The following is a 1,093,486-nucleotide window of genomic DNA, read 5'->3' as shown; positions in this document are numbered from 1 at the left end:
CGCACTCCAGCCAAGGCATGAATCTCATCACCCAGTGCTGATGATGCTCACCTGAGGGGTGAACCGGCGATGTATTGACCTCCTCTGCCGATCTGTGATGTATTTCGTACTTGTTTTGTGAATCTCATGTTATTGTTGATTTTATGCTGTTCGTCGCCATGATATTTTCCCATAATGTCAACTGTACACACCATATTGCAAATAAAATAAATAGAATCGCATATATTAAACGTTGTGGGCTCAGCTCCATGGGACACACACGTTTTCAGTCGTGGGCTCTGGAGCATGTGAAGATGCAACAAGGGAACGGGTTTGACTGCATACAGAATGCATCTCCCTCCCTTCTAAATAGCCCACTCCTTTTTCTCACTTTTGAACTTAGCAGCAGGGCTCCCAGGTACGCAAGGTCCAGGCACGCAGAAATCTAGGCCCCACTCTTACAAAGGTACACCAAACAGGAGGAGTTGGGTTGCCACATCAAAAAAAGAAGGAGCATTTAGTTGGTATTCCAAAATTAATGTTTTCTGTGGTTGTGAGTTTTTGACATGCAAGATAGGGTGGTGGCCCATCTGTCCCTTCCACAGAGCTCGCCACCCTGACCCATTTTCTGTGGCACTGTGGTTCATCATAGGCCACTTACTAGTCCTGCCCGCCATGTTTTAAGCTAGAATATGGTGTTACTTAGGGTAACCAAAACCATCAGGGAGCCTGAGCCCAACTGGTGAAATGCAACAAACAAGGAAGTTTGGGCCTCCTTCCAATCTGCAGCTCTCTAGAATTAAAAAAAAAACCCTCGCTTTTAAGATTCCTTTCAAGTCTAGGGTACTGCAAAAGCAAAGGGGAAGGTCCTTCCATTTCCTGATGCCTCTCCACTCTTCTCTGAATTTGGCATATAAATGGTCAGGTGGCAAGTTTATAAGCACATCTGCTGAGGCCCCAGGACAGTGTTAACTGAATGTTTCCACTAAATGTGGCTTCACAGGACCCGCCTCTCAGCAGGGTTATATAGCCAGAAATGTAAAATGTGGCTGTCACCATGTTGGTGCTTGGTTAGGCAACTTGGAAATGAAGTGGAGATGCAAGGGAAATTCATGCTGCCGAAGGTATGATAGGGTGATGCCAATGCTGCCCACAGAAGCGGCACACAGAAATCACACTTCTAGGCATGCTGGAGTAGAACAGAACCCAGCAAGTGGCAGTTGCCTTTTCCTGAAGCAAGCTCTGTATTAATAAGAACTTGGGGCTATCACTTGGATAAGGGGGTGCATAATCAGACCCATGGAATTTGGTAGGGTATAGATGTGCCTAACACCAGAGATTTGGGCTCTTCATTTCCAGCACTACATCAGTAATCAAAATATGCAAAATAAATAAAAATAAAGCATACATAAAATGTAACTCATCGGCTATAGCAAGGTATTAACTTGCTTAGGGTTTCCCAAAATGTCCATATGTTTAGGAGACTGTTATCCAAGCTGTGTCTGCTAGTGCACTGTCACCTTCCTACCTGGAATGGACCATTCAAATGTTCTCTGTCTTGGTCTGTCTGTCTGCCGCCGCCCCCCACCCCACCAGTTCAGTTCAATTTGTGACTCCTTCCTCCCAAAGTTTCTCTTTCCAGCTGTACTATAGAATGCTTTTGGGATACATTTCCAGGTAACTGTGAAATGAACCGAGCCTTCTTCATAAAGGACATTCTAGGAGAGAAGGAGCTCATTAAATGAGAATATGGTTTGGCAGACATGCTACATGTTAACAGTGGTGAGAGGCCCAGGAAATTTGAATGATTAACTTGTCATAGTTACTTATATTTAATACAAATGCATCTTTCTTTTTATTTCATCTCTGTATCCTTTTCTTTAATAAATAGGATTGAACTTTAACTTGGGTAAACTATGGCAGGGCTGATGGAACATCCCCCTCTCTGAACATTTTTGAGCTGAGACAAGCAAATAAATGCCACTTGTTTGTATGTTACACTTCAGAATGGCTGTTCTTGCAACTATACAGGTAGGCCTTGGGAAGAACTCACAATAGACAGCACTGTCTATCTTAGCAGTGGCAGTCCAAGGTTCTTCTTTTTCTCCACTTGGTATCTTTTCAGTTGGAAATGCTAATTATTGAACCTGGGGGCATGCAAAACACGTTTTCCTCCAGGGAACTATAACCTCTGCCAATAGGACTATGCTGCTGTTGCCAAGACAGTGCCATTAACACTAGCCTCCAAAATCTCCACACCCTAATACCCTCAAGAATCTTCAGGAAGTATTGTCTAGAATTTGGAGAACCCTGTAAGTTCTGAACAAAGAGCTTCTTTTGTTTTTCTTCCCTCTCAGCCACCCAGCCCCACCCAGCCTTCCCCTCCAACTATCATGTAACGTAACCTAATGAGTTCAGTGCTTCCAGGCACTCTGCAAGCCATGCCAACATTCTTGCCCAAGCACATCTGAGCTCCTTCAGTCCCAGTGCAATATTGCGGGGCTCATGTGTTTATTATTCTCTGTGTGAGAGCTGTCAAGCTCCCCAGCTCTTCTTTACAGCTTTGCATGCCAGCCTAGTGCCTCGATCTGGTAATCTTTACCTTCCTACCACACCCAGCAAGTTGCATGCTCATTAAGTGGGAGGCAGGATACAAATATCCTGGAAGACTCTCCCCACAACACCCACCCACGATGCTACAAGGATCCCTGCCAGCTCATTAGTCTGATGAGCCAGCTTGGCTCCTTATGCCGGGCACTCTACAAACATCCAAAGTGAGTGGATTTTCTGCATCTTACAGCAGATTTGCAGGGATGTGGCAGAATCACCCAGGGAGCCAACACTAAGCCAGCAAAAGCACTGTGATTGTACTTAAGCCTCCTAGAGAGGAAAAATGGAGGACTTCACTTTCACTCCTTGTGTAGGCTCAGGCCCAGTCTGCACCGCCTCAGAGGTCATCCACATGAGACACAGGACCTCATGGCACTAAGGAAAGAAACACCCTCAGAAAAATGGTGTGGCAAGATTCCTGAGGACAACAGCTCATAACATAGTGCTAGGAGGCAACACCATTTCAGTGTAGGAAAAAACACAGCAGGTGGCAGGTGGGGACTACAGAAAGGGCCTTCACCATTTTAGCACATCACTGGAATGCTTTCCCAAGAAAGCACACCTAGTGCCAACTACAATGCCTTTTTGATGTGACGCACATAGCCTTTTAATTTCCTAGACTTTTATTTTCCTAGCCTTTTAAATACCAGTTGAAGTGTTTTGTAGTTTGCTGCTGTTTTTATTTTCAAGCATTTGATTGTGCTGCCACTTCCATTGCTCACTAGTCGGAATCTGTTCTTTTTTTAAGCTGCTTTTATTACCATAAAAAAGCTGTTGCCTGGCACACAGCAGACAGGGCAGGACACACATTTGTTAAATAGAGAGAATTATCTGCAGCACAGAAACACGCAAGGCCAGTGTAAGGTTCCTAAAAAGCAATGGGCTTGCCAGGGTTATGCCTCTGCAAGATAAGCCACCTCTAGGCAGTAACCACAACATGTTTTGAGGGGGAAAATGTGGAGCTACAGTGTAGCAGGCCCTACTCATGCCACAGAACAGCAACCTGTCCTGATCTGAAGGAACCCTCACAACTTCTCCAGCATATTTCCAATGAGAATAAAGCCAAACTAGCCCATTTCTTGGAACAGTGACAGTTACTATGATTTCACATATGACAATCAGAATGTAGGTGTTTTGTTTGGATCAAGATTCATCTTGTGATACTGACTGCTCACCCAATGACTGTATTTAAATACACAGAAGTGGGGTATGCAAAATCAAGGACCTGAGGTTACGTGTACAGGTCAAATTTTGAGTTATTATCTATGTAAAGAAAAGCCCCCCCCTGAGCTGCAATCACAATGAGAAGAACATTAAGAGTATGAACTGCAGGCAAACGAAGCCATCACAAGTAACTGAGATGCAGACCTTGAAGAGACTTGTTATACATATCTCAGTGCTTAAGAAATGTTGTGTAGGGACCACCGGGCTGCATTCAAAAGCAGGTAAGTCTTGTAGCGCAGCTTAAAGGTTAGGAAAATAAATCCCTCATCCCCACCTATAGCAACTCCAGTTTGTGTTAAGGCTATTCTGGACATATTGTTATAGTCCTATATGTTTTAAATAGGAAAGATTTTGTAAATACATCACCAGGAAAGAATGTAGGTGGCACTAGACAAAACAATGTTTGTCTTTTGAAATCCGTTTTGCCCCACAGCAAGATGTTAGGCTTGTCAGTTATGAAGCTGAACTGAAATTTGAGGCTCTATGTCCTCTAAATTTACACAAGCCATCACATCTAGCTATCAAAACATGTACAGATCTGAACTGAAGGAAACGTCCTTGACAGAGCCATTTACTGGAGGGCTTCTTCCACCACCTGACCTACATCATTTTTTAAACACTAAATGAATCCATTTCAGTCAGCCTATGAGAGAGCATCGGGGTATCATCAACATAAAGATGATGTTCTCTATCCTTTGATGACTTTTATAACCACATGCTGATAAAGCTACAGTTTGACAATCAAATTATGGAGAGCAAGGGAACATGCAACCCCATCTGGTAGCCCTGCTCTAGCTTATATGGGTCAGATCTTGCCCCACTAGCAATGTTATTAAAAGCTTTATTTAGATGAACACCAGTTATGTCACTGAGTGTCCCAAAGGAACATCTTTGCCTTCAGAACAAACAGCAGAATGGCTCACACATGTAAATTCAAGTGTTTTTACTCAGAGTAGTGGGAAACGTGGAAAAGAGGCTAAATATACAGTTGTCAAAAGTGTTTCAGGAAATCTCCCGGGGTGGGGCTCTGTCCCAGCAAGGAACCCAAAAGGTGACACTAAACACCCTGCCACATAATTTTTTAAGTTCCTGTAGAAAAATAAGCACAGCTCTGTTGCTCTCCAAAAGCACTGAGCCAATCAGAACAGTGAAGACTTGCTGTAAATAATGAAATAACAAACAAACAGAATCAGTTTTCTTTTTTTATATATTCCTTAAAATAAGAATATATCACAATACCCCCCCCCCCCATTTGACTATCTAAACTTTGCAGGGAAAATAACAAATTTTGCTGCCTGGAATCCAGCTCTTTCCTCCCACCCTTACAGTTACCAGGTAAGGCTGGCATGGGATTGGATTACAGATGGCAAATCCTGCTCAGGGCTTAAGCTATAAGATCCTTAGATTCATCCTACCATAAGAAGTGTTTCCCCTTCTGCAATGTGACTCTCTGGCTTCTAATTTTCAGCTAAGTTTTGCTTTAACTGAAAGCTGCCTTTGGCAACTCCCAAGATAGGATACAAATACAGTTTTGTAAATTAATACGCTTCATGGTCCTAGGACTGCAAAACTACCCACCCCTGGGAAGAGGTAGCAGGAATACTCTTTACCCTGGGAGAGGGAACCTCCAATCCATGGGGGTCCAGTGTAGAAACTCAGATATATAAGCTAATCACTAAATGGTAATTTAAACCTAGGTTGTGGCTGCCACAATGGAATGTCCAGGTCTCATTTTCTTTCTCAGGGATGATGATGTTGATGATGATTAATTTCATTTCTATACCACATTATAAAGGAAAAAAACCCTTAAAGTTTACAACACTTTAAAACTTCAGGGTTCAAATCCCCACTCAAGTCATGAAGCTCACTGGGTGACCTTGGGCCAGTTACAGCCTTTGCACCTACCTCACAGGCTCTATCAAACCTCTGAGTGATTTGCAATCAATCAGCAGGGCTTTTCAACTATCAGTTGTCTAAAGGAAATAACAAAATGACCTTTCCCATCTAAATTTGGCTGCTGAAATGATGAAAGTTACGCAGGAGAAGACTTGGGCTCAGAAGAACCCCTTCTAAAAAAAAAAAATCTATATTTTGCCCCTGGTTAGTAGATTTTGGATTCCAGTTAAAGAAACAAAGACAATCAGATAAGCCTGAAGTTTGCCCACCCCTGCATTGAGCAGTTTGATGAACAGCAGGCAAACCACAGAGAAACAGCAGCTATTAATCACAGTACAAGACATTTCCCATAATTAATTTTAATTAACCAATCATTTGTGAAGTTTCAGGGAACTCAAAAAATCACAACTTTTAGCTCCTATGCACCCCTTCAGTATGGAACAGATGTGCCTAGGAGGGCACCTCCCATAGCCTGCAGAGCCAAATCTTCAGCCAGTACCACTGGCTGTTCCAGAAAATGTGGACTGTGAGAGGCAGCAGGAGCCGGGGTAGCAGGAGGGGCACAGCAGCACGGGGCGCACAAGGAAGGGAAACTACTTGGGACACGGATGAGTTTATTTCACAGAACATGGCATTGCTGTTGGCAGTGGTTGCCACAAAGAGTGCAAGGGCTGGAAGACTCTAGGCTCCTTCTCCTAGGTCCATCCAGCCCCTTCTTTCAGGGGAAGTGGAGCAGGAAAGGATGGAAGGAAAGGAGGACAGATTCTTTCTCACACACACATCAATTGGTCAGGTTCTTCCACGGCCTCGCAGGGAAAGATCACGGGAATAAATTTATACACCAAGCTCCATCCCAAGCCAACAGAAGACATTAAATAAATATGTACAGAGTCTGCAGCTGGCAGACAGGCTGGTGGCAAAGGGCTTAGTCGCCCATTTTCACTTTAGACACCTGCAAAAGACAAAAAGGAGAGAAGGTAAGAAAACACAGGCGCCATGAATTAAGCTCCCCTACGTACCCCCACTATTGCCAAGAATAATGCCAGGGTTTGTTTTTGGCTTAAGAGTGTTTGGAGTGAAACAAACAGCAACCCCCAGGCCAGGAATGGTGATTTGTTGCTCCTGCTGACTAGAAGGGAGGAGCAAATTGGGAGCCTTCTGTGCCTTCACAGTAAACCATTAACTACCGATTACAGACTGTGAAATGCAAACTGGGCATGAAATCATATTTGTCTCATGTAGCAGCTTTTTAACACTGCAAATGCATCCACCTGTACATGATCATGAGGAAATATGGCTGTTCAGGACAGGTGCACAGAGCAGCAGCCAAAAGTGAGGGGCAATAGTTGTGGAGAGGGAGGCTGAAGAGACAGAGCCATAGTAGATCTTATGGACAGGGAAGCTTCTTGTCATTGAAGAAGGCTGAAGGTTGAGCCACACACACCCATTAAAGGCCTAGCCTCTTCCTTGCCCTGAAGCAGGGATGGCTTGGGGATTCCTTAAAGCAACACCAGCACCGCGAGATAACTACCTAACCTACCGAACCAGTAAATATTGGGCGCAACTTAAGAGTAGATGAGAGCCCCTTTGAAGGAACAAATTAGTTTTTGAAATTCTTTTTTGTTTCGCTAATCTGCAAAGAGCAGTCTAGGCATGACTACTGGCATTTCCAAAGCTTCATCCTCTCTAAATTCTTCCTTCTACCTCTGCTTAGGAGGTGGGAATGGGCAAGACTGTCTGGGGATAGCAAGGCCAGAGAGACTCACCTGCAGGATAGCCACGATGACTCCAAAGAGTCCGATGGCACTGCCAAAGATTTCCACGATGAGGATCTTGACAAAGAGGCTGGCATTCTGGGCATCTGCCAATGCTGCACCACTGCCCACAATGCCCACACATATACCACAGAAGAGATTGGACAGGCCCACAGTCAAGCCTGCCCCAAACATGGAGAAACCTATGGGAGGAAAGAGTATTAGGAATGGGCGGCACCCAGTTATATTTTCAGTTGATGATCATTGCAGGCCTGACAAGACTGGCCTCAGAGACCGTTAGGATGAAGGCCCTTATGTTTTCTTCTAAGCCTGTCCTTGTTATGCATTATCTGCAGATGGAAATAAGGTAACAAGAAATTGTAACAATTTCCCTCCCAAACTCGCACACAAACCGATTTTTCCTTAGGAAGAAAAGGTGCATGTTATGTATATTAACCCTTGCTTTCTATATGCAAACCTTTTAATCCACAAATAAAATAAACCAGTTCTTAGGAATTTAGTGCAACTGGTGCAAGGGCTCCTTATTTATTGGAGAAAGCTCTCCCTGTCACCCTCCCTCGCCACACCTTAATCATGAACCAGACTACTGGGTTCAGATTTACAAAGTTTAAAGGTGTTCCTGACTCACTCAGGGGAAATGCAGCAAAGCAAAGAGTGGTGACAGTAACACTATCTAAGCAGAACAATGGCTATATACTATTTATTTAGTTATTTCTGGAGCACTAGAAAACATCCCAGGCCACAGGGTGGTATTAGATGTCACAATTCTAAAGACTTTGGGACAGGATACAGCCAAAGACAGCATCTTGGCCCAGCTCACACCTCGCTCAGGCTTGCATCTGTGGCATGCCACAAGAATAGCATTGCCACTATAGCCATCCAAGAGGACAGCTGCTGCCAGCAAACATGTCAAGATGTGTCGGTCTCTTCTGTGATGACAAAAGATGATATACCCACCACCCCAGGGTGACAGCACAGATATAGTTGGCACATCAGATACTGCAACATGGCGGTAGGGAGCTTTGCAAAGCCAGAAAATCAACTGGAGATAATACATATACCCCCTGCTTGTCAGACAATGTTCGGTGGCCTATTGGAAAAAAACTGTCCTACTGCTGGTGAACTTGTGCCAAGACACAATTCAACTAGGGAAGGGCTGCAGCTCAGAGATGGAGCAGGTTCCAGGTTCAGTCTTTGGTGCATCTAAGTAGGGCTGGCAGCCCCTGAGAAACTGCTGCCAGTCAATGTCGAGAACACTGGCCTTGATGGACCAATGGGCTGACTTGCTATAAGACAGCCTCCTAGGTTTCCTACGTAACAAGGGGCGCCTGATGATATCGCAAGGGCAAGAACCATTATGCCTGCCTATCCCCAGTCCCCACAAACCCAGCCTACCTGCATGGTAGTTCTGGGCTCCAATCGCCTTAGGGGTTCTGCCCGAAAATTGCTGCAAGGAAAGGAAGGATTTTAATAAGCAAGTCTCTGACAAAGACATTAGATGTGGCATTAAGGCACGTCACTGTAGATAGGAACTATCCAGACTTGAGTTGAAATAAACTGGTACCCTTTTCAGAATTACAGCAGGGGGAAAGGGAGCTGAGAGGACTGCGGCCCACCAAGGTGCCTCATTCCTCATAAGCTCATAACTCTAAACATCTGCCAGATGCAGGTTAACCTTGCTCCAAGGTCTTGGGCAATCTATGGCTCAGTAGTGGGATTTATCCCAGGTGAAAATAATTCCTATTTCTCTCTATGTCAATACTATGTCCCTGTGTCGATACCAGCCCCTGCTTCAAGAGCAATTAGTCAGGGCTTGTTCTCCCCTACAAGGATAGAAAACTTTTGCTCAGAGGCACGAGCCAGGATTGCCTCCTGCAACTGGGCTTCTACCCAGCATAGCACTTGGCTCCACAGTTGCCTGGACTCCATCAATACCTCTCTGATTACCTTCTTTGCCCTCCTCCGTTTGGCAACAGCTCAGCTCCCTTCAAATCAGACACCGTGGAGCATGGCCAAGAGCGAGACTTGGCACACAACCGTGTCCCTCCCATACAAGCCAGCCCCTGCCCCCCCCCATTACCTCAGCCATGTTGGTGATGACGATGGCCATGATGATTCCATAGATGGCCACAGCTTCACAAAAGATGATGCTGCCAGGAGAAAACACAGATTAGCAGCTGCAACATCTCAAGGGTGACAATGTGGGCATGGGACCAGGGAACGAGAGAGGGAGGAATGGGCTGGCCTCCAATGGCACATCTACCACTGGGACCCTCCTTGGCTTCCCAACCACCTCCTTCCTTCCCCTGGCTAGCTAGGAATGAGGTGGTAACCTTGCAGATGAGGCAGCAGCCTGAGAAGGACCAGGCAACCAAGGAAGCAGCAAGTTTCAGAGCACACCTTGTTCCCCCAAAAGTAAAGCTGATTCATTTGTTTAAAGTCTTTGCTTGACACTTAAGGCAGAGTGTTTCTGAGCATAGGCAAAGCCGGCCCAAAGCAGATTCTTCCACAAGGTGCTCACACCCCTATTCTCACACCCCACCCATTAAGCCAGGGGTGAGGAACAGGTAATGTACTGAACTAGAGGGGATTTTACTTATTTGCTTTTTCTTTGTATTTTGCTGTGCCCAGTTCCATCTTTTGCCCTGCAAGCATTGAGGGTCCCCACACCTGTGCTGGATCAAACTCAATGCCTAGCTCTCACAAGGATTTTACGGTACACAGAAGCCAATTCAGGAATGTACAATTTTTTTAAATCTGTGCAGCAGGAAACAAGGCATATCAAGGATGGGCAAGTGAGCTTTTGGACTTTGCAGTACCTATACCTGTGGAATATATGCTGAACAAGGGGGTCCTCTCACCTGACCAGATTTTTGGTTTTGATCCTAGGTGCTTTGACACCACCGCCAAGGATGCTGGATCCAGTAATGTAAATGCCCCTGAAAAAATAGTTACAGAAGCGGTTAGAGGAGTGGTACTTGATAGGCAGCAAAGGGGAGGGGGGGACGGCTTGCTTAGATTGCACCCTGCCAAAATCATTTTATTATTCATTAATGCCCAGCACTACACTTATTTAAGTACACTTATATCTTGACTTTCTTCCACCATAGAAGTCAAGATGGTGTACATGAAGTTAGGTTAGGTTTATTGAATCCCAAAATTCCCAGGGTGATTTACAACAACAATAATAGAATACAGTAATGAAAACACATAAGCATATTAAAAATATAGGCAGAGTAAGGGGAATATCCAATCATTGGTGCTTCCCAAATGCCCAGGGGGGAAAAACTGTATCTGTCTGGTACTTGAACTATGACAGAATTGCTGCCACACTCCATAGTTGGGGAGCTGCAGAAAAGGCCTGTTCTCTCATCACCACTCTTTGAGTCTGCCTTTGATGCATCAGGCAGAAAAGGGTCTCAGATGACAATCCCAGGGTCCAGACAGAGTTTGGGGATCTCCCTCCAGGTATTAACCAGACACAGACCTTTGGTGAAGTGGCTGCATCATGTGCCCTCAGACTGCGCCTTGGGGCTAACCCCCCAAAATGGAAGCCCAAAGTAGGGCTCAGCAGTATTGGTTGAGGAATGATGCCCATTAATAGATCGCTAGGGGCTGGGAGAGATGAAGTACTCACCAGGCAGCACCCACCACTGATAATGAGATGGCCAGCCCAATGCCCAGGTTGGACCACAAGTATGGCGAGGTCTCTGTCAGGAACCTGTACATAGGAGGAATTACCTTATGAATACTCTATTCCTTTCTCCATCATAGCATCAAGTCATAGCACCCGCAGGGGAGAAGCAGCCCTAGTCAAACCAATCCATCCCATTTCTGGACAGAACTTGGTCAGGTCAGTCTACCCATCCTGCACAACTGGTGAGTGGTAAAAGAGAACTAACACCTGCCGCCCAGGGTGGCAGCCAGAAGGCCTTGCCTCTTTAGCAGTAACTAGGAGACTTCATAACCCATTAGGAAAGGTGTTATTTGTTATAGTTTGGGCTACAAAACAACACTGTAGAAAAGCTGTGCTGAGCCCAAGCACCCCTAGGCTAGTTTAGCCAACAGGAAAGGAGGTCCATGAAAGCAGGGTGAGCTAGAGACTTGCTTAAGATGCTGTTCAATACAGCACTCTTTGGTTAGGTCTTGAACTAGCAGAAGCAGGATATGGGTCACGGCAACTCCTCAAGACCACTAATCCTATACCATTAAGACTAGTGGGTGCATGGAGAAGCATCTGTTTTCAGGCCCAAGCAATAGTCCAGAAGCACAGAAAAAAGTGCCCCAAAAATGTTCAAGATGTGTGTGCGGATGTGCCAACAGAATCTGAGCAGCACAGGGCCTATAACCTAGCTAAGCACAGGGACAAGTGGCTTGCAACAGCAGGCGAAGAGGAGAGGCAGCCAGCTGACCTGCAGGCAAAATGAGGCAATTAGCAGCATCGACTAGTGAAATGGGACACTGCCATCAATACTGTTGTCAACCAACGGGGGAAGGGGGGGGGGAGAGACACGACCTGCCTGTGGAAGCAACCATGCAAACATCTGCCTGCCTACCACTCCTCAGAGCAGAGCACTGTTGGGCTTTCTGTAATTCACGCGCATGGAAAAGAAAACACGAAGGCAAATTACTGCTTTTCCTCATGCTCTCTTCCCCAATATATTGCTGAAAACACCAATAAGCCACTGTTCCCCATGCTACTCCAACCCCAGCCTCTAGGAAAAAGTGCCATCTTACCATGCTATATCGAAACGGAAACCAAGGTCAAATATTGTGTAGCAGATTCCTGAAAAACAAGAGAAACACAGAATGATTCCACTTTTTGGCTTGGTCTCCTCAAAGCCCAATCTGTGATGCTCACACCTTGCCACTGGTGTTGAACCCCCCCACAGGGAGAGCAGAAAGGGTTTATATAGTCTTCATACAGCTTACACCACAAATTGCCCCTTTCCAAATCATCTCTTTCATGGGGAAATTATCACTTATTCCTTTCTGTTGTGCTCTGTTTAACAAGACCCAAAAGGTCACTACATACTAGAAATAAGAGACAGAAAAGGACTCTTATCCTACAGGCTTCCTACCAGCACACTTTTTAAAATCCTTTCAGCACTAACAGGAAGTCTTGCCCCTCTCTGTTCCAGGGTAGCCAATGTGAGCATCCTCTAGATGCTGTGCAACTCCAGTTCTCATCATCTCCAGTCAGTAGTGCAAAAATAGCATTTGGGGTACCATACTGGCTACCTCACTCTTTATCTTCTGAGTGCTGCAGCACTGACCCACATAGGAATACAACACCTTGGACCTCAAACAATCACTTTCGACTTCTGCCAGGCCCGTGCAGAAGCCAGGCTCAGCCAAAGGCAAGATAACAGCCACCAATGTATGGGCAGGATGTTCTGTGTAGCTATGATGGAAGCTTCCTAATGGCACAATTGGCAGTTATAGAAAAACTCAAGAGATGTAACCATTCCACCTATCATTAATGTATCTTTGTCTATGTCTATCCTCAAAATCTAAACAACAGCTCCTGATACAACACATTGGCTTGGGTAACAAGTGATTTAGATCTTTATCAATATTTAGAAAGTTTCAGTTTACTGGAAAAATGTAACAAAGATCTCCTATGATTGCCTATAAAGAAGTCACAGGTATCTTGGAGGCAGAGAATATGGCCTTTTATCCCTATATTCATAATTTGACTCTACAAAAAGAAAATGCCATGTTCAGAGAGATAATGGCTATGTACTCCGGTTAAAAAAAAACCCAACCACCCTTGTTTCATCTTCCATTAGTGCATATGGCCAAATTCTTTTATGACAAACTGAAAAAGAAACTTACAAAAATTCTGTGGAAGTGCAGACATTTTTATTTACAGAAAGGTCAATGTTTTCGTTGTGCTTGAATTTAAGGGGAAACTGCTATAACATGGCAATTCAGTGGCATCTTATGCCACAGAAATGTGTAAACCAGATACTGGGTACCTTTTTAGCATCAGGGGAAAAAACATTTTCTCTGCAGGTAGTGGAACTGTATAAGAACTAGAGAATTTGGGAAATGCTAGTGGGACTGATAAAATGAAATGTAGCTGCCATTTGATCCTCCCTCTTTTGAATTATGTAACAGAAGAATATGCGAAAGATTGCATGAGCTGATTTCAAATTTATTGGTTGCTGCAAAGTTGATTTATGCCAAACAATGGGAAGGACAATCTATATCATCAGGGAAGGATCACTGACAGTCTGGCAATCATCTTATCTAGCCAAAATGTCGGCTTTCAGGAGAAATGATGTACTGCAATTCCTAAAATAAATATGGAGCAGGGTGATTTAATATAATGCTTAATGAATCTATGTCTATAGATTTGCTGATTTTACTGTGTGCAGTAATGGAAACGCTTTTCTGCCCCCGCCCCATTTTTTCTGTACGTATAAATGAAAATCTTTCTTAGTTTAATATTCATTGAAATATTATGTTTATGTATAAAAAATAAAATCCCCATGTTCACACAGCTAACTGGAAGGGCACGACCCCTTTGTGGTAGCCCTAATGGGCATTGCTATGAAAAATGTTATATAACAGCTGCAGTCTGAAGCACATCCATCTGTGACACTACTTGTGACCAACCCAAATAAGCAAAGTTATTCATGAAGTCTTTTTATAATCAGTCATTCTTTTCTGTGATGTTCCCAACCGCCTCACCTGTGGAATGCTCTTTTCAGGGAGATGCGCCTGTCACCATCTTTCTCAATTTTTAGGTGCAGCAAGCCAAGACCTTTGGTTAATTAATGTTGCCTCCTACGGTGGTGCCCATCTTTTAGTGGGGTGGGTAGGACTTGGTCCTTTTTAATTTGTTGATGAATGTGCCTTTTATGTACTATATATTCTCGGTGTTTTAAACTTTTCTGGCTTTAAATGGTGTTGTAATTTAATTTGTCAAGTTGCTTTGAGACTTTTTATTGCATAAAGTGACTGATAAATGTTATTATTATTATTAACAATACCAAAAGGATCCCCAGCAGCTTTCATTCTTAGATAAGCAAGAATGCTGTACCTTCACATCCACAGCAATCTTGGCTCTAGGGGCCTTTTTTCATCCAAAAACCATTTTCTCCTTTTAAAGGGCTGGATGAAGAACATGCATGGGGAAGAAAACCAGCTGTGAAAAAGTTAGCAGTATCACATACTGCAGACAGGAAGGGAAAATCACCCCACAACCTCAGACTGGGAAGCAGAGTGGAAGAAGATGAGTCAATGACATGATGATGGGAACTGTATTTCGGGATATATGAATAGAATATGATGGGACAGTCACAGGATGCAAATGTTCCACTTGCAAGGTCCAGGCAGAACTATCCTCCTGTGAGCCTGACAATGTGAAAAAAGACACAGACAGACACAGAGGTGGGAAGGAGGTGAGAAAGAAAGAGCAAGGCTGCAGAAACAGAGCATCATGGGGCAGGATAGAGAACAAATGAGCCACAGAACTGGGGAAGAAAGGATAGATTGGCTCCCATGGAGAATAACTTAAGAGAGAATGCAAGTAGGGTGACCCTTTGATCTATTTTTAAAAAATAGCGTTGACATTAGAAAGTGTTAGACAACAAGGCAGTTCAACAGAGGGTGTGAAGTCCCTATCAGTAGACATTGTAGATATAATACACCACACCAAAAACAAGTCTGGTAGAATTAACCATGTATGGGGAAGCAGAAGAAAGTGGGTCAGGAAACTGAAGACTATTCAATGGCTCAGAGCTCATCAGGGTCATATTCACATCCCAGTGAGCAGAAGCCTATCTGCTCATAGGTGTGCAGCCTGCTCCAAGCGACAGCTTTAAGCCCCAGGTACTGCCAATTCCGGACCCTTCACTCAGCAGCAGCAGACTCTGATCTCAGAAAAAATTGGCACCAGGAGCCAACAGCCTGCTGCCTTTCCCTGCACACGCAGGCTTTGAAAGCAACACTGGAGAGAGAGAGATAATGAGCATATACACCCAGGGAGAGCTACACTCTTCCTGACATTTAGGTAAGAACTAGGAGCAGAATCTATTCAGATTTGTATGCTGTGCAGGTTAATAGTCTATGCACAAGGGGGGAAGGGGGCCCCATGAAGGCAAAGTGTTCTTTTGGAGCAACCCAGGTGAAGGTTGGAGAAGAGGGGAGTGTGGCATAGCATCCTTCCTTGCCAAGCCATGCCACCAACACTGAGAGAGTTAGCATAAGATATAATCTGATGCCATTTTGTATTAACTGCACTTTGCAGTCTTCCTTACAAAAAGTAGTCAAACCCGGCAGTTACAAACCAAGATGTGGAATGGAAAATTTACCAGTGATTTATTTTGCTGTGGAATTCCCCCCCCCCCCCCCATTTTGTGAGTTGGATGCCAACTGCAAACACAGGCAAGCTTGCCAATGCCCAAGTTTTTTTGCTTTGTTTACAAAATATTAGAAAAATGAACATGCTAAATTGGGAGTGTAATAAAAGTTTCCAACACAAACTGAATTATCTACAGTGTAAATTAGCCTAATAGCATAAGAAAGTTTCCCAGAAAGGTATCTAATTCAAAAATTTCTGGAAGATCCATACTACAGTACTGGTTACAAAATATCAAAAAGCATAGCTAGAGTCTTCCTCTCCAGAAAGCTACACAGCTACACAATAGATGTAGTTGATTAAAGGTGCTCCTGGAAACCCCCAAACCTGCCTGTCAAAAAATAAGACAGGGTTTAAGGGTACGGTACTTCTAGACACCTAACTAGTTTGATGCGGTGACTGTCACTTCTGTCTAATAGAGGCAGGGCTGCTACCAGTCCAGAACTATCTACCAGAACTATCTTCAACTTGCCTAAATTCAAATCTAGTTTGTTTAACCATCCACTCCACCAAAATGTGTCAATGTTAACTAAAACCAAAATAGTAGTACCCGTTCATTTAGTTAACAACATATACAGCTTGGTGTTATGTTAATAACATCACTGCCCAAAGCTCCAGATTATATTCAATTTAATATATTTTTTTTTATAAAAGATACCACATCAAATTATATTCAAATATTCACCAAACATATAACCAAAGACATTAGTGGAATATATTGGAAATGTGGGGAAACAGTTGAGGGTTATATTAATGTCTGATGGACATGAGACAAAATTAGGAATTTGGTAGGAAAGACCACTAGATGCATTTATATAATTATAATTGCATATCACATACTTATAAATCTGCTAATAATTTTTCTGGAATATCCTAATGAAGATGTGAGATCAGAACATGGAAATTTATTTGGGTTTTATTAGCTGCTGCCAAAATATATATTTTGGAAGTGATATGGTATTTTCCAATCATTTCAACAGAATGAGAATGGTTTGATAGGGTTTGGTATCTTGCTACAGTAACGAAATTAAAGAGAAATAGTACAATTAAGCAAAAGTAGACAAATAAATGGGACAATTTGAGAACTTATGGTCCCCCTTTCTAATGTAGAAAATTAGATCAACGAGCATAAATTAAAGCTTTTTCTCTGGTTATAATAATTTATTGCATAAAATATAGTTATATTTTTATTATATTATACCAAAGCTATATTTTAATGCATACCGATTTACAAGTAAATTTTAAATCTGGCAAATATTAGCTCAAAATTCTCCTTACCAATGGCTTCATGCTAAGCAGCATGAAGAAGAAGAAGAAGAAGAAGAAGAAGAGTTTGGATTTGATATCCCGCCTTTCACTCCCTTTAAGGAGTCTCAAAGCGGCTAACATTCTCCTTTCCCTTCCTCTCCCACAACAAACACTCTGTGAGGTGAGTGGGGCTAAGAGACTTCAAAGAAGTGTGACTGGCCCAAGGTCACCCAGCAGCTGCATGTGGAGGAGCGGAGACGCGAACCCAGTTCCCCAGATTACGAGACTACCGTTCTTAACCACTACACCATCCTGGGGTGGTGGGCAACCTTGGCATATCCCACTGAGTGCAAGAACCCTACTAAAAAAGAGGGGTTCTTGCAATCCATCCCAAGTCTTTACAACATGGTAGGAAAACATATCAGTAATTCTAGCTACCCTCACATACTACAACAGCATCATTCAGAAACAGTACACAATGTGAACTTTGAAGTCAGCAATCAGGTATCTGAAGGCATCCCAACAATGGAGGAATACAGGAATGGAAAGGCATAATAAGACAAAGCACAGCTGAACGGTAGTTTACTCACACTGCTTGAAGGATCTTCTTTACATATTGCAGGAGAACCCAAGGGCCAAAAATGAACCCTAAGGACACCTCTACTTTTCTTCACAAGAAAAGTGTGAAGCGAGCTGGCAAAAGAAGCTTCCTGTCCTTATGTGGATTTGTTCACTGCTTTCTCAGTGGATACTGGCTAGGACAATCCCTCTCTATATTCCAAATCAACTTGTACTATAAGCAGTAGAGAATACACTCAGTAGACTGGAGAGTCTCTTTCTATACTTTCAGAAGGGGAGAAAATTCCATGGCACCCTGTGAGGCCTAACAGGAAGTGGGCTAAAGATTCCCACCCAGAATTCTGGTCTTTACTTTTCAGATCCACAATGCTGATCTTGATATGTTACTTCCAATAGGACCAGCTCCAGATTTTTGTCTCTTGCTTGAAGTGTCACAATTAATGTTTTCTACCCTTGCGGTAGTAGTCATTCACTTTTCTCCTCCTTGATTTATATTACAAGTATATAACACATAGCAAGGATGGAATATGCAAATGCAAAGAAAGGAAGCAAACTACCACTTTCAGGCCCAATACTATTTTGGAATGCATTATTTCAGAATACAGGTAGCATTTTTTCAGAGTTGTTTTACCCAACGCAGTGCTGCAGCAATTGATGAAAATACACTACTTTCTGTAAAACTCCTAGAGGTACAGGAGCCCTCTTAAAATTTGGGCCAGATAGTATAAAAAGCAACACAAACCTATCCTACCTCTAAGTCCAAGACCAAATGGTTCATCATCCTGCCAAAAGACATGAGTGACACCCTTGTATGCAGTGAATGTAAAAAGTTTTAAAGCTACAAGAATTCTTGGGGGAAATTAACTCCCCGCCCCCCAAGCAACCCATACAAAGTCCCAAAATTGTTAGCAGACACTATGGAAAACCAAGTTAAGTGTAGTTTATTACACAAAGTAGAGTTGGCACAACAGCAAACTGACCACTGAAGCCATGATTCTGCTGATGCTTTGAGAATTGGCCAGTACAACTGATCTTATTAATCGTTAAACAATGATGAAAAAATAAAAATGTAACAGTGTTTCGAGCATAAAACCTGGAGAGAATAATATTTCAGTAAATCCTTCACATTAAAGATTGTGATCCTAAAGGTTAAGATCCAAAACCTTTAAGACTCTTCAAAGTTATTAATCATTCAATCACATCTGAGAAGTTAAGTCACTGTTTTGCAACAACAGTTACCCAAAGCTACCATAAAAAAGAAGAGACAGCACAGTGAATAAACCTCCATTCATCACACTGCTTCTTCCCTATAGTAGCAAGGTCAAATGACAGGCTACCCCCCCCCCGAGTACGGTTACATACATCATTTATTCATTCAAGTGGTGCTCCGCTCTGCTTCCTCTCCAATAAGTTTAGTCATGAGGCAGAACACTGAAGTACTGTTATAGGAAAGAGTTCTTCATTGTCCCTTCCAGATATATATTGGGATGGGGTAAGGTATTTCTACCTATGTAGCCCATCTATAGGTCAAATAGCTTCTCACATTTTGGGACAGATGTCTCATGACTTGGAGCACATTCCTTCCTGGCCACAGTCCCCAGCCACCAGTCTGACAAACCCTAGCTCAGGTGCATGAATGTCCCAGAGTAATAACAGAATCATGCTTGGTTCAGGGTCCACAGAAGCCAAGACAGGGCGATACTCAGAGACCCACCATGAGGCATCTATGCTCACATCCTACTGAAAAGAAAGGAAAATGTTAACGTCCTCCCTGGTACAGCTGTAGTAATCATGGCTAGAAAAGGAGAAGTTCTGTTCTTCCCATCCATGCTGATCTGAAAGGGGAACTAAGAGTCACACTTACCACAGGAAAAGTAGCAAAAAGAGGAGGGGAGGGGCAGAAGAACCCTAGCTGCAAATAAGATATAATGAAGGAGAAAAGGAAATGGAGTACTGTTTGAGTAGAGTGGTATACGTGAGCAGACTTAGTCCCAACAGGAACCAGTAAGAAACTCTCTGCTTCTAAGCAAGGTCTGTGTCCAATTGGTAAAATGACCTTAAAGAAACTGAGTTTGAATCAGAAGGTCAGAGCTTAGTTTGCTGTTTGTCATTCCTCAACCCTGACTGGTGAAGTCTTAACCAAATCAGCTGGGCTAATCCAGTTGAAGCCACCAACAGCTCCCAGAGAGCTGGGACAGGACTGTTGTAGGACAACTGCTCCAAAGCTTGTTGACAAAACAAACTGAAGGGGGGGGGGGAGAGTCCACTGTGCACCTTTTGCATGGTTCATCACATTTCCCCCAACAGTGTTAACGCTTTTTTGGTTCCCAATAAATTGCAACCACACAATACAAGAACAAATATGTCATTCAACTCATGATGAAGGACTTTCTGAATTGTTCCTTGTTTAGAATAAGGACACAGCATACCTGCATGGGCTCACCAAGAACAAATTATCATCTGAACAAATGTAGAGACTACCAGAAAATGCAAATATCTCACCAGCAAGAATGAATCCAGGCTATTGGTGAGCCAAGTCTCCTTCACCCAAAAACATGCAGAACTTCTTACCAATGCTAGGATGGTTAACATCGAAACCATGATGAACAATGAAATCAATGTTTGGTAGTGAAGGAAAAGATATATATCAACATTAAGACCCAGTAATCCTGTCAATGTATAAACATTTATGTAGCTAGTCAGGAGTTCATTAAAGTGCAATTGCTTTGATACTAAAGATAACCAAGGGACAGCAGCTCCAGACTCTGACACAGGTCCCCTGGTTCCAAGGCTACACCCTCTAGGCCTTGCTCAAATTTCACCACATAAAAAAAGGAAACAACACTGCACTTTTAGAAAGTTCCTCCAAATGCACTTCTTTTGATCTACTTTCAGACATCAAAATGCCATTGGTGTGCACAGCATCAAAATTCACAACTAGCACTGAACAGCCATTAAGAAAGCCTTTCCCCACCCCTCGCCTTTCCGCTGCTTTCACAGATGAGGAAGCAAACTGAGCACCACAGAGCCCAATATGGTGGAAGTCTGGAGTCGTCTCTTAAACTATTTTTATTTTTGAGACCAAGGATGTGGAGAACGACAAGAGGTGGGCCTGCCGTGGGAAACCCACATGCGAGGGCCCCTCCGGAAACCTTCCCTATGAGAAGGTCATGGACAAGGAGAACCGAGTACAGTATCTTCCAGACCACCCCCTGAAGACAAAACGGCTCTCCCCGCGCAAGCAGGAGGATGCGAGTCTCCCCTCAGCAGGGATGTCGCCTCGCCCCCCAACCCCGAGAACAGCCTGACGGGCAAACTAGGGTAGGGCAAGGCAGCACCGCGGATCAAGAAGCACCCAAAAACATTCGCTGAGCCTGGAGGGCGGCATCCCATCCCCAGCGCCCCAAGTGTGCTCCCTCGCGCCCTGCGCCCCCCGCCCGCCCACGACAAGCCATTTCCCACAGCCATTTCCTTTGCAGATAACCGCACACAGCCCCGGCGAAGGGAGGGGAGAGGGGGACTTCGGCAAAGCGGCGTTGGCCCTCGCAGCGGCGCTCCCAGCTCCCCGTTCAAAGCACTAACCGATGCCGGTGATGGTGGCGGCCGCGGTCAGCCCCAGTCCCGAATACAGCAGCGCGAGCCCGGACATGGCGGCGGCGAGTCCTCAGCACGGACTGAACGCGACCGGGAATCACCTGACCCACAGAATGACGGGAACCACGCTCCACGTGACCAGACGAAGTTTATCTGACGCCTCTCGCCGGCTGGGATGATTGGTCGGATGGGAGGAAGGCGAAACTCCAACCCCCACAATGCACCGCGCTGATAGGCTTCCCGTTTATTCTACTTTCCGAGGGCCTTGCTGTGTCGGGATCTTTTATTGGCTGCAAAGCTTCCCGCTAATGACGTAGGAGAGAGAAAGAGAAGCCAAGCGATAGAAAAAAGACGCGTTCCGATAGGGAAAGGAGCGTGGCGTTCTCATTGGGTGCCTTTAACCCAACCCAGGAAGTGTATTGGTGGCCATGTGGTGGATGTTGGGGGGTCTTCTAGGTGAGTAGAGTGACAGTAATGGGGCACAGTAGTTAATGTTTCTTATGGCGGGCGGGCAGGCGGGCGGGCGGGGGGATACAATTGTTTTGTGTGCAAAGGGGTTCCAGATTCAATTCCTGGCAGTTCCAGGTAAGGTTGAGAAATGCTTCTGCCCGAAATGCCAGTCAGTCCTCTTGACAACATGGAACTAGAGCAGCCATAGGCAAACTCGGCCCTCCAAATGTTTTGGGACTACAACTACTATCATCCCTAGCTAACAAGACCAGTGGTCAGGGATGATGGGAATTGTAGTCTCAAAACTTCTGGAGGGCCGAGTTTGCCTATCCCTGAACTAGAGAGACCGGTGGTCTGTCTTTGTGTAAGGAGCCTTCCTGAGTTCTTCTGTTTCCCAAGCCGCTTCAGTGCCATTTTCTTGTCTCTCTCCAAACCCATTTCAGTGCATGTTTCTGAATGAAGGAGGCATTCTAATCAGTGTTAGTGATTAGAAGCATGGATACAAAGGGTTTTAGCTATGTCGGTTCCCTACTGATTAATATAGAATATGATCCTGTAAATGTGACCTTGGAGAACTGACGCTCAGGACCATTCTCATCCAGCATCTTGCTAGTAGTGGGATATTGCTATGCGGACAAGCATCACCTTGTATTTTTGTAGTTTGGATATAGGCCACCATGGCAACAGCATTCAGCAGTGATGGTGCTGAGGTTATGCAGCGGGCCGTGATTCCTGCAGAAGCAAGTGGACGTCCCCCAACCACCAGGCTGGAAGAGTTCTATGAACTGGAGAGAGCAGCTGCATTTGTATCTGATAATGGCTTCACTAAGGTGAGACAGTAGTTTGCCCTTTTGCCAGAAAGCTACAGGCATGAATGTCAGTTCTTCCCCTAGAGTTAGTGGACATCCCCGCCCCAAATAATCAAGTATTGGGGCACTAAATATGGGGGACTTTTAAAAGTATGTCAAACAAATAAATATGTAGAAGCAGCTCACACACTACAGTATTTAAGGCAGAGATGTGGAATCCTCCCCCAAGGGCCATATCTCCCAGGGGGAACATGCCAGCGATGGGAGAGCTGAGGCTGCCCAAGGCACATCTCTTCTCCCCCCACCTTTTCCTTTTCACCAGTGATGTGAGGTGGACTTTCTGGTGCTTTATTTTGGACTTTCTGGTGCTTTATTTTTCCACAAGGAAAAAATATGTTTCATAAGGTCACGATCAACAATGAATGGATGCCAGTTGCAAATACAGCATTAGGCAAACTTGGCAGTTTCAAGTTTTTAGCTCTTGTTTGCTAAATACAAGTAAAATAAAAATACCAAATTAGACCCTTCTCTAAGGCAGGTATTCTTCAACCTTTTCAGACCCAGGACCCACTTTTAACCCCAACATACATATGGAAAACTATTTCTTAATCTTTTATCATATATTTGCATGGTGGTTATGCTCCTGTTGTGACCCATCTTGGATCAGGCCGTGACCCACCAGTGGGTCCAAGTCCACCTGTTGAAGGCCAGTGTTCTAGGGCATCACATATTGCCCTGTTCACACTATCCTAATTTTCGAAGGATTTTGTTCCAGTTCAGAATTGACTGGCAAGCCCACATCACTGCTTACACATGTATGTCCATCCATTCTATTCTCTCTCCCCACCCATTCTTCCTCCTTTTTTTGCTTTTGCTCTTTGCCCTTCCCTGTTGCAATTAAGCTTAGAGGAAATTCATTTCACTCAGTATGCAGGTTTTTGAGGGAGTCACAATGCAGATTGGGGGGGGGGTAAATTAACCCTCTCCCCAGTGCTGCCACCCTCACCCTTCAAACCCCTCCCCCCATGGCAATTAGACTTACAAGAAAAAATCCTGTCCATGTGGATGGGACCTTTTTCTTCAAAGCCTAATTCCCCAGGAAACCCACAGTACTGCTAGCTGTGTACAGTGGACATGTCCTGAATAATTATCTTGGGTTTGTTTTGTAGGTTGCTCTTCAGTTTCCCGATGAACTCTTGCCAGATTCAGCAAGCCTTGCTAGCAAGATGGAAGCAGCAACTGGTGCCAAAATGTACATTCTGGGGGACACATCATACGGCAGGTGAGGTCACAGCAGGAACCTCCTTCCACATAAACACATGATAGAAGCTCAGGCCGTAGTCCTATAGACACTTGGGAGTAAGCCTCATTGAAAACATGGAACTTAGTGCTGAGAACATGCATAGGACTATACTGCAGGCTTGCATTTTCAAGGGGTTCTGTAGTAATATGTCAGCCTCTGGATGTTCAGCAGTCTCTTGACTGCCTCTGCTGGGGTGGGGGTACTAATGACAAGAGAGTAGGACTTTGGGATCATTAGTTGCTCCCCAGTTCCTGCATCTTGGGTGTTGGTAACAGAGTATTTTTCCCATCTGCTGTCAGGCCTGGGGCTCCTTGCATGCTGAGCTGGTGACAGGGGAAATCCAGTCTCTACAATGGTAACCCATTTACTACAAAGGAAGCATTTTTCTGTGTGATAGAGGTGGTAGGTGTTTTGAGGAAAGCTGCCCTCCATAGCTAATGCTGTTGCTTTTCTTTAGCTGTTGCGTGGATGAAGTGGCAGCAGAGCATGTGGGTGCTGAGGCTGTGGTGCACTACGGCCCTGCCTGCTTGAGTCCCTGCCGCAAGCTGCCCGTGCTCCATGTGTTTGGCCGCAAACAACTAGACGTGGCGCGCTGCACAGAAGTCTTCCGGGAGTTGCATCCAGACCCTCTAGCTCATGTGGTTGTGCTGAGTGAAGTGGCCTATTTTCATTCTCTTGGTGAGACCATGGGGATCACAATGTGGGTGGTGGGTGGTATTCAAGAGATACATCAGGCCAGGATGGGAAAAAGCTACAGTGGGCATCCTCTAACCTCAAACAGTGCCCTCCTTGCCAGTCCTGCCCTTTATGTCTTATCTGCCTTCCAATGTTACTCAGTCCCAGCTTTTAACCCTCTCTACTATCCTCAGGGCTGGATTAACCAGGAAATGCCTATTTCTCTCCGTGCTCCCCACTTCATTTGCCACTAGGATACTAGTTTGCAGTTTCCTCAACAATAACATTCTTCAGAGCAAAGCTAATAGACCTGCATGCTAATGTTCAAAGGCAAAACCACATAAATTAATCAGTGTTTACTCCTTTGTAGTTTGAATGAACTAGGAATGTGGTCAGTTAATGCACAGATACCTGCCAAAGAGGCTTTTATAAGTTCTGAGATTCTATGAAAGTGAGAAAATTCAAAACAATACTCCTGTAAATGTTCCAATTTATATTTCTGATTTGGCGGCTGGAGGGGTTGTTCTCTTTTAAAGGACCACAGAAGTAATCTTTCCTTGTAATATTCGCTTTCAGTTAACTCCCCTCTGTTTACATTCTTTAAATCAGGGATGGGGAACCTATTGCTCTCCAGATGTTGTTGGACTAGAACTCTCATCATCCCTGACCACTGGCTATGCTGCATGAGGCTGATAGGAGTTCCCCATCACAGCTTTAAACCTAGTGTCTAGCACAAGGGCCCTTCCCTGTCCATGGAAGAGGCCTGCTGAGTATTTGGAACAGTGAGGCGTATGTGACAGTTATTGTCTCTAAACTGAATGACTTTTCATTTCTCTTCCCCTCAGATAACCTGGCCGCTCTGCTGCACCCCATTTATCCTAATGTAGTTTTCTCTCAACTGGATAACAAGGAACTTCAGCCAGTTCCCGGGCTGGTGAAGAAATTTGGGCGGCACTTTGTAGTGGACAGTCAGCATGGTCTTGACAACTACGCCATGTTCTACGTGGGTTGTGAAGGCCCAGAACTCACAAACTTCATGCTGAGCTGGAACCGGTGTCCCTTCAGCTCCTTTAATCCTCAGACAGGACAAGGCCGACGGGAAACATTGGATGTGAACCGGGCCCTGAGGCGACGCCTCTATCTAGTGGAGCGGGCACGGGATGCCCAAGTAGTGGGCATTGTGGTGGGCACTCTTGGTGTGGCAGACTACTTGTCTGTTCTGGAGCATCTGCGTGGCATCATTCAGCGGGCAGGCAAACGGGCCTATACCTTGGCTGTGGGTAAACCCAACCCTGCAAAGCTGGCAAACTTTCTAGAGGTGGACATTTTTGTGTTGGTAGCCTGCCCACAGAACTCTTTGCTTGATTCAGCTGACTTCTACCGGCCTGTGGTCACACCCTACGAGCTGGAGATGGCATGCAATCCAGCACGGACCTGGACAGGCAGCTATGTCACAGATTTCCGTCACCTCCTACCAGGTAATACTAGGCTTCGTAACTGGAGAAATGAGTAGAGGCAACAACCAGTGAGCTCCTTTCACACCAGACTCTGGAAATTATGTTTGGTCACACACTTCCAAAATTCTCTCTGCAGGCATAAGGGTTTGAAAGTTGCTTTATTATAATGATAACTTGAGTCTCACGATGAATTGCAATTTCAGACTCATAAAAGCTGCACAGCTCTACCAATGCTCTTGGGCCTGCCCTGAAGGCATAGTCTGCTGCAGCAATGACCATAAAGTTCCCTACACCCACACAAAGACAGACCAGCGGCAGGGAACAATTTCTACATTGGGGATAATTCAAATACATAGGGTTGTATCCAAAATAGTAACATGTCCTGTCAGTGCAAAGACTTTCACTTGCGCATTGAAACTCCCCCCTCCTCTTGCCCTGAATCTATTCTAGGGGTTCCCCTAACCCTTCAGAGCTGATTTGGGAAAGGAGGAAGTGGGGGAAGTTCCATTGTGCAAGCAGATATAATTGGGCTATGCTTACCTCCCATAGTCCTCTCCACATTTGCCATATGAAATGGTGGTCAATGAAGGGCAAGGCAGTGGGGAGCTCAGTGTGGTGTAGGTGCAGGAAAGGAAGCATCAGAGAAGCTATGCTCTTATCTAGTTGGGAATGTTGGGAAGCCAGGCAAGCAATGCCAACCCCACCCACTGCTGTTTTTCCATGTGCTAATTCTGCACATCTTGATCATCCTTAGGTGGGTAAAAGCAGGGCATGATTCTGGATGGGCCAAGCTTAGCTGTTACTCTTTCCCTTGCTGTTGCCTGCAGGAGCATGTGCGCACACCCCTTTCCCAGACAAGGTTTCAGAGGCTGACAGTGAACCCAGCATTTCACTCATCACCGGCGAGCTACGCTCAACCTGTCTTTATACAGCACCAGACCCAGAGCCAAGCTCTGGCACTTCTGTGACCTGCCGCAGCCATATGCATATGGCTGAGAGTAGCCCAGCAGGTATGTGTCCGAGGGGTCGGGAACGGATTATGTTAACGGTCCACACAAATGGTGGCAAATCTCATCTGTTAGGACCTTTCTTGTGACTAATGGTTGTTCTTGGGAGATGAAAATGGCTGTTTTGAAGTCTGTTATGTGGTGAATGTTTCAAAGATTTATGCTAGTGTCAGAATAGCAATTAGCAGCCTAGTCACCTTCCTCCATTTACAGTTACAGTAATGAGTGGGGCAGTGGGCCCCATGGGCTCTTTCATCCATAATCTTGAATATACTGTAAGCTCTGCTCTCTTCCAGAGTGGTGTCTGGAATTCAGCTTGGGGAAATCATTTATGCCATGATCATTGCTCTTCTGTTTTGTTTGCTTTTTTGTCTTAGCCTCATTTTTGGAGTCACGAAGCTGGCGGGGTCTGGAGCAGCAGCTGGGGCAGTCAGCAGTCACAAAAGCCGTGGCTGGACGACGGGGGATTGCCATTGCATATGAAGATGAGCCTTCTGGATGACAGTTCCAGCCGGGCCATGCTGAGAAAAAGTTGCCTTCCCTTTCTGCATCTAGATGAGATAACCAAACATGGTTTTTATCACAACCTTCTCCCTCCTACCCACAACTAGACACATGTGTAAGGCAAGGAATATCACTTTCCCTGGCCTGGACATTCCTCTTGGTGGATGGACAGATCAACATTTTAACTGGCTGACATCTACAATACAGTAGTTCTGCCAAATGGTGTTTTTTATGTTAAGAAGCTAAGTAAACGTATTCTTCTCACTGTGCTCTCAATTGTGCTGGTGTTTATCTGTGCACATAAAGCAGCCCTGGGCTAAGAGTGGCAGCACAGTAGATTTGGGGTTCTGTTGGGGGAACAGGGGTGTGTAGCATTGCAGCTTAATTCACATGTGGAATTATACCACAGATCCCCATTTATCCAGCTTCCACTGGGAAGTTGAAGTTATAGTTAGCTATAACTTAGGGCACTCTTGGAAGCCAATCGTGCCCCTACATGCCCAGGCTCAACCTCTGCCGTATTCTCATACATGGGAAAAGCAGATAAGAGTGTGATTGAGGAAGGAGGGCAGGTTTTTATACTCTGGTTGAACCTTGATCTAATCCACACCGTCCAGTGTTAAAGGTATAACTAGAAGTTAGGAAAAGTTTTCCTATTGAAGCTAGGATTTTGTATCCTTGAAGAGTTAGATTTGCTGATAGCATGAGGAATTGAATTTTAGGACTCAGAAGCAAGAACCAGGCTTTGAATAGCTGGGGTATAAGAATCCTATGATAAAGAGCCAGTATAGTGGGTAGAGTGTTGAACAGGACTTTGGAGACCAGGGTTCATATGCCCACTCAGCCATGAAGCTCACTGGGTGATCTTGGACCACTCAACTCACTACAACCCTGTAAGGTGGGTTGAAGGTAAAATGGGGAGAAGTATATATATCTCCTTGATATCTCTTTGGAGGAAAGGCAGGATACAAATGTAGTAAATAAATAAGAACAGCCTTGCTGCATTAAACCAAAGGCCCATCTTGCCTAGGATCCTGTTTCCCACAGTGGGCAACCACGTACCTACACCTATGGGAAGCACACAAGAACATGAGAGGCAATGGCATCCTATAGAAACAAGTAGAAATGGAGCCCAATAGTTCTCCATACAGTTATAGTCCTACAAAATATGCATTGTCTGCTCAGCTGGAGGTTACATATTTTGCAGCTCTTTGGAGTTTAAAAGCACAAAATGAAGAAAGGGGTGGCTGTTGATCTGTGTTGGAGAAAGAGTTTTGTACTAGCATCTTTCCTCCCAGTAGCAGGATAGCATATGTTTATCCACTTGTCATTTCCGACCCACAAGCATAAGTCACTGACATCCTTAGATGTGTACCATCCAATATAACGCTCAAAGTTATTTCTGTTGAACATGACTATATGACACTGCCTATCAAACAGAAAGGAGAAACATCATTCCATATCCTAATAGAGAAGAAAAATATAACACAGCTGGCACTGTGTTGTGTAAACATCTGCCATCCAATCAGGAATCAAAACAGCATTGAGCACAAGGTACAAGATGTACCAAGTAAGGGATATATACATCCCTTAAGTCAAGAACCTACTTCAGTTAAAGCTAGTAACATTTTTAAGACTTAGAATAATTTGCCAATAAAAAAACAATTTTTAAACTCTACTTGTAGACCTTGCTATGCCAAATAAAGTTCTATTTTAAATCCATTAGCATCCTTCCTTTCTCCTTATTTGGGCAACTTTTCTGAAGCATTAATACACCCAAATCAATGTCATAATTGTTTATCAGATAATAGGAGGGCCACCGTATGCTATGCACATTACAGCCCATCTGGCCAATGCTCTTAGTATATGGCTGCGTATGTATGATCCCTGGGGTGGGGGCTTGTGATACATACCAGCAAAAAAGAAAAGTCATGGGAGTGGGAGAAGGAGAGATAGTAACTGGTAGAATGGGAACCTCCAGAAATGAGCACAGCATAAAATAGCACAGGGTAGTACAGAGAAGTAAGACTAGCTTATACCCAGTGTTCAAAATTCCCATTGTTCTAGGCACATTTTGCGACAGGGAATTCCATTAGCGAAAGTAGCTTCTGAGCTCTGGGTGCAGTACTGTGCCTAAGATTTCAGATTAAAACTGCAGAGTGGAAGGAAAGGACCTTTTTCTACCTTTCCACTTCCAGCTACTCTGAAGACTGGAGAAGAGACCCTCAAGAATATTAGTGGGGTGAGCAGTAGAAGGATAGACCATGTGAAAAATGAACATAATATTTTAGCTGCAGTTCATTCATTTTCAGCTTTGCAATCTTGTTACAAAAAAGTGTGCCTAGACATTCCGTTGTTGCGCCCATTCTGTTTATAACACTGCTTATACCATGTCATAGCTGCTTTCCTGGTGCTCCTGCTCACCTTCTGCTGCTGTTATAATAGTTTGCTGAAATGAGAGGGGCATCCTGTAGCAGGCCAAGGCCCTAGAAGCAGCCAGGTGAGTTATTTTACACCAGGGTGGCTAACCATTGGCCCTTCAGATGTTGTTGAAGTACAATTCCCACAAGCCCCAGCCAGCATGGCCATTAGTTAGATGTAATGGTAGCCCATCATAATTAGGAGGGCACCACATTGGCTATCCCTGTTTTACACGGCCACCCGCAATGTAGAGAAGTCACACACCTCTACCCTTCACACATGGTCCAAAAAGTGAAGAAAGAGACCACCGCATAGCAATAGCTTAAGAGTTATAGACAGAAAGGCTAAGATAGACAGGAGTGGGGCAAACAAGAATACTGAATAACCAAGGAAGTATGCAACTCCATAAGCCATACTACAAAATGCAGCATTACTGTGGAGAAGCCATGTTTAGACATGAGCACTGTTCCTAATCTCCGTAAGTTTGTTTCCTCTGAACACTATTTTCAGAACATCACCTCCACATTCCATTCTCCAACTGCCATGCCATACCAGACCAAAAAAAAACCAAAACAACACACACCACAAGAAAGGTATAACAGGCAGTCTTTTGCACAAGCTAGTAATGATTATGTTGCTTTTTGCTCCATGCTGCAAAGTAAGATTCAGTTCCATGGCCTCTTACAGTCTCTTGCTTGTACCTTCTATTCTACTTATACCACCTATGAAGACATGTGCAATGCAAGCTCATCAGTCAAGGTCCTGGACAGCAGTTGCATAGGTATCAGGTTCCGGAAAGCAGCAACATCATATGCTAAGCCCTGTAGCAGCCCATGACCACACCAGTGATCAATACCTTTCCTAATAAGGCAAAGTGTGGAGTGCTTAGATAAGCAGCATGGAAGTAAGAGCTTCAAATAAATAACTGAAAGGTATAGCACACAGCCTCAAAATGCTACTTTTTAAAGGAATGTTTCAGTGCAAAGAACACCAGACAGAAACACTGAAATCAGTGGAAAGAGAGAAGGTGCAGCAATGTACCACATGCCCAAACCTAGAAGGCACATTCTCTGCCAAGTACTGCTTATTTTGTGCATTAATGTAGATACTTCTCTTTACCAGGGTGTAATCATGGCCACTGCTATAGAAATACTGGAGTACTGCTTTTTCCCTAATATAGCCAACTGTACTTTGTTCTTTCCATGTGCAATGTGAAGGTTTCACAGCTATTCAAGATAAGCCACCAAGCCATCTTATAGATTACTTAATTACAGATCACTACTCCAATTTCTGATCAAAACACATAAACTACTTGGTTGCACTGATTAGTTAAACATTAAGTCCACATTTGATGTGAAGGTTTCTGATGTAATTTGACTTTTTTAACCAGTGAAAGCAGTTACTTAACAAGCCAGGATTACACAAAATGCTTATCTTGTTTCCAGATTCAGAGTACTTCATCTGCCTGAACTGGAACAACCCTTACTTGGAAAAAAATACGGTATACCCTATTCACTTTTCAAGACTTGACCTAGAACAGTGCATTGTCAGTATGCTACTTTTTGCATTTACTTAAGATGCCTGATTTTGTTTCAGTTTCTGTTGTCCCATAAGCATATTCTTCCCCAAGAACATGTTTTGCCTTGGAAATGCAGAAGCTCCAGCTAATGTCTACATAAACCTCTAGTACAGCAGTTCTCAAACCATTTTTTCATGGACCACTTGGAAAATGCTGTGGATGGTGCAGGGCTCAGCCAGCTACTTTTTTGTTTTATAACTCATACTCTAAATAACTGCAGTCTTTTATTTCTAATGCGATGGATATGCCTGTTTTTTTGTGAGCAACGTTCTGTGAAGTCCATCTCCATCATCAGAAAATATAAAGTGCAGGGCCAAGTACAGATACTTTTGACCACCCCACAAACCACCTCAATGGAGCCTGCAAATGTGTTTGAGAACTTCTGCTCCAGTACTTACCACACCGGTATCTGCTATTGTTATTTAGATGGTTCAACGGTTACTTTGGTAAGCTCTTGTTAAATAGAAAGGATTGACTAAGGTTCAAGCCATCCCAACCTGCTCTTATGTAAACTGAGTTTCACTACCAAGGGTTAGGAAACATTACAGCAAGTCCCAAGTTAGGAACCTACTCATGTTGTATGGGGAGGTAAGACTGAAACTGGCCCTGGAGTCATTCTGAATTGCACATTTGCTCAACCTGGTTAGTCTCCAAACCTGCAATACCAACAGTCCCCCATATGAAAATTATTTGCTCCTCTTCCATCCTTCCACCATAAACAGTAGCACACCCTCAGATCCATTGTCACATCTTGATCTTCAGCTGTAGAAGCAACCAGGGATATTTTTCATCAGAGCGTGTAAAGGTGGCTGCAACCCTTTTAAATGAACCTAGAAACTATCATTCATATTACAGGCTAGTATGATAATATGCCTTCCACGGGATGCTCCTATAGATTGTTGACTGCAAAAAGAAAATTTGAACTGGTTACGCAACTTTGCCAGCACACCAAGAAATGCAAAGGCTGGCAGGTATGCTTCCTTCTGAGAAGCTAACTTTGATTCTTTCCAATACTTTGTTGCAGAATTTGGATTTCTTCTTTGTCCAAAACGACATCATACTCTTCTTTATTACCCGTTAGGCTAGGGCAGCTATAAGTGCAACTGCAGCTGCTACAGCTTTTTACCCTCCCCTGCCCAATATTGTCCAGAAGTTACATCTCTTCCCCCAATTCATCAAACACCACAGCTTAGAAAAGCCTTAATATAATTCAAGGCTGCAGGGCCTTCCACTTCAGTCAGACACAAGCTGCCTCATGCAGGGCAAAGGCAGACTCTTTAGGAACAGACAATACCACAGATATGTCTACAGGAGTGTGCTGGGAAAACAAGGGGCAATCATTGCACCAGTCTAGCAGGGGGAGGAAATCTCCTCAGCTCCAGCCTGTGCTCCAAGTCCTTGTAGCCTGCTGCCTCTGAACATGCAGGAGGGATGGACAAACAGCTCATTCTTGAGAGGAGCAGCCTCAGCAGGTTAGTTGCAGTTATCGTCCTATGAGCTGGTTCAATAGCAGCATTAGGCAGTGGCAGGTAGCCAGCAGATCTGTTCATGCTCCTGTTTTGCTACATGGCCCCCTCAGTAGTCTGCTGTGTATTCGGTACCATGCAGTCCTCGGCACAGCAGTGTGAACTCCTTTACCATCTCCTTCACACGCCGTTTGTTCACACGCTCTCTGCTAACACAGAAAAAGAATGATAAAAGGCTGATATAGAATAATGGTGAATGAGTCACTTAAAAAAAACCAGCTAGAGCTGAGTCGGATGTTCCCATACACAAGGGCACCACCCAGTGCCAAACCCATGGAATCCCCAGCACCGAGAGCTGGGTACTGCAGACGTGCTCCGCACAGCTACTATAATCATTGCTGCCCTCCATTAAGACATCCTCTTTCAAATAACTCATGTTCCTGTTCTGCAAATTATCGTTCACCAGTGCATCTCAGTTCATCGGTGGCTGGATTAATCTAGTGAATCCTGCTCTTCCAGCCATAACAATACAAGAAGAACCTGCCAGAACAGGCCAATGGCCCGATACAGCAGGCTCTGCTTATGTTCCTGTTATAATAATTATTAAATGCTGGTGAATTCATGGGTGTTTACATGGAGTAGCAGGGGCTTAAAGGAGAAACCAAAGCAACACCAAGATAGGTACCATGTCTCTACAAGGATAAAAACTCAAGTTCATGTTTAGTTTCTGTGCTGCCCTTTTCTATTTACCTCTACTTTATATAAATACCTTGAACCTTTCTGAACATCTTAATTAATTTACTAAAAAATAAAAAAATAAGCAAGCTCTTTATTGTAGAAGATTCTGGGGAGGACTATTGAACCTGGAGAAATGCTCAGTATCTATCATGATCACTCATGACAATTTGGGGGCACAGATAGAAAGCTGAAGAGCCAAGAAACCCGCTCACACATCTTCCACAACTCAGTCTTCCAGAAAAGTCTTCAAGAGAAAGTTCACCTGAGAATTTGCTGGCTGAAGATTTCCTTTTGTTCAGGGCTGACACGGGCTGATGGAAAACCATCCTGCTGCATCACTTCCTTGATCCAGACACTCAAGTAACTGAAGCAGTGCTTGTTGAGAGCAAAGAGGATCTCAGCAAAGTGATCCATCAAGTTGCGTGCGGCTTGGCCACCTACACCCTGCAGATGGAGCAAATCCAGTTAACACCAGACAATAATCCTCCCAGGAGACTGCACTGCAGGAGGGAACATTACATTACAAACCTAAGAAGGCTCCAGCAGATTGCATCAAGGAAGTGTTTTTAAAAAGGAAGTGGCCAAGGTGGCACACTTGCTTGGGAGTAAGCACCACTGAACCTAGTGGAACACGCTTCCAAGTAAGACACGAAATACTAGATCAGGCTGCAAATCATTCAGGGATATTCTGGTTAGAAGGGAGCTGAATTAATAAAACATACTGGAATAAGTGCAGCTTATCTGTGAGCATGGCTCCTTCCAGTTATTCCTTCTAATTGTCCCTGACTTAGCTTGAAAAGCCCCACTCCTTACCTCAAGCACAGCCTGCAGCAGCATTTTGCCATTCTCATGTACCACTTGTCCCACCGGTGGAATCTCCCCACAACGTGGCAATAACTCAGTCTGTAAGAAACAGTGAGAAGGAGTTGATGCAAACTGTATTGCTAGAACTCAGATATATAGCCATCTGTCTCCAGTTCCATGTAGGAGACAAGCACATTCCTGAATACATGTCCAAACAGAGTGGAGGCATATACAGTTAGGAGAAAATGTCTCCATACAAAAAATCCCAACTGCAAAAGAAAATAAAAAGGCCCAAATGGCAACTTATGAAAGGAGAAGCTCCTTTCTGGAATTTGGAGGAGGCTCCCTCTCACCAGTTCTGGGTGCTTCTCCATCCTGTCCCAGCACAAGTGCTTCCAAGCCACTTGGCCCAAACGCAACTCTGCCTGTACCATTGGCCAATGGCAGATCTAGCAAAAGCAAAACACTCACAAAAAAGCCACAGGCAGCTTTGACAGTTGGTGCTTCAGGGAACTTCAAGGAGATCACACCTAGAGGGAAAGCAACACTTCAGGACTCAGCTAACACAATTCAAAGCTTTCCACAGGAGCGGGAAGGAAAGGAGCCTTCCCTTCTCCAAGCATAAGGACTTTACATGGAGCTTCAGCTGGTCTGATTGGAGGGGTGTTTCTACATCAAACATGCAGGCTGTTGTCATATATCTGAACCTTTAAGAAACACTGCCTCATTTGGCTAAATCAGCTTTCCCAACTGCATCAAGGGAGCTCAATTTTTTGATAGCTTAGTCTTACGGGGCCTGCCTACTCACCACAATGGAATACTGCTTTGACATCCAGGCTGCTACACAGGAACAGGTCAGGTTTCCGTTTGAGTGCCTGCAAGGTACACACACATACACAGACAATAAACACAGCTCTGGCAAGCCGGGGCAAAAAAGTGCCACAGAATAGCTCCCTGGCCAAGACCCCCATGTGCACTTACCTGGCCATCAGCCATGGTGCACAGTAAGTCAGATATGGCAGGAAGGGAAAGAACATAAGTAGGACACTTCTGAAGTCAAGGGCATCAAGGACTCCAGGTAATTAAGAGCCTCTGAAGACACATGTAATTGAAACATTACCTAGAAACAACCTACTAGGATTCCGACTTTGCTACAAATGAAGAAATCCAGATATGTGGGAATTCCTTTCTTACACCGTCAGGAAAGGGGGCTCATCTAGTTTCAATATTCCTGTTAAACTACAAAAAGGCTGATTTTACTTGTGACTTAATATAAATATTGCTGCCTGGCAGCTTATTTCAGCACCACAGACAGCAAGCACAGGCAAGAATTTTGTGAGCCTATCCATTTCAGCACCTTGGACAGCAGTTCCCACTGTTACTTCCATTCCTGAATGACCTAAACATCTGCTCCACCATGGCATTCGCAAAACAAGGTGAGACCTATTAACAAACAGGGCCCTAAACAACTTATACTCCCATATAGCTATGTGAAGTATGTGCTTTGTCAATGAAGCACGATCTTCCGGGGCTGCAGAAGTATTGCTTGTTGTACCTGCAACTGGATACCAATCGCTGCAATGACTAGCTTCCAAAGCTTTGCATTCTCAGTTTCCACTCTACACACCTTGATTGTCCACTTGTTCATCACCCAGGCGGAAGGAGCAAAGAGAGTTAAGGGAAGGGCTGTAATTCAGTGGCAGAGCATCTGCCTTGCACACTGAAGCTCTCAGGTACAATTTCCGACATCTGCAGGCAGGGCTAGGGATGTCCCCTGCCTGAAACCTGGCAGAGCCACTACCAGTCAGTGTAGACAATACTGAGCTAGATGGACCAATGGTTTGACCTGGTGTAAGGCATCTTCCTATGATCCAACGTTATGTCCCTTTCTGTCATGCAATGGTAAATATCTGCCTGGTGCTAATCTGCAGAGTTTTCAATGGCTCTTGTATTGCAAATGCTACTGTTAAAACTGCTACGGAATGTTGCTAATACTCTAAAGTTTTAAAAATGATTTTTATTCCATCACCCTAGTAAAGAATGTTTCGTTTGTTTGCATCCCTCCAAGTACATTTTTACATATTGACGGCCAGTTTCAACTAATGAGCCCCACTAGCAGAACTAGCGCAATGGGGCTTCCCCTCTTCCCTCTCCCTGCACCCAAATTGGCTGGAGAAGGGCCAGGAGGCCCCCCAAAACAGCCTGCAGGAGGAAGAGAGGGGCATCATTCCATATGGCAAGATGAAGCGCTTGCTTTGACAGAATGATTGCCATAGTGCTATGTTGAATTCCTCCCACAATGTGTTACAGCCAACTAAGTGGAAACAGATTTGCTTAGTACACAGTGCATTGTGAGCCATCAGTATAGAAACAGATAAAAAGGCCAATTAAATCAAATGTCTGAGCCCACACATCTTTGTATTCCATTACTGAAATATTTGCTCATATCCAAAGTGAAGCAAATTAAACCATGCAGAATAAATTATATTAATACCTATACAGGTCTCCATAAACAATTTAGCCAATATACCACATAATGACAGCCAGTTAAAGGAAACTCAGTGCTAGCTCACAATATGCTCATGACTTGACACTAACCCTTTCTCTCTCAACAACTACCTTTGTATCAAAGCAACCTTATGGGGGTGCGCTAAAACTAGGACCTCTAAGAACATATTTAAAATTTTCATGTAAACACCTATGCTAGAGGAATGACTCTAGTGTTTTGACATTCTAAGCAATTAAAATTGTTCCAACAAAAGATCATTCTTTTGCATCTCCCTTTCCTCTTCACTTCTTTTTTTCTTCTACATGGCAGTACACACACACAATTTCAGGAAAGCTCAAATGTATATTTAAGCCTAGGCTGCTGGTCTTTTGATTTAGGGATAATATAGGCATTAGTGGGGCAATACTTGCAAATCAAGATGATTTGATTTTTGAACAAAGAAAGGAAAATGGTATATATTCTTGCATAATTCTGCCCACAGACACAACATTTATGTTTCACAATGTACCAGTCCACTTGAATGGACAAGCAGTGTTGTGACATACTCAATGGTCTTCTCATTTTAGCAAACTGACCCTTCTGCTAGGCCTGTATTCTAGTCTCACTAGATGGCTTCAAAGAAAGTGCATGCTTGATGCTGATGCTGTGAAGAATTTTCCTACTGATTTGTCTCCACACTAAGCGTGAGGGGAGAACATTCCCCTAGGATTTCAGACTTCTCAAATATTCCTATATCCAGTGTCTTTTAACTTGGTTGTTGGGACAGAACGAGCCTGGACATGGGCCACCAGTTGGGCAAGTTAAACACAGCAAATGTTAACATAAGTCTTCTAGGGCATTGCCAATTTAGGCTTACTCCAAGAGAGAAGGGTATAGGTGACATTCTGCCAACGGGACACCGTCAGCAAATTATAGGAAAATGGCAGACTGCAGAAGTTGCACTTTCAAATGCAACCCAGTCCTCTTTGCCTCATACAGAATCCAGAACCATGCATAGTTTGGAACCATGTTACCTCAAGGGTCATATTCTCCCATATAAATCCACTCTGCCTCTTTTGTTTTAGTTGAGTTCTTGCTCCAAGTACTACAGGTGTATGTAGGCTGGTAGCCACAAAGAGCATGACTTTTTGGGTGATGGCAGCCTGCCCTTGGAAGTGTCTCTCTAGAGAGTCTGCTAAGATGCATTTTGGTGCATGGCCCAAACATATTTTTAGCAAGGCAGTTGGAAGATGAAGAGTTTCAAATGCTGGACTACTGTAATTAATCTTTTAGTTACAAGTGTTTCGAATATTGCTTCAGAATTTTATTGTATCTTATTGTAAGCTGTTTTGTGGGACTGGCGGACCAGGAGGTAGTATTTTATTTTTTTACTCAAAGAAAGAATGAAAGTGCTAATGACAATATGGGGAATAACCAGTATATCAGCTGCCTCTCTCTCCTCTTTTGGGGTGTGTGTTAAGTTTTAATGTGAATGCTGAGAGATAGCAAAAGTGCAATGGGACTTAGGCTCACAGATGAAGTAGAATAAGAGACAATAAGAATGCCAGTGACCCCAAGATGTAGGGTGCAGTGTCTCCAGACCACCAGCTTTCACATCTCCAAAAGAAGTGGTGAACAAAACATACTGGGCACTAGTAGCTAAATCAGCCCAAACCCAGGCAACTTCTAATTTGAGCTTCTCTCAAATTTTATGGAGGCAAACAAACAATATTTATTCAACCAAGGGATGAAAGTGTGTGTGTATGTGTGTATGTGTGTGTATATATATGTGTGTATATATGCAAGAGAGCAAGACATACAATATAAAAAAGTATTAATAGTGTTGTTTTGAGTCCACTGAAACACTACTGCTTTAATTTCCAGCATGGGCCGAACTATGACACCCACTGTCCCAGACACAGTGCTGCATTTTTTAATTCTTCAGGATGAATATTGGCTGGTGATTAGGTCTCATCTGGATGCAGTCAGTCAGAAGATCTGGGGTCCCAAGTTGTTCCATGTCGAACTGCATGAGCTACTGTGGGGCTTTCAACTGTGTCTGGATGCCCCAGGGGCTTCTCCTAGTCCCTCTCTTCACATCTACCATTCCAACTCCTTTTCCTTCATCTGGCTAAAGCTACTCCCTAACCCCCTCCTAGGATGAGATTGTTCCAACCCTTTCCTGAGAACATGGATCCACCATAGGGCTCCACCTATATAATTATAACCGATTTCAGTATTTGATATTTAACTGTACATTGATAGCTGACATCCCCTTAACATGATGACAAAACAAGAATAATAACTCTAAAGGGTGGCATTTTAATTTTGTGATTTGCTGTTGTCAAATTTCAGAATTTTCTGGAAGTTTGTTACTGTGTTACTGAAGAGAAGTGTGAGTATTAGCTGATGGTCAGGGGTCCCTTTACCTTTACCTAATAGCAACATTGCCTCCCATATTTGCATCTGTATTAACTGCCACAAGGGGGAGCTAAGCACTCAGATACTTCCCCCATCACAGTATACAGAAACCCCATTAGGCAACAATAAACCAGAGCCAACGAGAGAGAATCTTATTACAGTCAGGAGATCAATATATAAGATCCCACCCCATTCTGCTCCATCAGTTCTTAGTGCTGCAGCTTATTTTCAGTCTAGGGATTGCTCATTCTAATCCACTTGCTGGGGGTGCTTCATCCTTCACTTACTCCAGGGAATGATACCCACCAGCCTCTGTTTGTATTCCACCACCACTGCTTTGCCCTGCCCTGTGCATGATGTCATTACAGCATTAGAGACAGAGCTCTATGGAAGATGTACAATCTGGGGGGGGGAAACAAAACACCAGACACAGGAAGCCTTGGCAGAAATGCTGGAGTGCAGAAGGGTTTTGGGGTCAAACACAGGAGACAAGGCTCATCTGCTATCCTTGCCCATTAGATCAGCTGCCCCTCCCAGATCCACCAAGTTACTGAATACATCACTCCTACCTAATAAACAGAAACTATGGACTTGCCAGCATTTGTAAAGAAGTCAGAGTCACTTCAGAAAAGCACACAGATCTATACCAGGACTGGAATGCTGCTGCCAGAACTCTTGAACTACATTTACCAATTTTTCAGCAGCCCCCTCCTGGGCAAGGCCACACCACATGACCTGAAAACAAACCCAACCTACAAGCCTTGTTGCATCACTAGGTATTGCCCCTTGGGGAATGGAAAGGGCAAACTCACACCTATGAAAAAGGAGAATGTTTTGTTTTCAACTTCCACGGAAACAGATGGAGAAACTCGATATTCAACTAAAAGGAAAAAACGTTGTCAACAGAAAGCTAAAAATAGGTTTAAATTGAATTAAAAAAGAGAAAGAGAGAGAACAGAAAGTGAATGAATAAGAAACTAAAACACACCTGTGCCAGGAGTTGCATAAATGAATCAACAATATCAGGATGATCCCTGGGCCCTAAAAATATAATAAAGATGTAACTGAAGAGAAAAATCATACAAACAGCAACTCAACATCATATAGTTATGTGATACAGAAAGAATTTACAAGTGAAAACAGGAGTAAGGGAAGGAAGGGGAGGGTGCAAGGGGGTGGGTTGAGGAGGGCAGGCACATGAGCAGCTTGAAGCAAGTTAAAGAAACAAAACATACAAAAATCATGGAGCTTGGAAACCCAAGAACAGAAAGAAAGTGCAAAGGAATAGGCCTGTGCCCAGAGTCCCCTGCCAAGCACCAAGGATAGGAAGGGGAGAGCTCATTGCACCCTAGCAAGGGAAGAGAGAAGCAGGAGCTAACTGGACACCAGCTTCATGTGGAGAACGAGCACATTTGAACTGGATACATGTTATCATGATTTACTTGGTCCTGAGAGACAACTCCAGAGTCAAACAACAAATCCAGTATTGACATGGAGTAGGCACAAAGTATTGGAAATCCACTAGAGTGCCGGATGGACAGTCCCAACACAGTATTTTCCTAACACCCATGTCCACATGCCTGCCTAGTTGGGAAGAACCCAACTTTCTGGCATTTTCTGCAGGGAAAGGCCAGTGTGGTTGCTGGTAAGCATACTTCCATTCCACAAAACAGAAAGCCTTGTGGCATTAGAAATTTAGCAAATTTATTATCACATAAGCTTTCCTGGATCTGAAAATTCTCTTCCTCCATGTTGGCTATGCCTGACCCAGTCAGGCAGTAACAGGGCATCACTCCAAGTACTAGTTGCTCCCCATCAATTCTGAGTTCAAACAAGAACCTGGAGAAGGAAGCAGATACCCCACCAACCATGCTGACTGGATCTGTACATGTATTCCAAGCTTTTCACCTCAGCTGGGGTCAACATGGAGTCAATATGGCAGTTCCATGCAAAGGCAAGTCCAAACACTTGCTGGGAATTTCACAAAGCTGTAAAAGGAATCCTTTGAGCTGGAGAACCAGGGAGATAGGATACAGAGTCCACATGACAAATGTTTTATTTAGGCCACAGGAAAAAAACAACCCTGATGAATATGGTCGACTCCATAAAGAGCCATGATGGGGTTAACTGAAAGACATTACAACACACTCCCGAGTGATTCTTGCTTTCTACTCAGAGCCGATTGCTCGCTTCATCTTCCTCTTGGGGCCCTAACCCAGGAATCTGACACGGGGAGGGCACATTTCCAGTCATGAAGGACAGGAGAAGAGGGGGAAATGGCAGCACTACTGTCCACTCAGGCACTGATACCTGAGGAGAAGCATGCCAGAGAGTCCACCTCAGCAAGAGCTTTTCATCTTCATCTGTACCAGCTAAAAGCTTTTGGAACTGAACGAGCACAGCCATGACCTGAGGAAGGTGTTCCCTCCCCCCCCCCCACCTGCACACACCTTATAGTCGAGTCTGAACAGCTGAAACCAGGAACAGCAGTTTTCAACGTGGCAGCCTCACAAGACTGAAGGTGCCCAAGCACACGTACCTTGCTGAAACAGTGTTAGCGTAACTGATGTGACGAGCAGAAAGAGCGCCTTGATAGGTGGGAAATGGGCAGGCTCATGGGCAAAGATGTGAACCAGCTGGGGATATAAAATACAAAGGAGACTGAAGCCAGAGCAGTCTGGTTTGACCCATTCCATTCCATATTTGTAGCCCCTAGCTATCCCCCGTGTAAGTCTAGCTGCCTGTTCTTTGCCTAAAAACATCAACAAGACCCTTGCTGCTAACACAGCAAAGGAGACAGAGACCAGCTGGCATAGGAACACTACAGTAGCTTCTCAGATATGTGCATACACAATTCGTGTGTATGGGGGAAAACACATTTTGAGCAATATCTGTGCTTGAACAAAACAAAGGAGACAAGCTAAAGATACTAAGTGGGTAGGAATTAATCTGTTGAGTAATCAGCCTCCATTGTAAACTTAGTAGCTTCCAGGAATTCTAGTACTTAGACTTACCTGTCGAGTGAGATCAATGGCAGATGCCTGAGGAATGGTGCTATACATCTGGCCCAGCATCTCACACAGTTGAGGCACCATGGGTGCAAAGTCATCCAGGAGGGTCTTCACAGACTTTTCAAAAATGGAGCACACAGACTGTGGGAAGAGGAAGGGCTGCGTCAAGGGAGGACTGGTTAAATAACTTGTTCCTTAGCTAAATATCTATTGATTCTGTACTTCACCTTTCCTCAAAGAAGCCTGAGGTGCCATATATAGTTTCCTCCACCCACCTCCAATTCAGTTCTGTGAGGTAAGTTTGGCGTGGTCGGCCAAACTCCTAAGCCTAAAAGTAGAATACCAAATTGAACAGAATGTGGGAATCAACTGAAAAGAGAGACTTATCCAACATCACAAACATACATTCTTCAAGTTCTGCCAACAACCACCAGTGCCAACCTGGGAATCTCCTATCTAACTATAGCTATGTGGGCAAAGTGTTGCTTGTTTTTTAACCTAGAAGATGCATTACCTCCACAACCTGGGCATCATTCAGCCACTTGCTGAGCACTTTCTGGATAAGCTGGAAGACTTGCTGCAGCACCATCACTACCTAGAGGAAGAAGATAGAAGATAATTATGAAACTGGCTTGGTCTACTACAGTTTGAGGAGGAGGAGACAGCTCACAACCATTCAGATCCAGGGATGAAAAGATGGTATTAGAGGCCTCTCTAGAGATTGCTCCACAACTCATATTATGCCAGAGTAGTTTTCAAAAGTCTCACAATACCAGATGTGCAGCTGCCCTCACTTCTTTTTAAAAGCGAACACAAAGAAAATATACACAATTGAAGGGACATTCTGAGCTCTCTTCTGATCACTCAGTAGTCACGTCAAAAAGCTCACAATCTGCGGTGATGAAGTGGCTAATCTACACGGGCTCATTCCAATAGTTAAAGTAACACACACACAGTGCTATGTTGTACACCACCTATTTTCACAACCCTTCAACCATTCTATGCTACTGCCCTTCAAAAGTTAGAAGAAGCTGCCTACAGTTACATGGCAGGGAAGAGGCACAGCCAAATAAACATGGAGTTGTATGCCCTAATGTATAAAAAGAACTACTCAGACACATGTAACACCCACCGGATTGGGGCCCTGAGGCACCGGCAGCTTCTTGACCTCTGAGCTCTCATGATCATCATCATGATGACTGATGTCCAATGTGGTGAAGAGGTTGGAGAGCAAGCCCAGGATGTGGATGATGGCCAGCTTGTTGGAGGGGTTTGGCTGCAAGGCAAGGCATCACTATAGCAGTTACAGTAGACCCAGGATATGGACCACTCACATCAGATGTCCCAGATTGGCAGCAAGAATGGACAGCACAACTGTGAAGCATAGTCTAGTGATTGATTCCCACCCACCCCAGCCAATTCTCACCCACTCCGTTCTTGACTCCAGAAGCATAATGGAAAACAGGGCAGGGGGAAGGAATTTAAAAACCAGAGGACAGAGATAAGAAATGAGAGGCTTGCAAGACCAGGGAGGTATGGTTAAAACAAGGCACAACTTGCAAGAAGAAGAGTAGAGTTTTACACACAACAGGCTCTATTCTTTCTTAAAAGAAGGTTGGCAAACAGCCACCACCAAGCAAGTGAAGTAGCTCACCGTTTCATCAGCCAGCTTCTCCAGCTGCTGGATGTAAGGAGTAATCAGTGAGTGCAGGTTCTTCAAAATCTCCTCCACTTGGAGGGCAGAGAGCAAGAAGCCCAGAGCTTGCATCAGCCACATGCACTGACTTGTCTGGGGGCAGAACAAGATGGACAACATTCTTAGTTTCTCCTATTATCCTCAGAAAGTCATGCTACACTACATCTCAGTTGGAGTTTATTCTCCCTCTATTCTTCGTCAACTCTAATGCTTAAGTCTTAGCTATGCTTTCTGGAAGTCTCAACACAGAAACCTGTGTTTAGTGCCAGAACTTAGCACCAAAATAGCCATTGTCAGAGCCCTGAGTCACAGATAAACACAAATAAGACTCTTTCATGCAGCTTTGGAATGCCTGGAAACATAATGGATGTCTATCTAAACTAGGAAAGAAAAATGTGTGACTCTACAGATGCTTTTGGATTCCAGCTCCCAACAGTTCTTGCCTGCAAAGCCAATGGCCAGCAACTTCTGGAGGGTCACAGATTCCCCACTCCTGATCAAAACTCTGTTTGGGAGACATGCACCCAATTTCACCAATTCCTCTAATCCTCCTCTCATTGACTGGAATGCTCAATACTTCGGAAATAATAACTTGATAGGTAATCATATATTCCGTACACTCTTTGACCCTCTGCACCAGGGAGGAGTATAAGTATCTTACCTTGTGAATCTGCTTCATTAGCACATCCTATAGAAGGAAAGATGTGAGAAAGTGAGTACTCGCCCCACAGCAGAAACATTTAACAATGCTCCAACCACAATATCAACTGACAACTCTGGGAGACAAACACTGATCTGGAGCATGGGCGCTATGAAATTTCAAGGAAAAGTGGATAAGCAAGAGAAGGCTAACTCCCTTCTGATTAACTTAAGCTTGGCCCCTTCCATACATGCTTTTAAGAGGGCCTTGAAAAGCTCTCTACTGCTTTTCCTGAAGAGTGTTAAAGACTTGTATGATTCAGAGCAGCTTTCTCATAGTAGTTGTACACCTGTCTGATGTACCTATTGTTATCTTGCATCAATCTTTTTACATACCGGTGAGGGCTTGATCTTAAAATGCAGCTTATAAATATCTGAATAAATAATCAATAAGCACCCTCTCCCTCCTACAGTGAAAGCCAACCCTTCTCAAGGATGCTTCATAATGGATAAGTAGTCATCAGTGATTCATTATAGGCAGCGGTTTCATGTAGCTTGTCTCCCAAGCTCCATAATGTCAGCAACAAGGGTCAACAGTTCTGTTTCCTCCACACACCCTGCAAGCATAATTTTTCCTCTTCTAGCAGGAAATGTGAAGGGGAAACCAAAGACAGCATTTAGTTAAGCAGAAGGCTGAGCTGAATCTTGACAAAATTTCCACTGCAGAAGTAGCTCAAAGTCAACCCACCCTGCCAGCTGCCAAAACAGATGCACACATACCTTCAAACTGATAAGATTCAAGTTATTTTAACTGATACATGCAGTCAGAATTCCCATTCTGACAATGTGCAATAAATATTTACCCCACTAAATCTCACATACACACGCAGATATCCTCCTCAGAATGTTCCTACTGCTTTAAGCCCTGTTGAATGATCTCTCCTTTACATACAGCTCAAAACTAGTCAGTCACTTAAACTTCCATTGTCTCATAAAACCATGTATCCTTAGACCATTATTTCAGTTACCTGAGAGACAGCAACTATGTTGGCAGCATAGGGAGGCAAGTCATACTTGCATTCACGGCAGATTTTCTTAAGGGTTGAGACACTAGAGATGGACAACTCAGGATTGCCCAGAGCCTGTAGCACCAGGGGTAAGACATTGTTGATCATGACAGGGTGGTCAGCCAGCCACTCTGAAAGTGCTCCTAGAAAGATAGAAAATGCAGAGTCAGGAGCTGCTCTGTTTAATGTGCCAAATGCTATCAGTACAGCCCACAAAAAGCAAAGAAGCACCCATCAGTATTTAGTTATTTAAAAGCATTACTAAACCACTTTAGTAAAGGTCTAAGCAACGTACAAAAATACAGCAATAAACAGGATCATAAAAACAGCTAGTGCAGTTCCCTCAGCACAGGTGCACTATGTGCACGTCAAGGTGCTCCATTCAAAAAACTGGCTGTAACATTCTCCACCAGATACAGCTTCCAAACCATCTCAAAGAAGCCCCACATGGACTACTGTAATGCACACCAATTTCAGGCATTAGGAATCTTTTCATTCCAAGGGCCACATTTCCTCACTGCCAACCTTCAGGGAGCTACATGCTGGGGAGGGGGAGTAAAAAAATAAATTGCCCCATTCTGTTTTGGCCACACTCAAAGCTGGCACACATATACACATAGCAGAGACAATACAAGGCTTTTTGCAGCCGAATTGTAGCACAGGCTTGGGCAAGGAGAGGGTACTGTGGACTGGATGAAGAGGCCCTACAGGCCACATCCAGCCTATGGACTGCTGGTTCCATAGTGTTGTAAGACCTCAACAGCCTGAGGTTCTTTGGGTTAAACTTCCCTTTTAGCACCCATTCCCTCCCCATACCCAGTCTTCTTACCAATAGTGAACATAACCGTATCTGCAAGTTGCACATTGCTGATGCTGATGTGAGGGATGAGCCCAATGAGGCCAGGCACTACATCTGAGTAGTTTACATCTATTGTTTCTGCGATGGACTGGAACCCATAAAGCAAAGCTTCTGTGTGCTGCCAGAGAAAAAAGATTTCATTCTTGAGCCCAGGCCGAACTCTAATGCCCCACATAGATATTTTAATTTTTTTTATTTATTAAATGTATATACCTCCCTTCATCCGATTTGCAACATGGACTGCATGTTGGTGCTGAATTTTACAAAGGGTGGTTCAAACACCACTACCCAAATGAACAGTGATATATAAACATTTTAAATTTATTTAATCAAACTTGAAGGCAATGAAGGCAGAGACACAGTATGTTGAAAAAGTCCCCAACCTAGATTTCATTTTTACAAAAAATATGCAGGGCTAACTTCCATAAAAAATTATGATGAGTTGTTGATCCTTTACACTTAGTAGCACAATAATAATTCTTTCACCAGTAAGCTTTTTGCAGGGGCATCGTATCTAGTGAGTCAAATTCTTCAGGTTAAGGAACCCCTTTCCCCAGCAACATAAAGCACCTGCTATCCTTCAGTGCAACCCCAACTAGACATCCTGAAACCACTGGACTATATAACACACAGGGCTCACCCACACTTCCACTTGTCCCATACCTTGAAAGCATGGGTCCAAAAGGTTTTCCACTTGTCCTATTTGTCTCACCACTTTCCATGAGAACAAACACCAGTCTGCAGAAAAATTGATTGGCGTTTGCTCTGATTCAGCAGTAAAAAGTGGGTTTCCTGGGGAGAAAGTGGCGGGGCAAGTGCAAGTGTGGATGAGCTCATTGTGTAGTCTCTCCCCTTCCTGCACCCGCAAGAGGAGGCAGGATACACCTGCATCCATGCTCCCTATCACCAAGGGCTATTCTAGCAAGATATGGACTGCTGAGGCTGCATACTTAGTATGCTGGAGTGCTGGTATGTTTGCTACTGTCTTAAGTCTTCCAGGTGCGTGGACTGTAAATCATGGCTAGGCTGGGTTTTTGCTTGGCTGTCACATTGATGAACGAGGAGCCCCTGCGGTCAATGGTCCTTGACGCCCATCACTGTTTGCTGTGCCAGTAACACACTGTCAACATGCCAAGGTGAACAGATACATTCTGATTAGCTGCCACACAGAGACCTCTAGCCTGGCATCACCACCCATCATGGCACAGGAGACATATCAAAGAATCTTTCAGCATCTTTCAGCAAACTGTAAAGGCATATTTTCTTTGTAACACTGGAGGTAGTGGGACAACTACACTCCTCAGTTTTCCCAGTACAGAAACCTAACTTGTAGACTAGTGATAAAAACATGTGGTAACACAAACCCTATGATAAGGAAAAATAGATGTAATTGAGCATGCATTTGTTGAGTCCGCAATCCTGCTGTCAGGTATCTTGCATAATTTGGTTGCTGCCACACAGTGATGGGAGGTGTGCCAGAATGATTGCAAAAACCACCAGCATTGTCTTACACTAGGAGAGAAATCAGCAAGCTGGAAGTTGGGACATCGAAGCAATCCTTCAGTCCCAATTTTATAAACCACCAACTCAGCCGTACACTACAAGGAAGAGGTTTACACATTTCAGACCCATTCAACACTTCTAACAACTTTTTGGAGCTTTGTGACTGGATTGCCCTTCCACACATGCTGCTCTGAGATTTAACAGATGGTTCTTCTAACCAAGACACTCTGCACCTTCACTTTACCTTAGCACCTCTCTTCCACAATGCTCTCTCCCCAGGTCTAACCAGGACTAGTACCATCCTTTCTTAAAAATCTGCAACATATTCAGCCTCTGTGCTTGCTGCATTCCTCTAGCTTGGTGTTCCATTTGAGGGTGGAGCTCTCCACTCACCTGCCATGAGGATGGCTGCTCTGTGTTGGTCAAGAGGCGACCTAGTTTGTCATATAAGCTGCTCAGCAGCTCTGCTCCAAGCATTTCATACACATACATCAAGGTGTCAGAGATGTCCACTCTGAGGAAATGAGCAAATGAGCAATAGGAAAAAAAGAGTTACAAAACACTCCCACATTACCAAATAGCAGCTAGATAGAAATTGCTGAAACAGTTATAGCCCATAGCCAAATCAGGGCAAGTTCAATGTTTACTCCCATTAATGAAGCATGATCAACTTCCTCTTCTGCAGATTATAAGCACTGCACACCAACTGAATGCTAAGGGATATGATTAGGCAAAAGGTCATACCGGTATATCCGAAATTGCTCCTTTTCATCAGAGGACCAGCAGCTGTACTCTTCATCAGAGGGAAACTGTGCCTTGTGCAGGAGCACATCCACCAGCTGGAAATAGACAGGCCGATACACTTGCTGATACATGGCCTGCTTTTCTGGATCAAAAGAGAGGATGTCATCCTGCAAAGAAAAAGATCATTCATCAAGTGGAGATTGGAAAAATCAGCCCTGAACTCCAGCAATCATGTTGATGTTAACACAATCAGTCCCCCAAGCATTTTGATGTGATGGTGGGGGGGGGGGGAATCACCTCTCATTGCTGTTGAATCTCTATATGGGAAACCCAGAAATGACATTTTAGAGTCAAGTTACTCCACTCAAATATTCTCCTTAATGCATCTAAGATCCTTCCTAGCTTCTAGGAGCAGTTCTACATAATACTTTGTCAGGTCACTCTCTCTGTAGTATCATTCCTTCTCAACACATTGACACCAACTAGACAAGCACAGAAGCCATCACAGGCTGGTAAAGCAGCTGGCCACGTCTGCTTTCTTCTACTTTTAGTGACCAACACCTTGTTCTTTCCTTTAGAGACAGTTTTAGCCAGTTAAGGAATAAATCCACCCCCTACAGTATAGCAATGTCTGCTCCAAGAAGAAAGCTGGGTATTCCTATGCTGCTCAAGGCTGGCATGGACAAGGTTACCTTATAAAGTAGGTTGATGCAAAAACAGATGTATAGAAAAGAAAAGTAAGAAGGGATTCTGGGTCACTGAATACAATCCTGGAGCTTCACTAAACCTCTGATTCAAGATTCTCACACTAGGCAGAGCTTATGAAGGAAATAGAAAAGGATGATCCTAGGTTGCCTGGCACAAAATTACCAAAGGTTTTGGGAACCCACTGGAAACTGCAAAGGTGTGTACTGGTGTGGGTTAGACCATGCAGAAAAAGTCTTCTGCTGTCTCTCTGTTCTTGAGCAGCCTATAAAAGATGCTGCTTCAGTTTTGTTCCCTTCATTAGGAACGATGTGCCTGTGGACTCAAGTACTGCGCCAGTCACACACTGAGACAATGCATGACCTCAACTCATTTCAAGCTGGCACCCAGAGAAGCAGCAGCTCAACAGCTAGCCTTGCTCTTGGGCAGGCTAATTTGCCATGCTAATGAAGCTTCTGGGCTCCAAGGAAGTGTGGGGGTGGGGAGTGCAAGTCAGACCAGGCTGCACTGCTTCAAGGACTGTGTCTCAGCATAGCAGCAAGCATACACCACAACAGACAAATCTGCATCTGCATTAATTGTGCTTGCAACTGGGAATAGCAGCACTTTGCCTGTCAAGACAGAGAACAAACTTGGTCTTCTTCCATAGCTGAAAAGAGCTATTATCTGTAAGGCTCTTCCAATAAGGCCACTGATGCACTATGGGTTACTCTAGTAAAGAAACACCTTGCCACCACTAGACAGCAAACTAAATGGAGCTCTCTTCCTGTCAAAACAGGGTACTCACAGTCAAGTTGTTCTCTAGCAGAAAGAGAGGAAGATGATAAATCTACCTCATAGCGAATAATTTGATTCATGTAATGAGGTGTTTAGTTTACACACTTCTCGAAGATGGTGGAGTCTGAGCTGCAAATAAATACCTGCAGCACCTAAAGGGAATTTAAGGCTCACGGGTATATCTGAGCATCTTCTCTGTTGCCACAGAACATATTACTGGAACACAACCATGTTTATACACCATGTTTATGCAGTAAGCAGAATTACTATACATCCTTGTCACTCACTCTGGCCTTCAATATATGTATGCAAAAATGCAAGAATTTCCACTCTATTAAGCACAGAGTATACATCAAGTTGGGCCTCAGAGCTTCTAGTGGACAATTCCAGAACATTCCATTATACTCAATCCAGAGCCAATATCTATACAATCTACATGACAAGTGCTTGCATATGCAGAACAATTAGTGTAATCGTCATAAACAACTTTAATGTGCTAGCTATTAGCCTTGCCAACTTTTTCATGTAGAGGCATGCAGAACCACTAGTACAAGAACATGCCTGACACCAACCAAAGTACAAGCCAGAGAACAAACCTATAAAGATGGCACTGAAGAAGTCCACTTCATGAAGGTGGCTAACACTTACCTGAAGTGTATACCAGAAAGTGAGTGTAAGTGAACTCGTGGTCTCATTGACAGGATAGTGTCCTGGGATCCCAGTGCAGAACATGATCATGTTAACCAGTGCTAGGAAGCTCTGCCAGTGGTCCACTTGGTCCAAGAGAGCTCTGTGGGAGATAGTAGGCACACTGCATCAGGAATTGGCTCTGCCATTGCAGGTGCATAGAAATAGCAGTCACCCCACATTTGGGATAATACAATACAGTATATCAGTGCGCTATACCCTCTACAGCAGGCATCCCCAAACTCAGCCTTCCAGCTGTTTTAGGACTACAACTCCCATTATTCCTAGCTAACAGGACCAGTGGTCAGGGATGATGGGAATTGTAGTCCCAAAGCAGCTGGAGGACAGAGTTTGGGGATGCGTGCTCTACAGGAAAAGAGCTAGGAAGCAAACTGAAAGGGATTCGGCCAACTCATGGAACAAATACCCCAGCAAGTGGACTAGACACAGTAGGTTTAGGATCTTCAATGGCTTTCAGATGGAAAAGGGTTCTGTATAGTCCAGGCAAGGCCAAACTTGGCCCTCCAGCTGTTTTGGGACTACAACTCCCACCATCCCTAGCTAACAGGACCAGTGGTCAGGGATGATGGGAACTGTAGTCCCAAAACAGCTAGAGGGCCAAGTTTGGCCACACTTGGTATAGTATCTCTGCTATCATGCACAGATACATTAGCGTCCATATGACCCTTTGGATCTTTGAGCTGCTTTAGAATGAGGTTTGGGAGACTTATAGGCTGCTTAGCTACAAAGAAAGCTAGTAGGGCAGAGGGAACACTCCCCAAAATAGCTCCATTTTCTACTGATCATTGCTACCAGATTCCATCACCATTCTCCTCACCGGGAATGATTCTCCCCCAGGGCAACAGCAATGCGGCAGATCCCATGAGATGTCTCCATATCCCTGCTCTGAACTGCTTGACGTAGTTGTTCCTGGAGTCCCAGAACAGGTGGGATGAGCTTCAGAAGAGTATTCACATACCTGCCAAGGGAGAGGAGAGATGGGAGGCTTTATGCCTATATAGCCTCCTAAAATAATGAACCATCAATCACAAATGTAAGCTGACTCCTGCTGAATCAAGCCAGATATCAGTTTTGTCCAGCCTTCCATTCTGTCCTGCAATTTGCTCTGCAGCAACTGTACTCAGAGTTCTATAATCTGTGAACCTGGAGTTTCTGTAAATACTATTGCTACTGACCTTTCATAAAGTGGCTTATCTCTTGCACCAGTTAGTTAGTGCACTGTGTGAAGAACTATTTTCTTTTTGTCTATCCTCAATTTGCCAATCAATAGTGAGTGACCCTGAGTGTTGGGAGGAAGAAAAGAATTCTCCACCACATAACTCATGATTTTTTTGAAGCTCTATCATCCTCTTCTTGTCTTTTATCTAAATATAAAAGCCCCAAACACCAAGGGCATCTTACACAGACCCCTCCTCCACAACTCTGAAAGTGCCAACATCAGTCAGGAAACCCAAGCCAACTGTAAAGAGTGTATTTTGTTATCTCTAGGCTTGTCGCATGTAAACTACTGTCACATTAACCAACACATCAATCCCCATTTTGCCTCCTGGAAGTGAAATTTTTCAGATATGAGATTTGCTATACCTCTTAAATGATTCTTCCTGGCACAGAATATTGATAACTTACATTAAATGGCCTTCTCTTCCACAACAAACCTTTCAAAATTCCTGATCTACAGGTCTTGTAAGCTAACAAACACTGCTAAGAGAACATACCTAGAACTTTCATGATGAAGAGTCCTGTAGCACTTTAAAGACTAATACAGTGGTACCTTGGATTACAGATGCTTCAGGTTACAGACGCTTCAGGTTACAGACTCCGCTAACCCAGAAATAGTACCTCGGGTTAAGAACTTTGCTTCAGGATAAGAACAGAAATTGTGTGGCGGCAGCGCAGCAGCAGCAGGAGGCCCCATTAGCTAAAGTGGTACCTCAGGTTAAGAACAGTTTCAGGTTAAGAATGGACCTCCAGAACGAATTAAGTTCTTAACCTAAGGTACCACTGTAACTCATGACATGAGCCTACATGAAATACCTGAAATAGGAAGCAGGTTTGTATACACCATGGAAGAGAAAGTATTTTACAGTAAGGCCAAGACAACAAAATATAACATATCCTGGTCCCAATAAAGCCTAAGTGTAGTAATATCTGCTGAGTGCAGATGAACACATAACCCAGTTAGATGCATTCTTTTCCCCAGATGAATGCCAAAGGAACCAGCTCACACTAAGTTGTGAGTGTGTCCTGTCTGTGCAAGATGAAACCATGATTGTAACACTTCATGGGATGCAGTGAGGTAGCCATCAACAATCCCTTTTTATACCAAAAGATAATGCAAAGTGTAAAATTCGCTAACAAACATCATGTCCTAGCCATCTTAAGAATCCTCTGTTATTTTCTACATAGGATAACAGATACAGATTTGTAGGCAGATGACAGAACATATCTCATGAAGGTTGAACAAGTGAAAGAGGCCTTGATAACAATGTTGTGAGAGGTAGGCTTCACAACTCAGTCTACTTTGTTACGTTCTAGAATGATTCTGGTGATGATGATTATATTATTACTATTATTATTATTATTATTATTATTATTATTACTATACTGCATGCTAGAAGAGTAACTGTTTAGGGCACATGCTATAACCTAGAAAATAGGGTGCTGAAAAGGGCTGGAGCTCCCCAGAGCAACATTAATTTTCTGAGGCCATTTCAAATTAGTTTCCAGCTTGGTTTTGGAACTGAAACTGTCTTAGTCTCCCTCATGGGTGACCTATGCCAAGGGAATGAGACCCTGCTAATTCAACTATACACCTCATGACTTTCAATACTATTGACATTGCTATCCTTCTAGATTGGCTGCACTGGGGGAGAACAGGGGAACCACACTTGGGCGATCCCATACCAACCTGAATCATCAGTTCTAGAAGGTCATGGTGCTGGACTGTTGCTGTGACCCATGACAGTCATGCCATGTTGTTCCACACAACCCTAGTCTGCCCTTCCCATGTTATACCAACATCTATTTGGGAATGGGGAACCAGTGGTTCTCCAGATGTTGAAGTACAGCTCCCATCATCCCTGGCTATTACACACACTGGCTGGGACTGATGGGAGTTGTGAGTCCACCAACATCAGGAAGGTCATGTGTTCTCTATCTCTGATCTACATGAAACTACTGAGTGAGATTTGAGAACTTAGGGCGCACTTGACACCCACCTCTATCATTTTTCCTTCTAATTCAGCTGGTGCTGTGGCCTTTAAAAGTGCTGAATTTGTGCCTGGAACCAGTAATTGGCTGCATGAGGACCAATGTCCTGAAGCTCAATCATGACAAGTTCTGTTGGTAGGTGGTTTGCCTGCCTTAGTAGATTGGATACACAGTCTGGAGGTGCTATGAGATCTAGCCTTACTTCTGGATGCCCAAGTATCCTCAGCAGTATGAAATGCCTTTTACTACTCTAGGCTGGTACAATCAAGCTAACCACATTATTCATGCTCCAGGAAAATCCCATTCAGATTATTGCAATGTATTGTATATAGGGCTGACCTTGAAGAGTTTGGAAGTCAGTTAGTAACCTAGTTGCCATATTTTGCACTACTTGGGATGAGATATATGGAACACATCTTGCCAGTCTTAAAACAACTGCACTGGCTCCTGCATTGATTTCCAGAGCAAATTCACTGTGCTATTTAAAGATCTGAACAGCTTGGGATGAAGATACCTCAGTAACTACTTCCTCCCACATGAACCAGCCAGGGTTTTAAGATCCTCTGAGGCTTTTTGTGCCCTCCCCCATCTGAAGCAAGATGGATAGAATCATAGAATCATAGAGTTGGAAGAGACCACAAGGGCCATCGAGTCCAACCCCCTGCCAAGCAGGAAACACCATCAGAGCACTCCTGACATATGGTTGTCAAGCCTCTGCTTAAAGACCTCCAAAGAAGGAGACTCCACCACACTCCTTGGCAGCAAATTCCACTGACGAACAGCTCTTACTGTCAGGAAGTTCTTCCTAATGTTTAGGTGGAATCTTCTTTCTTGTAGTTTGGATCCATTGCTCCGTGTCCGCTTCTCTGGAGCAGCAGAAAACAACCTTTCTCCCTCCTCTATGTGACATCCTTTTATATATTTGAACATGGCTATCATATCACCCCTTAACCTCCTCTTCTCCAGGCTAAACATGCCCAGCTCCCTTAGCCGTTCCTCATAAGGCATCGTTTCCAGGCCTTTGACCATTTTGGTTGCCCTCCTCTGGACACGTTCCAGTTTGTCAGTGTCCTTCTTGAACTGTGGTGCCCAGAACTGGACACAGTACTCCAGGTGAGGTCTGACCAGAGCAGAATACAGTGGCACTATTACTTCCCTTGATCTAGATGCTATACTCCTATTGATGCAGCCCAGAATTGCATTGGCTTTTTTAGCTGCCGCGTCACACTGTTGGCTCATGTCAAGTTTGTGGTCAACCAAGACTCCTAGATCCTTTTCACATGTACTGCTCTCAAGCCAGGTGTCACCCATCTTGTATTTGTGCCTCTCATTTTTTTGCCCAAGTGCAATACTTTACATTTCTCCCTGTTAAAATTCATCTTGTTTGTTTTGGCCCAGTTCTCTAATCTGTCAAGGTCGTTTTGAAGTGTGATCCTGTCCTCTGGGGTGTTAGCCACCCCTCCCAGTTTGGTGTCATCTGCAAATTTGATCAGGATGCCCTTGAGTCCATCATCCAAGTCGTTGATAAAGATGTTGAATAAGACCGGGCCCAAGACAGAACCCTGTGGCACCCCACTAGTCACTCTTCTCCAGGATGAAGAGGAACCATTGATGAGCACCCTTTGGGTTCGGTCAGTCAGCCAGTTACAAATCCACTGAGTGGTAGCATAGTCAAGACCGCATTTTACCAGCTTCTTTACAAGAATATCATGGGGCACCTTGTCAAATGCCTTGCTGAAATCAAGGTAGGCTACATCCACTGCGTTCCCTTCATCTACCAGGCTTGTAATTCTGTCAAAAAACGAGATCAGGTTAGTCTGACATGACTTATTTTTCAGAAATCCATGCTGACTATTGGTGATCACAGCATTCCTTTCTAGGTGCTCACAGACTGTTTGCTTAATGATCTGCTCCAGAATCTTCCCTGGTATTGATGTCAGATTGACTGGGCAGTAATTATTTGGGTCCTCTCTTTTCCCCTTTTTGAAAACAGGAACAACATTTGCCCTCCTCCAGTCTGCCGGGACTTCGCCTGTTCTCCAGGAATTCTCAAAGATGACTGCCAGTGATTCTGAGATCACATCTGCCAGTTCTTTTAATACTCTTGGGTGCAGTTCATCTGGCCCTGGAGACTTGAATACATCTAAACTAGCCAAGTATTCTTGTACTATCTCCTTAGTTATTCTGGGCTGTGTTTCCTCTGCTGAATCATTTGCTCCAAATTCTTCAGGTCGGGCATTGTTTTCTTTATCGGAGAAGACTGAGGCAAAGAAGGCATTGAGGAGTTCAGCCCTTTCTGTGTCCCCTGTTTGCATTTCACCATCTTCTCCTCTGAGTGACCCCACTGTTTCTTTGTTCTTCCTTTTGCTACAAACATACCCATAAAAGCCTTTTTTGTTGCTTTTAACCTCTCTAGCAAGCCTGAGTTCATTCTGTGCTTTAGCTTTTCTGACTTTGTGTCTACACGTGCTGGCTATTTGTTTGAATTCCTCTTTGGTGGTTTCCCCCCTTTTCCATTTTTTTGTACACATCCTTTTTTAATCTTAACTCAATTAAAAGTTCTTTAGATAGCCACCCTGGCTTATTTAGGCACCTTCCATGTTTCCGTCTCATTGGTATTGCCTGAAGTTGTGCTTTTACTATCTCCCTCTTAACAAATTCCCAGCCATCACGAACTCCCTTTCCTTTTAGTATTACTGTCCATGTGATCTCACCCAGCACTTCCCTAAGTTTTATGAAGTCGGCTTTCTTAAAGTCAAGAAATTGAGTCCGAGTATGCTTGGCTGCTCCTTTCTGCTGTATAGTAAACTTCAGAAGAGCATGATCACTCGCGCCTAATGACCCTTCCACTTCTACCCCACTAACCAGGTCATCAACATTGGTTAGGACCAGATCTAAAATAGCTGTTCCTCTTGTTGCTTCTCCCACTTTCTGGACAATGAAGTTGTCTGCAAGGCCAGTGAGGAATCTGTTTGACCTTATGCTCTTGGCTGAGTTTGACATCCAACAAATATCTGGGTAATTGAAGTCCCCCATTACTACTATCTCCCTTCCTTTTGCATGCTTGGCCATCTGTTCCAGGAAGGCATCATCTATGTCCTCCGTTTGGCTTGGGGATCTATAGTAAACTCCCACAATGAGGTCACTGTTATTCTTCTCTCCCTTAATTTTGACCCAAATGCTCTCACTTTGGCTTTGAGGTTCTAAATCTTGGATCTCTTCACAGGTATACACATCCCTGACATATAACGCCACTCCTCCTCCTTTCTTGTCTGGTCTGTTTCTCGGAAATAGATTGTATCCCTCCATTATTACATTCCAATCGTGGGCCTTATCCCACCAGGTTTCAGTGATGCCTATTATTTCATATTTAGTTTGCTGTACCAAGAGCTCAAGCTCATCTTGTTTATTTCCCATGCTTTGCGCATTAGTGTACAGACATTGAAGTCCATTAATCATTCCCCCGTGTCTCTTATTTAAGGATTTTTTCCTCCCACCACTAGGTCTGCGTGCTGTTTGCTCCATTTGGTCTATGACATTTGGATGATCATCTTCATCAATTGATAGACTCCTACCTTCAGGAGCACTGTCTCCCTCCCCCACATTAGTCAGTTTAAAGCCCTCCTGATGAGGTTTCTGAGATTTTTGGCAAAAACATTCCTCCCAACTGTTGTGAGGTGTAGCCCATCGCTTGCCAGAAGTCCATCTTCAAGAAACTGCAGTCCGTGATCTAAGAATCCAAACCGTTCCTGTTTACACCATTTGCGAAGCCAGCTGTTCACTTCCACTATTTTCCCCTCTCTCCCTGGGCCACGTCGTTCAACTGGGAGGACAGATGAGATCACAATTTGTGCATTTAATTGCTTCAATTTCCTGTCCAGAGCCTCGTAGTCTCTTTTGATCTTCTGGAGGCTATTGCTTGCAGTGCCATTGGTTCCCACATGAACCAAGAGGAAGGGGTATTTGTCAGTGGGTTTTATGATTCCTTGCAGTCGTTCAGTTACATCTTGGATCTTAGCCCCGGGGAGACAGCACACTTCCCGAGACATCTTGTCAGGCCCACAGATCACTGCTTCTGTTCCCCTCAGTAGGGAATCCCCTATCATCACTACACGCCTCCTCTTAGGTTTGGTCGGGGTTCTTCCGTGAGCTGTCCGTTCCAAGGTCGCCTGCACATTCCCTGAGGACTGACTTTGCTGCTCGTCTTCATATACCTGATTGACTGTAATGAGGGAGAGATCCTCAAATGGAGTCTGCTCTTCGTCTTCCATGCTAGGGGAGAGGAACTCAAAGCGATTGTGTATTTCTAAACAATCAGAGCGAACCCTGGGCCTCCTACTTCTTTGAGTCACGTTTCTCCATATATCTGGCTCCTGTGTTGGTGAACTAGCCTCCTTCTCAGGGGAGTCCCCTGTCTCCTCCTTGGTGGAGACGGTGTGCTCTGTTGCTTCCAAGAAGAGCTCCAGCTCTCTAATTCTTTGGAGCGTAGCTACACGTTCCTCCAGTTGCTGGACTTTGTCTTCTAAGAGGGCAATCAACATGGTGATGCACAATGGGGCTTTTTCTACTGTGATGCCCCGTCTCTGCAATGCTCTCCCCAGGAGGTCCGCCTGGTGCTAATTCTACTTACTTTCCATACCAAATGAGGGTCTTTTCATTCAGCCATACACTTTAGTGTCTTTTAGTCTCAAATGATGGTTTTATCTGGCTTTTGTTTTTCCCCTGCTGTTTATGTTCATTGTCATTGTACTTTAATTGAAGCATGTTATTTTAAATGATTTATACAAACTGCTTTGTGAGGGTTATCCAAACACTTAAAATAATGAGCACACACTAGATACCAGGATCAAAAAATATAACTCTGGTGGAGATGCAGCTGTTCATTTCCCTCTCACCACACACACCACTTAATATATGAGGTGGGTGGCCATACATGCACAGGCACAATTGCACACGCAGGAACACAGGAAACTGCCTCATACCGAGTCAGACCACTGGCCCATCTAGCTCAGTACTGTCTACACTGACTGGCAGCAGCTCTCGAAGGTTTGAGCAAGGGGACATTTCTGGCTCTAGCTGGAAATGTCAGGGATTGAACCTGGGACCCTCTTGATAACAACAATAATTTTATTATTTATACCCCAGCCACTGGGCGGCTTCCAGCACATATAAAATATTGTAAAACATTAAACATTAAAAACTTCCCAATACAGGGCTGCCTTCAGATGTCTTTTAAAAGTTCTGTAGTTCTTTATCTCCCTCTTATGCAAGGCAGATGCTCTGCCACTGAGATATGGCCCTGAAACCTCAACCAATACATAAATGTAAAGGACTTTGGTTTTTGGTGCAAAAACTCAACATCACTACTCTTCTGGAATTTACCAGCTACAGGTGAATTTAAAATCTGAACTCAGATTTTAAGGATGAGTGTGTTCTGCTCAAACTTCAGGGAAAAATAATCTGCATATGGTTTTCCTGTTCTGGCTTCCCTGGTCTACTCACAGTGCTCAGTGCTTGTCCTTCCTTCTGTATAGTTCCATTACCCCACAACATTTCACAAAGTCAACATTTTCATGCATTCAGGATGAAACATATTCTGAAATGGAATACAAATCTAAAGCTGTATGCCATTCACAGAATTTATTCCATCTGAAGAATCTGTTGGTAAAGGGGAGGGGGGAGGCTGAAAGAGTCAAGACCCTTGAATATCCATTTCCTAAAATCAAAAGTACAATGCTCATACAGTGGTCTCCTGGGGGCATCCAGGCAGCTACTGCCTCCCTGTGCACAGCAGTATTCCAGCACCATATAAGCAATTTCATGCCTGTCAATCTTCCTGCTGCTGCCAATAAGTGATTGTAACCATGACAACAAGCACAGAGGAAATGGAGGGGAAGAGCAAAGGATGGCCCCCAGAGAGAGGCTGTGCTGGCGGCTAATCGGCCAGCTGTCAGTTACCTGGCTACTGAGGCATATTATCTGGAGACACAGTTATTCTGCACTCGCATGCCTGCCCCCACCGCACATGCAGCCCACAGATACAGGTGGAAGAACACACCAATGTGCATGCATGCAGCACTAAACAGTTCAAAGGCCATCCATATGCTAGCATCACTTTCAAGGCTGAGTTCTGCACTGGAGACCCAATTCCTCTATCATTTTTTTAAGCTCTCAGGACAATTAGGACCACCCTCATATCAATTTACTTGGGACATATCACGGAATGCCAGGTTTTGGTTTGAAAGCAGCCTAAGCGAGTAGACAGATGCCCATCTCCCCACAGTCACTAGGCATATAATATCCTGCAAAGGGAAAAGTATGTGGTCATGTCACTGGTGTTTAGAAGCCTGGGGTAGAGAGATCAGGCTGCTCAATAAGCTGCAAACGTAGGAAGGAGGTGAGGAAGAAGGCAGCATTTATGCCCCGAGGGGCAACTCAAATGAATCCAGTTCTGCATTGCTGTGTGCAAAAACTGAAGTGGGTGGAGGAGGGGAAGTGCGCCAGCTCCAGTGGTCGCCGACAACAGAAAAGCATGTGCATCAAGGCTGCCAGCAAGCATCCACAGACAATGCAATGGGGGGAGGGGGCAGCAGCACACTCAGAGAGGTCAAGGAAGATTCTTAAGAGCAACAGAGACTGAAAGGAGAAACAGAGCTTAATCCTGTTGATCCAGCCAGAATCATATTGCTATTCAACTTCCTCTCATTCCTCACTGATCTCTAGTGAAAACAATGGCACTGCATGCACACACACAACCCTTGTTGCTCCCTCCCTACAAAGCTTATGCAACCACTATCTTGCCCTGCTGCCACCCATTTTCAAACTAGTCTCTATGTCACATTTTTCCTTGTGGCCACCTAATGGCACCCAGTGTCTATCATTTTGGGCTTCTACACACAAGTTTACTTATTCCCTAAGGTAGCGAGTGCTTCTGTTGTAACCTATGGTTAAAACATTAAAGACTGACCGACTGAAAGTGAGTGCCAGTGCTATTCCGTGGCCTGTATTCTGATCCCTGAAACGCACAGTTATTGTATATTTACTAGTGATGTGTTTTAAGTTTCTTTAGACCTTGCTTAAGCTCTTATTTTTTTGGGGGGGACAGGGAGAATTATAATATTTTTAGACCACCTTTAAGGACAAAAACCCTCTCAAGGCACAATGCAACCATGATAAGAATGCTTCAGAAAAGCCAGTCTAGTTAAAAAATAATGAACATTCAGGCAACCCAAAGCTAAACTGACTCCCTTGGAAGGTGGTAGACTTTCCTTCACTGAAGGTTTTTAAGCAGAAACTGGATGGTCATATGTCATGGATGCTTCAGTTGAGATTCCTGGATTGCAGGGGGTTGAACTAGATGATCTTCAGGGTGCCTTCTAACTCTACACTTGTATGATTCTATGAAATCATAAAATACAGTCTAAAATCACCAGCTATAGCATGAAGCAAAACACAGTCTTAAGCAAAGGCCAGTGAGAACAGATTGCCTTTTAGTGCTCTCGTAATTGCTTATAGGGTTGATGATTTATGAACCATGACAAGGAAATATTCCAGAAGTGCAGAGCCACCACAAAAAGATCCTCTCTCATGTAGTGGTTGCTACAGGCAACATGGCACCTATGAAGGCTTCCAGTGGTGCCACTGGGCAGGTGCCCTAGACTCAGCTTTCATTAAAAAAAAGTCTCTATGAGCAAAATGTGTAGATACCTCCTAAGTGATTTCAATGAAATGTGAGTGATATGACTACCTTGTATATTTTTCCTGGTACTAAAGCATGCTCCCTGTTGTCATTACACAGCAACTACATCTGTGTATGTGTGATCTCCATAATCAGGACCAGCAAGACATTGCTGGTTCCTCATGGTAAGCATAAGGTTGTTGGGGGTATTTGTCTTTCTGTATGTACCACTTTGGTGTAGCTAGTAGTGGCTGAACCACCTCAAATCATGTAACTAGGACACATCTAAATTAGTCCTTGCTAGTGGTTTTTAAGTCATTCAGCAGATTGAGTTTAAATAAATGGTGGGTTGTAGCAGTAAGCATAATTCAGAATTTAATATTACTGCTAAAGAAGATTAACAAATTCCCTTTATGGTCCATTTTGAATAGGCTGCAATCAACTTAGTGCTAAGGGAATTGTTCCATCAGAACAAAAATTTATGCTTGTCCGACAAACCATCTCCCGCCCCGCCCCCGCCCCATTGTGGGGGTTCTTCTAACCCTTTGGAGTAGATCTGGGGATGGCACAGGGGTATGTGATGGGGGGGGGGGAGAAGGGAGAAGTCCCATTGTGGTCATTGCACTGGCTCCTGCTGGAGCAACAGTTTAGTTGAATATGGCCCAGTGTCACAACACACTTGAATACAAGTGAAATAATTACTTTACTATACACCTGACCTTATAATTCTAATTTGGCAACCACTAAGAAAATGCAAGAGACTATAAAGGTGATTATCCAATGTTAGCCATACTCATTCGAGTAAACCCACTGATATCAATGGGCTTGTCCACTGATTTCAATGGGTCTATTAAGAGTATGGCTAAATTGGATCACCACTCTCTAAGATCTAAACTCATGCACACACAGCCAATGCTCATCCAGCTCTCTCATAGGAACTGCATAGAATGAGACATTACAGCAGGGATGGAAAAACCTCTTCAGCCCAAAGGCCATATCTCTCATAGGCAACCTTCCAGAGGTTGCATGCCAGTAGTAAATAGGGTCAGAGGCAAAAGAGAACAAAGCAACAGCTGTGACTTGGTACAATAGACCACATTCCAGCTAAGCAAAAGTCAGGTTTTTACACATCCACACCTATTTCTCCATTCCCCATCCAGGCAAGAGACATTATCAATCACAGTTCAAGGACACATTTCAGCCCCAAAAAAGCACTTGAGGAAGGAGTGAAGTACAGCTGATGAGAAGTGTGGCCTGGGGAAGGGGCCTGGCCTGGGCAGCATCTTGAGGGCCAGAAAGAGACCTGGAGGGTCTCATTTGGCCTCCAGGTTTAAAGTCCCGACTCCTGCTCTACTTCAACCCTGAGGAGTTTGTTCTATTGCACCTTTATCCTTATGAAAAATGTATTTTTGAAATCTAACCCGTCTATTCTATTACCACTAAAGGCCAATGTTTCTCTTTTTTCCAGCAGCACTGGTAAATAGTGGTTTACTCTGCCATCCTTTTAGATATTTGAACACTGGTATCATGTTCCCTATAATTTTCTTTTATCTAAATTGAGCATGTTATACATTTCCAAGCCTATAATATCTGTTGTCATGAATAGTTCTGCCACCTGAAGAACCACAGCACTCATTTCCTTAAAAAAAAACAAAACCAGCTTTGTTGATGAGCCTGTGGGCAAGGTCTCTCACTCCCAGACATCAAGGATGTAATCTGTACTATGAACAAATACAGTCAGGGAAGGAGGGGTGTTGGGAGTAGAGAAGGAAAGAGAGATGAAAGGAGATAGGAAGCAAACTATATCACAGGCCCTGTCTGCTGACAGAAACTTCCCAATTATGTTTGCACCCAGAACCACACCAATGTAGTCACAACAGATTCTAGCTCTGCTAGTCATTAACAGATTTTGAAACAGACCAATAGTCCTGGACAACTCCCCTACTCACTTAGATTCCATACTGTGCCCAGAGGGGTTACTGAATTAATGCACACCAGTGAACCTCTACAGAAAAAAGGTGAATTCCTCCATTCATGACTACCTTTCATATCACACAAGACAAAGAACTACAACCAACAGCCACAGCAAATGAATTAACAGAGAGGTGATTTAAGACCTGGATGAAGACACAATGCAAGACTCTAATGGGTAGGGGCCCAAAGCTGAGCTGTCTGGCCACTCCATGAATTCTCTTGAAGCTTACGAGAGGATGCATGACATCCTTCCCTAGTTGAAATTAGAACAGAACCAACAGATGCTCTTGTAGATTGGCTGTGGCTACAGAATGTCTGTTTTGAAGCTTGGTAGAATTCTGTCTCACAAGAATCAACCGCATGATTATTTAAAAGTTAATAATACTAGTTTTAGCTTAATTTCAGTTCTCGTAATTCTGTTCTTATTGGTTGGTTTTAGCTTAATTTCAGCACTAGGTAATTCTGTTTTTATTGGCTGATACGTAGTAACTAAAAAAGTCCACAAAAGGTTGATGCTTGCTTGCCAATGGTTGCGCCAATTCAAGAGTTCCTCAATCTCCTCCCTTGCCCCCCATCTTCAAGAAGACCTGCGGAATTTATGTACTGTCCATGGATATGAAACTCTACACAAGCACACTCTATAACCTCTTTGTTGGAATCAGAGTGTGGTTCAGAAAGCTGATTGAAAGTTCTGTCAATACAGGTTCTCCCCTTGATTGCTGCATGTGGAAACAGTCAGCTTACAGGGGAGGCTGCACAACTGTAACCACAACTGACCCACAATTTGGAACCAACACTTACCTCTGAGCATCAGGCTGGGAAATGGCATTGACAATGGCCTCCACAGCTGTATCAAAGAGTTCTGGATCGCGCAAAGAGGTGAAGGCTGCCTGGATCAAGTTCTCACACTCCATCAGGGGAATCTCTAACTGCACCCAGCTCGAGAAGCACTTCAACACCTTCTGTTTAATGAAGCTGGGAGAGTCTTGTTGCTGTAGTAATTGCTCTAGCAGGGGGAAGACAGAACTGCACTCCTGTGCCAAGACGCTACGCACCTGCCCCTTACGGTACTGAGGCAGGCGGCTGGTTTGGAACTCCTCAGGCAGAACAGTCAACAGCTCTAAGAGTGCCAGGCAGCGTGCTCGCCCATCGACATTAGAGTCCTCTGCCTGAAACATGCGCACCATGTCAGCAACAGCACATGGCCAGGCCTCTGGCATCATGTTTAGTGCTAACGAAGCCAGTGCCACACAAAGCCGGGTCAGCACAATCTTGGAACCACTAGCAAAACGGGTTATTTGGCTGAAGAGCTGTGATTTGAGGCTTTCATACTGGTCAGCTGGGATGTCATTCCAGTAGCGTGAAATCTTGATGTGGAGGGCGCTGGCCCCAAAGTACTGGATCTCAGGCACCTTGTCCATATCGAGAAGTAGCCAACTGAAGTGCCAGGCTTGTGGTGAGACTTGAGCTTGCATCAACCATTTCTGAGCCAGATTCTTGTTTTCAATGTTGGGGTCATAATACAACTGGTGGAGTGCCTAGGTAGAAGGTAGAAAATAGCAACTTAGCCACTATTTTATATATGCTTGTAAGACAGTAAAAAGCCAAATCCAGATCCCTTACTGTTAGGTACCTGGTTCATGAAACGTTAACTCTCTCCATACTACAAAAAAGAGTAACACCCTTGCTCTCCCGTACTTTAGATCAGAAGAGGGCAGATATGGTTGAGTGGAGACGATACTACAGATAACCATGCAATCAAGTACAACACAGCAGTTGGGGACTGGTAAAAGTCTCAACTGCCCTCAACAGAAGAAATTCAGGATAAGAGTATTCTAAGTCAGTGAACAGAAAGTGTTAATTACTACAGTGGTACCTCTGGATGTGAACGGGATCCATTCCAGAGCCCTGTTCGCATCCAGAAGCGAATGCAATCTGCATCTGCGTGTGTGGCGATTCGCCACTTCTGCGCATGATGTCATTTTGACCGTCTGCGCATGCACAAGCAGTGAAACCTGGAAGTAACGCGCTCCGTTACTTCCGGGTCGTCACAGCGCGCAACCCGAAAATACTTATCCCGAAGCTACTTCAACCCGAGGTATGACTGTATTTCAAACCTTTAGTGCTGTAATAATATCCTTCCACAATGAAGAGCTAACTAGATGTGAAAGCAGCAGCCTCATGTTTTAGAACTAGGAATGGTAGAGAACAAATATAAGGGAGCAGCAATTTAATGAGGAAAGCGGGGAAATGGAAGAAGTTGCTGAACACTTCCTCTGCCCTAGCTGCTTATTTTTAAGTTGGGTTCCAAAACATGACGAGAGAAAAGTATTTGGGTGGCAATTCTGAAACAGAAGATTCAGAATCCCCTTTATATTACCTGTTTCTATAATACATTACAATCACCTCCATCCCACACTTAATACCTGTTCATCATGGTGCTGTCACATCTAGGTGAACCCAGTTTTCAGTGCCACTTTGCTGAACACACAATGCAATATTCCCCACCAACCAAAACCTTTTATTTCTGTATTTTACATATGGGAATTACAGTCTGGTCCATCTTGGTAGTGGCTGTTTCCTGGATATATTGAGTTATAGCTAAGGGCTACTCCACACGTCCAATGCCTAGAAAGCACAGGTCTGAAAGGTTTTCACCTTGCCCCATGCTTTCTAAGCATGCGTCCAGGCGGTTTTGCATTTGCCCTACCACTTTCTCTGGGAAAACCCACTCTTCACTGCTGAGTCAGAGCAAACGTCAATCTGCTGAAAATTTGACTGACATCTGCTAAGATGTAGTGGCAACGAGAGGGTTTCCCCAGAGGAAGCAGAGGGGCAATGGAAGTGTGAACGAGCCCTGAAGTTCACTTTCTTTACATAGACAGTAAATTCTTCCCTACATAGCTAGTAAATTCTTTTCTGTCTCTCACTCAGAAAAGCTGTGCACCTGCCCATCAGAGGTGAGCTATAGCAGTCACTCAAAACAACTCCCTGTACCTTGTGGCAGACTGCCAGTAAGTTAAAAGTGAAGCCAAGGGTGGTTTGATTTCTCCACTACCTTTCTGCTGAAGAAACAGAGAAGTTTGAATGGGTGCAAAACCTATTTGCAACTCATGTCACAAACCTGTCTTTGTGCAAAAGGAACAACTCATTGGGCCCTCAAAGATACATTTTTGGAAGTGAGGCTCTCTGAATTTTGGGTTCAGGTTACCAAAATTACTCAGCTACTATTGAGTATCCTGAGCTTGCCAATGAAGCAAAATCTGTGCTGCTGCCATTTGATAGTGCATATATTTGCGAGACAGGTATTTCAGCAATAACTACTATGAAGACAGTATAAATACTATAAATACAGTAGCCGGCTATGTATCAATAACGATATGAGACTATGCTTGACAACCATCAATCCCCACATTGATCTACTCATTAGCGAAGTGCAAGCTCAGCCATCCCACTTATACTTGCCAAAATGGACTTTATTGTGAATAAAGCTATTTAAAATATTCATAGTTCAAAATATCTAACACTGCTTGTGTAATAGCATGTTTTTAAAATATTTTTAATAGCTCATGAAGCAATATTCTGTAACCAGGTGATTGGTGGTTACATTCCCATAAAAAACTGAGTATCTCTGTAAGTATTATAAATATTTCAACAAGTTCCATATTAATAGGGGCATTAAATAAATTTTTGCTTGGATGCCTCAAATAATGGTTATAAAATAGGCAAACGTGCAGTTAAAATGCATGAAATCAACAGCTGTTGAAGACCTAAAGTACAAAACTCATGTGACTTTAATAGTGGATCATCATAATAAAAAGGTTGGGAACCATTGCTTTTAACAATGCAAAATGTTGAAAAACAGAGACCACAAAACTGATTAGTTTTATCAAATGTAAAAACAAGAAGTCTCTAAACATAAATGCAAATATTTTAATGGGTAGGTGTAGCAAAGGGGAAAAATACAATATGAAGTCATATAGCTCCAGATGTTTTAAGCAGTGCCTACAAAGAAAAGCATCAGGCTGCTGATCAACGAGTGCATTGTGCAGCCATGGCCTGACTTTGTGTCAGGTTCTCCACAAATTGTAGAGTAATCAATGATATTTCTCAAGATGTGGCACAGACTGCACTCGGTCCTTGTACAAATCTGAAGCAGACTACAAACACACATAAAATTCCTATTAACTACTGAACTTTATAGTAGGTTCCCATGCAGCCAAAATCTATTGAAATAGAAGGGTTAAAATTATTTATATTTTTGAGCAAGGATTGTCATTAGGTAACCAAGTTTCTTAAGAGCCTCCAACACCAAAACAGAAAGCAGAGTTTGACAGCTTTCATGAAGGAGGACAGTAAACCATGCCCATTTGTATTTGGATTGGTACGATATAATTTGTCCATTGTGGTCTGGAGTAAGATGCAAACTGACAGACAACCAAATTTGCAGATGATGCCAAATTATTCAGGATGGTGAAATCTCAGCAAGACTGAAGAGCTCCAGGATGCTGTCCCTAGCTGGATGAATTGGCAACAAAATGGCAGCTGAAATCCAACATTAATAAGTACATGAATAAACATTACACCACTCGGGCTTTAAGTTTGCTCACACACTTACTGTATGTAGTCAGCACATAACTAACACAGTCACAGAAACACACAGGAGCTCAACTGCTGCATAAACTAAACCCTCCCTACACAAGTGTCTCATGACTTGACCTGCTGAGACTTCAAAACCTCCAGATCAGGGGTAGGCAAACTAAGGCCCGGGGGCCGGATGCGACCCAATCGCCTTCTCAAGCCAGCCCACAGACAGTCCAGGAATCAATGTGTTTTTACATGAGTAGAATGTGTCCTTTTATTTAAAATGCATCTCTGGGTTATTTGTGGGGCATAGGAATTCCTTCATTTCCCCCCAAAAAAATTTAGTCCGGCACACCACATGGTCTGAGGGATAGTGGACTGGCCCATGGCTGAAAAAGGTTGCTGACCCCTGCTCCGGATAATGCATCTTAAAGTAACAGCATACATATGCCCCTTCCTCTAGACAAGGGAGGCAAGGGCATTGTAGGGATCTTTCAAACGAGCACTTTAAAAGTGGCAATAATGGTTTCTCAAGCCTCAGACCAGCTTTATGGGTTCAACACCATAAGGAGTTGGCATACAGCGTCCAATCCGGTGACTAAAGAAATGGATGCAGAATGGAGTGTCGTAAGAAAGCCTGAAATACTGTGCTATTCTTGGGCCAATAGAAATGGCAAAGTTTGTAACGTTATATCTTGTAAGCAGCCCAGCATGCACGGCACTTTCAGTGCAACAGAGTGAGGTCTCGCCAGCAAAGGATCACTGCTGGGAAAGAACTCACCTAATGAACACCACAGCACATGGTATACTAATGTAGTTCAACTGATGAGACAACACTATTGACACCCTGAGCCTTAACCAGAGACCCAAAACAGGATTCATTTCTTTTCTCTGACCTCTCAAGCAGATTGGCACTGGGTTTGCTTTATTAAAGGAGCATGAATGAAAATGTGACATATCAGGTTTTGATGCTTAAGTAGTAGCAGCAACTGCCACAAGCTCAGTGTCCCTGGTGCAGTGCTTCCTCCTTCCAGGCCTCCTCTGAGCTTTTGAAGAGTAAGAAAATAGCAGTTTGTCTCCTTGACAGCACTATGTAAATAACAGCAAGCTGAATTCTCAAAGTCCCAGAGACTAAGTGAGAAGAGGAGTTCCAGCAGATATCAACAATTAAAGATAGCATGAGTACATGAGGCCACTCCAGGTTAGTGAACACACAAAACCCATCCCGTGTTCCTATACAATCTCTCTCCCTGGAATTGCAGGAGATGCAGTTGTTTGAGACATACTTCTTGCTCCATCAAACTGAAGTGAATGGAGACCAACATGATGACACTGTGCACACTCAGGATATGGCCTCATAATCCAATGACCCCAATGGGCCAAAGAGGGACTGTATGGCTGCTGACTCTGCAGCGACTACCACTCCTCACCTCCTGGAAGGCATTCTGGGTTGCTTTCCTTTCAGTCCTGTCCAAAGCACCCAATATCTTGATCTCCTGAACAGCACAGCCAATTGCCACCAAGCAACAGGAACCATAGCAACCAGAGCATCATCTGTTCATTCAAGCAAAGACCTAGCCCTCTCCACTATGGCGTAGAGGGCACAGGCAATCTACATAGAAGGCGGAAAGGTTGCTGAGCATTGCCCTGGTTCTGCAGTACTGAGCGCAGTCAGCTGCAACCACAGTCTCAGTTCTGCCACAATACAGGCGTGAACATAACAAGCATTTTCCTCCCACCCACTTGAGCCAAATATTGATGGGCCCATATTATAGAGTTCTGTGCCAACCAAGCCGCCAGACATGTTTGCCAGCAGCCAATGACATCCTTCAACACATCGAAAACATTGCTGGCATTACCCACTGCCTTCAACCCCCACAGTACGCAACATACTGTCACCCCAAAGACAGTAAAGTACATAACAGAGGAAGATGGGCCAGCCTTCAGCACCAACAGACCAACAGCTTAAGAAGACTAGATGGTAGTGATGGTGTTATTTAGAATGTTTGTACCCAGTCTTCACAGAAAAGGCTTGCAGAACAGCTTACATACAGTACAATCAACTAAAACAAGTTTATTTAAAAAAGCTAATTCAGTAACAAAAGAGCAGCTTCTAGCAATAGCTCTTGCTACAGTGAGTATGCCACTACTACTGACTAGAACTAGGGAAGGGGCATGAGTTCTAGGGCTCAAGCTGCAATGTGGTTGAAGCTTGACATTTAGGAGTGACAGAAGAAGAGTGATGACCCAGGGCTGATCTTCGGAACAGAAGAGTGTTCAAAGAATGCAGATTCTGGGAGAAAGAAAGCCTACAGTTAGAGCAGCAGCTGAAGTTCCAGACAAAGGAACACATAAGGATTCACATTCTTCACCTCTAGTACACTAGAGTCAGCTTCTTTACAAGAGGAAAGTACTGCAGACACTTGGTGTGGGTGTACACACACACACAAAATTTACAAGAAGGGGATCATATGCCCAGTTAATGTTAACCCTACAAAAGAATCAAGACTACAAAAGTCACAGAAATATGCAGTCCATGTCAGAGATTGCTTCTTGCTAGCAAATTGCTTTAAAAAATAAACTCTCAAACTGAAACATCACAAACTGCCTCTTTCACTTACTTTCTAAAATGGGCTATAGACAAGGGCTAGCATGATTGGCCATCTGTCGTCATGAAGGAAACACCTATTACTTGCTGTTAACTAGGAGGTATACAAGAACAACAGAATATATGGCTGACTCTTTGCTTGGCACAAGAGACCAGCATTGATCACAGTTGCAACCATGAAACCAGGCGACACAATACCGCAGGCTACACAATATCCTTTGTAAGCAAATTCAAACATACCCTGTAAAAAACAGAAGCCCCATTGTCTATGAGTAATGACATCTTGTACCGCAGGAACAAAAAACTTCTTTCTAACATGCACAGCACCAATACCTTCTGCAACACAATTCATAATGAACAGTGTAAAGCAAACCTAAGAAGCCACAATATGCACAGGTAGTGGTTTGCTCTGTTCCAAATACTCCAGCATCCTATCCCTGGAAATCAAGCAGAGGCATGTCCTTGGGGAAGTCACTTTTAGCTGATGCCAGCACAGGGTTGTGCCAGGCAACCCAAAACTGTTAGAGCTAAAGATGGTGTGTTCTTGGACCTGTTGCTTTGCTGCTCTCAACAGCAGCACTTCCAGGGCTAGCTCTGTGCAAGTGGAGAGGCCATGTGCTGGTACTATGATTCATAAGACCAGGCATAAGACAAAATAACCCAGTTATCAGCAGAAGTATAGTGTCCAGATCAAGGGAAGCAATATTACCACTCTATTCTGCCTTGGTAAGACCACATCTAAAGTACTGTGTCCAGTTCTGGGTTGAAGGAGTTGGGTATGTAAAGATGAGAAAGACAACCATCTTTAAATATCTAAAGGGCTGTCACATGGAAGATGCAGCAAGCTTGTTTTCTCCTGCTTTGGAGGCTAGGACCCAAACCAATGGATTCAATTCACAAGAAATGAGATTCCAATTAAACATTAGGAAGAACTTTTTGACGGTAAGAGCTGCTTGACAATTGGAACAGACTCCATCGGAAGGTGGTGGATTCTCCTCCACTGGAAGTTTTCATGCAGAAGTTGGATAGCCATCTGTCATTAATGCTTTAGTTGAGATATCTGCATTACAGGGTGTTAGAGTAGCGATGACTCTAAGGGTCCCATCCAACTCTACAATTCTATGATTCTAAGTAAACAAGGCCAGCCGGTGAAACTTGAGCTAAGGCTTGCACTCGTGACCACTATCATTCTGCAGACTTCCATTTGAAATGAAATGCTACTATACCCTGAAAGTCCAATGAAATCCTCAACAGTACTATGGAAATTTACTGGAAAAGGAGCAGGTCAGGAAAGCTACTCCCAGTTGCATACAAGGAAGGGGATCTTCAGACTACTTTGACAACAGTAAATCAGCAATAGCATTTTTAAAGAGTCAAAGAGGCAGATTCACTTGTATTTCTATTCCCCAATATCTTGGTCTGAAGGCAGCTGTCTCAGCTGTCACATCACACAGGCCTGCGGCTCACCACCTCAAATTAGAAGTGATGGAAACCAAAACCTTTTTATCCAGGGAGAGAGCCTAGATGATACAGCCCTCACCTCAAATACACACACATGCCCACAAGAAAAGGGGAATAGCAGGGGACGTGGGAGGATTTGATTTATTAATTTCATTTATATATCACCTTTTCCTTCGAGGAGCTCAGTGTGGTCTACATGGCTCTCCCCTCCCCAGTTTATCCCCACATCAACCCTGTGAGGTAGTTTGGCTGAGAAATCCAAGGTCACCCAGTGAGCTTCATGGCTGACTAGAGATTCAAATTCTGGTCTCCCAAGTAATAGCCCAACACTTTAACCATTAAAACACACTGGATTGAGAACAAACACAATCACACAAATGCAGAAAGGTTATGTCTGATGTTGAAGCCATAAAGTTAACAGGAACTGCTGCCTAAGTACCATCAAGATGGCTATAGGAAGAGTGGAGTGCATGTGTGTACAGATTCAACCCAATGTCTTCCAGTGGTGGAAATGTGGTGTTTCCAAGGTGTTCCCATCTTCAGATTCATTTTTTCTATTTTTTACCAACTTATTGAAGCCAGAGAAATATGAATTTTTTACACATCTCTTATTGAAAGTGCAACCATTTTTTCCTGTACCCCAAACAATTGTTGTATTACACACAGCATAAGATAATTCCTCTATACATTTTCACATCCCTTGGCTTCTGCTGGGAGATAAGTCACCTCCTTAGGGTCACCCTATAAAAAGCGCAAAATGGCAATTTACACCCTTGCCTCTGACCTGAAGCCTTTATCCAATGTGAAATGCCACCAGAATACTTCACTCTAAGCCAAATGGGCCTGTGTTATCACAAGACCAAAAAGGCTTTAGATGTAAGGGCATGTCTCTGGTTTCATTGGAGTTTCTTGCATCCTGTCTGTACTCCTGTGTGAAAAGCTAGCTTGTCTAGGCTAAGAAACAGAAAAGCTACCTGGTTTGCTCTCTGGCTAAGAGTAAGAAAGACCTTTCCCAAAAAACCCCACAAAAAACCCCAATGTTTTGAACACTGTACCATAAATATTCCTTAGGGTTAAAATCTAAGCTGCACTTTAATTGGTATAACTGTTTTAACTTCCTTGTCCTTTGTGTTGCTTTTCCCAAGCTTCCCCTGCTCACTGAAGTTTTGAACTGGATAATTCAAACATTCAGAACCAATTAAGCGTCTTCATTCATATACTAATGTGTGAGGTTGGGTAGCTCTGCACTGAATACGAAAGAAGTGCCTAGTATTAGTTCAACCCCTGCCTGTGACAGCAAGATGTCATTAACTACTTTAGTCTAAATGTCTGGTACAGTGATAACTACAAATCAAATCTATGAGCTCCTGCAAAAGCTGGTTAGCCTACTCAGTCACCTCAGGGCTGAACTGGAGCATGAGCATATTGGTTTGGCTAGATGCTGACTCCCTGGATCTGTGGCACCTGCCATGAAGAGGCAGCCTCAAGACCAGAGAGGATTGTTATTACAAAAATACACCACGTGTGTAAGAAAGCAGTCTGAATCTACCCTGGCAGAGTACCCCTTTCTGTCACTTGCAGCAAAAAAAAGCCTTGGGCTGATGAGTCAAATGCATGGCAGATTTGACCCTACTCAAAAACCTGTATCTTGACCCCAATAGTCAATGCTTCCTGCAGCATAAACTGGCACTAAATACAGACTATTATGGCACAATCGCCTGCTTACACCCTTCCTCCTCAGTCAGCCAACCAATCTCCACTATTATAGCATAACAGTTGTATCTTACGGGAAAGCTTGATGCAAGCAGTGCTAGGCAGCGAAGCAAAGAAGGTTTGAGACAGACGGGGGGGTGGGGAGCCAAAGCATCCTTGAGAGCCTGCTACAGCCCTTCCCAGCCAGTGTGGAAGCCATTCTGGCACACCCCTGATGGCTCCAACTTCTACCCCAGCACTTGCTGAGCTAATCACCACCTGGGGTGTACTGACCTTTCTTGATGTCAACATTTGCTCTATTGTCAGCTCGCACAAAGAAGCTGCCTGTGCGTTCCTTCCAGAGGGAATTATAAAGCAGCATTACCCAGTAACAGATTAGGCCACAAAAGCTAGTGCTGCTACATAACTTTGCAGAAAGGCACAAACCCTTATTCCATATGCACTATGATAGTGGGAGGTTTTTAACATCATGGCCTAAAATCTTGGACTAGGAGTCTGCCATTCCTGGCTATGGATCTAATAAACAAAGAAAGGGAAGCAAGTCAGGTTCCATATCCAGCTAAAGATGTACCTTGGTGAGTTGTCACTATCTGGGCTTTGCTAGGAAGAGGGCTAAATGTCATAATCCCTACTAGTGAGCTGCCTGGAACCTGTGTGACAATTTAACACGAGCAGAATGACAGAATTCAGGGTGCAATAGGGAGTGGCTGCTCCAGTGCTTCTGAAAATACAATGGGCAGCAAAGGCAGGTTAAAGCTGCCTGAATAGTGACAGGTCCACAACAGAGCACTCTACAAAGCCACAATGGAAGATGTGTGTTGTTTAACAGAAATAACAATTTCCATCCTGCAGAACTTTACTCAACAGAAGGGGAGAAAAATAAACTGTTCAGGACTAACCCTAAACTGCTTTTTAATTTCTTTCAGGCCAAAGTATACCAGTTTCAACCAGGAAAATAAAATTTCTGTAGTATGTATAACTTATTCAAAGTGAGTGCACTTATTCTGCTTTTCCTAGACATGGAGCTATGCAGGCCACAGAGCTCCAGTTCCATGGCCCCTAGGAAACTTACAAGGTTAGAAACTTACAAGGCTAGAAATGTTCCTTTTCATTTAAAGATAAATTATATTCATCATAATCAATTATAATGAATTATACATATGCCCAATGTGGGAAACGGGAGCAGATTGGAGTTCTACTTACACTTGAGTGAAATCTCCAAAAACACATAGTTATAGATATTTCTAAGTATCATTCCTTAACAACCTCTCAAAAACAGCTCCAAGCTCATGCTTTTCTATCTTGTAAGTGTAGAATTTTATTCTTACAAACAGGCAGCAACAGTTAAGACACCAATCACTTGGCAAAGTGAAATCTTCACTATTATCATAACACAGACTGCCCCACAACTTAAGATGGAGCCTCAAGAAATATGGTGCCCTTTCAGTAACTAGTACCACAGCATCCATTCTTCTTGCTTCTCCTTGTTAATGTCCATTATACAGCACATCACAGTCCAGAGATAAGGATAGTTTACCTGGATACAGATAAAGAGCTGTTTTACTGCAATATACTGTAGTGACTATGAGTGTGAGCTTTGATTGGGAAGTCCATCTTCAATCCACACATAAACTCACTAGATAGTCTTGAATAAGCTACTATTCATCAGCTTCAACATTCAATCTGCAACATGGGAACAAAAATACTTGTCTACAGTATATGGTTGTTTCTGATCTTTCAAAAATGCATTGTATAAATCTGAAGCACAATTGTATTTTAATTAGCAGCCTGCCTTCCACAAGGCCACCACAGAGAATTTTGAGAAATAGCTGCAAAAGCATTACAGTGAAGGAATGTGGAACAATTACATAGGTAAGATCCTCTTTAGCCTTGAACCAAGTGGTGGCACTCACTCTAGTCTAGCATATTTGCCAGTGAAGTTGTGGTATGCCTATAGCAGAGGTGGGCTACCTGCTAACCAATTTTTAAAAACCCTCAGCAAGCCATCTCTGGCAAGAGTGATCTCCCCCTGCCCCCAGCCTGCTGGCCAGCGAGGAGGAGGAGAAGGAGGAGAGAGGGAGAGAAAGAGAGAGAGAGAGAGAGAGAGAGAGAGAGAGAGAAAGAAGTAAGGAGTGGCAGAAAAGAGAAAGGAAAGCTGGTGGCAGCCCCACCCATGATCAGCATGCAGTCCCCGACAGACAACTGCTAAGGGAATGAGGCCCTCAAAAATAAAAGGTTACTCTCATTACAAAATTCATGTAAATATAGGAAGCTGCCTTATAATATGACAGACTATTCTAAGTGGAAGGAGCTCTCCAGGGTCTGAGACAGAGGTCTTTCCCATCACCTGCCATCAGAACCTTTTACATGGAGATGCCAGGAGTCATAGCCAGTATTACAATACCATTTAAATAACTCCTATGAATTAGGGAACATTTATACCTACATCTAAAAGAGAACAGAGGCAGGTGATTACACAACTGCCAAAAGAATAAAGCAGTCACCAGACAACAGTTCATCTTCCAGGTGCGTTTCTAAAGGCCACTTTGCTTTCTACAACTAGAGGGTATCTCCTGAGGAGTGAAGCTAAAGGAGAAAGCCCAAAGTGCCATGAGTTCTGACTATGACATGCTAAGGATTCAATGAGTAACAGGATGCCTTTGGGTATGCTGTCAGGGCAGATCATCACTTCTGCAAATGCCCCCTCAAGCCAGCAGCAGTAGTGTCAGCCCCCCCGCCAGGCTCATCATGATACGCTCTCAGAAGGAGGTAAGCGGAGGAAAGGTTCCCAGATTATAACGTAAGGACCAATATTACTGCCACTCCAAAGAGAGAGAGTGTGTGTGCGATTCAATGGGATTCAGAGGCTACAGTAGTGCAAATTAAACCGTGAAGCCAATGTCAGAGACCAATAACATGCCAAGGGCACTCTCAATCCCCTGAAAAAGATCAAGATGGGAGCAGCTATGCCCACCGAATAGGTGAAGTACAAAACTACTGGAACTCAAGACAGGATTGCCTGAGACAAATGTACACTAAAAGCCTGAGCACATTGAAAGCTCCTAATCCCGTGTGCGGAAATTAACTGGGGTGCAGGATAAGGCACTTCCACCCAAGCCACCCCGCAACCCCAACACAGGTACCCTAAAGCGGCCCCTCCTCCCCACCTCTCACCTTCTCCACGTTCTCCACGGTGAAGTCCAGGGTCTGCGGGAGGGCAGCGGCGGCAGCCTCCCCTCGGCGCTCCATGGCGCCGGCACGCCGACGGTCTGAGCCTCGCCCTGCACTGGGGCTCAGCTACAGGGGGGTAGGCGGCGGCGGCGACAGCATCTTGGGGTGGAAGGACGGGCGAAAGAAGAGAAGAGCAGCCCCCCAAACGACCGAGAAAGGGCAATTCTCTCTGCCTGTGTCTCGCCCGAAGGAAAGGGGAGTGCTACGTGTGCTCAGCCTGTCAATGGGAGGGGTTTTTCTTTTTTAAAAAAGGGGTGGGGGCTGCCGGATTCTTTCCCAATATTCTTCTTTTTTAAAGGCGCGATGTCTTATCAGCTTCTCTGCAAGAGGGATACATGCCTAGCTGCCCCCCACAGGGTGATGTGGGGGAGACGGGACTCTCAGCAGGGAAATAAGGGGCGAATATCCCGCCTGTTCCCAACAAGATTCAGAGTGAATGGAAGCTACCTGCCTCCGCCCCGGTAAAGCGCACGGACTATCTGCGCCCCGCCTTGAGCGGGATTATTGGGAGGGAGGGAGCACAGAAAAGGCTTGATAAACTGACGCAAATTTCCTGGGGAAGCGGGGAATCTGTCCTTCTGCCCTTAATGGCGGAGGAGGTACCTGCCTATCACCCGCCACAGACACAGACAGACAGAAGGGCGTCTGCCGGTCTCGTACTCGCCCGGCCCCTCCCGCTCAACGCCCTCCGAGGAGGGTCGCTCTATCTGCCTGAGGCGGCAACCGCTGCCGCCGCCACCGCCGCCGAGACGCCTCCCTGGCCGCTCAGTCGGACTAATTGACTGGCAGTTGGTCCGGGCACCCAGTGGGGCACCCAGTGAGAGCGGAGGGAGGGAGGGCCTCACGCGCTGCCGGGTTGTCTTCGCCAAAAGCCCTCTTGCCAGCTCGCTCGCTCGCTTCCAGTCAGGCGCCAAGAACAGCCGCTTCCCGCTGAGGACCAAGCTTGTGGCGGAAGGATCATGGGAGTTGTAGTTCCCAGCTCCGGAAGCGAGAGAGACATTGGCCGAGGGGTGCTCATGGGAGTTGTAGTTCTTGCAGTGTGGCGAGTCTCTGCCTACTGCACCCCCTGGTGGCGGGGGAAAAATAGTGAATCTCAGCTAAGCAGTGGGATTCTGCGAGACTGGGGCGGACGAAGTTGGAAGTGGCACCCCGGTAAGGGAGTCTGGTCCAGGTACCTCGTAGCAGCAGCAAATTTGCAGCTGGTATAAAATAGAATGTTATGGAAACGCTTAGGTAACCCATAAATCACTCAAAGCAACTTAAACAAGCATTCCCAATCCCGGTAGACAACCTTTCAAGTGGCATTGGTGGGTGGGGTCAGGTGTAAAAGAAGGCAGAGCATCGGATGTGACTCACCTTTGCGTAGTGGGCTACTTTTTACAGTTCAATGACATGTTCTGGTCAGATAAAAAAGCTGAGGGGGGCACAGAGCACGGTCAGTGACAATGCTGGATTAAACCCTGTGGAGGCCCCATGGCAGTTGAAATATTGGGGGAGGGCTCACAAATTATCTCCTAATACATTTTTTGTAATTTCTTAAAAGACCAAGTCAATATTATTTTGATCCATTGTCGAGGGGCCCCTAAAAGGCATAGGCCCATAGGCCAGTCAGTGAAGGATGTGGCCTGGGAGGTCTCAGGGCGGGAAAGAGAATTTGGAGAGCTACAATCAGCCCCCATCCCTGAGGTTCCTCAGCCCTGCTTAAATATTTAAACAACAAACAACGAAACCCTAAGACCACACCAGTCCCAGCAACATAAAAAACAAAACTAGGTGTCTTTATGAACCTGGGCAGAAAGGGGGGGGGGGCAGCTACTTTACAGATGCACTCCTACACTCTTTGACAGAGTAAGTCACCAGGACTAACTTCTAAGTAAACACTGCACAACAGGCGCCAGTATAAACACTGCTTAAGCTACTTGTGTGGTAGGCACTAGTCCAGGATTTAGTAATGTGTGAAACGTGTTTGCATAACTAACTGCTGGAGTACATGCAGTTATGCGTGCCTAATTTGTTATTACCATCACTTGTGTTTAAAGATTCTTTATTATTTGTTTATCCAATCCTGATCGGTAGTTGGATTTGTTCTTTTTAATGATTGGTGTAGATGGCAGGTTGTAAATATTTTAATTAATAAATAAAATAGCTTACCACTGATATTTACTACCTGCTAAATTTGAAAACATCTCAGATTATTCTGACCAGTGTGGGAGATGTGATTTGTACAATGTTGTCTCTAGTTTTAATGGGGTCTTACTTTTCATAATTTTTGTTTTCAGTGTGGAAAAGTCACTCCAACAGAACTCCCTTTTTCCTTTCAGGAATGTGTTGATAGATGCCAGCTTAACCTTGGCTCAAATTGGAGAAGCTCAGCAGCACAATCTATTCTTTACTACCTGTGCTGTTGTTAGAAATGAATAAAATAACATATTCTAAGCATTTCAGAGGTTTCTAGAACTTATTTTTATAATATCTGGCAACCATTTACCAACACTGGATGTCAGCGGATTCAGTTTTGAATAAAGGAACGTCAACTGCCATGTTAAGATGGACTAGTCTGTAATACTTTTCACAAAGTTACTTAACGTTTGTTGCACAAAACCCTCTTTTTACCCTGAAACTGAGGTGCGAGGACTCCCAGGATTTGCAGGTTTTTACCTAGAAAGGAAGCAGCTCTTAGTAAATTCTCCTAGGCACTGCTGGCCAGAGTTCAATCTGCTGGCCTTTTAACTCACTTTCAACCAAGCACGTATAAATAAACAAGAGGTTTGGCACATGGGTGATAAACTTTGAGATGACAAGGCACATAGTCAAATGCTTGTCTGCGCCCACACTTGCTTCAGAAACTATATTTATGAATTAAGCTGGTTTGCATATTTGTTGTTTCCCTCCCTCCTACACAGATACACATGAAGCCAATTTCTCACTGCCTTAACAGGCTTTATTGCTACAGGAAGTTGCTGCTGTACAAAAATAGAGTTTATTCAAATGCAAATAAAGGGTAGAGAATATAAAAATCAGGAAAGGAAAAAGAGGAAATGCCTTTGATCAGGCCAAGAAGGGAAAAGGGAGTAGGAACTGCTGGTCACAGGCCGGGACATAACATCAGCACCCGTTTTCAATGGTACACCAGGCCCGACTCTCAGCATCATAAATAGGTGCCACTGGGTGGGTAGGGTGGGGAGTGGGGTTCAAACAAATAAATAAATAAGTTAGAGAATAAATAACTTTGTTCAGAAAGTGTCACTTCTAGGACAGAGAGTTCCCCACCCTGCTGGCACCAAGTGATGGCTGACTCAGGGATTGGCAGGGGCTATTGCTGCTTCCAGTGTTGGCCTGGCAACTGTAGTGGCCAAACTCCAAGCTGCTGCTGGTGTGTTAGGGAATGTTGCAAACCAGGATGTTAACACCATCATTGGTTTTATAGGATAAGACCATTTTCTATAGCAATAGATGCCTTAATTACGCTGTGGAAACATAAGACTTCCATCAGCTGTGCTTCTCGATCTCCACAAGGTCCAGCCACCAGCCTCCCATCTGCCAAGGGCTTGTTCTCACCAGGAGAAGCTCCCCAAACCAGGTCAAAGATTCTAAGAATTACCACCATCTTAGTACAAAACCAGGAAGGTGCTCCATTCAGTCCTCAACAACTGTGCCGAACATCCCAGCACAAGACTGACAGCAGTAGTAATTGCTGGACTGTCAGAGCACAAGCTCACCAGTTGTAGGTTGACCCTGATGCTGCTGCTAAGCATTGTGACTCTGTCCTTCGTGTTCAACTACATCTGCTCTCTGATGGAGCAAACCAATTTGCTCAGGGAAAGGTTTGGGGGCTTAAAGTGGGAGAGAACATCAGCCTTGCAATTGACAGGGCCAGGTGACCTGAGCGAGCAGCCAATTCTTTCCACTGCCTGACAAAGTGGCAAGGAGTGATGCTCAAGAACCTACCCATTTGCACCACAGGTCTTTCAGGCTACATCCCTATCCTTCATCCCTTGAGTAAAGGTATGGGAAATCCCAGTGCTGCTTCTCCACTGGAGGGTGCAACTTGATGGGTGAGCAAATGCACGACACAGTTGACGGACCAAACCCTAAAGGGGAGAATTCCTCCCAGTGTGGGTTTGCAGTCCTCAAAGGCTTGGCTGGCCTCCATCTCACCATCTTGCTGCTATGAGGAAAGTACCCTATGAAAATGTTCCACAGATGTGGAGATGAAGGCCCAGGCACCTTCGAGCTGTGGCCATCATGCTCTCCTCCTGCTTATTGTCCATGTGCTGCTTCTGCCTGACCTGGAAAGCCCCACCACAGACCGTGTCTCTCCGTGTCTCATGCCCCACCAATGGAGCAAGGCCCTAGGCATGGCTGCAGCCTCAGTGACAAACTGCGAGCTCAGAGTAGGCAGCCCCCTCAGCCCACACAGCCACACTCTGCTGCTGAGACATGGTCCACAGTCTGCCAGGCATTGCGCACATTCATAAAGGAGAAGTCCTCATACCGGGTGGGGCGGCAGCAGGGGTGGGAGGAAGGGTGGTCATGAGGCCCAGGCACGATGGTGCGTTGCTGTAGCAGGCTACTCAAGGCCAAGTCATAGTTGGTGCGGGCTCGCTGGCACGACCCACTGCAGTACTTGAACCGCACAATCTCCTCCGACTCAAAGCCCAGCCCAAGGTCCCGCACCTTCACCAGGCGGCTGTGCAGGCGGCAGAAGCGGCTGTTTTTGCTGCGACCAGCTTTCTTGGATCCTTTCTTGGCCTTGCTGGAGCTGGCTGGGGAGCGCTCAGCCCTGAGCAGTTCCGAAGAGCTCAGCCTGTCTATGGTCACGTTTCCCCCTGAAGGAAAAAAAGAAGAGTGGCGAGCAGAAAGGAGGACATGGGGAGAATGTTAGGCACCGGGAATCAAGGAAAAGGGCATGGGGCTCAATCTGCCCAAAAGATAACAGGCAGAAATATACCTATTTCCATTTGCTCTGCAAATGGACTGCCTGTTTCAAAGGACATGGGGGTGGGTAAATGATTTAAAGAGAGGCAAAGCATCACAGCAGTGCCTGAGACAAAGGAAGCTGGGGACCACTGTGTGGGTGAGGATCCAACTGGGAAAAGTTCAGATCCTCACTACCCCAGACTCTCACCCACTTCCCCATGAGACATGCCAGGTTCCTACCGTGCCAGTGGCTCCATGTGCCCAGTGATGATGCTTCCCTGCTGTTTTCCTCCAGAGAGGCAGGGCTGGCAGTGCCCATGCTTCCATCAGAGGCAGCTCCCAATGTCTGGTTGTTGTGCCAGGTCTGCGGGGTTGCCATGACTGCACCAGCAAACAATGATAGCAGGGTGATTGTACCCCACAAACCCCGCTCCTACGAAAGAGATAATGGCACACCTCAGTAAGCACACCTCATGGAAACAAGGGCACAGAGAATGCAGCCGGGCTGTCCTACAAAGGAAGGTGCGATGAGGAGGCAATGTGTTGTGCTGGAGTCTCGAGGCTACTTCACCTTCTAACGTGGGTGTCACTTCTGTGCTGGAAAACACATGCTGGCCATGTATATGTGCCATAATTGCACCATTATGTGAAAAGATAAAGGTGCCCAGGAATCCATTTCATCACATGCATGCCAAGTGAGAAGCTACAGTTATAGATGCATGCAGCAAAGAAGACATATGCAAGTTCACATGAGCAATGGACAAGCTTTGGCCTACATAAAAATGAAACCTATGTAAGAAAACTGCTATGTACAATGCGGCCCTCCAAGACAAGGTTCCCACAAGGGGAGAGGCCAGTGTTTCTCAAACTTGGATCTCTAGCTGTTGTTGGACTACAACTCCCATCATCCCTGACCACTGGTTCTGCTAACTTGGGGTGATGGGAGTTGTAGTCCAACCACAACTAGAGACCCAAGTTTGAGAAACACTGGGCTAGGCTAACAGAGAGCAGCAAAGAACCAGATTCATGCATTGGAAACCCAAGGCAAGTGATGTACCAAGAAGCCATTCCATCTCTCATACATTGGGAGAGCTGGGATCCTCCTGCAGACAAGGGCCTTTCTACCTACCCGTTGCTTCTGAGGCTCCTGCTCCTGTGTTGAAAACACCCTCTGGCGAGGCTAACTCACCCTGTATCGCTCTTGTTGGACAGGCAAACTCCTGTAGGCAGAGGGAGATCTGTCCGATCTGTGCCTTGGCCCCTCCACTCTCCACTCCATCCTACCTGCAACACAAAGACACAGTTCAGGAACTGGACCTTTCTTTCCTAATTGGATAGCCTAATTTCTACACCTTCAGCCTTACTGTGGCCCATACATCACCCTTGTCTAGATCTACACTTCTCCTTCCTGCACTGCAAGCCTCTCTGGATAAGTGAGTCAGTTGAGCTAAATAAAAGCAGTTCAGATGACCCTTGCAAGAGATAGTTGACCTGAAAGTTTGCAGTTTAGGATCTGGTATGAGTCTGTAACAGGAACAGGGTTGGGCTATGAGACATTCCCATGGCTCTGTCCCAATAATGTATCTTGGCCAATGAAAAATTAAAACAAGCCATTTCCTTAGCATCAGCTAAGACCACCAATATCCACAGCAAGCAACTATCTTGTGGATGCTGGTGCTGAAATAAATAAAACAGGCATGAGTGTTGCAGCTCCTTGTATTTCATCGTCGTCTCTAGAGGGGTACCATGGAAAGATCAGGCACCTACCCAGGACTGGGACAAAAGAGGTTCCTGGCCAGTTCCAACTCTGATGAGACCTAGCTTGATAATTTCTGAAGGTTTTGTGCTAGTTCATGTTTACGGTGACATGCACACAAATGGCTTGGGGTTTGTAAGGGCTGCCACCAGGCATGCAACCAGGAAAAGCTCACATGGAAGAGTCTATTATGACAGTAAGTGCTTCCAACATGGGTACTTTATTATGCCACTGCTATGATTTGTGAGATATGAGCACACCTGTCCCACAACTGCAGACAGTTTTACCCCAGTGTGAAATTTTAGATTGTAAGCTCATTGTTAGAGCTAACCCACTGAGTGAAGCACCAGATTTTATCAGAGGCACAGTCTGCCCTCACACTACTTTCTGCCCTGCAACTACAGAGAGCGGTTCCCCAGAGTATTAAACAGTTGAGCCCTTTTAAAAGAGCTTGTGTAGAGGCTGGATGCAAAGGTAAACCCTTTTGGTTCTTGATTATCCTTCCATCTGAAGTTGCCACCACCTTAATTAGCTAGCTTTCATATTAGACTACCTTCAACTGGCATTGATCTGACCTGACCAGACAGGATTCATCTCCTGCATGAGGGAACATCTGGGAAATCTGGTCGTTTGCAGAGATGTGCACTTTATCAGATTCCCACAAGGTGGCAACAGAGAACCAGAGTTTTGTTGCGTTTTTTACACTGCCCATACCACACACACAGAGGGGAACCTTTTATCTCATCTCAGTGGCTAAGAGGTAGAACCTAGCCCTGATTCCGCAGACTGGGAAACAGAGAGTTCCAAAATGATTTGAAGACGCAGCAGTGCGGGTAGCTGTGAGAAAGACAGGCTTCCTGGGATAGTTCAGTCAGTAGAGCAGGAGACTCTTAACCTCAGGGCCATGGGTTCAAACCTCACATTGGGGAAAGAATTCCTGCATCACAGGGGGCTGGACTAGAGCAGGGGTCGGCAAGGTTTACCTCGCCTGGGCCGGTTCACTCCAGCAGAGATCCCTCCGTGGGCCAGATTGCGCATGCACGGCCGCAATTTCCGGCGCCTGAGCATGCGCAGACGTGATTTCCGGCACTGTGAAAGCAAGTCCCTGTGCCGTGCTGTGCTGGTTTAGCACAGCGCATGGGGACTCGCCAAGTGGGCTGCTCAGTTAGGGGACGGCTCGTGGGCTGGTTAAATGACCCCCGTGGGCTGCTTGCGGCCCATGGGCCTTAGATTGCCTACCCCTGGACTAGAGGACCCTTTTGGCCCCTCCCAACACTACAATTCTATAGTCTATGAGCCTTCCACTGAAACAGATACATCTATATCTTTAAGCCCTGCACAGAATATCCATGTCTGTCCTGAAAGGTGGGGAGGTCCTACCAGTGATTTTGTAGAGAAAAGAATAGCTTCTGAAGATCAACCTGTGAAATGTGGAAATTATATCCTCTGGGTCCAATGTCCAAGCACATCCTAATAGATACTACTGATCTTCAGAATTCAGACTTCTGTTTATTTTCTGCCATCCAGGCAACCATACCTAGTATGCAGAGTCCCCAGCCATGCAGACATTGAGGCCCAGTGGAAATCTGCCTCCATATCTTGCCAGACCCAGCACAGAGTAATAACCACACTGATTGCAGAGCTTCTAGGAGTCATCAGCTTCCAGCAACAACTCTGGAAGCTTCAAAGACATCTTTCCGCTTTCCCAAGACCTTTGGGTGGAAAAGCCATGCCTCCTCTGATGCAGAGGCCTGAATTTGACTCATGTTCATTAATGCAAGTCTTCCACAGACCTGGATCAGAATTATGGGGGTGGGGAATCAAGTTCAATTCCCAGGGAAACCCAAGAGGACTGAGAAGAATGGAAGGGAGGGGAGGCTTATCCATTGACTGCTGGCTGCAAAATGAATTCAGAAGCTGCGTCAGAAGGATGACACAAATCTTTGAAATGTATTCCTGAAGACTCCTGCCTGGTATGTGCCACCTACTAGCACACAGGGGCAAGGGCATTATCAAAACAGCATCTTCCCCTGTCATGCAGCTGTTTCGATTAAGAAATGAAGGGCTGCTTGTGCTGCATTTCGCAAATCAGGGAGGAGTGTTTGGAACAGGTTCTGGGAGAGCCAAATAGGCAGTCAGAGCACATAGGACCACATAGTCTATTTGTGGGTAATTAGGGAAATATACAAAACAATGGCTAGTAAGAAAGGAATGGGTTAGTACGGGCGGGGAGAACAGAATATTATCTTTCTGGTGCCTCGAACTGTCATAACAATCTGAAGTGGTGACTCTAAGGCATTCCATTGCAGAGCTGCAGGAGTTTTTGAAGGAAGCTGGTTTGAAGATTTATGTTTACTTTCCAAAACAAAGACATGTTGGCAGCAAAGTCTTCCTTGAAGCTGATGAGCAGCCAATATACACCCTTCTCCTGCTCCTCCACCCCCACCCCCACAACTCTGAACATCCTGCTCACTTTGTAAAGCATCCATGCATATGCTATCCTGGACCCCTTGTGGCTGGAACAGCATGCCAAAGTGTCAGTTCTGGAGCCTCATCTCTGGACACTCAGCCACCGGAGCAGCCCAACATGTCCCTGGTGTCTACAACGAACACAGTCAAAAGACTAAGTGAGCAAGCAAGCTAATGCAGGACTCGCAACCTGACGCCACATTATTTTGAACAGTAACCAAAAACAGCAGGAATTATATCTGCTAGGAAGCAACAGAGAAGTCACGCCAGGATCGGAACCACAGCAGAAAAGAGGAGTGGGCTGCCGGACACCGGTGGTGATGGGGAGTGGAAAACAGACCTGCTGTGCAATCCTCGGCACTTTTACTCAGACGTAAGTCCCGCTGCTCTCAGGTAAGTTTGCATAGCATTGTAGGCTCAGTGACTGAGGTGGAAGCGCTGAGTTTCTCAAGTTTTGATGATGTAGAAATTGTGTCGAATTCTTCTCTCTCTCTCTCTCCTTTGAATGCTGCTGGAAATATGTTCTGGAAGTGCCTGAGGAAGCCAGAGAGGTCCTTCCTGATAGGCCTGGTCTAACAGCCCCAGAGAGCTCGCTAGAAGTTGTTAGGCTCTGTAGGGTCAGTGCATCTGGCTGTTTTGGTGAGTCAAGTCCACCCAGGTACCATGAGCAGGATTCCTGCATTGCAGGGGGTTGGACTAGATTACCCTGGTGGTCCCTTGCAACCCTACAATTCTGTGATTCTATGACTCCTCAGTCCCATCCAACATTACCAATGGTCAGGAATGATGTTAGTTGTAGTCCAGCAATATCTGGAGGGCCAAAGGTTAGCCACTCTTGGACTGGAGGAAACGCAGAGAAATGCCAGAGAAATTCTAGAAGAGAAGAGGACCGTGGACCGCCTGGGAAAAGGCAAAGAGACACCCTGCATCCGGCTCTCATGTCTTTCTCTGCCTCTCTCACACACACATACAACACACTCAACCATCGATTCTCTCCAGAGGAGCTGCCTGGAAAACTTAAGACTGGAGCCACGAGGCAGACCTGAGCTGTGGGCTGCGGGGAACCGAGAGAGCGAGCGAGCGTGCGGTTCGACTCCGAGCAAGCGGTCCTCTGGAGAACGAAGGCGCTCGAAGTCCGCCAAGAGTTACCCGGGTCGGCGGCGGAGAAGCAGCCCTGCCGCGACAAGCGCCCGCTCCCCTTCCGTACAGGCTGCCTACTTGCTCCGCTCCCGAGTCTTGCTTCTCCGCCCCCCCCCCCCAGCCGCGCATTTGCCCCGCTCTCTCCTCCCCGCCCCAGTCTAGGGGGCGCTGCGCTCGCGCTTTCCCGCCCGCCGCACTCACCGCGCGCTCCGTCTCGGCAGATCGGGCGCCTCCTGCTGCGCGCGGCTCTCCGGGGACCATGCTCCGAGGATCCGGGCCGGGAAGCGCCTCCCTCTGCCCTCGGGTACCGGCCCTTCCAGGGCATCGAATCCGCTCCCTGCACGGGAGACACACGGTCACCGGCGGCCTGGTCAGAGCCACGGGGAATACCTACACCGGGATCGGCCGGGGAGGGAGCAAAGAGGAGGGCCCCCGCGCCCCTTCCCGACGACCACGCTCTGGGACAGAACTGCGCACACCCACAGCCCTTTCCCCGCGGGGACCACGAGCTCGCCAGCCCCCCTCCTTACCTCCCGGCGGCGGCGGCGGCGGCGGCAGCGGCTCCTCGGCGGCTCCTGCGCTCACCCGGCCCCGGGGGCCATAGCCCGGCCCCGCCGGGATCGCTCCCTCGGGCGCCCGACGTTCACGTCGCCTGCATGGCCGGCAGGTGCCCGGTGGGCTCAGCGCCCCCCTGCGGGGAAAGATCGGGTTAGAGCGGCTGGCGTCCGGGCCGGAGTCGGCAGGGCAGCCCCGATCCCGGGACCCCCCTCCACGCCGGGCCGGACTCACCGCACACGGCGAGGCAGGGAGCCGGCGGGGCGCTCGGCCCTCGGGAAGCGGACCTACGGCCGGCCGGGCTCCGGGACAGGCGGCCTCTGGCAGGAAGAAAAGCACCGGCTCCATCTCCGCGGCTGGCAGAGTCTGGTGTCAAATTCCAGCCTCCGCTGTCACCTGATCCCCAGGGCGGGGCTCGCCCGAGAGACGAGAGAAAGAGCCACGGGTGGGACCTCGCCGCACCCCACCCCGGCCGCCAAGCCGAGCAGCCGGCGCAGGCGCCGCCCCTGGGACCGGCGCGGAGGCCCCTGGGGCCCTCGGGCGGCTGGCGCCCTGGCGACGGTCATGAGGCACTTCTCTGCCTCCTAGTCCTCGCTGCCACCAGAGAGTGGGGGGATTGGAGGCTGCGGGCACTTTCGCTCTCTGGACAACATGGTGGAGAGGATTGGGCCCAAGGAGAGTAAGGTGCTGCTTCTGCCGGCTTGCGCTCTCTCTCTCAGGGAGGGACAGCAGGGAGGGTGCAGGTGAGCAGAGGCAGCTGCTCATGCAAAACGTGGGCCACCCACATACTCACTCTCACCTGCATCCTCCCTCGTGGTGGCACAGTATTGGGCATGACGTTTGCTTGCACTCTCAAGCTGGGCAGTCCTTACTGCTGCATCACCCGCAGGCAGAGCTGCCCAGGGCAGGAGAGAGCAGATGAGTGGCTGGAAGCCGTGGCAGTTGCTCCTTACATCCATTGCCAGGGGAGGTACAGAGCAGTCCTTGCCCACCCAAACTTCTCAAGGATGTTGTGCCACAGCAGGAACTGGTCTGTAGTCCATGCCAGTGCGGTGCTGGTGATCAGCGGCTTGGCAGTGCTGATCCCCGACCCCAGTAGCTGAATCGCGGCTGCCTTTCTCTGGACAGAACGGCAGACGCACAGTGCTGTTCTGCCAAGTTCTGCTCTTGTCTCATCAAGCTCCCCCAGTCCCTACTTCCAGGTGCTCAGTAGCAGTTAACTGTCTTCTATCCCCCGCCCCATCATCCTTAGATAGTAATAATTTGTATGACTTTGCTCACTTATAAAGTCATGCATTGGGGGTCCTTCATCATTTTGCTGCATGGGACCCCCGTCTTCTGCCCCCGGATCCTGGCCTGAGGGCCCAGGAGCATGTGCTAGGGGCCTGGGAGATTCTGGGTTATGGGGTACAGTGGTCTTGTTGGAGAGCAGCTAAGCCACACTGGAAAGTCTTCCCATTTCTGATTCCATGGAATAGAGGCAAGGCACCACCCAGTGTAACAATTACGCCCCCTTTCCCCAGCTATTCAAGCACACATGCAACTCCCCTCTCTCCTTAAGCTAGGCTGGTGCCTGTGGCCACTCTGCTTTTGCTGGGGACCAGGGGCATCTTACCCATAGAGGCTAAGGGCGCCGGGCGCCAGGGCGCCAAGTTCTGGAGGGCGCCAGGGAAGAGGCAGAGGCTGGACGCGGCACCTGCCAGCATCAGCTCACCGCCCTTGCCCACCACGGCATGCAGCGGCCAGCTGAGCCGGGAGGCACCGCGGCCAGCCTCCACCTCTTCCCTGCCAGAGGAGCCACCCTCCAGCCGCTGCCCGCCTCCTCCAGCCCTGCCGGCAGCGCCGTCCTCCCTAAAAAACTCTGGGAAATGGGGGCGGGGGGCGCCAGAGGGAGCTTTACACCACGGCGCCAGATATGCTTAAGATGGCCCTGCTGGGGACTCAACACAAATGTAAGCAGATATGGCACACTGGTTTTCATATGCACCTTCGGAAGACTCAGTTACTCTGATTAACGCTTCCTCATTCAAAATATAAAAGGCTGCTTTAGTCCAAGAAGAGATCATTGGTCCATCTAGCTTGCTATTATCTAGAGCAGAATTCCACCACCATCCCACGAGTCCTGCCCAGCTTGGGCTGATGGTTTGGAAAGGCTGGTCTACGCATAGATTGGCAGCAGTTCTCCAGTATTGACCTTCCTCAGCAATATCTGGAGATGCTGGGGCTAGATGAGGGACCTTCGGCTCTGCCGCTGAACCACAGTCCTTCCTTGCCGGCTGGAGGAGAAGCCTGGATCTTTTCTGGAAATCACCACTGGCGTTGCTCACATGTCCCACGAACCCCCTCCCCACGCCAAGTGGATCATGGATTAACTCCCACATAGCTGCCGAGGGTATACCTTGCTAATCTGTTTGTGGGCAGACAGCCCAGTTCTTACCTCCAACTCTTATGTTCTTCTCCGGACCTCAGCGGAGGGACTGAGATGGCTCAGCAGAACCACCACCCCAGGTCCCCAAGCACCCTACCCCTTGGAGGCCTGGGAAGGGAATGTATTCCCTGCGCCTTCCCGGCTCCCCTGGCACCAGGCAGCTCTCAAGGGCACTAGCTTGCATCCAGTTCTCACATCCCGTCCCCTTCCCTGCCTGCTGCCGCTGCTGTACATCGTAAGCCCCTTTGCACCGTTTCTCTGCTGGCTGCACTTGCCCTCAGCTGCTCTCTCTTGCCTCTAATTAGCTATTCCAATGGAGTGAGCCAAATGGGGCGCTTGCTGTTGGCACAGGATCTAAACTGGGATCGCTTGATAAATTGCCAACCCAATCTCTCTGGGCTTATATAATAATTCTTTGCTCCAGAGAGGAACTGCACGCTCATTAGTGGTTTCCACTGCTGGCCAGAGAATGGGCCTGGGGGATGCCTCTGCACCTGGCCCTTCCCCCACCTCCTGCCCTGGGCCAGCTATATATAGGCCAAGCATTATTTACTCTTAGCTACATAGGGTCTTACCCCTGAGCACATTTGCTTAAATCCGTTAGGATTATCCTGTATGACAGCTCCGTTTCGTTAAAGTGTAGCCACTCCTCCCTTACTTACACTTGCTGTGCAGTGATCTTAATAAGCATTATAGTGTCAAGTAAACCTATTGCTAAAACTGCCCTGCTCAAGGCAGTCTCAGCGGGATAACGCTTTAGAGAACCAGCACCAGCTTTAGACCCAACCAGTCGTGCTAAATCTACTAGCGTGGACCCAAGATCCTTGACAAACTGGGTTTTTAGGGAGGAGGAGATTTGAATCCTGGCCCCACAAGGAGCAGTGCCAACCCCACCCCCTCACTTGATGTGTGGCAACTGGGAAATAAAAGAACAATAACTGGTGCCAGAGATGTTTGTTTGGCTCTTTCTACCCCACCCCTCCCCCCCCACCCCTTTTTGGGTCCTGCCTTTTAGGTTGTAAGCCTGCGAGCGGGGACTGTCATGTTTTTAATCTGTGCAGTTTATTAAAAATGTAGGTACTTTGTAAATGAGAAAGCATAACAATTGAAATCAAAAGGGAAGGGGGCATCCAGTGAATGTGGAGAAATTCAGGACAGATGAAAGGAAGTACCTCTTCCCACACTGTCTAGTGAAACTATGGCATTTGCTCCCACAAGGTGTTGGGGTGGTCACCAACTTAGATGGCTTTAAAAGAGGATTAGACAAATGCACAGGGGATAAGGCTGTCAATGGATACTAACCATCCTATGTTCTACCTTCACTGTCGGAGGCAGTATGCAACTGAATACCAGTTGCTGAGGAAAGGTGTTTTTGGCATTCAAGTCCTACTTGCAGGCTTTACACATCTGGCTGGCCACTTTGAGAACTCAGTGTTGGACAAAATGGGCCTTTTGTCTGATCCAACAGTTCTCTTCATATAAGCTTTCCATGGAAATACCTGGGGACCCTTGGTGGCATGAATACTGCCTCACAAGTACTTCTCTGGGAGCAGAGCAGCACTTATACCATACCTCAGATGACCTTTGTCTGGATTTAGGAATGTAGTGTAACAAAGTCTTTTATGTTCGCTTTTATCAGCACCGCACTTTTAGGTTCTTTTTGAACTACTGTATATGCTTTTTGTGGGGCTCTGCTGCCATTTTTGCTCCATTTTAATATCAGCGTTGGTTTGTTGTTGCTATGTATTTTTAAATCAGTTTGCCATAAGCTGCCTTGTGGGGTCTGGAAATGGAGAGGCTGGGAAGAAACCCTCTTGATAAATAACACATATACAGATGGTAAAGACTGCCTGAGTCTGATTACAGTGAAACCCAAAAGTGGATGCAAGAGCTATTTAAAGAAGAAGGTATATTTCTCCCTGTTTTTGGAACAGAAAGCTGGTTGCCTGCAGAATTTATGGTCTGTGCTAAATCTTAGATGATTTTCTCTGTTGCAGGCTGTCAGGGAAATGTCAGGGACCAAGGCAACAGCAGTGCATGTAGTTATAGTTATAGATATAGATATAGATATAAGATATAGATGATATAGATATAAGATATAGATGATATAGATGATATAGATGATATAGATGATATAGATATAGATATTAGATATACCTTAAGCCTCTATCTCTATCTCTATCTCTGTCTCTATCTCTCTATCTATAAACTGCTGCTGACACCCTGCTATGGGTGGGTGTGAGCGGGTGAGATGGGTATTAGCTTTTATTGACACCTTGAAGCATACTAGTGTTCAAATTATTAGTAGTAGTATTATTCTCCGCCCCCGCCCCCCAACAGCCCTTAGCCATTTGTATCAATTTCCTATGCTTTCAAGGATGGGGATATGCCTGTCATTTTTTGATAAAATGATTGTTTCCTGCCCTGACCCCATGAGATAAGATGGACTATAAATAAAATGAAGCAAATTGCTTGCAATCAGCTAGCTTGACCTTCTGAAGAAATAAAAGTCACATCTCAAAAAAGCCTCAAGTGTAGCTGTGTTAACCATTTAAATCTATTTTAGCAATTGGAGCAGACACATTTAAAATCACCCACTGCCTTCCACTGACAAAACTAAGCAGTACAACCAGTCCACAATGCTGGCGACAAAGGCCCTAATTGGGATAATTTTTCCACGTGTGGACCTGTGGAACGGTTAATAGTTTTTGGTTAAAAGTTTTACTATAAAAGGTCAACAGATATATTGTACACTAAAGCTGGAGCTGATCTCATTATTGGGTGGACAAAACAAAAACTTGCTATACAAACAAGTCTGTTATTTGTGATAGGGGCAGCCATGCAAGTATAACCTAAGAATTAACACAGAGAAGTAACATGATTGGACCATGGGTAGAGCAAAGTGTGCAACCTTCCCTTGGCCAAAAAAACCCCTAACCAACCAAGTAAAAGTTGCTAAAGGGGAAACACATGGGTCAAATTATGTACTTTATCGTTTTCTTACTTCTGGAAATGAAATAGTTGGACATCGGCTTCAGATACTGGACAGATGTTCTAAGTTAATATAAAGAAAATGTTCTTGCACAATTTTTCATTCTCTGTACTTACATTGTATAGCTGAGTAAACTGTATAGAATGGTGGGGGGGCAGTCTGGATTATATCCATGGGTCCCTTCCAGGCCTGAGATATTGTATCTGTAGGGTTAGAACAGGGGTCAGCAACCTTTTTCAGCTGTGGGCCAGTCCACCGTCCCTCAGACCATGTGGTGGGCCGGACTATATTGGGGGGGGGGAGGAATGAACGAATTCCTATGCCCCACAAATAATCCAGAGATGCATTTTATATAAAAGGGCACATTCTTCTCATGTAAAAACACGCTGATTCCTGGACTGTCCACGGGCTGGATTGAGAATGCGATTGGGCCGCATCCGGCCCCCGGGCCTTAGATTGCCTACCCCTGGGTTAGAATATGTAAGATGAAACCTGTTGAACCAGTTAAACCAGTTCCTTTGTTAGCTCAGCTAAATGTTCATCACCAGCATCTTAAAGAGTGAGTCCTGTTGTCATAGAGACAAATGAGTAGGTCTTTTCCCACCTCACCTGACTGGATCCCACATCATCCTAGGATTGAAAACAATAGGTAAAGAGGGGCTGTGAGAGACAGAGTTTTGGCTATCATTTGGCTGGAGACACAGAGGCTTGGTCTGTGCTGGACTCAAAAGCTGTGGCTTGGGGATCCCCCTGGGAACCTAATGAGGCGGCAAGATCTGTTGGTGTGTTTATGCTGTGAGCCCTTCTATGCCAGTCCTATGTTCAGGTTGTATATATGTGTGTAAATAAAGACATAACTGTCTCCTTTGAGCTTCTTTCCTGAAACCGGAAACCTGGGTAAGCATTGGGTAAGTCTCTTGCCGTTTAGAGATTGGGGTGAACAATACCAATTGCAAATGCAACACCTCCTCCTACTTAGTTTTTGAATACAGTAAGCATATTTTATTTTAAAAAGCGGGGTAGGAGAATGGAATCTACTTAAGGTACAGGGAAAGAGTAAAGAGTTAAACCATGACAGGTGCCACTTGGCCTACACAGCATCAAAAGCATATTTGTGCCTTAAAATACTGTAGAAGAGGAAAAATGTTGTTTGTGGGGATCAATTGTCCTCCTTGCCAGAATAGAAATTCTAATGTTTTTCTAGAATAGTTTAAGAGGAGATTGGTTGAGGTACAACTATAGCAGCCTTTGCCAACTTGGTGGCTTCCAGAGGTGTTAGATGAAAACTTCCACCCGATTTGATGGAAGTTATTATTATTATTATTATACTTTTTCTTTTGCAGGTAACAACAAAGAGCAACTGACTTCAGCCTGGAAATCTGGAAAGTCACAGGAGAGATGCATACATATGTAAGATGGGTAAGTATAATCCGATACATTCATTTTACAATATATTCTAATCATGAAGTCCAGATTTCTTTTTATGTGCAGGTAAAGAATCTTGTAGATTATTGGTAAAGTCCCAGTATATTGCATAGAAGTGCTCTGCAGAATCTTTGCCTTTAATTACACAAAGTTTGTGGGTTATTTTTTCAGCGATCACCAGTCTGCAAATCTTTGTACCATAATGCAAGAGTCAACTTTAATGTCTTCCATTTTTGTGCTGCAGAAATTCCGACAGCTGCCAGCATCCAAGTAATAGCTCTTCTGAAGGACACTGCTTCATATTATTATCCCACATATTTAATAAATAAATAAATGTGTGGGGTTGCTTGAATCTGAAACTTAAATATGTCTGACATTTCTGCAAATATCTCTTTCATGGACATTCTCACCATAAAGGGGAAAAAGTTCCCTTTTGAGCACACCCTCCTCCAACAGACCTGGGAAGGTTGAGAGTTTATGTGTGAGATCTGAACAGGAGTTTGGTGCCATTTATGTAATATTGTACTTTCAAAGAGTATTCTTGGATATAAGCAGATATTGACTCGAAGGGTTTACTTGAGCAAATACCATTCCACATAGTCTTCAATGTTGAAATTAAGGTCTCTTTCCTATGCAGTTTTCAGGCCAACTAATTGGCCTGTAGTTGTGTAATAATTCATTATACTATACATGGTAGAGATCAAGCCTCTTCCTACATGCCCTTGGTTTAAGAGTATAAATTCAAATTTAGTTAACGGTCTGGTGGCTTGTGCAATTAAAGCATTATATGCTAAATAAGTGGGAGAACTGTATTTATTGTAAGCAGTAGAGTCTCAAGTCACCTGTATTTATTGTTAGTTGTTCTTTGGATATTGGTTTATCATTAGCATAAAAACTACAAAGTCTAAATAAATGTTTTTTCTTCCATAATAGGATGAGATTTCATAGAGCTGGATCTTGGACTTGGGTGTGAAAGCCAAGTGATGTTAAAAGTGAACACAAAGGAGATAGACATCGCTGCAACCTTTTCCATATTGTGTTATTTGTATATGGGTTGCGGTATTTTATCTAAAATTGTTTTGGAAATTCAGGAGTACCCATATTTTATTTTATATCATTTAGTCTTTGAGGTCAATCCATTTCTTATTTGTTTTAGTGATGATAAAATTACATTGACATCGTTGGAATGCATCGTGAGATAAGGCTAGGTGTGGTAGCCCCTATCCACTCCCTTGATTTCCTGTAAAAAATAATAATAATAGCCAGGCTGGACCATTTTTTTTAACACAAACACAAACTTTTAAAGTATCATTTACCATTTCTTGAGTCAGTTGGGTGGAAGTCAAATTAGAAGCAATTGGGAAGGATATAAAATTTTAGGTATTATCATCATTTGAATAAACACAGTTATGAAGTTGAAAGATGTAGTTTATCCCATCAACCCAAGGCTCCTAACTTTTTATAAGAGTATAATTTAAAATGTATAATTTATTCAATTTATATGGGATTTTTACCCCTAAAAATTAGTCCTACAATGTGGAATAGGTGTTTGCTGAAGCTTAATTTGCTCCATTGGGCCTATATTGTGGTACATGATCCATGATTTATTGAGATTGGTTTTAAGGCCTGCCATTTTTTCATACTGACCTAATTCTGATTTTAGCATTGGTGAGGTGTCCAGTGGATTAGTTAACATGCAAATCATGTCATCAGCATAAATGCTCTTCATCCTTTCCTCAGTCACCGCTAATATGAGGGTTGAATTGCAGTGAAATTGCTAAAGGTTCTAGAGAAAAGGGAAAGAACAGTGAGGACAGAATATACTGTATCATTTATCTTGCATCTGATGGACAACATGGTTCAAAGCATCTGGAGGGCACTAGGATGGTAAAGGCTGGGCTATATTATCAATTTTGAAACCATCTTCTGCCCCTCGCCTGGTCATAGAATGTTCTAGGGCCTTTTTAACATTCTGGTAGGTTTTATTACATTCTATGCTAGGAATGTGCTGCTCTTTTTCAGTTAGTGTGCCTAGGATTTGGGAATCATTCTGAAATGTCGGCCAAATTATCACTTGTTTTGCAGGGAAATAACATTTTCCCAGCAATAAATAGCTTTTCTTGTTGTTGCTGGTAAAGAAAAAAAGAAACGAAAGTGTTTCTTCTTCCAGACAGCATGTCAACTGCAGCAGCGTGCTTGGTGTGGAATGTGGTTCTGGCATGTCAGAAGCACTTTTTGGTTAATGTCAGTGATGTCACTGGTGACAAGCACCACTCTTCCCCACCCCCTGGTGTTACTTTTAAAGTTGTTGTTGTTGAAGTTGTTTTAAAAAACATGTTTCTTAAAAAAAAAATCTTTTCAGGAGTTAAAGGTCTTTAATGAGCTTTCCTTCTGTAGCATAACAGCAGGAGTGCCAACTGCAGCCTTGTTAAATGTGTAACGAGCTGGGTAAACCCCATCAAGACGATTTCCTCCCTTGCAATATTGTCCTGACATTTCCTAATAAATTATAATCATAATAATATTCCCTCTAGACTGTGTGTTCCTCACCAATTCTGGAGTGCACAAACTTTGTTAAGTCAGTCAAAGAAATACTCAAAATACAATACTCTAAAGTTGCAATCCAAAACACACTACAGAGTAAACATAATTGAACATAATTATTTATATTTATATCCCACATTTTCTCCAAGGAGCTCAAGGTGGTACACACTCCAGTTTATCTTCACAGCAATCCTGTTAAGTAGGTTAGGCTGAAAGACTGTGACTGGCCCAAGCTCAGCCAGTAAGCTTCATGACTGAGTGAGAATTCAAACACTGCTCTCCCATGTCCTACCTAGTCCAACACTTGAGGTGCCACACCACATTATTAGGACATTCTTTTGAGTCAATATATAACAATGGTCAACAACAAATTTGTTGTCTGCGTTTTTTCAGCTGATTTAGGACAAATCTGATGCGCTGAATCCAAAAATCACATTGGTTTTGCTCAATCAGGTCAAGTTTTTGAGTTATAGCCACATGTCGCTTTTTTACATTTTTGTTCACAACTACACTTGTGTGGAGCATTTTAGAAGAAGTTGGTGGGGGTAAAATGCCATGTTGAATAATTGTTTTGATTGGAAATTATTATTTTAATGACAAGAAGTATTCAGGTTTGATAGTTCTGGGTGATTATGTCGAAAAGAGGTCAGTTTGAAGTCATAAAACCTCGAAATCTTCCATAAATTGGTGCGGCAAAGCATAAAGTTGGGGGATCAAAACCCCTTGCTCACTTGAGTACACTGAAGGAGAACTATGAAGGGGTGAAGTATGTGCTGGAGAAAATTGGTTATGATCAGCATAAGTGGTTTATTTGTGTTGACCTGAAGATGGTGAACTTTTTGTTGGGACAACAGTCTGGCTTCACCAAGTACCTATGTTTTCTGTGCATGTGGGATAGTAGGGACCGTGCTCAGCATTACACGAAGAAGGACTGGCCTGTGCGGGAGGAATTGGTGCCTTGCAGAAAAAGGAACGTCATCAACGACCCTCTGGTGGACAGAGACAGAATACTCTTCCCACCGCTGCACATCAAGCTCGGCTTAATCAAGCAGTTCACCAAGGCTCTGGACAAAGATGGTGACTGCTTCACTTACTTGTGCCAGGCTTTTCCAGGATTGACCATGGAGAAGTTGAAAGCTGGCATCTTTGACGGTCCTCAGATCCGTCAGCTCATCAGAGATCCAGAGTTCGGAAACTCAATGAACAAAGTGGAACTGGAAGCGTGGAAGGCATTTGTTCTGGTAGTGAAGAACTTTCTTGGCAACAATAAGGCCAGAAACTACGCAGAACTTGTCAACAACATGCTGACTGCTTTCAGAAACCTGGGCTGCAACATGAACATCAAGATGCACTACCTATTTTCACATATGGACCGGTTTCCTGAGAACCTGGGTTCAATGAGTGATGAGCAGGGGGAGAGATTCTATCAGGACATGAAAGAGATGGAGACCAGGTATCAGGGTCGCTGGGATGCAGTCATGGTGGCTGACTACTGTTGGACTCTGAAGAGAGACCTCCCTGCCACTGAGCATTCCAGGAGTTCCAAGAAACGGAAGTTCAAGCCCTGAAGTTTGAAAAATGGTGAAGCAACATGCAATTTACGTGTACTTACCTTTATCAATGCCCACCATTCAGTTTTCAGCAATCAATGTTTCTATCAGGTAATCAATATATGTTGTTGGAAAAACATTTTTTTCTCTTAAAATCATATTTAGGATGATATGTGTTGACAAAAATCAGCTGATAATGCCACAAACATGTAATCGATTTTGTCACAAGATCTGATTTTTTCAAATCAACATAGCACAAAAACCTGACCTGATGGAGCGAAACGGATGCCATTTCCTGATTCAGCAGTGCAAAAATACCCTAAATCAGTTGTAGAAATCTAGACAACATTCAAAAAGAAAAAAATTGTTGCCCAGTGTAATATATAGGGTTGTACCTAGGGACCTAAATGAAGAAAGGCATTAAGAACATAAATTCCTGACAGTACGTGATATGCAATTTGCATTAAAAGGTCCTCTCTACATTCTTATGAAAAAAACAACAACCAACCTCAACAACTTACTTTGGCCCAAAACAATTAAGAGCAAATTCTGAAAATGCTTGCAACCTAGTTTATTTTCCCCCACACGTGCTTAGTTTGTTCAGATATTGAGTTCTTCTGTGGCTTATTTTATAGATCTTGTATTAAAGCCTATCTTATAACTCTGTTAATGTCACTGGAGTGGGTTTGTTTGTTTTGATGAGTCATTCTGACAGGAGCATCAGGAGCCATTGAAGTAATGGCTTGAATCTAATCTTCCCTCATTAAAGCAGGTCGTTTAATAGACAGTCAGATTTAAAATATACAGTTATAGGGGAAAACGGGTAATTCCAAAATAACATTCAGGCAGTTCACAATTTCAAATCGTTTAAAAGTTGTATTTTCTTAGGCGATTTGCTGGAGGAAAAGGTGTCTAAACTTCAGCAGAGTTAATTTCTAATAACCAGAACCCACTCCTTGTCCCTTTCAGGGACTTTCAGTGCAATATCAGCAGTAGCTGGCATTTTTCTTCGAAGCAAAAATAGTGGGGGGTTTTCCTTTAAGTTCCCAGGCCCAGCTAAGGTGCTATGCTCCTTTCATTACCACTGACATCACAAAGGAGACCACTCAGGCAACACTGGTAGACAGGTAGCCCTTAACATAGAAAGATATTCTGTGCCTCTCAAGACTGGAAAAGGACTTTCTCCAAGACTTTAGCTGTCTATTTATTTATTAACAGCATTCATGTCCTGCCTTTCTGTCTCAATAGGAGGGTCTCTAGGTAGTTGTTAGTTCAAAATGCTACAAGGCTCTTTGTTGTTTAGGCCTCAGTATGTTGGTTCCTCCCACAGATATCATTGCTGTTGGCACGGACCTTTAGAAGGTGGCTGCAGAAATGTCAAATCACCTATTTTATAATGTCTGTAATGTTAAAAGTGATTTGCCATCAACACTGTGTTTTGTGTTGTTCCTTCTATCCCCCCCCACCTCATCCTTTCTTCAGTTTTTTTTTAGAATACGTAGACGCAGAATTTAACATACTAGTAAGCTGAAGGAGGAGCAGGGTTGTGAGAGAGGAAGCCACGGGAAATGGAGGCTGATTAACATATGTCACACATCACCAGCTTGTATAATTGGGAAGGGGTGAAGGGAATTCTTTTAAACAAACAGTAAAGGGTGGATACAGGGACGCAGGTGGCACTGTGGTCTAAACCACAGAGCCTAGCGCTTGCCGATCGGAAGGTCGACAGTTCAAATCCCTGCGACGGGGTGAGCTCCCGTTGCTCAGTCCCAGCTCCTGCCAATCTAGCAGTTCAAAAGCACATCAAAGTGCAAGTAGATAAATAGGTACCGCTCCAGCGGGAAGGTAAATGGTGTTTCTGTGCGTTGCTCTTGTTTTGCCAGAAGCGGCTTAGTCATGCTGGCCACATGACCCAGAAAAAATTGTCTGCAGACAAAGGTCAGCTCCCTCAGCCAGTAAAGCGAGATGAGCGCCACAACCTCAGAGTCATTAGTGACTGGATTAACTGCCAGGGGTCCTTTACCTTTTTAAAGGGTGGATGAGACAGAAGTATTTTGTGATTTTCGTTTTTATAAATCTCATCCGTGTCTGAGCTCTGGCGTCTTTCTTGACAGCTCAGTGGTTTCTGTACTTTTCTTCAGTGCTTAAATGCAGAACTCACCCAAGGCAAAATAGAGATGGTGTCCCTCCCTCCCCTAGCACCCAAGGCTGGCTGAGTTATTTTGACACCTGAGGCAGAAAATCTCACAAAACACTTCTCCTCAGGAATAATATAAAATAACAATACATTATTTATTGTCCTTTCTTGACTCTCACAATCGACTGCCTAAGGTGGCTCCCTCACTCTGGCCTGCTGGAATGCAGAAACACATATTGATGAGCTAGTTTCACCTTCCCCATAGCAGGTTTACGGCTTTTTCTATAACATGTATATTGCATAAAGGAGATTTGCATGGATGACACACAGTTAGAAGCTATAGGATTACATTATAGAAAATGCCTTAAAAGCATTTGAAGACCTTGATGTTCCGGACATCCCCCCCCTTCCTTCCTTAGGGACAATCAGGTTTGACTTTTATGACCATTGTCTCAGTCCTGTCAACATCCTGATTCGCTTAAGGCCACAGGGCCAATTTCACAGGCAAGTCTCTGTAAATACTTAGCCAAGCCCTGGCAATTCTTTTTAAGAATCATGATGTTTTTATGTTTATATCACCCCAGTAAATCTCTTAATAAAGTATTGTGTGAATTGGGTACTGAAGTTCTATTTGGTTCTTGTAACACGGGTGGGGCATGCCTTGCATTGACTGATCAACTGGATAAACTTGTAGTGCTTGATAAGAATCCAAAATTATTATTCAAGAACAACCTTCTTATGCAATATTTATCTCAGGTTTATTCTCTTCTCTTACTAACTGACACAATGGATGTTTTCCCTAACATTTTAAGGCTGTCCTAAAATTTACATTATGTGGCCTATCCCAATGCAAATGGTATGTCAGGAAGCATTCTGCTTAGACAAAGCCTCAGTGTCCCATTTATCTTATGTAAAAACAACAAAAAATGACTAAAAATAAAATAAAATAAATAGTGAAAACTCTGTTTGGGCTAATCAAGAACAGCAAGTAGCTTCTTCTTTCTTAGTGTAGCTTCTGATCCAGACCCATGTGCATATAAACCTGGCAGAAAACACCAAATGCTTCACATGTAGGACTGAAAGTTCCATGATGTTTTCCTTTTAAGCATGCTGGCAACATAGGAAGTAGCTTTTTGTCATGTCAGACAATTTGTCCATCTAGCCTAGCATTGCCTACTCTGGCAGTGGCTCTGCAAGGCAGATTCTTCCACATCACTTCCTATCTGACCTTTTCAGTGCAAGACACCAGGAATTGAACCAAGGACTTTCCCCACACAAAACTTGTGTTCTGCCACTGAGCTATGGTCCCTTCTTCTCCCCAGTATGTACGTCAGCTGGAAGTGTGGAAGCTGGCCTCAACAGACATCTCAAAGGTACTTGTTTCCACTAGGGATTTCTCAGTACTGAAAAGGAGGACTGCTGTGTGTTGCTTTAAGCTATGTTTAAATCCCTTTTTCTGTTGACGACGGCATGGGCATAGCATTCTCTGTTCCACCTCTTTCTTGTTTTCTCTGTGCATCTCCTGCTCCATCTCTCAATCCACTTGCAGCTTTCTCCTCTCCTCTCATGAACCCTTTCAGGTTTCTCTTTATTTCATATCCATATCAATTTTTTATCCTCTCTCTGGGCTGCCTCAATCCCAGGCTCAGTGAAATAGCTGTCCACTTTCCATCCAAATACACAGGGAGAACACTATTTTCTTACCTTTATATGTTGCTTTTCTTCCATCATGGAACGCATCATGTAATTCCTAGGTGGCTACCCATCCAAGCCCTGACCAGACCCAGACATGCTTAGCTTCAGCCAAGTGGTTGCCCAATGTGCTTTCAGAACATACCTTGGTTCCATGACCACATTCTCCTCCCCCTCCTGCATAACCCTGTTTGTCTCCAAAATTCATCAACTAGTTGAGTAAATTGGGCATTTGGATGGAGAAAAGGATATAGATAGATGGGAAACATTTAAACTAGTTAATGTCTGCAAGGCAAGCTTCTGTTATAGAGGAGCAGACTTATAGCAAGGTGGCAATCCTATACCAAAACTGTCCTGTGGCTGCACATTGTAAAGGGAGGTTGCAGAAACTTGTCCATCACTATGGATATTTGCATCAAGGCACTGTCAATAAGCTTTCAAGAAACCAGACTTTTCCAGAACACAGTTCTGCTTTTCAAAAATATATTTACATCTCATCTTTTCAGGATGTTCCATGCAGCTAAGCATTATAATAAATAAATATCTCTTCAGTTGAGAGGAACTAAAGTATCATGCCCCTAGCCTTACCCATCCCTGGCTTTCAGGGGAGCCTCCCTGGAGTGGTCTAATTATTAAGAGTCAGTCTCAGAACTGTTGAGGAAATGAGTGTGTGCCTCCATTCTAAACAGCAAAACTTTCCCCTATCTTACAGGGAAAGAGACCATTTTACCTGCTTTGTAGCCCAACATGTTCTGCTCCACTTTACTCCGCACCCTTCAAAGATGCAAGAAACAGCTGGATAGCTCAGTCGGCTAGAGTGTGGTGCTGATAATGCCAATGTTGCGGGTTTGATCCCTGTAAGGGACAGCTGCATATTCCTGCATTCCAGGGGGCTGGACTAGATGATCCCCAGCGTCACTTCCAACTCAATGATTCTAAGAAAGCAGAATGAAAGCAGATTTCATGGAAGGCTACCAAGTTTCCACTCTGTGGGCACATCATTACAGTACCTGTTCATGTTCTTGGATCAATATGACTTTATGCAACTCAAAGTGTAGCTGGTGTGACCTGAGCAATGGTAGCAGTCTTTTCCCACATGGCATTCCTACAGCACTAAAACGAACTCTGCACAACTCATCCAGGCTCACTCACACCCCCATCAATTGCAGTTAAGTGATGTGTTTGTATCAGATGAAGCCTCATGAGCTTGTTGTTTGCAGGGATTGAGTACACTGCACAATAAAATATGATATTCTCCAAATAATCCCAGGATGGATATTATGTAAGGTATCTGTCTGCACATAGATACCAGATAGTAGCGACAACAAAAACACACCCAGCTGTGGCATGGCACCATTGGGATCTGTATAGATAAGCTGCAACTTCCTCAGATGACAACAGGTGGCCTCTTATGAGTTTTTGTGAAAGAGTGGTACCTAAAGCCCAGAATACAGATATGTCTGCACATTAAACTATGAAAGCACACCATGTGCTGAGGTCCATAGGTCCATAGTCCATAGCTGCCCAATGTGGTTGAAAATAAGGTTATATACACAAGGCCTAGAGTATCTATTTTCACCCATTTGACTTTTTATGTGGAAATACAGTATAAAGGTGCTCCAGTTTCCTTTTCTCACAGGAACTGCTCCTTATAAATCTAGGAGCTGATTTTTTCTGTGTGATTTCACCAGTAGCTGTTTGCTAACTATGGGAGCGACTCCAGGAACAAGTTGCACCAATCTGTAAGCATCCCTCTGCCTTTTCACTTGAGGGGAGGGGAGGGAGGGAAACACAGACACAGAAATCCAGACAACGTCTTTTATAGTTTTATTGCTTCCATGATATGAATAAGTCACAAGTGACTTGGAGGCTCATATATCACACCACCTCTTTCTTAGCTAAAAAGAAAGTTCAAACAATAGAAACTGCACAATTTAATAAAACTATGCATGTTTCAAGCACATTAACAGGGTGGGCTCCTTCACCATCCACCGCAATGTGGTTCAGTCCCTCTGTAGGATGGGCCAGCAAAGACCCAGAGCTCACTCTAGTACTTTGTACTCCTTGAATGATATAGAAAGACTGTGTTTCTAAACTGTTGATGCCAGGGCAGGTGACTGATAGTGAATGGCATGAACAAGGGTCTCTCTGTGAGATCTGTAAAGCATGTCACCAGCCTCTGTCCATAACAGCTGCAGGCTCACTAGGCTAGCAAAGTTACCTAGGAAGGATTTGCTGTATTCCCACTGAAGCCTACGAAACAACTTGTAAAGTGAAGTTTCTGACATTGAAGAAACAGTCACAAAAATGGAACAGGCATTTAGTAATTATCACAAACAATTAAGTTTTCGCATTATTTCTGTAGGAAATGCCTGAAGGCAACTGTAAAGCTCCCAGCTATGATGATCAGACAAATGGTATACATCAGTGGGTAATTCCAGTGTAAACCACATTCCTTCAGAGTCCAAGGCTAAGGGAAATCAGGGAGCAGCAGAAGATCCTGCTATCTATCTCCTGTGCAACATCTTCCCCATCCCAAGGTATGCTATTGCTGGGTTACCTTGGGTAAAGTACTCTCTCCCTGTTTCAGTTCAGCTATCTGCAAATTATAGAACTGCAACATTTAATCTATTAACTGGTTTGATTACTCAGTTAAAACACTGAAGAAGTGTCCAGATTAATTTGGCAGATTTTTTTAAAAAAAGTATTACATTTAATACAAATACTTGTAAGAAATAGTGATGCCAAGCATAATCTTAACAGAGGCATCATCCTTTCCCATCAAACAAGAGGGAATGCCTCTTCTAAGATGATTTTAGCAATGACATACATGTGCACTGAGCAACGGAAGCATGATTTTATTTTATTTTTTGCTTCTGAACTATATACAAATCTGATTAATTGACTGAAACTCATATAATAAGCTTTCTTCTTAACTGGGTGACAGCCCTACTAAAATTGGAATAATTGCAAATTTTACATTATTATTATGAAGTTGAGAGAAATAAGATTTGTAAAATATTAGGAATACTCAGTTTTACCCTTTTGCACGTGCAGGTGAGTTAACATTTGCCAATGAGCAATGTCTGTTTTTCTCCTCTGGGTAGCAACCTTAGCTCAGAATGGAGGTGGACTGAGGGCATAGCCTCTGTGTATCAGTGATCCTTTCCTGACAAATGTTCCTCTTTTGCACATGTCGTAGGAACGGTACATGACTAATGGGATAGAAAGTGCATGCACTTAGGGGCAGCAAATGCACTAAAATAGCATAGATTGGCAGGAAAGAGAGTTCAACCCACTTCTTATCACTCTACCATTACATCCAGAAAAGTGGCAGTGGCTCCATTTCCACTCTAAGAATCCACAAGTGTAGCTCTCTGGCCAGGACCCTGAGGTAACTGATCCAGGGCAGGATAATAAAATGGACTCAACACAGAGCACAGGAACTAACAACATTATCATCTTAATACTTTTTCAGCACATCACTCTTGATGGACTAATGCCATAGCCTTGCTTTCTGTGTGGCTTGATTGCCAATAGGAGGCTTAGCACTGGTCAATATGGTGGAGGCCTGCTCCCCAATTCTACAACTCGTTCACACTCTTTGGGCCTATCAGAACACACACATACCTCCCATCCAGGCTATGTACAGTGATGAATGAATGACATATTTTTCAGAAACTTTTATAATCTTGGAAATTTCTCATTGATTCATGGAGCTGAAATAGCTCTCCCAGGAACGCTGCAAACCCAGCTTTAGAAACTACGGAAGTGGAAGTTAACATGATTTGAGTACCAGTTCAAAATGAACCAGTGTGACTTGGGGAAAACAGAGCATCTGAGGGCAATTATGCTCCACTCTTCTGGCCTGGGCAGCAATTCCAATTCAGTTTTGAATCTCACAAGAAAGCATTCAAGTAGGCAAAATTTGGATGGATATATATTTTTGCCCAGCTGTGTTGCTGGATGCTTAGCAAACCAGGTCTGACATTTCTGAAAACTATCAGGAGGTTAGTGGAGCAGATAAACAAATAATAGAGATGTATTCAAATGCGCTAATTCCAATACAAGAAGGGCTGGCTACAAATTCAATACTTCACACTCCAGCTCATTACTCTCAGCCAACAAGGGCCAACAAACAAAGCAGCCATCCTCTCCTATGAGGAGCTGCCATTCAAGCCTGACACACTTTGATGCACATGCAAGGAAAACTGCACACTTGGGAAGCTCTGCCAGGCTCAACTCAACTCCTGCCCAGAGTATGTCAGCTTGTGCGTTTTGGGTCAGTAAAAGTTAAAAATGCCAACATTCAGGAAATGCTTTTACCTTAAGTAGTCCTACAGAGGTACAGGGTCAGTGGAGGCAGAGGTTAACTAGCCTGGGGACTTAAGTTAGCTCTTGTATCATTAACTAATTCCGTAACTATGCTCTTACCTTTCCAAATGACCCTGAAAAACAATTATGGAAATGCACACTCACATTGCAGAATACAGGGTAACACCACTGGCATACACAGAATAAACATTCTTCATGTCTATCTGCATAACAAGAGTTGTTCAGATTCTCATATCCTCTCTGTGCAAGGAAAGGCAAGCCAATGATTTTAATGCACTGTTGAACCTCACGTCAATGCAAAATATATTCGTATTTTAGAAGAGGAGGCGTAAGAGCCCCCGAGAAAGCTTCTTGGGTGCACAGATCCCCAGACAAATTATGCCATTTGACCCTTCCCACTGTTTGGTCACTTTGCACAATATATTTCTAACCTTTCCAAAACAAATGGAACACACTTGTGCAAATAGTGCATCTGACACTTAGGGCACAGGAATACAAATACACCTCTCTGTCCCCTTTAAAAGGATGCAGAAGGATTTGGTAACAGACTGAGTTAAACACCTGACACATGGAAGCTAAAAATGGGGTAATTGCAGGCCAGGCAATTTCTATCAGTATCTCCAGAGGAGCTTAAACACTATCAAGGTAGTAACCACTTAAAATAGAATACAACCGAATGAGTGTAAAATTTCTGGCACCATTAGTTGCTGAACACTGGTGAAACTTCATATTTTAGGACAATTTCTGACCTGATCCAAAAATAAATTATTCCCTCCCCAAGCAAAAAAACAAAAACAAAAAAGTACAGAACACTTCAGAACCATGATGCAGTTGCCACAGAAAACAAATATTTTGGGGTTTCTTCCAGCAGGGCCTGTGGCTAACCTACCAAACAGGTAGAAATCCCCCAGCACATTGAAGTGAGTTCTGTGAACAATGGCTAAAAATGCAGCCTGGTGAATGTTGGCAGCAGTGGCTGCTGCATGAGAAGCAGGGAGTCTGAAGATCCAATAGACCTCTAATTGCTCCATCTAGGGCAAAGTGAGGCCACAATACTTTTAAATTATAGCAGCACCAACAACAGACAATTCTTGGACGGATTCAAGCCCTGCAAAGGGGCTGTGGCTGGCACAGAGGCAGGCTAAGTGCAACACCAGGTCAGGTGTCCCATGGGGCTGGTGCACAGGCCAGGCTCCACTTGATATATTTAGTGTGATTCTCAAGAGTTTCTTTATATATATATATGCATGTATATATATAAAATAATGCATTGGACATTCAAACACTGCTGCCTCCGGCCTGGCTCCTGTTCCCATTTGGCACAATTTTGTTTTGTTTTTCCACTCTGTTCTCTCCAGTGATATTCCATCTCAAGAACAAGATCCTCTTGCAGTTCCGTGTGTGCGACCTGCCCCCTCAGGCCAGTAGCCGCTGCTCCCCTGTGAGCCCTGGTGCAGGCAGGCAGAGCAGGCCAGGGAGACTTTTCAAGGGCACCGTGTGTCTCTAAAAAGCCGGGATTCTTGCCAAGGACCTCTTGCTGCCCTTGTCCTCAGCTGTATGCATGTAGCTGTGCAATTCCGCACACTGGCTGCGCCTCCTCATATTCCACTGGTGAGGTCTGTGATTACTCGAGCTTTCACCAGCTTTCGTAGAAACTCCTTCTCCCGCTGTATATTGTGCGTCCAGGACTGCAGGGAGTGGGGAGTGGAAAAGGAAAGAGAAAAAGTGAAGAAAAAGTAAATCACTGCCCCGTTTCAGGTTTGTAAAGCTCTACTGTTAGTCTGAGAGCTCCGATCACAGAGGCCAGACCAAGACTTTGCCCTATACAGGTGCATTCAAAGGCTTTTTGCTCTTGAGGCATCATTGTGACACTTAAAAAAAAAAAAATGGAATAGCTGCTCAGCAGCCACATGTCATGGTGTAGCATGCTTTCTCTTAAATTAATCCAAAATTCTTTGCCATATTATTATTGCTATTATTTATTACCCCTGAAGGACCAGGTGTGCAGCCTGGGAGTCATTTTGGACTCACAGCTGTCCATGGAGGCGCATTCATGGAGGTCAATTCTGTGTCCTGGGCAGCTGTTTATCAGCTCCATCTGGTACGCAGGTTGAGACCCTACCTGCCCGCAGACTGTCTTGCCAGAGTGGTGCATGCTCTGGTTATCTCTCGCTTGGACTACTGCAATGCGCTTTACGTGGGGCTACCTTTGAAGGTGACCTGGAAACTACAACTAATCCAGAATGTGGCAGCTAGACTGCTAACTGGGAGTGGCTGCCAAGACCACATAACATCGGTCTTGAAAGACCTACATTGGCTCCCAGTACTGGGAGTATGTTTCTGAGCACAATTCAAAGTGTTGGTGCTGACCTTTAGAGCCCTAAATGGCTTCAGTCAAGTATACCTGAAGGAGTGTTTCCATCCCCATCGTTCTACCCGGACCCTGAGGTCCAGCTCCGAGGGCCTTCTGGCGGTTCGCTCACTGTGAGAAGCCAAGTTACAGGGAACCAGGCAGAGGGCCTTCTCGGTAGTGGCACCTGCCCTGTGGAACGCCCTCCCACCAGATGTCAAAGAGAAAAACAACTAATGTTTGATGGATTACTGTATTTTAATATTTTGTTGGAAGCCGCCCAGAGTGGCTGGGGAAGCCCAGCCAGATGGGCGTGGTATAAATTATTATTATTATTATTATTATTATTATTATTATTATTCCCAAAAACATAACATGTTTTGCAATAAATGATTGGAAAATGTGCTGGCAAAATGTGGGATAACACTTGCTTTAATGCAACATCATCTAACCTCCTCACAGACAAGCCAGAACGAGTGGTTATTAAGTAGACAGCATTGTCTAATCACCCTGCAAACAAATCAGGATGAATGTTTCATAAACAAGTCATCTGGAAGCACAGGAGGAAGCAAATGTGACAACAGAGCCCTCTCAATCAAAGCAATGATCTAAAGGCACTGGACTATCTATCTATCTATCTATCTATCTATCTATCTATCATCTATCCATTTATATACCACCCTTAAACCTTTGGTTTACTTTTAAACCAATTTATTCTATTTATATTCCGCCTTTAAATCAGATGGTGTACAATGTAATATCTTTAAAAATCCACTAAAATACACATAGAAATATAAAAATGACATCTATAGTATCTAAGAAGGCCTAGGAAGGCTTGGGTAAACAGATACGTATGTACCAGCTGATGAAAAGGTGGGTTCCAAAGGATGGGTGTTATAACAGAGAAAACTAGCCTCCATGTAGTCACAAGATGAATCCATAGGGCTTCTTCAGATTACCACAGTCTGAGCAAGGTCTTATTGCCAGCCAGTTTGGTGTTAATTAACAGCACCACTAGACTGGAGGGTACAGTAGCTAATACCAGGCACCTGGAAGATAAATGAAGGACCAAAAGTGGAAATAGTAACCCTATGTATTCTTCCCCTAATATGGATTATGAATCTTCTGTATAACATAGATAGCCCTCTTAACACCACTTTTTTGTTATTGCTATAAGCTGTAGGTCCCTTCCTTCAATATGCAATTAGGGATGGAGAGGCAATCTTAGCTGCACTTAGAATCGTAGAATTGGAAGGGACCCTGGGGGTTATGCAGTCCAAAGCCCTGAAATGCAGGCATCTCAACAATATCATACACGACCAATGGCCATCTAAATTCTGCTTAAAAACCTCAAAGGAAGTCAAGTCCACTAAATCTGATAGGTGAAAGGTCTACTTAGACATGGAAGGCAGAGCTATTGCCCACTGTATACCTAAAAGGGCATAGCCCTCATGGGCAGGCAAGTAAAGAGGGAGGAGTTAGAGTGTGCATGTCTCAGGGATGACTGACTGGAAGGAGGACGATAACTTATAAGAGAATAAGAAACAGGTGAGAGAGGGAGAAGGACAAGAGCAAGAAAGATTGTGTGCTGGGCACACACAGAAAAGGAAGGGACTAAAGAGGATATATCAGAGAAAAGATGAGAGAAAGATATTCTGATTGGTTAGTGAAGTGTAGGTGTGCTGGATGAAGAAGTGTTGGAATTTACAAGCCTAATTGTTGTCAAAAAGTATCTGGTTAATTGTACTGTGGTAAAGTTTCTTATAATGTTTGTTAAAACATTTTCTTGGTGTTTCTATTCTTTGAACACCACATTTAAATCTAAAGGTGAAAATATATAAAAGCCAGAATTACAAATTTGGGATTCAATTGCATTGCATTCCAACAGTTTCTGGAGGCACCTGCTGAAAGCAGCATAATGTCCTTTTCTATGGAAGTAATGTGATGATACAGAGCAATGCAGTGGTTTGTAGTTCTCCAGGAGCTGTTATTTTCTGGATCAGCCCCTATGATGAACGCAGCTGAATAAATAAAATAAACAGAGAGCTTCATGCAGCGCACAAAACGGCAGCCAGACTATATTCTTACAGCCTCTCACTTCCAGCTCTTCTTGATTATGCCCTAACCAATCATTCAGATGCATCTTCAACTACACCTTCACCTGCAGAAACAATTGACATATATTCTATTAACATAGCCTGAAAACAATGGATGCAAATGCCTTTCCCTCAACCAAGAAAAGACATTCCTCTCTTGTTCTAGCACCCCCAAATAGTGAATTACCAATACTTCTTTCCTTTCATCTACTTCTTTATGGATGCTAGAAAGCAAACAGAAGCTGAGCTTGAGAATACTGGGAGCTGTACTGTATCTAATAGGTTAATCATGCAGAACATTTCAGAGATGGTTATTACTGGGCCATGAAGACAGCTAATCACTATCTCGTGCCGTGGCTGGCAGAGAGTGAGCAACAGAGGCAGAGCTGAGGTCATTGGTATGTAGCCTCTGTTCTCCACAAGGCTAAGGAGAATCTGCCTAAAATCTCAGTCTTCTCTGAATCAGAGTTACACTTGCCAAGCAGGCATGCACTAACTACAGCTTGTTGCAAAGTGGTAAAGTTTGAGTAACAAATCCCAGAAGCTGCTTGTCTGAGTTAGTCAGTATCTTCATCCAATACCACAGTGACAAATTCTTTGCCTCAGAGAGATACAAGCTTCTCTCTCTATATATGAGATGTGGTTTAGTCATGCTGGCCACATGACCCGGAAAGCTGTCTGTGGACAAACACCGGCTCCCTCGACCTGAAGTGAGATGAGCACCGCACCCCATAGTCAAATTTGACTGGACTTAACCATCCAGGGGTTCTTTCCTTTACTTATGCTCCCCAGGATAAACTGAGTCATATACAGAGGTACCTCAGGTTACATACGCTTCAGGTTACAGACTCTGCTAACCCAGGAATAGTGCTTCAGGTTAAGAACTTTGCTTCAGGATGAGAGCAGAAATTGTGCTCCGGCGGCGCGGCGGCAGCAGGAGGCCCCATTAGCTAAAGTGGTGCTTCAGGTTAAGAACAGTTTCAGGTTAAGTACAGACCTCTGGAACGAATTCAGTACTTAACCTGAGGTACCACTGTATACAGGAATGCACTGTCACTATTCAAACATTAGTCTTCTAACAAATAGGCAAAATAAGCACATCATCAACTAGGATAATTGCAGTGAAACCTCTGATGTTAATACCCAATGCCCCCTTGTTTTACAAAGGAAATTAGGATGCACTGTTGGAAGGAGTGCAGAAATTCCCAAAGAGGGACTTGGGCAGATAGGCATCTTGCCCAGCTGACAGAAACAGACAGCTGGAAAGTGAATGTCAAACAGTCTCAAACAGACATAGGGACCAAGTTTAGAAAAGATGCATATTACAGAAATCTTTATCCATGGGTCTCTGATCTTTCTCATCATATCCACAGCCCCAATGTCATTCATTGACAGCTGCCTCTAATTATGAAACTTCTCTTTATTGTAATGGCAGAACACAAAGTAGCCTTCTCATCTCTGCATCATGTGTCATGGCCTCACACTGCCTGACCCAGCCTTTTGGCACATGATGAAGACTGATAAGTCACACCCAACCTGCCTTAGCGGTAGTGCTGGATATTTGCATTTAACATGTGGGATTCTGGGATATCATATGCAAATAAAATACAAATCCCCAGGATCTATTTCACCCTGGTGAACATTCCACCATGCCAAGAGAGCTATGTACACTGATACCTGGACTGAATATTACTGATACTGCATATCATTGCAACAAGCATCTGTTGTTTTAATATTAAGGCTGGCATGTTGAGCATCTACTTGTGGTACCACTGAAAAGGCTGCATTAGCTATGTCTGTCATTTGCCATAACAGTTGGTTCCCTAGCTAAAAGCTTTTCCAGGGATCTGGGAACAAAGTTGCAGTTGTTGATCTTGGTGAGACTATTTGCCACAAGTGAGCCCCTCACCTGCATCAAGAAACACAGCAAGGTGCCATGGTCCACATAAATAATTTTAGCTAAGTGTTGGGACATACCAATCTGAGGGGAAAAGAAGAGGCTCATCCCCGCTCCATCTATGGTTACCAATTATAGAAGAAAATCTTCTTACTGCAAATGGCTAATCAGGCAAATAAAACTGCATTCCTGCATTTAGCTAAGATTAGAAGAGTGAGGGTAAGGTGGGAGTGATGAACTGAAACCCATGCTGTCCTTTCTGAGAAAGAAAGATGACCAAGTAGGCAGAGGCATTTGAAACACATTGGCTATTGATGTCACTGGTGGAACTGAGCCTCCCATGAGAACATATATACTACAGAGGGAACTCCATCACAGGGATGTTCATTACTTGGAGCATGTAATGAATGGGAAGCCATTCCAAAAAAGTAATTAACCCTACTTGGGATGCCTCAGACAACATGGTAGTATGAACCATTTCCCTCTTACTGCTAGTTATGACTTGGGATGAGTTACACTGGTCACAAATTCTGTTCAGGTGGCTTAGAAAGAGTGCATTGTCTACTTCAGCTTTCCCATCTGTCCTACTACCACAGGTGGGTCATTTCCAGCCTGATTTCCTGCTAATGGTGGGGTTTCCTGTTACTCTTTGCAGTGAGGCAGAGCTATCTGCAATCAAATGCATGTGCCAACAACAGCAGGGGTGTCAGGAGAATGTGTGGTTCAGTGGAACACAAAATTGATTTAGCTCCCTGGTTTCATGTTCTGTACCTCATTGGTCCTGTTCGCTAGGCTCTTGCTGCAGTGAACTGACTCCAGTTATGGCAGATGACTTGAACTGATTAGAAGGATTTAGCCACGTGATGGTAACATACCCCAAACTCTCTTTTGTCAGTATAAGGAGCATAAACCCAGGGCTTCTACAGAAGAGCCATGCTGTCAGAACAATATTAGCCTCAGGCAACCCATGATTATTATTATTGGAACTGAGCCCTGGAGAAACATGCTTGTAGCCTGCTAGACAAACTTCTCAGCCCACTCCTTTCATGCTCCCCCTTTCCCAGTCTCCCATTTCCAATGAGGACTCTGAACTGTTCTCAGTTGTGCAAACAAACCTGCTGAAGGTCTGAGGGGATGGCAGAAATTACAGATTTCTGTGTTTTCCAGCCAGAATGCTCCATGTGGTGTAAAAAATCTCTTCCTGCTCTCTGGGGATCAAGATAGGATTTCCTCTGTTTACAGTCTTGATTGGACTGTCTGATATTGTGCTCTGTCAGTGGTAACAGGAGCAATGGGAGATGATAGAAATCTGCTCTGCAAAACAAAAGGTGAAATGCATTTCTTGGAATTCTGGGTGCATTCACTGTAAGCAAGCGTGAAAGAGTGTGGGCTGGGGCAAGGGGAACAATAGGAGGGGCCAACATAACATGAACTCAGTAACTGTCCCTTCATTTGCATTTTTATTTAATTATCTATGTAGCCTTTAGAATGTCTTAAATACGTGCAAATGAATAATATCCACTTCCTCTTTTATATAAGGTACTGCCTCCATGTACAAATAGCAAATGGAGAACTGTGCCAGGTTTGATAATGATGCGTGATAAACCAACTCAACAGGAGGAAAAGCTGCCCAGCTACAGCCAATTAGCCTCACTGCAGTTGCTGGACCCCTGTTATCAGACATACTTATCTTGATGACCAGCACACCAAAATCCCATAAAGATTAAATCGCAGGAGGAAAACCTATAAGAAGACAGCCCCTGTTGCTTAAGAATGGCAGGCTGGGAGGGTCGTTTCCTGAAATGCCCTGATACTAATGCATTTGCCACCTGACAGAAAGCCAGCCATATGTCCAGGAAACTGTGCTGCTGCCTTGCAGCGGTAAAAGCTCCCTATTGACCATCTGTGGACACCCAACTTTACCGTCCCCTCCCCTGAGGTTAAGTAGCTCTTTTCTGGCTAATGAGCCACACGCAGGATCATACCTGCCAAGTTATTTTGTGCTGAACTTAGTATTTAATCTCCACTTTCTTTTCCTGCATGCCTCTTGTATAGAAGTCTCAAACAGGGACATTTTTCTAGTACACATAGGGAAGCATAATCTGCAGCTATGGGAGGGAGGGGGGTGGAGAGTGGCCAAAGACAAGGGATCTTAGGGTCTCTGGACATCTAATACTGAGGAAAGAGTGAATTTTGGCAGAGGTGTGAAATGCTGAATCTGCTGAAATGCCTTCTTCCACACAAACATTTACAAGTTCTGTATGTGTTTACCCTCAGCTCTACAGCTGAGGAAGGGAAATAGAAATGACACTCTTAATCAAGTCATATTCTTGAATTAAAAACCTGGGGGTTCACTTGGATAATTTATTTGAAGACATTGATGGGCATTACTCAGCATACCTACTCTTTGGTTCTTCTTGTCTTTTATAGCTCAATATTTAGAGCATTTACTAAAAAGTAAACGCAAATGAGCAAAATGGGACTTACGTCTTGTCAAAATGGCTGTAGGGTTAAACTAGGGCACTCTAGGCCTCTCTATATCGCCCTTGGGCCTCTCCCCATGCCCTGTCCTTCATTGGCCCTGCTCCACCCCTCCTTTTGCCTGGCTGGAATGTGCCCTTGAAGAGTGATAATGCCTCTAACTTGCCTGGATGGAAAAATGCACGTGCAGAAATGCCTAGGGAATGGCCTCAGTCTAGCCCAGAGGTTTTCAACCTTTTTGAGTCCACGGCTCCCTTGACCAGCTACATTCTTTCTGTGGCTCCCCTATGGGGAAACACACTTCACACCTCAGAAATCCAGTTATTTCAACCCTTGCCTGCAGATCCAGCAGCCCATCGCCCCTTTTTGAACACCCTCTGTTGTGGAGTGTTCCCTCAGCATCCTCTCCTCTCCTCTCCCCTCTCCTTGGGAGTCCTGCGGGCAGCCACCATGGCCGCTCTGGCCTCTGAGCTACCCCACACACACCCCAAAGAGAGGTGACTCCTCACATCACCCCATAGGAGCCTGAGAAGAGGATGCCTCCAGCCTTAGCAGCCCGATGGAGACTGGCAGAAGGTGAATGTGAGGCCACCAATTTACTCACCTTGGGAGGTAGCAGTGGCAGCAGCAGGAGCTGCTGGGCATGCATGGCGGAAAAGCAGAATGTGCCCCTTCAGCACCGGGCATTAAGCTCCCAGGCACACAGCAAGCACAAGAAAGGCCAACATGGCACCTGCCTGCCTGCCTGCCTGCCTGGCCTCTCACTTGTCTGTCCATTCCCAACAGCAAGGGCTGACAGACTGGCTGGCTGGGCTCCCTCATCCACCTGCTTGCTTATCTGAGGCTGCCTCTGCTCCTGGCAACCAGCACCCCTCACCAGCATTCGCCTGTGGAGCTTGGAGCCAGGGCTGCTACAACGAACAGCCGCACAAGCCTTTGGGAGGCAGAGACGTAAGAAGGCATCAGAGGAGGGAGGGAAGGAAAGAGGGACAGAGGCCAGTATTGTCTGCGGTACCCCGACCATCATTCAAGGCACACTGGTTGAAAACCCCTGGTCTACTGTACAAGGGCAAGAGTCACAACTGTTGCTACACCCATTTTTTGCCTCTAGCAATGCTCACCACTGACATGCACACTCTGGAAGGTTGTCCATGAGGTAATGTGGCCTTTGGGTTGAAAAAACATTTCCCACCCTTTGGAGTACAGTTTTAATGCAGTGAGGAGCTGACACTTGACTGCTCAAATGATGTTAGTTAGATGTGAGCAAGTAACTTTACACCAAGATTAAACTAGATCTGGGTAGGAGGAACCAATTCTCCTATTGAGAGCTCTTGAGATTCAGCTTGATTCTGCCCCCATGTGGCTGGCAAAGGATGTGCCTTAGGAACAAGAAATACTACTATTGATTGGGAACCATGGTACTGTACTGCTTTTTAAAAACCACTTTCTATAGTGGGGAATGCATTCAAAAGGACACTTTTAGCTATATAAATTACAAGTGCAAGACTGTTTAAAAATGCAAATTCTACATTCAAGTTATGCCAAAAGTCTGCAATCCCCCAAAATTGCAATTGCATTAGGAAAATGTGGCATAGTTCTATATTTTTCTAATTTGACTGCTCTATTATTGTGGTAGAAGTATTTAAAATTCTGAATTACTCATTTCCACCCAGAGAATTCCCCAGGGAATTATCAAAATCAGAGAAGCAACAGATTATGTACGCAGAAGGACAAACTGGGGAGAAGATGAGGGATGATGACACTACTAGAATCTGTAGGGAAGCTATTGCTTCACCCTGATTATTAGAAACACTACTCAGGCCCTTTCTGGCTTTCAAGAATGTTATCAACAAGCATGGCTAATGGCCAGTGATGATGAGAGTTGAAGTTCAGCAACATTTGGAGGGTCAGAGTTTCCCCACACCTGCTATAGAGGATCATTTATGCTAGTCTGTTTTTTTACTAAGGAGCAGAAAAAAGCCAAAAAGCAGAAAGTGTGTGTGTGTGTTTGTAGCTGAAGAGACAGATAGATAAAAAGTGTGGTGAGTGGGTGGGTTGGGGGGAAGAGAATGAACCACATCAGTCATCACTGCAGCCACCTAAAAATGTACCTGCACCTTTTGCAGATCACGATGCCTCAACCCTTTGCCTCCCAAAAGTGACCCTTCTTTCAGCCAGTGCTGTTTCTTGCATTCCCAGAGCTATTCACCAGGAAGGCTTGAAGAGCAGCCATGCTGCCAGACCATAAGTCACTAGGCAGGTTTATATAATGTTTTGAAAGGAGTTTCGCTCTTCATACTTACCAGCAATTACTGGGATTCACTGTGGATAACAATGTGGCACATATTCTCTCATACTTCTTTAACTTTAACTAATAGTGACACAAGAAAAAACACCAACCCCAGTATTGTTGGTCTGTTTCTCATCACACTAACATTTGAACATTATGGCATAGACTCAACACTAGTTTAGTTCCGTCCCTCCCAGTTCTTCCAGTAAATGTATTTGCATGCCTTTGTATGTTTCCTGTGATTTGCCTCCCTTTCAGAAACTAAGAGTTATATGTTTAGTTTTGATGATGTGTAGGCAAACTAAGGCCCGGGGGCCAGATCCAGCCCAATCGCCTTCTAAATCCAGCCCACGGACGGTCCAGGAATCAGCGTGTTTTTCCATGAATAGAATGTGTCCTTTTATTTAAAATGTATCTCTGGGTTATTTGTGGGGCCTGCCTGGTGTTTTCACATGAGTGGATTGTGTGCTTTTATTTAAAATGCATCTCTGGGTTATTTGTGGGGCATAGGAATTCATTCATTCCCCCCCCCCATAAAGTCTGGTCCCCCACAAGGGCTGAGGACAGTGGACCGGCCCCCTGCTGAAAAAGTTTGCTGACCCCTGATCTAAAGCTAAAATGTAAGGGTCAACCTAAATGTAATGACAGCAATTCCCAACGGTTAAGCACGGAACTATCCCAGTAATGAAAACGAGATCATATTTTTAAAACAAACAGAATGAGAGAATCTGCTTTTGTTGATAGTTGGATACTAAGTCACAGAGCGCAACCACTGAAATCAAGCAACAAATTAGTCAACCCTGTATTTTTTATTACCGATTTGGAAACTATTTTGAGCAATGGAAGAGTTGCATATTCGTTTTTTAAATAAAATTAATATAATACTTAAAAAAAAAACTTCCCCCATGGTTTACCTCCTTTCAGCCCCCTTCCCTAGGAACATTTTCTCGTATCTACTGTCACATCTGGTGTTAGAGCTCAGGCTGGGAGAAATGTGTTTGCAGAGAGCAGCTGATCAGGAGGCAAGTTCTGTACTCCTGAGCTACACCCTGCCCTTTTCTTTGGAAATCAGATATCAACATCTATCTTTCTACATTACTAGAGTTGGCAAGTAAACACCCCCTGGGATAGGTGGGGTGCATGGGTGTGTGATTAAAGCCCCACTATCGAAATTACAGGTGACAACCTGCGGCATAGAGGCCAACCTAATTTTACAAAGCTCCCGACACCTCTCCAAGTTGCCCTGTTTTTCCATCCTATCAGAATTCCTTCCTTCCTGTTCTTTCTCCCTATCTTTTCCTGGGTTCTTAAGAGTGTCTAACTCCTTACTTTTAACAAATGGAAGAAGCAGTAACGTATTTTACTTGATAAAAAACAACAACAGATTTTAAAAGATCCTTTTCCTGTCTGGATAGCTTGGGAAAAAGACTTTCTTTTTCAGCTGTCTGGGAACAAACTGGCAGGTTTCTGCCATATGTATATGTCAGTCACACTAAAGTCAGAGGGTGGTATTCAACTAGGCTTTATCTGGAGTAGACCCATTGAAATTAATGAATATACCTAAATTAGGTCTATGGATTTCATTATGTCTACTCTGAGTAAAATGGTAGTCGAATGCCATCCAACTAAAACAAATCCTTTGAATATTTATTTGAAAATAACCCCGTTATATTATAATTTTATGATGTTTAAATGCGTTTTTCTATACCACCATGGTATTTTTTAAGAGCTGGCAGTTCGGAAATATTCTTATAAATAAAAATCAAGCCTAGTGAGGTTCACTGCATAGGACTGGGAATTCTATGCATGGCGAAAACTGAAGCAAGGTCACCTTTATTTTGGATAAATTAATCCAGGACACTTTTGTTTCTGGTTCTGCCCATTATAGTTTCTGGATTCACCCACTGCCCGAATGTGACTATAGAAGAAAAAAGGTTGCCCATCCCTGATCTAGACTATAGAAACTAGGGAAAAAATCACTGCAGAGGAGTGTTCTGGGACAAAGAAAAAATGGCAAACTTGTTTCCAGGTTGTTCTTTGTAAATTATGTGGACATTTGTTGTAAAACAGGACTGAGTAACCTAGCTCATGGGCCTGATCCAGTACCACAAGCAAATGTTCCTGCCACACCTAGTCCCCACTGATCTTGGCAGTGGAAGAAAAAATATAAATGTAGACAAAGCGCTGGAGTGGGTGGAGCTTAGCACCCTGATTGAATTGCAAATCAGACTGATCATCTGATGAGCAGAAATCGGGAAATAACCCCCCCCCCTCAGCCAATCAACAGGGTTCAGCAGACGAACTGCCTCACCTTCATAAAGAGAACAGCTTTACAAGTAAAATAACAAACAATTCTCATAATGAAGTATTTCTCTCTTTTTCAGTTAAATAGATTGTGTATGGAATATGTTTGGGACCAGTGTTGTACATTCAGCCTATACAACTGTGGATCAAACAGACTTCTACAGTATGTTCTATATAGTGGCCATACTGATAAGACAACATACTTCCAATGTCACTCTGATTTTCTCCTTTTTTTCAAGAAGCAAGATGTTTCTCTATTTCCTCCAGCAGCATTGTAAACAATGCCAGCTTTGCCACTCTGCAGCAACTGGTATATGCATTCACATTAGCAATGTAATCTTTTAGTGTTATTTTTTTCTATTCAGAAAAAATAACCCTAAAGTCCTGTCTGTGTAGTGTTTGCTTTTGGGTGGAGATGCTGTTGCCTAGTCATAGCTATACTAAAATTATGGATTCCTCAAGTATGTTATCTTGACAAATATCATTTCTAGAGGAAGGAGGACTCAAAATGAACTCAGGAGTGCTTTCCTTCTTGTTTGAATCTAGAGGAAAATTAAGAGTCATACATGGAAGACTCTAAACAGTTTCAAAATTAACAAGGAAGACCCTTCTACACTGTTGGTGAAGGTCATTTTGATTTTGATTTTGAGCCTTACAAGGTGCTTGTTTAACAAAATTTTGCTATAGCTCTCATCAATCAGTTATGACTTTACTTATTGACTAAAAGCACTGAAAGGTGGGAGCAGGCTCATATCTCAGAAAACAATTGTGTCAAATGGCTCCTGAAATTTTGTTTCATAAGATTTGGTATACAAACGTTAAGGATTTTTATTTTATTTTATGAAAGTTCAGAGTTTGGGCTCCCTGCCCAACAGAGCAGTACCCCCTGTACTCCCTCTCAGTGACCCTGAATATTAGATAAACACCTGTTTGAAAAACCCACACACACCTCAACCCTTTGGCTAAACAAAGTAGACAGAGTCTTTCACCAACAGCTTTATTTGCATAGGCATTGTGCACATCACCTTCAGTGTAAGCACAATCTCTCAGCCAACTTTATGCTCATGAGGACCTAAGATGAAAGCTTGAGTGTTCATATTTTTGGACCAAAACCAAGCACTTGCTCACATTTTAGATTTTCCAGTATTAGGAGTTGTATATGAATTAGCTGTGGGAAAGGTAAAGACACAGCTGAGCTGATCACTGAGTCTTGGAAAGCCCCATGCATAGTGTTCCGCAAGCACCAATCAGCTAATTGTTGTGTTCTGCAAAGCCCTGTACACAGCATTTTTCAAGCGCCAGCAATTACCTTAAAGTCAGGGCTTGTGCAGCACTGTGCACCTAGCATCATACCATGGGGGTGTGGTAGATAACGATATGGCCTTCTGCAAAGGTGGTTCCTGGTGTGAAACTCCAACAGGGAGCCACTTGAAAATGCATCTGGAGCAGGATAGGAGAGGCTTCATTGCTCTCAGATATCCTTTGTCCACTGAGATCCACTAGTCTGCCAGGTCCGTATTTAGGGATAAGGTTTTGCAGCTGCCATTCACTCTGCTGGACTCTTTCTCTGAATCTACAGAGAAGAGGTGTTCTTATCTTGCATTAACAGTGCTCAGTGTTTATTAGTTTTGCTTCCTGTCTGCACTCCTCCCAACCACCTCCCAGTGTTTCTGGCAGTAGGCTGGATTGGCTACCTTTAAAGATCAGGGTCACCCTCATATTAGGCAGGGGACCAGGACTGTTACATTTGAAGTGGGTGTCCAATAATGCCTGTTGACTATAAGGCTATTGATGAGCGATAGCTGTCCAGATTTTTGGGCAAATGTTCGATAACTATTACCATAAGGATGCAACTATACAAATTTACTCATGAGTTGTCCCACTGAGTTCAGTGAGTCCTACCAGCTCCATCTAGGCTGGATGCTTCCTGGATGATCTGCATACCTTCATATGCATATAATTTACACCACAGATATGTAGCTGGTAGCCAGAAACGCATGATTTCACAGTAAGGTAATGTGCTTTCAGCATTTTTGCCCTTAAAAATCTGACAAAACCTTCAGCCTTACATAGTGCAGCAGGTAATAGAAAAAGGCCATTTGTTTCTATCCTGAGGTTTTATCGCTCATGTCTTTGCACAGGAGGGGCCATCTCCACCCAGCTGCAAACAAATGCAGTTCATTGGCTTTGTGTGTATTGAGAAGAAATTCCCTAGAGATGAGTCACTGGGTTTTTAAATGGTGTCCAGGGAGATGTCAAGCAGACATTGCGTGTAAATCAATGACACACCTTGCGTTAGGGAACACACACCGTAGCCTGCAGGTCTGTTCCCTCTAAGACACAGCACAATAGAATTGCTGGTTGATGGACATTCCCAGAGAGGCTCCTATTAATGACTGTGCACATGCGCGTGCATGCAAATATATACTTTTGGGACTAGAATTTTCTATTTATTCCTATTATGTAAAAACAATGGAGATTTGGGCTGGGGTTCTTTTACCTTCCTGAACTGAGATTAGCAGAGAGGTATATATATTATTTTTAGGGACACGGGTGGCGCTGTGGGTTAAACCACAGAGCCTAGGACTTGCCGATCAGAAGGTCAGCGGTTCGAATCCCCGTGACAGGGTGAGCTCCCGCTGCTCTGTCCCTGCTCCTGTCAACCTAGCAGTTCGAAAGCACATCAAAGTGCAAGTAGATAAATAGGTACCGCTCTGGCGGGAAGGTAAACAGCGTTTCCGTGCGCTGCTCTGGTTCGCCAGAAGCGGCTTAGTCATGCTGGCCACATGACCTGGAAGCTGTACACCGGCTCCCTCGGCCAATAAAGTGAGATGAGCACTCCAACCCCAGAGTTGGTCACGACTGGACCCAATGGTCAGGGGGCCCTTTACCTTTACCTATATATATTGTTTAGAGTACACAGACCTCTTTTATCAGACTATTCCATCCTTCTCTTTTGTATCAGAACAGAAGTTCTAACAGGGCAGTACACAGGGCAGTACCAAGTGAAACGAAACAAGCAATTTCTTCTCATTTCCTAAAATATCATGGTGGGGAACCTCTGGTCTGTGGGATGAATTGAGCCACTAGCTCTCCCTGTTTGGCATGCAAGGCAATTTCCCCCACGCCACACCCAGCTGCCCTGGGGCAGGTGGAGATGTGGCTGCTGATCCATGAAGAAAACACAACTGAACTCCCTGTGCATAAACAGATGGGGAGTGGAGGCATGCCTTTTTCCTGGAGTGGGAAGTGGTTTCAATGAAACTAATGTCAATGGAAACCCTCCTGGAGCAAGTTGAGCCCTCACCACACCAGAATGCAGGTTTTGGCTCTTACGTCATTGTGATGTCAAGTGATTGACAGGTGGGCAACCTCACCCACCTGTCAAATTTGGCCTGCAAAGCCAATCCTAAAAAAATGTCTGTATTGCAGAGCCAGAAAGGTTCTCCATTCCTGCTATACATGATGCCACACTGGAAGCAAAACACACTTTGTGCTTAGTCACACAGGCCATCATTTTCAAGGTTCTCTCAGTCTTCTGTAGATTGATTTGTCTGAAAATTTACAGAAAATGCATTTTTGCTTGTTGTACACTGGACTTTACTCCCCTGTCCTATGACAAAACAGTTTAGACTCAGGTCATTCATTCATCCAATAGTTGTTTTAGGCCTCAAAAATGTTACGCCTACCTTCCTGGATGAATCCCAAAGACTCATTTTAAAAGGCATAGGTTTTAAGTTCAAATGAAACTGTTCAAGGCTTTACTGTACATGTAAATATTACTACAGAATAGAAGAAAGAAAATTATATTCAACACACCCTCATTACCCTTCCCTCCCATTGTTATGGATAATTGTGTCCCAAGAGCTATGATGATTAATTTCCTCCTCTCTTTCACAACACGTATAAACCTTGTACCTATTTGGCACTAACACTGATGTTCAAAAAGCTTCAAAGTTTCATAGACAGAACTGGCTCTTTATGGCATACGGTGGGATATCCTGCCAACACGCACCTGTAAAGTAAAAGGAGCATATAGAACCTTGCATAAAGGTAAGTAAGGATACAACCTCAGCTGACCCAGTATCAAAAGGACAAAACTGCTCTTTCCAGAGCACTGGTTATGAGAGACAATACATGTACTTTTACCATGGATCACTAATAGCACAACGTTCTTCTCACCTCTTGGCATTTGCATAGTCTACTGATCATGGAACACCAGTCTTGCAGCACTACAAACTCTCACTTGTTACACTCCTGGGAAAAGCAGAAGATGAGAAACCAAGCCACTGCCCCTTTTACCTTTCATCTTAATTCCCAAGTGGCTAACAATTACTAGCTGTCATTAATATTAAAAAGGCGAGGCGAGGCAGAAATGCAATCCCCTCTCATGTAGTTAGATTCCATAATATTATAAACAATTAGTCCAGAGGGGAGAAGAGAAGGCTAGAGAAGAATTAAATATTGATACTTGGGAGCAGATGGCTCTGCTTGTATTAGGGGAAGTGAAACCTAAGAGAACTTGGGTTTGAGAGGTGAGGATTAGCCTGGTACCTACAGACCAGATAATGAGAAAAGGCAATCTACGTGGGAGATGACGTGAAAGCAATTCATTCTTCATACCTCTTTCTAATGGTTCTGCATGTAACCTGGAATCCTTATGGGAAGGCAGAGATACTTCATAAAGGCTGGTCATCCTCCTGCACCTTTGTCTACAGAGCTCCTCATATATCAGTGAGCAGCTCCTCCATTAATATAGTTTGCAGGTCGAGGATGCTTTAATGTTGGACTCTATTGAAGACTGGTCTGTCCATAACAGCTGCATTTGCCTGTAATTTTTACTGACAATCAGGTGCGTCTCACAGATTACTTTACTCCCATTGCTTGGCCCCAGCTCCTACCAACATAGCAGTTAGAAAGCACGTCAAAGTGCAAGTAGATAAATAAGTACCACTCCGGCGGGAAGGTAAACAGCGTTTCCGTGCGCTGCTCTGGTTTCGCCAGAAGCGGCTTAGTCATGCTGGCCACATGACCCAGAAAAAACTGTCTGCAGACGAACACCAGCTCCCTCAGCCAGTAAAGCGACATGAGCGCCGCAACCCCAGAGTCGTTCGCAACTGGACTTAACTGTCAGGGTTCCTTTACCTTTACCTTTATTGAAGACTGGTCTGTCCATAACAGCTGCATTTGCCTGTCATTTTTACTGACAATCAGATGTGTCTCACAGATTACTTCAGTCTGTAGCAGCCATAAGGCAAATATTCATCTCCATAAAACTTTTTGCTGCAAAAATAGTTCAGCTATGGGACAAATTGTTTCACTGCTGAATGGGAGTAAGGAAGGGTAAGTTAATCTGTCCTGTCTTCTGCACCAGAGGTGGGGAACCTTTTTCAACCTGAGGGACACATACCCTCATGGACAACCTTCCACGGGCTCCATGCCACTGGTGAGCAGGGTCAGAGGCAAAAGTGAGTGGAGCAGCAAGTATGATTTCCAAAAGCACCTGAGAAAGTGAAGAGTGGGTCCATTGAAGGGTACAATCTGGGAAGAGTCCTGAGAGCCAGACAGAATAGCTTGAATGGCTGCATCTGGCCCTTGGTCCTGTGGTTCCCCACCCCTGGTCCACATATTTAATGCACAGGGGAGTATAGTCTGGTTTCCAAAGAGGTGACTATCTAATTATTCCAAAATGGTAAAAACAACAACAACCAAACAAGTTCTACAATAACATAAAGACTACTAAATTAATTATGGATTGAGTACTCATAGCAAGAATATATTTGGTTAAAATATTGCCTGATTATAGATCTTAATTGTTTCGGCTTTGAAAATTCCCACCACTTGAGTTCAAACCCTGCCATTTTCTCCCTTGGACAGTCAAAACCAACTCCCAGAGCTTTGTATGTGTACATCAAATAAATACATATTGTGTGATTCAAACTGTCACAAAACTGTCACAATCCCCCACCCTCAGAACTCACGGAAATGTAGTTCCATTTAGGGATCTCCAATTAAAAAAACTTATTCATAGCCTCACACTATATGGTTTTTCAGCATTGTTCTGGGAAAACCATGATGGTTACAAACTATTTAAAACCAGTTTGAGTCTGTAGCTTGGATGTCGCTTAAGTAGCAATTGTAAGTTACATAAATGGAAAATGGCCAACAACGCCTTGCTAAGGTGATGTTTTTTCCCCACCTCCCTGGTCGGGAAGTGGGGGGAAAAAAGGATTTTGCTGTAAATGAATCCTTTGAGCGGTACCATGAAATATGAGCTTCCACTATTTGTATGAGTTCCTAGCAGCACAATATCCAGGTGATATTGGATTTGCTTTGTTGTCTTTCCTAGCTTCCTCCATGGAGGGAAAACCACTAGTTAACTATTTTGCTTCATAAATAGCTGGCTCAGTTCAAGGGTCCACAAAGTCTCCCATCTTGTTTCTAAAAGTGGCCAATACATGCCTTCAGGAAACCAATGAGAAGTGTAGGAAGAGAGCAGCCCTCCCCCATTGTTTGTTTCCTGCACCTGGTATTCAGAGATATTCTGCTTCTGAACATGGATTTAGCTATCAAGGCTACTGCCTACTGAACAAAGAGTACCTTACCTCTTTGATGGCAGACATCTTGATGTTTTCATAGTAATGTAGTGGTGCATTTGGAGAGCTCATGTCATAACCAAATCCAGCCACTGCTACCTCATCACAATTGTGGAGCACCATGGTTATTGCTACACTTCCCAGAGTAGGGATGTTCTGTGGAGGAAAGGGGAAGGAAGCACAATGCAAGCTATTAAATTAAGTTTTCATTTTCTTAAGCAATAGCATTTTAATGGCACCCAAGTGTGTGTGTGTGTGTGTGTAACTAGTGCAAATCCCTATTGGAGCAGAATGTGGGAGCAAGTTGCACATGGGAAATGGGAAGGAAGGATCCATGGCAATTGACAAGAAGAGGAAGGGAGTTAATTGAGAAGAGAAAAATAGCTTTGCAGAACACAGACGGCGAGGAGGGAAGGAGAGAAGAAAGGATTTCAACTGGAACGGCTATGGAAAAACAAAGAGGTATCAAATACTTTCACAATAATCCCCGAGAGAAGAGCCACAGATCATAACTTTGGCATTGAGTGTTGATGGCACACAGCAGCTTCAAAGCAACTGAGGGGAGTCTGACAAAAGAGCAGTGGGCAGGATTCAACTAAGTAGGTGTGCTAGCAGGAATCAGTGCAATGAGTTCTGCTAGTGCAAGGCACTTTCCTCCCTCTCCTCCTCTCCCCTCCCCCCACATTGGCTCAGGGGTGGGTGGGATGGGGTCTGAAGAACCCCCAGAACAGCATGCAGGAGGAGGAGACATTTGATTATTCCACTGGGAAAGCTGAAATGTTTGTACTGACAAAAAAAATGGAAGAGCACAATGTTGAATCCTTCCCAGGATCTTTAAACGAGGCCATTCAGTATTAATGGATCATTTTATTGTTGGTTCACTTCCTGCTGCTAACAATATGAGGTGGGAGCTGTTTAATAAGTTGGGTTCTGTTGTTAATTAATTATTTAATAAGTGAATGTGTATACATTCAAGAGCTAGAACAATAAGCCATTCGAACTAATATGATAATAGCAATGTGTGTGTCTTCCCTCTGTAGAAAGTTTCCAGTTACTCAGACTTCTTTCAGAAGCAAAAATCAGGAGTACCTTAATCTTTAGAGGACAGTACAAACTTCCGCCTTACTATAGTTCTGCCACTTGTCTCATTCCTCTCTCACTGCCTAGCTGCTCAAGGAAGAATCTGTACCAAGGTGATCCTTAATGCAGAATATCTTGCTCCAGATTATGTCTGCCTTAGAGAAGGGGCATATAATTCAAAGCATTCTGAGGGTGACTTTTACACTTTTATTAATGTAAGATGGTGACATCAGTAGTTTGGCTAGCATTTTGTAACACAGTTTTGTCTGTATATATTAACTTTAAATGATTCATTATATACAGTCCTAAACATTCCTTTGCCATCTTAAAAGTTTTGATTTGCCCCGTAAGGATAAATAAGCAGGCCACTGACCCTTATAAATCCAAACACCTGAATTTCTACAGACAAAATCCAACACCTACTCTTATTTTTGTTTCCCATCTCACAAGTCTTTTTGCATCATCACCTCCCTGCTGCCTCTCTTCTTCTCTTTATCTCACAGATCTATGTGCACCACCATTTTTTCCTTCACTCTTCCTTTTTACCATGTTTTCTTCTCTATCATTTGGTTCCTTATGTTTGTTCTTTCATAAAATTTTCACTCTCCCAACAATTCATATGCAGAGGGAATACAAACATACAAACATCATTTGATCTGTAGGCTGCCTTTCTATAGTTAAAACCATGCTCAAGGTGGCTTACGACATGGAATCTTTTACATAATTACAAATATAACACAAGTAGGCATAAACAATAAAAAGCACAACCAAAAGTATGCAACTAAATTGAACAATTTCCATATAAATCATGGTAAGATCTAAAAACAAAGATACAAAAACTAATATTAATAACAGTAACAACCCCGCCAACAAACCTCATCCCTGCCCCACAAACAGTACTCCAACCTAGTAATCTGTTCAGCAACCTCAGCTTTTGTAGCTGGAGTCAGTCAGGGTCCTGTCCTCCCAGGCCAGGTGCAAGGCAGGAGCAGCTCTTCTAGAACTCGCAGCCAAGATCTCAGACACAAAAGAAGCCATGCAGTGGGGGTGGCTTGTGGTTGAAGCAAGCATGCAGATTCTGGCAGCAGCACCTCACACCTCTAGATCCAAGAAGGAGCAATGCAGATTATACAATTCTTCTATCTCCACTATAATTGCTTGACTTGATCAGGGTGAGAAAGATCCACAAGGAATGGGTATTCAAATTATTCAAGGGAGCTGCAAATAATCGGGGGGGGGGGCGGGGCGGGGGGGGGCGGGTGGAACCGGCCTGTGAGGTTTTTGTTATGTCAACCTGCGCTAGTGAAAGCTTTATCACAGAGTTTATACACAGCCCTGATTTTAAATCTTGGACCTCATGTTAGCAACCAAGTGTTCTGAGCAACATGACTGCATGTCTTACACACCAGGGTGTCCCAAACTGTGATCCACGAACCGCCAGTGTTGCAAGCTTCATTCAAATGGTCCACGGTGTGTCTTTGGATTTGTGTTTGAAAGTGGGAGATGGGACATCCATTGCATTAAATATTCACATTTCTTTTTATTGCTCCTTTTATTTCTTATATTGTTCTTTAATGTGTTACAAATTTCTATGGAATTAAAATTGCTAGAACAAGCAAAAAATCATTAAGTGGTCCACCAATACCTTCAGCAACTTTCAAATGATTCATGGGATGCGGGGGGAGTTTGAAAATTGCTGACATACACGTATACCAGTCGCAATGGAGAGAAGCAGAAGCAGTTTGAAGCAGGGCATAGCAGTTACAGGATCAGAAGTTTCAGAACAGTGTATAGTGGTACCTCCGGTTAAGAACTTAATTCATTCTGGGGGTCCGTTCTTAACCTGAAACTGTTCTTAACCTGAAGTACCACTTTAGCTAATGGGGCCTCCCACTGCCACCGCGCCGCCGGAGCATGATTTCTGTTCTCATCCTGAAGCAAAGTTCTTAACCCGAGGTACTATTTCTGAGTTAGCGGAGTCTGTAACCTGAAGTGTCTGTAACCTGAAGCATCTGTAACCCGAGATACCACTGTAAATCCTATGCATGGTGACACTATGACACCCGCTAACTCACACTGTATTTCTGTAAAGCAAGGAGAGCAACATTTTCTGCAGCAGTGGGCTTGATGTATGAGAAAATTCCTGTTGCTTCAGTGCCTTGCCAGCTTTATGGGGTGTGGGGGTCATTTCTATGTCACTGCTTTTTGGACTGGGAGGAAATGGTTGCAGTAAATCTCTTTGGAGAAATACCTGACACCTACATTGTGTATAGAAGTTTTAGTTGTTATTTGATCCAATGGTGGGGGACAGGCCACCTATAATGCTGATTCCTCAAAAGAATAATGAGCAAAATGTGATTCTTTCGGTCTAACAGTTGTCACAAGTCTTCAAGACAGCTCTCTGCAATTTGTCTTGTTAAAACCAGCCAACTTTACATGGTTAACAACAGAGGGTTATAATCAACTTCCTTGCCAGAAAACCAGTTCCAGTCCCTAAAACACAGCATCTAACACCCTTGCAGTCACTATAAACACAATCAACGAGACCGACTATAAATCCAAGTAAACATACATACAAACATACAAAACAACAAGACACAATTCTAGTCAAACTTCTGAGGCTGGATGAAAAATGAACCCTAATGGGCTTTGACATCCCTAAGGAATGGCTGTTGGAGTTTCAAACCACAGTCCATTCTTGTCCCTGAAGCCCAGACTCTCAGCCCCCTTTGAGGTTCACATTTGCATCTGTCTGAGATCACTTGCAAGAATTAGTATTTTAAACTCTTTTGTTACTTCCAGAAGCCCTGTATATTGAGCATCCATCCAGATTTGTTTGCATAAAGTTTGTGGGGAGGTTGTATGACATCGGTTATTTATTGAGCATGCATTCTGATTTGTTTGTGGCAATGTTGTAAGATGGTGTGGCAAGCGTTATTCCACGTTTTCCAGTGCATGTACCTGCTACTTTCTTTATCATTAAAAATCTGATTCTTTAGGGAAGTGAGTTTGTTGTGAAAGAGTACCAAATCAAACCTGAATTTGCTGGTATGTGATTGAATCCTACCCAAAAACAGCAAGACTCTGGAAGGTCCCTTTGTTCAGGGAACACGTCTTGGCTGTGATCCACTTAAAAATAAGTATAATATTATACTTATAAATTTATAAGTATACATTCTGTATAACATAATGGATAACAATTAGCTTTACAGTATTTTTATTCGAATTGTCTTGCAGGTATTAACTTAGGTTTTCTAGCTTGCAAGTAGTCATTAAAATATTTATTGACAATACAGCAATTATTCACAAATGTTTTTAAAGAGCAGCTTTCAATTGGTGAAATTTGAAACCAACACTAAGTTAATATGCCAGTAAAGTCAGCCAAGATATCATAATACATCTATATTGTTTTTTTGAGAACATTCGGATTTTCGCAACATTTATTCTTCCGCAAGTAATACCCACACGCAGTCTCACAAATGGAGCGGCAAGTGCTTGTTGGGTAGATCTTTTTAGCAAAAGCAATTGTATTAAAGCCTGTCTCAGACCACAAACATGCCTATAGGACCATACATGCCAAGGCCATGATGAAAGGCACCATAGGTATTCCTACCTCTTCTTTAGATATATCCAACATCCAGTAATTCTAGCCAGGTGGTTGAGCTTTCCTTCTATCACTTTTGGGTGGAGATAAAGTTACTTAAGTTTTGTGTATGAAAGCATTTTCACTATTAAATAGATATGCTAAGTGTGTGAAACTCCGTATGACATCAGAGAAAGAAAAATGAGAATCCATAAAATAAAAATGGCTTCTTTATGATTTTTAAAAAGCACAGAAAACCTCTGACAAGGTTTCAGAAGCTTCCACCGTGCTGTGCAAGAACTATGCATTTTTTCAAGACATCATAAGGGATGAAGGCATGGACACTACCGTGCATATGTGAAGTAAAGCAGCATTTCCCAACCTTGGGCCTCCAGCTGTTTTTGGACTACAACTCCCATAATCCTCAGCTAGCAAGACCAGTGGTCAGGGATGATGGGAATTGTAGTTCGAAAACAGCTGGAGGCCCAAGGTTGGGAAACACTGAAGTAAAGGATCTAACAAAAGCAAGGAATAAGAGGGCTAATTGATGGAAAACTTAGCGTGTATGATGAGCAGTCTGAAGGTGACCCAGAAGGACTACTTCTCATGAGGTGGAAGGCCGTCAGACCAGAGCTGCTCTCAGCACAGCTGAATGATAGGTAAATAAGCTGTGCTGATAACAGAACGGAGTGTTCCTCATTATACAGACACTATTTTAATTGAGAACATGAGTGACTGCAGTGCCTGTGGGGGAAATCCTCCTGTTCAACAAAGCATCACAAAGGCTGACCAATTGGCACATGGTCCAGTCATGAAGTATAATGCAGAAAAGGCAAAAATCAATGCTGGTTTGGAGAACCAGAGAACTAAACAGCACATTTGTGACTAGTGTAAAAATATCTGCAATTTTGATATCTTAACCCCTAATCATGTTGGGGTTGTACCCCACAGATGAAACTGGAGTAGAAATAATATTAAATCTATTGGCATGGGTATCAAGCAACATTTTATAAATTCTCTGGCAAGTAGAGAACTGCTCATATGCTGTAACCATACGTCTGGATTTTTACCAGTCATTCTGAAGCTACTAAATACAATTAAAATAACTTTGTAAGAGATGCACCTATATTTGAAATTGTACATCCTTTAATGCAGGAGTGTGGAACCTCTGACCACCAGGCTTAATTAGGCCCACCAGGCCTTCCTCTATTTCACCTGCTTGGACATTTTGGTCAAGTCACACTCATCTGTCCCACACCTGATATCATATATCACATAAAGTGCCAATCAGCTGCTTGGTGGCACATGCAAGGCCCTTTGGCAAAGGGCTTCAAAAAACCTGACTATCAGCAAGGCCCCTTGTAAAGTGTTCCACAAGATCGGACTGGTGAAGACTTTGCCATAGGCTTCACAAGGCAACAGCTGGTTGTCAGGTCTTCCAGAGTCCTTTGAAAGGTGTTTTATGGGTTGTGCATTTCAAACTGCTTTTAAATGCTTCATTTGACATCCTCCTTCAAATGAAAGGACATATATTTTAAATTATTGTATATTTTATTTTAGAAAATTTATGCCCTGACTTTCAGCCCTCGAATGGACCTCAAGGTGGTTTTCTTATTAAAATAATAAATTACATTAAAATAATATAGATGTGTGAGGATATTAGGCAGAGTGTGACATGATGATGCCTCAAATTTCACTAGCAGAATATTACATTAAAAACTGTTTGTGCAGCCTGGATAGTTGTTTAATTGTCAATAACAATTTAATGACTAACCACAATTCATTAATCTAGCATCCTCAATGAACTGTTCTGTTCATAAATAGTACATACTGTGTTGTCCAAAATTCACAAAGTTGAAATTATTTGTAAACAAAGCAAGTGCAAGTGTGTTTGCTTGACTGCCTTGCTTCCTAACTGAAGCAGAGTGGAATTGTATAAACTCAACAGTTTATTACTACAAATGTGCTCTACCATGTTCAGTAGATCACAGTTAAAACATAGGCATGTAAAAGTTGTTTAAAATAATATGGATACCTTTTTAAAATAATATGCATGAAGTGACCTCACACAAATAGTAGTCCAGGACATCTGTTCTCTTTCTGCATATGAGTTTCTACTAAATATGTTTGTAATGAGAGACAACCCTTTTCCTAAGAACGGAAAGATCCCACAAAGTTAATTTGTGATCCAAGCTCAATACGTCCGCCAAATTTTCGCTTACATTTGAAGTGATGCTAGACCGTGGAGTGTCACTAGAGGAATATGTGGGGTGGAGTTGGGGTTCAGTCTGAGTTGATAACTATATATAGTTGATAGATTTAATGGCTCAGTACAAGTTAAAACAAGACTTTCAAGAAGAATGGTTGAAATTCACCCTTACTCCATAAATGTATGGAGCCATATAGAGAAGATCTGAAGAAAACAGGATTTCCATACATTGGAGCATACGCAAAATATCTATACAAACACTTTGGCAGAATACTACAATCCTCACCCCCATGCTGCTGCAGTCTTTCAATCATGTCGCCTCTCTGTTAAGTGCAGCAGAATTGAAACCCTAGAGGAGGGAACTGGAAGGTGAATGGAAGAGAATAGTACAGTTCTGTTCTGAGAAAGAGTCTGGTAACCACATGAACGAAGTAGACTGCACGGGATAGCAGTTCTACCGATTTAAAGCAGAAGCACTTCTTTACTCAAAGCCTGTTGGCTTATACTGGCAGCAGCAGGCCTAAAACCAGCAGGAATTACTGGTGCAACTTCCACCACTGCTGGCCAATATGGATCCTGCTAGACTGCCTCCCAACGCCAAAGGGCCCATCATGGGCTATATACCATTATGCCTAAACTACAAAACAGCTGAGAAGTGATGATTCTGTGAATCTCACAGTCTCCCTGACCTCAGAGGTTAATCCCCAAGGGTGTGAGGGATGTCAGAACATGACAGAGATATAAATCCATGACTTGAAACATAACACTAAATCTGTAGTATGCAGTTTCTCTAGGCAAGGTTGAGGTGCCTTGAGGGAGAAAAATTCAGAGGCCCAAAATACAACTCCCAGCCATTGCCATGACAATAGAATGAAACAAACAATCACAGAATATGTTTCCAAAGAGGGTGGAGATCAATCATGCATTATCTTCAGGTCTTAATGAAATGGTGAATAGTATCAATTTCTATTTTAAGATTTCTCAAACAAAAATGAAAAGTCAAGAAACTGTGAATGCTCTATACACAAATGATTTAAAAATGATAATGCAAATGAAGAACTTGATGCAATTAGGCTTCATGATTTCTAAATAGTCTGATGATTTTGATGTCCACCTTACAAGGAGCTTCCTCATATAACTCATAAAGTCTACTGGCATCCAAGTGAGAATAAAGTTTTATTGGCTTCTGTGCATGGTGGGGGAGTCACCAATGCTACCCTGCAAATTGAAACAAGAGGAAGAGGCCAGGCATAAATAACTGATACTCATCAGACAGTACAAAAAACTTTAGACAATGGGGTAAATCTATCCTAGGTCATAAAATGACCCCATGAAGCTCCTGTAACTCACATTAATTGGTTTTGGCCAAATAAAAAAATTGTTGTTAGCACTTGAATTCTGATCAGCTCCTCAGTGAGGATATTGACAACCGTGTTTCTTAATTGTGTTGCCACTGCCAATGGGGAGGAAAATTGTGCCTTCTTGGCTGTAATGACAGAGCATTAGAGCAGACAGGTTTCTCTGACCCACTCTTCAGCAATGTGGGAAAATTACATCCTTCCACTAGAATGAAGAGAGTGTGATTTTCCTCCCAATCAATGGTGGTAAAAAACATTAAGAAACACACACACTGATGGCCATGGGAAGCTCTGAATGATGCCCCCTATCACCCTGCTATCATTCCACATTGCAATCTGGATGGCTGGTGAGTGAAGGAAAATAAGGAACAGAGAGAAGAGGGAAAGAAGGAACAAGAATGGGGCGTGGTGACCTGCTTGACTCCCTGTGAAAGGATGGTAAAGAACAGTACATTGACATCAATGGGCCATGCAGAGCAGAGAGCAAGCTGAGCCCTTGTGGCTTGAGTAAAGGGGTAGTGGCAACCAGCCATATCATTTCCAGAGTAGCAAGGAGCTTGGAGACAGCTACTGTCGCCCTCAGGCTGTGTATCAAGATCCCCTCTTTCTGTCTCCCACCTGTAAATAAATTTTACCAATTCTAAATGAATTTTCCAATTTATTGTCACCAATTAATTCATTTCACTTTCGAAAATCAGTCAAGTACTTCATTTTTATTACTGCTGACACTACTATTATCTTAACCCCGGGCTTTTGACACCTGAGGTTTGTATTTTTAGGACCCACCTTATTTTTGTATCTAAGTTCTTCTGTACTGTTTTAAATATTGTGTAATATTATGTTTTAATAAATGTAACTCACTCTGGGGCCTTAGGGTGAAGGGCGAGTACTAAAATGTGACAATTGTAATAGCAGTAAGTAACCAAGAAATACATTAACAGATAAATGTGAATGGTGGGAGTTGTAAGTCAGCAGCATCCAGAGGGCACCATGTTTGCTACCCGTTTTAATGGCTAAGAGCATTAGAAGAGCCCTGCTGGATCAGATCAAAGGCACCCTGTTTGCCTATGGGAAGCCTGCAAGCAGGATCTGAGTGCAACAGCACTCTTTCTATTGATGATTCCCAGAAACTGGTATTCAGAGGCATACTGCCTCAGATGCTAGATGCAAAACCATGATGGTTGTAGTCATTGATAGCCCTATTCTCCATTAATTTGCCTAATTCCCTTTTAAAGCCATCCAAGTTGGTGGCCATCACTAAATCGAGTGGAAATATATTTAATAGATTATGTGCTGTGTGAAGAAGCACTTCCTTTTGTCTGCCCTGGAGTCAGCTCCACTGGACATTAGACAGGTGGGAAAAGCCTCTCTATCCACTTGCTTCTCACAATGGATACTTGCAATGGATACCTTTTTTCATGTTTCTACTTACTTGCTCCCCCCCCCCCCAACTAAAAACCACCAAATGTTGTAACCTTTCTTCATAGGGGAGTTGCTGCAACCAGAAGTACATATAGTATTCCAAGTACAGTCACACTGTATAACTGAAAAAACAGCACTATCCTATTGGCAGTTTTATTTTCAATCCTTTTCCTAATGATCCTCAAGATGGAATTTGCCTTTTACACAGCTGCTGCACACTGGGTCAACACTGTAATCAATATCCATCATAACCCTGAGGTCTCATTCCTTATCACTCACCACCAGTTCACAGCCCATTGGCATGTACATGAAATTAGGATTTCTTGCCCCAATATTCATCACTTCACATTTGCTTACACTGAATCACATATCACTCATTCACTCAATTTGGAAAGATCCTTTTGGAGTTCCTTGCAATTACTTTTTGTTTTTATCAACCTGAACAATTGGTGTCATCATCAAACTTGACCGTATCCATTCTCACCTTGACTACAAGTAATTTATAGTCAAGTTAGAAAGCATCACCAATACAGAACAACAAACCCCTGTGTTGCAAACTTAACACAACAAACAACACAAGCAACACAAGGACTAGAATACTAGATAGCACTGTAGTTCTTATTGCACAATATACATGATTTAGTACAACAAAAACAAAATGTGTACACTTGTAAATTCTCTAATATATTTGAAAACAAATGAACACACATCTGTCAATCTTTGAAAGTCCGTAGAAGTATAATAAGTCTATTTTTCAGGTGGTTCACAATTTAGCGGAACCACCTGCAACTTCGGGGCCCAGTACGGGCCACATGTTCTCCTGCAATGATTTTGCAAAGTTTTTTGCAGATAAAATCGCCCAGATTCGGGAAGAAGTAGACTCCACCGTGGGAGCAGGGCCGGGGCGGGAGAGTGCTAGAGTTTTGTCTAGTCAAGTTGAATGGGATCAATTCCAATCTGTTACCTCCGAGGATGTGGACAGGCTGCTTGGACGAGTGAAACCAACCACCTGTCTCCTGGATCCTTACCCATCCTGGCTTATAAAAGCTAGCCGGGAAGGACTGGGCGATGGGCTTCGTGGGGTGGTGAATACTTCCCTCCGTGAGGGAGCCTTCCCAGACCCGCTGAAAGAGGCAGTTATTAAACCGCTTCTTAAAAAACCATCTTTAGATGTGGCCACGATGGCCAACTATCGCCCAGTCTCAAACCTTCCATTCTTGGGCAAGGTGATTGAGCGAGCAGTTGCTGAACAACTCCAGGCACGCCTGGAAGAAGCGGACCATTTGGATCCCTTCCAGTCAGGATTCAGGCCTCATCATGGGACTGAAACTGCCTTGGTTGCACTGGTTGATGATCTCCGGCGGGCTAGGGACAAAGGTGAGAGCTGTTTCCTAGTTCTGCTGGATCTCTCAGCGGCGTTTGATACCATCGACCATAACATCCTTCTGGACCGTCTTGAGGGGCTGGGAGCTGGGGGGACTGTCATACAGTGGTTCTGCTCCTTCCTCCTGGGCCGTGTTCAGAAAGTGGTGGTGGGGGATGAGTGTTCAGACCCCTGGGCTCTCACTTGTGGGGTGCCTCAGGGTTCTGTCCTCTCCCCCATGCTTTTCAACATTTACATGCAGCCGCTGGGAGAGATCATCAGGAGGTTTGGGCTGGGTGTTCATCAGTATGCGGATGATACCCAGCTCTACCTCTCTTTTAAATCAGAACCAGTGAAGGCGGTGAAGGTCCTGTGTGAGTGTCTGGAGGCGGTTGGAGGATGGATGGCAGCTAACAGTTGAGGTTGAATCCTGACAAGACAGAAGTACTGTTTTGGGGGGACAGGAGGCGGGCAGGTGTGGAGGATTCCCTGGTCCTGAATGGGGTAACTGTGCCCCTGAAGGACCAGGTGCGCAGCCTGGGAGTCATTTTGGACTCACAGCTGTCCATGGAGGCACAGGTCAAATCTGTGTCCAGGGCAACTGTTTACCAGCTCCATCTGGTACGTAGGCTGAGACCCTATCTGCCTGCGGACTGTCTCGCCAGAGTGGTGCATGCTCTGGTTATCTCCCGCTTGGACTACTGCAATGCACTCTACGTGGGGCTACCTTTGAAGGTGACTCGGAAACTACAACTAATCCAGAATGCGGCAGCTAGACTGGTAACTGGGGGCGGCCGCTGAGACCATATAACACCGGTCTTGAAAGACCTACATTGGCTCCCAGTACATTTCCGAGCACAATTCAAAGTGTTGGTGCTGACCTTTAAAGCCCTAAACGGCCTCGGTCCAGTATACCTGAAGGAGCGTCTCCACCCCCATCATTATGCCCGGACGCTGAGGTCCAGCGCCGAGGGCCTTCTGGCGGTTCCCTCATTGCGAGAAGCAAAGCTACAGGGAACCAGGCAGAGGGCCTTCTCGGTAGTGGCGCCCGCCCTGTGGAACGCCCTTCCAGCAGATGTCAAAGCGATAAACAACTACCTGACATTCAGAAGACATCTTAAGGCAGCCCTGTTCAGGGAAGGTTTTAACGTGTGATATTTTACTGTATTTTTAGTTTCTATGGAAGCCACCCAGAGTGGCTGGGGAGGCCCAGCCAGATGGGCGGGGTATAAATAATAAATTATTATTATTATTATTATTATTATGGTTGAAACAAAGTAATAGAAGCTATCCTGTGAGCTAAGCGGTAAACTTTTTAGGCGTTCATGGTGCTGAGGTAGTAAATGAGTAACAACGTAGGACAGTGATCCCGGATAATCTGACTGTTTTGCTGGAATCTTCTTCGGCACAACCAATAGATTAGAAAAATGCACAAGGAGCAGTGGTCATGAGGACATGGAAATGAAACTAACAGAACATAACACAAGGCTTGATTCTAACAAAAACAACTATAGCAACAGAAGAATTAAGCCAAATCCATGACAAACAGATAAAAGAACTGGAAAAAGAAAATATAGATAAAAGCAACAAGCTTGAAGATGCATAAAACTTAAATAGGAGAATTAATTTACACTCCTTTTTTTGATGAGGGAGTGGAAGGAAGGGAATGATCCTGCACACTTCATTGCCTCATAGCTGAAATCACTGCTTCCAGCCCTCATAATCTCCGGATGATTTTGAACAGGCACACAGAGCACTTAGAGCCAAACTAGATGCGCTAATAATCTGTCCTGGTATAAGGCAGCTAGCTACCTTTCATAAGGAGATAGAAAATCCAGTAGAATTTTATGTGGCCCAAAAGCCTATTCTGCAGTTTATATTTATATTATAATAGAATGTCTTTAAGCTACACACATATTTTCAAAATGAAAGGTAGAATTCTAGAGATTTTAAATTACATGCTTTGAGTTTAAAATGTAAAGTAAACTATTTTAAGCTCCATGGCAAACTGGCACCACTGCAAGAAGTGGAGATACCAACCCTTCCCACAGGCCTGTTACTCACTGGCATGAAGGCACAACTGTACCTATTCATTGGTTGAGGGACTGCAGGATTTGAAAGATGCTCCACTATACCAGAAGAACAACAAATATGCCACTGCCATAATTGATATTCTTTCTTTCTTTCTTTATGCGTGTATAAAGCACTTTAATTTTTAAAAACCTCTAAGTGGAGTACAGCCTAAAAACAACAAACAGTGTAATTAAAACAAAAATACATCAGAAAACCAGTAAAACAGCAATACAAGCATATGAACACAAGAATTCAGGAGAGTCAGGCAAACGAAGACAGGGTCTGATCTTATAGGTCAGGGAAAGACTGGACAATAAGTCTGGAGCAATTGATGGTTGCTGCTTCACATAAAACTGAGCCAATAGTGGATAATCTGGTGAAAGTCATCTGATATATCAGTGGTACATACTGCTGGCAGTGCTATTATGGCAGTGAAGACACCCCAGTTGAAACTGGATGGACTCATGGGTGGGTTATGGGCAGTACATGGGACGAGAACGCTATACCTCTTTAAGGGAAAGGAATTGCTGAATTAACTAATTGAACTGGAATACAAAAAAGGGAGGTGTGAGGAGGTCAGGGAAACAAGCAAATGAAAGATAAGATATGGAAAGACTGATTTGTTTTTAACTGTTTTTACTTTGTATTTTCATTTTTGTTTCTTTTTTCCTTTTTCCCCCCTTTTTTCTCTTATTTTTGTAATATCTCAAAACTTTAATAAATATTATATAAAAAAAAGAGAACGCTATACCTCTTTAATCCACAGAAACACACCTCACTAATGGCACACCTTTGCACCAGCCCCAGACCTGGAGCAAAGCTCCCTTCTACTGACTTCAATGGGAGGGAGGAAAATAAAAGAAACAGCCCTGCATTGACAACTGCCTAGCCACAACAAGGAACAGGACATGGTGTAACTTAGAACCGAATCACAGCACACAGTATAAAAACCCCACAGTGAAAGATCACAATTCCAAGGGTATGTGCTATGGGACTACAACTCACAGGGGAACTTTGGTGATGGGAACAGGACTTTGCACAAAATAGCCTGACCTCACAACACACATTACTAATATTTCCCTGATACTACACTTTGAGACTCCAGACACAAATGTTCAACAGCAATTCCCATTCCACTCCAATGGGGGGGGGGCAGGACAGAGTACCCTGTATAGCTAACAAGAAGGATCACATATTATAATAATGTATAACTGCTGCAGCAATTTTATATGTCTCGCACCCCTTTACTGCATTTTTTCTCAACTGTATTGCACTAGCACTGTTCCATCCCAACAGCAGAGAGCAGTGCCTCCCATATCAACTAAACTCTCTGCTGGCAAGGGCGAGGCACTCTGATCTAACCATTGCTGCTACTGGCCAAACACCTGTGAGAACTTATAACTTGCAGTATCACAGCCTGTATGCAAGCTGTGCCTGCAAATGTTAGAGTTCCCCTGCAAACTCCATGGGGAATGTGGAAGTATACTCAGGTGGTGATGGGGAGGCTGATGCATGAGTACTAACTAAGCACCCATGTGACACCTCCATCTCCTCTCTAACCTTAAAAAAATCATACTTGTATCTAGGTCCAGGGACTATGTGCGCCTGCTCCTAATTATTGCTTTTTATTTCTGTTCTGTTACTTCCTTTGCTCTCTGCAGGCTGCTCTCTCCCAGATTTAGAATATATCCCACACTCCATTCCATGCTGATCGTGAGAGAGGCCCACCCCATGATCAGCAGCAATGACCAGGATGTTCCCCGCTGTTCCTCTGTGGGGTTGTTGAACTAACCATTCCAGGCAGGCTTCTGTATCCTTTCAAGTTCCATGACAAACAGTAAGTCTTCCAAACTTGGTTTTGTGCCATAAGAGACATTGCACATGCTACCCTGCTGTCTATTCAACCAGTGTCCAAGGTACAAGATAGTTTCAGACTGCCCCACACATTTGCCTTCCCCTTTTCAGGATCTCCTTCATCCCAGATACTGTTCAGAAAGAGCTCTGGCACTGCTGCATGCATTGTTGCTAGAGTGATTGGTAAGGAATCCTTTCCCCCACCCTAGTAGGATCTGCCTTCAGATCCTACTAGTGCAGTGGTTTTCAACCAGTGTGCCATGGCACTCTGGGGTTCCATGGACAACACTGGCCTCTGTCCCTCTTTCCTTCCCTCCTTCCTCTGATGCCCTCTCATTTCTCTGCCTCCCAAAGGCTTGAACAGCTGTTTGTTGCAGCAGCCCTGGCTACAAGCTCCACAGGCGAATGGTGCCTCTGGGGCTGGTCAGGAGGTGTTGGCTGCCAGGAGCTGAAGCGGCCTGTCGGCAGGCAAGCAAGTGGGCAAGGTACCCCAGCCAACCAGTCTGCCAGCCCTTGCTGTTGGGAATGGCCAGACATGTCCCAGGCCCCTGTGGGGCAGAGTGAGGAGGCATCTCTCTTTGGGGGCAGGGGGGCAGCTCAGAGACGGGGGGGGGGGAGCAGCAGCTGCCTGGAGGACTCCCAAGGAGGGGAGAGAAGAAGCAGCTGAGGGAACACTCCACAAGGTAGGTTGTTCAAGAAAGGGGGACAGCAGGCAAGAGGTGACATAACAGGGCTCCTGAGCTGCACAGGGGTGCCCCAGAAAGATTGTAATTGGTTAAGGGAGCTGTGGACTCAAAAAGGTTGAAAACCTCTGTACTAGTGGAATGGTGGAATGGCAGTAAGTTTGATGGCCTTGGGTACAGTGCTCCTCCACCCACTGCTCATTTAGTAAAGTGTTCCTTGGACTTTAAGGGGACAGGCATTTCAAAGGTGCACAAGAGAAATGAATGCTGCTGCATGGGTGCATCATTATTGAGAAATTCCATTTATCTGGAACACTACATATGACCAGAACTGTGTGCCTAGTTTGGTTTTGCTCTGAGCAACCTGTGTGGTGCTACTACAAACATACCAGAGGAAAACAATCTTACTCCCACAGCAGTAGCCAAGTATGTGAGTGGGTATTTGCATAATCTGCAACAGAAGCGCAAGTCTAATTAATTCCCAGAACCTTTGCCATATCTGACACAAGCATATAGTCCAATACCTATATTCAACTATTAATTAATGAATTAATTTCAAGAAAGGGGAAAAAGGCTTCCTACAGCAAACATCTTCCACCAGTAAGTGGATTAAGTCTAAAAATGCATTCTTCTTTTCCTTATGAGGGACACCTCAATCATCCGGTTGTGAGTTCTGATTAGTCACAGATCCCTTGTGGCCTCTTAACTGTGGTGGACAAACTGTCTTGTGATGCTTACCAACAGTCACTGCCTGTGCCCTTTGCCATTCAAAGCTGGCTTGCCTTTGGCCACCCCATCATCGCAGGAAACTAAACCTGCTTTATGGATGTTTGTAGATAAGAGGCAAGTTATCTGACATCCAGCCAGATTGGCCACCAAAATAAGTAGTACGTAGCTTCTGCCAAAAACCCTGGATTCATCTGCAAACATGCCCCTGGTCAAAGTCAGGAAGCCACTTCTTACAGACTGCTTCTTTGGGACGGGTAACTATTAGAATCTCACTGCTGCTTTGGCCCTTGTCCAAAGATGGCTGTGTGTGCTCTGTACGGGTGTCCTACACAGGAAACTGTTGGAGCTGTAATTTGAGGGCTCCTCGTCTTCCCCTTTTGTGCACTGTGCTACAAATGCTGGGTGTGAGTAGCAGAAGTGGATTAAAACTTCTGCATGTAGGACTGGAAAAAGTGGGATCATTGCAGGCTATGTGATTGGGGCTGATGGAGGGGAGGTGCTATGGAGCTGTGGGGCGTGTGTCCCCATCATCATCAATTAATTGGTTCTCTCCATGTGCGGGTAGCATGTGGGTGGCAGCACCACAGATCCTGATTGATGGGGCACTTGCAGAGTCTACTGAGACTCTATGGTCATGTCTTCTATTTTTATGAGGTTTTTTTATATTTTCTAGTTGTTTATCTCCCCCTCCCGCCCCTTTTCAGGGCCGAGAATATATTGGATATGGTGGCTGTTGCACTGGTATAGTGCCAGAGTAACTCCCACTACAATCCCAATAGAGTGTGAGTATAGATTTCATTTCTCGATTAGATGAAGATAATGTAGCCTGCGTGTGGAGAAGAAAAAGAAGATGGGAGCATATATCAGAAATCTGCGTCTCCTTTGCTGCTGCTGCTATCATCATCATCATCATCATCATTCCCCACCCATCCGATTGGGTTGCCTCAGCCACTCTGGGCAGCTTCCAACAATGTCTTCAGGCATTGTCTCCATTGGGAGGGTATCTTACAACAAATTCGATAAATTAACAGTGAAGAGAATGGAGAAAGTCAAAGATCTAGCATTTCTTCCAGCTTTTGAGGCTCAAATCAATGCTGAACAGTTACAAATGCAACACACATTTACAGCAGGTAAACAAGCCAGGTCATGAGCACAGCATCAATATGTGTCAGCTGAATTCAGTCACTCCTATGGATGTCATTTCTCACTAGAGCAACAAACTGGCTGAAAGGACAACTAAAGCCTAGCTCATGAATTACCCAAGACCACACAGAGAGCTAGATACTATCTCTACTAACATTAGTTTCCATTCTGTATAATTGGAATGATAGTGGCAAGGACAGAAAAGATAAGAGTGTGAATTACTCTGCGTAATCAATCTGCTACAAAAAATGATTTATAAGGATGCACCCTGAATGCTAATTAGAAGTAGTGGTCTTTAGTTATTTACCTGAAAGAATTATAAGCTGGAAGATGCCTGTCCTGGTTTTGTGCTGGGACATGTTGGAGGGTTATGCTGGCACTATGCACATAATAAAAACTACCACATAGATAACATTTTCAAAAGTAGGGGGTTCGTGGCTTGGCTTTTGAAAAGCAGGGGGTCTGCAGTACTTAGCTAACTGGAAACCACTGCTCTAGTGGAAAGCATACAAACAGGGGGCAAAACAAACCTCCCCAGGGCAGGGTGTTCCAGAGTATGGGAGTGAAAGCAGGTAAAGTCTCTTCCTTGTTTCAAAACATGTATTTGAACCGACAAGTGGATCTCTATGGATGACCTTAATGAGCAGGGTGATTCAGACAGTTATCCCTCAGATATTCGGGTCCTAACTGGTATGGGGCTTTAAAGGTCCAAACCAGCACTCTGAACTGGGCCCAAAAGACAATATGGAAGCCAGTGCAGTTTGAGCAGTGGGGTGACATGCTGCCAATACCCTACCTTAAAGTCCTGCACCAAAAGTTTCTTTTATGCCCCCAAATAATGCTGACAGTGTTAAGGGAAGGAGAAAGATTTGATGGTCTTGCCCTGAAAGCTTGGCTCACCCACTTCTCAATCCAGAGGCAGATATCACTAAAAAGCCTACAACACACTGAAGTTTCCCCACTTTCCACACACCCTATCCAATTCTGCCTAGAAAGCAAGTCTCAAACAACTGAATGAATCTTTCAGCCATCTTTGATGTCTATGCACTATTGTACCTCACAGTATTCTCCAGATTCATCTGGCACAAATTATAGTCTCAAAGTGGAGAATGTTCCTGCATTTAACCATTTATTAAATCCTGGAAGAAACACTTTGAGATCAGCCTTGAACCATTTCACTCAGCCTTCTCAACCCTGCTGAAAACCCCCCTAAAATTACGAAGTTAATTGGCAGCACATTGTTACCATATGTGGTGTGCTAGCAGCGCCCTGAAGTTTATTTAAGCTTGGAAAGAGGTATGGAATATTACGGCCCTTTATAAGGATTTCAGATTGGCCCTAGTTATTAAGGAGATGATCTACTTCAAGCCTCTGCCTGACCTTATGCTTTGCTGGTGCCTTTTTGTACAATTCTGGACATGCTCAAGATAGACACTTTGTGAGAGGACTTTCATTACATATTATCTTTCATTAATTCCCCAGTACCTTTTTCAATTAAGTTCTTGACAAAAAGAGGAGGTTTGGTTAACTGACTCTTAAGATACCACAAAGATTAAAGAGCAAGCTGCACATTACATGAAGAGGACTCTGCAGTGTCTTTATGGCAAAGATTTACCCTTGGCATCCATTTGGTAGGATGGTGCTGCAAATCACTCCTATTCCCACTGCCTCTGCTCTAAAGTAATACAGTAACAAGCAGCTCATAGGTGTCACAGTCTATACAAAGGAAGGTACAATGCTTTTGTGAGAAACCCTGTTTCATAGCCAACCTCCTTTTCCCTGGGGTTGCTTCATGCATTCCAGTTGTGCACTAAAGTATAACTCATGAGTACATGGAGGTCCCAAGTGGATGCAAACAAGTTCTCAGATGGGATTGTAATTGTCCCTATGTGTAGCACAAGATCCTAACTTTCTAAGGTCCTACACCTGCATAGCTAATTTTGCTTTTGTTCAAAGCATCTGACCAAATAGTTTACCGTTTACTTCATCTGATAGAGGCCATTGGCAAAAATCTGTTTTCCTTAAAGTCTCATAAACTAGATTTTTTAAAAAAATGCCCAAGCATACTTTCATAAAGTTAAACATCAGGTTCTAATTAAAGCCCTCCTTGGTTGATTTTACCAATTTGATATTGTAACACAACCTATCAAAACCTCAGAAAGCTCAATTCAGAGCATGTTCATTTCTGCAGTCTCTTTTCTACATTCCAAAGAAATTTAATTGTATGTGTATTTAAGATAATGTTTTTCAAAATAAAAATAAACTGAGCAAAAAGAGGCTAGCAAAAAAATGTTTGTCACCCACCATACACATCAAAACCCCTCATCAGAAGCTGTTTTGTTGATAAGAATGAAAGTAGGGGAAAATGGATTCTCAGAATGTATACATGCATAATTTGGATAAGGGAAATCCTTGCTAAAATAGAAAATCTTCTCACAGCAGTGCCTGTCTCAAGAGACAATGGAACTTGCCTCACGGGGGGAAGTCAAACTGCATAGTGACTTCCTGGGAGTGCAAGCCTGGGCAATGTATATGGAGATCCTGGGCTGCCCAGATGACAAGACCCCACTCTTGGCCTTGCTTTTGTGGTCTAAAGGAATTCAGAGCAATGCATTTGGCACCAGCTTGGCTGCAAGAGTTGCCGGAAGGAGGTATACAAGACACCATCCAACCGTCTTAGGGACTCCACTCAGGATTTGTGTCAGGTTTATTCCTTAGCCTTTTCTTCTCCTGAAGATTTTTCCACAGGGATCACTCCCAAAGCCTTTCTGTCATGAATGAAATCACCCTCTTGACCACTTGACCCACTCAATCTGCCAGAGCCTGTCTTCACATGTAGGGAAAGACCCTAACTCACTGAGAGTTTGAGACCTATCAGCTACCTTCACCAGGTTTAGAACTTTGCTTCAGGATGAGAACAGAAATCATGCTCCGGCGGCGCGGTGGCAGCGGGAGGCCCCATTAGCTAAAGTGGTGCTTCAGGTTAAGAACAGTTTCAGGTTAAGAACAGACCTCCGGAACGAATTAAGTACTTAACCCGAGGTACCACTGTACTAGAATTGATAGAATGGGAAACCATGAAGACATTCCTTAAGCCTCTTCAGGTCCTATTTATTTCTGTTACAATATATCCCTGTCATTATATATAGAAAAAGTAAATGATCCTCCCGAGACCCTTCCTCATATGCCTTTTAAATATCTGGGTTTCTTTTGCTGGAAGAGGACAAATTGCCCAGCTAGGTCAGCTCTGTGCTTCAGCATTCTGTCTTCATCATTAGGCTGCATTATCTGATTCAAAGGAATGGGTAAAAGATAAACAATTGTTGCATACAGCCAGGACAAGTTGCCTGTTAAGAAGATTTTAACACCTTCCCCACAGTATGTTTTTTCTTGTTCCCCCAGCAAGGTAGATAATGTCTTTTGAAAAGCTTCTTGATTAATATTTGGAATCATTTTCAGTTAAACTGTTTTTTTTATTGAGTATATACCCAAGTATATTCTCATAGTTGTGTGGTTTTTTTTAATCCTCATAAATTTGTTATCCTACTTTTTTGTACTAGTGACAACCAATCTAAAGGTGACATTGTGCAGAAAAATATTTCCTCATCTCAGTTTTCACTCTTTGCTTCACAGAATGGCCCTTATTCTTTTATCCTATGAGGCAGGCAGGCTAGATATTGCCCCTCTGCATTCCTGTTGGACTTTGTAATTATAGAGATGTTTGTCATCTCCTCTCTAAGGTAAACAATCCCAGCCTTTGCAATTTTCCTGTACAGAAGAATCAGCCCAGACCCGTGAGAGTTCATTCCCCTTCCTTTTCTGGCATACTCCACCCCCACAATACATTTTGAAGGTGTGTTTTTTTCATGAAATGGGAGACTTGGAATGAATACACTTTGCTAGGTGGGATTTCTAAAGGTGTGCCATGGCCTGCTATGAGAGAGCACTAGGCAGTAAGCTTCTTAGAGAGTGAGTGAGTCAGACCACCTAGATGGCGAAGAGTCATGTGATGAAATTCAATCAGTTTATTTATGCAGACAGACATGGAGAAAAAATATCTAGTGATTAGACTCTGAAATCAAGAACATGCAAATTTGGTGTAAGATGCACTTCCAGTCATTAAGAATAATTGCACCCAAAACGACTCAAAGAGAATGATGAGAAAGCCAGGGATACTACTGAGATTGACTATTTTCTTAAACAAATGTAAGTAATCCAGGTGTTTAGTTTCTACATACATAAGAGATAAAATGAGACATTCAAAGCTCTTTCCCCCTAAAAATTAACCTTCAGAAGTGGGAAATTAGTCAGAACTGAACATCAGGAAGACATCTTGCATTATTTCATTTTCATTTTCAATTAGGCTGGATTTTAACACACAGCAAAGCAACTCATTATTTACAGATATGCTGAAATTATGATTGTAGAATGCATAGTAGAATACTTTAATTGTGTATTTTCTGATGGTCATTTTTATATTTGTGTTCTGCGTACTGACTATAAACATATATGAAATCTATTAAAACCAGCCCTTTCATTAAAAGCCCCAAAGCCTGTTGGAACAAGAAAGTCTTCACCAGCCAGCACAAGGACAACAAAGAGGGAGCCAGTCTAGCTTCTCTAGGGAAGGAGTGATTGCAATTTAACTTCTCAAATATGCTCTGCCCCTAGTAGCATGTATATTCTTGTACCAGAACAACCGGCTGATTGTCAGGAAAAGTGGGGCTTCAAAGCATTGCGCAGGTTGAAAATGGGTCTCCTGATGTATTAGTGACATCAGTTGATTGACAGTTGATCTTCTGGTGGGGGATATGTCCTGCTTCTTCTATTTTTTTTTTTTTATAAAATATTTATTCAAATTTTAAGGTTACAGAAAAAGAAAAAAGTAAAAAAAGAAAAACAAATCCCATACATCCTACAAATCACATACATCCTACAAGAAAAACACACAATACAAAGAAAAATACACAAGACAAAAAATCACAATAAAAAAAATAACAAAAGAAAAATTCCACTTAAACCATTAAAACCGTTTTCTCATTTACTTATTTCCGTGACTTCCTCTCACTTCTCTGCTTTGTATTCTAATTCAAATCGTATCTCCAGCAAATCCTTCTAACCTTCTTTTCATTTACTTATTTTGACATTCAAAAATATTTAATTCTCCTCTATCTTTTATTTTACACTTCATATTTACTTATTCCATTATACTCTGTCTGCCAATACGGTCTAATATTCTTCTCCAACCTTTTCTAACATTCTTTTATATTACAGAATTTCTGAAGATATATTTTAAATTTTTTCCAATCTTCTTCCATCGACCCTATGTCCTGCTTCTTCTAGGGTAGTTTGTCCACCTTTGGTCCTCGCCTGCTAGAACTTTTCACCAAAAATGTAAATTTTGCTCCAGTTACTTACACTTGCTTGCAGATAGCAGCAAATTTCACAATATGTATATTAAGGTAACTGGCAGTACCTGTCACTTGACGCTACAAATTTTAAAAGGAAGTGGCTGATATTGTGACAAGCAGTTGGAGTCATTGGCAAATGAACACCTTTGCTTCATTAAGGGCACAGGCTCCATGGCCCTGAAAATCACTGAGTTGCGTGGAGTGTAGTAAGGGTTGGTGGCAAACCGTTTTGGGGACCCAAAAGGTCCCAGTAAGAACTTATCTTGACATCTTCCAGCTGCATTCATTTTGAGAGAATTCCATTTCACATAACAACAACATATTCGATTTATATATCTTGAAGGAGGGAAAACAATGTACTTCCCCCATGTGCCAGGGAAGTACATAAGTACATACTCTCTCAAGCAACATGAAGCAGTATCATGTGTATTGATGCAATTTAAAACATATAGCACATATGACCACGTCTGACCCAGTCATACCTGTTTTCTGTGAAACGCTGCAATTTGCATTCCTCATTTGTGAAATCTATTTTTATCATTTTTTAATCACCTTTCTGATAATTACTATTACAGGTTCTATCTAACATTTAGCACCAGTATGCTAGACACTGCACAAACACAGAAGTTACAGAGTCTCTGACCAGAGGAATTACCTCTATTAGATGAGTGTGGCTTTGGGAAAGGACTACGGATCATGGATTAAATTCACATTTTGCTTTCTATCAGCAGCACAAAATAAAGTGTCATATTGGGGGTAAGCTTCCTGCACACTTACCCCTCTGCCCATCAGACCATTGTTGAAAGGAAGGCCAATAAAGCTGAAAGCTGCCTCTTGGATGAAATATGGATTCAGGATACGGATTTCATGTGGCTCTCTTGGAACATGGGTTGCCACAGACTTCCAGAAGCCATCAGAGGCACTCTGTAGAAAAGCAAAGGCCCATAGCAAATGGTTAGATAACTGACATGCTATAATCTCACAAACCTGTTTTTCATTTGAACCTGCCAGCTCTGTAGAAAGAAATTATATCCTAGGAACATATTCTAGGATCTACCAAGGAATGATGCCAAGGTATGGGCCGGTTACACAAAAAAGCCCTGAATGATGGGTCCATTCCAGCCATTCTTGTCTGGGCTTTTAAGATACATTCCATCCATACTCCAACTTCAGCCATCCTTGTTAGGTCACATCTGATTTACAATCCAAGACAAATAAGTCTTGTCACATACACATACAGGAAAGGGGAAGTAACAACAACAACAAATTGTGAGCATAATAGAAGGGGTTTGGTGTTGGTTGTGGTTTAGTACTATTACAAAGTCTTGGGGGGAACTTACTAAATTGGCCCACACATAGGCCTGAAGGTAAAGGTAAAGGACCCCTGACAGTTAAGTCCAGTTGCAGACGACTCTGTGGTTGCGGCACTCATCTCGCTTTACAGGCCGGGGGAGCTGGTGTTTGTCCACAGACAGTTTTTCCAGGTCATGTGGCCAGCATGACTAAGCTGCTTCTGGCGCAACGGAACACTGAAACCAGAGCGGCGCACAGAAACGCCGTTTACCTTCCCACTGGAGCGGTACCTATTTATCTACTTGCACTTTTTTTGGTGTGCTTTCGAACTGCTAGGTTGGCTAGAGCTGGGACCGAGCAATGGGAGTTCACCCCGCCGCGAGGATTCGAACCACCGACCTTCTGATTGGCAAGCCCAAGAGGTTCAGTGCTTTAGACTACAGCGCCATCAGCGTCCCTTACACATAGGCCTAGCTCCTACTTTTTACATTCCTAACACCCACTCTCCATTGTGTACCTTATAGGGGATTTCTTTGGAAATACTTCATAGTTGGAAAGCTGTGGACATGGCAGGAAAAGAGAAAGAAAACACCTATCAACGTAAAGTGGGAGAACCACCAGTAGCAGTTACATCCACAGCACAGGAGCAGTGTGTCCCATTTCTCCACTTGGGATGAAATGGGAAGTGCCACACTGCCCACTCCGCCAACTCTGTTGCCGAAGTAGAGCTGGTATAGGGAAGTGTTTTTTAATGTTTAATGCTTTATTATGTTTTTTATATATGTTGGAAGCTGCCCACAGTGCTGGGGCAACCCAATGAGATGTGTGGGGTATAAATAGTAAAACTATCTTTATGGAATGGGATGTCCCTATTTTCATTGCAGAAACATTGGAGGGTATGTGCATCCAAGACCAGAGGTTTGCTGCATTCTTCCTACAAATTACAACCGTACTTCAAATATTTTCTGGACAGCAATAATAGGTCATGGCCTGCTTATATCAAGCAGAAACACAATTGCTTAAGTAGATGGGCTGTATAAGTGAGAAGTGCATTTGGGAACTCATAAAAATATGCCCAGAATCACTTAAAATTCCACCACCAGACTTTTGCTTTCTCAAAACTGTGCGTAAGTTCAATCTCAACTCAATTTACAAAATGAAAGTGGCTTCAGTCTGGCTGTTCCCTAGACTGACCATCAACACTGGTAATATATTTCTCTTGTTCTCCCAGCGAACCATATATACTCCCTGCCCTTTGCACCCATGGGCTAAAGGAAAATCTGAATGTCTGCAGAATGAAACACCTCATAAATCGAAGGAAGGGAGAACTCTGACAGATGAGGAAACTAGGCTCTCGGCTCATGTCTAGAATGGATTAGGTATCTTTATTTACTGTAGTTCGGTCTGTACTTCTTATTGTGCCCCTGAGAAAACCAGCTATTTGATGTAAAATCCACAGCTGAGGAAAGATTAGTGGAGACAAATCAAGCAGCTCCAATTACAGAGCGCCTGCAACGGCACTGATTCCCTGCAGGTCCTAATCCAATGCTTTGGGTATTGTTTTCACAAGTGCTCACTTTCTATTATGAACTGCAGAAAATCCTCAGGATATGCAACACAATATTTTTGAAGACGACTACCTTCTGAAGATTAATGTGCAGTATGGAGCATGACAGCACCACTTAGATGGCACTATTGCTCCTTACTCCATAACCACAATCTTCAGTGGAACTAGAAACATGTGTTAAATTTTCAGCATGATAGAGAGATCACACCTTGCTCTTGAGAGTTCCCGGAAGCTCCTGATGTGCTGATATCTAGTCAGCAGTCCGACACACAAAACTATGTTTTTTAATGAATTCCCACAATCCACTCATTGTGAATTATCTGCTGTTAAAATACTGGCAGCTAACCTGTGCTGCTCCAGATGTTATTCGACTGTTAACACTCATCAGCACCAGTAAGCATGCCCAATGGCCAGGGATTAGAGCAACTGTACTCCAATAAATTAAGGAGGGTCACATGTTAGTCACCAGTTGTTTTTTTAAAGCAATTATAAAATCTATTGGTCTTTAATAATTAACTAACAAAATGCCCAAACAGATGAGATGTATATGGAAATGTGGGCATAAAAATGGCCTGCAGCTTAGTGGATGGGCACATTTCAGCCCCAGCTCCAACAGTCCTTCCCTACTGGTTTTCCCATCTCTCTTTCCCTTGGCATTTGCTTCTTCTCTCTCCCTTGAGATTCCCACCTGGTGCCACAGTTCTCAACCCTTAAGAACAGAGAGTTCCTCACCAAAATTTCATATATATTTTTTGCTTTCTCCCAGCCTTGTAGATAGCCTTCTGAATCTTGCACCCTCCATATGTTTTTCACTGCAATTTCCATCACCCCCAGTCAGTGAAGTTATGTTGGCTGCAGCTGAAGGGAGCTGTAGTCCAAAACATCTGGAGGACACCAGCTTCAAGGCAGAGCACAGCCTTTTCCACACATTGCCAGTTTCCACTTTAAACAGTTTGTGCTTTCTCCTATACTAACTAAGCAATTTTCATATAATTTTAAATAGCAGCAATTTCTGCACCCCAGGGTTAAAAAGTCTATACAAAAACAAAAGCTGACAAAACAGTCATCATCAAAATAAGGACTAGAAGAAGTATCACTTCTTTCTTACCAAGTGGGATGCAGATAAGTACAGGAAGTTGCCTAATACTGAACCAGAGCACTGGTCAATCTAGCTTGTGTGGCTCTTGGGGGTTTCAGACTAGAGTTCTTCCCACCCAGGGCTACCAAGAATTGGACCTGGAACCTTCTGCATGCAATGCACAGTCTCTGCCAATGAGCTACAGCCTCTGCCCTGAGTCCTGGAAATACGTGAAATAAAAAGACTTGCCATGAGTTACTACTGATATTACAGCATCAGTTGATAGGCAGTGTTTATAGCGAGAGAGAAAGTGCTAACAGTTTCTGGGAAGTAGTTATGGTAGACACAGAGGTGTCAATTAAAGGAATGTTCAAAGAGAAACAATTAAAAGTTTTAGTATCAAGAAACAGTGCTGTAATTCACATGATGGATTTCAACATCACATCCTGTAAAGCTATTTGGAGTTACCTGGAAGTGGTGATGAGGTAACAAAACATTCAAACCAGTTTTCCTATAATAAAATCACTACTGTGGCACACCACATATAGGCGTGGAGAACAGAAATGTGTGTCCACTGTAGGGGACGAATGCAATTTACTGCATGTTAAGACATCTATGCAGAAAATGCTTCGTGTGTGAACACACTCTGAAGTGGCAGTTTAGAGAAAGAAAGGTGGGAAATGCAGAGGTGTACAGTATTTCCAATAAAACCCCTCTAGTCCTTGCCTCAGTAATGGACTGAATAAGAGCCAATAAACTGATGCTCAATCCAGGTAAAACTGAGGCGTTTTTAGTGGGTGGTTTCATAGAACCGATGGTTGGGAAATTACCTGCTCTTGATGGGATTAGACTCCCTTTGAAGGAGCAGATATGTAGCTTGAGGGTACTCCTGGATCTTTTGCTATCGCTGGAGGCTCAGCTGGCCTTGGGTGTGTGGAGTGCATTCCATCAGCTTTGGCTGATGGCCCAGCTGTGCCCCCATCTGGACAGGGATAGCCCGCCTAACTTCTGTTGTCTATGTTCTGGTAACCTCTAGATTATATTACTGCAACATCTTACACATGGAGCTGCTTCTGAAGATGGTTCAGAAACTTTAACTGGTGCAGAATCCAATGAGAAAGGGTAAGAGGGAAAGTGGGGTATATAAAGACCACTCCTCTTTTGTTATATCCTGCTTTTCCTCTTACCCTTTGGGTCACCTCACTTTCTGACAAGATGTTGGCTGCCAATCTGAGCCTTGAAAAACTCATACAACTGAAAGAGGAAGCTGAAAGGAGCAACACTCTTCCCCCTTCCTCTCCCAACATTATGTGCTTTGTAAAACTCAGATTGACAGCTTGGATGCTGCTCTGAGCTTTGAAGAGTAAATACAGATGCAAGAGGCAGTGCGATAGAATGTAACTCTAAGTTCTTCTTCAGCTCTATATACTTGATACCTCATGATGAAGGGGGGGGGGGTAGTTTAAAAGGTACCAGTGGAAGTAATCAGTCATGAGCACCATGTTTGCAACTCCAGGATAATGAAAGGATCTTGGCCAATTTCACAATGCAATAAGAAGGGGTGGCCCATGACTCAGAAACATGTGGGACAGTGCTTTGAATGCAACTGTGAACTGAAGCAGATGGACTGCTTGTTTAAATAAAGTATTTACAAATTGGATTAAATATATTTCTGTGTTTTATGCAAGCTCTGGGGTTTAAACAATCGTCAACAAAACATTATCAACTAGGAAAGCTTCCTATAGCTTGTCTTTATGCCCAGAAGCCAATGCTGTGATCCTGAAACATCTACAAATGAAAACAAAACCCCAAAGTCAGCAATATTTTCATTTTGCGGATGGCATCAAAGAAAATGTTACAAGGAGTTTTCTAAACATGAAATTTTCTAGGTTTATTTGAACTACCTTGTCTTGTTGCCAGCAACATCTGGGTGTAAACTCCAGGAGCTAGTGATGGGCAGGCAAACTTAATGCATCAAAAATGTGTGTATGTATTTCAATTTTTTTTCTTAATGCTATAATTAATATGACCTATTGCTTCTAGACCATCAAGGACTTGACTTCTAGGGGGAGGGGAAACCAGATAGTTGGATTGGATTGCTTTCCCTTTAAGGGTGGCAGGGCTCACTTGCAGAGGTATTAGCTGTGCAGTCTTTTTACCATGGTACACTTTGCTTCAACCTATTTTGGGCACACTGGAGTTTGAAAATATATTCTACTTGGGGTAACAGGATACGGGTGATATTCTGGTCTATTTCATTTGTATTATTCTAGGATTATCAACATTACTGAAATGTGCTACCATGCTGAATGCATTCAAAATAAAAGCATCCTGTTCCTTGTGTTTGGGTTCCAAAACAGAGGCTTTGTGGTTTTGTTCTACAGCTCCTTGTTTCTCAGCTATAAAGCTCATATCCACCACTATACAAACCACAGGCAGCTGGCTCCATAGCCACTAACCCCTGTAGGCTTTAGCAGCTGGTATTAAGGTATCCTCTCAGCTCCTGTGTTCTACTGGGGCAGCCACTATTATGTCTAATAGTCTGATTAGAGACAGATGCTTGGGGAAATGTCTAAAGCTGTTAATTCCTATTGGGGATACCTGCCCTTCTTTAGACGCAGAGGAGCAGACAGACAGGGCAGTTAACAAATGCCAGGCACTACTAAAAACACACATTTCTTAGAGCTCATTCAGCTCAGTCATGGGAAGAGAGCTAAGGGATATATTCTGAATGTTTGTATAGACCTTATCAAAAAGTATATTCCTCAGATCTGGGATAAGAGCAATCTTTTTAGGATAGGGGCTAGAGATGAGTTGATGGGAGGTGATTCAATACAGTGAGTACCCTGTATCCCAAGAGGCAGAAATTCAATCAGACAAGCAGCTGATTTTACAGTATCTTAGCAGTAGTAACATAGGAATAGCCCTGCTGGATCAGGACAGTGACCCAACTAGCTTCCTGCTTTTACAATGGCCAGCCACATGCCCATGGGAAGCCCACAAGTGAGATCTGAATGCAACAGCCCTCTCCCTTCCCGTGGTTGCCAGAAACTGGTATTGAGAAGCATGACACTGCTTCGGGACCATCAAGGGCTTCACTTCTAGAAGCATCTGGAATAAACTTCTGCCTGTTATTGTAGCTAGTAGCTACAGATAACCTTATCTTCCTTGAAGTTGTCTAATCCTCTGTTCAAGCCACCCAAGTTAGTGGCCATCACTGTCTCTTGTGGAAAAAATTCCATAGTTTAACTATGCACTATGTGAAGAAGTATTTCCTTTCATCTGTCCTGAATCTTCCAACATGCAGCTTCACTGGAGCCCATGAGCTCTATTGTTATGAGAAATGGATAAAAACTTTTTTTATCTCCAATTTCTCCATGCCATGCATAATTTTATACACATATATCATATCACTTCTTACTTGCCTTTACTCCAGTGATCAGTAATTAGGGAGGGCTCCTATTTTGTTCTTCTTGAGCATTGAGTGGAGGGCTAAATTACACCCTCCTTCCAATTTCTTTAACTTTACACTGGAATCAATTGAATCCACATCATGTGGGATGTCACATGAAATGCTCAGTGAACAGGAAGAGCACAGCTAAGGACATTCAATATATGGAATGTGGTTTGTAAGGTAGATTTGGGAGGATATAATTGTTTCATCTATGAGAGCACAGGTGAAAGCAGGGCACATATGAGCTGAGTTTGCCTTTACCTCTTCCAGAATCTATTATTGCCTCCACCTGAATAACAGGGGGAGTGGCAGATTTTCAATTGCATAAGTGAACGCATTGAACTCAATGGGGCTTATTTCTGAGAAGGCATGTAGAGGATTGTGCTGTTACATTACATTCCTTCTTGAGATTTGTGACTAAATTCATTCTTCTTTCTCAGTCAAACGATATCCATCCCCCCTCTTTGCAAGGCACTGAGGTTGTTTCCACCATCAAAGTGGGAGTTTGCATCCTGAAGAGCTGCGAGTTTTCCGGTGCCTGTCATTACTTACATTTGCCAATACTGGTTGAACCGAGGAGAGCAACTTGGGGGATGTCAGGGTATCCTTGGCCTTCTGTTATCTGAATGCTTGAACTGAGTAATGACACCAGAGAGGGTGTTAAAAACACCAAGCTATCTCAAGAATGTGTGGAGGATGGTATCAACACTGCCAATTTCTCCACTCCTTTGCAGTCATGTGTTGGGTAGGCTCAGAAAAAAAGATGCTTATCTATTCTTCATTATGGAACACCAAAGTGGAGGTCTAGTGAAGTACTGCTACTGAGATCTTTTCCAGCACTTTTCTTACAATCATTGCACTGAGTCACTTCCCAGGCAATTGGCCTGTTCTTGTGACTTCATTTTTATATAATTAGTTGCAGGAAGTAATTATTTCCTTCAGCAAGCAATAAAGTCTCACAATGAAGTGCATTTGTCATCAAATAAGGAGTGTTGTATTATGAAAGCAGAAACTGGGCAAAGCAAACCCAATGGAAATTCCCTGGACACCCCTGCTCTCATTGAAGCAACAGCCCTTAAAATACAGAGTTTGCTCTGTAGCTTGGTCACGGCCACCAGGAATCTCTGATTTGTGGGTAGTTGGTGAAGTCTAGTTTGGTTTGTGCCTGCTCTCCCCGACATAATCACCACTCTTCTCACCCAACTACAAACCTCAGATATGTTTTCAAATGGGCTTTATTATATACTATCATTAAAGGGTTATTTGACTTTAAAAAAAAGCATTAAACACACTGGCTCAAAACGCCTGACATCCACAAGCCATGAAGGAACAGCCAACCCCTGATAGGTCCACCTAGAATATAGCTTGTATTCAAGCTCTTTCCTGAAGTATGGCACTTTTCTAGCCATCATATTTTAGTGGAGTGCAAAGACACTAATGAAGAATGCATTCTGAAAAGCTTCCAAGCTGGAGGCATGTAATAAATGTTGCATGTTGTGCAAAGGACTAAAACCAGTTAACGGGCTGTAGTTTTAATGTCCTTAAATGTATCCAAGTGCCAGGATTCAGTCCAGCCCAGACCTTGAACCCAGCATCTCCACAGAGAAAGGAAAGTATGATTCTCCAGCAAATCTCCAAGCCACCAGTGACCCTGAAGACCTAACAGCTCCTCTGTCTCTTTGTTCAGCCACCAACAATTAGACTGGGATAGCTGCAGGATTAGTTCAGCCTGCGGATTTAGCAGAGTGGACTTCACACATCTCCACTGGACATATAGTACCTGCCTTTTCCTAGGGTTGCCATATTTCAAAAAGTGAAAACCCAGACACAAAGGTTGTTGAGCTTTTTATTTTATTTTTTGCAAAATTGCAAAAAAAACCCAAAAATGGTTCTGAGCTATTTTTAAAGGAAAATCGGCAAAAACTACACTGCCAACATGGGTTGCCATACATCCAAATTTTCCTGGACATTTTGCCGATTTCCGCCCAGACCCTGATTCCAACTGCAGTATTCTGTTTATGTCTGGGAAATTCTGGACGTATGGCAACCCTACTTTTCCCAGTTTCTCACACAAAGGGGCAAAGAAAAAGGTCCAAAGAGAGCTCACATAAAGGTAGGGTAGGGGTGGTGGTAGATCTCCTGGATATATTTTGTGTTCATGTTGCTCACAGTGCAACAGTCTGGTGTCATACATTCCTTCTCACACTTTTTATTTGAATTGCATTTATTTTTCCTTGCATCTGCCCAAGGGATAAATGAGCTATCATTTAAGTTGCATGGATACGATTGGGTTATTAACTACCTTCCTAGTAAAGGTTCCCCGTGCCCTGGTTGAATTTTCAGTTGTACTGCTGAAAAATGTGCAAAAATATAATGTAACTGACCAATTAACCAAAAAATGGGTGGGGTGAGGGATCAGAGACAGGCAAAAAATAGAAGAAATAGTGCAAAGATGAGTTATTTGTGCACATTTTGTTCCTCTGTAGTTGAGTCTATAGTCACTATGCTGCCTCAATTTCATATAAAGAACTGAAAGGTGGATGCATTACCCTTCCCCAGGTAATTATTTCTGTGGTCAAAATTACTTCCCATGCATCTCCTAGTCATTGCAGGGACAAACATGAATTTGGAACGCTGCAGGTGGGGGTGATATGCAGCAGAGAAGTGGTAGGTGGGGAAAGTGTTAAGTACTCTTGCTACTTCTCCACTCTAAATTTGTCCCTCCTGAAATGAATGATACCAGGACTCTGTTAGCCTGTTGATGCATGATGCCCCCAGGGCAGCAAAGAAATGAAGTTTCTTCAACCCAGTTTCGTTTAAAGAGCCGTAACTCAGGAGGTGTGTTGATTCATAGCTGTGCATCTCACAGATTCTGCAGGTTACATCACAATATAGTACTCCACGTCCTGCAAACAAAACTTTAGACCTGTAAAACTGCTCATTGATCCCTAATTAGTTGCACATCAGTTGTATGAGAATGGCTGGTAGATCAGCAGGAAAGACAAATCATTTGGAAATAAGGGCTTCTGTAAGGGGATATTTTTGTGCTTTATACTTCAGGAACAAGTTTGTGAAAATTACACAGAACAATGAATGAGAATGGAGGCTTGCCTCAAAGTATCTAGGTGAATGCAGTTGGCCTTTGGTACAATTGGCAACAATTGAGAGAGGAAACGGAAAAGGGCAGATGTAGACCAAACAATGCTCCAATTCACCATGTGCCTCTTTGTGTGCCCCACCCAACCAGGAATGTAGTTATACAATCCCTGACTCCATTGCACAAGTGAAAGGTAGGTTTACCAGACTGACAAATGGGAAGTGTTTCTGCCCACATATAACTTTGGTTAGGCCCCAAAGTAGGCACTCTCAATTAGCAACTCAAGACTCATCTGCTTACATTTGTTCATGAGAAGCACAAACAGAAGAAAAGGAAGAAGAATTCTGATGTGATAAATAATAAAGGCATCTAACTAAACAGGGCGTTTTAGTCAGTAGCTGGTAAGCTTGCATGGTACTTGCAGATGGTTTTGAATATAGTGCTCTAAAATGTTTCTTGTTCCGGGCTGCAAGTTAGATGCTAAATGTTTGCCTTTACCTAAGCAGAAGCCCTCCAAGCAAATCAAAAGACTGAAGTAAGGTCTGAAGACTGTACTGTAGAATGTAGTTCTGAGCACTCAAAAACACACATTTTTAAAGAAACTGAATCACAAATACTCAGATCACCATGCTCATGGTACACAAATATTCTCTTTGAAACCTTCAGTGCATAGATGCTTTTCTCCACAGTGTTTACAAGTGGGTAACTGGCGTAAGTAAATACTTAGATATTTGGCTATCAGAGGAAACGCAAACATTAAGAAGAAAGAGGAAGAAATGTCAAATACCTTTGTGTATAGCACATACTTCAAGTACATGATTTTCATAACCATCCACAATGCCTTCTAACTTCAAGAGCTCTCAATGGGTTTTGTATTTGTAGGCTGCAGAAATGAACTCATGCGTATTCTCAGTTGTAATACTCCATTCAACACTTTCTAAGGATTTGATGGGTCACCTGTTCTCAAAAAGGCACTCATTTTATGTCATTTCTGTGATGCTGACCTTAATATTAAGCACTTTTCCCTTTCACTTATAGCCATCCACCTGATGGAGAGCACCACAGTGAAAAGAACAGTTTCAGCACTGCCAAAGATATCCTGTGCAAACCTGTATAGTCTTGTACACTTATGCTTGTCTACTGTTGTGTGGGCAGGGCAACGCTGCCAGATTTTCTGCTTTTCCCACATATAAACTAAATTATGATTTATATATGGCAAACACTAAGACAAACTGGGAGTTCAGCAGGGAAATGTCTGCCTTATGTTTACATAAATACACTTTGTGAGTGAGTGAGAGTGTGTGTGTGTGTGTGTGTGTGTGTGTGTGTGTGTGTATACCTACACAAGCTCCTACTTTTCAAAATGTGTTTAACCTGCATGGATTTGTATGATCTTTTGCTGTGCTAAACTGAAGAATTTACAGCAACTACCATTCTGCATGAAGCTGTTGGGACAACTTGTGTGTCTCCTTATTACACAGCCATGCACAGACAAGCCAAAAAGGCCATAAACCTAACTGCTAATCTTAGTTGGCATAACAAAACTAAAGCTGATTCCAGCAGCTTCAGCACAGTCTTCTCTATAGGACAGGAAGGGGTATTTTCTTATTTCTCCCCTTTTTACTTCTTGTTTTCCTCCCATTGACTACAATTTTGGTGTCATTGCAATAACACAGCCAGCAGGACATGCACATCTCTGAACTCTTTCTATGGAACTACTGAGAGGCCTCTGACAGTGCTGTGCCATCCCACTGGTAGACTTCCCCCTCCAACTGTAAATTGGTACTTAAGCGTGCCATCCTACAGGAAGTGCTGTTAAGTGTCAACTATTTCCCCATTAGCTCTAATAAAGTCTTCACATGCCTATAAGTCGGGGCACTATTATGGCTTTCCCCAAAGAATCCTGTGAACTGTAGTTTGTTAAGAGTGCTGAGAGTAGTGAAGAAGCCCCTATCCCCCCGCCCCGAACTACAACATAAATAAATTCAAAAACAAACAAATCACTGAACTGAAATGACAGTAAAGCTGGAGAGGCAAAGAAACACAGCATGTTTAGTGATAATTCATCTTGGTGACTGAGAACTCTGAAAATAGGCAACAGCATGAGATAAACTCCTTCCTTGGTAATGAATAAATGCATGGGGAACTAGACATCCTGTGCAAGCTACTGAGCACTGTCACTACCTCACCTCCAGAGCACTAAAAAAATGAATAGAACATTAAAAAATGAGCATATCAATGGAAAGTCATGCTAATAGTATTTGCAAATACCAGCAGATTACAAGTCTGGGAAACAATGCCCAAACAACAACAAGGAGAAGTACCGTACATCTCCCTGAAGCTTGTGGGGAGAGAGGCAAGGTTTCAGATGCAGCATTGTCAAGTGGTCTAAAGCTAAAACTTCAAAGCAGAAAGTACTTCTCCAATTCCTTTCATATTTATAATGTGAGAACTTTTATTCTTATTTAGGCAGGATGAAAGAAGTTCAGGAATACTACAGTTCTGTACATTGTCCCCCAGGAATGCTAACTCCTGTCCCAGCAGCAGTTTGGCAATTGCTTTATAAAAGGATTAAAGGACCTTCCCAAACTCCTATGACACATATTTTAACTCCTCCCTGAACGTGCCTCTCAGTTTGTCCTGGAAAACTGCCTTGCAAGAACAAGGTCGAAGAAGGGGAGTGAAAGAGAATTTCTGCTCCACTCCCTGTGTGTACAACACCTTGTAGAGAGAATCAGTTTAATAGCATTGCCCCTCCCTTTCCCCCCCTTTTGCTTACCTTGTGACTGTGATTCATTTTAAATGTTTAAAGCACCCATTTCCTCTTTGATGCAAGGCAAAGAGGATTAATTTTAACCTATTTGGATCATTCATTGGTTTGGGGGGGGGGGCAAGACTGTATTGTTGTGCTGGCTCTTCCTGGATGGTGGCAGAGAGTTCATGTGTGACTAAATAAATCTGCTAATAAGGTAATACCCACAGTGGTAATGTGTTGCACAAGAAGAATTAGTTGCCACTTGAGCTATCCACTGTTCTCTGCATGCTTACACAATATTCAAAACCAGTAAAGAAAGGGGAAAAGGAAAAAAAGACTTGCTGCCATCAATAAATAGTAGTTTCTGTGGTCCTAAATAGAGCTAAGCTGATAAAACTGCCCTTCTTCTGTAATGGTTCCATAGGCAGGTATAAGCATATGGAGAAAAAATTCCAAATACACTGTAGTAAGACATTTCCCCATTATTTCTAATGAAATAATCATTGAAGTGGGTACTGTACAGGAGATGGTTTCTTTTGTTCCTTCCTCCACTGGTGCCTCTGGAGCCCATATACTAAGATTTGCTAGGAGAGAACTTTTCGCTTCATGGTAAATTTTGTCTTTCCTTCCTAAGATATGTTGATTGAAGATTGTTCAGATCTTATAGAAGACAACTGATGTCACATGGAATAAAAACAGAAGCATTTCCCCTTGCCCAGATTCAGCTGCACCCTATTCGACCTCCAACGTCATCCCTGCACAGTGTGCATCAGACACACCTCTGCAATGAGCAGGCTGTTGAGCGTGGCTGCACTTGCAGGCAGGTGCTCACTCAACACCAGACTTACACTACTAAAGACATCTTCCTGATGCCGCAGGCACTTGCTCCATAAGCTGTTCATTTTGGCAGCCTACTGGTGAAAGTAGGTATAGGGTTATTTTTTAGAGCGGGGAAAACCTAGAGGCTACTTATTTCCAAGGAAACCTTTGCCCTCATTTGGCTCCTTTACCAACATGAACCAGATGTTCAAGGAGAGTTTCCTACAGATGAAATCATTTTATTGAGGTAAGGAAGTATATTTGAATCCAACCCACTAAATAGCATTGCATGTATGAATCAGGGCTGCCCAGTTATTTAAAAAGTGTCTGAGCTAAGTTTGGCAGTCTGCATTTTTAAGTATCTTTCTGCTGCCGCCTTTTCCAATAGAAAAGATGAGACAATGCTGACACTTCCATATTAGAAACATGGTTATCCCTAATGTTTGTTAACTTATTGCATTCATATTCATTTTTTTCTCTAAGTAGCTGTGGATGGTGGACATGGTTCTCCCCCTCAACATTTAAGCCCCACAACAACTCTAAGAGGTAGGTTAGGCTGAGAGGCAGTAACTGTTTCATGATCACCCAGTGAGCATGGCTGAGTGGGGATTTGAACCCTAGACTCCCAGGGTTCCACTACCCCACACTGGATTCTCAACCTATGAAAAAATGTGTTCTATGCTTACAGTACAGCTTATGTCTCAAGCAGCTAAAAAAGGCCAGAATGAAACAGGTATGTGAGACCAAAAATAACCTGAAAAGGAATAGCAGCCTGACTGGAGTGTTCTTACCTCAAACACTCGTTAAAGTCCTCCATTGAATCTGTTTATCAGTGGGCTGAGCAGACTGTATTCTGCTGGGATATGAGGTGCTTCTAGATAGCCTAGCTTATCTCCCAAATCATTTTCCTATTTTGTTTGAATTTATTTGCCTTGAATATTGGATTTATTTATCAGCCTTGTTTTTATCAATAACAAGCAGCCTACAAAGATATGTTGTTCTTACGCTGCCATTTTAAATTATTTATTTATTACATGCCTCAAACCCCACATTTCTGCTTCATTTTGTCGGTGTTCAAACTCAGGGTCATTTGAGATTAGAAAGGCATTCTGAAGCCCATTTTATTACTTTGAAAGGCAAATGGATAGGATGCATTCCACAGAAACAGAGCTGTGCAAGAAATGTAAGCACAGCACTGAGAGCTACAAGCAAAAAGTCAGGAAATACCAGGAGTTCTTCTCCAGAGTAACTCTTACCACTTTTTCCTTGTAAACAATGTACTTCAGCCACTTGAAATCCTGCCACTTGAACCCTGCCAGCACAAAGAGGGAATCCTTTTCATATTGCTCTGGTTTCTGGATGGCCCCTTCTGGGTATGTTATTCGCATTGTTGTCTTGCCACCAACATCCTTTTCAAAGCCTTTCACTGGAGCAGAGTTCAGCCTACAGAGAGTTCAGAGAAGAGCTGCCAGTTGCATTTACACCAGAGTTCAGTTTGAAATGGTAGCAAAAACACAGGATAGAAACTATAAAATTAAACAAAAGTCAGACATGAGCAAATATGCTGAGAGCTCGTAACTGCCAGTGAAACAGTTAAAACTGCTTGCACCCAACTTCTGGAGTTAATGTGTATAAAGAGATGATCAATTAGACCTGACTGAGCAACCAAGAATTTCAGAATTTAGTGTTTCCTGATTCTTCCACAGGCCAAAGTGAGAAGCTAAGCACTCAAATAAAGAGCCAGCCACTATTCTCAATACAAATATAAAGGAAGTTATTAGTGCCCATTCTCATCCATCTGCACTATCTTGATTTTTCCTAGAACATATTGAACTGCTGGTAAGTAGTTATTCTCTACTAGGACTATGGTGTGGGCCGATATTTATCATCAAAGCTTATCACAAAGCATAAGTGCATAGAACTTTTCACCTACAATTTAGTTTGTGGTATAATCATGCTCATGAGGTAGTGCTAGCAAGACTGCCTTATAAACTGAAACTAGTTGTCCACAAACCAGAGCATCCCTAAGCACTTGAAGATGAAAATTTTTGGTATCCAACTCTGGAAAAGGAGCTCCTTGAATGCCCTTGGGTACTCGACATATGAAGCGATGTCACCGTTGCACCACAATTTCCTTCCAACAGGAAACCAAGAAACTGGCAACTGGGTCTCTATCTCTTATAGTTCAGGACTAGACAATATCAGAATGGCTGTTCTGAAAAGCAGTAGTCCCACATCCCCCTATGCCTCCCCGATAAGGAAAAACATTTAACGTCTTGCCAGTGTGCCCCAGGTTTTCCAACTACATTTCATTAGCTGTTTGCAACTCAGAATGAGATGATTTTATGTCACACATTGTATTATTAGTTGCTACTGCGGAAGGGGAAGAGAATGAAACAAGAAGCTGCTGTTTTTAGCAGCAGCCCCACATCTGCCATACTTTCTAATTCCAGCCTTAGTCTTTTATGTGAGGCATATTGTGCCAAGGACACTGGAATCTGACAGGGCCAGAGGTGCTGCAAACCTCTACTGCACATAGTAGGAAAAGAATTATAGAACACCTATTCCTCTCCCCTGTGTGGACAACTCACCTGATAACAATGTCGTAGTCATCGATTTTCAAACCCAGTGACTTGTTTGCTAGAATGCCACCATTTCCCACAATAACACATCTCCGGCAACTGAGACTGGGAAGGAAGCAGAGATAAGGGCAGTTGGGTAAACAGTAAAATCCACAAGCACAGAGCTCTTCCTGGTCAAGATCCAATTCAGGCACTGTAAGTATAATCAGGAGGCTGTACTCTATTAATTTGCAGTAACAAACTCTGTCAATTTATAATACAGGGAGCATAGCAACACAGGTAGCAAAAGGAGGAAATGTTCTCACCATATCTACTTAGGCTTATTGGCTCAAGATGAAATCACTGCATTTAAATAGCTAACAAAATGTTTCTTTTCATAATGAAAAAACTGTAAGGGAAGAGTTAAACAGTGAAACTAAGTGCAGATTTTGTTTGGACAGAAGAATAGTAACTGCTTAATTAAATACCATTTATCTATGCACAGGAAAATATGCAGAGAAAGGTCCCAAATAAACAATCCTTAAGAGGAAAATGACAGTTGTAGATTGTTAGTTAAAATCATGTTAGAATTCCTACTGCAATTCTCTTCCCTTTATTTTACTATTCACTTTGACATTAGACCTGGATCTGTGTTTAATCCAATTTCCTCTTGTCCTCTGCTCAATGGACTGGATGGTACACTTTGCTTCACTCCCTGTTACATACAATGGGCCAGTCAATTTCCCTTCACCTAGCCTGCCTCACTAGGTTGTTGTGAGGATACAGTGGAAGGGGGGTTGTATGCCACTTTGAGATCATTGGAGGAAAAGTGGGACATAAATGAAATAAATAATATAAAAGCATTATTGTCCCATGTTGTCTCCTCCTTTTATACAATATAAAATTCCCAGTCCAGATCCTTCAACATTTCCTCATCAGTGCTTCCTGTAGTTCAGGAGAAGTCAAAGCGACTACATTCAAAGGCTCTTTTTTACATCCTCTTTCAAGGACATAATAAGAGCATTGTAATTTTAAGAATTACCTTATTTTTCCGTGAATAACACGCCCCCATGTATAAGACTATGGGGGGAGAAAATGGGGGGAAATGGCCCAGAGGTGTTGAGCTTTTTTTGGGGGGGGGGAATGCCGAAAATAAATCAAACGACTGAAAAACCCCTGACAATCACAGCAGCAGCCAATCCATGGCAGCCCTTCCCGCAGCCACAACTCACCCACCCAATCGCCGCACACAAGCTCCTGCTTGCAGCTGCGCACATCCCTCCTCTGCACTACTCATGTATAAGACGACCCCTGATTTTTTTACATTACTTTCAAGTAAAAAAACCCTTGTCTTGTACACAGAAAAGTACAGTAATTGCCAACAGGAATTGGAGGCTGAAGGATGAGTAAAAACTGTCTATGTACTACACAAGCCACTTCCTTAATTTCACTCTTTCTCCTTCTTCCTCCCACTTATTGCTCTGTAAAGTCTTATATACATTAAAAATATTGTGTATTGTTGAGTATAACTTTGGAAACTAGGTCCCAAATACCATACGATTTGTGGTTACATTTAGTGGCTCCAACAATGTGAAACAGGAGAGTAGGAATGCTCTGGGATACCATAAATACAAAGATGTGTAGGAAAACACTGAAAACTGCCTCAAAGGAGTACCACAACTGAAGCAGAAAGAACAGCACAATAGTAGGCTGTCTGTAAACCAGACCACATTTCCATAAAGTTGTCACATCAGAAGTAAGACAGACACTTGGAAGTGCTCCTAGACAAGATGAGATGCTGATCGAATTTTTGGTTCAAGAACAAGGGTAACACTTCTTGCTTCAACTGAAAACTGCAATACTATCACCTCACTTCAGTAATATTTCAAGTATATACAGTGATCTGCAATCTTGATTTAACTCATTCTCATATCCAGTCTGTATAAAAATGGACTATTATTCTTCTATTTTACTATTTTAAGGTAACTCAATGGAAAGGAGAATGAAAATGACTTGTCTAAAAGCTTGAAAAAGTATTTATTTAAAATTGTCTGATTTTAGGATGGGTTAACTCTACTCTGTAGAACTCCATATTTAACCTTTAATCTCTGTCTGTGTAGCCTTAATTCCTTGCATACTTCCCTCAAGTCTCTCTTATCTCTTTCCCTTCTATCAGTTTAATCTCTACCAAGGATTGTGGCTTGTTTCTTCCAAACAAATCACAAGCGGTAAGCCAAGAACAAACCTTGCTTACCACTTGTGGTTTTCCTGGGTGTGAGCAACACAACATGCCAGATTCTGGTTTGGTTCATCCATGGAACTGCAGCAGTAAAAATGGGACATGCGGCCTGTTCACACTAAACCACTGTTTGTTTTAAACTATGGGTTATGACAGCTGACCCAGAACAGAGTTATCTCAATTTTTCTTGCCAATTCAGAATGTAAAATATGTTTAGTGAGGTACAAAGCTCAGTAGAAGAAATTGAGGCAAAGGAAAACAGCAAGAATTTGGTGCTAAGCTAGTATTAGACAACAACAATAGGTATGAGGTTCCACCATGTGCCAATAGATTAGTGACGAATGTTCTATATTAAAAGCAAAATATTGGGGGGGGGGGGGGGGAACGACAAATGAACATGTCTGCCACTACATCCAAGTTTGCTGCTCCCATAAATATGTGCATTAACAGCTCACGCCTCCGAAAGCCAGGTAAAAATTTCCATAATCAGTCTTGCTATCAGCTCCACTGCCCCACAGCTATAAACATAGGGTTTAGAAGAGGAGCTATTAGTGAGAACAAGCTGAACCTTATATTTGTCTGAATAAACACTGTGCAATTCTGCTGCCTTACAATGATACCTTGGGGGAGGTTGTGACAAGTTAATGCATTTGTTGAAAGGTTGTCAGTTATTTATTTTGAAATGTAGGGAATCAAGCAGATTGCGGTAACACTAGAGAATAAAATTTGTGAAGCTGTCAAAAAAACTATTTTATAGACCCCATGGATTGGAACAGGAGCATCATTCCCAGCTCCTCATTTTATTCCAAAGCCAAGAGCCCATAGGGAAGCAGTTTATTAATGGCCACCAACTCCCAGGGGCTCCTTCAGGCTCCCAAAAGAATCTACTCACCTGTCAAGGGCTGGAGTAAGACGATAATCTTTGGTTGCTGACAAGATGGCTTTGATCAGATTATCTGTTAAGAAAAAAATACATTGGAAGGGTTAGCTTGCTTCATTTTTCCCCCATAGTATTGATGTACAAAGACTTCAGGGACCAAGATGATTAATGAATGAATTTGCACTGGTATATTTAAGTTACAGCATAACAATTAGAAATTAGACAAAGGCCAACAAACCTTACATAAATACATTCTTTAGGTTGTATGTTATAGCACATTATTTTGATTCAGGAATATCCTAGAGCTAAAAATTCAGATTGACTCTGAAAAATAAAATTCTATTTCCAAAATGACTGAGCTTCAATAAACACAGGGATCTTTGAGAATCTATTTCTCCATTGTTTCTTTGTTACATACAGTGTCTTCCCTCTTTGCTTCTCTTTCTGATGTGTACCAAGTGGATATCCTGAACAATAAACCACATTGCTTTCACTAAAGACCTGCAGCACTTTCTACATGTAAGGAGGGAGCTACTTGCATTACTCATATGTGCAACAGGTCTATTTGGTGCAATCAAGGCTGGGAAACCATTTTGGCAAGTATGCCATAAGTCAACTCCACAACATTAGATGCCACCCTATGTAGTGCAGTTACAGGCAGCCCCTGGTAGATTAATGTGGTTTCTATCTACTGAGCCAGGGAGCAAACAGCAATGTGGCAATCTAGAGACAGGCAGATTTGTGGACACCCACCTCTATGCCATAACCAGAGCATTGGGCTCCAACTCTTGTACAGATGTACTACAAACTCAAGTTTAGATTGGCTATTCAAGATGTACACATGACTTTTCAGCACGGAATCTGTTTGCGTGTCAAGACCCCGAGGTCACCCGCCCCCCCAATGATGAATAAGACACAAGGACACAGATATTAGGTTAATGGTTATTGGGCAAATTTTGGCCACAACTTTATTGGTTACAGAATGTGACTGGTATTGGCTTAGGCACTGGAATTGACCCGACTATATCTGACTCCTGCCTGCCATGCAGGGAGTCTTGTAAGGGTCAACCACCAATAGGGGGAGCCCCATTGATGAAAATCAACTCGAGCTCCCCCTGGGTTCCCGATGGGGTCATGGCATGGCCTTAGCCCCTCCCTGGGCTTCGGACAAGATCCACACCACCGGATTCCTTTAATGGAATACCCTTAATATTGGAGGGGCAGGTGATGGCCACACCTCACCTCCCCCAACACAAGTTCAACCAATGCCTAACTGCCAAACCTTACAAAGTTGTGATGATTGCTACAATGTTTAGTTTAGATTGGCTATTAAAGATGTACACATGACTTTTCAGCACTGAACCTGCTTTTGGAACATGATACTATAGTAAACAACAAAGAGCTCATTTTAACCAAGAACCAGAAGTGATGCATGACATAGCACTAAATCAGGAGTATCGTGTACTGGATCCTGCTCTCACTGGAGGTATTTTTTTTTCTTTTGTGCATTCACAAAATAATGCTACCTCCTTAATTTTAAAAAGTAGGTTTGGACACTATTGTAAAATTTTTATAAATAAAAATAAATTGTTTCAACTCAAAATTGGTGCTTTTCATAACAAGTGAATATATCTGAATGGGTGATTCTCTTCTTAATTTTCTTTCACTTCACATTTAGGTAGCAGGTAGGTCTACAAAGCATTAGTAGTTGTAGTATTTTAGATGTATATTCTACTCTTCCTCCCAAAGGAGTCCAGGGCAGTGATCACATAAGCAATAAAACAATTAAGGCATCTAAAAACAATTCCAATACAGATGCAGTCTGGGAAAGATCTTTACTCAAAAGACATGTTCGGAAAGAAAGGTCTTCAGTATGTGCCAAAAAGACAATGGTGACGGTGCCTGTCTTCAGTATGTGACATATATTTAACAAGAAGGAGTTCCAAAAGGTATGTGCCACAATACTAAAGACAGGATTTCTATATTGTGCCAAAAAGGTGGAATCTGCAAACTGCCTTGGGTGTGTGGGCAGAAAATTGGCATATAAATGTCGTTAAAAAAATACTGTATGTTTTGGTTACTTATAATTCAGAACTGGGACAACTGCAAATAGCTACTGCAAAAATTATGACTATAAGGAGGCAAGACTATCAGGCACTGAGCTTTTCAACAAGTTAAAAGGTGCAGAAGAGTTAGGAGTTTGGCTTTGCAAACCACATTTAAACAAGGGAAAGACTTACACTATGAAAGCAGAATTATGCAAGTTAATGGAAAAGGCAGATAATATATAATATGCAAAGAGTACAAGATCTATCTATCATTAGCCAGTAAAGTAAAGAAGTGTGGCTGCTTGAAGGGCTGTGAAGAGTGTATATCCTGAGTGGAGGCAGCTTTTATCAAGCAGCATGGTAAATGGGAGAGGGGAGGAAGAAGAGAAAAAGTCTGACTTGGCAGAAGGCTATTTCCTCCTAATGTTGCAAACCTTTTACAACTCCCCACCTTAGCTGGAGCTCCCTACTAAAATGGTAGAGGCCAGACCTTTCATTTAAAGATGAATAATGGATGGGAAAGAAGACAATGAGAGTATAATCCTATGCATTTCACTCAGAATAAAGTTCCATTGAGGCGTGCTCTTCCTTAAGTAGGTTTTTTTTTTCTTTTGAAAATGGAGGGGGAGAAGGGAAAGTGTTCTGAGCACTATTTTCAGTTGAACATCCTGTGAAGCAGTAACTTATGTAAACTGTGTATCCCAATGTATGACTCATTGTAGGAGACAGCAGATAATTTCAACTAGCCCTGCTCCACTTTTTATGACTGGTTCAGGCTAGTAAATCTCAAGGCTCTAGTGCAGAAGAAGCCGCCAAAAATTGGTGTACATCTTGTATTAGTGGAATAATATTCAGGGGTGGGGGGGGGGAACTCTCCTAAGGAAATTATAGTGGCTTTCAATAGCTATCTAATGGATTTTTACATTTTTGTTTTATGTTTTCATATATGCCAACTTCTATAATTTAATGTATTGCAATGGAGGATAGCACCATAGCAAAATAAACTGTTATGAAATGCTGGCATGCACATAAGAATACTGATTCCTTAGTGCTCAGGGAGCTGACTGAACAGATAATAACACAGTTAATATTTTTTTACAACCCAGGTTGGCCCCAGCTTATTTAGTATGAGTTATTCCCAAGTAACAAGGTCTTTTTCCAGCTTTCTAACTATGCAGGTTTGTAATAGAGCTAGATCACAAAATGATCCTAGTAAAATTCTTGGGTGCATCCTGTTGCACTCATCTAAAGCCAACCTACCCCAAACAAAGCAGAGATTCTGCCAGAGGTCCAAACCATACAAATTCCCCTCCAGAGAATACTCCGCTTCCTGTCTACAACGTGCTGTTCTCACTCCTCTTCTACATTAAGGCTAAATAAACAGCCACTGGGCTTAATGACTCAGCATCCACTTCAGGGATCAACAAGCACTGATGGGATGCAGTGTTTCAAGCAAGTTTGGTCAGCTTGCCACATGAGTCAGCTCCATCTAAGTTTATATAGTGTCTTTCATTAAAAAATGTTCCAAAACAGTAAGCAATGAGAAAAAGTGAATTTTAGTATTTTAACTCCCATTGGTCTCTATTTGAAAAATTCACCTGAGCAGAACTCACAACGGTTGGGAGGAATGTTTTTGCCAAAAATCTCAGAAACCTCATCAGGAGGGCTTTAAACTGACTAATGTGGGGGAGGGAGACAGTGCTCCTGAAGGTAGGAGTCTATCAATTGATGAAGATGATCATCCAAATGTCATAGACCAAATGGAGCAAACAGCACGCAGACCTAGTGGTGGGAGGAAAAAATCCTTAAATAAGAGACACGGGGGAATGATTAATGGACTTCAATGTCTGTACACTAATGCGCAAAGCATGGGAAATAAACAAGATGAGCTTGAGCTCTTGGTACAGCAAACTAAATATGACATAATAGGCATCACTGAAACCTGGTGGGATAAGTTCCACGATTGGAATGTAATAATGGAGGGATACAATCTATTTCAGAGAAACAGACAAGAAAGGAGGAGGAGTGGCATTATATGTCAGGGATTTGTATACCTGTGAAGAGATCCAAGATTTAGAACCTCAAAGCCAAAGTGAGAGCATTTGGGTCAAAATTAAGGGAGAGAAGAATAACAGTGACCTCATTGTGGGAGTTTACTATAGATCCCCAAGCCAAACGGAGGACATAGATGACGCCTTCCTGGAACAGATGGCCAAGCATGCAAAAGGAAGGGAGATGGTAGTAATGGGGGACTTCAATTACCCGGATATTTGTTGGATGTCAAACTCAGCCAAGAGCATAAGGTCAAACAGATTCCTCAATGGCCTTGCAGACAACTTCATTGTCCAGAAAGTGGGAGAAGCAACAAGAGGAACAGCCATTTTAGATCTGGTCCTAACCAATGTTGATGACCTGGTTAGTGGGGTAGAAGTGGAAGGATCATTAGGCGGAGTGATCATGCTCTTCTGAAGTTTACTATACAGCGGAAAGGAGCAGCCAAGCATACTCGGACTCAATTTCTTGACTTTAAGAAAGCCGACTTCATAAAACTTAGGGAAGTGCTGGGTGAGATCCCATGGACAGTAATACTAAAAGGAAAGGGAGTTCATGATGGCTGGGAGTTTGTTAAGAGGGAGCACAACTTCAGGCAATACCAATGAGACAGAAAAATGGAAGGTGCCTAAAGAAGCCAGGGTGGCTATCTAAAGAACTTTTAACTGAGTTAAGATTAAAAAAGGATGTGTACAAAAAATGGAAAAGGGGGGAAACCACCAAAGAGGAATTCAAACAAATAGCCAGCACGTGTAGACACAAAGGCAGAAAAGCTAAAGCACAGAATGAACTCAGGCTTGCTAGAGAGGTTAAAAGCAACAAAAAAGGCTTTTATGGGTATGTTCGTAGCAAAAGGAAGAACAAAGAAACAGTGGGGTCACTCACAGGAGAAGATGGTGAAATGCAAACAGGGGACACAGAAAGGGCTGAACTCCTCAATGCCTTCTTTGCCTCAGTCTTCTCCGATAAAGAAAACAATGCCCGACCTGAAGAATTTGGAGCAAATGATTCAGCAGAGGAAACACAGCCCAGAATAACTAAGGAGATAGTACAAGAATACTTGGCTAGTTTAGATGTATTCAAGTCTCCAGGGCCAGATGAACTGCATCCAAGAGTATTAAAAGAACTGGCAGATGTGATCTCAGAACCACTGGCAGTCATCTTTGAGAATTCCTGGAGAACAGGCGAAGTCCCGGCAGACTGGAGGAGGGCAAATGTTGTCCCTATTTTCAAAAAGGGGAAAAGAGAGGACCCAAATAATTACCGCCCAGTCAGTCTGACATCAATACCAGGGAAGATTCTGGAGCAGATCATTAAGCAAACAGTCTGTGAGCACCTAGAAAGGAATGCTGTGATCACCAATAGTCAGCATGGATTTCTGAAAAATAAGTCATGTCAGACTAACCTGATCTCGTTTTTTGACAGAATTACAAGCCTGGTAGATGAAGGGAACGCAGTGGATGTAGCCTACCTTGATTTCAGCAAGGCATTTGACAAGGTGCTCCATGATAATTCTTGTAAAGAAGCTGGTAAAATGCGGTCTTGACTATGCTACCACTCAGTGGATTTGTAACTGGCTGACTGACCGAACCCAAAGGGTGCTCATCAATGGTTCCTCTTCATCCTGGAGAAGAGTGACTAGTGGGGTGCCACAGGGTTCTGTCTTGGGCCCGGTCTTATTCAACATCTTTATCAACGACTTGGATGATGGACTCAAGGACAAAACAACTGGGCCAAAACAAACAAGATGAATTTTAACAGGGAGAAATGTAAAGTATTGCACTTGGGCAAAAAAAATGAGAGGCACAAATACAAGATGGGTGACACCTGGCTTGAGAGCAGTACATGTGAAAAGGATCTAGGAGTCTTGGTTGACCACAAACTTGACATGAGCCAACAGTGTGACGCGGCAGCTAAAAAAGCCAATGCAATTCTCGGCTGCATCAATAGGAGTATAGCATCTAGATCAAGGGAAGTAATAGTGCCACTGTATTCTGCTCTGGTCAGACCTCACCTGGAGTACTGTGTCCAGTTCTGGGCACCACAGTTCAAGAAGGACACTAACAAACTGGAACGTGTCCAGAGGAGGGCAACCAAAATGGTCAAAGGCCTGGAAACGATGCCTTATGAGGAACGGCTAAGGGAGCTGGGCATGTTTAGCCTGGAGAAGAGGAGGTTAAGGGGTGATATGATAGCCATGTTCAAATATATAAAAGGATGTCACATAGAGGAGGGAGAAAGGTTGTTTTCTGCTGCTCCAGAGAAGCGGACACGGAGCAATGGATCCAAACTACAAGAAAGATGATTCCACCTAAACATTAGGAAGAACTTCCTGACAGTAAGAGCTGTTTGACAGTGGAATTTGCTGCCAAGGAGTGTGGTGGAGTCTCCTTCTTTGGAGGTCTTTAAGCAGAGGCTTGGCAACCATATGTCAGGAGTGCTCTGATGGTGTTTCCTGCTTGGCAGGGGGTTGGACTCGATGGCCCTTGTGGTCTCTTCCAACTCTATGATTCTATGATTCTAACTCCGGCAATGAGCATCTGGCACCTGCACACATGCCATTAATTTGACTTTACATGGAACAGGTTTGTGAGACACAAGTCAAGGTGTAACAATGCTGTCAGGTGCTAGGAAAGCTGGTAATATTTGTGCTAGAAAAATCTAGACCACAAGGTTAGAATTGCTGCTTTTATATGCTACAAATTTAGCCAAGAGATATTTTGTTGGAATGCTGGAGATGTAAGAAAGCAGCAAGAAATTATGGGATTCTTACAGCCTAAGAAATGCAAGAGTATGTTGCAGCAAGTAAAGAGAGGATGGGTGAAGATACGGAATGCAGACACAGATCTCTCAACCCTGTAACAATTCTTTTTCTGATATGTAACTAAGGCTGCATAACCACCATACATTTCAAGTGCATTTAAAACACACATACCCTTCAAGAATCCTGGGAACTATAGCTTGCTAAGGGTGCTGGGAATTGTAGCTCTGTAAGGGAGAAACTACAGTTCCCAGGATTATTGGGGGTGGGATAAATGCATGGTGTGTATGATATCTAAATCTGCACTACAAATACCAGATCTTTTGGCAGAACAATCTCAACTGTTCCTGGGAATTTGCACTGTGAGCTGTCCCAGGTGCTGACCTACCTGACCCTGCTTGACCCTGCCTTAGCAACTTAAAACCAAGGTACCTGCTGCAGGATTCTGGTATAGATCAGCCTTCTCTAGGTCATGTTCAGCACTTTGTGACTCACAACTCTGCAAAAGGAGCACACAGCTGATGAGTACAACTGAAGTCAGAGTTCATATTGTGAGAAAACAAAGCAGTCATGGCACAAAGATATCCAGTGCCACATAGTTGCTCTTCAAATGAATGCAATCAGATGTAGGATGCTTTGCTCTGGAGTGATATATGTAGTTTTCATAACCAGATACATGATACCAATGCAGGGCACACCCAGTTTATGATGTACCTGCTCTGAGAGTTTTAACTTCTTAAATTCCTAGATTAGCATAATAGCAATAAATCAGGACCACAGAAAACTATGTAGATGAGCTGTAACACATGTGGAAAGACATCAAAATTGGATGTTGAGCAACATCCAGCTGTACATGGAACATACTTTTGCTTTTCTGATTCCTTAGGGGGTATTATTCTTGATCCTCAAGCTTCTAGGATTTTTGCCAGGGGCATGCAAGCTATTTCCAGAGTCTTGGGTATTAGGAAAAACTTCAAAAGGGTTTCAATAGAAGCTTTGGTGGAAAAAAAGGCCAATGAAGATATGTGGGTTCCGGCTAAGGCCTCATCTCATCCGAAATGCATACTTTTAGGTTCATCACAACTAAGAAAAGGCTAACTCTCAGATAAGGGCGCTGCATCTATTTTTCCTCCTATCTTTGAGTAATTTTAGAATGCTCTCTGTTCTCTTGGGAAGTGCCAATCAATATTCATGGGATTCGTATCCCACAGAGTAAAAGGCCAACCAAAGTGGAACAAAACACTTTGGCTACATCATACTATGACATAAAAAACCAGGATCAAATCTTCACTCGGCCATGAAGCTCATTGTGGGTGGCTACATGCAAAGCAAGCCTTCTTAATCAAATCTACTTCACAGGGTTCTTGTGAGGATAAAGTGGGGGACATGAACCACCAGCTTCTTGGATGAAAGGTGTAATATATTATTATTATTATTACTATTATTATTATTTAAACTTATTAGTCACTTGTTACTCAAGAGCCTCCTAGTGACTTATGTCACAGAAAAATATATGCAAGTACATTATACCTTAGAAAAAAGGAGGGGGGAAATCATAGAATATGTTAGTATTCCATAAAACGTATTAGGAAAACAAAATCAACACACCTTAGCAGTAATAAACAACATTAGCAATAAGCAAACAACAAAGCAACACTCACAACCACTAATTAGCAGATAAACAAAAAGAACCTCACCCCTTCCTTAGCCCCCAACCATTCAATATGGTTAAACTGTTTGTTTGTTTGTTTGCCCGCCCCCCACCCACCCACCACAGAGATTTAGGCAAGTGGGAAACAGGTGAAGGGGATTGTCAGTGTTGGTGCTCCAATTGTTATTCTTTAGCTATTTGCCACTTGCCTAAATTTCGGAAGGCGGAAGGCACCTACAGAAGGGTCTCTCATGTAAATCTTATGCATGGGCAGGTCAACTGGAAAGGATGTAGTGTTTTATTTATACTCTTTGACAATTGTTTTCATTATAAGATGGAGGAAGTTGCACCCTAAAACCTCTGTAGATAGCAAGAGATCCATTCATGAAAGAAACAGACTGCTGAACCTCATGGTGTTAATGTAGAATAGTTACCATAACACAGCAGACTGAAAAAAGGTTCTCAATGAACACAGGAGGTTGATGAGGGAGTGAAAATGGGAAAGAACTCCTGCTCTCTGAACTTCAGCTCCTCCAGACACAGATCTGGGCAAGAAGCCAAGAAGGAGGTGTAAAGACAGATAGTTTGGTTCAGTGCAAATTTGAATTTTGATGTCAGCATGCATCTGTATTTTATCAACAGAGATAAAGTATTATTTATATCAGCATGCCAGATGTGAAAAGAGACTGCTATGCAGCTAAAAGAATGTTTAGGGAAGGGAATGGCATAGATTGTGTTTGGTAGTGCTCAGATGTGCTTGTTCCAGTATGCCCTGGAGGTCAATACTTCCAACTGTGCATGCATAGCTTTCTACCCTGCAGAGCTCATAAAAGCAAACACTTTGACGTAACACTTGCCTCCACAGGAATGTAGGCATATATGTGAAAAATTTGAAGTTAAAATTGGTCATCCACACAAGGACAATCCCATAATCAGGAGCCAGCAGGAGCTGTTCCAGAAAATTCACACAGGTGAAGAATTCTGACATGACATTTTCCTAATGTGTGCCTTCTCAGACATTATTCTACATAGTTTTATAGCATAGAAGTTTTTGTTGATTAAGCAGCATATTGACTTTGTTATATAAATAAATGAATAAGTTTTTTTCTATTGCTATTATTTGTTTTTGCATTTGAGTAAATAACTTAAGAAGTTATGGCACGTGTGGCATTTGTAACAAATTGCTATCTTGAAACCAACCGTGCTTATTAATAATTATAAAATATACTGTAGTCTACTGGTATGAAACCTAGTCCAATCTCAACACTAAAGTTTGGGTTAGCTTGCTTCTTGGTGAAGCCAACCCAGAAAAGGCATAGAAGAAGAACTCTCGGAATCAGTTTGACAAACACCTCACAGACTAAAACAGTCTGGTACAACAGCTTGAAACTTTAAAATGTTACTGTGCAGACTATGTACATCACAGCCAGGGTGATCCCAAGTTCACAGAACAAAGCAAGTTAATCCCCCTTGCCATTTCAAATCAAACAGCTGACAAGCAGACTGAAGCTCCTGAACATTTGCACCAAGCACTTCTCATGGTACACTTCCTTGACAAAGGTAGGGTCTTTATGAAGGATTAGCTGCCCTCTGATGCTAAACTGGCACATCCTCTTCTCAAGCATTGCCCAATTTCTCCAGTTGCTGTAGTTTTGGCAAGCACCAGAAACTTCTTCTTGCAGTCTCCTTTCAACTGGCACCAGACTAGCCCTGACTGAAGACCTTAATGAGGTGCTGATCCCATCATCAGGTCACTATTATTCATCCCCAATGCATCCCCTGGGATAAGCAGAAAAAGCTGATGTAAGAATCCCAGTGACGTGTGATGCGAGAAGGTTGCCATTTGCCTCTCTCACGCTCCTAGCCTGTCAGCACAGCCATTAGGCTCACCAGTTTACAGAGAGTAATAATTCTTCCCTCCCACATATACAAACTGCCTTGGACTGAATCCTGGCACAAAGTTCTGTCCCATGAGGGCATTAAACAATCCATTCAGTTGTTTTGCTCCCATTGCTTCAGCTCCCAGCCATTTAAGTAATGGCAGTTTCTGTTTTTAACTGAAGAAAATCCAATATAAAACCCTGGATTTACATAACACTGTAGTGGTGACACAAGCTGGCAGCAACCTGGAAACGCAAAGCAAAGACTGCCAAATATATTCAGTCATCCTGTGCTGAGGTTCTCCATTTTGATTCTACTTGGCAAAAGACTTGATCAGCTGCTTCCGAGACCTAAAACCACCCAGTACAAAGACCTGTATTCCTCTCTGTATCTGCACACCTTGAAAGCCAGCAGATAAAGAATGGTGCAAATCTCTTGCAGTGAATGAAGAGTTTCTATTTCTGGACAATTTGCACAGCTGTATTTAATCATCCGCTTTGCTAAGAGGGAAGCATAAGAGAAGAACAATGTATACAGCTTATTACATCTACACTGACTGGGTCTGGTACAATGATAGGGAAAGGGTGAACAAATTCCTCCTTATACTAGGTACAAGGACTATAAGAATGGCAAGCTCATGCTTCCAAGACCCTCCCCTTATTAGGGAAACTAATGTCATTATATGAATAATAATATATATTGCCTCATATAGAGCAGATTTATTTACACTCAGTCCCACTCCTACTGCAGTGTGAAGACAGATGCTACAGTGAGACTGTTACCAGTTCCCCATGCACAGTGTTAATTAAATCATATCTAACAATACACAAGACCTCATGGAGCCCAATTCTAGGATCACTTTATGTTATACCCAGTATCATGAACTGAAGTCTTACAATATGGGCCAAATAATCCCAATATTCACAAATAATGCAGGCAAGTAATGTAATTTCTGAGGTGCAGAATTAATTTCAAGTTTGCCATGGTCTGCATCCTACTCATTGATCTTTCCAGAGTGGCTACAAAAGGATCAAAGTACAAACTATGCCACTTTAGGTAATTAATTCACAGGGTCAGAGTCAATAGGTGTGGGTAATCACAGAGTCAGGATCAACTTCCTTCAACTGGTAATCAGTTCTATTTTTAAAAGGATAATTAATTTTCCAATTAATTCTTAGGGTAATCAGCTGTACAATTAATTCTTCAAGTATAGCAGCAGAGCTTGTGGAGGGCTGTTAAATGTCTTGATATGCTTGAAGGAGGAAGTAGGAAGGAATTTTTGAGGTGGGAAAGCTCAGTTTGCAAAGAAGCAAGCCAACTGGTAATCAGACAGAACTAAAAATAGTGTTTATAGGAACTCAGAATAACAGTACAACATCCACACGTTCTTCTAATCAGACAGTGAATTTCAAATGAGGCCAGAAATGCACAGTGAAAATAGGTGAACTCGCAAGTGAGGCAGAAAAACGAACTGCTCCTCAGGGAAGGGGAGGATCTGACATCTAGTCAAAACTCTGCCTCTCAATCGAGTAGAGGGTAACAATATCCACCTGGTGGTGTCCTAGTCCCCACTCAAGAATGTAGAATTCAACATCACACAATTACAACTGTTTTGTCTGCACAAGCATTTCAACTTGCCACGTGATATTTCAGAGCCAATTTCAGGGGCCACAGGGTCATGTGGAGGGAAATAATAATAATAATAATTTTTTATTTATACCCCGCCCTCCCCAGCCAAGGCCGGGCTCAGAGCGGCTTACAAGCAATAATAAAAACAAGATGAATGATTACAACTTAAAAACAAAAATAAAATACAACATTAAAATAATGGAACATTATTAAAATGTAGCCTCATCGCAGGAGGAGAAGGAAAAGAAAAAAGAAAGAGAGGGAGGGAGGGAATCAAATTGGCTCCAAGCCAAAGGCCAGGCGGAACAACTCTGTCTTACAGACCCTGCGGAAAGAAATCAGATCCTGCAGGGCCCTGGTCTCATGAGGCAGAGCGTTCCAGCAGGCCGGAGCCAGAGTTGAAAAGGCCCTGGCTCTGGTTGAAGCCAATCTAACTTCCTTAGGGCCTGGGACCACTAGGGTGTTGTTATTTATGGACTTTGAGGCTCTCCGTGGGGCATACCAGGAGAGGCGGTCCCGTAGGTATAAATAGGGGGAGCCCTGTTGCTCAAGTGGAAGTCTTTCCATAGGTTTATTGCTGATGAGGCTCGTTAGCAGTTGAAGTCCACAAGATGCAGATACCATAGACACACAGAGTATGTTTAACTATAAGCACCTTCTATTTTTTTACTTCAGCAGGGCATTTGAGCTATGGTAAATGAACTGTTGCTATCCTACCTTGTCCTTTAATTCCAAAAGGAGGTACAAAGTCCCGGATTCGTGCCCACTTTCTGAAGGAATCATCCAAAAACATTGGTGCTGGCTTTGAGAACCTGAAAAATATAATGAAGAAGAATCTTTTTTTAAAAGTGGGGAGGAACTCAATGAAGAGAAAAGGTTTTATTACCTAAGTGCAAATTGTAAAACTATGTGGCTCAGCAGCCAGCAATGATAGGGGGCAAATCAAACAGAGAAAAGGGAGTCAGGGAACCTGTGGCTCTTTTAATCTTAGGAATGCCCCTGCAAAGGATGCAAAAAAGCTTTCCAGTATAAGCTATTCCAAATATGCAATTCGGAGTTCATGATGATAACATCCACATACCCAACCAGAAGCTACACAAAGAAAACCAATACAGTCGTACCTCGGAAGTCGAACAGAATCCATTCCAGAACGTTTGGAAACCAAGGTGCAGCTTCTGATTGGCTGCAGGAAGCTCCTGGAGCCAACTGGAAGCTGCGGAAGCCACGTTGGACATTCAGGTTCCAAAGAAAGTTTGCAAACCAGAACACTCACTTCTGGGTTTGTGGCATTCGGGAGCCAAAACGCTTGACTCGCAAGGCGTTCGGGATCCAAGATACGACTGTAATCATACAGTTCAGAACATACAGTATTCCTATACACTATACCACCAGTTCTAGCAAAGCACTGCATAACAATCTTTCAAGCCTAATTTGGATACAAAAACTGAATATACAGCATGCCATTCAGTTGACTTGAAAACTAAATCAAAAGAAAATTACTGCTTCTAAATCTAATACTCAGAACTGGTGTGGCGCAGAGGCTAAAACAGTTGAGCCACAAATCCTCCATTCAAATATCACTTCTGTCATGAACTCACTACGTAATCTTCAGCAAGTCACCCTCTCAGCCTCCTAAGTGCATCATGTGGATAATATTAAACTTTACAGAGTTGCTGGATTACAACAAGATAATGCATGAGGAGTAGTATACTAATCTCATTCAAAACAGAAGAGGCTGGTAGGAGACATACTTCACACAGTATGGCTGGAAAATAAAAGGACTGGGGGAATTACCAAGTCCTGAAAACTATTAATAGTAGGCACTTGCCTTATCTCAGTGGAAGCCTTGTCCTATAGACTGGGCACCACAACATCATTTCTCAGGAGATGGACCTCTGCAGGCTGACGAACAACCAGGAGGGCATTGTTGGAATATTTTAGTGATCAGGCAGGATTATATGAGAGAAGGCATTCCCTCAGATAACCCTGCCCCATGTTAGGATATTTCCGTTCCACCTTAAAAGGGAGCAGGCTTTGTGAGTCACAGAGTCTGCGTATTTCCTGTTCACAGGAAGTTTATGTTGTGTCTATGCTTTCGTTTTCTCTCTGTGTCTGAGACACTGAAGCAAGGAGTCACGTTTTTTTCTTTGTTCTGACCAACGCTGAATAAGCTTGTAAATATGCTCTCCTGAGTGTATCTTTCGCTGTGCAAAAGTCTGCTGATAGAGCGTGCACGAGCTCTGGAATGTGGGAAGCTATTTCTGGGGCTCGTGTCGCTAATTGCTGATACTGTATCTATGGGAGATCGATGGATCGTCCTGAGGCGACGTGGAGTCATGATGGGCTTTATCTCCCTGGGTGTCCCAACACCCCATGCTGTTTGGGGCTTTACAGCTAAAACCTTAAACCTGGCCCAGGTGCATACTTTTATAAGCAGTGTTACATGCTCATAGTAAACTGTCTCAATTAACAGTTAGCCACACTGCCAGCCATAAAGGCAACCCCAAATAAAGCACATTAAAGTAGTTCAAGCTTGTGGTTACCAACGCATGGTCATGGGGGCCAAGTCATCTTGCCCCAGAAGTGGCAGCTGCTGTGTGTGTGTGTGTGTGTGTGTGTGTGTGTGTCTGTATGCGTGTGTTTGTCTCAGAGGGAGGAGAATGATGATGGGTTATGCTGCAGCAGTGAATTTTTGAAAAGAAAAAGAAACAATGAACTCAATCCTGACCTTTCCATTCCTCCTGCCATTTTCTCTTTCTTCTCTATGCTCACATTTGTTCTCATTTTCACCAAGCAGCAATACCATATAAGTGTTTAATCTCCCCTCCCCTCAATCTCATAAACATGTCAATTCACAGGATTTAAAATTTCTGTCTCAAAGTGACACTTACTTACATACACAATGTATTTTGGTCTTTCTCTCAATTCTCTTCCCTCTCATGCAATTATAGGCATGGAGAGAACAATCAGACACATAATCTGTCCCCCACCCCCACCCCTAAATGGCTTGGTTTGAGTAATGTATGTGTATAGCAAACAGGAGATAGAAAATATTCTTAGGGACTTTTGGGTGGGTGTGAAATCTATTTACTCTAATTTAGATGGAATAAATACTTGCTTCCTTTCATATTTTGGGGTTCTTTTTATTCAACAAGATACTGTGCGTCCTTCAGGAATCAGTCATCTGTACACAATTAAACTTCTCCTTACACGGTCTCTAATTGTATCAGGCCAATGCTACACTATATATTTAAAGGATATTTAATACACATGGCTTCCCCAGCAAAGCAACGGCAAGAACATGGTAGAGGAAGAGCCAGAAAACACCAGCTTTTAAAATCTTTTCCATCTTTTGTCTGAGCAAATCCCCTGCATAATGTTTGATTTGGGATCCTCAAAATAAGTGCATAGGAGTGCAGTCAGAGGACAAGGAGATGACCATGCTATGATGAAAAGACACGCAGGTTTGAAAATAGTGCAGAAGACAGTATTTCAGAAGTGTTTCCGTTTCTCCATCTTAAGTGCTGCAGCGGTATAAAATATGCACCTGTTTCAATTTTTCCTTATGCACAGTTGTGTTAATACAAGAAGAGCCCTGATGAATCAGATCAAATCTCTATCTCATCTAAGTATACTGAGTTCATAATAGTTTGCTGTCATTATTTATTTTCCTAATTTATGGAGCCTAAAATTGCAACAATTAGTATGTGCAAATCTGCAACATCTTCATGGTTAAAAGGGAGTCCATTTACTTGTAAAGATTGGGAACCACTGGTCTAGAAGGTCATGGAAATACTGAAGGGGAGGGAAATTGCTTCTTGTGCTCTTTCGAAAGTAAACAGCAGCAAATTCAATATCTGTGTACAAGCTAATAAACTATTAGACTCTGGAAAAACCTCCAGAGATGCCACTGACGAGATTTATTTTTCTTCTGAAAATTAATTAGTATATTTAATATAAGTTTTCAAAATCAATATATTGTTTCAGATACACAGTTTAATTCAAATAAAGCAGACACAAAATTCATAATACTGTATAAAAATGTAGCATACCAGACTAATAGAAGCAAAATATGTGCAGACAGGCCTATAAAGCTTACAAACAATGTGTATAATCTCCAAAATCAGTTTTCTAAAACACACAGAGAGACAACTTATTTTCTTTGGCAACACAATGAGCTCCACCTAGTTCAGGCTCAACCACATCTACTAAATCCGGCACAAGAGGACAAGACTTAGAAATAAAATGGGCAGTAAGAATTTGACAAAATATAACAAGAATAATCAAGAGCACACTCACTTTCTCTTAAACAGATGTTACTTATATGAAGTGCTAATCTTAAGAAGAATTGGTATACGGTATAAAAGTGTACATAAATTTTTGTGAAATTTATTTGTTTAATTAATATATCCCTCATCATAAAAAATCCTTTCAGATACACTCTCATGGTTGTTAGTGATGATTTGTTTGTTTGTTTGAGAGCCAGATAGTCACTTTAGCCATCCTTTTCTAGGTTTCATTTGTCATCTTACACTGCCTGTTTCTCCAAGTATATTTTGGTAGCTTGCCCTAATCCTGGAGGATGCCACATCAGACCTTCGCCATTATCACAACTGTAGTCATACCATCAACTGGCTGTTCACACCACCATAAGAACTAGATCTTGTTATCTGCTCACCCTTCATCCTTTTTAGTCTTCTGAATATTAAAGGGAAGAAGAAGCCCATCAAAGCCAGCTGTCACACAGATGCCTGGATTCAAGGGCCAAAAAAACACACTGAAGTTTTAAACTGAAAACAAAACCAGAGCAGCACTTGGTTTTTTTTGCTATGGAAACATGTCTCTATTTACAGAGGTCTTCCTTTATGGATGCTCTAGAAAGCTGTTGGAAGTGACAATTTTAGGATATTTATAAAGAGAAACAACAACTCTGACTGAATTTAAATTTATATTGCTCACATATTTTTAAACCAGTAGTGGAGAAAAATGGGGAACAGGGAATTGGTCTGATCAAGTCCAAGTAATGTATTGTGTATTTTGCCATATGAGGGATAATATGAGCTTTGGATAATATGAGCTGGCTTAGTTCCAAAGCTTGTTTTTTTGGAGATTAATGACTACAAGAGAGAAATGTCTTTCAGAGCCCAGTTTGACCCAAAATATATTTCTATTTTGACTTTCATGTGAGAGTCACTTCTCTCTGCCAAGTACAGCACCCAGGACCAGGGACAAGAACAACTCTTGACCATTCAGAGTATTGGACACAGACACACATTAGCTTGCCATTACAGCCTGGCTAAGTATTGTGAATGTCTTGGTAATAAACAAGAGAGCATGACAAGTTGCTGCGGTGCAATACAAGTATAATATAATGAAATCTTTCTAGGACACAGCTGGCTGCAAAATTAAGTCCTTTTGCCATTTTTCACAATGAATACAGACAAGTAGTCACATTTTAAGACACTTTTTATTCTGTATTTTGGAACTTAATTTAGACAGAAACCGCCTTTCACATGACATTTTCAATGCAATCACATTGTTGTGGTCTGCCTACGAATGAGAAGCAGAATATTAGGAACAGTTTGAAAGAAATTAGTATAAAGTCTAATCATTGCCACTACGTTAGTGTCATTTTTTGTATTTAACATATTACTCTGAAAGCAGCTGGGCTGAATTACTATTTTTGGAGTGCGGTAGAGCTGATCCATAAACCTACTGGAGCACTCAAGGCTTCTAGTATGAGCGAGCCAAGGGGATGCAGTTTCGGGGTATTCTGAAACACAAAGAAGGTAAGCAAAATCTGAGGGAATTTACTGCTTACAATTTGCAAAAAGGAAGCATAAAGTAGTGAGTGAATTCTCAGTCTGCATATCTATGCACATGCTCTTTTGTCACAGGTATGCTGGTATGTCTCCCTTTCTCTCCCACCCCTGTCTCACACATAGTAACAGCAGACAGACAGCCAAAGCTTCATGTTGATCAAATTTCCTTAGTACAAGCAAACATGAAAGGAAGAGGAGGGAGGAAAGTCCATTGCTGGACACTGTTTACAATATTAGCTGGCATCAAACAGGTTCCGCAGGTAGCAGTCTTAACTGCAGTGATTATACTAAGAAAACAGAAGGCTGATGGTTGCATATTGGATGGGGAATTATGTCCGACAGAAAGAAGAATGCAGTTTTCAGCATCACTATCCACAGATACAAGAAATAAACAGCAATCTAATAAGTAAGTGCCAGAGATATAATTCTTAGCAACTTAAACGCTGACAGAGCCTGAATCAGAGCCAATATATTACTAGCTTTATTCAGGGCCAGAGGTAGACATTATCTGAAACACATGGCCATGCTAATCCATGATTCTTTGTCTCTTGTTAACCTCTAGCTGAAGGAGATGCTTGAAGAGGCATCACATTTAGTATTTCACTCACCACTTACATTTAGCAGTCAATGAAGTGGTAAATGAAATGGAACAGGGACTGAGAAATGCTGGTCACGATGGCATTACATCACACATCTGCTTCAGCTAGATGTCACCACGAGACAAGGGAAAGAGACACGGATCGGTGATGGCCATCAAATTTAAATAATTTCCTAGTTTAGCTCTTACTGTGAAAATAAAAATAAAAATAAACCACTGCTTCATGTGGCTGTATCCTTCACTATGCAAACCTTTTCCTGTTCTCTCCCTGCTGCAGTAACCACGTGTGGTTTTTCAAAACTGCTCTAAAAATAAGTTATAATCATTGCCACTAAGGCTAAAATGAATTCTGATTTTTGTAGAAGAGTATTATCAGGTCCACAAAACTCTAAAAATTGCTTAAGGATCTAATAAGGTTGATACCAGGTCTACTTTGCATATTGTAGTTAAACCATAGTGCTATGTGAATAGAAGCAAACCTAGGTTTACATGCTCCCACATCTTTCTATGGAACAACTGCAAGGAGGAGATCAGAAGCATCTGCTTGTTCACAAAAAAGAAGAAGCATCTGCTTGTTAATAAAGTACTAACCAGATTTCATCATTACATCCAAACTGGGTAAGGTACTTTACAGTTTGTAGATTACAATTAATTGATACAAGCCAAACTTAAGTCTCACTAGCAGAGAACTTGAAAGCAGTCAAAGGCCTGGTTTGGATAGACTTGCATAGAATGCATAGAATGCATAGAATGCATAGAATGCATAGAATAGACTTGCATAGATAGACTTGCATAGAATGACATCTGCAAGTCGAGGGGTCTTGTGTTCCCTCCTAGGTAAAGGTACCCCTGCCCGTACGGGCCAGTCGTGTCCAACTCTAGGGTTGCGCGCCCATCTCACTTAAGAGGCCGGGGGCCAGCGCTGTCCGGAGACACTTCCGGGTCACGTGGCCAGCGTGACGAAGCTGCTCTGGCGAGCCGGCACCAGCGCAGCACACGGAAACGCCGTTTACCTTCCCGCTATAAAGCGGTACCTATTTATCTACTTGCACTTAAGGGTGCTTTCGAACTGCTAGGTGGGCAGGAGCTGGGACCGAAAGACGGGAGCTCACCCCGCCGCGGGGATTCGAACCGCCGACCATGCGATCGGCAAGCCCTAGGCACTGAGGTTTTACCCACAGTGCCACCCGCGTCCCACAGTTCCCTCCTACTCTGGTGTTAATAATTAAGTCCAAACACAAAGCTGAAGTTAACCTATGCTCTTGGAGAAGAAATGTCATGGTGTTTTATGTAGGCTTACACAAAATGTAAATGCTAGTCTTCACACAATATATGCAAATGTTTTCTGAGGTCCTAGGCCCCGTTTTGACTCCAGGCAAGGGTACAATATGCCCGCTGCACCCCCATATCTTGAGCCATTCATTGTGCCACTCCAAGACATAGGTACTATTAATCTAACCTTTTAAGTGACAAGCACTTGAAAAACTAGCCCTGCCTCTGTTCAGATGGTGCTGCCATCTTATCACCACCAAGTCCTGTCACAAAGCATACACATCTAAACTGTTTTGGGAATCAAAGCAGAATAATTCATTTGGTTCAAGAGATACAGTTTGTTTCTCTGTAAACTCAATTTCATGTCGCTGGGGAAGGGGAGCATGTGTCTCAGTTCAAGGACTTCAAAGGCAGTCCTGTCACCCGTTTTAAGTGCATTTTGTACACTATGTACTAGAGCCCCTCCCCAAAAAGCCATTACTTGGGAACTGCAAAGCCTATATTAATTACTTCTATGGCAATCTAGGCAGGAAACTATTCCAGATAGCACTCTTCTATTACACTTAACAGGAATTCCACTTGCAATGCATTAAACGAAGTCCAGTGTTGTTTCACAACAGGCGTTTCCATCTTTAAACCTAATGTCAGAATTTCCTAGAAACAACAGTTCCCGACTCTGTCCACAACACAAAGAAAATGCCAAAAATAACTACTCTTTTCTAAACAGTCTTCTCAACCTACGCCACGCACAGGACTTGTCAGACACAGGGCTGTCCATGTATTTTTCTGCCTGTTCCACTGCTTTCTGACTCTGAAATTATCAGCAAACCAACATGTTCTATAATCATACTGATTTACATAAATGCTGTTTAATATAAACACCCTTCCTGAGATCCTGAGGGGACAAATTTTTAAAAGAAAAATTATATAAACAGATATTTTACCAAATCACGAGTAAGCTTGTAAAACCTCTTTATAAGAACAGCTTTTAGAAATAATACATGTGAGATGGATACACGAGAAACTGCCATGTTGGAAGAGAGGCAAAAGGCTCTGAAACAAACCCTTAAGCACAGTTTCGGTTTCCCCTAAATGGATCAGAGATAGGCTGGGGATTTAGAAAGCTTGCTGTGAGGAGTATGCCAAATGCTTTTGCAAATATGCAAAATTAAAAAGAAATAACAGCTTTTAAAAAGTGTAGCTGCACTCTCTGAGCATTAAATACAGGGAAGCATAAATTTAGCCTTCTGCATAGACATTGGTAGGAGAAAGGAGGTTTCTGAATAATGGAGAATCTAGTGCAGGCTTTCACCATGTATTGGTTGTAAGCAAAATACAGTGGTACCTCTGGTTACGTACTGAATTCGTTCCGGAGGTCCGTTCTTAACCTGAAACTGTTCTTAACCCGAAGCACCACTTTAGCTAATGAGGCCTCCCACTGCTGCCGCCGCACGATTTCTGTTCTCATCCTGAAGCAAAGTTCTTAACCCAAGGTACTATTTCTGGGTTAGCGGAGTCTGTAACCTAAAGTGTATGTAACCCGAGGTACCACTGTATGGGCACATCCACAGCCTCCTGCAGGATACCTTCTCCTTCATTAAGCACAGCCTGTGAAAGACAAGGTGGCTAAGGGAAATGGGTTGTTGTACAACGTGGCTGCAATGTGCATACTAAAGCTGCAGTTCAACAACTTTCGCAATGCTGCAGGCAATTCCCAGGATATACCTCTTGGCTCACACACAGCTTCCTGCACTGTCTCCAATTCAAGCCAGCCAAAAGAAGTAGCTGCAGCATGCATCTTGAGAAGAGTGTTCCAGGATTCCATTCAATGTTGCAGAGGCTGGTGAAGGGCAAGTCTTGGCTCATGTAATTCAACCATTTCTCACTGCCACCCTAGTGATTTTCTATTGGTTATCTCATCCAGAGCTTGTGGAAAGGGGATTAAGATCAACCCATTCAGTACATAGCTTTCTCAGCAGATGGTGGAGAAAAGAATCTCAATAGCATGTTGCAGGAAGAAGAAAAGCCCTGTTCTCTTGGCAAGTTTTCCCCAGTATTTGTTCTCAAGAAAGCAAATGTATTGATTCAACATTTTGCAAATGAAACTGTACCTTCTCAGAATGGCTGGAACACAGCTTAATCCTAATCATTCTTATTTGTATAAAGCTCAGCTCTTCTCCTTGAACCTGAACAACTACTTTATAAAGCTTAAGTGTAGAACACACTTAACAGTCAGAAAGAACTGGTCCAATAAAAAATTACAGCTCGCTCCATTATTTTGTGCTTCAGAAGCAAGAGCCAAAAATCTTATGCCCATATTTATTTTGGGGATGCTCACTTGATTAGGTACTAACGTATACTGGTTGGGGGAGAGGGGGAAATGGTTTCAATTAGAAGTGCATACAAATATACACCTTTTTTCTATTACCCTTGCTGGTACCTTTCCTGGGAAAATCAGAGGCTCACTATGTCAGGTTCCTATTGGAAGACCGGACAAACGCTAGAACATTAGCAGTGGCAAAGTTTTTAACGGTGGTTGCACGAACCAATGATCCCTATCTTTTGAACAAAATGCTTCTTTAACCTGGAGGTGGGCTGTATGAATTGTGCATTGCTTTGTAACGATTTGTGGGGTCTCTGGACCGTAATAAAGATTGATTTGATTTGATATTTTTTCTATGAGGCTCTTGCATAAGTGCACTTACTATATCTGTGGCATATATGTACAATCCTCTCTCCCAGAATGAGGTAAGTGAAACTGTTCCCTCCTACCACACTGTAAGGAGCAGAAGCTAGATCTGATTGGTTGGCCCTTGAGTCAATCATGAAACTACCACCCCTCTTTTCAGAATTGCTTTCCAAGAGTTTAAAAATGTTAAGACTTCTTCTTTAAAGAGTGCCACGTACTTGTTCACATGAAGATGCAAAAGTACTTGAGAGTAAGAGAAAAAACAAGCAAGCATTCCACCTGACCTTGAAGCATGGGAGAAAGAGGTAAAAAGAGACAATCTGCATTCAATCTGGAGGCTGTACATGTTTTGCTTAAGGACCGAAGGCAGGGAATTGTGGTAGGCACAGACTCTAGGAAAACCCTCATCACAGCAGGAAGACTCTCTGCTTGCAGGTAAATCTGCATGATGCCTACAGTAAATGAAATGGTTGAAATACATTGCTTAGAAGGATTGATGAAACCAATCTTCCACAACACTAGCATGACTCAAATATGCAGCAGGCACCATCTGATTCTAAACAACCTAAAGCATTGTAGCCAACAAATACCAAATATTCCACATCAGTTTTGTTTCTCAGTTGCTGTTTGCAGTAAAACACATGGCCCTCACTTTGTAAGAAAGCATCATAGTTTTCACTTGTGCTCACCAAGCCAAAAACTTCCACTCTGCTTTGCTGGGTCAGTAATTACTCTCAAGAATCCATCATTTTGTGGTATTTTTACATGGAAATACATGATTTTGCCACCTCTTTGGCTTGTATGGAAAAGCAGAAGGAAAGAGAAGAATGAAAAACCATGTATGGAATCTGTTATCTGTATGAGACCTACAAAGAACTCCTCTCTCTCAGGATTTTCTTGCCTTCTTGGACTTTATTTCTTACTCCCTGAACTGTACTACATCCCAGTTCCTACTAAAAGCTACCACTAGGGCTGTAGTAAAAATTCAGTTGCGCTTGACTTTTAAATTGAATTGAATTAAATTAAAATTTCAATTCTTAACTGAGATTTGACAGAAAATATATTAAAATGCTTAGTCAACTTACTAAAATCCTGGAAGCCACAAAGAAGGCAGTATGGAAATAATACCTTTAAGTGCCAGATTTAAAATGTGGTTCTTGCAAAATTAAAGGCTTTTGCCTCCAGTCAGCTGTAAAGCATTGAGATTATAATACCTTCTGGCAACTTAGAAAGTTGTACACATGCAAGCCTCTTAAGCAGAAGGTATGGTTTTTAGAAATGAATTATAGCCACGGCAACTGGAGCAAAACAATACAGTAATGCTTTTGGTTTCAGATCCACACCCCCCCCCCAAATTTCCCATAGCTCACTATAAAGCACCCCCTTTTAAAAAATATGCAAGCAGCTAGTTTGAAAACTAAATTTGACAATAAATAGATCCCCAGTGAATAGTGACAGTATTTCTGACACATTTTTTAGGTACAGTATCACACTTACATTTCAATATGAGTGTCCCTTATTAATGGTGCTGCAAGCTCCTTATAAAGCACTCAGACTCTAAATGGGTCATTAACAATGTATGCATGTGCAGGAAGGTACTGACAGCTGTAACAACGGTACTTGCAGGCCGACCACTATTTATTTAATAAGTCCAGTGCCGAGGGCCTTCTGGCCGTTCCCTCACTGCGAGAAGCGAAGTTACAGGGAACCAGGCAGAGGGCCTTCTCGGTAGTGGCGCCTGCCCTGTGGAATGCCCTCCCATCAGATGTCAAAGAAATATACAACTACAGTATCAAACTTTTAGAAGACATCTGAAGGCAGCCCTGTTTAGGGAAGCTTTTAATGAATCATTGTATTTTAATATTCTGCTGTAAGCCACTGAGATGGCTTACACCTCAGCCAGATGGGCAGGTATAAATAATAAAATTATCATCATCATCATCATCAACAACAACATTATTATATCCCACTTTTTGCCATCAGTTTTTTGCATTGCCCTCTTCAGCTTATGTTTCTGCTATAGCTCATCCCTCCACAACATATTATCACTATCCCTGCCCCGCCGTTTCCTAATCAGTTAAAGAAAACCTACATCATCATTTTCTCAGTTCTGTTTTTTAGGACCGGAGGTGGTAGGACTGGTTCACCTCCCATCCCATACCTTAAAGTGGTCATCCTATAAACCTAGTTGCTTTAACCAGTCAGCTATTGGCAACCCAAGCTGATTCTCACTATCTCATGCTTTTGTATGGATGTGGATGTGGAAAGTGCATTGACATTACTTTTCTTTGTGAAAAATGTTTCAACTGGCCTCTTCATAATTTAAATCACTCTTCAAGCAAAAACCAGTCTTACAACATTGCAGGCCAAAAGTTGACACTTCCAGAAGCTTTGCTGCAAAAATAAGGAGAGTACAATGGAAATACTTAGGCAACATTGAGCTACTGCTAGCCCCTCGCGGGAAGCTTTAAAAGATTCTTTATTGTGCAGCTGAAATAACCAAAAAGATGTCAGCTGATCTGAACATAAAGCTCATATTAAAAAGAGATGTATCAGAAGTTGTAATGATTCAATTGCAATTGATAGCTTTAAAAGATTCCAAATGCCTTATATAATTAATCCCATGGAACATTTTAAGGGAGTCATTGGAAATCTTTTCCAAAAGTGCCTGTCCAGCAGACATTTTCCATAGTATCAAAGCAAAAGGGGGGGATTAAAAGAGGGGGAAAGAGAGAGAGAGTAATAAAACATCTGATAACACTGGCCATCTTTCTTATTGGAACTGAAAGACATTGTTCCCATGAGGCTTTGAAAGAGAGATTGGTCACTAGCAACGCAAAGTACTTCCAGCAGGTTTTCTTAGTGCTTGTTGGCTAAAAACAAGCATTCACCTAGCACACCAGGAAGCATCTGAGTTTGTTTATGGATCTTTATAACGCCCTACTTCAGCTTAAATTTCCTCTTAAACCATTTTTAAGGAATCCAAGTGGCATTTAGCATCAGCTCACATTAATGATCTAGAACTTCTCAGTAATTTCCAGTGAATATTTAAATTTAAGCAACAATTACTATGAAATTATTCAGTAGCAAGCATCCAGAAAGGTGACATTAACAGTCTTGTAGAAAACTGAGGCAGCATTAGTGTATTTCATATTTCTGGTAATAAATGTCAAAATTACAATAATAAAGCAGAAAACCTCAAATATTTTAGATTCTTAATATGCACACAAGGTCACAAATGAGCTTAAAAATTCAATTAAACGCCATATCTTTATTTATCACCACCACCACCACCATCATTATTTTTTAAATTGATACACTGTTCCTCATCAAGAGACCAAAGGGTGGCTTACAACATCAACACAAAATTCATTTGCAACAAATAAAAAAATGCTTCCAAGATGTCAAGTGCACCTCTCCACTAAAGCATGAGAGCTCATGTTGTAGTTGCAGCAGTCAGAGCATGCCAGACAGACAGTAGTGCACTATGGTTGCTGCTACTGCTTTGTTTGTTGTTCCATTTCTCTCATGAGAAAGAAACAGAGTGAAAGGACAATAAGGATGTAGGGAAACCATAATAATTGTTCTGGTTTCAGTAGAATTCAGTGGTTGCCACTGAGTATTCCTCTTTGGGGTTGGGGGGAACCACATAAGGTAGCAGCTAGCAAAAGGACAAGGCCAGGTAACCACTGCCATAGTGTTTGTTTTAAAGGAACCTCTGTTTGCTAATGCTCTGATGCAGTAGGAAGAGAAGCTGAAAGATGTTTTGAACCTAAAGTCCAAACAGCGTGGAACAGTAGTAGAAACAGCTCTAAACCCCATATAATTGCTGTCACAGGAACTGCATCATTGATGACATTTGCCTCCATATATTAAGGTTTAGACTTGATAACAAATGACATAAAGATCCACACTCATGTGATTTTATCCTGAGAGAGAAGTAACGAAAACCTCTCTGGCCAAATCTGTTATTAGTACTGGGAAGTTTCATCTGCTATGGTTCACTTCACATTACTTCTCAGCAACTGAAAAACTTGTGATCATGTACATAAAAGATTACCTAACCCACAAAGACTTTCTATAAATCCATGCACAGGTACCAGAAAACACAGAAATGGGAGTGGAAATGCAACAATAAAGACCTGGAACCATTCAGGCTTTGTTTGTTAATTTGGAGAATCTATTTCACATTTCTTCTGGGATCCAAGACAGTTTCAATATACGGTTTTTAAGGGCATTATCATGTTTGAGGACACAGCTAAGTTTCATCTTAAAGGCTAGTTAAATTTTCCTTCACACTCTAGAAAGCCTTCAGCTTTCAGATCTAGTCATGAAACACTTAACCAAAACAGTCTTGGACAAATGACCCCTGTAGATCTAAGTTCTCTTTCCCAACTACTATTAAATCAATTAAGTTGTGGTTATTCAGAAGTATGATGCAGTGTGTGTAACTCACACCTCTGGGCTTCATTCTCATCCCTGAAGTTTCAGAAGTCTGCCCAGCAACTTCATCCCATTTCACAGGGACAGCCAATGTGCTGTCCTCCAGATGCTGTTGGACTACAACTCCCATCATCCCTGATCATCAGGCGTGCTTGAAGTGTAGTCTAACATCTGGAGGGTGCCACATGGGCTATCCCTGCTTTAGATATTTCCAAGTGACTTTAAGAACACAACAGAGTTTGCTTCTTATGCTCATTGTGTGTATGTTTGTGTGTGTCATACATATCTGCTCCCCCGAGCAATTCTCCTAGAGTTTCTACTGGAAACACACCTCCCTATTCCAAGACAATTTATTTCAAACTCTTCAGCTTCTAGTCATGTTCCAGACTCCTCTCTCTCTCTCTTAATTCTTCAGTGCCATGAATGCTTTCAGCACCATCATTAACACCAACATTCCAAATAAATGTAACAGACAGGAGTGGTGTGCCAGCAGTTCCATCTCCTGACCTTGTTGCATTCCAGCAGTTTAAAGTAAGCTAAATAGTGGGAATTGCTTAAATCATATTTCCCACTGTGACAGCTTTAAAATTCTATTTCAAGCACCCAGAGTCAGCCTTAGGCAGTTTTGTCACCCAGGAGGAATATTAAAATGCTGGTGCCACCCTTATGGGGTCTTGCCACTCTTCTGCAGACCTTCCCATTGCCTGGCCCCACAGCTTGATGACAGACCGTTAAAGGGCCTCTTAAATCTCTTCTAGAACTAATAAAGCCCTCTCTGTGCTATGGTCCTCTGTTCCACTCAGTGATTCTAAGATGATTCCCCTTCAGAACTAACTTTCCCCAGAAAAGAACATATTCCACAACTACAAGTGAAAGAGACAGCTCTCCATGAACTAACAATGTTTGACCTTACCACCAGGTTCATTGTGAGAAAGGGGAAAGCACATTATCAAGGACACAGCTGAAGGCATGCAACTCCTCTTCCCACTACCCTCCTCTCTTGAGTCTGGATGTTCAGGTCTAACACAGGGACCTCAGTGCTGGATTTACGTATAAGCTAAACAATCTATAGCTTAGGGTCTCACTCTCTTGGGCCCCCCCAAAAAAATTAAAGGAAAAAAACTGGATGTAAATTTCCAAAATATAAGATTAAAAAACAAATAAAATAAAACCTACATACAGCAATAGTGTTTTGTGTTGTGTAGGCTCCTATGATGTAAGTAATGGGTCCCACCTGCTAGCCTGCTCCCTAAAATATCACTGGTTTGCTCATTTCTATATAGGGTGCCTACATTCTGCATGGACTGGTTGCATGGCAACATGTAGCAAAGGACAGCTGGACATATAAAGGGCCCCATTACCTTCAGTAGCTTAGGGCCTCATCAAACCAGAATCCGGCCCTGAACAGGGTGGAGCCCCAATGTGCTGCTGTTCAACAGAAGCATGAGTGGGAGAGGAGCAAAGCACCCGTGATTTCAGTAGTGTGCACCAGCATGCTGTATGATCACCTTTAAACTATGTTTGATCATTTAACTATGGTTTAAAGTAATGTGGACCATAATGAAGAAGCTCAAAGATCTCTCCAAAATGGATGAATGGAAAACACAGTTCAATGTATGTGTAAAGTGATGCAAACTGGGGCAAGAAATCCTAACCACATATAAACTGATGGGGTCTGAGCTGGTGGTGATTGTCTAGGAAAGGATTCCTGGGGTCTTGGTAGATTGCTCAATGAACCACAGACCCCGTGTGCAGCAGCTGCTGAGGACAGGGGGCGGGGGGAATTGCCAAGACTGTAATGCTTTTCTAGATATCTATGGTGGGACACCACTTGGAATACTGTATGCAGTTCCGGTCAGAAGGAAAGGCAACCTAAATGATCAAGGGACTAAGCAACTCCTCTATGAGGAAAGACGAGTGTGGGAGATACAACAGAGGTTTATAATGATGCATGGTGTAGAGAAATGTAGGTTTTTCTACCTCTGTTGTAGTTACTGGAACCTGGGATCATCTATTGAACCTGAATGGTGGGAGATTCAGGGCAGACAAAAATAAGTATTTCTTCATGCAGCACATAGTTAAACTATGGAATTCACCACAAAATGTGATCCTAGCTATGTTTATTCAAAAGCAAGTTCCACTGAATTTAATTTAGATTACAATTGTAGCCTTAAGTGGCTTTAAAGAAGACTCAATAAATTTACAGAAGATGAAGATACTTATCAGTGGCTATTAATCACGATGACTATATGCTACCTACAGAATCAGAATGCCTCTGAATACAAATCGCCGTCTTCAAAGACAGCCTCACATATAACACATTGCAGAAGAATATTGTAGCCTATGGTGCAGAAAGCAGCTGACAGACCACAGAGAATTAAAAAGAACACACTTCCCTTGTCTCTTTGCTGACAGACGTCATCATACAGGGTGACAAAGTTACTAATATTTACTCAGTTTTACTAGGACTAGACTATTTAAAAATAAAGCTAAAGTAATTCAGAACACCACCAACAATAATAAAAACTGGCCAATAAACTTCTTCTAGTTCAGCCACAACCCAAGTATTAGTAATTTTATCTTTCTGAAGGGGCTGGGAAATGACAAGCTGTGTGTTTTGTGTCATCCTAAAGAAGAATTTTACCAAAGTACCCTGGGATGGAAATTCAAGGAAGTGCTTGTTTTCCACAACAGAACTGTCAGTATCCACAATGTTGTACTTGACAAATAGTAGTATCTTCTCTCTCAGTCACTCTGTAAAGACATCTCCCACCACTCTAAACCTGTAAGAACAGGCCAAAGTTTTCCAAATGTAAAATAGATGTACTCTTAATCTGCAGCTTTTAAAAGAGCATACGTTTTACAGAGAAATAAGGAATTCAGGCAATTACAAATGACAGTTGATCACATGGCTGAATCCTCTCCATCTGCAGTCAGCGTGGGAACCAGTGTTGGTAAGGAAACTGCAGCAGATAATGTCCAGCAGCTGTCAACAGGCTGGCACGCAAGCAAGTCCTGAACATAGAAGGGGAGGGGGTTGGCAGCTGTGGAGCCAGTCTAAGGCTCCAGGGTGCCAAAGCAGCATCTGTTAACTGAGCAGTGACTTAGTTCAATGGAGTATGCTGAAGGGCCTTGTTCAGGCACTTCATTTATCCATCTCCTGCTTGTATTTTCTAGTATAAAAATATGATACATAGAAAGTTTGGGAAGTAAGAGAGGCTTAACCTTCATTTCCTAGTAAAACCTGTTATTAATATTATTATTGTGTGCCCAAATTCTCCCTGATTAATTCCAAGTGATAAATTGATACTAGGTGAAAGAGCTTGTGAATGAATGCATTACAGCTGCAGTGGGCAATAAACGATATCTGGTCCACTGAGGCTTTTCTTCTAGAAAAGCTTCCCCCACCTCCTTCTCCCTGAAATGACCTACTCATGGGTGAGTCACGACGCAGCAATGCAGGTCTACACAGGATGGTAGAGAAGCCTTAGCAGAACAGATGTGGCCTCCAGCCCTGAGATTGTTTATCCTTGCACAAGAGATATGTGCATCTGCACACACCTCCATCTGGTATCCGCATAACAGAAACAATATTGGTTTCTTTAATCTGTCCACAAAGGACTTTATTCTGTACAAAAAGTTCTGAACAATTTGGCACAGTTGCTTCACTGACCTCTAATATTGTAGAAAGCTATTGCTGTTTACGTTGAGCCCTTCAGTTCTACTAGAGTTGAGGTGGGAAAAAGAACTAACAGTTTTTTAATCTGTTTACTTTATGAGTCACTTTTCTGCTTCACAACAGCTGCAAAGCACCCGGGATCTACCTTTATATAGCTCAGTATCTTCCAATTCTAACAGAAGCAACTTCGGAGACAGATAAACAAGCTTACACCAGAATTCCATCTCATAAGGAGGAACTGTTTCTTCTAAAGAGGACATCGGTTTAAAATAGCCCAGGGTGCTGCACGCCAAGGCTGAGGTATGTAGCAGAACAGCACTAGGATGGCAGAAGGAATAGAAGACCTTGGGAGTTGGAAGAAGGAGCACTAGAATAGCAAAGGTGGCCATTTGTGATTCAGATGCATTGGCAAACTTATAAGAATGGAGTACAAAGCTAACACATTTGACAGGCAGTAAAGTGCATATTAAAATATTGCCTGAGAACAGAACCCGGGTTTTGATGAGGAACAGGTGAACAATAAAAGCAGCAGTGATGAACCTTTACTGTTACTGCCAGTACTATATCTGGGTATCAGGCTTAGCTCAAGATGCTCTGCAAAGATCCTACTAGGTTTCATTCCAACTCGCCTGAGAATCTTCAGCAGTTCCAAAATCCTCTCTTTGGCCCAGTTCAGACATCAAACTATGATTCAACAAGCAAGTTGCTGGTACACAGGTCCTGCAGGTTTATCTCTCCTGAGCCTGATGCCATATGACATCACGTGATAGTTAGGTGTGGGTGGTTTAAGCCTAGATGCGGCAAGCCTAATTAGGCCCTGCAGCTGAAGTAAAGCTAAGATGCCTAGGGTTGCAACAAATGAAGAAGCTCTTTCAAAAAGGAAATTATCCTCCACAGAAATGACAAGACACATGCAGTAAGCAATTTTCAAGGATATTAAAGAGATGGTGTTCGCTGAAACATAACCAGGTGAGACCCCCCAAACATTCTTCCTACCCCACCAGCCACCAGCACCTTCTAATAGACAACATATATGGGGATTTTATTCTACTGGACATCTAACAGGATACTCATGTAACCATGTAATTATATTATATGCTCCTGACCAAGATTATTATTGTGAATTACTCCAAAATGGAAGTTTCTGTGTTACAATCATACAACCTTTATCTCAACATGGAGGTTTTCTGTGCCGTATTCATTTTTCATCTTGAGAGAAACATGAAAAGGATGTCCTTTCTTTTGATGTGGAACCCAGGAATACTCAGAAGACACAGCTCTGACCTTTACAAAAACAATTATTATTCTCTCTCATTCTTTTTCAGCACACACAAAGATACATACTGTGTTCCTTCAGGGAGAGATAATCTTCTCACTGACACATTGAGATGGCAACCAAGATATGACACTATAACCTTAGAATAACAATAGTTTTAATGTTCCACAAATATTTTTAGTTCCTGCAAATACCCATTAAAATCCTAGCTTAATGGAGTTTCACTTGTAGTTCAGTGCACAAGGCAAATATAAAGAATTAAAATGAGTGATTATGGGGTAAAAGCTCTTTCTCTTCCCCATGACAATATTCCCATTGCCGAATAAAGTGAGTCATGGCAGACTGCTTATGTTCTTGTAAAGAAACAAATACAAGAAAAGTGACACCACAGCATTCCATAATTAATATTGAAAAGAAATTTCTCTTTCAAAAGTTTATCATCATAGGAATATAAAATCAGCCTGCTGAATCAGGCCAATGGCCCATCAAGCCCAAATGCAGCCACACCACTGATCTGCATAACAGCTTAATGTTTTTGGCTAATTGTGTATGATGGTGTCCTGGATGGGGTGGAAGGTAGGGTTGAGTTTGAGGTGAAATGGGACACGCTGCCCCTGTGAAAACATCACTTACCTAGGTTGTGTGGTGGCAGCGCAGACTTCTGGCAAGATCATGAGAGATCTTGGTGGAAGCTGGTGCCAATGCCAGTGTCCTTTCCCCACCAGTGGTGGAGATGGCAAGATGGTTGGGGTGCCCACAGGGATACAGTCTCAGGGGTGTCTGCTGAGTGCCAGCCGTAAATGAGTCTAAGGCTGAGCAGAAGATCTGAAATCCAGGTGTATATGAATCAGGCAAGTCATCTTCACTGGACCCAAACAGCCAATAGTAACAAGTCTCTTACCAGTGTTCTATGTTCCTTGCTACTACCCCTTCTGGTCAATGTTTCCTCAAGGAGCTCTGAGAACCCAGTGTAAGACTAGGGATAGTTCTCACTCCATACTACTCTATGTGAGAGGATTTTACCTTTAACTTTTCTTCAGGAATGGAGCCGGATCCTGCAGGTGCCATCGCACATTACTGGTCTGGAAGCCTTCCTCTATGCTCAGCATGCCAACTGCCACTTCCCTTGCTGCCTGACTTCTCATGCTCTCTCTCTCTCTTTTTAAAAAAAGACACTTTGCATCTATATGAAAAAGTAACCGCCAAGCTAAATAGAATATTTGCAGTATACATAGGTTTACAGAATATTTATATAAACATGTACACAAGCCTCAATTGTGTGTATGGAAAAGTCCTCATCAATAAACAATATTGTGAATTAACACAGGTATAGACGGTTTCAGTTTACTCAGTCCTGTTGCATAATTTACTTTTAATATTTACTTTTTGCATCAGTTACTTCTTGTTTCCAACATTCAGATTTCCTAGGATTGTTCATTTTTCTATGGTTATATCTTTTATTTTAAAACATCAGTTTATTTCCCTCTTGAGGCACATCTTAGGTACATAAGGTGAAACACACAATTTTCTTCCACAGAGGAACACATGTGAAAAATGTTAAATCCGAATGCAAGAAGTATGAGTATTTTGCATTCCAGCATAATACTCTTCACATGTATTTCTCCATGAATGAAAAAAGTTATACAGAATCAGTCCTAAAATACCTGTCCCAAACGAAGACTGTTCCAAAATATCCCCTGCAAAGCAAATCTGACCAATCAGATTTTTTCCTTACTGAATTCTTTTGAAAACTGTACAAGACAGTGCAGAATGCATAAGGGTTAGATTTCCTTGCCAAGTACTTGCTATTTATTGCCTGTTTGATTGCATTATGGAGACTTAGTGAAGCCAAAGCCTATTTCTGGCATTTCCAAGGTACATTCCAGAATTGTTTAAGATGGAAGGACATCAAACTATAGTTCTGAGATAATTATCAAGCTCACTGCTGTATAATGTTTATGCATCCAGAGTAAACAATGCAACATAGCAAAGTTGTAGACACAGCTACATGATCAAGCCACAGAAACATAGGAAGGGTGAGGGAATCCATACTGTACATCTAACAACAAAACTAAAAAAGAGGGTGTGTACATACCATACATCTAAAGCACATGGCTTCCCCCAAAGAATTGTGGGAACTGTAGTGCAATTCCCAGCATTCTTAGCAAACTATTGTTCCTGTGATTGTTTGGGGGAAGGAATATGCTTTTAATATATAGTGTACACACAATATGAAAGATTACAAAATAAAAGTTTATCTTATATTGTGGCAAAGATGCTATGTCCTTCATTTTTGAGATACAGGTTTGTATCTATCTAAGTTCTACTCAACACAGACCCACTAGAATTGATGGGGCTAAGTTAGTCATGTCCATTCATTTTAACAGATCTACATAGAGTACAACTAATAATAATATTGGCTATAGCCCATACCACTTTGATGTGACTACCCAGTAAAACATACAGGAACACAGAAGTTCAAGTTAGCTATCATTACAAATAGCTGTTGATAAGAGTTGACAGCCATTTATTATTCTAATTTCCCCCCCCCCCATTTGATTCTACAAAGAAAGTTGAGGATGGGGTGGTGCAACTTCAGATCATGGCACTGCAGCAAATGTTGAGTTAGGAGTGGTAATTTTTAGAAAAGGACATTATTTTTGAAGTGCTGTCATTTGTCACAGAGACTCTGCCTATGCCTTATGGTCAATCTGTGGTATTATGCAATTTATTTGCTTCTGAGCCTCACTGTTTTGCCTTCTATAAAATGGATGCTGTGTTGTAGCTGCAAAGGAATGTCAAAGGCGTGGCTTGGTGTTGGTCAAGTCACTGTCCCCATCCAGTCCAGTACTGTTTCCAAAAGCTGCCAGCTAAATACTTCTGAAAGCTTAAAAGAAGGAAATGTGAGTAACAGAACCCCTCAGCTTGCCCATCCTCAGAATTTGGCATTCAGATATGAAGTTGTAACAAGTTTACTTTTGGGAGGCACCAACTGGCTCTTGTTTATATGTCTGATCAAGTCCTGTCTATGTAATTTGACTTCATTTGCAGTGCTGCATTTATTATCTGGTCCTGGTGTAACTTGGAAGACTAGTATGTCTAATTGATCAGCATCCCATTAACCCAAGCTCTCTTGCACTCTTGAGGATTGGGAATTACCCCAAGCATCAAAATAGACCTGTCCCTGAAAGATGTGAGTCATCATGGAATGAAACACACAGTACTTACGCAGATTCACGGGAATCTGGACAGTTTGCACTACACCATTTGTAAATACACCAGATTAACCCCACCAACATGTTTTTACTTTGCTTTCCTCCTTCATCTACACTCAGCTGTTATCCTGCCTATGCTCTGAAGCAAGTACCTCGAGGTAGGGGAAGAAAAGCAAGGGGCTCAGAGTTTCATGAGCCTTCCTAATGTGTGCCACATTGTGGTGAGAGAAATGGTGTAGCAGCATGGTAAGATAAGGTCAAGAAATGCAGGAAATGAACTATTATTTTTTAATAAAAAATCAAGCACAGGATTCAACTAAATGGTTGTGTTAGAGGGAGCCAGCACAATGAGTCCCACTAGCACAATGGGGCTTTCCCTCCCCCAAATTGACTCTGGGGAGTCAGGAGAACTCCCTGAACAGTGTGTGGGAAAAGGAGAGAGATCGTTCCATCTGTCAAGCAGAAATTCTTGAGCTAATGATCATGATAGCACAACACTAAATTCCTCCCCACGAGTCCTCCGCTTGTGCTTTTACTCCACAAACTTCTTCCAATTGTTACAATGATTATCCATCTGATCTAGACACTACATCAGAACTAATTGCCTCAGATTATCTATACTTATGAACCAACTACAGTGGTACCTCGGGTTACAGACACTTCAGGTAACAGACTCCGCTAACCCAGAAATAGTACCTCGGGTTAAGAACTTTGCTTCAGGATGAGAACAGAAATCGTGTAACAGTGGCACGGTGGCAGCGGGAGGCCCCATTAGCTAAAGTGGTACCTCAGGTTAAGAACAGTTTCAGGTTAAGAACGGACCTCCAGAACGAATTAAGTTCTTAACCCGAGGTACCACTGCATTTATTTTAGTCAGCAGAGAATACCGATCTGGGCAGTGAGCAAAATTATTATTATTATTTTAATTTCTATACTTCTTTCTAATTTTAAGCAAAAAATTTCAAAGTGGTTTACAGCCTACATTAAAACATAAAATAAAACAATCTGGAATAAAACTTTACTGAAGAAAGTCAAATATAAAGTATACATTCAAAGGAACATTATGAATAGGAAATTAAATATTATCTTAAAGATTTGAAAACAAAACATTACGAAGGATGTCACCTCTTTCTAATGACCAACTCTATAAAATATGCAACAATATTTTTTTTCAGGGGTGCTGGAAAGCTAACAGCACTACTCATGTCATTCATTAAGCTCTATAAAACCACTGAACATGGCAGCATGCATCAGGAAAGCAGCAGAACAAGGGGGGGGGTCGAAAATGCATCTCCTAAGAGACTGGCTGCATCATTTGTCAATTTAAACATATTTTGGCAATGAAATCTGAAGAGAGAGAGGAAAGAATTCTACAGATCAACCACTTTCTGTATCTTATTGAATTTACTTGAGTCTATTTTAGCTGCTACCACTCTAAACTTTTCTGAACCCAAGGTGACCTTCAAAAAAATAAGCTGAAAAAGCTTCCAGCATATACAAACAGATCCTAAAACACACTGTTGGGAACAAACAGTCCTTGGAAGAGGGCAAACAATCTCTATAATAAACCGAGAGCAATTAATTTTGATGGGAAAAACTGGCTAATTCAATTCAGTGGGGCAAGCAGGTTACCAAGACAAGGAATAATTTTGCTTCATGAAGGCAATGGCTTAGCAGAAGTTAATGACTTATTTGGAAAGGAACCATACAGCTGAATTAAGAATACAACATTGATAGCATTTTACTGGTCTTTTCCATACACCTATGAATACACACACAACACACACCAGGGTACAAAGAACACATTACAATTACAGACTGATCTGGACATAAGTAGTCCATACCTTGTATATTCACTAATAAGTCCCGAATCTATCTCATCAAATCAATGTTTTACCAAGGAGGTTATGAAGGATTTCATAGCTGCAAACACACAGATCCATGAGAACAATCAAGAGCAGATCATCGGAAGTGAGTTACAGATTTATTCCAGTGTACACTGAATCCTGTGCTTAAACCTTGTGCTCATATAAACAAGCTTTTCTTTCCTGGAAATGTGTGGAAATCAGACTATTTGATCTGGTATGTGGTAATGTGTAGTTCCAATCACAGTCCAAGCTTCCCTGGGGAGCAAAAATAGCCCAGAGGGAGCAAGAGCCCAATTTTACAAACAGTATTTCATCTCTTGTGAAGATGTAGATTCTTTCTAAACAAAAGCTGGCTGAAAAGTTCTACCACTCTTCTCCAACACCCGTAGATTTTCTAGAAGTTAGACACCTTTTCTGTCAACTAGAACATATTCAGTCCTTGACTGCTTCAGACAATTATAATAAAATAAAATAAAATAAAAACAGAAATAGTCTAGCACTTCACTATAGTAGCCTAATCCACACATAGACTGTTGAACATAAATCAAGAGCAAATAATCTGCCAGCACCTGTTCTGATGTGCCAGATTGCTAGGTCACTTTAAGCATGTAGAAAAGAATCTATCTACCCTCTGTCCAAGAAACAGGAAAAAAATTCTACATAACATTTGAACAGAAACTGAATGCAAGGCCAGGGAGACTAAACTACACTACGTTGCAAGAGAAAACAGCTGCACCAGCTTTCAGTACTCTTCTCAGGGTATTTGTCAGCACTAAACCTAAACCTAAACCCACCTGATATCTAAAGGACAAATTTCACACACACACCCTTCAAACAAAGGTTAAGAGAAACATAAAGGTCGCTGTCCAAAGTACTTGGGCTGCAATGTAAGAACAGGAAAGAATAGGTTGCTTTTGTGCAGCAAGCAGTGGGACAAAGCTCAGAGCACACATGCGCAGAAGGCAGCTCTGAAGTCTCTCATGGCCTTGCATACATATCAGCTCTCTACCACTTCTGGGAAGAGTATGCAATGTATTTATAGGATGTGAAACACTCTCTCCCAAACACAAGGCCTCTTTCATGATTTTAATAGTCATTTAATTAAAACAAATAAATTCAACACTATTAACGGACTACATTTCTGTTGACAGGCAAGACATCCAATTTCAACTGCATCAAGTAGAGGTTTAGAGGAGCGATGTCCCTAATGATTTAGAAGGAAATCAAAATTAGACACATGTAGTCATTTAAGCTGGAATGCAACAGCAGTCGGACCAGTCAGAACTTTTCCCAATTCTCCTAGATTAAAAATCTTCACAGGCAGGGATTTTGGAACAATAAAACTCAATGAACAGGTAAACCAGCTTCTCTAAGCAGGGAGGTGTCCTGCTTCTGTTATTCTTTACTTATAAGCTTTCCCCATACTTTTTATACTGTTGCTGAACCTAGATTAGAAGGAGAAAGCAAATATCAAAGGAAAAAATGTGTTACTTTAAAGCTTAAGCCCATCCTGCAAATACAATTATTTTGAAACGTATATCAGCCTTACATCATATGAAATTACAGGATCAGTAAGCACAATGGAATAAAAGTCTTTGGGTGGAGATTAATGGGTAAACACAAGTCTGCAAGGAGAGCTGAATGCAAGAAAGGAAAAAGAGTGAAATTATGTTTTCCCTCTGCTCAAATCTGCAGTGGTCAGCTCTGCTTTATGGAGTACACATTGAGTACTCACTAACCATAAGAATGCAATAATATAATGAACAGTCTTAATTTAAAAAAATTACATGAACTGCTACCAGGTCACTGAGGTGTTGCTGGGATGATCACCACATGTTTCCTTCATATCTTCTGAAGAAGTTTGGGATCAGAGGCATTAGTGAGATAATGAAGAGCTCCTTTGGTCAGGGAGCTATAAACACATCTGAGGGCTCATCCACACTTCCATTTGCCCCACCACCTTCCCCTAGGAAAACCCAGTTTAGCGCTGTATCAGAACAAATTGGTTTTTCCACGGACTGCTTTCTGTTGGCCAATGGCCAGCAGGTAATGGCTTTTTCCACCTGCCTTGCCCCACCCTACAGCCCTAGGAGCTCTCATAAGGGAGCTGTTTCCAGAGTAAGAACTGTGAGGGAAGAGAGACTGTTTGTCATTAGGGGGTGGCTGGTTTCACCTGTGCTGCCCCACCTCCAGCCTGAAAAACCTTCAGAAGGGAGTTGCTGCCACGGGCATTATGTGGATGTGTATTTTAATGAGCTGAACAGTGAACAATTATGAGTCATGGGGGTGTGGGGAGTGTGCATATGAATTTAACAGTGCTTAGTTTATTTTTTGGCTATTTTGTTAATGTTGTTAATAACGCTGTATTGATTTCACAGATGATTTGTTAATTATTCTATATGATTTATGCTGTATTTGTGATATTCTATTATGTTGTATCATGCTATTCTTATTAATTGTTTGTAAGCTGCTTTAGGATTCATTTGAATGAAAAGCAGCACAGAAGTATAATAAATCAATTCAATCAAATCAATTGTTCTGAAAATATAACATTCAACCAGCTGCTATTCTCCTTAGAACGTCTCTCTTCATCAGAGCATATTAATCTATGTGGCCTTGACCCAGATAAATTCAAAAAAGTTCTTAGGGACAGCAGGGTACAGATCCAACAAAACAAACCATGACTCAAGCCAACTCTTGCCTTATACTAGGTTCTAAGGCATCATCTTACACTTCAGACTAAGGGACAAAACTGTTAGGATATTTCCGTTCCACCTTAAAAGGGAGCAGGCTTTGTGAGTCACAGAGTCTGCACATTTCCTGTTCACAGGGTGTTTATGTTTCCTATTGCTTTCGTTTTCTCTGTGTGTCTGGAGACACTGATGCAGGCAGTCATGTTTTTCTTTGTTCTGACCAACGCTGAATAAACTTGTAAATAATGCTCTCCTGCGTGCAACTTCTGCTGTGAATTATCTGCTGATAGAGTGTGCATGAGCTCTGGAATGTGGCAAGCTATTTCTAGAAACTCGTGTTGCTAATTGCTGATACTGTATCTACGGGAGATCGATGGATCGTCCGGCAGCCGGCTTGGGGGCCATGATGGACTTTGTCTCCCTGGCAGTATCCCAACAACAGGTTATGGGCCCAGATTCACGGCACTTACAGGAGAGTAAGACTGCGACGGACTGCTGAAAGGTATGTGGAGGAAAAGCGAAAGTGAGGCTTTTCGTTGCCGCGGCAAAATCTCTTTGATGTCCAGCTGGCCTGATTGGTCTGGGAGTCGAGCCAAGCAGGCCTCAAGATTTATGGCTGCCGAGATAAGGAGCCCCTGAAGTGAAATAGGGGTCAAGGCTCAAGTGAAAAGCTGGAATGGAGTTTTTCCAAGCTTCTGAGGCTGCTGAGTGCCCAAAGCTAAATCGGCACAATTATAAAACCTGGGCTGTGTGGTGTGAGAGTTTGTTGCGACAGTTTGGAGTGTGGCATACTGTGTGTGAAGCCCCTCCAGTTCCTCTGACAGATAGATGGAAGGCCCAACAGTCGAAGGCCATAGACGTAATAGTCTTATCCGTCTCTCTGGAGGAAATTAAAACGCTGGCTGGCAACACGACTGCACGTCAGATGTGGAATGCTTTGAAGAAAGCCCATCTGCCAGTCATCCCAGCCCAGAGTTTGACTGCATCGGAGGTCCTAGCTGTTTCCCAGAATGCGAGTGAATGCAGGGATGCCGAGGGCACCAGTTGCAAGCTGCAGGGGGAGCTGACTGTGATGTCATCCCAGGCAGCATTCCAGCCTCCAGGGGGAGCCAAGGAGTCGGCAGCTGAGAGCTCTGTTTCTCATGGGAGCCAAGGTCATCCTTACAGATACCGGAAGGCTAGAAGTAAACAGAGACAGATGCCTGCAGATGGCCAGAAGCAGAGGGAGGGTGAAGAGCCCACACCAGTGGAAAACAAGGCTTTGTTTGCTGGCACAGCTTCACCAAAGGCTAAAGGCAAGTCTGATGGCCAGGAGCAGGGGGGCAAGCTGCAAAAGCCCATGCCGGTGGAAAACAAGGTTTTGCTTGCTGCAAAGGCTGCTCCAAAGGCCACGGCCAGATTTATTGTGGACTCTGGTGCCAGCCGCCATCTAACAAAGGATCGCCATCTTTTTATCTCCTTCACACCTCAAGATGGAGAGATCCACCAGGGTGATGGAAAGACGTTGCGAATTGCAGGAGTCGGGACTGTGAAACTGGCAAGTCTGCACACTACCATCAGAAATGTACTTTATGTTCCAGGTGCTGCAGACAACTTGCTCAGTGTCCCACAGCTTACTGGGCGTGGCTTTGAGATTTCCTTCAAGAGGAGCATCTGTGTCATCAGAAAAGGCAAAGAGGACATTTTGCATGCAAAGTTTATAGATGGTTTGTTCTGTATAACTTATGATGACAATGGTGCTGTTGTGTCTAATGTTGATTCTTGTTGTGTTGCACAAACTAACAAAGTTCTTCATGCAGGATGCATTCATGATGCACACAGAAGGTTTTGTCACCTCTCTTGGAAGGCACTGGCCAAGATGCCAGAGATGGTTGAGGGTTTGAACATCAAACCCTGTAAGTTTCACATGAAATGTGTATCTTGTGCAGAGAACAAGGTGAAGGTTGCTCCAAAAGGCAAGGAGTCTAGCAGGCAGGCTTCCAAACCCTACCAGCTAGTGCACGCAGACCTGGTTGGTCCACTTGCGCCCTCTTTGGGTGGAGCAAGGTACTTCATGGTTCTAATTGATTCTTTTTCCAGGTACATTCATGTGTTTATGCTCGAGCAAAAATCACAAGCGTTTCCGAAGTTCAAGGCATTCTGTGCTTGGTTGGAGAATGTTCATGGTAAACATATTGGCTGTCTCTTTACTGATCGGGGCGGGGAGTTCACTTCTCAGCAGTTTGAAGCTTTCCTGACTGAGAAGGGAATCCAGCATGACTTGTCAACGCCTAGATCGCCATGGATGAATGGGCTTGCTGCAAGGACTGAAAACCTTGTTGCATGATGCCAATCTCCCTGATAAGTATTGGGGGGAGGCTCTGTCGAATTTTGTTACACTTATAATCGCAGATTGTCATCACCTATTGGTTGTACCCCCATGAGAAGATGTTTGGAAAGAAACCCAACATCAAGCACATGAGAATCTTTGGTTCTGACATGTGGGTACACACCCCACAGAGCAACAAGCTTGGGAAGCGTGGGGCACATGGTTTGTTCATGGGGTACGAAAAAGGTGCATACAGGGTATGGATGACTGACTCTAAGTGCATTAAGTTCACAAAGAGTGTTGAGTACAATCCTAAGTGGGGGGAAAATGTGGGAATTTTACAGAGTTACCCAGAGGAGGATGAAGGTGATGTGAAAGAAGCAGATAAAGCTGGGGAAGCTAAGGATGATGATGATGATGATCAGAGTTCGGATTCCAGTTCAGTGGGCGGCGCTGCTGCTGGTGTCAGCGACAGTGATGACACAGCAGACTACAAGAGCGCGAAGGCCTCAGTCAGACCATCTGATGCGTCTGACAATGAACTGGAAGAACCACTGTTCACCATTGGTCACTTTTCTCCTAAGAAGGAGGAGATGAGTCCAGAAGACTTGCGTCTAGTACGCAGATCTGAGAGGGCCACGAAGGGCAGACCTCCAAAGAGATTTGCTGATGAGTTTGCTAAGACAGCAACTGCTGTTCTTAGTAGCTCAGAGAAGGTGTGGGAACCTTCAAGCTTCAAAGAGGTTCAGGAGTTAACCTCTAAAGATGCTGAGCCTTGGCTAAATGCCATGAAGGCTGAAGTTGATTCCTTGAACAGGAACCAAACTTGGGAACTGGTACCGGTAGTCCCAGGAATGAGACTGGTTGGCAGCAAATGGGTCTCCAAGGCCAAGACAGACCAGAATGGCAAGGTTGTCAGACACAAAGCCAGATTGGTTGCCAGAGGTTTTTCACAGGTACCAGGACAAGATTACCACGAGACCTACTCTCCCACAGTCAAATATGAGAGCATTCGGCTGATGCTCAAGATAGCTGCAGAGGAGAAACTGCATGTTTCCCATCATGACATTAATACAGCTTTTTTGTACGGGATTTTGGGGGAGGAGCTGTTTATGCTTCCACCTGATGGGATGCAGATACAGAAGGGAATGGTCTCTAAACTGCGGAAATCCTTATATGGTCTCAAGCAGAGTGCCAGGTGTTGGAACACAAAGCTCACTGAGACATTGCTTTCTCTAGGTTTTCACCAGGGCAAAGCTGATCCGTGTGTGTTTGTCAAGGAGGAGGGGCAAAACAAACTGTATTGTTTATGTTTTGTTGATGATCTTCTGATGTTTTGGAAGAATCAGGCTTTTTATCAAAGCACCCTAGCTCAGCTGAAGGAGCACTTTGACATGAAGGATCTTGGTAGGTATCCAACTATCTTTCTCTGCAGGTGGAGAGGGACCAAGAAGGTAATTTTCTGGTACACCAAACAGAAAATTGCTGATATATTAACCAGGTTGAATTTGGTTGATGCAAACCCAGCAGACACACCGATGGTGACAGGTTACCAGGTAGACAGTACTGCTGAAGCGTTTTCTGACACAACGCTGTACAGATGCATTCTAGGCAAGTTGAATTTCATTGCTAGATGTTCAAGACCCGACATAGCTGTAAGCACTAACCTGCTTAGCAGACATGCTAACAATCCTACTGTTCAGGATTGGAAAGCTCTGAAGCGCATAGCCCGCTATTTGAAAGGGACTTTGCACTACAGGCTGAGGTTCACCAGTCAGAAGACTGGAGGTCTTGAAATCTTTGCAGATGCAAGTTTTGGAAGTGACACCACGGATGGTTCAAGCACTTCTGGAGTATGCTACATGTACAACCACTGTCTGTTTGACTGGCTGTGCAAGAAGCAGATGACAGTGAGCCTAAGTTCCTGTGAAGCAGAACTCAATGTTCTGTCATTTTCACTCATGGATTGTGAATGGTTGATGCAACTGTTTAAGGACATCGGAGTTTCTGTGAAATGTCCTATACAAGTGTATCAAGACAATAGATCTTGTTTGGCTTTGCTGAACTCGGAGAGTTGCAAGCAAAGGACCAAGTACTTGCAGATTAAGCTACATCGTGCAAGAGAGTGTATTCAGAAAGGACTCATTCAGGTGTCCTACATGGCAGGAAATGAAATTCCTGCTGATCTGTTGTCTAAGGTTGTTAACAGAGAACAACTTAAGGTTTATGTACAGAGGTTGCAATTGGGTTGAACCACGGGTACTACAGGTTACACGGAAAGGGGGGGGATGTTAGGATATTTCCGTTCCACCTTAAAAGGGAGCAGGCTTTGTGAGTCACAGAGTCTGCGCATTTCCTGTTCACAGGGTGTTTATGTTTCCTATTGCTTTCGTTTTCTCTGTGTGTCTGGAGACACTGATGCAGGCAGTCATGTTTTTCTTTGTTCTGACCAACGCTGAATAAACTTGGAAATAATGCTCTCCTGCGTGCAACTTCTGCTGTGAATTATCTGCTGATAGAGTGTGCATGAGCTCTGGAATGTGGCAAGCTATTTCTAGAAACTCGTGTCGCTAATTGCTGAAACTGTATCTACGGGAGATCGATGGATCGTCCGGCAGCTGGCTTGGGGGCCATGATGGACTTTGTCTCCCTGGCAGTATCCCAACAAAAACAACCCTGTCGGCACTTTATACTGCATACTCTCCAAAGGCATGTATACCACATTGTGAAAACAATATCCCAACATCATTCGCTTTTATTCATTTGTACACTAAGTAGATAATGGGGGAAAAAAATAGTACCAGGTGAATTATCACAAACCCAAAGACGACCCAAACCTCTAGGCTTTGTCTTTGCTATCACCAGCAATTTGTATTATCTGTTTGTGTTACCTGGGATTTCTCCCCTTGTAGTTTTACAACTCATAAAAAACAGGAACTCTTGTATTTCATTTGTCCTCTGGAGATCTCTAGAAGCATTTCTTCTCATTTACCTGATATTCTTCATCCTAGAAAGCTTTCATTACTTAATATTCCATCACTGTGAAATATTCCATCACCTGCGTCACAGGAAAAACCATTATATACAACAAGAAACTGGATTTCAAAATCAAGTCATAATTACTGAAGTAGATATGAAATCATTAGAATCACAACGTTTTGGATAGTTACAGTAGGAAATGAATTCATATTCACTGTAAAAAGGACTAGGTGGAATTCAACATTATGCTCTACTAATGCTTCCATCTGTGCAAGCATTGCCAGATGCAACAATTCCCTCTTGCCTCCCCCAAAACACTCTGTTATGGAGGTTTTCCAGAACCCTCCCAAGTCAATTCTGGGGGCATGGAGTTCAGAGATGGAGGAAGCTCCTTAGTGCAAGCAGAAGTCATTGCAAAGGCTTCCACTGACAGGGCTGGTTAGGTGAATACCACCCTTTGTTCCCATATGAACCTGCCCACTTTTCCAGATGATATTCAGAGGTCCTGAGGATGTGGCTTAAGGCACCAGGGAAATTGGCAGACCAACCTTGCATTACAAAGATGCATGCAAATGTGACACGAAGGCTGACAAACAACCGCAGTGCCTAGAGACAGTCAGGTTGTACATCCATAGCATAGAGGAGGAATGATGCCATGGTGCATCTGCAGCAGCACCAGTACCAGCACCAGACACCTTCATCTGCCCCAGCTGCAACAAAACATGTCGGTCCCGTATCAGTCTCTACAGCCACAGCAGGTGCTGTAACCTTCCAACAGTTTGACTTAACCTCCAAAGGCACACTCTCCCACTGTCTCCCAAGACAAAGAACACCAACTAGGTATTTCAGATACCTTTGCATTCAGAGGTTAAAGGGGGGGGGCGACCAAATAATGGGCCTTTTGTAGTGGTGTAAGGTAAAGGAAAAAGTAAAGGACCCCTGGACGGTTAAGTACAGTCAAAGGTGACTTTGCGGTGCGGTGCTCATCTCACTTCAGGCTGAGGGAGCCAGCGTTTGTTCAGAGACAGCTTTCCGGGTCATGTGGCCAGCATAACTAAATCACTTCTGGCACAACAGAATACTGTGATGGAAACCAGAGCGCATGGAAATGCCATCTACCTTCCCGTCACAGCGGTACCTGTTTATCTACTTGCACTGGTGTGCTTTCAAACCGCTAGATTGGCCGAAATGTAGCGGTGTACTACTTGTGGAATGCTCCCCCCACAGATACATGCTTGGTGCTTGCTTTGTTGATCTTGAGGTGCCATGCTAAGAGAATTTCTCCTAAGATTTGAGTGTTTATTGTGCTGTCTTTACTGGCAACTACTATTTTACAGATAGGTATCTCCTTTTATAATTTAGAATTGTTTATTTGAATTTAGAATTTTAGGTTATTTTAATTTATTTCTATTAACTGATACTTATGTAAAAGTAAAAAGTAACAAGCAAACCTGTTAGCCACAAAAGGCAGGATATAAATATTTTAAATAACTAAATGCAACATTTCAAGTCTCTGCAATGGAAAGTCAAATTACAGGTACAGACTTCCAAGTCTGGGATTCTAAGAACATCTCTTTCTTACAAGATCAGCTAAACATTTCAGCTATATGCAAAGCAACATTTTCTGATATGTGTGTAGATTTTTATACTCTTTTCTTACAGGCAATAGCTATCTTTCCCCTCCATTCTAATTAAAATTGATCAGTGTCAAAATAATCCAAGACCCCTCTGTATTCCACAAAAAGAGTTGAACACTTTGCCTAATTTTCCCTCTCTTTCTCTGGAACTAACACGGAAATGTGCTGAACAAACCTAGCAGTTTTATTGTCTAGATACTCTCACCACTAGGCAAAAGTCCAGGCTCTAGAAATAAACAGGCAGATTCCCCTCTGAGTATATTTTGTGCTATTTTTATCAGTTCTGCTGATCCTGGCCTTGTCTCCAGTTGTGTTCCTCACTCTCACAAACAAAGCATGGTATACCACAAGTGATGTAAACTACAGGGCATGATCACTCTTCAAGTGAGTATAACCATGTCTTTAGATGTTGAATAGAAGTTGCTGTTCAAAATAATGGCTTAATACCCAGGAAATTTAAATCTCACCTGAGTTTTGAATTCACTGAGCCCTTAAGCAAGCCATTACCCTCAGGCTCAGCCCTCTTTCTGTAATATGGGCATGAATGCTATTACTGAGATTATGTGTATGAATCTTACTCCTAACACAAGATTGACAAAACAGATTGTAAAAAAAAATGACCTGGTTTGTGTAACGCGGTGCTATCTGTTCTATTAATCAGTCAATACCTGCTTGCACCATGTGAATATTTACTCGGAAGGAAGTCCCACTGTATTCAATGGGACTAGCTCTCAGGTAAATGTTCATAGAATTGCTGTCTTTTCCTTGTCAAGTTTCCTAGTCTTTTCAGGAACAGTTTGACACAGGCCCAAGCGGGGGGGGGGGGTAGCCCCAGGCCTTAGAGGGCTAAGCTGGCCAGGGTGGGGCGGGGGTACTGCTAGGGGCTTGCTGGTCTTACGCTGTCATGCACAAGACTCCCGCCTCAAGCCTCGGGCAAACTCTTTGCAGGCCTCGTTTCGTTTGAAATCACAAAATAATTATGGAAAACCTAGGAACAAGGAATAAACTGGGTGTGATGAAATGTTGGTAAGCAGTTCACAACACTTTAGAATAGCAGCATGGAATTTTGTGGTGCTCTGAACTTCCATTTACCATAACACAACAGAACATATTTTGAACATGTCCAGCTATAATTGCATCTTTCATCTAGGGATTTAATGTGATTAGTTTGACTGAACACAGAGATTAAGTAGCATTAAGCACAGAAAAAGGAGGAAATGTGCCTGTATTAAACTTCAGTACAAGGAGACAATGGCTCAGGAGCCGAGAAAATTCCATTCCAAGTTATGACTTCAGTCTAAGTTAGCCATCAGCCTTCTGTCACTGTTATTTGCAAATTTCTCAGTTATGACCACAAGTGTCAGTGGAAAGCCCAATAAAACTGGAGACTCCCTTAATGGTTTCTGCTGTGGTATATGCTCTCCAGACTAAACAAAGCCCATAGTAGGCACTTCTGAGAACATCCATATCCAAACGCTGTAACATTTTCAGAGAAAAAGCATTGTTCAATCTCCAGAGAGCTTAGCATAAGAAGCCTCCCAACTGCAACCTGTAAACAACTTTCTCCAGATATTAGATGTCCTGCATCTATTCATAGAGTTTGTAATATTTATACTAAAAAACCCTTCATTTACACCCCAATACTGAACAAAATAATAGATTCCATTATAATTTGCATTATAAGCATTTGCCAGTGTGTATGGCTAGAATCATAGCTTTCCAACTGCTTAATAGGTTCTGAGTGCTGAGTAAAAAGGCAAGTCAAAATGGAAAGTAAGATGCTTGGGAGGAGGTCTAATTGGCTGGAGAGGGGGTGCCATTGTGGCAACCACAGGCACAAGTGTGTCCATAGGCTCCCCTCTGGCACCCATGGAAAGTCCCTTAATTTCAAACAAGAGAGAAGGGACTTCTTTTCTCCCTTCCACTGCAAGCAGTCCCTCATTATTTTATTTGGACTTGCTCACCTCTTTTAATGCAAGCACGCTTGCTTCTGCCATTGACTTCTGATTGGTTATCCTACCTTCTATTTTGGATCTTAATCAGATAAGGGGGGGAGGGTATTCTGTGAGGAAGTGGCAGTGGATGGAAAATGGAAGACATTCTCCATTTGTCTGGGCTTCCTCTTCCTAGCTTGTCCACCCACTTACTTTTGCTTGTAGGCAGCAGCAGAACTGGGCTCACCAGGCCTCTTCGGCACAGAGTGGGGAAGATTGCCCACCCACATTGTTTTGTGGCAACAGCAGCCTCAACACTTCAGCATGATAAAAAGTTATGAGGAGTAAAACGATCTGCCACTCATTAATCTAGGCTGGGCTAATCAACTTGAAAGATGGTTTGTTTTATTTAGGGCCAGATTCAATTCAATAGTTGCACCAGTAGGAGTTAGAGCAATAGAGGCTCCCTCCTCCACACCGGCTCTGGGGGTCAAGAGAACCTCCAGAAGAAAGCACAGGGGGAAGAGAGGGGAGATCATTCCATCAGGCAAGCAGAAATGCATGTACTGATCGAAAAATCACATTAGAGCAATGATTAATTCCAGCCCAACTAATTAACTTATTATTTGGAGAGGGGGAGAGAAAATGATTGAGGAACTATTGCAAGTGTGCAGCAGATAATAACACAGAGCTGCAGGGTGTCTCTCTCAATAGCAAGAGCGATTCATGTCTTTTCAACTGCATCAATATTTAGGACTCATGGTGGTGATGTTCAATAAACCAGAAGCTGAAGACGTGATGATGGTTGCTGATGATTACATGGCTATTAAAGTGTATTAGACAAATTCATGGCTACTAATATGTTAGAGGAAGTGTTAGAGGAAGCATACCTCTGAATAACAATTGCTGGGAATCATAAGTGGGGAGAGCACTTATGCCTCGCAAGACAAAAAACTCGCTAGACGAAAGGGTTTTTTGTTTTTTGAGCTGCTTCGCAAGACGATTTTCCCTATGGGCTTGCTTCGCAAGACGGAAACGTCTTGCAAGTTTGTTTCCTTTTTCTTAACACCGTTAATACAGTTGCGACTTGACTTTGAGGAGCAACTCATAGAACGCGGTGTGGTAGCCTTTTTTGAGGTTTTTAAAGACTTTGGTGATTTTTGAAGCTTTTCCAAAACTTTCCCGACACCGTGCTTCGCAAGACGAAAAAAATCGCAAGACGACAAAACTCGCGGAACGAATTAATTTCGTCTTGCGAGGCACCACTGTACTGTGTCTGTTTTCCCTTTTTTGAGAACCAGGAATTCTCAGCCAGTAAAACTGTAAATCTCCACTAATTCATCAACCTGGAAAAGAGAGTATTTCATATTCCTTGGCTCTCTCACTAGTATAGTCATCAAATAAGGATACCGTGCACTAATTACTAGAGGGGGCATCACTGTTAATTAAATCCTTCTATACTGCAGAAGGTAGAAAAGCAGAAAAAGCAGAAAACGAGTCCTAGTATCACAAGAGGGGGGAGGGAGGGAGGGAGCAAGGGTCATGCAAGGAAGATTACTATGCAACATAATTAGTATAAAACTGTCAAAACAGACTAATTCATGAATGGACACACCCTCTCTCCCTTTTAAAATTACTAAGGCTTTGGTAAAATAGGCGATAGTATTAAGCTGAACATTTTATATTAACTGAAAGAATTAATATCTACAGCAGATACTGCTATCTCAGTGGAGAAGAGTTGAGTTAATTTGCAAGGACAACTGGAGCCTTTGAACTTAACTGGGGCTTTAAAGCAACAAGCCTGTCACCTCACGCTTAAAAAAAAAGAGATACTTGCTGAAACTGAACTGAAGGAAAAGAGATCACATTTTGTGAAGCTGCCATGGGCACATAATGAAAACCAAAGTGTGAAGAAACACAGAAACATTTCATATATATCATTTTGAAATGTTCCAGGTTTTAATTTAAATGTGATACCTAATACATATGGAAGTTTCCAAAATGCAATAATTAAAATAATTGCTCACCATAAATTATCTCCCCCAGAACTAAGGCTCCACCATGACAAATTTCAGCATCATTTGTCTTTTCCAACACATACTGAACTTTCATCAAGAACAAACGTCACAGCCAGATTGTAGCAGCCTTACAGCATCTATAGTTGAGAAACAGGAACTTGGCCATATATGGATGTGAGGCAACGTGCAGACAGAAAAGGCCTTTCTCCATTTTGGTCTTCTGGAAAGATGGGCTCCCTGCAAAGTATGCCTGAACATAGGTACCAACTCCCTGGGGCCCTGGGTGCCTGAGCACCCACAAAATTCCCCATGAAGGGCCCGGACATCCACAAGGTCCATGGCAGGGCCATGCACGCTGCATGGCATCCACAATCCTGGGCACCCACAGTCACGGGGCCAAGCTGGCACACCTGTGCCTGAGCAATGTCAGTCGCCAAGCATCTGTCAACCTAACAGTACCTTAGCAAACCTGAAAACTGAACAGGTAACTAAGAACAGAGGGAGAATAACGAGGGGACATGACAGGGCGACTCCTGGTGTCCCTGCCTACTCTCACTCCTAAGTAAGACAACAGAGAGGCTCCAATGACCATTGTGCCAGACTGTCCCATATCCATCAAGAGGAACAAGCAATATATGGATAAGGCAAAACTACGTCTCTCCTTAGTGTCCATGGAACGTACAAGGTAAGTTTCATCTTGTGTTAAACATGCCCTCAAAAATTCAGTCTCCCAGAATATTCAGCAACATCCACCTTTCAGAAGTGGTACCTGCAATCAAGCAAGTATCTTATAGTGCCTCATGAAAATATGAACTCACCCCTAAGTGGCTACTCTATTGATTTCCTTCCTGAAAGCTCAAACCCAAATGCTAATAGACGCTGCTCATCCTTTAAGGGAAAATATCATAATACCCTGCAGGGACTAGACCATGTGAAAAACGAACAAAATATTTTAGCTGCAGTTCATTCATTTTCACCTTTGTATTCTTGTTATAAAAGAAGTGTGTCTAGACATTCCATTGTTGCGCCCATAACTTGGATTTAGCTCCTAGTTTTCATATCTCAGTTTCTAACACTGCAGCAAAGCAGACACATACTGCCAGCAGGATTTCACTCTGCAATCTCCCATGCACATCAGGCAACTGGACACACATCTTCAAAGTCTGTCTAGTGTACCCTAACAGCAGAATATAACTCCAGAGCCCCTTTTCATAGCAACCAGATTACATTTTACTGAATTATACTCAAAACTGGATATAAAAGTGACCACCATCTTTTGACCCTACACATCTGTACATTATTCACTGCTGATACACAGTGAATATAGTCCTGAAGTCACATTATAAAACCCAACATTACCCATACTTTGTTGAATTCATCTATCAATAAATCCACACGTACACTGAGAAATGCTACCGGAACAACTTCATAATGAGTTATACATGTTTTGTCTCCTTTTAAAACAGCAGACCAGAAGCTCTTTACTTATGATGCGAATGCTCTTTGTTATTTCCACACAACTGTGAACTACAAAATGGCAGGCAGGCAGGCAAGTAGGGCTTGTACACTGGTACATAACTGCAACTTGTTTGTGAGCAGAAAATCCTCAGGGTTAGGAAGGGCTTTGTTGCATTGTGTACTGTATACCACAGGCATATTCCGTAGGACTGGAGGCCCTTGTATTAAATGTGGAAAGCCAGACCCCTCTTCCCAAAGAAAGGTCAAAAGCTATTCAGCAATCCAACTCTCAGATGAGCAAAGGCCTCCAATTTAGAATGATCTTTTCAATGAACAAGGACACAGCAACACGCCATTTAAAGCCAAACAGTGAATACTGGTTTCTGCCTTTCAGCTCCTGAATTCTCTTGTATGCTGTCAGATATACACATATATTTGAGAATCACCAGCGTCATCATACTATAACATGGTTCTATTTTTATCCAAGAAACAACTTTCTTTATAAGCAAGGCAGACACACACACGCATGTACAAACTACTTGATGACTGCAAAATCAAGTGAAGAATCATATATACTTCTAAGAACCTAAATTGGACTGGATGGTGGACAAGGCAGCTCCTCTTCAACTCAAAGTCATTTGGCACCCACAAGACATCTCCTCTTCACTAGCAGTTAGCATACAAAAAAGATTAATTAACCAGCCTTTCATAACACCTACAAATTAGGTACTTGGGGCAGTTCCCTCACTCTGCCTGCTGGGATGGTCAGTCTTATGGGCACAAATCAACCTATCTTTATCAGTGGAATTCTACGCAATCTAAAAAGATGGAATGCATAAAAAAGGGAAATGGGAAAGGAAGAGAAACAATACATGATTACTCAGACACAGTTGCATATTATTAAATGCTGTAAAGCATGGCAAACATGATAAGAAGTTATGCATGTATGAACCAGTGAAATTTATATTTTGGAATTAATCGGTACTGTTTGTCGTCCTGTTTCAAGGTACAGTTTTAGATTATAAAATATGTTGATTTTGTCCATAAATTAGGTAGTAACTTTTAATGACATGGGGATATGATGTTTTAAATCTTTCAAAATGTGTTAAGTGGCTTTGATTATGGCTTCACAAAACTAGCTTATTTTATGTTACTGTAACATACGTCCCTGATAATTTATAAATCACTAAGAATATAGTCCCCCAAATCTCTAAATTACGATGCTACCTTAATCATCATCATCATTGTACCACAAACAGGGGAAAATATTATGGTAGGAGTAAAAGTCTGTAATACACAAACCTGAGGACACAGGTAACTTACTTTGGGAAGATGGCAGTCATGAGTGCAGATGCATATCCAGGCTTGCAAACCCCCTCTGAGATGTTAGCATACTTTGATGCTAGTTCTGGAGGCCTGTGAAGAAAGAAAAAGAATCAAGCTAATCCTGTATAAGAAATGTCAGTTGTGTCACCTTTTATCAATTGCTTTTCCTCAAATAGTTAAGAGCAGCAACAGGGGGGGGAGTAAAACAAATAAGAATGTGATAGCATTGAGCACCTAATATGTTCCCTGCCATTATAGGACTTTAGACACCAAGAAAGGTAAAGAAAGGGATCTCATATGCTATTTTAAACTTGAACTTTCCAAAAAGGATGGAGGTAAGTAGCAACAAAGAATCTCTTGTCAGACTATTTTTCTGTTGCATGACAAATCTACATGCCTTGTGAAGTTACTATTTGCAGAGCAAGTCTAACCAAATTACCACAAATTTCTACCAGCCAGTGTGGGAATGGAGGCAGTTGACATTTCTCTATCACAGGCGCAACATTGTTTCCCAAGTTCATTTTCTAATTGCTCGTCCTCTCTCACAATCAATGGATATGTCTTTACATTCTAAGAAAAAGCATTGTGGTTGAGCAGCTAATGTTTCTGCTAGGCCTGAGGAGAATGAAGTACTTTTAAACAGCCACTTGCTATGTGAGTCAAACAAACTGTATTTTCTGTCTGCCATTTTATCACCAAAAACTCCCAAGTTACCATAGGGGCTACATATCACAACCTTTATAATTGTAGCTATTGGGGGCATTAATTTCTGCCTTAATTCCTCTCCTTTCAAGGTTTTATTGACAAATACAAAAAGAATATTGGCCACATAATAATTGTAACCTGTTACTTATATACCTTTTGTAAAATGGTTGTTCTTTCAGCGAAGCAGTTGGAGCCACTCTATACCTTTAAAGGTTTGGATTTAAACCTGATCCTGAGTTATCAACACCAACACAAATTAACAAATCATAGGTTTCTTTCTTTCTTAAGATTTAAAGTAGTAAGAAAGCAAAGCAATCTCTCAGGATCACAGTTACCACAGCAACTGCACTTCTGATTATATGGGCTCCATCTCAACCTGTATAAATATTTAAACCACCATCTTTAATAAAGCTGAAGGCCAGCTAAGGTATCACAGCATAACTTTTCCCCAAAAGCAGTGAAAAGCCTGACTGCATTTGCAGGAAGTAGCACTATTCAAGAGAGAGGTCATTCTTTGAGGAAGTCTTAGCAGAATCTATACATGACAGACATTTTCATTGTTTGAGACAATACTGAACGGCATATATAGGCAGTGAATAGAACTGAAATTAAATTTTTATTTTAGATTTTGACCTGGATAGTGTCCTATCTATAATACAAATATTCCAGAAATAACAGAGTGGGGAGCATCAGTGTACAATAGAAATTCAGATTTTGGGAGGAAATTGGGTTCTCTGCCTTGTGCGAGTGGGGTACTAGTGAAAAGTCACCACTGGATACAACCATTATGTTATGTGCTTTCATTATTTAAAGCCCATACAGCTGGGAATATCCTTCTATTTGAGGAGCTAAAACCAACAAAGGAAAAAAAAGCCATTAACACCACATCCTATTATCCATTCAAAATGTCTACACTGACACAAAATATCTAGCACAATGCATAAAGATGTATTCCCCTAGCTTGTCCGTAAAGTTTTCTAAAAAATTAAATTCAAAATGCCAAAGTATATTCTCTACGGATCCTAAAAAGTATTAATATCCTTGAGTACATCCTTTCTTGACTAGTGATGACTTGCTGGTGCCATACTAGGAACATATGTGCTCATGTACCATAAAACCCACAATTACTCCCAAAGCCATTGAAGTCAGAGACAAACTTATTAAACTTTTTCAAATGTAGTAAAAGTTTGTGTTCCAAAGTGCCACAAGCAAGGCTAGGCTTGCAACCCAACCACAGCTGCCAGCTCCATTTGCTTAGCACTACTCATACCCCATTCTGTAGATATACTTGGGTCAGTCTTTCATAGTTTTTCAAGCACTGTTCTCTTATCTGGGAGTATTTATTTGTCTAGTCCTATTAACCACTACAGATCTCAATCTTTATTAAACTATCACAAAGACATTCACAGCCAGCTTTGAAAACTTACGTAATACATATAGCTAATAACCTGAACCACATCAGAGAAAACGCCGCAGAGGAAGGAAAAGACTGCTTCCCCACAGCACCTTGAAGGCATTATGCAACCGGTACGGTCATATATCAAGGTGCCAAAGGAAGGATATTTCAGACAGATCCTCACAAAGAGCCAAAACCCAGCCATGGATTCCAAACCATGTACACTAATATTTTACATTAATGTAAAAAAGGAAATAAAAACAAGGTACACTAGCATCTTATGACATTAATTAAAACATTTACAGTACAGTATTACCACTGTCAACTGTAAATGGCACCACAATAGGACAATGCAGATTACAATAACTAAAGATAAGAACAACCTAGTGATTCCTAACACTTTGATTCTTTGCTATACTTACACCCTGATTCTATTTGCCTTGTCAACAGATAAACTTCTCTAAGTGTTCTTCCTTTTTGAATAGGAACCTTTGGTACCTTCTAGCTCCCTAAAGCAGAAGAAACACTAAACACAATACTGAATAGTTTTGAAATCTTATCAGCTATGCAGTCTCATGTGCTAGGACTGGAGACTTTTTCAGTTGTCCTGTTTAAGTGGGACAGTGTTGACAGCCAGGTTGCTCACCGGGGCAAGATGGTTTGTGAACATAATACCAATCCTGGCTGGACTGCAGCCGGACTGTTTCTGGGCCCAATTCAAAGTGCTGGCTTTGATCTATAAAGCTTTAATGGCTCAAGACTGCCTCACCCCATATGAACTGACCCAAACACTGCAATCATCACCAGAGGCCCTTCTTCGTGTTCTGCCTAAATGAGAGGTCCAAAGGGTGGCAACATGAGAATAGGCCTTTTTTGTGGTGGCTCCTCATTTGTATAATGCTCTCCCCAGGGAGACTCACCTGGCGCCTTCATTACATATGTTTAGGAACCTGATGAAAATGTTCCTCTACAACCAGATCTTTGGCTATTTAAACACTCTATGGCCTCTCTCTCTGTCTCTCTCTCTCTCTCTTTGTGTGTGTGTGTGTTATTGGTTTTCTTTGTAACTATATTACATATTTTTGTATTTTTATATTGCAAATCATGCTGTGATCCTCAGATGAAGGGTGGTATCCATACTATATCTAGATAGTATGGATTATACATGTAAATATTTAAATATAAGTAAGTAAATATTTACTGTCACAAGAGAACCCTGTTCTGGGCCTGGGTGGTCATAGTTACTTCCAGCCAAGTTGGGGAATAGCATCATGGACAGCAACTGAAAAGCAGGGGTTATATTTCAAGCTAGGCCCAGCCTATTGATCACTATTCTGGGGCAGGCTAAGGCCTACTGTGATCTAGTTGAGATTCCTGCATTGCTGGGTTGGATTAGATGAACCTCGGGATCCCTTCCAACTTAGCAATTCTATGATTCTATTTTATTGTTAGCAGTATTCCTTCCCACTGGGAAATAACATATATAACTAGTATCAGTATAGGAAACCAACATTTATCTCCCTTTCCTCTCACTGTGCTTTCCATTTTTTCATGTGCTGTTTTCCCTAACAACTTCAGGCAGCTTCATCTCCCTCCACCCCATCATCAGAGGTTAAAGCCTTCTGGAGCCTGCTCTGCAAGAAACAGACTTTGGGCCTCAAGACTGGAGATTTGACACCCACTGCGTTAAACTATTTGTTTGGTTTTTGCAATATTTATTACAGATGGTTTCAAAATTCAAAGACACTTCTTTAAATATATACTTCCTTGGAACCTGTTTACAGTTTTCACCAAACAAAGCTTTTATGTCTATTCAAACTGTTTTATTATATTGCGATTATCACTTTTTATAGAAAAGCCCCCAAGTGGTGGATGATAGGCTGATTATTTGTTAAAGTAAGCATCTGGTAGGTACATCCCTGCCAATACACATTTTTAATCAGATTTTTTTTGAAAAAACAACAACACTTTTTAGTTTCCATTTCCATTTGCAAGCCTGTCACCGTTCCTGTGTTGGGAGCTTCAAAATCAGCTCCAGCTACGCCATGTTTCCTACAACACAAAGAATAGCAGCCCTCCCCCCTCATCCCAGCAAACCTACCACTATCATATACTACACATAGGTCAGGGCCTAACTAAGAAATCAAAGCAAATTTAATCCCCACTGCAATGTCATTTCATAATTCTAGATCTGCCTCTGATTTGCAAGATCCCATACTGGAAAATAGCTGGGATCTTCAAAGCAGTAGTGAGTTACGGGGGAACCTACAAATTGCATAGTAATATAACCAGACTTCATGCAAGAGGCAAGACTCAAAAAGACACAGACGAGATGGAGATTAATGTGAATTCTATTATCTTTGAGAGGGTTGAGAGCTAATCTGCCCCAACAGCAATAGTCATGTTATCATGTTAAAACAGAAGCTACTGCCCTGCCAACACCAAGCATTCTGGAACTTTCCCTCTGGCAAATAAGATGCCTATCATCCACAAACTTCGTATGTGGACCAAGACGGTCTTGGTCCAGCCAGTTTTAATTGAGCTTAGAGTTATATTTCATTTTTATAACAGAATACAATTCTGTTTCACTTTTGTTCATTTTTCTTTCATGCCAGGACTCCAATTTACGATACTGTGCAAAATAATACAGCTGCATTTATACACGCACCAGTAAGCTAGAAAGAAGGCAGACATTATTGATTTAAATTCCTTGCACAATGAGTAAGAAAAGGATGAAAACAATTTATTTTAGTTATTTGTGCATGTGGTGAGCTTACACAAAGCCCAGCTCCACAACGAGACACAGAGGGAAGTGGGGGCCAAAACTGATATTAAAACTTTCTGCATTGATTTTTAAATAAAACATGTTTTAACAGCTTAATAACAAAATATTTTTATTAGTAGAATGAACTCTAAATTTCATAAGATAACACTGAGAACAAATTAAAATGACTTATGAAGAGAACCATGGAGAAAAAAGAACGTAAAACCAAAACAAAGCCACGGAGTATGGCAAAATCGCTCACCAGAGCATGGGTGAACAGTTAAAGCAATTGCTTATTTGCCTGTGGGCGAGAAGAATCCTAGCCATTAAAGAATGAAAAGACATTAGTTCTTCCAGTGCATCTCCATATCTATTTGGGACCGCCCCATAATGTACATTCACTGGGGATTTGTCAGATCTGATTTAAAATACTCTTAGTGATGAGTATCTACAACCTTAACAGTAGTGAAATCCAATGCATGACTACCCATGATTTAAATGGGACTTACTCTCAGGTAACTGTGTGCAGGACTGGAAATTTTTTTCACACAGAGATGCCTCTAATATGTTAACCTAATATTAGTTATGTTTCACCTCAATTTCATTCTTTCATTATTGAATTTCTCCTTGTAAAAGCTTAGGCACTGCATATTCTATATATAATTCTGCCATTCAAAAGGTTGAACAAACTTCTAATCAACCCTTACCCTAGTAGGATCTGTTTCCAGTCAGTTCAATTTTGCAAATACATATCTATATATCCCATCTAGTTTATCTGCATATTATAGTAGAAAAAAACCCACACAACCTGAAAATTAACCAAAATAATAATGGGCCTTTTGGTGGATGAGTTTACGTAATTCCTTTTGCTAAACGTAAACAGTTATCAGCAAGACAAACTTGGAACCATATAGCTCAAAGCCATTTCAAAAGAAACATCTCTTAACGCACACAGTAGTGAAAAGAATAGTGCACTGGGTACAGACCGAAGAGACTTTGGTTTGAATCGCTGCTCAACCATAGAATCAGAGAACTACAGTTGAAAGGGACTCATCTAGGGAGTCATCTAGACCAACCACCTGCAATACAGGAATCTCAACAAAAGTATCCATGGCAAACCTCTGTTTAAAGAGATAATATGCTCTAAGATCACTGCAATAAGATACAGTTAATAACAGAGAGATAAAAGAAAAAGAAGCAACACTACAAACCACATTGTTAGTGGAATTAAAACAAACAAAATGTCTGGTGAAGCAGGAATGTCTTCATTCACTGCTTTCCTGAAGGCCAAAAGAGTGAGCTAACCTGGCTTCCCAATGGAGGGAGTTCCCTCTGCTAACAATAAGTCCCAACCAACCTTCTGAAGTCAAAGGGACATGGAACAAGGCCTCTTTATGTTGAATTTAGTTGGGAGAAGAGGTCCTTCAAATATCTTGGTCCCAAACCATTTTGGCCTTTCTAGGTTATAACTAGAACTTTGAATTGTGCCTGGATACAAACAGGAAGCCATTGCAATTCACATAATACGGAAATAATATATTCCACAAAGCTGAACACAGCACTTTGCACCAGCTGTAATTTCTGAACTTCTTTATGGGCAGCCTCACATCGAGTGCACTGCAGTAACCTAATCTGAATGCAATCACGGTATGTGTAAAAGTAGTCAGATCTGCCAAAGTATTTATTTATGCCCTCCTAAAACTTAAATACTTGTGTCTTCAGCTTCAAGTGGAAAAACACTGTTCGCAAGACCATCCCAGAAATAAGAGGCAAAGGAATCCGCTTAAGCTTTTGTTAATGCTGTGCAGGGAAGACATTTAAATAAACACTAGTAACTCAAGTTCCATGGGTTCCTAAGCTTAGGCTGCCTCCATTTTTATGGTTTTCTCGCAGTCTGGGTTGAGTTTCATTTGGGTTTGAGAGGTTGAAGGTTGTTATTTTTGGCTCTCCTCTTATTTTGGACAAAGACCTCAATTTCTACACATTTTATTTCTTACAAAGAAGTTTGCAATTACAGTGTAATATGTCCTTTCTAGTATAGATATGGGAGATATAACACAAGTATGTAATAAAACAAAGACAAATCCTCAGAGCTTGCAGAATGTCTGGAAAATGGCTGGTGGGGAAGCCCTCCCATGAGTCCTTAGTTTCAATTATGTGATCTCCCTGGAGCCAGCACTACTAAAAGTTTGTGAATGTATGTGCATACAGCACCTGACACCAACATTGCAAGTAACTAATGCAGCCACCAAATAAATACTATAGTTTATTTACTACCACACACACTATTTTAGTTAATCTGTGTGGTTTATTGCAAATCCATGTTTCTGGGCTTCAAAATACATGCTGTAGTAACGCTGCCATCTGCAATTATTTATGGAGTTGATTAAGCACAGACTGTTGATGCAAGGTTACTCTTCTAGCGACAGGCTAGACAATGGAATGACTGCCAAGTACGTTTATATGGGTCAAGAAACAGCCCTACAATCTATAGCTTCGCATAATTTACATATAGTGCCTAAAATGTCTGCCAGAGCCATTCAGCTTACAGTGTGCCTGTCAGTATGTGTAGCAGCTGCCAATTTGATTAAAGCTTTATGTGCAAGTTACCACCCAATTTAAAAAAACCTATGAGGCTGTCCTCTTTTCTGCACCCCAACTTTTCATTTTCAGTGTGAACACAGCTTATTTGGCAGAACTTCAGCCTGACAATATTAGCCCGCATGCAGTTTCACACAGTGCTCACTCTTAATATTCCCCCCTTGATATACTGAAAGCCTCCTTTTCTCATTTCCTTTCAATTCCCATGAATTCTAGAAAATAATACCAGGCAATCATTACCTAGCTGCGAACATAACAAGTGTGACTTACGTCACATTGAACAGTACAGGCTGAACATCAACAATGTAAAAAAAGAGGCAGAGATCACACGAAAGAGAAAGTCATAAGCAGCCCAATGTAAAATACCACATTATATTTACACCAGTTGAATAACATCCCAAATATAGATGCATCTTGGCTATGAGCCAAGGAATATGCATAATTCAAAAGCTAGTTTAACAAAAAAAAATTATTCATTTGTTTTATCTTTGTTGGTAAAATGATAAAGAATTCCCTGTCAGAGCTCAGTAAGCTCTGTTTCACAAAGTCATACAGGCATGGAGACACCATCACCAATTAAGGCACTGTTACAGAGTTACATATCAGCAATAGAATTCCACAGGGGCAATCACATCTACAAAACAGCCATATAATGAAACCATTTCTGTCAACAGGGTCATCAACCAGAACATAATATCCATGCAGCACCTTGCCCAGATGTCTTCCACTCTGAACCTCTCCCTGCCCCAGGATTATCTTCTGCATTGAGCTCTGGAGAGAGAGAGATTAGTTTTTAACCCTTTCCTTTGACTTTCTTGCCAATATGAGAAAATATTGTTTTTCACATGTGGAATCTTCAATTTTTGTAACAAGACACTGCTTTTGCACTGGAAACATCCAGTGATGGCTTATGGATCAAAGGAAAGCATGGTATATACAGTTTTGCTAGAAAATTGTGGGCTTCAATAAAAAAATGTTATACACACACACACACACCTACCTGTTAGTAAAATCAACAATATTTGAATAATACAGCATTTCCTAACCCATTACAACAATATTTAGTTTATTTATGCTTTCTAAATGTCCAGGTAATCTATCCAAATATTTCTTTTTGGTACAACTACCCAATCAGCTATACCTGACCTGTGCAGGTAGTCACCAAATTCAGATTTCTTGCTCGATACTCAAGAATTTGAATAAATTGAAACTCTGTCTGATGCTCACTTATATCAACCATTGCCTTTTGATGGGCTGGAGTATTTAGGAATTTGGATCTAAAAACAAATTAACAAAATTGTACAAAATAACATGGACAGACTGTTGCCCCCAATTAACCTTAAATCTTAATTGTTAGCAGACATTAGATTTCTCTCGCTAGCACATCTAACATAAATGGTTGACCTCAGTTAGCGATTTGGATGAAATTGCCCAAATTATCTATTTTTGTAAATAATGTGGGGGTTTTTTGTTAAAATTGTTGACAACCACCTTCAAAATAGGTAGGGCAATTTTTAAAAAAATAAAAATCAAATGACTATACCTTTAATTATTGACAGGAATTGTGGTCTACAATCAGAACTTATTAGTTCCTGAAGTTTGAAATGAAGCCCAAACTGGCCTCCACAAGTGGCACTAACAAATCCTTGGCATTTCCAGTTAAAAGTAGACTTTTAACAGGTGCAGAAAAACATATGGAGCATATGCTCCATAGAGCCACTGCCAGTCAGAGCAAACAACACTGGGCTAGATTGGAAACTACCTTCTGCTTGGTCAATGTTCATAATTCATACAGGCCATGATCCAGTCCCTCTGCTTAAGAAGGGCAGAGCACTGGAAGTCCTTGAGTGAGAGGTATCTCAAAAATAGAAGAACAGGGAGGAATGGCCTGGCTCGTTCCTACTTCAAACTAGAACACTTAAAGCATGATTCGCTTTTTTTGTGTCTGCTGATGAAGTCTTCCTCATGGAAGCTTGAAGTAGAAGCAAAAAGTTGCTCCATCTGATCTGAGTCAGTGGATGCACACAAAGAAGAGAGGAATAATGCTAGTGGGATAGTCAATTCTATTCCACTAACTCTCTTCTGATGAGACTTGTTTGCTTCCAATCTTTCACATACAGAAAGGCTGAGTCCTGGCTACAATATTTTAATAATATGTGATGAGTTAGGAGTATATTAAGGAGCATGGCATAAGGAAGAACATGAACACATGAAAAACTGAAATACAAGGGTGCTGGTGTTGTCATATTCTTACATACCTTAACTCATATACGCGTGTGTGTGCACGTACAGTGGTGCCTCGCAAGACGAAATTAATCCGTTCCGCGATTCTCTTCGTCTTGCGGTTTTTCCGTCTTGCGAAGCACGGCTACTAGCGGCTTAGCGGCTTTAAGAAAAAGGAAACAAACTCGCAAGAACTTGCAAGACGTTTTGTCTTGCGAAGCAAGCCCATAGGGAAATTCGTCTTGCAGAACGACTCAAAAAACGGAAAACTCTTTCGTCTTGCGCGTTTTTCGTCTTGCGAGGTACCACTGTATATGCATGTGTGTATACACATCTTATCAGAAGGTGGAAAGTGGCATATATGTGAATGAATCTTACGAAACCTTCCCCTGCTTGAGGAAAATTAAGTGTGCCACAAACTAGTCGACATGCCTTATAGCAGTGGTGGGGAACTTATGACCTGTGGGCCTAAGTAGGGATCATTTTGGCCAGACGGCCATTTTCCTGCCTACCTGCCACCTGATCAGCGGCACTTGTTAAGTCCTTTGCCTTTAGCCATATGTTTTGATTTCAAACTGCAAGGGCAAAGGAAAATGTGCCACCTGACAGAATGCCAAAATGGCCCACAGGGGTTAGACAACCTTAGCAGCCATTTTGTCTGCTGGAAACAGTTCCCCACCCATGCCTCATAGTGTCACACTTTGTTATTATATCTTCTTACTGCTACAGATTAACATAGTTCTCTGCACCTTATCACTGGTTATGGCTTACTTCAATCTAGTCTTCATTTCACACCTGTTTTATACTTCTGCACTGGCTATTAAATAGTAACCTGAAATGAAGCAACAGAAAAAGCACAATATTAAACACAATTGCTGGCAATTGTTCAAATTTAAATTTTTTCGAAGTTTACTCTATGTGTAGGACAAGCACTCACAATTGGTTTGAATGAAGTTGCAAGAAAAAAATTAATTCTACCATTTCCTCTGTAACTTGTCACTGCATTATTCAGATAACTGTGTGTGCCCTTACTACAGCCATTCCCACCCTGGTGCCCTTCAGATGTTTTGAATGACAGCTCATTCTACCGTGCAACTGTCACTTGGCAGCAGCCATTAATATCAGGCTACAACAGGGGAAGGAAGAGAAAGGATGCTGGGCCACAACCAATTCTGCTGAGAAGCCAGGCTCTGTCCTCCACTGACAGTCACCTGGCAGCAGCCATTACATCAGGCTGCAGCAAAAGCAAGAGAAGGAATGCAGATCCATTCCTGAGTTATACCTGAGAGCAGCAATTTCTTAACACATCTAGTCATTAGAACAACTTGTAACTAAAAACTTGTAATTTGCTTATTTTCTCCCCACTTCCATTCCATTTTCTTTTTGTGTCATGTATTTCTAGACTGTAAGCCTGACAGCACAGGTTGACTTTTTCAGTCAACTATGGAGTACTCACATCTAAAACAATGTTAAGCTTCTGCCCTTTGAAACCTGTTCAGGGAATGTGATCTGTCATTTTACAAATTTAGTTCTAATTTTAAAGTTTATGACATACACAAGGCAAGGTGATATACCTTACTGAAGAACAGATATGAATATTCATCAGGTCAGATCGATCCAATGAGAAGATAGAGAGGGAGATCACATCCCTATGGTCACACTAGTCTTGGTGAAGAGGTTGAAATACCAGAGCTATGACAGGGCTCAACAGCACCAGTTGCTTCTCAGTACTAATAAAAACAACATTAAAAAAAATACAGTGGCCAAATTGGGGAGGGGGAGTACAGGTTACCACCATTGGTCTTATTCCTGAGAAGATACTGTGCAGTGCAATCAGCTATCAACAACAAAAAGTGCAATTGTGAATCTTATTGACCAAGAGAAAAGTTGTGAGCAAAATAGGAAGAAGCTGCCAACCAGCTCTGTTAATTTTGTGCCATACTACTGAGCACTACCGTACAGAGCTAGGGATCAGAATCTATTTTGTCTCCAGAGGAAACTGATAATGCTAGATCAATAAAAAGCCTTTCCATAGTTCTACTCACAGTCTGGAATCCAGCTGCAGGAGAAATCCCAGTTTGTCATATTCTGAAAGACAAAAGCAGGAGAGTTCAGGTAATTAAGGCAATACAACTTTTCATCATCAGGTGTCCTACAAGAGAGCAGAAACTTTTTAAAAAGATAATCTTTTGTGAAGGGCACAAAAGTTTAGAAACTGGATATGACAGCATGGTTAATAAATCATACCGCCAGATGAATAATTTCTGGTTTCTTAATTTCTAAAGTCAGAACTAAATAGACTATTTTACATAAAGAACCTAGAAAAAAGAATAAAGATGCACTTGCATTTTCTATATACACACATACTTCTTTCAACTTGATCCTGAATGTGAGTTGTCTTGCAAATTTTCTGAAGCATGATCACTCACCTTCTAACAGATTATTTTGTAACTCCTGCCACAATTAAATACAAAGCCTGCATTTATTTGGGGAGGACCTTCAAAATAGGTTTCCCTATAGAAACAGTGCAAGACACCCCAGAATAATTGTTTTTTGATTGGGTATTGATATATTTCCACATGCTGTAGTCTGTATATAGCATAGCCAAGAACTACATTTAACCCTTGCATTTTTACTCAAAAGGGTATAGCAGAAGCGAGTATCAACAACCTCCTATCCTGTTCCATTTGGCAGTCTCAAGTCTTACAGAGGTTTCAATCCAAATTGCATTCCTGCCTAGCAAAGGAGGAACAGTAGCAGCCCTGCTTCCAGCTGCTTCAAGTGCTGATGTGCAAAATTTACAGGCTGCATTTACACCTTCTCATCAAGTCAAATAAACTTTCAAATGAATTCCATCACCTCACCATACCCCAGCAAAAACACAACATTCTTTTAAAAAGACAAGATAATAATGTCACATTTTCAAGCCAACAATACTGCATTTTGAGAAACAGCATTTTAATTACAAGACATACTATATAATTAAACTTTCCTTTAGGAAGGTTATTGAGAAGACAAATCATTAACACTAAGTGAGTGCAAATCTGAAAGCAAGTGTTATATACTTTCCCTGATCCATATTATCTACACATTTGGGCTGCAAGAGGTAAAATCATGCAGGAAACAATTGAATAAATCCCATGATCAACACAAAGTCTGCAACAGGCAAAAAGTAGCCTTGTCTAAGCACAGTTCCAAGGAATATAAATGAAATACAGCTTAAGACTGGAAGCTCTGAACACTCTAAAATTCCAGTGCCTTCAACTAAAGATTAAGCATTGTGGATTTGCTAGGTATCTCCTGAGCAATGATACTCATAACAGGCACCAGTCACTTTGGGTGGGGATCTACATGGGTGGATATCTCAGTCATTTGTTGCAATACCATACAAAATCTTGTGGGCATCAATATAAATTTGATGCAAACAACCAAGTGTCATACATTATGCAAATTGAATTTTAAGCTTCCTTCAGACCTATTAAACCCAACAGACTCCCAGTGATCCTTTACTGTAGCAATACATTCTACCCTTGTTACTTATTGAAGAGCCATACTCTGACCCTTTGAACTGCAGAAAAGGCATGTTCTTGCGTTGCCACCCTCTGGACTTCTCCTGAAGGAAGCACATGAAGAAGGGCCTCAGATGATGATTGAACAGTCCAGGTCAGTTTATATGGGGAGAGGTGGTGCTTGAGGTATTGAAGTTCTGGGCTGTTTAAGGCTTTATAGGTCAAAAGCAGCACTTTGAATCGGACCTGGAAACTAGCTTACAAGCAACAGTCAGGCCAGGATCAGTCTAATATGCTCAAACATATTATTGCCCCGGTGAGCAACCTGGCTGGCGAATTCTGCACCAGCTGAAGTTTCCAAACCATGTTCAGAGGCAGCACCACATATAATGTGTTGCAGTAATCTAAATAGAGGTTACCCGAGTAATTAACAACAGAAGTTAGGCTCTCACTGTGCAGATAGGGGCACAGCTGGGCCATGCCACCAAAGCCAATTTAGCATCAAGCAACAGCAAAGGTTCCAAGAATATCCCCAAGCTACATACCCACTCTTTCAAAGGGAGAGCAACCCCATCAGGAGCAGGCAACCTCCCATCCATCCAGTGTAGAGAACCACCCACTAACAGTGGTTCAGTCTTATCTGCGTTAAGCTTCAATTTGTTGGCTGTCATCCAGTCCATTACCAAGGAAAGACAATGGTAAAGGAGAAGTAGAGCTGTGTGTCATCAGCATATTATTGACAACAGACTCCAAAGCTCCAGATGAACCCACTCAACAGTTTTATGTAGATGTTAAACAGCATGGGATATAAAATGAACCCTGAGGAACCCCACAATGAAGCCTCCATGGGGTCAAAGAGCACTCCTCAAGCATCACCTTCTGGAAAAGACTGTCCAAGTAGGACTGGAACCACTGAAAAGGAATGCCACCCACCGCCTACTCTGATAGCCACTCCAGACGAAGAAGTCAAGAAGAATGACCAAGGACATATTTTTCCTGTCTCTCTCCCAACAAAGGTGACCAAAGGTGACCAAAGCAGTTTCTGTGCCAAAACTGGACCAAAACCCCAAGTGAAATGGATCTAGAAAATCAGTTTCCTCCAAGAGCACTTGGATCTGGTCCATGACCACCCACTCAAGAACCTTGCCCAAGATGGGGAGATTGGCAACTGGCCAGTAATTACTTAGATTTTCCTAATCCAATGAGGTCTTCTTAAGGAGTAGTCTTACCACTTCTCTCTTTAAAAAAGTATATCAAAATGTCTATTACTGATACACATATGTGTGGTGCAATTCTCATAAGAGCGTATAGAGGAAGATGGGAGATCTACATTCACAAGCTGAAATTCTTCAGACTCATAACTGAAAAAGAAACTCATATATATAGAAAATTTGAATCAGTTCTCAGATTGATTTATAAGAAAGGCAATTATATCATACATATTCAACAATAATTAATGTTGTGCTTGCATGATAATATATACTTTGTAGCCTAAAAGGCCATCCAGATTTGCCACTGATAGTCAAGTACAGGCATAGGCAAACTCAGCCCTCCAGATGTTTTGGGAGTACAACTTCCATCACCCCTCGCTAACAAGACCAGTGGTCAGGGATGATGGGAGTTGTAGTTCCAAAACATCTGGAGGGCCAAGTTTGCCTATGCCTGGTCAAGTAGATACTGCAAATATTTCAAATTTCAAGTACAGGGGTATTAAAAAAGAGGTAAAAATGTTTTATTCCATGCATAAAAAACTGAGAAATTTCACACTTTAAAAAAAAATTTATAGGTAAGTATTAAGAAAGAACAATTCAAACAAATATGCTAATGAGTGCATCAATCTTAACAAAGGTTTGGGACCTGTTGCTACTCTGGATATCATAGAGAAAGCTACACCTGAAATAAAGGGCAACAAAAGCATTCACTGCATGAGAATACTGACCAATGAATGATTAGGGAAATTTGACCTTGCTATACTAAGAGATGTGAAGAGGAACTCCTGCCCATCTGAAACGATTCAAGCAGAGCTATCTTACTCAATTAAGGAAAGTAGAAACATTAAGAACATAGGGAACAAAAATATGAAAACATGTGACTAACTTTCTTTGTACCGCATAGTGCAATGTGTTACAGATAACTCTAGCATATCACAAGTACAAGAAAACAATTTCCCCTCATACCACAAAGCACACTAGGCCTTGGGTCAAGAGAGATAAAAACATATTCTTCTAAGCTATAGGGCACCCTAGTTTCAAATGAGAACCTACCACTGCCAATGATTTAATAATAAAAGTGTAGCAGAAATAACACAAACAGACTTACAGCCAAGCACAGCAAGCTCAATAAACTACACACTTTTCATGCCAAGCTAAACACTGGCACAAATATGGAACTTTCCTCTGAACATCTAGGATCAGTTTAACTGCTGGACAGTTAAGTGAGAAATGCTTAGTCTAATTGCCCAGCTCCCAACAGACCACCCAAACAGACAACACAGCAGAAAGAGCAAATGCATGTACAGTCCATCCACCTTCACATTTTCCAGCTGCATCCACATGTTTACACAGAGAGAAGGAAACTAATTTGTCTCTAGTGTGTATTCCTCAGGGGCCAAACCACAAAACGGACTAAATACTCCACAAGCATAATTATGAAAAATTGTATACACAAGTCAAACCAAAGAACACAGATACTACAACTTCAGCTGCTACCTGACAACATTCCTTCTTGTGGAATCTATGTCTGCTCTCATTAAAAGAATAAGAGGTACAGCCCACTTTTATGCTAAGGGGCTACGTGCACATTTGTGGTACAGTTCTAGAAATATGGCTGTACACTGCTGGTTACGGGAACTGACCCATGCTCTATGCCTAAATTCCATCCATTTGCTCTCTCTGTATGTACCACCTTATTTGTCATAGCCTCAGTTTGCAATGGGAATTTTGGTGGCCAATCAGCCTAACCTAACTGATTAGGTTAACTGATTTCAAGTTTCCTAATAAGACAACACAGAAAGAACATGAATGAATCTAGATTCTTTGCACTTTTGGATAATAGTAATACATGGTTAACTCTGGCTCCAAGACAACCTTCTGTTGAGGTTCACTGGTAATAGCTTTTAGCCTCCTGTTTCTGAATCTTGCCTTCTAATGTCTAAGACAAGCAGTTCTACAAAATGTGGTGTGCCCATGCCGATGTTCATTAAAAGTTTCTAGTTTGAGAAACCTGTTTCACAGTTTCAATGTATTTGGAGAGTTAGGGAATTAATTATATTGGTGAGAGTTCAGACTAATCTCTCTGATCATTCTCTTACTGGAAACGGACCTGAACCAATGGATTCAAGTTACAAGAAAGGAGATTTTGACTAAACATCAGGAATAATTTCTGACAGTAAGAGTTGCTCCACAGTGGAACAGACTCCCACAAGTGGTAGTGGCCTCTCCTTCTTTGGAGTTTTTTTAAGCAGAGGTTGGATGGCCATCTGTCATGTATAATCTAGTTGAGATTCCTGCATTGCAGGAGGTGGACTAGACGACCCTCTGGGTCCCTCCCAACTCTACAATTCTATGATTCTAGGACTGTTACATTTCCTTGGGACATACGTGTATACATGTCTGCAGATTACAGATTACCGTATTTTTTCGTGTATAACACGACCCCATGTATAAGACGACCCCTATTTTGGGGAGCCCTCAACAGTTGTGGAGCTTCTTTTGTAAGTTCGCTGAGCTGTTGAGCAGCTTTTTGATGATCCCCCCGCTCTGGCTGACGGAACTGGTGCCATAATACACCACATACTGGCACTCACCAAATACTCTTCCTAAGCCGGGAAGAGCGTGTAAGCTGCCTCCTCTCTGACATTTCCCTGCTACCACCGTAGCACCAGTCCTCGCTTACTTAGCATATTAACCAGTGTATAAGATGACCCTCAATTTATCACAAATAAATCAGAAAAAAATGTCATCATATACATGGAAAAATACGGTAATGTTTAAGGAATAAACCCTTATGGAATTAAAATGACTGTCTGGGCAGGATATAGCTGAAATATGCTAGGGGAACTATTTACCATTGCAACCCTAGTTCTATTCTGCTAGAAGACAGCTCTCTTGCCTCGTAGAGTTGGCCCAGAAACTAACATGTTTTCTGAAATACACAACAGCACAGTGTGACTTTATTTGGGTCACAATATGAATACTGGAGTGCCCTTGTAAGGCCCTTGGGATATGCGTGTGTGTATATATATACAATAGACAACGGATAATAACTTTCCCAGAAAAATATCACAGAGGAACAGGTAAGTGTAGATGAGAAGTGATGCCACAGTTCACCTGTGCAGTGATTATTTTGGTTTCTGGGGAGAAAGGAACCTCCCATCCCAAACTGAGTCTTGATGACAGTTTACCCAGTGGCCTTACCATGGTTTGCACACAACTACTTAATGGGCTGGCTGTTTGTAACAGCCAACCAACATTATTTATTTCTCCTTGCTATTTCTTACAGATAATATCCAACATGAAAGCCTTAACTAGAATAACTTCCATGCATCTATTATATCAATAAAGATACTTTATAGCCAATTGCTTTATATTTTTCTCACGGAGCAAACATTCATATAAACAGTCTTCAATCATGAATGCCATCCTTTGATTTAGAGTGTTTAGCAAGTTATGTAATTCAGGTACTGCATTTTCAGTAAAATTTCCTTTCCCATGAAAATGCCTGACTAGACCCCTCAGAAACTTCTTTTCTGGGCTCACATCCAGAACATTTCTGAGTGGCACTCTGCCAGCTCCATATCACCTTAGCAATGAAAGAGTTAGTAATCCACTGTTTTGCCTGTATGTATCTTCTGAATAAACAAGGACTGAGACAAAAAAAGAGAAAAGAGAACGGGGACCAGTAGTCTCAGAGCTTATTCGCAGACTTATGTCAGAGATAGCAAATTCTAAGCATGTGAATATTTTTCTTCTCCACAGTAAATTCAGGGCAGCCTTCAAAACTACGGAAATCTTCCAGACAGGAGTATAAAGAACTCATAGAAAACTCAAAAAGAAAGGGAATATGCATCATCTTGGTCTTTTCTTCTCTAAAAAGTTATGTACTTGGACACATGCAGGTCTTTGTTATATAAACTGTGATTTCATTCAGTGCCATGAATCCTTGTGTAAATGCAGTTAAACATTCCTAAGTGACTGTTTCACAAAAGAGGTTTTGCTCCACTTCAGAAGCCGTATCATATTTCCTAGTAAAAGTCAAAGATAATATTAACAAAAAAGTAATGTGCAAAGTTCTTGGTGACCTCTGGGGCGAGTCAACTTGATCTGCAAAAGATAACAAATAATAAATAAGAGGACATAGGAATATTTTATTACAAGACTAGATTAAAGGTTATTTCTATGGAGATTCCCACCCACAGACATTCATATCCCATAGCCAATAGAGATGAGAGGTGGAAAGGAGACCAATAGTAGAAAAGAACTGCTGCACTTGACAAACAAGGTACAGCAGGAATTGGCAAACCATCAGCCAACTCCCAATTAAACTGTCATGGGGATATAAAACATGGAGTAAGCACTGTTACCCAAAGATGAACTGGAGGAAACCAAGGAAATGTTCTGCAGAACAAATGAGCTTCTACAATTCATTGAAACTGATGAAACTTTATGGGCAGTCATGGCAATTATTTATCAAGTAGAAAAAGCTCTACTGCCCTAGGCACAGATGTCCTCAAAGTAGCATTGAAGTAGAGCATTCTGGATCACAAAAGACAAACTCAGATTTCACCATTGAACTTAAAATAAAATGTTTTTTCTAATTCATGAGCAGTTTTCTCTAAAAATAAAATAAAATACAGCATTGTTTAAAACTACCATCAGGACATACTGGCTGGGAGCCTAAGTTTCCTCCCACTGGTGGGAGCATCCCTTGAGCAGACTTCTGCTAAAAACATTCCTGGTAGTGTGTGGAGGACAGGGGAATCTCTTGCCAATTCACCTTGGTGTTCCTCCAAATGTATTTGGGAGGGCTGTGGAACTCTTGAAAGCAGCACAAAAAGCAGCATAGCAGACTTATGGGGAAATAGGGAAATGGGTGAAAAATGCTCCCCTCCCATTTTTTAGCTGTTATATTAGCAGCAGTTATAAGGCTAAACACTATTTCTTCATCATTTTCTGGAATGACGTATTTTAGTTAACTAAGCAGAAATATTTTATTTTCCAGGGGCATATGATAGCCTAACGTATCAGAGATATGCTCCTTCTGTTCATAGACAGGATGCAAAGGAGAATCCTGCAGGTAGAAGGGGGAGAAGCCCATTTCCTACTATATCTGAATAGATTGATAAAATTTGGTCCATAGTAACTATGCTTAAGTAACTTAGTACAAAAAAATACATATAAACCAGCACAACAGGTTTTTGGGGGTATTTTTTGTAATGTTTTAGAACAAGATCAATTATAATGTCCAACCTTGTGCTGCTTTCAACCTGTTGAAACTGTATTGCTTTTTGCTCTTTATATTTGCTTTATTTTATTAAACAAAATTAAAATGATAAAAAACACTTTTCTCTTTCTCTAAGCCTTGGGGTCTTGGGGTTGGTGGATGAGATATGGAGCCCCCTGGTTTATTTTTAAAAGGAGCAGATGTAGTGAACTATATTGTTTATTTGGTATGAATGCTGTATTTTGTTTGTGTACTTTTACCATGTGACTCACCCCAGGATCACCTGGCAATGAAGAAAAGGATAGAAAAAATGGAAGGAAGGAAGGAAGGAAGGAAGGAAGGAAGGAAGGAAGGGAGAGGCTGGAAGCAAAGGTTCTGGACTGCCTTCTTTATAGGGAAGCTGAAGTCTCCTTCATTTCCTTGGACCTAGTAAAAAAAAATAATCTTCCAAGCATGAAAGGAATGTCCTTCTGAGCATGCAGTTGTACCCTTTCTAGGGTTGCCATGTGTCCTCTTTTTCCAGAACATGTCCTCTTTTTCATGGGTATGTAAAACGAAAGTCATCATACTGAGCCATAGTTAAAAGTAGAAGTTGGCAAATGTGTCCTCTTTTTTGCTCTTCAAATTATGGCAACCCTACAGGCTTAACCCCAGAGCAAAAAGCTCCAAATGTCACTCTCAGAAACCTTTCACCCAAGTCAAAGAAATATTAGATGAGACTGAGAAATGCCCTCAGAAAAGACATGATGTGGAAGCTAAGCTCTCATGGAGGTTTCCCCCTAGGAGATACTAAATGCTGCTGCCTAGTATCAGCCCTACCCAAGAGCAGGTCCTCCTCCAGAAGTAATACATATGTAAGACAGAAAGATGTCAGAACAGGTTTGAGAAATAGAACTATCTCAAGAATTGTAAGAGTCCTCTAATTGTAGCAATCCATTTCCCCAACCCTACAGGGAGAGATGAGGGCAGATGAAAACATTAGCTCATTTGCTTTATTAACACAAGCTTGTTTCTTGCATCTGGTAACAAAAAATAGACAGATCATTCATGGTCCTCTAATAGTATCCCTCCCGGGCACTGATAGTGGTAAAGACAGTTTTCTGATTCAGGAGTCCAGGCCCTGAAATCCAGAATTATTTATTTTGGTGGCCTTTGCATTATGCAATTCAAGTTTCTAACTGCATAAGACCAAGGGTAGTAAACAGCAGATTAGCCATGACACACTCTGTTTCATTGAATCATGGAATCTTTTACATTGTGGGCAAAGAACACTAAACCAGTCAATTGTCAAATTCTAAATACTGTGGTTGAAAGTATGTAGTATGTCAGTATGTAGATGACAAATGCAATTATACAGCCACACACAATGAAGAGGCATAGCAGAGTGGGACATGATTCTCATTTTAAATAGACACTAAGTGCTCTTTTGTAGTTTTCTTTTACTATCAATTATTGATAATACCAGTTTAGATGCTTAGATCAAATCTACATCCCTATTCCCCCCCCCCCAATAATTATAATCCAAGATAAAGCTCCTTCAAAATTGATTTGCTCTTTGCTGAAGTTTATTCTTTTGTGAAGATTAATCAATTCTTGGAAATCATAACTGGCCTTTCAAAGTTATCCATTTATCAAAACTGAATATAACTCTTCAACTCTTGTTCTTTCGTTGCACATGATCCAGACATCGTTCATCAACAAAGGGTGTCTGTTTCAGGGACACTGAATTTTCTAGAACACAATATAATGTCACATGGAAAAGTTATTGGGTTTAATGCAATTAAGAACAGTACTTCAAACATTCACCAGGGCACATAATGCATAGCAAGTTTGATGTCAACAATGCCAAGACACAAACACACACCCTCAAGTATTTGCTCCATTATGTGGCCTTTTAAAAAGGTTAGCATTATAATAACCCCCTCCCCCAAAACTTCTGAGGCTGCGTCCCCTCGCTGTATAGCTAAGTGGTGCTAAAACAAAAAAGTAAGTCAACATCAAAATTCTAGTCACTTCTGTGGACAGTGTCACAATATAGTTAAATCACCAGGTGGCACTAGTAGCAGGAAGCGTCTGTGCCTGTTCTGCTATTTTGAGAGAGTTAACAAAGTTATTGACTAGTTTCTTGACTGGTGTGTCCTGTGAGTCAGAGATAGGCAGAAGGTAGATCAGGATCCATGGACAAATCTTGAGGTGATTTATCAGGGGTGGAATTAACTGCTAGATATTGAACAACAGAAGCCATTAAAAGTCCACACACACACCCTTTAGAAATTAAAGTTACTGAGAGAAAGACAGCTTGAGGGGTATCCAGGACTGGATTTGCATGTGAAATGACCAAGAGATCAGTTCTAGGCCTGAAACCAAATTGCTCTGCTCAGAGGCCTTAAATGAGAAGTGTGCAGATTGCAGAAGCCTGCTTGTGTCCCCATTTTGCACCTGCATGTGGCTGGTGGTTCTCATGGTTCTACTAAAAAACAAAGATCTATCAAGCCTGTGGTCTGCCAACCCTTGCTTGAAGCTATCCATAAAAACAGCTTCTAACATCAATGTCTGCCATTTTTTAGATTGTTCTGAAAATATAGGCCCTTCTCCGTGGCTGAAATGCACATCTCCAGTGCTCCATTAATTTTTGTCAGGAAAAAAAACAAGACAGCAAACAGGCTATCCCTCTGCAACTAAGCTACCTTACACACTCATCCATTATATTTGGACAGATTACAGCGCGCACCGCACTGGGACTAGGGAAAAGGAAAACACCCAGGACTTCAAATATCTGGATAAGCTCTAAATCTAACTGTCTCCTGCACAGCAGAAATAATGCCACAAGAAAATAGTTCAACACATACAGATGACCATTTAGGGTTTGAAGATAGGCTGGTGCTTTTTCAGAGCAAAAGGCATCCCTCCCTATCCCCAGAGGTTCTAGTCTACAGACTCCTGTGAAAAGGGGCCAGATGTATATTGGAGTAGAAAGGCAGAGGTCAACAGAAGATAAGAAAAGGTAGAGCCGTTGGTCATAAAAACTGGTATGGAAAAGGAAGGAACATGTGTAATGCACAGGTTATGCCATTAAGCAACTTCACATCTTCAGGGACATATGGCACTAGAAAGAAGATTGGGAAAAATTAATAGGGGCATAAAATCAGAACAGTGACTGTTCTGAGGTCCGACCCAAAACTTCAAAGTGAGAAGCCATGTGACTGGAAGGACAAACGTGTTGCAACTTCCTCACCACCTCAATTGCCCTGGGGTGTAAGAGGGCCTGCTTTTTCAGTATGCTACAAACTAGATTCCCTAATAGAGGCTACCTGAGAAGTACTTTAAATAGCCACAAAGTCCTTCCTACACATACTAAATGTCAAGGCAACACATAACACATCCTTCTCCAACCTGGTACTCTCCAGATGTTTTGGATTACACCATGGACCAACAAAGGTTTATGATCCTCATTCGAGTGTTCTGCAGCACATCTATTAATTTGAAGATGGGAGACAGAACATCTATTGCATTAAATATTCATATTACTTGCATTTAATTGTTTATTTCTTATATACTGTATATAATCATATTACAATCTGAAAAGATAGAATTCAGTTGTATTACTGCAAAATACACTATACAAAAAATAAAAGAAGTTATAAATATGCAATTAAAAATCATGTGGCATCTGGCATAGCACATTACAACTGTGACCACAGGCAGAAAAATAATTAAGTGGTCCACTAAGACCCACAGCAAATGTCAAGTGATCTGCAGGGGCATAAAGTTTGGGAACCACTGCACTCAACCTCCCTTCAGTCCCAGTCGGCACAGCCAATGATCAGGGATGATAGGAGTTGTTGTTCAAAACATCTGGAGTGCACCAGGGTGAAAGAAGGCTGATAGATATGGCACCTTGTCAAGGCCCTGGTGCATCACATTTCTTTTTTCAGATTGGGGCAAGCATGCGGTATCCTGCATGTGACTGAACCAAATGCATGCTAATTAATTCAACTTTTTCCGAAGCAGCTTTTAAATCAAAGTTTTCAAAACAGTGTATAAAAATCTACAGAAAAATAGTAAGCCAGTAAAAATTGTCACACAAAACAGAGTAAAACAAAAATTAAAATAAAATAGCTGCTAAAAATGACTTAAATGACTGGGCAAATAAAAAGGACTTGTCTTGGCACTGAAACTTATCACAACAGGTACCAAGTGAGCAGTCACAGCAAGAGATTCCAGAACCAGGACAGCACCACTGAAAATAACAGTTCTGTGGTTGCTACCTGCCTAATCTCTGATTGTACGGCCTGCTAGTAAAGAGCCCCCGATGCATATCATAACACATGGATTGGTTCATGTGGAAACAGGTGTTTTTTCAGATAGCAAGGTCTTTTTCAAAGATGAATATGCACCCTCAGATCCCCTATTTTAAGTTTACTTTTAAGAACACAGAAGACATTATAAGTTGTTTAATGCAATTTTCCATTTAAAACATCTGGTGTCATGAATGTAGTTAGGGATTTCATACAGTCACAGAAATTTCTGGTTTCAGTTGTTTAGAATCTAGGAATCAATCAGAAGGTAAAAACGGAAAATGAGGGTAGGAAAAAATAGATGTAAACATGAAATATGAGCAAATTCAGAGTTACCGTATTTTTCGCTCTATAAAACGCACCAGACCACAAGACGCACCTAGTTTTTGTAGGAGGAAAACAAGAAAAAAAATATTCTGAATCTCAGAAGCCAGAACAGCAAGAGGGATCGCTGCGCAGTGAAAGCAGCAATCCCTCTTGCTGTTCTGGCTTCTGTGATAGCTGCGCAGCCTGCATTCGCTACATAAGACGCACACACATTTCCCCTTACTTTTTAGGAGGGAAAAAGTGAGTCTTATAGAGCAAAAAATACGGTATTATGTATTCATATAATTGGAAAACTACACAGCTGGAATTTAACTTTAAAATCATCCAAATCAAGCCCCAATGAGCAGAGGAAGCACCTACCCACTCCCAAGTCACCTATTGCAAGTTTCCAACCCTTGAAGAATATTTTTTCTTTAGTGTGTGTATCCTTTGATTTCCCCCCTTTTTCTCCCCAACCTGAAGCAGTACCTACTAGGAATGGTTGGGCGTGGAATAGCGACAGGTTCTCTCTTAGCTTTGCCTGTTCCCAGGTTTGCAGCAAGATGTGATGGGAGAGATGACAGAGGCACAAGAGATGTGGATTTTCTCTCTCTCCTTCCTGTTTTAACAAGGAAAGCTATCCCTCAGTCCAGCAACAGACCACACAACTCAAACTTATTACATAGCTTCTTTTTCACTAGTAGGCAGAGCTCGAAGCACAAAAAAGCCAAAGCTCTTAATATTAAGTAACTTTAACATGCAGCTGTTTAACAAACTGTAACCGTTTCCAAGCTTTCTCTCCATGGCTGGCTACTTTAGTATAAAGACTGAATAATGGAATTTTGTTGAGGCAGACAGAGGAACTGTGATCCCCCCCCTTTTTTTATTGTCTTCTAACACCTCATGATGTTTGCCCCACACAGAGATACTAGCGCAACAGTATCTGCAAGTACTAAATTGGATCTCTTTAAAACTTAATGATATTTCCCTTCTTCAAGCAAAGCTGGGCAATCTGTGAGCAAGATCATGCACCCTTGCCCAACCAGCCTTTAGGATCACATTCTCAAGAATGAAGCAAGAAGAGCAGGAAGCAGCCTGTGCTTTTTAAAAGACCCCCATCTGAGGTTAGTAACTCAGCACCCTTTCGACAAGGCTTTGCTATTAGTGTTAGGCAGCAAGCTGTGCTTGATTATTGTGCAGGCAGGAGCCTGGGACCATGTTGGAAGGCAGCAAACATTCTTCCCAGAGTACAATTAGAAATCCTGAAAGCAGCTTTTAATGGGAGAGGATGGGACGAGGCTAGTTTTTAAAGGGGAAGGGAACAAAGCTTCTTTTATTGGGGGCATCACACCTCTTTAAGACTGCAACAAAATCTGGACAATGAGAAATTTCCTACCCTTCCTCTTCCAGAAACGCACATTGCAGAGTACGTGCCCTTAATAGAATATCAGAACTTGTGTTGTGGTAGAAAGCTATGAGCCAGAACACTGATCCATCCTAGTAATAGCACTCCGAAGGTACAATCTATGCAGTGCTGGTTCATAGGTGACCTGAAGTGGCCCAAGGGACAGAATTTGTTTTTAGGCTCCAATTTGTAAGATTATAAAGTTCAGTCACAATCGAGAAGCAAAATGAAGTTTTTCCCTGGCTCATAAACTCCGTATGTCTCAACAAACATTGCTAAAACTCCACATTTAAAACTTTGCATACCTTCATCTTCCCTCCTGAACAGATTCCTCAACAGGATTTCTTCCCAAAAATGGAGAAGTGGTCTATTTAACTGAACTCTCTTTTGGAAGAGTATTTTTCTCCAATTAGTGTACAATGCACTGTATGGTTGGGGTGGTGGTAAGGTGTGCATGTGTATTTATACATTAGATGCAACTAAACCCTCTGCCTAGAAAAAAATATTATCATTATCCTTAGTTAAATTTATATCCAGCCTTTCCACCAAATGGCATGACAAGGCAGGATATCATCTGGGAATGGAGGAATACCATTTGTGCAATGTGGATCCGTTGTGCAATCAACAGGTCAGCTGATTTGAGGAATGTGGAGAGGTGGGCAAGGAACACAATAAAGCAGGAATGGGGAATCTGAGGCACTCTAGATTTTGTTGAACTAAACTTCCATCATCTCTGACCATTGATCATGCTAGATAGGGCTAATGGAAGCTGAAGTCCAGTAATATCCAGAGGCAGCAGGCTCCCTATCGCTGCAATAAAGTCCTATAGTATCACCCTGCATCTAATGTGTCCGCCACTTAGAACAAATGCTTAGTCAAATTCACAACTGAAGCACTAAAAATGCAACACAAGGAAACAAGCAGTTCCACTCTAAGTGGCTTTGAATTGCCATGGCACACAATTTTAAGTAATTCCCTTTTGAAGACAGAGAGTTCATCTGCTAGATTTCTTTCAAGGGCTACTTTGAAGGGTAATCCTGAACTAGGCTTGACAGCCTCTTCTCTGCCTCCCAACATGGCTGTCACATATAAATTAAATGGCAGTCTTTTTATGAGAGGGGGAAGGGAGGGGGAGAGATTGTTGTACCTGAGCCTATTGAACGTCCAACGGAGTCAGAGGAAAGAACCACTGAATCTGTAACACAAGAGTACAAGTTCATTTTTCCCTTGTCATATAAATCCATTACTTGTTTACAAGAGGCTCCTATTTCCTCTTTCCTCAATAAAATCAGTGTACTGGCTACACATTCAGCAAAGAAACTCTAACCACGGCATTTTTTGTGCTACATGTGCAGCTGATCAATCACACTGGAGTGAAACATTAAAAATACTTCTGGCCCAGAATTATATTCCTTCCAGGAAGGGGGTAGGCAGTCCTAAAAGAACCTAATTTTTGTCCCACAGCAGAAATTCAGTAGGGAGCAAGCTTCATGCTGCCTTTGAGGAGCTACGAATGCCTCATAATTATTATTCAAATGTCTTGCAGTTTCTTTTCTGAGTTATTCCTATGCTGTGACAGAGAGAATGAAGTGCACTAGTCAAACAGGTTAGCAAATTACTGTGTCATAGAATACCCATGTGCTACATTCCATCATGTGAGTAGAAGAAGGTATCTAATACATATGAAAGAGAAGCAAGGACTATGTTAGAGATAACATGTGCATTAAGAGCAAATGCCACCACAAGCATAGCTGTTAAAATCACTACTGGAATTATATGGCCTCTTGAGTCTAAGGACATTTTGTTTCAACACTGTCCATGGTTTAACTTCACAATGTAATAGAGAGATCATGGAGAGAAAGATTGTGGAAGCCAGTTGACAGATACAGAATTCAACTGACAAAATTCAAGATCATTCATAATTCCCTATTTCCAAAAAAGGGCAAGCAACATGGTGAAACCTAAAACCAGAAGGAACCCACAACAACAGTGGATGGAAGCCGGGAGGGAAGGGATGGACACTTTTATTATGTGAATTTTCCCAAGTTTGACTTAGATCCCAATATATTCTATGTTTTATAAGACTCATTTCCCACTTTCTTTTTCCTTGCAATATCCCTCAAGCCATTTGGACATATTCTGTGTCCAAAGGAATAATGATTTCAGCAGAATCATGTTTAGCAATAAACCATTTTTATTCCAAAGGTTTAGACTTGTATGTACAGATTGTATGCTGTATTGGAAAGAGTTCTGAGTATCACAAAATAAACCAAAGACCCCACAGAGATACTTGAAGTTTAATAAAAGATTGATGCAGTTTTTGTATTACATACCGCAGGTAATCCCAAGCCAAATATAGTGATGGACCAACACTAATCTGGTGGCTTCTTTAAAGAAGTGTACACACTGGACAACAATGAAGAAATGTATTATCAAAACTGGTACATTCACCTAATGCAGAACCAAATCATGGCTTAGCCCCAGATAGCGTAGCAGCAGGAGGACCAAAGGAGGAGCACAATCTTCAATCTGGGAATCCAAACATTTGCTCATACACACTAAACCAAAATTTATTCAGTGTTGCATGCAAATCAGGTCAGTGTTATGTAAGATGTTCGATATTTTGATTCCATCTCAAAAATAAGATCACAAGATCAAAGAACAAAATTCCAGCTAGTAGCTCCTACTGATCAAGGTAGTTTCTCCAACCTCACGTTGAAATTCACAAACTCAATGAAGTAATACTTTTTGTAGTGTCAACATCTATCATGCATATCTGCTCTAGACGTAAAGCCCACTTGACACAACAACATTAACTAGATTGTGGCTATTCCTAGAACTCCTATACACACACCATTATCTGTGAATAAATTCTTTAAAAAGCATGATTAACACATGATGTGTTGCTTCCTGGAACAGTGCCCTGCTATTTCACGCAGTCAATGCTAAGTCTACTGCCAGATTCCCTTCTCCATTCCAAATTGGATTTAGTTCACAGAAATACTAAGATTGAAGCATATACAGGAAACGCATATGCATACACACAGCTTTTTAACTGTGTTACACCAAACACGGCATTATTAGAAGCACAAAATAAAGCTTTAATTCACAAGTGAGAACATTAGGAAGAATTTTAGCTGTTAACGTTTAGAAGTTACTTATGTATTATTGTGCAAATGTGTTGATCAGAGAAACTCCTCCTTCACACAGAACCAATTCTGCATACATCATTGATTCAGTAACAACCTGAAACAAAGGTCTACTCAAATATGGTCCTTTCCAAATAATCTGCTAGCAGTTGATATGGAAAATAATGAAAAGCAAACATCCAACTAGCAACAGTTAATTCCTGAACGCACTGAGAAAATTGAATATTGAGATTGCTGTTAAAAGTCTTTATTAAGTCTGTTTTTCCAATCTGAAATTTGAGTCCCTCAGAATACATTTGTCAAAATCACATGTAACAATGTTCCATGTATGTTTTGTTTCTTTTGCAGCAATACAACCACAATATTTTATCCATTCACTGACACCCCACTATTGAAAGGATAAACACACACACACACACGTAGTAAGCTAGCTGGTAGTAAATATGGTTATTAGAGCATACTCAAGAAAATGTGTGCAGTAATCTGTCAAGAGGTAGCTTTGTCCACTTCACTGGTCCCTGCAGCCTAATATAACCACTTCCTATTAAAATTGCATGGGGACACCACACCATATATGCATTACCCCTTTTCTTCCCCCAATAGTAGGAGCTATGAGGAACTGCTCTAGCTACTAACAGTTCACAAGGAAGGCTCATTCTTCTTGTTCCCAGGCTTAGAGTCAGTTTGGGGTTGCTCAATACACAGCCACACAAAAGCACCCAGCCAGTCAGTGAACTGCACCCATCAGTTTCAGGACCCTTGTTCAGATTTGTATCTGAAAATAATAATAATAATGTGAAATTCCATCAACTACTGAACATCCTGTCTTGCTTTGGTGCTTCTTATTTGTCTGGACTATGAATGCCCTGCATCAGCCACTCAGGGCTTTTTGGCAGTCACCCACACCTCCTCCAGAGTTATTACCACATTTATGGACCTTTGTTCAAAATGAACTGAACGCTGCCAACTGCACTGAAACACATGCTACAAAATTATTTATTCACATTGTCACCAGGTGGAACTGTTCCTTTATTTATTCTACTGTTCATAGTACTCTGCTTTCAAGAGAAAGAAAAAGGCAACCTGTTAAGAGAGTCTTAACATCTAACAGGGATGTAGATACTTTAATCATTTGCTCAGGTATGGTCCAAAGTTCATTCAATTCCAATTGCTCTATTCCATGTTACATAAAACTTACAAAAGCACAAGCAGCCACACAATGTGCAGATACAAATAAAACCTTTCCAAGTATTCCATCAGCCATACTTTTGCAGCGCTCAGGAATGTGAGATGACTTACAAACTGCAGTGACAACTCTGCAAAGGTGCAGAAACAACAGCCCTTTTGAGGCAACATAATCAGGGAGCAAACCATGCTAGTACAGGTACTGGAGAGCAATCCCTGCCAGATTCTACATACATACAAACTGTACACACACAGGATCTGTTTTGTTTATGAGGATAGGGCCTGCTGACACAATCCAGTGCTCTGTGTTCTCTCTCTCTCTCTCTCTCTCTCTCTCTCTCTCTCACACACACACACACACACACACTCTCACAAACCCACTGAAGTATACCATGTATTATGTTTTTTAAAAGAGGGACATGGCAGAATTGAAACAGGGGACTGGAAGCTACTAGCAAGTTAACATATGGATTGAGCCTCAGTCAGGTTGCCTGTCCAAACTGACAGGAGAAAGGGGCCCATGGTGCATTTTTATTCCCTTTACTGAAGGAAAGCAGCAACAGGATCCAGCAGCCGGAAACATCTGATTGTAAAAAGCATTTCCAATAAATTCTGGATTTTCTACTTTAATAAACTACCTCCTTAAAATGAGATTGCTTTACAAAGTCTTACTCTGTGTGTGTTTCACTAAATTACCCCCATGGACCACAAAAGTTGGAGGTGCGCCTGTGAGGCCCAACTGAGAAGCATATGTACCTAAAGCAATTCTTTTATGTTAAAAATGCATTGGAAGATGGGAGTCATTAAGTTTATAAAGATGCAGAGTTGCTTCAACCTAAATTTACTGTGTACACTCACACACACATAGACACTGTGAGATTGGTGAAAGCTTTTCTAGCATGTTCCTTACTTGGAAACAGAAAGCTTCCTTTGAAGGGTAACCCCTGCAAAAAAAACACAACACCAGGTTTTTGCAAGCTCACAAAACTGCTTCACCAACAAAAGATGGCAGCCATCCAAGTAGACCCTGAAGGCTCTAAAGCAGGGGTCAGCAAACTTTTTCAGCAGAGAGCCAGTCTACTGTCCCTCAGACCTTGGGGGGGGGGCGAACTATATGTGTGTGGGGGGGGGGGATGAATGAATTCCTATGCCTCACAAATAACCTAGAGATGCATTTTAAATAAAAGCAACATTCTACTCATGTAAAAATATGCTGATTCCTGGACCTTCCGCGAGCCGGATTTAGAAGGCGATTGGGCCGGATCCGGCCCCTGGGCCTTAGTTTGCCTACCCATGCTCTAAAGAAAGCATGAAAACTCATATTGTCCCATTTTTTAAAAAAAGTTTTTGATTCCACAGAGTTTTAAAATTCTGAGTTTAAAAACACATTTCTCAAAATCCAAGAGCTGTCATCTAGCAAAATACATCTCTTATAGTTACCACATGATGCTCTTCCCACATAGTGAGATACACGGGTCATGCCTACATCTGCACACACAGAGATACATATGTGAGAACTTATTCTTTTTTTTAAAGTTCCCTGTACAGCCTGGTTCATTCATTCCATCTTTGCCTGAAGTAATATACAGGTAAACAGAGAGGATTCACTGAGGTATTGCATCTCAAACTGGTTGATAAAGAACAATAATTTTAACTGTTTATTGGTGTGTGTTTCAGAACCCAAAAGATGCTCAGCCAATTCAGTTGGTAAGGCCTGGGCTTCCTAGGACCCTTGTGAATGAAGTAAAGAACCATCTTGCAACTGTTTTTATTATTCAATGTAATATTTTTTTAATTTTTTGGATACCCATGGCAATTATTCTAAATCAGGTTTATGCAGAATCACAAATAGTTTGTAACTAGTTTTTGAAATGTAAGCAGTAGTTGCAAGTTATGTAGAAATAAAATATGTGATTCTGTGAACTGTAAAAGGTGAGGAAGGAAAGCACAAGGAGTGAAAGCAAATTAAATAAACATGCAAATGTGCATGTTGCATATGTGTACTACAAATTTCTTATGGATATGCCCAAAGAGGAGATATGAAATCATTAGATCCCTTTGTCAAGTACAAGAGCAGATCAAACATCAACCTCTTAAAATAGTAATGTTTATCCCAAATTTAATAGTCCCCTATGAATCAAGGAAGATTTTCCTTAAACTTTGACAATGCCAGGCATCTCTCAAATGAACATTCTTCCCATAATGGCAACAATGCTTCTCAGTTTCTCAGAAAGGATTTTTGCAGCCAAAATCTCCCAAAACTTAAAATCTTCTGGCTCAGCTGCCTAGAAAATTGTCAGCGATTTCATTCTTGACAGCTTTACACAGATAAAGCTTGCCTGTCTCAATTCCGCTGACAATATGAACAAGCAGCAAGCAAGACTGAAGCACAAGAAAGAAGAGCGAAACAGGGGAGATAAACTAAACTATCTGGTGACTAAGAGCTCTCCCAGACACCCTTTCTGTATGAAGTGGCAGTGCCCCACTTCTCTCTTCATTACAAGGGCTTCAACAAGACATTTATTCAATGAAAGCTGACACTGAACAGATCCAGTCAATGCCTCTGGTTTTCTACTATTGCCCTCATGGATGCAGGCCTTGGCTGGCTGACTCACAACAGCTGTAACTTTGAACTGCAAGTTGTAAGATGTTCCTGGCCCTCCGCTGCCTTACATGATCATTGCCCCAAGCTGGGAGTGAACATACTTTGCAGAGGAAAAAAAGGCATGACATACAGAGACCAAAAGCAGCATGCAATATTTCTAAACTAAAAATTACAAACAGATTAGACTTGTGCTTCCATAAACCCCGTGACCTATAGTGTAATAAATAATAAAGTAAAAACAGATCCACAAATCAAGACACTTGCATTTTAGGAATAAAAAAGCCACAGTTCAGGGCTAAAGTTCAGGGTCAGAGCTGTCCTCCTTGGCTTAAGGGTCGTTTGACAGAGATACTTGGTTTGAAAGCTTCCAAGCTGAAAAACTAAGCAAGCCTACTGCAGCTCTGACAAGAGGCCAAGAAACTCAAATGAAAGAAAATTCCCACAAATGGGAGCATGATCTCAGAGCAGAAAAGGATCTGCTTCATGGGAAAAGTTTGGACATTTTAAAAAAGCCAGAGACCAGGCTCTGCGAGTTACCAGTCAGCTCTGTAAGCAGCATGGCTGTGAGGCTATTAAACAAGAGCAGATGACAAGGAAGCAAACTACTCCAGCCCTAGACAAATAGAGCTGGAACATTTTCAAAAAGAACCACATTCCTTGCACCGTACTGAGTATGAAAACCAAACCACAATGTGGCCTTTCAAATTAGCACTTGGGAAAGACATGATCTAATGAGAAGAATAACATCCTATGTCATCCAGAAGTGTAAATGCAGAGAAATGCTTTATCTGATCAGAGTACCATGAGGATTAGCAACAAATATCTGGAAGCCCTGCGGTAAGTCACCAAGTCTCTTCTACATCAGCTGTTCATGTGGCAGAGTTCCTATATAAGCCCCAATAAGCAGGGGGAAGTGTCAGCTTCACTTGGTAGCAACCACCATCTATCCAATCAACAGTATATTAATAGGGTGTTGTGTTCCAGCAGAGATCTGCAATAGCATGAGGCTTATAGGCAAACTGAGCATGAGATCTTCACAGGAAAGACATTTGACAGGTTTGTTGGTCCCACCCACTTATTGAAAGGTCACACATGTATGTGCATCTAGCGTCTTCAACGCACAGAATGTTGAAAGCTGAAGCTGCATATCATTACTCTTGCATTTGACAGCTAAGTTATTTTGTTTTGTGGTGCCTACCTCTTTTGCAGAATTTATACTCTTCCATTCCATATTTGAATGGTTTTATGTATTTTATAATTGTGGTGGTTTTCTTTGGTTCTATAATTGTATATTTCAGTGCTGTCACCCACCTTAGGTGAAGGGTAGGTAAGAAATCTTATAAATGAATAAGTGCGTGTACAAACACACACACATATTCATCACAAATGAACTAAGAGATGTTTGAAGACAAAGAGGTCACAGAAGAAGCTCAATAAAACCATGAAAGCCCTACAAGAATTGAGAGTTCTGTATTGTTTATTTGACCATACACCTTCACAGAGCATCTCTTGTGATTCAGTATAAATAACACTTCCATTTCTCTAGTCAAACCTGTCACTAAACCTCTCATGAATAACCCTTCAGAAATAGGAGCTGCCCACACAGTTTAGCCATGAATTCTTGCTCAAACCCTGGAAAAAGGCAGACCTGAGAAGGTATCTGTCATTTCCTCCTAACCACTTCTTGGAATATTTCCACCCACCTGTTAATGTCAGGCACAGAGGCAAGGTATCATGCTCTCATGGGATTGGCAAGCTTACAGTTATGTCGGTTTACTGGGCTATTTCCAGTACCAGAGCACCTCATAAATGGCAGCAGTTATTTTATTAATCTTGGTATTATGAGGCAGCTGCCTTCCCTCTTCAATTCAATTTTCATTGAAAAGTTTCTGTAGTTAAAAGATTTCCAAGTCAGCTCAAGGCTGAAAGGGAATCTCTTATGGAAAGCATCCCTTTGGGGTCATGTGTGACAAAGATATACTGCTCTTCACTGACAGTAATGTTGGGCAGAATGTAGTTCTAAATGTATATTTTTATTTTTTTAAAAAAAGTAGAGAAAGGAGGAGAGAAACAACAGATAATTCTGCTAGGTGTGGGAATATAAAAAATGACCATTAAGATCAAATGGAATACTGAATTAACATTTCCAAACGATTCTTTTGAATATGTTGACAATTTGCGGGAATCTAAATCTATAAGCATATTCATTATCCCTTACACTATTTTCAAATTATGAAACAAACATTATTGACTAAGGCTACAATCCTGTACCTGTTTACCTAGAAGTAAGCCCCTTTAAAACCTATGATATTTCTTCTGAATAAACATGTAGAGGATTGTTCATTTCTCAAAACAAAAAGATGCCTGACAATACATGTTAGAGCATCTGGTGATTCAGCCCCAAACACAGAGCCTTGCAACCGGTGGTTTCACTCTTAATTTGAGCATTATTTGAAATTGCACTAATGCATTGGGGTGGGAACTGCACAATTCCACTTGCTTACTATGCCTCCACTGGTGTGCACAGGAGGCATATTAGTGGCACATATAGAGGCAAGAAGAAAGAGAAGTGGGCACAAGCAAGATACAAGTCTAACGAGCAAATGTAGCAAGTACAGAGGCTTGAGGGTTTGGCTTACTCTAGCACATCAAACCCTTACAGCTACCAGAAGTCTACCCATCCTCACAAAAGCTATTTATGTCCCTTCAAAGGGGAGCCTCCCTTAGAAGACTAGAAAGCTTGGTCACACAATGTCCAATACAGTTTTCTAGATCCATATGGGAATCCACTTTCAAGCTAACAGAAGGGAATAGGAAGGCTCCAACAACTTTATAGCAAGGGCCGCAAGCCCACTCCCCAACTGCTCTATGCAATTTTTCACAGGTTTCAACTTGTCATCACGGATTCCAAATGCAATAATATATAGCAGCAGTGCCCTCTACTGGTATAAGGAAAAAATAGCTAAGACTTGCTCTCTTTTTGCCTTCAAAAGCTATAAAACATCAATTTCTCATAGGGCACATTCTCCAACATAAATATCCCGAGGGTAACATTAGTGGGCTTTAATCTCTTGGAATGAAGCGACATCATTACAATGAACATAGACTATAAGATATCTATGTAGAGGCAAACCTAATCTGGAACACATTTATGCAACTGGTACACACAAAGCCAACTAACATCACAGGACTGGATCCTGAGTTGCCTTTCTATGAACAGAAGGGTTCCTTCTGTTCATGGATGGGACTGCAATCCAGCAAAGACTCCCACTGTGGGAATGGGGGCAGGCCATTTTCATAGACAACTTTTCCTTTGCAGCCTCCTCACCATCTCCCACACTGTTCCAGAGTATCCCCACAACTATAGGGGGAAACGATGAAAATAATTTGCCAGCAGAAGCATCCCAGGAGCAGAATTTTGCTTGTGGAAATGCTGGATTCAACCCTTATGTGCAATGTTAGTTCTTGGGTGAGCAAATAATTAACTTCAGAAGCAGGTCTTTTATGTTCAACATTCAGTTCCGAAGTCCTTTCCTCTCAATTTTCACTTAAGTATCTAACCCTGAATATTAGTGTTAAGCAGGCAGAAGTCCTCTTTGACAATACACAAAATATATTGCTGGGAGGAGCATAAAAGTAAATATGAAACTTTAAAGCATGCAACAGCTTCTAAGAGGCACACTGCAGCCTATCAAGTTGGTTTCTCATTTCATTTAGTCCTGCAACTGGGCTATGAAGTTGTTCGCCTTTGCCAGACCTAACCTATGTAAACTTTATGAACAATTATATTTCCCCCCCTTTAACTATAGAGAAGAGAAAAACTAATTGCACAAAGGAACTGCTTTTAAAAGTTCACTGAATATCCAACATTTGCTAATGTCCTTCATTTTTTAAATGTCGCTACTTGGGTTGTGCCCAACTAAATCACTGAGCACAAGTGGAAGGACTTCCACATATAAAATGGAACTTCATCTACCTCTCCCCTCCCCAGGCACCCCCAGATCAGGTCTGAGAGTTCCCCAACTCTTGGGAGTATATGGGGGGAGAGCAGGAAAGTTCCATTGTGCGAGCAGAAGTCATTCCACATGTGTAATTATTTAGTTGGACAAAACTCTTACTTACTTTCCTTTTACACTTAGTTTTAGGGCCACATCATACATTCTTTGCTGTCATGAGCCCTGCAGCACTGTCCGGATCAGGCTTGAGTTGGTAGATTCTGAGAAATAAGGAAGAAATGGGAAGCAGGGGCTGAATTGTAGGAACGTAGGTTGGAGAAGATGGCAAGCTCATCTTTCTACCATCCTTTGGAAAGGGGAGCAGAGATGATGGCTGTCCCCTCTGACATTCCTGTGGAATGCTGAGCCTCAGTGGAGGCTGGAGAGGATTTTGATCAGCTGAGGAGGGAGGCTGAATCGAAGACAGCAACAACTAAAGCAGAACCAGAATAGGAAGGTGCAATCTTGTTGCCTAGAACGAAGCACCCCCTTTGGTGAGATCAGACCCTCTTGCTTTGAGAGAGCACAAGTTTTCAATTTTGGCATTCCCACAAGTGAGAGAATCTCACAAGGGAACATGTCGTGCCTTGTCTTTAAAAGCTTGGCAGGAGGAAAGTGGAACCTTGATGGGACATCTTCATCACCTTCGATCTAGTTCTGAACTTCTTGCCCTGCTCCTGAACTCCTGAATCATGACTACCAAGTCAGTAACATTACTTTGCCAGAATAAATATCTATTTCTTACATGCAAGTAATAACTTCTGTCTGTATGTGTTGGGTGGGAGCCAGGACATTTCCTATCAAATATACATGTGGCAAGGAACAGTGGCTAAATCTCCAACTCCCTGGCACATAATACATGCTATGGTAAACACATATGTGTTCCACCAATGTTACATGTATGTAAATAATTTTCAGTGTACATATGTGCAAAGTGGCTTTGAGGTCATGGAGCAAGAGTCCAGTAACACTGCTTAAGATTAGCGGTTTGGAATTTCTTGAACTTTCAAGAGCAGATTTGCTGAAAATCACTATCTGTTTTGATTAAGCAGAGTATCTTTATTCAGAGCTGAGTGTTCACCTTACTCAGAAATGGGTAAGTCCAAAGAAATCTGGATTTTACATCCATAATCAAGTAGGCAGGTTTTGAAAACAAACTCCTGTACTATTCACACAAAAAGATGAGTGAAAGTGAAGGAACATGGAGTACATATTTCTATTTAAAGGATCCCTATTTCTGAAATGCTTGTTTCTGCCAAGTGTCAATATAAAATATATTCCTTCCCAGTATACATTCATCCATGACAAAAGGTCACGATAACTCTGGGATAGTCCCATGACTTCTCTAAAAATGACCCCATAAAATATGTGAACAATCCAGAAGGCGACACGTCATCCTGAATATCCCCAATAAAAATGTATAATACATTTACACCACAAAGAGCAAAACACAGGCTACATATAGTTGTCCCCCTGCCCCATGTGGCCAGCTGGATGCCTCTCAGTTTTCTACTGCTGTCAAATTTACCTCCGCCTCTGCCACTAAATTTGCCACGGCCACAGCTGAATTTGGTACCGTCCCTGCCACCAAAGCAACTTCACTTTTGCTAACCACCCATTACTTAAAAAAAGCAACCAAAGAAAACACCCCTCCCTTACAGAACTGAGCCAATGTTGCCACCTCTGTCTACCCTACTCTTTGCTTCCTCCAACCATAGATGTGCCAGGTAGAGCATCTATACAACACTTTACCTTGCACACTCGTTGATCAAAAGAGAAGAAAGACAACAGCAAGAGATCAGAATGGAACTCAGCACTGCAGTGGAGAAAGACAATCCAAACGAGGGAAAGCAGAAGGAAGCACTTGCCAGAGATAGGGAGTGGAGTGGGGAGATAAAGGGATACAGTCATACCTTGGATCCCAAACGCCTTGGGAGTCAAACGTTCCAGCTCCCAAACAATCGAAACCCAGAAGCGAGTGTTCCAGTTTTCAAACATTCTTTTGGAAGCCAAAAGACCGATGGGGCTTCTGCGGTTTCCGATTAGCTTAAGGAGCCAATGTTTCCAAATGTTTTGGAAGTTGAATGGACTTCCGGAATGGATTCCGTTCGACTTCCAAGGTACAACTGTATATGGGTTTTTTTAAAAATACCATTGCATGTCTCCTCTCATGCTGAGATAAAAGTGTGTTTGTGTTTGGGGTGTGTGTGTGTGTGTGTGTGTGTGAGAGAGAGAGAGAGAGAGAGAGAGAGAGAGAGAGACAGACATTGGTGGGGAGGGGGAAGGTTATGGGGAATGAGTGTGTCTGTGTGTACGTGTGCAAATGAGTGTGTGGTCCCTGATCTACCACCACTATCTCTGGCCCTCAGGGCCAAAAAAGTTGCCCATCCAACTTTATGTGCATGTGAATTTAGCCTTCAATAAATGTATTTAATAAGCATAAATGATTCTGGCAGAAATACTTTAAGAATAATTCAGAAAAAGAACTCCTAAATGGCAGGAACCACATTTTGATACAGTGCTAAGGCACAAGCTATGGCTTGTTTAACCACGCTGTCCATAAGCTGTGTACTGGCACATGCAGCTCAAGCTCTCCCACTTGACTCCGATTTTAGTCAAACAGGGAAACAAACCCTGGAGCAGATGGCTTAGCAATACATGCAACCCAGCACTTGTGCTTTGTTTCCCTCCAAACAAGACACAATCTGTGCATCCTCCTAAGTATGCACAGAATCACAGGCTACGGGCACTTGAAATCTGTGTTTAGGCTCAAAGAAAAGTTTCCAAGCTTTTGTTGCCAAGGCTTCTCCTCTTACTTTTCATTACCAATCAGGCATTTATGCCTAATGTATAGTAAATAAACTCTCTAAAGGAACTGAAGGTATGCACTTGGGACAGCAGTTGAAAATCATGCCAATAACTGTTTAATACTGAATAAGTCCATATGACAAATATTTATTTGTTTGGTTAAGCCAGTATGAGGCAAAAACCTTAAGTGCATTTGAGGGTGACTCAGGAGGGGAAAACTAGAAACAAATGCTGAATTTGTAAAGTACTTACAACACTGATTGCAAAAAGAGAACAGAGTAAAACAACCCAGATTTCTCTGGGCAGTCAGGGTGGAAAATAAGTGGACATCTTTCCTTTTTATTAAAATCTATTTGCTTCTTGGATAAAAGCTGCCAAGATATATGACTCCAGAATGCAGAGGTTAGAGTCCCGGTATGCACAGTCCAGTATATTAAACAGGGAACTCATTTGCCCTTTTTCAGGCTCCAATTCCTTGTATATTTCAGGAAACATTGTAAGTAGCCACTATATGCACTGAACTCAGAAGAGCCTTTCTTCCATGTGGACAGCGTAATATGGGAACTGGGTATCATACTATCAATAACAGTGACACATGGGTTGATTATCCCCCAAAATATGCAAAGTGTCTAACCAAAAAAGCTTTATACCAAGTGCATCAAATTATCATCAATAAATTAGAACCATATTAAATTTAAAAAGTCATTTATAGTTAAGAGACTTTTGCTTACAGCAATTGCAGAACAAACAGAAAATATGTAACAGAGTCCTTTCTCATGGTATTCCTGTTCATACCATCAATGAATTGCATAACTGTTTAATTCTCAAGACTGAATTGAACATATCCTAAAGTTTCTCCATTCATTCCTTGAAATATATTTCTGAAATTGTCAGGTTGCCCTGTCCCCTTTTCTGCTAATTTTTCAAAAATTATTTAGGACTGCTATTTGCACAATCTTGACTCCCAGTGTTACTGAATACAGATTCAAGATCACTGTACCCAGCGTTACTCACTGTACCCTACATTACTCACTGAGCTTCTGCAGTGCCCATTAAAGACTGATGATCTCGTGGTTATTCAGTATTTTGAAAAATGAAATGGCAATTTTTATTTGTTGCTTTATAAAAAAAAATGTATCAAAGCAAATGAAGCACACAATTTCTGAATTTGCAAAACAGATCACAACTACCAAAGCTAAAGAATCATTGCCTTTAATTTACCAGTTACTAATAATGGAAGTTTTACAAAAACAGAAATCATTTTAATTCCAATTGCAAGAACAGTCAGCATAAGATGTTTGTTTATATTCTAGAACCAACAAAACCTATTTGCACAAATTTGAAAGGGAGGTATTATTTAATGCCACATAATTTGAGTAAGATCTACAAAACCAACACACATACTTTATAATATGTAATTTGTATACCGCTTAATCATAAAAACTTCTAAACGGCTTACTAGGGAGAGAGAGATAAAAACAAGTTAACCTAAAAAAATTATGAAACTTAGATCAAATCAGCAGTTTGAAATATACATTATAAAGTTACACATGAAAATGCATGACAGCTTTACTTTTCTGAGTAGGCTTGACCAAACAAAAAGGTTTTTAGCTGGCACTGAAAATAACATAGTGAAGGTGCCTGCCTAATGTCAGTAAGCAAGGGATTCCAGAGTGTTGGTGCTGCCAAGCAAAAATAGTAAATGTGTATCTATGTTTTTCAGTATTGAGAATCTTCATATATATTCCATTTATTTATTACATAGTCTATCACCTCTTCCTTTTATTTGGGGGTTCATGTATTGATAATAATGTATACAAATTTTAAAGAAACATTAGATATTTCCAACATTCCCCAATAAGGAAAGTATAGAAAGTGTGGATTAAGAGCAACAATAAAACCAGATTAAGCAGAAGCACAGCAATTCTCTAATAGAACTGTGGACATAGCACAATCTTCAAGAAATAGCAAGCAGATCCAGCTGTTGAACTGTCCTGGTTACATACTGGTCTCTGTCCAGCCCTCCCACAGCCACCACACAAGTAAATCAAAACACATCTGTGATCAGCACCAACAGCCCAGGGCTGTAGTGGAACATTTTCAAATGCAGTAAAAGGTTTCCATGCAAAAATTCCTAATAAGGAACATAGCTAGGTTGTCAAATGGAACTAATTACTATTTGCATCTTGCACCTCCTGAGATGGCTCTGGCCTCAGGAAGGCATCAAAATAGAGAGCCAGTGGTCTTTAAACATATCATCCAGTATTCAAAACAGCATTTCAGTGGAAAGATTGGGGGACGTACACCACACACATTCCCTGGTGATGGCAAAAGCTTAGTTTGTAAGTACTTTGATTATTAAGTGTTTAGGTTGAGGCCCTACTGTAATTCAGGAAACTGAAGTTTACCACAAGCAAGGAGTAGCAAAGTAAAGAAAACTTTACTATTTGGGGGAGAAGGGGCACATTTTTTTAATGTGCAGGAGGTGGTCAGAGTTGAAACAAGAGAATATGTTTCTGTTCCATTAAAGGAAAGCAGATTACTTTAAAAAGCAAAGTGCAATGTGTACTATAATAATGTGGAGTCATTCCAACTACTCTGCCTCCAGTTTATCTTTTCAGTTTGGAATACTGAAAAAAATCTTGAAAAGCCCGAGAGACAGGTAGATAGAAGAATAGTGTCATGATGTTTTATTCCAAAGGTAGGAAAGCAAGAACGTTACATTAATAATCAAAGCTGCAGCGCAGAAAAGTAAGCAGAAAGAACATCATTTCATACTGTTTCACACATATTTACAGGTGAAACTCGGAAAATCAGAATATCGTGGAAAACTTCATTTATTTCAGTAATTCAACTTAAAAGGTGAAACTAATATATGAGATAGACTCATGACATGCAAAGCGAGATATGTCAAGCCTTTATTTGTTATTGTGATGATTATGGGGTACAGCTGATGAAAACCCCAAATTAACAATCTCAGAAAATTAGAATATTGTGAAAAGGTGCAGTAGCTATTCAATCCATAACACCTGCAATGGGTTCCTGAGCCTTTAAATGGTCTCTCAGTCTGGTTCAGTAGGAAGCACAATCATGGGGAAAGCTGCTGACCTGACAGTTGTGCAGAAAGTCATCACTGAGACCCTCCATAAGGAGGGAAAGCCTCAAAAGGTAATTGCAGAAGAAGTTGGATGTTCCCAAAGTGCTGTATCGAAGCACATTAATGGAAAGTTATGCAGAAGGTAAAAGTGTGGAAGGAAAAGGTGCACAAGCAGCAGGGATGACCGCAGCCTGGAGAGGATTGTCAGGAAAAGACCGTTCAAAAGTGTTGGGGACTTTCACAAGGAGTGGACTGAGGCTGGAGTTAGTGCATCAAGAGCCACCACAGAGAGACAGATCCTGGAGATGGGCTTCAAATGTCGTATTCCTCTTGTCAAGAAACAACGTCAGAAGTGTCTTACCTGGGCTGAAGAAAAAAAGAACTGGTCTGTTGCTCAGTGGTCCCAAGTCCTCTTTTCTGATGAGAGCAACTTTTGCATCATTTGGAAACCAAGGACCCAGAGTCTGGAGGAAGAATGGGGAGGCACACAATGCCAGATGCTTGAAGTCCAGTGTGAAGTTTCCACAGTCTGTGTTGATTTGGGGAGCCATGTCATCAGCTGGTGTTGTTCCACTGTGCTCCATTAAGTCCAGGATCAACGCAGCCGTCTACCAGGAGATTTTGGAGCACTTCATGCTTCCTTCCACAGACAAGCTTTATGAGGATGCTGACTTCATTTTCCAGCAGGACTTGGCACCTGCCCACACTACCAAAAGTACCAAAACCTGGTTCAATGCCCATGGGATTACTGTGCTTGATTGGCCAGCAAACTTGCCTGACCTGAATCCCATAGAGAATCTATGGGACATTGCCAAGAGAAAGATGAGAGACATGAGACCGAGCAATGCAGAAGAGCTGAAGGCTGCTACTGAAGCATTCTGGTCTTCCATAACACGGCAGCAGTGCCACAGGGTGATAGCATCCATGCCACGCCGCACTGAGGCAGTAATTGATGCAAAACCAAGTACTGAGTACATATGCATGCTTCTACTTCTCAGAGGTCCAATATTGCTCTATTTGCAATCCTTGTTTTGCTGATTTCATTTAATATTCTAATTTTCTGAGATTGTTAATTTGGGGTTTTCATTAGCTGTATGCCATAATATCACAATTATAACAAACAAAAGGCTTGACATATATTGCTTTGCATGTCATGAGTCTATCTCCTATATTAGTTTCACCTTTTAAGTTGAATTACTGAAATAAATGAACTTTTCCACGATATTCTAATATTCCGAGTTTCACCTGTATGTTCCATCTATAGAGGAGGAATCAGGGTTAAACAGAATTTTTAGAGAATGCCAAAAAAGGAAATCTACTGCCCTCAAGTGGTAACAAATAGCTACTTTGAGATACTTAACGTTGAGCTTTTTCCACTATACAAAGGGCTTTAAAAGATTGCTTAATGAGACTGATACTGTGTGTGTGCCATGATTCTGCAACACAGCACAGAAAAAGCAAATGGCAGGCTTTCATATCCAACATGAGCCATACTCAAAGAAGACCCACTGAAATCAATGGTCTAAAGTAACTGAAATCTACTGATTTCAAAAAAACTACTCCAACTATGGCTTACTTGGGTATTACCCACAGAGATCAGCTTTGTAAAAAAATAATTTTAAAAAATCAGCTTTCATTTCAGGTCTTGAAGATAGACCAATTGCTTGTTCTGGACAGGTTGTGTTCCCTCTGAAGGAGCAGGTATGTAGCTTGGGGGCATTCCTCAATACATCTTTCTCATTAGATACCCAAGTGACCTCTGTGGCTAGGAATGCCTTTTACCAGCTTTGTCTTGTACTCCAGGAACAGCTGTGTGTGCATCATCAGGATAGTCTGGCCACTGCAGTCCACGTATTAGCAACCTTGAGACTGCCTTACTGCAATATGCTCTATTAGCAAACTTTTACAGCAGGGGGGCGGTCCACTGTCCCTCAGACCTTGTTGGGGGTCCAGACAATTTGAAGGAGGGACAAAAGGAACAAATTCCTATGCCTCACAAATAACCCAGAGATGCATTTTAAATAAAAGCACACATTCTACTCATGTAAAAACACCAGGCAGGCCCACAAATAACCCAGAGATGCATTTTAAATAAAAGGGCACATTCTACTTATGTAAAAACATGCTGATTCCCGAACTGTCCGCGGGCCGGATTTAGAAGGCAATTGGGCTATATCCGACCCCGGGGCCTTAGTTTGCCTACCCATGCTCTATGTGGACCTGCCCTTTGGCTTGGTCCAAAAGCTTCAGCTAGTGCAGCATGCTAACAGAGGAAGACAGCAGAGGTGTCACATGCTGTTGGCTAAAATATCTGCACTGGATCCCCATAGGCTACCAGTCCAAGCTTAATATTTTTGTATTAATATACAAAGACCTGAACAATCTGGGTCTAGGATATCTCATGGGCAACATGAGCCCTATATTCCATGCTCCTTCACCAAGATAATATGGAGGAGTGCTGTTAGTTGTCCCTAGTTTCAGAAATCTGACTAGCTGCAGCTAGAAGTCAGGCATTTAGGGTTGTTGGTACACAAGTACTCTTTCAGCAGAGATTTGGCAGGCATCCTTGCTGCTAATGTTCAGGCATCGTCTGAAGACCTTTTTATGCCAACAGGACTTTATGGTTGTTTAATTTTTTCTTAAGAAGAGACAGTCATTTTAATGATCATTCTGTATTGCTTTTCTGGCATCTTATGGCTTATTATACTTATATTTTATATGAGTAGGTAGTGTGCCGCAAAACTAGTGAATGACTAAACTTCTGCTTAATTCAATAACGAAATGTAAGCAAATGTTCAAAAAGAAAGAGAGACTAGCTGCCAAAAACTTTCAAAAGTGTAAAGTGAGAGCAATGTAGCTTACAGCAAGGCAATTCTTTCTTAAAAAATAGAGAGCTGCAATTATTTGAAAGAATTAATTGGCTAGTGACAAGAACACTACAATAATTAGTCCAACACCGCTATTTTAGACTTCTTAACCTCCAAGTTATTTAGCAAATAAAGCCTGTTATTAAAGTAATTCAGTTTTGTTATTTGCAGGAGAACAATGTAGCTCCCCTTCCAACAAGGCTGTGTGTAAGTCATGATGCTTCAGCCTGCAAGAACTGAAATACAATTAGAAGAAAACTAGCACAAGCAAAGCTTAGTCAGCCATGTGGGAATACAGTCACTTCTGATAAATAGCACCCTAACAAACCAAGGCTGCCTTTCAAGAAATCAACCACACATCCAAGATAATGGCTATGATCCAAATGATTTCTTTCACAAGCAAAATACAGTTCTGCTGCTGATGGCGGTGGGGTGGCATCCTCAATCTCTATCCTCCAGGATCAGCCCCCGTGTCGCATCTCCCACATCCCCCACCATCCTAGAGGGTCCCTTACATGTAGGGGAGTGGAATTGACTGCAGTGGAACAGATGCAAAGGAAAGCCTTGTTGCATGAAAGAAACTTCACTCATGCTCTCCTTGATCCCATGTGGTTTGGTTAGGATTTACTAGCTGCTCTTGAGCTGTGATCACTCTCCTGATTTTATCAAGGTAATTTGTACTTGATCACATACATGTTGCAAGTGTTGCACATACAGTTCTAGATACAACTTTTTGCTGTAGTGAGGTTGCATGGAAGAGTGAGTCCCAGGCCAGTGAGGACTCCTGGCAGAGATGATGCATTTGTATTTTCTTCAATTAGGAATTCTGGCAGCACCTTGGTCAGCCTCACATTACTGAGTATCTTCCATGAGCATGGGGTGGGGCCAGCAAGCTCAGCCCTGCTCTAACCTCATGCACCAGCACTCATGCAAGGAGAGAATAATTCAACAACCTAATTCGGCTAAAATGCCAGGCAGCCTTTCAAATTAGAGCACCAAAATTATCCACATGCTGCGGAGCAAAGACAGAAGACAACCAACAGCTTGCAATCAGACTACATTTTAATGCAGGCCTTTCCAATTTATAAGCCACCAGTCCAAACCTAAGACTATCTTGTAGTCACAAGAACACCTTGTCATTGCTTTTTGTCTGGACTGCAAAAGCAGGAGGATGAAGGTATCAAATATATAATACGTGGCTAATGCCCTGCATTCAACTTTGTAGTAGTGCAGATTTGTGGCAATGGTTACAGCTCACTACTCCAACACTTATGCCAACAATTCCATGCAGCATAATGGTATATACTTAAAAGAAATTTATACTACGTTTACTAAGTTGCACACTTTTGATAGTTTCAGAGTTATAAATGCATAACTTAAACTTATGCAATGTGTATTTGAGAAACACTTTCTAACTACTTATATAACGAAGATTGTGAATATGGTGTCTCAGAATCCCCTTTCAGGTCCTAGAGATAAGCAACATACCTGCTAGAAGGAAATCAAGGCTCACAAATAACTAAATGGCGGTGGGGAGTAAAAAAGTGTCAAACATATGACCGGCACAAACATTACTTCAAACCTCCAGCATTATCAGCAGGAACCCTGGAAACTTAACAGTCTTAAAACTCTTTTTCCTGGAACTCAGGTTCAGATTATCTTTCAACAGAGCTTGCAACCATAAAAATGGAAACGAACCACAACCTACCAGGAGCAGCTGAGTGAGTCTATTTGCTCATGCACCTAATTTCTGTTCCCATAGAAACAGACAGACGGGAAACAGATAAGAATTGCATCTAGTGCTTTCCTGCTACCAACTATTTTTGCAGTACAACCATTGGAGAAAAGCCAGTGACAACAGCAGCAGGAAGAAATGAGTAAGATTTTATGCTTCAGCAGGAAGCAGGCATGGACTAAAATCTGTCTACTGAATGGCTTCAATAGTCACTTACAGGTTTCTGTGGGTTTAGGGTTGCAGCATTTGTCAGGAAATTTGAGCTAAATCAGTAAGGATATTCCAAGGCTGAGAGAGAGCAGATGTCATGATTTGATATATACTGGTAGGTATCCAGCCAAAGCAGAATCAGCCAAGGTACAGTGTTGCATATGTCTGCCCACCCATGCTATTCAACTTCTCCCTTGAAAAACAAACATCACACAACTTGCCTAATGCCAAGTACTCAGCTACCAAGTACTAAGGGACCAAAGCTCATTGGTAGCCGACATATCTTGCATGTAAGTAGAACCCAAACCCAGTCCTTGGCATTTTGACTTACAAGGATTTCGGATGGCAGGGTTGGGAAGTACCTCTGCCTCAAGTCATGGATAGCTGCTACCAGATGGGATAGAGGGCTGTTGTTGTTGTTGTTGTTTAGTCATTTAGTCGTGTCCGACTCTTCGTGACCCCATGGACCAGAGCACGCCAGGCATAGATAGATAGAGGATAGAGGGCTAGATGAATCAATACTGTGGCATCATATAAGGCAACTTCACAGGTTCAGTGCAATTATTTAAAAACAAGACCTTACCCATTTCTTCGGGGAATATATATATATATATATATATATATATATATATATTGTTAAGGTTTATTTCCTTTATCATACCTGTTATAATATTTAAATGCAATAATTCTTAGGAAACATACTGAAGCTCCAGACACATCAATGCACTCTTGATGCATTTAAGACACCAATTAAATCTCTTCCACTTAAACATTTGGGCTTCTGCTACTATTGCTGTCACTACTACTATTTATATCGCCTTCCATTTACAAAGTGCTTCACAATCTTTACCCTCCCCGTGTTTGATAAAACTATGAACTCAGTGTGTCTTCAACAGGTGGGCAATAGTTTTTATTTGGACCAACCAAAATGTCACAAAAGTGTGGCAAGCTTTAGAGTTCTCCAGAACGCTTCGTGAAGCATGACGTTACACAAAGAAGCAGGGGAGACAAGATAAAAGGGGACAGAAATATAGGCTAATGTGGCAGCTATGAGGTCAACTTGTAGGCTCAGTTTCAAGGTACAGATGATAATTTTTGTGACATTTTGGTTGGTCCAAATAAAAACTATTGCCCAACTATGGTTATTTGGGGGGAGTGTGTCTTGTTTTATAATAGTTCTTTGGGCTCACGTTTTCGAATTCAAGCCTTTGCAATGGGCAGCTTTTCAATGTTAAATGTTTGCCTGTTTGACTAAAGAAATTATTTACATGAGCCTGTTGGCTAAAGATCTGCTGAAAAGTCCTATCTAGAAACTGTGCAGTTCTAGTCCCTAACTTATCTCATTAATTTGCTTGTTTGTTTATGAGATTTCGATACTGCCTTCATCAAAACTGGTAATAGCAATATTGATCAGGCAGTCCAGGAACATGTCATACTGTGTAAGATCAGCCCAGATATTCCACTTGTCTGAAATAAGGGATAAGAGACAGAAAAAGCAGGAAGGAATTTAACACCTATGATTGAACATCAGAAAATGCAAATACAGGAAGAAGGGTTGAGAGGGAGTCTAGGTAAAACAGGTGATATTGGGGTGGGGGGGAAGCTTGAATTGACTACCTGTTTCCCCTGATCAGACACAGAAGTTTCCATCTGCAAGCAAACACTTCATAATTTTGTGTGTGAAGGGTAAACATGCCAAGATCCTGTACTCCAAGTCCATGACAACAGAATACAGCACATAGAATATCTGCTTTTACTCTGTTTATTTTCTGTGCTGAAAAAAAGCGAAAGCCAAGATCTTCCCCACTCTGTATCATCATCTACAGTTACTAGGCAACTGTGCAACTGCAAAAAAGTGCAGTTCAAATGAAAGAGAGTTGGTCAATGGTATCATGCCCTCCAAAAATGACAGCAAAAAACAGATAGTAGAAATGGAATGGATTTATGCTTCTGACATAACAAGACACTAAGTGCAAGTTGTAGGCAATATATATACGTACAGAAGTAACAAGGAGTCTTTTGGCATTTTAAAGATTAACAAGCTTGTGGTATAAGATTTAATAGACTAGAGGAATTAGAAATATGCCTGAAATGTTAACTTAGGTTAGCAGAGGTGTGTGTGTGTGTGTGTGTGTGTGTGTGTGTGTACACACACACACACACACACACACACACATAAAAATTTGTGGTTACACGCAAAGGAGAAAAACATTAGAAACGATCCAGCAAAAGTTAAGCATTGAGGTCCAATTTATTTCACAAGCATGTGCTTTATTATCTCCCACTGAATGAACTAAAATGCTGTGAACTGCCCTGAGATCAATGGATGAAGGGTGGTATACACATTTAATAAATACATTAAATAAATAAATAAATAAAAATTTTCAATATGCTTAAGTTTGGCTAGGTTGTGCTGATTCATGAAATATATGGAAACCCTATATGACCTAGAAATAGGCTATTTTGTTTACAAACAAAGTTATCCCTTCAAAGTTTGAACTACAAACTGAGCACTACTGGAGCCAAATGGTCCAACTATAATTGCACATCCTATGCTTAAAGAGCATTATTAGAGACACTATTTTTAACACTGATCAGGCATCACACCAACTGTACTACTACATTTTACTTCCCAGCTGACCTCATTGTAGTTATGACATTTGTCAGGATACTTTGGCTGCAATCCAAAGCCTTACATGCCTAGAATTAAGTTCCATTGAACTAAGTGGGACTATTTTCCAAGTAAGCATGCATCAGATGTGGGATGTTACTCCACTGTACTTCAAATGCATTTGTTCTCCAGTGTACTTCAACTCCTATGTTTCTATATATGTACTTACCATTTTTTAACTTCCATAAAGCAAATAAGCAGACTGCTGTCTCAAAGACTCATCTCACAATAACCATGGTGGTTTCCAAGAGTCAATGAGGTGTAGTAGATGGTTATATACAGGAAGTTAAATATTTGCAACCATTACAACAATATACTTTACTGTTATCTTAACAAAGAAATAAGTATGCCGCAGTAATAAAGCCAAGTGACAGACAAATATCAAGACACTACCACAACCCTTTCCTAAACACACAGCACATTTTATTGCAAAGATAATAAAAGCTCCTGAACTACATCAGATACAAAGGTCAATTTAGGAGGGTTTGGGAGTGAATAATGTATTCACTTTAGGTACTCTGAAACACCCCAGTAACTGTTTTGGTGCTGCCAGGAAACATGGTAATAGAAAACGACAAAGCAGGCCACAATTAGGTAACTGCCAGGCTATGGGTCAAATACAGCCCATGCTGCCTCCCCATCAGGCCTGCAGCCTCCCCTCAATTCCCAGCATCACAAACCTCCCTTTGAAACCAGCAAATATTTTTCCAAGCCTAAATGCGGTACACAGGGCCATATGGGGGAATCATAAGTGGGAAGTGAAGGGTTAACATTTATAGCTGAAAAAGCCCCCCATGCCACCTTCAGGCTTGGATAAAAATCCCTCCCATTGACTCCAAGCCTGATTCTAGCAAGTAGGTTTGGATGTGTCCATGTGTGCATCTGTTTACCACCATCACCAGAATATATGGTTGTGTCTAACCACCACCACTGTTTGCATGCAGCAGCTGACAGCATTCCACCACAGCCAAAAAAGTTTCTCCACCCCTGCAGCAGGATGTGCAAAGCCCATCACCCCAGATTTATCTAAAGTTGCCTTGGTCTTTCCTGTTACACTGAACACTGCCTTTCACACTGAACACACCATGGTAGCTTGCTCATATAGTAACCAAGCTGCAAAAAACTAAAATGAATATCCAATAACATGCATATAGCAGGAACACATGTGGAAGAGAAGCAGGGAACTTGTAGTTTCACCCTGTCAAAACAAGATGTTTAAAATGTCAGGAAGGAGCCAATAAGAGATAGAAAGGAGAAGTGTGCCCAAACTAAGGAGAACCCCAGATTATCCTTCATAATTTGCACACCATCAATTGCATCATGGATTGAACCAAATAATAATGAAAGCAACAACATTTGGATTGCTTTTTTTGTTTAATAAAGCACTGGAGAAACAAATCATCTTCAGCTATTTAAATAAGGACTAAACTAGAATTGGTTCCACCTGAGTAACCAAAGCCCAAATACACCAGTAAGCAAGGCGTTGAAGTTGCATCTCACTCTGTGCAAATACCAGCACAATGACTGCATTTTGTATATGTGTTGGATTCTTCATTCAGTTGTGTCCTGGTATGTACTGGACACAATAAAAACATACAGATCCGTTGCAGAACCAGCACAAAACCATCCCCCAAAATGAATGCCTTTACCAGTAAGTCATATCTAATGGAGGATAAAGAAAATAAATGGAAACAACATGCTTCTGCTTGTATAAAAGATAAAGAAATAAAGAGCCATCACCACCACCATAATAACAATAGTAATAAATCTTCACACAAGTCTCAGTGGCTCACCCAACAGTAGTAACAGAAATAACTATCACATCTATAGACAAAATACCTATGTAAATGCAACAGGAATCTACAGTTCATTTTATAATTTTCCAATTAATTGATCTAGGGAATAACAACATTAAGAGGAAGATACATTTGATCTCTACAGCACAGGAAAGGATCAAACAATTGTTTGGACATGTTCTAGGCTGTTCCACAGCAGGCAGACCTGAAATCTATGAAAGATGACTTAGCCATACATCTATGGAGGCTCTTAAATGGCCTGAGAAACATACTTACTTGAATCCTCCCATCGGAGAAGATGCAGTTTCCAAGCTGAATAATACAGAAAGCCCAGCACCAGAAAGAGACAGAGGGCTAGTAGCAGGTTACGCATGTACACCAGCAGTCCCATCTTCATATAGGGTTGTCTCTTTTATAATACCTGGGGGAAAGAAACCAGTTTGAGCCTTGCATTTTCTAGTTTGTTTACTGAACCCTCTGCAACCTAATACACACAGACATAAAATATCAAGCAGCACATCTGTTCCCTTCCTAACATGCATATTATGTAGGCACTCTTATCAGCAACAGCAACATCACAATTTTATGTCTCTTGCATGGAATTAAGTTCCATTTAAATGAACATGATACATTTCTGAGTAACAGTCTGTGAAAAAACAGCTAACAACAGGAAAAAATTCTGAGTAACTGTCTGTATGCGAGAAATAAATAAATAAATCAGGGGTTGCTCCTCCAAGCATTGGTCTATAAATGCTATTCTTAGATGCTATCAGAGTCCATAGGAAGCCAACTCATTCCTAGATCACTATGTTTAGAAAATCCACTGCTCTATAACACATGACCTCAATTATAAAAACTCAGAACAAGCTATACTAAATAAATGGCATAAAATAATTAATTTAAATAGAATAAAATTAAAAATATTGAGTATATGAAATTATTTTCCCAAGAACTTGCTGGCTTTAATTCGCACAAATCTTAAAAGTACCATTTACATTCATTTAAACTTTCTAATAGCCATCTACCCTAAGTAATATAGCCCATGACTCTTTCAACACCATAATGCAATGCAATGCAATATAGGGTTATAGCAACATTTCCCCCAAAATAATACTTAATTCTGAGACAAAGCTTCTACACAGCCGAGAACCATTGGTATTTTAAGATTAAATGAGATGTATGTCCTTGGCTACAGCAGTCAATGTAGATGTGGCAGAGTAGATGCTAACAAGACCTGCATTTTCTACAACTGTCTAAAAAACTATGGGCATAATAGCAACTTGGCATATGCCTTAATTAGAATCTATCCCATACTGAAGCCAAAAATTCGGGAAATAATTGCTCATCTCTCAATAGTAATAAGAATGGTGATAATTCTAAATGGAAAAACACTAATCCGCTGTCCATAATCTGTACACATGAATGAGGAAAGCAAGGAATGAGAAGAGAGGACTCAAGGCCTGTGGCTTGTTCCCAGTCTTCCAAACCATGGTTTTGACTAACATTTTAATTCAACCAATATAGCACCATATATTTCTTAAAGCCACTAGGTACTTGGTATGTTCATCATGTCAGATTTAGTTTCCATGTGGAAAAGAGATAAAATTAACCATCTCTCATAGAAGGTTTATTAACTTTGCATGTGCAAAGATTTTCTCAACAAGTGATGGACTCACGTTTAGTATATATTTATCAGATCACTTACAAAGCAAGAATGAGCAAACGATTTGGAAATTAAATGACAGAGCTCCTCTTGACTTTCAGCAACTAAAGAAAATAAGTACTAGCATACCAAGAACTGGCCATATACAGAAACTCTGAAAAAAAGAAACGCAAGCTGGCTTGAAGGCTAGTACAAACTTCAGTATTCTGCCAGCATTTGACGTCTGGCCACTACAGTGGTACCTTGCAAGACGAATGCCTCGCAAGACAAAAAACTCGCTAGACGAAAGGGTTTTTTGTTTTTTGAGCTGCTTCGCAAGACGATTTTCTATGGGCTTGCTTCGCAAGACGGAAACGTCTTGCAAGTTTGTTTCCTTTTTCTTAACACCGTTAATACAGTTGTGACTTGACTTCGAGGAGCAACTCATAGAACGCGGTGTGGTAGCCTTTTTTGAGGTTTTTAAAGACTTTGGTGATTTTTGAAGCTTTTCCAAAACTTTCCCGACACCATGCTTCGCAAGACGAAAAAAATCGCAAGACGACAAAACTCACGGAACGAATTAATTTCGTCTTGCGAGGCACCACTGTATTTCCAATTATCTGATACCCTGTACATTTTCCAAATCCCATTTCAGGACACCTGCTTCAAACAGACTGCAAGAGACAAACACAAAGAACTTCCACCCACATTCCTCACATATAATATTACAAGACATGAATGATGAATGCTGAAGGCCCCCCTCAAGTAGTCCAGAGACCCCTGCCTATTTCAAAGCAGACCCCCTATGCTCCAGTATCCTATATGAATAATTGACCAGGAAAGCTCATGCCTTGAACACCTCTATGTACTGTATGCATCCCGCTGTTGCACTGCTTGTTCACTTCCTTCCCACCAGTTTGTTGTGAAGAGAAAGATATTTCAGAAATCCCATCTGACAGCCAGCTGGAGCTCTAGAATCACATTTAGAAAAGTCAGGAAGAAATCGAACAGCCTCCTCTGTAACTGTAGCATTCAGGAGGAGGGGTGGAGCTTAAACTGCAACAGTGGCATTGCTCAAAGAGAGTCCTGCATCTTCTAATTATAAGGCAAATTCAGCATTTAATAACAAAGGGCAGAGTTGCTTAAGGCAAGAACATGCAATTCTGATTGCTAGAGCTCTTCCAATAAAAATCTCCCCGGAGCAGTAACCAAAGTATTGTATGCTACCAAAACTGGCACAAACAAATGTGTTATTCTTCACATTACTGCACCACAAAATTTACTAGTGGGTTTAAACAAAAATTAGATACATGATTCAAAAATTATTCTCTTTGTTTCCTTGACCATTCAGCTGAAAAAGAAAATGCCACTACATAAAATAAAACACAAAACTGACCCATCTGAAATGGAGTGAAATCCTATATTTGAAATCCTATACTCAGAACTAACCCTCAGTACGTTCAATGAGACTGATTCCAAGATAAATGTGTATAGGACTTCAGCCTAAAGCTGATTGAAACATTACACCAAACCATGGTTTGGCATTACATCCAGACCTGGGCTTTCCATAGGCATCTGGCTGGTCATTATGCAAACAGAATGCAGTAGTGGCCCGTGCAACAGCATAGGTGGGGATCTGCTACTCTCCTAGCTTCTGAACAGAGCACATCACCTGCACTTAATGAAGGGAGGAGGGGCAAAGTGCAGGAAGCTTGGCACTGTGCTATGCAGGAAAGTCAAAGTCTCGGCCTCTTCCAAGATACAGCAGAAAAAGGCCTGCTTCACAGAAACAAGTTCCAGCTGACTAGAGCACATTTCTTGCATAACTATTTCGTCTGGATTAGGAAAAGTTACTCACATCTAGAAGAAGAAGAAGAAGAAAAAGAAGAAGAAGAAGAAGAAGAAGAAGAGTAGTAGTAGTAGTTTGGATTTGATATCCCACTTTTATCACTACCCGAAGGTGTCTCAAAGCGGCTAACATTCTCCTTTCCCTTCCTCCCCCACAACAAACACTCTGTGAGGTGAGTGGGGCTGAGAGACTTCAGAGAAGTGTGACTAGCCCAAGGTCACCCAACAGCTGCATGTGGAGGAGCGGAGACGCGAACCTGGTTCCCCAGATTACGAGTCTACCGCTCTCAACCACTACACCACACCGGCTCTCCATTAATACACCACACTTTGCTCCATTAATACTAAATTTCTAGGCACACTTAGGGAATAATCCACATTATAGGACTTACTTCCAAGTAAAGATACATATGAGTGAGTTGTAAGAGTGACTCATGTTCTCACCATCCTTGTTTTGATATTCCTTAAAGGAATGATGAAAGTATCTTGAGATTTAGACTTACCCTCATCACACAAAAGCACCAAGGAGAACAATAATAAAGTTGGAAGAAATTTATTCAAAACTTTTTTTTTAAATATAGCTGTAAGTCCAGCCCTCTTAAGTTGAACTCAAGGCCATCTCTTTTGTCTGTTCTGACTGGTTTGGGCACTGCTCTTAGCATTAAAGCACAAAGGTCAATATTGGGACTAGTCCAATGTAACTTGTTTTTTTAAAATGGCCTGAAATCACAACAATAAAATAGTCAAATATACAACTGTCACCAAATCTTTAACAAAATCCCACACAAATTGTGAAGAGCTCCATGAAGATCTCTACTAGACTAGATAAAATAATTGTTGAAGAGATTCAACTAAAGATCAGTGTGATGTACAGTGGGACAAACAACAACCCAGCAAATGCACACTGATGGAATCCGACTTCTGACCTCTTGATTACCTCATCTCATTGCCTGGTAAGTTTCCATACTAAATGTATGCATAAGTCAAGCTGCAATCCTACACATACTCTCCTGAGAGAAATTCCAACTGAACTCAATAGAATATGCTTCCGAGTACACATGCAGAGACTTGCCTTTTTCACACTCAGAGAAAGTGCACTAGATTTGCACTGGTACAGAGATGTAAACTTTAACTGTTTTGCACATCCTAAGAACTATTTTCTGTACCATATCTCAACAAGCAAGTTATAATTACATGGAGTACATGTGTGACCATTTTTTGAATAATAACCATAGAATGCATTTCATAAATCTAACAAGTATACATGTGAACATGTAGATAGACAGATTCTTCTCCCCGCCACACATACATATACATTTTTCTGGGTCTTCAGACCTTTACTCTAACAGGATTGCAAAACAGAGAATGCATGGGTTTATTTATAAAATTAAAATATTTATATGTCAAATTTCCATTTGACAACTCCCAAGACACCTTCTAACAATAATAAAACTATAATAATTTAGATGGTGGCAGAAGAGGGACTCTGTATCTGGACAGTCTCAAATACAAGAAAGAATTCCTTCTGGTGCTCAGGTCTCAAGCCATTTGGGATTTTAAAGGTAACCACCAGCACTTTAGTTTCAAGTTATAGAAGGTTGGCTGACCATAGGTTTTTAGATCAAATTCCTTCCTGAAAGGAAAGTTTTTCATTCATCTCCTTCTGTTCTCAGGAATTATTCTTTAGGATAAGTGTTCACATTAAATGTGTCTCCATTTTCTTACAAAAATCCCAAAACCTCCCTGCACATTTAAACTAGTACATTAAGGAAAAAGTTCAAGTACTTCAGAGAACACTAGGCTCCTAATCAGGAATGGAACAGATTTCCTAAATACCTTTGGTCAGTGAGTACTCTGGTCAGGTGTTATTGATTTCTCTTATCAGCAAATTCTCCAGCTACTTTCTACATAAATGTTGCCAATGCAACATATGGCAGGATCCAAAGGGTTCATTTTTTAAAGGAGCTCTGTCGTTAGCCTACAAAGGTTATAAAGGTAGTTTTGGCAAATGGAGATGCATTTCTGAATAGAGCCCTTCAAGGTTTCCTCTGCATTCTAACTAAAAAAGGCTTGTGTTACAGTTACAGTCAGTGTTTTGTTGACCTTTCCCTTTGGGTCACTGAATGAATAATAATGCAGTTGGAGAATTTATTTGGAAATGAACTAGCATGTGAACAGTCACACGGGTGAACAGTTAACCCATAAAGTGCAATCTCGTATGAAATAACCATAAGGCAAAAAAAGAGTCACACCCCAGATTTAATCATCATTCTTGCTTATTTCTTCCTCCCTCATGACCTCTCATCTTCCATTCACTGCTACACAGAAAATGTTGGCACAAAGGAACACATATTAGCTGGCGAGATACAACCGCCTTTCTGGGAAGAGTCCTGAGGTAACACTCAAAGACCGATTGTCTCCCTACCGGCCCAGTCGTGTAATCACCCACCCATACAAGTACTAGATCCCACTCAGGAGCTAAAACCAAGACAGGAAGATTCTGAAATCGCAGTACAGTGCTCGGTGGGTGACCCAAAGGGAGTTGTTTAGATGGCGAGCCTGAGGCTATATGTTTGATGGGAAGGGGAAAGATGGGAGGCGAGGCGCTCCTCTGGTGAAAAAAGGAGGTTCAGGCTACACATGGGGTGTACTTTAATGGGTCTTCTCTTGAGAGTGAGAAAGGAAGCAAGAGAGGAAATCCCTGAAGTCTCATGGGATCCCTCATTTCCTCAATCTCAAGAGAAGATTCCTGGCAAGGCAGGGTCCACGTGAGGTGGTGGAGGAGGAGGAAGAAAAAGAAGAGCAGGACGGGAGGGACGTAAATAAGAAAAAATCACTGCGGGGCGAGAGGTTGACCTGGGCAAAGAAAACACATTGGATGCAGAACTGAAGCCCTCACTCGCTCGCTTCCTCCTCCTCCTCCTGCACCACCACCACTACCCCGGAACGGATACCGCCTCCCTCCGCCTCCCATCTCCTCACCAGAGCATCAGGGGGATCCCGGCCGCCCTTCCTCCGGGTTCGGGTTCTGGCTGCCCCGCCGCCCGCCATGCCGGGCCGGGCAGCGGCGGCAGTACTAGCCGGCCTCAGGGGCAGGAGGGGGGGCGTCGGTCACCAATCGCACAACAAGGCGGGACTTCCGATGGCCAATGGAGAAAGGCGAGGGGCATTCTCCACAAAGCGCTCAGCGACTGCGGGAGCGCGGGGGGCTCCCTGCCGCCCAATCAGAGGCAAGGAGGGTCCTCCACTCAAGCGTACCAAAGACGAAGGCCCTCAGCTGTCCAATCATGTGACGAGAGGAGCGGAGGGGGGCGAGGGCCGTCCAATCAGTGGGGCCGCATCCTTTTATTTTCCCTCTCCGGTTCTCCCCGCTCCCCCCTTTAACTCTAGGCGGGGCGTTAGATATCTTCTGTAGCCAATTGAGGAATAGCGTGGGAGGACCAGCGTCCTCTGCAGAGATTAGGAAGGGTCGGGGGGGCAGAATAATAAAGGTATGGACTGGAATCCCAGACACTGGGAAAGAGGGAAGGGAAGGAAGTCAGGAAGGGAGGAGAAGGGACCAGTCGTAGCACATCCGACCTATTGTAGGCTTTTTGAGACGCTAGCCGCTAGGAGGAAAAATTCTCGTCCGAATGCGGCAATTCGTGTAGGTTTGTGCAAATCGCAAAGTGCCAATGGCATCCGTGGGTGACCGGGGCCAGATGAAGCTTTTGCGAAGAGCACATTGCTGCTTGCAGGTAGCCTCGCTTCCCCACCCAACCCAAAGGTGGGTACCGTGGAAAACTTAACTCGCCTTTGACCGGGGGGGGGGGGGGTGGCGGGCAAAGGGTTGACAATCCCACAGGCACCGAGAGGCTGTCCTGGGAAGTTGAAGCGCAGCATGTTGGGGTCAGGGCACGCTTCCCTTCCCCACCGCTCAATGGAAACTTCCCCTGGGATTCCCCGTAATCCCCACATGACATGCTAAAGAGAGCCGGTTGTTAGTTTTGTTTGTACCTGATCCCGTGCGGAAAAGCAACAGCGGCAGCTCCCCCAGCTAAAGCAAGAGTAGGAGAGGGTTAAGGCGGCGGCAAGGCATGCCAGCGGAACTTCCGTCCTGCAAAATGCTAGTTTGGGTCCTCTCCAGGGGTGGGGTGGGGAGGCTGTGGGGCAGAGCCTAAATATACAAAATGGAGCTGTAGAAGGGTAGGGGGGCTTGGATGTACTGTATTCTCTTCCTAAAACGATAAATAACATTATTCTCTGCTGCCAACTGCAGGTATCAGAAATATCCTGCAAAAAAGGGCTGTTTTGGACGTGGCCTGTAAGTCCCTTAATAAACACAGAGAAGCAGCAGCAGCCTGATTGAAAAAGTAGAATTGCGGTGCAATGAGGAGAACAAAGGTCCCCCCAAAGATAGATAATAAGAGTAAGATTCTCCATAGGGAGGGAGACAAACTACTTACCTGCATATCAGTAAAATGAGATCCCCAAAAAGCTGAGACAAATAAAAATAACAGCTAGAAAGCAAATGTGGAAACAAAGGAATTTCCAAATAGATTAGGGTTTGAGGAGAAATGTAGGCTAGCAGATGTACAGTAAATGTGGGGCAGCAGATTGGAGCCAATGGCTTCCTATAGGATTCAAACATCCTGTTGAATGAGTAGGGCAAAATAACACAGAAGTTAGCAATCCATTAATGGGCCATGGTTTAGTGTAGATCTTATGCTTTGAATGCTGAAGGTTCGATCACTGGTGTCTATTTAAAAACGCAGGTAACAGGACTGAGAAAGGCTACTACAGTGGTGCCTCGCAAGACGAAATTAATTGGTTCCGCAAGTTTTTTCTTCTTGCGAGTTTTTCGTCTTGCGAAGCACGGTTTCCCATAGGAATGCATTGAAAATCAATTAATGCGTTCCTAGGGAAACCGCTTGCCAGGCTGGCTGTGCGGAGAAGGGCTTTTCTCCCCACCGCAAGCCTTCAGGACAGGTATGGGAACAGAGGGGAAGGCGCGCAGCGCTTTCCCTCTGTTCCCGGGGCTTGCGTGGGAGGAGGGTTTTTCCTCCGCACCGCCAACATTCAGAACAGCATTCTGAATGTTGACGGTGGGAAGGAAAACCCTCCTCCCACCCCAAGTCTTCAGGAAAGCCATCCGAAGCTGGGCGGCGGGAGGAGGCGTTCCCCCCCCCCCGCCCGGCATCGGAGCTTCGTTCCGATGCCGGGCGGGGGGAGGAGGCGTTCCTCCCCCCCCCGCCCGGCATCGGAGCTTCGTTCCGATGCCGGGCGGGGGGAGGAGGCGTCTCCCCCCCCCCCCGCCCGGCATCGGAGCTTCGTTCCGATGCCGGGCGGGGGGAGGAGGTCCGAGGACAGTGGGGAAGACGCGCTGCGCTTCCCCGCTGTCCCGGAGATTTCCCTATGGGCTGTCGTCTTGCGAAGCAAGCCCATAGGGAAATTCGTTTTGCGAAGCGCCTCCAAAACGGAAAACCCTTTCGTCTAGCGGGTTTTCCGTCTTGCGAGGTGTTCGTCTTGCGGGGTACCACTGTACTTGAAATCCTGCAAGAGCTCCTGCCTGTCAGATAGACCATATTCTATCTACTCGATGAACTGCCATGGTTACTTATGAAATTCAATAGATAACATTTAAATAGAAAGCAATAAGAAGTCAAGTTTAAATTAAGAATTAAATTATAGCAACAAGTGGAATAGATTAAATGAGATGAATAATTTGAGAATTAAGAAAGGGGTGAGTGAACAGATAGGACTGAGCAACAGAGCATTGCATTAATCAGTTTTTGAAATTTATAAGAGTGAACATGCACTCTATCCTTCTCTGATAAACAACTGGTCTTCAACATAGGTTAGCTTGTACATCAGTTTACATGCTTTGTGGAATCCTGTGGAATCTTTGCGCAACCTGGCAAGGAATGCATAACAGTTGCATATGTTACGCAGTATACAAATTCTGTTTGTTAAATAAATAGATATTATGCTGTCAGGAATTACCCCTTGCTTCCAATTGGAATGAATAGTTTCCTTGGAGTGAAAACATGTTCCCTGGAAATTTGCTAGGACTGAATCACCTAGATATGTTTATTTGCTGAAGTATATAACGTTTAAAAAGAATTTACCCAGCTTTTCAGTAAAACAACCAAATGGCTTATAAAAACACACACACACACATACAATTTGATATAGAAGTCATACAAAAAACAAAACAATAAAATGGAAGTACTTATACGTCAATTATAGTAACAATCTAAAAGCAGCAGACCATAGCAATTTATTAAAATAGCAGACCATGTGTTGAAAGCCAGCTGATTTTTGAAAAAGGCTTTAGTTGGTGTCTAAAAATAGAAAAAGGGAGCATGGCAGATTACCCCCCCCCCCGGGAGTTTATTTCACAAATATGGTGCCTTCACTACAAAGGCCCAGCCCATAAAAATTCATGTGAGAGTAGCCACTTTCTATGATATTCTCATCCTTTATCTTTCAGAGCATTAAAGTTTAATGTTGTCACTTTAAATTTCTCAGCTTTCTTCCTTACACTCTTCCTTCGCTTTTCTTACATATTTGTTTGTGTTACTTAGCATTCACAGAGTTTCCTTCAAAATATTTCTATTACTTAAGCACCACCTCTTTTTCGGCGTAGTTATTAAAGATTGACAACATTGAGTTGAGTCCAACAATTGTTCCTTCACTGTTAAGAGTCTGCTGTGTGTGTTTTTCTGAGCTAGTGCCTTGCATTTGTTTTGGTTTAAATTAGAATTGTTCCAAGTGCTCTTTTTTAGTTTTATACTGTACGGTTGTGCTTTGGACATAATGCAAGACGCAAACATCTCAGTTTTAGATTCAGTGTGACACTGAAACTGTGGAGACTGCCATCTCCTCATTAAACATTGACATGTAAGCAGCTGACCTGAATTTTTTGATGATCTTTATGTAGTCAGTCTGCGCTCTTTGTGTCAGTTGTTGAGTTAACCATGCTTTTGTGATTAAGTAGATTATCCATTACAAGTAGGTCTTTCACAATTTCATTTTAGATTCACAACTCCCTTGAGAGATAAGAGTGTCCCCTTCATTAAATAGTTTCCACCAGCAACTAAAAGCATTTTCATTTGCTAATATTTCTGCTGGGCTCTTTTGAATACGCTAGTATATTTATTATATTTCAACTTTGCTTCTATACTGATTTTTAAAAGATTGTCACTGTTAGCAGCATTCACCACATGTTATTTTCCAAATAAACGAAAGGCCATTCAACATATTAAATAATAATACAAGAACACTCTGAACTAAATCCAATACAGCAAACCACAAGTCAACAAATCCCAACCGTCAATAAATAGACATAACCTAAGCCGTTACAAAAGCTTTTTAATAAGCCAAAATCCCTATAACAAAATCATGACTTCACCAGACACTTGAAATAATACAGTGAAGGAGCTTAACATTTCTCTCGTGGCAGGACATTCCATAGGGTAGGTGCTACATGGGGAAAAACCCTAAGCCTAGCTGACACTACCTTCACCTCATTAGGCTGTAGGACCTGCAGCAGAGTCTCAGATGATGATTGCAACTTGTGGAGCAGAGAAGCCTGCTGAAAAAGCTAGTCCATGAGATACCTACGTCCCAATCCATTGAAAGCTTTGTGACTAATACCAATATCCTGAATTGAACCTGGAAACTAATCAGTGGTCAGTGCAAATCACACATGCTTGACATGATAAAATCAAATTGCTGGGCACCATCAGAATGTGTCTGGAGAAGTGTCTAAGAAATTTAATACATAAATGGAACACAATCCAGCCTAAAAGAAGCATATACAAAGTTTACTTGATATTAGAAAGAGAGAAATATGCTGTTTAAACCAGGCATTAAAGTCCTTAACATAGGCTGGAAAGTGCCCATAGAAATCATGCTTCCTGATTGCTTCCCAAAGGAAGGGGGTCCAGTGAATCATCTGGTCCAACTTTTGCCCTAAACCCGGATATTCTATACCTAATGCATTACCATTAAAGCATTAACTGAAGATTACTTAGCTGATACCTCCAATGTTCCCTCATCAAGTTTCTTACAGTTAGAAAGTTGATCCTAATGCTTCACCTAAATTAACCCTTACATATTGCCCTTTTCTCAGAGTGAACAACTCTGCCTGAAAACTCATACTGTTTCCCTCAGTTTTCTGAACTAAAAAAAAATGCATAATTTCTCCCACATTTCTTAAGATAATTTGCCTTCTGGATTCTTCGTCTCTCTTGTATCTCACTTCTAAATCCTTTCTAATGTCAGTTCAGCAACTTTTGCAGTTGAATCTCCCATGAATGCTATGTGTCATTATTGCTTCTTGAGTCTTGGAAACAGCTGCTCTTTTAATACGTATGAATATAACATCAGCTTTTTATGACGCAACGTTAGGAATAAGGAAAGCTGCCTTATACCAATTCGGATCATTCGTTATCCAGCTCAATGTTGTCCAACATGGCTCTTCAAGGTTTCAGGTAAGAGTCTTTTCCAATCCTAACTGGAGATGCCAGGGAGTGAACCTGGAACTTTCCACATTATTATTGTGTAGCAACGTTGATCCACAAAACTACAGGTCATATTTTTACTACAGCTCAGCCATTATTTTGCACATGACACAAGAAGACCAAGTGGACTTTTCTTATGTTCAGCTTGGACATACTTCAACATGTCCTCCTATCCCTGGCATATGAAGACTACTTCACTAGATGATAAAATGTCAGGTGTTGTGTTTCCCTATCAGAATTTTAAAAATAAGGACACAACAGAGGTGCCATCCCCTCCCCCCAATCATAATCATAAGCAATATGAAGAACTGGTAAAAATGAAGGGATTTGGATTTTCCTCTCAACTGTGTTAGCTCTGCTACCCTGCACTCAAGCAAATAATTCAATCCTCCAAGGATAATATGAACAGCATATAAGGCAGTCCTCAAAGCCGACAGAACTAACCAAGAAACTGGCTCTAGAAATTGCATTAGTTTCTAAAGCTGCCTGAGATAACATATGGAAAGAGACTTAATCCACTAAATTCTGTTAGGATTAAGTGAAACATTTCAACATTTCCTACTACAAAAAATGGAAGAGGACTTTTGCTGCCAGCTTCCCATAGTCATCTGGTTGGCCACTGTGGGAGCAGAATTCTTGACAGTGGTCATCTGACTGAACCATCAGGGCTCTTCTCATGCTATTCACTTTTTTTCCTTTTCAGTATATACCCAAGAGAGAAAGCAACATAATACCATTTCTTTTCACTCACAGCTCCACCTAAAGCATTCCAATGTATCATCAGTGCTCTATAACCCATCCTAGACAATGAGACACCCTTCTCATAGTGCTTGAGTAGGAGGTCTGTCCTTGCTTACAGATGGCTCCGTAATTTAAAATAGCTATTCTCACAAGCAACAATAGTCAATCAGACCCTGCAACAATACTATCCCAGGACCATGATAATATCAGTTACAACATCAAGGTGTCATTTGTTCACTCCTTATCTGATTTGTTATAGGCTGTCACCTACTGGAAATGCCCTGTGGGGGGTGGGGTGGGGGTTAGACCCATTTCATGCTACCAAGTCTAACTAGGCCCAAATTTGTGAGAGGATAGGTGTACTGTCCAACAGAACTAAGTGCAGGACATTGAAATTAATAAAAGTAAACAAGATTTAGTGACAAAAGGTATTGTTGAACCTAATTACTAATGAAATAAGATACTGGCAGCTGCTGGGTTGGCTTAACAGAGCTTAAACGCCTTAACAAAGATACATGGTTCGTAAAGCAATTCTTAAGGAGAGACCTGGTCCCTGTGAAATAATGCGATAAAGTAGCCATGTTGGTCTGACGCAGTCGAAATAAATTTAAAAATTGTCCAGTAGCACCACAAAAAATTGTCAAGTAGTCCAGATCTGAAGAAGTGTGCATGCACTTCTAGCTTATACCTAGAACAAACTTAGTTGGTCTCTAAGGTGCTACTGGACAATTTTTAAAGTTTTTTATTTATTTCAGACCAACACGGCCACCTACCTGAATGTGATAAGGATTAGTATTATTCAGCACCTTCAACTGAAGTCCACTTTAAGCAGTTGGGGCAAGCTATCACTATGTACAAGGTACAGAAACAACAAGAATCCGGTCATGGCTCATCACAACAATCCCTCATCACACCCCACGCTGAGCACAAAAAACTAAAAGGCCTCATCATGGCTGGATGCTGGAGGGTTCGACCACTCACCTCTTCTCCAGCCAACTGTGTTCACTCACAAACCACATGACCTCTGATATAGGCAATGACCTGCTTCTGAGAAAAGGTGAGATTAGCAATTATCTAGGTAGTTAAGACAGACAGCGACAAGGTTCTCATTTGTTATTCAGCCTGTGTTTTGTCTCTCTGGAAACACAACTCCATGCTCTCAGGTGTCTTACCTGCTGGAAAGCCTCCACAACAAAATCAGATTTCCTGCCACAATGAATCTTGAGACAACTGAATCTTGAAACTGTGCACTCAGGATCAGTCTTTGCAGGCAACCATCTAACTGCCACCTAGAAGATTAGGGCCATGATTACTGGGTGGTGTTTAGGGCTTTAATGTGTTGTTTCACATTAAATGGTATTTTCAAACAGATGTCAAGCTGGATGTCGCTAAGAGGACATAAAAACTAGGAAGTAATTAAGTTTGATTAAACAACGTTATAATGTCGTACAGCTTCTCTGGGATTTACTGATGCTTTCAAGAAGAGAACACATAAGAAAAAGTCCGAGGTTTATTTGGCATGTGCAACTCTCCACTTCACCCCTTTCTCAGCAGGAATGTCCAGAACCAAGAAGAAAAAGAATCATCGCCGTATTATTATCCTGCATAAAAGGGGAGAAGGAAATGGCTGCCTAAATAGGGATGGAAAGGAAAATGGGGCAGAAGAGGAGAAGTAGGATAGAATTACAGGGACTTAACTCGGGGGAATCACCATTATCTGATCCCTTCCTTTTGCAAATCTAAAGTTTATAAATTTAATTTCACCTCTTTTATTTATAAAAGATGAGCTTAAGTTGGTCATAATTTGTAACTCTGCTTAATCTTTTGAGTCTATACTCCCTGTTCTAGGAACATATTTTGTTCTTTCAAATTGTGAAGTGTAAAAACTATGGTCTCTTATAAGATCTTGTTCTTTTATTTAGTACTTCTTTCTCTGAAAGGCTGCAATTGCTGTAATTGTGAGGGGGTGACGTGGGGGAGAAGTGGCAGTTGGAAAACAGCTCTGTTGTGTTTGATTGCTTCTGAGTTGTACCCATCCCTGCTATTTCTCCTTGTTGAAACTGGTCAATTTGTGGGTTGCCTCGCCAATAGTCAGACAATAGCTTTGCACATTCAAAGGTTCATGCGCTGCTCACAGGACCAACCCAGAGAGTGAAGTGATTGTGTTAGGTGGCAGAGGTGTGTGTTTGTGTGGCTGCCATTCAGCTTCTTCTTCTTCTTCTTCTTATTATTATTATTATTATTATTATTTATTTCTACCCTGCCCATCTGGCTGGGTTTCCCCAGCCACTCTGGGTGGCTTCTAACAAAAGATTAAAATAAAATACTATTATCTCTGTTGGAAGCAGAGTGCACCATGCATCCTGCCCTGTATCCCCTAACTAGCCTACTGCCCTCAAGCCCAGTGGAGGACAATGTCCTGTTACCAGCACTGAAATAAGAGGGTGGGGAAGGTGCAGACGTGTCCTTTGGGCAGCCAGTTGTCTTAGGTGTGCTGTGTTTGTTATCCTTAGTACTTCACAACACATACAGTGGTGAAAAGGGCACACACTTTCCTGCTATCAGAGAACTTTGCTTCCCTAAGCAGCTCTCTTCTTCTTCCCTCTCCTCTAAATCCATGTCTTATATATATTCTACTAAGCAAATAATTATTTTAAATGAGACAAAATTCCTGTGTTTCTTAAAGCCAGGAAGTTATGATCAACAGAATAGATAAAGGCACGGTGATGAATCAATCAATGTGCAAATAGGTTCCATTAATTTTCTCATCATATCTTGTTGCTAACTTAGTCTATTCCAGGTGTCTCTCAGAAAAGCATCCCAGCAGGAGCCTTTTAACTTAATGGAAGTAAGCAGAGGCTGCTCTGTGGGTGATAAGCCAAGTCCCATAGTTGTAATTGTTAACAAAATGTTAGAGAGCTCAGGTGCAGCCCCAGGGAGTAGCTATCCTTCTTCCTAACTAAGCTCAGCGAACTAAGTGGAAGAGGAAGTTCTGCTGATACTCAACTCTCCGACTCAGACTATGGCCAGATTTACAAAAAGGCCAATAAATTAACAATGCATGCAGGACTCGCACCTCTTTGGGACACTGATCTAGCTCTTGGATTTCAGCAGCAATAATTCATCATTCATCATCCTCAGGAATCTATTGTGCTAAATGAGTGGCTGTAGCCTACCTCTAGTCAGCCTCTCACTAACTCCAGCTTTCATGTGTCTAATTTTTTACTAGTTGATTTTTCCTTGCCCCATCACCCTCTGCTTTGTGTGCTTGATTAAGACTTATAGAAGTTTGCCACACTTCAGTGATATTTGGATGGGTTCCAAGAAAGGTATCGCTCAGCTCTGGAGGTTTTTTCTTTTGGACCAACACAGCTACCTTTGCTTTTTAGAACCCACTGTGACCCTGCAAGGGACCCTGGGACATGCCTCTCAGTTAATATGCAGCCTTAGTAGCCATAAAAATATCAGTATCTTAAATAATTGTCTGGGTTGTTTATGCAGTTGAGCCAGCCATGTATAATGATTCCATGAGAGAGGAGTCTTGCCTGAGTGATTCTGAGGTGAGTCAGTTCTTACGTCACATGGCCAACACTTTGTTGTGTATACATCAGTCTTTGTGGCAATGAGCACTGGAAAGTGTGAAGCAAAAAGCCTGTAGATAATGCATACAGTGCATGGCAGCTGTGGCAGATTAGGGTTCCCTGGCAGAAGTCCACTACTCACCTCTTCCTTCACACGTTTCTCCTTCACACTTTGTGGTGTTTACAATGCAAACATTTGTACACATATAACAAATGCAATTGCCATGCATCATGCATTTACTGTAGGTGAAAGCTAGATTAGAAACATGGAGTTGTTGTTCAAACCATATTTTTGGGGGTGTGGGTGTGTGCAAATTGAATCAGTGAGGAAGTGCTGAGAAAGGGAGCATTTACCTCTTCCCATGCCCAGTCTAAATCTACATACCCTTCCTCCCCCATTTGCCTCATGAGGGAAAGCATGCAGGTACATGTATCATGTTGCCTGTATTCTCCCCTCTCCCAGGACAAATAACAGCATTTTTGGAAATGTATTACTTAGATAAATACAAATGCATGTGTTTTTATATTGTAAACCGCCCTGTGATCTTCAGATGAAGGGCAATATGGAAATTTAAAGAAAGTAATAATAGGCCCTCAGGCAGAAGATATAGAAGCATGATTAGTCGCACCAACAGGGTAAAGAACAGCTTCAATCCGTGGGTTGTTAGGCTGCTGAATGAAAAGATAACAACAGGGCAACTGACTTTCGGGTTTGGTGGGTGTGCATCAGTAAACGAGGGGAATTAAGACTAAGAGAGCTGAGTGGGGGGTGCTCGTGTAATCTCACTGTATACAAGTTGTACAAGTGACAATAAAGTATTTCAATTTCAATCTGCCAGTGCCAAATCTCTGATCTGACTCAGCCCCAACCCCCACAGCTGTTTTGAAGTTAAAATATATTTATACCCCCACACATCTTACTTGGTTTCCCCAGCCACTCTGGGCAGCTTCTAACATACAGTATATATAAACATAAAAAAACTTCCCTATAGAGGATTGCCTTCAGACAGCTTTGGGGGTCAGATCATGTCACACCCTCCAACATTTCTCCAATGAAAATAGGGACATCCTAAGAAAAGTGGGACATTCCGGGATCAAATCAGAAACCAGGATGGCTTCTATAAATCAGGGACATCCCTGGGAAATAGGGACACTTGGAGGGTCTGAAATTATCTAACTTAAATCAGCTGATTAGAGAATAACTGTTAGAGCCTGTTGGAGATCAGAGAGATACCTGAAAAGAATGTATTAGAACTCTCTTGCTTCTATGATTGGCTGTTTGCTTGGAAACTTTCAGGATGCAATTGGCCAGATTTAGGCATGATATTGTCTCTCCTCTGTATGATTGCACGAGTTCTTCCCACCCCACCCACAGCTTCTTCCAAAAGCATTCATGCATTTTAAGAGTGCCAGCGCTTTCTAGGGTGGACTATTTCACACAGTGCTCTTTGTGATAGAACCTGTGACATTTTTAGGAATTTGAAACATGTTCATAGATAAGCCATCTGAATAGTATATCATGTGCTGATCTCTCACAAGCAGCAGCCCTGGCATATTTTCTGCATTCATTCGGATTCATATCTGCAAATCTATTTCTATACACATCTAATCAGTTTGTTTTGCATTTGCTACCAGCTGTACATTACACCCACACCACCACAGCTCTGAATATTATAAAAACACAACCAGATCTTGAACAGTGGCTTTTTGACACTCCCCAAATCCCCTACAGTCAAGAGATATATTAATGGCAATGCTGTTCCTGCAGTGGAATCTCTCTTTTGCGGTCAGGTTGCTTTTCAAATGAGAGTGCTCCCCCATCCCCAAATCCTACCTTGAATTGCTGAGCCCTGGCCTCACCTGGATTCTGAAGCATCTTCCTTAGCGACAGACTGCCAAAACTGCTTTGCCATTCTGAACTGCTGACTCTGAAAGGAGCTGATGGCTCAGGTTCCAAATTCTATGCTTGTTCACTAGCGGACCTAAAAATATCCCCGGGAGCAGGATAATAGCATCTGTTATCCTGGCACCTCTTCAGAGAGTAAAAGCTGAACTGTCAATCTGCAACAGAGTAATCAGCCCCCAAAAGAACCTCCTTTCTCTCCCACCCCTAGGGCAGGCGAATACTCCAGCATAAGGCTGCATGCACCTGCTACAGGAGGGAAGAGTCTATGGAGAGATTTGTCCTTCAGTATTGTTTTATTGTTTTTAATATTCAGTTGGAAGCTGCCCAGAGTGGCTGGGGAAACCCAGCCAGATGAGCGGGGTATAAATAATAGATTATTATTATTATTATTATTATTATTATTATTATTAGTGGAGCAAGTCACTCAGACATGTTGCAAAAGGCAGGTTTTTGCCTAGAGTACACACGTACAAAGGTATAATGCATGTATAAATGTGTGGAGGTCAGCAACAGCAAAACATGTACAAGGCATATGAATTGTTTACATTGGTGTAACGCCTGGTGGTGTTGTGTTACTGCCCTTTGGCAGGAAAGAGTATCTTTGAGGTGGAGGTGTTTGCCTATAGTACTGGATAGACTGTTGGTAGATAGCTGGTGACTCATGCAAAAGAAAGCCTTTGTCTTCACATCCCTTCACTTAGCACCGTGTCTCCTGGGCGCATGCTTCATGTTCCATAATGTTAAAGCACAGGGGGCCAAGCATTACGTCCATGTCTAATTAGCTGGTCCACCACTGCTATTACATTTTAGTCCTGGCTGCATGGATATTTGGGGAGGGAAACAGAGTGAGGAGGGGACAACACTGGGCAGTTGCCTAGCAACAGGAACATCTCATTTTGGGCAGTGCACCTGCTTGGTCAGAAATGGCATGTGATGAAGTGCTTAGCAGCACACAAGACTTCTGACATCTCACACAAAAGACACAGGATGCTGCAGGGATGTCTAATGCAAAGGATTCTGTGACATCCTGCTATTTAGCACTGGAAGGTGCGCTAGTCAACTAGGAATAACACCAGGACAACTTTTGGCCTGGCCAGTACTGTGCCTGTAAGCTCAGACATTCTGCTTTCATCTGGCCACCACCTCTCCCCCGTGTTACATGGACAGGGGTTCAAGGGGCCTCTGCAGTGCTAAGGTCAGTTCATGCTGAGTGCCTGCTAGATTAAAAGTGGCACTATATGGTACCACATCAGACCTACCAAGCACCCTGCAGTGTGACATGATGCCCCACTGATGCAGGCAGCAAATCATGAACATCCCTACCTTGATTTATAAATCCACCCAGCCCATAATTTATCCAGCATTTTAGTTCTTATGGTGCAGAATTTAATGGTATGGAATATTTGCAGCCTACACAATCAAAGTCATTCTTTCAGAATATTGGAGTTGATACAAATTCTGTCCCAGCACAGGAAGGCAAGGTCTGCAAGGTTTCTTCTTCTTCAGCAGTTTCACTATTCCATCCACAACGATCTTGAAAAGTAGTCCTGGCAAAAGGCCTCACAAAAGGGTAGTGGGAGTGAGCATTCAATCTGCCAAGTACTCCTTCCCTAAGAGACATACAAGAAGGCTCACAGCTAATTAAATTGCTTTGTACTCCAATCTGCCTGCCTACGCTCCACCACTCCCCCCTCCCATACAGGCACAAAGCTCTGGCAGAGCAATGTTGCTATGGGACAATGCCCTCCAAGTCTTCAGGGCATTAATTGCTGGCAAGCAGCCTTCCCTGAGGTCTCCTGTGAATCACCACAATTCACAAGGAACAGCTTGCAAGTAAGCCCACTTCTTATTACGTCCCTGAGCTAAGGCCAGACAGGTAACCCAAGAGTGTCTGCAAGCAGCAGAACATTCATGGCATAGATTAGAAAGCAAATGAATGCTAACAGTTCCCCATAAACACTGTTTGCTGCTGAGGGACTCACTGGGCTCTGGGACTCTTTCATCAGCACACATGAAGATACCCAGGGTGACTTCCTTTATTTATATACCACTTGCATGCCAAAATAGCTCCTGAATCCATTACTATCCACACTTTAGGGAAATGCAGTTTCATAAGTCTGCTTAACCCAAGGTAGCTGCCACACCAGCCAGTATTGTGTTGTGGTTAAAGAGTTGGGCTAGGAACTGGGTTCAAATCTCCACTCAACCATGAAACTCACTGTGTGACCTTGGGTCAGTCGCTGCCTTCAGTTTATCCTACCTCACAGAACTGTTGTGAGGATTAAGTGAGGAGAGAGAGAACCATGTACGTCATCTTGAGATCTTTAGAGAAAAAGGTGGGCTACAAATGCAATGACTAATAAATATTGTAAAGAATATATCCAAATAGCATAGCACAAGCTGTACTGAATCTTAGTGGGAGGCCAGAGTTACTAGGGTAGAAGAGAAATCTTAAAATGAAGACATTCAGAGAAGTAAAAAACAAAACAAAACAAAAAACCAGGCATAGTATACAGAGAAAAATTCCCTTCTTCCATGATGGAAATGGTTGTGGGGAGAAGGAAAAATGCTGCTGTGAGCCTGGTCTCCATAAAGCTGCTTTTCCCATTCCCCAATACTCCTGTTATGCTCCAATAAGCCAAAGCAAGAGTCAACAACACAGGGAGACACTGAAACTCTTTACAAGTCCACAGAGCTAGAGCATCTTCCTTGACTCCCTTCTGGGTAATATGAGCACTGCAAAAACTTGCTCAGGCTTGCTTCCCATATGTGTTGCCATTCCTTATCATTCAGTAGCTATTCATGCTACACAGCACCCAACTGGTTTTATCACATCGGCATTTTGGTAAACAGTGGTTACCCTTTCTTCAACCTTGTTCAATGAAAACTTCATGCTTCCCCATCCATATATTATTTTCATTAGAAAGGAGGGGTAATACCTCTGATGAAAGTCACACTGTGCTCCTTCTGGGGCAGTGTGTCTGCCTCTGGTCCTCATCCTGCCCTCAGCCCTCACCTGTGCCTCCTAGAAGCTGACAGCGGCCACACACACCAGGAACAGCTTCGACTGGCTGGCTGAACCAGGCGTGGGTAGCCAATGGGTTTCAAACCCACAGTGTTGGACTTCCCTTGCATGTGAAGACAGGCTGCAACAGATTGAGTGGATGAGACCAATAGTAGGTCCAGCGGTCAAAAAGGTGGTTTCTGCACATGCTGTAGATGGAAATGAGAGGCAGGTGGGGCTTGTCAACCTGGGAAAGTAACCCATCTAGGAGAAGCAAAACTCTGATCCTATTCAGGACTACTTCACACACACACATACACACACACACACACACAGAGAGAGAGAGAGAGAGAGAGAGAGAGAAATTGCATCCCCCACCTCAGCCCCAAGACCCATATGAAACCACAGGGCAGTTGTGTCTAGCTATGCTAGAAGCTATTAACAAATCCTGAGTACAGACTCTTTGCTTTTAAAAAAAAAATTAAACCATTATTGGCTTTTTAAAAATGTTGATTTTTATTACATTGTGTGTTTCAATTTGAACTCAAAAGGTAGGCTAATAAATTTATTAAAGCACCACAGAGCAGTTGCCAAAAATATAGAGAGAGAGCATGCATGACAGGAAGGAGGATTGGGAAAGCAGAATCTGTCTTTGATATTTGTATCTGGCCCCCAAATATTTGCACTTCAGCTCCTCATGCTGCATTGCCTCCAGTTAATTGCTAGCAGCCCAGTGACCCATTTCCCAAACTGTCCACACTCACCAGTTTGAGGAATTTACTATTTATTTGCTTTTGTTGCAAACTGGCAGGTTATTTATTTCTATCCTGGCCTGCTCTGAGAGTATAGAGGACATTTAAAGGAGAGATTTGAGAACAATGGAAGTGAAAGAGCTGGGGCTTCTCCAGACCACTCCCCACATCCTGTTCTATGTCTGAGTGTCTACTAAGAAGAAACACCAAAGAGATGAGTGCAGTTTTAAAAGATCTCACCTCAACTGTAGTGAGCAGAGTTCTCTCCTTCCCAGCCCTGAGCTCCCTTTGCACCTCTTGTTGGCTTTTCCTCATACTTCCGTAGTACAAGCACAGAGAGCTACTGTGCTTGCCTCAATCCAGCCCTGTCTGGGCCTCACACACAAGCTGAGAGGACAAGCCTGACCTTATGTTCATACCCTGGGCAAGTGGCAGGCAGATGCTGTCTTTATGTAGTGACAGCTCCTAGGCCTCCTGCCAGTTCTCGCTGTGTTCTACAAGGAGCAGAAAAGGCAGCCCCAGAGCAGGAATATACCCTGGGCAAGATGATAAAACCTTCCATCCTTGCAGCCCTCCTGTTTCTTTAATAATGTCTAGTAATGTCTGGTCATCGGCCCAGTCCCTGTGGAGATTTGGCATGAATGAGGCCAGAGAGCATAAAAACAAAGTGTAGGAAAGATTTATACATAGAAAGATTTAACACACCATACACCAGTTCTTAATTAGAAGAGGGAAGTCACTGACAGACATCTTCCACATAAGTCATGTGCCAGAAATGAGTTCTCTAGGACATACAGAAGATCTAGACTGCATTAGCAGCAGGTACTGCAACAGGTAAGCTTCGCCCCTAAACCTTTCTGAAAAATGGGTTGAATTTAATGTAGCTAGATCCATGGTATTTCAGCTAAGTGCTTCTGTGACAAACTCATCCCGAAGAGTGGGAGAAGGCTTCAGGTGTAAACAATCCTTGCTCACACCTAAATCACCTAAATCATTTTCTCCCTGTGCTAGTTTTTAGAGGATTTTGGTTTTCTGCAATGACCTTCAATATGTGAAGAACATTTGAGCATCTTCCTCAAAATATGAGCTGGAGTGCTGCAAAACTAGCCAGACAAAGAAAAATTTTGGCTGTTCAACTCTCTCACATATTTCCATAGTAATCTTTTTTCAGAAGATTAGCAAATGGAACAGTAAGACAACTGGTGATGCAAGAGCCGCTCAAAATAAGTGAGAGTTCCTTAAGTTCTATCTCCACATGTGTAACTGAAGCAAAAAAGCCACAACCAGCCCTACAACTAGTGCACAATCCTCCACAACTCAATGAACCTTCCAGCACGTACTTTTCCTTCCCCTTTCACTTACCTTTCTAGTACCCCATTCAAACCATGGTTATAGGCACAGATGCAAAAGTTAGAAAGGTCTGCTGGCTTGCATTTCACTAATAAAAGCAGCCAGCAGCCAGAAAAGTTACCCAGAATCATTTCAAAGGAGAATCATGTGGGTAAACCCTAGAGAACAGCATTGTTAGCAGCTACATCTCCCACACCTTTGAGACATGTCAATTACCGGTACTTGCAGCGAAGGGAGTGAATATGAATTTGGCAGATTTTGAAACAGCTCATCTCACATCTCAGTACATGCCAGCAGGACTGTGCAGAGTGGGGGGTGGGCAGCTCAGTACACTTGCCCTGGGCTTCAGAGGGGTAAGCTGAGTGGCTCTGCCATCTTATGTAACTGGACTGGCTGCTTTTTTTATTATGTAACACGACTTCTGCCCTAGGCCTCAGACAAGCTCTGCACGGGCCTGGAAGCCAAGGACGAGATTTGCCAAATTCAGGTCTGGCTTGAAACTGAATTTGCCTGCCAATTCTCTCCCAAAGAAGCCACAAAAGCACAACCAAGCCATCTTACCTTTGAGAAAGTTAAAGTTGTAACTAGTGGCAAAAAGGGCCAACTGTTTCTGCACTGGAAATGATGCACCAAAGTATGCTCACAAACATAATTTCCTGCTGGGCAACATGTATTCCTAGTTTCCTCTGCTTTTCAAGGCAAATGCTCAATATTGTAATTTCCTGTTAAGGAAACCAACAGGGCCTCTTACATCTTTATCAAGGCCTCCCCAAGGCTTGCTGTCCTTTCCCCTTTTCAGAAAGTATTGTTGCTTTTCTTGGGAAGGGTGTAGTAAAGTTCCTTCCCCTTCCCAATGTGTGTGTATGTTTGAAAGCATTCTGTAGGGCAGAATTCTCCAGAGATTGTTGGACTACAAGTTAGTCACTTCTGCTACTCTATGGAGAATTTTTTTTCAGGAGAGTTCACCTATCACTTTACAGTTGGAAATATTACCATTGGGCAAATCACATTTATCCCATCCCATCCCGCAAGTAAAGGAGGAGGACAGAGAGGAAGAAAGTGTTCCATCCTTTTACCTATATTTTTCATTCTCACTCTTACTGTTCACATTTTATCTGCCTATCATTTTCTGAATTAGGAGCTGTGGGCTTAAAACCGGATGAACTTCCAAAAGTATATTCAAGTGTGCATAAGGCATACCCCTACTGCAGTACATTTATTTTCAGAATATCTGGAATGACCCTTGAAGGTTGGGGGGGGGGGAGGAGAAAAATCAGATGATCCAGGGTTATTAAGAGTAAACAGTGACCAAACTACCATGTAACTAGGAAAGATACAAAAGGAAGAACTTGGGATAAGCAATAGAGGTTCCATGATGTAATTAAATACATGAGGCTTACAATGTTAAAGTGTTTCAGATTTAATCAGTTGAGTCTAGTCCAAAATTATATTACTAGATCAGGTTGAAAACAATACATAAAGCTGCCTATCTTGTCTCCATCTCACATTGCCATTCCAAAGCCAGTAAAACTTCAAACAGGTCAGAAATTATTGGAGTCCAATTTAGAGAAGGGTAATAATGACATCATGTATATAATAATAACACTCTGTTCAGCCTGCTCCTTGCTGTTCATGCATCTTAATCAGTTAATTTGTATTTAAAGTAGGGGAGAAGCAAATAACAAGGAGTTTAACTCCTCAAAAGCCTATTAAAATATCAGTACAAATGAGTTCCCACAGTCATTATATAAAATTAATCAATAATTGGCATTTTGGGGGACAGACACCTGCTTTGCTATTTCACTGATCTCCTATGCTGACTAAGATTCAATGCATTTAATTGATCTAAATGAAGCAAGACACACACCCATAATAGTAGTAGAGCAGAATACTTATAGTAAGTCCCGGATAGAATCCTTAGAATTCTCACAAAGTGTGCTGGTTCAGCCACAATGTACTTTACATATTGTCTCCACACAATATAAATTTGTTTTACTTTAACCTGTTGCAATCTATCTTCAGGTTCACCCACAGTCTAGAATAGGAACAGCCATTTCCAGAGACACACATATTCAACCGCGATATCATTTTAAAAAATATTCAGAAAAGGCCCTGAGCCACAGTATAGCTACAGTTCAGACTATTTTTATCGGGTGAATTTAAATGCCTTCTAGACTAGTTTTTCCCATAGACAATTTAAAACAAAAGCATAAGGAAAAATCCCCCTTGTATGTTGATAATATTTAAGGTAATGATTCAGTTTCAACGCTGATACAGAAAAGCCCATTATTTCAGTTGAAGCATAACAGTAAATAAGCCATATTTTAAAAAATATGCCAACATAAGGATTTCTGTATATAAACACAATCCTTCCTGAATCAAGATGCAGGAAATGCCAGCTGGGACAGGAAGAGGCTCCTGGGAAAAAGAAAGATAGAAGACTCTGCTTTTCAATATCATACCTGGGGAACCAGAAGAATACTGACCAGAGGGAATCTGTTACCCAAAGCACCAAAAAGTATGCCCACCCACCCACCCAGATAGCTGAGGGAGTGAAAAGCATTCAAGAATATTTGAAGTGTTTCTCCAAAGGCAGATTTATACATTTGGGGAGCTGCCACTCTTCAAAGGACAGTCACAGAAATCAATGAGATGCAATGACTTTTCTAATCTTCCAGTCTGCTGTGTGTATGTACATGTGTGTGCGTTCAGGGATCCCACATACACTGCTTCTGAAGTCACCCCACTCCTAGACTCTCTCAAATAACACACAGAGCAAGTTAATACTGGCTATCAAAATTTATATACCCCCCCCCCCCGTTATGGGCTGCCTCAGACCACACCAAAATTACAATTAATAAAGGGAGAGAAGAGTCAGAAAAATGCCTGAAAATTGTGTTTGCAAGCTGAAGGAGAATTTGGTCAAATTACATTATAAGAATTTGCAATATATACTGCAAGGCTGATACAGAAGAAGTGGCCTACCCCACAACATAGTCTGTTGTGTAAGAAGGCACTCCATCCCTAAAATTTCCGATACAGCACATCTTTATACAGCAAGAGAAATAGCTGAACAGAGGGTTGTGGCACCACATCCTTTGCCAGAGCAGCCAAATGAACAAGAGGGTACTTTTATCTTCCAAGGTCAGATAAGGGCATGTTCATGATGATATGGCCCTACATACACTACAATAACATATTTATAAAAGTAGCTTGCACTCTCTCTGGAACGTACGTAAAGTTGTCCCCATTGTTGTAAAGCACCAAAGCAGCCCTTTCTCTCTCCCAAAATCATACCCCTTGAACTTCCACACCTTGGATAGGACCAAATACACGAGTTCTGTTGCTACTTTTACCATCTTAGTTTAGGGCAAAACCAGCATAAAGTTCCTAAACAGAAATACCAATAATGCTGACCTTTGCACTTATTTTATAAATACTCAACTTATACTCAAGACACCCCACAAGCTGGAGCCAATGCCAGTGAGATACGCTTACAATTATTTTCCAAGGCATCCTTGCTACATGCCTGCGCCTGACTTCTCGTCTTCCCAGGAGAACCAGGGCCCTGGAATGCCTCCGGTCCTTATTGCCTTAATGAGGGGTACTTCCTGGGATTCTCTTGCCCAAGGAATGCACGTGCTAAATGGCTCCAAACAGTTTCCTATTACATAGGCACATACTATTACAATTAAACGCATGAGTAAATAAGTCTCTGAATATAAAATAGGACAAAAACTTAAATCAAAGGTTCAAGAAGTAGGGACTAAAAGGAGCTAATCAGTTTCACTCTCCCTTCTTCATCCCACTTGGCTCCGTTTGAGAGAGGTGATGCTGAAAAAACACGTGCTCATGACAAAAACAGGGTTATAAATATAAAAAGGAATTAATTGTCAAGCACCAGTGACATCGCCAGCTTTGTGCAGGCATGGTGAGCTGGGAAACACACCCTGAACCAGACAGTTAATCCAGGAAAAAGCAGGGGGTTCATCCATAGCACTGCAGCTGTCTGTTGCTCCCTGGGGTTGTATTAAGAAGATTTTCCTCTGGTAGAGAATAGTTTGTACTTCAAAAAGAAACTCACTGCCAAAAGTGAAGCCATCAAGCTGGTGTGAGCCAAATGGTTCAGGAAATCAGAGAATTTAGTGCTCCCAAATTCTAGACTTAGAGTCTGCCAGTAAAGTTGAATCCATCCTATTACTTGACAACCACCTTCAAGGTGCTGCAGAATCAGGTAAGTTTGTTTCATTATTATTTTTTTAAAAAACCTGGATGTAAAGACAGTCTGTTTGGCCTCTGCTGTGCTGGAGTGCTAGGATCCACCTGGAGGTGGTCACCGCAATTCTGTTGCCAGCTACTACTCCACTACTACTCCATAATGGCCCGGTACAGTGCAGGCTCAATGTAATCTTCACGGTAGCGTGAATTGATGACCCTCTGTCTTTTTCTTTCTTGTTTGACCTCCTTCTCTGTGAAGATCTCTGTGAAGCGCATGTCAGATGCAACAGACTGTGGGAGAGAAATCAACCAAAATAGTTACTATGAGAATGGCATTCATGTTCTGCATTAGAGGTGGCCCAGCTGATCCCCACAAACAGGTGATCAATTGGGCTTTCAATTTCAGGACTTTTAAATGGCAGCTTTTGAAGCATCAGTTCAGTTTGCCAGTCATTAAAATAAAATTAGGGCTAGTTACAAGGGATTTTACAATGTTTTCAGAAGATCCACGATCACTGTTTAAAATCAAGGATTGCACCTTGCAGGGATATCGTGCCCCCCTCATCATAAATTAATAATTAAAATGCACCTATGCTCATAGCTACATGAAATGAACCATCTCAGGCACATAAAGGTCTGAGTTATAACTTTACTTCTCTGTGAAAAGAACTATATGGATCAGCCTCCCCTGCTCCTTGACTCACCAGCCTTGACTTGACCCTCTTAGGAAGTTCTTCATTAAGAGTGTACACATCATCCCTCTTTGCCATCAGCTGGGAGCCATCCTCAAATTCCACCTACATCCAGAAAAATCAGGCAACTGTCAAGTGAGCACAGTAACCCATGCCTTCCTGAGTTCAGGATAATGTCCATCTTACCATCTGTCCCCTCATGGCTTCTGCATTTGTTGAACTGATGCTGAGAAACAAACACTGAATCTGCATATATGCCCTCAAGAGACATCAGGGTGGGAATGGTGAAAGACAGGCTAACAGCAAGAGAGGGGACTGCGAAGGGACTTGGACAGATATTTAGAATCATAGCACACAACCACAATTAAAGCAAGTCAAATTTCAAATGCTCAGCTCAACCAGTGCTCCTTAACTATGGCCAAGCTACAGCCTAGATGCCATCTGCCACTTGTACAACTGATAAATAAGTTTGTGAATTGAGCAGAAGTAGTAGACCTTCAAGTTAGTAAGCCATCAGGGGGGGAAAAACTCATACAAAAAGACAGGGGAGACAGAAGATAGAGGTATAATCCCTTCTCACTCAGTCCTTACCTGGTACATCTGAATAACATGCGAAGCCACAAATGTAGCTCCATAAACTTGGCCGTCTGTCCATCTCACTTGAACAACTTCACCTCCAGCTGGAGGACCCATTTGGAGACAATCTTGACTCTGTCATGTGGGATAATTTTTTGAAAAAGATAAACATTATCTATTTACAAATGGGAAGAATACATATTGCCGACTATCCAACCCACTCTGGAGAGAGTTACCAGTTGAGTGGATGAATGGGGGTTGAGGAGGCATCAGACCTTTCATTAAGTGGAATTACTGCTCTCTCTTAGTTGCTGTTATGAATGAAACTTGTGTTACACATAGAGCATTGCTGCCTTAAATTGGCAGCTGTTTACACTTCAAATCTGGTGCTACAACTGCACAGCTGTTCTACAGCATGGAACCAGTCGTGGCTAATTCATCTCCGTAGATACCTGTCTATGACCCTATTTTTTCTCAATAATACACGTAAAGGTTTAACAATAAAAAACAAAGAACACTTTATCCTTGGTGTTTCAGATATGTGCTCCTACCACAGCTGGTGTTATCTGGCATCCTTTAAAAAAAATGATGCTAAAGGTACAAAAATGCCAAGGAGGAGGAAATGGAAAATATTTGTAATAAAGCAGTCAGGCATTTTAAGTGCTCCATTCAGAGTCTACATCCTACAGCCCAAAGTGATACGCTGAGCCCTGTTCAGGTGCTTTAGAGATTTGTCCCACTTCAATGAACACTAATACTTCAGCAATGTGAACTGAGATGCAATATGAACATTCAGGAAGGCATTTCCTTAAACTATACACCCTCTAGTGGAATGGCTCTTTCATTACATAGCATACCACAATGTCTTCTGGGTATAAGTTGTCACTGAAGGAGCCATCATCAAAGTTGACCTCATAAAAGGTTTCCTTGGTCAGATTGACCACTTCACATTGGTAGAAACGCCCGTTCTTGTGCTTGCTGATCACTGCTTGCCCCACGGTAAGATCCTGAAGAGCAGCCTTGGCTCGCTGAAGAAAAAAGAAGAGCCATAGTCAAGATAAATAAAACTTCCAAGCTTATGGACCACTGATCAGGGAGCGAAGCACTTCCAATGCATTTTATGTCCAGGAAGGGTAAGATAACTTGCCCAAAGCTGTCAATTAACACAGAGCCCTAAAATGATATGCTCCTCCATTGAACAAAGGAGATCACTGTTTCCCCTCCCAAGAGCTATGTGTTTTGCTGGTGCTGCATGTCTTTAGATTCCTAACTATTTTCATCCCTGTATGGATATGCAAATGACTTTAACAGTTAAACCAAATCTAACAGCCTCCATGACCTTACCTCTGCCTGGGATGGAATCTTGTGCCTGAAACAAGTAATGAAGACCACAAAAGGCCAATCATCCGGTTGCATCACGACTCCAGCTGCCTGAGCACAGCTGACATGGAAGGATGTAGGACAGCGGCCATGAGAGCACTGCACGCAACAGCCAGCAGTTCTCTTCCGTCTCTTCTTGCAAAAAACACATTTCTGTGAACAAACCAGTTTAGGGTCAACAGATTCAAGGAACATGACAACCAGAAAGGACAGTGAGCCATATCAGCTTCAAATCTGGCTTGGATGCTACAGTTTTAAAGTTGAGGTACTGAAAGAAGCACACTTTATATAGGACTGATTTAGAAATATTGAGACAGTTTTTCAAATGTTGTGGATATCTCCAAATTCCAAATAAATGTTAACCATTTGCATCTTATGCTTACCTATGTATGTGAGCTTTGTAATACATCAACTTTTGTTCAAGGGTTTGTCACAAAAATGGATGGACCATTAAACTCCTCATGAATCATTTTTATTGGCTTATCAATTAGTTGTCCCTCCCTGGCAGTCTCCTCACAATTCTTACAGGGCTTTCCCTGTAATAATTTGCTGAGAAATTATCAAGAATGGTGCCTCCAATATCCCTGCTGCTCTCATGTCATATCTGATATGCCCAAAAGTCTAATACCCAAATGAGAAAGAACAAGCATCTCATTTAGAGCACAGGGCTTTGAACTAGTACATAAACAAGAGTGCCAACCTAGCTGTACAACATCAGCTGAAAAACATGAAATACCTGACAACAGAAGCAGGTTATTCACAAAATAAGATAAATGGGCAACTGTTAATGGACTGATAATACCCATTCTAACAGTACAGTAATATGAAAGACTGAGATGAAGGCATGGTGGGAACAAAACACAAAGGCTTTTCCAAAGCATAAATAAAAACAAGTCATGAATTATGTTCATATCACCACACTACCCTGAAAACAGCAGACTAAATTTGAGAGATATTTTGAGTGAGTGAGAGGGAGCTACTGTAATATCAAGAGGGTAGCAGGAAAATCTCTTACGGAGAAGTGTGACTAAGTTATCAATGCTGTCCCCACCTTTGCCTCTGCTTATCCAGTCTCAAAAGCTGTGAAAGTGTAGGAGACCTGAAGCCCTGACAGTATGTCATTTATCTGGCTCAAGTTTCCATGTGTTTTTATCTTGTATTTTATCTTGTGAACTGCCCAAAGATCGTTTGATGAATAGCAATATATATATTTTAATAATGATAATGATGATGACAGACTCTTGAGCTAGGCAGGGACACTTGTATTCCATAAAAAAACTACAGCTGGATTTTACTTGCTGTGTCCTTAGCCAACTGCCAGTGAATAGCTTATTCATTCATCTTTACTACAAAAATGAAAAATGAATGCTTATCCCTGGTCCTCTCCCTAATCAATTACTGGTCTCCTTTCACAGAAAGGAGGTATAACAATTACTATCTCAGTAGAAAAGAACATCTTTTTCCCTTCACAATTTGTTCTCTGAATTTTCCTATGCTCTTAAAAAAAGAAGTCATCTGCATTCTTTCAAGTGAGAAGTAGATGAGAGGGTTTGGGTTCAAATGTAATAAATTCCTATTTTCAATAGGTCTGTCAGTTCTGATTTGTGTTTTATGTTTCATTTTTAAAATGTCAATGCACTTACTGATCTCCATCAAGTAAATAAAGTACTGCACTTTCCACAAATGAACACTGATATTCTAGAACCCTGTGAAGAATAATAATAGAGAACTCATGCTGTTTAGTTAGCTGCAGGTAGTCTATGCCATATTGCTTTGTAAATTTCCCCTGCTATGCTCAAGGTAATTTACAACAAAATGCAATGCAACACTGCTTGCTGATGAAAAGGGCTGTTAACCGCACACCATACATAGGATGCAGGAGAATAATGGCCCATTTCCTTGGGATAATTTACTTTCCCCATCTTTCTCTGCAGCATAAGTAGTCTGCTCTCTCATTATAATGCAACTGGTGTGTTCAACCTGACACTGATATGACCAATGCTGTTGGCATTTCAGTGCCCTCTAATCTCTTGTATCTAGTAGGCTTTTGGGTCTCTCAACCCCTCATAATTACACATCTAGGAAAGATGGGTCCATCTTGCAGGCAGGAGCAAGGTGAATACTTTTGACTAAAAGTTGCTGGGAAGGGCTTTGGAATTAGTAGTTTCATGGGAAAAGAGCAGGATGTAAATGCAGAAAACAAATAGTTATAGCTATTAGGCAAGCTATAATTTCAGCTTTAAGTTGCTATCTGCAACATAATACAACATAATTAACTTATAGGGCTGCTGTACAGATCACTGGAACAACATATACGAAGTGCTTAGAAGGCACAGTATACAGGTTATGTGTTCTACTTTACACCTGTACAATTGCTTCTGCTTCTAATCTCACTCCAGATTCACTTATCTTATTGGTCTGAACAACCTTATTTTACATCCTTTGTAAGAATGTTGATGGAAGAATAATCAAAACGCATATGCTGGGAATATTGATCACTTCAAAGGAACAAAACAATCTGCCTTCTTACCAGCCGGAAGCGCTGCAGTGGTATTTTACTGACATCCACTGGACTGCGTTCTGCGATGTTCACAAACTTAGCCTCCAGAACTGCCACAGCACACATAACATGAACCCACCTGAACAACATCAGAAGATGGAGTGTTAACACATGCTTATAAAAGATGGGCTGCAGGAGATGATGCATCTGAAACCAACAAACCTACACCCACCCCTGCCTTGTACAAAGGTTAGGTAAGCAAATGTCCTTCCTCACAACCCACTTTGCACCAAACAGGAACTCATAATTCCCAGATCTGTTGCTTCAAATTAAGTGAATTATTGACACATTTTAGGAAAAAAGACCTTCCATATTCGGTTACCCAGGTAAAAGGTAAAGATAAAGGAATCCCTGACAGTTAGGTCCAGTTGCGAACAACTCTGGGGTTGCGGTGCTCATCTCACTTTACTGGCCAAGGGAGCCGGCATTGGTCCGCAGACAGTTTTTCTGGGTCATGTGGCCAGCATGACTAAGCCGCTTCTGGCGAAACCAGAGCAGTGCACGGAAACGCTGTTTACCTTCCCGCCACAGTGGTACCTATTTATCTACTTGCACTGGTGTGCTTTCAAACTGCTAGGTTGGCAGGAGCTGGGACCAAGCAACGGGAGCTCATCCTGTCGTGGGGATTCAAACCGCCAACCTTCCCTAGGCTCAGTGGTTTAGACCACAGCGCCACCTGCATCCCTTCCATATTCAGTTACCCAAGTACTCACTTGTTATCATTGGCTTTTTGAAGTGCACCTCCCCGAAGTGAGCACAAACAGCAATCCTGACAGGTAAGGAAAAAAGCCACGTTACCAAAACAGAAGAAATGAAGAAATTCTCACTTTCATCCTTGTGACAGAACCTTCCTATCTCTCTCAAACACACAAAATGCTCAGTCCTGCAGATTGTACAAGCTTATCTCTCTTTTTATTGCATTAACCACTTTTGTCAAGCTAGCATACTAAAGCGGAAGAGAAGTCAAACCAATTCTACTAGAAACCTGCAGAAATGAAGGGCTTAACATATGCCTCATGCTGGGCAGAATGCACTCAATGGGGTTGAGTTCTAGAACAAATGAAGAGGAAGTCCTCCTACACCAATGAAAATTGAAGGTGGAGGTGAAGCAGGAACTCTGCCTTATTCAGCTGGATGCTAAGCCTATATACAGCATCCTAACCAAATTGTTAGGTAGTGGCTCTTACAGACCAGTTCCATTATCAGCTCAAGTACCTATAAGTCACATACTAAACAGGACCCAATTCTCTAAACCAGCAGACCAGATAATGGTTCTCAATGAGCACCATAAATATTAATTTTAACATGGAATCTCAATGTGCAACCTGACCTACTGCTTTAGGGAAATTTCAAAAGAGCTACCTCAAAGAATCTTGCACTTTGTAACAGTTCCAGTATGAGGCATTCAATGGACGGGCTACCATTAAACACAGACACAAATACAAGGACTGACTGCTTTGTGTGGAGGTTACGTTCTTGACCCCCCATGGGCAGCAGCGGAGTGCATGTAAGCACAACCTGCTCCGTTCCACTCCCTTTTCCAGCCACTTTTGGGGACAGCATGATACATGCATGCACAGTCATACATCAATTGCACACGCCTAAAACAGTCATTGCCTATATATTTCAATAAGTCAACCTTCCAATTTCCTTTGAGACAATTCCATGAAGCATTTTCGTAACAAAAACTAGCGCACAATATTATTTACATTTCAATAGAACATTTTCATGTATAGCATTCCAAAAGCTATCCCAGTAGCATTGAGTCAAGGCCCACACGTATACACAAGAGTTTTTTAGCAAAAGGTATGACATTCAAGATTTTCTTACCTCTTCTAAGGCATTAGCTTTGCATCTAGAGCACTTCCAGTCCTCAGTTGCTTTCGCAGGGGCTACTCCATAACAACCTAACACAAATGAACATACAACTTCAACAGAAGTATTTTTTCTCTAATAAGTGTGTGTGTGTGTGTGTGTGTGTATTGTCCATTAATACATAAATATGGAGCAAAATGTAAGTTAAATCTAGATTATTTATTTCTTCAATGTTTTCTGAATTACTGATTTTATCCTATTTGGATTTATTGGTAGGTTTGTAAACTGATTTCTCCCCCTTCCTTTTTTGTATTTTGATAAATTGATTTATGTTGTAAATTGCTTTGGCCACAGCTCACTGTCAAGAAGCAGCATATAACTAAACTGGCAAGCTTTTTCAGACTCTACTCTTCCTGCTTCAGTAACTTTATTTACTGATACAATTAATCACTGCATAGCTGAATACGGCAGTTGCGTCCCCGAACACAACAGTATGGCATTCAGACCAGAGGGAGAAGAAACAGACAACACCAGAACATGAGCAGACTTTAGACTAACCATTCCATCACCCATTCAAATCATAGTAATACATATCTAACAATAGCACTGAGCCTCTTACACTCTTTTCATATTTTATTTCAAAATGGGAATACCCACATTTCTTCACGATTTACTCAACACCTAAAAACAGCTATGGGAGTAGGGGTAGGTGGGGGTTCAGATCCTGACTCTGGTCACTGTTAGGAATGAGGGGCTAAATTATTAAAACTGGGTAACTAACCAGATTTAGTTTTCTCACTATAAATCGCTAGAGACCGGAAGTGTTAAGAATACCCAAAACATTATGTAGACAATTTTTTGTGGCAATCCTAATAGCAGCTGATATTCCTATTGATCATTTGCTGTCTTTTTTTAATGAACTCTTATACAAACTTTCAAGTGGAAGAATTTCACAGTTCCACTATGTGTGGTGTGCAAATGCTTTCTGTATGCTTTTTTAAATCTGCTGCATAATTTCTTTGGCATGCTCTAGTTCTACTATGTGCACAGATTAGATTTCCTGTTCATTTCTTAGCTAATTCACACTAATGCAAGGTATTCCATGCACTTGTTCATTTTATTCTCTGTACAAATCAAGGTAGTTCCCAAAAGGCAGCTCAATAATATTTTTCTGCATCCTTCCCTGCTTTTTTTTAAAAAAAAAGGAGCAGTGAGTTACCACAGGTCCATCTCTCCCTTTTTAAAACAGAGTAAAATGGAGGGACAGCATTTAATATCATAGCACAGGATCACACCCAGGATCTTTAGTACTCACTGGCATGTACTCGAACTTGACACTGTTTGCAAGTGACCAGAAGACTGGTGCCATCTTCCTCCAAGTACGGAGTGGAGAGGCTGACATCTGTGCTGCAGCCAGTGGTAGTAAAGCACATCTCAGGAATCAGGGGCTTAGTTCTCATCTTTCCATCAGCATCTGGAGCTGCCTGCGAGCTCTGGCCTCCACAATCTGCCTGTAAGAGGAGGAAAAAGAGTCATTTAATAGGACACCAGTTTGGCAAGGCAATTAAGAGTGTAGGTAATAACAAAGACCACCTACTCATTCAGTACGCTACCTATCAGGTACAGTCCTGTCCGAACACAAGAACTACAATACTCTAGTCTTAAACAGACAAGTAACACAGCCAATGACAAGGTTAGTGACAAATCAGATGTAGATTTAGTAGAATTCCCTAGTGAGAAAGAAACACTAAACATTACTGTCAAAACCCCCCCACACAACCCAGTAAGCCAACTTGCTGCCAGACCAAGGTACAAATGTGAGGGCATAATTTTAAATAATTTAAACAATTTAAACAAGTAATTTACATTTAAACAAGTAATCATGTGCCAAGATCCAGGACAGGCTAAATTAGACCCCAGTTAAATTTAGACAGGCTAAATTAGACCCCAGTTATCTTGTACTGTAATCCCATTATAGTACCCATTCTGTTTTATCATCTTGCTCCATATTCCATGCTTCCTGGGTCACATCAAACTGCTACAGAGGTTTCTAATAGATTTGGCTCAGAGAAGCTAAATGGAAGGTGTTGATAAGGGTAGGCTCTAGCAGCTGTTGGAAACAATCCAACACGATTTAAAGAGATCCATACCCCACAGTTATTTTCACAAGTAACTCTCTATGGAATCATCTTCAAACCTCTTATTGGCATCACATACAAATATCCATAGCAAATCAGTACAGAATTCCCACCTTTCCAGTGACACAAAACATTTGTCAAATGAAAGAGGCAAAGCAGTCTAACATTAGATCTCTAGGTCTCCAGAGAGATCAGATGTCTGCAATGTGTTTCGACGACAAAAAACCAGATAAAGGTATTTAGCCACTAACTTGGTGAGCTCCTGATTATTCCCCAATAACAGAAAATGTATGACACTCTGGTTCCCATTTGGGGATGCAGTTGATAAATATTAGGAAGAACTTCCTGACAGTAAGAGCTGTTCGACAGTGGAATTTGCTGCCAAGGAGTGTGGTGGAGTCTCCTTCTTTGGAGGTCTTTAAGCAGAGGCTTGACAACCATATGTCAGGAGTGCTCTGATGGTGTTTCCTGCTTGGCAGGGGGTTGGACTCGATGGCCCTTGTGGTCTCTTCCAACTCTATGATTCTATGATCTAGGAACTGCTGGTGGAGATCAACATATAGTTTACATTTAAGAATCATATGTGTAAGAGTTTCCACCTGATGGTCTTCACATGGGCAAATTCTTTCTCCTTCCACCATTCCCGAGAACCTTCCCCATAGGAGGTTTGAAGGATTTGAATTAAACCTGGCCAGCGAAAATGCCCTTCTTTCTTGAGGATTAAGCAAAAATTCAAGATAATTGTGGTTAATTTCATATGCCCAAGAAAGTTGAAAGTTAAGAGGGGAACATGTTTTCTCTGCTGCTGGTGTTAGTTCCTGGTGTTCAATGTCCCACAACCTAGTTTTTATTATATCCTTGGCTATTTTCTCTCAGCGCTGGTGCACTACAAAGACCTCTAAAAGATTTGGTCTGCTTACCTGGTAGGTTTGGAACAGCATGCAGACTGCACAATAGGGGGCTTGCTGAGCCATGGCTGAGTTGTACTCCTTTTCTGCCTCAAAATTTGGAGGGCGATTCTGCCATAGCTGGCTGAGTGGCTTTGCCCATGTTTCTATCTCCTCAGTTTCTTCATCTGGTGCCAGCTGCTCTGACATCTCTGCAATAAGATACACAGGGATCTTTCAAAGCTTACAAACCTGAGCTGCAATGGGAGTCAAGGGACTTATAGATTGTTGGAAAATTCCTTAACGGTTTGAACCATTTCACAAGTACTACCAAACGACACTGTTCTCACTGTCCCCAAAAGTGTACAACTGCCCAGTCCTGCTGAAAGTTTGCTTCACCAGCAGCAATCACAAGCAGGTTTCTCACACATGTGGTGCAATAGTGGAAGCTCTAGCATGATGATCCTCAAGCCTATTTAATTTATGGGATCAATAACTTGGAAGTAACACAGTACGCACTAAATGTTAAATAGATACAAAAAGTGTCTTGAATTTTAGGAACCAAAACAGATCAAAGCCCTGTACCTGCCCATAACCTGCTGGCTGAAAATTCAATGCCAGGGTAATTCTAGTTCAGTTAGCCATGCACTGCATCTTCTCAGGAACTATTAATCAAAATATTCCAGAAATGAGTAAGAGAACATATTTCAAGGAATAACGTGGGGGGCGGATTTCATTTTGAATCCACATTTTCTCCGTTCAAATTTTACCTCATTAGTCTACATATACACACATTTGCAGTTGGAGACCAAATCTGCTTGCTTCCATCCATGCCAGTAGGCATTCCCCTTTGTCTTTGTCCCTGCCTTCCAATTCATTCATTCAAATGTGTTCATTTTGCACAAGTGTGGCATGCATGTAGGAAACAAGTGAGCAATACCCACAGCTTTAAAAAAATCAAAAAATCTGTGTCTGCCCAGGAATTGCACAAGGGCACACATCTGGGAATCTCCAATCCTCACTAGCATCCACAACAGACCTCTATTGCAGGAAGGAAACAACACTGAACTTACCATCATCACTGAGGCCATCTTTAACCAGAAGTGGGTGATGACGTGGTAGTTTGCTCAGGGGCTGGCGACGCCCTTTTGATTTTTTACGGTCTTTTACTGATCTGATGTACTCCTTCGCCATCTGGAAAAGACAGAGGTAGGTCAGTGGGCATCTCTTCACAGACAACAGATGCAGCACAACATAAACAGATTGTGAGGGGGGGGAGAGAATTTTCAGAACTGAAGTCAGGAAGAAGAGACAGAAAAGTTTTGTGGCTTACGTTCCATGACATACAAGACTTTCACTCAGAGAAAGTACTCATGTCTTAAAAACCAGAGGTGCAAATATATAGCTTTTGGACATCTAGAGTTACTTGGTGCCCAAAGCAGAAAACACAGTCCTAGCACAAATGCACACCTATTTAACATCTAGCTTAGGCTTGTATTGGAAAACCCTACAAGGATCAAGCTGACAGCACATTACATAAAAGAAGACCAGTCTTAAGGTCAAGCCTGATCCATTACACAATTCATACAATTTAGATATCACTGATCATTAGTCTGCTTGCAGCATATGCTACAGCAAGACTGCTCTTGTAATGCAATCCCAATACTAATCTTCTAATTACTTTTGCAAGTTCCTGTTCATTCACACGGGTAGTAGCACTGGCTTTTTTTCCAGAGGGCTGCTCACTGTCCATGCCACCAACTTCTTCTTTAGCATAACTGTGTACTGTGAGAACTTCAGCTTGCTCAAGAGCCTGCCTGGGGAAGTCAGGAGATTCAGAATCTGAAGAACTTGAACACATTGAAGAGCCAGACTGAGAGCTGGAGGCTGAACTCTGCTTCATGGCTGACTGGGTCAAGGCTGAAGTCACAGAATGAGAGATGGAAAGATCCAAAACAGCTGCATCTGGCTCTTCCTCTTCTAGTTTGACATTTTTCAGTTCTTCAAATTTTACTTCCGAGGAATCTGCATATTCTGGACCAAAACAATGTTTAAAGCACTCATTAGTAACCGCCAAATGAGACAAATTCCAAGTGAGGCTTCCAGAGGTGATCCATCAGGTAGCTAAGTCTGGCTATGTCAACAGTGCCCCAGCAACCTTTTTATTCCATGACTTCAAACACCAAGAAAACATTCTAGCTCAGTGTCATCACCACCCCACCATTTCTCAGCATGCATGCTTGCACATTTCATAAGCATTTTTTCCCAAAAAAAATTATTGTCCATTTTGAATTCTCTACCTGCATAATGTTAAAACTCAACATTAAGGGAAGAGGGAGGGGACACATATTATCCCTACTTGCATGTCCCAGCGCGCATTCCCAATCTATTTCAAATCTTTTAAAACACTACATATTAGCTACCTTCTAAGGATTTTAACGATAGGCAATTTATTGTTACCACAATGAACCCTTTGGTAATTCTGTATCAGTTCCTTTACAACTTTCAGATGAACACCACTTGATATGGGGGCTAACCGGGGGGCCACTAGGGGGCGCATTGGAAGATGGCCGACAATACCATCTCTCCGACCCACACGGGGTAATTAAGAGGCTGTTATGAGAGTAGGCAGCCTCCCTTGTTGTCCCAAGGAAATGGGGAACACTGCCCTTGCCTGCTATGCCCATAAATCACCCCCTAATTCGAAAGAAGGGGGTGAGGGCCCTAGGCAGAATGCCCCCGTGTGGACCTCGGCTCTCCTGGACGCTGTCTCTGATCGCGCACTAGTTGCAGCAATTTGGAATAATTAATTACAAAAGAAGCAAATGCACATATTTCAAGTGAAGAAGGGGAGTGAAGTCTGCTAATTTAAGTGACCTCTGCGAAAAAAGACGACGGGCTGGAGAAACAGGAATATTTTATGATGAAGATACACCAAAGGCGGGGTATGTTGACAATGGGGCTGAATGGGGGGGGGGGACCTTTTTTACTTTCCTTCTATGTGATTTACAAGAACCCCTCCTCATTAGAACTGACCCAAGCAGGATGATTAAGGTCTGTGTGGAGATAAACTTTAAGCAAAAGTATGCTTTATGGAGACCGAGAAGCAATAAGAGCTTTTGGGAATGGCGCAGCAATTAATTCGGAGTCGCCATCTTGCCAAAGGATTTATAGCTGGGAGGAAGAATGGACTTGTTTTCAGACTGCATTCCTAGTGAATCTCCTCAGAGGTTTTGAGAAAGGAGGCAGATTGGTGAAGATTAATGATGCTAAGACTGTTTTGATGTATGGAAGTGATGTTATATGGAAAACGTCTGGATATGGCTACTGGATTAAAAAAAAAAAAAAAAATCCACGCAGGATTACAAACTGTTCTAACCAGCTTGCGGAGACTATCAGAGGTCACAAAGAGAAAGGAAAAATATATGAAAATAACAACAAGAGATGTGGAAAAATAATAAGAAAGGACTGGATAGTACTATGAACATCATAAGGTTAGATTTGTGGACATTAAAACAGCAGTAAGAAGCAAGAAGTTGATTGGATCCCTTCGGAACTTGAAATATGGGTACCCCCAACAAAAATTTAAAATTCGGCTGTGTAATTTGGAATTTACGTAATTTGGTTTGATTTGATGTGATTGGTCGGTTAATAAAAAATTATTCTTAAAAAAAAAAAGATATGGGGGCTAACCGCTATTCACTTTATTAATTTGTTCTAAAAGCTTTTAATGACACGGTAGTATTGGACTTCTTTTGTCAAATGACTCTGAATAACTTAAGGTGAACATTACTGCAAAGAACCCATCTACTTTCTCTGTGATTGCCCCAGCTTCTTTGAGCATGTATTTTGTAGTTAGATTTAAAGGTCGTGCTAATTTACTGCCTAGATTTCTGCATGTAATGCAGAAACAGTAGCCCTTTTCAATCTAATGTGTGTTGCACCTGGTACATGGCACCAGAGTGACAGTATGAATAAAACCGCAGCAACATGGTACACGCTGATGGAGCAGTGCAATGGAGCAAGACCTTGAAGCAGTTACCTGGGGGTGCAAGCCCTTGGTCCCCTTGTTGCACAGGCTCTCTAACAGGTCCAACAGGTGGTTCTGCCACTTCCATGTCAAACTGCACTGAACCCAGCTCTTCTTTGGGAAAGGCCTCACTTTGGCTCACCTCATGAGGAACCTCTAAGCAGACGCGGTGCCGTTTGGTTCCAATGCGATGCTTGGGCATGCTGCAAAAACAAGTCTTACAAGTTAAGCACAACTGAAGCCATCACAGCAAGTTGCTATCTCTCAGGACTAGTTGACTAATGGACTTCCTGCAAAAATAAATAAATGCATGTATCACGACGGAGACAACAACGGAGAAGGGTGATAAAACCATACCACTCTGCCACAGAGTAAATGGACATTCATTGACATCAATGCTTGGAATAAATTTTACAGCATTTCCTCCTCAGCTTTAAAAAGCTCCCTGTTTTACATAAAGGTCTTGACTATTATTTAGCCATGGAGTAGCCATATTCAATGTAATGTATCCACCATGGATACAGACTTAAGGTGAAAAGGCTGGAAAAGGCAGGGTAATCTAGTCAGATGTTTGCAATATATTAAATCAACTCAGCTTTTTCTGTAAAATGATCCTTCACAAGCCTACAGTGAAAATATATTTAAAGAAAATGCTGATCAAATAGCACTTCTCAGCTATATGCTTTTTATTTCCTGCATTCATCTAAATATTCATCACCCCTCTGTGAGCCAGAAAAACATCAAAACAAGAATTTGCTGATGGCCATGTCCTTAAGTAGGTTGATCATCACTTTTGATCAAATTTGTCCGTAGGAAAGGAAGGTAATATCCAGCTCCTGAATTGGCCACTTCACAATTTCTGTGCACGGTATAAAAAACAAACATACCTCTTCTTCTCCGTATCTTCCTCTGCTTTGCATCCTTCTTCAGGTTCACTTTCCTCAGGACATTGCTTCTCCTTCTTAACTTTCTGGAGGAGCTCTCCTTTAAGGAACTCAGCTGCCTCTGGAGTTGGAAGTGTGTGGTCAATGACAGTTGCATCTTTCCCTGCTTTCCAAAGCTTGTAGCGTTCTGGTTGGTATTTTCTCACGAAGACATCCATGGAGATTTTGACCATGTCCTTTCGACATGAACACTGCATGGAATAACAAACGAAGTGAGGCCACTTCTATTTCTATTTCTGTCCAATGTTACTTTACTCTGCTACCATGTTTTCCCTCCAATGATTTCACATACCATTCCCAGTCAGAACTAATAAGCAGGTACTAGGACTTGAGATTGAAAATAATAATAATGTGCAAAAAGGGAGTAGATAACAGAGGCAGGGGGCTCCACTGACTAATTGGAAATGTATTTGGGGAGTGCTGGGTAATAAGTGTGTACATCCAATTCCTGTCTAATATTCTTAATATCAAAAGTTGTGAGCTGTATTCTGACATCAACACATTTGTTAGTTGGTGTAACAAATGATTAATGATGAAATAAAAAAGCACCCAGTGAATGGCCTAGAACCATTTGTAGCTGCCCCACTGCTCTGATCAGTGTGCAGCTCTGATCAGACCCTTGGATGGGAGAGCACTGGGAGGTTCAATAAAATCTCTCTCTCAAAACATATATAAAGAGTACTGGGAAACTCAACAAGTCTCATTGCCACATTGTTATTTCACAAGTCTTGTGCTTTATACAGTAGATTAAACAAGATTTGCCTCTATTTGGGGAACTACGCAGGAGCAGCCAGAGCAGTGGTGCCATAAAGCTGCCCTGACGCTACTTGTGGCTACTTACTTGGCCATTGTGGGGAAAGATGGAAGCAAGATCAGAGCTCTCCCTATACCAACAATCACCGCTGCTTACCAGAATGGGGTAGAGGTGTAAAGGACTCCAAAGTTCTCTAATCAAGTCCTCCCACTGCACATTTTTAAGCATAATCAATCTTAGAAAGACTAAACTGGCTGATTCGACTTTGCAGCCCAGAATCACCAACAAAAATATTTGTTATAAAAATACAGTAGTTCCAAGATCCCCTTTTCAAAAAATCAAGCTGTTAAGTAGGGATTTTTTTTTTCAAGCAGCAAGCATATTGACACCTACTAGTACAGACTGCTTTCCATACTCAATCCACCGAAGTGTAGCAAAATTAGTAGATTCAGCACAGTTGAAGCCATGATTAAAGCCAGCATGGTATCCATAAGGAAAGGTTATCATGAATTCACCTGCTTCTTGGGTCACCTGTAAGACAGGAAGGCCACTTAAGATTATCTGCATTTCTCATTATCTCTTACTTGTAAGTTCTAATACTATGAATCCAAAATCATAGGGCTCAATTACCCTTTTGCTCAAATAATTAAATTGTCAAAGGCTGATTTACTTGCACTATTCTCAAATGTCTAGGAGACGGAGAGCTTCTGCAAACTGAACTATATATGGCATATTTCAATCTGGACAGAAGAAGAAATGAGGTGCAACATACATTTTAGTTAAAATTTTATTTGGCCACATGTACATTTGTAAACAAATATTTAGACAAATTATGTATCAGCTGAGACTGAGTGACTAAAACTATCTTTCAATGCTATAGTAGTGCCTTTTCCATTTCAATTAGAACTGTGAAACTGTTATTAGAATAGAGATGTGGCCAACCCCTATGTTAAGGCATGTTATGCTAAGTAGGCACAAATTAAACAAACAATAATTTGCTACATCCCTCTGCACAGCATCAAACCCTGCACCTTAGTTTTCTTCTGCAAGTGAATTATATCTTGTCCAGTAAGTTTAAGACCAGACCTTTCTAGAAATAGGAAGGCCAAAGTTTAAGGGATCTCATAAGAGATTTTGTATTTTCTGGTGTTTTCATCAACTCAGAAATCCAATTCCTGTCATCTTACAAGGATCCCTGATGCTTCCTTAGATGTACTCTAAAACTGCAGTAATGCCAATGCTCCTTTCTCACCTTGTCAAATGGAATGCCATATTTCTTCAATATTGATGGAGATATTAGGGTCATCTTGTGACGAAGGAAAGCTTCACAGCTCTGGGCACTTCCAGGAAAGAACCCTGTTTAAGTAAAGATGTTATATGTGTTCCTGGATGAAAAGGGCTGCTCACATAAATACCATTTGGCTACATTATTTAATACTTTATTCTCGACTCTTGCTACTCAAGCAGGAGAGACAAGACTGCAAAAAAATCAGACCATTATCATGCTCTCTCAAAGGTGACTGTACCCACTTGTTTCTAATGGAAAGGTGGACAGTCTTTCCTTATCTCATCTCATAGCACAATACGAATTATGTCACAGACTCAGAATAAGGACCAAAATAATGAAAATGGGGGAGGGGGACACCTCACAATAAAAACCCCAAGAACTAAGGTGGAGATTAATATCCGTTTTTTAGACTCTTAATAGAAGCTGCATCTTGTTTGTAGGTTCCAAAGAAAGTGAAGCTAACTAGTGGATTTCCTTTAATCAAGCTGAGTAAAAAACATTTTGAAAGCCTAAACAGATTACAATTAAGACAATCAGCCTAACTTCAACGCCCCCCCTCCAAGTAGGAGTGCAGGAATAAAAACAAACACTTCATTCCCAGATTTTAAGAATGGTTACCACCACAAAGAAATTTCCCTTCCCACACACTCATTCAGAGACCAAGTCTCTCAGCAGAGATATTCCCCAGCCCTGCTCGGTCTTTAACCGGAGATGCCGAGAACTGAACCTGGAGCTCCATTATGAAGGATATGTGCACTACACACTGGGGTACAGTCCTTCCCTACACCCAAGGTCTCTTCTTGAAATGGTTTTCCAATTTCTCCAATGTCAGGCATTGCCCAAGGAAGCCAAAACTAGCTCCCAGCAGTACAACCATCACTGTTGTATTATATACTGTATATTTATACATTTTGGCACGATTATTACAGTGATCTACTGGATTGTGCTGATGAGTAATGTTTCCTCTTTCAGCTGCAAGGACATAGCAAAAGATACATGAAAAGATGAATGTTTGTCCAGATCTTCACCTATGTAGTCCTTAAAAAAGAAAAGGGAGCTGTGCAAGGGTAATAGTCTTCCAACATTGCTCATTTCAACATTCAGAAACTGACTGTGATTTAATAAATTTCATCACTCCACTAACCTGTCAGTTGAACTGTATGGGAACTAGGGTAAGTTGCTGCACTAGAAAAGGTTTTTCCCTCACGTGCAAAAAGTTCTTCCTCCCTGCTGTTAGGTTTATAATGCTGGATTAGGGTTATTGCCATGGTAGAGTTAAAGCGAAAGTAGATCCTATGGCTCTTCAGAAACAATCAACTGCATACATCCACTGAGACAGAAAGAGATGGTTACCTTTAGCAAGGCGTTCCAGCCGCTTCCCATGCTCTGGAGGAATGGAGTACCTGTAGTCACAAACACGTTAAGTAAACAAAAAGCATAGCGGAGCTTGGGGTTGAAGAGCTTTAGATATCATAATAATAGTAGTAGTAATAATAACAGGAAATAATGGGGAAATAATTTCAATTGCTAAGCTACCAACATTTATAGGCCAATTTTGTTCTTTTCCAAACTAAGGAAGTCAGAAAGTTTGCTTGCCCATGAGACTCTTACTAGAAATACAGAATGGTAAATATAAGTTATATACAAAATGCTTTTCCGTAACAGATTCTCTCACCATGACTTGGGCTCCCCAAAATGCAAGTAGTTGATGCTGTAGAGGTCCATGTCCTCTGTGTGCCAGGCAAATGATGTTTTCCACATTCCAAAGTAGAGATATGGTGTATTCACCCCCTCAATAGTAATGCCACTTTCATTCTCCACTACATCAAGAATTGTATTCAGATGGCCAATATTCCAGTCATCTACATGCTGAAGAAATTAAATGAAGCCAAACAGAAACAAGCAATTAACATCTTATCAGCTGTAATAACTAATATGATTTGTCCTATATTACTGCTAACCTCTACTCCTTGCCCTATTGATAATTTCAGCAACACGGACAGGTAAGTCTGCACTTGCTTCAGTGACACCATACAATGGTTAGAGCTCAGCATCAAGGCTAAGAGTTTGTAATCACTACTGAAAGCAAGGTAAACCATACACAAGTTAGAGACACCTATTCATAAGTTTGCTTCTTACCTTGTCATAGAGTGTGCCATTAACATCTGCACCATATATTGGAGCATTGAATGTGAGGTTCTTCCAGTATTTGCGTTCAAGGTCTTCAAAATCAGTATATCGAGGGGTGCAGTATCTAAAATAGAAGGCAGTTGCTTTTCACTTTCTTTTTCATAGGCATATCTCATAGAAATGTCAGAAAAAGTAGCAGTCATTTAAAAAAAACAAAACAGATTAGTCTTAATAAAAATGTATTATAGAAAACAGATTAGATAAGCACTATGGATAGAGGGAATATGTATAAGTATAAACATGCAGAACTAAGAAGCCAAATGTTCCATTCTTGTTCTTTTCTACTTTTAGTAATAACGTTTATACACTATGCAATCAGGCTCAAGTTCTTTGCCAAAAAACTGATTTGCATAATTTGAGAAGAAAAAGACCATTAAGAAATACAGTACATGACTGAATAATTTTATCTCAATTATTCTGGTGATAATCTTTGACAAAGAACACCAGTGTTCCTGGATGGTCAGCAGCGATAAACACAATTCCTATGAGCCACAGAACAGGAGGAAACAGTTTATTATGGGTGCAAGAACTGCAATGTGCAGCAGGGGCTCCTTGGGGCTGACTCAAGCCTTTGTGTATGAAGATCTGTTCTTTCTGTTAAAACTAAAGGACAGGTCATACATGGGCATTGCTTGGCAGTTATTTAAAAAAAGAAACTAGAGCAGGTAGTTGATGTAGTGCCCTCCATGTGTTTTGGACTACAACTCCCATTAGCCCCACCCAGCATGATTAATGGCCAGGAATTGCAGGTATAATCCAACATCATCTGGAAGGTGCCATGTTGGCTATCACTATTATAAATAAAATTACAGAATAGAAATGTATTTAAACTTTCATACTTATCACTATTTGCTATCCTCCTGAACTCCCGAACTGTCATAGCTTTCTTCTGGATGTTATATTGTGTGAAGAGGCCTGACTGGCCTGTGACCACTTGCTGAATAGGAGCTGGGATGTTCACATCATCAATATCATCATACCATTTGCGTGGTTTCCATTCCTTTGGAGGAACAACCTAGAAAGTTCAAAAGACAAATGATACAATGGTTCAAAATAGCAAGTAAATAAAACCTGTAGAAGTAACCCAGTAAGGCACATGATTTCATAAGATATTATTCCAAGGGTACGAATGTATATTCCTGCATTGCAGTGGGTTGGAGTAGATAATCCTCAGGATCCCTTCCAACTCTACAATTCTATGATTCTATAATATAGTTTTCATTGGCATAATGCTTTGATATAATTAGTTGGGACTAAGCCTCATTGAATTAAATAGCTCACACTTCTGAGTAGATACGGTTAGAATTATACAGTCATTAAAATGTCTCAACTTTTAATATGGGGGGGAATCACCCTTCATCTCAAATATTGTTAAGCAAATAGTATTAGACAACGTGCAAAATTTCTATGTCTGACTATGAAAATCTAAACAACTCAATTTTTATCAGTGAGGAATATTAAGACCTATTTGTAATGAAAATAAGAACTATTTCCTTAGCATCAACGGCATGCAGCTGTGTATCAAAACTTTCCAAAGACACGTCTTCACTGCAAAATACATTTCTCATTAGCACTATGCTGTGGTTCTCAACAAATTACAGTAAGGCAACTTAGGCACATTTGCTCATTCAGCTTTATCTAAAAAAAATAAAACAGGCAGAAAGGGAGTGGCGTTCCAGGAAAATCTGGCAATCCTACCCGTCACTAAACATAATGGGTTTGGACTAAACATGATTTTGGCTTTAGGTGTGATCTCTGGAATGTAACCCCCATGTAAGTAAGTTAACTATACACTATATTTTTCTGAATCATCTAGATAACATTTTGAACACTTTTGTGGTCTGTTTTACCTTTGCCAGTCCAGCTCTATGAGCTCCTTGCGACTCTATATACGCAATGTAACGGCTGAAGTTTTTGAACTCTTCCATAGTTGGGTGGAATGTCATTATTCTCGCACTTGGATTCGGGTTCTCAAATTCAGATGCCATGGTTCTTGTTCACAATTGTCCTTGTCACATGTGAACCAGGAAAAAAGTGCACTAATACAAACAACCATTCAAATAACACAAATAAATAATCAAATCAGGCCTATCTAGGGTAGTTTAAGCATAATATATAAAGAATGCTAAACATAAATGAAGGCATTTCCCCTCCCATTTCCTAAAGATCAATAACCCAACTATCTTGGGAGTGGAATGACAATTTTTTTTTTTTTTAAATCCTCCTAACTTTCACCGTGTTTTACTCAACAGCTTGTGCCTCCTAAACATCCGTCACACTGTAAAAATCCCCTGTCAGAGAACAAGTACCAGGGTGTACTGTACTGCCAACACTGCTGTTTGCGAAAGACCCCACCATTCTCACTCTTGGGATACTGGAAGGTGCTCTGATGGTTGGCTACAGAGGATACGGTATGACGATGCTTTTGCTTTTGTTTTATTGAGGGCATTTCCTGACACGAAGCTTGAGTTACATTTCTCACCAAAGAGTTACTTCCCCCTCCAACAAAGACATTTATCAATCCTGAAAGGCCATGAAGCCTAGGGGAAAGAGGCAGCAGTATGGCTATGAATCTCATCGTTGATGGGGCCCACAAGTAGGAAAGGGTTACTGCGCTCGTGTTCTTCTTCTTCTTGGGGGTACCTGGTTCTTCTCGGTGGGAAATAAGATGCTGGGCTAGACAGGCCTTTGGTCTGACCCAGTGTTACGGCCAGCAAGGCTCTTCTTAGGAGAAGGATGTCTCCTTGACAGGGGCACGTGCGGCACTGTTTAATGGGCCGGGCCTGTTTGGTTTTGTACACACGGGAGGGAGGCCTGCCTCTCCAGGAGAAGAAAGGAAGCTGCGCCCGTCGCTGCGAGACGTGAGGGGCTTAACAGCACTCATCTTTGTAGGGGCGCCCAGGGCTGCCTCGGGCTGCGCCTGCGGTTACAAAACCCGGCCTAGGGGAGGCGAGGAAAATCGGGTCGCTCGCTTGTGCGCGGAGGCGGCGAGACCGGCCGTCCCTCACCCCTTCCACTCATGAAGCCAGGGCCTGGCACCACACGGCGCGGCTCTGAGCCCCGAGAGAGATCAATCCAGCGGAGAGGGGAGCCCACCCTCCATCCACTCCCACCCGAAAGGACGGTCTTCCGCTGCTCTCGACGGTTCCCGTTCCTCAAACGCGACTTCAGGCCAACCGAGAGGGGCCCCACCCGGACCCGCCTCGCTTCCCACTCCCCCGTTCTCGCTACCCTCGCGGCTCAGTCAGTCAGTTAGTCCGCCGCCCGCCCCCGGCACTGCCACGGCTCCCCCAAGAAAGCCCCCTTAATTCGTACTCACCTACGTGCATACAAGCACCACCTCCGTCTTTGCCAAGGCCCAAGGCTCGAGTATTAGCCTGGGGCCGAAACCGTCCTATGCTCCGCCCCCTCCCGGTTGCGTCGGGGAAGCTTCCCAGTCACAGTCCAATCCCCACGACCGCCTGGATCGGCGTTACCGTCTCATAGGCTATCTGCAATGCCAATCACAAAAGTCTCGTCCGCCGTCAGGCCCCCCCTTCGCCGCCGCGACGACTGGTCGGATTAGTGCCCCCTGCCGTGAAAGTAGTTCCGACGCTATTTTACGGCTGCGCGAGGCGATATTGCGACTTTGTTTGTTCGAACGACCATAGGCCGCCCCCTCTGCTCCAGTTAGTAAAGAAACCGCTCCGTCTTTCTCTCGCTCCCTTCTTTTCCGCCCCTTACTCCATATTCCCAAGCGGTCTCCGCCCACAACGAGATTCACGTACTGTAATTATAGTTCCGATCCAGTCAGCAAGGAGAAGTGTGTGAATCGGCTCGACCATAGAATAGCCAATCAGTGAGGAAGGGAGTCTTGTCGTTAAGCAGACTTTGTGTTTGTGGGGAGACGCTGAGGGAGGGAGGGAGTCTCCACCGTTGGTGAGGGGGTTATCTAATAACCGTTTTCATATTGAAAGGAGAAGCGGCATAAGGGTTTGTTGATATAGGGGACAGCAGCGTGTGCGATACCCTGTTATTATTTTGTACGTCTGCTTTTCATTTTACTTAAGCACTGAAAGCGAAAACATGTTGGTTGAATTTCCTCGACGCAAGGAGAAATTACTGTCGTTCCTTTATTTACTTCTCAGCGCTGACGCTGGAGCCCAATTCCAACATGGCTCGGTTTTAAACTGGCGAGGTGGCAAATCTGTATTGTTTATTGTTTTACCAAAGAGATTGTAGAATCGTAAAGCTGGAAGGGACTTCCAAGGGTCATCTAGTCCAACAGCCTGCGACTCAGGAATCACAACTAAGGAATCCCAGAGAGATGGCCACCTCTGTTTAAAAACATCCTATGAAGAAGGGAGAGGCATGTTGTACATACCGGTAATAATTTAGTAACAATTCGGAAGTTAGCCAGGGGTTACTGGAGGGAGAAGGCTTTTTTTCTGCACAGGTGTCCAGACTAAATAAGAGATAGGGAACCTACAGCCCTCCAGATATTGTGGGATTACCGATCCCATCATCCCCAGCCAGAGTGGCCAATGGTTAGGGGTGATGCCAGTTGTGCTCCACCAGCATCAGGAGGACCCTACTTTGGCCGCCTCTAAGAGATGCATGACAGACAGAATCACACCAGGGGCAATAGAGTTACAGAAACCGACAATTGCCCAAATGTTTCTTTCTATATTACTCTTAAAAGTGAACCTAGCAGAGGCTGGGACTGTTAATGTTTAATCATATAATATCTAATCTTTGAATGGTTTCCAGAGAGACAGCGGCGTAGCGTGGGTTGTCAGCACCCGGGGCAAGTCAAGTAATTTGCGCCACCTAACCCCTAACCTGCCGCCGCTGCCAGCTTCTTCTTGCTGCTGCCTGGGCTGGGGTATTTACAGTAAGGTAGCCGCGGCGGCGGGTCCGTGTCAGGTGATCTGAGGCGAGTTGCCGCTGGCGCTGCCGCCCAAACGACGCCGCTTGCCCGGAGGAGGAGGAGGGCAGAGAGGCGAGGAAAATGCAACATGGCCCAGCAGCTGCAGCGGCGGCGGCGGGGCTGTGAGGAGGGGCTGCCTGGCACGCCCTCCGCGGCCAGCGCTGAGAGCCGCTGCCAGCTCATCGGTTCCGCGAGACATGGGGCTCTGCTACAGCCTGCGCCCGAGGCTCTTCGGCGACTCCGGAGGCGGCGAGCGCACCCCCCCAGATGTTGCGCCTGGTGCGGCCGGCCCCCCCTGCATCCCCCACGCTACGCCACTGCAGAGAGAGACTAATATCCGTAGACTGGCCTTACAGACATAAGAAGAGCCTGCTGGATCAGGCCAACGGTCCATCTAGTCTAGCATCCTGTTCTCACAGTGGCCATCCAGATGTCTGTGGGAAGCCAGCAAGCAGGATTTAAGCACAAGAGCACTGTCCTTTCACTGTGTTATCTACCAGGCAGTCTCATCTGTTGGCTATGAGGAACATGAATTTAAGGCATAATGCATTCCAGAATAAATTCTGGTTTGCCAGTAACAAGATATCATTCATTTGGCATAGGGTAAGGCAGCACCAGACCCATGGCGAGAAAGGGGTACTACTAACAGGCAGGGAAATGTGGAGCCCAGTTCTAGCCATATTTACTTATCTCACTGGTTTCATTTGAATTTGCTCCAATGTAAGCATGGACAGTATTGCAGCCATTCATCTTCATGTTTATTATTGGGTTCAATTGTTCTTCAGTTTTCTGCCGCAAACAGCCTAACCCTATTTATCTGGTAATAAGCCCTACGTAATTTAATAGGACTCACTTCTGAGTGGGCAGCTCATAAAATTAATGCAGCATACAATTTTCATATGTTTACTACCTTTAAATCTACATGCAAAATCAAATAGCAGCTGATTTAGGGTTGTGGAAAACTTTCCAGAAATGTTTATAGAAATTTTCACAATTTATTCCCCCCCCCCCCGCCAGTAAGCCCACATCTCTAACTGAACTGATGCCTTTCTTACTGGGCTTATTTTAATATTAATACAGGGCATACATGTTGAAAATGACCCCTTTGTTTGAAACAGTACAGTTGTCTTTTAAAATCTTGCCTAGAACTGAAGATTTATGCTGGGCAGAGATCTGATTCTAGGGTGATACCAAATCACCTTCTGAGGGAAGACCAATACACCCCTCCGGCTACGTTGGGTATCTCTAATCCTGAGGAAAAACCAAGCATGCTTGTCATATTTATAGAGACTCTTTACTCACATTAGCATGCCATGGCTGAAAAAAGCATTAACCACCAGAAACAGCGCTGTCACCAGCAATAGACACTGATGCAAGTCCTAGAAGGACAGGGATCCATGTACTTACTTAAAATTATAATCTATCCTGAGTCACATGGATGGTTTGGGCTATAAAACAAAAATAACTGTATGTCCTAGGGAGCCACTTGTTTGGCAAGGTTGCCCAGGTCAGACCCCAATGACCATGTGAGTCAAATTCTCCTTTCCCAGCATTTAATTAGGATGGTCCTATTGAACCAGTAGAATTGCTGGGAAATTTTCCGGAAAACCTCTCAGCCACTGATGAGAAATGTCAGTTATTCTTGGGAACTCCTAAGGTTTGAGACAGTAGCACCCGCAAATTTTGGATCAGAAGAAATAAAGACAAGTTAATAAAATGTTGCTGGCTGGTCTCCAAAGACTTCCATAGACACGGTCTAAAAACTTTGGTTATCCTGAGAGAGCAAGCAGATGACTGACGACTAGCTGTGAGGGAAACGCTGTGTGTTCTCAGCTTCTCCATAGGTCTGGCAGGCACGTTGTTTCATTACTAAAGTCCTGGAGCAACTTTTAATATCATTCAGGATGACACAAGCCATTTTTTATGATGATAAATGGTCTAGAATCACCACCAAAGGAAGCATGTAAGGCTGGTGACACATTTATTGTTACCATGGCTGCTCCTGGCTGGAGATTACTTATTAAAAACCAGCAAGAGGGCAGCAGTAGACAGCTGTTTGAAGGGACCAGAATTATTCCTGCTCTCAGACACAATCATAGCCAGAATGAGTGAGAGGAACTTTCTGCCTTCGGCGAAACTAATAAATGAAAATATTACTTTAAGTGGCAAGGGGTAGGAGAGTTTTCCCCCACCCCCTAGATTTGGATCATATCTGAACCTTCTATGTGGAACAAATTGAATCGATTGCAATCTGATTTTGCAATAATGTTTTATTGTTTGAAATAATACCTTTATTTGAGCAGATGCATATTTTAAACCAATTAATTCAAAGTGTTCTTTCTTTGGCTATGTTTGTACTTCAGGGCTGAACTACATGACCCATATCTCTTTTTTATTCTGTGGATTTATGCATTTTTATTTTTTGCTAAGCTACATTAGTTTATCAGCCTTCTCTAATCCCAGTTTTCTAATCCCAGGTGCATTTCTAAGAGGTTTTGTGTCAATTTTGAAAGCAGTGGCAATGAAGCCTCTGGTTCCTGAGTTGGCTGAGCTACTGTGAGGTTTAACAGTTTCTGTGAACATTCCATCTGCTGAGGGAGATTATTAGGCTGTGGCTTCATATTGCTCCAACTTTGCCAGATGAAGTAAACAAAACAAAACAAAATCTCTCACATGGAGAATATGGACTGGAAAGCTCAACAGGAAGAGGTCCCAGGAGGAAGCAGCACTCACAGGTAAGCAGCCTGAACACATGGAGGCTAAAGGAAGGTATTCCAGAAATGGAAAGCTGAGGGAAGGTTGGATAAGGCAGAGAGGGGTCTGAGGAAAACAAGAACAGAAAAAGATGGTTTAGAAGAGTGAGATAAAAAATGAGCTAATGAAAGGGGAAAGAGTTTGTGTGTTCTTGGTAGGAGTGCAAAACTGGTCAAGTTGTCTAAAGAAAGTGAGTACACACTTGAGTACACGCAGAAAGAGCGTACACATTCAAAGGAGCTGAGGAAATAGCAGGTGGCAGAAAGTTGAAGAGACTAAGGGCCTAACCAAATGCACACGTGTATTAAATGCTCAGTGATAGTTTGAATATAAAGTAGGGTAGTGGTGGTGAGAAGATTAACCTTTTACTCTAAAATAAGTTTGGGGAGCAAAATCTACTCCCTCCCCTGCCTTAGCTATGTACTTCACTGTTTTATGATGCCCCTCCCCTTCAGCTCAGCTCTGATACCAAAAGTGAGGGGGCACATCTTAAAACATCAGAAAGTAAGGTGAAAACACTAACAGCATGGACTAAAGAGTGAAGACCTTCCTCCCACCACAAAAGAGGAAGAATAAATTTTGAATCTTCAAATTCAAACCAGCAGTCAGGCAGGAGGAAGGGAAGTGTGTACTGGAGGAAGACACTTGATGGTTCCAATTTTCTTTCCCAGCCAGATATCTTCCTGGCACTAGCTGTTTTTTTACCCTAAGCCTTCTACTTAGAATCTACTTAGAATGGTTGGACAGTGTTCTCGAAGCTACCAACTTGAGTTTGACCAAACTGCGGGAGGCAGTGGAAGACAGGAGTGCCTGGCATGCTCTGGTCCATGGAGTCACGAAGAGTGAGACACGACTAAACAACAACAACAAGCCACTTTTTGTTTCTGTCAACCCAAAGGAAAGGATGCAGACTGTCCTTTATGTGTATCTTAATTTTGTTAAGCAGCTCCTTTTCACAGAATTCCTCTTGCACAAAAACATTTAAAAATAAAAATTAGCCTAGCAGTACAAGAGGTGTGGGGTTGCGGGTGGCGCTGTAGGTTAAACCTAGGACTTGCCGATCAGAAGGTCTGCGGTTCGAATCTCCGCAACGCCGTGAGCTCCCGTTGCTCGGTCCCTGCTCCTGCCAACCTAGCAGTTCGAAAGCACGTCAAAGTGCAAGTAGATAAATAGGTTCTGCTCCGGTGGGAAGGTAAACGGTGCTTCCGTGCACTGCTCTGGTTTGCCAGAAGCAGCTTAGTCATGCTGGCCACATGATCTGGAAGCTGTACGCCGGCTCCCTCAGCCAATAAAGCGAGATGAGCGCTGCAACCCCAGAGTAGGTCATGACTGGACCTAATGGTTGGGGGTCCCTTTACCTTTACCTTACAAGAGGTGTGAAAGGTAATGGGGAAGAAACAAATTGGCATGGGAACAACTCCAAATCCTTTCCTGGCTTGAACTGCTCTTGTGCAAACCCAAATTTCTGTTGTTTTTTGTTTTTTTTTAGCTTTACGGGCACAGATAAGCAAATGGACCTCTGGCTTCAAATCACAAATCACATTTGCCTTAATTTACTTAATTGTAAAAATTATATATTCAGTGCTTTTCAGCACTGCCATGGTGCAACAATCTGGATTAAGGTGTGTGTGTGTGTGTGTGTGTGTGTGTGTGAATACACATTTCGTCTTTCGGGGGGGGGGGGAGTTGCAGGAGGGGGAAGACCTATCAGAATGGCTGGTGCCCAGGTCACTCTTGCCAAAATCTCCAATTGTGCTGACAGGTTCTAAAAGGTTGTCAGTCCTAAATGATTGACATTGGAGTGGTTTTAGCTGGAAGCTATAGGCTATAAGTGGTGTTCTTTCACTTTCATGAACATCCCCACGCCCCCACAAAAATGGCCTACACTATACCAAGAATATTTTCTCCCGATGATGCCTAAAGGACATCTAGCTAACAGACTATGCCATTTTGTACCTTTGCACATTTACTTCTGATTTGGGAAGAACAGATCAGTTGTGGATTTGCCTTGGGAAAACACAACTACTCCCACACCAAAGGAGAGTGAGAGAGGCAAATGACAAACCAGACCTCACTTTCAGAGAAATAGCTCATAGGTGAACTGCAATTGTAGCTTCAGGTCACTAACATTTCCAGAATGCAAGAGCCACTATTATACCAGACTACAGTGCTGGAACAGTGGCTTATGTGACAGCTTCAGTGAGGAAATGCTGCAGGATGCCTTCTTTATGTGAATGAGCCTGGTTGTAAAGAATGGCTGTGGTGGTGAAATCCTCTGATCTTAAAAATGGAGGAATTTAAAAATCACTAGAGCATAAGTACAAATGACTTGCAGCCTTTTTGTTTAATGTTTCAGATTCTTTACTTTTTATTAACATCACATGTTCCATCTTTTCTCTTTAACCATGAGGACTAGAATGTGACTTTTAGAAAAATGAAGTTTGGCATTCTTGGGATAATAACAGGAGCTCTGGCTGTTACTTGTGTTGTATGTAAGCCATGGGCTATTTGTTGCCCAGCCTGCCAGACATATAAGTAAGTACAGTGGCGTAGAAAGGGGTGTGTGATGGGTGTGGGCTGTTCCGGGTGTCATCATTGAGGAGGGTGACAAAATGACAAAAATGTGAGGTTTTTTTTTTAAATTGGGCTCACTAAACTTTTTAGTTCAGTCAACAAACGCAACGAAACGCGGCTGGCACTGGGCGCCACACCGCGGGGGCCGGCGCTTACCGCGGGGCCTGCAGCATGCCCGAGCTGTGCGTCTCTCCTGGGAGTGACGTGGTGGCTTGGGTGCCTGCAGGCTCCAGGCGCTGCCTGAAACAGCAGCATGGGGCTTGCATCTGCCCGCCGTCTCAGCCACCCTACAGTTGAGAGGCTCCATGCAGCGCACCCTGCCTTGGCTTGCCCCCCCAATAGGCGACTTGCCCTGCCCCATGGATGGCTCACCCCGCTCCCATGGGCAGCTCGCCCTGCTCCCCGGGCACCCAAGCGGCTAGCTATGCCACTGAGCAGGTACAAAGTACTTTCATAAACAGCCATTGTTGGGGATTTGTGTTATCAGTCTTGTGAGATGATTAGAGCAATGTAAATTTGTGGGTACATCCATTTCTGGTTCCCTCTTTGCCCCACAGCCCCTGAGGTAGAATGCTGAATTATTTGTGAAAGGAAGTGGTCGCTTTTACTTGCTCATGAGTATTTCTATTCAGTCTAATAGAAGAGAAATGGGCTATTAAAGTCTCCAGGGACCTTGCTTTATAGATGTAATTTACCTTCAAAGTGTCTCAGATATGCTGCTAGAGAGAATTTCTAAGAGTGCAATTGCATTAGGTATGAATGCAGAAGGCAAACTACAGATAAAATGCAGAAGACATTAAGAGAATCAAGAGGGAGTGAGAAAAAGCTAAAAAATATGAAAGGAATGAAACATTATAGAAGTGAGGAAAACAAAGACTGAAAGATTGAAAGAAAGATTGAAAAGAGGCTGCACAGATTCAGCTAAAGCATGCTAAAAAGGGTGATCTGGAAGGGAGAGAAGAGGATGTTTCAGTGGTATGTGAATATTGGGAAACATGCAACTAAACTGGGCCTTTTATTCAAGAACATGTTAAAGTAGTGGACTGAATTATTTGATGGTATTTTTCCTTGTACATTAAGTGCAAAATTGTTAAAATGCTTGAATAAGAAGGAGTGTATATGTGACTCAGGCATTTACAGATTTAAAGTTAGAATGAGCTGGATTGTGCCATTATTCTTGGTCTCATGCATCTTTATTATGTGGTATGTCATAGCAAAAGAAACCTGTGATATTGTAACACTCTTTGCTCCTTCTCAGTACAGTGGTACAGTACCTTGGTTTACAAACTTAATCCGTTCCAGAAGTCTGTTCTTAAACCGAACACGTTCTTAAACCGAGGTGCGCTTTCCCTAATGTGGCCTCCCGCCACCAGTGCCCTTCCACCCTTCGGCTTCCATTCTTAGACCGAGGTAAAGTTTGCAAACCGGGACACTACTTCCGGTTTTGTGGAGTTCGTAAACTGAATAGTTTGTAAACAGGGCTGTTCTTAAACTGAGGTCTTGGGTTACAGACGCTTCAGGTTACAGACTCTGCTAACCCAGAAATAGTACCTTGGGTTAAGAACTTTGCTACAGGATGAGAACAGAAATCGCACGGCGGTAGCGGGAGGCCCCATTAACTAAAGTGGTACCTCAGGTTAAGAACTTCCCTATACATGGCTGCCTTCCAATATCTTCTAAAAGCTGTATAGTTACTTATCTTCTTGGCTTGGGGGGTTGCATAACTCCATAGCTGCCAACATTTATCCGATTAAAATAGGGACATCCTAAGGAAAAGTGGAACATTCAGGGATAAAATCAGAAACCAGGATGACTTCTGTAAATGCGGGACTGTCCCTGGAAAATAGGGACACTTGGAGGGTCTAGAATACTCTTCTTTCTCCTTCAATCACAAGGGGAATGCAGATTCACCATCCCATTCTTCCCCTGGCTCTTGCACCCATTCTCCTCTCCTGCCTACTTAAACAAGCAGGATGTTTGTGCTGTTCCATAGGAGATGGAAAGTGTGAGGAAGATAATATTTTGCGAAGAGCAGGGATGTAGAAGCTACATCTGAAAAATTCCTAAGCAGATAGAGAGGTTCTGTGAGTTATTACCTGGTAAGACTCTGGGGCAGAACACCCAAAAGCCAATTTTATGGTATTTGTCACGGTCCGGTTCACGGGCGATCAAAGTCCCGGCTGGGGATGTTGGGACCGGGGGCAAGATAGCGGGGTGGGAGCAGGAACGGGAGTCCAGAAGACAGGAGTCAGAAAGCCTAGATTCCTAGGGTTAGAGATCCGGGAGTCAAGAAGCCAAACGTCCGACGGTCAGGAAGCAAGGAGTCACAAAGTCAAGGGTCCGAGAGTCAAGGAGTCAAACGCAGAAAGGCAGGGAACGTGTTGTTGTGGCAAAGAGCTGAAGGGAAAATGCTGACCTTATATCCCTTCCCTGCTCTTGCCACCAGGTGCTGTGAGTTACCAATTGGCCTCATCTGTGTGGCCGCGCCTTGCCTCTTCAGAACAAACTTAGGAAGGCCCCAGTCCTGCAGAGTCCTATTGTCACAGGGCCTGGCTCTTGCACGCACACCTGACAGTACTCCCCCCCCATAGGAAAATGGGGTTCCATCCCCGGCCATGGCCCAGGCTTGTCTGGGAACCTCCGATGGAAGGCCCGTACTTTGGTGGGCATGTGCACTAAGTCGGCCGGCTCCCACGATTGTTCCTCTGGCCCGTAGCCCACCCAGTCAATTAGACAGTAGAGCTTGCCACGGAGCCATTTCGAGTCCAGAATCTGGGCGACCTGGAACTCATCATGGCCGTCAACCTGGACTGGCGGTGGGGCAATGCTTCAGCTGGGATACGTGAAACACTGGGTGGATCTTCAGGGAGGGGGGAAGTTCCAACTTGTAGGCGACCGGATTGATCTGCTGCAGGGTGGTGAATGGTCCCTGGTCCACCTTAGCCGACGGACGTCCAGTGCGGTGGTGCTCCAACGACAGCCAGACCTTATCCCCAACCTGGAACGTGGGCCCCTGCTGGCGCTGTCAATCCGCTTGCGCCTTATAATCTGCCTTGGCTCTCGCTAGGTGCCGTATCAGGTCAGCTTGTGTTTCCTGGATGTGGGAGACCCGATCATTGGCGGAAGGCACAAGAGACACCGCCGGTAGTTAGCGTAGAAAGGGCTCTGTCCCGTGGAGGCATGGCAGGTGTTGTTATAGGCAAACTCAGCCAGTGGCAGAAGGTCCACCCAATCATCCTGATGATAGCTCAGGAACCAGTGGAGATATTGCTCCAGGACTTGATTAACCCTCTCCGTCTGGCCAGGTGTTTGAGGGTGGTATGCGGAAGAGAGGCGCCTCTCAATACTCAGTCCCTTGAGGAAGGCCGCCCAGAACTGGGACATGAACTGGGGACCCCTGTCGGAGATCACCGCATCTGGGAGCCCATGTAGCCGGAACATGGGTTCAAGAAACAAGTGGGCTGTCTGTTGCGCTGTGGGGAGGCTTAGAGCTGGGATGAAGTGTGCCATCTTGGTGAGTGAATCCACCACCACCAGAATGACCAACTGTCCTTTGGACACAGGGAGGTCCACGATGAAGTCCATAGAAAGTGTTGACCATGGCCTGTGGGGGGGGGGGGTAATGGCTGGAGGAGCCCCAAGGGTCTCTGCCGTGGCACCTTGGTCCGATCAAAAGTCTCACAGGACCGCACGTACTTCTTAATGTCCGCCCGAACCCCTGGCTACCAGAAAGCTCAGGCCAATAGCTGCAGTGTCTTCGCGTATCCCCCATGTCCGGCAGTTCACGCATCATGGCACTGCTCAAGGACCTGGGTCCGGAGCAGCCCCTCTGGAATTTAGAGCCGGCTGCGATGATACACACACCCATCCCGGACATCAGGCAGCGCACCCCCCAGTCCCAAAGGCACCGGGCTAGTATCCAACTTAGGAAGGCTCCAGTCCTGCAGAGTCCTATTGGTCACAGGGCCTGGCTCCTGCATGCACACCTGACAGTATTAGCCTGTTTTAGCATGTCCTGCCTGTGTTAAAGCGGTATGGGAAGCAGCAATGGTGCCACACTCATTATATGAGAATTGACCCTTGGTCAGGTCTCAATTCAGCATGAGAATAATAGAGCATTTGGAAGGGCTGGGAATATATTTTTCCTAGTGCACATGTCTCCATTCACATGTTTCACAAACACATGCTCCCTATTGGCAACTAATGCCTGAGGCCTGGGTCAGTAGCTTACACTTCATTATAGTGGCAGGGCTAGATGGAGGGGGGGGCTACTGTTTCTGCATAAGAGTGTTTTTAGGGATATGGCAGGGTGAAATGGAGGCCCAGATGTATCAGGGAAATGTTTGAATACAAAAGGCTTGGGCAGAGTGATAGCTAGGAGATGGAGAGAAAAGGAAGTAATAAAACACTAATAATTCATACCTTCCAACATCACTCAGATGAAAATCAGGACATTTTCATCTGAGGAATGCAAGGTGTTTCTGACTGGGGGGAAAGGGTGGTGGAGGAAATAGGTGCACACTTACTCAGTACATGCTCAGAGGCACTACTGCCATCTCTTCATTACCTCACACATAACCGGATGAGACCCTAGCACTAGGCATCAGCCCTCGTTCCCTTTCCCTCTGCTCTCTTATCCATCTTGCTAGTTGCTCAGGACTCAACCATTGCCGTTGCCAGCTCCAATCTGCACTGCAGCCCTTTTAATCCCTGCCCCCCCCGTCTCTCTCGAAGGTGCCCTGGTGAATGACATCATCAGGCCGGACCATCAAGCTTGCAGATCACCAAACTGCGAGGGGAAGAGAGGCAAAATCCATGCAGATCTGATCCAAAGAACCAACCTTGGAGAGTCCAATCCACTGCGTGGATGGCAGGTAAGTCTCAGGCCCTGCGTGGCCTCTGCGATCTGCTGTTGCCATTCTCACTCACTGCCAGGGCAGCACTGTGAGAGGGGAACAAAGCCTTGAAATTGGGACACCCAATTTCAAGTCAGAAGATTGAACTCATGGGCGTAGCTAGGATTTTTGTTAGGGGGGACATGCCTTTTGTTGGGGGGCGCAGAACCTCAGTTTGCTATGTATTTTTATTGAGTTATATTGATTTAAGGGGGGCAACTGCCCCTCCCTGCCCCCCGCACCCCCTTGCCTATGCCCATGCTTCATCCATCAAAATTTAGGAAATATTCCCTGAGAAAATTACACATTATTTTAGCACACAGAACAATCACAAAAAGCCATCTCTGGCTCTCCTCATTACTCCAAATATTTCCTCTACAAAAGGAGATATCTTGGAGAACACTTCCCCAATAGTTCTTTCGCTTTCAAATCTTGCCTTAAGGGCATATTTATGTATGAATAGGGTGGGCCAGTGACCTAGATGCAAGAACTAAAGTATTTACCATCTCAAAAGAATGGTCAGACTGCCCAGGTAATGCAATCAGTAAAACATTATCAGCTATTCTGGCAGACATAAGAGAAGCCTCATACTCCTATTTCTGTTGGAGACCACTTTACAGATGCAGAATGGTGGACTTCGGTTCCCAACGCAGTAGAAGATTCAGATGTTTTAAGGACCGCAGGGCCAAATACAAAAATCAGGAGGTTGTGCAACTGAATGCTTTGCCAATTTGTGGTTATCAGTAAGCCACAGTTTTTCCTCAGATCTGAAAAGAGGACAAAATATCAGTTAACTGGTTTAACTTGACCAGCGCTCTACCCCTGCCAAGATAAATGTACAACTTCCCATTTTTAAACAAGGGTTTCCCCAGGGCGTGCATAAAATGTCATTGTTAATCTGTCCCAAGACTTTTCATGCAGCTAAGATGAACAGTAGGGTGCCAGCCCTCCCTGGCTGTGCTTAGATCTGAGGACACCTTAGTAAGAGAGCACATAAAAAGATTAAAAATGGCAAATCCCTGTAGCAATTGAGTCCCACCAACAGGTGTACTCTATGGTGCAGTTCCAGATAAGGAAATGCAACACCAATACCCCCGCTTCATCTGTTGGTAACTGCATTATTTGGAGGGATAGCTGAGGGGAGGAAGCCATTGAGAACCTTACAAAATATTGATTCATTTAGAATATTGTTGTGAAAAGTACTGAGAAATTCCTCTCAAGACATACATAAAATGGGGGAGCACTTTCATTCTGAGCACTTTAATCTTGCCCACTTAAGTGATCCATTACACATACTGATTATTGTGGGATTATTCCCATATACTGTAGTAACTCTGGATACTGGGTGGGAGTACCATAACTTCCCCTGATGGGAGTATATTTAGCTTGATTTGTTTCTGATTACCTGCACTAGTGCTATGCGCTCAGAGTGAAGTTGATATAAGCACATATTTGTGGGGCATGAGCAAAACTCCAGTTGAACTAAACTTCTGATATATAAAAGTTGAACTAAACTTCAAATATATAAAAGGATGTCACATAGAGGAGGGAGAAAGGTTGTTTTCTGCTGCTCCAGAGAAGCGGACACGGAGCAATGGATCCAAACTACAAGAAAGAAGATTCCACCTAAACATTAGGAAGAACTTCCTGACAGTAAGAGCTGTTCGACAGTGGAATTTGCTGCCAAGGAGTGTGGTGGAGTCTCCTTCTTTGGAGGTCTTTAAGCAGAGGCTTGACAACCATATGTCAGGAGTGCTCTGATGGTGTTTCCTGCTTGGCAGGGGGTTGGACTCGATGGCCCTTGTGGTCTCTTCCAACTCTATGATTCTATGATTCTGATAACATCTTTGAACTTGCTTCAATTTGCTGACTTGCTTTTTAGAGACATGAGCCTCCCCTGGCTTAGTAATCCAAGGAGTACTTTACCCTCCCATCTTTCTCTTGAAATGCCACACATTTGTCCTCACTTTTTATATATATATATAAAAGCCTTAACTCATGGAGCCTTTGCTCTAGCCATGACCCCAGTGAATAAAGTGAAGGCAATCTTTGAAGAAAGGATGGGATAGGATAGTGCTTTATTATTTAGTGTTGTGAGGTTCATTTATTGCTGCTGTCAGAGCAGAACTGCAGACCGGTGGCAAGTGAATTCATCACAGAAATGGTATTCAGGGGTGGTAGCTGCTAAATACTTCAGATCAAGTAGAACATCTGTGTTGAATTCAGAAAATGTATTCCTAACACTTTTAGGTCACTGCATCCAAAATGGTGGTAGTGAGCTTGAAATCTGGCATGTTCATTAGACTTTCTTGTGGTTCACACCATTTATTGTTCATTACATTAATGTATGCCCCACTCTTCCTCTCATCAATAGTTTATTTAGACAGGCTGTCACTGTGCACTGAATAAATAGAGGAGAAGGCTTGAAATGGATTCAGCTAGCCAGCAGTGGATCTTCTCATTCTGACCTGATCTCTCCAGGATGGGCTATTCTCTTAATATTTTGCTATCTCGTTTGGAATTGCTATCTGATTGAAGAACAGTCATTTATAGATAAGACTAGTGGTAGATAGAAGAGTTTCAGTTTCATGGCTGGATAGTGGATTTTCACCACCCCCAAGCAATTTTCTACTTGCCAAAAATAATTAGCATGTTAGTACTCTGCTGCTGTACTAAGCCAGTCATTAAAGCAACAGAAGAAGGATGCATGTACAGCTTTTCTGGAAGCATTGATGGCTTGCCCTGCATAAAGAATCCAGAGAACCATAGTACACTTCAGGACTAAAAACAAGCATTTTGAAAATAGGCCCCAAGACTGTGGGTCCATTATTTCCTCTACACATTTCAATTTATTTACTTACTTATTTATCTACATTCCTTTCAGGTGTATGCAAAATATGAAAATGAAAGGAAATTGTTCAGACCTGGGGAGTAATAAGCTTATTCTAATTATTCTCCCTGCATCTGGGCAGAACAAAATCTAGCATCCACTGAGCCCCACTGGGACCAATTTGCAGGTGAGGTAAAATGCCTCCTCTCACAGCTGCTTGCCTTACCTGAGCAGACATAAAGTGGGAATTAGCAAAAAATGGAGAACATCTAAACTCCTGAGAAATAATAAGTGGACATATGGAATATGGAAGCTAAACTTGGTTATCAAGAGCTCAGAGTTACTTATTTTGTCACCAAATCTCATCTTCCTCAGTTTAATTCTACCAGACAGGCAGTCTGGTATCCTAGTATATTCTAATGTCAAACTCAGTGTAGACTCTTATGTAGCCAGAACAGCACCATCCACACACAGGAGGGAAGTATCAGCAGGCTCAGAGAAACCACAAGGTTTTCAGATATATTTTTTTTAAATGAGTAAATCCCCCTGTAAGAAGGGGGGAGAGCTCAGGGGCCACAGAAGGATAATTTCCTGAGATTTTTAATAAATGGAAAACTGGAGAGGGGCTGACTAGAATCCAGACAGATGCACTCCACTTCAGTTTTGTTGCAGGTCCCAACTGTAGATAAACATTATCACATGTCTAGTGTGGCAAATAATTTATAATAGTTATCCCATATATATTCACAGCAGTTCTTTGAAGTAAGTCATGGTTAACTTAGCTTTACAGATGGGTAGAAATGTAGTGTTGGAGGATACCTAGTGTGCATAGTTGATAGGAAAACCTTGTCTGTCCATGCACATTGGACAGCCTGCAGCTAATAAATGGCCAACTCTGTTCAATAGGGTTGCCTGATCTCAATCAGCAGAATACAGTAAAATTGCATCTTAGGCACATTTACTTTGTGCAATTTCAGCTATATGCAGTTGAAGGCAGGCTGTTTGAAATTGCACAAGTTAAATTCAAGCAAGCTAGAGACCTTAAAATCTCTCTTTGCACCAGGTCCACTTAAGGTTACTTGGTGGATAAAGAGTTTTTAAACTCTCTGCCTTGCTTGGGTGGCAAGGCCTTTTCAGTGTGCCTGCTTTGGAATGTGCTTACAAGAGCTCATAGGAATTCAGATGGGCCTGTGAGATCTTGCATGAGTATCCTAGAGCCATCTGAGTTCGCATGCGAACTCACACAAGCATTGCACAGCTGGCCAAGGCAGAGAGCTCAAAAGCTCTTTATGCGCCAGGTAACCCAGGTGGAACCTGTGTATAACGAGCTCTTAAGCTCTCTGACTTGCTTGGGGGGGCAAGGCCTGCTCAGTACACCAGCTCTGGGATGCTTGTATGAGCTCAGAACAAGCTAATGGACAGGCTTGCTCTTAAGATTCTATAAATATTAAAGATAAAGTAACAGATATCATCACTGGGTGTGTGTGCAAGGGGAGCTGTGGAATAGGAGAGAGGAGGATGCGGTGTGAGGTGGTCTGTGTGCAAGGGAGAGTTTGAAAATGACAAAGGAATAGTTAGGTGAAATGGGTGATTAATTAAACAGAATTAAATTAATACACAAACACACATACGTGTAGTTATTGAAAACGGTAGATGGCAAGCATAATCTTAGGGCACATTTTCTGCTTTCAGTCTGACAGGAGAGAATGTCTCTTCTAAAATGATGTCATGCATCTAAAAAAGTAGGTGGGTTTGCTTTAGAACTATTGTTTTTACTCATATACAAATATAATAGATGAGCTGACAAAACATATGATTAATTATTTAACTGAGTGAGCTGTACCAATAAACTCACAATTTTCAGATGCTTGCTCTCTTAACAAAATCATCCAAGCTGCAGTCTTTTGCACATTTACCAAGGAATCAGCTCTATTGAATAAACATATGATTGCACTGTCAGTTATTAGGTTTTGCTTTTGGAACTAATAGTACATCTATGTGTAAATGTAACAGTTGAACAGCTAAACAGAAAGGCACCACATCCAATTTTCCATACCAGGAGGTGACTTTTCAGTGAGGGGGTTTAGAATAGTTTCAGAACAGTGCCACTTTGCATATACAAATCATGCTCACTAATAGCTAATCTCTCAGTGCATGAGCTAAACTGGAAGAGAGAACTGATAATGCTTAGCTAGGGGTTTGAACCTGCTCACACTTCCACTTGCTGGCTTTGCTGCTGCTGCAGCAGCTGCAAACGATAGGTTTTTTTTAAGGCTGCTAATAGGTTTTTCAAAGGCTGCATTTAGCTGTTTTAATTGTTTCACTTTAATCACATTACATATTAATATTGTATTCTTCATTCTGTAAACTGTACAGAGAATGTATGTTGATGGGTGGTCATAAAAATAAGGTTGCTAAATAGAGAGAAACCTCTTGAATATTGGGTGGCGACTTTTGATAACACGAGCAATAGCTAAAGCACTGTCTTCTAGAATCCTGCTGAGACTAAGGCAGCTGCTTTTCCACCTGCAATAACATTGCTTCTTGTTTCACTGCAACCCCAGCAGGTGTATCCAATTGGTATAAATTAGCTAAGGCACAACAGTAGACCTTTGCTTGATACAGCAGGAGTTCTGAAGCTGAAGTTTGCAAGGTAAGTGCTGCTTTTTCCTTGTTCTGCTCCCTGTGGCTTTTGAATTTAGTCACCTATAGGAAACCATCTGAAGCAATGCATACCATGTGGGTTCTCATAATAGTCAGTAGTGAGCAGGCTGCAGAGAGGGATGAGCTAGGGCATACAGCTCAAGTCATGCAAGACTCCTTGTATTTCATGGGCAAATATCATGGGTCAGGCTGTGCAGTCTTAATAGTCAACTTGACTGCAGCATATCTACACCTGAAGGACAATTGACAATGGTCCCCCATCCTGGTCCTGGGTTAGAGAAAGCATAAAAACCCCCTCATACTTAATGAGATGGAGAGTGGGCGGATGCAGACTCTCAGCTTCTGAATTGCCACACAATTATTACTATAACAGATGTACAGCACAAGAGGCATGTTTTTTAAATGCTATACTGAACATTTAAGTTGCACAGAGGGAAGGAAAAAGGTCAGAGGTTAGTGATGGCAGTGGAGGAGGAGATAGCATGAGGCTGTACTGATTCTAATTTAAGAGACTGGTGCTGAGGAGGGAGAAGGAATTGTACTATTGTCACCTGTGATTTATTGAGCCAGGTTTCTGAAATGATAAGTGTGAATGGGGGCTTTATTCCAATACAAATAGTAGATCAAGACCATGATCTGGATTGGAACCGTCCTGGCAGGCGGCCTGTTATTTATTCTTTAAAAATATAAACACATCTGCTAATATTGTAAATGGTACTGCATTTAGTCTGGCCCTTAAGATGATTTTGGATGGATATTAGATAGTCCTAGTTTAATAGCTCTATGAATAGTTAGGACAACAAAATGTTAATCCATGTTTGGAAGCGTGCCAGCTCTTTGTATAAGTTGCTGGAAGCATACAGCAGGTTAAATCTTTGTGCTTTGCTTGTGGGCTTTCTGGAGACTGTTGGCTGGCATCTGTTGGAAGAAACAGGGTGCTGGACTGGATAGACTTTTGGTCTAATCTTGCAGAGATCTTAGGTTCTTATGAAACAGTGAGCAGTGTTCCTCACTACTGTCTCTTTTCCTTCCTACTCTTTCTGCAATGCAAACTAAGGTGACATAAATAACAGCTAAAATGCACAAAATGCAGCTCATTTTTCATTTTTTGCTGGAAATTGGATCCTGACAATCTGAGCCAGATGCTGTTTCTCTCCAGTCTTAGTGGAGCTTTGTCCCTGGCTTGAGTGGATGATGTTGCCCTAAGCAGCTATTTGCTAAGTTTTGTTGATGAGATGCCTTGACTGCACATATTATTACACAATGAGTGTACTGAGTAGGGACATTAAATTGCCTTTAATTGGAGCAGCTTGACTTCTTCTGTTCCTTTTGGTTGCTCTGGCAACTAAAGGCAATTGAGTCCATGCCTGATAGTTAATGAGGGGACACTGCTATTCTCAATTCCTGATGAATCATTATAGCACTTCCGCATGTGCCACAAACTTTGGCGTGTATCATCTAAAAGCCATTCTTGATTATGACCTACAGTATCAGAATGTTCCCACCCTTTCCTCCATATTTTCTTGGGGTTATGGATCTGAATTTCACATAAAGGCCACCTGAGCTTTTATTTAAAACTGTCCCCTTATCACTGATCTTCACTTGCTGGCTCTGTCAAGCCTTTTAAAATTTTGATTTCCTCAAAATGTCCTCCAACATCACTGGTGCATAGGGTGCATAGGTAGAGGTGGGTGAATAGTCCTACAGAGGAAAGGTTGTGTGTTTTCAGTTTGCAAACTGAAAAGCTAACACATGCAGAACTCAAATCCATCCAGCAAATCAGTTTACATGTGGGCTAAACTGAGTTTGAATGCCAGAAAAGATTATAGTGGAAGGAAAGACCTGCCTTTCTTGAGCAGGCTAAAGACTGGTTAATTACCCAAAGCCACTAGAAGATACTTCTCCTGCTGGCTGATGTCTTCATGTATTTCTCCCTTCAAGTAACATTGTTGTTTCCCCTTTACTTTTTAGTTTTAATACAGGGATGGGGGACTTGTCATCCTCTAGGTGTTTTTGGACAGAGGCAGATTTAGAGGAGTGCAACTGGTTTGGCTGCATTGGGCGTCAAGCCAAGAAGGCACCTCAACACTGACAAATAACAGAAGCCGAGAGGTGGGAGAGGACACCAAATTTTGATGTCACAGTTTTAAAGCTCAAAGTCCTCCACTGTTCTGGACTACTGTTCCCATCATCCCTGGTCTTGCTTTTTGGGCTCATGGGTGTTGGATATTTGAAGGGCTACAGGTTCCCCATGCCTGTTTTAAAATAATATGTATAAGCTCCCATCAGGTACAGGCCTATGAATAGCTGACGGCCAAGGCAACACAGCACTGCTGGTCTAAAGACAACTCCTTCCTCTTGCATTGTTTAGAACTAGTAAGTTAAGAGACACTCCCAAAAAGGAAAGCTGAATATGTCTTTGTTCTGTGGCCACTAAGTGATCTTGAACTAAAGCCTGGTAGAGGTGTTGGCAGCAGGCTACTGAGACTTCATTTTTGTGTCTACCTGTTCAAATAGCAGTGATGGCAGGTAAAATTTTGACTTGGTAGAGCTGCAATTTCTAACCCTGCTGTTTTCATCACAATAGGTCTTGTACAGCACTTATTTCATACTCTCCAACATGCCCCAGAGGAAAACTGGAACACACATATTTCAGGGCCGCGATCTTGTGAGAGCCAGGTGACTTGAGTAAAAGCACCCCACCCCCAAAATGTGGTGTTTTTTTTAGGGCCATGTGACTCTCATGAGAGCACGGCCCCCCAAAATGGGATGTCTCACTTAAATCAGGACACTTGAAGGGTGTTATTTAGGAACATGTGCCATTACACATGTGCAGAATGTCACGGTCTCATAATCTCTAGCCCCATCCCCCTGTCAAGTATTCTTTGCACATCTATGGACAAGGAAAGAGCTTTCATGTAAGAAGGCCTAAATATGATATTCAGAAGATTGACTCCATACCTTTTATTTAGAAATTAAGCATTAATTAAGATATTCCTTCTTCCCCACCCAGTTATATAAGAAACAATATGCACCATAAAATAGCTCTTGCTAGTTCACATTGCTTGTATCGTGACTATGGGACTTACGCTACATTTTACTGAAAATGAAGCCGTGTGTAGGAAGGCTAGAGAATTTTGTTTTTCAAACATCAGAGCAAAAATCCAGTATTAAGTATAAAGCATGTTCATGAGTTTACTTGGTTAGAAGATTCTGATTGATCAGTACACAAAGGCTGATTTTTCATCTGATAAAACCAGGCAAGAGAATTTCCAGCTTTACTTGATAATCACTTTTGGGTAGGTTTTGCCCCTATATTGTGGCAAATTGGGCACAACTTCTACCAAGTCCTTTTTTGAATCTGCATCACCATAAAAAAAAAATATCACCTGCTGCCTTTTAATTCTCTTCCTCTTGTGCACTATCCATAGGCATCTCTGCAACTACCTTAGTGCTCATGTCAAAAACAATAGTAGTTGCAGGTCTTGTACTTTTACCTTCCGAAGTCAGGAACATTAGGTTTTCCCATTTCAAATTATGATCTGTATGGGCAACTGGGTGGAACAAGAGCTTGAAACTGACCTTCCATTCCCATTCCTCCACCCCTTTTAGTTTTAGAAGAGGAAGTAGATTTACTTGCAGAACTGCCTACCCCCTTTGCATCTAAAATATTAGCTGCAGTCTCCAATTTGAGGCATCAGCAAAGGAGGAAAATTATAATTCTTAGATTACGGTACTTGGGTGAGACCTTCCCTGAAATAGTGTGTCCAGTATAGGTCACTCTGTTTAAGAAAGACGGTTTTTAAATTGGAACAAAATTTAGACAATATGCAGCCTCAGTTCTCAACTGCATGCATTCTGTGTTACATGAGAAGCTGGAAATGTTGGGCCTGTTTAGCTGATGAAGTAGGAGTCTGAGAAGCACTGATTAATAGTTAACATGAACGGTACTAGGACTAAAGCCTTGTGATACTCCAACTGTTGCTGAACTTCTAGTTCCCATTAGCTCCTGCCAGCATGGCCAGTGGCCAGGGATGATGGAACTGAAGTTCAACAACGTCTTTGGGGACACAGACACCCCCCCCCCCCCGGTATATACAGCCTACCAGAGCAGTTTGCAAAAGTTTGAAATGTTGTATGAAGCAATAAAAATACAACAACACAGAAGATGACTGCAAAACAAAAGAGCACTTAAGCCAGATAAACCCATATCCTAAGTCAAATCCAGACAGATTTTTTTAAAAAAGCCTTTACCTGGCAATGAAAAGATAACAAAGATAGCAGCACGAGGCAGATTCCAAAAGCAAGATGCTGCAAAACAAAATAAAAATCATATCCCTGATCACCTTATAATTGTGCAAAAAAGCACATCATGAAGATCTTAGGGTGAGCAGGCTTGTTTGGCAGCAGGTAGTCCTTGAGATACCTAGGCCCTGTAAGCCTACGCATTTGGAAGTTAAAAGCGGCACCATAAATTGGCTCCAGAAACAGACCTGGGAGCTAAGACCGGAGAGCTATGATGTGGCTAACTGTGGTTATTCAGGAAACTATAGTCTGTAGATTCTTAAACACACTCTATTAGACTTATTTCAGGGCTGAAAACAGGTAGTGAGGATTCCAGATTGAAGGTGGTTGACCTTCATGAGGGGGGGTCAACAGTAGAAAATGAAAATCTGCTTGTTCTCTACAGGAATTTTGCCTGTAAATATACATAACAAGAAAACTTCCAACATGCTAGCATAGCTTTCCTACAACTTTTGCAAGTACAAAAAAAAAAAAAAAAAAAAAATTGATTCTAAACAGTGCTTATATAGGAAAATGTATCCGCTTTATAGGGAGCATCAGTCAAGCTATGTGTGGCTTGGCTCATTTTCTTGAGATTTGCATGGCTTTACTAGAAACTTCCCAAACTGTGCAAAGCACGTTGTTGCCCCCGCCTCTTGTGCTGTTTCCAGATCTTTTAAGTGGGTTTATGCATGTATGAAGGATCCTGACTAAGGGGAGGTGATGATCATCTTAAGCTGCCTTTACTTAGTAATTCAACTAAGTTTTACTTGGAGAAGACACATGAAAATTTATGAACATGACTTAAGTTAGGTCCATTAATTTCAGTAGGTCTGCTCCAAGTAAAACTTCATTGAACACTACCCATGGCATTTACATACAGTGGTACCTCTGGTTAAGAACTTAATTCATTCTGGAGGTCCGTTCTTAACCTGAAACTGTTCTTAACCTGAAGCACCACTTTAGCTAATGGGGCCTCCCGCTGCCGCACAATTTCTGTTCTTATCCCGAAGCAAAGTTCTTAACCCGAGGTACTATTTCTGGGTTAGCGGAGTCTGTAACCTGAAGCGTCTTTAACCTGAGGTACCACTGTACATGCCCATAAAGTAGCTTTCCAGATCTTTGGCAGTGGAATCTGGAGGGAAAGGGAGCGTTAAGTTTGTTTCTCAGGCACCTGTATTACCCCATGAATAATTTTGCACTTAGCATGGTGGATAGTTTCCAAAAAAACCAACAACATTTAAGTAAGGTTTGTTTCCTTTCTTTCAACATGGATGCTATTCTCTTTCTCTCTTGATAGCAAGAGGCAGGCAGTGTATTAGTGTTGTGGGAGAGAAGGCAGAAGAGACCTCCCCTATCCAAACCCTTTTGTGCCCTGAAACCTTTTGCACAGGTTTTGTAGCTGCAGTTTTGTGTAGCTGCCTTACTACAAAGGAAACACAACTTGCTGTGTGGAGCGGCAGTAACTTTTCCTACTGCCCCACACTTTCTGAGAATACCTCCTGTTTCCATAAATGTAGTATGTGCATAGGGTTGTGTGCATGTCTAGAACAATATTAGGATAAAGTTTAGCATGTAAACATGGGGCCAAAATGCAGATTTTTCAAGCTGTTAAGTGATGTTTTGGACAGTAAATCCCTATTTTCTTTTTTAAATAAAGGGTTTGTAAATTTAGCTGGGGGCAGGGGGGAAGATGGTGGTAGCAGCAGCAGCAGGGAGATAAGAGCGAGGCTCACTTGGGTGATGACTATGTGGGTGGGCAGGTTGCGCAGCCCTGCTTGGCTTTGGTGGAGGGGTGCATTGGCAGTGTTGGTGGCTTGCTGGCCCCGGGTGCCAAGAACTCATGCTACTGGTGGTATGATGTGGGATGTAATCCACTGGGAGCAGTCAAGTACATTACCTGTTTTGCCTAGAGTGGTCATGCAGGGGATGTTGATCCAGTCAGTCGAACTTCCTGTTCCCTCTTGGCCTGGAGCATCCTTCCTTGTATGTGACTAGTAGATGGGCGTGACCTTTCCAGACCTAGTAAAAGGCCAAGTCACGCAGCCACCTCCCCTCTCTTCGATCTTCTTTTTCATCCTGCAAACTTCCTGATTCACCTGGACTGTACTGCTAGCTGGCTGCCAGCCAGCAGTCTCCCCAGGTTATCTCCCATATGGGGTAAACCTGTTTGTACATATTTGTAACTTTAAGCCTAAAGCCTGCCTTCAGGGATCACACTGTGCTCTGCCTGATCGTGAGTAAAACTACTTTTTGTTAATTATGAATAAGACTATGGTGCCTTTATTCTTTTAGGAGGGATCAAAGAGGCCTTACCAGGGCAAGCCTGATTGAATTGTTTATTGTCTTAGGCTCATACGAGTCTGCAACCAGTTTTCTGCTGCATAAAGGGGGTATGTACTCTACTAAGTGAAGAAACTTGCTAGCGCAAGTTAGGAAGGAATCAATATACAGTGGTACCTCGGGTTAAGTACTTAATTCGTTCCGGAGGTCCGTTCTTAACCTGAAACTGTTCTTAACCTGAAGCACTGCTTTAGCTAATGGGGCCTCCCGCAGCCGCCGCACGATTTCTGTTCTGATCCCGAGGTAATATTTCTGGGTTAGCGGAGTCTGTAACCTGAAGCATATGTAACCTGAGGTACCACTGTATCCTCTCCTGCCACCCTCAACATTCCCATATATGACACATGTAGTGTATTACAAACAGTAGCACTTCCATACTATCCTATCAAGAACGCCGTATTCTATTGATACATCATGTAAGTGCTATTGTTTCAGCAGCCAAATTGTCCATGTGGAAATGATTCATGGCACACCCTTCTTCTACTGAAAGGCGAACAGTTCCAGCCGTTCCTCCTTTTTCTTGTCTGTGTGAGCGGCCAAGCAAGAGCATTTCGCTTTCACATAATTTTGTTTGAGTTCTGCTTTCTAACACATGGACAGGTAGGATTCACTCCCACAGAGTTGTGGTCTTTTGGAGCTCCTGCCAGGGTAACTACAGGTTTATCCGCTAACTGGCAAATAAAACAAGACAACAAAACGAACATGTAGGAAACCCGATTATTCAAATTTATTAACATCAAGAATTATGCAATGATGCTGTAGATTTTTATTAACAAATAGAAAACAGACTGTATACAACAGTGACCCCTACAGCACTATGCTTTCACAAGGTAAAAATGAATGTTCTCTCCAACATCACCAACCCAGGATTGTTGATTTCAATGTAATTTGAATACATTGGATAATATAGTTAGAGACCTTTCCACCACCTTTATTTATAGAACTATGCACCTGGGAGAAGGCTGTAATCTCCCTGCCTTTAGTGCAAGTGAGAGAGAATAAGGAGTATTAATATATAGTACCGTTAAATTAAGTCCAGTAGCCTTGCCACATTGGTTAATTAGACCATCCTGTCATAGTGAAAAATACAGCATTCTAATGACTTTTAAATGTGGTACAGGATAGCAGAAATTATAGTTACACTCAGCCTCTGAGAACTGAATTCCTTACCTGAAGAATCCCACCCCTCCCTCCCTAATAGCCAAGGCACCCCCATGCCGGGGTTGTTTGTGCAGGAAGGCTTGACTTCCCAGAGTTGTGCTCTTTCACCTTGGAAGGTGCTCCAATGCACTTGGTTGGCCACAGTTGCCTAGGCAACAGCACCTCAGGATGCTACTGGCACAGAAAGAACTAAATAAATGTGTCGGTCAGGTCCCTTTTGGGAACTTGGTTTTTGTGCAGCAAGGATGCCACATTTCCCCCCCATCTTAACAAGAGACTCCCAAGCAGTGGGTCTCTCCCTCAAATGGAAAGTTCATAAGGGATCTGCTGACAAATATGAGGTCACTGGACACATGTCAATAGGACCAAGCATCGAATAGCTGCTGGAGTCCCACCTGACAGACAGGCTTATGAATAAAAGGCTTTAGAAATAAGCATTAAGTTGGCTCCAGCTCTGTGAAATTGAATATTCTACAAAGGACTGAAGAGGGAGTGGAAGGGTCCCAGAGCTGTGAGCCAGCCACTAATATTAACCTGGGGCTGCCCGAAAATGGGCAGCACCACCTTGATTGAGACAACAAAAGAGTTAAGGGCGGGGGAAGCAAAAGGAAATTCAAACCCCACCACCTCCATTCTTCTGTTTTGCTTGAGCAAAACATTAAGACTTGCAAAAGAATTTAAAAAAGAAAAGATATAAAAGACTAAGTTTAACTATTTTACATATATAAAAGATCCCATTCCATCCACCCAGTGACTCTCACCATGAAATGCTGTCAAGGGGAGGAGGAGGAGTGGGGGCATTAACAGAAATTCATCTGGAAATTGGAAACGCTAGAAGCTGGTCCCACCTTTGGCGCTGTGGCAATGAACCCAAATACTGTGGTCAGAACTGGTTGGTCATGGGGAGGCTTGATGCTGCAACAACAGCAGCAGCATCTGCACAGAAGGACTAACAAATGGGCGGCTGGCTGGGAAGAACCCGTCTCTGCTCTTGGACATTCCCGCTGCAACTGGCTGAAAGCGCTAGTTACGTTGCATAGTGATCGAAGCTGCCAAGGTACTCCAGTGCAGCCCTGTAGCACAGCTGATACTGGTCCTGGGGAAGAAGGAAGAGAATGGGATAAGCAAAAAGCCTCTAAAGGAGACCACCACTTCTATCACATCATGGTGCAAATACCTGCAAGCGGACTCCTTCACCACCTCACTCTAAAAGAGGCAACTGGCTAGCACCAAGCCCTGCATCTGATGTAAAGAGGGGCCATTTTGCTCATATTAGTACAGTAAGCTTAGATTGGGAGTGAAGCGCCAGTTAAACTGCAGGTGGGAGAGCAGCAAGCTGACTGTATGGGAAACCCAAGTACTGAATTTTTAGCAATGTAATTTACTCTCATGGTGCACCAGTAAAATATGTCCTATATAAAAAGGAGGATGAATTATGGATTTCTGCTCTCCGTCTCATGACCCATCCAACCACTGGTTCTGATATCCTTGCACTACACAAAGAACAGCACAGAATCACAGGTCGCATTGATCAGATGAAAGAGAGGCCAATCCAAGCTGCCATCAAGTTAGACCAGAAAACAGCATGGGTTCTAACCAGAGGATAGCCACTGGCCATGTGTAATCCTTTGCAAATGCTTGCTGGCACTGTTCTTTTGCACAGTATAACCATGACTACCTTTTGGGACTAACCCAGAGTGGGGTTTAACTCATGGTGAGAAATCTTGGCTGGAAGGCGCTCTGATGTGGCTTCATCAGTCTTGACTGATCTAGCTGTCCCACCTTTTTAAAGCCTTTTACAGGCTTCAGAAGATGCTGTAGATACTAGTTGTGCCAGTCATAGCTTAGCGTAATGCTGGTGGTTAACAAAAGAGGTTTAAAGAGTGTCTCAAGGCAAATCTAAAAAAATGTAGTATAAACACCAACAATTGGGAAACTCTTGCCTGCAAGCACTCCAATTGGAGAACAGCCTTTACCAAAGGTGTCATGGGCTTTGAAGACACGCGAACTCAGGATGCAAGGGAGAAATGTGCTAAGAGGAAGGCATGCTTGGCAAATCTACACCGTGATCAACTCCCACCCAGAAACCAATGTCCCCACTGTGGAAGGACGTGTGGATCCAGAATTGGCCTCCACAGTCACTTACGGACTCTTTGTTAAAACTGTGTTTATGGAAGACAATCTTACTCGGCTATGAGTGATCGCCAAAGGAGAAGATTGTATATACCCTATATATCTCATAGAACACATCAACATGGGAATGGGGGCCAGATTGGTGGCTGCTTGATGTGATTTATATGGAATATGCCAACTTACAGAGAACGTTACATCCCTTTTCCATACTGAAAGCAAGTGAAAACAAAGTTTTGGTCCTAAATGCTTGCCCCCAGTCCTCTGTGCAGCAGCAAGCATGTGGCTGGTGGTTTACCTCTGTTTGCACCATGGCTGGTCGTTGTGTCCTCAAGGTCTTCACAGTCTGGAACATGTCAACTACACCCTCATAGCGCATGCGCTCCAGTACAATGCTTAATGTGATGAACACCCCTGTGCGTCCGACCCCCGCACTGCACATAAGGAAGAGAGAAAGAGACACAGTGAAAGGGAACTGAAGCATCAAAAGATCACAAAGATCAAAAGAAGCTCTCCCAAAAGCTAAAATATCTCTCTACAAGTGCCACAATGTTTTTGTGTGCTCAAAACTACAAAGCAGAGATTTCCCCTGCCTTTTACCAAGGAAATGGCTTCTATACCTAGAAAGGTGAGGCCATCTCTGCAGTAGTAATCTAGCTTTCCCTGATGACCCCAGCCTCCTCACCACTGGCACACAGCACCTAGCCAGCTTCCATGGACAAGCAAACAGCAGAGCTTACCTGCAGTGTACAGTGATGGGCCCATCCTGGCCAAACTGCTCCTTGGTTTTATGAACTTGCCCAATGAAGTCAATGAAGCCCTCTCCAGTTTTTGGTACTCCCTGCTCAGGCCAGTCCGTGAACTGGAACTGCCGGATGGTTCTTGACTGTCCATCCTAGTTGTGGTTAAAGGGAGATATAGTCACTGCATCCTCTCAAAATACACGGCAGCCTTCATGGTCAGGCCTTTCCTACTGGTGCCAGAAAAGCCTTGAGGAGGGGAGGCCCAGCCGACCTAAGCAGATTTCTTTTGCCCCTTAGTGAGTATTTTGTTTTATATAGCAGGGTGTAGTAGATATAAACACAACTGAAATCCTTGCTTCTGCTTTCCAGCTGTCTCAGCCACTTGACACACAGTAACACCAATGCAGAGGGTGATAAAGCAATGGACAATCAGATGCACGTTGAAGATAAAGCCCTTCCGTCCTGTGCTACTTGCAATTTCTGAGCAGTAATGGGAAATAAATATTGGGGAATTCAGGGTAGGCTGTGCAGTACTCACCCTGGCATCAGTGACCTTGAACTCACGCAGAATGTACTGGGGCATGTTGTATTCAGCCATGGGATCCACCACAAAGTACTGGTACCGAGCAGAACGCTCTGCTGGCCAGTACTGGTGGCATTTCTCCTGAAAAGCAAAGGAAGAGTCAGAATTGTTACAGTCAAAATGTGTGATGTGACTGAAGCTTGAATATTTTAGAGTGAGGTGCCTTTTGACATCTTGTCCTGTTGGGTAGTACAATACCCACACAACTCCATGCTCTAATATGCGCAGCAAGACACTGATCTGTTTCTTCCCTCCTGCCATGATGTGATTGATTAGACTCCCCTTGCTCCTGCACGCCTCCATTTCCCATGACTTCCTGATTAGCAATCAGCCTGCTCTTCCTTGCCAAGTTACTAGGTAGAAAACCTCAGTTCTAGCCCAAATGCCCCTTTTTTCCTGGCTCTGGGCAAAGCAAGAAACCTGAAGCTGCTAGCTCCTCTTAAAGTTTGAGCGGGCCAGGGGGATCAAGTACATTGATGGTTGCAGAGGATACTTGTTCACCAACTGGGTCCCAGCAGAGCTAGTCAGCCATGTAGCTGGAGATGGATGACTCCTGCAGATTGCGTGCTTATTGAGCATACATTCTGATTTATTTAAATAAAGCTGACAAGGAGGTTATACAGTGTTCACTGTTTATTCAGCAATCACCTGATTTGTTTGTGGGGAGGTTATATGACTTCATGTCAATCAGTTGTTATATTTCTGGTGCATTTTCCCATCACCACAAAAAAGTCATTTTTGTTGTTGTACAAGAGTTTTAATTCACTTCAGTAGCACAAACCTAAATTTACTCGTATGCAACTGAATCCCTCCCACAAAACAGTTACAGTCTGAAGACTTCAATGCAATGAGCTTCGCCTTTAGCAGTGACTTCAGTCCCCTCTAGCATTAGGAGAATGAAAGCAAAATATTTGCTCCCAAGACTGGGCTGTACACCTGGAATCTCACTGGAGAAACAGCCCTAGAATAGACATCACTTGGTAGCTGAGGGTGCTAGCTTACCCGCCCCATCTCTCGCAATTTGGTCAGCATCACCACAATGGTAGAGTTGTGCTCCCACAGCATCCTCCAGAAATCCTCTGTAGTTTCAGCAAGGGGTCCCTGTGTGGCAATGTAGGCCTTTTGCTGCCTGCAAGGAATCAAACATTTCAGAGTGGTAGATGACTGACACTTCTGGGATGGAAAGGAGATGCTTAGCAGTTAGGTCTAGAGAACTAGATAAAGGGCTTGCTGGGGGAGGAGAGGAGGACTTGTGCCACACATCTGGATCTCTGATAGCATCTAGCTGCTTCCTTCTGCAGTCCTTGCCCACAACCACCTGTTCCACTATGAGATCAATAAGGCTATCGGAGGTCCCTTGATGAAAGTAGAGTATTAACACAAAGGTACTAAGAAATTGCGGGAGGCAGTGGAAGACAGAAGTGCCTGGCATGTTCTGGTCCATGGGGTCATGAAGAGTCGGACACGACTAAACGACTAAACAACAACTAAGAAATTAGCCAAAGTTACTCAATGTGAGAAGAGGCATATTATATAAGTTGGAGTAACTAATGTTATTACACCAGTTGGATCTTCTAAAATGCACATGTGGGGTGAAATATAATACCAGAGTAGTGCTACAACTCTACAATAAGCTTTTTGTAAAATTGTGTGAGTTCCTTTGAGGTGTGCAGGAAACACAGTATGCGTGTTGTACATGACCCCAAAGGGTGGAATTTCTGTCACTGCAAAACTCTAGCTACATTGCTGACTTCACAGAAATTAGACAGTAGTTAGCAAATACATACACAGACCCCGACATATGCTACCAGTGAAGACAGTGAATCCTGTTTCCCCAGTGATATGTAGGAAAATAAGTCAGAAAATTGAAAAGAGAATCTGTGCCATCTGTATTCTACCACTATGGGGCACTACAGATCCTTGAATGTAGTCTTAGGCTCTCAGCCTTATCCACTCTCATTTAATCTCTCCACTGGTGCTAAAAATTAATGAATCTGTTGTAGGACAGCTGTAATGTGTGGGACAGAGATGGAAGCTGTTCCAAGGTGGATTTATAAGACATCATAAAAGGCAGGAGTGGGGCGGGGGGAGGTGAGGTGGCAGAAACAAAGGCGCTAATAAAGATGCAGCTTCAGAGCAGTCTGTAGCTCCTTGGGCCAATTGATCTCTTTAGATAAAGTGGAGAACGATTGCTCACTTCAAAGGGAAGGACGGGAAGAGATAAACAGGGGCCTGCAGGGACGGTTTAGGTAGGACATGAAATGCTACCACCTGCTGCTTTGGCACACATTTTTGCCAGCGCCCCCCTCCCAACCTTAGCAGCTCTCTTGCAGCACCAGACACATGGAGGTGGCGGCTCTAACACACTCTGGGCACTTGAAATCTGAAGCAGATAAGTGGCCAGGACCTCATCTGCTCTTCTGTTTCCAGCACAGCAGCCTAGAGGCCTGGCATCAGGCTCCTGTTTTGCACTGAAAAGCCTCCCCATGTTGCTGGACCTCTGCCACTCAAATGCTCTCCTAAGATATCTTTTGCACTACCAATTCACAGCTGTTTTTGTAGCCTCATGGGGTGTCTCAGAGATGGGGGCAGGGAGTAAGTTATAGGACAATGCTTCCTTTGCCCCTATGCAGAAGGTGCAGCCCTCCTCAAGGATCCCCAAGTCCATTTTGAAGGCAGATTTGCTCTTCCCACTGTTTCTTTGCTTTCAAGTGACAGGATGCATTTCAGTTGCTGTTATTGCAGCACTGTGAACGACTTTGCAAGACAATCCCATTGTGGGAGGTGAACTGTACAGTTGGTTCCCAGCAGTATCTTGGCTAATGAAAAGCTGAGGATGCAGGAGCCAGTACCTGTCACCCCCAGGCTAATAAAGCCTGAGAGGGAAAAGGTAACTTCTATCAGGATCCCAGGCTCTGGGGAATAGGCAGCTTGAAAAAAGCCCCATGTTTGCTAATGAAAGGCTACTGTCTGTGCTCTTATTGAAAGACAGAGCTGTCCAGCTTACATTCAAATTTAAAAGTAATTTATATACTATAAATATATTTATAACTAAATATTGAACATAACTATTTTAGCAATTTATTAGATTTCAGATGATAATTCTAAGATGCCTATTTAAGGATGTAAGCTTCAGTTTAAAATTATTTTAATGTATTAATGAAATGTTGAAATATTTAGGATGTGGTTAATGTTATGATTTCTACTGATACCGTATAATAGCATCATTTTTTTTGAAAAAAAGAAAAGTAAAAAAAAAAAAAGAACACAGAGAAGCAGCAGCACAGCAACATCACAGGAGGAGATTTTAAACTCTGTTTAGATTGACTACATTACCTATAGCCATCTACAAAGCTGGCATTGATGTAATCTGAGCCCTCGACGCCTCGGATTGGCTGCAGGCAAACCCGTGTCAGCTCATAGGGCATAATATTCACCAGGCGGTTTTTGAATTTGTTGCAGGGGAGGTTGGCACTGATGAATCGTGAGGTATGTGCTTTAGAGTTGGCGAGGAGCTGTTAGGGGAGAAGTACAGATTAGAGGGGGACAGGGGCACACAGAAGTTGTAACTACTCTGGGAGGAGCAGCTCCCATATGATGTACGCACATTTATTCACTCTGCCACATAGAATAATGACGGAGGTAACAAAAGATGCACGGAGCTGGCCTAAATCAGCCCCTCTGTCCAGCTGAAATATAGGGGGCATTCCAGCAGCCTTGAAAAGGAAGAAAATTCCTGCCTACCCTGGCAAAGGTCCTGAGGAGGCAAGACCCTGGGAGGATGCCTTTTCAGCCAAAGCAGGGTCATTTTGCCCATGATGCAGAGACAAGCTCAGCAGGGATCTATAACCAGTCACAACTCCATGATGAGCGTACCCTGTTCTTCAAGTTCACACTATAGATTTTAGATGCACATTTTAAAACATCTTACTTGTACACCTAAAAACATAGGCGTGTGTGTGTGTGTGTGTGTGTGTGTGTGTGTGTGTGTGTGTGTGTCTGTCTGTCTGTCTGTCTTAGATGGGCACTTATGGTCACTCTATAGTATTCTTCCCCTGGGAGCTCGTTATTTGCTTTTACTCATTAGCACCTTACTAACACTCATTCTAACATCATTCCTGACCTGCTTAGAAGCCTGTACCTTGCTCTTCTGAGCAACCCTTACCTTCTGTCTCATGCTGGTGACTTCTGGCCCATGACTGAAATATCCTATGCTTAGAGGGAGCCTCAGCACAGGACATTGCACAGAATACCAAAATTTGTGAGATTGGTATTTTAAGACGTTTGTTAGCACTCATCAGGACCCAAACCTCTGAAGAAGAAAGGGAGTGGGACTCTGGGACTCAACTGGGTTAAACTCCACAGCTCCCTATCTTCAGAGGCTGCTTCTTAGAAAACATCCAGCTCAAGGGGACTTTAATATTGGGACACCCCCTCCTCCAGGACCTTGCTAGTGTGTGTGTGTGTGTGTGTGTGTGTGTGTGTGTGTGTGTGAGAGAGAGAGAGAGAGAGAGAGAGAGAGAGAGAGAGAGTTGAAACTCAGGTTGAGCCCAGCAGTGCCTCCCATTCATTAGACCTACTCAGAAGGAGAAAGCAAGCCCCATGTATACTTCTAAGCAGCTCTAGGAAGAGTTGCTGCCAACAGGTCCTCTATAAATGCCACCCATTCCCAGCTGCTCAGTGCTAATTCCACAGCTCCAGGAGATAAGCCCTTGTTTAGCCTAGTAGCTTCATCTCCTTGCAGGACAGCTTCCTTGCTTGGCAGGAAAAGGACCATTTTTTACATTCTCTACCAGAAAGAGTTAGGGGACCCTTTATGGATGTGCTGCCCAGTTTCTTTCTAATTGTATGAGGACTTAGAAATCTGTTTTGCTCCATGTAACTCACTTTCCACTCCTTTCCCCCTTAATTCTTACTGCAGCTCTACCCATCCACTTCTTTCACTCTGTGGCTCCTGCTCTGATGTATGGCATGGCACATACAACCAAGTTGCTTTCAGAAACAGGGCTGCAATCTGAGCTGCTGACATCTGTTGAGGTCTACTACTGACTGCCAGAGGCCTGTTGTTCCTCCTCATTATCACTGCCTACTTGCCTCCACTTTCCAGGCAATAAGCATCAGCAGTAAGAAGCAGACGCTGCCACCTGCTTCCATGTCTGCCTTTCCCTTTGGTTGGCACTGGGAGCAGGCTAGGCCTAGTTCCCACTACTACTGAGTGACAGCTGCTCACTCTCCTCACCAGTATCAATTCAACCAGTCTCCTCTATCATCTCTCTTGGGAGTGGTGGCGGCCGCAAGGAAGAGCAGCATCCACTGCCACCTGCTTGCCCCTTGGCTCTTCTGGAGTGAGTAAGCAAGCGGCAGTAACTCCTCCTCTTCTCATTGCGAGGCTGTTACCACTCTGCTCACTCACCCGCAGAGGACAGCAAGCCAGTGGTGGGCAAAGCAAGCCATCTAGCAAGTAGTGACAGCAGCTGCTCTTGCTTGCTGCCATTACCTCTCTCACGTTCATTGAGCAGTGATGTCAGAATCCAGGAGCAGCAGCATGGCACCCCCCACTTGTTCACTTCTCCTTTGGGGAAGTATTGGGGATTGGGAATAGGTGCAGGTGGAGGTGAGAGCCTTGTCCAATCCCCACCCCAAAAAAACCTCCAGTGTGAGCAGTATTCAGAGTAAAGAGGCAATGCTGTTTTGCTTTGTGCCGTTTCCACAGCAAGTCAATATTTTGACTCCATGGCTGCTGTTTTGCAAGAGGCTATTCCCAGGGTAGAGTGGGGCTTCCGCAGTCTGTTTCACACTCTACATGCTTCACTGCTTCCCCACAGGAACTATTCCCCCCCCCCCCCCCGCCCAGCCTTTGCTGTACAAATGCACATCATTGGAGAATGTGGGCATTAGCAAAAATTGCAGCCTGTATCAAGGCTGTAAGAAAAAATTGGTGTGAAGCCGACACAAGTGTGGGTGTTGGTGCTGGCAAGCAATGACAATTGTGACAACCAGGGGACTTTACTTCCTTAAATTGCACCAGGCAATATGCCAGCTAAGCCCGACAGTGGCCCTCCCTCTCTCCTCCTCCATACTAGGGAGAAGTAGAAGTGGAGCAAGGCAGGGGGCACTGGAGCTGTTGACATCTCAAGTATTTAAACTAGAAGCATTTCCAGCGAAGTTGTTCATAGTGACATCAATTACCACTAATGCCCAATCTGCATCTGATTTTGGATGCAGCTCCAGCCACTCTGCAAAGCAATGTTGCTGAGAACTTCATATCAATCTGCTTTTTTATATCCTTGCCAGAAGCTGCCGTTCTAGGAGGGAAATGTCGAGGACACTCACTCTGCAATGCAAATATATTTTAATCACTTCCTACCTGGTTTAGAAATTTACAAAAGAATCATTATCCCTAGAAAATCTCCCTTCAACCCAAGAATCAACTCTTCATAGTTGCTCACAGATCTGTGGGGGATGACAGGCAGGGGTGCCAGTTCCAGCTGAGCAGCCCCTTGATCACTCTGTGTGTTGACATGTGGAAAAATTGCAAATGCTCTTCTGCTCACCTTAAACTCCAGTTCCATTGCTGTGACACTCTCACCCGGAGGTACCTGACTCAGCTTCTGGATGTGAGCAAAGAGGTTGCGTGCAGGCACCTCAGTGTTTCCACAGGTGGCTGCTTCAAGCAAGGCCTCGTGGATGAAGATATACTGATCCTCAGTCTGCACCATATAGTTTCTTTGTGAGCGCATGCATGTCACATGCCCATAGATGTCCACTGTCTTCTCATGCTTCATCCTCTCAAGCATGGCATCGATTACAATGAAGCAGCCTGTCCTGCCCACACCGGCGCTGTAAAAGCATGGCACAAAAACATGAAGTAGTACTTCCTTCAGAGTCAGTTCTAAGCCTTCACCAAGCCCTGTCCCAACCCACCGCATACTGCAGGGACTGATAACCCTCAAGTTCACACTTTCTCCGAAGAACCCTCAGAGAGGCAGGTTAACGCACCTGAATAGAGCAAAGGAATGAGGATTCTGCACTATGGTCTCTCTGCCCCCACCCTGTGCACACTTTCTGAGTAATGTTGCTTCTTACAAAACCAGCAAACCCAAATCTTCCTTGGTGGAGGCTTTTTGAAGTGTATAACTTGGTCCTGCTCCCAGTGCACAAACCAGCACAACCAAAAACATGCCAACAAACAACAAATGTGATGTCTGACAGCTAAGAATTCTACAGCAGGACATCTCCTTGCCGCTGCTCATGTCAAATTCCTAACAGGGTTTTAATAGGGAGAGAGCGTGTGTTAATTATACACCACTCCCATCTGAACCAGAGCATGAAGGGAGAGCATTAAATACCGTTTCTAAGGAGTTCGTGAGAGCTGCAGTGATGAAGTGGTTTGTTCAGTAATAGTTCCCACTCAGCTACAAGAGATAAATCACTGGCCAGATAAGATGCTGATTCCTAGTGAACTAATGTTTGTGGCTGAAGCAGTCATTTCTTTCCATCCTGAAGTGCAGCAAGAGATTATATGAGTGCACATGCAGATGGTGTGTCATGCTCTGTAAATAGATGGCATATGTATGTTTGTGCAGAATGGTGTCCCATATGTTTTCGTGTTGTGAATGCACATACTTGTAGCAGCATATGAATGTTTGAGCAGTAAGTTTAGATTAGGCATAACAGTTTCCTGAATTGTGTATGCATGGTGCTGGGATATTTCATCTTGCTGTGTGGTTCAGTTAGATATTCTACCTTGAAGGTTCATTTTAATATGTTGTAGCTAGCCTAAGCCTTCAGGTGCAGGGGGGAAATAGAAGCAAGTCAATAACAGAGTAATAATTGCACATTTTATGGATGCTAAAGTATGCTTGCATTTTATGTGAGATGGATTTGTGGGTTTCTGTCACCAATATTATTGCCACTGGTTGTTGCGAGGATAAAATGGAGAGAGGAAAAACCATGTACCCCACCTTGAGCTCCTTGGAGGAAAAGGTAGGATAGAAATGCAATAAAATAAATATATAATAAATATGCAGAATTCTCCTCTGAAATGTTGCTCTCATACTGTTTTTTTAAAATATTGTTGTTGCTTCTCGGGTAAAAATGGTGAATTAAGTGTTGCGATGATGGGCACTGACTGCAAAGTGCTGCTTATGCTAGCAGAGGGCTATAATACTGATTTCATTGCTCTTGCGGCGGCAGCGCCAGGCTGACTGTAAATCCCAACAGGTGCACCCCTGCCAAAATACAGCGACTGGCAGGCCCTTCCCATTCCTTTATACTGCTAGTCCTTACCTGCAATGTACAACCACTGGCCCAGCATCAGGGGGGTTGCAGGCTTTCACTCTTCTCAGGAAGGCTAAGATCGGGGTAGGGTACTCCGGCACCCCATGGTCAGGCCAAGCCATAAACTGGAACTGCCGCAGCTCCCGCTTTTCACTGGACCCATTCTATGGAAGAAGCCAAAATATGCCAGCTAGTGGTAGTGCAGTGGACAGTGGGCTTTTTCTCTGGTTTAGAAATCCCATGCCTTCAGACACTTCAGGGCTCAGGATAACTGTACACCAGGGATGGGAAACCCTTTGTTTCAGCCCAAGGGCTGCACTGCCTCATGGCCACAGCCCTATGGTGGGTGGGCCAAAACAGAGGGATAGATGACAAAAGCTCTCTTCAATTGGTAAAATTTAATGCCTTCCAACTTGTGGAAGAGGACTGTGCGAAGTAAGCAGCCTTTTGTGACTGTAGCTGCTCCCTGCACATACAGCCACATTCTGAACATCTGGAGAGGACTATACTCTCAAGTGTTCATACACACAGCAGATACATACTACCATCCTACATGGCACACACAGAAGTTAATACTCACCTTCTCCCATCCTACAAGTAATTAGGCTTGGGGGGAAAGCCTAATTCCCAGAGGGGAAAGAGGCAACCTTTATGGTGATTGCAGATTGGGAGGGGACAGTTAATTCTTCCATCCCCAGCTGCAATCTCAACAAATATTGCTCTTGGAAACAGCCTCTCATTTGAGCCAATAGAAGGCTGCTTTCTGTGAGGCCTCAATACATGGGAAAGGGAGGGTTAATTCTTTCCTCTCTAACTCTGCACACTCATGCCCCCCCCCCCCCCACATTAAGGCTTCAAAACAGACTATTGTCTGCTCAGACGAAAGGCTGTTTCAAGCCCAATTGCTGCTGGGTGTGTGTGTGTGTGTGTGAGAGAGACACTGAAGAGGGGAGGCTGTGGGTTAGATTTGGAGGCTTCAGGGCTGCACGTGGCACCTGGCTGGTGGTTCCTCATTCATTCCATACACTTCCTTTCACAATATGTTCACAATCTGTTCTGTTCTATTTTTGTTTCATGCTGAATTTTTGGCTGCCCACTGTGATTTGTTGTTTGCTGTATTTTATCAGCTGCTTTGAGAGCCATGGCTAATAGCTCTCAATTAGCCATAGACGGAATTCCTCAGGCCATTGTAACCTTCAGGTTAGTTCACCAGCACAATGAGAACACATGGCACTGGGCTGGGAGTGAAATGTGTGTAGATGGCTCTTCCACTTCAGCCTGTATTTGATGATGGGTTCTCTCACTTCAAGCATCTGTGAAAGAGTCAGTATAACTCCTTGCACTTTCATGTAACTCTCTGGGAAAGATACTTCCTGGGCGCTCTTGCAAGACCTTGGCTACGCACACTTTCCTTCCTCCTTTACCTTGTAGAGGGCGAATGTCCGAACTGTGTACGTGGCAAGTTCAACTGTGTCCAGCAATGTCACCTGGATCAGTCCATAGGTCTCTGTACCACGGCCTGGCCAGTACTGGTCACACTTCACCTGCAATGAGAAAAAGGAAATAATGGGTCAATGTTTGGGGGCGAAGTTATCAGTGGGCTCCATATATGCCCCTAAGATGCCTCAGAGCCTGGTTTTCTCGCCTTACTCAAATTGCCCCTGCTAGGAGCCAATGGCTGGCATAGACACACTCTGAGTAGTATAGAAATGCAAAACATCTTTACTGCATTTGGCTGAGGGTTACAAAGCAAGTGGGTATTTTTGTTTGACTCTCTACTTCGTTCTGCAAAAGGCCAGTAATACTGGATGGTCTGGTAGGAAACAAGGAAAGACAAGATACTTGGTGCTCAAAGGTAGGAATAAGGAGCAAGAATGTTAATGGGCAAGGGGAGTGTAACAGAGAGAAATGGTCTATTCAAAAGCAATTTCTTCCCCTGTAATTTTCTGTCCTTTCCCTGCTTTTTGAGAAGATTGGTGTCTGTAGACAAATGTACTGATCTTTCCTCCCCCTCAGTGGTGAATGTGGGAAGCCTGGCCACAGTCTATCATCCTCTGCTTGGGAATCTGCCAGGGTTCCTGCCATGACGGTCACTGGCAATGTCCTCTCCAGGAGACAGCAGGAGGGGAGAAGATCCTCTAAGTGGGGATGGAGTAGTAGATTCTTGAAGGGCAACTGAGACAGCCAGTTTGAACAAAAAAAAAGTCTAGCAAGAGAAAAGAGTCAAATGGAGCCACAGAATGGACATTTTGGGAGTTTTATATTGAGCTTCTCCAGGCCCCGAAGAAATGCCTGTGTATGCCTGCTAGAAGGAGCCCCTCTAAAGGATAGCTGAAAATGCTGCTCTCTGCTGAAGTAGGATTGGGCTGCTTTGCTGGGAAGGTGCCAAATATATGAGAGATGCATCAAGCTATGAAGCATATTTTCATCTACTTCTCTCTCTGTCAAAGCCCAAGACCTGGAAGTGTACTTCCTGTCTATAACTGCGCTGTGGGCAGTCCACACAGCAAGGACGAATTTTCCCACTCCCATTTGACTAAGATGCATTAGTGGGAAGCACTAACATGTTTTCCTGGATGTAAATTGCTCTCTGTATAGGCTTGCTCCTCTATTCCATGGTGGAGGGAGGTGGCAGGGAAGATGTCTTGTTCCTTTGCCCAAATCTTCCATATTTTAAAAACTAAATTCCATGTGTGTCCACTGCTATTCCTCTCCACATCCTGCTTCACCTTTCCACCCATCTGTCCCTTGTACTCTGCTTCCTATTCTGCCTCTCCCTATTTCTCCTTCCCAACTAAAGCCTGGCTACAACAGAACCTCTACAAGGGAGAATGAATGAGGATCATCTGGACCTGTCAAGTAATGGTAAGCTCAATTATTAGCTGTGTGTGTTTCTAGGGAATGGAGGACATGGAACAACACCCTAATTAGAAATCATTGGTGTTCCGCCTGTTAATTGAGGATATTTTAATGGGTGGGCTTAGTAAACATTCCTAGATAAGAGATTTAAGTGCACCCTAGAACTGCTGGGGTGCAACTTCTTCTACTTCAGAATCACTGCTTAAGGTCAGAAGCAACTTCCTGGGCAGTTGGGGAAGTCTGTAGAAGAGCTGCAGGTCGCTGAGATCCTGGTTCTCCTGAGGTCACAGAAGTATGTGCTCAAGAAGGAAGGTCTGTTGTCTGGCTTACTGGTAAGCTGCCTCACCCAAGTGACAGCTAATATAGCAAATGGCAGCGCAGACCTGGCTGTGTCCAGCAGACCTGGCTTCTTTAGCAAATGTCACCCTTTTCCTGACCAACTCTGGGGAGACTACAGTGTTTATGTTTAAACACAAAACAAACTTTCAAGTACTCTATCCTAGGGTTTAATAGCAAAGCCCAAACTGGTAATTGAAAATTATTTATTCATGACCAGATAAGAGTCACTCACATTTTCTGCCAAATTTACTCATAATGTTTATGCCCCATTTTCAAGCTCTGTAAATTTTATGCTGAAGCTGATGCACGATGGCACTAAACCAGATAAGAGAGTCTTTCTTCTGGCATCACTCGCTTCTCATTAATGTCACGAACACGCTTACAACCTGGAAATTCATTTACTGCTGGCAGTGCCCAGTGACTCCCTCAGTTGCTGGGAAAATAAGGAGACCCCCTTAATAAAAGTGCTACAAAGGAAGAACAGCTGGTTTAGAATATATCTTTACCAGGCAGGCCACATTCCCAAGACCCACTGTCTGCAAAATGGGATGAGAGGTCTCTAATATACCTGGGCTTCAGGGCACTTTCTATTGAGCAGTGCAGAAACTGGGAGAGTGCAAGGGAAGTTTCCTATGGAAAAGGCAGTCTGGGCCAGTTCCCCAGAACACACAGGGCCCTGGAGACTCACATATTGCTGATTCTGCTGCCAACTGCAAAAGCTTTGGAGGCAGTGAATGAATATGCTTTTATGAAGTATGCAAACATGAAAGGTGAGGATGATATGTACCAGCAAGCTGCCAGGCCCTGCAGGTCATAACAAGGCACCAAACAGATACCCCCCTCCATATTGCTTGCCCTTCAGAAGATGTGGAAACCTTTTGAAGCATTGAGCTCCCCAAATCCACGAGGTCGAAGTCCAGAGCAACAATACCCACACACAGCATTGCTGCTGGGCCTGAGAAAGTGCTACCTGCTAGCACTCATCTGAAACTGCTCTCAAAGGTCCTAGGCTGGGAGACAGCTTGGAGATAAGAAAAGGGGCAAGCTTGAGCAAGCACTGAAAAAGACAGAGAGATGTTAAAAGTGAACCCTTTCACTTGGAGAATCCCCAAGAGCTAGTCTAGCGTTTAGATCACACATAGGCAAACTTTGCCCTCCAGATGTTTTGGGACTAAAACTCCCATCATCCCTGGCTAACAGGACCAGTGGTCAGGGATGATGGGAGTTGTAGTCCCAAAACAGCTGGAGGGCCAAGTTTGCCTATGCCTGGTTTAGATCAATCTTTTACTCCCACCCATCAGGTACCTGTTTGTCTGATTCCACCCTGAAGCTACTATGACTACTTAATTGATGGTTCCCTTGATGTGGGTACTGTTAGGATATTTCGCATAGCGAAATATGCTCTCCTGAGTGCATCTTTCGCTATGTGAACTCTGCTGATAGAGCGTGCATCAGCTCTGGAATGTGGCAAGCTATTTCTGGAGCTCGTGTCGCTAATTGCTGATACTGTATATCATATCTGTGACTGGTAGTAAGGCAGGCTTTTAAAGAGTAGTGGTATGAACTCAGTTCAGTGCAGAGGAACAAGTGTGTCAGTGAATCTTCCCCACCCACCATACTTGACTGGATGGTATGCTAACTCAATGAAGTATGTCACCTTGAGGGTACTACTGCATCCTCCATTTCATAGGAAGTAATTAGGAGGGGGAGGAGGGGAAGTGTGCTACTAGGAGATAATGTGCATCTCAACAAGCAGCAAGGCAGGAGAGAGACAAGTGCCCAAAGGGCCTTACAGAACATGTTATCTTGGAGAAACACACTCTGTGGAGCATCTTCTGATAGCTGGACAGCCCCAAAACAAAGCAAATTGGACTTTGGATATTCATTTATTCTGACACACAAAAAAGGGTCATTTCATGTTTACCTTAAATGCAAGCACTATTCTAAAACTGAAAAGCCTGTATTGGAGTTCCATGGCCCAGTTAATAACCACAGACAAATACTGTGTCTGCTGCTTAAATGCAAGCACATGGAGGCACGTCTACTTGGCAAACTGTGCAAACTAACTCCCAACCTATTCTCGCAATTTTTGCTCTCTCAAGACAAACGTGAAGGAGAAGAATTGCATTGGAGTGGTGGTGGGGAACTGCTTCATGCACAAAGTTGCTTGGCACACAAAGTTGCCACCACTTTGGTATGTTTGCAGCAGCCATTACCTGCCCCAGAAAACTAGGTTAGCTTTAAGTTCATAAACACTTTCAGAACCAATCTATTCCCTACCTCTGCTTTTTTCTAGAATGAACACAGTGCAACAGCCCCCTGTCCTCCTCTTCCCTATTGTATCTGTTTTATGTATATGGCAGTAATTGGGGTGACTGCATATCACTCTGGTTGCCCTCCCCACAAAAAAGGGACATTCTAGAACAGCAGCTGGTACAGAAAAGGACAAGAAAATACAACAGGTCAATAATCCTTGTGGAAAAAGGTTTTGAGGGTTATTTAGCTTTGGGGGGGAAACATTACTAAGGAGGGGCTGGATAGAGATCAAGAATGGTATAGGAAGAATGACAAGGAGAAATTTTCATAAACCTTGAGGCTATTCATTGAAATTAAAACGAATGGTTTTTTAGTTAAACAAACTTCGCTGCAGAATGCTGTTATGCAGCTAGAACAAATTGTTTTCAAATCAGGCTAGATAAAATATGGGAAGGAAAGAAACATAAATGGCCACTACGTCAGATGGTGGGAGAATAGCAACAGAGAACAGATTCTCATTTTCATTCCTACTTTGTAAAAATGTCTATTATATCTGGGGGTGGGGACAGTGTCAGGAAGTCAACTATATGGACCACTGGTCTGATCCAGCCTAGCATTTCTTATTAGGCACTGGCAAAGACTTAGCAACAGCTGTGCAAATCCACGACGAAGGAGGCTACTTTCACACTGCTGCCTGAATGCTTAAGGGGGCACGGGGAGATACACTGAACAGATACCCCCACACACACCATCCATCAATACCGACAAGCTTTTTCCACAAGAATCTGGGGTTGATTCCTTTTTGCCTAGGATGGAGCAAAGACTGGTCCCTATTGCACTCTCTGTAACTCAGTTCTGTTGTCCTCTTGTCACACAAAGCACTGGTGTTCTGCTTTCAGCAATAAAACTCAGCAAAGCAAGGAAGGATACATGCCTGCGTTTGTCTTTTCTTCCTCCACATACACCACCCCCCTTCATTCAGCTACTTCCCTCTCTCTGCAAATTCCCCATTTCCAATCTCCTGACTCAAGTCTATTTGACTAAAGAGACGAGTAAACCACAGTCCAAGTGCACATCTCCCTGCCCTGTGGTTGGCATGGAAACATAAAATATTCTGTGAGCATAAATGTTCACTACAAAAGATGGTACTTTCTGGGGAACCCTTCCCCCAAGGTTCTCCACACTGAAATCCATGTCTCTGAGAATATCTTTAAACACATGCATCTTAAGCTCAGTGACACCCAGGCAACTGGGAAGGGCACAGCTATATGGGGGTGAAAGAACCCTTCAGAAATCCCTGTGCACATTCAAAGAGTAAACATGGGGATAGGGATTGAAATCAGATCTCACTATTTGTTATGTCTGACCTCCATGTGTTGGAGGACACATCTGCACAATAGCCTATGCATGAAGAGCCTCCCCCGCCCCCTTTGCCAGCACATATCATACTAAAAAGCAACTCTCCATTTATGTGGTAGCTACATTCTGGGCCCCTGCATGCATACGTAAAATGGGGAGCAACTTGGAGAATCCTAGTGGCTTGCATGGAGACTCACCCTAGACCCACCAAAGAGGGTTTCCTTGCGAGCTGGAGGGGCAGTGGGGCTTTACTGAGTTGCTCAACCTCCCCGCCAAATAGCTGACGTGGGGTGGCACAGCCACTGTTGCTGCTTCCCTGTGCATCAGCTGAGCAAGCCCTGGTGCCCCTCCAGCTCACATTGAGGTCCTCTTTGGGCTCTGGGGAAAGTCTCCTCGTGAGCCAGGAGGACTGTCCAGGGAGCTCCTTATTTCCAGGTTCATCTTCTGGGTTCCCAGCACTGCTTGTACGTGTTGGTTGTGTGCAAATACATCAAACATAAATGAAGAATTGTTGCCTGTATAGAAACTTGTCCTCTAATGAATGGAAGTTGGGTCCAGCAAGGTGATGGGGACTTGCCACAATGGTTCCGATTCCTTCCTCCCACTTTGAATGCCTTTGAACATCTGCATTCTGCATTTGAGCATAAGGCTGGAGAGGAGCTCCACAGCCCTGCCTCCCAAGCCACTGTTTCACACAGGAAGCCATGCTGAGTTTTTATTCTTTGTATGTAGCTCTATGGGATAAGATTCCCACCATGAAGCAAAAACTCCATCAGACTGTGAAACAGCCATAGAAATTACCATTCCCCCATGTCATATCACTCATTTAGGCCGTTGGAATCTGATAGAAAAAGTATTCAGTTATGGATTTCTAGAACTGGTCAAGGTGGGGAGGCTATGCTTGATGATCAGGTTGGCATTAAAATTCTAGTACCATATTTGTCTATAATGTTATATTCTATTTTCCTCAGAGGCCTGCACTTAGGACCCCTTGCCCCATGTCACAGTACCATATGAGGCTGCTACCAATCTCAGCTGCACTGCACACACATAATCAACATGCACCACATTTCTCTGACTTATCTCTGCCCAGAAGAGAAGATTGCACTTGTCCATACCCGAGACTTCTCCTCCAACCGGGTCATCATGACGATAGTTGCTGTGCGCTGTTCCCATACCATCCTCCAGAAGTCACTGAGTGTCTCTGGCAAAGGCCCTTGTGTAGCAATGTAGGCATTCTGCTTCCGGTAGCCATCAATGTAATTAGCATTGATGTAGTCACTTCCAGGAACACCTGCATGACAAAGGAAGAGGATGCACCTTCAGGGGGTTGAGAAGACAAGGGGGTAGCCAGAATCCTGGACCATGCTGGTAGTGGAAACAGACTGTACTACAGGGAATAGTTGTTAAGAGATGTGAAAGTGGTTGGGGAGAGGCTTCCTCTGATGTACTCTGGGGGTGGGGGACCTCTGGACTGGGGGCCAAACACAGCCCTCCAAACCTCTCCATCTGGTCCTTGCCATACACCCTCCCCAGGCATGCCCCTCACTGACCCTGCGCCACACTCTCTTTGAGTGTTTTTGCCTGGCTGGAATGTGTCATTGAACTCTGATAACGCCTTACACATGCCTGGGTGGTGGATACAAAGGGGTGTGTGTAACTAGTCAGCTGCACAAAAGGTAAAACATTAACATTTGCTGCTCTGCCATTTTTGCTTCAGCTGCCACCCAGTATTGGCATGTGTTCCCTGAAAGGTTGTCCAGGGGAGAATACAGCCTGTAGTCTGGAAATGCTCTCCACCCCTGGAGCACACTTTACTTCTGCCCAATTTTCACTGATAAAATGGGTTTTCCAGTTCTGAAACTGGACAAAACCCTGCAAACCTGTTTACCAGAGGTGAAAAGGAAGGAGTAAACCATGCAAGAGGCGGGGGGGGGGGCGGGGAGGAGCAAAGATCATTCAACCTTTCAAGAAAGCTTGCAGCATTTTACATTTTTTAGTTTAGAGAAAAGGAGAGTAAGAGGTGACATGATAGAAGTTTACAAAAGTATGCATGGTATGGAGAAAGGGGATAGAGAAGGTTTTCTTCTTGTCTCATAACACCAGAAGCTGCAGACATCCAATGAAGCTGAATGTTGGAAGATTCAGGACAGATGAAAGAAAGAAAGAACTTGTTCACAAAGCACATAGTTAAACTATGGAAATCTCTCCCCTAGGAGGTAGTGATGGCCACCAGCCTGATTGTTTTTAAACGATTAGACAAATTCATGGAGGAGAGGGCTATCAATGGCTACTAGACACAATGGCTATGCTCTGTCTCCACAGTTGGAAGCAGTAATGCTTCTGAATACCAGTTGCTGGAAACCACAGGAAGGGAAAGCTCTCTTGTGCTTGAATCCTGCCTGTGGACTTCCCGTAGGCATCTGGTTGGTCACTGTGAAACAGGATGCTGAACTAGATGGGCCATTGGCTGGATCCAGCAGGCTTTTCTTATGTTCTCTGAAGAAGCTATTGTCTGTCTTCAACCTTTATTAAGTAGCAGATTTGGAGGAGTACCAAGACCCAAGTGTACCTCCTTCCAACCATCAGTGCCTACAAAAGCTGCCCAGATGTGACTCTAGATTATGACTGCTGACAGAGACGGGCTGCTTGAGTTCTGTTTCCTTAAAAGTTTTTAGAATGGTAATGTGTTTAAAGGCTGATTTGCATGGGTTCTCAGAATGTGCTCAAGTGATTCAGTGAAAAAAACCAGTAAGGAAACCATGAACTCTTTGGGTCACTGAGTCCACTAGAATGATACCCTCTAAGTTATTCTGCCAGCTGGAACATGGTACAGTTACTTGACATCACATGAATTGGGGATTTGAACCTCAGGTCTGATGCACTGAGAATTTTGTTAGCATGAGGTGCTGCTAACAACACTTACCATCAATGGAGGTCAGAATGACACGTGAATGGTCATAGGCAATCACGTTTGCATAGCGGTTCTTTGGTTTGTTCACTTCCAGGTTGGAGTTCTCCCAGGTGAACTGCTGCCCGGGATCAATCGACTGCAACAAAGAAGAGGAGAAAAGGAGTGCTAAAACACAAGTTCTTTCTGTCTCTCTCAATTCATGGCACTATTACAAGCTTTCACACTTCTGTGTGCATGTATACCTTTCAACTCTGAAATAAACACCAGCCACCCTAGAATGTGAAACAGTATGGAAAGAAAGTTTCACATGCGAGATCTTGTGAATCAGCTTTCAGATTGATTTGCCATCGGCACATTCAGTCTGGGCAGACAAAAAAAAAGGGGGGGGGGGAAGCCTTGCCTATCTTGAAAGTCAACCCCCAAAACTGAATTGGCCCTTTACAATCAATGCAGCAATTAAATACTTTTTGCACTGTGTGAATTCTCTAAAAGTCAAAAGCAGTGATTCATCTTGAGTTGGTGAAAGTTGTCTCATGAGTAAATCCTCTGATGTGCAGCATCTCTGCAAATCTGGGCCCAGTGAAAAAATACAACTCCCAACTGTCTTAGAGGCATTATTGGGCAAAATACTGTAACATCTTTAAAAATAAGCTTGAGGACAGAAGCAAACATGTATAGTAGATATATTCTCTCTTAGGCATGAACAGTGTTGTTTGCATCTAGGATGAGTCTGTGTTGCTCCAGATGGCAGGATTAGAACCATTGTATGAAAATTGCATGGGACGCGGGTGGCGCTGTGGGTAAAACCTCAGTGCCTAGGGCTTGCCGATCGCATGGTCGGCGGTTCGAATCCCCGCGGTGGGGTGAGCTCCCGTCTTTCAGTCCCAGCTCCTGCCCACCTAGCAGTTCGAAAGCACCCCTAAGTGCAAGTAGATAAATAGGTACCGCTTTATAGCGGGAAGGTAAACGGCGTTTCCGTGTGCTGTGCTGGTGCCCGCTCACCAGAGCAGCTTCGTCACGCTGGCCACATGACCCGGAAGTGTCTCCAGACAGCGCTGGCCCCCGGCCTCTTAAGTGAGATGGGCGCACAACCCTAGAGTCGGACACGACTGGCCTGTACGGGCAGGGGTACCTTTACCTTTATGAAAATTGCAAGGGAGCATTTTTTGACCAAATATTAGGAGAAACTTGCTAATGGTAAGAACTGTTTTGACAGTGAACAGAGAGCCTTGGAAGGTGATGGGCTCTCCTTTGCTGGAGGTATTTCAGTAGGTCTGTCAGAAGTGCTGTAGTTTAATCATGCATTATAAATTGTGCATTCAGCAGGCTAGATGAGATGATCTCAAAGATCTCTTCCAACTCTATGATTCTAATGCAAGTCTCTCTTTCTCCTCTGCACACCAGTGAGGCATGATATGTAGGGAGGAAATGGTGTGTATATAATCAACCTTTTCCTTGCAACCTCTCCAGCTGCTTTCCCACCACTTGATGTGGCAAATAATCATCTGGGAATAAAGCATCTTGGAACGTGCTCTGTGGGTGAATTAAGAGTTAATAATTTATTCCAGTTGTTGTTTCAAACCTGCAAATTCCTTCCAACAGTACTCTGCAGCAAAGATACAACCACCCTGGTACCTAGACCCTTTTGCAGATCACCATATAAATTTGGCCTTTAAACCAGACCCAAATCCCTGAACGCTTAAGTCCTCTCTCCCCTTCTGCCACAGTGATATCTACTGTGTCAGGCTAACCAGAGCTACTAGTAAAAAGGGAGGTGTTTTTTTTACAGTAAGTCAAATGTGCAACCGCCAGAAAACTAAAGAGCAATGAAAGGAAGGAAAAACACAATCCAACCCTACATCGTCCTACAGAAGTACAGGACTGCAGAGTAAATGTTCCCTTCCTGCCTTCTATGGGAAACAGGTTGCGGAGAAGCACTCACGTGGAATTTAAATAGGAACTTTAGCAGTTGGTTCCTCTTACGTGGGCTCAGCCAGAGAAATCTCTCAGCTGGATCATACTCTATAATTCTATGTACAAGTTCCTTCATTTTTGAGTGGCTGAGAACTCACACCTGCATCTTCAACATGGGTTCATGGAGCAAATGCTGGAGAAGCTGTGCCCATCCAAGCATATGTATCCAATGCACTGGTCTGCTTTGATCAATGTTTTTGCCACAATTCTCAGTGTAGTTGGCAGGACTAGGTCGGCAACTACTGCCTGCTTTCCTGCAAAACTTAAAACACCTGATTGTGATATCCAGTTAACACTTGGCATGCGATCTGTTTCATGCCCGACATGGCAATTTAGGTAAGAGTCCTACATGATACAGACTGCAATGGACAGAGAGCTGCTTTTTCAGTTTCCCACAGGCACAGCATGGCAGACAAAACTGTCTGAGCAAAACCAGAGCAAGCACTTTATAGAATAGTAGAATGCACACGAGCAACAAAGTCAAAGCAGCTCAGTATAGGTAGTGTTGGCACTTCTCCTAGTCTGACTCCTCCCAACCATTGCTGGGAAGTTTCCTTGTCTAAGGGCTTTTCTCCCACTGCATTACAGGAGCAACAGGCTGAGGCAGTCATAAACAAAAATGCACATGGGCTGGTTCACTTGGAGGAATGACAGGTTTAAGTCCAAGAAATTGCACAGGCCTTTCAGGAAAACAGCATCCCATGTTAGGTTCAGTGGCAATGGGTATTCCTTTCAAAGAAGAGCAATGCAGCACATAAAAGAGATTTCCACTGTCTCAGCAGGGAGGATATGACATCACAGCACTGCTAATAGGTGGTTTGGGAAATGCAGGATGTAAATAGACGTTTCCAACAGGAACCCTATAATCTTCTATTATCAGAGTAATAAGCAGGCAGTGCAGTGCAAAGTGGCAGGAGTAGACACAGCCCAGCTCTCTGCAGCTCAAGGCTAGGGCTCAAGTCACACTAAGCACATGTCACACATAACAGAAACAAGCCAGGTTTCTGGTCCATAGCTACCTGGACCTGTCCATTTGGCACCCAGATGTCTTTTGTTTTCCCCTAGCAGAGAGGAATTCCATTTGTGTTTTTTGTAAACTATCCTCTCTCTGCAATAAATCAATGGTAGGGAAGCATTTTGTGTCTTGGCAGGATTTTTTTACAGCTCAAGACAGGCATAGCAAATATAGCCCATCCCAAGCCTAATATTATATTTCAGGCCACATTTCAATAAATATGGTAATATCCTCAGCAAACAAGTAGGAAGATGTCTCCTCTCCTCTCTCTCTCTCTCTCTCTCTCTCTCTCTCTCACACACACACACACACACACACACACACACCATTGCACTGGTAAGATACAAAGTGATGAATGGGCAACAGTGCACTTTCACAGGTGCATTTGGTGAGGACACAAGAGAGGGCCTTCTCGGTGGTTGTTCCAAGATTGTGGAAATCTCTTCCACAGTAGGTTAGGCTGCCCCCCACCCAGCTTTCCTTTAGCTGGCAGGCAAATACTTTTTTGTCTAGACAGGCCTTTGGTCATTTACTGGCTGCTGTGGCAGTGTATTCTGAGTGTTTTTGGTGCTCTTTTTAATATACTTATTTTTTTAAAAAATCTTATATTGCTTGTGTGCCTTTAAGCCACATTTGTTTTAATTCATTCTGTGAGCCATATGTGGTCCTATACTGGGATATAAAGTGGGCCACATCACTTTAGACTGATTAGAACCTCTGTGCAGAAAAGCCTCATTCAGAACCCTCCCGGAGGCCTTGCCCTAAGGGTAGAGTCTGAAGCACAAAACACACCTCTGCTCAGTCAGAGTCACACTGAGACGGCTGCAATGACATGGAAGATAAAGGCGAGGATGGCATAGCTTCACCCAATCCCCCAGAGTGTAGCATCAGCAGTACCACTACAGCAATTGTCTTGCTCTGCAATGCGGAGGTGAAAAATCTCCCATGTTCTATCACCAACGACCCCATAAGAGGGCAAACAGGTGAGAAAAGCAGCATCCACCTGGCAGTGAAGAAGTGCTAATTAAATACGCCTGCAAATGAGTGACTTGTTTAGAAGTGAAATGATTTAATTTAAACTCTGCTGATGAATTAATGTGCACCTGTTTCCCCCTTAATGGCGGGCAAATGAGTAAATAAGGCAGGGAAAGAGAGGTGCCCCAAATGCAGCTGAAACCCATCAAGCAGTTTTTTTCAGATGGGCCACACCAAGTAAAGGGCTCATCCCACTGTTACCTAACTCCTCTCCTCTGTCCACGGGCAAAACAGCTTTGCTGTACTGGGATGTGCACATTCACTCTTGCAATTTGGGCCCAACAAGAACCTCACATTACCCAGTCTAAGACAGCAACAGCAGCATGTATGTATGGGGTGGGATTTTTCAGGAAGGGAGGGACAGACACCAATTTGAATAAAGAGTTGTCAACATTTTTCCTGGAAGATTTTCTGTATGGCCAGCAGAAATTCAGCAGGTGAAGCTTTTCTTGGCAGGTCCAACGACTAATAATATTCCTTTTGTTAAAGGTGCAGGAGCACAGCTAGAGAAGAAGTTGGCAATGTCTCTACTTTTTTAGCAGGCTGGGATGATGCAAACCTTGCTAGCTACAAGGTTTGGTTCCAGCATGTTTGCTGTGCCCATCAAGAGGTTATGATTCCTAAACCCTGAACTCCAGGCAGTGCTCTAGCATAACCATAGCAAGCTAGTGCATTAGTGTACTACCAGTGTATTAATGATGGCAGCACCCATGTTAACACAGCCATTGACCAATACAAAGTCAAAAAAACTTCTTAAATGGGGAAAGAATGGCTTCTGAATCAATCACTGGCAATGTGTCAAATTGCAGAGTCACGTCTGTCACTGAAAAGAAAACTTCCAACTTCTAAGACATATTGCAGCACAGTAAGCAGATATGGCTGTGGGAACTTGCATGTAGTTTTGATGGGCCCAATGAATGCCTGGAAGGAAAGCAACTGGGGGAAACTGAGGAGCTCACCCTCCAGAAATCCCTCGCTGCCACAGGAGCTTGATGGCAGTGACTGAGTATGCAGTTGTGTACCTCCTGCTCCAATGATCTCTTCCCTTACTTGCACCCTGCTTGCTACAGGAGACAAGAGAGAAGGGTGAGCAAATTAATTAGCAGGGCAGGAGGTGTTGCTACTGCACACTTGCTGTCATACTTGCTTTGAGCTCTTAAAGTGACAGGCAGTCTCTTAGCAAACCCCAGTGGGATCTTTGTTCTGTGGTCAGATGGCCAAGGAGGATTTTGGAAGTGGGAGGCATGGCAGGATACTTGGAGAGGGGAAAGGAGATATAGTGAGGGACAAGCCATGCTGCTCTTTTCTAGCTGTAACCATCATCATGCAACTAAATATCTGCACCTTGCTAGAGTGTCTGATAGGTTCTAATGCTATGGCAGATGGTTGGAAAGGAAGAGTTGGAAAAGATGCAGCTCAGATGCTTGGAAGCATTTGCTAGTCTTTCATTATCATTTCAAGGGGCAACAATGAACATATTGCCTTAGCAGGTGGTAGCTAAGCAGAATCTGCAGGGCTTCTTCAGTAACTGACTTCTTTGTGGCTTCCCAAATAAGGAAGGGTGCATGGCAGTCTGTGAGTTGTAATTCTATCCAGCAGGATAGAATTAGGGGAAGGAAATGCTGAGTCCCAAAAATGCCTAGGTAGTAAAACCTACACAACTTTGGAGTGGAGCCCTTTGTTGAGCATTTTCAGCTCACCTGAACCTACACAACTTTGGAGTGGATGGCATCTTTCCAGTTGAATGGCCTCTTTTCGACAACTCCCACAGCCAAGCTGGTGCCAAATGTATTGCTCTGTTTTCCTTCGGACCACAACAGTGAGGCCAAGAGGGAGGTCTTGGCATCTGGGCAGCCCAGGACCCCCATAAACATTGCCCAGGCTTGCACTTCAGTGAAATCACTTTTATGCTGCAAATGCAGCAAAAACAACATGGAGACAGCAGTTACACGAGTTGTAAGCTCAACCTGATTGGCACAAGTGTAAGTTATGAGCTCTATGAGTTGTCTTGGTTGGTGGGAGAGATCACTGTATCTCACTGGGTGTCACTCAACAAGCAGACCAAACAACTGCACCAGGCAAAAAAGAAATAAGCTCTCTTTCACCTAGCAAGCTGGAACTTCAGGACTATGCGTCCTGGCTTGTCCACCGACCTGCTGCAGGTCAATAACTCCCAAAAGACAGCCAACATTGACTGTGAGCTGAAAATGCTCAACATTGCCGTTGCCAATCTACAGGAGACCAGACTCGCTTCAAATGGCTGCCTCAGAGAGAAGAACTTACACCTTCTTCTGGCAATGAGGGAACCCAGAAGATCCACGTATTTGTGGCACAGGCTTTGCAATGAGGAACTCCCATCTGCCTGCAATAGAACAGCTGAAAGAGGGCTCAGAATGCTTGCTTTCCCTCTGCTTTTCAACCACTTCCTGTCTGGTTAATGTCTTGAGCATCTACACTCCCACTATGTGCCCTGACATACAGATCAGGGACCAGTTCTACGAGGAACTAGACTCCTGTCTCAGACACGTCTGCACTGGCTAGGTCGTGTCCACAGAATGGAAGACAGCAGGGTCCCCAAGGACATCCTCTACGGGGAGCTGGCTTCAGTCACCAGGCCTGTTAGGAGACCAAGATGTCTGCAAACAAGACATGGAGGCTGACAACATAAACCCCACCGTGTGGGAATCCCTTGCAGATGACCGCAGTGCTTGGAGGCAGTCAGGTTGTCAGCAGTGAGCAGGGAGGAATGACTGCTGGACTTCTTCATCTGCCCCAGCTGCAACATCTCTCTCCCGTATCGGTCTCTACAGCCACAGCAGGTGCTATAACTGTCCTATGGTTTGACTACACTCTCAAAAATGCACTCCTCCATTGTCTCCCAAGACAGATGCATGCCAACACGTTACATGGCTGGTCAGTAAAGCTAAAACTTGTTCCTCACCACCGTATAACATTCCAGTAAATGTATCTGTCAGAGCATGATGCTGCAATTGTTTCAAAGACCTGAATATATTTTGAACCCAAGAGAAGGGGCAACGTGGAAGCCTAGAAAGGATCATGAGCAGCAGCAGCAGCAGCAGCAGCAGCAGCAGCAGCACTAGACTTCTCACCTCATTGACAGATACAAGGAAAAGAGCTCTAGCTAATTCACTTACTGCACAACACACAGCATCTGCTTCCTATTTGCATGCGACCGTGCGGGGGGGGGGGGGAGGAGGAAGCACTCCAGCTTGCTAGTCGGTGACAGAAGGAATCTCACTTGCTCACTCACTGAGCCGAGGAGGAAGACTGGCCCCACCTCAAAGTTGCCTAATATTTATCCACAGTCTGGCAGACCACCTGCTTTGAGTATCTTGTGGGCACAGCCTGTCTGCAGTACAGGCAACAGTCCAACAGGAGGAGCTCAAATACAAGCATTGCTCTAGCACAGCAAGAGTGTAGATAAATAATTAACATGCTGGCGTGATTGTGCTTATTTAATTCTATTAATCCCTGGCTGTAAATTCTCTCCAAGGTTCAGTGTGCTGTAGGAGCTAAAGATGCTCTCTCTGTGGTTTGACATCCAGACCTATCAAGAGCAACAATGAGCTAGCCACTTCCACTCCATGTGCAAGTCATGACACACTGACTTGAGATCCACAAGGGCTCATAACCAGCACTGGCAGCACCAGGCAGCTGTTTTGCTGGGCAAATCCCTTTTCTGCTCCCAATTCTAGCGCAGCTACACCCTCTGCAGGCTGCTGGCACAGAGCCACTTCCGGCCTGCCCAGGAGGTGGGGTTGCGGGCTTCACGCCCACCCCACGTGAGCGGGGGCTGGTTTCAGCCCCCGCGAGAGTAGGGGAATCCCGGCCGCGTCGTCCACCCAGCCAGCCAATTGGGTGGCTGGGGGGGCGTGGCCTGCCCTATTTAGGGCCGGCGCGCCGGGGCTCGCCCTCTTTTGCCGGCTAGCCCCCACGTTTTCCCACCCTCCCTCCCTTTAGGTAGGTATCTGATTTTGCTATGGACTTTGGTCTGTCGCCGCAAGGGGCATGGTAGGAATTTTTCCCAATTGGCAATTTACAGCCATTTGGTTTTTCGCCTACCTCGTAGCAACTCGTCACAACTCCTCGGCATTGGCGGTTAGGCATTGGTAAGAAGGGGTTAAGAGGATGTGTGTGTGGGGAGGAACGCCATCACCTCCCCCCAGAGAACGAAGGGTAGTCCGATAAAGGACTCCGGGGGCATGGCCCTGTCCGAAGCCTATGGAGGTGTGGGCCTAAGGCACACCCCCGCGGTGATCCGGGGGAGCTCCTAGTTGACGTGCCTCAGCAGGAGACTCCCCCTCTTTGGTGTTAACCCTTCCCGTGTCTCCAGCAAATTGGCTGGAGCCGGATAGTCAATAGGACCAATGCCTAAGCCAATGCCTCTCATTCCTGAATTCAATAAAGTTGTGGCCTAATTCACCCATTTAGCCTTAAATTCTGGTGTCTGGTGTCCTTGGTGGGGGGCGGGAACTCGCCACTCAATGCTTGACCACACTTTCTCTACTACTACCCCTGAGGTCCTGAAGTTGAGGCTAGGAACTGTAGTGTTTCTTATTTTGCTTATGAGCTAGGTTTTGCCCTGAGCAGGTACTCCTAATGCTGTTCCATCCCTGTGGCTGAAGTATTAAGTATGCAGACCTTTGAATTACCTATGGCTTTGAGCATGTCCTTTATGCAGCGGTTTTGTGGCTAGGTTTGTGTGAGAAACATAACATGCAATTCTACCCAAATTAATGAGCACACAAATAGCCTCAAGGGCTGATCCAAACTGCTTTCCCTTTCCTTCTTGCTGCTTCAGCCAGCTGCAAACCCAGTTCAATTAGCTGAGTTCTTGAACTCACAGGATTAGGCTGAGAGGAAAAACTGTGATCTGTGTTGTGATGAAGAATGCCTTCTCAATGTCTCAGTATACCCCCACATCTCAGCACTATATTGCTCTTCCACTACTCAGCTTAGATACACAAGACTGCTCCTGAATCATCTACCTACTATTCTAGATTTCTTCTTCCGCACCACACAGCCATGGCCCTAACAGAGTGCCTGTGGTATCAAAGTGCTTGCTAGGCCTGAAAGTTCAAATTTTCTCCAGTAGTGACAAGGACAAAAAACAACAAAGGGTTATTTCTTTATTTTCCAACTTTCTGAGTGAGTATTGCTTCAGTACAACTTCTCCCTGCGCTAGTGGGAAAATCCTCTCCTGTTACTCAGCCTGCCCTGGACTTAACAAAGATGAATGGTTTAGACAGGGGTACAAGGCAGCAGAATCCCCAAGAAAAATCCATATACCAAAATTAGTTCCTTCCTTAATAGCTACTTAATCATGGTAAATGCAGCTGATGTTTACTTGAAACTGGAATTTGAGAGAGAGGGATTGGAAGGTTGCAAGTCAGAATTGTATCTAATGACCACTTTTAAGAGATAGTGTGTTCTTTAAAGTGTGACTGAAGCCCCCTAGAAGAGTGAGAACACTCAGCACCCCCACCAGCCCTGATACTATTGTAGCTAATGCTGTCCATGGTCCTCTTTCGTACCACACTCCAGAAAAAAATGGCTGCTGTCACAATGATCTATGAAAACAAGAGCCCAATTAGAAATGGGCTTGCATGTGGGATTTTGGGTCCTGGCAGGCTAACAGCCTCATAAGCACTCACCCAGCTGGGAGTTCTTGGAAAACATACTGCGGATCAGCAGTGTGTGGTTAACAGTCTTTCCAAACCTTGCTAGGCTTTGGTGCCTCTTTCACATGCTAGCCTTTAGCCAGCCAGTGCTTCTCCCTGGCCTCTATAATCTTGCCTTCTGGGCAATGCTTGTATCACATCCCCTGAATCAAGGGAGATATGCTGCTGCAAGGGGAGGTCAGGGGCAAAAGAAGATAACAATTCAAGCAGGACCAATAATGCATGAAAAGGACACTTCCTCAATTTATCCTCCCCCTCTACACATATGAGAAGAGTTTTATTTATGATTTAAGCCCCTCACAGCTGAAGTGGGCCCTACAGGGCATGCTGCAAGCACAGGAAAACATTTATCCTGCTACTGTGACTCTAATAGCTACAAGGGAACTTTTTCCAACATAGCAATTTTTCAAATTAATCATCTGCCTAGTAAATGGTTCATCGTGGAGAGAAGGAGTTTGCCTGCAAAAGCCACCATAATTCCTGGCCTCTCAATACCACTATTTTGGCCTACATCACAGCATAAACAGCACTCTGAGGCTACTGAAAGTGTAACCTTTTCCAATATAATTAATAACTAACAGAAAGTGTGCAAAACATAATGTGAGAATCTATATCTATATTTTTCTATATACTGGAAGCAAAACAAGTCTGCACTTGACCGTTCACACATTACATTTTACACTTTTTTCCAGCATATAGGGCAGTTATGAGCAGAGTTCTTTTGTAAGTTCTGCAGTGTTAGGTTGGGCTGAGGAGCTGCAGATAAAACTATTGTCCAGGACAAAAGCAACCATTCTGGTGCTATCAAGACATTCTAAATCGTAACTGGGGCTCATGGGAGTTGCAGTCCAGAAATCTGGAGGGCACCAGGTTGTCATCCCCTGAGTCTGGAAGAATACAGATCCAAGATTAAACACCCAAGCAGGCTCACCTCATATTCCTGGGAAAACTTCAGCCCATCATTGGCCTTCAGTCGGTCGATGTTGTCTGCGAGGTCCGTCACTGGAATGGGAGGATGATCACGCATGCCTACCAGATCAAACATAAGGAGGGGAGGTAGCAGGGTAAGAAGTTATTGCACAGCTGAAGAGTGTTCCTGCACATGCGCACAGCAGACCAAATGGCAATGTGGCGCGATGGATGGAACATGAGTGAGGTAACATGGCATGCAGTGCCCACGCAATGGCACAATGTATGTGTGCATGCTCTGATGAGACAGCGACCAGCCAGATGGCTTCCACATATAATACCAGGCCAAAAAGGGTGAAGATACTGTTGTATGGACTGAGGCTGGAAGGGGCCTAGGCAATAAAGTACAAAGCCCTTGGAGTCTGCGCCCTGCATTCCATTCAGACAGTGCACACTACAGTACAGATACAGAGATCCTGAACAGATGCCAGCATTGTTCACTGGGCCCTGGGACCACTTTCTGTATCTCTCAACAGCCCACTCTCATGTTCTCAGTGACTGAGGCAGAGGACAAGTCTTAAGCACTCACAGCCATGCATCTATAAGAAAGGCACCAAGAAATCCTGTATCTAATAGCTGGGCAATTATAAACCATTCCTTATCAAAGAATATTTTGCCTAGTGATAGGTAGGGAGCAAAGAGGGTCTGGAAAGTAAGCTTTTGTGCATCTAGCCTTCTTGAGTTTGATGACTGTGCAATGATGCACAATCTCACAAAGTAGACTTACACCAGCCCCTAATCAAGAGACAGGATCTGTTCTTCTCACAAGTTAAACCTCATCTCTGTTCCTCTGCAATTCTCAAAGTATCAATAGGAAGTAAAATCTGCAGCAATTCCTGCCCCCACCCCCCGCATTTTCCTCTTGCCGTGGAGGCCAGAGCCAAAGTAAACTTTATAGGCACAATATAGAACAAAATCCCATCCTTCTCCTTTGTCCACCAGAAGCTCAGAAAATTAAGACAGTATTTGTAGGTGACACACTGCACTTCACATTCATTAAGACACAGGCAGAGAGAGCAAAAGAATAAAAGAGCAGCTGCATGAGGGACTACTCTTGCAGATGGTTCAGAAGTTGCAGTTAGAGGAAAATGCAGCAGCCCATTTGGTTAGTGGGTCAACCACCTGGAATCATATTATTCTAATTCTATGGGATTTACACAGGTTTCCAATACATTTCTGAGATCAATCCAATGTACTATCACTGACCTATTAAGTCCTGCATGACTCAGGACCCCTGAAGGAGCACCACTCCCAGTACTGTCCCGCCTGGTTGTTAAGATGTGAACAAAAGTCCCCTTTTGATGTCCCACATCAAGGGTCAGTGCCCATGGAGTTATCCTTTTTGCATCAGCTCAAAACCTTTTTGTTTTCACAAACATTTTTAAGTGTTGGGATTTTATGGAATTATCTGCAGGACTTGGTTTTGTAAATTTTAATTTCCGCTACTCTCATGTATTATTTTGTATTGTACCTCAAGGACCACCTTTCCTCTTATCAACCAGCCTGGACCCTGTAATCATCATCTGAGGCCCTTCTTCATGTGCCTCTTCTACAATAGGTCCAGAGGGTGGCAACACAAGAATGGGCCATTTTTGTGGTGGTTCCCCCTTTGTGGGATGCCGCCCCCCAAGAAGGCTCACCCGGTGCCTTTCTTACGTATCTTTAGGCACGAGGCAAAATCATTCCTTTTCTCCCAGGCCTTTGGCTAATTAGACAATCTGACCTTTTAAACTGTTTGTGTGTGTGGTTTTTGTTTGTTACTATAGTATGTATTTTTGTAGTTTTATATTGTAAACCACCCTGTGATCCTTGGATGAAGGGTGGTTAATAATAATAATGATGATGATGATGATGTCATTGTTTTTATACCTGCATAACCTGAACTGGGTTTAAGAATGACTGAATACCTAAATAAATACATTTGGGTTTAAGGCATTCCAGTAAGGTGCTGCCTGCAAAACAGTGGCTGAGGAGCATATGGATAGGATGAGCATGTCCTAGCTTGCTGGACTACATTTGGATAGAGAACACTTCCTTTTCATTTTGGAGGAGATGCTGTATGGCCTCCACATGATATAAGTGCATCCTTTGCAACTGCAGCCAGGCCTTGCTTCCCTAAGTTGGGGTCCTATAACATACCAAAGAAAGAGCTGCTGCAGCCTCATGTGCTCAGTCAAGATTGCAATTTTGCTGGCTGATTTATGAATTTCATTGTTTGGAAAACTGTGACGTGTTAATCTCTCTTTCTTTCTTCACATGCAGGCTGGAGCATTGTATGTGAGTAGCACCAGAGACTAGTTTGTGGGGAGCAGCCTGGCTCACTAGCAAGAGAAGGGTTAGCACTAAGTCTGTGGTGAGTGAGGTTGACCTTCATGACACTGAACAAAAAAGATGAGAAAGAAAGAGGCGGGGAAAAGATAGTGAGGAAGAAGAAAAAGGAGGAGGAGAGAAAACTAACTTGAGATATTCGGGCAACTGGGGCCACTGGCACCTGAAAGAACAGAAATCCCATTAGCTGTTGCTGAGGGAAGAGTTAAAGATGCGACAGAGGAGGGTCAAAGGGCAGCACAAAAATCCCCACAACAACCTTCACATTCCTACATTTAGGGATGGGAATTGCAACTTGATGCTTGCTACACATGCGGCAGCATGGAGGGTGATGTATTAAGACAAGCACCAAGTACAACCAGGATTATTTCACAAAGAGGATTTCCCCACAACAGACATGATAGATGGCTTTGCTTGTTGGCCAGGAAACAGAGTTCCTATTCCCAGCACATGCTGCTTTCCAAGACCATGCTTCCCTCCTACATGAGACAGCAGCAGAGCCTTGGAACCAAGGTGTAGTCAAAATTCACCCAATCACTTAGTAGCGACATCACCCTGCCTGACCTGCCACAAGTCTGCAAAATGGAACATGAGAACAAAGGAGCTGACAATTCACGCAAGAACCTGTGTCTAAAGTGGAAACTATTAAAGTGATAAGCTTAATATTTAATAACAGCAGCTTGATTAATTATGTACTGAGCAAGGCCTTTCCTGCCTCTACATTTGCCAGAAGGGATATCAACTATGAGACTGCTCAGGGTTTAGTTGCTGCTGTCTGGCCCACAGAAGGCATCCATCCATCACAGAAGAGGGTGAGGCTAGGTGGAGGCAACTAAGTGTCTCAGACTGAAACAATAATACCAGAACTTTTTTAGTACACTGATTGTTCCCTACTGGGCACCTGAGAAGATAAAAGGCTGCAAAAGCTCAAGCTAGCAGCTCAGCAAGTATGGTCACACCTGCGAATATGGGGGGGGGGGATTGCGTATACACTATGAGGCTAACTCGCTTTCTTTTGTCAAGCTTCCCTTTTGTGCAACATCCCTTGTTAGCACATACAACTCTGCACCATGTCCATGCCTCTATCTTCTCTCTGTGACCCCTCTGGACTAGACCTCTAACTCTCCTGTCATGTTGGACTCTGCAAACCATCTGGTGGAATAATGACTTTACACTAATAGGGTGGGTCGTGCTCCCAATTCTACAAGCTGTGTGTGTACAACCCACAAAAGCCCCCGTCCTCTGACCCATCTGCAAGGCAGTATGAGGTAAAGGACTCAAGCCCAGAAAGAGAGACAAGAGAGCAGCACTGCACATAGTCACAGGACACAACTTCCAATTCCCTTCCTGCAACTGCTTTCCCCCCAAAATCTATTATAGGAGGACAAATAGTTTTGAGGAAAAGGAATACAGGTCACATCTTGCTAGGTAGAGTCTGGGTGTACTGAGCTAGAAGCCCCCACTGACCGCTAACATCATTCAATAGCCTTCATGAATCCCACAATCTAAATAAGGAAGGAATAGGTTGCTTCAACTCTAACACGATAGAATGCAAACCACATCCTGCCTCAGATGAGGATGTGAGGCCCTCCACAAAGCAAGAAATCTAGGAAATAGACTCTGTTGAAGACAGATTGCTTTGCTGACACAGCTAAACAGCATCTATTACAACTGAAACGTACCTTAAGAGTTGGAAGCACTGCAGGAGCTGAATCATGAACCTGCCTATCTGCTACTTGACAGTGGACCTACTGGCATGTTGGACTTTCCTTTTGCTGGCTAATTTTGAGACCATATCTGGAAAGCACGATGTGGGCCAAAAAACTGAGTGTTATCTATGGAATATAAGATAAATCATGACAAGGGCTCCATTAGAGCCTGTTCTTTGTCACGCTATGCCTTCCAGCACCTTGTGATGCATGTATGGTCAGGCTATTGAGCCAACAGAAAGCCTGCCATCCCCATTCTGACTGTTGCCAATGTCAGAGATACACGTGAGCAACAGTGTATTGAGCCACACTGGCCTCTGAACCTAGCCTGAGAAGGTGCACACAACACTGCAAAGGGAAGAAGAGGCTCTCTTATCACAAACTTCTGCCAGTAAAAGGAGCACAGGCCTCTGTGGGGCCGTCAAGTGGTACCTACCTGGTGTTTGGTAGTTGAGTCGCCTCATTTCAACAGGATCAGAGGAATGGGCCAGCAAGGAGTCCTTCAGGCCAATGGAATGTTCATCCTTGGCGGAGGGTGAATTGGCCCTTTTCCTAAAGGAAGAGAAGGCGCAGCTCAGAAGGTAGATCTGGGCATGGACCAAATGGCAGAGAGCTTCAAGATGACCCTGTAGCAGACTCAATAATGCACCTAGCTGTAAGGGGGACTGGTAACCCCCTCCCCAGAGCCAGACACAGGCTTACAAAATCTCCAGTTCCACTTCCATCTTCCACACACCAGTGTTGGGAACTATTTCCTGTGGTGGATGAATATACTTAAGATTTTGCCAAGTATTAAAAAAATTATTTAAAATGTGAAGAGTTGTAATATAATAGGGTAAGGGCTCTTCAGGGTGAATTTTATTGGTCCATTAATACTTGTCTTGAGTGGCTGAAGGCCCCCCAGGCGTGTGTTAATGGAACAATAAAATACACTGTTGTCTCTTCATGCTATATTTATGCCTGCAGCTCCACCACCCTAGGCTCTTATCCTAGTAGATTTCACTAGCTAAGCAGAGATGAACCTGCTCAGTGATTAAATGGGAGACATTTACAGGAAATTTTGGCATGACAAGAAGAGTTATCAGTGATGTCCAGTGGCAACCATTAAACCAAAAAACCTCATATGGTGTTGCCTCTTAAAGTTGCAATGTGTTTTCTGGGGTAACTAAGCCACGGGGAGGGGGTATTCAACAGAAACAGAAACACCCCAGCCTGGTATTAAGGAGCACTGTGCGGCAATCCTGCAGGCAATTCAGCAGAGAGGTGTGTGTATATGTTGCTCTTTCAAACACATCAGAAGCCCAAAGCACTTATGATTAACCTGGAGACACTGTTGATAGCACCCTGAAAAGGATTTTTTTACTTTGCCTGACGGCACAACTCTATTTGGTAGAAGGGAGAAATTGCCACAATTAGCATGGTGCCTCATGAGCTCTCTGTGCTGTGAGGGGAGAAAACAAAAGTTTGTTCAGCTGTATGCACATGCATGAATGAAGTGGGGAGTCATTTATAAAGCAGCCACCACATTACAACATCTGAAATAAGAGCCCTGCATCAACTTGAATTTATCACCAAAGGGGACCATTGTTGAAATAAGCCTAAGACTTTGCTTTGGTTCCTGCCTCCTGCTGAAAGTCAGTGTCACTCTGTTGTAACAGCATTACTTCCAGATTTACTAAGAATCAGCTAGACACCAAAGTCAGCAAGCAGTGGGAGACCTTTGTAGGACACACACAGTGACACTGAAAAGGGAACAGCTCAGAGCAAGGCCTTATTAACTGGTTTATAGAGCATGCTGATTATGCCAAGGAACTAGAGTCAGCTCATGGTAATGTCACATCCTTGATCAATATAGGGGGCAAATAACCCCACAAATCCTGGAACACCAAATGCACTGAAAAGGAATTTTCTAAAACTCTGTCACACCTTACTTGTGAAGCCATTTATTTAAATATAACAGCAAGAGAAGGTTAAAGGAGTTTAGGACACCACAATGGCTAGGTAGGCAGAGCAATATCCAAAAGCCAGATTAGTCTGGATAGGAAGACTTATGCTTACTGTTTTTAACAAGATGAAACAGTGGATGTGAAACAGACAAAGCAAAGGATTAGTAAGGGTGGGGGGAGGAGGGCAGATGTCTACCTTTCTTGTTTGCTAGATCCAGGGACAGCAGATATAGAAAAAAAAAGAGGAAATCCAGGTTACAAAAAGGTACTAATTGTGCATGCAATAACCCAAAGTCACCTCCCCTCTTGGTGTTATTATGCACATTTAGTTGGAGAAAAATGATGACAGCTTCCCAGAGCAAAGATGGGAGAGTAAGCACTCCCTGTAACCAAATGAGCAGCTCCTGCTTCTTTTAACAGCCCAAGCACTTGACACCCATGTCCCAGATCATGGATCAGAACACCTATGACTAGGCTGAGGACAAATCTCTGGAACAAAGGGTCCCTGTTACCACATGGAGGGTTCATTCTTGGAGCCAAGAAGACTTGGGGAAAAGCACCAGGCCTCTGAATAAACCAAGGGATGTAGGCATTTGTTGGCCAGAGCCTTTTACTTAATCTGAGGCATGGTGATCCAGGTCATCACCCTAGAACCACTAAGCAGAAGCCATGTCCTATGGCTTCACAGTTCATCTGGCACTGACACAGCCCCAGTTCACTTCCAGTATATACCTTCTCAGCACAAAATGAAATGCAGAAACCACTGAATGTGATCCCATGCTCCCCACCCCTTCCTAGGGCTTGCCTTACATAGCACTGTTTTGCAGGCTCCATTGAGAAACACCTTCAGGAAGGTTCAGACCACATCCCCCAGAAGAGACAGTGTCCTTGGATTTATCATATAGTTTGCTCACTGTAAATGTTCTTGAGCTTGGCACAATACTGCACCATGGACACCACCACATTGCACGGGCACAGGCGTGTGCTCACCTTTTGAAGAGCAGGATAGCAATGACAATGATGATGATTAAGATGACAGCCAGGACAGGCCCCATCACCCACAGCATCTCTGGTTCATCCTGCTGTTTTGCTGAAACCTCCATCACAATCTCATCTGAGTAGGGGCTGGCTGCATACTTCTTCTGGTGAGTTTGAGAGAGAGGAGAGCAGACAAAGATCATTGATCAGGTCTCTTCCTTGCTTAATTCTGAGTTGTCCCTTGGTACAATAGCCCCAAGCTGCCCACCTGCAATTTTCCTCATGAGCACCCAGGGAATTAACAGACATCGTGAAAACAAACCTTCTCTCCACAGTAATGGAACATTCAGAACCACATCAGCTAGAAAGTGGCCTCCCTCAGTGCCAGAAAGGAATAGTCCAGCTGAGAACAAGTTGCCAGCCTCAGACACACGAAGAGCCAAATTATAGGCTTTGGAGATGCAGCCAACTGAGCATCAGGCCTGGCGGGTAGTGACTAAGTGGTTTATAATACCTATTATGCCGTTATAAACACATCACCCTAGGGGGTTATATGTCAAGGAACACCCACTGGGCATTATGTTCCACACTGAACAGCAGACTAACTCATGGCTGTCCTTGAAGCTCTAGCATAAGCCCTGAATACAGCAGGATTCACATGGGGCTTCTAACATGCAAAGGCTTCCAAGTCATACAAGGGACTGGCAAGTTGCAACCAAAAAAGCAATACAAAATTGGCTGGCTCTGTTCCAATACATGCTATGCTTATATCTTTTTTTTAATGCCTGCCAGAAGACGTATGTTCAGGGAGGACCATGTTCTCTGTTCTAGTGGAGGCTTCCTGTTGCCCTGCTCAAGGTAGAGGCGTACACTGGTCTCACTTTTAGCCCCTGCGGAGATGCCTGTTGACCAAATTCTGCCAGTCTGAAAGCGGAGATCTTAAATAGCCTCTTCTCTGAAACACAGAGAAAACGTGCCCATAGCAGCTGCTTTTGTGGATGCTCAGCAGGAAACACCTGCCTGGCTTAATTTGAGCCACATTTTGTCTCTGGAACCTGGTTCAGTGGCAGGGCTAAGTCCTAGAACATGCAGAATAGTAAAAAAATAATATTCTAGAGCCCATTACTGAGAAATAACTACACGTTCCCCAAATTCTAAGATTAGAACTAAATTTTTGACACTTCTTGGGGAAACAAAACAATAAATGTTGAATTCCAGGGGGCAGCAAAAACAAGGAAGGTATTTGCGGTGCCTTAAAGACTAATAAATTCACTGTGGCATAGCTTTTGTGAACTACAGCCCATTAGATGCATGATGTGTTACTCTGAATTACAGGTATATGTATATATACACATGCCTGGGGACATGGAGGGGGCTGTAACCAATGAAGTCACAGGGAAATGAAATGCAGAATAATGCAGTGATAAATGAAACGAGACTGATAAAGTGCTAAATGACAAAGTAATCTGTGGCTCTGCAATCGTTCTTTCAGCAACAGCCATTTATGATATTGTGGCTTCATTCCTCTAGTTTAAGAACACGAAGACTGAGTTGAGTGCCAAGCTGGAGCTCACAACCTGGCACAGGTTTCAGAAAGAACTGGCAGAGAACTTTGTGAGGGCAGCAGATCTTATGTAGAGGGCAGCTGCAGTTGCACCACAAAATAAAACCAGTTGCTTGGAGAGTTTGCTCTGCTAGCCAAAGTGCTCTTATGCACATTCACTCTTGTACATGCAGTACCCAACCTTGTGGCACAAGGGCACCTTCTCCGCCTGCTCTGCGGTCTCTATTCTCCTGCCTGCATGTTTGCTATGTCCGCCACACAAGTGCTCAGACCAGAAGAGTAATGAAGCATTTGACCAGCTCTAATGAGCCATTACAAGTAAATGAGGCTGAAAGTGAGAGACCCAGCATGGGATGGAGCAGAAGGGCTTGAGTATCTTCATTATGGGTGGACATTATTTACACATTTGCAGAAGCAATGGCATTATCCACCATTTCCCCTCCCTTATTCATTCTGGCTTGGAACAATGGATAATCCTAAAGATTACAGGGGTGTGGAAAGTGAAGAAGCACAGAGAGTGGGGCAGATAATCTATTTTCTTCCTATGGACTGCAAGGCACCCGGCAAGAGAGGCATGGAGAAGGGGAAGGAGATTCTGAGTTGTTTTATACATCTGATTTTATTAGCTTAAGCTTTGCAGAGCAAAGTTCCACTGTGACAAAGCTTCCCTAATGGTAGTCTTAGGCAGCACACAGTCCCTTCGCTTCTCGTGGTCCTTACCGTATCCCCATCCTCCAGTGAAGCCAGCACAAAACAACGGTAGCTCAAGTCTTCTGAAAGGGGCTTATTGTAGAAGCCTTGATAGCTCTTCTGGTCCCCCAAGACAAAGGTCTCTGGCAGATCATCCATTTGGGCAGCAATATAAGGCTTGAGCCGCTCTGCCTGACGTCGCTGGCGCCTGCTTGGGTCCCCTTGGTTCATGGCCTCAAGTAGCTGGGTAGCAAAAGGAAGCTAGCGTGAGAGAGAGCAATGCTATTTACCAAGGTGACTCTACATTTCCATGAGGAAAACCTGTAAGCCAGGTGACAAAGGGAGGTCCAGGTATTCATTACTCTAGTGCATTCCCGAAGGCTTTCTCTAGAACTCAATGAATGTACATCTACTTCCTTAACAGAACAGTTAATTAAGTTGCTGGGGGTAAAACTGGAACCAAGTGTTGTCCTGGGTTTATGGTGGACGACTGTGAAAACAGGAAGCAGGACACGATGGACCCCTGGTCTGACCCAGCAGGCCTCTGTTCACATTCTTATGCATGTTTTGTTTGTATTCATCATAACCTACACTGGGCACAGTTTTGTGAAAAATAGTGTACCATTTTTATAAAGTTTATACCCCTCAACATCTCAAGGGAAATCATTTTAAAATACGTGTTTCTCTTTGATGGTAGAGCAGCAGAGCAGCAGAGAACAGGCCACACAGTCCACATATGCATCTTTAGATGCCCAGCAATTTGAACTTTTGGAGATAGGCAAAAATTCCACAGGCTTTGACACAGATTTCTGCCACTCTGCAAACACACTTTGTAGCTTACACTAAAACGGACAAAATCTGTACGCAGAGCTCACCACCCCCACCACATCCTGCTGGGCTGCAGCAAGACTTTGTATAAATCACACACAGTGCTAACATGGAATGTTCAGAGAGAGGAAAAAATGGCAAATTTCATAGTCATCCACAAACTCAAGAAAAAAGGATATAAACACACCAAAATTCAATTACATTGCTCAGAAAAGCTCTCAGATGTTTAAAGATGTTTTTCTAATGAATAAAAATGAATGCTGGCTCTGAACAGAAATTCTAATTTAAAATGAAGGAGGAGGCATGAAATAAATTTCACACAAAAATGTGTTAGGGCAGAGATGAAGAATTAGAGCAATGGTGGTGCCAGGAAGGAAACAGAGACCACACAGAACCATGCCATTATTTCAGGGAAGGAGGGTGCTGGCTTGTGACCCTAACAAAATGGCATCCCTGCCCTCCAACCACAGCTTCTCTGCATCCTAACTAATGTGTGCAACACAAAGATGTGTGTGTGCACACAGTCTTATCCAAGCTTCAGTTTTTACCAGTGGAAACTGATCTATTGGGGCAAATTGCGGCACTGCTCCCCTTGGTAAGCCCCCACTTGCCTGGCTTCTTATTTACATCCTGTGTAGGGGGTGGCACTGACTGCCAGTTTTCTCTTTCTTAAGTCTCAGTGTTTCCCTTGCAAAACTCAGCAGGGAGAATTAAGTGACTCTGCCTGTCACTGGCTCCGACTCCAAGTACAGTTTGGGCTCCCTGCCTTCTGCCTTACCCATCCAAATGGGGACCTCTGCTTCCTACATCTTGTTTTGCATATAAATTATACAACAGAACCTGAGGGCAGAAGGAGGCGTGGTGTGATCCATACATGCAACAAGTCCATGGGCAATCACACTTCAGTGACCTCTTTCACTGGACCAGTAAGCTTCACAGGCAATTTTGAGAGCTGGTTAAAGATGAATATGGATATCATGGGTATTTGAGGAACTTGATGACTTCAGGATGGCAGAAGATGGCACCTCCAAATTAAGCTATCAAATGTGGGAATTATCCCGCATAGGCAAAGTTTCTGAAACCCCAGGTCCTTTGCCATTATCTCCAGTATGACAGGATGGTTAACGCTGCTCATATACTCTCCCAAATTATTTCATATGTGTGGGCTAGTTTCTTGAACATCTGTTTCCCTTACCCCCTTCAAAACAAGTGGAAACAAGTTTTGGCCTTCTCCTACCTGGTCTAGTCCCATATCATCTGGGCTCTTCAATCTGGAGCCAACTAGGTTGCTTGTGTGGTCTATCGGCACAACCACGATGTAGTACCACCTGGGGAACAAGAGAGGGGAATAAGTGAGCTCTACTTCAAACAGAGGAATGCTTTCCATGAAAGCCCTGCAACTCCCTCCTTTGAACTTCCCAGAGACACGGGCTGTAGCCTGCTGGCATGTATTAGGTTAATAAAAGTCACCAGGCCAGCTTCTAAGTGATAGTGTCCGAAGCTGGGAAAGCACAGCTCTATAATCTGGTTCCTTTTTCAGTGGTGCGAGATCAAAAACACAAATGAGACTTCCACAAGCCTCCTATTAGGATTTACATACATTATTTAAAGTAACTGTGCAGCAGTGTGGAAAGTACACCCTGGGCCCTTTCAGATGAATGATGGGGATTATGACTCCCTATTTTTCATATAATGATAGGTGACTGAGAGGAGCAGGTTATAATATGTAAAAATGGTAGCCCAGATCCAGAACCCTGATCACATCCTGCACATCGCCCTTGCCCAACCTAGTGCCTTCCAGATGTTTTGGGCTACAGCTCTGATACCCTTGTCCATTGACCATGCCAGCTGGGAGTTGTAGTTCAAAACATCAGATCAGGTAAGGCTGCTGCACAGAGTGCTCTCATATTTTTAGTAACCTCTTGCTATTGGGAACCATTTTTAACATGTTGTAGGTGGATTTACACCATTATCATGATCTATGAAATCCAATACAGTTCCCTATAATACCACCCTTATTACCTGTGCAAAACCACCAAAACTCTGCAGGGACTCAGGAGACCCTTCCCCAACTATACAACACCATGTTTTCCTATGATAGCATCATAAATTAAAAAATAAATAAAGTAGAAACGTACCTGACTGGCACAGAGGTCTGCACTTTGGGAAGAGTCAGAGTGAACTGCCCATTATGGATGTATTTGTATGTGGAAATGGGCTTGCTCTGGATGACATCAGGTGCTGTCCGGATGAAGACTCGGTGCTGCAAGGCTCCTGCGCTACTTCCCCGGTTTGTGAGTGCAAAGGAATAATTTGTGTCTGGCTGCAGGTTATTAATCAGCTTCCTCATGGAGTGGCCATCCACCTCCACAGTCTGGCCATTGTACAGAATCTGTAAGCAGAGGGAAACAGTTGATTCAGCCCAAACTGATAGGAAAAGGGTTGGATGAAGTTCTTTCCAAAACTCCTCTTCCTGGTTTGGGTCTTTTTTTTCTTATTGTAAGGTACCAAACAAGCTGACCTGTTGATAAGCGTGACTATACCAAATCTGAGAGAACATGGACCCCCATGTAGAAATAAGAGTTGGTGCTGCCTTCTCCCAGCTCTGTTGGTCTGCACATGTGGGTAGGAAGAAAGATAAGGTCCCTAGCTCCCATAACTATTGCTACTTTTTCTGTCGTCCATTCGGGAGTAAGGAGTGCGGTGGTACGGTTATCTAGGGTAGAGATGCCTGCTTGGCTGTTCCTCACTTGCTGGGCCTTCTGGAGTTAGGCAACAATGGTGTAAGTTACTGTGTCAGAGAAGCTAAAGTAGTCTGCAAGATGAATCTGTTACTAAAAATCTGTCAAGGTACAATATTAGGAGGTGGAAGCCAGGGCTACTGGTCTGAAAACATTCTGCCTATGTCCTCATGAAAATGTCTCATGATCAGTTCTCATTCCCCAACACAGCATTCATTTAAAATCCATTTCTAGCATCAAACACAGGCAGGGAAGCAGCTCTCTTAGATCAGGGACAGTGTCAGGTTCTGATTGCAGCAGGAATCTCACCATAACATCACTTCTCACTCACTTCACAGGACCAGTCATCTCTTTGCAGGGAGTTTTATCTCCTGGACCAGATGAAGCAACGGCTCTTCTCTGAGGAGAACTGAAAGCCCTGTTGTTGATTTTTCAGTGAAGGAATTTCAGAGGTCTCAGTTCATTCCCAATAAAAAATACCATATTTAGCCTGCGCCTCAGTGTTCACAAATCATAACAATATCTGCCTTAATTAAATCTGTTAAAGAGAAAGAGGACACCCTTTGGGATGTAGATTTAGTGTGAGACTGTTTATCAAGTGTAGATAATGCTAATTGTTCCCATGGAGACTTATCAGCGGTGCTCGCTAGATTATTAGGCTTTGGCCTGGCATCCTGTACACTTGAATTAAGCAGCTCAGCACAGGTGGGTGGGGGAGTGTCCTGTTTGCAAAGTTGCTGCTGCTCCTGGGCCAGTTACTCTGTTGGCACTTGTGCATGGCCTGGACATCTAATGCTGTCTACAGGAAGAAGAAAGCTCATTTACACCCATTGCGTTTGCATGGCTGCTCCTCAGCTAGTGAGCCGCTAACACCATCTGCTCCTGTGCCTCATCATGGCAAACCCATGGCAGCAACTGCTGTCAACTCTCTGCTTACGTCAGCAAAATCTGGCAACTACGTTTTGAAGCCCACACTATGCAACGGTTTTGATGATGGTTCCAAGGCAGCTCTGACCATACAGCATTAGGAACAAGTCCAAAGAACTAGCCTTTTATGAACAAATTCCCCGCATAGAAGTCTCCTGCTGTCATGAGTGCTTACTTATCTCTGTCATGTTGCTAGCGACCACAGGCAGAGCAGCACACTATGGTGCCCTGTTGGGTTCTAGAGGTATCTCTGTCCTGCCCTAAGTGTAATTCTGCCTGTGTTCTGAACAAAAATGCTTCGATCAAACCATTTTGCCTGGAATGCAGGGGGTTTGGGCTCCTAATTGTAGTCTGTTCTGAGCAGAAGATTGTGCCAGTGCTGAGAATGAATTCCTCACTCCACCGTGCAGGACTCATGGGAAACCAATTCCCATACAACTAGAGTAACATTTAAAGGGCATATATGAGTCTCCAAAATCGGCACGGGAATCAAGAGGTTTTGACTGGAAATGTACCAGTTTTTAACTAATTTCTAAAGACATACCTGCTGATTTGCCATGTTTGGTGATCTAGACTAAAGGAAACAAGTGTCAGGACTCTAGGGTACCCAGGACAAGGGGGTGTCCACACTTCTTACATCCTGACTCAAACCTCCTGGTGTTTCTCCGGATTTGGTTGCTCAGTTTACATAACTGGGTTGATGACAGCAAGACTCTTGGTCTGAAGGTCCCTGAGACAGACTTTCTAATTTCTTCCTTACTGCACATTAATCGGGTCCCCATATGTGACAGACATATTCCCTTACCTTGAAAGGAACTGCAGATTTGTAAGAGTCTGGAACCTCCCAGCTAAGTAGCACTGATGTTTTCATCACAGCACTGACACGAAAGTTCTTTGCGAACACTGCAATTAGAAAGAATCCTTTTGAGTGGCCCCCGTGAGGCAACACTGGACAACTAACCCTTTCCCTTCCACTCTTCTCAGTAGCAGCAAAATTTGGTGTTTTCCTGTAGATTCAATAAGCCTTCTTGCACCTTAGGACACTTAAGCTTTTTGACCAAACTGTGTTGCCACCTTCCCCTCTTTGTCACAGACTGTGTACAAACTATATATTTAAAGCACGTTCAAAGTATATTCTTTCTCTGGGCCCTGCAGTTTGTTATGGGTTGCTAGGATTTTTAACACTGCAAGAGGTAAACTACAGTGCCCTGAATTCTTTGAGGAAAATAATGTGTTCCGATTGTACTTTAAAGGTATAGTGTGTACACAGCAATCTTCAAAAGGTAGCAGTTATAAGGCACTGTTTCTTCACAGAAGCTGCCTGTTCAGTTTGCACCAAAGCAACAATTCTTATCTGGAAACAGAAAATGGGGTGGGTATGTGTTTGAAAAAACAAATGCAGTCATGCAACCTCTATGCTCCCCCCCCCATTCAAAAAATTGTAAGCTCAGGAAGGTAAGACTGACCACGTCATCTCTGACCTGTTTTCTGCCATAGAGGTTCATTAACTGATCACAGGGGAGTGCTTACCTTGTTCCATTGGCATCGTCCTAGACTGAATGCTGGGGCTGAGAGGGCCAGCTCCCTTGTTAGTGTGGGCTCTAACTTTGATGTCATAGGTTGTGTCAGGTTTGAGGTTGGTCAGAGTGATGCTCGTTTCCCTCGTAACATTGGTCAGGTTCTGCTGGCTGTTAATGTCTCTGTACACAACTGTGTAGTTGGTCATTTTCCCATTTCTCTCCGCCAGAAGTGGAGGCTCCCAAGTCACTTTAGTGGTGGAGGTGGTCAGCCCCACCACGTGCAGGTTCTGGGGGAAACCGCTTGGCGCTTCCTCTGCGGTAGTGATTTCTTTTTCAAACTCCTCCCCAAGACCAACCCTATTCTTGGCAGCCAGCTTGAAGATGTAGGTGGCACCCTTGTAAAGGTCAGTCACGGTGAAGTGATCCACGTTCTTCTCAAAGTTCATAATCCTCATCTTCTCCTCCTCAGCATGTTTGAACTGCAGCTGGTAGCCCAGCAGCTCCCCAACCATCTCTTTAGGTGGGTGCCAATTGATCAGAGCTGTATTCATGGCTGTGGTGCTGATCATCATGGTAGGCTTGCCTGGGACTGTGGGACAAAAACAGGGTGATATGCCATGAGTGGGAGGGAGACAGAGTTCTGGCCTTTTCACTGCTGGAGTTGCTCATTCAGGAAATTTATCTACCTGCTAAGGAATATTAGCTAGCACGGCACTCCCTATCAATTTGGCGTCAGATTACAGATGAAAGATCAATATGTTTGAACGCTTCCCCACATTAAAATTAGCTGCACACAAAAAAGCAGCATATCTGGGAGAAGACTTTTCCTTTGCATGCTTTCCACAGGCAGGGAGTTTACAGGGGCAATGTCCAAAAAGGCAAACCACCTGCAATTTGAAGTGGCTCAGTCCAGAAACAACTGCACTGTATTTCTGAACATATCAGTGTTTACTCTTCCAGGTCCTCCAAATTCCACAATTAAACAGCAGCAACAAAACACAATCCAAATTTTATAATAGAAAAAAACTAATTTCTACATGGCTACATTTCACAAATATCCTTAACCTATATGTTTGTCTGTAAAATGTGCCTAACTTGATCATAAGATCTGATTTCTTTTGGGGAGGCGAGTTGAGAACCCTATGGTGGATGCTATAGGATCTTAAAGGAATGGGGATGAATAAGATTATCACAAATGCCACACTTTGTGCAAGCTTCTGAAGGAATTTTGTCAGCTGCTATATTTTGTGAAAACCTTTGTGCCTGTAGTTTGCAAACACTGATAATGCAGGATGTCAGTAAGTGATGGACTGAAATTCAGATAGAACCAAACCCTGGGGCAAATTATTTAAACAGCTAATCCCTAACTTCTATAGTGTAAATTATTCCAAATGTAACTATTTCCAAAATTGCAATGAAAAATAACACTGTGATGGATACTGTCTTCAAAACATCCTTGTATCTGACTCTTAAAGCTCATCATACTTCCGCAACCACTCCTTGAATCTTGCCATTTGCAGAAGCAAACCTAGAGAAAGTAGATTTGGGACAGTATGATAAAGAAAGTGAAAGGTAATGCCATGAGATAAGAAATCAGGGCTTTAATATAAGATGTTGCAGAGAAGCCCAGACTCAAAACTGGAATCTCCGCTAGTTTGATGCAGGCAATTTTCATAGCAATCTTTATAATTTCACCACCTGTGCGAGCTGTTGAGAGCATAGCATGCTGTTTGCAATCAAAATGTGCTGTGTTTGAGCTGATGAACTGGTTCCTGCTAGGAATGTTGATGTGATGGCTGAGCAGCAACAGGATTCCAAATCTCATATATGTAGCACAAATTAAGGGCTGCTCCCTTCAAAGCTTAACACCTGCTGTATAAAATGGATGGTTTCATATCTCCGTTCCACCCACAACAGAGACACATCCTTCCCCCAAATCAGGGGAGATTGACGTGTAAATCCATCAACAACAAAACTATTCAGTATCACCACAGTGCCAAGATAACCATTATCCTGTGCCAGACTGTGGCACTCAGAGCAAATTCACAATAGCATAGTGGTATTCTGGATTTGGGGTGAGTTGATTTGACTAAGCTGTGATGAAGCTGCCACGTGAATGTCATGGTATTTTGCCAATTCAAGGCAGAGGCATTTCCCAGCAACTATTAGCCATGGTAACTATGAGCAGAAGCAGTACAGTTCCAAATGTCAGATACTTGGGATGAACAGGAGATGGTCATTGTTCTCCTGCTCTGCTTATCGCTCCCCAGAGACATCTGACTGACTGCTGTTAGACACGGCATGCCAGAATGCCTGCAAATTATCTCCATTGTAATAAAATTGTAATGTGTGAAGCGGGTCTTAAAGAGAGGAAGTTTCCATTCTTCTACTTGCTTCTCCATCACCTGCAGTTCAGTCTGCAAAACAAGGGGTTCGAGGGTACAGGTACTTTTTTCACCTTCCTAACACTTCTTAAGATTAAAATTTCTGTCATTTTTGATTTTGGAGCTCAAAATATTAGAGTAGATTTGCCCATCAAAGATGTGTTGTAGTACTATTGGCTCACCTGCTCCACTTGTAGTTACCACCTTGTCCCTGCTGCGGGCCCCATCCCCTTTGGTGGTGTAGGCTGCGATGCTGATAGAATAGGTTGTTTCGGGTAAAAGGCCTCCTATGAGGGTTTCCTGTGGGAAACAGACATTTTTAGCTCGTTATCAAATTAAGGAAGGCAGGAATATAAGAGCATTTCTTTACTTTGGATATTTGACCCATTTAGTTCCAAAACACACAAGAAGGAAAACTGACCCTGAAGTTATATTAACTTTTTAATGAGATTACTTTGGATACAGGGCCTCCATCTCTCGCATCACTGATGACAAGTGAAAGTTGCATTGAGAAAACATGTTCCTAGGTTGGTTGATGCAATCCAGTGGCCTCTGTGAAGTAAGCCAGGGTATGTTTTGTCATAGGCTACTCTTGTTGTGTTTCCTGTGCACCTCCCTTTGACAGAAAGCACCCATTTTCACTAAATCACATGAACAAATCCACACATTTTTTCCTATTTCCAACATGGGATGAAAGGGTTGGTTTGTCTGGAGCAGTTTGTCAAACTCAGCACTTGCAACTGCCAATGCAATTCCAGCAGTCGTTAGTTGCAGCCTAATTTCTAGACAAATTGCCCACCATATAATTCTGGATAGCCAAGGAAGTTCACTGCAAGAAACAGGGACCCAACAAAATACAGCAAACTGAAGTGGGAAGGGAAGAACAACTTTCCCACAACTTCTACCACAAGTGAACTTGTTACTGGTAAAAGGACAACCAAGGGCTACTGAGTAGTTTCACCATTTCCATTCCGGCAAGACTGCCAGAAAGGGAAGATCAAGCTGGTGCTAACAGGAAGTAAATGTCTGTTAACAATTAATCTCTTTTTGTTCTGGTACTGACAGACTAATAATAATAATAATAATAATAATAATAATACTACCCCATCCATCTCTAAATGGCCTACAGCATATATAAAAATCAAACATTTAAAACTTCCCTCCACTTGCCTTCCCTTGTTGTCTTGTCTTTTAGTCTCTGAGCCTGGCAAGGTTCTGTGTCTTATTTTCACTTATGAACAGCACCTTCCAGCAGCATCATATATTGAATTTTAATTGTCATGAGATGCTTATCGGAGACAAAGTGCTTCCTCATATCAACAGGCCACAAACAAGCACATTCTTTTGCTATACCTGGCAGGGCAAACTGCTACGCAGTCATGTAATAAGGGCATGAAGCAGTCTTCTCTGTTCATAGTGCTGCCATTTACCCCACAGATACATGGGCAAAAGATGAAAAGGACTGGTTGTAAACCTATTGTAACAAGAAAGTAGCAGCCCTTCCATCACAGTTAAAGTGTTAACTTCAGTACATATAACAGAACAGAAGCAGACCACTCACTTGTCTCTTCCAGCAGAAGGCCCTGGGATGAGCAACAATATACCTAGTGCATCTGCCACTTGCCATAACATGCTCACCAACCACGTTATTCAAGAGTCTTGCTTCTTAAAAATAAACTACCCATGCTACATACATCAGGAAAAATGTAAGGCGAGAGAGCAAGCATAAAATTCTACACAAAACAAAGGCCACAGGATCCATAACCTTCTCAATGGTATTGTCCCCAGCTGTGCAGGCTCGAGACACCAGCAGGGGCAAGTAGCAGTAGGACCTTGAACTATCTCACTGGATCATTTGACGGGGTTGGCTTTGTAACCATAAGCTTACTCCAGCTCTCTCAAACCTTCTACATTCTATTAGCAAATATGGACCCTTGTGAAGGACTCCACAGAGAAAGACCTGCTCAAAGACAACCTCCAGCAGTTTTCTAGTAGAATTTCAACCATTAACCCTATGCATGAAGGAATGACTGTTAATGCACAAAAATAAAAATGTGATATAACCAGGAATAAATCTGTATTGTGATGGATAGATAGAGCACAATCTCTTCCTAGAACCTTGGTTTGTCAGGGTGCTTTGTTTTTGGCTGTCATGTAATTGTTAATTACTTGAATAAAACAAACAAACAAACAAATGTGAATAGGCTTTTTCTCACTGGCAGCCCAGGTAAATTACAGGATTCAGCCACCTAACCCAGATTATTCCTTCATTGCTTTCATTTGCAAACCCAAATTAGCAGACAGAAATCAGAATGACACCAAAATCAGAGTTCAAGTAAGATTTCCTTTTCCCCCTGGAGTTGTATGAGAGAGCAAAATCAATCAATGGCAATAAATTGATATAGAGGGAGATACTCAAACACACAACACAAAGGCTACGAAAAGATGTAGTCATCACCACAGTCCACACAGGAGAGTAATTCTCACACAGGGAAGAGCATGCCACTAGAACAAAGCAAGTTAGGGGGAGAGAGGAAAGAAAGAAGGTGGAATGAGAGATACCATACATAGGGCTGTCGCTGCAAACCCCTTCTAAGCAAAGTCCTTCTGCTAAGAGACGAGGGAAGCCACAGCAGGGTATGTAACTTAATCTCTCTTTCTCCAAAGGTAATTTTCAAGCTTGTTCCTCCAAATTTATATCTCAAAATTACTTGGAAAAATTGAATTTAACTGTTTGAATGTGATTGTGTTCTTATTACAGCTTCTGTTTCAACCAAAGGTCACAGCTGAGAGAACAGGGTATTTTTCACGACTGGGATCAATGAGGTTTAAAGATTACAGATCTGACTCTGCCATGTAACGAGCTGGACCAAAGACTGTAGAAAGTGGGCTGCTCCCCCCGCATCTGCCTGAAATTGCATTGCAACAAGCTGGAAATACAGATTATGAAAAATGTCAATTGCTTTTCTGTATTTAGCAGCAATCTAAATGCCAATTTGCTCAGGATTTGTGGCTGGTGGAAGCTCCACAGAGCAACTCCCTAGAACCATCTGAGGATTGACAGGGGTGTTTTGACAGCACTATGCACACAGATTTCACAAAATGATCCTCAGACCCATCTGATCCAAGCAAACACTCTAACAAATGGTACTTACGTGGTCAATAGCGTCCTTAAACCTTAACTGATGGGGGGACAGGAAGGAGGAAAGAGTAAGGGAACTGTGATGACAAACTATGGATTATTAACACATGCAAGCACACACACAAGATTTGGCACTATCTGGACCCCCAAGTGTATCTACTGCTTTCTTCCACAAACACCTCTCTCACACAAAGAATTGTAGCTCTCTTTCTCTCCGCCCCCCCCCGAGAACTACAGAAACAACCCCCCTCTTCAAACTGCAGACTATCTAAGGCTGCAATCCTATACACACTAACCTGGGAGTTTGATATGTTACATTATGTAGGTACATATGCTAGCTCTGGACACCAGCTTTAGAAACAACATATTGCTACTGTTAGCAATAAAGGAATTAACAGTAACAAGGAGAAACACATGTGAAAATAGTATGTTCCTCCTGTAGTGAATGATCCTAGTGGAAATAGGACATAGAAATGTCTTCGTGAAATGCTGTGGCTGGGCTCCAGAGCCTCTGATGAGACAGCACAAGCCAGGAGACTCAAACCAAATCAGGAAAAATGACCTACCAAAGCTTCAGGGCAATACTTGCCCTCCCCCCCTTCCACCAGCTGAACCCTTTCAACCATAATTCTCAGACTCCTGTAACCCTCCCTGTTAAGATAAGCAATAGCTGTGTACTGAGATAAGCTTCCTCAAAAACCAGCCAGAGAAGCAGCATGATCATCAGTGTAATCAATTTCTAAGTTTCTTGCATCAAGCAGAGTTACTTAAATTCTTGCAAAGAGTGCATTTACCTAAAGTGCATCTTACAAAGCAAGCAGATTTATGGTGCACGTCTCATTTACTCATCTCTTTGCCTTCCAAAGCAACATGCTCGGGTTCTGAAGGAAGGCTCACAAGGATCCGCATCAACCCCACCCCAGGCAGGCAAGTGATCTCATACTACTGAACTGTCTGGACAGAGGAGCTCTTTGCTGCAACTTGCTCTGTAGCAAATGAGTTTGGCAGCGACACATATGTTTTCACTGGCAGCAAAACCCAGAAGCAAGCTCTTCAAAACAAGTGAGATCCACGGCTACTAAGGCACCAGCCAGCAGCAAAAGCTGTTGTAGGATGAAATACCTGTAACTGCTGCAAAGACATGATGTCCCATAGAAGTAATCAAGAGAGCCACAGGTCTGTACATGTCCACAGCCCTGCTTTGGAAACTCCCCCTCCCCTCAATTCTGCTTCCTCCAGTTCACAAAATGTACTGCCACTATCTCAATCACTGCCCACTTCCATTCCCAACAATGGCATTTTTAAAATGTGTGTCATTGTGTTTTATTGAACTTCAGTTTTTCTTGGTATGTATTAAGATTGTAATAATGTTGTCACACTGCAGTTGGTGTGACCAACTGCAGAGTGATGACGGAACAGCAGGCAGGCAGCCCAGACAGGCAGGTGAGTGACACGGGTGGCAGGTGGTCCAGGCAAGTGGTGTGGGTTGTGGACAGGCAAGTCACAGAGAAACAGCCAAGGCAGGGCAGGGCAGTTCCCCAGCAACCACAGTTTTGGTCCAGCATTGGAGGACAATGAGGCAGGAAGCAGAAGCAGAGCCAAATGTCCAACACTGACCTTTCTGCTGCTGTGCGGCTCACTTGGGCCACCCATTCTGCTTGCCTGGTCTGCCTTCCCCTCTTGCCTGCCTGCTGTTCTGCTGGGAGGCTGTTGCTGCGGGAAGGAGAGAAAAAGCCTGCATTTTAAAATGCAATTTCTTTTTCTCTCTCTGAGTGACAGTGGTGGGACAATTAAAAGGAAACTTGCAGCAGGGCGGGAGTGCTAAGGTGAGAAAAGACTTTCTCCTCTTCATTTACTTCATTTCACCCTACCAGTGGTGAAGTGTAAAGGGGAGAGGCTTTGGGTGAGGTTTGCGCGGTTGAGGTGTAAAGTGGAAAAGGGCTGGGGATTTGGAGGGGTGACATGTAGACAAGGCTGGCAAGCCGTGAGAGCAGGGGCGCAGGCCCAAGTAAAGTAATACAATCAAACCATGTTTTATAAATGCTTAGGCAACACCTATGCAAAGGGGGATTCAGAGGATGGAGAATTAATAAAAGAAAGGAGGAGATAGGGAAGAACACACACTGAATATCAAACAGAAAAATCAGTGGTATGTTTCAATTCCAGCCCACACTGGAGCTAGGCACTTTGTCTACAGGAGAAGAGTTTGGGAACCCACAACAGAAATTCAAACTGGTCTTCCTGGGGGAGCAAGGTGTTGGGAAGACATCCTTGATCACAATGTTCATGCATGACAGTTTTGGCAGCACGTAACAGTGCAAAGGAGAAGCCATTCTCCTAGGATGAATGAGACACAAAATGGCACAATTATTCAAGACAATGATATGAACGTCTATCCTGTCTGTTCACACGAACATGAAAATATGCACAGCTGTTCACTGCTCAAGAATGTTGCAACTTATGAGGTTACAGTGTGCTACATCAAAGGCTGGTTTCTTGCTCAGCCATCTGCAGGTGAGATTGGTGCCTTAACTTGCTCTGTGTATATCAGAATGTGAGCTCCTCTATCTGTATTAAACTTGCTTTCTCTCAAGCTAATTAATAATTACATTTCTCAGCTGCCTGCTCAGAAGTATTCTATCAATATGAATGTTTGTTTTCACCCCACTCTGGGATCCATTGTGATGAAGAGTGGGTTAGAAATATTATAAACAAAAGCAGTAGACTACATCCAAGCCTGTGTGCATTCGATTGATTTCCCTCATGCTTTGAAGTTGTACAGAATTTGGTACTAGAAAGAGATTTCTGCCTTCCGAGCGTTTTAAGCTTTTATTGAAAAAGGAAAAATACACACACAATATTTTGTTTCTAATGGCTGCCAGCCCACTACATTCTTCATTCAAGGCCCTGCTCCATATCCTGCTCTTTGGGGACATTCAACTGACTGGGACATGGGACAGTGGCTTCTTGGTTGTGGTGCCCAAGCTGTACAATTCCTTCCCCAAGAAGCCTTAATGGAGTTTTCGAGAGTTACATAATTTTTTTTTTTGCTTCACCAAGCTTTTAGCTTGATTTGAGGGTTTTTATCCTTGCTGTTCTATATTCTGTTTTATTATTCATCAGTGCTTGTATTTTTTATTATGTCCGGGGGCCCTTTGTGAAGCTTAAAAATGGGGTATAAATTGTTTAAATAAAGGAAGAAATATCTGTTTCTTCTAGAGCCTTTATGGACTGCTGTTGTTTAATTCCTATGTTTTATTCCTGCTATTTTTAATATTTTATGTATTTCTTTTAGATTGTATTTTATTTTACTACTTATTTTTGTAAGCAACATCTAATGTTTCCTGAAAAGTGAGGTGATAATGATAACAATGATCATTATAACAGAATGATGATAGATTTTGCATATATAAAATGTATTGAAAATATGACATCCAAGCCAATATCAATAAGCAGACCGTGAAAGCAGACTGTGCAAATGAGCAAAATGCTCCAAACTGCAGGAGAACTCCACAATTTCCCTGAAGAGCAAAGCAGAAATATGTGAAGCAGACCAGCATCCTGGTGGCACCCATTCAATCTTAGCAGTTTATTTAAATGTAGTGTTTACCCTGACATCTTCACCAGACTCTAATCTCCTCACAGATCAGAGGAACCTCCACAGAAGGAGCATCTCTCTGAAATCTGCTCCAGCCAAATGTCTGAATTTATGAAACAGTCACCTGCAGATAAAAACATTTCTCTGCTAAACCAGCCCAATTGCTTCTTAAGTATTTAGCGTTGCTGAGTAAGATAAATGGGTTTTAGGAAGGCAGTGGCCTTAATAAAAAAGATTCAGCTGCTGCCACTGCTTGGGAGCACCAGAACCAATACAAGCAGAGCTAACACTGGCAGCTGGTATTTATGCTGGCTGCAATGCCCTTACAGCATTTCATTTTAGTCTTCATCATGACTCTCTATAACCACTGTCTCTCTGACCATGTCTGCACTTCTGGGGGGGAGAGCTGTGATATGGATTACTTGGACTAGCCCTACCCTGACATTTATTTCCCCTGCGTGTGAACTGTCATTGTAGTGAAGATTTGCCCTAGAAGCACATACACACGCCTGCTGAATGCACAATAATTCTTCACTTCAGGTGTCGGGTTTTTTTTTGTTTTTTACCAATGGATATCATGTGGATTTTGCTAATAAAGCCAACTTAAGTGCTTACAGAATCCTCGTCTCAGAGGAGAGGTTGCTATTCTTCTTGTTCTTTGGTGTGGAGATGGCTAGTTCTAAAGACATATTTATATGCTTGTGCTATCTCAAGCTGCTGTCAGAGACTGCTGAGCTAGATGGACCCCTGGATTTGACTCATCCACAACATGCATTTAAAGCACAGGGCTTCCGCCAAAGAATTCTGGCAATTGTAGTTTATCCCTCATAGAGCAAAAATTCAAACTACAGTTCCCATAATTCTTTTTTTTGGGGCGGGGGGAGAGACACCATGTGCTTTAAACATACAGTGTGGATGTGATATAAGTATAAGACTGCTGCCTATGCTCTTATTCTATTCTGAAGGCTTGCAACTTTTTAACATGGCCCATCTAGACCAGCATCCTGTTGGTGGGCAGGAGCAGGGACCGAGCAACGGGAGCTCACCCCGTCGTGGGGATTCGAAACGCCAACCTTCTGATCGGCAAGTCCTAGGCTCTGTGGTTTAACCCACAGCGCCACCCACGTCCCTTTGGTCCTTCGAACTGAAAACGAATCAGCGACCTAAGGATCTAAAGACATAGTAACACCCAAATGAATTTTGTACCAAATTATTGTACCTAGATTATTCTTGTGGTTTAAATTAATTGTGAGATGCTAAACAGAATAGGGAGGAGGGTGTAACCTGACTTCAAAACAGTAACTCTAAGTACTGGAAGACAAATCCACCCTTTTCTAATTGATGGGTAAATTTCAGATGCTTCCTACACATTCATGGGAACGCAGGTGGCGCTGTGGGTTAAACCACAGAGCCTAGGACTTGCTGATCAGAAGGTCGGCAGTTCGAATCCCCGTGACGGGGTGAGCTCCCGTTGCTCGGTCCCAGCTCCTGCCAACCTAGCAGTTTGAAAGCACGTCAAAGTGCAAGTAGATAAATAGGTACCGCTCCGGCGGGAAGGTAAACGACGTTTCCGTGTGCTGCTCTGGTTTGCCAGAAGCGGCTTAGTCATGCTGGCCACATGACCCGGAAGCTGTACGCCGGCTCCCTCGGCCAGTAAAGCGAGATGAGCGCCGCAACCCCAGAGTCGGCCACGACTGGACCTAATGGTCAGGGGTCCCTTTACCTTTACACATTCATATTTCTCCTTAACTACATATACGAGGGCTAGGAAATCTTGTTCTCTAAATTGATTATTGCTTCCTGAAAGCTCCCATATGTAATTTTAATACATAATCCTAAGTATGTATGGGATTGTAAGAAATGGCAGACATTAGCTTCATTTTCCTATAGTCATCTGAATAAACTGACCAAGTTTATTTGTTCCATCTATATAGTCTTTGTCTCTATGCCTCTATGTGTGAACATTTCCATAAGGAAGGAAGCCTGTGGCTGCAAATCAGACAGTCTGAGAAGAGACTCTACCGTTAGATGCCTTATTTGATACCACACAGTATCAAAGTACAAGGTGTGAAAACAGCCCAGATCCAATCCAAGGATGAACTGAGCCAGGATCGGCCTAAGGCATGAGCTCTACAAAATACTGTGAAGTATCTCAGCCGGAAACTGGATGATCACATAAGAAATAAATGAAGCATGGCATCAGGAAGTAAATCAGAATGAAGCAATGCCAGGGCTAGAGGCAAGCAGGGAAGGAGGAACAGTCAAATCCAACTTGGTCTGCATCTGAGCAATGAGTTACTCAGACTGTGTAGCTAAGCTAAGAGACAGCAGGTTTATATGGCCTATTTGGCTTTTGTGTTAGGTAATTCCAGGAAGCAGGAAAGTGTGTATATGGTAAGGCAGTCCTCCTGGTTTCAACTAATATGACGGATGGGTGGGCTGTTGAAGGGGAAAGGGGAGGAGTGGGAAAGGGCATTCTTTACCCAAAGCAGCCTGGCAAGCAAACCTCCCAGGTGGTCTGAAGATTCCCTGCCTCTGTCTCCAAGGTCCACGTGGAAGACAGTGGTGGAGTGGAATGAGGTGGCAGTCTAACCTGCCAGGCTCAGAAATATTACATAATTGGTTCTTAACTCTGTTGGGACTCGCTCCCAGTCACATGGCTGAGGAATATCAGAGTCAATAAAATGTGCATGATAAAAGCACTTAGCACTGTAGCCATAGGTAGGGAACAAAAGAGGTATGGAGGGGGCACAAGGAAATGTTTCCCCATCATAAGGTCTCAGTTCCCACCTTCAGCAAGGTCAACTGAACCTATGGAACCCCTTTCTATATAAATTTACCCTGGAAGGGAAGTAGGATAGGAAGAATCTAGGAACTCAGCAAGATATGGCAGCAGACTACTATATTGCATTTCTACCTTTCAAAGGACAGGTGTGAAGGGACATTAGCTAGCCTCTGATCTCTGCCATATGGGGAAACACTAATGTTTCCCCATGAAGGACAGGAGACCATGGAACATGCACTTGCAAACTTAGTGTTCTAAAAGAACAGTGGTGAAATCTGTTCTTAATGCCCAGGAAGGTTCATTTTCTCTCTAACAGAGGAACCCCTCCCCCCAGTTCAAAAAGCAAATGCAATCAAGTTATTTCATTTAGAGAGGATTAACAGCATAGTTTACTTGGGACCAAATCTTTAACCCCAAAGACCAAAAGAATACTGCAGCAAGTTGATGATTAATTTCACCAGCCTAAAGGACAACTTTGAGGAAATTGGAAGAGGCATTGGGCTGCTTCACAAATACAAAAATTCGACAAAGTCTGTAGGAATCATGATGGTCTAAGCTGAGCAGTGAAGTCTTGAGCTAGCAGGTCTTTGTCTCACTTTATTCCCCCCCCTCACTCCTTGTTGGGGTGGGTTTGGGTTGTATGTGGGGTGGGTAGTGGTTGTATGTGTGTTGGGGGGTTGGCTGTGCTTTACTCCCTGCTGAGAAAGATGCAAATGAATCAAGTGTTGTATTAATGAGATATATTAATTAGTCAACATAGCTCTCCAATAGTCCTATTGGGTGCCATTCAAACAGTCTAGCTCACAAATGATCACACCTAGACTGCAACTGTAGAAGTCCCAGAAACGTCTGCCTTGTCCTGCTCCCTGATACTCCCAGTACATTCCATCTCAACCCTTTCCACATCATTCTCTCCCAAAATTTGTTTTAGGCTCTCAACTATAGTAAGGAAGCCTGTAACAAAGAAAATGCATGTTCTTTGCCATAATATAGCTCTCTTTCTCTCTAACCATATAAAGTGAAAAAGCCCATGACAAAGCAAATACAGACCCTTCTCCAAAATATATTATTTATCTGTCTGTCCATGCATGCATCCATCCATCCCACTCATACCAGGATATACCTGGGACTCTGCTACCATGACGTCTTTCATGATAGGCAACCCAACTGGCTCATTATTCTCCAGCTTCACACAGATGACTTGGTAGCCTCGGATCTGGCCATGCTGCTTGTTAGAGATAGGTGACTTCCAGGTAACACGAATGGTTGTGGAGTTCACTGATTCTACCTCCACTTTCCGAGGTGGAGCACTGGGCACTGGAAGGCACATGAGAAAATTTCATCAGCGACAACAGCATTGCTTCTGGGGTGGAGGAAACACACATCTCCCCAGATTACAAAGCAGAATTCACAGTAGAGTGAATGGTAAATATCCATGATTGTACTGCTGGACTAAGCTGTCCTGCTATTCAAGGCATGGCATAAGGAGATGCAAAGCTTTGTCTAGATTACTAGTACCCACACAACCCAATACATACATATCAATGAGTGGACATATTACAGGCACAATGGGAACATAGTTAATGATTTACCATGAATATGCCAGGAGCGTCCACTTCATACCTCCTTATTAGTGAATGGAAAAAACAAACCACAACCCCAGGCTATGGGGATTTTTAATTATTTATTAGATTCCATGATGAGAGCTATACAATGGAAGTGCTAGACACAATCTAGTGAAAAGGGAATTACACAGTGTAGAGGCAGCCACGGAGAAGGCTCTCACCAAGGTCACTAATAAGTCCAAATTTCTGAGAGTGGTGGAACTACCAAGAGGGCCCCCTATGCTGATCTTAGCACCTGAAATGGTCTGTAGGGAAATCAGTCTTTCAGATAATTGGGGCCCATCATTTAGGGCCTTAGACACTAATATGAGCACCTTGTCCCTGGAAATGAATTGGCAACTGTTTTAAAACAGGGATTATGTGATTTCGAAATGGAACCCCATCTGGCTGCTGCATTTGAAGTTTCTAAGTAGTCTTCAAGGGCAGCCCAGCATAGCAATAATCAAATCTGGAAGTCCCCAGAGCATAGAGTACAGTAGCCAAGTAATCTCTGCACAAAAGGGGCTGTAGCTGGCAAACCAGATATAGTTGGAAATAGGTCTTCCTAGCCACTAATGCCACCTGAGCTTCCACTGAATATCTTGGATCCAAGAGTACTCCCAGCCTGCTCCTTCCAGGAGCTCCCATGATGCAGAGCAATAGCTACCACATAACTACTTTTTGGAAACAGCTCCAAGGGTAGACGTGGAACTACTGTAATACAGTGCCTCCAAACCCTGGAGTTGCTCCAGAAGAATACCACGGTCAAAGGTATCAAAAGCTACCAAAAGATCAAGGAGAACAAGCAGGGTTACACTCCCCCCATCTGTTTCCCAACAAATGTCATCAACCAGGGGGACTAAGGTGCTATTTGGTGTAAAGTCTGGGCCTGAAACTGGACTGAAATCAATGATTTACTGTGTCCAAATGCTGCCACTGATGAAAATTTATTAAATTTATTAAAATTGCTCTAAGGTCAGCTGCTCTATAGCCTAAAGTGGGAGGCTGGTAATGAGGGAGGAAGGCAGTCCTAGGAGACTCATATTCTTGGCTGGCCATTCAGCTTATAGAATCATCTCCGAGAACAGTGTTCCTTCCAGAGAGTATCCTTGCTGTATTGCTACTCAGAATTTGCTTGAAAAAAATAAGACCAGAATTCTGTTATTGCAGGGCAAATCCACAGCCCCTGTAAACACACTGTGTCCCATTTGCTAGTGCAGAACAAGGTTAATTGGGGGCAGAGAACTGGATGGAACCTGTAAGGACTGTTCTATGCAGACACTCGGCAGGCAGGCAAGGCAGCCGCTCACCCTCTGGCAACTGGTTGTTTCCACAGATCTCACTCTTAATTGCAGATAATTACTTGAAGAGGAGCACAGAGGGGAAAGATACATATATTAGCAGGGGGAGGAGGCAAGCCTAATCGGTGAATGAGAAAGGGGATCATGGACCTCATTCCATCTTTCTCCATAAACTGCAAAATGGGGTGTCTTTCCCTGATGGTTATTCCTCATCCGAAAAATGAGTGGAAAGCAAACTACATTGCAGTGTAGTAACTGGACAACACTCCCCTTCCGCTCCAACAGTTAGACATGGCTGGGAAAGTGCTTGTGACGGTTCTGTCAAGGCACAGTAATCACGAGACTTACCTATACCTGCCGATAAAGGGCAGAGTCTTAAGCTAACAGCAACTGCCAAGGGACTGAATTGTTGGGTCAATGGAGGTCACCCCAATTATGAGGAGGGTATATTAGCTACCAGTAATATTTCAAGATTCAAAAAGCACTCTCACCCCCTTTTTGTGCTACCACCTATGAAAAATGAGTGCATCAGAAGGTTTTAAAACCACTCCTGACAGAGAGCTTAGCTGGAAGAGCCAACTGTACGGACCTCAAACTTATGCAGAGAGCTTGCTGCGACATTTCTAGGGTAGCAGTGTCCCTCCGGCTAAGGCTTTGCTAAATGAGAACTGAAGCAAACAATTCAGGCAGCAGGACATACAGATGTGCAAGCAAGCTTCAGAAGTAGGCAATGAACATTGCTATGCAAGGCTTTACAGGGTTGCAGTGGTGCAAGCAACAGCACAGCATGGGTGGTACAACTGAAGTATGCCTGCTCTCAGTTTACTGAGTGGCTCCCTTTTTCTATTTGCCTCTCTGTGCCCTTTTTGGTCTCTGAGGCAAGGATGCAGCCTGGGAAGTGCCTTCTGACAGTGCAAGGACTGGCACTTTCTACAGACGAGATTTAAGCTGGCATGACATATCTGACAGACTAGCCATAACAATGCAATTTTTGCTTCAGAATGTCCTTGATAGAGAGCTGCTTTGCCCATGTGATAGAGAAGAGGAACAGATTCATGTAGGAAGCAGGCATTTTGATTATATTTCATACATATTAACCCCATCATTCTTATTGACTACATTTAGACCCCCCCCCCCTTTCTGTAGAGCCGAGAACAGCACTACAAATGCTATTCCTTTGGCAGGACCCAAAAGAGCCCTTGTTACCTTCAGTCATGGGTCGGGAACCTACCGTCTTCATCAGTGCGAACCCAGACCGGGATGCTCTCTGGCCCAGGACCCACGTCTGTGTGAGCCCTCACCCACACTTTGTACTCTGTCCATTTCTCCAGGCTGTTGATCTCCCAGCTTGAATGCTCGTGTCCAATGCCCTCAACCACACGCTTGCTGTTGTCCTCTCCTTCCACCGCTTGGTATGCGACAGAATACTGTGTGATGACTCCATTGCGGCTCTGAGCCGGTGGTGGTACCCAACTTACCCGGATAGAGGTGGAGCTGGTGCTTACACACACGACCTCTTGGGGTGGGGCAGAAGGGGCTAGGGATAAATAAAATGAAGCAAGTGGGGAGATGAGGGGAAATGATTGGGTAAAATACATAATTTACAGGGAGCTCTTACCCAGCCAACAGAGCCTCAATAAACATAGAACAAAACCCACTAGGCCCGATTCAATTGAATAGTCATCTGGCTATTCCCTCTCATTCACCTGTGCACCCCACCAACTACTCTGGGGGATTGGGTGAACCCCCAGAACTGGGTGCAGTGGGGGGGGGGAGTAGAAGTGATAATATTCCATCTGGCAAGTAGATATGCTATTCCGCCTGGCCTTTAATTTGAATTGAGCCTGATCTATTATTTTCCTTCTGTTCCCTCCCCATCCCCTTTTATGAAGATTACCCGCTCTGAGACCCCACAGCTAATTCTCCCCTAGCCTCCTCTGTAGAGGTTGCCTAAAAAGAAGAGAGAACTAGAAAGTACAAGACTTAGACAGATGTGAGATCAATAGGATAAGTAACAGATGAGAATAGGAGAGCAGGCATCAAGAAGGAAGGATCTGATGTATGAAAATTATTGAAACCAAGAAGAAAAGTAAGGACAGTGTTGTTTTGTTCCTTGAATAACCTGATGATGCTCAAGCTGAGGAAGGCTATTGGAGTATACATCTTCTGAGGACAATCTGACTGTACACTAACTGGCAAGCGAGCAATCCTGGAGAATTGGATTCTTTGCATCTGACATATTGCTCCAAACCTGGGAGCAGGGCACAGAACTGGAGGCTCCTAAGGCTATGAGGAAGGTTCCTAAAGAGGTAAAAAAAGTACTACAAACAACACTGCTGAGGTGGACCTGAAAGGTAGAGAGTAAAGAAAGAAAGCCAGGCAATACAGGAAAGTAGACAAAGTGAATATAGGTATAACCCAAGAAGGATACACGGGGTATGAGAAGCAGACAAGAAGAGAGCCTAAATTAACTGGAAACAATCCTTTTACTAATGAATTTGGAGATTTTGGAGAACAGGCCTCACTTGACAAAGCTCTCAGCAACTAGAAGAAGAAGAACTATCAGCAAGCATAATAAATGGATCAAAACATGAGACACAGTGATTTCCCACATCTACTGATGGCTGGGTAAGAGTCACACCTGAACAGTGCCAATAATAAGCTGCAGCTTAACATCAGAGGACAAAATAAAACACAGCAACACAAGCAAAATACATGGGAAAAGTACATGAGAAAGAAATGCACACCAACATGCACGTGCACGCGCACACACACACCACACACACACACCACACATTTTGAACCATGACACACACAAATATTCTCAGAGGCAAAATGAACCCATTCACTATTCTCAGGTTATGCCCTCCCTGGAGATGTAAGGGCCTCTAAATCATGCTTATGAGAATGGCTACTTGTGTGATGAGCACTGGGTAACCTAATTTCAATGTTTCTATGTTTAGATGACTGATCTTCTCAACATGATATTATCCTCAAGTAAAATGCTAGGAGCGGCAGCACTTTCCCCAGAGATAACATATCAAAGGACATAGATCCTATGTGTGATTAGAGGAGCATCTTATTTGGGCTGTTCAACAATTAAGGTCAGGATTCCCCATATCTGCCTTTGCAAACTATTCTTCTAAAACAGAAAAAAATGGCTTCAAGTTTTCATTTGAGCCAGGGTGCAGCCTTGGATCCCAAGTTCTCAAAAATCATGCCCTGCCTGAGTTGCTTCCCTTGTTAGCTGCCTTTCCCTCAAACTCCACCCCACCGTTTTCATCTTGTCTGTTTCACTGAATGTGTTTACCTTGCTAGCACAAACCTTGAACTCCATTGGGGTTGGGTGGGGAAAACAACTTGAAAGGTAAAGCACTGTTGTCCTATACCACAGGGGTAACCAATGTGGTCTCCTCTGTATGTTGTGGACTACAACTCCGATAATCCCTGACCATTGGTCATGCTGGCTGGGGTTGATGTGAGTTTGGGCCCAAAGCATCTGAAAGGCATGGTGTTGGCTACTCCTACTCTATCCATTTCCCACTGCTAAGCTGTCCTTCCATGAGGAAGGGACTAATGGCTAACATGACACATGGGTGACTATGACTAGTGTAATATATAGTTTAGCCTGGAGTATATGCAGTTATATTCCTTCATAAAAGCTAAAGAACAGAACCTGGAACTAGGAGATATAGCCAGGGATGGAGCCAGAGCACCTATCTTTTTATAGTATGAAACATTGCCGAGGAGGATCAGTATCATAGGAGTTCTGTGTCAGAGAGATCTCCCTTGCTTCTGTCCCCAGAGACCATTTAGTATGCTACTGGGAAAACTTTAGAAATATAGCTTGGTAGTTTGCTAAATCAGCATATGGCCCTATGTTAAACTCAGATGCTTCACCACCTCCACATGCAATCTGTGATGGCAAAAAAGCAAGACTAGATGAGAAAAATGTTCAACAGAAATTGGTCTTGAGGCATGCAATCCCCTTAACTTTTCTATTGATTAGCAGAAACTTTGATTCTACGGGTTTCTCACAACACATCAGGTCTGCAAAAAAAGCTGCTTTCAGACATTGTTCAAGGAAAGGTAAGCTTTAGAATTCCTACTGATGGGCTCTTTAGAACAGGTTTCCCAGTGATCATGGCCAATTAATTCATGCTCCAAATGTTACATTTCATAGGGAAACGTGCTTTGGCACTACATGCCTTCACCCCTCACCTGGGAGGTGTGAAGAGAGGTTTCTTCCTTTACCTGTGGACTAGAATCCATGAATGGCTAAAATGGCACAACATCAGGATTAGCCTTCCTTTAATTGCTGGACTTTAAATTCTTTGCACAGACTCCTAACATGGCCCAGCTACACAGAGCTATGCATGAGTCACAGGTTGGAGATATCTGCATTACTATTTGCTTCTGATATTTGTCTGTTATGCCTTGTTAGTATGATGGCTGGGCAAGTGCCCAGTCATGGCCTATCAATACACATGCTCCATCAGTAGCTGCTAACAGAACAATTAATAGTCTCCACATTCAGTTTGTGCCCCCCAATGTAAAATATTTATGATGCCTCCCTCTGAATATTGTTTCATATATTTTTGTCCAATCGTCCTGGCACTAAGATCCCATTAGCTAAAGAGCAAGTTAAACAGGACTGTTGGAATTCTTATGATTGATGTGCTAATGAAAGAAGGAAAGGTCATTCCAATCATAAGTGGAGCAGTTCTTCCCCACCCTGATTCATCCCAGGCACTCTCTGGCTCCACACAGAGAGGGCGGCTGCTGCCTCCTCTACTGCTTGCCCCACACAGCCACTAAATCCTTGACAGATGGCACAAACAAAAATGTCTCACTTTCCCCCTTTAATGCTTTTTGCATAAAAGCAAGCCCCAAAATCGTTAGTGAAAACAAGCTTATCTCAGAGCTCTTTGATAGCTTTAATCTGCTTATGTGCAGCACTTTGAGCTGCCAATAAAGGTGCACTGGTCTCCTACTCCACCAGCACATGAGCTCAGAAGAGAATGAAAGTGATCCAGCTTGGGTCACCTCTTTATCTGGCCTTCTGACTTACTTCACTGTTTGCCTCAAGCCTTCAAAGCCTTGGAGCAAAACCCACGCAGCAGTCTTCTTCCTCCTTCCACTCCATAAAAGTCAAGCATCCACATGCACCACACACCTCACTCAGCACACATCCCCTTAAGAAGCTATTAATCATTCAATCTACTTGCAAAGATCCTGCCACCCCCTCAAGTTAATTCTTCCAGGCTTGCAAATGCCTGCAGTGTAGCAGTAATGCAATGTGTGCATCGCTCCTCTTGTACAGAGATGATTGTCTGGAAGGGGCAGGGAAAAGGCGAGCAATGGTGTCTCTGACTGGGGTATGAGGTACATGCACAGCAGGAAGGTGCATGCACGAGGTGCAGATATCAAACACCCACTACAACTGAATTGCATGGGGAAGAGGATGTGCCAGTAAACTCACAGAGATACAGGGAATAAATCTCATCAGCTTCTCCCACCTATTCCCTTTGCCCAGCATATCTGTGAGTCCACCTGTTGAAAGGGGAAAGCATGGACTGAAGGACAATGGGACAAGACTTACCCTGGGCAAATGGCCCCTGCATCAGAGCCACAGCTGGTCTGTCCTCTCCACATTTCTCTTGCTACTGGTTCCAACCTCTCCATTAACTCTCATACAAAAGTGCAATAAGATTTTGTCCCTCACTCACTCTCAACCAAACAGAGACACTTACTGGACTGTGCTGTTCGAGCTTCCAAAACTGGGGTATAGACCCCTAGGCCCAGCTCAGAGCGGGCTGCCAGCTGGAACTTGTAGAGTGTGTCCGGCTTGAGCCCTTCAAGTGCATATGATGAGGTCTGGTCAAAGTCCACCTTATGCTAGAAAAGGCAAGAGGCAAGTTTTTCTTTTACTCAGATTGGGGGGGAAGGGAGGGAATAACATAGCTATTGACACTTGAGTATTGGACTCTTGGCTGTGGATGCCTACCAGTACTGCATACTAGGAATCATGCAATAGAGCAATCTATGCTCATCCTATGTAACCCTGAAAGCCATTATTTAAAGGAGATGATTTCACTTCCCCACAGATGTTGTGCATTCTCATTACAGCCATAAGAAAAAAATCACTTTCATTTCCCAGACACTGCAAACTTTTGGCTAATGAAGTATGTGTTGACATAAGTGCGAGTAAGTTAGCATATAGAGAAGACAAGCTGTGATAGGTCTTCACTTCAGAGCTACCACCTAATGGTTCAAGGCCAGATAACTTCTGGGACCTGATCCAACTATTATGTGGCAATATAATCGCCAACAAAACTTACTGCTGCTCTTGCAGGAGCAGGAGCTCTTGCAGCTATCATAGGGAGGTGAAACTCTGGTATAGGTTCATAATCCAATGGGCTGTGGATTGCAGTATTCTCACAGATGAACAAATATCTAGTCATGCAAATGCCATTTTCCACAACAATCATACTGGGCCTAACTCTAACAGATATAAAAATAAGTGCCCCATACCCATAGGCTACTTTGGCATAGGTCTTTAACCACCAATGGGTCATGTTGTCCCTCACCTGGATCCCATCTGTCTCTTCCCAATACACCAACTCATACTTGGTGACACGTTCTTGAGGTGCTGGCTGCCAGGTCAGCATGATCCGTGTGTCAGACTCTGCCTCAGCTTGGAAATCAGCTGGCTGAGATGGAACTGGAAACCAATAAAACAAGAGTCAGTTGTGGGAGGGGACTCCAGAGCAGCTTTAGAAAATTTCAAGGTGCAAGCCCTATCATCAACGCACTTCAACAACAGCATTGTCATAAACACAATCTTAACACATTCTCCTAAGCTCCAGGTTCAAACAAAGACAACTATGTTCTTTCTCAAACTAGTGATTAACCAAAGTATCCACAACTATGCTTAAGTCAACTGTTAACTATGCTGGCAACAGAGTGCTGCTGGAACACCTATTTGAAAAGGACAAATTGCTTACCAAATCCCTAAAGTCTCTGGATCACACCTCAACCTCAGCTCAAAATATTAGCTCTTGGAAACAGTAGGACAGAGAAGGAATAGAGCTCACATAAAACATACATACCACCCTGTTGGGCCTTTATCTGGATGGCATCAGAAGGGGGTCCATCTCCTACTGAGGTGAAAGCCAAGACACGAATACTATAGGTGGCCCCATTTATCAAACTTCCTACAGTGGTGAGATGATGATCATCAGTGTTGTGTTTCTGCCACTTGCTGAGTGGTAGGTGGGGGTCAATGGTGTAGTACACTCGATAGCCACGGATCATCCCATTGGGCTCTTCAGGTTGTTCCCATTGGACCAGCATGGTGCTGGAACTCAGCATCCGTGCCTTCACTTTGAGGGGTGGGCTTGATGGAGCTTGCTCTCCTGTCCGTGCATCCACCAACTCACTAGGGGGACTCCTGCCAATGTTGTTTACAGCAATAATGCGGAACTCATATTCTGAGAAGGGGCTTAGGCCACCAATGCTATAGCGGGTGGTTGCCACACCATCTACTTCTCGGAAAGTGCCCTCTAATGACTTGGACTTATATTGGATGACATAGTAGGAGATAGGGTCAGCATTTCCTGAGTCCCAGGTGAGAGTCACACTGGTAGCTGTCGTCTCCGTTACTAATGGCTCCATTGGAGGTTTTGGAAGAGCTGAAAGCAAAAAGCACAATGTCAGTAATTTGATTAGTGCAAATGCTGTAATGTGCAGAGCTATAAAGGAGGCTTAGATGCTTGCTAACATTTCCCTTTAAAGGCAGAAATCATTTCATAGTCAAGAACGTACATTTTTATATTACACATTACCATATATTGCTTGAAGTGCTTCTTAATGGAAGAGTAAACACAGCAATCATGTTATTAGATGTGCTCAAAGCACTTGCTGGCAGCTGGCTAAATAAAGGTAATTTAAACAAGGAACCAAGTCAGGTTTTCTAAAGCAGAAAGGGTTATTCAGCTGAGGTACACTTTAGGAAGCCAGGTTCATGGCCTTTTTGGAAAGTATACCAGGGGCAAAAGTAGTTCCATGTCTACTGTTGCTGCAAGAGCAAGAATATGTGGACTGCAGGGACTTGTGGCAAGCATATTTTTGTGGTGGGATGTTAAGGAAGCCAATCCTGTTATGAAAGTTCCGAGCATTAACAAGAAAGCAGAACTACTCTAGCACATCAGCCATTTATCCAAAAAAGATAAATTTGTGATCAGTACTGTGTTCTACTATCTTGGGATCCTTCTATGTACTGGCTAGGCACAAGGAAAACATTTATGATCATGAAGAAAAGATTGAGAGACTCCCTGACTCCCATAATGATCACCCTCTGGAGCTGTATTAATGTAAATACTGAAATCACATTAGGTTATAGGATGTTTAGTAAGGTAACAGAACTGAAAGACAGGTGCTCCCACAAAGCTTTTTCAAGTGACCTGACAGAGATGTGCTGTCCTGGATGCTATTTCACACCATCCAGATACATGCACAAACCAAACAAATATTAGCTCTTGGGCAGGGCTCTTGAATTACAGTGGAGAGGCCTTATTATTTCTCCCTGAGACTTGCTCTATAATTCTGATGTTTGGCCATTCCATTTATGCACTGTAAGTAAACCTCTATTTTACAAGAAAACAAATGAGAAAACCCTGGGAGATAAATGTTGGGTAACAAAGACGGGGGGGGGGGGTTGGCACACGCGATGTGTCTTAAAAGTCTACACAAGTACAGCAGACTCCCTGCTACAGATGTTTGCCGTGAACATGTGAGAAGCTGGAAAGACCTGTGCAACAATGGGGACAGGGCTAATGGTGAGGCTCCACAGCATCTTTGTACTCAGGTTCCCCATTCACACCAATAATGACTGAGTAGGGCTTATGTCACAAGTGCACCCCATTCTGCTACCTGGTACCATGTAGAGGTAGATACCATGGAGCGGCTTCTTACCTTTGACAGTGATCTGAGCTGTTGCATGGATTACCCCCAGTGAGGACATGGCTTCGCAGGTGTAGTTGGCCGACTGCGTGATGTTGGTCAACTCTAAAACATTCCTGCCCATTGGCATGTCATCTTCTTTCGTCAGCTCCACATCTCCGACAATCCACTTCACGTAGGGCATTGGGGACCCCACTGCTACACATGTGAGATTCACGCTCCCTCCAGGCATCACCTCATGGTTACTTGGAGGGATTGAAAATCGAGGTGACACTCGCCGCACTGAAACAAGGAATAGACAACTAGTAGGGTCACAGCCTAGACCATTGATATTCACTTGCTGCATACCCAAGGGGTGGGGGAAGGATCAACATTTCTCCTAAGTAGTAGCAAATCAATCCAGAAAAGAAGAAAAGAAAAAAAGAATTCTGAACAAGAGCTGTTCACTGCTCTGCCAAATTTCATACCCAAGGTTCTCCCTTTGAGCCACTGGTGTTTTCGGCAGGAGCTCAACTATAGGACTGCCACCATTATTGTTCTCTCAACTAAGTTACATTACGGACACTAAAATCTCTCCTTGTTTCAAATGTACCCACTAATTAGAAAATATGTTCACTCCCTGTCCATAGGGTGTGCAGAACCTCTGCAAGGTGGAATAAGCTACTACTGGTTGGTTTCACAGCAAAGCAAACTGCAGGACAAACCTATCTTGCAGGGGCAGCTACAGGGTTTTATTTTTAAATTACTGCATGCATTACTGCTAGCTAAAACAGTGTTCCTGTGCAAGATTCAGCAGTGAGCCTGGGGCACCTCACAGCCGGATCAGAACACCTTGTTGGGTAGGAGCTTCATCCTAATAGACAGGAGATCAGATCCAAGTGACAGCAGAGGGCCTGGGTGACAGGGTCCTCTCTCCCATTGGGAATGTGCTCCAGGAGAAAGAACACTCCTTATTTCATCACACAGCATCTATTCATATAAAAGTCTCACTTGGGTATTTTGTAGACAAACCATTAGATCGGCTAAAGTGCCCCAGCTGTTTGCTGTACACACATCAGTCAGGGAAATGACACTGAGAAATGAGGACCCTTCTTTAAGGCCAGTGTTAAGGGCCAATTTAAGGAGGGATAGAGGAACACAACTGAACATAGTAAATCTTTGTCTCCTCTGGGCAAACTCATTTCAAATACATACAATAAAATAAAAAATTAAAAGTGTGGGAGGGAGGGTGCAATGTGTCTCTTCTGGGAAGCCTGCTTTTCTGGAATGGAGATGTCACTACACATTTAATATCACAGCCTCTCCAGTCCACAGAGTCAGGGCTGGCAGAGTAGTGAAGAGCTGCAATGCAGAGGGACAGGGTTAGCTGGAAAGCAGTGGGGTGGACTATTTGTTAGCAAGATGGGAGAGACCTGCTCAGGGGCTAAAGCCCACTGGGACTGCCTCATGCTGGGCCTCCTCCTGCGTCATCTCCAGCACCACAAAATCTCGTTAGAAAAGGGGCAGCTGCTGACAGACAGGCTGACAAGACTCGGCTCAGCCTGACACTTCCCCTAATCAAATTTCGCTTGAGCTCTCTTTGATGATTCATTCCCAAACCAGCAGACTCACAGAAATAGACTGAACACAGAAGCCCCCACATTAGAATGTACAACAGAGTGAGGGTTTGGGGATAAATTAGACAATGCTGTCAACAGTGACAAAGCAGAGCTCATCAGCTCCTCACCAGCTTTTTTAAAGGGGCCCTCCCATAATGATAATGTGCATGTTATCAAATGTCTAAATCTATAATCTAGTGGGTTGTTCCTTTTAATCAATTGTTCAATCTCAGGTCAATAATTGTGTGCATGGTCACCAGTGAAAGGCTTGCTCCCTGCCTGACAGGGGAGTGCACCCCCAAACAAGACAGAAATTAAAGCAAATCAGGGCTCTAACAGAGTTATGAGAATACCCTGGTATTTAATGGACATGGCAATGGATCAACATGATGGGGTGGTTGTCCAACGCAGCCTGGTTCTGATCGGCAAGAGGCAGGACTCGTTCTCCCCCCCACAATGAACATGGTATTGAGCCAGTACATGAAGAGGTTTGTTCATTTGTTGTGTTTTATTCCAGGGACCAACCAACTTCCCACCCGCTCACCAACCAAACTGGTCTCAAAGAAAAGCAAGCTTGAGTAGTAACACAACAGGCTCGTGCACGGCAATAATTAATTGACTTGACATGCGCCAGACAGGAAAAAGGCCAGGTATGGGAAAGAAGCTGCTACATAAAATCTTGACAAAAAACAAGAGTGGGAGGGTTGAAATGCACAAATAGGCAAGCACAGGAATGAGATCGGAAGGAATTCATGCAGAAGGGGTGAAAGAATTCAGTAGCATGCAGAAACCACCTCTGCCATCCACTCCAGTGAGAACCAAGCAAGATAGCTCCTACAACTACCTCCGATTACCTAAGCCACCTTCAGATGCATGCATGAGCAGTGGTTAGAATTAGAGTGAATCTCCACCAGAACAGCATTCCCTGACATATCTCTCAGACATCAGTCCCCAGCTGTCTCCTTTGTGGCCGTAAAAAGACCTGTCAAGACCATGCTTGGGAAGAAAGAACATGGCTTGTGAATCTGCCGATAAGCGCTTTAGTTCATTCAGCAAAGAGCTATCGAGAAAACCTCTCGCCCTTTTTGAAAGCTGCTGTTTACTATTCTAGCGGCAGGGGAAGAGAAAAGGTTACTCGACAATGTATCAGAGAGGGGTCTCTTCTAGCCTAACCACAGGATGAATGGCAATGAAAATCTCTCCCCCCCTCCAATCCCCACACAAAACCAAGCCGATTTAAAGAAAGGCTGTAGGCAAGCCCCTTCCCCAGGGGTAGGTTACTCAAAAAGAGGATCGGAAATCAGAGCACTTCTGATTCCACAAGACGACTCAGCCAAATGTCACTCTTATGACTGAGCAGAGATATGCATCTCCCTAAGGCCAACACAGACACTAAGCTGATGAACCTTTTCTTTCCTATTGGTATGTTGATGCAGCAACAGTTCGAGATTGGTTACAGGGCACAAAGGTGCAAAAGTGAGGCTGCTGCCTTAGTTCTTCACTCAGTTTCCACTGTTTCATTTCCAAAAAAAGCTTGCCTTCTTCCTGCCCTAGGTTGCCCTATTAATGACCTAGCCTCAACAAATTGTCCTCCAGCCACAATACGTTGCCTAAGTACTGCACTGTGCAAGCAGAATAGATTGTTTCTGTTGGTCAGAAGGGGTGGTGGCAGGAACAGCTCCCACGCTAAGGCTGTGAAGACTCCGACAGTATCCAGTGTTTGTTGCCCTTATGCTGGGCCTGCCTCTGTAGCATCACTTTGGTGGTTTCTCTCTTCCAGTCTGGTTGCAAATACTCTTCAGATGTGCTGCAAATCAAACTGTAGTTCTCATTATGTAGAGGGGAAGAACAAAGGCAAGGTGATCAATGGAGGCTCAGTTGTGTGCCTTACTAGCGAGTGGGAGGCAACCTCCCTTCTATCTAGTCTTTCTTTGGCTATTAAACTACACACTGAGATCTTAAAATGTCAATAAAACAGGAACAGATGGACTTAAAGATGCTACTGTCAATCCAGGCTGGATTATAATCTAGAAAGAATGCCTGGGAAGGTTAGAAAGGAGGTGGATTCCAACCTAGCAGCAGTATAGCATTCCTGGGTAATTGGCAGCTTCTTTGTGGGCAGAGTCCAGTGGGATGTGAAGCACAGCTGTCAATCAGCATTAGAACATTCTGGCAGAGCAGAACTAGTGAAGGTTGCTTACACAGCATCCCCAAGCATGCATATGGTTCTAGCTTCCACTAGGCTCCAATCTTTCTCCTGCCTCTGGCATGACAATCAATAATTAAGGCAGATCCATTCCCACCAATTGCAGGAATCTGCAGAAATCCTCTTCCAATTTACAAAGCAAATCACAAGGACCAAACGAGAGTGGATGCCTTCCAAATATTTCCAGTATCATTCACACTATCATGACTTTTTTTCTCAGTAGAATTTGTCAGAGTTTTTTTGTTTTGTTTTCTGTAAACTCCTTTTAGATAAAGCAGAAGTGAGCAACTTGGTGATTTTGGAAGAAACCACATGGGGAAAACTATTGTAAAGGTCTATGGGTAATGGTGTTCAAGGTTTATTTCAGCAGACTATCGAACATGAAATTCACTGTTATTCATCCCAGAGCATGGCATCCTATATGACTCACAAAAGAGGAAAACCCCCCAGGCTTCCCTACGGAATGGAGCATGCAGGGCAATCATTTGGCAGTCAAGGTGGAAAGTAAGTGACATATTCTGAGCCATCTCACAGCAGTGGAGGTGATAAGAACACACCAGTAGAGACCAGCTCCACATTCTGGAAGGTGGGGAGGGGAGACGCAGGCAATACCACAAAGGGAGGTGGAGAAGTGTTAATAATTTAGCATGCATTAGCGTGCACCTTCCTTGCATCTAGAATAAATGTGCATGGATCAATCAACCTGCTTAGCTCAGATTAGAGCAGCTGCTTCTCAGATTTCATAAAAACACTGAGGTAATCTCACTAAAAGTCCTCCTCCCATCACTTTTCTACTTCCATCATGGGAAACTCCAGGCACTAAGCAATTGCTAAAAGCTGGGCAGTTTTAACAACTATTAATTGATTACTGCAGCAGAGCTAAGAGAAGGCCACTGGAAAATAATAACAGAAGGAGTGCTAGAGTCACACTAAAAGTGAAAGGCACCAGCCAGCCAAAATTAATTTACAGTAAAAGATGAATTCCTGTTGTTGTGGTTGTTGTTGTTAGCACTTTTGGACAGTAGGATCAATGGTGTGTTATTTTTAAAAATTCCTTAATAAGCAATTTGCTTTTGTCACTCGCAAAGCTTCAACTCTTTTCATAGTCTGACTTTAAAATCTCATACACAAACCCCACTTCATCTTCTGCAAGTATTGCATCGGACCATGACGTGCTTAGGGATTTTAATCTTTGTCAAAAGTTGTTTCCAGATTCTAGAGTATTAATTAAAGTTCAACATTGTGAGTCTTGATTTAGCTTTTAGCACTCTTAGTTGTAACAAAATGCCAGAACCATCCAGAAACAAAGGCAAGGTAGCAACCATCATTGCAATATAATTTTGACTTTCGCAAAACATTTTATTCAATATATCTTAATTTTGAGCGGGAGACTATGCAAATTGATCCCCTCCTTCAGGTAGCGAAACTGCTTTAATAAGCTGTTCATGCCAAAGACAACTGCCTCCTCTCTCAATTCTTCCATAATATAAATCTCATTTTCCTGACACCTGCACAAGTTTGCTACCTGGGTCAGCTTACATGTATGGTTTTGTTTCTGGCTTTGTGGGAACGCTGGGGTAAAAGCAATGCTGTTGGGAAACTGAACAATCCTTCCTCCTGTATTGTCCAGTGTCCACGGCTCCATCTTACTCTGCTTTATCACAACTGCTTCTGGAAGGTGGGCAAACTGGAAAAATTATCAGATCTGAATAACCCCTCCACCCCTTCTCATACTTGTCATTACTGTTTTAAACAATATCTCCTGATGGAAAGGTAGTTCCTAGGGCCTCACAATCTATTGACAGAATCACCAGCAGGAGGGAGAAGACTGGAAGGGAAAAAAAGATGCATTTAGAGTCTAAACTCCTGTTCAAACAATGCCTCACTATTTATGTACCCAATACATCCCTGAGTGCTGACATTTTATAGACAATTTCCAAAACAGGGCCTAGCCATTTTTGGATTATATTTCAGCTATAACTTTTAGAGCTAATTATTTGCGCTGACAACCCCATATAAAAGAGGATCTATCATTACAGCAGAGCAATGCCAAAGACCTATCACGGTTCGGCCTGGTGACACGCTAATAGCAAAGCAAGGGAGAGGCAGACTCTGCAGCTCTGGAATTTGCATTCATTCACTTCTGAAAATAACACAGCATTAAGGGGGGGGGGGAGAAAAGAGCTGCTATATCAAGATAAAACAACTCCTTAATAAATAACCTGGTAGCAATCGTAGAGCAATAACTAAATGCATGGGTGAACAGTACACAGTTGTAAGTAAAGCTGGGGGGGGACGACAAAAACTAAGATGTAATTATCAGTGCCAAACAAATTATAAGGCTTGGAACATCCCACTGGAATATTTAGCATCTAACATATCTCTCCCCATTAAATGTTTGAGCTTTGGGACATTTCTCGTGGGCTGGGACCAAGCAACATCCTGGTCAAGGGCTGTTCCACATATGCCTTTTTCTCACAAGGGTGTTGGGAAACATGTACATCTGGGAATATAGTGTGAAAATAGTGCCTGTTTTCCACAGGCTAGTGGCTGTGGCTTTGAAACAAGAAAGAAAGAAAGACAACTGAAAAGCTGTTTGCTAGATGAAGTATTCTGATAGATTTTTAAATAGCTTTATGGAAGCTTAACTGGATGGAATGGAAACCTAAAGGAATTAGAAATTTTATTTATAGATGCAGAATATGATATATGTTAATGAAACTGGAACAAAAAGTTGGATTTAAAATGAATTCTGAGCATATAAATTGAGATATGCTGAATTATAGAGAAGTGTGTACATAACACTTGTGAATAACATTAATGATGTTTATATATGGTTTGCAAAGTGTAACTAATAATAAAAATAAAACACACCCATTTGTGCACTGGAGAAAATGGAAGTCACACTTATGATTTTAATATGTGAAGGTGTAAGCATAATGCATGAAACAGCCCTAAGCGTATATCTGTCAATCAAGGCTACTTTTGCTATTGATATATGCTGGTGGTTCCACTGGAAGAAGGGATTTAATTTTTTCAGGTTACTTGACCTTAGACATGAAAGTGCCAGGCAAACAGAATCTGTGCAGCTTCAGATTGTTTCACTATCTCTCAGCTTCAATTCCTGCCAGGATCACATGCAATGTTGCCCTAAACAAGCTTTGGTTTATGTCTGAAAACAATAAAACTTTCTCCCCTTGTTAAAGGGAGCATATTCAGAGAACTAAAATGAAAACAAAAGCAACAGCTCTGGGACAACTGCAATGACAGCTCATTAAACAAGTTCTAATTCTAATTCTAATTCTAATGAAGTTCACTTCGTGCGGCTGTGTAGCAGATTGAGGAGTCTTGGTTTAAGGGAATGTCCAAATAGCAGTGTCTCAGGCTTCATGTATTTTAGTGCTATTGTGCTAAACAAGAAGCACAAACAACAGAAGAGTAACTTGGAAAAGTAGGTGCTTTTTGATTCCCTCCCCCTCTTTCTTTTTTCTTTTCCTTTCTCCTCCTGCAATGAGGCTACATTTTAATATTTAATATTTTAATGTTGTATTTTAATTTTGTTTTTAAGTTGTATTCATTCAACTTGTTTTTATTATTGCTTGTTAGCCGCCCTGAGCCCAGCCTTGGCTGGGGAGGGCAGGGTATAAATAAAAATTATTATTATTATTATTATTATTATTATTATTAAAGTACAGACTCCAACCATAAGTCCTGGCATGCAGAATAGGGTAGTCACTGTCCTATGATCATTACAGGTACACAGGAAAAAGTGTGGGAACATAAGGGATGCAATAGCATGTGGACTGAAGGATGAACATTATCCCCCTTCAGAACTAATGCATAGACATTTCCTAACTCTCAATATCCACCATTCTCTATTAATTGTTCATTTTAGGGCCTATAAAGTTATGGATTCTGTTTCTTTCATCAAAGGAATACTACCTTGGGTCAGAGAAAGTTGTTGATATATCAATGGGAATTGCTTCAGGTTATGGCACTGCTAAGTCCAGGCAACATCCTCCCTTAATTTCAATACTCAGCACCATTTTGAAAATACCTGACTTAGAACAGAAGTTGAACTTCAATGGAAATATTGGAGTAGCTTAAGCCACCTGCTAATTTTGATGTCTACCAATCACCTTTTGTCTAATATCTTGGTGCAACACAGCACTGTCAATAAGAGAAAGGCAGGTAAGATAACGGCACACCTTCCTTTCTCTAGTACAGTTGTTGCCCTTGCTGAGTGAGTCCTTGTCCAGGGAAGAATGAAGTTCCTGGGTTTCAGGTATACAGGTATCAATCTTATAAACAAAAATGATCCAGCATGAAAAAACTCTGCTTTTTCAATTACATCAGTGGTGCTTTGCATGTATCATAAACACAGCATCTCAAACGCAAGTGTGATGTGGAATGAATTCAATGTGTTAAAAAGGCAGTTATGGTGCCTCTATCAGTTGCTCCTTCCTCTTCCTACTCTATAGCAAGCAGCTTACACTGTGAGCGAGCGGTGTCCACCCTGACCAAAACTTCAAATCAGTACTTTGCATTCCTCAACAAAAAGGAAAGGTCACACAGGAGTCTAACAAAGTAACAGATTAAGGCAAAACCCACTCTGCTGCCTACTCTCTATGTACATGCACCCCATTCCCATCTCAAAACACGAAAATCTTTGGGATGGACTGCATGCAGATAAGGGTCTGTGCATTTTAAACATCAAGCGACAAAAGGCATGCAAGCAGTGTGGTCAATGCTGTCAGCAAGGACATAGCAATTAGGAAGCAGATTCAGGCCTGCTATGGCAGTGCCTGGCAGAGAGCCAGGGGCCATCAGACCCTCCCCTTGCAGGGCTGGCTCTCCATCCCCTACTGGAAAAGTCTCATCAGAGGTGGCATACTGTAGATGGATAAGAAGTGAAAAGGACCAACCTTCTCGCGGATCTGAGAGATGAAAGTTTGTTTTGTTTGATGACATTGTGCGATGAAGATGAGAAGGGAATAAAAAAAGACAAGGAAAAACACAGAGAGTAAAAACAGGCCAAGCTGCATGTGTCTGCACAGCACTGAAACAACAAGACATGATGGTAGAGACCGGCCAGGACTACCCACTGTGCAACTGTGCACGCACACACACAAACAAACATTCCTGCCACAGAACACTGGATTCAGCTTCTCTTCCTCGTCCAGATGCACACAACCAGACCATCAGTATATAGGAGCACATGTCCCAGGAACACCAAGAGCCAAGTTGATTTTGGTAGGCTGCCCCCACTTCTGGCCAAGTACAGGCAAGAACAAGTGTGCACACACTCATGGACATACCCACCACATTTCAGACACCACAGGATTTTCAGTCAAGTGCCAAGCTCCGTCCCAACTGTACAGACAGTAGCGGAGGCACTTTAACCCCCACCTGCCTCTCTCACACAGCTCAGTATCTGCACACACGCCCCATCACTCCTCAACACAGAGGAAGCAGTCCTGGTGAACAATGGGGATTCTTTAAGCATGAAGAGCCTCTTTCTCCCTCTTTCCAAACAGAGCTAAAAGCAGCAGAGAAACGTTAGTGCAGTATGAACCAGTTGCTGTGTCAGGACCCCTGATGCACTGAACTGGGAAAGAAAGGAGGGCAAGAAGTCAAAGCAACGATCACCCCAAATCAGCAGGGCAATGCAGTACATTCCTGTTTTTGTTCCTGCAGGAGAGATAGTAAGAGGTTAGTTGTGTTTCCCTGAAGGGCATGGAAAACCTCGTTTCCTTTGCAGGAATGACCTTATAGCAGCTAATATCTGTGGTGAATCGCCTGAAATTGAACCCTTGCTGAGAGAATGCAGAGACTGTTCTGGTGGTTAGAAACTGCTTATGAGTCACATTTTAAGGGTGGGAAAAGGCACGGCGGGTGTGGGGGGAGGACACTGCCTGTCAGCAGAACACACTCTCAATTAAAACCCTTAATGGGAAAGATATACACTGTATGGTTGGTTCCATCAGTAATTCATTTGCAAGGATGAGAGAGGATGGGATTTCAGCTAGTTTTCATGATGTGCAGCCACCTACCTGCTCCTTAAACAGACTGCACCAAGAAGTACCATGGAAGCTAAGATACTACTCCACAGTGCATATTCTCAGCACTGATACACAATAGATGTGGGGGAGGAAGGGGAAAGGAAGCACTGTACTCCTCTCTTTGCATAGAATCGAAGAGTATGTGCTCACTTGCTCAAGGACCAGAATGAAGTGTGTTGCAGTAGCCATTAAGTACAGAAAGTGGAAATATAGTTTTAGTTCTGCATACTCCTTTGTCACCACCCAGGAGTGAATGGAAAAAGTACTTTGTCTTTTCTGAGTGTGACAGGAGGATTGTACCACATTTGTAGTTCCACAGTTGTTTCAGGGGATGATGGGAAGATGGCAAAGGTTCCGCCTTTGGATATGTAGTCAAATGATTGTTCATAAGATTCTATTATTTGAACCTAATCTGTTGTATGAAGAGATTAGAATCCCAACTATATAACCTTCCTATTAAAAAAGGTTCAAATCTTTGGGACTTCAGCAATTTGGGTGGGTCTGAATTTTGACTCAGTTCCCCAGTGCAGACCTACATTTCTCAGTGAGGTGAGCAGACCTGTGTCTGGGGCTGTACTGCTTCAGAGTACAGATAGGAGGATTACATAAAGATTCGCCAATATGGAGCCAAAATATTAATAATAATTCCTGTACGTTAGTAAATTAGTATTCTCTGAGAGAAGGCTAGGCTAGAATCTTTTCCTTTGACATTTAGTTTTCTATGTGGAAGTGATTTTTTACAGGAAAGAGAGCACTGAATCATGTGAACCCCACTAGCGGTCTGAAATGTATCAGCCCAGATACAGTTTTACTACCCCAGTGAAAAGTAGTTGCATAGAGGCAACTACTTTGCAAAATTACCAGCATTCCACAAAAAAGGAACTAACACTGAGGTAGGCAATATGAAAAGAAGACTGTGCTATCTGAGGTGCACAGCAATGCTATACAACTCATCAGTACAAAGCCCAGGCCAGGCAAGCTGTAATGGTTGCCCACATGTGTTTGTACTTTAGATTACAGTAAGCAAGGTTCACTTATGAAGCACACTAATACAAACAGATAACTTTCTAGCCCGTCAGTCAAGAATGATCTTGGGGCCTGTAATTTGTTACTAATTGCTGGATTATCTCTTAATCACTTCTTATACTAATGGATTATAGGAAATGAACATCTGCAGCTGAGTCTGCTCTGGAAAGACCCTGGATGGAAGCAGCTACACCTCATCTCATGTTGAAATTGTGCCTGCTTTATCAGTAAATATGCCAACACCTAGTGAATTGGAATGCTCACTTTCTCACCAGAGCCCTTCTCTTCATCCCTTATCTCTGGCACAGCAGGAAGCAAGTCCTCCTGCTCTTTTCAGAACACTGGGACTTAAAGGCATGACAGTAAGAAGTGCAGTAGTTTACATCTTCCATGGAAAGAGCAATATATGCAAAATATAACTGACACCACAACCTCAAGTTCTGCTATCACCTACAGGAGCCAAGAAAGGCCTTAAGTGTTCCATGTTTCATGGGCCCCATCTGTCAGTAGTCTGACAGCAACTGCTAGTCTCACTTGATGAGGAGCAACAGCATCAAAATAACAAATGTGATATTGGACAAGCAATCAGAAGGCACAATGCTGTTCCCAGTATTCCACAGAGAAAAAGAAAGTAAATGAAGAGGTTGAGAAACTCCTACTAACCCTGATTACTTTGATAAGGTCAGAGAAGCTCCCAGTAACCCTGATCACTTTGATAATTTATGTATAAGCCTCATAGCACATTCTCCTATCCTCTGCAGAAGAACCAATGTGGTAACAGTTAGGGTGATTACTTGCACAATAACCCCCACCCCAAACAAGAAAATCCATCAACCCAAAAGAGGACAAAAGAGGGCACTGGTTTGCCTAAAAATTGTATATGCCAATTTGTAGGTATAGATGCCCATTTAGAAACAGCTGTTATAATTTAACTAACAATACAATGCATTTCATCATACTGGAGAAGTCAGTGACAAAGAAACTGGTGTGCTTGCTTAATATTTATTTTTAAGAACTCCTATTTAAAATATTTACATGCCAATTCTTACCAGCTAGTTGTGCATAGAATTGTAGCCTTATTCTTATTCTTATTACTATTATTATCCAGTTACACTTCTAACCTCTTTTTCCAGAAAAAGGGCAAGACATGCCTTATCACAGTGTAAAGTTGGTGTTTTTAAAATCATAGCACCTTTCTGTATAAGGCTTATGAGATTAACATTTTTTAAAAAGTTGCAATGTGATCAGCTTTTCGTACAGAAAGGTAGTAACAGTTCCATCTATTTACTCAGAAGCAACTCCCACTGAATTCAGTGGGTCTTGCTTCCATGTAAATAAGTGGGTACAGGATTGCAGCCTAACCAATCTCTGGTTTTGTGGGTCAACATTTTACTTTAATAGTTGATTCAATTAGCAATTTTATTGTTCATTAAAAAAAATTCTTCAGAATGGCATTACTAACTGGGCTGACCTAATCTGGATGACACAGTGATGGGTAACTCTTAGCTGATGCTCAATTTATTTTGGTTTTACAGCACTCAAGAACTCTTAAGCGATGGAAGGATATGTGGCTCAGAGAGCAAACTTTTTTATGTGCAGGAGGAATATAACTAAACCAAATTATCCACCCTGGAGTTTGTATCCACTGAAGCTGGTTGGGGAAAAACTGATGGAAAATGCAGAAGAGGCCAAGTGACAACCATTTCAACTTATAAGGTTGCTAGGAGAGAGAAAAAAACATTTTGGTAGGATGCCGCAAGAGCTAATCCAACCATCTGAGATCCACAAGCCACATTCAGCCTATGTACAGCTACTCAGACCATCCCCTGCATGCTATATTTTACTCATGGAAAGAATTATCTCCTTTTCCCACTGACTGTTTTCCTCCCATGTACACAAGATTAGTTGATGTAGGGAAGTGGTTAAAGGTGTGGTCTAAGAAAGAGGAAGTACCCAGTTCAAAGAGCTCAGCTATGATTTGCTCCCAACAAGCAGGTCTCTCTCAGTTTCACCTCCTAATTTGCAGTATGTGGATACTGATAGTGGTCTATTTTACAGAGTGTAAGGATTATTGAGAGGAGTTATGAAAATGATATGAGCACTAAGGAAAAGTGTTCGGTTCTTATACATGCAGGTTATATTATACAAACAGAAAACTATATGGGATTGGAGGCGCCAGCTACACAGATTATTGTGGCTTGCCATTTACTCTTCTCAGAGCTACACAGAGACCAGACCACACACTGTAGGATGCTTCTAACTCTTTGGATGCACATCTGAACAAGGGTAAGGGACAAGCTACATGTTATGTTGCAGCTATGGGTAACAACCCCTGAATGGTTCCTCCTCCTCCCTTGCAAAGTGCTGTTGCAAAGGGATGCAGTGCAAGGAGGGAGGAGGAGGAGTAAAGGGGAAGGAGTAAAAGTGATTCTTAACCTTCCTTTACCAGCCACTTTCCCCTGAAACTGCAACCCTCATCTTTTCATTTGTGAGGGTCCAGACCTGTGATTTCAAGGTTACCAGGAATCCAGAACCTTGGTTGGGATAAAAGCAGCTGTGTGTGTGCGTGCGTGCATATGCACACCCACACAGGAACAGCAGTGGGAAAATTGAATACTCCATCCCCTGATGCAAACCAACCCTACCTTAGGACGCTTTGCAAGCAAGAAGGGGTCATCATGGCTACAGTATTCCTTGCCTCTAGTGACATGAAACTTGTATGGTTTCAGTAATATAACATGTGGATAATATTTGTGCATACATTCTGTTCTGTTTTCTCAAACAAGGGAAGTAGCCTCCTGCTTTGGCAATGGATTGGGAGCCAAAGGAATGGTGAAAGTCTTTCACTGGGCTGGTTAGGGTGTCTATTTTGTTCTATAAAACGAAGCCGCCTGCACAAATATAGTCCGAGAAACAGTACATATGGCAAACCTCCACAGGGGACAATTTATGTAGTAACCTGTCTTTTATATACTATGGGGCTTTATCTCAATCCTGCAGCTTGGAGTCCAACCTTGTAAAGATTATACGCAATAAAAAGAGGCTTGTTTCGAAATTTATGCCTGAGAAATACAACAGTTAATAGAAAATGAGCCACACACACAGGGCTAGAAACAGAACCTTACTAGAAGCTTGGCTTGTGTCACCTTATCTCCAGAGAGAGCCAGCCAGCCAGCCAGCTAGCTGAACAACCTGCTGTTCGCATCAAACCTGGGGTCACAGTTTACTGCACTCCGTAGAATCTACGGGGAGTTCTCTAGCTAAATAAAGAAAGTCTCAACAAACAGGGAATCAGGCAGGTTTAAAGGTGAGGTTTCTTTGCCTTTGCAAGATGTGTATTCAGGTGAAACATTAGCCTTCCCAAGCTTTTTCGGAAAGGCTTGACACAGAGAAAGATACTTGGGGGAAAAATGTGAAAGTGATTAAGAATGTCCAAAAATTTACACAACAATGTAAACATGAAATATGTTCAAACAAACACCCTCCCTTTACTCTGGGGAGATATGACATTATTTTTACTAGAGCTGACTACACACACACACACACACACACACACACAGTACAGGGTATATAAGGTCAATAATAAGCACATTATGCTTGAGAAATGGGCATTTCTGCTGCACAGATAAAGAGTTCTGAGACTATCTGAAACTTCAGCATCGTACAGATTTGTATGTTGAAATTGTTCTGCAAGATGAAACGGCACCTGTAGAAAATGAGTGCTGAACCCAATGAGAGTAACCAAGAGACCTAGAAGCAATCACACAGTAAGTCATTTTGGCTTCTCCTGGGAATAACTCTTCCTCAGCTTGGTTAAGGCAGCTCCCCTCCACCCCACAAATAAAAGGCGTGTGCATGAGTATTAGGAAGCAACGATCAAGTGGGGAGACAGAGAGAGAGAAAAAAGAGAAAAGACAGAGGAAGGAATGAAGATGGAAACAGTATTTCTAAACGGGTAGTTATTGAGATCCAGGACCTAAGAAGGAATAAAATATGAGTTTAACTGCCAACCAGTCAAAGGCACCAAATTGACACTCTTCCTCTTTCCCACTGTTATGTAAGTACCAAACCACACCTCCAAGGGGTGTCTTACATTAATACCCCTGGCTAATACAAGGTCTGGCCACGGAGAACACACATTGTCCCCATGTAAAACAGAACAGAAAACTCATCAGCTTTTAATGAAGTACCAAACTCTTTGCTCTCCAAACACAAAATTCTGTATCAAATTTAACGTAGTGAGTGAAAAGACTTTGAGATCTGGGAATAATAACAAGTTAAGAAAACAGTCTGGCAAAGTGGCTTCATGCAACAAACTGAAGCTGATTCTCAGCAGGAATGGAAGCTATTGTAATAGCTTCTGCAATAATCCCCGTTGCTGACAAGGTGTTGACCAAGAGAGCTTATGGAAACTAACATACTATTCCAGAGTCAACATGATGCACCAACGCACCTGCAAGAGAACAAGTCAAGCTTATGAAATGAATGCTCAAAGCTTTATCTCATTAAAATAAATAAATAAACCCTCCCCAAAAAGGGTGGTGGTGAGAAAAAGAGAGACCCACTAATTTCACAAAGCCCCCAAACACACTTTTGTTTAACAAAATATGCAAATAATTAAACATGAATTTCTGCCCTCTTTATGACAGTGGTTTAACCAGTTTGACCATTAAAGAAGCTCTGGTGAAAAAAATGAAATAAAGAAAAAAATTGTGGCAAAAATTGACTTTCCAAGGCTTGAACTCAATGACTGGTTGGGCATTTAGGTTTCATCATTTACAATACATCATAAAGGTAACCTCTCACTGCAATGTCTCATGGGTTATTAGAGAAGGTGTAGACACGGAAGAGAAGGTAGAAAGGGATGGAAGTTTGCCTTCTCCAACTTTACCTCGCACATAAAGGTTGGCTGGAGCAGAGTAACGGGTCCCAGCACTGTTCGTGGCGACACATTCATATTTGCCTTGGTCTGACTCTTCACTGTTCTCAATCTGTAGAGCTCCTATGTGGAAAATAGAACACAGACAATATTGGTTATAATAATATATTTACAAAACATGTAAATTTTTGCTCTGTGTCCCTAACTTAGGACACAAAGGGCTTCTGGTAAATGTGTGGCATGGCACTTCTCAGAGGGTCCACCAAACACCACTTCCACTTGGTTGTTGCGTAAAAGCACCTGCTGTGTCCAGTTTTTATAGCTGCACAGGCAAACAGTTACTGACACCTTTTCAATTCACTTCTTATGGAACACATCCATTTCTACCAAGCACAGAAAGTTTCAAAAGAATTCAGGTTTATCCGTTGAAATATCACAACAAATACCATCTTCACACAACCAATTTGCATCTTGGTGCACTACTCTCCTTCCTTTAATTATCAATTCGATTCTCTAAAATTAAACTTTCACTTCCCCATAAAGTATGAATAACAGAATCTTAGAAACCTACAAACCAAAAGGATTACAAATTGTACCCTGAGAAGTCCTTTGCATCTCTGCTTCTGAAGACTACTCCTTTCATTTATGATAAAGACCTCAATACAATCATCAATACAATTAATAAGTCAGCATCAGAAAATGGTACAACTTGTGTTAAATCCAATTTAAACCTGAAATCAGCCCAACCCACATTAGGGACAAATACGGCTTGAATGGCATTCTTGTTCCTTATCTCGTCCATCATACATGAGTGCTGAACCCTGTCCAGTTGCTTCCTCTGGAAATCATTTAAAATGGGCTGCATCTAGCTTGTGGAGGAAGTAAGGATGACAATGGTGAAGAGGAAAATAAGCAAAGGGTGAATGTAGAAGTAGCCTTGATGCCACTTTGCCAGATCAGAACCTCCATACTTCCTGAGCAGCAAAGACTTTCTTGGTTCTTCCAGAAGTTGAGATTCCAGAGATGGCAGAAGAGGGCATTTGCTCAGAAACACATACACACTTGAACCAAGAGAAAAAGCATTAACCTGTCTGCTTGTCAGAGTCTGAACCCATTTCCATTTGCCAGAGAAAACAGCACTGTGAACAGAAGCCAAAATTGCTGTCTCCGCTCTTCCCACTTCAAGGAACGGAGGTCAAATTCAGTTTTCATATCATTGCAACAGAAGGAAAACTAATGTGAATCAACTGCCGCCACCTACATTATTTAGAAGGATAAATTGAGACTGTAGCCTAAGTCTATATGTCAGGGAGAGAAAAAATGAACCTCACTGAGCTTTGCTATGTAATAAAAATGATGTAGGGAGCCCTTCCTATTGTCACGCTGGGGCTGGCAGGGGGCAGTGCAGGGGACGCCAGCCAGAAAAGCCTTCCTTCTGCCACTCTTAAGGTGCTTTCACATATAATACTAATAAGTTGGCTGTTCTTTAATACAGCAGCACCAGCATTATCAGGTTTGTTTTTAATGTTTTGTAACCCAGACCAGGAAAACTTCATCTACTACTACCAATACTACTGCTGCTACGTTGCTGCTGTTGTTAAATTTATTACCCACCCTTCATCAGCAGGTGCCAGGGCTGGTTACTATGATTTAAATTCAGTATTAAAAACAGTTATTAAAAACAGGTGGGTCCTGAAAACACACATCTGAAAACACCAAAAACACCAGGATAAAAAGGTGCGTCTTCAGCAACTGACAAAGCCTATATAGCAAAGGTGCCACTATTTATAAGCTGCTGCAAAGAATGTCCTCTCCTGAGCCATCACCTTGAATTTCTGAGGGCAGCAGAGCCACCCAAAGGGTCCCTCTGCTGATCTTAATATCTGAGAGGGTCTGTAGAGAAGGCAGCAGTGTCTCAGATATTTGGGGCTTAAATAATTTAGAGCTTTAAAAACTAGCATGAGCACCTTGAATTGGAAGAAAATGTAGCTGTTTTAGAACATGAGTTGCATAAGTGCTAAAGGCAAACCCAGCCAGCGATCTGACCATTGAATTTTGAACCAGTTGAAGTTTCCAAGTCATCTTCATGTAGAGTAGTCCAATCTGGAAGTTACCAGAGCATGCAGCACTGCGGCGAAGTCACCTCTCTCCATAAGGGGTTGTAGCTGGCAAACCAGCGATAGCAGGAAATTAGCTACCTAAAGTGACAGTGCTGGACAACACCCTCAAGCTATGAACCTGCTTCTTCCAGGGGATTGCAACCCTGCTCAGAAGAGGCTGCCCTCCCAGCTCCTGGATTTTCAGGATTCATTTTTAATTTGTTGGCCCACATCCAGTCCATCACTACCTTCAAATATAACAAAAGCAAGTATTAAAATATAGTAGCAGCAAGCAATGATGACCTGCATCATGGCTGACAGGAGGCAGAGGGAACCCCCAAGAAAGGGAATTCAAACTCCTAGCCTTCTGTTCCTTGACCCTGGATATTTCCAAACATTATGTATGTGCGTTTCCCTACATTGCTCCTCTCTACTTGTGAGGCACATGCATATGCTTTATATCGCCTTCCCCAACCCCAAAATGTTTTGTTCTAGAATTCTCATCATTCCTCACCATTGGCTATGCCATCTGGGGCTGAGGGGAATTGGGGAAGGCTACTCTCTACTGACTTGTAATTGCAAGTGAAAATAGGTAGTGGGGGTTGGTGGGCTTCATAAGCATGGTCAGAGATGGCTAAAATAAATAAATCCACAGATACCTTCTCACCTTACATTTCTGCAGGTAGGTCTAATCTATGGAACATAGAAGTGTTCTGGTTTTGGCAGGAGCTGCCTTTCTTTGCCAGCAAAGTTAATGAAAAATGTTGACTGTCTCATTAACAGAGCAATCCTATGAATGTTTACTCAGAAGCTTCACCTGAGTTCAGTTAAATTTATGTTCATATAAGTCCACAAGAGTGAAACCTTTTTGAGGATTTGACGAGGAAGGCAGAAGCCTACTTTCACAATCTCACACTGGGTTCTTGCAGCTCTGCAGTTGCCAGTAGAGTAAAATGGTGCACAAAATTTTCTGGATCATGATTTATATATCAATACTTAACATGCCACTTAGATTTTCAGCTCTAATAATCCTAGGTGCTACCTGGAATGGCAGCCAAATGCCCCCATCTCAAATTTATTTATTTTTTATGGCCAAATAAGCTAAATAAATAAAAACAAAACTACCACAGTGATGTTATTACTGATGCTCATTATGTTCCTGTTCAGCTGTGCCTCTTCTTCCTGAGCATGATGATTGGCATGGCTGGGACCTGGAATGAAGCTGGGTTTCTGTGATATATACAAGTGAGGCAGTCACTGACGGAGAGCTATGAAACTGAGCAGCACACAAGGGCAAATGCAGGAATACAGCTCAATCACTGATTCCCCTTCCTTTTGTGTATCATGCATCTGGCATTCATGCACTTTCCTCTTGTACTCCAGATACAGAAAAAGAGAGATTGAGATATGCAGATCCCAAGAGAAGCAGCACTACAAGGCTGCCAAAGAGGGTGCTAAGGGCAAAACAGCGTGAAATTTGGGCAATAGTAAAAGTATTAGATAAAAAGTTTCTCAGCTCTTCTCTGCCAATTATCAGATCTTTCTGTTTCAAAGTAATTGTCCTTCTGCTTTGCAGTGGTGAAACTCACACTGGAGGAAAGTCTATCCAGTCAATGGGTACGAACGCTTTCCAATTGATTCCAATTTATTTTGTGAAGAAAAGGACCATTTAAAATGCTGTCTTCCCTTTAACACTTCCACTGCTTCTCATGTACCTGCAATGGCAAAATCTGAAGCATCAGAGGTCCATGACATGCCAGCATTTTCTGCTTCCAGGAGAAATATTTCTCATAATATTTAAGTGCATTCTATAACAACATAGAAAACTTGATTTGAACTTTGAGGAAGGGGACATGTGTCAAGTCACTTCCCCTAAAGCAGCTTTTATTTTTGCTTACTAGCCATCCTTCAAAATACACATCCATTCATCCATCCTCTTGTCTAACCTGCCAGTCACCAACTAGACCCATGCATCTCTGAACAGTCTATCAAAACTCACCCTGACCTTTCAGCCTGGGTCTCACCTGAAAGGCAAAGGGGGAATGTTAAAAGTGACAACATGCCTTGTGAACACAGAGCTCTCAGTTAGAAAAATGACAGCACCTCTGGACAGCAAGAGTAGAACTGCGGCTGCAGGGCCCAAAGGAAAGGTTAGTTTCAGAAATAAAATTTTATCCTGCTTCTCCAGCCTGACTTCCATAACACTTCCATTCAATAGGCAGAAAGTATGATTGGCCCTTCAATGCATTCACATAGAATCCACCTCTCAACATGAACCACTGAAAACTTTACATCCAACTAGCTGTGCAAACAAAAAAAAATTTAGTTTTATTTCCACATCAAATTGATCCCAGAAGTGCAACAAACTTACCTTAGTGAGAACCACAGTACAGACCACTATGTGAATATAACCTCCCTTTCACAAAAGTGCCTTCACCTACCACATCTGGTAATCTTTAGAGACTCAATAGCCTGTGTGTTTAACAAAAGGTGTAAGTCTGACACAAATCCTGTATGAGATGCTAAGAGGTGGCTTTTTGGCACGTACAGAAATGTCATCTTTGACATTCAAACGGGACACATACATTTTAAATAATGTCAGACACATTCTTAAAATACCTCATTAGGACTCAGATAGGGAGATTTATGTTTTATGAGATGGATGATTCTCATTATAAAGATATGTCCACTTTCCTCAAAAAGGATGTACGGAACATCCAGGCGGTTCTGGTGCTGAGTCATTAATGCCCTCGCTTGTTGATACAGAGGAAATACATAGCAGTTGTGTGCTGGGAAAGGCCCAACCTGATATGGGCAAAGATAGGGCCTGCTTGGTTACTTAGCATTCAGTCTGTCATTTTGCTTTCAGAGTTGTGATAGAAGCAGAGAAAAGGTTTTAAAAATGCGTGGCATCACAGCTGTCAATCTTGCAGCATTCCAGAGAGAAGATGACAGAGAAACCCATTCATATCAAAATGAGGTTTACAGTTTTTCCCCTGACCCAGATTTTTCACAGAAGCAACTTGATGCAAATGCACTTGAAACAGCAACCCCCATTTGCTCCAAAATCACTTAACAAGAACTGAAAACATTAACCCCCAGCAACAGAACCAGTTCCAAAGACTTGGATTATTAACTTCCAGCAGTGATTCAGTGGAGAGAGAAGGGGGAGGAAAGAAGGGGAGCATTGGACAAATGAGATAGTGTAATTTAGTGGTGCTAAAAAGTTTATCAGGAAATTCAGGGGTCAGTCAACAGCAGTAACTGAAATCACAAGAGATCAGAGTCACACTATATAGTACTGATTACAACCTTAAAATTAATTCAAGGGACTACTTTGAGTGTGTAGGCTAGAAATGTTACTAGCACATATAGGCAGTGAAACTAGCAAGGTCTGGGAATGCAGAGCTGTCAGACTGGAGGTGGATTGAACAATTGAAGACTTAATGCAGCCAGATGTGTGTCTGATTCATTTACTCACAACAAATCTTTATGCTACAGTGCACCATGAATCCTTGTCAGGCTTCAGAAGGGGTGGAGCTGGCATCTTAGATCTCCTCCCTTCACCTTCATACCAGAGAAGGGCCAGCAAAATAATAATAATAATAATAATAATAATAATAATAATAATAATAATTTTATTTATTAAATTTATGAAAAGGTGCACCTTCAGCTCTCAAAGAAAGTCCTCCAGTCTTATTCCTCAAGTTAGATTTGCCTGGCATTTTAAGAATTTATTTCCTTTGTATTAGTTCAATTCCTGTCAGCAATAATGCAGAAGGAAGGGCTTCACTGTTCTCTTGTGAAAGTGTTACGTCCTTCAAAACACACCACAGCAGCTATTTCAGACCTGCCAGGACGTGGTGCCCCAGAGGGTGACTGAATCTGAAAGATTCAAGACCTCAGAGCCCTCTGTGGCATGAATGGGGATAGCGTTCTCTCTCTGAAAACCTCCCGTTGAATAACCCCCTTTGACCTGTGCACACCTGCGATGGATGATTCTACAAGGCGCCACACTAAAAATAAACAAAAACAAGCACACACAGGAAGGAACGGCAGATGCGCAAGTGAGTTGACAAGAGTTTGGAGTGAAAGAATAGCTGGAGATGATATACTGTTGGAGACGGACATGGCAGAAAGGATATGGAGTGACATGACAATTAGAGGCACAGTTCAGCATTCTTACCTCTGATTGGTGTACCACCTGGTGAGGTAATTTGAATGCAAATAAGATTAGAGAGAAGCGTTAGTACAAACAGGAAAGGAAGAAAATTATAACTAAAAAAGTAGAAAGTTTTTCAAAGCTAGAATCTGTATTAGCACAACAGGAACAAACAAAAATAAATAAATAAATAAATAAAAAGAAATAAAGGATGTGCAGTAACAAGTCAGAGTGATGCCCTCAGGTGGTTAGTAAAGCGCTCTGCTACCAAGAACACAGAGTCTGGCCCCATTTTACCCAATTAATATATTGCTGGTCCTACACAAAGGAGGGCTCTGACTCCTAAGCAAAACCACTAGCATTCATTGTCACAACTGAGATGGAGAAGCCACTGGGATATGGGTGCTGCGCCCTTTTATTCTGCCAGAAGATGGGGCTGTGGGAGTACCAGAGTGAGTGTTGTGAGAGAGTGTGTGGGGGGAGAAAAATTAAGCATATGGTGTTGGTGAGACACACATTCTTGGTTTAAGATTACATGGACCGTTGGGGACAAAATCTGATTATGTAATTGAAACTTAAAAACTGAGTGATGAATTCAGGGGTAACTTTAATAAAACCTACACCAGGTTCCCCCTGGCCAGAAATTGGTATTCTACACAACAGATTTTTCAAATAAAAATCTAAAGCACTTTCTTCTAGTTTTTATTTGGACCAATGGAGCACCAGACTCGCTCTGCATAATTTATACAGTAGGCAGAGGAAAGGGTTTCCAACCCTCCTTATAAGGGAGCAGAAAATAAGTTCACATGCTATGAGTGCATCTTATAAGGAGGGCTTGGTTACAAAGCTAACTGCTCCAAAACTTCAAGCAAAAGTGCAGTTTGCTCAGTCATGGGCTTTGTTGTTAGCATTGGTCCAGATGTGCAGAGGGAAACCCGTGTATGTAAACTGACAGCAAACTCCTCTGATCCCCAGTTTTGTCCCCTTGGTCTTATTTTGTGCAAATGAAGGCTGTTAGTAAGGTGAGGGAGATTCATGCAGATCTAATTTGTAGGCAGTTCATGGTATGTGTTGGTTTGATGCAGATTTTGCATATCTGAACACCAAGCACTTACCAAAGAAAACTGGGGAGTTTAAACAGATAGAAAGAGAGGGTTAAACAGGACACAGAGCGTCAAATCATGTTCCGTGTATTGATCAATAAATACCAGTAAGCATATGAGTGCTGTGTATCTGAGATTAACCGCTCCCCACATTCCATTATCCACAGCACTGATCACCCAATGGGAAACAAAGAAAGACACTCAAAGATTTCTGTAAATACAAAGAAGGCAGATTTTAAGCATGTTTAACTTGCCTCTTAAAGAGTAATTAAAATATTTACACTTGTTATCTCTTTCCCTCCCACTCTCCTAGTGCATGTTCCTTCAGGCAGTAGCCCTAGCTTTTAATCAGAGGAAGCAGTTCCAGCTGCTTCGTTTAGCATTCTCCACAGCCGAGATGACATTACTCCATTTTCGCTTTATGGCTGGTTTATACTTGCTGATGCTTTTGTCCACAGATGAGTGAAGCATCAGGAAGGCTAATGCCGTTTGCTGAAGTTGCGGGTAATCTCTACCATAATAAATCTGCTGCCTATTTATCTGCTTTTCTAACTACCATTCCATCCCCCTTGACAGAACCATTCTCATCACGGAAGCTTGCATGGCTCACAAGCTGTACTGACAGGAAGAAGAGGGTTATTGGTTCATGCTCCAAAGAAAAATTTGCTGAGTGCTTACTTGCCCCTGCACCATCTCCAAATTATCACTGTAAATAAAGTGTCTACATCCCCTTCCCCCACTCTAAGAGACAAGAAGCATCTCTTACAACAGAGTCCAGAAATGATTCCTGGCTAACTGAAGCAGCTTCTGTTTTATGTTGATGCCAAACAGATCATATGGAGCTGTTCTGTATCCACCTAGTCACTGAAAATTCTGTATGGATGCAAAGCTAAGGAATCCCAACACACACTCAAAATGGATTCCCTAAAGTTTAGCTGGTATGTTATTAAAACCCAGTCTCCAGATCTTAGTGTAAGATAGCCCTTGCCAGAGCTGTATAGTGACTCTGAAGCAATGAAACAAGATCTCTTTGGAGGTTTAGTATGCACTAATATATGTTAGAGAATATGGCAATAAAAGACATAAAATAAAAATTATTCAGAACTCCCATGATAGTGGTCAGGATCACCAAATGAAGATGTAAGTCATATGCTACAAAATAAAAATTTGGACAACATCCTAAGTTTTAATTCTAATGGAGTACGTTTTCAACATGAACAAGAATGCAGAAGCTGCCAGTTTATCCAATTCTTGGCATCTCCAGACTCCTGCTTGAAACCTGGAGACCAACTGCTAGTCATTGTAGACTATATTCAGCTAGATGCACCAATGGACTGACTCTGCATGCAGCTTCCAGTGTTCTTATAAGACATCCACCCAACCTAAATAATTAATGACACTTATTATTGTGCTGCCTTAGGGTGCTTCCAGGAGGGGGGCTTATATTGCAAACATAATGCTCAGATCAGATACTTCAGTGTGCACATTTGGCATGTTAGCTTCCACATATTTCTGTTCCCCACCTCTTTTCCAGTCATGGATATCATTGCTATTCTGCCAGTTGCTATCCACATTAGTGGACCTCAACAGAGTATATATGAAGATGGTTTTATTGTCCCTCCTGTCCAACACTCCACCACCACCCTCCATTGCCTTCTGCTCTGTGCATGTATGCAGTATTTCTGTACCTGTGTACAGACTGTCACATTAGGGGCCACCCACAGAAATGTCACCACATGTGACAAACTGCCACCATCACCACACAAAAAAATGCTAATGCATTAACTAGCTTCCACATCCAAAGTGACTTAAGGCTTATAACAAGTTATTTTTACTTATCTATTTTTCGCAGTAAGGGGTATGGAAATTAAATGTAAAAAAAAAAAATTGCTTGGCATTTTGGTGACAACAACTTCATGCGGACACAGCAAGAAAAAATTGCATGGTTCAGCAGCAATTCCACAATAAACTTCTGTCTGGAAGCACCCTTAGTAAACAGAGACAAGAGCAGGAATTTGGCTGTGCATACAGTCCTTTCATTCCTCACTTCAAGCAAAACAAACCACCATGTCTTTCATTAACGATAGTTTCCCATTTCATCTGAACTAGGAAACAATGGTTACCAGTTAATTAAACTTTGAAAAACTGTTTAATATCTTGGTTTGTTCTGAAGATGTTAACCAAAATTTCCTGGTTTGGATGAAAATAGGAAATTATAGTTAAGGAATGACATCTTCATTTGCTCACTTTCTAGCACAAAGGAGCTTTGAATGTGACCAAAAGGCTTGTCCATATTGTTGATAATCTACATTAGAAACATTCAGGTCTGAATGACCATTTAAACCAAATCCAAACCAATTTGAGGTATATGGCACTTCGCACAGCCTTGAATGCAGAACTACAGATACAGCAGACCTGAGGATCTGACTTTCCCAATGAGGTAACTAAGCCAATAATATTTGAAAAGAATGTTGGTATGTGAGTGCTACTTTGAGTAAAAGCTCAATCCTAACCATGTGTACTCAAAAGTAATTCTGACTAGAGTCAATGGGGCTTTCTTCCAGGAAAGTTAGTTAGGACTGCAGCCCAAGCCACCCTAATTCTATATCCTTTCCACACTTCTGCTATTCCTTATACTGGATGCTCTGGGTGTTAAGTAATGCAGATCCCACCAATGTAGGATGCCTTCCATCCTACAATGCCTCCTAGTAACATTCCCAGGGTTGGCTTTACTGAGAATTCTGTTGTTCAAAATGTTGTAGTTTTTGGTTGCTTCAGTATTTCAAAATTATAAACCATTTTGGTTGCCTTGGCAGAATGGCAGTCACATAAATGGATGAATGACTATGCCCACACTACATCCATTTCATTACTACTTTTAATTTATGACCAGCCACATTTTCTATTAATGCCTGGCCCAAGCAGCAAGAGCAACTTTGCTGGCCACTTTCTTGATCTGGTACTGTAGGAGTATCTTTTAATCCATAACCTTGCCAATGATACAATCTCGCCTCCCATTTCAGCTTTGGCTTGTGTGCTTCCTCTCATTTTTACACAAATTTTTCAGCAAAGTGTAAATACCTTCTCCTTAGCCTACATCTTCACTGCCACGCCTTCCTCCACTCTACATAAGTCAATGTTTAATATGCCCTTACTTTATTTTACAACATTATTTTATTTAATAGTACCTTGAGCAGCAAGTGCAGGAGGGGTGTGATAGAAAGAAAAAAAATTAACAACAGCAAATCTTTACATCACTCATCAGCCAGGACCATTAGAGGAACTGTGTTGCCAAACCTCTATGTTGCAGATCTGTCTTCCTTTGCTTGGGGAGCAAGTGATGAAGTGGGAAACTAGGCCTCTAACATAATCATTCTATGGCTATGTTCCATTTTGAAAGCAATGTCCTAAACACTTGAGGTAAAAACCTAACACATTTTGACTGCTTTTTAATCTTGTTCATCTTTAAACAAACTCAGATTGAATGTCACAACCTGAATCTTACACAAGTAAGTCAACTGCCTCTCTTAGATTGTATCATGTAAAGGCACAGTTTAGTTTTTATGATCAAACATTTATTACTATTTACTTCATTTTGGGATGCCACTTTTAGTTGCACCTGGAGGAAAAGCCCACAAATTGCCCTGTCCAGCCTCGGTACAATCAATAGCGAGGAGGAGCTGCAAGCCACTGTCTAGACTTGGCATTAGTTTTCTTCCACAGTAAATGTAGGAAATATGACTATAACCTTTAAATACTTGTTTTCTTTTTTAATAAGTAAGAAAATTAATCAGAATATGAGAGTGGGGCATGTGAGAGATTATCTGCTGCAGGTTCTATAAAATATGCTTGCCATTTATTGCACATAGCACTGGTTATATTATTTGTTAATGCATGATTATACTGGAAGGCTTTCTCATATCTGGCTTTGGCTTACCTATTTAATATAAATAATATCAACTGATAAGATTTAATGACTTATATTGTCTATTTTATATAAACATTATAAAGTTTGTTTTATCGAAATGAATTGTTTATTCAAATTTTGTTATATTTTGTAATGAATTGGTTTTGGACTATTTAGTGTAGTGACGTATTCATATGTTTTTGCTGTTTTGCTGTGAGTCGCTTTAAGGCATGCTTATAGGGGTAAGTGGCATACATTAGAAGAACCCTGCTGGCTCAGAAACTGTCTACAGTGGCCAAACAGATGCCTATTGGAAGTTCAGAAGCAAGACCTGAGAGCAACAGCACCCTTTCCACTGATGATTCCCAGTAACCTCAATACTGCCTCTGACAGCAGAGATAGTACATAGACATCAAGGCACTAGTATCCACTGATAAATTTATTCCTAATCCTCTTTTTAAAGCCACCCACAGTGGTAACTACAACTACATTTTGGTGGTGTAAATTGTTGAATGGTCACTTTAAAATGTGAAGGTTCATTATTGCTTCACAAGTTGTGTATGTCTTTAAGGGCCAGGGCCAAGGCAAATAACGAGACCCAGTCTTACAGCTGTGAAACATAGCAGGTGCTACTAGGTTGTGTTAATTAAGCTGTGTCAGCATTTGGGCATAGTATATAAGGAGCAGCACCTAGCTCCCTCATTACCCTGAGGGATGGGTTGGTGGTTGGGTCTGGTTTGTTGTTGATGTATTTAGTGTATAAGGAGTTTTTGTTTTTGTTATTAAAACCTTGTTTAAGTTATTTTTGAGTCCCTTTTTAATGCATGGTCTCCCCAGCAAGCTCTCTGCAGCACTACTAAACTGCAAATACCCATAGTTAATAATAAATTTGTTAATTTTATTTCACCTGATTATATACCTGTGTGAAGAAGTACTTTCTTTTATATGTCTGTCCTGAATCCTCCAACATTTAGCTTCATTGGATGGGCCCAAATTATTATGAAAGTGGGAGAAGAATGTCTCCCTATCCAATTTCTCCACACTATGAATAATCTTACATACCTCTACCATGTCCGTGTCACTCAACTTGTATTGTAAACTTCTCATGGGGGAGTTGCTGAAACCTCTTGATCATTTTGGCTTTCCCTTTCTGAACCTTTTTGAACTCCACAATATCCTTTTTGAGGAGAGTCAACCACAAGCGTACACAGTATTCCAAATGCAGTTGCACCATAGATTTGTATAACAGCATTATGATATCAGCAGTTTTATTTTAAATTCCTTTTCTAATGATCCCTAGCATGGAATCTGCACTTTTCACAGTTGCTGCTCACTGGGTCAACAACTTCATCAAGTTATCCACTGTGACCCCAAAATCTCATTTCTAGTGAGTCACCACCAATTCACGATTTTTTTTGCCTCAGTGTGCATCACTTAACACTTCCTTACATTGAATTCTATTTGCCATTTTATGCACACTCACCCAATTTGGAGAGATCCTTCTGAAGCACCTTACAATCCTTTTTTTGTTTTAAACACACTGAACGATTTGGTATCATTAACAAACTTTGCCACCTCACAACTCACCTTCTTAACTCTGTGCAAGTCAAAGGGAGAAGGCCCCAACATCAATCCTTGAGAAATTCTACTTCCAACATTTCTCCATTGGAAGGGATCTCCATTCTAACTTTCTGTTCCCTGTTTCTGAAACAGTTCCTGATCCATAAGAGACCTTTGCTCTTATTCCATGCCTGCTGAGCTTACTCGGGAGTCTTTGGTGTGGTACTCTGTCAAAGGCTTTTTGAAAGCTGGAGTACACAATGTCTACTGGATCACCTCTATTTACATGCTAAAAGGTTATTGAGACACCGAGACAGGACTTACTCTTGGAAAAGCTATGGTGGTTCTTCTTCAGCAATACTTGCTCTTCAATATGCTTGCTAATTCTATTTTTTAAGAATGCTTTCCCAGAACAAACTAATGGGCTTGTAACTTCCTGGATTCCTCCTCCCGCCCCAATCGCTGTTTAAAAATTGGTGTTACATTGGCCGCTTTCAATTTCTCAGATATGCAGTCTAATCTTAGGGAGAAGTTAGATATTTTGAATTATTTAAGAACTCTCATGTGGATGCCACCCAGACCCAGGGACTTGTCATTTTTTAATTCTTCAATAGGGCCTAGAAATCCAACTCCTTTCAACACTATTTGCCTCAGCTTCTCAGACCAGTGGTGTCACAGGGCCTATCCAACTGGTGGTCATGACACTCAGACAATCCCATTTGACATGGCACAGTACATCTTATAGATTCTGGTGGGAAAACAACTGCATTTGTTCAGAGATATACTGCAGTCTGAATACTGGGAAAATATTACACAGAAATAGAGAGTGTTTGGAAGGGCCCAAGTCTTCAGCAGCTGACCAATAGAACGGCCCAGTTCACATGCCGTGCAAAGCCAAACCATAACTTGGCATGAGAAAGCAAACATGCAGGTTCCCAGAATGAAGACTGCAATGCAGCATTCCTCCCCTGGTGCTGCTAAAGGCCCAGGCATTAACCACGATTTAGCTTAGCATTACATCTGTACATAGGTTTGAGGTTTGACTCCTCCATGCTAAGCTTCTGTTTGGCTTAGTGCTACATGTGAATTGGGTCATTATCTGTTCTATGCAGTTTCAGAACCCTATGAACTGCAGACTTATAAAGTTCCCTCTTTTGATTATGAAAATGAAATACTTTGTTACAATAGTCCTCTACACACTTGCTGGAAAGGAAGCTTCATTGAGTAGAGGCAATTTGGATCAGCAGCATATACTAATTTTGCTTTGTGAGCTCTTCCAATGTTCCTACCAATAAAGACCTTAAACCTCTTTTTTGAGCTCACTATATGCAAGTCTATAAACCTCATTTACTTCCATACAGCTTAATCAATTTTCTCTCAGGCCTGCAGATATGCTACTCATTGATTTCTACCCTCCTCCCGGAAATTCAAGTGTCTTCTACAACTGGGGACTCCGAATCCCTGGTGAAATTCAGTTGAGACACTGCTTACAATGAAGAAAAACAAAATAAACTTTGGACGTGACGGTAGTGCTGAACACGTTTTGTTTTTAAACTCAGGTTTTTCCTCCCTGAAGCTTGCTCAGCAGCAGGCGAGTGCACATGATGTGAATGTTGTTGAGAGCCCAGCATGTGCCTAAGGGTTGCCCAGCTCATCTGCAATCCTCCTAGATGAGGATGCTGATTTAGTAAGTATGAAGAGCAAGTATCCATGGATGCACTTCCCTAATGCTGCCTGCTTAGTGCCTTTCAAGTTAAATTAACGAGGGTGATATTTTCTTTCAGCACAAACATATTGAGATTACGCTAAAGGTCACTGTGAAATTATATAAACTGTAAATTTATCAGTGTAATTAGTGCTCACTGCTCTATATGCGGAGGAGCCTACTGCAAGACTGAGGTCTCACAGGTGTCAGCAAGGAGCTAATTATAAACTCATTTCTGCAGAATCTGATATATATCAATTTAAGAGCCACGACCACTACCACACATGAGTTACATTGCTTGCAGGGGGTAGTAGTTTTGCATACAAGTAGTTATCAGAGGCCAGCTAATGGGCATGTATGCTCATTAGAATGGGGCAGATATCCCAATCACAATCTCTCTCTCTCCCTCAAAAGGACTATCCTCACTTCCTATCCACACTGTGCTCTGGCACCATGGCTATATGAAGAGTTTCCCTGTTACCAAAAGACGCAGAATTGTAGAACGTATGAAGCCACTGAAATGTTTTAAGCAGCCCTCTTCAGAGTTGCCATTAGGTTAACATAAATTCATGAGGGAGGCAGCTGGGTGAGTAGGCTACCTCCCATCATTTCCCAACCTTCATTCTTATAATTTTCTCATTTAATGGGGAAAATTTCTGCAGCAGGGAAGATTTCTGTTCAAGAAAGTCCTGTGCATTTTAGAAATCCAGATTTTCCACATTTTGGAAACTGGCTAAGAGCTTCTGTCTTTGGCCCAACTGAGTAACTATTCATGAATCAAAATGTTTTTTGTCCGACTGTTGGTCTAAGTGGAACAACTAGTGACATGTGTTTTACTATCCTGAAAGCAGGAACCTATATTGGAATTGGAGTGATATATTTCTGATCCAATATGCTACCGGGTCATGGATAAGAAATCTCCTTTGCTCATGGGACACAAGAAAGCATGTTCAAAAGGCTCTGCTTCTTCAGTTAACAAGGACAAATATCCTAACTATTGAAATCTACTCTCTCACCCAAATCTCAAACCTTTCTTCATATCACACAATGTTTTAAACGTAGCAGAAGTTGGATGAAAAAGTGAACCCCACAATCTAGGTACAAAATACCACAGTTTCTTCCTGTAGAGAAAGATTTGGGGTGGAGTCGGGTCAGGAAATGAGAAGACTTTATTGTTTTACCTGAACGGAGCTGTTTGATTCTGCCATTGCTAGTGGCTGTGTCCACAGGAAGAAAGTCTTTGAACCAGGATATTTCAGGGTCAGGGTTACCGCTGGCAGCACAGAGCATTGTAGCAGTGCGGGCCTTCTCTACTACCTTGAGCTGTGGACCCATGTCTATGGTTGGAAAGCCAGATGGGATCTGGTTCTCTGAAACACAATAGAAAGAGAATCATGTTACCAGGTAGCAATGGGACAAAATTCCAAAACAGGAAATTGGTTTGCAATATTGCAAGCACCAGCCAATCAGGGCTGTGCACAGGTGACTCCTCTGGCAAACCTACTTTCCTAAGCTTGATCATGCAATTGCACATCTATGTAGATTGGGGTGAGTCCATGATTCCACAGCGGCTCACCCATTCAAACAATATATGACTGTATATATGACTCTCAAGCAATAAACATAGCAAAAATAGTGAAGAGGCAGCTCAAATCTCTGACAAGTATTTTTCATTTCAGTTTTCACTGAATTTTCCCCATGTTGTCCTGATCTTCCAAAGGCACATATGATTATTAAATGACTATGATGAACAAATGAATGTAAAATTAACAAGCCAAAGCAATTGCACCAATCCATGCCAGGGTGCACATTAAGAAGCTGCCAGAAACTCTCCCAGGCAATTGAAGATACCTGAGGCGTGCAGAAAATGAGCAATGTACACCCTGCCGTGGCTTACTGCTCTATTATAAGATGAAAGTATCACTATGATGAACAGTTTGAAAAAAGAAAATTCAGCAGTGAGAGAAAAAGGTAATTCTATCTGCAGTAGCTGTACTACCCTTACAGGTAAGTGTAGCTGAGGCCATTATGAGGCCTGTACAGAAAACCCCCAAATGCTCCAGAGCAGCACTTCAGCAAATATCTCCTAAGCTCAGCACATTTCCTCACATCTTAGGCAAGATGTACTGTTCTCTGCTAAACATGAGTTGCAAGCAAGACAGACAAATATATGAGAAAAGTCAGAACACCATTTAAAAGCTTCTTAAAATACTAGAACCTCATTTATTCTCATGTCATCCTTTTGTTTGCAGATACTTAAGCAATACTAGAGTGTTAGATCTCTTCTTACCAGCCAGTCCCACATCAGCTGGTGTTCTTATCTGGATATTTGAGCTACGGAAATCATTCCTTCCTACTGGATTAAGACAAACCTGTGCTTTTATAGACTACACAGTCAAGCATTCTACTCTTCCTTCCCACATGGTGGGTAGAAGAAGAGCAAATGGTCTGTGATTTTAGCAGCATGCGCCAGCACATGCTGTGTGTTCACATTTAAAGGAACATTTAGTTGAAGTACGGTTTAAAGTGTTGTATGAACAAAGTCTAAGTATTTTATACTTCTGTCCTTCATGTTAACTTCCTATGTCCAATCTGCATATTCATGATTTGCACAACATTTTAGTCCCTCCAGCCTTCTCCTCTATTCTGCTTATCTCTGAATGGTCAACCTATTTACAGGGCAATGCAAAATTGTGCAAATAAAATATTCACATTTTATCAGGCGTCCTTGTCTGCTATCTTGTCAAAAATCCACTTTGCAGACACTACTTTTTCCATATTCTATAGCATGAGAGAACATTGAAATGAATCTGGTTTCTGACTTCGCAGAGTTAAGGGGCTATGGTGGGTATCTATAATTTTCAAAAGAAATACCCCCCCCCCAAAAAAAGCAACTGAAGCTTAATAAGAGCCCAAGCCATTTCTTGTATGCAAAGTCTGGCATCCCGAGAAACCGCCTCTTCACTAGCAAACATAAAAGGGTTTTTGTGCAAAAGGTACCACTGAAAACTAGTTCTTTTTTATTTGCTCTCCATTGATTTTCAAAGACAAAAGGTACACAGAGCTTAACTGGAAAGACACCAGAGCTAGCATTCAAAAACAAGAAACAGCAGCACCAATACAACCACAACACACACTCCTCTACAGTACAAAATTAAACAAAAGCAGGGATATAGAAGAGTATCACGAGACACAGCTTAGCTTGCAAAGGCATACACAAAGAATAGCAAACAAAAACAGTCTTTTGGAACTAGCCAAGTGTGCCTGAATTACAGCTGCACCTTTGCTGCCTGCAATATAAAATAGGTGGTTAATCCAGGGAGGCCAAACCCTCTAAGTGATCAAATTTAATCTCTAAGCCTTTTGCAGTCTTTCCCAGTTTGTATGTGAGAATACACGAAGCAAAGACCCAGTGAATTAACGAAGTCCAATGTTGCCATTTCAAGCTGCAGTAGAGAAAATACATGTTATCAGGACTTACTCATGGCAGTGACAGCTGAGCAGGACAAAGCAATGCAAAATAAGCATTACACATGGCCCTTCCTCCCCCACCAAATTAAGCTCTTTCTACAACACTGCTGTTCATGACTAAGGGATGTTTCATGTGAACATTTTAAACAAGATGTTGGAGATGAAGTGAAACTGCCTCAAGTGGTCTTTCCTAATTTCTGGCAGTGATTAGCTTTGTGAGTTCACTGACATCTCTCATACCACCTGTTGGAAAGCTCAGAAAGAAGAAGAGTTGAGCTGGAACATAAGGAACTCAACATGTAATGAGGACCTACTAAAGCAGCCGTGGGGGAACCTCTAGTCCACAGGCTTCAATAGGCCCACCAGGCCTCTCCATTTGACCCGCTAGGTTGATTTGGCCAAGCTATGCCCATCTGCTGTACACCTGACATCAGACAGGACATCTGGTGTGGGACAGGCATACAAATTGTCCTGGTTAGCTTAGTGAAGTCATTACAAGAAGACAGGAGACGTGAGCCACACCCACCTCTTAAACTTGATCTGGAATGGAAGGGGAGGTAAAGGTCAGGCCCACAAACTGGATTCAGTTCTACACCCATGTGCCAAAGCACCCACAAGACTAGTTGCAGCACAAAATTTATCAAGTGGTAATGGGTTTACCATATTGCTGCCACATAAACAGATGTATGGTTCAATTGGAAATCAAAAGACTGGGATGGAATCATATTCTCTTTAAATTAATTTGCTATTGCATCCGTACATCTGAACCTGGATTCTGAAAGGTGAAATTAGGAGGAGGCCAGAGAACTCTTGCTCTTGGTGGTGTTGTTCTTTGGCAGTAAGGAAAGAAACACATTTCTGTTTTTAAACAAAGACTTCTGGAAACTATTATTGCGATCTCTACTGTGGATGCAATTATTTTCAATCTGAGTGACAGTTCTTACCCATACCTGAATGATCTGCCAATTGTGTTTCTTCATTTTCATTAATAGAGAACATTAGTCAAGAGCAAGCACCATGATGTGACAGATGCCTGTTAGACTGTTTTGACCCAGGTACAAAAGCCTTGCAGGTCATTACAAATGGGTACCTGTGAATTCCCTCCTCCACAAAAATCCCATTTATGTAAGCACATTTATCACAATCCTCTTTCAAAAATGTTGAAGAAAACTGCAAACATATTTATGGACATTTTTCATACTTTTTCAGTTTCTTTTTGTGCTAAGAGGAAAAGAGTTCTCTGCTTAACCGATAAAGACTCCACACCTCTAAGAAAACGTGGACCGACAGCCCATAACCCTTCCTTACACATTCCTTACACATCAGGGGTTTAAAAATTTCTCAACATGCAGTGCAGAAATGCTGCCAATTGCCCATGGAGTGTGATCTTCTCCTCCATGGACAGCTTGCTTTTCTTCCATGCTGTGTGCTGTACTGTCCAGCTGATAGGGGGCTGGGGGGGAGAGCGGGCCTGAGGAAAGCCCAGTGGACTTATTCTGCAGGCAAACCCAAGATGTTCCACAATGCTGCTTTAAATTGTCAGGGTTTCGTAGCCCCTTTTGTAGCACAAACTGGTGTGTGAATGGGTGAATGCACGAGCATGCATTGGAGGATTAATTAGAATTGGGGGAACTGGATGGGGAAAGAAATAGGGTGAGGTACACATCTCCAGACTTCGTTTTAAACAAGAAGTTCAAAAAGAAGGGGAGGTTTGTGGCTAACTCAAGGGTGTTCTGAACATGAAAAATTAAGCACCATGAAGTGGGCGGGGATTATTTTTTTTTACTCCCCCCCCCCCCATCTCCTCATTATTCCTCATGGGTGTTAGTATCTAGTAATAGTAATTTTAGTAGTATGCAACAAATTTATTCAGATTTCAAAAATCAGTTTCACATTCCCCAAGATAAATAATGCAATCCCAAATGAGCTCTTTGGACATTTCTCTGATTAGGAATAAGAGCAAATTTCTGAATATTCACAGCTGGTAATATTATAACAAGGTCCAGGTTCATTCCGGACTCTGAAGGTTAGTTATATATTCTGTCCCATAGGATGCTTGATTAATAAAGAATCCCACATTTTGTAGTTCCCAAATACCTATCATACTATAGTGTAGAAACTGGGTATGGACATATGGTATGAAAAACTGCAATATGCATAACAATTTGGAGACTCTTTAATACTGCTACTCAGATATTATGCATCAACATCAGAAAATCTGGGTTAATCCTTTGAATGCATTGAGATGAAATACAAAAAGTTGTAGTCAGAACTAGTCCTACTTGAGTGCAGACTCATTGAAATTAATGAACCTAAGGCAGTCATGTTCATTAGTTTTAATGAGTATACACTGAGTAGGGCTAGCACTAGACACAACCCAAAGTAATTACATGAAAAAACAATGACAGACCAGTAGGCACACTGTGAATATACTTCAGGCTCTCACAAATAAAGGGTCAATCATACCATAGCAATCAGCTCATCTTTATATTGGTAGGAATGATGCAGATCAGAATAAGGAAAAGGTCAGTATTTTGAGTATTTAAGCTATAAAGATGCAAGAGAAATAAATTAAGAACTAAAAACCCAAGGAGGAAGGTAAGAAGTAGACTCAAGAAAATTCCTGACTATCTCAAAAATTTAAACAAATAACTTTCATGTCTGAAATTTTTGAGCCAAGTATTTTCCCCCGGGTGGTTTTCCTCATTAGTCAGGAAAAAAACTACATTTATCAGTTTGTGCGGTGACCACTTACCCTTCTAGAAGGATCTGTGCTATAGTTGTCACATGCTTAGTAGGACTTAAAGACCAAAAAAACACTTTTTTTTTTAAGTTCCACTTGCATTCATTTTTAATTATTCCAAAAGGATAAGTGAGGGTACTACGGACCTGAGAAGGCTTAATGTGGAAAGGGTTGATAAATGACAATGGATAGTGCCACTTTGTCGTGACAGAGGACAGTAGGAAAAGAACACAGGGTGTGGATAACAGACTGAGAGTTAGGGGAGATAGGAGTGTGATAAAACTAGGCATTTAAAAGCAGCATAAGAGGCATTTGCCAGGTGCCATTTTCCTATCTCTTCACACCATGTCAGGAAAAGCTGTACTGTTTCCTTTCTGCTTGTCACACAACTGTCAAAATGCTCCCCTCAAACACTGCCTACACATTTGCAGGCTTCCAAGTTTTGTGCTATATACCATATTGATTCCATACTTGTGCAGAATATTTTAAAAGAAATTGCACAGAATGTTTATCATTATCAACATATTCACTCAAAATATATTGTTGTTATTGGTATCCATCTGTTGAGAGAGAGCTCCTCTGGGGGTGATGACAAACAGCTGCATTAGCAGCACAAAAGTGACCTTCCCAGGGCGCAAGTCTGAGCAGTGTTTATGGAGGCTGCTGCCCAAACAATACAATTCCCCTTTTGGCCTCACTGATGTGATCCAAAGGAAAGCAGAGCAATACATTTGACACCAGCTTGGCTACACGAGTTGCCAGAAGGAGGCATACAAGGCACCATCCAACCGTCTTAGGGACTCCACTCTAGATTTGTGAAGGGTTTACTCCATCTTTTCTTCTCCCAAAGATACCCCGCAAGGCTTTAGGATCAGAGTTTTCCTTCTCCTAGATGGGCTAACTTTCCAGGTGAATGAATGAATGAATGAACACCTTATGACATGCTTTCCCTCCATATTCAGCTTCATATTCCTTTATATCAAGTTAGGGAAGTTATTCTCTAGATAAAATCTACGGTACTTAGTGAAGATCTACATGTGCTCACACTAAGATTTAGAACAACCTTCTGAGGATTGCAGCTAAGCTTAAGTGCCTTTCTGTTTTCCCACAAGCTTCTGAATATTTTGTTACGGAGCATTTTTAGTTTAATTAGAATGGTATGTTATTACTGTTGCTTTTTATACCTACCATTTGTTTTGTTTTGTTTTGATCGTTTGTATACCACTCTGAATGTTTTAACAGAAAATAAGTTATTATGCTCTAGATAAATGAGATAATTTATAACATTTTGAGAAACTAAAACATTTGTTAATGGGAGGTTCAAGCTTCTAAGATGCCAACGCACATTACACTCCACTCCTTCTGTTTGCTGAATATATAGCCTTAAGCTGGTGACATGATGCTGCTGCTCAATTAAGGCCAGGCAATCAAGAGCAGTAGAGCAGATCAAGGGCCAGAGGAATGACTAACAGTTTATGTGGCAAGAGGTCCAGTGCTGGTCAGGCATGACTACAACTGAACTAAGAGATTTCTATGAACAATTTGCAGGGGCGAGAACAGTGACTCTTAAAAAATAATAATAATAGCACATGTTGGCAGGGAAGTGTAGTAAAGCGAGTAATGCATGCGTAGGTGATATACTACGGTCTTGCGGGGAACAAGTGAGGGCCTGTTCCTGCCAAAGCCAAGCACACCTCAAGAGTACCCAAGAACCAAAAGGAGAGGTCCATAAAACAAGGACTTCAAAAACAACTTAACATCAACCATGTGGAAGGCAAATAATTCAGGTTACTCCTAGCAACAGAAATACATAGCAGCTTCTAATGACAGCCCCGCCAACAGACTGTGATGTGGCACTCCGAAGGGACACACCGAAGGTACATTTTCAAAATGCTCCATTCTCAGAGAAATAAGAAGCTTTTAAGAGGATCATCTCTAGGGAATTTAACCACATGAAACAACAGACAAGAGCAGAACATAAACAAATATTTGGTACCTGAAAAATACCTAAAGCATAACTGTTCACACACACAAAAATCATCTGAGTCAGCCCAAACTTCTAAAGGCTTATTGCATTTAAAAAAAATATATAAAAAATCCAACACCAATAAAGAACAAATTGGCAAATCAAAAGAAGACGAGGTTGTTAATAGGAAATACACCCTTAGTCTTTTAAGTGCCCCTAAACTAATTCTCTAGATGGTAGGAAATGGCTCGCACTATAATTGTCTCGTGCTTTTCTACTGCAGCATTCAATTCTGGTCATATTCTGGACAAAAATATAATGGACAGGTTGACTCAACAAGGAGGCAATTTTAATGTTCCTAGATGAAAAATGGGAAGCCATAAGACAGGAGTGGGAAATAATTTTCTGCCCAATGGTTACATTCCCTCATGGACAACTTTTGGGCCTTGCCTGTAGTAAATGGGGCCAGAGGGTAATAACAACACCACTGCTCAGTTCAATGGCATGCTAAATAAGTCATATTCCCCAGAATCTGCACTGTGTGCCTTTTAGGTACTGAGCTGACTTCAAAGTATTGATGCTGACAATAATGGCTTGGGGCTCAAGTACCTGACCGACTACCTCGCCTGGTATGTGCCAGCTTGACAATTCAGATCACTGGCCAAGGGCTTCTTGTGTTGCTGCCTATAGGCTAAGTCTGAGGAGCAGTGTCCCAAGCTAGGGCCTTCTCTGCTGTGGCACCCTCTTTATGGAACTCCCTATCTCTGTAGGTGTGTCAGGTATCATTTTTATTTCAGTTTCACTTGTTACTTAAGATGCACTTATTCAAGTGGGACTTTTTAAGTTGTTTCACACTGGTCCCTGAGACCTTTGATTTACTGAATGGTTGATTAGTCATATTAAGAGAGCCAGTGTGGCATCATCATCATCATCATCATCATCATCATCATCATACTACATTATTTGTACCCCGCCCATCTGGCTGGGTTTCCCTAGTCACTCTGGGCGGCTTCCACAAAGACAAAAAATACACTAAGATGTCACACATTAAAAACTTCCCTGAACAGGGCTGCCTTCAAGTGTCTTCTGAATGTCAGGTAGTTGTTTATCTCTTTGACATCTGATGGAAGGGCGTTCCACAGGGCGGGCGCCACTACTGAGAAGGCCTTCTGCCTGGTTCCCTGTAGCTTTGCTTCTCGCAATGAGGGAATGGGTTAGAATGTTGGACTAGGACCTGGGAGAAAGAGAGCAAGGTTTGAATCCCCCGTCAGCCATGAAGTTCGCTACGTGACCTTGGGTCAGCCACCATCTCTTAGCCTAGCCTACCTCACAGGGTTGTTGTGAGGATGAAATGGGGAGGAGGAGAACCATGTACACCACCTTGATATCCTTTGAATATAAAGGTGGTATATAAATATAATAAATCAAAATATTATCCCACTGTTGTTTGGAGCAGATTTTAAGATTGTTCTTATTGACTGATGTGGTTTTGTATTTGGTTATATTTGTAAATCATGCTGTCATATTGTTATGAAGAGTGGTAGATAAATGAAATAATAAATATATATCACATTATTTAACTGAATAATATAGCCCTCCACTATAGCATATCAAGTTCAAATCTTGTGCTATTGCACTATGAGGCTGCATCTTCATTCCTGCTTGCTCATATAGACTTTCTGCAATTTGAATTTCATTTTCATTCAAGCTAATCCATCTTAACCCTCTAATTACAAATCACTGTGTAGTATCAAGTTATAAGCGTGAAAATGAACGACATCTGCTAATCCTACCTCTCAACAAATTTCTTCCAGCTCTATGCTCTGTGTATCAAATATTTATTGCAGTATTTTCTAAGACCCCCATATGCAACAAGAGGGTAATAGCCTTTTGGCAAACTGTCAAGAGAAATACTAGACAAATCACCTGTGGCTGTTCACTCTCTTGAGGTTATGAATACTATTTTTACATTACCAGATTTGTATTTCATCTGCCCCTCCCCTCTACAAAGCAGTAGAGCTATGATCTAGCCAAGGAAATCATCATCAAAATCTAGCAAAAGGAGAGTATTATCTTCACTGCCAGGAAACTGCTATTTAACCTTATTAGTAGTATTAACTACTGGATATTAATTAGCAGCATTAACTACTGAATATTAATTATCCAGCAGTGGATAATACTGGATTATTAATTATCTAAAATTTACAAACCTCTGATACCTTTTCAGAGGCTGGTGAGCCTCTATTTTTCATTATCTGATATAGCTGCTCTTCTAAGAGGCAGCAGAAGCTCTAGGGACAGCAAGCAAGTATGTCGGTACTAATTTCAGCTCTCCTATTTCACCATTTTTGCCATCAGGCAAGGCAGAGGCTTTCCTCTTTTCCATTGTTACAAACATGTCAACAGAATTATGCAGCACAACACAGACTTACAACATTTCAGACCCCCAGCTTTTCTACACACCAAAAGACAAACATACAGTTTAGGTTTGTTTAATATTAGGCAACCAAATGAAGTATTTATGTAGTAATTGATTTTCAGAAAGGCCAACTTCTGTTCTTGTGGTTTTAATTAAAAATATTTTAAAAGAAACTATGTGAAATCACACTGTTTCATTAAAATGAATGGTTGGATGAATACACAAGGAAAACAGAAGTTAGAGAAATTCTTAACATTACTTATATCTGTCCTCCTGCAAAAGAAATGATTGGGAGCTATTCATGCTTTTATATACTTTAATGCAGAAATCTCCTTTAGATGCAATATTATGCATAAATTTGGTTTCTAAAGTTGACAGTGGCCTGGTTTATACATTAGACTAATTCATGGCTTGTTCAGCTACAGTGTGGTTTGTTCCAGTGTCTGAACCCAGCCCAGCAGACTAACCATGGTTTGTTTTCTGGTAACAAATCACAATGTGAAGCTGTGGTTCTGTGCTGCTTATTTATAAACAGAAGTGACCAGAGGAGGAGTAACTGCTGGGAGCAGTGCAGAAATGCCATGGTACACCTGCATCAGCTGCACTCATCTGCCCCAGCTGCAACAAAGCATGACTTTCCCATATCGTTCCAGCAGGCACTGTAACTATCCAACAATTTGACTTCGCTCCCGAAGGCGCACTCTTCCATTGTCTCCCAAGACAGACAGACAGACCAACCACACTTATTTTTACTATGGTTTGGTGTTATGTCCTAACACAACAGTCTTGCTTAACCATGTATTGTTTGACCACCCTACTATAGATACTTGCCAAGCTACAGGGGTGTGAGGCAAGGACAGCTGGAAAACAAACCAAGCTTTGGAGAAAACAGCCATGGCTCGTTTGCTTGTCTGCTTGTTTGAACAAACCATAGTTAAAAGAAATAATGATTCCACGGAAAGAATACACATGGAAGTATTATATCAGAATTACCTATGCTACCTTTTCAGGATCCACTTGATTATATCCTAAATTTCTGCTTTCCTGCAAATCATCCAGCAATAGACAAGTTACAATTAGGATATGAATATGCTTATATGTGAGACAGTGAAAGTGTAAGCAAAATCCATCAGGGCAGCTTTGCTACTTCTCTTAAACTTGAGAGGTTTTTGTAATATAAGTGGGATGTACTCACAGGTGAACTTCTTAAAATAAAAGTATGCAGTTGTACCAATTCTGAACTAGTTGCAAAATTTTCATTCATATGACATTTGGTAGTGAAAGAGTACACATACGTAGCAAAACTGCACTGGAATGGATTATCCATTTAACTTTCCACAGATGATCATAAGCAGAATACAACAGTGATCCAGAATGCCTGGAAATAAATCCACAAACTTCTCCAGATCTTCAGTGCCCTAGTAAGAGATTTGTAGCACAACATCAGCTGGAAGCTTTCTTGCATGGTGCTTGAAGGTGATTCTTACTCATCACAAACTACTAGATGACTGTCTGTTTTAAAACCCAATCTAAGGTTCCATTTGTAGGCTTATCTTTTGAACAGAGATAACCCATAAAAAGCAAATGTAGTGGTTTTGGTAAAAAATCCAAAATCCACAACTGGGCAATATATTTATCACAGGACTAATAAAAATGTCATATAATTGTAGCAGAACTATTCATTAGGAAATATGATACACAATGGGGAAGGAAAAAACAAGAACCAAAATTAGGCTGGATATTGTAGTCATAAGGTCAGCTTGTAAACTCATTTCCAAGATAATAGATTGCAGGCTGAATAAGTCTCTGATAAGGACTGCAGATACGAGGTTACATACTAGGATTCTGTGATTTTAAAAAAGCATTAACTACTTCCTATTTTTGAAAACAAAACTCCAGGTGTTACCTAGATCTGTCCAACACCTTAAATGAAACACATAGGTTCCTAATTAGCATAATAAAAGACAAATATAGCAGCATTATCAAAACTAGAGATTAGTTTTGAAGGTGTACTGGACAAAAACAAAATATACAGTATCAAAAAACATAGTGTCAAATGGTTAGCAGGGATAAAGCTGTCCAATCCAAAGTCCATTTTCAGTTGGTAGTAAATTGTCTTACTCTAGTTGTAGATGCTGCCCTGAAGAGCTAGATTTGGTATTCTCCAAGGCACATAAAAACAAAAAGTAGTCATGTTGGTCCGTGATAAAAGCAAAACCCTTTAAAAAATCTAGTTGAGTGATACATTTATTAGGACCAACAGAAATGCCAAAAAATAGTGGTAAGTTTCCAAGTTCTTTAGGACTCATCTGATTTCCACATGTAACTGTGAGAACTAAATTATGTTATAACCAGCTCAAAATAATGCCCAGAACACATCACACAAAGCAAGAATTTAAAGTAATATATTTGCCATGAGAAGCCCCAACACTTGAAGCAATTTTAATTCAGTTTGTATGTGACTATCATTGTGACAAAACCATCAGAGCATTTAAAAAACCTATTCATAAAAGTAAAATAGCCAATGTTTGTGGAAAAGGAATTGCTTTGGCTACTTCTAAATTCTATTTTCTAACTGCTCCGCTAATTTATCATGGATTTTCTGATTTGTTCATCTGCACTGGTGTGATATACTATTAGTATAGAGATTTTCATTTTTAGCAACATAATCAATAAAGCATTTCCATATAACATTAATGTAACCTGCTATTAAAATTAATGGATCATTGATTTTGATCCATTTGAGTCTAGTTTATGCTTAACACATGAAAAATGATGTAAGAAATACATTAATCTGACAGCATCAATCTTCTGAATATCTAAAAGTTTGGCCCCATATTAACATTAAGCATTCCTGTTGTCACTCAAGTGGATTTAAAGTCTAACTGTTTCTACTTTGAGCTACAGGAAAGGATAGAGAGAAGATTTTGGGTCACTAGCTGCCTCTGATAGGTTTGGGACATGATCAGTTTGGGTTTATTTTCAGGAATTAATGTTCATCTTATGATAGCTTCACCTTCAGCAGAATTATGTAAACCAGGCTGATTATCCAATTAACTGAATAATCTATGGTCATATTTGCCATTCAAATGGAATTTAGGCTGTGAAGGCTGATAGTGCTCACCTTTAAAGTGCTAATGTTTTCTGATCATGCCTTTCTATAATATCCATAACACAGCCATTTGTGTCTAGCAGAACTTCCACGAACCCATCTAGCACAAGCTGAATCTATGACTTAGAAATGCTTAACAGTAAGAATCACAGCAGAATAATTTACTGGGTTGGAGCAAACTTTCAACACAGCCCTAATCATGTACTATTGAATTCAGTAAGATCTACTCTCAGTTAAGTGAGGTTAGGATTGCTGTCTTAGTTAGCCAGTTTAGCAAAATATAAAATATTAGGATTCTGGTTCTGCTATGGCAATATTTTTGATACTGGGTAAGGGGTGTAAGTCAGAGAAAACTACCATTATTTTGCTGTTAAAAAAATAGATGTGAAATCAAATGCAAACTATTTTTTAAAGAACCAAGTCTATAAATTTGCTTTCTCTCTTAACTGTAAGAGAAACATCTATAATATGCAGTGCTTTTTTCTAGGGGTACGCGGGGGTATGTATGCCCCCTAAACAGTTTGTGAATCTAAGTTTTGCCTCATTGAGGGGCAGTATTTCAATATTAGGAAAAGGAGAATAACCCTAAACATTTTTTTTTAGAAAAAAAGCACTGATATGTAATGATGATCTTGCGACTCCTGCTGAAATTTAGGCACTGGTATTTGGTCATATTAATCACCTTGCAAAGGCTACATAGTCATGGCAGAGAGACATGCGAATAGGAAGCCAGTGATCTGGACACAAGCATAAATAAAGTAATAATCTTAACAAGTGATGCTTTATAATATTGGCTTGATGTAACTGATCAGAGTTTACTGGGAGGAGTTTGTTAACCAAAATATTAGGTACTGGGACCTCAGTCTTTATCCACAGCACTGAAACACCATCCAGATTTTTGAAACCTGCACTGTAAAAATCTGTTGTTAGTAATTTCAGACAGGGCTTTAAAACAAACACCACATGAATTAAAAATAACATTTCAAACAAGCAGCAGGTTGACAGAGGAATCATGCCAGAATCTTGGGATCAGGGTATTTCTTCCCCTCCTTTGTGTGCGCATCAATACAAACCCAATACAGCAGATCAACAAAAATTCCAACACAACACTTCAAAATTGTATTTCCTGTATTTCTGCTGATGCTGCACATGCCGATGCTCATAGAAGTGAAAAATGCTCCTCCACCCATCCAAAGGCTGCCAGTGTTTTCATCAACAAAACATCAAACCATTCGGCAGGACAGGTATTTCTCATTTTAGGGCACAGACAGAAGGGTGCTTCTCTTTAACTTTTCAATGATGAAATGGTCCCTAAATTCAATCAACACACTGTGGGAGTCTCAGAGACACTGTATGCGGTATTCAGTCAAATAAGAGAGTTAAGGGGATTCATTTTTCTTACAGAATATAATTGCTTCTCCCTCAGATTTTAAAGTCAGTATATGTTTTTGGCACTGAAATTATTATTGAGAGAAAGAAGTCTCAGATCAATTCTAGATTCTTGAGGCTTTGAATGTCTGCTTCTCTATCTGGCAAAATAATGAAAGCAACGCATGAAGTGTATACTTTCCACAGCCCAGCAATACAACAGTGTAGCATGCAACACTAAACGAATTAGACTACTACTGCATCTTCAGTCCATCACCTATACAACTCCTCAGGACTATTGAACACATGAAAACAGAGCTGGCACTTGCCTCAGCCAGCAGATCTGGCCTCCTCTGTACCCACCCACTGCTCCCTACTACCATGCCCATCTGCCAACACTACAGTCTCCTCCAGGCCTGCTCACTGACACCTCCTCCTTGTCAGCAACAGAGGGATGTGCAGGAAGAGGTGGTGGCAGCAGCAGGCTGCAGAGGAGATGGCAGTGGAGAAGACAGCTGTGGCAGGCAGGCATGGTAAGAGGCAGCTGCGGCAAATGGGCATGGAGGAGGCAGCCATGGCGGATGGAAAGATGTAAACATTTTTTGTTTTGTCTGAAGCGGCAAAAGCTCCTGGACTGGCCCTCCATGAATGCTTCCACCTCCTGCTGGCAACTTGCAAACAAGATGAGGGTCGATATAAGGTGAAACAATGGACTTTGTATACTTGAAGCACAAGGAAATCCACTATCATATTGTACCTTCTCACACAGACACAAATAGGTGCAACTTCTGATATTATTTATATTGGTGTTCTATCATGTCAGCTGCACAACATTAATTTTGCAGGCTAATATTGTGCTGCTCAAAAATGGACGACCATGTAAGAATACGTGCTGGAGATTTCCTCTGAGTAGCCTATGTAGTCACTGACCTGGGCAATAGGCAAAACTCTTCTAATTAGGCAGCACTTGGCCCCTTGAGAAGGTGCATGCAAATGCATTAATGCTACGAATTTAGTCCTGCAGCTCTCCTCACCCTGCTCTAGATAATAAAAATAGGGCAGACTTTTACTTTCTAGGCACATGGAGAGAGAAAGCCTTAAAATCTAGTGGATTTCACTAAATACTCAGAGCAGAGATACCCCAAAATCCCTGTTTCCTGATCCAACATCACATGATGGCACACTGCTAGTTTCCAAGAAGGGATTTTCATTTTCCTGTCTCTCCTTTTAATACTGCTTATTAACTAGCCAGTAGCATTGCTACACAGAAACCATTGCCTATCATTCTGCACCTACATGTAAGGGCTGATGAATGAGCACTGTAATGCATACTACATTCTTTTCCATGTTGTAATGTTTGGGTTGATTCTTTTCTGAAAACCACAAGGACTTAACCTGTTCCTCCCATGTGACGGTCAGACTACAGAATCCACAACACATAATGCCTGCCTTGTTCTGCCCTATCTAACATAAACTAGGCCATTGTCAACACACTTTCCCAACAACCATGCTTGCATTCAGCACACTCAAATGGAGTTTAATGGAAAAAGACTTTGTCTACAAGCAGAAAGTCCCACATTAATCCATGCAAAAATAATGGCTGCCATCACCACCTCCAAGCAGGCTGATTTGCTACAAAATGTTTGTGTCTATGAATTATGACAAAGTGATGTTATGTCATTTATTATGAGGTGTACTGGTGTCTAGAAACACTCAACCCAGTAAGACTTTAGGCAGAGAAGGCTTATATCTGTACATAGTGGCATCATTCATATCAGAAGCACATACCCCCAACCTCTGGAAACCAGCATATTATGAGGCCTAGCTAATTATAAATAGGTCCAGAATTCTTAATACAAGTCCTTGGGATTTATGCCAGATTAAAGACAATTAATTTCCTCTTTCAATTATTATACACCTTAATTGCTTTGCCCTTGATTTAACTTCATATTTCATGCAAACAGTCATTTAAGGTGCATTCTAAACTTTGATGCACAATTTCTACACACCTTAATAGTTCTGTCCTTGATTCAGTTTAATCTTTTAGATACACAGCCATTTAAGGTGCATTGTAAACTTTGATGCACATGAAGAACAGTTAATAAATTTCCGAATCAAAACCGAAGTGTAAGCAATCAGATTTTTAACCACATCCAGATCCTAGATTAGAGAGGAGGTTGTCACACAGCCTTTACTCTCTAGTCTTTAAAGGCATGAAACAGTTCCACCCTTCCCTTTCAGATCCTTGTTTGATGTACAGCGTGGTGGAACACAGATAATCAGGGTGGTTTCGTTAGCAAGCACTTTGAGTGAAGTTCATTGACTATTTGATATACAAAAGTTCAAACAGAACTGTGCCTGAACTAGCTCACTGACATACATAAGAGCCAGACACTGAAAAGATTTATCCCAGTGGTACCACAGCAAGTGAACGCCCTCAGTAAGTGAATGGAAAAAAAGTATTTTACAAGGAAATCTAGTGTACAGAGAGAAGTGCAAAAATAGTTATGTGTTTCTAATTAATAGCTTTGTCAATTTTTTTCTTTCAATAGCTATTTCTGGGGAAATACTGATTAAGTGAAATATTAACATAATGGAATTTATGCATAGTAACTTCTGAGTAAAAACTTACAAGGTAGAATACCTGCATGTGATATTAAGATGCCCAATATTAGTCTATATTATAATGCAGCTCATAGTTTTACTGGTTTTTAGATAGACTCAAATTTCTGGTAACAGAGCAGTCACCAATATTTGAAGCAATTTATTAAATTTTACAATAAAAATAGACATAATAGACAATGTAACATCAATCTTAACATATTTTCACATTTTCTTTGGACTTCCTCGCATCTCCCGCTCCCATTTTCATCGTTAAAACATTTTGTCAGCAATTTATCATCTTATTTAAAATCTTATATCCCTTCTATATTTCATACTCATATAATTCTCAAAAGGAGCTAAATTTTCACAGTCTTACTTAATTTCTTAAAAAACTTCTAAATTTAGTGGTGCTCAGTTGTTTTAGTCTAGCATCTTATTTAGCATTCACTCAAATTACAATGTTTTTGTAAATAGTTCTTAAATTTCTTCCAATCCTCCTCAATCCTCTCTTCTCCCAGGTCACGGATTCTGCCGGTCATTTCAGCCAGTTCCATGTAGTCTATCAGTTGTATCTGCCATTCTTCCAGTGTGGGTAGATCTTGAGTTTTCCAGTGTTTTGCGAGAAGTATCCTTGCTGCTGTTGTTGCATACATAAAAAATGTCTGGTCCTTCTTTGCCACCCCTTGGCCGACAATACCCAAAAGGAAAGCCTCTGGTTTCTTAGTGAAGGTATATTTAAATACCTTTTTCAGTTCATTATAAATCATTTCCCAGAACGCCTTCACTTTAGGGCAAGTCCACCAGAGGTGGAAGAACGTTCCCTCACACTCTTTACATTTCCAACACTTATTATCAGACAGGTGGTAAATTTTAGCAAGTTTGACTGGGGTCATATACCATCTATAAATCATTTTCATTACATTTTCTTTCAGGGCGTTACATGCAGTAAATTTCAATCCATTAATCCACAACCTCTCCCAGTCCTCAAACATGATATTATGCCCAATGTCCTGTGCCCACCTTATCATAGCCGATTTAACCGTTTCGTCTTGTGTATTCCATTTCAACAGCAAGTTATACATCCTTGAAAGTACCTTAATCTTTGGTTCTAACAATTCTGTTTCTAGTTTCGATTTCTCCACCTGGAACCCTAATTTCTTATCATTTTTAAAAACTTCTTTGATCTGAGCGTAGTGTAACCAATCTCGCACTTTGTCTTTCATTTTCTCTAGACTCTGCAATTTCCATTTGTCTCCATCCTTTTCTAGTATTTCCCAATATTTTGGCCATTTAGCCTCCATATTGGGTCTTTTTCGGGCCTTGGCTTCCAAAGGTGAAAGCCACCTTGGTGTTTTATTTTCCAGCAAGTCTTTATATTTTGACCAGACATTAAACAATGATTTTCTGACAATATGGTTCTTAAAGGCCTTGTTTGCTTTAACCTTGTCATACCATAAATATGCATGCCATCCAAAGGTATTGTTAAACCCTTCCAAATCCAACACATCAGTGTCTTCAAGAAGTAGCCAGTCTTTTAGCCAGCAAAACGCTGCGGCTTCGTAATACAACTTTAAGTCTGGCAGGGCAAAGCCCCCTCTTTGTTTTGCATCGGTTAATATCTTAAACTTAATTCTGGGCTTTTTGCCCTGCCAGACAAATTTGGAAATATCTCTCTGCCACTTCTGAAAGCACTCCGTTTTGTCCAAAACCTGAAGTGTTTGAAATAAGAACAACATCCTTGGCAATACATTCATCTTGATAGCAGCAATTCGGCCTAACAAAGAAAGTTTCAATTTTGACCAACTATCTAAGTCTCTCTTAATTTCTGTCCAACATTTTTCATAATTATCCTTAAATAGACTTAGATTTTTTACTGTTATGTTTACCCCTAGGTATTTTACTTTTTTTACCACATTAAGTTCCATCTCATTCTGAAACCGTTCTGACTCTGTATTAGTCAAGTTTTTCCCCAAAACCTTAGTTTTCTGTTTATTTAATTTAAATCCAGCCACCCGACCAAAATCATTAATCAGTTGTAATGCTCTTTTCGTACTGGGCTCTGGCTTCTGCAAGGTCAAAACCAGGTCATCTGCAAAAGCTTTTAATTTATATTGTTTCTGGCCGACCTGAATTCCTTCCACCAACCGGTCCCTTCTAATCATGTTCAATAGCACTTCCAGAACCGAAATAAATAACAGCGGGGAAATAGGGCAACCTTGTCGTGTCCCTTTTTCAATTTTAAACTCTTCCGTAACCACATTATTAACTATCAGTTTAGCTTTCTGTTCTGAATATATCGCCTCAATCCCATTCTCAAAACCCCGTCCCACTCCCATCTCTTTTAAATTTCCCATCATAAATTTCCAGGAGATATTGTCAAAGGCCTTCTCCGCATCTATAAAAATTAAAACTGCTTTTGTATTTATATCTGTTTGCAAAAGTTCCAAAATGTCAATAATGTTCCTTGTATTAGCAAACAGATGTCTTCCTGGGAGAAAGCCAGCCTGGTCCTTATGAATTACTTCATTTAAAACTTTTTTAAATCTATTTGCCAAAATGTCTGCAAATATTTTGTAATCCACATTTAAGAGAGAGATGGGACGGTAGTTCTTAAGTTGTGTCTTTTCAGCTTCCGACTTTGGTATTAATGTGATAAACGCTTCCTTCCACGACTCCGGTGCCCTCCTCCCCTCCATAATTTCATTGCTGACCTCCATCAAAGGTTGTATCAAGTAGTCTTTCAATGTCTTATAGTACTTGGAGGTCAGCCCATCTGGTCCTGGAGATTTGCCAAGTTGCATGTTCTGGATAGCTTGTTCGATCTCCTGTCGTGTTATTTTAGAATTCAGGATTGTCCTATTTTCTTGTGACAATTTAGATAATCCGTTTTTTGCCAAAAATTGTTTAATCTCAACGTCATCTTGCGGCCCTTGGGTATATAATTTTTTGAAATATCTCTGGAAACACTTTCTGATGTCCACTGGATTCTGGATATTTTTTCCATCAACCTCTAAGTTTGTAACAGTATTTAATCTTTGTCTTCTCTTCAACTGCCAAGCTAGCAGTTTTCCACATTTATTCGCCGACTCAAACGTTTTTTGTTTCATTAATTTAACCTTCCATTCAATTTCCTGATTTATCAATTTGGAATATTGTGTTTGATAAAGTTTAATTTCTCTCAGAGTTGGCTGTGACTTCGGATTCACTCTTAGTTTCTTCTCTAGTTCTTTTATTTTATCCAAGATCTTATCTTTTTTCTCATTTTGTGTTCTTTTCTTCACTGCATTCTGTTGTATCAAGAATCCCCTCATTACAGCTTTACTTGCGTCCCAGATTATTCTTTTTTCCACCATATTATTCATGTTTATCTCAAAATAATCCTTCAAAACTTTTTGGGCCTTCTTGGTAATTTCCTGATCTCTAAACAAATTGTCATTCATCTTCCATCTAAAGGATCCAGTTGGTAATAGTGTCATATCCATCTTTACTGCATTGTGGTCGGAACAGGTCTTTGGGCAGATTTCCACTTTTCTGACCTTAGGTGCCAGGCCTCTAGAAATCCATATTTGGTCGATTCTTGTCCAGGTCAGTTGGGCTTCAGAAAAGAATGTTCCCTCTCTTCCTAGTGGGTTCTTTGTCCTCCAAATGTCAATCAAGTCCATATTGTCAGTCGTTTCAAAAAAGGTTTTAGGTAGTCTGCCGTCTTTTGTAACATTTTGACTTTGTGACTTGTCCATGTTAGTTGATACGACCCCGTTCATATCTCCCATCATTATGATGTTGTTATAGTCTAGATAATCCAGCATTGTCTCCTGCAACTTCTTGTAAAATTCCGATTTCCCTTCATTTGGTGCATAAATTCCTAATATCAGCATTTTCTCTCCTTGATGTTGTATCTCAATGGCCAAAATTCTTCCATGTTCATCTTTAAATAGGAATTTAGGTGACAGGCTCTCTTTTGCATATATCACTACGCCTCTCTTCTTAACTTTATCCGAAGATACAAATTCCTGGCCCAATCTTTTATTTATTAACACTTTTCTGTGGAGCCTCGTCACATGTGTTTCTTGTAAACAAATAATGTCCAATTGTTCTTTTTTTAATATATGAAATATTTTCTTCCTTTTTTCCGGAATGTTACAGCCATTAATATTCCAACTCAACAGTTGCAGAGACATCCTGAATTATCTGGTTATTTTTCAAGGGGTGGTATCTTCTCAGGAACTTCAGGTTCCACAGGTGCTGATGTTGGTGTTGGCGTTGCCTCAGGCCCAGCAGGTAGTTCAATTCTTTTTTGAAGGTCCTCTCCGTGTGTAGACAGGAATTTGTCTCTCTCCTCCAGTGTTCTAACTTTAACCTTTCTCCCTCTAAAGGTAAAAGATAATCCTTGAGGAAATTCCCACCTAAATGGAATTGCGTTGCTCCTTAGTAGTTTAACAAGTTCAGAATAGGCGGTTCTGAGGTCAAGCAGTAATCTTGGGATATCTTTATAAATTTCAATTCTTCTGTCCAACACCTCCAGTGATTTTACAAAGTGTAATCCCAGAATCTTATCCCTTTCCTCCTTTGATCTCAATGTTATCAAACAGTCTCTGGGCCTCTCCTTCTTTATGAATCTTCCAAGTCTGTAAGCTGACACAATTTTAAAGTCCTTTTCTTCCAAGTTCCAGAACTTGGAGAATTCTTTAGTCAAAAACTCAGTTAGATTTCCTTCTTATGCCTCTTGTAGTGATCTAATCCTTAAGTTATTCTCACGATTTCGCAGTTCTATCATCGAGAGATAAATCTGGTGTTCCCCAACTTGTTTAGTGAGTGGTCTTACCTCTTGCTCTAAATTTTCAAATCTTTGTCTAGTGTCCTCAGTCAATTTCCGATTTTCTGCTGAGGCCTCAGTTAGCTGTCCGATTGCTTGTGCATTCTGTGTCACTTGTGTGGTTAATTTGTTTAAACATTCTGTATTTTTATCAATCTTTGCTGATTGGGCATCTGCTTTCTTGTCCAAAGCTTCCAATTTTTCAAAGATTTTATCTAGTATAGAGGCAGATGCTCCTGAGGCCATATCTTCCAATTGTAACTGCTCTGCTTCGCCCTCACCCTCCACTTCTGAGGGCAAAGCAGGCACAGATGATCTGCGTGTCTGTAAGGCTGAGGTTAGAGTTGTTAAAGTTGTTTGTTTAGCTCTCCCTCTTTTTCTTGTGCCACTCATTCCAACGTTATCTATCAGTCAAGGTCACACTGAGTTGTTCCCATGGGAATGGAAAGGTCCAGAGCAAGCAAACAGCAAGGGAATCGAAAGTAAAAAGTGTATGTAAAATCACTGTTATAATCCAGTCCTCTAGAGGGAGCTTGATCTATCTTTCAGAGTCTAAATTAATGTCCAAGAACCTTCAGATACAAATACTTAGCAGAGTTTATAAATGGTTACCTTGTTGCAGACAGTGCTTATTTATTTCCAAAAAGAATGTTTCAAATTTAAAAGGTATCAATACCCTCAGATTGTTTCCAGTTCCAATATGTTGTATCCAAATCTGCAGTACTGACAGCTCCCTTAGTACTCAGGCAGCTCCTGACTCTGGGTTTCACCTTTAAATTTGTAATCCAATAAGAGGAGGAAAGTCAAGTACAAATAAAGATCCCAAATCTTTAACTTAAAGTCTTTACTTTAAAATGCAAGTTCAAATAGATGCTTAGATCTGTAAAGTTTAAAGTCTCTTTCTTTTCAGCCTCCACTCCTCCAGCTGATTGCTTTTTTTCGAGTTCAATGGCTGCGGAAGACGGACTTCCTGCTTCCACGTCTCTCCGCTCACAGCCAAGTTCAAGCCAATTTAAATTTCTCTTTTAAAATCTCAAATTCCAAGTGATTCAGTCTTTTACTCACAAATTAGTTGCTTTTTCGTCCGGATCCGTAATTTGGCAGGAAAAGGGATCAGCGCTCACCGACAGCAGCAGCGCGGCTTCGCTCCTCAGGCTGCGAAACGGCTCACAGCGCCGCAACCCCCCTCCGTGCTCCGGAGCCCCTTACGGGGTTCCTTCTGCACTTGGAGGGTCGCTCTAGGCGCCCACCGAGCCTCAAGACCCCAGGCTCTTGCCGCCTGGGGTTTTCCGATGTGGGTCTCCGCTTCGCCGTAGCGGACGACCCGTTGCCTGCGGAGCCTCCTCTCCCGTTCAGAAGAGGACCGCCATTGTCGTTCGCGCCGCCCCCGGAAGTCCAATATTTGAATGCCCTCATGAAGAAAAAGAACAAACCAAGAGGCATTGAGAATCCTATTCTTAAACCTTTAACCCTAGAATACACAGAGAAAAACATTTAGCTTAGATATCTCCATTGTCTTGTAAGACCATGGTCTAGCTACTATCTTGATCAAGACTGTGGGCAGCCATACCCTAAATCTAAGACTTCCAGTTCTAAAGTTAATGTCCTGAGATGAGTTTGAACCCTGAGGTAAGAAGAAGAAGAATGCATTGCTTTTGTATCTACTTATACCATCTTGTCATATATTCGCATTATATTTGCTATTAATGGAGTAACGGCTCACCAAGGGCTGTTCCTCAAGCAGCCTAAGAACTCTAGACCATGACAGGATGCCACTTTCCTTTGGAATTGGCAAGGCAGAAGGCCAGACTTCCATTATTTCATAGAAATAATGTGGGGCTGCCCTTGAGACTGACCCAGAAACTCCAGCGGGTGCAGAATGCCGCAGCGAGATCACATTCATCCGTGCTATACCAGCTGCACTGGCTCCCGGTGGAGTACAGGATCAGGTTTAAGGTGCTGGTTTTAACCTTCAAAGCCCTATACGGCCTAGGACCCTCGTACCTACGGGACCGCCTCTCCTGGTATGCCCCACAGAGGAACTTACGGTCTTCAAATAAAAACATCTTGAAGGTCCCAGGCCACAGAGAGGTTAGGCTGGCCTCAACTAGAGCAAGGGCTTTTTCGGCTGCGGCTCCAACCTGGTGGAACGCTCTGTCACAAGAGACAAGGGCCCTGCAGGACTTGACATCTTTCCGCAGGGCCTGCAAGACAGAGCTGTTCCACCAGGCCTTTGGTCAGGGCGCAGCCTGACTCCCTCCTTTGGCAATCTTTACAAAACTTTAGTTTATGGTTGCCATCAATTTTGATTTTAATTAATTTTTATAATGTTTTTATAATGTTGCACTATTTTTGTGTTGTTAGCCGCCCTGAGCCTGGCTTCGGCTGGGGAGGGCGGGATATAAATAAAATTTATTATTATTATTATTATTATTATTATTATTAATTGTAGAGTTAGAAGAGTCCACAAGGGTCATCTAGTCCAGCTTTTGCAGAAATCTTTTGCCCAACATGGGGTTTGAACCCATGACCCAGAGATTATGCTCCACCACCTGAGCTATCAAGTTGGATTTATAGCAGATGTGGACAACCCAGAAGATTCACAACACCTATCACATGAGCCAATTTTGCGCATTACTGATGCCCGTGGAAGTTCCCTGGTATTGAAGGGAATGACATGGCCACCTGTATCCCAGATCTGGTACTGAAATTTGTATCACAAGCTTACTGAAGCAATCCCTGGTGGTTTATGAACACCAGGGAGAATGAGTTTGAATAATGAGTCTCTTGTATTGAGCTTGACCACAGTTGCCTTATGCAGAAGCAAAATAGAAAAGCAAGAGGTGTTCATTAGAAATGTGTCCACCCAGAAAATAGAGGCACAGCCCAACAGCACATGGATCAGTGATCTGCTGAGCAGCTTGTAATGAATAAGTCTCCATCAATTTCACCCCCACAAGTAGTCCTGCCAAACAGCCTGGAAGTGATGGACGTGTAGCCACCTTGGGGTGAAGTGTAGTAAAGCTCAGTAAGTTGTCTTAGAAAAGTTACTATTTTTTAAGCATCACTATTTGCAGAGTGAATGGATAAATAAGATCATTAAATAATTTTGTAAACTCAAAAGAATACAAACATGATCAATAAAAGCAGAACAAAACAAAATCACCAATATGAAGGCTAGGGAACTTGATGCCGGCCCTTATCCTTCCTCCTTTTCCACCCTCGCTCTTTAGCTTTGCAACTACACAATCTCAGCTACGCTCTTGTCCTGGTAACAGCAAGGGGCCATACTGCATCCTTCTCTGATGCAAAATGACCAAACAAATGACATGGTGAATGACTTTTTGGGAAGTGGGACAAAGAGATTAGGTCTCAGATAATACTTGCAAGTTGAGAAAATTATCAAAACAAAACAACTTTCTCAAACAAATAGAACAGAATAAGGTGTATTAGAATTTAAATATATCGGTAAGCTTTGATAAACAAGATTTCATTGTGACTACGTGAAAAAGGGTAGTCTAATGCTGTATCTTACTAAAGGAAACTGATTTTCAAATTATTACAGATCAACTTATTCATTATTTTCAGGGCGAGTTTCAAATTTTAGGGTGTTTTTTTTTATAAAAAAGTTCATATTTCTTCTGAGATGGGCTTTGTTTTTTTCTTTATGTGCTGGCAAATTGAGACAAATACTGCGGCTGGACTTAAAAGGACTGGACAATTTTATGACATCTAATAACATTTGCAGCTATAAAAGCTAAGAACAATAAGCGTAATGAAATCATATGCTGCAGGGCATAAGCAATTTTCCTATTCCCATCCCACATACAGATATGAGCAGCTAGCCAATGACAGTTAAGGAAAGAGGCGTCTACTCTTCCTCCAAAGCCCCAAAACAATGGGGTTCAGTTACATGTGTACAATCCATCTATCTTGAAGGACATCTGTTCCAATACTGCCACTGAGGGGCTTGGGCTTTTGCTTCTTCTTGCTCTTTGACCATGTTGCAATTTCCATGTCTCATACCTCCTGTGCACACCCACAAAGTGGCTTGCTTTTTTCCTATTGCATGTCAACTGTGATACCAAGAAAGCCCACGTTGGGCACCTCACTTTATAATCTTCTCCTACCTATCACCTGAAAAGAATTGTCAGGGCACTGAATGCCATTTAGCCAATCTGGCAACTTGCACAGCATATGAGGACTTCTTGCTGCCCACAGATTCTCCCAATAAGATCCTGCTGCTTTTAAGTACGAAGTTGAGGGGGCTATAGCTTCCAGAAGCTGGCTGCCCAATAAACTTTTATGGGAGCTATCATTTTTAAATGCCGAATAGCCTAGAAGCCGACAGCTCCCTGGAGCTTGGCAGGCAACGACCCATGGTTACAGTTTTACACATTAGGTTTCTGCAAGGAAGAGACGAGTAATGACAGCAAGCTAACTCTGAGGCTTCAGACAGGAGCTAAGAAGAGTGTTTTGAAAGCAAGTCACACTCCTCAAGGTCCAGCTATATGTTACATGCAAATTCTACTTCAGGAGAAGTTGATCAGACAGGAAAAGGAAGCAGTAGCCGCATGCTTAAGAAAATGGTTAGCATGAGGGTCAGAATTGGAGATGGACAAACAACACTGATAAAGACTCAGGGGTGCCCTTCAAGTATTTGACCTAATGTTTAAAGTGAACAAATTTAAGCCCTCCATCGGCTGCTACTCTATCTCTCTTTCCCAAGGAAATTGTCATTTCTTGGTGGGGAGTCACAGAGCTTTTAGTCCAGCTCATGAATTCCCAGGGAGAAAAGTGGCTCCGAGTCATTTGCCAGGAAACAATAATCAAAAATGCACACACAACTGGTCACTGAAGCAGGTATAACATACTCATATGCAGTAGATTATTAAGGAATTAAACATTTAGTAGCCTAGGAAATGTTTATCCATTTATAGATGGGGAACATAGTCTCTACCCTAAGGATAATGAGTAGCTCCATGCTGAATACCTCAAAAGAGCAGATCCCTCAAGGAACTGAGCAGGGCTATAGGTCAAGTCTTACACTGGTACTTGGGATCCCCAACCTTTTTGAGCCCAGGTGCATATTTGGAAATCTAAGAAACTCTTATGAGCACCATAAAATACCATTTCACAGAAACTAAACTGGCAATATTCCTCACCACCACTCAAACAGGCAAAAAACCAGAGAAATATGGTTAACACCACTCAACAGGCAACCCCCTCTCAACCAAACAACAACAAAAGTAAAAAAAACAAATAACAACCAAAGAATGAGGGTGTGCTTTTAAGGAAAAAATAAAATTTGGGAAGTGCAGGGTAGGGTGTGTGTCTCTGGGTGCTGTGGTGCTCATGGACAGCAGAAATCATATAATGAAGAAATTGAGCATCTAGAAAGAGTTCCACTTTTATTATCTCATGCACATGCTCCTGTGACCACATGTTCCTGTGACCATTGCAATGGGCTGAGCTGGCCCAAAGGAACACCATGAGAATGCTTCCTCTTCCTTTTCTATGCCACCTCCAACTTTTTCCTCCTCTGGGTACCAAGTGGACAGTCCAATCACAAGCAAGTCAGGTCTGTCCTTGCTATCAATCATGACAAGGTGGCAATGCTTGGTAGATGCAAACATTATAGAATTCCCTGACCTGCCCCTGGCAATGTGTTACTCCCCCATAAATTTCTGTGAGCAATTTTAACAATGGGAAAAACAGGGGAAACTACTGTCTGATCAGATGAGTGATTTACCTCATAATATTTGGTGTTTGTGTGTGCAGTACCCATGCGCAAAATAAAAGTAAACAGAGGGTAAAGGTCCTCTATGCTGCCCCAATGGTGATTTATGTAAGGAAAAAGACAGAACAAATTGACTTGTGAGAATGACGATTAAACAGTCCTGCAAAATATACCCCTCCCTTTGCTCTTAGCCTTGAGTGTGGCCATTTGGGGTCTCCCTGTGTTACTAGCATCTTGCTATCATGTCTGCTTGATGTCAGTTTCTGCATAGGCTGTTTGTCAGCTCCACGCAGCACGAAGGCTTTGCTGCAAGCAAATCATTAAATGCATTACTCCCTACCATTTTAAACCATTCTTCAAATAATTACTGTAATTTGATAAGCAGAAATCACATAAACCTGCTGAAGCTTTATCTCTCCCATTTGCTGTCTGAAGGAAAATGTGCAAGTAATTAGTCACACGATAACAGTCCAGGTTATGCAAGCAAAACAAAATTAATATGATCCCAACTCCAACAGTAAAATGAAGATTAAAAATAAAAAAACACACCCTTCCCTTGGGAAGGGAAAGGACAAAGCAGCACCTGGGGGAGGGGGGAGAGAAATGCAGGTGAAAACTCTCCCTGAGCTATTCTCCCAGGCAAATTCACTCACTGGCATGCTGAGAACAGCCAACCTGCAGCTACCTCTCTCTGAGGAAAGTCCTGTCAGGTAACCTTGGCAACCAGGAGGCCCAGCAAAGATGGGAGGAGAATGTTTCCTGAAATATTCACGGGACCATGACAAGAACATTCATTAGTGCTCTAATGTCAGAAAGCATCAGTGGCCCGGACTGCTGCTCTGCATTCCCACAACTCTCTCCTCACCTTGTTTATGAGGTTCCTGACCTTTCTTGCTACGAAGCGGTGAAAGTCAGCAAAGCACAATTCATAACACTGAGAGGAAAAGGGAAGGGAGGGGGAAAATTACCCTTGCCAGCTCTTCCAGCAGAACAAACGCATGAGGGTTAGCACTTGTGTGGGGGTGGGGATGAGCATGTGTTTTCTCTTTGCTCCTCTCTCTCAAGCACAACACATCACCTCATTTGTATAGTAGGCTGCATTTCAACAGTCTCACTGAACATTCAGTCATTTCTAGTGCTAAAGCTGCATCAAGCTCATTTTCACCAGCAGATCCTCTACTGCTAGATTATTCAGTTCTTCCGTGGTGGGTTTTGTATAAAATTCAGTCTGTAGCTAAATCAACAGTGGTTCAGAGTATCCACGGGAACTAGCATTAAAAGGCCAGTTCAGAGGAAGGGGCCAGATTCCCTTCTGTGTTTTACTGCCTCCATACCTCCTTGCTTATTGTACGGTGGTTTTGAATAGCCACACTCAGCACAAAGCATGGGAAGAGAGAAGCTAGTGCAAATGGACATTAATTCCAGCGAAAGTAATTATAGGATAAAGGTGAAACAGAAGGATCATGGCTTTGAAGTTACAGAAATAAAATTAGATGTGGCGAACACAGTCCCTCAAGTACTATGCAAATTTGCACCCATACTGATTTAGCTCCAAAGAAAAACCAAAGTGAAGAAAAAGTTTACTGAGACTCAAAGGCCAAATAATATGAGGCAATTTTCACGTACTTTGCCCTGGCATTAATAGCAGGTGTGGGTGGGATGGATCGTGGCATGTGAGGAGGGAAGCTTTAACCCCTGCCTGCCACTGTCCTGATTGGAATATCCCCTCAGGGATGGTTTTTTGCAAATGGAGGAAAGCTCCCACTGAAAATAGCGGGTATGCTGGGGGGCTGATTTGACTTGGGACTGTAGTGGAAGATTGGATGGAAAACCAAGCAGAAGGGGATGGAGATGCAGAAAGAAATGGAGTACAGTATCCTAGAAAGGGCATGGTTGAGCAGCCTACACCCTGAACAGGCTCCTACCACACTGCAACAATTTGTTGTAGATCCCATTTATTGATATTTAAAAGCTGTCTCCTTTCACTTGTCCATGAGTAAAACATGAGACACCCTCCCATTCCCACTTATTACTAGCTGTGTCTAAATGTACCAAGGAGTAACCTTACTCAGTCTATCCAATATAATTACCATATTTTTTGCACCATAACACTCACTTTTTTCCTCCTAGAAAGTAAGGGGAAATGTCTGTGCGTGTTATGGAGGGAATGCCTACTGGTGGTGGTGGGGATCTGCTGCAGTCGTGAGCAGAGGATCTATGGTTCCCCTTCCTTCCCTCCTCCGTGGCTCGCTTTGAAACAGCAAAGCAGGAGAAGAGCTGCTGAGTGAGGAGGAGAGAGAGACAGAGAGCCTGCTTGCTTTAAAGGAGCAAAGCGGGAGAGGAGCCACTTACATGAGTGTAAGCGGCTCCTGTCCGGTTGGCTCCTTTAAAGCAAGCAGGCTCTCTGTCCCTCTCTTCTCCCCACTCGCTAAATAACAGCAAAGTTTTTTCAAGCAGGCTCTCTGTCTCTCTCTCCTCCCCACTCGCTAAATAGCAGCAAAGTTTTTCACAAGCAGGCTCTCTGTCTCTCTCTCCTCCCCACTCCTCTTATAAGAGCCTTCTCCTCTTATACCCCTCTTCTGCATTATTAACAGCATCCTTCTCCACCCACCCCACGCGTGTTCCTTGTCCCTTGAGTGCTTTTCCTTCCCTCCCCACTTAAAACATGGTTACAAAGCACGGATCCACACGGATCCTCAGGATTTTTGCACTGGGTCATCCCAAATTCACCATCAGATCACATAGCATGTCCATGGCTACAGCTTGCACCAAAAAAATCACGCACCCACTGTTGCCTGGGGCCGCAGTGGTGCAAAAACGTGGTTACAAAGCACGGATCCACATGGATCCTCAGGATTTTTGCACTGGGTCACCCCAAATTCACCATCAGATCACATGTCTGTGGCCACAGCATGAACCACAAAAATCATACATCCACTGTTTCGTTTAGAATATTTTTTTTTCTTGTTTTCCTCCTCTAAAAACTATGTGCGTGTTATGGTTGGGAGCGTGTTATAGAGCGAAAAATACGGTAATAGGAAAACCATTTATCTACTAGAGAAGTAAAAAGAAGGAAAGAAATGGTCTCCTAGCAATAGTTTTAAAGCAACCATTTTATAAATCACCTTTAACGGGGAAGATCTGTGCTTTAATTATCACTTTTTCTGTCTTCTTTTGCTTCCGCAAACTGTTTTAAACAATTGTATAGGAAGCACTTTGAAAATAGGGATGCAAGTCCTGATAAAACTGCTGAAAGATTCCCTGAGCACACAAGATAAGGAAAGATAAGAATTAGGGAGCTTGCATGATGGATTGCAATAGGATGCCAAAGATCTAAAAATCACATATACCAATTGCAAACTGAGGGGCTGTGTTATAATGGCTATATAGGCAAAACAGAACTTGGGGGTGGGAATACAGCACCATCAGTAGGTTTCATAAAATTCCAAGGTTTGCAGAAGGGTGTGTGGGAGGGATTAGAGCAGGAACACTAAGGGAGCAAACCCTCCCCTATTTATTTATTTTTTAAACTACTGAAGACTGAGCATGCTTAATGGCCTGAATTTCTGTTTGGAGAAAGGGGATGAAAAGCCAGGAGGGAGGGGCAATGGAATAAAGTACCCTTAAAGAAGGCATGGCAGGCTGGAACACTGAACAAGAGCATGTTACATAACAACAACAATAACAACAACAACAAATTACTGCATCATTTTGCAAAACTGCAACATTTTGATGCAGATTCCGCTTGTGAAATGACTGGCATAGCTTCTAGTGCAATGGTGAAAACAAATTAAAAGTTGAACAGTGTATAGATAAGCCCCAGAGTATATGTACCACATTGTTCTGGTGTCCATGTCAGCTAAGGAGAGCCAAAGCAGAAGGCAAAAGCCTGTATGTGTCTTGAATAATAAAACCACCCCTGCTGGAACATGGTGCAGCAATGTCTTTTATACAATTCCGTAAGGAGTGCTGGGAGTTTACAGAAAGCACTTCTTGAATGTAGGGGCTGCATCTTCAAGCTGCCTCGAGATGAACAGTTGTGTGTATGTGAGAGAGGATTCACACTGCTCCACTCTGCTCTAGGCATGAATTGCCAAGTGAACATTTGAGTGAAACTTGGCAGACCCTTTGTACTCCTTTTCTACCCCTAGAGCTTGCATCAGCCCAACCATTAAAAGCAAATTCAAGTCTTAAGCACCACACATAACAAGCAATTTACAAATGTGCTCGTGATTTTAAATGTAACTCTTTTCAGAGGAATCAATCTTTATGCTGCAGCTCTCACACTAGTTCTTCAAAGATCCTAAAATAAAACACCCCAGATTTTAAATCCAAGAATAAAACAGAAGCTGCTGAATAAGCAAAGCTAACTCTAAATTAAGATGGGAAAACAGGAATGCTAGGCCAAAAGTGATAACTCTAGAAGGCATGAATTCAGCAAACAATGAAAATATGACATCAATTATTATGTACTCATGGAAATGATGCATTCATTGTGGTCACTGCAGCTGTACACCCAAACAAAAGCAGAATTCCTTAGCCAGCCAGTCACTTCTACCCCAAAGTATACACTTCCATCCTGTGCTATGTAACACATGGGTTTTCTCCCCCCGCCCACTGCACCCCACCTCAACTTCAGTCCACTCAGTACTCCTATTCTGCTATACTTTCTCCACTATAAGCTGTTCTGTGGTCACCATCTATAAATATGTTAAAGCTTTTTAATCTAATATGCAGTAACAACCACATCATGTGTTTTATGGGCATTCCTGACAAAGAATACACTATGTTGTTGCTTCCTCTATTTTTAATGAAAGCAAATTAAGCAGTGAATAGTGATTCCAAATCTTATTTTATAAGCAAGTCTGGCTGCATTTGAAGTCAGGGTTGCATATATAGTTAATACCGCACCCGCTCCTCTCTTCTTCAGCCCAGGGCATTTTCACCAATGTTCTCCAAAGGACTGAGTCTATAACACTGTGGAATTTCTGAGTGTACTGGTACAACACTTTCTTTCTGGTGCTTGGTGCAGAGTACAGATACTGAAGAATTATAGAAAAACATATCCATGCTATCAGGCCTACTTCATCATTGATGAAGCAAGAACTCTCTATGGGAAACACTCAGAGCTCATCCTTTGCTTTATGCAATTAACACAATAAAGGCAAAATGTTCCAACATTAGTCTCCTTCAGACTGATACCACAATTAATGCACCTCTTACACTCTCCTGGAGGCTATGGGCTTCCAAATCGAAATTAATTCTGGATACTCTTGGTTCAGCAGATGTCACAGCCAACTCTACCTTATTCCTGTGACTTCAAAGCCCTGTCTCCTTCCTTCATTTTATCCTGTTTGCCTGACTCTGACCTGGCACATAAGCCTTTTGGGCAAGGACCATGTCAATTTGGGTCCTGTAAATGCTTACCCTTCTGTTGGAGCTAAACAAATGTTAAATAGCAACAACAGCCATAGTGAGCGGCTTGTGTGGCTGTTTAGCACAGCAGCTGCTAAGACTCTGAGGATCTTGCAGAAGTGCACCAGTAGGGTGGAATGTGTGTGCTAACAGCTACATAGAACATCCATGTAAGCTGCAGTTGGCATTTGCTGTTTGTAATGAGCACTCCCAATTACATAGCCAGATGTGTAAACTGGACTCTGGCGAATAGAAGGGGGAGAAAAAGAACTGACAACCCTGTATGACAGATGCTTTAGTGTGATTGTCCCAGAGGAATTCATCCTAAAGTACGTTTTCAATCCTGGACATTCACTACAGAAAGCTTTAAGTATTGTACTCTTTCATCTAATTATGAAGACTTTCCTTCTTTGGAATGGCATCTGATTGCAAGCAATGATCTCTGCTAGCATAATTGCCCATCTTTTCTATACCTAAAACCCAGCAATAGAGATGCACACAGGAGGGGGAAATGCATAATGCAGAGGAAGGCATGCCATGTCTTTATATGAAACCATAATCTTAAGGCTTTACAATTCCATTTATTGCACTGTAGAGGCACTCCTCTTGCTAGCTTCTGCACAATTTGCTTGGTAATCATCAGAAGGGTCGTTAAAAATCAATTGTTAACAGTTGCTCCATTGTACACCTTACATTGCTTTGTGGCAATTCTATCTTTAGCGTTATGTTCTAAGCATCAAACGGGGGTTTACTTTGGTAGCTCTTCGGATAATAAATCTTTTCTAATTTGAAAGAATTCTTTTCTCGCCATCTTGCACATAATTTCTTATACCCACATTTATATATAATAAAGTCTTTGACAGTTTTAATTGTCAAGGGATCATAAAGCTCAATACAAATAGTTATGCAATGATCCTGAGGGGGGAAATGTTTCCTTTGATGCTTGTGAAAGTGAAGGGAAAAATGTTTCCACATATTTGCAACTTGGGAGACCTATATTCCACAGGAAAGGAAGAGGAAAAAGGTCAAAACAGAGAAGTGGGAAAGGGTGAGATAAACATGGACAGTTCCAACCTCTCTTGTGCAAATCTTTGGGAAGACAGATTGCAAAAGTGAAATGGCTGGACATACCTCTTCGAAAACCCTTGTGCATCCGGAATCCCAAACACATCTACCCTACAGAACACAAAATTTATATAGTTTATGGCACAAGAAAAGAGGAAGTGTCATGTCCAGAGTGTCCACGGAGATCATTAAACACTGTAGATTAGAGTAATAAAAATGTTCCCGACACACAAAACATCTAACAAATTCCACAGGCTAGACCTTGCCAACAAAGGTGCTGTCTGTGCTCCTTCCCAGCAGTTCCTTGATGCGTTCTCACTACACGACATTCTCAGTCTTTGGATATCAACACAACCTATCCCTCAGCTCAATTAAACAACATAATAAAGAGACCAGTGTACCGAACAACTGCGCGGACAGATCTGCAGAGAGTATAAAATATTACTTCACCTTCTCTTTCCAAAAAATTACATGGTGTGTGTGTGTAGTTGGCCCAATAGTGCTTTAAAATGTTGTGAATCTGGAAAAGTGAAATATATATATATATACAACTGCCAATTCAATATTTTTCTGAAGGGCTTGCTCCAGGCTTAGTGAGTCACTCCTCAATGTGTACTAAAGATAGAGAACTGATTCTAGAATAGATGAATCTGTCCCAGGCCAGCATTGTGTTATGCACAGGGTGAACCAATGTTAGTCAATCTTCTTTGAATGTTCAGCCAGCTGCATTATCACCATGGAATGATCTCGGGCAAGGGAGAGCAAATTTCAGGTTTGTGACTTCATGATATTTTACTAGAACCCCAAAATCTACTAGTCTGGTGCAAATGGCATACACTTAGAACTTGAGTACCAGAACTGAACTGAGCTCACAGTCCTTCTAGACAAAGTCCACTCCTGCTTACCCCCTGCCCCCAAATCTTTCATAAGTCCAGCAGTATAATTTAGGGCATGTGAGTCATTTTGTCGCTGCTGTTATTTAACAATTGGGAGTCAAATACCCTTGCCAGTTTATTTTTAATCACCCAGAGATCTACCAGCAGATCCCAATCTACTGTCTGCCCATCCCTGCACTTGAAGATGTACCTATTTTTCGCTCTATAAGATGCACCAGACCACAAGACGCACCTAGTTTTTGGAGGAGGAAAACAAGAAAAAAAATATTCTGAATCTCAGAAGCCAGAACAGCAAGAGGGATCGCTGTGCAGTGAAAGCAGCAATCCCTCTTGCTGTTCTGGCTTCTGGGATAGCCATGCAGCCTGCATTCGCTCCATAAGACGCACACACATTTCCCCTTACTTTTTAGGAGGGAAAAAGTGAGTCTTATAGAGCAAAAAATACGGTAACTGTATTATACAGAATAAGTTTCAGTCTCAACCAGCTTCTTACATAGTTTCTGAACTAAGGGTATTTGACTGACAGTGTCACCACTGCAACTAAGCTATGGGCTCATTCACACCATCTGGTACCTGTCAGTTCTTCTCTGAAGTCTGTTCTTGGCTAAGGTGAAGCCAGACAGTTTGGAGGACAGATGCTTACCTTTAGTTTGTGCCAGATGTGCTGGCAGTTTGGTGCTCTATTTTCTTCTCCACTTGACAACTATGGAAAAGTGACAACACTTTCTGTCAGCAGGTGCACCAGCCACAGTCATTTTTGCTGTTAGGCCTGCCAATTTCTTTCTGACTCCCTTAAAAACATACACATTTTGGCAACGGGATGTTGTACAGGCCTGTCATCCTATGCAGATATTGTTGTTAATCAGCAGAGCTTGGCTTACAGGTGCAGCACATTGTCCCAGAGTTTTAACACAGCAGAGCAATGTCTTCTTGCGTTTTATCATCAAGAACAGAAGGCAAACCAATGCTACAGGGCTTCAGATTAAGTTGCTTGCCTGGCCCACCAAAACATTTATTGAAGCTTCCTCTTTTCCCAAGGCAACATTTATTCACCTGTGTGTGTTTCAGCCCAGCACACACTACAGATACAGCCTCTTTCACTAGTGAGCAATGTGGTAGGATTTTATTTTATTTTTTAAATTGTTCTATTGCTATAGAATAATCGAATGACACTGAAAAGACGGGCAGGGGCTCCGTCAATTTCTACTTTGTGGAAACATACTACAGGGTGGCAGTGGCCCTACATACCCAGTGTGCTTTACCAAGCACCTTCTTCACAGTTAGCTAACTACATCCTACATCCAGGATTACAACTTATATCACAAGGCAGCTCATGTCTACATATGGCATATAAATCATATAGTTTGCCCTTGAGTGCAAGTGTTTTATTCCACAAATTGCCAGTGTGAGGCCTGATCTAAACTGAGACCCTGACAAAGGGAATATGGAAGCTTTAACCATTTGCTCCTCCTTGCTATGTTCCCAATCCAGAACAGGCCCCTTGTACTTGAAATTTGGGTGGAAAGAAACACTTGCACTAATGGAATATTTTATTTTCTGTGCAAACTAAAGGCCCAGCCCCCCGCATCCAAAGGACAGTGTCAGGGAACTGCCATCGGAGCTAGAGGCGGAGAGAAGGCTCCAGAGGGATGCCGGAGAGGGTCCCAGTAGGGAGAGAGGCAGCCCATCTGCTGGGGAAGGAAATCAGTGTAACACCAGTAGAGAAGGGGGGCAGTTGGGGGAATCGGAGAGGAGGCTCCAAGACTCCTCGCCGGAGACCAGCGGAGAGGGTACGGGTACTCCGCTGCCCACACCCTCCCTGTGCAGAAGGCTTCCGCGCAGGGAGAGTAGGAGAAGACTTGGCGTCAAAGAACTTCTATGCTGGAAGAAGTTCAAGAAACGCCCACTGACGGATTCTGCCAGCGACTAAGACAGCCATGAAGCTAGAGGCTGTCCAGTCAGAAAGGGTTCAACCAGGTAACCTAGCCTGGAGTGGCAGCAACTTACGCACGAGCAACCCCTAAACCCATTACAGACAGGGTCAAAGCCCTCCCAACGTTTCATGCTGGGGTCCCAATCTGGATTGGGCCCCTGGTGCTGTCAGTTTGTGGAGAAGGAAAGGTTGCACTAAAAGGGGAAATTGCTGTATTTAGTGTACAACATCATGTAGAGCTGGTTGCTTAAAAGCAATTAATAAATCAATGATCATAATAAACATTATACATAGTTCAGCCCTAAAAACTCTGTCTTTTCAGAAAAAAAGAATAAACTATAGAGCTTTTTCCATTCAATCTAAGTACTCTTTACCATGTACTTTCTAAGCAGGAACTAGCCAGATAGTCCCCATCGCCAGCTCTCAGCCCTTGAGGTAAAGAATGGTTTGTTCTCTCTTTCCATTATTAAAGCCTAATGTGACATTTGTACAGGCAGCGTAAGAGGCAATCAGTAGTTATCATTAGTGGCCATTAGATCTCCACAGCTCTCGGATGTTGCCAGAACTGCTCCTGGGGCACAGATCAGAGGAATTTGGGAGCGAATAGTTGGCTTGAATCCATTTATAATAATAACATACAGGGAAGAAGCACATGAGGCCAGAGCAGAGTATGTCTCTAAAGGTTGCCCTCCTACAGGAAGAATGAAGACACACAGGCAGTAGTGCTCAGACATGCGCCAGCTCAACTGCACTACCAGGAGGACTGAGCACAATGACGCTTATAGAGAACTTTCCTGCGAGGGGGAGCCCCATGCGAAATACTGTATTTACTGTTGAAAGCCTCTCTCCTCTCAAACCATTCGATAGGATTAGAAAGTGCTTGTACTCTCCAAAGAGGGTGAGATTATTAAATGCTGAAACTGTTCAAATTGCCATACACAGCACAAATAAAAGAGAAGGCCTAGCTCTTAGCAGCTTACCAATTAAACAGGCAGGCAAAACAATGCTCTGGGAGCCCAAGAGAATGTTGCTAACTTAGCCTGGCTTTCATTGACACATGCTAGCACTTGTGGGCTTCATAAAGAGAGGTTTGTGCAAAAGCATCTCAATGTCTGGGGAACCAGGATTGGGCTGTATGCCCAAAAAATACAAAGATGTAAGGGGAAGAGGGGATGAATGGTGAAGCTAACCCCAATGCCAATACTATAAAGCAGCGGCAGAGAAAGAACCAAGAAAAAGATGGGATGCCAGTAAGGTTTTGTCAGACCACAACTGCAAGATAGCGTTGCTGAAATAATCCTTATCTTTATGATGAGTTTTCGTCTTTCAGTTCTTTAGGTTGCTTTACACATGCACTGGGGCCACATGCACTTGGCCACATTTGCATTTAACACTAAGACAAACCATGAAAACATGCTGGCTTCCAGGGAAGAGGTTGCAGCAGCTTTGCTCCTCCTTGGTCCTTTTAGCACAGCAAGGTTTGGCTCAGCATATCATCTGAACCTGGTATCGTAGTCAAGTTCTCTCTTCCTAAACCACAGTTTGCACCCAAGACAAAGCTCTGTTAAAGAGAACTAAGCTTCGGAACAATTCTGGGTGCAGATGTCACACTGAGCCAAACCTTGGCTTAGCTGTCACACTATACTAAAAGGACCAGGAAGGATCAAAGTGGCTGTAACCACTTCCCTGGGAGCGCACATCTTGATACTAAGCATTAACTTAATGTTATGTGTGAACAAGGCTTTTTCAAAAATTCCCTCTGTGTGAATCCTCATCCAGACAGAGAAACATGCCCAGCAGCCTTCTTCTGATTGTGTAGGGCCCCTAGCTGGATTAGTTTACTTACACTGATTTCCTGAATGTTGTCAGCTGCCCTGAGCTCTTCTTTGTTTTTTGTGTGGAAAACAATAATTCTAATAAATAAATAAACAACTGCCCACCCCAAATTCAGAAAGCGAATTATACTAAACATTGTGGTAGAGGTGAGGAATTCACCAGCTGGCTGCCAATTACTGTGGTGGCCAGAACATTCAGGCCACTTCTTGTTGTTTTTAAAAAGCTAACAAATAAAATATTTTTACTGAACTGTTTTCCCCCAAGACACACAAACAGCAAATATAAAATAATATAGACAACAGGTGGTAGACTGCTAAGTTTTACTCAAGAGTAGGCTAACTAAGTGAGGTGCCATTAATTTCAATGGGCCTGCTCTGAGTAACATTTAGTTGACTACCACCCCATGTGAACAACATTTGCAATAAAGACAAAATGAATATACATATCTAAATAAAGGAACACATATAAAATAAAAAGGAATTTAAGAAAACACTTTCAAAACACGAAAACATACTAGCATCAAAACTGTTAAAATATATATTATCAAAAACAATCAGGCAAAAAAGGAAAATGGAAGAAGAAAAGAGGATTTCTGACTGTTTATTCATAGTGAAAAGTCAAGTGAAAAGGCTTAACAACTTTATGCATCAGTTCAGACCCAAGGCACACATGTATCTGGCAAGAATATTCTCTGTATCTGGCAAAGACTCTATGCATGAAATAAAAGAGCACTAGACAGTCATTGGTTTCAGGGTTGTTGTTTTTTGGAGGAGGGGATCCTAGCTGGCCAATTCAAACATGATCATCAGTTCCCAAATTCTATATTATTGCTTGGTTGGTCAACAGGAGCATTTCTAATTCCTAGTTACATGAAGTTTTGCTTCCAGCTAGAATTGTTTAAACACATCCTTACAGAAAAATATATCAGCTCGTCACTCATAATAGTGCTCCAACATAGCTTTAGGATTGACACTGGGAGCAGCAGACTCTACTTTTTAGATGCAGAGAGACAGAGAAAATAAGTGCAAAAATAGGCATGTAGCCAAAGGCAAGCAGCAGGATAAGTCTCACACTTAGAATAAACTGATAAATTATACTACCTTTGTCTTTAATCTTCTACCCATCTCTCTGATTATTTAATATTTCATGGAAATAAATTGCACTAGCCGTGGGGCACAACAGGATAATCAAGCACTATCCCTGCAACATGTATCCACCTCCCTCAACAATGCATTCAGATAGCAAGGAAAGTGCTTTAAGTCTCCTCTTGCCATGAATTTCTTTTCCAAGGGTTTCTGGAGGGCAGTATCCGCCTCATAGGCCAGAGACTGCTCATGCCCACTATGGGTTCTGCATTTTGAGGATGGGAGTTAGATTAGGGTATCCAGTGGGAATTCCGGCTAATCTTTCTATTGCTCACTGTTCTTTGTCTGTTATTCACTGTTCTGTGGTCTTCTTGGCCTTCTGTTTGTTCCTGGAAGCTAGTATTTTGACGATTATTTGTAGAGGCTGGAAGGCCGCTATGAGATAAGGCCTTTGGGGCAGAGGGGTCATCCTGGTTCTTCCAGCTGGTCTAGGGAGACTGGTGTGGCCCCTCTCCTGAGGAGGATCATTAAAGTGGACCTTGCCTGTCCAGCCAGAGGAAGGGGCAATCTCAGCCTCATGACTACCTTTCAGGAACCCAGGGAACAGAAATTCAAGGTAAGAATTTGTTTCCCCCTTGGAATCCTAGAGGGCAGTTATGACACTGGGATTTACCCATTCTGAGGTCAGATGCAACTGGAATTGGTAAGAACGGATTTAAACCCCCAAAAGTACAATGTTCTGCATCAGGATCAAAGCACTCTTTTTCATGTTCACTACAAAGCCATGGTGTTGAAGGCACAACAGGGTGATCTGAATGTCCTTCTTACATTGCTCCCGTGAGGGTGCTCTGATCAAAACACTGTTCAGATATCGATTCACTGAGTCCGCATGTACCATGACCAGGATCTTGGTAAAGACAGACCCCTGGGGGTGATTTTAATCCAAAGGAGAGTGACGGGTACTGGAAATGCCTTTTTCCATAGCAGAATCTGTGATACTTTCCTGTGTTTTGTAACATTGAGATATGCTTTCGACAAATCCATCAAAACAAACCAGTAGTTCCACTCGACAGTTTCTGTGGTTGATTTGAGAGTCTCCATTTTGAATTTAATATATGTCACCCTTTTGTTCAGTCTTTTGAGATCCACAACAGCACTTATCTCCACACACACACACACACACACACACACACACACACACACACCATGTTTGTAAAGATAAGCAGTGGAGTGGAGATAGTAGTGGAGATAAGTAAAATACAAACATGACAAATAAAGAAACAAAAACATACACACACACAAAAGAAATATACCTATATATACAACTGATTGACTTCCCATCTATCCTTCAATGGTTTCCTTAAATTAACAGTTACTGCTGCGTATTCTATCTTAACCAAATGCATCTTGCCTCTATCTGGTTCCTTCAACCAGGGAGTGCAAACAAACTTTTCTCTTGACAGCACGGAAAGTTCCAACAAAGATCTGGATGAAACTGTATCAATTGCCCCCCCCCCCCCCGATATATTATGGATGAGGTGAGAGAATGGGAATAGAGGGGAGGAAGGTAAGAAGTGCAGGAAGGAGAAGGAAGGAGAGAAGGAAAAGGAACCCCCCCCCCAAAAAAAATGAAGGTGAAAGTGGAGCTCCAGCAGACTCAGCCACTCTGGACCAAGGCAAGGCTGGTCTGGGGAGGCTGGGATGTCCCCCCCCCCGGGGAGAATTGTTAAACTGGACCCTGCCTATCCAGCCAGAGGGAGAGGCAATCCCTGGAGGATCCCTGGAGAATCTCCTTTACGATCTTTGTGCCTGGGACAAATCATTGATGCCACCAGGCCTTCTGAAGATGAAGCTGCAGTGAGCAATGATATCTCCAACAAGTTATTGTCGATAACACTGTGTTCTAACAAGGCACATTACAGTGTCAGGTGTGCGTGCACAGGGGCACAATTCCAGCTATCTTAAGCTTCAAAGGAATTATGCTGTTGACTTTAGTGGAGTTGGGGTTTAGCCACAGTTACCCCCCAACGTCCCGTTCTTATTGTGGCGCTGTTTAGAGAAGCAGTATTTACCAAGCACTGCTGTGTTGTTAAGAGGGCTACACAGCATGCATAGTTTGTGCATTTCTAGATAAATCAGAACCACCTTTGAGTTATTTTATAATTTAAGAATGAGAAATCTCAACCCTGTGGGGATTATGCCTCCCAAAGCAACGCAAGCTGGTGCCTGATAATAAGCGTGACTTCCTAAGCAACATGTAAGCTTACAACAATATAGAATTTGGATCAGCATATCTTGAAACTGACTGCCCATTCTAAATCTATAGCTATGTATCCAAATAACAAACAATTGCACTGATACCAGATTATAATGAAATAACATCACTGCTTTTGGACTCAGTTTTGAACTATCAATATCATATGTATCACCAAAAGGATAAAAAATTAGCAGTGAATCTCACCCACCCACATTTTATTTTGCCCAGCATTCCAGTTATGAGTGCAGAAATCATACACTTCACATGACATATTTTATACATTAACAGGATGGCATTTTTTTAATCAGAAGATTAATTAAACATTTTAAGTCAATTAACCAGTGGAGGACCAGTTTGATTTGATGAGAGACAAATATTAATGATGGGTTCAAATAAAAAGGAATCTATATTCCATTTACTTGGTTTCCATCAAGTAAGCATCTGTAGCTCTCATAGAACTACAGTCTGCAAGGTTTGTTTGTTTGTTGGACTTTTAAACTACTCATTAACAAATAAAGAGTCCAGGGCGGTTTACAATGCATTGGCTTGGCTTGCATAAACCATGGTTTATTAAACCACAACTTTAATGTGTGATACCAGTCAGTGGTTTATGGTTTGTTTATTATGGCTATAGGTTGCTTGTAGTTGTTTTATAAACCTTTGTTAACATTAACCATAGATTAGCATTACATGCTGTCAGGGACTAGCAGCACTCTGAAGAGTGTGTGGCAGAGGCAGGGGACCAAGAGAGGGACCCAGAAGAGAGGACCAGCAATCTATGGGAGTTTGATGCTGCCTGCAAGGCAGGATCCGAGAAAAGAGGAGGAGGAAGGGGAAGGGGAAGGGCAGTCTCAGATGGAGGGAAGAACACAGGATGTGGCAGAAGAGGAAGAGATTGTTCAGGCTGACTCTCTGCCACCCCCCACCCTGCTGTCTCCTAGAACCAGGAGGAGCTTGAAGAGGGAAGAGCAATAATGGCTTCTGTATAGGTGGAGCCTCAGGTTGTGCATGCCACCATCAGACAAGGGTACATAAGCTGGTGGGGGGCTTGGTCCCCTTGTTACTGCAACTGCTCCACAGGGCACAAATCTGGGGGCAGCTGCCTAAAGGCTAGAAGTGTGCATGCATGGGTACCTGGAGCACCATGGGAGCTGCTGTAAGTGCTTCTTTGTCATGTGTCTTCATTTGCTGGGTGGGTGGCAGGGCACATGCAAACTCAAATCTCTGCCATTGCTTTATGGTTATGGAGCTGTCATAGTCCACAGCAGAGAGTGAAGAGTGGCAATAAAAAATAAAAATCAAGCTGCTCTCATGGTTGCTCTCTCTGATACTTTTAGCTACAGGCAACAACTGATTTAGGCAGGTCTGAATGACGCGCAATTGTCCACGCGCAAATGGTGCTGAACCTGGAAGTAATCTCAGCACAAAACGAGGATTGCCTGTATTCTGTACTAATAAATGATACTCTACCTGATGCCTCAGCTTGAACTGGAATTTTTATAATTATGGTTAACATTAACTACGGTTATTAATGTTAACTAATGATTTAGCATTATTTGTGAACCAGGCCACTATATAAAATAAGATTACAAAATAAAGTAAATAGTATAATAAGTTAACATCTCACAACAATAAAACATAAGAGTTATTTTAGAAAACACTAAAATAGCAACCAAAAGTTTTCTAAAAATAAACATTTTATACTGTAAGTGCACAACAGCAGGGCTAAAATCTTGAATAATCAGATCAAACTCCTCTGAACACTTCGGCTGAACACGTGCCTCTTAACCTGGTGCCAACAGCCTAACAGTGAAGCCGTCTACACTGAATTCTGGAGTTGGGGTGCCACAACAGAGAAGACCCTTGTCTGTGTTCATCACACAGTGAGTTAAACTTGCTACTGGTCTCAGATCCTGGGTTGTATTACAAGAGGAGAGAGACTCTGTCAAATATTTAGATTCCAAGTAAGTTAGGGCTTCATATACCATCATTAACACCTTAAACCTGGCTTCATAGGCAGCCAGTACTGATCCTGAAGAATTGCTGTTACATGACTCTGCACAAATGTACCTGTCAGCAGTCTTTGCTGAAGTTTCCGAATTATCTTCCAATTGAAGCCCAACATACAGTAGCCTAAACATGAGGTAACTAGAAAATGGATTACCATAATAAGACTATCATGCTTCAGGAACAGTCAAAGCTGGTAAATCAGCCATAGCTGCAGGGCTGTCTTTAGCATATGCGCTGCTGGGGTGCAAAGATCTGCCTAGTGCCCCACCCACTCACCTGTAACAACGATGCAGCAAAAGAACCCCAACTGCTTTTGTCTGACGCTATGGAGTAACAGAGCAACGGAGGAGGGGACCGGTATGCAGTGGGTAAACATTTGGTGCCCCCGGGTGAAGATGGCCCTGCATAGCTGATTCCTTACCACTGGTGTTTCCTGGGCCTCATAACAATACTACATCTAGGGGTATCCTCAGGCTATAAACCTGCTGTTTCAGGAGGAGTGCAACTCCATTTAAAACAGGCTGTTCATCAGATTTCTGAACATAGGAATCACTAACAAAAGTGCTTCCATCTTGTCAGAATTAAGCTTCAGTTTGTTAGCACTCATCCAAACCATTGCTGCTTCCAGGCACTGGTTCAGCACTGCACAGTTTCATCAGTTTCAGATAGTATGGAAAAGTAGAGCCGGATGTCATGCACACATTGGTGACACTGAGCTCCAAATCCTCTGATGACCATTCCCAATAGCTTCATGTAGATGTTGAAGAGCGTGTGGGAGTAGAAGCAAGGACAGTTAAACCACTTTACATTTGCACACGCTTTATATTTTACTTAATTTTACTTAATCATTACTTAATTTTATTTTTTGGCTGCACAAATGTGGATGAAACACCATGTTGGGATGCAACTAGAAAAGATAAAAGAAGGTGCAATTAGAAGACCAATTCAGTAATCAGGATTGTCATGATAGCTCTATCCAGCAATTAGGAAATGAAACGTTAATTATCACCCCTCTTCCCCATTGCCATATTAGTCCAGCTGTTCATATATTGATAACAGTAGATACAAGCACAAAGAGGCGGTCTGGATAGTTTGTATTCACACCGTATCAAAGAAGCACATTTACATTCTTTGCCGCAAGAATCTATTTACCTTGATTGATGACTGAACTTCAATAAGTCTTTTAATATTTTGGTCATTAGCAATGGGGCTGGCACAATGTCACCCAAGTGCTATTGCATTTCATATCAGGCCCTTTATTAGCTGTGCATCGTAATATGTTTGAACTTTTAATTGAGCCCTTTTAAATACTGATGATCAACATATTTCAATGATGATTTATGGAAATAAGGGTAACCCGTTAAAGTGTTTTGCACTTCAAACTTAGCAATCCTCTATGAAGAAGCAGCTCCTACATCCATGATGTCAAATACTCACTACTTTGAACCTGTAACTGATTGCTACGTTTCTACACATTGACTTTTACGGCTGCAACTTACTGATCAGTGCTAATTTATTTATTAATTAAATTTCTATTCTGCCCTTCATCCAAAGATTACAGGGTGGTTTACTATATAAAAACACAACAATATATGGCACAATAACAAACCAAAACGATTACACACACACACAGTTTTAGGGCATAGGTAAAGGTAAAGGGACCCCTGACTGTTAGGTCCAGTCGCAGATGACTCTGGGGTTGTGGTACTCATCTCGTTTTACTGGCCGGGGGAGCCGGCGTACAGCTTCTGGGTCATGTGGCCAGCATGACTAAGCCACTTCTGGCAAACCAGAGCAGCGCACAGAAAAGGGCATAGATTGTATAATTAGTCAAAGGCATGGGAGAAGAGGAATGTTTTTGCCTGGCACATAAAGATATGTAACAAATGGTGCCAGGTGAGACTCCCTCAATGCTGGAGGACAATTTCGCTATTGCTAGCAGCACTTAATTCATTTACCGACAGAATTCCCCTTTTAGACAGAAAAAATATATGTACAGAGCTGAACCGATAAACCTTAGAGAAAGCTTTCTCTAGGGCATAGCAAATATACTTGAAGCCCAAAAGACAATATATGCAATGTTTGCAAGTACATTGGGATTGAAAAGCTAGAATTGTTAACTCAAAAACATTTTAAGGTCTAATGAGCTGTTGAGCTCCTATCCCATCTTCTGATCAGTATGGTGCTCCCAGCTAGCCGACAACAGTGCTTGTGCTTGACTGAGCTTTCTACCAGTAACCAGAATGGCAGAGCCTCTTAGAAATTCCTTCTCCACCAATACCCTTGAATGGCCTCTGCTTATGGAAGGAATGTACTGCTTTTTCTCACATCAGATAAACCATGCTGTCCTCACTACATTTAAAAAAAAACAAAAACAAATTTGAGACAACAAACCACTTTCACACTTCTAAACCCAATCACAGATTACTGTGTATCCTGTTAATATCAATTTGATTATTTCTTTCAGTACAGATAGTAAGTATATTAATTTGCAAAAGCAAAATGTCTTAAATTTCAAAAAGGGAGACTAGTGTGATGGATGTTACTGGTTCAGTAAAGAGAAGACTTCAATCACAGATAAGTCTCAGAACAAACAAACAAAAATGCAAAAAAAGTGAAACACCCAAACAATGGAAGTATTACTTCTGACTATGACTTGGCTCTATGGATTGGTTCTACATCCAAGGGTGGAGAAACAGTGGCCCTTTGAATATTTTTGGGACTCCGCTCAGCCCCAGCCACTATGGCCAATGATCAGGAATGATAGTAATTCGCTATCTGGAGAGCCACAGGCTCCCCAGTTCTTGCACATTTGTGCAAGAAAACAATTTCACAATGTTTATAGCTAGAAATGCCACTGAACACTAAGCTTATAAGAATCCAAACTGAAATCTTCCTCAGATGTAGCACAGAAGTGGGATATAAAGAAAGGAATACAGTGGTAACCCAGAAATAGTACCTTGGGTTAAGAACTTTGCTTCAGGATGAGGACAGAAATTGTGTGGCGGCAGCACAGTGGCAGCGAGAGGCCCCATTAGCTAAAGTGGTATCTCAGGTTAAGAACAGTTTCAGGTTAAGAATGGACCTCCAGAACGAATTAAGTTCTTAACCCAAGGTACACTGTAGATTACAAAATCCAATTGCCCACAAGGATTAGAATATGAGGGATCAGATGGAGACGGCATGGCCAAGAGAAGGTTTACACATTGTTGGGATGGGCCATAGCTCAGTGGTAGAACACATGCAGAAGTCCTAAGGTTCAATCCCCAGTATCTCCAGGTAGGACTGGGAATGCCCCTGCCTAAAACCATGGAGAGCGTCTGCCAGTCAGCACAGAAAACAATATTGTGCTAGATGGACCACTGGTCTGATTAAGGCAACTTCCTATGTTATTAAGTACACACAGTAACTGGGTGATATAACTTCAGGTCCAGTTCTTTCAATTGTGTTTCAGCCAAGAAGTTGATAACATTTTAATACTGTGTTTATAAATGAAGTAATTCATGGAATGGTGATAGCAATGAATCTATTAAGCTAAGGAGACAGTAGGAACTTGCACTCTGCTCCTGCTGTACCAATTGCTTGTCGAGTGGTTGGCAAGAATTAAAATTGTGCTGTCAGAGACTACATTTCGCATGATTACACACCTTTAAAGTTGATCAGGAAGAAAATAAATTCTGATACATGGCAGGAATTGAAAAGAACAATCTCAGGCAGTGAGAATCTGTGAGCCATTTTGAGGGCTTGTTTTCCAATGTTTTCTTTCTGTTAGGATATTTCCGTTCCACCTTAAAAGGGAGCAGGCTTTGTGAGTCAGAGTCTGCGTATTTCCTGTTTCCACAGGATGTTTCTGTTGTGTCTTTTGTTTTCTCTCTCTCTGTGTCTGGAGACACTGAAGCAGGCAGTCATGTTTTTTTGTTCTGATCAACGCTGAATAAAACTTGTAAATAATGCTCTCCTGAGTGCGACTTTTGCTGTGCATTATCTGCTGATAGAGTGTGCATGAGCTCTGGAATGTGGCAAGCTATTTCTGGAAACTCGTGTCGCTAATTGCTGATACTGTATCTACGGGAGATCGATGGATCGTCCGGCAGCCGGCTTGGGGGCCATGATGGACTTTGTCTCCCTGGCAGTATCCCAACACTTTCAACACTTGATCTGGAGCAGATAAGGCAGCACTGCTAAACCCCCCTTACTCCACTACACATAATATCCATCTCTCTTGTTGGGGAAATCTGTATTATTTTTTCCCACCCCCAACCTTACCATACTCCATTCTGTTCCACTTGTTCTGCTGTTTCATAACCCAGAAGTGTTTACAAAGATTTTTCACTTTTATTCTTAAACTGGTATTCTGTCTATTGCCATTCAAGCCAGTCTTGCTTTTTTTTGTCTTCACTGCCTGAAGAGAATAGTTGATCCATGTCCCTTTCTGTATGAACAGACTGTTCTCCTGTCTCCACTAAACAGTCTTTGCTCCCCATTGAACAAGAGCCTGGTTTCCTTCTTAGCCAAACCTGCAAGCAGTCTTTCAAGTTTGTTATTTATCTTTGATACTCTGATGAGAAAGAGAAGAAACAAAAGAATTCTTAGGATGGCATCTTTTGTTTTTCCATCTCTACATATTAACAGAATATTCAATGAACTCATTTAACATTTCTCAGTGATCTATAAATAATCCTTTGTCTTTTTAAAGAACATCTAAGGGAAGAAAAGTGACTACATAAAAATTGGTTTTTTTAAATTCACTAGCTCTATTCCCTGTGTGCATCCAACCACATCTATGCACTTTATTAAAACAATTACAGCTCACATCTCTGCTTACTCATTAGCTGTGTAGACTAGGTATTGCAATGGAGTGAGATTTTATTTTCTAGCCTGGAGTGCATATTTAATTTGGAAAATTCTCAATTAAAACACATGAACAAGTATGTTTACCTTCATTCATCTATTAAAAACACTCCTCAAAAGTATGACAAAAAGCCTCGTGAGTCTATGCTATGGTTGGGGAACCTACAGCCCTCAAGATATGGTTGGACTACAACTCCCACCATCCCTGACCATTGTCCGTGCTGACGGGGGATCATGGAAGATGTAGTCCAAGAGCATCTGGACAGTCATAGGTTCCCCATTCCTGACCTATATCAACCAACTCTTTCCTTTTCAGGATTTTGCAACTCCTTGGGTTTACTGTCATACTGGCTGGACTTGACGAGAGCTGTATTCTAAAACATGAGGAAACCAGGTTGGGGAAGGTTGTTATAAGTTTCTGTCCTCTTGAGAACTAGAATACATTTGACTATATCACCTACAGGTGCAGATATCAGATCTGGGTGGGCTCAAAAGGCCTGACCACAAAGCTGCCAGTGTGAAGGAAACCTGGTCCAGACAAGGCCGATGAAAGAGGGCTAGACCCAAATCCCAGGCTTTCAAGCACACCATGGAGATACCTATATTACTATTCGGCAGCAGCCCAGTAATTCTCCTCTCATTTGTGTAAGGGTAAGATTATAGCGTATTTTCCAGACTTGAGTCGCAAAAAAATTATAAAAGCATTTACAATGCCTTCTGCATACCAGTTAAAATAGAGAGAAACATTATCTAGCAGGAAATTATAGGAATTATAGGAACTAAAGGAATTATAAAGTGCTCTACCACTTGAGTAGAGATGACAAGGCATTTCTATAACGTAGAATGCAACAATGTCAATAGTGTTACACCTAGAAGGGAGATTCCCCCCCCCCCCATCAAGGCATAATTATATGGGTCTTTTACTACCTATGCTGCATAATTAGATGCTTGTGAAATTCATCAGCTTCTGAACTATTATGTTGTTGGGTGGGGGTAGCCAATGTGGTGCTCTCCAGGTGTTGTTGTGCAACTCCCAGCATGTCTGTCTATTAGCCATGCTGACGAGCTAATGGGACATCTGGAATGCACCATGTTGGCTACCCCTCTTGTATGATGAAGGGGGTTGGAATAGTGGTCCTTTCCAACTCTACAATTCTATGTATATTACTCTTCTTTCATGGATAAAAAAATAAGACGTTAGCAGCTCAAAGGTGAATTATCACACAGCTCCTCAAAAGAAATGGGGAACAGACAACATTAGTTCCAAGCAAGAAACTGCCCAGAGTGGCTAGAAGAACATGTCACATCTTTGTACATCCTCACCCACTCCAGGGAGCAGCGGAAGTTTTGACCAAGATGCTTCTGCCTTTCATATTAAAGAAATATATTTATGTCTATAGCTACCGGGTAACTGAACAAAGCTGCCAATGTTAAGCAAATGACACTGTGTCTTGAGAGGAACCCTTTCTGAGGAGCAGAATTGCAGATTAACATCTACTAAGATAACACTTGTTGCCACACCCCCAAATCCAAGGAAGTGTCTGAATGCCTCCACGTGTGCCTCTGGATTTGAGAGAGATAAAAGAGTTATTTTTACAATGAAGCTATTATCCTTTATTTCTGCAGCTGAAAACTACCACCACTTATTCTCTACCTAGGCTACATCAAACTTGGCATTTTAAAAGCTTGTTTTGTTTTTTAATCTCAGTGCTGTTTTGAATTTGTTTTAAGATGAATGCTTCTTTCACTCCCATCGAAGCTTGCATTCTGGTGCTCTTGCTGCATTTTCATTACACACCATCACTTATTAGGCCATTATAAACTGATTCAAGCAGAATGACTGCATATTTACTGTTCTGTGTTTTAGAAAGCTGCTTTTTTAAAATTCCTAATTGCACAGTTCAGAATGTCACTAGCACTCCACCTAGCTTCTGGCAGTTGCTCTGCTGCTGCACATACCACTGTCATAAGGCATTTTTTATCACTATTGTAACCTGATAACAGAGCTTCTTTTGCTCCTTTTCTCAGGTGTTAATGTCTTGTTGGTTTCAAATCTCAACCACCTTGCATTTGTTACATAAATCACATCCTAATGTAGATGTGATGCTTCACAGCATAAGTTGACCAGAATGCTTCTTTTTCGGAATGACCAGTTGAGATTGCTGAAAAGTGGGGAGGGGAAAATGAATACATTTCTTTGACCCCTTAACAACTAGCCAATGCATTGAGGCATGAGATAGATATGCAGCAGCCTACCTCTTAAGCCCATCTGAAGCTCATCATCTTATGGGCCTCACATATCCAGTTAAACCAACTCTTGCTTAGAAAGCTCATATCACAACCAAACCAAGCCAGTCCTAAAAATTCCAGAGGACCCTATCTTTTTGTGGCAAACTGGCTGTTTTGGGGGAAGAAGAAGAAGAGTGAGGCACGTGCCCTGTGCCTTTTGATGCTGCACTGAGAACAACCCAAATGCTTATGTGGGTTTCTGTAGGAATGTGCTTAAGGGTTTTAACAAATTATTTTCTGAATTTAAATTCAGAGTCTAATAATCTCTAGGCTACTTCAGCAGTACTCTGGGAGGACCCCATTACATTAGTGTCACTGAATAAGAAATGGAAGCACATAAAAAGGCCCTTCGAAGCCTATATTTGCTGCTGTAATGTGAAATGATGAGGGGAAATGATTTTAAAAGAGATCTATTATTACCCATTATGATGCCTAAATAAAAGAGCAAACGCTACTGGCATTACTGAGCAGAAAAGGAAATTAGAGAGGGTCACATTATTCTGCACATTCTAGCACTAATCCTCACCTGATGCCATAGAGTATGGGTAGGCAAACTACGGCCCGGGGGCCAGATCCGGCCCACAGACAGTCTGGGAATCAGCATGTTTTTATATGAGTAGAATGTGTCAGTTTATTTAAAATGCATCTCTGGGTTATTTGTGGGGCATAGGAATTTGTACATTCCCCCCCCCCAAAAAAAATATATAGTCCGGGCCCCCACAAGGTCTGAGGGACAGTGGACCAGCCCCCTGCTGAAAAAGTTTGCTGACCCCTGCCGTAGAGCTCTGCTGAATCTCTCTCTGAATATGTCTTGCTTTGTTACCACTTATCTTCCTTCCATTTGAGACTAGATATGTCACTGCTGTACCTGGTAGTTACAGGTATGGGAAGAATGTACAAAAACATAGAAAGCTACTTAATACTGACTTAAGACCATTGGGTCCATGTAGCTCAGTACTGTTGATATTGGCGAGCAGCAGCTCTCCAACAGCTTAAGGGAGGAATCTTTTTTCTTTCTCTTGCCTACCTGAACATGCCAGGTGCTGTATTATTAAGCTATAATCAATACCAGGGAAGGTCCTAGAAAAGATAATTCAACAGTCAGTCTGTAAGCATTTAGAAAAGCATGCTGTGATAGCTAAGACCCAGCATGGATTTCTCAAAACAAAGTCATGCCAGACCAATCTGATTGATTGATTGATTGATTGATTGATTTTTTATGAAATTACAAACTTGGTGGATCAGGGAAATGCTGTGGACATACTGTATCTTGATTTCTGTAAGGCTTTTGACAAAGTCCCCCACAATATTCCCACGAGAAAGCAGGTAAAATGTGGGTTGAACGAGGTAACTGTTAGGTGGATTTGTATCTGATTGGCTGACCGAACCCAAAGAGTACTCATTAATGGCTCCACATCATCCTGGAAAAAAGTGACTAGTGGGGTGCCACAGGGTTCTGTCCTGGGCCTGTTGTTGCTCAATGCCTTCATAAATTACTTGGATGAAGAAACTGAGGGGATGGACTAGATGACTCTTGGCTCCCTTCCAACTCTAAGATTCTGTGGTTCTAGGAAGGTACAATGAGCCCACTGTGCTGCAAAGCATGAACACAAGAGCATGAGGGCATACCAGGGTTGCTTCTTAAAATGCTACGGGAGAACAAAAAAATAGCTGGCCTGGAAATGGAGACCAGCAAAAGACAAAAGAGAACTGAGAGCATAAGACACAGCTGCAGGAAAGAGATAAAGCTAACTACAAAGCAGAGTTGAATTAACACTGCCAAATAGGTCTAAAGGGGGGATTCAACAACTCTATTAGGTAACAAAAGGTCAGTTATTAAGGAAGGGTGCAGAAGTGTTAGTTTCAAAAAGCCTTAGCTCTTGAACGCTGGGAGTACAGGGCACTTCTTAAATTCATAAGAATCCCTTACAAATTGTATTCCATATATGCTTGTAAACATAAACCCTCCAAACTGTAACAATTTTAGATAGTAAACTTGTGCAGCAAGCAAAGTTACATTGTAGGGCAGCTACTCTCTGATCTTTTTAGAAGTTTTGGGTCTTTAAAAGGCTTGGATCTTTCAGGAGTCTTCGGGTGCAGTCTTTTGAATTCCAAAAGGCAAAGCAAATGCAACCTAACCTAAAAGAGAATTATTCTAAAACTGAGAAAAACCACACAGAATATACAAAACAGGCATGTTAATACTTTTCTAACTAAGCATGCAACCAACTGTTTACACAGAGAGCTTTAATTATGTAGATTTAATACCTGGATGTTTAAAGGGAGCTAGGTTATTCACAGCTATTGCTCTCTTACCATCACTCCAACTTTGCCTGTTCTGTGGGTCAGACTTCAGTCAGGTCATGTGACCAAATGAGGAATGATAGCTGGGAGGAGCGCAGAAAAAAGAAACATCTACCCTAGCTGCAACAAGACATATCTCTCCCATATCAGTCTTTACAGTCACAGCAGGTGCTGTAACTCTCCGACTGTTTGACTGTGCCCCTGGAAAGTGCACTCTTCCATTTTCTCCCAAGATAGATGGATGCCAACAACTAATCCTTTCTAGCCATTTACCTGGGGCCTGCCTACCACGTTTGGATCTTTTTCTAAAAATTGACATTATGTCAGTGAACCTTTTTATCCATAGGTACGGAATCTGATTTTAGCGACAACCTAAAACATTTTTTTCTCTTAAGAAGATCAGCAATTTCACACTTGATTTAAGAACTCTTGGGTGTATGCCATCCAGATCCAATGACACAGATTTTTAATCTGTCAATTAGCCTTAGAATTTCATTCCTTGTCACCTCTTTTCAACTTGGTGTTTCAAATGCTCTCCATCAAAATACTTGTTCAGGCGGAGTATCTGTTCAACATCTTCCATGGTAAAGACTGATTGTAATAATTCTGCAACCTTCCTATCCTCCTTCAGCAATCCGTCCACACTGTTGTTGTCTAACAGTCTTGTTTAAACAAGACAGAACTTTCCACAAAAGATTCAATATGCATCTGTAATTAGCGCATACTAGTCTCTGAGAAACAGTTACCAGCTAAACAGGAAAATAGATGTTTGACACCTGAGGCACTGTAAAATGGCCTGAGCATCTCAATTAAATCCATAATAAGCCTCAAGCCACTTATTAGGAATTGTACAATAAATGGCTACAATACTAAACCAAACAGTGCAATGGATTTTTGAATCAGCCGTACAATTCATGGTAGATATTTCATTGCAATGAAAATTAACCTTTGTATTTTCTCATTTCCTCTTAAAACATTGAAGAAACAGCCCCAGGCCCCCTAGGGCTCCCCTCAGCTGTGTGCAACTAGGCTGAGGGCTGCGGGTCCTCACCTGTGCTCTACTCAAACATGCCAGGAGACATTTGGACAAAACTCTGTTCCTCCCCACCTTGCCTGAAATATTGTGAGAGCTCACTTAACTGATTTCTCTGTAAGTCATTGTTCTTTCCCCAACAAAATCGTTTTATCTATTAGCTGATCATGGATTGACCCTGATCTATTGGTCAGGCTCTTCACTAATGGTCGCTTCAAAATATAACGGGAACTAGACCAGAAGAAATGAACATAGCCACAAAACGAGAAAAGGGAGAACCTAATAAACACACTATGAGATGGGGGTCACAAATACCAAAGAAAATAACAGGTAACCTATTACTTGGGCTAGAATCTCATTTCAGAAAATTCCAGAACATTTTTAAAGTAATCTGACCATAATCAGCAATCAAATCAAAGAGTTAGTTGAAAACGACACGGAGGTAGCAAACAGATCATCTCTCTGCAGATAGTACTGAGAAACAGGAGGGCAGACTATCCTCTGTAGAATCCCAGGTCACATTGTCTGAGAAATAACTCAGCTTGGAGAATCATAGGCATCTCAACAATCTTATATTATTAGCCTTTCAGATGTGCTGAGAGAAAACTCTCATCCTCTTCTTCGAAAAATGGATGCCTAAGATCTAGGGACCAAAATCTGAAAATGAGCCATGAAAGGAAAATATGCACATAGAATTGATAGTCTAGTCACTTATCCAGACCAAGGTGCTGACCCACCAGAGGTTTTTAACTGCAGAACAACAGAGCTTAGTTTTCAGAGGGGTAGCTATGTTCATCTATTGCAGCAAAAAACAACAAAGGCCACACTTGGTTTATTAAATGAGCAACATGATAGTGCTTGTAGCCTTTTCTTCCCCTCATTGCATGAGCAGATAAACCAGGAATGAATAGCTTCATATGATGTCTGAACCAAGGATTCTGGTTTGTTGTTGCCAAACAAGCCAGGACTCTAACCCTTAAACTGGAGTTTGTGGTTGACTTACGAATTCTGGCTTGCTTGGGAGCAACAAACAAGGTTCAGACATAGCACAAAATAATCCATACCCAGTTTACACAAAGGGAGGAATGAATGGACTGCATGCACCAATATGCTGCTTTTTCACATTTAGGTTTATTAAGGCTTAATTCATAGCTTATAGCAGGGATGGGGAATTTGTATTCCAAAAACAGTTAGAAAGCCACAAGTCGCATCAGTTCCAACCAGCATGATCAATGGTCAGGGATGATAGTTGTAGTCCAATAGCATCTGGAGGGTTACAGTTTCCTCACTCTTGACTTATAGTTATGTGCTAACATGCCCAAGAGTTTTTGGAACCTTAAAAATTAATGAATTTATTATGGAATACTTTTTTGGGCAAGAATCCACTTCATTAGATGCATGCAGCATTATATATGTCTACAAACACACATGATTGTTGAAGGGGTAAACTGTAATCAGTGAGGACAGAGGGAAATGAAATGCAAACAACATGAGTCTGTGACCATTATGTTAAAACTTACATGCATGTAAAATCATCATAGTGACCATTCACAAAGCAGTGTTGATAGTAGCACAAATGTACCTGGCATTGGTAAACCAATTACAAAACTCAAAACAGGTAGCAGATGTAATATAGTCATACCTTGGTTTTCAAACAACTTAGTTCACGAACAACTCGAACGTCATAAACCCAGAAGTAGGTGTTCCGGTTTGCAAACTTTGCCTCGGAAGCCAAACATCTGGCGTGACTTTCGTGGCTTCCAATTGGCTGCAGGACCAAGGTGTGGAAGCCACACCTTGGTTTCCAAATGTTTTGGAAGTCAAACAGACTTTTGGAATGCATTCTTGTTTGAAAACCAAGGTACTACTGCATGACATAAATTAAATATGGAAACAATTGCCTGCTAATCTGTTAGTGTTGTTCTTTGACTGTTCAGTGGAAGTGTGAATATCTGATAGTCAGATACTACACTTGATGTTAGCAAGTGTAAAGGCCGAGAAGCCTTTACATACTCAGTTGCCAGATTCTGTACTGCCATGATGGTTATTTGTTGAAAGATGCTTTGCGCCACAAACTAGACCCAAAATGCAAGACCTGGGCTCCTTCACGCTCCCGCCCTTATAGTCACTTTTAACAGTTTGTCTTTGTTTCTATCTTTTTAACTTATGTATTATATAATCACCTTTTAACTACTAGTTTTTATCCCTTACCTGTTTTAAGTTCAGTTTATCTGTCTGATTCATTTTATGTTGGTCAGTTACCGAAATAAAGTTTGAGATTGTCATACAGCTCCTGAGAAACAGTTATGGAACTCCCTCTAGAAGAACCAATTGCAAGCCAATATGATCTATGCTAAATTCTCATCAAGACTTAGAGGAGTTGAATAATAAAAAAGAACTACATGGCTAATTAAATACTGTATCATATATATTTCAACACCAACATGGTTACTGAGGTTTGAAAATGTGGACATTTCTCTATTATCCTCTTTGTGGCTTGCTGCACTGTTCTGAGTAAGGCTAGGAAGATGGGATGCAAAGTCTATTCTAATTCTCTCAGGTTCAGGATAAAATAGCTTCTCCCCTCGCTTGGCTGGTATGTTCCAATCTACAGTACACCTAGCATAGAATGATAAAGTTGGAAAGAACCCTGATCTAGTCCAACACTCTGCAATGTGGGAATCTCAACTAAAATATCTATGACAGATAGACATCCATCCTCTGCTTAAAAACCTCCAAGCAAGGAGAGTCCACAACCTCCCATGGGAGTTCAATCCACTGTCAAACAGCTCTTACTGTCAGAATGTTTTTCTATATGTTTAGTCGGAATCTCCTTTCTTGTAACTTGAAACCACTGTTTCGGATCCAAGCTTCTGGAGCAGGAGAAAACAAGCTTGCTCCATCTTCTATGTGACAGCCCTTCAGATATTTGAAGATAGCTATAATATCTCCTCTCACTCTCCTCTTTTCCAATCTAAACTTACCAACTCCCTCAACCATTCCTCATATGACTTGGTTTCCAGGTGCCAGGTCATTTTGTTTGCCCTCCTCTACACACGTTCCAGCTTGTCAACATCCTTCTTAAATTGTGCCCAGAATTGGATACAGTATTCCAGGCGTGGTCTGACCAAGGCAGAAAAGAGTGGTACTATTACTTCCCTTGATGTTAACACTATACTTCTGTTGAAGGAGTCTAGAATAGCATTAACCTTTTTTGTTACTGCATCACACTGTTGACTCATGTTAAGCATGTTAAGACCCCTAGATCATTTTCACATGTACTACTAGCAAACCATGTGTCCCCCATCTTACATTTGTGAAGCCAGTTACTCCTGCCTAGCAAGTGAAGTATGGTGAATAGTGCTGCTTTATCAATTCAATGCAACAGCAATACCATCTCCATCAGTCTCCACGCTGCCTTTAGCAAACTAACACCCATGCACAGCATAGTAGTGCACTGTTGCTGTAATAAATTCTTGGTTCCCAAGCACAGCTATTTCCATTATCATACAGCTAAGGTAATAGCTATGATGAGAGGTCTTACATTACCAAACACCACAAGCAGTATTCAAGATTGCCATTTGTATTTGTTCATCATAAATGGGTCTTGAAGTTTTACTACAAAAAAGAAGGCACCAGAAAAAATATATATGAACAAACTGCGTGGGAATGGCTGTTTAAAATGCAACACCAAAGCTCAATCAATTCTTCCCAGCACCATTACTGAAAAGAGGAAAATAGAGTTCTAATAATTTGAGTTTTTCCATTCATGTTGTATTGATTTCAACAATGAAGCCCCCCCCCCCGAAATGAGGGTAATTTGTGTCTGTTTGCAGCAACAAGAAGACGGCTGAGACAGAAAGATAGGTTTATCAGGGTCACACTATGCCAACAACTATCAGTCACAAAGGCAAATTATAGGTAAAACATCAACTTAATTTTTATTAGATCAGAGATTTACAAATCTTTTTGTTAAAACTCTATCAGAGGTTTAGAATCTATGTGTAATTATTACAAGGAAGGAATGAGCAGAGAGGCAACAAAAGACAGGAAAGAGGATAGTGGGATTCAAAGCAGACCACGGAGCAATAAGGAAAGACAAGATCAGACTATAACAAGTTTTCAGTTCAGCAGAAAACAATATTTTGTGACTTTGTATTGTTAATTTTATATTTTACCAAGTGATGTCACTTTAGGGTCCATAATTACATCTTTCACAGTACTGGTTCTTCTGGATTATATTACAAACTGAGCATCATTTCGCTGAGAAGTTCTTTGGATTGAAATGTAAAATAAAATTTTACCTATGTGTGATCACCATTAAGACCGTCCAGGCAGGTTTGTAAAGTATTTGTGCCAAGGTATGTTCAAGTGAACTAAGCAAATTGCAAATAAATAATAAAGTGGAGGGTTTTTTTGCCGGGGGGGGGCGGGGTTAGTCCAAGTACTATTAATGATAGTTCAGGCAGACTTGCGCAGAAGCCCTTAAGAACAATGCAGTTCCATATGGCATAGCTACCCAAGCCTGGGGAGCAAGGCAACTCGGCAATCCCTGAGCTTATTTGCTCAAAACTCCCTGGTCAATATGAAAATAATTAGAGCAGAGAGAAGGACTAGGGCAGGGGTCTTGCTGGTGTCTGCAGTTAGAGCTGGCGGCAGGGGTTTTATTAGTCACATAATGCTAGGGAAAAGTTCTTAAAGAGTATATAAAAAGAAAGAAGCCTAAACTCCAGCTCATTTGGATCTGGGAGCTTCCCTAAGCTTGGACAGACAAACTCAGGGATTGCACAGCACTCTTACCCCCGAAGCTTGTGAATTTTCCTTAACTGTGTCAATATCACACAGAATGCACAACTCTGTGCTGTGATCAGTATACAGTGGTACCTCGGGTTAAGTACTTAATTCGTTCCGGAGGTCCATTCTTAACCTGAAACTGTTCTTAACCTGAAGCACCACTTTAGCTAATGGGGCTGCTGCTGCGCTGCCGGAGCACGATTTCTGTTCTCATCCTGAAGCAAAGTTCTTAACCCGAGGTACTATTTCTGGGTTAGTGGAGTCTGTAACCTGAAGCGAATGTAACCTGAAGCGTATGTAACCCGAGGTACCACTGTACAGAACTTTAAGGAAAAACAGGTGAAAATGATAAGGCTTCAATGGACGTGTGCTGACATTATTATTTTGAGCTGGGATATAATTCTTTGAAAAATATGAACATTTTTCTGAGAATTCTTCAAGAAAGATGGTAAATTATTCCACTGATTCCACACTGCACCATAATACGTTTACTACTACTAATCTAAAATCAACAGCAAGGCATATACTAGGAATGTCACAAAATAATGAGTAAGCTTCTGAACAAATGACCATCCACACATCTCTCTTCATCCAGGCAAGCTGGAGGCATTATCATAGTTCAAGGACACATTCCAGTCAGGCAAAAACACTTGAGACTGGTAAACAGTATGGCCTGAGGAGAGTCTCAGGGGCCAGATAGAGAGCCCGGGCCTGGCCCACTTTCAGCCCCCAGGCTTGAGATCCCCCACATCAAATTTAATCACCCTTCCCCCATTCTTTCAAGAATTGTACAAGTAGGACAAAATAAATGGGAAGAGGGTCATTAGTGTTTTTTTAAACATTCTCTGCACTGCTGAGTCTGCATGCAATCCAATATCCATTTACCTTGAAGTAAGCCCCACTGAAGCCAATAGGGTTTACTTCTGAGCTGACATTTTTAGTACTTCGCTGTTGAGCTCAAAAAACCTGTTCACTGTTAAACACACTCTGCTGGTGGTAGGTCAGTTTGTGCCAATTCTAACAGACGGTCTATAGTTGCAATCCACTGCCTAGAAGGATTGGCAAGGCAATATAATTTATTAATGATGCACTAAGCATCAATACAAGCTTTCTGTGAACAAAAACATTGGCTGATTTTGGCCTGGCCTAGAGAGGAAGACTCTGCAGATTCTCTTGAGAGGTGGAAGCAGTGCAATGCCCCAGGAACCAGCCTTGACAAACACATCATTCCTCTGTGTCTCCCATAGTTTAATTGACTTGCTCTCCCTGGCGTTAATCTCTGTTGTGCACGTATGTCCTCTACAAAAGCTATTTTGGTTTAGTCAAAGAACGGTTTCATTCGCAAATCCGAACTCTCTGTAAAAGCCTGAAGTCTAAGAATTCTAGTCTTTGGAGACCTTTTCTGTTAAAGTGCTGTGAATAATTTCTTTTGCTTTTTGCCATTGCCTGTTACAGTACCTCCTCCCTGAAGCACAAAACATTTCCCCCTTTTCATTTCTCACAGTATTTCTCTTCAGTTCACAGCAACACAGACATATGATGGGCTGGCTAAGTTGCAAGCTGTTATTCTTTTTCTGAGGAAAAGTCTATGGCTTCACGAGAAGGGCAAAACCTCAGGTAATCTATTCACAATGCAATGTGGGAGAAAGCAACATAATAATTCACAGCACTTTTAAGAGAAAATCTCTCTCTGAAGTTCAGAACTCCAGCTCAGGGCTTTAACAGTCATCTGCGATTTTAAGAGGCCCCAAATCCTTGACCCAACAAAAAAGAGCTTCTCTAAAAGAGCCAGCAGCAAAGCCTCGTTTGGAAATGACAATTTGCCTTGCCTCACAGTCAGTAGGAGCTGGTGCAAGCTGGGCTGCTAGAGCTTCCCTATCTGGTTATACTGAAAAACCTGAATGGAGGAAAGCAGTAAAAATTATTTGTGTGGCTGTCAGCCTGGCTATCTGGAGATATGGTGTTTACATCATCCCACTTTGGCCGTAGTCCCCTCATGTTTTTCATGGCTATGGGTGTGGGTGTTGGTGTAACTGTTTACCAACTAGGATAGAAGTCCTAGTTGACTCTATCCCTAAATGTACTCAAGGCATGTGCCCAACTACAGGAAGCTCACTTTTGTCCTAATCTTGCTATCACGACTTTGACCTCAGTCATTCTGAGCTGCAAGCAAACACTTTCCAAGCTGTTTACTTTCCAGGGAAGTACAATAATACCTGCTTCAATTCAAAAGTTCTTTTGACAAAATGAAAAAAGGACTTCTGATTCTATATAGTCAATATCCTGAGGTTGATCACTTTAACTCATCTGATAACCACACAGCATCAAGCCTACTCTATTTATTAAAGACAGAGAATAACAGCTGGATGGGGCAAACGGGCCAAAGTTACATGTGTATACTTACTCTAAGGATGCAGTACCTTCTAATATCATGTAGAAAAGTGGGTATAGTTTATTCCACAGATTAACTTCTATATCTCTCTTGAATCAAATCATAGCCATATTTTCTACTATTAGATTTATCAGTTTATACAGACAATTGCTAATATTGAATACATAGGACCTCATCTTCTCTTTAATTAATGGTCTAACAAATGATAATGGACAAAATTCCAACAAGAAATCACTGATTTATCATCATAAAGTTTACACTGCATCTGTTTTGTGCCTGTAGAAAGGTTAAGATTCTCTCCAATTTCAGCAAACAAAACCTGTTGTAAATTGGTCTACCTTCTTTTTAAATTTATATTCAATTTTTTTGTTTTGAAGCACTTTAATATATTTGATAAACATATATATCCACCTGGATTCCTATGTCATCATTTTCATGACCCTTATTGTCCATTGGCTTCAATCTTGGATTTTCGGTAATCATGTTTGAGACTTTAATGCCGCATGCTTCAAAGAGGAGAAGTTGGTTTTGCTCTACTGAACAAGACTAAATATGTCATCAAGGGTAATAGACTCAAAATCCCTGGAACCTGCTAATTAAGTTGAGGATTTTTTACCCTGTTCCTGAATCCTCCTATCTATATCCAATTCAATACTTAATTAATATAGCTTTTACCTTTCGTTTATCTCTTGAATGCCTGGTTTTATATTGTCTAGCTACCCGTTTCTCTTAATATTCTTTTTGGCTAAGCATTCCAGATTGTGTCCTGGGATTATTCTTCGAGTATGCTAGCCTGCCACTGTGCCTTTTGCTGCCTGGCAATTATATAGAGGGTTTTTTTAGCAGACCAAGAAATTGTAAAAATCAGTTCAAATAAGTAAATGTGCCAGGTCTAGATATTCAGGCATTGTTATCTGTCTGGTTGTAAATAATGTGATAAAGTGGTGGTAGCTACTTGATATTAAGCACTACACACTGGGAAAGCATCTAGAGAAGCAGAGTAGTGAGTTTGATAGGAGAATCCCTGGCTCTGTAGTAATTGTAATCCAGCCCTGGTGATGGGGTTTGGCCTCTTATGATAAGGTGCCCACAAATGCTCTGTACTCCAGGTGAGACTGACATAGATTTATCACCTCTTATCTCTAAAATCCATGCTATCCCCTTATACATATCCCTCCTGCTATGGTAAACAATATAGCCGCCTCCTTCTCCTTACATGAATTTCCTGAAAAAATGCTACTGCCTAATGTGCTCACCTGCTTTGGTCCAGCTCCACCACTGCAGAGGCAATGTCCATATTTTGGCCTATATTGGATAGAACTCCTTCCATATGCGGATTCATTGCCTAACATTCACATCAGGGAATTCAGGATATACAGTATAAAGTAAAATTAACCCACTGTTTTTCTGGAATGAATGTTTGTTTAATTAGTGTTTGGGGATGACAATGAAACTTCTGGGGAGCACAGAAAGCAGTGTAGAGTGTTAAATAGATCCACTGCTGTTGTGACTAACTCTAGCAAGCAGCCCTGGATCCTTGCCCTCAGCCAGTCAGCTCATCAAGGAATATCCTAGTTAGCTAGGCAAGTACACTTATTATAGTAATAATGGCTTGTTTAGAAATATGACTTTCAAATATTTACATTTCCAGCTTTTTAATTTTCATTGTTTTGAATATTTCAAAATCTTAACTTCACACATTATAGGCAATCATATAATTGCATTTAGGACAAGTAATAATTACATACCATACATGCAAAACAGACATCTTTCAGCAATTCATCTCACAGCTGCGTCAAAAATTTTTATTTACAGAAACCAGACTACAATGTGGGCAGCAATTCTACAGGCCATGCACAATTTTCTTTAAAAGAAATATATTGTTTTTGAGAGAAATAGCAGCAGTAGAATATGCCCTTCTCTCCTCATTAACAAACTCAGCTAGATATTTTGCCAAGAAACCACACACTTTCAGACCATGCCCTTTTATAGCAAATGTTCAACTCTGAAATGACAGTTTCTCCTTGTAATAGCAAAGAAATTGAACACCACAAAAAACTGAAGCATCGCTTATAGAGTAAATTGAAAATGTAGCCTTCCAAGTGCTTAATCGTTATTTTATTTGTTTGCTAACACCTTTCAAGAGCAAAAAAAGAAGAGCTATTATTGAGTGAATCACAGCAGCAGCATAAAACCATGGCTTATTCATCATGACATAAAGGAACACTGAACAAAATGCTAATGTTTTGTTTTCAGTTTGAACCCTAAGGACTGCTTCATGTTTGTTTGTACTCTAGATCCGATCCTCAAGTTCAGTACTTATGCAAACAGTGGTCAAAATAAAGATCCAGGGATTATGAATGGTTCTCCCTCACAGATAAGGGTTTCACTTATTTTATTTACATTTGTATCTCACCTTTCTTCCACCACAGAAGTGGAAGGGCCTGTCATCCAGGTACTGAGCATATCCAGACCTACTTTGCTACAGTAAACTGGTGGCCTTGTGAACCTTCAGAATTTTTTTTTGTTTGCAAACAGATATATGGTACTTGTGAAATGTCTGCCATAGTATCAAACTACATAATTTTGAACTCACACCTGGCCTTCTAAAACAAAGGGCTCATCCAGAATGCCTTTTGTGCTGTGTTTCTAGACATGGGTCCAAGCTTCAAAGCACTGTAGGGGTTTTTTTGAGAGGGTTTTTTTCCTTTTCTGTCCCAGCGCTTTCCGAGGAAAAGCCATGTTTTTCTGCTGAATCAGAACAAATGGCATTTGTGTTTTCAGTGTACTCCCATCTGCTCTAATTCAGTGGTAAAATGTGTCCCGTGAAAGCACTGGGACAAAAAAGAAAAAAGAAAAAAACCCCACACAAATGTTTGGACATGGCGCTTTAAAGTGCGGATCTGTGCCTGGAAAGAACAGTGCAAAAGGAAGTCTGGATGAGCCCAAACACAGAGACAATAGCTACAGAAAGGCAAACACTTAGCCCAAACTAGATCATGGTGATATCTACAACAGCACTTCTCAAAAGTTTTGAAGTGGAATCCACCTATAAACTTTCTCAACTTTCTAAAACCTACTTGTAAACTAACACTGCTTTATTCGTTCCTGCTTTCCTCCAAACAGAATATGAAATCAGTATTGCATCAGTAAAGTCTGAACAAATATATGCATTTTGTCATTTCTCATATTAATATGCTAATAATGCTAATAATAAACAATATTTTGCTTATTTATGTATCTACTGTTGCGTAATAGGCAGAGCCCATCTCTGATGGTGATATTCTGTACTTCCCCTTCAAACATAAGCACATTGCCAAGGTCACCCTCACAACACTGGGAGGAATATGAGAAATTTTATCCTGTTTTTACCAAAGCGATCAAAGACGTTTACAAATATAAAAACTAAATATATTGAACAATAAAATCAGACTAAAATACCAAAGGCAAAACACACAGCAGCACTAAAACAAGAATGAAGTAGGGAGGGTTTAAAAAAATAATAATAGCAGAAAGCATACAAAGAAGGTTTTGAAAAGCTATCTAAAGGCAGGGAGAGAAGCTGCATGTTTGATCTCCCTGGGGAGAGAATCACATAACTGCAACAGCACCATCAATAAGGCTCTGTTCCTATTATTCACCAGTCGGAATTTCCAATCACAAAATGCCAGAAAGCATGGCTTCTGGTGCTGATCTTAAGATTGAGACAGGTTTACATGATGACCATGTACATATGCAGTCTCACCTTGCCAGACTTGTTCTTGAGTCCCCAAAGGCCTTGATTTGGAAACACCAACAAAAGATGTACAAAATATTTTGAATTAATTTGGGGTCATTGTAAGGATAAAGGTGCCCAGAGGTTGCGCTTAAATTTGAAAGAGATATGCACATTACAACATACAATGCCTGTGAAATAAAATACTATCTCTGACTGGAACTGTCAAGTTAATATTTGGAAAGATCTAACTGAATAACCCAAGTCTGATAGGTCTTTCACCATAAAGATGCAACTAAGCAAATGTACTTATGGTAGTCCCATCAAACTCACTGGGACTCGCGTGCACAGTTTTTGGCTATTTGACAGTGCCTGCCCAAGGCAGTTTACAAGCTTTCATTTGCATATAAAGTCCACCTGTAACATGCAGCTCAAAGTAAAATATTTCTGCAATAAGATCTACACTACCCCCCGGTGCTATCTTATTTGTTTGTATGTGGAAGCTATTTTTAAACTGTGTTCATGCTCCAGTCATACAGTCCGGTCACTGAATGCAGCAAGGGAATTTAATACAATTTTACATTGCTCTTTTTTTGCTGTCAAAGAAGAGGGGTTTCATACACAAGCCCTGCTTTTATGCTTCAGGAGAATAGGAATGTTCCACAGTGCAGGGTCTCAAAATCTCCATCAATAGGAAATGTGAGATTTAAGGCTGCATTTGCACAAAGGCACACAGTGTTAGGCAGTACTGTGGGTAGGCAGAAGTCATGCCTTACCCCTACTGTTCACAATTCTTTATGCATAGGAGTTTGCTGCTATTTTAAAATTTTATTTACAATATTTTTGAATTTTATTATTGCATTTATCACCTTTCCTCCAAGGAGCTCATGGTAGTATACATGGCTCTCCCTCTCCTGATTTTATCCTCACAACAACCCTGTGAGATAGGTTAGGTTGAGTGATGGTGCCTGACCCAATGAGCTTCATAGCTGAGTGGAGATTTAAACCCCGGTATCCCAGGTCCCTGTTCAGTACCCTTGCCACTACACTGCGCAGGCTTATAAACACAAGAACAATCTTGTTCACCAAAGTCATGTGAAGATATTACAGATTTCTCATCTGTTCAGCTTTCTAGATTGGAAGTAGTCCTATGGCTACTAGAAAGGCACAACCAACAAGGAGTGGAACAAGCCCTATTCTTGTAAATATATGAGTTTTGGCCCTGATGGATACTGTCTGTGTGGCTGCCCTATTTCTGGATTTTGAAGCATTTGCTGACTGATTGTTCTGGGAGAGGACACAGTTCCTACTGTTCATTTTGTATGTAAGCAAGATCAGCCTGTGTCTTACTGAGCTCTCAGACACATCTATCATCATTCTGCCCAACCCTAACCATAGTGGTGCTCAACTGTCCAATTCTTACAAGTTCTCAAACAACAGAGCCTCCTACAGAGCACTCAGTTTAGATAACAATTTACAAGCAAGGAATACCATAATTTATGAGAACATGGAAGAAAAGCATTTCTGAGCATAGCTCAAAACCAACATGAAGTGCCACTGTGAGGGCCAGAAATCTCACCTTATACTCATTTATTTCCTAAGGTAATACTAACCCTTTCAAAAAACCAAATGGAATCATAAGAGGTGGAACATCTAATACCATTCAGAGAACACGAATCAGTTTCTGCGATGAACAGTAGGAAATCACAGCCACTGAACACAAACCTGGCTGCCACAGCAAGCCAAATATTTTTGTCAACCTCCTAGGTGCTGTCCAAAAGCAGCTAGATGCTCACTTTGTATGTGGCAAGTGACTAAAATAAGCACAACTCTCCAGATTGGATATGCAGGCCATGGCAAGGGGAGGAGGAGAGTGCTGGAATCACTCTCTAGCTATAGACGCCCGTATTAGACACTGTGTAGGCAGGGAGGAAGCGTCTGTTGATGGAGGCTTCAGTACACATTTCCTCATTGTGCACCAACTGGCTGCTATGGCATCAAATGTCCTTGAAGTCTAAGCATCCTCAGGTGGTTTCTTTCTAGAAAACCCAGTTGTCACTACCTATAATAAATTAGCACTTGTTCCAGCAGAAGGGAGGCTTGGAGGAATTGGAAAGTGTGGGAACCGAGGCATTTTAAAGCTGAAGAAAAGTGAGCAAAGGGGGACATCATAAGAATTGTATAAAATTATGCATGCTGCAGAGAAAGTGGATAGATATAATTTTTTTCTTCCTTTATCATAATACGAGAGCCCATAATTCCTCTTCACACAGCACATTGATAAACTATGGCAGGGGTAGCCAAATGGTGCCCTCCAGATGTTGATGGACTCCAACTCCCATCATTCCTTAGAACTGGCTGTGCATCTGGAGGTTGGCTATCCCTAAGCAACTGAATTTGCTACTACAAGAAGTAGTGAAAACTGCCAACTCAGGTGGCTTTAAAAGGGGTTTAGAAAAATCAGCTGATACTAGCCGTGGTGGCTATGTTTCACCTCTACTGTTGGAGGCAATATGCATCTGAATACCAGTAGCTGGGAAGCACAAGAGGCCAGAGTGCAGTTGTGAGATGTCCTGCTTGCAGACTTCCCATAAGCATATGATGGGTCACTGTGAGAACAGTGTTTGTTTATTTATTGTATTGCAATATTTCTATATCAGCCTGCTGCTCCTATCAATCTGCACTAGTTGCAATTTCAGATCATCTCCCAGAGCAGCCCCAGGGAAAGCACACTAAAATAGTCCTTCATGGATGTTAGCAGGATGGAGGAAGCTGCACTAGTTGGGCCTCTGGCCTGATCCAGCAGGCCTCTGTGCTTATGCTCCATGCTGCAATCAGTCAAAACAACATTCTTCAGCTTCTCCACTTTTAACAGAGGCCAAAAAAAGGGCACTGCTGCACAAAGACTTCAGAATCAATCACATTGGAAAATCTACTATTGGCAGGGAGTAGTCAACTTTCCACTAATCAAGGATTTATCTTTGCCGTGTATTCATGACTTTACAAAAGACTTCAGCCTCCTGCTTTAACAATGGCTTGAAAATTATGATCCAGAGTGAGTTGAAATTTCCTTAGGTCAGATACATGATTTCAGAGTTGCTATGAAGTTGGCACAACAGATCTCTAGCACAGTGCTCCACCCCACTTGTTTACCTAATCCTGTGTTTAAATAATGTTTACAAGAATACTTGCAAATTATTCCAGCCCATTGGATTTTCAGGTGTTAAAAACACAGATCTAAACCTTGTCTGGAAATATCAAGAGAGCTGGATCTGGCATTCTCTCTCAAAAGCTATATTGGAAAACATGTTCAAAGGCAACTCTTTACTAAGACCCAAAGCATAACTTTGATATAAAGCAGCAGTACAGGATAATAGCACACAAGGGATGTGGCACAGAAGGCAAAGCCTTGTAATAAATACTTTCTGAAAGCTAATGCCAGGTTTGATCCATACTATCCCTGGGGCTGCTTATCATTATTATCATCAGATTATTATGTGCCTTGTTTTAGAGGAAACTGGCTAAAGATGGCTGTTAAAACTATTTCCAATAATGGATTACATGGCCCATATTTACGGGGCTATTTCAGCCTCGATTCCGATCAGCTTTTGTTGATTTATAACACTGTCACCAACTTTAAGCACTTGTAGTCAATTGTATTATACAGGGTGTAATGAATAGACTCACCAGCTTCAGAGGCAAGTTGTGTTACAGAAGAGTATGAAGTACAACTAACACATTGAGGGCACATTGATTGGCCCCTCCTGCAGGAGGTGCACATGGAGTAAAGTTGTTGCAGATCAGCTTAAATGGCAATTTGAAATTCTGCTAAATCATTTTAAGAGGGAAGGCCATGAATCTGTTTTAAGGAGCATTTGTGTTTTCTGCAGAAGAAGGGAGACTGGCTACTTAGGCTCTCTTGGGAAACTACAAAATATTCAGGCAAGACCTGAATCCAGATAGGAAACAATATCCATATGAAACAAAAATGGCTGCTGACATGTAGTAGCATGGTTAGTCCCTGTGACCTACCTGCCAATTGCCCACAGTTATCCTAGAGCCATGGAGCACCTGACTATTCCTTCCTCTAAGGTCTTCCAAGTATCTTCTTGCGTCTCCTATTAAAATTTTGACATATATTCCCAGCATGGGCCCATTGTTAGTGCTGAATAACGAAGGCTACCTACAATGTACTGCCAGAGTACCACAGCAAAACCTCTTTCGGTGGGGGGGGGGGGGGGAACGGGACAACAACAACTAAGGTTTGCATTTAGAAGTGCAGAGGATAAACTTTTCTCCTGATTTTTATAAGCTGTGGAGAGTTGTAGGGTGAGAAGGGGGAGGCTTGTAATAGGCTAGAAAATCCTTCAGCCAAATCATATCAGTCCAATCATAGTACAGTGGTGCCTCGCAAGACGAAATTAATTCGTTCTGCGAGTTTTTTCATCTTGCGATTTTTTCGTCTTGCGAAGCACGGTTTCCCAAAGTCTTCAAAATCACCAAAGTCTTCAAAAAACTCAAAAAAGGCTACCACACCACGTGCTATGAGTTGCTCTTCGAAGTCACCCTGGGTATTAACGGTTTTAAGAAAAAGGAAACAAACTTGCAAGACGTTTTCATTTTTTTCGTTTTTCGTCTTGCGAAGCAAGCCCATAGGGAAATTCGTCTTGCGAAGCAACTCAAAAAACGAAAAACTCTTTCGTCTTGCAAGGCATTCGTCTTGCGAGGTACCACTGTATTGCTTTCAAACGTGCTAAGAGGAAGGCACGCTTGGCAAATCCACACCGTGATCAACTCCCACCTGGAAACCAATGTCCCCACTGTGGAAGGACATATGGATTCAGAATTGGCCTCCACTGTCACCTACGGACTCATTGTTAAAACCGTGTTTATGGAAGACAATCTTACTCGGCTACGAGTGATCACCAAAGAAGAACAAAAGAAAAGGAGCTTAGGAGACTTCCGGGTTGGCGCCTCTGGCAATGGCGGATTTCCTCCGATCGGGAGGAATCCGCTCTGTGGAAAGAAGGGTCTGAACCGCCACGGCGAGGCGGAGACCCATCAAAAACCACAGGCGGGAGAAGCCTGTGGACGTGGGATTCGGCTGGCACCTTTGCGCCCCCCCTACTCGCGGGGAACCCCGGTTTCGGGGATCCGGAGCGACGTGGGGTGAGTGGCGCGGTGCTTTGAATCAACTGCTTCTTTCACGGAGTGAAGCCGCATTGCTGTTGCCGGAGAGCGCTGACTTTTTCCTGTGGACAATTGGATTTTAAATAACTGCCCGTGAGTAGAACAAAAAATTGGATTAAGAAATTTCTTTTAATTTGGCACTGAAGCGGGAAGGTCTAAACAGGAAGTCGGCCTTCCGCTTTTGTAGATAGATTAAAGCAAAGCACGGCAAGCTAGTGCTTAGAAAGTCGTCTGTAAAGGATCAATTTTCATCATTTAAAATTACTGAACCCCCCTTGGAAGCAGGAGAAGAGGGGGGAACTTTTTCTGGACTGTTTAAACCTGCAGAAGAGAGAGTAAAGAAAAGCAATTTTCCACCGTCTTGAACCTGGGAGCGGGGTGTCAGGACAGACGTTCTCGGGAAGTTCATTGACTATAGACAAACGTTTTTGACAGATAGTTAAAAGAAGAGAAACATATTGATTCCATTGTTTCCCTTTGCATCTAAAAGGAACAAAATATTGACAAAATATCGGAAAAAGGAAACTTTGTTGTTAGATCTGCTTTTTTTTTTTTTTTTTTAAAGAGATGGATACAAATAGAAGCTTTTTCCCTTAGAGGGAGCTTGCGAAACTGTTATTAAATCTGAACTGGGGAGCTTTGCAGCTGCAATAGATTAAGATCGTGGGACCAGACTCTGACCTTGAACAAGAATGTACTTGGAGGCTCTGGTGCTTGCCTTCTGCAAGACAAGTGGTTTATTGGAACAGTTACATGAGAAGATGGATTTGATGACTGTTGCGATCGGAAATTTTGGACAGGCAGTGGGTACCTATATAGAACCCACTCAGGAATTAATCCAGGAGTGTGCTCTGACAGATCAGATGAGGGAGGAGGTTGTTGCTGGACCTCGGGAGGCAGAGATGGAGGGAACTGTGGCCCAGCAGGAACATGAGTTGTTGGATTTGACGAATGAACTTGGAAAAAGCCAGATTTGGAGAGACAGAGTCTTGTTTGGCTTGGAGATGGGGGGCTGGATAGACCCCCCTATGCAGGGATGTTTTGACCTTTCAAGTCTGGCTTGGGGCCGGGAGGAGTTCAGAGTTGTGGGGGCCCTTAACTTTGGAGGGACCTTGAAACATGCTTTTAAATACAACATGGAGTTCAGTGTTGACTATGGAAAAGGGGCTGATCTGTCGAGAAGGGACAAAAATATTGTCAAGCTGGAGTCTCCACGAGTGAAAGGAGCAGAAGACAAAGTAAAGTACAGGTATAAATATGAAGAAGACCTGCGGAAGGGACATGGAAGAGATTTAAGAGCCTCGGACATAAGGTTACCAGGTTGATGAACTAGATGGATGGGATAGAAAGGACTGACAAAACCCGAGACCAGGAGGAAGAGACGTTGGATGAAGATTGGAATAAAGCTTTAAAAAATTTATTTAGGAAAGTTTTGTAAAATTAATGAGTATTAGAAAAATGTTGGAACGAAATTATTTGGCTTTAGCAGAAATGTTAAAAAGAATTACGTAAGAATATGTTATGGTTATGAGAAATTGGTATAAATAAGATTTAAGTTTTAAGTTTTAGGGTTTTTATGGTAAGATAAGGTTAAAATAGATTAAGGTAAATTAATGACAGAATATTATGAAAGATGGAAAGGATTTGCTGAGATAATTAACAACTAGAATACAAAAAAGGGAGGTGCGAGGAGGTCGATGAAATAAGGTAATGACAGTTAAGGATTTGGGAATATTGGATCTGTTTTTAAATTTTTTGTTTATCTTTGCTTTTTGATTTTGAAGTATTATGTGTTTTGCTTTTTCTTTTTGACTTTGATTTTTATTGATTTGTATTGTTTAATTGTTACTTGTTTTTTCCTTCTTTGTTTCTTTGTTTCTTTGTAATCTTAAAATTCTCAATAAATATCACTTTAAAAAACAAAACAAAAGAAAAGGAGCTTTTTCCTGTATGTAGCGTAGATGGGAGTTTCATCAAAAAGTGTAAATATAGTTTTCATCAGCCATAATCACAAGGGTAATATAGTAGAGCAGAGCTTTCCAAACTGTGTGTCGCGACACATTGGTGTGTCGGTTGCAGTCTGTGGGTGTGTCATGCAAACGCTCCCCATGCTTCTCCCAGGGTTGGAAAGGGGTTAGTTTAACCTTCCGGTTTGCTAGTAAAACTGAATCACTGTGTCACAAAATGATGCATGTCTAAAAAATGTGTCACTAACATGAAAAGTTTGGAAAGCTCTGTAGTAGAGGCTTCAGCTAGGTCACCATGTAGTACCCAGTTGAATGACTGGACACTGCCTCTTTCATTAAAATTCAGCTTACAATTTGATACTAGACCATATGCTTATGTAGATGAGCAGAAGTGTGTCAGAGTCACTTGTGAAACTAAAGCTTTTATGTTTAAGCTTACTGCAAAATAGCTGAACCAAGATAGTACATTTATTGTTCCCCATGTGAATCCCATGGTGCCAGGGAACTATTTGCGGAGCTAGAATTGTCCAGTGAATGAAGCATAGGATCTAAAAATTGGGATCCAGATTTGCACATCTCTCATTGTCATGAAATGATCTGGTGCCCCTGTAGCAGTTTCATCCCCTTGCCACTAGAAAATGGAATAATCCTAAATGAACTAAACACAGAGGGGTAATGTTAAGAAAACTGCTGCAAAATGTGCTATGAATCTGGAGTGCAACATCAACAAAGGTTATATCAAATACCAGTAAGATTTATATAAAAAAACCTAAGAAACAAAAAAGTTTATTATGTTCCATGCTAAAGCTTTGACAATCCAAATTATCATGGTACAGCTACTTCACTGGGCTGCATTTTGACTAAGATGAGGAGAAAGGCTTTTTACCTTAGCCAAGTGGTGTCTTGGGGATGAATTATATCTATTATACCGTGCGCTCAGGCACTCGTCACAGTGTTCCACTGCACCAGAAGCAGTTTAGTCATGCTGGCCACATGACCCGGAAAGCTGTCTGTGGACAAACGCTGGCTCTCTCGGCCTGAAGCGAGATGAGCCATAGTCGCCTTTGACAGGACTTAACCATCCAGGGGTCCTTTACCCTTTATATCAACTTTGTAATTTAGGAATGCTACAGGTGTGCTTAGGAAGGCATTTGACAAGAGTCTCCTAACCATTCCTTGCTATCAATAAGTGTCTTTTTCTGGGCAAGTTCCCGTATCTCCCTTTCTAATATAATGTACCTTAAAACATGGTGGGATCAGGGCTGCTGGCATTTCCTTCCACCCCACCTCCATGTTTCTTAGATGATGCCACCAGCGCTAGTCTCTCTGTCCCAGACATTCAGTTTCAATGCTATTTTCAAACATCACCTTGTCTCCGAGAGTTACACATCTTCCCACCTTGCAATCCAACACTTCACCAAAGCACCAATTAGAATTAAAATTGCCCTAGGAAAAGAGGGCAAGTAAAACAAATGGCTGCAGAGGGATCACAATAATAAAAGGATGATTAATTCCTTTATACAACCAGCAAGAAGCCAATGTCTTTATACCACCAGCAAGAAGTTAATCATGTTGTGGGAAGTGCTGGTTCCCTCACTTACATGTAGGGAGAGAACATGGCTATTAATATATATATATTGCATGATTTTACAAGCGTTGTTCCTCTGTCTATTTGTTCTACACTCCTCCCTGTTGTGCCTTGGGATTCCCTCCCCTTCATTTAATTCTGCTCTCCTTTGGAGGATGGGATACTGCCAAACCAATTAACTATGCAGAAGTAATGTCTGAATTATCTGTGGCTTGAATGATAAATCCTTTTGGCACTCGCATTGCCCTAGGCTTCTGAAGCACCTTGTCTCATCTTGGGCATATGAAACTTTTGTTTTTATACTTGGGTGTTTTACTTTGTTCTGTTTTTGGTGACGCAAGTTGAAAGCCCCATGCAGCTCTGAAGGCTTGTTTTAATCATCAGGATCCAGATGGTGCCTATGTAGTGTAATAAAACATTCAAATTGAGTCTAGGTTACATTTGCTGCTATACACCACCCTAGCAGAGCCACAAGTTGCACAAAGTCAACCAAATCTCCCCCTAAGGAGAAGTCTAATACAAAAGAAATTAACACAACTAGAGAGGTAGGCACAATCAGTTACAAAGAAACAAGTGCATCTCATACACTCTGGGAGAGGGGAAGAACAACCATCTCTGGAACGTGAAAGACAGAACGTAAAAATTCTGATATATGCAATGAACGAGGAACACAAATATTTTCAAAACCTTGGTCCAGCAGTCACAACAGAAATCATGTCTATGGTACACAAAAAATTAAATTCAAATATTATAGGAAATTCATGTTAAGCTTTCTTTCTTCTAATCTTTCTTCTTAAACATTGTAGCATCTGTTTACTCTTTTTCTCCCCTTCTTCCTCCCACACCCATATATTGTGTTCACCTAATCGTTGCTTGCCTTTAAATGATCTCTCTGCAACCATGGTCATTTACTTTTCTCATGCTGACAAGATAAAATCCCCAACAAAAGTAGGAAGCAGCTAGACATTAGTCTTCATCCTGATGAAACAGAGAATTTTCTGCCTGAGGAAAAATTAGTGGCCTGCTATTCTCTTCTCCTTGGTCTCATGAAGGCTTTGGGAGCCTAGGTCAGTTGAGCATGCTCTGATGATTCTGGCCCTTAAATGATTGTTGTCTCTGGAAGAAAAAATGTGTCATGCTCAGCAGATAAAGTTCAGCCTGCCCCCACTTCTGAAGTGATGTTGGGATGAAGAACTGAGTTCATGTCTGTCAGATATCTCTGTTTGTTCTCTTTTTGGAAGTGGGGGATGAACTAATAATTGGAATGCTCATGAGCTCTACCTCACTTTATATCTGAGATAATCACTGAGGGACCTGGCTGATGTGCAGAATATTCATTTAAGGGTGAAGGACAATTTGTGTTCCATTGAGGCATGAGGAAGGGGAAGCAGTTAAGCAGTGTGATTTCTGGGAAGGACAGGACAGGATGGGTCAGATCTCTTTGAGCAGAGATCAGGAAAGTCATAACCATGGACAGTTCTCAGTGTGCGCTGCCAGCTGAAGCTCTTCTCGCTATTGCAACTATAAAGAGGTGTTTTATCAGCAGAGAACTTATGTAATCTAAATCCTTATGTAGATTGGCTCCTTGGAGGAACTGGCTATGCGGGGCTCCTTTGGGAAGAAGGGCAGGATATAAATTTAAACAATAACAGCAACAATGATCTCTGATTCTGCAAATGCTGGCTTCCATAGCGCAGTGGGGACAGGGAAGCTATTGGTGGCTTGTATTCAATGAAGAGCATCTCTTCTAATAGGTGTCTTTAAGAATTATGCAGAATGGCTGAATTTGGAAGTACAAATTGTAATTATGCCTTAGAAGGGCTTTTGCCACTCATGATCTCCTAAACCAATATTTTCTAAAAACAAAGGACACATTTATAGTAATATTCAGTTTTTCATTTCAAAAGGCTTCCAGTGAGACATTTCACAGTCTCTCTTTCTCTGAGCCCTAGGGAGAAATCTGGAAGCATGTTTCAGAGCAGCTCAATGGCGTCTTGCCTAATGTGAAGGTTTAACAGTTTTGGAAAAACCTACACTCCTGTTTATCATTTTATCATAGTTGGAACTTGCAAAGTGTTTTAATTAAAGTCTCCAAGTTCCATCAATGCTATTATAGAGCACTAAACATGCTCAGTATTGACTTTCTATTTCACTAGGACTTGCTCCTTTTTCAGCACATTTCCTTATCCAGCTTAGCTATCTAAATATGCAAGAAAATGTGTTTGTGTTTGAACTAAAATGGTTCAACCTGCCACTATTTAAATTCTGCCTATCCCCATTTTAGGAATAAGTAACCTCTTCCTTAGTCAACATTTCAGTGTGATCTGTATACTTAATTCTGCCTCTCATTTTAAAGGAGGTGGTTTCCAGCAGCAAAATCCCCCCTTTCTATTATTTATTTATTTATTTATTTGTTTATTACTTATTTGTTTCCTTCTCATTATATTCCACCTGTCTTCCATCATGGAACCCAGTGTAATCTACATATGGTTCACTGGAAGTCACCTATCCAGATACTCAGACTGCTTCAGCAAGGTGGTGGCCACATGTGTCCTCAAACTGAACATTTGTGCTGTGACAAAGAGTTGAGGAGAGATTTCAATTTTTATAGAGAAATTAAAAAAAATAATAATGGGGAGAACTGGGTTTTTTTGGGAGAAAAACTTCCTGCATACCCCTAAAATCTGCATTTTTAACTATGAACAATGAACCTGACATACATATGCCACAGCTCCCACACACTTGCTCCTGGCTGCTGCTCCTTGAGCAGCAATGGTTGGGAGGTCTTTACCCCATCCAGATGCCAAGGAACTGCCACAGCAGCATTAACAATGCCAGGAAGATAAAAGTCCCTGCTGTGCTGCTGCCACAGCTAAATTAGCACACACTTATGAGGGTTTGAGGGCTCATAAGAGGAATTTAGGGGGAGAAATAAAGAACCTGCCACACTCTCTGTGGTGTCACTGTGGCACAAGAGGGTTTGAACTTGGCGCAGAATTAACCTAGCTATTTTCCTATTTTTGCATGGCAGACAGGCTGCGTTTACCAAGCGTGATTCAGAAGTGAACAAAAATTCCAAATCCAACTGTAGAAACTGGTCCAAGCACCAGAAAAGGAGGCAAAAGGAAAGAGAGCCAAATACCTTCTTTCCTGCCACCGCTGTTGTTGCAGTCATCAATGTGAATGATGTGGGAAGGGATAAACTGTTCTCTATATCAAATAGCAATCAAAACAGCAGAAACACAGTTTGTAATACTGGCATGCTTTCTGGGCCTGGAAAATTTGTATTCAGAGCCCAGTGATCACAAAGTGTGTTGACATCAGCACTGAGTATAATTCATTTTAGAAATAAAAGTTTCATTGGAATCATCAGTTTTGTTTTTTTCTGGAGATTCAAGCATGAGTCTGCAGATCATTGTCCCATTTAGGTTTATATTTCTAAGAATTATCTTGTCATGAAGACAACCATGTAACAGAGATGTTCCTCTGCATACTCTTATACTGTAACTTTATCATCTAGTTTCCAAGCTGTTAGTTGCCTGAAAATAAAGTCTTGTAACCTATACTTACAGTATAGTCTTATCTCTAAATATTGATAGAACCATGGCTTATAACCAATAAATTCATTTATAAACTCGTGGTATAAAAGAGCTCTGTTACTCATAAGAGTGTTTTTTTCCTTATCCTAATCTTTACAAATATTAGGAGAGGATGTGGTCTGTGCCTTATGCAACAGAGGCTATCATGGCTGACACAATATACTAGTGGAATTAGGCAGATGCCAGACTTGTAACCTATTAAGAAGCCCACTGTCCATCCACCTCAACCTTTACTTGGCACAAGGCCTCCCAAGTTCAGAAGTAATGCACCCTGGCTCTGATCTGACCTGGCCTAAAGCAACAACACTCCTGACTGAGTGCCTTTTAACAGTGCAGCAAGTACTGAGACATTCAGTTCATGTACCCCATTCTCTGACTTTTCTGCTCCCCAGCTCAAGGGCTCTTCCTACAAAAGGTGTCTGAGCTTCAGTCTGAAGCTGGTGTGGAAGGGTACTGAATATAGACATTCTTGGCTGTATTTTTATCCATCAGCCTAACCCCAGCCTAACACCCTGGCCATGCACTGACTTGGTGAAGTTTCTAGCATTATCTATAATGCAGATAAGAGGCTGGAACAGTACATCTAGTTTATAAAATCAGAGCTATCTGGACATACCCTTAAACACCAAATCCAGCTTTTTAGAAGGCAATTATCAGACCCAGAAATATGCCACCTTCTCAGCAGGAACAATCAATATTGGTAGTCATATACTTTTTGTTCCTAATGTTATCAGCCTATTCTGGATCTGTACTCAGAGCAGGGCCATCAGATTTGCAAATTCTATATAAAAATAATTTTGGGAGAAGTCAATGGGCTAGAAATGTGTATTTATTTAATGTATCAATGTGTGCATATTTACCATTCAGAAACCAGACATCACTGGATTGTTCTGTTTACAATAGTACAAGAAATAATTTACTCCTCACAGCCCTTTAAACCTGTTTCCACCTTTCCATCCTCCTCACCAGGTCCCTTAAACCCTATGAATACAGATTGGAAAACACAAAGCCACTTTGCTGGTGAACTGCTGAGAAAAGGTTTCAACATGGCTGGTATTAACTGTGCAGATCTCCGACCTTCTATTTATATCTAGGATAATTGGCGAGTAGAAATATTTGCATTGCTAATTTTACTCTATTTAGAACAAGCCCAGGGTCTCCATAATACGTTTTAATGGCTGCACTTAAGTTACTGCCCCCTCCCATCTCTTTCTTCTTATCGAGTGTTTTCTCTCAGCAGATTAATAAGTTCGCAAACAAAGAGCTCGATGTGTCATTGCTCCATTATTACAGAGTTTGGTTCAACAACAGAAAGTTGACATTAGCTACCCTAACCAAAGGGGAGGGGGGAACCACAGAAAATTCTGAGAAGGCTGCAGAGAATGCTATTTAAAGAAAAATAGGTTGCTGTTCTCTTACTAGGAACTGATGAAAAATATCAGCACATGTTTCTGTTGCAGACTATATACAAACTGCAATGCTTTTAGATGTCTCATATGAACAGCCCCCCCCCAAATACTAGAACTGGCTGGCTAAACCTAGGTTTTTGTTACTATTAAAAAAGGACATCATAACCCTTTAATGGTTGCCCTCTAAAAACATGAGGTTGTGTGTGTCTTTCTAGGTCCATTACATGATCACATGAGGCTTTCACTAATGAACTGACTGTCTACAATTCTTCCTTCAACTAGGATTGATCCATGAATCAGGAAACTCCTGGTCTGAATCTTGCCTCTCAGGTAAGCCACTATTTTTAATATCATCCATCTGTAATATAGGGGTTATAATACAGATCTTCCTTTAAGGATTCTAAAAGTAACATATGTGAGTAAGTGCTGTTATTCTTATCACACACACACCCCACGCAATAAAATACTAACACATTATGCCAAGAAACTGACTTTTTCCCATGGAAGGGAAATCCCATTTGGACTGTATACAAATATGTAAAAGAACAGTGGGATCTCAGGAGATGCATTGTTAGGTATACCTATTGTTCTGTGCAAGACTAAGAGCATGGATTGCAAACATTAAACCCAAACCAAGTGAACTGAGCACAATAACTGTGCTTAAGATATCCCCCCCCCCACCATTCAGTCATGGCAGATACAGCCACATCTTTCCCTCATAATTCATAAAAAAGACATTGTTATTATACATGTACTCATTTACGTCTGTAGTAAGACTCGGTTAACAGGAACTATGTCAATATAATACACGCTGCTAATATCAGCAAATTCAATAAACCATTGGCTATAAAATGAAACCATATTCATTCTTCACACTAAATCCACCAGGGCTAATTATGGAAAAATGGCCAGAAGTGTTTTTACATTAACACATTAGTGCTCTGTATACACTATGTGCACCTGTGCACAAATACACAAGCAGCCCTCCACATTGGAACTGATGGTTAACTGCCAGTGAGGAAGTTAACTCCCAGAAAAGAAAGGTGGCAGCAGTTTCTTGGCTGCGGATCGGTGACAGCACTGCGAGTCCCACTACTGAGCAGACGCTGAAACCTGTATATGTCTTGCCTCCCTTCAGAACACTTGTCATCTGATAAGCAATACAATGGTTAAGTTTGCACTTTGGGATTCTTTTGAGATATATGTCTGCCATTTTTGTTTATTTTTTCACATTGGGGATTTGAGTCTGCCAATGCAATTAGGAGCCATGGGAAATTCCATGGATGCTTTTATAAAGATGTTTTCTTAGTGATTTGCTATGGGTTGTGTCTAATGTTTGTTTTACTCAGAGGAGACCCATTTAAATTAATGGACACAATCCACTTAGGTCTACCAATTCCAATGAGTCTACTCTGAATCCTAAGTCTTTATCTGCTCTTAATTTGTGTTGGAATTGCATATGCTTTGGTTTTATTGTAACCAACCCTAGAATTATGGATCAGGCTGGTTACAGGCAACATACAACTCCCTTGTTACAAGAGCTCCACTCGCTACTGGTCTGTTTCAGGGCCCAATTCAAAGTGTTGATTATTACGTATACAGTGGTACCTCGGGTTACAGACACTTCAGGTTACAGACGCTTCAGGTTACAGACTCCGCTAACCCAGAAATAGTACCTCGGGTTAAGAACTTTGCTTCAGGATGAGAACAGAAATCGTGCTCCGGCAGGGCAGCAGCAGCAGAAGGCCCCATTAGCTAAAGTGGAGCTTCAGGTTAAGAACAGTTTCAGGTTAAGAATGGACCTCCAGAACGAATTAAGTTCTTAACCCAAGGTACCACTGTAAAGCCCTATGTGGCTTGGGTCCAAGTTATCTGAAAGACCATATTCCCTCATACAAAAACCTGCACAACCTCTGAAATCTCCATGGGGAGGCCCTTCCCTGCTCCCCTTTCAGGCATGCTTGGTGGGGACATGGGAGAGACAGCCTTCTCAGTGGCTGCTCCCAGACTTTGGAGCTCCCTTCCTACATTATTTAGACTGCCTCCCTCCCTGTGGTCCTTCTGCTGGCAGGTAAAGACCTTTTTATTCCAACAAGCCTTTGAAAACTGGCATTTTCACAGGAAGGGGCTAGTATTGTTATTGCCTGTATTTTTAATAGAACTTTCTAATAGAACGATATAATTTCATTAGTGTTTCATTTTTCTTTAATGACAATCATATATATATATATATATATATATATGTGTGTGTGTGTGTGTGTGTGTGTGTGTGTTGGTCTGGGGAAAAGGTAGGATATAATTAAATATAATAATCAAAATTTTAAAAAGGAGTGAACTAACTTTCAACTAATTTTCAACAGAAAAAAGACCATTCAACTGTCATCCATGTATCACAAAGCAACCACATTCCCCTATTTCCAGACATTTGGCCAGTGCTTGTCCCACATTAAATTCAATTTCAAAACACAGAAACCTCTGCCTCTCTGCACCTCACAATGTTTAACCTGACCATGAGATACCCAGTTCCAGAACTTCCTGTTTGCCAGTCCACAACCTAGTGCACTGCAATGCCCTGTTCCTATGAAGTACAACCTTGGAAAGCCACCAGGAATAGAAGTGTGCCACTTCTTTAACATGTTGATTACAAAATTCACGAATACATGAAACACATGCTGCTGTAATCTCCTATCCCCTGGGTGGCTCCTCTGTATTTACAATTCTTTGCCTAAGGCAAGGATTCAAGGAAGAATCCCTACTAAGCACAAGGAAAATGATATGGTGTCAACAAGAGGGGAAGAGCCAGAAAGACTGGGCTTGGAAACTTCTAAGGGGCATGGTGGAAGACAAAATCATCACATGGAAATGTTTAGAAACAGAATTAACAACAGGCATGTAGGTCTTGAAGCCCATTCCTATTACTAAGATCCAGGCACATTTTCCAAATTTTGTGAAGCTGAAGGGATTGCTTACTCTAGAAGTATTGGCCCCCACAGAGGCAATAAATCCTATTTCTAAGTCCATGAGTTCCAGGACTTCAGATGTGCTTGCTACCTGAGAACTAGGATGTTGGTGATAGCCCCAAGATACATTCATTTCTGTTTAGAGTGGCTAGAGTCAGTGTTCAGATACCCTAAACATAGCTCACAGGTCAGTTTTGACATGTAAAAGGATCGCTAAGCACATTACAAATATTTCTCTAAGGAAAATTTCAAAGTGTGGAGACTTGCCACAGGAAATCTGAAATTTTATTGCCTGAAAATTTAATTATTATTAGAGCGACAGGCTAGCTTTGGGGGCACAGGGCAAGTTCTGTAGAACACATAGCTCTGTCTTCCAACATGACAACAGCAGTAGCATCTGCTGCCTGAGGAAGTCACTTCAGTCTTCCTAATAGTAGGGCTGACCCTGCTAGAAAGCGAGAGAATCTTCAAACATCCTTCAGTAGGCATCCTACTAGCTCCCAAGACATCCAACATTTGACTTTCCTTCAACAGGAACTATGGAGAAATCTACAAGTGGAGGAAGCCAAAATCAGAATAAACTGGGTCATTTTGACACACACATTAAAATACATTTTCATCTAGAACAGCCAGAAATCACAGAATAACATTGCAAGGCAGCAGGAATTCAAAGGAAAACACAGAAAGGCTTTGAGAAGTTACTGATAAAAGATACTTGCAACAATGTGGGTGTTACCTGCCTTTTAAAACAGTATTTTCTGTCATGAGACTATCTTTTGAAGGTTAAGGTACAGTAAAAGATATAAAATCCTGAAATAGCATCCTCGCCCTGAACAATCAACATCATGACCCATGTCCTATATGTTGCATTAAAACTGAAAAACTCCTTTTTTCAAGCTGTAAAAATCTCAAATATTCATGCCAGTGCATGCATTTGAAAAACATTATACTTCAGATTTGGAAAGCTTTTCTTAACTGATGCCTTTCCACCCACAGTTAGGGAGTTAGTGTTAGAATCCCTATTATTATAATATAAAAAATAACCTTCAACTACAAAACAAGAAAAAGGTTTGTTTTTTTAAAGCAGAAAAACAGGTATGGACAGTGTATGCATCCAAACTAGGAGGCTTAACTACTTGCCTTTCCCTAACCTTAGTACAGAAAAGCAGAAGGAATAATTTTTATACAATGACAAATATATAATCTGAGCTATATAGAACAATGAGAGTTACAAGTCTCAATCTGTTAAAAAATGGGGCAAGGAGTAGAAAAATGGGGGGAATAAGTATTCAAGAACACTTAGAATGTGGTCTGTTGTATCGGTAAAGGTAAAAGGTAAAGGACCCTTTGGACGGTTAAGTCCAGTCAAAGGCGACTATGGGATTGCGGTGCCCATCTTGCTTCAGGCCAAGGAAGTCGGCGTTTGTCCGCAGACAGCTTTCCAGGTCATGTGGCCAGCATGACTAAACCGCTTCTGGCGCAATGGAACACTGTGACGGAAACCAGAGTACATGGAAACACCGTTTACCGTCCCGCCACAGCGGTACCTATTTATGTACTTGCACTGGTGTGCTTTTGAACTGCTAGGTTGGCAGGAGCTGCAACAGAGCAACGGGAGCTCGTTCCGCTGCGGGGATTTGAACTGCCGACCAACTGATCAGCAAGCTGAGTGGGTGTGGGTGTTTGTGTTGCCATGTCAATAAGTGTGAGACTGTAGTGGTAATACCATTCATATATATATTTGTGTGTGTGTGTGTGTGTGTGTGTGTGTGTGTAAGTAATAGGAAATAAATACTGGTCCTCTCTACATCTTATACACAAGGAGGTGGTGCTATGATTTTTCTTTTAAAGTTATAATTAATTGGAAGTGGCAGAGTAGAGATAAAGCAAAATTGCATACTGCAGTGTAAGTTTCTGTATAAGCCAATCAGTACTGTATAGTAGAATGATCGCAAAGTTGGTCGGGGGGGGGGGGGCAGGGGACGACCGGTACTGCTGACAGTAACAAGATTCAGTGGCAACAGTTACAAACTTGGATGCTATGCCTACAGGGCTGAAATGACCTGAGTCTAGAGAAATTATCTCTTATTACCTCAATTATGCCCTAACTACACCTAAAGCGACTATCCCTAATCATTCAACTGCTGGCTATGGTACAACAGTTACACTCAGTTAATGCCTGAATGCAATTTCAGGTGAGAGCAGCAGGGCATTGTCAACTGATCTGCCATTAAAAGGCACCCTGTATTAGCTTTGAAAAGGATAAAGGGTTCCCCCCCCCCAAACCCTAAACATTGATAAATGGTAGGATTTTGATTATTTGGAATATGAAGGGAAAAACACAAGCTGCAGAGGAATTCCTGGGCTATCATATGCAAAACAACCTAGCCAAGCTAGGGCCATTAAGGAACAATACAGGGCCATTGAGGGTCATAGGAAATGCAAGAGACTTGTTTGTTTTTGCTGGTTTCATTTTGTTGTGTTTTATTAAATATTGCAAACATCCCTGAAAAAATTGAACTGAAGGGTGGTATAGACATGTTAATACAGTGGTGCCTCGCAAGACGAAAAGAATCCGTTCCGCGAGTCTCTTCATCTTGCGGGTTTTTTCGTCTTGTGAAGCAAGCCCATTAGCGGATTAGTGCTACAGTACTGTATTAGCGGCTTAGCGGGCTTAGTGGATCAGCTGATAAGCGGCTTAACGATAAGCTGATAAGCGGCTTAACGATCAGCTGATAAGCAGCTTAACGATAAACTGATAAGCGGCTTAACGATCAGCTGATAAGCGGCTTAGCATCAGCTGTTAAGCGGCTTAGCCATCAGCTGATAAGCGGTTTAGCGGCTTGGGAAAAAGGGGGGGGGAAGGAAAAAAACCCCGCAGGAACTCACAAGACATTTTCGTCTTGCGAAGCAAGCACATAGAAAATTCGTTTTGCGAAGCACCTCCAAAACGGAAAACCCTTTCGTCTAGCGGGTTTTCCGTCTTGCGAGGCATTCGTCTTGCGGGGCACCACTGTACATCTGTTAAAATGCAAGAGCCCTGCTGTTCTCCTTCAAGTTCCAAGGTATCAGAAGCCTGCTTCACTATAACTTGTAGGGGAGATTTTACTGTGACTGCCCCTGTTCTGTGGAACAGCATTCTTTCCAAAATACAACAGGCACCCACTATCTGCACTTTCCAGAATCAACTGAAGACATTTTTTCTTCCAACAAACTTTCCCAGCTAGATGAATAGATCTCTCCTGAGGGTGTCTACTTGGTATTGTTTTAAAATTTATTTACTATTATTTTCTGTGTTGGTTTTAGCTGTTTTGTTGCATTTTGTACATCATTTTAAGACACGTGTATGGAAAATTAATAATAATAATAATAATAATAATAATAATATACACCTTTTGGACATGCCCCATCCCAAGATCGATGGGTAAAGGGAGATTCCGACCAAACATACGGAAAAACCTTCTAACAGAAGGATGTTGAACATGTGCAGAGGAGGGTAACCAAGATGATTTATTTATTTTTTATTTATTTATTGAATTTATATACCGCCCTATACCCAGAGGTCTCAGGATGGTTCAAGGAACAAACTCAAAATATAAAACCACAATACATATATATATATATATATATATATATATAATAAAAATAAAAACAACAACCCAGTAACATGCCCCCCCCAAAAGAACCACATTTTAAAAGGGCATAGGAAGTCAATCAAATCAACCATAAGCCTGGTTAAAAAGGAACATTTTTGCCTGGCACCTAAAGGTGTACAATGAAGGCGCCAGTTGAACTTCCCTGGGGAGAGCATTCCACAGACGGACAGCCACTGCAGAGAAGGCACGTTCTTGTGTTGCCACCCTCTGGACCTCTCAATGAGGCACATGAAGAAAGGCCTTAGAAGATCTCAGGGTCTGGGTAGGTTCATATGGAAAGAGGCGGTCCTTGGGGTATTGCGCTCCTGAGCCATTTGAGGCTTTATATGTCAAATTGGGCCCAGTAACTAATTGGTAGCCAATGCAGTCAGACCAGAACCAAGATGATCAAGGGTCTGGAAACGAAGCCTTATGAGGAGCGCTTGAAGGAGCTGGTTATGTTTAGCCTGGAAAAGAGGAGACTGAGAGGAGATAGCCATCTTCAAACATCTTAAGGGCTGTCACATGGAGGAGGGAACATGCTTGTTTTCTCCTGCTCTGGATGGTAGGACTCAAATCAATGGCTTCAAGTTAAAGGAAAGGAGATTCCAACTAAACACATGGAAAAAAACTTTCTGACAGTAAGAGCTGTTCAGCAGTGGACAGACTCCCATGAGAGGTGGTGGACTCTCCTTCCATGGAGGTTTTTAAACAGCGGCTGGATGGCCACCTGTCATGGATGCTTTAGCTGAGGTTCCTGCAATGCAGGGGGTTGGGCTAGATTCTAGGGAGCAAAACGGCACTTGAAGCCCTTAGGTAAAACACTTATCTGAGCCGATTCGAAAACACTACAAGATAAGCCCATTATCTTTTCAGGCTGCCAAGGGATGGTCCAAAGCCCAGAAGTGGGAATCCAGAGAGGATATCCCATTTCAAGAACACTTATGCACACTATCAATACTTCTCACGATTACCAAAAGGTCATCTGACAAATGCTGGTGAGCTTTTAATATTGAATGTAGTTTGAATTGTTGATCCAGTAAAACGTCCTGCATGCAATTATTTTAAAAAGCATTTGTTTTCTCACAACAGCTGCACTGGCTTAAATCGACATTGTCTGCAGTTGTCTTGTGTTTATTAAGCTTGTATCAAATGTTTTAGTGTCGATATCTTATGCAATTGTCGGGGTATGTGTGTGTGTGGATTCCACTGAACACCTGATCCTTACTTAACAGTTGAATAGGAGACTGAGCTCACATACAGTAGTGCGTATAGCAAAGAGCAGTAGGTGCTTTGGGAGGCAGCTCAGTTTCCCTCAGACATTTCAACAGCCTGTCTAGTAAAGGATCAAAATCCATCTACATACAGAAGAGATGCTAGACATGCAGCAAGACTAATCTGTGTTGACACATTAGGCTGCTGCTTGTGGCAATGCCAAAGTATCTGCTGTGCCTGCCATCTTTTACCCACTGATACATATGGAAGGAAATCTGACTTTTCTGCAAAACTCCGGAGGACAGACACTGCCCTTGCCCCTCCTTGTTCTCCCTTCAAGCAATTTGTGGCCAATTATACACTTAGAACACTGAATGGGAAAGCCTTCCATTCTCTTCCTTTTTTGCTCTTTTTGATACAGACGTTCACAATACATATGTAATTGCTCTAATTTTTCCCCCACCTCCTTTAGGGAGAAAGAGTATTTCTCTTTTTAAAGGATATTAGTAACCCTCTGGCAATTCCATTTATCTATTCGGAACAGTGATTCTGAAAGTATCAGCTCTCTTTCACATACACAGAGAGAGAAAAAGAGAGAGCACCCGAACACCTTCCGAGACAATGGGAGCTCAGAGTGTACATTACACACACCTCTTTCTGTTTCTTTCTCTCTGTTACAGAAACTGAGACAAAGCCAACACAAAACAACAGATGACGCTTTCATAAATATTGAAGTACAGATACCCTGTAATAATGCAGAGTTAACAATGTGCATATTTTATTTATGCAACAGACAGCAGGGATGTGCTGATTTATTTGCTAGAGCTAAAAGGTTTTGAGGCACTACTGGTGCAGCCAAGCAGGAGGGGTTAATGCTAAATTTTAAAATAAAATCAATCAGGAATGAGCACTCCTCCCCTCCATGCATCCAACCTATTCCTCACCTCAAAACACTAAATTTGTCAGGTTTTTAAGTTCCTTATAGCTACCCACTTATTACATAATTAGTAACCATGTCAGCATTTTTCTTTGAGTAAAAAAACACAAACTGAAAAACAGCCAGTCTGCCTCTCCGCATGTTTTAACTTCCTTTCTTAGAGCTTGAACAAAATAATCCCCAGGAACAGCCAGAAGTCATGCTCCTCTTGATTTATTATCATCCACAGACTTATCCCAAGAGAGCAGTAGACTTCCTATTAGACCACAGCATTCTGCTTCCCCAAATTCATCCATATTCTTGTACTTGCTGCGTTTTGCAATGATACGGCATCAAATCCCTTTCCCATGTCAAGCAATTTTCTTCTTTTTTTCTATTGGCCACTAGATCTTCCCAACAGATGTTTCAGTGAGTTCCACAGCGGAAGAAATAAATATTAAATAATAATAATAATAATAAAAAAACAACAACCCACTTTCACAGCAGGGCAAAACATTCAGAAAAGTTACACAGAATGAAGACTACTTTTCGAAGCTGGATGCTTTTCAATTTATTTTAACTAGTTTTGAATGTCACTGCTGAAATACAAATAGATTTCTGTTTTAAATAAATGAAGGCAGCCCAAAGCCTACAAATTGTATTCCCAAAGGTAAAAAAGGTGCTCACATACATAAAAGTTTGTGTCATTAGAATAGGACTTCCGGGGTGGCGCCATCGGCAATGGCGGACTCCCTCTGAACTGGAGGGACCAGCTCCGCCTGAAACGGGTCTTTTCCGCTACGGCGAAGCGGGGACCCTTCTGGAAATCATAGGCGGATGAAGCCTGTGACCGTGGGACTCGGCGGGCACCCTTAGCGCCCCCCAACCCGCAAAGGAACCCACTAACGGGCTCCGAAGCGAAGAGGGGGAAGTGGCGTGGTGCTGTGAGTCAATTGCTTTTTCTGCGGAGCGAAGCCGCATAGCCGTTGCCGGAGAGCGCTGCCTTTTTCCTGGGACAATTTGGCATCGAAAATAACCACCCGTGAGTACTGGAACATTGAACATTTGGACTTTAAATAAGAACTGGCGAAACAAAGGAATTTGGACTTAAAAATTTACCTTAATTTGGTACTGAAACGGGAAGGTCTAAACAGGAAGTCAGCCTTCCGTTTCCTTGTAGCCAGAATAAAGCAAAGACAACGTAAACTAGAGCTTTAAAAATCACTTTCAAAGGACTGGCTTTCATCATTTAAAATCGCTGAACCCCCCTTTGGCAGCAGGAGAAGAAGGGGGATCTTTTTTGGGCTGTTTAAACCTGCAGAAGTGAGTTTAAAGCAAAGTAATTTTCCACCGTCCTGATCCTGGAGCGGGGTGTCAGAATTGACGTTTGAAGCTCATTGACCAGAAACAAATGTCTTTGACAGATAGTTAAAAGAAGAGAAACATAGTGATTCCATTGTTTCCTTTCGCATTTTAAAAAGAACAAATATGGACAAAATACCTTAAAAAAGAAACTTTGTTGCTATTGTTTTTAAAAGAAAGAACAATCAGAAGATTTCCCCCTAGAGGGGGACTGTGAAATTGTAACTAATTCCTGGGAGCTTGCAGCTGCCACAGATTACAACCGTGGAAAAGGATTTGTGACCTTGCAGGACAATGTCTTCAGAAGCACTGTTGGGTGCTCTCTGCAAAATAAATGCCCTATTGGATCAGTTAAGCCAGAAGACGGATTTGATGACTAATGTGGCCAGAACCTTTGAACAGGTAGTGGGAAATTATATGGAGCCCACCCAGGAGCTAAAACAGGAGTGTGCCATGACAGAACAGTTGAGAGAAGAGGATGCTGCTGAATCTTGGGCGCCAGAGACGGAGGGAGCTGCGGCCCAGCAGGAACATAAATTTTTGGATTTGATAAATGAACTTGGAAAAAACCAGACTTGGAAAGACAACGTTTGGTTTGGTTTGGAAATGGGGGGGTTGGACAGACCCCCCTATACAGGGAGATTTGGACTTTTCGAGTCTGGCAATGGGCCGCCAGATGTTTGGAGCTGTGGGGGCTCTTAATTTTGGAGGGAATCTGAAACATGTTTTTAAATACCACATGGAGTCTAGTCTGGACTATGGAAAAGGGGCTGATTTGTTGAAAAGGGTCAAAAACATTACCAAGCTGGAGTTCCCACGAATGAAAGGAAAATATGAAGAAGAGCTGCGGAAGGGACATGGAAGAGACTTGAGGGCTTCGGATATAAGATTACCAGGTTAATGTGCTAGATTAATAAGATAAAAAGGACTGACAAAACCCGGGACCAGGAGGAAGGGACGCTGGATGAAGATTGGATTGTTTATTTCTTTTTTTTTATCATTAGGATTGTTCTATAAAATTGATGAATGCTAGAAAAATGTTGAAATGAAATTACTTGGCTCTTGTAAAAATGTTTAAAGAATTTGGTAAGAATGTTATGGCTAGGAGAAGTTGGTAAAAATAAGATTTAAGTTTTAAACTTTAAGGTTTTCTATAAGATAAGATGAAAATAGATTAAGGTAATGTAATGACAGAATACTATGAAATATGGAAAGGATTTGCTGCGATTATTATTAATCAGGATACAAGAAAAGGGAGGAGGAGGAGGTCAAAGAAAGAAGGTATTGAAAGTGGAGAACTTGAGAATGATGGTTTTATTTTTTATTTTTCTGTCTTGTCTTTTTTTTGTGTAATTAAAAAAATAAAAATTTCCCCCAATAAATATCATTAAAAAAAAAAAAAAAAGAATGCCCCCCCACAGCCACATTAAATCTGCAAGCCCAGTTCATGGGATATGGCCTCTTTACTCTTCAGGCTGTTGCTCAGTTACCAGAACAGAGAAGTCTCAAAGGTAGGAAGTTAGATAATTGAAGATGTGGGGGATTGAACCTGGAACATTCTGCCTGCAAGGCTGATGCTCTTCCTCTGAGCTATGGCCCATCCCTAAAAAAAACCTGGACCCTATTTCCAAGCAGTCTCACATCCAAATCCTAACCCAGCCTGACCCTGCTTAGCTTCCAAGATCATGGGTGTTACCTAAAAGGTCTCCAGACGACTTCCACTGTAAAACCTATACATAAATACAGCATACCATAGAAAAGAGAAAAACGCATATAAAACACTAACATTCCATACAACCACCTAAAAAACAAAATGCACCCCCCCCCAATAACAGCAATATAAAACTTTGGCAGCACGTTAGTGATAAAACAAAATGGTACTCCTGTCTACTAACCAACAGATAAATATAAAAAACCTCAAATACTGACACCCACCCCAGTCCAGATGTCAGCTATGTCAACCCAGCATTTGTTGTTGTTGTTTTAAATCTCTCCACCCCACCTAACCCTGAAGTCTTGGCCACAAAAGCCATTCACTGCACATTTTTGTGTGGGTGTGTAGGTTCCCCAAGAGTGATCTGACAGCTCTCCTCTCCTTGCAGTGAGAGCAGCAGCAAACACAGAGCAGGAAGAAAACTGAACTACTCTGCAGCTGCTCTGGCTGCTGCTCCTCTCTTGTTGCTGCTGGGAGTCCCAAAATAGTAGGGAAGGATAAGGATCCAAGTCAGTGTGGGTAATGCTGGGTTTCCAACTTGTGCCCTAGACAAGGGCATGGCTGATCATATATCTGTGAGTAGGTATCTCAGGTGAAAAACATGTCTATTTGTGTTAGGCTCCCAATGTCTCTATTCTTATAGTTTCTTTCTGTAAAATGCCACATGTGCAAAGTCCAGGTGCCAACACTGTACTGCAGAGAGGACCAAACTTTCTGTGGGGAATTTGAAATGCTGCCTAGTTGACGTAGTATCAAATGTTCCATCCACAAGTTCAGATCATTCACTTGCCTACAGGATCATTCCTTGCCCACAGGAAATTAACATTCACAATGAAATGGTACTTTAATTTCCTGATTTGTATTTGCGAAGTTCAAGTAATTCACACCACACTTATTTGCACAGTGTCCTTGGAAGGCCACTGAAACAAATACTTAACATGTGTTCAGAAAACACTTAAGAACATGAGCATTTCCCTGCTCAGATTTGTGGTTTTATAGCAGGCAGATCAGCAGCTCATCACTTTTCCCAATGTATCTCAGATTCTAGCTACTTTGACAAACCATTTCTGGGCCACTGCTGTCCAGGATAAAGCCTACTTCACTACTGTGCTTTCCCCAAAGGAACTGCAGATGCATGCAAGACTGTCTCTGTCCCATGCTTTTCACTAGGTTTTAATATAAAACCCTATTCAGCTTGGGACCAGGATATCTAAAAGTTTGCTTCACTTCTTGTGTACCAAATCAATCACTGTGCTTTGCAGGAGAGGGCTTCCTGCAGAAACCATTTCATCAGGAGGTTCATTCCATATGAGATAGGAATCAGGCATTTAGTATGGTGGCACCTGCCCTTTGGAACTTCCTCTGGTTACATATCAGTCAGTCACCATCTCTATTGTCTTTTCTCTGCCTACTGAAGACCTTTTTTCAACAACCCTTTTCAGATATTTATCTCACTCTATATATGTAATGGATTTGAAACTGTTCTTTTAAAAAAAGTTTGCAAATTGTTTCTATTGTTGATGTTTTTACTGCGAAATTGCTTCGAGATATTTTATGGAAAGTGATTCATAAATGCAATAAAGTAAGTAAATGAACAAACAAACTTTAGTTCAGAGAAGTGATATGCCAGTTTTTACCAAAATAATACCCACAATAAATTTTTTTTAAAGAAGCTGGAGGCGACTCTGTAATGTTGCAACACTTCAAATAACTTCCTCTTGATAAATCCTGACCCAAACCATTATAAGCCAGTTTTCTCACTTCAGTCTCTTTAATATCTTCCGAACTTCACAAGGCAAAGAAACCTAGAAGTCCTGCTCTCCAAGTTATTTGCTATTCTGTGCTGCTGCACAGAGTGTGTTTTACTTTCTGTTTTTGATCCTTGTGCAGCAATGAAAAAGGTGTACAACCTGAAGAAAGGCTTCCTCAGTTACTTGCTATCTATTACACTTGTCTGCAAAATAAAATTCACTGACATTTAAAAATGGAGCCAACAGATTCTGCTCTCTACAACTGGGAAGGATTTTAATTCACTTCACCTTTTCTGGTTTTCATACTAAAACCACTGAGATATGAGGCACGCTGACTCAGCTTCTTCTCTGCCTCCCATTAAGAGCTGGATTTTGAAAAGGTAATACAAGGAGCACAGATAATAAACCAAGAGTGAGAAGCTTATATTTAGGCCATATGACTAATTTTGAAATGTACACATGTATGCCTCTTTCTCGCTTTCCCTCTCCCTCCTTCTCTCTCTCTCTCACACACACACACTGATACACACATAGCAATTACATACTTCCATCAGCCATATAAAAATCTGCGGTTACACATAAAAACTATTATAACCATATAGATACATGTAAAGTAAGCACAAAATCACCTTCAGTATGAAGCAACAGAAAGACACAGAAGAGTATACACACGGGTCCCATTATCCACACATGTGTTATACAAAAAAATCCCATATCCGAACATGAGGAATTAGTACCCAAACAAGGCTATACACAGGACAACAGCTGGCCCTGCATGTAGTACTGTAAACAAATAAGCAGCCTTAAGCAAGCCTTACTTTTTGTGTTTTGGTCTGCAGCAACCTTTTTGCCAGAAATGATTGGGGGTGGGGGTGGGGGTGGGGGTGGGGGAGGAAGGGAGAGAGATCGAACAAATAACAGAGTGGTTTTCCCCTCCCCTTCCTTGTTCACCTTCTGCAAGGTTTCAGAAGGTTTTCTTGTTTTTTTTGGGGGGGGGGGTCAAACGTCGGTGGTCAGGAAGATATTAGAAATTTTCCCATAGGAATCAATGCAAATCATTGATGTTATGCTAATACTTGCCTAACAAAAGGTTTCCTGAGAACATACTGTGTTTGGATAGCAGGACCTGCATGTACTATGCTTCGCCTCACTAAGTAGTCACAGCAAGCAAGAAGCAAGATTCTTTTATCTAAATTCTTTGACCCACAAGCCCCAAGGTTGCCCTGTTGTTCACACAGCATACAGACAAGTCAGAACTGTTAGGCCTAACATGAATAGAAGTCAAAATTTGCAGCATCGCTACCATGGCACTTTATGGTACAGTTATAAACACAGGAAGTTGGGGTTCCAAATGGTACCACAGTGCCCTGAACACCCATGTATTGGGGAAGATAAAAACTAGAAACATTACCTATATTGAGGCAAATGGGCATTTCCACAACTTGAGTGGACACTGATTTTCTGCACTTACTTTGAAGTATTTAATGCTACCTTCCCCCTCAAGATCTGGGCAGGAAACAGCAATTTCAAAACATATAAGAAAACTCCACATTTATACACAACAAAAAATCAGGTACAATTAAAAAGAGAAACTGAAAACATTCCTCCTGCCCACTACTATACATTGCAGAAAAATACTGGATCATGGGCAATAACTACAAGTGTCATTTACAGAACTCAAGAAGTGCTTGAACAAATTGAATCTTCATACCAAGTGACTGCATCTTCTGCTTTCAAGCATATTTCATAGAACAAAAAACCAGTCTCATAGAGTTGGAAGGGCCTATGGATTGGCCAGTCCAACCTCCTCCCAAAGAGGGAATACTCTATTCATCAGCACCTACCTACCTACACAGATCCAAAGGTCAACAGCCACAGTGAATATTGCTGCATACTACAGAGAGAACAAATGAAGCGAAAAAATGTGCTTGAATAACCAATTTATCCATACTGCACTGGCTGTAAAAGGATGGTCGCTGATCAACTCCAGATGCTCTTGGATGAAATTGATCTAACTCAGCTTCTCTGAACCTCGAGTCCCCAGATGTAGTTGGACTACAACTCCCATCATTCCTAACTAGCAGGACCAGTGTTCAGGGATGACATCCTGGGCACACCCCACCAAGGACAAATGGCCAGTAGTTGTTTTTGCTGTTGTTGACAAAAGCACATCCTTACAGCAACTCCTAAACTGAACAGAATATACAAACACTCATGTTCCTAGTGGCTACGTAGCTAGCATGACTTTCCCAGGCTTGTGCCCTGGCTGAACAGTTGAAGCAACAGTGGGACCAGCTCCCACCCCCGCGGGCTTAAGTAGCCTCGTTTGACGAAGTGTGTGCAAACACTCCTCATCAAATCCCTCCTGGTTCTTGGAGACAGCGGGCAAGGGATGGTGGGGATCTGACTGCCCCGTCTCTCGCCTGAACTGCATCTTCCTTCACTTCCAACACATCCTGCACCTCCTCTCCAGCCTCTGGCTACTTGGATGCTTCCCCTTCCACCAACCCTGGCTCCTGCCTCATAGGTGGCACAAAATCCTATAAATTGCTGGCTCCCTCTCCTGCATTGGCCTCTGACCCCTCTGCCTCCACCATGTACTCGTCAGAGCCCTGCCAGTCCCTGACAGATGATATAAGTTGTAGCACAACATCATCTGGGGACACAGTGTTAAGAAAGGCTGGTCTAGACCCATTCCAGGCTGAGTTCAGGCCTTGTTGTGGAACCAAATCAGACTTGGTCATTCTGATGGATGAACTTTATTTTGAAAAGGAGAATGTGACCCAGCTCCTTGTCCTCTTGACAGCTTCTGACACCTTTAACCATGGTATCCTCCATCTTGGAGTGGGATGGTGGTTGGGGGCACTGTATTACAGTGGTTCTACTCCACACTCAGGGCTGTTTCCAGATAATAGCATTGGGTGTATCTACCTCAGTATTATGGCAGATGCTATGGAGTTCCATTCTGAGAAGTTCCATTTTGTCCTCAGTGCTATTCACCTCCTATTAAGCAGCTAGGGGAGTCATTAGGAGATTTGGGGTAAACTGTCTTTAGCATACTGATGACACACTATTCTATTTCTCTGTTTCATCCAAGTCAGGAAAGAAAAAGGAAAGGCCAGCAAGATAAGGAAAAATATGAGACACACGCTTATCAAAGCAGGACAGGGAAAAGAGGAGAGAGACAGTAATTGAAAAAGAGATGCTGCCATTCCTTTTTGCTAACCTGACTAATCCCTTGTAGATATGTGATGTGGTCTTTGAAATAGGTATGATGTTAAACATCAATAGCATATAGCATTTGTGATTTACAGAACAAGACCAGGATCCTTGCCAGTGTTACGTACATTAATATGGTTGTGAGTCAATATCCTCCTTAATGGCAAGAGTGAACAACTTAACCTGATAGGTTTGGCAGCCTTATGAAGATGTCATAGAGGAGTTTATGTAGCTGGCCTGTCACTTCTTTTAAGAGCTATACTTAGAATCCCATCACTTCCAAAACTGACTGTTGTCACAAATGGTGACATACGTCCTCTCAGCTCTATGAACAAAACCCGAATGGATCTTTCTTGTCAGACGTATGGACAAGCTGCCACCCACCATAGAAACTCTAGTTCAATATGCTCAATGGAATGACTCCCAGGCTGTAGTCTGGGTCATGAACAAGTTACTGCTGAGTTCATCTTCAGGGTACTTTATCTGGACCAAATGGGCTAGCAAAATGTTAGCAGGGATGTGGTACTATCCGGGCCTCAAGTACAGTGGTACCTCGCAAGACGAATGCCTCGCAAGACGGAAAACTCGCAAAACGAAAGGGTTTTTGGTTTTTTGAGTTGCTTCGCAAGATGATTTTCCCTATGGGCTTGTTTTGCAAGACGGAAACGTCTTGCAAGTTTGTTTCCTTTTTCTTAAAACCGTTAATACAGTTGCGACCTGACTTCGAGGAGCCTTTTTTGAGGTTTTTGAAGACTTTTGTGATTTTTGAAGCTTTTCCAAAACTTTTCCAACACCGTGCTTCGCAAGACGAAAAAAACCGCAAGACGAAAAAACTCGCGGAACGAATTAATTTCGTCTTGCGAGGCACCACTGTATGAACTATCTGACCAGGGTGGTTGCTTGGTGCAATGAGCCTCTGGTTCTTGGAGGATAGGGGGAGCCAATTGTCCTACAGAAGCTGAATGAAGCAGAAAGGTATGCATACAAGCCCCACCACGGTATGTAAATAAGACCCCCCCCCGTTCAACAGTATTGCAAGGGTTTCAAGCAGCACCCTTCCCATGACAGCTATAAAAGGCAAGAAAGCTTTGTTCAGAAAACACAAGTCTCACCAAATGAGGTGAAGAAAAATGCCTGGCAAGACAAAGCAAGGTAGTAATAAGTGCAGGGTGTGTATGTGTGTAAACAATTTTAAGAGCTTTGCTAAAAATATTAAATTAACAACAACAAAATACAACAAAAACAGGAAATAAGCAAGGGAGGTGGTTACTGTCAGAGGACAAAGGACTGAAAGAAATGCTACAAGTGGATAGAACACTGCAGTTAATCTGAACAAGTTCTCTGCATCTGTCTCCAGTGAGGAAAGATGGAAGACAGATACCCACACTTGAAATAGATTTTTTCCAGTGAGAGCAACTGAGAACTGAAACAAATAGAGTTGACAAGAGCTTAAGTTATGGTGCTTACTGACAAATTAAAAATTGATGTCGTTGTGTCCGAGTGGCATCCATTGAAGAGTTCGTAAAACTACTCTACAGTGTCAAAATGCTGATCTTCTAACAAAAATATGTAACTTGGATTGGAAAGAAAGCAACATATTAGTGATTGTTAATAAATAGTTTTCTTTGGAGGGGTGTGGAAGATCAGGAAATTACAGGTTAGTTACCTTAACATCTGTTCCAGATAAATTGGTAGGTACAAAGTGTTATGAATGACAGGAGTTCTGTCCTACCAACCTTTTTGGATTTGAGAGTGTGGATAGAGAACTGAGTAGGTATAACAGACATTGGCTTCCATTTATTTATTATGATGAAGTTCTTCATCAGTGGCTCTGAGCAAATTTAGCAGACCTGGGATAAGAGGACAAGTTCTCCTGTGAGTTACTATCTGGCTGAACAATTAAAAAAACCCTAGAATATTCCCTCAAGGTTCAGTAATGGGCCTGATGTTTTTTCATCTTTTCTTAAAAGATACGGGTGACATGGAAGTATCCAAGTTTGCAGAAAAAGCCAAATGATTTGGGATAGTGAAAAGCCAAGTAGGTTACCAAGCACTGTGATTTATCCAGGCTAGGTGAATGGGTAAACAGTAAATAAAGTGAGGTTCAACTAAATGAAGGGTAAAATGATGGGGCCTGGGATAATATAATGTCAACTTCAAAGACAGTTTGATGGAATCTGAAATTGTGGTGAAAAGAGATTTTGGGGTTCATAGTGGAAAGCTGAATGAAAATGTAACTCAGTGTACTGCACCTATGAAATATTGCAAATTTAATGCAAGGGATCATTAGAAAAAGGAATTGCAAATAAAACTGCCAGTTCCATAATGCCTATCTCTATGGTTGCAAGCACATTTGAAATACTGTGCAGTTCTGGCTGCCCTATATCAAAGACAACTAGAAAAGGTGCAGAAAAGGGCAACCCAAATAATTATGGCTGGAACATCTTCCCTACAAGGGAAGGCTAAGGTATTTTAGTCTGTTCAGCTTCTAGTTTAGAAAAAAGTGGTGATATCATAAATCTTAGGCATGGTTTGGAAAAAACTAGATAGATTCTGATATTATATATGAAGAAGGAAAACCTCTCTAAGGATCATTCAATGCAGTTGTTTTTTTAATAGCAGGGATTTAAAATGCACACTGCACCCAAATACAAAGCAGACCATTTTCTGGCTAACAACTGTAAATATCTTAACAGTAATTTCAAATACATTTTCACATTCGTTTTTGTAAAAGAACTATAGTGAAATTACTACGGTGAGGTCGTTGTCGTCGGCAACAGCACCACAAAGATCTAGTAGCAAAGAGAGACTTGCTCATTCAATGCAGTTGATCAGTTTTAGACAAAATAAAGTACTTCTTCATACAACATATAATTTGCTGCCCTGAAATATGGTGATGATCATTGGCTTTAATTACTTTAAACAGAGATTGGATACGTTCTTGGAGGATAAAGATAGCCAGCAGTTATTAGCCATGATGGCTCTATGGAACCACCAGATTCAGATGTAGAATGATATAGGATACCAACTGCTGGAGAACTTTGCCTTCAAGCCCTGACTGTGGGCATCCTGGCACATCATGTTGGCCACTGTAGGAAGCAAGATTACTGGACTATATTAATGTCTGGTCTGGTCTAGTAGGCGGTTTTTATAACCAAGTGTCTTTGTTTCAACAATAAACATGAGAAAGCCAGCTTGAAATGCACATCACTATTCAAGTCCAAATGTAAGGAATCTGTGTTGTAAATATAAAGGATGTGATGGATAGAAATTTGTGTGCACGCACAGATGCATAAAAGATCCATGGCTAGGTTCAGCTAAGTTGTTGTGCTAGCAGAAGCCAGCACAATGAGTCCCGCGAGTGCAATGGGACTGCCCACCTCTCCTCCCAAATCTGAGTGCCAGGAGAATTCCCCAAATCAGTGGGGGCGGGGGAGAGAGAGCTTGCACTGATGGGAGCAACTGCCGTAGTACAATGCTGAATTACACTCACATTTTTCTATAACTGACTCAGGCATATTTGTCCCAAACAGAACATACCAATTAATGTGCAAACTGAGTATCATACTTTGATGTTAGCCAAATTCAGAATGGCTCCTAACCAAAATATGAACTTAAGTACTTAAAATCTTACCCCAACATACAAAGAAAAACGTCCGATTCACCAAAGTTAGTCTTTTTGTCCATCTTTTAAGGCTAATGTGAAACAGAGACAAGTAAGCCACCAAGTGAATTAAGGTCATGGTGGTTGCCAAGGCAATAAGCTAAATGTAGCAGGAAAAGCAGAAATGGTCAGCAGAGGTTTTTAAGCAGAGGTTGGATGGCCACCTGTCATGTATAATTTAGTTGAGATTCCTAGATGACTCTTGGGGTCCCTTCCACCTCTACAATTCTACGATTCATAAAAATTTCTAGGATTTCAACTATAATCCTCTTCAGAGTTCTATATACAGAAAGCTGCACACACTTCAGAAAATTGACCTCAAACTTGTGTAGGGCAATCATGATGCCAATGTGGGAGAAGCTCGTGTGTTAAATTAACCCTAATATGGCATTCTTGAAAATGGCTTACATGCTAAGTATGGCAATTATAGTGTAAGTGAGAATACTGATATAGCCAGAATCCTATCTGAAGAGGGCTATAGTTGAAATCCTGGAAATGATATTAAAAGGTGAAAAAAAATCTATTCCTTCCCTTCATCTCAGTTATTTTTTTGTGGGATGATTCAAAACACTGTGCCCAAGCAAAGATTGGATTGAGAATTACGGCTGAAGTGTGTCTGGGGTAGAAAACAGATTTTGAAGAGTAACAGTGTGTTGGGTCCTGAGGTTTGTTACATATTTTCATTAGAGAATGGGTACATATCCTTTAAAATCTGAACATTGATCAACCTCAAAGCCAAATACTTGCATCAATGCAAATGCAATGTCTTTGTTTTAATTTTCAAGAAGCAATATATCACTGTAGGAAAACAATGATTTGCTGATCACTGGGCTTTTCTCCATGTTTTAGTATTTTAAATGTTAAGGTTGAAACTTAAAATTATCAATGGCTCTAAGCCGTAAGCTAAATAACATAAATTCATCCTCGCTTATTATTTCTATAGCACTTACCGTAGTTTACTAATATACTAAGTATACTAAAGTGTTTTCCAATACATAACTCACAATAGTCCTTCCCTACAAGCTTAAAATCCAATAAAGTAACATCAAAAGGCTTCATTTCAGAATTGTAAATGTCAGGGAACTGCCATCAGTGCCGGAGGGAGAGAGCAAAAGCCAGAGGGATTCCAGAGAGCGTCCAGAGATCGGGAGAAGCAGCCCATCTTCTGGGGAAGAGAATCAGCGTAGCACCAGTGGAGAAGGGGGGCAGATGGGGGAAGCGGCGAGGCGGTCCCATGACTCCTTGCCGGGGACCAGCGGGGAGAGTAGAGGTCCTCCGCTACCTACGCCCTCCTTGCGCAGAAGGCTTTCATGCAGAGAGAGTAGGAGGAGACTAGGCGTCAAAGAGCTTCTTTGCTGGAAGAAGTTTAAGAAACGCCCACTGATGGATTCTGCCAGCGATTGAGTCAGCCACGGGTGAGTGGCTGTCCGGACAGAAAAGGTTCACTCAGGCAACCCAGCCAGGTGTTTGCACCCAGCCGGGGAGATAGGCACCTGCTTACGCATGAGCAACCCCTAGAACCATTACAGTAAATTAATCTGTCATAATTTAGCTCAGTTTTATCAATTTAGTAAAAACCCCTAAGATTCCAAAACATACTAAGTGCTTCCCAGTTCCCTGAGCAACAAGGAATTCTAGTGGCAGTGCTTTTAGAACAAGAGAACACTGGAGACTTATTGTGTTTTCTTTAGAAATATACAAGCAGTGCAAACTACAACAAAATAAAAATCCTACAGCAGGAAGCAAGACTGCTAATCCCGTTTCAGGTTCACTGAGAGCCAGCTTGAATAAAATATGGGGGGTGGGGCAGGTAAGCACCACATAATCTTATCAAATCATGTGGCACACACACTATTTGAATGGGAATGCCCATCCATTTTAGAGAGCCTGGCCGGCCTCCTCAAATATTTTGTTTGGGGGGCCAAAGACCCCCTCAGCCCCTAGGAGTTGGCTCCTATGCTGAGAGCAACTTGTGCAGCCCCACCCCTTATTTCCAGACTGCACTGCAATTTCAGGTAACTCCAGCTAGAAATCTCCCTCAAATTCAAACTGTAAACTACTCTGAACTATTTATGTGTCAACCCATCTAGTTCCAAGGGATGTCATGTTCCGAAAACTGGATTGCAGGCATCAGAAAACACATTGCAGACATTATAAAGACTATTTGGGTTATTTTGCTGCAGTCCCTGGCTACTCATTCTCAGGGATCATGATGGCCAAATTCACAACATTACAAACTCTTCTCAGAGGAAAGGTTCTACAGCAATATGAACAAGCCTCCCCCCCCCCCGTGTGTCTGTCTGTCAACTTTTACATGAACAAGACACAATTTAAAGCTTTCCTAATTTTATATTTGGTCCATGACAAATTTAATCTTAAATTCCATATTTTATGTTAACATTTATATTTTTAGGTGGCATTTAAAAAAAAACAAACCTGTGGGCATAATCAATCCTCCCAGGAGATTCATCACATAGTGCTCAATTCGGCACTTTTTCATACATCTTCCTGACTGATCCTTGGCATGCATACACTGCAAGGTGCCACTGATTATTCATAATGAAGTGCTGGTGCACACCTTCTCCTCACTCCTTAGTGCCCAGCCTGAAGGCAAGAGTTCTACAGAGGTAAGGAATGCACAGAGGCATGCATCAACTTTCAGTTGTAAACAAGAGTCAGTATACTGCAATCTGGGTCAGGTGGGCGAGTGTGAAAAAAAGAGTTCCATTAAGCCCTATAAGCAATCTCTTTTCATGGGTGCAGAATTACTTCGGAGTTAGCATGTGCTGGATCATGCCTTAAAGCTGCTAATGAACTTGCAATGGCTGGACTATGAATGCAAGCTGATCTATTTCTTCCAATTTCCAAAACACTAAAAATATAGGATGCGTTTCATGTTTCCCTTTTTCCTTGTCATCTACATAAGTATAACGCAGGCATGTGCTGCAGATAGTTGCCCACTAATTCATGCCAACGACAGTGATGGGATGAGGAACAATGCTAGCATGCTTGTCCCTGCCCTCCCTGAAAGCGTAATATGTTTACTCATAAGTAAGGTGGATTCATGATATGGCTCTGTTAAAAAAAAATGAGGTTAGGTGGAGTTTAAAAATAAATCATGAGAACTGAAAAGCAACAAAATTAGTTCATTTATTTATGTATTTTAGATATAGATGTATCCTAGTTGGGTATATATGTGTGTGTATATGGACTGTTCCTGGGTGATGGGTATCCACAGATATGTTTCCCTCCAGGCCAGTTCAATATAAGTATATGCATATACCTTTGCCCCAGGGTCAAAGACTGAGAAATATGTTGACTCCTTTTGCCTGAAAGCTCACACCTGCATGCTGCTCCCTCATGCCAGGTTCCATTTACAGCCCTGGAAAATTGGGATAGAGGTGACCTCCCCCCTGAAAAAAGTAAGATTTTCCTGCATACTCTAGTGTTTCCCAACCTTGGGAATTGGACTACAATTTCCATCATCCCTGGCCGCTGGTCTTGCTAGCTAGGGATAATGGGAGTTGTAGTCCAAAAATAGCGGGAGACCCAGGGTTGGGAAACGCTGCTCCTAGAGTTCCCCTTCTAGCAAGAAGGGCCTACCCTGTATCTTTATGATCTCCTTTTTGAGCCTGATGTTTCTGTATAGCATGGTTGGGGTAAAGCTCAGTAATTATGTTAATCTGGAGTGTGAATGTTGCTATAATATACAATCCTCTTTGATCCTTCTATTTGCATTTTTAGGAAAGTGTGCTGGAATTATCACAAATGCAAGTTAATGAAGGTTTGGGGTGTGTGTGTGAGAGAGAGAATATGTGCCACGGGAAAAAGTAACAAGGGAAAAAAGTAGGCCTGTTAACAAATGAGAAGGGGAATTAAATTAACGAGAACTTTAAATGCCAGATTGTGAGGTTGCCTTTAAAAAAAGCCTTCAACAAGAAGAATAGAAACCTTGATTAATAAGAAAGCAAAATAATGTATAAGCGAGTAGGTATGGAGAAATATTAATGTGCACAGTATCTCTGCTTTGTTGTAACACAATGAACACAACTTAGGTAGCTGTGAATAGACAGAGGCAAAGGGGGAGATAAAAGGGGATACAAAAGGATACACGGCAGTGGCTCTCTAAGAGAGGGAAGAGAACATGGTCTCTTGGCAAGCAAAAGCTTTTAATTCAAACTTTTAATGCCACTGTTCCAATGTTAAGAGCGGTGGGGGTGGGGAAGCAATTCCAACCATGTCTACTCAGAAATAAGTACTATTTAATTTAATGGGACATGTCCAGTAGAGTCTGGATTGCAGCCTTAAATATGAGAGCTTAAACTAGTAAGTGAACTAAAACTGTTTCCACCATAGAATCATAATGAAGAAAACAAAGGAAATGCATAAGTGTTACACCAACATGTATAAAAGTCAGAAAGCATAAGCCATGCACATTCAAGTGGCCAGGGTGAACATGATGCAGTAATGCTGAATAAGCCTCCTGACCGATAGCAAATTCAACATGAGTTTGCAGCCAAGGGAATGGAAAAGGGGGAGCAGAACTGAAGTTTTGAGCTACCTTTAGGGACTTCATTCCACTGATTACACTTTTCTGGTCCACATTTTATGGAACGGTTTGCCTTCTGCCTCCCACCTGCCATTTGTGCTGAGTAAATGTGTAGTCCACAACGTTACAAAACCACAAGACAAACTTGCTACAGAAGAAAATGTCTGATCAAAACCAGGCTACCATTTTCTTAGGAAAAGGGCAAACTACATCCGTTGTGATACATAGCCAAAACAAGGCAGCATTCAGAGTAGATAAAAGAAATGGCAAATATTCCCTTGAGAGGAAGAATATGCTCACAGGGAACTCTCCCACAAACCCAAGCATCATAAGCCATTCTCACTTTTATTCTGGAAATGTATACCAGGTGTCTGGCACTTTTCTCACTTCCAATCCTTCTGTATTAGCCACCTGTTCTGAAAATATCTGTGGCTTTTTTCTAATTATCTTGAGGTTGATTTGTTGCTTTAAAGGCAGCACCTGCCCCTCCATCCTATTTTTATTGTGCTGCAAGCATATGTAATTTGCTTATGATAGTAAACAGAAGGAGAGCAAAGGAGCTTCACTAGCTCTAATTAAAGCAGGGTGCATCCTACGATTTTATCCATGTAGAACACAGTTCATTTGTTTGTTTAAATGTACGGGCTTAGTTTGCTACTGTCAAAGTACATGTGTCTGTAGATGACAACAATAAGCTGCTGAGGTGGGGGTTTTCTGCCAATCCTTTAAAGGCAGTTGTGATGCACAGCTCCAAAGATAGGTTCCTACAGATTCTAGACCAGTGGTTCCCAATTAGGGGTCTGGGGACCCCTAGGGATCCACAGCCTGCACCCATGGGGTCCACTTTTTTTTTGGCATGGCAATATTGTGATATTTTAAGGTCTGTTTTAGTTCTGTGCGATTTTTCAATATATTAGCCAAAATCGGTTCTGAAATCACACCGCTATAATGATTTTGACCCAGCAATATATTGCCCCTCATGTGAAGGAGAACAGAGCAGCCGATTTCAAGGTGCCACTGATATCGCATGATGATCTCACTACTGCTGCTTTCAGTGTTATAGATCCTGCTCTTGCAGTTGCTACTTTTTGCGTAGGGATGGCTCAGACTGGCATCTCTACCTTCTGCTAGTTAGCAGTCTGGTTCTATAAGTACCCCAGGCCACACAAGTGGTTTGCAAGTCTTGCTGCAGCAGACACTTGGCTAAGGTTATGACAGGTGTTTGGAGATCCACGTGCCAGTGTTGTCAACACCTTGGCACTTCCATCCCAACTGTTTTCTGACAGCTGGGGAGTGGCTGAGAAACAGAGCACCCAGAAAGTAATCAGTGGTGTGGTTCCTGACACCCTCCTTCATACCAGAGGTTTCCATAAAAAAGAGCCTAATCATCGCTTTGATAATGCTTCTTACATATAGTCTGAATTCCACAAAGCATAAAAGTCAGCCAGGCACCTAGCATAATCAATATTTTCCCCACCTATGCTCAATTGCTGTTTTGTATACAAACCTGTTTATCCAGGTCAGCTTTCAGTTATGTAAGGCTCATCTTAGTACAGTGGTACCTCGGGTTAAGTACTTAATTCGTTCCGGAGGTCTGTTCTTAACCTGAAACTGTTCTTAACCTGAAGCACCACTTTAGCTAATGGGGCCTCCTGCTGCTGCCGTGACACCAGAGCACAATTTCTGTTCTCATCCTGAAGCAAAGTTCTTAAGCCGAGGTACTATTTCTGGGTTAGCGGAGTCTGTAACCTGAAGCGTATGTAACCTGAAGCGTATGTAACCCGAGGTACCACTGTACAGTGGTACCTCTGGTTACGAACGCTCCTGGTTACAAACGCTTCTGGTTACCAACTCCGCTAACCCGGAAGTAGCTGCTCCTGGTTGCGAACTTTGCCCCAGGATGGGAATGGAAATCGTGTGCCGGAGGTGCACGCACTGCAGGAGACCCCATTAGCAAAAGCGTGCTTTAGGATAAGAACGGTTTCAGCTTAAGAACGGACCTCCGGAATGAATTAAGTTCGCAACCCGAGGTACCACTGTAGCAACTATTAATACAGCAATGACATAAATTTTTCCTTCCAATTTACACAACTCTGGGTAAGGAGCAATACACCCATATCTGTCACTGAATTAAAGTTGTGATAATGGAATGGGGAAAGTATTTTAATCCAATGGGTGGGTTTTTTTTGGACATACCCAACAGGAAACTCCAGCATTTCATTAATTTTTAAATTAATAGATACACACCGGGCTTTTTTTCCGGCCGGAGCTCAGGTGGGTGCCATTGTCCTTGTAAGAGAACAAGGGAGGAATTTATGGTGAGTTCCGGCACCTCTTTTTCTAGAAAAATAGCACTGGATACATGGATGTTAGTGGGTGGCGGGTAATTCTGGCTCAAGACATAGAATTCAGGTCCAAGGATTACTCAATGTAATAGGCTGCTCCTCCTATATGTTACTGGGAGGGGGAGGGAGAGCTGACTGCAATGTTTTTTTACATCAGCAGTGTCATAGCAAGCACATTAGGAGTTCAAGGACCCTGCTGCAACTGGTCAGGTGCATTCAGTGTTCTTTCCATCACAAGCCAATCCTATACCTGCTATTAAGGACTTTTTTATGTGTTTCAAGTAAATGGCTGTTCACAGCAGGTCACTAATCTTTAACTTTTTCCCAGCAGGGAGTCAAGTTCAGACTTCAGTGACCCTCCTTTATTGCCTTGAATACAGACACTGCTGTTGAAGACCTACACTTTGAGAGTTACTGAGCTCCCAGAAACGCAAGAGTGACACAAACACATTCTGCCTAAAAAAATCCTTTAAAACTCAGCAAGGGAGAGAGTTATGGAGAATCTTATAACTGCTGGTGATCTAGGAATTTATGAACTCCTTTATTCTTTATTGTAGTGTACAGCTGACCTTGTTCCGGGAGTCCTAGATCCAAATTTCCTTACAGCCATAAAAAACAGTGCACAACCTTGGACTAGGCACACCGCATGTATTCAAACGTAATGCTAAACCATGCTTTATTTAATAATATTTATAAACCACGATTGTAAAAAAAACAAAACAAAAATGCTCAAAGTGGTTAAAAACCTCAAAGCACTTCAAAAACTAGCTGCAGTTGTGCTGCCGCCATGAGATGAGAAGCTTTTGCTTCTGTTTTAGATGAACCACAGTTTAGCATGTTGCTTCAATCCTAGCCTATGGTTAAACTTAACGAAGGTCCAGACTGGAATGACACTGTGGGTAACTTGAAATATGAGCAAAAGCTTACGAATTCCTCCTTGCAGCTGCACCAGTGATGGGGGAGGGGGGAAGGGTACACCAAGGCAGCCCAACTTAACATCAATAGATTGTGCTCACATAAAATAGAATGACTCCATATATATACACTTCCCTTAACTCTCTGGAGGACAGGTAGGATACAAATGTTTAATCAATGGAACAAAAGTAATAAAATAAAAAGAGGTGGCCAAATTGTTCAAGGCAATTAAAAAAAGGATTGTAAGGAGCTCCTAAAGGATCTCTCCAAACTGAGTGATTGGGCATAAAATGTTAATGCAATTCAAGGTACGCAAAGTAAGTGATGCACATTGGAGCAAATTGTCTAACTTTGGATTTACACTAATGGGGTGTTAACTGGAGATGACTGACCAGAAACAAGAACTTGGGGTCGTAGTGGGTAGTTCAATGAAGTTTGTCAACCCAGCATGCAGCAGCAGTGAAAAATAAGAGTTATGTGTTAGGGATTATTAAGAAAGAGACTGAAAGGAAAACTGTCAATAGCATAATGGAATTGCGTATGGTGGTGCCACCCTGGAGTACTGTACAGTTATGGTTTCCTCACCCCAAAAAAGATATTGTAGAGTTGGTAAAGGTTCAGAGAAGGGCAACCAACATGATCAAGGGTTTGGAACAACTTCCCTATGATGAAAGGTTACAAAATTTGAGGTTTTTAGTTGAGAGGCCAGTAAGTGGGGGTATGATAGAGGTGTATGGCATTATGGTGTGGTGAAAATGGATTGAGAGAAGTTCCACTCCCCTTCTCAATCTCTTTCTCCCAAGAATCTGGTACATGTTGTAAGATATAGGACACACAACAGAAACACACAGAAACATACTGCTCCCAAATTCCACCGAAGTAGTGATGGCCACCAACTTGGATGGTTTTAAAAGAGAATGAGATGAATTCATGGACAATGAGGCCATAACTGGCGACTTGTCATGATGGCTATGTTTCCCTTCTACTGTCTATGCCTCTAAACATCAGCTTCTGGGAATCACAAATGGAGAGAGTGCTCTAAGCATTTGGCTCCTGCCTATTAGCTTCCCATAGGCATCTGACTGGCTCCTGTGAGAACAGGATTCTGGACTACATGGGCTATTGGCCTGATTCAGCATGGCTCTTCCTATTTTTATTTTTTAAACTCTGTAAAAAGGTAAAGGTAAAGGACCCCTGGACGGTTAAATCCAGTCAGAGGCAACTATGGGGTGCAGCACTCATATCACTTTTCAGGCTGAGAGAGCCGGTGTTTGTCCAGAGACAGCTTTCCGGGTCATGTGGCCAGCATGACTAAACCGCTTCTGGTGCAACGGAACACTGTGATGGAAACCAGAGCACACAGAAATGCCCTTTACTTTCCTGCCACAGCAGTACCTATTTATCTACTTGCACTGGTGTGCTTTCGAACTGTTGGTTGGCAGAAGCTGGGACAGAGCAAAGGGAGCTCACCCCATCGCATGGATTCGAACCGCCAACCTTCCGATTGGCAAGCCCAAGAGGCTCAGTGGTTTAGACCACACACCACCCATGTACCTTTATAAACAGCAGAGTACTTTAACCTTGCATGGTCCTTCTTGGGAGATTAAAAATAAAACACCCTATTCCCACAGATCCTTGAGTCCCAGCACAGAAGAAAGAAGCAGACAAAGACAAGAGCGAGGGTTACAATGAGCAGCAATATTATATAGCTATTTAATGGCAGGGGCGGGGCGGGGGGGGCTAGTGTACACGAGAAGGGTTAAAGCAAACACAAGAGCAGATTTATGAGAATCTGAAGGAGTAGGCAAGAAAATTAGTACATAGTAAAGCATCATTTGAGGCCCAGAGGGCAAAAAGAAGAAAAGAAATAAAGCATGTGCAAGAGCAAGCTAAGAAGACACATAGTGGTGAGTGTGAAGGTGAATTGGACACACTAGGGAGGACAAGGCAAAGGAAGAAGGGAGCCAAGTACAGCATTCCCTTAGAGACCAGATATTCTTAGCCATGTGCAAAGCACAGAATAATGGCATTATTAATAGCTCAGTTTCAGTTTATTAGTCAATCGAAAAAGGTTTTAAACATCCAGATCAGTGACTTTTAAAAAAGCAATGGAAAATGTACTCTAAAGCAACAATAAATCCTACATCAGCTTGACAATCAATCTCCTGAACGTCCAGAAAACCCTCCCCAAATTTCCAGGGCTGGATAGTAAATGCAATGAGCAAATTGTAGTAAGAAAGTAAACGTTAACAATTATAGCGACGTACAAATTATAGCAGACTATTGAGGTTTTATCATGGTTATTCAGGATGGTACAGTGGCTAATATCTATTTTTAAAAGTAACAAACACAAAGATTAATTAGAAACAATAAAACATGTAATATTTGGTTTCCAAGTCACATCTAATACAGAATAGCTAGTCAAACACAAGTAAGTTGTGAAGACGTTTCACCATAAATTGTACATAACTTAACAATTCAGAATCACCTCTTTTGCAAATATAGTCCTGACCCAGTTCTTGAGAGCAATAATCACACTTTATTTTAGGATCAAACTCTAATAGATAGAAGAATAGATTGTAACAGTTCAGACATAAATCTAGTTTAAATTCCAAACTCTAGCCTTGCAAACAAAATGTCTGGAAATTCAAGACAATTAATAGTAACCCTTATAATATTGATTGCAGTAATTGTTCTAAATATCATGAAACAAAAAAGAATACATGTGCAATATATAAAAATTTATGGTAGTAGTAGTAACAACAACAACAACAATGTATATTAAATTGGCTGCTTTTTGCATTAATTTCACAACTCTGACATATAACCAGGACATTTCTAAACAGTGATGGACACTCCTTAAAGAAAGAGGCTTGAGAAACTGGGACCCCACTCAAGCCTGAGTAAGCTACTGGGACTACTTCTGAGGAAGGAAATGATGAATAACAGTAATAAGCACTTATATGGTGCTTTAGAGTATTCAAGTCTTTTCACATAAAGCTTTGTTGTAAGGAAAACTGTAAGATTACACTATGTAGCCCAACATTGTAGGTGAAAGGCTAAGGAAGAAATAAGAGTGGTATGCCTAATAATGCCACTTAGTAAATTCATGGTAGAGGTCAGATTTGAATAGAGGGAACCTCCTAGTTCACAACTCAGCCATTACACTCTGCTTGAACAAATTAGGCACCAGAAAGCTCTTTTGTGCCGCTCTTCCCACCCCCCCAGCAAAGGATCACAATCAAGAAATTGTGATTCTTGACTGGGCCAGCTGATGCTCCTGAAGGACAACCTGCTATTTTGCCTGCAGGAAACAGGTATCAGAATTGCAAAATTAATTTAGTGAGTGAATACACAAACATGTATTGAGCTAATCTTAGATTCAAAATCTTCTCTTTATGAATAAAGAGCAGTCACAAGTACTAGAAATCCTTTGTACTAGAAATATTGATGGAAGAGGTATGATCTACAGAGGCATTAGAAATTATGTCAGGTCAGGAGTTTCCTTGTTTTATAGACACCAGGCTAACAGGTCAGTTGGAGGTCAAAAAGAAAGTAACAGTTTTCATCATTCTTGATTATCTTGGAGAGATTCTGAAGCAGATGGAAGCTGCTCAGCCATTCAGGCTCAATTCTATATTTCACTCTGACAAGGTTTTGGCACCCGGAATAGAGAAGGACTAGGACAGGCATATTTATTTCTACTTAAGCCCCCCTTACTATTACATTTGACAATGTGTTGTCAGTCAGCAAGAAAGCATGATTAATCACACACACACACCTGCCTCCCTCTGCAAAGTTTACAGAAATCTTCCTTTACTTTTCAAGAGAGAATTTCTGAGAAATGTTTCTTTCACTTCAAGAATTAAGACCATTGAATGTTTCTGTAGAGAACAATTCTCCTTCCATCACTCAGCCACATATATCCTAGTGTCCTAGATGTACTGCACCTTTTTACAGGTATTTGCCCCCAAATTAATTAACTGCAGATGTGACTCGTGACAACTTCCATTTCTCAAATCGAAAGAATCATCTGCCATCCTGCCTTATTTTGCAAAGTAGCCCAGCCCACCCCACAGCCCCAACACATTGTGTCACAACAGACCCTGAATCAACAAATGGCAGTATTCTATTCTGAATAGAATGGAGAAGACACCTAAGGATAATTCACCTAATTACCCTCAAGGTTTGGATAATTTTTATACATCCCCCCCTCCCCAAGTTAAAAACAGCATGCTGTCATTTGGTGTTTCTCTCATACCACAGGCGGCTGGCACATAGGAGAATAGGAAGACTTGGAGTGCAGCAAATGCAGGCAGCAAAACAGTAAGAAGGGGGTAAAATCACCTTAGCCTCTGCATTAGTGCTCTGTCAAGACAAATCCGCAAGCAAGCATCCAGGGTGTATTCTTAATGCTAAAAGAACTTCAGTTGCTGCTGAAATAGAATGCAGAAATTCCAGGAAAAGTTAATTTGGACAGCTAGTTATGGTATCGAATACTTAGCCTTTTCACTAACTGCAGACTGCAAGAGAACCTTTTAACAACACAAAACTGTTTGTGCTCGTTCAGGACCAGACTCAGCCCTACTGACATGACTGCACCTTTTTTTCCTGCAAGCTTCAGTACAGAGGCAAGGGGCATGGAGACGGGGAATGGAAATTCTTCAGGTCATTTCAAGCTGATATAAACAAAAGCCAACATGACCTGAGCAGCAATCATGCTGAATCCTGTTATAACCAGCTGGGTCTGCCTGCCTCCTGCTCTCCCCTCCCCCCCCCCCCCGCCACCCTCCCCATACTCTCTCTCTCTCTCTCTCTCTCTCTCTCTCTCTCACACACACACACACACACACACCCCCTCTATCTAACTGGTAGATGGGCTGCCTGGACTTATGCAGATTGTACCGCAGTGGAGTGCATAGAATATTAAGCTGCTGTAAGAGCAGCATTATTTATTTATTTAAAATAGGTGATATAAAAGGATAACAGGGGTTTGGTTTATTGTTATCTTTGTGCTGTATGACCTTCCTTGACCCTCCACTGGGTGTGCTCTGAAACAGGAAAAACAAATAAGATACCTGTCTCCACCTAACAGCTTCTTTGGCTATTCCCTTCTGGGCCTCAACAGTACTTACATATTCAGAGCACACACAATCCAATTACCTGCCCCCAGGAACGAAACTACAAAGGATTTCAGGCCCTTGAGGTGGCGGTGCATGGAATCAGAGTTTCACAAACACTGCTCTCAAATATGGGGAATTTGTTACAGGTTTTAAAGCACTCGTTCCCTGGATTTCACATTGAGGGACCCTCTCGTGCTCCTCTTCAGTTTGATCTCCTTAAGCCTGGAAGTTATGTCTTTATCTGCTGTGAAAATATTTTATCAGGGTAATCTGGTTACGAATATTTACACAATTTGCCCAAAATTCCCTCATTACAGCTGTCATTCTCAATTATTCACAGGTAGTGGTACATGCAGTTTCCGTGGAAACCAGCAGCTCGCAGCTAACAGATGCACAGTCAATTGCAAGCAATGGGCACTCAAGCAAAACTGGTGGACTTTATAATTATGTTGATGTTTGACCATCTCAAATCTACAGATAACAAAAAGCTGGTTTCCATTTCAACCTCTTATTTGCATATCTTTGAGAAAATGTCTTAACTGTAGCTGTGAGGAAACAATGTCCCAGATTTATTTCATTTGCTGGGTATCTCAGAAACATACAATAAATTTAATGAGGAGGCTGTAACGTTTATGACACATCACATTTTTCACATTTCACTACCATTTCCTGTATTTACAATTGCAAATAAAATGTCACATAACGTCAACTGTAAAGTCAGTCATAAGTGATTCATTCCACATTTTTCAAGTTTGACTGCAAATAACCAGTGAAAACATCCAGACCAATGGCTTCAATTACAATATAAGGAATGCATTCAGAGCCACTAAAAGATTCTTACCTTACCCCACAGGTACTCTAAGAAAAGACCTACACAATCAGAAAAAGCATACAGTTCAGCCCCCCTGCATATAGAAAAAAAACCAAATATTTGAACACTGCCCCTTGAAAATGAAAATCATGACTGGTGGAAAGCAAGCATATCCACCAAAAGGATTCACGTGTTTTCTTTGAAATGCTAACTTTCAGTATTAAGAGAGTTTGGGGGGCAGTTCAGACGCACAGGTCTCAGTCACATATGAATATTATGCAGGTGAAGGACTGCAGAAACAATGTGCTTTTCCGAGTATGTACCGTATTTTTCGCTCTATAGGACGCACTTTTCCCCCTCCAAAAATTAAGGGGAAGTGTGTGTGCGTCCTATGGAGCAAATGCAGGCTCCTGAGGCTTCGCGTTGCTTTCGCTGAAGCCTGGAGAGCGAGAGGGGTCAGTGCGCACCCACCCCTCTCGCTCTCCAGGCTTCAGGGATAGCCGCCTGAACCCTCCGGAGCGCAGCGGGAGGTCCCACTGCGCTCCAGAGGCTTCGGGTTCCTTTTGCTGAAGCCGGGAAAGCAAGACTCTCCTGGCTTCAGCAGAGAGGGAGAGCTGCGCAGCGCCCCTTCAGCGAAGTGGGAGGAGAAATGGAAGGGGCTCTGTTTCTCCTGCCGCTTCGCTGAAGGGGCACTGAGCAGAGAAGGGGAGAATTTTTTTTTCTTGTTCTCCCCCTCTAAAACAAGGTGCGTCCTATGGTCGGGTGCGTCCTATAGAGCGAAAAATACGGTACATCATCTCTAAACTGAGCAAGAAAGAGATGAGGTAGAAACACATGCTGTCTCCTCATTACGTTTTAATTCACTGCATTTTCCAGTGAGTAAAAAACTTGAGACACTTCTGGGCAAGCTAGTAAACTATCCTGGATGCAAGGCAGGTTTAGGTTCCTCTGTTTTCTAAAGAGAACTGCTTAGATGTGAAATGTAATTGGTAAAGGTAAAAGTATTGGTAAAGGTTACAGTCAAAGGTGACTATGGGGTTGCGGCACTCATCTCGCTGTCAAGCCGAGGGAGCCGGCATTTGTCCGCAGACAGCTTTCCGGGTCATGTGGACCTGGCCACCATGACTGAATTGATTCTGATGCAATGGAACACTATAACGGAAGCCAGAGTGCACGGAAATGCTGTCTACCTTCCTGCCGTGGCAGTACCTATTTATCTACTTGCACTGGTGTGCTTTCAAATTGCTAGGTTGGCAGGAGCTGGGACAGAGCAACAGGAGCTCACCCTGTTGCGAGGATTTGAACCACCAACTTTCTGATTGGCAAGCCCAAGAGGCTCAGTGGTTTAGACTACAGTGCCTTTCAAGCATCATCATGCATAAAACTCCAGGACAATCTCATTGTTTCGTCAGGGTATTATATTTGATATGAAATGCACCACTTCACTTTCAAGTGAAGACTGAACTATACATGTGAGGCAACTGGTGGCTGTGGGAGAAGTATATGAAAAGTGTGCATATACTGGCCCTTAGCCCATGACCAGCACCCAATCAAGGATTTGACTTCAGAACCAGTTAAGAAGTACTATAAAACAGCTCTTCCTGACTCAAGCAAAAGCCAAAATATGCCAATAGCAGCAAGGAACCACCACAGCAGGCTTTCCTGTCAGCAGTCATCCCTACTGCTTGTGCTAATAGCCCCCTTCTCTGTTCATACTGCCCCTATATTACTTCACCACAATCCTAAAACATGCAAGTACAGAAAAAATTAAGGGGTATTCTACTGAGTTTCCGCTGAAATTGAAACATCACAATTGTAAGGACACAAGCAGCATTAAGATGTTATCTAACAAACCTGCATTGCCTTCACAGAAAAAAACAAAACAAAACATTTCCAGTACTCAGGATAGATATGATAGATACATCTTTTTCTATGGAATAGACGGCAACAATGAGCACTTTGTAATTTCTTAAGAAATGTGAAGATATAAGATATTCACAAAGCTGCAGCTGGAAAATATATAAAAAAACTTTGCATAAGCAACAAAACAATTTTGAATAAGTAACTTCATTATAACAAAATGAATTCAGTGTGCTGTGGTACAGTATGGATCTCATGCAAACATGTGACATAAACATGTAATGGATAAAATAAAACGATGGCTCAAGTCAGACAGCAATTTTTTTGCCTATGCTTTGATTTGTGGCCCTACAGAAGAACAGGATAAAAGACATCAGCAAAAGAAGAAAGTTCCTGATTTTAAATACATCTAAAACTATATATTTCTTCATTTCAATTGTACCGAGTAGAAAACCAAGCCACAGTTGCTATCTGGAAGCAATGATTGCGACATCAGTCCTCATCAATAGGTAAAGGTAAAGGGACCCCTGACCATTAGGTCCAGTCGTGACCGACTCTGGGGTTGCAGTACTCATCTCGCTTTATTGGCAGAGGGAGCCGGCATACAGCTTCAGGGTCATGTGGCCAGCATGACTAAGCCGCTTCTGGCGAACCAGAGCAGCGCACGGAAACGCCGTTTACCTTCCCGCTGGAGCGGTACCTATTTATCTACTTGCACTTTGACGTGCGTTCGAACTGCTAGGATGGCAGGAGCAGGGACTGAGCAACGGGAGCTCACCCTGTCGCGGGGATTTGAACCGCCGACCTTCTGATCGGCAAGTCCTAGGCTCTGTGGTTTAACCCACAGTGCCTCATCAATACTGCTGATTAAAAACAAGTGCAAAAGTCCAAGCCCCTGAGTTCATTGTCCAGGTCAGCCACAACAGAGCTGAAGCATGCAGTTAACCACACAACCTCTCCCCAGAGACTAGCACCTTTCATACACATCTGTCATTCACGTCTTTCAAATAAAATGGTTTGCTGTAATAAATGTCACAACTGCCTTAAAATGTTGAAAGCTCCAGAGTTTCAGATACCATAACAGAGCCACCCCACACCTCTTCCTGTACTGTTAATGATGCTTGGGATAATTTCTCTTGGCAGGTGATAGGTTTAGCCCAAGGACCAGAAAACTAGTCTATTTTTATATGTTCTTGAGGTGTTTCTGAAATTGCTCCGAGGACCCCCAAATTAGCAAGTTTATATCATGATGCAATGACCCACTTTTTACTATCATAAATATGTTCAGTATAATCTGCCAGCTTCTGTTGATGGAATATTAAACTAATTTAGGCACAAAATTATTAAGAGTGTATGGTGAACAGAACAAAGATTATGGATAGCTAGGACTCTGAATGAGATCAATACTAAATCTATTATTGAAATGTAGTCATCATATGCCTTGATCTCTGTTTCAAGGTATTTGCCTCATGACAAGCTGGAAAAAATGAGCTCTTTCTGTCTCTATCTGACACACACACCTTTGGGGAAATCAGTGAACTCAGAGTTGCAGATCAAAATTGGCACAGCTGGAGTTAGCACTCAAAATAAACGTGAGAAAAGACTCCTGTCCATATTGCTGAACCAAGCCAAGAGCAATCCCAAACAATTTTGACTTTGTGACACAATAAGAACAATTTTGGTTGCTCCACTGCATGCAACAGACAGGTCTACATTTCATCACTTTGCCTTCTGGGGCCAATTTGCCTACAAATTTGCCTCAGCTTTGGGTAAACTTCATGATAAACTGCTAAAATGCATACAATCTAAAGAACTGCTAGAAGATGTTCAAATATTGAAAATTAATTTTTCAGAAGAAGCAAAGCAAAACTGAGTAGACCCAAATGTAAAGTAGTGCTGTATTTCAGAGCTAATGAAAGTTGGTGATGAAAGCATTTTGTTTTAAACCTATGCACTAAAGAAAAGGTTAAGAGAAGTATTTCACTTTTGTGCTCCAGTGAACATTACTGACACAGATGACAGGAAGGTGGAGAAGAGTTGCCAAGTTTTGTGGCTGAACGTATGCTCCAAACAGGCCTGTTAAATGATCTGCACAGTCCTTTTAATTCCAACCTTTCTATCTGGTACTTTTTCTCTCCTTTGAAAATAGCCAAAATGATAGCTCTGTGCACACAAGATGGACAAATGAATGTATGTTAATTAGAGATAGGCAAAAGAAATTGAACTGCAGCTTAGCTTCAGTTACTGTTTCAACCGCCTCCTATGTTATTACAATTAGCTTCTTTTCTCATCAACTCTGAAAACTAAACTCTGAGCTAGCATGTTCATCATTACAGGATTACGATACACAGCGCCAGAATGTCTGAATGCGGGCTAGGACAGAAACTCAAGGCAAACACATTTTTAATTTTATTCATCAATAATTCTCAGGGCAGTTCACAGCTTAAAATACAATATAAAAAGCATGAAATATATTATACAAATAAGAACAAAAACAAACTATTAATCCCCCTTCCCACAACACATTTTAAAAGGTATTGGATGTTAATCAGCCCAAGGCCTAGCGCCTAAAGATGTTTAATGAAGGCACCAGGTGAACCTCTCTGGGGAGGGCATTCTACAAATGGGGAGCCACTGCAGAAAAGGCCCATTTTCATGTCTCCACCTTCCAAAGGGACACAAAGAAGGGTCTCAGAGAATCATCTCAGGGTCTGGGTAGGTTCATATGGAGAGAGGCTGTCTGATGCCATTAATCCCCCTAATCATACCTAAATGGTATGATGCCATTTAGGATATTTGTTTTTATTTCTTTCCTTTTTAAGCAGTGACAGTTTTACAGGGTAAGTCTTTTAAAAGAGACCCTGTGGAACATGTGTGCCTCTTTTAAAGGACTCACCCTGTAGAAGCCACAATACCAATGAACTGAAAACCTGCACAATTACTTCCGGGATCTTAGAAAAGATTCACAGTGCATATTTTCTAGAAGCAATGTTTCAGAAAATATAACATGGAATTCTTCTGATTGTAAATTGTTTTTGATTTTAATACTATATTTTTTATGTTGCAATCTGCTCTGGGACTATATGGTGAAAGGCAAGTAATAAATACAAATAAATAAATTTGTGATAGCGTTTCCGCAAGTGGGCCATAGAGACTCCTGGGAACCCTCTAAGAACCCTCAGCTCTTAAAAATATTACAGAGGAGAGGAGCATTCTCAGAACTCTACTTGCCTCCTAAATAAACTAGACAAAACTCAAGTGTAGGGAATCCATCTATTTCAGTCTGTAGGCAACTTTTCTCTCTCTCAAAATACGTGAAACATCTTTATGCTAGAATTCTTAGCACTTGCAGTGAAAGAATGGCTAGTACCAAACCTAGGTGGGAGAATAGAATCATAAAAAGAAATATTTAACTTCACTGTGATTATGGTGGGATTATTAATGCCCATAATGCTCTAGGTATTAAAAGCCTTCTGGGCTTAGGCAAAAGAGTCTTTGCGCAGCAAAACCCCACCTCTTTCTGAACTACACTGCATTAATTGAAGAGATATTTAAAAACTGACCCGTCTGAGCAACATGAATTTAAAGGGCTGTATTTCTGCCACCCGCAGTCTATGAGCTGAGGCTCTAAAATGGCAATTGGCACTTGGAGTGCAGCACATGCCTGCTACCAAGAGCCCTTCCTAAATAATTAACACTTTGAGAGTGCTCAGACGTGTCCTTCCGATTCATCTGCACATTGTAATTTCTACACGAGTCACAACTTAATGAATCATCAATTGTGACAAGATCAATGAACCAAACCTAACAACAAACTAAAGTTAGTAAATTCATGCCTGGGGCAAAAGTGCTGCTTTAAAAAAGCTTCCATCACTTTTAGTGTCTAATTAGCAAAGACACTGCTCCTCCTGCTGCCTTCTCCTCTTGTCTCCTCCTGAATGGCACAGAGTGAAGGTAAAGGGGAGGGGGTTGTTCAGTTTTACTGCATGCAAATCATGACACTACTCCTTTGATCAGCGACAATGTCTGCAGCAGCATGACAAGCACATAAAGGATACAAACTGCATTATGGGAAGGAGATTCCATAGCAGCCCGATGAATTCCTCTCATCCATCAGATGCTGTAAATGGTTCAGCATATCTAATCGGAAAATGCTGCTCTTTCATATATAACTGGACTACTACTCAATAGGGAAGGAACGGGTCAAATAAAACATTTTCAGTCAACAGAATTCATGTCTGGAATAGTAAAGGAATTTGGGGGGGGGGAATAGTAAAGGAATTTGTGAGTGCGCATGCACCCCCCCCCATCCCAATTTGTTGGCATTTGAGAATTCAGGGAGATCACAGCCAGCTCAAGGACTTGACAGGAGCAAACACAAGACAGTGCCTTTCAGAAAGGCTATAAAGATAATTTTCACATGACATAAAATCAGCCAAATTAGCTACCCCCCTCACTAAACACAAAGGTGGTCTCAGCTGATTTAGTGGCATGCTTAACTGAGCAGTTTGGGGGCTGAGCTTCACAGTTACAGTTGCTATGGCCATCAGCAACCCCATAGTATATCCTCCACTCTAGCTATAAGGTGCACAAGTTCTTAAATGTGGAGGAGCCACATTTTAAGCCTCTCTCTCAATGGACCTCAGTACCATGGGGGAGTTGGCATACACAAACTCTTACCCCATGGCATGGCATGATTACATTGTAAGTCACCTTGAGAGACAATTTGAGTATAAGTCTCTGAGAAATGTAATAAACAAGGATTTCATGCATTATTGCTGGAGATTTTGCCACAGACATGTATCCCAGGGCAACCATAATACATTGCCTAGCCCTAGATAAAGGAAACTCACTGAAGGAGTGTTAGAAACTGAGATATGAAAGCTAGGAGCTAAATGGCACCTTAAACCTAGGTTATGGGCGCAACAACGGAATTTCTAGGCGTTCTTTTTTATAACAAGAATACGAAGCTGGAAATGAATGACCCGCAGCTAAAATGTTACGTTCATTTTTTGCATGGTCTAGTCCTCATCTGAAGACTGCGAAAAACAAAGCCATGCTTCCCTTGTCCCCCACCCCCCCCTAATATTCTTAAGAGGGTCTCTTCTCTGGTCTTCAGAGAGTGACTGGAAGTGGGGAGGCAGAAAAAGGTCCTCGTTTCCTTCCACTGTGCAGTTTTCATCTGAAATCTTAGGCGCAGTACTGCGCCCAGAGCTCAGAAACTGCTTGTGCTAATGAAATTCCCTGTCAAAAAACGTGCCTAGAACAATGGGAGTTTTGAATGCTGCACTGAAGTACCACAAGAATGCTCAGAAACTACAACTTTACAATGTAGTACACAAATTAATGTTGGTTCAGAGAACAACAATGATCACAGAAATCAAAATCTAACAAAAAGCACTGAAGGATAGCTCCGCTGGTAGAGCCTCACATTGGGCAAAAAGATAAATCATGAGGGGGTTGGACTAGAGGACCATTGTGGTCCCTTTCAGCTCTATGATTCTATAAATTTAGAGGGCCTATTTTGGAAAAAAAAGATGCAACAGATATTCATTGCCAGCAGCTCTGGTTGTTAGAGTCAAACAAATCCAGAGGACTACCGATTCCCCATCATTTCTACTATATAATATTTATAATTTATACAAAATACAAATACATAAAATGATAGGAACATAATGAGCTGGAAGGGACCCCAAGGGTCATCTTTCTGGTGCAACCCCCTGCAATGTAGGAAACTCAGCTAAAGCATCCATGACAGATGGCCGGCCAACCTCTACTTAGAAACTTCCAAGGAAGGAGAGTCCAGAACCTACCAAGGGAGATCCACCTTCCATGTATTATGAAAAGTAAACAACACTTATTTGACCCCAGTTATTTGACATAGAGTGAGAAACCTACAGATAACAGTCCAAAAGCATACCCTCCAACATTTCTCCCATGAAAATAGGGATGTCCAATTCCATAATAATAATTTTACCATTTATACCCCACCCTTCTGACTGGGTTGCTCCAGCCAACATATATAAAAACATAATAAAACATTAAACATTTAAAAATCTTCCCTGTACAGGGCTGCCTTCAGATGGTTGGGGGGGGGGGTCGGATAATTCCATACCCTTCAACATTTCTCATATGAAAATAGAGACATCCTACCATAACCTCCTACATTTCTCTGGTGAAAATAGGGACATTCTAAGGAAAAGCGGGACATTCTGGGATGAAATCAGAAACTGGGATGACTTCTGCAAATCTGTGACTGTCCCTGGAAAATAGAATTTATGTATATATGGGGAATATTTTTTTTAAAGCAAGTGGTCCTCACTGACCTGGTGCAAAAAGATCTTGCCATCCGGAGGAGCACTGGCTGCCTAGATAAAACACTATAGCCCCCCACACCTTTACCTGAGAGTAAGGCCCACTGAACTCAGTGCGGCTTTATTCTGAGTAGACACTTAGTTATTTACTAGATGCAAGTCAATACCACCAGACAACCCAGCTTGGCTAGGCGCTGGGGTGGATTTCGCCACATGCCTTGCAGAGACAGGCCGATGCTGCCAATGGGCCCTGCGTCCCTTGGCAATACCCAAAGGCCCCAATTTGCTAGATGCTGTGGTGGATTGCACCCCACGCCTTGCGGCATCAGGCCCAGGCTGCCACCTGGCCCAGCACTGGCAGCAGCTACAAGCAGTGGTCAAAATGGGAGCCTCGGCAATTGCTGGAAACAAACTAGGACTTCTCCAAGAAAAGGAACATGGCAAAAAAGCACGCTAGGCCACCCCCTTACCTGCTTGTGATTGGTCAAGCAGATAGGCAGCCAATCAGGATTTTTTAATAAAGGTTTTCTTTTCTTCTCACTTTCCTCTGTGGCCTCCTAGCTTCATGCTGTAGCCCCCAATTAATGTAATTTTCACCTGTGCCCACCTTGGAATATCCTGGGGCTCCCCAGAGGCCATATGGCCCCCGATAGGAAACACCTTCTTACATGATTTCCTTGTCTTTCAGAAGACATGCAAGACGTTTTCAAACTCTACATGTTTTTAGACATAATATTACAAGGAACACAACAGACTCCTATTACATGAAATCTGAACATCTTATATTCAAATACAGTGGTACTTCGGGTTAAGTACTTAATTCGTTCCAGAGGTCCGTACTTAACCTGAAACTGTTCTTAACCTGAAGCACCACTTTAGCTAATGGGGCCTCCTGCTGCTGCTGTGCCACCGAAGCACAATTTCTGTTCTCATCCTGAATCAAAGTTCTTAACCTGAAGCACTATTTCTGGGTTAGCGGAGTCTGTAACCTGAAGCATATGTAACCTGAAGCATATGTAACCTGAGGTACAGTTTACTGCTGTAATCCAGCTTTTGGTTTTATTTTCTAAAAGCTGCAAAACAATGACCTGGTTTGCACGTCAGCTTGTCGTATATAAGTTTAATAATAATCCAACAATAAATAAAAAATGGGTTCCCTATAAACCTGTGATTCTGTTTCACTAAAACTCATCAGAGTCTGGGTGTTCTGTCTTTTGTGCTAGGCTACAATGACTGCGATTGAGAAGTAAATTTTAATTGGTTGGATATGAATGGGGTTTCTTTATAAACAGATTTTATACCACTTACTTTTGAAGCTAATCTGCATTTTTCTGCAATCTCTCCCCATTTTCTTAATTTGGAGTCCCCAAAAACAGGGGGCGTCTTATGCATGGGGATGTGTTATACACGGAAAAATATGGTATTTGGTAATGTTGGTATGCATATGTATGCAGATATATGTCTTCTTTAATGGGGTGGGTGAGTGTTCAGAATATGAGTTTTACAAGATCCTGCTCTACAGTCCTTTGATTTAATACATGCTGTTTAATAAGTTCAGGGGAGTTGGCAAGCTTTGTCCTGGACGCCAATTATCAAGTTTTACATAAGAAAGGTTCTCTTTATTTCCTGCTGCACTGCCAGGAGACAGGGCCCTCAATGCATTGCTTGGAAAGCATAGAACACCATCTGGTATGTTTGTTCTTGCTGAGCTGGCTTGGGCACAGACAACTTTGGGGTTGCATTTCCAGTATGAAATTAGTTGTGAATCACCAATATATAATTTTTTCACTCAGTCACTCCATAACTGGCATATATTGCTTGTCTCCTGATCTCTTTTTTAGCCTACCTTTACCCTACTGAGGCTACAACCACAGACCTAGAATACAACTACCCTGTGCCTAATAATTTGATTTATTCTTTACATACCATCTTTGTTGTCTTTCTTCCTGCTTGCTTGTAACAGCTGCCTCTGAGGCCCAGCTTGCCTAAATGGCAGATCACACAGTAAAACTGTTCCTGGACTATGCTGTGTTTGATTGCAAGCAGGGAATCAGATGACTGCTCTTTAACAGCCATGTGAGGTTTGCCCTCAAAGGAAGGATGTCCGAGTGCTTTACTTGCACTTCCACCTAAAGTAAAGTACCTTCTTGCCCTTTCTAACCAAGACTGGTGACTGGGTACTAAGGACTCACACAATCTTTGACTTTTAGTGTTCCCAGTTCTTCTTTCTGTTTCTATATTCCCTTATAGTGTGCAGGTTAGATGCCTAGGTTTGGCAGAGCATGAATATGACAAGTTGGTGTGCCCAACATGAGGCGATCATTTTGATACCTTGAAATTTGAATTTGTGTGTGTGTGTGTGTGTGTGTGCGCGTGCGTGCGCACACGCGCATGGTATTAGAGGCTTCTAGCATGAGCAGAGCTCATCTCCTATCCTATGCTCCCCAGGGGAAAACCTCAAGTCTTCTATAATCTACATTTCTTGAAATGCATCATCTCCTGATAAATAAATAGTAAAGTAATTTAACAACTCCTGTCCACTCCCCAGGATATTGAATATCAGGGATAGACAACATGGTGCCTTCCAGGTGTTGTGGATGACCATTTACATCAGCCCCAGCCACATGCCAATGAGCAGGGACAATGGGATCTGTAGTCCAACAGCATGTGGAGGACCCCCCTGTTGTAGGGAATGCAAGTAGACCAACATTAATTGCAGATATCATACTGGTCCTTTGTCAGACTAGCTTATGTCCTCAGTCAGAGAGCTCAGAACTTTTATTTTCAACATGGAGACCTGACTTTTTCCAATTTGGTAAATCAACATGCTATATGTGTGCCCATCAGTGACTTAACATCTTTTCAGTATACAGTTTAGCTTCAAAAAGCTAGAATAATCATGTAGTTCCTATGCAATGACTATAATGCCATTTTTCTTTTTAAATTGCTATTTAAACATATTCTACCTTGAAATTCAAGAGATTATGCTCACCTCCTGATTTGTCTCTTCCCTCCACTACTGATTTCTAGCAATATAAAGAGTTCATGCTAAAAGAGAGCTCTGAATTGGGGCGAGGTGGGGGGGGGGGGACACATCCTACAAAGGTTTGTTCATAGGCACAGGTAAGCCTGCCTGTGCTCACCAGATCTCTAGACTTCTCCAGCATAAATAAACACTTAGTGAAAGCAATATGCTCTCATAACTTTATTTCTTTGTAGAATTCACAATAATAGTTCTTCTGCTGGGAACAAAGCGGTGTGAAAGTTATTCTGACCATGTGAAATATAATATGACATTTTGGCTTTGTAAAATAAAACAAGGACTATCTTTAACATGGAGGAAATTCCACCAGGACAGAAGTCACTTCAGTTAGTAATGTGTCAGCCATACTGCCAGTTATTAAATGTGTTATGCTTTCTGAAGTGTGAATGTAGCTCTACCACTCTGCAAACTGCATTGTTATGCTGATCCACAGAGTGGCAGCACTGCTAGAAATAGCTACTAGCAAGTGAGAATGCTGTTACTACTTGATATCAAAACTGGGGCTTCTCCACTGAGCTTGCTAAGCAAGAACTTGGAGAGATTTCAATCCAGCTGGGCCAATGTGATAAAGGGATTGAAGCCACAGAGGGAAGGATTAGCATGACAGATGAATACAGTACTGTGCAGTTTTCCATGGCAAAAGACTAACCCAGCTCATCAAGGAGCTGGAAGATGGGGGGTGGAGGGTGGGTGACACGGATCATATACTGCCATGGTAAGTTTCCTTAACACAGAGATCCTATTCCCTGGGACAAAGGGCGATTAAATACTTACTCTGGACTTCTAATACAAAAATAAAACTGAGCTGGCAAGAAGTGTCCATAAAAACTACCAAGCAGTCATTCACATAAATTTATCATGAGGCTGTGAATTTTGCTAAGCAACTATCTGCAGCTTACAATCTCTTTGGGAGAGTGGTTGCTGGGATAATTAAAGAATTCAGAAAGTAGAATGTGAGATTTTAATGTTCTTTTCATGAGGCATATACTTAATGTTTTTTTTTTAAAAAAAAGTTACCCCAGTTGAAGTCCACAGTCTGAGCCTTGCTAATACAAAATACCAAGTTATCCAAATTAAGTCACCCAACCCCTGAACATCCATTTAAATAACATCCCCATTCTTGACCTTCTGAAGTCTAATCAGGGAAAAAAAATATCTTTGTATACCTAGCTTGTTTAATTCATAAACTAGTCTATGTACTATGGGAAAGTCTATGGGAAATTAATCCCCCAATTTCCAGGGAAATTTTCAGCATATTTAGCATGAAATGCTAGAAAGATGTTCAAGAAGAGACTTTTCGAAATGGAAAAACCACCATCCATTTCTTTAGAACCAAAGTTCTTTAGAACTCTTATTTACAATTAAATTAAGGATAGTTGATTTCTGTTAATGTATGTCTAACTGAGGTTATAGTTTGCTGTCAGAATACCTCTGACAGTGGCAACTGACAATGGGTGATGGTGACTGAAAAGTTCATTTCTGGATTTTAATTCAAGTTGCCATTTTGGACCTTTAAAAACCTTCATGATTTGGGAACTTGCTACCTGAAGGATTGTCTCCTTCATGTGCCTTGAGATCATTGTCTGGGGCCCTTCTTCAAGTGCCCACCATGTGAAATATGGCAGTTTGCTATGAGTGAGGTTTCTTCATTTTTGTCTTCCCATTTGTGTAATGTGCACCCCAGGGAGGCCTTTTAAGATATGCTGTGGGTTTTTTGTTGTTTTTTTAAAAAATTATGGATTTTTCAAAATAACACGAAATAGCAATCCTTCCAACCAACATGACACACTTCCCACCCCCCACTCTGCAATTTCAGGTCCCTTGTGGGAAAACAATTGTTCCAAAGTATGAGGTGCGAGCCCAGTGGGTGCCATTGTGAGTGATAGTCTGTTGCATGTGTAATAAAAGTGTGCCATGTCACTATAAAGTTATCATCTCATCCTTTTGTGGCTAATGCCTAGGCCTCTTTAGTAAATTTTTCAGAGAGTGCCAATCTCCGTACTTTTTGTTTCAGCTGTGATAAAATTTTAGGGACTTCTGACTTTGAGCAATGAATTGTCTAGCGGTTAATAAAAGGAAGGTGTTTTATATATCAAATTAACATTATCATCTTTAAAAATTGTTAGCAGACCTAAGGTTGGGATGCAATTAATATTTTGGTTTGCAATCAAGCTTATTTCATCAACAACATTCTTCCAAAATGGTTGCAGTTTATTGCATGCCCACCATATATGAATAGCTGCTCTGATATCCTTATACCCTCTCCAACAAAGAGCAAAGATGGTTTTATTGAGGTAGCTGCACCTCAGAGGTGTTACTGCCACCTATGTAAGAGCTTGAGCTTAAGAGTGGATAGTGATTTCAGTGTTGTTTTTAGCCCACAGGCTCTGCCAATCTGCTTCTTCAATTACTGTTTCTAAGTCTGATTCTCAAGTATGTTTTATTAAATTTGTTTGGCCCAATTGTGTGTCACTTACCATTTTGTAAATTATTGATAACAGGTTTAGATTTTTGCATTATAAGCTGTGGTTCTTAATCTTGCTTTGGCTCTCTGGATTTTTTTTATTTTTATTTTCCTGCATCTGTTCAATCTTATGTGAAGCAAGACACTGCATGGGTGAGATGGCTTTGCTGCCAAAGACAGCTACTTTAGATTTTAGATAATTAGGAACAGTTACTCCAGGCAGCTAGTAGTCTGCATAGCCTAATTTGCATTGGGGAGAAACTGCCATATCATTAGACTAAAGCAGTTTAGATATTTTCTTTTAACAAAAGAGGCAGGGGGAATTTATCTATTTGATTCCCAGGGGGTCCACGGCCCATCCCTTGCCTCCCCCTCAACTAAATCTTTGTCATTTTTGCATGGTACTATCACAAATTTTATGGTCTGTTTTAGCGCTGTGAGATTTTAAAATATATTGGCTGAAATCAGTTTTGAAATCACACTGCAATAACGATTTAAACCTGGCAATATGCAGAAATATACGGCTCCTCACACAAGGGAGAGCAGAGCAGATCTCAGCCAATAACGCTGCTGATCTGAGCTGCCTTCCCTCAAGCTGAGGGAGACCAGGGCAGGCAGAGGATAACACTGCAGACTTCCCTCACGCTGAGGGAAAACAGGGCATCCGATTGCGATTGCGAGGCACTGCCTTCCCCTATCACTAACACTGACAGAGAACAGGGCAGCTGATCGCTCTCATTTCAAGGCATCTTGGCACTACGTTCCCCTGGCACTGAGGCAGGAAACTTATGAGAGATGCTAACATGGCACATAAGATCAGGTGGGTAGCTATTAACTACAAGTACCCCCTTTTTTACCTGGGAGTAAGTCTCACCAAATTCCATGGAATTTACTTCTGAGTAGACATGGTTAGGATTGTACTGTAACCTGCCTAATTAAAAACTGTGGTGTTCTTTACAAGTTAAAGCTGCAAAAATATACCGAGGATGGATTTTTATGCGGGGGCAGAGACACATGTTCAGTTGGATGCACTTGAACAGAATTAAGCTCATTCTGTCAAAGAACAAACTGGAACTAGTTCCCTTTGGGTCAGGATGAAGTACAGCTACTTAGTCATGTGTGTAGCCAGGATTTATGTTGAGGGATTGGACAGGACACCCACCTGTCATCATTCTCTGTCCGGCTCTGTCTAGCAGATTTGGAACGAAATGTCTCAACAACAGTTGTTTTAAATTACTTTCTTTTGACCTCAAGTGCTCAGAAAAATCTGTCAAAATCTTTCAACAATTTCTACTTTTATTTAAGTCTTTTTATTTACTTACTTGATTTAGGGGGAGGGCAGCTGCACCCATGTACTTAGTTCCTTTTTAACATGAACTTTCAAAGCGATGCCGCCCCCACAAAAATTAGGGAAGAGGTAAGAGCTTTCACAATTGCTACAAGTCGTATGTCTGAACAATACAATAATGTATTCCACAAATCAAGCCAGTAGCAAGAAGAATTAGGGCCAGAGACATGCAACAGGGTTCACTGTATTGAAACCAGCTGCTGGAGTATTGTAATCACTTCTGGTAAACATTGCAACAAGCCTTTTGCTTTGTACAGCCTGTGCCGCAGGCTGAAATCAAGAAGCGGTCAATCAATAATAATAGTGTGCTTTTGTTTTGGCTTGAAGGACGGAAGGAAATACCTGACTGAAATCCACCAGTACTGCAGGTAAAGTATGAGTGAGAAAGCCCTCTTTCACTTAGCAGCTGCATCTGCCTCTCTGCCAACTCTTAGGCTCTGTTGGGAGACCACAACCATTTGTGGGGGTGGCTCAGCCTGCTTTCTCCTTCAAAGCAAACCGTGGCAAGAAGGAAAACATCAGAGGGTGGCCCCCAACTTAAGCAACACAGAGAGGGAATAACCTACCTTGTGACTGCTATAAGACTGTTTCCAAAACTGAGCAATGTAGTTTAGAGAGGTGACCCTTCCTCCCCATTTTCTACCAAATAATTCAGGGCTGGATGTGCAGCAAACTTCGCAACCAGCTCCAAATTGGAATACAGAAAGGGGAGGGGTTACCCTTTCCTCCCTGTGCTGTCTGGAAGGGTTCTTTAAATATATTTTTAGCTCAGCCTCACCATATTAGCCTCCCAGAACGGATCACAATATAAGTAAAATGCAAACAATTCCAGTACAGTTAAGATCAGAGAAAATGGATCACTCAAAATGTCAGTCATAAAAGCATCTCCCAGGTCCCAGGAGTGAAGGTGGCAGCAGGTCCGGTGGGAAGCCCAGAGTTGAAAGAGGATTGCCTTTTGACTAACAATGCTCTATTGCCATAGATACTTAGAAAGGTCCAACTGTAAGCAATGACCGAGCAGAGAACTAGGTAGAAGATGATCTGGCAGTGATGTAAGTTTTTCAGTGTCCTTGGGAGTTAAGAGTTTCCTTTTGATGGCTCTAGTCTCCTTTTTCAGTGTCCTTGCTGAGTTAAGAGTTTCCTTTTGATGGCTCTAGTCTCCTTGCCCCTGCTCTAGAACTCCCGGCTCATATCCTCCTGGCTCGGCCCCAGCTCTGACTCTTACTCTGGCCTTCACACACTGTGCTGGTCACATACATCATCCCTAGATCTAAGAACCAGAACAGTCTGATATAGGCAGAGGCATTCCTTCAGATACCTGGGTCCAAGTCATTTCGGCAGGGATTCCAACACGATTTTCTGAGCCCAGTTGTCTAGTTGTTGATTTGGCCCCCCACTTCCCCTGCACATGCACACACACACACACACACACACACCAATCCATGAAACTTATTTCTGAGTATGCCTACAGAGGATTGCTCTGCATTTCCATCCATCACACGTACACACTCTCATACACACTTCCACTAGTCTGGCTGTAACTGCTTACTTGCAGAGAGTAGCAGCTGGAATCCTGCCTTCTTCTGATACCCATTTTTAATCAGGGTATTTAATTAGAGGGAATGGGGTGGCATGAGGGTGCTGCTACAATTAACTAGCACTACCTGAGCTGGTGGGTGAGTAGTAAGCACCACTAAATCCAATGAGACTTACTTCTGAGTAGACATTGCAACCTTAGGTAAAGGTACCCCTGCCCGTACGGGCCAGTCGTGTCCGACTCTAGGGTTGTGCGCCCATCTCACTTAAGAGGCCGGGGGCCAGCGCTGTCCGGAGACACTTCCGGGTCACGTGGCCAGCGTGACAAAGCTGCTCTGGCGAGCCAGCACCAGCGCAGCACATGGAAACGCCGTTTACCTTCCTGCTATAAAGCGGTACCTATTTATCTACTTGCACTTAAGGGTGCTTTCGAACTGCTAGGTGGGCAAGAGCTGGGACCGAAAGACGGGAGCTCACCCTGCCGCGGGGATTCGAACCGCCGACCATGCGATCGGCAAGCCCTAGGCACTGAGGTTTTACCCACAGCGCCATCCGCGTCCCAACCTTAGAGGCTACCTTTTCTCTGTCAGGGGATGTATTCCCTCAGGTGTCTTCAGTCAAGAGCTGATGAGGGGATGAGCCTTGAAACAAAACTGTTCAGGATGAACTAATCCAAAATAAAGATTAGAATTCTCAATCCTATGCAGGTCTACTCAGAGGTAAACACCATTGGGCTTGATAGGCTGAGGAGGGTTGTTACTGTTTTTAGTACATCACATCAATGAAGTTACTGTTTTGCAAAGCTAGTGAAACACACACATGGTTTCTGAGTTGCCCACCTGTGTTGGAGCTCCTTAAATTGTCATTCATTCATTCATTCATTCATGTTATTTAGAATAAAACACATGAAATACAAAATATCAGGCTCATTAGCAAGTGCCAATATATCAATTGAACCCAAAATATACCATATTTAAGGGCCACTTGAAGCATTACTTTTTCTGAGGGAATTTGTGTTCATGTTGAAAAGTGACTAGGTGAACCCTTATAATCTACAGAAATATAAAATGTGAAGCTTATAAAAATCTAGTAGGTGATACTCATTGGATTTCTAGGCTAAACCTGTAAATATTGTAATATACATTGTGGTGATGCTCACAAGTTTATGTTCAAATATACCCACAAGCCCCAAAAGTTGGTGACCTCTGTTATATGTGGATGAATTAACAGTCCAAGCCAAAGAATAAATCAACACTCTCTCTGGTATAGAATGTGGCGTTTCCCTCAATTTTAAAGTGACACATAATGCTAATTTGCTAGTTTTTACTTAGAGATCGTATTAAAATATAACCTCTCTTCCCTTAATTACTCTGATTTTATAACAAAGGCTCCTTTCTTGGCAGTAACGTATAAAAGAAAATGAGAGAAACATGAGCCAAACTGCCTTGTTCTTGCTGATTCTTTTGTAACTAACTAAGCGTAAATAAGGATTAAACACAGCTAACTTTTGTTTACCGTTGAAATAGTGAACCTAGTATTAGATGAGCATTTACAAGGACATATTGTCTCAGGCCTTTGGAGGTCTAGTTCTCTACAGAAATAATTTGTAACTGTCAAATGTTTATCATTTACTGCATTTCAAACTGGGTAACTCCAGGAACTGGGATGAAGCCAACAGATGGTGATAGAAATTAAACTCATGATATGGTTCAAGTAATCAGTGAGCTTTGGAAAGACAAAGGCGCTCTCTCTTTTCTTATCCCTAAACTATACCCTGGATAGATTCCATATACCACCCCCTTGAGAAACGGTGTACAACAACCTAAAAACATCTAAAAGCAATACAAAACACTCATTGTCCAACTAGGCAAAATATAATGGCAGTGCTAGCTAGAATCCAAGCCATTCCAAGTCAGGTTTCAAGATCATTATGACTCACACTTTAACAAAGGGACTGGCATTCATAAACCCATTTGAGCAAATTAATGGAGGAGCTATTGCTCTGCTGATACAGAATTATGGAGCCAAGGCTCAAGGCAGCTATGCAAATATGCAAATGCACAGATTTAAAAAATGAAATATTTTAACTCTCATTAAAATAGCTTGAGACAAGAAGTATGTTGCGTTTGACGTGACACAATGTGCTTGAGACTACTGTAAAGGCTACCCACATCAAATTCAAATTGCTGAAGTTTTTATTCATCAATACAAATACGCTTACAAGAAATCTAGATCATAAAAGAAATGTACAAATTCCAAAGCCTAGGGAAAAAGTCATTTTCTTGCCAGGGTTACTATTCATTCCCATCCCAGGATAAAACAAAAACAGAGAGAATGTGGATTATGCAGAAGGGCAGGGGGCACCAATCTGGCCTCTGTCATACCCAACAGAGCTGCTGTGTTTTGCTAAAAAGTAGGCTATAACAAGTTACTCGGTTTGGTGCAGTGTTGGAAATGCTGCAACATTATTCCCTCCTTACATTCTGCACAATCCTCCTATTTAAAAGGCTCTGTAATGCAAGGTGTAATCCTCCAGTCCTACAGCTCAATCACATATTTATTAATTTGTGACACCCAGTGCCCACTAACTCTCCCTGAAGCTTTCCTTGTGAGTGTGAGTGTGTGTGTCAGTTTATTGATTCTGGTCCCTTCCTGTTCACTTTGCTCAAACCCTTCTTTTGCTAGGCATGCAAGAGAAATTCTGCGCTGCTGCAGGTCATAATTGAAAAAGACAGAAATGCTCAATATGACTCATACATTATTCAGCTTATCAGCTGCCCAAGAGAAAAAGAGAGGGAGAGGTTGTTTGCATGCCTACCTCTTCCACTATCAACAGAAGAAATAATTTTCAATTACACTAAGTGTATGCAACTCTGTTCCCCAACAGGATCTGGAGTTAGAGAGATGGAAGTGGAGTATGAAGGACAGCGCAAAGAAGTAACTGCTACAAAATGCTTGCTTACGTTAGATTATTGGCTCCAGTTTGCTTCTTAATAATGTACCAAATGGAATATGCTAGGCAATCAGAAAGACCACCACAATTCATGACAAAAACCTAGATCAAGGCCAGCTGAAATTACACCACAGAAGCCAACTAAGCATTGATCGACTGGTTGTGAATATATAACTTTAATTATTTATGAGGGGTTTGGGGAATTTTTTTTGCCACATAAATTTATGGTAATGCGCCTGAAAAGACTTTAGCCAAAAGCTAGAGATTTCTTGAAAGAAAATAAAAATACTAGGATCATTTCTACTATCCAAATATTATTTCAAATCCCACTATCAGAAGTGGCAACCCTGGCATGGTAAGTGATGGTCCAACAATGAAGTGTTTTTTTTTAATCCTTGCCTAGAGTTTCCACAACCAAGATGCATTTTTTAAAACGGAAAAACTGTCATAAGCCCAATAGAATTGCCAGTTTTCTTATGATAATCTTCCAAGAGGCATTCCCAAATCAATTACGCTGCAGCTGGTAATATAGTCTTAAAAGACCATTCAGTTTCTTAAACATCACCCTACTTGTCCAAGCCCATATGCAAATTGCTTAAGCTTATAAGGGTTCTATAGGGATCCCTAGTAACAAGCCCTATATCTCTTCTAATTTCCTTCATACAAAGTATGCATCCCTCCTGGACATATTCACTTGGGAAGAACAGAATAAAAACAATGCTCGTCCAACCTTAACAGAGAAGACTTTAATAATATGTCCCATATAACTTGGCAATCACTTGTACAAAAATTTACTCCTGAAGAAAGTGAAGGCCACATAACATTCTGCCACGTAATCTCAGTGAAGTACAGACTGGAAGAAGATTTGCCTGGAAATAAAATCCTTGCTATGAAACCTATTGCTTTATACCAAGGGTAGGGAACCAGTGGCCTGCTAAACCTTTTAAACTGGTCTGCAAGTCTCCTACTGGTCTTTCAGCAGCATTGGTGGTGGTAAACAGAAACTCACTGTGCCTTTGAAGACTAGCAAGTTGCAGAAGCAGATTAAGTGAAGGAAAAGCCATTGGAGAGTAGACTGCTGCCAACTGTTATCTGTCTATGTTCCAATTTTTCAGTATCTTTTCAAACTAAAGTGAAGCCTTTCCAGTTCTTCAAAATATATTTAGTAGAATCTGAAAGGAGACCTGATACTCGAGTAACAAAGGATTTTTGTAAATTATTTGATTCCACGTGATCTATCCTTAAGCACCCAGTTATAAGGAGACTTCTATTGCACTGCTGTAAATAAATGAAATACTACAGTGCTATCACCAACACATATGTTTCAGCACAGCAACAAACTGGGGAAAGCAGCAGTGAAACGTTTTGCTTAATTCATCTAGCAACCTAAGCCTTCCTCACTGGAAGATATCATCAGTAAATAATTTATATACACCAATAAATCTGCTTAATCCTTTCGTTTGAAAACAGATTTTCCATTTTAGTCAATTAGGGCAAATTTAAATTGCATTTAGAGAATGCAGCACATTCAGGCATCCATGGCCCATCTATGAAGTTATTAGAAAGATACACACTAATAAATTGGGGGGGGGGGCAGTAGTTGTGTGTTGTTGGTGTTGTTGTTTTTAAAAAAGCATTTTAAAATGGAAGTAGGGAAATAGGACAGAGAAAAGAGAATTTTCCCTCATTTTCTTTCTTTCCTCTCCGCTCCCCAAACAATTCTTCCTTATCCAATATAAATAAGGAATTCTGGACATGGAAGTTTTCTTCAACGCATACAGTAGATAACTTGTTGGATCCAGAACCCTGGCCTGAAATTTGAATTCACAGCCAGATTGGCATTCCAGAACACATGGAGGGAGGGCTCCAGGACCCTGAAAGAGCTTCACATCTCCTTCCCAAAGCCCAGTGCCTCATTTACCCAGCTTTGGGAAGGCAGCACAAGGTTGGGGGGGGCAATTAAATTTTAGCCTTGTTCCCCGCCCCTTGCACAACAAGGCAGTTTGTGACCTACGGGTTCCATTTCAAAATATTCTTCCAACCCACTTGATATGAAAATTTGGATCACGCAGGTTCAAAGGATCCTATAGATGATAGAGCCGGTCTCTCTGGGAATACCTTCTCCAAGCACAATTCTACCCACCCCACCCCCTGCCAACCAATGGCTTCAATTCAAAAAGGGACTTGTCCATTGCAATTTAACTCAGAAGACGACAGCTTTCTGCTTGTTACTCTGTAGTCTAGGAGTGCTGAACAAATTCTAGGATGATTATTAGCCAATCCCACTGTATTCTGTGACAATAAAGGGTGGTAGAGAGAAAATTATAACCCTGTTGACCAAAACCTAATCCTGCTCCCTGATTCTATAAAGGAGAACCTCTCCCTCACAGTTTAAAAGATCAGGGTGAAGGAGAGAAAGTAGGCATGTTATTGAAGTTAGTTTTCCCTTCTATTCATCTGGAGGTGAAGGATAATGCCTGTTTTCTGCTGGAAATGTTTGCTGGCAACTTTGAAGGTAGGGTAGCTGTGCAAGTTCTTTGTCTGAAGCAGGTCTGTGTCCAGAGGTGTTGCTGGGTGTTTCAGTTAATAACTCCTTGCTTTATCCCTCGAGAACCTCAGTGAATGTTCATCGCAATAAACATATTTAGAAATAATAATAATGAAAACAATAAATTATATGGGAATTGTACACAGTGATCTATCTGTTTACCCTTTTAATAATATATAGATCGATAGATAGATGCAGAAAAAGCAAGCATAACCAACAGCATAGGCTTTCCAATGTGAACAAACAGTTCATCTTATATGTAACAGGCTGTGGTATATACAGCTCAGTTGTAACAGAGCTTCCACTTACCTTCTAACACTGTCAGTTTGGCACTGGTATTTATCTCCCCAACACTGTTGGTAGCCATGCACTCATATATTGCTTCATCCCGAAGGACACGCAGCGGTTGAATACGTAGAACTGATCCAGACCCATCATCAAATTCAATAACCTTTTTTCAAAAGAGGGGAAATTGTATTACCCATTTTATTACTGGTGGACACACAACATACCATTTCCTTTTAAACCATGACTGAGAAATCAGGAAAGGGACAGGGACCAGCCCCTCCACTCTCTGGGGCAAATTCCTGCAACCTTGTTTACCATGGTGAATGATTCCATCTGTACAGTCCTTCCTTAACGAAGATTTAAACCAACAAGATGTTGTTGTAAATTATGGTTTGGAAACCATACCGCATACCTTAGTTGTCCACCTTTATTAATAATGAACCCTATTTAGCATTAAGCATGATTTACATTCTGAAACTAAAAGAAACTCTGTCTTTTTGCCATGATACAGAGTTTGGCCATTAACACCATGACTCAAGTTTCTGTGCTGCCCATTTCCCCTTTTTCCTCTGCTCATGTGCTCCTCTCATCATTCCATTCCTTAAAGTATTCAAACTGGAAGTACAAAGTAAATAATGGTTGAAGATTCTTGTTTGTAGGCAACCACAGTTTGCTGAATTTGAATATCACAGCAAACTACTTTTTGCTCAAACTAGGAAGTGACTAAGTGAACTGGAAGAGAGAGAAAGAGGGACTGGGAGAGCATGAGGCATAGTACAAATAGGCAAACCATGGTTTGGCTATGACGCATGAACTGGGTCATTAACCATTCATGAAATCAAAGAAATTTCTTTAACCCTCTCATAGAGAAATGTGTTTATCATATAACCCATAAATTGTCCCTCAATGGCAAGGACTGCAAATGAATAGACACTGAACTTAATTAACTTCATACTCATCTAATTCCAATTTACAAACAAAGCAAAATGAGATGAAATAATATCACCAAGAAAATATAGTGATTACAGAAGGAAGCTATACTAGGAGAATCTTATTATTTTACCTCTCAGAAGAGAGTTAACCAATACTTATCCACGTGGAATGAATAATTCCCTCAGTAGTCCAAGTCTGGAAATTTGGAGAATCAGAAATGCCATATTCCAGGTAATGTATATCAAAGAGGAAATATTTATTTCCAGTTCACATATTTGTTATATTTTAATGCCACCCAACATATGGAAACGCCCACAAAATTACTAGGAAAAAAATATATTCTGTGCATACCTCAAATCGTTGGGAGCTAACTTTCTTTCCTTTCTTCATCCATGTGATACGTGGCTTTGGCTCTCCTACTGCTTGGCATACAAAGGAGGCCACACCTCCAGATATCCCAATCTGATCCTCAGGAGTTTTCATGAAGTTTGGCTTACCTGCAAGACAAATATCCTGAATGGTGAAATGTGCCTGGGGTCTGAATTAAAGATAATGAATATTACAGCAATCTGACTATGTCTATCTTGTGCGCCCAACTCAAGACTAATGAAATGACACCACACCTAGAAACAATGGATACACTGGTGAACAAAATAATACAACCAATTTTAAAAACATTATAAAGACTGTTTAGGAATAACTGTTTAGCTGCTAATTCTTCACACTCCGGTAATAAGCGAATTTCCAGTTTAAAATAGCCCATGTGGGCAGGCACTGGCAAACGCTGTTTAAACAACAACAAAAATTAAGTACAGGATTTCATTATGATCGGGCTGGAAAAATGTGAGAGTATCAGAACCACCATGTCCAAATTTAATTATCACTGAAAGCATCCTGAGTTCTGGGAGTATATAATCCACCTGCAGATGGAGTTAATCAGCTATTGGATAGAACAAAAACATTGTTTTATAATATAAAACAATGGTTGAAACAGCTTGGGTGGCCTTACAATCTCTCTCACAATGGAGCACAAAGGGATTTCTGGAAGGCTTACTCTGCTTTGCTTGCTCCGTTATGACAGAGCTCAATGCACACCTGCTGTTACTGGTTTTTCATTTCGTTTCGTTTTTGTTTTTTAATGCACACTGAGATGTTAAAAAACAAACTCCTGGCAATGCCAATACCCAATAATTACATGCTGTTAAAATCGCGGAGTGGGATTGCCTTTTTCAGTCAAGTGTTAAGGTGAAAGGTGGGCATTATCTGAGTTGCAGACCCTGCAGTCTCCTCTGGAACTGGAGAAGAAATGAAATGTCTGATCAACTGGTGTTTCCATCAATGCTAAACAAAAGTTTCAAGAAATGTATTCAGAAGCCGCTGAAAGCTATGAGATCTAACCCCCATTCTGAGCTTAGCAATTATTAATATTTTCTAAAAGATCAGAAAAACAACATTTACTTTAATGCAACAATAATAGCAATCCTGGTCACTATTTGCCCAAAGGATATTATTATGAAAATTACATAAAGCGCTACTAGACAATCAGAAGAACTGAGACCATCATGCTGTAAGTTTTTCGAAGAAAGCTATAAATACCTTATTTATTCTCCTTCTATGTACCATAGAGCAAAGAGGAGAACGTTCCTGAGTAGTGTAATTAGGTCATTTAAATTTACACCAGTGAACAACACTCTCAATTTGTGAAGGTATTGATGAACACAATTACTTCTATGAAAATGATTAAATGTATTTGGAATGATGAAGAAATATTTTGGGGGGCCTAATAGGAGGAGGTACAAGGTAAGCACAGAGAAACTATTTCTGAGATGCAGAAAATTGATAGCTCACAACATACAGCTTCAGTGTCACAAGCAATAGCCTGAGATTAAAATCAATCATTAGCCATGATTGCTTAACTTACATCGATTTCACATATTTACTTACCAAAATTCACATCAATTTCTGCTCAGTTTTATTTACAAATATCTGTATTTCTTCCCCTCTATAATCTCCCTCAGCAAAAGGCTAATAAGGTTCATGCTAATTTTGATTGCAGTGTAACTGACCATTTTGCAGTGCAATCTGCTCAGCTGTTTTGTTAGGTATTGGACTTCTGCATATGACTTGCTATTTTATGTTATTTATTTTGTGATGCTGAGGAACTAGCATAAATTTGGATCAGACATCATGCCTTTTCTCTTAAAAGGGATGAGTGTATTGTTGGACATGTTAGCTCATTGTGAACAATGAGTCCTGAAAAGTGGTTTATAAATCTCTTCATAAATAAAGTGAAATATCGAAAGCACAAATGCAGACAATTCCACCAAGAAAGAAAAGTGAAAGGCATCTAAATAAACCTGTATACTTGCATAGGGAGCTTACAGATGAGCTGATATTTAAGAAGGGCATGTACAGTATAAGAAATGGAAAATCATGAAAGAAGAGTACAAACAAGTAGCAGACAGTTGCAGGGAGAAGGTTAGAATGAGCTGAGGAAGATGGAGAAATGCTACAGGCAGACAGAGAGAAGGCGGAACTGCTTAACACAGGCATCTCTAAACTTGGCCCTCCAGATATTTTGGGACTACAACTCCCATCATCCCTAGCTAACAGGACCAGTGGTCAGGGATGATGGGAATTGTAGTCCCAAAACATCTGGAGGGCCGAGTTTGGGGATGCCTGGCTTAACACCTACTTTGCCTCTGTCTGCACCCAAAAGGAAAGCAGGGCCCAATATGGTGATAACAGAATAAATAATGCAAGGAGGGAGCTCTAGCCCAAGACAGGAAAAGAGGTGATAATGGAACACCTAGCTTATTTAAACAAATTCAAATCTCCAGGGCCTGATGAGCTACACCCAAGCATACTAACGGAGCTAGTGGATGTGATCTCAGAGCCTCTGTCTATAATCTTTGAGAATTCTTAGAGCATAGGTGAGGTCCTTGCAAACTGGAGTCAGTCTGTGAGCACTTAGAAAAGGAAGCTGCGATTACTAAAACCCAGCATGGGTTTTTTCCAAAAAAAAAAAATCATGCCCGACAAATCTCATTTCTAGATCCATTTCAATTGGAGTTTCAATCTGGCTTTTGTACAGAAATGGCCCTGGTTGCCTTATATGATGACCTCTGTTGAGGGAGAGACAGGGGCAATACGTCCCTGTTAATCTTCCTTCCTTGACTTCTTTGCAGCTTTCGATACCATCAACCACTGTATCCTCCTGGAGATGTTATCTGATGTGGCGGTGGGCAGCACAGCTTTGTAGTGGTTCCAGTTCTACTTGGATCATGGTCTTCAGCAGGTGATGCTCGGGGAGTATTTTTCAGCACCAAGGAGCCTTCAATGTGGAATCCCTCAGGGCTCAGTTCTATCCCCTATCTACAGTGGTACCTCGGGTTACAAACACCTCGGGTTACAAACACTTCGGGTTACAGACTCTGCTAACCCGGAAGTAGTACCTCGGGTTAAGAACTTTACCTCAGGATGAAAACAGAAATCGTGTGGCGGCAGCGCAGCGGCAGTGGGAAGCCCCATTAGCTATAGTGGCACCTCAGGTTAAGAACAGGCCTCCAGAACAAATTAAGTTCGTAACCAGAGGTACCACTGTATATGAAGCTGCTGAGTGGAGTCATCTGGAGTTTTGGAGTGTGTTGTGAGTAGTATGCTCATGACACACAACTCTGTTTCTCCTTTACATCTACAGGCTTGGCAGTGGATGTGCTAGACTGATGTCTTGCCTCAGTAATGGACTGGATGAGAGCCAATAAACTGAAGCTCAATCCAGGTAAGACAGAGACACTGCACCTTCTCATCTTTGGCTGGTGGTTCAGCTATGCCCCTATCTGAGCAGGGATAGCCTAACATATGTGACCTATGCTCTGGTAACCTCTAGGCTGGATTACTGCAATGCATTATACATAGGGCCACTTCTGAAGACAGTTCCAAAACTTCAGCTGGTGCAAAATTCAATGGCCAGACTGCTCACCAGAACAAGACAGTTTGAGTATATAACATCAATCCTGACCAGACTACACTGGCTGCCAATTAGTTTCCAGGCCCAAATCGAAGTGCTTGTGTTGACCTATAAAGCCTCACATGCCTCAGAACCTGAATACCTTAAGCTTCCTTTAATTCCTAGGGTACATGTAGCTCAGTTGGTAGAGCATGAGACTCTTAATCTCAGGGTTTTGTGTTCAAGCTTCAAGTTGGGAAAGTGATTTCTGCAATGCAGGGGGTTGAACTAGATGACTGTTATGGTTCCTTCCAACTCTATAATTCTCTGTTTCTAGAAGTTTATATGCAATGTAACTTACATTTAGTGAATTTATGAATTCCATATGCTCTAAATGTTCAAACATGTTCAGGAAAATCTTTATCATAAAATTTCTAGCTTCTTTCTGTTCAAAGAAACTCATTTTACACTAAATAAATATAGGGAATACAAAAGTAAAGAAGTCAAGTCTACCTGTTCCCAGCGGCAGATGGTGCCTGGATAGGTAAAATGCTAAACTAAGGTGCTCACGACAACAGTTAAGAGTCTCTGCTTTGTCATGGGGTGTGGAATAATGCTGATTACACAGAATATATAATGTTACAAGGTACGGTTACTGCCTGAGGCCAACAACCTTCTGCAATCTGACTCATCCCAAATGATGCTGTTGCTAAATCTTGCCCTTTTTTCATCCACAGCAACTCTGCCAATCAAGCTAATTGAATGTACCAGAGGGCTACCTTCCTAAGCTCCAGGCTTCCTACAACACAGAAAACTCCCTAGGCATTATTTTAAAATAAGGATTCAGTTCTTAAATTATATGTATTGTAGCTATTATATACACCAATGATTTCTGGCATGCAAAATATATCCTTGAGTGGTGACGTAAGAGATTCCTTAGTTTGAGGTCTCCAAGATCAACTGCCAAAAATAGTTTTGTTTGGTTTACGCTTTTGTATACAATTTGGGCAACCAGAGGGTGGAATAGCAGAGAGGAATGATTTAAATACAACAGTAGGAAATCACAAAGCAGACACCAAGGATATAAAAGACCCTGAAATTGTCTTTCCCATATGCAGCTTTTTTCACATAAGCATTTTACAGAACTAAAGGTAAGCTTAAAATTGGACACTGTTATCTAAAATTCATTGTAGGAAGCAAACCAATGGTTCATCTGAACATTTAATATTTATATTTTACTTGTCAATAGTATGCATGCCATGCTGTATACATTAAGCAATAAGGACACACTTCCCTGGGTAAGGAAATGTTTTCCATTTCAGTGAGTGGGTCATGGCCTACAAAACAAAGTGGAAACACCAGCCACTTGCCACACATCTTAACTCTTGACACTGCAAGCAACACAATTGCTAAGAAGACTTACATTAAACCACTCCAATTTAATTTATCTCAGCCAATCATTGCACATGAGACACTATATGCCATAAGAACTTAAGCAGAGTACTGCCAAAAGCCCATCTAGTTTAGCATTCTGTTCTCACAGTGAGCAGCAAGATGCTCATGGGATGCCAGGAAACAGAACCTAAGTTCAATGGTGCTCTACCCACCTGCAATTCCCAGCAACTGGTATCTAGAGGCACACTGACTCCGATGGTGGAGGCAGAGCATAGTCATTATGGCTACTGATAACGTTTTCCTCCATACGTTTGTCTAATTCTTTTTCAAAACCATCCAAGTTAGTGGCCAGCACAACATGTTGTCTAGTTTAACTATGCACAGTGCAAATAAGTAATTTATTTCATCTGTCCTGAATCTTCCAACCTTCAGCTTCGTTTGATGTCCACTGGTTCTAAAACTTCTCTCTATCCACTTTTTCCATGCCATGCACCATCACGTCTACTCATACTCACATTTTCTCTGGACTAAAAAGCCCCAACTCATAGAAGAGTTGCTCCAACTCCTTGATCATTCTGGGTGCCCTTTCTGAACCTTGTCCAGCTCTAAAATATCCTTTCTGAGGAGATGTGACCAGAACCATACACAGTATTCCAAGTGTGGTTGCACCATAGATTTGTATAATAGCATTTTGATATTGGCAGTTTTTATTTCCAATCCCTTTCCTAATGATCCCTAGCATGGAATTTGCCTTTTTCACAGCTGACATACACTGGGTCAACATCTTCACTGAGCTACCCACCAGAACCCCAAGGTCTTGTTCCTAGCCAGTCATCAATTCAGACACCATAAACATATATGTGAGAGATAAGAATGACTGCATAAACATGAGAAGGCTGACAGAAAAAACAAAGCACCAGGCAGACCACATGTAGACAGAATGTAGTAATGAATCTCCTTGAATAAGAAAAGGAATGACAGATTATAAATGGCACTGCAGCTTTTGCAAGTGAAAAAGGTGTTTATTACACCAGGGACTGCCAACTCAACGCCAGGTGGTGGCCAGTCATTTCTATTGGGGTGGGTGTGTGGCAGACGTTTCCTTGGCCCATGGAAGGGTGACCAAGTATACTCTGTGTGCATTTTGATGAGAGAGATACACTTAGCAGAGCGAGATGGAGAGGTACACGTATAGTCTCTGTGCATGTAAAGTGTGTGTGTGTGTGTGTGTGTGTGTGTGTGTTAAAAAGAGAGAGAGAGAGAGAGAGAAAGAAAGAGAGAGGAAGAGTGTGGTGCAGTGTGGCCACCTTGCATATTGCTCTTGGTACTGGGGAATGATTCCTGTTGTTATTCGACATTTTTAATTAGAAATAGCCTGCATAGCATGCAAATGGCCACCCAGAATAGTGAAGGTACAATATGGCAACCTTAATGAAACACAAGCAGCACTGAAAAGTTCGAATGCAGCTTTAGCTAAAACTGTTCAATTTGTTTCTTTAAAGTTACAACAACATAAACTATGACATTCCCCTAAATATTGTTTTCCTTTGGATTTTTCATCCCCTTTTCTGTAATCGCCAGACAGCTGGGGGCAGGGGTAGCCTTTGCTTTCTATAGTCTGAAATTAGTTAGCTCCCCTCAAAAAATGTTTTAAATTGAATGGATGTATCTGTAGGTGGGCGTAAAATGTTTTGTAGGCTAGTAACTTTGGTGAACTTATTTGCAAAGCTGGGTTATTACTGAACTGCCTTAGGCAGCTTTCCCAGCAGTGTCTGACCCTGTTCTAACAGATGGTTGCAGGGGGCTTACACTGAAACCCACAGTTCCTAATTTACAACTTTCCTGAAAATGTCAAAATTATTAAATTGCACTGCAAAGTGCAAAAAGTCCAGAGCATGCACAGCCAGGAATAGAGGCAGAACTAAATTTATCCTGCCTGAGAAGAGATGGATATGAATGCTCCTGCCTGAAAAAAGAAACATGAAAATTAATTTTGCTAGCATGCTTACCACATTAAACACCATATTATTTTGCACAAAAGGATTAAAAGGTTTTAATCCTCCTTTGCAAGCAGCTGGTTCTTGGTGCAGCAAGTTCAAAGGACTCACCAATCTAATTTCCCTCCTCTAGTTTTAAGAATTTAAAGTGAGCTCAGACTCCTTTTACAGATAAACACAAGATGCACTATTACTTAGCCTCCCAACCCCAACAAGCTCCACTGTAAACAATCTCATTAGGATACCTGTTAGGATAATAAACAGCCTTCTTGGCTACTAGAAATGGTGAGGTAGATAAAAAATACATTTCATTTTAATAGTAGTGTATATTGTTCTCTGAACTGAATCTTGGACTCATCCACCTGGTGAAGAAGAGAGAATCCTGACTAACGATAATGAGTGCACTCTGACATTCCCATTACATAAGCCATTTTTCCTTATTTGTATAAACTACTTTTGCATGCATAGAGTTCAGAACAGAGCATCTGCAAACAAACAAAAGATCATTTACATGCTACCAAGATGCCAAGTTTCTGTTCCTGGCATGGATTGTAAGAAACACTCTACCACATGCTATTGATATTAAGTCAGTTGCTTATTTGAATATCTCTAGCAAAAGGATTTTTTTTAGCTTTGCTCAATGTATAATTATTTCCGCTCACTTTTTAAGAGGATGGTAGAAAGAGGAAGACTGCTTATGATCCTTCAATATACAAAATACAGCCCTTTTCGCAAACTTTAATTTTTACAGATTGAGAGTCATTGTGCCTTTTTGATTTCTTATTTAACACGAGTCACACAGAGCACCACTGAATTCCCACAGCACCTTTGCAGTTTAATTACTTCACCTCTTTCAGAAAGCCTATAGTTTGCACTTTAATCACATTTTGTTAAAGCCATTGAGAAAACTAATTACCTTTACTTTTCAAGCTTGCACAATGTACTTCCAATTGGTATTTTTCAAGCAAACACTTGACATCAAGTGAGTTCTGTCAGCAACTCTGACTTTAATTCGGGACCAATTTCTTTTTTCCAGTAGTGCTATCACCTAGTGGTGGTAGTGCAGAAGGCAATGTATGTCCAATGTATGTGTAGGAAATTTGGAGAAGAGAGATTTGTGATGAGATAATATATGCCTTTCCAGTCACCGCTAGCCAGATACTTCCATTCGTCTTCCATTCTCCCCAGGCATGAAATTCTAATTCAAGATGAAGGTCGGGCCCACAGATGATATGAGGCACCCAACACATAATGTCAGTGTGTTATTACGCAATGTTATTCGCAGACCATCATTTAATCTTAAACACCCAGCCGCGAAGCGAGTCACATTTTAAAACCAAATTTGAGGTGCTCCGAAGCCTGCTTCAACTGCAATTCCCCGGGAAAGTAACAAGTAGGACCTCTCTTTTAAAAAACTAGGTAATTATTTTACCTAGGCCTCCTCTGAAATCTACCAAACAAGCTATGGACTATCAGGCTCGTGCAGAGCATTTTAAATGAACCAAGTGGAGCAGATCTCCAGGTTTGTTTTGTTTATGATCGGGGGGGGGGGGAATAGAACTTAAAGCTAGTGCCCACCCCCAAAATATTCTGTTGATTGATGCCTCCCCATCATGTGAGGGAATAGCTTGTTCAATCAACTTCTAGAATGCAGAAATAGTTCCCACCTCCATCAAGGGATTGTCATTATTTTCTGATGGATGTACGTGAGAAAAGGCCAAATGACAGAAGAATCGGTTCCTGTTGGCAGTGGAACTGTGAAAGTAACTTTGGAAGGAACAATGGGTTGGTTCACAGAATTACTCTACCCCTGTGGAGAAACCCGATGATGTCTCATGACTGACAGAGCATTGTCTCTGAAATGCATCTGGTAGAGGTAATGGCTACCAGGAACAGAACTCTAAAGGATAGTAAGCACAGTGGAACCTACTTGAATGGCTCATAATAAGGACACTTATAGAGTTCATAGGACAGTATGTAGGTGCAAGTGGTTGCACTAGTGGGCAAGAGGTGTTCTCCTTGAAGGAAAATGAGGCAGGAACTGGTGAGCTGACATAGGTTGATCCAGGTCTTTGGAGATGACAGATGAAAGTGTTGAAGCCTGACAACACACAGTATTGGTTTTGAGACCTAGAGACAAGCCTTCCTGGAGAAAGAGAAGGAAGCCTGAAGACTGTTGCTCGTCTGGGAAAATTCCATTTGACGCGACGTCAGGTCCTATGGTGTCTATAGTGTTGGAAGACTAGCTTTTGAGTCATTTCTTCCCTTCAACTTCCATAAGTGTAGACAGAGCCAAGGGAGGTCCTTGAGAGAGAAGGTCTTACCTGACGGTTAGAAGATAGCGCCATGAAAAGGTAAGGTTGGTTAGGGTCATGAAATGGCAAGGTCATATTGGCCCGTTTTTCTTGAATCTTCCTCAGGCTCTTGCTATCAGGGATAACTGAGGGGGACATACTGTAGCCCCTATGGCCATGGTGCTGTGAGGGCATCCATTGCTTCCATTGACCATAAGTAGAATTGGAAGAATTTCTTGACTTGTCAGCTGTCTAGAGTGCTGAAGAGATCGACTTCGACTTCCTAAAGTGACTGGTTATGAAATAGAAGATCTCTGAATAGAGTTTCCATTCCCCATTATTGAGACATTCTCTCCTCAGTCAATCTGCCTCTGAGGTTTCTGCTCTGGTCGAAAACCTACCCAGAGGAGGAGTCTGGATGCCTCCTGTTGTAGAGTAAGCATTTTCATAGCTCCATGTCTGTTTATGTGTGTGCCTTTAGGATGAAAACTGGTTATGTGAATCAGGATTGCCTGAATGTACATGTGAGCTGTAGTGTTGTCTTCAGGGGAAAACAAGAGTGCCTGGGTTGGGACTGAGAACCCCTGTGTGAAGGACACACTTCAGATTGCCTCCTGGAGGTGCAGGGAGTAGTAATAGATACATATTGTTGATGGAGAACATTTGGAGACTGATATGGGGCTGAAGGGAAATGTACTTCCTTGGCTAGGTCTCCTTGGGACAGTGCAGTGGATCTTGGCTCTGAGAGGGGTTTCCATAGGATAAGGATTTCCCCAAAGTTCAGCTGAGGGAGAGCTTCCCTGTGGTTGAACTGTTTGCTCTCCTTCTCCAGAGGAAGATGCTGTTGCCATCCTCTCTCTGTGCAGTGAGCACTACTCAGCCAAGGCAGGGACAGGGCCTCCTGCTGAGCTTTCCATTTCACACCCCTCCCCCAGTTAGAAAAATGCCAGATAAAGGGGGATTTATGGGCACACCTGATCTAGCTCTGAAATGCTCTGTATAGAAATCCCCTAAAGAGGGGGAAGCAGAGGCTGGTAAACTGGGAAGATTTGCCATAACTGGGTTGAAAGTAGCAGCAGCTACTGCTAAACATGAGGGAAGGGCTGGAGCTAAAGTTTGAGTAGAAGCAGAGCTCCCTGAATCACATCTATTGCCTTTAGAGGCTGTAGTTTGCAGCTTTAGTTCTCTCCTAGCAAGAGGAGAGTGTGAATTTCTTCTGTGCCTTTACTATTTAAATTCAGGCAAAGAAGCAGACTGAACAATAGCCATTCCTTTGCAGAAGAAATATCAGTTTTGGTTTCCATAGCCTTATCTGCCATGAGCATTAAGGCCAGAGAGGGAGAAATACAGAGGCTACTGATTCTTAAAGGTTGTGAAAATAAGCAACATACAAAGCCACAAGGTAAAGGAACTAGAGCCACAAAGAAATTCAACAAGAGGTAGAAGAAACAAGGAATTAACCAGCCTGAAAGAAGGTGAGCAACAGGAGTCTCAGGAAGAAACAACCAGTTTCTGCGAGGCAAAATTAAAAACTGAAGAAGGGGAGAGCGGGGAGGAGCCAAGATGGCAGTTTCCTGTTTGAATTGTTTATTTATTTTTGCTAGCTTGCAATGTTGCGTATTGATTGCCAGGCCGCCCTGAACGTAAGCCCAATCTGGCAGCAGCTTTTACGGGGTCTCCAGAAATGACATGAAGGCTGGCAACAGTAACCCTGCCGTAAGATGGTGGGTTCTGCAACAGCAACAGCATTTGTAACTGGAGTCAGTAATGTAGGGAGCAGGTCTTCCAGGTGAAGTGAAAGCGACTGAAGACACCACTACAGGCCCAGATCATGGCGTTGTAAGCGTTGGAGTCATTGGAGACAGTGAAAGTGGCATTGAGGTTGCTGGTGAAATCAACAAAATATGGGCTTGCAAGAGCTGCTCTTAATGGCAGTCCTATCACTTCTCATGGGTCACTGGAAACCTCCGTTGGCTCAAAATCGACACCAAGGATATAGAAAATGCTGGAGGATCCAGAGGAAGATGAAAAATTATAGCCAAGGGAGAATGCTTAATAAACACTTGACGTGACTGGCAACTCAGCCTTGTGAGACTTCCAAACAGAACAAACAGCAATCATGACTGTTCTGTTCTCTCCCACAAAGTCATGTTCTTCCCCACACCAAAGAATGGCACTAAGTGAAGGATGACTAATGTATCACAAACACATGAGCACTGAATGAATGTACCAACTCCTAACTCATTGAAAAACTAAGCAAACCAATGATTTATGGTCCAAAGGAGACAGAAAAGCTGACCAAAAAACAGTTAGAAGCAGTTAGAGCAGAGCTGGCTCAGCCATTAGGCAGGGTGAGGCCACTACCTCAAGTGGCAGAAGTCCCCCAGGTGGCAAGCCCACGGCTGCAATGCCTACCACACCACCTCCACCAATGGCAGAGAAGTGCCACTGCCATTGGTACCCATTTTGGGTGAGATCATGTCTATTTTTGGCAAGATCTCATCGAAAATGTGTGATCTTGCCCAAAATTGGCCCCAATAGAAAATACTTCTCTGCCAGCAGCAGGAACAGTGGTAATGGCACGACAGAGCAAACCATGTTAGAGCAAACCTCACAGGAAGGTGTTTATTCCATCCCTTTAGCATTCTGGGGGAAGAAGGGGAGAGTGCCAGTTTCTTAGCCAAAGCTCTAGAATTCCACCAAATTGCTTTGTGTATGCACATTTCCTATCAGTGTCACAGCACGGAGAATACAAAGAAGAGTAAGTGAGTGTATAGCTCTAGAATAGTCTTCACATAACCATGTAACGTATATAAAGAATATAGCACTACTGACATTAGTCAGGAGTAATTGTGACATCTGAAAGATCAAAATGAGGGGAAGGAAAACTATCACCTATTGTAGTATAGCTAAAATTTAGCCCTATTTAGACATGACAGTTTCCTCAAGCGCTGTCTGTGCTACTGATGTGCCACACCTCCTGTCTACATAAGACCAAAGTGAGTCCTTATGGAGACAGAAAGGCAATTTAATATAAAGGCAGCTATGAAGTAAAAATTGGGTTATTAAAGATGAAATTCTTATATCTAAAAATTGTGCTTTTCCTTCACAGTATGCTGGAAGTCATCTCTATGTATTTTATTAAATTACCCAGGAAAAGCTGTCTCCTAATCTTTTAAATGAAATAAAGACTCTTATGTGAAATCAACATTTCTAGACTTATAATATTCTGGGTTTGTCAATAACACATTTCTCAACATTTTATTCACAATGTGAATTTAGATGCTTTCACCAAGTACATATGCAGAAACCCACCCAACCCGCAAAAAAGCAAACAAACTGACTCAGCACTTCCCAAATTCCAGATTGGTTTAGGCTCCAGTTGAAAATGAGCCAACAGTGATAGTATTGGACAGGAGATCAAATTCTGTGGCTAGGATTGCAGTCTGGAAGTTAAGTAGCAATCAGAGCATTATATCGTTTGGCTATGGGGAGAAAAGTTTTCAAAACTGGAGCATCATGCTCTAACACTACACAGCGCTACATGTGTGGAAAACAGCCACAGACATGGCTTTTTATTGGATTATATGAGATTTCAGAAAAGTATAATGAAACTGACAGCAGTTCTTAAGCAAACCAAAGGCAATAATGTACATACACAGTATTTTTAAGGTCTGTAAAAGCAACACTGATTTTACAGTTTTTCAACAAGTTTCAAGCCTGCATGGGAGTAGTAGCACTGCCCATTTCAACTAATACTGAGATGAAAGTCTACATATTATACTTTGCTCCTTGGAAGAACAGTATGAGGGAATCTAAACAGTACACTTATATATGATAGAATTATAAAATTATGATGGGTGCAGCATACTCTAATCTGATTTAGTCAGTTCAGTAAAGATGGCTCTGGTGGTAGTGAAATCAGCTTGAGGTAGCCATTTAATCTCAATTAACATCCCTTCTTTATCTGAATTTGTAAAATATAAAGGTATCCACCTAAATCATACTCAGGGTACCACTCCCTGAAATAGATGGAATTCAATTCGTCATAGCTAATTTCAAATCCACTAGGTGATATTCAACTAAGTTTTGCTCAAGAGGAAACCACTAAAATTAATGAACATGAAAAAAATAGGTGCATCAAGTTTGGTGACTCTAAGTAAAACATACTTAAATGACACCCAGAGTTTACATTGGGTCTACTCTAAGGAATATGATTTAGCCAAATACCACCCATATCAATCAATACTTCGAACACTCTCAATTACAATTGAATTAAGTGATGTACCTCTATCTGTGTTAACCAAGCTTCCTGGCAGGAAAGACATGGGTTCATTTTAGATATAATATTCCATTAAAGGATTAGGAATTAGGATTTTTTAAAGTATTTCACAACATGTAGCCTGTGGAAGAGTTCCATGAAACATGAAAGCTCATATACCACTGTGAAAATTAGTTGGGCCAAATAGATATGTTATGTTATTGACCATGTAAATTGTATATGCTAAGGATCTAAGTTAGCCTAGTTTTGATTAGAGACAGCTGTCATCCAGTTAAAATAAACTGCAGCCAGTCATCAAATACACTTTGATTGATTAATTAAACAATCAAATCTACATAAATTATATTCTTGGGAATATAATATAGAATCATAGAATTGTAGAGCTGGAAGGATCCCTGAAGGTCTGTAATGCAGGAATCCTGCCCATATCTGTCCCTGGCTGGGCTTGAACCATCAACCTTCTAGTTAACAGCAAAACACACTGACCCAGTTTTAAAATAAAATTAAACATCTGAATATTTGCCAAAACTACTGCAAGTCACACTACAAGGTGGTTGTACAGTACTTGATTGTTGTATAAAAGGAAGTTGGAATGGTCTCCCGGGGAGAAAAGAATTTTGCCAGTTTTATGAATTCTGTAGCAAACACACAACAGTGTTAGAACAAACCATTCCAGGCAGCATCTGAAAAGCAGAAGGATCCTGATAAAGAGACTTTTGAGACACAAAAAGGCAGAGTTTGTACAGCTTAAGCCTTCATGAAGTCCCTGCCTTCATTTTTCCTGTGACCACAGTGTTTGCTTATTTATCTCAGAGAGGTCTCAAAGCAGAAATACACTTTGTCACCGTGTTAGAAAGATATACAGTTAATGTACGAGCAAGCACTTTAGCTGGCCCTACAGCATGTGTTTTTCCTCTGTCTTTAAATGACTGGAAGAAAAACACAAATTTAAAGATGAAACTGTGAAAACAAACCTCACTGCTAGTAAAGCAGCTGCTTCCTTGACTTCCATTACACACAAATGAAAGTGATGGTCCCTTAAGTGATTTGTGGTGTTCCAGCATTTGCCCACTGAACCATTCACTGTTCTAGACCTTGATTTACCTCAGAACTTTGCCAGCTGAACATTCTCACAATATTTATTGTTGATGTGGAAGACAAACTCCATGTCTTGGAGGTTACAGAAAAAGACACCAACATTAATCCCATTCTACTTCAAGCTTTAAAGCATTTGTGTTTGTTGCTAGGTTATGCGTTTGATTTGGAAACCAGATTTGCAGTACTAGCAAACTGAAAGGTGGCCGGCTGTCCTTTACTACAGGCACGCAGGCAGGCTTTCCCAAATTGCAGGGTTTTGAAACCTATTTGTACTTGCACATAGAGGCCCTGAATGGCTTTCAGGAGACACTAACGTTCCCACTGTGTAAGCTGCCCCAATCCAATATACTCTGAATTCAATAGCAATACATCACCGGAGCCAGGGATTTATCTTGCAGATTTCTGCAATCATTATTAACAGCATTACAACCCACTTTTGTTTTGCTAATTTGGTGCTTCACCCATGAATAAGTGAACTTCATAGAGTAAATTACATACACAATATAAGTGCTGTTCTTATTATATTAACAGGGACCCATATATGTAATTCATCCAGTGTGGTTTCTGAGTATATCCACATTGCCCTTAACTCCATTAGGCAACGATGGGCTGGCATTCAACCAAACACACTTAACAAACTCCTTTGGGAAGCCAGGTGAACTGAATTCACCAAGATAGAAAGGATGAAAATGACAATTAAAAAGAAGAAGAAGATAACAGCTTTTAATTAAGAAACAAAGCAATGCACATTTATGGAAAACATAATGGGAATGGATCCTTAACAGAACTATTTAATTGTTAAAATATTAAAGTCACTTCTGTCAACTCACCCGTGGTCTAAATTCACGAGTCTTCATTCTTAAATTGTTTCTGACATCAACTAAGGACAAGTTGAGAATTTAACTATTTTTAATAGAAACCTCTTCAATATGAAACCTGAATTTAATACAAAAGAGAAGCTAAAATAGACCCTTATCATTTTTTAAATACTGTACCATATGTGATGGACACATACTACAGTTTTTTATTTAACAGGAGTTAAATCTCAAAGTAACTCCACTAGAGGACTGAAGCTGAACCCGTTCTTATCCCCCCCCCCCCGCCCGAGAACACAGAGTAAGGAACTGGCTTCTCATGGCAGCATGAGATACTATATGCAAAATATTGGAAATCTGGTATTACCTCAAGACTGAAAGAATGGGAACAAAGGTTGTTTGAATATTCTAATAAATAGAATGGTGGAGAAATGATAATATTTCTCCCTACTGAATTTAAGGAGTTGGTGAGTTCATTGATTTTGACAGACATATAATCTTAACTCTTAGGGACGTGTGTGAGAGAGTTTTCACCTGCAGTTCTCCAGCCTGCATATATTCTGTTCAAGACTTCACTGTGAAATTGAGTTGGGGGGGGGGGGCTCTGTTTGCTTGGTTGGTAATTAGATTACCAACCCAGCACCACTATCTTTTGGATGAATATGAAAAGGACAGCACCCAAGAGAATCAGCAACCTTACTCCAACCCCCTCAAGGAAGCCCCTGTGTACTTTGACGTCAAAAGAGACAGAGTAGGTGGATGGGGAAATGGTATTGCGTATTTTAAAAGCATGATTATCTAGAGGAAGCTGAAGCAATGTAGTAATAGTGACATTTTCTACCGAGAATCTACTTACTCCCTCCTTGTATTAAGGGTAAATACAAACCCCAATAAATGGTGCCATTTAACTTCTCAGCTAGTGATACTCCATGTAAAGACTTTGCTTTTCTGGCAGTAAAGTAATGAAGAAACTGGTGAATTGGTGCTACATGGTCTTTTATTCTTTGAGTCTGCTCAAGGAAGTGAAAAGAAAACTGATTTGTTATCAACTCATAGTGCCTCAAAAGACCCACATTAATGGCTAAAACATCTGTGGAAGATACCTGCTCCCTGAAAACTTGAGTCTGCAGAAATTATGAACATGATGAATCACAAGGACAATTACAGGCCATCTTGGGATGTTAAAAGTGAATGTCCTGTGAAATGGTCAGTTCTCTTCCTTGTACATTTAGGGGGGAATCATTTAATTCTCCAACCAAGAGCTAGCCCTTTGGTGGTATCTCTTTTACCCCCTTTCCTGGGCATGAGGAGAGTATCGGTAACCTACTTCTGACCCTCTTTGGAAGCTCTCAATAAAAGTTTTAAGTTTGCCTGCCTTGAAACATGTTTTAGGAAGCAACATTTTAATGTTATTTTTAATTCTAAAGCAAAATGCCTCTCACTTTGTTGGCTAATTTGTGGATGAACATAGGAAACTGTCTTTGACTGAGTCAGATCACCTGGAGATGTCATGGATGAAGGAAAGCATTTAATGTTCTGTAGGCTTTACCTTTTGAACGATATTTTAAATTCCACTGTATATAGTCTTCAATTCTGGATTTATCTGAGCGTCCAGTAATTCATAGGCTTAATGTACTGACTGGTTACTAGTAGATATGTTGTTAAAGAATATCTGGACAGAGAAGCAGTTTTTTTAATTTTCTCATATACTGTGCATGTTATGCTTGGTTCTTGAAGTTAGGAGAATTTCCATTGTCTGAGGCAAAAAACGTTCAGGCAGTCCTATACAAACGCAGAACTAATCAAAGATTCAGGAGAAAATTCAATTGGACTTTTCAAACAGATTCAACTATCAAGTGGCTTGATCATGGCATTAAAGACTAGATGAATGCAAGCATACAACAGAGCAAATTCAGTTTCCACAGAGAACCAGATATGCAACATTTCTCCACAGGTGGGCCCCTTTTGTTACTGAAATACTTCTCTCTCTCTCTCTCTCTCTCTCTCTCTCTCTCTCTCTCTTTCCCCTCTCTCTCACACACATATATAAAGAAGTTAAATTCATTTCCATAAGGAGCTTAGATGTTCCATGTGTGAATACTCAGCCTCATGGGAAGACCTGATAGAATGGTTCTAAAACTGAATAGTACTAAATAAAAGATCTCTTATGTTACAAAGCAATTTTTTCAACAACATGCATACACTATCTGTTCTGAAGGATAATGAAAAACAACACAACCTAGCCAAGGGCCTAACTGTACACACACATGGAACATAGCCTGCGCAAGGGGAAACCTTATCAGTGGGAAAGCACGGTGTGTTGCCAATTACTTCTATGTTCAACTGCATGATGTAGCCTTGCTTTACAGGACTCAGAGACTGTGTCTCCACCCCCACCCCACCCCGTCTACTAAGATTTACTAGTAATAAAGGTTGTAAGAAGATCAGTAGGATAGTGCAGTGCCTTTAGCATGGTGGCCTAGTGAGGATGCTGAACAGGTTTCCAATAGAGGTTCAAAAATACGGCTTGCTACTAACTTTTCTAATAAATTTAAAGCTTTATCTGCACCATATGGCGAATTAGGCTACTTTAGCCATTTATCTTTAATGCCACTTTATCTGTTTTTAGTAGTTTTTAAGATGCCTTTGCTTATATATACATTTTAAACCTGAAATTTTATTGTAGAATTTTTTTCAATTGTTACTTTGAGAGGTACTGCAAGTGCCATGAAGGAGGCAGGGTATAACTTTTTAAAATAAATAAGACAAGGAACAGCAGTAAATAACCAAATTATCCCAAGCGAAAGAGTTGTATATATTAGTCAGTACTCCTAAGGAGTTCAGATTTATAGTAATATTAGGGATGCAGACTGCATAAATCTGTAAAGTGTGCATTTTTTAAAACTCCAATAGAAGCTATTCTTCCTGAAGTGAACAAAATTAATCTTTATTACAGAAAGCTACATGTTAGCTGCTTGGTAGTTACAATAAAGTGTCAAACAGGAACGCCTAATTTAGTGTTTTCCCAATATCTAACTTCTAAAGCATTTCCTTCACTTTTAATTCTAAATTAATTTAACCCCTTTATACCAGGCATGTGGATATACACCAATACATTGCTCCTTAAATCATAACTACATAGTATATGTGGTGCACCCAGTTTTAGTTATTCCTCTTTAGAGAGACACAAAATATTTGGAATATCTACATTTCAATTCATTTGATAAGGAATGTGCTGGGTATACCACTACCCTTTAGTAAAAAGACCTCAGTGGCCCACTTACAAACACCAAACAATGGGTGGCAGCAAACAAACTACAGTGACCCTTAGTTTATACAGTCACCCCATTTTCTTTTCTATGCAAAACAGATGAATGTAAGCCTCTGGTTCCACTTTAGAACAAAACACAGTTCCATATTATGCACAATCTTGGACAGAATATCAAACTATATTGGGTTATTTAAACTAACTTAAGTTTGAGCAAACCACAGTTCCCCGAGTTCATATGTAATGAAGAGTTGTGGCTTGTTTGAAAGTGAAAACTTCCACAAGTGGAGAAGAGAGAAGAGTGAGTACACATTAAAGAAAGACCATAAACCATGCTGAAACAGGAACGGATATGCCTCTCCCAGATGAGATAACCCCTCCTTTATGGAGCTGCATCTCTGCTTCCTATTCTTTCTGTACTCCATGTCACATGCTTCTTCCTTTACTAAAATATTAACTTAAAAATATATGAAACCCAATAAGTAAATATGATATGAGCTAATCACAGCAGAATTAGAATCTGCACTGAATTTCAGTTTTAACAGAAGAATTTCAAGCAAAACCACACACAAAAATTGCTTGCGCTGGGTAACAGGGGGCAGCTCTGTCATAATCTATGTGAGCTTCCCTGTGGATCTGGCTAGCTACCACTGGAAACAAAAATGCAGCATTTGATGGACCCTGAATGTGGCATATTTTATAATTAAGAGAAGGATTATTCTAAGTCAAACGTTCATTTTTTAGTATTCTGGCCTTTTAAATATACATACCTAAGGGACACATCCAGTACAGTGGTACCTTGTGTTACAGAGGGGATCCATTCCAGAGACCCATCCATAATGTGAAAAGCCCGCAACTTGAAGCACCGCATCTGCGCATGCGCGGCACGATTTACCGCTTCTGTGCATGCGCATGCGGCAAAACCCGGAAGTAACCCATTCCAGTACTTCTGGGTTGCCGCGGGATGCAAGATGAAAACTATATGCTCTTATCCATGTATAAGACGCCCCCTAATTGTTGACATTATTGTTTAGGGGAAAAAACCTAGTCTTATACATGGAAAAATACAGTATATTCATTTGGCTGTTTTCAATTAAACATGAAGGAAAGTTTAGCTCAAAAGCAGGCCTTTAGTGGAACATATATTTGAGATGGCGAACCCCATGCATAATTTCCCTTTAGTGAAGGGACATCATTGTAGCAACAGCCATTACTAAGATATCTATGATGATTTAGGTTTGCAAGCACAGTTGGTTTTCACAATAATTCTTCACAAGATTAGTTCATGCTGTAATTAGAATGCCTACACATATTCCCAAACCATAACACAACAAAAATGTGTTGTCTCTGCCCAGCTTACTTTACACACACACACACACACACACACACACACACACACCTCTAACACATTAATAAAGGTTTAGATCCCCACACCACCTAAAAGCTCTTGCACTAACCGTCATGGGTTGCACTCCTTCATTTTCACAGTCACACCTAAGCCTGCCTGTATAGGCTAAATTCAGTAGATCCTTGTACAGCAGTGAATTCCTACAAATGAGTTTCCTTTTTCAGGAGCAGAGCAAGAAACATCTGCTTTCCCGCTACTAGGTAGCTTAGATTAAGACCAAGGCTCTTCAGAGAAGACCTGGCTATCTAAACAACTTACTTTTCATTTAAATTAATTCAATTACAGTCAAGAAAACTATTCAACACTTCCTTCTCCTGAGCTCAGCTGAAGAAGAGTCATACTGAAGGAACATATATACAATGACCTCTTTATCTGATGATTTGTGGAAAGTCTTGGCTTTACACCTTTAGGGTCTTGAACAGAGCAGAAGCCTACACAGCGTGTAAATATCTCCAGGGAAATCCAGCACTTCTGAGACATATTAATCAAGAGCAAAGATAGTAACATTTCCATATGTCATGTTGCACTGAGGCATTGCATCTCAATTTTTGTCCTTGGGTATTAGTAGCAAAGAGACTGACAGGTAAATGTCAAAAGGAAAATGGCAGTGTGCATTAAATGTTAGCCTCCATCTGCCATCTATTCTGTGGGTATAGGTACCCAGCTCCTAGACTCACAGAAAGACTGATACCAAACTGAAGATGTCAGCAATCTAAGCAAATCAACCCTTTAAGGGTCAGTTGAACTAAAACTGCACCATTATGAATCAAAACAATCCCTTTAGGAATGTACAACCAGTTGCATGCATACATTCAAATTTCTCCCTCTTTCTACCTCCAACCCCAACAGTTCCTCATGTTGGATCAAGAACTACAGTGGCATGATGTTAAGTTTGAAGGACAATACTGGGCAGTGCAGAGTTCTGCGATTTGGGGAAAGTGTAAATCTGAGATGCCTGCTATGTGCATAACCTTCTACACTGAGATCCATCACCAGCATTTCTCCCATGCAAACACTACAGGCAAAAATTAAGGGGATTAAAAAGGGAAAAAAATATAGTAGTAAATTTATCCAGGAAAGATCAACTGTCTTCCCTTGGCATCTATTACTTGACAATTGTTAAGGACTTCTATGAAGGGGTAGGGTAAGGAAATTATTTTAGAATGAACTCTCCCCATTTTAAACCTCCCTAATAGTTTTGCCATTTCTTTAATAAGTTTATGAAGCAGGGATGCCAAATAAAGTTGATGCACATGTAAGAAAGTGATAAAGCAAAAGAGACTGCAAAGTCCAGAACATCTGAAAGAACTGCTGCTGCTAGTTTGCAGAACCTCACCTTGACCTATATACCATGCAATAAATGCACAAATGTCAATAAATTGGAAGCAGGAGTATCTGGAAGGTAGGGTTCTAGCAGGAGCCGAAAAGGAAACCCATGAGAAAATCAAAGTGAAAGGAGAAACCTATGTACCAAATGAAATAATACAGTGTGATTTTAGCTATAGTTTTCATAATAAGAAGGGTGAGCAGGGGAGGGAGGTAGAGAGAGACTCTATTCCTGCATCTATGAAAGAGGCCTTGCAAATACTTTCAGCTGAGCTTTTTTATGAACTGTGTATCAAAGCAACCGTGGGGAATGGAAGCAAATCGGTTCAGAAATCACCACAAGACCCAGGGGGAAGTCGGAACAGTGAAAGGTATCTTGTCCTGTTGGGTCTGAATCAGAAAATTCTTGTTTCTTATCTTGCCTTGTTTATATTGCTTCATATATTTTCAACTCCTGTAATGAAAAACATGAGAACACAGCTTGTGGGCAATCCTCCACCCTTGCCTGACTTCTCCTCACTTGTGCTGATATTGCAGGAAAAGGTGTCCTTTTGGCACAGGGAGTCTGGGAGCGGCTCTCATGCCAGCACTGCTCCCCAGAATGCCAGCACAATGCACTCAAAAGGGCTGAGAATGCTACTTCAGCACACACACTCAGCTTGGAAAGCTTCCTGCATGAGTCAGGGGGCTCGCTCGACTTGGATCTTACTGAGCATATTGCATGAACTCATTGACATTATTTTTTAAAATCTCCCAACTCATTGTAGTTAACCTACTTTTCCCCCCTAGGTGCTGAATCACCAACAAAATTGGCAAAGAAAATGTCATTGGGATTGAATATTTCTCAGTGAAGATAAGGTTTCAAAGTCGCGGTAGCAGAATGAAATTAAGATTCTTGACCCCATTCCACAATAGTGAACAGAAGTATAAAACAGGTACTTGCAAGTGCCATTATCAAATAAGGGTTACTGGGAATCAGCATCCTAAACAGAAGCAAGTCAATGTATATACAGATATGTAACCTGGTTTTTTCCATAGGAAGATATACTACTCAGGGGGGGAAAACACATGAGAAAGTCTCTGTCCTTTTTTCTTTTCTTTTTTTTAAACCAAGCATTCCTAGCTAGCATGCAGCAACATTCAGTGTTCTAGTCTACACTGGTTTTCTATGGTCCTCCAAGCACAAACGAAATAGCTGGTTTTGACCTATAAGGTCCTTGACTTTTTGGGTCCTTCATAACTCAGGAGATAACCAGACATGTTGTCTTGATTATACTATCTATGTGCCAAGCTCAAAACAGGAATTTAGCACAGATATGTAGAGAAAGATGTGATGGCTGTCCCACAATTGCAAAACTCCCTTTCCCTAGAGAGAGATCCAAGTCCAGACTTGAGTACTCTTTGGAACAGGTATGAAGCCTTCATTGAACTGCCATTTTAACAGCAAGCTAAGCAGGCACTGGGTAACTGGATATTTGTTTTTGCTGCATGTACCAATTTTAATTTAAAACTAGAATAATGTGCCCTGAGGCATGATAAGGTGTAGGCCAGAAATTGAACTAATCTGAACTTACTAAATAAAAAAAATGTGTTTATGTGGTAGATTATACCGTATTTTTCGCTCCATAAGATTCACTTTTTCCTCCTAAAAAGTAAGGGGAAATGTCTGTGTGTCTTATGGAGCAAATGCATGGTCCCTGGAGCTGAATTGCTCAGGGGCGAAAAGCAGATTGTGCTCTTTTTTTTTTTTTTTTTTTTTTGTAAGAAAGAGGGAAGGGGTGTTGAAACGAAGCCGCTGATTGGCAAACGATCGTGAGAGAGATAAGGCTGCAGGTAAAGGAGGCTGCCGGGGGAGGGGGGGGAGGTAAAGACAGCAAACTTGCAAGGAGAGGAGACAGGAATACTAAAACAAGCAATGAGGATAGAAATTAGAAGAAAAGGAGGAGCAAAAAACTGCTCCAGCTAAGGAAAAGACGCTAAGGCAAACAAGAGGGAAAGGGGTGTCGAAAGGAAGCCGCTGAGCTGCTGATCGGCAAGCGATCAGGAGGGAGATAAGGGACACTAGCGATAAAGGAGGCTGCCTGGGAGGGAGGAGGTAAAAGCACATGGATCCTCAGGATTTTTGCATTGGGTCACCCCAAATTCACCATCAGATCACATAGCATGTCCATGGCTATAGCCTGCACCAAAAAAACACACATCCACTGTTTTGTGGGGCCACAATGGCGCAAAAACGTGGTTACAAAGCACGGATCCACATGGATTCTCAGTATTTTTGCATTGGGCTACCCCAAACTCACCATCAAATCACATATCATGTCTGTGGCCACAACATGAACCACAAAAATCATACATCCACTGTTTCTTTCAGAATATTTTTTTCTTGTTTTTCTCCTCTAAAAACTAGGTCCGTCTTATGGTCAGGTGCGTCTTACAGAGAGAGAAATACGGTACTTAAGAATTGCAGTCATCAGTCCTCTCAAGTCATTTGAGGGAAGCAAGAAAACCATGGTCCAGTTCATATGTACACCAAACTATGGCTAAGTTTGATATGCACGAACGTGTGTGTTCACGTTTTGTTTCCCCCAGACAAACCATGAGTGATAAGCTAGGATCAACTGTGGCTATGGCTTAGGGTTTGTCAGGACTGAGATAAATCATGGGCCCTCGTGGTCCCTTCCAACTCTACAATTCTATGATTATATGAGCCATTTGAATGCCCATTCACCCTTGCGGGCCCTGATGAGTTTCCCCACCCCTGTATTGTGCATTAGCATGATTGCTAAACTTACTCAGGAGTCTTTAGTGAAAACAAGGCTGACAATCTTGAGCAACAGGTAAGAGTCAACCATCCACATGAATTTCATTCATGTTAAGGGACCCTGTATGCCCTTACCTATGAATCCTTGCCAACTTCCTGACAGCAATTACTAGAGGAAAGAAAAGAAAGAAATACACCCCAAAGTGCAGGCTAACCTCTCTTTTCTAAGCATAGCACAGGGGTTGAGCTGATGCTGAGGCAGCTGCTATTCCTTACTGCTCTCACTAATATCCCAAAGCAGACTCACACCCCTTTAACAACTATAAAGTCCTGTAAAGACCACACCTCTTGGACTCAGGGGAAATTGGATCTTTAGCAAGATAATGCTATCACTTAATCTGATTAGCCCAGGAGATAGCAGATAAACATAACAAAGAACAGCCGGACACCAGCTGTAAACCCAATCCAGTCAAGTAAATCAGACAGCTGCCCTGAGAAGCTCAGCATCTGGGGCCTGTCACATGCAATGCTTTTAGGGAAATGACAGACTCTCAGTTCTCACGTTAGACATGGGAAAATGTGTTAATCTGTTTACCTTAAATGGATTTCCCTCAGTCTGAGTTCAAAGGGATTGATGTTGGGAAACACTGCCAAGGCAGAAGCTGAGCTGAGCATGAAGTCCAATGCGCTTATCATAGAGGGTCTATTGCGCGAAAAAGCATGACACAGGTCAAGCAGGAAACATGACTTGTAGCACAATGTAATTCAACAGTTAATTAAAACCTTAAGTGTGAGGCTAAAGACTTGTTGCCCGGATGGCTCCTATATCTTCTACTGACTATGAACTACAACCTATGGTTGGTTTCTCATGCTCCCATCATGCATGACTTAGACAAAATGAGTGCAAACTCATTCTAAGCAAAAATGATGTTGCACGAATCCCATGCTGACATTTCTGCTACTGTGGCACTATGATTATTCCAATCTATTATACAGACCATATTTCACAGGCTGGATGCAGATCGGATAAAGCATATGACAAGCATCTGACAAATATCGAAAATTGTACATCTACACAGAATTCCACATTTTCTGAGTAGCCAAAACCAGTGTGGGTAAGTCACAAGTTGTGGTGGATAGATGAAAGCGACTACTCAATCCTTTTCCCTGGGGGCCCCTTTTCACCCATGGGGGGAAAGATAAAGGGGCTATCAAATCATTTTGTTTTGCAGGTGACAAAAAACAACTAGAGGACAGTGATTTTTGAGTTGGAAAACAACCAAGAGGAATGGGTTAACCATGCTCCATCCATTCATCTTTCTTCTGCCCTAAGGTGACCTATCCAAGTGCATTTTGGCTTTTAAATGGAATGGGGAGAGTAATTTCTGATAAGGTATAATTTGAGCTTGAGAACTTTTGTTGAACTATAACCCAGGAGCACATATTCTGCCACCTCTTGTCTGAAAGGAAAAAAGAGCAGGGATCAACATTAAGATGATGTGTTCAAATCTTATTTTAAAATTATTTTGGCAGCCATTTCTACAAACCAATACACATTTAAGCACGTCTGCGAAGCCAACTGGGCTTAGCATTAAGAAGCAAAAACATGTACTTTTCTTAGAAGCACATCTTATTTCCTGTCAGCAAAGCCATATTCCACTTGAAACACTGAATCAGAAAAATTTAATTTCTCACACTGTCACATTTCTGGTAAACGTAAAAACTCACAAACATTTATTTCAATACTTGCCATTCCTCACACTATTAACAATTCCTTTGCTGCAGCTACTGCACTTATGACCATTTTAATTTCATTTTGGAAACACAACTACATCATCTGCAATCCTTATATCGATCCACACCATTTCTAAAAAATAACCTGGATTAGCATTTATCCTATTTTCTTTGGCAATAACATGCTTTTCTTTTATCTTATTTTGATTATATGCACTATAAAATACAGCTATAAAAATAATGCTAGACTTGAGCGAACTGTTCTATGATTAATTTAATTACTGTATTAATGTTCACTCTTGCATTTCATTCTAAAGACCCCCAAATCAGCTAGCAACACTAATAAACACATATTTTTGGTGTGTTCATTCTCGTGTTGAGTGGATATTTTATGCTGTCAGGGCTTTTTTCAGCCAAAACTCACTGGAACTCTGTTCCAGCCCCTCTCTGGTGGGCGCCATTATAAGAGAACAAAAGGGAGGTGCTCATGATGAGTTCCAGCATCTCTTTTTCTTGAGAAATAGCACTGAGGGTGTGGGTGTGTTTAATCAACATTTACATCTGTATTGTTTTAACTGATCTTTAAAAAACATTTTTGCATTTTATTGTCTTTATAGATTGCTTTGAGACTCCTGATTGGATGAAGCAAGATGTAAATTTTTTAAAAAGCAAAACAACTAAACTATTGATAACTTTGAAGGAAATTAAAACTAACACTGACCTATAGCGATACACACTAAAATATTTAGATGTCACTAATCAGCACTTAAATTACAGTACAATTGTATAAAGTGCCTATGTTTAATGGGGCCTACTCCAAGGTAAATGAAAGTGGGTACAGGAATGTCGTAATCAAGACAGATTAAGATTTGTGGAAATCTTGGTTGAATAAATGTCCCATGTCCTGATTGATCACATTGTCAGAAGATGACTGATTCCAGATGCAGGAACTGGTGTATAGCTTGGATGCACTCCTTGAGCCACCTCTGCTGCTTGAATAGTCACTGCTAGGAGTGACTACTGCCAGCTCTGGCTGGTTTTCCAGGTACAGATGTTTCTGGGCAAAGTTGCTTGGTCATAGTCTAATAACTTCCAAACTGAATTATTGCAGTATCCACATATTAACAATATTTGGGAACTGAAACAAGTGTAGAATGTAGCAGCAAGGCTGTTAGTCGGCATCTTTGGCCAAACACACATTACACTGGTCTTAATTGGCACTGGTTGCCAATTCACCACTGAACCCAATTTAAGGTGTTAATACTGACAGATAAAACCTGAAATAACTTGGGCTCCAAATATCTGAAGAAGTGCCTCCTCCCACATCAACCCACTCATTTGTTAAGATCAGCAGGGGAGACTCTATTTGCAGTGCCAAAAACTCTCTGTGGTTTAAAAGGTTGTGGCACATGAGACAGCCTTTTCTGTGGTGGCCTCCAGGTTGTGGGACAACCTCCCCTCTTTATATTGTCATTGTATCCTCTTTGGTGATTGAGCAAGGCACACCTCTTTATTCAGGCCTTTAGTTGAGTGGTTATCTTCTATTCTTCTGCACTGCTGTACTGTGCTGCTTTTTTGTTGTTGACAGTCTTAGTTTCAAATTAATGTAAATAGCATTTATTCTAATTATGATATCTCTGTAGCCTGTCCTGATATCTCTGTAGCCTGTCCTGAGATCATTTGGTGAAGAGTGAGCTATAAGTACAAATTGTTGTTGGCATCTGCCTGTTTCGAGGAACAATGGAGTGTGCCTCCGGGGGTAAAGACAAACCAACAAGTTATCAGCACCAAAGTGACCTCCCCACAACACAAGCCTGAGCAGTGTGTATGGAGGTACTGGGCTACCCAGATGCCAAGTTCTCACTCATGGCCTTACTGATGTAGTTCAAAGGAAAGCAGAGCAATACATTTGGCACCACCTTGGGTACAGGAGTTGCTGGAAGGAGGCATACATGGTGCCATCCAACCATCTTAAGGGACCTCTCCAGATTTGTGTAGGGTTTATTCCTTAACTTTTTTCTCCCAAAGATATCCTGCAAGGCAGAGGAGGTTTGGGGTCAACCTCCTGGATAGGCTACTTTCCCAGGTTGACAAGCCCCATCTGTCCCTCACTTCCCTCTACAACAGGTGCAGAAACTGCCTTCTTGACCTTTGGACCCACTATTGGTCTCGCCTGCGCCATCTGCTGGAGTCTGTCTCCGCATGCAGGGGAAGACCCTAATTCACGGAGGATTTGAGGCCCATTGGCTACTCTCACCTGCTTTAGCTAGCCAGTCAAAGCTGTTCCCAGGGTATGGCCACTGTCACATGCTTCTAGGAGCTTCTAGGAACCACAGGCGAGGGCTGATTGCAGAGTGAGGATCAAAGGTGGACAAAACTACCCCAGAAGGAGCACAATGTACCCCCCACAAGAGATACTACCCCTAACAGCCCATAAGCCCCAAGTACAAATAATTAAATGTTAATATTATACACGGAATAGGCTAAAGATGTTATTGTTTGAAAGCCCCTAGACTAAACTACATAGCAGAGAAGGTGAGGTCTGGAAAGTTGTGTGGGAAGAAAGATCAGAAGCAGGGATCTGAGAGAATGATTACTGAAGTATATGTAGAGGTGGGAAAAAAGATCAGAAGATCAGAAGAAAAATCGGAGCTGTGATATCATTATAAAATGGAATGGACAAGCAAGAGATTTTTGGAAGCTGAGCAAAAGTGGGACAGGAAAACAATAAGGCAATGTGTCTAAATGTGAATGTCAAATATTGATTTGAACCACCCAACCAAATCTGGGGCTGCTTTAGTAATTATTAATGGTCTTCCAAATACCATTTTCCTGCTTAGTTTAACAATAAAACACTCGGATATATATAAAGCAGTCCTAAGATCTAGTGCTTAAGCACAGACAGTGCTTAAAACAGTTGGGTTGAAAAAATCTGAAAAAACTATTAGATAGAAGGGTGGCACAAAGTACTATTATGTTCCAATATTTTCTATGTCCCGTCAATAAGCAATATCAAAATTACCCCAATATCTTTTAGACTGAGGATGCATGGCATGTACAAAATTACTGCCTAAATTTCCCATTGTGTGATCTTCTCTCCGAAAGGTAAGTGGACAAAGTGGTTTTCTAGAAACAGGAGAATGTGCAACAACGAGCTGGTGCCTAAAGATCTAATAGTTTAAATACACCTTCACACAGAAAAAGAGAAAGAACCAGAAATACCATACTTCTAGGACTTGTAAGAAATCATCTGAAGGACAGATTTTCTTTTCTTTTTCTCTTGCAGATGTCTACACATGCAAGTTGTTTTATTTCTGCAAGGGTGCTCTTTGGGGACTGAGAAAACATCTGTGGCATTAGATTTAAAACATCAATATATTTAAACAGAAGTTTTCCCAGGGAAGTACTTTGATCTCTGCTCGTTTGTGAGGTTTAAGCCAGAGCATCTCCAGTCAAACTGAAACGACGAGGATTTTGAAGTTCTATGTGGAGGTCATACTGACACACACGGAATCTGGCGTCACTGCGTTTGATGTGGGGCAGCTCACAGAAATATTTTGAGGATTTCTCTAAGATGCATTTCAGCAGAAGTCTGTCTTCCTTATGCATCATTAAATAAGCTCTGATTGTTCTAATCTTTTTAAAAAGATTAGTTTCCCTCAGAGTCAGCACTTTAAACTGACATGTACTAGACAAAAATAAGGTGCCCCGACAAACAAGACTGAGGTTTCTCTTCGACCAAATTCCAATCTTTATCCATATTTAAGTATGAGAGATGGAAAGAAGGGCAAAGAGGGTGGGATGGTTAGCTTCAGTCCCATCCGGAGCAAGCCACAGCTGTTGTAATGCAGGAACACTGAACTAAGAAAGCCTTACGCAGACATTTTTTGATACTTAACTGCCTGCATGCCAACTTATAATGAAAGAAACAGGAGAAAAGAACATCCCACAGAGATGAAATGGCACTTCAGAGTTGTTTCTACCCCAGAAATAGCACAGCAACACTATCACAGTTGACTATATTGCTTGCCAAGACTATTAAGGCTTAACGATCAGAAAAGCAGTATCTGCAGCTAATCACAAATTCCAGAGAATTAGTCATGTTAGCCTTTTGCAGCTACAACAATAAAGGCAAATAAATATTTTGTGAAATAAGTCTTCATGGGCTAGAGCACACTTCATCAATGCATGAAGTGAGTTCTAATTCATAAAAGCTCTATGGTGTTATGAGGCTCTGTACTGCTGTTACTACAATGTGATACTATGGCCCACTTTCAGTCAACCCAGAGGCCGACCAACTGTTGTGTTCCAAGGCTGTAAAATTGGCATCAAAAATCTGTAGATTGAAGCCACTTTCCTATATTATATTTTCTCCCGATGTGATGCTTTCCTCAATAAGAAGAAATCCTAAGTGTATACACAGTCTCCTGAGAACATGAAATGCAACTATAAGCATGTATTCAAGCAAATATTCCATACAGATACACTTGTGAGAAAGCTGGTATTGACTACAGCTTCTTAACAAATATGCACTCACTGGTAAACCAAGGTTTGATGTTATATATGGAAAATGGCTCTCAATATGCATAAATTAACTTATACCAAATGAGTCACAGTGCCTCACCTTTCCCTTCTGCGTAAGAGAGAAATGAGATCCACATTGGTATGATTTGCACATCATACATATGAGGTCCCGGAAAGGAGCCTGAAGCTGCTTTACTCCTCCCCAGTCTATCTGTAGAACTAAGTCAAGTCTGGAAACCAAGCTTTACAAGGAGCGCTTGAAGGAGTTGGGTATGTTTAGCCTGGAAAAGAGGAGACTGAGAGGAGATCTCATAGCCATCTTCAAAAAGCTTAAGGGCTGTCACATGGAAGATGAAACAAGCTTGTTCTCCCCTGCTCTGGAAGGTTAGGACTCAAACCAATGGCTTCAAGTTACAAGAAAGGAGATTCCGATGAAACATATGGAAAAACTTTCTGACAGTAAGAGCTGTGCTTTCGTGGAGATTCCTTTATTGCAGGGGGTTGGACTAAATGACCCTTGGGTCCCTTCCAACTCTACAATTCTATGATGCTAAGGCAGATGTCGGTAGGAAAAATAAAAGGCCACCCACCCCAGTTTTAAATTCTCCCCCATGTAAGAACATAGAATCACAGAATTGGATTCTATTATTCTATTCCTTACTAGATTAGTTCAGATCAACATTCAAGTTCCAATATTTTATAAATGGGGTCAATTTTTCAGCTATTCAAATAGCTTGTTTGTTGAAGTGTACAGAGTTCCATGTCTTTTCTTGTGAAATTGTTTGAGCAGATCAGCATGCAGCCAATGACCAGAGATGTGCAAGAAGGAGATGCTATTACACCACCACCAAATAGCATCCTTTACCAGCAGCCTCCTCATTAGCTTGAAGGCCAGGCTGGATAGATTGCTCTTTTCCTTGTTAGTCTGCAATGTTCCCTGAACTTGTACAGATATGGTACCAGAGTTGACCCACAGTATATCTTTTGGATTGGATAAATTTGCTTATCGTATATATTTTTAATCCATCACACAGTCAGCACAGTCAGTTTGTTACTTCTTCCAGACAGTCTGTCACTGCTGGATCTCCTGGGAATTGGAAAAACAAGTTTTGCCTGAATTATAAAAACTTTTATTAATCATCTCAACCTCAAGTCACAATTGCAGCATTTGTTTTGCAAAAGGAGCCTTGTTGTTATTGCTCCCTTTAAAGCCATCTGTCAGACTTTAGTCACTGAAGCAGCTTCTGCAGAAAACATCAGGACGACGTCAGAACAGTGTAAGCTTCAGCAAAGAGGCAGTCTTATAAAGTCTGTTTTGCTTGCATAATTTTAGATAGGGAGTACTTTTTTGCTTTAAAAGCTCCATGCCATTCTGGGTAAATAAAGACACAAAATGGATTTATTGCTTCTGCTAATATTTTTATGTTCTTCTCCTGCTCCTAATCACTTACCACACCCTTCCAATGTAAAGTTAGGTTCAGACAAGAATTTAACCTGTGGGTTAGGTAAACAACCATGACTCTTAAATAGTTCTGTATAAGTCATGCCTTGCTTTGTACATAATTCTGAAAGATAAATTCATTAAATGCTATCATTAAATAAACAAATATTCTGTGACCAAAGGATTTCTGTTTTAACCCAAAACTTCATTTGGGAAACTTTATTTTTATTATTTTTCAATGAAGAAAATAAAAACCTAGATGCCATTAAATGCACAATTAAGACAAAGTTAAGAAAAATTAAGAGCTGCTCCCCCATCCAACGCACCCCAAAACCCAATTATCATTTTGGAACTTGGTTTACCCTTGGTAGCCTACAACTCTGGTATGCAACATTTTATTTATTTACACTCTCATTAATTTTTCCTACTACAACTGGGAAATTGCCTTAAAGACATAAGAAGAGCCAATAGTCCATTTAGTCAAGTAGTTTGTTTTCACAGTGGCCAATCAGAAGCCTATGGGAAGCTCGTAAACAGTGAAGAAGCCCTCTCCCCTCCTGCAATTTCCTACAACTTGTATTCAGAAGCATACTGCCTCTGACCATGGAGGCAGAGTACAGCTATCATGGCTAGTAGCCACTGACAGACTTCTAAATAGTTGCCATTTGTAGGTAACATCTCTCCTCACAAGTAATCATTTAATGAGTTAAGAGTTCAGGTCTCAGAACTGCTCTACATTCAGAAAATATCCATGCAGGGTACAGAAATAGAATATAAAATATAATACAAATTACAAACAAGAAGAATTAAAAACTGCAGTACAAACTTGGAAAAAAATACACCTCAAACAATGATTTTATACTGGGGGGGGGGGGTTTAGACATTAAACTGGTACCATGCTCTAGAGAAAAGCACTAACCCCGGCCAACACTTCTAGTCAAAATGGGGTCATGGAGAAACAAGAGTGAGATGTCTGACTGTTCAGGGTGAGCCCCAAGGTCTGCAGACGTAAAACAAAACATCATTTATAAACAAAACAAACTACAGTTACAGAAGAACTCCACTAAATAGCCCAGTAAGATTGAGCATGTTCAGTAGCCACAGAATGTGGAATTTGAATGTGGAAAAGACCAGAGATGTTCCTACAGATGATCTCAGTGATCGTGCTGGGATATAAGGGTTCTCATTGCCCTCCTCTGGCTTAACTATTCCTGTATATTTGTTAATATTATTCCTAACTATTCATGAAAATTACTTACAGCTTAAAAAACTATGCCATCAAGACAGAGTAAAGATTGGTAGGTGTCTGTGTCATGGTTCGGTTCACGGGTGATCGAAGTCCCGGCTGGGGGCGTCGGGACTGGGGGCAAGATGGTGGGGTGGGAGCAGGAACAGGAGTCCAGAAGCCAGGAGTCTGAGGGTCAGAGAGCCGGGAGTCAAGAAGCCAAGGGTCAGGAGTCAAACACAGTAAGGCAGGGAATGTGTTGCTGTGGCAAAGAGCTGAAGGGAAATGCTGCCCTTATATCCCTTCCCAACTCTTGCCACCAGGTGCTGTGAGTTACCAATCAGCCTCACCTGTGAGGCCGTGCCTTGCCTTGCATTGCCTCTTCAGAACAAACGTAGGAAGGCCCCAGTCCTGCACAGTCCTATTGGTCACAGGGCCTGGCTCCTGCACACACACCTGACAGTCTGGTGTTATAATGCCTCCCATCCTTTCTCCTTTTGTTTTTTTTTTAAATAATATTTATTAAAATTTCCAATAATAACAGAATAAAGAAGATAGAAAAGATAAAGAAAAAAAAGAAAGAAAAGAGACCAATTTTAAACCCTTATTTTCATAACCTTCTTTCTGGGACTCCCTCCTTCCCCTCCCGACTGTATTCCCCTTTCCCTACGTTGGTTCCACAAGTTCTCATTCCCAATTTAACCTAATATGTTATGCCTAATAGCCAATTTAAATTACAATCTTAACATCACTCCTCACCTTTAACAAAATAGAACAAAGATTTTTTTCCCCAAAATCTACCCCGTTTCCTTCCACGAATTCCCCCTTTTCTTTTTTTTCCCCAAAACTTGTTAAATCAAAATACCAAAGTTATATATAAAAAAAAAATTTAAAAGATAGAAAATAGAAGAAGGTTCCAGAAGTTGATTACATAGCCTTTGGATTCTAGAATTCCCCCTCCCTTCCCCGGTTTAGATTCCCTATGTCCATCAGTCTGTATGTTGTCGGCCTGGAGGTCTCAAGTCCACAGCCAAACTTTCTCAATTCATCTTGCCGGTTTTCTTTAAATTTACTTGTTTTGATAATGTTTAATTTCAAAAGTCCAGTCTAATCGAGGCCTTTAATTTCCCTTGATCATTGTTACTCCTCCCATTGTTCTTGCCGTGGCGTAGTTGGTCCTTTACTCTTTTGTTTCTTACTTTCTCAGGTTTCTGTCTTGTTCAGCTGCAAAACCATTCTTATTCTGAAATCTAGTATCTCTACAGAGGTTTGTTATTCAGGAGCTTACTTAAATAGAAAGATTCTATTGTGTTGTCACCTCTGTAGACAAAACAAATATTTCAGTTTTGCTACTTTCCCAGGAGCTAAGACCAGTAGTACACATCCCAGAGTAGTTTTCCATATACGCCGCTTGTAATGTCCCAAAGCCCCTCTAGAGGGATTGCAATAACTTTGTGTCCTCTCATCCAAAAGTCAAATTGTTGTTTCTTTTTCCACCCGACATTTTATATCCATATTTATATCCAATTGTATCAAAATTAACCAGCAAAATACTTGTAGCAAAGTCCTCTTTATATTCTCAAGATTTGACAGCTACTTTGACAGCTGTCAAACTCTCCATCTCTCTCCGCCAGGTTCTCTGAATCGCCCCGGTTCCCGGGGGGGGGGGTTGCCTTTTCCCTCTCACCCTCGACTCTCCTCCAGCACAATTCTTGTAGTAATTCCATCGTGGAATTTGGTATTTTTAGTCAGCAATAAACTTCTGAATTGATCTTGGTTTCTCAGTCCTTGTTTTAGCATGTTTACAATCAGGGAGGGGACTGACTTCCTTTTTAGATCCCCCCCGCTCGTGCCGAATCCGAAAAAAAAAAATTCCTTTTTTTCCCCCTCCTTTTGTACCCGGTTACCCAATTACTCACGGGTTTTTGTTAAATGTCCGAATTTCAAATGGAAGAAGCCAGCGCTCTCCGACGAATGGCATGCGGCTGCACTCGGCAGGGGAAGCGATAGACTCAAAGTACCACGCCACTCCCAGGCACCCGATCCGTAGCCTTTAAAAAGGCTCCTTCACGAGTCGGGAGGGCGCTGACGGTACCAGCCGAGTCCCCATGTCCACGGGCCCCGTGCCCGTGGTTTTTAAGGGTCCCCGCGTCGCCGGCGCGGTAGGACCCAGCCCCTGCCGAGCCGACTCCCTCCGGAGCTCGGAGGGAGTCCGCCATTCGGCGATGGCGCCAACCCGGAAGTCCCATCCTTTCTCCTTTTGATGCTGCGGGAATACTGTTTTGCTCCATGTCCCATGGGATGCCTCAGCAGTCCACCGTGCCCCCCATTTATTTTAATATCTATCTATACAAAGCCACTTGAGGAAGTTATCTCCTGGTTTGAGCTAAAATGTCATCAATAGGCATGTGAAATTCAAGTCTACTTCTTGTTTCCACACATTGTTCCAGTGAGGCTGTGGATATTCTGTGTCTGCAGGCAATTTTGATATGGAAGAGGGCAAACAGGCTGAAGCTTAATCCAGGTAAGGTGGAGGTAATGAGGGTGGGAATCTGCAGACTTGGAAGTACTGCATGGGGCCACACTTCTCCAAATGGCCATGCCCACAGCCTGGGGGTCTTCTTGGATCCAATACTACTGGTGGCAGTCGTTACCAGGAGTACTTTTTATCAGCTTTGACAGATTTGCCAGCCAAAACCCTACCTAAATAAAGCAGACCTTTGCCTTAGTTCAGGGACTGCCAATGATACTCAGAGACTTTCTCTGCCACCCACCCTCCACTGAAACTGGGCTTGAAAGACATATTCTCCTATAGCTAATAGAACAGGTTGTGGTATATGTGCAGTGCTCATAACAGAAAGTGCTGTCATTTTGCAAGTGTGCCCACAGGCCCCAAAAGATTGCCAAACCTTGTTTCTATTATTCCCGTCTGGTTTGCTGGTCTGGATTGCGATGTTTGTAGCGCTGATTTAAGTTTAACACGTTTCATATGTGTTTTGTATTTTAAAATGTTTTTATAATGGTTGTCTTTAAAACTATGTATGCTAATTCGGTTATACTGTAAATCACTTTGTGGAGGCTAATTGCCTGAGTAAGCAGGGTAGATTTTAATAAATAGATGAATTTTATTGCAGCTTCCCACATACGTATTTTAGATCCAAATGTTATTGAGACATGTCAAATCATTTACTGGTTCAAGTTTCACAGTCTTCAAGGCACATACGCAGGCTCATACTTGGTCTATTTTTAAACACAGAGAATATTTTTAAGTGGTGTTTAAAAAAAAAGATAAAACAGCCTTCAATGAAGTACTGTCTTCTTAGCCTAGCAGATTGTTTATTTATGGTTATGATAAACACAAATCCCAAATAATTCAAATTCTGCTGAAGCAACATTGCCATGCTACTAGGGGGCAGGAAGAGAAGAGGGGGGCAGAAATGAAAGGACCTGAACAACATGCCTCCAAAACAGCCTTACAATTTTCCAATTGTGTTAGTATATATCGGAAAGTATTATAGAATACATATTTGATGTTCTTCATAATAGAAGCATTTTTATTCTGACCTGATGCTAAGGATTAAAGGTTCAGCTGAAATGTTTGAGTTTTTACTAAGGGACTAAGAGAACTAGGTTTGTGATACAAACCTAGATCATATATTGATGTTTTGTGGGATACCTCAGGAGTCCATCGCAAACTATAAGGAACACCATCAAGTTTGGAGCAGGGATTCATGGAAACCTAGGAAGGGCTAAGATTTTTGCTAATGTTCCATGTACGCCTCTTTGGCTCTCCCTGTGACAAACTTTGTCTTTAAACAATTTGTCCCTAGAGATGTCTGGAGAATTCTGTTTCAGACTCAAGTTTTATTAAATGACAGAAACGAAGAGATTCACATAGTAACTAGTAATGTGGCACCCAATCCATTTCAACTGAAGGCAAGTCCCACTTGAATGAAACCACACTAGCAAACCAGGGTGGCTTTTCTACCTATTTTGAGGAAGAAACCAAACATCTCCTGTACTGGGATTCTTCATTTGAGCTATCTTTACTGAGAAATGCTAGTGCAACTTTTGCAAAAAGTAGGAAATTGTATCTATAGAATGTCACAAAACATTGATAAACTAGGTTTGAGATTATTACACCTAACCATTCTTTCTTTCAGTAACATCATAATTCTTACCAAGTCATTATTAACTTCACTCACTATTTCCCATACCAGCCTCCCACACTCTTGACCCAACATCCCTTCACTCACACTTGCTGAAATTTGACATCTCTTATCTGAAGAAAGGCCTCAATTGCCACATATATGTGTCAAACAAGGCCTCTTTCCCTGTCCCTAAGGGAGGCATGTCTACAGTTATTTTAGGAACCTCTTTGGGCTGTCATCAGATACTGTATTATTCAGTGATCCATGCGACGGTCACCTCCAGGCACGGTTACCTCCGTGTAACTCGCTCTACACGGGGCTGCCCTTGAAGTTGACCCAGAAACTCCAGTGGGTGCAGAATGCCGTGGAGAGGCTCCTTATGGGGTCCTTGACACAGGATCACATTCATCCAGTGCTTTACCAGCTGCACTGGCTCCCGGTGGAGTACAGGGTCAGGTTTAAGGTGCTGGTTTTGACCTTTAAACCCCTATGTGGCCTAGGACCCTCGTACCTACAGGACCGCCTCTCCTGGTATGCCCCACGGAGGACCTTAATGTCCACAAATAACAACACTTTGGAGGTCCCAAGTCGCAAGGTGGTTAGATTGGTCTCAACTAGGACCAGGGCCTTTTCAGTACTGGCCCCGACTTGGTGGAACACTCTGTCACAAGAGACATGGGCCCTTGACATCTTTCCACAGGGCCTGCAAGACAGAGCTGTTCCGCCTGGCCTTTGGTTTGGACTCAGTCAGACCCTTATGGTTTTGATTTATGGGCTACTATTAAAATGAGGCTGCATTTTAAATTGTATTTTAACCCGTATTTTAATAAACTGGTGTGGTTTTTTTGTACCCCCGCCCATTATGTTTTAGTGTAATTTTATTGGTGTTAGCCGCCCTGAGCCAGGCTCTGGCTGGGGTATAAATAAAATTTTATTATTATTATTATTATTCCTACCTTGTTTCATTTATCTTCTGCAATGAAGTGCCATAGCTTGATGAGTAGCTATCTGATAAGTAGACCAATATAGCCAGCCCCTTCCCACTCTCCAAATTTGGTGTCCAATATTATAATCTCTGGTTCATTCACAGAGCTGTCTATGTGACGGTGTTATCAGAGTGGAGGTGATGCAATTCTTAGTGTCAGAACATAAGAGCAGCCAAGAATTACTCTACAAGCACCCCTTTTTTATATATATATAATTGTTTCTTTTCCAGCAGTAGCAAGCCAGATACCGTATTTTTCACCCGGCCCATAGGACGCACCTAGTTTTTTTGGGGGGAAATAAAGAAAAAAAAATTATTTCCCCCCCCCCCCAGGTGCGGGGCTGGGGCGGGGGAAGCCTGCGCTTCCCCCGACCCCAGCCCCCAGAACAGGCTACTATCCGCTAGCCGTGGGAGAGCCGCTAGCGGAGCGCTGCGCAAAGCCCGAAGCTGCGTCTCCCACGGCTAGCGGATAGCTTCCTGAGACCTGGAGAGCGAGAGGGGTCGGTGCGCACCGACCCCCCCCCTCGCTCTCCAGGCTTCAGCGAAAGCCTGCATTCGCCCCATAGGACACACACACATTCCCCCTTCATTTTTGGAGGGGAAAAAGTGCGTCCTATAGGGCGAAAAATACGGTAATTCCAGGAAGGTTCTGTGAAACTACCAGGGATGAACTATTTCCCTTCCTCTAAAAGTTGGAGCTTTTAACTCAGGGATGGCAAGCCTCCAGCATTCCAGATGTTGTTGGTTTACAGCTCCTGACCATTGGTCATTTTGGCTGGAGCTGATGCGGTTCAAGAGCACGTGGGGGGCTGGAGGGCTCGTCAGTGCACATCTTGAAAGGGAAGGCACAATAATGTAGTGCTGTGGAAAATAGTGAAGTACTAAGGATAAACCCCCTTGGCATTTTTAAATTTTATTTTGCAATACCTTCCTAAGATAGATTCTGCACAAGTTTTTCACAGTAATCAAGGATGTTAATACCTAGAAAATGAGAATTTGTTTATACACATTTCGGTGCTGAAAGTGACAATAGCAGGGTGGGGGTGGGGTTCTCACATTTGTAAATGTGATAATTCAAATGACACATTAAACAAATTAAATCTAACTTGCGAGCTAATATAACACTATTAATTAAGTGTGACGAGTGAGATGCTTAAGGAGTTGGGAAGTTTAACCAATTATTTTCAGAAGGTGCGAAACATCTATTCTTGAGGGCCAGCCCCTGATGCTTCAGGAGTATCACCCAACAGCTCTTTCCACTTTTAGCTTTGTTTATCGCTTTCTTCGGTAACAGCTTTTACTTGTTTCTTGATGTCTTAATTTTCTGCAATAATACATCTGCCATGAATAATTAAGCAATGCATTTACTGCTTGCTGAAAGCCAAGCAAATGCTATAAATCAGATTTGTGATCTACTGCCAAATATGGAGACACAATCAGCAACTATTCAGTTCTATTCAGACTTTTTACTGCAGACTGGAAAATGGGAATCAGCAAGTAAATTTCCCAGCATGCCTCAACAGCACCTTGCACCCTATACCCCAATTCTGACACTTCAAGTTACCTTCTCAACAGATTATCAATGCCCAAATACAGTGTTCTAGAGGTTTATTTTTCTTTTGAAAAAAATATCTTAAGGAAGTGAGCAAACTTACCCATTGTATAGTTTTGACAATTATTTTTCCCAATTTTTCTTTTTTCAGCTCATTATAAGAAGAGCCTGCTTGATTCATCCTGCTTAGCCCATCAAGTCCAGCATCCTGTTCTCACAGTGACCAGATGCCTATGGGAAGTCCAAAAGCTTCCCACTATGACATACTTACTAAAATTTGAACTGGATATCCTAATTGGAAGATGCATTAATAGAGCCAAAAGGAGGCAATTAGTTTGCATGGGGAAAATAATTACTCATTATATCAGCTTGGAATTGGGCATTAACCTGCGTACTTGGTTGCCACAACTGGCCAGAATCATCTCATATCACTTTGGTCTTAAACTAAAACAGTAGCCCTATCATCTTTGGAAACAGAAAACCTTTCCTTCTCACAATGTTTAATGCAGGGGGTGTCTTTGTGATCAATGTTCTCTGTCACCCAGTTAGCTAGGCACATGAGAGTTTTCCTACATTTTTGAAGATAAATACCTGATGTATAAAATAAAGAGCTACAAAAATACAAGCTATATCACTTTCCTAAAACCTTACTGCTTTCATGCATACCAAGGGACAGGAACAATAAAACAACTTTCCATTACTTGAACAGCATCACCTTTTAATTGGAAAGAGGTTTGCAGTGCAATCACTTTACAGAAAACTAAACTACCCCGAACACTGGTGTCTCAGGCTTGGCAGAGCAAGCACATTAGAAAACTAATCAAGTTCAGGTACTCAGCCAGCCAGGTCTAGCAAAATGTCAGAGTAGCCATTAAGATTCTGCATGTCTTAATTTGAGAATCTCACCAATTCACTGGAAGATGCAAAAGCCCAGAATATTTATGAAAGGTCAAAATGCAGAACAGTTTGTCATTAAATTCCCCCACAAAATACTCTCATGCAGAAATAAGCCATGTAATGTTGCCATTCTTAACTCTGTTGACAAAGGATTCTACATATTTTAAAATCCTAACTCTTAACAGCTGTGCTGTCAAGGCTGTGGAATTGTTGTATGCAGTAGTAATATTACCATATTCTATTATTTATAATAGGCTGCTGTATTTCTTTCTTATTCATATAGAAATTCATTGGTGATTTAAATCCACATGCCACAGGAGACCATCCTGACCACAGCAGTCAACGCTTCCTTGCTAACACCTAAACATTACATTTTAATCTATCTCTAAGTGGAATTACTTAATTCCCTACAGCCCAGTTGCAGGAAGTAGATGCTGTGACAAAGGCTTCCCACCATTTCCTGTAAACCAAGTTGTCATGTATCTCAGGTATCTCCGCCAAGTATTCAAAACTCTTGAATGAATGCCTTGAGGTGCAGGTTGGAAACGTGACACACCTGGCAAACTGACTGTCGCTCTCTTTGGTTAGAAAGAGCCGGGGCCACTCCCTTCAAGGAGAGAGAGTCTTTAAAAGTTGGAACGGCCCTTGCAGCTTTGTCCCCTCCCTTTATCACACAGTGCCCATTTCACATCTTCCATACTACCAGGAAACTGATTATCCTTACTGCCTACGCTTAAGTGGACTGAGATCATTGTGTTGTTAGTAATTAGGATAGAAGTGGTCTGGTATTGGAGTCATTGGGTTCTTTTTTTGCTTTTAAAATTTCTGTTGGACCTTATTGCTCTCTTGCCAATATTCTTAATAAAGTTTCACAACTGGACTAGTGGAGTCTATGTGCAATTGCCAATCTCAGGATTTGGGAATCCTCATGTGCCTTCCTCACTTTGGGTTTCATCCTATTAGCAGTCTAAGACTAGAGCTGGTAAAGTCAGATATTTGCTCTATTCATGGGGAGAGGCAGAAGGCTGGAGAGCTGGCTTTATGTTTTGCATAAATTAAGAGAGATTGGCTGGAGGCTCAAAGGACACTGGTCAAGGATTCCCAAGTTGAATCATTAATTGGACAGCCCCAGTTTTCTGCTTTTCTGGGGCTGCAAGTGAGCGACAAAAGAGAGTAGTGGCAGAAACTACTGGAAAATAAAGCAATTGTGCAGCAGTAGGGCAAGGAAGGGGCCACAAGAGACTCTCCTGAGCACCCCACTTTCTCTACAGATGTTTTCTTTCGACAAAGCTCTACAAAATATTTCAGGCCAATACCAGCATGGCTGCAACAGTTATATCACTATGATTTCCAGTTGCAACACCTGACAAAAGTGATGTGTTTGGTGCTACTCAAATGACAAGTAAGTTTAGTTCATTGCATTAATACAATTTTATACCATTGTGGCACCAACGATTTCCCTCTTGTTAAATTAGCACCGTACTGGTGTCAGCCTTAGACTTTATCACACATGAAAGAGATCATCAAAATGTACCTTGATTTGAACTAGAGCTCTTGAAAAAAAACCCCAACCCCTAAGCAGGGAGATGGTGTGTGGCACCAGCAATTTCCCTCTTGTCTCTCTCTCACACACCCACACACCCACACCACTGTGTACTCCCCACATCGAGGAATCTGCTGACTAAAGCAACTGTAAAGGGACATAAGACAGGAAACGGTCATAAATCAGAATTCACTCTTCCCTCCCGGCATGTGAATTATAATAGAATCATTCAAACTGTATCCATATATGTCTTTGTCTCTTGTATCTGCCTCTCTCTCCTGTGGCCACAGAAACCTAAGAAATGTGTTCTTTGGCACTCAGTAAAAATCACTGTAGCGTGCCTATGCTCTCTATAATACAGAATGCTAACTAAATGAAGGATGGAGAACCTGTGGCACTCCAGATATCATTGGACTACAATTCCCATCATCCCTGAACATTGGGATGACCATGCTGGCTGAGGCTGAGGCTGATGTGGGTTATCAGTTCAGCAAACCTCTGGAGGGCCACAGGGTCCTTATTCCTGTAGAGGTGGAAGTGATCCTGAGGGTCATCTAGTCTAACCCCCTGAAATGAAGGAATCTCAACATGTGGTCCCCCATCCAATTTGAACCCATACCAGCACCTGCTTAGCTTTGCAAATATGCTATTAATTTTATTGCTGCGCCACTAGAATAGTAAGCTGCAGTGCAGTTTGTACTACATTTCAGCAGCATAATCCTATACAACATATTTGCAGTTTTTACCTTGTAAATAGATTTGTGTCATTCAAAACATAGTAATACAAACCACTTCATTATAACTGCCAAGTTAGCTAGCTGTACAGTGCGGTACAGTTCCCCTTCAATCTTCATTATAAGAGTTTAGCAAGAAAATCCAGCATATTCTGAATATGCAGTGTGTTACAAGCCATACCTCTGAAATCTAACTAATCTTCATTAGACAGAAAAAATATTCTGTGTTTAAGACAGCACAGTAACACAACAACATTCTTTTAAAATACCTGCCCAGGTCAATTCAGCATGTGTATTGCTGAAGCTGTGGCAACAAATTTTCTAAAGGGTTGCGAAACTTTTTTATAGCTATACCACTTCTACTCTTGCCTCCTTTTCTTCCCCATCTCCACATGGTGCATTGCCATCATTACCCTTCCCTTACCCAGGACTGGCAAGGAGAAAACAATTCTGAAGCCTTGGTTCCTTTTTATTATCAAATAAGCTTTGCCAGCTGAGGAAATCAATGATACGCTTGTTTCTGCTCTGGACCTTGGTTCAACCAGACGCCCCCACCAGCACTTTGGCCACTGCATTTTGCACCAGCTGGAGCTTGTGAACCAAACACAAGGGCAACCCTATGTAGAGCGCATTACAGTAATCCAGCCTCAAGGTTACCAGTGCATGGACTATAGTGGTCAGCCTATCCAAGTCCAGGAACAGTCACAGCTGTCAAACCAGAAAACGCTGGTAAAGGGCACTTCTGAGTCACAGAGGACATTTGGGCCTAGGGAGAAAGATTTATCCCAAGCATGCCCAGCACAAGTGTTTGGAACTTTATTTCTTTACTGGAAAAGCACTTGGTCACATCATCTCCTAGGGCACAAGGGTACAACACTGTGGAACAGCTCTTACTATCAGAAAGTTCTTTCTAATGTTTAGTCGGAGTCTCCTTTCTTGTACCTTGAATCCTTTGGTTTGGGTCCTAGCCTCCAGAGCAGGGGAAAACAACCTTCCTCTATCCTCCATGTGACAACTCTTGAGCTATTTGAAGATGGCTATGTATTTGTGTGAGCAAATTCCTAGACTACAGGTCTGCCTACACAGTAAACTGCAATGAGATACAGTCACACATCTTGGGCTGGGCTTACTCCACAAATGTGGGTGGGATGCAGCCACTTGACAGCCTTGTACTCATTTCTGGTACTACTTTTGTCTTGATAATTGCAACTGGAGGGCTACAGGTTACGCAGCAAATCATAATGACTGACAGAACAGGACTAGACACAGTTCCATGTTAGATATCATAATACAGCAGTGAACTAATTAACATAAAACATTCATTGGATGCTTTGGAATCAGTGTTTCAGCTCTGCAAGACTACTTGCAGCATTACTGAAAGTCAACAGTGGGGAAAAATCTGCAGGTATTTAACTTATTTTCCTCACAAGATAAAGGATGGTACAAGACAAGCACATTTTGTTTCGTGGATATACCGTATTTTTCGCACCATTGGACGCACTTTTTTACTCTTAAAAAGTAAGGGGAAATGTCTGTGCTTCCTATGGAGCGAATGTGTGGTCCCTGGAGGCAGATTGCCGGAGTGAGGCACACTCTTGGACTGGTCTTTGGTAGTGGTGGTGGAGCCGCGCTCCCCTGCCGGCAGCCTCGGGTTCCCCCTGCAGCCCCAGGAAGCTTTGGAGCAAGGGGAGGGCTGTGCGCCCATCCCCCGCACTCCTGGGCTGCTGAATGGGGGCGGGGGGGGAGAGCCGCGCTCCCCTGCCGGCAGCCTCGGCTTCCCTCTGCAGCCCCGGGAAGCTTTGGAGCAACGGGAAGGCTGTGCGCCCATGCCCCACGCTCCTGGGCTGCTGAATGGGGTTGGGGGGGTGCTGCTCTGCCAGCAGCCTGCCCTTCCCCTCAAGGTCTGGAGCAGTGGGCAGGCTGTGCGCCCATGCCCCACGCTCCTGGGCTGCTGAATGGGGGCGGGGGGGGGGAGAACCGCACTCATCCGCCGGCAGCCTCGGCTTCCCCCTGCAGCCCCGGGAAGCTTTGGAGCAACGGGAGGGCTGTGCGCTCATCCGCCGCGCTTCTGGGCTGTTGAATGGGGGAGGTGGGGAGAGCCTCGCTTGTCTGCCGGCAGCCTCGGCTTCCCTCTGCAGCCCCGGGAAGCTTTGGAGCAACGGGAAGGCTGTGCGCCCATGCCCCACGCTCCTGGGCTGCTGAATGGGGTTGGGGGGGTGCTGCTCTGCCAGCAGCCTGCCCTTCCCCTCAAGGTCTGGAGCAGTGGGCAGGCTGTGCGCCCATGCCCCACGCTCCTGGGCTGCTGAATGGGGTTGGGGGGGTGCTGCTCTGCCAGCAGCCTGCCCTTCCCCTCAAGGTCTGGAGCAGTGGGCAGGCTGTGCGCCCATGCCCCACGCTCCTGGGCTGCTGAATGGGGTTGGGGGGGTGCTGCTCTGCCAGCAGCCTGCCCTTCCCCTCAAGGTCTGGAGCAGTGGGCAGGCTGTGCGCCCATGCCCCACGCTCCTGGGCTGCTGAATGGGGTTGGGGGGTGCTGCTCTGCCAGCAGCCTGCCCTTCCCCTCAAGGTCTGGAGCAGCGGGCAGGCTGTGCGCCCATGCCCCACACTCCTGGGCTGCTGAATGGGGTTGGGGGGGTGCTGCTCTGCCAGCAGCCTGCCCTTCCCCTCAAGGTCTGGAGCAGTGGGCAGGCTGTGCGCCCATGCCCCACGCTCCTGGGCTGCTGAATGGGGTTGGGGGGGTGCTGCTCTGCCAGCAGCCTGCCCTTCCCCTCAAGGTCTGGAGCAGTGGGCAGGCTGTGCGCCCATGCCCCACGCTCCTGGGCTGCTGAATGGGGTTGGGGGGGTGCTGCTCTGCCAGCAGCCTGCCCTTCCCCTCAAGGTCTGGAGCAGCTGGCAGGCTGTACGCCCATGCCCCACACTCCTGGGCTGCTGAATGGGGTTGGGGGGGTGCTGCTCTGCCAGCAGCCTGCCCTTCCCCTCAAGGTCTGGAGCAGTGGGCAGGCTGTGCGCCCATGCCCCACACTCCTGGGCTGCTGAATGGGGTTGGGGGGGTGCTGCTCTGCCAGCAGCCTGCCCTTCCCCTCAAGGTCTGGAGCAGTGGGCAGGCTGTGCGCCCATGCCCCACGCTCCTGGGCTGCTGAATGGGGTTGGGGGGGTGCTGCTCTGCCAGCAGCCTGCCCTTCCCCTCAAGGTCTGGAGCAGTGGGCAGGCTGTGCGCCCATGCCCCACACTCCTGGGCTGCTGAATGGGGTTGGGGGGGTGCTGCTCTGCCAGCAGCCTGCCCTTCCCCTCAAGGTCTGGAGCAGCGGGCAGGCTGTGCGCCCATGCCCCACACTCCTGGGCTGCTGAATGGGGTTGGGGGGGTGCTGCTCTGCCAGCAGCCTGCCCTTCCCCTCAAGGTCTGGAGCAGCTGGCAGGCTGTTCACTGAGAGAGGGGAGGAAGAGGACGGAGAGGAGGGGGACCAAGAAGCTGGGTGAAGGGAGATGAGGTACCATAGGTTGCCGTGAGTGGAGAGTCATGGTAGAGGGCAAAGGAGAGGGAGCAGTGAAGGGGAGAAATTGTAGACATCACCTGAGGAGTTTGGGTGAAAGGGATGGAGAGGAGGAGGCTGGAAAAGGGGACTGTTCTGCTTGGGGGGGTGGAGAAAAAAGTGGGGAAAAGGAAAGCCTCCCAAGCCTGCCGCTGAGAAGCTCTGCTTGGCTGTTTCTTGACTGTAATTCAAGTAAAGGGAATGTTTGTGAGCAGCTGGCAGGCTGTTCGCTGAGAGAGGGGAGGAAGAGGATTGAGAGGGGGAAATGTGGCATTAGCAATGCTTTGGATGGATATGAAGATGGTATTTTACATGAAGATAGCGAAGAAAGTGATGTCAGTGACTGTGAGCAACTGAGCTTCATAAATTCTGACTTTAGCAGTGATGAGTTCTTGGGGTTCCCAGAAGACTAGAAGAGTACTCAAACCTTAAAGTCTCTCTTCATTTGTTAATGACAGTGATGATGGTTCTTAATGCCATTGTTGACTGCTGTTCACTTTACATGGCTGTAATGTGATTCTGATATACCGGTTGTTTATTAAATACAGTAGTTTATACAACATTTGATTCAGAATATTTTTTCCTTGTTTTCCTCCTCTAAAAACTAGATGCGCCCTATGGTCGGGTGCGTCCAATGGAGCGAAAAATACGGTACATATGGAAAATCCAGAGACAGCAAACATTCTCGAGTCAAGAACCAGAAAGCCAATGATTCTTTCACAGAACAAAACTGATATATCTATGTAAAGCTGCTTAAAGTCAGATTCCAAGCTGACTAATGAAGGGATCTGAATGTGGCAGCAGCTGCAACTAAAAATCATTAATCCCTTTTGAGATTTCTCCAGCATTGCTATTGGTGACCAACCATGCCTTTGCCAAAAGCTCAATGTGTATTATGGAGAAGGCCAACAGCTAATGAATGGCTTGTAGGAGCTAAATGTCTACATGCAGTGCAGATTGTCACTTGATTGTCACAAATGCCCTAACTTACACCAAGGTCAGTAAGTTTGGCTGCAGAAATTCACACTATGCAAGATGCTCGAAATAATTCAATTACCATCCCAATGTGATAGAAAATCCACCTTGGTGATACAGTGGCCAGACATCTCAACCATCAGAGTTAATCACAGGGTCACTAATTGAAGGGTTTTATTCAGGTTTAAGGATTCTGAATTATTTTCAGGTCCAATAATAATAATAATAATAATAATAACAATAATAATAAATTGAATATATATGTTGCCCTATACCTGGAGGTCTCAGGGTGGTTCACAGAATAAAATCAAAATATAAAACCACAAAATACATAATCAAAATAAAAACAACGACCCAATAACTCCCCCCAAACCCCCCCACATTTTAAAAAAGGCATAGGATCTGCCAACAACTGTTTTTATCTTCCCCAAACTGTACTTCCTCAGGTAAAAAACCCTCACTATTATGGCTCCCCCCCCAAACATTTTTCTATGGGGTTGTTTTTTTCCTTAGACGAATGTTTTCAAAGATGTCCACGTCCTTTTTGACACTCAGACCAAATGACAATTGTGAAAAGATGTTTTCACTCTATTTCCTTAAAATGCTGTTTAAACTGAAAGCATCTGAAATATTCCTTGACAGTTGAAACGGTTTGCATGTTCTGAGAACTTCTACTGCCAAGGAAGCTGACTGTTCACTTGATTTTATTTTTCATGAACATATATTTCTGATGTACTTCCTTCAGAGTAGGGTCCGGAGGGATTTCAGAGCAAAACCCAAAGCTCTATGCAGAACATTCTCAGAAATGGATGGGAACACCATCGAAACCTGAAGAATGCCATCATAATACTCATTTGTATGCTAAAAAGAGTGCTAAAGTGAAATTTTTACCCCTACTCTCAACGGTGAGGTATGTAGAAAGCGTACTATTCTATTGCAAGCTTCGTTGTTCTAAAGGCAACTGCTAGAATGTTAGAATAAAAATGCTATATGAACAAAGCAGATGTACCTTAGTAGTGGTTTTCTCAAGGACGGCAATCAGTGCACACCATTTATGATACTGCTAGGCTATTATACTACCAGTTAGTAAACTTAATACAAAAAACAAAATTTCATCCATACATGCTAGTGGTGGTGCAGGTTCTATAGTAATCTCTCCTTCCTGCACATATTGCAGTCATCTGCAATGAACATTAGTCAATAATTTAACAAGAGACAATATATTCATCCATGCCAAATATGTAACTCAGAATTTGCAAGTTCCAACCAACAGAAGGAATAAAAGTTTGCCGTTTCCAGTAAAAAGGAAATAGCTTCTAAGTATCTCATCATTCCGTTACTCTCTACAGATGAAGAATCAAAGAAGCAAGCCAATTTGTGAATATGGCAGGAAAACGCATTGTAACGAAATAGTAATAGTGAGAGAAAACACTGTCAATAGTTTATCAGAGAGAGATAAGGACATTATTAAGAGTTTGAGAATGGACAAAAGACAAGCTTGACAGTGAATGGATGGTTCTAGCAAAATTAAAACCAATGATTTATTGGATTTATTATGTAAGAGATATCAGAGTGAGCTTTGTGAAAAATTATTCTTGCTAGCACACATCTTGTCGTGATTCAAAGCAATGTCTTCTTTGGAACCTGCAATCTTGGAGATGTCAAGCGGGATCGCAATGCAATCATATACACGTGTATGTTTACTCAGAAAGAAGTCTAGTGTATAGGGCTGGAACTAGAGTGGGGGAAACAGAGTTCTTGCCCTGGGTGCCTGATTCAAGGGGGCACCTAAATCATGATTAATGGTGTATGTGTGTGCGTGTGTATAAACATGTACAAAGTGCACAGGATTCAACTAATGAGTGGCAAGGATTCTCACATGTGACAGACAGGGTTGGCTCACCCATGAGGCAACCAGCACGGGCACTAGGATTCACGGGGCAGCAGATACCAATGTACATATTTATTCTCCCCTTCTTTCTGACACAGATCTTCACTCAATGCTTCTCTCCTAGTGGGGATAGGGGTGCCTCTTTGGGAGTTTTCCTCAGGTGCCAAAATATATTGGGCCAGGCCTGGTAACAGAACTTTATCCTGTCTGCTTCCCCACAATTGGCTCGGTTGGGGCAGCAGAAGAGAACGAAATTATCCATGCCTAGCATGCCAAAACACAACCTTGAGTTACGTAGTTGCATACCAGCCAGTGTTATTCAATATCCTACATTATATTTACAATTTGTCTACTGATGTGATAAACATTACTCTATCTATATCTATACCATCTATATCTATCTATCTATCTATCTATCTATCTATCTATCTATCTATCTATCTCTATCATCTATCATTTCTGATCAAATTGCTATTGTAGTTTTACCAAAACTGGAAAAAATAGGTAAATGATATGTACTTGTTGCTTTACCAATTTATTACAACTGTTGATAATTTTTAAACAATAAAATATGGTGTTGGCTTATGAGTGCATTTCAGGTTGTTTGCCTTGGGTACCAAAATACCAGGCTCCAGTTCTACTTGTAGGTTTATTTTTTGTCACAAGTGTGCTTAGAACTGCAGCCTCAGACTCAGGTTTGCATGGGATTTTCTGCATCTTACTTCAGGTTGCCTTACACCCTAGATCAGTGGTTCTCAAACTCCTAGCAGTGCTTGATTTTGAAAATATATCTATCCATATTCTACAATTAATTTTAATACTAGAATATAATATATTACACTGAAACGATTAAATGTTTTTTTGATTGTCCTTGAAATTTCTCACCACACTTGCTATCCTCTCTTACCACACCCTTTGAGAACCGCTGCTCTAGCTCTCGCTTTCTCTCATAATCCCTGCTGTAATCAAATTCAGATGGAGTGAGAATGTCCGCACCCTCCTAATTAGACAGACTTACTGAGAATAGAAAACACAAATTCTGACATACCACCTGGAACCGAAAAACCATCTTTAAATATTTTTTTTTTTTGGGGGGGGGAGACAGGGTAAAGTATAATAATGCTGACTATAGATTATTGGTAAATGAAAAGGAAGGTGTGACAATGTTTAAGGCTTTTCAAGGATCAAATTGCAAGAACACTAGACTCTCTGGTGCTATGTATGATAGTATGTCAGCAGTGCTTTCTATACACAAATTCTTCACCAGCAGCATTTTCTCCTTTTGCTGCAAGATATCATCATCATTGTCATTTTAAATTTTAACTTGTTTTTGCATATTTCCAGGGCATGAAAAGCTATGGAATATAATTTAAATACCATACTGCCTGCTTCCCCAGTGATGTTATTCATTTAAAATCCTAATATTTGCTCTTATTACACAGATTGCAGTCATTCTAAATTTGTTCAAAAGCCTTGCACTGTAGTTTCCCCAAGTGGGTTCAAGAGGAGACGTTTATGTTTCCATCAGCAAGAGCTATGAACTGAGCAGGGCATTAGCAATGTCAATATTCTATTAACTTAACTCACAGCCAGGCCCATCACACTGCAACTACTTGCTACCTCAGTTGGCTAAACAAAAAACAAAAAAACCTAAGTAGTAAGATTATTTGGAAACAAGGTAGTCTTAACACTACACCTCTGATTCCAAGAAATTCCACTATGTGCTTTTCACCAGCTTAAAATTTGCTTACAACAGATTCATATGATTGGCTACTGTACGGTTAACCCCTTTAGCTTATGGCCCTGATCCTTAGTTCTTTATACTTCTGAGTAGCAACAGGATTGGATTCACTGATTTTATTTGGGTAATCTTTACTATATGGGGGGAAATAGAGACAAGCAAGAAAATTTATCTTGCTATCTAGATCAAACTGCAACAGTCTGGTTGATCTGATTCTAAGGAATGTGATTATCCAAATTCTGCTTTTAAAAAATACATTTTTTCTCTCTAAGATAAATAGACTAGAATAGCAGTCTGAAATACTAATAAATAAATAGGAATCTAACCACAAAGCAGAAAGCAAAATGAGCAAAATAGATCTAGTGGAGACATTCCTCAATCCCCACATCCAATCCTTTATGAATTTACATCTGGTAAATCTAAGCTTATAGAAGATTGGCTTCTCTTTGATCTCCCTGTCCATACTGATAGACCAAGAATATCTGAGCAAATATTAATTACAATAGGAAGGATTTTCATGTGATGCACAAGCACATCAGTAATTAACACATGCAAATCCCCAAAACAAGCTTACCCAGGAAAACAGACAGTAGTTTTGCAATGTAAACACCAACATAATATATTAAAAACAATGCAAGCAACAATGTTTTTCACAATCACATAATAAATAAATTCTGGGTATTATGTGACTCTAGCCAATGCAATCATTGAGATGCACAAAACATATATCCTTCGTGTCACTAAACAGTATGAACAAGGATTCTTGTAGTACTTTTAAAACAAACAAACTTATTTTTAGGCTTTTGTGGGTTACAGTCCACTTCACCAGTTGGATGAATTGATACCCTGAGAAGCAGGTACGTATGCATAGTGTTTGTGGGAAGGGGATTGTAAACAATGAAGTGAGGGGGAAATGTAATACAGGGGGAAATATACAGAGCGATAATTTTATAATTAACCGTAGTCATTCACAAACCAGTTGCTGTTAAATATCCTGGTGTTGGGAAGCAAATCAACACACATTATGTGCCCAAAATACTTTCACTCAGTTCAGTCCTCAAGCAATAGCACTGAACCTCTTCTTGTAACGTAATTCAGAGTTTTCACATTGCAGACTGTGGTGCACAAAGTTTACATTTTGCTGCAACAGAAAAACACAGTTACCACTCTGGAAGGTACTAAATACAGTGGTACCTCAGGTTACATACGCTTCAGGTTACATACGCTTCAGGTTACAGACTCCGCTAACCCAGAAATAGTATCTCAGGTTAAGAGCTTTGCTTCAGGATGAGAACAGAAATCATGCTCTGGCGGCACGGCGGCAGTGGGAGGCCGCATTAGCTAAAGTGATGCTTCAGGTTAAGAACAATTTCAGGTTAAGAACGGACCTCCGGAACAAATTAAGTACTTAACCCGAGGTACCACTGTAATAAGGCCTGCTGAAATGGGGCTTCCTTCTATAACAGGATAGGAATAATTATTTAGGGACAATAGTCTATATGTGTTATGAGTGCCGGCGTGGTTGCTCGAGAGAGAACAGGCAAGACTTCCCGTTGGTCTTTTCAAGGCTTTATTATCTGTCCAAAATGTTCACAATGCAGATCAACTCAATTCCATGTCTACTCAGTCACTAGCAGAATCTGGGAGTGGGCGGTCCTTAAACTTTCCCCAGAAGAGTAGTCTTTTGACCCCCATCCTACACCTCCCCTCTCTGCGCGTGAACCGACTGTGCAAAGAGGGTGTGGGCAGAGGGGGACCTGCCTCCCCCCCCCGCTTTGTTAGGTGCTGTGGCTCCCTCTTGCATCCTCTGAGCCCTGCACCCCTTCCCCACTGGAGCCGTGGCTTTCCTCGTCGGCTGAGGAAGTGCTGCTTCTCACAATCTTTGGAGGCTCCCTGTAACCCAGGTGCCCTTCCACCTCTCGCCTCTGGGCTGATGGCAGTTCCCTGACAATATGCATATGTTGTAGGATGACATCTCTTTGTTCCAGGTTCATTATATTAACATATCATGAGTAAATGCTGCTCACAATCTGAAGCTACACCAAGAGCGGGGATTACAATACCCCAGGTTGCAATCTTCACAGAAACAGTTGTAAGAATGTTTTTATTTTTTTTTTAAAGGAATAAAAATGCACATTAAACCCAAAGTAACTGCATCTGCTTGATGTCAGCCCTCATTAGCTCTGTGCCTCTCTTTACCGCCCTCCACCACTAAGTTCAAATGTTAAGATCCAGAGGTCAGGACCCAGTCTTTTGTTTCTGTTATTATGTGAGGTGTCATGTATCCTGATAATGCCACGTATAAATAATAACGGAAGATAACAAAAAACTATCAGTCAAGTTTGATGCATCTTAATACTCAAGGTCTCATTAAACCTTGAGCAACTAGTGCATATGACAGAACCAAGAACACCCACATTTTTCCTTTGGGGAAAGGTTAGCAAGTTAAATGACCCCAGTAAGACTGTTGTGCTCATCTGTGCATAAAGGGATTTGGATACTATGACTTCTGACCCCATTAGAGTTAGATTCATTCTTGGTAGATACCAAATGTATTTTGGCATCCTCTAGTATCTGGCTCTACTTGTGTTAAGACACACACACACACACACACACAGAGAGAGAGAGAGAGAGAGAGAGAGAGAGAGTCCTCTTTCAGCTTGCTCTATGATGTATTTTTTATTATTATATTTATATCTATATATTGCAATGGTACCTATTGATCTGCTCATACTGGTATGCTTTTGAACTGCTGGGTAGGCAGTAAGAAGAACGGTAGACTATAACTGGAAGGCCATTCTAAGGCCTGCCACTTGGCACCCTGTGTTCCTTTGGAAGAAGAGCAGAATATAAATGTAACAAAACAAAACAAAAATAAAATAATATTAGAAAGGGATGGCATGCCTTGCCCATATGTCAGTGTAAGACCCCTAAAACTATTAAACTTACTAAGTCCCCATGGAGGGATGCCAGGCACCTATGATGCAAGTCTACTCTCCTTAAACAGGTGCCACGTAAGCTCCAGCAACTGTAAGAGAGAGAGCCATGTCCCACTAATAAGAGAGACTATTCCTCCAACCCACATCCCCAAAATGTTGCCATTTGTTATGGGTTTTCAATTTTTTGAAATTAAAGAAGTGCACATGTGCTGTATGTTCTGCAAACCATTATTAACAAGATCAGAAGAAAACATACAATTGACATTCATATAAGCCCCAGATTCTGCAGTGACGGAACTGCTCTCTTTCCTGAGGCCCCATCCATGCTCTTTCTCCAAAGAAATGCAGTTCCTCCCAAATGTCAAGAAGTCAAGTGCAGGTAATTGAGCATATCCTATGTTGGTTCACACCTCCATTTATATAAGCTTCACTTTTGTTCCTCCATCACGCCAGGTCATTTCTGATGTGGCTTTTTTTTCTTCTTCAAAGGATTTGAAACTCTGTTTGAGATTATCTGAAACTCTGGTGGGTCACCCAGACCTGCCCCCAGCTAATGGAAGCCTTGCCCAGAACCTCAGACACAAAGCCTAATAAAGAGGAGGGAAACGCACAACAGCCTCAATGGCCTCTGCTGAAAGAATTGATTTTCATTTCCTGGTTTTCAGAAAAAGATTTGCAGTGTTTGGGGTTTTAGTAAGCAATATATTCCAAAAGCCTGGAAAGAGCATCTTTTCCTTGACAATTGAAATGAACATTAAATGAAATCTGCAAAGCTATTTTCCCTTGCACAGTCAAGAGCTGACAGAAGGGGAAGCAGAGAGGGCACATAAAAGACAAACACGAAGAAGCTGAGGGAGAAAGTATAGAACAATCATCCTGAATTGCTTCCAAAATGCTGTAATGGAATTAGGGTCACCCTGACAGAAACAGTCAGATCAGAGGAAATTTGATTTAAAAAAAATAAAAAATAAAAAAAATTCTATACTCTGCAAAGGAAAATTTGGAAGTGTTCCATCAAATTAGCTTGTGTATATATATTTTAAACACATATCAGACATATACCACTAAAGGCGTCACCCTCTATTTTGACGAGCAATGTTTATGCCATCTCAACAAATATATCTGGCTAATCCTAGTGGTTGTTGTTGTTGTTGTTGTTACAGAAGGGTAATCCCTCCATTTTGAAATATCTGAGTCACATACATATATTTCAAGACTATCCTGAAAACTTAATTCTCAGAGAGTCCATATTTATTCCTTATGCCAGTCCCACTAAATGACACTCTAACAATCTGTTTTATTTCACCCTGAAATGTCTTACTATGTGCACAGCTGCCTAATTATCAAGAAGCTAGAGCAGCAGCAGTAAAATCTGCTGCAGTAACAACAAAGCAGATTTTGAGAGTGGGAGACCCTAGGTTATGGGCTTTCGCGGAACTCTGCTTTCAGATACACACAGCACAAGTGATCCATGCACACCCTGCTGCATTATCAATTATGCTCCATTTCTAGGCATAATTCTCTCACAAAGCCCAGGGACTTAGGTCATTTATAGCTGCATTCTGTACTATCACCTTACAACTGAGGCATTCAAAACACTTGGCAGATATTAATTGGCCTTGACACTCCTATAGTACTTCTCAGTGATTTCAGAGAAGCAGAGGGGAATGCCTGTGCGCAAATTAGGTAGGCTGGGCCATGCGTATGCAAATTTTATCTTCACGTAAACAAGGCGAATGCCTGCCTCCAAATTAAATAAATAAATAAAATGAGTTGCCAATCAGTCCTTTTCTAGGCTTCCTTTTTCCCCCTGAATAACCGTTTTGTATTGTTATTCACCAACATATTCTGTTTTTGCAGAAAACAGACAGCCACAACTGCATGGTGTTTTAGAGGATTTGTCTTTTCTGTAAAACACGCAATTTCCATCTCCAGGTAGCGTCAGCACTTAACTGGGCATTTGATTGCTCTGATTCCTGCCTGTCACACAGACAGCAAGGAAAAATGAAATTGCCAATGTTCAGCAGTGCTGCCAATTGCAGCTGATGCACTTCCATTCTGTCCCCCTAATGCAGTGATTCAGACCAATTTGCTCTGAACAGTATCGCCTTGTTATCAAGAGCGCCAGAGAGGACGGATAAGGGAAAAATTGGAATTTAGAGTCACACATCAAGACCAAGCCACCTATCACATGCAACAAAGCCTATGTTAATCTGTGTGCCTCAAGGTCATCCAGGCTGCAGTGACACAAAAACTGCCTTCCCACTCAGGAAGTAATTCTGTGCAAGGAAGAGAGAAGAGGCCTTAGATTTCTGTTTTCTCAACACGCCTCAGGGCTGCTTAACACGTGATCTTTTCCCTACATGGAAATAATTGTTGTACAATAAAAACCATGTACATTATTGCACAGAAAACAGAGCATGAGAGCGTGCTGTGGTGCTTATCTGTGTTTTTTGAAGTAAAATTAACTGCTGTATTTCAAGTAATACCAAAAAATGTTTCCCCCCCCCCCATGCAGAGATATATCACTGCCAAGCAAATCTGTTACCAGTGAAGCAGCCCTTCATAAGATATAAGGAAGGAGGACATGTTACACCATTGTGAGGCTTTGTGAGGAAGTATTGGTCTCCAAAGGTTTCCTCATGTGATCCTCAATTAATCCACACTACAAACCTTTTGGAGTACTAGTACTACTACTGCTTCAGAGAACAGAAAGTTGATATAATCACATACTGTGGCCGCTACACAGAAATGGATGAAGCATGGATCATTCATTGCCTCATTTCTGGTTCTGCTTAACAGAATGGTATAAAATTAGCTAAGCAAGTTATTCCAGCTCAAGGAGAATTTAAGAACTGGAAGAAATACCGTAAATAAAATAAAATGCCTGTACCTGTAACTCTGTGAGAAAGAATATGAATCCATCAATTTGCAGCAGTGCTAATTACTGGCAAAAAGTTAAACCATGCAGAAAACAACAGGAGTGGCAACTGGCCTTTGGAGGTGGGGAGGGGAGGAGCCCCCTCTCTCCCACCCATCTGTCTTTTCCCACACTCCCCTTCAGGTCCGCAGCATGTACTTAAAGTCTCCTAGGAGGGAATGAGAAAAATCACAAGGGATTTCTCTCTCTAGAAGGAAGAGACCACATGATTTAATGCTGGGGGAGCGGGAGGGGGAAGCAAGTGCTATTCTGATTGCTTTAGCATGATGTTTTGTGTAACAAGCTTTGTGTGCAGATGAGGCAGTGTATAAGCATATAAATGAACATTTACTAATTCCCATCTTTGAGGCACTATACTGTACTATAGTGTACAGTATACTGTACTATACTGTACCCACACCTCCTATCCTCATTAAACATATTTTCCGATTGGAAGTGCACCACCACCTTCACAAACAAACAAAAAATATGCTTATGTTTTTGCACCTGCTTTGCTGTCCTCAGTAGCTGCTTCTGCACTTGTTTCATCTTAAGGACAACTGGATGAGGTAGATGGCATCACAATGACACACAGCCAATTCAGAATGAGGCCAGTACAATGAATAATGACTATTACTTCCTGTTCTCACTCTGAATGCACTGAACGGAGCACCTTCACCAAGGGGAGCACTTTTCAATGGAAAAAAGATTGCATAAAAAGCACTCTCCCTTTTTTACTCCAGTTCTACTATTTACAATTCTGTGGCAATAACAACAGATTGCAGCAGAGATGGATAGCCCTTAACAACAGGTGCTACCTCAGCATATATTTCCCAGCAGCTACAATGACTTTACTTATATATTGTGTGTTCTGAATTAGCTTGTGACCCATTCACTGAACACATTTGTGTAGTATATAATTGTCATCCAAAAGGCGGGGGACACACAAGATTTTGAAGATTAAATAGGAAAACAGCAGGAAATAAAACAAGTTATGAAAATGCCCTCATAGAAATTCATTGTAGTAAACCTACTTTCAACAATAAGCATTTAGCTCTTCCCCATTAACTTAAATTGATGGGTCTTAAGTGTATACAACACAGAGATGTAGAAAGGGACAAGAAAACTCTCCATGTAAGTAGGGACCAAAATGACTCATTAGCTTGTGAATAAGATAGCTAAAAAGAATATGTCAGAACTATGTAACATCACAGATAACACATGGAAGACTTCTTTAATGTTCAAGTCAATACCACAGGGCATAAGACAAAGAAAAAGAAAAAAAGAATGATTAAAAATATGGTAGATGTGTGCTTTCAAACAAAAATAGGTCTTGTAAGAAAATCAACTATTGCCTCTCTTTTTCATCCGAAATGACCTAAAATTTGATAATGGAAAGCAATGAACGGATTCAATATACTGCAGTCATTTTGTGACTTGTTTGCAAGCATCACACATTTTTGGAAACAAATTGACACTGAATGACCCACAGCCCTTCCCTTTCACTGTCACAAATAAATGTGCTTCAGTCAGTTCTGGTTCAACTTTTGATAGATAAAATCTGCTGAAAATTTACTCAGCCATAAAATATTCCCATCTGAGTGCTACTTACTATCCGCCTCCGTTGATGACATCAAGCAGCACAGAACTACTGCTGGCACAAAAAATCCAGGGATGCTGAAGTTAGGCACCATATTCCAAAGTGGAGAAAGTCACCTTTACTCCAAGGCAAGCAGTCAATACATTCAGCGTCAATGATGCAGACTTATTCCTGCAAACCAAAGAAAGATAAAAGGAGTCAGACCCTAAGCAAATCTAAACATATTTTAAAAGCACTTTTCCTACCCAAATGAGAATGTACCTTGTTCTGTATCACTGCATTTATGATGTCAGAAAACTAATAATGGATTACTTATTTACTGGATCTGCATTACTCATACTAAGGAAATCACATACTCCTTGCTGCATACAAGGAAAGACTATCCACATGCAATATCTGAAATTTTTTTAATGGGAAGGTTTAAAGTTTTATCTTTCTGAGTAATTGTCATTCTATTTTGAAACTGGATACATTTTTTTAAAAAATGCTGTTTATGTAGCTGAGATCTTCCATTTTCAGAAGAAAATACTTTCCCCTGTCCAATACTGAAGGCAGGACCCAACATGATGCTGGGAGAAGTTTCCCACTGCACAATTTTCACAATCAGCATACCCATGATTTAAAAGATGAGGGAGGAAATGTAAAAATGCTGTACATGAACCAGAATATTATGAATATATAGGGTTTGCTCCCCTACCAGAGGGGCCATTACCAGAACCCTGTCTTTCCATCCTCCCCTTTACTGAATGTCTCTTCAATGAGCAAAAGAGATAGGCTGGACGAGAATATGGGTTGCTTCCAGGCTGCTCTCAAAAGAAGTACTGAAGCCACATAAACTGTGAGTGAAGAGCTGGAGGATCTCTCTCACCTTTGATTTTATAGTTATGTGGTTGGTATATCTCAGAAACCCAATGGCTATCATAATTTTTTCCCAAACTCTTTAACATTTTAGGAGACCAGTGGGATGTGTCAGAAAATTCTGACACTTACCAGTAAATCTAACATAATATAAAGATAGCATTTGAATAATTTCTCTTCCTTCACAGCCAACCTTCACAGCTACAATTGCAAGTACGTGAGAATAGGAATCCTTCTAGTAAATATGAAGTTGTTTTTACAGTGGTACCTCAGGTTAAGAACTTAATTCATTCTGGAGGTCTGTTCTTAAGCTGAAACTGTTCTTAACCTGAGGTACCACTATAGCTAATGGAGCCTCCCACTGCCACCGCTGTGCAATTTCTGTTCTCATCCTGAAGCAAAGTTCTTAACCTGAGGTACTATTTCTGGGTTAGCAGAGTCTGTAACCTGAAGCGTCTGTAACCCGAGGTACCAATGTACTTGCATTGTGCCCTTGGGATAGGACGGGGGGAAATAAAAATAAAATAAAATCAACAGAAAATGTTGCCAACCATGTGTGAATCCTGCACATTTAGATGCAACATCAATATCCTTATTACTTAAATTGGCTTCCTACCCCATATGCCAAATTATCTTCCTGTTTCAACCTCTGCATCCTCTTACTCTCTGGGGCATCATCTGACTTCTGGATCTGCAAGTCAATTCATACCTTATACTTTGAGCTTTGGAATAAAAAGCACCGAAGCTTAGAAGACAAAGCATGCATCTAGCACCACCAATAGTGCGTTCTACAGTCATAGTTAAAAGACAGGTTTCCCAGCAAGGAAGAAAAGATTAAGCCGCCCACTTGTCCATTTAAATGTGTATGCAGTAGTCAGCTATATCATATTTGTATCTTGCCACTTAACTTGAGTATTTCTTGTACCTGATTTTTTTTTTCAGAAGTAGTAGTAAAGTATGGATTGGTTTTAAGTGGGTTATGTTCCAAAAACATTTGAAATGTCAAGCAGGAGCCATTCTGCTTCTGACTTTCAGGATTACAGAAAATGCAAAATCCTAAACACTAAAATTCTTTCATCTGTCATGGCTAACTCTTCTGAATAGCTGCATTTAGGACTTAATTTCTGATAAATGACAGGGTCCTGGATTCTATTTACCATGAAACTACAAATTAAAATGAATAAACGAATGTGCACAAATTTGTTTGAAATTCTGGCTTCTTTTTGATAAAATGGCACATTATTCTAAGGCTGGATTGGAGAAGTATCAAGCACCTCCTCCGCAAACTCAGAAACAATAAATAATCTCACCAAAAATGGAAGTGAAAGAAGAGATATGCTGTGAAAGAGAAATGCAGAGTTTGGGAATTCAGGCAGAAAATAAGAAATCTCCTCGCAGGACAGCAGTTATTCCTCAAGTGCATCTCTAAACTGAAGACCAAAATATATCCTCAAACAACCACGTAAGAGAGTCACTACACTTGAGTAGCTGATAGAAGAGCTAAATGAGAAGTTGAATAGGGTTATTTGCACAAAAGGAAAGGTCACATGTATTAACTTGCCCCAGTCTGGGGGGAAAAATGAAGCCTGTGGTGTGGCTCTGTCCTACCCACGTCTGTCACTACAGAACTGCCCAGTACCTCTAGTCCTCAGTCATGTCCAAGTATACACAGGCCTGTCATCTCACAAGGGGCAAATCAGGAAGTAATTGGCATGTGGACATCCTCCACCTCCCAGCCATGGCCAGCCTGCTCACTTCATTCTTTAGCTCCTCATCATTTTCCTGGTTATCAGGTTTTGCTCATCTGAATGGCTCGACAGAGCCTCCTGCCAATCAAAACCCTGGATGAAGAGCCATTAAAACAGGACTGTGGCCAACATTGTTTTGACCCCTTTGTCCCCTCATCATGCCAGAAACTACCAACACCATATGACCATGGAGAACAAGATTTACTGTTAGTTTCCCCTAGTGCAGGACCAGTCCTAATATTCCTTTTGAATGAACCACTTAGTTGGATTTCTCAGCTACACTAGTTTCTGGGCACACTCAAGGACTGGTGGTCCCTTACACTGCATAGACCTTTTGGGCTATGCTACTCAGAGTCCCATGGACTGCAAGAAGATCAAACCTATCCATTCTGAAGGAAATCAGCCCTGAGTGCTCACTGGAAGGACAGATCCTGAAGCTGAGGCTCCAATATTTTGGCCACATCATGAGAAGAGAAGACTCCCTGGAAAATACCCTGATGTTGGGAAAGATGGAGGGCACAAGGAGAAGGGGACAACAGAGGACGAGATGGCTGGACAGTGTTCTCAAAGCTACCAGCATGAGTTTGACCAAACTGTGGGAGGCAGTGGAAGACAGGAGTGCCTGGCGTGCTCTGGTCAGTGGGGTCACAAAGAGTCGGACACAACTCAACAACTAAACAACAACAAAAACTGAGTATTATTCCCTGCTTGGGAGAGCAGGAGGGGAAACAGGCTGAAGTTTTCAAGCAAGCAACTTGGAAGTTCAACTCACTGTTTCCCAATTCCTGAGGAGACTATGTCAAGGCAGAAAGAGGAGACAAAATTCACCATGTCTGGGGCCATGCCACATAGCTCCTTGCCCTGGCATCCTTGCATACAGCCCACACAACTGAAGGGAATGAGCCATTTTGTGTACTAGCTTCACCATGACTTGGAATCCAACCCCTCGGGGTTCCAGATTGCAGAGAAACATGTACCTAGGAAGGCTCCCTCCCTTCAGACATTTGCATTGTGCACATGGGTGCCAGGGAGAGGAGGTACTTGACCCAGTCCCACTCATGTGTATTCCTTAACTGTAAGTATAATGCCCGGAGAGAGATAGAGGCTAACAATGAAGTCCAACACACTATGTGAGAAACCTGGTGTTGAAGGAAGAAATCAGCTTTATACTTTCCCTTTTATATCCTACTGAGAGGGCAAGTGGCATTGTCTAATGATCCTGAGGAATATGTTGAAATAGCTATTCTTAATTATTAATCATTAAACTTTGACCATGTCAGGAACGTACACATGGTGGGCCATGTGAGAAATTGTGTGAAAGGGAACAATAAGATCAGCATATACTGTCCAAAGTAGATACCAATCAGCCTGTGTATTACACAAGTAGAGGAAATGAGAATATAGCCATTTAATTAATGAGCTTACACCCACTGCACAGTGCAGAGGCACTATAACGGGAACACAGTTTGGCAATACTAGGGGGAAGAGACAGAAAAGGTTGCTCATCAAGATATAATTAGAGAACAATGCCAACAGAGTTACTGCAGTGCTGGCAATATATATATATATATATCCTGCTCTGTATATTAACTTGTCAACAATAATGTAACCATATCATCTATTCCAAGATCGTATTTGACTGGAAAACTGCCAAAGCCATAGATTCAGCATCTCAAAATTGGTCATTTCTCCCTTCCCTTATGTATATTGTATAGATTAGATACCATTTCCATTCAACTCTGCTGTTAGCAGACAGCCACTCCCAACACTGCCCACTAAGTATTAGTCACACATGCTGTCAGTCAGCAACCTTCCATACTCTTGTTTTAAAATGGATAAATGAAGAAGTGCGAAATAAAAAGTAACAGTAGTGAAGGCTGAAAAAGCTCAGGTACTACTCCAGCAAATTGGGTGCAAGTCTCTCAAGGAAACCACCTACACACACACACACTTTTATATTTATATAAATAAAAATATACATACACACACATAATTAAATACAACCCTATTAAAAATTCTTCTCCTAGTCCCTTGGCTAATTAAACAATATATGACCTTTTAAACTTCGGGAGTTACTTGTTTGCTTGTTACTATGCTTTGTATTTTGTGTTTTTATATTGTAAACTGCCATGTGATCCGCAGATGAAAGGTGATTTTGGGGGAGGGGGGACAACACCACCACTGAAAACACTTACATCCATTTAAAAGCACACAAATGCACACACTGTACAATGTCCACCCCAGAAGATCCTGCCACAACAGACAGCTAGTGAACAAAGGCTTGTCGGAACAAAAAACCATTTGTTTGTCTGTGAAAAGAAAACAGAGAGGAAGCTAGCATACCCTCCTGTGGAAGAGAGTTCCACAATCTAGGAGCAGCCACCACGAAGGCCCTCTTTTGTGCCCTCACCAAATGTGCCTATGAGGGTGACAGCACTGAAAGAAAGGCCTCCCCAGAAGATCTGAAGCCTGGCCAAGCTCATATACGATCCTTCACATAGCCTGGACCCAAGCCGTTATAGGGCTTGGGAAGTCATAACCAGCACTTTGAACTGTGCTCAGAAATGGGCCGGGAGCCAGTGGAGCTGTTGTAACAAAGAATTTCTGTTTTCCCTGTAACCAACTCGGGGAAGGCAATAATATATAAGCAAGCAGTATGGCACAGTGTTAATAGAGACCAGAAATACTGGAACGAACATTTAAAACACAAACTTTTTAATATAAAAAATAAACACCTAAAACTTGCTCCTCCAAAAAAGAAAAAGAAAAAAGAAAACCCCTAAAAAACACACCTTGTCCAGTTCCACCTGCTCTGTTCAATAGCTTAGGATAAAGGCTGCAATTACATTTTGTGGGATTCACAAAATGCAGCAAGACCAGCCTGGGGAAGAGTACTGTGAGAAAGACATGCTATCTGTGATGCCGAGGTCCTCTTCAAAGACAGTATTTATTCCTGTAGAGATTGTCTTTTCAAAGTGGTTATTGCCCAGCAGGCAATAGTTTTCCCCTGGCACAATTCCTGAAGAAAGCTTTGTTAAGCAGCTGTGAAGTTAGGCTGGAAAGCATTCATCCCCTTGGGTATCTGAACCTTCCCATCATCAGCACCGCATACTAGACAGCAACAACTACAGAGTACACCCTCTCATACAAAGTCCATTCCCACTCCTTTAATTTGAGAGGTAAGGAAACTGTGGTCTGTATATCACCTCCTTTAAATGAATGCATACAATATTTAGAATAAGTCCAGCAGCTCAACTCTCATCAGGGATTACTGATTGATCGGTACAAAACCACACCTCTAGCAGAGGGAAGCAGCTTTCTCATGAAACAATCCTTTAAAATGTCATAAAACTGCCTCTCTCACCTTGATCCTGACATGATATATGATCAGTTCGTGTGTAAGCAATGAATGATGCCTCTTATGACTATTAGATTTAATTCCCATTTTTCCTCTCATCCCACTATTTTCTTCTCCCTGATCTGAATGCACTCAAAAATGTTGCAGTGATATAGATAACAGCAACACATTACTAAGCAGATACTGAAATCCCAAAGATTGTTTGTATTCAAAGCCAGGGATCTCCTGTGAAAGAACTAATTCTGTGCTACAGTTTGTCAAGGTGTATCATAGTCGTCTACATCATTTGAAAGAACTGAAGCATGCATGGCTAATAGCGATATTCCAGCTATGTATTCCATTGCTCAGTTCAAACATCACTTCAAACCATGGCTAGGAACAAACCATAGTTATGGCTCCCGAGGCCATTGCAACTTACCAACAGGAGAGCTGAGGAGAAGAAAATGAAAACAGTTCCTATATACTTGCAAATCGAAACTATTGCTTAGGTTCCAAACCATGGCTATAGCAAACCAGTTTGCCATAAAGGGCACAGAACCTGTATAAAAACTGAATTTCTTGCTACGATTTTATAGAGGCATGATATTGCTTCATCATATATTCAACAGAACACCAACTACAGTGGCATGTGCCCAACTCACGTTTACAATTTTGGAATAATGTCTTCCCATGAACTTTGTATTTTAGGGAAGGAAGGAGGGGTGGGGTGTGCTTATTATAGAGGGGGGATATCTGTATGTTCTTTGAAAATCAATTTTAAACATCTATTTTTAAAAATGTGAACCATACAGTAAGATTGAGGCGAACCCCCTCTTAACTACTGCTTAATTTCTGTTTTTCTAAAGAAAACTCTGGTACTTGGGAGACTTAGGTAAGTTAAGTAGGGGGGAAAGCTTTATTTTACAGAACAAAACTGGTAAAACAAAAGATGTCAGTTGATAGAAATCTTTCAAGTGTGTGTGTGTGTGTGTGTGTGTGTGTGTGTGAAATTTAGTGGATGTTAACAGGCTTCTAAACAAGGTGGTAATCGCACAGCTTCTTTTCAGTTATTTTACTTCAGTTCCTTAACTGTATAGGTGTTACAGCTTAATACTTTGAATTTTAAACAAGGTGGTGCCTTCTGTCACACACCTTCAATAAATCACACTCCTGAGGCTCCTCTAGCAGTATAACAGACCCAGGGGATCACCACACCCCTACTTACTAGTTTGGGATTCTCCTCTTTCCAGAATATCACTCCCCTTCTGACTGAAATGAGACCCAAGTCAAGTGTTCCCTCAAACTTCTACTTCTCTTGTCTGAATACTCTTAAAAAACACTAACCACTGTCTTTCAAACTAAGCTCAGAGACTTCGTTCTCTGGCTACAGATATTTTCCTCAGAGTGAATTTTACACACGCACACACGCACAGGGAGCTATGCTCTTACCCAGCTGAACACCAAGAACGTCAACTCTCCCCTCTCTAATGCTTTCCCTTTTCCCTTCCTGCTGACTCCACCCACCTCTGGCTAGATGTAACCACAGCCAATCAGAAGGAGGCTGCAGTTCAGCACTCTGGTGGAATCCTGAGGCACTGCATCTCCAAACTCTTGCCAGGGTGCTGTCAGCATAAAGACAAGGGAAAGTTTCTTACAGTCCTTTTTTATTTCAAACTTTACAGAGAGAGTCTATAGAACCCAGCCTCTTGGATAATGGCATTGTTCCGAGTGAATCTCCACTCCCTTCTCTCCCACTTCCTGATTCATCATCATCTCCTCTATGGATGCTGGCTAAGTACCCTCTGAGCTCTTTGCTCTCCTACTTTTAAGGCTCGCCAGGTTCTGGGAGATGGTGGGTCTGGAATGCTTTCTAGTGACGACGTGTCAGCCAGCTGCTGCTCTGGCTCTGCCTGCTCCTCCTCTCCCATTATTTCCCAACTTTTCCCTGCATCTGCCTCTGAGCTGTGACCTCCCACAAACCACTGTTGTAAATCTATCTTGTTTTCCTCTTCCCCCTCCCTGGAAGGGTCAGGATGGGGGTGCAGTCTCCACCACTCCGCCTCCTCTGCCCAGTCCCTGACAACTAGCTGAGCCTTCCATCGTAAAGAGAAAGGAAGTTTTGAGGATGTACACATGAATTTATTTTATACATAAAGACTATATGGGCCATGTAATTCCTCTAATTCAACAAATATGTTTCGTAGGCTTCAAAATATGTAAATGGCCAGACGGGTGCAAATTAAATGCTTTGTGAAGAAAAGACTGCAGAAAAAATTGTTAGAGAGATATGTACTGAGTTGCCGTGCATTACCCACTAATCGTAAGAGAAACTCAAAACAGCGCTAGACATAGTTTGGAAACAATAAACCGAGCTGTTAGAAAAAAGTAATTAAATTCTCTTTAATTTTCTGGGCCCGGGTTTGCAGGACTCTTTCCACAAAAACAAGAGGGATTTCTGGATTGTGCTTCCCTCCTATAGTTCATAGAATCATAGAATCATAGAGTTGGAAGAGACCACAAGGGCCACTGAGTCCAACCCCCTGCCAAGCAGGAAACACCATCAGAGCACTCCTGACATATGGTTGTCAAGCCTCTGCTTAAAGACCTCCAAAGAAGGAGACTCCACCACACTCCTTGGCAGCAAATTCCACTGTCGAACAGCTCTTACTGTCAGGAAGTTCTTCCTAATGTTTCGGTGGAATCTTCTTTCTTGTAGTTTGGATCCATTGCTCCGTGTCCGCTTCTCTGGAGCAGCAGAAAACAACCTTTCTCCCTCCTCTATGTGACATCCTTTTATATATTTGAACATGGCTATCATATCACCCCTTAACCTCCTCTTCTCCAGGTTTCACACAAGTCAGTGATGCAGAGATCAAGCAAGCAAGATGCCTCCACAGCTGCTTTGTTTTTTTAATTTCTGTTTCCTCCCCATACATGTTTGCAATGTTACCATATGGGCATATATACTGCAGCCTCTGCCCCATGTGAGTGCTGAATGCTTACTGAGTATATGAGCCAAGAAAGACAAGACTGCAGCAGGGTTGTTCCTGCAGTGCCAAGGAGCCGCTGTTTAAAAGCTGAAAAATGGAATTGAGGGACAATAAAAAGATGTACTCTAGAACTTAAAGCTGATTCCTAATAGCCTAGGGACAAGTAAACAAAGGGGAGTCAGAGATTAAATTCTAGAATGAATGGTTATGGCTCTTAAATGACAAACATACCTTCCTCATACTCACTACTCCCCCTCGTGTATTATAATTAGGAGTGAAGCAAACATATGGGGGAGGGAAGTGGGGACAAGCTCACTAGCTCTGCCTGCATCACCATTCTGATCGCTCTCCAACTTGTAGAGAGAGATTACAGTGGTACCTCGAGTTACAAACGCTTCAGGTTACAAACTCCGCTAACCTGGAAGAGTTACCTCGAGTTGAGAACTTTGCCCCAGGAGGAGAACAGAAATCGTGTGCCGGCGGCACAACAGCAGCAAGAGGCCCCATTAGCGAAAGCACGCCTCTAGTTAAGAACAGTTTCAGGTTAAGAACGGACCTCCAGAACGAAATAAGTTCGTAACTAGAGGTACCACTCTATCTGCAAAGGGAAACCTTCGGTACTTATAGAGGCTCTGTGTGCATTTGAAAATCCTGGAAAATCCAAGTTCTAAAATGTATGGGGAGCCTCCACAAGTACAGAAGGCCCTGTTACCTTCTGTGAGTTTGAGGAAGTGGTGGAGTTACTGCACTCTTCCCTACTACCCCCCCCCCCCGCAATGTTGACTTAACTCCTAATTAGAATGCATGAAGTATTCTCGTGTTTAAATACTTTTCAAGAGCTTAACTCCTCCGGAGACCTACAAATGCACCCAGGTTTCATCTGCAGAATGCTAGGACCTGGGGGCCACAATTTTGGCTACTACATTCCAATCCTCAAGTATGGAGGCTGTTCTCTGAGGGTTAAGTTAGAAGATCAGCTATTTCACATTTGAGCTCTTTGAGAACTCTTGAGTGAGCTTTTCTGAGCAGTGGCAGCAGCACAAAAGTAATTCTGGAAATTTCTGCAAATGTTCTTCCTGAGAAAGCGAAACAATGTTTTTCTTTGCTGCACGCTGGGTTTTTGCAAGAAGGAGAGAGAGAGATACTATTCCTCTTTTCCATCCCCACATTACCCACTGAGCTTCTTCTGTTGCTTCTTGCAAAAGCCCACAATCCTTTAGTCCATTGAAAACTCTGTGTGCGCGTGCATATAAAGGAGATGTGGCTTCTTTCTCTTCCTTCTTTGAAAGAAGGGGCAAGTTCTCCATGGGGATTTACAGAAGGCAGCAGTATGCTGGACATTCCTGGAATAGCTCAGCCAGTAGAGCCTGAAACTCTTAATCTTAGGCTTGTGGGTTCAATCCCCACGTTGGGAGAAAGATTCCTGAATTTCAGGGGGTTGTATTTGATGACCCTCACGGTCTCTTCCAATTATACAATTCTATGATTCTAATAAGTAAAAGAAACCACCCCTCCCACAAGTTGGGTCTCCCAGAAAGCAGGCTTCTGCTGAAAGTGTGGAGAACCTGTCACTGGCAAGAGGCTGGGGGAATTTACAGAACCTTAAATGTGATGCTGGCATTACAAAAGCTGTAAAAACAATCAGCTAGACTACAACAACAAAAGGTGCAAAAAGTTTCAGCAGGAAAATTATCAATCCTCATTCTTATGCAGGATATATATATGGGACTAAACGAGGGGTCTGCAAAGTTTTTCAGCAGGGGGCCGGTCCACTATCCCTCAGACCTTGTGGGAGGCCGCACTATATTTTGAAAAAATAAAATAAAAAACGAACAAATTCCTATGCCCCACAAATAACCCAGAGATGCATTTTAAATAAAAAACACATTCTACTCATGTAAAAACACGCTGATTCCCGGACTGTCTGCGGGCTGGATTTAGAAGGCGATTGGGCTGGATCTGGCCCCCAGTGCTTAGTTTGCCTACCCATGGACTAAACTGAACTTTTCTGAAAGTCTAAATCCATTCATTTCTTCCCATTAATCTTTCAACCTGTGTGTTACGGAGAGAGAAACTACCTGTAAAATGCAAGACTTGAGCACAGCCTTTAAAAAAAAAAATCCCTACTCAAGCTGCGGCTATCACAAATTACAAGTATGTGTTTCCTTATATCTCAATTATTCCTCACAACTTTTATACATCTTGTTCACCAAGGGAACTGTCCTCCACTAATAGACTGATTCAAGATAAACCTGGATTGTAATAGAAGATCCACCTCAATGAGTTATGTACCTCACAAAAGGAGGTGGCCTTTTATAATGAAGATTTTTTTTGCTGACAGAAAATGGAAAGACCTTTCAAAAGGGTGTCTTCCAACTGCTATCTCAGGAATGTCATTGCTTTGCTATTGAAGTTACTCACTCTCTTTCCAGACTACTGACTTTAAGTGACCTTGCGAGATACCTAAAGGGGATACAGAATGTGCAGACACTTGGGAAGACTTTCAGTATTTTTATTTTTTTTAAAAAGCAAAAAACCGAATTTGCTGAAGGAATAAAGTTACCGTTAGTTGATTTTTAAATCCATTCAGGCATTAATGTGCTGAAATGTACACTCGAAGTCATTATGATCCAATTCACCACTTTCACACACACACAATTTGCAGCACTTAGAAGGAAAGCTCTATTAATTCTGTTGGTTGCCAAAGCTTACATTCCTGAAGGCAAAAGCTTTATAGGGTGGAGGAGGGGCAAAGTAAACTTAATGGTGTGAGAGGAACCAAGCAAATTTGATAGTATTAGCCTGTTTTTAAGACAAAGCAAAATGCAAGAAAATGTTCAGCATACTGCTACCAGTGCCAGGTGGTGGTGGAAAACCACAGCTTCTTAGGATTATGCACAAATACATAGTACCTTTATAGCAATTGTGCTTTGCATTTTCCAATTCTCCACCTTTACAGTTAGGATGTGAATGTTGCAATACTCTCATTAACAGTGTTTTCTTGTTCATACTTCACACGCACCCTGTATGCCAGTTGGGCAAATAATATTATTTTGCCATTTTGAAATGTGCCCTTGCACTCTTGCCTGCCGAGATTGAAGAGGGAGTGGTGTGTGTGTATGTTTGACATTCGTATGGCTGAACTGCAGTCCCAGCCATTGCTCTGCCTGTTTTTCCCTATGGCCCTACCCACCACTGGAATGTGGTCTCTGATAGATTGTCCATGAGGAAATGTAGTCCTCAGGTTCAAAAACTTTCACCTTCCCTGGCTTAGAGCAACACACATAACCAAATATGGCAAGTGGAACTGGTCCTGGCAGCAGCATTTGGGGTGGGGGTGGGGAGTGAAGAGGAAAACAAAGACGCAGAAGCATGCCAGATCAAATTTATTATTATTATATTTGTTAGCCTCTTAAAAAAAAAAGCCTGAAAAGTGAAAGTGACTTACAGAAAAGCAAAGATTAAAAACAGATCTAAAACCATAATAAAAACAATCTAAAACATTGTCAATAATATGCATAAAAGAGCAAATCCAATTCATCCCCTTTCCACTAAAAAATATGCTGAGGACTGAACTCCAAAGACCTGTGTGAATAAACATATTTTTACCTGGCACCTAAAACCAGATAGTAAAGTACCAGACATGCCTCCCAGGGGAGAACACTCTACAGCTGGGGAGCCACCACTGAGAAGGCCAGTTCTCATGATGCTAGCCTCCAAACCTCCCTCAAAGGAGGTATTCAGAGAAGGGCCTCAGATGAAAAATGTAGAGTTTCTTCATGTAGGGAGAAGCGGTCCTTGAAGCATTGGGGTTTATAGCCTCAGAAACTAATTGGTAACAATTGCAGCTGTGCCAGAATTGGTGTTATATATTCAGACTGTTTTAATTCTGGTCAACAATCTGGCTGAATTCTGTTCCAGCTGCAGTTTCCAAACTATCTTCAAGGGTAGCCCTATGTATAACTCATTACAGTAATCTAACCTAGAAGTTAGATGTTAGGGATGTTGGGGCAGAAACGGAAAGAGGCTTGGGTAGACTTGATAGGGTATGGCATGGCTCAGCATAATTTGTATATTTTTATGCCCAGATAAAATTTGCATAGAACTATGATGATGAAAAGTAGGTACCTAAACAAGTTCTTGCTCCCATCCTGTGGATAAGCAACAAGGCTATGCTAGCTCAGACTTTCCCTAGAAAAATGGCCTGAAGGAAAAGAATGATCAGGATTTTTCTCCTATTGACAAGTTCTTTATTAGATCTCTTCAGTTTCAGTCTCTGCGGTTTTAAATGATGCAGTCACCAAAGGTACCATATACATATTTAAACAGTCAGAAGAATTAAACAATGCAAATATTAAAACCAGAAGCATTCATTGTTGCTTATTAGCTGCAACCATTAACATTATTATGCCTTTACAAGTCACATACCCCATACAAACAAATAAGCATCCCCCATACAGTAGTCCTGCTCTTCCTTTGACACAAACCAAGTGCTGCTTCAAGCATTTAGGAATCATGGAGAAGGCATTTCAGGCAGTAAGAATTTCTATGCAGTAAAACAGGCTTGAAAAAAACAGCTCACCCAAGGCATATAAGAACTGGCTCCAGATAAGACTGATCTGTGAGCATGCAGCGGCTCAGTATTTCTGGAAGCAGAACACTGAGCTGCGTGTCTTCTTTCCTGGAAAGGAAAGAGAACCAGCTACATGTACCACCTTCAGAGAAAAGATCAACTGTTCTGCTGCCACCATAAAAGCCTTGTCTCATTGCCTCTGCAAGTATGTAGACTTCTTGCACAACAGAACTTCACTTTTCTCTCCACCTGCTTGGCAATCACCCCATTTTTAAGGCCTAGGTAATTGGAAGGAACTGTCCTGACAGATGATTTTTTTTCCTGTGGGGTGGGTGGGTGGTATTGCTTTATACCAAGAACATTAACTCAACAGAAATGTGCTGTCACTGATTAAAGTCAGATAGCAGGCTGAATGAAGGGAGCGGGGTGTATAAAATGCAGAAGACAGACCTACTTCTCAGTTTCAATGAACAATTTTATTCCAAAGACAAACCTAAAAAAAAAAAGATTTCCCCTTTGCATGATTTACAAGGAACTCTCTTCAGTGATGCTACTAAGTTATGAATGGTTTCCAGTCAGTTTGAGCCCTCTCGGGCCAAAACTAATTAGATACTGGGGTTAGATACCATCCCAAAAAGGCTACCTCATTTATGCATCCCAGACAGTAATGGCCACCCCTTCTAGCTCATAGATTATTGATGTGGGTTTGCAGGGGGAAGGATCTCCTAAAATTCCTGGGTGCTGGGTTCCCCCCCCCCCAATAATTTCTGAAATTAGTAAAACATGGGGTTTGAAGTCAAGCCAGCTTCCTTAGCAACTGGGCTTAGAGAGGTGCCACCCAGGAACAAAGCAGGGTTTTACCCTGACAAAAATTCAACATCAGACAAGGTAAGGGGAGGCTGCCAGATTATGAGGCTGTGCTCACGGGGGGGGGGGGGGGAGGAGGATCATGCCTTAAATAAAATCTAGGTTTCGAATAGCAGACAGATCGGGAGGAGTTGCTTGGAGCAGGTTTCTGGGGAAAAGGTGGGGGCTGAAGGGCAGTAGCCATTAGCGCTGGCTGGGAAGCAGCAACCAAGCGATGGTGCTTAGGCTACCTCTGTCTGCAATGCTGGGCTGCTATGGAGAACAAGATGCTCTTGAGATGGCGGTGCTGTAAGATCTGCACCCCTTTCATCTAAACACAGGTGTAAATATGTGTAATATGTGTAATCTGAACGCAGGTGTAAATATGTGTAATTAAACCGTATTTCTTAACAACACTACAGACTCTGCCCCACCTTGGTTCTCAACAGAAACATGACCCTGGGTGAGCACCTGGAACTCTCTGGAATCTTGTGCATCACTCACCAGAGATTGGGGGTGGTGCGCAAGCTTTGGAACACCATTGTATCTGGATTAGAATTAGAATACAAGTCTTATCTAGCTTTGAAACGTCCATAAAAAGGGCCGACAGACCTCCAAACATTCTGGTTGGGTAATTTGCCATTTTTACTATTAAAAATTCAGACTTCATGGGCAAGAAGGGTAATAATTCTGCTATGGCACACAGTTTTGAAATATTTATTAAACTATTACCTTCAAACACTCCTAGTTAAACACTAGTGCAACAAGATTCCTGCATCTAGGGACTATGAAAATTTATGGCATGAATCGCCAATTTATAAAGTACATTTTAGCAGAGTTTAAGCTGCTAATTGCCAGAAGAGCACAACTGAAAGTGATTTTTAAAGGAAATGTTACCCAAAAAATGGTTCTCCATTAATAATGCCTATTGTTTGATGCATTTTTCTGGACAGATGAAAGCTTTAGGCAACTGCAGAGAAGACAGCAAACCAGCTCTTTAGGCTTTTGTTTATTAGAGGCCTGGGCTTATTTATGCAGCTTTGAGAATCTTAAACGGCAGGAGAAAATCTTCTGAACCGTTTTATGCTAAGTTGCTGGACTGCAAGGATAAAAACACAGCGTGCGCGCGCGCACACACACGTGTAAAAATCCAGCTAGCATCATAACTCATTAATACCAAAATTTGTTGAGAACATGCATGTACCACAGAAATTTAAGTACTGAACACAGTGATTAGTCAGAGCATCTTCAATGGAAGCAAAGCTAACACATTAAGTATTAAGTACACTTTTTAAACACCATTAGATGTCAAGTCTTTTCGAAACACAACTATAAATAGTAACCTACAGAAAACTGGGCCAGATGAGATTTTGAATGGCTAACTTTAAGTCAAGGAGTCAATGCATTGCTAGGGATGTTAGTGATGTCTGCATGCCAAATTAGTGTGGCTGATTTCACACACACACCAAAAAAAGTATTGGTAGTTTAAAGCAACTAATTGGTCTCACAATTCACCTAATGCTGAAGGAAACTGAGATTTTTCCCTGCAACTAATTCTACCCAGCATGAAACAGGTAGCTTGGCTAATTGATTTCACAGAATCTTCTCTTTGGTGACTATAGCAGCAAAGCACTGAGGAAAGAGAGGAAGCGAATTGCTGAATGAATCTGCGGTATTTCATTACTAAATGACTGCTGACAGCTGGGCAGCCCCATTCGTTGCTCACGACATTCTGCCAGAAGGCCCAACAGCATTTTATAGCAGGGACAATTGGGACATTTTTTACTGCATTACTTTATTGCTTTCCACCCCCAGGAACTCTTAATAGATGAAATAGGTACTGCATCCCATTACTTCACTCCATTTCTGAATGACTCTGTAGACAAATACAGAACACAGATTTGATGTTAATATCTGCAAAAAATTAATATATAAAATACATGCCATTCTCTCTTATATGACCTGCAGAATTGGACAGGCTGTCCATTTACAAGGTGCTGATTTAAGATTCACTGGCACCTTCTCCTGCCATTATATATTGTCTGGGGAATATATGTGCTTTTAGTTAAACGGGTACAGGCATGTTACATATTTAAATGCAGCAAGGCAGAATGTAAAAGAAAGTAACTATTCTGCAAATAAGCAAGATATATTTGCAGGCTGCTCAGGACCTACACCAGCCTGAATGGTATCACGAGAGGATCTTGCTGCTCACAGAAGACGGACAGTAAGGCTTCTTAGAAAAGGGAAGGTGAGACAATGCTATGGTTTTACACCAGGAACGCAGAACTCTCATTATTCTTGAGCATTGGTCATGAATATCAATATTCACGAATATTGGTTCGTTAATATCAAAAAGGAGTTGAGTGGGTTGACTGGCCTGAGTTTGATCATTATGATGTTTTTAAAATATCCATAGTGAATATCCTTTATGACTACTTTCTCCTCTAAATACTATTTCATTATTTCACTGCAAGTTGTGAGCTTGTAGGTACTTGAGAAATATAGATAAAATTGACTAGTATTTTGAATTATGTTTGGGAACAAATCAGAAGACAGTGCAACTACATAATCTATGTTATCTGCTGCTGCCTAGATATGATTTATTACTACTACTACTAATTATTCATTTCAATTTCAAAATCATCCTTCATTAGATAAAATTCCAGGGCAGTTTGCAACCTATTGTTTACATCAAAACAACAAAACAAAACAACATTCAAACCACAATTCAAGGCCAAGGCCAATCCAAACCCATAAAACACAACAAATTGACATCAATGACTGCTGACCTTACCAAAGGTAAGGTGGAAGTTTACAGCCATTTTGAGTGGAAGTTATGTAGTTGAAGACTAAGCTACCTCTGTTCCTGTTGTTGTTCGTTCCTGAGTGTACACAGAAGCAGTTAGCTTTGATTTTTGCTTTTGCCTTGGAGTCTCACTATAATCCCCAAATCAGCTTCAGGGCAACATTAGCTAATTGTGCTGATAAGATTCTTAAGCGGTCAATTCAAATTCTCGATTCCACATCTCCTTCACTATTTAATCCATGTATTAACAGATTCTTTATTATAATGGGAACTTCAAAGAGATTCCAGAGATCACTCCTGCTAACATAAGGGACTTCAGTTCCTCTAATTGAAGGAGTTTCCTTCCTTAGTAATGGTAGTATTTATATGACTTACCAAGTCAAGATTTATCTTGTTTAATCAAAAAATGTTTTCTATGGGAAAGCTTTCCCAGAGAGAAAACTTGTATTTTCTAAGAATTATCTACTTAAATTTATATATTATGTGTAATGCTAAGTACTACAAAGACCCTGATTTCTGGATGAAATAGTAATATCAGCTGGAATGCCATTTTATGTTCCTTTTGTATATGCAAGTTTATGTTCTGCTTCCCTAAATATGTGTTGTTGTTTTTAAAGACCTTGATTTTTCTCAGATAGCCATAAAAACTAGCTAACCTTTTGTCAAAATTGAGTCTGGGCAGGTTCCAAGAATAAGCAGCTTGTAGGGTCACTCTGTGACAGGAACCCCTTGCAGATTTTGGTCCCATCTCAAGTTGCTATTATTTATTATATTAGTAGCTTTTTCAACAAAAGTGCCCCAAAGCAAATTATAAAAACCAACATTAAGAACTAAGTATACAAACAAGAGTAGGATATTAACCTGAAATATTGCATTCACAAAGTTTTATTCAGTAGAGTAAGTATAAGCTTTGCATATCTGATTTTTCCTGCACTTGAATTCAGTGGGCTACAGGAAATGCAAGAGGTTCTGCCATTCGCTAATGGTTCCCAACTCTAGTTACAGGTAGGTAGCCGTGTTGGTCTGCCGTAGTCAAAACAAAATAAAAAAATTCCTTCCAGTATTGGTATGAGCTTTCGTGTGCAGACAAAACCTTTTTACTTCAAATGGTAAAAGGAATGTGCATTCATTCATGTGTGTACTGTGTGTGTGTGTGTGTGTGTGTGTGTGTGTATTAGTGTTAGGATGCAGTAACAAAAAGATTGGCATTTCAGGGCACCCATACGGCAACATGTTTCCCAATGGAGTTATGAATGCAATATCAGCACACAAGTAACTCCTTTGCCCAATCCCATAATATACATAATATAGGAAGAGCAGGGGACAGCAGTCCATCAAAACAGGCAGCAGCTTCTATTACTCGAACATTAATGTACATGCCACTATACACAATAAATAAGCCTGAAGTACAGCCAACTGCCTCTAAACTGATCCATTATTAGCTGGTCAATGAAAAGTATAGTGTTTCTTCACAGACTATTCTATTACAACTTAGCAAGGAAGAGTAATTAATCAAAGCTCTATCATAACATATGAAATGAAAATGGCTTTAAGATATGCCTGTACACACCTATTAATTATTAAAAAGGCATTAGCTAACGCTTTTCACCCATCATTTACAAAGTTAGGAGTTGGATGACATACCATTCATTCAGCTAATGCAGCATAGCTCACCCATATTCATCAATCCAAGCCTACAGGAAGATCATTGCTTTTGAAGCCCACAGCCACATTACTATGCTGCAGTTGACCACAACCATCACCCACTATCTCAAATACACCCACAGAAATGGTTCTCGGATCCATTCATGACTAAAGGAAGTGTGGCAGTTTAGCAGCCACACTAAGAGAGCAAATTTAGAAAGCTTAGTTCATTGAGAAGCATGGGCTTTCTATGAAAAGACAGCTGGACTAGATGACCCTCAGGATCCCTTCCAACTGTACCATTCTATGATTCTGTATTTTGAGAAGGCATGCAAGACTCCAAACAACAGAAATGGGTCAGAATTCAACAAGACTCCTCTAAAATTGTACTTCCTTTGAATGAATCAACTGTAGTATATAATAATGTGGAAGAAAGCCAGAAGACCTTTCTCCTAGGTAAGGTCAGAAGATACCCTGTTGACTTGAATCTAGGCACAGCTTAAGGTTAAACCTCTCAAAGAAATGGAAGTTACTCTAAAACTGCTTAAGAAACCACACCAAGACTACATAGCACAGCAATACCTCTGTTAGTTATAATATTCTTTCAAAATATGACTCAGACTATTGTCTAATTGCATAATTATGATACTGATTATCTGCCTGAATGCTAAGTGGCATGTTGAGGTAACCAGGACAGAGTCACTGTGTTCAGAATGGTCACTTAAGGCCATAAATTTAAAGTGGCTCTGATTCAAAATAAAAACATTAAGACATACAGAATGCTTTTCCTAGGTAAGGGACTGCAAAGCAGTCTTAGCAATAAGTAAAAGAAAAAAAACAGCAGCAGGTTTTTAACATTAGAATTTACAGAAATACTGAAGCAAAAGCATCTCTCATCTAACACCATAAAATTGTAGCACTTTGCATCTCATCTTCTACAATCTCAGAAATGCATTTTTAAGAATACAAATGGTAACAGAATTCATTCTATCTATTTTAACATCAGGCATCTATATAAAAATCTGCATCCCATTTCTTGGAAGAGTCTTGTTTGCATCAGGAATGCACCCCACCCTACAGAATGCTGTAAGATTGAAACTCCAAGCACATATTCATTTCTGTTGAACCTGATGAGTGAAGTGTCCCCATTAACCACAGCCTTATAAAGTATTTCAAGCCATATACATACATAACTGTATTGTGGGTGGGGGCACTGGAGGAGGCAGAGAGAGGGTTAATCCTATTGTAAGTGTATGTATGGGAAGCAAGACTGAGCACGCTCCTGTAGTGTGAATCCTGTCTCTCCAAGATGGATGCCAGGCTGAATTCTGTGTAAACTGTCACTGGAATAAATCATAGCTGGTTGCTAGCTTTTCCAGTGTGACCTCCATACTCTATACTAAAATTCTGAAGCACTGAAGCATTGATACTTTGCAAGCAATAAGCATGGGTGTGGGGGGGGGGGGTGTGCAGGAATAAAAATGGCATGAGATTATGTTTTGTAAACATTTGTTTACAAAACCTGCTTCTGGCCATAGGTCAATCAGACTCTTCAAGCACTTTCATAAATACTTATTAACATGCAGTTTGGCGCAGTCCTGGCAATATTCATGTCGGTGGCCTGCTCTGACACAGTTCACATGAAGAAGGATTGCTGCCAGAAACATGACAATACTTTCACAGGAACATTCAAGTTTTCACAGATGAGCATACCTTGAGATTGTTACCATATCCTCTCTCCCTCTATAGCACCAAAAGTGGAACTGCTTGATCATACAACCTCCACCATCTCTCATTTACATATATGCATCTCATAACAGTGCAGTGGCTAAAGCAACTTCAGTGCTAGAGTTTGCTCCTGCCCTAAGACAAAGTGGCACATTGTGCCACAGAACCTATGGGGAGATCTTACCCCCACCTATCCCTATTACAGTTGCTGTGCTTGTAATACAGCCTGTGGGATCAGACCATGTTTTATCAACAATGAATCATAACAATACATAACACATTTCAGAAGCATTTGAAATTTCAGTAGGGACAGCTGTAGCTCTTTAAGTACAGTGAGACTACAACTTACAAGAGGGCTATGTTCCTGGGGTGTGTGCATAAAGGCAAAGTCATAACAACCCCTGGAACTGCCCCTACCGTCCATGTTCTTGCGAGAGCCTCCCAGAGGCTGGTACGAAAGGCAGAGGGCATAAAGCTATTTCCACGAAGGGTTTTCCTGCACAAAAAGAGCTTTAAAGCCCGCCACTTTGCTTACTGGGCTCTGGAACAGTCTCGCAAGGACGCTAGAGGATTATGGGGATCTGGCAAGAGCCTCCAGGGCCTGTTAAGCTTTTTTCTTTTTTGTGTGTAATCCATGTAAATCTATGATCGTGTAAGTAAAATCAATTTAAGTTGTGATCCTGCTGTACAGGACAGTACTTGTGTGAGTAAAATTTAAGCAAGAAAAGAGACACTGAATGGATTCTACCAAAACTGTAAAGCAAGTTGTCCAGAAACATGCAGGAGGATTAGGGTTGTAAGCAGCAGCATAATGTTTAATTCCAGATAGATATGGAGACCTACCCAACTCCAAATGACCCAGACATCTGGTTTATAGCAATCTGCAGCTATTTCCATAGGGGGTTGATCCCCTGAGGGCCACTACAAGCCTCATACTATATGAACAAATGCATCATATGAGCAGGAAAGACAGCTACCATCTCTGCTGCTTTAAATCTCTGTCACAGGAGTTCAAGAGAGACAAAGTGGATCTGCTCTTAGTGTGCTGACCATCCAGATGCCGAACAGTTTCCCAGCTTGATCTGATGGAGATTATCTCAGTTTTGGTGCCAACAGTGCCTAGACTGACTGTCCTGAGGGACCTCAGTGCCCATAAGAAGTCAGCAGTGCCAGAGTCTACTCAGGACTTCATGTCTGCCATGATGTTGTCCCCAAAGCACAGTTGCATGCAATGCTAAGCAAACCATGAATGAGTGAGCATGTGGTAATACAGAGAAAAGAAGAACTGAACAGGGATTAAGTGGGCTGTTGAAAATGGAAGGTGGAGGTTGGGAATTAATCTTCTTTGATTCCAAAGCGGGGGGAGAGGAAAGCAGAGCAGATCTGAGCAAGAGATGCCCCATAGCCAGTATATTCTAGGGCATTTTATGCCATGAAAAACAATATGGAATGTAAGGTTAAAATAAACGTTTTAGCAGTCACACTGAAATATTTGCGTATTCTAGAATGTATTAGAGCTAACTCATCCTTGCAATTACTTCATGACATTATACCCACCTCATCACTAAACCACTAAGTCCACTTCATTTCCTCACCCATCCACATCATATTCCTGGGGCAGTGTAGTGCCTGGTACTCTTTTCAGCTAGTAGGGAATTAATGTGTTGGTCTTTCTTAAACTTGAAGGAGAACCAACAAGGAAAAAAATGTCACCACACTCTGTCTTCCGCTTCTCTTGAATGGGTAGTTACAAGGATAGGCTGGAGTGAGAAAAGAGCTAAAAGGCTGATCTAAAGAGCCAAAGTTTCTACTTGTTTGATTTTAAAGGTCCAGAGACTAAGAAACTGCTGCTGCTGGCAGAGCAAAGTTGCCTACCAATACTCTTTCCAGCCCAGAACACTACAGTGCTATTCCCAACGACTTAAAATTGGTAAAAAGAAAAAGAAAAGCTTACAGGAACACAGAAGCTTCACTTGGACATTGATGAAATCATGGTCGAGTACTATGGCCACGTCTCTCCTTCTCCTACTGCATGCCAAAAACAGGCAGAGAGGTCCTGGCTTATTATTCTTAAAATCCAGGATGAAATTCTGCCTTATTATCCAAGTTGGTTAACCAACATTAAGGTAGAGTTTTCCCATTCGGACAAAACAGAAACCTCTAGTTGTAATGCAAGTCAGGATCTCCATACTGAAGCTGGTGTGCAATGGGAGGAGGGGATGGGTGAGAGATGATTGCATGGCCATGGTGCTCAGCTTTGGCGTCACAAATATGGATGACCATCTGACTGCAGTTATTACACTCTGTGAAGTGGGCTAGTTTGCTCAGCATCAGCAAGTGATAATGTTCTTCCTTGGCTTCCCCTCTAAAATATCAACATAGGATAGAAATAATTTGAGATAATTAATTGGATATCAAATCAGCATTTTCACTACGAAATGGACTGCATAAAAAACAGCTCAGCATAGCCACTTCTGAAAGAAGCAATTTCTTGCTACAGCAACAGTTATTTTATCTTTTAGGAGGGTTACTAGATAAAAAATAAAAATGATCATTTTTCTCCAATCTACTTTTAGCCCTTCAAACAGATAAAATGTTCATCTTCTCAGCTTAAAAAATAAAATAAAATAAAATAAAATCCAAGCAGTGTCACATGCTGAAGCAGAATATCTTAAACAAAGGTGTTAACTAGCTGGTTAAGGAATTAAATGTGACACGGAAAAGATGTATTTTAATCACTAAAAATAATTCTATCACGAAAACTGCTGAGCGATACCAAATTATGGTTTAATATAAATGATAATCTATATAAATCCTAATACCAGCGTCACAATCATTAATAGCACCTTCAGTATAGCATTTTTTTAAACTTCTAAAGTCTATAGTAATAAGGAGAAATCTTCATTTCTAAGGCATTTCTAGCCAATTCCAAAGATCAAAAGAGCGTAAATTATATTCTTTTGAGTAATCTGCTTTTCTTGCATTTTCTGTGGAATTTAGAATTTGGTGCATAGGCAGAATAAGGAAGTAAACAGATCAGGGTTTAAAAAAACCACAAGCTGATCACATGACTGAAACCTATGATCTCAACAGCATAAATAACAGGTTAACACTTTTGAATATTTTGTTACAACCACCTCATCATCAAGCTGCAGAATTGAAGATGAATGCATGGACAGCATTCATCTTCAATTGTATACCGAGACATGAGCCTAATTCTCTGCGGGCTGAGTATTTCACCTGTTAATGGGAACACATTTAAAAAAGCTAAAATGAGACATGGCAGATGGAGCCATATATTCTGCCCATCTCCTGAGAGCGGATTTGTAATGCAAAACACTGAATTCAAGATGCGACCCATGGATACAAGTAAGCAATCAGAACCAAAATGATTAAACAAGGCCCAGGTCTCAATATGGCTCACAGAATGCTAAACAGAAACAAGAATGCCCTGGAGGGGAACAAATCACACACCGAACTGCAGGCCAGGAAAGATTTCATTTTCAAGATTATGGTCTTCTTCCAAATATCACAGCACTTCAAACAAATCACTACAGCTAAACATATCCACATCTAGTAATGAGTTGGAGTCCAACTGGATAGTCTTCAGATAAAATGAACCCTTAGAATCAAATTGCTTGCTTTTTTTTGAACTAGACCAACCTTTAAGATTCTGGCAAGAGTATTTGAAGGACCTCTTCTGGCTGCCTACCTTCTGGGAACCTAGCTCAACAACAACAATTGTGTATCTTGAGCTTTCTAGCAGCAGTTATCTAGACACCTTGATATTTAAATTAAGGGTTTTTTAATGCTGAATTTGTTTTACTAGCTCTCCGTTTCAGCCTCCAACCCAAGCTATAAACCCAACTGAGTGCAACACAATCTACTTTCTGTGACTAGGTCCCCTGCCCCTCCAATAGTCTAACCTTCTTCAGTTCTAACCTTCACTCCAGGACATAGCCCTGATTCTGGACAAACATTTCCCCCAACATCCATTTAGAAAACTGATCTCTGACAGGCACTCTCCTTTTCCATATCAATGCTGATCAGACTCCATAGACCTCCCACTTCTAAGTGCTTCATCAGCTAATGGAAACCTCTATTGTAGCCATCTGACAACTGTTTTCCCAGTAACACCCCTCCATTTTAGCTGCCCTTTCTCAAATAGCCATCAGAAAAACTATAATTTAGACTTCCAACAGCTCCTTGGAGAAACATAAAAACAACCCATCACAAAGCTGGTTTTGTTCTGTTCCCACTCAGCAGAAAACCAACCCACAGACTGCTGGAATTAGACTGCTATTTATTCTGAAGTCTCACAACTGTCTGCAAAACAGATGATGTCACGATGCATGGCTAAATCCCAGATCCTCTAACATGCAACAGAGAAAATTAGCAGAGGTCTGCTAAACCTAAAACTGGGCAGACTCCCTTACTACTGGTCTCGTGTGCAATTTTCAGCCATCTTTACAAAGTCAACATTTGCAAGACCAGAGAAGCCTCAGCTTGCCATACTACTAATACAGTGCAAGCTCTCTTAAAATTAATTTGCGACTGTCTGTGGGCTCAGTTCACCCTCTACAAAATCAGCATATGCCTGCATGAATAGCAGTACCCAATGGTCACAGAATCACAGAATGGTACAGCTGGAAGGGACCACCACTCTGCAATGAAGGAATCTTTTTGTCCAACGTGGGACTGGAACCCATAACCTTGAGAGTACCGGTAAGTCTCAAGGTCTATCAGCTGAGCTAAAGCACTGACTCTGCTTATCTATTCTGATAAATAAACTATGGATTAAAAAAAATGTGTGGCAAGTTGCCGATTTAAAAAAAAATAAATTATTTTTTTTTACTAACCAACGTTGGCTCTTTCCTCTGAGAGCCATTACAATACAGTTTTCTTCTCTACTCTAATTTTATCCTTTTTATTTGGCCTATATAGATTCCTTCCTGATCCCATAGCCTTGTTTTCCAAATAGAGCAAAAATTGTTCTAGCCTCTTTTGTTTAAGAAAAAATGTGCATAGTACCTTATCACAGCAAGTGATCTACAGTCTGAATAGTATCAACCTGCTCTGAAAAGAGGGGTTATTTGTTAGCTAAGTGCTGCTCCTGAACCAGAGTAGGCAGAATACATATAGTCATACCTCTAGTTGTGTTAGGATCATGTTGTGGATTTTGGGTTGCGAACACAGCAAACCCGGAAGTGTATACTTCCGGGTTTCGCCGCACGCACAGAAGTGTTCTGCATGCTTCACGCATGCACAGGAGCGCTCTATTGCATCACGCGCAGAAGCGGCACTCTACTTACCGACTTTTCGGGGTGCAAACAGCACCCCAGAATGGATCACGTCCGTAAGTAGAGGTCCCACTGTACTTAATTTCATGACACATTAGAAACTATAAAAAGGCGCCCTCCAATGTCCATCTAGCTGAGTTACTTGACATCAGAGTACAGTGGGACCTCAGTTTAAGAACAACCCTGTTTACGAACGATTTGGTTTATGAACTCTGCAAAACTGGAAGTAGTGTCCTGGTTAGCGAACTTTACCTCGGTCTAAGAACGGAAGCCGAATGGTGGATGGGCACTGGTGGCGGGAGGCCTCATTAGGGAAAGTGTGCCTCGGTTTAAGAACGGTTTTGGTTTAAGAACGGACTTCTGGAACGGATTAAGTTTGTAAACCAAGGTACCACTGTATGTGTAAAACGTGAAACATGCTTATCAAGTATTCTAGCCTCTGCCATTCCCTCTCATGGCTGATTCAACACATGTATGAATCAACTACTTTTTGTCAGCAGTCACTCTCATGCCACACTTTTCTCAGTTGTTACAATTGCTTTGGTATTCCATTATAGGTTGCAACTGATTGCATACCAGGGAAATTAGAAGTGTGAACTGGTCCTCAAGTCTCTAGCGCTTTTAGATTCTTGAATTTAATAGGCATTCCCAACATGAAGCTGTACAAGCTATATCAATCTCTCCCATAAATTTAATGGAGGAGAGACATTTATTCCTCAACACGTCTGGTGAAAATGAGCTAATAATAATCAACACCTAATGGTTCAATGTAAGAAAAAATGATTTGGTTGAAACATGCCCAATGCTGATTTTACCAGTAGAACCATAATGCACCAGAATCCAATCTTGCTCACTCATATATTGGGTACAAGTTGCACATAAGGTTCATTCTGCACTTGAAAGGAATTGATCCTTCAGTCTGGTAGCACTTATACTTTGGGACTCCCTGCCCAAAGTACGATATTAGAAGCAAGCGCCTTTGCTGTACTATTTTTGGCAACTGCTAAAAACTGTTGTGCTTAAGTGGGGCTACCCAGACATGTATTTTAATAAGACATTTCATAATGTCTATTTTTCAAATTTTTACTCATATTTTGAATTTTTTGTTAACTTGTTTTTAACTTCTGATTTAATCAATGATTTATGAATATTTTATATTTTCCATAAACTGCTTTAAAGTGTTGATGATCGAGTAGTAAATAAATCCTGTTAGTTAATCAATCAATCAATGTTAAGTCAATATACTGATAATCCAAAGTTATCATTGTTTGTTTAGCCATTCAGTAATATAACGTAAGTATGCTAGGTGGTGAAAGTTTTTGGTTTTTTTAATCACAATTATCATGCCTCAAAACCAGAAATGTAAAATCAAGACATTTTACCTTAAAACAGAGAGCAGAAAAATAAAACACCACAGCACTAAATAATTAAAATAAAGAGCAAAGCACGGGGTTGGGGACGGGGACTCCACAGGTCTAAAATACTATTAAACCACAGCATAATAAGGGTTTTAAAAAGTTCCAAGGTGAAACAAATGTGAAATAGGTGTTTGGCTGACCTGTCTGGGAAGGTCTTTCCACAACCAAGGGGCCACTACTGAAAAGGCCCTTTATTTGGTGGTGACAATCAGAGAAGCGCCTCAGCCAATGATCTCAAGGCATGATAGGTACATGAAGGAAGAGGCAATTGTTCAGATACAAAACTGTCAAACCATACTTTAATAGTTCAAGCTAGCACTTTTGAATTAGGCCTGAAAGAGACTGGGAACCAGTGAAGATGTTGGAGTACAGTATAATGGGTTTATAAAAACATCTTGCAGCTACATCCCATACCAACTGAAGTTTTTTGACCATTTTCAAAAGCAGCCCATTTACAACGCTGTAACTTCACAATAGTCCAAGTGGGAGGCTCTGCATCCTATTAATGATGTATTTTGTGAATTATAGATTTATCTCTTGGCTATTCTGTAAATAAATTATTGCAAGCAGAATTATTAGATTTGAAAAGAGAATTAATAACAGGAAAGTGCATTTAGAAGTACATAATCCAAATATTTTACATCCTGCCCACACCATAACATTATACAAAGTACAATGAAGAAAGCCTTTCCAAGATAACTGGAAAATTGTCCATTTAGTGCCCCTGCACTAAATGTGGTAGCAATATTTTATTCTAAAAATATGCATCATTTCCCACGGAAAGAAGTGGAGGCAGCAGGATAGCAATCAAGGAAGGGCAAAACTCCTTCTATGATGAAGAGTTACCCACAGAAAAATATAAAATAAATCAGAGAAATGGACAACAAGAGGAACTGAACCCAGAATTCACCCTCAGTAAGTGTTCAAAGAAAGCTGGTTTGGTTTTATGACAAGAGGCAATTTCTGCATGCTATGAGGTTATTCAACAACCAGGTTCAACGGTTCCCATGAGATTTGCTGCAGGCTGTTGACCAAGGAGGTTCTTTCCACAAAGCATAATTTTACCTCCAAGCGCCTTGGCTCAGAAGTCTTCATTTTGTTTGGAAATGTTAGTTTGCATGGTCTATTGGGTTAGGTCAAAATGCATTTGCAGTTCCTGCTGACACCTTAAATGTAAGAGAAAGTGGCCCAGCCCTCTATACACTGGAAGGCAAGACAAACAAATCTCCCTGACTTCCTAATTCATTCAAGACCACTTTGTCAATTGACTCCTGTGAGCCCAGAATTCTTCAGTGACCTTCCAATTAGTACTGAAACATCCCCTTGAAGAGTCAAGCAACCCTTTTCATCAAGGACAGTCCATTATATCCTTTTTTGGTGAAACTGGAAATTTTCCTTCTGGTTGCTACTAGCCCTAGGCCCCTGAAATTAGTGAGGTTCTACAAGATTCCATGGCCAGTGTGATTTCAGGAGAGCAATCTTGCTGTGATACACTGAACCTGACTTATTTCTGGAGACCCTGGCTTCAGGTACCAATCTCCACACATCTCCATGTAGGGATCCTGTCCTGTAAAGCTGTGTCATGGCTAAGGAATACCTGCCCTTCCTCTCTGCTTTTTGGATTCACCCTGATGTCATGGACTCTCACACTCCCACTGATGAGTTTTTGGGCAGGTCACATGGAAGGAAAGCATAACTTGCTTCATCCCTCTATAACTTTCAGACTTCAACCATCCTTTCTCCTGCATGCTACAGCATCACTGTATAGCCTCCTGCAGGACTGGAACTTGCTCATTTCTCTTTCTTTCTTAACCCCTCTCCCTTTTAGGACAACCCTTCAGTAATTTTCCATGCAATTTTCTTTTCATTTTACTTTCTCAATAAAAGCTCATTTTCTGGAAAAGATTGGATCTTGTTTCTGCTGCTCCCTTCCAGGTACCTTATTAGGGCACTCCACTACTTTGACTATATAGTTCCTCAAATTACACATTAGGTGTTCCTGTGTCCCCTTGGCAAAATCAATGATGTGGGCTTTACATAGAACTTTCAATTTTTTCATATTCAGATTAGAACAATATGTACTTGAAACTTTTCTGATGTCCTAGAGTAGCATGCCTTGCAGTCAGTAAACAAAGCTAAAACCTTTGAAACTTCCCCACTTGTCTACCTCGGAAGTTGAACGGAATCCGTTCCGGAAGTCCATTCGACTTCCAAAACATTCAGAAACCAAGGCACAGCTTCTGATTGCCTGCAGGAAGCTCCTGAAGCCAACTGGAAGCTGCGGAGGACGTTCGGGTTCCAAGGAGCATTCACAAACTGGAACAATCACTTCCAAGTTTGTGGTTTTCGGGAGCCAAAACGTTTGACTTGCAAGGCGTTCGACTTCCGAGGTACGACTGTACTGTATTTACAATTGTGAATTACAAAATGGAAAAAAAATCTGCAGAAAAATAAAGCTCTGGAGGATTTCCTACCCCACATCACTGGACAAAATACAAACAGGTCATAGAAGGAAAAATTTCCCCTATCCACAGTCATGCTCCAGAAAGTCTTATTCACTGACGAAAATAGTCAAGATTCAGACATGTATAGGGACTAGTATCTTCAGCAAGGACAGTAACAATATGCAAACTCCTCACTGGCTGCTCTCCCACTTCACTAAGGCAGGAAGACTTGGCCAGAATTAGTCATGACCCTTCCAATTTATGAAAGAGAGCATTTGTTATGGAGAAGACAGGAAGAGGAAGCATGCATTTCCAATGCTGGCAGACAGTTTGCAAAACTTGGATTTGCATTATATTTGTAGTAGATTCCAGAAAATGTCATAGGCCTTTGTGCCTATTCTCGCTTCCTTTTTCTTTAATCTTGTTTTTCTCTGAGTTAATAAATAAGGTTAAATGCTGCCAAGCTTTGTCCTCTTTAAATTATGCTTAGACAATGCATAATATCAAAAAACGAGAATGTCTACCCTACAGAGACTACTAGACAACAACATAACTTAGCAAGATTGCAACCACTAGCAACACAGCCATCTTAACAATACGTACTCATGCTGGAAGAAGTGTCTAGGTCAGGCATCCCCAACCTTCGGCACTCCAGATGTTTTGGACTACAATTCCCATCACCCCTGACCACTGGTTCTGTTAGCTAGAGATCATGGGAGTTGTAGGCCAAAACATCTGGAGGGCCGCAGGTTGCGGGTGCCTGGTCTACGTTAACCCTCTGAATAGTTATTGTTTCTTTTAAACAGTTCTCTCAACAGTTTTAACACCTGTAATGGGTATGATAAGAGAACTGGTATAGATTAGCAGGTTTCCGGGGGGGGGGGGAGTTACTGCTCAATAGTTACTACCAAACTCAGAAAAGAAAAATTAGACTGGGTATCTTGATATTAAATATTGATCAAGTTCGTTATGTGGCTGCAATTCCAGAAGTTCTGTTAAATGCCTCTTCAGTGATGAAACCAGCAAGAAGACTTCTGCTCTATCTCAAACGCAGAACAGCCCTAATAAAGCCTTTGTTAATGGTCCAACGACCTTGCTACACAAAGAAAATACCAACTTAGTAACAGTTTCAGTTCTGCACAGCCTATTAAAGCAGAAGAAAGAGACAAAAATAGACAAGGCATTATGTGACTTCTAAAATATTTATATTGCTAAGATGAGATTTTATAACTGTTTAAGAACTTTTGCGTTTAATAGCATACAATGCTACCTGGGGAGGGATTTTTAAAAGCAGAAATGCTACAAGGGCTCGTTAAATATTTTGCCTCAGCAGAGAAGGATTCTGATACAACCTCTTGGTGTATGCAGAGGAATATGTGCACTACAGAAGACAGCAGCATCTGGATTAGGCCCAGAACTCACCTCAATGATTTTAGAGAAATTAATATTAAAGACTTGGCACATACACACTGAAAGACTAATCTAATGATTTTGCCCAAAGTAGTATTTCAAAGGCAGGTGCCATCTGGCTCAGGAGAATAGTTCTCATTCAATATACCAAAATATGGCTAAAGCACCATCCAAATTTAGTACTAAAATCGACCAGCAAGAAAGGAATATTTTATGGTGGTGTCAGATGGCTCTTTTGTAACTAATAAAGATGCAATTCAAATATTTCACATATTCTGACATCAGGTCTTGCCAGATATAAAATAAAATGCTGAGATATGGATGTACATACATACTGTTCCGTCTCAGTCAAGCTGCTGCAATGTCCATTATGGTCATAAATACACTGGCAGTTGACAGGAAATTCAATAGAAGAAATAGATATTGTAAGTACAGTCTCCAAATCCAAATACGAAGAAATGTTCATGACAGCTCCCTCCGGGATTATGTACAGCCACTCCTAAGCTTCAGGTGCTGCTGTCAATACTGAGAACCTACCCACGTTACAGAAGATTTCTGCACTTTGAATGATTTTTCATTTGTCAAGGGATAGTCCAAACAAGGGTCGCTATTCAAAGGCACAGGGTGCAGAGACTTTCCTTTAAGGAACTTATCTATATCTGTTCATTAGGGCATATGTATATGGACTTATGGCTGCCAAAATTAATGTTATGGTCCACTGAACAATTTGCCTAACAGACCTTCCTCAATGATAGCTGCAAAATTCTAACATTCAAATAGTTGCCCCAGAACATGCAGAGCAAGGCTACTAGTGCCAGTCTCATCCCCCTGAGCTCCACCTAGTTGATGCTGCATTGTTTCAGGGATGCTCCAAACACCTTGAGTCACCAAGGAACCTGGGTGGGGTCCCCAATCATAAAGTCTGGCGTCTTGAGATCACAAGCCTGAGGTGAGCCTCCAAACATACCCCATCTACTAACTTCCATAGGACTACCATCATCAGAGCTCTCTGCACAGCTAGGCACTTACGAAATCTTAATGTGTTTGGATTTTGCAATCTGGTCCTGATAGCAGAATAGCATTCTCTGAAGGGGTAAAGGGAGGTGTGCTGCCTAGGGAACATGATTCTGAAATGATACCACCATGCCTGGAAATTTGACTAATACCATCAGATCCACCTCAGTTGCACTTGCAATTTGGATTTTAAGTTGTGTCACTTTCTCTATGTGGCCTTTGGACAACCAAATCTTGAAGGCTGGCATCTTCAGTTGTACACCCAGGGGTATGGGTTTTTTTTTGGGGGGGGGTTTCCAATGAGACTTCCCCCCAATTTATTATGAACCCATGTCACCAAAGGCAGTTCAGGGTGACCTATCTCGCCTGCATTGCTTCTTGGAGGGGGAGTGCACCAGGATTAAGTACAGATGAACCTGCACCTCCAAGGTCCTCAGGTGTGCCACTAGGGTCACCTTACCTTTAGTTAGCACCCTGCTGGAAAAGGTCAACCCAAAGGGCAGAACATAATATTGGAAGTGGTTGCCTGTATAGGAAAAACCGGAGGTATTTCTGGTACCCATCAGATGGCATTAAGTAAATAAGCCTCCGACAAGTTCATCAACATCATTCTTGACTAGAGTCTGGAGTTCAAGGCCTCCATTTTGAAGTCTTTATGAATTGGGGTATTACCTTTTTAATCATTTCAGTACTATAATCTCACAGAGAAAGAACATCTAGACACATAGAAAGCTGCTCTAAATCAGACCACTGGGCCTACCCAGCTCAGTTTTATCTACACAGGCTGACAGCAGCTCCACAGGCTTCCAGGCAGGTGTTTCTTTCAGCCCTGCTTGGAGATACTGCGGATGGAACCTGGGACCTTTTCCATTCAAAACATGTGTAACATCACTGAGCTCTGGCCCTTCCCCTTCTTGCTTTTCAAATACTGATTACTAAAGGCAAATCATTGCATAAAGAAAGTGCAATACATTGTATCATACACACAGGGCACTATGCTATTAAATTTTAATTAAATCCTCTCTGCGGGCACACCAGGTAAGAATGAAAATTGCCCACACCTCTTAGTGTTAATGCTTTCTGGCTGTTCTTTTTTCCCCTTTTCTTTTTTAAAGAAACATCTTCCAGTTATGCAAATAGTCCTAATCTGCTTTTATGTTTTGTGAAAATGGCCCCACACATACTTGATCTGTCAGCCCTTTCTTCTTACAATGTTTTCTTAATAGCTGGGGTTAAGTAATAAGGGTAGGTGGTGGTGTTTGTTTTGCAACCATAAACAGTGTGGAACATGGGGGTTGGGAAGAGAAGAAACAGATGGAAAAAACTAGGGCAGGAGCTGCTAGGTATACAGTAAGTGAATTCGCTGCTCCTCTGCACCACCTGTGAGTAGTCTCTTCTGTTCAGATGGTAAGACAGAAGGACATTTTAACCCTGTTACTTTTTAATAAAATCTGATATGTACACACAGTGTTATCTGTTATCAAAACAAAAGCTCACATACCAAAAACAAAACAGATACTCTTCTACACAAGAAAGAGCAATACAAGGGGGAAACTACTGAGAGACACTATAATACTGAATATTAGAACATAAGAAATGCCCTACTGGAGTGGATTGATGGTCCATTTAGTCCACAGTCCTGTTTCCTACAGTGGTCAGAACTCCCTTCTACTATTAACTACTAGTACAGAATCAGTTATATCCTGAAAAGGGGAAGATTAAGGTGAGACAAGGCAGTGTTCTTCAAATAGAATAAGGCCTGTTATGCAGGAGGTGAGAGCAGACTTGTTCTCTGTTTATCTAGTTATTCAAATCAATGCTGTTCCCCTTTTGTTTTTATTTAAACCACTTCATGAACCAAGAACTTGTACACTGACCACTAATAATGAACCGTAGATATTACTGCAAATTTATTATGCTATTTTTGTGATGTAAAAAAAATAGTCTTTTTATTTGTAGCATTTGTAATTATTTGTATCATTTATTGTTCCTGTGATCCTTGTTTATAAAACCCAGTAAAAAGTTATTAAAAAAGAGAGGCTAGAATCAATGAGTAGAAATTTCAAAAAGAAAATTCCAGCTAAACATCGGGGGAAATGACCAGTAAGAGCTGCTTGACAGTGAAAAAGACTGCCTTGAAACTTCTGACCTGTAAATGATAAGCTTATTAAAACCACCTTAACTACCTTGGGACCACCACAATATGCCCCACGCCCAGTTCCAAATTCTCTTGAATTTGTAACAGAAGAGAGGTCCTGTGTAAAGACGGCCTAGAAGTTGCACAGTGTCTTACCTAGAACGCTTCTCCCTAAACCTAGATATGAGAGAGCTTTTCCTGATGTTGTACAGACAATCCTAGTTTTGTACAGGGGTTACATTCTGGGCCACTGAACGTGTCCTGCCTAAAGCATTCTGCCACTTCCCTGTTCTGTCCTTTCAGTGACACTTTAGTGTCACTTCCAGGTTCGGTGCCGTGCGTGTGTGCACAATCTTGCATCAATCAGACATGTTTAAATTGGGAATTGCCTTTATTTCCCTCTGGATTCAGCTGGTGAAATTCAAAGTCAATTGCATTATTTTCCACACCATTCCTAATCCGCTTTTTCTGACCTTGGGGCCTGAATAATTACACTGATGTACTGTGATAGAATAGCTAAATGACGGAGCTATGAAATCAGGAAGGCCCCAGTTTGAAATCTACTTTGCCATGAGCTCACTAGGCGGCTTTAAGCAAGCCATTCCCTATTAAAATCACACCTGCAATGTGAGTTTCACAATTTTTAAAATAGCAGGTGGGGGGGGGGGATCACCAGGATTTCACCAGAAATTCAAGAGGTGAGGTTTAACCCTTCCTTTCCCAGATGTGATCTTGATTAAAATTGCCACTCACTTAGTATTATTAGTCTTAGGGAGAAGGCTAATAACAGAGAGCAGGGGATTTTAATCAGGACTGCAGCTAAGGAGAGAACAATTAAACCTCCTATCACCATGTGAAACAATTCAGATGAAAATTTGGGGAAGGGTCCACACTTACTATTCCTTATTATATGAGGAATTCTTAAACATTGGGGTGCTTTTATATCATGCATTTAGTGCCAGTTGTAGTTATGGCAGGCTAACTCAGAACACTCAAACAACAGAGTTTTGTAATTTTGTAACATATATGGCAAGTCAATATCTTAGTATTTCCCTTCATGCAGTGCAACACACCCCAGTCAGTAACAGGGCAACTGTATTTATTCTCTAATTAACTTTTAACTAGGAACAAAGGTCAACTACACATTGTTATCAAAGGAAAGCCATAGCATATGATCTGTAAACAAATCTAATAACCTAGCTGATTACAACAGACCTTTAGACTTAAGTATCTTATAGGCCCTTACACACAGAGAAGATATCATTAAACCTGATTAAAACTGCTATTTAGTCAAATTGCTTATCTAACGACTGAGGAAAACAAGAACCTGCAATTCCCTCCTCAAAATAAACAGTGAATTGGACTACTGCTCCCCAAACTTCAGCTGAAGAATACAGCAGATTGCTAATCAGTCTTCCAAATCAAATCTTTCTTCTTCTTCTTTTTAATGGCATGAACACAGAGCTTTTTTTTTTAAGGGGCATATTATGAAGAATGAACAGCACTTGCATACATTCAGGCACACTTAATTAGGCCAAATTCTATAACAGGGGAGTGAGGAGGGAGAGGAAAGGATTCAGGAACACTTGTTTTCTTTACATCCGACCATATTAAACCACTGGTTTAAATAACTCCAATATAACTCTGATATATCAGATTTCTCTTCAAACAAGTATTAGTACCTACCAAAAGCAGAAGACTCTCAATCTCTGCTCTCCGCCACACCCCACACCAATCACTGGGGAAGTAACGTAGAAAAGCAATGGCAGATGGCCTCTCCCACACTCCCTGCAAAAGACTAAATGCAGGCACAAGCCTTGCCCACAAATTAGCCTGTAGTGAATTGACAGATACATTGCAGTTCAGTCTTCCAAAAGATCAAAAATCTGATACTTCAAGGGGGGGAAGGAGTACTATCAAATGTTTCTCAGGAAAGAAAACCTTTCCCAGAAGTCTATGCTCCCCGTCCTACTAATTTTGGCTTGCTCTACACATGACACACTATTGGGATTTTAGGCTGAACTGGGCTTTTCAGAGGTTCGGAGCTGCCTCAATTCCAAATATCAGAAATTAGTTTGAAGGCCAGGCTAGGGCGTTGTTAGGGTTTCAAAGTCAGCACTGTCTCTTTGAGAGATGTACTAACAAAATGTGCTGCATTTTGGTTTTCCTGAGGTTGGAAATGCAAGGTTGCAACCCATAGATCCTCCCAAAAGCTTTAAAAATTCTGAGGCAGTGGCTGAGCATCCTGTTCTGTTCCTCCACCATCTTCCCCCATCACCTATAGCCAGCAGATAGGAAACAGGTTGTGCAATGGGACATGTGGAGGTGATGGAGTGGAAGGCTCAGAGGCAACACCCTCTCTCTCTCCATGCCGGGTACACTTGCCCTGGGCCTCACCAGGGACCAGATGCTTTTTTGTTTGAGTTTATAATTTTATCCTAACAAGACTCTCACCCTGGGCCTCAGACAAGCTCTGCACAGGTTGCCCTCAATCACTGGAAATCTACTTCATCCACTTCTTCTGCTTCTGAGATTTTAGAGCTCAAGCCTAACCTCATAACCATAAAGCTTAGAGGCTTGCTTTTTCCTTTTATAAAACTAAATTAAGACTGTTTGGAAGCTGAACTTCCATTCACTTTCTGTGTACTTGCAAGATCACAACACACAACCCTGAGTGTAATGTAGCTTCATTTATGTTCAGTCCCAGTAATACCTACAGCATGAAGGGTTAGAATTAAGAGCAAAGATGCAGCAGAGCAAGAGAAAAAAAGGTAACAATTCCTGTGATCAACAGACAGGTGCTGCCAGGATTACAGAGGCTGATAGTGGAGCACAGAACATTACAATATATGCGGAAAGAAACACCCAATAGTGGACTCTTACCATGGAAAGGCTTAGTCAGTCTAGAGAAACTGAGATCAGCCATCTTGGAAAAGGTGTAGGAGGTCGTGCTGCTACTTTGCTTCTCCAAAATATTTGCCTCTCAGAGACCAGCTGTCTTGCAGTCCAGCAATACATTAAGGGATTACCAGCTGAACTGAGGAAGGCCTTGTGAAGGGTGATGAAAACTAGGAGTCAGCACTTGTGGCTTAATCCTCAACAATTAACCAGGTAGGTGAATGAGGATCTTATTTAAACCTTTTTCCTGGGTAGCCTCACTACTTCAGATACCTTTACCTCCAGCAACACAATGCCTTGCCTAGCTGCTGTGGGCCTTATTTTCTCTTTCCTGACAGCTGGTTTCACAGATGGTGTCAAAAAATGCCCTTTCCAAACCAGCCCAGGGTCTGAACATTTCCTAATTGTCCAAACACTCAACCAAGATGTTACTCCTTTAAGTTATTACAAGTCAATTAACTGCAAGAGCTTTCACCAACATTTTTTGTTTTCTTATTGACATATGTAGTTGCCTTGCTTTGCACAAGCAAATGATTCTCCTGCTGTCTTCTCTCGCTCTCACACACAACACACTCAATTTCACTTATCCACATGCATTACGTCAATCCTAAATTTAGATTACAAGCTTTTTAGTGCAGGGACTGTGTCTCTTTATACCTTCTGTGATGTGCCTAGCGCACCTTTGGGTGCTATTAAATAAAAAACAACAAAACAGGCTTTGATACTAAAACACAGAATGTATAAAGACACAAACCTGATGGCGCATAGCTGGCATATGCAAATACATTGCTTCTATCTCTGAAGTTCTACATTATTAAAAAGCTCATTTTAAATTGGAAAGAATGAAATTAAAAATTACTACTTTAGAAGCACGCACCATGCATGCTAACATCATTTAATAAGAAGCAACAGTTACTAGGCTTGCAACAGGGTGACTTTCCTGCTTGGTAGCCAGGTATTAATCCACAGATAGCAAGATATTGGCCTCATTCGGACATATAATTCATGGGTTTGTTACATCATAGTGGGAGTGAGGCAACCACACACTCCCTCTGCACTTACCGTATTTTTCGCTCTATAAGACGCACTTTTCCCCTCCTAAAAAGTAAGGGGAAGTGTGTGTGTGTGTGTGTGTGTGTGTGTGTTATGGCGCGAATGCAGGCGGGAGGCTTTGCTCAGCGCTCCCTTTAAAGAGCCACGTGGAGCGTGTGTACGGCTCTTGGGGGCTTTTCCCTGAGGAGGGAGAAGGGCAGCCCATGATACACACGCTCCATGAGGCTCTTTAAAGGGACCGCGGCTCTTGGGGGAGCCTTCCTCCCGCTGCTTGGCGATTCTTGGCTTATGGGATAGAAATGCGCAGCCTCTCCCAGGCATCGGGATGAAGGCTCACCCTGCCCAGAAGAGGCTGCGCAGTGATCCTGCTTGCTGTCCTGGTTTATGGGATAGCCACACGCAGCCTCTTGAGGGCAGGGGGAGCCTTCATCCCACTGCCCTGAAGGGGCTTTGCGCGGCTATCCCAGAAGCCAGATCCCTCTTGCTGTTCTGGCTTCTGGGATTCAGAATATTTTTTTTCTTGTTTTCCTCCTCCAAAAACTAGGTGCGTCTTATGGTCTGGTGTGTCTTATAGAGCGAGAAATATACGGTGCCTCCTTGCTTAATTAAACCGCTGTTAACATTTACATCAGAACAGGAAACTGTGGTTTAAGTCTGGTTACAAGTAAGTTCTCCATTTTGGATGTAATGCATAACTGTGGTTTACTTAAAGCAGGAAGTAAGTGCTGAAGGTGTGGGGACGGAAGAGACAAGAAGAGTGTGTGGAGTCCTGTTGGTTGTTCCTGGCTGCTAAGCTATGATTTAACAAGCCATGGTTTAGCAAATCAGTGACAGAAGCATGTGCTTTGCATGCAGAAGGTCCCAGTTTCAACCCACAGCATCTCTAGGTAGGGCTGGGCAGTACTTCCTGCCTGAAACCCTGGACAGAAAATACAGAACTAGATGGACCAATGGTTTGAGCCAGTATAAGTCAGCTTCCTATATTCCTAACTGTATGTCTGAACAAGACATGGCTTGACAATCTGACAGTTCTACATCTGTGACTGTCAAAAATGCAATAAAAGGGTTTCATTGTGTGATTACCTGACTTTCCTCCAGATATATCTTCCACAACCAAAAGTATACCTGTGTACTTTCAAATCCCAGCAACCCTCCCTAGACAAACTGGGAGGCTTTGCTTGTCATAAAGTCATTATCTTACTGCTCTGTAACTGCTGCTTTCCTTGTGCAATTGTTAGGGGACACTGACTTTGGAAGAGAGGTTTTATTCCCTCTTTCACCTTTAGCCACTTGCACCTCTAAAAATCTACTCTGAAGGATTGGGGAACCCTCCAGAACAATTGCAGAGCAGGGCAGTCGTCTAAAATTGCCTGCCCCTTGAGCAACTGTGATACTTCATTAGACTGAGAGCCTTCAGTGAACAGAAGGTGAACCTACAATTCAAGACAAGTGTCTGTGGGTGACGACTGGTGAGGGGAGCTTGGCAGCTGCTATGGATTCTGTGGAAATGTTTGCAACTGTTCTTGCATTTTTCTTCTTTCAACAGTAAGAGGGGGGGAAGTGGGCCAGTGCAAGCAGTACTTGGCCATCCTGGTCGCAATATTCACCTGTAATTTTTACAAACAATTCTAACAAAAACCCTCCCTCCTTTAAGAAAAGTTTTAGAACAGGCCAGTCTAATGCATTTTGTAACAGGCTGCTGTGGATACTTCAAAGAGGCATGTAACAGCTTTTGCACCTCCCAACCATCTAAACTGTACTATCAAGGATTCATTCCCCTCCAGATACTGGTAAATAATTATTGCTATTCTTATTCTGCAGGAAATGTTGTTTAAGCTTATGAGATGGACAGAGAAAAATGGAAGGAGAAAACTACTAGAAGCATTTGGGTCTCATTGTTGGTAGATTGCATAACAGATGCCTATGACTGTGCCCAGCAGGATCACATTAATTGACCAATTTACACCTGCCAGGGGGAAGCCAGCAATGTATTTAGCAGAGAGGGAAGAGCCACCCACTCCTGCATCATTTATGGATAGTAGATTTTACCCTTGGGCCTGAATTTAAAATGAATGCCAATGAAAGGGGGCCTTCTGTCTCAGGAAGTCAGTATCACCCATCCTTGGCAGAAACAGTGCTGTTGTCATTATCAGGTTATTTAATTGTAGCTATTACAAGATTGTGCACTCAAACCCAGCACTTTAAATGTGTAAATAAATATACCTTTTCTTCAAGAATATAACTAGCGAATACCTCACAACTTGTGATTTTCTATTTTATTTTTTTGGATTCTCTGCTTTACACAGGAGCATATATCAACTGCATAATTACATATATCCTCATCCTGACCCAGCAAAATATTCACTGTAAAATCTTGACTTAAAGATAAAGGTAAAGGTAAAAGTACCCAGACCGTTAGGTCCAGTCGCAGATGACTCTGGGGTTGCGGAGCTCATCTCGCTTTACTGGCCGAGGGAACTGGCATACAGCTTCCGGGTCATGTGGTCAGCATGACTAAGCCGCTTCTGGCGAACCAGAGCAGTGCATGGAAACACCGTTTACCTTTCCGCCGGAGCGGTACCCATTTATCTACTTGCACTTGACGTGCTTTCGAACTGCTAGGTGGGCAGGAGCTGGGGCCGAATAACAGGAGCTCACCCTGTTGCGGGGATTCAAACCGCCGACCTTCCGATTGGCAAGCCCTAGGCTCTGTGGTTTAGACCACAGCGCCACCCACATCCCTAATCTTGACTTAGCACTCCTCAAAACTGTGCTAATGCTACTTCTAGAGCAGGGGTAGCCAACATGGTGTGCTCCAGATCTTAATGGACTACAACTCTCATAATCTTCAATTATCATGGCTAATGGTCAGAGATGTTGAAACACTAAATAACAAAAATTAATGGCACCACTTTGGATATGCTTCCTCTAGAATATAGACAACCTTACATACATCCTTATCTTGATAGCTTAGCCACCATGTTTCATGTGCTGGTAATCTCATGACTGGACTACTGTGGGGCTTCCCTTGGGGTTGGTACTGAAGCTGGTGCAGAATGATGTGGACAGCATTCTGAGTGGAGCAGCTGGATGTGAACATGTTACGCCTGTGCTGAAAGAACTGTACTGGACGCTGATCAGCTGCTGGGCTGTGTTCAAGGTCTGGCGGTTAACATATAAAGCCCTGGACAACTCAGGACCGGGATACTTGGAAAAACTGCCTGTAAGATCACTTAGAACATATGGGGGAAATGTTTTCATGGTACAGCACCCTACAAAACATCATAGGGCAGGGAACAGATTATGAGCATTTTCTGAATGCCCTTCCTTCTGTCTTATATGAAGTAGCTACCATTAATTGTTTCAGGCATTTTGTAAAGACTTTCCCCACCCCCACTCCAGGCTTTCCCTGAACCATAAGATTAGATCCTTTTTTTATGTGTTTCAATTCCATGAATTCCAGTTTTTATTTGTTCTTACATGCTTCTACACTACTGTTTTATGGGTGTTATGTTGTACATCATTTAGAGATTTAAATATATAGGGGGGGGGTTAACAGATGCTTTTAAATGAATAAACAAACCTCACAAAATAAAATGAGAATCCTTTCCTCACAAACACCGCAGACCTAGAAAGAACCAATTGGAGTGTTACATATATCCAAAGTTTGATCAGGTGCAGTGGCTGAATTAACACAATCTGCCTCCACTTCATGTGATCCTTAAATGAAACCTGGATGGGTGACTAGCTTACCATAACAGAAAACTAATGCGAGCTTCACTGCACCAGTTACACTGGCATGTTTGTTGACCTACTTCTCAAGAATCTAGAAACTGACATGTGCCTATTTCACAGCTTTGACATTTAAAGTGATCAAGGTCCTTACAAATTCTAACTGACCAAAACTTATATTTTTTCTACTGTATTCTATTTTTTGCAGTTTTGAATACCATTTTGAAATTTTGTTAGTTTTTCCATTTTCACAATTTCTTGTCAAATATTTTAGATTATCATACAACCATGGGGAATAAATTTAGTTAAAATCAGTATTTTTTCATAGTATTTATAATTAAAAAAAAGAGAAGTGCTTCATTGGCTAGAAGGATTGCATTTCCAAACTACGAAGAATGTTTCTATTAAGCTACTCAACAAAAATGACTAGTTCCCAGTGTGAATACTAGGATGTTCAGCTCAGCCACCATGCTCAATTTAGCATCACTAGTGTCAGCACATTCACCTGATATATACACTTAGACTATATGGCTCCAAGTTAAAGCAATGTATTTCAGCCTGAAGCAGAGGTGTGCCCTAAATCTAGTAAATTAATCCTATTAGTTCCCATGTCACTTGAGCAGAGACTGGTTACATCAGCGGCAATCAAGTCCCTTAAGGGACAGTAAGGAGAACTTGTTTCTTGCCTGAAAACTGCAATAATTAGGAAGTGATGGATGTGACTAGTAGAAGTGAATGATGTTTCCCAGGACCGCTCTCATCTGTAACCATACTGGTTTCAGATAAAATAACCCCTTCTGACAGGCTATGTCAGGAACATCTACAGCCAATCAGTCACACTGCTAGCCAACAAAAGGTAATGGCATCCTTGTCATAACATTTATGGATTAAGTCATCAAAATCAGTTTCTGGTGCACTTTATCAATTAAAAAACTGGATTGATATAGTATCAATGGATAACACACATTGACAAAAACAAATAAGCTACAAAAACAGAAATAAAATTGGAACCATTTCAGGGGAATGAATCAGTATTTTCTATATAGAGGAAGCTCAACTGCATGCCTATTCAGTGTAAAAAGCAAAACAGAACTGGGGGTGGGATTTAAATTTCACACTACTAATTTTAAGATTTTACGTGCATTGTATATGAGAAGGGAATGCTACGCAGTACAATGAACTCAAGACCGCAAAGACAATCTTAAATCTCCTTAGGCACTATCTGCATGAATTCTCCGATTCCAAAGCACTGTGTTCCACTGAACAGGAAGTCAGCCTCCAAACACTAGCTGCGGAAACTAATTCCTACAGATGGTTGTAGCTATAAGAAAAGATGGTCTTAATATTAACCACACCTCACACCTCTCACTGAGACGCCCTCATTAGTGTAATGGAACTGGTTGAAAAAAGGGCATCCTTATGATTAAAAAAAGAGGACAGACAACTGAGACACATAATTGCTCTTTCAGAATGGCCAATCCAGTCCCCTGTCAAATACCAGTTACATTTTTAGGTAATTAAAAAGGACCTGGAAAGACCCCTACTCTAAACTCTTCAGTATTGTGTGTCAGCAAAAGCTTTTTTGAGAAACAAAATTTAATTTAATTGTTGATATAGTTCACAAAAGAGTAACTGCCTTTGGTAAAGCAGAGATTACTACATCCAGAAGCCTCATTATGAAACCTTCGAAGTGCTTTGAAATTTCATCCTCAGTGAGATTCATTCTTGAGCTTTAAACACTGCCTATGCATATTAATATTTAACCACTGCACATAATGTATTGTGTTTCACTGCATCCATTACAGGCCATTCCTTCAGCAAGATGCTCCTTCTTGCAACTGATATGTTGGACTGAAAGATTTATGGAGCTCCATTTATATATGTCTTGTATTTACTGCACTGTCCATTGTGGGTTATGCACCAGAACAAGCTACAGAAGGTTCTAGTACTGAAGCAAATGTAGTATGTGTAGATCTAACAGGAGTAACACCAAACAAAAAGTCTGCAATGAGACAGCATCTTTCTGATTGCAAGTTATAAATATAAATTTATGCAAGAAACTTTCAACTTTTCCACTGCAGTACAAATTTGCATTAGCACCATCCACACAGTCTAATGAAAGGTACCTAACATAAGTCATTTGAGGAACCCGAAGGATTTCTGGATGCCAGTGCAGATGATACATGTTATATGGGTTAAAAATGCTTTGATTCAACTGTATTTTAGATGTGGTAAGAGGTTAAGCTACCAGCTCAGAAAACACACACAGCCATGGTATTTTTTAATGATGCCCACTCTCTTCAAGCAATCCAATCCAATAGATGGGAAAGGAACTCATTAACATTTACTGTGGCAACAGTGGCTGTGTCATGACATCACACATGGCCTTTCGCAAAGCACTTATGTGTCGCAAAGGAAAAGATAAGAAAACATTTAAAAAGGATAAAGCTGTAGAGAAGACGCAAACAGACTCAGATACAAGCCTATACTTAACAAAAGACGTTTGTAAGAAAACTACCTATGACCTCTGGAGGTTTTTTCTTGCCTTTACTAAATTACTGGGTACAGAAGTATTGGAAGCAGCTCTTAAGTGTTAGGCTTTGGAGGTACAGTGGTACCTCGGGTTACATACGCTTCAGGTTACCGACTCCGCTAACCCAGAAATATTACCTCGGGTTAAGAACTTTGCTTCAGGATGAGAACAGAAATTGTGTGGCGGCAGCGCAGCAGCAGGAGGCCCCATTAGCTAAAGTGGTGCTTCAGGTTAAGAACAGTTTCAGGTTAAGAACGGACCTCCGGAACGAATTAAGTACTTAACCCGAGGTACCACTGTAACTGAAATGTTGCTTTCTGACTCTCAGAGCTTTATATAGTAACCCTTTTTATGGAAAGTACTGTAGTGTCCTAGCAATAAAGCCCTTACAACTGCCCACTCTGGTAGCATGAAATGAAGAGCAGTATAGAAAATTTTTTTGAAAACAAAAAAATTTCTGAAACACTATCCACAATTAGCCAGAAGCTTTGAAAATGCTTTTATTTTGAAAGAAAAGACAAATCTCATACTTTTGTTTTGTTCCATATGTTACAGCGGCTGGGGGGAGGTGGAATGTTTTCCACACTTCAGAGTGCTGCCCAAAACTGATTGTGAGTTATCTCCACAGCAAGCAAGATACACAAAATGAATTTCGGAAAGGACAGAGACGGGTGGCGAATAGAAAGTGCAAATCTTGCTTAAGACCAGTTAATTCTTGGGCTAATACAGGCTCATAACAAGCGGATCAAGTCTTAGGACACTGTGCTAGACTTGAAAGGAAATTAAAATTACATTATTCTAAAAAAAAATCCCACCAAGAAATTTTTACCAATATCCAAACTAGTGTTTGAAAACCTATCCTGCAATTCTCTTTTTGAAAAGTAAAACCTGTCCAGTTCCTTCAGTATCTCCTGATATAACCCGGAATGTTACACATATAAAGCTGTCTTAAACCAAGTAATACCATTGGCACGTCTAGCTCAATTCTCTTTCCTGTTACCTGGGGTCTTTCAACTGGATAAGGAAGGGTGAAGCTGGGATCTTCTGCAGCCACTTTACTAATGAGCCCCTTTCCCTATCATCATCATCATCAACAACCATCATCATCATCATCGTTATTCCTGCTTGTTTCTACCATTAAAATACGGCCACACAATACAACTGCAGAGTCAAATCAGAAGTATATACACAAGGTAGTAATAATGCTGTATGTTGCACGCAATTATTCTGTTGGCAACAGCATCACACTGCTCACTTTCATTTAGATTAGGACTCTCTTAAAAATTCCTAAGATGTTCTTAGGAGTGCTGGAGCTTAGCCAGTTTTCTGGATTTCTTTCTTTAAATACTTGACTCTCTCCTCAGTTTGCAGTGCTTTATATTTCTGTTGGATTCAATGTTATTCTTTAATAATTACACAATTGTTCAAGTGCAGCACAACAAATTCAGTTCCAGAGGAAGGCATTGTTCTTGCCACAGTCCATATTCTTGCCACAGTCCCTATCATGACACTGCTTTGAATCCTGAAAGCCCACAGCATTATATCTTCTGCATAAAGAATTGCATCAATTCTCATCATATATCTAGAAGTGAAACCTGGGTATCTCGCCCCTCTGTCATCTCTTTTTCATATATTCCCCGTTCACTACAAGTTCAAACACAATACTTACTAAGGTGTGAGTCATATTAGAGTGCATTGTTAACTAAACAAAACCAACTCAACTGCAGCTGAGTGCCTCCTCCAAGGAGGCGTCAGCACCCAAAACCTTAATGCATATAGCCTTGTATACATTGAATATTCAATGAATTCCTCAATTGCTTCAGACAGACACACCATGGAGAAGTTATTTCAACCCACTGCCTAAGAGTAGCTGGTAAACGCTATGTGGTGTGAAAGTTAAATTGACAATTATGATGATTCTAAAGTCACCTTTACTGTATAAGCTTCAGGAACCAAAATTAATTTAGTATTTGACAATGACAAAACAAAAACTGCCAAAGCATATACTAATGGAAGAAAGGAAATCAAAAAGGAGCAGAGGGCTACTGCTGCCACTCGATTCAGCAAATAAGGTGAAATTTGCACAATCTCAAGCTGCCTGTTAATATTAGTTTTATGAGATATTCAGGTCTTAAAAGCCAATTCCCACTACAGGAAAGCTACAAAAGCATATTCAGAACAAGATGAGCTAAATATGCTGCACTGCATCAACCAATTCCATTGCTTCTAGCATTATATGCAGCACTCCAGTCCTTTCACAATCCCCATCACGAGAAATTAATGATGTTGAGAGTTCAAAGGGTGTTTTGCCAAGGTGCCCAGTGAATGCTGGGATCAAACTTTGGGATCTGCTGGTGCATAAAAATTGCACCAGCTTACTTTTCACATTATGCCTTTCCAACATAAAGTTTACCTGAAGTCCCAAAAACACAAATATGATATAGTACAGCAGAATTTGCTCAAGCATCACTCCTGCAACAGGTGGTGGGGGTGAGGAAGCAGATTACTATCATGGTTGAGAACCTTCAGATTGTACCAATGACATCTGAAGTAAATGAACCTGCAAAGCCTCTCCACCAGAAAACCAAAGCACAGGATGCACATTTCTTAAAAGGAATGGCTGGAACTCAGGGTGGGCCAGTTGGGTGGTGGTACAGATAGGTTATTTTATACTCTGATGTTAATTGCATTGCTTCAGAATGTAGCAAGCCAGCTCAGCTCTTATTCATTCTGGTTGTCACTGGTGTATGTGGATTTTTACACCATAGTCCTGCCCTGATGGCAACGCTACAACTGAGCCGTAATCCCAAGCTCACACAGGCAAAGGAACACTGCTCAGAGTAGCAACAGGCACATAGCCCTCAATTAAGAGGTGACCTACACTACTGTAGCCCAGTTTGCATTTTACTGCAAACTGACATAATATGTACTTACCAAAATGCAGACATCCTCTGAAATTCAGGATTCTCCACATTTTGCAATGCAATTGTAATGCAGCCATCTAACCAAAGATGCGTTCAAAAATGCAAGATTACATAAAAATGTATGGATTAGGGAAAAACAACATACATAAATACATAATATAGGAGAAAATTGCTTGCAAAAATGTGTATAAGCAAAAGTGCAAACAAAAATATGAATATTCGGGGGAAGTGTACTCAAATATTGGTGGTTTTTTAAAATATATATATAATAAACAGGTGCAAAAATGCTTGAACTGAATTTAAGGTTGGGGAAATGAGAAACAGAGGAACTAAATCTATAGAGCTACAAGGAAAGTTAAATGATAGGATTTCTTTTTTTACCTCTGTTTTCACCATTACCCTTTCCCAACACCATTCTAAGTGCGTTTTCTCACCTGACAGACATAGTTTGCAAAGGTAGAGGAGTGATCTAAAAGGCAGGATTAGGAGTCCACTGATGGCCTCTTGCCTAGGAGCAGCCAAAACTCACAACTATTCAATTATTTCTTGTTAAGAAAACAAGGAGACCATTTCAGAAGTTACACAGCTACCAAATTTTACAAAACCTACTCTGAATTCAGCTAATCTAGGTTATGGTTTATCTTCAGGGACTTGTTTGTAAAACTCTTTCTTCTGACATATCTAACCTGACAAGATTGAAATAACTTGTATTTGAAAGAACACCCCCATTTGCTTTCTCCCCTTCATCTGCATTGCAAGATTGTTTATAATGAAGTCATTTCTTTCCCCCCAAAAAAATCAAATCAAATTGATTTTATTGAAGAAATGATTTTTTTAAGAGCCCCTACAGATAAACTATGACCCAGAAAGCTGCTTTTCAACTGAGTTGGAAAAGAGTCACTTTAAAAGATGTTGCTGCATGCCACTCACCCCCACCCCACAAAAAAACACATTCCACAGGCAAGGCTTACCTGCTTCCAGCTTTTAAAAAACAAAAAAAGGTTTGCGCACAAAAAAAACACAAATACAGTCCATGTTGTAAAAATGGTTTCCCAGAGCTATCATACCCTTATTGGGGGGGGGGCTCTTTTCCACAGAAAACTTACTCACCTTAGCTCACAAAACATTTATTAACATCAAGACCATGCACAAGTAATACACATAAAATGTTTAATTACAAAGGACACCCTGATAACTCACTGTACTGCCACAACGTTTTCTAAATATGTGCTGTACATGTTTCCCTCCTCAAGGGCATTGCCTAGGCCCTCAACAATCAGAGGGTGACATCAGCAGAGGGCTCATGAGTAGTTATTTAACCACTATCAGATAATGAGTTAGGGAAATATTACACTTGTCAGAGATATGTCAGGACATTCCAATCTCTCTTTGACTTTTCTAAGCTTCTTGTCCTTGATTATAGTACAACCAACTGGTAGAGATCTCTCTTCTTTTCATATAGCTTTCTTTTTATGTTGCCAACATGCTCAAAAACCAAGTCTACTTAAGTATATTTCAAGCTACTGTATAAGTATTGTACAAACACATCTCAGCGTCTTGGTCAAATGTTCTTAAATGGTGATATCCAATTTAAAGATCTTTTGTACTCCGTGAATAGTAGCCACCACAACCTGCAACTTGATAAACTGCTATGGTCATTTAACAACAATTATTTTGTTTAATTTTAAGGTAACATCATAACCAGATAAAACAAGTCTCACCCACAATAAGCATCACAAAGTACACTAAGCTAAACATTGTCTAATGCATGTATTTTACCAGGTCCTAAATTTAAATGATGGCATGAAATGCTCCCATTTCAGTGTAATCACATTTAATATTGTGCTGCTTAACAGGAGTGTCCAGTGCAATAAAAATATGAGTTACACCCAAAATGGCTAATTGTCAGGAACAATGGGAGTTGCGACTTCTTTCACATGTCAAGACCACACATTACCTACTCACTTCCCCTGTGCTTGCTTTACTAATAAACCATTAATTAATTGGGTTGCCACCATCCCAGGTCCTTATGGTACATGCAGAAAACCCAGAGGAAGGGAGCAACATTTCCCCTGCCTTCCTGATGGACATCTTCAATAACTTGTGGTTTCTGCCTTCTATGTAGAAGGAAGAGGCAGAGACTATATTCCTTCTTCCCCCAATGAACTACAGACAACTTAGAGGAAAGGAGGGGTGTCTTTCTACCTTTGTGATGTGCTTTTGCAGAACAAACGAACAGCTCAGATGCTTTAAAATTATAGCATAAAAAGACAGAAAACAAATGATTTTTTTAAAAGCAAGAAAGATATCTGGCACTTTATTTCTACCTTGATGCAACTTCAAAGGAGTAAGCCTTCTCTTATTCCCCATCAAAAGGAAGGAACAGAATTTACAAGAAACTCACTTGCATAGGTGTCATACCTCTAGACAGATCCTAATCGGGCAATAAGCACAGTACAGTGGTACCTTGGGTTACAGACGCCTCAGGTTACAGACGCTTCAGGTTACAGACTCCGCTAACCCAGAAATAGTACCTCGGGTTAAGAACTTTGCTTCAGGATGAGAACAGAAATCGTGCGGTGGCAGCGGGAGGCCCCATTAGCTAAAGTGGTACCTCAGGTTAAGAACAGTTTCAGGTTAAGAACAGACCTCCAGAATGAATTAAGTTCTTAACCCGAGGTACCACTGTACCAGAACTTGTTCTTCCTGCCAGGGCTCAGCCCAAGAAAATTAAGAGGGCATCCTTTCTTCCTCATCAAATAGCTATAACAAGTTTGCAGTAAAAGAGCTCTGCAATAAACCACACAAGAACACTATTTTAAGCAGCATTGTTTTTCAAATGGAGCTAGTATTCGGCTAGTATTCACACAAACCTATGCAGACTTTAGTACTTACTAGCAAACAGAAATGCTGAACTGACTGATGAGTTATTGCCAATTAGATGTGAAAAAGAGTAAAACCAGTAAATATTGCAACCTCCAAACCCAGTTATTTCCTTATTTTAAATGCCTTCATTTTAAAAGATTTCTGCTGGACGTGAAGTGATACACCTGACTCTAGATCAAAACTTAGTGAGTGAATTGCTTTGGTACATAGACTAGAATTAACTATATATAAACCTTTCCCTATTAAAATACCAGATTGTGTATTTCCAAATTCATAAAAAAAAACTGTCTTAACATAAATTATTTTTGTTAACAAGAGCACTCCATAACACTATCCTATTTCATGTCCCGTCCCCCCCCCCCCCCCGTTGGAAAAAATATGTACATATGATAGGCCATGTGCTGAGGCTTTACACCCACCTCACTGACAGGGGTGCACCACAAATGCAGATGGCCTAAAATCTGTTGGAGAAGGTTGAAATTTAAGGGTTCCACATTGCAGGCAGTGGCTTAATATTGTCCACGCTTTTGTAGAGCTTTTGTAGAGAAGGGGATAACAAAGTTATTGGGCTGCAGCTACTTCATTTGTGTCCAGAGGTGCATGGAATTGTGTGCAGCACCTGATAACTATTCAGGGCTTCCTGAATAGGGGTGCCAGATGGCTATTCCCTCATCTGCTTCAGGGATCTGTGATGTTTCTGACCCCAAGCAGGCTACCAGGTTCCCAGAGTGATACAGCCAGACAAGACAGGTTCAGGTGAGCAACATCCTATCTTCTTTGTTCCTACTTAAATTTGGAGTTGCTAGGCTCCTCAACTGTTGCTGATGCTACTGCTAATTGTTGCTCCTGCCATGCCTGCAGCTACAGTGGTACCTTGGGTTAAGCACTTAATTCGTTCCGGAGGTCCGTACTTAACCTGAAACTGTTCTTAACCTGAAGCACCACTTTAGCTAATGGGGCCTCCTGCTGCCGCCGCGCAGCCAGAGCACAATTTCTGTTCTCACCCTGAAGCAAAGTTCTTAACCCGAGGTACTATTTCTGGGTTAGAGGAGTCTGTAACCTGAAGCGTCTGTAACTTGAAGCGTATGTAACCCGAGGTACCACTATATTTCCTTTTCCTCCTACCCTCCATCCTTGGAAGAGGAAAGGTGGGTTTTTTTAAAACAGTGTACAGAAATACCAGCCCTTTCGCTACGGTTTGCCTTGTGTACCTTAATGGCTACAAAACATGCAACCATGATAAAAATGTCTAGATATTAGCATTAGCAGTGGCTAGAGTATGGCATTCCGGCAGTTCCCCTGCCCTCTCCGCATGCAGCAGAAAAACATTGTGGTTGGGAAGTTGACTAGAGCCAGGACTGCTACCAACCATTTGAATCCATTCCAGACAAGATTTCATTAAATTAAATTTCACCGTAAATAAGTTAAAAACACACACACCGTAACCAAAGTAATAAAAATGCAGCTTTAATTAATAACTTATTTTAGTGAACTTTTAATAAATAAAAATAAGAACTGCTTAGTCAAAGGAAGAGATGCTCCACAAAAGATGCAGGAAGCCCAGGGCTTATGGCTATGATAAAACAAAAAGAAAAACAGACAAGTTTATTCCTCTGTAAAAGACTAAGAAACGCTCCATGAGCACTGAGACTGCAATCTAAGATTCACTGAGGTTAAAAACCCATTATCCTTTTCAAATGGCAATGTGAACATGCATGAAATAGAAAACTCCGCCCCACTAAGAAACAAAGTGGATTCTCCCCTTTGAGTTCCCCCAAACACAAGCCACAGGGAGCAGTTCAAATGAAAGTATTATGAAGAGCCATTAGGCAAGTTTGATCTACTGTAAAACACTTTCTCACAGAACACTGAGACAAAACAACCTTTAACACCCTTTTTCACTTCAAACATAGCATTATCTGTGTGCATGGCTTGGCTCTTAATAGGATGAAATTGTATACTAAATTGCATAGTTCACTGTAATGGCAAAGAATATTTAAAATGTTTGGAACTCGGTTGCCTAAATATTGAATTATTGAGAATACACAGTTCAAGAATTACACTCTGCTAATCTACTTGACTGTCTCGCTCCCGGGAACTTGGCTACACATTGTCAGGGGGAGTTCAGCTTTGTGCAGGATTGTTCTGACAGCAGAATAACATGCAATGGCAGCTGGAGAAATATTGTGCAATTCCAGAAGCCCTGAAAAATCAGCATCATAAATATTCACATAGAGGCTGATTTGTTTTCTTACCAGTAACACATTGTTATTCACAAATATTAATTGGTTTTTAAATACCACCTGTTACCGGGTACTCCCACCCCCAACATATTAAAATGCCACGAGAATCACTCTCTTCCTAGGCTTATAACTACCATGCTGCCTGGAAATTTAATGATGTGCCCAGGCGCACAGCTTCCACTACTCAGATCACAAGAGGCAGGGAATAATTACTGCTTTGTGCCATTCATCGCTGAAGGATTCATGCACCCCAAAGGGCAACTGGCTCTTTCCTCAGAAGACAAGGCTATCACTGATGTCAAGGGAAAAGAGGTTTGAAGCTAAGAACCAGAAACTCCTAGAGCAGTGAAGAACCTACTAACAGCTGTTGCCTGCCTTGATTTTAGGACTGCCCATGAAGCAGCCAGAAGAGCCACATGTTTCAAATACATGTCACAAGTATACAGCAAAACTGTTATAACTCATCTTTTTTTATTCCCCGCCCCCCAATCCTATTGAGCGATTATTTGCAAAACAAGAGAATGGCAGAGCTAGTAATTTGCTCAAAACACATTGGTTTCCTCCCTGTTGTAACAGTGGCATGCCTAATCTCCTCTTCCCTGGCAAAGGAGAAGTTTCACCCAATAAAATTAAACAGCTTGTTATAAATATGGCACAAGGGACCAACGATCTGGCTTCAGATTGGCTCTGTGGGTATTATGGGCCTACAAAAGTATATTGAACTCTACTTTTATTAACACCATTGACAAATATTTATAGCAGACACAATTTGGCATAGCAGTGGTTAATTCAATTTTTCTAAAACACAGACTGAGTTTGCTCCAAAATGCATCAAATGAGACAACTACATTGTACTTGAAGTCTTAAATGCATACTCAGGACAATAAACAATCCTCTGATAAACTTTTATCGAAGTGGTCAAGAAATTCTAAAACAGTCCAGTGCCTACTTATGTGTAGAGTGTGACAAATGCCAAAAATAATTTTTCACATGAGCAGGACTCCATGAAACAAATTGTAAACAAATTATGATGAGTACTTAACATTTGGCAGGGGAGATCATGAAGGAGGTTTTCCCATTGTGAGGCTCATCCATTGCCCTCAGAGTATGCTGACCCCAGCAATTTCCTCAAATGCAGAGAATTCAGCTATAAAATTTGTGGTAGCATAATTTGTAGTATTCAAATGTGATGACAGCTGTGCAGTAACCACACAAAAAAATCACATGGGCAGGGCTCCATGAAGCTGGTAAAATACTTGGAAACAAATAACCATGAGTATGGAAGAGCTGTATTTCTCCCTAGGCAGAAGGACTATAATTCAAGAATGCATTAGCAACCTGGTTCCAAGTTCAGCCTATGTCTTGCACTCATCATCTCTAATTATGTTAGTTTACTGCTAAAATTAAACACATTATAATGCTTCATTTATATCTGAATGTATGCTCTATTTTCCCCAACTATTCTTTTGTAGTTTAAGAGCATTCTTGGATTTTACTTTCAGGATGTAGATGTCTGACCTATACCCATATGAGTCACAGCACACTTTCTACAATGCTTATGTACGTAGTATTAATTTTTAAAAGTGCAAGGGTTTTCCAACATCACTATTAAATGAATAGATAATGAAGTTGGAAATCCTTTGCACTAGTTAAAAAGTCAAGCAGAAAATTTGGAAGTAAATGTATGGTGTAGGGGTGTCAGCAACCCTCAGTAAGATGCTAGTGTGAAAGCTTGTTGCGTTTTCCAGGTCTGAGTCTTCATATGAAAGTGTTTGGTTCTTCTGGATCAACCCTTAGCTATGATCACATAATGCTTATGTTGAAGTTTGCACCTACTATCAAACCCAGAAATATTAGAATAAGGTGAAAGATGGTTTAATGAACAGAAGTTGGTCTTCTAATTCTTCTAACCTGTGAAACAGCACTGAATTCCAGATCACACACCTGGTCATAACAAATTGGGACAGTTCAGTGAATGGCCTATCTATCTATTTGTTGAATCAATCTAAGTTAAAGATCTGATGAGTGATAAAGCACTTGTTTAGAAAAGTGTTTCCACTGGAACATTGCCATGACTGCCAACATACCCCTCTCTTTCAACTCTCATTAAAAAATAAAAATAAAGTGCTGAATTGAAATAGCATCCATCAATGGGAACCTTTTCTTCCCAGCAATCCAAGAGTCAAAGAAAATAGCTAGGCAGCAAAACATAAAGCATGGCAAACCCAAAACGAATTTCTATTATGGTAGTGAAGAAAGCAAATATAATGAAATAATGAAAGCCTTACATCCCATGGCTTTCATTTGATCCAAGAGCTGCAACAAAAATGCCACCCCTCTGTGCATACCACCTAGCCTGACTAGGTGGGTTAAAATTTAAATGGGAAGAAAATATGGTAATCAATTTTATGGACTCTCTCAGACAGGGCTGGTGCAATACATTTTCCCGCTTGAGGCATAACAGAAAATGCTGCCTCCCCTGCCACTGCCTGAGGCAGCTGGAGGTGGCCTTGGGGCAGCATCGGCTCGTGGAAGACAACAGGAAACAAAAATTAGAGCTGTAGTGGAGCAACTGGCAGCAGCAGCAGCAGCTTTGCTCTTCCCAGGTGGCAGCCATGGGGTACAAGCACAGGAGGCAGTGAGTGGTTCAGTCCTTGGGGCCTTCAGAGCCTGTTCCAGGCTCCAGTTCTAAGGTGGCAGAGGCAGGACCTTCACCCTCGGGAAGTGACTGAGTTGACAAAGGCGGCTCCTAGCCACAGCCAAAGGAGGAGCAGCAAAAGCTGCAAAGTCACATGAGGATGCCCCTCACCTTCTGTTCCAATTCTGATGCCTCTCCTTGCTGTCTGCCGTCTGAGGCAACTGCCTCAGAGAGGCTAATGGGAGGGGTGTACTTGCTCCCAGAAGCAACAAGATACTGAGATGTGTATAGACATTTGGTTGTATTTTATACCAACCACCTACTACAGTGCAGTCTTCTCATGGGATACACCTGAACAAAAATAGGTCATACGTATGAAAGAAAAGGCGTGGAGTGGTGATGACCTTGAGAGAGAAACAGTGTGGGATGTCTCTGACCCCACACACCACCAGCATGTGGCCCAAGGAAGATCACTGCCATGGCAATGTTGACTCAAATGGCGGGGAGAAGTCAGATGGAAAAAAGTATCCCCAGCCCTGTGCTAAGGAGATCCTTATTAGCAAGAGAGGAAGGCAACAAAGAGTCGTATCTGCTATCAGAAAAACAGCACTCTTGGCAATGCATTCTCTCACAGAAACAGATGAATCTTCCGACGCATCTAAATATCCAGAGGCCAAATTTAAGGCAATCTCAAAACACGCATTGATTCCTAATCATTTTGATTCAACAGCAAAAAGTACTAATGCATACCACAACTTGGTAACCAATTAAACTTATCTATACAGAGCACACACACACCCTGCCCATTTTTTTCCACCACAGCTTTTGAAATGACAACCACTACAAAGGCTGGGCAAAAACCTGAAGGTTAATGGTAGAACACATAGCTAGCATGAAAAGGCAAACCAACATCTCTGGATAGGGCTATGAAAGATTCCAGCCAGAATAATTGGACTGAGCTAGATGGACCCATGCTCTGAGCTGCTATAAGGCAGTTTTGTATGGTCCTCATCAAAATTCAAAAGTAGAATGCTTACTTGATATATATATCACATCGAAAAGTTAAGCACTGCTTTAGCTTTCTAACCCAAAATGAGTTTGTTTCACATAGACTTGATGTATTCATTCGGTGATTAGGGCAACTGATTTACTTACAGGTTCCTGGACTTTTTTAAACCAAGTATATTGAGCACTCAAGCAGAGATATTCAAAATATGTAACTGAACACAGTAAGAGAATTGTACTTGGAAAAGAAAGGAAATCATACTTGCAAATGTCTTAGGAATTATCGTGCATTTTTATTTGTCATGATGAGTGGATTTCCTCATACAACTGTGCTTTATAGTGACCTTGGGCATTGGAGGTTGTTTATTTACTCTCTTTCCTATTTTCCAACAGCTAATAATTAAATTGTACTTCAGGGTATGCAGCAGAATTACCAAACTTTCCTGCAGAATTGCTCTACCCTTTATTGAAGCGTTTGGGGAAGGGCATAGACAATAAGGAAGGATAACCTCTTATCTTAGTGATACTATTATTTCTTTTTATTATTAGAATTAAAGAATAGGAACTGTACAGAGTTAATGCAGACAAATGTATTTTTCATCCTCCTAGTATTTTAATTAAACCCTTTTGTCGTGTCTGCTAAGCAAGTTCAAAGTGTTGCAATGCAGCTGCAAAGGGAACACAGAAGCCTTGTTATGCTTGAGGAAAGAAATGTTTTCAACTTTCCCCAAATCAACTGCTGTAATTACTATAGGAATAAATCAAATTTACAGCAGGCAAAAACAGGGCATAATCATTTTTGTGCAGCAGTAAATGAGTTTATTTTTGTTGCAATGCGTTAAAAGTTTAGTGTTCTCTACATGTCAGACAGAAATTTCTGTTAATATCCTTTGCATTTCTTTATTAATGAGATGAGAAATTTACTATTAAGATATTCAAGTCATTTCAATCTCTCTTGTTAATGGATAAGCTTAAACAAGACCTAAAAGTATTTTTTAGAACTGCTAATATAATATATAGGCACAGAACACTGCCATAAACATTGTAGATTATTCTTTTTTTCAAAAATATCAATAGCTGAAATTAAACAACATGGTAATTTATTTAGATTTCGATTCTTTTAGGACACTGCTACACTGAAGACAAAGGCAATCCTAATTTTCATTATTACTGTAGGTTTTCCCCCTGTTCAGTTTAACAGAACGTGTAGAGGCTTTTTACCATGCCTCAGACTACAGATGTTTTTAAAAAGCACATTCAACCTCTGCCCTCCCTTCCTCTCCTTCCACTAAGCCTTTCCAGAAGATGAACAATTTCTGATTTCCAAGCAATTTATCATTTGCCTGCCTCTCTCCACAATAATGAAGTGTGAGATGGCAGGCTTAGGAAATTATTATATAGCCTGAATAGTTTGCATTCATACAACTGATTATGGTTTTGCAGAACCTAAACATAATATTGTCAAAATGTGATCACTTGTGTATACAATGGAAAAGCTCACTGCAGAGTAGCAGGGAAAACTGGGGTGCTGGAAGCGTTCCTTTAGTGAAGCAGTATTGTTAAACATAAAAGCATTTGCATTTGGTTAGGAAGCCAATTTTTCATATAATTATATGCACACACCCACATGTGCCCAAAATAAACTATAGAGGCCTTGCCTGAAATGAAGGTCCTCCCTCCTCCCAGGAGCTAGCAAAGAGATGTCCATAACTCCACTCCATGGATCATGATTTGTGAACAGTATTTCAGAAATCAATAACAATGGAATTACTCTTAGGGCAGGGGTGATAAATATGCAGCCCTTCAGATGTTTGTTGGACTACAGCTTCCATTATCTTGGACTACTGGCCATGCTATCTGTTGCTGATGGGAATTGGAACCCAAGAACATCTAGAGGGCCACAGAGTTGCCACCCCTGCTTTAGAGCAAGGGGATATGGATGCTTAACAGATCCTACTTGGACATCCTGACTATCTACCCATTACCAAATTTGCATCAGGGAAGGTAGCTTAAGATGATTCAAGCTGTAAGCTATACACTTCAAATAAATATCTTAACCATGGACAAATAGAAGAAGATGCCTTCACCCAGGTATGCCTCCCCTTTATCACACACACAGCCCAACAAGACAACGACAAGAATCCATCAACAGCATATGAATCAATATGGCTAATCTGATCCAAAAGCACCCACCCACCCCACTCACACATGAAAACAAAGTTCACCACAGCCAATCACAAACAAACAACCACACGCCTAGGCCAACCCCAACCTCTCTCACCACCAAAGGAACACAAGCAAATAGTAAAGAAAACCTGCACAAGCGACGCTGACACAAAACCCCACACATACATTAAGCAAAACAGAAGCATTGCCACCCGACCCCAACCCCACCCCCACTCACCATTCCCCCTCCACCTCCTTCCCCCTTTTCTTCCTAATGTAACACCAATGTCTCAACAAATGAAACTGATCTGTAGAAAATGTAACTTGAAAAAGAGACATTGCACATACTCTTGTAAACCAAGAAATCTTATAAATAAATAAATATCTTAACCAAGCCACATTATGATACCCAAAGTAACAAATATCAAGATACTGAGATGTGATGAATATAGACATTTGATTGTATCATACCAACCACCTCCTACAATGCAGTCATCTCATGGCATACACCTGAACAAAAATTTCAGGATTCAGCTGTTTCTCATATTTGCAGTTAGTCAGTTTGGGATGCTTATACACACAATTACCAGGAGATGGCTAAAATGAATGAAAGGTCACAAATCAAAAACGGCATAAATTTCATCACAATAAACACAGCACATTTCAGTATAACTGATCTACATTTTGAAACTTCAAGTGTTATATATGCACATCTGAATTTGAGCACTTCCAGGTTGGTGCTAGAATCAAGTCCCATTAAGCAAGACTTGTTAAGTTCAAGAATACGTAATACCTGAAGTACTTGGTTTCTCCTTGACGCCAGTCCAGGGGACAGCATAGCAGAAAAATACTTCATGTAGACAGCAACCTTCTGCTGAGCAATTACTAACTAAAAGAAATGTTGACTCTGGAAACATTTCTGCAAGACCTCTGCCTTTACCAGGTAGCGATATAAATCTACTTTCCGCAAAGGAGCCTTCAGGAATAATGTGTCAAGAGAAGATGTAAAAAGCAATTCATCATTGCAAGTAGAAAAGGTAACCTGAAAGCAGCAGAGGATGAGGACAACGTTTTGTAGAATTATGTAGATTGGCCACCTAGCCCTTTGATCAGACACTATCACTACAGGTTGCATGTCAGTACATCTGCTGATAATCTTTGTTGTGACTGAATCTCAGCAGTAATGTGCCATTCAGCTCAAAAAGACCCAGCATTTGGGAGATAGCTACTTCATTTATTCCAGGGGTGTTCATGTGAGACTATGAAGTCAAACTCGGCAGGGTCTTGGGAAGAGGAACTAGAGCTAAGCTGTAAATCCACCAAGGGTAGCCCAAGTGTAAGCACCTTTCATTGTAAGCCTTCAGAAGGGTTTTCCTATACAAGTTTAAGAGCTGAGAGAGTTCCCCTGTTCTTTCTTTGGTGTTCGTACCCACTAACAGTTTGGGCAAGCATGTCTTATCCTCAACCCTGAATGCTACCTGCCATTCATGGTTCTGGCTTCAAATCCCATAGCTCCACACATTTAAATGGGGGGGAAAAGGAAAATATCTAACTGGCAGAAATATAGGAGTCAAACATGTTTCCAGCTTTACTCTGAAACATGATGAGACTACAACTTTAGGGCAGATGTTCAGAAAATGTCTCATTAACCACCTTCCTAAGCAATGAACTACAGATCCCCAACACACTTTTCTACAGTGCCTGTTATTCTTCTGCATATTCTCTTAAAACTGTCCTCCCCTCTTTCCTGAACAGAAGGCTCCACAAAACAAAGACGTCATCATTTAGTGATAATATTTAATAATGAGCACATACCACCTGCTCTCTAACCTTACTGTTTTGGATTTGCAGTTCTACTATTAAAATAAAGCATTCATACATGCCAATAACATTCACTGACAAAGAAATATGTAGCTCCAACTAGCTTCAAGAGCAGAGGCAGCAATTTATATTACAGACAAAACTGGATGGAATATATAAGCTATTGCCTTCCCTCTGAATATTTATGGAAAAAAGCAAAGCCTAATCAGCGTACTTTTAGGTCACCATTCATTACATGATCCCATGAAGAGTACAATACAATTAAAACATTCCAACAATTAAAAGAGGTAAAAATCACAGCACATCCTTAAAATAATCATCTATAGAGAAAAACCCATAGAGCTGCACAACAACCTCTTACATATTATATTACATTATAAGTATTGTAGCTATGTGACCACATGTTCAGGGAAAAGCACTGGTGCTCAAAAGGATGCCATGCTTTATTAGCCTAAGCTCTTGCGCCATGAAAAGGTAGCCTATTCCTAAAGTGTTTAGGATGCAAGGCATTGACAGGCAATTCATACCTATCCAATTTTATCATAAAAAATCCAAGGTAAGCAAACTATAATTCCTTAGGCAACTTATTCTATTTCCTGAATTGCTATTATAGTTTTGAAATTTTCCCCAGTATTTAACCTAAATCTGTCCTCTTAGTTTAAGCCCAATGGGCCTTATGTCCTCGCGGTGGATAGAATGAATGATTATTCCACACGACAAACATGCCCAGTTTTTACCATCTTTCGTCATATGATTTACTTTATGAACTTTTTATAGCTCTCCTCTAATGAATTTTTAATGCCACACATTGCAGATTCATTTTCTGTTATGAAACACAGCTCTGTTATGAACCATACACCCCTCCAAAATAATCTCAGAAGTGTGACTTTCTAGACAGTTAGTTATCCACAAAATTTCAACCTGTAATTTAGGTATTTCTGATGCAAATCACTTTATTTGTTCTCATGGCTTTAATTTTGCTGCTATCTGTGCAGCTCTCCAGTTTATTATTTTGATATCCCACCTGGCATCTTTCTAAGGTGTTTCATTTCTGCCTGATATAGAATCATTCATTAACTCGATAAGTATATTGTCTAATCCTTCACCCAAGTAACTGAACAAAAAACAGAAATTGGAACAGCACTGCGTCCAACATTGATTCCTGTTGAACACTGTTCAATATTTTATTTTATCCCCCCCCCCCCCAATCTGATGAGCATGCATACTGAGGGGGTGTGGGGAATGCTTCTAGTCAGCTGCTCACAAAACTCACCATTTCTTCCAGTCAATAGTGCTTAAGCTTTTTATTTCTGAATGAAAACTTTAAAAAAAACCCACAGAGGTATATAATCATGTGTTACTTAATTGCAGCACCTCAGTGCTGGGATAGCCAACATAGTGCCCTTCAAATAATGGACTCCCAACTCCCATCATCTGTGACCGCTGGCCATGCTGGCTCTGGCTGATGGGAATTGGAGTCCAACAACATCTGGAGGGCACAACATTCACTACCTCTTTGAGAATACAAAAACATCAACAGAAGGGATGGCAATATGCTACCAATTGACATCTCTAAAATTACATGTCTTCAAAACACTGGCTTTCAAACATACGAATAAAACATCTGCTGAATATTTACCACAAGTCTGCAGCAATTCTAGAATGCTATTTTAACATATTTCTAAAACAGACAGGATCACCATTCTCTCTTTAATCAGTAGTATGAGAATTTCTCTCCAACTTTTTAAGTTTAAGCTTTTCTGTTGAAAACCTTTGTTCTGGAATGCCATGGTCAGTGTTCATACAAATTGAAACTAACAGGGCTACAATAGTAGAGAAAACCAGTTCTCCCACAAGCTATTTTTTACATGTTTCTACATGGTATACCTTTCTTCTTAACATAACTATGATGAGCCATTTCTAGCCAATGAAACCTAACAACTACCCAATCTGAAACATCCAGTAAAATAATAGAAGAACATATTCTGACTAACTCTAACAAAGATCACAACCAAGTATTGTGGGACATCAATCACTTAGAAGAATGTGCTCAGTAGCTCCCAGAACTATTTCCCCACTTTCTTGGAAACATAAGTTCTTGGAAACATTAAACTTTTATTTATTGTTTTATGAATCATTTCCTATGAAGCAGCCTGAAGCAATTTCACAATAAAGAATAAGGAAAATAAAAATATCCACAATAAAGCATATATAAAACCATTTCATTCATATATATATATATATATATATATATATATATACACACACACACACACACTTAAAATAATTTCAAACCCAGTGCAGATACCAGCTGGGACTTTTTCTATTCAGAAAGCTTATTGAAAGAGAAAGGTACCAAAAAGTCAACAGAGGCAGTACTTGTCTGATATGTAAGACTTTTGCTGTTATCATAAAAACAAAAAGAAAGTATAAATGCCTTCAGTAGAAACATTAAATGCAATTGAAAAAAGGGTTTGTCTTGGATTTACAGCTCATGATTTGTGTGGACTGAGGCAATGCACAAGTCTGGATTCGGACGGCATACAAGGTTCACATGCTTACTCTCACAGCAGCAAGTCTACTCAATTCTTGGAATACTTCAGGGGAATAATAATAATTTAAATATGCCAGAAGCTGTTTGGAACTTTTTTTAAAAAATGGAAGGGTGACATCCACAGGTGGCAGCCATTTGCGGCTGCACGTCAGGTGTGTGCAACTGTCAACACACAGATCTTTTTGAACCCGAAAGAGGATGGAATGGGGTGGGCTTATGCGTGCTCGGTGCAAAATGGTTGCTGTCCATACATACTTTATATAACTAAATAAAGAGTTTTCGGAAGAACCTAGTTCCCTTTTTTCTTCATCTGTCCCTTCAAAGGAAGCTATCTGTGGTGCTTCTTGGTCATTATTGTCTACTTACTGGCAGTGGCTCTCCAGGGTTTTAGATATGACTCTTTTCCCAGTCCTACTTGGAGAAGCCGAAGATTCAACCTGGGTCCTTCTGCAGGCAAAGCATGTGCTCTACCACCAAGCTCACCTCCCTCTCCCCATAATCCAGTCTTCTCTCAACAGGTCATCAAGAGGACACATCTGGATCTGCCAAATCTCATTTGTTCTCAACTCTCCTCAACTGTCCTAATTTTTTCCTACTTCTAATCAACAGCCTTTAAAGAGCGTGCCAGGACAACAAGAACGGAGGGTGGGGAGAATCCAAGGCTGAAGGCAGGTCTGTCCTGTTTAATTAAGGAATATTGTGCTGGATATTGAACAGATCTCAGCTGGCTCAGCAAAAACGTAAGTAACAAAATAAGTTTTTCGTGCAAAATCCTTTATAGGTGAGTTACAGTGAAGGGAAAGATAGTCACTTGCACATACAGAATGAATTTGTTTCCTGGTTAGAAAACTAAATCAATACCCTAATCATGGGACAGGTCTTCATTGATACACAGAATCCTGACTGCAATACTGTGAAGCAGTCCCCTCCGCATATATTTCAGTACAATGTTATTTTAAAAATGAAGATGTTCTATATATCCTCCACTTTCAAGCAGAGCCACACAGCGTTTCCATTTAGGGTTCAGCCTATGCTATCCTCTTATCTTTAGAAGATTAGTTCTTTTAACTTGCTAAGACAGTTGCAAACATTGGTTATGTATAGGATGTATATAAAATGGCCAAAGAGCCAAATGAGAGGCAGAATTGCTGAATGCTCCTGTTTCACACTGCCATTTGACCACACCCTCATGAGCTATTGTTCAAGTGGGTGTGGTCAGGTGCAGTAAGCTGTTTTGTAAGCTGTAATTGGTGACCATGCCTAACAGAACAACCACCACAGCAAGCCAGGTTGGAAGGAAGGCAGCCCCACCCCTTCCTGTTATAGAAAAGTGAGTCATCAGCATCATTCATCAGGATGCTACTACCTTCTATAAAACCTGTGGCCATTCTGCTTTATTACTTTGTACTTTTAAATACCATCTCTAAAATTAATCTAACATGTACAGTATTTACATGACATTTTGGAATGAACTGTATATCTAGCTGACTGACTTTTGCTTACAATTTCAAAAAATAATCAAGTTAATATCATTCATATGTGAATTCCCAATTATAAAAGCTAAAAAAAATTGTCGAAATGTAAACTAAAATTTGTATAGTTGCTTTCAAATATACTACAGGCAACCCCCTATCTGCATGGGGGTTTGGTTCCAGGTCATGCACAACGGTGGAGCATGCATAGACCCAATGCACCCCCTTTTCCAACCACTTCTGGGTCGCAATGATGCTTGTGTGAACAGCCGTGCATCAATTGGACATGCATAAATCTGCAGTTGCCTATATCAAGTATCAAGATTGAAAGAAAAGTAGGTCTAATTACAGCTACAAAAACATGTTTATGGGCTTATCCTATGAGCCACTGCACTGATGCTTTCCCATTCCTTCCCACGTCCTCTATCCCTCCATACAGCTTACTTGTGCTACTGAAAGCTCACTGTATCATTCTCTCAGTATAGGAACTGAAGTCTCTCATATAGCCTCACAGTGCCCAGATAAAATAGTGCCTTTAAACTACAATGGTGCAAGTTCAACTGCAATTATTATGCCAGTCCACAAGATCAGAATGTAAGCTTGTAGGCATTTCTTGTCTCTCAGGTTGCCTACAAACCTACCAGCTGGCTCAAAGCAATGATTTAATGGTTTTGCATGCACATCTAGTGAAGCACAAGCTTCCTTGTTTCTCCATTTTCCTACCAGTAACACCTATAATGTGTGGCAATGTTCACCAGTGCTGCTATCTCCCGGAGAACATCCTTTTCCTTCCTGTTATCATTTTATTCAATCTTTCATCTTTTCAAGGATAGGAGCCGAATCCCAAGCAAATGTGTTTCACAGCAACATGTTTAAAGCTTGTGGGCATCTGGATAGCCACAGAAGCCTGCACTAGACAGGTCTTTGGTCTGATACAGCAGGGCTTTTCTTATGTTCTTAACAGAAAGCATCTACGTGACCAAGAACTGTAAGCACAACAATTTATCCATCCCCCTCATTTCCTCAGATAGGTGGCCCCATCACCTTTCTCCCTCCTCCTGCCGACTTGCATGAAATGTCACAGTGCCAGTTAGAACAGAGGTTATGATGCTGGGTTGCTTTTTCCAAAAGAAAAGAAGAGAGACAGGGAGAGTAAGCTAAAGAGAAAAAGGTAACAAAGTGCTTCAATTGCACCAAGAACTACTTCAATAAACGGCATTCCATTATCACTGATGCATTGAAAAATAGTCTCCATATTTCTTCAAAGGTTTTAAGCTTGTCTTCTTGAACACTATGTACCACTATCAAACTTAATTATGCTAGCCGGATGCAGATCACTAGTTCTTATTATTCACCTATTCCTCCAAGACTCCAGTCACCCTTTCAGCTACCGAACTACCTATCAATTAGATTACTACCAGGAAACTACAACAAAATGATGCAGATCAAGTGCTCATTTTCATACCTTTTTTCAATATATCCTGTCCATTAATCCTCCACCTGGTTTCCAATCTTCTCCCCCAAGAGATACTCAGCATCTTGTGACCACGGAGTCCTCATTAGGCTTTGGGGGTATGCCCCTTAGTTTTTCACTCCTAAACTCTTTATTTCTCCAAATCCTGGAGTCAACTCAAGCATGCTGATACCCTGCTCTCTTTATTTCACTGCAGTAGGAAGCTATGTGGTGTTATGTGCTTCTCTCTTCAGGGCAGTTGAGAGTAGCTGGCCCAGTGGGGGAGGAGGAGGAAGTCCAGCTAATACCAAACTCACCTTCCTTACAAAAGAAGTAGGAATCAGCAGGTTTGGAGGAATGCAGAAGTTTGCAGGAAAAATATCTTATGAAAAAAACCGTAGGAGGAAAAATGTATCCTCAAAATAGCCCAGTGGCAATTGCAAAGGCTCAGGGGCCACAGAATGCTGAATGGCTGCTGGGCCAGAGTTCGATGGGGAGAAAACTAAGGTAAAGGAAATGGAATGGAATGGAGTTTCCTGCAAAAGGTGCATAGCTAGCTGGAATTCTGGACAGAAGTACACCACAAACAAAATGGCACTTCGTTTTGCTGCAGATCCCAGTTGTTAATATACAAGATTATGCCCACCTTCAATACCAACTTCAATACCAAGTGGTATTACAGTATTACTCAGACAGTAAGAACAAAAACTCATAAAAGTAATTTTAAAATCCACAATAAAACTAGAAAATAAAAGACCCCAGGAATGTTGGATTAGATCATGGAAAACAAACTGAATACGGAGATCCAAGAAGATGGAGATACTGTTTGTGAGTTCTGATGATTCTGGAGTAGGTTACTGAGCCTGTTCTGGATGTGGTTGCATTTTCCCTGAATCACCAGATTCACAATTTGATGGCACTGTCCTTGCCAATAAAGAAATTTTTCAATCCAAACAAGCCCACCTGCTTTACAAGGGCATTGATGGTTCTGTGAACAGCTCCTTGGCTGTCTGCTGTACAGCTCCCAGTAACAAATTTCAGCCTGATTTCCATCAGAAACACACAGCACCCCACATGTAACAAATCAATGCAAGCAGAATATTGGACCCTCCTTATATGATCCCACTGCAGCTTCCACTTCTTCCTAAAGCCTGGCTAAATCAGGGTACTAGTATTTGTTATTTTTTTGGACTAGTGTGCTACCTTTGCTGTGGCATTAAGTTCTGGGTTGTAGCTACATTAATAGTTATCCTATTAGGCCAGTTGTCTTCCCAGTTATACTAGCTAGGCACATGCCAAGCTCAGGTTAATAACTACATTGCAAGCGTCATCTATAAAGAAAAACTTTAACTTACTATATCCTTTTGTAAGTAAACACCGTGAGGTCAAGCAAGCATCCAGGATTTCACCGGGGATGGGAAGCAAGTCTAAATAGCAGTATAGAGTACCTCAACTCAAAACCTGACAACATATTCACTATATCACAATGATTGTGAACAGGTAATTTTACACACATTTTTATAAGGTACATCTCCTTCTAAAGAAAACCCTCAGGTTTACTTTTTGACTTCTCCCTAGGGAAAAGAAAGAAAAAATAATATTCTGTATTGGAGTGTCCTCAGTTCTGAGTGTTGTGCAAGTTCCAATAGTTACATGGAGTTCCCATTCACATAAATTTCTTTCCTAAAGCAAATGGGTAAGTCCGTGCAGGTGATGGACCTCTGTGAGCCTTCAGAATTCTCATGTCCACCAAGTGTTGCTGGAGACAGTCTCTTCCTTAAATATCTCCTCTGCTTTGTTTTTAACCATTAAGAAATTGAGGGCCAAAAACCACAGCCAGCCCATGACAGCTGTGTCCTTTAATGAGTAGGTGTTGGTTTTTAGCTGCACTGTTACAAGCTATGGCACTTGTATGCCTGCTAACTGATAACATGCAAGCATGATGGTCTTAAATTGAGCTGATCACGTGAATGCAGCCTTCGGTTTGAACAGCGCTACATGCTAAAAAGAACTGAGAACGAATGTGGGGTATAATGTGAAATACAAAAAAAAAAAATCTAATCTCAGAACGCAAGCAAAATTTGGGGAATTTGTTACGGAGTAACTACTCAAGGGACAGGTGCTCACCAAGTCATTAGGATTACATATTGCTCTCCAAAAAGTTATTTATGTTAACAACAGGTTTCACATTATCCACAAAATTAAAAATCAGCAATTTATCTCAAACCAATTACATTTGCTGTAAAGGTAGATCAGCTTTACAGAAACAAATTGCATTTATGTAGCAGCATCCATTTTACACAATCTATATTAATAGAAGGCAGGATTAATTTTAACAAACACCAGGGAATTTTTTCCCCAAAAGCAAGAATATCCCTTTCACTTACACTTTTAAAGAAACTGATCACCTAATTCTGCCGCTCTAAGGCCTGGTGATGCTTAATAGGAAAGAATATATTTGATATCTTACTTCTACTGGATCCCTATGCCCATGTGTACACTGTTAGCAAGGCAAACTTCAATATTAAAAGCAGATAGTTGGCTGGTGTGCGAAAAATATACATATATTGAAGAACCAGAATAAAGTGACACTGAGCACATGCAATGCTACCAGGTATGATGCTCTTGCCCATCCAGTAAATGTATTTTTGTGTAAATGTATTAATGTGATGTATTTTTACTCACACTTGAAATATGTTGTAGTCACTTGGAGACCTTTTGTATAACAAACAACTAACAAGTTTAATAAATTATCACTGTCATCTTGAAATGAGGCTTTAGAATTAAGCTGTTACCTCTTCACAACATGCAACAAACAAATTGTTACTCCAAAAAGGGACTGGAAGCAGAAGCAAAAACAACAACAACAACAGGGTAATACAAGAATGAAGTTTATTGATCCAAATTTCAGATACACTACATATATATCCAAAAGAAATAAGAAAACATTTAGATACTGAAAACACGTTCCCAAAGGTGTTGATTAAAATTTATCAAGTCTAGTGATGTGAAATAGTGTGCTGGGATAACCTTAGCAGCTAAGCAGTTTCAATAATTTCTATTATTTTATACATACAATAATTTGCTGTACTTTTTTCTTCAACAATAAAATATAAGCTTCCTTGGGTGCAAAATCTCAGGGTTGAGACAATACATTACATAGCTTATTTAACTGTGCACACATGCGGACAACAGCCTCTCTTAACAACAATTCAGGGCATGATGTACTTATCTCAATGCTAAGTTAGCTGCAAGTTTACACTGGCTATATAAGCTTGTAAAATGCCATCATTATAGTGGTTTATTATGTTAAACAATCTGCTGTGTGCTAGTGTTCTTTTCAGAGAACTCAGTTTGAATAAACCACATATACAGAATAAAAATCTATGTATGGCATAAGAACAGCCAATTCATACGTCAATACCACACAATAGAGAGAACGTTTTATATTATAATACTGATAAATAATTGCAAAGATTCAATTAAGATTACATCAGACCTTGAGTAATATGGTTCCATGATTGGGTCACCTACCGAGATCCAGCAGAGGGCCCACCATTGTCTAGAGATGTTGGGTCAGAGAGGCGGGTCTGCTGACAGTGGGGAAAAATGGGAGTGTGAGGAAGTTACACTCTTTCTCTCTGCTAACTGACATAAACTCCCACAATGGGAAATGGTAGGTTCCTACTGTAAACCCCTAACACATATGCCCAGAAAACTGAGCTATTACACTTACTTTGCACTATGGAAACTAAAAGAAGAATGAGGAAAGTAATGTTCCTCAGCTGCCTGGCACCATTTCAACCTCTGAGATTATCTCAGATGCCTCTACTGTGTCCCAAAGGTCCCTGTTTTTATCTTCTTTTTCCCATGGGGAGGGGCACCTGGTTTGCTTTTGCATCACATGTCTCGGTAAGCTCGTAACTTGACTGCTGCAATGCAGTCTTTGCAGCATTTCCCTTGAATATAGTCTGGAAAATGCAGCTAGTGCAAAATGCTGCTGGTAGAGTGCTAACATGCTGCCTTGTAACACCAATTCTATGGAAGCTACATTACCTGCCTATCCAACTACACTGTCCAACTTAAGGTATTAGTTTTGACTTCTAAATCCCTCAATGACTTAGGTGCCTGTTGGGGCACCTTTCCTTTTACAGGCTCTTAAGCCCTGTGATTGGAGTGGTGGGCTGCTGGGTCCCACTCGAAATTTAGGCTCATGGAGCGTGCCACTGGGGGTGGGGTGGGGGTGAAGTCAAACAACTGCAGAATCACAGCACCTGCTGTGGCTGCACAGACCAGTAACTCATAATTGCTGCCTCCCGCATTGTTTTTGGTGCTTTAGCAACACTTAAGTGACCTCTCCAGGGTGCAAGCCTGGGCAGTGTAAGAAGGTCATGGGCTGCCCAGATGACAAGACCCCCCCCCTCGGCCAGCTAATGTGGTCCAAAGGAAAGAAGGTCAAAACATTTGATGCCAGCTTGGCTGCAGAAGTTGCAGGAGTTTACTCCTGAAGCCTTTCTCACAAATGAATATAGCCACAAGGCAGAGGAGGTTTAGGATCAGAGTTTTCCTTCTCCTAGAAGGGCTAGCTTCCCAGACTGGCAAGCGCCATCTGCCGCTCATTTTCATCTACAGCATGTGCAGAAACCACCTTCTGAACAATGGACCCACTACTGATCTCAACTCCTCAATCTGCCAGAGCCTGCCTTCGCATGGAGGGGAAGTCTGTGGCAGATTGAGGATTTGAGAACCATCACCTGGTTTAGTTGGCCAATTGAAGCTGTTTCCTGGGGTGTAGCTGCTGTAACATGCTGACAGCTTCTAGGAGCCAATGCACTCCCCATGGAGACTTGTACTGCTATACCGTTATTGATCTTCCAACATTTGGTTTAAACCCAGTTGTTCTTAAATATTTACGGGTTAACATGACTGCCAAAAATGTGAATCTATTTAAGGATAATTATGAAAAATGTTGGATAGAAGTGAAAAAGCATTTAGAAATATGGTCAAATTTGAAGTTATCATTGTTAGGCCGAATTGCTGTGATAAAAATGAAAGTGCTGCCAAGGATGTTGTTTCTGTTTCAAACACTACAAATTTTGGACAAGATGGATTGTTTCAAGAAGTGGCAGAAAGATATTTCCAGATTTGTTTGGCAGGGCAAGAAGCCTCGAATAAAATTTAAGATATTAACTGATGCTAAAGAAAGAGGTGGATTTGCCCTGCCAGACCTCAAACTTTATTATGAATCAGCAGCTTTTTGCTGGCTGAGAGAATGGCTGCTTCTTGAAAACACTGACGTGTTGGATTTAGAAGGTTTCAATAACGTATTTGGTTGGCATGCATATTTGTGGTACGATAAGGTAAAAGCACATAAAGCGTTCAAAAATCATATTGTTAGAAAAGCACTGTTCAATGTTTGGATAAGATATAAAGATTTGTTAGAAAAGAAAACCCCAAGATGGTTGTCTCCAATGGAAGCGAAGGCACAGAAAAAACTCAATATGGAGGCCAAATGGCCGAAATATTGGGAAATTCTGGATCAAGATGGAGACAGAATAAAATTGCAGAGCTTTGAAAAATTGAAAAATAAAGTGCGAGATTGGCTCCATTATTATCAAATAATGGAGGCATACAATTTGGACAAAAAAGTTGGTTTCCAGGTGGAAAAATCAAAATTGGAAACAGAATTGTTAGACTCCAAAATTAAGAATTTGTCAAAAATGTGTAACTTGCTGTTGAAATGGAATACTCAGGATGAAACGGTGAAATCAGCAATGATTAAATGGGCACAAGATGTTGGACATAACATAATGATGGCTGACTGGGAACAGTTATGGACCACAGGTATGAAATTTACGGCATGTAATGCCCTAAGAGAAAACTTAATGAAAATGATTTATAGGTGGTACATGACACCAGTCAAGCTTGCAAAAATCTACCATTTGCCCGATAATAAATGTTGGAAATGTAACGAGACTGAAGGCACATTCTTTCACCTTTGGTGGACATGCCCAAGGATTAAGACATTCTGGGAGATGATTTATAACGAAATGAAAAAGGTATTCAAATATACCTTCGTGAAGAAACCAGAGGCCTTTCTCCTGGGCATGGTCGGCCAATTGGTGTCAAAGAAGGATAGAACTTTCTTTATGTATGCAACAACAGCAGCAAGGATACTCATCGCAAAATATTGGAAGACACAAGATTTACCCACCCAGGAAGAATGGCAGATGAAGTTGATGGACTATATGGAATTGGCGGAAATGACTGGCAGAATCCGAGACCAGGGAGAAGAGTTGGTGGAAGAAGATTGGAAAAAAATTAAAGATTATTTACAGAAATACTGTAAAATCAATGAAAGTTAGAAAAATGTTGGAATGAACTTACATGGCTTTAGCAGAAATGTTATAAGGAATTAAGTATAAATAGATTAATAGAGTATTAAAGGAAAAAATAAGGTTAGAATAAGTTAAGATAATTATAGGATAGGAAACAGAGGAAGATGGAAAGGAATTGCTGAAATAATTAACAGAAGTGGAATACAAAAAGGGAGGTGTGAGGAGGTCATGGAAATAAGTGAATGAAAGATGGGATAATGAAATTGTTTGATTTATTTTATTGTTTTTTGTTTTGTTTGGTTAGTTTAATGTATTGTATTGTATTGGTTTTTCTTCTTGTTTTTTTTTAGTGTTTAAATTTTTTGGAAAAGTAATGAATATTATTTAAAAAAAAACAACCCAGTTGTTCTTTCAGGACTTTAGATGAATTGTGTTGTTTGATTTCAACCTTGGTATTAATGGAAAGATTCAGCGGTGAGCACAGAATTCTCACTAAGTCTTGCTAAATTCTGACACTCGTACTGCTTGGGTGCTGCCACTGTAATGTGATGCAATGTCTGAGGTTCACCTTGGCTTGAGGTTCATAGTTTTCTCATTTGACCCAATGCAAACATATCTGGGAGTAGGCATCACTGAACTAACTGGCAGGTCTTCGGGTCCTAGCTCAGTGGGAAGGAAAATCTATGGATGATACAGGCAACATTTTTGTAAGCTGTTCTGAAAGCAGAGGAAAAAGCTTTGAACCAGGGGTGGCAAGGCCATGGCCCCCAAACTAGAATGGGCTCATCAAACTGCTTTCAATGGCCCACCAGCCCCCTGAGCCAATTTACTGGCTCTTCTCCAAGCCAGCGACTCAAGGGGGCAGTGTTGGGCTGAGAGGAGAACCTTTTAACTTTTTCACTTGCTTCTCTGCACCACTTCCCTGCTAGAGCGACAGAAGGGTGGCAGTGGCAGTACTGTGGTGGGAAGAAATACTTCTGAATTTTTTATCTTTGATCTGCTCTCTGCCCATCCCAATGGTTAGTCATATGTGTGTCTGCATAGGGAAGTGTGCACACACATGACTGCTGATCTGCAGGACCAGTTTTATATATTAGAAAATCAGCAATTCCACATTTGAGTTCTTTAGCAACTCTCGGATGAATACCATCTGGACCCAATGATTAGTTTGTTCTTAATTTGTCAATAAGGCCTAGAAATTCATCTCTTGAGACCACTATTTTCCTCAGTTCCTCAGACTCTCTTCCTGAGAAAAATTGTTTGCATGCTGCTACACCAGACTTCTGCAGGCTCTTCTGAAGGCTACCACAAAGCAACAGTAACAACATAACGTAATTCAGAATAGGAGTTGTCACATTAGCCAAGACACAGGCTCAATTTGATGCATTTACAAATTTATCAATTCATCTGCAGATCTCACCCGACCATAACACGCACGTAGTTTTTAGAGGAGGAAAATCCGTAGGCATGCCACCCGTAGGCATTCCCTCCATAACACGCACAGACATTTCCCCTTACTTTCTAGGAGGAAAAAAGTGAGTGTTATGGTGCAAAAAATACGGTACATATTTCTGGAGAAATGTGATAAACTAATGTGATTCCAACTTCATTTATACTCTTTGTTTTTGCCTTCTCTATGTATGTATTAGTTTATGGAACAAATCACAATAGACTTGTAATTGTTTTGTTGTTATTGTTACTATTGTTACTATTTAGATTGTACAAAACTCTATAAAATAACTTTTTTTAAAGGATTTGTTGACATATTGTATAATTACTCGTGTAATTATAGAGACCTATACTTGGTCTCTAAAAACAATTAGACGTGTTTTTAGGAGATGTACTATTTTGTATTCAAACTATTAATTGACTGCTGAAGAAAAAAATAAAAGTTGTGTTTGAGGAATTTAAATTTAATTTCAGCTAAATAATTCAAAGTGGGAAAGTCATAGTAATGCATGGCTTGAATTAAGAGATGCGTATATAGATGATGCCAATGTTGATGTTGGGAACTGAAATCCCTTGGGGGAGGGGGCAACACTAATTCATCCCAATAACATACTCAAGTTAAACTTGCTTTTCATAACTGCATTTCCCCCCCCGAAAACAATGTTTCATTGTGACTGATTTGACCTTCCTACATAGAAAAGATTTTGATTACAGGCTCATAATGTCATTTTCCATGTGTCATGGTGAAAACCTCCCATAAATCCACCCAGAAAAGCTTGATCAAGGCTCATTTCTGGAGTTTAGAACCTTTCTCTACAGAATAGTTAAGGTCATCACCAAACGAAAATGATCAATGACGACAGGCAGCCTTGGAACTGAGATATAAGACACAGCGAGGAGGCAGGAAATCACAATTGGCTGAAGTAGTCAGATTTCTTGCTATAGACCGATACTGCTTAATATCCTAGATCAATTACTAACAAAATGTATTTTTCCAACTGGAAAAATTATGTTCTTTGCAGAATCATAAAGCAAAACATTCACTCCCTGAAGTCCTGCCCTGGATAGTATAGGAGATATCAGTAGCACACACCAAAAAACAGTCAACCAGACTATGTATTCAATGGGAAAGCTGGGGGACAAGCAAGAAGGGGAGGGAACAGCGGGTGACAGGTTAGTCTTTCTGTAGCACCATAAGCCTGACTGGGCAGAAAGAGGAAGCAGTCACAATTGGGAGAAATTGAGCCTAAATCAGTGGTGGAGAACATGTGGTCGTCCAGAGGTCGCTGGACTTCAACTCCAGTCAGACCCAGACAGCATCTGGAGGGCCACAGGTTCCTCATCTCTGGTCTATAGCAATGCAGGATGGGCAAGGAGTAAGTGAACATCAGGATGTAGCAGCAATTATTTATGCTGGTTACACTGGTTGAAGTATCTGAAGATGGGCTTGAAAGGAAGTTTTGGAAATCCCCACACTGGTCTGCTACAAAAACACTTCCAATGAGAGAATGACTGGACATCACACAGAAAAAGAAAACCTTCCTGGTACTGTATATCATAAAAATTCTACTGTGGAGATTCTGTACACTTATTACCACAATCAGAATGAAAAAGAGATTCCCCAAGGTACTTTCTTCCCCCAGGTTAGCATAAATCTGAAACTGGGTGGGTGTAGTGTGGAATGGAGATCAATTATGAAAAGATAAATACAGTGGTACCTTGTGTTACGGACGGGATCCGTTCCGGAGGCCCGTCCGTAACATAAAAAGCCCGCAACTCAAAGCGCCGCATCTGCGCAGGCATGCGGCGCTATTTGGTGCTTCTGCGCATGAGCAAAGCACGATTTAGCGCTTCTGTGCATGCGGCGAAACCCGGAAGTAACCTATTCCGGTACATCCAGGTTGCCGTGGGACACAAGACAAGAACACGCAATCTGAAGTGGATGTAACACGAGGTATGACTGTATCTTGTTATCAGTATTTAAATAATAGGACAACTTTATTTTATTCAAAAACCACATTAAACTACAACAACATAGTAAAACAAATGTGGAGTTCTGCATTTCAGCCTACTCCGGTTTTCATTAATCTAACAAAATATCTGTGACTAAAAAAATTTCTGTTGGCTAACTGAGCCCATACTTAAAAGCTTATATAGTGGTCTAATTGTGCTTTTAAGTCATTTTCCAGGTAAATGGTCATGTGACTGGTAAGCTTGAGACTTTGAAATAACCTTGGCAACCAAGCAATGCCTCAGTTACTGAACTGAGTTTTTGTAACAGACAAAAGATAAGATGGAAACACCATTGATGGAGTAGCACATATTACAAGCAAATAGCCATGACAGAGACACCAGCAGTTTGGGTCAGAAAAATGGTATGCAGAAAATTCTAGCGTTCTTTGCACCAAATATACTACTGTCGGTACCATAACTATTTGCTTTGGAAACATTAGGACTTAATAATGTAATTCTTCATGCTCAAATGAGATGAAGACTGGTTATTTCCTTTTTTTAAAAAATAAATAAATCCCTCTGTTTATTTAATCCTTAGCACTGACATTTTATCCGAACTGTTCTATAATCATGAAGTAAAAAGCAGATAACAAAGTAAGTCTCCATCAAAACTAGCATATTTGGTGGTGAGGAATAAAATGAAGACAAAAAGTAGATAATTAAGGTAGGAGTTCTTAAATGATATATGTGGGGGGAGCATTGGATACAAGTTCAAAGTGGCCTGAGAGTTGGAGCTAAAAAGTTGAAGATACCTATTGTCTAAGTCATCTCCATTTAATATAATCTTTACCATAGAAAACAAAGATGATTATTTTGTAACAAAAATATATATTAATAAATCCTAATTTAACTAGGGATTAGCATTATGTACAGACCACTGGAAATGACTTGTAGTCATCCCAAAATTCTCAGTGTGTATCTTCTCTCAGCTAAGCATCTGTCCTCAAACACTGAGGTTTACTGACATAAAGAATGAATCACTGCAGAGCGCATATCTTCTGCAACATCCAGGTTGCTGTTCAAGATGGGTTTCTACAGTGGGTCTACCACCAATCTACACCATTCTTTGAACAGGTATCTCATATACGTGCAAATGAGGGCCATGTAGACAGGAGGTTCTCTAAAGTTTGCATCCAGAGTTGATCACATTTTAGGCTGTAATACTATTTAGGTTTGCAAGAGAGACCTCTTAGTCTAACCTGAACATGAGTGTTCAAGCTGATTAAAAGGAGGTGATTTGAGAACTAATAGCTAAGATCACATCTGCTTGTTCAGATTGCTAATGATTCCTCATTAACGACACAGCTGAATATTTTGCTCATTGCATAAAAGGCAGAAGGTAATCAGTCTTGGCAGCTGAGACAATGCATCTTTCAGGTTGATAAGCCTAACTATTTAACTACTTTGTACTTTGGTGTGAGTTCTGAACTTATTAGCAAATTGTAACAATAAAGACAACTGCTTAGGAATAACACATTAAAAGGTCAGTTTTTTTCAAGTAATGGACAAAAGTAGTAGTAACCTGGTGCATGTACCATGTGTCACACAGAAATCTCCTCTGCCATTACCTTGTCTCTGTGTCCCGCTACAGTAATGACCATTGCTACACTTTATGCTAAATGACAAAAAGTGCCCTACAGCAGCTGCAAAGCATTATGTGTCCTCCAAAGGAACCCTTGGTGTTCATTCAGTGCCTGCCGTTCCAACCTGCTTTTGGGGGAACAAAGGAACAATACTTCCTGTGAACTCTGGGAGCAATGGTCATGCTAACTTTGGGGATGGGGCCAATTCTGACCTGTTCTCTCTATGATTGTTGACCTTCTATGCATAGCTGCTCCTACATCTGCATGTAGAAGGAAAAAAACACTAGATACATACTCTCCCTTAAAGTAGATCCAAAGATGCCCTGCTACTCCATGTACCTTGTGCAGCTGAGGGTCATAGAGAGGGAACAATGAGTATGATTTATTCCTATAAATCAGGTGTAGGGGACCTTTTGCCCTCTGGGTGCTGCTCAACTCACAACTTCATCCATTGGCCATGCTTGCTGGCACAGATGGAAGTTGAAGTTCAGTAAACATGTCCAATGGATGGAGTTGGAGTTCAGCAACATTATTCTTTATTGGTTTTTGTGCAACGAACTATATGGCTACGCCTCTGAAAATTGCTGTTCAAATGGCTTCTGTGATGGTCTGAAGTTTCTAGTATTTCCCTACTTTAGCCATGTCTGTGCCCGACATTCCTCAGTTCAAGATACTGGGCTTGAGTCCTGACACCTCTTCTTAGGGAGCTACTGCAGGGGACCTATATGGAACAAACTATAGCTTAGTATGAACACGCAAAATGTGTTGGCTCCCACAAAGGAGATCACTGCCACTTTGCTCCTCTCTGGTTGTTTTGCTGCTGCACTATGATTTAGTGTGTCTGAACCCCAGTTCATTGTTCTCCCACAAGCTGTAAGGCACAGAGCAAACCTTGGTTATAGACCATGGTTCATTTGGAGAGAGGAAAACTATAAACCCCGGGACGTGGGTGGCGCTGTGGTCTAAACCACTGAGCCTTGGGCTTGCCGATCAGAAGGTTGGCGGTTCGAATCCCTGCAACGGGGTGAGCTCCTGTTGCTCGGTCCCAGCTCCTGCCCACCTAGCAGTTCGAAAGCACATCAAAGTGCAAGTAGATAAATAGGTACCGCTCCAGCAGGAAGGTAAACGGCATTTCCATGCGCTGCTCTGGTTCTCCAGAAGCGGCTTAGTCATGCTGGCCACATGACCCGGAAGCTGTCTGCGGACAAACGCCGGCTCCCTCGGCCTATAGAGCGAGATGAGCGCCGCAACCCCAGAGCCGTTCGCAACTGGACTTAACTGTAAGGGGTCCTTTACCTTTACCATTAAACTATAAGCCCAGATTCAGAAAACACACTATGCCAAAATAAGCAGGAGAAGCAAAGTGGTTGCAATCTTCCCTCTGGGAGTCTATGCTTGCATGTTCATGTTAAACCATCTTTTTGGCTTAATGCTGTGTGGTGTGCAAACTGGCTCAGTGTCAAACCATGGGAAATTTTAAATATTATAATGTATTCAACAGAATGTGAATACTCAAATTAGTTGTGTTGAATTAGTTGAAAGAAAGGCACTCCCAACATACCACAACTCTTTCTTTTTTGCCCCCTTTTTCTTGGGATTTCCCTGCCTGAGGCAAATCAAATAGGATGAAGTTATTACATGTACTGAGTGTGGACATGACTTTAAATGCAATCCTTTCCCCCCTTGATTTCATTGTATGACATGAAAAGGATAGCATCACAGCACTTATATAGCCTACACAATTTTCTTTTTCTTTTTTTTCTTTTTAACGAAGCAATTTGGTTCTCAAGGGCCTGAATTAGAATCTTGGCATTAATATCTCTGTTATAGAAGGCAATAAAATTAATGTTAAAGGATTCTTTTTGATCCATCACTGTCCATGACAAAAAGAAAATTCATCTTCTAATTATCCCATCCTTGTGAGTGAGATACATATAATATGCATCAGAGAAAAGAAATCCTGCATTGATTTACTGTGTCATATCTTATACTACAGATAGCAGTTAAAAGCGAGAGAAAATGACAACACAATTCGTTCAAAAAGAAGAACTGTTTGTCTTAGTGCCTTGGGGTTTTGTTTTTGTTTTTTGTTTCTTTTTATTCCAGTGGTCATCTGGGAAATAGAACTGCTCTATTTTCAAGGAACAGCAAGGAAGCAGACAGGAGGCAGGAAATGGGAATGGGAATGAGAATGAGAAAGCTTGCATCAGGCTGTTCACAGTGAGGTTGCTTCATAGTCGCATGCATTCATTTCCCCAAAGCCTTGACGAACTGCAGGCAACAGGATAAAAGCTTTTCATTTCGTAAACGTTCTATTGCATTTCTAGAGTTTATCTATTGTAACAAAAGCAAATACATGCCACTAGAAATATTAAGCAAAAAGATCCCAGAAGCAACCACCAAGTACTGCCACAGCCATCCAATGAAAGGAGAGATGGATGGCAAAAAAAAAAAAAAAGTGAAGCAGGAAGGGAGCTCATATTCCCTGCTTAGACACTATGGATATATTCAGAAATAGCTTTATGAAGGCATAGAAGTGGCATTGTAAAAGCCATTGGTGCCCCATTACATACATATTCATTTTTTCTGACTCACAATGGTCTCTGGACAAACTAGTTTTGCAAGGCTTGGTAGCTTATCAAGCTCTACCTAGGAAACTAGACCTCAGAAGCAACAGCAGTGCTGAAGAGAAATGTGCCTTCGACTGGTGTGGTTAAATGTGTGTGACAAGCAGCGTACCCATCTCACAGTAATTAACAAGAATAAAGTGGAAGTTAAGAGCTTGTCTATGTGAGCACTTTTGAAAACCATTATGGGGGAAGGGGGGAGCAGTAGAAAACAATGCACAACAATACAATCCTCCACAACAATTCTCTGAACTTCAATAACATTTTTATAAAACATACACCCTCTATCACTTTTTGGAAATGAAGTAAACTAAAACAGAAGGGGCTGGAATACTGTTGGGTTAAGGAGAAGTGCATCATCTGGTTTGTATCATTGGCATTTCACTGAATCTGTTTGTTGCTCCTCCCATTTTAGTGCTGTATCACCTGGTCAATTTTTGGCCCTCTGCTCGGTCCCAGCTCCTGCCTAGCAGTTCAAAAGCACGTCAAAGTGCAAGTAAATAAACAGGTACCGCTCTGGCAGGAAGGTAAACGGCATTTCTGTGCGCTGCTCTGGTTTCGCCAGAAGCGGCTTAGTCATGCTGGCCGCATGACACGGAAGTTGTCTGCAGACAAACGCCGGCTCCCTCGGCCTACAGAGCAAGATGAGTGCACAACCCCAGAGTCGTCTGAGACTGGACCTAACGGTCAGGGGTACCTTTACCTTTACCTTTTACTTGTCTTTACCTTTTAGCAATGTTGATTATTCTACTATTTCTTCTTTGGAATTTGGTGGACATACATTTTCTTGCTTTCATTATTATCTTTCTGAGGAAAGAGAAAGGATGAGGGGTGAGGAGAGAGGGGAAAGCTCTTTTGTCAAAGTGTTAATCCTTGCACCAGTGAGACACATTAGTTGGATACTGCCCTGGTTGGTTTTGCTACAATTGCTAAGAAGTCCTTTGCTCTCTTCTCCCTCTGTTGCAAGTTTGTACAACGTAAGGCCTGCAGCCCTGTGGATGAATTCGTTTAAAAAGGGGCTGCCAAAGGGCTGCGTTGTGGTGTGCACTGCTTCTTCCTTCTCTAAAGTCAAAGGTGTGGGCAGAGATGGCTCCAGTTTTTCAATTCTGCTTCAACCACATAGCTATACTTCACTGCCCACCTCTGTTTGAGATGTCCTTTGAAATGCTGTGAGAGTTAAAGACTTGTGTGCTTTTGAGAGAGTTGCTGAGAATAAAGTCTGGTATGGGGAAAGAAAATGAGGAATATACAAGATGAGAGCATGCTTTGGTATGTGCAGAGAAAAAGGAGTTAGCAGAGAATGGGTTTATTTAATTTAATTTCCAGATTTATATGCCACCTTTCATCAAAAGATCTCAGGGCGGTTCACAAGATAAAAGTGACAAGCATGCCTTTTTGTGGTTAAGAGCAAAATGCCGAAGTAGCCCTCAGGTTAATTGAAAAATTGCAGACATTAGTCTTTTCTCTTAATTCTTTCCCAGATTGATTACTGTAATTGTCTCTCTTCTGGATTTCTTTTTTCTCCTTTCCTGTTTTCAATTCTGCTGCCCATTTGTTTGGTCCACCCATGTTTTGCCCATGCTTCTCCTCTCTTGCACTCCCTTCAACTGGATCTAACAGGAGCCAGGGAAGTTACTACTTTGTTTTCCCATCTCTTCACTCATTGCCTCTTTAATAGTCTTTCTTCTCTTCTCTTTACTTGCTTTCTTGTCTTCTCCACTCTACAAATAGTCTTCTCTGCTTAACCTTGAATTACTTCTTCCATTTCATGCATTCTAGACCTTCTCTTTCTCTTTGGAATTCATTCTCCTAGCCAACTTCCAAATCTCTCTCACTGCCAACCCTCTCCGTCCTTTCAAGTTTCTAAACAGTGTGTAATGTCTTTGCTCCCAAATTCTTCAACCTTTGATCTCTGTCTGTTCTTCCTTTTTAAGACTGCAAGTCTGCTGATAGGGTTTGTCATTTTAAAGTTAATTATAGAGCTCATAATTTCTGAAGCACGTAACATATGATGTTTTTTCTACTGTTGGATACAAACAGAAATTACAAAAAGTAAACCAACAGGCTTTTCCACATGCAACCATGTTTATGCTTCCAGCTTGAGCTAGTGTTAGTGCTACAGAGGAATAGTGCCAGATTTACAAATTTTGCTGGGGGGGGGGGGGGGAGTCTGCACTGCTGCTCTCCACTTGTGAACTCTCTTGGGAGGGTGTCCTTTTTAGTGGCAGTGCTTAATTGCCACTCACAATGTGAAGCATCCTTTTAAAAGTGCTGATGCGTTTTCTTTATACAGAAGTGGCTCCTAAACTATAAGCTGCCAAATAATTTAATCTGAAGTGGTATTTTTGAAAAATTAACAAATAATTTGAATTAAGCTCCCCCCCCCCCGAAATCTCTGCCAATGATTCGGGGGGGGGGCAGCTTCCCATTTGCCCTACCCTCACCAAAACTATGCCTCATGGAACTCTTGCAGATTGCTAAACAAGAAAAAAACACAGCAACAGCAGCAGCATAAGCCTGAGCCTGCCAGGCGAGAAAGCAGAGGAGCGTCAGCTAGAAGAACAGCACTGCCAGTGTAGCATTCAAGTTTGCAGCACCTGCTCTCAGCCTCTCTAACTGGGTTCAGAAATGCATCTAGCAAATCACCAGTCACTGCCTGACATGGCCAACGTGGTGCCAGGGCTGCCTCCTCCTCTCCTCCCCTGCAAAGCCCCAGCCAGGCACCATCTTGACTGTTGGCACCGATGGCTCCTGCCCACAAGCAGTGATGCACAGCTAGCCTCACCTCACTTTCCCTGGCCTCATCGCTGCTAACTCAGCAAGCCAGCCACCACTGTTTCACTGCCAAGCTAATGATGGCCTGATGACACGGCATGAGAAAAATAGAAAGGAATGCCGCCACAGCATACGCTTGGAAATTCCTCCTTTATGTTCCAGCTGAGTTCTGCTTATTAGAAGAGGTGACTGTCCGAACTGGGGAGTCACCAAGCATGGCTTTCCCCCACAAGCCATGTTACTGTCAGGGCAGGATGCAGTTTGCCACCCTGCTAACCTGCCAACCAGGGCACTTGTGCCCTCTTGCTCCCTGCCCCCCATCAGAGTCTGCAAAGGAAAATACAGGCAAAAACTGTTTTGTGCAGCGGTTGAATTTCCTGTCCCCCGCATGCATAATCTCACTCCGCCCCCATTCCATTCCCTTTTCTGTCCACTTCTGGGTTGTGGCGATATAGGAATACGCAATAGTGCACCAATTGTAGTTGCCTATACAGTGGTACCTCAGGTTACATACCCTTCAGGTTACAGACTCCGCTAACCCAGAAATAGTGCTTCAGGTTAAGAACTTTGCTTCAGGATGAGAACAGAAATCATGCACTGGCAGCGCAGTGGCAGCGGGAGGCCCCATTAGCTAAAGTGGTGCTTCAGGTTAAGAACAGTTTCAGGTTAAGAACAGACCTTCGGAACGAATTAAGTACTTAACCCGAGGTACCACTGTAGCCTTGTTCTGCAAAAGCTGTATCTGACTTTTCCCCCTTCCACACGCACTATACTGACTCCATGCACTATATCGACTCCTGATGAGGCAGGTGCCCCTGTTGATTGCCTTGGGTTAAGTATTAATCTAATTTTACCAGGCAACTACCAGTAACTGTCGTCATTTTCTCCTCACAATTTAACTCCAGGACTTTGGTCAAGTTTCAACACGTACCATTCCCCCCCTCCCCAAGGTTGCTCTAAATCATATCTGTTGCAATGTCCCAATCTCACAAAGCCCTTTCCTCATAAAAGGGAATCACTTCACTATGTTAGTGTTTTGCTAACTCAAGCTGTCTATTTGTGTATTCATACGTTACTCAAATCTGAAACACCCCCACAAAAGCCACCTAGCATTTTGCTACCTGAGTATTCCCCAGAAAAGAGCATAGTGTGGTTGGAATACTTTTGCATTTAAAAAGGGGCTACACAGATCTTTCAGCAGTCCTCTTCCTGTTTGTGTTAAGCAGATATTCTATCTACCTTGATATGAGATGGGGACATAGTATAAGGTAGGGGCACTAGTAGGAAAACTGCACAAAGCAAAGTACACATTATGAAATGCGGTCCGCCTACTCGTGCCTTGTGTATGTCATGTCATTCCAGAATGTTTCTGTTCATGACATAAGCCACTTAATTTCTGCCCCTCTGGTACTGTGATACCAAGGAATGCCAGTAAAGCAATGTGCAGCCCTTTGCAGCTTGTGCCTAGGAAATGCCTTTCTGAACAGACAGCAGAAATTAGTTTTATAGTAGAAATATGTTACAATTCAAAAGCATTAATTTCTCATTACAGAGATTGTAAAGCATTGCAGGAGATTATTTACAGTAGCATAGCTATTTTAGTCCAATTGTTCAAAAAATTCCCTTCAATGGTTTTCCAGCAAACACACTGCAAAGTAACTGTCCAAAGCCATTGCTCTAAGTGCGATACATCAAAATTAATCCGGCACCTGTGTAAGATTTGGCAGTCATACTCAATAAACTGCTTCAGCCATGATGTGCCAGTGACTGACAATTCTACCAGAGAACACTGGGCACAGAGCTTTCCACGCTTCATTACAGGGCTCCAACAGTCAATATACACCATTTTCAAGCAGAGTGCTGTCGCTCACCTAATCACTCATTACAAGATTAGCCTAATTGCAAAATCACCCTCTGGAACCACCACAGCTTATTTGCATGTAGAACACTTTAAAAGTAGGAATTTTCCAATTATTGGGAACATCTCTTGTTAAAGTGACTTGAGTATATATATGTACGTTGCATGTTCTCTGGCAATCAAAGGAAATAAAAATATGTATGTCAATGGAAAATAAGACTTAGAGTTTAGCAAATAAGCATCGTCCACCAAAATGTACCATAACTATAAAAAACACAGAGGGGGATTATCAATGTATGCTTGGATACATCATCTTGCCAGCAATGATTATCAAAAACCTGAGAGCCACTGGAAAGAACAAGTGCCTCTTGATTCACTCTCTATTGGAATTCTGCAGACAGCAGCCCTGAGTTACAAAAATGCATCCTATCTGGGTAGCTCATTTGTTCTTCATTTGTATTGTACTGCATTTAACAAGGTTGTGCATAATCTTTTGGAGGCATGCAAATCATTTTATTTTGTGTATCACCTAGGAAATTAAGTGCTGGCTTCTCTTTTATCTTGTTAGCAGAAGTCATTACATCTCTTTTCATAAGCCAAGATAAATTTAACATAAATTCATGGGTTTCTTAGGGGGTAAAAATGGGATCAAATGAAACTTAAAATGCATTTAATTTTCTCAGTCCTCCAAATTGTATGCAACAACCGCATACTTACTGATAAGCACGTCAGCTCTCCTTTTCTAATACTGGAATAGCTGCCTCTCTGGGGCATTGTTTATATTTTTCACAGCTACCTCAAAAGGACACTAGTTTTTATTGGTTTGGCATTCTTGTTCCTAAACTGTCAGTAAGTCTTGTTAAACCCTTGAAAAATATAATACCTTGCATTGTTATTTTCTATTTGTTAACCTGAAAAGTTTCACCTATGCATCACGGGAGCCTGTGCATACCTGTTTGTTTTCCGCACGTGCAAGCATATGACTTCAGGCTTTAGGGTGCAGCTTACCCAGCAAACTGATGGGGGAAAGTTCTTTTTCATCTAGCAAATGCTGTGATTCTTCAAAACAGCCTCCACTATTTAGAGCGGGCACCCCCAAACTCGGCCCTACAGATGTTTTTGGGACTACAACTCCCATCATCCCTAGCTAACGGGACCAGTGGTCAGGGGTGATGGGAATCGTAGTCCCAAAACAGTTGGAGGCCCGAGTTTGGGGGTGTCTGGTTTAGAGTGTAAATTAGAATTCTTTCAAATTGAAGTGATTTTTTTTTGGGGGGGGACACCAAAAATTTGAAAGTCAAACAATAGAGAAGGGACAATAAGTTATTCCTCCATTAAACCCTCATGCCCCAGACCACTAGGGTAACTATAGTTTGAATAACTTGTTTTGAATCCTTTTTCAATAGCTCAAGAGTAGGTTTTGTTGCATTTGTTACAATAGCCTCAATCACCAATTACCTAGGCAGTTTTTATCTTCTCTCATCAAACTAAACTCCTGGCACAGAAATAAGGTTCTCAGCTACAGAACTAGCAGATGAGCAGGCACAAATTATTAATATTCTTTTTATTTTTACCCCACCTTTTCTCCCTGAAGGGACTCAAGGCAGCTTACAGGTAAAAATAAGAACTAAAAACACAGAAAAACAACAATTTAAAAACAATTAAACACTGATAAAACCAAAAATATATACATATAGAAAAACTATTAAAACTATACCAATAATTATAATAAAAACACAAGCCCTTTCATTAAAAGCGGTGTTTGGGGGGTCGTATAACTAAAGTAAGTTCCATCTATTCCAACCTGCTTCACCATGTGCCATAATCCTCTCTTTTACTAGTTTAATATAAAACGAATAAATGTTGGCAACTAATCGAAAGGTAGGATGGGGAAAAAGGAACAGGAGATAATGGAAAAGAAACACATCTGAACTGTACTCAAGGTTAACATGAAGTAAATCAGCTAAGGCAACAGGCTACAGCAAAGTATTTTAACAGTGAAACTGAACATGCAGTGAAATAAATTTGATTCTGCAACTTATGCACGATGCAATGAAAGCAATCTGAATTGTCTTCTCTTAATATTTAAAATTTATTGTACTCCAGCACACAAAACGACAAAGACAACCATGAGAGCAAATGCAAATTTAGGCACAACACTTTGTTTTTAGAATGAGCCTTGAGCATTCCAATTTAAATACAAGGCATAAGCAAAAACTTATTTATACTACCACGGTAATGGTACATAAGACGATGAAGTGCAATTCCAGGCTTTAGGGAAAGGATACAATTCCAAGCTGCATAAAATTCTTACTGCAAAACAGTTTTCAATCAAACAAAAAAAAAACCTTGGTGGGTGCTTGTGACATCATCTGCTAACTATAAGCAAAAGTAACATGAAACAATTATTTTCCTTGCTATTTGTGTGTATCAAGTAGCACACAAATACATGGGGAGAAATGCATGGCAAGAAGGTTACCACATTAATGATATCTGCTTCAATTTTATACGATGCATTCGATGAGTCAAATGGTGATCTCCCCTCCCAGCCACCCCAGCATATTTCTGGAACTTGTCATCTTAAAATCCTGTTTCCAAATAATTGCAGACTTTAATAATAGCAGAGCAGCCATTTTCAATATTGTGTAGGGTTTGCATATGATTACCAGGCACTCAGCAGCTCTAAAGATTATAAAACACACACACATTTCCCCTTACTTTTTAGGAGGGAAAAATTGAGTCTTATAGAGCAAGAAATACGGTAATTGCAGAAACTCTGCAGTCAGGTACTGAACTTTGTGAAATGCAAATGCTCATTTTTCCAAGGTCCTGGAAGCCACATAGGTGGGAAGTTAACAGTAACACATTGGAACAAGTTCAAAAAAGGAAATACTTAGGCATTCATTTCTAATATAATGCCTCTTGGGGAAAAACATTGCAAGTTAGCATTAAGTGCAGCATATACCAGTGCTTTGGCTATCAACTAGCAATAGAGGAAACCAGTATGTTCCTGCTGCACTAAAGTTTTTTAATGCCAAAGTAAGTCTAAAGCTACTGTACGGCATACCATAATGGATTGGTGCAGCTTACCACTCAGTGGAATGCACCCAACTCAAAATTCCTTTGTAAAATATTGGGTATGCCAAACTGTGTTCCATATGCAGCCATGTGCTTGAAATATGGAAAGGGCTTATGGAAACTAGAGTGTAGCTCATTGCAATAAAAATCTGCCTATGCCTCCATTTCAAGTGTGACCCACTCTTCTTTAATTTTTCATATGAAGTTTGGAATCCCATCACTCTAAATGGTTAGCTTGTTATCGATAATAAAGTTTAAACTATTGGTCTATCATTTGATTCACTGCTTATACTCCCACCACTAGAAGCATTTTAAACAATCAAACACAGATTTCTAGAGACTGAATTCCAAAACCTCAGTAGTGCAGCTAATAACGCTTACTCTCCATTAGGGTTAGGGATTCTATCTTCATTTGGCCAGGCCACCATATATTTACATCATCTATGATCCCCACTAACGTAGAGCTTTCTTCTTGGCAAGATTTAATTCTGCAAGGAAAATTCTCAAAAAATCTATATTCAGAAAGGAGCTATCCTTGTGGTATAAAACAGGTTAAAACCATTGCACGTGTTTTATTTTACTACCTATTTTATGCAAAAACCCATAATAAATATTTAAACTCCATGCTGAAAGAAAGGTTAAATTGTCCTGACTTCTCCAGGGTTTCCTTTCTACTGAACAGCTACAGGCATGAAATTATGGAGAATGTAGCAACATTTCTGAGAGATTCCATGAAACTTATATTACTATAAGACTTAAGAGGCACTTTTTTAACCTTAATATGTCTGTATTTGTTTTATCTTAAATAATCTCCTTTTATGAACATACACCAATTTTATGCTTTGACTTATATACTTTTGTATCCTTTGTATGCCAGTAAAGGAGATTGATTTATTATGCTTTTAATTGTATCTTGGTTTCACTTTTGTTCTCTGCCGTGTGAATTGTTATACTGAAAAGGTGAGCTATAAATTTTAAAAATAAATGAATAAATAGAATTTTTCAAAATCAATAGACATTCCACTCAGCAGCTAATTTTATGGTTAAGCACAGAGAATGCCTTCCATCCTTTAGATTCATGGTAGTATTTGAAGAAATTACAGATTGCCACCACAATAAAATGCTTTCTATAATCCATTCCCCATAGTCATGCCTTTTTGTGATCCATTTTCCCAACAGCTGTTGCCAGAGGCACTAAATTACAAGGGGATAGTGGACCGTCTTGTTTTAGACTCTGAATAGCACATAAGCTATGGATGCATGGAAATTACACATTTCAGATGCCAGTAGTTTAAAGCAGTCACAATTCTTTTTAATAAGATTAAGGCGCTTTGCTTCATCTAGCCATGCAGCTCGCAAACTAGAAAACAAATCTCTCATACTGAACATCAAATGGAACGTGTCCTAACCCACCCTACTGCCCTTCAGCAAAGTGTAATAACTCTTTGGAACTTCAAAATGGATTTTTAAAATGTACATCAAGAAAAAGAGTTACTTTTTGAATTTACATTCTTTTTATCAAAATTGTATCTCCGTGTGTGCAGCAAATATTTATGCATATTACCAAATCCTTAATGAGCAGTGTCAGAGCTAGCTACCTGACAAACAGCAGAATGCTTGCCATGAGTGGGGTGGGGTGGGGTGGAGTACGGGCATAAAAAACTGCCCCGTATCTCTTTTCTACTGTAGACTATCAAAGAGAGAATCACACCTTTCCCAGACCTGTAAAGTGATTCTGCGCCTTCTTAAGCAACAGCTTACAGTAAATGTAATGTTGGAATCAATTTAAGAGGGCAATTATATATGCTTGCTTTAAAGTAGGTGCACCTACTTTATTCCTGTACATTTTCACAATGTTTTTTAGTCTAGGGGTGGGAAATTACAGGTAATGTTAGTTTCATGTTTCTCCCATGCCACTGTAAAATGTTTTGCACTTGTTTTTCTCATAAGATTAGCCACTCCTGAAAGTTTATTGAGATCCTTCAAGGGCTTCCACTCATTACATTTTGGCTTAATTTGAAAATACAAACATGAATACATACACACCCACTCCTACTGGCAAGAAAGTACTATTGAGGAGGAGAACTCAGATATCTTTTATCAATGCAACAGTCCTAGCAACAATCATCTGATCAAGAAACCAACAAGAATCTTGGGACAGCAAACATAAGTGTCACAGAAGCCTGGAGGGTGGCAACATGAGAACAGACCTTTTCTGCACTGGTTCCCCATCTATGAAATGCTCTCCCGAGGGAGTCTTACCTGCTGCCTTTATTACATATCTTTAGGTGCCAGGCAAAAATGCTTCTCTTCAACCAGGCGTTTGGTTGGTTAACCTTCTATGGGGTTTTATTAATGTGTTTGTGGGGTGGGGCTATTGGTTTTGTTTTCGTTTTAGTATATATTTTGTATTCTCATTTTGTATTTTTCTGTTGTGAACCCTGGGATCTTCAGATGAAGGGCAGTATACAGCAGGAGAAGGAGAAGGAGGAGAAGAAGATGATTCTGGAAAGGTCATGTGTCAATGAAGCTCAACAGTATACAGTGGTACCTCGCAAGACGAAAACAATCCGTTCCGCGAGTCTCTTCGTCTAGCGGTTTTTTCGTCTTGCGAAGCAACCCTATTAGCGGATTAGCGCTATTAGCGGTTTAGCGGCTATTAAAGGCTTAGCGGCTTAGAAAAGGGGGGGGGGGCGAAAAAAATCGCAAGACTTGCAAGACGTTTTCGTCTTGCGAAGCAAGCCCATAGGGAAATTCGTCTTGCGAAGCACATCGAAAAACGGAAAACCCTTTCGTCTAGCGGGTTTTCCGTCTTGCGAGGCATTCGTCTTGCGGGGCACCACTGTATACCACCAGAACACACATACAAGGACAAGGAATATTCAAAAACTGAATTACCAGTGGAAAAAGAGGCGAAGGGTTGAAACTGCATAAAATATATGGAACAGCCCATGGAACCTTAAAAGGCTAGGGAAAGGTTGTGGAAGAACTGTTCATTATTAAACATAGGTAACAGTTTTGATGCTGGATTTATTTTTATGGGAATTAGTAAGCTCTAAGCTCTAACACAAGAATGAAGTGAGTTGCAATTACTTAAAAACTGAGTCTTTATATGATTGGGGTGAGTGCAGAATTAGTATAAAGCTACATTATTAAGCTACAGTATTGAAAGCAATACTTGTTCAAATTTCATTTTCATTCAATTAATCCTAGCACTTTGCCTCATTGGTTGTCTGCCACTGAATGTATTTGTAAGAAATTATGTAAACAAGTAGCTGGAGAATTAGCACCAAAGAAGCAGGAGTTAAACTGCAAGTGTTACTTGTGATTTAGTTATAATGCTAATTTAAGTTTTAATTTGTTGATAGTTTCTTCAGTCTTTGGTTTCCTCTATAAATCGTTGGGTTGTATGTGCAAAATTGGTGCTAGATTGAAGAAAATAAAGACTGTGCAAGCTGTTGGCTTTGTCAGTCATGTCTTTTAGTGACCTCTCACACAAAATATGTTTACTTCTCTGACCTGACACATTTAAAACTGAGAACTCTGCAATTTGGCACTCAACACATCCATTTTGTAACATGTATCGGATAACATCGGTGGGGGTTTTTTATTGGTCCGTAGACTGAATTCATAAATTGGCAAGCATAATTGTCATTAAGTTTACACAGTGGGCAAGGCCAAAACTATACGAGCTCAAATCAACTTCAGGTCTCAAAAATTGCCAGACCATAAAAAAAGCCTTAACATGTATCCACACTGCCAACAGCCTCTGATTATTTCACATAGAAGGGAGAAGTGCAGCTTGAAGAATATCCTAACAGAAACCACCAGTTTTTTTGTTTATGCTTTTAACTACTAACAGAGGTCCAAGAAAGATTTGCAATTACTTAAAAGATTGCAAGTCATATATTACAGCATAAATGCATTCACAACTGCTCCTTTTGTAAACTTGTAATGTTATCCTGCTCCAAGGGAACTATGGAATCTATAAATTATATTTCAAAGTTGTATTTTACATTTCTGTTACCCTCCTCCCCCATTTCCCAATTTTCTCCACAGAGCGAGAGTTGTGGGGGAGAGTACTCTGGTTTGCTTCACAAATATTTTCATAATAAAAAAATTCCTTCCTGTAGCACCTTAAAGACCAACTAAGTTAGTTCTTGGTATAAGCTTTCGTGTGCATGCACACTTCTTCAGATACACTGAAACAGAAGTTACCAGATCCTTCTATATATTGAGAAGGTGGGGAGGGGTATTACTTAGAAGGGTGGTGGGAATCGGAGATTGGCAGAATCTCCGATTCCCACCACCCTTCTAAGTAATACCCCTCCCCACCTTCTCAATATATAGAAGGATCTGGTAACTTCTGTTTCAGTGTATCTGAAGAAGTGTGCATGCACACGAAAGCTTATACCAAGAACTAACTTAGTTGGTCTTTAAGGTGCTACAGGAAGGAATTTTTTTATTTCGACTATGGCAGACCAACACGGCTACCCATCTGTAACTAAATATTTTCATGGGTCTCTAAGATTATTTGGGCTTGTTACTGGAAAATCCCTGCTCCGATTAACAAATGGCTGAAAGTCTTTAGACACTGCAGAAATGGGCTAATTAACTGACATAATCCATCAAATAATTGAATCTACCTTAACAATTAATTTAGTAGAAAAATGGACTCTCTTGCTGCAATGTGCAATGTAATCATAAATGGTTGGAAAGGCATTTTTTGTGTAATATATTTCTTATTTCCATATCATATCAAGTAATAACTGTTGAACAGTTTATATATGAAGAGTTTCAAATGAGACACAGCGAAGGGACACAGGGGGGAAAGGTCACCACAGTACATTAACCCCATCTGTAACTTTGTTCTGTGGGGGAAGTCCTCCTGCCACAATAAGCCTGCTTCATCTATGCACAACACGAATTAATTTCATTGAATCTTAAGTAAGAACTTGAGATCCGACAAAAGGCGCTTTTGTACAGTGGTACCTCTAGCTAAATACTTATTTCGTTCCGGAGGTCCGTACTTAACCTGAAACTGTTCTTAACCTGAAGTACCACTTTAGCTAATGGGGCCTCCTGCTGCCGCCGCACCGCATTGTTCTCATCCTGAAGCAAAGTTCTTAACCTGAAGCACTATTTCTGGGTTAGCGGAGTCTGTAACCTTAAGCGTATGTAACCCGAGGTACCACTGTATCCTATTTCTCAACAGTGGCAATCCACATGGTTCCAGGAAGCACACAAACAGGGTGAATATCCTTCACTAAAAAATGGTATTCAGAGATATACTAGCTCTGAATCTGGAAGTTCCATACAGCCATCATGACTATTTGTTTATTATTTATTCTACAAAATTAAAAACCACTTCACAGCTTCAAGTCATCAAAGCAGTGTACACCTAGTCAAAGGTGAGATTAAATATTTGTGGATGGCATGGAAGGTGAGGAGGAAGTCTTGCTGCACTGACAGGACTCAATGAACAGGCTTCCACTAGTGCTACAACTTAGTTGAATCTGGCCCAGTACAACAATTCCAACAGATGTACAATAATATTCCATAAGGGACTGGCATACTTCCCTGGAAGCCAGACCACCCAAAATAAAGTATGATTACTCTTTTCTTCCTGGAGCTGTTTGAGCTCTGTTGCCAAATCCCATCTCACAACATCTCAAATAGGCAACAGCTTTGCCCTATGGCTTGTCCATAGGGAAGACCCCATTGCTAAATAATAATAAATCACTTATAACTAAGCTTAGACCCAAACTGTTTGCAAAATTATCTTTTTTCTATCCACGTGTCACAGTTATGATTCTAGGAAATTTTTCCAGATAATCTAGGCAGAATCGAAGAACAATCACTATGTTCTTTTCTGCACTTCTTTGTGAAAACAATAAAGTGACTCAAGAAAACAATGTCAAATATATTTCCCTCTCTGGATGACCACAATATTTAATTATTTACTTATTTTCCACTTTTAAACAAAAGTTGCCAAAGCAGTTATAAATTTTTACCAGGTGGTAAGTCACCTGGTACAATTTAGTTTGATATACTCTTTTGATGTTAATATAAATCAATAATGTTGACTGACTCGTAAAGTAGTCTTCTTGCTATGAGTGGAATATAATATGCACAATTTCAAAAGAAGGCTTCATATCTAAAAGCATCTGAATGTAGAAAACTGTTTTCAAATCAAAGACACAGAGAGAAATTTCAGTGTCTGTTATCTTTCAGTATGCTTTAAATTATACATTGCATCTTGATTAGTGGGGGGAAAGATGGGCAAAGTCTTCAAACATCTTGATTAGGCTCACATTAAATATATATATTTGCAAGTGTTTGCATTCAAAGATAACTCAGATGAATACACCTAACCTTTGGTAATAGATTTGTCCTGAAAGATTCCAAGGTCAAAACTCTGCACAAGGACAGACATTCAGAAAATAAAACTCAAACCTCTAATAATCACTAACCAAGACTCAGTCTAGTCTCCACTGAGATGGATTCATTCACAAGAGAAAGATAAAGAGATACACACACATACACCCTGATACAAGCAGAAACAAGTTCATCCCTCGATATGAAACTGGGCCTCAGTTTTAGATGAGAGATCATAAGCTATTACTGGCCCTTTAAACATTTAACAGCATAATATTGTTCAAACCTCCAGATCAACACAAATTATCTCTTTTACCTACCTGCAAATCAAACTGTGATCTGAACTAATTAAAAACGCTAAACCTAATGCCGAGATCAAGGGGAGAATTTTCAGCAGAGCATTCTCATTAACCTGTCCCTAATACCTGCAATCGACTTTGCACAGTGTAGAATTAATCCTGTGCAGCTGGAGAAACCCTTTGCAGTTATTTATGACACTGCATCTTAGTCCTAAGCAGAAAGTCATTTCCTAATTGTTGAAAATTAGCTATGTCTTGCTTCTTGGCCACAAATATTCTCATAACTTGTGGATTATGCATTACATCATTACCCCCATTCAGAGCAGACATTTAATTGGAGTTTCTGACAATCCATCTCCAGCTGTGCTCTCAAACCCTAATGATTTATGTCTTCTGATGAAATATATGTAATGACTTCTATGTGCCCTGCGAAAACATTAGCATTAAACTCTGTGGCTGTAGTTATTTGAGCAGGCTTTTATCCTTTGCCAGTAACTACTCTAGACGCAGATTGATTTAAAGATGTGCTACAGTTTCCCAGTTACTACACTGCTTACCACGCAGGCGACACAGTGGTTGAAGAGCTGTATCCTAGAACTTATATATCAGCATGCATCACAAACTGTCCAAATTCACCTGAACCAACGTTAGTTATCATCAGGGCAAGTTTGAGATGTTTCCTAGCATACCAGAGTGCCATGCCAACTTGCAGGCCTCTCCTCACTCAAAAACTAATGAGTTTCTATGACCCCTCACCCAACAAATGTTATCTACACCAACACATATTTATTTAGCTAAACCGAAACATATTACTGTATATGATATTTTATTGTTTTCTAAAAAGTAGTAATTGTTCTTCTTTAAAGGAGAGTTCTTTTCATTTTGTTTCATGAAAAAATATTTTAAATTGAGCTATCTCAAGGAAGTGATTGCTAGAGTTGTCAGATACCTTCTTCCTTAGTAAGAGAGCAAGCGTAAAGTTCAGTGGCTGCTTTAATTCAAGTTAACAGTGACACTCCCCTGCTTTCTCGCATCCTTAAATAGGCTTTTGTTCTGAGAATTTGTCGTGCCAATGTATAAGGTTTAGGATGAGTAATTATACTTTTCCATTCAGTGAAAATTCAATAAAGATTTATAATAACTGGATATTTTACTTCCTACAGTATTGACTTATGTATTTCAGCCAAATAGAAATTACTCTGTGCTACCTACTACACTTTGCATGGCACTTGCTGCTTCACCCAATTTGCTGTTATTACAGATTATTTGGAGGCTAACACTAAAAGGAAGAAATTCAATATTTTTTTACTTAGAATCCAGCTGCTGCAAGTCTGAGTGAAATCTAAGTAGAATAAATTTATAGTGAAAAGCTTTTGCCACTTGGAACCCTGAAGAACAGAAGAAGGTCCTTTCAAAGTAGAGGAAGTGAAGGTACCAAAAAATAATTTTACTTTCTTATGCAACTAAAGCCACTGACTATTTTGCTATATAGTATATGGAACTTTAGGCAGCTTACAATGCTGCAATGGAATGCTTACAACTGCTTTACATAAAGCCACCCACTTTTCTTGTTAACTAGAGTAATAATGAGCCTGAAGAATGATACGAAAACTTTCCCTACTAGAAGTACAAAACCATATTATGCAAAAACCAAATCACAACCAATTAAAGTTAATTCTGAGAGTATTTTAGACACTAACATAATGGTCAGAGTAATGGAATACTGAATCAGCAAGGCAGTGTGGCTAAAGTATTGTTGTGCACACATTTTGTTTGCTGTAGTACAGGCTTCCTCAACCTCGGCTCTCCAGATGTTATTGACCTACAACTCCCATGATCCCTAGCTAGCAGGACCAGTGGTCAGGGATGATGGGAATTGTAGTCTCAAAACATCTGGAGGGCCGAGGTTGAGTAAGCCTGCTGTAGCATTTCCCTATTAGCTTCTTTTCCTGCAGATATATACCAGACAAGGCATTACCTAAGAAAAGAATCAGACCTATGCAAAAACTAGGTAATTGTCACTCTTCCCAGACTTTTCATAAGACCACCCATCTTAATCTGCCTCTACCAAACAAGAGACAGCATCCTGTGGCATCATGAATAAATTTATTTTGGCATGTGCTTTTAGAGACAATCTTTTTTAACAGCTACATTAAGTGGACAGTGTCCCATTCATATCATATGGCTAAATCCAGCGACTTCCATGTGACAAGAGATTTTCTTGACATCTACCCATCTATTATTTATGTTTGACAAAGGGGGAGAAGAGGAGTTCAGAGATCTTTCTAACATTATCTGAACATCCTTTACGGCTTGTTTTAAACATCATGCTAAGCCAAAGCTTAACCACAGTTCCTTAGAGGGGGGGGAAATGCTTAAACCAGAAGTCATCAAACAATTGTTTGCCAGCGCTGCAAGCGTTTGACTAGTTTTCATCCTGCCTAATTCCCACCTTCTTTATATTCCTGCCAGGACCAGCACAAGACATTTTACTGCCTGAGGTGAACCAGAAAATGGTGCCTCCCCCCAAGCCATGTATCACTGCTACATTTGCCTAGCTCGGAGCTGGAGAGGCCCTTTCAAAGCTCTTTGCAACAGACTGGGAGGTTTCCTGCAAAAGATTACAGGCAACTCCACATTTACGTTCGGAGGCACTGCACGTTTAAGTGAAATCATGTATACTGGGAACACCATTTAAAATGCCTGCAAACACTATCTAAACCTCTGAAAACCCTTGAAAAACCAAAAAAGAACCATCCACCAAACTCTACCACAATCACTCCCTCTAAACCTCCTTACTCAAACTCCATCTCTCCACAGGCATCCTTGTGGGATTGCTAGATGCTATTTTTACACAATTTTTGCCATTTTCACACCCCTCCTAGGGTTGCCATACGTCCAGAATTTCCCAGACAAATCCGGAATACTGCTGTCTCTAGCAGTGTCTGGGCAGAAATCGGTGAACCGTCCAGGAAAATCCAGACGTATGGCAGCCCATGTCAGCAATGCTGTTTTTGCGATTTTGCCTTAAAAAGCTCAACAACTTTTCTGTCTGGATTTTTACTGTTTGGAATATGGCAACCCTAACCCCTCCAAACTGACAAGAGCCTGCTGCCTGAGGCAGTCCCCTTGCCTTATCAGTGGGCCAGGCCTTACTACTATTAGTAGTTGCTTCGTCACATTACTATACCTCTCCCTAATGGTGGGCTGCAAGAGAACAAGGATGTGGAACCACCCCCCCCCCACAGTTCTTTGTCCACTTTTGTTTCAAACACTCTGCAAAAAAAGAAAGTTGGAGGGGGGGGACCCATGTTCTTTGACAAGCAAGAGTCTATACTTCAGAATATGACACACGTCTCCTGAGGAAGAGCGATGAAAAGTGAGGCTGCTGTGTACCATATTTTTTGCACCATAACACTCACTTTTTTCCTCCTAGAAAGTAAGGGGAAATGTCTGTGCATGTTATGGAGGGAATGCCTACGGGTGGCATGCCTACGGATTTTCCTCCTCTAAAAACTACGTGCGTGTTATGGTCGGGTGCGTGTTATAGAGCGAAAAATACGGTAAGTTCTAGGAATGTCCCAAAGGGTGAAGTGTGCTACTAACATCACCTCACTTCAAGCAATCTCATTTCCTTTCCTGTCCATCTTCAGAATGCTGTTGATTCCAAGTTGGTCTGAGATGTCCCACTTGCCTTAAAAAAAATAAAAATTAATCCAGCCTTTGGGCTTTCTGATGTGCTTAGAATGCAGCTCAGCTGTAAGCCCCATTACACTTAATGAAGTTACTTCTGAGTAGACAAGTATAGAATTGAACTGCAGTGAGGAGGAGTAAAGGAAAGAGGATAATAAAAATTCTGTTTTGAAAAGGAGAACAGTAAAATGGCTGCTGGGCGGGGGACTTTAGATAAATTTATTGGGGGCTTGGCACATCTTAAATAGCATAACAAGGTAGATATCTCAGCTAAGGCATTTATCTTGCTTTAAAAAACATTTTTTTTCAAGGCCCACTCTCACATGCACAGACATGACATGCAAAATGCTAGTAACAGGCTTTTAAACACTTTAAAGAGAACTGATGAAAACCAGTCATAATGAACAACAGCCTCTTTAACTTTCCATTTAAATTTTCATCTCCACTCCACACCCAGCTGTGCAGTAAAGGCAGGTAAGGTTAGAGAAACTTCTGTAAAGTGAGCAGACAGAGAAAAAGTCTCTTTTAAGATGTCATTATGTGCTGTGGCTATGAAGCAAAGGCTGCAGGTAGAGGAGTTAGGTTTGAAAGAGATCCTGTTACTAGGTAGACTTAGCAGTGACATCATTATATCTAACAGCCAGTGAAAGCTGCTGAAAATGGAGAGTGGTTTCATTTTCAGCTGCTCTTGGATAGCATCTCTGGTTTTGAGGGCCATTTGGGAAAACAAATCATGTTTAAGCTAAAGTTCAAGAACTAGCTTACAAGCAACAATGAATGAAAGTTAAAGTCAGTAAACCAACAGCAAAGCATTACTTAATTTCAATAGCAAGTCATAGTTAAAGCACTGGGCTGGGTTTAAACATAACATGAAACCATGGCTTATTAAAACCATGGTTTTAATATTGTGTGCAAACTATTTATTAAATTTATATACCACCTTTCATCTGAAGATCACAGGATGGTTCACAACATAAAAATACAAAAATCCATAACACAACAACCAACCAAACTAATAACCCCACCTCCAGAAAACATATGAAACGCCATAGCTTGTTTAATTAGTTAAAGGCCTGGTTATAGAGAAATGTTTTTGCCTGGAGCCTAAAAATATGTAATGAAGGTGCCAGGCGAGCCACCCTGGGAAGGGCATTCTACAAATGTGGAGCCACTGCAGAAAAGCCCTGCTTTTGTGTTACCACCAACTGGACCTCTTGTGGAGGGGCTCATGAAGAAGGGCCTTAGATTATGTTTGCATGGTCCAAGTTGGTTCATATGGGAAGATACGGTCTTAGGTATTGTGATCTTGAGCCATTTTAGGCATTACAGATCAAAACCAGCACTGAATTGGGTCCAGAAACTAATTGGCAGCCAGTGCATTCGGTCCAGAATAGGTGCTATATGCTTAAACTGTCTTGGCCTGGTGAGCAACCTGACTCCCAAATTCTGCACCTGCTGTAGTTTCCAGTCTCTTCAGAGGCAGCCCCACATATGTTGCAGCAATATAACCTAGAGATTACCAGAGCATGGACAACAGTAGTTAGGCTATCCCTGTCCAGATAGAAGTTCAGGTAGGCTATCAGCTGGAGGGATGGAAGTCACAGCAAAGGATCCAGGATCAGTGTTAAAAACTAGTATAGGACTGCTAGGAGCCATGTGGCTCCTGGGATCTAGGTTGTGGGCACCAAAACAAAATGTCTAGGGACAGCCCCACAGCTAAAAGATAGAAAAATAAAATTTGCTGCCAGGTGAATCAGGTGGTCCGCAGGGTAGCGTGGCAGCTACCCTGCAGACCACCTGATTCACATTTGTCAATGTATTGTACGTTTGTCAATGTATTACTGACATTCATCAGGTTACGGTGGAAGTTTTTACTACAGTTATGAATATATGGATTCTGACCATTACATATCTTTTCAGAATCTTCTTCTTTTTGCTTTGGTTTGAATTATGGGAAGATACATTTCTCTAATTAGAAAGGAAAGCGATTGATTTTAACAGGTTGCTCTCAGTGAACATAGGACCTATTAAGAGCAGAATTGTTCAGCTTCGTAGTAAATATATGCTATAAAGGTCCAGCACATCTGTAACACTCATTGATTTACAAAAGGAGTAAATTATTGTTCTTTTTTTCCTGCACATAAATTTACTATTAATAAGGATATTTCAAAAATAGGGTTACTAACAAGGCATCTGTCAGGACTTGTTCAGGAAAAAATGATTCAGAAAAGTAAGATATATTGCATTTGCATTTATAGCCATCTTAGTTTATTTTTCCAATGACGCAGTGCCAAATCAGTTTTCAGCATCAGTTTTTATAGCTTCTTTTTCTTGTGTGGATTTCTATTCTCTCCACAAAAGGACAAAGCAGCTGCTTTTCTATGTTCTTGATGCTACACACTGTCAACATGGGCAGTGGCAGACTCAAATTTGAAACTTGGCTTCATTCAGATATATAAAGATCTTGCTTCCAACCACTCCATCTGTGCACACAAGTGACTTGTGCCACTACAGCTGGAGAGGAGGCATTATTTTTAACCCCTGCTCTGCTTGCTGATTTATTTTAACTAAAACAATTTTATCATGCCTTTCCTCAAAAGACTTCAAGGTGGCTTACACTCAAAACAACACAATTCCCACTTCAGCGGGCAAAAGTGACAATTTTTAAAGCAATAAAACAAGCATTACAGTAATTCAACTTGAACTCAGTGGCTGCATTTACACATAACACTAAGCCATGGTTTGCTTAATGGCAGTGCTTTTAATGGCAGTACCCCTGCCCGTACGGGCCAGTCTTGCCAGACTCTAGGGTTGTGCGCTCATCTCACTCTATAGGCCGGGAGCCAGCGCTGTCCGGAGACACTTCGGGGTCACGTGGCCAGCGTGACAAGCTGCATCTGGCGAGCCAGCACAGCACACGGAACCCTGTTTACCTTCCCGCTGGTAAGCGGTCCCTGTTTATCTACTTGCACCCGGGGGTGCTTTTGAACTGCTAGGTTGGCAGGCGCTGGGACCGAACGACGGGAGCGCACCCCGCCGCGGGGATTCGAACTGCCGACCATACGATCAGCAAGTCCTAGGCGCTGAGGTTTTACCCACAGCGCCACCCGCGTCCCTTTAATGGCAGTACACACTGGTATACAGCACCAGCACCTCCCCCCCATCAGAGCCTGGGAGGCTTCTGCCCAGCTTAGGGTGGGAGGCGTGATGCTCTGGCAGGGTCCAAGAGCCCTTCCTTGCATGGTGAGTACCAGCACCCTTTTTCTAGAGGGAAAAAAAGCACTTCTTTAACCTCGGTGTGTGCAAGAAACCATGAGTCATCTCACAAATGAATGAACCTAGAAAGCTGCCTTCTACATTGCTAGCCTGCTGGGTCCATCTACGTCCATATTGTCTGGCATAGCAGCAGTTCTCCAGGGCTTCGAACAGAAACCTTTCCCAGGCCTACATGGCGATGCCAGAGCTTGAAGCAAAGTTTAGGAGAATTTCCTCATTTTATTTCATCTCTGAATCCATTTTTTGCAGTTAGAAAATCTGTGTATGTGCTTGACTAAGCCTTTTCTAATAGAACAAACAGGCTGTTTTAAGTATGTGCAAGCCTCTGTTCTCTTGCAGTTCCTAGAAAAACTGAAAGGAATTGAACATAAGAAGATAAGTTATGACGATGGAGAACAATACACTAGGAGATTGGCCAAGCATCATAATTACACTAACTCTTAGGTTAAGAAGAGAACAAAAATATGAACACAGAGAACTGAAAGCAGACACTGCAGACCACTAATACACAGAGCAATATGAAGAGCAATTTGAAGACAATGTAAACAGACACTGATCTCTGAATAGTTTACTATGACGACAGTGTTGTAATTGTGTACTGGTGATTGCTGTAACTGTCTGATTGGTCAAGTGGTAATCACCTATGTAGTCAGATGTGTATAAAAGATGATGCCTGAAAGCATTAACGTGCAGCCTCCCTCTGATTTTTTTTAAGGAGGCTGACTCTATGTACATTGTATTATTAAAGGCCTAATTCTTCTTTTAAAGCCTGTATTTATTGATATTCCCTTGGGAAACCTCGGGTAGGATGAATCGTTTACAAATTTCTCCAACAAAAGCAGATGCTCTGCTATTGAATTATGACCCTTTTCCCATGCCTTCACTAAGAAAGGCACACATGTGCTTTCAGATCACCAACAGAAGCTCTGTTGGTACAGCTTGGTGAGCATCTGGGTGGAATAATCAAGGAAACCATGGTTAAGCAGGAATGTTGGGTTCAGATATAATACCAAACTATATTTAAAAAAAAACATCATTTGTAATAAAAAACATGGCTTTGTATTGTTGATTTTGTCAGAAAAAACATGGTTAGTCTGCTGACTGCAAACCAGGCCAGTGTTATGGATCCTAAATTGTTCCTCCATTTGTATCAGGAGCAGTGAGCTCCACTATCTCCTACTCCATCTGCAAGCCACTGCCCCTGCAACATATTGCACTACAGTGGTACCTCGGTTTAATAACAGTCCTGTTTAAGAACGATTCGGTTTACGAACTCCACAAAACCGGAAATAGTGTCCCGGTTTGAGAACTTTACCTCAGTCTAAGAACGGAATCCAAATGGTGGAAGGGCACAGGCGGCAGGAGGCCTCATTAGGGAAAGTGCACCTCAGTTTAAGAACAGACTTCCAGAACGGATTAAGTTCGTAAACCAAGGTAACACTGTACACTCTAAAGGGTCCCTTAACTCACAAAAGCAGGTCTATACAGAGTCAGGCGGTCTTTTAGAGAACATACAAAGCCCTGAACAACTCAGGACCGGCTAAACAAGACTTTCCACATGGCTCAGTAGTTTATCGGCAGGCAGTGCAGTTTCTTCAGAATAGGAAGCTGCTGAAATCCTGCTTCAGCATATGCTACCAGTTACTGTCATTTTTCACCCCCGAATCATTATTTCAGGGTTTTTTCCCTAAAAGTTTTCATGCTTCTCAACTTTCAAAGCTGAAAATTTGATTTCCCATTTCCAATGCTCATCATACTGTACCCCGAAGCATTTTTAAACAGAGGTTGGCAATGCTAACATCTTTACCATAAATGGAGCTTAGAGGAAGCAGAGCCTGCAAGTGTGGTAAAGGTAAAAACAAGAGCTCAAAACCTGTGCAAGTCATGAAGTGTTCCAATTAATTGCAAGTTAAAGAATTTTTAAGAGCCTACACACAATTCCTAGCTCTCAACTTTTGCTTTTATCATCTTCATACACTCAGCTCTAATCATCCTTTTCAGTTCTTGTTTGTACCCAAAATAAACTAACAGAGTAGTCAACGTAATGACATCAAATGCAGTGCACATTTTTGTGGTCTCCAAAAGACAAACACAAGTGCCATGTATGAAAAGTATAAAGGAACCAGAAGATGGAAAGCGGCAAAACATAAAATATGCATTTACGCATAAATTCTTTACACAGGTGAGATAAGGCCTTTATAGTCAAACTGGGGGTGTTTTAACACATAAATTACTACATTTCACAGAAACTGCAGAAGGTTTTCTATTTCATATCAATCCCTAAAGTATAATCTTTATGAATATAAGCGAAACATGTACCCTCACATCTGTTTTATTTGCTCTAAATTCTATTCTCGGGCACTTTCAAGACAAAATCAATGCTACAGCTAATATACACTACAGAAAAGCAAATCTTCCTTTCTAACTGGTAACAATAACTTTGGAAATAAAATTAGTAACAATTCCCAAAATTGATTTTGATAATTCAAATACATACACTAAAACATCATTCCACTGCTTGAGACTTCAGAGAAGAGTCACTCTGTTGAACGGAAGAGCAACCTCCATAAATTATTAGACCAAAAAGGGAAGATTCATGAATTGTAAAGAGGTAGTTTTTATTTGAGGCATCTACCAATTCAGTGCATCTATTTGCTTCATGGAACACTGGGACATTCCCAGGGAACTTCTTTCTAAGTTCATGGTTCCACAATCTGAGGCAGAGTTCACATAAGTATAAGCAGATCACATAACATAAATCTCTCATGATTTTTTAGTATGGAGTGCCTTATTACTGTACTATTCATACACATTTTCATAACAGATGTTTACAAAGGGGACCTGGAGAACTAGCTATTAAGCTAAGGCAAGAGCTAATATTTTGGCAAAAATACTTTAATTTCCATCCGACAAACACTTCCAATGAAGTGATATGCAGACTGAATGGAAAGTAGGCAATTATTTAGAAATCCGTTTTTCCTAGGATTGGCATATTATTGTAAAACAAAACAAAGAATGTGTAAGTGATTTGTCAACATACCCTAATTTCAGCTGGCAGTTGCTCCTGTCCTTGTTTGTAGCTTTACAGAAACTTCTGTGGATTGTCCTGCCCAGAGGGTATAATTCAAAGGGGAGTGGAGTGGAACTGCCTTTGATGTGTCTGGGAGTTAGCCATGGGTCAATAGTGATCCTGGTATGTTATGCTTGTTATACCCTCTGCCTAGAATACTGTCAAAGAATTTACCCAAGAACATATCCCTCTTCAGCCTTTGAGAGGGCACTCTCTTCTTGGGAGGGGAAAAACAAGCAGTCCACAAAGGCTGCAGCAGGGGGAGAGAAGGGAAGAAGGGCCATTCTACCAGCTCTGCTGATGGACCAGTCACATTTGCCTTTTCGTCAACAGTCACCTAGCTCCAGACATTACATCAGGCTTCAGAAGACAGAAAATGAAAATGAAAGCTCCACTGACTTTACTGTAAGGCCAACTCCTTTTGGGTTCTTCTCTTTTTCCATCACAGCTCGTCAGTCTATGGACTTTGTACATTTAGGAACTGGTGCCTAGCATTTCTCATCCTCCCTCCCCATCCCTTTTCTCTTTTGTGTCCTGTCTTTTCACAGATTTTAAGGCAAGAACTAGCTTGAATTTTTTTGTTCAGGGGGCCCTTTCTGGCTGAAGAGCAGCCTAAAAATGTGGTAAATAAATTCATTAAATGGACAGAGGGGTGCTGGCAGCTTATAACACCCTGAAGCATTTTGTAAAAAAAACTGTATAAAATGGGCTAATACAAACCATGCAGGTATGCAGTTCCATGATACCTAATCAGCAACATTGGCATGAAGTAGTAAGCGTTCTTGTAATATAAACCAACAGTCACAGTGACTGAGGTGGATACACCCTAATTATGTCTGGGTGATAACCTGGTGCACATAGTTTGATGATGTTTGGTGGTCTAGAAGTGAGTATCAACACTAGAACACTGAGGAATGAGAGATTACTACAAAAACACCTCTCATACACATTCACATTTGGGACTGCTGCTGGCTGGATTCAGTGGCACTAACCCTTGTCAAACTTTACTGGCCAAAATTACAAGGAAACGGCTATTTTACGGGGAAAGAGGCATTCACATATTTTGCCAACTTTATTTTCTGAATGATTTGCTGAGGCATTTCACACAAAGACAACTGAGGGGAAAGAAGTCAGCAGTACCAGTGGTGAGGCAGAAACTTCACAGCTGCCCCAACCAGATCCCTCTTTTGCGACAAAATACTATATGGCTTTCCCACTCTGGTCTCTTCAAACTTGGTATCTCTTAAACATTTTAGATTATCTGACCACTGAGGTTCTAACATGTTATTTGTCGGAGTTTACAAGCACAAATGAAATAGCCTTGTCAGTAATGATGTAATAAAGCTGACTGAAGTCTCTGTTGCTCTGCAGTGACGATCCTCTGCAAGGAAAAGCTGAAAGCTGAACATAACATGCCCAGCATAGCAAATTTGCACTACCAACCACCACAAATCTGCCAGTGAAAGAGAACGCCAGGTCACAAAGCAAGCGACCTGAAAACTCAGCATTATGCAAAATCTGAACTACATGTATTCAGAAGGCATCCAAATTATTTGAAGTTTCACACCATAGTGACCTCACTGGGGTGAAATTACCTTCCTTGAATTATGCAGGCAGCTCAGAATATTGCAGTGTATTTTCGATGCTCTATAAAATGAATTAGATGCTTTAATTTAACATATTACACAGGCTAATGTCATAGGTGAAGCAGGCTTGGTTTGGTCAGGGTGAAGGGGGCCAAATGTCAATACCAGTGTGCTGAGCAAACTCTGACTTAAAATATGTGTAGAAAAAACAACCAAAGTAACAAAAACTTAACCTTAGTAGCTTTCTCTGCTGAATGAAGGCAAAGCAGTAGACCTTTATTCAGTAGGACAGTCGAAGCTTCCACAGCAACATGGTGTCAAACCAAACACCAGGCCCATGTTCACTGTCCTACTGAATAAAGGTCTACTGCTTCAGGAGATTTTTACAATACACCCATTAAAAAATGTGTGTCTGACCTACCCTCAGGCTTACACCAAAAGGCTATTTCCAAGAAGGCTATTTCACTATGCAATGCAAAGCTGACCCGCAAAGCAGCATTCTCATCCAACGTGCACAGTTTACAGCTGTTTATGGTAGCACGGCTATACCCTCTGACAGGTTTATTTGTGTAACTGTTTATGTTTTCATTATGTTCTGTGATCTGCTACGTGGAACTTGTGTTCAAGAGGATCCTACTGTATCTAAGGTGTTTACTAAGATTTCCAACAGCATAACTACAAAAAAAGAGAAAAAAAGATATGCTGCCTGAGAAGGGTTCTACCTGCAGCTATTATATTTACTCATTCATAGACACCCCAATTGTAATTTATTATGCTATTATTTCCCACATTAAACTGAAAAGGTAGAGAAAAATGGGAATCAATGCTCTTTTATAATTTCTGGCTTAAATATTATTTCTGATTTAAATAATGTACTCCTGGCTAAATAGGCAGCTTTATAAAAAAAATACGTCTTAGTATTTCTGAGCAGTATGTTCATTTAGTATCAATGGACTGACTATACTGAAAAAATATAAACAGGACTCTGGCTTGCAGAGGGGAAGGGTCACAGATCTCTTAGCTCATTAGCAGAGTAAATGCTATGCAAACATAAAGGTCACAATTTCTAAAGGCTCTGTTTCTAGCAACTCCAGTTAAAGGCTCTCCAGTAATTGCTATAGGAAGAATCTCATTCCAAGCCCATGAGAGCTGCTGTTAGAAAACTAGATGGGTAAGTGGCCTGACTCAGTAGAACACAGCTTAGGAGGGGCTGGGGCTGGGGGTGGGGGTGGGGGAAGTAATAAGAAGCGGTGTGACTCAGTGGCAGACCACATGCTTTACACAAAAACCTCTGAGGTCCAATTCCTGACATCCCATTCCATGTAGGGCTGGAAAATACTCATCTTTAAATCCTAAACAGCTGCTGCCAGAGAGGTGCTGAAGCTGATGGAACAGTGGCCTGAGAGTGGCTTATGTTCCTAAAGCCAAGGGGAAACTGTTTCAGGGAAGGGCTAGAGCTCAGATGCAAGGCACATGCTTTGGATGTGAAAGGTGCCATGTTCTGCCCTTGGTATCTTCAGGTAAAGCTGGGGGAAAGCACTGTCTGAAATCTTGGAAAACCACTACCTGTCAGTGTAGCGGATAAGATCTTTTCAGATGTGGGACCAACCTTTAGCTCAACCAAGCATTTGGAGATGCACTTCATAACTTTACGCCTTTTGTTTTTATGACGGCTGTGTTACAGTTGTGACCCACCTTACCTTGGTCTGCCACCCAATAATGGGTCCCAACCCTCCAGCAAAGTAGCCAAACACCCCCCATTTGTTTCAGGTGACCATTATGCTCCCCTGAAAGAGCAGAGTGAGTATCATCAACACTAGGGAACAGGTAAAATCAGAGAACTTCTGAATGAGTAAAATATAAGGTGGCTGAGGGTTATCTGTTTGTTCCAACTAGAAAAATTACCTTGCCACTGCTTGAAGTGGCAGCTTAGCTCACCTCAGCAGCTTGCCAGCATTCCCTCTGAAATTTTAGAAAGAGTACCCAATGAGAGCAACACATTTGTCATAATACATTGTCATCCTTGCCGCGGGGTGGGGGTGGATGGCTGTCTCCATTGGCCAAGAGGTGACAATAGTATTTTATAACAGCTTATTCTATATGTTGGCTATGCAACAAAATGATAGTGAACCCAAGAGATTGCAGCAGATAAGCCAAGACCAGCAAGAGTCACAGCTAGACTTGTTAACATTGCTTGCTACAAACAGCAAAAGGCAAAGCAGGGAGCAGATATGATGGAGCAGGGCCTTTTCTGTAGTGAGACCCTGACCATAAATCTAGACTAGCTTCATCTGTTTTTAAGCAGGTCATTAAAATTTTTCATTGTTGTTCCACATAGCTTTTGAATTATTTTAAAGGTAATTCTTCCATTCTGTGTTTTTTTAAAAAAAATATGGTTTTATTAAATCTGTTATGAAATCGTTTTAAAGTTTCTAAGTTAAGATTTTTATATTCTAAGACACTTGGGGCTTTTTGTCTTGACAGGCAATTGATAAATAAATAAATGGTTTGTGTTGTTCAACAAAGCTTGCTCGTATCTACTGTGAGATGAAAGACGTAATGAAAATACAGCACTATGGTCTGATTCAAGTACAATCATGCCGTGCTACATCACCTATGTGTTCAATTCATGAGAAATTAGTACTTCAAAAGACACACACTTTTATTCCCAACCACTTCTGTGGCACCTAACTCCAATTCCACAATGTAAACATTAAACATTTGAGGAAGATTAAGAGTTAGTCTCTGTTAAGCCCATTCCATGCTGCAACAAAGACGGCATTTTTATCAGTTTTTTTAGCATGCAGAGCACCTGGACTAGAAGACAGACAAGAGATCTGCCTTCGATCTTAGAAGAAATATGCCACAACGTATTTCAACCTGCAACATTCATCTACTGGAATGCCAAACTGTGAGCTGAAATATTTGCCTTTGTAATCTTATTATCTATAGCAAATTCTGTTGTCTGCTTCTAATTTATGAGCAGTGATAGAAAAGGCTAAAATGCAGAAGCAACAAGTTAAATCCAAGGGGTAAAATATCTAAATGAATCATGACTGCAACCAAAAGTCTACAGTCATACCTCGGGTTGCGAACGCTGCAGGTTGCACGTTTTCACGTTACGGACCACGCCGAACCCGGAACTACCGGAACGGGTTACTTCCGGGTTTCAGCGCTCGCTCATGTGCAGAAAAACCAAATCACGCTTTGCGAATAAGCGTCAGATCGTGTCACATGTGTGTGCAGACACGGCACTGCGGGTTATGAACGTGCCTCCCGCATGGATCATGTTCGCAACCCGAGGTATGACTGTACAAGTCATCTTCCAGTTGTTCACAAGCAGTTTACAGTGCAGCCTATGGGTGGGTTCACCAAATTGTCCCTGTATGAAAAACCCTACTACTGAAAACACAATGGGAATTTTATAATTGCATGGGGAAAGTTTTCTACCACCTTTCCCCCTTGATTTCACTATTCAACGCAGAATTCTTGACTTAGAATACATCTATAAATAGTTAAGATTACATACATTTAATATTGCAAACATTTGCAGCAATTTATGGGTTCACCATAGGCATCTGCTTGGCCTCTATAAGAAAAATAATACTGTATTAGATGAGCCTATTGTCCGATCCAGCAGGGCTTTTCTTACATTCCTCTATTATGTCTTTCTGTTTAATCAGTCCAATGTTTCTTGGTGACATAATTATTTATTCCCACTCAGAATCTGCATTTCCAGATCTTCAGTGTACTTTTTGACATATTTGCTTCCAGAACCCTAGAAAAGTACCTACCTATCCACCTCATGCTCCTACCACAGAACACTACATCACAACATCGTACTCAGTAAAGTGGTTATCCACAATGATCACAAACTCTTTACATCATGTTTTCATGGAACAAGGACTTCCCAAATCTGGGCTGGATTTATTTGTCAAGCATAAAAATTACCAGTGTGTTATCACCTTGAGAATGCTGTTGAAATCAGTAGAAATCGAAACTATAAACCGAAACTATACCAAAACTTCCTTTGCAAGTCCTCCACAGACATCATTACAAACTCCAAGGTGAGAAGGGATTACAAACTAGAATGAAGCTAGGTAAAGAAATAAAGGGATTTAAATGAATAACTCTCCCTACTAACTTGCAAATTAAAAGCTACCTAAGGAAATAATGCTTAAGAGATAAATTTCCAGGAGTAGCGATGACACAACATAATTCTCACAGATAGCATTAAATCTGTCCAAATGGGTAACAGGAGATTTAAAAAAAAAGCAGCACAGACCAGTTCACCTCAACAGTTCAGGGTAGATACTACAGTTTAAAATTGTTATTTAATGTGCACATTTAGCAGATTAATAAATAATGCTAATAAGACTATTGGGATTTTAATGCTGCTATTTGCTAAATGGTTTGTTTTACTTGATTATTTTAATTTAACTTTTATTTCTTATCTTTTTCTATTTAAGGATGCTACAAACTATCCTCGGCAACTTAATGAAATAAAACCACATTTCCAATTGGCCCAGCTACAGAATACCAGTTGAAATACGGCATTCCTGGAATATTTTCAAGATATGCTTGGAAAGAAAGTTCTTACATTTTGCTTAATGAGGTCAATATCCAGCTATAGGAAGATAGCCCTCCAAAGCATTCTCCCTATATCAGTTTGGAATTATTTCCCTAACATCTCCCTCTTATATTCTGAAGCAGCAGAACAATCATCCATAAGAGACACACAACTCAGCTCACACTGGGCCACTTTGATGTCCATATTGCATCACTACATCAACAGCATTTTTACTATAATTTTAACTCAATGTTTTCATTTTCTCTGCATGTGCCATAGTATGCTCTCTCTTCTCTCCTTGAACAGCCAAAGATCTCCCCAAATGCTGCAATCCCACATTTTCACTCAAATCTCTGAGTCTCCCATCCATTCTCATCTTTTCCTTCGTTCAGACTCTCTTTGCTGTTTCTGCTGCCCACCCCCCTCCACCCCAATCTCTCTTTCTTCTAAATGAGCTCAGTAACAGTAGCCCACAAGTCTTTGGGGTTTTTTTCCAGCAATTCGCTAAGTGAGCAAGTCTCAGGTGCAAGCAATCACAGTTTGCAACAGGCTGGGAAAACTGGTACCAACACCACAACATACAGTGGTGCCTCGCAAGACGAAATTAATCCGTTCCGCGAGAGTCTTCGTCTAGCGGTTTTTTCGTCTTGCGAAGCAACCCTATTAGCGGCTTAACGGATTAGCGCTATTAGCGGTTTAGCGGCTATTAAAGGCTTAAAGGCTTAGCGGATTAGCTGCTAAAAGGCTATTAAAGGCTATTAAAGGCTTAGCAGATTAGATAAAGGGGGGGGGGAGCGAAAAAAAAATCTCAAGACTTGCAAGACATTTTCGTCTTGCGAAGCAAGCCCATAGGGAAATTCGTCCTGCGAAGCAACTCAAAAACGGAAAACCCTTTCATCTAGCGGGTTTTCCGTCTTGCGAGGCATTCGTCTTGCGGGGCACCACTGTATTTTTAAATCTAGGAAGAGAAGGAGCAGGGCCACCAAGAGGGATGTTCAGGGGCTACTCATGTACTGGGCCCAATGCTAGCAGCAGTTCCAGCCTCTTAGCTTTCACTTTTTTAAAAAAAGGTAAGTCAATTGGTCATTTCTAAAGAAAGGTATGAAACAAAATATGGAGACCAGGGTGGATAAAAATCAATTAATTTTTTAAAAAAATAAAAATCAGGTTTTTTTATTTAAATCAGATTTTTTTTAAAATTTAAATTGGATTTTTAAAATAAAATGCTTCTGGATGAAAAATCTTTCTAAAAATAGTCTTCTATTTAAGTTACATTATAGTCCAAAGGCTATTCATCAGGAAATAAGGATTTGTTTTAAGTTTTTCATGTGCGCTAAAACTCAGTCTAAGTTTTTTTGTTTAAAATGTTTAACCACATCAGTTAACAAACATGGCTACATACGCTATAATGTTATTGCTTTGGTTAAATAAATTGTTTAAGTGGTTGTTAGGGAAATGATTATTTTCTCCTTCCAATAAAGTACAGCAGAAAAGTTGTCCAAATATAAACAGTTAACTTATTAAACCTCACAATAATTTCATAATTATCTGTCTATGTATTTCTAATAGTATAAACAAATCAGTCATTTTTTATATAACCTTAAAAACTACTCTGAAAAATTATTATTCCAAAAATGAAGCCTTCCTCTGGTTGTACATATTAAGATTATACCAGCAAGAATGAGACTTTCTGTAAAAAAAAATAAAAAATGATTTAAAGCAAGTCTAACTGACTAGTGATTTAAATCAAGCCTTACTGACTAGTGGTTTAAATCGTGATTGAAATCAAATCTACCCTGATGGAGACAACTGGTAAGGTTTTGGCACTTGCAGGCAGCACAGTTGATAAGGGTGCTTTATCACTGTTGCTAAGCAGAGGAAGGAATGTTGACAACCCCAGCTGGGACTCAGGAGGGGGCCCTTGCAGAGCAGCAGAAAAGGTTGGGGAAGCTGGATGGAGAAGGATACCGGGACATGTTTATTTAAACATTTTTCTCACATACACATTATTTCATTCACTCCCTAAGGGAGCTGCCTTTATAGAATAAAGCACAGTTGGCTGACTTTGGTATGCTTTACTCAGAGGTAAAATAAATTGGGTTGCCTTTCTACTGAGGAAAAAATGGCAACATGGCAGTCCCTCTGCCCTGATTTTCCATACCCCCCCCCCCCACAAAACCACTACTGGTCTGCTTGTCCTCACTATGCTGTTATTTATTAATAAACACTAACCATAAAACAAAACCATAACATACAAAATGAATCAGCAGATACAACCATAAAAAACTAAGCACCTTGTAGCTGCATCGAGTTTAAATTCCTGTAGACTGTAGGATATTTTTTGTTTATCAAGATTAGCAAAATGTTCTGTGTGTATACATTTTGCTGAGAGTTGTGAAACTGCATGCATTTGTTGCTTATTGTTCTAGATTTGTCTTGTGACTTTTCTCCCAGGAATTCAAAGCTGTGTACATTGTGTTCTTCTTCCCACTTTTATCTCCACAACTCTATTTACTGGATGCTTTTACTGGAAATAGGAGGAGCGAATTTCTGACAACACTGCTTTCCTACTGCAGTATCTTGAAGACTTTCTTGGGGTGTTTGGGAAATCCTCTGGAATAGCATGATAGGTGGCGAAAATCTATTCCTTTCCGTCCTTAACTGAGAACATTCATTGGCTCTCCACCCCTTTTTTATTCACAGAAGTGACACTTTAGATGCAGAACACTACATTTTATGAGGATCCTCTAAGTCAGCCTTTCTCAACTTTGGCTCCCCAGATGTTGTTAGGCTACCACTCCCATCATTCCTGACCACTGGTCTGCTAGCTAGGGATGACAGGAGTTGTAGTCCTACAATATCCGGGGCCCAAGGTTGAGAAAGACTGCTCTAGATATGCAGAAAAAACTAGTAACAAAAAAATGCAGAACATTATTCTCTTGTATTTTGACAGTTAAAGTAGAGATGCATTCTACCTGAGGGGGCCAGGGACTGATCTGGATATAAGTAAATATTAAATGCAATTATTGGGGGAGTCCATTATTGTTAGTACTAAAAATACTAATTTAATTAATGGTATCGACTTCAAAATGTTAGATTGGACAATCTACATATTTCAATAGTGAATGTTGGTTTGTTTAAACTTGACAGAAGTGGACAATATCAACTCCTTGGAACATTTTACGAATTTTCAATAGGATACAAATTATATTACAAACAAAATGCAAGAACAATCCTTCCCTTCCAAATCCATTTTTACACATTCACAATTTGCCAGATAATTTTTTCATCAACTGCAACTTTTTAAAGTCAACTGAAATGATAGATTTGCAATTAACAAAAAAAAATGCAGTTGTACCCACTCTGTATACACAATATGATGCACACTTATACCCACCTGACTGCAGCAAACCTCCTCACAGCTCCTTTGCAAGCTGAAGTTGTAGGTCCTTTTCACACTGATCAGACCCATTCAGGTGGTACCCTACAGAACACAAAAATGGATAATCATAATCTCAGTAAACACTGAAAAGCTTCCCTAAAATCACAGTATATGCTTTCAAGTCCACAGGATGATACTAAGAATGTCTGCTTCAGTCCCCTATGCATAACTGGTGCGTGTCTGCCAAACAAACTGTAATAAGAGTGTTCTTTATGGCTAAAAGATGCCACATTCTTTCTGAGATGCCTCCAAAACGCTAGGATTATAGGTGGGGAGAGAATTAGAGAAGCACAACTTGGAAACTAGCCTAACTAATTTGTGCCAACAGGGCTCATTTGAGCAAACACTACTGGAATTGAAAGCAGCTTCGGGGCAATGATTTGTTTTTCCTGGAGTCCATGGGTTTGCCTAGGACACAGAATGATGACTTAAGTGCTACAATAGATACAACCTCAAACTTCCCAAACCTGAAAGACCTGCAGTTCTGTTTTATTATTTATTCATACTTATATCCCATTCTTCCTCTCAATGGCAGTGCGGGGCAGGTAACAATACGGCACAACAATAAGAGACAACAACATTAACAAAACAGCAGTGTCAGCAAGGAGCTTGATTACATTCCTTGGTAACAAAAAGGTCTTCACCTTGTGCAAAAATGAGGACAACGTGGAGGAAACCTGCTGCCCATCAGAAGATTTGAACTACAATTCAAATCAGCAGCAGCCAACACCAATAGTAGTCCAAAACATCTGGAGGGAACGAGGTTCACAGAATCATAGATTTGGAAGGGACCCCAAGTTGGCAAAAGCTGTTTTATTATAAATTATGGTTCAGTGTGAAGAAGTGATGTGCTGGTACACACTGCTCAGAAGTTCCTGAACCACTTCTCCCCCTTGCTACTGCCACACCACAAAGGGAACAAACCAGAGGCTGGCTTCATGTTATGTGCAAAGCAGGGCTCATTATTTGTTTCCCTCAAACAAACTAAGAGAGGTAGGAGCAACTCAGGACTTTTCTGGCAATGTGTACCAGCATGTTGCTCCTTCACAATAAAGTAAAATATAGTTCAGTGTTGCACGGAAATCAATATATTGTACCTCACAGGTAATGCAACCTTGTCTTCTACCTATATTCAAAATAGACAGGATTTGCAGAACAGTAACACACCCATTTTTAACGGGACGCGGGTGGCGCTGTGGGTAAAACCTCAGCGCCTAGGATTTGCCGATCGCATGGTCAGCGGTTCGAATCCCCATGGCAGGGTGAGCTCCCATCGTTCGGTCCCAGCTCCTGCCCACCTAGCAGTTCGAAAGCACCCCTAAGTGCAAGTAGATAAATAGGTACCGCTTTATAGCGGGAAGGTAAACGGCGTTTCCGTGTGCTGCGCTGGTGCTGGCTCGCCAGAGCAGCTTCGTCACGCTGGCCACGTGACCCGGAAGTGTCTCCAGACAGCGCTGGACCCCGGCCTCTTAAGTGAGATGGGCGCACAACCCTAGAGTCGGACACGACTGGCCCGTACGGGCAAGGGTACCTTTAACACACCCATTTAATTTATTACACAGATTTAATCAGGAATACGATGGTGCGTACTAACGTCTCAGTCCTGAAAACACAACCTCAAAACCAAGTATTTCCTGACATTATCCATTTGTTCAATTTACAGCCCCAAATTATAGAAAGCTTTCTTGCTAAGCCTTTGCACGGTTTAAACAGTACCTTCACGAGTGGCACATTAATTCTTTCAAGGTCAATTATTACCTGGATTTGTGACCCTGAATCTGTAACAACAGGAGCTCAGATCAAACTCTCAATTTCTTACATTTATTGTCAATGGGGAAAATCAGACTCAAAATTAACATCAAGACTTCCTAGCAGCATTTTCAGTAGCTTTTGTTCTCATTCATTTCTGCTAGATATACTGCAAGTCCAAAGGTCTTGTATTTTCAGGGGCCCCACTAATTAAAGCACAAACATTTGATGGCATGAAGGTAAAAGTTAAGAAAGGTCAACATTTCTTTCCTTCTGCAACAGGATGGTAGCTGCAGCCTCCCACTAAAATCTGGGAATGATCATGCACTTTTAACTGACATTTGAGAATCACCTGGTGGCTAATGGTAAAATGCTACTTTATGAGCTGAAGACAATGTTATCTATTGGAGGGCAATGTTTCCCTTAGGCAGAAACACTGACATGCCAAGGCATACTTTAAGCCTCTCCAGGTTTCCCAAAACAAGAACATTCCGAAAGCTGTTAAAATGCAGAGAAGCCAATTTTTACAAACAATAATCATACAACAGTCAAATTAAGCAGAAATTCAGGACACGATTGTAAAGCATGAAAAGTGCTCCTCACCTTCTCAACTCAGTGGGTGATCTCATTTACTGAGAAAGATTCCAACATTTGATAGTTTAAAAGCAAGAATAAGCAAAAGCACTTGTAAAATTCCTACACCTTTGTTTCCTCACAAAGAAATGGGAATGTCAGCCTAGGCAGCATAACATTTAGTCTGGCATACAGACTTTAAAATAACTTTATTAAGATCTGGGGCGGGTGGGGAGGACATATTTTGAATTTTTGTATCTTTTTTTAAAAAAGGAGTATGTACGCATCTCAAGCAACAGATTTGTATTGTATAAGCTTCCTGAATGTCTACAGAGAACCCAAAATATTAAATATACCCTTTGCTAACGAACCTATAATTTTATCTAAGTAGTGCAAATTTCAACATCGGTTTAACAGAACATTATCTACCTGTTAAATAAAAAGAAGAGAAAAGTCTTACTACTCAACTCAGTAGGCCCACACTGATTGGTTCTTTTTTGCCCATTATGCCCAACAAAAATGAACAGATCAAATAATATGCATGGAGTCATATCCCTGAAGACTTAGATTAGCACTTGGTCATAAACTAGGAAAGGGGATCTTTTAATAAATAGCTAAATGAGATGACATAGGGTGTGTCATCACCCCTCTGCTGACCATAGGAAATGGAGGAGAGCAGTGTTTCAAAGAACGTGAGGTTTCAGTTACAAGAGCTGGAGAATGCAGTTTTTATATAATTCAGATTTCAAAAGGTCAGAATATTTTGTATGACATTCCATTCAAACTTTTTGATCTATAGTTTCAGGCCAATGAAGTTTCAGAATTCCAGTAAATATTACCAGCATAAGCCTTTACACACAGATCCCGCTATCCGAAAATTCACTTATCCGCACGTAAACAATTATCTCCAAACCCCCTATATACTCTGCAGATTGACGTATCTAAAAATCCAACTTCCTTACTTCCTTGTTTGTTTATGCTTTGCTGGTCAGCAGCAGCCATTTTCAGGCAGAAATGAAGGAGAGGGATGTGGGAGCAAGATCGGATGAATCGGGGTGCAGGAGAGATCGAACAAATCAGGTTTTTTTCATGTGTCTCTCTTTTGCTGAATAAACCATTGAAAAAAACAGTGAAAGCAGTATGACAAATGCCACATGAGAAATATTTCCATAGGAAATAATGGAAATTGTGGACTTGTTATGCAATGCTTGCCTAACAAACAGTTTCCAGAGAACATATTGTGTTTGGTAAGCAGGACCTGATTGAACTGTGGAAATTCACACCTGAGATGGTAAGAAGATGCAGACGATCCTGTGGTCTATTTCCAATTCCTTAAGCCTGGGTGAGGGATTAGACATGTGAAGTCCGCATCAGCTATAATCTTAGGGCCTAAAAAATGAGGCCATAATTAATCATCTAATACCTTCTTTGTCAAATTATACATTGTGGATTTGATAAAAATTAGTTTAAAGATCTTTTCACCAAACTTCAATAAACACAAAGTTTCTGGGGTCCAACTCCAAGATTGTAAGCAATTAGCCTTCATTATTTTACTCTTACATTGTATGACTAGTGTTTTTCAAGTAAGAGAGCTTTGTGGAATACAAAGCCAAGGAGCATAACATTAGTACAAGTCATTTACACATGCATGTATGCAATTAAAATAAAATATTATACTGCCTTAAACCAGAGGTTTTCAACCATTTTTAGTCCACGGCTCCCTTGACCAACTACATTCTTTCTGCGGCATCCCTGTGGGGTTCAGGAGCCCAGTTATGTCACCCCTTGCCTGCGGTGCTGGCAGCCTCTCACCCTTTTTTGAACACCTTCCCTTGTGGAGTGTTCCCTCAATCTCCTCTCTCTCCTCTCCCCTCTCCTTGGGAGTCCTCCGGGCAGCCACTGCTGCTGCCCCTAGTTTCTGAGCTGCCCCCCTGCCCCCAAAGAAAGATGCCTCCTCACACTCCTCCCAGGGGCCTGGGACTTGTCTGTCTATTCCCGACAGTAAGAGCTAGTGGACTGACTGGCTGGGATTCCTCGCCTGCCTGCTTGCTTACTCCTTGCCCCCTGGCCAGCCCCAGAGGCGCCATTTGCCTGTGAAGCTTGTAGCCAGGGCTGGTGCAACCAACAGCCACACAAGCCTTTGGGAAGTAAAGATGCAAGAGGGCATCAGAGAAGGGAGGGAAGGAAAGGAGGACAGAGGCCACTGTTGTCCGCAGCACCCCTGACCATCATTCAAAACACCCCAGGGTGCCATGGCACACTGGTTGAAAACCACTGTCCTAAACCTAAAAGGCAAAATTGCAAATGCAACAGAGATGCTGTCCTTGAAATAAGTCATTTTCTCCACACCAGCCGTTTTACCCAAAGGTATGAACAACTTGAGAGAGGTGCTGTGGTCTAAACCACTGAGCCTACGACTTGCCGATAGGAAGGTTGAGGGCTCAAATCCCTGCGACAGGGTGAGCTCCTGTTGCTCAGTCCCAGCTCCTGCCAACCTAGCAGTTCGAAAGCACGTCAAAGTGCAAGTAGATAAATAGGTGGGAAGGTAAATGGCGTTTCCGTGCGCTGCTCTGCTTTCGCCAGAAGCAGCTAAGTCATGCTGGCCACATGACCTGGAAAAACTGTCTGTGGACAAACGCCAGCTCCCTCGGCCAGTAAAGCAACATGAGCGCCACAACCCCAGAGTCGTTCGCAACTGGACTTAACTGTCAGGGGTCCTTTACCTTTTTATGAACAACTTGAGATAATTCTGCATGTTTTACTTTACTAAGTAGTTCTGGTTATAACCACTATTACACCCTATGTTAAGACAACTTTCTATTTGAAAAACAGTGCAGATTGTGAGCTCTAAAGAGAATGTATTTGTTCCCTACTGTTCAAGACATCTATTCCTAATTGACAGCTCCAGCAAAAAGTAACATAGCATGAAAATCCCTAGGAAAAACAATAAGATGCAAAGAAGCTAACCAGCAGCTTGAAATCAATAACAACTTCATAATTTGACAAAGGAGATTAAATGATGCTGTGCAAATTACTATCAGCATTCCTCTAGCAAATTCAATGAGGTGATAAAGGCAGGATATTATGCTGACAGATGCCAAATGCTTTACATTAAAATACTGGCACACGGAATGTGGTCTTCAATTCTTGTTATAATAAGCATATTCTACTAGAAGACTAAAAATTTGGCCCTCAAGTGCTTTTTTACTTTAAAAAGAGGAGACAAGAAAAGATAAACTAGTCGTAGTAGCAAAGGAAACCTAAGATCATACATTAAGTAGCAAACGAAACATTAAACATGTGTCAGCTTTGTCCCTTTAATTTTATCCTTTTGGGATTGTTTTTTAGAACCAACACACTTCTCTTTAACTTATTTTATTCAAACCTCTAAGAACTACAAACAGGAAACTTGTGAAGATTAATTAATGAGGCAAGTTGAATTGGAAAAGGGACATGAAACAAGTTGCTGATGCAAACCTAACTGGATAACAGAAATCCAGAAGAATAAAAAAGCAAACAGAACCCAATAAAAATAACAATCACTAAAAATATATATGTACAATGAATAATCAATAAAGATTAAAGTATTTTCAAGGTTTCTATTTAGAATTTTCAAAGCGCAACACAGATTATTTATTTATTAACTGATCAATAACCATACATTCTAAATATGGGTAAGTGTTCAGAATTAAAGGATTTTTAAATACAGGTGTTTTTACTTTTTATTGCAGGGTTCCATTGATGGAAAAATGAGTTTCTTTCATTTATTGTGCATGGATTATTTCAAAATAAAAAAAATCCTTCCAGTAGCACCTTAAAGACCAACTAAGTTAGTTCTTGGTATGAGCTTTCGTGTGCAAGCACACTTCTTCAGATACACTGAAACAGAAGTTGCCAGATCCTTCTATATAGTGAGAAGGTGGGGAGGGGTATTACTCAGAAGGGTGGTGGGAATGGGAGATTGGCAGATAGCTGGGATGAGCCTGCTGACGACTCTTAACGACTGTAATGGGTCTTACAGGAAAAGGCAAGGGGTGAGAAGGTGAGAAATGGCTTAGTCATGTATAATGGGATAAGAATCCAATGTCTTTGTTCAAACCAGGTTTCTCCATGGTTTTAAGTTTGGTAATGAGTTGCAATTCACCAGAAATTTAATGATTTTCACCCCACAATCAACCTTACAATGAATCAATCTATGCAAGAAATACATTTTTTGGACACTACTATAAAAATACAGGATGGGCGCATGGACACCACCTTATACCGTAAACCAACTGACCGACAAACATATCTACATGCCTCTAGCTACCATCCCAAACATACCAAACAGTCCATTGTATATAGCCAGGCACTACGTTACAGCCGCATCTGTTCCAATTCTACAGACAGAGACTCTCACCTAAGAGATCTACAGCAAACCTTTTCAGAACTAAAATACCCAGCAGATGAAGTTAGACAACAGATCAACAGAGCCAGACTTATACCCAGAGAGAACTTGCTGCAAGACAGACCCAAAAAAGAAAATAACAGAACACCTCTAGTCATCACATACAGCTCCCAAGTTAAAACAGTACAACGCATCATCAGAGATCTACAACCTCTCCTGGACAATGACAGTTCTCTTTCTCAAGCTCTGGGAGGAAGACCTTTCATTGCCTACAGACAGCCACCCAATCTTAAACAACTCCTAACCCACAATAATACTACAACCAGACTTAACACGGACACTGGCACCAGAGCCTGCAATAAACCCAGATGCCAACTTTGCTGCCACATACACCCGGACAACACCATTACTGGCCCCAACAACATCACACATACCATCTCGGGACTATTCAATTGCTCATCATCTAACATTGTGTATGGCATCAAATGCCAACAGTGTCCTTCAGCTCTCTATATTGGACAAACAGGCCAAACCTTACGCCAAAGAATAAATGGACATAAATCTGACATCAAGAATCACAAAACAGAGAAACCAGTAGGAGAACACTTTAATCTCCCAGGACATTCTATACAAGATCTCAAAGTAGCTGTTTTACTACAAAGGAATTTCAGAAATAGACTGGAAAGAGAAGCTGCTGAATTGCAACTCATTACCAAACTTAAAACCATGGAGAAACCTGGTTTGAACAAAGACATTGGATTCTTATCCCATTATACATGACTAAGCCATTTCTCACCTTCTCACCCCTTGCCTTTTCCTGTCAGACCCATTACAGTCGTTAAGAGTCGTCAGCAGGCTCATCCTAGCTATCTGCCAATCTCCCATTCCCACCACCCTTCTGAGTAATACCCCTCCCCACCTTCTCACTATATAGAAGGATCTGGCAACTTCTGTTTCAGTGTATCTGAAGAAGTGTGCTTGCACACGAAAGCTCATACCAAGAACTAACTTAGTTGGTCTTTAAGGTGCTACTGGAAGGATTTTTTTTATTTTGACTATGGCAGACCAACACGGCTACCTATCTGTAAATGGATTATTTCAGTAAGAGTAGAAAAGTTTTCTGTCACCAGTGGAACTTCCGAGATTTGTGTGGGCATCTCATGGGCAAGGTATTGTTAATTATTAGCAAATTTGTCATAAATTTTAAATTACTAACAAATTTGTCATTAATTTTTGTAAACTGTTTTCTTATAGCCATTTTCAGTAACAATTAGTGGTGTGACAGCTCCAATGACAGAGTAAGAACAGGAAAGATTAACTAAAAAGAAACTCAGTTGATTTTGCCATTAATTTTAAAGTGTATACACTGAGTATATTGCCCATATTTACTTACTGATAATAGATCATATGGAGTTTTACTCCCCTATTGATGGGTCTCCCATGAGTACAGACCAACAGATTATCTGTCATCAAGATCTGTAAGAACTGTTGACAAAAATCATATTTGATGTAAAGACCTCAGACTTTTCTTTTACATTTGCTACATTACAGATGAGCTGAGAGTTAAGAAGAGCATGTATAAGAAATGGAAGAAAGGGGAAATCACAAAGGAGGAGTATACACAAGCAGCCAACAGTTGCAGGGGGGAAGTCAGGCTGGCTAAAGGTCAGAATAAGCTCAGGCTCGCAAGACAGCTTATAAATAATAAAAAGGGTTTCTTTGGCTATGTCTGCAGTAAGAGGAAGAACAAGCACGTGTTGGGTTTTCTGCGTGAATGAGACAGGGAAATGCTAATGCGTGACAGGGAGAAGGCAGAACTACTCAGCACCTACTTTGCCTCTGTCTTCATCCAAAAGGAAAACAATGCCCAACCTGGTGATAACAGTATAAATGATGTAAGGAGGGAGCTGCAGCCCAAGATGGGAAAAGAGGTAGTAAGCAAACACCTTGCTACTTTAAATGAATTCAAGTCTCCAGGGCCTGATGAGCTGCATCCAAGGGTACTAAAGGAGCTTGTGGATGTAATTTCAAAGACTTTGTCTATTATCTTTGAGAAACCCTGGAGAACAGGTGAGGTCCCTACAGACTGTAGGTGGGCAAATGTTGTCCCTATCTTCAAAAAGTGGAAAAAGGAAGACCCAAGTAACTACCAGCTGGTGAGATTGACATCAATACCAGGGAAGGTCCTAGAACAGATAATTCAGCAGTCGGTCTGTGAGCATTTAGAAAAGGAAGTTGTGATTACTAAGACCCAGCATGGGTTTCTCAAAAATAAGTCATGCCAGACCAATCTGATTTTTTTGATGGCATTACTAACTTGGTGGATCAGGGAAATGCTGTGGACATAATGTATCTTGATTTCAGTAAGGCTTTTGACAAAGTCCCCCACAATATTCCCACGAGAAAGCTGGTAAAATGTGGGTTGAATGAGGTAGATTTGTACCTGATTGACTGACCGAACCCAAAGAGTACTCATTAATGGTTCCTCATCATCCTGGGGAAAAAATGTAGTTGTTAAATTTGCAAGCCAATGCTTTGAATTTGATTTTTCTACAGAGATCTACAAATTTTTGCTGCATCTTTTTGAGGTTGTTGATGATCCCATGCCCCACCACGTAGCTCCAAGCCAGTGTGAAAAGCAGGGATTGTTAGCAGAATTGTGTGCTGCTATTTGTACTAGAAGTCAGTGAGGAAAAAGCTTAACTCATTTTGTGTCTCTTTACCTCAATAAGAAAGGCCTGTCTAGTCCAGCATACTGTTCCCACAGTAGACAACCAGGTGCCTATGTAAGCCTGAAAGCAGGACCTAGTGCAACAGTACTCTCTCCATTTGAGAATCTTTTACTGCCTACAACACTTGAGGTAAAACATAGCCATATCCTCCATGAATTTTCCTGACCTCCTTTTAAAGTCACCCACATTGGTAGCCACCACTACATCCCATGGGAGCGAATGCCATAGTTTTAACTATGAATTTTTCTTTTCTATTAGGCGAATGTGTCACTAAAAACCAAAATAATAAAAACTGAAACTCATAAATACCTCCAGATTTGCTCTCATGTATGCAAACAAACAGCAACACTGCTGGGAGAGAAATCGTAAGAATTAGGCCACAGTAATGCCAAGAGGGCATTTTCTGATGCATGCTACCAAACTGTGCCATGTAAAGCTTCAGAGAGGCACTATACAAAAACTATGTAATAGTCTTTGTGATGCCAATACTATTTGCTATATTACATGCTGTAATGTCTGTCTATGAAGTTGTAAGTAAAGATTTATTGAGCAGATTCCATATTGGGTATGTATTAGTCAAGATTAAAAATTCCAGACCTGTTATAGCAAAAACAGCAATGAGACTTTTGGCATCTCAAAGGCAACAAGAATAATTTTTGCATATGCTTTCATCCTGAACTATAATTTATTAGTAAACTTGATTCTATTCAGTTAGGACTTAAGACCAAAGTTCTGACTATAGCTGGAAAATAAACTTAGCATACCTTTTTATATTTTAGCTTAAAATGTCACAGTGAGTCTAACATATTCCATAGCCTTACAATTTCTTATCCGTATCACATGTGTGCCTTATATGTGTATGCATAACTGAAATCCAAATGGGCTCTATTCCATGAAAGCCAATGCCACCATAAATCTGTTCATCTCTACCAACAAACATTCTGTTTTGCTTTTTCTGAATGTTACCGTCTTACTGAATGGCAAGGATAAGCAAACTGTTTTTAAAATGGAATGCTATGCAATAGTTCTAGCCAAAAAATCAGCCTAATTTGTGCAAAGCACAATTTTTATTTGTTTGTTTATTTGTTTTATGGGAAACAACCCTGAATGGATGCTGAATAATGACTGGGAGAGTTCTGTCCTAAAATGCGTAATGTTGTATTTGGTTTTGAGTTGCTCTGTTGGTTCATAATCTAAAGTACAACTGATAATGGACCAAGGTTTGATCAATAATCATCTGTCCATCACCTTTCTTGTTCAAATAGAAATGCAAGATTCCAGATGCTCAGTAAAATTTACTTCTATCAAACTGCTTGTTTTACTTCCATGCTTTGTTTTCGCTCCCTGCATTTATTCTTGCATTGAAAACATGTTTGGTGTTTGTTTTAAAATTCAACAGTCATGTCCTTTAAGATGTCTGACTTGAGCACAGTGACACATGCCTTGGTAAGGTAAGGTAAGGTAAAGGTAAAGGGCCCCTATGGGTAAAGATGACTATGAGGTGCGGCACTAAACTCACTTTTCAGGCCGAGGGAACCAGTGTTTGTCTACAGACAGCTTTCCAGGTCATGTGGCCAGCATGACTAAACCACTACTGATGCATGGAGGACCATGACGGAAGTCAGAGCACATGAAAATGTCGTTTACCTTCCTGCTGCAGTGATACCTATTTATCTACTTGCATTGGTATGCTTTCGAACTGCTAGGTTGGCAGAAGCTGGGACAAAGCAATGGGAGCTTACCCTGTCGTGCAGATTTGAACTGACAACCTTCTGATCGGCAAGCCCAAGAGGCTTGGTGGTTTAGATCACAGTGCAACCCACCTCCCTCTACATCACGCTTCCTCAACCTCAGCCCTCCGGATGTTTTTGGCCTACAACTCCCATGATCCTAGCTAGCAGGACCAGTGGTCAGGGATGATGGGAATTGTAGTCTCAAAATATCTGGAGGGCTGAGGTTGAGGAAGCCTGCTCTACATGCCTGTGTGCAAACTAGGTCATTGTGGGAAAGTTTTTTAGTTTTCTAAAAGTTGACATTTTGCTTTCAAAACTATATACTTGACTGACCTCTTACCCAAAAAGTTCATTTCACATATTTACAAAATATTAAGTAGGTAATAATGCTATCGTGTTTTACTAAAATGCCACTGAAGTCTTCTTAATACTACTGATCCGGCAGCAATTAAGGAACTCTGCAATATCTGGACTACTCCTAGTCCCTAGGATTTCTCCAAAGCCTGTTAGATTCTTCCCATTAAATTTCTTCCACCACTTGCCCTTTACAGAAATGAGCTCATTTATTTTTATTTTTTACTACTGTACTGACCCACCCAGAAGCAAGGGCAGAATGGCAATCCAAACATCTGTTCATACAGGATGCTGCATAAACAGCAGCAATACTGTTTATAAATAGCATAATCTCTATTTTTTAAAGTTTCATTTCGAGTCACCTTATCTCTAAAAAGAGAGAGCAGAAATAGAAAGGGTCCAGAGACAGGTGACAAAAGCGATTAGAAGCCTGGAGAGGCTTACACATGGGGAAAGATTTAAAAGATTAGGGCTCTTCATCTTATGGAAGGAGGTGAAAGGGAGGAGGCTTACCAGAGATATCAAAGCAATGAAGGACAGGGGGATGATTACACAGGGCAGGCACTTTCCCTTCTCACACATAAACACACAGCCCTGAGAGAGAAACAAAGCAATCTTTGCTCTCCTTTGTCACTCTGAAAGTAATAATATATGGTATGGAGAATAGTAGAGAATAGCACCCTCAGCCTTGGCTGCTAAAGCCTAATCACTAACAGAAGCTTGAGTTTGATACTATGGGCTTTCTGAATGCCCTGTGAGAACCTGGAAGCCAGAATTCACTGGTTGAACCCAGTTGGTCAATTCAGTTTCATCAATAGAAAAAGGAACCAACACTAAAATAACTTATTGGTCTGGTTTACACCAACTACTAAGCCAAACTATGGCTTAGAATGAAAAAGCAAGCATGGTGGTGCACATTTAAAAAGTCACAGCTACCTTACTCCTCTCCCCTGGTCCTGCTGAGATGCTACTGGGAGCTAAGCCAGTACTAAGTGTGAACCCAATGCTGTGGTTTGTTTGTCTTGCTGCATTCCCTGTTGGCCATCCATCCAAGGGGTCACGTGTGGGTCATGTCCAAAGCTAAATTCGGTTGTGGGTATAGTCACCTCACAGTCACTCTCTTACATACATTCAAACCACAAAAACATACATGAGTATCCCACACATGGGTGCATGTGGACATGCACATGGTTCCTTAATTTCTCTAAATTATATAGCCAGTAATATAACATTTTGCTGCATAAACAAGCCACTTAAGAAGCCTAAGGATCTGGGTGACCAGGGTTCAAATCCCCAGTCAGCCATGAAGCTCCCTGGATGATCTTGGGCCTATCACTGTCTCTCAACCTAACCAACCTCACAGGATAATATGGAGTGAGGGAAGCAATGTATGCCACCTTTAACTCCTTGGAGGAAAGATGGGATATATATCTAATAAATAAATAATCAGCTATCTTGAGAGAAGTAGGGGGTGATGAGAGAGTTGGTAACTTTTTAGGGGTGGGGGCAGGATTTATTGTTGCACATTTTTTAATGATGAGGCTGCTCCGGCATTGCTCCTCCAACTTCCCTCCTCTCACACAATGGAACTGTGACTGAAGTGAAAATTTCAAGCACTGCCAGTCACCAAACACAGAACAAGGGAAGAGCAGCTGGCAGGAGTGCCTTGAAAAGAAGCCAGCATGGGCTGCAAGGGGAGCAGGGCACCACCGTGGCTGTCCCCAAACCACTTACCCTGCCAGCCCTTATTTGAAATTCTTAACACTGCTTACATGTGCTTTGGGCTTCTTAATCAATTTTGCTGCTGCCACTGCAACACAGGCAAAATGACAGGATGTTCAGGGACGTGGGCGGGGGGAAGAGAAGCTGAAGTATATAAAAGCCTTCTGGCTCAAACCAAAGGCCCCTCCAGTCCAGCAACCAACCAGATGCCCAGTCCTCTTCAAACATTATTTAAGGTCTAACCTAGCAATGAAACTCACTAAGTGACTATCTCTCAGCCTAACCTATATCACAGGTAGTTGTGAGGATAAGATTGGGGGTGGGTTAAAGAACCAGGTACTGTACACTGCCTTGAACTCATTCATCTGCCTTGAGATGAAAGGCAGGATATGAAATGTGATTAAATAGTCCCAAGCTATTTGCAAACAATGGGACAGTGGAACTATCTCATAGCTTTTTAATAATATTATGGCAAGTTGATTCTGCATCATCTCAGCCACGTAGTCCTTAGTCTCCTGTTTGAAAAGAACTAACACTGACCATCTGGGATTGTTGAGAAAACTGAAGAGAAACATTAAAACAGCATCCTGATATACTAAGCAGTACATTTATGGTACCTTGCACATTCCACTTCACATCTAACAGATCACTTTTAATGCCGTAAGTCTGCCAATTTTCAGAATTGGCTTATAAATCGCCCACTCTTCCTGTATAAACAGCTGCTAAGTTTTTATTGCCAGCTTCACTGGAAATTATAAGAATTCCTTGCTAAGAAGATTGAAGGCCACTGATAATTGTCTCTTGATCCCAAGAACAACCTTATAAACAAGTAGATTAAATTTGACTTCTGTTAGTCACATTTATTTTCACACTTTTGTAGTAAACTTAAAGGATATAGCAATCTTAACAACCAGTTGAAAAAACAAAAAGCAGAATGAATCATTTGGACTATTTAAAGAGAGCTTTTAGTATGTTGCTGTCATGTCCAAGGCAGATCTATTTTTGATGTAAGGGATCAGTTTTAGCAGGAGTGTGCATGCATTCAGTGAAAAAAAGTTCTTTGAGGGTTATCATCTGGAAGCACTTGTGGCACGTTTGTTACATTCCCCACTCCTTAGTATCATTTTGCCTTCTTGTAGAAGACAGACCTTCACAAATGAACTGAAGAGCTCACATTTTTGTAAACATGCAACATGAAAATAAAGCTGGACAGATGGACAGCACACACCCTGAAGCCTACACTACTCTTGTTTTCCTCATCACTGAATAGGCAACACATGTTCAACACAGCACTTCAGCAGCCACTACTGTTCTCGGGGATAAACAGGAAGCATACTGTTAGGCACAAGATGCTCTGGGCAAGAAGCTAACCCAAACTTCCATATCCTCTTCATGAGAGTTATCAACCAGGCTGAACACTAACCTAACCTAACCTAACTGGCTTTAACCTCAACTTTATGTTTTAAAATTATACTTCCACAAAAAACTCATTTTTTGTAGACTGGTAACAAGCTATATAAATCAAGGTGGGATTTCTTGAGCAGCGGTGGTCAGATTTCAAGATTTCTACTAGAACCCCAAAATCCACAAACCAAGGCCATATGCAGAATAGTGGCTCAGATGGACATAGACTGCAATTTAAGGAACGGGGTGCCTCTGAGCCCACAATTAGCCCAGGAATTTGTGATCAGTATCAGAACCAAGCTCACAAGCTGATTCTGACTAAGACAATAATTCTTTTTCATCAATATAATTTGGGATGGAGGAAGATCAGCTTTTTAGTTGTTGGTTAGTAAAGAACTTAAGAGTCAGAAAAACTTGCCGATCTACTGCAAATCTTCCAGAGATCTATCAAAATGGAAACACTGAGATAGCTGTTAGTCTTCTGTAGCATGACAAATAAAGACTGCTGTTTGCTTTCTCCCCACCCCTTACCTTCACAAAAAAAGAACTGTAAAACTATAGACACTACAACTCCCATCAGCCCCAACAAGCTGCTGCAGTCCCAAAACATATGGAGAGCTCTGAGTTGGACTCAATAGTCCCTATATTTTGCCACTTGCAGCCCTAGTCTCAGCGTCTGTAATTCAATGCAGATGGTTAATGGATCTGAAATTTACCATGCTACCAACAGAAGGCAACCAATCAATAAGTTGTTCTTCCACTTGATTGTGAAACACAATAGTCATCACCAGCACTGAGAAGTCACCACAAAGGAGAATTTCAGTTATGCCAATAATGCTGCCTTCTACAGCCATATATCAAGGGTTTTAACACACGTATTCCACAGCTGAAACAAATGAAGTGCTATTTTTATGCCCCTTCTGTGTCACAAGAGAAACCCTTGTACTAATGCAAGTGATGTTAAGAAAAACACCAGCTCACAGCTTTTAAACTAAAAGCCACCCCAAAAATGTATTATTAATCCCTGTGTTCATATTGCAATTCATTTTATCCCTGAGGATTCCAAACTGCTTTACACAAATGTTACAATCATGCCTTTGGGATTCCCTGTTACTCCTCCCTGAGAGAACAGCAAGAAAGCATCGGCTTTCTTTTCTTTTTCACTGCCAGAGCAGAGGAGCTGGTGATAATCCCCTCCAAATGCAGTATTTAACACCTATCAGGTAGGTGACAAGTGCTGCAGTGTAAGGAGGATTAGCACAGTGCAGCCCTTTACAGTGGAGTGAAATTCTCTGTAAGCAGCAGAGTGAAGTTGCTATGGTCTGACCAGCACTAATCAATATTCCCCCCCCCATCTTTCTCATACACACACACACACACACACACACACACACATATGTATGGTCTTGAAAAATCTGTGCATCACACTAAGAAAATGGAAGGTTAAGGTGATAAAAGCTAGTTAGCACGCGCGCGCGCGCTCTCTCTCTCACACACACACAGATAAATTGATGGATAGAGACAGGTATCAAGTGGAAGAAGTGTTGCATAATAATGATTAACAATCTCAGTTTAATCAGAGGTATTCTTCAAACGTTCACTCACATTTGTTAACAGTGACTGAAGCCCATTTAACACCAGAAATTCCTGGTCCCGCAGCAAGCGCAGCCCAGTCCCAATTCAGCAGCAGGGAACTTGAAATGCTATGCTATGTGATGGCTGCTGGGCTTTCACATTATCCTGAAGGCAAGATAATAAGAAGTATTGGCAATCCCTATGGCCACAGAGGACTGATCCTTTTGAAGAAAGACAATCAGCATAAAGATGGTGTTACCAATACCAAGGAACAATGTAGAACCAATTAGCCCAAAGAAACCTGGGCAGAGATTAAGCATCACTAGGAAGCCACTGGCTATATTATAATGCCCTAATTCAACCCCCTTGAAGTGTTTGGCTCCTTAAGTGATCTGAGTTATCTGGGACACCCAAACTAATCCAGTAATTCAGATGTATTAAAGGCTGCATCCCAAAAGGCAAAAGCTATGGGTAGGAAATATTGACATGCTGTTTACACCTCAGGCAGCCCCAGGTCCTCTCTCAACCTCTCACCATTCCATCCTTTAAACATCTGATATCAACAGATGGGACCTCCCTGCACCAGCAGACATGAAAAGTCAGAGAAGGATGGGATGCCAATGGGATAGCTGACCAAGTGGAAGTGAAGCTGCAATCAGGGAAGAGGAGGAAGGTGGTAGCAGGCATTGCCAGGTCATCAGCAACTGCCTGATAATGGAACTGGGCTTTAGTACTAGAATGTTTGGGTCTTTTCTCTCTTAGGCGCCAATAAACTGCAACCTGTTCTCACCCAGCAATGCATGTTTCTCCCACTGCTTCTGCCCAGTTCTCCTGTTGTGGGTATAAACACCATTAACTGTATACTGTTGTCTCATGTGCTAGATGTGGACACAGTTCAAAAGGCAGAAAGATTGAATCAGGCACACACACACACACACACACACACACACACAGAGAGAGAGAAAGAGAGAGAGAGAGAGAGATCATTCTTAACAACCACCAGGTTTTAAAACTCCTGTTTCAAAAATATTAATAAAATAAATTAAAACGTAAATTCTGTCAGACCTCAGGGGGGCACTCTTCACCCAAGCCATGATGCTGGGGCAAGTTTCAAGAGCCTGATTTCCAGGACCTATTTGAGATTCCTGTGTTCTGCTGCCTAAAAGCTAGCCAGACACAAGAGACAGGCGAAGGCTTGCATTCACATGTTTAGCTGAGGCTATTATAATCCACAAGTCCTCTCATGTCTCTTCCAGTACCTGCCTTCATCACTCAGATTAAACCAAGTCATGAACTCTTCCCTGTGCTTGTTTTTTAATTACCAGGTTTGTACAGCCATGCCCTTAATGATCACTTATCCAATCAAATAAAGTCTAGAGTTTGTGCATCACAAAATTAATTTTAGCCAAAACACCAATTTAAAACTTAGTTTGCCCATGGATATACATGGTGGCATGTCACATCTACAGCATTTCTTCCAGAAAGCCTTCATATTCCCATCAGTTTTAAATTGAGTAATGATTATCTAGTCAGAAGTAGGCTGCATTCTTTTATATATTAAAGCTAAGTGTACTCCCCTAAGGCTCAGGGTGGGTATGGCAATCAAAAGCACCTTAAAGATTAATGCCTCAGAATTTAACAAACAAAACAGGGGTGTGCTATAAAAAATGCCCCATATTTCTTTATGCCCCCAAATTATTGAATATGTATGTGTATAAATATGGCCAAAGCCAGTTCACAACCCCTTTCTACTGACTCTCAAGCCCCCCCCCCCAAGCTACATTCTCGTATTTTAATTACTGCAAAGCAGTTTAAAAAATAATTTGCTAAAGTGTATTCCCACTGCCTTTTCCCTCAGGTCATATTTCACCACTGTATCCCACTCAAAGGTGCAACATATCCATGAACTCTGCTTAAAACCTGGGCATAATTCTGCTTCACCATGTTGTGCTGTCCTCTGGCACTGAGAGCACTTGACCTCTCCTGCTCTGTTTGTGGCACTGTGGCTATGCTTTTCAGAGTGCTGCAGTAACCAGCATTTTGTCAGCTGAAAACTGATGTTCCAATATGACATTCCATATACATTGGCCATATCTTATGGTCTTTGGTTGTAAAGTTTCACTCGTTTTCAAAAACAGGAGGTCAGCAATTCATGTGGGCAGTGTGTGGCCTTGACCCAAGCTCGGCATAGGTGCTACCATCTGCCTCCTGATCTTGGTCCCAGAGGCCAGGTCCTAGCACTGTGATGCTGGTGTTTTCCCTTCCCAGTGGGGAAAGCTAGTTCTTTTAAGGGGGCAGCTGGACTCTTTCCCCTCCTTCCCTTATCCTAGCAGGAAATGAATTTTTTGAAAATGTCACTGGCTTTCCAATGATCTTTAAGTCATATACCACCCAGTGTGCAGCTAATAAAAGTGTTCTCATCTCCAACAGCATGGGAACTCGTGCAGGGATGGCTAAACAGCTTTAGCATTGCTCTAACTAAACTGACTACCAATAGTTAATTATAGATAAACCACCCTGGGGTGGACATCATTATTGGAGACTGAGGCCTTATTACAATTTTCCTTAAGTCTGTAAAGAATCAATTTAGAATAAATTGAAATAGGGCACTTATTGACCTGCAACAGCAGCAGATAATCACTAATACATACACCTTATAATCGGCATTTTAAAAGTAATTAAAGAAGTGGCATATCATCCCTGCTGTTGAGCAAAGATGTTATTAGAAACCAAACACAGTGAAGTCTCATCATAATATCGGGTTTACTTTTGCAACATAGGCTTTATGAGTTTGTTTTTTAGTGCAAAATTATTCATTTCCCCCTCAGAAATGCAATTTGCTTCAATAAGCATCAGATTTCCCACCCCACCCTTTTCACACAAAGCACACCAGGTGAAAGCACCAAGAAATATATGCTTCAAACAGCCCAGTTTTCAATTTTCAAGAAGTGAGAGAAAATATACGAGTTCATCATTAGCAAAAGCCAAAAATTCTTTCAACGTATTCAGGATAATTAAATATTTATTTCCTGTCTGTTCTGGCATTAGAGTTCCTGAGCTAGGAAAAGATACTTAAAGGGCATCTACACTATAAATGTAGTGTACCAGTTTAACTGGTGGGATGATAAAAATTCTGTTAAGAGAGCCTTCTCTCCATCTCACTCATTAACCATCAAAGACATATCACAAGTTTCCTAGAAACAGGGTTATTCTTAAACCAACCTGGAATGTAGGTATGCAAGACCCTGAATTCTTTTCCAAATCTTCATATTAAAGTTTATTGTCAGAAGACTAATCACAAAACAACTGCATGGGTTTCCAGATTATAATACTGACACAAACTGCCTGCAATAGCTGTATTTTAAAAGGTCCTACAGGACTCCTATAGGGTACACTGTAAGTATTTAGAGCAGGTACATTAGAATAATAGGCTGGTTTTAATGCTACTTAAGCATTTTTCTGTACACACAACACATGCTATTTGTTTTGCTGGGCCATTTTGAAAAGGTCAAAGAAAATTGGGTAAAGGATCCCTGATCCACCTTATCTTGTATACAAACAGAAGTTCTAAAAAAGAGTGTCGCGTATAGAATACAAATTCCTGCATACAAAGCATTGTGTACAGTGCGCATCAAAATACAGCTTAATAAAAAGACCACAACAATAAACACTGAAGCCCTGGACAAAGCAACAAGGTGAATTAAAACAATTATAATAAATTTAATATAGTATCTCTTCTTATATTTAAACTATTTTGCACCTCAGATTCACATACAGCTTTCATAAAGGATGTGTAAGTGTTCAGAAACAAATTGTCCCCTTTCCTGCCAAGAGAACTCAATATCATTGATTAATAATCACTAATATTCACACACCTTACTACAGTCATCTCCAAACAATTTTGTTGCAAATGAATGCCAGCATAGTACTGCATTTTAGCTTTAATCATGCATATATGCCACTGTATTATAATCATCTGTTTAAGCATTAAAGTAATGCAAGTTTGTTCTCTGTTCTGCAGGGAACAAATTAAATAAGGTGCAGAATTTTGTAGAGGGAAAGGATTTCTAATAAGAGGCTGATTTGCTGCTGTGTGGTATCTGCAGTTATATTTAAAATGCATGAAGGTTTGATGACATCTCTCCCTGCAAAGTTGACAGTATAAAGCTCAACTAGAGGGTGGCTATGGCAACAGCAATGGGAATAAAGAGAATGACGCTGAGCTGCTTAAACAGATACTCAGGATTTTCTTTGTTTTCATTCATAAGGGAACAGATAAGCAGGAGACTGGAGGTGGGGGGAGGGGCTTCTGGAAGATAAAAATATTTAAAGAGTAAATATAAGGAAAGAGTATTTTACTATATAGATAACGTGGGCATGTGCACACACAAGTATGTTCCACTTTATAATACAAACCCAAAAAGCTTTAGAGAGATTCCACCTTATAGCTTGTAGTTTCAGCCTATCAATGTGCTAGGCTGCTTTATTATCTTCCATATTACTTTCTCTACCAGGGGGTAAATCTGTTGTTTTATCTTTAATATCTGTAATATGTTTTCCTCTAACAAAAGGACAGCACCATTATTTCTCTTTTCTCTAACACTAAATGTGTTTTGGATCCTAACGCTATGCCAAATACTACAAACTAAGCTGCAGTCATCTTCTCTTTTATTAATTTCTCTCCAAAGACAAATCCAGAAAGGTAACGCCAGAAATTTGAAGTGAGAATGATTCTACTTCAAAGCAGGAGAGAGCAGTCATCGAGAAGGAAAAAATGAAACTCTGCAGAAGCCTATCCAAATGTAAAGTCAGTGTACTCTACACAGTGTGTATGCTTAGTGTAGCATCAAAAAAAGAAAAAAGCCTTAGCAGACTCAATGCAGTATTAATAAAGTACTAATCCTTTTGCCTGTCAGAGCTGTTATCATTGCTCCATGCAAGTGAAACTATTAGTATGCTTTCATCAGCAATTTCTAATGTAAACTTCTGGAAAACAATGACCCACAAAGTTAACTGGTAAGGAAATTTTACCATAGCCGATTAGCTATTCTTTAAGAGGGCATAAATACACTAAACCGCTATACAGTCCTCCCTGGCACATGAACTTGGTTATGTCAAATGAAATTTTTGCAGCCAAGCCTACGGAAAAAGGAGGTTGTGCCAAAGCAACAGAGGAATGTCCCTGTTTCGCATGAGCACTATTATTTGCACCAACATCATTTCTGCCAGGATCCCACCAGTGTTTGCATAACACACACAGATCAACACCATGCATGATTCTCCTTTTTAAATAGCACTTGAGTTATCTATATCCATTTATTGAGCTACCACGATTACACCACAGTCTTGCTTGACCTGAGCAGGCTTGCCTGACCTGTTAAAGCAGCTGACGACTTTGTGGATTTGTAAAAGATGAATCAACTCATTTTTTCTGGTATTATTTTATCAGTACTGCAAAATACATGGGAATGATTACCACAAAAAATGGATCAAGCACCTGTAGGAGGAACCCTAGTGAAGGAGGCAGAAGACCCATCTTGCCCAGCATCCTGTTTACCTCAGGGGCCAATGGGAAGCCCACAAACAGGACCAAGGCACAACAGCTGTTGTTCCCCAGCCACTCATATTCTATGACCGTATAGATAGCCTTATCCTCCATAACTTTGTCTAGTCCCCCATTAAAGCAATCTAAATTGGTGTACATTGGCACACCTTGTGGCAAGTAATTCCAACTTATTCTTCTCTATGACACAGTATGACACATAGACAACTCCCTCCCATCTGTCCTAAATCTTCTACCACTTAGTATCACGGGATGACAATGAGTTCTAGTATTTTGAGAATGAGAAGGAGGGGAAATCTGTTAATTTTCTCCACACCATGCATAATATTAAACTCCTCTAAGCCCCCAAAGTTGCAATCTTTCCTAACAGGAGTTTCTCTAGTCCCTTATTTTAGTTGTGCTTTTCTTATTAGGGGAACAAATCTGCTTGCATGTGCAGCTATTAGCTAGTTTAATTTCCAGCATTCTACTGAAATCTCTGCAAACACAAACGGTGAGACAGTAATAATTTTGGAAGTAACTTCTATTTTTAGCTGAAATGCATCCAGTTAGCAAAAAAACCAGCTCCTACTTTCAATCCTTTGATAAGCAGACCTAACTGTAGGGCAACATTTATCTCATACAGAATTTAGGGGGACAGACATACTATTCAAACAAAACTGAGGATAGTTTGCACAGTTATCATTAGGTCTCACTGTACAGTCAAAAGAGGAGCTGATGGATAAGAGAGACTGCTGCTTTTGTCAAATGGGGGCAGGGTGACAATGGTGACAAGAACCTACCCAGATTCATTTAATAACTTCATTAATAATAAAAGGATAGAATAACCACCTCAACTGAATTTTCAGGCACTAAAGGAGGAAATTCCGCAAAAATGGGAGTGGGGTTCATCCTGAAAGTCAAGGGATTATAGATTCCTGAGGCAAGGAAATAAAATGTTGTTTAATCTGGAATAGTCATCAAAAGAGCACCATCCTCCACATGTTTACTCAGAAGTAAATTACACTGTGTTCAATGGGGTTTACTCCTACAAAGTATATCAAGAGCTACAGTGGCACCTTGGTTGTCAAACGGCTTGGCTCCTGAACAAATTGGCTCCCAAACACCGCAAACCTGGAAGTAAGTGTTCTGGCTTGCAAACGTTTTCCGGAAGCCAAACGCCTGATGCAGCTTCCGATTGAGTGCAGGAAGCTCCTGCAGCCAATCAGAGGCTGCACCCTGGTTTTCGAAAGGTTCCGGAAATGATAATAATCAAAGTAGACCCACTAAAATCAATGGACGTAAGGATGCCTTAGTTGGCTATCACCCTGAGAAAGTATCCTCTTGCCTTGATTGCTGCTGTTTCATTATAAATTCAGAGCAGCAGCTAGCATATCCATACACTAATTGCACAACTTCCCAAACTACATTCTTACAAAAATGAAAATACATTTAATGCCTATATAGTGATCACAGCAGCCAATAATTTGCCATTTACTGCCATCCCACATACTCAAAGCAACATCCACCACATATCTGTCAACCACCAACAACTAATTACACCCATGGAACCTTGAGTCTTTTCACTATGAAGTATCTACGAATAAGGTGGACAGCTTAAACATTAAGGTTTTTTACACCTCTTAATAGTCTATATAATCTAGTACAGAGAATATTAATCCTTGGGCGTTAATGAAAAATGCAAATAGCACCAGATAGAACCAGAGAGAACTAATCTTAGAAAGAAAAGGTTGCAAAATGTCATAGTTTTAACACTTCTACCTCTCACAGAGCATGGCTTGAGACCACACTACTAATCTTGCAACCAATCCTGGTATCTTCTGCTGCTGTCTTCAAATGTCTTTACTGCATCTGAAATGGGACTTTTGCCATCTTCCCATAAAACTGGCAGAAAGTTAAGGTACATTTCATGTTGTTCTGCACTGGTTCTTAATGTCTGCAAAGGAGGCAAAGGTGCAGATATTGATGATAATCAAGGAACTTCTCTGTTGTGGCTCCTTGGCTCTGGAAATGAGATTTATTTAATTACATTCCTAACCCAGCCTTCCTCTCAAAGGACCACAGGGTGGCAAACAAGATTACACCTCTGGGGAAAGCAACACTATGCTGCTTTCACTCGGAGGCAATGTGGTTTGTAAAGGTTGACATTTTAGTTAGTTGATACATCTAATTAATTTAAGGCATTGCCTCTTCAGCAGAAAAGGATCCCAAAAACAGTTTGTCAGGAGCAGACAATATAATTTCTGCCCTTAGGGTTTCAAGGTAGAAGCCATGGCACAAAAGAAAAGCAGGTTAAGGAGGGAAGAGGAAATCTAGTAAACTCAGACACCAGTTCTTGAAGTTACAAAAGATTTTATCATGATCAGCTTAAGTGGAAATAGTTTAGGGAAAGAGCCAAATGTAGCTGGTTTCTCAGCAGTCAGTGGTCACCCTGCTTCCCTTCCCTTCTCTAGATAACTATTGAGGGAGAAGAGGAATCTGGTGCAAGCTGGTCTCTCAGCAGAGCTGATGGAGTGCCCCTACAGTCCCACCTATCCTTTTGTTGCAGTCTGATAGAACTCCATCCAAACATTAACAGCATGCCTAGTGAGGTTACTAGAATCAAGCTGCAAGAAAATAAATTATCAAAGAAAATGCACTCTGGTGACTGACTGTCCTTTGCCCAGCACAAAGAGAAAGATGCTTCCTTTTCCTCCCAATACCTCCACGCAAACATCCCCCCAAAATGAGTTCCAGAAGCATCTGTTGCTTCAACAGTGGTGATGGGACAGCACCCTTAAGCACAGCTGAAGTCAACAGGCTAGCTAGCTAAGGGGAGTAGGGAGACACAGGGCAGTCCACATGGAATACACAACTCTGTTCTCAAATGCCTTGACACACTCTCAGCCTCTGTCTCCTGACACAGCTGTCTCACTCTGACTAATGTTAGCGACTGAATCCTACCCCTCTTCCAAGTTCCCTGGAAGGCTTTGGAAAAAAGCAGTCCATTGGATCAGTTTGGAAGCATGTAGAAACGGCTTCTCTGAAGCCCTATGCATGGCAGAAGATCCATGGAAGGAGTATCATCAGTGGCAACAGCAATTAATAGCTATCTAGAAAGACAAGCAAAGATGAATATATACCTGAATAGCAATCACAAGCACTGAAAGTTTATGCAGATTACAAAGATCTCAATCATGTTTTCTCTTTCCCCCCAAATTGTGATTACAGGATAAAAGTAAGGACTGGAAGTAACACAGCCAATTTTACCAATACATTTGACATTCTTCCATATATTAATAGCATAATTAATGCTAAACTGCTTGGACAATAATGGACTAAATATTACCCAAATGACAATAAGCAAAGAAAAATGAGAACACCACATGTATGAAGCACACATTTTAAAGAATACAAATGCATTAATGTTGTTTATTATTAATTTTTCCTAATATCTCCGCTGCATATATAATATAAGCAGGAGAGATCAATAGATCTAAGGTCTAAGAAAAGTTCATGTTAGACAGAGCTTGTAAACTATAGTATGGGAGATTTACTGAAAATTGTTTTAACTAGCTTGAAATTCAAAATTTGTTGCATTCAATTGAATACTGGCAATCTCAGCTTTTATTTTATCAGTTCCTAGCATCTATCCTAGCATAAAATCATTTTTAGAATTTGAGGCAGCATAGTGAGTGGAATCTGCAGTCATCTGGAGCAAAACGTATGCGATTTGCAACTCTTATGTACCTCTGCTGCCACCCCTGCTGCAGTCCCCAAACCTTATAGAATGCAATTTGCCTGCCAACAGCCCATTAATCCCACCCAATCTTTAGAGATGCAAAGTTGCAGTACCCTGGTCGCCAGTGGCAACCATATAATTAGGTCTGGTGCCAGGGAGAGAGAAAAGAAAGCAATGTTCTCCCTCCTACACCGCATAGTGAAGGAGCAGCATTAAAACCCAAGTTGCTAAGCTGCTGTGGTCAGTTGTGCCAGTAGGTGTGCTTACATGGCTTCTCCCAAGTCATTTTCCCCTGTGTTCTTACAGAAGGGAGGAGATAATTGATTGTGTTGTCTAAGAGCTGATGGGGGGGAAAGGGAGCTCTATGATCAGATCTCTTAAGTTTCCTTTTGCTTAAAGGGGCCCAACATTGGATCAAGGGCACAATGTTGGAGAAAGAGGGTTAACCCTTTTCCTGATCTAAATTGCACCTCCCCTGGAAGCTGTTTTTTCCCAGTTGGGGAAAATATCTTTAGTAGAGGAATTTCACTTAGGAAAATAGGTTTTTGTTTTAATTCCATACTATGTTATCAGTGTGGTCCTGATTCAATGCATGCCCCCAGCTGCATTTTATACATACAGTATATATAAAAGAAACATTGAGATATTCTATCACAGGTCTCCCTTATCTCACCTAATTTGGCCCTTTGTTTCTCTCAATTCACTGATCCAGGGGAAGATACAGTCACCCAGCAGGTTGTTGACTCTTATTTTCCAGCGTTTAACCCTCTCCTTCACCTTATAATCCCTTCTTATGGCTTTCAGGTATGATTCCCCCCCCCCCCCAGAACTCTCCCTATAGCTTTAAGATTAGAACAAAAAAGAATTGCTGATGGAAGACAGATCTACAGATAACCTTGCAAAAAATAAATTGCCAGCTATTAGAGCCCTAATAGTAACCTCACTCTCCAACTTCTCTGCCCTTCCAATATGTGCAGATTAGTACATACATACATACATACATACATACACAAAAGAAAAATTGGTTCCCAATGCACGCAAAATCATATACATGTGGGAAACAGTTATTGCAGGTTTTGATATTACTTCATTGCAAATGATATTAAAATATACCACATTATTGGATTGTGAAGTTAGGAGGATCAGTAACTCACAGAACAAAACAGGAAGTCCCCACTCTACACACACACACACGGTGTAAAACGAAGCAAGACAATGCTGTTTCTAATTTACTATTTTTTAAGCCTGCAGCCATATGCTCATACCTCATTAATCTAAAATTACCAGTACCTGGTAAACTCTTAACTTATACAATCCAAATAAATGCACCATTTTTTAAACGAAGGAAGTTGTGCACTGGGTATTTTTACTGTAAGAACTCTGCCTTCTCACACTTTATTGCTCGTTCTGTGAAAGCACTCCAAGCAATGCGAGCTCCAGAATTCTAGCAGCCCTCAAGCAAGGCGCTCTGAACCTGGAAAATATGAATTGCAAAAAACTCTCTCCAGCTGCTTGTGTGCTCTGTGCGAACTGAGAACTGCAATGCCATTGAGGCGTCAGCCATAGCCAGTACTGTGGCTGTGGCAAATGCCTGACATTGCTACCATCTGGTGCCAGCCCCACCTCAAAGGACATTAAATAATTAATTTAAAAGGAATGAATTTTAGCTTCTGCTTCAGCCAATGATGTCTTTCTGAAACACTAGACGAGTACCAAAGCTATCTGTAATATTGCTTGCATGTCTCCAGCAAGGATCACATTTACTAGGATTCATTATTCTACTAAACATGATCCTTTTGGGGCGGGGGGGGGGGGGGATCCAATTCAGAATACTACAAAACAAAACTATCAAGAATTCGAAACAGTAAGTTGTGTAATAGTTATATATCAAACAAGAAAGCTAAAATGCTGAATCATATTTAATGATTTACTCTGTTAGCATGTATAGCTGAACAATGGCTTTGACAATTGATGGGCTGCGGCTTTTAATAAAATTTTTTGAAATGTTTGTCAAGTTAGAAAGCTCTCCCTACCACCATCCCCTCCTCTTTCACAGCAAACTTAACCTCATAGCAGCAGCAGCAGTGCCTGTGAATCAGTAATAAAACATTTGATTGATCAAGAAATTCATATCTGAAGGATTTTCAGTTAGATTTCCTGCATTTCGATTGACACAATAAAAAATCACACATGATGAAAGATGGGGAAAGAATGCCCCATCAAGATCTTGTCTACAAAGTTTTTCTCCAAACAGCTATGCAGATAAAACTTTCCCAACACTTTTGCTACTCTTCATATGTGCTTGATGGTGGACAGAGTTTGATCTAATACTGCTTTTATTGTCCTTATCTCCTATAATACAGCATAATCTATTGAAAGAACATCGTAACTAATATCTATATCATGCATATTCTGCAACAACGCTGTGCAAGCACACAATCAGGTATAGGATACATACAGAATTCAGCATGCTGAGGAACTCAGATTTCGTTGCTGTTGTTGTTTTTAAATTAAGTTCCTAATCCTTATTGCTACTACATCCAGGACTGGAAGAATGTGTATGAAAACAACTTGCTGGAGAATAACAGCAAGAAAAGAAAACTGCCTTCATGTCCTGCTTGTGGGTTTCTTACAGACACCTGGTTGGCCACTATGGAAAACAGGATGCTGAATTAGATTGATCTAATGCAGCAAGGCTCCTCTTATTTCTGTGATGTTAACGTACATGTGGGCAGGTCCTGGAGGGCTTCTCCTCCCTTTACACAGTTAGCAACAAAAGAAAACCAGCAAAATCACGTTCTAACATTTGATGTACATACTTTATTTTTGTTAATACAACATACATGCAGCCCTAACACATAGAAATGTGAACAGGGCAGAGGAGGGATAGGCTTCTACTGGGAAGAGCTCACTAAATGGCCTGGTTTGAATGAGACAGTAAGCCAGAGTTAAACAATTATTTGCTTGGGACAAGCAAGCGTGCTGGTGCACGTTGCTTAAATGCTGCCTGTTCCCCACTTGCCACATCAGGGGGCAACAAAGCAGTATTCATGGGCAGTATCCAAGTATGTTTTACTCAACAGTGGACCTGTTGAAACGAATGTCCCCCTCTCCCCTTAGCCAGGGAAGTTCTCATTAGAGGAGGGAGTCACAAGTCAGGCTCCATATGAGGGTAAGGATCCTGCAGTGAGCCTGGGGAGGGGCTGTCTGCAACCAGAAGTTGTTTAGGCTCTGACACCAAGGCTGAATGGGTCCCAAGTCCAAAGGAAAACTGGCCCATCTCAAGCAGTTTCCAACTATAGGTGCGGATTCCTCAGGAGCAATGGTCTCTTCAGAAGTAAGACCCTCCTCTCAAGAAGGCCTCCAGAGAGAAAGGAGCTGACAGAAATCAGCTGAGGTTGGGTGAGGTTCCAGCAACTCCAGCTCAAAACCCCCCATGTGGGCCCGAAGACCTGCTGGAACCATATTTATGCACCTGTTCTGTGTTCTATTTGCTCTCATGTCTCCTGCCTATGCTGAACTTGACCATGGAATGCTCTGGCTTTGCCTCTCACCTCACTCTTTGTTATGCACTCTGACCTTGGAACAGCCCCGGATCCTGCTTGGGTTGGTGCTGGCAAATTTACTTGGGTACCCCATGAGTACAGTACACCCCATTACCACCAGCTAAAACAGGTGGTCAGGACTCCAGTTTGTTTCCTTCCAACACAGTCAGAGGAGGAAGATGGGCCCAAGTGGGAATGATTTGAGCAGTGTATACCAGCATACTTGCTCATTCCCGGAAAGTCATTGTTTGTTTGACTCTCATTTACCATTACATATAAACCAAGCCAACGAAAGCAAGTCTCAACATGCATACTATATTGTGTACTCAGCTCAACATGAACATAATCTGAAAGTTCACCTTTCCAGTTTTGTTACAAGTTGCATCCTTTAGTCTTCTCACATTACCAAATTTTGAACAAATCACAATCAATTTATTTGTACATGACTATTCTGTTCAAACAAAGATGTGCTATCCCAAGCCCACATTCCCAGCATGTTCACACTCCTGTCTCAGCAACATCTATGCTGACTTGGTAATGTCCACAGAGTGGAAAATGGCAGGATGCCCAAGACTGTGCTCTACTGGGAACTGGATTTAGGCACTAGGCCCACTGGCAGACCAACTTTGTGTTACAAAGGTGTCTGCAAACATCATATGAAAGATGGCAACATCAGCAATCCTTTACAGACAACCGCAGTGCCTGAAGACAGACAGACAGGTCGCGTATCCACAGCAGTGACCAGAGGAGAAACAACCACTGGGAGGAGCACAGAGAGAAGAGACGCCATGCTGCATCTGCAGCAGCACAACTGGATGCCTTCAGCTGCCCCAGCTGCAACAAAACATGTCTTTCCCTATCAGTCCCCACAGTCACAGTAGGCACTGTAGCTCTCCAATGGTTTGACTTCCCCTGCAAAGACGACTCCTCTATTGTTTCCCAAGACAGATGGATGCCCACAACAACAGTTTTCTTCAAAACAAAGAATGAAAACGCCCTAAAAAGGACATCGACAGTATACTGTTTATTCATAGCACCTTCATAATTGATACTTCAAAAAATGCCTCAATAGCAGAACAATTCATTCATTATTCATTAGTAAGCGGAAAAGAGCATGGCATCCTCCGCCCTAGGAAGTAGTAGCATTAGAATGAGCCCTTTTTAAAAGAGAAAAAGGAAGTGTGGAGCCACTCCTGAGTCCCAGCTGATGCAGGAACAGATGAATCACATTCTGATCTTGATGGTAAACAGCAAAAGCTCTTTATTCCCCTTTGCTATGATGCTCAAAACAAGTCTTTCTCTATGCCCTTTCCCCATCCCAGTGTGTCATTAAACCTGCAATGCATTTAATAAGTACACAGCAGGAATGGATATTTTTTCTATCCCAGAGATATTGTCAGACGTGCTAGGCCAGTGGTGGCCAAACCTGGCTCTGCAGCTGTTTTGGGGCTACAACTCCCATCATCCCTAGCTAACAGGACCACTGGACAGGGATGATGGGAACTGTAATCCCAAAACAGCTGGAGGGCCAAGTTTGCCCAACACTGTGCTAGACACCTTTTCTTGTATGTACCTTCCCAAACTTTAAGATACTTTTCGGTTGCCATGCTCCATGTATCCCTGCCAAATGAAGTAGAGTGGGTAATCACTAGGGCAGCCTTTCTCAACCTGTGGGTCCCCAGATGTTGTTGGACTACAACTCCCATCACCCCTAGCTAGCAAGGCCAGAGCTCAGGGATGATGGGGGTTGTAGTCCAACAACATCTGGGGACCCACAGGTTGATAACTACTGCACTAGGGAGAGGGCCATTCCAGTAGCATGCCTCCCTCCCTGCACCAAATTATGGAACAGCTTTCCTAGAAAGGTTCCCCTGGCACCATCCCTGTGGTCTTTTTGGCTACGGATGATACCTTGTGGGTCACTCACGGTTTTAAATATCTCGTGCCATTTCATTCTCTCAATTTTTATAAGTGTGTTTTTATTTCGGAGTTGTGATGAGTTTTGTTTTCTTGTCTGTATTCCTATTCCTATTTTATGATTTTGTTTTATCTTGTATTTAAAGTGTTTTTATACTTATTTATTGCACCATGCTCCAAGAACTTTTATGTTATGGGCAGTATACAACTGCTGTTAATAAATAATAAATGTGTTAGAGACCCCACTGTCTATGTCCCTCAATGTTACATAAGCAGATTCAAAGCTAAATTCCGCCTCATGAGAAAAAAAGCAGGAACCTGTGAGCAAGAGCCTAGAAGAGTGCTGTGAATTATTTTAATTGCATTGAACCAAGCAAGGTTTTGCTGAAAGAATTACTAAAGAGAAAGATTTGGATGCAATGCCTTGGAGACCGAGTTTGCTAAAAATATTGCTAGCTGAGCAATACATTAGGGCAGACTTTTGGGAACATGTTAATTGGGTAATTCCTCAAAGATTAAATAGTACACAGATTTCTTGCTTACAAGTCAATTAACTTTTTTATTTAACAGTATTTATTTGCTAAGGAGGAGAAGACAGGACCTTCATATGCTACATAGCTCAGCAGACTGGAAGTTTTTCCATGGGTCGAACACTACACCATCATATACCCAGTATATGATTCAGGTGTAAACAAGTTGTGTTTCTCTCATCATGGGTGCCTTTTTTCAAGCCACTGGTCACAGTAATGACTATAGCTGTCCCTAAACACTAAATTTTCTCAACAGTCATGTAGAGATGAAACTCATTTGTGTAAATAAGGCCTTAGACATCTCTCCATATTTGCAGCCATCCATCGCCATGCTGACAACTGAGTGTGCTTGTTGAAGTGGAGTGAGCATGCAGGAGGCTGGCCCAGGCTGGTCCTCCCATGCTCCCCATGTCATTGCTACCAAGAGAATGAAGAGAAGACAGACCCACCCACCACTGACAATAAAGATGAGAGAAGGAAGCCATGAAGGGGAGAAAGTCTTTGCCCCTTTGTCCACCAGCATCCCCCCCCACACACACACCAAACAGTGAGAAAAGGAAGCCTGCATTTTATAATGCAGCAGCAGGGTAATGCGGGGGTTTGGGGTAAGTTGTGAGAAGATGGGTTTGGGGGCAAACTAAGGGACAGAAGGGGCTGGCAGCAGGTTGGGAGTTTGGCAGGTAGGCAGTGTTGGCGAGCAATGTTAACAGGGGCAGCAGCCTCTAGTGATACAATGCAAACTTACTTCTTGTAGTTGTAACAGGCTCCAGACAGGAGTCTACTTCAGCCAATATGGTGTAGTGATTAGTGTGTCGGACTAGGACCTAGAGATCAGGATTCAAACCCTCAAACAGCCACAAAGCTTGGGCCAGTCACTATCTCTTAGCCTAACCTACCTCACAGTATTGCTGTCATTATAAAAGGAGAGGGAAGAACCACGTGCACCACCTTTATACTGTATTATTGCAGGAATACGGGGATATAAATGGAGCAAGCAAGTAAGTAAATAATGCATACATCCAAATCCTCCTTGTGTGACAAGCCATTCAGATCATCCTCAGGGGTCCACCAATTCCACCGCTCACGAGCCAGTCATATTTTGTGTAAATGCAGAAAAATTGGGAGTGAGGAGCTCTCCTATCACACTGACCTTTGGAGGAGGTCCTCACCCTGCTTCTTACAGCATCAAAGGTTCAGTAGTGCAACTGAACTTTCCCTTCCCACAACAACTGCACAGAAGCCAGCTTACAATGAGAGATTGCCCCAGCTCAGGAACACTTGAGAACTCACAACTTGGGAATGGAGACTAGATATATTACATGTCATATGAGGCAGGAGCCTTCTTACCAGAAGGAAAAAAGTAATCACCCATGCCAGTTGGCTCAATGAAGACTACCCCACACTAATGTCTCTTTATACAACAGTACATAGTACTTGGGATCCTGAGAGAAGAGCGTTTGTCAAGTTAGTAGATGAAGTTGCAATTTGTATATTTTTACAACAGAGGCAGATTACAGAGTAGCACAGCATAAATGTTTCAAAAGACTTAAGTATTACTTTATCATAAATTATGGACGGATCTACCACCGGGCCAATTTATTGATATGGACAGCATTTCAATCCCACTGAAAAAACCAAGAATCAAGAAATGCCCTTGGAAGAATTTAAATGAAAAATAATAGAATAGGAAAGATCAGTTTATATAGTTGCCTGCAACATACAGTTTGCAGGTATTTGAAGAACCAATGCAGTTTTGAATCATGCTGTGGCAGCCTGCTTATTGAAATGCTATTTTGTATGGAAATGAAGCAGTAAATGACCATAGTTCTTTCCTTGGTTTACAATAGTGGTTAAAATAAAAGGGTTGCATAGAACTAAAAAGAAAGGCAAGCAGTGGTGTGGGATAGAAAAGTGAAGTATTCTTAAGAACATACAGGGTCACCTTGCAATTTAAAAGAAATGGTTCTAAACATTTGGGTACAATGAAAAAAGAAGCATTTCAAATCAGGCATCCAGTGGAAATCTTCATAAAAACAAATTTTGTTTCATTAGTTATTCATTTCTTTCCTATGCTCTATTGGATTTATTACATTTTTATCCAACCCTTCCTCCAAGGAAGCCAGGGCAGAGTAAATAACTGAAATCCATTTAACCTACATTGTGAGGAAATATTCACAATATTAGTTCACTGACAAATTTACGGGAAGAGGGGAACATGAGGAACAAAATAAAACAGTGCAACATATTTAACAAACCACCTTCAAACAGTGATCTCAAATCATGAATAGTCAGGCTTCAAAAGCACAGTTTTTGGAACAAATTCGGATTCAGACATTAAAGCAAATAATGGGTTTCGCATTATGCTTTAACTGGGCCTAAACATATAATACAAACTAGAGAATTATGCAAATAAGTCATATACAGTGCTATAGCAGCTATGTCAATTCGTAGACTTCCTGTTCAGAGACTGAGAAGAAAGTGGATATCAAAGTGCTATGACATAGATTGGAAATGCGCACACACACACACACACACTTCGCAAGGGGTGAGACAATGAAGAAAACTAGGCTTGATTAGCTCTTGAATCAGTATGTAGTACAGCAGCTGCCAGCCTTTTTGTAAATTACAATGAACACTACTATGCAACACTGAACAGTGTTCATGTCAGAAAGAGTGAAGTATTCCTTCCTCTCCCTCCATCCAGAAAGACAGACTTAATTCCTTCTGACTCAGCTATTTGCCTAGTTTTCTTGTTCTTTCCCATCAAGAAGGTCATGGGGTTGGGAACTGAGGGCCAATAATGGAACAAAGAGGGTTAGTGATTAGTTCTAACTCTCCCTCTAATATTTCAGCATCTGGTCATTTTGCTTTCCAACATCCAGGCTGTTTAAAAACCCCTATTATAATCAATGGCAAAAAAGGTATCACCTTAGCAGTGGGCCCAAGTTGATCGCAAAAATATTATAACACCTAATTTAAAATAAGCAGTACCCCATGTACAACTAAACAGGGAACACGGTTCCCACCCCCTCTTTTCTACAGCCTCTTGGGAAGAACGTGACTTTCCTAACTCACTTACGCTTCTCCCAGTTTTGCATAAACTCCTGGCAATCAATACTTGTCTATATGCAGCATAACCTTTTTTGAATTGCTCATATGCTTCACTGATTTCCTTAGGAGCTGTGCTCCTTCACCTAACTTTGGTGGCTAAAAAATTACAGCCACCATACTCTTGAGAGAAATAAATGTTAAATGCTTATAAGCAGGAGTGGGCACAACAAAGACAAGCTGTGATCCGTTGATGGGAAACCTAGCTGCTAACACAGTGGACTGGCTGTGCCTCATTCTCCAAGTCCATCTCTATCTTTGATTCCCAGCGCTTGCTCAGAGCAAGACAGAGGTGAACGAGAGCTGGAGACCAAGGCAAAGGTGGTGCTGTCACCTTGTCAGCAACAGCAAAGCAATTAACAACAAGAAAACCAGTGGAGGTCCTGCTTCAAGTGGTGCAAAATGGTGGATACTTGTTGGCAACAGTTGCGCTGGATTTAATTTCTTTAAAAACTGGCAGGCCATTTACGGCAGAAAGCTGCCCACCCTAGGTTTATAGAGACATTAAACTGTGACAGAGTCACAGTGGTACCTCTGGTTATGAACTTAATTCGTTCCAGAGGTCCGTTCTTAACCTGAAACCGTTCTTAACCTGAGGTACCACTTTAGCTAATGGGGTCTCCTGCTGCCGCTGCGCCACCGGCGCACGATTTCTGTTCTCATCCTGGGGTAAAGTTCTTAACCCAAGGTACTACTTCCAGGTTAGCAGAGTCTGTAACCCAAAATGTTTGTAACCCGAGGTGTTTGTAACCTGAGGTAGCACTGTACTATCTTGGACCAATCCAAAAGGTATCTTTTGGATGTTCATCAACACTTGCTGTTTACCTCCTGTAGAGGTAGGAAAAGATGATCAATAGAAGTGGATTTAATGATGAAGATGCCAGTTGTGACACAACAGACAATATCTCAATTGAGATAAAGAGCACACAGTAGCTGATCTCAGTTGCGCTAATCAAAAAATGGGCCAAAGCAGTATTATGCAAATATCTCAGTCCTAGATGCTGGTTGTCACAGCGGTATTTGGTATTCAAAAGACACATCACAACTCAAATTACTTCTGTTCTAAGTAATTCAGATTTATAGTGTGTGAACCTGCAAATTATGTTGATTACTAAAGTATTAAAAAAGAAACACTAACAAGAGCTACTCTACTTAGAATATTTTAAAATGGTAATTTGGAGGAAAATGTGCACAAGAGTGTTGGCCAAATGAAGTGCGCAGTTTTAGAATTGTCTTTCTAATGAGATGTTGCATGTAATGAAGAACTGTCTTTCTTTGATCTTAAAAGGTTTGAGACTAGAGAAGGGCTGAATGAAAGGGGGACAAGATCCCAAAGGAATCGGATTCCCAGCTTCTTTTTACTACCTTTTCTGGAGTTCCTTTTGACAAAAATAAAGGCTGCGGAGAAAAACATAAACATTCCACTCAATTCCTTTCATGTACTTCCACTGCCTTGCTTCAGATCATGTGATCAGCTCTGACCTTTACCAAATTCTCGTCTCTGCCTCGCTATAGTGTCTTATTCAGACTATCAGAATCATTTAGTGAAACTATCCTATTCTTTCACACTTGACTCCTTTCACAGACGAGCGGTTCATTTTCATGCAGACCCACTTTCAACTTCAAAAGGTTTCTTTGTATCTCAGTCTCTTATGTCTCTTGTTTAAAACACTTTCATATAAGGAGGGGGGGGAGTGGCTGCTATGAACTGCTAGACCAATAATAAAAACCCCTAATAACCACAGCAAGGCAGCAAGCATCCAGAGGACCTTGCAGTTCCTTAGTACCACACATAGCTTGTCTGTGCACAGTCAAGGTCATGGCAGTTGCTTTGAAATCTGAACCCGCCACTACCAAGCTGGGCTGGTTGCCTGGCTTTACTTTCATGAAGATGCTTGCCTGTATAATATTCCTTCTGTGAGTTCGCTTATATCCAGGGAACCACACAGGGGCTCTCTCAAAATTACTAGCTAGCTTAGAACAAAGTGGGAGAGAATCTGCTAGCTATGTGACACATCGCCAGATATCAAAAGGGTGTCTTACCCATGGCAATTACATATTGCGACAAAAGTGAAACAACTTTCAATTACCCAAAGTGAGATAAACCACTTTACTCACTTCTTTAAACTTCAGTGCTGAGGTGGTAGCTGAGATTATTACTGCTAATTAACACCAACAGTGAACTATACCAGGCATGGTATAAAGACACCATCTCAGCCTGGCAGGCAGGCACGTAATAGACATGCAGGACAAAGGTGAAAAGAAAGATAGGGCTTGATAAGACGACAGGCTGGAGTAAGAAAAGCAACTAATTTAAAGAACAGAAAGCACAATCTATGGTCATGGCTTTATGTAATCCATTCTGTGCCAATGTAACCCAAATGCACCCTTGTAAAGCCTACAATTCTACTTCTATCTGTAGGGGTGTGTGAGTGTATGTATGTGTATCTGTGCCAAGGGAAAGGCAACATTTTTTACTTTGAAATTTTAAAGGCCAATCTCCACACACACACACACACACACTCCAAATTCATACTTTAAATAAAAAGCTCGATTGTACAACTATTATATTTTCTAGTGCAAAACAAAAACAAAACTAGTGGGAGGAAGTATGACTTTTGCACAGCAAAACGCCTGTTTAATTCCCTGCCTATTAAATTTTGTTACCAAAAAAAACACCCTGAAGAATGTCAGCTTTTTAAGGAACAAGTAGCCATAGCCCTAGAACATCTTAAAGACAAACTTTTTTGTGGCACAAGCTTCGAAAGGTGGAGTTTAAAGTTTTCCAAGCTAAATTACTGAAACTGTCTGCACAGAGTTTGGAAAGACTATTTTAAGCAGAATTCATGCTAAAACAAGATATGGCTTGGTATGTAAATTTCTTCATGTAGGTATTTCAGAAAATGTCATGTTTCTATTATAAAGGTATCTGCTTAAAGGGGAGAGGGGGAAATTCCTATATTTCAGTTAGAAAACTTAACGTCCAGCTTTCCTGAAAACAAAACAAAACGAAAAAGACTGTTCTCCATACTCCAAGACTGCAGTCTTATATACACTTTACCTGGGAGTAAAGTTTACTGAATTCAGTTATTGTCTTCTGAGCATAGGATCAGGCTCACACTTGATTACTGCTTAACAAATACTCTACTGCCAGCCGAAACAAACCCCAAATTTGTACTCCCCCTATCCAGTTTCAGACATAGATAGTTCACTGACTACAGTGGATGCTCGGGTCGCGCACGTGATCCGTGCGGGAGGCATGTTTGCAACCCGCAGCATTCGCAACCCGCAGCGCCGAGTCTGCGCACACGCAGGTCGCGCTTCTGCGCATGCACAAAGTGCAATTTAGTGCTTCTGCGCATGCGCCAAAACCCGGAAGTAACCCATTCCAGTACTTCTGGGTTCAGCGCAGTGCGCAAGCTGAAAACGTGCAACCTGAAGCGTCTGTAACCCGAGGTATGACTGTACTTACTCAGAAAGGATACACAGGAGTAATCGTGTCTACCACTCAAGACATTTTTCTTATTCTAGAGCTCGTCTAGAATTGCCTGCTGAGAGACACAAAAAATCCCTAAGAGCAATCAGGAAAGCATTCAGATCCATTAGCCTCCTCTGTTAGACCATTTTTATAGCTTCCATGGACCTGCAAAAGCTCAGGGCCCCAGTCTAAGTCAAAACCCTAACAGGTAACAGAACTTCAGGATGTTACTTCACACCCAGATCCAGCCAGCACAGAAGCCACATTAACGGTACTCTGCTGAATCAGTGGACCCATAAACCAAATGGGACAGACCCACTGTTGCCACTGAGGTCCTGAACCACTGCTGACAGCGTGACCTGAGCATGTAGCTCCCAACGTAACTGAAGCTTCCCAACATAACTGAAGGGATTGCTAAGGCTAGCACAGGAAAGGAAATTGCTGAGTAACTGAAGGACTGCCTTCACATAAGGATCCTATTCGCATGCAAGCAACTACATGCATACAATTGTACATGTTCCTTTTTACACATCCTGCTCAAAGCACAGGTGCCAGGACAGCATGCAGTCTTCCACCTTCCACACATTTAGTGAAGGCACATATATGAGGACCCAATACACACATGCAGTGTAGGAATAAAATCATAACAATGTGAGAATCACAATCACAAGGCTCTCTCAGTGGGAGCCAGGAAATCTGGCTGCAATCCTTGCCTTGATGAGGAGTCACAATGAACTCTATGAACTGCGTAAATTAATATTACTTGTGTGCCCAAGGGCTGCAAAATCAGGTTTGACTAAGAATCTCTGCATTTGGCCGCTAGCTGTTTCTCACAATTTAAAAGAAAGGGGAGTGTTCATTCTTGCACAGCTTGTGGCTAACCGTACCATTAAGTACCTATTTTGTTCTATTTAATTTTCAGAAAAGTTATGATTTCTGCACCCTGAAATGCTATTTACATTCTCTTTTAACAGCCTTGATTAACAACGGCTGTTTTTGCATCTCTGTTTCCTACAGCACATGAACATACGGCAGCAATATCTTTGGGTCTCTTCCTTTACAACATGCACAAAAGTAAATGCAACTTACAGTGAAACAAAATTAAGCATGGCTCGGCCTGAAGCAAGGAAATTTGTAATCAAATTATTTGAAGATCTTAACTGAATTTTCTACAAAATTCTGAAAATTACTGGGCACAATAACTGTCACATGGGCGTAAGGTATCCCGCAGTACAAATTACCCAAATTCCCTCATCAATTACCACCCAAGAATCAAAAGCCCAAGAGATTATTATGCACATGGATCTTTGTACAATCATTCTTATTCTATTATGTCATCTTATAGAGCGCAAATATTCAAAAAAAAGTAACAGAATGTAGGGGATACAATTATTCCTGCATCCATTTTTTGCACTGTAAGAGTTTAAATGATCCAGTGAGGTCAGTGTTAGAAATTAGCTAGGCTCCAGGCACGTTCAGCAACTGGCACAGGTCCAACTGCATTCATGTGAAGATCTCTGGATGTCATATGGGCGACTGACACCACCATCTAGCTGACCCCTCCAGCTTTCTTAAGCAGGTAAGCAGAATAGCTTATTTATTGCATTTATATCCCACCTTTTCGCCAAGAACTACATAAGTCACCCCACTCCTCAGTTAATCCCTACAACGACTCCGTAAGGCAGGTTAAGAAGCTGTGACTGGCCCAAGGTCACCCAGTGAGCTTCATGACTGAATGAGGATTTGAACCCTGATCTCCCAGGTCCTAGTCCAACACTCTAACCACTACACCACACTGGCTTCCTACAGTATTTCTTCCATGGGGCAGCTATATAAATTAAGTAGGTAAATAAATATGGGGAAAGCAAAATGTCACTTAGAGAAGGATCTGAGCTATTTTCCTTGAAACTTGAATTTATTAGATATTTTAATGTGTTGTAAACAATTTTGAGATTTTTCCCCCTTCAAAATATAAAGAATAAAAATATAAAGCAGTATAGAAGTGAAATGAACAACAACAACATTTATTGTGGGAGGCAGGGGAAATGGCACCTAGGCATTCTGTTGTGGCAATGTAACCTAGGTTTAAGGTGTGGTTTGGTAATTAGCTTATACATTTGATATATAGCTTATATATCTGAGTTTCTAACATTGTCTGAAGAATGTTATCTGGTGGATCTATTCTGAGTTGTCAAGAAGCTAAAAATCTGTGGAAACATCAGTTATGAAATTTGTACTAGAAGCCACTTGGCTATTGTCAGTTGTGGTTCCTCAGATAAGTATCAGTTGATTCCATCTGAGGCTGTTCACAAAGTGCAAGAAGAGAAAGAGAGAGAGATGCAACAAGGTGCCCTGTATCTAGTAACATTTAGCTGGGGGAGAATAGCCAGCATGATGGTCAAAGCATCTTTTGCAGAAGGGTATATTCCAGCCTCCTTTAGGTCCCATCTTCAAAACCAACTTTGGAGTCCTTCTGTCTTGAGTAATTATAGTCCACTCACCATTTGATTTTTGGAGGGGTGGAGGTGGCTGGACTAACTGCAGCTGCTTTTCCATGAAGCTGATCACCTAGATCCATTTCAGTCTGATTGCCAGACAGGTTTTGGATTATAAAACATGCTGGCTGCCTCAGCAGATGATGTACCCAAGCAAAGGAAGGTCATCCTCGGATATGGCATTTGGTGTCATTAGTATGCTGCTGACACTCAGCTCTCTCCTTATCAGATCTATGTGGGGTGGCAACATTCCTGAATGCACTTCTGAGAGCCATAATGGACTGGATACGGATGAATCTATTTAAAATCAATTCAGGCAAAACAGAGCTGACAATGGTGGTGGACTCCTTGGCTGAGAAAATGCCTGCCCTGGAAAAGGTTCACACTCTGGGCTGCTCTGGCACACCAGCATCACTCTTGAATTAGCAAAGGTAGCAGCTTTGGAATGCTTTTTACCAGTGTCATCTACTATGCTAGCCATGCCTGCTGCTAAAAGATAAAACACCTGGCTGTTTCCCAGTTATCTCATAGAATGTCTCCTCCGTATGAACCTCGCCAAAATTTAGAATCTGACAATGAATGGCCACTTTGTATGGAGGCTAGGTTAGCTTTCATGAAAACAGGCCCATGCAGTGGGGGAGGGGCAGCTAGGTACAATTGCCCCAAGCCTCGGAGGGCTAAACTGACTGGGGGGGGGCCCACCAGGGACAGGCTGCTTTTTTGTTTGAGTTTATAACTTTATATTCTAACAAGACTCCCGCCCCAGGCCTCAGACAAGCTCTGCATGGGCCTGCGTGAAAATAAGGGTTTTTACCATAGTTGCTAAGGAACTTTGGAGCAGAGTGTTCATTTACTTCCCTTCTCTGTCATCTTTCCGGTGGCAGGCAAATAGATTTATTTCATCTGTGCCTTCAGAAGGCGAGCCCTATTAAAAGTTTTCTGATGTGATGCAGTTTTATTTATCACAACGCATTATTTTCATGATACTGTTTAGTGTTTATATTACAAACTGCCCTAGCAATACAGAATAGAAAATAAAACGAGTGATGTAAATATACTGAGCATTTTACTATTATTTCAGTTATTCTCCCAGCGTTCACGAAAGCAGTGTATAAAAAAAGCATCTACGTACTTCATTTTACAGTTCGAAAATAGCTGAGAGATATTGCACATCAAATCCCAGTTATGTCAACAATCCAACTATGAGTCCAATACTCCAACTAAAAGCAACAAACAGCATCATAAAAGCAAACAGATTTATTTGTAGCATAAGCTTTTTTGAATTAGAAACTAACTGATCAGAGATGCATGGAGTGTTAGCCTCAACTGGAAGATGACATATGTATAAGCATACAAAAGTAAAGTAAACAGTGAGGTCAAAAGTCCATGAAATGCAAGGGGTAGCAGTAGGTGTGCGTCATTTCTCTGCACAACCCATGGTAAGAACAGAGTGACTCATTTACAACGTATGCCTGTGTGTGTCTATTATACCTGCCAACTGAGGATACACTTCTTACATCTGAGGAAGTGGATTCTAGTCACCCAAAGCTTATGCCACAGCAAGACTTTTAAGATTCCAAAAAATCTTTGTCGCTTTTGCTGCAATACACCAATAGTTACACCATTGGAATTATTCTCTAACATCTGGAGCTTAAAAGAGGCTGGTTCACATAACGGGGATAATTCTACGCCTGTTGTTAATCTTTCACTCTTAAGCAATATTCACGAAGGTATCATAGTACAAAAATGTAAATAGCTACATTATGTACTAAGGAAACAATCCACAATACTTGTCTGACTAAACTGGCGGTGCTAAAGTTTTCCTGCCAGTATATTCACAAATACTGAAAACTTAAATTCCATGCAAAAGTATCCAAATCGTTGTCCTTCACTATCACAATTTGCTATGATATGTTATTTGTGCAATGTGATTTGAAATTAAAATGGAATGAAACATGGTTTTCTACATTCTGAGGTAAAACTGCGAAAAACAATACTAAAGTTCAGTAGCAGCCAGGAATAGCTGGCAGGATTCCTGCTGCTTATGTCATCCGCCTTATTCTAATGTTTTAGCATTGGTGAACTCCACATCATTCCTAAAGCTTGAGGCCAGTCAACTGGCCAAAGATTTTTCTTTTAGAACCATTCCAAATTTCTGTCAATAGCCATGCCTGTGCTAGCAAGGACACTTGGCAACAGCATTTTGCATCTTCACAATACTCACTATATAAGTTCTTGAGCAATTAACTCAATTTGGGAAAACTTAGCATGCATTAACTGCACTTAATTGTCACTGTAGTTGCTGCGGAGTTTGCAGATGTCTAAGATAGCTCTTAAGTGAGTCCACACACAACCTTTTCTGCTGTTTTAAGCAACGTTTCATGACAAATCATAAGGCACAAAAGCCACTTGTTCAGTTTCCGCAACCAAGCCACTGCGATAAATAAAACTGTATTTGCTTGACCTCTCACAGATAGAATTGTTCTCTCTGCCAAGAGCTTGAATAAAATTTAGCAATGTTGTTTAGCAGACGGAGATCTCTGAAACAGTTCATAGTCTAGCATTCCTCCTGTGTTTTATTCATATATCTTCATAATGTTGACTCTTATTTTTACTTTTACACCAAAAGACAGGTCTAAGATACAGAATTTCAGTCAGCACTCATGACAACAAGACCTCACAAGAACAACAGAAATTGGCAGAAGTTCTGTACTGGGCTGTTTTGCCAAACACAGCATGACTGCAATTCAATTCTGTCTATTCAAATACCACATTCATGCACCTGAGGTATGCAGCGCCAAGAGACTAGGAGATTAACTAGCATGTTCACTGGGACTGTTTTTACCCTTAAGTCATTCCATGCCTGAATGCCAACACTGGTCCAGCCCTACTTGCTAACAGTCAAAGCAAATGTGAATTCAATATTAACTTCCTTACTAGTAACAAATGGTATTAAGATAACATCTCCAAAAATATTTAACAAAACTTACCTGTGACAATATAAAAACTGATTTGGGAATGAATTAACGCTGCTTAGGTTCTCAAAGGTTCACCTGAAGTACAGAGGATTCTTCACAAAACCCACATGCCAAGCTGATCTCTCTAGTACCAATAATTGTAATGATTCATAGCTGCTTTTAAATAGCATAACAACCCAAGCAAGGAGCTTACTTAAACAGATATGTGCTCAGCCACAAAAGAGAACACAGCTGTAGAAACCAATTTAATAAAATGTGTATGAAAGGGAATGGTAGGCAAATCAATGAACACAGTAGACTTCACAACAGCATGCAATTCCAGTTCCCAAGAATGTATGCACCAAATTCCAGCCTCATAACAACTTAAATCAAGCAATAAAACCTTCAAAATGGGTTTTTAAAAAGAATGAGAGCTCCCTTATCCCCTCTGCCCTGGCAAAAACATTCCCGAACTAGAGGAGGTGTGAGGGAGAAAGAAAGACACTTTATAAGCAAACCTGGAAAGTGACCCATTGATATGGTTGTGCTAGCAAGCTGCCATATTAAATCAATATTAATTCTGCACAATTTCTTTATAAAAATAAAGCTACAAAATTCCCTGATGTCCACCTGTCCAGACAAGGTTGCTGGGGCTTTTAAAAAACATCTTTCTAAAAGGAATATAATGGATTTCAAGGAGGAGCTTACAGTGAATGTTCAGTGAACCAGGTAATGTTTTAATAGATTTCTAACAGCAGCCTGTTTTATGTTTTTATATCACTTAGAGACCTTGAAAAGTTTCAGCCAATGCCTTTTACTGCATCATGTTTTTAAGTTCAAGACATGCATGCTTCACACTTGTACAAGTCTTATGCCTTTTCCATTTTTAAGGTATTGTTTACTGTAATTACTGTTAAAGAGGACAATTTCAATGGAGATAGCTACTGCAGCATGAAGATCAAAATGTATTGCAGCACCTCAAAGACTTACAAATTTACGTGGCATAAGCTTACATGCCCATGAAAGCTTATCCCACAACATATTTGTTAGTCTTTAAAGTGCCACAAGATTTTGCTACTTTGTTATTAATATGCAAATTTCTGCCAGTTGTTAAAGAACAAAGAAAGATTCCCAACATCTGTTTCATATATCGTATATACGATTACTGCATTTCATTATTAATAGTATTCCTTACTGCTGTTTTTCAAAACTCAGCATTTACACTCTGATTTATACTGGAGGTGGGGATTTTCTCTAATTGCCTATTTGGTACTGCCATATTTTTTGTAAACATTATGTTGCTGGAATTAAGTGTCCATGAAGTCTGATGTCATAATACATTTCTTAGCCTTCAAGGTGTCACAATACTCTTATTGGTTAAAAAGGAGTCATTGCTTTAAATTCAGGGTGGCTAATCCCCCAGTCTCAACTACCCCCCCCCCAAGCATTTTTTCTTCCCCACGTTCCAGTGATTTGGTAAAGGAGTAAAAAGAAAAAAGAAAACACTTTGATAGACAATCCAGTGCCTGACAAGGATGCAATTCACTTCCTGTGTCATATGCTGGGATACAGCCCCAAGAGGGTCAGCAAAGAGGATGAATATGGCCCTTGAGTTAAAAAATAAGAAAATATTAGCTCCCCTGCTTTAATTGCTCAAAACATTTAAGACACAGCAAGCTGAGTCAGAGGAGAGAATTCTACATGTGTACCTCAATTCTTCCTTCAGTTTTGAAGTTCCCAAAACAGTCTTGAGTTAGAAAGAAGGCAGCAGGTAAGCCAAAGCGGGGGAAAGGTGCGGGGGGGGGAGAGTCCTCTGCACATGTTCAAATGTTGACTGATAAGCAAATCATGCACACTGTGCTTGAATTTCCAATTCTTCATGAAGAATCGTTGCTGACACATTCATAGCAGCAATTCAAGCCCTTTAAGAATGCTAAAACCCAAAAAGACATTACTATATATTCACATTTGATGTTCTTATCCCTATTGTACATAGACTATCCATGGAGGAATAGAAATGAGAAGTGTTGGAATAACCATATGGATTTTGCAAAAATGGTCTACCAGGTAGTCAGAAATCTAAGGATTGTTCTGTTTTGCTTTTCTCTTCTCTTTCTTTTCCTCCTTTTGGTTTGTGCTTTTATTTAAATTATTTTTTATCTTTGATATAAAGATGTCAGGTATTTGATATTAACCTTTATCTATTTTCTTTCAATCTTTATTTAAATTTTTTTGGGGAGGGGAATCTTAGTTCCTATTTCCTGATCTTTAAGGCAAAACTTTTATAGATTTAGAATTCTGATCTAACATACACTTTTTCCATGGAGGAGACTTCTATTGTCTTGCAAAATCCATTTCCGTTGCAACAAGAGCCTGGGAAAGCGTTATCCAAAGACGTTTATCCCACTAAGGTCCAGAGGGAGTGGTTGTGAAATAATCGTTTTATGTGTGGCACTGACAAGCAACAGCAACTTTAAAGAGAAGGAAATGCTGTCCTTTCAAACTTCCTTATTTACAAAAAAAAATAACAAAACAAAAAACTAGAATTGCAGTCATTAAGAAAAACATCTGGTATATTGCTTTGATTTGCAACACTAACTGTTGGACAGAAGCAAAACATTTTCCCCCAAAGAAGCTAATAACTGAGCATTCATATCCATGCATAACCTGTCATTTATTCCCCTCATCAGCAACTGCTCGAGTCTGATAAAATTAAACACTCAAGTCAGGCAGATTTTGTTAAAAGCAATAATTACATTATTACTAGAATATACAATTAAGTAATGAAAAAACCAGAATGACACTGTGCAGCAGTATTTTATCCACTTTTCAAAAATATCACTGGACTGAAAACATGCAGAATAATAGAAAGTAATAACAACACTTCCACTGAACTATCACAGTGCCCAATTTAAAACTTCAGCCACAGGCAAAATACATAAATGATTAGCATTGTGGTGTTTATTTTAATTACACTCTGCAATTAGAATCCAACAGCCTGTCAAATCATTTAAGATCCAGAGAAAACCAATAATTTAAAAGCACTGAGCGCCACTTAGAAAACTTGCCCCTTGTTTGAAACAGACTTGTTATGTCAGACAACTTCCCGACAATATAACAATTGTACAACCAACCACAAACTGTTTCCCATTCTAGTAATATCTAAACACAATACAGTATATGCATATATGCTTTTGCGTTGATAAGTTGTGAAAGTTCATGCAATCCAGTTTAGACATGCATCTAAGACCATCAGGACTGAGTTCTTACAGTAGCATGGTGCAATGAATGCCACAGCAGGGCTGTTCCTTCCTGCACTACTAGGGTAACGTGATATGCACCAGAGGAGGCACAGTATGGAATGGTCTTGCGATTCTCAAATTTTCCAGCAACACAGAGAAGCCAGCACAACTATGGCAACAAGGTAGTGAACCAGGGTTGTATCCACTGCAAGCCTTACTCGGAGTACATCAATTGAAATTAATGAAAGTAAGATAGTCATTTCCATTAACTTCATTAGTTCTACTCTGAGCAGGACTAGCACGGTATACACCTCTCAGTCTCTGTTATAGCCAATAGGTGAGTAATAATGGGTAATTCAGATATCCTACTCCTCAAATTGCCTTTTCCCCTTACAATGTTGCAGCTAATCTGAAGTGAAGAACTGAAATGGGTACCAACCAAATAATAATAATTTTGGCTGGAAATCGTGAGCAACTTCTATCAATTCATTCAGTAAAAACAGACCAAAGCTCTGACCATTTTTTCCCTTTATTTAAGTTATCAGTTCTACTTTCCCTTCCTCCTCCACCCTGTAATTGCAAAGCAAGGGGAAAGACTTCCTAACTTGTTTGTGCTTTACACCCTTTACCCCAATGACTATCTTCCTTTGGAGAGGGAGGAAGAACAAAAAAACCCCCAATGCAATGGAAAATCTGGATGCAGAATAGGATTTGCATATTTGCATTGTTATAACATGCTAACATTATATATCTCAAAGGTAGAATTTGGGGGTTTTAGCATAAAAGTTAGTGCATTAAGGACTATCACCATATCTGGTTATTTGGTGCACTTGTCACATGACAATTATACTGAAACTTCCCCCAATTAACACATCTTAGCAGCACCATTACCCATGGGCATATCATACAGTGCTCACATATGTTCAGATGCCCACCCACATTGACAACAGAACCTTTCACGATTCATCACAATTAGCAGAATTCTTTCCAGATTAATAATAATAATAATAATTTATTTGAACCCAACCCATCTGGCTGGGTTTTTCCAGCCACTCTGGGCGGCTCACAATAAAATATTAAAAACATGATAAGGCATCAGACATTTAAAACTTCCCTAAACAGGGCTGCCTTCAGGTATTTTCAGAGTGTGGTCACATTGGCTTGTAGGTACAACAGCCAATCTGCAAAATATCTATTTATGCCAGTAGCAGAAGATGGCTATTTACCCAAACCAAAATGCCAAGAGTTTACCAAAAGATGGCAAAATGTGAAGGGAGAAAATCACCCAGGAGAACCCTTAACAATTGTATTTTATGATGTGGGAAATTAAAAACTCAGTAAAATATGAAAACAGCATGTAAGCAAAGTTAAATTACCTTACAAAAAATATGCATATAGGAAAACAATTGTTTAAGGAGATAAACATACATTCCAACTCAGTGAAGAAGCATATAACAATCCTTAAAAACTAACAGGAAAAGCAGTCCCTCCTCATTTACTGGAATACCATACATAGTAATCCTATTCCACACTGGTTTCAAGCTAGTCAGAAAACATTGTTTAATTAGGGTAGTGTAATGTGTTAAAGAATGTGGTTCCGCCCACAAGGAAGGCTGTGGGATCAGCATTTCAAATCCTAGTTCACACAAGACAACTATTGGCTCTGTTGGGAAAGCGAGTGCTTTTCAGCCTCAGTTCCTATCTGTCAAAGAGAAATAAGTGACATACTGTACAATATGAATAAATGTGTTCATTTTCCAAATGCATTCATTCACTCTCAAAATTTAGTGGTACTTCTTGTCCTCTACTAATTTTTGAAGCTACTCTCATCTTCATTCCAGCAACCCTTTTGAGATTTCTTTAAGGGAGGGGGGGGAACCTCAGCCCTGAGCGGTTTTGCAAGGCTGAAATGTGTCCCTGAACTCTGATAATGCTTTTCTGTTGCTTGCCTGGACAAAGGATATAGAGAAGTGCATGTGTAGAAACTAGCCTACTATACAAAGATAAAATTCACATTTGCTGCTTTGCTTAGTTTTTTTTTTTTTTTTTGCCTCTGGTCCAGACCACTACTGGCATGTGGCCCCCAGAAGATTACGCAGAACAGAATGCAGCCCTCAAGCTGAAAAGAGCTCACCATCCCTGCTTTAAAGCTTAAGCAGATCATTTGTTTTTGCAATGTTTGACGTACATTCTTTCTTCTATCATTTCCAACAACAGCATTTCATAAAAATGTATTTTTTAAAAAAAATGAACATATGTGACAGACAAGTAAACTCCAGTGTCACCAAGTGAGAACACAATACATCAATATGCAGACAAAAAGAAAATGGTAACACATGCAAGTACAGTCATACCTCTAGTTGAGTTAGGTTCAGGTTGCGGATTTTTGGGTTGCAAACATGGCAAACCCGGAAGTGTATACTTCCAGGTTTTGCCGCGCATGCACAGAAGCCTTCTGTGCGCAGGAGCGCTCTATTGCGTTACACGCAAGCGCAGAAGCGGCGCTCTACTTAAGACTTTTCAGGGTGTGAACGGCGCCCCGGAACGGATTGCGTCCATAAGTAGAGGTACCACTGTAAAGAAAACATGGCAAGGAGTAGACAACACAGGTAAAAATGGTGCGAGCCATACCAACAAACCTACACAAAATATACTGCATTTTTCGCTCTATAAGACGCACTTTTTCCCTCTTAAAAAGTAAGGGGAAATGCGTGTGCGTCTTACGGAGTGAATGCAGGCGTGAGGCTCTGCTCACCGCTCCCTTTAAAGAGCCGTGTGGAGCATGTGTGCGGCTCTTGGGGGCTTTTCCCTGAGGAGGAAGGGCTGCCCTTCTCCCTCCTCAGGGAAAAGCCCCCAAGAGCCGCACACACGCTCCACACACTCTTTAAAGGGAGCGCGGCTCTTGGAGGAGCCTTCATACCGCTGCCCGGAAGAGGCTGCGCGCAGCTATCCCATAAGCCAGTACGCTGTCCTGGCTTCTGGCTGTTCTGGCTGTATGGGATGCATACAGGCTCTGCTCAACGCTCCCTTTAAAGAATATTTTTTTCCTTGCATCCCCCCTCTAAAAATTAGGTGTGTCTTATGGAGCAAAAAATACGGTAACTAGATAGAGCCTCTTGCTCAGATATTTGGTGCTTAACTCCCAAAACTCACCATGTGTCTTCCTTAAATTTCATTTCATTGTTCTCAATCTACCACTGCTCACTTTTAATCTAGCCCTCCATATAGTTCCTCATTCCTTCCAGTTTTATATCCTCTGCAGAGTCAATGGTCATGGCTATGATCCAAAGAGATGCTCAGGCTCACACAAAGAGCTTATGCTCACCCAGAAGAATTCCCCCCATTTTTTTTTCTTTGAACAGCTGGGCAATGTGCCACACCACAAACTTCCCCTCAATTCTTCTCAATTTTTAAAGCAGCTTCTCACACATCAAGAGGGGCTTCTATTTTAAGAAAAACTAGTATAAAGCCCCTTGGGCTCTAGGAACTAGATTCACAGTTCTTAGGGCTCTGGCTCATGATATCTATTATTTCTTCAAAGTCATTTCTGAAAATTGGTAGATAGTACTTATCTTAGGAAAGACCTCATAGATCACCCCAAACTGACAGGCATGTTAGTTAGTAGCCCTGCAGCTGAGATTTCAAAACAATTTTCCACTTTATGGAAGTATGATAACATAACTTGCTTAAAATCATGTCACCTAAAGTTTACTTGTTTATTTCAGTGATTATCAAACTGTACGCAGCACACACACACACACACACCCCTACTGGAATAAAAGACACTAGGAGAAGGAAGGGCACCAAGAGAGGGATCCTGCAGCAGGCAGAGCCAGAGTCTCTTTTCTTCCAGTAGTAGAAGCTTAGCACTGAAGCCACTAGAACTGCTGTGCTATGCTGCAGGGGTGAGTGGGCAACTGGATGCAGCCAGAAGGTCAGATCATTATCTCCACATCATCCTATGGGACAAATCTGACAGGTGGACAGGGCCACCCACCTGTCAATCACTTTACATCACAGTTATGCCAGATAATCCATTTTTGTATAGCTGAACGCCCAATGATTATTAGATCTTGCAAAGCACTGCACATCACGTTATGCAGATACTGAATCAGCTGCTCAGCACTTGCAAAGTGCTGTGCACCACACTTTGCAGGTTTCGACTATCAGCTGATCAAATGTACCTGTAAGCCTCCTTAGACACAGCAGCATTTTTACCTGTTCCCACGGGTACATCTTATGACATCAGATGTAGGGCAGGTGGGAGTGGCTTGGCCAAAGCATCCTGGTGGGCCAAAGAGAGACAACTGGCAGGCCAAATTGGGCTCATGGGCAAGGGGTAGATCACCACTACTGTAAAGCTTCGTCCCTGTATAGCTGGCTTTAGGAGGGAATTAGATGCACAGATGAAGTCTTCTTTGTCACAGTTGGATTAAAGAACCAATGAACAGATTTTATTTGTTTATATTATTATATCCTGCCTTTCAGATAAAATATTCCAAGGCAGTTTACACAAAGTTTCACAAAAACAAACAGCCTTTTAAAACAAAATAAGCAAACTGAAACAGCAGATAAAACTAGAATTAAAAAACACTTCCATGTCAAAAGGTGGGTTTTTAAAAAAAAGAAAATAAAAGGACCTTCACTAGACAAGCAAAATAGTGTAGACACAGCCTCCCTGGGAACAGTATTCTACATGTGGGCATCACTACCGCACCAACCCTTTTCTTGGTCACAGACAGCCACACTTCATTGGTGACGGCACCTACTTAAAATCCTCTAACAATCAGCTGAGCACATGGGCAGTCTCATGTGGAGGTTTTCAATCCTTCAGGAATCCTAGTCCCAAACCATGAAAGGATTTAGTCAGCACTTTGAATTGTGCATGGTAAACATACTGGGAGCCAGCAAAGCTGTCATAAAGTGTTGATTTTACAGGGGGGTGAGCTGCATTTCCAGCAAACCTTAGTTTGTAAAGTTCTGCATGTATTTCTATTTTACCGTGTTATTCACAGCCATTTATAGGCAGAGGCAGGGGCGAAAGGTTACATTCTGCATAATTAATGTTAACAATAAAATCATACCAAACAGAAAAAAATTGTTCTTACTACTTCTTCTTTTACCTCTAAAGGTAAAATATATACCCTAACCTCCTTATATCATGGCTGTGAGTCCCGGAAAACCTGTTCCCTGCCTTGCAGTCCTTTTTCCACCTGGCCTGGGAGGGAGGGGACTTGACAAGACTCAAACTACAGAATCTGAGGTTGCTGAACAGAATCTTTGGTTGCCGTATTGTTTAGGAGCTTTTATGTTTGGAGGGAGTTGTTGCTGTTATTTATATTAATTTTTGGCATGTAAATTTGTTTTTAGATCTTATTTTGATTTATGTGGGAATTATTCATTTTGGTTATGTTATTTTTAATGTATTTTTTGTAATTATGTAATTTCATGTTGTAAGTTAAAGGTAAATAGGTAAAGGACCCCTGGACAGTTAAGTCCAGTCAAAGGTGACATTGGGGTGCAGCGCTCATCTCGCATTCAGGCCAAGGGAGCTGGCGTTTGTCCACAGACAACTTTCCGGTTCATGTGGCCAGCATGACTAAACTGCTTCTGGCGCAACGTAACACCGTGACAGAAACCAGAGCACACAGGAAAACTGTTTACCTTCCTGCCGCAGCAGTATTTATCTACTTGCACTGGTATGCTTTCAAACTGCTAGGTTGGAAGGAACTGGGACATAACAACAGGAGCTCACTCCATCACAGGGATTTGAAATGCCAACCTTCCAATCTGCAAGCCCAAGAAGCTCAGTGGCTTAGAGCACAGCGCCACCCGCATCTCAAGCCACCTAGAGTATGGATTTAACTATGGAAAGACAGCATACAAATAGAATGCTGCATGTATAGAGTCGTACCTTGGATCCTGAACGCCTTACAACTCAAACATTTTGCCTCCTGGATGCTGCAAACCCTGAAGTGAGTGTTCCAGTTTGCCAACGTTCTTTGGAACGTTCTTTAACTGGAACGTGTCCAGAGGAGGGCAACCAAAATGGTCAAAGGCCTGGAAACAATGCCTTATGAGGAACGGCTAAGGGAGCTGGGCATGTTTAGCCTGGAGAAGATAAGGTTAAGGGGTGATATGATAGCCATGTTCAAATATATAAAAGGATGTCACATAGAGGAGGGAGAAAGGTTGTTTTCTGCTGCTCCAGAGAAGCAGACACGGAGCAATGGATCCAAACTACAAGAAAGAAGATTCCACCTAAACATTAGGAAGAACTTCCTGACAGTAAGAGCTGTTCGACAGTGGAATTTGCTGCCAAGGAGTGTGGTGGAGTCTCCTTCTTTGGAGGTCTTTAAGCAGAGGCTTGACAACCATATGTCAGGAGTGCTCTGATGGTGTTTCCTGCTTGGCAGGGGGTTGGACTCAATGGCCCTTGTGGTCTCTTCCAACTCTATGATTCTATGGAACCCAAACGTTTGACATGGCGTACACGGCTTCCGATTGGCTGCAGGACCTTCCTTTGGTTTCTGAACGTTTTAGAAGTCGAACGGACATCCAGAACAGATTCCGTTCAACTTCCAAGGTACCACTGTATATGATTTTTGTTATAAAAGGAGTGGAATGCCAAGGGAATTAAAGGGTACCACACTGGAGCAAGTACAACCACCTTCCTAAGCCAACAGCGAAGCACCATCTGGACCAAATGATTAGACATATGCAGATTATTTCTGAATTTATTCTTAGAGAATAAAAATGAATGAAAAGAAAGACCCTCTTATCTGTTCAGATTCTAAATGAAACCATAGTTTGTTTTTATCTTCTGGAAGCTGATTTGCCAGGTAGAACAATTCTAAATTCGGGATTCCCTAGTCCCCATCACGATTAGCAACAAATGACATAAAAAGTGTAAGTTTGAAAAAGGAAGTTTGAAAAAGAGTCACCATTTTAATTACCACTAATCTAATACAATATTGTGAAGTTCTCTTTTCTAAAACATTTTATATGCTGATTAACAGAATGTAAGAGCCAACTATAGTCGTCTTTGAACAGCAAAAAGGTAAAGGTAAAGGACCCCTGACAGTTAAGATAAGTCGCAGACGACTCCGGGGTTGCGGCACTCATCTTGCTTTACAGGCTCAGGGAGCCGGCGTTTGTCTGCAGACAGTTTTTCCGGGTCATGTGGCCAGCATGACTAAGCTGCTTCTGGTGCAATGGAACACCAAAATCAGCACACGGAAATGCCGTTTACCTTCCTGCCGGAGTGGTACCTATTTATCGACTTGCACTTTTTGGCGTGCTTTTGAACTGCTAGGTTGGCAGGAGCTGGGACCGAGCAACGGGAGCTCACCCTGTCGCTGAATACGGCATACTGTATTCAAGTTTCTAGTGATAAATATACTCATATTTCAGTTTTATGTAATATGTTAATGTTCAATAGGCTTCTTACTGCTTTTGTATATGAGGAGGGACATTAAAACATTCCTCTTATTCAGTAAAATCAGTTACCTTCCAAATTACTTCTCTAAACTCTGGCTGTTTTCCACACTGCTGCCTGGATCCCATACAAAGGAAAAATATAGAGCAGGTGGACGTTTGAGGCTCTGTCTTTGTCTGGTGTTAGGGATGCTAAGATGTATCCAACTGTAAGCTTCCTTTCACTGAACTTTTAAGGAGAAGCTTCTGTAATTATTTGATTTCATGATTTAGGGATTGGGAGAGAGACTAGATGAAGTATGAAACATGAAGTGTTGGAAAGAAGAGTGTCGTTCTGTGCAGATAATTAGTTCATGTATCAGCCAACTTTCAATAATAGTCCATATTAAATCTTGCTGGACTAAAAATCTAGCTGCATTTACTAGCCTCAACTGTTAAGTTCAAGGCTTACATATGGGCATTTTCCTATGGAGGCAGCAATAAAGTCAGAAAGAAACACAAGTATATTAGATATGAATTTCTGTTTCCTAGGTCTCCAGAAAGCAATAACAGTTTTTTTTCACACGTTTACAATTTTTATTTTAACAAGAGGTATGGAAAACGAGATCAAGCGCCTTTCAGCTTGGTGAAACACTTGTTTCCATGGGTTCAATTCTCCTTAGTACCTCACACAACATAATTGAAAGTTGCCCAGGAACAAGATCAGAACAACGAAACAGAATTCAGGAAGTAAAGTCTCCACAGAGGAAAACAAAAACACAAACCATTAAAGATGCCTCATATGATTAAGGTTAAAAACTAATTATTTAATGGAGCTCCATTTCAAAAACAACCAGATGTTCAAAAAGGAACACTAAGTTTATTGTTTCAACCAAAAGTTACAAAGAACGCCCAAAAGGGAGGAGAGAGAAAAATGCACAAATGCCTTTACACAGAGGTGACATGAACAAACTAGTTATAAAAGAAGTTCCATAAAAAGAAACATTTTTGTTTGCAGGTCAAAGAGAAATTTAGAAAATCAGTTAATAAATGCTAAGAACATAGGAGCCACTGCAGCTTTTAGGCACAAAGGATGTTGTGTTTCTATGGCACTGTGTTTCACGAGCCATACTGTTTGTTAACTGCTTGCATTTCACTATGCTTGGTTAATAAAACGGTCAGGAATTTCTTGTTATTTGTTTGTCTATAGATCTACTCAGGTTTGCAAAGTGACATAGTTCCAATTATTGTTTTATGCCAGAATGCTACAAAAACTACGACAGTAATTATCATTTTAGCATGGTTATGTTATGAGAAGCAATTTCTAAAAGTTCCATCATCCCCCAAAAATTATCAAGATGCCCATAAACTCCATTTCTCAGCCTTGATTGATGACTGTTTCCAAAAGCTGGTGATGGCAGATAGGGCTGGGCAATATATCAATATATTGTCCAAAGTCAGTTTAAAGTTCACATCGTGATAACTGTTTCACAATATTTGACCTGGCAATATATCACGAATCACAATGTGCCTGAGGGCTAGGTGATATCTGGTTTTCAACATTGTGATAACTTACCAGCTAAACATCACAGTAACTTACCAGCTAAACACTGTCTGCTGGCAGTCTGACAATCCCAGATTACTTGGATTCACTATGACTCATCACCGTAGTGGATTGTCCTGAATACCACCATTTGGTAGCCAAGCCCCCAACCAAAAGTCTCATTTGGTTGCATATTGGCTTGCCTGCTGCTGAAAGTGACCATAAGGTTATTGATAATATAATCATTTATACATTTTAGACCCTTAAGTAGTAGCAGTTGCCAGGACACTGTCCTGTTTGCCTCTGCGTTCCTTCCTTATTTCAGATATAGCAATATATTGCAATGTTTTGCTGTTGATATATCACAATACCGAAAACTAGTTATCGCCCAGCCCAAATGGCAGATTGTTGCTCTGAACCATAGCAGATATGCTGTTGCAGGGCTTCGTGTTGTCGTCCCCCATACTACTTGAGACCTACATAAAACTGCTGAGTGAGGTGTCATCAACCTGTAGATAGCACCCACCTCTACTTTTCCTTCTCATCAAATTCAGGTAAAGCCATAGGAGTGCTGAGTCAACAACAGGATTCTCTAATGGGCTAGAAGATGACTAACAAATGTCAATCCAAACAAGATGGTGGTTTATTTGCCCAGAGTAGTAGCATTCAACCAACTCTTCCAAAGTCTCAAATTTATAATCTGAGGGTATCATTAGCAGCAGCCTTGACTTTGGAGGCCTAAGCAGCTTCTGTGGCATGACACAACTTTCACAAGTTACAGCTGGTATGCCAGCTGCAGCCCCTTCTGGACAGACAGTCCAATCCAGTTAATGTTATGTTTGCATAATAGTAACAGGTCTTTGCATAGCCGTTCACTGTACCATGTTGCAGATTATCTAACTTTTCTAACACTGGCTAGAAGCAAAGTCACAGAAGGTATATAGCTACTTAACAATTCAAGACTGATTGCGTTAGTCATTTGTCTCCCCTAGATGTCAATGGGAGTCTATTTTTTTCCTTCTGGTCTGTTCAGGATGTGACTTGAAAGAGGTTGCTTGTGTTTTCCTCTGCAGGCCCTTTAACTTAATTCATACATTCGTGTGCAGGAAAAGGGCCATATAGATCATGATGTGCAATAATCCGGTACAAATGTTTTGCTGATTGTGAAAATGCTCCTCTGGCACCGTAACCAGGTCAACCTGAAAGGGTACAAAAGATTGTGATCTATTGTCAACGGCACTTCCCAGCCAAGGAATTCACACTGCAGACAGTTAAGTGTTTATTGTCAAAGATAACACAGTCACTTCTACATCTCTGTATGTCTATGCACACCAATCTAACAGCTAGGCAGCTATTCCCAGGTCCACACTCTATGGAGCAGTTGCAGCAATGATGGGACCACTCCCCCTCCACCAGTTTATATACCTTCACCTGAAGGGCTGCGTGCACACAGTCTGAGACTGCACCAGAGTGGAAACTTTCTCAATACATCCCTTTTCAATTCCCTCCTGGTTCTGGGAGACAGTGATACAGAAAAGGGTGGAGAAGCACCTAGCCTTTCACTTGCCTGACTGCCTCTTTCTCGTCTTCTTCTGAGGCATCCTGTGCTCCAACCTCTAGTTCTAAAGCTTCCCCTGCCTCCAATTCTTGCCTCCTGGCTGGTACAAGCCTCTACAAACCACCGCCCCCACTCCTGAGCCAGCCCTGCTGCCCCTGGTGCACACTCATCAGAGGCCTGCCAGCCCGACATCTATGATAACACTATTAGACAGATCAGAGACCCTATTTTTCTCTAATAATTACAGTACGTAAAGTAGGATTTCTCTTGCTTCCCCAAACCTGGGAAGAAAATAATTGGGGACAACAATGTTCCACAAGTCCTTCCCTGGCACCTGCAGAGTTCCCTACCACTGTTGAAATTAGGCTTGAAAGAAGCATTCGCAGAATAAGGTGTGTGTGCTTGGTTGTGGTAGGAGCAGTTGCCCATGACTATTTATCCAGTTTGCAAATGTGCTCACAGGCTCAAAAATGTTGGCAACCTCTGTGCTAAGTGATCAGGATGTAAAGTGCAAGCTCCTAAAGAACAAGGGCACGGTCCTGCAAATCCTGTCATCTTTTTCAGGAGTTGCAGAGAACCCAGAAGAGGTTTGGGTCTCTTGCATGTTGATTTATATGCAAGAAAGACCAACTCACTCACCCTTGAGTGCTGTGGCATGAACAGATTATATGAAGTTTGGGTAGGGTCTTCTTTTACCTTGGGCTTCAGAGAAGTTAAACTGTACAAATTGCCTCTCAGAGCTCTGCCACCACCTTCCCAAATGTTTGTGGAAATGTTGGGGAAATGGGAAGAAGGCAAGAGAGAGAAGGGGATGGGGTGCTGCTAGTGTTAGTGAAGTTGCTCACCTTCCTTGTAGCTTAGGGTAGGGTTCTTCTAAGTTGTTTACTTGCCTTGTTCTTTCTCCACCATGACACATTCATCCCTCCCCTCAGACCCAAAGTTCCTCCTTCAACTTTCCCTGCCTACTTATTTCACTATCTCTCCTTACCACTTCTCTCTGACTTCCCTTGCAATGCTGCCTCAGATGGGTCCTGAGGGTGGACATTCTCCTCCTCATAGGCCCCCTTTTCAGATATACGTACACTGCTGGTGTTGACAGGAGTTTCTGTTGTTGTTCCTTCTTTCCTGCCATATGGCTAGAGACAAAAGTGAGAGTGAAGACTTCCTTAAGAGGCAGGTGCTAAAGGCCATCTTGAGATGCTGCTGCCGTGGACACCTCATGGTGCAGCTGCAGGCAGTACAGATACTACCACAGAGCTTGGCTGCAGCTGAAAGGCTCGCCTAAGGCTCCAACAACAACCAGTCTGTTTCAAGTGAAAAACCAGAGGATTGCCACCAAGAGAAAATAAAATGGACCCAAATCTTGAACAAACAAGTGCTGTCTCTTTCTGTGTTCTTTGAAGCAGCACATGCAGTGAAGCAAGATCCCTTCCTTGGGGTAGGAGAGAGGTATCGTTTCATTCCACTTGAGAATGACTGGCTAGTGAGCCAACACAAAATTTATGGACCTCTGAATGAAGATGTGGGTGCACTGATGCAGAAATAGTTGAATCCAGCTGAGCAGTTGTAATTATGACCAAATAATACCTGTGTAACTGAACACCACAAGTTATTTGATCATGCATATGAACTCTGTAAATGCCTACACTAAACAAAGAGACTTTTTAAAAAAATCCATGTAACAGGTCAGGACACGCAAGTCACCACAGAATAACCACTCGCCACCAATCTCCTACAAGGTTATGCTGAAACCAATACTCCATTTTTTATTTGACAAGCATTAACTACAGCTATCTTTTTTCCTGAACTTCCTCCCTCTCCTATGCCCAACCTCTTTGGCTCTGAAACTTACTTTTTAAAATAATAATAATAATAATAATAATAATAATAATAATTTATCATGTATGTGAAAGCACTTTGCTTTAGAGCAGAGGTGGGAAATCTCAGGTACAGGGGCCAAATGCAACACTCCAGGTCTCTCTATTCAACCCTCAGCATTATCCCCAGATCTCGCTCCTTCTTCGCAGACCCCATACCTCCCAAGTCCTGCTCCAAGTCCTCCTTACGTGCTTTTTCTTGCCTGGAAGTGTCCTTGAACTGAAATAATGCCTCTTCCCTGCCTGGATAAAGAAAGGCACATAGAAACATCTTGCTGGAATGTAGCCTACTGTCTAAAGGTAAGCCACATCTGTTGCTCCTCCCAGTTTTGCGGTTCACAGCATAAAAATGTAAAATAAAAACAAAATGTATAATAAGTGAAAGTAAAGAGCAAAGAGAAAAAAATACTCCAAGGAAATAAAACAATTCCAACCAGAAATATATCTACTACATAGACATGTTAATCAAAAGAAAAGATGGTTTAATAACAGAAAATTCACACTGGCCATAGAGGAGACCTAGGTAAATTCCTGCCAAATGCAGATATATTTCATTTTCAAAATCTGTGTGCTGTACTGGTTTCAACTTTCACTAAGTATATTTGGATTCAAACTCTTACTCAACCACAGAATTCACTGGGCCAATCATAATCTCTCTACCTAACCGATCTCACAGGATCATTCTGAGGAGTTAAAATCAGAAGAGCCATGTATACTGCTCTATGCTCCTTAGAGAAAGGGTTAAAAAAAATGAATGCCTAATAAAATGTCATCTGGGCTCTCAATGGTATCAATAGGCAATGAACATACATGTTGTGCCATTTCAACATAGATGCACAACTACATGCCATTTCAACCCATCCTACTGTGCTGAAAGGTCTTTCCTGGGCCCAACTTGATCAAGTCAAGTTTAATACAAGTTAATGAAAGTGTTAACAAATCATCATCATCATCATCATCATCCCTCTATTTCTGATATTTAATCTGTGAATATCAATACTAATGTAACCAAAATGGAACCATCCATGCATAACAGCATATAAGGCAGCTTTGCAAAATCTCAGAGGTTGCAGGAATTCAAAAACAAACTTAACTAAAAGCAACTCAATAAAGGCTGAGCATGCCAAGTGGTCACAGAATGCTCACTAATAGTTGGGAGTAGATACAGAAAGCCAAGCAGGAAGGGAAATGGAATGGAGAAGTCTGAACAGGAGCATGCCACACTGCAACATTCTGTTGCAAGTCCCTCTTTTACATACTATGTACAGTGGTACCTCTGGATGTGAACGGGATCGCATCCTGAAGTGAACGCAACCCACATCCACACAGGTCGCGATTTGCCGCTTCCATGCATGCTCGCGACGTCATTTTGAGCGTATGCGCGAGCAGTGAAACCTGGAAGTAACGCGCTCCGTTAGTTCCGGGTCGCCGCGAAGCACAACTCGAAAATACTCATCCCGAAGCTACTTCAACCCGAAGTATGACTGTAATGCCAAACATATCCAAGTAGCTAGCCTTATACAGCTAGAACAGGATCACAGACATACAAGCAGGAGGTATGAGTAGGCTTGGGAAAACAACAAGGTGTGAAGAAGTAAAACAAAATTCATGAGGAAAAACTAAAGGAGTAACTGCTCCGCAAGACAGCCCAAGGGGGACTGAGCACGCCATGAAGCCAGAAGACTGAGTGGCCATGAAGTGTTGGCTTTGAGGGTTGGGTAGAAAAACAAAGGGTGAGAGGGAATGGGATATAGTAGCAGAAGGAATGGCTGAATAGGACACTGAATAGGAGCATTCCACATTTTACTGCAACTCCCACTTGTAAGACACAATAATAAACCTGCAAACCTACAACTGAAATTCAATGCAACAGCCATCACTTTTCTGTAAACTGCAATTATTTCCCCATTCCCCTGTTGGCACGTAGTCATTGATTCAGATAATGTAACTTGAGACTGCTTTGCACATGCAAAAAGTCTGAACAATATTCTAGGTAGCAATAACCATGACTTCTTGGCCAATATTTTAATAGTGATGAAAGAAATGTTTTAGTAGAAGTGAAAACTGCTGACTAAGAAAGCAGAGCATAAACAGTAATTAAAAGACAACATTTTTGAAAACATGATTAAGAAATGTGAATTGTTTAAAGCAGTCTGCCCCAAGGTTTTTCAAGGCGAGGTAGAGATAACCACTGTGGTATCCACTGAACAAATCCAAGTTAAATTAATATTTAACTAACAGTAAAGCAGCAAGCAGAAATAAACCAGGTTCTTAACAAGCAGTAGTTGTCCAATATGATGTATCTCTTCTGAGCATTTTAAAATATCCTCCCATGTTATCTATAAGACAAAGAGCTAGGGAAAAAAAGTGAATTATCAGGATTGCAGCAGAAGCCCCCACACTACTGAATTTATGCCTTCAGACCTCTATTTCTGGGTACCTATAAAAAAAATTAAGCATTACACCACTTTATTGCACAAATCATGCAGTGCACTCTTTAGATGCATACCACTTCAAGTATAACTGTCAAACTATTCCATCAGTCATGGATACTTTAGCTGAGATTCCTGCATTGCAGGGGGTTCAACTAGATGATCCCCAGGGCCCCTTCCAACTCTACAATTCTATGATTCAAAAACTATGTGATCCTCTTATCCTGCATTGTACAAGGGACACTTAATATTTCCGTGCTGGATTAGCATTACACATCAGCATTTCCCCCTAACATCTTAGATATAGCATTTTACCATTATTATAATATTTGTGTTCCATAATGGGAACTAAGTAGTTTAACTCTTAGCCTCTTCTGAAAAGCACTTTAGAAACCATTGTAAAATTGGAATGCAGAAAGGTTTGCCCTTCATAATATACTAACAAGTCCAGAAAACTGCTGTCTAGTGGTATTTAGCTGATCCAACAAATACTTGATGGGTTTGTAAGTTTACAATCCTATTACCATATAAAATACACATCTCAACCTTTTCATTATCACGCAAGCCACGGTATATGAAAGTGTCGATTACACACTATGCTGCCACAAACATGTTAATCGCACTCTGCTGAAACAGTTTACGTAAGCTCTCGTCTTATTCAAGTATCTTTAAGTAACATCCAAGGAATCCATTTCTTTTGGGGGAAACTCCTGATTAGGTTGATATCAGTTAAAGTCTACAGTAACATAACTGCAGGGGCAGGGAAAAGAAAGGCCCCAGATTTAGGGCCTAATGAAGGTCAATACGATCAGCAACATTATGTTCCTTACAGAAGTTGCTCTGCATCTTTTAGAAACATTTCCTGGCAAAAGAAATACTGAAATTGAGATGTATAATGGGACAACATTCTAAAAACTGTGCTTCTTTGGCAGTATGCTATTAGCAGGCTCCAACAATGTCATTTGCAGATTTAAGTATATAGACTCCAAAGAAAATGTATGAACCTATATTACAAGTAGATTTACAGAAGGTCAAAAACTCAGCTGAAACTCATCTTCTTTAAGCAATTCTTCTCAAAGCCCACAAAAACTGACTTTTCTTCTGTTACACTTATATTTTTCCTTCCTTGGAGACGCATTCTCCAACAACTGCTGCTGGCAAAAGACACAGATGTTGGTGAGACTTTCTTAGGAGCACCACCACATAATAAACCAGAATGAAAACAATCCAAACATTATTTATAGCCCATGTGAACCAAAAGGCATCAATACAGAATTGTTCATACTTTATTTGCTAAATATTCTGACACTTTCAGCAGAACAGAGGAAGGCTGGCTATGACTTCTTTTACTGTTTCTGCCAAAAGCCAACACACTATCATGGGTAAGCAGTACATAAAAAAGCAAACAAAGGCATATGGCGATATTTATAACCAAGCTGAATTATAAAAATCTTCTGCGCTAAGGGATGCATTAGCTCCTTGTCCATAAGCTGTTTAACTCTTTGCTATGAATGCCTTTTCCAGAAATGGGAGGAATGCCAAAGCAGGTCACCCTCAAAGTTAGTGAGTTAAAAGCAACCTACTGGAAACACAAATAAACTAACACTGATTTATAACTGGCTTAGTTCACAAGGTTGGCTGTTGTGATGACAGGCTACATTGATTTCTTATTGATAAAGTTAAGTTTGTTGATCACACTCTTGAATGTAAGTACTATCTCAGAACCACAGCTAAAACAATGGCATCATGGCAAAGTAATAAACCAAGGATTAAAGTACACTGACAGCAACATAAAACTGGCCACTGTGAATCAAGCATCAAGATAATAAGTGCTATGCACATCAAGTAGTTTTTTAAATGAAGATATTGTCACCCCAGGGCCTCTAGCGACAAGGAGAAGCAGCCTACAGCATTGGCAATCTAAAACTGTCATGTAGCATTTTCTTTTTAAAGATGAGCATATATGGTTATTAACAGAAGCAAATATAAAACTATCAACCAGGCACTGTCCCTGCACAAGTCTCACATAAATTAACTGAAGTTGCACTCAAGAACATCTATGTTCCTGCATTCTTACTCCTTTGAATGAGACAGCATTCCTGGTGGATTGTGCTCTATTTGTTCATTATTTTCATGGCAAAGTTAATTTATGCTTGTAATTCAACACTTTCCTGTTCACTTGTGGTGAGCAAAAACTGCCCAAAGAAAATCACGAGCCTCCTACAATTTTGAGGAGACAAAGACAGACATGGGCAAAGCCTCCATAATGTAACCAGTTAACTTGGGGCTACATTATGGAGGCTGTGAATTGGGATTGTTCACCTCCTAACTACAAGGCTGAATTAACAATATTCAAAGATTGCAAAACACTGAGAACATCAAGATAGCTAATTTCTTAACCCATAGCTATATCTTCAACAAATCACTCTGTATAATTCAGTTATCTACTTGACAAGTGGCCATTTTGACAGCACAACTACAGTTGATAACATGTATGACAGATAGCTAAATAAGTATGATCCTAAGCACTCTTTGAAGTAATTGCCACGGACCATCACCCTTTGTGCATACAAGTTATCTACATGCATGCATGTTTCTTAAGAGTGGAAAATTTTATGGTTTTAATCTTTATGGTGAATACTTAGTTTGCACTTTCAAGAGCTGAAACAGCTTAACTGAAACAATTGATAAAGGAAATAACCAAGGGTTTCATGCATTCATTTCCCTTCATTCTGTTAATATATTTCACACAGCTACATTACTCTGCACAATACTGAACTCAAATTTATTCATAGTTCAGGATTGTGCACAGCCATGTAAAGCCAACAGCATGAGGTGTTTAACAACTGGCAAGTGTAAAACTGAAAATGTTACTCTCATTCCTGATATTCAGAAGCAGTCTTGGGATTTCATACAGTCTGCCAGTCATTGCTTCAGTTAAAAAGAAACCAACAGGTTGAGTGGGAGCTGGCTGACAAAGTGCCTACACCATTTGCATTTTAAAAGGGCCCTTTTCTTCTCTTCTAAAGTACTCCTGCCAGTCCAACAGGGGGCAAAAGTTTACATTTTGAGCACAAGCATATTAGAAGACCTCAGAGATTGAATGTGGCAAAAGAGAAATAAAAAAGGAATTTATCGTAGCAGGGTATATTCTCTCACCTAACTCTGAAGGGAAACCTACCACTGTCTTCATTCAAGGCTCTGAGAAATACAACAGCACCTAAGCCACCGACATGTAGAGGAACTTTGCTCAGCTTTTAACACTCCCTGCCAACTACTATTTAACATGCTGCATATTTATATTTTATTTTTTTAAAAATTAATTGCCTCATTTCCCCCTGCAAACATTATTCCAAGAAAAAGAAACCAGCATCACAGAAAAAAAGCTAATGTTAAGTACACAGAAAACACTCCATAATTTTTATCCACTTCTTCCTTTGAAGCAAACAAAATGATAAATGCTAATAAGCAACTGTCAGAGAAAAAATGTGATTCAGGTAGTTTTCTAATTACCCCATGTTTAGCTCAGAGCACAAAGCATAGACTTTGAAGCAAAAAGGCACCTTTCTAAAGCTGTCTGAGTTTAAAACAAAACAAAACCACAAACCAGTCTGACCAAAGCAAGGAAACTCATTGTTTCTCTCTCATTTCTTTCCATCAATCTGCAGTCAAAAAGAACAAAGCGAAGAAATAAAAAACCCGACACTCTTGGTTGCCATTTGAAAGGATGAAGCAGGCATTCTGAAAGCATCTGGTTTCGAGGCTCTTACTGGAGTGGTGTCACTGCTTCGCTTTTCCAGACTGTATGGTAGACCTGGGACAAATCCAAAAGATTGTATTTCTAAACATTTCTTTCAGGGTGGAGAAGCAGGCGAGGCAAGGCAACATTCCTGACCGTGCAAGTCTTAGGTTCTAGGCACCGCAGGTGAAGTCAGGCAGACTGATCATGTCTATTCTTCACCTTTTCAAAACGCCATTGGGGGGGAAATATACACCGAGACTGATTTTCTTACAGGCGCTACCACAGTATATTACGTCTTCCAGTGGGAAAGGTCACCAGGCCACGTTCATTAACATGGAAAACAAACCTCATGTTTCCAGGCTGTAAGAGTATTTGGACATTTGATGCTTTCATTCTTATTCTTTTCACATATTAGGGTTTCTTTTTAATCTAAAAAACAACTCTTTCAGCAAACGATCAGGAAGAAGGGTCTTTGAATTTCTTTATTTTAAATTAGTGTCTACAACCAACACCACCATTTGATTAAAACAAAAAGTTCTGCATTTTGTGCCTGCTATGAACAAAGTATGCAAATCGAGGAAGGGCGGAGAGGAGAACATACACATGCCGTATCATGCAACAGTTCCAAAACAGGTACAATGCAAGTCTCCGTGTAATAAATAATATGAACTAAACGCACACACGCACACATGGAGGCCAGCGTGGAAAAAGCAGCCAAGAATCCGTGCAGGTGGTGGGGGGTGGGGAGGAGAAAGAACCCTCAGCTGAAATCCGGATTTTTTGTATTTTAAAAAAAGAAAAGGAATCAAGTGAGAATGGCGTCGGCAGGTAAGAGACGGGCGGACTGGGCAACAACCCCTCCCCCCTCTTGCACGCACAACTCCATTAACCGAGAGTGGATCAGGTCCAAAAGGTTTCTTCTCCCCGAGGAGGGCAAGTTGCCGCTGTGGGAGCGGAGGAAGAATCCCAGGGCAACAAGGGGAAAGAAGGCGCTTCTGCCCCAGGGATCGAGGTTGATCCCGGCGAAAGCGGCGGCGCATTCAGAGCAACTCACCTCGAAGGAAGCTTTAGGGCTCGGTGGGCAACGGGGGGAGCGGTAAGGTATTTTTGTTTCAGCAAAGGCAAGCCTTCCCTCGCGCTACTCAACAGGCGGCGGGTGACCGGCAAGACCGTGAGACGCCGAAGAAACTACTCACCACACGCGCCCGGGGCGCCGCCACCCGCATGCTGCCTCGCTCCGACCCGCCAACTAGCTGCTGGCGCCGGGCTTCGCCACCGTCTCCCTCTCTCTCTTTCTTTCTCCGTGAACACACGCGCGCGCGCGCGCTCACACACACACACACACACACCGGCAGCTCCCGGAGCCCCTCCGCTCCCTTCCCTCGCACGAGCTCCCGCCCAGTCCGCGCGCGCCCGCCTGAAGAGCCGCCAGCACAGCCAACCCGCCTCAGCAGGCCCGCGCCGCGCGTACCCAGAGCCAGCTAACCAACCAACCAACCAGCCCGCCCGCAGAGCCCAGGAGTGCCTCGCGCCCGCCCGCTCGCCGACCCCTCCTCCTCCTCTCGCGCGCCCCTGACACCCCCCACCTACTCCCCCCATTGGGCTGCTGCGCCTCTTTCTCTTCGCGCGCCCCCACCCCGCCGCCGCCTCACCGTCACTCCGCGTTCCTCGCAGCTCTCCTCGCGCAACCGACTACGACCACTCGGTTCACCTCGACCTCCTCCTCTCTTCCCCCCCACCTCCCATTCACACGCAAACACATTTTGCACGCAGCCTTTCTCCAGCTAACGCCGAGTTATTGTGCAAAGAGAGTTGATGTGCCCCGACACTCTTCTTCACTATGCGCCCCCCTCCCACCCGCGTCAAAATTATCCAGGTTCCTCACAGAAACTCACCACTCATGGGGTCGTGCCCCTAGAATTTCTCGCTCGCCCGACTATCCTGTGCTTTTCTTGCGAGGAAGACCCGCGGGGTTGACTTCCGAGTAAACCTGCTTGGAATAGAATCCGGCTCCCCGGGTGTAGAGATTATGCACGCACACTCCAGGAGACACTTCGCGCCGTCTCTCTCTCCTTCACCATTTGTCGGCTTCCTCTCTCGAAAGCCGCTTCACCCTCTGCCACAGAATCTTCCACAGAATCGACACCATTAAAGCTCCGCAGCAGCTACTTCCCGCCTCCAGAAGATCCCGGTTTCAGCTGTGTATCCCCCCCCCACCTCACCCGTCTTTCAGATAATTCTTCCTGTTGCAACCCTCTGCTCAGCTCCCGCGCTTTCCGCCTATTTTATTCGGTGCGGACCCTGATGTCCTCCCGCTCCTCACCCGTACGGAAGAGATTGGGAGGGGGTTGTTTACACTGTGAGGGTCAGGTATCGCGCACAACTGCCCCGGGATTGTTGAGCGAGGCAAACTCTCCTGTACATTTGCAAAAAAGTGCTTTCGTCGTCAAATGATCTCCGCCTCCCTCTCCCCACCCGCCTCCTATATTGAGTCATGTCATCTTAGTCAGAATAGGTGTGAACTGCTCTAGGGCCCCAGGGCTAAAGGTTAGCAAATCTGAAAGAGGCCGGACTCAGACACACCCGACACCACCTTTTTCTTGAGCTTGGACTCAGCAACTCCACCTCCTTATTTGCGAGACCGGCTGGAGGCGGAGCTGCTTCCTCACTGGTCGTTGCCTGAACTCTCCAGCCCTGCCTGCACAACAGTCTCCAGCAGAGACAGGTAAGGAAGTAGGTAAGTCGGCAACCCTCTTCGTCAAGGTTCCGGGGGAAGGGGAAAGTTTCCCTGAAAATGTTCTTTACCATTTCGTACTAGCTTCTCAGTGTACTGTCTATTCTCTTCTCCACACCCCCTCCCCACCGCCACCATATTGGGCTGTGCAAATAAATAATTAAAACATCCATCATTAATGAAAATTGCACTGTTGTGCATTTTTAACCAGTCTTTTTTAAAAAAAATAAATAAATCTAAGCCTCTCAACTTGTGTTATACACTTCCATGCTTGTTGGGGCATGTCTAGCCTTGAGGCCAAAAGATATTGGCAGGCATACACTTGGAGAGCCACATCTTAAACTGCCTTTGAAATGAAAGAGCTGGAGACGACAAGAAAAAAAGAGAGGGATGGAGACAAGTAAGAAGAAGCAGAATTTGAGCAGCAGCAGCTTATAATAATTATAATTATAATAATTTATTATTTATACCCCACACGTCTGGCTGAGTTTCCCCAGCTTGAAAGCAAAATAAAATATGGACCAACCAATCCTATGGGTCCACTTATGCTGCCACAATCTCAGTGTGATTTAGCTGGTATCCTATATACACCCAGTAAAAAAATCATCGAACAGTTCTTCTTTGGCAATCACTCGGAGCTGAGTAAGATTGTCTTCCATGAACATAGTCTTAACAGTGAGTCTGTAAGGGACTGTAGAGGCCAATTCTGGATTCCACAGTGGGGACATAGGTTTCCGAGCAGGAGTTGATCAAGGTGAGGGTTTGCCAAGCGTGCCTTCCTCTTAATACGTTTCTCCCTTTCGTCCTGAGTTTGAGCGTCTTCAAAGCTCATGACACCTTTGGTAAAGGCTGTTCTCCAATTGAAGTGCTCGCAGGCCAGTGTTTCCCAATTGTCAGTGTTTATACTACATTTTTATAGATTTGCCTTGAGAGAGTCTTTAAACCTCTTTTGTTGACCCACCAGCATTACACTTTCCATTTTAAAGTTCGGAATAGAGTTGTTGCTTTCAAAGACGATAATCAGGCATCCGCGTAACATGACCAGTCCAACAAAGTTGATGTTGAAGAATCATTGCTTTGACACTGGTGATCTTTGCTTCTTCCTGTACACTGGCATTATATACCACTTGTCTTCCCAAGTGATATGTAAAAATTTTCCGAGACACTGTTGATGGAATCTTTCAAGGAGTTGGAGACGGCATTTATAAGTGGCCCATGTTTCACAATCATACAATAAGGTTGGTAGTACAATAGCATTTTGGTATTAAGCAAGCAGTTTAGTTTCCCTGCCAATGTCCTGGTCCTCAAGTACTTTGCACTTCAATTGGGAGAAAGTTGCATTCGCAGAGCTGAATTTCAGCATCAATGTCGGCCATTGTGGAAAAATAGCTGCCAAGGTGGGAGAAGTGATCAACATTTTCCAACATTACACCATTAAATTGGATTTGTGGCACTGCGGAGGGGTTGTTTTGTGCTTGTTGGTGCAGCACTTTGGTTTTTTGGATGTCGAGCAATAGGCCAAGCTTTTTGTAAGCTTCTGTGAAGCTATGTAGGATGGTTTGGAGGTCATCCTCTGAGTGCGCAAACACTATGTTGTCATCAGCATACTGAAGTTCTATGACGGAAGTTATGGTAACCTTACTCTTTGCTTTCAGTCTACTCAAGTTAAAGAGTTTTCCATCTGTTCGATATATGATTTCTACCCTGGTGGGGAATTTCCCTTCAACAGTGCAACTATGCCAGCTACGCCCCCAAACATAAATAGCAGTGTCATTACTAATTCCCACTAATTGCTGGGTGAACACAGCAAAATGCTCCTGCCCAGCAGGACAGCAGAGAGGGGGCCAATACATGCAACAGGGTACATCTTGTCACAGTGTACTACCATAAGCACCATAAACATTACTTTCAAATGTGGCACACCCAGTAAAGGCACAAATACCCAGGTCCTAGGCTGTTTGTCAATTCAAGTCCCAACAGGGGTAAAGGCATGTGCTTAGATTACATGCAGGGAACACAAACAAGCAATGGGAAAGCTGTAGGAAGCAACCCAGACAACACACACACACACACACACACACACACACATACATACATACCCAATGCACCAATCAGAGTCCCAACTGGGAAATGGCACACTTATCAATGAATGGATCCTTTTGCAAGTGCGGATAAGAGAGCAAAAAGATAACAGAAGTGAAGCCAAAGGGGCAAGCCCCAGGAAAAGCAAATACTGTAGAGTGTTTGGCCAGCCTTGGCTTCAATGGGAATGTGGTGCCTGGGATGGGTGGTGACCAGCCCTCCATGCCTACTACATTTATGGTGTGAGCTTCATTAACTACAAACACCAAAATTTAGGATTCCCACAAAACCTTCTGTAGGGTTTTGTAGTCATTTTGTAGAGTTTTGTAGGCAAACTCCATGTTATGTAGGACCCCTCAAACTGAGCAATTGATACGTCAAACCAGGGTTTGTAGTTAATGAAGCTCACACTCTCTCAAGCAACACCATCAACATGACCCTGTACTATGTTCTCTCCACCATACCCTCTCCCCTCGATCCTCTCATTGGCAGTGAGGACAGAGAAAAGATGGAGGCCAGCCTGAACTATGCTGAGCACTGCTTCAGCAGGTTTGTAGTTAATGAAGTTTGTGGTGTGAAGTATGTCATCCTGCCTGTGGAGCTTTAGGGCCAGCAGGAAGTTTCATCTCAGCACAGCATCAGTACTTGTGTCCCCCTCTGTAACAGTGCTTGCCAAATGTTTTCCCCCATGGACCACTTGGAACATTGCTGAATGTCTCGGCAGACCACTGAATTGTTTTTTCTGCCTGCTGTAGCGATTGTAATGTGCTGTGCTAGATGCTGTATGATTTTTAATTGTATTTTATTGCATCTTTTATTTCTTACATATCATATTTTATTATGTTACATACTGTAATACAATAAAATACAATATAAGTAACAAGAGAGGCAATTAAAATACAATTTAAAATCAATATGAATACTTAATGCAATGCATGTGCATACTGTGGATCACCTGAACTGAGCTTGTGAACCATGGTCAGTTTGGGAATCCCTGTTCTATGGGATACATTGATGCTGAGGGGAGGAAGTATTGCTTCAGCAATGGAGTTTGGCCAAGACATTGTTGACACATATGGCAAGGGAAGCGAGACAGGCACCTGCAGCATTTCTGCTTTGGATTTCCCCCATACCTGTGTGAGATGCTTTGTTCTTAGGTTTATTTCCCAGGTTGGCAGCATGGCGGGTTGTGCTCTCTTTTGAGGTTCTGTTTTATTACAAAACCTCCTCTGGAGTTATCAGAGGGCTGGGGTGAGAGTGGAATCAGGAATTGTGGGATGCAAAGGATTCAGCATATGTCTGCTTCTCCCTTTAATGATCCATTCATGTTCCTATGTCCATTTTGTCCCACCACTGGTGAAGTGCTAGTATTTCCACAACATTAAATGGGCATATCTCCAATGGCAGAGGTACGGTATATCCAGAAATATGCCATTTTAGTTAGGGTTGCCATACATCCTGGACAAAGGTGGAATTGACATCCGGGGAGATTTCTGAAAGGTGGTATAAAAAACAAAAGCTCAACAACTTTGGGGTGTCCTGGTTTTTACTTTCTGACGTATGGCAACCCTAGTTAGTGCAGTTTCTGCCATATCCTAAAGCTCCCTTAGCCACTGGATCTGCAATATAGTATTGCACTCTGAGGCTACAGCCCTAAACATGTTGGGAATAAGTATCACTCAGCAGAACTTTCCTCAAATTACCGGTAGATGTGTATTGGATTGTGTGCTAATGTTCCATTTGCCCGCTAAACCTCTATGATCTCTACCATGATTATTTCATAGAATCATACAATCATTGTGTTGGAAGGGAATCCACAGGTCATCTAGTTCAACCCTGTGGAATGCAGGAATCTCAACACACAGCCCCCCATTCAGTTTGAAACTATACATCACCCTGCTTAGCTTTGCAATATGCTAGCAGTTTAGGAACCTTAATTTATCTCTTTCCTAGTTTACCTAAATCAAGCCCTGAGGGTCATCATGGGGCAACCTTGCTAAGTAGGTCAGAATCTGACCAGTGCATTTGTGGTACACCATAGGAATCATATTTACACTACCTTGAGTTCCATGGTGGTAGAGAAGTGGTCTATGAATAAAACAAATGGTCTTATATCAGCCCCATTGCAAAACTCAACCCTTTCATCATAAATTACATCTGGAATGTTTGTGTTGTTCAGAAATGTTTGGTTATGTGTCTGTTGATTTTAATGGCTATTTTTAAACATCTGTTTATTTCTAAACATTTTATTGTTTGTCGGGTTTGATTTACATGTTGGGGGAGGGAAGTAAATTACTGTTTTTCTTTGCATTCTCTTTACATATTAATTATATTTGTCTTTCCTCCGCAGTCTTTTATTAAAGACTGGAGACCTCTGTTTCTTACATAGGAACACAGGAAGCTGCATTGTACCAAGTCAGACTGTTGATCAATCTAGCTCACTGACTGCCAGTGGCTCTCCATGGTTAAGGGCAGGGGACTTTCCCAGCCCTACTGGGGATTGAACTTTAGACCATTTGCATGCGAAGCACATGCTCCTACACTGATTTTACAGCCATTTCCCCAATCCTTCTTGACTCCCCTTCCGTAGAATTTGTTCCATACCAAACATTTAACTAATGCCTTTGTGACATGTGTTTTCCAGTTCTTCTAAGGGATGATCTGAACAGCACCAAGTATTCAATGTTTTGCATGCACCATCAATTTCCGCAATGTAATTGTGATTTTCTTTTTATTAGCATAGTCTGCAGATAGTTGATAGTTGCAAAGGGAGCTAGCCCTTTGAAGCCCTAGATACACAAAATGAGTAACTCATCTTCCAGTATCAGTGGCAGCAAAGAACCAGGTCCTTATCAATGTTTTCTAGCCCCCTCCCAGAAACCAAAGACTCCAGATAACAAGACTTAGGTGGCTTGGAAGGGAACTGGCTGTGTCTGGATGTCAAGGACTGTGTGTTCTATTGCGAAGTGAATGGTGGGGAACAAGGAGAAAAGAATGTTGGATGCTTTAGTCACTGAATAACCATCTTAACATGAAACATATACTGTACAAACATATACTGCACAATATCAAGTACAGTATAGACAATCAGCCTGGTCACACAACCTTGTATTTCTAAAGATTGAATTTCAAAAATGTCTAATTACCGCCTATAAGAGCTGTTGCTTCATCTAGGGTTTTCCAGTTTTACCACTTAGTGGTATATCATCCTAATTTTCACTATAACTTAAAGCGTTTACAGGGCAGCTAGGTCACACTGATGATCCACCAATGTTTGCCAATGGTAGGCATGCAAAGTGTGAAGGGGTGTGTGTAAACAGTTATAGGAATGTAGTAAAGTACTTTATATCAAACTGGTCCATCTAGTTCCCTGTTGTCCAAACCAGCCTTTCCTAACCTGGTGCCCTCCAGATGTTTTGGACTGTAACTCAAATCAGCCCAAGCCGGCACTCCTGTCTTGGCTGGGTCTGATATGAATTGTAGTCCAAAACATTTGGAAGCCACCAGGTTGGGGGAGGTTTGTCTACACTAACTAGCAGAAACTGTTCGGGATTTCAAGCAGGGGTCTTTCCCAGCCCTATCTGGGAATGCCAGGAATTAAACCTATAACCTTCTGCATATAATGCATGTGTTCTAGCCACTGACAAGCTGGGCATGCTAGAAAAATGTGGCCTTAAAACACATTCAAAGCATGTTTCTCCTGCAGAGAATTCTAGGTACTGAATTGCTGGGAACTTTTAATTTGTAAGGAATGAACTCTAGCGCCCAGAATTCTTGAAGGGGGGAGGTGTGCTTTAAAGATGGACTTTAAAGGTATAGTGTGTATTCAGTCTATATGTCAACCATGGCAGACACTGGTTGAACAGGAGCCTACGTGCTGTGAAAAGTGGCTTTGAGGAACATATGCTTATTTTTTATACCAATTATACCTACTCTGTGTTTTATAGTTTTTAACCAACTGCTGGTCCTTCTCTGTCACATTTTATCTTTTTGAAGCCTTCAGTAAGAGATCTTGCAAAAGTACTTTGAAAACCCAAGTATACTGTATCAACTGGATCACCTTTATCCACAAATAAACTAATTTAATTCATTCACAAGCAGTGGTTATTGTGACACTTTAGCCATCACATCCGAAATATCCCAACACTATTTGTGAAGTGAGATTTCCCTTACCCTTTGTTCGGACAACACTTTTCAGCAATCTTTGTTTTAGCTACAACATGAGCATCAGGGCACAAGGCCTTGTCATCTAGAAGCAGCTTCTCATACTGTTACTTTCCTGTGAGGAAGGGCTGGGAAGGATTCCCTGTCTGAAAAGCTGGAGAGCTGCTGCCAGTCAGTGTAGACAATACTGAGCTAGATGGAGATAGTACTGTAGCATAGACGGTACTGAGCATTAGAAGTCAGGTCCCTGTGTTCCCATATGGAAATACTCTCTCCCTCTCTCTCACTAAACACAGAAGTTTATTGAAATGCATTGAAGTACTATTTAACTGTTTTTCAGGCCAGGAGTGCAGTATTGGGAATACTGTTGCATGCAGCAGCATGATCAATGTATTTGTGGTGCACACAAACACAACACTCAGCAACACCTTTTGCAGCACTTTATACCAGCAGAGGACAATGACTTGCTCATGGGACGGGGGGGACAACACTAGTGTAGCAATACTCTTGTACTGACAAGAGACTAGTGCAGCCTTATGCCCACAGAGCAATGCTTACGAAAGGAGGAAAAGTGGATGAAGCAAAAGAGTGGAATCCTATGCTCACCCAGGGTGTGTTCCTGCCCTCAGGCTACCTGATGCACCTTTGGGATGGCATAATGCTATGCCTTAAAAAGAGGTGACAGGTACTCTGGTGAAAGGGCACTTGTACTAACAACAGTGAGTCAAGATTTACAGCAAAGTGAAAAGAACATATTACAGTGGTACCTCTAGTTACGAACTTATTTCGTTCCAGAGGTCCATTCTTAACCTGAAACTGTTCTTAACTAGAGGTGTGCTTTCGCTAATGGGGCCTCTTGCTGCTGTTGGGCCGCTGGCACACGATTTCCGTTCTCATCCTGGGGCAAAGTTCTCAACTCAAGGTAACTCTTCCAGGTTAGCAGAGTTTGTAACCTGAGGTGTTTGGAACTCGAGGTACCACTGTACTAACCTCTGTCTTCTCCTTTTCAGAACCTGTACACCTCTGGAATCCAAATGCAAAAACCTGCCAGGAACCCTAGTGCACAGCTGCAACTGGGACAGCAAGAACAAGGCACCCCGTGCAGGTAAACCAGGGTTGAGAATGTGTGACACTCCAGAAAATGCGAGAGAACTCTGCCCCTAATCCATTACACATTGGCTGGGGCAGATAGGACTTGGATTCCAGCAACATCTGGAGAGCCACAGGTTCCTCACCACTGCTGTTGCAGGACGTTAATCCATATATCCTATTCCTTCTGCAGTACTATTTACCACTTGGCTCCCATGCAGATCCTAGTGTTTATTTTATTCCTCTGAGCTTCCTATTGTTTCTGTTCTTTCTTGTCTCTTCCTTGCAAAAAGCTTGTCCCCACCCCCATACAGGGACACCAATAGATCTGTATTGTGTAGAGTGTTTCAAGAGAATTTAAACTGTCATGGAGCATTATATCCACAGTGACAATCAAATCATTATCCTAGAAAACCAGTGCTTTCTACATGCAAGATTTTTACCCACTGGGCTATACAGTTGTCATTAGAATGGCAATCCTGTCTGGCCTGTTTGCAGGCTGTGTGTGTTTGTGCTGCCAGGAGATTCAAACCCCTTTCCACAGCTCTGGGGTTTGGGACGATAAGTGTCATATTTGCCAGTTCGTTGCACCATGGTGGCCTCTGCTGGAAAAGGCACTGTGTTGTATGTCTGCCCTGTTGTGAATTGTGTGTGGGGTGTGTGAATGCCAGGTTGGATGGTATCCTAGCCCGTCGCTCTCCACTGATTGGTGCCTTCCCTACATTGCCAATATGGGGCAGTGGCAGCAAGCAACCTCATGATTCACGAGATGCAGCAAACTACCAAGAGTGCTGTGTGAATGTCTTTTGGTGTTTTTATATTGGCACATATTTCTGCAGCTATTGTGCCTCTGACATCGTTGCTAGGTATGCACAGGATGGTTACTAGGTTACATTGGCAGTAGCCCTGAAGTAGTAGCCACCAGAGTAGCAGGACCATACAGTGATCCTGCCTTGTAAAATATATATTTTCCTATGCAGAGATTATCTTAATGTAGAAAAATAATAGTGTGTGAAGTGGCCCTTAGCTAACAGCTGTTGGTATTCCTATTCTCCATTAATGAGTATAGTCCCTACATTTGCAAAGGTAGTTGGTCACAGCAGCAAATGGAAAATGAGATTGTGCCATCTGGGTACTGTCTACTCGTTAGAAGTGTAGAGGGGGAAAAGCTGAGAATGTGGTGTTTTAATGGTGATGGAAGCATTACATCTTAATGTCACACACATAATTAATAAGATTAAAAGAGATAAGTATTCTAATGAAATTGCCCTCTTTAGTTTGGGACAAGCAGGAAGAGAAACTTGTTAAAGAAGCTGAACTAAGGTAAAACAAAGATGTCACAGGCAGCATCACTTGGGATAGCTAGCGATGTAATCGGGCCAATGAGAAAAAGGAGCAAAGCCACAGAAACCTGTGACTCCAGAGAAGTAAATAAGCTGCATGTAATGGGGAGTGCTTCATTTAGCCCCAGCATCCTTAGTAGGTGAGAAGGCCAATAAGTAGCTGTGCCAACACTCTGGCACCCATTACCCTGATGTGACTGCTTCTGGTGGCTAACAAAACTTGCCTACCCATGTGAATTCAGTAAAGCTCAGATGAGCATTGACATCCACATCCACAAATGCATCTGCATCAACAACACATTAGGATATCTTTTCCTGGGACTGAGATGCTTGTCTTCTGCCCTGATCAAGTCCTATAAGGAAACTGATCTGGAAAGCAGCCCCACCCCTCCATTCAGAGCCTTCAATCAATTTATAAGCTGAGAAACGGAAGCTCACATCTCCCTGAAGTCTCATCCTCTGTGGAAGCCCGTGGACAGACAGGTAGTGCTTGAAAATCCTGGTGCTTGCTGCATGGAAAGAAACTCAATCAATTAAATTTATAATGGTAATAACTGAGTTTGTAGTCATGGCCAATGTCCTCTGAATACAACTATCAGTCTCTGCTAAAGATCTTACCATATAAATAAAAGGCAACAGGCAGATATGACAGACAAATTGGAGCACAAGAAAACAATGTTTTAATACTAATGGGCTAACAGCAGGCTGGCTCAGCATATCAGCTCCCTGACTATGGTCAGATTTTTAAAGCAATTCTGTTGGTGCTCTGTATGAGATAAGAAGGGGAAAGGAAATGCTTTTATGTTAATTAATGCCAGTGCCTACTTTAATTTGGCTTTTGGAAAGGAGCACTCTTTATCATGTATACCCTATTTACTCTGTCATAGATCCATAGCATGGAGCTACCACAATTTTAATCCAAATAAACGAACAGCAAAAGGGTTTTTGTGCACATTCAGTTCCTAAATATTAATAGCTTAACCATTTGAAAATTGAATAATAGAAGTAGATGGCTTTGAGGAAGAGGGAATAGTGTGGGAGCTGTTGGTTTGGCCCTGTCTCAGGTCAGCAGAAACCAAAAGCTATTGCTCTCTGATGAGTAGGTTACACATTTATAATAAATGAGGCAGTGAGTTCATCCAAATTCTTAATGAGGAAATATTCACATACTGCACTCTGGGAACAACTCTGGGCATTTCATATGGAAGATAGATGACAGCAGGGTCCAATGAGAATGATGTCCACATATTCTGAACTCCTCTTTGATTAGATTGAACTTCATTGCTTGAGTATTACAGAAATCATGTCACTGTATGTACCAGTTTCAGAGTGCATAGCTTTCCTATCTGTCCCTAGAATTTTACAGACATTCCCTTACTTATTGATGCCATTTGCAGTTTTACTTTCTCCTGTGTTCTTTTTGCTTGTGCAAATGAAGCATTCTCTTTGCCACTTCACAAGTGCTGGTGATTTTCATGTACCCTGTGTGTCATTATGCCTTTCAGGTAGTTATCATTCTATTTTTTAAAAAAATAATTTTCATTTATATACATTACGACAATTATTTAACCATAATTTTAACATTTCAACTTCCTCCCCCCTCTTTCTGCAGCTCCTTACATTTATTTTTGTCCTTTCCTGCATACTCCAAATTGCCTTAACTTATTCTTTTATTCATCTTTTCACACACACACACACACACTCTGCAGGTTTTTACAATAATCCTGCCAATGTCTTGATCTGTTTACAGTTTGTTTGTACATGCTCAATAAACCATTTCCGTTCCTTTCTAAAAAGTTTGTTGTCTTGATTTCTTATTCTTCCAATAAGTTTTGCCATTTCTACATACTCCATTAGTTTCTGTAGCTATTCTTCTTTCATCGGGACCTCTTCATCCTTCCACTTTTGGGCAAATAACATTCTTACAGCTGTTGTCACATACATAAATTTCTATATTGTTCAGATAGTTCTAATCCCATAATTCCCAAGAGAAGAGCTTCTGGGATTTTTTTAACGAATGTTATCTTAAACATCTTTTTCAATTCATTATATATCATTCCCCAGTAAGCTTTAACCTTATTACAAGACCACCACATATGAAAAAGTGCCTTCTTTCTCTTTACATTTCAAGTTTCCCATCCAAGTTATTGTTTTCTGCAATGTTTCTTATGTATGGAGATGAGATTGCTTGGTTTTGTTTCCCATCTTCTTTTGCTACATTTGTCAAAAGAAATGTTCATGAAGAAGTGATTAACAGCGGACCAGGCGAGAGAGAGAGAGAGAGAGAGAGAGAGAGAGAGAGAGCAAGCACGGTTGAGTTTTTCGTCTTGCAGGTTGACACCACAGCAGAAGTGACATTGCTATTTGAATCTGTGATTTCACAGTGTTTGTGTATATGAGTAAGTGGTGCACATGAGTAAGCCTGATTAGTAATGTGAGAATTGTAGTTTTAAGGTGTAAAAAAGAGAAAATACCTGGCAGCTATTAATCAAGAATACAGAGGGGGAAAATATTACTACAGCCTATATTAACAGAAGCAGGGCAAGAGTGGCAGGTTAGCAAGAGAGAACAGTAACAACAGCAGCACTCTGAGCAGTTCAGTCATGGCCTACAAAGTAAAAGAGACTTCTCTCCACCACCCCCAGCAAACTTTTTCAGAGTGGAGCTGGAGCCCCATCAATATATATACTTACGCATGGGAAAGTGAGATGCTTTTCATACACCAGAAACTCTTGTTCTTTTTAACCTATAAAACTGTGGCTTCTCAAAGGATGACTTTCTGAATACTTCGTTATATATTTGAAACTATAGGGCCATCTGTGATGTATAGAGCTGAACATATGACAATTGTTTTAATATATCTGAAACAGAAAAATACTGAGTTGGGCAGAAACCCCAAGACCAGGAGTGGGGAACTTACATATTATGCCATATGCTTTCATGGACTAGACTCAGTTTCATACAGTAAAGCAGACTCTACTCCAGGAAAGCTTTATACCATAATAAATTTATTCATCTTAAATGCACCACTAGACTCCCTGTTGTTTTCGCTGCAACAGGCCGATGTGGTTATCTCTTAGGAAACTACATATTATTTATTTATTTCATTTCAGTTGTGAATCGCTTCCCATAAAACATCTTGAATCAATTTAACAATGAAAACATCACAAATAAAATAAAATCAAAATCAAATTTAAAAACAATTTCTAGTCCAATGCAAATAGACTGAGATGAAAACATCCGCTTAAAATATGTGTTGGAAAAGTAAGGTTTTCAATAGGTGCTGAAAAGATACTAGAGACAGTACCTGTCTGATATGTAACAGGATGCAGTTCCAAAGGTTACGCACTGCCACACTAAAAGCATGATGTCAACAACCTATGGAACAGACCTCCTGATGAGGAAGCGTCTGCAGAAGCGCTGTGATAAGTTGCTGTCAGGGGTTCAGGAGCAGAGGCAAGGGCAAGGGAGGAAACAGAGAGCGAGGGGGAGGAGGCAGAAGAAAAGATGAGTGATGACGACGACCCGAGATCTCCGAGTCTTTCCAGTGAATCAGAAGATTCACAGAAAGGAGCACCAGTGGCCAGGGCAAGGGGGGAGCCTAGGGGGACACCCCAGGAAGATAGAGCCAGAGGGGACTCAGAGGGGAGCAGTTGGAAATCGGGACCAGCGTCACCGCCAGAGAGCAGGGAAGAGGAAGGGCGCCAGGGATCAAGCGCTGGCAGCTCACAACAGGGGGGAGGGCACGAGTCAGGAGTGGCCACACCTCCATCGGGGAGCGAAGAAACGGTCAGACGGAAGGTGGAAGGTTGGGCGCGCGCGACAAGTTCAAATGCACAGGAAGGTGGCGCAGTAGGCAGCCCGGAAAGGGAGCCAGGTCCTAAAGCCCGCCGAAAGGAGGGAGAAGAGTCAGGGGGGTCAGCGTCAGCGTCAGAGGAATCCCGGAAGGAAGAGACCCCGGGGGGCAGAGGGACCCAGAGAAGAACAGTCAGGCGGAAAAGGTGGAGCAAGGCTAGGATATTAAGTTGGTGTACAAGGGGCGGAGACTCAGATGGGGCTTCGCCGATCTAACCATTAGACGTAGGGTTGCACGCAGCAGCTTGAGAATGGAAACTGTAACTCAATAAAGACTTTTATTTAATGATCGCTGGCTAGCGTGATCCTCTGTGAGCTAGGATCTGGAAGCAACTCTGACAGTAAGCCCCATCTCATAAATTGTGGGCATCTACAGCCTCGCGGAGAGGAGAGAAAGCGGGTGCCTACTAGCGAGCTCACGAACGGCAGACAACATGACGGCCGAACAGCAGATAGTGGAACTCAGAGAAGCAGTGACACGACTGAATGCCGAGGCTCTTGCATCCAGGAAGAGAGAGGAGGACGCAGCTGCCGCCTACAGGGATCTCCAGGTCAGGTTGGAAGTGCTTACGAAGCAAGGGCAACTGACACCCAAACCGGAGGGGATTGGGTTGGGGAGACGAACAGGCGGTCTGGTCTCTCACTTCGATGGGAATTTGCAACAGTACCCCAACTTTAGAGCAGATGTAATGTGTGCACTGCAACTGCTGAACAAAGACTTTAGAGATGAGCAAGAGAAGGTGGGATTCATCATGTCCCATTTGCATGGAGATGCTAAAGCATGGCTGCGCAATTTGTGGAGAGATAATGATCCAGCGCTCCAAAATGCGGATGCCTTTATTAAAGCGATGGATGGGTGCTTTTTGTCAAGCATTGACGTGGATCTTGCTCGGCAGCAGATACATGGACTGAAGCAAGGGAGGGCCAGCGTAAGGCAGTACCATGCCCGCTTTTTCGCTTTGGTCAGTGCTCTGGAATGGGACAGAGATTCGGCTCCTGTAAGAGACCTGTTTTGGGAGGGATTGCACGGCTCGGTTAAAGATGAAATTGCGAGGGGGGAGAGACCCCGGACCACGCAGGAGATCGTTCAGAGGGCGCTGGCGGTGGGGGTGCGGCTGGAAGGACGTCCGTGGAGCAGTGGCGAAGGGCGTGGAGGGCGCGAACCAGCCAGGGGCTCCTCCTTCCTTCCCAGAGAAGCAGCGCGTGCGCAATCCACGCCTCCGCCAGGAGGAGGAGCGGAACCTATGGAGGTTGGAGGTGCAAGGGCTCAGTCAGCAGCCAGAGCCCTAGCACCGGCAGCAGTGAAAGCGAAGCCTCCTAGAGGGAACAGGAAGTGTTACATCTGCGATGATCCACAGCATATGGCGAAAGAGTGTCCCCAGAGGCTCCACAAGCACACTGCAGCCTCAGCAATGGTAACTGCAGCAACGCAGCAAGGACAACCACAGCAGGGAAACGACGGAGTCTGGTTGGAAGAGGCACTGGGGCCCAGCCAGACGTGTCAGTGAAGCAGTCCCCAGAGATTTTACAGCCCATGGACCCCCTCCCGCCCAAACCGGTAGTGAGGCTCACCGCGTCGCTCCAGCTGCCCAATGGAATCACCATGGACGTGCCAATCACCATTGACTCCGGAAGCAATGCGGACTTTATAGGGCAGGACTTTGTCGACCGGCACGCTATACAGTTGCTGCCTGCCACGCTGCCCCTGCAGGTTGTCACGGTGGATGGCAGGGAGCTGCTAGGGGGGCAAGTGGTGAAGCAGACGCCACCAATGGTGATGCGACTTGGGAATCACAGGGAAATCATCAGCTTCAATGTCACTCAACTATCGGACACGCCCATTGTATTGGGCATGAGTTGGCTGGACAAGCACAGCCCGACGCTGGCTTGGTACCAGAGGCAGCTGACCTTCGGCTCTTCCTTTTGCGCTGAACACTGCATCGTGCCCAGGCAGGAAGGAGAGGAAGAGGAGTCACAGCTGCAGCTAGGCACGCTGCAAGCGGTTCCCCACAAGTACGCAGAATTTTTGGAGGTTTTCTGCGAGAAGGAGGCAGACAGGCTACCCCCCCACAGACCATATGACTGCAAAATTGACCTGCTGCCGGGGGCGGCGCTGCCCAAAGGGAAGCTGTATTCCATGTCTGAGGACGAACTGCAGGAACTCAAAGAGTTCATAGATCATAATTTGGAGCGCGGTTTCATCCGAGAGTCCAAGGCAGCGGGGGGCAGTCCGGTATTCTTTGTTAAGAAGAGGGACACGCCCCAAAAAAGACTTGTAGTGGACTTTCGCATCTTGAACAGTGTGACCAAGCCATCGGACTTCCCCATGCCCCGAATCGACGACCTCCTCGCAAAGGTACGGAAGGGCAGAGTGTTCACCAAGTTGGACCTGCGAGGGGCATACAACCTCATTCGCATGCGGGAGGGAGATGAGTGGAAGACAGCCATGTTCACGCCCCTGGGCACCTACGAATATAGAGTTATGCCTTTTGGATTGCAAAATGGCTCCCACGTTTTTCAAGCTTTCATGCATCACGTGTTGGCGGGGCTCCTCTACAAGACGTGCGTCTGTTTCTTGGATGACATCCTGATCTTTTCGGAATCGCAGCAGGAGCATGACAGACACGTCAAGGAAGTGCTGAGCAGGCTACAGCAACATAGGCTTTACGCCAAGCTGGAGAAGTGCCAATTCGACGTGACGGAGGTGGATTTCCTGGGCTACAAGTTGTCTGATAAAGGGCTCGCCATGGACAGCGCCAAGGTCCGAGCAGTGTTGGATTGGAAAAGCCCACGCAACCGGAAGGAGGTCCAACGGTTTGTCGGCTTCGCGAACTTCTATCGCAAGTTTATCAAAGGCTTTGCGATGCAGACAGCGGCCATCACGGACACGCTCAGCTCCAAGAAAAAGAAGTTCATCTGGACAGAGCAGGCGGAGCAGTCCTTTCAGGCACTCAAGCGTCTCTTCGCGTCGGAAGAGCAGCTGCTTCATGTCAACCCCAGCAGGCCGATGAGGGTGGAGACAGACGCTTCAGACAGAGCCGTGGGAGCAGTCCTGCTGCAGAAAGACCCGCAGGGGGTTTGGAGGCCGGGAGCGTTTTACTCAAGGAAGCTCAGCAAGTCCGAACAGAACTACACCATCTGGGACAGGGAGTTGCTGGCCATTCATGCAGCGTTCAAAGCGTGGAGGCACTTCCTGATCGGCGCCAAGCACACGGTGCAGGTCTGCACGGACCACAAGAATCTAGAGCACTGGCGCACGGCACAGTTCCTGAACCAGAGGCAGATACGTTGGGCTGAGTTCTTTGCGAATTTCGACTTCCGAATAGAATATGTCCCGGGGGACACCAACATCATGGCGGATGCTCTCTCCCGTAAGCCACAGTATCTGGAGGAGGCAACGCCAGCGGCCGCCATGCACATCTTCGCACCGACAGTGTGGGCGTGCGCGGCGGCAACAGTTGACCTGGATGCGGTGCGACGAGCGTTGCAGGATGACTCCTTCGCGCAAGCAAAGATGGCAGAGGTGCACAGGGGCACGGCAGCGACCGACGAGTTCCAGCTGCGAGATGGTTTGCTCATCCGTAAAGGGGCCATCTACGTGCCGGGAGACGAACTTCGCGCCAAGGTACTGCGGCAGCTGCACGACGCGCCCACTGCCGGGCACTTTGGCAAGGAGAAGACGGTGGAATTAGTAGCCAGAGACTTCTGGTGGCCCGGAATGAGAGGGGAAGTCGCGGACTACGTGGCGAGGTGTGACACCTGCCAGAGGGCCAAACCAGTGCACAGACCGCCGGCCGGACTGCTGGAACCGCTGCAAACTCCGTTCGAACCATGGGAGAGAGTGGCCCTGGACTTTGTCACGGATCTGCCCAGCTCGAGGGGCAAGACGGCTGTGCTGGTGGTGGTGGACTTGTTCTCCAAGATGGCACATTTCATTCCGTGTGCGAAGGTGGCCACGGCGGAACAAACCGCCAAACTGTTCATAGACCACGTGTTCAAGGTTCACGGTCTGCCGCGGTCTATTCTGTCCGACCGAGGGCGACAGTTCATCTCGAACTTCTGGCAGAGGCTGATGGGCTTCCTGAACGTCAAGATCAACCTGGCGTCGGCTAGACACCCGCAGACCAACGGGCAAGCGGAGCGGGTCAATGCCATCATGCAGCAGTACCTGAGATGTTATGCGAATCAACAGCCTGCGACGTGGGTGGATTACCTGCCTCTCGCCGAGTTCGCCTACAACAACACGAAGCACGTGTCCACGGGGGTCACGCCGTTCTTCGCCAACAACGGGAGGCACCCCAGAACCTTCCCGGGACTGGAAAGAATGGGGGAGGGGGAGCCGCAGACAGCAGATGCGTTCGCGTCGGAGTTGCAGGAGGTCCACGATCAGCTGCGGCGGCACCTGGAGCTGGCTAAACACGCATACAAGGTACAAGCGGACAAACACAGAAGGGTTGGCGAAGAGATCCATGTGGGAGACTGGGTCTGGTTAGCAGCCCACGCAGTGCCGGCCAGGTCGTTGGCGAAGAAGAAACTAGGGCATAAACAACTGGGGCCCTACCAAGTTGAAGAACAGGTCAACCCGGTGGCTTTCAGGCTGGCTCTTCCGGAGGGTTCCAGAATGCATCCGGTGTTCCACAGATCGGTGCTCACTCCCTACAAGGCACCTCACAGGTTTCAGGAACCAGGAACGGCACCGGGTCCGCTCCGAGAGAGAACCGGGCAAGGGGGAGTGGCACAGGAGGAGCGCATCAACGAAGTCACGGAGGTTTTGGACTCCAGATGGGGGGAAGAGGGGGTAGAATACCTTCTCGCCAAGGAGGGCACCCCGGCCAGTGCCAACAGCTGGGTGCCGGGCTACGCTTTGGACGAACCTCTGCTCAAAGAAGAGTTTCATGCCCTCTTCCCACACAGGCCAATGCCAGCAGACTTTTTCGACGACTGGCTTTTCACGCCCACGCTTTCAGCCAGCACGTTCCGGGGGTTCGACTCGGACGAGGAACCGACACGAGACGCCCGTTCCCCAGAGGGGTCACCCTCGGGATCTGCTTCAGAACCCTCGTATTGGTGGGATGATCGACCAGAGGAGCAGTTCCGCAGAAGGTGGCTGGAGGGTCCAGGACGAGCAACGTCTCCAGAAGGCAACGAGGGAGAGACGGACATGGACGTTTTCGGGGACGACCCGGGTTTCGAGCACGGCGGCACAGAGATGGAAGCGGAAGTGACCGTCGTCAACGAGAGCAGGGAGGAAGAACCGGAAGACTTCGGATGGCGGCCCGCCACGGGAAGCGAACTGTATCCGACATTCGTCCCCCTGACACAGCAGCACCCAGATCCCGCACCGGAAGGAGGGGAGGGGGGAAGAGGGGGCTTCGAGGGGGGGATGGATGTCAGGGGTTCAGGAGCAGAGGCAAGGGCAAGGGAGGAAACAGAGAGCGAGGGGGAGGAGGCAGAAGAAAAGATGAGTGATGACGACGACCCGAGATCTCCGAGTCTTTCCAGTGAATCAGAAGATTCACAGAAAGGAGCACCAGTGGCCAGGGCAAGGGGGGAGCCTAGGGGGACACCCCAGGAAGATAGAGCCAGAGGGGACTCAGAGGGGAGCAGTTGGAAATCGGGACCAGCGTCACCGCCAGAGAGCAGGGAAGAGGAAGGGCGCCAGGGATCAAGCGCTGGCAGCTCACAACAGGGGGGAGGGCACGAGTCAGGAGTGGCCACACCTCCATCGGGGAGCGAAGAAACGGTCAGACGGAAGGTGGAAGGTTGGGCGCGCGCGACAAGTTCAAATGCACAGGAAGGTGGCGCAGTAGGCAGCCCGGAAAGGGAGCCAGGTCCTAAAGCCCGCCGAAAGGAGGGAGAAGAGTCAGGGGGGTCAGCGTCAGCGTCAGAGGAATCCCGGAAGGAAGAGACCCCGGGGGGCAGAGGGACCCAGAGAAGAACAGTCAGGCGGAAAAGGTGGAGCAAGGCTAGGATATTAAGTTGGTGTACAAGGGGCGGAGACTCAGATGGGGCTTCGCCGATCTAACCATTAGACGTAGGGTTGCACGCAGCAGCTTGAGAATGGAAACTGTAACTCAATAAAGACTTTTATTTAATGATCGCTGGCTAGCGTGATCCTCTGTGAGCTAGGATCTGGAAGCAACTCTGACAGTTGCATATATAGGAAGTGAGATGATATTTTAGGTATATTGGTCCCAAGCTGTATAGTTACCAGCACCTTAAACTTAGCCCACTAGCTATTTGGCAGCCAGTGCAGTTCTTTTAGCATTAATGTAATAGGATTGTGATATTCTGCCCCAGTGAGCAGTCAAGCTGCCACATTTTGTACCAGCTGCAGCTTTTGAGTCAAGTTTAGGGGCAAACCAAAAGAGCACATTGCGGTATTTCATCCTGGCACATGGATGACAGCGATCAGGCTATCCTGGTCTACAAACAGCCATAGCTGCCTTACCAGCCAAAGTTAGTAAAATGTGCTCCTAGCCAGTGAGGTCACCTGTGCCTCTAGGGATGGAAACAGATCCAGGAGCACCTCCAGATTATAAATCTGCTCCTGCAGGGTGAGTATGATACATGCAATTGACCAATTATCCAGACTCAGAAACCACTCACCTACAACACTTGTATCTTGCCAGGATTCAGACTGTTTGGTTCAGCCTACCACCAAGTCCATACTCCAGTCCAGGGTCTGTTAAGCCTCTCCTGATTCAGATGTTTTGGAGAAACATCTGGGCACCATCAGTGTACTGATGTTATATTAACCTCAGTTCTATTAATGACCGTTCCTAACAGCTTAATGTTAAATAGCAATTAACTATTTGGCATAGTGGGATAGATGTGAAATGTGTTTTCACAAATATTAGATTATTTGCGCAAAAACATGTTGTTTATATGCATATATTTAAAAACTTCTTATGGCTGCAATTATAAGCCCATTTTATTTATATGGAAATTCTAGAGTTTCTTCTACGTAAAGCCACAGTTCAAAACTCACCTAGTTGTAAACTGGGACAAACTCATATCTGTCAGCCTGCGTCCTCATGTACAATATATTAATACTGATTACCTCCCTTAGTAACTGCATTGTTGTAAGTCATAAAGACAATGGGTTGTCCTCCACTAAGCCATACTCTGAGTAGACCCATTGAAATCAATAGATTGTTAACCATTTATTTTAATAGGATTATAGCCTAAATCACTAAGCATTCTATTATTAACTGTATTTAGGCACTTGGCATGAGACTGAATGCTAAATACTGTACATAAGACAAACATTATATGTGCAATGGTATCTAGTCTTCTTTCAAACCATTTTTTCTAGTGAATGGGTTTTTTGTAATAGTTAGAGTCTTTCACCAGCTTTTAGGGTGGTTGATGCAGTTTTCTGGACTGTGTCACAAGTTTCTGATCCAATGTTTGAATTTATTCATGCTGATGCAAGGGAATGTTTCCATCTGTGGCTTCCCTTTGCAGTACATCTTGAGGACCATATGGCTGTGTTTGGCATTTCAGCACCTTTTCAATGTTTTCCTGTAGCTTTCCCACCTCCTGCTGTAGAAGAGACTTTGGGAAATCTCCTTGCTTCTCCTGGGTATCATTAAAAGGCTTTGTGTTGTTAGTGTTTGATCATTAGATCCTAGAGAAGTGATAGGTTTGCAGAATAAACCCTAAACATTAGAATCTAGACTATATTAACCAGCAGCAATAATTCATCTGTGGATATTTCTTCCTAGACTTGTCTCTAGAAGAACAATCTGGATTATGATTAAGGTTGTAAAATGGGACTTTGATGCATGAGTTTCATTCCTCTTTGATGAATTATTTGCATAAAGGATTATGGTACATATTTATAAAAAAAACGCTGACAAGACAAAACTGGATGAAGTGCATACAGTTTGAAGGATAGGATTACAATGAGAATAATCACGATAAATTGTAAACTTGAACTGAAAACACAAGAATGTGCTAAAAATGATAATGTTAAACATAACCAAATGCTGAAACACAAATTGAAGGGATACAGACAGTAGCAAATGAAAAGGATCTGGGGCCAAGTTGTAATAAGCATGTGGTTGCAGTATGTCATAGCCACAGGCATAGAAGGTATAGCTTTCTACTGCATTAGCTGCTAGTGGTGTAGCAAACACTTTGTACCCAAAATATAGAATTGTAGTATTTGCTAGTCATGCCTCAGCTGGAAAAACTAAGCCTACTTTGGGTCCCATACTGGAATGAATATTTAAACAAATTATTAAAGATGGAATATGTCACTAGCCTTTAAATCAGGCATAGGCAAACTTGGCTCTCTCGATGTTTTGGGACTACAACTCTCATCATCCCTGACCACTGGTCCTGTTAGCTAGGGACGGTGGGTGTTGTAGTCCCAAAACATCTGGAGGGCCGAGCTTGCCTATGCCTGCTTTAAATAATGAAATGACTGCTATAATTACGATATACACCAAGAGGCAGTTGGTTTATTTGTAGAAATGTAAATTTAAGCTAAACATTGGAAATCTTCCTCACAGAGAAAGTAGTTGGGTATTAGCAGGCATGGAGTAAGACTGTTGTAGAGCTTTTGTTGTTGGAAAACTTTAAAAACAACAACAACCACCCTGACTCAACATCTTTTGAAGGTAGCTCAGCTATAGGGAATCCTACAAGAAATTGGAGAAGATAACCCCGGGGTGGCTTCCAACTGTATGATTCTACAATTACTAGTAGGGCAGTTTACTACTTCCTGACAAGAGTTTGGTCTCCATGAACCTCCTGAGGCAATGGCCGCTAGAATTAGATTTGGTTTGAAATATGACTTCAGCAAAAGAGTTAGGGGAGCTTGTCTGACTTGTACCAACCTGCATTGGAACTTGGAGAGTGGAGCATGACTTGCCAGAAGGCAGTGTTTGAAGGACACACCAGGCTGCGTATGCTGTACTGGAGAAATAGGCTGCAGTTCAGCAGATCTGTAAATAGTTCTCAGTTAAATAGTTCCCATAACACTCAGCTCCGCAATACAGCACAAGACACATGGAATAATTTTGTTGACGACTTGAATCCTCATTTTAGAAGTAAAATAAGAAAACTCCTGCTGGATCACATCAAAGGCTCATTTAGTTCAGCATACCATTCTCACAGTTGCCCACCAGCTGCCAAGCAGCACCTGAGCACAACACCACACTCACCATTTGCTATTTCCACCAACTGATATTCAGAAAAGTGTAGTGTATCATGTAGAATTTTTGTGCAAGAGAACCAGCCTACTTTGCAGGGTTATTGAGGATGATTCAAACTGGGGATGGGGGTGGGGTGGAAATTGTAGTCTAAATGTTCTTCTTGTGAGAGACCTGCAGTGGGTCATCCATATAATATAGAAGAAGAGAGTACATAAAAAATAATGTATAATGCAAAATCAAGTTTTTGGTTACCCAAACAAGAAGTGGAAGGGGGGGGGGGAGGATTATCCATTTGTTTTTTGTTCTTATTTTTATTATGTATTTTGTGTTTTCTATATTGTAATTTTATGTTGTGCACCGCCCTGAGATCTATGGATGAAGGGTGGTAAAAATAAAAATATAATAATAATGATAATAATAATAGAACCACTATGCAGCTGAACTGTATACTATGGTCTAGTAATAGATGCCATGTTTATCTGCACATACTTTCTGACCGTAGCAGCAAGATGGTCCAAACACATTTTACAGGAAATAGCACCTCCTCCCTCAAGTCAAGGGTCATAGTGTCTAAGGTCAGCCAAGTTATTTTGACATCTAAGACACAAAATCCCACAAAAATCTCTCAGCGTCTCTGACTGTGCAAATGCAACAACAATAAATTAAAAATTATTTTGCTGCCTTTTCATGACACCCCAAATCAGCTGCTTGAAGTGGCCACCTCACTCTGCCTTACTTTGCAGGGCCAGTCTTGCCCAGCAAATAGGTAATATAAGAACTGAGCTACACATATGCGCACTGCTAATCTGTTAAAAGGAGAGTTACAGCAACCTTTGCAGAACTTGGGAAGAAAATGATACGTTGCAGGGAGGGAAAGTTTGGAGGACACACCAGCCAAGATCTTATGTGTGCACTGTGTGGATAGATCAAGCTGAAGCAGAATAGCTCGTAAATACTTGTTCTCAATAAAGAACCAGTTAATTGTTAAGCCATAGTCAGAGACCTCTAATTATTAATCAGCAAGCACTGTATGAAACATTCCTGCCACTAGAGTAGAAATTCCATCCCAGTTATCTTTAGAGAAGCAGGCCTGAAATGAATAATTACCCCCCTTTCACTGTCTGTGAACTCTCCATTTATGGGCAAGTGAATGAATGAGAAACCCTAGAACTGTCAATCCATCACCTTTTCCCCACCCCAAATTAATTAGAAATGTAATCCAAGCTTCAGAGAGACTAAACTTAAATAATGAGTTAAGGAAGTGATTGAATAAACCCTTAGAGGGGCACATCTTCTGCTGTACACAGCTTTTGCATAGCCTGGCCCTAAATAAGAACAGTGACCTGTGATGAAAGGAATTGCATATGTATTGCAAACACTTCACAAGGTACAAAGCAATGCTGCACAGGAAGCACCACTAGGGACACTATATTTTTAAATCTACATACAGGTATTAGGGACTGCAGTGGAGTAGCACTGGCACGAACACAGCCTTTCTGTTAAAAGTGCATACTGTATAGGACTTGACTTGCCTGAATGGACTCTCAAGCCTCCATTCCCCAATAAAAATAACTTTATATGTGATGTACATCAAACAATGCAGCATTGGAACATTATCTGTTACTGCAAAACAAACTGTTTTCACATATAGTCCTGCTTTGAAAGAGAATATGATAAAATAACATATAAAGGTAAAGGGACCCCTGACCATCAGGTCCAGTCGTGACCGACTCAGGTTGCGGCGCTCATCTTGCTTTATTGGCCGAGGGAGCCGGCGTACAGCTTCCGGGTCATGTGGCCAGCATGACTAAGCTGCTTCTGGCGAACCAGAGCAGTGCATGGAAATGCCGTTTACCTTCCTGCCGGAGCGATACCTATTTATCTACTTGCACTTTGACGTGCTTTCGAACTGCTAGGTTGGCAAGAGCAGGGACCGAGCAATGGGAGCTCACCCTGCCGCGGGGATTCAAACCACCGACCTTCTGATCGGCAAGTCCTAGGCTCTGTGGTTTAACCCACAGCGCCACCCGTGTCCCAAAATAACATATACTGCTCACTCAAAAATTCTATTACCGGCCTGTGTCAGAGTCATCTGGCTGCCTTTCGTAATAAAAGTCAGATTTGCATACTTTTTGCTCAGTAGTGTTAGAATTCTATTCTTTCCCATGCATCAGTAAATAGGTTCTAATTTCAGGCCCTGGCTGTGTCACATTTACAAACATGTGAAATGCCTGTTTTGAACAATAGGTGTTTTTGATGTAATTAGAAGTAAATATTTATTTATTACATTCTTATCTTGCTTTTCAAATTATTGTCTCCCAAATCAGTTCACATCAATTAAAAGAGAGGAAGGAAAGGAGGCCCTGCCACCAGGCTTATGAATTTAAAAAGACAAGATACAGAAGGAAAGGGGAGTGGAGGGAACTGGGACAGGAGAGAACAAAATGGTGAGCTATAAGATGGGAAGACACGTATCACAGAGAAGTATTGGCCCTGCACAACTTTATTTATTTATTGTCTTGCTTTTCTTTTAGACCCAAAAACTTATTTACAGGGCTGCTGGTTAATACAGCTGTAGCTTCTTAATGTAAACTAAGTAAATGTGATGCTCAAAAGTCAAGGACATAATAAGTATGGAATACACAAAACAACATATTTAGAAAAATCTATTTTCAGAGTAGAGATGCACTTTGTGGTTTGCTTGTTTGGTTGTTTTTTTCTGCTGCTGATAATTCAACTACAGAAAGGTAAGAGAACCTAAGTTTCTGTTCCCACAGCAACCGTATCCCAGACCTCTTGTATGCAGACATCTTTTCTTGAATTCCACAATGGCTATAGCTGCTCATCCTGGGGCTACAAAGGTCACGGGAACCCCAGACACATAGCTGCCAATGTAGTTCTGCTCAAAAGGGAAAGAAAAAGAAATTGAACACTGCATGTCTGGGACAGGAGCGGGGGTAGGGGAAGTTGTTCTGTAGAAAGACCTCCTTCCTGCGAAGACTTACCTCATGAAATTAACCTTCGTACATTTAGAACTGACAAAAGGAAAGCATTTTCCCCACATAACATGCAGGAGATGTTTTGTATTCACCGATGCCAGCCTCAACAATGACTACCTGCGGAACAAGATTTTCTGAAATTATCACAGAAATTTATGGAATATATTACCTTGCATAACTGCTGCATCAGAAGAAATCCATCTAGCTCTTGCACGCTGTTGGCCAGATGCCTCTGGAAACTCATAAGCAGAACAAAATTGCAAAAGCCCTCACCCATGGTTTCCCCCAAGCAACTGGTGTTAAATCAAAGGCATGTTGCCTCTGGTCCTGAAAGTAGTATATCGCCTACATAGCTAGTAGCCACTGATAGACTTGAAAGTGATGGGCATTCTGTGTTTGCAGGCTAAAAGCTGGAAACACAGAGACATGCTTGTTCTGTTCTGCGTTCTAAAGCTTCAACTAATGGAGAAGCAATATCCTTTGGAGGTGTTAATGCTGTGAGCCCCTCTGTCCTATGGTCAGGTTGTATATATGTGTGTATAAAAGCAAATATTTTAAAAGACACAGTATCCACTGACCTTCTTTCCAGGGAAGCTGAACCCAAGTCAGTGATGAAATCCCTGGTGTCTCTCACTGCCCAGAGATTGGGGTGGCATGTAACCGTATTTCAAATTTTCAGAGAGGTAGCAGTGTTTGTTTCCTGCAGTAAGAAACTTGGACCTTAAAGACTAACACATTTATTACACCATAAGCTTTTATGTACTACGGTCCTCTTTATCGTATGCATGAATCACTATCATGAGTTTAGGGGCTTACAAAGAGTGACGTCAGAAGAAAATTAAATGCAAAAACATACAGATGGTGGTGTGGCTGCAGCATAGATTAATATAATGGTGTTATGATGCTTGGTACTTTATTTTCAATCCCTTCTCATATATCAGTATTTAATTTGCCTTTTTCACAGCTTCAACACTGTGTTGGCATTTTCAGCGTACAAGTATCACAATAAGTCCAATCTTGCTTTCCTGGGGAAGTTCAGTCCATTCAATGAAAGTGTGTCGTTGTAATTGGTAATATTAAGCAGCATGATTTTCGCAGGCATTCTCATGTGTGGGGTGTTTGTAAACCTTAGACTTCTGAATGCATTGAAGAGAGCAGTGTTATAAGACCCTATGCTTTAAAAACAAGAACTGGAATTAATACATTAATCATTTATCCCAGGAAAACAATACTGAGGTGGAACAATTATTCTTCTAGCATAGCTCTTCTTAGAAACTGAAAATCTCTTGCATAACTCCCGCATATTCTCACAGCATACTGTAACTCAGTCTGTAGCTAAGCATGAACACATATAATTGAAACAACCACATGTTGCTTTCTTATTTGCCCCTACCTCCTCTGCCTCCTACCCTCCTGCATTTGATTTTAGATTGTAAACTCCTTGGGATATGGGCCTGCCATATTAAGTATTAAGGCTACCAATGGCTACTAAGCATGTTAGCTGTGTACTACCTCTAGCATCAGATGCAATATGCCTCTGAATACCAGTTGCTGGGGAGCAACATTGGGGATTGCGCTGTTGCACCCAGGTCCTGCTTGCAAACTTTACACCAGAGACCAGTTTCTTCTTCTTCTTCTGCCTTCCAACATGAACCACCACCAGAAGCAGCAGCAGAAGAAACAGCCCACGGAGCAACAGCTGAACAAACCTGAGGGCATGGAGATGGAAGGATCCTCATTTCCACACTCTGCAGCTCCTTGGCCATCCCCACATCTTCTCCTCCACCCCTGCCAGGAGACACCCTCTGCTTTCTGCCTTCACACAGTCCATGGGCGCCAGCCTGGATGATTCACCAGCTGCAAGCTCATCCAGGCCCCCAGGATTCTTCTGAGGCTCCCTCAGCACCTGTAATGCAGGCTCTCCCTCCTGCCTGGTGGACTCAACTAGCTGCCCTGCTTGCTCCCCTCTGTTTTGTTTTGTTATTGTTATTTATTGTTTCTAAGCAGCTTTGAGATTCATTTGAATGAAAAGTGGCATAGACATACAATAAATCAAATCAATCTGGTTGGCTACTGTCAGAATAGGATGCTGGACTATTTGGGCCTTTTGTAGGATCCAGCAGGGCTCTTTATGCATTCTTAAGATAATGCCCAATAAACAAACAAACAAACAAACAAACACATGTAAGGGATGAAATGCTTTTCAGATCAAAAGTCTTTTTTCCCTTTTTTCTTACCTGCAAAAGTGGAGATCATCCAGTCATAAAAAAACAGACAATTGAAAGGCTGCAATATTAACTAAAATTAACAAGGATATCAAAGGTATTGAAATCCATGTCACTGCCTTCAAAATAAGCATCCTTGCACACTATATTAAGAGTATGATGCTCTCTTGTGGATAATTTACCTGTCTAATAGTGCCTAAGTTTACACTGTATGTAGATGGGCAAAGTGTTGTTGTTGTTGTTTAGTCGTTTAGTCGTTTAGTCGTGTCCGACTCTTCGTGACCCCATGGACCAAAGCATGCCAGGCACTCCTGTCTTCCACTGCCTCCCGCAGTTTGGCCAAACTCATGCTGGTAGCTTCGAGAACACTGTCCAACCATCTCGTCCTCTGTCGTCCCCTTCTCCTTGTGCCCTCCATCTTTCCCAACATCAGGGTCTTTTCCAGGGAGTCTTCTTTTCTCGTGAGGTGGCCAAAGTATTGGAGCCTCAGCTTCACGATCTGTCCTTCCAGTGAGCACTCAGGGCTGATTTCCTTAAGAATGGATAGGTTTGATCTTCTTGCAGTCCATGGGACTCTCAAGAGCAAAGTAGAGGAAGACATTGCTACCACAATCACATGGTTTCATACAAGCAGTTTCAGCCCCCTTTCTTAGCTTGCAACACTTGTCTGTCATGTCAGAGGTGTTTACAGGAAAAAATATATTCAGTAAAACAAACCTGGATAGCTGAAGCCAGCCAGCCATGCTACACTCTGCAGAGAATAGTAAAGTCTTCCAGCATCCCCAGTCAGTCTCACCTAGCAGAAAATGGGCTCAAGGCAAATAAGCCTCCCCTCACCCTGCCCAAAACCTAGAATTTGTTTCCTGTCATTGAAAATTGTAATAATGTGCTCAGTAGCCCCCAACTGAAAGAAAACCACAACTTTTGGGGGAGGCGGGGTTGCAGGAGATACAACTTTCTGACCCTATCAAGCCGCTATTGAGGCATCAGATTAAAAATAATTATATGGTGTCACTCACGTATTTATCCACTTTGTTTGCCCTCAAAACTGCACTGTGGAAACTGTTCCAGAATTTCACTGCTTTAGTGATTTAAAAAAAACAGCATGATTCTCAACTAAGTTTTATTAATGGACAGTTTAAATCCACTGGTTCTCAGGCTCTTGTTTTCCATTAACCTAAATATCATGTGTGGGGTACAGGCCTTATAGAGTTAATTTCACTCAGCATTCTCTCAATGTGTTGTATCTATACTACGAGTGAGGTTACATAAGTCAGGGTTGTTTATATTAAATTCAAACTTTATTCGTAAGCCTGATCTACAGAAGCCAGTTGCCTTTAGATTTCCATTGCTGCTTGTTAGTATCTGTCTGCTTCAAGAGACAATGGAGTGCACCTCTGGCTGAAGTCAAACCACTGCATTAGCAGCATCTAAGTGATCTCCCCAGGCTGCAAGCCTAGGCAGTGTGCATGAGGTCCTGGGCTGTCCAGACAACAATACATTCCTCTCCAAGGAAAAGTAGAGCAGTACTTTTGTCACCAGCTTGGCTTCAGGAGTTGCTGGAAGGAGGCATACAAGGCACCATCCAACCCTCTTAGGGACTCCACTCTGTATTTGTGTAGGGTTTACTCCTCAGCTTTTTCTTCTCCTGAAGATATCCTGCAAGGAAAAGGTGGATTAGGATCTGAGTTTTCTTTCTCTGAGATGGACTACCTTTCCCAGGTTGACAAGCCCCATCTGCCCCTCACTTCCTTCTAGAAAGTGCAGAAACTGTTCTCTTGACTGTTGGACCCACTATTGGTCTCATCTGCTCAAGCCACCAGAGTTTGTGTTCACATGCAGGGGAAGTCCCAACTCAGCGAGGGTTTGAGATCCATCAGCTCCCCTCACCTGGTTTAGCCAGCCAGTCAGAGCCACTTCCCAGGTATGTGGCCAGTCAGAGCCACTTCCCAGGAAGCCACAGGTAAGAGGTGAGTGCAGGGTAGGTACCAAAGATGGACAAACTACTCCAGAAGGAGCACAACATGGCCCTCACCAAAGGTATTAAAGGTAAAGGGACCCCTGACCGTTAGGTCCAGTCGCAGACGACTCTGGGGTTGTGGTGCTCATCTTGCTTCATTGGCCGAGGGAGCTGGTGTACAGCTTCCGGGTCATGTGGCCAGCATGACTAAGCCACTTCTGGCAAACCAGAGCAGCGCATGGAAACGCCGTTTACCTTCCCGCCGGAGCGGTACCTATTTATCTACTTGCACTTTGACGTGCTTTCGAACTGCTAGGTTGGCAGGAGCAGGGACCGAGCAACGGGGATTCGAACCACCAACCTTCCAATCGGCAAGCTCTAGGCTCAGTGGTTTAGACCACAGCACCACCCGCATCCCATACCAAAGGTATTACCCCTCCCCTAACACCCCACACCCCTTTGAAATAATAAGCTATGGAAAATACACACACATTACTACTACTACTATACCATTTGTAAATCTAAGCTGGTGATTGGTTGCAGTATTTTCTGGCTATGGCACCTCTGGTTTTCATATAAGTCACTGATTGTCATATTTTACTGAGTTTGCTGCAGTAAGTGCATCATTTGGTAATCAAGGATGTCTAAGTGATATTTGAGGAGTCACATAGCTAGATATTTAGAGTGGTATTTATGCAGAATATTTTCTTTCCTCCTTTCTGAGTTCCACTACCGTTGAAATAATGGGTACGACTGCATAAGCAGCATTTCATACATCAAGGAGATCTGTGAAAGTGTTTCAGTTTCCAGTAGGATTTGTTTGTAAGTTTGTTCTGATGCATGAACAAATAACAAGTTGAGGCCATCAGTCAATTAGCTTGGAGGTCTTCGCACCCTGATCCTGATAATCTGAACCACTATAGCTGCCTGCAATGGCTGTGTCACATCATGTTTACAGTTGACACAGCTGTTACTACACCCCATTCCAAGCACTTTTATTTATTTAAGCTATTTCTCATTTAGCACTCATCTCCACCCAAAATAAGTCCACACAAAGCACTTTACAAAGACTCAAATTTATAATATATTAAATAACACTCACCAAAACAAACAAAAACAATAAACCAGATGCATCCCAATAAATCATCAGTAGTTAAATTCCATTTTCTTAACTCAATTAGTTTTCTTAATTCAACTGATCCCAAAAGCCCTCTGTAGTCAAACTGCCATTATCTGGTGCCTCTCTGTAGAGTAAATTCCATAGCCTCAGTGCTACCACCGACCACCATAAATGGTGGCTATCCATCTGGGTAGCCACCCTATGTACCTCTGTGGGTCACTAAGGGTACCAGAGCCTTCCTCTCCCAGAAAGGGTGCATACCAACTTTAGCTGATAGGAGACACTTCTACTAGACACCATTGCCACCTGGAAGTCTAGCAACAACCCCAGGTCTAAGAGTTCCTCCAAGCAGCAGATCTGAGACTTCAGGGGTGTGCGACCCTGTCCAACACACTGATCAAATGCACACCAACCAATATTTTATCTAGATTTCAGTTTCACTCTCCAATCTTTTGTTTAGTTCTTCTAGTCATCTAGTGCCTCCTTGGCACTGGAAGTGAGTGACAGAAGTGACAGAAGATAGAAGTGAGTGACAGAGCTGAGTGTCATCCACAAACCTATAAGACTGTACCCAAAGTGTCTGGATGACCTCACCCACTGTTTTTCTGTAGATACAAGTTGCAACCTTGTTATAAGTGGATCAGCAGTTTCTTACCCTTCTAGATCAGGGTAAACAGATGTTGGGCTACAATTCCCAACACCTCTGACTATTAGGCATGCTGGCTATGGGTTGTGGGTCCAACGATATCTGGAGAACTTCACATTGGCTATAATTGATGTAGACCAGGAGTGGCTATAATTGATGTAGACCAGGAGTGGCCATCCTTTGGCCCTCCAGAACTTCAACATCCATCATTCCTGGCTATTGTCCTTACTTGCTAGGAGCTTATGGAAATTGAAATTAAGCAACTTCTGGAGGGGCATAGGTTCCCCACACATGCTCCAGCTTGCCTCTGGTTTTAGTTAGCCTGAGTCTACTGTTATATGGGGCTTGCCTTGGAGTTGGTTTATTTCACAGATACTGAGACCTGTGCTCCTATTAAGCAAGTGCTTTGGAGCAGTAGTTCACAGAATAAGGCCTTTAGATCAGTGTCTCAGTCAACAGCTAAACTGTTAATTTCAGTGTCATGAGCACAGAACTCTCTTTCACGAGTGGATAGCCTGGTTTCTATACTATAGAAAATCAAATCACATTCAGAAGATAATTGGACACATCCTAACAATGCTCCTCCTAATAGGATCATATGTCTAGTGCATCTTCTGGTGTCTATCACTGATAGTTTATAAATAATGGAATCATTAGCTACCTCCCCTGCTAAGATGCATAAGGGACAGCATGGCATCTTTCATAGTGACAGCACAGAATACACCTTTGGCACGCAGTAGAAATTTAAAGCAGGAATAGAAGGAGGAAACAGGTTAAAAAATGAGGCAGGGAGTGGTCAAGCTGCATGGTAGACAGATTAGAGAATTATTGGCAGACACTGCCAACAGGAGTGGTTACCCTGCAAACATTCTAGCATTACATTTTTTGCTGTTGATATCAGGAAACTTTAGGTGGCTTTTCTCCAAAACTGAATCATTTGGCATGCTCAGTAAAGGAAATTATAGGATAGTAGATGACTCCCCATTTCTAAATTAATTCCTTCTGCTTCAGAAAGGAAAATGAGCTTTCTGCTTTTGTTCCCAAACTCTTCCTCAAGTATAGCTTCTATTTAAATACCCACCCCTGAAATCTTTACTCCTTTCTCACTTGTGACTTTAGGGTCATGCAGTTTCTACTTCTTGAATTCCCGAGAAGCATTAAAGGCATCGTTTTCACTTACAGAACAATCACAGAACAATGCTATGTCCCAGGGGATTCTTTTGCTGGAAGGAGATATGCCACTGCTATGTGGGTAGAACAGCCATTGTATCCTATATATATTTTACCCCAGGAGAACATACAGACTGGAAAATGCCAAAATGGCACAAAAATGGTGGATGCCTTGAGCGTCCATGAAAACATCGACAAAGCTCAACAAACAAGTACTGTGTACCTTGGTATCCTCAATCCACCCACAAAGGAGAACACACATGCACACAGAGAGAGCAAACAAAACACACACACAATGTTGCCACAGCAGCCCTGTTCCAAGAGCTCTAGTAGCACAGACAGCAAAGACCTCACTATTGTCAGTCCACACACCCCAGGCATCTTGACAGGATTCTTACAAGATTCTTGTTAGGCAGAGAGCTGTTAGCAATGTGTGTTCTACCCATGTGGGATAGGCTGTTATATGCAAAGTCCTCTCCTTTTGTGCAAAGTGCCCTTTCCCATAGCCCCCCTCACCCAGAGGCACCAGGTTGTCCCCGAGATCAAGGGGGCCAGGTGCACAATGCATGTGTGTGACATCACATGCACAATGCATGCATACTGTCCAATGTTCGGAGCAGGCAAAGCGCTCTGGAGGAGTCGGGCACTGGAATTGTGATGCCGCACATACGCAATGTGTGCCAGACTCCCAGCCCCTTCCAACAAATATCAAGGGAGTGGTTTTCTGTTTACCGTATTTTTCGCTCTATAAGAAGCACTTTTTCCCTCCTAAAAAGTAAGGGGAAATGTGTGTGTGTCTTATGGAGCGAATGCAGGCTGCACGGCTATCCCAGAAGCCTCTAGCTGTTCTAGCTTCGCGCGAAGCGTCTGCAGGGCACGGGGAGCCACTGGGGATGGGGCTTTGAATCTGACAGAAGAATCAGCAGCATCTGATTTAATCCTTTCCACTGTGCCATTTCCTTAATCTATATACCCCACCCTAAAGCTGCTGTTAGACAGGCAGGGTTACATGGTACCTGTATTACCACACCATGGCTCTAACACAGCTCCAGGGAAGGGAGTATTTGGATTAAGAAAATGGAGGCATGTTTTTAAGCACTCCCTCCGCTAGTGCTGCTGATTTGATCAGATTTTGAGTCCATCATTCCTTTCAGGTAAGAATAAATGTTGGGAGATCCAATCCTAGACCTCCCACATAAATGGTAGTTTAGCTCCAAGGCAAGCTGCTATTAGACTCAGCCACTCCATTTGTAACTCAGAGATAATACTGCAGACCTGCCTTTCGGGGTTATTCTAAGGATTACTGAGATAATGCATGTGATGATAATGCAGTTGGAAAGCTTAGCAAAAGCACTATATAAGTGCTAAGAATTATTATTTTGAAGCACCCTGTCCATATGGACTACAGGTAATAGAACTGCTAAAACTGCACATCTGGTTCCCTACACGAGTATTCACTGACATTGGTTGGGGATGCCTGCCTTATGCCCTGCCCTGAGTTTCCCCTACTCATCTTTCACCTATCAGCATTAAGACACAAACACAGAAGCAAGCACCGACATTTTGCTCCTTTTGCTAGAGAGGCAATTCCATTCCAGGGAATATGGTTACTATTCATCTGTCGCAATTGTGGGAACAGCTGCTGTGATGTTCAGTCTAAGGAGTTTTAAAGGAGCCCAGTGCAAAAGCAGGAAAGTAAAACTCCCTGCAACTGAAAGTTCCCTGATGATTATCCTATAATCCTGCCCATCCACTCCCCACCATGAAATTTGGCTGAGGCTCTGTGTTTTGCATTATTTAGTTCCATGGTTCATACACTCTTGTTCTTGCAACCTCTTCCCTACAGCTGTATCTATCCTTATACCCCAGTACTGAAATTAGTATTCAGGATGAAAACTGGTCTGTCCTACATTTTCTATTTGTTTTTCTTCCCGTATTTTTAATTACATGAGATATATGCACGAAGGCAGCATCTGGGCCTTTTCTTCGTTTCCACTGTATGTTTTAATTACAATAGGAATTCCACGATAAAAAAGTTATTGAAAGGAAACAATGCAATTATCAGATATAAAACTGGTTTGAAACATCTACACGTTGCCCCTTCAATCAATCCTCAGCAGAAAAGGAACAATAAAGTTTTACAGAGAAAGATAAGTGAAAATTTTAAGTAAAAAAGGGAGGAAAGTTAGAAGGCAAAAAAAAAAAAAGAACCCAGAGTTAATCAGTTAACAGGAAGCGATAGGAAACCAGAGACTATCAAAATTTCACTCTAATGCAATAATTTTTATTATTATTATTAAAAAGCGTGAGTCCAATGAGCTCTGCTGACTACATGGCATTTATTGGTCTCAGCAGGGCCTTCAGACCATATTATGAGCCCTTTTTTGAGCCAACTAAACCCACACAAACCTTATTCAAATGAATGGTGGTTGCTCAGAAGTGTAGCTTAATGGATTGCACCCAACTGCACTGCACCCAGAGTGCCCTTAACTCCTTTTTAAAAAATGATCTAATAGCCCCTGGAATAGTTCCATCACTGAAAGTAAGTAGCCTAAGGCCAAAAACTGAAGAAAGCGCAAGGATTTCCTCTGCCTTGGGAATCTGCTTACAGTGAAGTTAGCCCCAAGGATGAAGGGGAGCAAATAAATGTAATAAATAAAGAAGTGAATATTTGTGTTGTATGGCTGCATGCACACCATACATTTAAAGCACATGACTTTCCCCAAATAATCCTGGGAACTGTAGGGTTAGAAGGGGACCCCGATGAACATCTACTCCAACCTCTTGCAATGCAGGAATCTCAACTAAGGCATCCATGACAGATGGCCACCCAACCTCTTCTTAAAAACCTCCAATGAGTCCATTCCACTGTCAAACAGCTCTTACTGTTAGAAAGTTCTTTCTGATGTTTAGACGGAATCTTATAACTTGAATCCATTTTGTTCCGTGTTCATCGAAGGAAAACAAAATGAAAAGGCCTTGCCTGTGAGGCTTTGCCACTCAGAGTAAGTTTAAAATGTAAAAGTTGGACTGAGAAAGAAAGCACACAAGCTGTTTTACCCATGTTTGTTTCTAGCTTCCTGGCCTCCTCTGGAAACAGCTGTTCCTAAACATCTGTATCCATGTCATGAATTTGTTAGCTGATTGTGTCACAAGAGAGGCAAATTGCTTTGACTAGATTGGCAGCAGCATTTCCCACCGTGACATTAACAATCTTTGAGACGTGGGGGTGCAATCTGTGTTTCCCCAATTATAGGGCGCTGGGGAGCTTTTGCAGTTCACCAGGATGCCAAGTGAGGTGCTCGGAGTGCTGTTGTGTTTATCGTGGTGCCACTAATAAAACTCTTTGGCTTTTTTGTTAACTCATAAGCTTTTTATCTGTTTGGAATGTTGCTGCAGTGCTGGCAGAGAGCAAGGAAACCAGTCCAAGGAAAGTAGATACTCTTTGTTAATCTGTTTCTGTGCGTTAGAATGCATATAAAAGTTCCAATGTCAACATAAAAACATAAGATGAGCCCTGCTGGATCAGGCCAAAGGTCCATCTTGCGCACTACCCTTTTCTCACAGTGGCTAACCAGATTCCTTTGGGAAGGCTGCAATAGCACACTCCCCAGTAATGGTTGGTTCATTAGGGCAATACCCCACTTTAGTCTGCCTTCATCTAGCCCCCACATGAATTTGTCTAGTCCTCTTTCAAAATCATCCAGTGGTGGTGTAGTGGTTAAGAGTGGTAGACTCGTAATCTGGTGAACTGGGTTCGCGTCTCCGCTCCTCCACATGCAGCTGCTGGGTGACCTTGGGCCAGTCACACTTCTTTGAGGTCTCTCAGTCCCACTCACCTCACAGAGTGTTTGTTGTGGGGGAGGAAGGGAAAGGAGAATGTTAGCCGCTTTGAGACTCCTTCGGGTAGTGATAAAGCGGGATATCAAATCCAAACTCCTTTTTTTTTTTAAATGATATTTATTAAAGTTTCAAAAAATACAGGAAAATACAGAATACAGAAAAAAAATAGAAAAAAAAGAAATAAAATTTTTGAGATATAGCAAAAAAATAAAAAATAGTAATAAAAAAAGACAGCATACAAAATAAAACAGTTAAAAATACGTTAATTTTCCATGACCTATCTTCCTTACACTTATTTCCCCGGACCTCCTCATACCTCCCTTTTTTGTATTCCAGTTCAATTTGTTAGTTCAGCAAATCCTTACCATTAAGCTTTTACCCATTTGTAAACCTTTTTTCATATCTCTTAAAGCATTACAGCTGGAAACCACTTAGTTTCTATCCAACATTTTTCTAACATTCATTAATTTTACAGTATTTCTGTAAATAGTCCTTAAATTTCTTCCAGTCTTCTTTCACCAACTCTTCTCCCTGGTCTCGGATTCTGCCAGTCATTTCCGCCAATTCCATGTAGTCAATCACCTTCATCTGCCATTCTTCCAGAGTGGGTAGATCTTGTGTCTTCCAATATCAAATCCAAACTCCTCTTCTTCTTCTTCTTCTTCTTCGCCATCAGTATATCTCATAGGAGCAAATTCCATAGTGCTGAGTGAAGAACTACATTTTTTGTCTGTTCTAAATCTTCCAACATTCAGCTTTGTTGGATTGCCTCAAGTTCTAGTATTATAAAAGGGGGGGGGGAGAATCTCCTTCTCTCCTTCTTGATTTTAGGCAGCTTTCATCAAAGAATCATAGAGTTGGAAGGGAACCTGTGGATCGTATATACAGCGAATATACACCTGTTCCATATGGGGATCAAACCTGCAACCTTGGCATTATCAGCACCTCACTCTAACCAACTGAGCTATCGAGGCTGAGTCCTTGAATGCCAACACACAAACACACCACAGGTGAACCTAATGTAGGCAACTATTATCTATGAAGGTATATATCCAAAGTATTGATAAATAAGTGATAAATAAGCTTATACAGACCTAAGACTATATGGGGACAAACATGAACATAAGGAAATGTTCTGTCAAATTTTAGGCCGCATAGGCTCTGGTGATAAATAAATGTTAAACAGCTGTCATCATAATACATCTCTCAATATATTTCATATTTTATGGCTTGCTGCCAGCATCCAGGCAATTTTGGCATATGTCAATCCCAGCCTGTTTTAACCAGTCTATGCTTTCCCATATGCCTCCTCTCCCTCTCAAAGGGATGAAGAAGGACTTTCCTTCTCTGTTTACTCTCCCATTCTAATCTGTTTGGTATATTCTGTATATTAATCTTTCCAAGTTGCTTGCTCTCCCCAAATGTCACCCTCAAACCTTATTTGTCTCCGCCTGTCTAGTTCATGATGAATTCTCTGTGATGAATTTTGGGACATTCTGTATGAAGGATGCTCCATAATGCAGCGTATATACTGTGTTGTGGTGCTTTACGATTCCTATTGCATGGCTTTTTCAGATGATATTAAGTCTTACCATTTATGACTCTGTGGATATCTATTTGTCACATTACAATGATCTACGCAGTGTATTTCACTTGTTACAATGCGTACTTATTACAATAGCGGCTTATTCTGGACAAAGCCCAGCAATAATATGTTAAAGATGACTTGTAGCTTGATTCAATTGAACTATTTTACTTGTGGTGGTAGGGCCAATGCTGAAGTAGAATCCTGTTCCTGGCAGATGGTCTCTAGCCAATCACCTTCTCTTAGGGTCATACCTAGGAAGTTACCTTATTCTAATCTGAGTGAGGCCATACAAGCATCTAGCTCAATATTATCTATTTCGATTGACAGTGGCTCTCCATGGTTTCAGGCAGGGGACACTGCTAGTCATACCTGGAGATGCCTGGGACCTTCTTGGTGCAAAACAGATGCCCTACCACTGAGCTGTGTCTCTTCCCTTAATATGGTCCATCTCATGGTTTATCCTTGAATAAACTATTTCATTGCATAAATAGCCAGTTTGTATGATATGCATATGTGTGCAGAAACTAGGTAAAGGTAAAGGGACCCCTGACTATTAGGTCCAGTCGCAACCGAATCTGGGGTTGCGGCACTCATCTAGCTTTATTGGCCGAGGGAGCCGGCGTACAGCTTCTGGGTCATGTGGCCAGCATGACTAAGCCGCTTCTGGCGAACCAGAGCAGCGCATGGAAACGGTGTTTACCTTCCCGCTGGAGCGGTACCTATTTATCTACTTGCACTTTGACGTGCTTTCAAACTCCTAGGTTGGCAGGAGCAGGGACCGAGCAACGGGAGCTCACCCCGTCGCGGGGATTCGAACCGCCGAACTTCTGATCGGCAAGTCCTAGGCTCTGTGGTTTAACCCACAGCGCCACCTGCGTCCCTTGTGCAGAAACTAGCTTGCTGCAAATAAGGTAACATTTACATTAGTTGTTTTGGCACGTGGCCCACAGTATGTTGATCAGGAGGAAATGTGGCCCTTGGGCTGAGAAAGGTTAAGCCACCCCTGATCCATGAGGACCCTGTTGAAATAGAGAGAGGGTGAGCAGGTGCCAAGTAGGACAGGGCTCTTCTGCCTATAATATTTGTTAGAAGCCGGCATTCTGGCAACTGTAACTTTTCTCAGCCCCTCATGACAAGCTGCACCTGATGAAAACTTTCACTGTACAGTGGTGCCTTGGGTTACATACTGTCAGGGAACTGACATCGGAGCCAGAGGCGGAGGCTAGGCTCTCAAGCGATGCTGGAGAAGGGCCCAGCAGGGGGAGAGGCAGCTCACCAGCTGGGGAAGGAAATCAGCGTAACACCAGGGATAAAGGGGGGCAGATGGGGGAATCGGCGAGGGGGCTCCAGGACTCCTCGCCGGAGACCAGCGAGGAGAGCACGGGTCCTCCGCTACCCACACCCTCCCTGCGCAGAAGACTTCCACGCAGGGAGAGTAGGAGGAGACTTGGGGTCAAACAGCTTTTATGCTGGAAAAGGTTTAAGAAACGCCCACTGACGGATTCTGCTAGCGACTGAACAGCCACGAAGTGAAGGGCTGTCCAGACAGAAAAGGTTTAACAAGGCAACCTAGCCAGGAGTGGCACCAACTTATGCACGAGCAACCCCTACATTTATTACACATACGCTTCAGGTTACAGACTCCACTAACCCAAAAATAGTACCTCAGGTTAAGAACTTTGCTTCAGGATGAGAACAGAAATCATGCTCCGACGGCCCAGAGGCAGCGGGAGGCCCCATTAGCTAAAGTGGTGCTTCAGGTTTAGAACAGTTTCAGGTTAAGAATGGACCTCCGGAACGAATGAAGTTCTTAACCCAAGGTACCACTGTATACAAATATAGCCCACATTTCTAGCTGTTCTCTTTTGGTATAGAATTATATTATATATGCTACCTACATTTTATATTAAGCAAAGTGTTTGTTGACAGAGCTCAGAAGATGGGCACACCCTATCAACATTTAGCTCAGGTAAAATTGAACTGGTATTCTAGTCAGCTCAATAATGTCTATACATTTTTTTTTTAAGTATAAAACAAAACATTAAAAAGGCAAATCCCAACTGATTATTTTTTACTGCATGGAAAAACAAGCAAGAATTACTTGATTCTGCTGATTTTAAGACCCAGACAGTTTTAAACAAATAGATACACAGAAGAGATGAAATAGGCTGGCTGGTTAACATCAATTCTAGATGTGCTGCGCACATACAACAAACCTGCATTGCAGCCAGTGTAAAAGAGCCACCTGTGTACAATAGGATATTGACAGTGGCAGCACATAAGCAGACACCTAACAGACAAAAGGGTGTGATGGATAAATAACTCATTATGCAACTTTTGAAAACCGTGATATTTATACAGAAGTCAGAACCAGCTTCAATCATGTGCATAATCAATTTATTTGCAAACATGCTAATTATGTGTTGACGTGATAGAAGTGTCTTTAGAGTCACCTTGGCATGAAAACATGTTTTGCAAATTTGCCTCCTCTTGTGTTTACCCAAGGGACCAAAACCAGCAGCAAATTGCATATCCATTTAAAAAATAATCTGTAAAAGATGTAAAAGGCTGGCTGCTAGAGAGAATATCATCTAGGGATTTTAAATAATTTGGAAGTTATATTTCTCTGCATGTTCTTCTAGACCATATAACTAACATTTAAGGCAGGGGTGGGGAACCTTAGCCTCAGGGGCCACCTCTATCAGGTCTTTGACACTGTCCCCAGGTTGCACACTTCTTCCCCAATCCGCATCCCTCAAAAGCCCTGTTCCAGGCTCCTATTGAGTGCTTTTGCCTGGTCAGAATATGCCCTTGAACTGTGATAATGCCTTCTGCTGCTTGCTTGCATAGAGGATGGAGAGATTTGTGTGTACAAACCTCTGACCATTGCATGGCTAAAATAAAACCTACTGTGCAAAGATGTTACATCCATTGTTCTGCACCCTTTGCCTTTAGCCAGTCCACCATTTTCTCTAAGGGAGTGTGGCCCTTGGGCTGGAAGAGGTTTCCCACTCCTGATCAAAGGTGTGTATTAGCTTATTGGTGTGATTAATAGTATGCAAGTGAGTAGCCCCATTGAGTGCAATCAGATTACTGACTGTACATATGTCTAAACCTGATTCTTTAAATTTGTGCTTGAGGATATTGTGGGTTATTGGGTGGGGGGAGGTAGTTGCACTTGCTCATGAAGAGAAAGCTTGAAATCAGTTAGCTTACTCACATTACATTGAAAAAGGAGCTTCAAGTTTCTAATTTTAACATACTGCAAAATATTCCACACCCTCTCAGTGTTTGGGGAGCAAGTCAGGTTTGATATTAAGGCTCTTCCAGAATGCAAATATTTTGCACTGGCAGTTGAATGCAAGGTCTGGCTTGTTTTTGCACAGTTCCCCAGGTGGTACAAGCTAGAGGATTTTACATGCAATAATAGCTGGCTTATCTTGCATTCTATAATCTAGATTCTTCCTTGTGCTGGATCTGTTTCACCAGAGCTTGCATATTTTTGGTATGAGAAAGCACGTTCAATGCACATTTAAAGCACCTGGCTTCTCACCCAGCCACCCCCTCTATATATATATATATATATATATATATATATATATATATCCTGAGAACTGTAGTTTATTAAGGCTGCTGGGAATTGTAGCTCTGTAAAGGGAAGACTATAGTTCCCAGGAGTCTGTGAGAAGCTAGCCAAGTGCTTTAAATGTGCTCTGAATGTCTTTTCAATGAATGGTGTGGATCTGCCAGCTCAAACTCCCTCAGCCTTGAAGTTCATTGGGTAATTCTGAAGCTACTCTTTCATAGTCTAACCTACCTTACAAGGTTATTAAAATTGGGGAGATCGCTCTGGGTTCCTTCTGCAGAGCAGGATATAAATTCAACTCACAATAATGCCCACCACCCTTTGAGGAAGGATGGGATAAAAATGTAATACTTAAATATCCCAGGGAGCATGCCGTTAAAGACATAATCATAAGTTATCCAATATCTACGAAGTGTCTGGCAGGGGAGGGAGATTCCCTGGTGGATGGGATTGCTTATGTTATGAGCATTAAGTGTTGGGGTTTCCTTCTTTGGCCAGGATAAAGGTAAAGGTAAAGGACCCCTGACAGTTAAGTCCAGTCGCAAATGACTCTGGGGTTGCGGCGCTCATCTCGCTTTACTGGCCAAGGGAGCTGACGTTTGTTTGTAGACAGTTTTTCCGGGTCACGTGGCCAGCATGACTAAGCCGCTTCTGGCAAAACCAGAGCAGCACACGGAAATGCCGTTTACCTTCCCGTCGGAGCGGTGCCTGTTTATCTACTTGCACTTTGACGTGCTTTTGAACTGATTACCAAACAGTTCATGGCCATTTAATGGACGCAAGCATTTAGATGTGCAGACTGGCTTGTGTTTGGAGGACTGCCCAGGATCTGCTGACGCTACAGACACCAGCATCTGTGCTGTTGATGGTAGAACAACAACAAAACCCCACACAGAGACATGTGGCAAGGAATAATCCAAGAAGTGCTCACAACCTATCAAGCAGCAGTCTGGGGAAACATGGCAAACCTTGTGAACTTGGCACTGCCTCTTTAAATCACATCAGTTACGTAACATGCTGAGAGAAGTAAGGAGAACGGGAATCTGGCTGACTCTAGCCTTAAAGCACAGTATACTGTCTTCTATGTACTCTGATACACATTTTCAAGACTTAAATGGAATGGCTTTTCCTGTGTGATGGAAAAGATTACTGGATCCAGATATGCTCTCTCTTTTTCTCTGCCTTTAATTCAAGGGTGGGGGACTTTTTTCAGTGCAAGGGCTGCATTTGATTATGGGAAACCTTCCAGAAGCCAAATACTAGTTGTGGGCATAGTCAGAGGCAAAACGTGGATGGAGTAAGTAACACATATGACTCTAGCCTTTGTACAATTGTCTGCATTCAAGCCTTTCACAATTCAGATCTTTCTACACTTCCAGGAAAGCAAGAGACATCATCACTTTTCAATGGCACATTCCAGCTAGGAAAAAACACTAAATGAGGAGATGAACTGAACTGGGGGCTGTTTTTTAAAGATACATGCCCAGTTTGTAATGGATACAACCCCAACCCCCTGTTCCCGGTACTGCTCAGTGGGAACTAGTTTATCCTTGTATGTGTAGCAAATCCTATATGCTATTTTGATTTGTTGTTCACAAATACTACAACTGACATCCTGAATCCTGCTGTTTCTGGTATTAGGGTAGATCCATTGCAAGATTTCCTCATATAGCGAAGACCCTCCTCAAAATTTATAATATACCACATGGCCCAGGAAGGGGCATGGCCTTTAGAGAGTTCTAAGACCCAGACAGAGAGCTTAGAGGGCAGCATTTATCCCCCAGGACAGGACTGAAGTTCCCTACCTCTGTTTTAATGGCTGCATGACCACAGAAATTCAACAATGATGCAGGAAGAGGAAACCTACACCACCTGGGTAGAATCTACACACATATAAAAAACCCACTGTGAAAATGTCCGTCCCCCCCAATGTTTTTTTTTTTAAATATTGAATTTACCATAGCTCACCATCACCATCTAGTGTCACATTTGTATATTGTACTTTACAACAGACTTAAAGCGTTTTATTTGTAGCTGTATAGCCGAGTCTGGAATTTTATCTGACATGCTGCAGTTAGATAAAGGCACAGAACCGATGACAGGAGAAAAGGTGGCCTGTCTAAAGAAGAAACCAATATCCTTGTTTTTAGGGGATATGCTTATATCTGTCATTTAAAATTATGGCTTTGTTTCTTTATCTAGACCTTGCCATTAATAACTATAACTGAAGATGTCAATTAAACCGGGTCTCCCTTTTTTAACAGTGACGGGTAGGCTTGCAGACAAGAAGTCATCTCTTCTAGGTTTGTGTCTGATTTTCCAGCCTGGCCACCCCATTTATCACTCCCCAGCTGAATCTGCAAGCTCAATTGCACACCTTAGGGAACCTGCTTACACAGTAGAATGAGTGCTAATTGCAGCATCTTTGGAAATATGAATGTCAATACATTATTTAGTACACTAATTCCATGCCAAAAGCTACCAGTAATGCAACAACAAGACTGCTAGATCAAGTGCTGTGAAATAAAAAGTTACACCAAACACAATCTATTGCATTTCTGTGCAGGGAGAAGGGGGAGATATTTAGATTCACAGTGGTGGCTTGTGCCATAGATCCCAATGGTGGTTTAAAAAAAGAAAAAGAAGTCAAATATTTGATTTTCGTCACCATAAAAAACCCTCATTTACTTGTCAACAGTGTTGCACATGCACAAAATACTGAAATTGCAAGTTGTGACAGTTGAATATATTTCTCTTAGGTGTCACCCATTCAGATCACTGCTCAGCTCAGTTAAGCTTTGGTCAAATCACTATCTTCAGGCTAACCTGCATCTAGATTAGAAGTTAAAGTGCTGCTTTAAAGGGTAGGATACAAATAGATGCATTTATCTGAATGCCAGATTCTTTCATAACTGATCAGAAAAACCTGGTTTGCATGTTCAGGAGAAGCTTGATCTGCAGAAATTAGCAGGCAGAACTTTTCACAGCATGTGACAACCATTTTTGCAGGACAGTGTTTCACTGGGTGCTGTGGGATCAGTTGCACCTTTTGTGGCCTGAGGATATGAAGAGGATGCTTGAATCTGTGTGACCTACTAATTATTCTCTTGACCTTTGTGGCTAATATGAGCTAGATGAAGGACTCATTCCAGTGTGGTAGTAGTGAGTACATTGTTATAAGTATGTGTGGAGCCTGGTGCCTTTAAACGGGTGGTGTTGAAGCCATGCCTGTAAGCTCATCCTAGAGGTATAGGCAGGGGTGTCGTGTTCGGTTTTGCTGCTTGAGGTGAAACAGGAAATGCTGTCCTGCTCAGCTGCAACAGCTGTTCCACTGGCTGCGATGCCACCCCAAGTACCACCGCCGGCAGCAACATTGATTTACAGTGAGATCTCACAAGATCTCCCCGGAAATTGATGCCAATGCCTGCGCTGCTTCTCTGCTGCCAATGAAGGAAGTGGATGCCTGCAGGGGTGCTGCCTTGGGGCTTCCACCGCCTGAGGTGGCTGCTTCACCCCACTTCATGAGTGGGCCGGCTCTGGCTATATGACCACTATCACCCAATTGCAAATGTTCACTTCGTAAGGAAAGTGTTTGGATTACTGTAATGCAATACCCTTGAGGATAGTTTGGAAACTTCAGCTAGTGCAGAATGCAGGAAGAACTGTGCTGGCTACTAATTTGCTATCAAGTCAAATTTACGGTGCCAATAGTTATGCATAAAACTGCAAGCAACTTGAGACCTAGATATCCTGAATGAACATCTCTTCTAATACCAATCTGTCCATGTGTTAAAATGAGCAGGTGAGGCCTACCTGTTTGTCCTGCATCCAAGGAACATCTGTAACCATGGAGAAGGCTTTCTCCGCAACCCACCTAGGGAATGCCATCCATCTTTATAGAAGACTGCATTGATGCTGAGTTTCAAACTGCAGTTGAAACTCTTCTATTTCAGCAGGCTTCTATATAGGCTTAATTATCTTGGCCAGGATTTTTACTATTGTTACTGCTATTGATTCTTGTGTGATTTTACCTACTTTTCTTATTATAATTGTGTTTTTGTTGATTTAAGTTCATGGTTTAACTTCTCCTTTTCATCCCACCCTGATATCACTTTGTGATGAAAGCTGGGTTAAACACATCTAAAATAGCCAATATAAATATTATTGCCTGTGGAGCCTGCAGATGAAGTGTCTGATAAAGACACAGGAGGAGTAGCTAGTAAAAGAGCTGCAACCCTCTGCTAAAGCCAGGAGACAACAAATTGGTTTATGCTTTGCACTGATGCAGTCAGATGCTACAGATGTTGCACACCCTCACTTATTATGCAAAGTCTTGCCTGACTCAGAAGCAGAAATGTGGCTGGCCATGGGAACAACAATGTCCATAGGCACAACTGGGGTGCCTTCTTTGTTCTGGTGCAATGTTGTGCACAGGAAACATGAATATTAAATTCAGACTGTGTATAAATGTACATATTTTGAAGAGCAAGGCTGCTGCATTCTACATCAACTCATTTTTGGTAGTATGTGCAACCCTTTTTTAGAGATTTGAGGACAGGAGTAACTCAGAGTTTTTCTTCCTGGAGCCCACAGAAGCCTAGCTGTGCAGAATGCTGATTGGCTGGCTTTTGTGACCATCACAAAACCACCACTGTCCCAATTAAAAATAAAATTAAGGGTACTGAATAAATGAGTAACAAGTTAAACATGGCTAGTATACAGTATATGCAGCTAAAGCAAGATGCTGCCTATAGAAGTACACACACACACATTCCAGTGTCATAACGTTGGAAGCAACCTCAAGTCATGTAGTCCAACCCCCTGCAAGGCAGTAATCTATCGCCCCAATGTGGAGCTCAAACCCACCACCCTGAGATTAAGAGTCTTATGCTTTACAGACTGAGCTATCCCAGCAGGTCAGGATTTGTTATTTAATTTAGTTTTCTTGGGAAAAGTCTATGAGAAGAACCAAAAACGCCCTCCCCAAAAATAGAATTGTAGGAATTTCTCTTTTTAAAAGCCTACAATTATCCTCTCCAAAGGAATACTAGCCTCCAGCAGCTGCAAAGAGCAGCCTTCAAGAGAGACCAAACAGCAAACAGAGCAGATGTGCACACACGCCTTCAGTCTCTCCCCTTTCCTAACAAATAACACTGTCCCTTTGAGCTTGGGGAAGAATGATCTGGTTTTCAAGAATGAAATGCTACACGAATGCTGGATATCATGGATGTCCCAGCATTATCCCTGGCACAGGAATATTCCCCTGGAACAGAGTGTGCTTCCTTCAGGCCTCAATGACTCATGGGGTTATCCAGGTGAACTCACCACCACATATTTATTATCTTTTTTGCAGAGTGAGCAGGATGTGTACATGTGCAGAAATTATATCATCCTCTCACTGCAGATTCACTACCAAGCCTGCGTCCAGCTCCACTGCCTGTACAGCTCTGTTCCACCAAAGAGGTTTTGGGGTCTGCCAAGAGAGCACCTTTCAGTAGCGATAAATAAAACAAATAAACCTGCCATGGGCAGTAGAGCCTGACTCACTCTACATTATGAATTCTTGGCTAGCAAAAAAATATTTTCCCCCTCTGCTTTTATTTCCCAGCAATCTGCTAAGCTGGCTGCAACTCTCACATGATGCAGCCTTGCATCTAGCATTAGGGAGGTCTGCATTTTACTCCTGGGTGTGTAACCTTAGCTAAAAGTAAGGACCAAATGCAAAAGACGATTGAGGCCCTGTAGCTTAAAAAGTCAAGCAAAAGAAGGAATGTCAGCAAGTGCTGCTCTCGCCATCTCTGCAGGCTAATCTGCAACTGCTGAAATGGAATGCTGTTCTTTTTTCTTTTGCACGTGGACTGTGGTCAGCATTCAGACTTTGGGCAAATGAAAAGATAAAAAGAAGAGAATTATCTGTGACTGGAACTTCAGCGGCTCTTAGGAATCCACAGTGATGCCCAGTTAGGGTAGGCAGATGCAGAAGCATACAGGCTTCCTGCAACTTTCATAAGCTGTAGTAGAAGCAGGAATTTCAGCGGGTGTAGGTTACATAGCAGGTGTAGGTTACATTCGGGATGCAGGTGGTGCTGTGGGTTAAACCACAGAGCCTAGGACTTGCCGATCAGAAGGTCGGCGGTTCAAATCCCCGTGACGGGGTGAGCGCCCGCTGCTCGGTCCCTGCTCCTGCCAACCTAGCAGTTCGAAAGCATATCAAAGTGCAAGTAGATAAATAGGTATCGCTCCTGCGGGAAGGTAAACGGCGTTTCCGTGCGCTGCTCTGGTTCACCAGAAGCGGCTTAGTCATGCTGGCCACATGACCCAGAAGCTGTACGCCGGCTCCCTCGGCCAATAAAGCGAGATGAGCGCCGCAACCCCAGAGTCGGTCACGACTGGACCTAATGGTCAGGGGTCCCTTTACCTTAGGTTACATAGCAAACTGACACCTGCTGAAATTTCCTCTTCTACTGGCCATGAAAGGTGCAGGAGCCCAGTCCCGCTTTTGCACCTGGCCGCACAGTGCCAAACTGCTCTTTCTAGTAACAGATTTCCCTAATACTTCACCTAAATGCCTTCTGCTCAACTCAAGGTGATTACTCTTTGTCCTGACACCTTCTAAGCCTGTGAATTAATTCCCTTCCTTCATTTATACAGTTACCTTGAAGGTATTTATAGACAGAGAGTCTGTCCCCGCTGACTTTTGCCTTAGCTAAATTATAAAACTAGATCCTTCAAGTCTCTCTTCACACATCTTCTGCTTCAGTCCCTGAATGGTTCCCCTGCTCTCCCTCTACTGCTCTCCTTGGTATTTTCAATGTCTTTCTGAGTAAGAGCTTCACCCAAGCATTAAAAATTAGGTCACTTTAGTTAGAGAGTTATACACTCAGTCCCATTACATGCATACACCCCAAATATAGAAGAGAGATGAATTCCAGGTGTCTGCATGGCTGCATCGTGCTGCAGAATTGCACATTGGTTTGCAATCATCAACTTACTTCAGTCCCTTGGGCAGGCCCAGTATAATTCTGTACACGATTTCCCTTCTCTTTCTGCTCTACCCAGGACACACACACACACACACACACACACACACACATTGAAAACCACATTTTTTAATATTTGTGAACTGAAGTAATGAATATCCATTTCTGGATTAATGTGATTAATGATTAATCACCAGCTATTGGGTACACAGGCTAATCTCTTGAGTTGCTTGACTCAGTGTGAGAATGTGGGAGTGTGTGTGCTTCAAAAATTCAGATTCATCTCAAGATTCAATTGTAACACATCTTGTTCACATGGGCTGGCACTCAGATTTGGTTGAGTGGAATCTAGAGGCCTTTCAAGATTATATAAAAGTCTCTGGGTGACCCATTTATGCTAGTTCCTAATTTGTAGTATGAAGAACTGTCTCTACTACAATATCTAGAGCAGGCATAGGAAAACTCGGCCCTCTAGATGTTTTGGGACTACAATTCCCATCATCCCTGCTCACTGGTCCTGTTAGCTAGGGATGATGGGAGTTGTATTCCCAAAACACCTGGAGGGCCGAGTTTGCCTATGCCTGATCTAGAGCCATTTCAGTCTGGTTCAGGCCTAGTCAAGGGACCAAATTGGCCTTAGTTGCCCTTTGTTATTGAGAATAGAGCAAGTGAAGTACAACTTTGCTGCTTCTCGATCTATTGGAGGCTTTTGATACCATTGACTGTGGTATCCTCCTGGATTGGGTCACTGGGGTAGGTATTGAGGACATTGTCTTACAGTGGTTCCAATCCCACCTACTGTACAAGGCAAGGTGCAAAGAATAGTGTTGAAGGACTGCTCTTTGTACCCCTGGCAGTTGTGTTATGGGGTGCTGCAGGGCACCATTCTATTCCAGATGCAGTCTAACATCTAAATAAAGCTACCAGGAGTGGTCATTAGGGGATTTGGGCCAGGGTGCCATCAATATGCTGCCAATATGCTTAACATCTGAATCATAATAGATAATGCAAGCCCTTTACTGGTGTCTGAATGTAGTGGTGGGCTGGATGAGGGAAAACATTCTTTTCAGGATGAGGCTGCAGGGCAGGAAGTTCACAGCACATTGATGTCACATGTCACTCTTCACTAATGATGTCACAAGCATTCTTGTATTGGGGTGTCTCAGCCATATCATATGCTTGATTACTCAGAAGTGAAACTTTTAAATGATGCTTACTCCCAGTAAATTTGCATGGGATTGCAGCCTGTAACATTCAGACAAGCACAAGCCACATAAGCAGAAACAAATACAACAGACACCATATCAGGGTGATGTTGGCGGTTCCTTAGTTATATTTTTTGTTGCAGTTTGTGCAGGAAAAACACAATATGTCCTCAACAAAGGCACCACATAGTGCAGGTGGGAAATACCTAAATCTCCAGCAACTAATGAGAGATAACTCTGCACCTCTTATTCTATAAACTTAAGAGACCTTAGAAGAGACTCTTTATAGGCTTTGCTGCAGCAAAAGGGGCTTCCAGTAATTTTTAGAATGTTGGTGTCTTATGGGACGGCGCAACAGCACTTTTCCCCCTGGTGCCGTTGAGTCCACCCTCACTTAAATATAGTGCACCCACCTCACAGAACACCAGTTCCACGAATTCCTACAAACTATCCCAGATTATCTTGTGGGGGACTTGTGTGAGGGAAAACTTAATAATTTGGAGTCTCAGGCAGGATTTAATCAAATAAACAAGAATGATTTTATTAAATAAAGGAAGTTTATGACACAAAGTGGGTACAACATAAAATACTTCAGATTATAATGCTATTTCACTTCAGTTCTTTCTCAGTTATTGCACAGCTGTTGCCACTTAATACTTTGGTTCTTAAACAAGGTGGTACTTCCTGTCAGTTACACACCCCTTTGACATCCCTACTCCTTTTTTTTTTTAATAATATTTATTGAATTTTTTTTTAAAAAAAATACAATAAAAAAGACAATACAGAAAAAGAAAAAGAAAAAATAAGACCATCATTCTCAAATTCTCCACTTTCATTACCTTCTTTCTTTGACCTCCTCCTTTTCCCTTTTCTTGTATCCTGATTAATAGTTATCGCAGCAAATCCTTTCCATAGTTCATATTATTCTGTCATTACATTACCTTAACCTATTTTCATCTTATCTTATAGAAACCCTTAAAGCTTAAATTTTTTAAATCTTATTTTTACCAACTTCTCATAACCATAACGTTTTACATTACCTTAATCTATTTTCATCTTATCTTATAGAAAACCTTAAAGCTTAAAACTTAAATCTTATTTTTACCAACTTCTCATAATCATAACATTTTTACCTAATTCTTTAGACATTTTTGCAAGAGCCAAGTAATTTCATTTCAACATTTTTCTAATATTCATCAATTTTATAAAATAATCCTAATGATAAAAAGAGAAATAAAAACAATCCAGTCTTCATCCAGCGTCCCTTCCTCCTGGTCCCGGGTTTGTCAGTCCTTTTTATCCCATTGATCTAGCACATTAACCTGGTAATCTTATATCCGAGGCCCTCAAGTCACTTCCATGTCCCTTCCGCAGCTCTTCTTCATATTTTCCTTTCACTCGTGGGAACTCCAGCTTGGTAATGTTTTTGACCCTTTTCAACAAGTCAGCCCCTTTTCCATAGTCCAGACTAGACTCCATGTAGTATTTAAAGACGTGTTTCAGATTCCCTCCAAAATCAAGAGCCCCCACAGCTCCAAACATCTGACGGCCCATTGCCAGACTCGAAAAGTCCATTTTAGGGGGGTCTATCCAACCCCCCATTTCCAAGCCAAACCAAACTTTATCTTTCCAAATCTGGCTTTTTCCAAGTTCATTTGTCAAATCCAAGAGTTCATGTTCCTGCTGGGCCGCAGCTCCCTCCATCTCTGGCGCTCGAGATTCAGCAACATCCTCTTCTCTTAACTGTTCTGTCATGGCACACTCCTGTTTTAGTTCCTGGGTGGGCTCCACATAGTTTCCCACTACCTGTTCGAAAGTTCTGACCGCATTAGTCATCAAATCAGTCTTCTGACTTAACTGATCCAATAGGGCATTTACTTTACAGAGAGCACACAACAGTGCTTCTGAAAACATTGTCCTGCAAGGTCACAAGTCCTTTCCCACGGTTGTAATCTGTGGCAGCTGCAAGCTCCCTGGAATTAGTTACAGTTTCACAGTCCCCCTCTAGGGGGAAAACTTCTGGTTGTTCTTTCTTTTAAGGACAATAGCAACAAAGTTTCTTTTTTAAAATACTTTGTCAATATTTGTTCCTTTAAAATGCAAAAGGAAACAATGGGATCACAATGTTACTCTTCTTTTAGCTATCTGTCAAAGACATTTGTCTCTGGTCAATGAGCTTCAAACGTCAATTCTGACACCCTGCTCCAGGATCAGGACGGTGGAAAGTTACTTTGCTTTAAACTCACTTCTGCAGGTTTAAACAGTCCAAAAAAGGTCCCCCTTCTTCTCCTGCTACCGAAGTGGGGTTCAACAATTTTAAATGGTGAAAACCAATCCTTTGAAAGTGATTTTCTAGGCTCTAGTTTACGTTGTCTTTGCTTTATTCTGACTACAAGGAAACGGAAGGCTGACTTCCTGTTTAGACCTTCCCGTTTCAGTACCAAATTAAGGTGAATTTTTAAGTCCAATTCCTTTCTGCTTGCCAGTTCTTATTTAAAGTCCAATTGTTCAATGTTTAAGTACTCATGGGTGATTATTTTAGATGCCAAATTGTCCCAGGAAAAAGGCAGCGCTCTCCGGCAACGGCTATGCGGCTTCGCTCCACGGAAAAAGCAATTGACTCACAGCACCGCGCCACTTCCCTCTCTTCGCTTCGGAGCCCGTTAGTGGGTTCCTTTGCGGGTTGGGGGGGCGCTAAGGGTGCCCGCCGAGTCCCACGGTCACAGGCTTCATCCGCCTGTGATTTCTGGAAGGGTTCCCGCTTCGCCGTAGCGGAAAGGACCCGTTTCGCGCGGAGCTGGTCCCTCCAGTTCAGAGGGAGTCCGCCATTGCCGATGGCGCCACCCCGGAAGTCCTCTTGACATCCCTACTCCTGAGGTACTCCAAGTAACAGACCCAAGGGATCACCACACCCCTCTTAACTGGTTTGGGAGTCTTCTCTTTTTGTAGAAGACTCTCTCCTCTCTTGACTGGAATGAGACCTAAGTAGACTGTATCCTCATAGTTTCTACTTCTCTTGGCTCAGGCTCAGCCTCCCAGTTAATTCCTGGCCTATTACTCTTACAAGACACCACACACTATCCTTCACACTAAGCTCAGAGACTTCTTTCTCTAGCTTTTGATATATTCCTCAGAGTGGATGTTTCTACCCAGAACCAACTCTCTTTCCTCTCACTCCCTATCTCCCAACCTGTCTCCCAACCTAAAAAAACTGTCTCTCCAAATCCTTTCCTTTTCAAGCCCCTCTCCTGGAACCCCAGCTAATCAGAGGCTGCCATTCATTAACCATTTGGTGGCAGGGAAAAAGAAAAAGAAAACAACCTGCCCAGCAAAACAAACTTTTCCGTCACATCTTCTCAGAATGCTACATCAGAAACAAGTTAATCAGAGGCACTTTGCTCATCAAATGGCAGTCCCTGATGCTGCTATGATAATCAAAGTACACCCTCCAATGGTTATCCCTTGTATGGGTGGATGGGAGTAAAACTTTAATCAAGATGCAGTCCTCCTTCTCTCCTTTTAGCAACATTCATAGAACCAAACATAGCAGATGCACAATTTCAAACACATAAAGGGTGCAGACAGTGGTTGCTTCAGGCTGTTCAAAATTATCTTACACTATTCTTAACTTACACTGGTTTCTTCCTGGCATACCTAGCAGTTAAAGGTAAAGGGACCCCTGATCATTAGGTCCAGTCGCGGACGACTCTGGGGTTGCGGCGCTCATCTCGCTTTATTGGGCGAGGGAGCCGGTGTACAGCTTCTGGGTCATGTGGCCAGCATGACTTAGTCACTTCTGGTGAACCAGAGCAGCACACGGAAACTCCGTTTACCTTCCCGCCGGAGCAGTACCTATTTATTTCTTGCAATGTATGCCAATTCTATGTCTGGCTTTCCAGTAAAGAATTCCATATATCAAGATGCTGTTGTGCACCACCTTCATGCTGGTGTTTATTACTGCACAGAAACAAACATTCTATTTATACATGGCATTCTATTTATCTGTAAGACCCCTTTAGGCATATTCAGGGGATGTTCCGCCCATTACACTACCAGTGCAAAATCCTTCACATGCATCTTAGTTAGGGATAAATGTTTCTAGGTAGTTGGTGGGGCTGGTGTGAAACCAGTCGCCTCTTATTGTCAGAAACCATGCATTGCGTTCAGCTACCTGGGGCAATGATTTGTATATTTGTGTTCCGTGGGTCTGAATGGCTGCAGTGGCAGTCTTGGCAGTGGGTCACCCTCCACTGCATCACTTCATGTGTGTATAGTCTCTCAGTCATTTCTGCTTCCTATCACATCAGAGCAGCAGAGAGGAAAGGAGCCGAGAGAGCCTAAAACATGCTGCTTTCCAGATACCAGAACTATTTCTTTCCTATTTGGTTTATGGATTTTACAGATATCAGCACAGAATACTATCTTGCTCGCTGGCTTCCTCACTGCCTGCCAACTCGGTGCTGTTACAAGTACGCTTGGGTAGAAATGATTGGATAGCACATCTTCCACCACCTTATGAAAATTTAAATTGCCCCCGGCTCTAGCCTTCCCAGTACCTTCATTGGAATGCTGCTGTCTTTGGGCAGCTTTGCTATTGCTAATGGTTTGGCTTCCTCTCCACTTTCGAGAATTGTCAGCATAACTGAGACAATATAAGATTATGGAGATACTGGTACCTGCTTAGTAGTTATCCAACTTCTCAAATTAATTTGCCCGCAGGACAATCGCTTGAACAAGTTGCCACTTAGTCAATTGCCTAATGGTCTTGATCTTCATCTCAGAATGACATTTAACTGTTGCATAGCACTTTCAAGTGTTCAAAGTATACATGCATGATCTCATTGCAGTCCTTACAACAACCCTGTAAGGTGAGCCAGCATTATTATTATGGGGTAGGCTGAGATGAAGAGTCTTATCTAGGAAGACGTCCTCATAAATTCATGGCTAGATTCAAACTGGGGACCTCCTGGTTGGTAGCTTAATCTTTTAGCCACTGCATAACACCAGCTCTCAATAAGATAGGCAAATGGTTATACTGCTGTTCCAATTCTATCATGTCACTTGTTTTCAATGAACTAATGGAGATTCTTTTCTGGGAAATAGGAACTGTGACTGCTAACTAGAAGACTTTTCTCATCCTGTTGCTAAACTAAAACACAGATAATTTCAATGTGGAGTACACATTGTTGCCTACGTCCTGCTAATTTGTGGCTATACCACACATTTCGTCTATCTTCAAAGTATACACAACTTCCCCCAGCTTGGAAATAGTTGTTGGATGCAGGATAAACTCGTTGAATTTCTGTCTGCAATGCAGCTATTAGAAGCACAAGAGCCTTGCCAAAAAAATAACCAGCAGTGCTTCTCACAACAGGGCTGATTTAATGCTCCAGTGACAAGGGTCAGATTGTGGTATTCAGTGTGTGTGTTTTTTTAAACTCATAGTTTTATTATCTGCTTCTAAAATACCAGCAGTTTGCAGTCTACCACTGAACAAACATTGGCCACAATCCAGCACAAGTGCTAGACATAGCTTTGCTCTGGATTATAGCCATAGTTTATAAAACTGGCCCTGCCCAAAAGGATCTGAAAATATTAAATTAGACCAGGGAGACAGCAGGCATGTGTATTATTTCTCCAATATTTGTAAACCGCCCTTCATTGTGTCAACATGATCCAGAAGGAAGGGAGGATAGAAAAAAGTAGAGGTTAACAACACAGAACATTTTTTCATAAGAACATAATGTTTTTGGAACAATGTTCCGAGAACTAACAAATGATGTTAAGGTCTTCAGAGAGGGACACTCTATCATTGCTTTTTAAACTTTAACAAATCAACAGAAAACAGGGTAACTTCAAATGGTGCAGTGTTGGCTAAAGTATGTGCAATGTTAAATACTTCTGAAAAGTATTTGTTCTTTATTCTCCTCACAGAGCTAGAATTCTCAGAGTGGTTTAACAACTGGTGGTTCTTCCCAGGAAGCTCTGGGAATTGTAGCCTTGATGGGAATAGGACTCTCCTAACAACTCTCAACACTTTTAACAAACTACACTTCCTATGATTCTTTGGCGGAAGCCATGACTGTTTAATATGGGTTTAGTTATACGGTGGTACCTTGGGTTAAGTACTTAATTGGTTCCAGAGATCCGTTCTTAACCTGAAACTGTTCTTAACCTGAAGCACCACTTTAGCTAATGGGGCCTCCTGCTGCCGCTGCGCCGCCAGAGCACGATTTCTGTTCTCATCATGAAGCAAAGTTCTTAACCTGAAGCACTATTTCTGGGTTAGTGGAGTCTGTAACCTGAAGCGTATATAACCTGAGGTACCACTGTATAGTGCAGATGGGGCCTGGGAAACATGGCTAAATAGCTTGTGCTTTCTGAGTTCTCCCCTCCCCACCCTTTCTAAGAGGCGTGGGGGCTATTCCTAGTCCCCACAGGTGCTTGTGAGAAGTCAAAGATCACTTTTCAAAGTTCCTTTTGAAACTCTCAGGGTTGCTGCCTCAAGGCCTCTACCTTGACAAGGGGTTGGGTTAGTTTTGACAGATGTTCTTTTATCATATTTCTCTTCACCCCATTGCTCTTGGCCTCTCCAGCTGCTGCCTAATAAATTTCTGGCTCTTGGTACTACTTTCCCTCTTGTTCTTGTTATCAATGAACAACAATGACTTGCTAAACTCAATTTCATGTTGGCATCCCTTCTTCCCTCTGCCACACAGTTGTTCTTTTCAGCAGACTCTCATCTTCTATTCTGTTGCTTTAATTGAAACGTTATCCTAGTAAACAAATAAACTGCAAAGTGGCAAGAGCTCAGTTGTGCAGATGATCAGTGGGGGGAAAGCCCAAGAGCTGCACATTGGAGCTTATGATTACATCTCAGACATCCAGAGTTATATTGTCACCTGCTGATCTCTGGGTTGTCCTGTGCTGCATTGTTCTTGACACATGAATGAATGGGTCATGGCTCTCTTTGTGTCTGCAGTCTCTTCTAATTTCCTGAGTCTCTCCTTACTTGGGTAAGTACATTTTGCTGTTTCCCTTCTCTTTGGTCTTCATCCTTCATCCGCCCCACTAACTGAACAGGTCAGAAATGAAATGAATTCTGTCAGGTGAGCAGCACTTTCTGACAAATCTATTGGCCCACTATGGCAATATTCTCCAAGTGTATTGGGTATGAAAAGGGGAAGAATTTAGAGTAGGAAACAGGCTCCACTAATTGATAAAAAGAGTCCCTGAGTTGGGATGTAACATAAGGAGTAATTTGCTTGAAAGGTCAGTTCTGCAGACTGTAGGGGCAACCCTACACACATTTACAGGGGAAGAAGTCCCATTTAATTATGTGGAACCTACGTAGGTGTAGGACTGGACTATGTGATTGATTTAGGTTGACTATGTGAACATCAACCTGGAGGGTTCATTGAAACTTAAAAACTTGCATACTGTATTGTGATTGTTAGTTATTGCTTACTTTACCTTATTTTAATGTTTGGGGTGCTTTAAGACAAGAAAAGTGTTTCTCCACCCAGTTTTAGTGCTAGTGAATCTCATAATTGCACGAATCCTACATGAATAAACAAACTACTTCAGAGACTTTTGGAATATGCCTGGAAAAAATTTAATGTGTAGTATTGCAGGATCTATATTATCTTGAACATGTGTGCTTATCCAGTGGAGGCTATTTTACCAACTTGCACATTGTCGCTGATGATGCAGAAGGAAAAACCTGCACAAGCTGGCACTTGCACTAGGGGCCAGGTGGCAGTCTAGAAGGAATGTACCACCTAGGACAATACAAATAGATGGCTGAAGCCACTCATTAGTTGTTTGCTGTTGTGAAGCCATGTGGTGGCCCCTGGCTGGCCTGCCAGCCATGGCTTTACTACTCACAAATGCTTCCCTAGCAGAGCCCAGACTGTTAAGTGCTGTCCTAAGGCCAAAGGGATACTTTGGCAGCCCAGGCTCATTAGCACCTTGTTGGGCTCATTAGCACCTCATCCCCTCACCTTGCAGAGCTGCTGATCATGCAGACTATGGTTGCAAAGTAATTGTGCAGTCATTTGATTGGCAGCAGGTGTGGAGTCATTTGCTATGATGCAATTGCTAAATCACTTGGCGGTGGTGGTGGTGGAGGCAGCAGCTGGGATTGTGCCTCTGATTTCCTCTTCTGAAGCAATGGGGGAGCAGAGAAGTACTGAACAAGGAACTTTGCCCAGGGGCAGGCAAAGAGCAAGAGAGAAGGAAGCTTTTGTTTAGCCTTTGCTCCTTGATTACCCTCACACAGGAAGTGAATTACAATTGCTCTGATTGCCCATATTGTGTTAACTATCCAAATACATGTGACAAAAAAGGAAGCCTACTCTGATATTAGGACAATTCTCTGCTAAGAACTCTAGTTCCTATTTTAACCCCTTCTCCCATTCTTTCTCTCTCAAAAATGAGATAAACTGAAGACAGCTGTTGTATTATAATTTAAATGCGCTTAAACCTATCTCTCCAAAATCTCTTGACTGCCTTAATGTTTAAACTGAGATTCCCACCTTGAGACTTGTGTGCTTGAACACTCAGAGGTACTATCTGTCTGTGGAATCAGTTGTCTTGAACCAAAGAAAAGTACACTTGGGCCATCATCCTATACTATGAGAGTAACACAAAAACACAATGAGACTTCGGGAGAGATATGTATAGGATTGGCTTGTTAATACTTATGGTTAAACATCAGGCAAAAATATGTGGTTCCTTGAGATAGCAAAGATTTTAGAATCTCTCCTATTTTACAACTGAAAGTCTCTGAAGTTTCATCTCTCCCCAAGTCGCTCATTATTTTTTGATAGTAAACTTATATTATATCAGAGCTGTGGGTAGTTTTGTGGTTTCAGTTTTTATAACAGCTTTTCTTTTGCTACTTCTGTCTTGGAAAACTTTGTACAGGCTTTTCCTGATGCATAAGGTTGAACCCTGTGGCAAAGTATTTCCCTGTGTTAGCTTTATAAACCTCTTTTTATGGTATTGTTTTAGTGTTTTTATGTTTATTTGTACTGCTGTATGCCACTTAGAATTTTTAAAAATATTTTTAGAAACAGTTTAGAAATATTTTAAATAAAATAAATAAAAAGCAAACAAACACAGATAGGTGCTAGTGGATAACACTAATTATCTAACTTAAATTTCTACACCAGATACTAGTTTATTTACAGGTTCAATTCAAAGAGACAATTTAGGCTTCCAAAGCCTTAAACAGCATTAGGACCTGGGTATCCCAAGGACCTCCTGCCAATCTAGCAGTACGAAAACACGAAGTGCAAGTAGATAAATACTCCGGCGGGAAGGTAAATGGCGTTTCCGTGTGCTGCTCTGGTTCATCATGCTGGCCACATGACCCAGAAGCTGTACGTCGGATCCCTCGGCCAGTAAAGTGAGATGAGCGCCGCAACCCCAGAGTCATCCATGACTGGACCTAACGGTCGGGGTCCCTTTACCTTTATCCCAAGGACACCTGTTCCTGCCAAAACAACTAATGTAAATGTTACCTTATTTGCAGTAAGCTAGTTTCTGCACAAGGGACGCTGGTGGCGCTGTGGGTTAAACCACAGAGCCTAGGACTTGCCGATCAGAAGTTCAATGGTTCGAATCCCTGCGACAGGGTGAGCTCCTGTTGCTCGGTCCCTGCTCCTGCCAATCTAGCAGTTCGAAAGCACGTCAAAGTACAAGTAGATAAATAGGTACCACTCTGGTGGGAAGGTAAATGGCATTTCCGTGCACTGCTCTGGTTCGCCCGAAGCGGCTTAGTCATGCTGGCCACATGACCTGGAAGCTGTACGCCAGCTCCCTCGGCCAATAAAGCAAGATGAGTGCCACAACCCCAGAGTCGGTCACAACTGGACCTAATGGTCAGGGGTCCCTTTACCTTTATCCCAAGGAAACCTGTTCCTGTAGGAACTTGCTTGTGTATTAATATCATCTGTTTTGTGCCCCTTGCCAGGAGATATAACATGGGTGTCAAGTATGAATGAGGTCTGTTTTTTTGTTAGTGTCCAGCATACTCAACAAACATCTACATGACTAAAACTTTTTATTTCGCAAGCTTTGGGAGGCATTTAATTTCCAATGAACTTTATTATTTGTTTGTTTATTTTGAAAATTTATACACCACTACAATTAAAAATGTCTCTAAGCTGCTGATTATTGATTTATTACTGCCATTTTACTGGCTTCTGTTGTCTTGCTTTTTATTTATTGTAAATGATAACATTTGAAATTATAATAGACCCTGGAGTCAAAATAGGTGGCACAGAAATGTTTTAAACAGATATCAAATTTGGAAGAGAATGGTATGCATATATTCCATAATTATAGTTTCTCAGTTTCTTACCTGTAATGGTATCATTCAGTAATTGTACTGTAAGGTGTGCCAGCAGCTCTGCATCAGTTTTTATAGGCTTCAAATTGGCTATACTTTGTGGATTGTTTCATTTCTGACAGCAATATCTTTCCCTTATCTGAAATGCCTGTTATCTTTAGCATTTTCAGATACACGTGATTCCTCAGATAGCCAGAAAGCAATTGAACCTGAAATTTGATGTGCTGGAAACTACAGAAAAACATGTGATCATTTTCCCTACAGCATGAGAAAATTCTGAGGGAGGCACTTGAGCCTAACTTCTATTCAATTGCGAAGACCCTTTCAGGCCACACAATACACTGTGTCTTCTCCCTACTCTGACTCCATTAGGTGGCCCTGACTTGAAGGACCTAGGTACATATTTTCTAGCTGTTTTGTGGTGGTGTCATACAATATGCACTTGTGGTTATCTTCGGAAACCCATTGAAATGCTCTGATTTTTCAGAGCACACTTGTACAAACTGCGTAATTGCCACAGAAATAGAAAAATGCAGCCTTGTGTACTTTATGCTGCATCAGTTTTCCTTGATTTGCCAGATCTGTGATGCTCCCTGATTAGACATCCTTTCATAGGCCCTTTCACAGTTTCAAATCTCCTTTTGCTGAGTATTATTATCAGAGGAGAACCTGCAACAGTCCTGTGTGGCCTGTCTGTTCTAACATTAATTAATTTAATTAATTAATTTCTATCCCAACCATATGACGATCACAGGGTGATTTACAATATAAAAACACAAAAAATACATACCATAATAGCAAACCAAAGCAATAACATCCTCCACACAGTTTAAAAGGCCATAGATGGTTTAATTAGCCAAAGGCCTGGGAGAAGACTGCCTGGTGCCTAAAGATATGTAATGAAGGCACCAGGTGAGCCTTCCAGGGGAGAGCATTTCACTAATAGGGAGCCACCACAGAAAAGGCCCATTCTCTTGTTGCCTTCTGGACCTCTCATGGAGGAGGCACAGGAAGAAGGACCTCAGATGATGATTGCAGGGTCTGGGTCAGTTCCGGTGGAGAGACGCTGTCCTTGAGGCATTGATAACCAAGACCCAGCTGACCTGGAGTCTTATTCTCCAGATATGTCACTTTGCTTTGATAGTTCTGCTTGCCATGTTTGAACTATCCCTTGCTGTTTTTCCATGCTGTAAGCTCTATGCCTTTAATATCTGCATGACATGCAAATATTCAGTAAGTGGAAATTTCCCTTAGCATGGGGATCCAGTGATGGAATGAGCTGCACTGCTTTCATTTCTGCATGTGATGCAGTTGGCCACAAAGCATTTGCCAGGGGAAAGGAGGCAGCCCTAGCTGCCGTGCTCAGAGTTCTTCTACAGAACAATGAGATGCAGATGCCAAGCTGTCTTTGTGGAACTTTCGACACATTTGCCTTTAGTTTGGCTATGCAGCCTGATCTGTTTCTCAATGCTGAGTCACTGTCCAATCAGCTCGCAGTCTCTGGCAGACTTTCTGTATTCTACATTCTGTTCTTTATTTCTTGGGGGTGATCTGGAAATAGATCACTTGGTGCCTTCCAAGATCACTTGGAGAAGTGAGAAGTCCTCTTGTGCTTTTCATGGCAGCATGATGTGACAAGCCCCCCTCCCCCCAAAAAAACCATTGAAGCCAGAGCCGCATAGCTAGCATGGTGCACTGGTTAAAGTGTAAGCTATGGAGGTGGAAAAACTGGAACCCAAATCCCTATTCAAATATGAAAGTCAATGGGTAGTGTTGGGCATGTCACTGTTTCTTAGCTTAATGGTTAACATACCTTGCAGTCTATTGCATGGCTAAAACATGCCTCTGATGCCTCTCCTCTGGGGGAGAAATTTAGTTCAGGTTACATTTAAAGGGAAATCTACAAAATTTGGTTTCCGAAACAACATGTGAATCAAAACAGTTGGTTAGAGTGTGGTGCTGATAATGGCAAGGTTGCAGGTTTGATCCCTGTATGGGACAGCTGCATATTCCTGGTTGGACTAGTCACTAGATCATCCTCAGGGTCCCTTCCAACTCTACAATTCAGCCATCCTTCAAAACCCAGAATTTTATGAATTTTGCAATACAGTTCTCCAGCCAAGTGATGTGTACAAAACTGCATATACTAGGATGAAGTGTGCATACAATGTATATATAAATGGAAATAACATACAGAAATTCATTTTATTAGGGAACGGTGCTTTGGAAAATGTATGTATGAGGCAAAAATGCATAGAAACCTAATTGCTCTCACAGACCCTGCCACCCTCTACATTTCTGCTATTGAGTGAAGCTAGCATTATAAATGATGCTGGTGCTTCCCATCCTTACAAAAAAAAGTCTGGGGGCAGAGCAGAGGTGTTGTGGGGGTGATATCTGCCTGCCTGCCTGCCTGCCTGCCTGCCAAGTCCCTCAGCCTGGCCTCATGCCATTTCTACACCTATGGATGCTGCTGCAACAGCTGCTGTCCCAAACCTTTCACAGCTCCAACCCGGCTGCCCTTCAGTGCCTGCAGCCACAATGCCCCTTCTGCACATTCTTCTGCTGCTGTAACTAGGAGGTGATTTCCTACTCTGGTGAGATTTGCTTGGGCATGCTGGAGTGGGGGGAGAGGAGAGGATTACAGTGGAAGCAAGGGAAGGACAACAATTACATTGTTGCTTAGATGAGGGAAGGGAAGAAAAGAAGCCCTGACTTGGAAAGGCATCTGTTAACCCCCTTGAGGGGCACAACAAAAGTGGCTCTGGGCCTTGTTCTGAATACTGATGCCCTAATCTAATGTTGCCTGTTGTAGAGTACTGGGAAGAGGCTGTTGAGAGTGTATTCAAATATTTACCAGAGGCATGCAGTAAAGGCCTCATGGGGAATTGCAAGTTTGAATGCATCCTTGTATTAAACTCTCTTTGCACGTGCAAAAACAGCGAGCTCGGGGAGAAAGTTTAGCTAGAGTTGCACAGGGGTGTTTTGATTTGCTGTGTGTGTGTGCCTTCATCAACGCAATTACTCTATTTGTATATTAAAAGTGGCAGAGTTTCTTTCTGGAAGGGATTAATTGACTGAGACTTTGTATTTGGTCATGTCACTCAATACACTTACATGCTGCAGATTAGCATCTCTTCTTCCTGCCTTGCCCAACAGGCACAACCCTTTTCTCACAACTCTTTCAATGTATAACAGCTGCCATTGTGAATCAGTATGTGCAGATTTTCAGCTAGGTTGAGCCAATCATGTGGATGGTTGTACAACATGTAATTGCATGCCGCAGCATGCAGAAAGTAGATCTGTGCCAAATTTGCATGTTATATCAGCATTCACACAAACAGCTCAGTTCATTGCGGCACAGCTAAGGTCAGCATGGATGGACTAAAAACCATGTACTCAAGGGGTCGTGAGAAGGGGCTTTCACTCATGTCCCTCCTGGGATAATGCAAATAATGACTTGACCCTGCGGCCAGGATACAGAAGCTTGCAGGACAAATCAATTACCATATAAATAGCTCTGGGGCTCTGCCACACACACAGTGAGGGGAGTAATGGAAGGCTGTTCACTGAAATTGAAAGTGAGCAAAACAGCAAATATTAGGGAAGCAGACTGGAGGCAAATAGAGTTTCAAGGAAGGTACAACATTGCTAAACAGAGTCAGACTCTTGGGCTGAGCCTTTCTCTTCTGCTCATTTCAGAATCTGAGTGGCATAACTATAGTTGGATGCTAGACTCTACGTTATCTCCCTTACACATAATCAATTGGTGGTTAGCTTCCAATAAAAGGGTCTCACTCCGTGCCTGGTACGCCTTTTCACTAGCCTCAGATTTATTGGTAAGTTATTTTATTTTGCCATTTTGTCTCACTTTTCTCAGTGGCTAAAGGAGCTTACAGAATATAAAAACAACCAACCCTAACATTTCAGTAAAATGCTCAGTAAATAAAACGTGTCACATCAAAACCGGTGAAAGCAAAGCTGTGGTTTGCTGTGGTTATTTATTGATGAAGGACAGTCACTTTGCATGCATCTACATGTCTTGCCTTTATTTGTTTACATGTTTCAGGCTCAAACCCTAGATAAACATGTCACAGATGGGTCAAAATAGGCATATGTGGCTCCTGTCTAGTAGAAGCTGTCTCACCTGTCCTTCCCATGGAGATAACAAACCAGAAAGCTTTGATCAAGGAGATCGGAATGTGAAAAAGTAGATGTATTGTATATATTGTAGTCTGGCACTTATACAGTCCTTTTCCATTTATGTAATGTTACACAGTTCTCTCAGTTATTCTTAGAACAATGCTGTGAGATAAGAAAGAAAGAGGGAGAGAAGCTTGTCCAAGGCTACTCATTAAACTTTATAACTGAAGAGGAAGTTATAATACTCTGAAAGGACCAAACCAGACGTGACATTATTCGTGTCTTTAGCTCTTGTGCCTGCATGTGACTGGGAGAAGCTAGGTTAGCTCTTCACCTTCATCATGGTTTTAATAGTGATTGCCCATTGGTGCTATTTGCAGTGCGGGGGCGGGGGAGCTCCCATTGATGCTAGTGGGAGCATTTTCACAGTGGGTCAACATCTTCACTATGATCCCAAAGTCTTGTTCCTTGTCAGTCACTGCTAGTTCAGACACTATGAGCACATATATTAGAAATTAAGATTTTTGCCCCAACATCACTTTATGCTTGTGTTTACATTTAATTGCATTTGCCATTTTATCACCCATTTACTCAGTTTGGAGAGGCCCCTTTGGAGTGCTTCATAAGCCTTTTTTGTTTTAATGACCTTGAACAATTTAGTATCATTAGCAAACTTGGCCAGCATCTGGAGGGCAAAGTCTTGAGTCCTAGCACTTTTACATAGTTGACCTAATTGGTCATCTAGATGCTTACATGTATAATAGCATCTGGTATTTAAATGCTCAGCCTGATTAGTGTTGTTCAGTAACACCACACAACAGTTTCAAGGTTTAGGAAAATCCTAACGATTAATAAGTATTTTCAGAGAGTCTTTCCTAATGCTTGATTATATCTGTGTATGTTTCATGGGCTTCTCTAATCCTTATCTTATACCTGTGACGGGACACTTGTTCTAGTACAGTAGTGGAAAATGCATCTTGCTAGTGCAGGAAGAAAATGCAGCCTGGGTCACATTTTCTAGGGTTTGCAGGTTATTCCCACTCATGTTTCTTTCAACAATGTGATGGAGCAGGCTGGGAACAATAATTGCTTGGCTATTACAGCTAATCCAGGTAGCAGTTTCTCATGTTCCCAGGTGGACAATGTATCATTGGAATAGTATTTTTTTTGGGGGGGGGGAGTCATTTCTTTATCTTTAGCAAGGGTGAACTTAGCCATTTTGCTACAGGTACCATTAACACTCCACTTCTCACTTTCCCTCCAGGACTCCCATTCATCTTCCTTTCCTTACAATAGTGTACCTAGAGGGGGCGGGAAGCACATCCAAGATGGTGCCAGACACTTGGGGAGGAATATACAACAAGCTCCTTTATGGAGGCCACCTGTCATGGATGCTTTAGTTGAGATTGCTGCATTGCAGGGGGTTGGACTAGATGACCCTTGGGGTCCCTTCCAACTCTACAATTCAGTTATTCAATTATTCTAAATAAGGAGTTATTTGGAATGGCTGCAGTATTTATTACCGCACTGGAATACAATAATTAATTCTGAAAATGGGAGAAGGTCTTAAGCTATTATGACTATCAATGCTGTAACTAGTACCTTGAACCAGTACCTCAAAACACATCAGTAGTTGCTATCAGTAGGGCTTTAGAGGTATCAGTAGCTAAATAAATTATTCCAACAGTGAAGATGCATGCTCCCAATAACTGGCACTTGTCGACAGTCTGGCTACAGCATTCTAGAGCAATGGTTCTCAACCTGTGGGTAGCCAGATGTTGTTGGACTACAACTCCATCATCCCTGAGCTCTGGCCTTGCTATCTAGGGGTGATGGGAGTTCAACAACATCTGGGAACCCACAGGTTGAGAAATGCTGTTCTAGAGCAAGTGAAGTTTCCAAACAGTTTTAAAAGGTAGCTCCATGCACAGTGCATTACAGTCATCCATTGAGGTGTAACTTGGTGTCATCAAGGCCAGATCTGACACTTCAGGGAACGCTGGTTTTTGGCACCCAAACTTCAACTGTGTAGAAGCACTCCTGGCCAGGGGCAGCACCATCTAAGGCAGATTGAGTTCCTATACCTTGTTCTGCCCAGTTCTGTGGGCCAGGAGCACTTCCATCATGTCTGGATTAAGTTTCAAACCCTCTGGGAGATGTTTCTTCCTGCTATTAAGAGCAAGATGGTGGAGCTGGTAGGAACAGAGGCCAAGAATGGTATATTTCTGAACAATTTGTTCCTAAGTTTTTACCCCCCCCCCAATTTGTTCCTTAAAGTTGCTTCATTATGTTGTATGCAGTGGCAGAAGAAGCATCTCTGGCACCCAGTGCAGTGCGCCGAGGGGAGGGTCGTACACGCGCGGCAGCCTGTACGGACGCTGTGTGAGTGACGCCCATACTGATGGTGCGCACACCCTCAGCCGCTCTACAGCTGGGAGGGAGGCAGCGGGCCATCTTGTCACCAAGTGTGGCCCCCCGCTTTGTATATGCCCCTGGTTGTATGGAGCTTTAAGCACATCTCATGACCTAAAGTCAGCCTTGTATTTGTGCTCCCTCCATTCCCAAATTAAAACCTACTGTATACTATCAAGAGACCAACATGGTTTGACTCATGCTTGCGTGATTGGATGGTAGAAATCCAAAGCAGTGAAACAGTACCCTGGGCCCACAGTTTAGAGCTGCGTAGACAAATCCAATGAGGTGACAGCTGTATTTCCTGTGAATGTATTCTCAGCTCTGGCCAAATCATGCTGGTACAATTTGAGGGCACGCGTCACTCATGTGACACCTGCTTCCTTAACTGTCTTGTGTTACATTTTCTCTGTGTAAGTGGAGTTTGCCACAATATACAGTGGATGCTCAGGTTGCGAACGTCGTCTGTGTGGGAGGCACGTTTGCAACCCACAGCGTCCGCAACCCACAGCGTCACATCTGTGCGGGTCGCGATTTGGTCTTCTGTGCATGCGCGAGTGCCGAAACCCAGAATTAACCCGTTCCAGTACTTCTGGGTTCGGCGTGGTGCACAACCCAAAAACGCACAACCTGAAGTGTCTGTAACTCGAGGTATGGCTGTATATCGAGCAACTGTCCCTCAACTTGGTGGTAGTCCAATGCTCCAGAGGACATCTGTCTGATAAGAGGGCAGTAGACACACGTGAAAATAATACAGACTGAATTGGACCACCACCTCTGGCTGTGCTTTCTGCCTGGTATGGAGCTTTCAGCTCACCTCCTGATCATCAGCTTTACCTCTGTGTCTTCTGCATTTACAAACTGAACCTGCAGTCCACCACCAGCTACAGGTCCTCTAGACAGCAGTGTTGGTAGGGGCATTTTCTTGCAGCAGCAGGGATGGGCCACAGTCCTGCCTTGATGAGCACCAGGACCCTATTCATCCCCTGCCATTACTGCCTGATGTGAAAATAGAGAGCTCGTGGCATGACAGTGAGGCTGTGTGGGCGAAGGGGATGAACTCAGGCTTTGGCTTGATAGCTCTTGTATTATACCCCGCGGCTGACTGCTTGTTACTTACATCATGAGCTGATGCCTGGCTGAGGGAGTACCTACTTCTCCAGGTGTTAGCTGCTTACATGTTTCTGTCAATCACAAGCTTTTCCAGAAAGGAGCCAACTCTGCTTTTACAACCGGGTGGGCAACTGCAGTTGGCTACACCTAATTCAAAATGCAAAGGCATCTGTCAGTCTGTCTAAATCTCTGACAGCCACATCTGGCCAATTTGCACATTTCAGGAGGGTGTTCTTTACTGAAGGGCAGATGCCAATGAATTTTAGGTGAAAACTGATAAACCTGTAATGATTTTTATGGGAAATTAGCATTTTGAATGGGAATATGTTTGCAAAGAAGAAAGATGCTTTGTAGGCAGAATATCACATGACTGGCCCACAGTAAAGCATGACTGGGAGCAGAAGTATAGTCCTTGGAACAAAATGAGTTGCCTTTCTTTCTGAGATGCTCCTATGATCTCTGCATGAAGCCAGCTCTGTGCGCTGCAGTGCCTATGCCACTTCCTATTAGTCATGTGGCTTGGTAGGGAGTCAGCAACTGCTGAAACACCACACACACCTGGACTGAGTGGATCAGGAGAGCTGAGAGGAAGCTCTGGAAACTGTAGACCAGGTATGCGGAATCTTTGGCTTTCCACATGTTCCTGAACTGCAACTCCCATGATCCCTGGCCATTGTTCATGCTTGCTGTGGGAAAGATAGTTCAGCAACTTCTGGAATGAGAAAGGTTCCTCACACCTGCCCCCACACCTAATATCTCGGTGGTGAGGGAAAGTTATTAACATGCACAGAAACACTTGCCCCCCCTTTTTTATTGGCTTTGCATATCCCAGGGCTAATACTAAAAACAGGGTGTGGAAGGGGAGCACTTTGCAATTTAGTTCCATTTTCCTCTTACTTCTTGAGAGGAAAGTTTGCTTGCTCCAGCATTTACTAGGCACCACTACTGGGGTAACATAAAGAAAGGAATAAGATGGGGCTGGGAGGTAAAATGGCAGCCGTATGTAAGTGGTGTAGGGTGCAAAGTTGGAAAGTCCCACTGCACTAATCCCAATTGTGAGCACAATTATTTAGTTGAATACTGGCCTTAAAGTGCTGTTCATGAGGCTGCCTCTGAAGACCTCTCAGCTACTGAAGCTGGTTCAAATTAAATCACCTTGACTAGGTACTTACTAGGATTGGGCAAATGATGTGTATGTCACCTGTTTCTGAAATGATGACACTGGCTTCCAGTCTGTTTATGAGCACTATTCAGCAGGGATTGGGGCCCAAGTGCCTTCATAATCTCTTTCCCCTATATGAACCTACCCAGAATTAAGATAATCCTTGGAAGTTGTTCTCTCAATTGCTCTGCCATATGAGGTTAGGTGGGTTATGAGCAGACACAGGGCCTTCTTGGTTATGATAGTGCCCTGGGTTTGAAACTCTGTCCCCAATGAGATGTGTCTGACTCCCTTGTGAAGACTTCTTATTTGCTCAGGCCTTTTAGATCTGTTAAGTATTAATTTTGTTTAAGCACTGGAAAACTGCCTGCTCTGCTGCCTGATGCTTTAATATTGTCTTTATTGGCTTTTACATTGTTTTACTGTTTTAGAATTATTTTGTAATTTGCTCTGGGAGCCTTTTTGGACTGAAGAGCAGGATATTTAATATTCTGAAGGAAATAAAGGCTCCTGAACCAATGAAAGCTCCCTCAAAAATTATTTGAGTGTCAATTAAATGGGGGCTGCAGTCCTGTGTCAATGTGATTAAAGTTCAGTGTTCTTTTAGTTCTGACACATGCAGATTTAGGACATGCATATCTCATTGATCATGTAACCCACACAAAACCAGGTAATATTAGCCAGTATATTGTAGCTTGCTGCAGAAGTGAACTTTATTTGATGTTGACTTGGGATGTGATTGCTGAGAGGTCACAGTTCTTATTGCATCTACATAAGCAATAAATCTGTTAACAGGACAGACAACATGTATCCTCTTGCCTGGGTCACCCAGTCCACTGACCATTGGTGAATTGCTCTATGCTAAGCAGGATCCTAAATGAATGTTGCCACATTCCAAAAATGCACTTAGAAAGCATACCTGAGCCATTTATCTCAGACCACTGACACCAACAGCCACAGAGTAAAATGACACAAAGAATGTAACACAGAGAAGTTGCTGAGTGACATGCTGTTTAATTGAATCAGGGATGCCTAATGCCCCATATTTTGGAAGAGCCATTAGAAAACCATAGCTTGACTAGAGACTATACCTTTGCAAGCAGAAAGGGGATGCATGGGCTTTTGTGAAGCATTTAAGTTATTATGACAGCAAGAGATATTCCTGGGAGCCTGTAGGCATACACAGCCCTGCTCTCTCCTAGAAAATACGTAATCCTCAACCTTGCCTCCATGAACAACACCAGCAGCTGGGCAGGTACCATGTGTCTTGAGAAAATTACTTAGCAACCTGCCCAAGCATGTATGTACACATGCGTGCAAACACTGTGCTTGGCCTGGTTGCTGCTGTGCCAAAACAAGCAAGCTCCTTTCCAGGAACCTCCACATTTGCAGAAAGCCATAGTTTAGTTTTCCATGTCATGTGAACCAGACCATTGTCAAATTCAGACAATTAATGTCCACTGTGCAAGCTTCATAAAATGTTTGCAAGTGGTGATTTATTTACATGGATATGTCTTAACAAACAAACAAACAAACAAACAGGTGCAAGGGAAGAGTGTGAGATTTCAGGAATACATATGAAACTCCAAATGTCTGTAAATGATTCTCAAGAACTAAGGCTTTAAGGTATAGCAGGAGTGGAGGTTTTGGTGAGACCAACATGCTCCTTTTAATCACCTTGGTAATTATCTTGGGATACCAGGAGGGTGGGAGGTAAAGGCCATCTCAGAGCCTGCTCCAGCCAGCTGCTCTACCACCAGAGGGCCATGTACTACCCACTGCCCCCATACATTCCAGGGGAGAAAGAGAGGCAAGCAATGGAGACATCAAGCAGATCTATCTCTCCCCCACTCCCACCCCCAGTCATTCTTTTACCAACCACTGGCCTGTGGGAAGGATCCTTTTGGCTTTTTAATTTGGTGATAATGGCTTTTTAAAACAAATAGTTCAATGTTAAGCCACTTTGGAAATATTTGTACCCTGAAAGGCAGAATGTAAATAATTGAAATGAATGAAGGATTCTAGGAGAAGGAAGCAGAGTTGGAAGGAAGAATGGTCTCCAAGGCTGCACAGTATTTTCAGCCCATCCTGATCTGAGCAGCAGAGAGATGCTTTGCTTCTGGGATTGTATTCACCATTCTTATCTTCACTGGTACCTGCTTTTAAGAGAAGTAACTCCCTCTCCTTTGAAATTATTATTATTTGTTACCCCATAGCTTGCTTCCCCTTGCCCTGGAAGCTCCCACACGTGACCTCCCTGATGTCATAGATAGCTTGTTCCCATGAAGAGCAGGAGCGATGAAGTCACAGAGGAAGACTGGCACAGACATCACAGGGGGAGGCGTCGGCAAACGTTCCTTTAGAAAAGCCAAGAGATATTATTCATCAATCAGAATTCTTTCATCAGTTAACAGAATTAATTTTAAGCACCATTTGATTTTAAAGAGCTGGAGCCTGCTGCCACAAGAGACTCCGAACAGAGTGCAAATGCAGCTTTTTAGAAGCAGATGATTGAGAGCTGAGAGTCTGCTATTAGGCTGCCACCTCCCCTCCCTGCTATGAAAGTGCTTGAAACGGCAGAGCTTTGCTCTCCATTCAGTTTTCTGACAGCCGCTGGCATGGAAGATGCTCTCGCTCTTGCACGGCACAAGGATGCAGATGCACCAGGGGTGGGGAGGAAAGCAACCGCTTTGCCTGAACCCCTGATTCCTGGGGAGATAGCCACCTGACGCCTTAAGGCCTCAGCAGTTGCAGGGAGGGTGTAAGGCATAGTGTTGGGCATGTTTGTTCCAGCCACATAGCAGGACTCCCGTGAGAGGTGTTGCATGCAGGAGGCATGTGTTCTGCAGGCTGTCTGCCAGACCAGGCCCAAATGCACCTGGTGCCTCGATCTGTGGCCGCTCCCTCTGAATCAGCAGTACCTCTCCTCTCGGCAATACAGACTCCATTGCTCCCTCGTGATGTGTCAAGCTGTGTTAGCTATTCATTTCTTTAACGAATCCTGAATGTTCCCAAACAATTGTGCAGGCGGCTTCATGCAGACTTCCAAAGTGTTATCTAAAGTGCTGACAGCTAGCTCTGTTCTGAAAACTTGGGTGGCCCTAGCAAACCTCCCCAGGCATGGAATGCAGTAACGTTGAGTGACATGGACAGGACCCTCCAGACCCTTGGAGACCGGGATTTACCAGAGCTTGGAGGGGCTTCCCTTTCACTTTGGCTTTCTTGCCATTACGTGTGCTCACAAACTAACAAAGCGTGTTGGTTTATCAAAGGCCATATATATTGCTCTTCCTCTTCCAGTGAGGAGGTGCCTGGAAGGAGGAGTTGTTGTCCTGGAGGTGCTTAGTGAATCCCCAGGTAAATAATCTGATTATTAAAAAGGTCCTGTTGGTGCAGTATAGCCAGAACTTCTGGTGGTGAGAGGCCCTTTATACTTTTCTAGAATGCATAAAGGAGATAATGGAAGGGAATGAGTGTTTTGCTGGCTGAAGAGTGTAGCCACATCAGCAGATCTCTGTCCAGTAGATGCAGGAATAGGATGGTACTGATATATACCAGTTAACCCACAGACAGATTTGTGGATGTCTCACAAGCTGGTCTCCTATGCTACAAAAGCTGTTGCTATTGTCTCAGTAGTCCAGCTATTCCTAGGTTGCCAGATACTTTGGGCCTTTCTATGTAATGTTTTCTTTTCATGCAGCTGTAATTCAGTTGTGTGTGATTCCTGATTCTACTATTGTGTGAAAGCTGCATTTCCCCCGTGGAACCAGAGACCTGAAAAGACAGCTACAGTGGTACCTTGGGTTACAAACACCTCGGGTTACAAACACTTCAGGTTACAGACTCCGCTAACCTGGAAGTAGTACCTCGGGTTAAGAACTTTACCTCAGGATGATAACAGAAATCGTGCGTCGGCGGCCGGCGGCAGTGGGAAGCCCCATTAGCTAAAGTGGTACCTCAGGTTAAGAATGGTTTCAGGTTAAGAACAAACCTCTGGAACAAATTAAGTTCGTAACCAGAGGTACCACTGTATTTCACAATAAGTTTGGCCCTGATTTTGGAGTTTTAGAGATGGCAGAAATTGTGACAGCTGAATTGTGAATTCAAACTGTACACTGGCTGCATCTGAAGATAATTCCTGGGCATGGTGAGAGTGCCTGAGAGTAACCCAAGTTGGGCTAAAACCTGTTCATCAAAGAGAAGTCTGAGGATTTGGCTAACCACTCAGGAAGCCTACTTTTGTCTTTGTGGCCAATGCCTAGAGTGAGAAGGTCAAGCACCTGTGCTGAGAGGTGCTGGGTTGGGCTTCCAATACATAATTAATACAGGGCTCACCCAGTCTTCCTTTTGTGCCACACTTTCCAGGTCTGTGTCTGAGCAGGTTTGGTTTTGTCCCACCACTTCCCCTGGGAAAAATAGCTGTTTACTGCTAAATCAGAACAAGCACCAATCTGGGGGGCGGGGGGGAATCCAATTGCCATTCAGAAGTAAACAATGGGTTTTCCCATGGGAAGCGGCAGGACCAAGAAAACCCCCACCTGCTCAGAATTGGAAAACGCAGACTTATTCCTGGAAAGCACAGCACAGAAGGAAGTCTGGATGAGCACAAGGTTTTGGTCATGAGTGGTCTAATGACCAGGAAAGTTTCACTCTGCACTTCAGAAGCAATCTGCATTCACAACCTCTTTGTTCCTGCCCTCCATTTAGTCACAGATCATTGTTCTCTGCATGCTGCCTGGCATTGTTCTGTGGGATTTTGGCATGGCCTGGCTCCTGTGCAGAGTCTAAGAGTTCCCTGGCCTGCTCTTGCATTGAGACATCACTAAGGGCCAAACTAAATGTGCTTGGTGTAGTGGGGGTTTTTTTATTTAAAAAACTTAATGAACAGTAGATGTGAGGCTGCTGAAGGGGGAGCCTGATCATGTTTGCGGTGTTGAAGGGAGAAGGGAGGGAGGATTAACTCTTTGTTTTCACTATGGTCCCAAATGGGATACACTAGGAATCTATTTATGTGTGTGCATGCGTGCACATTCCCAGGCTAGCTGTTCGTAATGGGAGGAAAACTCCATTGGCTCTGGCTGTTTATAAAACTTAAAAGCATCTACAGAATGCCAAGCTATGGGATAAAGGTCATGTCTGATTTGGCCCTTGGACCATGTCTACAAGGATGCTTTCAATGAACAAAAATTAGGGAAGTTGCTTGGCAGCTACTCGAGAACATAATGTTCCTGACCGGAATGGATAGCAAGTTCAAATGCACCTTTTGCACCACTTGCTTAGATGGGAGTCAACACAGGGAGTAGGTGTAACAGAACAAAACAAACTTCAACTTCACCATTGCTGGAGAGCCAGTTGTATTAACAGTGTTGAACAAGGGCTGGGGAAACCCAGGTTCATATCCTCATTCAGCCACAGAGCCCACCAAGTGAAATCAAACCCATCAGCCTCTCTCAGCCTAGTCTACCTCAACTGTCACCTAGAGGCAGCCATGGCATGAGGCTACCAGAACTGTTTCCATCCCAGCTGGTCATTATAAGAACTGCAACTTCCAATTCCTCCATCCCCAACTTTTTTTTCCTTGTGTGTAATATATTTTAGACAGGCAAAGATGTGAACAGGGATGACTGATCTTGTGAAAACAGTGGAAGCAAAGGTGAGAAACTTGTGGCCCTCCAGATGTTGCTGGACTACAGCTCTCATCAGTTCCAACCAGCATGACCAGTGATCAAGGATGATGGAAGTTAAAGTCCAGCAATGTCTGGAGAGTCACAGGCTCCCCTAAGAATGGGGAAAGAGGCTTTAAATAAATAAACAAAAAGCGGCATAAAAATGGTTACAACATAATATATCATCTGGTGGGCCCTGCTTTCAAATTTTGCACTAAATTGTCAAAGTGAGAACGAGAACAGTTTGCATTCTAAGTAGAAGCATGCTCAGAGTAGAGGCAAGAATTTATTGGGCATCCCCCTGCCTAGAAGGAAAGAATGGGGAGACTTACCACTGTAGCAGTCAGCTATATTTCAGGGCTATTTGCTTTATTATTGAATCCTATCATCAATAACTTTCCATAGGCCAAAGCTGAAAAGCAAGCATAAAGTTAAACTGACCCTATCCAGTGCTACTATCTAACTCTGTCTCTGACCTGTATGGAAGAACGAATGAGTCTAAAAAGCATGACCAGCAACAGCAGTGAATGGAGTGGACAGTGTGGTGTTCCCCAGCCAAAGGTGGCTGTGCTCCCCACAGCTTGTCCCAGCAAGCACTACTGCCTCTGGCTGTGGAGGTAGAGCTGCTACCTGTTAAAGTGGAATGTTAAGCCAATACACAGCTTTCCCATATTCCAGGAGTGCAGCGCTCTATTGCCATTGCTCTATTGCATGGTTAGAGGGGAGGGCTGGAGGGTACTAAAGACTCCCGTGTTGAAGTATGGTAATTCCCTCTTTAGTGGGCCAACTCCTCACTTACCAGTGGTGGGTGCCTCCTCCTTGCAGTCTCAGATGCAACAGTGTAGGTGAAGTTTGTTTTGGACAGATGTTTGTAGAGTCCTTAGGGGCCTGGGAACACAAGACTTATCCATGTGGCTTTCCTGTCTTTTGATGTGATGCGCTGTGTGTTGTAGTGAGCTCCAGTGCTGGTGTACGGCTCAGACGAATTATATTTAGATGCACCATCTATTATGTTGACATAATATTACACTGGGGCAGGAAACTGAAATCATCCATAGGATTCTTACTAAACTTTCTTCCTCTCCTGTCACATCCAGCCCCTCCCCCCTTCGTATTGTGATGTCCATCTCAGGTAGGAATGCACCAATGGTAGTCTATTGCCAACATAATGGTATAGTGTTACGCATGTGAATTCACTTTACTGGCATGCCTGCTTTTGCATTCCTGGTGCAAGGAATGATCCTCTCCCACCCAGTGAGGCTAATGCATGGATCAGAATGCTTTCTGAGGTGTCTTTACTGACATTTGGGAAAGTTGACCCTCACACCTTTTAAACTATAATGTTTTTTGTTCCTGTTCAATTTGAGGATATGGATATTTGTGGTTGGCCATTATAATTTGCCATCATAATTCTTAGCTTTGGCAGTTCATTTCTTCTGTAAAATCACAGCACCTTGTAATAAGGAAGGGGAGTCTCTTCCCATAGCAAATGCAGCCTAGTGTCTGGTGAGCACACTGGGTGACAGGTTTCATCCCACCCCCCAACCAGCCACCAGCACTTTAGAAGCTATTATAAAGCAACTCTCAGAAGTGTCTATGGAAGGAGATGAGGAAGGTGGCTTTGCTGATGCTTCTGGCCTGCTTGCCCTGCACACAGGTGTCCTTCTGGAAGACTAACTGTCTGATCAAGGCTGGCACTGCTAACCCAGGGAAGGCAGTTCCTGGGCAACATGCAATGTGAAATTCCTTAGGTGCTTAGCATCTGTCCTCCCTGGTTTTTGGCAGAAGGATTATGCCTTCCCTGCCTTTGTTCAGTGCTTAGGTGTAATGGTGCTCTCAGGAAGATAGTTTCCCCCTTGGGCTCCTCACAGTTTGAGTGCTCTTGATGGGTACAGCAAACATTCCTCCAGCAAAGGCACAGCAGGAATTTGCACAAGCTGCTGGGATGTAATGCTGGTGCTTTTGTCAGGAGTGTCCACATTCCACTGTGCTTATCTCTGCCCTTCCCTCCCTCCCACTCCTTCACATGCCATTCTCAGCCCAAAGTCTGAGGGGGCTGTTCTTGGCTGGGAGTGAGCGCCTGAGCAAGGGTCAGCCCAGGGACATTTCCCCCTGGCCCCACATCCCATTAAAGAAGACAGTGACTGATGGTGGAAAGAGCTCATTACCAGGAGAGAGTTTCCCACAGAGAGGGGCAACTGCACCTGTGAGGGGAGGGGGAATAAAAAAACACCAGCAGTCAAATAGCCTCAGCTACAACTTCCCTCTTACTATTCCAGACAATTAGAGAGGAGGCAGAGCCCTAATGGAAAGACAAGTGGAAGTAGTCATAGTTGTAGTGGATATATTATTGGTATTCATAAGAAATTATGATGAGGATGATAATACCTAGGTCTTTAAAGTGCCCGGTAATCTTGTCTGTAACCCTGTATCTGTATTGTTATCTCCATATTACAAATGGGAGGCTGAGGCTGAAAAGAATGATGACCTGCCAAAGACTCTTCAGTAAGTCCATGGGCTGAAATCAGATCTGAACTTGGACTTCCTGATTCACACAGAACACTTTACAACACCAGCTCTCAGGAGAAACTGAATGTTGCAAGGCAAAGGTGGGGTGCCCCATACCATATTTGCAATGCAGGCGTTAGGGGTGCATTAGCAGGGGGAAACCAGCAAGCAGGAAGGAGAAGGAACTTAATTCTCTTGTTGGCTGTCTTTTTCGTGCAAGTGGCCTTTGAGCGGTTTTAACCTGTGTGCCCCCCCCCAGTGGGTTCCAACTGGAGTACATAGCTGTGACCTCATCAGATGCATCTTGGAAAATGTGTGTATTTCATGGTTTTTAAAAGGGGCAGGCCACAGTAACTATCACAGCACAGTCTGTAGAGATCTGCACTTTACAGTTTGTGCAGCTCCCTACATCATACGTACATGTGAACATTGTGGACACATGCATAAATATACATGGCTGTCCCTAACACATCCAGTTTGGCCCTAAGCTTAAGTACCAGTATAACATTATGGGAATTCCAAAAAGCACAACAAAAACAAAACCTGGTGTAATTCACTTTCATTACTGGCTGGTTTATTTTTCATCTGGCAATAACAGAGAATCTGTTCCACACCATAACACTCCTACCTCTCCAGCAAGTATGCTCTATGAGGCAGAACTCGGGATGGATGTGCAGTGTAACAAAGGATAGCAAGCTTGTGTACAAGAGCGCATTTTTTGTACTCATTTCGATGCGTGTTCTGCGTGGCAGAGCATTGATTCTCATACAAGTCACCTGTCGTGTTCAGAGGAGCCTGACCAGAAGGCATCTGTTGCATGAAGCAGAGCGGCAACATGACACACCTGCTGAGGTCAAAGCAATCTCGCCCAGCATGCCTGCAACAGGCAGCAGGTACTTCTTCAGCCAGCTGGGGCCATGGCATGGTGCACCTGTGCTGTGTGCAAGGACATGGAAAACGTACAACATATACATCCCAGAGCCGTTCTTACTTTTGCACAGTTGCAGCTATATATGCTTTATGAAACTTCAGTGTAATAGGGTAGCTATCTTTCTGAACTGGCAGCATTATCCATCAGCATTCATCCAAGAGCCCTCTGCCTTTTCCAGCCTCATTTTTCATACCACAGCTAGAGCACAAAACGCTCAATACCTATAGAGTTTTACATGCCTCCACTACACAGATTTGTCTAGTCCTATATTGAGGTTCGTGTGGAGGGACAATAGGCATTTGCCTGACGTCTATAACTTTAGTTAGGCAAAGTTGTTTTTGAGTAAAGGGCTGCCCCCATCACATCATGGCTCTAAGCTGGAAGTGATGGCAGCCTGACCTGTATCTTAGAACATGGTTCATGCAGCATCGCTGTGAAGCAGGATGGAGCAAAGTGAAGCAAAAAAGCAGCCGGCAGAAGGAGAGAGGTACTTCTCACAGCTGCTGCTTCCCCACTCTCATAAGTGACTTTCACAGTAGCTATGCTTTCCCACGTTGGGTTTCCTTCTGTTCTTGGAACCCGGATGGGGGAAATGCAGCCAGGGTGGGGAAAGAGGGGTTCAAGGGGGAAGTGATTTGCTGGGGAAGAGTTCAGCAACCCTCTTAACACATACTGTTGGTGCTTTGCTTTAAATCACCCCATCATTTACAGCTGTGCAGCTGGCCTATTTTTCAAGACATGGTGCTCTCCCCATAAACATTTAGGTTGCCCCATAGAGGAAAAGCTAGTCACTTGCTTAATTTCCCTAGTTTATGCCATAACCATTTCAGGAGTCCCTGCTGCTTGCTGTGTTTGCTGGAGGAGGAATTCAGACTCCCACTGAATAAGTGAGCAGCAGCTCCTCCACAGGAGCCACAGCCAGACCCCGAGGTTCTCCTTTATACACAAACAGTGTTTGCCTAAGGCTTGTGGGAGCATGTTAAGGGAGCAAGTTAAGGGATCATTGTTAATGCCTGGCTTGGCCTTCTTACATAGAAGGGATTTAATTGAAGTGGTTTCTGGCAGTGGCAGTGCAAACAGCAACAGGTGACACTTCCATATTAAGTTAGCTAATACAGTCCAGACACACTGGGGCCTTAGAACAGAGTCTCAGCTAGAAGCCTTGGCCATTTCAGGGTTTGTTTTCTTCCTGTAAAACGTTACCACTGTTACTACTCTGGAAATTGTTGCAACAGGGACTAGAAATTTTTGAGGCTCGCGTTGGTGAAAACACCACATGTGCCTACTCTGCCATTTTAAAAGACAGATTCTCAAGGATGGAAGAGGGCCATCTTTTTTTGTCAGGCAACACATCACACACACACACACACACACACACACACACACCAGCCTTTAGCTGTTTCTGCTGAAAATGCCTGTTGTTCATATGCACCCCAATCTAGGACTGGATGAATCTATATAACAGAGGTATGTAAAAATTACATGATGAAGTTCAGCCCATTGGTCCCTGAGCATGCACAGTAGCTGCCATTAGTCTCATGAACACGCTGTCCCTCCTCCTCTTCCTCCTTTTTTTTGTGCTCAAAGACTTGGGAGACCAGGCTTCACATCCACACTTAACCATGAAGCTCACTGGGTGACCTTGGGCCAGTCACTGTTGCTCAACCTAACCCACCTCACAGGGTGGGGTTGTGAGGATTGGGCTCCCCGGAGGGAAGGCAGGATATAATAATAGTAATAGTAGTAGCAGTAGTAATAGTAATAGCAGCAATAAATTAGGAGTTAATTATCCCATTTTGCAACAACCCCCATTTGCCATTTCATCTGAATATGACAAATACAGGTGGTGACCATTTTGGTCATATCCAGTTGATGAGTGACCGCATGTGTCGTTTTCGGCCCTGGAAGGGGGTGAAACAGGGGCGGAAAGGGGTGGGGGCAAAACAGGCTCACATGTGACTGCTGATGTGCACAATAACCTGAAACATAACCCCAACTCAAAGGAGGAGTTGCCTGTAGTGCTTTGTTCAAACCATATTTTGATCTCAAATCAACGACTGACACCATTTTATTGAGTTCCATTTTTTCTGCAGTAGTCAGGCTCTGAAAGAGAAATGAGAGTCAAGCTACTTAGATGGGAACGGAGTGCGCAAAAACCTGCTGGGATGAAGGTTTTGACAACATGATCTTCTGTCTTTAAGGGAAGAGTCATAGCTCTTTTGTGTGCATCTGTTTTGCATATACAAAACTTCCCAGGGTCAATCTTCAGCACCTCCAGGTTGGGTCTGCAACCCTGGAGAACTGCTGCCAGTCACACTATTGAGCTAGATGGAACCAATGGTCTGACTCAGTATATAGGGCAGTTTCCTATGTTCTTCTGCACCCTATAAACTGCTTCCTTAAATAAACTTGAAATGGAACATCATGTGGGTGCTTAACATAATATGGTACTTACACCTGCATTGTGTTTTGGAGACTTGTATTCATATTAGATGTTACTCTCTTTCTTTTCTGACTGCCAATGCACTGCCACAAGATACTGCTCCATGTTCATAAACAGAGGGGACATTGTCTCTTTGCTGCTGCCTGCCAATGCTCCCAGCCCCAACAGCTGGTGGAATTCTCCAGAGGTACTGTTGATGTTTTGACCTTAGTTTCCCTATGGGATGTAAGAGGAGGGTCAAAGATACCCTCCAGGGAAAGCAGATGGACCCAGAATCTTTGATACAGAAGAGCTCCCTTCACCCCTCCCATGCCTGTGCCCCAGTGGTCTGGCTAAGCTGGGCATTGCAGGAAATTATTGCTTTGTTTGGTATCTGCTGATGGCTTCTGTGAATCCTTATGTCATGCCTTGCAGGCTTCAAAAGGAGCTTTGGGGGTAAATTCTCATTGCTGATCAAATAGCTCTGTGCAGGCATCTGTAGAATCTTTTTTTGGACCATGCCTGGCTCTAGCAGGAAAGTAGGATCAACCAATTGACCCTTATTGCCCCTCTTGTCCCTAGTGCCATGCACTTCCTCTCCTCCTCAATACTGCTAATAACTTTGAGTCCAGGAGAATCCTTTTGGGCAGCATTAACCCTAATTAAGCTTGTGATTCAGCTTTCTGTAGTGGTTGGGATGAGGCGGTGGAGAGCCCATCTGAGACTCATGTTCTTTGCTTATTTTTGTTTTTCAGCTTGCTCAGCTAGCAAGGGTATGGGGTGTGGAGAGGCCATTTTGCATTGCTAACAAGTAAGGCACCTGGGTGTCAGGGAAGAGTCTTCCCAGATGGACTTTCCCCATGGTGGACACTCTGGACTTGCCAGAACCCCACAACATCTCACTTGCCTCACAGCAATGTGATGCCGTGGCATGAAAGGCCAGCACCATTTTATATAACAGAATCCATAACCAAGACTGCAGATTAATTACTTAGGAAGGCTGTCAACAACCTAGAAAGAAGTCAGATGGAAAATACGTGGGTGATGAAGGGTCTGCTCCAGAAGACTTGTCACACGAGGAAAAAAGGCTGAAGCAACCAAGATATGTTTAAGCAGGATTTTAAAGAATATGAAAGGGGAAGCAATTTTCAGCTACTTAAAGAGACATTATAAAGAAGAGAGAATATGATTATTCACCATATACACTGAAGAGCACCAGGACTGGAAATGAAATTCAGTTTGGGCATTAGGTTTAACCAAGACGTTGTAGGGTATCAAACTACAAAAGCAGTACTGCAGCAAAACATCTTATTTGGAATCATCTCGTTAGAGGTTTTCAAGGTAAAGCTGTACACATGATCCAGCAGGGATGGTCTACATATAAGGTTCCTTTGCAGCATAGAATCCAAGATGCAGCCTTTGAAGTAGTTTCCAGCTCCATAACATTCCCATTTTGAATTAACAGACTGTTGTATTTAGAACAGAACAAGCTGAAGCCATGTTAGCATGGAAGGCATGTGAGCATAACACTGTATGCGTGCCACCACATATTGAATTACTGTCAAACTGCACATTTACAGTGTGTGGACACAGACACAAATATGATACAATGTGGCAGGAAATACCAATATGCTGGGTTATGGATCTACCGGTAATTTACAAAGTAAAAGCTGTAGAGTGGCTGAATCTGTAAATGATGGCAGATCACTCTATATTTTCAGCAGAATAATGCAATATAGCTCTCCTGACCAAATATTATTTTGCGTCGAAGCATGTCTTGCTGGTGGAAAGCTAGCATGTCAGGAAGAAGATGTCCAGCTTTCAATAGGCATAGAGAATGTTTGCTTTATTTAGAACTTCTGTAGTGGATTGGTGGGGAACCTGTGGCCCAGCTGCTGGCCCACTCTTGCTCTCTGGACCACTCCTCTAGGAACTGGTTTCTCTTCCATATTGTCTATGAGAGATCAGGATAGGTCAGCTGCTTAATTATGAAGTGGGGGGGTGTCAGGGGAAGCCTGTAGTAAGCTGCAGGATGGGGACGAATGGAAATGGACAGGGCCAAAACAGATGGAGCAATCTGCAAACAACTGAGGAGGGGGAGTGTGGGGAAAGCTGAAATGGACAGAGAGATGCAATGAGAACCACTGAGTGAATGAGTGAGAAATGGGGGCTCTGAGAGAACTCTGCAATCCTGTAATGCTGCAAATACCATCCGCTTTTGGCTCACCAGCATGCAGTTCCCCCAAAATTCTCCTTGAGAAGATAGTGCCCCTCAAAAGAAAGAAAAAAAATCTGCCCCTCTGCAGCCAGACTATATTCCGTTTCTGAACATGTAAATGAACTCTAGATTATATAGCATGAGATCAAATGAGGCTCAGCTCTCAGCACGTTCTGTTGTTGTAAATGGTCATACCTAGTCAGGAAGGTCTGCAGAGAAACCTAACTTCCTGAGTTGCTGACAACCCTGAGATCACAAGAAGGATTGCTGCTGTTTTTAGATGGATGCATGGAGGGGGACCAGGTTCATGTATACCATAGTCCCACTTTCGGCCTCCTCATGTTAATGATTTATCTGTGAGCAGGACTATGTGAAGAAGTTGTACGTGCAGTGGATGTGTATGAGTAGCCTGGGACTCTGCAAAAATGCATAGGAACTGATGACAAAGGAGCAACGAGTGCATGAAGGTCAGGGGTGGGGGCAGGAGGTACATCTTCCCCCAACCCTTTGCATGTGGATTCCTGACACCTGAACACAGGAGCTGCTGGGGTGCCTTGTAAGCTGAAGCAGGACACAACTGGAGGCCTGCAAAAAGAGCAACATGATTAATTGTGTTAGCTTGTTAAAAATATTTTAATTAACGTAAGGAAATTTCCTGTCTGCAAATAATCCAGATACTATGAAATCCCAATAAAATGATGATGACTGGCAATTTGACACTGCCAGCAGAGTTCCCAGATGCTGCTGTGGTAATTGATGGCCTTGTATAAATTTAAATTAGGCATCTTGTTATTAATTTTTGTCCCTGGAAAAAACACCCCAGTGGCTGGAATATTTTTTTTGCCAAAATGTAAGCTGTCCTGCTGTGTGCATCTATGACACAGCAATCTTGGTGTTTTTTTAGGTGTGCCATGGGAGGAAGGCTCCCTTACCAAAATATGTTCTCCTAAACTTAGTTTAGTCCCTGCTTCAGAATAGTGAGACTGTGGCATTTAGCACTGTAATTAGTCTCATCCAGGAATGTCTTTAGTTGCTCCACCACAACCCTCTCAATCACCTTCCCCGGACAAGAAGTATTTATGACAGGGTGATAGTTGTTATAATCCATTGACCAGTCCTTTCCCCTCTTGATTTCACCAGCTGTGATGGGTAGGGATCGACAGGGCGCATAGTTGGATACATCATGCAAGTGCCCTGTCCATATTATCTGCCCTCATAAACAGAAGTTGATCCCATAAAGTCAGAGGAGGTGACATTGGGCACCTCAACTGGAATTGGAACCATGATGATAGCATCTAAATTGCTGCAGAATCAAACAACTTTATCCTCAAAAGATGGACCTAATGATCACAGCAGGCCTCTGTTGCCTCCAGTAGCCTGTCCCCATCAACAGGTGAAACCAGATTCCAAATGACCCAGAAAAGCTCTGCTGGATGATTACTTGAGTATATAATAGAGGCAGAGAAGTAAGACTTCTTCACTGCCTTTATTGTCACATGGTAGATGCGAACTCTAACAAGTGCTCAGTTGGCATCAGAATGTGTAATATACAGTCTGTGCTTTAGCCATCATCCAGCCTGTTTCACTGCACACAGCTCCCTAGAATACCAGGGGTGCTCAGGAGTGATTGTGTCAACATCCTTCTTATCACGGGCCGCCTGCAGGGGCGGGGTGCCCAGCGCAGGGGGGAGCGCACCGCCCTTGGCAGCGCGATCCTGGAGGGGTTCCATCGCGGCTGCCCCCCCCTGCGCTGGGCACCCCGCCCCTGCAGGCGGCGCGCCACACCCCCAGAACGCACGTCACGCCCCTTTGGGTGGCATGCCATGCCCCCTGGATGCACGCCAGCCCCGCCCAGCCTGCTCTTTGCCCCTGGTGCCAGAGTATGAAGCTCCACCACTGCTTCTCATCTCAGTGAAGTGAGATCACACATCACAGTGAGACGAGAGCCTTAACAGGGTCACCTACTCCATCCACTGGAAAGTCCCCCAGAGCATTCAGGAATTCATCAGGATCTGTAAGGCCATCTTAATTGGTCCCCCACACTTGCAGAGGGAGATATCTGCTGTGAGACCAAACCTGATCAGGAAGTGGTCCAACCATGACAACAGAGACCACTCCTATTTCCAGACGATCCCTCTCCCCACTTGGAGAGAAGACCGAGACCAGGGTATAGCCTGCTCTGTGCATCAGGCTGATAACAAACTGAGACAGTGCATGGTCACCATGGAGGTCATGAATTCCTGGGTCGGGCCTTCCCTGCCTTATCCCCACGACCATACCCTAACCAAATGTACATTGTAGGGACCTTGGGGCACAGACCAGTCTTTTCTTGCCTATGTTCCTCTATACTATACCATGTTCACTGACTGATAATCCATCCTCATAGTCACCAAAGCTCTGTACTGTCCTTTAATACACACACACACTATGTATACAGATGTGTATATATACAGTTGCATATTGCTATTTATAGTTATATATAGTTATAGTTACTGTTCAGTGTGCATACTCCCCTGCGGCCCCCAGCTGCTAGGAAATGATGTCTCTTCCCTCTAACAGGGCATGGGGGCATCTGGCATGATTTGGGCTCTGCTGCAATTGATTGAATACACTGCGGCAGAGACTGTATCATTTGTTCGCAACGCTGACTGCCTGGGAGTACTGGAGAGGCTGCAATTCTCCTGAGAGCAGGGCAGTGACCATGTGCACATTGGGGTGATGCTGGGAGCTGGCAGGACAGTTCATGTGAGGATCCAGAACTGTCACTTGCCTGACTCTGGGATCCTGCTGCTGCTGACACTATTTGAATTTTTTGGCAGAGGCAGGAGAAGTTCAGGAATGGAAAGCAGTGAGTGATGCCAACAAACACCTGAGTTTCCAAATCCCTGGCAGTTGAAATAGCAGCAATCCTGCTAAATATTACTAGTCCCTGCAAATACTGATGGCACCGATAGTATGAGAGGTGTTGGGAAGAAGTCTTTAGCCATGCCAGAAGTTTCCCTCTACCAGATTACCAAAGTCTACAGCCGCTCCACTTCTGGTGACACCCACCTGAAATCTCCATGTGTTGCACAGAGCTCAGGAGAAGGGTTGATTTTGGCACAGAAACAGCATGAGAGATGCCCAAAGGCACTGGATAAGGGGGAAGTGGCTGGAGGGATGGGGTACTATCAACAACAACAACAACAACAGTGGGGTGCTGATGCTCTGCCCAAGAGCATTTCAGTATTGTGCCCTGCACTGGGAAAGGCTTCATGTTCCAGGTCTGTGCCTGTGGGTGTAGAGTGTGGGAACTCTTGTGGCTGGATACAAGGCCTTTACATCAACTGCCCTGAGGCTATGGAATGATCTCCCACATAGCTGATTGTAGTTCCCGCTTGCTGGCTCTCAAGGCAGCTTGTAAGGCTGATCTTTTTGGCCCGGCATTTGGTCCTGCCATCTACTCTTTCTAAGATTTTTCAGAAGAAGCAATGGTAGTGTCTGTTAGATTTAATAAGTGTATTTTCATCTTATTTCCTGAAAGCCGCCTGCTGCCTTGGAAAGGCAGCATAGGAATATTTTAAACCAACAAATGGAACAAGAGGTTTTGTGGCACCTTAAAGAAAACCAAATGTTACTATGTCATAAGCTTTTTGTGGACTAACCAGGTGATCTTGTGCCAGTCACTAAATCTCAGTCTGACCTACCTTACAGGATTGTTTTGAGGATAAGATGGTGGGGAGGACCTCATACACCACCTTTATCTCCTCCGGGGAAAGCTGCAATACAAATTTTAAAAATTAAAAATGGCACCAGCATAAAATTCACCCTAATCCACACTAGCAGTCCAGATAAAAAGGTAAAGGTAAAGGGACCCTTGACCATTAGGTCCAGTCGTGGCTGACTCTGGGGTTGCGGCGCTCATCTCGCTTTATTGGCCGAGGGAGCCGGCGTACAGCTTCCGAGTCATGTGGCCAGCATGACTAAGCCGCTTCTGGCGAACCAGAGCAGTGCACGGAAATGCCGTTTACCTTCCTGCCAGAGCGGTACCTATTTATCTACTTGCACTTTGACATGCTTTCAAACTGCTAGGTTGGCAGGAGCAGGGACCGAGCAATGGGAGCTCACCCCGTCGCAGGGATTCGAACCGCCGACCTTCTGATCGGCAAGTCCTAGGCTCTGTGGTTTAACCAATAAAATATATTAAACAATTGAATGTGATTTAAAGTTGTGGAACTGCCACAATCCCCTTTTCATCCATCCCTCCTCCCTTCAAATGTTCTTTGCAATTGTTGGCAAAGCAGAGTGCTAGACAATAGACAATAGCATATGATTTGCATAAGACCAAAGACTTTCAGGAGAAAAGTTCAGAGGTGCACTTGGTATCAGCAAACACATTTGAAAGGATGCATTTTAAGCCCATTTCTTTGTTGCAGACTTCATAATTTATATGGTTATGGGATCTATGTGAGCAACTGTTAGAGCTCTGTTGCTACCCTAACCAACAGAATGTCAAAGATACAGGGGTAAATCTACCAGTGCACTTGGCACATTATATGCATAGTGTAAAAGAAAAATGAAGGGGAAAGGATGGAAACATCTGGTGATCAAAATATATGGAGAGTTGGGTTTTCACTAGGAGGAAGCTCTGGGTTGGGGGGGAATGTACTGGCTGTAATGGGACTGTTCTAAGGGATGTAGTTGGCTGGCAGGAAAAATATTCTGGTTTTGCAAACATGGTATCCTGCCTTTGCATGGTCAACAGAGAAGGTTGTTCAGCATGGGAACCCTGTGCCAGACAACACACCTGTTAGGTCTAAACCCAGTTATGGCCACCCACTGACCTAGCTTGCCTCTGACACTGTGTGGGATTGTGCCATTTTTGACACAAAACTGACTTCCATGTACAAAATGTGTATTGTATGTGACACGTGGGCCTAAGAAGCACTGGGAGCCTCTCTTGGTGGATTGTTCTGTGGCTGCTCCATCCTACACCAAAAGAGATTTCATTTCAGCCGTGGGTGCAGCAAAGTGATCCCTATACTTAATGCCATTTGTCATTCTTTGATGGGCTCTGAAGCTTGCCAAGGATGCCGAGGAAATGAATAGAGAGTGATAATAGAAATGTGACAGTTTCCTGATCCCTACAATAAAATATTCACTAGTAATTCAAGTAACAATCAAAACACAAAGCGTCTCGAGCCCACAGTGTATGCAGGGATGAGTCACCATCACTTGCATTCATCTAGCTCAGTAGATGAGTGATTTGGTAGCTATGAATGGCAGGAAGTGGGGGCAAGGGGATGACATCAGTAGAGGTTCTCTCCCCACCACCACACACACCTTGCCCTGAAAAGGACTCAAAGGCCAATCCCACTTCAGGCAAGGGCAGGATGCAGGAAAGGAAAGATCGCCTTCTTTGAACTGGAGAAGCAAACACCTTTGGCTGGCAGGGTTAAGATGATCTAGAAGATGAAAAAGCAGGCTGCCCTCCTCCCCAGCTTCACCTGCATTGACACCTGAAGTAATAAGATATTGGAGCCTCAGGGCCAAACCAGATGTGACACAGAACTGAGATTAGAATCTCCCCTGGTTTTAAGAAAGATTAATAGTAGGGGTGTGTGGGTGTGCATATGAATTGGTTTGGGACTGCAGTGTTGGGGAGGGGGGACTTAACCCTTTCCCCTGTAGCGTTTCCCTGTTAAACCCCCTCTCCCAAGGAGCTTCTAATGAGTCTGACCTTTGGGCCATCTAGTTTAGTTTTGTGCACACTGACTTGGGGGTTTCATATGGGGTCCCTTCCGGACATACCTGGAGATGCTGGGGATGGAACCTAAGACTTTTTGCATGCAAAGCTCTGCCACTGAGCCATAGCACATATCCAAGCTGAGGTTTGTTCTGTAGTTGAAAGCTTGCAGGTAACCATGTGATGCATGAAAGTTTTCTCGTTCAGAGAAAATGCAGCTACTGTATCTTTGGGGCAAATAGTGTAAGGGATTTTAATGGGGGGAAAGCCGGGGAAACCACCCCTTCTCCCTTGGCGCCACCTCTCTGATCAGATTCCTTTCCACCCTATGGCTGCTGTTAATTAAAAACAACAACAACATGGGAGATCCTAATCTCTTGCAGCATGTCTGGTTGCACCTGAAGTGGCTGGCAAAGAAATAAGAACTTCATTAGGGCCTGGATAGCACCCGCTCCAAACAGGTGCTCAAGAGTTTTTATTTCCTTTTATTTCTCTAGTGTTCTTAATAGTCTCTATTTGAGTGAGTAGCCTTTGTCTGATTCCATTGCAGTCTCAGCAGTGCAAGTCCTATAGGGGAGGACTGTGTCTGGGCAGAGGACTGCTTCTGACTGGTACTAAATTTCAATGGTTGTTCTTGTTGCACAGTGACAATGTGACTGCAGGGTTAACATGAACCTATTGGGAAGCCGTCCTCTGCAAGTGCTGCAATAAAGCTGAAAGACCACCAAAGTTGGTGCTAGTGAGGTTGCTGGATTTTGTTTTTCCTGGCTTTTGAAATGTGGGTTTCATCAGCTCCTAATGCTCACCTCAAATGTGAGGTGAACTCCATGGCCCCAAAAGTACTTCTCTGGCTCAATTTTAATCCAAGTTGAAAACATCCTCCCTCTCTGCCACCCACTTGCATACCTGGCTTGCAGAGCACCAAAGAGGGGGAGAGGAGAGAGAAATCTTCCTCTACCCTATGGCTGCCAGAGCAACAAGCCAAGTAAACAGGTGGGTGGGGAGCAAAGAGGTTGGAGGGGCGAAGTCAAACAGGTGGATAGGCGGGAGTTTGAAGTTTTACCAAGAGGGTGGGAATAAACTGAGCAAGTTAGTAATAGCTAATTGAGAAAAGAGCTCAGTTCTCCAAGTGCAGTTCCAAGCATGAACATAAGAGCTTTGCCATCACTAGAAACCACCATGGTACATTTACCCTCTCCCGTGGTAGGTTAAAAAGACACGAAGGAGCTGTGTTCCAAGGCTCAGTCAAGGCAATTTCTCTTTTCAGTGTTAGCTAAGATCATAAGAACCCTGTTGGATCAGGTGAAAAGACCTATTTAGTTCAGCATCCTGTTCTGGCAGTGGCTATTTGGGTGCCTACAGGAAGACCTGAGCACAACAGCAGTCTCTCAGCTTTTGATTTACAACATCTGCTATGAAGAGGCATATATTGCTTCCAACAGTGGAGTTACAATATAGCAATCATGGCTAGTTGCCACTGATAGACTTATTCTCCATTAGATTGTCCAATATACTTTTAAAGTCTTGCAAGTTGTCCATCACTCTGTCTTGTGGGAGTGAGTATTATTATGACTTTGGAACAGAAGTCCAGGACCTCTACTCAACAGAAGGAGCAGGAGGAGCAGAACTAGCTTACAACAGTAGTACAAATTATTATCTAAAGTAGAATTCCCCTATAAGACTATTAAAACCAGACTCTAAATTTACCTAACTGAAGAATAAGGTGGTGAATTTGCTTAACTATTGTGAGAACAGAAATTCAGGGGGGGGAAGAATCTTTGGCCCTTCATATGATGCTGCACTACAACTCCCATCAGTCCCAGCAAGCATAGCCAGTAGCTAGGGATAATGTGAGCTGTAGGTGAGCAACATCTGGAGGGTCAAAGGTGATACAAATGGTAGAAGGAATGCAGGGAGGATCATAAAGGAATAGAGGCTGCTGCACTTGTGTTCTTGTAAGGCTCCTGTGCCTCTGAAAACTTCAGGGTAGAAAGAGGAGTAACAGCTATAACTTTGCTTGCCAGCAGCACACCACCATGCTGGGTAAAGGTACACCTGCGACTTTTCTGTCAGACACCTTTCAAAGGCAGGGGAGTCCCGCAAGAACAAAAAACTGGCAACACTAGCAGTGGCTGGATTTGCACTGGCCCTATGCAGCCTGCTTCCTCCTCCTCCTCCTCTTGTTGCTGCTGTAAGCCTTGCTTGAAGTCTGCATTAAAGAGGGTGGTGGAAGCAGCATCTTGCCTCTGTGAGTCTTGGAATGCTGCCTAGTTGCCTGTAGAGAGATAAGAGGAACATGGGGATAGTGAAGTACAATTGGTAGAAGCTGCCTATGATTATGTGCTGTTTGCATGGGTAATTGAAAAAGGATGCTTTTCATTTAAGCACTTTGCCATTCCACAGCCAGGCTCCCCACTTTTTCAATGGGTATGCATTCAACTGGTTGCCCCTGTGCTGTCTATGCCTGGGAAGTCACCTCTTGGGGAGCAAATGTTGCCATTGAGACAATGCGCTGGCAATGCTCACTGCGTGGAGTTGCATTAGAACTCTGTTCTGCTGCCATGTGTTCTTCTTCTCACCCTACAAGGGGGAATGAGATGGAACAGTATGACTAGCAATAACAATTTATTTAGTCTTTATTTAACAACATTTATATACTCCATACTTGACAAAATACCTCACAAATGAGTGGACTTTGGAAGCTTAGTGTTCATCACCAAAACTCCCTCCCACAGTACCTAGTGGGAGATTGCTATGAGTTTGTGGTCAGCAGTCCACCCTTTAATGCAAGGTGCACACTTATCCAAGTCCTCTTTGTGGAAGCTAGGCACTGCTGTTGAGTAGCAGAGCATTAAGCCAGCACACATTTTCCTCATGTTTTAGTGGATGGATGGGGAGACAGTCTGTGATTCTGGATACTGGAGTGCATTAAGCATGACCAGATGCTTGGGGTGGCAGAGGATAATGTTAAGGGGTCATATCTGAGGAATCTGCTCCCCCTTCCAGATGAGTCTCTGATTCTCTGCTTGTATGAGTGGCATGTTATGTTCTTAAAGTCCCAGCTCCTGGTGGGTGTTTGTGAAGTTCTACAAGGCATCTGAGAACAGAAGTCCCCATCTGCATTTCCTACTTTGTTACTAGCTGTGGGTATTTGTGGTATGAGTAAAATGTCCCCCTTGTGCTAAGTGGTTCTTTTTACTAAACTTTCCCAAGCCCAAGTAACCACTTATGTGATCATATTTCTATTAATATGGGGGTAAAATGATGCAGACTTGTGCCATGTGGGTCTAGTAATTGCAGAGCTGCAGGGTGTGGTGTCTTGGGCTCTCCAGTTATGTTTACTTATACCACTTTATTGGTTTGTTGTAACACTGACACAGACAGCAGGAGCAAACCCCAAGGGACTATATGTTGCACCTATGGCCCCCTACACCACCCATTTCACCCCTTGCACTGATGCTGTCTCTCACACATCAGGATCTCACTGGCACAACCTACCACCAGTGTAACATTAACATTTCACCTGCATAAATTCACTATGCCACCATATCAATGTATTCTTTTTTTTTAGGTGTATGAGCCTATCCTGATCAGTAAGCATAACTTGAGGACATGATCTCTGTCATGGGCATTTACAAATGCTAGTTTCCCCCATGACATTTACATTTTAATTAATATTCTTCTCCACACTGTGATTTTTTTGGCTTCAGAGAGCCCCTCTGAAATTTGATGATGTGAGACGTTGTTATGTGGCTTTGTGTTATGGAAATTCCATTTCACAGTGTTCTACATTAATTTCATACATCAGATCGTACAGAGCAACTCCTGGTCCTCACAATTTTCATATCTATGACAGTAATTATTTCTATAACCCTGGTCCTGCTTGCCACAAATGATGGGCACACACTGCATGCCAATGCTTTTTGTCCCTTTTTGCGATTAGAGGTGTGGTCTGATAATTCCAAAGCCCTCCTACCCTTTGATTGCACAGCTGGGGGCTCCACCCTTCTGTTCTGGTGCTGTGCAAATTAACCAGCGGTAGGCTCCAACTGTTTAAGCCTTCGCTTGGGGACTGTTGGGGGCATGTGTGTATGTCAGTGTCTAATTGAGCTGGGGAACTATTAGAATGTTAGATATCTGGACATGGTCCCATAATGCGATTTGCAATTCATCCCAGACAGGCAACTTTCCATTTATTCTATCCATTAGGGCATACAGTGGTGCTTGTTGGCACAAGATTTACCAAGAAGCTCGGAACCTGAGGGCTGCCTGCCAACCAAGTGCATAGCTGGGGGGGTTGGCAAACATTGTTTTGTGTAGGTTGCAGGCATCTTCTGTTCCCCATCATAGTGCAGAGCCCCTGCTATACTGGAATTGCTCTAAAATGACTTACTTATACTGTGCTGGCTAGGATCGGGAACCCCATGTTGTTGCAGAGCTTGCATAGAAGGAATTTGAGGAACTCCTTTCTTGGGAAGGATGCAAAGAGTCTTAGCCGTCTGTGAAGATCAAGCCTGCTTGCTCAGGTCTGATATTGGCACAGCCAATGAGGCAGGATGAGGCTGCTGCCTGAAGCACCACCCCCTGCACCCCTCTAGGGGCAAAGAGGAACCAGTGGCAAAGCTCAGTGGAATGTCTTCCCTCCTGCTGAGTCCTCAAGAGGGGAGGCATTACACACCCCTAGCTCTGTTGCCAGCAGGGAACGAGGATACAAAAAATATACCCCCTGTTCTGCCCAGTGGGGCAAACTCCACAAGAAAGATTGGAGTTTGCCCCCCCACACACACCACAGGGGCAGCAGCAGTGCATTTCTTCTCAGGTGCTGAAATGCCTCAGACCGCCCCTGAGTATTGAAAAGTGACCTGTGTCTTAAGACGGAATGGGCTGTCATGTAATTTGGCCTGCAAAATCATTTGAAGGCACTGCAAAGACTCATCCCTGCTAGCATTGCTGAAGAATGATTGGCTCAACTTTGGATTTGCTATGCCTGCCTGGAATCCACCACTCTGCTAGAAGCAGCAAACCGTCATAGTTCCAGACAGGGGTGAGGAAAGCGAAATCTCTTCTGATTCATCCCTGCAATGGCTCTCTTATCACCACATTTTGACCCAGAATACTTTCTCCCATTGCTCTAAAGATGGTGGCACCACATTCAAGGAAGACACTGCATTGGCTATGCAGATGCCAAAGGGACCTTATTGAATGTGACATACTGGGTGAAGCAGGGGCTCAGACGGCACAAAGTTCCACAAGGGTTGGGTTCTGTGCATGCAAGAGGTCTTGGTAGGGCAGCAGACCCTGGGCACAGCAGCCACAGAGAACTAGTGATTTGCTGCTTAATGCTGCTTAATCTATTGCTTGTTGCCCATGTTCCTTGCTGTCTCCCTGGCGTTTGCAGCATGTAGCAATTAACTCGGAAGCAGAGAGTGAGCCCTGGAGCCCATTAATTACCCTGATGGAGAAGAGATTGAGCACCCAGCCCACAGGCCCTGATTGCACCAGCAGTGTACAACAAAGCCCCTAGGTGGGAGGATGGTGTGCTGGGAAGGGGACATAGGCATGGAGATCTGTAATGTGAGCCAGGCAAGGCTCATCTCCTTCTGCTCTGTTTAACCATTACACAGCAGGCCACTCAGTGCAGTTTTGTGTGGGCCCGAACTGCTATAAAAACTATCAATTTCCCCCACAATTCTACCCATCTCGTTTCTCCTTTGCCAGAAAACTCAGCATGTTATACCTAAACTTGATTTGATTCTTGCCACACTCATCTGTTTTGTTATACATGCTAACAAACCTGTTACTGCTCTGTCTGTCATGCAGCTTTCAAAAGCACAAAGGATTCTTGAATAATATTTTTTAAAAAACAACAACAACAAAGTAAAGGTAAGGTAAACAACTTTGGCAACCCATCCTGCTGTGATCCCGCCAGCCCTCATTATGTAACTGATGCTGTTCTATCAAAATTGTGCCTCCATTCTCATGGTAGCGGATAGGTCCTCTCACATATTACTTCCTGCGTCAGTCTTCATGATGGGACTTCTAAATTAAAAGGAGAGGAAGCAGAGGGTTCTCCACCAAGCTTAGCATCCCATCAGGACTGAAAGTCTGCATCTTGGTTATATTTAATCACTTTCTTAATTCTGCTGATGTGATAAAACAGGCAGTTGAAGCAAGGCAGAGAGAACTGATGACATAATATCCTGGCAAAATAACCAGCTTTACATTGCAGGCTGCCATGTCTTGCCACCTCTTTTCTGAGGAGGGGGAGAGAAGTTAGGGGGAGGGAAAGGGCACTTGGAGCTGCCCTGCCTGTGCACCTGATTGGACCACCCTCAGGTGACCCCCCCAAAAAAAAACCCTACCTCTTCGGTGCCAAAGTAGCTGACGGGCAGAAGCCAGGCTGCTCCCTCTGTCCTTTGTACAATGCCTCCCTAGGAGATGCAAGGTGGGAAAGGGAGGGAGGGAGTCTGGTCAGGACAGAAGCTGGCAAACACATTCCTTGTTGTTGTTTCTATTCTTCTTAAGTCGCTTTGGGACACTCGTGTGTAAAAAGTGGGCAATAAATAAGCAGCAAAGGATGGTTTTGGTTTGGTTTGATGTTTCTATCCCATTTTCCAAGAAACAAATGCATTCCTGCATTGCATGGGGTTGGACTCGATGACCCTCAGGTTCCCTTCCAGCAGTATGATTCTGTGTCTATGCAGAGGCAAGCCTGTTTCTGTTTATTTTTATTTTTTTAAAAAAATATTTTATTAAAAGGGTCAGTATGGAGGTCAAATGGCCGAAATATTGGGAAATTTTGGAACAAGACGGAGATAGACTGAAATTGCAGAGTTTTGAAAAACTAAAAAACAAAGTGCGAGACTGGCTTCACTATTATCAAATAATGGAGGCATTTAAATTAGACAGGAAAATTGGCTTCCAGGTGGAAAAATCAAAATTAGAAACAGAATTGTTAGAACCCAATACTAAGAATCTATCAAGAATGTATAACTTGCTGCTGAAATGGAATACTCAAGATGAAACGGTAAAATCGGCTATGATTAAATGGGCACAGGACGTAGGACATAACATTATGTTTGCTGACTGGGAACAGTTATGGACCACTGGTATGAAATTTACGGCATGTAATGCCTTAAGAGAGAATATTATGAAAATGATATACAGGTGGTACATAACCCCAGTCAAGCTTGCGAAAATCTATCACTTGCCCGATAACAAATGTTGGAAATGTAAAGAAACTGAAGGTACATTTTTTCACCTTTGGTGGACGTGCCCAAAGATTAAGGCTTTCTGGGAAATGATATATAATGAATTTAAAAAGGTATTTAAGTATACCTTCCCCAAGAAACCAGAGGCCTTTCTCCTGGGCATAGTGGGCCAAATGGTGTTAAAAAAGGATAGAACTTTCTTTATGTATGCAACAACAGCAGCAAGAATACTCATCGCAAAGTATTGGAAGACACAAGAACTTCCCACGCTGGAGGAATGGCAGATGAAACTTATGGACTATATGGAATTGGCGGAAATGACTGGCAGAATCCGTGACCAGGGAGAAGAGTCGATGGAGGAAGACTGGAAGAAATTCAAAGACTATCTTCAGAAACACTGCAAAATTAAGGAATGTTAGAGTGATGTTGCATTGAAAATAAGTGGTTTCCAGCTGTACAGGTTAAAGCTAAGGATAGATTAAGATTAAAGATCAAGATTAAAGATGTTTAAAGAAATGGAAATTTGATAATAAAAGGGAGAAATTTAAAGGTATACGACATTAAGAACAAGGATTATGTTTAAAAAATTTGAAGCTATATATTTTAATATTTTATTAAATTAAAGATTGGGTTTAAAAAAGTGGAAAAGAAACTGCTGGACAAATAATGCAGATTGGAATACAAAAGAGGGAGGTATGAGGAAGTCCAGAAAATAAGTAATTTAAAATTGGGAATGGAAAAGAGAGTTTGTTTTTAATTGTTATGTTTTGTGTTTTTATTGTTAAATTTTGTATTGTTTTTTTGTGTGTGTTGTTTTTCTTTTTTCTTTGTTTAAAACCTTAATAAAAAATTATTTAAAAAAAAAAAATTTATTAAAATTTCCAATAAAAAGAACGCATCAATAAAAGATTAAACATGAAAACATAGAAAAGAAATACACAATTCAAAAATACACAATACATAATCCAAAAAAGAAAAAAAGAACAAAAAACGAAAGAAAAAAAAGAAAAAAAACAGTTAAAAACAATATCACCTTTTCATCTCCATTTTTAAATTTACTTATTTTCTGGACCTCCTCATACCTCCCTCTTTTGTATTCCAGTTCAAATTGTTTGTCCAGCAATTTCTTTCCCTCTTTTTTAATCCCAATCTTTAATCTTAATATAATATAACATTAAAATTTTACCTCTTAAAAACCAAGTTTCCATTTCCTTAAACTTTTTTAATCCTAATCCTTAATCTTAATCTATCTATAACTTTAAATCCTGTACAGCTGGAAGCCACTTGTTTTCAATCCAACATCACTCTAACATTCTTTAATTTTGCAATGTTTCTGCAGATAGTCTTTGAATTTCTTCCAATCTTCCTCCACCGACTCTTCTCCCTGGTCGCGGATTCTGCCAGTCATTTCCGCCAGTTCCATATAGTCCATCAGTTTCATCTGCCATTCCTCCAGTGTGGGAAGCTCTTGTGTCTTCCAATACTTTGCGATGAGTATTCTTGCTGCTGTTGTTGCATACATAAAGAAAGTTCTATCCTTTTTTAACACCATTTGGCCGACTATGCCCAGGAGAAAGGCCTCTGGTTTCTTGGGGAAGGTATATTTGAATACCTTTTTTAATTCATTATATATCATTTCCCAGAAAGCCTTATTCTTTGGGCACGTCCACCAAAGGTGAAAAAATGTACCTTCAGTTTCTTTACATTTCCAACATTTATTATCGGGCAAATGATAGATTTTTGCAAGCTTGACTGGAGTTATGTACCACCTGTATATCATTTTCATAATATTCACTCTTAAGGCATTACATGCCGTAAATTTCATACCTGTGGTCCATAACTGTTCCCAGTCAGCGAACATAATGTTGTGTCCAACGTCTTGTGCCCATTTAATCATGGCCGATTTTACCGTTTCATCCTGAGTGTTCCATTTCAGCAGCAAGTTATACATTCTTGACAAATTCTTAGTTTTGGGTTCTAACAGTTCAGTTTCTAATTTTGATTTTTCCACCTGGAAGCTAATTTTCTTGTCCAATTTAAATGCCTCCATTATCTGAAAATAATGAAGCCAGTCTCGCACTTTGTTTTTTAGTTTTTCAAAACTCTGCAATTTCAGTCTATCTCCATCTTGTTCCAAAATTTCCCAATATTTCGGCCATTTGACCTCCATATTGAGCTTTTTCAAGGCTTTCGCTTCCATTGGTGACAGCCACCTTGGGGTTTTGTTTTCTAATAAATCCTTGTATCTTATCCAAACATTAAACAGCGCTTTCCTGACAATGTGGTTTTTAAATGCTTTATGTGCTTTGACCTTATCATACCATAGATATGCATGCCATCCAAATACATTGTTAAAACCTTCTAGGTCCAAAATGTCAGTGTTTTCAAGAAGCAGCCATTCTTTCAACCAGCAAAAAGCTGCTGATTCATAGTAAAGTTTGAGGTCTGGCAGGGCAAATCCACCTCTTTCCTTTGCATCCGTTAGTATTTTAAATTTTATTCTGGGCTTCTTGCCCTGCCAGACAAATCTAGAAATATCTTTCTGCCACCTCTTGAAACAATCCATTTTGTCCACAATTTGCAAAGTTTGAAACAAAAACAACATTCTAGGCAATACATTCATCTTTATCGCAGCAATACGGCCCAGCAGTGAAACAAGCCTGTTTCTGTTTAACTGGGCTCACTTCCAGTTATGGTAAGTGCCAAACCTAGATGGCAGCCTAGGCTTGGGTTTTGGGGAAAAACAGACCTCTTATTCCTTTAACAGCTGTTTAGCAGGTGGACATTCCACAGGATTCTAGCATGGAAATACATTATGGGGGAAACTTCAACATGACTGTAGTCTCTCTAATTTTGTGCCATGCCATGCTGACCATGGGAGCCATTTTGCAACTTGCATCCACAGCACTCTTTCATAGTTCAAATGTGCCCACTGGTCAAAAAATGTAGGCAACCTCTGCTTCATACCCATCTGACACTGTATGTTTGAGCATTACAATTTGTGGATCTGCTTGAATCTGCTGTGAGCGTTTTTGCATTTCAGACCAGCCACAGCAAAGTGTTCTATAGACATCTCCTTTTCCTTAAACTGCCCTGGCTCATGGCAGGTGTTTGAAGTGATCCTCCTGCTCAGTTTGCTTGCTGTTACAGAACCATCTGAATTAGATGAATCGAATGCATCTGAGCTTTTTTTGAGCGTCACAGACAATTAAGACCAGGCTCCTTGGAACAGGAGCTTATTCCTTACTTTGCTCTGCAAATGGCCATGAACATTAATATGCTGTTTATAAATAAGTAAATTCTACATTTATATTTGAACCAAAGAATTAGCACGGCTAAGTATATACACAGCACAGACAAAAATCATTTACATAACATTTACACAAATCCACTTCCAATAAATCTTTCAGTGTACACAGCCTTAGTACAGACACATGTGCCACATACATTTACCAATCATGCAATTCACATAAAGCGCTAGGAGCACTTCTGCACGGTTGGGTACAAATACATCTTTCGCTCTCTCCGCAGTTCTGATGTGTCAGGAAGTGGGAACAAGAATTAAATACACTCTTTAGCTCTTCAGGCAAAGCACACTGGCACATCTCCTTACAAAAACTGGATGCCGTCTTTAATGCACCTAATCTCTTTCAGCCTACATAGAAGCTTATAGTGGTCTCTGGTAAACCAAAACAATTTCCTCTCTTGTCTGTACTGCAGCCAATGCTGACTGCAGAGCCACCAAAGACCCAAGCAGTCTGCACGAGGGAATCCACAATGACAGCATGGGGAAACACTGTGATGATTCATACCGGCTAATTAGGTCCTTTCCTCGTGCTTCTGGCTTAGCCAAGTTAGAACTGTAGGAGGTTCCCATGCATATGTATCCCCAGCAATGATGTGGCACAGAATTATCCAGCTCTGACTGGCACAGCCCCTGACATTGTGCAGATGGTGGTACAGCAGGGAGAATCATTGCTGTGCCAATCTGTGGTGCAGATCATGTACCCAGGTTTTGCAATGGTACCCTTGTAGTGTTTAACTGAAACATGTTGCTGTGCAGTTCTCAGGTGGTGAAACCAATGTTAGGTGAAAACCCGAGGATTTGTGCTAGTTCAGGCACAGCCTCTTACATATGATCACACTATCTGCCTGGTAATGAAAGAGCCACTCCCCGCCCACTTTTCCCTTGAACTCAAAACTGTGTGTCTGTGTGTAATGCAGGCAAAAACAGACCAGTCCCCCAGCTGGTTTTTCTGGTTTGAGTGCTTTCATAAACCTGAGCTCCCAGCTTCATGGCGTGTTTCTATAGGTACCGTGCTAACGTCTTCCTGTGGAGGAATGGGGAAGGGTTTTCCCTCAGAGATTCTCAACTCTTGGCCAGGACCATATTCCCTTTGTCAGTACTGTAGCCCCAGTCAATGCCTTCTTGGTATGGAGGAGGGGAGGAAAGGGTAACTGGACAAAATGCAGTGTAGCAACACCACTTCCTGACTGCCTTGCAGGCAATTCTGTGGGTGTGCTGCTCTCTCTTTCGGATTTTCCATCTCTTTCCTTCACGTGCACTACTCACTTGCGCAGGTGTTTTCACCTTCTGGTAACCTCTTGTTCAGTATTTACACTGGGCGCATCTACATAATAACTAATTACAGAGACAGCAAGAGTAGTACATATCTGCCCAGCATAGCCCACATCCAGCCCACACCCTTTACTGCAGTTCTGTGCCCTGGTGCAAGTGTGTGTTGCAGGATCGGAATCCTCAGAAGTTACCTGGAAGCATAGGAACTCCTCAGGTTTTTTTTTACAAACCACTCCTTGCCCACCCACAAGCACCCCAGTGAGCTAAACATAAAGTTGATTGTTACTGGAATTCCCAGCCTATTATAATATCTCACCCCAGAAATGCTCTGGGCTGGGGCACTCTCCTGCTCCACTATTCACGGGGCATCCTGAATTGCCAAGCATTCCTCGACATTATGTGTGACTCTGCGGTGCCCCCTGGTGAGAAAGTCTGCCTGGACACTACACTTCCACATTGCTGGCTGTGCCGTTTGCTGGGAAAGGTAGTGAAGAGGAGGTTTCTCAGCCGTGTGTGTGTGTGTGTGTGTGTGTGTGTGTCTAAGAGATAGCATCTGGTAATTCCAGATGGGTCCATCACCCCCTGGCCTAGGTCAAAGCCCTCGAGTGAGTATTTCTTTACCCCCACTTACAATGGAGTGTAGCATTGTTGCCAGGGGCGTTCCCCTGGGGAGCGGGGTGGACTGGCTGAGGTTTAAATAGCTGAGATCTAGTTAGTAAAGTAACTGATACACAAAGCAAATTAATTCACTCCCTGCGGCACGGGAGCCTCTGTTCGGAAAAAGCTGTATCAGTAGCTCCATCACCTGGTGCTTTGCTGAGGTTGAGCTGGGGCAATGCTGGGATGAGAATGCATCTGGGCAGGCAGGGCCGGCTTGTGCCTTTCAGCAATCAGCGCTGTGCACTGTGGCACTTGAGGCTGGGGCAGAGGCTCAGATGGAGATGGATGACTTAGGCTACGCAATGCTAGCCGACTTGGCTTCCCTGATTTCCTGAGTGTTACTTTCCTGCCTTGATGTGGGCTTCTCACTCCCCCAGCGGTTGCTGATATCCAGTTTCTCAGCACCACACTAATTTCTGTTATATGAGATAATGTGGGTAAGATACAGTTGCTGGGGAAATTGCTGTTCCTTGGAATCATGTCAGGGTTTATAATCAGTACCAATGCTTCTTTCTCTGGGAGGCTGCCTGAAACCTGGGAAATCTGTCTTGCCTGTGATTCTAATGTGTCACCAATCGCTTTTTCCTCATTCCTCCTTCTCTGTATTTTTAATTTTACTATGTTTTCTGGCTCTTAGTAGCCTCTGATGTCTGAAAGGTTGATCTGGCAACCCCAGGTGCTGCCAGCTTCCTTTCCCTGCAAACCCTTATTCTCCTTCCCTCACCCCACCCCCCACCTGCCTGGACATGCCTTTTAGTGAAGCTTTTAGTCCTAAGTGCTCTTTGACTCCCCTTGTAACATTGATATTTGGACACGGAGATTGATGGCTTTGTGAATTATTCATGCTAGGGTGGGATCCATTTCCATAACGAGACTGTAAGGGATAAAAAATAGCCTTTCAGAATGAGGCCAGTTCTGGGACTGCATCGCTGTGCTGCCAGCCCACAATGTACATTTTCTGTTATTCTAGATTGATTCAGCATATCATCTCCAGTGTCTTGGCTGGAGTTGCTACCTCACAGTCTCTGGCCTCTGCCGAGCACTGTTTACACAGCCAACTGCAGTCAGATTAATTCATAAAGAGGAAGCAAAGGAAAAGCAGTAAGTGCCTCGGTTTGGAAGAAGAAAGTGTTGTCTTTTTGGTGTAATTTCTTCCTGGCTATTTTATTCAAGCTCAGACTTGCAAAGGGTAAGCATTGTTGCATGGTATTTTGCCTGCTTTGGGGCTCCAACTGAACGTTGGTTTTAATGAAATCTTGCAGGAAGGTAAAGGCCTGCCCCCACCACAGTAGCACAGAACTGCAGAAAGCTAAAGAAAACCAGGAGGAGGAGGATCTCGTGTAAACCTTGTTGTGTGCCTGAATCATATACAGCACTGTATAGAATTATGGCTTGTTACGTTTGCTGCAAGCAAAATGACAGTCAGATTTAGTTTGAAAGCTGACAACTGACAACAAGCCTGCATTAGGGTATCTGAACTCAAATCGTCCCCACTCTCTTCCTAGGTGAGGGACTTGTTCCCCGCTGACCTCTGCATTTGCCAAATGCCAAACAGTTATTCCTAAATAGAGGAATTGCCCATCTGCCTATAAACGACCTGTATAATTCAGAAACACTTCTTTGATGGGTTAAGTACTTCTAGTTAACCTCCTGCCAGGAGACACATCCCTTTTCATCCTTTTGCTAATCCTCTTACTTGTGCCAATAAATCACTTCCTGGAGGATATTAGTTTTGGCTCATATGCACTTGAAAATTAAATATTTGCTCCCTGGTCTTATGACCCCTGCAAGATAGTCACCATACCTGTGCAGCTGAGAGGATATAAGGTAGGCAGGATCCTACGTGCAGCCAGCAATGCAATGTCAGCATAACTAATAAAGTTGCAACAACAAGCACAACCCCTTCCTTCCATCTAGCCCTACACTAGTCATGGTGCTGCATCAAATTAACCCTCCTCCCAACAGAATAATATTTCATGGCCTAAATTGGGTGTAGCCAAGTGCATGCAACAGCACCAGGAGAATGAAGAGTCACTAATTGTAGGTGGGTCCATCTGCCTTCTGGAGGGAGCATGGGAAAAAGAACCCCCTGGTTGTTATTTGTGTATTTGATAAGATGCCTGATTGTTGTTAGAGGCTGTAGGCCTCCGTTGTATTTTATATTAAAATAAGTAGTTTTGTTCTATTAGTAAGCAATGGTGTCTGTTCTTACTGGAAGCCTGAGGACACATTTCACTCCCTACTACAGCATCTGTCAATGGTGTCGCACCGATAAATGGGGCCACACCCTGATAAGACCTCTGGCAGTAGCACATTGCATAATGGTGCAGTCAGAGTAGGTGCCTCTGAGCTAGATGAGCCAGTGGCCTGACTCTGTATAAGGAAGCTTTATATTCTCATGGAATTGCCCCGGCAAAGAATCTTGACAGAAATGTGCCCCATGCAGCCCCCTCCGCTCGCTGTTGGGCAACGGAGACATGAAGCTCAAGAAAGCTTCTTGAGTCAGAGTCCAGAAACATATTTTAGTTGTAAAGTAGCATCAGGACACAACTGAAGTGGGGACACACACATAAGAACTAGGGGGAACAGCATCTTCTGTCGTTAGGAGTCTCTCTCAGAGCGACAATTCCCAGCAGCATTAATGAACTACAACTCCCAGGCTTCTTTGGGGAAAGCTGTGACTGTTTAAAGGGGCTACAAGGTGCTTTAAATGCATGGTGTGAATGTGGCCTTCGTGATGGCTTCAGGAAAGATAAATGTTGCAGTTTTATGAGTTATGCTGGTATCTCCTGGGTGCAGGAATAAGTTTCTGATCCAATAGTAAGGGAACAGTGTAAAAAAAAAAATGTTAGGGAAAAAGTTAGGAACAAGAATAGACTTTGAGGATGTGGAGTGGTGGCACAGCTGTTCCTCCGTAAAAATAAATCAAGGTTGGGAGGCAGGATTCCACCACCACCCTGCCCCAGTGTAGGATGCTCAACTCTGTTCACTCCATAGGGACAGAGTGAGCTGACTGTTGATGCTGCCCTTTCCTTTGAAATGCTCCTTTCATTATGCTCCTCATTATGGAGAGTTCCATGGGATAGAGGACACCCAGCACTGGTAACTATGGCAACAGCAAGAGGATGCGCTGATAAGAAAGGGAGACTTGTCACCCTCAGGGAAACAGGCACAGCTGCCTCGGTCAAGGGAGTCATGCAGTGGTAGTGAGGTGAGCAGGCAGGTCTCCAACTGTATGATGCTTCTCAGGTGCAACCTCCATGTCACAAAGAAGCTAAAAGCCCACAGTGCAGCAGCAGCTACTGGAAAGTATGTTTGGTTGTGTGCCTGTGTGTGTGTTGAGATCAAGGATTAGTTTTGTTCCAATCCGATACCATGGACTGTCTGGATGCAAAGGAGTGGTGGGAGGCAGCAGCTGGGGAACCCCCAAGGGAACCCCTAGGCGAAGAAGGCTCAGAGCCAGGGGATTGGTGGTGGGACAATGATGAATGGTTAGAGGGAGAAAAAGGAGCAGACTGGGAGGAGGAGGTGTTGGAAGCAGAAGTAACAGGGTTTAGTGGGCAGGAAGAGGCTGTGGCAGAGACCCGTTCAGACTCCGAGGCTGGAGAGGAGGTTGACTAAGAGGCAGAGTTGAGGCAGGCTGCTGAAGAATCCAGGGAGCCTCCCCTCCTGCTGTGACCAGCTCCCTCTTCCCGGTCTCCTAGAACACACAGGGAAATGAAAAGAGCAGAGCAGAAATTGGTTGTGCACAGATGCAGTTTGCGACTGTTTGGGGAAAACCCTGGAAAGGAAGAGCCTTAGAGCAGGCTTCCTCAAACTCAGCCCTCCAGATGTTTTTGGCCTACAACTCCCATGATCCTTAACTAGCAGGACCAGTGGTCAGGGATGATGGGAATTGTAGTTTCAAAACATCTGAAGGGCCGAGTTTGAGGAAGCCTGCTTTAGAGGGTGGTGGAAAGGCAGGGACCTTCAGTCCTCACAACTGCCTCATTGGAGCAAAACCTACTGGGAAGAGTTGCTGGGATCATTAGGCCTGCACTGTTTTGCTTTCTTAAAATAAAGAGTTAACTGCACTGACACTGTGGTTTTTATTATTTTTTTATTGCTGACCTACACTTGACTCCAGCTCCTGACATCCAGTAATGGAGGATTGTTTGGGAGCCCTATAAGTGCTGGGTCTGGGTGTGCCAAGGCTACAAGAATACACCTTGTACACTTGCTGCCACCTGGCCTCTCCTTGGGCATTTCCACAAGGCAGTTTCTTGTCCATTGAAGAGTTTTTTGCTGTGTTCATATGATGTCATACTCATCAAAATGCCATCCCAAATCCCCACCCATTCAATCAGGATTTGCCTTGTCCATGACGTGTTTTTTTATAGACCTAATTTTATGTGGAAAATGACATAGGACAGCATTTTGACGGGGAGGAAGAGGATTACAGCACATCATGTGAACGCAGCGTAAAGCATGCATTCACAAGCAGCACAGAGTCCAGAATATGCTGGTATCTGGAAGCGTTTCTTTTTCTCTTTTGAGTAACTCTGCCAGCTCTTTTACTGGCCTCATTCCAGTAGCAGCAGCCTCACATCAAAAGATTGAATGGTGGAGTACGTTTCCTAGGATGGAGCTAAGTGGTGGGGGGAAAAGCTTCACCTGCTGAATTCCTGAAGCCGAGGCTGCTGTTAAAGCCACAGGAAGGGAACCATAGGGCTGCCCCAATTTAGCATCAGTTTAGGTAGCCTGATGCAAAGGAGGAAAGGGGCAATTATCAGTGGTACCATTACTCACTTTGTTGATGAGTTTTGAAAAGTGGCATATACATGCTGTTGCTGTTCTCCAAACAGTGAGAGGTTCTACAGGGGTAGCAATTATCCATCTTTGGTTTCCTTTGGATTAGGACACTGGAGGCTTATTGGTGTTTTGAAGTATTTGCATTTATTTACAGATAACCTAGCCAAGTATAGATGAAAGCACCGCATAAATACCTCAGGGTGGAATTCAATGTTGCGCTCTTCCAATTTGTTCCATCCGCACAAGCATTCCAGCTAGCTAGATAGAAAGATTCCCTTCTCCTGCATCTCCTGCCCCTGTGTGCTCTTCTATTTTATTTTATTTTAAATGATATTTATTGAAATTTTTTTTAATTACAGAGAAAAAACAAAGCAGAAAAAGAAAAAAGAAAAAACAAACCACATCCAACAATACAAATTCAAAAAACAAAAATACACCGCAAACAGACAAAAATAAATCCATCATTCTCAAATCCTCAACTCTCATTACCTTCTTTCTTTGACCTCCTCCTCCTCCCTTTTTTTTGTATCCTAGTTAATAATTATCGCAGCAAATCCTTTCCATATTTCATAATATTCTGTCTTTACATTACCTTAATCTATTTTCATCTTATCTTATAAAAAACCTTAAAATTTAAACTTAAATCTTATTTTTACCGACTTCTCACAACCATAATATTCTTACCTAATTCTTTAAACATTTTTACTAGAGCCAAGTAATTTCGTTCCAACATTTTCTAACATTCATTCATTTTATAAAACAATCCTGGTAATAAGAAAAAAAGAAATAAAAACAATCCAATCTTCATCCAGCGTCCCTGTGTGCTCTTCTAGGGGTTCTCCTGACCTGTCTTTTTTTCTTAGCTGCTCACCCTGCCTCACACAGGGGCCCCTTCCTTCTGATCACCACTTTTTTGAAGAAGTCCCGTATCTTAGTGGTAGAGCACCTACTTTCCATGCAGGAGCCCCGCCGTTCAGTCTCCAGGTAGGGCTGGAAAAGACTCCTGTCTCAAGCCTTGGAGAGGCACTGCTTGTCATTGTGTTTGCAACCTGCATCTGCGCATGCGCGGGTTGCGATTTGGCACTTCTGTGCATGTGCAAAGCACGATTTAGCGCTTCTGCGCATGCGCGAGTGCTGAAACCTGTAAGTAACCCGTTCTGCTACTTCCGGGTTTTGGCAGTCCGTAACCTGAAAAAATGCAACCTGAAGCGTCTGTAACCCGAGGTATGACTGTACAGGAATGCTCCAGCAGCCCTCGTATTATTATTATTATTATTATTATTATTATTATTATTATTAAAATGGCCAAGAAGAGCAGTCCTGCACCATTCAGTGACTCTTTTCTTTTAAACTTCTTGATGTACTTTTAAAAAAGGCTCCATTTTCTCCTCTCCTGTGCAGGGAAGGGCTGTAGCTCAGTGGTAGAACATCTGCTTTGCTTGCAGAAGGTCCCAGGTTCAATCCCTGTCATCTCCAGGTAGTGGTGGGAGTGTTCCTTCCTTGAAACCCTGGGAAGCCACTGCCAGTCAGAGTTGACAGTACTGAGCTGGATGGACCAATGGCCTGACTCATTATAAAGCAGCTTCCTATGGTGTTTTTTTAATGTTCTGCTGATTTAAACAAAAGTGGAAAATGTGAGTATGAGGCTTCTTCTCCTATTATACATTGCACTGGAAATGGGAATTATGCTACCACCCGTGGCTGACACAAGGATAGAGTTAGGCAAGAATTCATTTTCTTAATAATAAAAAAATCTTGAGAAGTTCTAATGCTGCAATCCTGAGCACACTTTTTTTGTGTCCCGTGTAAGCATCTTCTGGATTCCAGCTTATGAGTGAGTGAGTTTATGCAAGATGATGATGATATTCTCACAACTGTGCCATTGTTTTGGTGATGGGTATCTAAAGAGGTGATGATGATTACAAAAAGGAAGTCTTAGAACCAGCTGACATTCTGGTTCCATGGTGGCTTTGAGATTTCCTGGTGTTTTAGTTTCTACTAGTCAAAAGATTTCTAAAATCAGCAAGAGTTATTTTAAGCACAGCACAGGTTGCCAACTGACTAGAATCAAAACCAGCCTGGGTTGATCCCCAGAATTTTACAGCTACTCGATTTGCAGGAATCAGCAAATGGAGCTGTTTTGTGACTTTGAGATAAACACTTCTTCTGGCTGATCAAGCGGTTGTAAAAAAAAAAAAAAAAAAAGCACAGGAGCAGGGGACAGTACTGGAGTTGGCAGTACTACTAAAGTTTTCTTAGCATCAGGCAACTGACCCTGAGGAAACATAGCTCAGTGGTGGGACACATAAAATTCCTAGGTCCAGTCCCTGGTAAAGGTAAAGGTAAAGGTACCCCTGCCCGTACGGTCCAGTCTTGACATACTCTAGGGTTGTGCACTATTCTCACTCTATAGGCCGGGAGCCAGTGCTGTCCGCAGACACTTCCGGGTCACGTGGCCAGTGTGACAAGCTGCATCTGGCGAGTCAGCGCAGCACACGGAACGCCGTTTACCTTCCCGCTGGTAAGCGGTCCCTATTTATCTACTTGCACCCGGGGGTGCTTTTGAACTGCTAGGTTGGCAGGCGCTGGGACCAAACGACGGGAACGCACCCCGCCGCGGGGATTCGAACCACCGACCATGCGATCGGCAAGTCCTAGGCGCTGAGGTTTTACCCACAGCGCCACCCGCGTCCCTCCAGTCCCTGGTATATCTGGTTAAAAGAATCATCTGACCGGGGGGGGGGGCGAGAACCAATCAGGGTAAATAAGACATAGGGAGATGGGCAAATAGTGTGACCTGGAATGAGATAGTTCCCTGTGCTCCTATCTTTGTTTCGGCACTGTCACCCTTCTCTCCATACATGGCTGCAATTTTCCCCTCCCTGTATTTCTGTAATATTGCTGGCTGGACTGTGCAGGAGTCAGCTGTGGGGTAGTTCTTGCCTCAGTGCCTGTGCTCATTTCCCTTGCTCTCTCTCCAAGAAGACGCTTCGGCGAGGTGAGCTGTTGCACTGGTGGCTGTGGTGTCAGCCTACATTACACTGGCTATTAGTACTTCCTGACCCAGCAGGCTAGCACGCAAAGAGACCAATGAGGGGGAAGTGGCAGATTTATAGATAGATTTCGCTCTACAAGAAATATCAGGGCAGTAAAACCTGTGCATGAGCTCCCAAGATAGCTCTGGAAGGAGCCTGCAGCATCAACCTCTCAATTGCAGCTTTTCTTGCAAGTCTGGGGGAAGACAGTAATTGTAGCAAAGGATTGTTCCATGTCCAGCCACCCAGGGCTGATTCAGGCAGAATAAAGCAGGAGAAAGGCTTGCCTTTGGCATCTGGTCACTCAGTTCTGCTCTAGCAGGTGTATTTTTGCAGAGGTTTTTGTTGTGTGTTAAGGCTAACTCAGATGCACTGCTGCTGTTTTTTCATAGGAAAGGGACAGCTGATTACACCTCTAGCATCACAGATCGACTGGGCTCATCCTTTGTTTTTGTGGACCTGAAATGTAGTATCCCATTGGATGATTTCCGTAGCAGATAGGTGAGCACAAACAGGCCCTTGGAAAGACTGAGGATCATGTTGTTATAATGGTGGGTGGGCATCCTCACTTTATCTGAAGGAGCGTCTCCACCCCCATCGTTCTACCCGGACACTGAGGTCCAGCACCGAGGGCCTTCTGGCAGTTCCCTCACTGCGAGAAGCCAAGTTACAGGGAACCAGGCAGAAGGCCTTCTCGGTAGTGGCACCCGCCCTGTGGAATGCTCTCCCACCAGATGTCAAAGAGAACAACAACTACCAGACTTTTAGAAGACATCTGAAGGCAGCCCTGTTTAGGGAAGCTTTTAATGTTTGATATATTACGGTATTTTAATATTTTGTTGGAAGCCGCCCAGAGTGGTTGGGGAAGCCCAGCCAGATGGGTGGGGTATAAATTATTATTATTATTATTATTATTATTATTATTATTATTATTATTTTATTTATTGGCCTCATGACTTGGGTTGCCATATTTTATTTGGTCCTGTTCCTATGCATTTTAAGAGCAGCCCAATTCAAAGGGATTTGGGAGGTGAAGCTTTCTTGGTATGGAGATAGTGAGAAAAGCTTCATCAGCAATGTGTATGACAGTCTGCAGCAGTTAAAAGAGCAAAGAGCAGGGCCAGGAGGAAAAAAAGGTGACATTATTAGTCACAGTGGGCAAAAAACCGCTACATGACTTGCATTGACCCAGGAGAGTAGTGGCTGGACCCAGCTGCCCCTGCACCTTTACTGTGAAATTTATACTTAAAATGCTTCACAGTGACTGAAGATGGAGATTCTGGCTCTGCACAACCCCTGGCTGGCATTATAGGAAGATTGCCAGCACCCTCCTGCCAGCCTGTTCACAGTGATAAATCCTGACAGCTGACCTAAGATGTTCTCATGAATCAAGCAGAAGGGTGAACATTCTATCCCATTATAAATGGCTGCAAATTCAGTGCTTCGGTTTACTGATACTTGAAGGCCTAAGAGTTCATCCCAATGCCCCCCTTCCAGGATGGCCACTTAGACATTGCTAGAAAGGGGAAATGCATTCCCCAAGAAAGAGGACTGAAGAAGACACAGATCTGCATAAAATTTGCAAGTGTGTGTGTGTGTGTGTGTGTGTGCAAATTTAGAAGCAATTACCCTAATTTAGAAGCAATTAGAAGCAACAGATCTTTTAAGAGATTTTTAGAAGCAAATTTAGAAGAAATTGCTATAATTTAAATAGAGATACAATATCTCTTACGACAGTCGTGAATATTGTGACCAGCTCACGTATGTACCTGCTGTCCAGGTGAATGGTCAATTTCAAGGCCACACCTCTCCCTTCTTGTGGTTCTTTATTTCTAAACCAAACTTAGGCTGTGTACACATTCCTGTTTATATTGCATCCAGTGTGCTTCCACTACTGGCTTGGAAATCAGTGTATACACAACACCAGCCACAATCCTCACCAATCATTTATCTATCCTGTCATTTCTTATAAAATTCTGTATTTTGAACACTCCCCCAACCTATCTGAACTGAGAAGAACAATGACCTACATGTGTTTTCAGCTGCTTGTGTACTGTTTGTGTACTGTATATGTACACAGACTTGCACCAGACAGACCCTCAAACAGAGGACTATTCTCTGTAGGATGCATAATTTTCTCCTTTGGCCTCTCTGGTAAGGACAGCGGGTTGCCAGACTTTGCTTTCCCCTTTTGATAGAATGATACACAGAGGAATTCTAACCATGTCTGCTCAGAAGTTAGTCTTACTGAATTCAATGGGGCTTATTCCCAGGTAAATGGGGTTAGGGACACAGCCTTAAATTGAACTCCATACCTGCCAGGGAACCCAGGTCTTTGAGGGACTCTCAAAGGAGATCTTTTGGGTGTGTATGTGTGTCTCTGCTACATGCACATGCACACACATGATAAGATACCTTCCATACCCAAGTGTATTCTGCCCATTGAGTTCCTTAAAATCAGGAGCACCAACTCCTAGGAGACCAAACTCTTTTGAGCCCTCCATGTTCAAAAAGAGTTGTGTTAGGTTAGAGGAGCCAAGAACATGTGGCAACAGCACAGCTTCAGTGGCTAGCTCCTCTTCCTGTTATGGAGGGAAGGAGGGAGGAAGCAGTCCCTGGCCGGCAGCAGCGGCAGGCAGAGGAGGAGGAGGAGCCTCCAGCCATTGAAGCTGTGCTGCTGCCGTGTTCGTGGTTCCTCTGCCCTGATGAGATGTCCTGACACGGCATCGGCCTCCCCAATCTCCCTCACAAGTTGGTGCCTCTGCTTAAACTACACTACTCATTTTAAAAGCGATGGGAGAACAGCAGGGAAGATGGATTAGAGATCCCTGTCTTTTCCAGTGTTTGTGGGCTCTTGGCAACTGCCTGACCCTGCTCTGTGTTGATGCAAGCCATGTTAGGCAATCCTGCATAATAATATAGGGGCAGATTCTTACTCAAGTAAAAGCTTGATGATAGCAGCTGAGGGACAGTAACATTTGCCCAGCAGCAAGCTGCCACCCACCCACCCCAACCTCTGAGCAGGAGTGATTGCAAAAAAGAAAGAACAAAAAACAACAACCCAAATCTGAAATAATGTAGAGCCTTCAGCTTCTGAGGGACCAGAAATAATAGCCCATTGCAAATAGGATTGTCAACATTTATTTTTTTTTCCCTGGTGGAGTTCTTGTGCCTTTAACAACTAAGTTACAAGCAGAAATTTAGCCAGCAGTTGTTTTTTAGCAGCTGTTGAAATAAAATGCTGAAGAAAATGTCACCAGCTAGATTTCTGCTGGTCCAGCAGTAGTTAAACGCCTGATAGCTATGCCTGAAGAAACATGGTCAACTCTCTCCTCCAAGTTACAGCTGTGAAAGCAAACAGGAAAGGAATGATGCCCCAGCTGTGTGATAAGCATTATTGTGGTGTTGCAGTGAAGAACAACAGTACAGGTTGTCTTGATTGGGAGCAAGGTGGAGCTTGTCTTCTCTTCTCGAGGCCTTCCTAGAAGAGTTCCATGCTGTGTGAGAAAGCTGCAAATCCTTTCCTGTCTCTAACAAGACAAACTCACTGAGGAAAGAAGCTCTGCTGCCTCCCAGAAGCCTGTCTCAAATCCTGCATGCCATTTGACTGGAATACATTGTGAGTACCTTGGGAGACCTCGCAGGTCTTAATGTCAGGGACCAATATGTCCTCTATGTAATGGACTCTGGTGATGTTGGGGGCAAACAACAGCTGGAAGGATGGGGTCCCCAGCAGGGCCTTTGGGGAAGGGCTATAGCTCAGGGCTAAGGCACCTGGTTTGTGTGCAGAAGATCCCAGGTTCATTCCCTGACCTTTCCAGGTAGGACTGAGGATAGAACCGTGTCTGAAATCCCAGAGAACTGCTGCCAGTCAGTGTTGACAATACTGGGCCAGATGGGCCTGAGCTGGCGTAAGGCAGCTTCCTATATTCCTAGAAGCATATAGCTGAGACTGCTGACCTGACTGAACTTGGTATTAAGCCCCATTGAGCAAAATGGATTTTATTGCTGAGTAAGCTTGCATACGATTGAGCTGTGATGGAAGCCCTATTGGGGCAGTCTGTTCTCAGCACATTCCTGCTTCCTGCTTGTGTGTACAGGTTAATTGTGAATAGAACCCATGAACAGGGCTAAAAACTCACAGCCTCATCCCTAGTTGGAAGCATGCCCCATTGAGTTGAATACGTGTCGGACTGCAGCTTTTGCAACCCTTTAGACCAATTCATGCATTATGATAATGGCAGAATCATCAGTCCATCTGAACAATTTGAGCAATGCCTGTTGTAATGGATCCTCTAAAATCTGGGGTCGTTGTGATGCAGAGGTACATTTGCTCCTCCGTGTGATTTCATATTCAAAGCTAGCTCCCCCAACCCCACCGCGCTCCCCTTCATTTAATACTACTGACACAAAGTGCTGTGAGTATTTTTATGCCTATGCATATAGGGGTGGAGAGAATGGCATGTGTCTAGAAATGATTGTAAACCACTCTGACACGAGGGTAGCAGCGATGTATTTCTCATTGTTCTCATTAGCATGGAATGTTGTTGCAGAAGCTTGTTTGTATAAAACCTGCACTTGTCCTGCAGCCGGCCTCAGAAACGGGACGTGTGCCAAGCCTCTTGGGGTGGGTGGGTGTAGATTTCCACCTGCCACTGACAGCCCCCTCTTTGATTGCTACTGCAAGGGTGACCCTGGCAAGGTAGGCCTGCCTTGCACACAAGCCGAACGCAATTAGGTGGCGGAGGCTGGTGGGAGAGGGGGGGTATGTGTGTGTGGCAGTTAATTCCCGCCTGCATGGCTGTGTTTATCCTCTCATCCAGCCCCCTGAGGGGAGAAGAGCAGGCAATAATTAGCACAAATTGGAGTTGAATGAAAGCAGGTGGTGGTGGTGGGGAGTCAGCCCATAGCATCACCGCTATAGAAAGGCCTGGGGAGCAGCAACAATGATCCATGTGCCTCGCTGGAGGCTGCCTTCCTCTTTTCCCCATTCAGGATTTGTTTTATTTTTGTTTAGCGACGGGAACATCTTAATTTGCATGTTCACATTCAAAATGATACTTGACTTTTTGTGTATGCTGAGTGACGTGCAGTTATGGCCCCTGGCATGCAGCAATTAGAAAGCTTTCTCATCCATTGAGGACCATGTGGACTGTTCCTTTTGCCCTTGCCCCACTTCCGCTGCTCTTTGTCCTGTGTTCATGGGGCTCAGAGCCACTAGTGCCAGAGTTCTATCATCTGAGTCAGAACGCTGGTCCACGTATTGCCAGGAAGTGCACTAAAGCTACTGCCTTAAATGTAAGAAATCAGAGGTTACTGCAAGACTACTCTGTATGTATTATGTATCTGCCCACGTAATTCGCTCGTCACTTCGCAGAGATTTTACAGGCATGATAAAGCACACAAGAGCTGCTGAGGTTTAAGGGCAAAAAGCATCCTCAAACTATGGAGATGTAGGCAGTTATCTGTAGGCAAGACTGATGTTGGCACTTTTCCCCCTGGCGTGACTCCTGAGTCATTAACTGGACACACGTGTACCCCCCCAGAAAGAGGGCAGGCACAGTAATTTCTCCCACCTCTTCTGTCTGTAGTCCTGTCAACCTCCCTAGCTGTTTCGTATGTCTAAAAGCGCTGCATGTTGCAGGGTTAAATTCTGGGTTCTGGTGCTAAGACCTATCATATGTGTTCATGTGTGTGTTCATGTGTGCAGCAAGAGGAAGGAAGGTAGTTGCAGGCATGTTGTCCTGAACCAGGTGCAGGAAAGCTTAGTTGCTGCAGGCCCAGCAAAAGCGTTTGCCTGGGCTGCTATATGTTGGGCACATGCTGGGGGGTCAGCGTACTGGGCTTCACGCTGCCTTGTGCTGCTGGGTTTAACTCTGTGTCACCGCGGTGCTGCATCTTCCTCTGTTGCCTGGTTACCTAATTCCCCAGCTCTGCAGAGCTGCTTGAGCTGAGATGCTGCTGCCGATAGGAGTGTCTCGTGTGACTCCCCTGTAATGTCTAATTGGAATGGAGATGGATGGTTTGCATTAGAGCAGAGACGGCTCTCGGACAAGGCAGCACTGAAATGGAGCTGGCTCTTGAATGGGGCTAGGCAGCTGCAGAGCCAAAACGATAAGGTGGGGGCAGACCCTTGACTGTGAAAAGAAATGGGGAGGGGGGACTTGAGAGGGGTAATAAAGCTTTATTTGGGGGTTGTTGTTTCTGCAGCGCCAGTCCAACAGCAATCTCCCTGTGCTCCATGTGTTAGGTGGAGCCTTGCTGGTTTACCTGATGAGCTGCCCCACAGCACCAGCACATGTAGAAAGGTAAAGGATAAAGGGGCAATTGCTTGTTTGCAAGCAACAGTGAACGCATTAAGCACAAGCCTTAGCAAGGTCCTGGTTCTGGGATCTGTTTCATATGGCATGCTCTCTTGGGCAATGTATCCTTTTGCCCTCATTCACGTTACAATAAAGTGGGGTGCAAAGGTCCTTCCAGCTGCTTTTTGAATTTGTATGTGTGAAATGTGCAACTGGCATGTGAACTCACTGGTTCCAGCCGGGCTGGTTTCTTACATTAAGCAGCCCATGCAGGTACCATGCCCTCCCCAGAAGGGTGGGGTAGTACATTAGCTTGAAGGTGGGAAGACCCCGGTTCAAATCCCTGCTCAGCTCTTAAACTCACTGGGTGCACAAGTTACTTTTCACTTAACTTGCTGAGAAGCAGTCATTCCAGGGACACGTGGAAGGGATTAAGTCACATTAAGTTCCTCAGAAGCACAGCAGGAGTTCCTCAAGGAGAACATGAGTACTGGTGGACAAGCTCCCCTAAAATACAGCTTCTTTACTATTAAGCATCTTCCCCTGCAGGGAAGCATTGGCTGTGTTCTCTAGAGCAGCCTTTCCTGACCTTGAGTCCCCACATGTTGGACTACAACTCCCATCATCCCTGACCACTCGCCCTGCTGGCTAGCAATAATGGGAGTTGTAGTTGAACAACATTTGAAGGCCCAGAGTTGGGAAAGGCTGCTATAGTGTGCTCTCAATTTATGTGGGGCAGTAGTGGGGTCCAGAAGACCTTGCCAGTGTCCTGTGAGTGCCTGTCTTGGAACACAGGCCAGAACTTACTGCAGCTGTGGTCCATCGCAGATGTGAAGGAGTTCCTTGAAAGACAAGGTGGATGGATGGATTCAAGTTACAAGAAAGGACATTCCGACTAAACATCAGAAAGAACTTTCTAACTGTAAGAGCTGCTTGACAGTGGAATGGTCTTCCATGAGAGGTGGTGGACTCTCCCTCCTTGGAGCTTTTTAAGCAGAGGTTGGATGGCCATCTGTCGTGGATGTTTTAATTGAGATTCCTGCATTGCAGGGGGTTGGGCTAGATGATCTCAAGGTCCCTTCCAACTCTGTGATTCTGTTATTCTATGATTCTGTGACTTTAGTGTGGAAGAGGTTCCCCGAAGGTAGTCTGAAAACTGCAGGCAAGCATTTGAGATGTCAAGATCTCAAGGGTGCATAGCACCTTTTCAGCACCATTCTGGATCTCTCCTGACTGTAGCAAGAGCACCACCTGCTGATCCACCGGGGCAACAGCACCCTAAGATTTCTGGGTGGCCTCCTGGTGCAACCATCATGACTTTACTGAAGTTATTTATTGGCTACTGCCTCCAATGCTACCATCATGGTAGCAGGCGATAGAAAGCCTGCTAAAAATGCCATTACTTTCTTTCAAGATTAAATGACAGGAATTGCTGACATTTGCTGCTGTTACCCCAGCTTTTGATTGGCAGGGGCAACAGCAAGCACATCTTTAATGCAATGGTATCCATTCAATTCTAGTTGTGCAATGAATAGTGTCCCAAAATGTCATTTTATATTCATATCAAAAGACTCATCTCGGCAGTTCAACAGGATCTGTCTGAACATGCCAAATGCATGTCTGTTGCTGTCTGTGCATATATACAGGAACTTGCTCCCATGCATGGATTTCCACAGCTAGGTCAGGATAACTAAGTATGCATAGCACCAATTTTATTCTATTTTTTGGAAGATTTATTTGCAGGAGACTTGGATTTCTGCTGTAAGGAGTTCTAAATTCTGTAGCCATAAAATGCAAATTCCGAGGTCAAAATACTTCATAAAACCTCACACACATTTATTCATTTGTCCTACCTCAGTCTATTTGCAAAAACTGGTGTTTCACAGAATCTGAAATTTTATGACAGTGTTTTGAAATAGTTCCCTGGGTGCTTCTCAAAAGAAAGAAAAAAGTAGATGACTTCAGAATGCAGTGCTATATCTGTGCATGACTAAGGATGAAGTGGGCTGTTGAGCTTGAGAAAAGACATGTGAACACAAAGAGCCATATAGTGCTCCTTCCTTGCTGGAAACACCGTCTAGGTTCCACACCACCACTCCTGCTTTCCAGGTCATGACCAGACACTGCTAATGCACTTTTAAACTTTTGTCCATAATCGTGACTACTACTAGTCAATGGCTACTAGTCACAACGGTTATGTTACTAGCACCATGCCTCTGAATATCAGCTGCTGGTGATCATGGATGGTGATCCATGTTCTGCTTGTTGTGGGCTTCAGGATGCTGGGCCTCATAGGGCCTTTGGGCTGATCTAACTGGGCTCGTATGTTCTAACCATTCAGATTACAAGTTTGGCTTTGGTTTCGAAATTGGAAACATTAATACTCCATCTTTCCTCAAGGAGCTTGAGGTGACACACCTGGTTCTCCCAATCCCTGTTTTATCCTCATAACCACCCTGTGAGGTAGGGTAGACTGAGACGATGATTGGTTGAAGGTCACCCAGTGAGCTTCATGGGCGTGTGTTCCTAGGTTCTACTCTGACCGCTATATCACGCTACTGTTGCTACCAATTCTGTGCTGACAGATATTTTGTTCTGCGCAGCTGTGGTGATGCAGATATCCTGAGCCGCTTGATGCACCACATATTTAGGTGTACACGAAAGATGGTTCAAGTGTACATCCCAAAATGTATATGATGAATGCAACAAACCCATGCATAAACCCTCTTCTGCAGGGAACTGTAATGGGTTGCAGCTCCTTGTTGAGGGTGCACTTGGCAGCAGATCTGGACTTGCCGTTATGTAACCAAAGCAAAAGGGATGGATCTCTTCAGAAACTCCTCCTGCTCCTTATCTGAGTCAGTGCATCATATTCTAGTATATTAGGAATGTAGCTCTTTTGCATGGCTGCTAGTTATGATGGAGAAAACACACAGCTCTCATCCCTGAGCTTGCCCTCACTGCCCAGGCTGGACTCTTCTGGGAGCCGCTCTCTGATTGGCCCCTAACTGCTCTGCCAGCATGTAGCTGCACTTGCCTATGCCAGGCTCAGCCCTTCTAATGAGCAATGTTTAGCTTCTGCCTCTCCCAGGGAAAACACTAATTATGCGTCTATAAATAAAATATGGGCTGCTGCTCCTGTAAGCCGCATGTGGCATGCACACCAGGCAACTCTACGGAGGCAAATGATTGCGCTGCTCCACCCAGCCCACGTGCAATTCCAGGGGTCTAGGAAGGGGCTCACAAGGGACAGAGCCTATTGCTGAGCAATTTGGGAGAGGGCAAATTTGGGAGTTTGGGAGATGTCAGTACAGCAGTATGATTAACACTAACCTGAGCCAATGGGAGCTTCCTCCACCCCTATAAATAGCAGGTGTGAACCCCACAATCCAGATACGGGGGGGGGGGGCAAAGCGCCCCTATTCCTCACACCTGATGTGAAATGAGCCCCCTGTGTCTGCAACTTTCTGTTTGGAAAGAAACCATCCAACTAATTGCTAATTGCATGAATCTTGTCCCTGTCCTTTCCTTTCCCCATCAGAATTGCTTTAGTCATTCCTTGTGGCATGGATTCAATGGCTCTTAGCACTCAGCCAGCCATCAGTTGGACAGGGTCCACGCAGGGGCTATGCCAAGGGGAATCCTCTGAGCAAAGATCCTTCTTGTCTCTTGCAACAGAAGGTTGGGGATGGGCTCTCCCACTCAACTCTGCCCCTCTCAGTCTTCTGCCAAGTCTTGCTCTCTTTCCATACTTTCCCCCATAATGCTGGCTGTGAGACTAATAGTGGATCTTTCCCAATTAAGGAAAATATTTGCCATCTTTTCTCCTGCTTTGTGATTCTTGTGCAGACTGATGCACAGCAATCTGGCATGTGGATCTTTTCCTGGAAAGAAAGTGATGGGGTGGGAAACACTTAATTTCTGCATCTAGGGGTGCAGCGGGGTCAATTTTAAAAATACGATATCCTGTGTGGCCTTAAGCCCATCCTTCAAGGCAGCTCATTCTATCCTACAATCCCCATTCTGATGGTTACATCCTATCTTCCCATAGCTACAATGCACACACAGAAGTTGTTGTGGAGTTTTATGTGTCCAGATGGATGACAAATGCAGTGAAGGGCATAAAGGCGACTCACAAGGTTAAGGAGCACGCTTCCCGCCCCAAGCCCTGTGTTGGTCGTGCTCATGCATCCCATTTGCTGACTAGCTGTCCTGCTTCTTCTTTTGCTCTCTCTGCCAGCTATCTGGCGCCCCCTGACCTGCCACCCACTACTCCCACCTGGCACTGCTGGGGTGCTTTGGCTGCTTTTTATCATTTTCCTGTTCCCCACCACAAGTGCTGGTAATTAGATCATAATTGTAATATTTGCATATTCATAACAGCTGAAATTAATCACATTTGCATAATAGTAATGAAAGGGGCTTCATTAATTACCGACTTTTCCTCGAGTCTGTGCATATAAATGACTGCACAGAGTTCTCCATCATGGGTGCAGGATGACAGCGTTTGCATGTTCAGAAGGGTGAGCTGCAGGTTGGCACAATGATGAGGACCGTCAGTGTGTCACAGCATGGGGAGGAGGTGAGGAATGGCATATTTGGGGGGAAGCTACTGCTCTAATACTACTATAATAGCTGTGTAATCTTACATTGTACATACAGAAGTCAATCAGGCAGGTGTTCCCAGCTGCACCTGTGGGCAGCAGGCTAGCTTGGGCAACCCATGAGGCACATAGAGTTGTCCTCCAATCTCATGCTGCTTCTCAGCCCTCAGTATCTGTCGTCTGAGCTAGTTGCCTCTCTCTGCCTATGGTAGGGGCTGACCCTCTTGTGTAAAATTATGCAAAATGGAAACAGACTGTTAAGTTGTGGGTGAACATATCAGACGACACAGTGATTCTTCCAAAGCAGCTCTTTATTTGTAAGCTGGAACAGAACTGAACTGAGGAGCTCAGTCAGCCTGCTTATATAGAGCTCCACTACAATGCAACAGTAACCATATTCTGTAACTAGCCAATCACTGAACGTCACTTTCGATCCTTCATTTGCATACAAACTATCCAATCACTGAACGTCACTTTCAATCCTTCATTTGCATAACTATCTACAGTATCCCCCTGCTGGCCCAGGGTGAGAACTTCAGTACATAACACAGACCATTGCCTTACTTAAAGTTTATTTAGAACAAACACATTTTTCCAAGTGACAGTCTAACATGTGCAATCCAGAGGTCTGCCAGCTATCTACCCTCTGCAGAACCTATATGGGCTTCTGAATTGTGGGCTTTCTCAGACGCAGTGACTTCTTCAGAGGGACTTCAGAGCTGTAGTAACTCAACAGGCCAGATTGCTATTGACCTGCAAGATGCTGCTCCTGTTGTGAGACCACCACAATTTCCTCACAGTTAAAGCTGCTAGCCGTGTTTTTTGGACAGCTGAGACCTCCAGGTATGGGGCAGTATATAAAACCAGCTAACAACAACAACAACAAAAACAACTCTGTTTCTTGTGCCTCTGAAGGGCCAGGTGTGCAGCCTGGGAGTCATTTTGGACTCACAGCTGTCCATGGAGGCGCAGGCCAATTCTGTGTCCAGGGCAGCTGTCTACCAGCTCCAACTGGTACACAGGCTGAGAGCCTACCTGCCCACGGACTGTCTTGCCGGAGTGGTGCATGCTCTGGTTATCTCCTGCTTGGACTACTGCAATGCACTCTATGTGGGGCTACCTTTGAAGGTGACCTGGAAACTACAACTAATCCAGAATGCAGCAGCTAGACTGGTGACTGGGAGTGGCTGCCGAGACCACATAACACCGGTCCTGAAAGACCTACATTGACTCCCAGTACATTTCCAGGCACAATTCAAAGTGTTGGTGCTGACCTTTAAAGCCCTAAACGGCTTCGGTCCAGTATACCTGAAGGAGCGTCTCCACCCCCATCGTTCTGCCCAGACACTGAGGTCCAGCGCCGAGGGCCTTCTAGCAGTTCCCTCACTGCAAGAAATGAAGTTACAGGGAACCAGACAGAGGGCCTTCTCGGTAGTGGCACCCGCCCTGTGGAATGCCCTCCCACCAGTTGTCAAAGAAGTGAACAACTATCTGACTTTTAGAAGACATCTGAAGTCAGCCCTGTTTAGGGACGCTTTTAATATTTAATGAATTACTGTATTTTAATATTTTGCTGGAAGCCGCCCAGAGTGGCTAGGGAAACCAAGCCAGATGGGTGGGGTATAAATAATAATAATAATAATAATAATAATAATAATAATAATAAATTAATTAGTCAGCAAGCAAGACAATTTTGTTTGGTGTTGCAAGTACCTACTGAAATGTGCCAGTGATATTTTTGCACAAGTCCCTCCCTCCCTACCACCAGAATTTTGTACTCCCTGCAACTTTCAAAAGCTCTCCTCCTCACTTCTTTAATAGCTGGTTGTTACTTTTGTATGTGCCCTTCAGTGCTGATGCTATGGGAAATTGCTGTATATTTTGTCAAGACCGTTTGTCTGTCTAGCCTAGTATTACCTACCTTGGCAGTGGCTCTCCAACGCCTCAGGCAGAACACTTCCATGTCTGCCGCTACCGGATACTTTTAACTGTAGGTGCTGGGGCTGGAGCAGCAGAATCTACAGCCCTGATCCAAGACATCCCTCTGCATCCTGCCATTACACAAGTGAGATCCTCCTGCTGTTTATCTTGGCATCAGAAAAGCTACATTCAAGACCACTTCAGCAGCAAGCAGGTCCTCTTGGGCCATCACAACCTGTGTTTTGGTTTCTTCTGCAGCAGGGGTGGAGAGTTGTCAGAAATATTAGCAGTTTCTTGGCTCTGAGGAACCAAGGTGCATGCTTGAGAATAATCAGCTTGCTTCAGTCTAGCACCCCAGGAGGCAAACAGCATTTAAAAACCTAATTATAGGACCTTTTCTACACAATTGGATTTTTCATGAGTTGTAACTCATCTGTAGTGATGCAGGATCCAAACATTTTCTCTTCCAGCACTTCTAATACAGGGATATCACATTTTTCTGAGCATTCAGAATGCATCATCTTGTACCTGGGAAAATGCAGTTCTTTCCTTGCATGGTACAATTGCCACTGCCAAGTACCACTTGTGGGCACCTAATGGATAACACCTGTGGCACAAATGGAAATGGGCAGCCCAACTCCCTCCGTCATAATTTAGTGATTTTGTTTTTGTAAAATTGTTGTTGTTGTTATGTTACTGCTCTCACACTTGATTGATGTATCACACTTGTGTGTTAGTGTTGAGGTGGAGCAAGCGACTAGAGGGGTCAGTTTACAGAAAAAATGTGAGTAAGGGGCACTGTGTATACAAGGTTAGGGAGAGAGCGAATAGAGACTTTTCATGATACTAGAACCTGGGTCAATCTAATGAAAATGTTGGAAGATTCAGGGCAAATAAAAGGAAAATACTTATTCACACAGTTAAAGCAATATAATTCTCTACTTTATCCTTGATGAATTTGTCTAAATCCCCTTTGAAAGCTGTCATGGTTGGTGCCCATTGCTATAACCCTCTACCATAAAATACGGTTAGACAAATTCATCAAGGATAAGGCTATCAGTGGCAAATGGGTGAGTGCTATTGTGTTCATTTCCTTTTAAGCTTTTTATAGGCACCTGGTTGTCTACCGGAATGCTGTTCTAAGATGGGCTTTTGGCCTCATCCAACAGGGTTCATCTTATGCCTCATTTAAGCCTTTTTTTGAACAAAAAGAAATCAGCAAGGCTACTCACTCTACAAAAATGCATTGTCATCTTAGGGACTTCATGTCAGCCAGCATATTTCATCTCCTGCATTAGAGAACGGACTTAGCCATTTCTCTTGATCAATGCCAGATTTCCAGTGTGGTGTGATCTCTTTTTTTCTAGGAGGTTATGTCTATTTTAAAAAAAAAAAAAGGTTGCACACATTGTTTGACCAGGACACAGGGAGCAATGCATCTAGTGTGTAAACTGGACAGAGACAAATGGTCTCTAGCTCTAACAGGATGCTTGCAAGCCTTTGCCTCTTTCAGAAGAAGTTGGTTTCCAGTGGGCAAGCTAAGCTGTACTGAGGGGTAGAAGCAGAGTGCACTGGGATGCACTAGTGGTACAGTGGTACCTCGGGTTAAGTACTTAATTCGTTCCAGAGGTCTGTACTTAACCTGAAACTGTTCTTAACCTGAAGCACCACTTTAGCTAATGGGGCCTCCTGCCACCGCTGCGCCGCCGGAGCATGATTTCTGTTCTCATCTTGAAGCAAAGTTCTTAACCTGAAGCACTATTTCTGGGTTAGCAGAGTCTGTAACCTGAAGCATATGTAACCTGAAGCGTATGTAACCTGAAGCGTATGTAACCCGAGGTACCACTGTATTAACAAAGGTAGGTAGTTCTCAGGCCTGGTCCAGACTTTGCACTCTTCCTCCACCATTTTATGTTTCTGCAGCCTCGAAATCCCTGCTGTTGTTGAAATTCTCATCAGTATTTGATAGAAATCTGATTTCTAAGCATGATCGAATGACTTATAGAGAATCTGATGGCTGCTGTCACCTGCTGGTCTCTTTGTGGTGTGGAAACTGCCTGCTGGCAAAATGACTCCTCTGATCTATGGAAGTGAGGATCAAGAAACAGGTGGTTGAGGAAAGAAAGAAAGAAGCTGTGTGTCTGAGGAGAGACCAAAGGGTTGGTTCCTTGCATCACCTCTGGTTCTCAGTTAGGAAGGTGTTCCCATAGTTAGGGTTAGATAACAGCTCTTCAGAGACTCCTCCATTTTCATTTATAGGCTACACACCGCAGAGCCTTGCTAATGAGATGCTGGAGAAGGTGACATGACATACCCCTGCAGGTCACACAAACCCATTGAGGCAAACATTTCCTGGTGTCTGGGCCTAGAAAGGCAACACAGTATGAACAAGGGTTTGCTATGGGCCTCCAAAACCTGTGAGAAGCCACCTGAGTGGCAAGTCCTGAGAACAGCCTGGATCGCTCAATTGGTTAGAGTGTAGTGCTGGTAATGCCAAGGTTGCAGGTTGGACTAGATGATCCTCAGGGTCCCTTCCAACTCTACAACTCTGTGATTTTATGAGGGTGGGAATAGACTCCAGAAAGAAGCAGCGAGAGTCTCTCTTGTGCTACAGAGGAGCAGTGGCTGGTTCTGGGTAGAAAGGAGGAATGCCAGGGAGTTCAGAGCCCAATCTCCTTTTCCCATATGTGCTGGTCTTGATAGCTGGTTGCCTTCACACTGGGAACTAGTTGTGTCCCCCCAGGACAAAGCTAAAAGTGGTGCTACCCAGAGAGCATGTGGGAGCAGCCTGTGTGCTGGAGGCTGCTGGTGCAAACAGATGGTCTTCAGCCTGCATCCATGTTCCCACTGAGGCTCCCCGAGGGAAACCAGAGTCCTCTGTCTCTCCTCCCTCCCCCACACTTCCATAGCCCACAGAGGACCTTGATTCCTCTGCAGAAGGGCAATTAGATAAATATTTCAGTGATGCAGAACTCTCTAAAATTGTGCTGCCTGATCCATTGGTTGCTTGTGGGATGTATGCTTAAAAATAGAGAGCAGCAGGAAATGAACCACACCAAAAGGCATGAAAGGGAAGGCCCCTTCTGGAAGCTGCTGTGCTGGGCAGGAGCAAATGGATTCCGGATTCCTGGATCCTTTGTCTCTTGGGAAAAGCAAACTCCAAGGGATTCCGCAGATGGAAGCAAGGGTCTGGTTTCAGCAGCACATACCCTGTGGTCTCTGCAGTGAGAAACTGGCACTACAGTCCCTTAGTTGCCCATGTGAATTGAAAGCCCTTGGGCTACAGGTTCCTTCTTATCCCCCTGGGGTCATTACTAACTCCTTCTTATCCCTGCTCTGAGTAAATCAGCGTGAGAGGCAGATTATGGCAGCTAAAGACTCTAAATTAGATGCTAATTGCTCTAGTAGTGACTGCAAAGTCCTGATGCTGCAGATAAGGGAGTGCCCCTGCTTCTGTCATTCCAGTGACAGTGCTGGCATGCTTTCTGAAGCAGCAGTCACACTGCAGAGGGTGTGTGGCTTTAACTGACCATGGAAGAAAGCAGTTGTGGGGGCCTTAGGTATAAAAAGCAGCTGCCCTGGATCTCAGCCAGAAAATCAGAGTTAGGGAATCCCAGTTTGTCTCTCCTTAGCAAAATGCAGGACTTCTGGCAAGAAAACCAAGACACACGTGGGGCTAGCATTCAGTCCTTGCCAACTACTGCTAAGTAAGGCCGCATTTGTGGAAAGGAACAGCAACAAGTTGAGGCTGTAGGGCAAAACTAACCCAAAAGCTTTTAAAACCATCTGTCCTTCTCTTTTCCCAGGACCTGCTGTGACTTAGAGGGTTCTTCCAGTTCTTGCTGATTATTTTGCCAAGTGTCTCGAGCTGACCCGACTGAAATCAAAATTGTGATGGTCTAGCTCAGGGATGAGGAACCCATGGACTCTCAGCTGCCATCAACCCTGGCCAGCATGGTCAATGGTCAATGATGGGAGTTGCAGTCCAACAATATCTGGAGGGGCACAGGGTATAGTTCTATGATCCAAGTCAGGAAGATGTTGATGGACTACAACTCTCACCATCTCTAACTATTGCCTATGCTGGCTGGGGCTGATGGGAGGTGGAATCCAAACAACATCGAGAGGATGCCATGTTGGTTGTTTCTGATCTAGCTTGCTACAGACAAAAGACCAGAGTAAGCAAGACAACACATGTTTCTCTTTGTCCCCCTTTGCATCCAAATTGCAGAAAGATGCCCATAATTCCTAGCCATACTCAAACTGATTGCCAATGGCATGGACAGGATGACAGTGGAACTTGAAAAGCCAAAAGATTATTTCAAGATCTTAATGGCTCAGCCCTCTGCAAAGATACAGGAAGAAGTAGGGATACCTAATATTGATATCCTAGTTACCAATTGTACTGCAGCTCACTGGGGTTGGCTGGACACGAACTCATAAACATTAGATTTTAGTATGAGTGGTTCATATGCTGAGGCCAGGAAAACCCTAGGGATCCTGGATAAGAGCACCCAGTTGTATTTGCGCACTTCTAATTCAGTTTTTGGACGTTCTCAAAACCTTGGTTTTTACAATTTAGTTACTAAGGCATACATTTTTACTAGTGTTGGATTTAAATGCCATTTGTGCCAAAGGAACTGTGATCTGTGCAGAACTAGTAAACCAGAGTGTCTGGCATGTGGGGGAAGAGCAAATCTGGAAATTGCTTGTGGGTCCAGCATCAGAGGCTGGGCATCATTGGGACAGAATCCCAAGGGGATTTGGAGTATATTTAGTGTTTATTCCTTCTGAATGGCTGGTATTATCCCCATTAGACTGCTGGATCTTTAAAGCTGTTGAGCTTAGGTAATGTGTCAACCAGATCTCTCTCATTCCAGTACAGGGGTGCAGTGAGGCACCCCACAACTACTTGTGATGGTCACATTGGGATGAAGGAATAGCTGCTCCACAGAGGTGACTAATGTAATCCCCATGCCATCTGCTGAAAGCCAGGCCCAAACACACGGATAATCAACAGGGGCTGAAAAGTGATTAACAATCTAACATGCCTCCCGCCCCTTAGCGATTTCAATAAACACCTCCGCTTTTTGCTCTGTGCTGACATTGACAACGTCCACAGACTGATCAAGTGATTTCTAGTACTTGGTAATTACTGGTGTTTATTTCTGGAGCTGACTACAAGGAGAAGCTGTCAGTCTTTTGATGCTCCCATTTATTAGCAAGGCCTGGAGCGGGCAGATTTTCAGAAGTCCTGAGCAATGGATGGAGCTAGAAGCTGAGTCAAAACATCTCGCGCAGTATTGTCTACAATGACTTCAGCGGTGGCTGTCCAGAGTTTCAGACAGGGGGCATTCCTAGCCCTACTTGGACATCCCAGGATTGAACCCAGGACATTCTGCATGCAAGGAGGCCAGAAAGGCTCCAGGTCCCAGCAGTAGTGAAAGCATTTCGAGGAAGATAATCTAGTCCCCAGTAGTGTCACCTGGGGAATGAGAGAAGCACCTGCTCCCCACTGACCCACTCTGCTTATCAACTGCCTCACTGTGTGTGGAGGCTGCCCTCTCCTGTTTAGCTCAGGGATTGCAGGCCACCTCGCCACAGAAATCTCATAGTTTGACAGAAGAGCAGCAGAATGGATCTGCTTCTTACAGGTAGTTGGGTGCAAGCCATCCTTTCCCAACCTTGTGCCCTCCTGATGTTTTGTACCATCTCTGACCATTAGCCATGTTGGCTGGGGCTGATGGGAGTTCGAGTCTTTAAACACCAGATTGAGTGATGCATGCCATGGGAGGCAGACTAGAATTAACAATTTAACTGGGTTAATCATGAGGGATTGGAAAACACAAATAATTTACTGGTTGACTTTGTTTATGAATTGCTTCCCATGAAATCATCCCTGTGTGGTTAACAATATCAGGCTCAGTTTTCTAAGGAGTGCAGTGTCCCTTATTGAATTAACCCTTTTTAAAACAAAACAAGATATACTAGCAGAACACCTCAGATATGCCAGAAGAGCCCTTACACCAGCAAAGGAACAGCTGAAAGGGAGAAGAGTCATGAATGGGACGTGGGCAGGAGAGAGGAGAAGCAGCACACAGAGGTCCTATGTCCCTCTTCAGTCCCTGGCTATGATCCTGTTGACAGTGAAATTTGCTCTCTGTACATTCTCAGTGAGGATGAACTGACACCTGGGAAACAGAAAAAGGATGTGCCTGTCATTATTGAGGATATTTCTAACATAGGGGCTCTGAAGCAGAGCGGTGCGTTTAATCAACTTCTTTGTGAAGGGATAAGAAATGAAGACCCATGATATCAAGTGAAACCTCTTTCTTAATATGCAGACAAATGCACCGCAAAGCAAAAGGTGACTTGGTAATATAACCATGCAATTTGAGTACATAATAGACCAAATCACTGAGCAAGGAGAATTTTAAAAAGAAAAGAAAAATAAACTCTACCCCAACCCTTGAGCTGAAATTCCTCTCTCTCTGACTTCAATGGGAATTCTTTTTGAAAAAAGAAAAACAGCCATCCTATATGGATGACAGCCCCCACCATCAAGCCACCACAAAAAAGTTAGGGTATGGTGTGTAACTCAACAACCAGTCACAGCACAGCATCCTCACAAGGGCAGACCATAATTCAAATGACAGGGTACACAGCATGGGGCTATATCTCTGGCCCCATGTTATGCAGACAGGGTGGTTTTTTTGGGTGATAGGGAACTATCCTTGTCAGTGCTTGTCCGCTCTTCAACACCTTTGCTGTGCAGGATTACAGAAGCAGAACAAACTTCCACTTCGTGCACAGTGTTTCACTTCAACTTTTAAGGTGGAAGTATCCTCTGTCACTGTAGTCTCCTCTTCTCCATCCTGGGCATGAGCACTGGCTGAGCACCCAGGCGGCATTGCTTCCTCTTCTCTGTCAGTCCATTACAAACACCTATTGTGCATGCAGTTCCAGGTGTACCTGGTTTGCAGGGGCAAGTCTACAGCCCTCCCATGGTCAGGCTGAATAAGGCTCTTGTTGCGTTTGTTGTGTGTCTGGGGCAATGCAGGAAACATACTGGGGGCATGTCTTTATCATCATGAGTTAATTGGCTACCTTCATGCATGAGTGGTATGTTGATATTGTTGTTGGCATAGTGCCCGACTGGTGAAGTTTCCAGGGAGGCTTATGTGTGTGTGTGTTTTATATATTTTCTAGCTGTGTGTTTCTCCTTCTCCCTCCTATGCTGAACACATGTTGTATATGGTGGGCATTCCCCATGGTGTTGTGGCATATCTCCCCAATGTAATGCGAGTACATGCTTGGTTTGCCCATTCTTAAAGCCAGGAGATGCTCAGTACACTTGCCAGACTTGTCCTCTCTGAGCTTCTCCTGTTTATGCACACACATGGTGGTGCTGGCTCCCTCTTGCATTGAAGTGAATCACAAACATTGGCTGTACTAGCCAACTGGTCTCTTTCAGGCAGCGCTGCTTGTGAAGTCTTCACACATAGGCCAAAGCTATTTTGAGCTCTTCCAAGTAGAGTGGAAAAGAGGACAGGGAAAATGTACTTACAGGAAGGAGTGGAAGATCATCTGCTCTGGCTACTTCTTCCTCATTCTGCCCTGTGCCATTGCAGACGGTGAGAATCGGTTACACCTTCCAGTTACCACAAAAGCTTCAAGTGAAATAATTGTAACTAAGGGGCATTCCCTGTACCCCACTCACACTCCTTTCACTGGAACATCAAGGTCAACAGCATTTTCTGAATAAAAGGCAGATTTGCTTATATTTAAATAGGTGCATTCAAGTACTGCTTGTTCTACACATTCAACTATTTTCAACTACTATTTTTCTTTTTCTTTCTTTTAAAGCAGTCTGCTATAATAAAATTAAAGTTCATTGAAGCAGTCAAATGTGAAACATTGATGACAGGAGAGCCACATCATAAACTACAGATAAGTAATTTTCAATTACAAATGTGGTTGGTGAGAAGTTGTCTTTCTGGTGTCATTAAAAAAAAAGGAAAGGAAAGGAAAACTTGAAAGCAGAGCTGAAAGCATTATTCCATTAATTGGCATGATTAATCAAATGCATTAACCACAGTTTAAACATGTGGATTTAAAAAATCAAATATTAATTGGAACTCTCCCTTATGGAAGAGTTTCATTGCTGGCAGCATTGTTTTAAACAATCTCTGTGTACTTCTTGATTCAAGCAATGTGGCTTGAAATGTAAAGTATGTGTTTGGAATGTTTTACTGAGAGCAACTATTCTATCCAATAAAGATCTGCAAAAGATACTATGTATGTTCCCAATTTAGTTATATGTAATTGATTGAATAGGGCAATTAGTATAGGCTGGGGTGGGGAGCCTCCAGCTGGTGGTCCAATTTTGGTCCAGCAGGGGTCCCAATTCGGCCTGCCTGCCAGGCTGCTCCTGACAACCACGGCCACCTGCCCTACATTTAACATCATATGTGGTGCCAGGTGTGGGGCAGGCACTGGTGTAGCATCAAAGGAGCAACTGGGAGCTTAAAGTGAGTTCCTGATTGTTTCTTTACTGGAGCAGGAAAAGGAAACCACTGTTGAAATTGGGGGGGGGGGGACCTCCTCTGTTTTAGCAGCAGTCTCAGTGCAAAGTGCTGCATGCTTCTGGAGCTAGCCACTTTGAAGGTGTGCTGGGAGTGCATCTTCAAAGAGGCTCACCACCTGATGTCATTGGGATGCTAGGTGACTGACATGTAGGCAGTTCCATCCACTTATTGAATTTGGCCTTCAAAGGGTAGGGCAGACATAGATCTGGCATGCCAGGAAAAAAACAGTTCCCAGTCCTAGATATAGACCAAAATAAAATAAAATAATCCATAGGCAGATATTAGTGCTGGCTCTAGGTTTTGGAGTACCTTTGGAGAATATACCTTCAGTGGGAGGCGCTCTCTAAACCACTGCATATTTGCTTTCTCTCTCCCTCTGGGTTCCGTCTGCACAACCACACAGAGGGAGAGAAGGCAGCAAGGGGAATGTGCTGCTCCAGTTCCTCAGTCTTGTTACTGTTTGCATGTTTGAAGGAGAATAGGGAGCTAGGGAAAGAGAAGCAGGGCCAGGAGGCTGTGGGAGGTGGCAGTGCAGCTCCTGGTGTAGTGTGGGCTGCAGCATATGCCCAGTGATGCCAACTCCTGCCAGATACATACTCAGTTATGACAATCCCTTTGCTGGTGCACAGCTGTATACTCTGTGTTATGTCAACAGATTTGGATTTGAAAATGTTCAGGGATTTGGGTAATGAATAGAGAAACTGATGTGCTAAAGGGCAACCCAGGAAGCATGAAGAATCCTTTTGAGAAAGGTGTAGAGGAAACTGCTGTGCTAGAATTGATGGGTCAGAACAGTGGTGGATTATGCTGCGATGAGGAGGAATGTTTCCATTCTTTCGCATACAGCACCTTGGGTTGGGCCTGGAAAGGAACGGGCAGCCAGTGATGCTGTTTTAAAACCAGGGGGTTATATGGGCTCAGAAGGAAACCCCAGCCAATAATCTGGCAGCTGTATTTGGACCAACCAATGTTCCAAGTCATCTTCAGGGGCGGCCCTGTGTAGAGTGCATTACAATAATTCAATCTGGAAGTTACTAGAGCATGGAGCACAGCGGCTAAGTCATCTCTGTCCAACAGGGGCCGCAGGTGATGAAGCAACCGTAACTAGAAAAAGGCACTCCTAACCACTGAGATCACTTGAGTCACCAGTGACAGTGTTGTTTCCAGGAGCATCCACAAGCTGCAGACTTGCTCCTTCCAGGGCAATGCAATCTTGTCCAGGGCAGGCCATTTCCTCACCTCTTGGTCACATAAGACATTCATTTCAGGATTCAGATTCAGTTTATTGGGCCACATCCAATGCATCACAGCCCTCGAGCACTGGTTCTAACACCTCAACTGCATCTCCTGATTCAGACGGAATAGAGAAACAGAGCTGAGTGTCATCTGCCTATTGATGGCACTTCATTCCAAATCTCCCTATGACAGCTCCCAGAGGCTTCATCTAGATGTTAAATAGCATGGGGGACAAGATAGAACCTTGTGGGACACCACTTTCTGACTGCTTGCTTGAAATGGCCCTTGAAGTAGGAGAGGAACTACTGGAGCACACTTCCCCCACCTCCTTGAGATGCTCCAGAAGGATTCTATGGTCAACAATAGAAGAGTTTTGGAAGAAGAGTTTGGATTTGATATCCCGCCTTTCACTCCCTTTAAGGAGTCTCAAAGCGGCTAACATTCTCCTTTCCCTTCCTCCCCCACAACAAACACTCTGTGAGGTGAGTGGGGCTGAGAGACTTCAAGGAAGTGTGACTGACCCAAGGTCACCCAGCAGCTGCATGTGGAGGAGCGGAGACTCGAAATATCAAAAGCTGCTGGAAAAATCCAGGAGGATGATCAGGGCAGCACTCCTCGTCATCTCTCTCCCAATAAATGGCGTCAACTAGGGCAACCAAGGCAGTTTCAGTGCCATGACCAGGCCTGAAGCCAGACTGAAATGCATCCAAATAATTAGCTTCCTCCAAGCATGCCATCCAAATAACCACCTTGCCCCAAAAGGGGATGTTTGCCAGTGGGCGATAGTTGTTTAACACTTCTGGGTCCAAGGTGGGGGTGCACCACTGCCTCCTTCAAGGCAGATGGTATCTCCCCCTTCTCCAGGGAAGTCCTAATCACTGGACCCACCCAGTCAACCCCCTGTGACTAGCTCTAAGAAGCAAAGGTCAAGGAGGTAGGCAGTCTGCCAAACTTTTCCAAGCAGCTTGGTCAAATCTAGTCTAGATACCTCCACCGGATTGCTCAACAGCAGGCCTCTGAGGAAAACCATATGTTTTTATCTGATGTGTGGTAAAATCCTTCTTATTACTCGGCAGGGTGGCACAGACAACCTACCCAAAGCCCCCCTTGTTCACCCCAAAGAAGTTTGGTCTGCATGGGCTCAAACAGCTGATTTATGAAGTGGTGAACTCTTGTTAATGATTGTCTATAGTGTCTACAGTTGTAATGAATCGGATGGGGGTGGTGATATACCGATGGAATCTGAATCCTAAACATTATTCTTAGTTAATGATTCTGCTTACAGTGCACTGTTTTTAAGAAACTGTCAAGTTCCGTTTCGTTTTGATTTTATTTGGAACAAATATTGCTTCTCTTTTAATGTATCCCAATTTGTACCATGCCTTCCTTATTAAAGGAACACATGTCAGCTTCTCTGGTGATTATTTCAAGGGATCTTGTTGAATGTGCATTAGCTGAACAGGGCCCTTACATTACTGAATCAACAAGTCCTAAATATTTATTACAAGTCCCAAGGTATTCTTAGGAAGCTTCCTTATACCAAGGCAAACCATTTGTCCATCTAGCTCCATATTGTGTACACCAGTAGTAGCCAACCTGATGCTATGGACTACAGCTCAATCACAACCTGATGCTATGGACTACAGTCCACATGCTATGGACTACAGCTCACATCACCCCATCCAGCATGGACAATTGCCATGGATGATGGGTGTTGTAGTCCACAACATTTGGAGGGCACCATGTTGGCTATCACAGTTCACACTAACTAGATGCAGTCCCCCAGTGTTTCAGAGATGAATTTCCCCCAACTCTAGTTGGAGATGCTGGAGACTGAAGCTGCGACCTTCTGAGCTACATCCCTGAAGTTCAGAGCATAGCACATTTGCTGCTTTATCTAGGTGAAACTGAAGAAAGAGCCACTTTTTTAGTATGTGTGGGAGCATAGTGCTGACATCACAAGCACCTGCTACTTGTAGTAGTTAAATAAGTCACTGGAATGTTAGCACCTTTTCCCCCTTCACTGAATGTTCCTTTGTTTCCTGGGTGTTCCTATCTACTGTGATGAGAGAGAGTTCCTAGTAACACTTAGTTTTTGTTTTTCCAGTGGCCACTGGTTACAGGCCAGGGGTGATGGGAAAGGCTTGATGAGCAGGATCAGGCCCACAGACTGGCGATTCACCACCACCACTTTGAGTAGGCTGGAGAGCTGGACAGACTGCCCCAAGCAAATTTCCCCCTGTTGCCCACAGTAAGGAGACCTGTTGCTGCCTTACAGTTTCCAGAGATGGACGGGTTCAGGTATCTGTCAAGTCTGCTTTGATCACCACCACAAACAACTGGATTGAGGTGGTTTGTGCTTTGCCTTTGGTCTCTGCTATCAGTCCATCTGACTTGTTTCCATCAGCTACAGCTCTTGGCCACCCTCATTGGGAGATAGGCGGTAAGGTGAGGGATCTCACCTGGACAGAAATACTTTCTCTGTTTCTGAAGAACACAGCACCATCCAGTACACAAAGCATTCTCTGTCTGCTTTGCCAGGTCCCCTTCCTTCCAGTATCAAACTCTGGACGTCTGATAATTTTCAGACAGAAAGCTCACACCTGGTCTTGTTGAGAATGCCTAAGCACACCCTAAACACTTGATCCCTGCTGTTTGGGGTGGTGGAGCTGCTGCAGCAGAAAAGTGGCAGGTCAAGCAAAGGGTTAATACCCCCTCTCCCTTGCTGTTTCTCTGCTAGAAATCATCCAGCAGAGAAGCAGACTGTCCAGGCTTCTTACAAGTTTTTTGAGCACTGCTGGATAATGAGCAGCCGTCCTGCCGATGCCCAGCTGTGGGTTAAGCCAGTGACGGCCTGCCACTTTGTTCTACCCTCTTTCTTTCTTAACCTTGCAGGGCTGTGCACCCAGTTACAAATACTCTCCACTGGCCTCTTTTACTGCTGTGCTGGAATCAACTCTTCACTGAATGTGCAGCTCATGCCCACAGAAAAGTCTATTTAAATTAAATCACGTTGCATGAAAGAGAGAAAAAGAAAGACGAAAATGATCAAAGCTGTGTTTTGAAATATAGCCAGAGATAAGAGCGAGCTAATAAACTGAGGGCCACAAGATTGATCTCCCTGCAGAGTCCTTCATCCCTTTTGCCAGGATATTAGACGCAAAAGCAAAGCAGACGATGGCTTTGCCTTTGCCGCAGGGGCTAGGCTGGGCATTCAGTTATCTCCTCTGTCCTCTCCCAAGCCGAGGTTTGCAATCCCAAGGACCGACTACAAGCCCTGGGCACCTTGCGAGTGCATGGCATCTTTTTATTACTCCTATTAAGGAGAGCAGAGCCAGGCCGGAATAAGAAGGAGCCGCTGAGGTAATAAAAAGTAGTGATACTAAAGTGGCCTTTTGATCTGTCCGTAGCACTTTCCCTGCTTCACAGCATTCCTTAGGCCAGGGAGCCTTTGGACTAAAAAATTAAATGGCTAGATAGGCAAAAGCAAAGGCTACAGCAAGGGAGTCTAGCCATTCTCTCCAGGAAGAATTCCAGATGCCTTCCTGGCTCACAGCCACACTTGGGCTGATGGACTTTTCTCCTTCAGCTAAAGATCATGGATTTCCTGTTCTCACCTCCAGCTTTTGCTGCCTTGTCCTGTGCAAATGTGACAAAGTCCATTGATTCAAATTGACTTAAGGGTGCCTAACTACATCAGGCTATTGGTTGGCCGGAGTCTACTGCTGGGCATCTGCTTGGGCTCAATGACATGGTTATTTCTGAGTCCTATTAAAACCATCCAGCCTCTAGACTCCCTCTGGAAGGGTGAGAATCTCAGCATTTATGAGGTCCAGGAATGATTTACAGTAACAGGTGCCCACAGTGGTAGCAGGGGAACTGTGGCAGATGAACTGTCAGGCCCAGGTACCAGATGGTAAAGAAACAAAGCCCCAAATTTGCTACTTAAGCCAATCTCACGCAATGTTCGCATTTCACACACAATCTGAACTTGTGATCGGGAGGAAGAGGATGGTCAGCAGGAGAAACAGTGGAGGAACAGGATAGGAAGCAGAGTGGCTTCAACCTATCTCTGGTATTTAAGGGTGCAAGTGGACATTGCCTTTGGCAATCCCTTGCTCCCTTGACTTCTTGGTCAGAGGTTTGCATGCAATTGACAGTCACGCTCTTGCAGCTCTGGAGAGGCTTCATTTCTAAATCACCAGTCAGACTTGGGCTGCAATCCTAAACATAATTACTTGAAACTGGATGCAAATTGAAATTAATGAGACTTGCTTCCAAATAAACCTGGTTAGGATAATTCTGTACACGTACTCTCCAGGCCCAGGACTCATCATCGCTGCCTGCCAAGGATTGAGGTATAAGCTCTAAAGATCAGGGACAGTGTCCATGGCTTGGAACACTAATGGGCTAAATTGACATCTTCCTTTAATATTTCTGCCCGACATTTGCTAGCACAAAGTCTTGCATTTTTTTTTTTTTGCAGCTGATTTAACCATATAATCCGGTGCTGGGGATAAGAACTCATGCAGCAGATCTGGATCTTCAGGGAAGGGATGGAGGGATGAGGATTGGCAGAAACCAGCCCCTCACTGAAGGAACAGGATAAGGGAGATCCTGGAATCTCCAATTAAGAGATTTCAAAGGTTCATTCAATTGCATTTACAGCTTATTCACACACATCTAGTTCGCACCACCAGCACAAGAACAAAGTTTAGGGCACTGTTTGGGCAGATGCATACTGGGCTGAGATGGTAAATGCTTAGGAGATCCCTTGGAACAGAGGAAGCTGCTTTGTCCTGAGCCATAATATTGGGCCACCCAGTTCAGCAGCTCCTCAGGGCTGCAGGTAGGAGTCTTTTCCAGCACTACCTGGAGATATCAGGGATTGAACCTGGGACCTACAATATGCAAAGCAAAATGTCGTTCTACCACTGCACTCAGTGTTTGCTTTGAAGTGGCTAGAGTTTGTAGAACACAGAGTTCCATGTTGTGCACTGGAATAGCAAAACATCCTCCAGCTCTATGTATTGAACATTGTACCTATTCAATAAGCACAGTATCTGTTCTCTCATTATGGGTTTGGTTTACTGTTTTGCTGGCTGACATTTTTAGATAATCAGTAAAACTCCGTTCCATCATGCCTTCTGATCTTCTGAGGTCTGCTGAATTTACCTAGTGATTTCTCTTTTCAGTCTTGTTTCATGATTGGTTGCATCATATTGTAATCAGTGTTTTGTGATGTGCTTATTGTGAGCTACTTGGCTGTTGTAAGCTGCTTCAAGGTCCTTTGCATAGAAAAGTGGCCTATAAATATAAACAAACCTAATATAAATAACACTGAGAGAACCTGCGGGCTACTGCACTGGTCCAGTTGGCAAGTTAAAGGCCATTATATTCAGGAACAGGACCTAATGACAATTTTGTCCTGGAGTACTGAATTTTGCATTTCTGAATACTTTAATGGTTTGGGAATGAGCTGTTGCATGACAGTAAAATGGTGACAATATAAAACATCCAAATGTGAGAATGTGCTTACTGAGTTGTAAGCAGGTGAGGATTTCTAAGCACAAATTCTAAAAAATACTTTTGGCAAAACATTGCACCAGATTGCTCATTGACCTGATGACAACAAGCTCTGCTTGTAAATTTGCTTGTTTTCTCCTATCAAACTATGGAAGGAAAAGTACAGCCCAACATTGAATACGGGAGGGGGGGGGGATTGCAATGGATTCTGTTCTGCCTGATGTGTATCATCATCCTGCCAAAACTCAACACAATCCAGAGCCTGAGGAAAACCCATCACCATAGAATAAATATGCCATTGAAGGTGTGGATTTGCATGGATGACCATATATCAATGAACCTGCAGCCTGAAACCTGTAGATCTCCTTAGCGACCAAGCTTGCTGGAGGGTTCCATTATTTTAAAGCAGTAAATGGGAATTTCCAATAGCTCTGGCTTCCCTTGTTACTACAAGGCTATAATGCAAAAGACTGGACCTGAGTAATTCTTAAAAACCACATTATTATTATTATTATTATTATTATTATTATTATTAAAATGTACGCTTTGCCTATGCAGATACCTGAACCAGTTCAGATTCTGCATCTGGCAACTTTACTCTTCACAGAGTTGAGGAAAAGGTTTAATTTCTAGCTCTTCATCCCAGGCAACAATCTGAAAAGTTGTAATTGTTTTGGAATAAAAGGGAAGTGAGAATCATTGGCGTCAGTAGTAGTAAGCCTGACAAGCTCATGTCTGGCTAACTAGACCCTTGGTGATCTTCAGCAGACCCCCTTTACCACCATTCATGGTCTGCCCTGAAAACCAGCTCCTCTTTCTATAATTTGCAGCTGTCCATCACTAGCCAAGATTTTTGTTATTGCTGAAGAGTGGAGTCATGCTTGCGCTCATTGATTAATCAATAGCCTTAATTGAGTTGCAGCTCTTTAATGGATAGCCCACTGGCTCTTGTTTTTTAATCCCCTTGCACACATTGACCCAAGTCACTCACCTGTAGAAAACTGCTTATGCAGCAGAAGAGGCCATTGGGATCATGAAGGTCGGTCATGGGCTTCAGTCCAAGTTCATAAGCAGAAAGCAAGGCTTGAGCAGATTTTCTTTTTCTGAGAGGAGGAATAAAGTCATTTTGGTTTAAAAGGAGGGAGGATAGTGTGGCTGGACAGTCTATCCAAGCTCTTTTAAATCCCCACTGAACCCCCCCCCCCAATTATTTTATAGTGATAGAGTTCTCTTCATCCAGTGAAGATCCTTTAGTGAAAAATGGAGGGAGGTGATTCTTTGGCTTGGTCCTGAAAGATTCTCATTCTGAACATTAGCTTCTACTGCTGACAATATTGCTTTTTAGGGTCCATTTATTAGCCAGAGAAATTTGGTGAGGGTTAGAGAAAAGGTCTCACAATTTTAATGAGATGCTCCTTGTACCATCAAAGCCAGACATGGTTTCACATCCTGATACATTGGAGGACATCAGACTGCATGATTGTGATTTCCAACCCAGCACTGCTTACCTTGAGGTTGATTAAGGCAACATGACATCAGAGGTAGCCAGCCATGCTATCTCTTAGACACTCTCTCTCTCTCTCTCTCTCTCTCTCTCTCTCTCCAGTGACCATACAACAGAGCCTTTCCCTAGAATCACATCTGCAAGATCTTCAAGCCATGCATCTTTCTTTTCCTTTTGGAGTTCAGGGCACAGCCACTTGCTTCTGTTGCTCTGCCTTTGCGGAACAGGAGCTCTGAATGGGAAGTCCTAATTTCTGAGCATGAAGGGATCTAGGGCTTAACACTGTTTGACACAAGATCCTCCTTTTCTTAGGTCATCACTGCAATTTGCAGGCCTACTCTTCAATGCATTGTGTCACATATTTCACATTATTTCTGATTAGGCTACCATTTATCTGAAGTGACAAAGCATATTTGCATCAGTACATAACCTTGTTCAACACAAATGGCATTAGGGCTAAATCTAATGCTATATTTTCCAATGCGAGCATTGACATTTATGTGAAGGAGGGGGAGTGTTTCACTTCTAGTGTTTGACTTTTTAAATGTGCCATTTCAAAGGAACAGGAACATTTTAAAATTACAATCCTCGCCTCACCTCACCCCACCCCAGCCACCGGGGTTAATATCAGTATAGGAAAATGTTTGATGAAAGATGATCTACAGCTATCTATGCAGCCCCAAAACTTGCATAGTTACATATCAACAGACATTAGTTTGTGTGTGTTTGTGCATCTGTGCAAATTTAGTTATTTTACTTCTGTGTCATCTGAGACACTTCATTTATGATAAAATATGCTGTGTCTAACTGAAAAGAGCAAACACTTTCTCCGTTAATGAGCTGTTATGGACTAGCTCCCCAGGAAACTAATTAATATACCTCTTTGGATACATCTGGCTAACACCTGGCCACTTTTTGTGGAAATGCAGTTCCTTGCAATGTGATTCACTCCTCCAATACCCCACATGGGACAAACTCCTTTGCTTATAATAAAATATAGACTGCACTGAAAACTTGGGTCTGCCCACTTGTCCTACGTAGTTCATGTAGCCTGAAGTTTGGCTATTTCTAGCAGTTGCCAAAGGGGCACTCACTGAAGCTCAGAGGTCAGTCAGTGGGTCCACCAATGCTCAACACAGCATACATTCTTCAGGCAAGTCCAAGGCTGCACACAATCCTCAACCTTCCTAAGCACCTGGTAGGATGAGATGAATGGGAGGAGAGAATGTCCTCCCAATGCATATATCCTCTCCTGCCTTCCTTAACATCTCCACAAAAACAATATCCAGCTCCTTCCTCCATGTTTTTGACCTTCCTGGCCCTTGGCTGACTCACTCCCTTCTTTACCCAACTTTCCCACCAAACCACTAGGTTTGTTACCCTGTTTTTCTTCATTTTCGCCTTGTTTCTAAATCCAATGCCTCCCAAGTCTAACTCTTGCCTTCTTGCTTCTTCCTGTTTCAATACCTTTCTTCTTAGCTCCACCCTCTAAAGTCTCCTTCTGACAACCTGTTTACTGAACATCCATCCTGATTTGCTTGTGCAAAAGGTTATGCGGAGGTTAGATTCTATCTGGTCGTTATTGAATGTTTCTTCTGATTTGTTTGTGGAGCAGTTTCATGGCAATAAGCATTCATCCTGATTTACATGCAGATCATTCATATGCTTTTCCCGTTACTTGTTCGTTCATGTATTTCCCATCACTTTTCTAAACACAAAAAGTCAATTTCTTAGACGTTCTTAGATGGTTTGCTTAATCTTGCAATCTTACCTCACCTTCCCAGCTGCTAGTGTCCTCCAAGGGGGCTACGCCAGCCTGGCTTAAGTGCAGTTCAAAGAGGGTGGGGTCCCTTTACCCAGTGAGACATTTTCCCAAGACTTCCAGGTGTTCCCAGTTGCTAGTGGTGGTCTTACTGTGTTGCTGCTGCTGCTGCTGCTGCTGCTGCTGCTGCAGTAGTGCTGCTTCACTCGACTGAGAAACCCAAGACATGCCCACAGCTACCTGAGAAGCCACATCTGCAAAATGCAGGACAACTAGCAGAGCCTTGCCCTTCACAGGTCTTAACTCAGATTCAGATACTGTACTGCATAGCATTTGCACCCATCTGCAGAAATTTGCTCAGGGAAGCACAGCTGCATCTTCAGAAGTAATATGAAAACCAACCCTTAGGGGCTGGGCCTACAGGAACTTGGGGCTTTGCTCTCAAGCTCTGCAGAGCTCAGGAACATATGAAGGGGGATTCCCATCCCGTTTTATCATCCCCAACAAAGCAGCCCTGGGTTCTCTCTCATCTGCTCCATGAGATTTTCTCCCTCTGAGCCAAATGATTTTGTTTGTTTGTCCCGTACTGGTTTGAAGGAGATCCTCCTTAGTGATGGGGCCAGGGGCCAGGACTAATTGGAGAGCTGGCATTTATGGGCTGCTGCCTATTACTAAAGACAGAACTAGATGCCATGGATTAGCCAGGTGCCCTGGAGACCCAGTTGAGCGCTGTGCTGTCTCCACCCCCTCTCCGCTTGGCTGTCATGCCAGTGTTACTGTAATGAGCAGGAGAAGAGAGAGCTGGACTGTTTCGGTGCTTCTCACCCTCCGCATCTCTGATGGGTACGGCTGAGCTGCAGCATCTCCTAGTACACAGTGGTATAATTAGTGCCAGGGGGCAGCCGAGGTGGTCTAGCCCCACTAATGAGTACAGCCTTAGGCCCTTTTCATTTCCTTCCAGAAGATTGGCTTGAATGGGCGACAGCAAGGAAGCAGAGCATGCTGTATTTAAAATCAAACCACTGTGGAGGGTTTGTGGGCAGGTGCCCCTCACACAGAAAGAAATACAGGGCTTGGAAGACACCAAAGGCCATCTATCCTAGCCTTTGCCAACCTGGTGCCCTGAATTGCAGCTCCCCTGGGGAGCAGATCTATTCCCACACTCTACAATGAGGCAGAATTCTGCAAATGTTCCTGACAGGATGAGGAGTAATAGGCAGCAGCCCGTATGAGGATGGGCTTGAGGGCTACCCTGCCTCTTGGCCATTCCTGGGAGGTGGGACTGCACATCAGCAGTGAGTGTGGCCAAGACAATGGCAGCAGATAGCCTGGGGTGTCCACTTGTAGCAGGACCAAAAGCTTACGGTCAACTAGACAGGATGTCAAGTGCGCCATTGGAAAGCCTGCCAGGTTGATTTTTAAATTTAGTCATTTTGCTGGGGCCACACCACAAGTGGAGGTGAGGTTAAACCCTTTCCTCAGCTCTCTCCCTATACTGCTGTGAGCCTTGGTGTGGAGAGGGGGAGTTCTCACTGGCAGCAGTGGGTCTTTGGGGAGGCTGTGCTATGCCTTTCCACCTACCAGCTTGAGGGAAAGCAGCCAAGGAGTTAGTCGACAATGACATCCGGAGAAAACAAGCCTCCTTCTCTTGTTGCAAAAAAAAGCTCCTTATTAACTCCAGGTGCATTTAGATATTGTTTTTCATAGTTCTTTAGCCTCTCTGGATTTCTGTATATTTTTACTGTGCATTTCCTCTAAATTGCAGTCCTTCACCCCGTGGCCTCCACTTGGCCTTTTGCTTCTTTTAAACAGTATTATCTCATTTAGTGGCCCAGCATTTCATCTGGTTTTCTCTCTGGCTGTTGCATTCCTCCTTGGAGTGTATTTTAAGGAACACTTTCCTGTTACAGCTTCTGAGTTATTTCATTGGCAGTAAATTGACAAGCTTGCAAGCTTTCGCCTAATATCAGAGAACAATAGGACAACCTTTTGTGGTGCTGAAAGCAACATAGCCGGTGCACTAAATCAGTTCAAACAATATATTCTAATCTCAGCAAAGCTTTTACGGTAGTTACATAATTATACAGCAGTTATCCCATCACTGCAGGGGTCCTCATACAATGTTGTAATGAACCTCCCTAAGTCAAGAAGGAAATTGCTTTAACCTCTCTGAGGGTAACACAAACAGCAGAACGGCTGATTGCTTGTTTGCCAATGCTTACTCAGCTCAGGCTAAGAGAAAACAATGTCCAATGAAAAGGAGGGCAAGCCCAGGGTGTAATTTAAAGTCCTTATTCCCCAAGGGCATTGGAGAAACAAAAAGTGCACAGAAAACATAGACTAGCCATATGGCAGAAGTCAGTGCCTTAATTAGCAGATAGGAATGGCTGGGGGCAAGTTCTGGGCCTCAATCCTGTTAGCTAAGGAAGCCTTTACTTGCAGACAGGGCATGCTTTCCTTGGGTAGAAACTATGCCCACCTTTTATTCTGCCTTTCCTTCTCCCTTGTGGTTGGATGGACTGCTAGCTTACATCCTCCATGATAGCAGAAAGCTTACTCCAAAAGGCTAGAAGGTGAAGATATGGAAACTGCTTGAGTCACTGTTAAACATTAACCACATGGGGACACACACACACACACACACACACACACACACACACACGAGTTGTCTCTGGATAATGCAGAATTAATGGACAAATTCATGGATGGTTGCTGTGTTCTCCTGCTTTTCTCCTTCCTTTTGTTTGCCACATGCTGGGAGCGGGCTTTTAAGTCCAACCTGGCTGCTGTAGCAGCAGCAGCAGCAGCAGCAGGCAAGCAAGCAGACTGCCAAGTGAGAGGGAAGGAATAACAACAGGGAGGAAATGGGTCTATGGGCCAACTGGCAATTGTCCAGGAGTTGAACTGAGCTTGGGTGCTGCCAGTTGCCGACCTCAGCCATAAAGGCTTCCTGTATGGTTAATTAATGAAACAAAGGAAAGCAAACACACACAAACACAAACACACAACACTGTGTATGCATATGTGTTGTTTGCAGCTTATTCTGAACAGCTGGAGAATCTTCACCAGTAAACCAGTTACTTCTGTAGCCTTCTCTGTGATTTATGTGCTGAAGCCTAGATAAACTGCATCCTCCTTATTTATATCCCTTTTTAGTGGTAGTCCCATAATAATGTTGTAGATATTCACAAAAAAATTCAAAATAGCTGCTTGAAGCAACACCCTGGGTTATTCCCTGCCTCAGGTTATAGAAAGCAACTGTTGTGCATATGGAGTTTCGAGAACATGTGATGCTTTATATGATCTGATGTATGAAATGAATGTGCAAAACTGTGAAATGATGTCTCTGAAATGGAAAATCACTTAATAATTACATGTCTCACACCGTCAACTTCACTCAGTGAACCCAAAAAAACATAAGGCAGGTGGAGATTAATAATACATATATATCTATATATATATATAGAAGTTAAGAGGAAAGCCAGTGAATTGGTGCATGGAACTAGTATCTGACAAAGTTGTCAACCGTATAAAGAGAGGTTGCTTAAACTGAGGTGGCTTGGGCAAATGCTCAGAAACACGTTCCAGAGGGCACTCTGTGCAAGGTGACGTGAAAGAGGCCAAAATGTTTACAGCATGGTACAAAAGACGTGTATGATCTCAAATATGTATTGGGAGGGGCAGGAATTACCGTATTTTTCGCTCTATAACACGCACCTGACCATAACACGCACATAGTTTTTAGAGGAGGAAAATCCGTAGGCATGCCACCCGTAGGCATTCCCTCCGTAACACGCACAGACATTTCCCCTTACTTTTTAGGAGGAAAAAAGTGAGTGTTATGGTGCAAAAAATACGGTAAATAAAGCTATTTTTTATTAGGCGTTTCATTCAGAATCTGCCTGCTTCTGAGTATCAGATGCTGAGGGGGGAGGATGACAACAAGGGGGACTCTTTATGTGAGGTTTCTGAAGACATTTAGCCGGACACTGTGAGAAACAGGATGCTGGACCAGATGGACCTTTGCTTTGATCTAGCAGAGCTTTTTCATGTGTTAAAATATTCTTCTGATTCTAGAGAAAGGAGGGGGGTTTGGTTTATGTAAAGAGAGCCAACTGATGGACAGCCTTGCCTTATAGACCAGCTTTTGATGACATAGTGCCATCCAGATGTTTGGGATTACAGCTCCCATCAGCCCCAGGCAGCTGTAGCTATTGAGAGGGCTCTTGCGCTTGGATCCTGCTTGCAGGTTTCCCCACAGGCATCTGGTTGGCCACTGTGAAAACAGGATGTTGGACTAGAACCAGCAGGCTCTCCTTATGTTCTTTTGATGGGTTCCTGTTCTGCTAGTTGCCTGAATAAGTGTTAAATCAGAAGCAGAAGATGAACAAGAAAGAGGGGAGGAGAAAGAGGTGCAAAGGTGTGTGTAGGATTTGTGTGGTCTTTGGGCAATTCCATGCTTAGACGGCCATTTTATGCTGGCGCCACAAATCCCCTGGGCTGTGATTTGGACCATCATGAGACTGAAACAGTCCCTGTCTCCTCTATGTCTATCAGGAGCTTGATTCAGCAAACATTAGTTACACTAAATATTCAGTCTAGAAAAACTGAACTTGTTCCCTAATACAATGCACCCCAAATTTCCAGAGCCCTGAACCTGTACCCCAAGAGACTTGCTCACATACAATATGTAGCAATAATAATATAAAAAAGCATCACACTGCCCTACTGCAGACCCCATTTAATCCAGAACAGCAGCAATTGCTTCTGTCTGTGCTGAAGGACGAAAAAGGTGGCCTATACAAAGCCTCAGGCAAAGCAGAAGAACCAGTGCCCCAAAAGTCATTCCTGTCAGTTCTGGGTAATGAAAACAAGGTCTCTGGGATGCAGAAATTCACCAGGGATTTCAATGGATGGTTGGTGTTTGATGTATGAGGCGAGTTAAATTGGTATCAATAAATACTAACCCTGGAATGACGTTCTTTAATTATCAGCGCAGATTATACATCACTTCAAAGCAAACAAACAGCATGCATCGGGCCACAGAGGAGCCGTGTGCAAAATGCAAAGCAGAGGCTGGGCACAGCAGTGCCGCAGAGCAGCTAAGAATTGCAAAGTGCATGGTTAGGAGGGTGTGTATAATCTTCTTGCAGGGTATTGAGCAAAAAAAACCCCACTTAAGTTCAGTCTCTGGATCCATGTCTCTGAGATGTCCTTGACTTTGAATAATTATTTAGAAAAAGACCTAAGGGAGTCAGGGGCAGGGTTGTGGGGTAGCAGTTTCTGGCAAGGATCTGTCTTTTCCCTTCCCTTGTTGTGCCTGGCTTGGCTTGATTGCTTGAGCTATGTGGCTCCACCTGTGTTTCCTTCCTGCACAAGCTGTGGCTGGGAAGCATGTATTGGTCTACCTTCTGAGCAAGGAGAAGAACTATACAGGTATTAGATGGATTTAAAAGGGGATTAAGCAAATTAACGGAGAACAAAGCCATTAATGATTAGGAGTTGCAATGGTTATATGCATCAGGATCAGAGGCACCATGCCTCTAAATAACAGTTGCCAGGGAGGGACAGCAGGAGGGGACTGTTGTGCTCACGTTGTTCTTATGGACTTGTCATAATGCATTTGGTGGACCATTGTGGAAAAGCAAGATGCTGGGCTGGATAGGCTTTTGTGACATCCTTCAGGACAGAGCAGGTGGAATCTAAGAACAGGTATTCTTGGGAAATACTATCATCCATGTGGGAAGTCTTCAGAAACTGGGAATGATGAACATATATTCCTAGGGCAGCAGCAGGGTGAGAATCTAGGGGCAATGCAATCTAGGGTAGGCCTCCAGTAAAGGTGGTGCACATTGGTGTATGGACAGAGGAAATGAAGTGCCAAAGGAGATGTTTTTATACAATATGAAAAAATGTGTGTGTCCCCCGGTCTGGTCGAGAGAAGCCGAGCGATGCGACACGTGTTCTCCGGATACACCAGAATACAAACGGGGTGGGTGGAGGGGCAAGAGAGCCGGCGCAGAGCCGACGAACGCCCTCTCGCGGCAAGACTGCGACCCGCAGGCCCTTGCGCCTCTTTCCCACGCGGCGCGAGCGTCCGCGCTCCAGCTCTCTTCCTGCTCGGAGGCGGAGCAGCAGCGCGCAGCGGGCGCCAAGGGCTTGTTGCCCGGACACCTCCCCTGCCGGCCAGGGGCGTGGGCGCCGCCTCCGCCCCTCCTCTCGCGGCCTTTGCTGGGTGTCTCAGGCGCTGCGCTGTCCGCCATGGCTCCGCTGCGCTTCGCTGCCAACCTGGCGTGGCTCTTCCAGGAGAAGCCGACGCTGCCGCAGCGCATAGAGGCGGCTGCGCAGGCCGGCTTCCGAGCGGCGGAGTTGGGCGTCCCTTACGCTTGCAGCGCCGAGGAGCTGCGGGAGGCGGCAGACAAGGCCAAGCTGGAGCTGGTCCTGCTCAACGCCCCGCCAGGTACCCGACCGAGTTGCCCGTGGCTAGAGCCCTTCCCTCGCAGACATAATACGCTCTCTCCACCCGGACCCAGCCTTCTCCCATGACCTCCATAGGCACTACTACAACGGGGTCGGCTTTTCACGGAAAGGGTGAAAAGGCAAGCAGGCAGAAGTCAGCAGGTAGAGCTTAATAGTCTCTGCGTCTTTCTGGAAACACTAAATCTCTTTTCTGCCTGCTGCTGTACAGCTTTTACCTTTTTTTAAAAAAACAAACAACAAAGTTGTAGACCTCACCTGTTACCAGTTGAAACTTGCTACCGGTTCCTGCAGGTGCAAAGTCCACCACCTCTTTTCCTCTTTCTCTGTATCAACCTTGGCACCCAAGATAGTGCCCAACGTCTCCCTCTCACTTTACTGTACACTGGATGTCTCTTTCACAGGCTTGGAGAGAAGATATGGGTCCATTTTCTTGCCCCCCAAGCCCTGCTGCCTCCCAGAATGGCCTTTTCCCTTACACTCAAAACAGTGGTTGTTTCAATTGAAGATATTCCTAGTAGAGGTTATAGACTGCCCTTCTACTTGCCAAAGACCAAGCAAATAAAGCTGTTTGTTCTGTACCTCTCACCTGTTCCTGACCCCAAACATAGGAGCACTTAGCTGACATATAGGACAGCAGGTATCATTTATGGTAGACATCTATTTCCTACTATTGTTCCCTGCAACTGGTGTGTGTGTGTGTGTGTGTGTGTGTGTGTGTACAGTGGTACCTCGGGTTAAGAACTTAATTCGTTTTGGAGGTCTGTTCTTAACCAGAAACTGTTCTTAACCTGAAGCACCACTTTAGCTAATGGGGCCGCCTGCTGCTGCTGCGCCGCCACTGCACGATTTCTGTTCTCATCCTGAAGCAAAGTTCTTAACCCTATTTCTGGGTTAGCGGAGTCTGTAACCTGAAGCGTATGTAACCTGAAGTGTATGTAACCCAAGGTACCACTATATATATTGGGTAAATTTTACTGCTCTTTCTCCAGGAAACCAAGATGGTGACAGGGGCTTAGGGGCAGTGCCTGGCCGCCAGCATGAATTCCGGGAGGCCCTGGCTTTGGCTGTGAAGTACTGCAAGGTCCTGAAATGTCCAAGGTAGTATTTTAAGTAGTTAAGATATATGTATATTGAACACCAGTGTCTTCCTTGTGCCATGATACAGGAATGATCAGAATTGCTGCAGTGGTTGTTGTGTTAATTGAGTCACACGTCTCCTCACTATTGCACTTTGAAAGTGAAGTGGTATAATTTAAGTGCCTTTTTCATCACAGACCCATGCAAAAGCAGGCCCTCAAACCTGGAAAGAAAGCAAAGGGCAAGTTATGTGTTTGCCTGTTTTTTTACTTGTTTGTCAGCATACCTGCTAGCCATGCTAGAAAGAATCAATTGCTATCCTTTATTGAAATGAAGCATCTTTCCTCATCTTCCCCCTGCCCCCACTCCACTCTGGGGTCTTCTTTGCTAAAGGTGGGAAATGTGCTAAGGAAGGAGGCACAGGATCTAGCCCCTTTCCAAAGCTCCGTGTCCATAGTTCCATAGTATTTTTCTTGCCTTATGCAAGGAAACCATAAATTTATTTTACCCCTGCTGCTGCTGCAAATCTTCCCTTGCTCAGGGTAGTGTCTTCCTGCATTAAAATATGCAGCATGCAGCCTTTATTAGGACAGTCTTGTAGTACATAAATATTTTAAAAAGGAGAAGGGCAATTAAAGGCCAAATATGAGCAAAAGGGAAGAGAGTCTTACAGGAAGATAATTTTTGCACAGTCATGTATTATTTCAACGGAGGGGCTGGTTTTAAGGAGGATTGAAGCAGGGTGGTGTGATGGACAGAAAGTGGAAATTTGACTCCAAAGATAGGGAGGAGGAACAAAACCTAAAGAACAGCAAAAGCACACAGTTAGCAGCAAGGTGGAATAAGGGGATGCAAGGGAGGAGAGAGGTCAAGTGTTGCTGGTGAGAACAGTGGAGATTAAGATCCTTCTATTAGTGAATACACACATTCTCTCCCATTTAGGGCGTCCCCAGCCCTGGCGCTGAGATTGGCACCTTTGGTAAAACTAGCTACTTTCCTGCCTGGAGTGGTTTTGTTTTAAAATCTTGTTTATTCATTCACTAGTTAAAAGACAAGTGTAATAAGAACAGCTTTTCCATTTTAAAGGCTTTTATTTTCTGAACACAGTGGCATCTTTAGACATGACGCAGCCGGTCTATCACTCTCAAGGCAAACCCATTGTGGGAGGAGCCATAGTTCAGTGATAAGAGCAAATGCATATTCTTGCATTGCAAGGGGTTGGACTAGATGATCCTCAGGGTCTCTTCCAACACTACAATTCTGTGCTTTGCATGCAGAAGGTTTAATGTTCCATCCCGGGCATCTACAGGTAGTGTTGAGAGACACCCGCCTGAAACCCTGGAGAGCCACTGCAAATCACTGCAGATCAGCCTTTCTCAGCCTTGGGTCCCTAGAACTTGTTGTACTACAACTCCTATCATTCCTAGCCAGCAGTGGCCAGTGGTCAAGGACAATGGGAGTTGTAGTTTAATGACTTCAGGGGACCCAAGGTTGGGGAAGGCTGGTGTAGACATTGCTAAGCTAAACAGACCTGTAACCTACCAATATAAAGTAATTTCCCATGTTCATCTCAAGCGGACATGAACTTCTGGATGGGATGTTTAGCAGTGTAGTCAACAGAGATTCAAATGAGTAGCCACATCAAAGGGATGAACCAACCCATGCAGCCCCATTTAGGTGCATTACTGAGTATGGAAGTGTTGCTTGCAGTCTCTGCTGTCCAACAGAATGAGACACCTCACCTCTGAGTGCGGAGGGAGAGAAAACATAGGCAGTAAGACACAGGCTAGTAATGAGTGACAGATGTTAGGATATTTCCAAAAGCTCACTGGTAATACCAATTTTGCATGGCACTTTGCGTTACACGAAGAAAGCAGAACAAAGTGGTGCAGCTGGCTATTTTTGTGTAAGACCATGCCCTTTTAACTTGGAAAATTAACACCAGTCTGTTTTTGCAGTCATACTCGGCAACACTGTTTGGTATTTTGCTAAACTGTAAAACAGACACACTGAAACCAAGCAGACATAAATTTGTCATAACTAATGCAAGTTCGATTTTAGTGGGTTCACTCCAAGTATGATTTTAGTAGGTAAAGGTAAAGGGACCCCTGACCATTAGGTCCAGTCGTGGCCGACTCTGGGGTTGCGGCGCTCATCTCGTTTTATTGGCTGAGGAAGCCGGCGTACAGCTTCCGGGTCATGTGGCCAGCATGACTAAGCCGCTGACTAAGCATGACTACTAACTATTTTAGATACCACCAATTAGTTAGAAATCCCATTCATCCTCAAGCAACACATGCATGGAAATGGTGAAAGCACATCATCATTCCTACCCAACTGATTGTGTGTGTGTCCAGCATGGCGATCAAATACTACTAAGGTTTTGTCAGTCTGCCTATCGTGATTTTGCGTATCTGGCCTGTGGGTGCTGTTTGTGAGCTCATAATCTATGCCAAGCTAGGTGAGCTCATGGTAAATAACAGAATATAGTTTGTATGATTTTGATACAGACGTTCTTGTCATTCCTTCTACATGTTGCAGGTGTTAGCTTATCCCAGCTGAAACCCTGGTGTAGTGATGTGTGTTGATTGCTGAGTGCTGGAGGTGGCTTCGTGGGTCAGTGCATCTCCTCAGGGGAAAATTAAAGCGGGCATGAGACAGCTTTCACTTCAGTAGCATCATATCAGCATCGTGGATGCCTTGAGGGCAGAAAGCCGTCAGCACCGCTGCTTCTGTCCCTCTTCCATCCTGATCCAGCCTTTTGCTTACAGGATCCACATTATGGCCGGGCGAATTCCTTTGGGTGCTGAGAGGGAGGAAGTGTCAGCAGAGATGGAAGCCACCTTCATTGAGAACCTCAGATATGCTGCTGACGTCCTGGCTCAGGTAGGGGCTGTTAAGCAGCATACCTGCACTGCTTCATCAGACGGGTGAGGTGCCTATTCAACACTGATTCCATTTGGTGGTGAGACACTTTCCTGAGCTCCAGCTCCAGAGAACCCAAGAGGCAAAGTGTTAGCAAGACCTGCTTAAAGAAGCTCCACCCCAGTTATTAGGAGGGCACAAAGGAGTGATTGGGCACTAGTGGCAGTGGTTAGGAAACTGGCCAGTGACAAGAAATAATATAAAAGAGGTGAGCTGCCCAGCAGCAACTTTCCTTCGCTTGCTAGCCTAAGGCACTGAGTGGCTATTCTTCCATTTCCTTGCTCTGGTATTACAGGAAAAGATCACTGGATTATTGGAGCCCATTAATAGCCGGATTACTGATCCCCGTTACTTCTTGACTACTCCAGAGCAAGGTAGGCCATGGCCTAAGACTCCTCCCTTCTCCACAGATAGGGAATTGTCCTTCTAAAGGAGTGTTTCCCAAACTTCAGTCTCCAGCTGTTTTGGGACTATAACTCCACCATCCCTAGCTAGCAGGACCAGTGGTCAGGGACGATGGGAACTGCAGTTCAAAAGCAGCAAGAGCCCCAAGTTTTGGATACACAATTCTAAAGCAAGGGTGGGAAACCTGTGACGCCCTATATGTTGCTGAACTACAACTCTTCATCCTTCACCGCTGGCCACCGCTCCTATTCAATAGGAGATTGAATACAGCAACATCTGAAGGGCCACAATTTCCCCACTCATGTTCTAGAAGTTGCTGGAGAATGGGCTTTGGGACTGCACAATGACAGAAAATGGAGCAAATTGCTCCCCACCCCCCCACCCCCAGAATCAGTTGTGATATTGTGAATCTCCATTTTTCTTCAGCTGCTGCCATTTTGAAGAAGGTGGGAAGCCCCAGCCTGAAGCTGCAGCTGGTGAGTGTCACTAAGGAAAACTTGGCCTCAGCCATAGAAGTAGGTGTTGGGCTTAGAGGACCTATTACACTGGTTGGTGCAACAAGAGGCCCACCAGAGGGATGAGAGGGGCTGAGCATCCCCAACCTAGTGCCTTCCAGATCCCACCACCCCCTGCCCATTGGCCATTTTGGCTGGGGCTGATGGGAGGCCTAGTCCAGCCTCTGGAAGGCAGGTAGACTGTGCCTTCTTATGTTTACTCCACAGGACATTTTCCACTGCCAGATCATGGATGGTAACCTGACTCAGAACTTGGAAAAGTATTTCCCAATTATTGGTAAGACAGGAAAGGTGCAGTGGTTCCCTAGTATGGCTTCAAAACTGGGATCCCTTGCAGGGGTTGTTCCTAAGCAAAGGGACAGATGCTGCTGTAGTGTCAAAACAGTTCGTCAGACCCCTATGCCTAGTCCTTCATTTGCCCCTGATGGTTTCCTCCTTTCTCTACAGGACACGTTCAGTTTGCCCAGGTACCAGGACGGCATGAGCCCGACAGCCCTGGTGAATTAAACTTCCCTTACCTCTTCCAGCTGCTGGAGTCAATGAGTTACAGTGGCTTTGTAGGATGCGAGTACAAGCCCAAAGGCAGGTCTGCTTAAATTATCCCAAGGGAATGGGGGGAGATTTTGCGTTGTAGCTGGGAAATTTTTAGGCTGCTGATGTAACCCACTGTTTCTGCTTCACAACTACCAAAACTGGGCATGGTGGTGGTGCTGAAAAAGTGCAAAATTGCTGTTGCTGATGCTTGTGGCTTCCCTTCCAGAAGGTACATTGCAAGGGCTGGGCTGGCTGCACTCGTACTGGAAGAGTCGCGGTGTACTGGATAGTGGAAGCTGAGGGGTTAAGTTCAGCAGCTGAAAAACTGGACGAAAGAGCATCAGAGGTGGAGTGCAATCACTACATGCCAACTTGGAAAGGCAATGTTCTTTTTGTTTGTCTCTTGTTCTGGATGCATTTTGCCTCCTAATAAAACAAAATAGCATTCCTAGGGTCTTACTCCAACTCAAGTCCTGGAATGGCTAAAGGCTTCACTCTTGTGTCACTTTGTGTTCCTGAACAGATTACATTCCTGCCCGGTCTTTCCAGTAAGAAATAAATCCTTCTATTTTATTTTAATTACTCATTGCAGTTATAAGGGTTGACCCACTAAAAAGGAAAGTTCACCTTCCTGGAATCACACTAAGCAATGATGCTGGCATGCCTTTCACAAGAATGGGGACTAGTGTGGCACAAAGGAAGGGAAGTCCCTGCCTCTCCAGATCTAGCTCTTTAGTACCACTTAGTGGCCCCGGATGAGATTTCCTAGATTTAAAGGGGCATCTTAGCCTCTGGGTTCTATCTGCATGCTGCCACTTAAATTACTCGCATTCCAGATCTTACACTGCAGTGTATAACCATGGGAAGACATGAGTGGCACAATTCAATCTGAGCCAGAACCAACTTCCTTAGAAAAGAAACTGGCACCATCATGCAAGCCTGGAGTAAGACCCTGGCACTGGTCTAGTGCATCCTGGCAGATACGCCATTCTGGCAGGCTGGTGGGAACCTACTTCGCTTCGCGCCAGGGATAAACTCAGCAGCTTGTAGGGGAAAAGCTATGACAAAAGATTTTTATTGTTATAATTAATGATCCATTTTATTTAATTTACTGTACATTCACTTCATATATATATAAAAATTCCCATCATTGTGCAGTTCCCTCTCGCTAAAACTCATCCAATGAGTCACTCTTAAAAGCACCAGGCCAAGTCAGCAGCTCCACTTGCCCTTGAGCCCTGGCGCCAAAGTGCCCAAGGGAAGGTGGCACATCTGTCCATATATGCCTCAGCCTATAGTTTTTTAGGGAAGGTGCTTACCGCCCCCCCTTAAGGCTGTGCTCTGGTCTCCAGAGCGGTCCCCCTCCCTTGATTCTGTTCGGCTCAGTCAGGCTTCAAAGTGTCCTAACCAAGCTCTTACCCAGCCAGCTGTAGCCTCACATCACGCACTACGGTCCCCCATGTGTGCTTCTGCCACTTGCGGTGCCCTCTTCGCCCCAGCTGGGCCTGTGCAGTGTGCCCCTGGTGGAAGGAGCCAACCAACACTAGAGCAGCCCTGTCCAGAGATTGAAGCAAGCTGTGTTTATGACCGATTCCAGATGGTGGTACGTGGACACCAGCTGCGGCAAGGGGCTCTCGCTGTTCTGGGGCTGTACTGGGAATGGTTCTCGAAACACCACGGTCAGGCTCTGCAAAAAAAGACAGCTGGGTTAACGAATGGCACTAGCAAGGCACAGGGATCTAGCCATCTGCCCATAGTTAAGCAACAAAGCTCCCCGATAGCCTTTCCTTAGGCCAAAGACTCCTCTTGGGAAGGCTGTTCAGAGAGGATAACTTCAGGACATTTGAGTTAGCAGTGCCTGGTGCAGCACAGAGCGGGCAGAGCTAGTTAGACGTTCAAAGCCGAAACAGCAGCCCCAGGGCTCAGAAGTTTTATGTCATCAGTACCCCTTGAACTGCTGAGCTATGAAGAAGGGTCTTACCGTTTTTCCTGAATGGGAATCAAGGAATACGAGCACAAAACAGTCTGTGAATTTCTGGTTCAGCACGACCTGCAGAGTTGGGGGCAAGAGCGCTGCATCAAGAGAGAATCATCCCTCACATTAAAGGAAGCAAGGCAATAATTGCATTGTTCCCACTGGGAGGGTCAGAACTTTTTTCTGGGGGGTAGGGCAGATGGGTAGGAAAAAACCAGTGGGCAAGGGAAACAGAAGTCCATAAAGCCTCTTGATCTCACTCACTCACCCACCTCCAAATCCTGGACTGAAACAACCTTCCAGTAACTAGAGGGCAGCTTCTAATAAGGAAAGAAACCTGAAGGACTGCATTTCAGAATTTCTTTCCATTGTCGAGCCAAGGGGAGCTGGCACGGATGAGTGAAAATGCCAAACCTGACCAAGCAAAATGATCAAAGTTCGCTCTTGATTTAACTGACAGGAAAGCTGGTTAGCAAGGAGAGGCCCACAGCTGGAGAAAATGACCCTGGAAGGGACTTACCAGGTACTGGGTGCCAGCATCTGCGTTCTGGAAATGGCGGCAGCTCTGGGGGAAACGGCTCAGCAGCACCTTGATAAGACTCTGGTACCAGGAGACTGTCATGGTGAGGAAGCAACTCTGCCACAAAGAGAGAGAAAAATGAACGTAAGCCACTGAGAGAACAGACTGCTAGATTAGTTGGGCTCTGGTCTGCTCCAGCAGGGCTCTTGCGTTCTTTAGCATCCCGTAGCTTGGACCATGCTGGGGTCCTCTGAGTGTTTTCTGCCCACCACAGCATGTCACAAGTGTGCATACACCCACACAACATGCACCCCCACTGACTCAACCAGCTCAACTCACCAGCTGGGGATCAATGTCAGCAATCGATTTCCTGTGCACGGCGTCCAGCAGCTCCTCCAACTCGCCGAGGGAGAGCTTGCCCAGCTTGAGCTTGTCGGAGGCAAGCGGCTCAAGCAGGAAGAGCCTCTTCCAGAGGTTGTCTCGGCGGCAGTGGCACTTGGCAAGCTGGACCATGCTGCTGAGCTGCTTCTGGGCAGCAGCCACCTCGGAGGCAAGAAGCGGGAAGAGCGGGGATGTGTAGAAGAGCCCGGGGCCCACCTTGACCTGGGGACCTCCTGCATAGAACTCCCCACTGTCCTCCACCTCCTCCCAGGGCTCTGGCACTTCCTTCCGCTGCCAGCCCCCCTCTGCCGTCTCCCAGGCGGCACGTCCCAGAACTGGCTCCAGCGTGTCCCGTTGCAGGCGTGGCAGCTTTTTGAAACGGCGCATGTCAGCCGTTAGTCGTGGAAACAGCTCCCGTTGGCTTGTCATGATCACGTAGAAGTGCAACCTGGGAGGAAGGGAACAGTTGCCATTGCTGCTTATTGCCTATCTCGCTCACCAACAGCCCCACAGTGTGGCCTCTTGCAGATAGACAGCAATTGTGCTGCTCTCCACTTCACGTGTCCATTAAGTACCTGGTCAACCCATGGCCTAGACTGGGTCCCTGCAGCCCAAACTTAAGGTCCTTAAGGTCCACAAATGACAACATTTTGGAGGTCCCAGCTCGCAAGGTGGTTAGATTGGTCTCAACTAGGGCCAGGGCCTTTTCAGTACTGGCCCCGACTTGGTGGAACGCTCTGCCACAAGAGACTAGGGCCCTGCGGGACTTGACATCTTTCCGCAGGGCCTGCAAGACAGAGCTGTTCCGCCTGGCCTTTGGTTTGGACTCAGTCTGACCCTTATGTTTCCCTCCCCTTATGATCTTGATTTATCGGCTACTTTTAAAATGAGGCTGCGTTTTAAATTGCATTTTAACCTGTGTTTTAAATCGGTTCCCTGCCCCCTATTATGTTTTTACTGTGATTTTATTGGTGTTAGCCGCCCTGGGCCTGGCTCTGGCTGGGAAGGGCGGGGTATAAATAAAATTTATTATTATTATTATTATTATTATTATTATTATTATTATTATTATTAAACATCACCCAGCTGCCAATAAGCTGCTCAATTCTTCTTTTTTGGCACACTGCATGTCTGTGTTGGGATACTGCCAGGGAGACAAAGTCCATCATGGCCCCAAGCCATCTGCCGGACAATCCATCGATCTCCCGTAGGCACGCAGTATCAGCAATTAGCGACATGAGTTTCTAGAAAATATCTTGCCACATTCCAGAGCTCATGCACACACTATCAGCAGATAGTCACAGCAAAAGTCGCACTCAGGAGAGTATTATTTACAAGTTTTATTCAGCGTTGATCAGAACAAAGAAAGACATGACTGCCTGCGTCAGTGTCTCCGACACACAGAGAGAAACAAAAGCAACAGAAAACATAAACATCCTGTGAACAGGACATGCGCAGACTCTGACTCACAAAGCCTGCTCCCTTTTAAGGTGGACAGTCTGAACAGTCAAGGCTGTTCGACCTTGTAATTGCTCAGACAAGTGGCTTTCCCCCTGACTTGCAATTTCCCAGTTCATCTCTTACCTTAGCATATGTCGCTCTGACTCACTTTGCTCCTCAAAGGGAGCCGCATTGTGGAACACAAGCATGGAGACATCGAAGTCGTCGTGGTGACGCAACCCCTCCGAATCCTTATAGGAGCCAGAGCTGTAAGGGAAGAATGCAAGGGGTTTTCTACGCGGTCAAGAAAGCAGCTGCAGTCCTTTTGGGCCACAGTGTGGACTGCAGCCAAATGGACTTGCACTGCAGCGGGTAGTTCAATTGAACCAAAAATAGACCCTATTGTTTCCTACAAGTGAGGGAGGTGGGGGTGGAGAACAGCAGTGTTACACCCGTGACTTGACTCACCACTGTAGAAGGATGTGAGTGAGAGTCGGACATACGTGTCAGCTTTTGGGTTCATAGCCCCATTGCCACATAGTACAGTTTAGGCAAAAATAAAATCAAAGCAATTTAGGAGAGAAAAATCAGTGACTAGGAATACATCAAAGAGTTTGGAGTTGTAGGATATATTACACATCAGAAAGCCAACAGATGAGCCTGATACAAGGACCATTCTGTGTCAAGTTTCTCAGTCCAGGAATATATGCCCCAGAACAGACATCTGCACCTTATACTACCATCCAAGCAGCATAAAAAACTTTGTATTTGTGTCTTCTTTTTTTTTTTATTAGAATCATGTCTGTTTTGCAAACAGATATTGGTAACTGCAGCAGCCTGGTAATGCAGAAAGCTAGTGTTTGAAGCCTCCCCAGTGCTAGAAAAGGTTTGTACACACAAGTATTTTGTGAAAAATGCCCCACATTTGACATTTCCACCATCTCTGAATGCTCAAGCCTTTTAATGGACTGCTGTGTCTAGTTTCAGAGCAACTGGCATAAAACACCAGCATGTCACAGCTAAGCTGGTAAGAAGGTTCTATCCTGAAAAGCAAATCGAGGAAATCCATAGGCATCCCATATCAAGGACTAGGCAGCTGGGAAAAGTTGTGGGGTATGCAAGGACCTTGTCCCACCTGTGTGAGATCAAAAAGCTAACGCCACCTGGAAGAGACTGTTTGGTGTTTGAATCAAGAACCTAATACGCAGGTAGGCAAAAGCTAGGCTTGCTTGTGCCATACCTGGAGCCAGTGTGGCTGTGTTGTATTCCAAAAGAAGTTGACGAAATTGGATTTCTTTTGAAGAGGATAAAGCACCCTGTGGGAATGGGATTCTGGTAGCAGGCGTTAAAAAATGTGGCACCAAAGAGACAAGAGTCGGTTCAATCCAAGGAAGGAAAACAATAGTCGGTAATTTGAGTACAAAGTTGCTCACATGAGGTTTTTCAAAAAGAATCAGAAATTCTATGTTAGCAAAACACAAACACTGTCTCTAGAGGCAAACGTTTTATCCATATCCTCTCCTCAACTGTCAGCAGCAGTAAAAATTGGTTGGCGGGATTGTCCTTGGTTGCTTTTGACTGGTTGAGAATGAATGCGAGACTCCGCAATAAGCAAAATTTAGGTAAGTGACTAGGAATAATAATAATGAATAGAGTACAATTTACCAAAATAATTTAGAGAGTTAAACAGCGTCAGAGAAGTGTGGTCTGCATTTCCAGGCCACCGTGCATCTGAAAAAATAGATTCTAGCCTACAAAAGCTTATTCTACAATAAAGGATGTTAGTTGTGGAGGGCTAAAGAGTTGAGTACAAAATGAAATGCCTTCTTGTGGCACCTTAAATTAAATACTTCCTTTGTAAATCAAATACTGATAGTATCTTATTGGACTTCTGCAAATAAAAACATCTTTTTCCCTAAATCACGTAAAACAAATTATTCATTTGCAATCATTCAAAGTGCATTTTTACCAGTCCTGGACCTAGTGGGTTAAGTCCTAGGTAACACAGTATAAAGCCTTAGGCAGAACCTGAATTATTTACTCTTTGTGGAGTGCCTAGCTATGTTAGGTGCATCCTCATAATCATCATCATCATCATCATCACTGCAGAAAGACGTAAAAGGTGAGATACCTTGCAGCCTTTTGAATGACGAAAGGTGGAAGAAGATGCATGGCACATGAAGTTTAGGGAGTGGGGCTGACAGACAAATGCTCGTAAGTGGCACTGAGACAAGAGCTTATCAGAGCAGCCTGGAAATCACTTGCCTGTTCCAGATGGAGACTAGAGCATACTCATTTTGCTCAGGGCTGGGAGTGCCCTTCTTGCCCTCAGCGCTAGTTCCTGGTTTGGCCATGCGCAGTGGTTTCATATGATAGGTGCTGGCGTGGTCAGTTATATAGTTGTACAGCTGGTGTGCTGTAATGGAGCTGGTAGGCAAGGTCAGCGCACCTGTAGGAGAAGCGGAAGAATTACCATATGTTTGCTTACGGCCATAGGATCGCTTGGTTCTGGGAGTCTGTGTGGGGGACAGAGGTCTATCTGCTCCACAAGACAAACCTGAAATGAGTCCCTGTTTGTGTTATTACATTCCTTCTGGATGCTGTTGTCAGAGATAGTGCAAACATCTTCCAGATGTTTGCCAGCAAACCTTAGCCTCTGCTAGTCAAGGGAAATGCCTGCTTTGTTCCTTTAAATCACTTTTAGTTGTTGGCTACTTATGTCAGCACGCTGTTTTGGGTTTATTTTCCTTTTTGCTGATCTTCTAAAATGATCTTCTAAAATGTTTCCCTTCAACTTCTTGTTTGAGTGCCACTTGCTTTACAGTGTTTTATTAAAATGGCTCTTTAAGCCCACACAGTCGGCTTCTCCCTGGTTCTTAGCTACTGGGTTCCAGAGTTCAAAAGGCCCTTCTGTTGTTAAAAACAGGAAGGGTTTTATAGGTCCTTTAAATTTTTGGCATACTCCTGTGCTCATGTAACCAGGTACTTTAGCGATGTGGAGCCAAGTGTGCTAAAGGAAGGCCAGCAACACTGAGTTTTTATTCTACTAGAGTAAAACCTCCTTCCCACTTGTCTATGTCAGATTGGAAAGCTCATTGCTGGTAGGACCTGACTGGTTTACAGCTTATAAGCAAAGCAAGAGGTCCCAAGACAGATATGAAGATGATGACAGGACCTTTGTGACTTCTCAGAAGACAGCCACCTACTGGGTCCACAGAACAGGTGCAGTTGGCTGTGCGGAGCTATAGCTGTCTAAAATCTCCTCAAATGCCCCCAGACGTTCTCACCTTGGAAGATGTGATTGCGTCCAAACTTGGGGATGTCAGGGTGCTGGGCAATGAAGTCTTCCAGAAAGCTGGTGAGGTGATAGCCTTGCCGCAGTGCCATATGGGATCCAAGTAGGTACTGGTGCACGATGCGCAGGTGGAAATCATAACTGAACGAGTGCACATGCATGAGATCACGCACCTTGTCGCACTCCTCCGTGAAGAGCATAGAAAGCTAAGGTGAAGAGAGAGAGAAATCAGACCTGAAGTCAGTTGCCTAAGGAAGATGCAGTACTATTGTACGGTGCTGTATAGAGGGGGTTCAGAAAAGTACAGAGAAAAGGAAGTAGTGAGGGAAGTAGCCTGATGTTATCCAATCTAGGCAGCTAGGTCATACCTTACAGAAAACACCAGAGTGCCCCTGTCGCTAGCCACTGAACCCTGGGTGCCCTTTTACCTACGCTAGCCCTTTTGCCCTTTCGCTTCAACCTGCAGGAGAGCCAGCTGGATGAGGACCTTGCCTGGTTACTAAATTGCCTACTGTGCCAATCTCAGATGCAGGTAAAATGGGCACAGCAATACAGCAGTGGCTCATGGGGACTGTGGTTTCCATGTGGGTCCTGCATTTGCTTCTGCTGAAGGTCCTTTCAAAGGGATCCACCAAAGATTCCATCAGTAACACAAGGGTGATCTCCCCTGCCCGGATGAGAAACATCAAAGCTGCAGTGTCTCTGTGATCAGTTTAAATTGTCTCAGCAACCTTTTTCTTAAAAAAAAAGAAACAAAAAACTTTCTACTCTTAACACTCCTAAAGGGCAAAAAAGTAGAGAAAGGATAGAAATAGGCAAACTAAAAAGTCTGGCAGAGCTCTGCCAAGGTCCTTTACCTCTTGGAGTTAGGGAGGTCTGGAACTGCAAGGAGGTTCTCTACCATAGAGGATAGCAGTGGAAAGTCTGATTTGCACAGCCTTCCCTATTGCAGTGAGCAGGAGAATCAACCCTCCCCCACTATAGGAAAATTGGGGTGCAGCAGCATGTAGTAGGACTGGCTCCTGTAGTTCCTGTCTCAGGAGGGCCATGCAGGGCCATGTGTGAGGTGCTACCACCCCTGAAGTTCTACTCAACATATGTGGAAGTGGAGGAACTTTGTGGCTGTGGGAGGTGGAGGCAAAGGCCGTACCACAATTTCCACAGAAGAGTGGAAAATAAAACGCCCATCTCCGCCATTGGAGGTTTCTGAGTACAGAATCATGCGTCTGAGATACAATTACGATAACTTCAAGCCATTACAGTGGATCTTGCCATCAAATAAATAAGTTGTCTGGCCCTTCTTTAAAGTAGTATATTTAAGGCTTAGACAGGTAAAGGTAAAGGACCCTTGGACAGTTAAGTCCAGTCAAAGGCGACTTTGGGCTCTGGTGCTCATCTCGCTTTCAGGCCAAGGGAGCCAGTGTTTGTCCACAGACAGCTTTCCGGGTCATGTGGCCAGCGTGAGTAAAGTGCTTCTGGCGGAACAGGACACCGTGATGAGTGCCAGAGCACATGGAAACGCTGTTTACCTTCCCGCTGCAGCGGTACCTATTTATCTACTTGCACTGGTGTGCTTTCGAACTGCTAGGTTGGCAGGAGGTGGGACAGAGCTTCGGGAGCTCACCCCTTTGTGCACACCCAGGGTGCTCTGTGGGTGAGTGAGGATTTGAGGCAACTTAGGAGGTGCTGGCTTGGTTTAATTCAGGAGGAAAACATAAATGGGAGCAGATGCCTAAGTAGGCACAAGAAGAAAAATTTTGAAGGATCTGCTTTTTAAAAAGCTGTTTAAGAAGTTTGCACAAGTGACGTTCCCATAATTACAAACAAGGCATGTGCATTTTACACAGTTCCAATTCGATTGCCAATTGCAAGCATTTTTGTTTACATTTCTTTCTAATATTTCTATCTGATTTGTCAGAATTCCAGCTTCTCTTTTTTATAAAAAAAAAGAGAGAAGCAGGTGCTCATTTCCAAAGACTGAAAGAATGAGCTTGTAAAGACTAAGGCAGCATCTCCTAAATGCTTAGACCCAAAAGTGTCCAGTGCTAAAGTGACTTTTAAATATACTTCAAAAAGTTCACCCTTTCCCCTCTCCCACGTGTCAGTATCCTACGAGCCCCATTCCTCCTCCTCCTCCTCTAACAGTGCAGGTAAGACAGCATAGGGCAACCTGACACGTTTCTCTAAGCAGTTAAGTTCTGCTGATAGGCTGGCCGGGTGTATGAAAATTAGGTAATCAAGTAATCCAACGTTCACATAATTTGTTGAGACTTCTGTGAAGCTGTAGCAAATTTAAGCTGTTTAAATTGTGGGATTCTGTTTCACAGTTGACTAAAAGCAGATTTAAAGACAGCAGCTTCTATGTGGAAGCCACTGAAGAAAGCATTTTCCCACATTGGTACAGTCAAACCTTGGCTCCCAAACGCCTCTGGTTTTGGAATGTTTCGGCTCCCGAACGCCAAAAACCCAGAAGTAAATGTTCCGGGTTTTGAATATTTTTCAGAAGCCGAACGTCCAACGCAGCTTCCTGCAACCAATCAGAAGCCGTGCCTCAGTTGTCGAACAGTTCGGAAGCTGAACGGGCTTCCGGAATGGATTACGTTCGACAACCAAGGTTTGACTACTTGGACTACTGCAATACGCTCTACGTGGGGCTACCTTTGAAGGTGACCCGGAAACTGCAATTAATCCAGAATGCGGCAGCTAGACTGGTGACTGGGAGTGGCCACCGGGACCACATAACACCGGTCCTGAGAGATCTGCATTGGCTCCCAGTACATTTCCGAGCACAATTCAAAGTGTTGGTGCTGACCTTTAAAGCCCTAAACAGCCTCAATCCTGTATACCTGAAGGAGCATCTCCACCCCCATCGTTCAGTCCGGACACTGAGATCCAGCGCTGAGGGCCTTCTGGCGGTTCCCTCATTGTGAGAAGTGAGGTTACAGGGAACCAAACAGAGGGCCTTCTTGGTAGTGGCGCCCACCCTGTGGAACACCCTCCCTTCAGATGTGAAGGAAATAAGCAGCTATCCTATCTTTTAAAGACATCTGAAGGCAGCCCTGGTTAGGGAAGTTTTTAATATTTAATGCTGTATTGTTTTTAACACTTGATTGGGAGCCGCCCAGAGTGGCTGGGGAAACTCAGCCAGATGGGCGGGGTATAAATAATAAATTATTATTATTATTATTATTATTATTATTATTATTGACTGTACCTCATGTAGCAGATATCCTTAGCCTCTGTGCTGGCATCTACACTTACAGCATCTACATGCCAGACTTCCACAGCTCAGGTAGTGGCTGCATGTGTCAAGATCTCTTTAAATGTTACAGTACACAATTGTTGCTAACATTAGTGCAGGCAGTTCATATACTATAATCTGCTCAGGCTAGATTATAGAGCTGCTCAGGCAACTCGCTGCTGCTTCCAGAATGTGTCCGGTGTCACTGGAATTCAGGGTGTCAGTGGGTGTCTCCAAACCCCAGACAGAGTGAGGAGATGGCAAGTTATTTTCTGCATTTGAAGGAAGGAATGGAACTCTGTAGGACCAGCTTTCTTCCCCCAACCTCTCACAGTGCCCAGTGCCATGGACTGACACCCCATAATACAGTAAGAGACCCAGCTAAACCAGGAATAGGCATGACCAAACACAAAACAAACCCAGACAAAATGGGAGCGTATCCTCTCATATTCTGGCGTCAGCTCCACCTAGTGAGATAACAGAGGCTGTTTGTAGCTACGAACCTGAGAAGGGTTGTTGAGCAGCATGCAAGCAGGAACCAAGATGCTCTCCATTTCAGAAACCAAAGCTATGCCTGCTGCAGAACCACTGCTCAAAAGGTTGCCAGTCCTACCTTGCAGGAAGGGTACAGGCTGGCACTTCTAATCCTCACATATATTCAAGAGTAGGGGAAGCCTCTCTTGCCTGGGTCAAGCATGTCTAGATCTTCAGGAGAAGGCATGCCTTCTGTTACTCAGAGATCCTGGGGGCAACGCCCAAGTCCTGAAGGACGCTTAAAGCTCAGTGCAGCACAAAAGGATAGTGGCAATCATTGTTTGTCTCTGCTGAGGCACAGCATAAGCAAGCGAACACAATGGGGAAGATTACCAAGCCACAGCCAAGGGAAAATGTGGCCTTATTGAGTCCTCAAGCTCAACTCCTACACCTCCTTCTCAAGGGATTCCATGCATGTGTATTTCAATATTTTCTATATCCATCCAGTTCTGACCTCCAGGGCAAGAGAGTGAACATAGCAATATTACCTGTGAGTTGACAGTCTGCCCCATGGGGATTCGTGAGCACTCCAGTGCGTACTGCTTCACACAGAAATAGCAGCCCTAAGGAGAACGGCACCGGATGAGATATTGGCTTTTATCTGCCCCTAACAACTACACACCGCCATCTACAATGTTAACTACTGCTTTAAAAACTGTTTAGAGGTGGTATTCCTGCTTTCATTCAGTATAGGCTGTCTCAACCTGTATCCCTCCCCCAATGCCCATTGAGTGTGTGTGTCAGTTGAGTGGTTAGCCATACCTTCAACTTAGACCCACCTCACCCAACTGGCCTATGAGCACTTGCGATGGCCGCTTCCCCTTAAACAAACTGGTCTGGCCTGTTGTGCTTAGCACGGAAGGAAAACCTGTTTCCACTCACCTGGAAAGCTAGCTCCATGAGCACGATTCCCCCAGGCAGAGCTCTCTGCAAGTGGTACGTGGTGACAGGAGGGCTGGCGCTCTGGAAAAGAAGCATTTGCGCTGGAACAAGCTCTGGGACCCTTTGTTGATGCCTAGGGAACATGCTCCACCCCTCTCTCCAATGGCCAAGCCCTCTCTCCCTGCCAGAAGGTCCCCCCAGTCCCCCCAACTCAAAAAGCCAGGCTGCTCACCTTTGGGCTCCCCTCCGCCTTTGGCCTGGTGTATGAGAAAGAGGCCCGGCCCTCAATGCCCATTGCTGCCAGAGCTCGGATCCTGCTGGTGCTGCTGAAGAGCAGAAGAGAGACAGGGAGGGGGAAGATTAAAGATCTACAAGGGTGTGCTGGGGGTTAGAAACAGACTGGGATCTGCGAGTGAACACCCCATCACATTTCTTCTACGACACACTTCCCATGGAGCTCCTGCTGATTCTCCCTCCCTCTATGCAAGCATGTCTTCCATAAACTTGTTGCTGCCCAAAGCAGCATTGCCATCATTATTCTTAACCTGATGTCTTACCCACCCTTCAACATAAGGCAGGGGTCAGCAACCTGCGGCCCATGAATGAATGAATTTATTAATACGGTCACAGACCAGCGCCAACACACACAACATCACAGATCATAAAAAATATATATAAAAAATACAAAGGGCAATATAAATATAACAAGCATTTAAATATAAAAAAATTAAAATTAATTATTAGCATGCCCCCTGCTATCAACACTTGGGGGTTTGGTCACCATGGGATACCACTTGCTTCCTGCGACTAATTGCAGCCGCACAGAATTTGGCTACATTTAATGTAGTCTTGGGATTCTTGTCCTCTAGCAGCGGTTCCAAACCATGGTGTTCCGACTCCTTCCCGGACTTCCGCAAAACAGGTGCAATAAAAGTCGAACGTATGTCCTCATAAAGACGACAACGCAACAGTACATGTGAAGCAGTCTCAACCTCCAACGAGCCACAGGGGCAGACCCGCGCTGCGTATGGTTTACCCTCAAATCTGCCCTGAAGTAAGGCAGAAGGGAGAACGTTGAATCTGGCGAGGGTAAAAGACCGTCTGTATTTGGGTACCTGAAGACCTGACAGATAGTTAGCTGGAGAAAAACCTCTCCCATAGTCCCTTATTGCAGGATGTTTGATCATTTCACTCATGTGGCATTGTAATTCTACGTCCCAGATACGCTGGCGAATTGTGGTCCTAGCTTTCTCGAAGCCTGTGGCTATCAGGGTCTGCTGTGGGATCCCCAAGCCTTTGAGCTTTTCCAGCAGTGTAGCTTTCCATCTGGATTGGTAGGTATCCAATAAGGTCAAAGGTGCCAGCCCAACCGGGAAGAAAATAAGCTTTAGCCAGTAATGGATCTTCAATATCCATATCCGGGTACTGATCGGAATTTGCCCAACCTCCAAACGGACCGCTATGTTGGATACGCAAGAGGGGATCCCCAGCAGGCAGCGGAAAAACTTAGTTTGAAATGCCTCTAGGAGAGTAAGGTTTTTAAAACTGCAGATCTGGGATCCATATAACAATTGTGGTAGTATTTTGGCAGCAAAGACCCGGGAGGCTGCCGGTATGTACTGGCCTCCTTTCCCATAGAAGAATCTTATTAACGCTTTGGTAGATCTTTCTGCATTTGCAATAGTATTATTAATCTGAAAGCGCCAGGAGCCCCTTTCCTGGAAGGTTACACCCAGGTATTTAAAGGTTGCTACCTGTTCTATTAAGCGGTTGTCTATTCTCCATTTGTGCCTCCTCCTTTTTTTGGAGAACACCATAACTTTGGATTTGTTGTAGTTAATTGTTCGATGCTGCAGTATTTGGTGAAAGATCTCAAAAGTTTTCTTAATCCAACACAAGAAAAAGAAATTAAAACTGTGTCATCCGCATATAAAAGGACCGGGAGGGGCGTACCAGCCAATTTGGGGGGATGGGCATTTTCTTTCTCCATATTTCCTACTAGCGAGTTGATATAGAAGTTAAATAAAGTAGGCGCAAGGACACACCCTTGCCTGACCCCCTGATGGATTTGGATTTCCTTGGATAGGTGGCCCTGTCGGTCACACCTTACCCGGATCCGTGTATTTTCATATAGACTGTGGATGAGATACAGTAGGCGTTTGTTTATATTTGCGGCGCTTAGCTTTCCCCAGAGCCTGTCCCTCGGTATTAAATCAAAAGCAGATTTGAAATCTATAAAGGCCACGTATAGGGAACCTCCTTTTCTTGATGTATATTTCTCCGCAAGATGTTGGAGAACAAGGCCCTGGTCTAAGGTTGACCGATTTGCCCTAAAACCAGCCTGCGGCCCATGGATCACCACCACCCGCTCGGGGGCACCTGCAGCCCACTCGGTCAGCTCCTGTACGCAGCGCTAAACCGGTGTGGAGCAGAGTGGGGACCGCCTTCCACGACGTTGGCTGGCTTCCCATTGGCTGCAGGAAGCTCCTGCAGCCAATGGGAAGCTGTGCACATCTCCTCTGTGCCGGAAATAGTGTTCGCACATGCGTGTGCATTCCGGCCCACTGCAGCGTCTGCGGGACCGGGAACCAGCCCAAGCCACAAAAACTTTGCCGACCCCTGCCGTAAAGTGTCGGAGTTACAGTCACCTGAAGGTACAATAACAAAAACTGTTTAGGATGAATTACAGTCGCCACAATAGGTGGATCCATATATTTACTACTACCACTTGTGCCCTTCCAACAATCCCCACTGACCTGCGGGTGGGGGACGGCGGGCGCACCTGCACCACAATGAAGCCCATGCTCTGCAGGTACTGGATGTACTGCTGCAGGAAAGTGTGGCACAGCTCCAGCAGCCAGGCCTCATCCTTGGTCCGACATGGCAGCCCCTCTGCGGAGTCACAGCTGTGGCTGCGGTCCCTACCAGATGCCGTGGAGTCATTTGAGCGGTGTCGCTTCTGAATGGCAAAGGAGTAATGGGAGAATTGGCATTTTTCCTCTGAGTAGGCAAGAGAAAAAGTGCCTTAGAGGAAGGGTGGCTAACTGCCTATTCAGGAGGTGGCATGGCCTTCCAAGCACATTTTTCTATCCTATCCCCAAGACCCCACTGAATTTTGCAGCAAGGCAAAAGTCCTCCCCCCTCTCCCAAATCCAGTCATCAGATCAATAATGGGCAGGGAGGGCCTATACCCCACTTCTCAGATGATGCGCATTTGTGTGGGGAACCTTTGAGGTCTCAGGAGGGTTGGGCAGAGTGCATGTAGCTCAGGTGAAAAAAAAGATTAGCCACTCCTGCCTTAGAGTCATATTTGCGCTTGCAGTTTTCATCCAATGCCTTTAAAAAGGAGTTGTGGAAGGGGGAGATTACTGGTTTGCTTCTGTTCTTATTTTTATTATGGATTTTGTGTTTTTCAATATTGTGGTTTCATGTTGTGAACTGCCCTGAGATTTGTGAGTACAGGGCGGTGTACAAACTTAATAATAAATAATCAAACCCATCCCCAGAAATCAGCTTTGATAAAACTTGGGGATACATAGAGAGTAGGGTCCTGCCCCACTCCTAGCCCCCAAAGGCTAGGAGACTCTCAACTCCATCACCTAGGTTCTGCCAACCTCCTTCTGAGCCATGGGAAAGGCCTCCTGTAAGTGTCTCCTCAGCTGCCTCTTCCTGGTATAGCCGGGGATAAAAGAAATATAGGAGGGAGGAATGACAGCATTATGAAGGACTCTCTCCCCTCTCCCCACCCCCCACTTCACCTTCCCCTCCGGCTTGTTCTGCTGGTCAGCCTGAATCTGTTGCCGGAAGGTGGGATCAAAGAGCAACGGCGTGGCACAATAATGGACCAGGCGGGAGGACTGCTTCAGCGTTTCCAGATCTGCAAGCTGCACAGACACAGGAGGTTAACTACGACAGGTCTCCAGGCCCATTCCATATGGCCCCAAAGTGTCAACCCTGGCCACGTAAAAACTTTGGGAGATTAAAAAGTGGAGCTGGTAGAGTTACACAGTGATCATGAGCTCAGTTCCCAAGGATTTTGCTCCTGCCCATAGAAAACATATGCAAGCATGGCATTGGCAGCTTGACAACACAGCTCCGATCTTGTGGTATTTAGATGATGTGCCCATTTCTTCATTTCTGAAAGCATTGGGGGGTGGGGTGGGGGGCTGTCAATGACTAAGAGCCATGATGGCTCTGCTCTTCCTTCACAGCTGGAGGCAGCGATGCTTCCGAATACCAGTTGCTAGAAGCCACGGGAGGGGAGAAGGCTCTTGTGCTCTAATCCTGCTTGCAGACATGCCCTAAGCCTAATGTTTCCTTTGAAGTTCCAAATGAAGCGATGCATTCACTTATTAAAACAAAGACCCACCTCATCCCCATTAAGAGAGGCTGCTAAGAGAAGCACGCACAGCCCAGTTTCATTTCTCTATCCTTGTGAGATTCGACACTCACATGCTCACGTCAGCTTATTATGCAAGATGACATCTCTTACCTACCTCAGTCTAGATCACATCCCATGAGCATGATGGTAAGGATAGCGTCTGAGGCACCTTACGTCACCTTCTCAATTTACACTACAAAACAGCTGCTTACATGGTAAATATTCTCATCTGTCGGCAATAATGAAAGACCAGAGCGATCATAGAGGGGAATGGCCTTCATGTCATTCCACCTGACCTTCCCTGAACATAGCCAAGAACGAAGTAGCGCAGTGCACAAACAGACTTTCTCAGGGCAGGTACAATTTCCACTGGAAGCAGTGGCACTTGTGTACTCCTGCTGTGTCCTCCCCAACATGCAACCCCACCCAACATCCCATAACCTCGGATCAGCTGCTGAAGATGGGAGGAGGAATTGTGCAGATGGCTTCCATGTGCAAAGCATTAACAGTGTCTTGGGTTCTGCTTTCTTAAAAGGCGGGTGTTGAAGCACAATACCTTCTAGGTCCTGTAGCTTCAAATGATGTTGCCTTTTCCTGGGGAAGAACACCCCATCCCAGTCCACCTTCCCTCTCACTGTTTCCCAAGAACAAGCCCCACCCCACCCCAATATTTGGGAAGCAGTGTCAAGGCCCTGGCACCTAAGCGCTGCCCACATCCCAGCCGCTTTCCCACCCCCTTGAAAAACCACAACTCACAGTGATGGGCATGTTGGACTGTGCAGACCGCTGTTGCCACGTCACAAAGAGATTCTCAATTTTCATCTGTTTCTCCAGCTCTGTGGAACAGGAGCAAAGGCTGAGGAGAGCAGGACCAGAGCCCCAGGGCCCTTCCTCAAACAAGACCTCGTTTTCTGGCAAGCTTTCCCTGTAGACAACTCAAGCCACCTCACTGTTTCACATCAGCTCACATATGCACAGCAGACAGACAGAGAATGACTCTACTCTAAGCCATTCCTTTCCACCCCGTTCGCTCCTACAGCTTGCCACTGCCTTGCTTTTGGCTGCCCTGGTAAACCCCTCATGGGCAAAGACTTGTGCAAAGGTCCTAAGAGCTGTAACAGCCCTTTAGGATACAGCTGCAGGGAGTGCAGTCCTTTGTCCCTGTCCTCCCACTTACCTTTGCGCTCCATGCTCTTGATCTCCAGAAACTGAGCTCCGTGCTGGGCCACACGATCAAGCGTGGCCATCTCTGGGCTATGAAGGGTAGGCTGGTTGACCGAGACGTCTCGGAGGGCCTCGTCGAAGGGCACCATATCCGGAGGGAAGTGCAGAGGCTGCAGGATGCGGGCAGAGCTGCCGAGGCGACCGGGCTCCCTGCCTGCGGGGACGCTAGGGCTCCGGATCAGGAGATCCACATCCAGTGTTGAGTTCAGGAAGGGATTTTGCTCCTGGATAGAGATAATCAATGAGAGCCAGTCGTGGACAGAGCGCCCTGCACACAGGAATGCACAAAGCAGGGCGTACCTGTTTGCTGTCCTCATGCCACGGGGTGTCCATGTAGCAGTAGTGATGGAAGAGCCCAAGCTTCTGGCTGATCAGGCAGTGCACCACATGGGCGCGGGCATTCTGCCACTGCAGCAAGCGGGTGAGGGAGCTACTCAGGGCACTGCCCTGGTCCACCGACCAGTTGTAGGTATGCAGCACCAGCTGGAGGGGGAAAAGAAAGCAATGCAAGACCAGACTCAGGCTGCTGATCCAGACTGGGACGGCTCTCAAGCTCTATTATTATTATTATTATTATTATTATTATTATTACACTTTTCAAGTTTATACATTTGACTGATTTTACAATCATTTTGACATTTCAAAACTTGATTTCCTTCCTCCTCTTCCTGCGATTCCTTAAATGTATTTTTAATATCTTCTGCATATCCAAATTAACTTAAGTTGCTCATTTATTCATCTACTTTAAATATATACTCTTACGAAACTGCAGGTTATTACAATAATCCTGCCAATGTTCTTATCTGTTTACAATTTATCTGTAAATATTCAATAAACCATTTCCATTCTCTTATAAAAAGTTTGTTATCTTGATTTCTTATTCTTCCAGTAAGTTTTGCCATTTCTGCATATTCCATAAGTATTTGTACCTATTCTTCCTTTGCTGGGACTTCTGCTTCTTTCCATTTTTGGATGACTCCCAAGTTGTAACTGAGCCCAGAGGTTTTGCAGTGGCTGCATCACTAACTCAGCCGATACCCACCTTTTTGTCAATGATCTCCATGAAAAGAAATCTTTGCCGGGGAGCTACATCACAACTTTTCTCTGCAGACCCAAGCTCGGTGGCCTCAAAACGCTGTAATCCCTTGGTGGCTGAATGAGACAAGACACCACCACAAAGCTGAGTCCAGTTTGCGAGATTCCTGCCTATATGCAGAGATATTAAAAAAACCTACTGCCCCTTTCTGGCTCCCCACTCTCAACTCACCTTGCTCTGTGCTGCAGTGCCACTGGTGGAAGCTGCGTCCAAGCAGGGCGAAGTGTCGAATGACAGCTGGCCGAGTGCTAGTGCTTGGTGTCAGGGAATGTGGCACAAAGGACGCCCCTTGGGGACCACTGCAGCAGGGGACAAGCAGCTAAGTCAAGGCACAAGAACACCCGTCCTATAGACCCAGTCCCCTCTCCCACACATAACATTCCCACCCGGCTAAGGAAGCACCCCAGGCCATTTCCAGTGGCTGCCTCTCAACTGATCTACCAAGCTACTCTTCAAGGGAGCACAGCCTCAGCACCTACCTGACTTTTTCAAACACTTTGACAGTGGTGTCATTTGCCAAAGTAGTGACTAGGTTCACTACCTCAAGCATGATGGAGGGGAGCAGGAAGCGGGACACACTTTCCGTGGCACATTGCTGCACTGAGGGACACCCTGCAGAGGGAAATACAAAGTGGGTCACTGGCTTTGCTGCACCAAAGCATTAAAAATAAATAAATTGGGCCATTTTGTGGCACCATCAGCCTGGTGGTTGCTGTCCTGAGTCAAAATATCCAACAAAGGGTAATGGAGGCAAACCAATCAGCACTCACTGCACCTGCATTCATTCCTGCATCTATTGGAAAGAGGGACCTGTACCCAGAGCTTGCATGAACCTTTCCATGTTCTAGGTCAAAAAGCCCCGAATTCCGTGCTCGGAACAGTATAAGCAGAGAGACAGGGAAGCATGTAGTCAATAAGAAAGGTGCATATGCTCAACAGGGTACACAAGCCAAAGCCACACCTATTTGCTCTTAATCTGGTTTCTGAGCCTTAACCAATTAACCTCATGTTTGCAAGCTTTTCTCCCCAAGACAGAGGTTAGACATGGGTCGATACCTAATGCTAGTCATCCTCAGAATAGATCCATTTAATCAATGGACTTAAGTTACTTAGTGTACCGCCATTCAATCTAATGGGCCTAACTCCACCACGTATGTCTTAGTTGGGTATCGCCCATGGGGCTCTGCTTCCTTTCTAAGAAGCTTGGGATCTCATATTCTTCAGGAAAACAAAATTGAAGGTAGAATCTCTCCATGCTGAGTGAAGGCAGGACTAGCTGAGGCACTGAAGGATTAGGGCACAGACTAAGTACATACCTAGGCGGTTCATGAATGCCATCCAGGACTGGCAGGTCTGGCTGAAAATTGGGTGCAGGACTCCGACATCCCCCTCCTCTAGCTGGCAGGCGCGGCGTCTGCAAAGAGGAGATCCACTGCCAAGGTTAAAATCAAAGGGAAAGAACGAGGACCCTGGGCCAGGCCCCTGAAGTGTGTGAAAGGTTACAGTGCCCAGAAGCCAGCAGCCATAATCCTGCACAATCCGTACTCAGCAGCACCAGCACTGTCCTCGCAGTATGCAGGGAGGGCCAGCCTTGGGGGGGGGTGGGAAGGAGATTTTCTGTGTGTGCAGAAGCACACACAATCCAGTTCATAGATTAAAGGCTGGGTTTTGGACTGAGGCATTTCCCCCTCCCACAAGGTCCCACTGGATTAAGAGGGTGGGGAAAGACTGCCAGGACGCTTGCCTCTGGGCCTGCCCCTGCTCAGAAGCTGCCGCAACACGTTCGTGGCTCGAGGGCTGTTTCACACTCTCGGTCTTGTGGCGGCGGCGGGTTCGGCTCTCTTCAGGCCGCTCCAGCACTATGTCATCCGTGGTCTTGGGGCTCCCTTGCTCTACCGCCTCTGGTTTGCTCTGGGGGAAAAAACAAGGCCGTGAAGAGACAGAGAAAGAAATGCATGGGGCCTATTTCCCATTTCTCTGGCACAGATGGTTTCAGGCCAGCAAGGATCTGTATTGCACAAGCTGTATTGCACAACTCAGTATTTATATATAGCACTTTATTTTCACAATAACCCCCCTGAGGTTTGATTCTGGGTCAAAGTGGCCCTCAGCCCCAAGGCGGCTAGGCATCCTAATACATGAATTGCAGTGGGTGGAGACTGTGGCTATCATCTGTAACATGTTTACTAGGGAGTAAGTCACAACAAACACAGTGAAATTTGCTTAAACAGGCACAGGGTTGCACTGTGAGACCAGAGGGGCTTGCCTGAAGCTCCTTCATGGACCTCATGGCAGAGCAGATCATATTCTTAGCTACTATGCCAGAGCAAAGCCATATATGATCTAACAAGCTTGCCTGGCACGACAAAAAACAGAGATATTGCCAAGCATCTGACAGACCACAATCCGTGGCTGGCGAACTGTGTTTCACTTGGTGGTTGTAAGTTAGTGCAGGTTGGCACTTTGCTGTAACAGTTCTTGAATCCAGAGCTCTTGGTTCTGGGCTCTCTCTTTCTCACCACCCCCAGAGCATACATATCCCACCGCCATCTTCCCTGGACAGAGTCCTTACCCGCATGTCCCAGAAGCTTCGTCTCCCCAACTTGTTGGTGGGTGTGACGGGCTCACCAGCAGCTGCAGTGGGCATAGTGAAATGTGGGGCAGGTGGACACGCTCCTCGGCGTCTGCCAGGCGGCGTCAACCCTTTTGTTTCTGACATCGTCCGCCGCAGGCTTCCAACACTCCCTGGAAACTCTGGCTCAGCAGATGGATTGACACACAGTGGGTTGGGCAGCACACGGAACTCCATGAGGGCGTCGCAGAGGGCATGGCGCAGAGCACTGCGCAGCCTTTCGGAGAGCTGCAGCAGGCTGATGTTGCCCTTCTCCCAAATGTCCAGGCGCACCAGAGGACAGAGTGCTTTGGAGGAAAAGCCAGCGTCAAGAGGATGTACCTTGGAAAAGGCAACGGCAATGCTGGCCTCTTACCAACCAGGCTCCCTAGGCTTCTAGGCAAGCCGACTCAAGCCCAATTACTTTGCCCATCTGATGCCACCGTTCCTAGAGAGCAGACAGAAGCCCTGCCTTCTCACCTGGCTGTGATGTGCCAGGCTCAGCCTGGTGCTTAGTGACAGCTGTCAAGCTCTCGAAATCTGCCTCCTGGAGAAAGGATGTGCTCAGCAATGCGGTGGGTGGTCTCACCCAGCGAGTCAATGAGATGGGATTTCCACGGTCGTCCACAAAGGATAGGGCAATGCATGCAATGCCTGCAGGGGGAAAGTCAAAGGGCCGCTTGAGTCCCAGAGGCCCAGCCCTCCACTAGCATAGAGCTCCTAGGAGACCACAGCCTTAGGGAACTTGTTACAGACACACAGCCATCCTTTGGAATGCAACTCAGGGTGATTTAAAAAAAAAAAAGTATTGTGGAAACAAGTCACAGGTGGGAAGGAGGGGTCGGGGTGGAAGACATGTAGCCAAGGAAGACACCACAATCACGGAGATAGGGAAGAGGCCTGCATTTGCTGGGGATGTGGGTTGCAAGCTGTCATCTGAAGGAAAGGATGCATTCATCACAGGTTCAGCAAAGCCCAACCAGCAAAAGCACCAAGGACGGGACAGGAGACAGATCACATCTCTCTGGGCATCATTTCCTGGTGCAGCAAACAGCTCAGCCCCTGCACTGCACTGCACTCCAGCTTGCACTGCTGTGCAGTGTGATCATGCCAGGAGTCCCTCAGAAAAGTGGGAGGTGGAAGTTCCATGGAAAAAATGAGGGGGCACCGTTTGGGCTCTTCTAACCTTCCTTCTGACTGCTCATGTGCCACATTGATTAATGCCCAGGGGAGGAGAAAGGGAAAGGCAAGGTGGTTGCACTAGGAATCACACACTGTCTTACTGACATTTTCATGACAACATGCAGAAGGATATGCAAGGATTTAAGGGCTCAGGACCTGGACATCAGCACTGTAGGCTTCTAAATGGAAAACTAACAAGTCACAGGCAGAAGTAGAGAGTCTCCCACTAAGCAGAAGGTGGGCATGACATTGGCAAAGGCACTGTATACCATATCATTTCATTCAGAAGATAGCACCCATAGGTCCCTATCTTCAAGGAGGCTCCCAGCATGCACCCTGTCTCCTGTCAGCTTTGCATGGGGGTCACATGGAAGGAAAAGGAATGCTTGCAGCAGTGCCTGCCGGGAAGGGAAGTCTATTCCAGGCTTACGGCAATTGTCCCCACAGATGTAATTCTCCCTGCTCTCAATGAACTTGGCAGCCAGATGAGAACAGAGGGAAAGAAGGAAGGGCGAGCGGCATTAATTGTCTTGCTGCCAATCATATAATCCCAAGACCAGGTAGTTTCTTACATTCAGCTACCTAAATAACTACAGAACAGACATAGCCTGCAACTAGAAAGCTTGCTAACAAAGACACAAGGGACCAAGTGAGCCAATTCACATGCTACTGAATGAAGCAACTTCCACTTCTAGTACCCTGGGTAAATATGGCACAGGTAAAATGTTCTGCCTGGTCCCCTGTATGAAGATTACTCAGACCAATTATAAGGGTGTTTACTGTGCATCCCCAAATGCACACCAGGTCGGTAATCTCAATCTATCCATCAGCTGATGTCACCACTGCAACATCACAGCCTCACTAAGCTCTTCTCCCAGCTCCAAGTTTATGCAAGAGAAAAATCTTTTACTAATCCCATGGTACAAAATGAGGCGCCACAACAAATAATGCTCCATAAATGTATCCATCTTTTCTGAAACCCGCAAGACCTTTCACTCCCACAACTAAGGAGGCTATGACAGAAGTGAAATTCTCTCTCTCTCTCTCTCTGTCTGAAAGCAAATAGCAAATTTGCAGCCATTTCTAGCCATTTCTATCTGGAGTCAGTGTGATTTCTTTAACCTGAGTCTCATCTCCAGTGGGGGGGGGGGTCTTCTCGTGGCCAAAGTATATGGGTTAGGAAACTACCCAATGGAAAAGATGTGGGTGGCTACACAGAAGGGGGAAAGTGGGTGATACAGGAGGCATCAGAGCAGAAGCCAGAACAACAGCAGGCACAAGGTCAAAATGAGGATGGGAGCAGCGCTGGAAAAAGTACAGCGGACCACTGGAATCTACAGAAACTACCTTGAAACTGGGAAGGTGGAAACAGGTGCTGCACAAGATCCAGCATGGAACCTACATGACAGAAGAATGTTCAGACACACTTTGAGGTGATGCGTTACCCACACAACCAGACCACAGTGCAGGTGGGAAATGAGGCAAGTGTATGGCACAATGCAGACACACAGACACACAAACTAACAGTACCCCACCACTGGGAGCTCCCAACAGTCCATAGGCTGCCAACTGACGCCCACAGTACCATATGACTCCCCACTTGACGTCTGCCTAGAGCTCATCACTGTGCTCTCACCTAAAAGTCAGTTCATTTTTAGCCCCGCAGTAGATGTTTAATGAGCTCCAATGAGCAGGAGCCACCATGACTGCACAGCTCATAAGGCCTTTGGGGAGTGGAGCTCACTAATTTATGAACTCCTCTCTACCCTACTACTGGCTGGCACAGCAGTAGACAAAACGGAAGCCGGGGGCCTTAGTCAGCTGACTCACATGGATCAAGCAGCAGTAGATTCAGAGAGGGTGCATAGGACCATTTTCTTCTATAGAATTAGGGGGTACGACAGAGACACTTATTACCTTTGCCACCAGTGCCCTGGCCTCCAGGCTTGTTGTACAGATAGAGATCCAGGTCATGGCTACTGCTGCTACTCTGGTGGAAATAGTGCTGAAAAGGAAAGCAAGAATAGTTAAATCAGACTATTTCCGGGAGCTGCATTTTCATCAACATGGAGAGCTGCCTTTGAGGTCCTGAGGACCAAAAGTGTGGGATACATCATGTAGGCTCTTAATCTCAGTAAATGATATACTACTCTTATGGCAGAGAATTTCCCAGCATAGAACACTGTCATAGACATTGGGGTTTTTTTTCCAGTCCATTGAAGGATACATAGCAGTAGATCACACATAACCATAAAAACAGTCCCTGTATGACTGGTCTTCAGCGACTGAGATCAAGCTAGGGGTAGAGATGTTTGAGGCTGCCGGAAATTCTCATCCTTGTTTGTGCCTCTCATTCTGTTCCAGAACCCAGCATGCTATGATCTGTTTACACCTCCATGCCTAGCCTTGTTACCCCTGGGATGCTCGTCACGCCTTTGCCCTTTGCACATATTCCCATAGTCCTCTTACAAGAGACAAACACTGAAGTCACCCCCTGAATAGGCAGCACCAGGCCAGGCACAGGCACCCGTCCTCTTACCTTGAAATGGTTCTCAATGTTGCTGTCTGTGTACTTGGGTGTATGCAGGAAGATCAGCAGGTTCTGGCGCAGGTAGCAGGCTATGGCCGGGAGCCAGGGCAGGCATGAGGGGGGCAGAGTGAACTGCAGCACTTCGGTAGGAGGGCTTCCTGGAGGCTGTATGAACTGCACAGAGAAGGACTTGTCAACGGTCTGATACAGCCTGAGCACATCCAACCCAGAGGCCTGGAGATTTAGCCAAGAAATAAAAGGTGGTCTTGTCCTATTTGAAGCACGGCCTTTACCTCCACATCAGCAGGGGTGAGCTTGCAGTTCCGCACGAGCATGACTGTGATGATGTCCAGGGTGGCTTCATCTAGGCGCCTGCGTAGAACCTTCACTAGCTCATCTGTGATCTCAGGTCCTATAGGAGCAGAAGAGTTGCAGGATGTAGCCTTTGTCTCATACAAGATGCTGAGCTCTCTTACGCTTGAGCCACCCGACACCAAACCCAGCATGCTCCATTTTTCAACAGCCCACGCAGTCTGGCTACTGTTCCTGAGGGTTACCTTAGCACCTATCCACTCCCTCCTACAACTGCAGCTTTAGTGGCAGAGCAATGGCTTTGCATGCAGAAGGTCCCATGTTCAAACCTGGCATCTCCAGGTAGGGCTAGGAAATACCCCTGTCTGAAACCCTGGAAATCTGCTGCCAGTCAGTGTAGACAATAGATGGACCAAAGTCTGGGACGGTATATAAAAAAAAAGAAGCTACCTATGTGCCTTTGCAGGTTTCCACCTGCCATTTCTTTTTGCAACTGCTACATTAGTTGTGTTCCAGATCAATGATCTGTGTGTGCTGCACAGTAAACTATGTCACAAGAGAGCAGCCAGGCTTTCCCACTGACGGCTGTCTGAAGGAAAAGCCAGAAGCAGCAAAACCACAAGGGAAAAGAATGTCAATGGCTTGTTATTAAATTACAGAGGAAACAAAACATTAACACAAGATTCCGGGGAGCTGATGAACTAAAGAATGGGAAGGGAGCAAAAGGCTGCATTTCCCTTTGTTGCTGCAGAAAGGGCTACAATGCAACATATATTTTTAAAATCCTGTTAAGGTGGGCTTTCCCAACCGGGTGCCCTCCAGATGTTTTTTACTATAATCGCATCAGCCCCAGCCAGCAAAGTAGATGGTAGAAATTGTAGTCCAACGACACAACATTTGGGAGGCACCAGGTTGGGAAAGCACACCTTAAAGGAGACAGAGTTACTAAATCTAACGTTTGGTCTTTAAACACCTCGGGGGACAAGTAGCTTGATAGCAGCAGCAAGATCTCAATAAGCCTCCCGTCTCTGACTTTACGTTGAATGAATGTGCAACTTACCTGCCGGTGCAACTCCATGAACCACCAGCTGTATATGCCTGTCCACTTGGCTCACTGGGCGGGCCGAGTCCACACTGCGGAAAGAGGCTGTCTCCAAAGAGGAGCGAGAGCCCTATCAAAGGAGAACGGAAGAAATTGAGAAGATGGAGCTGCCTCCCAACACTCCTGGAAAGACAGCAGAGAGCAGGCTGTGTGCAGCCGGCATGCTCGCTCTTGTGCTCTTGGCAGCAAGGGTGCAGGGGTTCCCTGGGAGGAAAAGAGACTCACGCTCAGGTCCTCCATGTATATGGGCTCCTGGCTGCGCGAAAGGGCCAGTGAACGGCATGGAAGGCTCTGGGTTTCAGCTTCCCCACCCTTCCCACTGGAAGTGGTCTCAGAGAGTCTGGAGGAGAGAGTAACAAAGAGGAGAGGGTAAAGTAGAAGAAGAAGAGTTTGGATTTGATATCCCGCTTTATCACTAACCGAAGGAGTCTCAAAGCGGCCAACATTCTCCTTTCCCTTCCTCCCCCACAACAAACACTCTGTGAGGTGAGTGGGGCTGAGAGACTTCAAAGAAGTGTGACTAGCCCAAGGTCACCCAGTAGCTGCATGTGGAGGAGCGGAGACGCGAACCTGATTCACCAGATTACGAGTCTACCGCTCTTAACCACTACACCACACCACCAAGGGCAATGGACTTGAAGGACATTCCAAAAGGAGATACCAGCAGAGGAAATGAAGACACCACAGGTCAAGGCGGTCCCCTTGCTTGTGGGGTGCCGTATGACAGAATGGCGAACTTACCGTAAATAGAAAACAGACTTGGTTGAGCGCTCCTGGTAAACAAACATATTCTTCCTGTTCACAACTGAGAAAGCATTGAGCACAGAACGCAGGGCCTGGATGGCTGCAGGGGGGAGAGAGATGGCTTACAAGTTGCAAAGTCTGACCCAAATGCACCACCCACTGCTATCTTCAAAAACCAGCACAGCACACGCCCCTCTTCAATTTTATTTCCCAAATATTAATCCAGCCTAATCCTCATAACTACTGCCCATTCTCAACATACCCACTTTTTGAAAAAGATCACTGCAATTTGGTGGCTGCGATAAATATGTACTAAGGGTATCCAATGGAGAAATATCAAATCCTTGTATGTTTCAAGCTAAGGTGTTCCTTATCAGGGCATATTTGGGAGGGAAAAAAGTCTCTTTGTTTCAAACACTTGAGTTTCTTTTAGATCGTAGCTAGCCTGTATTAGGGTTTTATAACAGAGTTTAAAAGGGAGCTATTTTTAATACAGCTGGTTCTGTGATGAAACCTTACCTCAACGCTAGGATCTCTTCTAATAAATGAACTTGCTCAGATTTTTATACTAAAAGCTTCCCTTCCCCCTCAACACAAAGTCGCTTCTTGAAAAATTCTCCCACTTGTTACACAAGTTCCCCCTTCTGTGCATTTTATCACCACTGTATTTGTGGCTCCCTCTTCCTGTAAGGAGCTTGTGGCAGAACTACCTTGTTTGTAGCCTAACTCAAGCCGCCCTCCACATCATTTGGGCTAATCCGACCCTCACACCAATCCTAACAATTAATTTGTATCATCAGTGTGCCACAGCTGGGGGCGAAAAGGCACCATGACAAGACAGAACTCATTGCCTAGGAACGGGGAGTCTGGGGATAGCTCCTCACATGCCTCCCCAATAGCCAGAGCTCCCTGCATCCATATACTCACCGCGTGCAACACCCATATTGGGCCCCATCTTGAGTCGTGAATGCACATGGATGGTGGTGCTCCAGACTGCGTCGCAAGCAAAGTGTCCAGGTATGAACTGCATGGTGGCTGCCAGATAGTCATGGGGCTGGTAGCTCTCCTCTCCGGGGTAGTCTGCACAGCAGGAAATGCAATTCAGCAGGGCAGCCCTCCACAGAGTTCGCTGAAAGCCATCTACACAACACCGACTTCCCTCCTTCATGTACAGTTGTGCCACAAGATTAAAAGGCAAACACACACACCTCAAGTACCTTTAAACAGGGAACCTACAGAGCTTGCCCTGAAAAGCAGGACGGTGCATCACCACCAAAGTGGCGACAAAACGGCAAATGAAAGGATTCATCAGCTGTCACTTCCCCAAGTACTGCCCTGCCACAACAGGCAGAGTAAGAGAGGAATCTCATCCTGTGGGCTGTAGGAAGCCTGCCTCTAATATAACTAGGGCACAGCCAAACTAGTGGGAAAGCAGAGTCTCTAAGTCAGGTGTAGGGAACCCTTGGCCCTGCAGGGGTTGCTGAACTACAGCTGCCATCAGCCCCAGTTAAGGGATGTTGTAAGTTTTGTAAGGCCAAAGGTTTCCTACACCTGCTCTAGGCTCTAAGGCTCAGCACAATGTTATTGTGGATAAGGATACCGCTTTGCACTCCTACCATCAGGCCCAGTGCGCTGCCGGTAGGTGTATGGCGTTTCACTTTTCCAGATATCCTCCTCGCTCTCAGCAACGAGCAGGGAATTGCAATTATGACTGTCGTGCAGATCCTGTAGCAGCAGCCGCTGTGGACAAAAAAGGGCCGCAGAGATGGACTTAATGCTTCCTCACAACAGGAGTCCTGGCTGTAGAAGAAACTAGTATCTGCCTTGAAATTCAAGTGCAATATCTGTCTGCACGATTGTAATCATACCAGAATGTGATGAAGCTGGTACATCCCAGCTTCCTCATTTAAAATGTCAGCATCTCAGTCCTCATGTTTAAGGTGAAAAGATATCTAAAAGTGCATAGATATATATGTATGAAGTTTCTCTTTAAAGGCTCCACAAGCAGAAAAGATCTGGGTGGTTTTTCCAGTGGCCAAAGCTGTAGCTGTCAAATATTTTGTAACACATTGGCTAATGTGTTAAATTCAACTTTTGGAACTTAGTAGGGTGATATTCCTGCTATCAAGGAGTCAGTGTAGAGAGACCGAATGTGCCAGAGTTACCTGATTAACAAGGCGGCAGATCTCACCAACTTTCTTCACCACTGTACGGTGAAGATGCACACATTCCCCTTCCTCATTCTGCGTTGCTTTCACCGCACTCAAGCTGCTGTACAGAAAGGAAAAGGGAGACTGCTCAGAAGAACTTTTGAGAGAGCTCCCACAACAGCAGACTATATGCACAATATATTTTCCTGCTCAATAGTTAGTAATGAACTGAACACAGTCAACAATGGAAAACTGGGTGGAGCATTGGCAAGTGCTTAAAAATGCATGAGTACTGGGGGAGGGATCTATGACTGGCATGGCCTGGGCTCTTTGACCTTTCCCAGCATTAGCGCAAAACTGGCAGAGGAACAAGGCCAGCTAGCTACATGTTGGAAAAAGAAAGACACGTGAAGTCTGGAGAACTCAGAAGCCAGCTATACAACACAAGGCTAAGATCAGGGGGATTGGGAGAAACTGCATGCAGAGCTTGGGGTAAAAGCCACAGTTGCCAGTTTGGGAACCAGAATCCCCGGGTGAGCAGGGCATGGGAAAGGGGATGTTACCGTGTGTGGGAATAGACTTCCACCCGGTCCTGGTGGATTTTGACAATCAGCCAGAAGTCAGGCATGAGAGGGCACTTGGGTTCCAGGTCACTCATTATTGCCTCCTCACATTCGGAATCACTGCTCCCGCCATCATAGCCTAAGAAATGAAAATTCACCGCCTCTGCTGAGTGGCTCGGCCAATCCATCTTTGACAAGAAGCCAAGGGCAGAGAGAGGCTCATGGTGGTTCCCTTGCACTCCCATCTCCACAAAGTGGATGCACCTGGACCTCAAGGCAAAATAATCCCAGCTGAGCAACTTGTCACTCTGCCACAAACCTGCCTCCACCCAACTGAGAACTGACTTATCGTCTCTTCCACACAAAAAGATGGCTCGGCTCATCCACTCACCTAGGAGATCGGAATCCATACTGCCCTGGCTCGATACCAGGCTCTGTACCCGACTGGGACGCTGCTTCCCACAGCCTGTAAGGAAAGAGAGGTAGTGAGAGACTGCTCTGAGGTCTCCTAGGTCCCCCCAACTCTCTCCTTGCTCTGGGGCCAGATTTTAATCTAAGCACCGGCCTTTCCCCCCCAAACTGTGCATGTACAAGCCCAGGCAACAAGAAACAAACCCAGGAAGAAAAAGGGGATCAGCATGTCACAAAGCGGTTGGCTTCTTTTTTTCACCCCGTCTGCTGCATGGGTTGTTTGATGTAAGAAACAAAGCAAGATTGACTTCATAAAGAAGCCCGACAGCAAGACACATGGCAGCCTTTTAGAGCTTACAATCTCATGAGCCCAACAGCACTAAAGTGGTTTTGATTACAGAAAAATCAATATTGGAGCATAGTTACAAAGAAAGGCACTTTAATGGACACCCCTAAGAGAGGGAGAGACTTTGCTATTACAGTCAGGCCTGGGGTGAAAATGCTAACTTGAATAAACAGCCGTTCTCTCGCAAGTGTGAAATGGCATATTTTTGTTCAATCTCAATGCACAATTGAAAATATGAGGGAGCAAATGGTGTATTTAAGTAAAAGGCACCAAAAGGCCTCTCAAGAATGATGAAGTAGGTGAAACCAACACGCTCCTTGGAACGAGGAAGGCATTTGCATATTAAAAAGGAGCATGGACAAGTACTTGGCACTTCCCCATGTAATCCTTACATTTCTAATCCTATTTCCACAAAAGGGAGACCTGAAAAGCGTTTTTCCTCTGAAGAGAGGCTGATTGACCTGAACACAACAGAATACTGAAACAAAACCTAACAGAGTGGCAATAAAGCCAGCTTAATGAACTGGTAAGGCAGAGAAGTTCCATTATATGGCGTTAAAAGGCAGTCGCTTAATCGCTTTCAGAGGATCATCATGAGCCAAATTCCACACAAAACCTCAGCAATACTCTTCTGATGTTTCAACAAATATAACCACCTTCCTACAGCTTCCCAGTGCCAGCAGAAGTATGGAGAATCCATCTTGGACTGACAGCACAACTGCAATGACAATCAACTGCAGCCTCAGAGACTGATGGAAGCACTTGTCCCTTGAAGAAGAAGCACCCAGCCAGCCTCTAGGTTCTGAAAAGCCTTTCGGTAACACACACACACACACACACACACACACACACACACACATATATATCCCTTTTAAAACGCTAGCAGATTGGGTGTACAATATTATTACAGCTGGCTTTATATACCTAGGATTGAAACATGAAGAGCTTGAGGAAACTGACTTAGCTTGGCCCCAGGAATTCTTCCTTTTGACCAGTTTCACAGACTGGTTTTGCATGGCTTCTTGTTACAGAATGTGCTTTTCCTGAATTTCTGTAATTTCTGCAAATTTTGGACAGCACTAGCAAACCGCAGGATTTTTATACTACTTGTTGAAATTGGAAAGGGGGCAGGGGGCAGCATGAGTAACTTGTTATGCCTATATAACCTAGAGAAGCAGACCTAGAACATCTTGGGTGAGGGCCATGAGCTATTAGGGCAAAATAAGGGTTATGGCCCCCACAACACGCATGCTTATGCATGGAGCACAAAGGATCATTGCCCCAGATACATGAGGGCACTTTCCTTTATTTGCCTCTCCCAAGTATTATTCATCATTATTTATTATATCTATATCCCACCTTTCTCCTAGAAGGGGATTCAAGGTAGCTTACAACATTAAAAATCATTATAAAATGCCGAGTTAATAAAAAAAAAACCCCCGACCAGCTAAAACAATAGTTCAAAAGACAAGCACATTTAAAATCAAAATCAAAGTACAGTTTTGTCCAGTGGTCAGCATCATCTGCATCTTAGTTTTCAAAGGCCTGTCTGAATAAGGTCTCAGCCTGTCAGCAGGATAACAAAGAGGGAGCCTCTCTTGGCAGGTAATTCCACAGTGTGGGAGCAGCCACAGATATGTCTCTCTCTGGTGCCATCACCAAGCAGGGTCCTGATGTTGATGGGATCAAGAGAAGGTGCTCACCTGAGGATTCAAACATTGGGTAGGTTCCCATAGAGAGATATGAACTTTCAGGTAGCCTGGGCTCAAGCCATATAGGGTTTTATAGGTCATAACCAGCACTTTGAAACATGGAATCCTACCAATTATAGCTCAGCTAAACAGAACTGCTTAAAAGAAAGAAGGTTCTTTTTATTGTATGTGGTGGTCTTGTAGTAAGATTAAAGCTTAACTAGGAAATGATGTATAATGAAATGAAAAGGATGTTTAAAATAATAAATTATTATTATATTGGGAAGCTTTTAATGTTTAATAGACTATTGTATTTTAATATTCTGTTGGAAGCTGCCCAAAGTGGTGGGGTATAAATAATAAATTATTATTATAATAAAATAACTTCTGTAAAAAAAAGCCCAGAAGCTTTTCTTTGGGGAATTATAGGGACAGAACTACCTAAAATGTATAGAAACTTATTCATGTATGCTATTACAGTGGCTAGAATGTTACTCGCCCCAAAATAGAAAGAAGCAGAAGTCCCAGGAAAGGAAGAAAGGATACAAAAACTTATGGAATACGCAGAAATGGTGAAACTTACCAGAAGAATAAGAAATGAAGATAAATTATAAACAGATAAGACCATTGCCAGGATTATTGTACTACCCTGCAGTTTTATAAAAGTATATATTTGAAGTAGATGAATAAATGAGCAAATTCAGTTAATTTGGATAGCAGAGGATATTAAAAATAAATTTAAGGAACCGCAGAAAGAGGGGGAAGAAAGTCAAGTTTTGAAATGTTAAAATGATTGTTAAAATTAGTGTAATGTACAAAATTAGTGAAATGTATAAACTTGAAAAGTATATTTATTTATTTTAAAAAGGAACTGCTTAGTAAGGTAATATAACGACCTAGTGTTTGTCTAAATCAGCCGTCTATGGCACAATGCCGTCCAGATGTTGTGGATTACAATTTCCTTTGGCCATGTGGGCTGGAGTTATGGGAGTTGAAGTCCAAATCTCCTCGGAGGGCACCAGTTTGGGGCAGGATAAGCTAAAGCAGCCCCACACGGCTGAACTCCCCAGCCCCTGCTCCAAAATTCAGGTGGAGATGCCAGCTCATCTTCCCTACCTGGAGTCACAGAGTCTGCCAGGCTCACTACAGATGGTGTTGCTAAGGGAGATTTCTCACTGTTCCCCTTCTCCAAGGAGCACGGCAGAGGCTGTGGCTGGGTCACTGCAGATTCCTCATCCAAGGAGCCACACTCCGAAGTATGGGCTTGATCCGGCTGTGGAACTTCATCTGACAACTGCATCACAGCAAATAATAATAATAATAAATTTTATTTATATCCCGCCCTCCCCAGCCGAAGCCGGGCTCAGGGCGGCTAACAACAATAAAATAAGACTACATTCTAAAATCATTTCATTATAAAATTAATTCAAATCAAATTGATGGCAACCATTGGGCTAGAGTTCTGTGAAGATTGCCAAAGGAGGGAGTCAGGCTGTGCCCTGGCCAAAGGCCTGGTGGAACAGCTCTGTCTTGCAGGCCCTGCGGAAAGATGTCAAGTCCCGCAGGGCCCTGGTCTCTTGTGACAGAGTGTCCCACCAGATCGGAGCCACAGCCAAAAAAGCCCTGGCTCTAGTTGAGGCCAGCCTAACCTCTCTGTGGCAGAGATCACCAGAATGCAATCCATAGCATCCGTTCCCAATAATCATCCTTACCAAACAGCATCAATAATCCATCTAAGAAAAAAAAAACCACGTCTCCAGATCACCCTACCAATTCAGCATGTGCATGGCTACTTACGTCCAGGAATTCTTCTGTCTCCTGCTTGTTCTCACTCGCTGGCCATGCCCAGAGACCATGAGCCTCCTCGGGCGGAGGGGAGCAGGGCAAAGAGCCTTCTGTTTTGATGCTGCTTTCACACCTGCCTCCAGTCATGGTGCTCTCAAGCGTTACTGTGGGGCTAGGCCCATCTTTGGGGGCATGTAGGCGACTGATGGAAACATAGTAGAAATCACTGTCTTCAGCGTTGAGCACGTAGCCTGGTAGGGCTATTCTCTGGAACTCCTGCAACAAAAAAAAGAAGAACGGGGTGACTGTCTAGAAACAAGCAAAAGGCAGGTGCATGTTTCTTAGGCATAAAGCAAGACAGAATGGCTGAGAATGGAGAAGCATCAAGGTAGCTCGTGTGTGTTTGTGTGTGTGTGTGTGTGTGTGTGTGTGTGTGTGGCTGGGGGGGGGGCGTGTTGTTTAGGGTTTATGAGCTGAAGGTCAAATGACTGTGGAAAACTGAAGTCATATGGGGGAAAACAAATTTATAAAGATTTATAGACTGCTTAGTCTGAAAACTACAAAAGGGCCACATAGTAAAATCATCACTAAAGACACAGAAAAATATCATAGAATCTTGGAAGGGACCCCAAGGGTCATCAAGTTCAACCCCCTGCATTGCAGGAACCTCAGCTAAAGCATCCATGACAGATGGCCATCCAACCTCTGCTTAAAAATCTCCAAGGAAGGAGAGACCTCTTGTGGGAGTCTGTTCCACTGCTCTTACTGCCAGAAAGTTTTTTCGAATGTTTAGTCGTAATCTCTTTTCTTGCAATTTGAAGCCATTGGTTCGAGTCCAACCCTCCAGAGCAGGAGAAAACAAGCATGCTCCCTTCTCCATGTGACAGCCCTTAAGATATTTGAAGATGGCTATCATATCTCCTCTCAGTCTCCTCTTTTCTAGGCTAAACATACCCAGCTCCTTCAAGTGCTCCTCATAAGGATTAGCTCCCAGACCCTTGATTGGCTTGCACATGTTCCAGCTTATCAACATCCTTCTTAAATTGTGGTGCCCAAAATTGGACACAGTATTCCAAGTGTGGTCTGGCTAAGGCAGAATAGAGTGGTACTATTACTTCCCTTGATCTGGACACTATACTTCTGTTGATGCAGCCTAGAATAGCATTAGATTTTTTTTTTGCTGCTGCTGCATTACACTGTTGACTCATGTTAAGCTCGTGGTCCACCAAGACCCCAAGATCCTTTTCACATGTACTGCTAGTAAGCCAGGTGTCCCCCATCCTATATTTGTGCATCTGGTTCTTCCTGCCTAAGTGTAGAACCTTACATTTGTCCCTACTGAAATTCATTTTGTAAGCTTGCGCCCAGTTCTCCAATCTGTTAAGGTCATTTTTAATTCTGATTCTGTCTTCTGCAGAATTAGCTACCCCTCCCAGTTTGGTGATGAGTTAAACTTTTTAAAATTATTTTTAAAGTATATGGGTTCAGTAGGTTTGCTGAAATAAAAAAGCTTTCACCAGGAATGTACAGCAATATAGACAGGGCGTGAGTCTAATATTAATAGCCAGGAAGTTCCAAAGCATGCTAAAGATTTACATTATGTGACACCTGTGAAAGTGCAAGTTCCACAAATCTAAGTGACCAAGTATGGGGCAGCAAAATTTATTTATAAAGGTATTTATATACAGCACCCTCCCATAAAATATCAGAGTGGTGGCTGCTCAAGTAAACTGGCCCCAAGTTAAGTGCTTCACATACCAATAGCTTGAAAGATCACTCACCTCACGAAACTTTTCCAGAGAGCTCTCAGGCCCAAACACGAACTGCAAAGGGACCGTTTCGCAGTGGCAGCTTGGACGGCCTTGAGAACTGTAAACATGGGTAGCCACCCGGCTCAAAGTGCCAGAGGTAATTGTCCGTGAATGGCGCAATGCAGACACAATCTCGTCATCCAAAAGCCAGCGGATCTGTGACAGTAAAGACAGCAGGCAAGGTGGTCTAGATCCTAAGTAAAGTGAAAACCCTGTTGCGGCCTTGCTTTTAGCAAGGTTCACAATGCTGGTGCTTGGTCAGGACACAGTGCTGGGTGCTCAGGAGTGGGAGGGATATTAATCTAGTCTCAGAGCAAGTCTCTTTTTCCAAGGGCCAAATGAACTCACCTCTGTCATGGTAGCTTCAACAGCTTGTCTGTGCACTCCAGGAAGATTGGAAAGTGCTGGGTGCCTTGGGAAAAAAAGAATGCAACGGTCAAGGACAGTGGCTCGCTATTTCTGCACCCCAGTATAACAACATGATGGAGAGGATAAATACCCATCGTCCACAGTGGAGGGCAACCTGTCCAAGGTGTGCATAAGCTCCTCATCGGAGCGGAAGGAGGAGGGCCGCCCTGGGGAACGGGTGAAGGAGACGCTACTCTCAGAGGTGTACCTGTAGCGAGGACAGGGAAAGAGTTACTAGGCTCAGCCCTCGCATCTGGCCAAGGCCACATGCATGTTGTGGTTTCCAAACTCCCCTGCCCACACTACAACCCTGGAGTCCCACCTATTGTGATGCAGATCGTTCACCGTTTCGATTTCCAGGGGGAGGGTCAGAACAAAAATGTCGAGTGTCACACACAGGTCCGAGAGGTCAATGGTGTGCAGCGCCTTGCAGCTCTCAAAGCAGCCCAGTACCTCCCCTAGTGAAAGCAACAGATATTACTTGAGTTAGACAGTGCTACTTTAGCCTTCCTTGCCAAGCGCCCAAAGAGGTTGGGCCTCAGCATATGATCCCTCCCTCCCCAGCACCCACCACTCCTTGCTTGGAGGCTGAAACCAATCTTCCCTTCTGGCAGCCCATCCACCCTAGCCATGCCACCCCTCCCCCCCACCTCAAACCCCAGGGCTCATTTCCATTCACCTAGGCAGGTGGGCAGTGAGCGAACAGGCATGGAACTGTGCTGGCTGCGCAGCTTCACAGAGCATGTCATGTGCAAAAAGAGAGGTGGCATGTCCTGTTCCAGCAGCTCTTGCTCTGCCAGAGAGTCTCCCAGCACGCTGAAGGAGTCCTCGTCCTGGTTAACAGTGTTGGAGTCAGACAGAGAGTCGGCTTCTAGAAATTCGTGGTCCAGCCGTTCCCGATACTCTACTTCCAGTTCGGGGTCACTCTCCGTTCCAATGCCACAGCCGGAAGCATTGCCTACGGGCAAGTTTGAAAAAAGCCAAAGTGCTTTCAAGGAGCGATGGAGCTTTGGTGAAAGGCACCAGGCCTCAAGAATGTTTATCCTGAAAGGGTTAACTACAATTGCACTCACTCTGTGAATAGGGAGACAGATTGGCGTTGGATGTTACAGGAAGCCCTGCCAGCAGAATGCACAAGAGGCTGGCACTACTGGCTGGCCAAGTTCCTGAAATGCCTGAAGCTAGACTGAAAAGCCTTGTGCGTTGTAAAATGTGGGAGTCTTTTGTTAGGAATATATCAAGTGGTTTAATTAGAGTATATAAAATAAACATATCGAGAGATATATATTTAGTAATAGTAAACATCAGGAGTGTCAAATTATCACCAAGCATGATTTATGGGCATAAGGAGGAAAAACACTGAGACAAAATATTGGGTAATTACTTGAATATGCACTGATAATACGACTGGGTGGTCAGATATAAGTAAATGGATTGATTTTTATTTTTTTAAGAGAGGTGGTAATGAATATTAGTCCGAGCTTGGATGCGCATTCTCCCATGCAGAAGGCAAAGCTGGCCTTTGTAAATTTCAGTGCAACAGTAAAGGCCTGGCAGTACAACAGGCCGCAAGCAGGACAGCTCAGTGGGTAAGAGTACAAGACTCTGAATTTCAGGGTCGTGGGACATAGGTTCAAACCCCCATGTTGCGCAAAAAGATTCCTGCATTGCAGGGGGTTGGACTACATGACCCTCATGGTCCCTTCCAATTCTATGATTCTATGAAGCATTGTGAAAACCTCCCTCTGGACAATCCTGCACTCTTTTCTGACAACGTCCCCTCTCTTGGTTGCAAGAATGCTGATAAAGACTCAGGCCCAGGCAACGGAAGGTACCTGGGCTCTAGCTGGCTGGCTGCCAAAGAGGACATTGCATGGTCCTCACCATGGACTATGGGACGTATTGTGAATGGAGTTCACTTGAGAGTTCTTAAACCTCTTAAATTAGAAACAGGCAATTCTAGGAAAGCTGAAACTATACAGCTAGCTCTATGGACTAGAAATCTATGCAAAATATTTGCAGCTTGGGAGAACTGGAGTGCCTCTTAGCCAAAAGGAGGGACCTAATCTTAGCAATTCCTTCGTCTCAACTATTCCAGAAAGCTCAAAGCTAGGATCCTCCACGCTTCTCTCCCCTGCATTGATAGCAGGGATCTGTAGATGTTGATGGACTCCCAACAAACCTAATGAACACCCCTCGGCCATGGATGCTACACTGTGGGGGCCAGGAATATCTGTAGGACCACATACCTGCTCTATGGTTTGCTGAGCTCCAGGGGGAAACAGTGCACTGGTCCTCAAGGACTCTTGCACTCTCCCCAGCACATATGCATACATAAAATTTCCTTAGTCCACTTAAGGGTTTAAAAAACGAAATCCAATATCACTAGATTACAAGTGCCATGACATCTCCAATCATTACAGCAGTCCTCAGAACAGCAGAGTGAGGAAGAGTTTCCCTTACCTTCATCCGCCACCAGTTCAGTTTCTGAACTTTCCACGTCTTCACTACCTTTCCTATCTGTATGGTCCCGAGAGGCCTCCTCCTAAAACAGAGACAAGAAGCCACATGTGCAACGTGCATCAAGTCTGGGTGCCACATCCTTCCAAGTTTGGCTCTTATACAGCCTTCCAGACCCTCTTAAAGGAGCCTCCCAGGGCAAGGAGGCAAAGATACAAGCATATCCCCCTACCTCTTTTTTGGCAGAAGGAGGGCAGTAGAAGTAATAATGAGGATTGGACGGCACTGGCTTGAAATGCAAGCTGCCAATCTCCAAGAACTTTTCCTAGAACGGGAAGAAGGAACAGTGGGAAACATACTTGGGCCATCAAAGCTACCCTCTCACCTCACCCAGAGGAAGCACTTTTCTCCTTACCTGGATGATCCTGTGCAAGTCCGGGTGCTCCTGGCAAGGCTGGCTGCTCTTTAGCAGAGAGAGGGGGAACTCTGAACAGCAGCTAGGGTTGGGTTCTTGGGGAGGGCAGGCCGAAACATGGGACTCTGGCTCACTAAAATCCTCCGTCTCAGCACTGCACAGCAGGTTCAAGGAAGAGTGAAGTCAGTCACAAGCAGCTCTGTCTACTTGTGCTCCCAATAATGCAACCTTAACTCCCCTGCTCCTCAGTCAGAAGCAGCCTACATGCCTCTATTCCCCCATACATCCTAAGATCCCCAATGGGTCAGAAATACAGTAGTACCTCAGGTTACATACGCTTCAGGTTACAGACTCCGCTAACCCAGAAATAGTACCTTGGGTTAAGAACTTTGCTTCAGGATGAGAACAGAAATCGTGCAGCGGCGGTGCAGCGGCAGCAGAAAGCCCCATTAGATAAAGTGGTGCTTCAGGTTAAGAACAGTTTCAGATTAAGAATGGACCTCTGGAACAAATTAAGTACTTAACCCGAGGTACCACTGTAAAAAGTTATGCACAGGAGCACATAGAACTGCTTCATGTGCAAAAAAAATATTATTGGAATTATTAGAGCTGGGTCTGTGAACTGAACCTCAGCAGAAATCTAGGGCCCTGCTCACAGATTCACTCCACAAGTATAGCCAGTTCTGACCATGAACACACGAGCATAAAATCCTGTGTTTGAATCAGCTTTGCTCAGCCTTAAGTTTGGCCAGTAAATAGTGTATGCTCTTGGTTCACCTGCATGGGCATTCCAATCCTCTCCTCCTGTCAAAATGAATGAACCAACTAACAAAACAAAACAATTACATATATACCTCTCCCCTAAATGCCCCCTTCAGGCCACACTTTTCAGAGAGCCATTTTATAGCATTTAGAGATGGGAGGAAAATCTCAAAAATCATCTAAATTACGGTTCTATCAAACCTGTCTAAAACTAATTTGATGGAAGTTTAGTCGATTGATTTTTAAAAGAACCTATGTGCTATGAAGGGATTAGGGGAGGATTAATGGATAAACGCCTTAAATGCAGATCAATGTGCATTTATTGATTCAGCCAAATAGAAAGTGTGAGGAAGAATAACTGGCGGAAGGCAGTAATGCAAATAGTGAAGGAAGGTGAGTTGTAGTGCAATCACTTAAATGTGTTTTAATAAGCTGAATAATAAAACTATGTTTATTGTAATTAAACTTATTCATTGTAACTTTATTGATTTGTTCAGTTTCATATGTAATTTACCTGGAGTGGGAAATATAAAATGTTGAAAGAGTGAGTGGGGAAAAGGATGCAGACACTCTTTCCCATTATGCTTGAACTGGGAACCTCTGGTTTAAGGGCTCCCTACAAACCAGGATCTAATCCAATCTTAACTTCTGGGGCAGTGGTGTCCAAACCTTTTTCAAAGGGGGCCAGATTTGATGAAGTGAAGGGCCGTGAGGGCCGACCAAAGTTGTTGACCTTTTAAACTGCCACAGGGTTCGGATTAAACCGACCGGCGGGCCAGAATAGGCCCCCGAAACGGACTTTGGACATGCCTGTTCTAGGGAATCCTTAAAACCACAGTTTTCCAGTTCAGGGCACTTGGAAAAGAGTGGTTTAATAAATCTCTACTGTAGCTAGATGTGCTCAGCCTTCCTACTTATTTATGCATCCACAAACCAGAAAGCTGGAGTGGCTTGCTGTACCACAAGCCTTTCTAAGAGCCCATAGAGAACATGGGAGTGTAAAGATGGTTTTTGCTTTAATTTTTGTGAGCCGCCTTGCCTTAGGTTCTGGGGAAAAGACAGACAGGCCATCAACCAATCCATCTCACTTGGGGCTTCTCTGGTGAAAGGGGGTGGTGGTGTTAGTTTGTGGCACCTGCTTTCATAGATCATATTCATGGTTGGCATATGGCTTGTCCTTTCCCACAGATTATAAATATCAGTTACACCTGTGATATTGTGTTCCTATATCGGTTTTATTAATTGTACTGTTTTAAACTGGCGCAGTGCCTCTCCTTTCTCATTCTAGTTCCATTTGGCTGCCCCATTTTCAGTTTGCAAGCCAAACCTTCCTGCTCTCTTCTACTGCACTACAGAGGCACAAATTCCTTCATTTCTACAGGTTTGCTTGAGTTATCTTCTTCATGTGCAGAGGGATGTGGCAGTCAGCCTGGGATCATTTATACTTCGGGTTACAGAATCTCGTTCTCCTACAAAATATATGTCCTTCCTCATTTTTTGCAGGGACATTTACTGCATTTGCTTTTACATGCCACTCAGTGAAAACAACTGGAATAGCTGTTGCCCCTGGGAAAAAAATATGAGATTGCTGTTCAAAGAATCAGTTTTTCTGCACCATGTTATGACTGTAAGTAATATTTGCCCTTGATAGGTTAAGGAAATACACAAGGACCATCTGATCTGCATAAACATATCCACACTATATATTGAGATCATTCAAATGTTAAGAGACTCTGCAATTATTTGCTTATTTTGCATAATTTATTCTATTCCTGCAAGCTATGCAAAGCTTTTAAATGCTGCTCCTTGACTGCTGGAAATTCCACGCAGCCCAACTGTGCCCTGTGAGATTTTATCCTGCACTGTTTACACTTCTTTTTTGCAAGCTCATTTTCCACAGGCAAAAAAACCCCAAACAAACTTAAAAGCTTTTTTTTTTAATTAAAAAAGGTGGGGAAGGAGGTGAAATTATTTAAATGACGGAATGAGAGATGCAAATTAATTCCTTAAGTATAGCAATTACAAAAATGCACATGAACTGGGTGACCTGGTAATCTGACTCCTTGCCCAGCTTCAGTCTTGATCCTTATTTGACTGCTTATTTGACTGAAAACAGAAGGCTGGATATTCAATAATTCAACCAAGGCCAATCGACATTATAGCCTGACACCTACCCAATTAATTTTATTTATTTATTTTATGTATAGCCCTGCCTTTCTCCAATGCAGCCCACAAGGCTCACAACATAAATTAAAACAGACACAACTAAAAACATGCAATAAATAGAAATATTTAAAAAATAAATAAGGAACCCTATTAAAAACAGCTCTGAAAAAGCTTAAACCCATCCCTGATCTAAAGTGTCCGCAAGCCCTCTTTGTTGCTTATGTGCATTTGACTTGGTTGTGCTTTTCCCTTCCCCATACAGAACCTTGCATGGCTCCAGAATCAGAATCCTGCTTGGAACATTACAGAGGGAGAGCCATTTTAGTGCGCAGAATGGGACTCTGGCAAACTTCTGACATTTGGGGGCCACGGATGAAGGAACCTATTAGGCTACAACCCACTACATACAAGACCAGCAGAGGGAAGCCCTGCAAGATACAATCTTCTTCCAGCACTGCCAAAGCCACCCCAGAGCTACAATTCATTCTGATCTCTCTATATGGAAGCAACCATCCCACCTGGAAACAGAGACTAGCACACCCCGCGCTCGGGGGGCCTGCGTCAATTCCCCTTCCAAGTTGGTGGGCAGGTGCTGGTGGCGCTCACAGAAGGATCGCACGTGGTTGCACAGAGTAAGCAGAAAGCTCGTGATGTCTATCTCCTGCAAGAGCTCCTCACAATAATCCATGGCTATGAGCAGATCAGGGCAGCTAATGCTGTGGCCCTGTTGTAGGCTCTGGAACAGCCCTGCAAAGAATCAGAGGATCAGAGAGTTAGCTGGCCCTGCAGATTCACCCAGAAACAGCAACACGGTAAGCAGCAGAAATGATGAACGTGGGGGGGGGGGCAGAATAACACAGCAGATTTTGCTAGCGGAGGCTGTGGCCCATTTAAATACCACCAAGCTGCCAATCAGGTTCACTCTAAGTATGGGGAATTGCAAGTTTGCCACAGCTGCATGGGCTTCTCCTGGTGTTCCAGAAGGAAGTCAGGCCCAGAGGGGTAACAGAATAGCCAGCTTCCTCCCACTCTGGAGACAGCAACCCAACCTGGGAATATCGATCCTTTACCTTTCACATAGCACTGGTGGGAATGCTCTTGCAGCAAGGTACAGAAACTCAGCAATTCCTTGTGCTTGGCATCTAGCCAGGGAGCGCTGGTGGGGCGCTCCACTGACTGGCTTCTGGAAGACAAAATCATCCAAATTGACCATCTAGATTCTAGGACAAGGCCCACATTCCTCCCTCACCTTAGTTCTCCCTCCAGATCGCACACTCTCCTAAGGCTCTGCCTGCAATACTAGCGCTTGGCCTAATATACATGAGTTTATACATATCCCTGCCCAAACGGCTGGAAACTGAGTAGTGATTGTCTCTGTACAACCACGAAGGCCAAGATCTGCCCAACAAGTGCAGAGGTGCTGTCGAGTTTCCTGTGCTCCTGAGCTCACCTGAAAAAGATGTCCCGCAGAGGCTTATCTAGCCTTGGACTGATCATCTGCTCCCGCAACAGCTCCAAGGAGCAGCTGTAGACATAGACAGGGCAGCGGGCTCGGCAGCTCTCGCCCAGGTCAAGCTGAGATGTCTGGCGGCTGAAGGAGATACGCCCTTCTCTTCTCGGCACTGTGTCTGGATCTCCCGAGTCCTGGCCAATTTCTGTAGACGGGATACATCTTGGAGGGTGAGAAGCAGCCTCAAGCTCACAGCTCAAACAAGAAGGAAATGATGCTCTTTCTATGCACATTGACATGGCACACAGTGCACCTTGTGTGACTCAGAGTAGCACAGTTGAAATGTGCACCCTTTCCTCTGCCCCAAGGCACTTCAGGTAGTGCTTTACTTCCCCCTGCCCTTTTGCAGCAGAAAGGCATGTGCTCTGCCTGCAAAAGGTATTAATGGATTCCCAGTTTTAAAAAGATCTTGTGGGCAGGTAGTAGGAAAGACTTTTGCTGGTGACTTGCTAGAGAGCTGCTGGCAGTCACAAGAAACAAACTGATGTTCCCCAGCCTGGTGCCCTGCAGATGTTGTTCGACTACAATCAGCCCCACCCAGCTCGTGTAAACATCCCCAATGCCCTCTGGGGTACAGTAGGGTCTTCACCCAACCCACTCCAGCAAGCCTGTGTCAGGGTTCAAGAGAGACTGACATAAACATGCACATCTTCCCAATGATACGCTTGTGTATGGATCTTAAATTATTAAGTATACCCTATTCAAGTTTGCGCCCTTGGCTAAAAGTGTATGATCCTGAACACCTACAACCAGAACCTAATGCAACCTCCATTATCTCCTTCACCTCCCACCTGATTCCAAACACAGGAGACTGCCTGTGGTGCAAGGAAGCCCAAAACAAAGTTGGTACCATTGGCTGGTGTAACACTGACGGTTGGAAGCACCCCTGCAGTCCCCAGCTCCTTTTCTCCTTGGGAAAGTGTTGGTTCCTGCTCTTTGGAAGATTTATCTGTCCCATAAGCCATCAACCTCTGTATGTCTGGAAAAGATGGTAAGAGTTTATTGCACATTATTTGCTGTCATCGCACCTGGCTTCATTCATGGGATATATAGCAACCAACATAGTCAGAACATCGCATCTGCCGTAATCTTCCTACTGTACCACACAAGAAAGCAATCAGGTGGTTCTCTTAAAGAAAACAAAGCAACAAGCTTCTAGTCCTTAAAGAGTGAGAATTTAAACCTGTGGCAGGATTCAGCATCCCTTGGCACAGCCTACAGTCTACAGAATATTGGCGAGCACCTGTCTCATCTCTGTATGACTTCATTTCCTCAGGCAGGTGTCCAATTCCCTTTCTGATATAGTTTGCCTTACCTGGAAATGTGGCTGGTAGGAAGGTGAGGAAAAGATGCTGTGGATTTACCAGCTTGGCATAGCATCGCCACTGGGGGAAGAGGTCCTCAGGTGCTGGTAAGATCTCATCTCTTGACCCCTCTGCATTGTTTGGAGCCTAAGATAGTAAAGTCAAATTGAACATGGCCATGGCATTTTGACATAGGAACCCTGCTCCTCACCCAGATTTAACAAGCAAAGTGTGTTGACACACATTTTTGGTAGCAAAGGTAGATAACTCTCTCGTGAGTCATTCACATAGCCCTTTAGATCCAAAAACATAATGACTGATTGAGACAGAACTGTTACAACTCAGTCAAGCTACTGGAGCGGATTCAGTTGCCTACTCACTGTTGCCCATGTGCACTGAGATCTCCTTCAGAAGAGAATAGCAGAAGGAAGCTCTCAAGTTCAGGGGGCTCTCTGGGGTCTGGCATCCTTGGCAGTTTGATACAGAGGTCAAGGGGATGCTGTACCTGTTGTGTAATTGCAGAGGTAGCCCTGTCTTTGCTGCCAACAGAATGGTAGGCGTTGGCTGGATCTCGATGTTCAGGGAGCACAGAGGCCTTGGGAGGCTCTATTGAGAGGGACGTAAAATGGTCAGAAGCCAGCAGGGGAATGGAGAAAGGCAGAAACAGCTGCATGCATGTCCTCTTACCTTGGACCACTGGGAGCATAAATGGGGCCGGGTGGCCATCTCTGTCCCGCAGTAGCACCTGCTCCATGAAGGTTATATGATCTGTGCCAGATAGCATGATCTCCCTGTCACTGAGGTCATGCTGGAGGCAGCCATGGAAGAGGCTGAGGAGCATTTCATTGGGCAAGAAGGAAGAGTCCTTTGCGATCCCATCATCCTCTATTATAGGTGGAAAACCAAAAATTCGAGCAAACCGATTTTTCTGTTGCCCCAGCCTAGCACACCCACCCACTGCGCATGCAGGTCTGACAGCTTCATGGGACTAAGTCAGACAAGAGCATCCAACCTCCCTGGCCCAGCTTAAAGCAATAGGAATGGGGTTTGGAAGGCGTTCCAGTGATTCAAAACGAAGATCCCTTCCTACTGCTTCATTACATCTCACGTTCAATGGCAGATATGGCAAGAAGTCCCGTCCCCGCCCAATAATCTTTATTAGTTTTCCGGTTGCATACTCCACATGCACATAATATGTTGCATTTTACATTTATACTTGCTCCTAAGCCCTGACTTCCCTCCTTCCTTCTTCTGGTTTTTTATATCACATATAATTTTATTGCATTATTTCCATCCATTTTGTATATTGTTATTCATTTTCCATATTTGTCCATAGTATATCCATAAACAAATAAATCCTCCTGTTTATACAATTCTTGTTGTCTGTCTGTATTCATTTACAACTACTGTTATATTAATTTCCTTATACATTTTGCTTCTTATTATTTTCATTATCCATCACTTTCCTTAATCTTTCCCATTATGAGGTTTATTTCCAATTCTACTGGTTTCACTATTTCATCTTATTTTTCCTATATACAAGTTTTTTTAAAAAGAGGGACGAGGTCTCCTGCACCATCTGACTGGAAGACATATAAAGGCAACAACCATTTTGCACACATTCAAAGCATGCATGACAGTGCATGCATGCATCACTGTGACCCTGGAGGCGGCAGGAAAAGGAGGCAGAATAAGGCAAGGGCGGGGGCATAACAGGGCAGGCTTAGACGTGCTCTGCCATCGTGCGCAATGACCTAGAATGCAACCCCCACGCAAACTGGGGGTTGCCTATATATAAGTGCATATACTTATACATATTATTATGTTGTGTTATATGTATATGTAAAAAATGTATATACTGATGATTGTAAGGAAAATACCCTCAAAGTGGTTTACAAACCCAGAAGTGTAGACTGTGGTAATTCAGAAGAAAGGCACACATAGTCTGCATTGCCCAGATGCACTCTTTGTTAACGTGCTTTGGCTATTCTGGAGACGAGAAGCACTGAGCCCCGGCCATGCCCTTCCCCTGGAGAAATGTGCAAAAGTTTCAAGCCTAAGTTGACTTACCTCCTGTCAGCATCAGGAAGGACATTTCAATCTGCTGACACTTTGGCAATAGCTTCATGAGGTCAAACTGGAATGGAATTTCATGTACCCGGGAGCCACTTCCAGCACCACAACCTACGGCAAAAAGGAGGAGTATAATCTCTGTCAAGCCACAGGAACAGCCCCATCTCAAAATGCCCAGAAAGCCCATGCTAGGAGAATCACCTTCGGCAGTAGTGGGCCTTGGATCACATGCTGGGAAGACCCAGTCCTTGTTCTGGCACAGCTGGCTGATATACTCAAAGGCAAGCATGGTATGGATGCACATTAGATCTCGAGGGTAAAGCTGGAAGAGGGATCTGAAGTAAGACACAGGGCTTTGGCAACACAAAGACTTTACCATTTCAGAAATACCACTCCGTTAAGACACAGAGATGCCAAGGATAAACTTGAACCAGGTATACAAATCTTGTCCATATATACTCCAATGGGAGTAAAATTCATGTTCAGATAATTACAGTGGTACCTCGGGTTAAGTACTTAATTCGTTCCAGAGGTCCCTTCTTAACCTGAGACTGTTTTTAACCTGAAGCACCACTTTAGCTAATGGGGCCTCCTGCTGCTGCGGCGCCACCGGAGCACGATTTCTGTTCTCATCCTGAAGCAAAGTTCTTAACCTGAAGCACTATTTCTGGGTTAGCGGAGTCCGTAACCTGAAGCGTATGTAACCTGAAGCGTATGTAACCCGAGGTACCACTGTATTTGATGAGAAAAATCCTAATGGGGAAAAAAGCAACTCCTCCCCAAGGTGGAGCAGGTAGCGTCTTCACAACAAACAATAATGGTGGCTGGATAGATCATCATGAGAGAGGCTCCTCACCAATAAAGCATTTGGACAGCCCCCATTCTGGCCCCCCAAGACCAAAAGCCAGGAAATACCAGCTGTGAGTCATGGTCCCTGCAAGGTAATGGTCCCAGAGTTTGCCTTCCCTTTCCCTCACCACCAAAGGAACATACCGCTTTGGGAATTTTCTGGTAAGACAGGCCATGTAAGTGCCGCCAGCTGTCTGACGCACTATTCACACAGCCACTTTGTGGCTCCACCCAGCACTCTGTAACAAGGTTCAGCTCCATGTCCACCTCAATAGCTTCCACCTCTGTATCGTTGTCATCATCTGTGGAGAAACTGGAGAGCAAGCAAAACATTGTAAGCATGGCTTGAGCATCAGTGAGTGCTCCTCACACTTCCTTGGCTTCTGCTTATTATTTGCCTGAATCCCCAAAGTATTGAATTGTCCAGGGACTAGTCTTTTCCATCATCTGTTGAGCATACCTGGCCAGGCCACTGCGCATAAGCATAGTCAACATTTAGCCTGTCTTGTGATGCTACTAGGCACAACGGCTGTGTTCTGCTTCCAGTGCCAGACGTGGTATGTCACTGAGTACCAGTTGCGGAGAACCACAAGTGGGATGAGCACTACTGCCCTTGTGTGCCTTCCCATAGGCATCTGGTTGGTCACTGTAAGAACAGGATGGCCTTTGGCCTGATCCCTCAGAGCTCTTATGTTCTTAAGGGGCATAAATGGGCCTCGGGCCTTTGTGGAAAGGAAACTAGGCTGAACTAGGTTGTGTGAAGGGCTGACAAAGTTTTTCTTCCTAGGTAGCCGAAATGGAGCTTTACACCCAGATGGAATAATCTTTAATGTTAAGGATAGACGCATGGAGTCTACACTTCTCAGAATGCCTCATCAAGGTAAATGCCTCACAAGTTTCCCAGCTCTCTCTGGATCCTAGACTAAAGGTAAAGGGACCCCTGACCATTAGGTCCAGTCGTGACCGACTCTGGGGTTGCGGCGCTGATCTCGCTTTATTGGCCGAGGGAGCCGGCGTACAGCTTCCGGGTCATGTGGCCAGCATGACTAAGCTGCTTCTGGCGAACCAGAGCAGCGCACGGAAACGCCATTTACCTTCCCGCCAGAGCAGTACCTATTTATCTACTTGCACTTTGACATGCTTTCGAACTGCTAGGTTGGCAGGAGCAGGGATCAAGCAACGGGAGCTCACCCCGTTGCAGGGATTCGAACCGCCAACCTTCTGATTGCCAAGTCCTGGGCTCTGTGGTTTAACCCACATTGCCACCCGCGTCCCAGATCCTAGACTAGTCACCCACAAAAAGGAGGCCACTTCCACATTCTTTGGCTTGGCATCAGGGCCATGAAAACAAGTATGCCTCAAATATTTTTAAAGCCTACGTAGCCTTGGAGCGATGAGGTATTAATACAAGAAATACCACACCAAGGGAACACTCAGTGGTTTGGGACATCCGCTTTATACTTGTTGTGCAGCTGTTATGCATTCCTCTTAGTCTGTTCAGCTGATTTCCACCCCCACATTTTTGCTGGACAACTATAAGGCATGGAGTGCTGTGCAAAGGGAAGCTGAGGCAAGCTAATCAACTTCCAGTTACGACACAGCCAGTGATTCTTTCCCCTGGTTCTTTACATGTACTTTGGAGAACTCTGGGTTCTGGACAAGCACTGCCAATAAAGGCCTTGGAAGAACTGGCTTCCAACCCAGATAGACTGGGGCAGTGTTCACACATACATACAGTACTTATTTTGGGGAGCACAATCTGGGGTGCCAGCAAGGCACGTAGCAGAGAAAGTCTTTGAGCTCTCACAACGTGATGCTTGCAGCCTGTCTGGGTAGGAAGGACACCCAGGCACTCCCAACCAGAAGCCCCCTTGCCGCTGTAAGCAGCGGCAGACCAGAAGCAAGGGGTAATGTTTGAGATTTGGCAGTTTAATCCACAACCCCGACATTTCCTAGGGACCCTCCAGCTGCACCCAGAAGTCCCTGTTCCTGCAAGCTGCCTGTAGTGGCAGGACTTCTTCCATGACCCCAGGGTCAGCGACCCCTTACCCTCACCTGTCTTTGGTTGAAGTGGAATGTGGAGGGAACAGCACGTATTGGACAATGCAGCTGTGCTTCTCACTGCCGCTCTCTCTTGAGGAGTCACTCTGTGGAAGAACAATCTACATGAGCCTATCCTGCTGCTGCATCACCTCTCCTAAGGCACGTCTGAGGCTAGGAGAGAAGCAGCCAAGCAGTACAACTTGCCAACATATGGCCCAGCCCGCACACACTCTGGGCTCAATGTTTCTTTTGGTTTTGGCTTTCCATGGAGGAGGGGGCTAGACAGAACAGAACTGGGAGGATGTTCATCAGGCAAATCTTATAAGGAGAACTCCCTGCCCCTCCCTGGGCTGTAACATTGGGAAACTTCTCATTCCTTTCCTCAGAGGCCATGGGAGGAGCATCAGCTGGATGCCATTTCCACCTGCTGACCTTCTTTATTATGGGTGGACTAGCCTTTTGGGGGCTGAGGGCCATAGCATCATGTTTTTAATGACAAATTTGGGGGGCCTTCAAGCACCATGAAAATCTCTGGGGGGGGTGTGGGCCAGATGTGGCCTGCAGGTCACAGGGCAGCCACCCTTGTAAACAGGACCAACAGAAAACTCCTGAGAGAATGGCACACAAAATAGGTTTCGACATGTCAGGGTCAGGGAGTTAACACAGGTGCATTAGGCCTGGCCACAGGTGTCTCTGCATCCACCCCGTGCCACCCCCACAGATTGAGATCAGCCCTTACTGGGAGCACGATGATGTGGCAACACTGGAGGCAAGAGGAAGGGTATCAAACCAAAGGGGAAGAGCAAACCATGTTTACCTTCATGGGCAACTCCAGCACCATACTGATAATTCCATCGCCGCTGGACGCAAAGTGAAAGCCCTCGGACAGACGAACCCTGCACACCCCAGAGGAAAACTATGGCAGGTTACCAGGTTCTTACAACACCCTCACCTGTGTATGCCTCACACTCCAACACTTCGTAATCTCTCTCAAAATAATGCAACCCCCCCATCATCAAGAGCTCAGTCACACCCATCTATCTGACACCGACAGCAATAACCTAAGTAGGACAACTATCCTTCTCCTCTGCAGCTCTTTGGGTGGGCTCCGATTCAGGCTTTGCAATGAAATGGGCACTTACTCTGTAAGAGTGGACAGCAGTTGCGCCACGGCTGTGATGGGCACTGTGGGTACCAGCCCTGACTGCACACACCAGATCCAGCGCTGGTGGTAGAAGTAGCGAGACAAGGAAGCCAGGGTGGAGGAAGCTGTGCGGTTGGCCACCATGGTGAGAGGGCCAGACATGGGGGGATTCTCCAGAGGCAGGAGGCATGGAACACGATAGTCAAAGGGCAACTTCTCATATCTAGGAAGTAGAGAGAGGAAGTGAACATGACTACAGCTGTGAGGCTGTTGCGTTCGTACTGGCCCCATGGAGAACACTTTTGAGACGCCAGTGAGTCATCTCTGCGCCTTCTCAGCCTGAAGTCCACCACACAAGCCCGCCCCAGTGTGCAGAAAAAAAGGCTTGTGTACACAATGGCAAAGACATCATAAAAGAACACACAATATATTAAGAGAATTTCCTGCAGGCACAAAATTTCCATTTTAATTAAGGAATTTATGTAGGCTTATTGGAGGGACATATAATCAGCAGTGCTTCTTAAATTCCACAAAGAATTGGAGGTTTTTTTAAAGTAAAAACAAATTAAAAACCACAGATTGCATAACACAGGAGAGGGCAGGCATGGATAATAGGACTGTGGAACCTGTAGGAAAAGGATTGGCAAATATGGGAAAGCAGAAGTGGGTTTTTTTTTTTGAAGGAGGATTGAAAACAAGCCCAGAAGTCTAATCCGATGAGCCTTTCATGCTCAACTTCCATTAAACATTTCAGCTTTCCCACCAAAAATTAATTGTCTAGGGGCAAAAACATCTTTTTAAAGTGAAAAGATTCCCCGAATTACAAAGCATACTCTGCTTTGTTTACCACACCTGCCTGCAACCTTTGCAGCCCCTAAGCAGGAAGGGTGTCAAATTCCCACAGCCCAAGCCGGTTTGTCGCCCTCTCTCATAATGTTAAAGAATCCAGGGCTCTCCACCAAGCCTGAAGGGCGAGAGATTCAGTACCTTTACACACAACTGACAATTAAGTTACATAGTCTGCTGCCACATAATATGGGACTGGCCACAAAATTGGTTGGCTTCAAAAGACAATTAGGTAAATTAATGGAGGATAACAGCAATTTAGTACTAATCCACAGGATCAGAGGCAGCATGCCTTTGCATAGCGGCTGCTGGGCCACAACAGCGAGAGAGCACTGATGTCCTCATACCCTGCTTGTGCTTTTCCCTGTAGGCGCTAGGCGGCTCCCTGTGGGAAATAGCTTGCTGACCTAGACCAACAAGTAGTTAACATGGTGTCCTCCAGAGGTTTTGGACTACAACTCCAATCACTCCTGACCATTGGGCATACTGACTGAAGGAAGGGGTGATGGGAGCTGTAGCCCCAAACACCAGGTTAGCTACCCCTGAAGGCTTTTGGGGTCCAGTCCAACTTCTGATACTTACAACCTCCACAGTGGCCAAATCATATGCCAGGGTCTGCCTGTTCCAGGCCTACTGAAGCTCTAAGGTACCGAATGTTCTGCATGTCCTGTCCCTGTTACCTAATCAGGAGCTTCTCCAGAGGCTTGTGCAGCACAATAAGGCAAGGCCTGTCCGAGAGGGTTGGCTGGGCCCCAGGCACAGGAGGAGATTTCGATGGGGAGCTGCTGCCCAGGGCCTTCCGCTTCACTTTTGGCGTTGCCTCTTTGCTCTGGACTCTGTGGGGGAAGCGCAGCTGAAGGATACGATCTCTTAATTCTTCTACTATCTGTTGGGAGAGAAGTAGATGGGCACAAACACTGGAGCAGAACGTTTGCCTGCCCCTTACATACGAACAGCTGCTGTTGTGGAACCTGCTGTTCCCTCATAGCTCCTTGGGCCCTGCTGTTCTCTCTGTAGAAGCTGCAACTCTGGCTCCAAAATCCCCCAGGCATACTGGTCTGTCTCTGTCAGCAATGTTACCTGATGTCCCAAAAACTAAGACATCAGCCCCACGAGGGAATTCCCCATGGAAGCCTCCTTACTTAAAGCAGCCCAGAAGGAGACTACAGCTTGTCTCTTAGATGTCCATCAAGACCTGGATCAGTTCCAGAAATACCATATGCCTAGGCAATTTTAGACAAGTTTGCTGCATTACTGGAGGAGAGTGGGAGGGATGGGCCCTCCAGCTAGCTTTGCCCACCAACCGCAATATTATTTAGGGCTAGAAACAAGGCTTCTAGTCTATGAAGCCCAAGGAGGACTTCAGATGCTGTTGAATGTACAGGAGAACATATTGCTGCTTGGTAGTGCTGAAGGATTTACTTCCCCCCAAAATACCCACTGATTCTTGCTGTGTAAATGCATTTTCCTGCAGTTTTGCTAAATGCTTACTATGACCCAAGGAAATCCAGTACTCACTTTGTTCCTGATCTTAGCAAGCGTCCCAATGGGGAACCCCAGACGAAGGACCATGCAGGGAGCTTTGGAAATGATCCGCACCACATAGAATGAAAAAGGAGGCTGATCATCAGAACTGCAGAATGGAGAACAACAAACAGCAGGTGGAACAAGCATCAACACAAGCACTGACAACTTTTTCTACCTTAACCCCCAATCTAAGGTGCTCACCTTATACAATGTCTCATCCCCAGCTGCCCCACCCCTTTATTAAGTGCCTTACCTGCGCATGAGCTTGACGTAGGAGTAGCCTTCCACAAGCACAAAGCTACTCCAGTCACGCAGCAAGGAAGTCAGCGCCGAGTGCGAGATGCGGCACTGAATAGTGCTGTAGCGGCCGTTGTTGCCTGGGGTGTGCAAATGCTTTGGGACTGGCCTGGGAAGTACATCAAAGGGTTACTACTCATGGTCCAGGATAGACTGCTGGTTCCTCATCCTTCTACTCTTGGGCAAAACACACATGTGAGAGCTCTCCCTCAGCCATTTGGATGCTATTGGTAAGAACAAGCAAAACCACAGGCTAAGCCACCTGTGGGTGTTAGCAAGATTTGCACTGTGGCTGGAGTACTTCAGCTATCTCTATGCATGCTCCCCCAACCATGAGACACCCAGCAACCCAGCGTGCACATACATGTCATGCTCCAAGAGGATTACGATGCGGTGCATGTGCAGCCACCTCTGCCAGAAGTTGGCATCCATAGACAGAATGGGCTTCCAATAGGCTGCAAACTGCGAGTGGCAGGAGTCTGAGCTGCTGTGCTGCAACGACAGTACCTAAAAGGGAGGGAAATAGTACTCTGTTGGTGCCTTTCCCTTTGGTTCTACAGTGGAGTGCAGCACATTCTGCCCCCCAAAGCCGTCATGCTAGGTGGTTAAGCACAAGGTTGGTCAAATTATGCCATTCCCCTGAAACAGTTCAAAATCATCTTCATCAGAAGTTACAGACACCAAGGACAAACTCACAAATTGCTGCCATCGCAGTGCCTGGGTGCCATAATGAAACTACCTCCCTCTCCTCCCCCCAAATCTGCCCTAAGGGTTCCTCCAACTCTCTGGAGCAGATCTGGGGAGGGCACAGGGCATACTGCAGAGAGGAGAGGGGGAAGCCACATTCAGTTAACTGTAATCCTTGTGCTGATGGAAATAGTTAGTAGAATACCACCCAAAATTTCCTACTGAGAGAATAACTAGCACCCCATTTGTTTTTAACCAGCAATGAAAAAAGCAGCTCTGAGTGTTCGCCTAAAACAGACCCCATGAGGGCCTGACATTATATATGCAATGGTCAAAATGAACTGCAACAAGCTAGATTGTCAATGCATGGTGCAGTAAATCAACAAGTGTACTTACTCAATGAACATGCTACATATAAACAGAACAATGTGCTAAGAATGGGCTGCGAGGTAAAACCTATAGGGGAAGCTGGAAGAGAGGGCATGTGGGAGACAGATGGCTAGCATTAATATGAGAGATGAACAACGGCTCAGAAACTCAAGACAGCTGCCTTGAGGCCTCAAGAAGATCAAATAAAGATTAGCTTGCACTGCTTAATCAGGACGCCTTTACTCGTCTGTGGTCTTGGCATCCTGACTGAACTTGTTTTTGGCCATTACATTGGGGCAGATCAAAAGGGGCTTGTGCCTCAGAGGCACATGTCTGACCTGATCTATGGGGTTCTTAATTTGACAGAGATTAGTCAACACCAAGAGACATAGGTGATGTTAGTCTCCTAAGCTGTGTTCAAGGAAATGGACAGGATATAGCAGCCCTTTCAGCTGACTAAGTTAACTTCGGAACTCTGTTTTTGAATCACAAGTGGCAATGAGGGGGAGCAGCCTGGATTCTCCTTTCTTCTACCTCTGCAGAGCCACTCGACAGGAATGCCCCCTTTCGCCATTGCTGTTTATGGTTATGGAAACTCTGATTAATTTTAACATGCAACAATAACGACGTGGAAGGCCTAGGTGTAAATGGCAGAGAGCATGTACTCAGCCTGTTTGCTGACAATAGCCTCCTTTTTCTGAAAGATCCGATCAAAGTCTGACCTGAGATCCAAACAGTCTTGGACCCCTTTCACTCTGCAACTGGTCTTGAAGTGAACTGTGGTAAGTATGTTATGTTATGTATAGGCATACCGCTAGCTGATCAACTACAAAGCACTTGCAGTTTTACTTTGCAGCTCAGGTGCCTAAAGTATCTGGGGACAGTGATAATCTAACTGCTTCAGCAACTCAAAAGGAAAAATTATTACTCACTAGTGAAAGATGGCAAAACCGACTTACACAGATGGAGCTCTCAATCTCACCTAGTTAGAGAGAATCTCAGCAGTAAAAGCATCTTTGTTACCTTGATTCTTGTTCTTATTCCACATACTCCCCCCATCTGGTTGGATGATGGAGTGATTAGACAATGGCAAAAGTTGCTTAATGGCTTTATTAAGGGAAGGCAGAGGCCCCTAATGAGCAAAATCATTACGTATCAAACAAGGAATGGGGTGGAAGGGGGTCCCAAACCTTCAGTTTTATTATGAATCATGCCAGCTCCGATGTAGGAGTGCAAATATCCAGAGTGTGGGGTCAGGTGGGATTACCAAGAGGAATTATAACAAATATAGAGTAAGCCATCTGTGTCAGCAATGAAACCATTGCGTTGACTGGGTTTAAACTATTTTGATATGATTCTTGATCAATCCACACCTCTGCATCCCTGTTCCATTTCTCTTTCTTCACAAGTCACGTACACAGCCCAGTTGCTTCACCAGGCAGGCTCCTGGGTCATCAAAGACAGTGGGCAGCTTCTTTGATGTAGCTTTTCTGATAATCTTAGGATGTTAATCTTAGGGCCAGGAAACAGATCTCACATAAAGGTGATAATGATCGCTGTCCTCCTTCTTATCATGTATATTGCTTGTTTATCACCTCTGGGGTTGCCAAATGCTCTCCTTTGTAGTTCTGTTCTTTGTTTACCCCAAAAATATGTGTGCTTAATTAGTTTTGGTAGTTTAACTTTGTTCCCACATGGGGTTTGTGGAAATGCTCAGAAGAAATCTGATTGGTTCATATGAAGACTCTGTAAAAAGCTCTTTTGTGAATAAAACGACCTGGGCCAGGGGCTGGAGGGAGAGAGAGACAGAGACTATTATACGCACCCTTCCCAGAGTCTTGCTGGTTCAAGCCTGTGTGTGTATTCTTATTAATCAGAGTTCAATCCTTCCTTTACTTTGTGAATGCCTCACTCCGACAATTATCTTATGACAATCTGGATGTAGCATTGGTTCTGACTGAAATTCGTCCAGATTGCCCCAAGGGCAGAGACACACCCTTCCCAAAAACTGTCCTTGGCAAAGAGGAAAGCAATAGCCAATCCACTGAGTGACCCTGAAAATGTGGAAGAAATGGGCTTTGTTTTTGACTCCCGCTCCACCCATTTACCTTTGTTACCCCTTCTTGTTTCACCTGTTTTTCAGATAAAGATAAACCAATTCAAAGGATGGAACGATAAAGGTCTGTATAGAGCAGCTGTTCTTTTCACCAAAGATCAAACATTAAATGGGAAGTAGCTTTGCACCATGCTGGGACATCTTAGTTACAACTGAAATCAACTTCTCTGAGGTCCATATCTCGGTATGACGTTAAAGTGCTCAGGGGAAGTCCCTAGAGGTCTGACATTATTTGAAAATCACTGCCTTAATGATGGCCAAGACATCAAGTGTTTGATATCCATGTTGTATACAGGATTTTGCTTCCCAAGTTACGTGGCACGACTAAGGGCCTATGCAGAGCTTGGGAGGTGGACCCGAAATCAAGGGAAATGTCTGGAATGCTGTGTGGTCAAAGACGCCACTGAAGTTTGTGTCTGCAAAGTTAAGAGAGACCACACTGGAGCTAATATACAGGTGGACGTTATCCTGGTTAAACTGGGTTGCATGAATAACACTGTGTCTATGCTGTACTGGGAAGGGATGCGGTAAAACTGGCACAATGTTTCATTTGTGGTGATCTTGACCTGTGGTACTACTCCAAGAAATCACGGATATTCTTAACCAGAGCTTTTCCTGACCCAGGACTTGCCCTTATATTTCAGTTTTCTCTTTCACTATGCAAGGCTGGTAGGCAAAGGTATGCTTAATTGCATTAGCTGAAAAATTGACAAAATGTCATTGTGTGTTGTGAGGCAAAATAAAGAGAGATAATTTGGTATGTGCATGGGGTCTGTTTTTGCATTATCTGGTGGGTCAAGGTGTACCTGGAAGACCCCGGATCCTAACAAAACTTTTTGGTTAGACCTATTACTCAGACATCTGTTATTTGGAGGTTTGACAAATGTGTTGCACTGAGAGTTCTTACACAGATCTGCATTCCTCTATATTACACATTTATTTTGCAGTTAGAAGTGATCATGCATGCTAGGTTGAAGCTCTGGTTTCGTTATATATTTTTACAATTTTTTACCTTTTATTTGTATACAATTGATCTGGGCTTACTGTATAAAAAATTAAGAAAATGAGCATTTAAAAACAAATAAACAGAAATTAGCTGCAAAGTTATTGCAAATAATAAGGTTAAAAGGATTGTGAGGAATAGAGTTTATCTTTTGGAATTTTCCCTATTGCAGTAGCCAAATACAAAGGCTATACAGAACAGCACATCAAGCAGCACAGTAAGGGACAGGCAAACAAGAACTGTATTATTTACCTAGTCAACCGATGGTTTCCAGAATATTTGTTTGGTATTTGAATTCAGATTAGATACTCCTTCTGCAAGGTTTTGATGGATTAACCTACGCCTGCAACTGTCATTTTAATAAAGTCTACTGCAGGGGTCGACAAGCTTTTCTTGCCTCGGCCTGGTGACAATCGCACAGCGGGCCAAAAGGCAGGGGAGCATGTGCCCGTATGTGTGCAGACAGGCTATTTCCAGCGCACATCTGGGTCAGAGGAGCACCGGAAATAGCGTGTGCGCACGTGTAGGAGGCCCCTACGCATGCGCACAAGCTGTTTCCGGTGCTCTTCCGACCTGGAAGTGGGTCCCCAAACCGCGCCGGTAAGAGCGGGGGGTGGTCACCGCGGGCTGGATAAACGAGGGTTTCAGGCCTTATCCGGCCCCCAGGCCAGATGTTGGTGACCCCTGGTCTACTGCTTGCAACCTGCTGTTGCATAAGAAGCAATGACTCTATATAGTCAAGAACCTACACACACACACACACACACACACCATCTTTAATTGATGGTCTTAAAAAATACACATCTATACAGGTTACTTGGGATAACTCAGAAGGGAATACCTAAGAAACTGTATGACTGGACACAGTAGAACTGAACAGGTTCATGCAGTACTCTACCAAAGAGATACAACATAATTGAAATACAATACTGCAGAATATCATCCACCCCTGAAAGTAGGATGAACAAAATACCCGTACTTCCCTCTCCCCCTCGACATGCAAATCAGCATAAGGCAGTCAACTCTAAGAGCTCAGCAGGCAGGCAGCTAAATTAGATATAAGAGCTGTGCCTCTATTATCTCAGTCAAGGATCAGAGACAGCAAACAACATACCGGTGTTGTGGATCCTGGAGGAATGTAGAAGAGAGGCACTCCATTTCTAGTGCTTTCAGGGATTGTGAAGTGTTCTGGCACACTGTCAAACGACTGTAGGTGAACCAGCATCTGATCTGTTTGGTTGATGCTGAAAAGACAACATCACCCCCACCAGTGACATTTACATTACACCAGTGCATTGTCAATGCTGATCTACCAGAGACAATTACCATCTCCTATTCATACTTTCCTTACAAGCAGCGATAACTCTTTTGCTCATGTAATGAAATTGTCTTCTGTGCCCAGCCACTGTCCAGCACCAGAGATGGAAAACAATAAGTTTAAGAGCAGCAGTGGAAGCACTGCTTCTTAAGAGTGAATACACAGCTTCAAAGAAGATGAAGATACATACTGCCCATGATGCCTTTGGGAAGGAAATATGGAGGGCCACCACCCCAGTAACGGGGCAGGCGCCAGCAGACTTACCTTTGCAAAGTGTTCCAGAAGCGGCGTATCACAGTTGTGCGGTACAAGCTGGTGATAGGTTTCCGCATGGTGCAGCTGATGTCGTGCAAAATGTCATAGCTGCCCTCCATAGTCACTTCCACCCATGTACTACGTTTAGAAGGGTCCAAGGGCCATGGGGCCACTGCCAAGTATTCAATTCTCATATTGTGCTTCCACAACAGGACTAACTTCACTTCTAGATGAGTGCCACCTATATGCATGCAGTAAGATTGTGAGAACGGGTTATAGTCAGCGTCCCATCTTGCCCCCACCCCCACTGCACTACGCCTTGAAATGGATGTGCATGCATCATTTCTCAAAGAGGCACAGATTCAGGACCTTTAACAGAGCCGACTAAGATCAGGAACACACAATTAAAGTGCTTTTCCGTGAAAGATAACATGATCAATAATTTTACTTGGCTCATTCACCCCAGATGATAGCAACTATATCGTTTTTAGACCCCATGGGCCACGGACCACATAGGGAGAGTATAATATTTATTATTTCAACAGACTAACAATCCCAGTGCATTCGAGACAAATTGCATGTTTCTGAATCTAACACAGAAACATCCACTTATCTGCTGTGCATGCTTGAATTTCTTATTCATGCAGCTACATTTGGCAGCAAGTATTCCCTTGAAGAATACTTGGCCTCACAGCACAAAATGTGCTGGGACTCTGGAAAAAGAAGTTTCTGTGCACTGTGTGGCCTCCGTTGCATCAGGTTTCTGGTCTCTTTTCTAGCTTTCTACTTTTTATTCACACACTAACAGCCAAAAAAAGCTCCATTGTGTCCATATACATAATATGTTAGTCAAAATATGACATGGCACAAGATCTGATGATGAAAAACTCAGCTCCTTCCCCCTTTTCCTTTTCTTTTAAAAAAAGATATTTTTAGCTTCTATGGAGACAAGATCTTTTTCTTAACAGAACCCCCCCCCAAAAAACCCCTAGAAAATGGGATTAAGAAAGGGATAGCTAATCTGCAGCCACCCAGATGTTGTTCTATTACAACTCCTATCACCCTTGACCACTGGGGCTGATGGGATCTGGAGTCTATGGTCATCTGTAGGGCCACAGGTTCCCACAGCAGCTTTAAGCTGAGTACAATGTGGGAGGGATGGGGAGAAGATATATACAGTTCCATCATGCTTACAAGCTTTTGCACACTGATGGTGTGTTAAACTGGCCCATAGTCCATGAGTGCCCAATATTTATGCTGATTTATATGAAGTTCTTGGATACATGGATAGACAAACAGAGCCAAGACATTCTGGCAAGCTTCGCCGATGAGCTAGAATGTGAACCTAAGGTCACCACATTCAGACCCAATACTACATCCGTCCCACCACACTAGCTCTTAGGGGGCAGTAAGAAGACCCCTGATGGTACATGGTGGGCTTGAGCTATATTCTGGATAAGGGATGGGGAACATTTCAATCCAAGGGCCACATTACCTTCGGGGCAGCTTTCCAGGGATCACATACTAGTCGTGGGTGGGGGACAGAAGCAAAAGCAGCAAATGCAAATTTTACCTTTGTACAGGAGGATAGTTCCTACACACATTCGTACACCCCTGCCCTATCCTTCATCCCAGTAAGCAGGAAGCATAATCAGAGTCCAAGGACACATTCCAGCCAGGCAAAACTCGAAAAACACTCAGCTGTGTTATCGAGGGATGTGGCCAGAGGAAAGTCCTGAGGGCCAAACTGAGGGGATTGGAGGACTCCATTTGGCCCCCAGAACCTGCTCTGGGTAATGTCCGAGTGGGCATCAGATGAACACTGGCCACACTTCACAAAGCAGAGTAAGATTACTGGAAGTCACCTTTTGTGACGTTGACCTCGCGGATACTATAACCCTCTCGCAGCCGGACAGAGATGATACTGATAAGATCAGCATGTACTTCCTTCTCCGTATGCTTCTTCCGCCTCATAGCCAAGGCAGGGTTGCTGCTTGCGGAAACAAGGTGTTCATTGAACAGCCTGTGCTGGGACACTGCAACGACAGTAGACAATTATGCCAGTTATTCCCACCCTTAACAGAAGGTCCCAAGGCACTTTGCAAGGGCCTCCAGCAGCTACTAGGAAGAGTCAACCACACAACTGAAATGCTAAGGCTAGAAGTCTAGGATGGAGACAAACTGTACTTGGTAGGATGCTTAAAATAACATGCTTAGAATTGACCACACTTTTCTTCTTTAAAAGGAGCAGAACGGAGAAGCCCTGAACTACTCCTGAAATGCAGACCTCTTCAGCATCAGCTGAACCTTAGGATATTTAGTGGAGGGCCTGCCAACAATTTGGTCACCAACAGATTGTCATCTAATAATTTATCAGAAGCGGGTGTTCCCTGTGACAGCACTGACCCTCTGGATTTCCCTCCCAGTATGGCAGGCACCACATTTGATGAGCTTCAAATGAAGATTCATCTGTTCTGACAAGCTTTACTCAACCCTCAAGATGTTTTTAAAAGTGTGCTGCTACATTTCTGCTTTACTAAGATTTCACTATATTATATGGTGCTGTTGCATTTCAGATGTGATACGTCTATGGTGTGTGTGTGTGTGTGTGTGTGTGTGTACACACACACACACACACACACACACATACACACATATAAAATAATATATTAAATATTAAGTGGTATATAAATGCATGAAACTGAAAAAAGGTCTATGAAACAAAACCGTGCTGTTTTGTTTGGTTTTGTTCGGTTCTAGGCCAACTGTTTTTTAAAAATGAGGCAAAGAATAGCTGAGAGCTTCCACAGTCCTGCTTATTCATCCTTCAATCTCATGCAAAATCCATCACACCCACTATCTTGCAAAGGTGGTCTACTATGCATTTACACATTTCAGACATGTTCAAGGTTCTTTGGCCTTTCGAACTAGTGAAGACAGGGTGGGTAAGATGGGGAGTATTTCTGAATTCCATGCAGAATAAGCTCACCACAGTAATACTCAGGGTTCAGCGATTCCCCGCTGCGCAGAAAGGAGTACAGCAGAAAAGCTTTGTGGTAGACATTTAGGTCCAAACTAGAAGGCTCCACCTCAGGACACGTGGAGAGGTATGTACCAAACGTTGCCATGGCAATGAACTTCATGAGCTCCACATTAGGAACGTGACCAAAACTGCAATCATAAGAGTAGACTCCACCCACCTGGGGAAAGAAAATCACATGACGCTTTTCCCTTGAAACAGCTCCTGCCACCTATATTGTAATGAACTCAATTTCATCCCATCCTGCCAAAGTGTATGCCAAACTGCTGGTTGCACAATGCAAAAAAAATTAAAAATAAAATTCTACAGCTTCAACCCATGCAATTATTTCACTTTGTGCTCCAGAAGTGAAGACGACAGCACCTTCCTGTTTGCAACACACAAAGCAATTTTCTCATCAAGCCCATTTCACATTAGTCTACATATACGCAATCATCCTGTCTCCCAAACTACAGGAAGAGGATTGGCTTTATATGTGACAATGGGCATTGCAACTCCTAGCTCCTTCTGTAGGTATTTCTTCTTGCTTTTAGACCAAGGCCTGAAAAGTAAGGTACTATAGGCCCCTGCTTAGTTGATACTGGATGGAGCAATGATCCAGGGAGTTGGGCATGAGAACAGAATTTTAACTGTCTAGCACAGTGGGTGGCGCTGTGGTTTAAACCACAGCCTCTTGGGCTTGCCGATCAGAAGGTCGGCGGTTCGAATCCCCATGACGGGGTGAGCTCCCATTGCTCGATCCCAGCTCCTGCCAGCCTAGCTGTTCAAAAGCACGGCAAAAAAGTGCAAGTAGATAAATAGGTACCACTCCGGCGGGAAGGTAAAAGGTGTTTCCGTGCGCTGGTCTGGTTTCGGTGTTCTGTTGTGCCAGATGCAGCTTAGTCATGCTGGCCACTTGACCCGGAAAAACTGTCTGCGGACAAACGCCGGCTCCCTCAGCCAGTAAAGCAAGATGAGCGCCACAACCCCAGAGTCATCTGTGACTGGACTTAACTGTCAGGGGTCCTTTACCTTTACCTTTTAGCAGTTCACTAATTCACCTGGAACAGGGTGCAGGCTGCTGTTTTAAATGGTTAGGAATTTATTTAGTGGGCTGCTTAAAATATGAACTGCTTTAGGGAGGATAGTTCAGGTGCTGACACCTGTCACATCTGAGTAGTTGGGTTTGATTTTTTGATTTTTTTTAAAAAAAGCTTTGCTATTTAAAACCAAAGGCGGCATTACCTCGGTAATAGGCAATGCACAAATTCAAATTTCTAAACTTCACTGATTGTTCAAGACAATGTTCTCAAGGATACAGGAGAAGGGCGTATAGGTGAACTCACTCATTTTTCAACAGTACATAGGCTGAACAACTGGTGCCAAGACTAGATGGTGTGGAGGAGCTGTGCTGTGCCACTGGCCTTCCAAGACTAGTGTTACTGCCATTTACTGGGATATGGCAGCGTCAAGGCGGCAGTGTGGTTCAAGCTTCATGGACACACCTGCAAAGTTATCTGGGGTGTCTGTGCAGGTCTAAACCTTGATGCAACCCTGCACTAGTAGTAGCAACATTTACATAGCGGTCAGGTCACTGCCCCATCCATTCTTAATTTCCCCCCCTGCTGTAAGCAAACAGAAATCCCTCTGCTCAGTGCTCCCCCCCCCCCAGGGGATACTCAAGGGTACGCAGGCCCAGTGCCTCTTTTTTTTCCCTTGCTAAAAAGTGTGGCACTTACTGTAACAACTTCACAGTGATTACTGGCACCTATTTTTCTAGGGGGGGGGGAAGCACTGGTCTCCCCATGTTCTACCATATATTGGGGAAAATTAACAGCATATTAAAAAATCAAGGGTTGACAAAAAAAACTGTTTTCTTACTTAGGTTTTTCTTTTCAGTAGCTAGGTGTGCAATCCTATACATGCCTGCTCAAAAGCAAGCCCGATATACAGTATTTCAAACGGGATCTACTTTTAGGCAAGTGCAGGGCTGCAACTGGGACTTAATCCTAGGTAAGGATTATAGAATTGTACGCAACTATAGAATTTCAGCCTCAGCTACCACACAATTGTGTACCACAAAAATCCACCTGGAATAAGCGTTTCCGCCAGATTCCTAGGCAGCATTACTAGAAGTCCCAGTTCACCTCCTAGCAGGCATTGGGAAAGCAGGTAAATCCAGAAATGCAAGAGGAAACTGTTGCCAAGAGTTATGTGTCAAAGGTGGAGATTTCTGGAATGCTGGGCACCACAGGCAACAGCCTTGTTTTCCCCTGAAGGCTGGCTGGGTTAGCTCTGATCATAGTGCATGCACAGTAAAGAACTAATGTGCCTGTCACCAGCACACTTCCACAGTACCTGAACAAAGGAACAAGCCACAGTCCCACTGCGCAGTTGGTTGAGCAGAGTCTCACAGACTGCTACATCTGGGACACTGGTGACACCATCTGTGATCACGATAATCCCTGCAAACAAACAAATATTAGCAGTAGATGGGAGAGGGCAGGCATTCTAAAAGGAATCTAAGAGTTAAATCCCAAGGGAGACATACAATTGATGGATAGGGGTTAGAGAATGGCTACTTTAATTCTAGAGGAGGCATGAAGTAGCTTCCTCAGATTCACAAGATTCATTCTCTCTCTCTCTCTCTCTCTCTGTGTGTGTGTGTGTGTATAAAATCATTCCACGAAAGACCCACAAAATGCATATGTGACAATTCTGAAAAAAGAAAGGAAAAGTTCTACCTTTCCCCAGGTAGACTGAAAGCTGTAAGAAAAGTTTTGCTACGTTGTTCAGATAGCACTTAGGGAGCAGCCCAAGGCAAGACAATCAAGCGGTAAAGTCCGCTGTACTGGGAACAACCTTGACTTTCAGAGAAAGAAAAGCCAAGACTCAAAACCTCTTGATTTGTCAAGCCTCGAAATGTGGATCACCTTTTCAGTCTTGTATACTCTTGGGCAGAGCCAGGCTAAGGCTCCTCTCAGCTCCCTTGGGTCATTCACACGTAACGGATGGCTTTGAAACTTCCGCAACTCTCCCCCCCCCCATGCTTTCTCTAGCAATCCCACCTTCAGGAAGACCTTTAAACTAACCTGCACTGGAGTTGGATGGCAGCAGCTGAAGTGCCAGAATCCCCTGCCGAATCATAGTGACAAGTCCAACGTCAGCAGTGACCATAGAGACGCCCAGTTTCCTCCCGGAGGGCTCCTGGGGGTCACAAAGACGTTCCTGGTTAAGGGAGGACAGATCCACCTGTAACAAGACAAGTTCTTATGAGCTAAAACTGTGAGCCTCCCCTTCGCTCACCTGCAAGTGCCCAAAGGCCTCTCCTCCAAGTAAAGCCCATTTTCCCCTGCTTTCCACACACCCAGGCTCAACAAGTGCCTCTTGCACATCTGGTAGACTCCAAAATCAGGTTTATAAAGTGAATGGGAAAGAATTTTCAGGACCACCTTTGCTTAGCATCGTATGAAGTGACATTCCCTGGTGTTCTGATCCACAGTCCCCAAAACAGAGGGGAGTTTGGTCTATACCAAAGTGTGCCTGAGGTAGTTGTAGGGAGAAGCAAGTTTTTAATCAAATCAATCAAGTCTTCCTTCACAGAGGGATTGTTTTGAGCAACCTCTGACAACCCCAACCTGTATTGTTAGTATCCACAATTACTTTCAGGTTTTTTATTGCAAGATTTCTGCAGGGAAACAATAGCATCAGCAAAAACCTGAAAACCCACCCCAGCACACATGACAGCCCTCAGACAGACACACAAGCTTTTTCATTTGGGAAATCATAGAGTCATCTACTTTTGCCGGTTGCTGGTGTCAGCACATGCTTCAACAGTTTCAGGCACAGCCTCTGCCTGAGGCCAACAACCCCACATCCCATCCTACTAAGTTTCAGTTATGTTGATCCTGTGCTTAGAAAGAGCTAACTCTGCTTTCAAAGCAATTGCTCCAGAAGCCACAGGGGAAGCTACCTCTCTATACAACAACTTGTAAGCCAGCTCCAAAAATGAGGGTGGATAGAGGTGTTGAATCTGTCTGCAGCACAGAAAAATGAAAGGACAGTTAAGTCATGTGCTCATGGAGAGGATTCAAGGTACCTTTAATAAAAAAATAAAAAAACCTTTGTGGTTGCTCTCAGGATCTTATTAAAAATCCCTTCTTGCTTTTTAATTCCTCTTCACACACATGCAGCTAAATCATTTGTTTCAGGTGCAGTGCTGTGCCTGCCACACAAAACTCTTCTCCGAACAGACTCATTCTAATTCTCAACAGGAACTTGAAGAACTTTCCTATTCTCCAGCCAACAATTTGATCTCACAGTAATCTAGTCAGCATTTCTATGGAACATCTCTGATGAGCATGTGTCTTGCTCCTAACAGGAAGCAATTTTTGCTGCAATGACATTCAATTATGTAAAATATAGTGCCTAAGCTGCAAGGGAAAGTGAGGGTGACACCACCACTTTCCCAGGTATCTCCAAACTTTATGCTTATACAGGGCAGGGCAGTCATTTGGTTGGTTATGGGGATGCAATAATCACCTACATGTGACCAAGCAGGGAAACAGTTGTAAACTGGAAGAGAGTTACTGTTACATAGCATTTACAAAGTACTTTTAAACGTGTTTAAACCCTTTTCCACATGTTGTGGTTGTGGTTGTTGTTGTGGTTGTGGTTGCTGCTTATTAAATTTCTCTACAGGCCTTCCTCTGAAGATTACAGGGCAGTTTACAATGCCATCTTCAGTTTCCTTAGCACCATCCTGTAAGGTAGGCTTCTATTATTGCAATAACATAGGCTGAAAGATGGCAGCCTGTATAAAGGGCACCTAGTTAGTTCATGGCTAGGGTGAGATTTGCATCATGTATACTAGCAAGCAAGTTAGTTCGTAACCCTTCTTTTTCAGCTACTCACTTAGTCATAAATGACAAATACATATGCATTTAACATTCTCAGAAAAGCTGCTAGTAAATACAAGAAACAAATAAGTACCATACTTTTCCGTGTATAAGACTAGGGTTTTTTACTCAAAAATAATGTTTAAAAACAGGGCTCGTCTTATACACGGGCAGCGCATTGTGGGGCTTGGTGATTGGTTGCAGCCCCCAAAATAGGGGGCATCTTATACATGGAAAAGTATGGTAACACCTATCTGCAAGGCTGCACAAGAATCCTACACAAAGGGCATTTTCCTTAAAAAAGAAAAGAAGAAGAAAGAACCCACTCTCTCTATGGAAATAACTGGTTCAGGTCTTTCGTCCTTTATGCAAGTCCCAGCCAGCACAGCCAATGGCATACATCCAGAGTGTACCATGCTGGCTACTCTTGGGATGGGTGGCTTCATAGACTGGATGAGCAAATAATACAAAAACTCCCACCCATTCAAAGCAGCAGAAAGTAGTCTTCTCACCTGAGTTTTGGGCTCATACTGCTGCTGGAGCATCTCAGCCACTTTGTTCTCAAAGGTGCACAGCCGTGTATAAACCTGCTGCAGGAAGGTCTCTGTTTTGGTCTCATCCAGCAGACAACCTTGGAATAGTACCTGGGCCAGAGACAATGGAAATCCTTATTTGTTCCAATTAAAGTACTCTGCTGCATACTGAGGCAAGTGATACACCATCAAAACCTCAGAAAATCTGAACAGTGGATTGCAACAATTCACCAGCAAGCAGTTGTTGGTTTTGTTGTTCTTTTTTAAAAAGGTGAAATTCTACAAATGATGTTTGGAGCCAGAAATGCACAAAATTTTATGGAGATAAAAGCTTCCTACAAAAGCTGCTGCGGCATATAGGCAAATTTCAACTAGGTTTCCCAGGACAAATCAGTAAATTATATCTCCTGGAGATAATTTCCAGCTCAAAATTCATCAAGATAAACTATCTACGACATTGTATATTATGCTAGCAAATCAGTTTTCAAGAATTGTTCCTTTAAATATAACACTGCAGGTGGGACCTGCCATGAAACGTTGCAGTGTGGAATGTTCTTGTTCAGTGTTCCAGCAAGCCAGTCACGCTGTATTCCAGGATACTCTTTTTGATTCCCCCTGCTACCTATTTTCCTTCTTCCACATCCCCAACCCAGTCAATCCACATTCCCTGACAACTAAGCATGTTGAGTCCTCAGGCTGCTTGAGAGGTCTGCCTTGTTGGGGGGTTTTCTGAAAGCTTTTTTTATTTTTTATTGGTACTTCTGCAAGTATTGAGTTTTCCTCAAATCTGCTTGTGTGTGGATGCTGCTGCTGCTTTAGATACACAAGCAAGGGCACTCATGCCTGAACACAGGAGAAAGGTAGAACGATGAAGATGTATATTTTGCGCCTCTCTTCCCTCTCCTTAAAGTAGCCATGGGAGTCAACCTGATGTCTGAACTTGAAATACATGGCTATGTCCTGAAAATGAACGCCAATTTTCATTCAAATATCCCCGTCTTCAAACAAGCCATTGTGTTGCAACTTCTCTCCTCTGGCTGGCTGGCTGGCTGCCTTAGAAATTGGGTTCATCATGTTTCAGAATTTCAAAATAGCATGTACATTTTACAACCTAATTTTCCCAAGGTTCGTTTTGGTGTTTCAACATTCAGCAGAGTTACCAGGTGACAGATATGGGAAATGAAACCGAAGACTTTCCTTTGTTCGTCGAAGACTTCCACATTTTTGCAGTTTCTCACTTTTGCTACTTTGCACCATGCCAGGAACCTACTTTCTGTGCCAGCGGAATTAAGCACTAGGTATGTTAACAACCTCAAGGAATCTTTTAGAAGAACACTATTATTCTACCCCTAAAGCACTGCATGACTAAGTTAGAAGATGTGCCAGAAATAATATAACCCAGGAATCCAAGCCAGCTATCAGAGTCTCACCTCTCCTATTGCCTGCTGCCTCATTCTCTTCTATAGACAAGAGAAGTGGAGAATCATGGGCAGAGAACTATCACAGTAGTCTGGGTAGCCTATTCTTTGATTCACAGACAGTCTGAGAAGTTGGCAAGACCAGTGCAGCATGCTAGGATCACTCCCACTTTGACCCTTACTCTTGTTTCGTGACACGAGTTTAAAAATCAAACTGCCTGACTTGGTTGCAACAAGGCAGAAACTGGTAAGAACTGGCTATATGCACAGAAGTTACTTCAAGTTTCCTGATAAACCAGGCATCAACATCAAATATATCACATGGGTATTCTGGGATGTTTTTACCTTTTAACTTCTTGAACCTTGCCCTTTTTTAGAAGGTTGAGAGAAACCCCTCCTTGTTCTTCTTGATTCCCCAACATCACAAAACCCCTCCTCCTCTTCTATACAAACCTACAAGACCCAAAATCCTAGAGCAAGGGCAAATGTTGGCCCCTTACAGTAATACCTGTTTCTCCTAACTACGGGATGCTCTGCATCTCATTGCAGCACTTGATGAAACAGCTTAGGTAAAGGATTCCGTTGTCTTCTTGTGCTTCTAGGAACAGGGCTTGCGTTCCCACCAAAACAGCTGAGTATCATCCTAAAAGGCAAAGATTCTGGAACCGAGCTTCTGGTCCAGGCTTACAAACACACGCACAGAGCTGCAGGAATTATCATCTGAGCACTGGATGTGTAACTGAATCTCTGTTCTGTCTTCTGGATTTCCACATCAAATGGGTGTGCTTTCACCCCATCCTTTTTAAAAATATTTTGTTAATATAATATTAACTTTTCCTTTGAAAGAACTTATTTTTTGTCTTTAAGGTTACAAATGCATATGGGGTATTAGATCAAATACACCCGAGATTTAATCTTTATAAGCTGCACTGCATTAATAAATTCAAAATTGAGTACCTTTTCTACCCCCCTGTAATTAACAAAAGCTTTGCTATTTCAACCTGATTCCTTGTTGTGGGTGAGAATCTTTGGATTTCAAGAACCTTAAGACGCATTCTCAGGACCGTGCGCAGTCAACCCATACAGAGTTTCTTAGAGACACTTGGAACAATTGTGTTTCCCCCACTGAGCAAGGAAGCCAACAAACTAGGGTTGTCTCTCCAGTCTCCCTGAACCTAACTAGACAAGGAAGGGCAGCCACATATAATGTGTTGCAGGACTGATAATGTAAGCTTAATTCATGCAACTGTTTCATTTGCCTATAAAATGTGGGAACTATTCCTTAGATGAAAGCAAGTGTGCCGTGTTCTGCTGCTATATGCAACTTTCTCCCAACCAGGGTGGATTTGATTTAAATCACGATTTAAATCACTAGTCAGTAAGACTTGAATTAAATCATTTTTTTTACAGAAAGACATTCTTGCTGGCAGTGGCGTAGCGTGGGTTGTCAGCACCCGGGGCAAGGCAAGTAATTTGCGCCCCCTAACCCGTGGATTTTAGTAGGGGCAGAGAGCTGCGAGTGCGAGCGCGCCCCCCCCAGATGTTGTGGCCGGTGCGGCCGGCCCCCCCCTGCACCCCCCATGCTACGCCACTGCTTGCTGGTATAATCTTAATATTTAAAACCAGATGAAGATTTCATTTTTGGAATAATAAATTTTCAGAGCTTTTACAGTTATATCAAAAATTACTGATTTGGTTATACTATTAGAAATACATAGACAGAAAATTAGGAAATTACTGCAAGGTTTAATAAGTTAACTGCTTATATTTGGACAACTTTTCTTCTGTACTTTATTGGAAAGAGAAAAATAATCATTTCCTTAATAACAATTTAAACAATTTATTTAACTAAAAAATAACATTATACCATATGTATCCGTGTTTGTTAACTGATGTGGTTAAACAATAATTAAAAAAAAAAAGACTTAGACTGAGTTTTAGCACACATGAAAAACTTAAAACAAATCCTTATTTCCTGATGAATAGCCTTTGGACTATAATGTAACTTAAATAGAATAATAAATAATAATAATAATAATAATAATAAATTTTACTTATATCCCGCCCTCCCCAGCCGAAGCCGGGCTCAGGGCGGCTGTTATGTACTGAAGTTCTCACCCTGGGCCAGCAGGGGGATGCTGTAGATAGTTATGCAAATGAAGGATCGAAAGTGACGTTCAGTGATTGGATAGTTTTAGAAAATGGCAACAGTTACATTGTTCTGGAGCTCTATATAAGCAGGCTGACTGAGCTCCTCAGTTAGTTCTGTTCCACCTTACAAATAAAGAGCTGCTTTGGAAGAATCGCTATGTCTGATATGTTCGCCCACAACTTAACAGCTGCTAACAACAATAAAACAGTACAACAGTACAACACAACACTCTAAAATCATTCATTATAAAATTAATTCAAATCAAGCCACTGGCAACCAATGGGCCAGAGTTACGTGAAGATTGCCGAAGGAGGGAGTCAGGCTGTGCCCTGGCCAAAGGCCTGGTGGAACAGCTCTGTCTTGCAGGCCCTGCGGAAAGATGTCAAGTCCCGCAGGGCCCTGGTCTCTTGTGACAGAGTGTCCCACCAGATCGGAGCCACAGCCAAAAAAGCCCTGGCTCTAGTTGAGGCCAGCCTAACCTCTCTGTGGCCTGGGACCTTCAAGATGTTTTTATTTGAAGACCGTAAGTTTCTCTGTGGGACATACCAGGAGAGGCGGTCCCGTAGGTACGAGGGTCCTAGGCCGTATAGGGCTTTAAAGGTTAAAACCAGCACCTTAAACCTGATCCTGTACTCCACCGGGAGCCAGTGCAGCTGGTATAGCACCGGGTGAATGTGATCTCGCAGCGAGGACCCCATAAGGAGTCTCGCTGCAGCATTCTGCATTCCAAAGAAAACTATCTTTGGAAAGATTTTTCCTCCAAAAGCATTTTATTTTAAAAATCCGATTTAAAAAATAAATAAATCCGATTAAAATTTTAAAAAATCTGATATATATATATAGATAGATAGATAGATAAGATAGATTTTCTATCCACCCTGCTCCCAACCTAGTGTACTTCTGGAACTAGAATTGGGCTAGGTAAAAATGACACAAAGTGGGGGTGTGGTAAAGCAGAGGGAGGGGTTCACTCCATGCTCTTTTTCATTTAAAATAGCAAACTCCTCCCATTCTGTTTCATAGGTGACCTGTTGTAGCTAGTTTCCCATGCTGGTTTGCTGCAGAATTGGTGCTCCCATGGATTCATGGGGTTGTCAAAAGAACAGTGGAGCACTAAGTCTGTAATGTGAGCGGTTCTTGTTCACTCTTTCCTGGCACAGAAGGAAAACACTGGGGGGAAATCCTCCAATCTAATGGCAGTCAGGAAGGGAAGGGGGGAAAGGAGTTAAGTGTTTATTGGTCTTATCTTTTGGTTATTATTGTGGAATATAAATTTTATACTGTGAACTACTTTGGACACCACGGTGGAAAAACTGGCACATGCATTTTGTATGTAAATAAACGAGGAAGCCAAATAAATTATCAGGCACCATACAAAAGAAAGATCACTGAACGGGATGAAGAAGTAGCTCTATTACTAAAAAGAAAAGTCATTAATATTGGCTTGCTATTCTGGCATTCTGCAAACACCGGACTATGCATATACTCACAGAACAGCTTTTGACACCTATGCGCCAAAAAAATTGCAGCACCCCAACATTTTATTTGCTTTCACTGTCTGCCTTAGGCTCCTAAAATTAGCAACAAGTATACATACAACCTGATACATAAATCAAACAAATCAAGGAAACAAGTGAAAGTAAATATATATTCTAAATCATACACAGCTATCCTGGTAGCTAGAGGGCGAAGCAGGAAGAGCAAACACCATTAATCATGAATATACGAGTAAGAAACTGTTGATAATAATTTCCAAGTAATGAATGTATGAATACTAACAATTTACTAAATGCTGTGGATGTGGACAAAAATGCTGTTCATAATAACTGAACCACTTACAATTGCCACCCAGGCCTAATAAGAGCAGCCAGGAGTAGGAGAGGCAAAGTCCAACTACACTCACAATAATCAGAGTTAAGCATATTCAAGCTTTGCGATTGTGCACACAGAAATTCACAAATCAATCGTGTGCACAGAATTCAGCAACTTGAAAATCTCCATATTCGTTTTAAAAGGCAGGTTTCCCCCCGACCTTATAGCTGTGAAATATAAGCTTGAAAATGTGCGGGCCATTCTGGGAGATCTCAGTATGTAAAGGAGAGGCTACAAAGGATTTCTAGTGGTTAGGGGACAACACTCCTGAGTAACTCCTTATGCCCCTTATGACTGGCAGAAGCAGAACAGGTTGTAGTGCTTAGAGTGTTGGACTAGGACCTGGGAGACCAGGGTTCAAATCCCCTCTCAGTCAGGAAGCTGACTGAGTGACCTTGGTCCAGTCACTCTCTTAGCCGAACCTACTTCATTGGGCTGTTGTGAGAATAAAATGGGGAAGGGGAAAACCATGTGTGCCACCACCTTTGAGGAAAGGTGGGATAGAAAATGAATAAGAAATAAATTTAAAAGGCTATGCAAAATATGACAAAACATGCGATCCTGTTCAATTTGCATAGTATATACAGGGTTCATAAAAGCATTGCCAATTTTGACATTTTTAAAAAAAAGATGTGCATGGTATAAGATAAAGAGTTAACCAATCTGTAACTCCAGTACCACTGTAATTCAGTATGAATGCACTGCTCAACACAGGTAAAGCTTATCAACAATGGGATTTTTGTCTGTTTGCTGCAGAAATGCACCTTTGTAGAAAGAGCAGCCTTACCCATGCCGTAGGACATAATGTGACATTGAAAACAGATTTTGCAGTGGAATGGGCGTGGCATTAAATGAGAAGACACAGAATTCTAATCCTTAGCAAACCAATCTCATTTACAGAACATGATGACTTAATTAAAAAAGGTTTGCCAACAGTTGCTTAGAGCTCCTGATATTCTTCCACCCTAGTGTGTTAATTTATGTCACAGGAGAGTCTGGCTCAAATGTTCAATTGTTTAGACATGTAATGAAACCTCTCATTATCAGCAGTCTCTCATGTTAACAGCCTCGTGAAACACAAGACATAATAACTACCTGGTGTGTCTGCAGACCAATGATGGAAGAATATACTTGGATGGTGATGAAGATCTCAGGTTGGTAGATAATGTCCGAGCCTGGGATCCGAAAAGGCTTTAACAACCCTACTAAACACCGGGACAGGGCATAGAACACTTCATCGAAAATTATCTCCCCTGTAGAGTCATCCTGAAGAAGAAAAATGACATAGTATCAAGCTTCTACTGAAGTTGTGCCAGAGACAGGAGTTTCCAGCTAACTAACTACCGGCCGGTTGCTAATCTCCCCTTCCTGGGCAAGGTTCTGGAGTGAGTGGTCACAGACCAGCTCCAGGCACTTTTGGAAGAAACTGATTTTCTGGATCCATTTCAATTGGGGTTTAGGCTTGGTTTTGGCACAAAAACTGACCTCTTTCAAGAGAGAGACAAGGGAAACATGTCCCTGTTAATTGTTCTCAACCTCTCAGCGGCTTTTGATACCATCAACCATGGTATCCTTCTGGAGCGACTCTCTGAACTAGGGGTGGGTGGCACCGCTTTGCAGTGGTTCGTCCTACTTGGATAGTCATTCCCAGAGGGTATTACTTGGGGAATGCTTTTCATCTCCATTGAACCTTCAATATGGGGTTCCACAGGGTTCAATCCTATCCCCTATGTTGTTTAACATCTACATGAAACTGCCAGGTGGGGTTATCTGGAGGTTCTGAGTATGTTGTCAGCAGTACGCTGATGACACTCAGCTATATTTCTCCTTTACATCTGCAGGTGAGGCAGTGGAAGTGCTGGATCAGTGTCTTGTCTCGGTAATGGACTGGATGAGAGCCAACAAACTGAAGCTCAATCCCGATAAGACTGAGGGCACTGTTAGTGGGTGGTTCCCTAGACCAGATGGCTGGGAGGTCACCTGCTCTTGATGTGGTTACACTTGCTCTGAAGGAGCAGGTTCGTAGCTTGGGGTACCCCTGGATCCTTTGCTGTCACTGGAGCCTCAGGTGGCCTCAGTAGCCCGGAGTGCCTTCCATCGGCTTTGGATGGTGGCTCAGCTACGCCCCTATCTGGACAGGGATAGTCTAACTACTGTTGTCTATGCTCTGGGAACTTCAAGGTTAGATTACTGCAATGCGTTATACGTAGGGCTGCCTCTGAAGACGGTTCGGAAACTTCAGCTAGTGCAGAATTCAGCGGCCAGGTTGCTCACCGGAGCAAGACGGTTTGAGCATATCACACCGATCCTGGTCCGACTGTACTGGCCACCAATTAGTTTCTCGGCCCAATTCAAAGTGCTGGTTCTGACCCATATAGCCTTTAACGGCTCAGGACCGCAATACCTCAAGGATCACCTGAGATCATCTTCTGAGACTTTCCTTTGTGTGCCTTCGCCATGAGAGGGTGGCAACACAAGAACGGGCCTTCTCTACAGTGGCTCCCCATCTGTGGAATGCTCTCCCCAGGGAAGTTCACCTAGTGCCTTCGTTATACGTCTTTAGGTGCCTGGCAAAAATGTTCCTTTTTAGCCAGGCCTTTGGTTGATCTGATTTACATCCTATGCCCTTTTTTTGGGGGGGGGGGGCTATTGGGTTGTTGTTTTTATTTTTATTATGTATTTTGTGGTTTTATAAATTTTATTCTGTGAATCGCCCTGAGACCCCCGGGTATAGGGCAGTATATAAATTCAATAAATAATAATAGGAGCATTCCATATGTAATATTCTGGAGACACTTATATAAGTGAATATATGAAGTGCTCTCTCTACTGGGAATAAGTCAAGATACCCAGCAGACAAAACTCCTGTATGAGGAGTTTTCTATTTTCCATCAAGATAGGAAAATAGAGCCTGGGAGACTCTTCTCCAAGGCAAAGATATGCTATCGCTGACAAGACAAGCTTTAATGAAGAAGCACTTCTAGGGCAAGGAAGAGAGAAAAGGATGACAGAAACACTCAGGGAACACGGGATGAGGAACTAGTACACTTACCACAATCCCCGTAGAAGGGCTCAAATCCAATTCAATCACAAAACGGTACTGGCGCGCAAGGAAAGTGACTTGTGTAGAAGGCACTAGGAGATATGGCCTGGGTTGAACAGGCTCGTCAGGTTGCCAGCTATTTGGAAGAATGCTGAGAATATCCAACTCATTATCTGAATGCACCTTCGAAAAGAAAAAAATGGGGGGGGGGGAATGGAAGCAGGACACAACCAAAGGGTAAAGCTTGGTTATATATGCATCTTCCTTCTCAGATGCTCATCAGCTTTCCTACTTTGACTGGCCTAAGAGGTCATCATTCAGAAGTAAACTTTACGTGCAGCTTGCTTACCAGTTCAGATTCAGGCACTGCCCAGATCACCTGATGCAAACGACTGAGAAACCAAGCCAGGCGCACGTTGCGTGAAATTCGATAATCCTTTTTCATCAAGAGAAAGACCTGCCCGGCCTCCTCTACCTGGAAGCAACAAAAAAGAACTGTAATCTCACATCTTGATTATTTCGTAAGAAACTCACCTGTTGTCTTAAATTGTTCTTTGTCATTATACCGCCAGAACAGGATGGCAAAGATTATATCACTCAACAATTGCCTTAAGAAGCGGCATGAGCCCAAAGAGCAAGATGTACAAAAAAATAAAATGGTATATTTTATTTATTATTCTTTTTTATTTTAGCTATAGAAACATACATCACCCACTCATAAAATATCAAGGCAGTGTACAACAGTGCATACAAATACAATAAAACATAAAATTGCATAAAGCAATACAAAATAATCATTACAATGACTGGCAAATCTTGGAGGCAGTGGCGTAGCATGGGCAGCCACAGGGGCAGTTGCTCCAGGTGCAAAACTGTTAGGGGCACAAAAATTCAACACCTGGTGCTGCCTCAATACAGCTACGTGCTTCCATCACTGGGGTCTGTTGAAAACGGCTTCTCCATGCGAACCAGGAATTGATCTCTCATTTTCTTATCTATGTGGCTGTGATCTCCTGGGTGATGCAGACACCCACCCCACCCCTCCATGTGACCCTGGGCACTGGCAATCCACGCTATGCTTGGGGGTAGTGAAAATTAAACAGCTGAATGGGCCTGTCAGCACAAAATGTCTTCAAGAGATGTTCCAAAGTTACCAGTAAAGATTCCTGCCAAATCTCTGCAGGAGAGCATTATTACTATTATTATTAAGAGCATTTGTACTCCTGATCTTCCGCCAAAAGGCTCCCAGAGTGACTTACATACAATCCATTAAAACAAGACTGTCCCTACCTGCAGAGTTACAAACTGGAAAAACCACAACACACTAGGAAGAAGGGGCAGGGAGGAAAGAGGAAAATAAGGTTCCTAGTAAATTAAGGGAGAGGTTCTTCAGCCCTGCCCTGAATTATTGGGACACTCACATGCACTACTTTAAGAAGCACTACTGTTCTGCAACCAGACAAGGGACACTTTATGAGACCTCCTCATGACAGGTGGGAATCACCCCAGATTGTGAGGAGAGGAGCAGGAGCAGCCTAGGGACTATTTTGCTGCCTGGCAAGGAGGCTGCCGGAGCCCCCACCCAGAACTGTCCAGTTCCCAAGAGACATGACGTCCCAAAAGGCCCACCCACCCCTGCCAACCCACTCTCCATAGAATGAGACTCATGACTAGGATTCCTGGCCTCTGGTTGAAGCCAGGTGGGTTTCTGAGACACAGGAGACAACAAACAGCTGTTCTCTGAATGATCTCAGTGATCAGGCTGGAATATAAGGGCCCAGGTGGTCCTTAAGTTGTCATAGGCTTTGTATTTCATCACAATAATATTGACGTTGGCCCATTTAGCACACGGGCAGCCATTGCAGATGTTTCAGCAGAGGTGTCACATGGGGTCTGCCATCTAGTAGCTGCATTCTGCATTAGCTGAAACTTCTGGACCAAGCAGAAAGTCAGTCCCACACAAAGTGCATTGCAGTGCTGAGGTTGCCAATGCATGGACTACAAAAGCCAAGCTAACCTGATTCAGATACAGCTGTATCTAGCATACAAATGAAGCCAGCGAAAGGAACTCCTAACCATAGAAGTCACTTGGACCTCGTATATATATAGAAATACCCCCACGCTACATACTTGTACTTTCAGAACAGGCAATTAGCAATGTGAACTACCCACAGAGATTCTATCTTTCCAGAATTCAAACTCAGTTCATTGGCCCTCATTCAGTCCACCATTACACTCAGGTACTGGTTCAGGGATTGAACAGCCACTCCCAATTCAGATGTTATGAAGAAACAGAGCTGTGTGTGATAAGTATACAGTCATACCTTGGTTTTTGAACAGCCTAGTTCTCGAATGGTTTGGCTCCCGAACGATTGAAACCCAGAAGTGACTGTTCGTTTTTGAACGTTCTTTTGGAAGCTGAACATCCGACAGGGCTTCCACAGCAGGAGCTTCCTGCAGCCAATCAGAAGCCATGATTTGGAAGTTGAACGGACTTCCGGAACGGATTCCGTTCGACTTCCAAGGTACAACTGTACTGGCGAAACCATGCTCCAAAACTCTTAATGGCCACTCCATGTATGTGTTAATTAGCAGTGGGACAAAATAGTGCCCTACAGAACCATGTACAGAACAAGAACCAGGAAGCAATATCCACTACTATTTGACAGGAGCTGCCACTGTGCAATTTACAATGTGATCCTAGGAGGGTTTAGTTAGTAGTCCCACTGGCAGATTGCTAAAATTAAAGCTTACATTTTCAACAGAATTAGAGAAAGAATACGACCTGACATTCTTTTATGGAAAATTCCAGTACTATGTGAGAATTCCACATGGACATATATGATAATATTTTCAAGATTTTGTAATTGTAATCAATCGCTTTATTATTTCTCTTTCTCAACAGCTGGTTAAGAGTATGTTAAATCACTGGAATTAGTACTGAAGTCTGTGTGGTATGTTCAGTGTACAATGTTGTAAATGATTTATTTCTCTTTAATACTAAAAAAAAAGCTCTAACTACTTCAGTTGAATTTACTCTTAAATTTGTGTGCAAATGTATCATCATCTAACTATCTAACTATCTGGCATGTGGGCCCTTTAAGAGAAACAGCTATGACCCGGGCGAGGCCTGGAGAGCTGACTCAGGTGTGGCCTGGCTGGAAAAGTTTGTTACTAATCTGTGCAGGCTTTCAGGGCTCTTCAAGAATAAGTTTGCTATGCCATTAACTAACTGAGTTTGTTATGCATTTCTACATAAACTACAGAGGACAAAACACATAGGATTACAGCATGAGAGTTTTTTGGAACTAGAAAGGTTTCATATTTTTACAGCCAACAGGTGATCCAATGAATATATAATATTGCCTACTTTATATTTCTTACATTAATATCAACTTCCCTTGGAATACCTGGTCACTGTTAGAGATAGGAAGAGCAAAAATGGCCAGTTATTCTTATTCAAAAGCCTGTTTTTCCCTTAATGGCAAATCAAGGCTGCTATCCTTAGACATATGCTCTATTTACCTATTAGGCCTTAATTCTGAGCAAGCATCCATAAGGCTGCTCTGTAGACAAGTGGAGGAGTAGCAAGTCGACTTGAACATGCTACCACATGTGCACTAATAGTACCAAAAAAGTACCAGGGCTGCATGTGGGTAGGTGATGCAGTAACAACAATGGGCATGCAGAGTCCAGCACATCTCCCTACGTCTAAACATTTCCTCTGCCAGAAGCATTTGGCTCTGTTGTTCTCTAAAGGCACCTCTCCGTAGCAAAGGGACTCCCTACTTGTGGCACCCTCGACTGCAAAACTGTTGGTCAAAGTAGGGATGAGCTTTTGATCGAATACACGTGTTCTCATGAAATCTCTTTCAGGTTAGGTGCAATATACAGCCAGACACTTATCCAACACTACTGTACCATGTTGGTTTTTTGTGTTACTGGGTTTGTTTGTTTTTAAATCACAGGCTGTTTGACGGTTTTGCTTTTGTGACTGCAACGTTAAGTTGCGACTTGTTTCATTCACGGCATGTTTGTAAACTGTCCTGTGGAACATTTGGTGAAGGGCGGGCTGCAAGCGCAAAACAGATACATAAACACATAGTAAACAAGATCTAGGAGTGGCAGTGAGCCGTTATAGGGCTGTGCCCCGTGTCTGTACGCAATGCAATACGCTCCCTTGCATCCACGCGCTCACTCCACCGACACACATACACAGCGCCCCGAGGCAGGGACTTCCCTTTGCATCCCCGCGAAGCCTCTCGCCCCCTTCGCAGCCCTTGCCTAGGAAGCTCGAGCGTTCTCAGGCAAGAGAGCGAGCGCGTGCCGCTGCACACGGCCCGGCCCCCCGCGCTCCCCAGCCCCGCTCGCACAGGAAAGCCAGGCGCGCTACCTCTGCTTCGGGTCTCTCCGAGGCCGCCATGGCCCGCACTTTCCAACTCCGTGACCTCCGACCTCGTGACGCACCAACCCGGAAGAGGAAGCAGCGCGCGCGTGAATAAGCCGCCGTCCGCGGGAGGCTTTCTTTATATCGCGGTCTCCGGTCTCCGTCACTATGCAGGTGAAATAAGCGGGCGGGGTTAGTGGGTCGGCGGCGCGGGGGCCTTTGGGGACCGCATCTTTCTAGTTCTAGCCTAGTAGTCTAGCTGAGGAACCTCTCCCTCCCTTAGTTTACCTTGTTTTCCTCTTCCTTCCCTGCCCTCTTTCCCTTGTCCCCCCCCCCCCCATTTTGTAAGCGTGCGGGTAGGGACTGGCTTGTTTTAATGCATTGCCTTTTTGGCTGAAGAGCGGGGGGGGTACAAATGCTCTTTTCACAATAATAATAGTGAGAATGCTCTTCTGCAGAGATTGGGCAGGCGTAGCAAGCCCTTTTCAGCCCAAGGGCCCTGTTTCCTTTTGCAGGCCTCGGGGGGGGGGCGTGCTAGTGGCGGGTGAGGAAATGGATGTGATTCTTAACTGTGTGCATACTAGAAGCTGCGTGCTAGCCGGACGAAAGTCGGAGTTTCTGCACACGTACCTCGTGTGTCCTCCATCCAGGCAAGCAGGAAGCATTATTGGGAGTTCATTGACTCGTTGCGGGCATGGGGGCAGGGTTGCTGAGGGGGGTGTGGCCCAAGGGTAGGTTGGAAGGCTACGCATGGTCGCGGTGCCCAAGGTGACCCACCCCTCCTCTGGGGAAAGCAGCTGCAAAGGTGAATAGGGTTCTTGCATTTTTATAACTTAATAGGTGTGCAAGGTATAACAGTAAGTTGCATGCAACCCTTTCGTGAAGACGTTCTTGCCTTCAAAAGCAAGAACGTACATGTATACATGAATTCTTTTTTTTTTAAATAATATTTATTAAAAGTTTAAAAGATTACAAAAAAAGGAAAAAAAGAAAAAAATAAACAATACAAATCAATACATTGCTATACATAGGAAAAGAAAAAAGAAAAAACACAATACATCAAGACAAAAGCAAAAGGAAAAGCAATTAAAATTAAAAATAAAACAATTAAAAACACATCCAATATTTCCATATCTTTGTCCTTCATTAACTTGTTTCGTCGACCTCCTCACACCTCCCTTTCTTGTATTCCACTTCAATTTATTGGTTCAGCAAATCCTTACCATTAGATTATAACCCATTTATAACCCTTTCTTTCATATTCTCTTAAAGCATTACAGCTAGAAACCACTTAGTTACTATCCAACATCATTCTATCCTTCATTAATTTTGCAATATTTCTGTAAATAGTCTTTAAAAATTTCTTCCAATCTTCTTCCACCGACTCTTCTCCCTGGTCTCGGATTCTGCCAGTCATTTCTGCCAGTTCCATATAGTCCATCACCTGTATAGATGAATTCTTAACAGTAGAAGAGGTAAAGTGGATGCAGCATATTATGAAGAGATTGGGAAAAGTTGAAATTCTCTTCTGTGCAAGTTTTTTAAAAGTGTTGGAGCCTTGCTGTCTTTTACAACTGATTCGTCTTTAGCTAACAGACTATCTGCCAACTTAAGCTTCAGATAGCAACACTTTAACATGAAAGTTCCATTAAAATGTGCTAAGGATTGGCGTGCTAAATTGGTGGAGTGGTATTCGCAGTTGCAATAGGACTCTTGGGTGGATTTAAATGGCATTTTTAAAAGCTAATTACAGTTCAGCCATAATGTAAAATATGTTGGTGTATCTTTGCTTCTTCCTGTAGGAGCTGAGATTTTCCTCATAATTAGCTGCATGCCCATACTCACTAATTCATCTTAAAATTATTCATATCTTTCATTTATATCCCAACTTCCCTGATATAACCATGGTTAGTGTGAACCCTGGTATAGATAGAAGACCAATAGTGTCTAGCAGTAAAAAGGAAAAGGGGGAATTCATAGGATATGGGGAGACAGAGGAGAATATGAACTCAAAGGAAATGGAGATCTCTTAATCATGGTAAGGAGATAAATAAATGTTACATGTTCCTTGGGTCCCAGAGCCTATTAGTCAAAGTATTGGTAATAATAGCAGTTTTATTATTTATACCCCATCCATCTGGCTGTGTTTCCCCAGCCACTCTGGGTGGCTTACAGCACATTAAAAATGGTAAAACATTACACATTAAAAATTTCCTGATACAGGGTTGCCTTCAGATGTCTTCTAAAAGTCAGATAGTTGTTTATTTCCTTGACATCTAATGCAGGAGATCTTGGGGTCCTCACTAGGCCCCAGTGGTGGAGGTGTTAGATTCTGTTAGATTGCAAACCACTTGAAAGAGTCTCCTCCTGCTGTTTTCTGCAGATGCAATAGAGGCAGTAAAGAAGGTCCTCTTCGCCATTGCTATCTCCACTTGGATCCAAACTGGATTCTGCCTTGAGCCATGCACAAGCAGTACTCTTTAGAGAAGGAACACCACACACAGTTGGCAATAAAGTTGTTTTATTCAAGTGAAGACATAATTTATTTCCAGCTTTTCTACAGTTTCCAAATTTGCATAGATTGCTGTATTTTTCCATGTATAAGACACCCCCTATTTTTGGGGACTCCAAATTAAGAAAACACCCTTCAGCACTACCCGTGTATAAGATGAGCCCCAATTTTTAACCTAATTTTTTTGGTAAAAAACCCCCTAGTCTTATATACAGAAAAATACGGTATATAGAACTACAGGCTTATTTCTGATGTTTATGTCATAAAATGTATATGAGTGGTAGTAAAAAAAATTTTTAAGCCTCCAAGTGGTTTACATAAAAGATAAAACAATAAAATTTACAGTAGTTTAAAACATACAAGAATACTAAAATACTAAAACAGATTAAAAGTCACATTAACTTTTTAAGCACCTGGGTAGGCTTGTCTAACCAAGATTTTTTTAGCAGGCAGGAGCCAAAAATAATACAGTGAAGGCACCTGCTTGGAAATCCCTGCCTATGGTTATCAAATTGTGAGTGCTGCCACACTAAATGATCATTTTCTTACAAATGTGGAATAGGTATTATGTGGCACCTGTAGTACTGTCAGTTCCACGAACTGAAGCTGTTGACTGAGCACATGTGGGATAAGGCAATCTCATAGGTGAGCTAGTCCCAAATTGGTAAGGGCTTTATATACTAATACTTTGAACTTGGTTGGCCCAGTAGCAAATAGGGAACCAGTACAGATCTCTGAGCACAGGTGTTCTATACTGACAAGGCCGTACTCCTGGCAGCAACTTTGCTGCAGCATTCTGCACTAACCGCAGCCTCCTGATCAATAGAAGCAATAGAATACAATAGAAGCCCCACAGAGAGCTTATTTCAATAATCCATTCTTGAATGCATGAACTACTCTAGCCAGGCTTGCCAGGAACAGCTGTAGCTGTTGAACCAATGGCTGTTGGTACAAGGCACTTCTAACCACTGAGGCTACCTGAGACTCCAGTGACAGAGCTAGATCCAAAAACACACCCAGACTGCAAACCTTCTTCTTCAGGGGCAGTGCAACTCCATCCAGGGTAGACAACTAACCAATTTATTGGACTTGGGAACTACTCACTCACAGTTCATCCATCTTGCCAGGATTCAAGCTCTCCTTGTTTTTCCTTATCTGTTTCACCACTGTGTCCAGGCAGTGACTCAAATACCGCTCAGCCTCTACTGATTTCAGATTTTTGTTGGAAAAACGCCCCCGGGGAAAGGTGCCAAGCTTCCCAAGACACCGGGGCTTCTCTCCGGTGGTCACTCTCTGGCTGGAATTCTCTCTGAGTCCAGAGAGACCGGTAATAAGCGACCCCTCCCTCGTGAGAGGAGCACACTCACTTCCTCCTTGCATCTCATCACAGAAGAAAGAGACAGTCTGTAGTCTAACAGCTACTTTATTAAGACTGTACAATCATGACTGCTCTCTGAGCAGCAGAACACAGAGTCTCCGACTCGACTCTGCTTCTATACAGAAGCGAAAGAAAAACAACACTCAGTAACTCCACCCGGTTACACTGAGAACTGGCTGAGACTTCCTGTCTCACGCTCAGAGACATCACATGATGTCAGCACTGTTGCTGCTCCTCGCAGCTAGTGGGAACTGAAGAATAAGAGCTTAGTGTCATCAGCAAACTGATAACACTATCCCAGAAACTCATAGGGATGGCTTCCAATGGCTTCATGTAAATATTAAATAGCACTGGAGATAAGGATCAAGAAGCAGGAGCAAAGTTTCACTCCCCCATCCCATTCTGCAGAGATCAAGGTGACCAAGGCCGACTCAGTTCTGTGGCCAGGCCTGAATCCATGTTGGAATGGATCTAAATAATCTGCCCTCCCAAGAATGCTTTCAGCTGCCCCACCATGGCCCACTCCACCAGCTTCTCTTAAAAAAGGAGGTACTGTATTTGCAACTGGTCAATACTGGTTGTTCTAATCCAAAGGGCCCAGAGCCGGTTTCTTTAGAAGCAGTTGCACCACTGCCTCGTTCAGTGTGGCAGGGACCACCCTCATTAACCACACTCTGGACCCAACTAATTAGCCTCCCTCTGCTACATTCAATAATCATCTGCAAATTTGAATAAAGACAAAAGCATGTTAGTGGGCTGCTCCAGGTAAAAATGCGCAGTTAAAAAATCATACAGTTCATAATTAACGCCAAGGACCGTAAAGAGCTGTCCCCACTGCAGAACAACAGTTTTAGTTCTATATATCCAAACAGATGTAATTGCATAGTTAATGTTCAGTTCACATTGGAAAGTTTTCCTTCTCTGGATTAAAGATCATCATTAACTGTTAATGGTTTACAAAAAGGTACTGTTACTATAATACTAGCTCAGAAGACTTGTGAGGGCTTATTGTACACATCTGTCTTTTGTAATCATAATTCTTCTGAGCTAGTAATAAATCTGGTTTCATCTACTGGTTTTAATAAGCCATTCTTCTGAGCTGATATTCTAGAAAGGGTGTCTGTTTGTAAACCATAACAGTAAAATGATGATTACTTCATAGCTTGCTTTGGTTCCCTCAATCCTGAATACTTGCCATACCACAGGCAAATTTGGATACCACCCATGTCACCTTCTGATCAACATCATCTTACAAAATGGCTGGGGCAGGTTCCACAGGGGAGGGATGCACTGGGACAACCGATCTCAGTGATCACGGGTAGGAGGAGGAGTTACGCTAAGGCCAGACCATGTCATTACCGAGGAGGCAGGTTTAGTCATTGTTTGAGAACTATCCCTGCCTCCGGGTCTGGTCCTGACCGGACGGATACTAGAATCAGCAAGGGATACCCACATGACCTGAAGGTGCTGCTGTGCAATGCCAGGCCAATGATTCATAAGACCACTGCCATCCTTTACCTGGCATGTGTAACAGAGACTTGGTTGGATGAAGCAGATGGGCCTGTCCTTGCCACTGCTTGTCCACCAGGTTTCTCTTACACACAGCAACCCAGGCCTTGTGGGTGGGGAGGGCGGGTTGCAGTGATTTTTAGGAAGTCATTAGTTTGCACCAGGTATCCTATTTGGAAGACCCAGTTCTCAGAGTGCATGTCCTGTAAGTTGGGCAATAGGGGCAGTACAGGATTCCTTTTGGTGTACCGACCTCCCCGCTGCACCAAGGATTCCCTGCCCAAGCTGCTTCAGGTTGTGGCGGATGTTCTCCTGGAGACATGTAGTTTGGTTGTCCTAGGGGATTTTAACATCCATGCCGACACGACCTTACAAGGGGCCGCTCGGGACTTCATGGAAAGCATGGCCTCCATGGGGCTGTCCCTGAATAAGTCTGGCCCAGCCCATAGCCGCGGATGTGCCTTGGACCTGGTGTTCACCTCTATGGATGTTGGTGATCTGACACTAAGTAAAAGTGAAACGAAAGAAGTGCCATGGTCAAGATCACTTCCTGGTGCAACTGGACTTCTCCGAGACCCTTCCCCTCTGCAGAGAGGTAGGACCAATTCGGATGGTCCGTCCCCACTACTTAATGGATCCAAATGTTTTCCAGAGAGTGGTAGGGGATGCTTTATCCCATGCTGATGGCCTTTCAGCTGATTCCCTGGTGGCCCGCTGGAATGTGGAGTTAACCAGGGCTATTGACTGTTTGGCTCTGAAGCGCCCTCTCCGATTGCATGGAACCTGGACAGCCCCGTGGTTTTCCACGGATCTGAGGGCAATGAAACAATCGCTGAGACAGCTAGAGCACCGGTGGCGGATAACTCGCTCTGAAGCTGACCGGACACGGGTTAGAGCTCAATGTTGAGCCTACCAAGTGGCTGTAGCAACGGTGAAGACTTTTTTCATCGCCTCTATTGCATCTGCAGAAACAGCAGCAGGAGGCTTTTTCTTTCTTTTTTAAAATAATTTTTATTAAATTTTCCATTTAACAATCCAATCATATCACATTAATTATTCCAAATTATACCAATACATATCATTAAGTCCAAATATTTTGCCAAATTTTTGTTGGGGGTTTCCATGCTTCGAGTTCAGTAAGGGTCCAATCATCTCATATTTCTGCTGCTTTTGGTGTTCACAAGTCCCATCTTCCTGTCTTCTTGTTGTTATCGTTTTTCTTTTTAATCACCTCTGAGTTGTTTCCACAAGTGAGTTGAAGCAAGCATTATTATGTTTCTGTGTGGACTTTGTAAGGCTGTCCCTTTCTTTTCTTTTTAAAGCTGGTAAGTCTTTTATTTGCAGTAAATCATCACACGCTGATCCAAAAGTCCTGCTCGGGCGGCAGGCGCCATTTTTGTCAGTTCCGATGAAATAAATTCTAAGCGTCTGCTCATTAATTTTCCCAGACCAGTTGCACCATAAATCAGTCTTTCCTTTTTAAAAAAAAAATAAATAAATTTTATTAAATTTCCATTTAACAAACCAATCATATCACATTAATTCCAAATTATACCAATATGCAATAAATTCCAAATATTTAGCCAAATTTTAAATTTTTGTTGGGGGTACCCGTGCTTCGAGCTCAGAAAGGGTCCAATCATCTCATATTTCTGCTGCTTTGATGTTCACAAGTCCCATCTTCCCATCTCTTTGTTGTTATCCTTTTTCTTCTTAATAACCTCCGAGTATTTCCCCAGGCAAGTTGAATCAAACATTATTTATATTTCTGTGTGAACTTTGTAATGCTCTCCCATAATTCATCCACGCTAATCCAAAAGTCCTGTTCCAGCGGCCGGCGCCATTTTCGACAATTCCGATGAAATACAATCTACGCGTCTGCTCCTTAATTTTCCCAGACCAGTTGCACCATAAATCAGTATTTCCAGGGGATTTGCCCGTTCAAATCTATAATCCACACATGAAAGCAAAACGTTGGCTCGCCTCCCCCTTTGACTGTAAATCACGCAACAAAGTCTGTCTCATAATGGCGGATCCCAATAGTAACTGCGCAACAGGAAAGCCTTTCTCTTTCCATAAAACAAAAGCCTTTAGTTAGTATTTTTGTTTCCACACAGTTTATTTCCCAATCTCACTTGCTATCAATCAATCATGTGACGGGTCTTCGGGGGGGGGCGTTGTTAGGTAAAACATATTGAAAAAGAGAGAAGTTCCCCCCCCCTTCCGTTCCGTTTCAACATACCGACATAGCTGTGATTCTTTGCTGTAGTCTTCTGTTCAATCCATCCCATCACTCTTGACTTCTCAGAGGTAGATTTAATTAGCAGATAAAACACCCTTCCTTCGCTCGAAACATGTGCATTTACTTTTAATACAATTATTTTATCTTAAGCAATGCAACTAGGTCACACTTAGAAGTAGCGTCCGGGAGATCCAGAATCTCACTCGAGGGCTTTCCATCCAGTTCCCTCACCCCTTCCTTTCGAACTCGGGGGTGATTTATTGGCAACTGCGAACGAGGCAGTGTCTCCCCATTCCCTGGGGAGATCGTGGGAGGCTGATTTACTCCCATCGTCAGCCTCTTAATTACCTCGTGTGAGCCAGAGAGATGGTATTGTCGGCCATCTTCCAAGGCGCCCCTAGTGGCCCCCGATAAATAAGTCTTTCCAGGGGAGATTGTGCCAAATCAAACTTACAATCCAAACATCAAAGCAGTGGCTCGCCTCCCCCTTTGACTGTTAATCTCGCAACATAGTCTATCTCATAATGGCGGATCCCGATTAAGAACTGCGTCACAGAAGAGCCTTTCATTTTTCTTTCCAGGTCTTCCGAAAAACAAAGCCTTTAGTTATTATTTTTATTTCCACACAGTTTATTTTATAATCTCACTTGCTATCAGTCATGTGACGGTTCTTCTAGGGGAGGGGTTGTTAGGTAATATCATAATAAAAAGAAGAAGCTTTCCCCCCCCTTCCATTCCGTTTCAACATACCGACATAGCTGTTATTCTTTGATGTTATCTTCTGTGCAGTCCATTCCATCACTCTTAACTCTCAGTGGCAGGCTTAATTAGCAGCTGATAAACCCTTTTCTTCGCTCAAAGCATGTGCAATTACTTTTATATCGAAGATTTTATCTTAAGTAATGCAACTAGCATCGCTCTCAGAAGCAGCGTCCGGGAGATCCAAAGTTCACTCGAGGGCTTTCCGTCCAGTGCCCTCACCCCCTCCTTCTTTCGAACTCGGGGGTGATTTATGGGCAAGCGCGGACAAGGCTGCCTCTTCCCTTCCCCGGGAAGAATTTCGGGAGGCTGATTTACTCCCATATCAGCTTCTTAATTACCTCGTGTGAGCTGGAGAGATGGTATTGTCGGCCATCTTCCAAGGCGCCCCTAGCAGGCCCCCAGGAGACTTTTTCTGGTGGTTCGCAATTTAGCCGAATCACCTGATACATCGGGGCCCAGTACGGGCCACATGATTTCCTGCATTGATTTTGCAAAGTTTTTTGCAGATAAAGTTGCTCAGATTCGGGAAGAGGTAGACTCCACTGTGGGAGCAGGGCCGGGGTGGGAAAGTGCTAGAGTCCTGTCTAGTCAAGTTGTGTGGGATCAATTCCAATCTGTTACCTCCGAGGATGTGGACAGGCTGCTTGGACGAGTGAAACCAACCACCTCTCTCCTTGATCCTTGCCCATCCTGGCTTATAAAAGCTAGTTGGGAAGGGCTGGGCGATGGGCTTTGCGGGGTGGTGAATGCTTCTCTCTGTGAGGGAGTCTTCCCAGACCTGCTGAAATAGGCGGTTATCAAACCGCTTCTTAAAAAAACCATCTTTGGTTAAGAACTGTGCTTCACAATGAGAACAAAAATCGCATGGCGGCAGTGGGAGGCCCCATTAGCTAAAGTGGTACCTCAGGTTAAGAACAGTTTCAGGTTAAGAACGGACCTCCAGAACAAATTAAGTTCTTAACCCGAGGTACCACTGTATTGTGGTCATGATGCCATAACAAGAAAGGCAAGTAGCTCCAGCAGCATTATCACAACCCCCTGCTAATTTTAACAGATAACACAACACACTGTGCCAAGAGTGGAATATCTAGATTTCCCCACCCCTTGGAATATCTCTGAGATTTGTGGGTATCTGGGTAGAGAAGAACTGTCTAGAGCAGGCATGGCCAAACTTGGCCCTCCAGCTGTTTTGGGACTACAACTCCCATCATCTGTAGCTAACAGGACCAGTGGTCAGGGATGATGGGAATCGTAGTCCCAAAACAGCTGGAGGGCCAAGTTTTGCCATGCCTGGTCTAGAGGGTTTCTGCCCCATGACAAGATGGGAGACTTGAAATGCCTTCTTGTTCGGACTTCCGCTTGAGGCGCCATGGAAGATGACTGAAAATTCCATCGCTCCGGCTCTCATGGGGTAATTAGAGGCTGAGATAGGAGTAATCAGCCTCCCAAAATCTTCCCAGGGGTACGGGAAGACACAGTCTCATCCGCGGATGCCCAACAAACTAGCCCCAAATTCGGAAGGAAGGAGGGGCTGGGAGCACTGGATGGAAAGCCCCCAAGAAAGTCTGGCTCTCCTGGATGCTGTCTCTGTGAGCGAATCAAGTTCCATTTCTTAAGATGAAAAATTGGATTTAAGTTTTGGACATGCTTCGAGTGAGGAGGGAGGAATTACTCTGCTAATTAACCCAGCCACTGAGGTGCCAAAAAAGACTGAGTGGAAGAAGGACTAACATTTAAGTTGGTATGTTGGAATGGAACAAAAAGGGGGGAGCCTCTCTTATTACTGTATTTTGCTTTATTATATTATTTGGCAAAAAAAAACCCAGAAGAACCATTTACATTAACTATAACAAGCAAGATTGGAAAGTTTTGTATTTGTTGATATAATATGGCTTTAAAAATAAACTGTATGGAAATAATTGTTGTTGTTTAGTCTTTTAGTCATGTCCGACTCTTCGTGACCCCATGGACCAGAGCACGCCAGGCACTCCTGTCTTTGTGGAAATAATAATACTATATAATTAAGGCTTTCGATCTTTGACTTGTTTGGAAGAGGATAAAAGATTCTCCAGTGTGTGGACATCAGGCAGAAGCAGAATCTCATTAGCCGCTGGAGAGGCTAAAAAAACTTGGACGGTGTCAGGGAACTGCCATCAGTGCCGGAGGGAGAGAGCAAAATCCAGAGGGATTCCGGAGAGCGTCCCGGGATTGGGAGAGGCAGCCCATCTTCTGGGGAAGAGAATCAGCGTAGCACCAGTGGAGAAGGGGGGCAGATGGGGGAAGCGGCGAGGCGGTCCCATGACTCCTTGCCGGGGACCAGCGGGGAGAGTAAGGGTCCTCTGCTGCCTACGCCCTCCTTGCGCAGAAGGCTTCCGCGCAGAGAGAGTAGGCGGAGACTAGGCGTCAAAGAGCTTCTTTGCTGGAAGAAGTTTAAGAAACGCCCACTGACGGATTCTGCCAGCGATTGAGACAGCCACGGGTGAGTGGCTGTCCGGACAGAAAAGGTTCACTCAGGCAATCCAGCCAGGTGTTTGCACCGGCTTACGCACGAGCAACCCCTAGAACCATTACAGACGGTTTCCTGGAATCTATGTGGGAATTGTGTTGCACTTGAAATCCGCCATAATTGGAAGTCAAGACTGGGCTGCAGAATTACAAATAGTCAAAGGGGGAGGTGAGCCTTTAATATGTCATTATACTTGTGTTTCCAGTTTGATTTGATAAATCTCCCCTGGAAAGGCTAATGTTTGATGCAACCGGTCTGGGAAAATCAGACGCTTAGATTTGATTTTATTGGAACTGAGTGAAGATGGTGGCTGCCAGCAGCGAAAAGACTTTCGGATTGATTCGGCAGAAACACCAGTGTGCGAGGAGATGCTGCAAACTTATAGAGGGGAATCATAGACATAAAATCCACACAGAAACACATCATTGTTTGTTTTAACTCGCTTGTGGGAACAATTCAGAGGCTGTGAAAGAATGAAGGTCAACAACAGAAAGAATTAGAGGAACCATCGGATGGCCAACTACCGCCCAGTCTCAAATCTTCCATTCTTGGGCAAGCTGATTGAGCGAGTGGTTGCTGGACAGCTCCAGGCATGCCTGGAAGAAGCGGACCATTTGGATCCCTTCCAGTCGGGATTCAGGCCTCACAATGGGACTGAAACTGCCTTGGTCGCACTGGTTGATGATCTCTGGCGGGCTAGGGACAAAGGTGAGAGCTGTTTCCGGTTCTGCTGGATCTCTCAGCGGCTTTTGAAACCAGTGACCATAACATCCTTTTGGACCGTCTAGAGGGGCTGGGAGCTGGGGGCACTGTTATACAGTGGTTCCGCTCCTTCTTCCTGGGCCGTGTTCAGAAAGTGGGGGGGGGGATGAGTGTTCAGACCCCTGGGCTCTCACTTATGGGGTGCCTCAGGGTTCTGTCCTCTCCCCCATGCATTTCAGCATCTACATGCAGCCATTGGGAGAGATCATCAGGGGGTTTGGGCTGGGTGTTCATCAGTATGCGGATGATACCCAGCTCTACCTCTCTTTCAAATCGGAACCAGTGAAGGCGGTGAAGGTCCTGTGTGAGTGTCTGGAGGCGGTTGGAAGATGGATGGCAGCTAACAGATTGAAGTTGAATCCTGACAAGACAGAAGTACTGTTTTGGGGGGACAGGAGACGGGTGGGTGTGGAGGACTCCCTGGTCCTAAATGGGGTAATTGTGCCCATGAAGCACCAGGTGCGCAGCCTGGGAGTCATTCTGGACTCACATCTGTCCATGGAGGCGCAGGTCAATTCTGTGTCCAGGGCAGCTCTTTATCAGCTCCACCTGGTACGCAGGCTGAGACCCTACCTGCCCACAGACTGTCTCGCCAGAGTGGTGCATGCTCTAGTTATCTCTCGCTTGGACTACTGCAATGCGCTCTACATGGGGCTACCTTTGAAGGTGATCTGGAAATTACAACTAATCCAGAATGCGGCAGCTAGACTGGTGACTGGGAGCGGCCGCCAAGACCATATAACACCGGTCTTGAAAGACCTACACTGGCTCCTAGTACATTTCCGAGCACAATTCAAAGTGTTGGTGCTGACCTTTAAAGCCCTAAACAGCCGCGGTCCAGTATACCTGAAGGAGCGTCTCCACCTCCATCGTTCTGCCCGGACACTGAGGTCCAGCGCCGAGGGCCTTCTAGCGGTTCCCTTGCTGCGAGAAGCCAAGTTACAGGGAACCAGGCAGAGGGCCTTCTCGGTAGTGGCACCCGCCCTGTGGAACGCCTTCCCACCAGATGTCAAAGAGAAAAATAGCTACCAAACTTTCAGAAGACATTTGAAGGCAGCCCTGTTTAGGGAAGTTTTTAATGTTTAATTTGTTGTTGTTGTTGTTGTTGTTGTATTTTAGTGTTTTGTTGGAAGCCACCCAGAGTGGGATTCATTTTATTATTAGTAGTATTATTATTATTATATTTTAGAGCTATCTTTGAGAGAGGATTCTTTGTTTTCTTTTCTCTTTCTTTCTTTGTTGTTGTTTAGATTAGTTTCTTCTATCTTATTTATTATGAAGAAGCTTTGGTAAAATCTTACGGGAGGTGGTGGAAATCAATATAGAATCTCATGAGACCTAATAGCTTCTCTCTCCATTTTGGAAATTGCCTTTATTCCTACCCTTTCTTCTCTACAACTTTATAGTTCAAAAGATTTTTTTTCTAGATGGAATGTTCCAGACTTCATTGGGTCCTTATTTTTTTCTATCCTATTCACCTTCCTAGTATAAAGTAAAATCACATTTTCCTGCTTACAATTAAGTGTCTGGAGGAAATGTGTACATTGCTAATTGTTGTGAAAAGTATTGGCCTAATTTCAAAGGGCATGGTTTGTGATATACCGTATTTACTCGAATCTAATGCTCACCTTTTCTAGCCAAATTATGTTGCGAAAATTAAGGTGTGCATTAGATTCGATGGCACATTTACATTCGCCAACAAATACTTTTTTTTTGTTTCAAGGTTTCTGAAATTTGAGATGCGCATTACATTTGATGGTGCATTAGACTCGAGTAAATACGGTATACTAGGCAACTGTGAACTTGGTTGTAAGCATTGTGACATCAGAAAATTTACTACACTACCAAGTACTTACTACACCACTGTCTTACAGAGAACAATTTCTTCCAACATAACTACATGCAATTCCTGCTTCTGGAATGTTTCTCCAAAATTTCACTTATCTGAACACACAGAATTATACCCAGACCTTTCATCATGAATGGCTGATTCAGAAATGATGGATGTCAAAACTGTGGTTAAAACAAATCTTAACTCCTTTGAAATGTTGACTTTGCAAGGCAGAAAGCATGTGCTACTGGAATGTGACCTGTATTTTAAAGAACCCCAGTACAGTGGTACCTCGGGTTACAGATGCTTCAGGTTACAGACTCCGCTAACCCAGAAATAGTACCTCGGGTTAAGAACTTTGCTTCAGGATGAGAACAAAAATCGTGCTCCGGCGGCGCGGCAGCAGTGGGAGGCCCCATTAGCTAAAGTGGTGCTTCAGGTTAAGAACAGTTTCAGGTTAAGTATGGACCTCCAGAACGAATTAAGTACTTAACCTGAGGTACCACTGTAGTATCATGTAGTTTAAACCCTTTATATCTATCCCATCACCCAGCTTCCCTTGTTTTCATACCAGTGCTTGAGACACACCATGACAGCTAAGTAATTTTTTGCTTGTTGAAGGGGTCTGATTTGGATCAAAGGCACAACCCTACACTAGGAAAGGTGGGGAACAACCCTATAAATCAGGAACGGTCAGAACCTGACCTACCGTACAAACTTTGATTTGTGCAACTGTCCTCCTTTCAACCATCTGATACAGCTATTAATGATCATATACCAGAGCAACATAGGTTACAAATAAAAGTAATCAGTGCAAGATTACCTCCCCAGATAATCTTTCATAGATATTTCATCAGTGCAAACAAGCTTATTGGGAATACTATTGACATACTTGCACCAAGTATGATGTAGCAAGAGGGATACCCAGTGTTTGCATCCACCAGCAAGGAACAATGCAAAGGCAGTGTTTGAACAGCACCCAAAGGGAACCCTGAGAAGAGGAAATGTTGGGGAAATATCTGTGGCCAATATTTAAGAGTTGCTTCTCTTAAGAGTGAATACAACATCATGGCAGAGATCCAGAAATTCATCAGCTCCTTGCCCGATGCAAGTCTATTATGTTTGTGCACATATCTTTAAGCCCATAGGGTTAAAACAGAGGCACCCAAAAATAAGGAGCAAACACAAGTGAAATACAAGGAAGGTCATGCACCAGGCACCATGTCTTAAACCTCTGGACTCAGCTGAATCAGAATATCATCATTGCTATCTAGCACGACTTCAGTCTAGCAAGTTTTCTTTTAACACTCTTTACTCTTGCCACGCATTTGTCAAATGCTTTGTCAGAGACAATAATCTTTCAATACTAAAAATAATTATAATAATTACTATGTTCACTACAGTGGTACCTTGGGTTAAGTACTTAATTTGTTCCAGAGGTCCGTTCTTAACCTGAAACTGTTCTTAACCTGAAGCACCACTTTAGCTAATGGGGCCTCCCGCTGCTGCCGCGCCGCTGGAGCACGATTTCTGTTCTCATCCTGAAGCAAAGTTCTTAACCCGAGGTACTATTTCTGGGTTAGCGCAGTCTGTAACCTGAAGCGTATATAACCTGAAGTGTATGTAACCTGAGGTACCACTGTATATGAAAGCCAAAAGTGGCCCTGTAAACTGAACACTCATTAATTAGAAAATTGATTATTACTCTATCCTTTCCAGAGAGAGGAGAAGCAGCTTGAACTATCTCTTGAGGCTCTCATCAGTCAAGTGGCTGACCTGAAGAATTCCTTAGTCGGTTTCATTTACAAGCTGGAAAATGAATATGACCGACTTACCTGGTAAGAGGCTTTGAAGAAAGTTGTGTGGCTACTTTTGGTTATTGGTGGGAGCAGTCATTGCAGCATCTATTTCTTTTTTGATCTTGGAAAACACACACATATATATATATAATTAGTTTTCCATTTAGCGATATATAATTGCATTATTATCTACATTACCTCTCTGGCTCTCTAGAGCCTATCGACTTCCTTCCCTCCCACCTCATGGCTTTCAAAATTAACCTTTCTATCATAGCATTTTATACGTTTTTCAATTCTAATTACAGTACACTCATTACAAAATATCTCAAAATTTAAATAAATATAAAAAAGGGGAAAATTTCTCTTTACAAATCTTCAGACAGCCCTACTAGTGATGTTAATTGCTTACAATGATCTTTCACGTATTGTATAAATTTACTCCAGTCTTTTTGGAATACTTGATCATGCTGGTTTTGCATTTTCCCCATCAGCTTCGCCAGTTCCGCAAAGTCCATCATTTTCATCTGCTACTCTTCTTTTGTTGGTACTTATTGTTGTTTCCATTTTGGGGCTAAAATAATTCTTGCTGCTGTTGTTGCATACATAAACAGCCTTTTATCTTCTATTGGTATATCTTCACCCACTATACCCAATAAAAAGGCTTCTGTTTTTTTAACAAAAGTATTTTTAAACATTTTCTTTAACTCATATATCATTTCCTAAAAAGCCTTTACCTCTTTACAAGTCCACCACATATTGTAAAAGATACCTTCCTTTTCTTTGCATTTCCAACACTCATTAGTTCTTGTCCTATACATTTTAGCAAGTTCTGATGGTGTTAAATTATTATTATTATTATTATTATTATTATTATTATTATTTATACCCCGCCCATCTGGCTGAGTTTCCCCAGCCACTCTGGGTGGCTCCCAATCGAGTGTTTAAAACAATACAGCATTAAATATTTGAAACTTCCCTAAACAGGGCTGCCTTCAGATGTTTTTTAAAAATAGGATAGCTGCTTATTTTTTTGACATCTGATGGGAGGGCGTTCCACAGGGCGGGCGCCACTACCAAAAAGGCCCTCTGTCTGGTTCCCTGTGACCTCAGTTCTCTCAATGAGGGAACCACCAGAAGGCCCTCGGTGCTGGATCTCCGTGTCCGGGCTGAACAATGGAGGTGGAGACGCTCCTTCAGGTATACAGGACCGAGGCCATTTAGGGCTTTAAAGGTCAGCACCAACACTTTGAATTGTGCTCAGAAACATACTGGGAGCCAATGCAAATCCTTCAGGACTGGTGTTATGTGGTCCTGGCGGCCTCTTCCAGTCACCAGTCTAGCCGCCGCATTCTGGATTAATTGCAGTTTCCGAGTCACGTTCTGTGCTGGGCCCGGGGGTTAACCCAAGCAACGTGGTCCAGGTCCGGTCCCGAATCCAAGGGATTCTATGAGAAGTCAGTCCAACAGGGCCGGGGTCCTGGGGTGGGGTCTGGCAGCCTTTTATCTTTGACGGGGTAACGGCTGGTCCTGAACCCCCAGTGACTCACCTCCCTGTTTCGCCCAACGGCGATCACTCCTGCGATTACTCAGGTCTCTCCTTCTCTCAGACCTGAGTCTCTGCAGCTCGGGAGATGTCGGTGAGTTACTAGACCCAGAGGCCGCCTCAGCCTCTCCTGACCCAACTGGTAGTGGAGCAGCTGCACGTGATTGCCCAGCAGAGGGCAACGAGGTAATCCCCGCATCTGGAGCCAGGGCAGGCTCAGGCCCCTGACTCAGCTCAGCTGGTGCTTGTTGCAAGGGAACCTGTGCAGACTGAGGCTCTTCAGAATCAGGCCCCAGACTTGGTTCAGATGCCACCTGAGGCAGAGGATCTGGTGCGGACCGAGACTCCTCCGGTTCCGAGCTCGAGTCCTAGGCCATCACACCTTCAAAGGTAGCCCCATGTAGAGCGCATTGCAGTAGTCCAAGCGGGAGATAACTAGAGCATGCACCACTCTGGCAAGACAGTCCGCGGGCAGGTAGGGTCTCAGCCTGCTTACCAGATGAAGCTGGTAGACAGCCGCCCTGGACACAGAATTAACCTGTGAGTCCAAAGCTGTGAGTCCAGAATGACTCCCAGGCTGCGCACCTGGTCCTTCAGGGGCACAGTTACCCCATTCAGGACCAGGGAGTCCCCCCCACCTGCCTGCCCCCTATCCCCCCAAAAAAGCACTTCTGTCTTATCAGGGTTCAACCTCAATCTGTTAGCCGCCATCCATCCTCCAACCGCCTCCAGGTACTCACACAGGACATTCACTGCCTTCACTGGTTCTGATTTAAAAGATAGGTAGAGCTGGGTATTATCCACATATTGATGAACACCCAACCCAAACCCCCTGATGATCTCTCCCAGTGGCTGCATGTAGATGTTGAAAAGCATGGGGGAGAAGACAGAACCCTGAGGCACCCCACAAGTGAGAGCCCAGGGGTCTGAACACTCATCCCCCAAAACCACTTTTTGGACACAGCCCAGGAGGAAGGAGCGGAACCACTGTATAATAGTGCTTCCAGCTCCCAGCCCCTCCAGACAGTCCAGAAGGATATTATGGTCAATGGTGTCAAAGGCCGCTGAGAGATCCAGCAGAACTAGGAAACAGCTTTCACCTTTGTCCCTAGCCCACTGGAGATAATCGACCAGTGCGACCAAGGCAGTTTCAGTCCCATGGTGAGGCCTTGGAAGGGATCCAAATGGTCCGCATCCTCCAGGCGTGCTTGGAGTTGTTCAGCAACCACTCGCTCAATCAGCTTGGCCAAGAATGGTAGATTTGAGACTGGGCGATAGTTGGCCATATTGGCTGGGTTCAAAGATGTTTTTTTAAGAAGCGGTTTAATGATCACCTCTTTCAGTGGGTCTGGGAAGGCTCCCTCGCAGAGGGAAGCTTTCACCAACCCACAGAGCCCATCGCCCAGCCCTTCCCAGCTCGCTTTTATTAGCCAGGGTGGGCAAGGATCAAGGAGACAGGTGGTCAGTTTCACTCGTATCATCACCCCTTTAACCTCTTCATCTTTAGTATGCGATTCCAATAATAGTTTATACATTTTCGATAATATCTTCCTCTTATCAGCCAATAAGTCTATCTCCAGCCTAGATCTTAGTGTACTGAAACCGTTTTTCTTTTTATCCTCCTTAAACACATCATTTACCTGATGATATTGCAACCAATCCATCAATAACTCTTTTATTTCTTCAAATGTTTTTTAATTTTAACTGACTTGCTATCTCTGTCAATAAATCTCTATGCGTGGCCCACTCTCCTTTCATATTTAACTTTTTTACCATTATTCCTTCTATTGGAGAGAGCCACCAAGTGGTTTTACATTCCAATAAATTTTTATATCTATTCCACACCTCATAAATTGATTTTCTTATTGTGTGGTTCAGAAATCCTTTATGCACTTTTACTTTGTCATACCATAAATATGCGTGTCATCCATATCTGTTGTCATAGCCCTCCAAATCTAAAAGATCTGTCTAACAAAATCCAATTCCTCAACCAACATAGACAGGACACTTAACAATATATTCTCAAGTCTGGCAGGGAGAAACCTCTTTCTTTTGTATCTGTTAGGATTTTTTATTTAATTCTTGGTTGTTTCCCCTGCCAGATAAATTTTGATAATACTTTTTGCCATTCTTTGAAGTGCCCCACCCTGAACAAAATATTATTCATAACATCCTTTAAGGGTGACATCAGTTGTTCACACAGTTTTTTGTTGTATTTCGCAGTGAGTCCATCCAGTCCTGGCGCTTTACCTATTTTTAACTGTTTTATTGCTGATTGTACTTCCATTATTGTTATTGGTGTAGTCAATTGGTCTTTTTTATTTTTCAGAATCTTCGGTAATTTGTTCTGTTTCAAATAGTTTTCTATTTTTTTCTATATTTTCTTTTCCAGCTTTATATAATTCTTTATAAAATCTTAGGAGATTTTTCCTGATCTCTTTCGGGTTTTCTATTATTTTATCTTCTATTTTTAGCTTATTAATAGTATTTTGTCCTTGTTTCCTTTTCAGTTGCCAAGCTAATAATTTTCCTGGTTTATTGGCAAATTCAGAATTCCTCTGCCTTAGCATTTTTATTTTCCATTCGACTTCTTGATTAATTAATATTGAAAATTGGGTTTGCAGCATCTTAATATTTTGTTTTATTTGTGTACTTCTTGGTTTCTTGATTCATTGCTTTTCATTTTCAATTATATGCTTTAATATGTCCTCCTCCTTTTCTCTTACTCTTTTCTGAAGGCTATTTTGTTGTATGAAGAAACCTCTCATTACCACTTTGCTTGCATTCCATACCATATCTATTCTGTCTCTTTATTCAAATTCAATTCAAAATACTCTTGGTAAAGTCTCTTGTGCCCTTTGCATAATCTTCTGATCATCTAGTAATCGTTCATTCCATCTCCATGTAAACTATGATTCATCTCTTCTCTTTAATTCCATTACAATCGGATTATGATCCCACAGTCATTGCAGCATCTCTGTTAGCTTTGTCAGTTTGTTGGAGCATCCCTTGTCAAATGTGGTAACCCTGTGCATGCTTACCTGGGAGAAATCTAATTGAACCCAATAGTGCTTGTTTCTGAGTAATTATGTGTATATCCAGACTGTTAAACAGGTATGAAGCAGTTTTCTTTCATCCAGCTTTGCTTGTGGTACGCTGTTGAAGACTGTGTGAAATCCCTATAGTTCTGTTTGATGTGATATTTTCCATAATTGTAGGATGAGAGCAATTACCGTATTTTTTGCTCCATAAGACGACTTTTCTTTCTAAAAAGTACGGGGAAATGTCTGTGCGTCTTATGGAGCGAATGCGTGGTCCCTGGAGCCAAATTGCCCAGGGGCGAAAAGCAGATCATGCTTTTTTGTGTGTGAAAGAGGGAAGTGGGTGTTGAAACAAAGCCGCTGATCGGCAAGCGATCGAGAGGGAGATAAGGCTGCTGGTAAAGGAGGCTGCCTGGGAGGGGGGAGGTAAAAGCCCATGGATCCTCAGGATTTTTGCATTGGATCACCCCAAATTCACCATCAGATCACATAGCACGTCCATGGCTACAGCCTGCACCAAAAAAACCATGCACCCACTGTTGAGTGGGGCCGCAATGGCGCAAAAACGTGGTTACAAAGCACAGATCCACATGGATCCTCAGGATTTTTGCATTGGGCTACCCCAAACTCACCGTCAAATAACATGTCTGTGGCCACAGCATGAACCACAAAAATCATACATCTGCTGTTTCGTTCAGAATATTTTTTTCTTGTTTTCCTCCTCTAAAAACTAGGTGCGTCTTATGGCCAGGTGCGTCTTATGGAGCGAAAAATATGGTGCTTTGTTCAGAATTCATTAGGATTTGGCTAATATCCTGGAACAAGAATGCATTTTCCCCCCTTTTTAAAAATTCATTTTTATTAAGTTTTCCACTTGAACAATCCAATCAAATCACATTAAATATTCCAAATTATACATATACATATCAAATAGTCTGAATATTCTGCCAAATTATATATTTTTAATAGGACTTCCCATGTTTCAAGTTCGGAGGGTTCTGATCATCTCATACTTCTACTGCTTTTCATAGTCATTTCCGATGGTTCCTCTAATTCTTTCTGTTGTTGACCTTCATTCTTTCACAGCCTCTGAATTGTTTCCACAAGCAAGTTAAAACAAACAATGATATGTTTCTGTGTGGATTTTATGTCTATGATTCCCCTCTATAAGTTTGCAGCATCTCCTCGCACACTGGTGTTTCTGCCGAATCAATCCGAAAGTCTTTTCGCTGCTGGCAGCCACCATCTTCACTCAGTTCCAATAAAATCAAATCTAAGCGTCTGCTTTTCCCAGACCGGTTGCATCAAACATTAGCCTTTCCAGGGGAGATTTATCAAATCAAACTGGAATCACAAGTATAATGACATATTAAAGGCTCACCTCCCCCTTTGACTATTTGTAATTCTGCAGCCCAGTCTTGACTTCCAATTATGGCGGATTTCAAGTGCAACACAATTCCCACATAGATTCCAGGAAACCGTCTGTAATGGTTCTAGGGGTTGCTCGTGCGTAAGCCGGTGCAAACACCTGGCTGGATTGCCTGAGTGAACCTTTTCTGTCCGGACAGCCACTCACCCGTGGCTGTCTCAATCGCTGGCAGAATCCGTCAGTGGGCATTTCTTAAACTTCTTCCAGCAAAGAAGCTCTTTGACGCCTAGTCTCCGCCTACTCTCTCTGCGCGGAAGCCTTCTGCGCAAGGAGGGTGTAGGCAGCGGAGGACCTCTACTCTCCCCGCTGGTCCCCGGCAAGGAGTCATGGGACCGCCTCGCCGCTTCCCCCATCTGCCCCCCTTCTCCACTGGTGCTACGCTGATTCTCTTCCCCAGAAGATGGGCTGCCTCTCCCAATCCTGGGACGCTCTCCAGAATCCCTCTGGATTTTGCTCTCTCCCTCCGGCACTGATGGCAGTTCCCTGACACCGTCCAAGTTTTTTTAATGTCTCTCCAGCGGCTAATGAGATTCTGCTTCTGCCTGATGTCCACACACTGGAGAATCTTTTATCCTCTTCCAAACAAGTCAAAGATTGAAAGCCTTAATTATATAGTATTATTATTTCCACAAAGACAGGAGTGCCTGGCGTGCTCTGGTCCATGGGGTCACGAAGAGTCAGACATGACTAAAAGACTAAACAACAACAATTATTTCCATACAGTTTATTTTTAAAGCCATATTATATCAACAAATACAAAACTTTCCAATCTTGCTTGTTATAGTTAATGTAAATGGTTCTTCTGGGGTTTTTTTTGCCAAATAATATAATAAAGCAAAATACAGTAATAAGAGAGGCTCCCCCCCTTTTTGTTCCATTCCAACATACCAACTTAAATGTTAGTCCTTCTTCCACTCAGTCTTTTTTGGCACCTCAGTGGCTGGGTTAATTAGCAGAGTAATTCCTCCCTCCTCACTCGAAGCATGTCCAAAACTTAAATCCAATTTTTCATCGGTCCAAGTTTTTTCAACATCTCTCCAGCGGCTAATGAGATTCTGCTTCTGCCTGATGTCCACACATTGGAGAATCTTTTATCCTCTTCCAAGCAAGTCAAAGATCGAAAGCCTTAATTATATAGTATTATTATTTCCACACAGTTTATATTTTTAGAGCCATATTATATCAACAAATACAAAACTTTCCAATCTTGCTTGTTATAGTTAATGTAAATGGTTCTTCTGGGGTTTTTTTTTTTGCCAAATAATATAATAAAGCAAAACACAATAATAAGAGAGACTCCCCCACTTTTTGTTCCATTCCAACATACCAACTTAAATGTTAGTCTTTCTTCCACTCAGTCTTTTTTGGCACCTCAGTGGCTGGGTTAATTAGCAGAGTAATTCCTCCCTCCTCACTCGAAGCATGTCCAAAACTTAAATTCAATTTTTCATCTTAAGAAATGGAACTTGATTCGCTCATAGAGACAGCATCCAGGAGAGCCAGACTTTCTTGGGGGCTTTCCATCCAGTGCTCCCAGCCCCTCCTTCCTTCCGAATTTGGGGCTAGTTTGTTGGGCATCCGCGGATGAGACTGTGTCTTCCCGTACCCCTGGGAAGATTTTGGGAGGCTGATTACTCCTATCTCAGCCTCTAATTACCCCATGAGAGCCGGAGCGATGGAATTTTCAGTCATCTTCCATGGCGCCTCAAGCGGAAGTCTGAACAAGAAGGCATTTCAAGTCTCCCATCTTGTCATGGGGCAGAATCCCTCTAGACCAGGCATGGCCAAACGTGGCCCTCCAGCTGTTTTGGGACTACGATTCCCATCATCCCTGACCACTGGTCCTGTTAGCTAGGGATGATGGGAGTTGTAGTCCCAAAACAGCTGGAGGGCCAAGTTTGGCCATGCCTGCTCTAGACAGTTCTTCTCTACCCAGATACCCACAAATCTCAGAGATATTCCAAGGGGGGGGGGAATCTAGATATTTCACTCTTGGCACAGTGTGTTGTGTTATCTGTTAAAATTAGCAGGGGGTTGTGATAATGCTGCTGGAGCTACTTGCCTTTCTTGTTATGGCATCATGACTACAATACAGTGGTACCTCGGGTTAAGAACTTAATTTGTTCTGGAGGTCCGTTCTTAACCTGAAACTGTTCTTAACCTGAGGTACCACTTTACCTAATGGGGCCTCCCGCTGCCGCCATGCGATTTTTGTTCTCATTGTGAAGCACAGTTCTTAACCTGAGGTACTATTTCTGGGTTAGCGGAGCCTGTAACCTGAAGCGTCTGTAACCTGAAGCTCCTGTAACCCGAGGTACCACTGTACAGCCAGTATGACATAGTGGTCAGAGTGTTGGACTAAGACCTGGGAGACTGGGGTTCTAGTCCCAAATCAGCCATGAAGCTCACTAAACTACCTTGCAGATTTATTGTGAAGACAAAATGGGGCAGGGAGTGGGAACCATGAATGCCACTTCGAGCTCCTTGGAAGAAAGCGGGATATAAATGTAATAAAATAATTCAACAGTGAAGATTTGAACTTCCCACAGCCAGAGGTAGGGATGCTCTATATGTGTGCCTCATGTCCTTTTCATTTTCCCATCTCTGCCTCAGGCCCTCAGTGTTAGACAGCTTCGCTCTGCTCTCAGGTCAGCTGAATACCCTGAATAAAGTCCTAAAACATGAGAAGACTCCACTGCTGCGCAATCAGGTCATAATTCCACTAGTGCTGTCTCCAGATCGTGATGAGGAGATCATGGTAAGGATTTGGCTGATTATTACAATCTATTTTATAGCTACAAGTCATTTCTTGGCTCCAGTGCTGGTGAAAAAGTTGAGTGACAGGTTGGTTAAATGAGAATAGTAGCACCTTCAATACTTAAGTATTATAAATGGCAGAGCACGTAATGGATTGGACTAGATTGCTAACGTTCCAGTTTTTTATTTGGGGGAGTTTTAAAAATGGCATCTCCTACCTGTAGGCTGAAGTGGTACACTTCATTACATCACTTCACTTTGCTGCAAATGTTGACTAAGCCAGAAACCAATGAGAAAAGAGGATCTTTAGGAAAGCAAGGATGTAACAAATTGAGCCTCAGTTCCTTCATGCTCTATTCTATGTTGGCCTCTATCTCCTCCCTTTGCTAATTTCTGCCACAGCCTCATACCTTGCCAACCTTGCTACTGGAAGAATCTTTTAGCTAGGACTTTGTGTATACTGTACACCAAATACGAGGGTGTTGTGCCTCCGCAGTCTGGAAAGGAAGTATGTCACATCTTAGCTTATGGGGCAACTAAATTGCCACAATGGGACATTCGCTCTTCTCCTCACCCATGCTGCCTGCAGAACCGGTGAGGGTGGGAGGAAAAAGGGAGGACCTTCTGTTACGCAAGGAGAAACACTTGTGCTGACAGAACATTATCCTTAGCTCTACATTGATTACAACCCCTGGATTCCAGAGACTTGAGTTTGACATTCCTAGGCATGTCGTAAACAATGTTGCTCAATCAGTTCTCCACAAACTAGTGTTACGCAGTGTGTGTCTTCAGATAAACATGAAGAACAGAGTTTGAAGTTTCTCACAGAATACAGTGGTGCCTCGCAAGACGAAATTAATCCGTTCTGCGAGTGTCTTCGTCTAGCGGTTTTTTCGTCTTGCGAAGCAACCCTATTAGCGGCTTAACGGATTAGCGCTATTAGCGGTTTAGCGGCTATTAAAGGCTTATCGGCTTATCGGATTAGCTGCTAAAAGGCTATTAAAGGCTTAGCGGCTTAGATAAAGGGGGGGGGGAGCGAAAAAAAAATCTCAAGACTCTCAAGACATTTTCGTCTTGCGAAGCAAGCCCATAGGGAAATTCGTCCTGCGAAGCAACTCAAAAACGGAAAACCCTTTCGTCTAGCGGGTTTTCCGTCTTGCGAGGCATTCGTCTTGCGGGGCACCACTGTACACATTCATTTTATTTTTGCCCTGCTTTTCAGAAAATATTGCCACCAAAGCAGCTTACAGTTCAAATCCACAGAGCAATAAAATTATACCCTTTATATTTTAGACGTGGCAGTCTGTTCTGGCTCCTGTTGGCTGGTGATACAGTCCCAATTTTAGACTCTTCCTTCATAGATAGTCAGAAGGAGCTACAAAGGTACTCAGCTGCTAGCTGATGGTAAAGATGCCAACACAGAGAAGTAACTGTTTCTGCTCACCTTCATTGCTTAAACTTTTTATGCATTGGTAATTAATTAATTGGTAATTAATTGCTCCTTGGGACGCAGGTGGCGCTGTGGGTAAAACCTCAGCGCCTAGGACTTGCCGATCGCATGGTCGGCGGTTCGAATCCCTGCGGCGGGGTGCGCTCCCGTCGTTCGGTCCCAGCGCCTGCCAACCTAGCAGTTCAAAAGCACCCCCGGGTGCAAGTAGATAAATAGGGACCGCTTACCAGCGGGAAGGTAAACGGCGTTCTGTGTGCTGCGCTGGCTCACCAGATGCAGCTTGTCACGCTGGCCACGTGACCCGGAAGTGTCTGCGGACAGCGCTGGCTCCCGGCCTATAGAGTGAGATGAGCGCACAACCCTAGAGTCTGGCAAGACTGGCCCGTACGGGCAGGGGTACCTTTACCTTTTAATTTAATTGCTAGAATCCTGCTGGCGGGTATCCTGGGCCTAAATTCCCAGGAACAACTGGGTCTCTGTAACCTACATCAGGTCTGTAGGGCCAACTTCGTATTCTGTAGCTTTGCGGCAAAGTATGACTTTGATCACTGATGGTCTGGATGTTCCAGCGGCAGACAGAAGGCCGAGTGCCAGTGTTCAGCCATGAGGTTGTGCCTGATCACCTGAGAACCAAGCCTGATCCTGAAGTAGAGGAGCAAGAGAAGCAGCTGAGCACAGACGCGGCTCGCATTGGTACCGATGCGGCACTGGTAAGGGTTTCAGCTGCTTAAGTATACTCAACTCCTAGGTTTTTGTTGTTAAATATCTCTTGCTGAATATTTATATGTAGGAATCCTGTGGTCTCTCTCTACCACCATGTTCTCACATTTAATATTCTGCATCAGAGTTGCAAGTGACCCCAAAAGTTCACTTACTGGAACCCCCTACAGTGCAGGACTCACAGCTTAAAGAAGCCGTGACAGATGGCAATCCAACCTCTGTTATAATGAAGGAGAGACCACCACTTTCTGAGGTAGTCTTTTCCATGGCTTAACAGCTCTATCAGAAAGTTCTTCCTAATTTTTTGTCAGAATCTCCTTTCTTGTAACTTGAACCTATTGGATGCAGTATTTCAGGTGGGGGTCTCAGCAGGGCAGAACAGAGTGATATTATTACTTCCCTTGATCTGAACACTATACTTTTGTTGGTGCAGCCTAGAATTGCATTGGTTGGGGGTTTTTTTGTTTTGTTTTTTGCTACTGCATCAAACTGTTAACTCATGTTGAGCTTGTAGTCTACTAAGACCCCTAGATCCTTTTCACATGTGCTGCTGTCAAGTCTGTTGTCCCCCATCCTATATTTGTGTGTCTGATTATTCCTGCCTAAGTGCAGAGCCTTACATTTGTCCCTACTGAAATTCATTTTGTTAGTTTTCTATTGTAAATGGCCCTGTGATTCTTGGAGGAAGGATGGTATAGGAATAGCAGCAGCAGCAGTAACAGTAGGAGTTGTTTGGGCTCAGTTCTCCAATCCCTTAAGGTCTTCTTAAATCCTGATTCTGTCTTCTGAAGTATTAGCTATCCTTCCCAGTTTGATGTCTTCTGCAAATTTGATTAGCAGACCCTCAATTCCTTCATCCAAGTCACTTATAAAGATGTTGACAACACTGGGCTCAGGACAGAATCCTGCAGCACCTCACTGGTCAGTCCCCGTCCCCCCCGGAAAATGAACAATTAGTGAGCACTCTTTGGGTTTGGTCAATCAACCAGCTACAAATCCACCTAGCAATAACATCATCTAGGCCACATTTTACCAGCTTCTCCACCAGAATATAACGGGAGGTTTTGTTGAAAGTCAAAATTCTGCGGATTTTATCTATATTTTTGATAATTTTATTAAGTGCACCTTTAAAAGTTGGTTTTATTAATAATTTTAATAAATCTTTTATACCATTTTATGTAAAATACTCAAATAGTTTTTTTATTGAGCAGTCTATTAAAGGTTGTAATTTTTTTTTAAGGCAACACAAATTCCTTGACATGTTTTACTGTGCAAATCTTATCATTACAGAAACAGATCCAAAGCTTAAACAAAATGTGCTCGAACTTATTGGAGAAAATCAACAAAGAAGACCGAGAGTCTGAGAGTGGAGGTATGGCACTGGAGAAGCAGGAGGGACAGCAGAGGTGTTAGAGGGGGTTCACAGTCCAGTAGCCCTAGAAACAGAAATAGTAGAATAACAGCAGCCAAGATTAGCATAATGGTATTAAGACTGTGCTCTATAAATTTTCCTTCGTTGTGCAGGCTTACGGCAGAACAAGCAGACATTCAACCCTGCTGATACCAATGCACTTGTTGCAGCTGTGGCCTTTGGAAAGGGTCTGTCAAACAGACGCCCACCCGGTGTATCAGGGCCTGTACAGTCCGGTCAGCCAGGTGCCAACCCCATCATAGCAGGTGCTTCTGCTATGCAGCAGGTACAAATGTCTGGAGCATCAAGCCAGCCACAGTCCATGCTTGGAGGAGTGCAGATGACACAAGCAGGACAGCCAGGTAAATAAAAGCATTCAGTCCTATTGGAGTGTCTCAAATGCAAAAGGAGAGGAAGTGGAAAGTACGGGTGTAGCGAATGGGGAGCTATGCTGAGACAAGAGGAATCGGTGCCTGGGGGAATTTAAATGCATATACAGTGGTACCTCAGGTTAAGTACTTAATTCATTCCAGAGGTCCGTTCATATTTTTTTAAAATAATTTTTATTAAATTTTCCATTTAACAATCCAATCATATCACATTAATTATTCCAAATTATACCAATACATATCATTAAGTCCAAATATTTTGCCAAATTTTAAATTTTTGTTGGGGGTTTCCATGCTTCAAGTTCAGTAAGGGTCCAGTCATCTCATATTTCTGCTGCTTTTGGTGTTCACAAGTCCCATCTTCTTGTTGTTATCGTTTTTCTTTTTAATCACTTCTGAGTTGTTTCCACAAGCGAGTTGAAGCAAGCATCATTATGTTTCTGTGTGAACTTTGTAAGGCTCTCCCTTTCATTTCTTTTTAAAGCTGGTAAGTCTTTTATTTGCAGTAAATCATCACACACTGATCCAAAAGTCCTGCTCGGGCGGCAGGCGCCATTTTTGTCAGTTCCGATGAAATAAATTCTAATCGTCTGCTCATTAATTTTCCCAGACCAGTTGCACCATAAATCAGTCTTTCCAGGGGAGAAATCAAACTTACAATCCAAATATCAAAGCCGTGGCTCGCCTCCCCCTTTGACTGTTAATCTCGCAACATAGTCTATCTCATAATGGCGGATCCCGATTAAGAACTGCGTCACAGGAGAGCCTTTCATTTTTCTTTCCAGATCTTCTGAAAAACAAAGCTTAGTAATAACCTTTAGTTATTATTTTTATTTCCACACAGTTTATTTTCTAATCTCACTTGCTGTCAGTCGTGTGACGGTTCTTCTAGGGGAGGGGTTGTTAGGTAATATCATAATAAAAAGAAGAAGCTTCCCCCCCCCCTCCGTTCCATTTCAACATACCGACATAGCTGTTATTCTTTGATGTTATCTTCTGTGCAGTCCATTCCATCACTCTTAACTTCTCAGTGACAGGCTTAATTAGCAGCTGATAAACCCTTTTCTTTGCTCAAAGCATGTGCAATTACTTTTATATCGAAGATTTTAACTTAAGTAATGCAACTAGCGTTGCTCTCAGAAGCAGCGTCCGGGAGATCCAGAGCTCACTTGAGGGCTTTCCGTCCAGTGCCCTCACCCCCTCCTTCTTTCAAACTCGGGGGTGATTTATGGGCAACCGCGGACGAGGCTGCATCTTCCCTTCCCTGGGAAGAATTTCGGGAGGCTGATTTACTCCCATATCAGCCTCTTAATTACCTCGTGTGAGCTGGAGAGATGGTATTGTCGGCCATCTTCCAAGGCGCCCCTAGTGGCCCCTCTCCCTAGCGGCCCCACATTCTTAATAACTGCATTAGACGGGTCAGATGATATACAATTGTATGTATACAATGAATACAGGTAGGGACTTAGCACACATCCCTGTAGTGTGCCCGTGCTGATTTTTAAGGAATTAGATGTTACATGTCCAATCCTCACTGTTTGTGTCCGATCTATCAAAAAGTATTTAATCCAGTCACAGATGGTAGGAGAAAGGTTCATGTCAGCCAGCTTTTTAATGAGGATGTCCAGAAGGATTACATTACACACACTCTGGGGGTGGGGATGAAGGGGCAGGTATGATAACCTATATACATATGATTATTTTCAAAGAATTGAGCTCTTAAATGGAGCATGCTGTTGCAGAGGAATTTTGCATTGTGCAAGACTACCATTGGTTACTATACCAGTTCCCACTGCACTCCAGTTGCTAGGGAACAGCAGCAGGAGAAGACTGTTGAGCTTATTTTCTCCTTTGGGCTTCTCAAGAAATAGATGTTTGGCCACTTGGGGAAACAGGATGCTGGACTAGATCAGCCTTTGGTCTGATCCAGCAAGGCTCTTCTTATGTTTTTATCGATCAAAACAAGATTTTCACAAGGTGAATATGGAGAGGGAATGCAGAAGTGGAAAAAATTAAACAGTGAGAGAGGCTATACCTCACCTAGAAAGTGTGTGCAAAGAAGATTCTGACATGAACCCCAGGGAAGAAGTGGGGGAAATGTTCCCACTTATATGTTCATCACTCCTAAAATGTAGACTGTTCTAACACATTGCTAAGCCCAGCTGCTTTCCTCTCTCCAGGTAAAATGCCCAGCGGCATAAAAACCAATATCAAATCAGCTTCAATGCATCCCTACCAAAGGTGAGTAGGAAATATTCTGGCATGTTGCTGCTTCTGGACATCCTTTCAGACTTCAGCTCACTCTCAACAGCAAGATTACTGACTAAAGTTCTGTCTCCTGAGATAATTACCTTCTCCTTGAGATAATTTATTTACATGGCTGCATTTATCACTTGGGACTCAGAAGTGTTCAGTGTGTTCATACAGAATGGCATAGGCATTCCTTTGGGAAGAACACATCTGTTGATGAGCCAGACCTGGATGAGGAGCAGATCTACACATATAAATATGAAGCCTGATTGTCTTGGAGTGTGCTTTTGTGATTAGAACTGGATGGTGGAGGAGGAGTAGACATGCAAGATGTACTCTTTATGGTTTTTTGTTTAATAAAGATCAGATGTTCTGCTTTGTGTATTCATTTACATATTTATTTAAACTATTACCTCTTGCTCTTGAGCTGAAAGTGCTCCTAGACCAGTTTACAGATTTTTTTTTCTTTTAAAAAAAAAGATATTTTTTGCCCTCAAGCTTACAATCTGACAACATGACACAAAAGGAAAAAGGTACCGTATTTTTCGCCCTATACGATGCACTTTTCCCCCTCCGAAAATTAAGGGGAAATGTGTGTGCGTCCAATGGGGCGAATGCAGGCTTTCGCTGAAGCCTGGAGAGCGCGAGGGGTTGTGCACACCGACCCCTCTAGCTCTCCAGGCTTCAGGAAGCTATCCGCAAGCCTGCGGAGCCCGGCGGGAACGCCCGCAGGCTCCGAAGGCTTGCAGATAGCTGCCTGCAGCCCAAAGCCTGGGGAGCGCGGCACTGTGCACCCCGGGCTTAGGGCAGCTATCCGCAAGCCTGCAGAGCCTGGCGGGAGTTCCCGCCGGGCAC

General features: G+C 42.6%; 11 protein-coding genes and 6 long non-coding RNA genes across 59 annotated transcripts; 8 read left to right on the top strand and 9 right to left on the bottom strand.

Moving 5' to 3' along the window:
* Positions 1–6,052: 6,052 nt before the first annotated feature.
* On the bottom strand, positions 6,053–21,414 carry ATP6V0B (ATPase H+ transporting V0 subunit b). The gene is made up of 8 exons (XM_081009597.1): positions 21,265–21,414; positions 12,222–12,270; positions 11,122–11,205; positions 10,346–10,423; positions 9,565–9,634; positions 8,880–8,931; positions 7,476–7,666; positions 6,053–6,661 (listed from the first exon to the last, which is right to left on the bottom strand). Exons 1-8 carry the CDS (start codon positions 21,329–21,331, stop codon positions 6,635–6,637), a joined length of 618 nt encoding a protein of 205 aa, XP_080865723.1. The 5' UTR covers positions 21,332–21,414; the 3' UTR covers positions 6,053–6,634.
* Positions 21,415–21,541: 127 nt separating this feature from the next.
* DPH2 (diphthamide biosynthesis 2) lies at positions 21,542–29,203 on the top strand. 2 transcript variants are annotated; one of them, XM_081009465.1, is made up of 7 exons: positions 21,542–21,732; positions 22,387–22,556; positions 23,705–23,817; positions 24,296–24,516; positions 25,359–25,991; positions 26,798–26,980; positions 27,355–29,203. In XM_081009465.1, exons 2-7 carry the CDS (start codon positions 22,404–22,406, stop codon positions 27,477–27,479), a joined length of 1,428 nt encoding a protein of 475 aa, XP_080865591.1. In that variant the 5' UTR covers positions 21,542–21,732; positions 22,387–22,403; the 3' UTR covers positions 27,480–29,203. The 2 variants fall into 2 exon arrangements, with proteins under 2 accessions (XP_080865591.1, XP_080865592.1); XM_081009466.1 differs by lacking the exon at positions 21,542–21,732 and adding an exon at positions 21,843–21,861.
* Positions 29,204–31,249: 2,046 nt separating this feature from the next.
* Positions 31,250–78,326, bottom strand: IPO13 (importin 13). 4 transcript variants are annotated; one of them, XM_081009357.1, is made up of 20 exons: positions 77,510–78,326; positions 64,771–65,507; positions 51,925–52,065; positions 51,048–51,189; positions 48,918–49,084; positions 48,567–48,687; positions 46,641–46,788; positions 45,773–45,954; positions 44,767–44,793; positions 44,064–44,198; positions 43,538–43,685; positions 42,924–43,000; positions 42,413–42,550; positions 41,938–42,034; positions 40,387–40,439; positions 35,298–35,364; positions 34,961–35,019; positions 34,499–34,588; positions 33,948–34,129; positions 31,250–33,156 (listed from the first exon to the last, which is right to left on the bottom strand). In XM_081009357.1, exons 1-20 carry the CDS (start codon positions 77,582–77,584, stop codon positions 33,057–33,059), a joined length of 2,886 nt encoding a protein of 961 aa, XP_080865483.1. In that variant the 5' UTR covers positions 77,585–78,326; the 3' UTR covers positions 31,250–33,056. The 4 variants fall into 4 exon arrangements, with proteins under 4 accessions (XP_080865483.1, XP_080865484.1, XP_080865486.1 ...); XM_081009358.1 differs by having other exon boundaries at positions 42,924–43,004; positions 43,542–43,685; XM_081009360.1 differs by having other exon boundaries at positions 31,250–33,153; positions 42,924–43,004; positions 43,542–43,685; positions 77,510–78,320.
* A 2,156-nt stretch (positions 78,327–80,482) lies between these two features.
* On the bottom strand, positions 80,483–88,851 carry ARTN (artemin). 4 transcript variants are annotated; one of them, XM_081009555.1, is made up of 5 exons: positions 88,382–88,851; positions 88,053–88,188; positions 83,676–83,770; positions 82,727–82,919; positions 80,483–82,395 (listed from the first exon to the last, which is right to left on the bottom strand). In XM_081009555.1, exons 2-5 carry the CDS (start codon positions 88,174–88,176, stop codon positions 81,974–81,976), a joined length of 834 nt encoding a protein of 277 aa, XP_080865681.1. In that variant the 5' UTR covers positions 88,177–88,188; positions 88,382–88,851; the 3' UTR covers positions 80,483–81,973. The 4 variants fall into 4 exon arrangements, with proteins under 4 accessions (XP_080865681.1, XP_080865680.1, XP_080865682.1 ...); XM_081009554.1 differs by lacking the exon at positions 88,382–88,851 and having other exon boundaries at positions 88,053–88,299; XM_081009556.1 differs by lacking the exons at positions 88,053–88,188; positions 88,382–88,851 and adding an exon at positions 86,716–87,934.
* Positions 88,852–92,955: 4,104 nt separating this feature from the next.
* LOC308479129 lies at positions 92,956–97,775 on the top strand. The gene is made up of 2 exons (XR_013987480.1): positions 92,956–95,245; positions 96,185–97,775. It is a non-coding gene; the product is annotated as an uncharacterized lncRNA (long non-coding RNA).
* A 626-nt stretch (positions 97,776–98,401) lies between these two features.
* LOC308479108 (uncharacterized protein) lies at positions 98,402–144,997 on the top strand. 4 transcript variants are annotated; one of them, XM_081009574.1, is made up of 3 exons: positions 98,402–102,855; positions 142,273–142,448; positions 144,688–144,997. In XM_081009574.1, exon 1 carries the CDS (start codon positions 98,623–98,625, stop codon positions 99,361–99,363), a length of 741 nt encoding a protein of 246 aa, XP_080865700.1. In that variant the 5' UTR covers positions 98,402–98,622; the 3' UTR covers positions 99,364–102,855; positions 142,273–142,448; positions 144,688–144,997. The 4 variants fall into 4 exon arrangements, with proteins under 4 accessions (XP_080865700.1, XP_080865699.1, XP_080865701.1 ...); XM_081009573.1 differs by lacking the exon at positions 144,688–144,997 and having other exon boundaries at positions 142,273–142,734; XM_081009575.1 differs by lacking the exons at positions 142,273–142,448; positions 144,688–144,997 and adding an exon at positions 104,836–104,848.
* Positions 104,979–293,509, bottom strand: ST3GAL3 (ST3 beta-galactoside alpha-2,3-sialyltransferase 3). 11 transcript variants are annotated; one of them, XR_013987441.1, is made up of 14 exons: positions 281,650–281,838; positions 275,454–275,598; positions 250,207–250,254; positions 248,148–248,273; positions 235,146–235,188; positions 223,409–223,501; positions 182,914–183,008; positions 170,187–170,250; positions 167,086–167,181; positions 165,751–165,937; positions 151,209–151,355; positions 127,533–127,679; positions 114,968–115,166; positions 104,979–109,197 (listed from the first exon to the last, which is right to left on the bottom strand). XR_013987441.1 is itself a non-coding variant. In XM_081009497.1 (13 exons), the coding sequence occupies exons 2-13, from the start codon at positions 275,572–275,574 to the stop codon at positions 109,108–109,110; spliced, it is 1,257 nt and encodes a 418-aa protein (XP_080865623.1). In that variant the 5' UTR covers positions 275,575–275,598; positions 293,331–293,509; the 3' UTR covers positions 104,979–109,107. The 11 variants fall into 11 exon arrangements, 10 of the variants coding, with proteins under 10 accessions (XP_080865623.1, XP_080865624.1, XP_080865620.1 ...); XM_081009497.1 differs by lacking the exons at positions 114,968–115,166; positions 281,650–281,838 and adding an exon at positions 293,331–293,509; XM_081009498.1 differs by lacking the exons at positions 114,968–115,166; positions 281,650–281,838 and adding an exon at positions 293,357–293,509.
* On the top strand, positions 235,127–241,756 carry LOC308479155. The gene is made up of 2 exons (XR_013987512.1): positions 235,127–235,215; positions 241,586–241,756. It is a non-coding gene; the product is annotated as an uncharacterized lncRNA (long non-coding RNA).
* A 6,403-nt stretch (positions 293,510–299,912) lies between the features above and the next one.
* KDM4A (lysine demethylase 4A) lies at positions 299,913–325,436 on the bottom strand. Its single transcript, XM_081009356.1, has 22 exons — positions 325,300–325,436; positions 323,831–324,019; positions 322,820–322,995; positions 321,930–322,044; positions 321,466–321,659; positions 321,144–321,193; positions 319,755–319,858; positions 318,896–319,033; positions 317,692–317,939; positions 316,817–317,007; positions 314,456–314,808; positions 313,848–313,968; positions 312,808–312,986; positions 311,065–311,260; positions 309,765–309,841; positions 308,648–308,703; positions 307,905–308,013; positions 305,339–305,527; positions 304,852–305,022; positions 304,010–304,129; positions 303,431–303,523; positions 299,913–303,017 (listed from the first exon to the last, which is right to left on the bottom strand). The coding sequence occupies exons 2-22, from the start codon at positions 323,966–323,968 to the stop codon at positions 302,877–302,879; spliced, it is 3,159 nt and encodes a 1,052-aa protein (XP_080865482.1). The 5' UTR covers positions 323,969–324,019; positions 325,300–325,436; the 3' UTR covers positions 299,913–302,876.
* A 91-nt stretch (positions 325,437–325,527) lies between these two features.
* LOC308479126 lies at positions 325,528–368,511 on the top strand. Of its 7 annotated transcripts, XR_013987472.1 has the most exons (7): positions 325,832–326,345; positions 329,253–329,624; positions 336,952–337,091; positions 339,997–340,129; positions 342,507–342,595; positions 364,931–364,995; positions 367,625–368,511. It is a non-coding gene; the product is annotated as an uncharacterized lncRNA (long non-coding RNA). The 7 variants fall into 7 exon arrangements; XR_013987468.1 differs by lacking the exons at positions 325,832–326,345; positions 329,253–329,624 and adding an exon at positions 325,528–325,648; XR_013987469.1 differs by lacking the exons at positions 325,832–326,345; positions 329,253–329,624 and adding an exon at positions 325,708–325,818 and having other exon boundaries at positions 342,510–342,595.
* On the bottom strand, positions 349,939–829,642 carry PTPRF (protein tyrosine phosphatase receptor type F). 12 transcript variants are annotated; one of them, XM_081009323.1, is made up of 36 exons: positions 829,088–829,642; positions 761,795–761,881; positions 648,183–648,341; positions 589,550–589,695; positions 588,287–588,428; positions 453,050–453,238; positions 443,618–443,635; positions 437,345–437,455; positions 421,574–421,843; positions 419,710–420,291; positions 419,188–419,321; positions 418,351–418,495; positions 413,829–414,134; positions 410,816–411,009; positions 403,323–403,349; positions 400,350–400,467; positions 397,794–398,372; positions 397,069–397,166; positions 394,734–394,987; positions 393,833–393,923; positions 391,798–392,010; positions 389,526–389,677; positions 387,026–387,141; positions 385,011–385,043; positions 382,515–382,612; positions 371,870–371,993; positions 370,062–370,237; positions 363,555–363,674; positions 362,140–362,294; positions 360,405–360,690; positions 357,187–357,365; positions 354,853–354,979; positions 353,806–353,931; positions 353,265–353,419; positions 352,823–352,958; positions 349,939–351,490 (listed from the first exon to the last, which is right to left on the bottom strand). In XM_081009323.1, the coding sequence occupies exons 3-36, from the start codon at positions 648,262–648,264 to the stop codon at positions 351,422–351,424; spliced, it is 5,751 nt and encodes a 1,916-aa protein (XP_080865449.1). In that variant the 5' UTR covers positions 648,265–648,341; positions 761,795–761,881; positions 829,088–829,642; the 3' UTR covers positions 349,939–351,421. The 12 variants fall into 12 exon arrangements, with proteins under 12 accessions (XP_080865449.1, XP_080865445.1, XP_080865451.1 ...); XM_081009319.1 differs by lacking the exon at positions 829,088–829,642 and adding an exon at positions 828,389–828,575; XM_081009325.1 differs by lacking the exons at positions 403,323–403,349; positions 829,088–829,642 and adding an exon at positions 828,389–828,575.
* LOC308479148 lies at positions 613,018–613,463 on the bottom strand. The gene is made up of 2 exons (XR_013987503.1): positions 613,364–613,463; positions 613,018–613,210 (listed from the first exon to the last, which is right to left on the bottom strand). It is a non-coding gene; the product is annotated as an uncharacterized lncRNA (long non-coding RNA).
* LOC308479199 lies at positions 807,028–811,097 on the top strand. Its single transcript, XR_013987549.1, has 3 exons — positions 807,028–807,153; positions 807,379–807,449; positions 810,687–811,097. It is a non-coding gene; the product is annotated as an uncharacterized lncRNA (long non-coding RNA).
* A 127,220-nt stretch (positions 829,643–956,862) lies between the features above and the next one.
* LOC308479146 lies at positions 956,863–976,624 on the bottom strand. Its single transcript, XR_013987501.1, has 3 exons — positions 976,059–976,624; positions 967,049–967,160; positions 956,863–956,898 (listed from the first exon to the last, which is right to left on the bottom strand). It is a non-coding gene; the product is annotated as an uncharacterized lncRNA (long non-coding RNA).
* HYI (hydroxypyruvate isomerase (putative)) lies at positions 975,531–981,753 on the top strand. The gene is made up of 8 exons (XM_081009540.1): positions 975,531–975,783; positions 976,793–976,901; positions 979,652–979,766; positions 980,101–980,179; positions 980,637–980,686; positions 980,933–981,002; positions 981,173–981,307; positions 981,486–981,753. The coding sequence occupies exons 1-8, from the start codon at positions 975,585–975,587 to the stop codon at positions 981,557–981,559; spliced, it is 831 nt and encodes a 276-aa protein (XP_080865666.1). The 5' UTR covers positions 975,531–975,584; the 3' UTR covers positions 981,560–981,753.
* A 577-nt stretch (positions 981,754–982,330) lies between these two features.
* SZT2 (SZT2 subunit of KICSTOR complex) lies at positions 982,331–1,062,450 on the bottom strand. Of its 5 annotated transcripts, none has more exons than XM_081009314.1 (72): positions 1,062,347–1,062,450; positions 1,058,303–1,058,428; positions 1,057,963–1,058,136; positions 1,056,006–1,056,176; positions 1,049,448–1,049,579; positions 1,047,130–1,047,289; positions 1,046,396–1,046,502; positions 1,044,008–1,044,218; positions 1,042,884–1,043,054; positions 1,041,028–1,041,259; positions 1,040,560–1,040,689; positions 1,035,635–1,035,777; positions 1,035,227–1,035,379; positions 1,034,965–1,035,079; positions 1,034,127–1,034,332; positions 1,032,599–1,032,823; positions 1,032,274–1,032,352; positions 1,031,469–1,031,560; positions 1,029,558–1,029,726; positions 1,028,766–1,028,886; positions 1,028,562–1,028,675; positions 1,027,179–1,027,376; positions 1,026,997–1,027,097; positions 1,026,503–1,026,638; positions 1,026,038–1,026,166; positions 1,025,128–1,025,332; positions 1,024,748–1,024,860; positions 1,024,196–1,024,424; positions 1,020,750–1,020,903; positions 1,020,567–1,020,659; positions 1,020,338–1,020,419; positions 1,018,554–1,018,832; positions 1,018,197–1,018,332; positions 1,017,966–1,018,082; positions 1,017,815–1,017,878; positions 1,017,437–1,017,622; positions 1,015,668–1,015,931; positions 1,014,987–1,015,164; positions 1,011,814–1,011,888; positions 1,011,423–1,011,561; positions 1,010,875–1,010,980; positions 1,010,326–1,010,449; positions 1,009,637–1,009,789; positions 1,008,707–1,008,809; positions 1,008,191–1,008,305; positions 1,007,924–1,008,035; positions 1,006,845–1,006,963; positions 1,006,561–1,006,725; positions 1,005,939–1,006,026; positions 1,005,369–1,005,419; positions 1,003,320–1,003,493; positions 1,002,801–1,003,147; positions 1,001,973–1,002,139; positions 1,001,545–1,001,642; positions 1,000,708–1,000,840; positions 1,000,400–1,000,527; positions 1,000,175–1,000,284; positions 999,433–999,615; positions 999,086–999,356; positions 998,665–998,744; positions 997,286–997,411; positions 996,284–996,486; positions 993,760–993,853; positions 993,528–993,608; positions 993,134–993,208; positions 988,863–989,076; positions 987,841–988,024; positions 985,720–985,842; positions 984,094–984,583; positions 983,755–983,871; positions 983,241–983,309; positions 982,331–982,946 (listed from the first exon to the last, which is right to left on the bottom strand). In XM_081009314.1, the coding sequence occupies exons 1-72, from the start codon at positions 1,062,374–1,062,376 to the stop codon at positions 982,803–982,805; spliced, it is 10,686 nt and encodes a 3,561-aa protein (XP_080865440.1). In that variant the 5' UTR covers positions 1,062,377–1,062,450; the 3' UTR covers positions 982,331–982,802. The 5 variants fall into 5 exon arrangements, with proteins under 5 accessions (XP_080865440.1, XP_080865442.1, XP_080865441.1 ...); XM_081009316.1 differs by having other exon boundaries at positions 1,010,875–1,010,977; XM_081009315.1 differs by having other exon boundaries at positions 1,020,338–1,020,416.
* Positions 1,062,375–1,093,004, top strand: MED8 (mediator complex subunit 8). Of its 2 annotated transcripts, none has more exons than XM_081009552.1 (7): positions 1,062,375–1,062,514; positions 1,077,562–1,077,680; positions 1,086,268–1,086,412; positions 1,088,431–1,088,571; positions 1,089,872–1,089,953; positions 1,090,106–1,090,354; positions 1,092,562–1,093,004. In XM_081009552.1, the coding sequence occupies exons 1-7, from the start codon at positions 1,062,509–1,062,511 to the stop codon at positions 1,092,624–1,092,626; spliced, it is 807 nt and encodes a 268-aa protein (XP_080865678.1). In that variant the 5' UTR covers positions 1,062,375–1,062,508; the 3' UTR covers positions 1,092,627–1,093,004. The 2 variants fall into 2 exon arrangements, with proteins under 2 accessions (XP_080865678.1, XP_080865677.1); XM_081009551.1 differs by lacking the exon at positions 1,062,375–1,062,514 and adding an exon at positions 1,073,814–1,073,957.
* Positions 1,093,005–1,093,486: the final 482 nt, after the last annotated feature.

The sequence above is a fragment of the Podarcis pityusensis genome (genome assembly GCF_964106645.2).
Source record: "Podarcis pityusensis genome assembly, chromosome: 6".
Taxonomy (NCBI): Eukaryota; Metazoa; Chordata; class Lepidosauria; order Squamata; family Lacertidae; genus Podarcis; species Podarcis pityusensis.
The sequence above is the reverse complement of the archived record's forward strand: the minus strand, read 5'-3'. Positions and strand labels throughout refer to the sequence as shown.

Coding starts and splice junctions, on each gene's coding strand:
- ATP6V0B (XM_081009597.1), bottom strand. CDS start 21,331: ATGTCCGGGCTCGCGCTGCTGTATTCGGGACTGGGGCTGACCGCGGCC. Junction 11,206..12,221: donor TTCCGTTTCGATATAGCATG/GTAAGATGGCAC, acceptor TCCTATGTACAG/GTTCCTGACAGAGACCTCGC. Junction 7,667..8,879: donor AGCCCAGAACTACCATGCAG/GTAGGCTGGGTT, acceptor TTCCTCCCATAG/GTTTCTCCATGTTTGGGGCA.
- DPH2 (XM_081009465.1), top strand. CDS start 22,404: ATGGCAACAGCATTCAGCAGTGATGGTGCTGAGGTTATGCAGCGGGCC. Junction 22,557..23,704: donor CTGATAATGGCTTCACTAAG/GTGAGACAGTAG, acceptor TTTGTTTTGTAG/GTTGCTCTTCAGTTTCCCGA. Junction 25,992..26,797: donor TTTCCGTCACCTCCTACCAG/GTAATACTAGGC, acceptor TGTTGCCTGCAG/GAGCATGTGCGCACACCCCT.
- IPO13 (XM_081009357.1), bottom strand. CDS start 77,584: ATGGAGCGCCGAGGGGAGGCTGCCGCCGCTGCCCTCCCGCAGACCCTG. Junction 65,508..77,509: donor CCGTGGAGAACGTGGAGAAG/GTGAGAGGTGGG, acceptor CCTTCTACCTAG/GCACTCCACCAGTTGTATTA. Junction 44,794..45,772: donor ACATAGTTGCTGTCTCTCAG/GTAACTGAAATA, acceptor TTCCTTCTATAG/GATGTGCTAATGAAGCAGAT.
- ARTN (XM_081009555.1), bottom strand. CDS start 88,176: ATGCCCTGGAAGGGCCGGTACCCGAGGGCAGAGGGAGGCGCTTCCCGG. Junction 83,771..88,052: donor CTGCCGAGACGGAGCGCGCG/GTGAGTGCGGCG, acceptor TTTGTGTTGCAG/GTAGGATGGAGTGGAGAGTG. Junction 82,920..83,675: donor TCCAACAAGAGCGATACAGG/GTGAGTTAGCCT, acceptor TCTCTTTCGTAG/GAGCGGGGTTTGTGGGGTAC.
- LOC308479108 (XM_081009574.1), top strand. CDS start 98,623: ATGGTGAACTTTTTGTTGGGACAACAGTCTGGCTTCACCAAGTACCTA.
- ST3GAL3 (XM_081009497.1), bottom strand. CDS start 275,574: ATGAAGATGGGACTGCTGGTGTACATGCGTAACCTGCTACTAGCCCTC. Junction 235,189..248,147: donor TCCACGCCCAACCATTCCTA/GTAGGTACTGCT, acceptor TTTGTCTTTCAG/AATATGACAAACTGGGATTT. Junction 165,938..167,085: donor GACTACGACATTGTTATCAG/GTGAGTTGTCCA, acceptor AACTCTCTGTAG/GCTGAACTCTGCTCCAGTGA.
- KDM4A (XM_081009356.1), bottom strand. CDS start 323,968: ATGGCATCTGAATTTGAGAACCCGAATCCAAGTGCGAGAATAATGACA. Junction 319,034..319,754: donor ATGGCATTCCATTTGACAAG/GTGAGAAAGGAG, acceptor CCTGTCTTACAG/GTGACCCAAGAAGCAGGTGA. Junction 304,130..304,851: donor TATACCCAGAAGACATTGTG/GTATGCTATGTA, acceptor CCCACATGACAG/AGTCAAGATTGTCTCCAAAT.
- PTPRF (XM_081009323.1), bottom strand. CDS start 648,264: ATGGTGCCTAACTTCAGCATCCCTGGATTTTTTGTGCCAGCAGTAGTT. Junction 393,924..394,733: donor CAGACCTCTGTGCCAGTCAG/GTACGTTTCTAC, acceptor CTTGTTCCCCAG/GTGGTACTACATCGTGGTTG. Junction 382,613..385,010: donor CAGTTGCCCGAATATCTCAA/GTTAGTTTTCTC, acceptor TTGATCTGGTAG/GCATGCGTGATCATCCTCCC.
- HYI (XM_081009540.1), top strand. CDS start 975,585: ATGGCTCCGCTGCGCTTCGCTGCCAACCTGGCGTGGCTCTTCCAGGAG. Junction 980,180..980,636: donor CTTGACTACTCCAGAGCAAG/GTAGGCCATGGC, acceptor ATTTTTCTTCAG/CTGCTGCCATTTTGAAGAAG. Junction 981,308..981,485: donor ATGCGAGTACAAGCCCAAAG/GCAGGTCTGCTT, acceptor CTTCCCTTCCAG/AAGGTACATTGCAAGGGCTG.
- SZT2 (XM_081009314.1), bottom strand. CDS start 1,062,376: ATGGCGGCCTCGGAGAGACCCGAAGCAGAG. Junction 1,043,055..1,044,007: donor GAACCCTGAGTATTACTGTG/GTGAGCTTATTC, acceptor CTGTCGTTGCAG/TGTCCCAGCACAGGCTGTTC. Junction 999,357..999,432: donor GGCATGAGGACAGCAAACAG/GTACGCCCTGCT, acceptor ATCTCTATCCAG/GAGCAAAATCCCTTCCTGAA.
- MED8 (XM_081009551.1), top strand. CDS start 1,073,898: ATGGGACTGAAACTGCCTTGGTCGCACTGGTTGATGATCTCTGGCGGG. Junction 1,086,413..1,088,430: donor ATCGTGATGAGGAGATCATG/GTAAGGATTTGG, acceptor TGGATGTTCCAG/CGGCAGACAGAAGGCCGAGT. Junction 1,089,954..1,090,105: donor CCGAGAGTCTGAGAGTGGAG/GTATGGCACTGG, acceptor TTCGTTGTGCAG/GCTTACGGCAGAACAAGCAG.